General features: G+C 45.8%; 339 protein-coding genes and 1 non-coding gene across 340 annotated transcripts; 192 read left to right on the top strand and 148 right to left on the bottom strand.

Annotated features, from left to right (window-relative positions):
- Nucleotides 1-14,892: 14,892 nt before the first annotated feature.
- On the bottom strand, nucleotides 14,893-15,820 carry C8R40DRAFT_1066134 (uncharacterized protein; the record flags this gene model as incomplete). Its single annotated transcript, XM_046225732.1, has 4 exons — nucleotides 14,893-14,964; nucleotides 14,987-15,093; nucleotides 15,152-15,547; nucleotides 15,613-15,820. The coding sequence occupies 4 exons, from the start codon at nucleotides 15,818-15,820 to the stop codon at nucleotides 14,893-14,895; spliced, it is 783 nt and encodes a 260-aa protein (XP_046091091.1).
- Nucleotides 15,821-18,023: 2,203 nt separating this feature from the next.
- Nucleotides 18,024-18,599, bottom strand: C8R40DRAFT_1066133 (uncharacterized protein; the record flags this gene model as incomplete). Its single annotated transcript, XM_046225731.1, has 1 exon — nucleotides 18,024-18,599. The coding sequence occupies one exon, from the start codon at nucleotides 18,597-18,599 to the stop codon at nucleotides 18,024-18,026; it is 576 nt and encodes a 191-aa protein (XP_046091090.1).
- Nucleotides 18,600-30,273: 11,674 nt separating this feature from the next.
- On the bottom strand, nucleotides 30,274-31,497 carry C8R40DRAFT_1066132 (uncharacterized protein; the record flags this gene model as incomplete). The annotated part of the gene is made up of 6 exons (XM_046225730.1): nucleotides 30,274-30,457; nucleotides 30,531-30,812; nucleotides 30,867-30,966; nucleotides 31,118-31,147; nucleotides 31,229-31,250; nucleotides 31,300-31,497. 6 exons carry the CDS (start codon nucleotides 31,495-31,497, stop codon nucleotides 30,274-30,276), a joined length of 816 nt encoding a protein of 271 aa, XP_046091089.1.
- Nucleotides 31,498-32,214: 717 nt separating this feature from the next.
- Nucleotides 32,215-33,871, top strand: C8R40DRAFT_1166202 (S-adenosyl-L-methionine-dependent methyltransferase; the record flags this gene model as incomplete). The annotated part of the gene is made up of 11 exons (XM_046230817.1): nucleotides 32,215-32,265; nucleotides 32,318-32,500; nucleotides 32,550-32,718; nucleotides 32,778-32,809; nucleotides 32,863-33,008; nucleotides 33,064-33,088; nucleotides 33,144-33,371; nucleotides 33,423-33,531; nucleotides 33,588-33,663; nucleotides 33,722-33,778; nucleotides 33,826-33,871. 11 exons carry the CDS (start codon nucleotides 32,215-32,217, stop codon nucleotides 33,869-33,871), a joined length of 1,122 nt encoding a protein of 373 aa, XP_046091088.1.
- A 36-nt stretch (nucleotides 33,872-33,907) lies between these two features.
- C8R40DRAFT_1158550 (cytochrome P450) lies at nucleotides 33,908-36,402 on the bottom strand (the record flags this gene model as incomplete). Its single annotated transcript, XM_046229754.1, has 14 exons — nucleotides 33,908-34,108; nucleotides 34,305-34,377; nucleotides 34,440-34,559; nucleotides 34,619-34,705; nucleotides 34,766-35,029; nucleotides 35,079-35,143; nucleotides 35,183-35,331; nucleotides 35,559-35,645; nucleotides 35,692-35,794; nucleotides 35,845-35,910; nucleotides 35,963-35,974; nucleotides 36,034-36,070; nucleotides 36,134-36,252; nucleotides 36,301-36,402. The coding sequence occupies 14 exons, from the start codon at nucleotides 36,400-36,402 to the stop codon at nucleotides 33,908-33,910; spliced, it is 1,485 nt and encodes a 494-aa protein (XP_046091087.1).
- Nucleotides 36,403-37,104: 702 nt separating this feature from the next.
- C8R40DRAFT_1140850 (acetyl-CoA acetyl transferase) lies at nucleotides 37,105-39,201 on the top strand. Its single transcript, XM_046229481.1, has 5 exons — nucleotides 37,105-37,560; nucleotides 37,618-37,906; nucleotides 37,968-38,515; nucleotides 38,578-38,758; nucleotides 38,913-39,201. Exons 1-5 carry the CDS (start codon nucleotides 37,477-37,479, stop codon nucleotides 39,035-39,037), a joined length of 1,227 nt encoding a protein of 408 aa, XP_046091086.1. The 5' UTR covers nucleotides 37,105-37,476; the 3' UTR covers nucleotides 39,038-39,201.
- Nucleotides 39,202-39,331: 130 nt separating this feature from the next.
- On the top strand, nucleotides 39,332-42,440 carry C8R40DRAFT_1083902 (uncharacterized protein). Its single transcript, XM_046227284.1, has 12 exons — nucleotides 39,332-39,743; nucleotides 39,809-40,003; nucleotides 40,054-40,133; nucleotides 40,197-40,291; nucleotides 40,347-40,480; nucleotides 40,532-40,620; nucleotides 40,675-40,802; nucleotides 40,865-41,571; nucleotides 41,623-41,792; nucleotides 41,841-42,232; nucleotides 42,286-42,321; nucleotides 42,370-42,440. The coding sequence occupies exons 1-10, from the start codon at nucleotides 39,375-39,377 to the stop codon at nucleotides 42,025-42,027; spliced, it is 2,154 nt and encodes a 717-aa protein (XP_046091085.1). The 5' UTR covers nucleotides 39,332-39,374; the 3' UTR covers nucleotides 42,028-42,232; nucleotides 42,286-42,321; nucleotides 42,370-42,440.
- A 37-nt stretch (nucleotides 42,441-42,477) lies between these two features.
- On the top strand, nucleotides 42,478-43,567 carry C8R40DRAFT_1158548 (adenylate kinase 1; the record flags this gene model as incomplete). The annotated part of the gene is made up of 6 exons (XM_046229753.1): nucleotides 42,478-42,619; nucleotides 42,675-42,814; nucleotides 42,868-42,935; nucleotides 42,990-43,175; nucleotides 43,250-43,358; nucleotides 43,454-43,567. The coding sequence occupies 6 exons, from the start codon at nucleotides 42,478-42,480 to the stop codon at nucleotides 43,565-43,567; spliced, it is 759 nt and encodes a 252-aa protein (XP_046091084.1).
- Nucleotides 43,568-43,750: 183 nt separating this feature from the next.
- C8R40DRAFT_t40 lies at nucleotides 43,751-43,832 on the bottom strand. The gene has a single exon. It is a non-coding gene; the product is annotated as a tRNA-Gln (tRNA).
- Nucleotides 43,833-43,963: 131 nt separating this feature from the next.
- C8R40DRAFT_457400 (uncharacterized protein) lies at nucleotides 43,964-44,896 on the top strand. Its single transcript, XM_046235124.1, has 2 exons — nucleotides 43,964-44,791; nucleotides 44,860-44,896. Exons 1-2 carry the CDS (start codon nucleotides 44,306-44,308, stop codon nucleotides 44,863-44,865), a joined length of 492 nt encoding a protein of 163 aa, XP_046091083.1. The 5' UTR covers nucleotides 43,964-44,305; the 3' UTR covers nucleotides 44,866-44,896.
- Nucleotides 44,897-45,789: 893 nt separating this feature from the next.
- C8R40DRAFT_1158547 (Dolichyl-diphosphooligosaccharide--protein glycosyltransferase subunit WBP1) lies at nucleotides 45,790-47,485 on the bottom strand (the record flags this gene model as incomplete). The annotated part of the gene is made up of 5 exons (XM_046229752.1): nucleotides 45,790-46,055; nucleotides 46,123-46,264; nucleotides 46,316-47,085; nucleotides 47,141-47,251; nucleotides 47,299-47,485. The coding sequence occupies 5 exons, from the start codon at nucleotides 47,483-47,485 to the stop codon at nucleotides 45,790-45,792; spliced, it is 1,476 nt and encodes a 491-aa protein (XP_046091082.1).
- A 135-nt stretch (nucleotides 47,486-47,620) lies between these two features.
- On the bottom strand, nucleotides 47,621-48,984 carry C8R40DRAFT_1083885 (fatty acid hydroxylase). Its single transcript, XM_046227283.1, has 3 exons — nucleotides 48,321-48,984; nucleotides 48,115-48,260; nucleotides 47,621-48,053 (listed from the first exon to the last, which is right to left on the bottom strand). The coding sequence occupies exons 1-3, from the start codon at nucleotides 48,898-48,900 to the stop codon at nucleotides 47,826-47,828; spliced, it is 954 nt and encodes a 317-aa protein (XP_046091081.1). The 5' UTR covers nucleotides 48,901-48,984; the 3' UTR covers nucleotides 47,621-47,825.
- A 1,816-nt stretch (nucleotides 48,985-50,800) lies between these two features.
- Nucleotides 50,801-51,888, top strand: C8R40DRAFT_457163 (uncharacterized protein). Its single transcript, XM_046235123.1, has 3 exons — nucleotides 50,801-51,126; nucleotides 51,180-51,272; nucleotides 51,338-51,888. The coding sequence occupies exons 1-3, from the start codon at nucleotides 51,058-51,060 to the stop codon at nucleotides 51,782-51,784; spliced, it is 609 nt and encodes a 202-aa protein (XP_046091080.1). The 5' UTR covers nucleotides 50,801-51,057; the 3' UTR covers nucleotides 51,785-51,888.
- A 758-nt stretch (nucleotides 51,889-52,646) lies between these two features.
- C8R40DRAFT_1034834 (Metalloenzyme, LuxS/M16 peptidase-like protein) lies at nucleotides 52,647-56,844 on the top strand (the record flags this gene model as incomplete). The annotated part of the gene is made up of 16 exons (XM_046223461.1): nucleotides 52,647-52,868; nucleotides 52,923-52,970; nucleotides 53,018-53,056; nucleotides 53,107-53,656; nucleotides 53,703-53,818; nucleotides 53,876-54,131; nucleotides 54,187-54,629; nucleotides 54,678-54,773; nucleotides 54,835-54,944; nucleotides 54,997-55,038; nucleotides 55,094-55,307; nucleotides 55,365-55,485; nucleotides 55,545-55,636; nucleotides 55,689-55,785; nucleotides 55,847-56,302; nucleotides 56,360-56,844. The coding sequence occupies 16 exons, from the start codon at nucleotides 52,647-52,649 to the stop codon at nucleotides 56,842-56,844; spliced, it is 3,387 nt and encodes a 1,128-aa protein (XP_046091079.1).
- A 70-nt stretch (nucleotides 56,845-56,914) lies between these two features.
- Nucleotides 56,915-57,653, bottom strand: C8R40DRAFT_1140836 (regulatory subunit of cyclin-dependent kinase). The gene is made up of 3 exons (XM_046229480.1): nucleotides 57,522-57,653; nucleotides 57,277-57,470; nucleotides 56,915-57,223 (listed from the first exon to the last, which is right to left on the bottom strand). The coding sequence occupies exons 1-3, from the start codon at nucleotides 57,599-57,601 to the stop codon at nucleotides 57,129-57,131; spliced, it is 369 nt and encodes a 122-aa protein (XP_046091078.1). The 5' UTR covers nucleotides 57,602-57,653; the 3' UTR covers nucleotides 56,915-57,128.
- Nucleotides 57,654-57,722: 69 nt separating this feature from the next.
- C8R40DRAFT_1234325 (Sec63 Brl domain-containing protein) lies at nucleotides 57,723-64,010 on the top strand (the record flags this gene model as incomplete). The annotated part of the gene is made up of 36 exons (XM_046233358.1): nucleotides 57,723-57,886; nucleotides 57,937-58,401; nucleotides 58,454-58,521; nucleotides 58,578-58,601; nucleotides 58,650-58,659; nucleotides 58,715-58,827; nucleotides 58,877-58,937; nucleotides 58,984-59,056; nucleotides 59,110-59,119; nucleotides 59,172-59,203; nucleotides 59,253-59,304; nucleotides 59,364-59,537; nucleotides 59,584-59,722; nucleotides 59,815-59,902; nucleotides 59,956-59,990; nucleotides 60,049-60,161; nucleotides 60,210-60,234; nucleotides 60,288-60,385; nucleotides 60,438-60,453; nucleotides 60,515-60,891; nucleotides 60,947-60,967; nucleotides 61,025-61,072; nucleotides 61,125-61,150; nucleotides 61,200-61,236; nucleotides 61,288-61,377; nucleotides 61,427-61,535; nucleotides 61,581-61,641; nucleotides 61,691-61,768; nucleotides 61,817-61,853; nucleotides 61,918-61,941; nucleotides 61,992-62,257; nucleotides 62,311-62,398; nucleotides 62,450-62,545; nucleotides 62,594-62,811; nucleotides 62,862-62,906; nucleotides 62,954-64,010. Exons 1-36 carry the CDS (start codon nucleotides 57,733-57,735, stop codon nucleotides 64,008-64,010), a joined length of 4,428 nt encoding a protein of 1,475 aa, XP_046091077.1. The 5' UTR covers nucleotides 57,723-57,732.
- Nucleotides 64,011-65,040: 1,030 nt separating this feature from the next.
- On the top strand, nucleotides 65,041-65,673 carry C8R40DRAFT_1035438 (uncharacterized protein; the record flags this gene model as incomplete). The annotated part of the gene is made up of 3 exons (XM_046223505.1): nucleotides 65,041-65,109; nucleotides 65,168-65,331; nucleotides 65,385-65,673. The coding sequence occupies 3 exons, from the start codon at nucleotides 65,041-65,043 to the stop codon at nucleotides 65,671-65,673; spliced, it is 522 nt and encodes a 173-aa protein (XP_046091076.1).
- Nucleotides 65,674-67,176: 1,503 nt separating this feature from the next.
- On the bottom strand, nucleotides 67,177-70,228 carry C8R40DRAFT_1158541 (uncharacterized protein; the record flags this gene model as incomplete). The annotated part of the gene is made up of 5 exons (XM_046229751.1): nucleotides 67,177-67,619; nucleotides 67,676-69,080; nucleotides 69,258-69,584; nucleotides 69,633-69,929; nucleotides 69,986-70,228. 5 exons carry the CDS (start codon nucleotides 70,226-70,228, stop codon nucleotides 67,177-67,179), a joined length of 2,715 nt encoding a protein of 904 aa, XP_046091075.1.
- Nucleotides 70,229-70,788: 560 nt separating this feature from the next.
- C8R40DRAFT_1166191 (uncharacterized protein) lies at nucleotides 70,789-72,731 on the bottom strand (the record flags this gene model as incomplete). The annotated part of the gene is made up of 8 exons (XM_046230816.1): nucleotides 70,789-70,899; nucleotides 70,963-71,172; nucleotides 71,275-71,497; nucleotides 71,566-71,819; nucleotides 71,879-71,985; nucleotides 72,045-72,169; nucleotides 72,221-72,433; nucleotides 72,496-72,731. 8 exons carry the CDS (start codon nucleotides 72,729-72,731, stop codon nucleotides 70,789-70,791), a joined length of 1,479 nt encoding a protein of 492 aa, XP_046091074.1.
- Nucleotides 72,732-72,839: 108 nt separating this feature from the next.
- Nucleotides 72,840-77,833, top strand: C8R40DRAFT_1166190 (uncharacterized protein; the record flags this gene model as incomplete). Its single annotated transcript, XM_046230815.1, has 15 exons — nucleotides 72,840-73,019; nucleotides 73,075-73,157; nucleotides 73,246-73,456; nucleotides 73,514-74,841; nucleotides 74,894-75,042; nucleotides 75,112-75,210; nucleotides 75,268-75,448; nucleotides 75,504-75,577; nucleotides 75,623-75,912; nucleotides 75,966-76,042; nucleotides 76,099-76,312; nucleotides 76,363-76,536; nucleotides 76,582-76,784; nucleotides 76,875-76,942; nucleotides 77,628-77,833. The coding sequence occupies 15 exons, from the start codon at nucleotides 72,840-72,842 to the stop codon at nucleotides 77,831-77,833; spliced, it is 3,537 nt and encodes a 1,178-aa protein (XP_046091073.1).
- A 520-nt stretch (nucleotides 77,834-78,353) lies between these two features.
- Nucleotides 78,354-79,684, top strand: C8R40DRAFT_1066118 (uncharacterized protein; the record flags this gene model as incomplete). Its single annotated transcript, XM_046225729.1, has 4 exons — nucleotides 78,354-78,449; nucleotides 78,505-78,717; nucleotides 78,781-79,435; nucleotides 79,497-79,684. 4 exons carry the CDS (start codon nucleotides 78,354-78,356, stop codon nucleotides 79,682-79,684), a joined length of 1,152 nt encoding a protein of 383 aa, XP_046091072.1.
- A 3,248-nt stretch (nucleotides 79,685-82,932) lies between these two features.
- On the top strand, nucleotides 82,933-83,651 carry C8R40DRAFT_1066117 (uncharacterized protein; the record flags this gene model as incomplete). The annotated part of the gene is made up of 2 exons (XM_046225728.1): nucleotides 82,933-83,065; nucleotides 83,230-83,651. The coding sequence occupies 2 exons, from the start codon at nucleotides 82,933-82,935 to the stop codon at nucleotides 83,649-83,651; spliced, it is 555 nt and encodes a 184-aa protein (XP_046091071.1).
- A 1,446-nt stretch (nucleotides 83,652-85,097) lies between these two features.
- Nucleotides 85,098-85,835, top strand: C8R40DRAFT_1066116 (acyl-CoA N-acyltransferase; the record flags this gene model as incomplete). The annotated part of the gene is made up of 4 exons (XM_046225727.1): nucleotides 85,098-85,211; nucleotides 85,256-85,625; nucleotides 85,686-85,729; nucleotides 85,791-85,835. The coding sequence occupies 4 exons, from the start codon at nucleotides 85,098-85,100 to the stop codon at nucleotides 85,833-85,835; spliced, it is 573 nt and encodes a 190-aa protein (XP_046091070.1).
- Nucleotides 85,836-86,992: 1,157 nt separating this feature from the next.
- On the bottom strand, nucleotides 86,993-88,247 carry C8R40DRAFT_1166187 (uncharacterized protein; the record flags this gene model as incomplete). Its single annotated transcript, XM_046230814.1, has 2 exons — nucleotides 86,993-87,372; nucleotides 87,425-88,247. 2 exons carry the CDS (start codon nucleotides 88,245-88,247, stop codon nucleotides 86,993-86,995), a joined length of 1,203 nt encoding a protein of 400 aa, XP_046091069.1.
- A 1,401-nt stretch (nucleotides 88,248-89,648) lies between these two features.
- Nucleotides 89,649-91,354, top strand: C8R40DRAFT_456510 (uncharacterized protein). The gene is made up of 12 exons (XM_046235122.1): nucleotides 89,649-89,796; nucleotides 89,861-89,976; nucleotides 90,036-90,049; nucleotides 90,114-90,259; nucleotides 90,313-90,595; nucleotides 90,654-90,694; nucleotides 90,751-90,769; nucleotides 90,826-90,833; nucleotides 90,892-90,919; nucleotides 90,980-90,987; nucleotides 91,191-91,230; nucleotides 91,284-91,354. The coding sequence occupies exons 1-11, from the start codon at nucleotides 89,775-89,777 to the stop codon at nucleotides 91,205-91,207; spliced, it is 702 nt and encodes a 233-aa protein (XP_046091068.1). The 5' UTR covers nucleotides 89,649-89,774; the 3' UTR covers nucleotides 91,208-91,230; nucleotides 91,284-91,354.
- Nucleotides 91,355-91,499: 145 nt separating this feature from the next.
- C8R40DRAFT_1158539 (glycoside hydrolase family 1 protein) lies at nucleotides 91,500-94,418 on the bottom strand (the record flags this gene model as incomplete). Its single annotated transcript, XM_046229750.1, has 19 exons — nucleotides 91,500-91,543; nucleotides 91,600-91,673; nucleotides 91,732-91,774; nucleotides 91,832-91,912; nucleotides 91,974-92,064; nucleotides 92,123-92,379; nucleotides 92,438-92,622; nucleotides 92,672-92,726; nucleotides 92,784-92,810; nucleotides 92,865-92,927; nucleotides 92,976-93,072; nucleotides 93,156-93,265; nucleotides 93,315-93,362; nucleotides 93,417-93,496; nucleotides 93,548-93,632; nucleotides 93,681-93,721; nucleotides 93,780-94,009; nucleotides 94,059-94,218; nucleotides 94,243-94,418. 19 exons carry the CDS (start codon nucleotides 94,416-94,418, stop codon nucleotides 91,500-91,502), a joined length of 1,947 nt encoding a protein of 648 aa, XP_046091067.1.
- A 363-nt stretch (nucleotides 94,419-94,781) lies between these two features.
- Nucleotides 94,782-95,396, bottom strand: C8R40DRAFT_1034244 (uncharacterized protein; the record flags this gene model as incomplete). The annotated part of the gene is made up of 1 exon (XM_046223408.1): nucleotides 94,782-95,396. One exon carries the CDS (start codon nucleotides 95,394-95,396, stop codon nucleotides 94,782-94,784), a length of 615 nt encoding a protein of 204 aa, XP_046091066.1.
- Nucleotides 95,397-98,359: 2,963 nt separating this feature from the next.
- Nucleotides 98,360-99,795, top strand: C8R40DRAFT_1201934 (uncharacterized protein; the record flags this gene model as incomplete). The annotated part of the gene is made up of 4 exons (XM_046233126.1): nucleotides 98,360-98,492; nucleotides 98,552-98,798; nucleotides 98,844-98,980; nucleotides 99,029-99,795. 4 exons carry the CDS (start codon nucleotides 98,360-98,362, stop codon nucleotides 99,325-99,327), a joined length of 816 nt encoding a protein of 271 aa, XP_046091065.1. The 3' UTR covers nucleotides 99,328-99,795.
- C8R40DRAFT_456123 (WD40-repeat-containing domain protein) lies at nucleotides 99,796-102,512 on the bottom strand. Its single transcript, XM_046235121.1, has 5 exons — nucleotides 102,382-102,512; nucleotides 101,564-102,292; nucleotides 100,943-101,511; nucleotides 100,642-100,888; nucleotides 99,796-100,587 (listed from the first exon to the last, which is right to left on the bottom strand). The coding sequence occupies exons 2-5, from the start codon at nucleotides 102,179-102,181 to the stop codon at nucleotides 100,012-100,014; spliced, it is 2,010 nt and encodes a 669-aa protein (XP_046091064.1). The 5' UTR covers nucleotides 102,182-102,292; nucleotides 102,382-102,512; the 3' UTR covers nucleotides 99,796-100,011.
- On the top strand, nucleotides 102,470-103,813 carry C8R40DRAFT_1262626 (uncharacterized protein). Its single transcript, XM_046233848.1, has 5 exons — nucleotides 102,470-102,835; nucleotides 102,899-103,020; nucleotides 103,078-103,090; nucleotides 103,146-103,190; nucleotides 103,326-103,813. The coding sequence occupies exons 1-5, from the start codon at nucleotides 102,644-102,646 to the stop codon at nucleotides 103,593-103,595; spliced, it is 642 nt and encodes a 213-aa protein (XP_046091063.1). The 5' UTR covers nucleotides 102,470-102,643; the 3' UTR covers nucleotides 103,596-103,813.
- A 65-nt stretch (nucleotides 103,814-103,878) lies between these two features.
- Nucleotides 103,879-107,216, top strand: C8R40DRAFT_1083811 (NCS1 nucleoside transporter). Its single transcript, XM_046227282.1, has 17 exons — nucleotides 103,879-104,354; nucleotides 104,413-104,438; nucleotides 104,499-104,560; nucleotides 104,611-104,701; nucleotides 104,751-104,877; nucleotides 104,941-105,196; nucleotides 105,265-105,324; nucleotides 105,385-105,439; nucleotides 105,496-105,600; nucleotides 105,655-105,696; nucleotides 105,760-105,789; nucleotides 105,851-105,946; nucleotides 106,006-106,170; nucleotides 106,229-106,438; nucleotides 106,501-106,589; nucleotides 106,641-107,080; nucleotides 107,144-107,216. Exons 1-16 carry the CDS (start codon nucleotides 104,255-104,257, stop codon nucleotides 106,837-106,839), a joined length of 1,713 nt encoding a protein of 570 aa, XP_046091062.1. The 5' UTR covers nucleotides 103,879-104,254; the 3' UTR covers nucleotides 106,840-107,080; nucleotides 107,144-107,216.
- A 78-nt stretch (nucleotides 107,217-107,294) lies between these two features.
- On the top strand, nucleotides 107,295-109,314 carry C8R40DRAFT_1083801 (peptidase C14, caspase domain-containing protein). The gene is made up of 8 exons (XM_046227281.1): nucleotides 107,295-107,730; nucleotides 107,793-107,935; nucleotides 107,996-108,625; nucleotides 108,679-108,778; nucleotides 108,829-108,870; nucleotides 108,942-108,952; nucleotides 109,016-109,076; nucleotides 109,137-109,314. Exons 1-8 carry the CDS (start codon nucleotides 107,565-107,567, stop codon nucleotides 109,154-109,156), a joined length of 1,173 nt encoding a protein of 390 aa, XP_046091061.1. The 5' UTR covers nucleotides 107,295-107,564; the 3' UTR covers nucleotides 109,157-109,314.
- A 117-nt stretch (nucleotides 109,315-109,431) lies between these two features.
- C8R40DRAFT_1166180 (uncharacterized protein) lies at nucleotides 109,432-111,002 on the bottom strand (the record flags this gene model as incomplete). Its single annotated transcript, XM_046230813.1, has 9 exons — nucleotides 109,432-109,886; nucleotides 109,941-109,971; nucleotides 110,027-110,215; nucleotides 110,264-110,353; nucleotides 110,409-110,423; nucleotides 110,480-110,562; nucleotides 110,613-110,704; nucleotides 110,769-110,806; nucleotides 110,862-111,002. The coding sequence occupies 9 exons, from the start codon at nucleotides 111,000-111,002 to the stop codon at nucleotides 109,432-109,434; spliced, it is 1,134 nt and encodes a 377-aa protein (XP_046091060.1).
- Nucleotides 111,003-113,357: 2,355 nt separating this feature from the next.
- C8R40DRAFT_1066105 (uncharacterized protein) lies at nucleotides 113,358-113,922 on the top strand (the record flags this gene model as incomplete). Its single annotated transcript, XM_046225726.1, has 3 exons — nucleotides 113,358-113,738; nucleotides 113,790-113,822; nucleotides 113,881-113,922. The coding sequence occupies 3 exons, from the start codon at nucleotides 113,358-113,360 to the stop codon at nucleotides 113,920-113,922; spliced, it is 456 nt and encodes a 151-aa protein (XP_046091059.1).
- A 231-nt stretch (nucleotides 113,923-114,153) lies between these two features.
- Nucleotides 114,154-115,234, bottom strand: C8R40DRAFT_1083791 (uncharacterized protein). The gene is made up of 4 exons (XM_046227280.1): nucleotides 115,090-115,234; nucleotides 114,591-115,017; nucleotides 114,476-114,532; nucleotides 114,154-114,417 (listed from the first exon to the last, which is right to left on the bottom strand). The coding sequence occupies exons 1-4, from the start codon at nucleotides 115,211-115,213 to the stop codon at nucleotides 114,333-114,335; spliced, it is 693 nt and encodes a 230-aa protein (XP_046091058.1). The 5' UTR covers nucleotides 115,214-115,234; the 3' UTR covers nucleotides 114,154-114,332.
- Nucleotides 115,235-116,729: 1,495 nt separating this feature from the next.
- Nucleotides 116,730-117,206, bottom strand: C8R40DRAFT_455904 (uncharacterized protein). The gene has a single exon (XM_046235120.1). It carries the CDS (start codon nucleotides 117,110-117,112, stop codon nucleotides 116,849-116,851), a length of 264 nt encoding a protein of 87 aa, XP_046091057.1. The 5' UTR covers nucleotides 117,113-117,206; the 3' UTR covers nucleotides 116,730-116,848.
- Nucleotides 117,207-118,051: 845 nt separating this feature from the next.
- On the top strand, nucleotides 118,052-119,191 carry C8R40DRAFT_1166176 (uncharacterized protein; the record flags this gene model as incomplete). The annotated part of the gene is made up of 3 exons (XM_046230812.1): nucleotides 118,052-118,177; nucleotides 118,232-118,367; nucleotides 118,428-119,191. The coding sequence occupies 3 exons, from the start codon at nucleotides 118,052-118,054 to the stop codon at nucleotides 119,189-119,191; spliced, it is 1,026 nt and encodes a 341-aa protein (XP_046091056.1).
- A 118-nt stretch (nucleotides 119,192-119,309) lies between these two features.
- On the top strand, nucleotides 119,310-121,626 carry C8R40DRAFT_1083782 (thiamine diphosphate-binding protein). Its single transcript, XM_046227279.1, has 7 exons — nucleotides 119,310-119,736; nucleotides 119,788-119,941; nucleotides 119,994-120,198; nucleotides 120,255-120,410; nucleotides 120,531-120,639; nucleotides 120,830-121,055; nucleotides 121,110-121,626. Exons 1-7 carry the CDS (start codon nucleotides 119,451-119,453, stop codon nucleotides 121,465-121,467), a joined length of 1,494 nt encoding a protein of 497 aa, XP_046091055.1. The 5' UTR covers nucleotides 119,310-119,450; the 3' UTR covers nucleotides 121,468-121,626.
- A 547-nt stretch (nucleotides 121,627-122,173) lies between these two features.
- On the top strand, nucleotides 122,174-123,409 carry C8R40DRAFT_1066101 (uncharacterized protein; the record flags this gene model as incomplete). Its single annotated transcript, XM_046225725.1, has 4 exons — nucleotides 122,174-122,194; nucleotides 122,355-122,877; nucleotides 123,100-123,350; nucleotides 123,407-123,409. 4 exons carry the CDS (start codon nucleotides 122,174-122,176, stop codon nucleotides 123,407-123,409), a joined length of 798 nt encoding a protein of 265 aa, XP_046091054.1.
- A 1,814-nt stretch (nucleotides 123,410-125,223) lies between these two features.
- Nucleotides 125,224-127,177, bottom strand: C8R40DRAFT_1066100 (uncharacterized protein; the record flags this gene model as incomplete). Its single annotated transcript, XM_046225724.1, has 10 exons — nucleotides 125,224-125,345; nucleotides 125,376-125,427; nucleotides 125,468-125,515; nucleotides 125,567-125,648; nucleotides 126,058-126,173; nucleotides 126,228-126,303; nucleotides 126,466-126,560; nucleotides 126,620-126,675; nucleotides 126,828-127,064; nucleotides 127,102-127,177. 10 exons carry the CDS (start codon nucleotides 127,175-127,177, stop codon nucleotides 125,224-125,226), a joined length of 960 nt encoding a protein of 319 aa, XP_046091053.1.
- Nucleotides 127,178-127,295: 118 nt separating this feature from the next.
- C8R40DRAFT_455297 (uncharacterized protein) lies at nucleotides 127,296-129,063 on the top strand. Its single transcript, XM_046235118.1, has 6 exons — nucleotides 127,296-127,723; nucleotides 127,778-127,825; nucleotides 127,876-127,926; nucleotides 127,979-128,104; nucleotides 128,163-128,348; nucleotides 128,399-129,063. The coding sequence occupies exons 1-6, from the start codon at nucleotides 127,596-127,598 to the stop codon at nucleotides 128,943-128,945; spliced, it is 1,086 nt and encodes a 361-aa protein (XP_046091052.1). The 5' UTR covers nucleotides 127,296-127,595; the 3' UTR covers nucleotides 128,946-129,063.
- On the top strand, nucleotides 129,064-132,395 carry C8R40DRAFT_455495 (uncharacterized protein). Its single transcript, XM_046235119.1, has 11 exons — nucleotides 129,064-129,331; nucleotides 129,378-129,548; nucleotides 129,602-129,647; nucleotides 129,713-130,059; nucleotides 130,116-130,295; nucleotides 130,350-130,584; nucleotides 130,636-130,721; nucleotides 130,771-130,848; nucleotides 130,903-130,986; nucleotides 131,042-131,723; nucleotides 131,783-132,395. Exons 1-11 carry the CDS (start codon nucleotides 129,182-129,184, stop codon nucleotides 131,953-131,955), a joined length of 2,232 nt encoding a protein of 743 aa, XP_046091051.1. The 5' UTR covers nucleotides 129,064-129,181; the 3' UTR covers nucleotides 131,956-132,395.
- C8R40DRAFT_1166172 (uncharacterized protein) lies at nucleotides 132,058-133,381 on the top strand (the record flags this gene model as incomplete). The annotated part of the gene is made up of 6 exons (XM_046230811.1): nucleotides 132,058-132,481; nucleotides 132,534-132,669; nucleotides 132,714-132,794; nucleotides 132,845-133,017; nucleotides 133,067-133,170; nucleotides 133,223-133,381. The coding sequence occupies 6 exons, from the start codon at nucleotides 132,058-132,060 to the stop codon at nucleotides 133,379-133,381; spliced, it is 1,077 nt and encodes a 358-aa protein (XP_046091050.1).
- A 131-nt stretch (nucleotides 133,382-133,512) lies between these two features.
- Nucleotides 133,513-134,095, bottom strand: C8R40DRAFT_1166171 (uncharacterized protein; the record flags this gene model as incomplete). Its single annotated transcript, XM_046230810.1, has 3 exons — nucleotides 133,513-133,635; nucleotides 133,685-133,891; nucleotides 133,940-134,095. 3 exons carry the CDS (start codon nucleotides 134,093-134,095, stop codon nucleotides 133,513-133,515), a joined length of 486 nt encoding a protein of 161 aa, XP_046091049.1.
- A 793-nt stretch (nucleotides 134,096-134,888) lies between these two features.
- On the bottom strand, nucleotides 134,889-136,123 carry C8R40DRAFT_1166170 (uncharacterized protein; the record flags this gene model as incomplete). The annotated part of the gene is made up of 3 exons (XM_046230809.1): nucleotides 134,889-135,507; nucleotides 135,562-135,652; nucleotides 135,706-136,123. The coding sequence occupies 3 exons, from the start codon at nucleotides 136,121-136,123 to the stop codon at nucleotides 134,889-134,891; spliced, it is 1,128 nt and encodes a 375-aa protein (XP_046091048.1).
- A 779-nt stretch (nucleotides 136,124-136,902) lies between these two features.
- C8R40DRAFT_1166169 (uncharacterized protein) lies at nucleotides 136,903-137,306 on the bottom strand (the record flags this gene model as incomplete). Its single annotated transcript, XM_046230808.1, has 2 exons — nucleotides 136,903-137,088; nucleotides 137,145-137,306. The coding sequence occupies 2 exons, from the start codon at nucleotides 137,304-137,306 to the stop codon at nucleotides 136,903-136,905; spliced, it is 348 nt and encodes a 115-aa protein (XP_046091047.1).
- A 592-nt stretch (nucleotides 137,307-137,898) lies between these two features.
- C8R40DRAFT_455192 (uncharacterized protein) lies at nucleotides 137,899-141,305 on the top strand. The gene is made up of 5 exons (XM_046235117.1): nucleotides 137,899-138,009; nucleotides 138,065-138,260; nucleotides 138,312-138,368; nucleotides 138,426-140,975; nucleotides 141,068-141,305. The coding sequence occupies exons 2-5, from the start codon at nucleotides 138,077-138,079 to the stop codon at nucleotides 141,145-141,147; spliced, it is 2,871 nt and encodes a 956-aa protein (XP_046091046.1). The 5' UTR covers nucleotides 137,899-138,009; nucleotides 138,065-138,076; the 3' UTR covers nucleotides 141,148-141,305.
- Nucleotides 141,306-143,512: 2,207 nt separating this feature from the next.
- C8R40DRAFT_455188 (uncharacterized protein) lies at nucleotides 143,513-145,072 on the top strand. The gene is made up of 2 exons (XM_046235116.1): nucleotides 143,513-143,531; nucleotides 143,600-145,072. The coding sequence occupies exon 2, from the start codon at nucleotides 143,824-143,826 to the stop codon at nucleotides 144,751-144,753; it is 930 nt and encodes a 309-aa protein (XP_046091045.1). The 5' UTR covers nucleotides 143,513-143,531; nucleotides 143,600-143,823; the 3' UTR covers nucleotides 144,754-145,072.
- Nucleotides 145,073-145,110: 38 nt separating this feature from the next.
- C8R40DRAFT_1083741 (uncharacterized protein) lies at nucleotides 145,111-147,697 on the top strand. The gene is made up of 5 exons (XM_046227278.1): nucleotides 145,111-145,311; nucleotides 145,365-145,411; nucleotides 145,467-145,493; nucleotides 145,547-146,704; nucleotides 146,757-147,697. The coding sequence occupies exons 1-5, from the start codon at nucleotides 145,307-145,309 to the stop codon at nucleotides 147,650-147,652; spliced, it is 2,133 nt and encodes a 710-aa protein (XP_046091044.1). The 5' UTR covers nucleotides 145,111-145,306; the 3' UTR covers nucleotides 147,653-147,697.
- Nucleotides 147,698-150,951, bottom strand: C8R40DRAFT_1245013 (uncharacterized protein). Its single transcript, XM_046233614.1, has 8 exons — nucleotides 150,456-150,951; nucleotides 149,972-150,403; nucleotides 149,871-149,915; nucleotides 149,734-149,811; nucleotides 149,282-149,680; nucleotides 148,639-149,221; nucleotides 147,893-148,578; nucleotides 147,698-147,829 (listed from the first exon to the last, which is right to left on the bottom strand). The coding sequence occupies exons 1-8, from the start codon at nucleotides 150,924-150,926 to the stop codon at nucleotides 147,809-147,811; spliced, it is 2,715 nt and encodes a 904-aa protein (XP_046091043.1). The 5' UTR covers nucleotides 150,927-150,951; the 3' UTR covers nucleotides 147,698-147,808.
- A 437-nt stretch (nucleotides 150,952-151,388) lies between these two features.
- On the bottom strand, nucleotides 151,389-153,383 carry C8R40DRAFT_455130 (uncharacterized protein). Its single transcript, XM_046235115.1, has 4 exons — nucleotides 152,963-153,383; nucleotides 151,981-152,902; nucleotides 151,827-151,927; nucleotides 151,389-151,780 (listed from the first exon to the last, which is right to left on the bottom strand). The coding sequence occupies exons 1-4, from the start codon at nucleotides 153,290-153,292 to the stop codon at nucleotides 151,709-151,711; spliced, it is 1,425 nt and encodes a 474-aa protein (XP_046091042.1). The 5' UTR covers nucleotides 153,293-153,383; the 3' UTR covers nucleotides 151,389-151,708.
- Nucleotides 153,384-155,255, bottom strand: C8R40DRAFT_455108 (uncharacterized protein). Its single transcript, XM_046235114.1, has 5 exons — nucleotides 154,801-155,255; nucleotides 154,546-154,732; nucleotides 154,406-154,476; nucleotides 154,315-154,352; nucleotides 153,384-154,262 (listed from the first exon to the last, which is right to left on the bottom strand). The coding sequence occupies exons 1-5, from the start codon at nucleotides 154,995-154,997 to the stop codon at nucleotides 153,475-153,477; spliced, it is 1,281 nt and encodes a 426-aa protein (XP_046091041.1). The 5' UTR covers nucleotides 154,998-155,255; the 3' UTR covers nucleotides 153,384-153,474.
- Nucleotides 155,256-155,635: 380 nt separating this feature from the next.
- C8R40DRAFT_1066095 (uncharacterized protein) lies at nucleotides 155,636-156,293 on the top strand (the record flags this gene model as incomplete). The annotated part of the gene is made up of 4 exons (XM_046225723.1): nucleotides 155,636-155,754; nucleotides 155,887-155,964; nucleotides 156,057-156,168; nucleotides 156,228-156,293. 4 exons carry the CDS (start codon nucleotides 155,636-155,638, stop codon nucleotides 156,291-156,293), a joined length of 375 nt encoding a protein of 124 aa, XP_046091040.1.
- A 200-nt stretch (nucleotides 156,294-156,493) lies between these two features.
- Nucleotides 156,494-159,296, top strand: C8R40DRAFT_454896 (uncharacterized protein). Its single transcript, XM_046235113.1, has 10 exons — nucleotides 156,494-156,995; nucleotides 157,053-157,250; nucleotides 157,307-157,383; nucleotides 157,439-157,524; nucleotides 157,577-157,713; nucleotides 157,767-157,855; nucleotides 157,911-158,047; nucleotides 158,106-158,824; nucleotides 158,882-159,057; nucleotides 159,107-159,296. Exons 1-10 carry the CDS (start codon nucleotides 156,636-156,638, stop codon nucleotides 159,231-159,233), a joined length of 2,106 nt encoding a protein of 701 aa, XP_046091039.1. The 5' UTR covers nucleotides 156,494-156,635; the 3' UTR covers nucleotides 159,234-159,296.
- Nucleotides 159,297-159,658: 362 nt separating this feature from the next.
- On the top strand, nucleotides 159,659-160,518 carry C8R40DRAFT_454783 (uncharacterized protein). Its single transcript, XM_046235112.1, has 3 exons — nucleotides 159,659-159,944; nucleotides 160,006-160,224; nucleotides 160,355-160,518. Exons 1-3 carry the CDS (start codon nucleotides 159,707-159,709, stop codon nucleotides 160,372-160,374), a joined length of 477 nt encoding a protein of 158 aa, XP_046091038.1. The 5' UTR covers nucleotides 159,659-159,706; the 3' UTR covers nucleotides 160,375-160,518.
- On the top strand, nucleotides 160,377-162,228 carry C8R40DRAFT_1083725 (uncharacterized protein). The gene is made up of 2 exons (XM_046227277.1): nucleotides 160,377-160,686; nucleotides 160,759-162,228. The coding sequence occupies exons 1-2, from the start codon at nucleotides 160,662-160,664 to the stop codon at nucleotides 161,745-161,747; spliced, it is 1,014 nt and encodes a 337-aa protein (XP_046091037.1). The 5' UTR covers nucleotides 160,377-160,661; the 3' UTR covers nucleotides 161,748-162,228.
- Nucleotides 162,229-165,855: 3,627 nt separating this feature from the next.
- C8R40DRAFT_1166161 (uncharacterized protein) lies at nucleotides 165,856-171,819 on the bottom strand (the record flags this gene model as incomplete). The annotated part of the gene is made up of 11 exons (XM_046230807.1): nucleotides 165,856-167,673; nucleotides 167,728-167,799; nucleotides 167,854-168,295; nucleotides 168,350-168,721; nucleotides 168,776-169,477; nucleotides 169,537-169,845; nucleotides 169,905-170,140; nucleotides 170,190-170,372; nucleotides 170,437-170,793; nucleotides 170,848-171,432; nucleotides 171,487-171,819. The coding sequence occupies 11 exons, from the start codon at nucleotides 171,817-171,819 to the stop codon at nucleotides 165,856-165,858; spliced, it is 5,409 nt and encodes a 1,802-aa protein (XP_046091036.1).
- Nucleotides 171,820-172,576: 757 nt separating this feature from the next.
- On the top strand, nucleotides 172,577-174,858 carry C8R40DRAFT_1083720 (Rexo1 protein). The gene is made up of 6 exons (XM_046227276.1): nucleotides 172,577-173,017; nucleotides 173,077-173,139; nucleotides 173,198-173,338; nucleotides 173,387-173,750; nucleotides 173,803-174,340; nucleotides 174,390-174,858. The coding sequence occupies exons 1-6, from the start codon at nucleotides 172,682-172,684 to the stop codon at nucleotides 174,646-174,648; spliced, it is 1,701 nt and encodes a 566-aa protein (XP_046091035.1). The 5' UTR covers nucleotides 172,577-172,681; the 3' UTR covers nucleotides 174,649-174,858.
- On the top strand, nucleotides 174,801-177,569 carry C8R40DRAFT_1083713 (uncharacterized protein). Its single transcript, XM_046227275.1, has 10 exons — nucleotides 174,801-175,217; nucleotides 175,286-175,400; nucleotides 175,459-175,568; nucleotides 175,633-176,201; nucleotides 176,269-176,374; nucleotides 176,431-176,569; nucleotides 176,617-176,821; nucleotides 176,876-177,001; nucleotides 177,059-177,150; nucleotides 177,201-177,569. The coding sequence occupies exons 1-10, from the start codon at nucleotides 175,068-175,070 to the stop codon at nucleotides 177,521-177,523; spliced, it is 1,935 nt and encodes a 644-aa protein (XP_046091034.1). The 5' UTR covers nucleotides 174,801-175,067; the 3' UTR covers nucleotides 177,524-177,569.
- On the top strand, nucleotides 177,545-179,581 carry C8R40DRAFT_454710 (uncharacterized protein). The gene is made up of 3 exons (XM_046235111.1): nucleotides 177,545-178,808; nucleotides 178,865-179,386; nucleotides 179,515-179,581. Exons 1-3 carry the CDS (start codon nucleotides 177,716-177,718, stop codon nucleotides 179,535-179,537), a joined length of 1,638 nt encoding a protein of 545 aa, XP_046091033.1. The 5' UTR covers nucleotides 177,545-177,715; the 3' UTR covers nucleotides 179,538-179,581.
- A 2,003-nt stretch (nucleotides 179,582-181,584) lies between these two features.
- On the bottom strand, nucleotides 181,585-182,513 carry C8R40DRAFT_1166159 (uncharacterized protein; the record flags this gene model as incomplete). Its single annotated transcript, XM_046230806.1, has 4 exons — nucleotides 181,585-181,778; nucleotides 181,828-182,038; nucleotides 182,090-182,416; nucleotides 182,448-182,513. The coding sequence occupies 4 exons, from the start codon at nucleotides 182,511-182,513 to the stop codon at nucleotides 181,585-181,587; spliced, it is 798 nt and encodes a 265-aa protein (XP_046091032.1).
- On the top strand, nucleotides 182,428-183,585 carry C8R40DRAFT_454631 (uncharacterized protein). The gene is made up of 3 exons (XM_046235110.1): nucleotides 182,428-182,670; nucleotides 182,725-183,275; nucleotides 183,331-183,585. Exons 1-3 carry the CDS (start codon nucleotides 182,543-182,545, stop codon nucleotides 183,372-183,374), a joined length of 723 nt encoding a protein of 240 aa, XP_046091031.1. The 5' UTR covers nucleotides 182,428-182,542; the 3' UTR covers nucleotides 183,375-183,585.
- C8R40DRAFT_1083702 (uncharacterized protein) lies at nucleotides 183,577-185,520 on the top strand. The gene is made up of 6 exons (XM_046227274.1): nucleotides 183,577-183,727; nucleotides 183,784-183,961; nucleotides 184,020-184,347; nucleotides 184,398-184,815; nucleotides 184,885-185,086; nucleotides 185,140-185,520. The coding sequence occupies exons 1-6, from the start codon at nucleotides 183,684-183,686 to the stop codon at nucleotides 185,317-185,319; spliced, it is 1,350 nt and encodes a 449-aa protein (XP_046091030.1). The 5' UTR covers nucleotides 183,577-183,683; the 3' UTR covers nucleotides 185,320-185,520.
- An 8,098-nt stretch (nucleotides 185,521-193,618) lies between these two features.
- On the top strand, nucleotides 193,619-194,128 carry C8R40DRAFT_1166155 (uncharacterized protein; the record flags this gene model as incomplete). The annotated part of the gene is made up of 1 exon (XM_046230805.1): nucleotides 193,619-194,128. The coding sequence occupies one exon, from the start codon at nucleotides 193,619-193,621 to the stop codon at nucleotides 194,126-194,128; it is 510 nt and encodes a 169-aa protein (XP_046091029.1).
- Nucleotides 194,129-201,020: 6,892 nt separating this feature from the next.
- C8R40DRAFT_1066088 (uncharacterized protein) lies at nucleotides 201,021-203,142 on the top strand (the record flags this gene model as incomplete). Its single annotated transcript, XM_046225722.1, has 7 exons — nucleotides 201,021-201,467; nucleotides 201,678-201,700; nucleotides 201,761-201,944; nucleotides 201,997-202,351; nucleotides 202,414-202,817; nucleotides 202,964-203,044; nucleotides 203,083-203,142. The coding sequence occupies 7 exons, from the start codon at nucleotides 201,021-201,023 to the stop codon at nucleotides 203,140-203,142; spliced, it is 1,554 nt and encodes a 517-aa protein (XP_046091028.1).
- A 313-nt stretch (nucleotides 203,143-203,455) lies between these two features.
- Nucleotides 203,456-204,923, top strand: C8R40DRAFT_1066087 (uncharacterized protein; the record flags this gene model as incomplete). The annotated part of the gene is made up of 6 exons (XM_046225721.1): nucleotides 203,456-203,515; nucleotides 203,563-203,990; nucleotides 204,097-204,244; nucleotides 204,350-204,502; nucleotides 204,551-204,688; nucleotides 204,804-204,923. The coding sequence occupies 6 exons, from the start codon at nucleotides 203,456-203,458 to the stop codon at nucleotides 204,921-204,923; spliced, it is 1,047 nt and encodes a 348-aa protein (XP_046091027.1).
- A 2,186-nt stretch (nucleotides 204,924-207,109) lies between these two features.
- Nucleotides 207,110-208,663, top strand: C8R40DRAFT_1083697 (DnaJ domain-containing protein). Its single transcript, XM_046227273.1, has 8 exons — nucleotides 207,110-207,195; nucleotides 207,250-207,259; nucleotides 207,310-207,455; nucleotides 207,512-207,607; nucleotides 207,665-207,746; nucleotides 207,799-207,957; nucleotides 208,010-208,111; nucleotides 208,164-208,663. The coding sequence occupies exons 1-8, from the start codon at nucleotides 207,143-207,145 to the stop codon at nucleotides 208,470-208,472; spliced, it is 957 nt and encodes a 318-aa protein (XP_046091026.1). The 5' UTR covers nucleotides 207,110-207,142; the 3' UTR covers nucleotides 208,473-208,663.
- Nucleotides 208,664-208,729: 66 nt separating this feature from the next.
- C8R40DRAFT_1083695 (RNA dependent RNA polymerase-domain-containing protein) lies at nucleotides 208,730-213,317 on the top strand. The gene is made up of 14 exons (XM_046227272.1): nucleotides 208,730-208,979; nucleotides 209,052-209,185; nucleotides 209,247-209,307; nucleotides 209,363-209,685; nucleotides 209,737-209,941; nucleotides 209,998-210,038; nucleotides 210,100-210,573; nucleotides 210,631-210,730; nucleotides 210,786-210,916; nucleotides 210,967-211,618; nucleotides 211,668-211,913; nucleotides 211,966-212,287; nucleotides 212,346-213,115; nucleotides 213,167-213,317. The coding sequence occupies exons 2-13, from the start codon at nucleotides 209,075-209,077 to the stop codon at nucleotides 213,091-213,093; spliced, it is 3,414 nt and encodes a 1,137-aa protein (XP_046091025.1). The 5' UTR covers nucleotides 208,730-208,979; nucleotides 209,052-209,074; the 3' UTR covers nucleotides 213,094-213,115; nucleotides 213,167-213,317.
- On the top strand, nucleotides 213,318-214,572 carry C8R40DRAFT_1140791 (AP complex, mu/sigma subunit). Its single transcript, XM_046229479.1, has 8 exons — nucleotides 213,318-213,372; nucleotides 213,428-213,553; nucleotides 213,616-213,746; nucleotides 213,799-213,815; nucleotides 213,879-213,906; nucleotides 213,955-214,020; nucleotides 214,078-214,150; nucleotides 214,204-214,572. The coding sequence occupies exons 1-8, from the start codon at nucleotides 213,339-213,341 to the stop codon at nucleotides 214,215-214,217; spliced, it is 489 nt and encodes a 162-aa protein (XP_046091024.1). The 5' UTR covers nucleotides 213,318-213,338; the 3' UTR covers nucleotides 214,218-214,572.
- C8R40DRAFT_454507 (uncharacterized protein) lies at nucleotides 214,563-216,913 on the top strand. Its single transcript, XM_046235109.1, has 2 exons — nucleotides 214,563-215,581; nucleotides 215,636-216,913. The coding sequence occupies exons 1-2, from the start codon at nucleotides 214,966-214,968 to the stop codon at nucleotides 216,697-216,699; spliced, it is 1,680 nt and encodes a 559-aa protein (XP_046091023.1). The 5' UTR covers nucleotides 214,563-214,965; the 3' UTR covers nucleotides 216,700-216,913.
- A 217-nt stretch (nucleotides 216,914-217,130) lies between these two features.
- On the top strand, nucleotides 217,131-217,332 carry C8R40DRAFT_1083689 (uncharacterized protein). The gene has a single exon (XM_046227271.1). It carries the CDS (start codon nucleotides 217,151-217,153, stop codon nucleotides 217,313-217,315), a length of 165 nt encoding a protein of 54 aa, XP_046091022.1. The 5' UTR covers nucleotides 217,131-217,150; the 3' UTR covers nucleotides 217,316-217,332.
- Nucleotides 217,333-217,368: 36 nt separating this feature from the next.
- On the bottom strand, nucleotides 217,369-220,913 carry C8R40DRAFT_1140784 (uncharacterized protein). The gene is made up of 9 exons (XM_046229478.1): nucleotides 220,713-220,913; nucleotides 220,586-220,623; nucleotides 220,471-220,526; nucleotides 220,249-220,422; nucleotides 220,122-220,188; nucleotides 220,018-220,066; nucleotides 219,421-219,963; nucleotides 218,834-219,365; nucleotides 217,369-218,782 (listed from the first exon to the last, which is right to left on the bottom strand). Exons 1-9 carry the CDS (start codon nucleotides 220,730-220,732, stop codon nucleotides 217,616-217,618), a joined length of 2,646 nt encoding a protein of 881 aa, XP_046091021.1. The 5' UTR covers nucleotides 220,733-220,913; the 3' UTR covers nucleotides 217,369-217,615.
- A 251-nt stretch (nucleotides 220,914-221,164) lies between these two features.
- On the top strand, nucleotides 221,165-223,318 carry C8R40DRAFT_1166148 (DUF382-domain-containing protein; the record flags this gene model as incomplete). Its single annotated transcript, XM_046230803.1, has 8 exons — nucleotides 221,165-221,296; nucleotides 221,351-221,530; nucleotides 221,584-222,104; nucleotides 222,159-222,353; nucleotides 222,405-222,516; nucleotides 222,573-222,624; nucleotides 222,684-223,039; nucleotides 223,091-223,318. The coding sequence occupies 8 exons, from the start codon at nucleotides 221,165-221,167 to the stop codon at nucleotides 223,316-223,318; spliced, it is 1,776 nt and encodes a 591-aa protein (XP_046091020.1).
- Nucleotides 223,319-223,714: 396 nt separating this feature from the next.
- Nucleotides 223,715-225,002, top strand: C8R40DRAFT_1066082 (glutamine synthetase; the record flags this gene model as incomplete). Its single annotated transcript, XM_046225720.1, has 5 exons — nucleotides 223,715-223,793; nucleotides 223,846-223,889; nucleotides 223,922-224,309; nucleotides 224,366-224,896; nucleotides 224,950-225,002. 5 exons carry the CDS (start codon nucleotides 223,715-223,717, stop codon nucleotides 225,000-225,002), a joined length of 1,095 nt encoding a protein of 364 aa, XP_046091019.1.
- A 166-nt stretch (nucleotides 225,003-225,168) lies between these two features.
- C8R40DRAFT_1035562 (sister chromatid cohesion protein Dcc1) lies at nucleotides 225,169-226,649 on the top strand (the record flags this gene model as incomplete). Its single annotated transcript, XM_046223512.1, has 6 exons — nucleotides 225,169-225,302; nucleotides 225,372-225,699; nucleotides 225,757-225,850; nucleotides 225,913-226,178; nucleotides 226,234-226,326; nucleotides 226,380-226,649. The coding sequence occupies 6 exons, from the start codon at nucleotides 225,169-225,171 to the stop codon at nucleotides 226,647-226,649; spliced, it is 1,185 nt and encodes a 394-aa protein (XP_046091018.1).
- Nucleotides 226,650-226,828: 179 nt separating this feature from the next.
- C8R40DRAFT_1035063 (uncharacterized protein) lies at nucleotides 226,829-228,336 on the top strand (the record flags this gene model as incomplete). The annotated part of the gene is made up of 6 exons (XM_046223474.1): nucleotides 226,829-226,926; nucleotides 226,988-227,177; nucleotides 227,231-227,344; nucleotides 227,401-227,509; nucleotides 227,562-227,691; nucleotides 227,811-228,336. The coding sequence occupies 6 exons, from the start codon at nucleotides 226,829-226,831 to the stop codon at nucleotides 228,334-228,336; spliced, it is 1,167 nt and encodes a 388-aa protein (XP_046091017.1).
- Nucleotides 228,337-228,468: 132 nt separating this feature from the next.
- C8R40DRAFT_1034985 (mitochondrial NAD-dependent isocitrate dehydrogenase subunit 1 precursor) lies at nucleotides 228,469-230,083 on the bottom strand (the record flags this gene model as incomplete). The annotated part of the gene is made up of 10 exons (XM_046223468.1): nucleotides 228,469-228,521; nucleotides 228,577-228,659; nucleotides 228,719-228,834; nucleotides 228,882-229,017; nucleotides 229,068-229,198; nucleotides 229,255-229,547; nucleotides 229,600-229,783; nucleotides 229,842-229,871; nucleotides 229,930-229,987; nucleotides 230,037-230,083. The coding sequence occupies 10 exons, from the start codon at nucleotides 230,081-230,083 to the stop codon at nucleotides 228,469-228,471; spliced, it is 1,131 nt and encodes a 376-aa protein (XP_046091016.1).
- Nucleotides 230,084-230,268: 185 nt separating this feature from the next.
- C8R40DRAFT_1035232 (uncharacterized protein) lies at nucleotides 230,269-232,271 on the top strand (the record flags this gene model as incomplete). The annotated part of the gene is made up of 8 exons (XM_046223485.1): nucleotides 230,269-230,469; nucleotides 230,528-230,778; nucleotides 230,838-231,179; nucleotides 231,229-231,597; nucleotides 231,652-231,749; nucleotides 231,804-231,841; nucleotides 231,896-232,072; nucleotides 232,131-232,271. 8 exons carry the CDS (start codon nucleotides 230,269-230,271, stop codon nucleotides 232,269-232,271), a joined length of 1,617 nt encoding a protein of 538 aa, XP_046091015.1.
- A 150-nt stretch (nucleotides 232,272-232,421) lies between these two features.
- C8R40DRAFT_1158522 (uncharacterized protein) lies at nucleotides 232,422-233,662 on the bottom strand (the record flags this gene model as incomplete). Its single annotated transcript, XM_046229749.1, has 6 exons — nucleotides 232,422-232,555; nucleotides 232,620-232,795; nucleotides 232,853-232,968; nucleotides 233,016-233,152; nucleotides 233,204-233,293; nucleotides 233,341-233,662. 6 exons carry the CDS (start codon nucleotides 233,660-233,662, stop codon nucleotides 232,422-232,424), a joined length of 975 nt encoding a protein of 324 aa, XP_046091014.1.
- A 109-nt stretch (nucleotides 233,663-233,771) lies between these two features.
- Nucleotides 233,772-234,913, bottom strand: C8R40DRAFT_1083673 (short-chain dehydrogenase). The gene is made up of 5 exons (XM_046227270.1): nucleotides 234,813-234,913; nucleotides 234,628-234,759; nucleotides 234,257-234,574; nucleotides 234,142-234,208; nucleotides 233,772-234,092 (listed from the first exon to the last, which is right to left on the bottom strand). Exons 1-5 carry the CDS (start codon nucleotides 234,851-234,853, stop codon nucleotides 233,877-233,879), a joined length of 774 nt encoding a protein of 257 aa, XP_046091013.1. The 5' UTR covers nucleotides 234,854-234,913; the 3' UTR covers nucleotides 233,772-233,876.
- A 268-nt stretch (nucleotides 234,914-235,181) lies between these two features.
- Nucleotides 235,182-236,450, top strand: C8R40DRAFT_1158520 (thiamine diphosphate-binding protein; the record flags this gene model as incomplete). The annotated part of the gene is made up of 6 exons (XM_046229748.1): nucleotides 235,182-235,289; nucleotides 235,341-235,456; nucleotides 235,520-235,763; nucleotides 235,821-236,119; nucleotides 236,176-236,311; nucleotides 236,364-236,450. The coding sequence occupies 6 exons, from the start codon at nucleotides 235,182-235,184 to the stop codon at nucleotides 236,448-236,450; spliced, it is 990 nt and encodes a 329-aa protein (XP_046091012.1).
- Nucleotides 236,451-238,213: 1,763 nt separating this feature from the next.
- Nucleotides 238,214-240,845, bottom strand: C8R40DRAFT_1034756 (histidinol dehydrogenase-domain-containing protein; the record flags this gene model as incomplete). Its single annotated transcript, XM_046223453.1, has 3 exons — nucleotides 238,214-238,442; nucleotides 238,501-238,856; nucleotides 238,908-240,845. The coding sequence occupies 3 exons, from the start codon at nucleotides 240,843-240,845 to the stop codon at nucleotides 238,214-238,216; spliced, it is 2,523 nt and encodes an 840-aa protein (XP_046091011.1).
- A 221-nt stretch (nucleotides 240,846-241,066) lies between these two features.
- Nucleotides 241,067-241,567, top strand: C8R40DRAFT_1035430 (transcription initiation factor IIA gamma subunit; the record flags this gene model as incomplete). The annotated part of the gene is made up of 4 exons (XM_046223504.1): nucleotides 241,067-241,104; nucleotides 241,157-241,244; nucleotides 241,303-241,362; nucleotides 241,409-241,567. The coding sequence occupies 4 exons, from the start codon at nucleotides 241,067-241,069 to the stop codon at nucleotides 241,565-241,567; spliced, it is 345 nt and encodes a 114-aa protein (XP_046091010.1).
- Nucleotides 241,568-241,639: 72 nt separating this feature from the next.
- C8R40DRAFT_1166138 (uncharacterized protein) lies at nucleotides 241,640-242,518 on the bottom strand (the record flags this gene model as incomplete). The annotated part of the gene is made up of 4 exons (XM_046230802.1): nucleotides 241,640-241,743; nucleotides 241,803-241,883; nucleotides 241,944-242,183; nucleotides 242,239-242,518. 4 exons carry the CDS (start codon nucleotides 242,516-242,518, stop codon nucleotides 241,640-241,642), a joined length of 705 nt encoding a protein of 234 aa, XP_046091009.1.
- A 53-nt stretch (nucleotides 242,519-242,571) lies between these two features.
- C8R40DRAFT_1083665 (carbamoyl-phosphate synthase L chain, ATP binding domain-containing protein) lies at nucleotides 242,572-245,874 on the bottom strand. Its single transcript, XM_046227269.1, has 14 exons — nucleotides 245,617-245,874; nucleotides 245,504-245,561; nucleotides 245,346-245,448; nucleotides 245,244-245,291; nucleotides 245,141-245,188; nucleotides 245,066-245,079; nucleotides 244,906-245,013; nucleotides 244,830-244,852; nucleotides 244,699-244,779; nucleotides 244,375-244,649; nucleotides 244,172-244,317; nucleotides 244,043-244,118; nucleotides 243,507-243,989; nucleotides 242,572-243,444 (listed from the first exon to the last, which is right to left on the bottom strand). Exons 1-14 carry the CDS (start codon nucleotides 245,834-245,836, stop codon nucleotides 242,680-242,682), a joined length of 2,448 nt encoding a protein of 815 aa, XP_046091008.1. The 5' UTR covers nucleotides 245,837-245,874; the 3' UTR covers nucleotides 242,572-242,679.
- Nucleotides 245,875-245,980: 106 nt separating this feature from the next.
- Nucleotides 245,981-246,814, top strand: C8R40DRAFT_1034801 (TspO/MBR-related protein; the record flags this gene model as incomplete). Its single annotated transcript, XM_046223455.1, has 6 exons — nucleotides 245,981-246,115; nucleotides 246,169-246,244; nucleotides 246,292-246,355; nucleotides 246,420-246,522; nucleotides 246,565-246,621; nucleotides 246,677-246,814. The coding sequence occupies 6 exons, from the start codon at nucleotides 245,981-245,983 to the stop codon at nucleotides 246,812-246,814; spliced, it is 573 nt and encodes a 190-aa protein (XP_046091007.1).
- Nucleotides 246,815-247,247: 433 nt separating this feature from the next.
- On the top strand, nucleotides 247,248-248,933 carry C8R40DRAFT_454263 (uncharacterized protein). The gene is made up of 5 exons (XM_046235108.1): nucleotides 247,248-247,733; nucleotides 247,785-247,913; nucleotides 247,974-248,057; nucleotides 248,108-248,212; nucleotides 248,265-248,933. The coding sequence occupies exons 1-5, from the start codon at nucleotides 247,542-247,544 to the stop codon at nucleotides 248,661-248,663; spliced, it is 909 nt and encodes a 302-aa protein (XP_046091006.1). The 5' UTR covers nucleotides 247,248-247,541; the 3' UTR covers nucleotides 248,664-248,933.
- Nucleotides 248,934-249,126: 193 nt separating this feature from the next.
- On the top strand, nucleotides 249,127-252,180 carry C8R40DRAFT_452915 (mitochondrial carrier). The gene is made up of 12 exons (XM_046235104.1): nucleotides 249,127-249,167; nucleotides 249,228-249,947; nucleotides 249,995-250,084; nucleotides 250,137-250,343; nucleotides 250,397-250,588; nucleotides 250,653-250,894; nucleotides 250,952-251,057; nucleotides 251,114-251,139; nucleotides 251,195-251,299; nucleotides 251,357-251,668; nucleotides 251,732-251,784; nucleotides 251,839-252,180. The coding sequence occupies exons 2-12, from the start codon at nucleotides 249,551-249,553 to the stop codon at nucleotides 251,849-251,851; spliced, it is 1,743 nt and encodes a 580-aa protein (XP_046091005.1). The 5' UTR covers nucleotides 249,127-249,167; nucleotides 249,228-249,550; the 3' UTR covers nucleotides 251,852-252,180.
- A 1,242-nt stretch (nucleotides 252,181-253,422) lies between these two features.
- On the top strand, nucleotides 253,423-254,926 carry C8R40DRAFT_1158514 (casein kinase II regulatory subunit-domain-containing protein; the record flags this gene model as incomplete). Its single annotated transcript, XM_046229747.1, has 6 exons — nucleotides 253,423-253,528; nucleotides 253,588-253,767; nucleotides 253,820-253,932; nucleotides 253,991-254,165; nucleotides 254,216-254,619; nucleotides 254,675-254,926. The coding sequence occupies 6 exons, from the start codon at nucleotides 253,423-253,425 to the stop codon at nucleotides 254,924-254,926; spliced, it is 1,230 nt and encodes a 409-aa protein (XP_046091004.1).
- Nucleotides 254,927-255,380: 454 nt separating this feature from the next.
- C8R40DRAFT_1034803 (ribosomal protein L36e) lies at nucleotides 255,381-255,793 on the top strand (the record flags this gene model as incomplete). The annotated part of the gene is made up of 3 exons (XM_046223456.1): nucleotides 255,381-255,566; nucleotides 255,628-255,660; nucleotides 255,713-255,793. Coding segments are annotated over 3 exons (300 nt in total), but the record flags the coding sequence as incomplete, so codon positions are not given.
- Nucleotides 255,794-256,516: 723 nt separating this feature from the next.
- C8R40DRAFT_1166135 (snare associated Golgi protein-domain-containing protein) lies at nucleotides 256,517-258,071 on the top strand (the record flags this gene model as incomplete). Its single annotated transcript, XM_046230801.1, has 3 exons — nucleotides 256,517-256,888; nucleotides 256,939-257,565; nucleotides 257,628-258,071. The coding sequence occupies 3 exons, from the start codon at nucleotides 256,517-256,519 to the stop codon at nucleotides 258,069-258,071; spliced, it is 1,443 nt and encodes a 480-aa protein (XP_046091002.1).
- A 581-nt stretch (nucleotides 258,072-258,652) lies between these two features.
- Nucleotides 258,653-260,639, top strand: C8R40DRAFT_1083625 (major facilitator superfamily domain-containing protein). Its single transcript, XM_046227268.1, has 5 exons — nucleotides 258,653-258,892; nucleotides 258,942-259,014; nucleotides 259,070-259,138; nucleotides 259,191-259,883; nucleotides 259,939-260,639. Exons 1-5 carry the CDS (start codon nucleotides 258,719-258,721, stop codon nucleotides 260,487-260,489), a joined length of 1,560 nt encoding a protein of 519 aa, XP_046091001.1. The 5' UTR covers nucleotides 258,653-258,718; the 3' UTR covers nucleotides 260,490-260,639.
- A 31-nt stretch (nucleotides 260,640-260,670) lies between these two features.
- On the bottom strand, nucleotides 260,671-263,176 carry C8R40DRAFT_452896 (pectin lyase-like protein). The gene is made up of 19 exons (XM_046235103.1): nucleotides 262,985-263,176; nucleotides 262,786-262,921; nucleotides 262,615-262,720; nucleotides 262,520-262,562; nucleotides 262,440-262,471; nucleotides 262,330-262,382; nucleotides 262,215-262,277; nucleotides 262,046-262,086; nucleotides 261,924-261,985; nucleotides 261,867-261,873; nucleotides 261,774-261,805; nucleotides 261,679-261,718; nucleotides 261,579-261,628; nucleotides 261,388-261,501; nucleotides 261,313-261,334; nucleotides 261,237-261,256; nucleotides 261,126-261,185; nucleotides 261,004-261,075; nucleotides 260,671-260,939 (listed from the first exon to the last, which is right to left on the bottom strand). Exons 1-19 carry the CDS (start codon nucleotides 263,076-263,078, stop codon nucleotides 260,853-260,855), a joined length of 1,134 nt encoding a protein of 377 aa, XP_046091000.1. The 5' UTR covers nucleotides 263,079-263,176; the 3' UTR covers nucleotides 260,671-260,852.
- Nucleotides 263,177-263,952: 776 nt separating this feature from the next.
- Nucleotides 263,953-268,296, top strand: C8R40DRAFT_1083618 (muts domain V-domain-containing protein). The gene is made up of 22 exons (XM_046227267.1): nucleotides 263,953-264,376; nucleotides 264,434-264,652; nucleotides 264,700-264,949; nucleotides 265,012-265,302; nucleotides 265,356-265,417; nucleotides 265,464-265,571; nucleotides 265,620-265,712; nucleotides 265,763-265,900; nucleotides 265,953-266,075; nucleotides 266,129-266,297; nucleotides 266,348-266,411; nucleotides 266,468-266,529; nucleotides 266,579-266,674; nucleotides 266,726-266,749; nucleotides 266,799-267,007; nucleotides 267,067-267,112; nucleotides 267,170-267,215; nucleotides 267,272-267,447; nucleotides 267,501-267,568; nucleotides 267,624-267,666; nucleotides 267,719-268,205; nucleotides 268,257-268,296. The coding sequence occupies exons 1-21, from the start codon at nucleotides 264,002-264,004 to the stop codon at nucleotides 267,958-267,960; spliced, it is 2,904 nt and encodes a 967-aa protein (XP_046090999.1). The 5' UTR covers nucleotides 263,953-264,001; the 3' UTR covers nucleotides 267,961-268,205; nucleotides 268,257-268,296.
- A 357-nt stretch (nucleotides 268,297-268,653) lies between these two features.
- C8R40DRAFT_1035614 (CrcB-like protein-domain-containing protein) lies at nucleotides 268,654-269,924 on the top strand (the record flags this gene model as incomplete). Its single annotated transcript, XM_046223517.1, has 4 exons — nucleotides 268,654-269,030; nucleotides 269,085-269,116; nucleotides 269,164-269,261; nucleotides 269,310-269,924. The coding sequence occupies 4 exons, from the start codon at nucleotides 268,654-268,656 to the stop codon at nucleotides 269,922-269,924; spliced, it is 1,122 nt and encodes a 373-aa protein (XP_046090998.1).
- A 36-nt stretch (nucleotides 269,925-269,960) lies between these two features.
- C8R40DRAFT_1035714 (uncharacterized protein) lies at nucleotides 269,961-271,047 on the bottom strand (the record flags this gene model as incomplete). The annotated part of the gene is made up of 5 exons (XM_046223523.1): nucleotides 269,961-270,202; nucleotides 270,239-270,359; nucleotides 270,409-270,502; nucleotides 270,558-270,908; nucleotides 270,956-271,047. 5 exons carry the CDS (start codon nucleotides 271,045-271,047, stop codon nucleotides 269,961-269,963), a joined length of 900 nt encoding a protein of 299 aa, XP_046090997.1.
- Nucleotides 271,048-271,060: 13 nt separating this feature from the next.
- C8R40DRAFT_1083606 (cytosine-5--methyltransferase) lies at nucleotides 271,061-274,264 on the top strand. Its single transcript, XM_046227266.1, has 15 exons — nucleotides 271,061-271,163; nucleotides 271,221-271,429; nucleotides 271,483-271,587; nucleotides 271,639-271,744; nucleotides 271,794-271,865; nucleotides 271,922-271,954; nucleotides 272,000-272,337; nucleotides 272,390-272,520; nucleotides 272,591-272,804; nucleotides 272,859-272,945; nucleotides 273,010-273,243; nucleotides 273,308-273,672; nucleotides 273,732-273,783; nucleotides 273,842-273,919; nucleotides 273,982-274,264. Exons 1-15 carry the CDS (start codon nucleotides 271,149-271,151, stop codon nucleotides 274,193-274,195), a joined length of 2,253 nt encoding a protein of 750 aa, XP_046090996.1. The 5' UTR covers nucleotides 271,061-271,148; the 3' UTR covers nucleotides 274,196-274,264.
- A 159-nt stretch (nucleotides 274,265-274,423) lies between these two features.
- C8R40DRAFT_1034311 (oxidoreductase) lies at nucleotides 274,424-275,772 on the top strand (the record flags this gene model as incomplete). The annotated part of the gene is made up of 7 exons (XM_046223420.1): nucleotides 274,424-274,459; nucleotides 274,515-274,646; nucleotides 274,696-274,929; nucleotides 274,986-275,109; nucleotides 275,162-275,347; nucleotides 275,413-275,537; nucleotides 275,665-275,772. 7 exons carry the CDS (start codon nucleotides 274,424-274,426, stop codon nucleotides 275,770-275,772), a joined length of 945 nt encoding a protein of 314 aa, XP_046090995.1.
- A 452-nt stretch (nucleotides 275,773-276,224) lies between these two features.
- On the top strand, nucleotides 276,225-277,288 carry C8R40DRAFT_1083599 (uncharacterized protein). The gene is made up of 6 exons (XM_046227265.1): nucleotides 276,225-276,453; nucleotides 276,506-276,518; nucleotides 276,572-276,616; nucleotides 276,670-276,696; nucleotides 276,749-277,158; nucleotides 277,212-277,288. The coding sequence occupies exons 1-5, from the start codon at nucleotides 276,347-276,349 to the stop codon at nucleotides 277,118-277,120; spliced, it is 564 nt and encodes a 187-aa protein (XP_046090994.1). The 5' UTR covers nucleotides 276,225-276,346; the 3' UTR covers nucleotides 277,121-277,158; nucleotides 277,212-277,288.
- Nucleotides 277,289-277,788: 500 nt separating this feature from the next.
- On the bottom strand, nucleotides 277,789-280,704 carry C8R40DRAFT_1083597 (VID27 cytoplasmic protein). The gene is made up of 11 exons (XM_046227264.1): nucleotides 280,613-280,704; nucleotides 280,541-280,558; nucleotides 280,465-280,485; nucleotides 280,338-280,407; nucleotides 280,167-280,285; nucleotides 279,863-280,118; nucleotides 279,194-279,810; nucleotides 278,910-279,145; nucleotides 278,231-278,856; nucleotides 277,991-278,165; nucleotides 277,789-277,932 (listed from the first exon to the last, which is right to left on the bottom strand). Exons 1-11 carry the CDS (start codon nucleotides 280,629-280,631, stop codon nucleotides 277,810-277,812), a joined length of 2,280 nt encoding a protein of 759 aa, XP_046090993.1. The 5' UTR covers nucleotides 280,632-280,704; the 3' UTR covers nucleotides 277,789-277,809.
- A 667-nt stretch (nucleotides 280,705-281,371) lies between these two features.
- Nucleotides 281,372-282,695, top strand: C8R40DRAFT_1158498 (RTA1-like protein; the record flags this gene model as incomplete). Its single annotated transcript, XM_046229745.1, has 7 exons — nucleotides 281,372-281,546; nucleotides 281,607-281,696; nucleotides 281,748-281,842; nucleotides 281,907-282,047; nucleotides 282,109-282,171; nucleotides 282,232-282,417; nucleotides 282,474-282,695. 7 exons carry the CDS (start codon nucleotides 281,372-281,374, stop codon nucleotides 282,693-282,695), a joined length of 972 nt encoding a protein of 323 aa, XP_046090992.1.
- Nucleotides 282,696-282,826: 131 nt separating this feature from the next.
- Nucleotides 282,827-283,564, bottom strand: C8R40DRAFT_1166124 (uncharacterized protein; the record flags this gene model as incomplete). The annotated part of the gene is made up of 1 exon (XM_046230800.1): nucleotides 282,827-283,564. One exon carries the CDS (start codon nucleotides 283,562-283,564, stop codon nucleotides 282,827-282,829), a length of 738 nt encoding a protein of 245 aa, XP_046090991.1.
- Nucleotides 283,565-283,767: 203 nt separating this feature from the next.
- Nucleotides 283,768-285,361, top strand: C8R40DRAFT_1158497 (uncharacterized protein; the record flags this gene model as incomplete). The annotated part of the gene is made up of 2 exons (XM_046229744.1): nucleotides 283,768-284,732; nucleotides 284,794-285,361. The coding sequence occupies 2 exons, from the start codon at nucleotides 283,768-283,770 to the stop codon at nucleotides 285,359-285,361; spliced, it is 1,533 nt and encodes a 510-aa protein (XP_046090990.1).
- A 416-nt stretch (nucleotides 285,362-285,777) lies between these two features.
- C8R40DRAFT_1140708 (RNB-domain-containing protein) lies at nucleotides 285,778-291,275 on the bottom strand. Its single transcript, XM_046229477.1, has 14 exons — nucleotides 291,152-291,275; nucleotides 290,012-291,085; nucleotides 289,538-289,955; nucleotides 288,841-289,480; nucleotides 288,457-288,790; nucleotides 288,246-288,403; nucleotides 287,814-288,188; nucleotides 287,492-287,765; nucleotides 287,327-287,428; nucleotides 286,976-287,270; nucleotides 286,859-286,919; nucleotides 286,608-286,806; nucleotides 286,190-286,552; nucleotides 285,778-286,135 (listed from the first exon to the last, which is right to left on the bottom strand). The coding sequence occupies exons 2-14, from the start codon at nucleotides 291,017-291,019 to the stop codon at nucleotides 286,052-286,054; spliced, it is 4,311 nt and encodes a 1,436-aa protein (XP_046090989.1). The 5' UTR covers nucleotides 291,020-291,085; nucleotides 291,152-291,275; the 3' UTR covers nucleotides 285,778-286,051.
- A 146-nt stretch (nucleotides 291,276-291,421) lies between these two features.
- C8R40DRAFT_1158495 (uncharacterized protein) lies at nucleotides 291,422-293,240 on the bottom strand (the record flags this gene model as incomplete). The annotated part of the gene is made up of 14 exons (XM_046229743.1): nucleotides 291,422-291,514; nucleotides 291,569-291,620; nucleotides 291,675-291,729; nucleotides 291,786-291,834; nucleotides 291,893-292,024; nucleotides 292,084-292,186; nucleotides 292,236-292,369; nucleotides 292,426-292,595; nucleotides 292,645-292,662; nucleotides 292,718-292,829; nucleotides 292,883-292,935; nucleotides 292,985-293,018; nucleotides 293,072-293,134; nucleotides 293,184-293,240. 14 exons carry the CDS (start codon nucleotides 293,238-293,240, stop codon nucleotides 291,422-291,424), a joined length of 1,125 nt encoding a protein of 374 aa, XP_046090988.1.
- Nucleotides 293,241-293,319: 79 nt separating this feature from the next.
- Nucleotides 293,320-294,374, bottom strand: C8R40DRAFT_1083588 (vacuolar sorting protein VPS24). Its single transcript, XM_046227263.1, has 5 exons — nucleotides 294,181-294,374; nucleotides 293,949-294,126; nucleotides 293,773-293,894; nucleotides 293,571-293,723; nucleotides 293,320-293,512 (listed from the first exon to the last, which is right to left on the bottom strand). The coding sequence occupies exons 1-5, from the start codon at nucleotides 294,289-294,291 to the stop codon at nucleotides 293,426-293,428; spliced, it is 651 nt and encodes a 216-aa protein (XP_046090987.1). The 5' UTR covers nucleotides 294,292-294,374; the 3' UTR covers nucleotides 293,320-293,425.
- Nucleotides 294,375-294,487: 113 nt separating this feature from the next.
- Nucleotides 294,488-295,478, top strand: C8R40DRAFT_1034292 (uncharacterized protein; the record flags this gene model as incomplete). Its single annotated transcript, XM_046223417.1, has 4 exons — nucleotides 294,488-294,650; nucleotides 294,712-294,851; nucleotides 294,917-294,967; nucleotides 295,038-295,478. 4 exons carry the CDS (start codon nucleotides 294,488-294,490, stop codon nucleotides 295,476-295,478), a joined length of 795 nt encoding a protein of 264 aa, XP_046090986.1.
- Nucleotides 295,364-296,726, bottom strand: C8R40DRAFT_452028 (thiamine pyrophosphokinase). Its single transcript, XM_046235102.1, has 6 exons — nucleotides 296,417-296,726; nucleotides 296,293-296,365; nucleotides 296,146-296,241; nucleotides 295,943-296,086; nucleotides 295,778-295,889; nucleotides 295,364-295,729 (listed from the first exon to the last, which is right to left on the bottom strand). The coding sequence occupies exons 1-6, from the start codon at nucleotides 296,626-296,628 to the stop codon at nucleotides 295,602-295,604; spliced, it is 765 nt and encodes a 254-aa protein (XP_046090985.1). The 5' UTR covers nucleotides 296,629-296,726; the 3' UTR covers nucleotides 295,364-295,601.
- Nucleotides 296,727-296,861: 135 nt separating this feature from the next.
- Nucleotides 296,862-300,164, bottom strand: C8R40DRAFT_1244903 (uncharacterized protein; the record flags this gene model as incomplete). Its single annotated transcript, XM_046233613.1, has 10 exons — nucleotides 299,737-300,164; nucleotides 299,651-299,674; nucleotides 299,573-299,585; nucleotides 299,489-299,515; nucleotides 299,140-299,439; nucleotides 299,064-299,093; nucleotides 298,832-299,010; nucleotides 298,560-298,780; nucleotides 298,443-298,513; nucleotides 296,862-298,388 (listed from the first exon to the last, which is right to left on the bottom strand). Exons 1-10 carry the CDS (start codon nucleotides 299,874-299,876, stop codon nucleotides 296,862-296,864), a joined length of 2,532 nt encoding a protein of 843 aa, XP_046090984.1. The 5' UTR covers nucleotides 299,877-300,164.
- Nucleotides 300,165-300,216: 52 nt separating this feature from the next.
- C8R40DRAFT_1166118 (subunit 17 of mediator complex-domain-containing protein) lies at nucleotides 300,217-302,506 on the top strand (the record flags this gene model as incomplete). The annotated part of the gene is made up of 7 exons (XM_046230799.1): nucleotides 300,217-300,335; nucleotides 300,382-300,621; nucleotides 300,671-301,116; nucleotides 301,173-301,522; nucleotides 301,582-301,997; nucleotides 302,050-302,280; nucleotides 302,338-302,506. 7 exons carry the CDS (start codon nucleotides 300,217-300,219, stop codon nucleotides 302,504-302,506), a joined length of 1,971 nt encoding a protein of 656 aa, XP_046090983.1.
- Nucleotides 302,507-302,621: 115 nt separating this feature from the next.
- C8R40DRAFT_1158506 (60S ribosomal protein L5) lies at nucleotides 302,622-303,744 on the bottom strand (the record flags this gene model as incomplete). The annotated part of the gene is made up of 5 exons (XM_046229746.1): nucleotides 302,622-302,868; nucleotides 302,923-303,289; nucleotides 303,349-303,509; nucleotides 303,563-303,605; nucleotides 303,657-303,744. The coding sequence occupies 5 exons, from the start codon at nucleotides 303,742-303,744 to the stop codon at nucleotides 302,622-302,624; spliced, it is 906 nt and encodes a 301-aa protein (XP_046090982.1).
- A 318-nt stretch (nucleotides 303,745-304,062) lies between these two features.
- C8R40DRAFT_1035405 (RNA-binding domain-containing protein) lies at nucleotides 304,063-304,861 on the top strand (the record flags this gene model as incomplete). Its single annotated transcript, XM_046223500.1, has 4 exons — nucleotides 304,063-304,372; nucleotides 304,426-304,550; nucleotides 304,608-304,674; nucleotides 304,728-304,861. 4 exons carry the CDS (start codon nucleotides 304,063-304,065, stop codon nucleotides 304,859-304,861), a joined length of 636 nt encoding a protein of 211 aa, XP_046090981.1.
- Nucleotides 304,862-305,137: 276 nt separating this feature from the next.
- Nucleotides 305,138-307,842, top strand: C8R40DRAFT_451484 (uncharacterized protein). Its single transcript, XM_046235101.1, has 11 exons — nucleotides 305,138-305,210; nucleotides 305,294-305,394; nucleotides 305,442-305,474; nucleotides 305,533-305,609; nucleotides 305,691-306,015; nucleotides 306,081-306,325; nucleotides 306,384-306,579; nucleotides 306,648-306,769; nucleotides 306,823-307,256; nucleotides 307,319-307,682; nucleotides 307,737-307,842. Exons 2-10 carry the CDS (start codon nucleotides 305,376-305,378, stop codon nucleotides 307,677-307,679), a joined length of 1,812 nt encoding a protein of 603 aa, XP_046090980.1. The 5' UTR covers nucleotides 305,138-305,210; nucleotides 305,294-305,375; the 3' UTR covers nucleotides 307,680-307,682; nucleotides 307,737-307,842.
- Nucleotides 307,843-307,950: 108 nt separating this feature from the next.
- Nucleotides 307,951-310,026, bottom strand: C8R40DRAFT_1158488 (uncharacterized protein; the record flags this gene model as incomplete). Its single annotated transcript, XM_046229742.1, has 7 exons — nucleotides 307,951-308,918; nucleotides 308,970-309,037; nucleotides 309,094-309,191; nucleotides 309,243-309,425; nucleotides 309,481-309,705; nucleotides 309,762-309,917; nucleotides 309,967-310,026. 7 exons carry the CDS (start codon nucleotides 310,024-310,026, stop codon nucleotides 307,951-307,953), a joined length of 1,758 nt encoding a protein of 585 aa, XP_046090979.1.
- A 99-nt stretch (nucleotides 310,027-310,125) lies between these two features.
- On the top strand, nucleotides 310,126-312,839 carry C8R40DRAFT_451182 (Catenin-beta-like protein). The gene is made up of 11 exons (XM_046235100.1): nucleotides 310,126-310,210; nucleotides 310,262-310,588; nucleotides 310,654-310,760; nucleotides 310,815-311,085; nucleotides 311,136-311,229; nucleotides 311,283-311,506; nucleotides 311,557-311,705; nucleotides 311,760-311,895; nucleotides 311,948-312,184; nucleotides 312,235-312,369; nucleotides 312,426-312,839. The coding sequence occupies exons 1-11, from the start codon at nucleotides 310,187-310,189 to the stop codon at nucleotides 312,603-312,605; spliced, it is 1,884 nt and encodes a 627-aa protein (XP_046090978.1). The 5' UTR covers nucleotides 310,126-310,186; the 3' UTR covers nucleotides 312,606-312,839.
- Nucleotides 312,670-314,469, bottom strand: C8R40DRAFT_1034470 (Trp-Asp repeat-containing protein; the record flags this gene model as incomplete). Its single annotated transcript, XM_046223433.1, is given in 5 exon segments — nucleotides 312,670-312,839; nucleotides 312,889-313,069; nucleotides 313,125-313,442; nucleotides 313,496-314,098; nucleotides 314,110-314,469. The coding sequence occupies 5 exon segments, from the start codon at nucleotides 314,467-314,469 to the stop codon at nucleotides 312,670-312,672; spliced, it is 1,632 nt and encodes a 543-aa protein (XP_046090977.1).
- Nucleotides 314,470-314,633: 164 nt separating this feature from the next.
- Nucleotides 314,634-315,468, top strand: C8R40DRAFT_1034428 (translationally controlled tumor-associated; the record flags this gene model as incomplete). The annotated part of the gene is made up of 7 exons (XM_046223429.1): nucleotides 314,634-314,692; nucleotides 314,754-314,830; nucleotides 314,883-315,013; nucleotides 315,069-315,191; nucleotides 315,243-315,296; nucleotides 315,350-315,365; nucleotides 315,422-315,468. The coding sequence occupies 7 exons, from the start codon at nucleotides 314,634-314,636 to the stop codon at nucleotides 315,466-315,468; spliced, it is 507 nt and encodes a 168-aa protein (XP_046090976.1).
- Nucleotides 315,469-315,822: 354 nt separating this feature from the next.
- Nucleotides 315,823-316,261, bottom strand: C8R40DRAFT_993314 (cytochrome c oxidase assembly protein COX16-domain-containing protein; the record flags this gene model as incomplete). The annotated part of the gene is made up of 3 exons (XM_046236746.1): nucleotides 315,823-315,918; nucleotides 315,971-316,039; nucleotides 316,091-316,261. Coding segments are annotated over 3 exons (336 nt in total), but the record flags the coding sequence as incomplete, so codon positions are not given.
- A 59-nt stretch (nucleotides 316,262-316,320) lies between these two features.
- Nucleotides 316,321-318,466, top strand: C8R40DRAFT_1083558 (Adenylosuccinate synthetase). The gene is made up of 8 exons (XM_046227262.1): nucleotides 316,321-316,433; nucleotides 316,486-316,668; nucleotides 316,726-316,821; nucleotides 316,878-316,983; nucleotides 317,038-317,224; nucleotides 317,278-317,556; nucleotides 317,605-317,827; nucleotides 317,884-318,466. The coding sequence occupies exons 1-8, from the start codon at nucleotides 316,427-316,429 to the stop codon at nucleotides 318,081-318,083; spliced, it is 1,281 nt and encodes a 426-aa protein (XP_046090974.1). The 5' UTR covers nucleotides 316,321-316,426; the 3' UTR covers nucleotides 318,084-318,466.
- A 71-nt stretch (nucleotides 318,467-318,537) lies between these two features.
- C8R40DRAFT_450804 (uncharacterized protein) lies at nucleotides 318,538-320,001 on the top strand. The gene is made up of 7 exons (XM_046235099.1): nucleotides 318,538-318,737; nucleotides 318,800-319,095; nucleotides 319,158-319,298; nucleotides 319,360-319,402; nucleotides 319,460-319,513; nucleotides 319,574-319,830; nucleotides 319,896-320,001. The coding sequence occupies exons 1-7, from the start codon at nucleotides 318,667-318,669 to the stop codon at nucleotides 319,964-319,966; spliced, it is 933 nt and encodes a 310-aa protein (XP_046090973.1). The 5' UTR covers nucleotides 318,538-318,666; the 3' UTR covers nucleotides 319,967-320,001.
- An 881-nt stretch (nucleotides 320,002-320,882) lies between these two features.
- On the bottom strand, nucleotides 320,883-323,011 carry C8R40DRAFT_1166107 (WD40-repeat-containing domain protein; the record flags this gene model as incomplete). Its single annotated transcript, XM_046230798.1, has 9 exons — nucleotides 320,883-321,089; nucleotides 321,154-321,230; nucleotides 321,281-321,391; nucleotides 321,447-321,819; nucleotides 321,870-322,055; nucleotides 322,118-322,508; nucleotides 322,555-322,683; nucleotides 322,738-322,803; nucleotides 322,857-323,011. The coding sequence occupies 9 exons, from the start codon at nucleotides 323,009-323,011 to the stop codon at nucleotides 320,883-320,885; spliced, it is 1,695 nt and encodes a 564-aa protein (XP_046090972.1).
- Nucleotides 323,012-323,088: 77 nt separating this feature from the next.
- C8R40DRAFT_1083545 (aspartic peptidase domain-containing protein) lies at nucleotides 323,089-324,854 on the bottom strand. The gene is made up of 8 exons (XM_046227261.1): nucleotides 324,566-324,854; nucleotides 324,454-324,509; nucleotides 324,374-324,396; nucleotides 324,071-324,316; nucleotides 323,721-324,019; nucleotides 323,565-323,668; nucleotides 323,361-323,514; nucleotides 323,089-323,301 (listed from the first exon to the last, which is right to left on the bottom strand). The coding sequence occupies exons 1-8, from the start codon at nucleotides 324,831-324,833 to the stop codon at nucleotides 323,225-323,227; spliced, it is 1,227 nt and encodes a 408-aa protein (XP_046090971.1). The 5' UTR covers nucleotides 324,834-324,854; the 3' UTR covers nucleotides 323,089-323,224.
- A 133-nt stretch (nucleotides 324,855-324,987) lies between these two features.
- Nucleotides 324,988-336,444, top strand: C8R40DRAFT_1034987 (uncharacterized protein; the record flags this gene model as incomplete). Its single annotated transcript, XM_046223469.1, has 19 exons — nucleotides 324,988-325,081; nucleotides 325,137-325,846; nucleotides 325,898-326,026; nucleotides 326,083-326,210; nucleotides 326,260-326,660; nucleotides 326,710-327,920; nucleotides 327,971-329,064; nucleotides 329,116-331,081; nucleotides 331,134-334,058; nucleotides 334,109-334,540; nucleotides 334,586-334,693; nucleotides 334,747-334,947; nucleotides 334,999-335,201; nucleotides 335,255-335,489; nucleotides 335,544-335,630; nucleotides 335,679-335,848; nucleotides 335,896-336,055; nucleotides 336,108-336,281; nucleotides 336,334-336,444. The coding sequence occupies 19 exons, from the start codon at nucleotides 324,988-324,990 to the stop codon at nucleotides 336,442-336,444; spliced, it is 10,539 nt and encodes a 3,512-aa protein (XP_046090970.1).
- A 783-nt stretch (nucleotides 336,445-337,227) lies between these two features.
- C8R40DRAFT_1083529 (uncharacterized protein) lies at nucleotides 337,228-339,528 on the bottom strand. Its single transcript, XM_046227260.1, has 11 exons — nucleotides 339,298-339,528; nucleotides 339,198-339,247; nucleotides 339,118-339,143; nucleotides 338,972-339,062; nucleotides 338,856-338,916; nucleotides 338,732-338,806; nucleotides 338,311-338,677; nucleotides 338,058-338,255; nucleotides 337,918-338,004; nucleotides 337,554-337,870; nucleotides 337,228-337,498 (listed from the first exon to the last, which is right to left on the bottom strand). Exons 1-11 carry the CDS (start codon nucleotides 339,478-339,480, stop codon nucleotides 337,424-337,426), a joined length of 1,530 nt encoding a protein of 509 aa, XP_046090969.1. The 5' UTR covers nucleotides 339,481-339,528; the 3' UTR covers nucleotides 337,228-337,423.
- Nucleotide 339,529: 1 nt separating this feature from the next.
- On the top strand, nucleotides 339,530-342,900 carry C8R40DRAFT_1083524 (gamma-tubulin complex DGRIP91/SPC98 component). Its single transcript, XM_046227259.1, has 13 exons — nucleotides 339,530-339,667; nucleotides 339,728-339,789; nucleotides 339,840-339,910; nucleotides 339,964-340,180; nucleotides 340,237-340,364; nucleotides 340,418-340,763; nucleotides 340,816-340,910; nucleotides 340,961-341,248; nucleotides 341,300-341,396; nucleotides 341,448-341,631; nucleotides 341,689-342,265; nucleotides 342,316-342,378; nucleotides 342,434-342,900. The coding sequence occupies exons 1-13, from the start codon at nucleotides 339,543-339,545 to the stop codon at nucleotides 342,746-342,748; spliced, it is 2,568 nt and encodes an 855-aa protein (XP_046090968.1). The 5' UTR covers nucleotides 339,530-339,542; the 3' UTR covers nucleotides 342,749-342,900.
- Nucleotides 342,901-342,911: 11 nt separating this feature from the next.
- On the top strand, nucleotides 342,912-344,642 carry C8R40DRAFT_450548 (uncharacterized protein). Its single transcript, XM_046235098.1, has 4 exons — nucleotides 342,912-343,207; nucleotides 343,260-344,030; nucleotides 344,091-344,404; nucleotides 344,482-344,642. Exons 1-3 carry the CDS (start codon nucleotides 342,961-342,963, stop codon nucleotides 344,234-344,236), a joined length of 1,164 nt encoding a protein of 387 aa, XP_046090967.1. The 5' UTR covers nucleotides 342,912-342,960; the 3' UTR covers nucleotides 344,237-344,404; nucleotides 344,482-344,642.
- A 329-nt stretch (nucleotides 344,643-344,971) lies between these two features.
- Nucleotides 344,972-346,695, top strand: C8R40DRAFT_1035646 (thioredoxin-like domain-containing protein; the record flags this gene model as incomplete). The annotated part of the gene is made up of 5 exons (XM_046223519.1): nucleotides 344,972-345,126; nucleotides 345,185-345,322; nucleotides 345,373-345,456; nucleotides 345,508-346,299; nucleotides 346,356-346,695. 5 exons carry the CDS (start codon nucleotides 344,972-344,974, stop codon nucleotides 346,693-346,695), a joined length of 1,509 nt encoding a protein of 502 aa, XP_046090966.1.
- Nucleotides 346,696-349,246: 2,551 nt separating this feature from the next.
- On the top strand, nucleotides 349,247-350,990 carry C8R40DRAFT_1034479 (kinase-like domain-containing protein; the record flags this gene model as incomplete). The annotated part of the gene is made up of 5 exons (XM_046223435.1): nucleotides 349,247-350,033; nucleotides 350,080-350,428; nucleotides 350,481-350,675; nucleotides 350,730-350,864; nucleotides 350,921-350,990. 5 exons carry the CDS (start codon nucleotides 349,247-349,249, stop codon nucleotides 350,988-350,990), a joined length of 1,536 nt encoding a protein of 511 aa, XP_046090965.1.
- C8R40DRAFT_1083501 (uncharacterized protein) lies at nucleotides 350,842-352,753 on the bottom strand. The gene is made up of 5 exons (XM_046227258.1): nucleotides 352,347-352,753; nucleotides 352,192-352,295; nucleotides 351,873-352,139; nucleotides 351,089-351,810; nucleotides 350,842-351,020 (listed from the first exon to the last, which is right to left on the bottom strand). The coding sequence occupies exons 1-4, from the start codon at nucleotides 352,647-352,649 to the stop codon at nucleotides 351,132-351,134; spliced, it is 1,353 nt and encodes a 450-aa protein (XP_046090964.1). The 5' UTR covers nucleotides 352,650-352,753; the 3' UTR covers nucleotides 350,842-351,020; nucleotides 351,089-351,131.
- Nucleotides 352,754-353,179: 426 nt separating this feature from the next.
- C8R40DRAFT_1166099 (uncharacterized protein) lies at nucleotides 353,180-358,390 on the top strand (the record flags this gene model as incomplete). Its single annotated transcript, XM_046230797.1, has 15 exons — nucleotides 353,180-353,512; nucleotides 353,572-355,144; nucleotides 355,196-355,366; nucleotides 355,426-355,530; nucleotides 355,581-355,748; nucleotides 355,807-355,911; nucleotides 355,967-356,137; nucleotides 356,200-356,298; nucleotides 356,352-356,507; nucleotides 356,558-356,662; nucleotides 356,717-356,920; nucleotides 356,974-357,081; nucleotides 357,132-357,335; nucleotides 357,391-358,218; nucleotides 358,269-358,390. 15 exons carry the CDS (start codon nucleotides 353,180-353,182, stop codon nucleotides 358,388-358,390), a joined length of 4,452 nt encoding a protein of 1,483 aa, XP_046090963.1.
- Nucleotides 358,391-358,458: 68 nt separating this feature from the next.
- On the bottom strand, nucleotides 358,459-359,841 carry C8R40DRAFT_450347 (uncharacterized protein). Its single transcript, XM_046235097.1, has 6 exons — nucleotides 359,314-359,841; nucleotides 359,186-359,262; nucleotides 359,072-359,126; nucleotides 358,991-359,008; nucleotides 358,915-358,924; nucleotides 358,459-358,861 (listed from the first exon to the last, which is right to left on the bottom strand). Exons 1-6 carry the CDS (start codon nucleotides 359,497-359,499, stop codon nucleotides 358,527-358,529), a joined length of 681 nt encoding a protein of 226 aa, XP_046090962.1. The 5' UTR covers nucleotides 359,500-359,841; the 3' UTR covers nucleotides 358,459-358,526.
- C8R40DRAFT_1083490 (acyl transferase/acyl hydrolase/lysophospholipase) lies at nucleotides 359,528-363,032 on the bottom strand. Its single transcript, XM_046227257.1, has 19 exons — nucleotides 362,948-363,032; nucleotides 362,727-362,894; nucleotides 362,593-362,671; nucleotides 362,441-362,528; nucleotides 362,327-362,382; nucleotides 362,067-362,259; nucleotides 362,002-362,017; nucleotides 361,934-361,946; nucleotides 361,771-361,877; nucleotides 361,417-361,722; nucleotides 361,264-361,352; nucleotides 361,002-361,198; nucleotides 360,873-360,912; nucleotides 360,723-360,824; nucleotides 360,594-360,665; nucleotides 360,455-360,539; nucleotides 360,372-360,396; nucleotides 360,241-360,324; nucleotides 359,528-360,190 (listed from the first exon to the last, which is right to left on the bottom strand). The coding sequence occupies exons 1-19, from the start codon at nucleotides 363,013-363,015 to the stop codon at nucleotides 359,591-359,593; spliced, it is 2,388 nt and encodes a 795-aa protein (XP_046090961.1). The 5' UTR covers nucleotides 363,016-363,032; the 3' UTR covers nucleotides 359,528-359,590.
- A 61-nt stretch (nucleotides 363,033-363,093) lies between these two features.
- C8R40DRAFT_450265 (uncharacterized protein) lies at nucleotides 363,094-363,943 on the bottom strand. The gene is made up of 4 exons (XM_046235096.1): nucleotides 363,670-363,943; nucleotides 363,497-363,612; nucleotides 363,372-363,442; nucleotides 363,094-363,312 (listed from the first exon to the last, which is right to left on the bottom strand). The coding sequence occupies exons 1-4, from the start codon at nucleotides 363,767-363,769 to the stop codon at nucleotides 363,234-363,236; spliced, it is 366 nt and encodes a 121-aa protein (XP_046090960.1). The 5' UTR covers nucleotides 363,770-363,943; the 3' UTR covers nucleotides 363,094-363,233.
- Nucleotides 363,944-365,951: 2,008 nt separating this feature from the next.
- Nucleotides 365,952-366,663, top strand: C8R40DRAFT_1083487 (uncharacterized protein). The gene is made up of 4 exons (XM_046227256.1): nucleotides 365,952-366,134; nucleotides 366,187-366,270; nucleotides 366,330-366,452; nucleotides 366,504-366,663. The coding sequence occupies exons 1-4, from the start codon at nucleotides 366,105-366,107 to the stop codon at nucleotides 366,567-366,569; spliced, it is 303 nt and encodes a 100-aa protein (XP_046090959.1). The 5' UTR covers nucleotides 365,952-366,104; the 3' UTR covers nucleotides 366,570-366,663.
- On the top strand, nucleotides 366,612-369,075 carry C8R40DRAFT_1083484 (uncharacterized protein). The gene is made up of 2 exons (XM_046227255.1): nucleotides 366,612-368,794; nucleotides 368,850-369,075. Exons 1-2 carry the CDS (start codon nucleotides 366,669-366,671, stop codon nucleotides 368,878-368,880), a joined length of 2,157 nt encoding a protein of 718 aa, XP_046090958.1. The 5' UTR covers nucleotides 366,612-366,668; the 3' UTR covers nucleotides 368,881-369,075.
- Nucleotides 369,076-369,091: 16 nt separating this feature from the next.
- C8R40DRAFT_1244844 (origin recognition complex subunit 4 C-terminus-domain-containing protein) lies at nucleotides 369,092-371,352 on the bottom strand. The gene is made up of 5 exons (XM_046233612.1): nucleotides 370,604-371,352; nucleotides 369,852-370,553; nucleotides 369,690-369,798; nucleotides 369,445-369,635; nucleotides 369,092-369,384 (listed from the first exon to the last, which is right to left on the bottom strand). The coding sequence occupies exons 1-5, from the start codon at nucleotides 371,345-371,347 to the stop codon at nucleotides 369,202-369,204; spliced, it is 1,929 nt and encodes a 642-aa protein (XP_046090957.1). The 5' UTR covers nucleotides 371,348-371,352; the 3' UTR covers nucleotides 369,092-369,201.
- A 166-nt stretch (nucleotides 371,353-371,518) lies between these two features.
- On the top strand, nucleotides 371,519-372,581 carry C8R40DRAFT_1158471 (uncharacterized protein; the record flags this gene model as incomplete). The annotated part of the gene is made up of 4 exons (XM_046229741.1): nucleotides 371,519-371,532; nucleotides 371,585-371,657; nucleotides 371,716-372,171; nucleotides 372,222-372,581. The coding sequence occupies 4 exons, from the start codon at nucleotides 371,519-371,521 to the stop codon at nucleotides 372,579-372,581; spliced, it is 903 nt and encodes a 300-aa protein (XP_046090956.1).
- Nucleotides 372,326-374,621, top strand: C8R40DRAFT_1201508 (branched-chain alpha-ketoacid dehydrogenase; the record flags this gene model as incomplete). Its single annotated transcript, XM_046233125.1, has 11 exons — nucleotides 372,326-372,917; nucleotides 372,970-373,011; nucleotides 373,062-373,198; nucleotides 373,303-373,383; nucleotides 373,433-373,801; nucleotides 373,851-373,878; nucleotides 373,933-374,041; nucleotides 374,094-374,355; nucleotides 374,410-374,453; nucleotides 374,505-374,536; nucleotides 374,592-374,621. Exons 1-11 carry the CDS (start codon nucleotides 372,753-372,755, stop codon nucleotides 374,619-374,621), a joined length of 1,299 nt encoding a protein of 432 aa, XP_046090955.1. The 5' UTR covers nucleotides 372,326-372,752.
- A 110-nt stretch (nucleotides 374,622-374,731) lies between these two features.
- On the top strand, nucleotides 374,732-376,916 carry C8R40DRAFT_449386 (uncharacterized protein). The gene is made up of 12 exons (XM_046235094.1): nucleotides 374,732-374,862; nucleotides 374,922-374,968; nucleotides 375,053-375,089; nucleotides 375,176-375,221; nucleotides 375,304-375,395; nucleotides 375,451-375,506; nucleotides 375,556-375,579; nucleotides 375,632-375,792; nucleotides 375,849-375,963; nucleotides 376,024-376,414; nucleotides 376,475-376,565; nucleotides 376,617-376,916. The coding sequence occupies exons 1-12, from the start codon at nucleotides 374,842-374,844 to the stop codon at nucleotides 376,700-376,702; spliced, it is 1,167 nt and encodes a 388-aa protein (XP_046090954.1). The 5' UTR covers nucleotides 374,732-374,841; the 3' UTR covers nucleotides 376,703-376,916.
- Nucleotides 376,917-377,372: 456 nt separating this feature from the next.
- On the top strand, nucleotides 377,373-378,082 carry C8R40DRAFT_996888 (uncharacterized protein; the record flags this gene model as incomplete). The annotated part of the gene is made up of 3 exons (XM_046236785.1): nucleotides 377,373-377,543; nucleotides 377,608-377,789; nucleotides 377,842-378,082. Coding segments are annotated over 3 exons (594 nt in total), but the record flags the coding sequence as incomplete, so codon positions are not given.
- Nucleotides 378,083-378,815: 733 nt separating this feature from the next.
- Nucleotides 378,816-379,957, top strand: C8R40DRAFT_1166088 (uncharacterized protein; the record flags this gene model as incomplete). The annotated part of the gene is made up of 3 exons (XM_046230796.1): nucleotides 378,816-379,540; nucleotides 379,595-379,645; nucleotides 379,702-379,957. The coding sequence occupies 3 exons, from the start codon at nucleotides 378,816-378,818 to the stop codon at nucleotides 379,955-379,957; spliced, it is 1,032 nt and encodes a 343-aa protein (XP_046090952.1).
- A 250-nt stretch (nucleotides 379,958-380,207) lies between these two features.
- C8R40DRAFT_449508 (Isochorismatase-like protein) lies at nucleotides 380,208-381,794 on the bottom strand. The gene is made up of 7 exons (XM_046235095.1): nucleotides 381,546-381,794; nucleotides 381,317-381,476; nucleotides 381,162-381,245; nucleotides 380,906-381,101; nucleotides 380,788-380,855; nucleotides 380,607-380,730; nucleotides 380,208-380,545 (listed from the first exon to the last, which is right to left on the bottom strand). Exons 1-7 carry the CDS (start codon nucleotides 381,711-381,713, stop codon nucleotides 380,383-380,385), a joined length of 963 nt encoding a protein of 320 aa, XP_046090951.1. The 5' UTR covers nucleotides 381,714-381,794; the 3' UTR covers nucleotides 380,208-380,382.
- A 684-nt stretch (nucleotides 381,795-382,478) lies between these two features.
- C8R40DRAFT_1140630 (kinase-like protein) lies at nucleotides 382,479-384,628 on the top strand. The gene is made up of 9 exons (XM_046229476.1): nucleotides 382,479-382,754; nucleotides 382,812-383,073; nucleotides 383,132-383,373; nucleotides 383,428-383,454; nucleotides 383,511-383,736; nucleotides 383,787-384,028; nucleotides 384,095-384,195; nucleotides 384,251-384,374; nucleotides 384,427-384,628. Exons 1-9 carry the CDS (start codon nucleotides 382,510-382,512, stop codon nucleotides 384,461-384,463), a joined length of 1,506 nt encoding a protein of 501 aa, XP_046090950.1. The 5' UTR covers nucleotides 382,479-382,509; the 3' UTR covers nucleotides 384,464-384,628.
- On the bottom strand, nucleotides 384,629-386,712 carry C8R40DRAFT_1083458 (uncharacterized protein). Its single transcript, XM_046227254.1, has 13 exons — nucleotides 386,538-386,712; nucleotides 386,454-386,480; nucleotides 386,352-386,399; nucleotides 386,214-386,292; nucleotides 386,066-386,163; nucleotides 385,890-386,014; nucleotides 385,673-385,839; nucleotides 385,507-385,617; nucleotides 385,402-385,444; nucleotides 385,297-385,349; nucleotides 385,212-385,233; nucleotides 385,115-385,159; nucleotides 384,629-385,061 (listed from the first exon to the last, which is right to left on the bottom strand). Exons 1-13 carry the CDS (start codon nucleotides 386,571-386,573, stop codon nucleotides 384,758-384,760), a joined length of 1,158 nt encoding a protein of 385 aa, XP_046090949.1. The 5' UTR covers nucleotides 386,574-386,712; the 3' UTR covers nucleotides 384,629-384,757.
- Nucleotides 386,713-386,724: 12 nt separating this feature from the next.
- Nucleotides 386,725-389,125, top strand: C8R40DRAFT_1035320 (DEAD-domain-containing protein; the record flags this gene model as incomplete). The annotated part of the gene is made up of 9 exons (XM_046223491.1): nucleotides 386,725-386,783; nucleotides 386,836-387,051; nucleotides 387,105-387,395; nucleotides 387,444-387,665; nucleotides 387,719-387,863; nucleotides 387,912-388,215; nucleotides 388,273-388,436; nucleotides 388,489-388,668; nucleotides 388,721-389,125. The coding sequence occupies 9 exons, from the start codon at nucleotides 386,725-386,727 to the stop codon at nucleotides 389,123-389,125; spliced, it is 1,986 nt and encodes a 661-aa protein (XP_046090948.1).
- Nucleotides 389,126-390,765: 1,640 nt separating this feature from the next.
- C8R40DRAFT_1083450 (uncharacterized protein) lies at nucleotides 390,766-394,793 on the bottom strand. Its single transcript, XM_046227253.1, has 11 exons — nucleotides 393,954-394,793; nucleotides 393,815-393,901; nucleotides 393,316-393,763; nucleotides 393,162-393,258; nucleotides 392,963-393,108; nucleotides 392,853-392,907; nucleotides 392,644-392,798; nucleotides 392,329-392,588; nucleotides 392,127-392,277; nucleotides 391,105-392,075; nucleotides 390,766-391,044 (listed from the first exon to the last, which is right to left on the bottom strand). Exons 1-11 carry the CDS (start codon nucleotides 394,701-394,703, stop codon nucleotides 390,979-390,981), a joined length of 3,186 nt encoding a protein of 1,061 aa, XP_046090947.1. The 5' UTR covers nucleotides 394,704-394,793; the 3' UTR covers nucleotides 390,766-390,978.
- Nucleotides 394,794-394,921: 128 nt separating this feature from the next.
- On the top strand, nucleotides 394,922-395,580 carry C8R40DRAFT_1066029 (L30e-like protein; the record flags this gene model as incomplete). Its single annotated transcript, XM_046225719.1, has 4 exons — nucleotides 394,922-394,936; nucleotides 394,985-395,108; nucleotides 395,173-395,242; nucleotides 395,298-395,580. 4 exons carry the CDS (start codon nucleotides 394,922-394,924, stop codon nucleotides 395,578-395,580), a joined length of 492 nt encoding a protein of 163 aa, XP_046090946.1.
- Nucleotides 395,581-395,651: 71 nt separating this feature from the next.
- Nucleotides 395,652-397,660, top strand: C8R40DRAFT_1083448 (uncharacterized protein). The gene is made up of 4 exons (XM_046227252.1): nucleotides 395,652-395,975; nucleotides 396,034-396,207; nucleotides 396,264-396,334; nucleotides 396,395-397,660. Exons 1-4 carry the CDS (start codon nucleotides 395,754-395,756, stop codon nucleotides 397,521-397,523), a joined length of 1,596 nt encoding a protein of 531 aa, XP_046090945.1. The 5' UTR covers nucleotides 395,652-395,753; the 3' UTR covers nucleotides 397,524-397,660.
- A 20-nt stretch (nucleotides 397,661-397,680) lies between these two features.
- Nucleotides 397,681-400,141, top strand: C8R40DRAFT_449354 (uncharacterized protein). The gene is made up of 8 exons (XM_046235093.1): nucleotides 397,681-398,209; nucleotides 398,317-398,422; nucleotides 398,473-398,857; nucleotides 398,915-399,039; nucleotides 399,096-399,181; nucleotides 399,233-399,440; nucleotides 399,502-399,966; nucleotides 400,017-400,141. The coding sequence occupies exons 1-8, from the start codon at nucleotides 398,099-398,101 to the stop codon at nucleotides 400,061-400,063; spliced, it is 1,533 nt and encodes a 510-aa protein (XP_046090944.1). The 5' UTR covers nucleotides 397,681-398,098; the 3' UTR covers nucleotides 400,064-400,141.
- Nucleotides 400,142-400,594: 453 nt separating this feature from the next.
- C8R40DRAFT_1083438 (5'-AMP-activated protein kinase beta subunit, interation domain-containing protein) lies at nucleotides 400,595-402,664 on the bottom strand. The gene is made up of 2 exons (XM_046227251.1): nucleotides 402,051-402,664; nucleotides 400,595-401,993 (listed from the first exon to the last, which is right to left on the bottom strand). The coding sequence occupies exons 1-2, from the start codon at nucleotides 402,557-402,559 to the stop codon at nucleotides 400,991-400,993; spliced, it is 1,512 nt and encodes a 503-aa protein (XP_046090943.1). The 5' UTR covers nucleotides 402,560-402,664; the 3' UTR covers nucleotides 400,595-400,990.
- Nucleotides 402,665-403,528: 864 nt separating this feature from the next.
- C8R40DRAFT_1262552 (uncharacterized protein) lies at nucleotides 403,529-407,138 on the bottom strand. Its single transcript, XM_046233847.1, has 8 exons — nucleotides 406,669-407,138; nucleotides 406,249-406,613; nucleotides 406,002-406,195; nucleotides 405,223-405,938; nucleotides 404,978-405,155; nucleotides 404,552-404,922; nucleotides 404,444-404,499; nucleotides 403,529-404,394 (listed from the first exon to the last, which is right to left on the bottom strand). The coding sequence occupies exons 1-8, from the start codon at nucleotides 406,897-406,899 to the stop codon at nucleotides 403,920-403,922; spliced, it is 2,586 nt and encodes an 861-aa protein (XP_046090942.1). The 5' UTR covers nucleotides 406,900-407,138; the 3' UTR covers nucleotides 403,529-403,919.
- Nucleotides 407,139-407,212: 74 nt separating this feature from the next.
- C8R40DRAFT_1083423 (endopolyphosphatase) lies at nucleotides 407,213-409,828 on the bottom strand. Its single transcript, XM_046227250.1, has 15 exons — nucleotides 409,640-409,828; nucleotides 409,437-409,587; nucleotides 409,299-409,384; nucleotides 409,220-409,238; nucleotides 409,030-409,151; nucleotides 408,959-408,976; nucleotides 408,898-408,902; nucleotides 408,826-408,841; nucleotides 408,606-408,770; nucleotides 408,443-408,543; nucleotides 408,340-408,387; nucleotides 408,228-408,290; nucleotides 408,146-408,163; nucleotides 407,641-408,090; nucleotides 407,213-407,571 (listed from the first exon to the last, which is right to left on the bottom strand). Exons 1-15 carry the CDS (start codon nucleotides 409,731-409,733, stop codon nucleotides 407,260-407,262), a joined length of 1,668 nt encoding a protein of 555 aa, XP_046090941.1. The 5' UTR covers nucleotides 409,734-409,828; the 3' UTR covers nucleotides 407,213-407,259.
- Nucleotides 409,829-409,917: 89 nt separating this feature from the next.
- C8R40DRAFT_1083420 (uncharacterized protein) lies at nucleotides 409,918-410,868 on the bottom strand. The gene is made up of 5 exons (XM_046227249.1): nucleotides 410,653-410,868; nucleotides 410,442-410,594; nucleotides 410,310-410,388; nucleotides 410,182-410,255; nucleotides 409,918-410,118 (listed from the first exon to the last, which is right to left on the bottom strand). The coding sequence occupies exons 1-5, from the start codon at nucleotides 410,706-410,708 to the stop codon at nucleotides 410,109-410,111; spliced, it is 372 nt and encodes a 123-aa protein (XP_046090940.1). The 5' UTR covers nucleotides 410,709-410,868; the 3' UTR covers nucleotides 409,918-410,108.
- Nucleotides 410,869-411,227: 359 nt separating this feature from the next.
- C8R40DRAFT_1158458 (uncharacterized protein) lies at nucleotides 411,228-414,143 on the top strand (the record flags this gene model as incomplete). Its single annotated transcript, XM_046229740.1, has 15 exons — nucleotides 411,228-411,549; nucleotides 411,619-411,767; nucleotides 411,834-411,925; nucleotides 411,974-412,021; nucleotides 412,077-412,355; nucleotides 412,480-412,584; nucleotides 412,633-412,697; nucleotides 412,747-412,847; nucleotides 412,901-413,039; nucleotides 413,096-413,129; nucleotides 413,192-413,433; nucleotides 413,484-413,568; nucleotides 413,628-413,862; nucleotides 413,914-413,979; nucleotides 414,027-414,143. The coding sequence occupies 15 exons, from the start codon at nucleotides 411,228-411,230 to the stop codon at nucleotides 414,141-414,143; spliced, it is 2,079 nt and encodes a 692-aa protein (XP_046090939.1).
- Nucleotides 414,144-414,622: 479 nt separating this feature from the next.
- On the top strand, nucleotides 414,623-415,802 carry C8R40DRAFT_1035519 (uncharacterized protein; the record flags this gene model as incomplete). The annotated part of the gene is made up of 7 exons (XM_046223511.1): nucleotides 414,623-414,662; nucleotides 414,722-414,799; nucleotides 414,851-414,951; nucleotides 414,992-415,055; nucleotides 415,105-415,206; nucleotides 415,257-415,325; nucleotides 415,378-415,802. The coding sequence occupies 7 exons, from the start codon at nucleotides 414,623-414,625 to the stop codon at nucleotides 415,800-415,802; spliced, it is 879 nt and encodes a 292-aa protein (XP_046090938.1).
- Nucleotides 415,803-416,020: 218 nt separating this feature from the next.
- C8R40DRAFT_1083418 (uncharacterized protein) lies at nucleotides 416,021-417,363 on the top strand. The gene is made up of 9 exons (XM_046227248.1): nucleotides 416,021-416,193; nucleotides 416,247-416,267; nucleotides 416,324-416,380; nucleotides 416,433-416,493; nucleotides 416,550-416,614; nucleotides 416,665-416,683; nucleotides 416,736-416,803; nucleotides 416,855-417,020; nucleotides 417,079-417,363. The coding sequence occupies exons 1-9, from the start codon at nucleotides 416,154-416,156 to the stop codon at nucleotides 417,269-417,271; spliced, it is 690 nt and encodes a 229-aa protein (XP_046090937.1). The 5' UTR covers nucleotides 416,021-416,153; the 3' UTR covers nucleotides 417,272-417,363.
- C8R40DRAFT_1083411 (uncharacterized protein) lies at nucleotides 417,364-418,492 on the top strand. Its single transcript, XM_046227247.1, has 8 exons — nucleotides 417,364-417,562; nucleotides 417,616-417,669; nucleotides 417,720-417,780; nucleotides 417,837-417,937; nucleotides 417,993-418,203; nucleotides 418,305-418,319; nucleotides 418,378-418,421; nucleotides 418,473-418,492. The coding sequence occupies exons 1-5, from the start codon at nucleotides 417,520-417,522 to the stop codon at nucleotides 418,148-418,150; spliced, it is 417 nt and encodes a 138-aa protein (XP_046090936.1). The 5' UTR covers nucleotides 417,364-417,519; the 3' UTR covers nucleotides 418,151-418,203; nucleotides 418,305-418,319; nucleotides 418,378-418,421; nucleotides 418,473-418,492.
- On the top strand, nucleotides 418,199-419,325 carry C8R40DRAFT_1140598 (ubiquitin-conjugating enzyme/RWD-like protein). Its single transcript, XM_046229475.1, has 7 exons — nucleotides 418,199-418,319; nucleotides 418,378-418,421; nucleotides 418,473-418,552; nucleotides 418,608-418,722; nucleotides 418,774-418,826; nucleotides 418,880-419,008; nucleotides 419,062-419,325. The coding sequence occupies exons 1-7, from the start codon at nucleotides 418,218-418,220 to the stop codon at nucleotides 419,172-419,174; spliced, it is 636 nt and encodes a 211-aa protein (XP_046090935.1). The 5' UTR covers nucleotides 418,199-418,217; the 3' UTR covers nucleotides 419,175-419,325.
- Nucleotides 419,326-419,540: 215 nt separating this feature from the next.
- On the bottom strand, nucleotides 419,541-420,320 carry C8R40DRAFT_1035684 (Fms-interacting protein-domain-containing protein; the record flags this gene model as incomplete). The annotated part of the gene is made up of 4 exons (XM_046223522.1): nucleotides 419,541-419,627; nucleotides 419,685-419,799; nucleotides 419,852-419,995; nucleotides 420,046-420,320. 4 exons carry the CDS (start codon nucleotides 420,318-420,320, stop codon nucleotides 419,541-419,543), a joined length of 621 nt encoding a protein of 206 aa, XP_046090934.1.
- Nucleotides 420,321-420,477: 157 nt separating this feature from the next.
- On the top strand, nucleotides 420,478-422,339 carry C8R40DRAFT_1035212 (glucose-6-phosphate 1-dehydrogenase; the record flags this gene model as incomplete). The annotated part of the gene is made up of 7 exons (XM_046223482.1): nucleotides 420,478-420,562; nucleotides 420,618-420,652; nucleotides 420,699-421,365; nucleotides 421,418-421,494; nucleotides 421,550-421,751; nucleotides 421,810-422,114; nucleotides 422,163-422,339. The coding sequence occupies 7 exons, from the start codon at nucleotides 420,478-420,480 to the stop codon at nucleotides 422,337-422,339; spliced, it is 1,548 nt and encodes a 515-aa protein (XP_046090933.1).
- A 117-nt stretch (nucleotides 422,340-422,456) lies between these two features.
- Nucleotides 422,457-424,085, top strand: C8R40DRAFT_1270464 (rab geranylgeranyltransferase). Its single transcript, XM_046234038.1, has 8 exons — nucleotides 422,457-422,607; nucleotides 422,658-422,811; nucleotides 422,874-422,990; nucleotides 423,056-423,271; nucleotides 423,327-423,460; nucleotides 423,517-423,615; nucleotides 423,674-423,749; nucleotides 423,802-424,085. The coding sequence occupies exons 1-8, from the start codon at nucleotides 422,542-422,544 to the stop codon at nucleotides 423,924-423,926; spliced, it is 987 nt and encodes a 328-aa protein (XP_046090932.1). The 5' UTR covers nucleotides 422,457-422,541; the 3' UTR covers nucleotides 423,927-424,085.
- Nucleotides 424,086-424,628: 543 nt separating this feature from the next.
- Nucleotides 424,629-426,394, bottom strand: C8R40DRAFT_1244791 (PUA-like domain-containing protein; the record flags this gene model as incomplete). The annotated part of the gene is made up of 4 exons (XM_046233611.1): nucleotides 425,843-426,394; nucleotides 425,662-425,788; nucleotides 425,380-425,602; nucleotides 424,629-425,346 (listed from the first exon to the last, which is right to left on the bottom strand). Exons 1-4 carry the CDS (start codon nucleotides 426,356-426,358, stop codon nucleotides 424,629-424,631), a joined length of 1,584 nt encoding a protein of 527 aa, XP_046090931.1. The 5' UTR covers nucleotides 426,359-426,394.
- Nucleotides 426,395-426,636: 242 nt separating this feature from the next.
- Nucleotides 426,637-427,240, top strand: C8R40DRAFT_1083404 (uncharacterized protein). The gene has a single exon (XM_046227246.1). The coding sequence runs from the start codon at nucleotides 426,895-426,897 to the stop codon at nucleotides 427,180-427,182; it is 288 nt and encodes a 95-aa protein (XP_046090930.1). The 5' UTR covers nucleotides 426,637-426,894; the 3' UTR covers nucleotides 427,183-427,240.
- Nucleotides 427,184-427,768, top strand: C8R40DRAFT_1034463 (uncharacterized protein; the record flags this gene model as incomplete). Its single annotated transcript, XM_046223432.1, has 1 exon — nucleotides 427,184-427,768. A coding segment is annotated over one exon (585 nt), but the record flags the coding sequence as incomplete, so codon positions are not given.
- Nucleotides 427,769-427,988: 220 nt separating this feature from the next.
- C8R40DRAFT_447781 (uncharacterized protein) lies at nucleotides 427,989-430,069 on the top strand. The gene has a single exon (XM_046235090.1). It carries the CDS (start codon nucleotides 428,210-428,212, stop codon nucleotides 429,605-429,607), a length of 1,398 nt encoding a protein of 465 aa, XP_046090928.1. The 5' UTR covers nucleotides 427,989-428,209; the 3' UTR covers nucleotides 429,608-430,069.
- Nucleotides 430,070-430,886: 817 nt separating this feature from the next.
- C8R40DRAFT_1035215 (uncharacterized protein) lies at nucleotides 430,887-431,640 on the top strand (the record flags this gene model as incomplete). Its single annotated transcript, XM_046223483.1, has 2 exons — nucleotides 430,887-430,934; nucleotides 430,990-431,640. 2 exons carry the CDS (start codon nucleotides 430,887-430,889, stop codon nucleotides 431,638-431,640), a joined length of 699 nt encoding a protein of 232 aa, XP_046090927.1.
- A 513-nt stretch (nucleotides 431,641-432,153) lies between these two features.
- Nucleotides 432,154-433,654, bottom strand: C8R40DRAFT_1166067 (uncharacterized protein; the record flags this gene model as incomplete). Its single annotated transcript, XM_046230795.1, has 9 exons — nucleotides 432,154-432,219; nucleotides 432,268-432,357; nucleotides 432,408-432,656; nucleotides 432,704-432,798; nucleotides 432,852-432,909; nucleotides 432,963-433,222; nucleotides 433,278-433,348; nucleotides 433,396-433,492; nucleotides 433,543-433,654. 9 exons carry the CDS (start codon nucleotides 433,652-433,654, stop codon nucleotides 432,154-432,156), a joined length of 1,098 nt encoding a protein of 365 aa, XP_046090926.1.
- A 179-nt stretch (nucleotides 433,655-433,833) lies between these two features.
- Nucleotides 433,834-434,354, top strand: C8R40DRAFT_1166066 (uncharacterized protein; the record flags this gene model as incomplete). The annotated part of the gene is made up of 2 exons (XM_046230794.1): nucleotides 433,834-433,878; nucleotides 433,935-434,354. The coding sequence occupies 2 exons, from the start codon at nucleotides 433,834-433,836 to the stop codon at nucleotides 434,352-434,354; spliced, it is 465 nt and encodes a 154-aa protein (XP_046090925.1).
- Nucleotides 434,355-434,481: 127 nt separating this feature from the next.
- Nucleotides 434,482-436,299, bottom strand: C8R40DRAFT_1201436 (Clavaminate synthase-like protein; the record flags this gene model as incomplete). Its single annotated transcript, XM_046233124.1, has 8 exons — nucleotides 435,818-436,299; nucleotides 435,674-435,769; nucleotides 435,522-435,618; nucleotides 435,350-435,474; nucleotides 435,152-435,289; nucleotides 435,021-435,086; nucleotides 434,890-434,976; nucleotides 434,482-434,834 (listed from the first exon to the last, which is right to left on the bottom strand). Exons 1-8 carry the CDS (start codon nucleotides 435,906-435,908, stop codon nucleotides 434,482-434,484), a joined length of 1,053 nt encoding a protein of 350 aa, XP_046090924.1. The 5' UTR covers nucleotides 435,909-436,299.
- A 1,192-nt stretch (nucleotides 436,300-437,491) lies between these two features.
- C8R40DRAFT_993502 (P-loop containing nucleoside triphosphate hydrolase protein) lies at nucleotides 437,492-438,266 on the top strand (the record flags this gene model as incomplete). Its single annotated transcript, XM_046236748.1, has 3 exons — nucleotides 437,492-437,713; nucleotides 437,837-437,996; nucleotides 438,043-438,266. Coding segments are annotated over 3 exons (606 nt in total), but the record flags the coding sequence as incomplete, so codon positions are not given.
- Nucleotides 438,267-439,380: 1,114 nt separating this feature from the next.
- On the top strand, nucleotides 439,381-440,876 carry C8R40DRAFT_1158447 (uncharacterized protein; the record flags this gene model as incomplete). The annotated part of the gene is made up of 3 exons (XM_046229739.1): nucleotides 439,381-439,570; nucleotides 439,625-440,467; nucleotides 440,521-440,876. The coding sequence occupies 3 exons, from the start codon at nucleotides 439,381-439,383 to the stop codon at nucleotides 440,874-440,876; spliced, it is 1,389 nt and encodes a 462-aa protein (XP_046090922.1).
- Nucleotides 440,877-441,241: 365 nt separating this feature from the next.
- On the top strand, nucleotides 441,242-443,482 carry C8R40DRAFT_991828 (uncharacterized protein; the record flags this gene model as incomplete). Its single annotated transcript, XM_046236730.1, has 5 exons — nucleotides 441,242-441,373; nucleotides 441,413-442,051; nucleotides 442,110-442,475; nucleotides 442,528-442,716; nucleotides 442,772-443,482. Coding segments are annotated over 5 exons (2,037 nt in total), but the record flags the coding sequence as incomplete, so codon positions are not given.
- Nucleotides 443,483-444,151: 669 nt separating this feature from the next.
- Nucleotides 444,152-446,282, top strand: C8R40DRAFT_1083357 (uncharacterized protein). The gene is made up of 8 exons (XM_046227245.1): nucleotides 444,152-444,396; nucleotides 444,453-444,704; nucleotides 444,759-444,781; nucleotides 444,833-445,021; nucleotides 445,075-445,220; nucleotides 445,279-445,358; nucleotides 445,423-445,711; nucleotides 445,771-446,282. Exons 1-8 carry the CDS (start codon nucleotides 444,186-444,188, stop codon nucleotides 445,913-445,915), a joined length of 1,335 nt encoding a protein of 444 aa, XP_046090920.1. The 5' UTR covers nucleotides 444,152-444,185; the 3' UTR covers nucleotides 445,916-446,282.
- A 610-nt stretch (nucleotides 446,283-446,892) lies between these two features.
- C8R40DRAFT_1034727 (Ste20-like serine/threonine kinase) lies at nucleotides 446,893-449,137 on the bottom strand (the record flags this gene model as incomplete). Its single annotated transcript, XM_046223449.1, has 5 exons — nucleotides 446,893-447,136; nucleotides 447,186-447,319; nucleotides 447,377-448,189; nucleotides 448,249-448,859; nucleotides 448,921-449,137. The coding sequence occupies 5 exons, from the start codon at nucleotides 449,135-449,137 to the stop codon at nucleotides 446,893-446,895; spliced, it is 2,019 nt and encodes a 672-aa protein (XP_046090919.1).
- Nucleotides 449,138-449,678: 541 nt separating this feature from the next.
- On the bottom strand, nucleotides 449,679-450,216 carry C8R40DRAFT_1158444 (ribosomal L29 protein-domain-containing protein; the record flags this gene model as incomplete). Its single annotated transcript, XM_046229738.1, has 4 exons — nucleotides 449,679-449,759; nucleotides 449,815-449,965; nucleotides 450,022-450,126; nucleotides 450,179-450,216. 4 exons carry the CDS (start codon nucleotides 450,214-450,216, stop codon nucleotides 449,679-449,681), a joined length of 375 nt encoding a protein of 124 aa, XP_046090918.1.
- Nucleotides 450,217-450,339: 123 nt separating this feature from the next.
- On the top strand, nucleotides 450,340-452,985 carry C8R40DRAFT_1083351 (major facilitator superfamily domain-containing protein). The gene is made up of 8 exons (XM_046227244.1): nucleotides 450,340-451,164; nucleotides 451,225-451,265; nucleotides 451,337-451,517; nucleotides 451,578-451,651; nucleotides 451,700-451,859; nucleotides 451,915-452,335; nucleotides 452,389-452,625; nucleotides 452,684-452,985. The coding sequence occupies exons 1-8, from the start codon at nucleotides 450,835-450,837 to the stop codon at nucleotides 452,935-452,937; spliced, it is 1,698 nt and encodes a 565-aa protein (XP_046090917.1). The 5' UTR covers nucleotides 450,340-450,834; the 3' UTR covers nucleotides 452,938-452,985.
- Nucleotides 452,986-456,466: 3,481 nt separating this feature from the next.
- C8R40DRAFT_446821 (uncharacterized protein) lies at nucleotides 456,467-457,174 on the bottom strand. The gene is made up of 2 exons (XM_046235089.1): nucleotides 457,131-457,174; nucleotides 456,467-457,076 (listed from the first exon to the last, which is right to left on the bottom strand). The coding sequence occupies exon 2, from the start codon at nucleotides 456,975-456,977 to the stop codon at nucleotides 456,576-456,578; it is 402 nt and encodes a 133-aa protein (XP_046090916.1). The 5' UTR covers nucleotides 456,978-457,076; nucleotides 457,131-457,174; the 3' UTR covers nucleotides 456,467-456,575.
- A 649-nt stretch (nucleotides 457,175-457,823) lies between these two features.
- C8R40DRAFT_1034729 (uncharacterized protein) lies at nucleotides 457,824-459,553 on the top strand (the record flags this gene model as incomplete). Its single annotated transcript, XM_046223450.1, has 3 exons — nucleotides 457,824-458,556; nucleotides 458,608-459,212; nucleotides 459,266-459,553. 3 exons carry the CDS (start codon nucleotides 457,824-457,826, stop codon nucleotides 459,551-459,553), a joined length of 1,626 nt encoding a protein of 541 aa, XP_046090915.1.
- A 460-nt stretch (nucleotides 459,554-460,013) lies between these two features.
- Nucleotides 460,014-462,580, top strand: C8R40DRAFT_446677 (uncharacterized protein). The gene is made up of 6 exons (XM_046235088.1): nucleotides 460,014-460,319; nucleotides 460,423-460,899; nucleotides 460,954-461,010; nucleotides 461,064-461,458; nucleotides 461,510-461,698; nucleotides 461,755-462,580. Exons 1-6 carry the CDS (start codon nucleotides 460,292-460,294, stop codon nucleotides 462,340-462,342), a joined length of 1,734 nt encoding a protein of 577 aa, XP_046090914.1. The 5' UTR covers nucleotides 460,014-460,291; the 3' UTR covers nucleotides 462,343-462,580.
- A 3,732-nt stretch (nucleotides 462,581-466,312) lies between these two features.
- C8R40DRAFT_1035374 (uncharacterized protein) lies at nucleotides 466,313-466,716 on the top strand (the record flags this gene model as incomplete). The annotated part of the gene is made up of 2 exons (XM_046223496.1): nucleotides 466,313-466,565; nucleotides 466,616-466,716. Coding segments are annotated over 2 exons (354 nt in total), but the record flags the coding sequence as incomplete, so codon positions are not given.
- Nucleotides 466,717-467,570: 854 nt separating this feature from the next.
- On the bottom strand, nucleotides 467,571-468,685 carry C8R40DRAFT_1166052 (uncharacterized protein; the record flags this gene model as incomplete). The annotated part of the gene is made up of 4 exons (XM_046230793.1): nucleotides 467,571-467,983; nucleotides 468,034-468,275; nucleotides 468,325-468,512; nucleotides 468,566-468,685. 4 exons carry the CDS (start codon nucleotides 468,683-468,685, stop codon nucleotides 467,571-467,573), a joined length of 963 nt encoding a protein of 320 aa, XP_046090912.1.
- A 1,251-nt stretch (nucleotides 468,686-469,936) lies between these two features.
- On the top strand, nucleotides 469,937-470,799 carry C8R40DRAFT_1034345 (uncharacterized protein; the record flags this gene model as incomplete). Its single annotated transcript, XM_046223422.1, has 2 exons — nucleotides 469,937-470,179; nucleotides 470,233-470,799. Coding segments are annotated over 2 exons (810 nt in total), but the record flags the coding sequence as incomplete, so codon positions are not given.
- A 19-nt stretch (nucleotides 470,800-470,818) lies between these two features.
- On the bottom strand, nucleotides 470,819-472,031 carry C8R40DRAFT_1066005 (uncharacterized protein; the record flags this gene model as incomplete). Its single annotated transcript, XM_046225718.1, has 4 exons — nucleotides 470,819-471,144; nucleotides 471,195-471,296; nucleotides 471,361-471,706; nucleotides 471,756-472,031. 4 exons carry the CDS (start codon nucleotides 472,029-472,031, stop codon nucleotides 470,819-470,821), a joined length of 1,050 nt encoding a protein of 349 aa, XP_046090910.1.
- A 531-nt stretch (nucleotides 472,032-472,562) lies between these two features.
- Nucleotides 472,563-473,871, top strand: C8R40DRAFT_446617 (protein-tyrosine phosphatase-like protein). Its single transcript, XM_046235087.1, has 4 exons — nucleotides 472,563-472,883; nucleotides 472,953-473,434; nucleotides 473,499-473,705; nucleotides 473,760-473,871. The coding sequence occupies exons 2-3, from the start codon at nucleotides 473,060-473,062 to the stop codon at nucleotides 473,691-473,693; spliced, it is 570 nt and encodes a 189-aa protein (XP_046090909.1). The 5' UTR covers nucleotides 472,563-472,883; nucleotides 472,953-473,059; the 3' UTR covers nucleotides 473,694-473,705; nucleotides 473,760-473,871.
- Nucleotides 473,872-473,995: 124 nt separating this feature from the next.
- Nucleotides 473,996-475,236, bottom strand: C8R40DRAFT_1158440 (Phosphoribosylformimino-5-aminoimidazole carboxamide ribotide isomerase; the record flags this gene model as incomplete). Its single annotated transcript, XM_046229737.1, has 10 exons — nucleotides 473,996-474,077; nucleotides 474,127-474,190; nucleotides 474,241-474,291; nucleotides 474,337-474,404; nucleotides 474,462-474,492; nucleotides 474,545-474,621; nucleotides 474,674-474,777; nucleotides 474,826-474,896; nucleotides 474,944-475,062; nucleotides 475,112-475,236. The coding sequence occupies 10 exons, from the start codon at nucleotides 475,234-475,236 to the stop codon at nucleotides 473,996-473,998; spliced, it is 792 nt and encodes a 263-aa protein (XP_046090908.1).
- Nucleotides 475,237-475,411: 175 nt separating this feature from the next.
- Nucleotides 475,412-476,580, top strand: C8R40DRAFT_1166047 (uncharacterized protein; the record flags this gene model as incomplete). The annotated part of the gene is made up of 7 exons (XM_046230792.1): nucleotides 475,412-475,503; nucleotides 475,558-475,659; nucleotides 475,711-475,756; nucleotides 475,805-475,894; nucleotides 475,946-476,080; nucleotides 476,133-476,330; nucleotides 476,380-476,580. The coding sequence occupies 7 exons, from the start codon at nucleotides 475,412-475,414 to the stop codon at nucleotides 476,578-476,580; spliced, it is 864 nt and encodes a 287-aa protein (XP_046090907.1).
- C8R40DRAFT_446536 (uncharacterized protein) lies at nucleotides 476,495-477,460 on the bottom strand. The gene is made up of 4 exons (XM_046235086.1): nucleotides 477,332-477,460; nucleotides 477,182-477,281; nucleotides 477,073-477,123; nucleotides 476,495-477,017 (listed from the first exon to the last, which is right to left on the bottom strand). The coding sequence occupies exons 1-4, from the start codon at nucleotides 477,335-477,337 to the stop codon at nucleotides 476,602-476,604; spliced, it is 573 nt and encodes a 190-aa protein (XP_046090906.1). The 5' UTR covers nucleotides 477,338-477,460; the 3' UTR covers nucleotides 476,495-476,601.
- Nucleotides 477,461-477,487: 27 nt separating this feature from the next.
- C8R40DRAFT_1083316 (alcohol dehydrogenase) lies at nucleotides 477,488-479,760 on the bottom strand. Its single transcript, XM_046227243.1, has 12 exons — nucleotides 479,542-479,760; nucleotides 479,403-479,483; nucleotides 479,297-479,347; nucleotides 479,106-479,239; nucleotides 479,006-479,050; nucleotides 478,641-478,952; nucleotides 478,408-478,575; nucleotides 478,269-478,341; nucleotides 478,134-478,216; nucleotides 478,055-478,077; nucleotides 477,812-477,998; nucleotides 477,488-477,753 (listed from the first exon to the last, which is right to left on the bottom strand). Exons 1-12 carry the CDS (start codon nucleotides 479,707-479,709, stop codon nucleotides 477,606-477,608), a joined length of 1,473 nt encoding a protein of 490 aa, XP_046090905.1. The 5' UTR covers nucleotides 479,710-479,760; the 3' UTR covers nucleotides 477,488-477,605.
- Nucleotides 479,761-481,256: 1,496 nt separating this feature from the next.
- On the bottom strand, nucleotides 481,257-482,734 carry C8R40DRAFT_1083309 (uncharacterized protein). Its single transcript, XM_046227242.1, has 3 exons — nucleotides 482,476-482,734; nucleotides 482,155-482,420; nucleotides 481,257-482,099 (listed from the first exon to the last, which is right to left on the bottom strand). Exons 1-3 carry the CDS (start codon nucleotides 482,630-482,632, stop codon nucleotides 481,602-481,604), a joined length of 921 nt encoding a protein of 306 aa, XP_046090904.1. The 5' UTR covers nucleotides 482,633-482,734; the 3' UTR covers nucleotides 481,257-481,601.
- Nucleotides 482,735-484,964: 2,230 nt separating this feature from the next.
- Nucleotides 484,965-488,109, top strand: C8R40DRAFT_1083296 (aspartic peptidase domain-containing protein). The gene is made up of 11 exons (XM_046227241.1): nucleotides 484,965-485,261; nucleotides 485,314-485,344; nucleotides 485,399-485,417; nucleotides 485,471-485,553; nucleotides 485,604-485,624; nucleotides 485,680-485,735; nucleotides 485,792-486,063; nucleotides 486,114-486,309; nucleotides 486,369-486,491; nucleotides 486,546-486,653; nucleotides 486,705-488,109. Exons 1-11 carry the CDS (start codon nucleotides 485,116-485,118, stop codon nucleotides 487,828-487,830), a joined length of 2,181 nt encoding a protein of 726 aa, XP_046090903.1. The 5' UTR covers nucleotides 484,965-485,115; the 3' UTR covers nucleotides 487,831-488,109.
- C8R40DRAFT_445882 (uncharacterized protein) lies at nucleotides 487,979-490,193 on the bottom strand. Its single transcript, XM_046235085.1, has 2 exons — nucleotides 489,670-490,193; nucleotides 487,979-489,608 (listed from the first exon to the last, which is right to left on the bottom strand). Exons 1-2 carry the CDS (start codon nucleotides 490,099-490,101, stop codon nucleotides 488,127-488,129), a joined length of 1,914 nt encoding a protein of 637 aa, XP_046090902.1. The 5' UTR covers nucleotides 490,102-490,193; the 3' UTR covers nucleotides 487,979-488,126.
- Nucleotides 490,194-490,564: 371 nt separating this feature from the next.
- C8R40DRAFT_1034241 (uncharacterized protein) lies at nucleotides 490,565-490,990 on the top strand (the record flags this gene model as incomplete). Its single annotated transcript, XM_046223407.1, has 2 exons — nucleotides 490,565-490,878; nucleotides 490,930-490,990. Coding segments are annotated over 2 exons (375 nt in total), but the record flags the coding sequence as incomplete, so codon positions are not given.
- Nucleotides 490,991-491,106: 116 nt separating this feature from the next.
- On the bottom strand, nucleotides 491,107-491,494 carry C8R40DRAFT_1166042 (integral membrane protein required for ER to Golgi transport; the record flags this gene model as incomplete). The annotated part of the gene is made up of 3 exons (XM_046230791.1): nucleotides 491,107-491,165; nucleotides 491,222-491,359; nucleotides 491,413-491,494. The coding sequence occupies 3 exons, from the start codon at nucleotides 491,492-491,494 to the stop codon at nucleotides 491,107-491,109; spliced, it is 279 nt and encodes a 92-aa protein (XP_046090900.1).
- Nucleotides 491,495-491,585: 91 nt separating this feature from the next.
- C8R40DRAFT_1083289 (ribosomal protein L22/L17) lies at nucleotides 491,586-492,717 on the top strand. The gene is made up of 4 exons (XM_046227240.1): nucleotides 491,586-491,641; nucleotides 491,691-492,069; nucleotides 492,126-492,333; nucleotides 492,391-492,717. The coding sequence occupies exons 2-4, from the start codon at nucleotides 491,821-491,823 to the stop codon at nucleotides 492,624-492,626; spliced, it is 693 nt and encodes a 230-aa protein (XP_046090899.1). The 5' UTR covers nucleotides 491,586-491,641; nucleotides 491,691-491,820; the 3' UTR covers nucleotides 492,627-492,717.
- C8R40DRAFT_1083287 (Ribophorin I) lies at nucleotides 492,677-494,543 on the top strand. Its single transcript, XM_046227239.1, has 6 exons — nucleotides 492,677-493,056; nucleotides 493,115-493,318; nucleotides 493,370-493,663; nucleotides 493,716-494,123; nucleotides 494,174-494,312; nucleotides 494,365-494,543. Exons 1-6 carry the CDS (start codon nucleotides 492,770-492,772, stop codon nucleotides 494,503-494,505), a joined length of 1,473 nt encoding a protein of 490 aa, XP_046090898.1. The 5' UTR covers nucleotides 492,677-492,769; the 3' UTR covers nucleotides 494,506-494,543.
- Nucleotides 494,544-496,448, bottom strand: C8R40DRAFT_1083283 (uncharacterized protein). The gene is made up of 6 exons (XM_046227238.1): nucleotides 495,984-496,448; nucleotides 495,805-495,927; nucleotides 495,657-495,752; nucleotides 495,525-495,602; nucleotides 495,292-495,462; nucleotides 494,544-495,238 (listed from the first exon to the last, which is right to left on the bottom strand). Exons 1-6 carry the CDS (start codon nucleotides 496,359-496,361, stop codon nucleotides 494,588-494,590), a joined length of 1,497 nt encoding a protein of 498 aa, XP_046090897.1. The 5' UTR covers nucleotides 496,362-496,448; the 3' UTR covers nucleotides 494,544-494,587.
- Nucleotides 496,449-496,621: 173 nt separating this feature from the next.
- C8R40DRAFT_1166039 (uncharacterized protein) lies at nucleotides 496,622-498,590 on the top strand (the record flags this gene model as incomplete). Its single annotated transcript, XM_046230790.1, has 2 exons — nucleotides 496,622-496,701; nucleotides 496,769-498,590. 2 exons carry the CDS (start codon nucleotides 496,622-496,624, stop codon nucleotides 498,588-498,590), a joined length of 1,902 nt encoding a protein of 633 aa, XP_046090896.1.
- Nucleotides 498,591-499,071: 481 nt separating this feature from the next.
- C8R40DRAFT_1158432 (heavy metal translocatin) lies at nucleotides 499,072-502,812 on the bottom strand (the record flags this gene model as incomplete). Its single annotated transcript, XM_046229736.1, has 11 exons — nucleotides 499,072-499,135; nucleotides 499,197-499,309; nucleotides 499,360-499,472; nucleotides 499,524-499,566; nucleotides 499,622-499,738; nucleotides 499,791-500,542; nucleotides 500,600-500,796; nucleotides 500,844-501,264; nucleotides 501,323-502,011; nucleotides 502,060-502,701; nucleotides 502,751-502,812. The coding sequence occupies 11 exons, from the start codon at nucleotides 502,810-502,812 to the stop codon at nucleotides 499,072-499,074; spliced, it is 3,213 nt and encodes a 1,070-aa protein (XP_046090895.1).
- Nucleotides 502,813-503,401: 589 nt separating this feature from the next.
- Nucleotides 503,402-506,879, top strand: C8R40DRAFT_1158431 (cortical actin cytoskeleton protein asp1; the record flags this gene model as incomplete). The annotated part of the gene is made up of 14 exons (XM_046229735.1): nucleotides 503,402-503,516; nucleotides 503,569-504,011; nucleotides 504,060-504,265; nucleotides 504,320-504,489; nucleotides 504,599-504,771; nucleotides 504,848-505,120; nucleotides 505,171-505,240; nucleotides 505,292-505,317; nucleotides 505,368-505,937; nucleotides 505,983-506,176; nucleotides 506,226-506,421; nucleotides 506,473-506,630; nucleotides 506,682-506,754; nucleotides 506,805-506,879. The coding sequence occupies 14 exons, from the start codon at nucleotides 503,402-503,404 to the stop codon at nucleotides 506,877-506,879; spliced, it is 2,742 nt and encodes a 913-aa protein (XP_046090894.1).
- Nucleotides 506,880-508,567: 1,688 nt separating this feature from the next.
- Nucleotides 508,568-514,747, top strand: C8R40DRAFT_1034426 (ras GTPase-activating protein; the record flags this gene model as incomplete). Its single annotated transcript, XM_046223428.1, has 15 exons — nucleotides 508,568-510,052; nucleotides 510,104-510,181; nucleotides 510,235-510,311; nucleotides 510,361-510,563; nucleotides 510,614-512,331; nucleotides 512,391-512,582; nucleotides 512,637-512,757; nucleotides 512,808-512,923; nucleotides 512,979-513,064; nucleotides 513,115-513,305; nucleotides 513,358-513,497; nucleotides 513,547-513,685; nucleotides 513,737-513,977; nucleotides 514,028-514,312; nucleotides 514,366-514,747. The coding sequence occupies 15 exons, from the start codon at nucleotides 508,568-508,570 to the stop codon at nucleotides 514,745-514,747; spliced, it is 5,454 nt and encodes a 1,817-aa protein (XP_046090893.1).
- A 200-nt stretch (nucleotides 514,748-514,947) lies between these two features.
- Nucleotides 514,948-517,683, bottom strand: C8R40DRAFT_1158429 (MFS transporter; the record flags this gene model as incomplete). Its single annotated transcript, XM_046229734.1, has 20 exons — nucleotides 514,948-514,982; nucleotides 515,037-515,143; nucleotides 515,196-515,277; nucleotides 515,330-515,361; nucleotides 515,421-515,501; nucleotides 515,559-515,582; nucleotides 515,637-515,709; nucleotides 515,771-515,848; nucleotides 515,908-515,940; nucleotides 515,995-516,050; nucleotides 516,104-516,185; nucleotides 516,240-516,389; nucleotides 516,474-516,650; nucleotides 516,804-516,897; nucleotides 516,946-517,054; nucleotides 517,113-517,135; nucleotides 517,199-517,253; nucleotides 517,376-517,441; nucleotides 517,490-517,536; nucleotides 517,591-517,683. The coding sequence occupies 20 exons, from the start codon at nucleotides 517,681-517,683 to the stop codon at nucleotides 514,948-514,950; spliced, it is 1,497 nt and encodes a 498-aa protein (XP_046090892.1).
- Nucleotides 517,684-518,247: 564 nt separating this feature from the next.
- On the top strand, nucleotides 518,248-524,815 carry C8R40DRAFT_1234192 (Hsp90 protein-domain-containing protein). The gene is made up of 28 exons (XM_046233357.1): nucleotides 518,248-518,390; nucleotides 518,437-519,089; nucleotides 519,137-519,640; nucleotides 519,694-519,989; nucleotides 520,043-520,076; nucleotides 520,124-520,621; nucleotides 520,672-520,731; nucleotides 520,796-520,846; nucleotides 521,151-521,203; nucleotides 521,288-521,411; nucleotides 521,467-521,504; nucleotides 521,566-521,580; nucleotides 521,636-521,802; nucleotides 521,852-521,895; nucleotides 521,945-522,276; nucleotides 522,331-522,609; nucleotides 522,663-522,685; nucleotides 522,735-522,861; nucleotides 522,914-523,053; nucleotides 523,109-523,380; nucleotides 523,434-523,466; nucleotides 523,516-523,661; nucleotides 523,713-523,765; nucleotides 523,821-523,925; nucleotides 523,977-524,063; nucleotides 524,124-524,358; nucleotides 524,408-524,594; nucleotides 524,649-524,815. Exons 1-28 carry the CDS (start codon nucleotides 518,324-518,326, stop codon nucleotides 524,712-524,714), a joined length of 4,689 nt encoding a protein of 1,562 aa, XP_046090891.1. The 5' UTR covers nucleotides 518,248-518,323; the 3' UTR covers nucleotides 524,715-524,815.
- A 108-nt stretch (nucleotides 524,816-524,923) lies between these two features.
- C8R40DRAFT_1065990 (uncharacterized protein) lies at nucleotides 524,924-527,814 on the top strand (the record flags this gene model as incomplete). Its single annotated transcript, XM_046225717.1, has 3 exons — nucleotides 524,924-524,969; nucleotides 525,028-526,498; nucleotides 526,557-527,814. 3 exons carry the CDS (start codon nucleotides 524,924-524,926, stop codon nucleotides 527,812-527,814), a joined length of 2,775 nt encoding a protein of 924 aa, XP_046090890.1.
- A 108-nt stretch (nucleotides 527,815-527,922) lies between these two features.
- Nucleotides 527,923-531,483, bottom strand: C8R40DRAFT_1083218 (uncharacterized protein). The gene is made up of 10 exons (XM_046227237.1): nucleotides 531,295-531,483; nucleotides 531,163-531,246; nucleotides 531,044-531,106; nucleotides 530,875-530,985; nucleotides 530,749-530,812; nucleotides 530,569-530,698; nucleotides 530,061-530,515; nucleotides 529,846-530,004; nucleotides 528,768-529,796; nucleotides 527,923-528,712 (listed from the first exon to the last, which is right to left on the bottom strand). Exons 1-10 carry the CDS (start codon nucleotides 531,378-531,380, stop codon nucleotides 528,089-528,091), a joined length of 2,805 nt encoding a protein of 934 aa, XP_046090889.1. The 5' UTR covers nucleotides 531,381-531,483; the 3' UTR covers nucleotides 527,923-528,088.
- A 571-nt stretch (nucleotides 531,484-532,054) lies between these two features.
- Nucleotides 532,055-533,093, top strand: C8R40DRAFT_1083214 (uncharacterized protein). Its single transcript, XM_046227236.1, has 2 exons — nucleotides 532,055-532,861; nucleotides 532,924-533,093. The coding sequence occupies exon 1, from the start codon at nucleotides 532,415-532,417 to the stop codon at nucleotides 532,853-532,855; it is 441 nt and encodes a 146-aa protein (XP_046090888.1). The 5' UTR covers nucleotides 532,055-532,414; the 3' UTR covers nucleotides 532,856-532,861; nucleotides 532,924-533,093.
- Nucleotides 533,094-533,557: 464 nt separating this feature from the next.
- C8R40DRAFT_1201320 (uncharacterized protein) lies at nucleotides 533,558-535,565 on the top strand (the record flags this gene model as incomplete). The annotated part of the gene is made up of 8 exons (XM_046233123.1): nucleotides 533,558-533,724; nucleotides 533,779-533,805; nucleotides 533,859-534,158; nucleotides 534,214-534,255; nucleotides 534,307-534,699; nucleotides 534,780-534,795; nucleotides 534,850-534,884; nucleotides 534,927-535,565. The coding sequence occupies 8 exons, from the start codon at nucleotides 533,558-533,560 to the stop codon at nucleotides 535,129-535,131; spliced, it is 1,185 nt and encodes a 394-aa protein (XP_046090887.1). The 3' UTR covers nucleotides 535,132-535,565.
- Nucleotides 535,566-535,803: 238 nt separating this feature from the next.
- C8R40DRAFT_1083207 (caffeine-induced death protein 2-domain-containing protein) lies at nucleotides 535,804-536,825 on the top strand. Its single transcript, XM_046227235.1, has 6 exons — nucleotides 535,804-535,916; nucleotides 535,977-536,020; nucleotides 536,086-536,197; nucleotides 536,263-536,414; nucleotides 536,473-536,533; nucleotides 536,584-536,825. Exons 1-6 carry the CDS (start codon nucleotides 535,808-535,810, stop codon nucleotides 536,670-536,672), a joined length of 567 nt encoding a protein of 188 aa, XP_046090886.1. The 5' UTR covers nucleotides 535,804-535,807; the 3' UTR covers nucleotides 536,673-536,825.
- On the top strand, nucleotides 536,826-538,188 carry C8R40DRAFT_1083205 (uncharacterized protein). The gene is made up of 9 exons (XM_046227234.1): nucleotides 536,826-536,988; nucleotides 537,046-537,064; nucleotides 537,151-537,244; nucleotides 537,303-537,359; nucleotides 537,419-537,504; nucleotides 537,553-537,563; nucleotides 537,613-537,727; nucleotides 537,773-537,891; nucleotides 537,941-538,188. The coding sequence occupies exons 1-9, from the start codon at nucleotides 536,845-536,847 to the stop codon at nucleotides 538,004-538,006; spliced, it is 711 nt and encodes a 236-aa protein (XP_046090885.1). The 5' UTR covers nucleotides 536,826-536,844; the 3' UTR covers nucleotides 538,007-538,188.
- A 53-nt stretch (nucleotides 538,189-538,241) lies between these two features.
- Nucleotides 538,242-542,359, top strand: C8R40DRAFT_444894 (ubiquitin conjugating enzyme family protein). Its single transcript, XM_046235084.1, has 21 exons — nucleotides 538,242-538,379; nucleotides 538,444-538,587; nucleotides 538,643-538,706; nucleotides 538,760-538,849; nucleotides 538,901-539,175; nucleotides 539,234-539,572; nucleotides 539,627-539,763; nucleotides 539,816-539,942; nucleotides 539,995-540,183; nucleotides 540,234-540,577; nucleotides 540,642-540,780; nucleotides 540,834-540,949; nucleotides 541,007-541,021; nucleotides 541,077-541,127; nucleotides 541,182-541,204; nucleotides 541,264-541,290; nucleotides 541,342-541,358; nucleotides 541,426-541,444; nucleotides 541,492-541,638; nucleotides 541,691-541,728; nucleotides 541,786-542,359. Exons 1-21 carry the CDS (start codon nucleotides 538,347-538,349, stop codon nucleotides 542,023-542,025), a joined length of 2,574 nt encoding a protein of 857 aa, XP_046090884.1. The 5' UTR covers nucleotides 538,242-538,346; the 3' UTR covers nucleotides 542,026-542,359.
- Nucleotides 542,153-543,985, top strand: C8R40DRAFT_1083193 (peroxisomal membrane protein). Its single transcript, XM_046227233.1, has 12 exons — nucleotides 542,153-542,270; nucleotides 542,340-542,353; nucleotides 542,421-542,437; nucleotides 542,503-542,557; nucleotides 542,616-542,716; nucleotides 542,783-542,883; nucleotides 542,942-543,083; nucleotides 543,148-543,179; nucleotides 543,238-543,375; nucleotides 543,435-543,462; nucleotides 543,541-543,730; nucleotides 543,788-543,985. The coding sequence occupies exons 1-12, from the start codon at nucleotides 542,234-542,236 to the stop codon at nucleotides 543,809-543,811; spliced, it is 879 nt and encodes a 292-aa protein (XP_046090883.1). The 5' UTR covers nucleotides 542,153-542,233; the 3' UTR covers nucleotides 543,812-543,985.
- Nucleotides 543,986-544,186: 201 nt separating this feature from the next.
- Nucleotides 544,187-544,857, top strand: C8R40DRAFT_1158420 (Sedlin, N-terminal conserved region-domain-containing protein; the record flags this gene model as incomplete). Its single annotated transcript, XM_046229733.1, has 4 exons — nucleotides 544,187-544,334; nucleotides 544,388-544,473; nucleotides 544,536-544,598; nucleotides 544,660-544,857. The coding sequence occupies 4 exons, from the start codon at nucleotides 544,187-544,189 to the stop codon at nucleotides 544,855-544,857; spliced, it is 495 nt and encodes a 164-aa protein (XP_046090882.1).
- Nucleotides 544,858-545,119: 262 nt separating this feature from the next.
- C8R40DRAFT_1035206 (uncharacterized protein) lies at nucleotides 545,120-548,501 on the bottom strand (the record flags this gene model as incomplete). The annotated part of the gene is made up of 7 exons (XM_046223481.1): nucleotides 545,120-545,631; nucleotides 545,687-546,274; nucleotides 546,328-546,668; nucleotides 546,725-546,961; nucleotides 547,018-547,502; nucleotides 547,555-547,795; nucleotides 547,855-548,501. The coding sequence occupies 7 exons, from the start codon at nucleotides 548,499-548,501 to the stop codon at nucleotides 545,120-545,122; spliced, it is 3,051 nt and encodes a 1,016-aa protein (XP_046090881.1).
- A 749-nt stretch (nucleotides 548,502-549,250) lies between these two features.
- C8R40DRAFT_1065983 (uncharacterized protein) lies at nucleotides 549,251-550,375 on the top strand (the record flags this gene model as incomplete). Its single annotated transcript, XM_046225716.1, has 6 exons — nucleotides 549,251-549,263; nucleotides 549,315-549,346; nucleotides 549,401-549,426; nucleotides 549,581-549,599; nucleotides 549,680-550,157; nucleotides 550,281-550,375. 6 exons carry the CDS (start codon nucleotides 549,251-549,253, stop codon nucleotides 550,373-550,375), a joined length of 663 nt encoding a protein of 220 aa, XP_046090880.1.
- A 935-nt stretch (nucleotides 550,376-551,310) lies between these two features.
- On the top strand, nucleotides 551,311-552,423 carry C8R40DRAFT_1166023 (uncharacterized protein; the record flags this gene model as incomplete). Its single annotated transcript, XM_046230789.1, has 8 exons — nucleotides 551,311-551,421; nucleotides 551,473-551,529; nucleotides 551,577-551,612; nucleotides 551,666-551,719; nucleotides 551,765-551,827; nucleotides 551,880-551,939; nucleotides 551,998-552,207; nucleotides 552,259-552,423. 8 exons carry the CDS (start codon nucleotides 551,311-551,313, stop codon nucleotides 552,421-552,423), a joined length of 756 nt encoding a protein of 251 aa, XP_046090879.1.
- An 84-nt stretch (nucleotides 552,424-552,507) lies between these two features.
- C8R40DRAFT_1065982 (uncharacterized protein) lies at nucleotides 552,508-553,280 on the bottom strand (the record flags this gene model as incomplete). The annotated part of the gene is made up of 5 exons (XM_046225715.1): nucleotides 552,508-552,687; nucleotides 552,744-552,812; nucleotides 552,868-553,014; nucleotides 553,069-553,221; nucleotides 553,266-553,280. The coding sequence occupies 5 exons, from the start codon at nucleotides 553,278-553,280 to the stop codon at nucleotides 552,508-552,510; spliced, it is 564 nt and encodes a 187-aa protein (XP_046090878.1).
- Nucleotides 553,281-558,198: 4,918 nt separating this feature from the next.
- Nucleotides 558,199-559,126, top strand: C8R40DRAFT_1166021 (uncharacterized protein; the record flags this gene model as incomplete). Its single annotated transcript, XM_046230788.1, has 4 exons — nucleotides 558,199-558,243; nucleotides 558,300-558,409; nucleotides 558,466-558,545; nucleotides 558,600-559,126. 4 exons carry the CDS (start codon nucleotides 558,199-558,201, stop codon nucleotides 559,124-559,126), a joined length of 762 nt encoding a protein of 253 aa, XP_046090877.1.
- A 397-nt stretch (nucleotides 559,127-559,523) lies between these two features.
- On the top strand, nucleotides 559,524-560,793 carry C8R40DRAFT_1166020 (uncharacterized protein; the record flags this gene model as incomplete). The annotated part of the gene is made up of 6 exons (XM_046230787.1): nucleotides 559,524-559,637; nucleotides 559,687-559,836; nucleotides 559,883-560,140; nucleotides 560,197-560,358; nucleotides 560,413-560,610; nucleotides 560,659-560,793. The coding sequence occupies 6 exons, from the start codon at nucleotides 559,524-559,526 to the stop codon at nucleotides 560,791-560,793; spliced, it is 1,017 nt and encodes a 338-aa protein (XP_046090876.1).
- A 347-nt stretch (nucleotides 560,794-561,140) lies between these two features.
- On the bottom strand, nucleotides 561,141-561,409 carry C8R40DRAFT_1005713 (uncharacterized protein; the record flags this gene model as incomplete). Its single annotated transcript, XM_046222800.1, has 2 exons — nucleotides 561,141-561,283; nucleotides 561,343-561,409. Coding segments are annotated over 2 exons (210 nt in total), but the record flags the coding sequence as incomplete, so codon positions are not given.
- Nucleotides 561,410-564,795: 3,386 nt separating this feature from the next.
- Nucleotides 564,796-565,361, bottom strand: C8R40DRAFT_1065979 (uncharacterized protein; the record flags this gene model as incomplete). The annotated part of the gene is made up of 2 exons (XM_046225714.1): nucleotides 564,796-565,179; nucleotides 565,233-565,361. 2 exons carry the CDS (start codon nucleotides 565,359-565,361, stop codon nucleotides 564,796-564,798), a joined length of 513 nt encoding a protein of 170 aa, XP_046090874.1.
- A 7,405-nt stretch (nucleotides 565,362-572,766) lies between these two features.
- On the top strand, nucleotides 572,767-573,217 carry C8R40DRAFT_1166016 (uncharacterized protein; the record flags this gene model as incomplete). Its single annotated transcript, XM_046230786.1, has 2 exons — nucleotides 572,767-572,985; nucleotides 573,041-573,217. 2 exons carry the CDS (start codon nucleotides 572,767-572,769, stop codon nucleotides 573,215-573,217), a joined length of 396 nt encoding a protein of 131 aa, XP_046090873.1.
- Nucleotides 573,218-573,481: 264 nt separating this feature from the next.
- On the bottom strand, nucleotides 573,482-575,299 carry C8R40DRAFT_1166015 (WD40-repeat-containing domain protein; the record flags this gene model as incomplete). Its single annotated transcript, XM_046230785.1, has 9 exons — nucleotides 573,482-573,565; nucleotides 573,638-573,907; nucleotides 573,958-574,107; nucleotides 574,168-574,190; nucleotides 574,242-574,504; nucleotides 574,554-574,610; nucleotides 574,666-574,816; nucleotides 574,870-575,008; nucleotides 575,063-575,299. 9 exons carry the CDS (start codon nucleotides 575,297-575,299, stop codon nucleotides 573,482-573,484), a joined length of 1,374 nt encoding a protein of 457 aa, XP_046090872.1.
- Nucleotides 575,300-576,053: 754 nt separating this feature from the next.
- Nucleotides 576,054-576,383, bottom strand: C8R40DRAFT_1166014 (uncharacterized protein; the record flags this gene model as incomplete). Its single annotated transcript, XM_046230784.1, has 2 exons — nucleotides 576,054-576,185; nucleotides 576,237-576,383. 2 exons carry the CDS (start codon nucleotides 576,381-576,383, stop codon nucleotides 576,054-576,056), a joined length of 279 nt encoding a protein of 92 aa, XP_046090871.1.
- A 584-nt stretch (nucleotides 576,384-576,967) lies between these two features.
- On the top strand, nucleotides 576,968-577,726 carry C8R40DRAFT_1065976 (uncharacterized protein; the record flags this gene model as incomplete). The annotated part of the gene is made up of 5 exons (XM_046225713.1): nucleotides 576,968-577,123; nucleotides 577,181-577,252; nucleotides 577,297-577,491; nucleotides 577,550-577,627; nucleotides 577,676-577,726. The coding sequence occupies 5 exons, from the start codon at nucleotides 576,968-576,970 to the stop codon at nucleotides 577,724-577,726; spliced, it is 552 nt and encodes a 183-aa protein (XP_046090870.1).
- A 579-nt stretch (nucleotides 577,727-578,305) lies between these two features.
- Nucleotides 578,306-580,502, top strand: C8R40DRAFT_1065975 (uncharacterized protein; the record flags this gene model as incomplete). Its single annotated transcript, XM_046225712.1, has 5 exons — nucleotides 578,306-578,422; nucleotides 579,283-579,459; nucleotides 579,514-579,900; nucleotides 579,951-580,408; nucleotides 580,457-580,502. 5 exons carry the CDS (start codon nucleotides 578,306-578,308, stop codon nucleotides 580,500-580,502), a joined length of 1,185 nt encoding a protein of 394 aa, XP_046090869.1.
- Nucleotides 580,503-581,807: 1,305 nt separating this feature from the next.
- Nucleotides 581,808-582,632, bottom strand: C8R40DRAFT_1166012 (uncharacterized protein; the record flags this gene model as incomplete). The annotated part of the gene is made up of 5 exons (XM_046230783.1): nucleotides 581,808-582,143; nucleotides 582,194-582,257; nucleotides 582,315-582,339; nucleotides 582,422-582,501; nucleotides 582,568-582,632. The coding sequence occupies 5 exons, from the start codon at nucleotides 582,630-582,632 to the stop codon at nucleotides 581,808-581,810; spliced, it is 570 nt and encodes a 189-aa protein (XP_046090868.1).
- Nucleotides 582,633-585,346: 2,714 nt separating this feature from the next.
- On the top strand, nucleotides 585,347-587,520 carry C8R40DRAFT_1035762 (amino acid transporter; the record flags this gene model as incomplete). The annotated part of the gene is made up of 12 exons (XM_046223527.1): nucleotides 585,347-585,569; nucleotides 585,629-585,648; nucleotides 585,700-585,758; nucleotides 585,815-585,879; nucleotides 585,934-585,994; nucleotides 586,051-586,270; nucleotides 586,337-586,371; nucleotides 586,424-586,475; nucleotides 586,537-586,995; nucleotides 587,051-587,136; nucleotides 587,189-587,255; nucleotides 587,308-587,520. 12 exons carry the CDS (start codon nucleotides 585,347-585,349, stop codon nucleotides 587,518-587,520), a joined length of 1,560 nt encoding a protein of 519 aa, XP_046090867.1.
- A 109-nt stretch (nucleotides 587,521-587,629) lies between these two features.
- Nucleotides 587,630-589,676, bottom strand: C8R40DRAFT_1065973 (P-loop containing nucleoside triphosphate hydrolase protein; the record flags this gene model as incomplete). Its single annotated transcript, XM_046225711.1, has 6 exons — nucleotides 587,630-587,692; nucleotides 587,750-587,886; nucleotides 587,929-587,998; nucleotides 588,048-588,489; nucleotides 588,544-589,177; nucleotides 589,232-589,676. 6 exons carry the CDS (start codon nucleotides 589,674-589,676, stop codon nucleotides 587,630-587,632), a joined length of 1,791 nt encoding a protein of 596 aa, XP_046090866.1.
- Nucleotides 589,677-589,833: 157 nt separating this feature from the next.
- On the top strand, nucleotides 589,834-593,860 carry C8R40DRAFT_1083169 (uncharacterized protein). Its single transcript, XM_046227232.1, has 13 exons — nucleotides 589,834-590,068; nucleotides 590,116-590,197; nucleotides 590,249-590,500; nucleotides 590,553-590,732; nucleotides 590,783-591,046; nucleotides 591,100-591,472; nucleotides 591,572-591,625; nucleotides 591,659-591,754; nucleotides 591,782-593,166; nucleotides 593,203-593,290; nucleotides 593,312-593,368; nucleotides 593,421-593,603; nucleotides 593,652-593,860. The coding sequence occupies exons 1-13, from the start codon at nucleotides 589,944-589,946 to the stop codon at nucleotides 593,723-593,725; spliced, it is 3,213 nt and encodes a 1,070-aa protein (XP_046090865.1). The 5' UTR covers nucleotides 589,834-589,943; the 3' UTR covers nucleotides 593,726-593,860.
- Nucleotides 593,861-593,908: 48 nt separating this feature from the next.
- C8R40DRAFT_1035647 (Sec7-domain-containing protein) lies at nucleotides 593,909-600,404 on the bottom strand (the record flags this gene model as incomplete). The annotated part of the gene is made up of 20 exons (XM_046223520.1): nucleotides 593,909-594,052; nucleotides 594,106-594,232; nucleotides 594,290-594,431; nucleotides 594,492-594,779; nucleotides 594,834-595,031; nucleotides 595,077-595,360; nucleotides 595,409-595,742; nucleotides 595,792-595,897; nucleotides 595,951-596,124; nucleotides 596,173-596,361; nucleotides 596,412-596,517; nucleotides 596,566-597,020; nucleotides 597,076-597,395; nucleotides 597,445-597,641; nucleotides 597,693-597,814; nucleotides 597,868-598,396; nucleotides 598,452-598,636; nucleotides 598,688-598,961; nucleotides 599,011-599,141; nucleotides 599,217-600,404. 20 exons carry the CDS (start codon nucleotides 600,402-600,404, stop codon nucleotides 593,909-593,911), a joined length of 5,493 nt encoding a protein of 1,830 aa, XP_046090864.1.
- A 2,687-nt stretch (nucleotides 600,405-603,091) lies between these two features.
- C8R40DRAFT_1166007 (uncharacterized protein) lies at nucleotides 603,092-607,121 on the bottom strand (the record flags this gene model as incomplete). The annotated part of the gene is made up of 9 exons (XM_046230782.1): nucleotides 603,092-603,942; nucleotides 604,000-604,443; nucleotides 604,496-604,528; nucleotides 604,588-604,770; nucleotides 604,822-604,857; nucleotides 604,924-604,947; nucleotides 605,024-605,119; nucleotides 605,172-605,975; nucleotides 606,035-607,121. The coding sequence occupies 9 exons, from the start codon at nucleotides 607,119-607,121 to the stop codon at nucleotides 603,092-603,094; spliced, it is 3,558 nt and encodes a 1,185-aa protein (XP_046090863.1).
- A 387-nt stretch (nucleotides 607,122-607,508) lies between these two features.
- On the top strand, nucleotides 607,509-608,846 carry C8R40DRAFT_1158410 (DHS-like NAD/FAD-binding domain-containing protein; the record flags this gene model as incomplete). Its single annotated transcript, XM_046229732.1, has 6 exons — nucleotides 607,509-607,697; nucleotides 607,750-608,223; nucleotides 608,277-608,486; nucleotides 608,542-608,571; nucleotides 608,626-608,721; nucleotides 608,772-608,846. The coding sequence occupies 6 exons, from the start codon at nucleotides 607,509-607,511 to the stop codon at nucleotides 608,844-608,846; spliced, it is 1,074 nt and encodes a 357-aa protein (XP_046090862.1).
- A 111-nt stretch (nucleotides 608,847-608,957) lies between these two features.
- Nucleotides 608,958-609,600, bottom strand: C8R40DRAFT_1035112 (14-3-3 domain-containing protein; the record flags this gene model as incomplete). The annotated part of the gene is made up of 3 exons (XM_046223475.1): nucleotides 608,958-609,136; nucleotides 609,189-609,364; nucleotides 609,422-609,600. The coding sequence occupies 3 exons, from the start codon at nucleotides 609,598-609,600 to the stop codon at nucleotides 608,958-608,960; spliced, it is 534 nt and encodes a 177-aa protein (XP_046090861.1).
- Nucleotides 609,601-610,354: 754 nt separating this feature from the next.
- Nucleotides 610,355-612,581, bottom strand: C8R40DRAFT_1158408 (pyridoxal phosphate-dependent transferase; the record flags this gene model as incomplete). Its single annotated transcript, XM_046229731.1, has 13 exons — nucleotides 610,355-610,452; nucleotides 610,514-610,622; nucleotides 610,677-610,903; nucleotides 610,963-611,023; nucleotides 611,076-611,186; nucleotides 611,246-611,344; nucleotides 611,385-611,482; nucleotides 611,536-611,587; nucleotides 611,646-611,694; nucleotides 611,748-611,866; nucleotides 611,921-612,117; nucleotides 612,170-612,385; nucleotides 612,443-612,581. 13 exons carry the CDS (start codon nucleotides 612,579-612,581, stop codon nucleotides 610,355-610,357), a joined length of 1,575 nt encoding a protein of 524 aa, XP_046090860.1.
- A 1,339-nt stretch (nucleotides 612,582-613,920) lies between these two features.
- On the top strand, nucleotides 613,921-614,646 carry C8R40DRAFT_1035759 (uncharacterized protein; the record flags this gene model as incomplete). The annotated part of the gene is made up of 5 exons (XM_046223526.1): nucleotides 613,921-613,966; nucleotides 614,023-614,088; nucleotides 614,139-614,219; nucleotides 614,270-614,319; nucleotides 614,371-614,646. 5 exons carry the CDS (start codon nucleotides 613,921-613,923, stop codon nucleotides 614,644-614,646), a joined length of 519 nt encoding a protein of 172 aa, XP_046090859.1.
- Nucleotides 614,647-614,972: 326 nt separating this feature from the next.
- On the top strand, nucleotides 614,973-615,677 carry C8R40DRAFT_1034686 (dehydrase and lipid transport-domain-containing protein; the record flags this gene model as incomplete). Its single annotated transcript, XM_046223446.1, has 3 exons — nucleotides 614,973-615,085; nucleotides 615,148-615,358; nucleotides 615,408-615,677. The coding sequence occupies 3 exons, from the start codon at nucleotides 614,973-614,975 to the stop codon at nucleotides 615,675-615,677; spliced, it is 594 nt and encodes a 197-aa protein (XP_046090858.1).
- On the bottom strand, nucleotides 615,516-616,447 carry C8R40DRAFT_443990 (uncharacterized protein). The gene is made up of 2 exons (XM_046235083.1): nucleotides 616,042-616,447; nucleotides 615,516-615,995 (listed from the first exon to the last, which is right to left on the bottom strand). Exons 1-2 carry the CDS (start codon nucleotides 616,296-616,298, stop codon nucleotides 615,656-615,658), a joined length of 597 nt encoding a protein of 198 aa, XP_046090857.1. The 5' UTR covers nucleotides 616,299-616,447; the 3' UTR covers nucleotides 615,516-615,655.
- C8R40DRAFT_1083136 (uncharacterized protein) lies at nucleotides 616,352-618,172 on the bottom strand. The gene is made up of 8 exons (XM_046227231.1): nucleotides 617,946-618,172; nucleotides 617,814-617,889; nucleotides 617,652-617,755; nucleotides 617,386-617,593; nucleotides 617,264-617,338; nucleotides 617,052-617,213; nucleotides 616,799-617,000; nucleotides 616,352-616,736 (listed from the first exon to the last, which is right to left on the bottom strand). Exons 1-8 carry the CDS (start codon nucleotides 617,978-617,980, stop codon nucleotides 616,588-616,590), a joined length of 1,011 nt encoding a protein of 336 aa, XP_046090856.1. The 5' UTR covers nucleotides 617,981-618,172; the 3' UTR covers nucleotides 616,352-616,587.
- Nucleotides 618,173-618,360: 188 nt separating this feature from the next.
- Nucleotides 618,361-621,847, top strand: C8R40DRAFT_1034254 (glycosyltransferase family 2 protein; the record flags this gene model as incomplete). Its single annotated transcript, XM_046223411.1, has 16 exons — nucleotides 618,361-618,623; nucleotides 618,674-618,904; nucleotides 618,956-619,346; nucleotides 619,396-619,563; nucleotides 619,617-619,722; nucleotides 619,782-619,874; nucleotides 619,935-620,284; nucleotides 620,340-620,420; nucleotides 620,475-620,603; nucleotides 620,653-620,771; nucleotides 620,812-620,890; nucleotides 620,943-621,039; nucleotides 621,100-621,128; nucleotides 621,180-621,281; nucleotides 621,335-621,742; nucleotides 621,794-621,847. The coding sequence occupies 16 exons, from the start codon at nucleotides 618,361-618,363 to the stop codon at nucleotides 621,845-621,847; spliced, it is 2,700 nt and encodes an 899-aa protein (XP_046090855.1).
- C8R40DRAFT_443704 (uncharacterized protein) lies at nucleotides 621,806-623,081 on the bottom strand. Its single transcript, XM_046235082.1, has 4 exons — nucleotides 622,781-623,081; nucleotides 622,565-622,721; nucleotides 622,478-622,502; nucleotides 621,806-622,423 (listed from the first exon to the last, which is right to left on the bottom strand). The coding sequence occupies exons 1-4, from the start codon at nucleotides 623,013-623,015 to the stop codon at nucleotides 622,136-622,138; spliced, it is 705 nt and encodes a 234-aa protein (XP_046090854.1). The 5' UTR covers nucleotides 623,016-623,081; the 3' UTR covers nucleotides 621,806-622,135.
- A 232-nt stretch (nucleotides 623,082-623,313) lies between these two features.
- Nucleotides 623,314-623,825, bottom strand: C8R40DRAFT_1034827 (uncharacterized protein; the record flags this gene model as incomplete). Its single annotated transcript, XM_046223460.1, has 3 exons — nucleotides 623,314-623,458; nucleotides 623,508-623,594; nucleotides 623,650-623,825. The coding sequence occupies 3 exons, from the start codon at nucleotides 623,823-623,825 to the stop codon at nucleotides 623,314-623,316; spliced, it is 408 nt and encodes a 135-aa protein (XP_046090853.1).
- Nucleotides 623,826-625,312: 1,487 nt separating this feature from the next.
- On the top strand, nucleotides 625,313-626,169 carry C8R40DRAFT_1035471 (P-loop containing nucleoside triphosphate hydrolase protein; the record flags this gene model as incomplete). Its single annotated transcript, XM_046223507.1, has 6 exons — nucleotides 625,313-625,373; nucleotides 625,431-625,570; nucleotides 625,623-625,807; nucleotides 625,868-625,959; nucleotides 626,022-626,035; nucleotides 626,092-626,169. 6 exons carry the CDS (start codon nucleotides 625,313-625,315, stop codon nucleotides 626,167-626,169), a joined length of 570 nt encoding a protein of 189 aa, XP_046090852.1.
- A 245-nt stretch (nucleotides 626,170-626,414) lies between these two features.
- On the bottom strand, nucleotides 626,415-630,255 carry C8R40DRAFT_1034367 (glycoside hydrolase family 2 protein; the record flags this gene model as incomplete). The annotated part of the gene is made up of 24 exons (XM_046223425.1): nucleotides 626,415-626,667; nucleotides 626,717-626,875; nucleotides 626,922-627,202; nucleotides 627,258-627,375; nucleotides 627,432-627,451; nucleotides 627,503-627,552; nucleotides 627,605-627,727; nucleotides 627,781-627,846; nucleotides 627,903-628,103; nucleotides 628,160-628,268; nucleotides 628,323-628,350; nucleotides 628,406-628,424; nucleotides 628,486-628,549; nucleotides 628,604-628,677; nucleotides 628,775-628,940; nucleotides 628,990-629,309; nucleotides 629,369-629,400; nucleotides 629,452-629,471; nucleotides 629,521-629,586; nucleotides 629,633-629,732; nucleotides 629,783-629,802; nucleotides 629,850-629,968; nucleotides 630,032-630,062; nucleotides 630,115-630,255. 24 exons carry the CDS (start codon nucleotides 630,253-630,255, stop codon nucleotides 626,415-626,417), a joined length of 2,580 nt encoding a protein of 859 aa, XP_046090851.1.
- Nucleotides 630,256-630,372: 117 nt separating this feature from the next.
- On the bottom strand, nucleotides 630,373-632,539 carry C8R40DRAFT_1083115 (sugar transporter). Its single transcript, XM_046227230.1, has 10 exons — nucleotides 632,363-632,539; nucleotides 632,171-632,311; nucleotides 632,098-632,119; nucleotides 631,883-632,045; nucleotides 631,789-631,832; nucleotides 631,669-631,738; nucleotides 631,068-631,609; nucleotides 630,901-631,017; nucleotides 630,695-630,835; nucleotides 630,373-630,637 (listed from the first exon to the last, which is right to left on the bottom strand). The coding sequence occupies exons 1-10, from the start codon at nucleotides 632,502-632,504 to the stop codon at nucleotides 630,454-630,456; spliced, it is 1,566 nt and encodes a 521-aa protein (XP_046090850.1). The 5' UTR covers nucleotides 632,505-632,539; the 3' UTR covers nucleotides 630,373-630,453.
- A 27-nt stretch (nucleotides 632,540-632,566) lies between these two features.
- Nucleotides 632,567-634,247, top strand: C8R40DRAFT_1165998 (uncharacterized protein; the record flags this gene model as incomplete). Its single annotated transcript, XM_046230781.1, has 4 exons — nucleotides 632,567-632,693; nucleotides 632,746-633,122; nucleotides 633,177-633,511; nucleotides 633,569-634,247. The coding sequence occupies 4 exons, from the start codon at nucleotides 632,567-632,569 to the stop codon at nucleotides 634,245-634,247; spliced, it is 1,518 nt and encodes a 505-aa protein (XP_046090849.1).
- A 97-nt stretch (nucleotides 634,248-634,344) lies between these two features.
- Nucleotides 634,345-635,159, bottom strand: C8R40DRAFT_1165997 (uncharacterized protein; the record flags this gene model as incomplete). The annotated part of the gene is made up of 4 exons (XM_046230780.1): nucleotides 634,345-634,418; nucleotides 634,483-634,822; nucleotides 634,891-634,915; nucleotides 634,966-635,159. 4 exons carry the CDS (start codon nucleotides 635,157-635,159, stop codon nucleotides 634,345-634,347), a joined length of 633 nt encoding a protein of 210 aa, XP_046090848.1.
- Nucleotides 635,160-635,397: 238 nt separating this feature from the next.
- C8R40DRAFT_1140458 (sugar transporter) lies at nucleotides 635,398-637,812 on the top strand. Its single transcript, XM_046229474.1, has 15 exons — nucleotides 635,398-635,748; nucleotides 635,799-635,818; nucleotides 635,872-635,935; nucleotides 635,989-636,087; nucleotides 636,137-636,148; nucleotides 636,201-636,219; nucleotides 636,272-636,284; nucleotides 636,338-636,422; nucleotides 636,478-636,550; nucleotides 636,607-636,670; nucleotides 636,724-636,973; nucleotides 637,026-637,066; nucleotides 637,121-637,210; nucleotides 637,263-637,379; nucleotides 637,428-637,812. Exons 1-15 carry the CDS (start codon nucleotides 635,560-635,562, stop codon nucleotides 637,753-637,755), a joined length of 1,464 nt encoding a protein of 487 aa, XP_046090847.1. The 5' UTR covers nucleotides 635,398-635,559; the 3' UTR covers nucleotides 637,756-637,812.
- Nucleotides 637,813-637,833: 21 nt separating this feature from the next.
- C8R40DRAFT_1083108 (casein kinase II, regulatory subunit) lies at nucleotides 637,834-639,378 on the top strand. The gene is made up of 5 exons (XM_046227229.1): nucleotides 637,834-637,962; nucleotides 638,078-638,226; nucleotides 638,277-638,386; nucleotides 638,436-638,917; nucleotides 638,972-639,378. Exons 1-5 carry the CDS (start codon nucleotides 637,907-637,909, stop codon nucleotides 639,012-639,014), a joined length of 840 nt encoding a protein of 279 aa, XP_046090846.1. The 5' UTR covers nucleotides 637,834-637,906; the 3' UTR covers nucleotides 639,015-639,378.
- On the bottom strand, nucleotides 639,379-640,397 carry C8R40DRAFT_1140451 (uncharacterized protein). The gene is made up of 4 exons (XM_046229473.1): nucleotides 640,099-640,397; nucleotides 639,783-640,044; nucleotides 639,626-639,725; nucleotides 639,379-639,569 (listed from the first exon to the last, which is right to left on the bottom strand). Exons 1-4 carry the CDS (start codon nucleotides 640,336-640,338, stop codon nucleotides 639,392-639,394), a joined length of 780 nt encoding a protein of 259 aa, XP_046090845.1. The 5' UTR covers nucleotides 640,339-640,397; the 3' UTR covers nucleotides 639,379-639,391.
- A 133-nt stretch (nucleotides 640,398-640,530) lies between these two features.
- On the top strand, nucleotides 640,531-641,829 carry C8R40DRAFT_1158395 (TLC domain-containing protein; the record flags this gene model as incomplete). Its single annotated transcript, XM_046229730.1, has 5 exons — nucleotides 640,531-640,950; nucleotides 641,000-641,290; nucleotides 641,343-641,573; nucleotides 641,623-641,717; nucleotides 641,784-641,829. The coding sequence occupies 5 exons, from the start codon at nucleotides 640,531-640,533 to the stop codon at nucleotides 641,827-641,829; spliced, it is 1,083 nt and encodes a 360-aa protein (XP_046090844.1).
- Nucleotides 641,830-642,048: 219 nt separating this feature from the next.
- On the top strand, nucleotides 642,049-643,360 carry C8R40DRAFT_442592 (Snf7-domain-containing protein). Its single transcript, XM_046235081.1, has 6 exons — nucleotides 642,049-642,157; nucleotides 642,256-642,539; nucleotides 642,601-642,778; nucleotides 642,844-642,955; nucleotides 643,008-643,116; nucleotides 643,172-643,360. The coding sequence occupies exons 2-6, from the start codon at nucleotides 642,365-642,367 to the stop codon at nucleotides 643,225-643,227; spliced, it is 630 nt and encodes a 209-aa protein (XP_046090843.1). The 5' UTR covers nucleotides 642,049-642,157; nucleotides 642,256-642,364; the 3' UTR covers nucleotides 643,228-643,360.
- A 183-nt stretch (nucleotides 643,361-643,543) lies between these two features.
- C8R40DRAFT_1158393 (NLI interacting factor-like phosphatase-domain-containing protein) lies at nucleotides 643,544-644,924 on the bottom strand (the record flags this gene model as incomplete). Its single annotated transcript, XM_046229729.1, has 4 exons — nucleotides 643,544-643,695; nucleotides 643,749-643,863; nucleotides 643,917-644,033; nucleotides 644,088-644,924. 4 exons carry the CDS (start codon nucleotides 644,922-644,924, stop codon nucleotides 643,544-643,546), a joined length of 1,221 nt encoding a protein of 406 aa, XP_046090842.1.
- Nucleotides 644,925-646,125: 1,201 nt separating this feature from the next.
- C8R40DRAFT_1035386 (Asx homology domain-containing protein) lies at nucleotides 646,126-647,398 on the top strand (the record flags this gene model as incomplete). The annotated part of the gene is made up of 4 exons (XM_046223497.1): nucleotides 646,126-646,299; nucleotides 646,359-646,816; nucleotides 646,895-646,997; nucleotides 647,060-647,398. The coding sequence occupies 4 exons, from the start codon at nucleotides 646,126-646,128 to the stop codon at nucleotides 647,396-647,398; spliced, it is 1,074 nt and encodes a 357-aa protein (XP_046090841.1).
- Nucleotides 647,399-647,586: 188 nt separating this feature from the next.
- Nucleotides 647,587-649,498, bottom strand: C8R40DRAFT_1083087 (uncharacterized protein). Its single transcript, XM_046227228.1, has 7 exons — nucleotides 649,463-649,498; nucleotides 649,292-649,387; nucleotides 648,937-649,244; nucleotides 648,822-648,883; nucleotides 648,281-648,773; nucleotides 648,011-648,232; nucleotides 647,587-647,952 (listed from the first exon to the last, which is right to left on the bottom strand). The coding sequence occupies exons 2-7, from the start codon at nucleotides 649,335-649,337 to the stop codon at nucleotides 647,680-647,682; spliced, it is 1,404 nt and encodes a 467-aa protein (XP_046090840.1). The 5' UTR covers nucleotides 649,338-649,387; nucleotides 649,463-649,498; the 3' UTR covers nucleotides 647,587-647,679.
- A 39-nt stretch (nucleotides 649,499-649,537) lies between these two features.
- Nucleotides 649,538-650,656, top strand: C8R40DRAFT_1158390 (Mob1/phocein; the record flags this gene model as incomplete). Its single annotated transcript, XM_046229728.1, has 9 exons — nucleotides 649,538-649,557; nucleotides 649,609-649,696; nucleotides 649,771-649,843; nucleotides 649,902-649,969; nucleotides 650,033-650,058; nucleotides 650,106-650,239; nucleotides 650,293-650,412; nucleotides 650,471-650,517; nucleotides 650,576-650,656. The coding sequence occupies 9 exons, from the start codon at nucleotides 649,538-649,540 to the stop codon at nucleotides 650,654-650,656; spliced, it is 657 nt and encodes a 218-aa protein (XP_046090839.1).
- A 195-nt stretch (nucleotides 650,657-650,851) lies between these two features.
- C8R40DRAFT_1165988 (uncharacterized protein) lies at nucleotides 650,852-652,096 on the bottom strand (the record flags this gene model as incomplete). Its single annotated transcript, XM_046230779.1, has 4 exons — nucleotides 650,852-651,036; nucleotides 651,094-651,214; nucleotides 651,274-651,921; nucleotides 651,983-652,096. 4 exons carry the CDS (start codon nucleotides 652,094-652,096, stop codon nucleotides 650,852-650,854), a joined length of 1,068 nt encoding a protein of 355 aa, XP_046090838.1.
- A 2,741-nt stretch (nucleotides 652,097-654,837) lies between these two features.
- Nucleotides 654,838-656,813, bottom strand: C8R40DRAFT_1083063 (uncharacterized protein). Its single transcript, XM_046227227.1, has 6 exons — nucleotides 656,587-656,813; nucleotides 656,358-656,532; nucleotides 655,674-656,300; nucleotides 655,505-655,625; nucleotides 655,328-655,452; nucleotides 654,838-655,278 (listed from the first exon to the last, which is right to left on the bottom strand). Exons 2-6 carry the CDS (start codon nucleotides 656,487-656,489, stop codon nucleotides 655,267-655,269), a joined length of 1,017 nt encoding a protein of 338 aa, XP_046090837.1. The 5' UTR covers nucleotides 656,490-656,532; nucleotides 656,587-656,813; the 3' UTR covers nucleotides 654,838-655,266.
- A 720-nt stretch (nucleotides 656,814-657,533) lies between these two features.
- Nucleotides 657,534-659,137, bottom strand: C8R40DRAFT_1034332 (DEAD-domain-containing protein; the record flags this gene model as incomplete). The annotated part of the gene is made up of 7 exons (XM_046223421.1): nucleotides 657,534-657,596; nucleotides 657,654-657,742; nucleotides 657,793-658,352; nucleotides 658,404-658,594; nucleotides 658,644-658,854; nucleotides 658,904-659,023; nucleotides 659,076-659,137. The coding sequence occupies 7 exons, from the start codon at nucleotides 659,135-659,137 to the stop codon at nucleotides 657,534-657,536; spliced, it is 1,296 nt and encodes a 431-aa protein (XP_046090836.1).
- A 908-nt stretch (nucleotides 659,138-660,045) lies between these two features.
- C8R40DRAFT_1262495 (uncharacterized protein) lies at nucleotides 660,046-661,779 on the bottom strand (the record flags this gene model as incomplete). Its single annotated transcript, XM_046233846.1, has 7 exons — nucleotides 660,046-660,360; nucleotides 660,416-660,508; nucleotides 660,563-660,676; nucleotides 660,726-661,037; nucleotides 661,093-661,531; nucleotides 661,581-661,652; nucleotides 661,708-661,779. The coding sequence occupies 7 exons, from the start codon at nucleotides 661,777-661,779 to the stop codon at nucleotides 660,221-660,223; spliced, it is 1,242 nt and encodes a 413-aa protein (XP_046090835.1). The 3' UTR covers nucleotides 660,046-660,220.
- An 8,830-nt stretch (nucleotides 661,780-670,609) lies between these two features.
- C8R40DRAFT_1165981 (uncharacterized protein) lies at nucleotides 670,610-674,136 on the bottom strand (the record flags this gene model as incomplete). Its single annotated transcript, XM_046230778.1, has 10 exons — nucleotides 670,610-670,702; nucleotides 670,754-670,927; nucleotides 670,979-671,198; nucleotides 671,258-671,340; nucleotides 671,390-671,807; nucleotides 671,885-672,041; nucleotides 672,089-672,214; nucleotides 672,270-672,415; nucleotides 672,465-673,786; nucleotides 673,840-674,136. 10 exons carry the CDS (start codon nucleotides 674,134-674,136, stop codon nucleotides 670,610-670,612), a joined length of 3,036 nt encoding a protein of 1,011 aa, XP_046090834.1.
- A 452-nt stretch (nucleotides 674,137-674,588) lies between these two features.
- On the top strand, nucleotides 674,589-675,686 carry C8R40DRAFT_1065947 (uncharacterized protein; the record flags this gene model as incomplete). Its single annotated transcript, XM_046225710.1, has 3 exons — nucleotides 674,589-674,698; nucleotides 674,741-675,194; nucleotides 675,231-675,686. The coding sequence occupies 3 exons, from the start codon at nucleotides 674,589-674,591 to the stop codon at nucleotides 675,684-675,686; spliced, it is 1,020 nt and encodes a 339-aa protein (XP_046090833.1).
- Nucleotides 675,687-676,814: 1,128 nt separating this feature from the next.
- On the bottom strand, nucleotides 676,815-677,987 carry C8R40DRAFT_1165979 (uncharacterized protein; the record flags this gene model as incomplete). Its single annotated transcript, XM_046230777.1, has 4 exons — nucleotides 676,815-676,825; nucleotides 676,885-677,546; nucleotides 677,598-677,779; nucleotides 677,835-677,987. 4 exons carry the CDS (start codon nucleotides 677,985-677,987, stop codon nucleotides 676,815-676,817), a joined length of 1,008 nt encoding a protein of 335 aa, XP_046090832.1.
- Nucleotides 677,988-680,315: 2,328 nt separating this feature from the next.
- C8R40DRAFT_1165978 (uncharacterized protein) lies at nucleotides 680,316-680,896 on the top strand (the record flags this gene model as incomplete). The annotated part of the gene is made up of 2 exons (XM_046230776.1): nucleotides 680,316-680,518; nucleotides 680,572-680,896. 2 exons carry the CDS (start codon nucleotides 680,316-680,318, stop codon nucleotides 680,894-680,896), a joined length of 528 nt encoding a protein of 175 aa, XP_046090831.1.
- Nucleotides 680,845-682,492, bottom strand: C8R40DRAFT_442084 (uncharacterized protein). Its single transcript, XM_046235079.1, has 3 exons — nucleotides 682,220-682,492; nucleotides 681,248-682,162; nucleotides 680,845-681,193 (listed from the first exon to the last, which is right to left on the bottom strand). The coding sequence occupies exons 2-3, from the start codon at nucleotides 682,160-682,162 to the stop codon at nucleotides 681,086-681,088; spliced, it is 1,023 nt and encodes a 340-aa protein (XP_046090830.1). The 5' UTR covers nucleotides 682,220-682,492; the 3' UTR covers nucleotides 680,845-681,085.
- Nucleotides 682,493-682,865: 373 nt separating this feature from the next.
- C8R40DRAFT_1034235 (YwlC protein) lies at nucleotides 682,866-684,629 on the bottom strand (the record flags this gene model as incomplete). Its single annotated transcript, XM_046223406.1, has 4 exons — nucleotides 682,866-684,050; nucleotides 684,259-684,330; nucleotides 684,381-684,518; nucleotides 684,573-684,629. The coding sequence occupies 4 exons, from the start codon at nucleotides 684,627-684,629 to the stop codon at nucleotides 682,866-682,868; spliced, it is 1,452 nt and encodes a 483-aa protein (XP_046090829.1).
- A 302-nt stretch (nucleotides 684,630-684,931) lies between these two features.
- C8R40DRAFT_1165975 (uncharacterized protein) lies at nucleotides 684,932-685,824 on the top strand (the record flags this gene model as incomplete). The annotated part of the gene is made up of 6 exons (XM_046230775.1): nucleotides 684,932-684,982; nucleotides 685,040-685,171; nucleotides 685,223-685,450; nucleotides 685,505-685,553; nucleotides 685,611-685,653; nucleotides 685,710-685,824. The coding sequence occupies 6 exons, from the start codon at nucleotides 684,932-684,934 to the stop codon at nucleotides 685,822-685,824; spliced, it is 618 nt and encodes a 205-aa protein (XP_046090828.1).
- Nucleotides 685,825-687,499: 1,675 nt separating this feature from the next.
- C8R40DRAFT_1035346 (P-loop containing nucleoside triphosphate hydrolase protein) lies at nucleotides 687,500-689,374 on the top strand (the record flags this gene model as incomplete). The annotated part of the gene is made up of 7 exons (XM_046223492.1): nucleotides 687,500-687,612; nucleotides 687,666-688,755; nucleotides 688,807-688,960; nucleotides 689,011-689,044; nucleotides 689,097-689,210; nucleotides 689,275-689,284; nucleotides 689,339-689,374. 7 exons carry the CDS (start codon nucleotides 687,500-687,502, stop codon nucleotides 689,372-689,374), a joined length of 1,551 nt encoding a protein of 516 aa, XP_046090827.1.
- Nucleotides 689,339-692,672, bottom strand: C8R40DRAFT_441775 (quinon protein alcohol dehydrogenase-like superfamily). Its single transcript, XM_046235078.1, has 14 exons — nucleotides 692,510-692,672; nucleotides 692,304-692,450; nucleotides 692,032-692,242; nucleotides 691,915-691,979; nucleotides 691,569-691,864; nucleotides 691,075-691,521; nucleotides 690,790-691,024; nucleotides 690,671-690,734; nucleotides 690,512-690,618; nucleotides 690,222-690,459; nucleotides 690,066-690,172; nucleotides 689,907-690,016; nucleotides 689,766-689,855; nucleotides 689,339-689,711 (listed from the first exon to the last, which is right to left on the bottom strand). The coding sequence occupies exons 1-14, from the start codon at nucleotides 692,627-692,629 to the stop codon at nucleotides 689,588-689,590; spliced, it is 2,361 nt and encodes a 786-aa protein (XP_046090826.1). The 5' UTR covers nucleotides 692,630-692,672; the 3' UTR covers nucleotides 689,339-689,587.
- A 64-nt stretch (nucleotides 692,673-692,736) lies between these two features.
- Nucleotides 692,737-693,172, top strand: C8R40DRAFT_1035472 (4'-phosphopantetheinyl transferase; the record flags this gene model as incomplete). Its single annotated transcript, XM_046223508.1, has 2 exons — nucleotides 692,737-692,918; nucleotides 692,968-693,172. 2 exons carry the CDS (start codon nucleotides 692,737-692,739, stop codon nucleotides 693,170-693,172), a joined length of 387 nt encoding a protein of 128 aa, XP_046090825.1.
- A 40-nt stretch (nucleotides 693,173-693,212) lies between these two features.
- Nucleotides 693,213-694,504, bottom strand: C8R40DRAFT_1034441 (Aminomethyltransferase folate-binding domain-containing protein; the record flags this gene model as incomplete). Its single annotated transcript, XM_046223430.1, has 5 exons — nucleotides 693,213-693,480; nucleotides 693,531-693,645; nucleotides 693,699-693,842; nucleotides 693,890-694,265; nucleotides 694,316-694,504. The coding sequence occupies 5 exons, from the start codon at nucleotides 694,502-694,504 to the stop codon at nucleotides 693,213-693,215; spliced, it is 1,092 nt and encodes a 363-aa protein (XP_046090824.1).
- Nucleotides 694,505-694,587: 83 nt separating this feature from the next.
- C8R40DRAFT_1035261 (cytochrome c oxidase assembly protein PET191-domain-containing protein) lies at nucleotides 694,588-694,915 on the top strand (the record flags this gene model as incomplete). The annotated part of the gene is made up of 2 exons (XM_046223486.1): nucleotides 694,588-694,761; nucleotides 694,814-694,915. 2 exons carry the CDS (start codon nucleotides 694,588-694,590, stop codon nucleotides 694,913-694,915), a joined length of 276 nt encoding a protein of 91 aa, XP_046090823.1.
- A 221-nt stretch (nucleotides 694,916-695,136) lies between these two features.
- On the top strand, nucleotides 695,137-696,221 carry C8R40DRAFT_1034951 (glutathione S-transferase C-terminal-like protein; the record flags this gene model as incomplete). Its single annotated transcript, XM_046223467.1, has 8 exons — nucleotides 695,137-695,240; nucleotides 695,298-695,334; nucleotides 695,396-695,596; nucleotides 695,662-695,692; nucleotides 695,756-695,806; nucleotides 695,865-695,988; nucleotides 696,037-696,094; nucleotides 696,156-696,221. 8 exons carry the CDS (start codon nucleotides 695,137-695,139, stop codon nucleotides 696,219-696,221), a joined length of 672 nt encoding a protein of 223 aa, XP_046090822.1.
- On the bottom strand, nucleotides 696,090-697,810 carry C8R40DRAFT_1083034 (arad-like aldolase/epimerase). Its single transcript, XM_046227226.1, has 8 exons — nucleotides 697,435-697,810; nucleotides 697,311-697,375; nucleotides 697,155-697,258; nucleotides 697,069-697,105; nucleotides 696,929-697,016; nucleotides 696,620-696,874; nucleotides 696,396-696,571; nucleotides 696,090-696,341 (listed from the first exon to the last, which is right to left on the bottom strand). Exons 1-8 carry the CDS (start codon nucleotides 697,526-697,528, stop codon nucleotides 696,285-696,287), a joined length of 876 nt encoding a protein of 291 aa, XP_046090821.1. The 5' UTR covers nucleotides 697,529-697,810; the 3' UTR covers nucleotides 696,090-696,284.
- C8R40DRAFT_1244600 (major facilitator superfamily domain-containing protein) lies at nucleotides 697,811-700,221 on the top strand. The gene is made up of 10 exons (XM_046233609.1): nucleotides 697,811-698,166; nucleotides 698,214-698,324; nucleotides 698,382-698,403; nucleotides 698,457-698,624; nucleotides 698,679-698,717; nucleotides 698,767-698,836; nucleotides 698,897-699,420; nucleotides 699,475-699,591; nucleotides 699,647-699,787; nucleotides 699,849-700,221. Exons 1-10 carry the CDS (start codon nucleotides 698,007-698,009, stop codon nucleotides 700,021-700,023), a joined length of 1,527 nt encoding a protein of 508 aa, XP_046090820.1. The 5' UTR covers nucleotides 697,811-698,006; the 3' UTR covers nucleotides 700,024-700,221.
- Nucleotides 700,222-700,483: 262 nt separating this feature from the next.
- C8R40DRAFT_1244598 (NAD-binding Rossmann fold oxidoreductase) lies at nucleotides 700,484-702,243 on the top strand. Its single transcript, XM_046233608.1, has 3 exons — nucleotides 700,484-701,288; nucleotides 701,344-701,397; nucleotides 701,459-702,243. Exons 1-3 carry the CDS (start codon nucleotides 700,821-700,823, stop codon nucleotides 702,065-702,067), a joined length of 1,131 nt encoding a protein of 376 aa, XP_046090819.1. The 5' UTR covers nucleotides 700,484-700,820; the 3' UTR covers nucleotides 702,068-702,243.
- Nucleotides 702,244-702,558: 315 nt separating this feature from the next.
- C8R40DRAFT_1034297 (uncharacterized protein) lies at nucleotides 702,559-703,558 on the top strand (the record flags this gene model as incomplete). The annotated part of the gene is made up of 5 exons (XM_046223418.1): nucleotides 702,559-702,852; nucleotides 702,914-703,077; nucleotides 703,131-703,203; nucleotides 703,259-703,346; nucleotides 703,401-703,558. 5 exons carry the CDS (start codon nucleotides 702,559-702,561, stop codon nucleotides 703,556-703,558), a joined length of 777 nt encoding a protein of 258 aa, XP_046090818.1.
- Nucleotides 703,559-703,862: 304 nt separating this feature from the next.
- C8R40DRAFT_1022937 (uncharacterized protein) lies at nucleotides 703,863-704,277 on the bottom strand (the record flags this gene model as incomplete). The annotated part of the gene is made up of 2 exons (XM_046223033.1): nucleotides 703,863-704,127; nucleotides 704,177-704,277. Coding segments are annotated over 2 exons (366 nt in total), but the record flags the coding sequence as incomplete, so codon positions are not given.
- Nucleotides 704,278-704,372: 95 nt separating this feature from the next.
- On the top strand, nucleotides 704,373-705,854 carry C8R40DRAFT_1034271 (GPN-loop GTPase; the record flags this gene model as incomplete). The annotated part of the gene is made up of 7 exons (XM_046223414.1): nucleotides 704,373-704,614; nucleotides 704,679-704,758; nucleotides 704,813-704,945; nucleotides 704,999-705,145; nucleotides 705,323-705,425; nucleotides 705,637-705,759; nucleotides 705,813-705,854. 7 exons carry the CDS (start codon nucleotides 704,373-704,375, stop codon nucleotides 705,852-705,854), a joined length of 870 nt encoding a protein of 289 aa, XP_046090816.1.
- A 236-nt stretch (nucleotides 705,855-706,090) lies between these two features.
- C8R40DRAFT_1165963 (uncharacterized protein) lies at nucleotides 706,091-706,636 on the top strand (the record flags this gene model as incomplete). Its single annotated transcript, XM_046230774.1, has 2 exons — nucleotides 706,091-706,324; nucleotides 706,376-706,636. 2 exons carry the CDS (start codon nucleotides 706,091-706,093, stop codon nucleotides 706,634-706,636), a joined length of 495 nt encoding a protein of 164 aa, XP_046090815.1.
- Nucleotides 706,637-706,858: 222 nt separating this feature from the next.
- C8R40DRAFT_1234141 (uncharacterized protein) lies at nucleotides 706,859-707,844 on the bottom strand (the record flags this gene model as incomplete). Its single annotated transcript, XM_046233356.1, has 2 exons — nucleotides 706,859-707,763; nucleotides 707,816-707,844. The coding sequence occupies 2 exons, from the start codon at nucleotides 707,842-707,844 to the stop codon at nucleotides 706,989-706,991; spliced, it is 804 nt and encodes a 267-aa protein (XP_046090814.1). The 3' UTR covers nucleotides 706,859-706,988.
- A 360-nt stretch (nucleotides 707,845-708,204) lies between these two features.
- C8R40DRAFT_1083015 (uncharacterized protein) lies at nucleotides 708,205-713,766 on the bottom strand. The gene is made up of 27 exons (XM_046227225.1): nucleotides 713,636-713,766; nucleotides 713,448-713,561; nucleotides 713,154-713,395; nucleotides 713,045-713,091; nucleotides 712,943-712,987; nucleotides 712,855-712,884; nucleotides 712,553-712,728; nucleotides 712,425-712,503; nucleotides 712,083-712,373; nucleotides 711,954-712,015; nucleotides 711,872-711,896; nucleotides 711,685-711,748; nucleotides 711,479-711,507; nucleotides 711,268-711,426; nucleotides 710,645-711,216; nucleotides 710,555-710,591; nucleotides 710,486-710,503; nucleotides 710,379-710,435; nucleotides 710,268-710,330; nucleotides 710,164-710,217; nucleotides 709,768-710,108; nucleotides 709,662-709,715; nucleotides 709,568-709,606; nucleotides 709,460-709,512; nucleotides 708,997-709,408; nucleotides 708,792-708,932; nucleotides 708,205-708,729 (listed from the first exon to the last, which is right to left on the bottom strand). The coding sequence occupies exons 3-27, from the start codon at nucleotides 713,360-713,362 to the stop codon at nucleotides 708,532-708,534; spliced, it is 3,255 nt and encodes a 1,084-aa protein (XP_046090813.1). The 5' UTR covers nucleotides 713,363-713,395; nucleotides 713,448-713,561; nucleotides 713,636-713,766; the 3' UTR covers nucleotides 708,205-708,531.
- An 80-nt stretch (nucleotides 713,767-713,846) lies between these two features.
- C8R40DRAFT_1234139 (uncharacterized protein) lies at nucleotides 713,847-716,323 on the bottom strand (the record flags this gene model as incomplete). The annotated part of the gene is made up of 4 exons (XM_046233355.1): nucleotides 713,847-715,426; nucleotides 715,499-715,568; nucleotides 715,626-715,825; nucleotides 715,876-716,323. The coding sequence occupies 4 exons, from the start codon at nucleotides 716,321-716,323 to the stop codon at nucleotides 713,940-713,942; spliced, it is 2,205 nt and encodes a 734-aa protein (XP_046090812.1). The 3' UTR covers nucleotides 713,847-713,939.
- A 313-nt stretch (nucleotides 716,324-716,636) lies between these two features.
- C8R40DRAFT_1035393 (uncharacterized protein) lies at nucleotides 716,637-718,491 on the bottom strand (the record flags this gene model as incomplete). Its single annotated transcript, XM_046223498.1, has 9 exons — nucleotides 716,637-716,895; nucleotides 716,956-717,094; nucleotides 717,149-717,302; nucleotides 717,352-717,380; nucleotides 717,436-717,530; nucleotides 717,590-717,895; nucleotides 717,943-718,076; nucleotides 718,129-718,304; nucleotides 718,365-718,491. The coding sequence occupies 9 exons, from the start codon at nucleotides 718,489-718,491 to the stop codon at nucleotides 716,637-716,639; spliced, it is 1,419 nt and encodes a 472-aa protein (XP_046090811.1).
- A 283-nt stretch (nucleotides 718,492-718,774) lies between these two features.
- C8R40DRAFT_1201086 (MFS general substrate transporter) lies at nucleotides 718,775-721,783 on the bottom strand (the record flags this gene model as incomplete). Its single annotated transcript, XM_046233122.1, has 18 exons — nucleotides 721,102-721,783; nucleotides 720,985-721,034; nucleotides 720,907-720,933; nucleotides 720,825-720,852; nucleotides 720,738-720,771; nucleotides 720,621-720,686; nucleotides 720,477-720,566; nucleotides 720,355-720,425; nucleotides 720,267-720,296; nucleotides 720,165-720,203; nucleotides 719,832-720,108; nucleotides 719,753-719,782; nucleotides 719,657-719,690; nucleotides 719,506-719,593; nucleotides 719,399-719,453; nucleotides 719,290-719,340; nucleotides 718,862-719,234; nucleotides 718,775-718,802 (listed from the first exon to the last, which is right to left on the bottom strand). Exons 1-18 carry the CDS (start codon nucleotides 721,306-721,308, stop codon nucleotides 718,775-718,777), a joined length of 1,578 nt encoding a protein of 525 aa, XP_046090810.1. The 5' UTR covers nucleotides 721,309-721,783.
- A 12-nt stretch (nucleotides 721,784-721,795) lies between these two features.
- On the bottom strand, nucleotides 721,796-723,232 carry C8R40DRAFT_1065931 (Thiolase, N-terminal domain-containing protein; the record flags this gene model as incomplete). Its single annotated transcript, XM_046225709.1, has 6 exons — nucleotides 721,796-721,834; nucleotides 721,892-722,003; nucleotides 722,059-722,251; nucleotides 722,305-722,759; nucleotides 722,814-723,178; nucleotides 723,230-723,232. 6 exons carry the CDS (start codon nucleotides 723,230-723,232, stop codon nucleotides 721,796-721,798), a joined length of 1,167 nt encoding a protein of 388 aa, XP_046090809.1.
- A 212-nt stretch (nucleotides 723,233-723,444) lies between these two features.
- C8R40DRAFT_1082989 (uncharacterized protein) lies at nucleotides 723,445-724,295 on the bottom strand. The gene is made up of 3 exons (XM_046227224.1): nucleotides 724,151-724,295; nucleotides 723,886-724,099; nucleotides 723,445-723,831 (listed from the first exon to the last, which is right to left on the bottom strand). Exons 1-3 carry the CDS (start codon nucleotides 724,265-724,267, stop codon nucleotides 723,527-723,529), a joined length of 636 nt encoding a protein of 211 aa, XP_046090808.1. The 5' UTR covers nucleotides 724,268-724,295; the 3' UTR covers nucleotides 723,445-723,526.
- A 21-nt stretch (nucleotides 724,296-724,316) lies between these two features.
- On the top strand, nucleotides 724,317-725,933 carry C8R40DRAFT_1082985 (putative S-phase-specific ribosomal protein cyc07). Its single transcript, XM_046227223.1, has 5 exons — nucleotides 724,317-724,470; nucleotides 724,527-724,593; nucleotides 724,652-724,732; nucleotides 724,785-725,332; nucleotides 725,384-725,933. Exons 1-5 carry the CDS (start codon nucleotides 724,456-724,458, stop codon nucleotides 725,441-725,443), a joined length of 771 nt encoding a protein of 256 aa, XP_046090807.1. The 5' UTR covers nucleotides 724,317-724,455; the 3' UTR covers nucleotides 725,444-725,933.
- C8R40DRAFT_1034276 (phosphoribosyltransferase-like protein) lies at nucleotides 725,636-726,352 on the top strand (the record flags this gene model as incomplete). The annotated part of the gene is made up of 4 exons (XM_046223415.1): nucleotides 725,636-725,695; nucleotides 725,746-726,015; nucleotides 726,066-726,141; nucleotides 726,207-726,352. 4 exons carry the CDS (start codon nucleotides 725,636-725,638, stop codon nucleotides 726,350-726,352), a joined length of 552 nt encoding a protein of 183 aa, XP_046090806.1.
- A 225-nt stretch (nucleotides 726,353-726,577) lies between these two features.
- C8R40DRAFT_1158372 (alpha mannosidase-like protein) lies at nucleotides 726,578-730,025 on the bottom strand (the record flags this gene model as incomplete). The annotated part of the gene is made up of 17 exons (XM_046229727.1): nucleotides 726,578-727,302; nucleotides 727,354-727,522; nucleotides 727,577-727,921; nucleotides 727,970-728,128; nucleotides 728,183-728,214; nucleotides 728,269-728,361; nucleotides 728,410-728,536; nucleotides 728,597-728,676; nucleotides 728,725-728,762; nucleotides 728,818-728,864; nucleotides 728,920-729,080; nucleotides 729,132-729,177; nucleotides 729,237-729,570; nucleotides 729,623-729,669; nucleotides 729,718-729,734; nucleotides 729,787-729,839; nucleotides 729,895-730,025. 17 exons carry the CDS (start codon nucleotides 730,023-730,025, stop codon nucleotides 726,578-726,580), a joined length of 2,604 nt encoding a protein of 867 aa, XP_046090805.1.
- Nucleotides 730,026-730,061: 36 nt separating this feature from the next.
- On the top strand, nucleotides 730,062-731,397 carry C8R40DRAFT_1234133 (uncharacterized protein; the record flags this gene model as incomplete). Its single annotated transcript, XM_046233354.1, has 7 exons — nucleotides 730,062-730,181; nucleotides 730,241-730,355; nucleotides 730,415-730,722; nucleotides 730,778-730,909; nucleotides 730,963-731,019; nucleotides 731,076-731,108; nucleotides 731,163-731,397. 7 exons carry the CDS (start codon nucleotides 730,065-730,067, stop codon nucleotides 731,376-731,378), a joined length of 978 nt encoding a protein of 325 aa, XP_046090804.1. The 3' UTR covers nucleotides 731,379-731,397.
- C8R40DRAFT_1082974 (uncharacterized protein) lies at nucleotides 731,398-732,624 on the bottom strand. Its single transcript, XM_046227222.1, has 5 exons — nucleotides 732,381-732,624; nucleotides 732,181-732,320; nucleotides 732,041-732,129; nucleotides 731,712-731,973; nucleotides 731,398-731,648 (listed from the first exon to the last, which is right to left on the bottom strand). The coding sequence occupies exons 1-5, from the start codon at nucleotides 732,577-732,579 to the stop codon at nucleotides 731,421-731,423; spliced, it is 918 nt and encodes a 305-aa protein (XP_046090803.1). The 5' UTR covers nucleotides 732,580-732,624; the 3' UTR covers nucleotides 731,398-731,420.
- Nucleotides 732,625-733,902, top strand: C8R40DRAFT_1082971 (uncharacterized protein; the record flags this gene model as incomplete). The annotated part of the gene is made up of 6 exons (XM_046227221.1): nucleotides 732,625-732,908; nucleotides 732,966-733,039; nucleotides 733,096-733,119; nucleotides 733,193-733,311; nucleotides 733,360-733,715; nucleotides 733,813-733,902. 5 exons carry the CDS (start codon nucleotides 732,625-732,627, stop codon nucleotides 733,486-733,488), a joined length of 630 nt encoding a protein of 209 aa, XP_046090802.1. The 3' UTR covers nucleotides 733,489-733,715; nucleotides 733,813-733,902.
- A 1-nt stretch (nucleotide 733,903) lies between these two features.
- C8R40DRAFT_1140351 (uncharacterized protein) lies at nucleotides 733,904-735,767 on the bottom strand. The gene is made up of 7 exons (XM_046229472.1): nucleotides 735,584-735,767; nucleotides 735,310-735,533; nucleotides 735,178-735,252; nucleotides 734,708-735,126; nucleotides 734,569-734,650; nucleotides 734,357-734,512; nucleotides 733,904-734,301 (listed from the first exon to the last, which is right to left on the bottom strand). The coding sequence occupies exons 1-7, from the start codon at nucleotides 735,726-735,728 to the stop codon at nucleotides 734,251-734,253; spliced, it is 1,152 nt and encodes a 383-aa protein (XP_046090801.1). The 5' UTR covers nucleotides 735,729-735,767; the 3' UTR covers nucleotides 733,904-734,250.
- A 439-nt stretch (nucleotides 735,768-736,206) lies between these two features.
- C8R40DRAFT_1082944 (uncharacterized protein) lies at nucleotides 736,207-741,259 on the top strand. The gene is made up of 17 exons (XM_046227220.1): nucleotides 736,207-736,306; nucleotides 736,360-736,450; nucleotides 736,502-736,625; nucleotides 736,678-737,341; nucleotides 737,393-737,511; nucleotides 737,563-737,663; nucleotides 737,714-738,932; nucleotides 738,988-739,156; nucleotides 739,212-739,254; nucleotides 739,305-739,483; nucleotides 739,534-739,910; nucleotides 739,957-740,205; nucleotides 740,259-740,337; nucleotides 740,394-740,458; nucleotides 740,513-740,719; nucleotides 740,771-740,996; nucleotides 741,055-741,259. Exons 3-17 carry the CDS (start codon nucleotides 736,614-736,616, stop codon nucleotides 741,201-741,203), a joined length of 3,858 nt encoding a protein of 1,285 aa, XP_046090800.1. The 5' UTR covers nucleotides 736,207-736,306; nucleotides 736,360-736,450; nucleotides 736,502-736,613; the 3' UTR covers nucleotides 741,204-741,259.
- Nucleotides 741,260-741,723, bottom strand: C8R40DRAFT_1234128 (uncharacterized protein). Its single transcript, XM_046233353.1, has 3 exons — nucleotides 741,565-741,723; nucleotides 741,401-741,510; nucleotides 741,260-741,346 (listed from the first exon to the last, which is right to left on the bottom strand). The coding sequence occupies exons 1-3, from the start codon at nucleotides 741,670-741,672 to the stop codon at nucleotides 741,328-741,330; spliced, it is 237 nt and encodes a 78-aa protein (XP_046090799.1). The 5' UTR covers nucleotides 741,673-741,723; the 3' UTR covers nucleotides 741,260-741,327.
- A 274-nt stretch (nucleotides 741,724-741,997) lies between these two features.
- Nucleotides 741,998-744,422, top strand: C8R40DRAFT_1082933 (NAD-aldehyde dehydrogenase; the record flags this gene model as incomplete). Its single annotated transcript, XM_046227219.1, has 17 exons — nucleotides 741,998-742,197; nucleotides 742,262-742,308; nucleotides 742,365-742,554; nucleotides 742,605-742,677; nucleotides 742,729-742,799; nucleotides 742,856-742,885; nucleotides 742,941-743,022; nucleotides 743,077-743,105; nucleotides 743,165-743,321; nucleotides 743,377-743,440; nucleotides 743,504-743,679; nucleotides 743,731-743,851; nucleotides 743,921-743,952; nucleotides 744,012-744,023; nucleotides 744,075-744,135; nucleotides 744,182-744,223; nucleotides 744,287-744,422. The coding sequence occupies exons 1-17, from the start codon at nucleotides 742,082-742,084 to the stop codon at nucleotides 744,418-744,420; spliced, it is 1,437 nt and encodes a 478-aa protein (XP_046090798.1). The 5' UTR covers nucleotides 741,998-742,081.
- Nucleotides 744,423-744,907: 485 nt separating this feature from the next.
- Nucleotides 744,908-746,033, bottom strand: C8R40DRAFT_1082931 (uncharacterized protein). Its single transcript, XM_046227218.1, has 4 exons — nucleotides 745,841-746,033; nucleotides 745,649-745,771; nucleotides 745,156-745,595; nucleotides 744,908-745,104 (listed from the first exon to the last, which is right to left on the bottom strand). The coding sequence occupies exons 1-4, from the start codon at nucleotides 745,925-745,927 to the stop codon at nucleotides 745,059-745,061; spliced, it is 696 nt and encodes a 231-aa protein (XP_046090797.1). The 5' UTR covers nucleotides 745,928-746,033; the 3' UTR covers nucleotides 744,908-745,058.
- Nucleotides 746,034-746,722: 689 nt separating this feature from the next.
- Nucleotides 746,723-747,695, bottom strand: C8R40DRAFT_1035311 (proteasome-domain-containing protein; the record flags this gene model as incomplete). The annotated part of the gene is made up of 5 exons (XM_046223489.1): nucleotides 746,723-746,948; nucleotides 746,998-747,156; nucleotides 747,209-747,464; nucleotides 747,520-747,617; nucleotides 747,667-747,695. 5 exons carry the CDS (start codon nucleotides 747,693-747,695, stop codon nucleotides 746,723-746,725), a joined length of 768 nt encoding a protein of 255 aa, XP_046090796.1.
- Nucleotides 747,696-747,782: 87 nt separating this feature from the next.
- C8R40DRAFT_1082904 (Ssu72-like protein-domain-containing protein) lies at nucleotides 747,783-749,207 on the bottom strand. Its single transcript, XM_046227217.1, has 7 exons — nucleotides 749,160-749,207; nucleotides 748,744-748,974; nucleotides 748,660-748,691; nucleotides 748,468-748,611; nucleotides 748,271-748,410; nucleotides 748,102-748,220; nucleotides 747,783-748,047 (listed from the first exon to the last, which is right to left on the bottom strand). Exons 2-7 carry the CDS (start codon nucleotides 748,969-748,971, stop codon nucleotides 747,946-747,948), a joined length of 765 nt encoding a protein of 254 aa, XP_046090795.1. The 5' UTR covers nucleotides 748,972-748,974; nucleotides 749,160-749,207; the 3' UTR covers nucleotides 747,783-747,945.
- Nucleotides 749,208-749,215: 8 nt separating this feature from the next.
- On the top strand, nucleotides 749,216-751,195 carry C8R40DRAFT_1140337 (uncharacterized protein). Its single transcript, XM_046229471.1, has 3 exons — nucleotides 749,216-749,286; nucleotides 749,368-750,802; nucleotides 750,860-751,195. The coding sequence occupies exons 1-3, from the start codon at nucleotides 749,281-749,283 to the stop codon at nucleotides 750,961-750,963; spliced, it is 1,545 nt and encodes a 514-aa protein (XP_046090794.1). The 5' UTR covers nucleotides 749,216-749,280; the 3' UTR covers nucleotides 750,964-751,195.
- Nucleotides 751,196-751,227: 32 nt separating this feature from the next.
- Nucleotides 751,228-752,600, top strand: C8R40DRAFT_1234122 (uncharacterized protein; the record flags this gene model as incomplete). Its single annotated transcript, XM_046233352.1, has 3 exons — nucleotides 751,228-751,464; nucleotides 751,522-751,765; nucleotides 751,828-752,600. Exons 1-3 carry the CDS (start codon nucleotides 751,309-751,311, stop codon nucleotides 752,598-752,600), a joined length of 1,173 nt encoding a protein of 390 aa, XP_046090793.1. The 5' UTR covers nucleotides 751,228-751,308.
- C8R40DRAFT_1244534 (Golgi apparatus membrane protein TVP38) lies at nucleotides 752,601-754,068 on the bottom strand. Its single transcript, XM_046233607.1, has 10 exons — nucleotides 753,948-754,068; nucleotides 753,855-753,894; nucleotides 753,688-753,798; nucleotides 753,421-753,632; nucleotides 753,359-753,369; nucleotides 753,236-753,305; nucleotides 753,044-753,179; nucleotides 752,959-752,991; nucleotides 752,870-752,900; nucleotides 752,601-752,815 (listed from the first exon to the last, which is right to left on the bottom strand). Exons 1-10 carry the CDS (start codon nucleotides 754,053-754,055, stop codon nucleotides 752,680-752,682), a joined length of 888 nt encoding a protein of 295 aa, XP_046090792.1. The 5' UTR covers nucleotides 754,056-754,068; the 3' UTR covers nucleotides 752,601-752,679.
- A 52-nt stretch (nucleotides 754,069-754,120) lies between these two features.
- Nucleotides 754,121-755,570, top strand: C8R40DRAFT_1158363 (uncharacterized protein; the record flags this gene model as incomplete). Its single annotated transcript, XM_046229726.1, has 6 exons — nucleotides 754,121-754,148; nucleotides 754,213-754,412; nucleotides 754,464-754,573; nucleotides 754,629-754,727; nucleotides 754,780-755,190; nucleotides 755,249-755,570. 6 exons carry the CDS (start codon nucleotides 754,121-754,123, stop codon nucleotides 755,568-755,570), a joined length of 1,170 nt encoding a protein of 389 aa, XP_046090791.1.
- Nucleotides 755,571-755,698: 128 nt separating this feature from the next.
- C8R40DRAFT_439476 (cystathionine gamma-synthase) lies at nucleotides 755,699-757,767 on the bottom strand. The gene is made up of 12 exons (XM_046235076.1): nucleotides 757,516-757,767; nucleotides 757,320-757,447; nucleotides 757,220-757,267; nucleotides 756,984-757,168; nucleotides 756,908-756,932; nucleotides 756,763-756,848; nucleotides 756,697-756,710; nucleotides 756,573-756,649; nucleotides 756,321-756,522; nucleotides 756,127-756,272; nucleotides 755,963-756,073; nucleotides 755,699-755,893 (listed from the first exon to the last, which is right to left on the bottom strand). Exons 1-12 carry the CDS (start codon nucleotides 757,610-757,612, stop codon nucleotides 755,828-755,830), a joined length of 1,185 nt encoding a protein of 394 aa, XP_046090790.1. The 5' UTR covers nucleotides 757,613-757,767; the 3' UTR covers nucleotides 755,699-755,827.
- A 5-nt stretch (nucleotides 757,768-757,772) lies between these two features.
- C8R40DRAFT_1082883 (fungal-specific transcription factor domain-containing protein) lies at nucleotides 757,773-761,617 on the bottom strand. Its single transcript, XM_046227216.1, has 17 exons — nucleotides 761,459-761,617; nucleotides 761,200-761,390; nucleotides 760,970-761,147; nucleotides 760,623-760,911; nucleotides 760,557-760,568; nucleotides 760,117-760,507; nucleotides 759,902-760,056; nucleotides 759,809-759,847; nucleotides 759,747-759,756; nucleotides 759,599-759,690; nucleotides 759,440-759,548; nucleotides 759,160-759,384; nucleotides 758,917-759,108; nucleotides 758,851-758,864; nucleotides 758,728-758,797; nucleotides 758,613-758,674; nucleotides 757,773-758,560 (listed from the first exon to the last, which is right to left on the bottom strand). The coding sequence occupies exons 3-17, from the start codon at nucleotides 761,131-761,133 to the stop codon at nucleotides 757,877-757,879; spliced, it is 2,508 nt and encodes an 835-aa protein (XP_046090789.1). The 5' UTR covers nucleotides 761,134-761,147; nucleotides 761,200-761,390; nucleotides 761,459-761,617; the 3' UTR covers nucleotides 757,773-757,876.
- Nucleotides 761,618-762,071: 454 nt separating this feature from the next.
- C8R40DRAFT_1082878 (uncharacterized protein) lies at nucleotides 762,072-763,103 on the top strand. Its single transcript, XM_046227215.1, has 5 exons — nucleotides 762,072-762,489; nucleotides 762,541-762,601; nucleotides 762,655-762,727; nucleotides 762,781-762,958; nucleotides 763,013-763,103. Exons 1-5 carry the CDS (start codon nucleotides 762,155-762,157, stop codon nucleotides 763,041-763,043), a joined length of 678 nt encoding a protein of 225 aa, XP_046090788.1. The 5' UTR covers nucleotides 762,072-762,154; the 3' UTR covers nucleotides 763,044-763,103.
- On the bottom strand, nucleotides 763,104-766,667 carry C8R40DRAFT_1270378 (WD40 repeat-like protein). The gene is made up of 13 exons (XM_046234037.1): nucleotides 766,585-766,667; nucleotides 766,426-766,536; nucleotides 766,109-766,374; nucleotides 765,747-766,059; nucleotides 765,341-765,694; nucleotides 765,112-765,289; nucleotides 764,964-765,061; nucleotides 764,712-764,909; nucleotides 764,481-764,660; nucleotides 764,210-764,428; nucleotides 764,030-764,161; nucleotides 763,515-763,973; nucleotides 763,104-763,460 (listed from the first exon to the last, which is right to left on the bottom strand). The coding sequence occupies exons 1-13, from the start codon at nucleotides 766,618-766,620 to the stop codon at nucleotides 763,161-763,163; spliced, it is 2,844 nt and encodes a 947-aa protein (XP_046090787.1). The 5' UTR covers nucleotides 766,621-766,667; the 3' UTR covers nucleotides 763,104-763,160.
- A 77-nt stretch (nucleotides 766,668-766,744) lies between these two features.
- Nucleotides 766,745-768,762, top strand: C8R40DRAFT_1200996 (aspartyl aminopeptidase; the record flags this gene model as incomplete). The annotated part of the gene is made up of 9 exons (XM_046233121.1): nucleotides 766,745-766,976; nucleotides 767,027-767,082; nucleotides 767,141-767,182; nucleotides 767,239-767,401; nucleotides 767,454-767,685; nucleotides 767,726-767,812; nucleotides 767,866-768,276; nucleotides 768,327-768,437; nucleotides 768,491-768,762. 9 exons carry the CDS (start codon nucleotides 766,745-766,747, stop codon nucleotides 768,570-768,572), a joined length of 1,416 nt encoding a protein of 471 aa, XP_046090786.1. The 3' UTR covers nucleotides 768,573-768,762.
- Nucleotides 768,763-768,951: 189 nt separating this feature from the next.
- C8R40DRAFT_1165935 (uncharacterized protein) lies at nucleotides 768,952-771,243 on the bottom strand (the record flags this gene model as incomplete). Its single annotated transcript, XM_046230773.1, has 6 exons — nucleotides 768,952-769,356; nucleotides 769,420-770,291; nucleotides 770,349-770,727; nucleotides 770,780-770,862; nucleotides 770,918-771,057; nucleotides 771,125-771,243. 6 exons carry the CDS (start codon nucleotides 771,241-771,243, stop codon nucleotides 768,952-768,954), a joined length of 1,998 nt encoding a protein of 665 aa, XP_046090785.1.
- A 1,293-nt stretch (nucleotides 771,244-772,536) lies between these two features.
- Nucleotides 772,537-774,078, bottom strand: C8R40DRAFT_439285 (anticodon-binding protein). The gene is made up of 7 exons (XM_046235075.1): nucleotides 774,007-774,078; nucleotides 773,765-773,954; nucleotides 773,604-773,713; nucleotides 773,418-773,550; nucleotides 773,111-773,366; nucleotides 772,989-773,059; nucleotides 772,537-772,934 (listed from the first exon to the last, which is right to left on the bottom strand). The coding sequence occupies exons 1-7, from the start codon at nucleotides 774,007-774,009 to the stop codon at nucleotides 772,768-772,770; spliced, it is 930 nt and encodes a 309-aa protein (XP_046090784.1). The 5' UTR covers nucleotides 774,010-774,078; the 3' UTR covers nucleotides 772,537-772,767.
- An 898-nt stretch (nucleotides 774,079-774,976) lies between these two features.
- Nucleotides 774,977-777,272, bottom strand: C8R40DRAFT_1140308 (glycosyltransferase family 57 protein). The gene is made up of 12 exons (XM_046229470.1): nucleotides 777,115-777,272; nucleotides 776,992-777,070; nucleotides 776,923-776,938; nucleotides 776,691-776,868; nucleotides 776,484-776,637; nucleotides 776,354-776,425; nucleotides 776,051-776,303; nucleotides 775,847-775,992; nucleotides 775,661-775,797; nucleotides 775,513-775,610; nucleotides 775,384-775,459; nucleotides 774,977-775,334 (listed from the first exon to the last, which is right to left on the bottom strand). Exons 1-12 carry the CDS (start codon nucleotides 777,219-777,221, stop codon nucleotides 775,034-775,036), a joined length of 1,617 nt encoding a protein of 538 aa, XP_046090783.1. The 5' UTR covers nucleotides 777,222-777,272; the 3' UTR covers nucleotides 774,977-775,033.
- A 27-nt stretch (nucleotides 777,273-777,299) lies between these two features.
- Nucleotides 777,300-777,990, top strand: C8R40DRAFT_438817 (uncharacterized protein). Its single transcript, XM_046235070.1, has 3 exons — nucleotides 777,300-777,399; nucleotides 777,453-777,544; nucleotides 777,599-777,990. The coding sequence occupies exons 1-3, from the start codon at nucleotides 777,344-777,346 to the stop codon at nucleotides 777,748-777,750; spliced, it is 300 nt and encodes a 99-aa protein (XP_046090782.1). The 5' UTR covers nucleotides 777,300-777,343; the 3' UTR covers nucleotides 777,751-777,990.
- On the bottom strand, nucleotides 777,839-779,386 carry C8R40DRAFT_438905 (uncharacterized protein). The gene is made up of 2 exons (XM_046235072.1): nucleotides 778,049-779,386; nucleotides 777,839-777,990 (listed from the first exon to the last, which is right to left on the bottom strand). The coding sequence occupies exons 1-2, from the start codon at nucleotides 779,180-779,182 to the stop codon at nucleotides 777,928-777,930; spliced, it is 1,197 nt and encodes a 398-aa protein (XP_046090781.1). The 5' UTR covers nucleotides 779,183-779,386; the 3' UTR covers nucleotides 777,839-777,927.
- A 568-nt stretch (nucleotides 779,387-779,954) lies between these two features.
- On the bottom strand, nucleotides 779,955-781,961 carry C8R40DRAFT_1158355 (arginine-tRNA-protein transferase; the record flags this gene model as incomplete). The annotated part of the gene is made up of 14 exons (XM_046229725.1): nucleotides 779,955-780,056; nucleotides 780,112-780,221; nucleotides 780,278-780,392; nucleotides 780,454-780,493; nucleotides 780,544-780,574; nucleotides 780,630-780,708; nucleotides 780,766-780,813; nucleotides 780,868-781,021; nucleotides 781,068-781,189; nucleotides 781,254-781,352; nucleotides 781,521-781,566; nucleotides 781,621-781,631; nucleotides 781,684-781,730; nucleotides 781,787-781,961. 14 exons carry the CDS (start codon nucleotides 781,959-781,961, stop codon nucleotides 779,955-779,957), a joined length of 1,179 nt encoding a protein of 392 aa, XP_046090780.1.
- A 181-nt stretch (nucleotides 781,962-782,142) lies between these two features.
- C8R40DRAFT_1034460 (DASH complex subunit Dad4) lies at nucleotides 782,143-782,469 on the top strand (the record flags this gene model as incomplete). The annotated part of the gene is made up of 3 exons (XM_046223431.1): nucleotides 782,143-782,202; nucleotides 782,257-782,301; nucleotides 782,359-782,469. 3 exons carry the CDS (start codon nucleotides 782,143-782,145, stop codon nucleotides 782,467-782,469), a joined length of 216 nt encoding a protein of 71 aa, XP_046090779.1.
- A 289-nt stretch (nucleotides 782,470-782,758) lies between these two features.
- C8R40DRAFT_1165931 (SVP1-like protein 2) lies at nucleotides 782,759-784,271 on the bottom strand (the record flags this gene model as incomplete). The annotated part of the gene is made up of 4 exons (XM_046230772.1): nucleotides 782,759-783,242; nucleotides 783,297-783,726; nucleotides 783,777-784,061; nucleotides 784,121-784,271. 4 exons carry the CDS (start codon nucleotides 784,269-784,271, stop codon nucleotides 782,759-782,761), a joined length of 1,350 nt encoding a protein of 449 aa, XP_046090778.1.
- Nucleotides 784,272-784,336: 65 nt separating this feature from the next.
- C8R40DRAFT_1140296 (uncharacterized protein) lies at nucleotides 784,337-786,314 on the bottom strand. Its single transcript, XM_046229469.1, has 4 exons — nucleotides 786,157-786,314; nucleotides 786,019-786,098; nucleotides 785,927-785,958; nucleotides 784,337-785,871 (listed from the first exon to the last, which is right to left on the bottom strand). Exons 1-4 carry the CDS (start codon nucleotides 786,228-786,230, stop codon nucleotides 784,588-784,590), a joined length of 1,470 nt encoding a protein of 489 aa, XP_046090777.1. The 5' UTR covers nucleotides 786,231-786,314; the 3' UTR covers nucleotides 784,337-784,587.
- A 259-nt stretch (nucleotides 786,315-786,573) lies between these two features.
- Nucleotides 786,574-787,372, top strand: C8R40DRAFT_1034425 (uncharacterized protein; the record flags this gene model as incomplete). Its single annotated transcript, XM_046223427.1, has 5 exons — nucleotides 786,574-786,637; nucleotides 786,688-786,712; nucleotides 786,771-786,988; nucleotides 787,046-787,179; nucleotides 787,241-787,372. The coding sequence occupies 5 exons, from the start codon at nucleotides 786,574-786,576 to the stop codon at nucleotides 787,370-787,372; spliced, it is 573 nt and encodes a 190-aa protein (XP_046090776.1).
- Nucleotides 787,373-787,618: 246 nt separating this feature from the next.
- Nucleotides 787,619-788,755, bottom strand: C8R40DRAFT_1082849 (integral membrane protein DUF106-domain-containing protein). The gene is made up of 6 exons (XM_046227214.1): nucleotides 788,703-788,755; nucleotides 788,579-788,642; nucleotides 788,439-788,524; nucleotides 788,085-788,374; nucleotides 787,871-788,032; nucleotides 787,619-787,816 (listed from the first exon to the last, which is right to left on the bottom strand). The coding sequence occupies exons 1-6, from the start codon at nucleotides 788,714-788,716 to the stop codon at nucleotides 787,626-787,628; spliced, it is 807 nt and encodes a 268-aa protein (XP_046090775.1). The 5' UTR covers nucleotides 788,717-788,755; the 3' UTR covers nucleotides 787,619-787,625.
- Nucleotides 788,756-789,863, top strand: C8R40DRAFT_1082848 (vesicle transport v-snare protein vti1). The gene is made up of 5 exons (XM_046227213.1): nucleotides 788,756-788,984; nucleotides 789,036-789,094; nucleotides 789,155-789,520; nucleotides 789,573-789,634; nucleotides 789,706-789,863. The coding sequence occupies exons 1-5, from the start codon at nucleotides 788,879-788,881 to the stop codon at nucleotides 789,791-789,793; spliced, it is 681 nt and encodes a 226-aa protein (XP_046090774.1). The 5' UTR covers nucleotides 788,756-788,878; the 3' UTR covers nucleotides 789,794-789,863.
- On the bottom strand, nucleotides 789,864-792,093 carry C8R40DRAFT_1082846 (uncharacterized protein). Its single transcript, XM_046227212.1, has 8 exons — nucleotides 791,871-792,093; nucleotides 791,762-791,817; nucleotides 791,503-791,701; nucleotides 791,348-791,444; nucleotides 791,206-791,298; nucleotides 790,894-791,153; nucleotides 790,812-790,838; nucleotides 789,864-790,758 (listed from the first exon to the last, which is right to left on the bottom strand). The coding sequence occupies exons 1-8, from the start codon at nucleotides 791,916-791,918 to the stop codon at nucleotides 789,976-789,978; spliced, it is 1,563 nt and encodes a 520-aa protein (XP_046090773.1). The 5' UTR covers nucleotides 791,919-792,093; the 3' UTR covers nucleotides 789,864-789,975.
- Nucleotides 792,094-792,195: 102 nt separating this feature from the next.
- On the top strand, nucleotides 792,196-794,187 carry C8R40DRAFT_1082844 (P-loop containing nucleoside triphosphate hydrolase protein). Its single transcript, XM_046227211.1, has 14 exons — nucleotides 792,196-792,231; nucleotides 792,289-792,306; nucleotides 792,359-792,365; nucleotides 792,414-792,546; nucleotides 792,601-792,649; nucleotides 792,698-792,821; nucleotides 792,872-792,919; nucleotides 792,971-792,979; nucleotides 793,042-793,367; nucleotides 793,419-793,430; nucleotides 793,483-793,517; nucleotides 793,565-793,786; nucleotides 793,843-793,922; nucleotides 793,987-794,187. The coding sequence occupies exons 1-14, from the start codon at nucleotides 792,208-792,210 to the stop codon at nucleotides 794,007-794,009; spliced, it is 1,110 nt and encodes a 369-aa protein (XP_046090772.1). The 5' UTR covers nucleotides 792,196-792,207; the 3' UTR covers nucleotides 794,010-794,187.
- C8R40DRAFT_1244484 (ribonucleotide reductase small subunit) lies at nucleotides 794,116-795,853 on the bottom strand. The gene is made up of 6 exons (XM_046233606.1): nucleotides 795,758-795,853; nucleotides 795,610-795,700; nucleotides 795,495-795,559; nucleotides 794,765-795,416; nucleotides 794,459-794,702; nucleotides 794,116-794,402 (listed from the first exon to the last, which is right to left on the bottom strand). Exons 1-6 carry the CDS (start codon nucleotides 795,773-795,775, stop codon nucleotides 794,381-794,383), a joined length of 1,092 nt encoding a protein of 363 aa, XP_046090771.1. The 5' UTR covers nucleotides 795,776-795,853; the 3' UTR covers nucleotides 794,116-794,380.
- A 53-nt stretch (nucleotides 795,854-795,906) lies between these two features.
- Nucleotides 795,907-796,774, top strand: C8R40DRAFT_1034998 (peptidase S24/S26A/S26B/S26C; the record flags this gene model as incomplete). Its single annotated transcript, XM_046223470.1, has 5 exons — nucleotides 795,907-796,074; nucleotides 796,130-796,236; nucleotides 796,296-796,423; nucleotides 796,479-796,522; nucleotides 796,571-796,774. 5 exons carry the CDS (start codon nucleotides 795,907-795,909, stop codon nucleotides 796,772-796,774), a joined length of 651 nt encoding a protein of 216 aa, XP_046090770.1.
- A 137-nt stretch (nucleotides 796,775-796,911) lies between these two features.
- On the bottom strand, nucleotides 796,912-799,454 carry C8R40DRAFT_1035724 (general substrate transporter; the record flags this gene model as incomplete). Its single annotated transcript, XM_046223524.1, has 18 exons — nucleotides 796,912-797,093; nucleotides 797,153-797,284; nucleotides 797,340-797,367; nucleotides 797,424-797,477; nucleotides 797,530-797,817; nucleotides 797,880-797,912; nucleotides 797,942-798,219; nucleotides 798,275-798,293; nucleotides 798,354-798,444; nucleotides 798,496-798,512; nucleotides 798,570-798,573; nucleotides 798,637-798,711; nucleotides 798,785-798,813; nucleotides 798,860-798,963; nucleotides 799,022-799,100; nucleotides 799,152-799,235; nucleotides 799,293-799,335; nucleotides 799,384-799,454. The coding sequence occupies 18 exons, from the start codon at nucleotides 799,452-799,454 to the stop codon at nucleotides 796,912-796,914; spliced, it is 1,611 nt and encodes a 536-aa protein (XP_046090769.1).
- Nucleotides 799,455-800,305: 851 nt separating this feature from the next.
- On the top strand, nucleotides 800,306-806,137 carry C8R40DRAFT_438348 (Sec63-domain-containing protein). Its single transcript, XM_046235069.1, has 20 exons — nucleotides 800,306-800,536; nucleotides 800,586-800,843; nucleotides 800,899-801,085; nucleotides 801,138-801,151; nucleotides 801,204-801,325; nucleotides 801,388-801,476; nucleotides 801,532-801,644; nucleotides 801,698-801,790; nucleotides 801,851-801,933; nucleotides 801,987-802,416; nucleotides 802,469-802,523; nucleotides 802,575-802,756; nucleotides 802,811-802,827; nucleotides 802,879-803,012; nucleotides 803,067-803,326; nucleotides 803,380-803,457; nucleotides 803,510-803,533; nucleotides 803,587-803,616; nucleotides 803,670-804,622; nucleotides 804,672-806,137. Exons 1-20 carry the CDS (start codon nucleotides 800,498-800,500, stop codon nucleotides 805,951-805,953), a joined length of 4,443 nt encoding a protein of 1,480 aa, XP_046090768.1. The 5' UTR covers nucleotides 800,306-800,497; the 3' UTR covers nucleotides 805,954-806,137.
- Nucleotides 806,033-807,774, bottom strand: C8R40DRAFT_1034350 (pyridoxal phosphate-dependent transferase; the record flags this gene model as incomplete). The annotated part of the gene is made up of 9 exons (XM_046223423.1): nucleotides 806,033-806,155; nucleotides 806,216-806,261; nucleotides 806,325-806,398; nucleotides 806,455-806,726; nucleotides 806,778-806,871; nucleotides 806,933-807,074; nucleotides 807,131-807,323; nucleotides 807,379-807,617; nucleotides 807,677-807,774. 9 exons carry the CDS (start codon nucleotides 807,772-807,774, stop codon nucleotides 806,033-806,035), a joined length of 1,281 nt encoding a protein of 426 aa, XP_046090767.1.
- Nucleotides 807,775-808,798: 1,024 nt separating this feature from the next.
- C8R40DRAFT_1082758 (uncharacterized protein) lies at nucleotides 808,799-811,306 on the top strand. Its single transcript, XM_046227210.1, has 19 exons — nucleotides 808,799-809,075; nucleotides 809,136-809,184; nucleotides 809,248-809,262; nucleotides 809,324-809,352; nucleotides 809,409-809,433; nucleotides 809,499-809,580; nucleotides 809,632-809,664; nucleotides 809,729-809,740; nucleotides 809,798-809,811; nucleotides 809,872-809,980; nucleotides 810,036-810,178; nucleotides 810,235-810,292; nucleotides 810,361-810,385; nucleotides 810,443-810,488; nucleotides 810,542-810,552; nucleotides 810,605-810,767; nucleotides 810,819-810,851; nucleotides 810,902-811,021; nucleotides 811,075-811,306. Exons 1-19 carry the CDS (start codon nucleotides 809,041-809,043, stop codon nucleotides 811,135-811,137), a joined length of 1,065 nt encoding a protein of 354 aa, XP_046090766.1. The 5' UTR covers nucleotides 808,799-809,040; the 3' UTR covers nucleotides 811,138-811,306.
- A 1,123-nt stretch (nucleotides 811,307-812,429) lies between these two features.
- C8R40DRAFT_1158342 (major facilitator superfamily domain-containing protein) lies at nucleotides 812,430-814,194 on the top strand (the record flags this gene model as incomplete). Its single annotated transcript, XM_046229724.1, has 6 exons — nucleotides 812,430-812,507; nucleotides 812,603-812,743; nucleotides 812,808-813,001; nucleotides 813,058-813,429; nucleotides 813,526-813,716; nucleotides 813,794-814,194. 6 exons carry the CDS (start codon nucleotides 812,430-812,432, stop codon nucleotides 814,192-814,194), a joined length of 1,377 nt encoding a protein of 458 aa, XP_046090765.1.
- Nucleotides 814,195-814,296: 102 nt separating this feature from the next.
- On the top strand, nucleotides 814,297-816,200 carry C8R40DRAFT_1082751 (carbon-nitrogen hydrolase). Its single transcript, XM_046227209.1, has 7 exons — nucleotides 814,297-814,408; nucleotides 814,483-814,532; nucleotides 814,619-814,671; nucleotides 814,757-814,914; nucleotides 814,983-815,148; nucleotides 815,254-815,781; nucleotides 815,877-816,200. The coding sequence occupies exons 1-7, from the start codon at nucleotides 814,349-814,351 to the stop codon at nucleotides 816,035-816,037; spliced, it is 1,176 nt and encodes a 391-aa protein (XP_046090764.1). The 5' UTR covers nucleotides 814,297-814,348; the 3' UTR covers nucleotides 816,038-816,200.
- Nucleotides 816,201-816,540: 340 nt separating this feature from the next.
- On the top strand, nucleotides 816,541-817,747 carry C8R40DRAFT_1158341 (uncharacterized protein; the record flags this gene model as incomplete). Its single annotated transcript, XM_046229723.1, has 4 exons — nucleotides 816,541-816,761; nucleotides 816,892-817,129; nucleotides 817,231-817,421; nucleotides 817,522-817,747. 4 exons carry the CDS (start codon nucleotides 816,541-816,543, stop codon nucleotides 817,745-817,747), a joined length of 876 nt encoding a protein of 291 aa, XP_046090763.1.
- Nucleotides 817,748-819,705: 1,958 nt separating this feature from the next.
- Nucleotides 819,706-820,215, top strand: C8R40DRAFT_1027607 (uncharacterized protein; the record flags this gene model as incomplete). Its single annotated transcript, XM_046223103.1, has 1 exon — nucleotides 819,706-820,215. A coding segment is annotated over one exon (510 nt), but the record flags the coding sequence as incomplete, so codon positions are not given.
- A 1,197-nt stretch (nucleotides 820,216-821,412) lies between these two features.
- On the top strand, nucleotides 821,413-821,814 carry C8R40DRAFT_1034303 (uncharacterized protein; the record flags this gene model as incomplete). The annotated part of the gene is made up of 1 exon (XM_046223419.1): nucleotides 821,413-821,814. A coding segment is annotated over one exon (402 nt), but the record flags the coding sequence as incomplete, so codon positions are not given.
- Nucleotides 821,815-828,254: 6,440 nt separating this feature from the next.
- Nucleotides 828,255-829,225, bottom strand: C8R40DRAFT_437768 (uncharacterized protein). Its single transcript, XM_046235067.1, has one exon. It carries the CDS (start codon nucleotides 829,065-829,067, stop codon nucleotides 828,456-828,458), a length of 612 nt encoding a protein of 203 aa, XP_046090760.1. The 5' UTR covers nucleotides 829,068-829,225; the 3' UTR covers nucleotides 828,255-828,455.
- A 711-nt stretch (nucleotides 829,226-829,936) lies between these two features.
- Nucleotides 829,937-831,391, top strand: C8R40DRAFT_1065894 (uncharacterized protein; the record flags this gene model as incomplete). Its single annotated transcript, XM_046225708.1, has 9 exons — nucleotides 829,937-830,057; nucleotides 830,150-830,162; nucleotides 830,258-830,283; nucleotides 830,637-830,689; nucleotides 830,795-830,797; nucleotides 830,865-831,023; nucleotides 831,067-831,113; nucleotides 831,212-831,264; nucleotides 831,312-831,391. 9 exons carry the CDS (start codon nucleotides 829,937-829,939, stop codon nucleotides 831,389-831,391), a joined length of 555 nt encoding a protein of 184 aa, XP_046090759.1.
- Nucleotides 831,392-833,036: 1,645 nt separating this feature from the next.
- Nucleotides 833,037-833,848, bottom strand: C8R40DRAFT_1029990 (uncharacterized protein; the record flags this gene model as incomplete). The annotated part of the gene is made up of 3 exons (XM_046223133.1): nucleotides 833,037-833,200; nucleotides 833,256-833,613; nucleotides 833,666-833,848. Coding segments are annotated over 3 exons (705 nt in total), but the record flags the coding sequence as incomplete, so codon positions are not given.
- A 1,630-nt stretch (nucleotides 833,849-835,478) lies between these two features.
- On the top strand, nucleotides 835,479-837,322 carry C8R40DRAFT_1065892 (uncharacterized protein; the record flags this gene model as incomplete). The annotated part of the gene is made up of 8 exons (XM_046225707.1): nucleotides 835,479-835,484; nucleotides 835,539-835,565; nucleotides 835,635-835,967; nucleotides 836,020-836,203; nucleotides 836,253-836,423; nucleotides 836,475-836,540; nucleotides 836,600-836,804; nucleotides 836,857-837,322. The coding sequence occupies 8 exons, from the start codon at nucleotides 835,479-835,481 to the stop codon at nucleotides 837,320-837,322; spliced, it is 1,458 nt and encodes a 485-aa protein (XP_046090757.1).
- Nucleotides 837,323-838,660: 1,338 nt separating this feature from the next.
- Nucleotides 838,661-839,880, bottom strand: C8R40DRAFT_1200868 (uncharacterized protein; the record flags this gene model as incomplete). Its single annotated transcript, XM_046233120.1, has 4 exons — nucleotides 839,626-839,880; nucleotides 839,353-839,557; nucleotides 838,933-839,071; nucleotides 838,661-838,815 (listed from the first exon to the last, which is right to left on the bottom strand). The coding sequence occupies exons 1-4, from the start codon at nucleotides 839,853-839,855 to the stop codon at nucleotides 838,661-838,663; spliced, it is 729 nt and encodes a 242-aa protein (XP_046090756.1). The 5' UTR covers nucleotides 839,856-839,880.
- A 2,975-nt stretch (nucleotides 839,881-842,855) lies between these two features.
- C8R40DRAFT_1082747 (uncharacterized protein) lies at nucleotides 842,856-844,141 on the top strand (the record flags this gene model as incomplete). The annotated part of the gene is given in 4 exon segments (XM_046227208.1): nucleotides 842,856-843,268; nucleotides 843,329-843,407; nucleotides 843,488-843,803; nucleotides 843,823-844,141. Coding segments are annotated over 4 exon segments (1,062 nt in total), but the record flags the coding sequence as incomplete, so codon positions are not given.
- A 1,637-nt stretch (nucleotides 844,142-845,778) lies between these two features.
- On the bottom strand, nucleotides 845,779-846,924 carry C8R40DRAFT_1165910 (uncharacterized protein; the record flags this gene model as incomplete). The annotated part of the gene is made up of 1 exon (XM_046230771.1): nucleotides 845,779-846,924. One exon carries the CDS (start codon nucleotides 846,922-846,924, stop codon nucleotides 845,779-845,781), a length of 1,146 nt encoding a protein of 381 aa, XP_046090754.1.
- Nucleotides 846,925-847,803: 879 nt separating this feature from the next.
- C8R40DRAFT_1165909 (uncharacterized protein) lies at nucleotides 847,804-849,477 on the top strand (the record flags this gene model as incomplete). The annotated part of the gene is made up of 6 exons (XM_046230770.1): nucleotides 847,804-847,832; nucleotides 847,891-848,002; nucleotides 848,129-848,486; nucleotides 848,527-849,010; nucleotides 849,061-849,262; nucleotides 849,316-849,477. The coding sequence occupies 6 exons, from the start codon at nucleotides 847,804-847,806 to the stop codon at nucleotides 849,475-849,477; spliced, it is 1,347 nt and encodes a 448-aa protein (XP_046090753.1).
- Between the last annotated feature and the right edge of the window lie 3,762 nt (nucleotides 849,478-853,239).

Raw genomic sequence — 853,239 nt, 5'->3', positions numbered from 1 at the left:
ATACTACCACAAGTTGGTTAGTTTACCCATCCCCGATACTACCTACGGATAGCAGTCTACCTGTTTGTCAAGCAGGATTATACCAGACTCGGACTACATCCGAAGGATGACCATTCACGTATGACATACCAAGGGTATTCTTATTGGACCTTACACTGGCAGGAGTTTGGAAGAACTTACTCAAGTGACCATGAACCGAGGATTGACTCGAAATGACTTTCTAGAACTCAGGAATTATCAAATACTCCTTCTAGAACAAGATCATGCATTAATCTAAAGGACTGCGATTTAGTCTAATAGACCAATCAAGTTGCATGGTTGAGGAAAATGACTAGAAGAACGATCGAAGTACTGCGAGGCTCCGAAGACATATCAAATGAATGTCAAAGAGTCCTGACGTAGAAAATATTGAAGAATGCAATTAAATGAATACTATGTGTAACTCCCTTGATTGAGTATAGGCACAATGGGTGTCTATTGAAAGAGAGAAGCAATTAGTTTAATCCAGATGAATCAGATTGATAGGATTAGAATCAAGGAGAGCTGATTTGCCTCCGGACGAGGTGACAAACGATCGAAGTAAGTGTTGAACAGCAATGACAGTTGAACACCATTCGAGTCATCCTCCAAAAACAATTAAATTAAATGAATATCGAAGTACCTACCTATGTTTGGAGGTATACTAGAATCTTGGAACCAATACGGGCCAAATAAGGACATGAAGATTCAAATTAAATGGTATCTGACCGAGTGTAGAAGTTTCCTGGCGGTTCCGAACGTTTATTGTATTAAATTAATTGTACTGTGCGACTCTATATCCTGTATGTATAAATAGCGATCCGATGTATCTGGAATACAAGTGATTTTGGGACGACGTTGCAGTGCTAATCCGTAAAAAGGAAAGACACACTCCCGCCAGACTGAAACCTCTTCGCTAGCAGCCATTCAGGCCCGGCACTTGTGAGTATAGGAACGTCGTGTTCTGCTCCTTGTGACTGCGAGAAGTCTATCCAGTTGTTGGGTATTCTTCGAACTTAGGATCAATCGTTGGTCTTAAGGGCAAATCACGCTGTGTGGTTGTGCCAGCACATAGTTCTAGCCCTCCGTAGGGGTCTGTGTGTTTCGGTTTTAATTTACTTTGATTCAAACCCCCAATTCTTGATATACCCAAATCAATACAAACCAAAGTACAAATCGTGCTGAATCTACCTTGATCAAAGGAATATATCAAATCCTTAGAACGATTCAAATTGATTGATCAAAGCTTCGTACTTAGCTCTCAAAGCTTTGCGGAACCTTTGCCAACGCTACCCCTTGCTATTAAATAAATTTGATAGCAGTGAACTCGCATATTGTGTATTAGATTGGTTGGTTGGAGTGCCCATTAGATTCCTTCCTTTCTCTTTCACACAAAAACGAGGCAAGCTCGTTATCTGGAGCCCACCGCGAGGGGTGGTTTTGAAGCTACATTTAGCTTGATAAATTAAATTGAACGTTTGTTTGGATTATATTCGATTATTTGGTAGAAGTGTGTTGATCTTTGTGATACCATTTCTGTGAACTGTCAACATTAGTTCATCAGGAAAACCGCGTACTTCGAAGAATTCGGAGAAAGCAGGAGTTTTGACACCGGAAGAATATCGTAAAGCAGGAGTTGTATTTGGGAGATCTACGTTCGGCACATCAGCTCGAACATCCCTATTAAATCCTACGAACGAATCCAGTCGTCCATCCTCTTCTCAAATACCGACAGAAGAATCGCGTGGAAGTTCTGTTTCTAGAGGAACAGGATCATCTATATCTCGAGGAAGACTTACATCTTTGCCGAGGAATTTGAAGAAATCTAATCTCAATCCGAAAAGGAAGAGAAAAGAAATTAATCCGATTGATTTAGAAAAAGATAGAATTGAATTGATTGCTCCAGAGTCAATTTCAACATCTTCTACGTCGATTGAATCAACTAGATTGATAGATACGTTACATCAGACTATCTCTCAAACAAGTAATACGATTGAACCAGTCAAAATGACTACCAATAATTATGGAATGCCTGCGTTGTCAGCTGAAGCTAAGGCTGAGATTGATAAAGCCAGTGCGAAACTTCCAAGAAAGTATAAGACAGCACCATTATTCGATATAACTGATCCAAGTCAAATGATACCATGGTTCGAAGCTACTGAAAGCATATTTGAACATGGAGGAATTACATCTGACGAGGCTAAAGTGAGATTAGCTTTAGAATGGACGTCTTATAAAACGAGACAAGCATTAAGAGTCTTTGATTCGGCGAAGAAACCGAATTGGGATCAATTTAAAAAGGATCTAAAGAATATGTTTCCGCAATCTGTAGGAGACGAAAGAGGATCTAGATTATTACTTGAACAATTGGTCCATCAATTTAATCCAATTGATGCAGGTGAACAGGAGAAGATGAGAATCTTCAGACTCCTCTTCGATGCTGAAATGAAAAAGCTGATGGATGAACCGAAAATGATCACAAATAGTGATGCAGTAAGATTGTTCTTGGCACCTATGACTCCCGAAGTAAGGAGAGGCGTGCTAGAAACAGTGGTGAAAGATGTATCAGTTACTTCTATGTCAGATAGACGAAAGGAAGACCCTTTTAAGATTGACGAAGTAATGAATGCGGCCGAGAAGTATATGATTGGGAGTTCATTTGATAACTACTATCAAACACTTTCCATTGCTTCTTCGAGCCCACCAATTAATAACCCTAATTCATTTAGTAGGGGCCACATTAATTTACCGTTTGCTGCAGATGTTCCCAAGACAGATAGGAACTATCTTCAGGCATTGAAACCCAAAGTAGAAGACGAATTTAAGGATCTTCTGGGAATTAAATTAGAAAGTTTGATCCCAAGGGAATTGACGGAGGAACAACAGCAAATGGTTGCGTTGAATAAAGACCTCATGGAGGCAAACATGAAAGAAATTAGAGCTGTGAAGTCATTACAGTCGCACTTCAAAGAAGGAGCAGACATTATGACGCAGTTAACAGCAGTAATGGCACAGATGGCCAAAGAAAATGCTAAAGGAATGATTAATTCGATACCACCGAGTGGTCCCTCGAATCAATCTAATAGATTTGAAAGAAATACGACACCGAGAAGTTCGAATGGAACTCAGTGGGCATGTTTCTTGTGCAAGTCGACAGATCATTTTATGAATGAATGTCCACACTTGCTGGAATTTACGAAAAGAGGTTGGATGATGCCTGAAGGAGGTGACTCGAAGCGTTACAAATTAAGAGACAACGCTAGAATGCCTCGAGACGATCCAAATGTACCTCGTTACAAGAAAATTGAACAAATGGCGAAAGACTTGGGATGGGATCGTGCTGAATCCTATTTTGCAAACATGGAAGATGACGAAGATGATAAAGTCATGGACCAGCAGATGAATCCTAACGTCAATCTAGCTGTTTGGATGACAAGAATAGAGGAACTATCAGATAGACTTGGGAATTTAGAAGCACACCGAGAAGATGATGTCCGTGTGTTCAACCAAGATAGTTCAAATGGAAAAAAATAAGTACTCCAATGAAGGAGCAGGATCGGTCCATGAGAACTTTAAGATCCAATGCTGTAGCTCCGGAGGAAAGTGAGAAAGCAAAACGAAATCAATTTAATGAAAATACGAAAAGATTAGTATTTGATGGGGTGCATATACCCAAGAAACCAGGTTTAATACCAGGGAAATTGGTTGAAACGACCAACGGAAATCAGAAAACAGTGAGATTTGAGGCTCCAAAGTCCATAGATCGGCCTTTGAAGAAGCCTTCAGTCACGATCGAAGATGTTGATGAACCTGATGACGAGGATACTATTAAATTAATTCCTTCGTCAAGACCAACGAATCAAATTAATAACGAACATAGACCATATGATCATGTTCAACCTAGGACGTATTGTCCTATTCAAATTAATACACCTACGAAGGTACCAAGAGACCAGACGAATCAAATTGATAGTCATGGATATACTCCAGCCTATAAAATTAGAAATGAAGTCTCGAGACCAGGTGTAGAAGAAGATATAGCAAAGAAGATATTCGATGCTAAAGTTGATTTGAGTACAGAAGAATTAGCAGCTTTATCACCTGCTATCAGAAAGATTATTATGCGCAAGATACGCAATAGGAGAGTCCGACCAAGGACTAAAACGAATAACTATGTATCAACTTTATCCGAAGATGGAGAAACTGAAATTTTGGACGAACCTTCTAGGGTACAGATGATTGATACATGCATTAGAATTGAGGATCTTTGGCAGGATCAGACGGATATGTTTGAAGTCCTGACTGAAAGTCGTAATGACATTCCTGTGGGATCTATAGTGCAGAAAGACATTGTGGAAAGTTTTCTACGAGACCTTTCCATTGATGATGAACGAAGGAACATTGCCATAGTTGCTAATCAAAGCGTGGCATATGAAGACCATAGTGATCATCCAGTGGTAGTAGCGAATCAATCAAATGGATTACGTGCTGTTACTCCTGAAATCAATAATAAAGATGAAGAGATTGAAAGTGTATTGGACCAAGGTTCACAGATTGTTGTGATAGACCGATTGATAGCTATAGGTCTAGGAATTACTTGGGATCCAGAATTCACGATCAGAATGCAAGATGCAAGTGGAAAATTAAACCAAACTCTTGGTTTAGCAAGAAATATTCCATTTAAATTTGGTGAAGTTACGGTGTACTTACAGCTACACGTACAGAATAAAGCGCCATTTCAAGTGTTATTAGGGAGACCTTTTGACGTCTTGGTGGAAAGTGAAATTAAGACCTTTGGAAACGGAGATTCCGAGATAACAATCAGCGATCCGAACTCACACAAGAGGGTTACTGTAGGAACCTATCCTCGTGGCCAGAAAGGTCGAAACATTCAAATTAATACTTCACGATATAATGAACCAAAGAATGTTACACCTGATAATGAAAAATCGACAGGTGAACATGATTCAAAGGGAAATTTTCATTCCTCGATGAGTTGAGTAGCAACCAAGGAGAGGATGAATACGCTATAAGCTTCCACTTTGATGAAAAGCAAAACATCGTATTAGATGGATACAAACGATGTGAACAAGAAACGTTCTCTAAGAAGGAACTTTCTGAAGCATATGTTCTTGCATCTAGGGAACATTTGAAATCTCAAGATGAGCAAGCTGAAGAAATAATTGATTGTTACCTTAATCAAAAGACGATTGGGGATAAACAAGTATTCTGTGTATGGAGAGATGGTGTTTTAGGCGAATTTGACGATCAATTGAATAATGAACAATTCAATTTAAATCCTATAAAGTCGTTCTTCCTTCAAAATGGAAGGATCAAGCCTAAACCCGTACGAAAGAAAGTTCAGAAGAGGCGATTTGTCGAACCCATACTTCAAAATTTTAGTTTGGGGGAGAATTGCGATAAATCTGAATCCACAGAAACCACACAGAATCAATGTAATAACGAAAATACCTCTGAAACGATCAGAGATGATAATTGGAATAAACCTAAAAACTCTCAAAGAACTAGGAAGAGAATGGTTCGATATGAAATACTCAAGAGAGGAACTGAATCATTCCAAAGATCTCAACCGAGTTTTGAGAAAGTAAGATATGAGTCGAGGCAACGAAAGAAAGGAAAGGCCCAGGACTCGAAGGACAAGAAGGAGAATGTTCAGGCAGATGTAGTGACTGAACCTCCAACAAACAAACTTGAAGAATGTATTAAATTGAATCAGCAGGATAGATCTCCTATCAATTTAATAGATGAAACGAATAAACAAGTGGATAATGAAGCCATAGGAGTCGAGAAACCAATCAACTTGAATACAGAAGAAGTGTTTACGAAGTACAAACCAGTTGATAAAAAGGTTAACCCTATAAAGGCAACGTTACCAGATGAATTTCGAATTGAAAGACACATTCATGGTGATCCGTTATTGGAATTACCTGAATTGTCGAAACATCCTAAACCGTTTGCTCCTACGGGAAGATATACGGAAGAGAGGAAAGAGATTATAGATAAGAATCATCCTGAAGGATTTTTATGGGAACAAGAAAGAGATCTTATGCACGAAATGATGTGTAAACAGGAAGCAGGTTTTGCTTGGGAACCAAGTGAAGCTGGGACCTTTAAAAATGAATTCTTTCCACCTGTGAAAGTACCTGTAATTCCACATGAACCGTGGGTTGAAAGGAATATACCTATTCCGCCAGGTATCTTCGAGGATGTGTGCAAAATAATTAAAAGTAAAATTGACTCAGGAATATACGAACCATCGAATGCTAGTTATCGTTCGAAATGGTTCTGTGTCATTAAGAAAGATGGCAAGAGTCTACGATTAGTACATAGTTTGGAACCTTTGAATAAGGTTACCATCCAACACTCAGGCGTACCTCCTGCAACTGCAGATCTAGCAAGATCCTTCAGCGGAAGATCTTGTGGAGGAACCTTAGATTTATATGTTGGATATGATGAACGAGAATTAGATCAATTGTCTAGAGACATGACGACGTTTCAAACGCCGTATGGACCACATAGGTTAGTAAAACTACCTATGGGGTGGACGAATTCTGTACCTATATTTCACGATGATGTAACCTATATTCTACGAGATGAAATACCACACGTAACAATTCCTTACATTGATGATGTGCCTGTAAAAGGACCATCAACTCGATATGAATTACCAGAAGGAGGTTACGAAACTATTCCAGAAAATCCTGGAATTAGACGATTTGTTTGGGAACATTTCCAAAACATGAATAGAGTAATACAACGAATGAAATATGCAGGTGGAACCTTCAGTGGAACCAAAGCGTTTCTTTGTTGTGAGGAAACAATTGTCGTAGGACATAGATGTACCTATGAAGGCAGTATGCCCGAAGAACATATTGCTCAAGTAGTCCTAGAATGGCCTTCATGTCGTGATAAGACTGAGGTTCGAGCATTTTTAGGGACTGCAAGTCAATTGAGAATGTTCATTGCGAATTTTGCTAAGAAAGCAGCTCCTTTGACTAAGTTGACAAGTAACGTTCCATTTGAATGGAATGAAAAATGTGACAAAGCAATGGACGAATTAAAGGATGGAATCCGAGACTGTCCAGCTTTGAGACCAATTAATTTTGATTGGGATGTTTACTTAGCGGTGGATACCTCTTACAAAGCTGTGGGATGGTATATCTATCAAATTGATCTGACTGAAAAGAAGAAGTTTTTCAATTACTTTGGATCAATGACTTTGAATGAACGTGAAGCACGATTCTCGCAATCTAAGAGAGAATTGTATGGCTTAAAATTAGCATTGGAAGCTAGTTATTATCATGTCTATGGATGTAGACGTTTAACAGTTGAAACCGATGCAAGTTATATTAAAGGCATGTTAGACAATCCTAGTTGTGGTCCTAATGCAACCATAAACCGTTGGATTGAGCATGTACGAAACTATCACTTTACATTAATCCATGTAAAAGGTGCAACCCATGGTCCTGATGGATTATCACGAATCACACCTGGTGGATGGCAAACAAAGCGTCCAGAAGTAAATCCAGAAGATTACGTTGATGAGGATGGTGGGGAACCAATTAATTTTATTATGGGAGATGGGGAAATGGAAGAGCCGTATCAATTTGATGACTTCAAAGATCAAATTGACCCTAGAAGTGGTTACTTATACGAAACAGCTCAAGAAGCTGATGATATTGAATTAGATGTACAAGAAGCTCTTGATGAAGAGCGCAGCTACGAGATTCGTAGGAACCACATGTTAGAATCCAAGAACGCAACATGTGAAGTCTTCAGTAGGAATTTGTTCCCTACTTTTGACGAGGAATTTGTACAAAATAATCCGTACCCAGAAGCACATAGATCTTCTGAGGGTAATAGATTAGACGAATTAATTCCTTTGATTGGGAAGTACTTGTCGAACCCATCAGATGAATCCCTGGGTGAAATGCCACAAGATGAACGGATTAAATTTATTAGATTGATTAAAAAGTTTCAGGTGGACGACCAAGGAAGGTTGTACCATAGGAATACTGATCAACCTGATCAACCACAATTAGTGGTGGAAAAAGAAAAGCGTATGCACATGTTGAATAGTGCACATGATTGTTTAGGACATAAAGGAGTCTTTGCAACGAATGATTTCTTGCAGAAACGATTCTGGTGGCCTGACATATATAAAGACGTGGAATGGTATGTGAGATCATGTAAGGAGTGTCAAAATAGACAGATGAAGCTGTTGAAAGCACCTCCTACTTTGATGCATACACCTTCGTTGTTTCAGAAGGTACATGTCGATACAATGATAATGTCGATTCCGTCTAATGGATGTAAATACATCATCCATGGAAGGGATTCACTGTCTTCGTGGTCTGAGGCCCGGGCAGTAAAACATGAAAATGCTAGAACTTTAGGAGAATGGTTCTTTGACGATATAATTTGTCGTTGGGGATGTCCTGAAGAAGTGGTGACCGATAATGCAGGTTAAATGAAAAACATGCTAGCTTGGCTAGAGGAGAAGTATGGAATTAAAGGAATAAGAATTTCCGCCTACAACTCTCAAGCTAATGGAAAGATTGAGAGAGCGCATTTGGACATACGTCAGGCTTTAATTAAAGCAACTGGTGGAGATGTATCTAAATGGTTCTACTTTTTGAAAATGATACTATGGGCGGATAGAGTAACACCGAGACGTGGTCTAGGTTGTTCTCCATATTTCCTGGTAACAGGAGCTGAACCGTTGCTTCCCTTTGATATAGTGGAATCGACTTGGTTGGTGAATCCACCTAATAGAATCTTAACTAGAGATGAATTAATTGGATATCGTGCTCAAGCTCTGTCGAAACATAACTCATTCATTGAGAAAGTACGACGTAGAGTAGTGTCATGCCTTGCCTGATTTTGCTTCCTTACCTATCATATTCCTCCTTACTACCTCCCTATATCTCCCCACTGTATACCCAGAGCTCCCCTTGTCCGCTTTTACCATTATGTAATATGCCACATGGCTGTCACATGTATAGTATTTAGGCTGGGGACTCCCCTCGGAGCTCCCCAGCGTGTTATTGTCAAATCTTATCTGGAAACTCTTCCAACCTGGCTTGGTCCCTGTTAGTACAGTCTACTTGTACTTGCTAACAGGGCCTGACACGTCTCACCTGTCATACATTTCCTCTTTATCTGTTTCCCTCAACTCTGTTTCCTTCACCTCTGTTTCACTCAACTCTGTTTCTCTTCTCTGTCTCACCTCTCTGAACACCTCTCTCAACTTCCTGAGCCTCTCCTACGACTTACAGTCTACGTCGAGGCTCCACACCCCCAACCACCTCCATCCTCACCAACTACACCTCCTTCCCCCACTCCAGGACCTTTGGCTAGGTCCACCCAAGCTCCGCAACCACCACTGGTCAGGCTCCCTACACCAGTAGCGGCACTTATCCCACCTCCCCTTGTACGGCCTAGGCAGCTGTCCTGCTTGCTTAGGCCCAGTCCAGATAGGACGAGAGCAGGCCTTTTGTGCCAGGCCTCACAAGTAGATGCAAATAAAGTTGCAGAGCTACGAAGATTCGAACGAAAATATAGACATACAATTAAAGATTGGGATTTCAAACCAGGTCAATTGGTCCAGGTTAGAAATTCTGGAATTGAAAAGAGTTTGGATAGAAAGATGTATCCAAGATATAGAGGACCTATGGTCGTAATCAGACGGACTAAGGGTGGCTCTTATATCATTGCTGAAATGGATGGAACAGTACTCAAAGAGAAGGTCGGAGCCTTCAGAGTATTGCCGCATTTCACGCGAAATGAACCAATTGAATTGCCAAACAATATCCACGAACTTATCGACTTAACTGCCGAACAATTAGATTTAATGGTAGAAGACGAAGATGAATATTGGATGACACCAGAAAATGATTACATATTCGATGCCATACCGCATCTGAGACTATCAGATACTGACTCTGACGAAGAACTCAGTGAGGGAGAGGATCAATAATTAGATTGAGACTCTAGGTGATATACTGTTACAAACGAACATCATAAAATGAATGGCGATGGTAAGATGATGCATCTACTATACAGCTGTGATGGCGTAAAGACAGTAGGCATGGAATGAACGAATACGAATGGAAGAAACCATGTAAAGACAGTGGGTCAACACGAACAACTGTTTTTATAATATATATGGGTTTTAAACGAATGCATCTAAATGATGATGTATTAATTTAAATGAAAATCAATCAGATGGATTGCAGACCTAGGCGGAGACGTGTCCTTTGTCTTCCATCATAGGAGTAACACCACGAGTGAATGGAGTAGTGGCTCGTTCAACGGTCTTAGGGACTGGAACAGCAATCTCTGTAGGAGTGACGACGGTGTCCTCAGAACCAGTGGTGGGAACACTCTGAGCAGTAGCGAAACTTGCGTCAGACGCAGAAGAGTCTGAGCCAGAGTCTTGGCGACTTTTCAAAATGCTGCAAGCTTCGTCCGCAATTACCTTGGCAATACGTGCACGAGTTGCATAAGTCTTGACCAGGTTTGCGTTAAATTCGAATTCAGCTGCCTGAAAGTTGAGTGTAGCAGCAATGAATTTGGTACTTTGCGACTCAAGAGGAGCTGGTGGAGTATCGAGATTAGAAGATACGACTTGAGCAAGAGCATGATTGATATGCTTGCTATGGGTCACTAAATCACGAAATAAGAATCCATTTGAAACGGATTTGAATTAAATTGAATCACCTTTATCTTCAGCGAGGCACGACATACAGTTAGAAGAAACATGACTGTCAGCGTGGCAATGGACCTTGCTGAGACGAGGAGAAACATCGTTCACAGCAGACTTTTCTTCCTTGTTGGAACCTTTGTTGGAACCAGTGGTGGGATAAGGAGTGCTGCGACGATTCTACGACATGGAATGAGTCGTGGATACAGAACATGATAACATTCTAACTCACCTTGATAAAAGAGAGAGTAGGCTTCTGTTTGAAACTGCGTTCAGTTCCAGATACCAACTCGTCCTCGGAGGCTGAGTTCATCTAAACGAAATTGATAAATCAAATTAATTGAGATCAGATCTGAAGATTTACCTCGACATCAGAGTCGAAACGAACAGATCTAAGTTCCCGTTTGATGTCACGAGAGGAAGCGAATCTTGTTGATTTCTTCTTAGACTTCTTCACGAAACGAGAATTTTCGGAACGAGTAGAAGCCTCGTGGTCCGAATGAACTGAACGAGCACGATCGAAGAGGCGATTCCTGACGAAAGTGTTCTGAAAAGACTATTAACGTAAATAGTCATGAATAAAATTGATACATACACGAGCATCATTGGCAAAAGCCATGAACTTGAGATGTTGCTCGAAGTGAGAATCACTGACGATGTCAGGAAATAGTTTGTGCCCGAGACACAAAGTATCGATAATGCTCTGACGAGCAGTCAAGTTAGAAATCTGTCTAACATGACTACGAAGTGTAACAGGCTTTTCCTGACAATAAACGATTTAGATTAATACGTATCAATTAAAGTGAATGAAGAATACATACCAAGAGATCATGAAGATACTCGGTAGACCGACGAAGGACAGAAATTGTTGCCTTGTCGGGATTGTTCGTCTTCTTGCCTTTGTACGAAGCAAGTAGCTGCTGCAAAGCACCCAAGTGGGGCTCAGCAACTCGAGCAATGTCAAGATCCTTCTTGTGATGGATAGGCATGTGTAAGACCTGGGTCAAAATAGGTCTTAGGGTAGGTTTTGGTAGGTGGAGGTTTATGTTGTAGCTTGCTAGGAGCAGGCTGGAGCTCGAAGGGAGCTACGAGAACCGCGACCGAGGACGGGAATGACCTAGTAGTGGTTGGAACGACGAGATGGTGACCCTTGAGGGGTTCCTAGGAGGTCCAGGGAGGTCCCTAATGCGTAGGGAGGTTCGGGACGAGTGCGGGACCGTAAGATATTGCGTAGTAGGAGTTGTACTCGCTAGAACGTCAATATAGAGTCGAGTAGGTAGTTTATGCAACGGGGTCTCGAGGGTGTAAGCTCCCGAGAAGGGATATGCCAGGGAGGGTAGGTCCCTGGGGGCTAGGTTGGAGGATGGTCGTCCTCGAGTGTGGGAGGTGGTAACGGAGAAGCAGTACGTAGTTCGACGTGAGGGGTAGCTTCGACGTTACCTAGATCGAGGTCCCGAAGCTTACGAAGTAGCTAGGGAGCTCTGGGAGGTTTGGGGAAGAGTAGCTCACCAAGCGGGTAGGCGTTGGGGAGCTTTAGTAATGTTCGAGGGAGCTCGGGGACTCACTCGGAAGGCTTAGACTTGAAGTAAAAGCGTATATTCGATCGTACCGACGATCAGAGAGACAATAGACAGAAGTAGAGAGAAACAGAGGTAGAGAAACAGAGAGGAAAGAGAAATCCGTATGGTTAGCAGGTACAAAGGGACAGGGACTGGACCTATGCAAAAGGGTGTGTGTTCAAAATATACCAAGCTGGCGCTTGGAGACGTTACGGAGCTACTTAAATAGGTATGGGAAGTGAACAAGGGAACATCGGAACCTAGGGACATGAGGCAGTAGTCGAAGGAGACAGGTGATCGAGATTTGTACTTAATGGGGCTGGTGCTAAGGAGTTTCGTACGCGTGTCGGGAGGTTGTCAGGATAGTCTTGGGGAGGTGCGTATTACCCGTGGTCCTGTCTTGGGGAGGTGCGTAGTACCCGTGGTCCTGTCTTGGGGAGGTCGGATGTCTTGGGGAGGTGTAAGGAAGCATGTGGGATGGTGCTGGGACTGGTTGGTTGTGGTCAGGGCATGACAGCATGCTAGGATGAACGATAATAGATGTTGATGGAACTTTGTATGGAATGAGAGCTCGACTGAGTTCGACTAATGCAAGTCGACTTGGAACGAATGGCATATTGATAGTCAATTGGCCTGAGCTTTTATACCGAAACAGGGAAATCAAGCTCCTGACCAAATTAGGACAACTGAGGACAGTTGGATTCTTTAGTTTGGGGGAGGAGGATATCGATTTAATTGAAAATTTTACAAAATTTCAATTAGACTAATAGTTTTGCAATCAGATTGAATGGTATTGCGAACGCAGTGACCCAGAATTGATCAAAGTGATCATACAGAAGGTCAAAATAAGCGGAATGAGTAAAGAAACTGCGCTTAGAACCTGAAAGTGGAGTTGAGAATACCTCCCGACATTGTTATGATCAATGGCGAACGGAGATCGACTTGAGCACCCAGGACAAGGAAGGCAGTAAAGTCTTGCGGCCCTGATCTCGCATGAGAGTTCATGCCAGGATCCGGAATGGAGTCTTACTTTGAACCCCTATTCAAAGGTGGAACTCAGAGTCAGCTCAATAATTCGCAAACACTCAATCAAATTAAAACAAGAATCGAGTTGAAAAGGATATTGAGTGAATCATGGTTATAGGAATTCATTCAAATTAAAATGAGACTTAAATTTACTCATTCAAATTAATATAAACATGAGCAGGAAAGCTCGTAAAATTGATATATACAGGATAACAGAAGCTATCCACAACAAAATAATAGGTAGATGTACCTACAAGAAACACAAGAAAATACAAAAAGATATTAGACTAATTAATCTAATAAAACAAGATGGTCTCGAGCGACCGGTGGTCCTGAAAAGGTCCATAGATGAGATTCGGGTTAAGAAACCCAGACGATACGACCGCGAGTGGTCAGCTATAATGAGATATAAGGGCATGAAAGCCCGTCCGTCCGTGTGTGCATAAGAAAAACAAAAAATTAAAATAATAAAAAAAAACGATGCCCTGACACCTAAAGAACCAGCTACGATTCAAGAGTCTGCGCTGGCTCTGCCCCCTTTTCAGGAGACAGAGTTTGCTCGGCCAAACTCTCGATTGTAGGGAGATCCAGCTCCATAGGAACCGATCCCCCTACTTGACTGCTGGCACCTTCGTCCGCCGATCCCCTCTCTACTTCATTAAGGCCTTCAAAAGCCTCGGTAGCAGAATCCGGAGGCGGGGAAGACTCGACCAGGTGTCCTTGTTCGTCGATGTGTGCCGTTGACTCGCCAGAATGGATGCTGCGTAGCAGTTCGATCCATTCCCCTGGAGTCCGATGATCGAAATCCAGCCCACTCAAGTTGAATGGACTGGGCCAGCGGAACAGAGTGGCCATAAGGGTCCACTCGTTCAATGTAATTGCCCGACGATTGGGCTCGGCGGCCTTGAGTGCCTCGAGTACGACGATAGGGTCCTCTCCTGCATTCTGCAAGTCCAAAATGGACCGCAAGAAGAGTTCCCGCGTAGTGTCAAAAAGGGACCCAATCTGCTTTAATTGGTCGTTCAGGTCGGTGGCTCGTCGTAATGAGTTTGCTAGATCTAAATAGAATCGAACGAATTAAATTAAATGAATAAAGTCAAATAGAATACAAAAACTTACTATGCGTACTGCTAGTTGAAGCCTTATGGAGCGCATTGAGCGCATCCATGGCTAGCTCCACGTCCAAGGATCCCAGGCACTTCAAACTCCGTGAGGAGCAGGCTTGACACTTATATCCTGGAAGAGGAGCTGAATTGGCTTCCAAGTCCCCTCGAGCAAGCGCCGAAATGCAAGCCTGACTTGGGAGGGAAGGCTACATAAATTGAAACATGTTAGCAATTAAATTAATTAAACCGTCAGATAAAAACTCACGTCGCGAATCACCCGATTAACCCGCATCAAGTCCTGCATCGTAAAACGAGCATTTTGGGTCTCCAGAATGGAGCCCAGTTCGACGAAGTCAGGGTGGATGGCAAGCAAGGGATTTTCTCGATTTAAAGCAGCGCTATTCTATTAAGTTAATAGAGTTAGCATTCCAAATAAATTAAATTGAATGACTACGACTTACCCTGGCATGAGCAAATTTGGGGAAAGGAGTAAAACTCCCAGTTGACTGTTCAGGGAGCCGTAATCGTCCTTGAGAGTCCGCCAGTAGTACTGGTTGAAAGGTGCTATCCGGGGAACGCTCAGGAGCGGACTTTGTGGCAGCCTTGGATACTCGTTTGGGAACAGACACCCGTTTAACTGGACGATGAGGCAATGAAGCTACAATCCAATTAAATTAATAAAATAAACGAAGAAGAATGAAGAATAAAAATTTTACCGGAAATGGAAGATGTCGTCTTTAGGCGTTTTGGAGGAGGCGCAGAGTCCTCCTCCTCATCCTCATCTTCTTGCTCGTCCTCAGACTCTACTTCATTGGAAGCAGAGTCGTCTTCAGAAACAACTACTTGTCGGGATTTGCCTTTTGCGGTAACTGGCGCGATTTTCCTCGAACGAGGAGGAAGTCGAACCCTTTTGTAAACCATGCTAGCGGGAGGGGAATTGGAAGCTTTAGGATCTTCGACTACCTTGATGGTAGTTTTGGATTTAGGCTCTTTCCTACCCATGGGAACCTTGGTAGATGAAGAGGAGGCCCGAGCAGCTGAACCTACAGATGGGAACCCGCTCAAAAGCTCATTATCTGAGTCTTTTGAACGAGTAGAACGAGGCGAAGAAACTGAAAAATAAAGCAAATAAGACAAAAGGAATAAAATCAAATGGTGAAATTAAACGAATACTCACGAAACGCGGAGGCATCAGCCTTGAGACCCTCGACCTCACGATTCCTTCTAAGTGCCCTAGGAGGCACCACTGGTGCTTTAGTGGCCGGAGGAGGAGAGAGAGTTTTAGAAGTAATGGAAGGGGGAACGGTTGATGAATCTCTGACAAGAACGCCTTGGCCGCGTAGTGAGGCAAAGGGATCTAGATCCCTGGAAGGCACTAAACGCATGATTGCGCTTCCCTCGCGAAAACGCAAACAAAATGGAATAGGGATGGTAGGGAATTGTTCAAGATTGAGGACGCCCTGTGAACCCAATTAATAAAATAAGAAGGATAGGGTGACAAGACCGTGCCTACAGGTCAATAGCTATAGAGGTCCTGAGGCCGGATCTGGCCCGGGAATGGCCCAGGATAATTCCGAGGTCCGGAACTGAGTATTGGCCTGTAGTACACACTGGGAGTGGGACGTCGGTGAAGCTATTAGCAACACCCTTCACACACTGTTGTGTCCCCGGGAATATAATGGCAAGGATATAATGTCAAGATGAGCAGCCTAAATGGGGTTCCTGATGATCCGGGAGTCCGGAAGCAAAGGTAAAGGAGATATTAAAGAGTGGGATAAGATGGTACACTTGATTTCAAGCTTGACTACAACGTACAAAGTATTCTAGCTTATATACATCCCAAATACAGTAGTCATAAGACCTCGATGAAAGCTCGGAATAATAAATAAGTCACAAGGTAATTATTCCGAAGTCCGGCCGCTCCGGGCCGGGCCGGGAAGCGTATGGGGTGAATTGCATGCATATGACAGTATCCCCCCGTTAGGCCTGAGCCCACGAAGGCCTCTGTGAATATGTGTGCAGTGAAATAGTAAAGTATAGTAAAGCAAAGGGATTGGATTAGATCCAGTAGTGAAGAATAAATTAAAAGTGGAAGTTTCGGAGAAACTGGAAAGGATCGGCCTGCCGATGTAGCGGGTCAAAGGAACATAATAAAGCAAACAAAAACCAGATTGAAGCAAAGTAAACTCATAACAAAATAATCAACAAAAGAATGGATGACCACGTAACTTCCGAAGTCCGGGCCGGCCGGAAAGTGTTCTGAAGTCTCAAAAGACTAAAACAAGTTCCGAAATTCGGAAAAATCGGGAGTGGCTGGTCCAAAAATTGGAATATAGGACTGGAATACAGTGGTATCCCCCAAGTACGCTTGAGCCCTCGAAAGCGATGAATCAAGAGCCGAAGTTGGAGTCAATGGTGATGTAGGAGGATAGGGTAATGGAGTAGGGAAAATTTCGAAATAAAATCCGAGCCGAGGGGCGGGATTGGGCCGGAAAAATCATCGGAAACTGCGGAAAAGTCCGGCATACCAATCAACACAAAGTGCTGCCAGAGATGATAACCTAAGCTGATATCCACACAAGAGCGATGCCTTAAAAAGGCCGAAATTGACACAAAGTGTCCAGAATGATGGTAGAACCATCCCGAGACCGGAAGTTCCAAGGGAAGCAAAGCCGGAAAGCGCTATAAGGATAATCATAAAAAATGAGTTGGAAAAGAGTGTTTCGGTCTACCCGGCAGATCAACGGATCTAAGTGGGAGTAGAAACTGTATCCTAACAAATAATCAATGAAATCCTACTAAAAAAAGGAGCAGCTTGTGGGTGAAGCAAAGGAATCAACATAAATAGAAATGATAACAGGTAAGTGAGTGGAAGTGCTAATGAGCAAGCTTGAGATAATGCCAATAAAATGACGGAAAAATCGGAGCAAGGTCAGAAACATGGAATGGAATAATTAGTAATCAATAATAAGCAAAAAGATCGGCATAATCGGACCGGAATGAAGCAATAATAGTCATTACAATGAAACATTACCTGAATATTCAAAAACTCGAAACAGAAGTGGAATGGATGGAAAAAATGCGGTCCGAAGCTTGGAAGTGAAGTGAATCATAGTGTCAACAAAAATTGATTATGTAAAGATATAAAATCGGGCCGACATTTGGAAAAAGCGGAAATGAGCCCCAGACATTGAGAATAATAACAAGGGAGCCAAAACTTGGGCCGAAACTCGGAAATGAAGTATATATCATGTCAAACAATGAATCGTCATAAAAAGGCCTAAAAATCGGGCCGAAGTTCGGAAGGAATGGGAATTTGCAAGGTCAACAAGTGAAATCATGAAAGAAAAGGAAACATTGGTTCAAACCTTGGAAAAATCGCAAAAATGCGGGCCGAAGCTCGGAAATAATATCAATGATAATGTCAAATACTGAATAATCATTGAAGGGCATAAAAACGGGCCGAAATTCGGAAAGAAAGGAATTCGTAAGGTCAAATAAGTGAGAATCATGAAAGAAAAGGAAAACTCGGTCTAAGACTTGGGAATAGTTGGAAAATTCAGAATTAAAATGTAGAAAAATTAGGAATTACTCGGAACCATCATCGGAGCCCGGAACATCTGATTCAGAGTTATCTGCATCATAGTGCTGTCCTGTACGGGCCTGCAGTTTGAGACAATCTACCTTCATATGTTCTCCTCCACAATAAAAGCACAACCCGAGCACCCTGCGCCTTTCCCTCTCAGAGTCCACAAGCCTGCCATCGGGTCCGAGGTGAGGATGACCAGATCTGTCATCACCGGGCCGGAGTTCCGGCGCTTCGGAGTTATCAGAGGCAAATGAGTGGGACGACTCCACTGAGTCTGAGGCTGAGGATGAAGGATAGGAATGTAGATAACGGAGATCGTAAGGGCCGGGGTGATCCGAGTCGAAGTCAGAGGATTCATGAAGATAATCATAATCAAATGGGCCAGGAAATTCCGAGTCATAACTTGACTGGTCAGGATCGGAATTAGTACCGGACTGAACTGATTCTTGTTCAGAATTGTGGTCAGATGGGCTAGATTGGTCCGACGGATCCGAAGTTTCCGGGTCCGGGCCAACCGGATCAGGTAACGATAAGGCATACTCGAGGAAGGATCCTGAATCAGAGCCAAAGGACATAATGGAGGGGTATTTCGGTGAAGGAACAGTGTAATGAAGTGTAAGCTTGAAATACTGACAAGACCGTGCCTACAGGTCAATAGCTATAGAGGTCCTGAGGCCGGATCTGGCCCGGGAATGGCCCAGGATAATTCCGAGGTCCGGAACTGAGTATTGGCCTGTAGTACACACTGGGAGTGGGACGTCGGTGAAGCTATTAGCAACACCCTTCACACACTGTTGTGTCCCCGGGAATATAATGGCAAGGATATAATGTCAAGATGAGCAGCCTAAATGGGGTTCCTGATGATCCGGGAGTCCGGAAGCAAAGGTAAAGGAGATATTAAAGAGTGGGATAAGATGGTACACTTGATTTCAAGCTTGACTACAACGTACAAAGTATTCTAGCTTATATACATCCCAAATACAGTAGTCATAAGACCTCGATGAAAGCTCGGAATAATAAATAAGTCACAAGGTAATTATTCCGAAGTCCGGCCGCTCCGGGCCGGGCCGGGAAGCGTATGGGGTGAATTGCATGCATATGACATAGGGAAAGAAATGTGCTTACCGAACCAGGTGAACGATGTTCAGGGGGAATTCCCCATTGCTGCTCCAAATCATCCCTCAAGAAGGCAGGGAGATTGTGAGACAAGTACTCAGCAGTGAGAATGACATGTTCCACAAACAAGGGACAATTCGCTCGACCCGTCCAAAAGTCGCGAAGATAAAGCTAAAAAAGGAGGAGGATTTAAATGGGATACAGAAACAAAAGAGGAAGTAAAAAACGCACCAAGAAAGGTGCCGCCTCCTCAAAGACGTTATATATTCCTTCGGATTCTGTTGGAGCCATATCTTCGAATAAAATTTGTAAGGTACGAACGGCCATTTGGGCCGAACAGAACAAGTCCAGGCCAGAGGCCACGGACAAGGGACGTGAAGTCTCGATAGGAAAGCAGAAAGGGACCAATGCGCGAGGATAAGAGAATGCTGGAAAAGTGCTGGACCCATCGTAATCCGGAGTATGTTGAGGGCTCAGAAGTGGAGGAATATAATCGCCTGCTTGAAGACGCTGAAAGACTGGGCTATCGAAAAATAATGGCAGCGTAGACTTGATTTGAGTGCTCGCTAAAAGAGGTTGGTAAACGCGTGGTGGAAACTGCAGTGCGAGTTTGACTCGAAGTAGCAGCCATTTTTATGAATGAGATGGAGGAAAGAAATAAAGGGCAAAAACGGACTTCAACGAAAAATTTTATCGAACCCCGTGCCCCGAACCAAATAAACGTACACACTGAATCAGTGCGTACGTCAGAGCAGTTCTCCGTGAAATGGAAGCTCGTTCTGTGAATAGATGATGAAAAGATTGTGAATTAAATTTTCGAAATGTGATACGAATACCGAAAATGTATTCAATTAAAATTGAGCGCTAAACTGTTACGATTCGTAGCAGGCGTGTGAATAAATTGATAAGATGAGCGCTAGAAACCCATTTGAGGGCATCCAAATTGATTGGAGAACACGGAGAAGTAGAGATCCAAACCCAGTGAATTACATTAATAGGAGATATAGTCTTGTCGAATCAATCTAATAACAGATTGGGTTTCCTTTCCCGATACAAAACTATGAATGACCGAGGACGGTCAAATTCTTTAGTTTGGGGGGGATGACACGCCTAAATTTTGGCTAGACGTCTATGCTGTGAATTGTGACATTTTCACGTATAGATTTGTATCAAGAGGACTGTAATTGAGACCCAGATTGACAGTCAAAGTCGATACTGAATCAGTCTAATAAGTTGAAGGGACCATATACCCATACTACCACAAGTTGGTTAGTTTACCCATCCCCGATACTACCTACGGATAGCAGTCTACCTGTTTGTCAAGCAGGATTATACCAGACTCGGACTACATCCGAAGGATGACCATTCACGTATGACATACCAAGGGTATTCTTATTGGACCTTACACTGGCAGGAGTTTGGAAGAACTTACTCAAGTGACCATGAACCGAGGATTGACTCGAAATGACTTTCTAGAACTCAGGAATTATCAAATACTCCTTCTAGAACAAGATCATGCATTAATCTAAAGGACTGCGATTTAGTCTAATAGACCAATCAAGTTGCATGGTTGAGGAAAATGACTAGAAGAACGATCGAAGTACTGCGAGGCTCCGAAGACATATCAAATGAATGTCAAAGAGTCCTGACGTAGAAAATATTGAAGAATGCAATTAAATGAATACTATGTGTAACTCCCTTGATTGAGTATAGGCACAATGGGTGTCTATTGAAAGAGAGAAGCAATTAGTTTAATCCAGATGAATCAGATTGATAGGATTAGAATCAAGGAGAGCTGATTTGCCTCCGGACGAGGTGACAAACGATCGAAGTAAGTGTTGAACAGCAATGACAGTTGAACACCATTCGAGTCATCCTCCAAAAACAATTAAATTAAATGAATATCGAAGTACCTACCTATGTTTGGAGGTATACTAGAATCTTGGAACCAATACGGGCCAAATAAGGACATGAAGATTCAAATTAAATGGTATCTGACCGAGTGTAGAAGTTTCCTGGCGGTTCCGAACGTTTATTGTATTAAATTAATTGTACTGTGCGACTCTATATCCTGTATGTATAAATAGCGATCCGATGTATCTGGAATACAAGTGATTTTGGGACGACGTTGCAGTGCTAATCCGTAAAAAGGAAAGACACACTCCCGCCAGACTGAAACCTCTTCGCTAGCAGCCATTCGGGCCCGGCACTTGTGAGTATAGGAACGTCGTGTTCTGCTCCTTGTGACTGCGAGAAGTCTATCCAGTTGTTGGGTATTCTTCGAACTTAGGATCAATCGTTGGTCTTAAGGGCAAATCACGCTGTGTGGTTGTGCCAGCACATAGTTCTAGCCCTCCGTAGGGGTCTGTGTGTTTCGGTTTTAATTTACTTTGATTCAAACCCCCAATTCTTGATATACCCAAATCAATACAAACCAAAGTACAAATCGTGCTGAATCTACCTTGATCAAAGGAATATATCAAATCCTTAGAACGATTCAAATTGATTGATCAAAGCTTCGTACTTAGCTCTCAAAGCTTTGCGGAACCTTTGCCAACGCTACCCCTTGCTATTAAATAAATTTGATAGCAGTGAACTCGCATATTGTGTATTAGATTGGTTGGTTGGAGTGCCCATTAGATTCCTTCCTTTCTCTTTCACACAAAAACGAGGCAAGCTCGTTACCGGTTTATATTGAATTTTGGAACTAGAACTGGCAGCATTCTTTGCGGGCCAGGACAATGTGCATGTGTCCCTAAATGGGGCAATTCACTTCAATCCAATGTGGGCAACTGCAGGTTGGTTTTTTCCCCTTACTCTTGTCATAACATAATGACCATTTATGTAGAAAATGCAAGCAATGATGAAGTTATGGCCGACACCCTCCAAGACAACAATGACAATGGGACTGGAGGTGGGCACATCATTTTGTAAATTACCATAGCTTACATTTTCATGGCTAGATACCACTCTTGTTGAGACTTCCCCTCTGGACTTGGGCGGTGAGTTGTTTGCTGCAATTACTAATAGTACTAATGCCACTACTCTCAGACGATGCAATTATTGACCTGACTGTAGCTGAAGGGCCATTTTACTCTAAAGGTAATGCCATTTATACACTCTGAGGCGTCTGCTAATACAAGTGTTGATAGTTCAGCATATGTATGTTGATCTTACTACGGAGGACTTCCCTCGCCAGGAAAAGCGCAAGCATAAGTGTTTTAACTCCTCCTAGAATGCCTTAAACTAAGCTAAGTAATTAGTTGTGAGTCTGCCCCAACACCATGAGATGTTCGTGGATTTGACTCAACCGACTTGTCCTACCCTCGACGGTACGTTGTTTGTAGTCAGTACTGGTCCCATTGATCTCCGGATTGGATTGAACAGTAATCAAATGAAGGCTTTGTATATGGAGAAGCTCGCAGGCATATCCATGCTGCACCTCATCCATGGGCCACCAGCATACTCTACATAGCTGTCGCGTATATTCCTTCTGGTCATCGTAGTGCTTTTGTTGCACAAGCAAGAGATCTTGCCCCCGGAACTAGCGTGGAATCTAGATGTTAGCCAAGTGTGGTACTGTCTTTGGGCATTCTGGCGATGGAATATTGTCATGAAGTCTCATGATGCGCCCTTTGATGCACCATCAGCGCGGTGTGTTCCCATCAATCTGTTTTCACATGTTTATTGTACTTCATCACACGATCATCCCATTAGTTCCATTTGTTTCTGTACGCTTCCATACAACTCATCCTTATTCATCGATTAGTTCATCCTTATTCATCGATTAGTTCATTATGGTTCATTATCGACTCATTATTACTCGTATATATTGATTCCTCACTCTTGTTCTATATCGCATCGTTATTTACAATCGCTTACTCAGTAGACAAGAGTAGTATATAAAGGACAGTAGACAGGCCCTAGTTCCCCATCTCGACCTCTTGGTCATTGGGCAACTAGGCAAGTACTTGTATCCTTTTAGATACTACCTATCTAACTTGGTCATTGGGCAACTAGATTCCCTTTTGATTGCTGGTGTGATTGGCCTTTGACGCTATCCCACTGTTGTTTGAGATCATTATTTCTCTCATCTGTGCTTTGTGCTTGTTTCTGTGCCTCTTCGCTCTGCCACTATCGCTCCTAGGCATATCTGGACCTCCCGCCTCCTGCCTCCTGCCTCGTCGCGACATTAGGTCGAGATCTTCTACTTGTACCATCAGCTTGGTGAGCTGATCCTACAAGGCACCCACCACGTCTACCTTCGGAGTCAACGTTGATTGCTCCAACCACTTTCACGCGCTTGATACTGTAACTAACACCACTTGCTACTGGGACGCTGAAGAAGAAGAGTGGGAACCCTGCTCCAGACAACCGTGCCCTAATCGATACGAGAACACATTTGACGCAAGTCCGACCGACCGTTACCAACCCATCCACAGACCAGCACCACCTGCCAGGGTAGGACGAATCAGTACTCCTACTACTTCCACTCCTGCACCTCCGCTAGCATCTGCGGAACCATTAGCTCCTGCTGTCACTGAGACCACAGCCGACCCCGATATCGAAATACAATCAATCCCTGAAGAAGACATGTCCTCAGCACAGGACGTTCGAGACGCTATTACAGAGCTTACAAAAAACCAGGCTAAGCTCCAAGACGTGGTTTCTGAGCTAGTAAGTGGCCTCAGCACTACCAAAAGTGTTGGCAAGCCACAGAACTACAATGGAAAGCGAGGAGAAGATGCCCGGCGCTTCCTAGCTGCCTTTGAGCTGTGGGCCAACTCTATCCCTGCTCTCTCCACGGATCGTAAAAAGAAAATCACATCCGCCATTACATACCTTGAGGGGGATGCAGCTATCTGGGCCACTCCTATCTCCGAAACAATTAATAGATCAAGTATAACTGGCTCAGGAGTACCTTTCCCATACGATACATGGGAAGAATTTGTTACAGCTTTCAAAACACGTTTTGAGACCACAGATGCCTCGGCCGATGCCAAGCAGCTCCTTAAACGGCTCTACCAGAATAGGACCACGGTGGGAACCTATGCCTCTACCTTCCAACAGTACGCAGACCGCACTGGCTACTCAGACAAAGACTTACGAGACCGGTTCTACGATCACCTTGCAGATCGAGTAAAAGATGGTCTTGTATTCACAACCCGCCCCACTGGCTCCCTTCAGGAACTGATTGAAGCAGCCATCGATGTAGACAACCGACAAATTACTCGAGCGTGGGAGCAAGGAAAGAAACTGGTCGATGATGGAATCCTGACCAACTTTAGACCCACTACTGTTGCGACCCCATTCACTGCGCCTACTCGAGACCCAAATGCTATGGACATTGATGCCACCACCACTCGATCTCCTGATGCCTTTCGTCGCTTCATGATAGGACGATGCTATGGATGTGGATCTAAGGAACATCGCAAGGCCGATGGCCACCATGAGCGGGACATCTGTCGACACTGTGGCCTCAATGGCTATGTAGAGGCTGTGTGCCGTCGTAAGTTCTTAGGACTCCCTGGAAGGAAGGCTACTACCATTAGTGCCACCAGCATTCCGGATACAACTCAGTCTGCCGCTCCGGGTACCATCATTGCTGCTACACCAGATCTTGCCGCGCTACTAAAGGAACTTGCAGCCAACCAGCAAGTTCTTGCTGGGCAAATTGCCGAATTACACAAGAATTTTTAAATTGGGAACCCGCCACCGCTGCAGCGTCGTTCCCCAAGTCGTACTCAAGATCTCCATCGTCTGTATATGCCTCTATCACCTCCTGTACTATTAGCGCACTAGAATTCAATGATATATCCCATTTCCGTGTGCCCATAGAGCTTAAAGGACGATTCCGGAGTACAACAAGTGCAGCTATGATTGATTCCGGTGCCACTGGTCTCTTTCTACACCAAAAATTTGTTAACAAGCATCATATCTACGTTCGATCCCTACCCCGCCCCATTGAACTCTACAATATTGATGGAACCGCTAATTTAGCCGGGCGGATCACTCATTCTGCTCGACTTCTGGCCAGGGTGGACCAAAATCAACCCCAGATCTTAGAATTCCTAGTTACAAACATTGGATCTGAAGATGTAATTTTAGGGCTCCCTTGGTTACGTAAGGTCAACCCTGACATCAACTGGCGTGATGGGCAGATCCAGATCCCTGCAAAGCCAAAGATTCAGCATCATGTAGCTATCGAGGAGATCCCAGAGCCCAAAGAACCCAATGTCGGAGGAAATACAGAACAAATCCTAGAACCTAATAGAGCAGAATCAAATGGCCTTCCTCACACTGTTCCAAAAACTGAGCTAGGTCCAGAGACAGCTGAAACTGGCACGTCCTCGGAAGATGAGCTAGTCTTTGAGGAATCAGGAAGTCCACTGTATCGCTTGACTGGAAATCGCAAACGACGTCGTGCTTGGCTCTGTGCTGGGTTTATCCAAGAGGTAACAGAAGAGCTATGGTGTGCTGCCGGGTACACCTATTCCCAACAGCTTGCCGAAGCAGCAAATAAAGATAAGCCCCAGAAAACATTCGAAGAGATGGTGCCTGAGCCATATCGGCGTCATGCGAAAGTATTTTCCGAGAAAGAATCCGAACGACTACCTGAACACAAACCCTGGGATCACGCTATTGACCTGAAACCCGACGCCCCCGAAACTCTACGCACCAAAATCTACCCCATGTCAGTAAATGAGCAGAAAGAACTAGATCGATTCCTGGAAGACAATCTCCGGAAAGGATATATCCGACCATCCAAATCACCACTTTCCTCACCTGTCTTCTTTGTAAAGAAAAAGGATGGCAAACTACGATTCATACAGGACTATCGACGTCTGAATGAATACACTGTCAAGAATCGTTATCCTCTCCCTCTGGTCGCTGACATCATCAATTGTCTACGACAAGCCAAATACTTCACCAAGTTTGACGTACGATGGGGTTACAATAACGTCCAGATCAAGGAAGGCCATGAGTGGAAAGCAGCTTTCTCCACTAACCGGGGACTCTTTGAACCACTGGTCATGTTCTTCGGCCTCACCAACTCGCCAGCTACGTTCCAGGCCCTTATGAACTCCATTTTTGCTGATCTTATCGCGGCAGGAAAAGTAGCTGTGTATCTGGATGATATCCTCATCTTTTCCGCATCCCTACAGGAACACCGGAAAATAGTTCATGAAGTTTTGGAACGATTAGCCAAGAATGACCTCTACCTCCGCCCTGAGAAGTGCGAATTTGAACAAACCTCTATTGAATACCTGGGCCTAATCATCAGCGAGGGAGAGGTTCGTATGGATCCTGTCAAAGTTGAGGCGGTTAAGAACTGGCCAGCCCCAACCTGCCTCTGAGATGTCCGAGGATTCCTAGGCTTTGCTAACTTCTACAGACGCTTCATTGATGGATTCGCTAAAAAGGCGCGAGCACTGAATAACCTCACCAAGAAGGGGGTGGGATGGTCTTGGGGTACCAATGAGCAGGTAGCATTTGAGGCGTTAAAAGAAGCTTTTACCACAGCACCCATTCTAGTCCTCTGGGATCCCGACAAACCAACACGTATCGAAGTGGATGCTTCTGGGTTCGCAACTGGAGGGGCGCTATTACAACAGCAAAGAGATGGACTTTGGCATCCCGTGGCATTCCGATCTGCTTCCATGGACCCTGCAGAGTGGAACTATGAAATCTACGACCGAGAGATGTTAGCCATCATCGAAGCCCTGAAAGACTGGCGACACTTCCTAGAAGGACTCCCAAACCCCTTTGAAATTGTGACCGACCATCGAAACCTGGAATACTGGCGAACTGCACAGGATCTAAGCCGGCGACAAGCAAGATGGGCCCTGTGGCTCTCACGGTTTGACTTTACTCTTACACATAGGGCTGGTAAAGCAAATGCACAAGCTGACGCTCTCTCCCGAGTCTCTCAACTCGAGGTTATGGATGCTGATGACAACCAACAACAAATAGTTTTACGGCCAGAACACTTCCTCCGAGCTGCTACAGCCGTCTTGTTCCAAAACCCCCTTGAGGAGCGCATTCGGAAGGCAAGCGAGCGAGAATCGGAGGTTCTTGAAGGACTACGTAAATTGAAGACACATGGACCCCACAAACTTGTGAATGGTCTAGCCGAATGGGAAGAGAAGGAAGGAATTGTCTATTACAAAGGCCGGGTGTATGTCCCACCTGATCCTCAACTACGCCGGGATGTCGTAGCACAGTGTCATGACGCACTCACAGCTGGTCACCCAGGAAAGCACCGCACCCTAGAGTTAGTTAGCCGACAGTTTTGGTGGCCTACGGTTCGATCATTTGTTGATAAGTATGTGGAAGGATGTGACAACTGTCAACGAAGACGTGTAAGGCCGCAGCCACAATCATCTCTAGAGCCTCTGCCTGTACCAGGAGGACCATGGCAGGACATCGGCGTGGACCTCATTGGAGAACTACCGATGACACAAGATGGACACAATGCGGCAATCACCTTCACAGACCATTACTCCAAAATGATTCACTGCTTCCCCACTACAACCGAACTGACTGCCGAAGGAGTTGCCGACTTCTATTATAAAGAAATCTTCCGACTTCATGGACTGCCCAGACGATTTATCTCTGATCGAGGACCACAATTTGCTGCCGACATCATGAAGGCCTTGCTAAAACGGTTGGGTATTGAATCTGCCCTGACAACGTCATACCACCCTGAAACAAATGGCCAGACTGAACGAGCTAACCAAGAAATCGAAAGATACATCCGGATGTATGTTAGCCGACGTCAGGATGACTGGGACCATCTTCTTCCTACTGCCGAATTCGTTATTAACTCTCGAGTACATTTTGCCCACGACAAAGCACCATTTGAAGTGCTCTACGGTTATACCCCAGAATTCTCCATCCCCATAGGATCCTGGAAGGAATACCCTTCAATCACAGATCGGCTAGATGCACTCCGCCATGCTCGGGAAGATGCAGAAGCCGCACTACGTATGAGCAAACAACGGATCGCAGATACAATCGCGGAACACCCTAACCAACCTAGCTTTGAAGTTGGACAGCCCGTATGGCTCTCAGTCAATAACCTAAAAATTCGACGCAAAAGTGAGAAGCTGGGAAGCCGCCGACTAGGACCTTTCGAAGTTATTGAGAAGACAGGGGCACACACTTACCGGCTTGCACTTCCTACATGGATGAAGATCCATGACAACATTAATGTCAAGCGCTTGGCACCATGGAAAGGAAACGAAGTCAACGGAATACTGCCAGCTCCGCCGGAGCCGGAGGTCATTGATGGTGAAGAATTTTACGATGTGGACAGGATCCTGGACAGCAGAATACATGGACGGTGGAAAAAGCTGCAGTACTTAGTCCGGTGGAAAGGCTACGACGAGGGCCATGACACCTGGGAAAATGAGGAAAATGTGGTAGGATCCAGTGACGAAGCCATTAACGAATTTTATGCAGCACATCCAAATGCACCAAGGAAGATTTCGGCAACGATCTTTCACTCACTACCATGGCAGCCAATGGTCAACTTCACCGAGGTAAACAACTAGTTGCTGGGACATCGACTCTAAGGAAGGGGGTAATGTCATGAAGTCTCATGATGCGCCCTTTGATGCGCCATCAGCGCGGTGTGTTCCCATCAATCTGTTTTCACATGTTTATTGTACTTCATCACACGATCATCCCATTAGTTCCATTTGTTTCCGTACGCTTCCATACAACTCATCCTTATTCATCGATTAGTTCATTATGGTTCATTATCGACTCATTATTACTCGTATATATTGATTCCTCACTCTTGTTCTATATCGCATCGTTATTTACAATTGCTTACTCAGTAGACAAGAGTAGTATATAAAGGACAGTAGACAGGCCCTAGTTCCCCATCTCGACCTCTTGGTCATTGGGCAACTAGGCAAGTACTTGTATCCTTTTAGATATTACCTATCTAACTTGGTCATTGGGCAACTAGATTCCCTTTTGATTGCTGGTGTGATTGGCCTTTGACACTATCCCACTGTTGTTCGAGATCATTATTTCTCTCATCTGTGCTTTGTGCTTGTTTCTGTGCCTCTTCGCTCTGCCACTATCGCTCCTAGGCATATCTGGACCTCCCGCCTCCCGCCTCCTGCCTCGTCGCGACAAATATTTGAGGAAGGATTTGTGTGATTAGAAGAAGAATGAGGATGTCAAACCATAACCTGTGGCCCAATCACAGATATTGCTGAATGTATTTCCTCTTGAGTACAGCATTGAAAGATTCGAGGTGATTAGTAGTAGGTATAATTCCTTCAACAGCTACTCTGATCTGAGCAGCTGCAGCAATATGTCCACATTCAGACCAGCTCTTCCAAAGAGGACGCGCCATCCAGTAGTCCTGCAGATACCTGATATGGTCAAGACCTGCTTCGCATGCATGCTTAGCCTCTGGATTTGTAGCAAGTTATTGAGGAAAACTTTGTGATTTTTGAGGAGAGCAGTTGCAACAGTATGGTCAACTGTTGTGACAAGGCTGGATTATTCCATTAGCTCAGTGAAGATACTATCAGGTAATACTGTAGAACTCACTCGACTTCAAGTTTTTGAAGTAAATCTCGGGTGTAATTCTTCCAAAATTCAGAAGCTTTGCATTTAAATGCTTTCTTCCAATGATTAGTCCAGCATTGGCGAAGGTGAAACTTACATATAAGCAAGATGATATGTGGCCATATGTGAATAAGAGCGCCTCGTTCTTTGGTATCCATATCGGTGATGGCAGAATAAGGCTCAAACAATCCAAATCTAGTTTCAAGACGGAGCTTCCAGGTCTGTATCAACTTCTTGAGAATAGCAGTATTGTAAGACGCATGTGTGGCCTTTGCACCTGTTTCGGCAGAGAATAGAAAGAGAGCAATGGGGATGCCTTTATTACATCCACAGCAAAGGCGATAAAAAGAAGAAGTCGCGAGCTGCAAATGCCAAAAGTACTGTCGAGTACTAGCTGGGAGTTGTGTGCATATTTATGAGCGCAATTGTCCATTTCGGGTGTAGAGAGGTATATTTTAAATCTATCCCCTGCTTCTGTTCGAGCGGAATAATGAAAGACAGCTTCTGCAATGTCTGGTTTGAAATTATGGCTTTCAGGATTTAGCCAGTCATCCACATTGTATTGCAGTTGGAGTCACACATCCACTCCCAGTTCCTGGCTAGCTTTTCAATAGAGTGACATATGGTCGGTAGGAAGGAACAAGTACCGTACATTGGCAGTCTTGGAATTATAGGTATCCATGCCGCGGTAGGCTCATTCGTTCTCCATCTTGCTATTTGTTTCCTGTATAGCTATCAAGCTATATAGGATTTATGGGCCCCTTTGATTTACTTGGAAGGCATAAAATATATCTTACCTTGCTCTGCTTCGGAGTTGTGCTAAAGCTACCTCATAAACATGGTCATGTAGTGGAACTGGGGGAATACGTTCAAGCACTGCGGTTTGGCAGGAACTGTTGTGCTCTGGAGCTCCAGCTATTCTTGTGATCACTCCATCACCCACTCTTTCCATTACCTCTAGGTGAGCTAAGCAGCCAGTGAATGGATAAGGAACACAGCGTTCCCAGTTCTCGGTTTGGCAATTTAAGCCTTTTTTTGCCTCACGTTCTTGGCAGGCTTTGACATGATATCCACAAGAACTTATCCAGAAAATTTGTACTTGGATTTAGAACTGATACTGGCAAGGGGCTTACCATTGGAATAAAGTTTGTCTTTGTTCTTGCCCTCCATGGCACCATTTCACTGAGTACTGAGCAGTCCACCAGCTTTCCAATGCATTTCTGGATGCTGAATCTATACCAAGTGGCAGAAGCAAGGCTTCTGCACTTTGTTGTTGCTGTGAATTATTTAAATCATATAGAGATTCAATACTCTTAGACTCGGCATAGAGCGCATCAATAAACTGTCTTTGATCAGCATTGAGGAGCAGTTTCTCAAGGTGTACCTTCAAAAGGCCCATTCGACTCAAACTTATCTAAACAAAGGCAATGTATGACCTACTTGAGCATTATGCACAGGGTTCAATATGGGGAGACTAAGGCCCGCTTGTACCCACCCCGGGCCTCCGTGTTGCTTTCCTGAATATGCAATAGGCAGTGAATTGAAGATTTAATGAAATTAACTTACACGCTTTACACGACGGGAGCCAAGTAGACTTATGGGAGGGAGGAGCTTATCCTTTTCAGTCCAAGTGAGCTTGTTATTAGACGGCGGGGTAGCCGGCGCCAACCTTGGTGTTTTGGTTCGGCGGGTCAGTGGCACTGTTGGAGGCAACAGTGTGCCTTTTTCAGCCCAAGAAACTTTAGGCTCTGCAGGAGTACTCATAATTCTCTGAGATTGAAAGGGACTTTGGAAGGTATGAGTGAAAATGTTTTCATTAAGCTCATTTCAGAAGTTGAGCAAAATCAAAAAATCCAATGTAAACTGATTTACATTGCAAGAACATTACGGGAGCATTGACAGGGCTTCAAAAACTGATAGGATGCCGCGGCAGTCGAGAGGAGTTCTTTGTGCAACAAACTAGCCTTGCTGTGGATCCAGACCTCAGTGCCTGACCAGCAGGTGACAGTTCTGCAAGTAAATGAAAAAGAAGGAAGCTTTGCCAGATCCCTCTAACCGATTTGGCCATCCCAAATGTGGTGACAAATGCGTAAGTGTCCCAAAATGGTATAGAGGGCGGGCGCGCGCTTGTTCAGCGTTTGCCTCAATGATTACTAATTGTGACTAAGGATTATCTAAACTTTGGGCATGCGCGGTTCGCAATTCACACGGAGGGGAGTCGATTTCACGGAAAACTCCGGTGCCATCCCCCTGACTGCGGTGATGCCATAATCAAAAATCCCGACGTTGAGCATTCCGCGGTTCAAGTTGTGCCTGGTTGTGCTAGAGGTTCCGGACTGGACCGGGTCAGGTCCAGGGGTCTCTCTGGCAAATATCTCGACCTGATCTTAACCAATGCGGAAGCCGTGTATGCAGACTCACATACAAAGTGGGATCTGAGTGGGATCGAACTCGTTTGTCCAACTAGACTTTGTACTGGCAATGTTAATTCCTGACTGGGCTCTACAAGTTGGATACGATGGCCTCGAGCGGGTGTGTGTTTCCAACTTGTATTCTTTTCTACTTTCGTCTGACGTTTGTGTAGGGCCTACTTCCTGATTTCGTTGTGAGACTTGGCATTCGCGCCATGCTTCGGCAGCGACTTTGCGAGATAGATCATGGGTCTTTAGAAGCAAATCATGCCGCAAAAATGGCTTGGATAGAAGGCGTGAAGCAAAGAACTTACATCGCAGATGTTCCGGACAAAGCTAACGAACAACATTATGAAGTGAGTGACTGTCGTACTAACCGGCTGGGGGACGTCTGATGTTCTCTAGGTATCTACCAATTTTATCCTCTCGACCCTCGGTCCATGTGCGAAATACTCGGCGTGTTTGTTTCCCTCTGGTAATGAGACTCTCGAAGAAGCTGAGGTTTTGATGTTGGAGAGCTATTGCGAGAAAGCGCAGCTGCAAGACGGTCAGGATGTTCTTGACCTGGGGTGCGGTGCGAGAATCCTTTTTCGTGACTAATGATTGAATATTCTCTAATATTATTAATTGCAGGTTGGGGTAGTCTTTCACTATACTTGGCTAAGGTTCGTCTGCACTTCTGAGTTCAGTACTCAAGCGTTCACCTTCAAAACCAAAGAAATATCCCAATTCCCGAATAATTGGATTATCAAACTCTTCAACGCAAAAAACGCATATAGATGCCACTGCCAAGATGCATGAACTGACCAACCTAAAGATTATAACTGCCGATATTAATGTTCATGATTTTCCGGTAACCACTAGGTGCGTTGTCCATAATTCGAGCATCTGCAACTTCTTGCTTGACACAAAACCCTAGATTCGACCGGATACTTTCCATCGAAGTCAGCACTTTCTTAGTTCGAATTTCTTTCCGGTGGTTGACTGGATTTCCGTCAGATGTTTGAACATATGAAGAACTACCAGGTCCTTTTCAAGAAAGTATCTACTTGGCTGAAATCCAGTATCAATACCGACTCGGAATCGTTTCTCTTCATTCATGTGTTCTGCCATCGCACTACGCCGTATCATTTCGAAGACACGGAAGGCCGGGAAGGAGGAGATAAGACGAATTGGATGGCAAAATATTTCTTTTCGGGAGGCACGATGCCCTCGCATGATTTATTGGTAAAGCTTCCCATCATAATTTTCTTTTTCCTATCGCTAAAATATTTCTAGCTATACTTCCAAGACGATCTGAGTCTCGTTCGAAGCTGGTACCTTCCTGGTACTCACTATTCTAAAACACTAGAGGCGTGGTTGAAATTACAGGATCAGAATGCACAATGTGAAATTTGAATTATCGTGAATGTTTGCTTTGCCTGACTCGTCGCGATACTGCAGCTGGTCTAGAGGAGCTTCAAATTGACGCAAAATCGAAGGGGCAAGACCCGATAGAGGGCTTGAAAGCCTTTCATCGGTACGTTGTTCCCCTATGCATCTAAGACGAATATCTACGTACCTTCTTCGTTCATCAGGTTTCGCGTTTTCTACATGGCTAGTTCTGAACTATTTAACTTCAATAAAGGCCAAGAGTAAGTGGACGTCATCCTTAATGTCTATGATCTCTGATTCATCGCAGGTGGGGTGTGGGTCATTATCTGTTCAAGAAGACATCCGAATCGTGAACATAGGGTACTTCGTCTTAGAGGACTGGCTGCGGTCTACATCTTTAAGTTAAAGGAGGGAATGGCTGCGTTACACTCTTCCTCGAAACTTGTGATCAGTATTATGATCGTAACCTCAGTACATATGCAGTAGGTTCTAAAACCTCGTCGGTACGGTTGAATATAGTTGATGTCGGGTTTGCATCTGTTTGTGATGACAATCTCTGGCCATTTGTAAAAAGCAGTCTCGAGTGGTAGCTAACTTCGATGTAAAATGAGGGTTCAATAAGGAGGACTAATAAATTCTATGATTTGGTTCTACGGATATCACGCATGTGGTACATTTAAAGTTTGGACATTAAACCTTGAGAGGCCTGATGATGAGAGGCAATTCAGTCTTCATAGGCGCGGATTTCAATGATGGTCGTTGCCAAATAGAGGCCATTTTGAGCACCGTCAGCTCATCCTTTGGAACGCCTAGTTCAAAGTGAAAGCTTCGAAGCAAGACGAAAAGAAAAACTTTCATTCTGAACGAAATATTATCAGGTTCAGAGACGAATTGAGGATCAGGGGACTCAAGAATACTTACTCAGTGACACTGAAGCGCCAACCAATACACCCGTGCGTTCCACCCCAAAATGTCAACAGATTGCTCCATACACCGGGGATGGCCTGGACACCACTCGGTACATTGAGCCAACGATCAGGTCTGAGAAAAATGATAATGATTCAAAGATATATCCCATTGAGACAGAAAGCCGCACGGACCTGAATTCACGAGCATGGGGTCCCCACAGAGACTTGTCGGTATTAACCTGGTGTAACGTGAGATGGATAAGTTGACCTTTGCGGACGCTAAAATTTATAAGTTGTGAATGCCGAGTTTCTTTGAGTAGTAGTACACGGATTACTTACGGGAGTTCGCTATGGACGATACCGCTACGATCCGTGAACGCGTATGACAGTGGAATGATATCATCCTGCGTAGCGACCCTGTTAACAGTTGTGATTGGCGAGTGAAGACGCATCGTCTCGCGAACAAATGCATCGAGGTAAGGAAGCGCGTTCAGCTCGTCTACGCTAGGCATCGCAGTGGGCACCGAAAGAATTTCTTGCCCGAGTTTGCTTTGGATATCTTGGTGCAGAGCTAACTCGAGAAGAGCCCAATTAGTTGCAAGGCTAAAAAATGTCAATTGAGATTTCAAGACAAAACTCCTTCAGAAATCACCTAGTCGTGTCATGCCCTCCAATTAAGAAGGTCGGTATCTCTGAAAACTGGTTAGCAAATATTTCCTCGGAATATTAACTCCACAAACGGGCAATGGCATCCACATCACTCATCGGCGTATTGGAACTCATATTAGACTTGAGAATTAGCGACAACAAGTTCTTGGTGCCCCAACCATTGTCTTTCTCGCCAGTGGCAGCCAAAAATGCTTTACTTTCCATCATGATCTCTCTGCATTTACGCTGTATGCACTCTGCAGATAATTTCATCGCTAAAACCGATGAGTCGTACTGAAATCAGAATGATTCGAAAGATCACGCTTACCAGTATCGTATCCTAAGACCGAAACAACCTAATCAAGACGAAGATTTCAGGATGGTGTAGCGAGAAGTGTGAACGAGATACTCACAGCCCGAATAGACTGTTGGACAATTTGAGGTAGCGCTGCAAGTAAAGGCACCCAAGCACTAGTCCAGCCACCGCCTGAGTGAAACATAGTCGTGAACGCTCGGTTCAACTCGTTCGTTTGATCAGGATCATTGAGAGCGTTGAAATGATAATTGAAGCCTAATTCTGGTAAGGCATTGTTCATCGAATACTAGATGTGACTGACCTGTCAATCCGATTATGTCCACCGTTACCTTGCTGAGCCAATAGACCGAGTCAATCTTTCCGAAGCCTTCAGCTGTGATTCGAGAGTTCCAAATATCTCGCATCTATCAGGATGATCTCAAGGTGAAATAAGAAAAGGGGACAGTACACTTACTTCGATTGATTTCTCAAAAAACGTTGAAGTCAACTCTCGAATTTGGGTGGGACCAAAAGCGGGATTCTAGAAACAATTGGTTATAGTGCGTAGACGTTTAAGTTCATAAAAAACGTACCATGACCTTGCGCTGCCATCACGCGTGCGTTGAAGACAGATGAATGAACACGAATTTCAAGGAGTACTGACTTGAATTTTATGTTCCTCCCTTTCAGCAACAATGATACTAGTGCCTGTACGACAAGTAAAATTGTTCAGGACAACCGGCAAACATGATGGGACAACGCACTCGCCTTCTCCTAGGATACCTTTGAGGATGTTTTGCATAACGGGAGGTTTCAAGTAAATCTGGTCATTTCGCATGATATGTTGAATGGCTTTGATGTCTTTCGAGTAAATACGCTGAGTCTGAAACACAGTCAATGTAGGCTGTTGTGACGAGGGCAGAGAACCTACACCGAAAAACCCTCCAGCGGTAAATGTAGGACCGTATATCTCATGCCAGTTATCCAGAGGATTGGGTTCTCCGAGACAGGTGCTCTGTATCACCAACAACATCAAGCCGCCGAGAGAGATTAACGATTGAGATATGCGTACAGAGACTATTAGCTTACACCAGACCAAATCTCCTTCTGATTTCCAAAGAGCCAGTCAGCATTGGAGGGACCGTTCGGAAGTGAACTCGAGACGCGTAGAAACAACCGACAAACGGTTCTGAGAAGATAGTAGGCGACGATGCTGGCCAGCACTGATGCAAAGATGTTCGTAGCAGAGTGCATTGCTAAGTACTGAAGGGTGTGGGTACCGGTAAAATGTTGATGATAAGACAGAGACCTGCAGCTAGGGTGTCGGAGATAATAAATCTGCAATCCCTGCCATAATGCACTGTAGTCTGTGATACGGGCTGATACGGGCTGATACGGGTCTTACTAGGCCTACTACCTTAGGCGATCGATCATCGAAATTGCAGTGCCTGCGATTATTAGAAAAGGCCTTGCGCAGCGTCATGAAATAACAAAGATAACTGTATTCATTCAATCACAGGCACTGTATATTATTTTGAGACTACAGCGATCGGGGGCCTTTTTTGCTCTCGTGTGTTTTCCGAAAATGGCAGACTAGGAGCTACTAGGAGCTGAAACATGCGATATAACCTTGGAAGATAGGGTCTGATTGGGAGCGAAGCGAAAGCTGAACCAAGACGTAAACAACGATAAACCTCCTACGGCGTCGGATTACCCGCGGATGTGTGCGGATGCTGCCGGGACTACATACTTAGTAGTAGTACGGAGTCGAAAGCGAGCACTACATGTGAGCCCTTCTTGGGATTAGAAGCGGCCAAAGGCTCCTCCAGAGCCGGACGAAGGAAGCTCACATGCGAGTGCATATCAGGACTCTTTGTAGGCCTAAGACAGACCCCTATGTCGACGTCGGCTTACTGGATAGCGGGAATCAGGCGGGAATAAATCTTTGTTCCTTTCGATCACTTTAGAAAAACTTAACTCAGGCCTAGTTCGTTTGATCAAATCACATTGGTTGCTTCTAGACGTCGGCCGCCTGCGCAATTGAACGAAGGATCTCTCATCTTAATAATGGACTACGATCCGTGCATCCAACCTTATCGTGTTCATTATGTCTTCCGCAAGAGTCAAGTTGCTAGAGAAAAGCGACGACGACGTCGTGATTGTCTCTGCTATACGTTCTGCTTTGACCAAAGTGAGGATACATCCTCTGACAACTGCCGGAATATAGACTGACTGGGGCTCTTGACAGTCCAAGAAAGGCGGCTTCAAAGACACTCGACCGGAAGAGATTCTTATGCATGTCTTGAAGCACACATATATTTCGACCAAGCTTGATCCGGCGCTTATTGAGGATATCATTGTGGGTAACGTCCTTCCGGCTTCTGGGGGAGCCAGTATTGCACGTATGGCTGCTCTTGCTGCCGGAATCCCCATAGAAACACCCATATCGACGGTCAATAGACAGTGTGCGAGTAGTCTTACAGCCGTCAACCAAATTGCGAATAGCATCAAGACTGGGCAAATCGACATTGGCATTGGTCAGTATTCGTTTATTCCTCACTCTACATGAAGGTGAACGCGTTACCCTCATTTCATAAGGCGCTGGAGTAGAATCCATGACATTCAGCTTTGGCTCAGCCGCAATCCCGGACGGATTCTCAGAGCTCGTTTGCGAAACTCCAGAAGCCGCAGACTGCCTCATTCCTATGGGTATCACCTCCGAAAACATCGCCACCAAGTATAACATCTCCCGTGAAACTCAGGACACCTTTGCCGCTCTCTCCTCTCAAAAAGCCGCTGCAGCGCAAAAGGCAAAGCTCTTTGAACCTGAAATTCTTCCTATCCGAGTCAAACAGAAATCTCCTGATGGCAGAGAACAGTACGTACTCGTCGACCACGACGATGGAGTGAGGGATGGAGTCACTCAAGAGAGTTTGGGCAAGTTAAAACCTGCATTCAAGAAAGATGGGTCGACGACCGCGGGGAATGCGAGTCAGGTCACGGATGGCGCGGCTGCGGTTCTTCTAGCTAGAAGGAGCGTGGCGAAGAAGCTTGGATTGCCAATCATGGGCAAGTTTGTTGTTGCGCATGCGGTCGGTGTACCCCCAAGGATTATGGGTGTTGGACCCGCATATGCAATTCCTCACGTAGGAAGTTTCAATATCTATTATTCGTGTACATCCCTGATACTCCCCGCTATGTTCTTTAGCTCCTCAAGAAGACCGGTCTTGAAATTTCCGACATTGACTTTTTCGAGGTGAACGAAGCATTTGCGTCACAGGCATTATGGTCTTGCGAGAAACTTGGTCTTACTTGGAACGAACCGGGGTTGAATGGCAAAGTCAACCGTTGGGGAGGTGCGATCGCTCTTGGACACCCTCTTGGATGCAGTGAGTATTTTTCTATGAGACCACCATCTTTCACCATCAGACTTGTATATGAACATTCGGATGGTCATATTCCCTTAATCAATCTTGTTATATATCTTCTCCCATCCATGCGGCCATTTACTGATTGATCCCATTCTTCCTACCTTTTCCTCAGCTGGCGCCCGCTTAATTACCACCGGTCTCAACATTGCCAAGCACAGTAATGAGAAGGTGTTTGTTACGAGTATAGGTAACTTCAGTGGAATGGGGGTAGCAGGACTTATTGTTAATGAGCAGTAACAAGAGGAGCTGAGAAAATAAAAAGATGCAATCATAGAGGGAATCTGGCGGCATAATTTATGCGCTGTGTCTCCAGCCACAATACTAGCTTAATACATCTACATTTCCGCGTCGTTGACTAATAATAAAACTGGACCCAGATAAATAGATAGATTGTTACACCCACCACGTTAATGGTGTGTCCCATAAACAGAACGGTCTCAATTCATCAAGTTTGAATTTCCCGACGACGCGACGCGTCGAGCACGCTATAATACACACGTGATATTTGATATGACTCACTCTACAATAAATGCAATGTGTTTTAACGTCCAACGCTTCTCTTTTGTCTTTCACAATGGCACGACGCTCTCTGCGAATCCAGGAAAAGAAAATCGTTTCGGACGAATCCCAGACACATGATGTGGGCCTTGTTCAAGGCTCAGACTCTATTCTAGACCGCAAACGTGCAAGAGAAGACCAAGAAGACCAAGAGTATGAGGAAGACCCTGACGATGGAGAAGAGGCTGTCCCAAAAAGGAAGAAGAAGAAATCGAAGAAGGCAGCTTCATCCAAATCGAACGTAGCTCTTTCTGGCCAGGATAAGCAGTCTTCTGGGTCCAGCACAAAGAGGCAACGCATGCCTGAGCAGTTCAGGAAAGTTCGAGGAAGATTGGGACTACTAGAGAAATTGGCGAAAGAAGTTCCATTGGATGTAATTCTTGAGGTAATTAATTATTGACACAATCTTCTACGCCACAGTAATAAATCTTTTCTTTGTTATATATTCAGATTTTTTGTTATCTTGAACCAGGAGATCTTCTACGTCTTGCGCGTACATCCAGAGACCTCCGTGATATTTTGATGAGTAAATCATCGGAGAGCATATGGCGTATTGCCCGTGAAACTGTGGAGCATCTGCCGCCTCGTCCAGACGATTTGAATGAGCCCCAATATGCTCATCTTCTCTTTGAGTCTTATTGTCACGTAAGTGCTTGATCCATTGAGTAAAACAAGACAGTTCTAATTTATCACAGATTTGTAGGCACTCTGGGCGTTGTGAGACTGTTCTCTGGAACTTTCGTATGAGGGCGTGTAAGAAGTGCGCGCTGGACACGTACGTTCCATGAACTTTTTTTTTGTGACCTGGCGTTCGTACAACCACTGTTTCCTGTCTTAGCTTTCCCCCCCATTGGGATCAGCAGTATACAAGTGCTCAGCCTTTGGCATTTCGTGAGAACAATATTCTTCCAACAGAGTCGATCAAGAGGACATGTCAGACTAACTCCTTGCACATCGTGTCATTGTTAACTCAAAAAAACTATCGCAGCGCATAGAAATCAACGAGTTGGTAACCTTGAAATCGCAAACCGATATAAAGCCGAATATGAAGCACTTCAAACCGAGGAAGACCGTAACGCTTGGATCGACCGCAAGAGGAAAGAGCGTCAGGTCATAGATGAAGTGAGATCAGTCATGTTTCAAACTATGCCTATTTCTCAATTAGTCCTACAGCATGCTCGTCTATGTGGACACTGGCACAATGCGAGGTTGAAAGATCGTGCTGGCGTACTGAGTGATGTGCGAAGAGAAAGAAAAGAAGCGTGAGCAGCCCTATTTCAGATGAATCCACGAAAGCACATACAGTTCACCACCAGGATTCTCAATCGACTTGAGGAAATTGGGTGGCGCGATGAAGCGGAGAAAATTATGTTCGGACCCTCCTACTATGATACGTTCAGCGACCACAAATTAGTCAAGCAGTCAAAGAAACTCACCGAACACGGTACGGAGAATGCGATCTGATCATTTTTTGGGAATTTTTCTGAGTGGAAATTCTATTTCAAGGGTGGAGGAGCATCAAAGATGAATTAGTGGAATTTCTCTCTGACCGCAAGGCTGAGCGCGTTGCCGCGGAACGAAACCGTATTCTATCTGCTCGCCTTGCTTCCATTGAGAAAGCGTTCAACAACATTCGTTCGGAATCGGACCTTCGAGAGCCTTTCCCGAGCTTGGGCGATATCTTCGTAGACAAGATTTTCGAAGCTTTAATCCGGGATACGCCTGAAAACGAAGATTTGAACGAGGAATTTTTCTACTTGAAACTATTGGAACATTTGCCTGGCATAATCGACGAATGGAGACCTGCAAAAATACAGGAACTTGTAGAGGTCATGCAAAAATCTCATCCCACGGCCACAGCCAATGACTTATATCTAGCCACGACGATCTTCGAATGTACAGGTTGCTATCAGCGTTCTCTCTTACACTATCCTCAAATGTTTTACCACGGGTGCTGTATGGAGAATCGCAATGCCGGATTTGCGCGTGGCCTTTGTTTCTGGCACGAGGGTCCATGGTCGTCTACTCGAATTGTTTTTAGCGATGCCCGTTCGGAAATTGCAAAGATAGTCGTTGAAGCGTGCTCCCTCGATCCTGCCACAGCGACGTTTGAAGACATGTGCGATGCTAATCCGCTCGCCGAATGTCAAACTTGCCAAGTTGATCCACAAAGTTGGGCAGGTGGTCGACTTTTCATGCGATGGCCACTTCAGGTGAGTAGTGTGATTTTAATCATAGTATCGTGTAACGCTACAGTGTTCTAGCTGACCCATAATTTAAACCATACACTCACCATAAACACTTTCGATGAACAAGAAACACGTAAAATTGTTGCCTGTGAACCGTCTTACAGGAGCGATGCTGATTCTATATGTTGTGCTCACTGCCATAAAACTCACCCAATCATGGCTATCGTGTCTCACCTAAAAGACCAGTGCGTACCACTCGCTCGATAGCCAGAAAAATTAACATTTTATTCCAGACACAGTGATGTAATTAATCTCACCGATTATGAAGATTCTCTAAAAGTTCAAGCACTTCGACCACATTGGTACTGGAATCCTTGTTTGCCGTTGAGACACATCGGCGACTCTTTCCGGTTCAAGGAAATCTCTCCACTTCCCACGCCTTCAATGACCTTGAATAACCTACTCTTGCTTTCGTATTAAGGAAGGACGGACAGCTATACATATTCGACAGGGTTTACATATCCCTTGACGCGTAATTGTTTGAAAATTCTATCAATGTACAGTACTGTAAAACATACAGTGGATCGTCTTTCTGCTGTCATTGTTCATGTCAATTTATCGACACATTTAAATCGACAACCGGCCGTGGATGACTTTGGATCCGGTTTGGATTGTCGCGGTCAGACTACGGTCGGATTTTAGAGCTTGTCTACGGTCGTCTTCCGATCATCAGCTTACCTAATCATTTCATCCACAATATATACGTGTACAATTCCTGGCTTAACCGGTTCGAAGCTGACTGTTGCATTAAGCTCTAGCTCACCGCTTGCGTCGCCCCTGCTCTGGTCTTTGGATTTGTCTCAAGGTTGTGCTGAACCTGGTTGTATTTCATTTGTACTCGGTCTTTGCGGCAACTTTCCATATAACAACATGAACACTGAACTGGAATACCTCAAATCCCTAGTCGCGCAACTCAATGATAAAATCCAAGCTTTGGAGGGGAAAGCTACCTCTTCAAAGCCTTCGCCTGCGGCACAACTTCGGACAATCCTAATGGGTCCTCCTGGAGCTGGTACGCTTTAATTTTGGTTACTTTCCGGACAAGTGATTAACTAGTGAATTTCCAGGTAAAGGAACACAGGCTCCGCTCATCCGCGACAAGTTCTGCGTATGTCACCTTGCTACTGGAGACATGTTGCGTGAACAGGTAGCCCGGAAGACCAAGCTTGGTTTGGAAGCGAAAAAGATTATGGACGAAGGAGGTCTGGTGAGTATTAGCACTATTTTAAACGTCGAATTGCCTTAGAGAAAAAAAATCAGGTCCCAGATGAAGTTATGGTTGGGATGATCAAGGGCGAACTGGATACTAACGAGGCGTGCAAAAACGGGTGAGCAACTGATTGGTACCGTTTGCACAGTCGCAAATCTAAGTATAAATGCAGTTTTGTCCTCGACGGCTTCCCTCGCACCGTTCCCCAAGCTCAGAAATTAGACGGCATGCTCGAGTCGCGGGGGGAAAAACTTGATTCAGTCATTCAACTCTTGATTGACGACAGTCTACTCATCTCGCGAATTACCGGAAGATTAATCCACCCAGCTAGTGGACGGTCGTATCATCGCGAATTCAAGTCAGTGACAATCTCTAGCTATCTTGTGCACTTGCCTATGACTGACATTTTCTAACCCGGGTCTTTCTTGACAGCCCACCCAAGAAACCAATGGTCGACGACATCACCGGAGAACCGCTGATTCAACGTTCAGATGATAACGTCGAGACATTACAAAAGAGACTGAAAACCTACCATTCCCAGGCGAGTCATCTCCCTTTTCTTGGTGCCCCACACATATTAGGCCTCCTCCTCCTTACCCATTCAAGTACTCGAGTGCTAACCGTCTTGGTGAATAGACTGGCCCTGTAGCAGAATATTACAAAGGTAAAGGCCTATGGCATGGTATTGATGCAGCTCAAAGCCCAAGTGTCGTATGGGACAATTTGCGGGGAGTGTTCCGCGGGAATTAGACGTCAGTAGACGGAGGGTGTCTCCACTTCTATTAGACTTACAATATCATCTGCAGTAGAGGCTGTCTAATTTCGAAATGATACCCGCTAGCCGCATCACAAACACCTTCGGTGGATCCTATCACCGATGAAAGGAGCAATCGCCAAAACAATCAGGGAACATGGACAGCCAACAAGTTACTCAGGTCTAACCAGGACTCGAACCTGGGTTATGGGAAATACGGACTGTCAAAATCCCATGTGATAACCTCTACACTATTAGACCTGTGCACACCACTGTACATGTTTACAGACATTCCAGATCTCTTCAACTGGAATCTGTTGTTATTGTATGTAGGCTGGTGGAAGCTCATTCAATGCTTGTTCTTCTAACCGCCTCAATCGTTCCAATATATTGATCATCCCATCCCGCACTGATATATCCGTTGGGGCGTTCAGGAACGCCTGATGAAGGGAGCGAAGTTCTTCGCGTGCCCCTTGTGTTTGTTTCCGCAAATCCGCTCGGGTGGGCTCTTCAAAATGGTAGCCATTCGCCGCCTATATACAAGCAGACGTCATTCAAATGTCAGACACAAGGGAAATATGGCGCCAACTCGTACATCTGATATCGAGTTTTCAGTGCTCGTCTGACCACCAGCAGAAGGAACTACATGAGAAGTTAAAGGAGGAGGATCTTTCCGGATTGGTGGCACAGTGACAATATACGGCCGAGGTCTTGTATAAAGCGAGCTATAGTAGATGCTTCATCAACGTTCAACCTTGATAGCGACGTTCGGCCTAGTCATACTCACCCCTCAGGAGATCCACTGGCCTTCTCAATGTCCAATATCGACCGTGAACGACGTTGCCGTCGAAGCAACCAGAATATCAAGATCACAAATAGACATCCGATTAAGACTCCCGCGATTGTGCCGCCGACAATTACTCCCCAGTGATGATTTTCGGGAAGTCGTTGTAGTAGAAATGGTACCTGTTGGTGACATAATAGAATTCGAGGTCGGCGGAGTTGCCGATGTAGTTGGTAAGAGCGTGATTTCATTTGGCGTGCTTGTAACAGTTGCTGCCACTCCAAGCACAACAGGAGTAGGTGCCCCAGTATCTGTTTGGGTTGCATCGAAGCATTCGCCTATGTCTGAGCTAACGAAGTTACATCGGATTTCAGTACCTGGACCGAAACCCTCGATCCATCCGGAGGCGGAAGCAACAATAGTTCGTAATACTACGGTGAGAGTCACTCTTTAATATGCATTTTTATCTGGCGTTGCGGAGGAATAAGTACGAGCACTCACCAGATGTAACAGAGACTGTGAGCACAGGAGAATCGTGTTCGGTCACCAACGTTGTGACAGGATCCAGAACTTCATAAAGAAATGTAGTCGACAGTCCATCGCTGGGGGTCCCGATAGGGTGTAATGGGGCAGTGAACTCTCCGCCTGCCAAACGATGCGCCCCAAACTGCCAGAGTGTCACATGAATACTTTGAGCAAAAGTCCTTTCTAGAGAAAGTAGAAAATGCGACCAAATCTTAGAGTTTGCCTTTATTGAGGTTTGAAAATGCCCTTACAGACCTGGTACTTACCACCACATGACGCAAATATTGCGGAGAGGAGAAACAATGGAAACATCAGCAAGAAAGAGCAAATGCGGGGTTGTATTGAAAGATTTGCGAAGGAATGGTGGTGCTCAGTGTTGATAGAAGGAGGAGAAACGAAGAAATCATGATCGTTCTATGGGATGTATGATATATCTATCCTTCTAAGAGATGATGGTTACTCGCTGATGATCACCCTGTTACTGGAGAAACGATTGGAGGTGACTTCGTCCGTTCATCCGTTGTACTCGGCGCGGTTGTGGTGTTGGAATACAGAAATCAAGCCTCCTTGCGGAAAACACAATATTGAATGACCGACAATCTGTGAATACTTTATCACGTCGAGATACCATTTAGCCACATAGCTGTGCCCCTCTACCGTAACAGTGGAATTCCCCATACAGGAAAGAAATTTCCAGATACCTGGAAGTATTGAGGCAAACTCTTGTTAAGTATATCTCATAGATCAGTCGGCGACGAGGTCCCACCAATAAAGAAAAGAGAAAATTGCTACTTGCAATACTTCCGCGGTTGCACTGAGCAAACTTGAGGAGGATATACAAGTTCAGTATTGAAGCCATGAATATTAATATTCTTAGAGTATCATGCTACGTACAAGTTCGAACTCTCTCTATTCCTTTTTACTCCTCTTCTCTTCCTTGGCCTCTCCAGCTATGTAGATCGCGCAAAACACGAGGAACCCAACGCTCGTACTTATTGCACCTGCATAATAAGGCCACGCAGCGCTCAAGAATCTAGGGTATCCATCGTGTCGTGGTGGGACTACGGGAATACTTAGTGTGTGAAGTAAGTGGGTAAAGCCCTTGCGTTTGTAAGAGATGACGAATTTGAACACGCCGTGTCGGTCTGGAGCACGGAACGTTGTTGAGTATACACCTGATGGGAGTTGTGTTTCATGAGAATGTAACTATGTAACGAGGGGAAGGAAGGAAGGAAAACCCACCTGATTTTCCACTAACGGGAGGCAGTGCAATCCGAACGTGAGGGTCAAGCATTGTGAATTCAAGCTGCAAATCCTTCAATCCCAAATAAGGTTCCCATTTTTTAGTTGAAGGATTGAACGAGGAGATACGGGTGGTGTAGACCTATTGGAATATGAATCGCTGGCAGGTAGTGGTTGTAGCCAAAAAACGCACAATCTCATCGTTGTTAGTATACATCTCTACCGGTCCCGTCTGGTTGACTTTGTGATGAGTAACCTCATCGATCCTCAGCACTCCTCTCTCCTGGAATGCCCAGCCTGCAATCTCCAAAGCAGCCTGCGTGTTTCCTGAGGGGTTTTCCACGACCTTCATCCCTCGCTCCTGTTGAACCTTTTCGACGACCTTCTTAGTGGCAAACTCATCGGAGAAGAGAGATGATCCGCCAACCCAGACCGCACGGGCTTGATTGTCTTCTCCTAGACCAGCGTCAGCACCATGGCCGGTGCCTCCGCCAATGAGAGTCTGGAATCCAGCAACGACGGAGAGAGAGGAGCCGGCCCACAGGCCTTCCCCGCCTTTTTCAGATGCATCGGCAAGCGCGTCAGACACCCGACCGCTAGCGTCACTTAAATCGGCAGCGAAACTTTCGAGTGGGGCATGGAGAATAGGAAAGAGGAGAGGGTTAGAGTTCAATGCGAACGCTGTCCCAGAAAACCACACTTTTCCAGTTACCTGAGAAGACAAGACGGAGAACGTGTCGTTGGGAATAGATTGGTGGGATACGTCGATTGGGATAATACTTGGAGAGTCAGAGCGCTCTGGGAAAAAGCTGACTAGTGGGGTTGCCGGTGGTGGGAGAAGCAGAGAGAACTCTGGAGCGAGGGACGTAAGCAAGTTTTGTTTCAAACCGAGAGTTAGAACGAGGTTTGTGCCAAGGGAGAGAAGTTGGACGAGGGCTTGTGGACTGATATCTTTCGCGAAATCTAAAGATGACGCATGAGTTCGAATGCGGTATAATAGAGCAGACATGGTACGAACTTTTGGTGTCAGAGGCTAATAAGACTACATGCGAAAAGTTTGGTAGACCGGCTTCAATAAGTAATGGTTGTTCCTCCTTGGGTGCACGAATTGTCACCGTGTACCCCTTGTCTTCAACCAGATCAGCGACCCTCGAGGTATTATTTTGCATAATTCACCTTCAAGTCCGTTAAGAAATATACTGTACTCTGCCTTCTTTGCCGGCTCGAGGATGACCAGTACCGAGTCACCAGTGCTTGACGCAGACTTTCCTGCACTGCTTAAATGAACCAATGTAGCGATAGCTACCAGAAGTGTAAAGAGTGAGCAGGAGAATGAAAAAATGGACTGAGAACGCGTCCTCATCTTGGTCCAGCGATGAAATGGTATTGGAAATACGTGTAAGTTCGCGTCCCACGAACCGTGTCGTGGCATTGCTTGTTGATGTTAAGATTAGATGGTGTCAAGTTGATTACTCAATGCTACTCAATGTATCTTGAAAATGTGCATCCGGTCAAGCTTGAAGCTTGAATCCGCGAGTGTAGTTTAATTGCAAGCATCTAGCGAAATATTTAGGAATACATAGGTAAACGTGTAAATTAAGAGACGACCAATATTGGTTCGTCAAAGATATATACATGTGACTTTTAGCTCTTTAGATTTCGCCTACCAACCCAAAATAAATACCCCATCCGAGCACAAATTATTAATCCGACTTGGTCTTTCCTTCTCTTGCTGCCCTCGCCTGCATCTGGACTTCCAGCAGCGGGTCTAAAGATGCGTCAGGGTGTCGATACGAACTTCCTGCACGGTCCATCCAAGTGAAATACTGCCCGTAGTTGACCGTAAAGTAGATGTGGTGTAAGGTATGATGAGCAGGACCGTTGATGACTTTCTCGAGTGGATTTCCAGTTATCATGTCCGAATCATGAATCTGCAAAGTATAGAGGGATTGAGCTCATGAATTCGAGGATTTCTCGAAGTGAACCACTTACAAAAATGGACCAGAAATTGACCGCGACAAACAGTCCAAGGAATAGGAGTCGATGGATAGGAAAGAGGACTGCATATAGATGATAGGGCACAGACTGGAGGTATCCATCGACAGGGTGGAACGCGTGTGATGCGAATGGAGTAGGGACTAGAGAACGAATAGGTCAGACCACTGAAATAATAAAAATTCTATCAGCGAATGACTCACTGATCCATTTGTGATGCAGCTTGTGCAGAGGCTTATACAGCAGCGGATGATGTAACAAACGGTGAATCCAATAGATGCAGCTGTCGGTGAAAACCAGGAACCACACTGCGCTGAACACCATGTACACAGCACTTCCCCATCCACCGAAGTCGCCTATCAGGCTCATATCCATATCGTCCACATTCGTGTATAACCTGGACCATCCACGAACTTCACCCAAAAACCACGGCAGTGTCAACAGCGTCATAAGAGGGAAAGCCTTCAAACTAGTCCGAATTTCCTTCCTGACTTGATTAGGCAGGAATCGAGGATGTAACATCATGTCGTGGTTGAAGATGAAATAATACGAGAAGGAAGCGACGAGGAAATAGAGGAGGTGTATCCCGATTAAGGTCAGAACACTCAAGGAGAGGATTTGTCGTGGCATATATGACCGTGGCCAAGCGGAAAGTGTACTTTCTACTGTTGTTGACGTGACATTAAACCCTGTACCTTCAAATGGAAAGGCAGCTAGCGGGAAAAGTTTTTGGTAAGCCGCGTCAAAGAAGTAGGTGTCTGCGATATCGAGTATGAGATCCATTGGGGTCTTTTCGGATTGACTGAAGTTAGTTCAACCCCGGTACCGCTGTTTTATTTAGCAGGTCAAAAAATAAAGTGGCACCATGATTCTTGAAAAAAAATGATGCCTGCCGGAACGATAGTTCCGATAAGCGCCTAAGCATCCCAAACGCCTTACTTCCAGACTCGTTCTCGACGCCCTTGTCGATGTCTCTACTGTTCTAGCCTAGTTCAAATCGACCACAATGGTACGACAAAAACTTCGAAACCTTTGAATAGCACTCATTCGCTACTTCAATTTGGCCTTGAGGATATCCTTCGATATACACCATGCTACACAGGAATCGATGAAATTAGATCAAGGTTCTTCCGGGGTTCTTCAGAATCACACACGATGGATGGCATATATACCATAAACCTATGATAGTTATGTGGCTGCAGATGCGAGTGGTACAAAAATTTCAAGAATGGCTTTCGGTGACATTCGGTCGCTGTTGCTTTATCTCAAGTTCCTTAAGGCACTTACATCGGATAAAGGCCATGGTACTCAATGGCAGGAACTACATTTGGTTGTACTCAGACTAAATGCTCCTGGGCCAAAGGTGAAATGAGCCTAGGAGGACTATTCACGCATAGGATATTCAGGTCAACCGTTGTCAACCGTGCGTATGTTTCTATGATTTCGATCTCCCGGCAAGTTTCCTGTTGACTGATTATCATCCAGTATGTACATAATCAGAATTTTGCTCCATTCCAAGGATATACAACTCGGCATTCTCCGCTCCTCTTTCGTCTCCTTTCGTGCAAATGAGAGACTTTCAATAGATGCCAAATCGCCAATGTCTTTTATCCACCTTCCATAGTAAAGCCTCAAATGACTACATACCTGGAAATCTCAAATGTTCTGACTTTTCGGCAATGTTGACCTCAGAGAAGCGTCTATACCCAGTCCATAACCCAATGAGCGCATTGTACAGTCTCTTTGAAGTCAGGTCGTCTTGTACATCTTCATATCATAGAGAGAGAACTCAGGCCAAGCTTCCTTTGCTATTGGCTCCCTCAAGATTCAAGAACCCAGCAAGGACGCAGTGTAGCATACTTAACATGCATTCGCATGTACATGTGAGCCTCCTTCGTACTGCTCTCGGGGGCCTTAAACCCCCTCCAAAAGTCTAGGCTCAACTCACATGGGGTACTCGCTTCGAAATCTTAGTTCGAGGGTCTGTCAGTGCTGGTGTCCCTCCATAAATTGTAGGGAGCATGCACAACCTGAGTATACTAGTACGTTGGTATGAAAATAGAGACACAAATGGGCCGAATCCGAGTCGATCGACTCAAGGTATCTACCAGTGTAAATCGCGCACACTACCATTTTCAAAGAATCTCATTGGTTGAAAGAAGATATTCAATGGATACTCAACGTCAACGTCAACTTTGCTTGGTCTTGGATAATTGCCTCTGGTATAGAATACGCGGACATAGATTCGCTATTGGTCAATACTATGATTGGAATCGGGCAATAGGGCTCATCAGATGCAGCCAGAGTCTTTCGAAGTCCTCCCGCATTTTTTCACATATGGGCCAGTCCAACAGATTCAATTGGGTCAGCTCCTAGCCCAACTACATAGCGAGTATAACCATATGCTCGCTCCTGTCAAATCGGCGAAAAGATGTAGCAGCCCTAATTCTACATAGTCGCTGTTCGCCGCCCGTGTTGTTGCCCCTGAGGCAGACTTAGGCCTCAGGGTATGATCACGAACGCTAAAAATCCTTAAGTGCGTAGTGCGACTTGAATTGTGCTGCTTCGTATTCATTCTTGTTCCAGGTCCATAAGAACTGAGACTCCACAACACATGGCTGGATATACTTAATATTAATCTGAGAGGGTAACACCCCTTATGTGATGTTCAGTACGTACCACACAAGCTTGTACATGTGTCCGATGTCTGTATGTACATATCCTTCGAGGCTCAGAAACCACAAGTCGATGCACTTGGCAGAGGTATAAAGTGCGGGGGTTGGGCTAGCTTCAATCCCCCATCTTGCTGGTCGAGTTTTCATTGCCTTACGCAGTCGGGTGAAAAAAAAGAGAAACTCCATCTCCGTCTGGTTGTATTCGCCACTCCCTCGACCATATCATTTCCCTCCCTATCTTCTTTTACATTGTCTAGCGCTTGCTATGTATTTCAAGGATTTTATAGCCATATATTTATCCCTCGGGATCGTCATCAGTGCTCTGGGTGCTCCGGTAGGTAATCTTCATAAACGAATGCTTATTTATCGTTCAACCTCTTCATCTAGGTCGAGACCACTATGCTGATGGAAGCTCGCTCCGGCAGTGCAGCAGCCAGTGAAATCGATTCTCAAAAATTGGATGGTGCCACTGTTCGCTGGGTTAGTCAACCTGCTCTGGTTCTTACGAATTATATTCTGTACTAAGGACCTTCCTACATGTCTAGGACGAGCGTCGTGAGATGGAGTCACGCTCTCCTAGCCTTGGTACAAATTCCATTGACCCTCGGAAATTGCCCTCCCTGTCCCCCTACAACACTCCTCATAATGTTGATCAAACACCCACTGTGAGGCCCACTCGGTCTGTATTCCGTGTCTCGTTCGAAGAAGGAACACAGGAAGCGCAACTTGGGGGCATTATGATCGCACAGCGTGCCCATAGTTTTGTGGAGACTGCCGCAGATCAGTGGCGGCTAGGAGATATAACAATACGTACCGAACACTATCCAAATGTCCCCTCGGACTGGGATCGTGCAACAATCGAAGCTAAAGAGTTCAAATTCAAGGTGGTAGGTGGTCCTTGCGGGGAGACGGGGGCGGGATGCGAAGGAAAAATTCACCTTGGGGGAGTGTCAGAGCTGAGGGATATCCATGGTGACGTCGTTCCCACTTGATCGCTGAGGGCGTCCCGAGTTCGAAGACTTCAGATTGTATGTAGTCCACACTGGTGTATAGTCACAATATGGTAGTAGCACAGAGTATACAGTGTTCTGTGGAGTCTCTGTTTCATAGGCATCATTTGAAGTTTATACATCCATCTTACACCCTCTTACACTGTACCATTTACCACATTCATATAGCGTCTCTGATGAATTGTATTTTCATTTTCCGGTTGAATTCTGTGAGGTATTGGCGCTGGAGACGAGGAGAAAGCCACAATCAGGACTGAGACAGAAATGGATTTGTTGTGTGCAGCTTGTGTGCCCAGTCAACTTCATGAAGATATGCATGTTGTAGTAAACACCACATACTAGCATATAAGGGCATGAATGTTATGTTTTCGCAGAGAATTCGTGCATCGCAACGGTATTGAGAATTAAATGTACATTGCCTGCCATTCACGAGGAAGTCACTGTTGATCTCGAACCCGTTATAGACACAGATATTTGCATACCGATTCTATCCTCCGAGCTCACGACTGGAATTGGGCCTCTCCGCGGCTGTCCTCGCGAGCTTTAACGCATGTATCAACATCAGTGGCATCCGTCACAACCGCCTTCAGGAAGGAGAATCGGATGAGGAATTTCATGTACCATCAAGGTCATGCAATACATCTGGTAGCACCGGGAAGGTACCCTCATAGTGGCCAATACGGCACGTGCTTAGTGCACGGACCTCTATTACGCTTTTCAGTCTATTTGAACTTTGAGCATTCCTAATCGAATGCGTCTGCTTTCCTCTAAACTATCATCCTCTTTTTTGTCTCGTCTCAAGACATCAAATTGCCCCCCACTCAAATTGATTCGGACGGCTGGAATGGCCATAGAAACAACATCGTGGCGACGCGTCACCCCGACCCAAGCAGGAATTCCTCCCTTCTCCGTTTTCACAAAACAAATACAGAAATCACCTCAGGACGATAGGGAGTACAGAATAATCGAACTCGAAAATGGTCTCAAGGCCGTTTTGATCCACGACGGTAAAGCTGATAAGGCTGCAGCTAGTCTTGACGTCGCAGTGGGGCATTTGTCAGATCCGGTGAGCGATCAACTTCTTTTGTTAAAGTTTTATTAAAGGAATCATTCATGATAGGATGATATGCCTGGACTGGCTCACTTTTGTGAGCATTTGTTGTTTATGGTGAGCAACCTTTACTTTCCTTGTGAACATGTCTTACCCGCCATCAGGGCACGGAACAATTCCCGAAGGAAAACGAGTATCAGGAAGTCAGTCGTTCTTTTTCAAAAAACACGAACTTTTCCTGATCGAACTCTAGTACCTATCTAAGAATAACGGCGGATCCAACGCGTACACTGGTGCCTCAAACACAAACTATTACTTCAGCGTTGCCACATCCGCGCTACCTGGAGCGCTCGCGCGGTTTTCAGGATTTTTCCACTCTCCGCTATTTTCGCCTTCGTGTACATCGCGTGAACTGAATGCTGTTGACTCGGAGCACAAAAAAAACCACCAACAAGATTTGTGGCGAATTTTTCAGCTGACTAAACATCTCAGCAAACCAGGCCATGTTTGGAGCAAGTTTGGTAGCGGAAACAGGGAATCTTTAAGTCAGGCCGCCAAGGACCTGAAGGCGAAGGGAAAATTACCTCTGGAGAATGGAAACTCAACCTCGGCGTCTACTTTGAGCGTTAACTCATCCCCTATATCATCGAGAATTGCGTCTCCTGCGCCGTCTGTATCGTCGACCAATAGCGAAGCAGAGGCGGACGGTGGGGCGATCGGGAGGGAAACAAGAAGAAGGGTGGTTGAGTGGTGGGGTCAGGAATACTGTGCTAGCAGAATGCATCTTGCAGTGCTTGGAAAGGGTGCGTGTATAGGACATATGAAGACTCAGCTCACCCCTTCACTTAGAATCCTTGGATGACCTTGCTGAACTCGCTTCAAAATTCTTTTCACCGATTCCTAACCGTCAGGTGGACCCTTTGCCTATGATATATGATCATCCTTTTGGTCCATCCCAGAAAGGCGTAAGTCCCTTCACTCCATGCTGAAGGAACCATTGCTTATTGACATTTATCTTGCAGACGTTGCTCTCTGTGCAAACGATCATGACATTCCATGCTGTGGATATTTATATCCCCATTGAATATCAAGCTCCTTACTGGAGGCACAAGCCGGGTCAATTCCTCGCACACTTGATTGGACACGAAGGCCCAGGATCTGTCTACTCGTACCTCAAGAGTAAAGGATGGGTTACCGGGCTGAGTTCCAGTCCTTCACCCCTTGGTCGAGGTTTTGATACATTCAGGATTACGATAGAGTTGACAAAGGACGGTTTCAGTAAGCTTTTTCACTATCTTCGCCGTATTCCATGCTTACCTTGTTGATGACATAGAGAACTACCGCTCTGTCATCCTTACCGTTTTCAAATATTTTTCGCTTTTACGTTCTCGCGACTTCGATGCCTACCATCAACGAGAAAGCGCGATACTTTCTGATATCCGTTTCAGATTCCTCGAGAAGCGAAAGCCAGATCAGTATGTTTCTAATATCGCAGAGCGGATGAAGAACCCTTACCCTCCCGAACTTCTGTTGGCTGCTTCGTCTGTTACTTGGGAATGGGGTGACGAATTTCCTGGGGCGAGTACAGCAGGTAAAGAAACTGTAGACGAGATGCTTAAACGGTTCAAGCTTGAGAATGGGATGATTGTGTTGATGGCAAAGGCGGAAGAACTAGAGGCCGTACTTGGTCTTAGCAAACAGGACGTCTGGGAGAAGGAACCCTGGTATGGGACACAATATCGCTTTGAGCGTTTTGATGAAGATTTTCTACGACAGGTAAGTAGTGCTACAATTGCTGAGTCTCGACACTCATCGTGCTTGTAGACCTCAGCTCCAAATGACCTCAACGAGCTGTTCCTCCCTGGAGTGAACGAATTCATTCCCACAAATTTGAATGTGGACAAAGGGGACCATATTGAGGTGGTTACTATCCTCTATGTACTTTACGGTTCTTCCTTCCTTTGACATTATTTCTGCTTAGCCTGTTAAACGCCCTCGTCTAATCAGGGAAACACCACTATCTACTTTATGGCATAAGAAAGATGACCGCTTTTTCGTCCCGAAAGCTCACGTCTTGATTGATCTACGAAGGTGTGTCCGTTTCGATCGAACAGTCGACCGTTAAACCGAAATTATCCATTAGCCCTGTCTCGAACTATTCTGCAAGATCAGCTGTGTTAACACGGTAAATATAGATGTTCAGTCCGTTCAGCAATCTCAATAATGATTAACATGTACAGTTTGTTCACGGACCTTGTCACTGACTCTCTTGAAGAGTTCTCGTACGATGCAGCCCTTGCCAGTTTGTCATACAGTTGCACCTCGCATACGAAGGGATTATACGTCAGTCTCCAAGGATACAATGACAAAATGCCCGTGCTGGTTCAGCACGTCCTAGACAAGGTCAAAACTTTACAAGTCCGTCCTGATAGAATGCGTGTTGTGATAGAACAGGTGCTCAATTTCAGAATAACGGGCTCTATGACCTGCTGATGATTGTTCTAAATGTAGAATAAACATAATTGGGAGAATTTTTTCCTCGGACAATCGTATCAACTCTCAGAATACTACGGGCGATATCTCATGACGCAAGAGCAGTGGACAGTAGACGAGTATCTGAAGGAATTACCGAGTGAGCTTTTCGCAAGTTACGACCTAACTAGCGGATGTTGTTTAACCAAATGTATGAAGCAATTTCGGCGGAGGAAATCAACGAGCATGCGAAAAATATCCTGTCGGATGCCAAATTGAGGATTCTCGTTTCCGGAAATGTGTACAAGGATGTTCGTCTTTTGGTGTTAGATTGTATGGAGTGAAAGTTCAATATTCTTATAGGAGGCTATCAAGATTGCAGAAATGGCCGAAGCTGGGTTGGGTGCCTCAGCTACTTCTCACTCTGATCTCAATGATCGCGCCTTGATTCTACCCCAAGGTACTGTGATATCTTGTATTTTCCAAATCGGTGATCAGTGAACTAACGAGTCGTACCGTAGGATGTAACTTGATCAAGATAGGAACTATTCCCAACCCCAACCAAACCAACTCCTCTCTTACATACTACGTTCACATTGGGTCTGTCAGCGACCGTCGCCGTCGTGTTGTCGGTGCCCTGCTCACTCAAATCCTTACCGAGCCTGCATTCAACATTCTTCGAACGAGAGAGCAACTGGGATATGTCGTGTTTTGTGGATATTGGACTTTATCTGGGGCAAGTGAAAAGGGTATTAGGATCGTTGTGCAGAGTGAGAAGACGCCTGGATATCTGGAATCACGGGTGGAGGCCTTCTTGGAAGAGATGAAGACTAATATCGAGGCGCTGACACCGGAGATGTTTGAAGAACATAAGTCGAGCTTGGATAAGAAATGGAGAGAAGATGAGAAGAACCTTGCAGAAGAGGCTTCCGTTTTCGCGAGTCAAATCAACAGTGGACATCTAGATTTCTACAGACGTAAGTCATCAAAAATTTTGTCTGACGCGGAATCCTGACAAAAGTCATCTTTCCTAGATATCACGGACGCGAACACCCTGAAGAATGTCACTAAAGACGAAGTCTTCTCCCTCTTCATGTCGCAAGTACACCCGTCATCCAGAACCAGATCAAAGCTTTCAGTTCAAATGCGCGCGCAGAATATCAAACCTAAACGAGTCAGTGCTGCCGCATCTGAGGCTTTCGAAGCGCTTGTTCGTGAAGCTGGTGTTGAGACAGTCGCAGGGGCTTGGAAGGAATCGATTCCAGACGAGAAGCCGATGGTCGAGGATTTCCAAAAGTACTGGAGTGAAGTATTGGCGAATAACGAGCGAAGCGAGGACTTGATAGAGAGTATATCAAGGCTTGTGCAAGCGCATCCTGTGGAAGGCGAAGGACAGGATCCTCCCCGATCGGACGCGACATACATTGGGGACATGAAGCAATTCAGAGCCAGTTTGCAGCCATCGGAAGATTTAGGTGTTATGGTCGAATGGGGAGATTTACCAGTGTCGAAATTTTGATTATTGCTTACAATGTACTAATTTTTCCTTTGTTATCTTGTTATGCTTTGAATGGCTTGCTTCGTCTTATGCGAACTGTGGCTGCGATATATAATTTCTCCTCATTACACCGCTTGAAAAGAGTAGTCGATACAATGTGCGCAAATAATAATCAGAGAAAACGAATGGGTGAAGAATGGCAGTGCAGAAATACAAGTACCCACTCCAGCCAAAGTTAAAGGTAAATTCGAGAGCGAGTGCAAAGCAAAAACTATCCGGATCTAATTGGAAAACACATTGTGCACCTATTTCCTTCTGGCTTCCTTGGCGCGAGGAGCTGGCTGAGTGGGCGGAACGTAGTCTTTGGGTCGTCTAAAGAGTAGAACGTGTGGCTCAGGTACTGTGATGGAGGAGATGTAAGAAGATGAAGAAGTAAAGTCGGTATACTCGTACCATGAACCTCGTAATGCTCCCAACCCAAACTCTGTTGTATACCAAGTGATCGCCATTCTTTATCTTCCAATAGCCTTAGTGCGCCCGTCCGCTGATCCCAGTAGTTTTCTGGTATGTATTTGAGCAGTTGTTTGGGTAAGATAACGTGTCGATATTCGAAAATGTCATCTGTGTATCGATCTGAATAGTTTATCCTACAAAATGATAAATCTCCGCGTAGCCTGTATTGATCAAAAATTACTTACTTGTCAAGTATCTCTTCGAGTTTTTTCTGTTCTGCCTGACGCTTGGCGGCTTCTTCGGAGGATTCTGGAACTGCCGACATGAAGAAGTGTAAGATGTTGAGAGCCGAGCTGCGTTACTTCCTACATCACCTGACGATGTCACATTCACGCGTTTGTCACTACCACGGTTTTTTGGCGTCTTCCACTTTTGCTCTCACCTGCCTATCGCGTCATGGACTATGAGCTTGAACCATACTACGAAGACGAAGTCGGACATCAGTTTGAAGATACGTATGGGGATGATACGGATCAACCTCACCAGCCTGCCATGCAAAACTACATCATCGACGGAATATCAGACGACGGTGACTTAACAGACGAATTTAGTGAGTATATGCACAATCATAATGTTTCCCTTGACTTAATACTTACACAGTGAACTCTTCTCCTTCGCCGCAAGAGAAATTCAGCTCTGCTAGACAACGATATCCCCAACAGTATCAGTCATACAACCCAAATCAATCTTATACGGATCAGTCTAGAATTTCGTACCAACTCAACCCTCCCATCTACAACCCGTCAAGTAGAACATTTCGTGCCCAACTCGCAGCTCGAGCAACACCGCAGACCTACAATCAAAATCAAGGTCTCGTCTGTCTGGGGAATGCCCTTCTTCTTCTTACTTACTTGCCGATTATAGCTCCAGTTCATCCTCCGTTTGGATCGCAAAGAACTCCATACCCTATACACACCACCCAAGCTCAGTACATGCAGTCTCATACTCCAGGGCCCTCACATTGTGAAAATACCATGATTCATAATCCAGAACAAGCAGTTCAGTCTCAAGGTTATCAACCGCGGAACTCTCAGAAGCTTTCTTTGCGTCCCGTCTCGGATCTTCGTGAGCGAAATACGTGCGTGCATTGTGCCAGAATCTCATGCGATCTCAACAGCGGATATGTACCGAGGCCTATTCAAGTTTGGCGTGTTTAATGCCGTGCAGTCTTCTTGTTTTGACGGAGTGGGTTTGGTTTATGTGTTATCTTCGAAGTTCATCACCCTGATAGAATCCTGCAGGTGTTCCATACCAAAGAGAACATGGTAAAAGCGCTGACACCCTGTGCTCACAGTTTATTGATGTTTCTTCAGGTTATCAGCGGTAATCCTGGATCCTGTCGCTCTGTCATCTTTGAATCATGACTTCAATTTTTCAGCGCCTACTGGAAGTGGAAAGACTGTCTTATTCGAATTATCCATTATCAAAATGTTGTCCGAAGCTCGAGAAACCGGACAATCAGTAAAAAGTATTTATGTAGCTCCAACCAAGGTGCGTCTTCGAATCAGCGTTGTCACAGTTCCATATATTTTCTTTACAGGCACTCTGTTCAGAAAGATACAGAGATTGGGCGAACAAATTCGAACCGCTAGGGATCAAATGTATGAAACAGCTTTCCCCCTAGAAACGATCTCAATGCATACTCAGGCTGCGAGCTCACCGGCGACACTATCCACTTTGGGAAGAGTGCGTGGGGTGATGCAAAAAATGCTACTATAATGTAATTTCCCATTCGTCGTCCGCACACTAAGCCTTCTCGTGAACACCATTTAGTATTACCACGGTAAATTAAAACCCTACACTACAAGTGAGCAAAGACTCAAGGTCTCGAGTAGGGGGAAAAGTGGGACAGTCTGACCAGGAACTGGTATGTAAACAGTGTGGCTCGTGGCGTTTTATTTTGATGCTTCTTTTAGGGATGATCATCATCATCAACTATCGCAAATTCAACTTTTTTTGGTCGATGAGGTACAAAAAGCACGATCTTGCTGTCTTATTTCTACAAGATTATCAATTCCTTTCCTAAGGTACACATTCTCAACGAAACCCGGGGAAGTACACTCGAAGTCGTAGTATCACGGATGAAGTTAAGAGGCACAGCGGTTCGATTTGTCCTCGTTTCCGCAACTGTACCCAACATCAAAGACATTGCAAGTTGGATCGGCAAAGATGCTCAGCATGGCTCCGCTCAAGTATATGAGGTGCTGAATCCAGATAAGACAATGGTCGGCTATATTGCTGATTAAGATTTTAGTTTGGAGAAGATTATCGGCCGTGCAAGTTGATTCGCCACGTCGTGAGCTTTCCTCGATCCAAAGGCCAAAGCGACTTCGTATTTTCAAAGAATCTGGATTACAAATTGTTCCAAACCCTGCAAACATATTCGGTAGGCAAGCCAATCTTGATTTTTGTATCGACGAGAAAAGGCAAGTGGTCTCCACAGTTCGCTCAACTGAATGCATCAATAAACAAGAACAGGTGTATTCTCTACAGCAGAGCAGCTATCGAAAGATCACAATGAGGCCGCAGCCAAGAAACAGTCGCTGCCATGGACGCGTCCTGGACGGTGATTATGTTTAAAACCTTGCAAAAAGAACGAACTTGATTTCCCTCGAACAGTGTTGACCGGATTTTTGACGACAAACGTTTATCAGGTTTGTACTCGTGATTGTCTCTTGGATGTACTGTTGAAATAACCTTGGGCGCACTTAGAGTTTGCTTCTTTGGGCATCGGTGTTCATCATGCGGGATTGACCCCAAACGACAGGCGCACAATCGAAGAGCTTTTCTTGAACAAGATCCTTCGTATTGTTATTGCGACTACTGTGAGTTCACGGAGCATATATACATACTTCAAATTCATGGTGTCGTAGACGCTCGCCGTTGGAGTAAACTTGCGTGAGCCTGTACCCTTACCTGGATTGAGTAAATGATCTCAGTGCATAGAATAGCTGCACACACAGTTATCATCAAAGGCGTTCATACATTCCAGAACAGCTCTTCTGTTGAATACTCTGATCTTGATGTCATGCAGATGCTGGGTCGTGCGGTAAGTGATGCACGACATTACCCAAAGATTCACTTCTAACTTTGTTTCCTAGGGACGACCTCAGTTTGGTCAGTCATGGGTCTCTATTATTTCACAGTCGGAAGCAACAAGCGCTAATGTGTGATCCAGACAAGGACGGAATAGCTATCATTATGTGTGAATCAGAACTCGAAAACAAGTATCGGGCTCTAGTTCAAGGCAAGACCATTGTCGAGAGCTCGCTTCACCTGAATCTATCCGAGCATCTCAACTCTGAGATTGGGTTGGGGACGATTACCAATGTAAACTCTGCGAAAGAATGGCTCAAGAGCTCGTTCCTGTTTCAGCGCATCCAAAAGAATCCGAATCATTATTCATTGGGAAAAGATGAAAATCAGACATGGGAAGAGAGGGTTGACGATATTGTCATGCAGAGCGTAGAGAGTCTCCGCAACTCTGAACTCGTGAGCAGAGAAGATGGGAGCGACGCTATTATATGCACAGAGTACGGGGATATTATGAGCAAGGTGAGTGATTCAGTAACCCTCGTTATTTGGCCTAGCATTTATTCTCAACACCTAGTTCTACCTGCGTCAAAGGACTGTAGGTCTTTCTGCAATACAGACTTAATTCTTGATGAGCCCCCTTTTATATGTATAGATGGGTTTGATTCTGGATCTATCGGAACGAGCCAGTATGCGCGAAGTCGTGAGTGTCTGAAATCTCAGACCAGTTTACGACGCTGAGCATTTTTTCGCAGCTTGATGTTATCGCAAATGCGGACGAGTACGTTTCCGTTATAGAAGCAGACACACTGCTAAGATGTCTGGCATAGATTCAGTGAAACGAGACTACGGGCTTCAGAGAAATCGGTTAGCAGAAGCCATCTGCGTTGAATCCTGAACTGATTTTCGAAAGTTCAGATCTACAACAAATTACGTCGACACAACGATATGCGATATGAAGTCAAGAAGGTAGAAAGAACGTCGGACAAGATATTGCTTTTGATTCAGGTATTGACACGAACATTTTTGCTAATTCATAATTGTTCACACTGAATAGGCAATTCTTGGAGGGATATCACTAAACGCACCTGAATATCGTTCGAACGATAGCCAACCTCAATTTGAGGCTTATAGTGTATTCAAGCATCTTCCAAGGATTGCTAGAGGTGAGTTTTGAATTTTCGCATGTGCATTTGCTTAATATACTACAGCTATCGTTGAAGTTGCGATAGTCCGAAGATTTGGAGCTCCACTGAAGTACGGTCTAGAATTGTGAGCGGCTTTCATCAGCTGTCAACGGTGGCTGATATTGTCCGTTCAGAGTTCGCTGTTCTATAGCAAAAGCTTGGGAGGATAGACCTGTCGTACTGAGGCAAATTGAGTCTATCGGGGAAAAATCGTATGTACTTTTTTCGAAGCTCATCTTCAATACTGACGGATCGTTTAGGTTGAAGGCAAGCGGCCATACGTCTTCAGCGCGTCAGGTGTTTCATATCTGTTTAGGTACTCGCTGAACATGGAATTACTTCGATCCCAATTTTGCGCAAGCAGGATACCCTGCGGCTGGAAACGGTAAAATCTCTTGACATTACTCAGACAATTGTTGATACCTTTCATGTTAGCTACTCAATCGGAGACCTCCATTTGGTCTGGAAATGCTCGCATCAGCACAGGAATTCCCTGTATATACCCTGAGAGTGGAAGAAATACGGGTCCACTCTGACGGAGGTCGAACTCCGGTAGACATAGAGTTGTCCGTTGAGTGCGGCCTTTTGCAGGAAATTGGACCGTCGAAATCGAAAAAGCAGAAGCCCAGTCGCTTCAGCCATATGACATCGGTCTTAACCCTCACATCGGATAACCAGTTTGTTGATTTTCGCCGTATACCGTGGGCCATTTCATTTTGGAGTAGAAGATTTCCCAGATTGAATTTATACTCAGGACGAAAGCGCTCAAAGAAGCGAAAACCTTTGAAATCTGCGCCACGTTGGAGAAACCGAGCCAAACTGTGATCGTCTCCGTGTCTTCGGTACCAAGTGCAAATTCTCTTCCATTCGACATCTTTTGATGATTTTGTCAGGAATCGTATGCCGGTGTTACTGTAGCGAAAATTCACAAGCCAAATCTTCCACCTTCAGAGTATCCAACGTTGAACACAAAGCCCATGACAGCATTGGTAAAGGGAATACAATTTCTATTTCTGCTTGGTTAATCTTTTGAATAGGAGCTTGAGCTTCGAGGTCTGGAACAATGCGATGGTCTGTTTGATGAGATGTTCGACCAACATGGAGATGAAATCGTGAAAGAAGAAAATCTTGAACCTGTCGAGTTTAAAGACATTCGAAAGTCGACCCAAAAGCTCCTACCAGAGACTAACCAAAGAGACCAAGCTTCCAACGCAGAAGCTCGTACACCGAAAAAACTTCCCAATGGACTATACGAGTATGCCTTTCCATGAATCGTTGCGCATTTGGTGCTCATCATCCTTATAGATGTAACCACCCTTGCAAGGACAAACAAGCCTGTCGACATCTTTGGTATTTACTATCTGCCAACAGCTCTATCCGTTCTCATGTTTCCTCAGCTGCCGAGAGGGACTCCGAGTTCCTCCAAAATCCAAGACTGGAGCCGTCGCTAAAACTACTGTCAAACCGAACGTCGTCAATGATCCTCAAAATCAGACTAAATCGAAAGGCTTTCAGTCTGATTTCAAACGAACGCCATCCAAACCCAAACCCAAACCGCGCGTGAAAACTGATCAGACCCTCGACGATCTCGACAAATTGCACAAGAGTACCAATGTTCAGCAGAACCTCAAACTGTCTCAAGGTCATCGCATCAAGTTGGATCCTAGCCCAAGTGGTCCGTCGATCAAGCGCAAAAATAGGCCTGTTCCGAACTTCGACATTGAGTTTGCGAGTATCGCCACTGTCGATACCGACATACTGGACTTGCCTGCGAGTCTTGACGATGATGACGACCTGCCTGCGCCTCACGAAATCTTGGCTTCTTCAAAGAACAAAAAACGAAATTACTCATCTGAAGACAACTATTCCAACTCTGAACTAGATGCTCTTATCCGCGATATCCCCTCTGACGATATAGTTCAAGACGCGCCAAAAACTGTAGCCAGAGTGGTGGCTGAAAACAAAGAGCCAACGAAGAAGAAATTCAAGCTGGATACCTTCCCGGAGCACAAGGTGCTTTCGTCTGACCGGAAGCCTCTTTTCCTCGCAGACAACGAAGGATCGGTTTTGGACGACGACGAAGAGATTGAATTTGTCGAAGAGCCTACCCCCGGTCATGACTACGATGACTTCATGCTCGACTCGCAATACTATAACGCCATTCCCGCTACGCCTGACCTTACGACGTCAATGCGCTCTTTCGAAGACGAGGAGGACGAGCTAGACACAGAATTAATTTCCCACGACAATTTTCCCGATCCACCATCCTCTTTCACTAGTCGTAAACCTGTCAACAGTGTTCAAGAGATCGAGAGGACAACTAACTTTCCAGAAAGCTTTCGACCAAAGCAACAAGGTCAGAATCAGCAGTTGAATGAAGAAGAAAAATTGCAGCAGGAGTATGAAGATGAATTTGCCATTTTGGAAGCTTGGATTGATGAACATATGGAATGATACTGAACTGTACATGTTATAGGCAGACATCACGTTCAAGTATAGATCAGCAGTCATACAACGAAAAAAATGATTCCGAAGAATCAAGAAAGGAAAAAATTAATGGAAGCAGCAGACACAGAATAGTCTGAATTGAGTTACACGCAAACAACCAGATGGTTGAAGGGCATGTACCACGAATTGCACTGAAGGACGTTTCAGAACATATCAAAGCATGTGAGACTCCTCATTCGTGGATCATACTAGTGTTGATAAGCACTTGAGAGGGTATCGACAGCCAACACAAGGTCCTACCCCACATAGCAGAGCATCGACTGCCTGAAAAGACAATTGTCGAGGAATGATACGATTTTTTGGCCAAGAAACCCCACCGATATCACCCGCATCTAAACTCGTAGACGCTGCTACGCCGATAGAGCATGCCATTGATGAAGAAGTCGAAACGCCCAAACTCCACGACAGATTCCAAGTCTCCACCACCTTAGCGCTACAAGTCTTCTTTCTCTCTCATTACAGTACGACCAAGCCATCGACAGTATCAGATAGGAAGGTCGTAATGTAAATTCTTTGAGATCCAGAATGGGTAGCAAGGCTTGGTGCAAGGAGGCGTTTTTCTGATGTGTCGTACAGGTGTGGTTGGACCTGGACCCTGCTAGGGACAAGCAAAGGGAGTTTCACTCAGACCTTACCCGCTCGTGAAAGAGAACGCGAAGTTCTGTACGGAACGAGCATCGTGGTGTTGTGTCTGCTGCTGAGACGACGACAAGAAAAAATTCTGCTTATAACGTGCTGGCGGAGTTCGAATAGGGAGCCGGCCGCTCTCGTGCCTTGCGGATCCGTGCAAAATAATTCCACAATCACCGTTTCGACAACCTTTCGATGTCAATATACACAGACGGGCTTACCTGCATCTTGAAATCCCCGATGTCTTGTGGTCTTGTGTGAAAATCTCAGCAAGAACATGGTAATCCCTGTACATGTAATTGAATTTCTGATTAGTTATCCTTCTACCGGCCGGTCTCAAACTCCCATGTCGTTTCTCACTCCTACTCTGAAGTTGCTTGCTAGTGAAATAGCTTCTGTGTTAATCCTCAGGAATGTAAGTGTTGTCTGAAAAGACATTGTACTCAAAGATCATCGATCGGTTTGTAAATCAGGAGACACTGTCCATCGCAGAAACGGCTTGTGGTGGACTGATGGGAGCAGCAATTCTCACCGTTCCTGGAACGTCGAAGTGTTTCAAAGGGAGCATGGCAGCGTATTCTTTGGAATCGAGGGTTGCTTTCCTCGGATGGACAGGAGAGGTTTTGAATGGCTACAAGTGAGTTCTCCATTGAATATCATCTATGAGTCATCTTCTAATACAACGTTCAGAGGCCCCGATGAACAAATAGTTATTGGCCTAGCCTCTCATCTACGCAAGACGCTCTCCTCTACATGGTGTCTATCTGAATCCGGCGTATGCGGTCCTTCCCGACCAGACGTTTACCGCGCAGAAATCGAAGGTCCAGGTTATTGTGCGTTCGCTATTGTTGGGGATGGCAAGAGGACTGTCAGTAAGGAGGTCAGGATTCCTCAGCCGAAGAGCCGTGAGGAGAATATGGTAGCGATGGCGGAGGAAGGGTTAAAGTTGCTCCTGGATACGTTGAAGGCTCAGGAATGACTAGAATCCTCAGTGAAGGTAAATTCAAAGTGTGCTAACAATAACAGGACCCGGATGTAATCGCAATCAGATTGTACAACAGAATACAATGCTCTTTCTGCTTACCTGAAGGAAGCAGTCACCAGCGCTCATCACTAAGATCATTCACAGATATATCCGTACCGTACGCAAGTTCAAAGCAATACGACTGTCTTCAGTCACTGGATTCCGTTCTACAAATCCCTCTCTCTCGTCCTGGTAACAGCTGGTAACTGGTGCCATCCACAATGCTATCTTGGCCGATTTTGATACAATTTCAACTTCCCTCGAGTACCCGTTGTTTGTGAGTTTTCATGAGTTCGTGCTCTTGTTCGTGACTGGTAACATTCGTTCTACGAGGTCAGATCATCTTTGGTTTTCTAAAACCTCCGTATCGTCGTTGTCCATTCCGTTGCGTGACGTTCAGTCCAATGTGCACCGCAAGTTCTACAGATACGCAACGAATCTTTATCTAGACTTGATATATGTAGACTACAGTTATGTAGTCTACCAAAGGCAGAATCTTTACCTCTTGACACTTCTGAGTCGCGGTGGTATGGTGATACGGATCAGGTAGAGATGCTGTATACACAGGCATGCAGTTCTATCAAACAACGGTTGACTATGGGCAATTGATGCGGCGGGTAAAATTTTTGGAATGTAACGCATAATCCGTAACATAGCCCAGAGCTCAAATGAGCCGTAGGCTCAAATTTTCAAAGCCGGGCTTCAATGCCGCGCCGGACATTCCGACCGAATCTGACAGGCCTTTTCTTTCCCCTCCTCCCGCGCGATATAAATTGAGATGCATTTCATTGATATCTAAGTACACACAACAAACTACTAACACATGTTAATACACTACCAGTACGCACTTACACTGAAAGAAGGAATCATAGTATGAATGTGGACATACCCATTCCCAAATGACTTGAAATTTTGACTTGATGGGGTCTTTTCGCTCGAAGTTTGAAGCTTGATGGGGTCTTTTTGCTCGAATTTTGAAGTTTGATGAGGTTCATTGGAATTTGAGTTCTGAACATTGAACATTGAGGTTGAGATCATCTTGTACACACAGTATTATTGGAAGATAGTCTTGAGGAGCATTGCAAATGTGCTGCATTGGACTTATTCATTATAAGTCGCATCTGCAAATCCTGGTTTTTTGATGGATTTCCCCCCAGTGTTTCCCAGAGCCTCCCAGTGTTTCCCAGAGCAAGATCAAATTTGACACATCTGTCGAGTGCTCGGGCTGCTGGGAATTGCTGGAGCTGCTCTAGCTGCTTTCAGATTGTTTGGGATATTAATAGTAGCAAAAAAGTGACACATCTGTCGAGTGCTTGGGCTGCTGGGAATTGCTGGAGCTGCTTTAGCTGCTTTTTGACTGTTCAAGATATATTAATAGTACAGTTCATCCGTCGAAACAACAATTACAAGAAAACATCAAATATTGAGTAGTAGTACGGTCGTTAGTTATACCCTGCATTACTTTATGCTAGGAGTAACACAAAAGTCTACTTTATCCAAAGCAAAAAATGTTTCTTTATTGAAGTATTTGTTTAGCAAAAATTCATCACTGTGATACTGACTTGTACTTTTCAATAAAGAAGGGTGAGGATTTCCTCGATAGAGAGGACAAATATCTGCAAAAGAACGGAATTGTGAAACAGGAATAATATCTCCCATAGGAGTCCCATCTGCTCTCCGAGCTCTCTTAAGAATGTAACATCCTGTGGAATAATCTGGATAGCGAAAAGGACAAGCCCTATAACAGGGAAGATGTTGATACTGCGGCGGAGGGGGTGGTTGATTCACTATATCTAAGCGTTCGCAATAAGCTAAAAAACGATGAGTTCCTTCAATGGGTAACGAAGGTCTTCTTGGCTGAGCCACAGTAAAAATCATTTTGACTAGAACTATGGCATGACCTAACGAATATGAGAACTCAAAAGCAATGAAAGGAAGTAAGGAAAAGAGAACTCACCTTCCAAAGAGCTTCTTGGCCACTGAAAGCTTTGATCTACGTTAACGATAACTGCGTTTTGGCGACCAAACTCCCAGCCAGGCCCTGGAGGTGCTGAGAATATGGTGTGAGGATCCGTAAGCAAATCTAGATTAAAATATGTTCTGCTTTGGATTCGCAACCTGGACCAAAGCTTGACCCGGTAGAAGGGCAAAGGTGACTGAGTATTTCCAGTTCTTCTACCTCCTATAGTGAAAATCTTTGTTCCTGACTTTATGCGGTCAATTAAGTCTGAACAAGCCCCATGAAAATCTGACAGAGAATAGAGCCTACTCGCTTCTTCTATTGTTTGTGTCTTTAGGTCTGGATCACGGACTAGGCTAAAGGCTGAGATTTCTCCTGTGACGTTATCGACGAAAGAACGATGAGGAAGGGGTGCTGAGGGTGCTCTTTCAAGCAAACGAGCTTTTAGGAAAAAGTTCTGTTTAGGTCGAAAAGATCCAAATAACTTTTTGGAAACAGGATTAAGATGGGTGACTAGCTTTTCTGTCGATGATATTTTTGTGATTTCCAATTCCATATCTTCTTCTTCGTCTACTTGTAACCCTTCAGCTCCCTGGCCTTGACCTTCATCTCCTTCAACATCTTCTAGACGGAAGTCTACACTAGCATCCTTCATTGCAGTCATCAAATCAAACCTTCTAACACGGTCGAGACGATCCAGACTTCGACAAATCTGAATTTCAAAGTCGTGATTGTTGCCAGATCGGGCTGGATCCTTCACTAGAGTGATATGAGCATGCTCCGTGATGTCGGCAGTCCACTGCATGATAGGACCTGAAGCACGAATGCTGGGCTCCACACTTTGCATGAATTCCAGTTTTGGTATCTCCCAATGGTCTATCGGTTTACCTTTAGGATTGACCCTCGCCTTTAGCTCTAAGATCACCGACTTGCTCTCATGAAACTCCTTCAAAGCAGTCTGGACTCGGAGGGAAGAAGTTTGGCTAAAACGCTGGGCTTGGCCTGAATAGCGGAAATCTAGGAGAGCACGTAGAGCCGTAACGAACTTGGCAGAAATAGCTCCAGATATGACAGGAATCAGGTATCTCTGGATGTCTCGATGAGTACGTCCAGTGACCTGCTTAAGACTAGAGATGCCTTCTTGGAAATGACGATATCCCACAGTTGGCTGATGAATTGAAAACCTGAAGTCGATATGACTAGCCCCAACAGCCTGGATAGCCCATTTTGCGTCATGATCCCAAAACATCTTATGCCAATGATGTAGAGGTTCAGGCGTAAGGAATTCGCAAGGCTCTGCTAATGCCCAATCCCTCCAAAAAGGATAAACAACTCCATTGGTGCGGGCAGTTACGGCAGCTCTTTGATACGCAGGAAGATCCTGAGGGAAAATGTTCCTTGCCTGAATGCTGTCTATAGTGTCTAGAGTTGACGAGGATAAACGAGGAGCATGTTGTGAAGAGTCTCCGTAATTTTTGTATATCGCTTTGGTAAAAGGAGAGTCTTTTCCGCCAGTACACGCAATTAAGGAAGCTTCTGGAGTATCCACAATGGCGCTGGCGAGTGGGGTATAGCAAACCCTAAGTTGTCCCACTGGATCGCTCATCATGCACCCGATACGTGCAGTGACTTTGAGTGGTTCCAGGACAATGTCCATACATTCATGGTACAGTCGATTCTCCAGTACACCCCTTATAGAAGTTTTTCGTTCGATATATTTTGGTACAGGAAGAAGCGCCAGTAAGCTGAATAAATGTAACGAAGCTTTTGATAATAAATCCGAGTCGATATTGGCCAAGGAAATTAATAGAGGATGAGCTACCCGATTTCCAGTTATAACAGAGACAGTAGTCTTGTCGGAAGATAAGACAACACCTAATAGGGTAGCACCTTCAGGATATTGGCTCTGTGTCCTTTCGTCAGTTAATGAAGATCGTGACAGCAGCTTGCTCACCTGCATTTTCCATGCCCTGTCCCCAGAAAGCCAAGAGTCATAGACTCTCACTAATTTACGTGAATCTTCAAATATCTGCATAGGAGTGAAATGGAGAGAGTCGCATATCAAAGGGCTCTTCATGAGGTCTTGAAGGACTTCTATAGCATCTCGATAATAGAGGACCAGAGGAGTTTTGGAGCTGTAGAGGGGTAAAGTCTTCATATTCCTTGATTTCCAACTAGCAACAGGAAGTAGTAGATCCGCCAGATCATGTAACCTTTGAGCTGTCTGGAACGATAAGTTATTCTTTTTAGTCTATATGAGATTTGGGAGATTTCAATATAACAACTTTAGCACGCCAAATTACTCACCAAATCAAGCTTCAGATAAACGTCTATCTCCTGCATGGAGAGAGAAGAGTTAAGCAAAAAGCTAGCAGTTTCCCACTCAGGTCTGGATGCGAAAGGATAGTAGAGGTTGGTTCCTCGTTCATCAGCGAAACGATCATCATTAAAATCATCCATGAAGGTTGCACCCTGGCCCACAATCTGGCTGGCGTTAGGGAAAGGAATCTGGACAGGCCCGGAGTCAGCTTCTGTGTGATCAACATCCATAAAGTTCTCCTGCTCCTCTTCAGTCCAGGGGTCTAATTCAGAGTTAGAGGGTCGAGGAGAGGAAGAACCAAGAGCAGGTGATAAGGACGACAAAGAAGTAGATGAGAATAGGGAGGACAAGGTTGAGAGAGGTACTAAGCCAGGTTTATAGTTGCATAGTGTTTGTTTAACATGGCTGCGACGTCCAGCTTCAGTTTTACAAAGATGTCCACAATAAGGACAGGAGAAAGACATCGTAAGATATAATAGCGCCCACAGAAAGCAGGTCAGACTAAAGCTTCGTGAGAACTTTTCCTTCCTGGAAGGGAACACGAAAGATATTTATTTGCGGGGGATCTCGAAGACGAAGAGAAAGACTCTTTGATTAGTGGAAGCCACTAACAACTACGTCCCTGCATCTGGCCCAATTTTATTTACTGCTTCACAAATGTAGTACTTTGTTTTATCCACCCAAGATGATGGGTTCAAACTACTCATACACTTTTGGAGATACCAGGTAGACATTTTATGAAGCACTTTAGGAGGGAAGTGACTGAGTTGAAGATAGATGTATTCCTTCTCTAGTCCGACACCATGACCTTCTCAGATTTCAAGGGTCGTACTACAGGATACGACTTCACAGGAAGCAAGATCCTTAGAGGTTGGTGCATAACATTCCATGGATCCTTCTCCTATGTTATTGAGGAGATAACCTCCTTCACCCTATCCACCTCCACTGCCAGCAAGGTTCTCACAACTGTGACCGCAGTAATGACTGCAACCACGACTACAACTGCAGCAACATCTGCCGCCACGTACGCTACTTCCCCCTCCTCCTCCACATCAGCTACCACATCAGCTACCACATCGACTACCTCGTTCGCTACCTCTACCACTACCACCACCGCAACCTCTACCGCCACCGGAAGAGTGACGTTTGGATTCCCAGCGTCCTCGACACCTGTCTGGTATTGGTACCCCCAAAATCTGAATCAAACTCGTCCGGAACATAATCTGAAGGGGAATCGTCCATCGTTTAGGCGAAGGAAAAATCGGAAGGAACTCACTGAGATTATCCCATGCAACAGCCTGATGACTTTGTAAGAACCTGCATGAGGAAGACTTGCACCATTATTCCCTGCGACTGGAGGAGAGCGAGAATATTGCTGCTGCAACGGCGAAGGCGCCAACGGAGTATGGAAAGATGAGCCAGTACGAGTAGATGAAGGCGATCCAGACATTGCTTGCAGCCCTTGATAACTTCCACCACTACTCCCAGAACTACCACCACTAGATGATTGAGTCGAGTGTTTATGTGACTTCTTTGTTGAGACCTTCTTGATCTTTTCCTTGTCCACCTCGCGTTCTTCCCAGCATCTTCAGTGGTACCATAGCCTGAAGAGGAGCCACTAGGCCGAGAGACATGGACGGCAGAGAATGCAGAACCCGGTCCTGTAAGAGCAATAGTTGGAGGCAGACGCAAGGGAACAGCAGGTCTGGCATGGTGAGGATCGAGGTAGAACAAATTGTCTGTCTGTGAGCTGACAAAGTAATATGACAAACTCGGTCTTCCACCGGCAATTCCCACTGATTGAGGGAAGGTGTAAAGCATCTGAAGCAGACAGCAATGATATTCAAGAAGTCAGATCTGAAAGAAACAAAGGGGCCGACCTTGATCGTGTCATAGTATATCGGGTTCACACCATCCAAGCCAAGCCTGATTCCGAAAAGTACTAACACCGGCCTATCACCCCAAGACGTGTGAGCGGCACCTTTTCCTATTCATGAGGAGCTTTATCAATAACGGAACGATCACGAGGAATCTGAAGAGGCACACCTCGCCGTGGATAAGAGGTCGAGGCGGTACCATGAGAGGCCGCATAGACATCTGTCTGCGTCAATAATCCGTCCGTGGCAACAGCCACACCCAATCCTGCATCAGAATATGCATGAACAAGAGACCTGAAAGAAAGAAAATGAGTTTATCGCATCGGTGGGAACCGACTGACTCACCTGATAGCCCCTGCAGCTGTACTCGGCCCGAACCACATCCCTACGTCCTTGCCTAAATCCTTTCCCGCCAACGCCATCCAGTGAACACTAAATGGTGCCAACTCCGAAGGTGTGTCCAAGAACCAAGGCAGGATTATACACGGATGCAGATGGTGTTGCGGTGACGGAAGAGACAGAGGAAGAGAGTGATTGGGAAGGCGAGGATGACGGAGGCTGAGATTGGGAGAGGAATTGCGAGCCGGAATGCGTGATTGACGAAGAATGTGCGTGCTGACCACGCGAACGCGAACGTTTGTGTCCATGCGACTGAACCGAAGTAGTCGTCGACGCGACCGAACCCCTGCGTCCCAAGGTACCACTGGTGAACGAAGATCATTCTGGCTCTCGGAGACGAAGTCGAACCCGTGGATAGGACTGTTGCAAGGATGGTGGGAAGGGAGAGATCTGTTGAGGAAGGGGAAAAAGTATGCGAAAACAGCCGGAAAGACGGGGTGGTAGGTAGGTCGCCCATGCAAGCGGAGGGGGAAGTGCTGTGGGAGGTTTCTAAACTCGGTGGGCGGTCAGGGCGATTGCGTTGACGTGGGGACGGAATTGAGACGGGTTCGAGACGGGTTCTACTATGACTGGTGTTTCCTCTCTGAACTCCTCTGATATCCCAGTGTTTTTTGGGGAGGGTCTGGCAGAGGATAATGGAGAGGGAGTAGAAGGAAGCTCAGGCAAGCTAAGCACTCCTTCATTGACGGATTTGGATCTGTCCGAGACTTCGGCAAAAACTTTGGGAGCTTGGAACTGGGAGCTGGTGAAGGCGCGACGCAAGCACCCATGGGACATCGCCTGAGAACAAAAGACCGAAGAAGGGAGCCGTGGGTTCAGCTGGTGGAGCTCCTGAAGGACCGTTAGTTGTTGGAGGAGGTAAAGAGTTCGCGGCTGGTCACGGGTAAGTTTAAGCGCCCGCCGAATTTGGAGCGACGCTTGCTCCCAGGAAACGTCGCTCCAAATTCGGCGGGCGCTTAATATCTCTGCAGTTGTCTTGTCCCTCCGCAGGTCCTAAATCTTTTTTTGCCTTCCGGTTTCAAAACAGATTATATGTCTACTTTACAACTGACAGAAACTCAAGCTTTGGCTCTCCAGGCTTTGCTCTACAGAGAGAAGCAATTGCCTCCTGCACTGCAAGAAGTGCTGGCAGCCCTTCCTCCTAGTAGGGATATTGAAACAGGAAATTATCTATCTCCAGAGGTAAGTTTTGGGAGTTGATTTATATTCATTCAATCACCTGTTTCTGCTTCTCTTTAGACATATACCAAAAGGAAAGAAATAGAGCCTACAAAGTTCTCACCTACTACCCCCACCCCTACATCTACATTGCCTTCCACATCCGCATCTCTGTTCCCGTCCCCATCCGCGTCCACGTCCGCCTCTACTTCCCTGTCCATGTCCACCTCTCATTCGATGTCTGCGCCCACCTCGGTATTTGCGCCTGTGTCCATGTCCACCTCTGCCTCTGTGCCCACCAGCGCTTCGATGTCTGCGCCCACCAGCGCTTCGATGTCTGCGCCCACCAGCGCTTCGATGTCTGCGCCCACCAGCGCTTTGATGTCTGCGCCCACCAGCGCCTCGATGTCTGCGCCCACCTCCACATCGGTGTCTGCGCCCACCTCCACATCGGTGTCTGCGCCCACCTCCAAATCGGTGTCTGTGCCCACCTCCACATTGGTGTCCGCATCCGCATCGGTGTCTGCGTCCACCTCGGTGTCCACATCGGTGTCCACATCGGCACCCACCTCCACCTCCGCGTCCACATTGGTGTCCACATTGGTGTCCGCATCCACCTCCTCGCCCACGTCCGCATCCGCGCTGGCGTCCACCACGTCCACGGTGTCTCCAACATCTCCGTTGTCTCTGTTGTCTCCCTTGATGTTCCCATCCACGTCCGTGTTCCCTTCCCCAACCATGTCCGCGTCCATGTCTGCTTCCTCTCTTTTAACATCAGGGACCGCAGCGCCCTGCACCCACTGCACCCACTGCGGCTTTTCAACCTATGCCTCTCCTGGCCCTTGGATTCCTGGGCAGAGAACAGCTCCTGAGTACCAAGAAGCCAGTGTGGACACTGAGGAAGTCCTGATCGAGACATGTTCTTCCCCTTCTTCCTTTCATCCTGTAGCTCCCCAGGATTTGAATCAACCTCTTAGAAAACGGAAAAGACGTGCAGGGACCTCTGGGGGGGGACAAGAAGATCCTGCACCTATAAGCTGTCCGCGTAAAAGCGTTAGGACCAAGAAACGCGCCAGAAACGCTGCTTACGACTCAGTTCAGGAGGTTATCAATCGTTTCTCTATCAATGACACACCAGCGGAGCCCTCTAAGGACATCACCGCGGACATGACTACAGAGCTCGGAAGAATATCGTTAGGCACCCAGACCTCCGTAGGTTCCGCAGAATACTTGAGCTGGGTAGCGGATTTGAAAAGTATGATGGAGGGAACTCTGAATAACGTCCGAGATATGGCGGTATCTTCCCTAGTAAGTATAGCTAGGCATTGTGATTTGGCTACAAAGGTAGATGGTACAGCCAGGTTTGTGCGCATGCTCAACGAGCTTTACTTCGCTGCGAAAGTCAATAGGTACGTCTTATCGAAAGTATACGGGGTATCAAATTAATTTATAAATTTTTAGCCGGCTGAATTTAATGAAAATAAAGGAGAACAGTCTACGACCCAGACCTACAGCAATTTTCCAAACTCTCCAGAACCATTCCATTCCGATACAGAAAAGTCGTGACTTCTTATCGGCGGGTAGTCGGTGGGCGTTTTTAGCTAACTCTGGTACCTCAAAACCTTCTCTCTATGATCTGAGCTAAGATTCCTGTTTAGGTTCCCTTTACTTGCTACTAGTAATAGCTTTCAAGGGTGAAGACAACTATTTTAGAAAGAAGGCATCTGTTACAGTCATCCAAGCTTTGTGTAATCAAATTAGGGCACCTACGCCATCTGGTGAATTTTTTGTTTGTAGTTCTCAAAAACGGTACTAAAATCAGGCTTCCTTTATAGTTTCCGGTGATCTGGTCAAGTCACATTTGATACCGGTATTGGCCAATCTTCGAAAGGATATCCCGATCTCAATACCAACTCTTTATCATCCTTCACTCTTCAAACATTTGGGTCTTTCGTCATCCTTTGATAGCGGAAACTTAAACAAAAGTGACAACTACTTTAGCTCTTTTTTTTTTCAGTGAGTATTTAAAGTTTTTGCTTTTGCTTCAAATTAATGAATACCTATCACCTAGCACCTTTCGTTCGCTTCCAAGAGACTGGGAAGCCTGGAATCTATTTCTTGCTATTCCAGAAGACCAGCTGTTGAGTACGGCTTTGTTAGAAAGAAGATTTCTCCTTTTTTCACCGGTAGAGGAGGATGTTGGCTCTATTTCTGAACTAACGTCCTCTTCAGAGGAAGAGCCTCTAGCTCAAAGGTTTCTTGCTAAACCTCTTCCGATATCTATGATTTTTTCGAGAATGGGATTCCAATCTCAGGATGCGGAAGGTATTCATCAAATTCTCCGCACCCCTTACGTTCCTCAGAAAACCGCGGAACCTTTTCCGGCTGATCTTAGGAGAAGAAGCAAATGGACAGAGCAGGAAAGGAGGGCAGCTATTAATTGTGTCAAACCAGATTCTCTGGACAAGTACGCCCAGGAGGTAAGTTTTCTTGATCTCTGTTTCAAATACAGACTCAAGTCGATATATATTAGATGAATCAACGCTTCGATTCCCTGGGGCAGCTCTCAGATCAGAGGTACCTCAAACTTGACAGGAACTTGGTCGATGGGTAAGATTTCTAAACCGTTTTTTTTGACGCAGGAAGTACATCTGACAAATGTGCAGGAAAGTCCTTCAAGTTTATGATGACAATCAAAGTCTCCTGTACACCTTAGACACCACCATGCCTGCTAATCTGAGGGAAGGCTTGGAGACTGCTGTACAGGCCTGTTTATCAGATACTACGGCACAGTTCAGGTATCAAGAACCTTCTGCTTCAGTTAAAACTAGAGCGTTTTCCTCTCTTCATTTCACCAACCAAACTCGCTATTTAACTCACGTAAGTTCCAAGGAAACATTTCGCCTAGATTCCAGTCTTACTTTTCTCAGGGTTACGACGCTCCTGAGGACATTCATCCCCTATATCTCCGAAACTCTGACGGGGGAAAGACAAATCATAGCCAATTTCTAAGCCATCCTTCAGAAGATATTCAGAAACTATCTCAGGAATACGCTACTTTGAAGGAAGCTCTTGAGGCGGTCCTACAGTGGATAGTGGAAAAAGTAAATCAATATTTTTCTTGCGAGTTTTTTCTAAATATATGGCAGGTTTTGCGTATTCATCCAGATATGTTTCAAGAAATTCTCGCTACAGCAGATCTTCTTCCTTTAAATGACACGTCTCCTGCCTCGCCTTTTACCAGTATAGTGGTGAACATCAATGTAGGCACTTTGGCCCACAGGGACAAGAATGATGGATACGCCTGTATCTGTGTTACTATTGGTAATCCTAAAGGGGGGGAACTAGAAATGTACGAGCCTAAACTACTGATAGAAACACGCAACGGAGATGTGGTAGTATTTTTTTCTCATAAGTATACTCACTTCAACCTACCTTACAGTGGCACTAGAGGATCCATTGTTATTCATGGGGATAAAACTGGAGTAGATTATCAGAAGGATGGATTTGGTTGGTTCAAGAATATTTATTTCACTTAGAGTTTATTGTACTTAGAGTTTCTGGGGGGAAATCAGGCCGAGGGCAGGCGCGGCGCGGCTGCCTTTGTGTATATATTTGTTTATAATTGTTGGTTTCAACGTCAACCAGGTCCTCTTTAACGCTTTCTTTCACTTTCTCTCACTTTCTCTTTTTCATTCAAACTCTGGCTGTTACTGAATATTATGGAAGAAAACAAACAAGGTAAAGCGCAAGTTTATTAGAGGCTATAGTGGTTGTAGCCTAAAGTATTTAATGACAAAAATTGAAGCTTTATCCTTTTTTTCGGCCCATCATCCCTGGTTAGACGGCGAAGGAGAAACTTCTGATTCTCTGGTGAGAGTTACAGAGTACAAATTTTCTTCCCTTAACTCCTCTATTGCAGACCGAGATCGAAGCCAATTACCTTCTCAGAATAGCAGAGATTCAAAAGACTCTGTATACTTCTGAAAAAGCGGTTCTAGATCAGAAGATCTCTTTAACCAAGCTCATACTGGAATTACATCTACATCGTATCAATCAAATTCAGTTTGAAAACTCCAAAGCGGAAGAAACAGCGACTAAAATGAAAGATATTCTACTTGATATCAGAAAGAAATGTGGGTCCTGTGGTTCTTGCCAAATACTTCTTCTGACATCTCCCTTTTCTTCCTTTTAGAGAATCCCTCAAAGAAGGGTAAAGCCGGAACCCCCAACTCTCCTCCCCTTATGGAACTAGACGAAGGGTTCGAGGAAGATATTGAAGAAGAAGAGATGGAAGAGTCAGGGGAGATTGAGGAGGCGGAGGAGATGGAGGAGCCTCTGGAAATTAACAAATCCCAGGAGACAGAAATACGCTATTACGATGAAGGTGATTTCTTTTAATTCCTTCTACAATACTTTTCTAACAAATTCCCGTACAGGAGTCAGAATTTTTAGTTATCGAGGAGCTACAGGAGGTCTTGTTCTGGATTAAAGACGTTGAGATACTGTACTATATAAGGCTTGAAAACAATTAGGTTCCTTTTACTATAGGTGAAAATGTTCGCAAACTGAAACAAAAATAATTGTGAAGAGAGATAAATTTCGCTGGGGGAATTTGAAGGGATTTAAGTAGGATACCTCGAGGTGAGAATTTAGTTGTGGGTCCTTGCCCAAACTTTCTTTCGCCTTTCTTTCTCCTTCCATGACAAAAAAATCGAACAAAAATTTAGATCCTTCTCTACCTCGCAAGTATAATCTCCAGGTTGCCTTATACACTTTTATTGATTTTGCTTTTTAGAGGTATAAGTTTCCTGTTCTACGACATGTTTTACTCAGCTCTCTTCCGATTCAGAGATCAAGTAGCCGCTCAAATAAGGGTACAGGAGGTCATGCCAATCAGATGCTAGAAACAGCTGACAAGATGTCTCTTCCTCAAAAAACGTTTTCTCGAAGTCCCAATACTGTATTAGGGGAAGACGCTCTGCCTAATCCTATGGCGCCAGCTCCTCCAAAACCGGTAAGCTGGGGAAAAAGTGTATATCACCACCTACAACTAATTCAACAAAAATTAGAAACGCGGAAGAGGTGGTAGGGCACCTAGCACAAAAAAGGGCAAAAAACAAGAACAAAGTGAAAGCGAATCTACTTCTGTAACTCAGGCTACGCTTCCGCTAGTCTCGCCTATGTCTGGTTATCCTCCTCCTCCTCCTCCTATAGCTCGAAGAGTTCCCTTACCATCTGCTGCTCCGATAGAAGACGTAGTCAAAAGAGCTGGATTGAACACGGTAAAACCATATTCGATTAACCCACAAAGCCATAAACAAAGAAACTAACGAACGTTTTACTAGAATGAAAAGGAAAGCGAGAGACTGGAAGTCTCTTGCTTTCCTGGAGTTGAAGCCAACGGTGTTGCTGGAATCGAAGCTACTTGCAATAATCCAGGACTACACCTTCCTCAAGATATCAGTGGGGAAGAAAATGTCCTTGATTACGGAGGGAATCATGAACAGGGCTCAGGAGGGGAACAGGCTGAGTATGCGCATAAGCATGCCGGAAATCTTAATAACGAAGGGGAGTACAACAGCTTTTATGGGGGAGGCTACAGGGGAACAGGAGGTTATGGCGGAGGTGGTTATGGAGGTGGTTATGGAGGTGGTTATGGAGGTAGAGGTGGTGGTTATGGGGGAGGTGGTGGTTATGGCAGTGGTGGTTACGACGGCAGTAGTTATGGCAGAGATGGTGGTTATGGCGGTGGTGGTGGTGGTGGTGGCGGTGGTTATGGCGGTGGTTATGGTGGTGGTTATGGCGGTGGTTATGGTGGTGGTTATGGTGGTGGTGGTTATGGCGGCGGTTATGGCAGTGGTTATGGCGGTGGTTACGGCGGTGGGTACAGCAATAGTCATGGAGGGAATGGGGGAAGTCATGGAGGCAGCGCAGAAGGGGGAGGTCATATGGGAGGCTACGCAAGAGAAGGTTTTCAAGGTGTTCAGGAAGAGGGTAAAGGTATTTATGGTGGAAGTTACTTAGGAAACGACGATAGAGCTTTTGGCGGGGGTTATAAAAGGTATGAAGGAGCCTTTGTGGGAAACCAAAGGGGTACGGATAGCAATAACGCTGGAGGAAGAGGAAGCTATATTCCAAGCTCCTCAGAAGAACCTACTCAACTTTCTTCTCATGTTGATAAAGGGGATGTTGTTCCGAAGCCATGGGGGAGTAACGACAAAGCTTATAGGGAAACTACCGGAGGAATAGGTTTTTCAAATTATTTAGTATAAAATTCAAAGCTGACGTTTTTTTTTTAGAAATTGACACCACCAATTCCGTGAGTTGACTATCTATCTGGCTTTCGGAGTCTTACCTCTTTGAATTCAAACTAGGTTTCATCAGATACAGAAATTCTCAAAAAGCGAAAACGCTACTTTCCCAAGCCTCCTAATCCAGAAATCCTTAAAAGGCACGGCCAAAGTCAATGGGACAAGGTGGAGGAAAATTGGGAAGAGGAAGAGCGAGCTGAGTTTGAGCACGACCCAGAAGCTGACAACGATGATAACGAAGCAAATGACGAAGATGATGAAGATGACGAAAAGGATGAAGAAGATGAAGCTACAACAAATTCTCGTGAATATAAACGTGAACCATTTTTTACCTTGATTATGTTTTGATTTTTGACTTGTTGTTCAGGCTATGCAACGACTGTATTGGAAAATGAACCAACCTCAGGTCAAAGCTACTCTATTTCTCGTCCTGTGTCTCGTCCTGTGTCTCGCTCTGTTTCTCATCCTGTCTCTCATCCTGTCTCCGGTAATGCTTCTCGAGCAGCCTCTCATTTGCCTACCCGTCCTCCTACCCGTCCTCCTACCCGTCCTCCTACCCGTCCTGTTTCACCAGGTTCGTTTTGTGTTATTGTTGTGTTTTATTTGTTGTCGATAATTCTTGACTTGTTTAAGCTTTACCTGTACCTGTTCCTTCAACAACAGGTTCGTTTATTATATTTAATTTTGATTATCAATAAACTTTTCCTTTTAGATCAATCTGAACAGAGTACTAGTAAAGGTACCTCATTTCTCAAAGTCTTTATATATGCTGACTTGTTTTAGTCCGTAAATCAAAGGCAAATTCAGAAAAAGCCACAAAAGACCCAACGAAGCTTTCATTCTATACTCCTCAAGCTAAAAAAGTAATCACCGGCTCTCAGATGTTTATGCATCAAGCGATGGTTCTTGAAGGACCTTTTCTTACCATGGAGAATCACGAAACTCTTCTTTTCGACTGTCTCACTCGCTCAATAAAGGAAAGGGGAGAGGAAGGTCTTCACGTTGAAGAAGGTGGGTATTTCAATTCTTCAATCTTTGTCAAGATTATCATTTCAGCTCAGGATATATCGAGGAGCATAAAGAAGACATAATCACGTTTGTAAGTTTTCGACTTGTTTGTATTCTTGACTTACTTACGTAGAGTAACCTAGTTATATAAAAGCCAGAGTAGTTTCAGGAATACCCTGAAGCGACTAGCAGAGCCTATGGTTATTAGTCATTACGGACTACCTCTACCAAAAGACCAAGAACCCAATACAGGTTTCAACGCCGCTCAGTTTAATGAACTTACAGTAGCTTATGTGGATAAACTCTTGCAAAAGAGTTTCTTTTTGCAAGATGGAAGGGATGCCAATGTAAAGTGTTTTTTGTTCTTCTGAAATAAACTGACTAATTTTTGAGGGCTAGGGCCGTGTCAATAATTTCGCTCATCCTTGTCTTAGAGAAGTAGTGAAGGTTCTGTTTTATACAAGTAGCAAAGCCTTGGCAAAAACCTTTCCAAACGATTTCAGCGCAGAAATACCTTACGGAGCACTTGTTTTGGCTGCCATGATTGTTGAGTTGATTATGTTTTGTGGCTGCTCCAGTTATTTGACTATTTAAACTCCAGATACGACATTGCATTTCCAAATATGAGGATGGTCCCAAACCGAAAAATGTTGATTTTACCACAGCCTCAAATCTTGAATATTACAAGCTCTATACTGATATGATTACGTCTATGCTTGGGGAGCCTTACCATTCTTCGAAATTTAAACAAAATATGAGGTCTTGGGCCTCCAGCTTTAGGTCAGCTTCTTTGATATGAAAACTTCTCAACTGACCGGTACTTTAGTATGGAGGCGAACTTGGAAAAAGGAAAGACACGTATCCAACACATTGATCTTTCCTGAGCTACAAGGTAAAGAAATTGTAGTTATTTTCTAAATGTTTCTTATTAAGCTTGTAGATCCTCTTCAAAGTTATTTACTGCATCGGACTTTTGGCCTAAGCTTGAGGTTGTAAATATCTCCTCGCGGTCTAGTATAATATAAGGCTTTCATGGATTGGCCGATGACAGAAGCCAGGAGTCGTGAAAGATGTACATACGATTGGAAAGCAGAACAGCAGACAGCGGAATAGCCAGATTAGGGATAGCGGATAGTGGGATACGGGATACAGTCTAGCGGGACAGCGGGACAGCGGGAAAGCGGGAAAGCGGGTAGTAGACATCCGCCTCCTCTATTTGTAAATACTACCTAATGCGGATCATATGATTAGATATACATATTTTTACCTGAGCAGCTGAAAGTCATATGGCAATTTCCCTCCCAGCTGGGAGCTTCTGGGAGCAGAAATGTCAAATAAGCCGAAGATTTTAAAAGCTCTTCCCAGCTCTCTCCAGTGCTCTCCAGCCAGTACCCTTGCTCTCGCTGCTTTGAGTGCTGGGGATGCTGGGAAATGCTGGGAAATGCTTTGCAAAGCTGGGCAGCATCGCCCAGGTTTTGCAGATGCGGAATTGTACAGAATGGGAGCATGAAGTTGCATGTAGCTTTATGTTTGACATTGAAGTAGTACTGATGAAATCTTGGATGATGGCAATCTTTTCCTGCAGAGATTGAAAGTTCATAAGAGCATCGGAGGCGGTGGTGCGAGAGAGAGAGAGACGACGCAGAAAATTTTCTTCAACAAAGATCACATGAGCAAATCAAATTTCCCATTTCAGACTCTCACATGACTAGAGGTATAGACTAGGGATGAACAGAAATAATTGAGGCGAGAGATGACCACAAGAATGCGCCGTTGCTTATTTTCGGGCGTTGAGCCCTGGCATCAAGATTTTGAAACTCAGTTCATTTGATAATTTTGTCCCTTGCTCATACTCGATCGTTTGAACATGGGTTATATGAAGGTTTGACTGTGTAGTGTCGCTGTAGTTTTCAAACCTGTGCAATATGGCTTGCGTAGGGATCCTTATCAGACAATTTTACATATAAGATAACGTTGACTTGAATCATTCCCCTCCTTAGGAACCAACGCGAAGACCCAGGAGGTAGATTTGCTGGTCAAATCTATCACACGCCGCTGGTACGTATTGTGTCTGTAACAGTTTACCTGCAGGCCTTGTAGTTGCTGAACTTCCCTCGTCTTTTCACCCTTTTCTTTTCTAGAGCCTTCCCCCATCTTTCTCCTTCGAAAACCACAATCATGTATCCGATGTCCCTGGTACACTTGTTCTTGTTGTGGACGGGGCTCCTGTCTTCAAGTTTCCTTCAAGTCGGTGTTGTAGCAATTCCGATGCCTAATACCTCAGTATCGCTCGAACCACGAGTATCACGCGGTAAGCTTTCGTAGTGTTCGAGTAAACAATCTTCTGATTTTAGCCTACCATGGAATTAGCTTTGGTTGACATTCAAATTTTCCTCAGTCGTGGAAGGGGCTCTACACCAAAACAGTCTTGGTCCCTTTTTGTGGGCTATGATCATGGTTATCGAACCAACATAGATCTGAGCGCAGTCGAGGCGGTCTTGTTCCCGAACGGTCGACGTAAAAGGCTGACTAGAGCTAAAGATAAGAATAAGATAGCAACCATTTCATTCGAGACAGAACTCAGCAAGGAGATCGTTTGGGATTCACTTCTTAAAGTTCAATGCGGAGGAAAATGTTCCACGAGATTGTTTTGGATCATTCATGCATTGGAGGAGCTGCGTCAGTCGGCACACATAACTTCTTTTCAATTTTCGGAAACTAGGTGGCTGGTTGTGGCCAAGGAAATGATTGAGTCCAGAGGCACTGCAGATGGTCGCTCAGTAGTAGGAACACCAGCGGAAGAGGAATACAAGAAGTTGGAAATGGCTCTGAACGCTGGACATGACATTACTGTAGAGCAGTTCCAAGATATCGCGCTCGGGAATGGTGTCGTGTAGCAAATTACCTTAATATGCATATACCAGTCGTGTTGTGTCCTAGGTCGGAGCTCTCTCGCGAGAGATTTTGTCATGAAAGTTTTGATCAGTGAGGCCTATAAGTGAGGGTTTGCCTAATCTTAATGAGCGCTTGAGCTCGTTGTATCCAATTATCTTCTTCCTGTTACCTGCTCCATGCCCGCCCCTCTATTCACAGAGTCGGGCGTCATGCCAGTCCGCTTTGGTCGAATTATTCTCGCTCTGAGATACCTCGTTTACTTCATCAAACTTCCTCCTCACCACTACACCAGCCTCGCTCTACAAACAAACCACATCCTGCGCTCCTCCAGACAACCATGCTAGTTATCTGCTCTTGACTGGGCAATCTGTCATCTCCCAAGTTCAACCCTCACTCTCCCTGCCACTGCTCGGACTGACATTTGTACTTTACTCTCATATACTCATATCATCCACTCTGCTTTCGTATACTCGTAATTTGTACTATATCACTCTACCTCGAGGACTCGACGGCAGTCTACCTTCTCCTTGCGGGTTGAGCTCGCTGCCGTTTGAGCCTCAAGACCGGCTGTTCCTTTTTCGGACCACACCCTTCGCCGGCTGGAGCTGTGTATCTATCTATCTACATATCTTGCTTTTTCAAGCCTTTATAAAATGCCGAAAAAAGATGAGCAATCTCGATGGAGTGAACACTGAATACAATACAGTGATTTTGGAGTCCTTGATACACTTACCGTAAATTTGTTTTATGGGGACATTTATTTCTTTATTGAGTATCTCAAAACAATGCAATATATATGGTGCATGCTTGGCTAAAATTTCTAAGTGTCAGCTATCAGTACTGCAGACATATGAACAGATATGTCAGATTTTAGAGCTCATTTTGAGTGAAAAACATCCAATTTGATTGTAAGTAATGTAAGCAATTGCATTATGAGTGGAAGAAGTACTCGTACATGTACCAGACCTGGTCCTCTATCACCTCTGATAATAAATTTGGCAGTAAAATTCGAAGTACAGTAAGAATGCCCAAGATAGTTTGGTGTGACAAAATTCGAGGGACATGGACCACTAGCGCGGATCCCGGGTAGCTTTTATCCGGGTGATACATAACGCCGTCACAGGTGTATCAAGGACTCCAAGCCCGTGACATTCGCCCTTGATACGATTTAATTCCTAATTAATCGAAATTTGTCCTTGAGCATTGAGTACAGTGAGCTTAAATGATCTCAACATACTATGCTTTGATTCTAGATACTTAAATTTGAAACATTGTGACATAAGAAAGAGTCGCAAACAAAACTTGATGTTTTGTATCAAGGACTCCAAGATCACTGTATACTTGCAATATACGTTACTCTCACCCTGCTCTCACCACTGCCTTCATTTTTCGCGATTTTTTTCATTCGTTTTGTCGAAGCTTTTCGGTCTTTCCTCTCTCTCTCGATAATGTCCTTTAAGCTCACTCCCGACAATGAATTGGACCTATTTTTTTCTGCAGACCTCATCTCGGACCAGGTCAAGGCCCAGCTCCATCCAGATGTCCACGTAGGAGCCAGCCAAGTCAAATTACAACCGACTGATCAATACTACTGCTTTTTATACAGCTTCGCCCATTAGCTTCAACAGACTACCACCGTGGCCACCTCGCCGTGCTCTCCGTCCTCACCGTTGTTTCCGACCCAGGCGAGTCGAACTGGCTAGCCCAATTCCATTCTATGCGCGCTGCTTCCAAAACATACTACCCCATTGTCATCGTTTCCAAGCAAACCGACCAAATTGTCGGCGTCGGCTGTGTCTTCATTGAGCGCAAATTCCTCCGCGGGTTAGGCAGCGTCGGGCACATCGAGGATATCGCAGTCGATAAGAGCCAGCAGGGCAAAAAGTTGGGGTTGAGGATCATTCAGACGTTGACTGGAATCAGCGAGAACAGTGGATGTTACAAGACGATTTTGAATTGCAGTGACGAGAATATACGTGCGTGTTACACTCATTTTCTTTGGAGATGGGCATCCTGACGTGTTATTTTCATTGAAGCTTTTTATGAGAAATGTGGGTTCCAGAAGAAAGAGAACGAGATGGTAAGCTTTGGTCGGCACTCTCGTGTCTCTCCGCTCAAGTGCATCCGTTTCCTTTCTCTAGGCCAAATACGCTCCGGAGCGCGCACAACATTCGCCTAGGTTGTAGGGTGTGGCCCTCCCTATCCTCTCAATAACATGAATTCATACAGCCTTCCCCACGAACGCTACTACACTCTATAACTCATACGGACAATTTTGATACAAAATAATGGTGTCGTTTGGTATTTTAGTCCCCCCATAATTGGAACATGGTAGAATATCACAATCTACCTGAATCATCGTCCTTTGTCGCCGCTCTTAGAGAGCAGATAATCCTTGCGACGTTTTGATGGCGTCGATTTCGTGCATTCGCGCCCTCTCATGCGCCAGGTATGACCAGAATACACTTACAATCTAGGAGACTCGGTTTTCGCTCTATTCAAGTTGGACCTGCTGTCGGGTTCTGAATTTCCAGCGCCACAGCGAATCTCTAACTTGTGTTCTGCTGTCGGAATAGATGTATTCTCTTCGTAACTGCATATACAAACAAGTGAAAACTTAAGCTGTATGCAATCTGGTGTATAATGATCCATGACACCAGCATGATGGTATAATATTGAACAGCAGTGTTAATGATTCTATTCTACGTGGAGGTGTGTCCGTACCCACAGCTCATCGGGGACAATACTCATTATATATCCTATCCTATCTTTACACCTTGTGGGTTGTGTTTCGTGGCTTCTAAAAAAGTGAATGGGCTCAGAATACGGTGTACTGGCGCGCCCCGACGCGTCGTGGCTAATCAACATCAAACTCAATCGGGACCCACAGAATGCTGCTTAAAACTATTTATCTCTCCTTCATGAGGATATGAAATCCGTTTTGGAAGGCTACGAACATGGACAAGACAATGCTGGTGTTTGAGATGTTAACCGTGATGTAGACCCAGACTTACGGTGCTGATGAAAGTAAGATTAGACAAGATCTTCCATATGTTCGTGGCATCCCATTCAGATGTAACATTTCGTATGCAGGAACAGAAGATCAGGTAGTTCAGGCCCCGCATGACGGCCGAATTGAACCTTGGAAGCAAGGCTTGAAAAAAGCCCGTTGAGTTCTCGAAGTTCATTTATGCAATGAAAAATTTTCACTAGCCAAGTAGTCCCAGGAGAATAAACATAGGTTGTACATCATGTAAAGGCGGATTGAAGGTAGTGATATGTACAGGAAATTTAGGAAATTGTAATGAAAGTCGCGGCATACTCATTATCAGCTCATTACTCTTCAACGTGTGGTGGCTTCATGAACCCACCAATCATCCAAAGCCTCAAATTGCAACCTTCCAGTTTGGCCCATCCATCCGAACAATGCACCGATGTTCGTAGTCGTGGCACATGGCCTGATACCTTCCTGAACCTCGAAGCCAATGCTGATACATATAGAAGGGAGGGTAAGATGAAGTTCCCTGAGTGCCGTATCAACCATGGTATCAGATGGAGAAGGATATTGCCGAAATTGAAGGTGTAGTTTTTGTATGCAAGGGTTCCCTTGGAAGAGAGCTCGTTGAAGCCCATGTAATACCATTGGAGCGTCACTGAATCGCTTCAGCACAAGCTGAACAGTGAGGACGTTCACCAAGCGATTGAACATATGTTCCTCGCCGACTATTGAAGCAATGAGACACAGTGTTACCAGCGGATTCATACGGAAACGTACCGCCGTGCCTATGGTCCGAAAGGTCTAACGTGAAATGGATCAATGTTGAGTTTAATGTCGCATCGATCATTGTCATGCAGGAACCCCAATCGAGTGTCATCAGAGCTATTCGATGCAGGTTTCGTAGGTCAAAAGAACCTAAGAAAGTCGTGATGACTCCATTCTCGCAATGAGATATGTAGAGCCCCGTAAGGCAACTAGCTTGGCGGCACGACTGTGACGGCCGAGCAGGTACCGATTTTCGTCGATCCCAAGCGTCTGTAATCCAATCTGGGCCCCAGATGGACTGCAAGTGTAAGCTTTGCAGGACTGGAGCACGTATTGCGGCGCATGCCATTAAAACTTCGAAGGCAGGCGGATAGATCACGAGTGAGCGCACAGAAATGTGTTCTAATTTCTGGTTATGGCGGATGAATGACAACAATTTAGTGAACATTGCATCGTTCACCGCGTATATGATAACGTTGGAGCAACTGAGAGTCAAAGAAATGAGGTTGTGCAATTTCGACGCTTGTGGTATTTCAGAAGCAATATTGCCACTACTAGTCAAGGCCAAGACCAAGTTACGAGCATACGAAGCCACATCAGTGTTGGAAGCGACGTTCCGCTGAAACTCAGTGGTGTGCCCGATAGAGTTGTGTAGATCTGCCTGATTTGTCGAGGGAACTCTGAAATCGATGCGGTGGAACATGTGCGTTCTGGATCTAGGAACCCATGAACGCTCTACTAGGGAGCAGGTGGAGAGGGCGTCCTTCGATGGTGGTGATATTTCGTCGATTATTCTGTCGTAAATTTCGGGCGGAAAGGTAGATGAGGGTGGCATAACGAAGGAGAGCAGGAAGCGTCAGTGTTCTTGAAACGGAGCCTTCCGTAAAATTATTCAGTAATAAATCATTGTAGAAATGACAAACATTTACTCCCAAACAAAGATATACAATACAGCTTACACGAGCTCTTGCAAGGAAATCCCACCTCTAAAATGAATTTTGGCGGAGGAACTCCGACTGGCCAAGTCGGGAAATCAAGCCAAGATTCCATCCGCGCAAGGTAAATCTCCCCAAGATTCGAGGGTGTGACGGGGAAAGATTCCAGATCTAGTTTGACTGACCTAAAGTCTGTTTAGAATACACATGTCAGCTCTGGTCAACTTGAACATTCTAATGTTATACCCACGGGAACGTTAGAGTAGATTAGAGGGAGGAACATATAAATTGTGATAGTCCTTCTTTCTATTTCAACCCAGATTGAGATTCAGTACCATGCTGAATGTTGACCTGGTATTCGTTTTGAGAGGTTTTCAGATATTTTCACGGTCCTCCACGTTCATTTCCGAGAATCATACGCGCGTGTTGAGACCTTCACTGCGGTAAGTGCGCATAGTGAGCCTTGATTCAGACGGATGAATTTTGGAAAGAGGCTTAACCAAGCTCTTCATTCAGAGCACCCTAAAGGCCAAGCAGAAAGGATGCTTGGTTTTTAGGACGCTATATCTGGCAGCGATGATAGACAAAGGAAGCCTTTCAAAGTTATAAATGTAAACGATGTTACGATACGGACCGCGATAGGGAGGGAATGTATATAGACCGTCGGATACCTTGAATTATTCGTAGTATGTGGATCTAATCACGCAGGTGAATGAAATGGTGGGATTAGCTCCCCCAACCGAGTAATAGTCCTTGATGCTTGTGGGGAGGCAAGTTGAAGCGCTGATACCACTGCACGTGATGAACGCTCTAAATCCGGACCAAATAAAGCTTCAAGATTTTGATCAGATCTATTCTGATTATGTCTGTCGGTCGAGCCTCTCTCTCCTCTTCACCGTACAAGATATGCGATATACGAGTATACTGCTGTGCGAATCTCAACTTTGACTTGGAAGGGAAGGAGAAAGATTTAGAAACTTGTACAAAGATGAAGATGTGCCGTGCGCTCATGCTTCGATAACTTGAAGCATAGTCCCTTCCTAGGCCTCTGGCGTCACTACTTAAGTACTCATAGCTCTCACTCTTCGGAGAAATACGATTCCGCGGACTTCGTCACTCCCTCGAAAATTTTCTGCGATAATCCGAGCTCCGTGGCTGCATAGCGTGTTGAGTAGCTGTTGACGTTGAGTACTACATTCTCTGAACCTTCCCGAAGAGGTGTCTCATCGCCTTCGAAACTTCTGCATAAATCATCGTCACTACACTACAGCCAATCTGAAAAAGGCGCTGCATAATGCAACCGCTGTGGTGTTTTGACTTGTACCGAAATATAAAGCTTCTAATCAAACTTTTAGTATCTGCTAAATCCCTGGTTTGGTGACTTGTTTGTGACGCAATAGTATCTTCGATCTACACAAGTGGCATCTATGTCTTATTGCTCAACATTGGGTGTGTACTACGGAATCTTCTCGAAGGGTAGTTCAGTTGGTTAATGTTGATTGGATATACACAGGCATGCTTGAAATTGGAGTAGTTGTTTCCAGCATTCTATTTGGGATTTTGACCATGCAAATATATTTTTACCACAAGAATTTTTCTGAAGACCCACCTTGGATCAAACTTGGTTTGGTGAGTGGATGTCAGTTCCGATACACTCGTAAGTCCTTAGGGTGATTTTTGATATCAAGGTTAGTGGTATATGGTAAGAGGTCTTCTATAAATACCGCAAAACCACACAATAGTCACTTGTTCTGGTATCTGACTAGGTTTATTGAGCTGACCCACACTGTCTGTATTGCCCATGAGGTCTACTTCTACTCTGTTCTTCACTTCGGAGATACAAGCACTTTCAATGGCTGGCCTGTCAGCTTTGCAATAGCTGCCATCTGCCATGGAGTTGTGGCGGTACTAGGTGAGCATCCCGCGCAGCTGCTCAATAATATGTATACCTGACATCTCGCTCAGTGCAGGGATTCCTTACCTATCGCATATCACGGTTTACCGGCCACCTATACATTATCCTTATCCTCATCTCATGCTACTCCGTCATGATGATAGCTGAATTAGTGTCTAACATCGTGATTGGAGTTGAAATTGCCACCATTGCTCGACAGAGTTTTATTTCATTTCGACAAAAGTGGCAATGGCTGATCCTCGCTGTCCTGATTTTGAGGGCTGCGTTGGATGTTCTAATTTCCGGAACCCTGGTGTATTATTTGACTTATCACCGGAATAACGCATACAAAAAGTGGGCACTCTTTACACGAATATGTTCATTGTTCAGATCTTAACTATAGTCATTCTAGTACAATTGCAGTCATTGACAAGCTAATCTTATGGACTATAGGTACGTTGCTGTCGTACAGATATTTTGAGATATACTATGTCTGAGAATACAACTAGAAACTGGTATTGTTACGAGGTCCGTAGTGGCCTATCATCAGATTCCACAGTGGGTTCTGAACTGGAATGAAACAGCGTGATAAGTATCCTCATAATAATATGTGTACGAGTCTTCAGATTCTTCTTACAAACATCTAACAGCCTCAGTATACAATATTTCCAGAAAATTGTAAGTCCAGACTCTTTCAGTGCTCAAGACGGGCTTTTTTGACTCGAGAAATGCAAATAGACGCCTGGGTATTTCTGTACATGATTCTTCCAAAAAGTGTGTCAAGAAGTCTTGCTTCCACGCGAATTGCATATACTGAGTCAAAATGCTCCACCAGTATTTTCTAACACCTTGTTGGCAAAGTGCGTCCGATAACCCTCAATATTGATTTTTTGTCAGGAATGTCCTAATTTATGGAATTAAGTTTAAACTCGCGACATCAATTGCGCAGTATGCAAACGACAGTAGTGCCGATGTCTCACGACGTTATGGTATGAGCTCGCTTCGAAATTTAGTAAATACTGAGTACTGACGACCCATGCAGTCTGATATCCATATAAACGGAGGCATGCTGTTCACGTTGGATACAGAGAATGGATCAAGAACCACGAATGCACCCGGGAAGCAATGCTTTCCGAGAAGACTTTCATCCAATGAAGTCAGGGAACAAACGGTTATTGCGTAAGGAATACTGGATACTTCTCTATCGTAGGTTGAGACCGTCCTGTAGCCCGCATACGGCTCACAGAGTATTTTATAGTTATATAGCTACTTCCTTCTGTAGATGCGTTTGGAAGAAATCGGCTGATAGGATGTATTTTAGTGCTTGTGTAACTCTACTGACAATAACATGAACGTACACAAAGCGAACGCAGAACGTTTGTATGTTCTTTGCAGCGTCGGGCTGGAATAATTGACATATTGTATGCCAAACCTATAGAAACAAGAATTGTGAGAGAGTGTACGAACGAGATCGGGGGGAGAAATCTTGCCGGGCACTTAATCCACTATTCCACTCAGCGTTATCCATGATGGCTGATGTTATTAATGATTAGAACTAGCTGCCCGAATCATGGAAGCGGTCACACAAACCCCAAGCAAAGGCACCCTCGACAGGCATACCATCTTCCTGAATTGAGAGCAACAACTCTCCAAGGTACGTCATATAGTAATCTGTCCCCCAGTGTAGTATTAGCGAACTGCAAATCGAGTTTACTACAATGTTCCGACTCACTTGTACGGTCAGTGTCTTCCGTAATTTGAAATAGTTCTGCGGGTGTCCGCACACCTTCGAAAGGTTGTGCAAACCCGAATTCGGAATAGTACTGGAGAAACGAACGGGTCAGCGATGAGTGTCAAGGTACATACAACAAAGAAACGCACGATCCTAGGCGCCGGCCATCTTCGATGATATTCCTTGAAGGATGATCGTAAGAACTGAGGAGTAGCTTGAAGCCAAGATGTGAGCGGATCGGAAGCGGGACCTGAAGCCCATCCAGTATTGAAGTCGAACATGACTTCGAGATTACACGAAGGCCAAAGGGGATCTGATGAGTTACTGACGCATGCATCGATACCTTCTGGCGGTGCAGCGTTCCAGTACGTTCGATAAGCGTCAATTGCGAAAAAGTCTGCCGTGCCTAAGTAGGAGCTCGATTATCTTGTGCCGATCCTCCAAAAGACCGGTTGAACACTAACCTAGGATTTCTTTGGAATCCTCTTCTGTAAATCGGGGAAGGTAGTCCGGCGAAAGAGTGTCCTTCAAGATCTGGGGCCAATCTCCAGTCGTATATACTGGATCTGCGAAGACTCCAATTCCGAAGGCCGCGTGTCGTTCAACTGCATCAACGTCTTCAGTGTTGTTGGCTCTCCAAGGCATACCACTGACTCGGATTGTCAACAAAGATAGCAACAATATAGAAGAATACTGACACGTAATCAGAGCTTTTGAATGCAATTTCACCCGAAATGTTCATCTCTCGGAAGACTAAGGAAACGATCTTTGGGAATTTTGGTCATACAGGACACAGTAGTGACGGCTTACCTTTGACGGCCCCTGCATGGGCTTTCACTTAAATGTATTGTACTCAATATGAGACCATTATGGTGTAGTGTAACGGCGCACAGAGGTAATAAGAGCAATGGAACTGGGCATTCGAAGAATTGACACCATTTGGGAGGGACAGGTCTAGCAATGTGTCACTACATCACCGAATCGAATCGAAAGAGAACCTACTGAACGGGAAAACACCCACATTGGCGCAGAAAACTTGAGGCTCATTAAAAGTATACCTGGAATGATGTTTGAGGGCAAGGCAATGAATGATACAGCACTAGCCTGACCATGTATGTACAGAGCCATTGTAGGCCGTGAACACAGTTTTGGCGTAACTTCAACGGCGGAAGATGAGCATACCCCATGTGAGGATAGCACAAGATACACGAACTGAATGAAGTCATCCACAATATTGGGCGAAGCAAATCCACCGTAATAGGCATTTAGAGCGAGAGGGACATCCCAGTGGACTGATTATATATTCGTGTCATTGAAAGCGATTCAAATGCAGGAACATACAGAGAGTGACGACGGGCGTGACATTGAATTGAAGGTGTGTGGCTATAACTGTAGATATCATTTAGTGTCGACAGGTAGTGATACCTGTAGTTGCATACATACCATCTGCATAATGATTGATACCTTGCTGGTTCACAGGAGAATCTGACGCGCCAAAAGGAAAAATTCTTGCCCAAGAAATGCTGATAACACATCGTGAGTTTGAAGTATGTGAACAGTATTTATTTACTCACGAGAAGGAATGGGAATTGACGCCAAGAGCAGCGATTCTTGCAACATCCTCTTTGTAGAGGTAATAATGCAGATCCACTACGTCCGCTGAAAGCGTAGTCAGATGCTATCCATGATCGTCAAGGAGAAGAGTACCAGTGGAGTTATCCGTTACCACGCCAGGTTGATGGCCAGCCCTGTGCGTTCACTTTATTTTCGAAGAACAGGACCTCGGAGACAACTCGGAAGACCTACCAATCCCATATACTTGGCCCTTTACCCTCGTCCTTGACAGCTCCCTCTACTTGATACGCAGCCGAAGCCACTCCGAAGAGGAATCCTTTGGGGAACTTCAAGTCAGGAAGGATGTCTTTGGGGGTAACGGCAAAGAACGCGGGATACAATGCAGGCGGCGGAGATGGTAATGTGACTGGGGTCTGGGGAATGACGGTCGTGGTGATTGGTGGAACTTCTACCGGACCGATCTAATCAAAGGTCAGCTATGTACTAGCATCTCATGAAAATTCTTCGCACCAAGTCCCAAAGTCGTGATAGGCCGGCGGGGGAATAGTCTCGTGGAATGGAACCCACTGGAGGAAACGGTGCACTACTTGAACTCGAAGGTACCGTTGTTGTTGTGGGTACGGCGGTTAAGGTAGCGGATGTGGTGAACAAGGACCCTGATGTCGTCGCACTGGAAAGAGAAGTGAGAATAGACGGGACTGTAGTAGACTCAGCAACGCCCGAGGTGAGATGAGAAGATACTACGCTGGTTCTAGGGTCAGGCAATAGGGAAGACACGTTAATGATGGTTGAAGGCGCAGTTTGGGAGAGGACAAATTCTACGCCATACAAGAGCGCAAGCAATGTGGAATGAGAAAGTAAGAGATACATATGTTGACGGTCATTCCAATAGTTTTGAAACCAACTTATGAAGGATAAGAGGTACGGCTCGGGTGGTCATGGGTATGCATAGACCTGCTGATCATGACTCAGTACGACTGTAAGAATGGAAGATGATGTTTCATTGAGAATGCCACCCTCCATATAGTCGCAAGATGTAGGAGGACGATCCGGAGGTCCACTGAAGAAGGTCATTATTTTAAAGGTGGAAGAATGACTAAGATTATGGTATTGTAAATTGACATTCATGCTGATGACATTGAACGAGTTGGAGAATATAAATTGTCCTTATAATCCTCTTCGGAATTGGACCAAGGAAGTATATCCTGCAAACGAAGTTTCCGAATGGTGCTGCTAACCCAACCAGCCGCCTCGCACTGAATAACCCGAGTTAGAGAGAATTGACGTTATAACACAAAGACATACCGAACAGCACCAATAGATATCATTTCCACTGGGACTGAAACGCGTATCGGTCTTTCCGGTAGCCTCCCATGACAAGCAATAGTAGCACTGTCTCAAAAGTCCACTGTCAGGCGTAACGACCTCCACTTCATAACACGCAATCCGTTTCCCTCCGTCGTGAGGGTCATTCGATGGCTCAGCCCGTATGCGGCCGGTCAGCCTCGCTACTGGGTAGTCCGAGTCGAGTAGTAAATGAATGGGAGATACTGCGGAATATTTGGTCGTGCTATCGGAAGGATTGTAGCGTTGGGACCGGCATGAGGGGTTTAGCCAAAAGTGACTACGAGCATGTTGGTCTGGCGCCGAGTAGTCTGGAGAATTCAGAGCGCAGACGATGCGTTGACTGTCTGGATCCGGTAGTCCGTATGCACGAGGAAAAGTTAAAAACCATCGCCGTTGGAAACGGCTTAGAGAGAGTGGAATAGAAGTGAAATGGCGAGAGCAAAGTTGGATTATCTCCGCCTGAGGAGCTGAAGGCGACGTGGGCGTAGAGGGTTGGGACATCCTACCTCATTGGAAAAAGGTGAATTAGTGAGAGTAAAGCGAAGAAAGATATTGAGGCCTTCCGAGATTCGCAGCCACTTGGAGCCATGATGACGGTATAATTGATCGGCTGCTTTATATCATTATGTAGGTGCCAAACGTGCCAAACTTCCCTGTTGAGACTTGAGCTTGAACCCTTGCACAAACGAGTTCTAGTTTGTGTATTATTTGTGTCAAGTACATATGTATGGCAGGGAAGGCCAATAATTAGTCGCACTAAAGCTGATAACCAGCCCAGCAGCATCAACCGAATTCAAAAGAAGATTTTTTTTGCGAATTTTATGAATAGTCGGGGTGAGCGGGTGATAGTCGGGAACTGAAGGCGGATTGATTTTCTCACGCTCTTATTGACGAACATTCTGCCTTTTTTCTGCTTCGAAACTTTCGCATGCATTCTGTCTTAAGCTATGCCTTCCCGAAGCCCACGCAAACGCCGCTATAGCCTGCTATAGCCTTAGTGAATATGAATGACATGGCTAAAGTGAAGTTTTGCCATCGACCTGAACTGATTTTAAATCCAGAATCTCAGGGCAAAGCAAAGCAAGTTCGTCGTCAGTGATTGTTCCCGGCACCGTCTCGCACCTCTTTCCCAGAAATCTATAGACGGAGCAAGGACAGTCCGCATGGAACTACTTTTGGTGTAGTTTTCGTGCACCCGCGCTGCTGACTGTCCTTAGAGAGGCTTGGTCCCATCACCATGTGGAATCCTACTACAAGCTGTGATGAGCACAGTTAGTGCATTTTTGTGCCGAAACCTTACCTATTACCCCCTTGGTGCTCGTGGTATTTTTTGGATTCGGGACACCGCTCACATCGCAGCTCGAAGAGCTAGTCATAGAAATTTTTCATTCAAATTTCCTGGTGGCAGAAACATATGCTCGGCATTCGAGTGAAAAACAAAGGCTACGGAGGGTTGAAAAGGTTCACATTGCGCTCTAGCCTCGACCTCCTCCATGGTCTTTTCTTTGGGCCAATCTAATCGACGTGGTATTTCGAAGACCCTCATTCAGTGTCTCAGGCTATCAAAAATGTTTCCATGTACCTATCGTTCATCCGACGATCTGGATTCTGGACGACCTATTGGCGTCTCCTAAATATTCGGATCCCTCAGATGAATTCCGATTAGGATAAATATGAATCATCTGAACTTTGTAGAAATGGATTTTAGAGCCCTTATCCTTCGGTTGAACTGCTTGCCGTGAAGTCTCATTGCGCATACCCAGAATAGCATCCGGTTCGTCCGATATCTGCGGTTGCATCGATGGGGTTTGGGACCCGTTTACTGCATAATTCACCTCGATCGAAGGGAAGAAAAAAACAATGTGGTATACGCCTTGGGCAATGAGTACGAGTCCGAAAATTTCGTGTTGGGGGTGTAATCAATGAAATCCTTTTAGGGAGTATGGGATACCTTTGGGTAGATAAGCAACGTCGCCTCCCTTCGGCCACTCGTATGCAATGGCTAGAGCTTGTCACCTCCCCGAGACAGAGACGGTGCTTTGGTTCAAAATTTCCATCCCATTGTCACTTCAAACTGGAATGTTGTAGTTCGCAATTAGAACCACCGGCATGGAGTAGTATATAGTATATTGTCAAAGCGAAGTCGCAGACATGCAGTTTGCTGTTGGTCCACACAGCCAAATGTGTCAGACCAATACATGAATTTGCATGGAGCTCATGCCGTTATGGAAAAAGCAATACCGCGTGGGATCTTTGTGTGTGAACCTTAACCAGACCTTGACATTCAAGTTTATCCCTCTACTCACTCAGCCTCACTACTGTTCCTGCTATCACTTACGACTCTCGCATGCTTTCACAAGTATATACAACCATTTGACACTGTGAGAGCACCAATTATGCTGCCTGTATCTACTTATGGTTAACCCTTCTTCATATGTAGGACATGGCAATACTTGTTGAGGTCAGCCAACGGCAAAAGAAATCATGAATCTTGACTCCATACAGAAGTACTGGTATGTACTGGATTTGCGCATTGCCTTCTCAACATTACATCCGACGTTCTGCTACACTGTGTACATATTGCTTTGTAGCAGGAGTGGAAATTTCCTTCAGGCACGGGGTACTAAAAGGGCCAAACTGGCTTAAATACTAGGGGAATGGATCCTTCTCTGAGGTCACGTTTGGACGTAAGCGTACGACTTGCCATCACACTCTCCCTCGAACAATTCTACCAAAATCGTGCTGATATTTCCTGTATAGTACACGTTGAAGTAACAATTCATTCAGGTGCTGAATATATGATTCCAATATAGGTTTCGGTGGTCTAAAGAAAAACAATGATCATCCGACATAGGAGTATGCTCCTTATAATGATATACCGATAGCTATGTCCGCAAAGATCGTCCGCGGAATTCAAATCTTGGAGCACGATATCTCATCGGACGACTTGGAGCAAACCTCGAAATGAAGTCATTCAATAGAATCTGTGCATCGTCGAGTGCTATAACTTTCAAGTTCTCAATTTTATATGTTTGCATGAACCTTTTTTGTCCGAGATCTCCGTGTATATATGCATGTTCTTCATTCGCGATCCTCAAGACCTTGAGGATCAGATCGACCTAAGTCAAAATGTGCAATGAACCACCTTATGGTTAGCTTGAACTCCAACCGCAACCGGGGCTTCCTACAGCCTGATTTCTACTGTATCCTCGCTACAGCCTACCGGGACTAGGACAATGTGAATTGTCATCTTTCAGTTCAAATTTGAAATATAATATAACCTTCCTCTGTAAAACAATGTTGAGTGTCATCTGAGTTTTCCAGTGCAAATCTCCAACATCCCACAATGTCAGTCTTGCACGTCATAGCCCAGTGGAGGCTTGGAATCCGTATATAAGGCTTGCAGTGATTTCTGTATGTTCTTACAGTTTTCTTGTGCATTTACATCTCTAATTCTACCCAACATGTCTTCTACACAAATTCAAACATACACGCTCTCTGAAGGAATCAAATTGTCCTTCACTGATAGTGGTGCACCACCCAATGCTGTGAACTACGTTACCGTCCTCTTCTTGCACGGTGGGATGTTTAATGCATGTGAGTATGGTCCAACCAAGTTCTGTTATCTGTAAATTCACTTGACCCCGGCTCCGTAGACCAATTCCACAAGATCCACTCGCACGCTCATTCGCTCAACCTTCGCACTGTGATACTTCACCGAAGAGATTATGAAGGATCTACGCCATACTCCCCAGAAGAGCTAGAGGAGCTTGAACAAGGGAGTGTGGTGTTTTGGGAACGTTTGAGCGCCCAAATAGCAGAATTTCTCGAAATCTTCATTATACGAGAAAAGATTCCGAAGTTAACTCGACGAAAATTGCCTCTTTCGCAGGATAGGTTGCAGTTTCAATCTATGAGAGCATCTTCTGAAAGTGTAGGTGGAAGAAGCGGGGGTGTCGCCATCTTTGGATGGTCCGCTGGATGCTCTACAGTTTTATCGTTCCTTGGTGCCAGCCATAATCCTATGATTTCGCAAGAATCATATAAGCTTCTGGAGGAATACATTGGGAACTGTATTCTCTATGGTAAGAAATATTCCTCTCCCCTGTATACACTAATGAATATTCATGAAGATCCAACTTACCTCTGCTTCGGATACACACTTCCCTCTGACAACCGGAACTACATACCATGGGCGGATCCTACGGTTGCTCCGGAGGATATTCCTCGAGCTGTTTCTGAATGGGTCAGCTCATACTATGATCATCCCTGTTATGATCCTATCAGCGGAAGCTTGCCTGTGACGGCGACCATACACGATCTCGACGGTACCAGGACCAAGAGCGACGAAATTACAATATCCTCGTGGACCGATGAAGAGTTAGTCAAGGGCATCGAAGGAGTTCCAGCAAAGAACGAGATGTTGGCGTAAGTGGGTTCATTTCATTTCCCATTCCCTGACCAAACAAATATTCATGCAGATTCCAACCGCCGGTACAGAACACCCTCCGTTTGCTGTCCGACCGAGCGTTTTTCGATCAGACAAATGTGACTACCTGGTTCCCGGATGTAGATGTATTGTATCTCGGGGGAACGAGATCAAACTGGATGTGTGCATGGGGAGAGATCGAAACAAAGAAACGATATCTTCAAGCAAGGTCGAGAAAGGACTCCCACGTCCGTGAGGTACAATTCTTTGACATGGATGGATTGAATCATCTTGTGGGCTATGTTCTCAATTTATAAAAGCGCTCGCTGACGATACCTTGATTGGATTATAGGCGCACTGGGATCAGACGCAAGAGTTCTTGCAGGTTGTCGCAGAGGGCATTCAACTTCACTGCTTAGGTCGATGGTCGTAAACATGACGATGGACCGCGAGGATTTGATATGTCATCACTTCGGGCACGATAGTGTTATTCAGATAATTTCGAGGTGTCGCCTCCACAAGGAGCCGGATCGTTATGATAGGAGAGTATAGTATAGATAGATTCTACCTTGAAGCACTGCTTGCGGTCAGCATAGATAATAATATCATGGTAAATTATTTTTCTGCCAACGCTGTCATTCGTCGTCCTGTATCACAGCAACCTAGTCCACTTTTCTTGTCATACATTCACCGTCCGGCCCGATTATTCGCACCAGCCGCCTTGAAAGATAAAGGCCTCACCCAAAGCTTCACCACGCCGTTCTTCGTCGACGTCAGCAAATGTTTTGGTAAAAATGCAATCGCGGTGGGAAGAGGATCTGGTGTGGTCGGTGTTGTCGACGAAGAGGAAGAGGTCGTTGTTGTGGTAGCAGTTGTGGGAGTATGTACACCAGGTGTGGCTGTAACTGTTGAAGTATTCGAGGATGAGGGTGATGTAGAATATAAACTCTTGATCAGCACAGGTTGTACGACTGCAATTTCGTTACGCGACGGTGCAGGATGGTACCGTTGTGAGTGTGTAAGACCATAATCGTCCCCTTCGTGTGATTCGTTTGCGGTACTATGGTCGAAGAGAAGCGGGGGTGGCGACGATGGCGGTAGGGAAGGTGGAAGATAGAGTGCTGAAGAGCTCATTGGGCCGCCACCACTGCGACTGCGAAAAGCTAGCGAGGTGTTAGAATAGGTTCCCATGAGTGACTGTCGATGGCTGTGGGAGTGTAAGTGGTTCTTAGGTCGGTGAAGGGCGCCGGAGGAAAAGTCCCACTGGATAGAAGTTGAATGAGATAAACAGATCGTATCGAAAGAGGAGGCGCTAACCAAAATCAGTTTATTATCCTCACCCACACTTCCAAACCTATATGTCCTACCATCGCATCGCGTTTCGTCGAAACTGACACACGAAACGAACGACGAATGGCCCTGACAGCGCGCGACCACACGTTGTTCCCAAGGAGAAAATATAGTTAACAGATCGTCTTGGCCTCCAGTGAGAATGAATCGACCGTCCGGTGACCAAGCAATGCAAGTGAAAGCACCAAAGTACGATGAGTAGCAATCTACCAGCCTGATACGATATCGGATAAGCGATGAATACACGAGGGAGAGTGATGTAGCTTACTGTTCCGCCAACGCATCAATAACCCTCAGACACCCATCCTCAGAAATAGCTCCAACATACTTAACATCTGGTGAAAACACGAAATCCACAACTGCCTTTCCCTTTGGCGCGACTCTCCAATGACTTACAGGATTCCTGATGGATTTGTCGGACTTGTCTGATACATCTGTATCACCATGTCGAGCAGCAGGATGCCATGGAGGCATCGTAACGAATATACTATCGACCGGATCCCATTTGTCTCCTCCTATTCCACCTGTTCCTATAGGTTCTTGGGGAACGAAGGTCCCATCTTCATGGTCCCGGTCGTAGACAACGATCGTACCATCTGCGTGCGATACGAGGAAGAGAGAAGCGGAAGCCGGGACCCAACGAACAGCGGTACAGGCTGAGGAGGTTACACAGCCGCCTTTGTTGAGTCTGTGATAGCGAGACGATATGGGATCGAGCCAGATGAGATCACCGGTGTGGAAACCTATGATGATGTCGAGGTGTTCTGGAGAAGCGGTGAATTGGTTAATGGAATGACAGGTTGGGTATGCGGAGAACATTGTTCGGGAAAGAGGCTCCTGAGATGAATATTAGATGACAGGATAGATATTGGAAGTGCAGGTAACGGACCTTGGCTTTTGCGCCAGCTTCAACCCACAGCACAGTTTTGACCTGATTATAGAAAAAGAAGGTAACGTCGCCGTCTCTATCTTTCAGGCTCCTCGGAAAGCCTTCCGCATGTTGATTTCGGGTGATAAATGTTGAATTGGTCGTTTTCATATTACTTCTTGGTTTAGACCACTTGACCGGCGTCATTGGCTTCTTATTCTTTCCAGCAGACGATGAATTCTGAGCATGATGGGAAAAGATTGTGTTAGCCGGAGCGGTTGAGGAGTGAGAATGGTGAGCCGTAGGGCTAGCTGGAGCGGTATAATCATCCTGTTGTTCGTCTGGAGGGGTATCATTGCTTGATAGACTAGTTCCATCTTCTTTCTCCTTCTCTTTCTCCTTAGTTTTCTCTTTGTCCTTCTTCGAATAATTATTCCCACCGAGCAACTGAGCCAAGCTCTGTCCTCCGCCACCCTTATCTTTGTCTTTCACCGGATACTTGACGGTGATCACGCTGACCCTCGTAGGAAAGCTTAAAGGTGAGGTAGCTGCGGCGTGGGTTTGCAGAACGGACGGTTTGTGTTCCTCGATAACCGTGTATACGCCCTCTGGAGCGACAAAGGTGGCTTCAGATTCCATTTATGACTCTCCACTGGCTGTAAAGGTTGCCTGAGCTGGAGTACAACGTCGTGGTCGTCCGAACAGAGATCATTCATGGTCGGCGATGGTGGCCCGGAGTTCAGGTCAGGTCTGGAAAAAGCGTTCAGTCATTGATATTTAATCATATTTAATCCCAATGTTCTATGTATGCACTGCTATTTAATAAGACTATCACTCACTTCATCTCACCAGTGGTCGCTTTCAACTTCGATAATACCGCGCATGGATCACAAAAAAATTCAAGGCAATATTCAAATGCAAAGGCTGTGCTGCCGTTTTTCTCTTTTAACCTTCAAGTTCGGTATTGCCCGGCGCAATCCTATCCCTATTCCTTCGTCGCCCGGTGCGCACTTTTGCCATATCCCTCTTTCACTTCCTTCAGAAGCACATTCCGGAGCTCTCCCCTCACCAATTTATAAACCTCTCAATCATTCCCCTATCATGATGTGGACCCTTTCGTCGATAGTATCGGGCATTTTCTTTGCTATCCTTGTCCCCGTTTTCTTTGAAGTGAATGCATCCCCCATCCGAAGCTCGGTCGCGTCACGCACGTCACCTCTGTCCCACTTCAGCGGTCGTGGCCAGCCTTTGTTCCCAAGAATGACTATAGGCTACGGTTATTTGAGTAACACAGTGAGTTGTATCATCCTCGTTACTGTCCAGATTGTTGATCGTTCCATACTTATGTATACATAGGCTATGTGTGCCGAATACCATAAAGGCATGACTGTAATCGATTGGCTTAAACCTCATCCCAATTTTTTCAACTTGTCTCCGATACCAAGATTTAATGCAGGGAGCATGTCAGAAGCGCCAGTGTGAGTCATTCCTTATCATCTTTAACCCAGCTCCAGCGTTTGACGATTATTTTGCAGCGGATCTTGCGAGGTAAAAAAGATGCTTTCCCCTTTTCCTAACTCTGAGCTCACATTCGTGCATGTAGTGCATCTTTGAAGCAAATAAATATCAATTTTTGGATAGTGATCTGGTGTGTTAACAATTCCCATATCTGTGCAGTCCAGGAGACCGGAAACCGCCCCTCTACTTAGAGGGCTTGGTATCCGAGCTGGGTGTGCAGGTCAATCCAAATCCAAATCCAACTGACATCGGTATAATGATTTAGCATTATGGTTTGCCTCACCTGTCAAAGGAACCCAAAATATCTTTCTCGAATCCACGGAATACTATTCCAAGGGTGTTATTATCACCATGTAACGGTGGGACGAAAGAGCTCAACATTACGATGTTCTGTAACAAGGAATGTAAGAAAAATTTGTGTTCCTGCACGTTTGATCAATATCATTTCTGCATACAATCTTTTCTCTGGGTGTGTATCCCTAGACTTGCATGGCTGAATGTGTCTGTTGACAGGGAAAGCGGACGAAATAATTGAATGGAGCCAATGGAAAATACAGAACTGGCCACAGATCGAGGATAAGCCAAAAACTATCAAGGATTTCAAGGAGGCCTCCCAGTTAAGTTTCTAAGAAAAACACCAGTACGAAGCAAGGGTTATCACAAGTTCTTCGAATTCGTTGTCATTTGCGTTCCGTGTGATTAGTCCATTCTATAACTACTTATGCCTATGAATATATTTCCTTCTACCGTTATAGTGTCAGTGAACTGAAACGACGTGACTATATTATTACGATTCACGTGTTCGCGATATTTGACCGAGGACTAGTACTCCGGGCCCTTAATCTAAATCTTCAATGCAAATGTGCTCGTGTCTACGGTGTCCCTCCCCGGTCTCTCTATAATCTCATCAGGGCAGATATGCAGATTTGTATCAGTTCCATGGAAATCAACCACGAAAAGCTGATGGACGGTCTTGAACCGTTTTCGTGGGCGTCTTTTAGTGAACACCGTTTCTCACTTACAGTTACCGAAAAGTATTCCTCGGTACACGGCTAGCCCAGACCCTCCTTTTGCTACTCTGTTTAGTCTGCATATGATGAAAGAGACGGAATCTACGGAAAAGCATGGCGGGACTCGGCGTTTGTTTTGCTTCGAGTGAATTGCTATGATTCGTTGGGGAACAATATTTGATCCATGATGATTAGGCTCTTCAAGAATCGTCAGGCGTTCTTAAAAGCAATCAAAGTCCCAGGTGCGGATGCGTATCGTGAGCAGCATGTATGGAGCAATGAAGGTGAGTTTACGCATATCTGATTGATTCTAAAGTGGATCATTCACGCAGACTGCGGCAGATCTTGACCCAACGCCGTTTTCAGAGGTGCACGATACTTTCCGTCTTCAACTGAAAAGAGTTATGCTGAAGAAAAAACTTATACAGCGGAACTGGCGTTGGTATCATTATGTCGCATTGTGGTGGGGCAGCTCTTTCAATCCTAACGAGTTGGGTTATTTGTTTTTCGGATATCAAATGTTAACGATCTGTTTATTAGCTGGTCTACCGGCTCTTCTCTCCTTTCGATTGGCCTTACTTTCGGTAATGCCATGGGCGCTGTTGCCATAGGCGCACTCTTGAGTTCTGTTGTCTGTTTTCTCCAGTCTTTCATTGTATCTTAGCTCATATTTCTCTAAGGCTATCGTTTTTGCTTCACGTCCAGGATCAGAATATCATATCGGGTACCCAGTCACTATCCGTGCTTCCATGGGCATGTACGCCAGCTACTTTTTCGTTGCTCTTCGTTCGCTCATAGCTATCGTCTGTGCGTTTATCCCATCATGTCCGAGACCACACTCTGGACTGAATGTATATACTTCCTTCGTAGACTATGGCATCCAGGCTTATTACGCCGGAAACCTCGTTAGCGTAATGCTCCGGTGCATGTTTGGCCACAAGTGGACTGATCTCACACCTTTCCCGATTTCGGCCAACATTACCTCCCAAGCATTTGCGGGCTTCATGATCTTCTATGTTATCACCTTCCCACTGATGTTCATTCATCCGAGATCTATTCATACCTTGTTTTTCTGGAAAGCAATCATCGTACCACCATGTGCAATTGCGCTGAGTGCCTGGGCAATGTACGTGAATGTGTTCTCTAGATGCCGCTGCATGACATGATCCTTGAGCATTTTGCTGTGGCTTCCAGAACTCAAGCAGGTGGCATATCCAAATTCTCATTGGGTACCAGCGGTGTAACCGGTAGCCAGTGCGTAGATGTTTTTCTTTGTTTACTTCTACATTTCACAACTTTGTGTTTTCTTCACAGGCTTGGGTGGGCATGGCTGGATGGTATCAACATCATCTTGAGTGGCATTTCACCAGTACATAGATTTATATGCAACGTTGATCGAATTTTCCATTCTCATATGCTTGCTAGATGATTGTTTCACAGCCTGACATAACTCGGTATGCTCGAAGTCCCTCCGACGCCAGTTATCCTCAAGCATTTGCCAATATGTTAGTGAAGATGTTGATCTATTTTGTGAGCATCCTGGTGTTGATTGCATCTTTGATTCTCATTGCATATATCTATTAGTTGGCCATCTGTACTGCAGCTTCACTCCAGGTTATCTATGGCGTGAGTGAAGCATATCGAGAACTTTGGTTTAAATTCCAAGCAAATTTTTGCTCCCTTTGCTAGGGGGCACCGACCTGGAATTTATGGGATCAAGTATGGACTATGCTTCATTTGCAAAGTAGTACCCACTTCATGGTCTAAACATTTCTTTCAGCTGAACCTTGTACTGAATCACAATTGGAGTGCTGGATCTCGTACACTAGTATTCCTTGTGGCATTTGCATTTGCCGGGGCCACTGCTCTCACAAATGTTGGTTATCATTCTCCAATCTGCCATGAACTTACCTGAAATGCTTTGTGAAATATCAGATAAGTGCAAATTCAATCCCCTTCGCAGCGGATATCACAGGGCTCTTCCCCCGTTGGATGACTATTCGTAGAGGGCAGGTATTATGCTCGCTGTTGGGTTTGGCAATAACACCTTGGAATTTTCTGCAGAATGCTAGACAGTTCCTCACATTCCTTGGGAGTTATGTGAGCTATTTATGTTCGCGCCTTTCTCGAAGTCACTCACAATACATTTTATTATTAGAACATGTTCATGGGCGCCCTTCTCGCTATCATTTGGGCTGACTATTTCCTTGTACGGAAGGGTAATATTCACATTCCGTCACTGTATACAAGTGATCCTAAGGCTCCATATTGGTACTGGCATGGAATCAATTGGAGAGGTATCCTTGCTTGGATATGTGGGTCATTTATTCCATTCCCTGGATTAGTTGGAAGCTATGATGTAAATTCAGTGAGTGTTGAGTTCCTTCTATTTTTGCAGACATGATTTCACTGGTCTATAACTGGTTATAGGTTGACAAGAGCACCATTCGGATGTTTCAAAATGGATGGATCATTTCTATTTCAATCAGTTTTGTGGTGTACTACATCCTTGCGTTACTGTAAGTTGAACCCTCTTCATCAATATGTAACATGATTCTTATTACTTGAAGGTTTCCTGTACCTATCTATCCCCCAGCTCATTCCGAAGAGTGTATCACCAGGGGATATCTCTCCAAGCAAGATTTCCCTGGTGTCTTTCCGGATGAAACTTGGCGCCCTTCGTTTTCAACACAATCTAAAGATGATTTAGATAATAGTATAACAGTGTCGATTGGATTAGATGAGACGGAGTCGAAGAAGGATACTTGACCATCGCTGATGTACATGTTATATCAATCAAGTTAGCATGAAATGCATTGGATCCATTATGCAACGCACGCTCGAATAATCCATCGAGAACTTGCCGGAATGCACCGAACAGTTGATGAAGACCTCGGGGGCCCCTACTGAACCCCGTCCAAAATAATGTCAATTTCCGACCAAATCCAGCCCAAACCTGGTCCAGAAGATAGTTTCACTTAGTCAAGGTGGTGCCAGTGTCGAACCGAAATTGTCTAGTGTCAGATAAGTTGAAATTCCCAAGCATTATTAGGCATCTACATCTTGTACGTATCTAACTCAATGCGTGTAGCACGGACCCGTGCCAGTTCATCCTTTCTTTTCCAAGTTAGGGGACATTAGATAGATACACAGTGCCACCTCCAGAGCACAACAATGTGAAACTTTCCAAAAAATTTCGACCATTCTCAGGCTTGTCCGAAATAACGTCACCGAAGCTGAAATTGTAGAAGCGTCATTTCAAACCATCATAGCTGGACAGAGCTTTCGGGGCTCTCGTGAGAGTTATTTTCCCTTCTTTTCTTTGCTTCCACCACTGAGTCCTGGACGCATACCGCACTATTTCGTAGCGGAAAAAGTTGTATCGATGAATTGAGTACTGCGCTGTAAGGCCTCGGGAATATAACTCATCCGCTGATTTCCGTTGTCGAACGGAATGACTGGAACTCCGATAAAAGCGACCTCACAAACCAACCATGCACTTCCACCATTCCAAAGAGGCTCCGTCTGGCTTAGACCCTGCTTTCGGTGCAGAAGTGTCATTAGAGACGACAACCACAACACGAGAAGAATGGATCAGCTCACATTGCACCGGGAACAAGAAAGCATTGTTGATTGGGATTAATTATTCTGGCACCGATAGTAAGATACATTTTCTTCCGAGCACCTTACGGGTTCTAACTTGCAAGAACGGAATGCACCAGGCTCACTCGATGGATGTCACTCAGACGTGTCGCGGATGTATAAGTTCATTACTCAAACATATGGTTTTCTGGCAGAAAATATCGTCGTACTCAAGGACTCGAGCAAGCTTGAGGATGAATACCAGCCCACCAAGGCTAATATGGTGCATTTCACCACGATTCACTAAACTGAGCGAGGCTGTCCTGAAACTTCATCGATATAGCTCTATTGGATGCAATGGCTCGTGAAGGATGCTGAGCCGCATGATTCCTTACTCTTCCACTATTCCGGGCACGGCGGTCAACGAAGAGACCGAGACGGCGACGAAATTGACTACAAAGACGAATGTATATTCCCTGTTGATTCTATACCACTCACAGATGCATCCGATGAGCAAATTTTGATTGCTCATCGAAACGTTATGATTGACGACGAATTGCATCTCTGTCTCGTCACTCCACTCCCCGTAGGTGCCCGTCTCACCGCGATTTTTGACTCGTGTCATTCGGGTTCTGTTCTCGACCTTCCTTTCATGTATTCCGCGACATCCGGAAAACTGAAGGAGGGCGAATTCATCGCTGAGCTGGATGCTGAAAAGGCTGGGGAAATGCAGAAGGGACGAGGGGTCTTGGCTGTAGAGAAGACAGAAAAGTGGAGGATCAAAGAAAAAGTGTTTGAAATGAAAGATGTGTTAGAAGCAACAAAAGATATTTTACACGAGACTAGGGAGAAGTTATTTGTGGAGAAAGATGCTAAGGGTGCGTTGATGGATTTCGAGAAATTGAACGGAGTTAAGGCACATGTAAAACAAGTCGAAAAGCTTGAAAAAAGGAACGAGAGCTTGGCAGATATTGTGAGTCGTTTCGCTTGCTCATTTTGATTACTGGGCATTAATAGCTTTTGAAGGTTCTCATCTCTGGATGCAAAGACACACAGACGTCGGCAGATGCATCTGAAGATGGTGTACCTACAGGCGCTCTGAGCTGGGGACTCATGTCCACTCTGGGTGTGTTCCTACTCATGATATTGATGAGTTTCCTGTTGATCTATACTCAGAGGAGAATCCGGAGCCTACGTACCTTCAACTCCTGGATGGAAGTAAGTAGTTCATTTCACAGTTTGACTTGTGATTAAGCTGACAGTAATGCTCTTGCTGTTGGGTTAACTAGTACGGGAAAAGGTACGGCAAACTCAAGTGCTTTATATAATCATTCAGATTTAAATCTTAATTCTGTGCCTGCAGCTAAAACGGGAGAAATATGATCAGCTTCCCCAGTTGTCAACGGGTCATCCTATTGATTTGAGTATGTATATGTACGTGCTTTATCTGTGATAGTAACTGACGGACCTCTGGTCTTTTTCAGGTACTAAATTCATTGCCTAGCAATTGACAAAGTGGGTGGTGATTGGTACCATCAACTGTGTTCATTTTTGCATAGAATTCAGGGTTTTGAGCTAAGCATGGCAAGGCACTCTCGTGCCAGGTAGTACTGTATATATCCCATGTATACAGTACATAGTCAATAAAAAATAGGTTGCTGAAACTGAAAAGCAGAAAGTTCAAAAAATTATCAGGGACTTCCGGAATCCTGTTTAGCAGAATGTTCATGACTACTCTATGCTTTCAGTATCAAATAAATAAACACAGTACTAGATAGATCATAAACCTGGCTCAGTGCCTTCAAAGCAGCACCGCCAACATAATCTATAGGTCAAGACTTTGTTTGTGAATGCATCTGGCTTGAGAATAATCTCTTCCCATGAATATCCCCCGCAAAAACATTGTGCATCAAATGGCATCTTGAGCATAGGAAGATTTCGATAGTGTGGAAGAGATATGCCAGCAAGATTATGTGAGCTGGTGACTGCCAGAGAATCCAGGAGGTTCTGGTATGTTTCTATTATAGATCCTAGTGATGCCTTGTTTGTGCCATACTGATCATAAGACCTCCAAACAATTTCGCGGCGACATAGCCTTTTGGAAGGATGGGAATCCAAGGTGGAACGAGAAATGCCTTCAATTGCTTTGCCTAATTGTTTATTGTCCGAAGACTGATTGATCATAACGTCATCGAGGTCATTCCATGGCATGTAATCGCGCTTTGGTGCATCCACTAATCCACGTTTGGGTCAAAATTCAAGCTACTTTGAAAATGAATTGTACTAACTGTAAATGAGTTTATTTGCATCATGAAATGCCTGATTTATTTGGTTATATGAGAAAAGAAACTCAATCTGAGAGCTGACAGCTCACCCTTTGTATAAGTGTTGCACACAGATATTCTCCCAATGTTTCTAGATCATTACTGTTGTCTTCAAGACCAAGTTCAATTTCCTGTTTCTTTATCTGTGTTTCACATACTGGGTCATTGCATTGAGTTTCGAACTCTGGTGTGAATGCAATTGTTGTATGACCAAGGTCATTGGAGAATAAAGTGAAGTCCTAGTTGGGCATGTGTGAGCATCCTTTCATGAACAATTGTGAGCTTACATTGGCTAGTACATCGCGTGAGTTTTGCCATATCTTTAAATATCTTTCCTTAAGTGAATTTTCTTGTTGGAATAGATAATCCAATCCGGACTACAATAAATTTTGAACCTTTTGAATTTTTCAACAAAAACATTACTATACTTACTGCAATTCCATGTACCTATTGAAGGTCTTGTAAATAGATGTTGATGAAATCTTGAATAAAGGAGAACTCACCATATGCATCCCAACCAATGTAGTTTGCATTGCTCCAGCCCTCAGCAATGATGCCAGCAAATGGTGAGTGTTTCTACAACCTCCTTTGTGGCAGCATGAGCAAAAAATAAAGTTCAATAAAATACTTACTCACTTCCATCAAAAACAAGATAACAAGGATGTTTCTGAGGCTTATCCGAGGGCTCATCAGGAGAACTTCCAATGAGATTTTGTAAATGGGCATTGCTAATAATATGTAAATACAAAGCACATTTATGAATATTCAGTATCAAACAACCCTGATACTTACACTAGGTTTGAGGCAAAATCAACAGTTTGTTCCCAGAGCTAGAAAAAATATCATTAACACATTGTGCTAAAATAATGTTAATCATCTCCTGACCTCTTGGGAATGAGGTCCTTCAAAAACTTGAATCATCACCTCGGATCCTTTTCTGAGAGCACTGCTGAACCGTGAACTATGACTCTTGTGAATTTGTCTCAGAAATTGAATCTTGTGTCTAGGGATCTGATGAAGGTTCATTGGATACGACTAGCTTAATGTTGATGATTCTGGAATCCGGATACATACCACTTTTACTCTAACTCTTTTCCCATTTAGATATTGTGATCTTTGCTTTTGTTCTGGTTCAAAAAAAAACAATTATTCGGATTTAATTATACAGAAATGTCAGCATTTGACAACTCACTTTTCCTTGAACCGCCGAATACCTGGAAAGTACCACCATTTATGGTTATAAATTTGGAGGCAGGGAATAATGAAGGACTACAGAGTTAGGAGATGACTCAGTCAAAGTTCCGCAGATAGGAATCTAGAGTTGTACCCTGAAATGTGTGTCTGTGCTCAAGCATATCAGCAGTGTAATGGACATCAGGAATTTTAAGATACAAAGGCTTACTTGGTTATCACTGGAGTAACCTTGCATTGCAGATAATGACTGGGATGTTTCAAGCTCATACATTGCAGTGGCTTGAACAAGAGCGCAAGATTTTTCGTAAGTGGGAAGTGAAGGTTAACTCTGAACTTGGAGAGTCTTTGGAAAAATACGCCTTATAAAATGCAGCTCATGTTGACTCGAGCAGGTATTTTTCGAGCCTCCCATTGGTCAATAGCTGAATAACTTGTAAGCCTATAACTCATGTCAAATTTGTCAAAATTCGACATAGCACAGTCTATTTCATTAGTGAGCATTCGATATTGTATAACTGAACCTATCCAACATCGTGCTCAAAATATGTCTGCATAGCTGAAACATTATTTGACTGACATTTTATGATCCTCTACCATCCGCCAGTGAGATCAGACCCTAACATTGAGACGACCTATACCCTCGTCCTCTACGGCTGTGAAATCCTGTATATTGTATTGCGACATACGATTGACAAATGATCACATCTTTTCTTAGACGTTATCTGTGCTTAATATCTATCACGGATGTCCCCATTATACAAAGAGAGCTCACGCAATGAGGGTCACTTTGCATGCAATGCACGCAAGGGCAAAATGTATGAGTGGGATACGAGACTCCCAATTTGACTTTATTGAGGATCATCAGCTTGAAATTCGAGAGGGGAATCAAAGATCAAGAAAACTGTGCGCTGAGTCATGCCTGTCGAGTCTCATAGACTCTCAGACTTGGCTTGAATACTGATTCAGGAGTAGATTAGAGGAAGTTGTGAAACAGTGAGCAATGCAAAATGTCAAACCCACGGCAGTTCCCTTATCATGATTCAAATGTTTATGATCAGCAAGAAAGCGCATCAATTGTTTAATTCTACCAATGCAGAACTAACTTACTGCGCAACACACAGTTATTGTATGCACGAGTAATGCACGACTTCTGCCACAGGAGCCAATCATCTGCTGGGTGATCGTTGACCGTTCTGTGAGTTAATTTCTTTTTTCAGGCCAAAAATCGAATACCGCAAAATAGATTGAATACTGCTCCCATTCACCGGCGTATTCCGATTCTCCAACTCTGGCATTATCCGAATCCCTCGCCGTTCTCATAGTTTCCCCGGGCGCTTCCAAAGTTGTGGACGATCGGTGAAATAGCGGTTGCCATTTTAAATCTGTAAGGGCTTTTTAGTCGAGCGCTACGCTCTGATTCAAATGTAGACTTGTATCAGAATAATAAAAGGACAAGTTGTTATCTATCATTTGGAAATAAATAAATCAAAAGCGGTGGACCACGCAGTTTGGTTGCTTACCCTTGAACAGGTCCATCGAGGGATAATGACATTGAGTATGTTGCAAGATAACATGATGTTGTTTGCTGACTTGCGGAGCCTGGGCCTAAATTCTTGACTTTGAATGGTTCTAGTGGCGTAACAACGTGACCTGAAGAGACCAAGAAAGAAAGACTTTTACGGAAACTATTTTTTTGACTTTGTACGCTGAAGATCTGGAGCGAACTTGAAGCTCTTCAAAGCTATTTCCGCCTTTACATTGACCGCATCCGTTGAGGTAGGAGGTGGCAGAGCAAGAGCAAGAGCGAGAGCTTCGAATTACGGTTCGGAGAGAAGAGTGTTTGTTTGTTTGTCGTTGTTGCTCGTTAAACCCGATTCGAGCACTTGTGAGATCATGGGTGGCTGTGCTTCGACATTCTTCGACTTCATCGTCATTCCTGTGACCAACTGCTCCCACTCCCCAAATTGCGATGTTATATAAGATGTGTACTGGATCCAGGGATCCCCCAAATTTATCTCTCCTCAATTTATCATGTATACCGCCTCGACAACTCTAATACTTTTTCTCGCATCTAATGCTGTGAACGCTCAAGTCACGACGAGAAGGCGGACATCATCTGTGGGTAGGATAGTAGCTGGAATCGTTGTTGGTAAGAGTCGAATCTAATCTTATACGAACACTCAATCAATGACCAACCTTCATCGTTCAGGATGTCTCGTTCTCCTCCTTCTCCTCATATCATGCTGCGTAATGGCACGCAGACGACGAAGGCTACGAAACCCCTCTTCTACAAACTATACAGCCGGTGGCCCAGGTGCTGGATTTTATGGCACAGGCGGACGGCCGCTGTTTGGCGCGGGGGGCATGTTTCCACTCGGGAAGCAGAATCCCAATCAGAATACGATGCTCCCACAACATCAGCAGCCAGCGGGTGCTGGATATGGCTATGGAAATGGTGTTCCTAATTCGTACATCGGTCCGACTCAGAATGGCGCGGGAAGTAGCTACCCGCAGACATCGCCTCCGCCTCCGCCTCCGTATGGTAAGGAAGGTTCTGGGTATGCTCCGGTATGTCGTTGGCTATTTTGCGACTGTGGCTTTTAATTAAATATGATTTAGCCCCCTGGCCCACCTCCACCTGCACATACAACGGTATGGGTGTTCATATGTTCATAGTCATCGTTGGTCACTGACATTATTGTTCACATAGGGTGGACAAAACGATCAATTCGTTGGTGGATTCAGATCGTAAAAGTTTGAACATCGTATTCTTCCTCTGCCTCTCTCCTTGACTCGCCACTTTATGTTATTATCGATGACCATCATAATGCCAGCGTAAACAATGGACAGTAATCCTTGCGGCGCATACACAATTCAGTGCATGTATTACATATTGTGTATCGCGAATGTACTTGCACTCCTCTGTATTTTTGTGCAATTGCCTTTCTGTTGTGCGAGGACACTTATAATTCAACTAAATGATTGAGTCAACCAAAACAGTTCACTACATATGTATGTTATACAACACCCAAATATAACATGGAAGAAAAAAATCCAGCAAACAACTGTCCGTAATAAACTTGGCAAAAATGCAAGAAAGGAAACGAATACAGCGATACTGATAGTATACATCGTCCATAACGATACATAGATCATGCTCAATTAGTAAAACAACGAAAGTGAGGCGCGATCAAGTTTATCTTTAAGCTTTACTTTGTACATGAGCCTGCGGTGGCGGGCCAGGAGGCTACGATTTAGGAATGACGATGAGATGAAGGAAATACATAAAGAAGACATGTACGTACGGGTAAGTAACCGTCGTAGGCCGGTGATTGCAGTCCAGCGGAAGCACCAGCAGCAGGCTATATCGAACCCAATTGATGAACACATATATTAGCACCAGATTGATTATGCACATACGGAATTGAGGTACAAATTTTCGCCATACCCAGCTCCATATCCCATATGGGAAGGTGGTGGTCCGGGAGGCTAATTGAGATGATTTGAGATAAATTAGGACAGGACGGAAATAGATAGACGTGAGTAAGTGGGAAGGAAGCGCAGCACTCGAGTGAAAGCAAAGAGGAACGTACCGGAGCATAGCCTCCATTTCCGTAATACCCATCCTTCGGTGGAGGCCCACTCGGTGGTGAGTAGGCTGCAGGATCGTATCCCTGCGGCGGTACGTTGTACGCATAAGGTTCTTGAATTGGTCCACCTTGTGAATTCCAATATCCAGGAGGGGGAGGCGGTCTTGTGAGCACGATATTCTGAACACCTAATCTTCGCTGTTGTCGTCGTCTGTATGACATTCCGAGGAGAGCCAGGGCAAGTAGGAAAAGTACGACTAGTTTGGATAAGATATGAAAAATATGAGTACAGACGAAAAGAACCATCGAAGGAAGTAGATAGGACGTACCAACGACAACTGCAGCTATTATCCTTGTTGTAGTATTGTGATGGAAATTATCGTTGTTTCCGAATTGCGCATGGCTAGGAATAGCAGAGAGTACAAGTAATGAGACGATGGTGAGGATAGTCATGGTAAACAAGTAAGGTGTATTTTGCAAAGGTAATAAGCGCTCACCTTGATTATTTCTCGTGATGACGTACTGTGCCGGGACCAGCCGAGGTCGTTGGTGCTAATTTGGGTATGGCCACAGACGGCCGCGCTCTTGCTCTCACAATGGTATAATATTGTAGCAACGTCTTCGATATCAATATTTAAAAATGATCTTTCTCTCACAACGCACCTCAGAAGACCGACACACTTTTTGAAGTAATTCCGAATTTCGGAGACCATAGAAAATTAACGTGACTAGTTCGGCTATCCGCCTGGTCCGTGCGCAATACCTAGACCTATAAAAGCCTCGCCTGCACCTCTTCGATTCTTTACCACTCTGGCCTTTTGGCTTAGATCAAGTGTAGTATCTGTTCTTAATAGTTTAACCACTATTACGAGGGCACCGCCCTCCGTATTTGGTTATCTAATTTTTGCCGCCCTTGTTCCTTCGTGCTCTGCTTGCAACACGGGGGACGTGATGACCTTGCTACTGCAGTACTGGCTTGCGTCGTCGGGGGATCTTGTTTTGTTTTTTCTTTCTCTTCCTTGCTTGGACCTTTTTGCGAAGCTGTCAGTTGACGGTTAGCGGGTTAAAGCAAAGATGAGTTTGGAAAATATTTTTGGAACCATTTGGAGTTTGTTCTCTGACGTGCTGATCGGGGTTACTTGGGCAGCAGGTGGTGTATGGACATGGGCAACTAATATTGGTATGAGTACAGCTGCTATGTTTTTTAATGTTGTCTGCGAATTCATTGTGTAATGCCACTAATTCCCCCGTGTCTTAAGTAATTCACTGTGCAATGTTATGCTCTCGGTCTAATAACTGTGTTCAATGCTGAGTATAAGCTGGCGGCGGCAACGACTCCTGTGCTCCATTCACCAAACCACCTGTCTGCACCATTTCCTCCTTCTCACCGTTGGAGCTTGATCTCACACCGCCAAGTCCAAGTTCCAAATCCAAATCCAACCCATTCACTCCCGATGCTCCTACTACCTGCTTCCGGTCATCCAGCTCCTTCCGAGTAATCCGTTTCCGATTACATCCTCCGAAACAGTGATTAAAGCAACGGAAGCAACACCAACAACCTTCCTTCTTCTGAGGAGGGGTTGCAGTGGGAGTTGTCGAAGAAACTAGTGGTGGTGAGGGTGGTTGTGATGATGCTGATGATGGTCCTTGTTGCGACTTGTGTAAATCCGAGTCTGAAGGGATCATCATGGTCTAAGTCTCGAGTCAGTCATCACAGTTATGCATTTATGATTGGCCTTGAACTCAGACCAAGAAATAACACCTACGTTTTGTGTGATGTGCACCGAAGGTTATAAAGGTCGCAAAGGTGATTCAGATGATCTCTCTGGGACGTTCATCCTGATTTAAATTGTATCGTCTCCTGATATACATCAACCGCAGCTAGTTCAAAAACCTGTTCTCCTCCCGCGTTTGCTGCGCACCTTCAACCACATGTAAAAAATCTCATGTCAATGGTTTTGGAATGACGCGCGCTCACCTTGGGCGCAGTGTTCTGCATGAACAGTTTCAGCTAAACTCTTTGCCTCTGGACCTACAATGTCTACTTACCTGCTCCTCTTACCTGTCGTATCAAGCATATAGTCTCGCTTATGGCTTCCGAACCCAGTGTGACCAATCTTTTGTATGCACGCACTTCATACGCCGGAATACAAATACCATCTTCCTCAAAGACGAGATCGACCTTTCTCCACACAACTCTACCTTTTCCACCGCGACGGACAGACCAGTTTGCATAATTCCCATGTCGAAGTCGATCCTGGTCATAATGGAACACGGAGTGCATTGTACATCGCGAGGACCGAACATGGTTTGACAAGAAGGAAGCATACTCATCAACCAAGTAGGAAACATAGAGCCTGAGCCAGGAGCTACTGGAGGTGCTCTTTGGAGAAATTCATTTAGATAGATTTGGAGCAGATCGTGGTAGGATCAGAGGGACGCGAGGTGAGGAATTAATGTGGAAGTAGGATATTCACGTCCCACCACACGGAACCTCTTTTTTTCTTTGTTTCTCGTAGACCACGACCTTATGGCATCAAATGTTCAAATATACAAACGGAAAGCAACTTACGTTCGCGGGATTTACAGGTTTGCCAGTGTGGTTCGGACACAAAGTACTGTTTGTGTCTATCTAACTTATACCTTGGCTCTCGCTGATCTGTAGTTCAAAAACCCACTTGATTATTTAATCGCTCTCTTCTGTGAAGGATGCCAGACATTTATTTTCATCCAACGAACAAGCCACGCTCAGATTTTACTTCGCAGGGCTTCCATTGTCATAGCGACGTTGATGTATGGTACAAGGTGAAGAGATATACGGAAAGCGGTAATTGCTGTTTATACATCAGTGGTGAGAGGTGGTAAGCGGTACCAGAAGTTTTAAGATGACTGGATTGCAGCGACACACGTAGGATACTGACGCGATTCCGAAAGACCCATATGGTCCGAGCCTATATCCAAGCTTGGGTTAATGAACGCGCTTTCCTCGATTCCTCTAAATGCAGTTTACCATCAAACCTTGAACTGTTTGCGGAAAACAATGAACAATGAGACGAGTAATAGCCACACAACATCCCGCATAGTAACTTGAACTTGTGGAATCAATAAGAATGAATTGTCATTTGGTAGTAATGTGAGATTGGATAACAGCATAACTACCTCAAAACAAGAGCTTTTCCCTCTACCATATCTACAAGACTTTCAAGTCCATCTTCTCTCCCTGCCATCGATTTACTCTGTTATCCCAGCACACTCAGAATCGCATCTAACACCACATAATACAGTACCATGATGGAATACATGGGAGTAATGAGAGGTAGCATCTTTTGTGAAGCCAAACAGACACAGGATCATGATAGATCTTGCGAAGGGAGTCCCGGAGAGTGGTCCGACGAGCTGGAAGCGAATAGCTTTGATGTGAGTTCCCTATGTACCTACCTTCACCACATTGATCACGGTCAATCTCTACAGTCTGGTATCGACCAGCTTCCGGATCGCAAGATCCTATTTCCTGCACTCTGGCAGTATTCGAGACTCTCAAAGACGATACCCCGGGAACGAGTTGGGAAGGCCAACTGCGTCAATGATTCCGATGATACGGATGCTCGTGAGTCTCTTGAGCTGCTACATGAACGACTGTTCACTCCGATTCTTTTTTAACTCCCAGACATTTTCGACTGTACCACGAACTGTTACCTCTGCCACTCCCAGAACGGCGAGGCTATTTACAAGATAGAGGAATTTAACAACGATGATGGCGAAGAAGATGAAGAACTTGTTGAATTTGTCGAGCTCCCAGTGTTTGATGGCAATTACGACGACGACGACGATACGTTCGGTAGCACCAACCATTCGGTAGCGCCACCGGTCAACCCTTGCGCGAACCACGGCGAGAATTGGGAGCAATGCATACATTGCGCGCGAGAGAGGCTTCGTGCAGAGGGATGGGAATTCCCCCATCATGAGGGTGATGGCAAGGATGATGGCGAGAGAGGGACCAGTGGAGACAATGATAAAGATGAGGACGAGCGGTCTAAAGCAGTCGATGATGGAAACGCAGGAAGAAAAGAATGCAACACATTTAGCAGGGTATTCATTCCACCAGCGGAAGGGGAACGGGCGTATGCAAAATTGAGTCCTGATAGCACCATCATGCTTGAACTCTTCCCACCAGTTTTCTTTCCTCCCGCAAAAGACTCGGGAATAGAATTTGACGGTTCCTTCCTCAGAGGTCAATCGCCGCATCACAGTCACGGACAGACACAAGAGATATTTCCGCGAGCCATTGCACCGCTACCAAAGCATTTGAAGGGTTCAACGACAGAGACTTGTCATTCGGCAGTCGCTGAGCATACTGTTGGTCCCCTTCCTAAGCTCATTGAGCCACGAGGTATGCAGTTCCGACTCATTGCTAGTGCAGGTGGTTGGTGAGGTGATTTAGATTCATGTATTACATATGTTGTACCACGAATAGTTTTTTGTTTGGGGTTACCATTCGAAAGTCTGAATATGAGAAGGAAAGAAGGAAAGAAAATCGCCAAGGCTCCTTCCGCTGAATATAGAACGTAATTAGGCGTTCACGTGGTAAGGTACGCCACATTTCGGATCTCAGTACTGTAACTCAGTACTCTGTGCTTACTTTCATTCCAAACTACGACAACGACGAGGACCAACTGATATTATCACCACGATGCCTAACACCCTAAGCTCTTTATCGCGTGTAACAAGTACGACGTACAGGGTCTCGCCAGTACAACGACCGCGACTGTGGCCCTGCCGGCGACACATTTCTACATCATCTTCGACTCGCTCAACAGTCGTTGTACCCAACACGACTTCTACGGTATCCGCGCTAGAACCACCTCCAGCAGGCGGTCATATGCCATCTATCGCCTCGTCAGCATTGCTTAAGCATACAAGGGAGCAGGCACTGAAGATGCCAGAAATTGTGTGGGCAGATGCAGAGTTGGACGAAGGTACTTGACTAATTATTTCATATCTCTTCATTCTCTTATCAGCTCATACAGCTCGAGGAACCTCCTCCTTATCATCTACTACCGGCCGAGAAACGCGCAAAATGAACACTTACCAAGCTATCCGCGACGCGTTGTCTATCGCGCTATCAACCGATGATTCAGCTATAGTCTTTGGTGAAGACGTCGCATTTGGTGGTGTATTTCGGTGAATACTCTCTAGTTGTCGTGCTTAGAAATTTAATCAAACTGACTTACAGATGCACTCTTGGCCTTGCAGAAGAATACGGTCGCGAAAGAGTATTCAATACGCCATTAACGGAGCAAGGCGTGGTCGGCTTTGGAATAGGGTATGCCTCTATGGGGTCTAAACTTGGCAATTCAACGCTTGGAGGCAGGGGAATGGGTGGGACGGCAATCGCAGAGGTACAGTTTGCGGATTATATCTGGCCGGCGTTCGATCAGGTGTGTAACCCTGTTTCTGTAGGCACCCTCATTTTCACCGTCTCAACCGTTCTTAGCTACTCAACGAAGCATCGAAATTCCGATACCGTTCTGGTGGTCAATTCAATGTTGGTGGGCTCACGGTAAGATGTCCGACGATGGCTGTCGGTCATGGAGGGTTGTATCATAGTCAAAGTCCCGAGGGATTCTTCATGGGTGCAGGAGGTCTCAAGGTAAGTCAGTATCTATATATAATGCACTCTCAATCTCGCTCGGATCTTAATCCGGAGCAAGGGCTTTTTGTTCAAGCGTACAGATGGCGTTCGAACTAACGAGTATCATTATTTTCACAGGTTGTGATACCCCGCTCGCCGCTCCAAGCCAAAGGCCTCCTTCTCTCCTCCATCCGAGATCAAAACCCAGTCGTCTTTATGGAACCGAAGGTCTTGTATCGAAGTGCTGGTAAGTTACCCAAGCCACGGCAGTTTTCGCTGTACAATTCGTAGTGATAATTGTCGCCTCCCATTTTTACGGTCGTAAACTTGTGCGCGATCATGACTGAGAAAACATTCAAGATCAGACTTGAAACCTGTTTCTCCTTGTCATTCGCTCCATCTTCCTATCTACATCGCTAATCTTTATTCCCCTACAGTTGAACAAGTCCCTACATCAGACTACATCCTTCCCCTAGGTCGCGCAGAAATTTTAACTACTGGCTCAGATTTGACGGTTGTGACATATGGGACATCAGTGTATCGGTGCGAACAGGCGATACACCTCTTAACACACCCTCCCGAAGGTACTGGGATAGAAAGAACCGTGAGAGATGCATTGGGTGATTGGAGGCGGAGTCGAAAGGGGCAGAATCCCTCCTCAAGGTGATGAATATTTGTTGTATCTTCGGCACTGTGGCTGACATGATATTGACTTAGTACACCTACAATCGAACTTATTGACCTACGCACAATCCTTCCTTACGACCTCCCACTCGTTCTTCGCTCACTCTCTAAAACGCACCGGCTGTTGATCATGCACGAAGGACCAACGACGGGTGGGGTCGGTATGCAGATTGCTGGCGATGTAATGTCAGGTTTTAACACGACCTCAACCACTAACGAATCCGAAGAGGACGTTGGAAGAATGCGCAGGGAGGCATTTCTAGGATTGGAGGCTCCGGTTAAAGTCATAGGGGGTTGGGATACTCCGGGTGTGGCGTTACAGTATGAGAAGTTTTATATTCCCGACGAGGTGCGGATACTTGATGGATTGTTGGAAGTATTGGCATACTAGGTTACCGAGATCCAAGCTAAGTAATTTGAGTAAAGTTATCACTGGTGTGCGTTTTGTTTTGATAACCACGTCTGTAATTTGTCTGTAATTGTATGTAGCTTATATAAGGGTGGGTGTCAGAAGTTGACCTAAATGTCGACTTGAAACCACATACACTGCATGCAAATTCTGATAAGTTCACGTGACTTACCTAGAACTTATCTGAAACAAGCGTGAAATTACAAGCATATAAGATGCCGAACTTATTCAATAACTGATCAATGACTTATCCAATACCGCAATTTACTTTGTCCTCAATAAAAGGTGCTAAGATATGCGAAACTTATATGATATATATGGACAAAAATTTCCGGATAAGTATTGAATAAGATCAGTGAACTTATGTAATACAGATAAGATAATAATTTGGACCTGAATTTAACAATAATCAAATAAGTGATAAGAAAGAAATAAAACTTGTGCAGAACTTATTTGATATAGATATGAGACAAATATGGAACAATAAGGGAACACCTTAGAAACTTATCTGATCATGTCACATGAAAGAACACAATAAGGATGAGGAACAATGGGAAACTTATATGATACCTTGGGTGTGACTGTGACAAATATGTTTACAATAAGAGAGTGTGGATATATTAAAAACTTATGTGATATAAAGCAGAAACTTATGTGATATAGATGCTATATTGTTTTTTCAAAAGTTATGAAAAATCAAGCTAAAATTGTAGGTATGAACAATAAATTTATAGGATTGAATTGGTGAGAATTATAAGTGCATTGATGAAGGTTGCAGAAGGAATCCACAAGTTGATTTGGACCTGTATGGTGCAGAGCGGTGCAGAAGGGTGCAGAAGGAATCCGCAAGCTTAATTGGACTTGTATAGTGCAGAGCGGTGCAGAGAGGTACAGAAGGGTGCAGAAGGAATCCGCAAGCTTATTTGGACTTGTATAGTGCAGAGCGGTGCAGAAGGGTGCAGAAGGAATCCGAGAGCTTATTTGAACTTGTATGGTGCAGAGCGGTGCAGAAGGGTGCAGAAGGAATCCAAGAGCTTATTTGGACTTGTATGGTGCAGAGCGGTGCAGAAGGGTGCAGAAGGAATCTGCAAGGTTATTTGGACTTGTATGGTGCAGAGCGGTGCAGAAAGGTGCAGAAGGGTGCAGAAGGAACCCGCAAGCTTATTTGGACTTGTATGGTGCAGAGCGGTGCAGAGAGGTACAGAAGGGTGCAGAAGGAATCCGCAAGCTTATTTGGACTTGTATGGGGCAGAGCGGTGCAGAGAGGTGCAGAAGGGTGCAGAAGAAATCCGCAAGCTTATCTGGACTTGTATAGTGCAGAGCGGTGCAGAAGGGTGCAGAAGGAATCCGAGAGCTTATTTGAACTTGTATGGTGCAGAGCGGTGCAGAAGGGTGCAGAAGGAATCCAAGAGCTTATTTGAACTTGTACGGTGCAGAGCGGTGCAGAGAGGTGCAGAAGGGTGCAGAAGGAATCCATGAGCTTATTTGGACTTGTATGGTGCAGAGCGGTGCACAAGGATGCAGAGGGAATCCATGAGCTTATTTGTGGTGCAGAGTAGTGCAAAAGGGTGCAGAAGAAATCTGCAAGCTTATTTGGACTTATATGGTGCACAGCAGTGCACAAGGGTGCAGAGGGAATCCGCCAGCTTATTTGGACTTGTATGGCGCCAAGCGGTGCACAAGGGTGCAGAGGGAATCCGCAAGCTTATTTGGACCTGTATGGTGCAGAGCGGTGCAGAAGGGTGCAGAAGGAATCCGAGAGCTTATTTGAGCTAGTATGGTGCAGAGCGGTGCAGAAGGGTGCAAAGGGAATCTGTCGGCTTATTTTCGGTGCAGAGCGGTGCACAAGGGTGCAGAGGGAATCTGTGAGCTTATTAATGCATCCTCAATAAACATTCAAAATTATATTGATTTGGTACAGTAATGTGTGCAATAAAAAGTATCAGCTCCAAACCCTCTTCCCAGTCATTGATTGGTCCCCTCTTCTTTTCAACTCATGCAAGAAATAGAATAAATTTCTTCTCATGTGTATACTCTCAAAGACAAACAGAGGATTTCCAGCATTCACAAAATCATGTGTCACTAATGGAGTGGTCCTTTTTAGCTATCGCACATAGTAATCACAACCTATGTGACAATGATCAATTCAAACTGTATATACCTGGGTGATATATAATGGAGTAATTCTCTACTATCAGCAATAAATGTCTGTGTTATCGTCGCGTCCATCTTTTACATTCCTAGAGCTACTTATGTAAATTAATTGAGCGCCTAACCCGTCGCTTTTTAGTGTATAGAATTGAACGCCTAACCCGTCGATTTTAGTGTATAGAAATATAGGTTGGGATGTGAATATTGAGAATAGTTTTCGAGAGCTTAAACCGATGGATCCAGGTTCTCCTTACCAAAACAGCACTTAGTTCAGTAAGCCTTGGTTAATCAAACGTCGCGCACAGCATACCCCGCGAACGCCCTGTCACCAGTCACATTCTTTGCGGAAAGACAATTCTAAACTCCTGCCAATACGCCACCTGCAGTACGCTTGCCCAGTTCCAATATCAACAGGCGCCCATGATCCGTCAACAAAAATAACTGTCGTCGCGCACCAATGAACGGATCCCAACAATCTGTTGTCCATCTTGAGTATCGCGAAATTTGGGCTGGTTGATCTTAATACCACAAGCATTACTGCTGCAGATGGCAGTGATGTTCCTGTTACAAATGACACTGATACAGGTACCCTCGGCAGAAGGTATACATGCGCACTATGGTTTCCAGCAGACCTCCTCAACTCCTTCCTCAGCTCCTGTATTCCTTGTACAGCCCTTTTGTTTCCGTTCGAACGAGGATGGGCGCTGATGTTTCCTGAATATAACGTTGAAAGTTTTGCAACTTGCCCGGACCGAGGTGAAAATTGCGCTTCGGGATAGTCCCATCGTCTATAATGGCAACTTGTCAGTTTATGAAGGCTCTACAAAGGGAAGATAACATACCTTCGGGGAGTTGAGATATATCAATATCTGATTCGAGCATCACAAGGGGAGCCTCACTGCACTGCATCACTGGAGTAGTATGCTATGCGCGAGAATAGGGCAGGTTATAAGAAGTTGTAGGTGACAGTGTCGTTGTATACGGCAGTAGTGGAGGCAGAAATGTCGCTTGAGCCAAGACCAAAGAGGGGCAGAGAGAGCTTAGAGGTAAGCAGCCCAGTCGATAGGAATATAAAAACGAAATATCTATGGCTGAGCTATGATACGAAATGTTTGGTTTAATGGTCGTTGTACTCAAGCGGCACGAAGGAGGAAGATAGAAAAAGGTAGAACGCGGCCTAATGGAAGAAAAAGGGAACAAGCTGGAAAAGAAAGCGAAGGTACAATGATTTGAAGGGGAACGAAGAAGAAAAGTCACGATCATTATTCACGAAAATTCGTATAATATAAGTAGCATGATAAAAGCTAGAATCGTCCTACATTTTCGCTCAACTGGCCTATTTTGGCAGGGCACATTGGCACAGAGTCTCTTGATTGTACCAGAACGAAATGATGCGCATGGCGCCATGGCTTCCTCCGTAGTAAAAGAATTGATATTGAGCTTCATTACTATAGCTTGAGTTTACCAACGGCCAATATGAACCATTTCTTGCAAAAGATATTGGTGAGGACAGAATACACGACGGTGTGGAGGAGAACGCACCAATGATTTATATACAATCCCCGACCTCTCGATTATTTGTTTTATCTACAACTTTGAATCAATGAAGGACGGCGCGGGTCGAGCCTTATAGCGTTCAGGTAGCAGCAAGGGCGATGTGAATGTTCCAACGTTCTCGATGCATTGAAATCGAGTGTAAACCAGAGAACCTGCAAACGAGAGGTTCACCCGGAACTCACGGGGAGTGGTCAAACGAAGAGCCGGGCCATCTAAAGACAATATCAGTCCTATCTTGAACAACGGAGTCATAATCATGCCGTTTTGAACTCACAAACATAAAGAAAGCGAGAGCGTGAAATTGTTGTTGCACCCCGTGGTCCTATAAACTTGTGAGCATTAGTCTGTGCGGTAGTGGGCGAAATACGCTTACTGGCCGATTTTGCAGGAACTTGCCTCGTCGAAGGTAAGGATGGAATCGTTTCTTGGGCCGGTCGGTACGGTGAGCAGGCATCCTAAAGGTAACGAAAGATCACAGAACACGCGCACGAAAAATCTCTGAGCAGCGTGGAAAGGGAAATGCAGTTAACCCTAAATTAGTACTGATTGTTGGTCACCCAATACCGATTCAAATTCCTGACAGAGGATTTACGTTACAAGCTAAATCCTTATTAGACAGTCCAGCATTCGACTGATATTGAAATGCTCAATCTCTTTGCAAAGATATCTTGTGGATCGACTTTCAATATCTTGGCATTTCATTATAAAACTCTTACACATAAAGCATTGAGACCCACGGTTAGATTCAATGAGTTGCGACGTCTTTCCGGTCTTCATAGCCGTCACTCAATCCCTGATAGTGCACCAGCAACAAAAAAAACTGAGTCGAACGTCAATGGCACAGATTCAGATACAACTACTCACGTTTGATCATGCAAAAATCTTGGACAGGATGAACCTCTTATAGTCTGCAAAGCTAGATCTTGCAGGGTCATTCTTCGAACAATTCTCTTTTCGAACCGGTGGCCAAGTAACCTTTCCTAAAATGGAAACATCAAAGCTGGTTATATCAAGAATAAGAAATAAGGATGTACCAAAAGGAGGGTTTTGAAACAGAGTTGAAGAGTAGATAGTGAAAGTTTGAGAATGCTGATGTAGAATGCACTAGTACTTTCCAGTAGGGTAGAATATCACACTTATATGAGGAGTGTACAATAACTCATGCGGCCCTGATCAATGTAAACAGTCTAATAGACAGATAGTTGTAAAGCAGGGAGCACTGGTATTACCCATCTTCCTGAGGATCTAATGGAGCACCTATCACCTACATACCACCGTCTACGACTGCAGGTGACATGATAAAAATTTCCGTAAATTGTCTGGAATCGAACTAGCCAAGTGTTCTGGCGTATCAGGACAGCAGTGAGCTAGGTATCAGCAATATACAGAACCCAAAACTCACATGAAGTAATCATCTTCCGCAGACCGTGAAGTCACAGAACACAAGTTCTATGGAGTTAACCGCAACCCATCGCAGGTCAACTGCAAATAAGATCAATACTGTGCATTAACTTCACGATCAGTGGTATACATACCGTGCGATGTCGCCGGGCGATTCCAGAGAGACAGCGGTGCGCAAAGGAGACAAGATATTTCGCCGTTCTTAATATTCTGCGAGCCAGGCTAGATTGTACCAATTGATTGGTAGTTGTAAAGACGCAGCGTCCGCTTGCATGACCATGTCAGCCCGATTCGAAGGATACCGCGGATGCGGAAGCTCTCCAGGTGAATAGTACTTGCCATGATCCAGGTAGCGACCATATACCAGGCGCTAAGTAGGGCTAGGAAGTCGGCTAACTCTAGCAAGCGCCACTCTACCTGTGTTTTGTAATACTTTCCGTCCATACCAGCCTCATCTCCACTCATACATTCTGGTGTAAGACGCCGTATGAATTTGGCAAGGCTCACCCAAAGGGCCTGGATGGTAGCGGTAGATTTGGTGGAACGCCTTGATGCGCCGGCAGCGGATGAGTTTGAGGTCCATGAGTCCCTAAGTAGCACGCAGCAGCTTGTCCCCGAGTTTGATTACAAAGACAGTAGTCTTTGTCAAGAACCACCATAGTGGTTCGAACGAAGGGAACAGATACGCCAGAAACTGCCGACTACTATAAACGGTCAGTTTACTTAATCCTCACGTTTTTCTCTCTGATTGGTCGCTTTGACTTCGTTTTGTACTAGTAGCGACTCGGATCTCTCTTCCCAAAATTGCTCCAACTACTTGTTGTAGGCGACATCCGACTTCTGTCGGTTCGTTTTCCATCCCATCCTTTGCTATCTTCTCGTTCTTGAATTCAAAGCCCTTTTTACGATGGTCCTCTCTTTATATTGTCGTACAAGAAAGTTCGAAATCTCGACGGTTTCCTTTGTTTCTTTGTTACATGCATGGGTGACTACCTATAAAGATGGAGCTTACAAGTCGCCTCTACAATATGCCGCCTGAATATTACGCTGTCTCTATCGAGTTTGGTGATCCAAACTCAACAACTTTTGTCGTGCTTCCTTCCTTGCACTTCAGTGCCCGTTCGATCCAGTCAGCTTGTGAACTTCTCTTCTGATCTCTCCCATCTAACCGTATTTCCTTCAGACTCAGGACCAGGGAATCGGTAGGGCAGGCTTTACCTGGTCGCGTAACGCAAGTGGTTATCCTTATCTTTGTCGTCGTATTGCCTCATCTTACTACAGAACACTTGCTGGTCATGGCAGTGGCGCTGAAAACAAAGCAAGGTTGTCTGGGTACGAACTGTCCATTTGAAATTTCGCTTTACAACCTAAAATTTATTCGCAGAACATCCATCGCCAATCTTCTAGAGACCATGGCTCCTATACGAGTGGTGCAAGCAGATACTGAGGGAAACGTTTTTTACAAAGCGGAGATTGAGACGCAAACGATTCCTGACACGGTCATGGACAGGTATGTACCGATGAACTTGCCTGCCACTGTCAACTTTTGTCTCACATCTTCTCCGAAGACTAATTGGTTCTTCTTCCAATTCCTTGAACGACTTGTCCTCCAACGCTGCCACCCATCAACGTCAGGACGACCTCACTCGATCCACGAATATGCCTGAAAACATCGTGGCCCAAGTGATTGCGCCACTTGCAATGGAAGAACCTGAGGTTAAGACTGAGCCAGAATCCATTTCTTCGGCTATTCGGTAAGCATTCACATAAATGCAACTCCTGGTTCTTGCTCAAAGATGTCAAGGCATCGACGTCAAGCACTTCGTCGAAGCCCATACCCAATTCGATCTAAAGGTCATTTGCCAACGTCAGATCCTTCGGAAAGTCCAAGCTCATCAGCTACGACCGATACATCTCTTTTTGAACTCGAATACACGCATTCGTCTTCATGTGCCTTTGGCTATAATCTCTGCGATTACCGGCAGCGAAAGGTTATCAACAAAAACGCCACCACGTCGTGGTATACTTATCGTACTCCAGGCCCCCTCGATAGCCCTCCCGAGTTTCCTCCTAATTCCATGCGGCTTGAACACAATGTCATTTTCTTGCACATAAATGAAGCGGAGAGGGCGAAACTAAATGAAGGACAGCTCTCCAAATTGCTCAAGTATTGTGTCCGCATGTGGATCTGGAATGGAGATTCCTTACGTTGGGAGAGGATTTATTTTGGTGAACGCCGTGTCGTTGGGGATGGCTATGAACTTGCCATTGCTCTCAGATACCGCAAGGGTATATCTCCCGAATGGGTTACCCCGAAAGCAATGAAAAGAATCTTGAAGGCTTTGCGTTAACTCTTACAATCGTAATCACGAATATGTAATAATGGTAGCCTCTCGCAACATCACTTTTACTCGGCCACCATTTAAACATACTATGAATTGGCAAAGAGCCCCTACTTGCGACAACACGATAAGATTGCATGTTATATCGAATTGTCATGTGAAATCAAGCAAGCTTTGGCCAGCAAATTCCGCGTCACGCCTGCTTTTTGTTTCATACAGTAACATACTTCCGCGCGCCACTCGAAATGCAGTTCATAGAAGACGTGAATCATGATATTCATGTTGCCCAGGATGCTTGGAATGAGGCAGTAGAACATTGGCAACAATCAATCATAGGTCTCGAAACTTCGACGGAAGAAAAGCACAAGTCACTCTCCCGGCTTGCTACTGAGACGGTGAGCTTTCCAAATTTGATGAAGTTCTTGTGCTGAATCGCAATAGAATAAACTAATCAACCACCTGAATTCGTTCACCGAGGATTACGGGTTAACGGTTACTTCATTGCTGCAGGGACAGACGTCTGTACATTCATCATCTAGCGCACGAAATATCGCTCAGAATGCCAAAGCCATCCGTACGCTTGTTATACACTCATCTCGGCTTCAAGAAGAGGTTAGCCATCATTTACATCCATCTTCTTGCACAACCAACTGAATCTCGTGCAGCTTCTTGAAGACCTACCACTTAGAAGAGCACTCATTCGTAAACTCGGTTAGCTACCTATGAACTTTTTTGATAGCTTTCATTGTAACCGGCTCTGACGCGTTGATCTTTAGAAACTGTGTACACGAAAGCAATCTCTGCACCGAAAGGAAATTTCCTGAAGGAAGATCTTTTACAAGCATTCTTACTCGCAGGACGCTGTCGAGATGTGCTCAAGGCTGTTGACTCATCGTTTAAACGGTCGGGGATTGTTGTGCGACCCTCAACATATTCTGCATCCGTGTATGACCAAGTTTCCGAGGCCTTGGCTCTGACTCGCACCTCTAAGTTCCAATTAGTTACGGACATTTCCCAGTTAGGTTTATGCCTACGGAATCATGACAGGAAGGATCAGAATTGCTTTCAGCGGCGGGGCAGTAGTGATGAGGATATTTCAGCTTACTTGAGTTCCTTTCAATGTGTGAGTTCCAGATGCAATGTATATTGCTCCGATATAGCATTAAACACTTTATACAGGGAGATCATCATACCCTAGACGATATGCAGTCAATGTTCACAAATATCAAGAGACGAAGTCTTGCGATGGTTTTCGATATCATTGAACAGTTTCGAGAAGACGAACACAGAATAATCACGAAGATCAAAGGAACCAATGACATATTGCAAGCTCATCAAGAATCTCATCAGGAGAAGCTGGTGGGTACATATGTTTGCTCAATCTTGCGTTTCTGACTAACTCGAAGTACTAAGGATGTCCTGAAGGATTGCACTGAAAATATGATTGAGCGTCTGGATCTTAAGTTGAATGGCTTCAAGGAGAAACCCAATAAGTCGAGTGCCCATGGAAACCTGCAGTATGGTCAAGGAAATACCACAGAATATATCGGAGATTTGTGGACAATCGCTCTTCGATTCCTCCCTATACACGGAACTGAAGATGTAGGCAAAATTCAACGGAGTGTCGCAGATGAGCTGCGTCGTCTTGGTGAGCTTCCTGCACCACTTCGTGTTCATCTCTGTGCTAAAATCTTAGAAGATCGCGTAGTCGCTGAGCGCTTCGCGGTCGAAAATCTCAGAATACACTCGTCCTTTATGACCAGCATCTATAATTCAGCAACCCAAGTGAGGACGTAAATTCTTCTTATTCCAAGACTTCTAACAAGACCCATAGTCTGGTGATAGTAAATTGAACAGATCATCAGAGAATATCTCAACACTTTTGGACCAAGACCTTGAGATGATTGCAGAGGTCTGACCGATATCGAATCGAAGACTCTTGACCTGATGTATTTCTTATTTCCAGACTCCAAAATGTGTTTCTGAGGTCGAGATTCACTGCAGTATTACTGATTCGGAAGGCTCTAACTACTCACCTTCCAACTCATTGGTGAGTGAAGTGGCTTTTTCATTCTATATTGAATTTTTCACTGAGATATTATCAGGCCGGAGAACTCGCACATCTGGATTTGGTTCATGCTACAATTTGTGACTTAGAACTGGAGGCCAAAACCACTCTTTCTCAATCTGAATGCGATGATGCTGCCGAAAGAGACCTACAAGATCGTCGTTCTCATTTTTTCACCCGCTCCAGTGACACCGGCTATTCATGGGTTTCCTTCAACTCGTATTTATTGTCGGTGTTATTCGCGCTTGCTACAAGCGACCCAGTTCAATCCTGCTCTTCTGCGCTGGTTTCCCTGAAGCTGCGGGCGAGATGGCCCATGCCGACATTGCCAGTCTTCAAGTACAATTGGGATGAATTACAACTCTCCTCTATAGCTATCATCCGCATCAGTGGCGCCGTGCGTTTTTGGATCGCCTCGAAGTTGAATACGAGTTTGGGTCGGTTAGTGGCGTCATTGACGTTTGTCACAAGCAAGCTCACTCGACCTCACGATTCCGTCCTTGGATTCCCAATTGCAGAAATTCCCAGTTTTTCGGCGGCATCGTTTACAGTCATCGCAAATCATTTCCCCATCCCAAGCCATCTAAGGCAGTATGTCCCAAAATGGCCCATAATAAAGGCGGTGTTGGTCCATTCCGGTTGGCATAGACTTTCACATCCCTTTACCTATCGCTCTTCCCCAGCTGTCCCGACAGAGAGTCGAAGCATTCTGTTGATCGGCAAGTCCACATCCTCCAATTATTATAGACGACGCGACGTTTCCTGACATCCTTTATAGAGGTTTTCCTCCTCAATCTTCCGACTGTTCTTTTTCTCCTTTTCGGGATTGCTTTTTTGCTACAGTTGAAGGCCACTGTAGACCGTAAGATACTAGAGGTTTCACACAACTATCTTCCATTCGACTTTCGCCGAATGTTAAGGCATGATGAGGAAAGACGACGGATTGTATAAGATAGCCTTATATTATATGCAATATACAACCGTTTGGCGCTCACTACGTTGAGCGCGTTTAATATCACCCCACCCCACCACTTCGATCCTAGCAAGTGCGTCATGCGTTCTGAGTGGCGAGAAGTAGAGCACATCACATACCCAAATGCCCGAACAAGGATCCTCGGCGTTGTGCTGTCAGGGGATGCCCGCTATCTTGCAGTTGCGCAAGAAACTTGTGTCGACATCTGGAACGTCAAGGTCAACATGAATCCTGAGCCCCTGGTTCAATATAGTTCGAAAGAGAACCGGATTTCCTTCATCGCATGGTCGCAGAGAAGTCCACAACTTGTTATATCCTATGAAGGAGGCTTGGTGTATGTTATCACGATGAAGGAAAGGTCCTCGTCAATTGAGGGTTTTCATCACTCTGGTCAAACTCAGCAAACCAGGACGTTCTCTGTCTTCTTGCACAAGGATCTTCTCGTAGTGGCTATGGGCAAGGTGGTGGAGATACGAGGTCATCGTGATCGAAATGATAGTAGTAGTGAGTTAGTTGCCGATAACTGTTTGAGCAACCGCTGAATCATTTTTTCAAGATAGCCCCCACTGGGAACTTCTGAAAACACTTCCGGCCCCACCCATCGATAAATACCTTCCCATCGGAGCTATACAGTCAATCCATGCGATGTCTCGAGATCGTATCTTGATATCATACGAGAATGGTGTTGCAGTGTGCGTAAACTTTTCATGAAAACCGATGGACTATCAGTGACAAGAGACGAAAGCCTCTGGAGTATTGTACACTCTGATTCTCTCGATTTTGAACATGAAGATACGATGCTCATACCAGGTGTAATGTAAGTCAAAAATAAATGCATCGGTGTGCTTGATGTTCATACTGGTCTAGTAATGATGTTTGCCCAGGAAAAGGAACCGTCTTAGTGACTGTCGCTGGGACTTATCAAATCTTCGTTCTGGGATCCGAAACAGCTCAGAATATCTTTGTCCCCTGCGATCCTTTGTCAAAAACCCCACAAACCGTTTCATGCACTAAATTCATCTCTGAGGATCTGGTCATTGGTGCGGGTGTAGGACAATTGGTCCTTTGGAATGCTGAACTGGGAAACAGGTTACAGAACCTCGTCTTTTGCAATCAAGGTGAGGTGCTCTTCCATCACTGCACTACTTCCTACAATGCTTGTTCCAGATACCTCAGTCCCTTGTGGTATCAGTGTAGGCGCTCGAAACTTTATCTTGTATGTCTGTTTGACTGATATATTGACAGTCAGCCTACAAAAGCGAGGAAGATTCTGGCTGGATTGTCACTGTCCATGAGATTCCAGATAGACACTCATACGAGATAGTTTTCTGGACAACAGCAGATCTTCAAGAGGATGCTACTGAACCTGAAAGCCATGATGATTCACAGTGTACAACTTGCTAGAAAAACTTGTCGGTGATATCCTCATGCGTCAAAGTAATTGCAGCGAATTATATTGGATTCTCTAGCTTGGGGCATGATACGAGTGAACTTAACATTACATGCTTCACATAGGAAGCCTAAGTAACAGAAATTCAATTCGTAGGCTGAAGAAAGCGACAAAAGACGCGTGACAAGATCTGCAACGAAGCCCTCTGAAGGGCTTGTAAGTCACTGGTATCACCGTCACTTTGCGATCTGAGTAAGATTTCGTCGAGCTTGAAGTCCATGTCAGAGTAGTAAATCAGTATCTACGTAGATATGCACCTGTAGGAGGATAGCACTCTCTGGCATCCACAATTCCTTGGGGAGTAGTATCTTCATCTCCATCAAACGTACGACCTCCATTTGAATTCTTGCCCGCAGTAAGATATTCGCAGCTTGTGCACGACGTGTATCAATGTTGCGATTAAGGTCTTGGTGAGTCGCCTCCATTTCCGCAGAAAACCTCGAGAGCATTTCATCCACATTCTTCTGGACCGTGATTGAGAGAATGCAAATGAAAAGAGTCTTCCGACGAACCAACTTTACAGACAACGCTTCGTCAATCGCTTCGGCCGCTTGCGCTGTAGCGAGCAAGCCAATGTCCGCCTTTGCTAGCCACTCCACGCGTGCCTCTTCATATTCACACCGTAAATCATCAAATCGTCGAAACGTGTCAAATAGAGCAGAGTGCATTTCAGGCTGCGAGTGTGACTGGAGAGGGATTGAATTGACCTTAAGTGAGAGGCTCCTGAGGAGAGAATTATGATCTCACCATGAGGGAAAATTTATTATACTTGACGCGAGTTGAGAGGAGAAGAGAAGGATCCGCAATTGTTGCTGCCTTGACCGCGGAGAGGTGGTCTTTTCTTGGTCTTTGCGCTCGTCCGATATGGTCACATGATGGCTATGGACGATTGTGAACGAACTTATAAGCAATATTGTTGGTGTTTTTTTGCATGAAGCACAAACACGCACCCTTGCTCGATTGTTAAAGGGAAAAGCGTAACACACCAACCCGAGGGAATCGTCTTTTCCGAGCTGAATTTTTGTCGAATTTTTGAAAACATGTTCATCCTCGTACTCGGCATTCAGAACCTCCTATATCTTTAATCTGGTCGTGTAGGGAGAAAAGTTAACGGCTTTACGTCAAAGCAGTGATCATGAGCTTTCCGAATGTACAATGACCAGAGTCTTTGCATGTAACGAAACAGTCACCTAAGTGGCCGTTCAAAAAGAGGTGATGATGGTTCATGCATTATGAATACGCAGTGAGTTCCCACGCATGACGTAGCATCGTGGAATCTCAGCATGACCAGTTAAATCAGATCTTGATTGGGCTCGGCATTTCCGAAAACTGCGGAGATTCTATAGGAAATAAATAGGAGATAGGAAATATGACTACAAGAAGCCACCACTGACGGTGAAGATTGAGGGAGAAGAAGAAGAGTTCAGATTCATAGAGTGGTCATCGTCATACATAAGAAAATTATCCTTCCACAATCGCAACTCTCCGCATTGCCCCTTCTTCCTTTTCTTTCGCCAAGACTTTAGAGTCTCTAAGTCGTTGCAGACCGTGTTGGATACTGTTGATCTGCACTTCCAACGGAATTTGCGAGCCCACAAGATCTGGCATCATCATCCTCTCTCTCATATCCTCCATATCGTCACTTAGAGCCCTCAAGATCTGTAGCGCAGATGCTACATGAGCTAGTGCTTGTTTGCGATATCCGCCAATCCCACGAAGGAGCTCCAAGTGAGCGTCATGACCTTTTAGCTCGCGCCGATTACCACCAAGCCGAGTCCAGATTTCTCCAAGTAGCTCGGCTTTGGCGGACGAGATCGACGAATCCTCTCGACAGACTATCTCATAGATGATCGACAGGTGGTCTTCAAGCTTCTCGAGGTTGGAGAGTTCAACTTCGGCAAGCAGGATTAGGCGTTGAATGATAGTAGAAAGAGTGCTCATCGATTCTGCGAAAGACGCAAGGAATATTTTCTCCAGGGAAGATGCGGAATTGAATGGAACCAGGGAATGGGAAATGAAAGGAGATGACGGTGGAATGGAGGAGAGTTTGGCCATGGCGTACTCGTTAACTGCCAATATCCTATAATAATGGGGATGATCAACGAGGAGCCAATAGAACGAGAAATCAGCGCACATATCAACAGCACCTCCAACCTTTGAGCCTAAGGTTTGTAGGCCACGCCCAGTACGACGAGCATCATGGGCAAAAGTCGACAACGCATCACCTAAAGATACATGATCAGTTGCAGACGCCTATAGATGAGAATCGATCACCTACCCAACACGTCCTTACTGGACAGTTTGCTGAACTTTACGAGGACAACCAGGTCAGATATAGCCATTTCCGCTTTCTTGAGGTCTAGTGATAAACCTGAGCCCCCCACTGAGCTGTCCAAGAGCTGCTCAAACGTCAAACTTTGTGCGTTCATAAGACGAGGGAAGTCGGCCCATAGGGGACGAGTTGTATAGTTTTGGTGGCTGATAAAGTGCGAGCAGAGGTTCGTGCTGGCAATCCCGGGAACAACACATAGCGGCCCTAAGACAGTGCTGATCGTATTGAGAAGAGGAACGGTAGTAAGCCACACGAAGGTCAACAGGTATAAAGCTTTCCACGAAATGGAGGCCATTCTGGTAGCAGTTCCATATATGAAACGGAACATGAGTCGAGCCAGGCGAGCCATAAGTTCGAACGCCATGGCGAGGGTAGGTATGTTGTTGCCTATGAAGTCAAAAAAAGGAACGAATATTAACGAAGGCATTTCGATGGATCTGTAGCTGGGAGAAGACGAAGAGAAGACGTTCACTTTTTATACAAAAAGGAGAATGCACGTACATGGGCCACTGGACGGACACATGTTTCGAGATTTGAGGCAAGTTCTTTGTGCATGGTCATACCCAGGATGCAGCTAGAGACAAAGGCCATCATGCTATGTGCCTCACATAATGCAAGGGTCGGATATATCCGATAGTGTCAACAAAGCAACTCCACCGTGACAAAGGGCCAATTCACCGAACTGAAGAAGCATACACAAAGTCACCTTGTCTGGGCATCGAGGCCCTCGTCGAGAACAACGCGCATCCACCTTAGTACTAGACACCGAATCCATCGTTCGTTCTCGATCTAGCTAAACGGAATAGAAATTCAGCACATATTATATATTATATCAATCTGTCGAATGGCGAATACTCTGACCGTTTGAAAGTTAAATACTCAGCGATTCATGTTCGAAGACAATACTATATGAGCCTGCAGCAACGACAGAGACGGTTATCTTCGATATTGCAACTAGACCACGAACTCAAACCAGACAAGACTTGTACAACCAGCACAACTTCGGCAATCCTCCACCATCGTCTAAAGGTATAGTGGCCTCCGGTTTCCTCATAAATAGAAATCATGCCCTCCTCGAAGAAATTCTATTGTCTGAACAGTCCAAAAACTGTTAGTTATGGAGTTCTGCGTCTAAGGCGAACATCACACACGTTTTCGAACTGCGACCATTCCTTTTAGTGCGGCTACCTCTCTGCGAAGACGTGCATTCTCTCGCACAAGTTGTTCATTCAATACACTTCTTCTTCTGAGGCGTCTCCGCAGTTTGTGAATGATGTAGCTGCCCAGATCGATCCATTGTTGTTGTCGCTCTATAAGAGTCAACGAGCCCTACTCAGAAAAGCAATGTAAGAGTGCCCTTGTGAAAAAAAGAACCTGCCACTGACCAGGTAGTCGTCGTCATGCTCATCTTGCCACTCAGACTCCAAGTCTTCATTAATGTTCTCCTCGTATACTTGTCCTCGGTGTTCGGGACCCTCTCCTTTGAAAACTTCCACCCAGCCTAGGGACACTTCGTCGTGACATTCTCTTTGGTTCAGCCTGATCATGGTAAATGTAGCTAGCGAAAAGTGAGCTGTAAGGAATGGGCGAATTCAGTGAACAATATGCGTACTTTATAGGTGTTGCTTGCAGGATCCACGGGCCACACAGTCTCTGAGAATTACAAGCAATACCCTTTGCTCCTTTGACAACTACGTATTGTCGGAATTCAACAAAGGCTACGACATGTATACCGCTCAAGCTTGTGACCCTTCGATTTTCTGATCTGAAAAAATGAAGGCTGTATGACCAAAGTCAAAGCCGATACACCACCTAAGTGGTCCCAGAAATTCCATGAGCGACGCTAACTTGATAATATTTGCATCACACGCGTACGGTACGGCAGAACGTTTGACGGGTCATCATGTGACCTATCATAGATGCGATGTGAGTCGCTGAATAGTTGAGCATATACAATCTAACCTCTACAGCTACGAATACTCTTTTTCTTATTCTTATTCTTATCATTATAATCATCGATCCCAATGCATATGCCTAAGGGCGTGTGTTCCAGCAACTTATAGTTGCTGGACTTGCTTAATTTTAGGTTAGAAGACCTCGAATAGAAGACCTCGAATGCGGCTAGAGCCGAAGGTTAAGGGATCTCTTTGAACATGTCAAGTCCTTTGTCCCTTTGTACTATCAATTTCTGCGCCCAGGGGATGCATCTTCAACCTGAACGTCAATTACAAACTGCGCTAGTCGTACTTGGTCAGTTTCTCCCCGATTCATTCGTTTCCCGTTGTTCATGATCACTTTCTCATAGGTACTATTTACAATGAGCAATAACTCTCGAACCTCGGTTTCGGACGACAACTCTACCTCGGGCGCCGCTGGGGCGATGGTCGCTGGACGGAAGCGCAAGGAACCCGATCGTCATCATTCTACTGGCGTGGCTCAAGGCCCAAACGATGGAAGGGAGTTTCCTCCTTCAAAGCGGCGCAAACTCCGTGACATCATTCGTGAGTATCTAGTCAATTGCGACGTAAAGACTTATAACGCGAACGATACAGATCATGTCGTACGAAGTTCGCGAGCCAAAAAGTCTCCGAGAGTGCGTAAGAACCTTGGTGGGTGATGCATGATATCCTTCCATAGCGTTCATCCGTTGATTTCAGTCATCCCAGGGACGTTTCGTATGATCACTGGACCTTCAAGTATTCCTTGTGGTTCGAATGCGAGGAGTCATCTATCTAAACACGCCTTCCGAGCGCTGCAGACCATGGATCTCGATCAGGATACGGACAACAGTACCCTTTACGATAGCCGTCCGCTTTCTTCCCCCTACGATCCTGTCACTGGGGAGTCTCGCTCTATTTTGGAGGACGGGTACGACCTCGAAGAGCCATCAAGTCATATACGAGATGTGGCCAGCACCGCAATGCTCTCAGAAGGAGATCAGGAGTATATGAGCTCGGCTAGCACTTTCCAAAATTCCACCCAATGGAGACCTACTTCTTCCAATTCTTTTTCTCGTCGTGATCCCGTCATAGTCGACCACTCGACCTATTCCCGTCTGGATCACGATGCGCCCGCCATTTTCATGTCCTCCGAGGGGCATTATCTTGTTCAAGCCAACGAAGGCGTCATGTCCCTCAAAACGGAGAACCCAGCTGTCATCTACCAAAACCCAGTCGAGCCCGACAGGGCTGGTAATGAGGATGGAAAGCAGGAGGATAGACTCCTGACCAATAATCGATCGAGCCATCTAGATCCTGAAACCATGACCACCGAAACCCATTTTCCTCAGGAAGTGTTCACCGAATCTGCAATTTCTGAACTCGTGGTCGGAAACGGGCACGAGGAACAGTCTCCGAATAGTGATTCTTACGAAGATGTTTACCTCGCCTCTGCACATGAACTCGAGGCCGGAAAGATTGAAGAGACTCGGAATCTTTCTTCATTGGCGCTCCCTAATCGATCCCGTCTATCTGGGCTTGAACATGGTGCGAACCTCGTTTTCACTGATGATGGCTCCCCGGCGATTAGGGAAGTGCAACAGGAGCCACAGCAGGAGGAGGATGATTGGGAACAGGCACAAGCTGGTGATTGCGTCTCTCAGAAATTGAAATTCCCTGTTACGAAGTTTCCTGAATATGGTCAGGGAACAGAGCAGTCAGGACCTCCTGCATCTTGGTGTGCGGACATCGACCGAGACATCCCCACTCCCCGTTTATTGAACTCCGACGTCGAAGACATCAGCGCTGTGATAAATCTCTACGATCCTTGTCAGGAGCAGGAAGAGGAGGACCGGGAAGAGGATCAGGAAGAGGGGGGGGACGAAATCAATAATCATCTATATCCAGAATCAGGATTTGTTGGATTTCCCGACTCTCAAACTCAACCTCAATACACAGACATTGAACAGGACATCGCCAGTCCCTCCCTATCGAACTCTGACCAACATGATATTGCTGACGGGTATTATGAAGATTTGGATCAGGAGCAGGAGCAGGATCGGGAGGAGTGGGGGCAATCAAATCTTCCACCTTCGCGAGATTTCATAGGATTTTCCGAACCTAACCCCCCCGTTGCGGAGTTTCTTGACGTGGGCGAAGGAGACAATCAACTTAAACCTCTTGAATCTTTCGACTATCTATCTCAATCTCGATATATGGAGATCGAACAAGAAATCCCTGTTCTCTCCCTATCGAATTCCAAAGAAGAAAGTAGGACTGCAAGTGTAAAAATGGTGGATATTGAGGCTCCACCTTGGTGGTATACTGAAGAAACAGGTGAAACGGATAATCTTGTCGAAGATGCAAATGGATATTATACCAACGAGTATCAGGGCGATGACGAGGTTGATCACATTTCCGTGCACAATGCTGTACTTCATCCTCCCAGATTGAACATATCTCCTCCTTTGAACGTACCTTCTCCCTCTCTGAACGTATCTCCTCCTCCCTCTTCAAACGTACCTCCTCAAGCAGAAAATGTACAAAAGGTGCTGCTTAATACTGATCTTCACAATGGTTGTCCTACTGTTTCAGTCTACAGCCCCGACGCGGACTACGAAGGAGATGAAGAGGCCGGTGGTAATGAAGGGTCTTACGACGAGAAAGATAGTATGTCAATGGAATATTGGGATACCAACGACGAGTCGTCTGGCGCAATCTGGAATTCATCTCCTTCGACCATTACAGAAGTTTTTGCTCCCTATCCTGAACTTCCTGATCATACCCATGTGTCCTATAGCAACGACGTAGGACACGAATGGGGTGACAGCCAAGCTGAAGCTAGCAACGACCAGCATATTACAACTGTCTACAACGCTGGCCCTCAGCCAGTGGAAACTTCCACTGCACAGTCATTCAGCGTATCTCAGTCACACTCTGCGCAAAACTTCATGTCTTGGAGTGCGCCCCAAGACTTCGTTCACTCCGATCCTGAGCATCCTGGGGTATTTCACGACAATATCGCTGTATCTGAATATGATAGCATACCAGGCACCAGTGGAAGATGGTTCGTTGGAGAAAATGATATATTAGGGGGTGTATGTGAGCCAGGTGACGAGCCCTCTTTCATGCCTTCGCCTTCGCTACCTTCGCCTGTTGCGGAAAATCATCTTATATGGAACAGTCCGGTTCCCCGGCCTCGTTATACCGGTGTAAGCTATAACCTCGACGCGGAAGAAAGATGTGACGACAACCCAGTGTGGCTCGATGTCAATATTGGTGAGTCTGATGACCATGTCGAAATCGTCAATAATCAGTATGTTGTCCTCAATGTCAGCTGAATATCGTAACATGTTTGACACACCTTCTAGTAGGCCTCATTTGTCTTCTTTTCCGGAAGGTGTCCATGCTTGGAATGCACCGCCGGGTAATTACGCTGATTTCGACGTAGTTCACGGAGAACCTGATAATGAACCGGGAGATAATGAAGATTGGTTCACATCGCAAGACGAGATGTCAGTGGACCCAGGTGGCACATCTTATGTTGCACCTTTGAACGTACCTCTTCTGTCTACCGCGGAAATTCCTGTGGCTTACGAAAATCTACTTCATCATGCCCATGACTATGCACTCCATAGCAATGATGCGGATTTCAGCCTAGGATGGGCTGAGAACAATTGCCAATCATCGGACGACGGAACAAGGTTTTTCGATCCCAACGCCATGTTGAGCGCCGATTCTCGTCCGAGCTCCAATTCGGGCTCGGATGATCCCCTTCCCCGTCCTGATGTCAATCCTACGAATACGAGACCCAGTGTCACCATCGAAGAAATACAGGAACCAGAGATTTACCCGAATCCTCTTCCTTATATGGGCCCAGATGGCCCAATACTCCGTCCCACTACTGCTATGGGCCAACATCCTAACGTCGAGCACGCTCAAGACGGCTGTTATCAACAAAATCCGAATAGATATTTCGACTCGGACGATCATGCCGATCTATTTCACGATACCAATAACGGTTCAGGTGACGGCAACAACCATAATAACTATGAATCGTTCAATGGAGATGACGACGTGCAAATGGACCAGGGAGCATCCGGAGATGGGATTGAGATTGATGCCGAGAATGATACTAGACCTCAGCAGTTTGACACAGCTAATGCAAGCTATATACGAGGACTCTCGCCTCTCACAGAAATTCCCGATACTCCAATGCCCAAGACTTACTCTAATGAAGATGAAGTGCTGGCTAGCCTAATGGGGGAGTTGTCGTCTTTGGTCCAGAATGGTGTGAAATCCTTATCTATGGTGCGTCTTCCCGTCATCAACTATGAGAACTCAATGATGATAATCAACTTTTAGCAATCTCACTTCAAGTCCCAGATGAATGACCCCAACATCAATATTGACACATTAGAAGCAATTTTAAATCGATGTTATCGCTATGTCGGTGCTCTTTCGGATAATGCTGCACCTTCTTTTGCACGCCCTGAACATGACAGCAATGATCAGCATTTATCTGCAGACTCAGAATTCTCTCCCAAGTTATACAACCCGCCCACTCATAGAACTGAGGGTAAAAACTATCTCGCGGAATTAGTTCGTAACGAGACCGGCGTCCTTTTGGGAATTTTGGGCGTCGACGAAACCCGTGCGGAACCGCTTACTCCGACAGGGAAATTTCTAGCTACCGTTTCGCCGGGAACCATTAAGGACTTTGCCAATTCCAGACACGACGGTCCGACTGTCCAGAACTTTGTTTTGCAGCTGCACCACGGTCGGCGGACAGCCTGGAATAAAGCTGCTGCCGAAGTCTTTTGCAAGCATTTTCGGTCTCAGGAGGGCTTCGGGAACTATAAGAAGAAAGACGTTTATGAAGCCTTTATTGCGCATATCACACAGCTGAAAAGAGAGTTTGCCCTGCAGGGAAGGCAGAAGTCAACACGGGAAAAGGATGATGAACGACGCGCCAGAAGGTTGGCTCGGCGACATAAAGTAGGCCTCATTTTTTGCCTGCTCTCATTTTCTAATCCTTTGCAAATATCAGCTCTTGCATCGGCGCATCAAGGCGTTCCACCAAATCTACCGCTACCATCCAGGCCCTTTGGGTGAGCTTGCCAAGTTCATACGGCGTCTTACACCAGAATGTATGAGTGGAGATGAAACTGGTATGGACGGAAAGTATTACAAAACACAGGTAGAGTGGCGCTCGCAAGAGTTAGCCGACTTCCTAGCCCTACTGAGCGCCTGGTATATGGGTGGTCGCTACCTGGATCATGGCAAGTATTCACCTGGAGAGCTTCCGCATCCGCGGTATCCTTCGAATAGGGTTGACATGGTCATGCAAGCGGACGCTGCGTCTTTACAATTACCAATCAATTGGTACAATCCAGCCTGGCTCACAGAATATCAAGAACGGCGAAATATCTTGTCTCCTTTGCCCGCTGTCTCTCTGGAATTGCCCGGCGACATCGCACGGTATGTATACCACTGATCATGAAGTCAATGCACAGTATTGATCTTATTTGCAGTGAAGCGAAACGCTTTTTATCAGTGAAGGGGCGCTCTGACCGTCCTTTGCCTAAAGATCATCCTCTTCTAAACTGAAGCTGTCCTGATACCGTACCTTCCTTGTATACTTGAAATGATTATTATACCTTCAAAGATTCGGAAACATTCATATGAGCCAAGTGTTTGATTATGATCTTGTTACGCGTCATCGAGTGGCGTGAGCCGAATGAAAACTTTTCACGCGGAACCCTCATGTTGTTGCAAGGACTCAACGCACAACGGTTCACTCTTCCTGACTCTTCAGAGCCTAATATACTCAAGGTGGGTACAGGTTTAGATTGGCAGTGTCTGTTTTCTCAACTGATATTAGGCCCAACGTTTAAACCAAGAACGCTGCAACCGTAGGAGAAAAACTGACACTTATCGCTTGAAAGACAATGGAACCGAAAATCGCACGAGTGCAGTACGAAGCCCCACATTTCTTCGAGGCACTTTCTGGACGTGTGTTGTAACAGTCTTGTGCAGGCTTTTTGGCAATCATCGATTTACTCTTTTGATCACACTTCCCCTTGTGTTGGCGTACCTTGTTCAGAAGTATTTCCCTTCAGCGCGCATGCCGAAGAAGCTAATTGGAATGTCGTGCACCACTATGGGTGTCATTTGTAGTTGTGCTCTCCCGGACCTCTTCGCGCCATTGCGTGCGATCAACTGCAATGCCGATTACTACGTTAGTCTCTGTGGTAGAACTGAAGCTGCACCGACAGAAACAGTTTCCACATATAACGATGCTCTCTTTGGGCCTGCAACGAGTGCGCAGTTTCCTTATCCTCCTCGACCAGCCACTACCACTACGACGACCACACAAAGCGAACAGGAGACCTCCGTCTTGCAAGTTCCTGTTCTCCTTGATTCTCCCTCCCGAAATTTTCTTCCATTAGACTTTGGGCTTGCTAATAACGGCGCCAAAGTTTTGCCGGCGCTCACATCTCCTACTGAAGGATCGAGTCCTCTTTCGTACGTGGCTGGGCTGATTTCAGTCCTTAGGGGCTATGATAAAACGCAAATGCACATGAATCCTCCGCGTGTTGTTCTAGAGGAGGAGGTTCTTTTGTCCAACTGTTGGAAATTTGCAGGCTCACAAGGTCACATCGCTATTGCTCTATCGGATTCCATCATTTGGAATCGATTCACAATCCATTCTCCCGACGGTGACCCTGGAGTCAAGCTCAGGCAGGCTCCTAGAGTCATCGTTATGCAAGCCCTTGTCTCGCAAGAGAATATCCTGGTTGATGCTCGCAGACTGTCAGCCTGGGAGGATTTCGTCGTAGTTGAACAACTTCTCGATCCATCGATCTTCAATTCTTCCACGGCCTTTATGGAAGTGGCGAGAATTGTCTACATGCCTTCGGAAGGAGGCCAACAGATGTTTTCTACCTTCTCTCCAGTTCAAACATCCATTGTACTGGTTCAAATACTTGATAACTGGGGGGATACATCCACCTGTCTTCATAGAATTTCATTTCACGGTGACACTCTTGATTAATATATTATTGCGTCCTATGTACCTTCGAACGATTCACTAAAATGGCTGCTCTCTAGAAAACTTAGTGCTGAAGGAAGCAGCTAGTTTATGTATTGTCATTTACAAACTTTGCATCGACGTTCACATTTTGATCAAAATAACACTCAGATAATGAGATGCTCTCTAATGCTGTCCTGCTGGACATATGGAGCAGAAACAAACTAAAAGTAGTCAAGATATACCGGTACCCTTCCGCTGATCAGCTCATAGTTGAATGCTTATCTGAATGCTTGCAAGAAGTTACCAGGTTCGTACTTCGGAGATTTAGCGCCCGATTGTTTGTGTTTAGTCAGTGTTTGAAGATGGGCGCTAATGATGAGAGAGAACTCAGCCTCAACGTTCTCAGCAGCATATACATAATACTGTGACCACTTCTTGTGGTCTTCTCTTCGACTCAGGTCGCGAATATTCTCTTGCTCCTTCACTGAAAACCCTTTTGCTTTTTTTTCTCCTCGACGCAACTCGCAGATATTCTCTCTCGCTGTATTCCTCCAAGGACTATCTAGTTAAAACGATGAGGTTTGCAGCATCGTAATACTTAATCAAAGATGCATCTCACCTCACAATGACAGTATTGCACTGACTGATAATGATCTGGTACGCAATCGTCGCAAAAATGGTATGTATTGAACTTGTGTTTCCCTCCGATCTACATTGAAAGGTTCTGATACTAGACAATCCGAGTACGGCGGGTATCACATGTAGGACCGACACAAACTTTGTCACTAAGCAGTTGAATGACCCTCTTTTCCAGATTTATCACCGACATCCCCTGAAATCTTGAATGACGCACCCCATCTCACCAAACTATACTCTGTTTTGAACGAGTTGACTTTCTCCGATGGTCTTTGTGGTGCAAACCTTCCCCGTACAAAAGAATTCGTCACCTCTCCTAATTGCACCTATATTCCTGAACCTCCCTTGGGCTCCACACGCGACCTATATCGTCGTCGTGACGCACGATATGGTCCAGATGATCCAATTTCCTGGCCTCAACCATTCAATCCCCGATATCCGTTTTTCGCTGCTGTCACAAAGAAGCCAACTGGCGTAGTCCCGTTTGAGGATTTTGTAATGTGGATGAATCTACAGGAACAAGATATGGGTTTCACAGAGCAGGGGAGGGAGCGCAAAGAGGGAGTAGTGACAAAGCGTGTCTTGGAGCCTATTGAGAACAAGATAACATTGCTTCGGCAACGGACTCGAGTGTTTCTCACTGAGGCCAGTATATCTAGCAGTGAACATTTCTTAATCCAAGAAAACAACGATACTATTGATCTATGCCTCACTCGCCTTCGCGGTATTTCTTCTACCCTCCGAGTTCTACAATGCGGGTTAAGCGAATTACAGCGAGCGTGGCTTACTATCGAAGCTATTTTAGATTTTCACCGGGACGTAAGGAAGAGGAATGACATGAACACATCTGGACCTGCATTTGTTCAGCACACAAAGATGGGATCCTTCGTCTGGGATGACAAAGACGCCAGGATGTTGTTTCTAGCTGGCCTTCCTGTCTTTTTCATACGTCCGTGGTCGGCCTTTGACCGTCAAATTATCACAACAGTTGTATCGTTGAAGAAACCCTTGCCTCCTCTGGTAGAAGTTGCGCCTGCAGATCCTCCCTATCCACCTCTTGTAACTACACAGGCTGGGTCTGACATAAAGTTTTCGGTGATTCGTTCAGCTACTGCCAACTGCTTCGAAACCGTGAGCCCTTTCCAGAATATGCACCTTCCTGGTGCCTATGCTTCTTCTTATGAACTTGCTCGAGGACGAATCATGGCACCGGCGGAATCGCCAACAAGTACTATTGCTATCGCACAATCGACTCCTGCAAATGCACAAGGTACTCATCGGTCTCGCCATCAAGTTCCCAAAAGAGGGGGACGGAACCGCAAGCTTGCCACCAATCGTACGTCTGATTTCTCTAACATTGTTGAACACTAGCTTACTTATATCGATAGCACCGAAATCTCAACGCGACATATTTGCTGACCTTCCAAATGACGATCCGCGAGTTCCTCCGGCCATACCTGGATGGTACAATGTAAATAAGACCATTCGTCAAGAGGGAATCAAGGCGCAGAAAAAATTGCTTCCTGCCCCAGACCCAGGTTTATTCTTTGGCCTGGAAGACAAGACTCGTCAATCGCCTTACTTCTACACCTGGGAACACATTAGGCCTGCTTGGCTTGCTATGTTACAGGCCGGTAAATCCCCTCAAACTGTGGATGTATGGCGCAAGGTGCTTGCATATACCTTTATCAAGCCTTTGGAAGAAGGGGTAGTCATCACGCCAAAGACACAAGTTGCGTTGGATGCTAAAAATTTGGTCGAGCAGTCCATCAAATCATATGATACAAGGATGAGCTACAGGCCAAGGACTGTCGAAGGTGACTTTGATATTACTAGAAGCAGACAACTCATTCGTGAGCTATGCATGGTTAATTTTCGTTCAGAACTGCTGTACGTCGACGACCTACTGGACCAGAGCAGACCCCAGCCTAGTCCCAGCTTGTCTGTTGCCGAATTAGAGGCAGCGACTGCAAATCATAAACGTAGTAGAAGGACACTCATTAGCCACACCTTGCTCTTTGATTCTTTGACCCCACATGCCAGTGTAGATCTAGGATTAGCAGCCGTCAGCTGGAGCGAACGATATGCTGCTTTGAAGCATTTCTGGACACTGATGGATACTTGGCCGAGAGAGAAGCCCGTAATTTGGAGACGTGGTATTGAAATGGATCTGACTAAACTTGCTTCAATAGGAGTGGAATGGGAGAGGATCCTTGCTCAATTTTATGTTCAAAGTGCCTTTGACATTCTTGGTCGTCCACCTTCTCTGCCTCGTCGATTATAGATTTACTTGTTCAATACAAATTTATTAACGTGCTACTTATCTTGTATTCACTTTCAATTGCTTTTTGTAATCAAGTTATTTGCTATAGACATACAGGAGACAGAGTAAAATAGATAAGTAGAGCTTCAGTGTCAAGGTGCTCAGTGGTCCTTGAAGTTAGATGGTAAATTCACTTTCCTGAACAGGATGCAAGAATGTAATGAGAATGAGATGAAAACAAATGATCAGCACAAAATTGACCTTGTTCAAGGGAAGAGCATGTATGATGGAAGCATCAATCAACGAGTGAGATTGCATTGAATATGCAAAATGAGCAGATATCTTCTCCAGCGGAAGAAGAAGTGTTTCCTTTTCGAGTATGTCATAGAAAAATCGACCGCCAGCGAATCCGAACTTGCGATAGTCGTCATATTCAGCATGCGGGGCCGTTAGTGACCTGTACGGATGTATTTCAACAAATGTTTCACCAACGCTATTCCCGTCCTTGGATTCCCCAATGGTTGTGAATATACGCTTGATGGAACCAGCGGACCATTCCTCGGCAGTTCCTGTATGATACACAACCTGAGCGTCTGAGAACGAGCGTTTTTGCGGAGTAAAAGTGAGGCCCCGTTGCTTAAATCTACCATGAATTCGAACCGAGGCGGTCCAATTCTCGGACGTGCTGATTTTGAGCACCTTATGATAGGTGCTGGCGTCTAGAATTGTCAATGAAGAAACCGGCCAATCAGTGCCCGTATCCGAGTTTGGCTCTTCATAGGCAAGGGCATCATTTATGCGAGTTCCGCGAGCATCCAAGTCTTCAAACGTTTCTTGATATAATGTGGCCAATTCACGCGCAATTGGCGGAAATGCCTCCCCATGGAATAGAGATTTCAGCTTTTGCATCATACAAAAGCGAGTGAACATAGTCTTCTCCAATTCCCCTATGTGTGGCAGCATAGCAAACGTGAGGACTGATTCACTTGGACATAGAAATTGCGCACCGAACCGACTATTTGTTTTTGTGGTTTGTAAAATGTAATTGAACCGTTCAAAAGCGAAGCATCTCCAACTATGGACTGGACCAAATAACCGCAAAAGGTCCCCGAAATGGAGCATCATGTGCTGATAAGGGGTGACTCTAGTGTGAGGGTATAAACCACCAAGACGGTCTTTCATCTCGAAACCAATGATACCCGTGAGATATGCTCTGTAATGACGTTCGAAAGTTTGGATGCGTTCTTCTGTCATTACCCGCATGTCCGCTAGACGAATAGAAGTGATAAGATGCATGAAGTTAACCAACATTTCGTATCTGCGTTCTTCATGTGGCAAAGAACCCCAAAGGCGAATCAAAGTGATAGGTAAATTGACAGTACAAAATGTTCGCCATTGATCAGCGGTGAACTTTCCCTGCGAAGCCTCCCCGGGATGATTAGGAGCAGCAGCCATCCAAGACGGAGTTCGAAGTTTTTCCATGTCCTCTCGAATGGCAGCAAGAGTGTCTTTCCCTAGAACGCCCGATCGGCGAGTTGCTGCTTTGTTCAAAAGCTGACCATTCTCACTGGTGATACCAGATTCGAATCGCTGAGGTATGGGAAAGGTGTGATTATCAATGAATCGTATGGAGAATGAGAGCTGACGCACGATGTTATGTATAAGATCGCGCTTTCCTTTGTTGGTTGAAGGTATCACAATCTCAACTTCCTCTTCCGAAGAATCTGAGCGATCATCACCTTCATCGTAGTTATCCAGGTCATATGGCTCATAATCAAGAGAACCGTTCGACTGTGTTTCGAAAAAATCGTCAACCTGATTTTCGGACAGGTCACCTCTCGGAGACTTGTTTCGATGAGGTCGAGGGCCAGCAGCGGCCTTCTTCCAAATCTTGACGGCGTGAACTATACCCTCTAGAACCTTAGCAGGGTAATGATCAATTTGTGATTTTGTGGCATTGAGAAAGAGTTTGAGATGTTCATCGCGGCTGGGCTCCCCAGGTTGAGTATGATGAGTACTTGAACGTGATACGCCTTGAACTCGAGCATTCTACAACGGGCATCATTGTACACGATCAAAATGTATCAACATCTAGGGCGTACCTGGGCAGAAGGGCCAGCTCCAATGGGGGCATAAGTCGAGAGAGGAGGTAAAGCCGGATTAGCTCCGACTCGAAGGAGCTACGTCAAACAGCATATGAGCATTATTGATATACCGCAGAGGAAAAAAAATACGGAACCGTAGTATCGTTCATCGATGTTCGGTCCACATTACTTTCAGTTTTCTAAACAGACTCGAGCAATTCAATATCTATGGAAACTAGGATATGTAAGAGCGCACCCATTTGAACAACGCATCTATCAGTGTTTGTTTGGCTCGGGAAGGGGCACCGGCTGGCGTGAATGCATGGACCCCATATAGATTTGCTAATTTTTGAATCGTCTCGGTGGACAATTTCTTGAAATGAGTTTTCGGTTGTCCATCTAGGAATGCCTGATGCGCAGCGTTGAACTCTTGATTTGCGGAACTTTTATTGTTCGAGGAAGCTGTTACAGAGCTCGAACGGTGACTAGGTAATGAATCGTCTTGAGGTGCCCGACTCGAATCCCTTTGTCTTGGAGTTTGCCCGGCTTCAAGCTCTTGATCTACGGAAGTTTGATTCATTGAGAGCGAGGCTGTTGGAGGAATCGAAGGGTGATCGGGTGACGGTATGTCTTGAGCAGGTCGTGTCATGTCCTGAAGCCCCAGAGCTTGCCATTGTCTGACCACTCGCTGTAATTGAGTCAGATATCTACATTGTGAGTCGCGGGATAGATACATTTACCAACTGTAGAAGTGAATCGGCAAGTGCCTTCTTATTACGTCGATAGTCAAGACCCTCCTGAAGAGCAAGATATCGTAGAGAGTCAGCTTTCAAATTCCTCAGATTACTGGCAGTTCCATGATCGAAGATTTCTTTTGCAGTAGCCTTTCCCTCCTCTGTTGGAAGTTTGATTTCCCATAAGCCCTCGCAGTCTACCAGCTCAACGTTCATACCCCAAATTTGACGACAGTGGCGCTGAAGTATGCGGAGGTAAAAACCATGCATGGGGTCAACGACTGTATTCCTAACAGGATCCCAGTAGTCAAGCCGCAAGAGGTCGGAATATCTAACTCCATTTCTGCGAAAAAGTATATCACGCTCTTCTTCAGATTGCGCAGCCAACCAAGCACGAGCCCCTCGACGATGTTCCTCATTAGTTCGGGGAAGGAACGACTGTGAATTCAGATTGTTGAGGTCCGAGGTTTTACACATTGAACAGGGATCAGCATTGCTGCTGAAGTGCGCAAATCCACCGAGAAGTCGTGCTGCGGGCATATCACAAACCAGCAAAGCCAGAGCAGCTCGAACAGAACGCCCGCGGGGATGCTGATAAGTTCGTGCCATGAAGATACCATCGTTCCAGAGTTTCACAAGATCGTCGACCAATGGTCGCAAGATGTAATTTATCTGATGAGCGGACGGCTCTTTGGGACCAGGGATTACACCTACCAAGAAGATGTTTTCGGGCTTTAGTCGCAGCTCGGGGGGAAGATTCAAACAGACGAGGTAAATTCCGCCTACGGAAGCTTTCTTTCCCGCCATACGATTGCCATACGGATTGAAACCGTCTTCGTTCAGATTAAAGACCAGACGACTCTCATTGAGATCATTGGGAGACAGAAAAAGGTTCTTGCCATCCGGACCAAGGAAGGTACGGAGAAAAGCGGATTCCCATATATCTTTCACTTTCCCATCGGCAGGTGGTTCTGGATCATAAGGACGTTCGAGATGTGGTGCGATGTCGCGACGGTTATGCATCCAGGTAATCCACTGCTTTAAATCCTGATAGTGATAAGATCTCACTGAAGTTGGACGCCGGCGATCTGGGTTTGTTGGACGTGGAGAATCCTGTGACGAGCCAAGGGAGGATCGTAGTCGACGGTTACAAGGAGGGCTAGCAGGGGCTGACCGATTGCTGCAGAATTCAGGATAGTTGTCGATATCGTATAACTGGAAACACTTCGGACAGCAAACATAAGTGGTGTATGTTGGATTTAGAGCGAGTCTATCAATAACGGTTCGTATATCTTTTGGTATGTGCATATCGGTTTCCTGAGAGGCGCAATCTGTCATTTTCAGAATGATGCGCAAACTTCCAAGCAGAAAGCCAACCGGAACGGACGAAAGATCGCAGATGATGTGCAGCATAGCAGCGACTACAAGCACAATGAAGAAAATAGATTTCCTAGATTCAAGATCGCCTACAGAGATATCTAGTGGAGGACTGATGAGCAAAAAGCTTGCTTCGTCGACAGGAATATCGCACCAGTGAAATGAACAGACTCTTGACCGCCAGCCGCCCTCTGACATCGTTCGTCCCATTCCACCTCTAATTTACGTCTACAATACTCCAGTTCCACTTCAAGAGCGGTACAAACCACTTTATGCTTGCAGCTGAAGGCAGCAGAAAGCTTTTTCAACGGCATTGTGTTATCAAGGAACATTCGGCTGTTCCGCAACCAGTCTACATGTCCCAGAAAGCTTGAATTGCGTGAGTCCTCATGAAGGCAAGAGATGAAATCTTTGAAGTCGGGGGATCCACCCAGATCACTTCGAAATTGAATGTCGGCAGGTATCCAAGATCGAAGAGGATTCTCCTTCAGATCATGCAGATGGAGTTGAATGTTCTCTAGTGTTTTCCATTCATATAATATGTTTGTCGTGGGCTTCGACGCCTCAGGGATGGGAGTGTCAAGTTCTTCAGTCTCCCTGAGAGAACTGGGAGGAAGAGGATAGGATACTGAAGGAGAAACGACGTTTGGAGGGTCAAACACAGTTTCTGGGAGAGCGGCTTCAGACTGAGTGAACAAGGACATCGTTGGTAAGGAGTAGGGTTCAGGCGAAGCATCGATACGACCACGATCTATTGCTCGACCATTGGCCAAGTGCTGACGTAGCTCGTATTCGCTGTAGAAATATCGTCCAGAGATTGCATCACCCCCTGGTTTCACAACACACACCCCTGAATTAGAACATTCGTCACACCAGCATATATAGATAGCGGAGTTCAGCTCTCCAGGTTGTCGTGGAAGATATTCGCCCCGACGACGGGGGGTTTGAGTCCTGGGTTTCATGACGCGGAGCCGGAAGGGGGGTTGGTGGGGTGGAGTTGTGCTATAATATAGATACGGAGAACCGTTCAAACGCGTACGAAGAAGATCAGATGTTCGACATTCCATATTCCATTTCTGCGACATATGCATATCAATCAGATTACTTGCGCTTTTTAGGCTTAGTTGGATGCAGACCTGTGATGAATCCATGCCCAATGGAGAGGAGCGATTTTTTGCCCTGGCAACGCAACGCATCCATCGATAATAATCTAAGCCACCGACAAGCAGTCGGAGCTGAAAAGACCTGAGTCTTCTCCATGGGTGTTCAGGAAGATTCAAATGTGGCCAGAGCGCTAAATTTACTGCGGTGTTGGCACCTTGAACGGCCCGTCGAACCGTGCCAATACACATCTTTCTCAATCTGGCCGAGTCCAGCAGGTTAGTTCCATGAAACCGAAGTTGACTGTAGGCAAATAAGACCAGCGAAATATCTAATAGTAATCGATTGCCCAGGAACATGTGCATACAGCTACTTGTTATGAAATTTGACAAATAACCTAGTTCCTTCACCCTGATTCGTTATGAATTTTCCGTATTCAAGTTCTCGTGACTGTTCATTATCAATTCCGAGTCTCATTGAAAACGATTCCCAGCCACAATGTAGACATGTTCGAGCGGGAGTTACTACACCATAAAGCGGAATTATATTACATGTCATTCCCAGCTGTAGGAGAAGGCGCAAATGGATTCCGGCTGGAATAGCTGGTATTCTGATAGTTGGAAGGACCAGCCTGAGGGGTCGTATTCAAATGAGAATTGTTCGTCCCCGAAGTATTCGAAAAATTCTGGCGCGGGTAAGCTGCTGGAGGAGGGCGCGGGGAGCTTGATTGGGCACGGTCGGCAGAGGATGAAGATGCGGTCATGTTAAAATGAGGGGGAAGAGCAAGAGGAGATGCACCAGTATTACTATCGGCAGCTGCTTTCCTCTTTTTGGGATTGATGACTCCAGGAGTGTCGTTTCTTTCGCTACCAGTATAACTTCCACCCATTTGTCCACTCATTCCGGTGCCAGTGGGCAAATACTGCCTCCTGGCATTCCCATCTTCAGTTTTCATCTTCTTCGCAGCATGATCTCCGTTATTGGAACCCATAGCGGACCCATAGTGCTCGGGTCTCGGTGCTTGAACCGGAAGATTTACGGTTTTATTCGACTCAGTGGGACGTTGACCGCTCGAGTAGTTAAATCCGGTCGAAGGTGCTTTGTCGAACCGACCATCCCCTGTCAACCCTCCGTCGCTTGGCCCAGCCACTGTTAAAGGGTGGCTGGAAGTGGCAACATTGCCGGCAGTGGGATTGGTAGAGCCTGAGCCGGAAGGTGGCTGTTGAGTACCGTTTATTATCGGAGGCGAGATAGTGATAGCAGGAGTAGCGGCCGTTACCCCCAGATCGTTGGAATTCTGATTTGCACTCTCCATGTTAGGTTGGATCAATGTATCTGACAGAACGAATTAGTCCTCCCGTACGACACTTCGGAAAGCTCGACGTACCGTTCACCTGAGAGTGATACCCCAAGATAGATAGTGTACTAGGCATTATATGAATATAAACCAGCCAGGAGTCAAAAATGTCTGGACTTACTTCGACCCCTTAACACTTAGTACGTATTTGATACCTGCGTCTAGTCTAACATGAATATGTTGCGTCAAAGACTGTCAATTATGTAAATGATTAAACAGTTAGATTAATTAGAGTCGAGATTCATGCGAAATATGACCTACCTGCCCGACGATGAGAGTCGCTATGGTAAAAGGTGGAGACGTACGTCGGTCGGTCCTTACAATGGAAAGCACCAGAGAGGTCGGCGCGAAGGCATTTTGAAAGTCGCAGGAGAGGGAAATATTCGTCAGATACAATGGCCGCGGGAGGACTACCTCAATTGAAGATCCTGGAGCAATGTTCCTCGCCCTAAAGAATGGTAAAAAGAGAATGATAGTGTAAGTGTATGGAAGTAGTATGTGCTTGACGATTCTCACCAAAGTTGAACTTGCATGATACAATATAACGTGAGTAGTCGTGGTCGCAGGGAGAAGAAGAGGGATGATAAGATGGCCACTGGGATGGACGTTAAGGTCTTATATATGATCGAAACACAAAGCAACTCTAACAAAGGACGACCCGTGTTGTTCAGTGGCACGGTCCGTACGCACGCGTCAATCAGTAGCGAGCCCATGTATCCTTCAGCTACACAGGTTGTCCGAAGTGGCACGGTCCGTACGCTTCTTTCACAACTTCATCTTAAATAATCAAGGCTTTCGATTTGGATTCAGAGTTTCCTAGCGAAAAGTAAGAGGAGTTCGGGTAGAAGCCGAAAGGAGCGGTGTACAACCCGGATTCAATCCTAGATAGATAGATAGATAGATAGATATGTTGCGAGATACGTGATGAAGCCCGCCATGATCGCCTGACTAGGGAAGCCGGTTTACAGACGTCCGCACCTACTTTCATTTCAATACAACGCCTGTGTCGTTCCAGTTCCAAAATTCGAGAAGGAGTGCATGCAGAGGACCATCATTAATGAGTAACATAGCTATAGTGGCTGCGAACGCAGCATCGGAGCTCTGTGAAAACTGCAATGGTGAGGATGATTCGAATTGACGACACCTTCTTCACCTGCGCACATATCACTAGGAGAGTGTTGCAGCCTTGACAACTTTCACGATAACGAAAGTCATCAGGACTTGAGCTATGAAGCGCTTCAATGGTTGATATGATCGATTTAAGTAGATATAATGACATTTCTAGATCTCGTGCCTTATATATAGTAATAGTCCGCACAATGAAGGCAAAAGGTAGCGCCAGGAATTTGAGATGGAGCAGCTCATTGAGACCGACCAGAAGTCGGTCCTCTTTTCACGACAAGGAGTCGCGGAACAGAAGCAGAAGGTCCGCTCGATGGGTTCGGAGTTACATCGATCCTTGCACGTGGTGTAAGTGGACCGTGGCGGTCCGCTCCGTCCTCGTCACAGTTCGTGACACGCATCTGAACTGCTTTTCTCCCTCTTCTTGCTTTCCGAACCACTTTGGTGGTTCTTCACGAAGACTTTTGTCATTGTGAATAGGACTCTCAATCTCGAGCTTCATGCAGCTGCGCTGTGGAGGTACGAACGCACTCGTATATTTCAAATCTACATCTACAGGTACGTGAATCAATTTGCCAATACGAGGGATTCCTCAATCTTGACCCAAATCGCTAGAAAACCCCCAAAGTTTGCTCTGCCTTCACCCGAAGTCCTGATTATAACGAGAGCTCCGGAGCCATCAAGCCTCCAGATTATACTGTTCGTGCTTCATCTCCTTTGGATCTGAAAAGCTTCAAAGTAGAGATTGTACAAGGTCCTCATGTGTGTAATCAAGGGTCCTTCGGATCTGTCATCCCAAGACGTTGTGACTGGGACTGCAGGTACTCAATATCTGTCATATCGTCGAAAAGAATGTTCTGCGCTGCGGGGCAAGGATGTTACTTTAAGGTAGTTTTAAATTTAACGTGAGATTTTCGCTCGATGTCTTGAGTATATATTTGACATAGCCTGATTCTAGAAGGGAATAGATTTAATACTGGGTCAGCGAGAACGATGGCGATAGGGCTCTAGCAGTAGCGAAGTTCGCGATCAAACTATGTTTCTCCGAAGTAGATGTTGGTTTAAAGTCAAATTAAATCGCCTCTACTCTTAACGATTGCGAATGCGAACTCGTGGCGGTACACTGGCTTCGGATGTAATACACTGGCACCTATGATAACCACGTGGGGCGATATTGGACAAAGGCCTTTAGGTCCTTTGTTTGTTCTTGGAATTGCGTACGTGCACGAATGCCTTTTAATTCCAGCTACGTTCTATCAAATCTGCACCACCACCATATTTTCAAATATCTCTGCCTGCTCACCGCTCACTGCTATAATCACACCATGGTACCGAATTTGATTGGTACCTCCGGCGACGCTAGTAAAACCTCTACCATTTCTGGGAAACGTAAAAGACACGACGAGCAATCGGAAGTTCAGGAGAGTGGCGATCGTCCCGAGAAACGGGCCAAGACTATCAAACGAAGACCCAAGAAAAAGGCAGTTCGGCGACGCAAAGTACCGAAACGGTTCAAGGGAGTCCGCGGCGTATTCGCCCTCCTACAAAGGTTGTGGAAGTACCTTCCTGTCGAGATTTTTTTATACGAGGTACATATACAGTGCTACCTCTCTTCCGGCTTCGTATCCTAATGCCCGAATTCAAAGATCTTCTGTTATCTCGATTCCCGCGATCTTCTCCATCTGGGTCGCACCTGTAAACACCTTCGAAAACTTCTAATGACAAAATCGTCGAATAACATCTGGCGCATCGCTCGTGAGAATGTCGAAGGGGGTCTGCCTCCTCTTCCAATGGATCTCAATGAGCCTCAGTATGCTCACTTGGTCTTTGATGTTTATTGCCACGTATGCACCGTTCCTTTCCTGTTCTAGATATTATCCCAACCAGTAAAGCTCTGCAGGTCTGTAACAAGCCACGGAAATGCGATACTGTTTTGTGGAGGTTTCGACTCAGAAGTTGCCGAAACTGTGAAAAAACGTGTGGCGTGTTCTCATTGCGAATCGTCAATGTTGGCCTGACATATATTTGATAGCTTCACCATATACAACTGGCATATTTTGTCACACGAACTCTATCCGTTCACTTCGCTTCAAATTTTGTCTCAAGAGAAGATTAAAGGTTAGTCTAATTCAATTTCACGAAGATCTTCCGCAATTTACACTATTTCCAGTAAAGGACCGTGATACTACGATCATTAATTACGAGGCAGCGTTGAAACTAAAAGCCCAGTATGTGGCTCTCAAATCCGAAGAAGATCGTCGTGCATGGATCAAGCAGAAATTTCGAGAACGTCGAGCAATAGATAATGTAATGCTTTATTGTTCCTGAACATATGTGCCACTTACAAGCAACTCCTCTAGCATGCTCGTTCTTGTGAAGCATGGCACCTGAATCATCTAGAGCAACGATCTAGACAATTGAACGATATTCGCAACCAGAGGCTGCAAGCGTAAGTGTTCTGCTGCTTATTAACTTGTATTCATCTACAACTATTGTTCCATCAGGATTCTCACTCGCCTGGAACTCATCGGCTTGCGCCGAGACGCCGACATGATCCTCCTTGGGGAATCTGATTTTAACATATCCGATGATCTTCTAAACCTTCACTCTGTCAAACAAGCAAAAGTATTGACCGACCGCGGTATGTCCACTTCTTGGTTTCAGCTCTAGCGTGTGGGTTTAACACATCGTCATTCAAGGTTGGGCTCATATGGAATCTGAACTAGTCGGATTATTATCTGAGCACAAAGAGAAACGCTTAGAGCGAGAGCACAATGAAAGCTGTCGAAAACGCTACCTTTACCTCAAGCAAGAGTATACCGATATCCTGTCTCATCGGGATCTGCGAGAGCCTTATCCTGGAGTGGGCGAAATTCTCTTTGATCCAGTCTTCAAGGCAATGGTTTGGGACACAGCGACGGAGGAGGAACTAACGCCTGAATTCGTGAGGTCGAGACTTATGGAACACCTTCCTCGGATCGCTGGTGAATGGAGACCCTCAAAAATCCAGGAAATCCTCCAAATTCTTCGAAATGTTCGACCTAGCGCGACCCTCTCAGATCTTGATTTAGCCGTCACAATCTTCGGATGTGCGAGATGTAACGTGCTGATGTCGAGCTCGCAGGTGTTCTATCATCCGTGTTGCCACAACAATCGCATAATCGACGATGTTGGCCACCACAGGATGCGAATTCTCAACGAGCATTACGATACAGAACAGGATGGCTCTTGGTCATCGCATTCACTTTTCTTCAACAGGGAAAGTTCACGATTCGCGGAAACAATCCTGATCGGTACCGGCTTGGACCCATCTACAGCGACAACTGGTGACCTGACACGGGCACACCCAGTCATTGAATGTTCAGGTCCCCAAGAGGACGCTTTCCCTGGACGGTTGTTTATGACATGGCCTGCAGCAGTGAGTGGAGTATCCTGGAGATTTCATTCATTGCTCATGCTTTTCTATCTGCTACAGCTAATGTACAATCAGAGGATTGGAGAAGAAATATTCTTCATAATCAACCGCTTTGGCCAAGAGACTTCCAGGATTCGTATTCAGGAGCCCCTCGGTATCTTCTCAGATGTCATCTGTTGCGCGCATTGTCATGAAAAAATAGCAGTCGCAGCGTTATTCCACCATCTTATTTCTTGGTGAGTTTTTCCATAGTGGGTCTCGTGTGGATATTCAGTCTTAATTCAGGCATAATGTGGACATTCGTTCTACGGCTATCACTTCCACTGAATTCTACAAACACTTTCAAATCCATTGGTATTGGAATCCTCGCGATAATATAAACCTCATGGGTATGGACTTTCGTTGCAGATAGAAGAGGGAAATATTTTCTTCAATGCTGATGTCGTATACTCGATCACAATAAGCTCATTTTCCTTCTACTGCACTCATCTATCATGTAATGGCATACAACCTGATTTTATCTATCATCTTCGTCCTTCTAAGATTGTCAGCGATTTCCTTTTCAGGCGATTTCCCTTTTTGTGACTAATATATCTAGCTTTGACATTTACGGTTTAGGAAATGATATCCATTGAGGTAATTGCACCTCCAGTTTTTCATCGAAGTCAGTGTTCATGCTGCTCCTTCTAACGAGTCACTTACATGATTGTTAGATATGTATATACTCTTGATTGAGACTGGATTTAGAGATCATTCCGATTCGATGAATATTTATCCATCGAGAATATTTTCCCATGCATACACACACCATCTGTGGATCAACCTGAGCTCTGAACTCCATTAATCCACTGTTACATCTACGGAGCCGATCCTCAGCAAATCCGTATGACTGGTCGGAGGACATCACATGAGCTTCATGCACTGTATAGAAAGCGGCAACTGAGAAGGGTTTCGAATGCAGATGGAGGAGGGTGGATTTATGCATTCGTCGATTTGGGCAACGTTTGGAAGATGGGCATGACCAACAACTTCATGCGACGGAGAAGGGAGTGGGACCGACAATGTCCAAGTGCGCATCGTATCTGGATGCCACCAATCAAAGTCCAATATAGACGAAGAGCGGGTGAGATTCCGCTCGTCAAGTCCTAGTCTTTTGTCTTTACCTGTAAATCATCTGCTTCTAGAGACGCTAGGGCATCTTCTACTAGAGATGGAATGCACAGACCGACCCGGAGCATTTTGTCCTTCTTGTACGTATTTTCTCGAACCAATTTACTTGCTAACCTCTCTTTTGGCAAGGTGGGCACAGGCACCTCGAAAAATTCATTCTCAAAGGAAGCAGCTGGGAGTACCAGCGGCTTTTGGTGCGCTCGAGCATGATGCAAGCAGCTTTGGCTTGAACTGTAAGTCGTAATCTGTTTGTATACTTGATCCTTACTTATTTATTTGTTCACATTTATCTCGATCCTTGCACTCCGAACCCTTGCATACATTCAATGTCTCTCATATCTTAACACCGACTTCTTTCCTCAGCAATTGGCAGACCCTGTTAACGCGTTATCTACAAACGAATTCACGCGACACACGAACCTCGACGAGAGAGCTGGCTGTTTATTACCTGGTCCACATATACATGGCCACACGCCCAAACGGAGAAGCTCTGCACGCTTTATATGGTCTATACGCATTTGTACGTTGATACACCAGGAACGGCCAGCCCCGACCGCCACATACATACACCAGCATACGCCAGTATCACTAAATACGCCCCCCAAAAGAACGATCTCTGATGAAAAAGCGCCTGTGATAAAAGAGAAACACATTTGTACAGTTATTTCCAATGGCTACGGCACTGTCTAATATGGGTACGTCTCTTCTCCTTGTATCGACGCGTCGGTTCGAGGTCGATCTCCTTATGGACTCTGAACTCTGTGTAGAGCCCGCTGAGAATTGGGATGATGATCTCGAGTTTCAAGGTCAAGGTCAACAGAATACGCAGAATACAGACGGTAGTCGAAACAAGAAGAACAGGAATAAAAACAAAAGTCCACCTCATTCACCTCATACACCTTATCCTCGTCGTACGCGTAATCCATCTTCACCGTCTTCTCCATCGAAACCCCGGATCTCCATGTCAACCACGAGCTCACAAGTGACGATGGAAGCGGAAGATTGGGATTTAGAAACCCCTGCGCCTACACCTGTACATTCGAGGAATTCTGCGCATAGCTACTCGAACCAACAGCACCAGCAGCAAACCAGGACATGGATTGAATGGACTGAAGCAGGTCCATCGATACCCACACGACGTCTCGTGAGCTCTGGCTCTGGTTCACTTCGGGAAACAGAGAAAACAACAACAACGGAGAATTGGGATGAAGATTTCGAAGATCGGGTTGATTCTCCTCCTCGGTCTCCTTATTCCCTTGGGTCGCCTGGGTCTCCTACGGGAAAGAAGAGGAAAGATGGGAACGAGAGAAGGAAGAGCTCTACGACTACGACAACTACGAGGAAAACTACCACTACAGAGAACTGGGACGATGAATTACAACTCGGTGATTCGCCTGCACGGTCGATGCGGAATCGACACCCACAACATCCTGTTCACCAACATTCTTTCAATGAAGAAGAGGACTCTGACGATGATGATGAAGCAGACTTCAACTTCCACGGGTCAGACAAAGATGAAGATGATAAAACTGTTACTGCGAGGTCACGTAGAGCCGCGTTATCCAGGCTCGTGTCAAACTCCTCCTCATCGTCGCCGCCTCCGGTTCCACCTTTACCGTTTTCCCTTTTGCCCATACCGCCACAGCACTCTGCTTCTTCCGACCACGACCACGAACACGTATTCCCTGACTCTCCGACTACGTCTGTATTCTCCGTCCCCACGTCTCATTCGGGCGGAACAGACAGACGAAGATGACAATACAGACATCGAAGAAAATGAGATAGAACCTGACGAGCAGCCTAAGTCCATCCTCACTGCTAAATTACGGTGTTACTCTGTCGATACCCCACCCTCTTCATTCCCTCCTAACACCACTGTATCTGATAAATCTCCGATTACACCATCAACCACTACTGCTCCAGCGACGAATTCGAAGGCGAAGGCTTCTCGTGGTGGTCGAGGGCGAGGTCGAGGGCGTGCTCGTACTTGAGGTATGAGGGTTGCTGTTCCTCTAGAGGCTGACAGGCCTCCCGCTTCGGGCATCGACGAAGTGGGCACACTCGGCGTCAATATCGAGATTCCTCCCAGCAAAGAGGACGCTATGGATATTGAGGTTAACGTTGATGATACTACCGCGCGGAACTTCAAATCCAAACTTACCAAGGTGGCCGCCTTCAAGGACGAGACCTTAGAGCCAGAAGAGGGCACATCCTTCGCAGATGTAAGCAAGGTCATGTTAGACCCCGACCCTGACCCTTCAGATAAATCCGATGCGGAACCTGAACCTGATGTCGAAGTTGACGTCGAGCCGGATGTCGATGCTCCCTTTGATGTCTCTGACGGCGAAGACGAAAAGGAAGATGATGATGATGAGGGCGAGGGTGAAGATGAGAAAGATGATGCGGACGAGTTGGAGGTAGACGAGGTTCAGGAAGATGATGATAAAGACGATGAAGACAAAGACGATGAAGAAAAAGAAGTCTCGGATAAAGAGGATGTGGAGAAGGATATTGACGATGACGATCGTTCAGAAATAAACCTTGAGGATGAAGAGGAGGAATTCGATCTTCAACCTGTCCATCGAGTTGAAGCTCTTGACATGCTTGCCATCGTTGAGCTCAAGTTTGCTTTGCTAAGAGAGAAACTGTATATAGAGAAGATGGAAGAATTAGCTTGGGAGGAATCCTTGGTAGCAAGTGGTATGCAATTACTTTCCGTCTCAATCTTGAGATCTCACATACCACATACTTTAGGTGAACATCCGGAACTAATCTTCATACAAAGCGAGCTTTTGTCACGTAAAAACAAGCGTTTAGAACTATCGGAACGCAAGTGTACATTTGAAATAGCAAACATAACCAAACGCAGGAAGATTGATGAAGACGCGACTTGGAGTTCGCGGAAGGTATACATGCCTCTTCTACATTTTTCACTGTTACTCATCCCCTTACAGCATCAAAGAGACGAACTACAAACAGATATGCTTGCAGAAAATCATCGTAAACGCCGAAAATTGGAACGAGAACGAAGGGCTGTTGATAGGCCTCAAACCGGTGAATGCCATTGTTTACATCTTCTCATCTTTTCATTGAATATTGATAACTGCAATGCAGCTCGTGGAATACCTTTTCCTCACTTTTTCGACTTCCTTCCGCCCGCGCCTACCCTTCGCCAGATCGTTGACTCGTTCCCCTTCGCCAACTCTGATCGAATCATACGCAATCATCGGCATAAATCGCTGCGCAAAACCCAAAGCAGCAAGTCGCAGATCCAACAAAACCACTTTCATGGAATCTTGCATGGAATCAACACACACGCTACCCCCCGGGTTGACTGTAGCATATCCTGAGCTTTCAACTCTTTCCTCATCGGAATCGCAGGGGGATCTAGAGAACTTGCTTAGTATGACAGGAGCTAGGAGATCACGGCCAGGTTCCACACAGACGAATACAATGGGAATGGGAATGAACCTGAGCGTTGGCAACAATGGCCTGAACATGGATATGAATATTAACCTGCCGATCTACGAGCAAGGGGTTCACGGTCCTCCTGTTGGTCTTGGACATGTCTACACGCCGGGAGCGGGAACTCATAATGGGTCTAATCCCATTCGAGAGCGATTAGGTCGAGGATCGTCCTCCTTAAACCATGGCCCCGGACTAGCCAGGCGGATGGTCTCAGGCCCCGGGACATTGTCCGGTTCTTTATCTTCCCAGTCCACTGTGGGGATGGGTCATGTGCACGAACCTTCATTCGTTGTGGGTGGTCTTCCGCCGCCCCCGATGGGAAGTGGAGGTGGTAGTGAGTCGCTTCTCCCTTCGTTTGGTCCCAGCAAATCTATGGGAGGGGTGGGTCCCCGGTCGGGATCTACTGCAGGGCTGAGGTCGGGGTCGGCTGGTGGCGGAGTAGATAGGGAGAGGGAAATCCGTTCTGTGCCGAGCGGAAGCGGAGGAAGTGGCGGACGATCTTCTTTTCACAATGGTCAATCTCAACACTTATTCTCTGATCCTTCTACCACCACTAATGGCGCTTTCCCTGAATCTGAGCATCAGCGGGACGGGGATGTCGTTGTTCCTTCTTCCGCATCTTCTTCTGTTCATGGCATTCACGGTAGACAAGTTCCTTCCTCAACCCATTTTGGCCGTCCTGGGCCTGGAATCGGAGGCGGAGGCCCCCCTCCTGCATTGAGTCCATGGAAAAGATCAATATCACCCATCGGACCCAGTGTTGGCATCGGACTAAATAGTATCAAAGGCAATGGGCAAGGCATGGGTCCAGGTATGGGCATGGGTGGGTTTGGGACTGGTCATCGGTGGGAAGCAGAAGAACATGAGCGCGAACTAGAGAGAACGGAGCACACAGATGCCGGAGATATCAGGGGTCAAGATACAGACCGTGAACGTGATAGGGACCGGGACAGGGAGAGAGACCAACATATTGTTCACCAACATCGACTGTGATCAGCAAGAACAGCAGCATGCTCGACCGCAATCAGCTGGTGCTCTCAATGCTCCCTGCCATATACATTCATATCCTATCAGAAGCTCCGCATCATCACCATCACGTCCGTCCGCATCACCATCACATCGTCCACCATCATGGTCCTTCTTCCGTAGGTAACAATACTTCTCTTACTGTCGTCCGTGGTCCGTCACTCAGCCCGCGAATGAGAAGAGGGGAGATGCTTTCAGAGTGAGAACGGGAGAATGGGAATAGGCATCCACGTACAATCGTTCATCGCCATCCTCCAACGGGAGTCGTTAACCTCACCTCTTCTAAATCAACCCCCGTCGGACACTCAACATCTTGTCTTCTAACCGTATCCCAGATGATTCGCTTCTGGAATATCATGAACAACAACGCGATGGTAGAAGAATGAACGGTGGCCGACCTTCTTCTGGATCTGGACAGAGGCTCCTAGATGAACGAGAAAGTGAAAGAGACAGGGATCGTGACAGGAATCAAGCTAGCACCATGCCATCCGTATCAGGTCTCAACTTCCAAGCACACAACGGTATTGCAATCTCCTTGTCTGCATCGTCTTCTCGCCCCCCGTCATGGAATGAAATAGATTGTGGCCTAGTTCATCAATCTCTCATTCCAATTTTGTCTGCTTCATGGATGGGTGTGGTGGATGTAGATAGCGCGACAGGTGCTGCTCGTGGTTCACTTCAGAATATTAATCTGGGACAGAAACCTCAGACTGAGGCAGACTTTGATCAATTGCTGTCTGTTCACTGGTCACTGGCAACGGTTTTGAAATTTGTGAAACTTCAGTGAAAGGTGTCTTCGAAGTTTGGGAATTGGAGAAGTACTTCAGCTCGTATTGTTGAGTAGGATGGTTGTATAATGTATTTATCACTTGATGTTCATAAATATGCGCAATAAACGAGACACACTCCATCGTCGAATGATATTTGACCTTTGATCTCAAGTCCCCAGTGATATACATACATAGCTCCCTGTAGAAACTGCCCATAAAATAGGACGGTGCGTTTTTTCTGCATAGTATCCTAAGCGAGCTTGTTCAATCAATGAATGCTGAGCAGAATCAAGAGGTGAGGAACATTCAGATCAGTGACATGACCTGTAGATTAGAGCAGTAGCAAAATTGTCTCACATAGTGCTTTGCGAAAAGGTTTGGTTGTATGGATTTGGTACCGTATTTATCGCCGCTTATTTGTCAAATGCATTTTTGGGCCCAGGCTGGAGAGGTTTCTCCTTGGGGACCGCCGGGGCCAGCGGGATTTTAAAAGCTATTTTTGGAATGATTTTTCAGTGAAAATATATCATGCAAAATCCAAGCACCCAAAGAATTATGCAAAGTGCTGTAATGTAAAAGTAGTGATGAGATCAAGGAAACTCAACATCGTGAATCTGGGCAGGTATACACAACAAATATGTTGACAGATTTTCTGTGCACCCTTCTGCACTGCTCTGCACCATACAGGTCCAAATAACCTCTTGAATTCCTTCTGCACCCTTCTGCACCGCTCTGCACCATACAAGTCCACATAAGCTTGCGGGTTCCTCCTGCACCTCTCTGCACCGCTCTGCACCATACAAGTCCAAATAAGCTTGCGGATTCCTTCTGCACCCTTCTGCACCGCTCTGCACGATACAAGTCCACATAAGCTTGCGGATTCCTTCTGCACCCCTCTGCACCCTCCTGCACTGCTCTGCACCATACAAGTCCAACTAAGCTTGCAGATTCCTTCTGCACCCTTCTGCACCTCTCTGCACTGCTCTGCACCATACAAGTCCAAATAAGCTTGCGGATTCCTTCTGCACCCTTCTGCACCGCTCTGCACCATACAAGTCCAAATAAACTTGTGGATTCCTTCTGCACCCTTCTGCACCTCTCTGCACCGCTCTGCACCATACAAGTCCAAATAAGCTTGCGGATTCCTTCTGCACCCTTCTGCACCTCTCTGCACTGCTCTGCACCATACAAGTCCAAATAAGCTTGCGGATTCCTTCTGCACCCTTCTGTACCGCTCTGCACCATACAAGTCCACATAAGCTTGCGGGTTCCTCCTGCACCTCTCTGCACCGCTCTGCACCATACAAGTCCAAATAAGCTTGCGGATTCCTTCTGCACCCTTCTGCACCGCTCTGCACGATACAAGTCCACATAAGCTTGCGGATTCCTTCTGCACCCCTCTGCACCCTCCTGCACTGCTCTGCACCATACAAGTCCAACTAAGCTTGCAGATTCCTTCTGCACCCTTCTGCACCTCTCTGCACTGCTCTGCACCATACAAGTCCAAATAAGCTTGCGGATTCCTTCTGCACCCTTCTGCACCGCTCTGCACCATACAAGTCCAAATAAACTTGTGGATTCCTTCTGCACCCTTCTGCACCTCTCTGCACCGCTCTGCACCATACAAGTCCAAATAAGCTTGCGGATTCCTTCTGCACCCTTCTGCACCTCTCTGCACTGCTCTGCACCATACAAGTCCAAATAAGCTTGCGGATTCCTTCTGCACCCTTCTGTACCGCTCTGCACCATACAAGTCCACATAAGCTTGCGGGTTCCTCCTGCACCTCTCTGCACCGCTCTGCACCATACAAGTCCAAATAAGCTTGCGGATTCCTTCTGCACCCTTCTGCACCGCTCTGCACGATACAAGTCCACATAAGCTTGCGGATTCCTTCTGCACCCCTCTGCACCCTCCTGCACTGCTCTGCACCATACAAGTCCAACTAAGCTTGCAGATTCCTTCTGCACCCTTCTGCACCTCTCTGCACTGCTCTGCACCATACAAGTCCAAATAAGCTTGCGGATTCCTTCTGCACCCTTCTGCACCGCTCTGCACCATACAAGTCCAAATAAACTTGTGGATTCCTTCTGCACCCTTCTGCACCTCTCTGCACCGCTCTGCACCATACAAGTCCAAATAAGCTTGCGGATTCCTTCTGCACCCTTCTGCACCTCTCTGCACTGCTCTGCACCATACAAGTCCAAATAAGCTTGCGGATTCCTTCTGCACCCTTCTGTACCGCTCTGCACCATACAAGTCCACATAAGCTTGCGGGTTCCTCCTGCACCTCTCTGCACTGCTCTGCACCATACAAGTCCAAATAAGCTTGCGGATTCCTTCTGCACCCTTCTGCACCGCTCTGCACGATACAAGTCCACATAAGCTTGCGGGTTCCTCCTGCACCTCTCTGCACCGCTCTGCACTATACAAGTTCAAATAAGCTTGCGGATTCCTTCTGCACCCTTCTGTACCGCTCTGCACCATACAAGTCCAAATAAGCTTGCGGATTCCTTCTGCACCCTTCTGCATCTCTCTGCACCGCTCTGCACCATACAAGTTCAAATAAGCTTGCGGGTTCCTTCTGCACCCTTCTGCACCTCTCTGCACCACTCTGCACCCTTCTGCACCTCTCTGCACCACTCTGCACCATACAAGTCCAAATAAGCTTGCGGATTCCTTCTGCACCCCTCTGCACCCTCCTGCACTGCTCTGCACCATACAAGTCCAACTAAGCTTGCAGATTCCTCCTGCACCCTCCTGCACCTCTCTGCACCGCTCTGCACCATACAAGTCCAAATAAGCTTGCGGGTTCCTTCTGCACCCTTCTGCACCTCTCTGCACCGCTCTGCACCATACAAGTTCAAATAAGCTTGCGGATTCCTTCTGCACCCTTCTGCACCGCTCTGCACCATACAAGTCCAAATAAGCTTGTGGATTCCTTCTGCACCCTTCTGCACCTCTCTGCACCGCTCTGCACCATACAAGTCCAAATAAGCTCTCGGATTCCTTCTGCACCCTTCTGCACCTCTCTGCACCGCTCTGCATCATACAAGTTCAAATAAGCTTGCGGATTCCTTCTGCACCCTTCTGCACCGCTCTGCACCATACAAGTCCAAATAAGCTTGCGGATTCCTTCTGCACCCTTCTGCATCTCTCTGCACCGCTCTGCACCATACAAGTCCAAATAAGCTTGCGGATTCCTTCTGCACCCTTCTGCACCTCTCTGCACTGCTCGGCACCATACAAGTCCAAATAAGCTTGCGGATTCCTTCTGCACCCTTCTGTACCGCTCTGCACCATACAAGTCCACATAAGCTTGCGGGTTCCTCCTGCACCTCTCTGCACTGCTCTGCACCATACAAGTCCAAATAAGCTTGCGGATTCCTTCTGCACCCTTCTGCACCGCTCTGCACGATACAAGTCCACATAAGCTTGCGGGTTCCTCCTGCACCTCTCTGCACCGCTCTGCACTATACAAGTTCAAATAAGCTTGCGGATTCCTTCTGCACCCTTCTGCACCGCTCTGCACCATACAAGTCCAAATAAGCTTGCGGATTCCTTCTGCACCCTTCTGCATCTCTCTGCACCGCTCTGCACCATACAAGTTCAAATAAGCTTGCGGGTTCCTTCTGCACCCTTCTGCACCTCTCTGCACGGCTCTGCACCATACAAGTCCAAATAAGCTTGCGGATTCCTTCTGCACCCTTCTGCACCGCTCTGCACGATACAAGTCCACATAAGCTTGCGGGTTCCTCCTGCACCTCTCTGCACCGCTCTGCACTATACAAGTTCAAATAAGCTTGCGGATTCCTTCTGCACCCTTCTGCACCGCTCTGCACCATACAAGTCCAAATAAGCTTGCGGGTTCCTTCTGCACCCTTCTGCACCTCTCTGCACCGCTCTGCACCATACAAGTTCAAATAAGCTTGCGGATTCCTTCTGCACCCTTCTGCACCGCTCTGCACCATACAAGTCCAAATAAGCTTGCGGATTCCTTCTGCACCCTTCTGCATCTCTCTGCACCGCTCTGCACCATACAAGTTCAAATAAGCTTGCGGGTTCCTTCTGCACCCTTCTGCACCTCTCTGCACGGCTCTGCACCATACAAGTCCAAATAAGCTTGCGGATTCCTTCTGCACCCTTCTGTACCGCTCTGCACCATACAAGTCCAAATAAGCTTGCGGATTCCTTCTGCACCCTTCTGCACCTCTCTGCACCGCTCTGCACCATACAAGTTCAAATAAGCTTGCGGATTCCTTCTGCACCCCTCTGCACCATACAAGTCCAAATAAACTTGCGGATTCCTTCCGCACCCTTCTGCACCTCTCTGCACCACTCTGCACCATACAAGTCCAAATAAGCTTGCGGATTCCTTCTGCACCCCTCTGCACCCTCCTGCACTGCTCTGCACCATACAAGTCCAACTAAGCTTGCAGATTCCTTCTGCACCCTTCTGCACCTCTCTGCACTGCTCTGCACCATACAAGTCCAAATAAGCTTGCGGATTCCTTCTGCACCCTTCTGCACCGCTCTGCACCATACAAGTCCAAATAAGCTTGCGGATTCCTTCTGCACCCTTCTGCACCTCTCTGCACCATACAAGTTCTAATAAGCTTGCGGATTCCTTCTGCACTGCTCTGCACCATACAAGTTCGACTTAGCTTGTGGATTCCGTCTGCACCCTTCTGCACCGCTCTGCACCATACAAGTCCAAATAAGCTTGCGGATTCCTTCGGCACCCTTCTGCACCTCTCTGCACTGCTCTGCACCATACAGGTCCAGATAAGCTTGCAGATTCCTTCTGCACCCTTCTGCACCCCTCTGCACCATACAAGTCCAAATAAGCTTGCGGGTTCCTCCTGCACCTCTCTGCACCGCTCTGCACTATACAAGTTCAAATAAGCTTGCGGATTCCTTCTGCACCCTTCTGTACCGCTCTGCACCATACAAGTCCACATAAGCTTGCGGGTTCCTCCTGCACCTCTCTGCACCGCTCTGCACTATACAAGTTCAAATAAGCTTGCGGATTCCTTCTGCACCCTTCTGTACCGCTCTGCACCATACAAGTCCACATAAGCTTGCGGGTTCCTCCTGCACCTCTCTGCACCGCTCTGCACTATACAAGTTCAAATAAGCTTGCGGATTCCTTCTGCACCCTTCTGCACCGCTCTGCACCATACAAGTCCAAATAAGCTTGTGGATTCCTTCTGCACCCTTCTGCACCTCTCTGCACCGCTCTGCACCATACAAGTCCAAATAAGCTTGCGGATTCCTCCTGCACCCTCCTGCACCTCTCTGCACCGCTCTGCACCATACAAGTCCAAATAAGCTTGTGGATTCCGTCTGCACCCTTCTGTACCGCTCTGCACCATACAAGTCCACATAAGCTTGCGGGTTCCTCCTGCACCTCTCTGCACCGCTCTGCACCATACAAGTCCAAATAAGCTTGCGGATTCCTTCTGCACCCTTCTGTACCGCTCTGCATGATACAAGTCCACATAAGCTTGCGGGTTCCTCCTGCACCTCTCTGCACCGCTCTGCACTATACAAGTTCAAATAAGCTTGCGGATTCCTTCTGCACCCTCCTGCACCTCTCTGCACTGCTCGGCACCATACAAGTCCAAATAAGCTTGCGGATTCCTTCTGCACCCTTCTGTACCGCTCTGCACCATACAAGTCCACATAAGCTTGCGGGTTCCTCCTGCACCTCTCTGCACCGCTCTGCACCGCTCTGCACCATACAAGTCCAAATAAGCTTGTGGATTCCTTCTGCACCTTCTGCACCTCTCTGCACCGCTCTGCACCATACAAGTCCAAATAAGCTTGCGGATTCCTTCTGCACCCTTCTGCACCTCTCTGCACCGCTCTGCACCATACAAGTCCAAATAAGCTTGTGGATTCCTTCTGCACCCTTCTGCACCTCTCTGCACCGCTCTGCACCATACCAGTTCAAATAAGCTTGCGGATTCCTTCCGCACCTCTCTGCACCGCTCTGCACCATACAAGTTCAAATAAGCTTGTGGGTTCCTTCTGCACCCTTCTGCACCTCTCTGCACCGCTCTGCACCATACAAGTCCAAATAAGCTTGCGGATTCCTTCTGCACCCTTCTGTACCGCTCTGCACCATACAAGTCCACATAAGCTTGCGGGTTCCTCCTGCACCTCTCTGCACTGCTCTGCACCATACAAGTTCAAATAAGCTCTCGGATTACTTCTGCACCCCTCTGCACCCTCCTACACTGCTCTGCACCATACAAGTCCAAATAAGCTTGCGGATTCCTTCTGCACCCCTCTGCACCCTCCTGCACCGCTCTGCACCATACAAGTCCACATAAGCTTGCGGGTTCCTCCTGCACCTCTCTGCACTGCTCTGCACCATACAAGTTCAAATAAGCTCTCGGATTACTTCTGCACCCCTCTGCACCCTCCTGCACCGCTCTGCACCATACCAGTTCAAATAAGCTTGCGGATTCCTTCCGCACCCTTCTGCACCTCTCTACACTGCTCTGCACCATACAAGTCCAAATAAGCTTGCGGATTCCTTCTGCACCGCTCTGCACCATACAAGTTCGACTTAGCTTGTGGATTCCGTCTACACCCTTCTGCACCGCTCTGCACCATACAGGTCCAAATCAACTTGTGGATTCCTTCTGCAACCTTGATCAATGCACTTATAATTCTCACCAATTCAATCCTATAAGTTTATTGTTCATACCTACAATTTTAGCTTGATTTTTCACAACTTTTGAAAAAACGATATAGCATCTATATCACATAAGTTTCTGCTTTATATCACATAAGTTTTTAATATATCCACACTCTCTTATTGTAAACATATTTGTCACAGTCACACCCAAAGTATCATATAAGTTTCCCATTGTTCCTTATCCTTATTGTGTTCTTTCATGTGACATGATCAGATAAGTTTCTAAGGTGTTTCCTTATTGTTCCATATTTGTCTCATATCTATATCAAATAAGTTCTGCACAAGTTCCATTTCTTTCTTATCACTTATCTGATTATTGTCAAATTCAGGTCCAAATTATTATCTTATCTGTATTACATAAGTTCCCTGATCTTATTCAATCCTTATCCGGAAATTTTTGTCCATATATATCATATAAGTTTCGCATATCTTAGCACCTTTTATTGAGGACAAAGTAAATTGCGGTATTGGATAAGTCATTGATCAGTTATTGAATAAGTTCGGCATCTTATATGCTTGTAATTTCACGCTTGTTTCAGATAAGTTCTAGGTAAGTCACGTGAACTTATCAGAATTTGCATGCAGTGTGACAACAATGATAAATTAAGGACGAACTCGAAGTTTCTGAGCGCGGTGATCACGCTGGTGGAAGACTTTCGCTTGACCATGATCAAAGTCAAGTGACGGAAAGTCAGATATACTTCTTTCTCACCTATGCTATGTTTTCAACACTAGGGCTGTTTGCTAACCTTCAATGCCCTCAACGAGACTCATGCACACGTCCAAATTGTCTATTCTCTCACAACGCCTCCTCGGATTTGCCTCCACCAATAACTTTGCGAATTCCAGTCGATGAACCCAAGGTCGCCTCTACCAGCTCACTTCCCAGCCCAGTTTCCCAGGCTGAACAAGTAAAGACTGTAGGTGCCAAACGTACCGTCAACTCTTCGCCTCTTAGAGCGACTGGAAGTCCAACTCTTACGCCAAATGAACCACCCAGAAAGCTTCAGAAGCTGAATCCGCCCCAGAAACGCGTGGTACAAACATCAACTCCTGTGGGTTAATGGCCCCATGCGACATGTAAAAAGAACTTAACTGGTCATTCGCCATGTAGGCAGGAGTTCCGATACTTCAAGTCACTCCAGCTACTTCAGCCGTTGCTATCCCTGTGCGCCAAGTTCGTATTTCTCTCTTTCTCATATGTTTGTATCCACATCATTAGCATCATAATTCAGGCCATGCTCAAAACGCTATATGATCATTTCTTGGTCTTGTACGACAAGATCTTGATTTCCCATCCAAACCTTGCCTCAGAACACGCTCTAAAGCAAGAGCAAGAGGTTTACGCGGCGTCGAACAAGTTCACTTATCGTAACGTGCGAAAGTCTTTTTTCAGTCTTTGTCGTTGTTCACCTTTTGCTTAGGCAGTAATACAATCCGTCGCTGCCATCAAACGACGAGTTCCTCCTACCTCCATATCTGATTCTTCAGTTGGCACGGAAGCTGATCTTACTGCTCGCGCGGAAGCAAAGAAGTCTATAACTGAACTACGCATAACCTCGGCGCTTCTCGAACCACATGTAGTCCCTCTGGATATTCTTCAAAGTTGGGGGTATGTCGTGGAGATCCCTCCAACGCCTGGGGGCTTGCAGCCTAGCATGGAGGGTAAACCTGTCAAGTGTGAACGATGTGGTGAATTATTTGTCGTACGTAGACTCGAAGAGAAAGATCCAGGCAGGCAGGAATGTTTACACCATTGGGGAAGACATTACAACCAAGTATCTAATGGTAATGCTTATTGGTCATTACCGTATCGTCTGTACTTAACACATTTATTCAGGTGAAAGGACTCGAGTGTACAATTGTTGCTCCAAAGACGTCTCCGACAAAGGTTGTGTACATGGTCCCCATGTGTTTTATGAATCAGATCCAGATACCCTTCATTTGCGACATGCATTTTCGGAATTGGCGACACCGGTCTCGACCTCTTCTTCAGAATTACTAGACGTCGTTGCTCTGGACTGCGAGATGATTTACACAACTGGTGGTATGCGGGTTGCACGCGTTTCCGTCGTTGACGGTTCTGCAAAGCCCGTTTTCGATGAGCTAGTTAGAATGGATGATGGAGTGGGGATATTGGACTTCAATACGCGTTTCTCTGGTATTACGCCAGAAATGCATGCAGAGCGTGCCATATTACCCTTGTCATCGATACGGAAGTCTCTGGACTCGCTGATTGGGAAGGATACCATCCTAATAGGACATGCATTGGAGAACGACTTGAAAACATTAAGGCTAGTTCACCATCGATGTGTAGATACTGTGTTTTTATATCCACATCCCCGCGGTGCCCCTTATCGGCGAGCTTTGCGAGATCTGTGAGTGCATCAACTATCCTATTTACACAGCTAATTTTGTCTTTTCAAGAGCGCGAGAACATCTGAATTCGACGATACAGGAGGGAGGTGGATCTAGTGGTCATTCGTCACTTGAGGATGCCATTGCCACATTGGACTTGGTGCGCTTGTATCTTATCAACGACAGGAAACTTTCGAGAGGAGCTCCTTCCTCCTCATCTACATCTGTGTCAGCCACAACTTCGACATCCACGGTTCGTCCTAACCTCAATAAAACACGACAAAAAGTCACGTCTGTTTCTGGTTTTATGAAACGTCGTCATACTTGATACACATGTCGCTTGTCTTTCTATCTGCTCGCGCTTGCTATTTTCCATTTGAGCATACCAACAATCAGTCCATTATTAACCCAGTCGGTTACTTGTGCTCGGGAATCAAGCAGAACCACATTTCACAAAATTGTAGCAAGAGTTTTTGGCTTGTCGGTGTACATTCTTATTACAGTACTTGTCACAAATGTAAGAAATGTTAACATTCAAGTTGGACAGTAAGTGAGAGTATTTGCAGAGGATCGGGGGACGTTTCAACCAAGATCATATACGAACTTGAATGTGTGAGGTTCAGAGTATGCAAAGTATCGACCGTTCATTTCTTCAACTGTGTCATCCTAAAATCTTGATTTCGACCAAATCGAGGTGTATGTCTTCCCTGACTGAGGCAGACTTGGCTTCGTTCAAGTTGTCATGATATGGTGCCTGCCTTTAAGTGTACCTTGTGCCTGCCTCTACTTCAAACTTTAATGGTTGCACGCCGACGTTGTGCTGTTTGCGGCTCTAAACAGTGGCACAAGGAACCCTCTAGTGGTTTCATTGCCTGCAGTGAAGGACACATCTTACAGGTGAATCTTATGCATCATCAAATTGAGATGTTGTGACCTTTTTTTCGTTATCCCTTATCCATATCTAGAACTATCGGAATGAAACGAATGAGGCTGAGGATGTTGGTAACCATATGATGAGAAAACGTACCCTCAAGTCGAACAGGAAGAAGAAGGAACGGCAAAGCAAAGCAAATCCGAAATGTACGAACCCATTATCGCGATCTTGGTCGTTCAATCAGTACCTGCTCACTTTTGGCAGTATATCATGGGGCCCTTGGCCGTTACCTCTATTTTCAATGTCAGCAGCTAATCCTACGAAAGCAAATTTCCGCCTTAATTACCTTGTGGAACTTGCCCAAGGAATTTGAGGTCAGTAAGTGCTTATACTGTTTCCGCAATCGGAGCATTTGAAAATGGATTTATCCTCTTGTAGATGGTGTGCAAAGACTTATGGGCTCTGCATCTAAGCTTATTGCAAGACCCTCCCCCATCGGAACCGTTCTTCGATGCTCGTCCAACACGTACTTTTACACCAAACTTGGCAAAGGGTAAAGTTCAACCAGATGATCAACCTTCCAACATCCGATCTAAGACCAAGTCCCGCCCACATTCCACTGAAACAAGACCGAGTTCCCCTCTTCCGTCTGATTCTCCTTCCTCCTCGTCTTCAGAACAAGATGTTCCGGGCGACGCCAAAGATTCGGATGATGATGATGATCAAGATAGCGGTGTCGGCGGTGTCGGTAAGAAACGGAGCGAAGAACAGGAGGATTCAGAGGATTCAGAGATGGCTGAGCTTATGCGGGAAAACTCTGAATCGGAAGATGATGACGACAGTGAGCTGAATGATGCAGACAGCAAAGGTCAGATGAGGGGAGAGGCTGGCGAAAAAAGACGCAAACGCGGGCATAGTGCGCACGAGGGTCCAGTGAATAATCTTGCAGTGCTAGTAGTGGCGTGCTGGACGTTGCGTATACCTATGATGTACAGCGACATTATTCGGTGAGCGATGTTGATATGCATTCTTCACGTATCTCATGTCGCCTGTTGCGTCCTGTCGTGTCATCAGACACATAACACTGTATGACTTGCCCTACTTGGATCCTGTTCGTCTGCTCCCTATGGAGATGGTCTCACATCTCACTAAACATAACATACAAGCGCTTTCTCCTGCTGTAAGCAATATGTTCCATACAGGACATTCCCTCGTTATATTGACGCCAAATTTCAGCATGCCCCAAAAACTTTGACATTACATGCACGTTCGTCACGTCTTGCGAAACAACTCTACATCTCATACAAAATATCAACACCTGAAGCGAACGCCGCTCCTTTACTGTGGCGTGTCATACAAGGAATGGGTGGAACGCGTAAGTCTCGTACGTGATCGCGGTACTCGATATTGAACGTTCTATAGCTACACTCTATGCCATGACCAAAAGTTTATCGCATAGGCTGTCTTTACCTATGGTCTTACATCAGTCCTTGGCACCTAGGATGCAAAATTTACAAGCGCGAGATCCACAAACACACAATCTGGATAATGCACCGGTTGAGGCCAGTCTATTGGCTACTGTCATCGTGGTGTTAAAGATGGTCTACGGTCTGGACGGAAAGAGGAGGCAGGCAATTTCGAACTCGGTTGTTGCTGGCGCTGACTTCTTCTTTCGATCTAGATCACCGAAAGATAGTAATGACCCAGCATTCGCTCTACCATGTATTGAAGACTACCTGGCACTGGTGAGGCACATGGGGGATGTAGATCCACGCAAAGAAGCTATTTTCAATTCCGAAAAGCCAATGTGAGCTTTGCTGATCTTGCAGCGTAGCGCGTTGGAAATCTAACTTCAGATATCGAGATTAATGGACAGTGTCAATGACGAAATACTGGATGAATATTTAACTTTCTGTGAACGGATACTGCTTAGACCTGGCGAGGACGGATTGCAAAGTTTGTGATTTGCCGCGTTTGAATGACACTATGAGCTCATCCCCCGAAAGATCAGGAGCAGATGCTGGCGAACTACTTTCCCTTGAATCTGGGCCCTTCCATTGTCAAAAATTCCATCACCAGGGAGTGTAGCCCATCTCTGTCAGCTCCATTCAGACGAGGTCCTCCCGTTCAAGGACCGAGTAACACATTCATGGTGCCCGGAGAAAAATATACAATATTTCATTCCCGGGATATATTTGGAAGTGTGCCGGAAGAGTATGAGATGTTGGTAAGAAGAGGTTCAAATCTAGTGGGCATTCCAGAGGATTACATAGATAGTCTTGTAGAAAAGTACGAACGTAGAAAACTGTGGCAAAAACCAGAAATTTAATAATAGATAATTCCGGTTTCGGCGTGTTTGAACCGGATCGCTTTCCTCCTGACACACAGTTCATCTGTCATTCCATTCACTTTCTCAGCCCCATCAAATTCCTTCTTCTTCGACTCTCACCGTGGTCAACGACGGTTGGTGGAGTGCAATGTTCCAGCGTTGACGACTTTTCTCCCTTCTTCTTCATCCATTATGCGACGTTTTGCCTCGGTTTTTATATCCTCCAAACGCGAGAAGAACGAGAAAACATCCAAGCGGTCCACTCTGAATGTCAGAACCCAGCCGGCTCCCTCTGATATTACCACGTTCGACTCGAGTCTTTCGACGCCACAGCTCAGTGCTGGCGGAAGTGAGCCGGCCCATTCCTCGGCTTCCTCTGCAGGTTCGGTCAACTTACAGACCCCAGAGGACATTCCCATATCCTTGGTAAATTCGAAGAAGACTTGGATACCATGGCGCGCCAAAAAGTCGGGCACTATCAAGGCTAACGGTCGGCATGAGTCTAATTGGACCCCACTGCCTCCTCCGCTCCTTCATACACCCCCTCCCGGAACTCGCGCACCGATTGTCACTCACAACGATCCAAATTCCGACTCCGAATCGGATGCATACGGTGAGGAGGATGATCCTCGCCCCATTAAACCCGTTTTGGCAAAGCCTATCATTACGCCTGCTTCACAGTCCAAAGCCCAAGCCGTCCTTCAAGCGTTGATCCAGAACAGCCTTATTAGCCGGCCTTCTTCTGCGCCGTTTGTTGTTCAGCCTGGTGCACCTCCGTATCCCCGATCCTCCAATCGTTCACGTTCTGTGCCAAGCACAAACTCCCTCGCTCGTACCGTACTGAAAAGACGTATGCTTCAGAGGCTTCAGGACGCAAATCCATCGTCTTCTGAAGCGAAAGAAATCATTGCCTTTAGTACCAGGGACACCCCAAGACTCGAGGCGCCTATTGATATTGATATGATTGACGAGAATGCTCTTTCCACGTTTGATCATACCGCTTCTTTCAGTATTGGTCTACGTAGCTGGATAAACCGCCCCCCTTTCGAAGATCGCTTTTCTGTGTGGTCTGTCGTAGATGGAAATATCACCTGTCAACGTGTTTCCAACACTCCTGGTTTTGCCCTTGCTGCTCTAGAGTTTTCTGAAGCCATAGAAGCTGAGGCTGACGTTTTTGGCGATATTCCGCCTTTCCAGTCTTCCGCCGAATCGCATCTCAATGTACGCTCGGCAGCGATTTCTGATGCTCCATCTTCATCCTCCAGCGCTTCATCGCATATATCTTGTGAGTGCGGGCCGTTTATTTTTGGGTTGCAGCTATATTAAACCATCATCTTCCAGCATCTGCTTCTCACTCTCGGTCAATCCCCTCGCCTCAACTTCTGGCTCCTTCACCTCTTCGCAATCAGGCTTCGACACTCAGTACTTCTTCTTCCGATGGACCGCAAAAAGAACCTCTCATTCAAGTATTATCTGCTACTTTACCAGCGTCCAAGAATACCACTTCGGCGTCACCGGCCTCCCTAACCGAGATGACGGAAACCTCTTCCCCTGCTTCAAACCACAATGCGATCAAACGTGGAGTGAGATTCGTTGAAGAGGAAAAGGATGAAAACATACCTATTGGGTACGTTATGCGACACAAGAAACAGCGAGAAGAAAAGGCTCGTTTTCTACGGGAGCAAAAAGAGAAACGAGAGTTTGAGGAGGAACGCGCTCGAGTAGAAGAAGAAAGGAAGAAGAGAGATGCAGAAAGGCGCAAGTGGGAGCAAGAGAGACTGGTATGGGAGAGAGAAAAAAGGTTGAAAGATGAAGAAAGAAAGCGAAAGCAATATGCAGAAGAGGTGACTGCTGCGAGACAACGTGCCGAATCTTCAAGGATGGGAATGCGTTCCTCTTCTTCTGCGTCATTGCGAGAGCCTGAACGTAATTTACTGGCATCCAAAAGGTCTTCGCGAGGATCTGAAGGGCCACCGACTCCGCGAAGACAGGCTTCGGAATCGTTTTCCCGTGATCAGTCACCGGTCAACTCAAGGCCGCCCAGTATTGCCAGTGGTGCAGGTTATTTTCCAATGAATTCCGGGCCATCTTCCATCCATTCGTCAGAAGACGTACGGAGCATCCGCCCACAATCCACGGCCTTTTACATCCCACCTGTTCCACCGATTCCCCAATTTAATCCCTACCAGTCCGCTTTCCCTTTGGACATGCCCCTTCTTCCGCCGGCGGCTCCATTTATGGTCAACCAATATTCTCGCCGCCAGTCCCACTCTTCTCAGAGTTCCTCGCGACAACGGGTACCGAGTAATAGCAGCACGGAATCGTTGAACAGACATTCAGTGCATAATCGTGAAGGCTCTTCACCGCGGGAATCCTCCAATTCGTCATCGTCTTCTCCCCACCGGACGCATCAAAGGAGAACAAGTGATGACAGTACCAGACGAGTCTCAACATATTCTACATCCCCTCATTCTTTGTCGTCCAACCATTTGCCCCGAGGACGACTCCCCAATCTAGCTCACACTCAACAAACTTTGCCAAGTCCTTGGACGGCTCCGCCTACGTTACATGGAGGGCCCCCATCAGCTTATGGCGGTGTAAACACTGTCACCAGACATACTCCTTCGAGAAGACAAACTACCTTCTCATGATATCACTATCTGGAAGCCAAACCTTACAGGCCTCACGGGTGACAGAGCAACCCTTCACTTGGATAATCGTCTTTTCGGTTTTGTTTGTTTTGTATTTCTTCCGGCCATTCCATCTATCGTTATATCTGTAGTCAACTTTTTTTTTTTGCAATGTTTTAACGACCCTTCCCTTTCCCGGTTATCCTTGGTATTTACAAGAACTGTCACTCCTTTAATAAACCCACGTTCTTTTGAACTTTCTCTCCTTTCGTTACACTGGAAATTATCATGATTTTAGCATCACCCCTTCTTAACCATCCAATCTGCGCATTCTTATTGACATTTTCCTGTGTCGCCTCTCTACCCATTACCCACAAACCCATCACCTACAAATCCTCGGACTTGCTCTGAGCATCGAACTGCTATTCACTTGCTCGTACCCAGCCGATTTGGTCTTCCTCAATTATTAGAATACTTTCCATTTAATCTTGCATGTTTCCGTTATCCCATCCATTAGGTCTAGACTTGAATACTCGGACATGTTGTTTTGAATTTTCATTTTACCTTTCCATACCTTTTCGTGGCCGCTCACAGATTCATCTTGTACATACCGCAATAAACATATAGTACCGGCTCATACGTTCTACTCCATGGTCACATTTTTCGAGAAGAACCAGGCCTAACCTGGCCTAACCCTGAAGAACCGTGCATGTCCTGAGTCACCTTGCTTGCAAGGTCTATTCCATCCCGGAAATGTACAGTTTTGATGTGCAGGCACATTTTGTCTTTGTTTGTCAACACCCTCCTACATCCTATACGTAGTATACACACCCTCTACGTCGTCCTACGTCGTAACCAATAACCCTAATAATCTACTACTCCTACGTAACAAGATAACTATACTGTTTCCCGCACTTTCTTTCCTGTATTCTTTCAACTTGACTATACAGCGTCGCCAACATTCACCCAACACAGTAATTTTTATTAACACACCCACACCTTACTACCGCTGCGTTCACACCACACACTACGTTGTTACAGGAGCGTTCACCTGCTTGCATTGGTACCGTGCTTGGGTACCACCATCCCGTGCGTCTACATAGTATTACCGTTCCGTCCGCCAGGCAGGTGATCTGGGTTCCCTGTCAGTTACGTTCGAACGGATTAAAATCCAACTCACACAGCGTTCTCGTTTCTTGCCGCATTGTGGGTCCTCTGGGTGCATCGACGAACACCATCGTCACATATACCTTTCTACTCCACAATACACCAACACATGCTTCCATCCTCTTTACCTCCTCTTTTATGTCTTGAATGTCTTTCAACTCTACTATAAGGCGCCATTGCAGACACAACTCCTTTTCGCATGTCACGACGAAATTCCACCATACCTGTTGTATTTTCCGTTAGCAGATTGTTCGTTTTTCGGCTTCATTGTTTTACCGTCCGCACGCTCTGATACCTCTCACCCAGTGCCGATTCCAACAGATCTGCTCTCCTCGTGACATTAGGATCCACACCTATTCCACCTCCGCTTCTCACTTTCATTCCAAATATCATGTTTCCCCTCACTTCGTCGTTGTATTCCTCTGCCATGAGTCTCTCGGGGCCCCCTCCCGAATGATCTCAATCACTCCGTTAGTTTTCTGTGATTATCAATTTTCCCTAACTTACAAACATTCGCAGTCCCCTCAAACCTCCCCATCTTGCCGGGTGCATCTGTGAACATTATCAACAACACAACATGCCTCTCGTACATTCCCCCAACGCAATCCTTCATCTTCTCCATCTCTGCCTCCAAATCTTGAAATTTGCGCAGTTCTACTTTGACATCCCACCGGATCCACAACACCCCCGTTGTCGATGTAAAATAGTTCCACATTACCTTCTCAAAAACCGGTGAGCAAACCATGCGTCGCTTTAATTCAATTCTCACCGTTTCAACTCTCATATACCTGCGATGCAGCGTGCCCAAAAACAACACCGCGCTTTCACCATCACTTGTCTGTGGGCCTTCCTCATCTCCGGGGCCCACATACTCCGGGCAGTATCCGACTGACGCTGGCGCTGGCGCTGACGACCATCTGTCGTCAGCTTTTATACCACCGTTCTCATCCACGTCTTCGAGACCACCTCCTTCATCACCAACACCAACGTGAAGCATCCGGGGTGTGACTGTACCTTCACCAATGTGAACCATCTGCGGTGTGACTGTTCGTTCACCACTGAGCAGCTCTGGTGTTCGATTACTACCCAAGTCCAGCTGGAAGTTATGAAAACCCCCCCCCCATTACATTGGCGGGTTCCCCATTCATTCCAGTCGCTGTTGGTTCTGACAATGCTTTCATGAGGTCTTCCATGATCTGTTCGTTTACAACGTCAGTAATTCATGGACACCGAAATATTACCCACTTTCTTTGCCAACCGGAAGATCGTGAGGCGTTCCGTAGATTATTTTTTTCGCTCCATTTTGTACCGCGCGCGTATTTTTTGCCGTTGCCTCTATTCCCGTGCTTGGTAAGTTCGCAATTTTTTTGTGCTTGTTCCTGACTTACACAGCATGTTTCGAAGCGAATCGCACCACTCTCTCATGCCTTCCTGTGAACTTTGGCGCATCTCTCCCACCTTCTCCACGACATTTCTGTCGCTCTTTCGTTCATCTTCCTCGTCGTGTTCCCCTTATGCTGCACTCCGTCTTTTGTCTCTGTCGCGGTGCTCCCCCACTATACCTTTTTCCCAGACGTGTTTTTCAAATTCTACATTTGCCCTATCTCCACCGTATTTGTTATTACCAATTTGGACTGAGTCTAACCGAGTTGTTCTCCCGAATTGCAGTACAAATAATCCCCGTCTGCGAATACCCCCCCTCCCCCCCCAATTCACTATGCCTCCCAAGAAAATCAAATTGGAACACATTGACTACTCTGTCAAAACTGAACCTCTCCACGACACCTTAACATCTCCGAGCACTCCACCGCTGGTGTCTCAACCGACCCCCGCCGGAATACAGCCTCGTCGTCAATTTCCACCTACCTCTGCACATCCGACCCTCGCTCCATTGGCAACCCCATTGCGTCGTATGCCTAGACGAACTACGCGCGTTCAGTCATACAACGAGTCAGGTACTGCTGCGTTTCTGCTCCAACTACTTTGATGCCTAATTTCATACACCCATAGTTCTGGCTCGCACTGCCCATCGGCGTTCTGAAAAGAAACGTTGAAATTGTTCTCATCATGTAACGTGTTCCACTGTGTACCACCGTCTTGATAACTAACTTACAGTAGGCCTTGCTTTGTGTTGAGCTCTTCTTCCAAAGTACATTACAAACCTACTTAGACTAGGTTGCATTTCAGTAGCGTTACTCATATTCTGTAACATGCTAATAACGCTTCACATAAAATATATTCCCGTGCGATAACTATCCCATCTCCTAATGGCTCCGTATACTCGCCCGTAACGCCCTCCGCCGCTTGCCATCGGTGTACAGTCTTTTTAGACTGATCATTCCCAAACCAATTTGCCGTCTTCCATGCCCCTTGTACCCGCTCTCATTGCAATGAATGCTGTTTGCAGGTTCGTGGCTGCATGCTGGCCTCTTTTATCGTCATAACCTGCGACTTTATCCCTAGCGTCTGTGCACATTTTATATTCCAAAATTTGTCACTCAATGATCTAGTCAATGTCGCTACGACTTCTCGCCTTTGTTACAAACAAGTCTCCTCCTATTGTCTTCACGCACGGCGTTTGGACTGGTTCCTGAGGTGTTTCTTCGTTGACAACGAATTCGATACTTTCTACGACTACATGGTGATCATGTATTTTTCGTCAAAATATTTGTTAACATATTCAGTCCCAACCACGTTAGACGTCCGGTGTTGTCATTTCTGGCGAAAATTCCAAATGTTTCCTCCTCCACGAATCAGCAACGTTATCATTGACAGTACATCTGCTACTTCCGAACTTGCCTGATGTCGCCTTTTGGATGCTTCGAATTGGGTATACATTCACGCCAAACCCACTTCAGCTTCCCCTATTCCCCGACCATGCCACCCACATTAAACATCATTTACCTTCCTATCGTGGTTTGCATTTCAACCAACGAACATGGGTCTTCTGCAGAGGCAATTGTTCAGTGTCTTTTGTGGGCGCTGATCGTACAGTCATCGCAGATGTTCTGAATTCAACTCAGTGGAGTATGACCAATCTATTGCGCCTGCAACCTGATCTCATTCTCTTTCGTTAGCTTCCTGCCTGAACATTATCACTCACAGCAACTTGTACTCCGCGTTTCCGAATTCTACTTTGAACAGAAAGCTCGACTACTTCATCGATCAAACACAACATCCTACTGCTATGCCATGCTGTTCCAGACTGGACCCCGAAACTCCGTTGCAGCCAGAACCCAGCTTACTCCCTTCATTGGCCGATGTTTTACTTCCCAACAGCGAATTGTCATTCCAAATCAAGCGTTCTTTCACCGATCCAAGATCGTTGATCGTTAAAATCAACGCTGGTCCACAAAACGGTGCAATGTGGTCGGACTTGACTCCCACAATTGGATCACATTGCTGGGAGATCATTTATAATGTCAACTCAATGTCTATAATCGTAACGCCTCCTACTCAGTGTCATTCTTATTGTATCACCAACGGTAGCACCATGTATGAAGTTTCCCAATTTCCCCGCGTTTTTGCCCTCTGCGCTAATTGACATTTGCTACCCTCGCATAGTGATTATATTGCTCCGAACTACTGCTTTAATGTCATACAACACCAGAACAATGATGTTGTCCGGGATCTCCTGCACGATATTATCCACCGACACCGTCTCACTCCCTCAACACAGAGGGATTCTTTCGATGTATACTCTTTCTCGCAACTTTTCCACTTTCTCAACCGTGTGCAACTACTTCATCCAACAGGCCTTTACATCGTAAGTGATGTGGATTCATTACAACAACTGACGCCTGAACTTCGCTTGCTCAGACTCGACATCATTGGGTCACCAATAACGACAATGCTGTCATCATACTTACACTCTACGTCCATGTCATTCTTCATCGAGGTCAAAAGTCCTCCTCACTCTGTTCTTTAAATGGTGAATTGGACGAGTTGCTGCTGCTTCGGATGAACATTCGGTTTACCTGGTCTTACGACCTCGTATAAATCAGACCAGTACTGTAACTTAGGTCTATTGATCATGTGATTATTCATTCTACTTCCTTCAACTACATATTGATATGTGATTATTCATTCTACTTCCTTCAACTACATATTGTGCCATAGTGTGCCTGTCGACCAAGCTTTCGTAGTCTCCGCCTCCAATTCCGCCAGACGGGCGTCCTCGACTTCCAACTCCGGCGACGGATGATTGACAAAAAGGCTCTCGTCAAAACCGCGAAGCAGACGGATTGTATTCCTACCCCGACTGCGCGACAATGAAACATACGCCCCAAACGCATCCAGTTTCGACCCATAGTTAGGCCGCGCAAGATCCACAATAACGTATTCAATGGTTTGCCCTTGCCCCTTCAAATCAGTGAAAGCGTACCCTGGTGTAAGCGCCAGTTGGCGCCGTAGTATCATGCGTGTCTTTTTCTCATTCACTGCCGCGACAAACTTACTTTCTTGAGGTACGATAGGCAACAGCCCCTCCGGAAATCCTTCCAGTCTCACCTTCGTCTCCCCATCTGGTTTGAAGTATACCATTGCAGGCGGATAACGCAACAACGTCGCCCCATCTCGCACCTCATGTTCCATTGGTTCTCGGTCATCTAAGATGATGTTGGTGATTGTCCCCCTTGTACCGTTCGCTAAGTCTGCCTCTGTCGCGACATTCGCTAAAATCATCGCTTTCATCCCAACTGCTAGTTCAACCCGGTGCTCGAGATTGCTGGTTCGTTTACTGTCCAAACGCGCGATACGGAGCAATTGTTCGTTGCTTAAAGGGACACCTCCAATTGTGTCTTCTGCCGGACAAGAGTAGAGCCTAGTTCCTTCCTTTTTGCAATGTCGTCGTATGGCCGCTCTATTCCATTTGCGCCTTACCGAGTTACGAGGCGTGATCAAAATGGCCGAATTCCATCCTGGCTCGTCGAAGTCAATACGAGGATTCGAGTCTAAATCTAACCGTAGTTTCTGCAGCTCCTCCATGTCATTGGCATTACAAGCACCCACCCGCAGTCGTTCCAGTAGCTCCATCCACCGCGTATCTCTCACGCGAACCTGCTTCTTCAGTGTCACTACGGTAGTGAACTGTGTATACAGGTGACGTCCCAAAACGGCGTATGCGTTCGCACCTGGTGCATTGCCGAGGTACAGAGCACCATCAGCCTGTCCGACAGGAGGAAATTGATGAAAATCTCCGCATAACACAACATTCATCCCACCGAAGTATGTATCACTACCAGGTTTGTCTCCTATGGTGGCAATGTGCGAACAGATTGTACTCGTTCGTCCAATCAGTTCCTTCGTTGCCATTGAGCATTCATCTAGGATCAGGTATCGAGTTGGTCCTATGTTCGCGGTCCTGCGCTTCTGTACCGCTGCAGATGCATTTGTGATCAAGTCTTCCGTTGCCTTTGCAGCCACTTTGATACCTGCCCAAGAATGGAGTGTTTTGCCTCCAAAATGACTTGCTGCAACACCTGTCGTCGCTGTTTTTGCCAGCCAATTCTCCAAACGTAAGTTCCGGATCGTTTCGTTAATAGCATTTATGACCACCGTCTTCCCAGTTCCACCAGGTCCTAACAAGAGCATGAACAATTGCTGCGGTGGACGCCCTTTCATGGTTCGGACGACATGGTCAACAACGATATCGTGTGCACGACCCTGCTCTTCATTCAACATCTTCCGCAGTTCACCGCCTGCTGCGGGTTGTTGGTTGTCAATGACCTCTTCAACGGATTGCACGACGGTCGAATTCCCCGGAAGTCCTGCACCGACCCTGCCGATATTGAATATGTCCGTCTTAACCAATTCTCCACCTGCTCCAGTGTACTCAATCAGCTGTTCGTGCCATTGTTGAAAATCAACTTTGTCATTCATCGAACATCGTCCTGCCATCAACGCTTCCGTTTCCATCCCCCAATCTCTATCAAACACCCCTGCATCGAACGCACATTCCATAGCAGTATAAGCATAAAGCTCTGCCGCCATTGCTTCTGTTTGTTGCGCTTCAATGACCTCCCACTCGGAAACAGACCCTTCTTTGTAATCTCCACTCTGTGAATCAATATGAGTCTCCTCCATGTGTTCTTCGTTACCGCCGTTGTGCGATTTCTGCTCCTTCTCCCGACGGGCTGCCGATTGGTCTGAACAGCGGTAGAAATATTGAATGTTACTGATAACATCGTGTACATCGTCGGAGCAACGTTTCAAAAAATCGTCCCAAGCGTCTTCTAGGGTATTAAAACCCTCCGTAATGTCGGTTATCCGTCGCCAGGGCTTCAACAAGCTCAACATGAGCAGGACGTAGTTAGCTCTATCTTCCGGGCGGTCATTCCTCGGAAACCATCGCCCCACATACAGCGGTACTGTTTCATGGCCGTCCTGTCGTACAAGACGGACTCGGTTTGCTTTCGTGCCAGGCTGGTACCGGTGCCTAGTCCCTGGCAGTCGTCCTCGACGGCTTGGATGTCTATCTTTCCCATCACCCGCTAATGCGTCGTCGGTTCCCGCTTCCTCGTGGTCCTTCTGAAATTTCTCATACGTATCGGCAAAGAAATCTTTGACATTGTAGTACATCAAAGACTCTCCACGGTCTTCATAGTCGTTTAATTGTGTTCGGGTGCCTAATTTCCCTCCAACCATCGTCAACCTCATTTCCTCCCCCTGTGAATCACTTCGTTTGATAACGTTCGCACTGTCATAATGTGACTCGTACCTCTGCTCTCGAATCCTGGTTCACTTCAAGTACATCATACGATCCTCTTCCATTCGCAATGCGTGCCCATCTGTGGATTATTTCAGTTTCAGGCGAAAAGTAGGTGTGTCCACTGTACCTCTTTTCCTGTAATATTGGATAATGTTCTCTTAAAAGTCCGTTCAATCCATCAAGGTAGATCGGCGTAAAATTATGCGAAATATATCTATCACCCCATCCCATCAAGTAACTGACAACCTCCGGTGCACTCAGTTCCTGCTGCCGATTCAGTGCAGTTGCACATCTCATTACCAGCTTTCGCGATACCTCGACGTTATCGGTATTCTGCCGTTCCTGTTCTTTGTGGTATGCGAGACGTTGCGCAAGAATGGCGCTCTCATTATTAGATCTGTCTCGCTTCTTCGTGGAATATGTGGTTATATAGTATGTCATGTCCTGCGTTTCGTCTCCATTTGTGACAAGCTTTTGATCATTGTTGCAGAAGTGAAGCTCCAGGATGGTGGGATTAAAGCCATTCATGTATCCAACTGTACGTTTCATGCCCCAAGTGCCATCTTCATCGATGAAATCGAACTGCGATAACGGCCATGGTGCCCGGCGCTTACATCTAGTTGTTCCTTTGCGGTAGCATCGCTCGGGTGTACATTCGTGGAGCTGCAGGTTCCTCGCCAAATTAACCTCCTGTTTGGCTCTCCTACTTTTGTAATCCGGTTCCTTCGTTGACAATGGTCGCGCATAAGCAATCGATGCATTGGTGGGTATTTGCGTTAATTCCGACATTGTCTTCCCTACGTCTGCTCGTATGGTACAACGAATGAAATTGGCAACCCTGTCACGGAAATCTTTCGACTTCAAGGCTTCTCTCATCTCCGCAGGTGTTGGTGCACCCTGAAGCCACATGATCATATGTAGATGGAGCGTACCCCGTCCCTGGGACTCAACCATCCCGACGTACGCCTGCACTGACCCCACAATTCCGGTCGATTGATTTGGATGACCGTTCGACATTCTTGTGAAGCCATAAAGCACCTCCAATGTCGTGTTGACAATAAAGTGGAAAAACTGGGCCGCAGCGAAGGGATCCGAAGCGAGATTGATACTACGTGTTGTCGACGTTGGGCCCCGGGTGGACACAAAGTTGTCCAGATCGATCTTTTCACCTGCGAATACTTGCGCGATAGGATTATGAGTGTCAGATGGATTGATCGTTATCCACAGTGAAGGTGGATTGAACGCGACATTCAAAGACCATATCTGCGCACGAACACTAGCTCGATTTTCGTCCGTCGCCAGCACTTTTGACCGCACAGCTGTCAGTTGTGATCGTAGCGCTCGGATAGCTGGGTTAGAAAATGGCACTTTCTTCTTTTCCTCTTCACTGGCCTGCAATAAGTCATTCGGTTTCAACTTCATTATCTCCATTTCGTATTTGGTGAATTGGCTCCGGCTTATCCTCAAACTAGCCTTTGCACATATTTCTCGTCGTTGGATGACCCCAAAGACTTGAAAAATGAACTGTTGGTCCAATCGGAACCGTCGGTCACCATACTGCAAAGCCCACTTCGCATGTGCTGCGTAACTGACTGGTACCGACCGCGACGTTTCCAACCCGCCTTCCCCATATGGGAATAAATGAGGAAAGCAGCCCAACAAGTGATTCGGATTCTCCACTGTTCCCCAACTTGGCTTCCCACTGTCATCAGTTCGGCCATATGTGTTCACAAGTGCTCCGGGGGTTATGTGATAATTCTCCACCTTTCCACTGGCGTTTCGTAGTGCGTGCGCAAGAATTTCTGTTTCAGGTATTGTATTGCCGTCCACATCCACAACACCAAGTGCTTGTAGATTCGCTGGAAATCTTCCGTCAGCTACGTTTTCAGTACGACGACATACGCCTCACCCCTCTCTACACTTCCGGTGTCACTACCTCCAAATTCAGGTTCGCCGATGTCTTCATCATCAGTGCTGTCATCTATCAAAAGTCAAATTTTACGCAGGCTATGAACGCTACAGCACATACCGTGATCTGAACGAAATATGGTACCAAGTTCTTCTTCATCGCGGGTACCTTCGGCATCTGTAAGTCCTTCGTGGTTCGGTACATATCCACCGTTCTCTCTGTCGAGTACACGCAAATCATTGATCCACTTCATGTTATCAACTACTTCCGATGGCACTCCATCTTCGGGCAGGGAACTGAGGTTCGCTTCCGAAATCTTTTGCCCTTTATAAAGAGGATTTCGTGGTATCAGCCAAGCGATTGCATCCCTGACGCGATTCCTCCTCACACGAAGATACGCCGGAAGGTATTTCAACGGAATGTTGTCCCGACCAATGAATGTTACACCAATAGTTGCCGCTAGTATTGTAGGACGGGGGGGGGAGGAATCCTGGATCTATCATACCCACAATGTCTTCTGTATTCAGGAAGTACGAAGATACGTTCCCTCTGACCGCACTGGTAAGCATTTCCTTGGGCCATCCACGCGCACCGCGACTTTTTGGGTACAGTTTGATTATATATGCTGCAGAAAAGAACCTCGACACCAGTATCCTTTCACAAAGTGTGAGTATGCGGAGTTCAAACGGTACTTCGCCCAACCACATATTATTTGATAACGCTAAAGGAGGACATTTCCCTGAGGACAACGAATGCATGCACGTCAAACACGCGAATTCTGGGACCTTCCTCGATGATGCTTCGCGATACAATAACATTCCAGATGTCAACACATGCGCTGGATGAGGTTTGCGTGGCTGCAACACTTCGGGATGGGGTATGTCGTCGACACGTATAGACTTCGCCTCCGACCTGAATACCTCTCTCGCGCAGATGCAGCAGATGATTTGGGAAACAGCATTGTTGCCAGTAGCTTGGGTGAAAGTTTCAACTATTGCTTGTCGTTCTTTCTCATCCGGTGACACACCTAAATTTTGGCTAGACGTCTATGCTGTGAATTGTGACATTTTCACGTATAGATTTGTATCGAGAGGACTGTAATTGAGACCCAGATTGACAGTCAAAGTCAATACTGAATCAGTCTAATAAGTTGAAGGGACCATATACCCATACTACCACAAGTTGGTCAGTTTACCCATCCCCGATACTACCTACGGATAGCAGTCTACCTGTTTGTCAAGCAGGATTATACCAGACTCGGACTACATCCGAAGGATGACCATTCACGTATGACATACCAAGGGTATTCTTATTGGACCTTACACTGGCAGGAGTTTGGAAGAACTTACTCAAGTGACCATGAACCGAGGATTGACTCGAAATGACTTTCTAGAACTCAGGAATTATCAAATACTCCTTCTAGAACAAGATCATGCATTAATCTAAAGGACTGTGATTTAGTCTAATAGACCAATCAAGTTGCATGGTTGAGTAAAATGACTAGAAGAACGATCGAAAGACTGCGAGGCTCCGAAGACATATCAAATGAATGTCAAAGAGTCCTGACATAGAAAACATTGAAGAATGCAATTAAATGAATACTATGCGTAACTCCCTTGATAGAGTATAGGCACAATGGGTGTCTGTTGAAAGAGAGAAGCAATTAGTTTAATCCAGATGAATCAGATTGATAGGATTAGAATCGAGGAGAGTTGATTTGCCTCCGGACGAGATGACAAACGATCGAAGTAAGTGTTGAACAGCAATGACAGTTGAATACTACTCGAGTCATTCTCTAAAAACAATTAAATTAAATGAATATTGAAGTACCTACCCATGTTTGGGGGTATACTAGAATCTTGGAACCAATATGGACCAAATAAGGACATGTAGATTCAAATTAAATGGTATCTGACTGAGTGTAGAAGTTTCCTTGCGGTTCCGAACGTTTATTGTATTAAATTAATTGTACTATGCGACTCTATATTCTGTATGTATAAATAGCGATCCGATGTATCTGGAATACAAGTGATTTTGGGACGACGTTGCAGTGCTAATCCGTAAAAAGGAAAGACACACTCCCGCCAGACTGAAACCTCTTCGCTAGCAGCCATTCGGGCCCGGCACTTGTGAGTATAGGAACGTCGTGTTCTGCTCCTTGTGACTGCGAGAAGTATATCCAGTTGTTGGGTATTCTTCGAACTTAGGATCAGTCGTTGGTCTTAAGGGCAAATCACGCTGTGTGGTTGTGCCAGCACATAGTTCTAGCCCTCCGTAGGGGTCTGTGTGTTTCGGTTTTAATTTACTTTGATTCAAACCCCCAATTCTTGATATACCCAAATCAATACAAACCAAAGCACAAATCGTGCTGAATCTACCTTGATCAAAGGAATATATCGAACCCTTAGAACGATTCAAATTGATTGATCAAAGCTTCGTGCTTAGCTCTCAAAGCTTTGCGGAACCTTTGCCAACGCTACCCCTTGCTATTAAATAAGTTTGATAGCAGTGAACTCGCATATTGTGTATTAGATTGGTTGGTTGGAGTGCCCATTAGATTCCTTCCTTTCTCTTTCACACAAAAACGAGGCAAGCTCGTTACCGGTATTGTCAGAAACGGCCGGTCGATAACGGACTGCCGTTGCGGTTGTAATCGGAGTAGAATGTTATTGACTACTGCAGCCGGCTGCACATCTATCATATCCAACAGTGACTGTTTATCGTGTGTGGTACATTCTTCAATGTTGAATCCTTCCTCTTTGAGCACCAACAAAATGTCATTCAACGAACAACAATATATTTGACGCTCAAGCATGACATTCCGCCGTTTGGGGGGCTGAAATACATTCAGAAATGCAGTGTGGGACAGTGCAACGGTACTTACCTGCAAGAGGCGTTTACGCAGCGTCAAATATGTCGACGTAGGTAGCTTCACCACTGCGTCCGCAACATCCTTCTTGCTCCGGAACACCCACAATGCAACCTTTGCTCCGACTTCTTCAAATATCGTGACAAGCTGTTCCCTTGTGTACATCTGCAGTAGTTCGAAAGTTGACGGTTCCTGCGTGGCCAATACAAAAGCATCAATAACTTGTGAGTATCGACACGTCTGAATCATACCTCGGGTGGAATATCTTCTAATTTGCGTCTCTTAGCCGGAGGCGGGGCGTTCCATGATGCCAGGAGTGGCTCCAAAATGTTGTCGGGCACACGGTGTAGTGCGTTGCGTATGCCTGCCTTACTCCTCCAGTCTGTCGAACGCAGATGGATGTGATGACTGTCGAATAACTCTTTTAACGCATGCTTGGTGTTGCCGCTAACGATCGCAGCTACCTTCTCCGATAGTGAGCTTTCCATGGACTGCATATTCTGGGGTACCTACAGTGCAATTGCTTACGACGATTCCCGCCCGATGTACACACTATCCCCATTTCACATCATATCCAAATTGGGTTGCACTGCTGCGTCCTCATCCAAATTTGGACAAACGTGAATGTCTTAATTAGGCGTCACGTTGTTGTTCATGCAACCTCACGGTTCCTCATAAATGAGCTTTGCTGTATCATTCTTCCACCCAACCGCAAAACTGTCTGCTCACATAGAAAGAAACCGATTCCAGTAAGTCATTGCTAATCTTCTTAAACGCAACTTAGTTACTCATTATCACTCATAACTCAGGAATGTCAGCCGACCGTTTCACCACACTTCGCACCAGCCTTCTTGAGGGTTTCTACTACCTTGGAAATCAACGCCCGCTACCTGAAGGTTGTCGTTGGACGACACTTGATGGTAAACAATTCGTCACCGTGCCTGTGACGCACGACAATCCAATCCCGACCGTCGCACCGTTTACCCTTGTCGGCCGCGTTGCTATGAACTTGAACAACACCGGTCTGCTTGGATCTTGGTCGAGGAACAGCAAATTTAGCCCCGAGACCGCGCGTCGCACGTTCCAAATTGGTCCACCTGTTGGCCATGTTTTTCAACAGGATTGGGCCCCAGCAATGGGAAGAGTGAAGGAACTACAACTTGCAGGTTCAAAGAATTCCAGAAAGGTTCAATACTTATTTGTCCATGAAAATGTTGCACCAGCGGATTGCATACTCAGAGCAGGTGCCAGAGTTTTTAGGGTGCTGTCACGAAGCGGCAGAGGCGGAGTGACTAACGGAGCGGGAAAGCGGAGCGACTAAGCAGAACGGCGTGGCGGAGCAACTGAACAAGGCAACAAGGCGGAGCGACTGAGCAGAACGGCGGCAGGCTGGTCCCAGATAATGACAGAGATATATTGAGTATCGTAGTCATAGGTAATAATAAGTAAGCACATACCTGGTCCCAGATAATGACAGAGAGGTCAAGATAAGGAACCAGGCTGTGGAGGGTTGGCTATATATACATAATCCGGTCTGCGAGAAACAACGATGTAATACTGTACAGTTTAGGAACAAGGAAGGTGGCGGAAGCCAATAGAAGGAGAAGATGGGTCAGGTGGATCAGTAATCGATGGATCAGTAATCGATGGGGGTTTGACAGTGATGGGATGATGTATCGTACAAGTAAAGGCGTCGAGACGGTGAGAAAAGGAAAATGATAGGGGCTGCATACTTTATGACATTACCCCCCTCCTTATGACCATTGCCCTCGATGGTCAAGGCTTTGCCGCTGTTGGGTGTTTTTTATGAAAGGCCCGAACAATTTTTGGTGCTCGACTGAGGTTGGCTGCGGGTTCCCAAGAGTTGTGCCCTGCGTCGTAACCTTTCCACTTAACCAAATATTCCAACTTCTTCCATCGAACCCGGCTGTCTAAGATCTCCTCTACTTCGTATTCCGGTTCGTCTTCATCCTCTAAGTATACCGGCTCTGGTGGTGTTGGTATTTCGCCATTTATGGAGTTACCTTTCCAGGGGTATAGTTTATCGACATGGAAGACGGGATGGAGGCGATCTAGGGATAGGGGAAGGTCAAGGCGGTAGTCTAAAGGGCCAATTTTCTCCAGAATGCGATAAGGGCCAAGCTGTCGATCTCCTAACTTTTCACTGGAAAGTTGAAGGTTAATGTCCTCCGCACTGAGCCAGACTAGGTCTCCAACTTTAAATTGATGAGCTTTCCGCTTCCCGCGTTCGGGGAAGGTCAAGGCGGTAGTCTAAAGGGCCAATTTTCTCCAGAATGCGATAAGGGCCAAGCTGTCGATCTCCTAACTTTTCACTGGAAAGTTGAAGGTTAATGTCCTCCGCACTGAGCCAGACTAGGTCTCCAACTTTAAATTGATGAGCTTTCCGCTTCCCGCGTTCGTATCCCTCCTTCTGTTGTTTCTTTCCTAGGTGTAAGGCAGCTCCGGCATCTTGTCGCGCTTCTCGGAGAATCCGTATACGGTCATCCACAGCTGGAATACCGCTGCGTTGGCCCACTGGGATATTGAACAGGGGAAGATAGCCGTAGGTTAGCTCGAACGGGGACATGCCTAGCGCAGAATGAGTCCGTGAGTTAATCACAAACTCCGCCATGGGAAGGTGCTCTGCCCAGTCATCTTGTCGTCGTCCTACATAGAGGCGGATGTATTTCTCTACTTCCTGATTTGCTCGTTCGGTTTGGCCATTAGACTGAGGACGGTATCCGGAGGTTAGATCTGATTTAATTCCTAGCCTAGCGAGAAGGGATCGCATGAGTTTAGCTGCAAACTGGGGTCCGCGGTCGGATTTAAAGTGAAGAGGAAGACCATGGAGACGGAAGATCTCTCGGTAGTAAATATCGGCAACGCCTTCGGCTGTGATGGAGCTGGTGCAAGGAATGGCGTGAATTTGTTTTCCATACAGGTCTGTGCAAACCAAGACAGCATCGTAGCCTTGGGAGTTAGGTAGCTGTGTTATCAGGTCAACCCCTACCTCTTCCCATAGACCGGATGGTACATCTAATGGTTGAGTTACGGCCCGTGGGTGTCGATGGATCTTCTTACGGGCACAAACCTCGCATCCCTCAACGTATTTTTCCACAAAAGAGCGCAACGTAGGCCACCAGAAATGGGTACTGACCAAGTCGAGTGTCCCATGTAGTCCGGGGTGTCCTGCAGTTGGATTGTCGTGGCATTGACGGAGTACCTCAGTGCGTAGGTCGTCGTTTGCTGGTACGTATACTCGACCTCGGTAGTAGACCAACCCATTGTCTTCTTCCCATTCGGCTATCCCATTGGCCAAGCGCTGTAGTCCGTGCTCTTTGACTGTTTTGAGACCCTCCAATACCTGTGCCTCCCGTTCTGAGGCTTTCCGGATACGATCCTCTAAGGGGTTCTGTAGGATCGAAGCTGCAATTTTTACGAAGTGGCCAGGTTTAAGGACTGTCTGTTGTCGGTTATCATCGCTGTCCGATACATGATGAACTGCCATGCGGGAGAGAGCATCAGCTTGGGTGTTTACTCTGCCAGGGCGGTGGATCATATGAAAGTCAAACCGTGACAGATAGAGGGCCCATCGGGCTTGTCGGCGGGTGAGGTCTTGTGCAGTGCGCCAGAATTCGAGGTTCGAATGGTCCGTAATGATGTCGAATGGTTGAGGGAGTCCTTCTAGAAAGTTCCTCCAATCCTTCAGTGCTTCAATGATAGCAAGCATTTCTCGATCGTAGATTTCGTAGTTCCGTTCCGCTGGCTGCATGGATGCCGATCTGAAGGCTACCGGATGCCATTGGCCATCGTCTTGCTTCTGCATAAGGGCGCCTCCCGTGGCAAAGCCTGATGCGTCTACCTCGATTCGAGTAGGCCTGTCTGGTGTCCATAGAGCAAGGATCGGTGCGGAGATGAAGGCTTCTCGAAGGGTATCAAATGCTTTCTGTCGAGTGTCGGTCCAGGTAAAGCTGGTGTCTTTCTTCGTCAGGTCGTTCAGAGGTCGTGCTATTTTGGCAAAATTCCGGATAAAGCGTCGGTAGAAGTTTGCAAATCCCAAGAACCCTCGTAGTTCCCGAAGATTAGTAGGGACTGGCCAGTCGCGAACAGCCGCTACTTTTACCGGATCCATTCTCACCTCCCCTTCTGAGATGATGAGTCCGAGGTATTCAATCTGTTGTTGTTCAAATTCGCATTTTTCTGGTCGTAGGTAGAGGTCGTGCTTTTCTAACCGGGTTAATACTTCCCGTACCATTCGTCGGTGTTCCTCGAGATCGTTACTGAAGATAAGGATGTCATCTAGGTAGACTGCCACCTTGCCGGCTGCAATGAGATCAGCAAATATAGCATTCATAAGTGCTTGGAACGTGGCAGGGGAATTTGTGAGACCAAAGAACATGACCTTAGGCTCGAACAAGCCTCGGGTTGTTGCGAACGCGCCTTTCCATTCATGCCCCTTCTTAATCCGTATGTTATTGTAACCCCAGCGGACATCAAACTTCGTGAAGTATTTGGCTCCCTGAAGTCGGCTAATGATGTCAGCAACTAATGGGAGAGGGTATCGGTTCTTCACAGTGTACTCGTTCAGTTTCCGGTAGTCTTGTACGAAGCGGAGTTTCCCATCCTTCTTCTTTACGAAGAAGACCGGTGATGAGATTGGTGATTTTGAGGGGACGATATAGCCTTTCCGTAGGTTTTCTTCTAGGAAACGATCTAACTCCTCCTGCTCGTTTAGGGACATGGGATAAATCTTGGTGCGCATGGTTGCCGGTGCTCCAGGTACGAGATCAATCGCATGGTCCCAAGGTTGGTGGGCAGGTAATCGTTCGGAGGCGGATTCTGAGAAAACCTTCTTGAAATCACGATACTGCTCAGGGACCATTTCTTCGAAGGTTTTAACGGGTTTGTCTCGGTTGGCTTCCTCTGCTAGCTGCTGGGAGTAAGTGAATCCTGCGGCGCACCAGACTTCCTCCGTCTGTTCCTCTAGAATTCCTGCTTTTACCCATGCCCGGCGAGTTTTATGATTGGCTCGAATTCGGTGTATTGGTGGTTCTTCCACCGCTGCTGATTCACTCGGTTCAAGGGTCGCTTCTAGTGGCACCTCAATGTGGGGGTTTTCTGCGGGAGGTTCCAGTTCCGGGAGTTCGAGGATCGGGGTTTCTGTGTGAGTGGCGGCTAGATGAGAGTACAAGATCTCCTCGTCTGGGACTTCTTCTATCGTTACTCGAGGAGGCTTTACTGAAAGTCGTCCTTTCTCCCAATCAATCTCCGGATTTACCTTCCGTAGCCAGGGGAGTCCAAGGATGATGTCTTCACCTCCTAGGTTGGTGATCAGAAAGTCCATCCATCGCTCTTGATTATCCACTGTGAGTGCTAGACGTGCAAAATGGGTTATCCGTCCAGCTCGGTTAGGTGTTCCATCGATATTAAAAACGTCGATTGGTTTATGGAGGGGTGCACATCTTACATGGTTCCGGGTGACAAAGTCTTGGTTTAAAAACAGGGCGGTAGCTCCACAGTCTACCATGGCTGCAGTTGTTATACTGTGATTCCTTCCTCTTAGTCTCGCATGAATTCGGAAATGTGGGGAAGTAGAGTTTAATTCCCGGATCGACGATATTGTACATGATGGGTGCGAGTCATACGAGGAAGTAGCGAACATAACAAACTGATTACGGGGTACTCTCGGTGCAGCCGAAGCGGGTACCCTCTTTAAAAACCCTGTTGGAAGCCAGAGGATGAGGAGGACATAGCGTTAGCACGATCAAGTAATTCCCTTATTTGACCAATCTGATTGGAAAAGTCCTGGTTAGGGGGGCTCGGAGTAGCAGCTACGGGTGCAGGAGCAGATGTTGGGGTCGAGGACGCGATTTGGACGGATTCGTTTGGGAATAGGGAGAATGGCGCGGGTCCCGTAGCGGATATCTGTTGGCGTCGAGGTTGCTGGCGTCGGCCTCGGTCTCGTCCGAGTCCCATGAATTTGTCTTGGCAGACTGCTTCCAGATGTCCTCGACGTCCACAGTAGCGGCAGGTGGTTTCTCGGTGTGGGCAGTTTTGCTTGACATGACCTTGGGCACCGCAGCCGAAGCATCGTCCTCGCATGCGAGCTAGGAATGCTTCCCTAGTATTCCCATTACTGGTGTGGGTTGCATCAATGTCCATAGCGTGGGGGTCAGCAGGAGTAGTATGAGCGGTATGCGTGGGAGGGTATCCAGAGTTCCGGCCAGTCATGGTGGGATCGTGCAGGTATACATCCACCGATATGGCCCGTTTGATTGCCTCCTTCAGAGTCGGAGCAATTCCTTGGGCAATGTTTACGGTGATGAGGTGTTGTCGGATCTCCGGGAGTAATGCAGTGAAGAAACGTTCCCGCAAGTCAATATCAGACATTTCAGTCCGATCTCCGATATCCTTGAACTTCTGAGCGAATTCCGCAACTGTCTGTCCTTTACTTTGCCTGAGATTCTTGATCTCGCTACGGGCTTCCATACCTGGGTCCATTGGTTCAAACCGTTGGCTAAATTCCTTCAGAAACGCCTCCCAATTTCCTCCGAAAGGGGGATTTTCCGCATTGAAATGTAGCAGATGGGGAGTTGCCCAATCTCCAGCACTTTCTGTGAAGAAGCCCAAGGCGGACTTGATGAGTTTTACTTGGCTTTTGGCGAGATCCGGTTGTTCTGACGCCCAATTCTGGAACTGAGCCATGAAGCGACGGGCTTCAGCGCCATCTTTACCCTTGAAAACCTCGGGTTTGTTCATGCTTGACTTAGAGGATGAGCGTTCCTCCATAGCTGAAGCAAGGTTAGCTACTTGTCTGATGAGCTGAGCCATGAGATCCTCCGCAGAGGTGTTTGGGGCAGGCGGGATGGGAGTCGACATGATGGGAGTAGGCAATCGGGGCTGGGGAATCGGCAGGAAGGTTATATTGCTCACAGTGAGTGGCTCTCGGATTGAGTTCGAAAGGGCGTTGGGGCAAGGTTGAGACTGGCAATCGCGCCAAGTATCGTCGTTGTTATGAGCGTGAGCTTGGTCTCTGGGGTCAAGTGCGTGCGGGAGTGCGGAGCAGTCTATACTGGCAACAGGTGTTTCAGAGTCGGGCGGAACTGGGGAAGACGTGGTGTCTATAGACCCTGCAAGGACAACCTTATCGGTAGGCTGTCAGTGCAGTAATGGATCTTGACCTAATGTCACGAAGCGGCAGAGGCGGAGTGACTAACGGAGCGGGAAAGCGGAGCGACTAAGCAGAACGGCGTGGCGGAGCAACTGAACAAGGCAACAAGGCGGAGCGACTGAGCAGAACGGCGGCAGGCTGGTCCCAGATAATGACAGAGATATATTGAGTATCGTAGTCATAGGTAATAATAAGTAAGCACATACCTGGTCCCAGATAATGACAGAGAGGTCAAGATAAGGAACCAGGCTGTGGAGGGTTGGCTATATATACATAATCCGGTCTGCGAGAAACAACGATGTAATACTGTACAGTTTAGGAACAAGGAAGGTGGCGGAAGCCAATAGAAGGAGAAGATGGGTCAGGTGGATCAGTAATCGATGGATCAGTAATCGATGGGGGTTTGACAGTGATGGGATGATGTATCGTACAAGTAAAGGCGTCGAGACGGTGAGAAAAGGAAAATGATAGGGGCTGCATACTTTATGACAGGTGCGTTCTTTATGTTTGCTTTGACATGCTGTTCCTGAACTCCGTCTCCCGTGTAGGACCTTGAGGACGGCGAGGACAACAAAGGTCAGTGTTTTGGCAACCACGATTACAGTATCTGACATTTCCTGCGAAAAGGTGTTCAAGACGCTGTGCCTAGAGGTAAGGAGGATGACCCAGTGTGGATTGACATTGTCGACACCAAGAACTTCGCCGAATTTCCTCTGTATGATATCGATGGTGAACTTATTCCATCGCGAAAAGTTCGGACCACCATCGCTGGCGCCACCGTTCTGTTAACGTTCAGCTTGCGCTCTTGGCACTTCGCCCCCACAGATCCATACTCTTTTGCAGCCGACGTTGAGAGGGTCGATATACTGCTGCCGGCCCATAAAAGTGCACTCCCGATCAGTCTTCCACCTACGCCACCCAAAACACCGAAAGCAACGTTGACAGGTATGTCGCGAACGTTGTGAATGTAAACGATGGAGCTAATTCGTTCGTGCTTGTCGCGCCAGGTCATCCCCTTCACCGCACCCAGGCGTTGTACAAGATGCCTCCTGAGAATCTCGCCACTGGTGGTACCAACTTCACAGGATCTTCGAGTCCACGTACTCCTACACGTACTGCCCACCACTCGAACACCCTCGAAGCCACACCAACAGCTACATACTTGTCACCTACGGGAACTGCGACGTCAATGTCACCGGATGATCCGCAGTATCGCTACGGAATGTATTCTCCTACACCTACACCTTGTCCAAGTGAACAGATGACGGCTCAGCGATCACCTCCTGATGAATTCACATTGCAATATCCTACTGGAACGAATCACCTCGCGATGGACACCTGGTACAATACAACATACGTAGGTAATGAACAACCTGTCTTAACGCCGAATCTTGGTCCTCCATTTGAAGATGTGTCTCGGCCTCCGAACGATTCCCCGACCTTAAAGGACACGAGGACACGGGATCCCTCGAAGGTGACAACACTCAGAGTAGGCTGAAAAGAAAGCGCGACGTGCACTGTGAGGGTGACGTCGCCAGGGATGCAAAACGAAATGCTGTTTAGATACATACACGTTAAATATTAGTACCGTACACAGTGTTCAACCACTGAATAAACGTGTTTCTTCACATTGCGAAAGGGAAACTGAGCCACATCGTGGGATTATTGATTCCTTTTCTGATCCTCAATGACTGACCAGGACATTTCACCCTTCTCAACATGGTGAATATGATCCTGCTTCTTTTAACACTGCTTATGATATGGACAATGATGTTTACATAGGCCTGGCCCGACGCAAGATTCACTCCTCAGAGGTTTCGACCCGACAGATCTTCACCGCTTTGGCCTTGTCAATCGGGAGTGGTATCAGGTATCGAAATCGTTTCAAAAGAGGGCGTACAACAGATCTAAAACCTTGGACCACTACTTCAACGAACATGAGCAGAAATTCCTGCAGCTATTCCAGGTGCGACATCTTTTCTCTGACGGTCGAACGTAATCCGTTCATGACGCAGTAGGCAAAAACTGGCGCTCTTTTGGCAGGAGAACCTGTGGATCGGTTCTTTGCGCGTGAAAACAATGAAGGCGAACTAGTCATTATTGTATCAATCGTTGATGTAATGGCCCTCGGTTGTTGGCTTGCATTCAACGGCTTTCGTTGTGATCCACGGAGGAACCCACAGCAATCCTTTACAAAGACAGTCAGAGATGAAATGCACCGAGTGCACGAAACGACTGATTGTCTCCCTGCCAGTACTTGTACATTTCACTTCACCAAGGAGAGATGTGCAACAACAGGAGTCGGTCCGATTTCCGTTGGCATTGTCAGTGCTACATGTGCGCCAATGGAGGTTGTACTCAATGTACCACTAAGTAAGTGGTCTAACCATCCACTCCTGTGTTTGCGTAGTAACGTTCGGCTTGTTTTCACCCAGGCGATGGAATGTGCTTTTTCACACACACCAACGCTATCGCTTTATTCCCGTACTGTTCATATGTGCGTAAAGAAACGTTGGAGATCACTGCTAAGGATGATGTTGAACCTCATTACTGCTTGAATGGCAGCATGCGTCGCAAATGGGTTGACAGTGTTCATGCAATAGATGCTTTGGATCGACGGTCGGAGTTCGCCTCACACAGAGTACGTTTCGTGGGCGACGATAACTGTTTCATAGTCGCCCTAGAGGTGCCACCTTCGGTAGCCTCGATACCAGACTTTGTCTTCATCACAAGTTGGGAAATAGACTACACTATGAGGGATCCATCACTCAAATTTGAGGTCATCCGAGGTCCTTCGTGTCGGTACTATTGTATTGCACAGGCAGAAATGTCTAAATGGGTGAGCTTCTATGGTGTTTCCTTACAACCCAATCGCTCACGTGAACGCAGGAGCAACGCGACCACAACACTCACATGAGAACCGACGCAGCACTCAGTGCTATGCTTTACAATTCGCAATGGCCAAGAGCATCGAATCCATTACAGACTGCAGCGGGCGACTTACTGGTAGGGCTTTTCCACCGCCATAACACGCAGTGGGTTCGCACCCACTACACCGCGCGTACTGTGAGCAAATTATACGATCTCTTCATTGTACTATTCAGGAATTACTCGACGGTATCGCTGGTAAAATTCAAGTCTTGATGTATGCCCACTGTAACTAATGTCAAACCATGCAGTTGTCATCTTTGGTTGTACAACGCGAACGTTATTCTTTCATTACATGCGAAGTATTCGTTGTACCCCAAATTGGGTGGGAGGTGACTACTTATGATCACAACTTAGCCGCGGACGCTCTGTTTCTGGAAGGCATTAATATTAGATTTGTTTGGGAATAGATAAGACTTGCAAAAACAATTGATTATTCCGCATAGTGTAACCCAAAAAAGGACTACTGTCTGAATACGGCTACCGCCCAAAATGGAAACCGAATAAAACCCCATAGTGTTATCGTTCAGCGCTACCAGCCCCCAATACATGCCTGCAACCGGGCGTCCAGTAAAAAAACGAGTGTTATTCTTCTACGAACATTCAACGGTATGTGCGGTCGCCTCATCAGAATATGGACTGATGTCAATGTACAGGATTTTCCTTTACATCGACAAGGTTTACTTTATAATACTGACGGCGGCATCGACAAAGTACCTGTTCCTGTGGTACCGCAAGTCAACGACCCTGTACAAATAACTCCTGAATACGTCTACTCAGAATTCTGGATAAGGCCTACATTTAATGTCCTCAGCACAGATCGAGCTCTTTTCGACATCACAGCCCAACGAATGTTCGAATGCCTCGATGGACAAGGTCGACTATCCTACTTCAAAGTATACACTGAACGACAAGGCATACCAAGCGCCCAACGACGATTTCCAAACAGCTCAATACAACGGCTCATACACCGAGGTCAAGCTCCTCGCGGAGACGTACTTGTCACAAAGCACAGCGCCACAGACCAATCCCTTGTTGACATCGAAGTATGGGACCGGATTATCACAAATGATATCATGCGACAGTGAGGATTTAATACAGGTTATAATCAGTAACCCATTAACAACGCAGTTGTGTTTTGCAGAATCTACGATATCAATATATAACGGTTCAAAACCATTCTTATTTAGTAACAAACTACCGCACTACATCGACGTCGCTATCTTGGAAGTATGCGGTTTCACTGAATGGACGATGTTGAAGCGAGTTTCTCAATTCCACTACCGAAACATTTCCACCTTCATCGATGCACGTTTTTTGTATCAGCTGGAGCGCTACGTGAACGAGGGAATTCCGCTGTTCTGAATGCTCGACAACACGCGATCACTAATTGCGGGTCAATTCTTGTTGAAGTTTTTAAACTTGTTTGATCTCAACCGTAAGGTTGAGCCACCGTTGCTTATTTTTGCGCCAAATGAAACACAGGAGGCTTGGTTCTTATTCGCCGAATTCAACGACATGCAGGCATCCGTAACCGCACTTCCCGTGGTGTTTGAAGACTTTTGTTCTTCGTATATGGAAATAAAAGGACTTAGGGTGCGTGCCAATTCCTCTCCGTTGAATTCATTGTAATATCTTCAACAGAACACTCGCATTAGGGTGCTGTTCGGGAAGACGAAGTCGGCACTACCTTTGATTTTGGCCTGCACTGAAACAATTGGCTACGGCTTTCTGAACTCCAAGGGCCTGTACTTAGGGTACCCACTCGATGTTCTGAAGAAGGTAAAGGTTTCTACCCTACGCGAGCCATACGCTATGCCTTCGCTATATAGCAGGAAACTGCTTGGGAAACTCAGAACTCAAACGTCTACCACATACTGCGGTTGTCATTGTCCAGGTGTGTGGAGGACGTTGGGCGATAGTGCAGGAGCTCGCCATACATGGTGGGCAATGGGCGTTGTTACAGAACTTCAATCCACTGTTCAAGTGCAGTCGGAGGAATGTCGCTGGAAGATAGGTGAAACAAACTGTCAAAATGTCCATTGCTCCAGATATAATAGTCGAATGGACTATCGCGCACCGTTTTGTACTTAGGTTACAAACAACGCAATTTCAGCGGTGATACACGAATTGTAAAACTTTCGAAATTGATAATGAAGTCCTCGTTAACTAGATCGTCGTTATAATCTCGAAACTGGGAACTCAGGTTATAATTTGTGGGTTACTGAACCGGGGAATATTCAAAGTGGATTGGAAAGTGATCGACTGTTGCTTCTGGCGTCTTGAATGTGCCACTTACTGTTACGAATTTCGAATTAGCAGTACGTCGATGTCGTACTTATGCTTCCAGATTTGGAACTGCACCTTAGACCACCGGTTTGGGAACAAGTACTTAGAGTAGTGCATCAAAGTTGGCGGTGCATTACCATATTGAGCCATATTCGTGATTGCTTTACTTGGAAGACTTTGTTGGGCTTCCATTTTTGGAATGACATTTGTGGACCTGAATCGTCTCCTCCACCGGATTGGGAAGCACTACTTACAGTGGCTCCTCGAAGTTGGTGTAGCAAACCCGTGTTAACTCATGGCAATATGAATGCTTACAATTGAAATTACACCAATAAAAAACCTTTCGCTGCTTCATAATCGAGCTATCCACTGACCTACCTAAAATGTCCCGCAAAAGACGCAACGATGATATGGGCTCAACGGGGTGTGTATTACCAGTTGAATTATGGTTCATCATTGGTTCCCTCGTGAGGAAAGACATATGGGCACTGGCTTCGACATGCCACTTCCTTGCCGAAGTCCTTTATCCACTCCTGTACCGCGACGTCGTATGTCTCACTCCGTCAATCCTACTTCGTTGCGGAACTGCGTGGTTGTACAGACCAACGAAGGTTTTCGCGAATGTTAGGACGTTGTCCGTTGGAGTAACGATTCAAAATGCGGGCAACTTTTACAACGCACTGGAATGGTCAGGATTGCTATACAAGTGGAGATCATTCACTCCCATCCTTGAGCGTTTTACGAAACTCACCCACCTTCAATTCATCTTCCTCGCACTACCTCGCACGTTCCCTGTAGTTTTAACATCACTCCCCATGATGACCGATTTAACGGTGGAAAAGTGTACCTTCACTGGACCAGTATCGTTCTATGGTGTGGTTCTGAAGGTTGTTCGCCTCCGGCTAAAGGACGTATGCTGGGATGATCGACCCGACGAAATTACATTGCTTCGAGGTTGCCCCCTGCTGGAAGTGCTGTATCTGGGCTGGCATTACCGAATTGCTGATACATTGAACGGAGAGAATACTCGCCAACTGTCTCAACACCTGCGGGAATTGACTGTGAATACTGTACTGCAAGCTTGGTCTGGGAACCGTTCAGAGCGAGTGAAGGAACAGCGGACATTCTTCAATTTCATCGAGGCATGGGGCGGGTTGACGACGTTAACGCTGAAAGGAGGATGGCCGTTGTTCGAGACTGGAGCATTCCCCGTGTGAAAACAGGCCTTACCTGATCGCCTGGTCGCCTACACCGGCCCTATTCATTTTTACCGGTCTACCATTCCTACGCACATCGGCCTAAAGAAGGCGGCTTTCATCGAGGCGCATTTGAGTGTCCCGGAACTCCTGATGTTCTTGCCGTCGCTTCCTGCGGCAACCCATGTTGCGTTATCTGGCTTGTGTTTGGATAAAGAACCGATTGCGGAACACGACGCGTTGAAGGTGGTGATGAAGCAGTGCAATGAGGTGCAAGAACTGGTCGTTAATCCTGCGCACGTACCTTTACAAGAAGCGGTATGTGTCAGTTTCAATGAACAGAGATGTATTCAATGTTTTATAGGCTTGGATGTTGAACATTGTGCGACGGTGTTTGCATCATCGCCAAAAGATCCGCTTTATAAACATTCCAGGTATCGATGCGCACGACTTGGATGTCGAACATGCATTCGATGGCTTGGATGACATTTGCCCCTCTTTGCAACTTATTCAGTTCCATCAACGGAAGTGGGAGTGTGTTAATAGTAAATGGACCGAGATTGATATGTAGTGTTTGGAGTATCCATAATGAAATTGAGTGGCGTGACGCCTTTGCCAAGCAAGGTGTGGTCCACGATAGTGGAGCCTAGTGAAATATACAGCTTTGGCCGCTTATGTCACTGGCACGTGCTTTTCGGTTCTACATAAATCGACTCTCCAATTTACGTCTTCCGCTCACGGTTAGGGTATAATGAGGCTTCTTTCTTTCCTGGTATTTATTATATTTTGTGCAACGGTATTGGCGTGAGTCGATGGCTCTCTACTTATACTGGCTTAAGCATTGACATTCGTTTACAGATGGGACAAAGTTTGTTGTTACGGCTGTTCCTATGTTCAAATGATTGAGATATGTTGTAGGAAGATCATGAAATTTTCGACCTTGTTAGTGCTATAGAGGGCTCTGAGGGGAGGGGAACGACCTTTTACTCTTGGCTAGACGTTCCATCCACTGCTTCGACTTCAGAAATCGCCAAAGCTTACAGGAAATTAAGCATACAACTGCAGTGCGCCTATTTTCCTCTGTCAAATTGTGTGGTTATCGATCCTTCCGTCCTGGCAGCCCAGATAAGAATCCTGGTAACAAGAAAATTGCCGAACGTTTCGCCAGGTTGGGCGTCGTTTCAGCAATCTTGAGGAATCCGGCCAGCAGAAAGAGGTGATTTTTTGGCTGCGTCGCTCATCTCGCGTCAAACATTCACCTCGACCTTTACAGATATGACTTTTTCTACAAAAATGGTGTACCGAAATGGAGAGGAACTGGCTATTATTACAGTCGCTTCAGACCAGGACTCGGGGTGCGTTCGTGCTTTTTCGATTGGACTTGCTACTACTGAAACTCCTTTTAAGACGGTGTTGACCTTCTTAATTATCTTGTCTTCCGGAATGCAATATTTCATTCACCTTTCCAACTACAAGCGCGATTTGAGAAGAATCGAAGATGTGGTCAGGGAAGCACGATTGGCTGCCTGGGGTCCTAAGATGGTGCCCGTCGAGGGACAGCGAAAGGTATCTAATCTCAAACTGGATCTATTTTCTGCATTAAGACTCAACCTCTTAGGTTAAGGTAAACATGAGAGGTCGGCAGCGTTACGATGAGGATGGAAACTTGATTGGAGGCAAGACCATAGACATGGTAGTATCTGGTGACGCCGTTTATGTTGTATGTAACAGCGTTGCTCCTATTTTCTTGAGTTCACGAATACTCTATCTAGCTTGATCCAGATGGAGACATGCATCCTGTCGATTCTGATACCGCAACACCTCCGACCGTTCGCGGAACTTGGTTCCTCGCTCTTGTTCATTCCGCTTACTCTTTTTCGTTGAACAAGATAAAAGGTAACCATATCGAAGCGCAAACTGTGGAAGGCTTGGAAATAGATGATGGATACGACTCGACCGCGACTGGTTCTGATCAAGCAGGCAGTGGCACTGTCACACCTCAAGAAGCTGTCGTTGGTGGAAATAGAAAACCTGCTACAAAAGCCGGGGGAAAGCGCAGAAAAGCCGTCAGGAAACGGTAAATTTACACTACATACATCCATATAGCACGCATAATTCCATTCGTGTATCGTTGTTGCGTGTGTTTTAATTGTCTTGGACGAATAACGACACGCCCTGATATACTCGAGCTTCATGGCAAGCCCGGAGACGTCATTGTCGAATATAAAAGCACTTGCAGGCACTTAACGTACTTTGTCAAAAGAAAATTTGCTGGAGAAGCGCGTCGACGGCGCACACGAAGCACGTGAATCAGAAGTGACCAGCGCTTCTGATTCCGTTTCTGGAAAGTACCTTTTCCTGGACATTTCTCGTCATTTATTTGAACCATGAATTTCTCCCCGTTTCCTACTGTATAAGGATTCATATTTTGTTGAGACCCATCAGCTACCAGCACATCCTCTCATACTCTCCATCTGCGCAGCTTGTTATAAAAGAGTTTCGACGCCATAGATTTTTGTATGCTCCGCCTAGTAGATCACAACGCTATTGGGCCACATTGGATTCCTTCGACGATTTTGACTTCGAGCGTAGGTCCGCACTATCCTCCCCTGTTGAAGAATCCCACTAACACACTCCTCACTAAACTTATTCCACTCCAGATCTACCTGACGAAGACACTTCCATGAGTGGTAACAGACAAGATGGCGTCGCAAATGCGAACGACATCATTGATGAAGACGATGACGGTGATTTTTCTCACCTACAAGACCCAGCTGTACTACCAGTTTCTCAGGTGGGTTCGTTGCCGTGATAGTCAACACAAACCACATCGACGCTCACCAGCACGCCTCTAGAATTCAAGTTTTTCAATTGATTCAGGACTTGAAGAGGCAATGCTGATGTACGAAGAGCCGTGTACGTATTTCTCTGGGTTCGGCGACTTGAATCTAATCTACTAACTCCGAGGCAGCTTCGACCGAACCTGCAACTGAGGTTTCAAGCTCAACCTCCAGCTCTTTAACTTTGATAGAAGAATCCGCCCCCCCTGACGAAATTTCAAAGCCTGTGACTATCACCGAAGTCGGAAAACCAGTGTCGACTTTTTCTAGGGCAATCACTTTTCCTCCGACGACTGAGCGTAGAAATTGGTCGACAGTTTCTGCGTCAGCAAGCTCATCTAGTTTCCTGGGGAAGCGTTCTGCGAGCGAGGCTTCAATTTCTCAAGATTCGCGCGCATCCAAAGCCCCGCGGCAAGAAGAACTGTGTCATTCCTTGCATGATCCTGTGCTGGTGGTAGGTCTTTACCCATTTGCACAATAATGCTGTAATCTTGATAATTCCCAGGCATACTCTAGGTCTTTCCAGCAATGGATTGCTGCTCGAAAGTTGCCCTGGGGCGTAGAATGGGAAATCGCGAGACTCGTTTCCATCGGCAAAATTAAATACGATACCGTCCAAATGTCTGCGCTAGATGAGCTAAAGAAGCAGGGGACTAACGCGAAAGCGGCGCCTTTGGTTGAGAAAATCTTATTGCGGAAAGGGGAAGAAGGCAAGTGTTTCGAGTACGATAGTGCTTTAATGAGATTCTAATACCGTCTCGAGCAGTGGATACAAATCACCTTTTTGCTAATGAATACAGAGCAAAGGTGGACATTTGACTTCATAACCCGCTTTGATCAGTTTCACCTGACTAGTCGGTCTTAATAGTTTCCTTATGATGAACTCGACCTGGAAGAGGAATCTCTCAATCGGGACCCTTATTCTGCTCTGGGCTTTGTTCAGAACTCGGACTGGTTCGGTGGCAAAGTGGTATTCCGGGCCAAGCTGAAAATGCAAGTCGACAATCCAAAGAAACCCCCATCGTTCAAGGTAGAACTTGAGAAAGCGGAACTGGGAGCATCCTCTCGATTCTCTCGTCGATTCGGTTCCAAGTCTTTCATACGAATAAAGATACCAAAAAATTTGACCCGATATTCCAAGGAATTAATGCATTTTTTCCGACGACCATTTATCATAGCAGGCAGAGTTTTCCGTGCTTTCCTAGAAAAGGAGAAGAATGTCTTCTGCTTTATGACAAATGAGAATCCAGACCTAGGACTTGTGCTCGATACCGTGTCTCAAAACTTGAGCATCGATGATTTTCTGAACTGGCACAATCCTATTGTACTCAACGATTATCAGGTTAGATTATGGATTTATTTGTCGGGAAGTATACTGACCTTTTTGAACGATTAACAGTCTGCGGCAAAGTACGCCTCACGTTTTGCCTTAGGGCTATCTACTTCGGCGCCGGGATTAGAAATCGAACCTCAGAACATTTTCTCAATCGAGGACATTGGTCGGTCTTTTCTCTTCTCTAATTCCTGAGAGAGGGAATTGATATCCTATGCTAGTCTCCGCTGAGGGGTCCGATATGACCGATGGTGCAGGATTCATAAACAAAGCAGCGTTACAGAAGCTGTACCTTCAATTCAAATGGGATGTATGGCCTACTGCGATTCAGTGTCGTATAGCAGGCGCAAAAGTAGGAAGACATCTCTGCTAACGGTACTCATTACCTGACTGTCTTTTCAGGGCATGTTGCTTCTCCATCCCAGCGATGATAGCGGGGAACCTCGTGTGTTCATCAGACCCTCTATGAACAAAATCACATACCCGGACCAAGGTCTTGACCGCGCGCAACGTATCATTGACGTCCTGCGTACATGCCATCCCCGATTCCGCTGCAAGCTTTCCTCAGAAACAATCATAAATTTGGCAGAAAACGGCGTCCCAAGGCATGTTTTCACCTCTCTGCTAGATCAGACACTGGATTTGCTGGTCACTTCCCTTACCACCTGGGATACCATAGAAGACATGGCCAATCTATGGTTAACACTGTCACACCTTGGCGGTGTATTTGCTGCACGATCTACGCGGCGCAAGTCTGGCATGGCTAGAGTCAATGGATATTCCGAGCGTGATGCCCAAGAAAATGACGATGAAGATGGCCTCGATGAAGCAGACGACGAGCCAAGTTCCACTGCATGGTGGAATGATGAGATCTCTGGCCAGCCCTCATCTCTCGAGGAAACGGTCATGCGTCTGATTGACGGTGGCTTCACACCGCAGGCTTGCCCTGTGATGAGAGATAAATTGAAGCGAATCCTCATCTCGCAGATTAACAACCATGTAACCAACTTCCGGATTGAAGTTCCAATGTCATTTACTGCTTTCATACTCCCAGGTTTGTTTTTTCCATATTTTCTATCCATTGGGATTTAAATATTTCATAGATCCAGAAGATGTTCTTGCAGAGGGTGAAGTCTACTTCAAGAGCTCAGCTCGGGGTCTTCTCACCCAAGATGAACAGTATACTGATGTCCTGGTCGGCTCAGTGGTAGTTACACGACACCCGTGCAAACTCCCAACTGACGCGCAGAAATGGAGAGCAGTTGATCGTCCAGAGCTGCGACACTACACTGACATCTTAATTCTCTCAACTGCCGGTGGCCGTCGTGCAGCAGATTGGCTTGGAGGTGGTGAGTTCAAGATTTATGAGTCATATGTTATGGCGGTAACGTTGGGAAATAGGTGACTATGATGGTGACAAGGCGTTGTGTATCTATCAGCCAGAAATTGTGGATTCATTCAGCAATGCTAACCCCAACTACGGCGATCCACGGGATGATATCAAAGCTAACTGCTTTTCCGAACATACCGAAACAGTAGCAGAATTGCTTGCGGGTGTACCTGCCTCTTCCGAAAATTCGATGAAGAGATTGCATGCTCTTCAGGAATATCTAATTGGAGGAATCAGAACCGCTTCTCTCGTTGGCCAAGCATCGAATATGCATGACTTTTTGATCTACACACATGGCCTTAGAGATGAAGAAACAATACGTTTAGCACACATGTAAGCCATTTATACTTCTCTCTCGATTTCAAGGAGAATTTCAACATTCATATCCCAGTTTCTGTCATACTCTGGATGGTCTGAAGACTGGTCTCAAAATCAAGCCTGAGGTTTGGAGAAATGACGTCTCGCGATATGACAAAGGAACTATGAGCTGGAAAGAATCCGAGACCAAAGGCAAGGGTAAAAAGGCCGTCACAACTGCTCGCATGGATAACATCATCGTCGAGAGGCCATCCCATCTTCGCCCGTTCATCATGGATCAGCTCCAGATGCATGCGAAGGCAAAGGGCGAAAAAGAAAAAATCGATGCAGACACGAAATACGACTCGCATACCATCTATCTGGATGAACAGCTAGCTGCTCCTTGGAAAGAGCAACAGGAGCTGGCCAAGCGAGCCCAAAAGATTGGGTGCAACTTTATGGCCGAGGATTTAACAAAAATCGAGAATCATGTCCATCGAATGTGGGAGACCCATCGAACGGAAGTGATGAACTCCCAGAGAGTCGGTAGTTTCACAGACTTGGCAATCGAAACCCGACAAGATATTCTTCGAAAACTCTCTCGACAGTTCGCCAGTGGACCGAATGAAGAAGCCATGTTTCTGTCGCATGATCAAATCTTGCGCTTGAAGGCCTCGTATGCGTACATCTATGACTTTGAAAAGTCATCAAGAAAGTGGACACGATTTCCTTGGAATGTCACCATGAGGCAGCTAACTGAAATCAAAGCTAAAGCAACTGGTCGATCGACTACGGTGACGGCCGAGTTTTATGAAAGACTCGCAATGAAAAAGTATTGTTGATACTGGGAACCACCGGGAACGGGTACGTAATGTTGACCCTTCTTCTCGACTTCCCAAATTCATCATGTAACAGGTGGCATGGGGAAAGGCTCTATCTGTAGCCATATTTATCTTTTGTAAATCATCATACTTATAGTTTTTCGCTGTCTTGTGTATCAAGCTATAATAGTGCTATAATAGTTCTTGTAAACCTGTAAAGTAGTATAATGCCAAAGCGTCCAGCAATAGACGCCCAGACACTTTTAATGATTAACTACATCCTCCTGGTCTCGCGGCAAGGCGTGTATTTCTGGCTCTTGTTCAGAGTAGTCTATTAACCTCTACCATCGTACAGGGAAAGTGCGTCTTGCAAAATGGTTCTCGACGCTGCCGCCCAAGACCAAAGCCAAGATAGTGAAGGATGTAACTCAGCTTGTATTAGCTCGGAGAACGAGGATGTGTAATTTCTTGGAATACAAAGGTGTGTGCTGCGGTTAATCAGTACTATTCTGGTGACTTAACGATTGTTTGCTGCCTTCGTAGACTCGAAGGTTGTGTACCGACGATACGCATCCCTGTTCTTCGTGACCGGTATTACCTCTAGTGACAACGAGCTTATCACGCTGGAAATCATCCACAGATATGTGGAGGTCCTTGATCGCTACTTTGGGAATGTCAGTAGAATATATCTAACCTGAGCTTGTTGAATCCTAATCGTCTTTCCAGGTCTGCGAGCTTGACTTGTAAGATTGCGAAGGCTATCGTGTACTGGATGAACACTCTGACGACTATCCCGATTCTACCAGAATCTTCAATTTCCAAAAAGCATATGCTGTAGGTGCTAGGGCTCCTCAATCATTTCATATCCTTACAATTCAACAGATACTAGATGAGCTGATCATCGCGGGAGAGCTTCAGGAATCATCCAAAAAATCTGTTTTGCGGGTGGTACGTGCAGGCCGAATACCCCTAGTATGAGTGTCAATCAAACGAATCACTTTGCAGGTGACACAATCCGATAGTGTCGAAGAGCAAGAGAGTTCAGATGATATGATGGCAAGACTAGGCTCAAGAAGCGGTTAGAACTCTTGCATTTCTTTCCGTCCCAAATTCTTAGATCTTCTTTATGAGGCCCAATGATGTGAACGCGTATGTACAACTATTAGGATGCAGTCTATGAATATCAACCCTTTGTCCTCGTGGGCCTTGGAACGAATCATCCCTTCATTGCCTTCAAATCGTCCTTGCTCTTCTCCCATGAATTCGTACTGGTTACAGCTGACCTTTGTACTAACGTAACGAAAAGAAACAGTTGCCGAAGGTAGACCTCATATCAAACAGGCAAGAAAACGAGGTTATTCAAGTCCGATAGTGCCAGCTCGCTGTTAATTTATGAGCTTGGTTGAGATTGTACACGAATAGGTTACGCAGCGAACACGTCTGTGTAAACTGTAAATATATTACTTTAGATTACTTTATGGGCGCCAAAGACTTGCCGGGGCTTCTTTGTCCACTTACATCTCAGTCCGATCTCAATTCTCGACCATGACTGGTCGTAACAAACAAGTTGCTCTAGCATTACCTTCTTCTGCTCCTTCTATGAACCCCAAAATTCCTGGCTTTCTTCAGAAACTTTATACGTTCGTAGTCATTCTACATCGCGATCTGGTCGTTCATTAGCTGTATGTAGACTTGTAAGCGATCCGGAGACCGACGATGTGATTTGCTGGTCAGAATCTGGAGACTCTTTCTTTGGTATGCCCCATTTGCTGTTACCGTTTACTGAGTTCATTTAATATTCTCGCAGTTCTTGATCCAACTCGTCTCGCCACAGAACGTCTCGGAGCCTTCTTCAAGCACAACAAATTCGCATCGTTCGTACGGCAATTGAACATGTACGGGTTTCACAAAATTCCGCATCTGCAGCAGGGAGCATTGAGAAGCAGTTCAGAAGCAGAATATTCCCAGTTTGCCCATCCGGACTTCCATCGGGGTCAGGAAGATCGTCTGATTCTCATCGAACGAAAGAAGCAAACAACGATGCACCCAAAGGAACAGGGTGTGGTTGATTTCCCTAGTGTGGCACCTCAGGCAGTCCCCCAGCCCCAGACTACTGATCACTCGACGGATCAGGCATTGGATATTCATGCTATTATCAATGGTATTGCTGCTATTCGACGGCACCAGGTCAATTTATCCTCAGAGCTGAATGAACTAAAGAGCTCCAATCAACTGCTTTGGCAAGAGTCCATGGAAGCTCGCAGTCGACATCAGAAGCAGCAAGACACACTGAATAGCATCATCAAGTTTCTCGCTGGTGTTTTTGGCCACCAGGCCGCAAATTCCGGTGCTAAAGAGAAGGAGCGAGGAGGACCTTCTTCTCACTCAGTTGTACGAGGTTCGCGGCTGATGATAGAGGACAAGAAGAGAGATCTTGCTACCAGAGTTGGAATTGTTGAGGTTCAGGATGAAGAAGCTGGTAGCCCCGCTTCGCGGGCTGAATCTCCTGGTGTGCAAATCATTTTGCTAGGCACGTACAGATGATTGACTTTTGATTCTTCAGGTCCTTCCTTCTCAATTGAAACTGCAGGTTCTACCTCACATATGACGTCCCCGTATCCTTCACCCGCGACTGAGATTTCTTCATTATCCGCCGCCGCTACTCCCCGCTTCGATCTAACATATCCTCCTTCAGAGGATCAGTCGACACCCCTCGCTAATTCATCCACTCCATCCACGTCATCCCAGACTGGCAATAACACTGTGATTTCCACACAACCCAAGTACCCCGGCACAAGCATCATACAGCAAGATGAAAATATGCCCACCTTCTCACCATCCCGATCCCCAGCCCTCGACGACCGAATACAAACCGCTCTTAGTTACCTCACTCCGGCAGACCTCCAACAACTTTTCACTGCCCTAAATAACCAGCCGGGGATCATTAATGATTCATTGAACATTGACTCGCTTCAGCAAGGGACACAGCATCAAAACCAGCTTCCCATATCCCCACCTCCTTCTCAATCACTGTCCACTTTCAACTTTGGCTCATTATCACCTCAGTTGCCTTCGCAGTCAGCACCTGGTCTGACTGATACCAATGGTCTGATATCTTTTACCGATGTGCCATATTTGGAACAATGGAAGCAAGCATCGGACATCGAACAAGAAGTGGAACACATAAATTCGGGGATCGATTTACTGATACACGATCTCGGAATTGACCCCGTGGTTGTAGCTGATGCTGAAACGAATCAGGCCAAAGGAAGAGAGCTCGATACATCCATCCTGGATACATCTTCTCTCCCTTCTCTGCCTGACTCGGTGTCCAATGATGAGCTGTTTGACTCTTTCTTGAATACCTTTCCATCACCGGCCCTCGACAACAACTTGACCGGGACGGGAGGTGCGACGATGGAGATGAGCTTTCCTGTGGTACCGCCGGGGAGTCCTTCTGCAACGGCGACGACTTCCCTACAAACGGTGCCTCCTGCAGAGCGTGTCAAAGTTAGTGACGGGCCAGGCGCTAATACACGGGCACAAAAACGGAAATCGGATGTTAGCGGAGAGGTGATGACAAAAATGCCATCGAATCCCAAAACCAAAAAGCGCAAAGACAAATAGGTCATTTTGCTCTATCTATCACAGTTTTCTGATTTTTCTTCAGTGGCTCGACGTTCTTGCTACTACCGTATTATTTCCCTGAAGGCTTGCTGTACATAATAGCATCATGTAGCATTTTACTGTGTTGCGACTGCACCGTTTTTTCATGTCGATATATCAAACACGTCCACCTCAGTCCAAAGTCAATCCAAATATAGCAGTCAAATATAGATTTTGTACAGTACAGTACTTGATATGATATCTACTAGTGCTATCTGTAATGGTATGAAATCCTCACTTTGCATACTACATGCTACACCCTATACTTGAAAACGTAGGGGGGGTTTGGTGTAAGTCAAATGTCTTCTATGCTTCATGAGCATGACCTCTATCTCTTATATCTTCCAAGCTCCTTATGAGCCTTATGAGCCTGAAATGATAACTCTTATATGGATAGTGCAGAAGCTATGCCATGCCATTATACACATATTTTTTATACTGCATCACTAATATTTCTACTTGGCCTTCTGCCAGTGCACTTCTACTCGTACAAACCTTTCCTGGAACAGGGTTTTGGACATACTCGTACTCGTATATCCTTGGTACGCATATTTTGGCAGCAGTCTGCCTTCCTTGAGCTTGCTTTTGTTGGACCGGCTGTTCCGATACCGGACTCTCTACGTCAAACTATAAGCATAAGACATTTGCATTGGGCTGCGATACTTAGGCATCCAAACAGAGATAATACTTGAGCATACAGAATGACAATACTTAGGTATAGATTGTGAAATAAATAATAAAATAGATGAAAAAAAAACTGGAAGCAAAATGAATGAACGGACGCTATACAGCACAACATTAGTAGACGGCAGTCAAAGGAATTGTAAGTTTTGTAGAGTTGCGGGTAAAGTGATCTCCTTGAACCAATGAGATACGTTTAATCCCGTTTATTGGATTGAGGAAGTGGGGGAGTGAGCCCTATATGCTTCGGGTTCAACCCTCCATCAAATCCAGAAGAAAATGGCGTGAACGGATGCATGTCCAATCCATTGGCTGCATTGGCAGACGTGTTGCGAGAAAGGGACCCGTTAGAAATAGAGTAGCTATCAAGGCCAGGAATTGGAGCGGCCGAGTTAACATATCGCGAAACTCGGGCATCCTCCTCTTGCGTTTCTTGAATGTAAGACGCAGGGGGCTTTGGTGCCAAAGGAGGAGGCGCGGGAGGCGGAGTAAATGTAGGTAATGAAGGAGTGGACGGGCCCGCACGCGTGCCATTTGTATAACCATTAACGTAGTTGTAACCGTTGATCTGGGGAGGTGGGGTTATGGGGGGTGTACTGTGAGACGGAGCTGAATCTTCTGCTTCGAATCGCGCGCGTAGCATAGCTTTCTCTTCCGCTGCAGTGGGAACACGTACTGTTGACGACGGAGGAGCAGGAGTAGGCCGGCTTTTGGATTGTACCGGAGATGCTTGACGCGGAGGTTGCGAAGGCGAGCCGGCAGCTTGGGCGTCTTGCATCTCAAACTTCCGGCGGAGCATTTCCTTCTCGGCAATGGCACTTCGAATAATGGTACCAGTGAGCGGCTGTGATCCAGAATTATCTTCCGAGTAGGCCGGAACGTTATCAACAGAGGGTCGTTGGGCGACAGCTGCTGCATCTCTGGCTTCGTATTCACGACGCAATCGTTCCTTTTCTGCAAGTTGGGTACGAGCGTCAACCACTGGTACTGATGCTTCAAACGACGGCGGCAGGTCGTTTGTGACTGGCGGAGGCACGTAGGCCGAAGATGAAGACGAAGAGCCCACATCATCAGTTCCTCCGAGCTGCGTTCTCTGAACAGCACGCTTGGCATCTTCGTAGCGTCTGAGAGCGGCCTTCTCTTCCTCTGCACTGAGGTACTGAGGACCTCCTGCTGCAGATGAGGTCACAGCTGGTGGATTATCTTGAGGTGGGGGTGACGCTGAGTATGCATCGAGACCCTGTGCCTTTCTAGCGGCTTCCTGTGCTTTATGGAACAGTCGAGTCTTTTCTTCTTCCGCTGAAAGCCAGCCGGCATTCTTAGCTGCAGCCGATGGTGCACTGACAGGAGGAGTAATAGCAGACTATCAGTGGGTGTTAGCAAATGATAAACTAATCTACAAGAAAAAATTCACTGAATTGTTTTGCGCCATTGCTCCAGCCTGCGTTTCCTCAACTTTTGCCTTTGCCCGTTCATACAGTGTTTTCTTTTCTTCCTCCGCACTAAGCCATTTACTTGTTGCCGTTACAGCAGAAGGTGCAGGCGTGGTGGGCTTTCGAATTTGTTGATTCAAAGTGTTTCCGACAAATTGATTACCCGTAGAGGCACTGGCGCCTGTCCCGGAAGAATTGGGCCTTACTGCGGTTGTTGGCTTATTGAAATCGTCAAAAGAGGTGACAGTGGACATCGTTGATTTCGGCCCGTTTGTGTTGTAACCTAACTCATCTGGTCTGGATGACATGTCTGCGGTACCACCCGTTGTATTAGAAATAGAGGCTGGTGGGCCTCTACTGGAAGTGGTCGGTCGCTCAATGGTCATGGGAGGTCGAGTATTCACCTGACTGGTCGTAGTGTTTGCAGTATTAACCCCACCGGTTGCAGTAGTGGGTAGCAGGGACAGACCAGGGGCAGGTCCAATTCGACGAATAGCCTCGTGAGAGACGTTCCTAGATGGTCGATGGTTAGAGATCTAGCTTGCGAACGACGATCGGGCACACGTACCTCTGCCAATTGGAAAGAATAACAGGCAGGTCCATGACCAATGGCTGACCAGTACCCAATAATGCTTTTACGCTGAGGACATACGTAATATCAATATGTCTCGCAGTGTTCAGAGTCGTAGTAGTATGATTTGGTGAGACGGCGCAAGTCAGCTCCGCCTTTTGGACCATACCGCCGTACAAGCTAAAGTTGACAGGTAACCGAGTCTCTGCAACCACGGCTACACGGACCTGAGGTACACTCTTCTTGCCCGAGGTGTACGGACCCGCACGAAATATGGTCGACTCTTTGAGGGTAAGTTCAAAACCACGGAGAAGGATAGTGTGCAGACTATCCGATTTGAGGGTAGCCATGACTGAAATTCGATCCCCTGGTCCATAGCAGGTATGATTACGCTCTACAGTAAGGGTGACACCTTCATGTGTGATTTGCCGGGTTTCTGGTTGACAATAGACAGGCCATGTAGAATGAAGCTCGTGCTTGTCGATAATTATAGCGGTTTGGGTGGAGACGACATTTGATTTTCTACGCCGTAGAAATCCTCTGTGAATACTTTGATTAGGATACGTTAACGAAGACTGAGCCATAATCACGCACTTTTTACCCTTGGTGCAAACGCTCGCTAATAATTCGTACTTGATTCCAGCTGAGCAAGGGACAATCAGCGAGTGTTTGATGTACAGGATTTGAATAAGAGTAACCTCGACTTTCCAGAGCGATACTTGGGGGTACGGATTCAGGTATTCGAATTTGAAACGGGAAATCTTGCTATTGCGGAACGCCAGCATTAGCGAGCGACATCAAAGATGTGCCAAAACATGAACACACCGAACGTAGGACTCCGTACTCGTCACTGGCAGTCCAGATGGTAACTGGACTGGGACCAACAAAATCATAGAATGTATTCTGCATACCACCACCAGGCAAAGTTTCGACTTTACGCAGCTCCACGCGTACCCATTTTGCCTTGACACCTTGAGGACCTGCGCGAACCTCGATAGCCTACACATCATGTGAATTCAGAGCTTAGATTCAAAGAGAAACACGCACTCCTTTTACTGCAGCCTGAGGCCTGTCTGCAGCACCTGGAGGAATGCCAGGGTATCCTGAGCGCAATTATCGTATTCAGCTAGTATAAGAGTATGGAAGAATTAACAAAGCATACCGTGAACGAAATCAACATTTGGAGGAGGCCGTAGAGTACTATATATTATTACAGGGAATGCATTGCATGTGGCAAATTAGTATTCATATATCCAGATAATTCTTTGAAGCAACTGATTTTGACATACAGCTTGACTTGACCAGACATTAGTTCCAATGAGCGGATGAGATGAAGTTGGAGGAAGGGAAGAAATACAAGTACAGGCCTCAGCGCCTTCAAGTTCAAGGTCCCTGGTCAAGAAACAGTCTCAAAGGAGGGTGCATAGCCTTCTTCAGGGAAGCGCCCGCCAATTATTTTGCTCACCGGTGTTTATATAAGCATCGGTACGGCAAACCGGGCTGCGAGAAAAATAGTGACTGTTTCGAAGTAGTTCGAGGTGTTTCAAGGAGGAGTGCATATAACATATACTAGATGGAAAACCCCGTCTACTTACTCCATATGAAGAGCTCAGTGAAATGTGAGCTTTTGCTGAGGCTCAGATTCAGATTGTATCTCAGGTGACTATTCAAAAGACTTCAAGCGTAAGCGCCATGCAGCGCTTACCATCCGGCCGCAAAGAATAGTTAAGCACCTTCTTCCATGGTCGCCCAAACTACAATATCTCCAGCTCAGGTCAATGGCATCACAAACGGACATACATTGAAAGGGAAAGCCGTCAAATCTAAGAATCAACTTAGACGGCTTAAGCAAAAGCAGAAAAAAGCGTCCCAAGTCTGTCACCATTTTCGGCTCAACATTATTTTCTCTAACTTGCTATCATTCCAGCCATCTGCAAACGGGAATGAGACGGACACGGAAGATGGAGGAAAGTCAGAGATAGAGGAGTCATTGAGCTCGGACTCTAATGTCGAGTACGTACCCGAGCAGTTGGATGTACAGGGTTCTGCCCTTGAAGCATTCTCCGACGTTTTTGCCCGTTTTCAGCTCCCTCCGGATGAATCTTCAGTGCGTCGCTAGTATGAACTGCCTTCAACTCTAGTCTCACCTTTTGATTGCAGCAGAATGAAGACCAAGCGCCTTCAAAAGGCGAGGTTATCTACTCAGATGACGATATGGCTTCAGACGACGAAGCCTCGGACTCAGAAAAGAAGCCTCTATCAAAGAAAAAGCAACGAAAAATGGCGCGTCTCACCGTTTCCGAGCTCAAACAACTTGTCAAAAAACCCGAAGTGGTTGAATGGACAGATGTCACTGCTGCAGACCCACGTCTTCTTCTTCATCTGAAGAGTTACCGAAACACCGTTCCAATCCCTATACATTGGAGCGCAAAGCGAGACTATCTGCAAGGAAAGCGGGGGATTGAGAAACCACCCTTTCAACTTCCTGCCTACATTGCCGACACAGGAATTGCGACAATGCGAGACGCTGTCAAGGAGAAGGAGGCCAACATGTCGCTAAAGGCTAAGACGAGAGAGCGTGTGCAGCCAAAAATGGGTAAAATCGATATTGACTACCAAAAACTACATGACGCTTTCTTCAAGTTCCAGACCAAACCTCCTGTAACTGGATTCGGAGAAATGTAAGTCATTCTATTCAATGCTCCTCTATACCTAATAGACTGGTTTCTGATTAGGTATTATGAAGGCAAAGAATTTGAAACGTCGCTGAAGGAGAAGAGACCAGGTGATTTATCGCCTGAACTCGTCGAGGCATTATCTATACCACCACTCGCACCCCCACCTTGGCTTATTAGCATGCAACGATTCGGACCGCCGCCAAGCTATCCTACATTACGGATACCAGGTCTCAACGCTCCCATTCCGGAGGGGTGAGTTCTCAGCCTGGCTTGTTGTTCTATTACACTCAAAATCATTTGCAGCGCTCAATGGGGCTTTCACCCAGGCGGATGGGGCAAACCTCCTCTCGACGAATATAATCGACCGTTGTATGGTGACGTGTTCGGTGTTTTGCCCAAGCTTGGCGACTCAGATGTACGTCCTCGCCTATCTGTCTCTTCATTCGTGTCTTATACAATGCGTTTTCATAGATGGGTGAACCAGTTGATAAAGAATTATGGGGTGAACTCGAACCTGAAGAAGGTGAGCTCAAAACGTTGGTTTCGCCAATAGTGTATTCTAATCGTTACATTCGTTCATAGAAGAATCTGAAGAGGAATCTGAAGATGAGTCGGAGGAAGAAGAAGAGGAAGTATCTGTGGCTCCGGCTGACGGGGTCCAGACACCCTCGGGTCTCGAAACTCCGTCAGGTATGGCCAGCGTGGTCTCTACGATTGCTGGTGGTCTCGAGACTCCCGACTTTCTCGAATTGCGGAAGAATTCTGCTCGAGCTCCTTCAGAAACTCCTGATTCTGGGCCACGGTCATTATACCAAGTCGTACCAGAGAAGCAGACATCAGTCAGAGGTTTGATGGGCAGCGAGCGAGGATACGATGTGAGTGCTGTTTCCAATCCGGGAGCAGCAATACCTGTATTGGGCGACGCACGCGGAACAAAAGTAATGTTGTATTCAATGCTATCATCATTCAATATCTGACATCCACTACAGCGCAAAAATGGCGTAGATGTGTCCATCGATGCCGGAGAATTGGAAGGGCTTTCCGAGGAAGAGTTACGAAAGAAATATGAGGCAAACTCGAGAGGGTCTGCTGGTGTACCTGGTGGCGTTGATAAGGAAGATTTCTCAGATATGGTAGCAAAGGAGATGGCCAAGAAGAAGCAGAAAATGGACAAGGACCGAGAGCGGGACAGGAGAACTAAGGAATATAAATTCTAATCACTGTCCTTCACATGTCGACGTTTCTTGAAGTTTATGTATTGTACTCTATGTCACAGGATCTTGGTGCTGCGTTACTCTTATCATGAATGGTTAATTGTGCTGTGTGTGAGAGCGGGCAAGTAGTTAAGCGTTCGCTTGGTCACCGCCTTCTCAACACGAAACGGCACAAGCCAAAAACCCGCGTCTGGATGTAATTTCCGTTTTATCGATGGCGGGCGCGGCAGCCCGCGGCGCGGGAATACTGACCGGCTCCTCCAAAATCAAAATCGGATCACCTGTTCCTTGAATTATATAAATTATGACGAAAAAGGTATAAATACGATACAGCCACCGATAATCCACATATCTCTTCTTTTTTCAGTCAACGTTCACTCTCCGTTTGCCCATTGAACGATGTCTACCTTCCCCTACCGCAACGACCTTCTTGCGCCGTTCCTCGCTCTTCCTCAGGGAGACAAGGTTCAGGCTGAATGTAAGATATTTCCAAGTTATACAGCTTTGTGACTCATTAGTTTGCTTATCAGACGTTTGGATCGACGGTGACGGCGGTCTACGTTCCAAAACCACTGTTTGAATACCCTCTTTTTTCTTGTCTCCCAGCGTTCGGCTCATTTTGGAGGTTTGCAGACTGTCAGTAAGAAGGTCACTGATATTGGCCAACTTCGTACTTGGGATTTCGACGGTTCTTCAACGAACCAAGCTCCTGGCCACGACTCTGACGTCTATCTGCGCCCTGCCGCGATCTTCAAAGACCCTTTCCGCGGTGGTGACAATATTCTTGTCCTTGCAGAGACCTACAACAACGATGGCACACCCAACAGGACCAATTATCGTCACCATGCAAAGAAAGTCATGGACCAAGTCAAGGATCAGGAGCCGTGGTTTGGTCTAGAACAAGAATACACCTTGTTCGATGCTGATGGTACTCCCTTTGGTTGGCCCAAGGGCGGTTTCCCTGGTCCCCAGGGACCCTATTACTGTGGTGCTGGTAAGTTCGATGCGGCATAAACCCCTCAGTCGGTACTGATTTCACCCTATGAATAGGAACTGGCAAAGTCTTTGCCCGTGATCTCATTGAGGCTCATTACCGAGCGTGTCTCTACTCTGGTGTTAACATCAGCGGTATTAACGCTGAAGTTATGCCTGCTCAATGGGAGTTCCAGGTCGGGCCTTGCGAGGGTATCTCTATGGGTGATCACCTCTGGATGGCCCGTTATCTCCTCGTACGTATCGCCGAGCAATGGGGTATCAAGGTGTCCTTCCACCCCAAGCCTCTTCAGGGTGACTGGAACGGTGCTGGTTGCCACACCAATTACTCCACCAAGTCCATGCGTGAGCCTGGAGGGATGAAATACATCGAAGCTGCCATTGAAAAACTTTCCAAGCGTCATGACGAGCATATCGCTGTGTATGGAGAGGATAACGACCTTCGCTTAACTGGTCGCCATGAAACCGGCCACATCGGATCTTTCAGCTCTGGCGTTGCCAACCGTGGTGCTTCTATTCGTGTGCCGAGGCACGTCGCTGCGCAAGGCTATGGGTACATGGAAGACAGACGTCCCGCTTCGAACATTGGTATGATCATCACATCTGTGCCCGTACTGACTGTTGATATATCCGTTTCACAGACCCATATCGTGTCACTGGCATCATGGTCGAGACGACCCTTCTTACCCAGTAAATCAGTAAACCGGCTATGTACTTTTTCAACGTTATTGTAGTGAGAACATCGAAAATGAAGATACAAATTTCTGCATAAGTAACTCATAAACGCGTAAGGCTACGGCACACGTGCAATGCATATATATATATAGGTCATTGGGTGGAGGTTACATTGAAACTTCATCATGGACCACAATCTTCGCTTTTCTGTTTCATCGTTTACCGAGCAGGGATCATACAAACTCATGGAACTCCCTCCGGAATTATGCAAGGTTATGGAAGAGTCTTTATCCGAAGGTGGTGACTCAAACTCATCAAGGTAAGGGAAAAAATATGCGCACTGTTCTGATCGGGTTTCCTAATCACCAGTGTGAATACGCGTTTTTAGCTTTTACATCAAGGGTCAACCTGGAGAAGATGCAGTCCTGTGCACACAGGACAAGACTTACACCATACGCTCCGTGTCCTTATCAAACTCCATCCTTGTCGTGACTTCGCCCCCAGATTCAGATATATCATTCGACGGCGGCGATAACGGTCTTCCAAACATTGTCATACGCGATCAGCTTAGCCAAATACTCGAACTGACCCAAACTGTACCAAAATTACACAAACTAAACACTTTGCTCAAGGGAAAAGAATATGGAGAGGATGAGGAAGACAACGAAGATGGTATGAACGTCGAGCTAGCTATTGACCATTCACAAAACATGGAGGTGTGGATTTTCATGGGTAAAATGAAGTCAAGACGCTGAGTTTCGCACTTGATGAAGCATTTCACCTATACGGACGCACGGGCAATGATCCAAGCGAGTGAGACAGAATTAAAAAGCGGACTGCGCCAAAGACGAATTCTTCAAATCAATGGTTGTGCTGTTTTCACACTGAACTTGGTCAATCCTCCCTTATGTGTCTCATCACCGTTGCAGAAACCCTTCGTCCGATATCTTCAATATATCTTACCAAGATCATACAATACATTCTAAACACACTCGCTGCATTGATGCTCAATCACGAATCAGTCCCCGTAGAGAAACTCTGTACTACGCTGGCAGACGAACATGACGTGCCTAGAATTGTGTCCGTGCAAGTGATGGGTTGGTTTGGGGATATCAATGAGATAGATGGAAAATGGAAGATGGATGTGAATTCCGTTGTCAAAGAGGCCGGTCTGGGGATATTGAAAGATGCCAAAGTGAGGTGATATGTACTCGACAGCTTGATATTCGAGACTCAAAATAACTTTGTAGGACAGGTCCTATGATAAAGACGACCTTATCTCTACCTGGAAGGATTTAGTGGGGGATAAGTTCAACTCGTCCGTCTCACTTGACCTTCTCGCTGTAAGTTGCCGAAATTTTAATGCCCACCAGAAAACTTATGTTTGGCTTCAAAGGGAAACTATCTCATCGCGCCCGCTGCCCCCTACTCAGATCATCAAGTTGTGAAATATTTCCCAATTTCTTCACTTCCAATTGATCCTGCTCAGCGTTTCTCGGATCTCTTTTTGACTCGCAGCAAATGGAAGAACGAAGACATTGTACCTTTTTTGTCGGATATCGCAGTCAACTCCAAAGAACGAGATAAGCTGCTTTTGAAGTATGCTCGGGCGACAACGGATGCCGAAGGTATTTGGTACACTTCAAGAGCGCAGTACAATGGTTAGAAATGCATTCGTAGAATCTGATAATTCATAAACCTCATGTATCCGGACCTTACTCTCGTGTCCCAGTATCGAATTTGGCATGCTTACATGGATCAATATATGAGCTTAGCGCTCATCTCTTATAATAAATTGAACTCTTCCTCATAACCTGCTCCTGCTACCAGCCAGCTTGCAACAATATGGATAAAACCATGAAGTTACCTCTTCCAAACTTTATCAAAGTCTTGACCTCTCACAACATACCGGTCACTAAGGCTATGGCCATCACAAAAGCCATGTTTGCCTATACTTACTCAGTATTGCATCGTTCGAACTTGCTAATTCAGATGCCCTCCTAGATACAAGGAATACAACACTCCTGCCCAGCTCTCCCTCCTTACTGACCTGAAGCTGAAAGTATCAGGGGTTGATGATAAGGAAGACCGGAAGAATGTCATGGCAGCCATGCGCAAAGCTGGTTATATTAGGAGCATCAAAGAAGATCCTTCTTCCTCTAACCCCTCGGGCAGCACACGGATAGAACCTGAGGTGCGTCTACTTCAATCTTGAACGATAATCACACGGCGTCAATCTATCTACAGACCCCCAGAAAACGGAAGCGGAAACCCATTGACTCGGAGACGAACGAGTTTCTGCCCCGTGGTGAAGGTTTGGAATTCAAGAGCTTGGACTTCAACGAGGTACTGGATGAATCGGTGAGTGGACCGTTCAGCAATGAAGCGGGTTAAGGCTATCATGACCTCCCTCGCAGATCCTTCAATCGAAATTGACTGTCGTAAATCGGGCGCCACTTATGACCGCCTGGGCTACTGTCGTTGCTGAGCGGATGGGATTTCAACGTGAAGAGGCTCTTAGCATAGGTGAACCCACATGGCAATACGACCCTGCTCATTCGCTCACTACGAATCAAAGCATCTTCTTACACCGAAATGAACGCATTATCAAAAGGTGTTTCTCTAGGTATATATAGAGAGGGAAAGCAGAAAGGATTGGAGGCCACGAAAGGAGGAACTCAGCCTTATGTAGACTTAATGGGAAGGCGGTAAGTATCTGATATTCATTACTCACCGATTTCTACCAATACATCGTGCCCTTTAGGATGTAAGCTGTGATCATCTCATTCATCTCATGTGTCCTTACCACTGGGCGACTACTCTACAGACCGCTTTATCAGATACAGAACAATTGCTGGCGCGCTCTACATAACGGAACGCCGGCGCAACCTTCGACAGCATATGCCTACTTATCCCGCTCACTGCGCCAAACCATGCCGTTTATCATGGGCGCACTTCGTCTGTTGGTCAACTCTTTTGCTCCTCATGAGATCAACGCGAAAGCATGGGGACTCTATACACAATTTCGTCCAGCGGGTGAGGGGTGGGGGGAGCGCTCAGAGGTTCGATGCACAACAATCCTAGCGCTCAGAAAATTACCATCATCAGACGGTGCCAATGAAGAACAAATAAATCCAGGTGCTGAAAGTGAAGTAGTAGATCTCGTAAAATATCAGCGATATGGAGAAGAAGCAAACTTCACAGCAGAAGATCGAGGAAGCAAAAGAGTCAAACGTGGAATGACGCTGGAAGAATACGAAGCCATGCTAGACGAAGACCACTCGTTTGACAATATTGACCTGGATAATTTAGAGTCCATACAGACTCAGAGTACAAAACCGGCATTAGAATAGCATTAACGTTGTGATCCACCTAATGGTATAACGAGTATGGATTCAAACGTCGTGCTCCTAAGCACGACATTCTGAAGATCTATAAGTTCTATAGATATTTATTTTTGCCAATCGCCCACTCTGCATAATCGTTCAAGGGATGCTCTTGATGACAGCGGTGGTGAAGTCAGACGTGGTAGATGATCCTGTGAGCATGCATTGAGTGGAAGCACGAAGTGAATAACACATAGTACGGCGCACCTCCCATGTCAGCGGTCCTGACCTTACCAGAGTTGATAACATCGAAAGTTGCGGTGGCAATGCTGTTTGCAAGGTTGTCGAGACTGCAAATAGAGCGGGTCAGCTAACGCGTTTTTCTTTGGTTCTAGTGAGGGACACATACCCAAGATGTCTAAGCATCATTGTAGCACTCAGGATCATGGCGGCCGGGTTGGCGCGGTTAGTACCCATGATGTCGCTAGCGACATGACGACAGCCTGGCTCAAACAGAGCATATTCCTGACATTCTATGAGGATTCGTTCAATGAAAGGATAGAAGAACCTACACGTCCAACATTACATCCAGGAACAATACCTGGGCCACCGACCAGGGCAGCTCCGATGTTGGATACGATAGCACCGTACAGATTGGGCATAACCATGACATCAAACTGACCAGGCTTAGCGACAAGCTGCATGGAACTGTATGAGGCAATTAGTGAAAGTACCAACAACGCAGAGTGTGGACTTACGTATTGTCGACAATCATATCATTGAAGGTAAGACCGGAAGACTCGTATTCCTTCGCCACTTCTCTGAATGTGTTCAGGAACAGACCATCACCGAGCTTCATGATATTGGCTTTGTGCACACAGGTGACTTTCTGATACCGAATGACGAGGGTCAAATACGAGTTGTGACCATTCAGAATGCACATACCTTGCGGTTGTTTTTCAGCGCAAAATCAAATGCAAATCGGTGAATACGTTCAGCCTTGGCACGCGTTGAGACCTTCAAGCTCTCGACCACACCAGGATAGCTTTGATGTTCTAGTCCAGAATATTCGCCCTCAGTATTTTCACGGATAATGGTAAAGTCGACGTTGGAATGGCGGGTAGGAAAACCTGGAAGGGATTTACACATCACGACGGAAGCGTAGATATCAAGCTGTTGACGCATAGCGACGTTCCATGAGATGTGGCCAGATTGGGAGATGGGGGTGAAGAGGATACCTAGTGTCTAGTATTAGAACCGTGACAGCGAGGAATATAAGCTTGTACGCACCCTTAAGACCGACACGGTTTCTCTTCAAACTTTCCATAGCCTGCTTAAATAACACCTCTCCAGAAGACGACATTCCAGATACATCATACTGCTCCCATTCAATAGGAGCGTTGACATGCTCAAATATTTCCTTGACCGAGTCAGTAATCTCTTGGCCGATACCATCTCCTGGTATTAATGTGACCTATGCGGAAGAAACCGGCTTATCAGCTTGACGATACATGAAGTAGGCGAGCACGTACGGTATAGACACCACCATACTTAGTAGAAGGCTGCGCGAAGTTATCTTAAGAAAAAAAGCTCTTCAATGGAAGAAGGATGTCGACTGACCCTCTTGGTGACTTTGGGAAACCCTGCAGATAGGGTCGTGGCGGTTCTCTGAAAAGAACTATCAAGAATACGCGCAAAATAAAAAAAGAGGAGACAGTACCGCTGACGGAAGAGCAGGGAGGCGGGCGACGGCGGAAAGGGCGTTGCGCAACATCACGGACGTTGAAGGAAAACGAAAAGTTGTTCCCGAATCGGAAGAATCGGACGGTCCGAGTGTCTTTGGCGCCCGATTTAGGCGCCTGGTCAATAGCAAAGGGTTTACCCCAGGGCCCACCCTTTCATTTCGGTCTCTCAGAGCTCTTAGAGCTACTCTGCTCGTCCTGTCCTTACTAGTCGCACATGGCTATAGATATATCTGAACTACCGGACATTATACAGAGGCGGACTATCTCCTTCTATGCTGTACTGCTTTTTCTCGTAGCTCCTCTTTGGTGCGCTGTTCCTCTAGCATGGGCTTTCGTGATTTACACGCTTCACACCGGAAGAATATGGTCTTATTCTCTGTTTGGATTGACTTTCTTTGCCATCGCACTTTCTGAGGTACGTGATACGAATATGTAATTGTTTGTTACACTTATTTATGCACTAAAACCTACAGGTAATATTCAGTGTCTATCACTTTCATTTGACGCGACGATTGTCTGTGCCTTCCGATAATGGGCACGGCAGTATACCTGAGATTCAAATTGCTTTCAAAAGAATCCTGAAAGCTGGTCTCGCGAATCTGCCGTCGAATGGATATGACGAGGAGACCTTGGACGAAGAGCGACCGGGCAGTCCGGAGGAGGACATTGTTCAACTTGAACAGGACGACCATCGTGCCATTGACTTTCGTAACACGCTTCGCACGTACGTCCTGAGGCCTAATGATAATCACGCTTACAGTTTTCCTGATTCTATACTTCCAGATGGTTTGGAAGACGACCTTGGTCAACAGTCAGGCTGCACGAAGTCCGACAATGGATTTACTGGTCCATTTTCAACAAGGATTTGCCGGAGCTTGGACAAATTCCTCAAACGCACAGGGTCGTTCTTGATGATACTATTGAGCTTCTACAAAAACGTCTTGGTAAACGCATTCCGGAGGGTAGTGATATCAGCTGTAGACCCATTCTACTTAATATCGATAAAGCCGTTGTCTTCTGGCGTCCATTCACTTTCTATGCCTTTACGGCCGTGGCCAATCTATGCCTTGATCGCTGGTATCAGAGGAACCATGGTTTCTCGCGCGGAAATTATGATGGGCTCGAGTACGTTCACTGAACTACCCAAACGCGTTCGCCCACTTACATTATCTAGGTTCTTGGTTCGCATCCCAAAGAATTGGAAACCCTTGCGAGATCCGCGTCCTGTAGTGTTTCTCCATGGTCTCGGACTTGGACTCTTCCAGTACCATAATTTTCTGTCTCATTTGGTTCAAGAATTTCGTGATCGTCCGCTTCTCGTTGTGCTCCAGCCACACATCAGTCAGCAAATATTTCACCCTAAATATCTCGCTCCAATGCCGAGGAAGCAGACAACAAAAACCCTGGCTACTCTACTGGCTTCTTTCGATTGGACTGATTTTGAACCAAATACCAACCCAAATACTTCAGAAGACGAGGTGAACCACGCTTCCGTTACCCAAAGTCGCCGACGAATCGGGGTTACGATGCTCAGTCATTCAAAGTAAGATCCATTGTTTGTCAGAATGTTCATCGTACTCAGGGTATACCTCCGTAGTGGATCTTACTGTCATGCATGGATGCTTAAGGACTACCCGCATATGGTTACCCGCTCATGTTTTGTCGACCCAGTCACCTTCTGCGGTTGGGAAGGCGGTAAGTGTTTTAGCTTGACCCGCCAGAATTTAAAGATCGACTTCTTACTTGTAGACGTTTGTCGGAATTTTCTCTACAAACCTTGCTACACCGTGAGCAATGAACAGAACTATTACTGCAGCAATCTAATCTGTTCGTTTACTTAGGGTACTGAGTTACTGGTGCGGTACTTTGTAGGCACTGAACTCGGAGTTGTCAACTTGTTACAAAAGAACTTTGATTGGTCCAGTAATTCTCTATGGTATGAAGAAATACCCAACGCCCGTGATCCCTCCAAAACTCTTTTCTTACTTGGAGATAAAGATAGCATCATTGCGCCTTCGGTGAGCATATTTTCTATTCATATCTCATGGAATCTTTGATAATCTGTTCACGCTACAGCGGGTGAAGCTTTACTTGCGTTCTCATGGGGTACGCAAAGGTCTTTGGTGTGATCCAAACGGACGCCATGGACAGGCTTTACTTGCCGGAGGAGAGGGGTGTAAGGTTGTGTATGAATGGCTAAAGGAGCGCGAGTGTTGAGTTTAGACGTTCGGTTCTGACTTTAGAATGATGTTAGTCCCCTGGCTCTTCATATTGCTATCTGTATGTTGAGTCCTCTGTGTAATTTCTGTATGATACATTGCTACGCTATAATCTTTTCCTCCAATAGATGCCAGACTTCGACCACTGTCAATCTTGCGTCCGCAGTCGTGGAAAGAGTCTGAGCGCGTTACGGTAGGCAATGTCTTCGTACTTATCCTTATTATCGGCGAAAAAATCCTCAAGGTGCTTTGTGTACCAGCTAGTAATTTCTCTGTTGACAGCTACAGGGGGAAGGTGCCAGTAAGAAAAGACAGATAAGTAGATTGTGATAATAAATAATTTTACCTGGAAAGTCTGTTCCAAAAAGCAGGTGGTCGGGAGTGATGAACGACTGGATCGCAGTGAGCGTTGTCTCATGCGCGCTAAGCGCGGTATCAAAATAGAATGACTTGAAGTCCTCAAGAATTTCTTCAGGTGATAGCGGACAACCCATGTAATGTGACAATCGAGCAACCCGAACGCTACACACACTAAGTTAGAAAGGCCGGTGCTTGAGAAAGCGAGAAGCCGCACATTACCTCAAGAAAGGCGTGCTGCCTCCCATATGAGATAAGATGATTTTGATATCGGGATACTTGCGTTTAGTACCGGTGACAACAAGGTGCGAAGCCGCTTTGAAGGTTTCATTAGGGACCTGCACGAAATTACTCATCGTCCTGATGATACAGAGTGCATAAATACCTCAACTATCGGAAGCCCCAGAGTTGGATCTGGGTATGGAGTAGAAGAGGGTGTTTGGTTTCCGTGCAAGAAGACTACAGCCTTCCGCGAATGTAGTTCGGCCCAGAAAGGTTCGTATAGTTTGTCTCCGATGTATTCTAATGACTGGCGTGCATGATGGGCGGAAGGAGACAGTAGAAGCTACTTACTGGCCTCGGAACCTTCTCCATACGAAGAGGATATTGCAACCCCATCTGCCTGAAGTACGTCCAACGCATATTTGATTTCAATCAGCGCGCCTATAGAAACATTGAACCAAATCTTCTCAAGGCCTTTAAGTACCTACCTTGGACATCCTGCAAAAAAGGCATAGTCGCAAAGAACCCAAATCGTGTAGGTCGTTCATCGCGAAACCTAGCCATCTGCATGTTCCTCTCCCTGGCCAGAGCGCGATTTTTCTCACTCACGGTCCCAGAACCAAGTGCAGGTAACGATAGGATCGCTGTATCAATCCCAGTTTGGTCCATGAATTTGAGACTGACTTCAGGAGTCCAAGGAAAATTTTCTTTAGGAGACTGAAACCCGATTTCGGCAAAATTTATCTCTTTGATTTTGGCGAGCTCCGTAGGAAAGAAGTGGTGGTGAACGTCGATGTGGCCTTTGGGCATGTTGTTACCGAGGGTGATATACGGGGCTTCGTGAGCAGGTGCAAGTTTTGATTTTTTGATTAGGCCGGGACGCAACGAGTAGTCGTTTTTAAAGTCAGGCGAATCCAATACAACCATGTGCTATTTCCTACGTAGAAGCATTATTCAAATCAGTCATTCAACCACCGTAATATTACAAAGATTTCAAAACAGATTTTGTACATGCACGGAAGAACTAGCTCGACGCAGACATGAAAGGTTTGCAAACATCATCATTCCAATTCACGAATTGCCCGCTCAATTCTTTGGGACACTGCACGGAGAGTCCCGCAATAACATGTCCTGGGTCTTCCGGCTTTAATAGAGAGCCTTTTGCATGCAACTCGATGAAGGCCTGATGTCCTGCCCCCATAGCTTTAGCAGCACCCTGATCACGAATAGCTGTTTGCATCTGGAAGGATATGAATGTACTGTAAGATACAGAAAAATTGAGAGCTTACCGCGGTATTGACTATACCCGGGCGCAAAGCCACAGATGTCACAGAAGGTTCCTCTTCCGCCAAGGTTCTGGATGGATGAGGGTGGAACGAAAAGAATTATTCCATTTGGACCTACCTGCAGAGGCTGTTCATCGCAGCTTTACTGGCGTTGTACGGGCCCCATCCAGGAAAACCTTTGACTGCTGCTCCAGAGCTGACAAAGACTATCTTTCCTCCTAGCTCACTTGTGCGTAAGGAAGGAAGGGCCGCTTTGACCGAGGTAACAAGAGAAAAGAAGTTGACATCGAAATGATCTTTCCAAGCTGAGATCGGGGTATCGTCTCCAATTCGGCAGATTGGCTCGAGAATTGCTGCGTTGAGGACAAGACCATCGATATGATGATACTTTTCTAGGGTCTTGTTAACTGATTCCACGACCGCACTTTCGTTAGCACTAATCGATAATGGTAAAGTTAAGATTTGACTTCAAATAGATTGAAGACGAACACGTCGCATTCAAGGGTAAGAAGACGGTCTGAGGCAAGGTCACGAAGTTCCGAGGTAATTGTGCGGGACAGAGTAACAACAGAGGTATTGAATCTGTTCAGTAGAATGGAAGTGACCGCCAGACCAATTCCCCTAGTAGGAGCAGCTATGAGTGGGTGAAATTCAATCAAATCTTGAACATTTACTTGGAAGCCCCTGTAACAATGATAACTGGTGAGCGAGGCATTGTAAAACACTCTGAGAATATGCTAAGTGAATGGGAACTTTGTTGTTGGGGTTCGGCACAAGGGCCGGGAACTTCCGATTACTTCCGGCCCAGGAGGGTCAATTCTTTCATTTTACCGCGTCACTCAACTATCACTCAGGGTTTTCTGTCAACGTCCATGGCTTCCTTTGCGCGGCTGGCTGCCTCTTCACAAAAATCTCGTCTTTCGCTATTCACCTCCCAAAGATCGCTACGGCTAGCGCGGTCATATGCCACAGCTGACAGTGGCCACTCTGTGCGTTTTTACTGCGCCTTTAATTCTGCTTCAACTGATGATTCAGCCTTGTAGATGACCGTCCGAGATGCTCTTAATGCTGCCATGGAAGAAGAAATGATTCGGGACGAGAAAGTGTATATCATGGGCGAAGAGGTTGCGCGCTACAACGGAGCTTACAAGGTATGTTACAAGTTTCTATTCTCAATTGTAGCTCTTACCTGTTTTCGAAAGGTCACCAAAGGTCTTCTCGACAAGTTCGGCGAGAAGAGAGTCGTTGATACACCTATCACGGAAATGGGTTTTGCTGGCATTGCTGTTGGTTCAGCACTTGCAGGTCTCCGCCCAATGTAGGTCTCATTCAATGCGCCATCTACTCTTTACCTTCGCCCAATTAATCTCAAAAATCTTAGATGCGAATTCATGACTTTCAATTTTGCAATGCAAGCTATTGACCAAATAGTCAACTCTGCTGGAAAGACATATTACATGTCGGGTGGAAATGTGCCTTGTCCAGTGGTATTCCGAGGTCCCAATGGTGCAGCTGCGGGTGTCGGAGCACAACATTCACAAGATTATGCCTCTTGGTATGGTCAGGTCCCTGGTTTGAAAGTTGTCAGTCCATGGAGTGCGGAAGACTGCAAGGGCCTTCTTAAGGCGAGTTGTCTAGATATGTTATACATAATGGCGCGATTGACCTTCCGTCGTTATTAGTCCGCTATCCGTGATCCCAACCCCGTTGTTTTCCTTGAAAACGAGATGTTGTACGGTGTTTCCTTCCCCATGTCTGCAGAGGCCATGTCCGACAACTTCCTTCTTCCATTTGGAAAAGCGAAGGTTGAACGGGAAGGAAGCGATGTGACCATTGTTGCACACAGTAAAATGGTGACACACAGTCTTGAGGCCGCTGAACTTCTTGCAAAAGAGGGTATTAAGGCAGAAGTCATTAACCTGCGCAGCATCCGTCCTCTAGACATTGACACTATCAAAAGCTCAGTTAAGAAGACCAACCGGTATGTAATCATCCAACCTCATTGTGTTATTCGGCTCTTATTCACTTTCCTCGTAGACTTCTCATCGTTGAGGGTGGTTTCCCCGCTTTTGGTGTCGGCAGTGAAATCTGTGCGCAAATTGTTGAGAGTGAAGCTTTCGACTATCTCGACGCGCCTGTCGAGCGTATCACTGGTGCCGATGTACCTACTCCCGTCAGTCATTTTTCCTCATGATTATCGCCTTGTACTAACTTTGTCTCTTCAGTACGCTGCTAATCTCGAAGAACTTGCTTTCCCCGACACTAACCTTATCGTAAAGGTCGCAAAACGTTCCTTGTACAGGACCAACTAGTTTATACCATAGACTCCTTACTACTGTCCGCAGCTAGATTGTTAATACACCGGGTTAATGTCGTCGCCTCGAGGCATTGCTGGAGTTTTTCGCTCGCTCCTTATTGACTGGTCGCTTAAGGTCCTCAGGACTCGCCATGAGATGGTTCTGCTATCTTTCTATTGGCTGCAGCTACCTGAACCTTTTAATTAGACCTTCAATTTGACTCCTTACAAGAATGTGTCTTCATTCATGGGGTGTTACAGAAATGCGGTTACATCCTATATTCTAAATTTGCTCGGGGCGCTTATATCAGACGCGCAGAGTATTGGTAATAGTGACTAAGCAATATTGCCGCGAAGCGGCTGTGGATCCTCTGCGCGAGCGCTCAGAAATCTGCCGCGGAGCGGCGCGGCACAGCCGCTTTCCCTCATACTGAATACTTGAGCTGTTCACCCTTCAGATAAATTCCCTTGCAGCTCTCATTATCTGCAGTAATTTTAGAGATATCTAGCTTCCATGTATGTAATCTTTTTGCTTGATCATTCCAATTATATTTGGTTCCAGAGCAAGTTTGATCTAATGCACTTCTAAGGTTCTACAGGTTAGAATACCTGGAGGTGATAATGCAGGAGACTGCATTTGAACCTTGCATAATGCTAACATCTTCAAATTTGGATGAACCTGCCATTTACATTGGAGAGACATCAATTTTCAGTCTGTTTTGCTTTTGCAAATGGTCAATCAACAAATCCCAATGTCAATTAGTGAGGCAGATAGGCTGAAATCTGTACAGAATGCAGTCATCTGCCCTACAACAACACAAGGGGTCAAAGCTATTTATCCCAAAGGTCAAGTTGTTTGTTGCATTGTATTATACAAATTCTTGAGGCTGCACAGGTGATACTTAAGCAATGTCTGAGAACATAGAAAATATATTGTGAGGTCTGTTTCATACTATCACCTATCTATCCTATCCCAGAGGTTCTTTGAGACTAATTGACAAGTGTTAATGAACAGTTTACTCTTAGTTGAAAACACAACTATGTATATTGTATGTACCTGTTAATGGACAGTTTACTCTACTGTGCATCAGTATGGTAGTTGTAGAGTGTATACTATGCTTACCATAGTTGATTGAAACACAACTGAGGGACTCCATGGCACCATGTCTGACCTACCTACCTACTGTACAGTATAATGTACTAACACTGTTTACCTGTCAGACTGGGTTGTACATACAGGGTATTCCTCAACATCAAGCACTATTTCTAGCTTCATAATACATATTATTGGTATAACTGAGGAGTACTAGAATAACAAGTATATAGTGTGGAGGAGCAAAGCGACGACAAATGGGGGTTTGGGGGCTTGCCCCCAACAAGCTGTGAACCTGGCTGGAGTGCGGTGCGAGCTTTGCGAGCCACCGTGGCGTAGGCACGGGTTCTAAAGCTTGTAAGATATATAACAAAAAGACCAGATGGATCTTCAAGTTCATTTTCTGTGAGTATCACCATCTTCCCTTGCTGAGCCCAAATGATGAGACTGAATTGGTCCCTATTCTACTTGGCAAAACAAACACTGTGACTACGAATTAAATGAAGCATCTGCATTCATTATCTGTACCTGTATCGAGTCAACTTACTTTACAGTTTCTGTGAACACCTTGACCCTTCGCCGCCTGCGGCCTTCCCCCACCAGTCATCATCTGTGTTCCTCCAACTCACATACTTATGAATGTGTAGTGTCTTTTGTACGTACTGGCTACATATAATTTACTTGATTTACAAGTTCATGTTGCCTAACCGTATCCGAACAGCATTGGCGTGGGCCTGCAAACCTTCGCAATCAGCTAATGTAGCTACGATAGGTCCTAATCCCTTAAGACCATCAGACGTTATCTCTTGAGATGTGATATGTTTCTGGAAAGAAAGCGTGTTTACCCCGCTGAACTGACGGGCGTAGCCATTCGTGGGGAGGGTGTGATTCGTTCCAGAGGCATAGTCACCACAACTGGGCAAAATTCAGTTAGCGCTGGATTGTGGAGAACGATGTAAAAGCGGTATCTTACCTTTCTGGAGTGAATGGTCCAACGAAAACACTTCCCGCATTGGTAATGAGTTGGACCTTGTCGGGGGCATTTTCCAAGTGCAGAATCAAGTGTTCCGGGGCATAATCATTGGAGTATTCAATGGCCTCTTCCACAGAAGTAGTCTGGACGATGAGACTTTTCGCTACTGATTGCCTGACGATGTCAACTCGAGAGAGTGCTCGCGCTTGCTTGTCAACCTCGTTCTCGATTTGTTCGAGATGCTCTGTCGAGAGGTTGACGGCTACGAGGACAACTTGAGAATCGATACCGTGTTCAGCTTGAGAAAGCAAATCGGCTGCTACGAAAGCAGAATTAGCAGTATGGTCTGCTATGACCTAATGAGTGTTCAGAGAAATTTAAAAAGAGCAAGATATCGGAAGATTTACCAAGACCTCACTCGGTCCGGCTGGCATATCAATGCTCACCAGAGCATCCGTGTCATTTTGAACCAGCATTTTTGCAGCAGTAACCCACTGGTTACCCGGCCCAAATATCTTATCGACCTTTGGTACCGTCTCTGTTCCGTATGCCATGGCCGCGACTGCTTGAGCACCCCCAGCTTTAAGAATCGCCGAGGCACCGATAAGGTGTGCAACATACATGACCTCTGGAGAAATACTACCATCGGGACGAGGAGGAGTCGCGAAAACAATCTCCTTGCAGCCCGCGACTTGTGCAGGAATACCAAGCATCAATGCAGTCGAAGGTAAGATGGCAGTTCCGCCAGGAATATACAATCCCACACGGGAGATGGCGCGAGCAAATCGTGAGCAAACTACACCTGGCATGGTTTCCACCTTCAATGTAGACCCATCGACCTGGGCTGCATGGAATTTCCTGATATTGGAGTACGCCTTGTCAATAGCATCCTTGACGTTCGGAGATATCTTCATGGATTCTTTGGAGTAAGGAGGGAACATGCAGGTTGACAAAAGCTCAGCCTTATCGAATTTGGCAGTGAATTCGAGAAGGGCGGCGTCTCCTCTGGCCCGGATTTCGGAGACGATCGGTTTGACCTTTTCAATCATTTCATCGGATTTAAGGACAGGTCGACGGAGGAGAAGAGCGCGTTCTTCTTCAGAAATACCTGCAAGTACTGCTGTGCGCATTCGAATAGGTGCATTGGGATCATCAGCTGGGGGCATATACGTAGCAGGAGTAGGAGCAGAAGCGGGCTTGGGAGTAGACCACTGGGGTTTGGCGTTGCCGGCTCGGCGTGTGACTCTCTTTGCCTTCCTATCCAGCGATCTCTCAATGTCGGCTATGCTGACACCATGAGCTGTACACTTGGTAAGAGCGAAATAGATCAGATCGGCTGCTTCGAAGGCAACTTCATATTCCGTGTCCGCGCGACACAACTCGTCCGCTTCCTCCATGATCTTCGAACGTAAGAGATCTGGATCATTGAAGAGCCTTTTAGTATATGACCCTGCTGGAGCGCTCTCGAAGCGAGATCGCAGAGTCCTCTCCAGAAGAGGCAGCCCGCTGGCCTCCCCGAAGCACGATTGTCTCCCGAGGTGACAGAATCCAGACCCGTGCTGGATGACTCGGAATTCAAGACTGTCAGAATCACAGTCAAGACGAATGCTGACAACTTCCTGCGTCGAGCCGGAAGTCTCCCCTTTTCTCCATAGACCGTGTTTTCTCGACTGATATACACCTTTACCAGTGATGATGCTTTCCCTCAAAGATTCGATGGAGGAATAGACGAGACCGAGGGAATGACCGGTTTCTGTGGATACAATGGTAGGGAAAAGCCCGTCTGCGCGATCGGAATTAATAGGTGCAAGGAATACATCCCCAACATTGAGATGTGTGGAGGAGGAAATGTCGAGTGTAAGCTGCGAGCTAGGGAGAACCAAATTGGCACCAGCTTGAAGAAGAGATCGGATGTTGTATATGGAAGGGAGGTCTGGAGAGTCTACAAGCACAAAGATGGCTGATTTGGAGAAGAAGTTGGACACCGAGGAAATCAGATCCAAATCAATCTCCGGTGTTTTGAGTAAAACGCCAGACACAGCGTTCCGAACTTTATCCGATACTGCGCTCACACTGACAGCATCTAAAAGAAGTACCAGTCTTTCTTGTGGTATAAGACCGATAACTTCCTTAGCAGAACTTAAGGGAAGAACTACTTTTTCTGCGCCTTCGTCCAACCAGGGAATAATGTGATCTAGCTCGTTGGATGTGTCTTCGTTGAGTAAAACGTAGGAGTTGGGTGGTAGTGGTAAAGAAGGATTGCTCAATAGAACTGGACCTATTCTCGACAAGGCATTGAAGAGATCGCCTTGGGGAACATCGAGGAGTGGAAGAAACCGAGTCATTACCTACCGCTTCGAAGAATTCAAATTTCACATCAAACGTCCGCGTCATACACCGTGCCAATTATTGAAACAACTCTCTTTGAGTTAATTGATTCCAGATTGATTCCTTGAAAGAGACGCGAGAATTGAAACCGAAAGTAAAGAATCAGAAAGGTGAAAACCTCCAAGCTGCACTACCAAGTCGAGTACGCTATAACTTAGGTGCTTTCTTCCTCCCCACCATGGCATCTGCATATTATGAGTTCTATCGTGGTTCTTCGTACGCTTTGTCCATTCCCATACGGTTCAGTGCTCCTAACTTCTCTCCCTAGCATTGGAATGGCACTGACCGACTCGCTGGACGAGCTTATAACCAGTGGCTCGATTACGCCACAATTGGCTATGAAAGTTCTTCAGCAGGTACTATTTTAAATCCAGAGCTTTACCGGTGATATGCAAGTAATGTTTCCATCTTCAGTTCGACAAGTCTTTGGCGGATACGATGGTCAAACAGGTCAAAAACAAGACTATGCTCAAGGTGAATCTACACATCCTCCTTTGCACTCATCACCAACCATGAGTAGGGACATTTACATACCTACCGTCTCTGCGACGACGTGTGGACTTTCATCGTTAAGGATGCCTCGTTCAAACTAGATAACACCGAGCTTGTCAATGCATCCAAGATAAAGATCATTGCATGTAAGAACGGAGAGGCTATTGAGAGCAGTGGCAAGCGCTAGAGAGTTGAAACAGACCCTACCGAGACACTACTTTGTGTTGTACATATTATCACCCAGATTCGCGCCCATCTCTCAACTCAATAAATCGTCCAGAAAATCTTCCATCTTTTCCATCTCTGTCTTGGGTCGTTCATTCCCGGATATCGGCAGTGGTGGTGCATCGGCATAGGATACTTCTATAATACACACCTTGTCCAGATAGTGTTGTAGATCTCGCGGTTCAGAAGACTCCCACCTTTTTTCCTACTGTTGGTAGTCGTAGTTCTACCACTTGTTCGCAGCTTCTCCGATTTTGCTCTAAAGCGGTTCTTTAGTTCTAAATAGCTCATGTAAGTAACTGAAGGACAGAAATGTAGAAGGAACAGGTCAACTGTACCTCTGGTTGCCTCAGCTGCGGCCTTTTCATGCAAGAGGTCTTCGAGCGAGTCATCCCACTGAATTTGTTGGGCTTTACCTTTGAGATTCGGCGTCTTACTAGATGTTAGAGTATCAAGAGAATGGTCCACATCATCGTCATCTTCTGGCGGAAGGTGTGTTGCAGGCCCACGGGCATCTGTCAATCTTTGCTTTTCTAAGAACACAGACAGATCGACTTCGGGCTCGACGATGGGCTCCCCTGTGTATAGCGTGATTGGGTACGCGCCACGTTAAGAAGTTGCAATCGGACATACCATCCGAGTCCAATTCCGGCTCTTGCTCTGCATATCGATCTGCGTTAGTTCCTAAGTTCCTTCGAGAGTATTTTGCCTGACGAGCGGCAGCCTCTTCCTCGTTTTCTTCCTCGCCTTCTTCACCCTCTAACACCAACCGTTTGCTGAATTCAGCAGGCCGTCCAATGCCTCTACCTCTACCCCGAGCGCGAAGATATTTTCCTAGGCCCCCTCTCGACTTTCCTCGACCTCTGCCGCGACCGCGTGAAGATGATTCAGCAACGACTGTTCCTTCCGACATGATGGTCAAAGCTGGAGATGTTTTGGACCAAAAAGGAAAATCTGGAGATGGCAGCCTTCTCCCTACGTAACTTCAATACTCTTAATTGGAGGTACTATTTACAACGCTACAGTAGTATACAGGTTCCGTAAATCAATCCACGTCTGTTGTTTGTTCAAGGTTCAGGGTTTAGTTTCCTCGTCTGCCTCGATATTCACAAGCTCCTTTCCTTCTTGCACCATTTCCCCATTCTTACACCCAATCACCTTCACGATACCCGAGATTCCAGCTCTTAAAACCGTCTCTGTCTTCATACTTTCTAACACAATCACACCCTGCCCTTTCTCGACCCTATCACCCACTTTCACTCTGACCTCCACCACGAGACTAGGCATAGGTGCCTTCAATGCCCCAGTTCCCGCCGCAGCGCTCAAAACGTCACCTCCCTGCATTAAAAGCCACTGGGGTGTAGGGATTACTAACGTTGTCTTACGCTCTCCGCTGAAAACATGTAAGCGTTCCATGGTGTTATGTGAAAGGGAAGCTGGGATGGAGGGCGGTGGAGGTTGGGAAACGATGGTTATGTTGGAGAGTTTATCATTGAGGGTGATAGAAAGTGATGTCGGGGATATAAGTTTGGCTGAGACATCGTAAAATTTGACTGGAGTGCCGGAGGTTTCAACTTCGACGTCGAACAATCCTCCAACCAGAGATTTGATCCGAACGGCCATAGGCTGAGCCTCACCGGTAGAAGTATCGTCTTGAAGATGGATGACACGTTCATACACATCACCACCGAACCTCCGAGAGACTAATGACGTCCAGGGAGACTGAGCAGTAGATGTCTGCTGTTTCGGGTAGTCACGAAGGGCCACAAAAAGTGCTGTCTGAGCAAGAACCTCCGGGGCTGATTCGGTGACTGGTGGGAACAATTCGTGGAAATGTTTCTACATAAAAATATATAGCCATGAAAATTAAAAAGCTAAGATCGAATTCAATGACAACTTACAGGAATAAACCCAGTTTCCAGTTCTGCGTCGATGAATGCTTGATTTCCAGCTAAAGTTCGCAAGAATTCAACATTTGTAGAGACACCGACTACATGGTATTCATCTAACGCCTTTCGCAACATACGCAAGGCCTCACTTCGGTCCTTTCCATGAACTATGAGTTTGGCGATCATGGGGTCATAGTAAACACCAATCTGCGATCCTTGGGCAAAACCCTGCTCCAAACGGACTGAGGGCGCCACGGATTCGTACGACACCAAGGTAGGAGCGACCGACTCGACATTGGATGAAATCAACGTCGGCGATGGTTTATAAGACTGAGGTAGTGTTAATGTCGGGGTCGGGGTCGATAGGTATAGCAACTGTCCAGAATCTGGAAGGAAATTGTTGCGAGGGTTCTCTGCATAAATACGTGCCTCAAATGCATGTCCGACGAGTGGAACCGAAGATTGGTCTAAAGATAACGGGTTGCCAGCCGCAACCTGTGTCGAACGTGATAAGTCGTTAGTGTATTGTATATTCTCGTGAACAATACCTCTAATTGCCATTCTACAAGGTCTAGTCCGGTCACCATTTCGGTTACTGGATGCTCTACTTGAAGCCGAGTGTTCCTGTGAGATCGCTCAATAAATAGGCAAAGCGAAAACACGTATGTATAAAATACATTTCCATAAAGTAGAAGTCTTGAGTGTCATTGTCGAATATAAATTCTACTGTGCCTGCGCCAGCATATTTCACAGCTCTGGCAGCTGCAACAGCTTTGGCGCTAAGGCTTTCGCGGAGCTCAACAGATAGACCTGGGGCTGGTGCCTAAAAGGTAACCGTAGTAAGTTCCTGATATGAACCCAAGAAAGACATCTGAGTTACCTCTTCAATAATCTTCTGATTCCTCCTTTGAACTGAACAATCCCTTTCCCATAAACTGATCGCGCCACCCATAGAATCGGCAAAAATTTGAACTTCTACATGTCGCGGACGTTGGATATATTTCTCCACTAGGACTGTATCATTTCCAAATGATTTTAGAGATTCACGTTTGGCGGAGGTAAGAGCCTCATAAAAGGCGTCAGGAGTCGCTTCAATAACGGTACGCATTCCTTTGCCACCGCCGCCATGGATAGCTTTGATAAGTACGGGGAACCCTGAAAAAAATGAGTTTCAAGAATAATGATTTCTAATGTGGAGACGCACCGATTTCAGTCGCCTGTTCAAAGAGAAATTCTGGATCCTGGTTGTCTCCATGATATCCTGGAACACACGGTACGCCAGCGGCTAGTGTAAGGTTAAATTATGCAAAGTTGATACAAAAGTCATCGGCTTACATGTCATTATGTTCTTCGACTCACTACAAAGATAAAAATCGAGGAGTATACAACACAGTATATGTGTAGCACAAACCTCTTGGAGCCCATACTAATTATGGCACTTGCAGGTGGACCAATGAACACGATTCCCTCTTCAGATAGTCTTTCCGCGAATTTGGCATTTTCACTCAAGAAACCATAGCTGTATTCGGGCGTTTAGTGTAAGGCACCAGAGAATAATCCACTCGCCCTACCCAGGATGTACAGCCTAGTAATTGGTGATGTAGTTATGAAATGATTGCCAGAATTTCCAACGGAAATAGACCTACCTGTGCTCCGCTCAAATGACAGACATCTATTATCTTGTCCATTTTGAGCTGAAAGACATTATCAACTTTGGGAAGACCAACACCGTGACTCCTCTCCACTCACATAACTCTCGGAAGAAGGTGCTGGCCCGATGCAATAAGCCTCATCAGCCTATAGTATGTCGTCTCAGGGAAATTACGGGTGTAAGACGCGAAAATACTGAACCATTTTGACGTGTAGAGCATCGTGGTCGGCCTCGCTGTATACAGCGACACATCGTATACCAAGCTTCCTTGCCGTTCGAATGACACGACATGCAATTTCTCCTCTGACATGAGCGTCAATCAGCGTCTTGCAATACGAGGGTGAGGGTTGTCCTCTACCTGTTTGCCACAAGGATTTTGTCAAAATGAGGTTTTCTCGGAGAGCCTGGCAGTACCCCTTGATTGATTATGTTAGTAAACGAACTTGAAACTATGGCATATATGCAACGTACTTGAAGCCCCCGCTTCAGATGCATACGTCCGCTGTTGATAATTCCAATGTGGTCGCCGACGTGTTACTATGACCCGTCTGTGGGCTTCCTCGCTTCGGGCCACGGTAACTGTGTTGGGGTTGTAGTGAAGATTTCTTAGACCATGGACCCTGATTTGGGTCAGAGAGTTGGCTCCGATACGATTAAAGCCATGAGATATCGAATGCTTTGAGGGTATCATGATTGGTGACCGGTGAAGAATGAAATTGCGGAGTAGATCCGGAGTCCGAGATCCGGGGTAACCTAAACGGCTGACGTCCTCAAACTTTGGTAGTTTGCTCAAATATTCGTCCACAGGAGATGTGAGGCTTAACTCAAGTTCACCATGTCCATCATATATCTTCCAAATATCCTACTCTCCATATCAAGAAACCCAGTCACTGCCCTAGCATTCCCACTAGCTCTTGGTGTCCTCAGTGGTACTCCAACTGCCAAAGTCGTACGAGGGCCATGGTACAATGTACATTATCAAAGTCAATTATGGCATGTCTTGTGAACTGACGTTTCAAACAGAACCTTTTATTTCCTCCTGGTCGTGTTCCAAGACAGGTCTTTCCGATTGTCTGGCCTCTACTCTATCTCTGCAAGTGTACATTCGAAGTATATCCGAATCATCAATTCTAACCAAGCGACTAGCAATGGGATACGCATCTCACATCGCAGTAAAAGTATTGGACGTTTCTGTCTCATCTTCCAGCCGGTGAGCATTCATAATGTTCATCCTTTGGTACTTGCCTTTGATTGGGACCGTCGATCAACCACAGCTCCTCCCTTACTCTTGGCGTCGCCCTTTACTACGCGCAGCTTTGCATGAATTTAGCTTGGACGCCACTTTTCTTTGGCTACAAACAGGCAAGACCAACCACTGTGCAATTTCTACGATTTACACAACTAGTAATGTTTGTCTAGGTCGGCGTTGCTCTCATCGACAGCATATTGATGGCTGGAACGACATTGTATGCGACTGTACGTGCTCCTCCACCGTTGATCCTGATACCAAGTCAAACATCTCAGCTTGCAGAAGCTCTTTGATGGACCCACTAATTCCCGAACGACTTACTTTTTGGTTCCTTACTGTGGATGGCTTTGCTTCGCGACGTATTTGAATGCCGGAATTTGGTGGTTGAACAGCAAACGTCGGTTGGGAAAGAACGTTTGATCCATATTAGTACTTGGATGACTAGCGAGTATATTTCCAATAGGTACCTGCTTCTATTCACAGTACTTGCCATCCTTTGTGATTCATCGAGATCCTTGGGAAAGGCCTAAAACGACGCTTTGGCTTCACGGAAATGCCTTATGTAGGTGTCGTGTTTGTTTCTCCAAACCTTCAAACATACGTCACTAAACCTCTTTGTTTTACCAGACCCATGGCGATCAACAATAATAAAGAAGCTTTGACGGTAGCCGCTGAATCGAACACATGAACCACAACCGAGGTCACATTCGGACGCTCGCTTGCATATTTGCTGCGTGAACTGAAACGCGAAGCAAGCGCTTCTTAACCGCCTCTTCATCACCGACTGCCAGACTAAGAACTAGTTCTGGGCGTAAGTCGACGTGTGTTTCCCACATGCCCTATTTAAGGATTACGCGTGTTGCAAATAGCTTTCTCTTGCTCAATCCTTGGTTTTCGAAAAGAGCAGGCAACGTTTTCTGAACCATTCTTTCAGTCAGTGATCGCTTCGCTGCGTTTGTCATTTAAACTTCTATACACCCCGGATTGGGCTAAAGATCGCCTCCTGCGCGCTTTGGCCAGTGGCGACTTCCAATAAAACGGTCTTCATCTATGCTTCGGCCATCCTACTCATCCCCGTCCCACTATATAGCAACCCGCAGCCACTTACCATTCTTTTGTACTAAACTCCTCATTTTCATTCAAGTTCATGGAACATACTTCAGCTTCGACCACCACTCCCTTTCAAGCTCCACCCATTCGTCGCGACATGAGTTATAGAAAGCCAGTTCCGGAGTACATTCCTTCACCACCTTCTTCACCTACAGTTGCCACTCCAGATCGCCTTTGGGAGAAAGGGGATGCCACAATTGAGCAGCCTAAAATCAGAGCGTTACCACCCGTACGTTGCCGTTGTTCTACTCAATCTTTCCAGGTATTCAAATTTCTGCAGTTACCCGGAGGCTGGCAGGATGTCTTGCGGCAAGCAGCCATAGCACAGGAACGACAAATTGATACAGTGCAAGTTGTTCCATCGAACGACGCCACATCGTTCTCGAGGCGTCCGTCATTTCTCCAGTCGGTAAGGTGTACATATTCAATCCTTACGCACTCACATTTTAGAACTATGAAACAACTTCAGACACCCCCCATGCTACAAGAAGGTCGGGAAAGTTACCCCTCTATACCTACAAGCCCGACTGGAACTAGACGTCGTCTGCCTCAGGTTTGCTGATATAATCCATGATTGTGTTTTTATTAACGTTCTACCTGCAGATCTACCGGCCTCCCACTCCCCCGATAAATTCCGTTACCAAAAAGCGAAAGTTTCCTGAAGATTCTAGTGTTGATAACCACGAATTCCTAACTGTACCTCGGCCGGTCAGTCGTCTCCTCTACGCATAAGCTTCGTGGCTCTTAATTACCCTCGTAGATTAACCTTATCAGAAACGTTGAAAGTTCTGGATTGTATCCACCTCTCAGTCGTACCGCCACCACTGCTGCGGGGTCTTCCAGGAATTCGTTTCACCCTTTATCTACTCAAGCCTCCTTCAGGACTGATAAAACTACTGTCTCCGACGTTATCACTGGCAGTGCAAGGACGAATAACACGTCGCACACTGACGGGCGTCGTGAAGATGATTTACATGACCTTCCCGTGCTACCGATGTATATTGTAAGGCCTCCTGCCCGCAGGCGTGGCTCAGGCCTCACGGGTTCCACCAAAATCGGTTCGATAAGGAGTAAGGTAACTTGGCCCCGGTCGTGTCGGTCTGTGTTCCGGAACGTTGGTTGCGTACTTCGAGATGCTTTCTGTTGCTGTTTCTCCTGATCTTTTTGAACTGCCATTCACAAACTGGTTGCAATCACTAAATTTACTTTATTAGGCATATGGACACTTACGATCATGGACAGGTTCTGTTGTATCTATATTGAAGTATGGTGTATCATGGTACTTTATCGTTTCTTAAGAACAGCTGGAACTGTTTCTTTCATTTACGTGATGCAACAAAACATACCTACAGTTGACCTACAGGCTGGTTCATTCCGAGAAGGTCACACTACTCTTTTGTACTAACAATTTTGTCACATCTATCTACGTATATGATGGTGGACACTGGCCAAGTACTAATAGTGGCCAAATCAATTACCTTGCTTGCAAGGTCAACTGCACTCAGGTATGTACTTTTGTGCAGGCACATTTTGGTCGTGCTTGGACTCAAGCTTTTTGCCAAATGTCTGCAAACATCCCGGGCTTGCTTTGTGGCATGCATAAGGCGCAGTTAACTGTGTTCTTTGTTCAATACTCAAACTAATCAAACATTTCCACTTTGCTGTATGCATGCCATGGCAATGCCATAGTCAAATTTTGCTAAAATCCCTCCTACCATCACAGGTTTTTATTGAAGAAATGTATACATATATTGCATACTTGTATCAACTTCAGTGAAAATTTGGCTATCCTTGCCCAAGCGAGGCAGCGAGGTGCAGTCCACGACAGTGGAGCCTACAATAATAGAAGTGCAAGGGCATGTGGAGCAATAAGATAAACGTGACACTTCCGTCAACTTTCATCAGTTCAACCTCCATCCACAATCATACTTCTTCAATATTGGAATGGAGCATTAAGCTTTACATTCCTTTTCTTTCCAGTTACACTGTGGGTTCCTCTTTTAAGGAAGCTCTCAGTATTGCCGAGGCACCTTTATTTCTCTACACATGGCTGGCAAGGACACTGCTGACCATTATGCTTCCGATTCGAATCGTCAAGAAGCAGTCGAGCGTTCTCTTTCTAAAACACAAATAAACACAACAGAACGATGGTCAGATCAAAAGCTCCAGGCCCCTGCGCGATCATTGGCCGAGTTTCGCGAACGCGAAGGCAGGACTTATCGGAAAGAACGTCTTCATGCGTTGTGGCAGCAGATATGCAACACTGGCCATCTCCATCCTGTGCATAGAAGTACTGCGCCTAACTCCGGTATCACAGCGGATAAAGTTGAACAGTTGAGAGCAGCATATGAGGCTGAGCTATTTGGGAGTTGTGGGTCCCAATCTTCAAAGAAGCAAATAGGATGGACAGAATTCAAATCCTATGCGTTGGCTAAGGAAGTCGGTACGTACATTCTGCGTTTATGAATCATAGGTGCTCATGTTTTGTAGAGCTTTGGAATATTTTTCACAACGAACTCGATATCAACCGTAATGGTCGTTTGGAGATCGGAGAGCTTGACACAGCTCTGCGGAAGTCAAGTGCGTCTTTTCTGACGTTCCATTTAGTAATTATCTCGATAATATCTGTAAGATATTGTGCTTTCGCCTGCAACACTGAATGAATTCATGGCATCTCTCACCACAAATCCTCAACCACACGCAATAACATTCAGTGAATTTCGGGATTTCTTCCTTCTCCTTCCCCGGAAGATTTCACCAGAAGAAATATACCGATATTATCAATTCGCGAAGTTTCTTGGAGATGATGGACGAGGAGCTGCTCGTGTCACTATGGAAGGTGCGTGTCGGGTTACAACCCGACTTTGTATCAAAATTAAAAGGCTTTCTCAGGTGATGTCAGTCTCAGTGCTGAAGATAAACCTCCTGTACCTCCATTGCGACCTCTCAATGTTGATCAATCCCCACCTGTTCCTGCCCCTTACGACGGTGAAGAAGAAGACGAGCTCGATCCTGAACACGACCCAGCTGTCATACATCACGCGGCACTGAGATTCCTTTTAGCTGGAGGTATTGCGGGCGCAGGTATGATTTCATTGTTCTTCACGTCATTGACCATCACGGAACTGAACTATACTGCATTCACTAGTCTCAAGGACCTGTACTGCACCGTTCGATCGCTTAAAGATCTTTCTCATTACGCGTCCACAAGATCTTGGTGTTTCCTCTCTATCTTCGGTTCCGACTGTCAATGGTGTGAAAGCGATTGGAAATGCTATTACGCGTATCTATGCTGAAGGAGGGTTGCGAGCATTCTGGACAGGGAACGGTCTATCCGTCGCAAAAATCTTTCCTGAATCAGCAATCAAGTTTTTCACATATGAGTCCTCGGTGTGTTTGAACCTATGTCGTGCTCAGGACCTTGCTCATGGTCTTCGACTACTATAGAAACGTGCTTTCGCTAAATATTGGGATCATGTCGATGATCCCCGAGAGATTAGCGGTGTCAGTCGATTCCTGTCTGGAGGGCTAGGAGGCATTAGCAGTCAACTCAGTGCACCTTGATTCTTTCAGTTTGTAGAATAGCCTCATCTGACATCCTTCGAACAGGCATATACCCAATAGAGACGCTGAAGGTGCGCGGACTCCTCGTATGATATTTGTTATATTTCCATGTTCAGTGTACTCTAGACCCAAATGATGAGCAGTACCGGTCAGCAGAAGCGCACACTGATACAAGCTGCTAAGCACGTTTGGACACTTGGAGGTTTCCGAGCATACTACCGCGGTTTATCGGTGGGGAAAATTATCCCTCCAATTCTTGACCCATCTGATTCATCATTTGGTTCATAGATAGGGTTGATCGGGGTGTTCCCGTATTCAGCCATAGACATGTCCACGTTCGAGGCGCTCAAGCTGGCTTATCTTCGATCAACCGGAAAAGAAGAACCAGGCGTTCTGGCGGTGCTCGCCTTTGGAAGTGTATCTGGTAGCGTCGGTGCTACCTCCGTGTATCCCATGAACTTGGTACGCACGAGAATGCAAGCTTCTGGAAGCCCCGGTCATCCTCAGACCTATTCGGGTCCGTTGGATGTGGCCACAAAAACCTGGGAGCGGGAGGGCTGGAGAGGATTCTATAGAGGCCTTCTGCCGACCTTAGCCAAGGTGGGTTTTAGATTGTTGTTTGTAGTCACCACGTATATTCCTTAAAATCACTTCCATTTGTAGGTGGTTCCTGCAGTATCTATATCTTATGTAGTATATGAACACAGTAAACGAAGGTGCGACTTTGACCGACGTTCTCTGCCCGTATCTGATAGAATCTGTTTTGTCAGGCTCGGGGTTTGAACGACCAGCATTAGTTTTTTCGTCTCTATTTCTATCCGCTTTCTAGATTTTTGCTTTCAGTCTCTACCATACGCAGTGTAAAGGAATGTTATTCGGCACGCACATCTGTCTGTATCTACCATATACCGTAATATAGCTAGTACTCACCATGCGGGAGTCGGTTGGAGCAACTCACCGTAACCCCAGAATTCGTTGGTACGCGGCGAGTGCAACCAGACTGCCACCCAAGGGACGCTGGACTAGGACATAGTAAGTTTGTGAGCACAGTATCTACCGATATCTACCTCCCTCTGACTTCCCCATGGATACAGGTATTGGACAGTGTTTGCTTTGATGTACCCGATGTCAACCCGACATCATTGCCTATAATGACTACCCGGTCGCAATCCCACCACCCCCCTTGTTATTTTAGTTTCTCTCGACCATTTTAAGGCCTCAATATACAACAACAACTGGTTATAATCTGGTCATGGATAACACCTCCACCTTTAAAAGCCTGTTCATCATGAGAAGACATCGAGTGGGCCGACGTTCAAGCTAGATGTTAGCTGAAGCTACATGAACTTGCGTACGGCTAGCGTAAGTGTTAGAGTTAGATGAGGCAAGGGAGCACCAGTGACGAGGAGAAATTCTGGTATCAATAGCTGTCGCAGACGTGATGGCTGTATCTGAGCGGCGAGAATTCCTTTCATTCTCGTCCTCTGCATGCCCGAGAATTTTGGACCCCACCCACAATCCCTTTTTTGTCATATCAACTCACACCTGGGGTTTGGGCTTTTACCCTCATTTGCATACTGGAGCCAGGGCGCAGGAGTCCAGTTTGGTCAGGACCTCAGCTCACTTCTCCATCCTCGACTGGTCACTGCTATGTGGCGGCGACAGCCTTGGCTTCCCCACGAAGACCACATATATATATATGTATTCTTACGCTAATCTATTACAGCATAAGTATATTTCTGACATTGAAATTGAGATCACCTCTCGTGCATCCGACGAGGTGACGCGTCCTTGCCTTATTCTGGGTCAAAGTCACCTATGGCCATATTTGATTGAGTATACAAGTTCTGTGCAACATATGTGCCAGAGGGCATGAGGTGCATGAAGTGGTGGTCAACTGACAGCATTGATGTTGACTGGAAGATCGTAGCGGGCTGCGATGAAGGTGATGACTTTTGCGGTGATATATTTGTTGGCGGATCTGACATAGTATATAACCTGGCGGCGCCCAGGATGTTCCCTTTTTGCACCACACTGTAATGGATGGTAAGATGAATTTCTCATTCAGTTTCGCTTTCTCCCACTCACAAATGTTCTTTGTGGTCCCGACTGCCGTGAATATTGAATTTTTCACTGAATTGCCAGACGAGAAATTAATCGAAGTTGCATTGGCCAGGCTTGCTTCTGAACCTTTTGGTTTCTATGTCTTCAGATCTATGTAGAGTCCCCTGAAATTGTGGAGCGGAACGGACAAGCTTTGTTGAACCTTGTTTACGTTCAACAGCCTCTTCTTGTTTTCCGACAGCCACCACACCACTCAACTGCTTATCCAAAGGCAATCTGAAGGAGTAATAATGAACGTGGCTAACCAAGCCGAGCTCGAGGAAGAAGAGGCCATCAGCGGAACAGGAGAAGGGGACGAAATCATGGAGGAAGTTGAGGAGCAAGAAGACGGTTACAGTACGTGTTTTCCTCGAATTGCAACTACTTCGTCTAACAATTCTATTGATGTCTTACAGCTTCGTCAACCCCTACCTCCACACTGACTTGGATCAGTTGGTTTTGCTCCCTGCCTGGACACGAGTATTTCTGCGAAGTCACGGAAGATTTCATCGAGGATGATTTCAATCTGACTGGGTTGAATACAATGGTGCCATTTTGGAAAGAAGCTATGGAAATGGTGCTGGATGTTGAGCCTGGTATGTTTCTGATGCCACAATCTGAAGATCTATATGTTTATCTATTGGACAGATGAAGATACTTCAAAAATACCAGACGTGTCTATCGTTGAATCCTCGGCGGAGATGCTATACGGCCTAGTTCACCAGCGATATATTTTAACGCGGGTCGGTCTCTCAGCCATGGTATAGTTATTGGAAACCTTCCGTTTCTTTTCTGTGTTTATCCGTGTGTTATTTTCAGGTAGACAAATACGAAGCTGGAATATTCGGCTCTTGTCCGAGGGTATACTGCATGGGTACCAATGTTGTTCCTTGCGGAAGGTCGGATATGCCCGGACTTGATACTGTGAAACTGTTCTGTCCAAATTGCAACGATATATACGTTCCACCTAGCAGTCGATTCCAAGGCGTTGACGGTACGTTCCGGAATGCAAAAGAACAACCCCGCTTACACATGGTACAATAGGCGCGTTCTTCGGTACCACCTTTGCTCATCTCTTCTTCCAAACATACCGCGAACTGGCTCCTGCACCTTTTTGGAAAGCACCTCCAAGTTCATCTATGTCTAATTCGCCACGTCTCAGCACAGGATCTATGGCACATACAGCTTCCACCTTCGTGAATCCTAACCCTCACGGAGGACAGAAACGTGCTGCGGGTTATGTTTATGTGCCCCGCATATACGGCTTCAAAGTTAGCGAACGGGCAAAGTGCGGGCCTCGAATGCAATGGTTGAGGCTTCGGCCTGAGAGTCCCGATGAGTTGGATATGGTGGATTGGAGAGGTAGATGGTTAGATGACGAAGATGATGAGTACGATGAGGACGATGATGAAGAAGAAGAAGACAGACAAATGGAGGATTTTGATCCTGTGCGTTCCAACCCGGTTCTTTTTCCGCTTGCTGTAATCTCAAGCGTCTCTACAGGAAGCTAACGATGACGATGACGAGGAGGAAGAGGAGGAGGAAGAGGAAGACGAGAGACCCTCAAATCCTCTTCCAGCGGGCCGCCAACATGCAGTGGCAAACACTACATCTGCACGAACAACACCTACGTCCAATGCGAACGCGCGCCCCCCAAACACCAACATTAGCCTCCCCAAGATGCACACGTCCATCGGGAACGGAAAGCTACGCGTTATCAGATCGTGGTCACCAGCGGTGGGGTTGGCAGCGTGAACGTTTGCATGTATAGAAAATTATTTCGTACGGGACCTCAGTATCGGGTTAGAGTTTACTTTTTATCGTACCGCGTACACATTCATATCTACCTTTCGATTTTGTTCAAACGACTCGGACTCGTTACAATGATTGTTCATGCTACTGTACTCAAAACAGACTAAATGACGCGAGTCGCGAGGACACGCGCCAAAATTTAATACAGTACATGAATCGTGGGAAACTATACAGCTTGAATGGCACGAGACTCAACACTCTTCATAATCAAACTCCCTGTAGAAATTTCAGCAACCTCAAGACCATGGCTCGCAGCAGTAAGTGCACCCTCTCATGCTCGGATGGCCACAAGCTGATCGAATAATGACCGTTTATGTGCTCGCCATTTCTCTTTTCCACCCTACAACTGCTCCTTCATATCTGCCTATCCTGATAACTGGACGGAATCCAACTATGAAAATTAGACCTCAGCATTGGCCTTAACAAGGGTCACCCGACAACACCGATCCCTAAAACTGTGCGCCCTTCGCAACGCAAGGGCATTCAATCGACGAAGACCAAATTTGTGAGGTCCGTCATCAGGGAGGTTGCTGGTTTCTCTGCATACGAGAGGAGAGTGATGGAGCTGCTCAGGAACTCAAAAGTCAGTCTCTGGAAGCTGACTGGAATTTTGTATTGATGACTGATAATACCGCTGTTCACAGGACAAAAAAGCTCGCAAGCTTACAAAGAAGAGAGTATGTTATGTCTCGGAGACTACGTTAGTGTTGAATTCTGATTTCCTCGTAGCTGGGTACCCTCTTGCGCTCGAAGCGCAAACTCGAAGAGCTTGGAAACGTCATTCAGGAATCGAGAAGGGCAGCTCACTAGAAGAATGTGTCGTTGTTGTGGACGAAGTTCAAATTCTTTACGGTTATCTCCTTCTACGAATAACCATCCAACATATGCGTCGGCATGCCCTGTGTTATGAAGCTCATCATTTATGCAATCATTCTCGAGTCTTAACCATGCACTTCATAATCCTTGCTCATGCCTTGTTGATGGGTGCCTAATATACATACTGCCGTGCAGAACTCCGGGCGCCGTGAGATTTTTTTAAAGAGCTGCATACGGTTGCCGCATGCATCCAGGCCCAACCAGACTGCATCAATCTTCTGAGCTCGATCTTCCAACAGCCAGTCAAAATATGTAGTTGCTCCTGATAACAGCAAATGATTCAACAGCAATAGATGGATAGATAGATACAGTGTAAGCGCAAATCCGTAAGTAGCTCGCTATTTTTCATCGAAGCAGATGTTCAGCCGGAGATTTGTAAGAACGGAAACATCTCCGACATGGGAACTTGGTGCTCTTTCACTGCAGCCTGCACTGTGAAGCTTTGAATCATTGCCACTTTTTAGTACGAAGGAGGGAAATGTTGTAGAACGCGCCAAGGGCCCTTAATGAATATGTACGATAGAGTCGGATAGAAAAAATGAAATCTTACGAATCGTATCCGGGAAAGGGGATGAGTAATCATGCTTAGCATGCCGGATGTTCGCGTCTTCGGGATGATCAAAAATTCAAACTTTTATACTTCTTCCCGTCCTGCCCATGTCTAGTCTAGTTCCCCCGCCCATATCGAGAAACAGAGCATCTTCGACCACTCTCCGTCCTGCCCTTACACTCAAGTCACTTGGCCGGAGACGGTCGACTACTCAGTTGAAGCCACTTCCTTCAACTCCTCCGTGCTGTACACCTTCTGGCGACACTCCTCGACCTTCAATGTTTTTCATGGCTCTGTCGACCGTTTTGCAATGGCTTCATTTGGAATCTAAACATGCACTACTACCAGATTGGTCTTCGCCGACGACGCCAGAGGATAACGGAGACGTGTATGCGCTTCCTTTACCAGCGTCAGCAACCAAGGCAAGCTTTGGCGAGGTACTTACCCCAAAATCTTCTCAGTACAATCAGTGGCCTTCTGTTAGGTTTTTTCTTGCCTTGATTCTGCTGGTATACTCATACTTCTTTAGATGCACGCGCCCATTGTCTTTGTGATATGTCTTTTCCCTCTTTCTACCGCCGTAGTCTTCCTCTCCCTCTCGAGCCTGCCGATACCTTTTGCATGGCCCAAAACACTCACTGACCTGGCTCAGCTGGGTAAAGAGCTTCACCGGTATTCTGAGAGTGGATTTTGGCCATCGATGCATGTCGTTGGAGTCCTGGCTGTCACAGCAGTGTGGAAACACGCGTGGTCTATCCCAGGCAGTGTCATATGGAATGTACTCGCAGGCGCACTGTTCTCCCCAGTGTTTGCCACGATCCTATTGACATTCCTAACCACAATAGGTTCACTTTGCGCGTCGTCGCTAGCGGCTCCACTGGCGCCACTGGTCATGCGTTTCCTTCCGCGAGTCCTGGATATGACACGCTCCGCGTTGGAAGGCCATGCAAATAAACCACCATCATCAGCGGACACAGATGTGAATTCAATATCCAGTACTTCCGGTGCTTGGGTTAGACTTTCGGTGCTGAGGCTCGTGGGCGTTGTGCCATGGTCAGGGATTAATATTGCCTGCGGTGTTTGTGGCGTCCCTACATGGGACTGCATGTTGGGTTCATTCATTGGCACCTTACCCTGGACAGCAGTAACTTGCCAGGTAAGCTTCATAAACTTCATAATTTCCTATATTCTTCCAGATTTGAACTTGTGATTCCTTAGATTGGAGATATACTACAGACGGTCGCTTACGCACCCTCAGCAACATCACAAACTGTTTCATCCTTGCTAATGTCACCGGAAATCATCATCAAGCTAGTTTTTTTGTCATTCTTGTCTCTTGCTCCGATCCTGGCAAGGGACCACTTGAAAGCATTAATCAGCACCTCTGTCACATCTACTTCCGCTTCCGCTTCGGCAACGGGCTCTATGCCAGTGGAACTGTCGACTTCGGAAAAATTCGCATCAATCTCTTCTCAACAGTCAGAACAAGATGAGAAGCGTGTATCTCGGTGGACATGGATGAAAGAATGGAAGGTCCGGTTACCGTCAAGGTCTAGAACCAGAGAAGAAAAAGACAGGAGTGATAGAATGCGACAATTGGACGAGTTGGTTGATGAAAAGCAAAGGATCCGTGAGCGCGAGGAGGGTATCTTGCCTTCATAGTCTCTACTTGCGGTCCCTCCCTTGTTTCGCATGCACCTCACATCTTTATCGCACAACTCATTTTGTTTCTTGAATCCGTCTGTATCCATTGGCTACTCCTTACGATCTTTCGACGACACACCTACACACCTACCATCCTGATTGAACTGCTGTTTATTATACAACACTCACGCTGTCTTAATACCGACCTATTCATTGCTGATTATCACTCATGTTTATCGAGCACTGGCCTATCTTCGCGCGATCCCGTCACCTACACTTCACTTCGAGTTCATACCCTTCCCCTTCAATAAATTGTTACCCCTCTTTTATGCGAGACGCTGAATCTTCCTCATCGTTCCTTATTGCTTGGTTATATTTATCACTTATATTTCTTAATCTCCCCCGTTGCATTTTTGTATCATTCAGTTCAAGTTGGATATTATTTCATCTTTCCGCCTGCCCTATCGTTCACTCTTCGACAGATCCATATTACTCAATTTATAGAAACCCATGCTACATACACCACGAATTCCGTTGCAATAAATACAAAGGTTAAAATTCTTTACCGTAAGACATGGCAAATTGCGCCACGCGCCACATTATCTCCGGCTGGAAAAAAGTTACCCTTGTACCAGTCCGCACCCTCCGCATCTCTCTCAACCACCATGGCCTCTGCAATCGTGCTATCGAAGTTCCCTCCTTCAACGTACGCCGTAGATGAGGATATTTCTGCTTCTGAAAATGTTACCCAAGTCTTGAGTTCAGTAGATGATCCCGAATTGAAGTTGCCAAAGCGCTCTTCCTTGGTGATCATTCTGTTGGCCAATGCTCTTCTTCAGGTCAGTATCTTCCTTTATCCTAGAGGGAAACATACCCATCGTATAGCAGATCTCTTTTTTTATCATCGTCTCTTCGTCAAACGAGTATGCGTTACATCTAGGTGGTACTTCGACATTTAGCGGTCTGTCTCTGTCTCCCTTCTCTCAGACGTTTCTGATCCTGATGCTTGTGAGCAGGTGTTGTTATCGGTATACCCACTGTGTTTTCGGGACTGACACTCATTCCTCTCATGAAATATGATAGAGGTGATTGCAGATGATATTGTTGCGGCGAAGAAATATCTAATCCTACCCTTAGGTGGATATGGTCTCGCCTTAAATATATCCTGTGCCGCTTCCATTTCCGGAATGGTGCTCTATGCATGTGCCTACAAAGCAAATTGGCTATATCTCATTCTCTTGGGACGAATAACTAGCGGCGTTGGTTTTGCAATGTGGATGTACTGCAAGCGCTTTTGCTCTGACCCACGGATCGTCGGAATTAGAAGGAGAACCACACTTGCGAGTTGGCTTATGGTGGGAAACGGTGTCGGTATGGGGTTGGGCCCTCTATTTGGTGGAATCTTCTACAGATATGTTGGATTCGGGAAGGGGACGGGAAATGTTTGGAATGGCTTCACTAGTCCGGCGTGGGTTTTAGCAGGACTTTGGGCGGTTTACTGGGTTGCCGTTAGGATTTGGTTCGACGATGTGATCGAGAAACCTTCTATAGAGTCTGATCCTGAAAATATCGAGCTTGAAGACAAAACTCCTGTACAACTAATGGATAATACTTCGAACGACGATCCGGTGAACGCTTCGGGGACCTCTTTTCGACATCATGTTCGTCCCTCTCCTTCCTCCTCCAATATGCCCTCTCGTTCACCGTCTCCACCGACCGAGCACAGCGGCAAGCTAGAACTCGGTCAGTGGGCCTCGGTCGTTTGCATATGTTGGTTTGCAATGGCATCGTTTTTCATTCTAGGTGCGTGGGAAGCCAATATTCCAGTTTGTAAGTACTGCAGTTTGAAACAGAACCCCCAAATAACACTAATTCACTTACACAGATGGATCTGTGGATCCACACCTCAATTTCACTCCCTTCTCTGCGGGGAATTTCCTTGGAATTGGCGCTCTGGCTTGTTTTCCTTTCTTCGTGCTGAACGTTTTCCTTGCTCGACGGGTCCAAGACCGATATACACTCATGTTTGGCGCAGGACTTGGTGGTGCTGCCCTCATAGTATTTCTAGTTTTGGTCAGCCTAGATAAGACTGCATCAGGAGGTTCAAGCAACTGGATATCAAGTCAGATAGGTGTTGGAACTGCTCCGGCATTTTTTATTTGCTGGTTCGCTGTTGCATTGGGATTCAATGTGGCCAGCACTGTCACAATGAGTCTGCTCAGCAAGCAATTACCGCCAACTGTGAAATGGAATGGTATGTCATCTGTCATGGTACAATATAGCAACTATCTAGGAAGGGTAACTGGAGCTGTATGGGGTGGTGCTGGTGTCAGTGTAGGCATGTCACGGTATGTTGGGTTAGAGATTGCTATTACTGGTATTGGAATGGCATTAGCATCATCAGTATGGAAGCATCTCAAGGCCAAAACTGGTTGAATTATCTGTCTCACACAAAGGCATTCCTCTTCAAGCTTTAGAATACCTGCCTATGTGTGTATAACGACGTTCGGTCCTACTGGCTTCCTAGATAGAGATAGAGATAGTCTTCATTTAATAAATCGGCCTCGCAACTATTCAACTCCTGCTACGATATAGACCTACGGCGGTCCCGCATTACGGTGGGCGGATTCTGCAGCTGGTATTTGTGAAGTTATCCCAGAGAGAAGTTGTCTTGCACCAGCCTATCACAGTGACTTGAAACTCGGATAGTAGTTTCAAATTGGGTATCGAGTTTGATTGCATTCGAATGCATAGGAATAAAAACAGTGGAAAAATATTTTACTTGACGGTATTAGGCGCTTAGCAGGCGTCCAATCCGCTCAAACCAGTACCACAAGCATTGGTGAAAGTGTCAGCAGTAGTGTCGGTGAGTGAAATATCTGTAAACTATACAACGTGACGAGTATCAACAGTCGAAGGTTCAAATGCAGCGATTAAAATAGCAACTCACAATAATGTCCTCACATGGCGTGGCCTTGTTACAATCCAGAAGCACAGCAGGACGAGTAGGGGTTCCGGTTCCCTAAATATCTATAATGATATGCTCTTCTTATACAATAGTTGGATACACACCACAAAGTTGTCGAAGGTCACGTCGGAAATTTCCAAAGTGCCAGTGTCATCAGTTCCTCCCTGAATGTATTCTCAGCGACCGTAATGGAAGATGGAAGCAGAAATTCATACCTCCCAGAAAGCACTGATATCTAACGGAGGTAGTAAACGTCAAAGACACGTCGTTTGATAGAGAGAAGAGACATACAGATCGGATATGCGGCAGCATCCTTACAAAAAGAACTGAGAAAATCTTGAGGATTTTTTGAAGAGATAGACTTACGAGTGTAAATCCAGTGTAAGTGATGTTCTTTACAGTTCCCTGACAGTTGGGATAACTCTTGATCATGACCCCCGCGTCGGAGTTTGAGATGGTTACATCGCTGTAATATACGTTCTACAAACAACAGCATAAAAATCAGGCATCGACTCCATAGACGCTATACGAAATGATTGGAAAAGGAAAAGGCGAACCTGGACATCAACACCTGTTGCACCCGAGCCGAAAGAGCCTATGTTGCAACCTAGATTGCGGCCCTAAGAGCGTGCTCATACAAATGCAAGCGCAGCTTACCAGCTGTCCATTTGCAGGTTATTCGTTCAGCAACGAAGCCCTAATAACTATTAGACTCAAATTTGGTGTTGAACAGTAGCTGAACTCTCACGAACATTAGTCGGCGTCTTGACCGTGACGCACTCATCTATGATAAGTATAAGATTCGTCCACGAGCAAAGCTGAACAGAGAACAAGGAGAGACATACCTCCATTCTAAACCGGTATAATTAGCACTGAACACAGAAAGCATTCAGAACGCTCACCTCGACCGAGACATCGTGTACGTAGTTGTTGTTCCCACTCATATCAAAGCCATCAGTTTCTCCTGTTGAGCAAGGAGAATGAGGAAGGGTGGAAACAATATGCAAATAGAAAGGGTGTGCACCAATATGGGAAGCAATTATAGCCATGTCGTGAGCTACATTGCTAGAATGCGGGAGTATACATTGAGCTTTCAGCCAACGAGTCAAAGGCAGCCACTAACTTGTCACCTGTAGATAAATCTCCATGTCAGATACTACGCCTACTAGAATGTATCGATTTCAAGTTTTCACTCGCCGATAATCGTAACATGGAACATGGGAGCATCATAAAGATACACTTGTGTTATTTCGCAGCTGAAATTTAGCGTTAATTTCCGATTATCAGCTGTGCAGATTGAAATTGTACTTGTTGCAGGTTTGGAAACGAATGAGACGTGGACGACTGGGGTACAGGGTAAGCTTCAGAGGAGAATCACTGTTAGCCTTTCTACAGGATCAAAGTGCGAATTAACCTACGTCGCCATCTGGACGGTAGCGGTATCCGTTGCCTGGGAATAGACGTCAGTAGTTATGAGAACGCAGCGATAAGTGCTCACCATATATCGCGCCTGGTCCATCTAAAAGAATGTTTTCGCAGTTCTGAAGAACATGTAATTACCTCCCGTCCTTCCTAAGTCCACAAAGTTTTTACCTCAAAAGTAAGCATAGTTCCAGTCAGATCCGGATTAAAGGGTAGGTAGATGTCCCCGGCGATGTGCAAGTTCCAATTCTCTGCGCCATCAAACGTTACAGTGGATCTAGAGTCGGACAGAGAGCATTGTTTAGATCCTCTATTGTCACGATAGAATGTCAACCCCCTTACGCAAGAAGGTAGGATCCTGCGGGAACGTAAAGAAGAACATCCGTTGCGACGGTGGTGGTAACTTGGGGTATAACACACTCCTGCCATGCGGCGGTCAGAGCAGGTCCAAGGTCGGTGGAGTTATCAGCGACAGCGCCTTTATACGTTACAGGGAGTTCCAGTAAGCTTGTAATGTAGAGAAACTAGCCTTGAAACTTACCATAGTCAAGGACACTACACTCGATGAAGGCCACAGCCGTCTGGACCTGTAGGCCCAGCAGCAAGGAAACGCCGACAAAGAAGAACGAGAGCATAGCTAGTTAGCCGTAGTAGCGTAGCCAGTCGTTGTTCTTATATCGTCTTTCCTGGATAAATTTCGAGAAAACTCATTAATTTGTGCGCGATACGCGGCTGATCTAAAGCATACGACCAGGTCAGGATGTCGTTGCCATGAGGAAGCTTAAAAAGCTACGGACCGTACAAAGGACCCGTTGCGATGTGGATGCTAAAAATAAGCATGTTGATCTTTTGGAAGCGGACCGAGGAGGGTTTAATTAGCTTGCTCATTCTCCGCATGTATAGTTTGAGTTAAACATACTTGATTTACACAGTTCATGTTTTTCCGAACGTAGATATGATACCCTATGCATAATTCCGTGATAATGCTCGGATTTTACACGGACCGAGATATCCAGCTTGAGTGCAAGAAGGTATGTCAAAAACAGGTTAAAACTGCGGACGGTTACTTACGGTTAGCCACCCTGTCAAATCATCGAGTGAAATTGAACAGCCACCAATCAACGCGTACCATGTATTCACAGCGCCGCATGTCTCTAAATCACTCCTATGTTGTGTACAGACATGTCGGATAGCATCGTCTTCGTGGTGCAATGCTAGGCAACTCTGGGCAACCTTAGGCGACTCGGAGGTCAAACATCAGTACCTCAATACTCAGTCTTAACATGAATATCTTGACAGCAGAGTATAAAGGGCCTCTTGAGGTGTCTATGAGGCGTCATAGTCTAAGGTTTGGCAGGATATGAGGTCCAATCAGAATCAAGAACGAAGAAGGTTCAAACGTTGACGTTGAAGAACAGAAGTCGATCGGACTAGTTGGATAGTAGTTGAGTGTGACCAACGTCACACCATATCATGACATGTGATGTGACACTTCGTAACATTTCTGAATTTCTAACGCGCCGCTTCTTCTGAAACTTCAAGTTCATGCGGAATCTCGATGTACGACAAGGAAAAAGAGCAAACTGACACTGTCACTGACCCCGGATTCATATCATTTTTTGGAAAACTTCCGCCAAAATCGCCAGATTCCGGCACCTTACGACTTTTCCATCGTACAGGAACTGATGCTTATTACGCAGTCTACGGTCCAGATGCCCTATATGTCGCCACACATGTTTATCACACAAATTCTGTCATCAAATATCTTGGAGCGGGAGGAAGAGCTGCAGGGCTGCCTAGCGTGACAATGAAGACTACTGTCGCACAGATGTTGTTACGGGAGGCCCTAACTATCAAGCAATTGAAAGTTGAAATATGGGTACCAGAAAGTGGGCAAGGAAAGAGAGTCACGAAGTTTGTTCTCGACAAAGAGGTATATACTGTATTGCTATATTGTATTCTCCTGACCTGATGCACATACGCTTCACAGGCGTCGCCTGGAAATCTACAAGCAGTCGAGGATCTGCTGTTTGTTGACACTGACCTTACAACTGCGCCGATAGTAATGGCAATCAAGATAGCGTCGACGGCTTCCTCTTCTGGCGGCAAAACCAAATTGAAAACAGTCGGTATAGCATTCGCAGATACCAGTGTGCGCGAACTCGGAGTCGCGGATTTTGTCGACAACGATTTATTTTCCAACACTGAGGTAAATTCTACCAGTGTCCTCATTTTCAGGAATTTACTTCTTCGCAGTCTCTGATAATACAACTCTCAGTGAAGGAGGCCATCCTTCCCACTGGGACCGCTTCAGGATCTACGGATCGCGACGTCGATCTTAACAAGCTTAAGGCCGTACTAGACCGATGTGGCGTTGTGGTCACAGAGCGAAAGCCCAGCGAATTTTCAACAAAAAATGTTGCGGACGACTTGCCTCGTTTACTCTCAGCGGCTGCCATGCCATCTGCAACGGAGAACAGCTCAGCGGATGCATCCGTCACCATTCGTACGTTCGTGTTCCTCATCTTTTTGTCCATATTCAAAATCAATATCCTCCAGCACAATTAGCACTCCCAACTGCTCCATCTGCGTTATCTGCGCTCATCACGTATTTGTCACTTCTGTCCGATCCTTCCAATCATAACGCCTTCGCAATCCGAACACACGAGTTGGGCCAATACATGCGTCTTGACGCCAGCGCGCTGAGGGCACTCAATTTAACGGAAGCTCCAGGGAATGTTGGAGTAACAACACGAAATACGACGTTACTTGGTTTGTTGAATAAATGTAAGACGGCTCAGGGCACGAGGCTTCTCGGAACTTGGCTTAAGCAACCACTGGTGAACATACATGAAATTAGTGTGTTCTCTTTCCGAGATCATGATTGAATCTCACAAAAGTTTTCGTTTCAGAAAAACGCCAAGATCTGGTCCAAATGTTTGTCGACGATACAAACTCTCGTCGAACTCTACAGGTAGATGTTCAATATACAGCCGAAATCAATCTAACAATTGATTTAGGACGAATACCTGAAGTATATGCCTGATTTGCATCGAGTGAGTAAGAGATTCCAGCGGTCGCAAGCGAGTCTCGAAGACGTGGTGAGAGTGTATCAGGTTGTACTCAAGGCAAGTCTTTATTTCCCAATAGCAATGACTCGTTAACAAAAGATATAGCTACCGGGGATGATTGAAACCCTGGAGAGCGTACAATCAGAAGAAGAGGAGTCTTATAAGCTGTTGCAAGAGATGTGTCTGCAGAAACTAAAAGTCAATTTGATAAAATGCATGTCAGTGAACATACTGATTACTTGATTTAGGAGCATGAAGGCAGTCTTTCAAAGTACTCAGAGATGGTTGAAGAAACCCTTGATCTGAAGGAACTGGATAAGCACAACTATGTAATTAGACCAGATTATGACCCCCGGCTACAGGACCTTGCAGAAAAGCTTACCGAAGTGTGTAGAAGGTCTACCTTAGACGACCACTGCTCTTATTTTAGTGAATTAGGTCCGAGATGGTCTGGACGACGAGCACCGTGCGGTTGGTGACGATCTCAACATGCAACTAGACAAGAAATTGCATCTCGAGAATAACGCGACCTACGGTTACTGTTTCCGGCTAACGAAGAACGTGCGCTTCTTTCCACTCGTCAAATAATAATATGGCTCAAAAAGTAAAACTAGGATGCAAAAGGTCTCTCTACAAAGAAATATATGGAGCTGGGAACTATAAAAAGCGGTGTATTCTTTACTACCAAAACTTTAAAGCAACTTGCCGAAGACTACCAAGAATATTCAAGCAAATATACTCGAACGCAGAGTGGTCTGGTGAAAGAGGTTGTAAATATTGCTTGTGAGTGAACCTACGTTATATAAAAGACGACTTGAGCTGATCTATCCAAGCCACATATACGCCTGTTCTTGAATCATTGAACAACCTTCTGGCACAGTTGGATGTGATCTTGAGGTGAGTGGGTTATCTGTTCTTTGTCGCACAGTTGCTAAGAAATACGTGCTGCTCAGTTTCGCCCATGTGTCTGTCAACGCTCCCGAGGCCTACGTCAAGCCCGAAATACTACGAAGTGGTAAGCTTCTCATGAGTATGATCTGAGTGAATAATAACGTCTTCAAAAGGTGAGGGAAGCCTTATCCTTCGTGACGCCCGACATCCCTGTCTAGAAGTTCAAGACGACGTTTCTTTCATAGCCAACGACGTGGAGATGATCAAAGGTGTGGAGAAAACCTTTGCAGTAGATCTTACACCGCTGACTTCCTTTTCAGATCAGAGTGAATTTCAGATTATTAGTATGAGGATTTTTCTGCTTTGTGAAACAAGATAACTAATCCTTGATAGCCGGGCCCAATATGGGCGGAAAGTCGACCTATATTCGTCAAGTAGGAGTAATCGCACTGATGGCACAGGTTGGTTGCTTTGTGCCATGCTCGGAAGCGAAGCTTCCTATCTTTGACTCCATACTTTGCCGTGTCGGGGCTGGAGATAGCCAGTTGAAGGGGGTGTCAACATTTATGGCTGAGATGTTAGAGACCGCAATCATTCTTCGGGTCTGTACGCAATTCGTTATGCGTCTTACTGAGGTGGAATTTGATTTTGCTTACTGCAGTCTGCCACGAAAGATTCTCTAATTATCATCGATGAACTTGGAAGAGGTGTGCATATCCTGATTACGTCTTGTCTTTTTGTGTGCGCTCACTCTGCTCCTCAAGGAACGTCGACGTACGATGGCTTTGGATTGGCTTGGGCTATCTCAGAGTCAGTTTTATCTTGTCTCCATTGGTCAAGTTTTTGACCGAAACTTGTAATCACAGACACATCGCATCGCAAATACACGCCTTCTGTCTCTTTGCTACACACTTCCACGAGCTCACTGCGCTGGACCAGCAGCTTCCGCACGTTAAGAATTTGCATGTAGTTGCTCATGTAGGGGAGAAAGGGGCAGAAGATGAAAAACGAGAGATCACTTTGTTGTACAAGGTCGAACCCGGTAAGGACCCTAGGATTTTACAGATGACCATGGATAACTGACTGTCTTCAAAGGAATATCTGACCAGAGTTTTGGTATTCACGTCGCAGAGTTGGCCAATTTCCCCGAAAGCGTTGTGAAGGTATGTTGAGTTGTTGTGTTTCATTTGTCGAATAGTTCAATGAGGCCGAATGCAGCTTGCGAAATGCAAAGCAGATGAACTGGAGGATTTTGGCGGGGGTAAGTTGCTCAAGTATATGCCATTTGACGGCTTAATCATTGTCCCCTCTAGATGACAAGGATATGGACGTGGACGTTCCGCCTGAAGTGACAGAAGAAGGTATCCGAATCGTGGAAGACTTTCTTCGCTCTTGGGCTTCTCCGACGGATGGGGAAGATGTTGTTATGGAGGAGGATGAGGAGAAGGAGGCTTCGCCGGAGCAGCAACTTGAACAACTGAAGGCTCATGTTGAGAAATTTCTTCCTCAAATCGAGAGTAATCCATGGTTGAAGTCGCTTCTGACTACGTTCTAACCTTTGACGATGAATGCTTGCTTTACAGCCCTTTGCATAATTCCGTGAAAATGGGAAATTTTTTTTTTACCGGACCGCCCATAAGCGACTTCGACCGAGATCTCCGGCCTGACAGCTGACTGCTTGGCGTCGTGCCCAGTAACAGCGCCATACCTCTGCACACTGTCTCCTCACAATGTACATGCACCTAAAATTTACTGGAATAGCTGCAAAAAGAACAGGATCCAGCAGTTATTGACTAAAAAGCTTAGTATTGAGAGGCTGCTGTCATATATTGAAGTTTTCTAACAATTAAGAGGCACTAATGTAATAACAGTGTGTCGGGATGTTGAGCGGGTGGTCGTTGTTGCCACGTCGGGTCGACATCAAAGTTGGGTCCGGAACATTCAAAAATCGGACCGAAGTAGGAAAAAAAAACCCTGTTTTCACGGAATTATGCAAAACCCTGTACTTGCTACGACTTTGCTGCGACTTGCGATACAATAATACACAAGAATACACATGTGTAGAATTTCAATATCGAAAAAGAGAATTGTAATACCTACTGCTCTATTGGCATCTAAAAATAAGTAAGTAACCGTTAACGGTTCAGGTGGCGTATTCCGGGGCGATTGACTCGAATTGAGTGGAAGGGGCGAATGACCTCCCTTGCCGCAGACAAACTTCTCTTGGACTTCTTTCGTTTCCCTTTAGATGTTTCCTCTCAGGACACTGGGCAAAAAGCATGAGGGCGGATTGTCCTCGAGGCGAAACTCACATAGAGAAATCCATACATCTGTACACGATGTTGGATCAGAAGTCTCTATTGCATCTGTAGACCAACCACCTCCCAGCCGGCAGAGCAGCCATCATGATCATGAACTCCACCGGTCACGAACATACCATCCGTTTGCGCCTCATGTCCTGATTCTTCTCATGCCTGCTTCGATTTTCGGAGTTTTAGCGAGATTGGGATTGGTGGCGCTGACTACTTATAATGGCCAGAGTATCTTTCCTTTGGCATATGTGCAAGGCTTAGGATGCTTCGTAATGGGCTTTGGATTGGAGCTGAAGGAACCATTGGGTAACTTGTGAGTATCGTACCTTTGTTTTCATAACCTAAAATTTGATATACATCTCGATAGCTATCCTCCATTGTATACTGCGATAACTACAGGTGAAAAAGATCCATTGAATCCAAGAGTTGACCTGATCAGAGTTCAGGCTTCTGCGGTTCCCTTACAACGTTCTCAAGCTGGCAACTAGATGTTTTTAACTCTTGGTTGAACAGTGAAGATGCTGAACATGCTGGGCTCCGTACTGTACGTCCCAAATTGTTACACAAGAGTTCATTGGCTAATTGACTGTAGTTCCTGGACGGTCTCGGGAAAACAGTCTTCACACTGGCGATTTCCTTATCATCTGTCCTCTTTGGCTCGTATATGGCTCGAGTAATCTATCCTTTCCTACCGACACTTCAACCTCCTTCTCGAACTGTGCGGTATATAATATCCATTCTATCTGTATTAATATACGCGGCTACTCTTCCGGCATACTTTCTTCTTCCAACCTCATATCGACACCAAGCTACGGCTGCGCTCTTGTTTGCTTTTCCTGGGACTCTTATTCGCTACATACTCTCGACGTTACTTAACCCCCTTCTAACCACTTTTCCACTCGGAACATTCGCCGCTAATTCTACCGGGTCAGGCCTTCTCGCAGCCTTTCATGTTATCCAATCTATCGCTAGCAAGCCAATATCACCAAATGGATGTTCACTCCTTCAAGGTCTAGATGACGGTTTCTGCGGATGCTTAACGACGATCAGCACATTTGCTGTAGAAATTCGTGGATTGCAAGGATGGGAACGACCCAGATATGTCTTAATGAGCTGGGGAGCAGGGCAACTGTTATTTCTGATCATCATGGGACCTTCATTATTGTCAGGGAGCGTCAGAAAGCAACTGATGTGCTCATTCACCTAGGTTTTCATAATATATGCAACTGTAATCTAGAGCGACTCAACCTTTCAGCCTCCATGAAAATACATCTTTCCCAATCTTCACGCAAAGTTCGTGTATATCAAACGCACTACAGGACTGGGATGACAATGGTGAAGCGTATTGTTCATTGAGTATGGTGGTCAAGGATGCAGGAAGGTGAAGGATTGGTCGGAAGACATTGACAGAAGGGGCGACTTGGGTTGGAAGCATCCCACTGAGGAGTGGAGATGAAAAATTCTCCGCCATAGAAGCATGATCATCTGGTTCCGCGATTGTGACTTTCATTTGAGGAGGACATGAAGTAGTGCCTTGGAGGAGAGCCCAAGCGATAGATGCATGGAAACGGGGATCGGCGTAATACTCTTTTTGGCGCAAGTTGGCGAGAAAAGGCAAAAGACCATCCGATAACAGTTTAAGCTTTGGAAGTATGAGCGAATGGGCATTGGGATGGTAAATGAAGGCATACATCTCGATGACCCGAGCCAATATCCAGGGCTAGGAACGTCCTGGTTTCCTCGTCATTGTTGAAAATGGAGAAAGAAGTGAATGAGATTTTGAAGCTATCCATTATCATCAATCTCCATAGAGTGCGACAACATAGAAGAAGTGACTCACTTATTGCTTTTCTCAGCCAAAGATTTTACTTCTCGTTTCAGATCGTCTCTTTGATGTGTCCGTAGAAAGATGGGTCTCGACAAGGATACATGTAAATTGAAGTATTTCTCAGATTTGTTCTCATCGACTCTGGGAAAATCGTGTAAAGCAGGTTCAAGATTTTTGGCAGTCTTGAGTGCATCGAGGACAAGGTTATACATGGCAGAGCGCCTTTCAACTCTGATAGACACGTATACATGCGATGCCCATTGGCCATCTATGTGAGGTATAATGCGAATTCGTCCTTGATGCAAAGCGGGATCATCTTTGGGCGTTTGGACGATCAAAGAAGGTGATAGACCAGGGAGTTTTCTGAATGAACATGAGCAGGAGGATTGATTCGTAAAAAAGATACTCACTTCTTTTTGGGGACCGCTCTTTTCGATACCTTTTCCAAGTTGTTCTCTTCCTCAGAGCTGCTGTATGAGACCAGCGCGAGATTCCTTTTCATTCAAGGTGATGGGAGAAGTCATTTGATTTAACCGGCGGCAATTACTATTTCGATGCGCGCTTATTCACGAAATTTATTTCAGTTCTTTTACCTGGACCACAATGGGCAGAGGAAGAGTTAGTCGACCAGCTGTCTTTTGTTTCTCCGCTACCTCTATATTAATCAACACTTAGAAGAGAGGAGGTCGCGGTGGAGGCGGTCGCGGAAAACCCAAACCCGATGAATACCGCACAGATCTTATCGAAAAATCTGACATGAAGAACGAGCGGTTTTTTGCCTACTATAAAGCACAGAAGATTATTCCGGACGAAGAATGGGAAGACTTTCTGGATGCACTCAGAACTCCTTTGCCTACGACGTTCAGAGTTGCCGGTAGTAGACAGTGCGTACACTATGCTTCCAGTTCATTCTGTATCCATCTATCAAACATTGCAGGATAGCAAAGTCGTTGAATGAAACTATTAAAAATGTTCATGTACCTCTCTTGAGCAATGTTACATTTGAAGATCAAAAACTTCCTCCCCCAGTACAACTTCCTTGGTGAATAAACTCAAGCATTAGTATCTTCATGTCGGTTCTAATTTTTACAAGGTATCCGGACGGACTAGCATGGCAATTCAACATACCCAAAAAGGTGCTCAGAAAGTCACCCGAGTTCAAAAAGTTCCATTCATTCCTCGTCTTTGAAACGGAAGTTGTGAGTTCGTCGTTTCCGTATAGCATATTCAGTTCTTTATATCACGCAGGGCAATATTTCAAGACAAGAAGCAGTCAGCATGCTGCCTCCGTTATTCCTTGAGGTTGAACCTCATCATACGGTGCGTTTCCGTTGAAAGGGTGCTTTCGGCATGTTTTTACATGCTCTTCGTTATAGGTTATGGATATGTGTGCCGCTCCTGGTTCCAAGGTATGTGGCATCTTCGATCGTCGCCTCACAACTTAGCCGTCTCAGACAGCCCAACTGCTTGAAGCCCTTCATGCTCAAGATACGCTCACCTCTACTTCCATCCCCTCTGGTCTCCTAGTTGCCAACGACAGTGACTACAAACGTACTCATCTTCTTATACATCAGTCGGCCCGATTACCAAGTCCTGCATTTATGGTAACCAACCTCGACGCCTCGAATTACCCTTCGATAAAACTTTCGGCTGCTTCCAGCACAAATAGGAAAGAGCAGTTATTATTCGATCGGATATTGTGTGATGTACCATGCAGTGGGGATGGAACGCTTCGGAAGAACATAGGAATCTGGAAGCACTGGCAGCCTAACGATGGTAATGGTCTGCATGGGTACGGTGTTTTTTTCGTCACTCCGACCCCTGACGAAGAGATATCGATCTAGGTTACAACTGCGTATTCTTCAGCGAGCAATGAAGATGCTCAAATCGAATGGACGGATCGTTTATTCTACTTGTTCCATTAACCCGGTCGAGAACGAAGCGGTCATTGCTGCTGCGCTCGAAAGTAATCCGGGTGAGAAAACAGAAATTTGACGTTACAATTTTAAAGACAGTTGACCATATTCTCCTCATTGATCACACAGAATACCATCTGGTAGATGTGTCCTCTAATCTCCCTGAGCTCAAACGGAGGCCCGGGATGAGTTCATGGAGACCCACGGCAGACAAATCCATCTCTTCCACGTATCAAACGTACGAGGCCTTCGTTGCTGCTGACCCGCAGGCGGCAACATCTACGAAATTAACACCGGGCCATTGGCCACCTCCTAATGCCCATGAACTAAAACTCGAACGGTGGTAAGTCGCGTAACTGTTTAATCATTCTCGTCGTCTGATCTAGTGCTCCATCAGCATGCGGATATACCCACATCTGCAGGATTCCGGTGGATTTTTCGTTGCTGTTCTGGAGCGGAAACTCATAGAGGTTCCTGAATTCAGGTATATGAGCTCTTACACCACATTTTCATTGAAAAGCCTTGAGACTGACTTTTGTTTGGAACAGGGAAAGGAAACGTACGATCGAGAATGTGGAATCTTCCGAACTAGAAACCAAGAAGCCTCGCCTTGAAAGCGAACCTGAGACCAGTGACACGATTGTCGATCCAATGCCCGGCGTTGATGTCAAGTCGGTCACTCAAGAAGGAGGCGGCGGTGGCACCAGTAGTGGCAATGGGTCTTTCAAAGAAATGCCGTATACTTTCCTGTCCCCGCGGGATCCAGCGTTGCTTTCATGCATGTAAGTTCAGCATATTCAAGAATACTTGGCTTTCCTTTTGTATCTGATTGCACTTCGCGTCTAGCTCACGTCTACGCCTGACATCTGAATTCCCTTCGTCAAATGTGCTAGTCCGCAATCCAGAAGGCGATGTTGTGCGCTCAATGTACCTTACCAATGACTTGATCAAGCAAATTATACTTGCGAATGATTTTACCAAAATACGGCTTACCGCTGCCGGAACCAAGGTTTTTACGAAGCAAGAAGGAGGAAAGGGCGTCGAAGCTCAATACAGGATTTTGGGAGAAGGGTTGCCTGTTGTTCTTCCATATACTGATCCTACATCCATCGTCAATGGTAACATGAGTGTTCTCAAGCATCTAGTGATGTCGCACTACCCGCTTTGCACATCTTTCGAAGAATCTTTCAGGCCTATCTTGAATAATCTAGGTGTGCTTCAATATGCGTACTCTACACATGCCCTGCAACTGAAATTTTCCTCCCCTCAGATTTGGGATGTCATATTTTCAGGTTCCCCCCAGAAGAACTTGATGGTGCTTCGTGCGTGGACCTTGCGTATGTTTTAAATTGAATAACCAACACTCATAGTCTATCCTAGACTTGCGCATGATCTTCTGGTGCCTATCTGGAAGTCGGGCGTTTCCATATCGCTCATGGTGGACAAGAAAGCTAAAAAGTAAGTCATATCCGCCTCGCTCCACGTTTAGCAATCCAGTTGACCTGCGGGTCGTCTTCCAGTGCTCTGAGTCTTCGTGTATTTGGAATAGAAGTTCCTCCTTCCATACGAGACAAAAAAGCAAGTGCAGATGGCGGCGAAGTTGCCCCAGCAGGAGATTTTGTAGATTTGAATGAAAAAATGGAATCAGAAGCAGGGGCAGAGGGCGAAGCGATGATCTTGGAGGATGTGGAAGTCAATTCGGAAATTGAACAGATTGTTGTACAAGCGTTGTAGGATACAAATATATATTAACAAGCTTTAGAACCCGTGCCTTCGCCACGGTGGCTCGCTTTGCTCGCACCGTGTGCTACAGCAGGGTTCACAGCTTGTATATATTAATAATGTTTGGGCGCCACACTTCTGCTTATAACAACGACTGTGCCACCTTGAATGCTGCAACTCTGGGACTTCCAGAGCGCGGTAATCACTTCAATCTTTGTTACGCTCCTTACTATCTGGGCCATGTGGCCGACAAAAAAATGGGACCCTCGGGGCCAGGTATGCGCCGGGAAAAAAAATTAACACTGAAATATCCTGACTGGTCACAACCCAGTTTTGCTATGTCACTGGAGGCTCTTCCGGACTTGGGCTCGCTGTCGCCAAAGCCCTGACGAACATGGGTGCACACGTTACTATCGTCGCTCGGAATGAGGAGCGTCTGACGAAGGCGTTAGCAGAATTGGAGGTTCGTTCAGATTCACGCATCGGGCATTCATCCTTAATTCGTCTTGCAGGAACTACGTCAAAACCCCAATCAAGTCATATGCTCCTACTCGTACTCCTTGACTGATGCCGACAGTTCTAACGCAGCACTGGAAGTGGCGTCAAAGGACCACGGCGGCAAATATCCTGATGCGGTGTTTATGTGTGCAGGAGCAGCGACTCCGGGTTTTTTTGTCGAGGAAGACGCAAACTCTATGCGCAAGGGAATGGATAACTCATATTGGGTACAGGCATACACCGCCCTGGTGAGTTGGTCTTTTAGTCCTGGCAAGTTTGTTGAATAACAACTGTGCGATTGAAGGCATATACAAAAGCAATTGTACGCGACAGAACATCAGGAAAGCTCGTATTCATCTCTTCCCTTCTCGGATACATGTCAATGCTCGGTTATTCGACATATTCTCCTGGAAAATACGCGCTTCGAGGTATATTTCATCGCCAGGTATCCGTAACTCGTTCCTTATCGTGGAAGTGTAGGTCTGGCAGAAACTCTTCGCTCGGAACTGATTCTTTACGACTGTACTGTTCACATTATGTTTCCCGGTAACATTGACACCCCAGGTTATGCAGAAGAAAATCGTACCAAGCCCAAAGTTGCGCTGGAAGTTGATTCATCAGACAAACCAACGGCACCGGACGTACTCGCGACACAGTTAATTCACGGTGATCAAATCGTTTCCTATACCGGTGATCTGGTTATTTACTCTTTCGCTGTCGCTCGGTTATAGGTGTTCAACGAGGCGATTTCCACATTTCACCGGATATACTTTCCAATATCTTCCGTTCTTCAACTATAGGCGCAACACCACACCACAATGTACTGCTAGATGGACTTTATGCCGTAGTAGGATGGGTGCGTAAACATTTTGTAGTTTTTTTGTGGTTGTTTGATTAAATTGCTTTCACCGGTACCTTCTTTGACAACGACATGGTCATTCCCCGTTCACATCGTATTTACCCTTATGGAACATTTTACACAGATCGGCCTTCCGCTCTGGCGTCAAGGTGTTGACAGCAAAGTCTTGAAGCATAGAAATGAGCATGATGAATATCTGGCAGCTAAAGGCTTCTTCAAAACTGTTTTGTGATGCACTACATATATACAAAAAGTAGATATACCCAGGATATACTCGCAATATTATCTGAAATACTGTTTGCAAAAGCACCGAAAGAAGGGAATTGTCCAGGTGGTACCTGTTCATTGTATTCTGATACGTCTGATACGTCCCCAATTCTACGGGACTAATACGTGGCAAATGTTAGAAAAAAGCGAAGCTCTGTAATGCAAGAGAAAAACGACACATAAAGAGCATTATAATCTTCATCCCGCATGAGCGAGAGTTTTCTCGGTCCTCGCCATTAGGTACATCAAGATGGAGGAGTTTAAACTTGGATGTTCCTTGGTTTATAAGATGACCTCGGATGTAAGATGAAGAGAATCAGAAAGGAAAAAACCGAGCACTTTTATACACTATTCCACCGTGAGAATTTTAATGACCAAGTTAATTTTACGTCAAACTTGGCTGATGAGAACCTTGCCTTGAAATGGTGATGGACCTTTTAATTTGACTTCTCTCATGTGGTTGCGCAACTTGGCTGCTCTTATCTTTGAACTCAGCGTATAACTACCCACATTCCTTTGCTCTTCATTAATCGACCGTAATGAAGTCCTCCCCTCGACCCACTTCCGCAATTCCTCATGTTTACTACGCGATTTTCGCTTGCTACGAGCCTTTGCTTTGTCTCCTTGGTTTCATTGGTGCCTCATCGTAAGTAATTCGATTGAATACCGACTCGTGCTCATCGCTCTTCATCGTCAAGGGATCCCAAGACGGTAAGATATCGTAATATCAGTTCGTGATTAGGTTTTCTTAAGTATCCTGCCAGACATTCGAAGGACAAGCTCCTTGGCCTGCAGACAACCCTCCCCCGGTAAGCTTCATATACGTTGCCCACATTCCGCGAACTAATCTTGTCTCATTTAGGCTGAATTATCGCGCGCTGGTTTAGTTGTGAGTATCTATCTGAGGTCATCAAGCGCGATATGTATTCATTTGCTTTCAGACTGTGATACAACTCGCACACGTTTGTTTTCTTGTCGGCGTCATCAACCACTTTGTCCTCTCGGCCGCTCGCAATCATCTCGGTTCCTTTCCAGCGATACAGGAAAAGGTCGTGCTGTCCCTCCTTACTCCGCTTCTCATCGGCGATATACTGCACCTCTATGTGACTATATGGGCCTTGGGCGACGAGAAATGGAATTTCAGAACTTGGAGTCCCATGCTATGGACAACCATCGGATTAGGTCTTACTTTAATGGTACCTCGTATCTGCTGGCATCTGGGGATCGGGCGCTATGTGCACTCCAGAGATGGTCAACAACGGGACGATTCTTCCAGGGATAGTAGTTCAAAATACTCTGCTCCGATGCACTAGGAGTTTGTCGACCGAGCAGCCTCGCCTTCGAATTATTAGTCAGTTGGTTCTCATCGATATCTGTGTCATTAACTGACTGCGTGTCTCCTAGATATCACTATCTGTATTTATTTAGTGAATAGCCTTAAGGAGTCTTAAACCAATATAATGATTTTTACCCGTTGGAACGTGAATCTGTTATGTACCATAGAATGTGGATGATGACGGTCTGACATCTGTGTGATATTGACATTTTTAGACACTTGGTCTATCTATGTCCAGGATTCCGTCATGAAATGGACTATCTTTGAAGGAAGTGATGTTGTTAATGTCAATAATAAAGTATCCCAGGCACTTGTTTCGTTGATACAATTCCGAATGTTCGTTGAATTCCAACGATCCGAGGCTATCGTTCAACAACGATGTTTCGAGGTAGTGTTCAGCCTATTATAATAGGGCAGAGTAGTAACAGGCCATCAGGAAGAGATGTATCAAAGTTAATGTTTTTTTGTCAACAGTTGACTAAGTACCTGGGATGACAAGTGACCACCACCACAAGTTCATCCATCGCAGCACGCTCCGTGCTCTTCCTTGTCACGGGAAAGTAAGAATTGAAAGACAGCATCGATAAGAGGATATATTACTTGCGAACTATTACAGAATAAACAAAAAAAAGTGAACAAAAAGAAACTGAAGTTCGTAGTCCTTTCTCAATATGGGGCGTTCACAATATTAGATCTGCTTGCTCCCGTTCCTACACCGAGAGATTGTCGTGTAGGCTTCTTCAAAGCCTTCTTGTTCACTTGAAGAACATTGTTCTTTAGTGCAACAATCTGATATCCGCATTAGCATATCGAAAGGAAAAGAGCGACAATAGGAAAAAAACCGCACAATCTCTTTATCATCCCCAAATCTAAAGTTATCCTGTACGACTTTGTCTTCATATTTCTTGATCTCATAACGATCAAGAAGACCCTTCTTGACTTTGGCAAAGTCCCAGGCGATCACAAATTGGCCAGTGGATGTGACGATAGCGTTCTCTTCCTGGCCTTCGCCGGTATTAAACCTTGATGGAAAGACGATCAGCAAGCCGAAAGAGCTTAAAATTTTTTTGTCCTGCTTGATACTCACCTGGCAGGTGTCAATGAGATGTCGTGATTCATGTACGCGACGTGCTCGTTCCGGAGTCGGAGCCGCCGCGGAATAGGCTTCGCGGTGGCGGGGAAACTACGGTCGAATCCCAAGCTACCCTGATATTTGCCTTCCCCAATCAGTGTGTCAATCAACAGTAAATACGTTTTGGTAGTCGCAACAATCCAGCGGCCATCTGCGGTGGCATCGATACCAATGATAGGATCACCCAATGGAGGAAGCGCGGTCTTCGCGTTCTTCCCGATCGAGTCGAACAAACGTAGATCGCCCTTCTCGCTCGCCACAGCGAGCTTCCCACTTGCAGTGGTCACAACACCAGAGAATTTGTTCTTCCCAGCGTATTGCTTGTATTGGCTGTCCACCATCTTGGAACCTGAGATACGAGGGTCAATGCGGAATAATGCGTTATGAGAGGCTCCGACTAGGGTTTGCTCGTGTGTGGTCGGTGCAAATTTGTCTGTCGGTGCGATGTGGCTGACAGTGATATCGTCATGGACTTTCCACTCTTCGACGACCTTTCCGTATTCGACATCTGCCTGGTAAAGAGAGTGCGGATCTGAAGGATTCATCAACACCATTTTGGTGTCTTGTTCGTGAAGCATGATCTACATGATGAGTTCAAAATGATGAGAAAAATCCTATGAAGACCATAACTTACATTTTGAGGTTTGAACACCTGTCCTTTCGGGGTCGAGATCTTGCTCATTGTACCAGCATATCTCATCGCGCCACTATCTGGATTGTGCCGGAAAACACCAATATTGTTACCGCGGACAACGAAGGCGTTGTCCCCTCGATAGCCTACGGTAAGTTGAGAATTGCTGTCACCGTCAAGCGGACGCGGCTCTTCTTCGTCATCATCGTATTCCTCTTCTGAATCAGACTCGCTTTCTTCTGTGTGTCATTGAGGAAAGGCAGAAGTAAAGCAGTGAGAGCGCATACCGTCAGGATCTAGTTCAGATAAAACCTCCTCTTCGTCTTCTTCCTCGTCCTCAATATCAAGCATCTCCACATCCTCGTTGGTTGAGCTCATAACATATCTCCTATCCTCCTCTTTGATCTTGCTGAAAGGTAACTGGTTGAGTGTTTCCCATCCGCATTGTAGGTATATCGTGCAAAACTTGGAATACTCCTCTTCTGAAGGAAAAGCAAACAGCCAGCTGTTCACATCCTGACCCTCTTTAACATGGTTCCATGTAACCGAATGCATTCGGGGATTGAATTTGGGGTTCATGCTTGAGTTCAAATCATGTTCAAGTAGTATGCCCTCATCGGTAGAGGCACACAAAACATAGCTATACTGGCCCGTTTTAACAATATGTGCCGAAAAAATCCCTTGATTAACGAAGCCTTGTTCTCCTTCCCAGTGGTAGAGTTCAATCTCCTCTAATTCGTACACGGGAGTTCCGGGAAGTTGCTTGGCTGCAGGGGCCTTCCCTTTGCCTTTGGGCGAAGAGGTGTTCGCGGTGGGAGAAGGTGGTTTCACTTCTTCGACGGATGAAGTGGATGGCGCTTTGGCAACTTTGCGCCTAGGAGGAGGTTTCTTCACGGTGCGAGGTCTTATCGCGTATCAGATGCAGACTGCGATGAGGATGAAGAGAACAAACACACCTGAACACAAATTCTTCCAAATCAGGCTCAGCGACACTGTCTGCACTGCGCGCGTATTTGCGTTCGTACATTGCGCGGTACATGCAAGTTTCAAAGAACACCTTTGTGGGGTCGTTTGTTCCGATCGCCAGGAATTCGAAAAACTCGTCCACATCCCCAGCCAGGTCGCGCCACACGAATGTTGGGTCGCCTTCGGGTGTCTTGTCGGTTCGGAATTCGAGCTCTTGGCTGATGAGAAATTCGCGTTCTTCGTCAGCTGAAAGGAAGTTAGATCAAGTAGATTGACGATTGTGCCATGGCTCACTTTCATCCTCGTCTTCCAAAAGTTCCTGACCTCCCTCTTCATAAACTCTGGTGATAACCAACAAAAAATTGTGTTCTACGTTGGGGACGCGACGAATAGTCGCCATTGCATCGTTGTAGCTTCAGGATGATATCAGATCGATGTTATCGTTCCAGAACACGGAGCACATACATGCATTCTCTGGAGGTGCGGATATTGCCTGGCCGGAGAAGAAAGAGCTGCCCTGTAGAGATCTTGACCACTGTTCAGGCTTGGAGTAAGTAGACGACGCCATAAGATTCAGCGTGAAGTAACGCACCTTCCGCAGCATTCGGATCCTCTGTGCATCAAGCAACATAAGCGAAAAATTCGAGAATGAGAAGATGAACACGAACGCCAGACTTTGCTAATTACTACAGAAGGGTATCAGTATGAGGCCACGGATCGAGCAGAGAGCACAATCTTACAGCTTCTGAAGATATTCATGGTAACAAGGAGAATGGTATCGTTGATATAAAATACAAGGTATGCTTCGCCACTGACTTCACGAAAGTCAGGGTCACGGGATGAGTTCTCACATTTTATCCTTCTGTTGTTCTGTGTCTGAATCTTTGGCTAAGGTTCAGCAGCAACCGCATGTCGTCAAATCCCGGGAGTCCCTTTGCTAGTCAACAAAACAAGAGCGCTGAGGCAAGTATACGTATACCGTACTTGGTTTTTTGATCTCACGTCAATGTACTCAGCCTTTGGGGCGTCATTCACCATCATCGACGCTTTCAACTGGGTCCCCTCCTTCAGCAGCCAATACCATTCTAAGCACAAGTCTTCACAGCTTGTCCCATGAGGCTTCCCGTACATCTCTGCGGGGCGTGTTTGCTTCCTCGAATTTGAGCTTAGGGACAAGGAAACCTATTATTCGCGCGGACCCGTCGATGCTGACCTGCTTCGACCCGGCTGATAGAGAGTTGTATGATCTTTGGGCACCAAAAAAATGATAGATGCATTAACTCTGTCACTACATGATTTTTGAACGATTTGTGGTTTTTTTGCTTTGGCCTCCGAGGAGTAGCCTCTCAGGCACCCGTTGTAGCAGGTGGCTGACTCAGCCTGAATGATTTCGGCGGCCGTGATCATAAGCACACATACTCAAACTCAAGTCTGAGAGTGACACTGACAAACCGAGAAATGATGTTTTCACTCTAACGTGCTTTCATTCTTTTACTCTCATGTTCCGCCCTTTAACCTTCTGGCTGTTATGGGTTTCGTCTTTCATAGTATCTGTGCTGGCCGCCCAAAAAACAACCTTGCCTCGCCCAGCAGACCCTTTCGCAGATCCGAGAGATGACCCATACAATCCACTACGTTACATCGCATCTAATACCTTGACCGCTATTGCTTTCAGTTCAGTCATTCGGTCCATCCACAAATGGCGTTCCGATTGACTTATTCATATCATCTTAGGTCTCCTCGTCTTTGTTGCAATAGCACAATCTTTGTCTATATGGAAATGGGGAGGGAAATTCATGCTATCTATGACTATTGGAGCTTACAGTGAGCTATCTCAAACTAAAACTTGGATCTGAACGAATGAATATTTAATAGCATTCGCTTTCGGAATTGGAACTCGTTTTGGACTTCACTCGCATCCCGAATCGAAGGGGATTTACATCGTTGAATACCTTTTTGTGGTCCTTTCGGTGTGTTCTTCGATCTAGTCGCAATACCTCATTCAATTTAACCATCCCTCCCACTTCCACGTAGCCTTGTGCTTTCATCGCAGCTGAATACGTATTATTAGGCCGCTTAGCACGCTATCTTCGATGTGACAAGTACTTGTTGGTCACCCCACGCCGAATCACCATAACTTTTATCTCGTCCGACATTACCACATTCTTGATCCAGGTGCGTCGCTGTGCTATCACAAACATCCATAGAACGTGCTCATGTATGTTGGTTCGAATAGGCAATCGGAGGGGCAATGTCAATATCTGCAAATGATGCACCTCTTGCTCTTGCCGGATCCAGAGTCAGTATACTTTTTGTAATTTTACCCTCGACGTTCAAACTGACCGTAAAATCTAAACAGGTATTCCTCACAGGACTCGCTTTACAGCTCTTCTCCTTCTTGATTTTCACCTGCATCTTTGTACTCTTCCTGTACCGTGTTCGAAAATATCAGTATGAAATTTACTTGAAAGATCAAGCACTTGTTTGGTACAAGGACTGGCGCGCTCTCGCCGGAACCATGATTGTGAGCTGTATAGGAATTCTGGTACGTCCCGCGATATCCGTCGAAATTCTTATCGCGAGTAACACTTGGCTGTGTAGATTCGTTCGGTATACAGAACGATCGAACTCTCGGAAGGCTTCCAAGGACGCCTCGCTACCTCCGAACCATTTTTCTACGGACTCGATACACTCCCGCTATTCCTCGCGATCGCGGTTTATCTTCCGTTCTGGCCGGGAAGGTTTATACCACCATTCACAAACGCGGCAAAGATCGAGAACGAGGAAGAGGTGAAGAGAAGTCAAGCCTCGACGGTAGATTAGAATTCATCATCTTTATGCGTTGAGTGTTTCCTCGTTGTTAGAGGTACATTAAGATCATTAGGCTATATTGGACTATTATACTACTCGTCAGCATTTGGATAATTATCCTGATATGGTACACACGCACTCTTCTAGAGAGAATTTAGGAATGCAGTGAGGCCAGATTGGCCACTGTTTGATGCATTTTTGGCTTTTTCTTCCTTGGCTCTGTTCTGAGCTAACATCTCATGCAATCCATTCTTTTTCTTTGGACGAGACCTGGATTTTGCATAAGTAGGAATAGGAGTAGATGTCACTCTAGACCCCTGAACGGAGGGCACACTGAATCCCGAATTGGGGAGTTGAGATGATGTGGGCGGCAGTTGTCTAGATGCAGTCTCTCCTTGCACAATGCTCTGCGATGATGACGCCCTCGACTCAGCGGGAGCATCGTTCGGCGTTTGAAGGGACTTGGAAGGTACGTGTAGTTGCTCTATATTCAACAAATCGGCTGCTTTGAATGAAGAAGTCTGCTGTATTGGGAACAAAGATGCCGGTTCCCTGTCAAGAGGAAATTCAGTCACCCAGCCGCATTGAAAACACGTAGATTGCCGCGCCCTTGTATTGCTGCTCGTCCTGTGAGTAGGTGTAGGTGAATTCGTTCCGCCTTTCCGTCGTCGCCTTGCATTCTTCATTCGGACGACTCTGGTGCTACTGTCACCAGCAAACAGATAAAGCCCACATTTGCCGCAACATGAGTTCTCGGAATCAGGGCCTGTGGTTTCTGCGAGTAATCTACGATTTCTTCGAGTATGTAGAGCAGCGAGCGTGGGCGACACCGACTGCAGAGTGTAAGGTATAGAGCTTTGGAATTTAGCGGTGACATCCATCGATTCGGAGGAGAAAAGTACAATGGCCACGGAAGCAGACAATAATTGGGTCACGTGACCGGTCAATGTTCTTTGTTCTTCATCTCAATTGAGTGTTAGAACAAAAAGGCTGGAAGAAGGATGGCCGTACTTCACTTTCAAGCATGCTGGCCACTGCCTCGCAACCTTCCGACTTACACGTTCCTCCTTCATCTTTTTTATTCATGAACTCGAATTCGCGCTCTACTTCTAACCTTTCTCTTAAATCTTCACGAAGTCGTAAACATTCACTGACTTTGTCAAACACGATGGGCTGGCTTTCGCGACATTCTACACAGTCCTCAGTTTCTTCTTTTTACAAGGGAAACAAGAATGGTTCATCCCCTGCTTCACAATCCCAGCATAAACCTGCGAGGAGCATTGAGCTTGTGAACAATGCTCGACATGGTCCCCTTGGATCCGGCGCCACTGTGGTCAGGACTCCGGAGGAAGCTTTGTATGACTCCGGAGTTGATAGCAGACCCTCATTACAGCGCTCCTCTACCTCTCAATCTTTCAATTCGTCCAGACCGACTCTGCAGCGTTCAGCTACCTCTGGGTCAAAGCCACTGGAGAGCCCGCCACTGCCATCTCTTCCGCCTGATCTTCGCAACTCCGATCTGAGCTCGGAAGACGAATACTATGACGAGGGCGACAATGATATACTCAGCGCATCTGCGGGGTTATCCTGGCCTACTCCGCCTTCTGCCATTGCGCCTCTTCCTCCTACTCCATCCCTGCCCAGTCTCCGATCTTCTCTCAAACCCAAACTCAGATCCAACTCAGACGAGTTCAGAGTACCAGCGCTCCCTGCTCATGTCACTCAGTCATCGCCTCAGCCACCTTTCGAGCCAGTTTTGATATCTGGTGTACCTTCTGGCGTAGTCGATCCTTCTACGGTTCTGGTGACTGTGGAAACTTCTACCACATCTCACAAGACCACCTTCAAAACTTTAACTTCGCGCCCATCCCAATTGGCTTCCTACCTCCATTCTCTGTTCCCAAGACCACGGCGGGACTCAGATGCGTCGTCGGTGTATTCCACAGCCAGTGATGATATGTCCACCTATCGGAATCACCTTGCTTCCCAAGGTCTGCTACCGCAGGCTCCTGTGAATATCCATATCTTCCTCGATCGTCCCAGTGCACCGTGAGTATCCCTTGGTCCTATCATTCTGCACTCTTATTGACACCGACTTGCTTTCTCCCAGATATGTGCATATACTGAACTATCTCCGTTCTCCAGTCGGAAGTGCAGATGCTCCAGAATTACTCCCAAGAGCTGCGCAGCTGCATCCACCCAACTCACAGAGCCGCCTCGAGGCACTGCTGGAGCTCCGCGATGAAGCTTCCTATCTCGATCTCGATGACCTGTACAAACTTTGCTCGGATGAGGTCCGTCAGCGGCAGCCTGCTCTCCAGCCTCGCCTTCCTCGCACACATTCTCGTGGACAGAGTTCCAACTCCACTAATCCAGGCTACGGCGTGGATAGTCAGCATACCTCCCTCTCGAGTATGCATACTCTTCTCGATCGATCGGGGCAATCACCACCCCATGTTCGAGCAAGGGAACTCAGCACGATATCTGATGACCGCGCGTCAATCAAAGCGTCGAATGAGTATTGTTCAGATTTTCAACCCCGTTCTCAAACAACTAGTAAACGTTCGCCTCCTACTCCCGAGTCTTGGAAAGATGGTCGTAATTCCGGATCCAGTACTAGCACTAGAGGAGCACGTCGGAACGATTTGCTGCGATCGCCTCCAGCCGGCTGGATTTAACATTCAGTGGTAACTTTTGGTGTTCCACTGTCGAGTAGTTGTATATTCTATTCTTTGTTTGGTATCGTACGTATTTCCCTCTTTTTATTTTATTTCATGTATCCATTCGTTTGTTGTCCTACATTGTGTACATCAGTCTTAATGTGAAGAATGCATGGTATGATATTCGAGAACTGCATATGCAATGCTCTATACAATTGACATGTATTCGCGTGTGAGCCTTCATCGATCATCGTTCGCCTTCGGCGCTCTCCAATTTCCAATCCCAAGGATAGCTTCAAATTTTGGTTGCAAGGGTTTTGTCACCGTGCACCTCTGTACACATCCGCGTTCGACTCTAGGTGTTTGCACAAATAGTTTACTTCCTAGTAGCTGGTTAGCTGGTTTTGCTTACTGAGCTGAAGCGGCACATAAATAAAAGCATAGTGAATTTATTTTTTCTCAATACTAAATGATGGTACACGACGAAATACAAGCTACGCAGCATAAACGGGTTCACCAATCTGTAAAAGTAATCCACATAATACGTGTGAGCAGACCACAAACGGCCGTAAAAACATGACCAGGGCCAAAGAGATTGGTTAGGTCAGTAACTTCATAAGGAGAGGAGAGTGAAAGAATGGAGGCAAATTTGAAGGATTAGGTAGAAATACAACGTGTTCAAGAGGAGACCCCAAAGCAACTTCAGTTTCAATTCTTCTGCTCGGCGTAAGGGTTGACACTGTACACCTTTATGACAGGAGGACTCTTAGTCAGATCAGCAGTAACAATGACCTGGAGCAGATGTAGTCAGTGATCATGAGATGCACAAACAGCGGAGATACTGACAGGAACAGTCATTAGTTCGCGGATGTCCTGAATTTTGTGACCAGAAGGAGCTTTCCTGAGGCCCTCGAAAACAGGCGCGGGCTTGGCGATTGATAACAACCTCTGTTTCGATGTTTCCGGCCCCGCAGATTGATCATTACGACCCAGAATAATCTCATCTTCTTCAACATCCTCCTCATCGAAGAGCGCCTTTTCATCGTGCACTGATCGGGAGGTTACTTCCATCTTCAGAGCATGCTGTTCGGCATTCTGCTTGATCTTGTTCAGATGTTCGTCGTCGCTGTTTTCAGCCAACCAAGTAATCACATCCTTATTGGACCAGTAGATCTGAAGCGTATGAGTGTGCTCGTCGTAGACATGGTTCTGATCATATTTGAACATCAGTTCGGATTGTGAACAAGCAATTGAGAATACTCACGTCGATAGGCATTTGGTCAACATGAACACGCTTCTCAATGCCAAATTCGGGGACTAAAACGTCAAAGGCGGCGTCTAGCACGTTTATAACTTTGGCTTGACGGATAACAGGACCGTATCGTTGAGTAAGATCAGAGATCAGCACACATAGATACAAGTGAGTGGATTGCTCTTGTGCCAGTGAAGCAGAGTCTCGTTTACTGTGGGCCAACGCAATGAGTAACGATCAAATGAGCTGCAAAAAGTTCATACATGTTACATTGTTGGGCTACCTTGGCCACAGCATCGCGGTCCATAGTGAACTTGGGCTCAGCTATCGAGAAACAGGTATATGAGCGATTCGTAGAAAAAGCACTATAAACAACGAACCTCCTCCTTGAAGGATTGATTCGAGTTGACGATGAACGAGAAGGTCAGCGTAGCGACGTATTGGCGAGGTAAAGTGGGTGTACAAAGGGACGTTCAAGGCGTAATGGTGGTATTTGGCAATATCCAGCATTCCGCTACAGAAGTACTTGGCACGTTGCGTGGCTTTAAACGAGAGCAACTCCAGCAATCTTCGAGCAGTGGGGTCACGTATGCTGTCGAATGAGCGCATCAGGGCACCAGGGGAAGACGTATCCATTTTATAGCCAAGACGTTCAGCGCGTTCCAAAAATGTGTTCTGGATCAATAGACCAACTTGGTGAGAGGTTATAGACAATGACGTAAGATACTTACAAGGCGACGTTCAAGCGGGTTGTCATGTCGGCGAAGAAGCGCCTGTTCGGAAAGATGCACAGCGACATGTTGCGCGACAGACAGGTTGGTAAGGAGCATGTACTGTTACAATGCAGATATTCAGCCAACTCGAGATCTTATGAAATATGAAAGATATTAGCTTACTTCTTGTATCAAATCATTTGCATCGTTGCGCTCGCGCTGCCAGCAGTCAACCGGGATTCCATTATCATCCAGCTTAAACTGTAACTGCAAAGATTCGAGACTGAGAGTTCCGTTGTCGAATCGCTCTTGACGCAACTTTTTCGCGAGACCATGGAGTATTTTGATATCGTGTTCAATATCACTTGCATTATGCTCAGGAATTACGGGAACTTCGCCCAAAGTCTTGCCTTCAATCACATTTTGAGCATCCTCGTAGGAGAGTTGAGAGGCCGATCTAAACAAACGTCAACGATAAATCCTATTGCCCTTGAAAAAAACATACCGAATGATAGTTTTTCCGAACCATTTGTTCAGAATCTTAGCTTCTTTACTAAGGGTGAAGATCGCAGAGAAAGCGAGCCTGTCTTGACCAGGTACGAGACTGCAAAGTTGCTCACTTAAAGCAGGAGGGAGCATGGGGACAGAACGTTGAACGAGGTAAACACTAGTGGCGCGTTTGCGAGCGTCGCGATCCAACGCAGTATTTGGTTTGACAAAGTAAGAAACGTCAGCGATGTGGACACCGACTTCGTAAGTCCCGTTATCATTCAACTTAATGGACAATGCGTCATCCAAGTCCTTCGCCGTAGCTGGATCTATTGAGAAGACACGAGCTGTTCGAATGTCCTTCCTGAGCTCTAGTTCGCGTTCAGGTATACTAAATCATATGTAGTCGTCACACGATGACCAACAACACAAATAGGTATATACTCACGACCATGGGATGGGAGGCAAGCACTTGATGACATTGTCCGTGAAATCCTCGGTCGGGAAGTTGCAGTCTTTGAGAAGGGCACTTGTTTCAACCTCAATATCACCGATGGGACCAAGTTCCTCCACCAGAGTACCGAAGGGATGCAGGGAACTAATGGGCTACAGACCAGTCAGCGAGTTCATAAGCAAAGAACAACGAGAGGAAGACTTACGTGACGCTTGATACAAGCGACGAAAAGCTTGTTAACATAGGCGTCTGAATTCTGGATGAAATCAGGAGGTGCCTGCTCCGTGGGGATAGCGATAAGAGGAACTCGCTTGTCAGTAGGTTTGAACCAGACAATTTTGGGTCTCTCGAGGGGTGCACGCCTAGGTTCATCGCCTTTGTCTCCTTCACGTTCGCGGCGTTCCGCCTCCTGTTTCTCCTTCGTGGCGGCAGAAGAAGGACGCAAGAGACCGAGAGTTCCAGAGAAGAGCTGTCCAGGCATGCGTTCAACGACAGCAACAACATGGCCAGCAAACTGGGGCTTGACATCGTCAGTAACCCTACACCAATCATTAATGTTGTAACAACTTTAGACACAAAAAATAATCACTCTTCGTCCTCAAACAACATCAGACCTTGCCCTTCGACCTCGACATCGTCCTTCTTTTTGTCGTCCTTGCGACCAGCGGTTGACTTGAGGTCATAGGCAGCGTTTTCCTCCTTCTTCCGTTTCTTCTCTTCCTTTTCTTTCTTCGTACCCCAGACTTCATCAACATCAAGAAGCTCGACAGCCACAATATCGCCTTCCAAAGCACGGTTGCGATCCTTAGAACCACAGATATAGATATCCGCATCGAGTACTTCGGTTGCAACATATGCATCTGATCTGTTTCGTTTATTTACACGGAGAATACCGACCACCAGTTTGCCTGCTGCGAGAAGGGGAGGGAGTGACGCCTGAGGAAGATAGGGGGCAAATAGAGATTTGCGCTGTGGTTGGGCAGATTGCTGTTGGAGCTGAGACTGGAATTGCTGTTGTTGCTGCTGCAGTAAATTGATACCCCCAAGACCCATACCCATCATATTCGCGGCCATCATGTTAGGCAACATATTAGGGAAACTGAACGAAGCCATCTTGTGATGATGCCCTCCGGCGGCAGCACGGAACTGCTGCAAACTCTGAAGTTGCGCTTGAGCTTGAGCAAGATCTGAGGTGAATGCGGTGTTTTGTATACCACCGACACCACCATCTGCAAAAACAAAAATAAGAACACATGCTCGAATAAGGAGAAAGGATCCAAACGTACTGATGCGCCAACTATTGTCTGCGCGCGACACCTGACGCGAATGACCATTGAAGTTGGAAGGAGGCGCAAAACCATCTTCGAAGCCATCGTTGACATTAAAGCCGCCAATGGAAGTACCAGGACCAGACTTGTTGACTACATTCACACTATGTCGACGACCATGTCCTCTAGGAATGCCTTGATTCTGACCATCTAGGCCAAGGCCAAGGCCCCCTAGATTGTTAAACTGACCCATAGGATTCTGAGGCACATTGAAAGCGCCAGCTCCTATACCAGGAGCCGTGCTCTGCACGCGTCGATGACGATTAGGGACCAAGCCAGGTGTTTGGAAGGACAGAACCTGATTTGAAGCGAGTTGCTGTTGGTACAACGCTTGTTGCTGGTGCTGAAGCGCTTCAATTTGACTCTGAAGAGCAATCTGACAGCATACAGTCAGCCACATGATCATAAACAACAGCAATAACAAGTCAAGACCTGCTCAGCCATTATGCCGGTAATCTCTCCGCTATCTGCCTTTCTGTGACCTGACTCGTGGACTGGTACATCCGATTGATAATTCTGTTGTTGCTGTGGAAACTGGAAACCAACATCCTCGTTGATGGGAGGTCCCATACCTCCTGAACGTTGTGGTTTCTTCGTCGCACCGCCGCCAAACATGAAATTAGGGGCAAGCTGAGGACGTCCAGATGGGCCAAGCTGGTCGGTCTGCTCTTGTTGTGCTGCCAAAGCGGCGAATCGAGGAGCGGTAAAGCTCTGGGACTGTGAACGCATCTGGTGTCCAGGGGAGGTGTAATAGTTACTCGGAATTTCACCTTCCTCAAGCGGCATGCCAGAGGAATCTTCGGCATCCTCCATCATTGAGCCAAGGTTAGGAGAGAAAGAGTTGAAGTTACCGGAGAGACCCGAAGCGCCCAGTGACTGAACTTTGCGATGTTTAGGGTCAAGGTTACTGGCCATACCAGCGTACGTATTCCCTGGTTGGAAAACGGGTGCGTTAACCGGGAGGTTGGATGACACGGAGCTACCTATGGGACCAGGGTTGTTAACAGGAGGCTGGGGTGATGTTGTTTTGAGATCGGCGATTACCCGCTGCAGGGAAGAAAGTGCGTCACTCGACTCCTTGTTCTGAGGGACAGGCGACGATTTTGCATCACGTCGTCCGGCCTGAGAGGCAGAAGCCTTGCGATGGGTCTGCTGACGGTTCGCACCACCAGTATTTTTACGCTGCTGCTGCTCCGATTTTTTACCAGAGTCTGTCCCTTTACGGGTAGCAGACTCTGAACCTGATTCTGGCGCCTGAGTGGGCTTCTTATTGCTGCTCCGGGAAGAAGGGCGAGGGTTTCCTTGGGCATTGTTCGTGTTGCCAGCAGGTTTGGAATTCGAAACACTCCGTTTAGCACCACGATTATTGGCTGAAAAAACGGGTTTCTTGTCCTCCTTCTTCACAGAAGGTTGAGCTTGAGGCGTAACTTCATCGGTCATGTCGTTCGTAATGAGAAAAAATGGAAAATAGATGACTTTTCAACAGTTTTTTTTCGTTTCAAATATCTACGGGTGATGACGCGCAAACAGGGATGAGCGAACAAGACAACGAAATCAACCATAGATATATACCTTTTAAGTTGGTTATACTCTGTGATGAGTTGGACGGCTTTGCCCTGTGGGGCTTGTGAAGGAAGGAATGCTTATCGGTTGTGGAGAGTAAGAGAGTAGGTTATGTCGTTGGAGACGCAACGCCCCATCAATGATATTTTTCCCACACGTACATGGTGCAACTGCGGTTCTTAGAATTGAACGAAGTTATCGCTAACAAAGTACTATGTATTGAGGGAAGTTTTCTGAACGTTAAACTCTAACAAAAGTACAAAGTGTGGCAGACTCTAATTATTGCAGCCTTTGAATAATAGCTTTGGTATATTCTCTTGTAGAGGCCTTTCCTCCTAGATCACCCGTGATAGCCTTACCTTCCGCAATTGTCTACAATGAATTTTCAGTCAACCTATTCGCCGATTATAAAACTGAAATAGGTACCGTCAGTGCCGCCTTCTCGATTTTAGCAGCGTACTCGTCTAAGTTCATGTGTCTATAGACTTATTTCAGCAATGGCTTATTTACCGCGCACGCGGACGAAACGTACCTCAACATCATCAAGGACGATAGCAGGAGGGCAGTGGGATTGGCCAGCCCTTTACCTGGTGACATTTTATTTGTCAGTATCGCGATGACACCGAGTAGAAGGTTTACTTGCCGGCAATGTCAGGAGCCGATCCATGTACAGCTTCAAAGATGGAGGCGTCCTTGAGTAACTCAAGCGTCAAAACTGATGTCGCTTGCAATTAAACGAAATATACTCACACGGCCGATGTTTCCTGAGGGCGTAAGTCCCAGACCACCGATGAGGCCAGCACACATATCAGAAAGGATGTCGCCATATAAGTTAGGCATCACCATGACACGGTCAGCATAAGGCTTGGGGTTTTGAACAATCTGAGGGAGACATGGCAAATTGGCGACAGGCTATGAGAGGCAAGGACTCAAGCCCATACCTGGAGACAAACACGGTCCAGGAGATCTTCGTCGTATTGGATATCAGGGAAATCCTTGGAGACCTCACGACACGCTGACAAAAACATGCCATCGGACATTTTCCTTTGAAAGGATTTCAGAAATTATAAACAGGATATTCGATCATTCATACATAATATTGGCTTTGTGGACTGCAGTGACGCGATGTCTGCCTTGCGATTGCGCGTAATAGAAGGCGTAACGCGCGACACGCTCAGAGGCCTCCCAGGTGATGAGTTTGATAGATTGTACGACGCCATTGACAACCTACACGCGAAGAATAGCATTCAACGTTATTTCTTCGCGTCGAAACGTTAACGCACCTCGTGTTCGATACCGGAATACTCTCCCTCGGTGTTTTCACGAATGAGGACGGTGTTGACATCGTCGTATGGCGTCTTGAAACCAGTTATAGAGATACATGGTCGGACGTTGGCGAACAAGTTGAATGTTCGACGGAGTGTCAAGTTCAAGGAGACATGTCCTTTCCCGACTGTTTCACCAGTTGAGTGTAACCGAATATTGAAAAGTGTCTGGCTTACTGGGAGTAGCCAGAGGTCCTGAAGAAAGGATGATTAAGAGAAGCGTCCACATCTCTGCATTGGAGAATCGCACCTTTCAAGGCAACAGTATTGCGCTTGACGGATTCGATGGCAGTATCCGGAATAACAGTCTTCCCTCCTTTCAGTATGGGCGTCACGCTGACCTCCTCCCACTGGATTGGCACCTGTTAAAAATGGTTAGCGACACAACTGCGATGATGGGTCAAATATGACGCACGCCCGCCGCGGAATAAATATCCTTAACGGCCTCGCTGATTTCAGGGCCAATACCTTCGTAAAAGTTAAAGCAGTCGCTCAAACAATGTAGCGTTCTTCGTACCGTCTCCAGGGATAAGAGTGACGGTGTATTTTCCCTGTTAAATGTTTCAATCATGCATGAACAAGTGAAGGTCAGTCAACAACACACATTAGTACCCTTTTGTCCGGCGAAAGCTGCTGTCGGAGAGGCAGAAGCGTAACGTCTGATAGCCTACAGCACATGTCAGATTGCTGTGTATTTCATGACCAGAAGACCCAACCTGGGAGCTTTTGAATGCGCCCTGCGCAATGCCAGCTAATGATCTAGAGGGCAGCATATTTTTTGTGATAGAGGGATGGATGGAGAAAGTTATTTCCAGTCCGATTGTTCCGAAAACTATCGAGTCACGTGGCAAATGACGCACTAGACAGCCAAGCTTTGGCGACTTACATATACAGTATGTATGTACGGACAAATTTATACAAGAATAACAAAATATATCATACAGGTTACAGATGCTGATTATCCGCTCAGTATACCATTCAATTCTTGTCGGTACTTTTCCAAATTTCGCTCGATTTCTTCGTCTTCCGGTGACTGTTCCACGGGCTGTATGACCCAGAGGATATCAGTAACAAGTCTCTGAATGTAAGGAGTATGCACGTACTGGGAGCTCGGTGCTCACGGAGCCTGCCTGACCCAGCTTTCCGTCAGTTAGCTGGAACAAAACCTTGTCAACTTCCTCGTCAGCTTCCTCTTCTAGGTCCTCATCATCGTCCATTGCCAAGGTATCCTCCATCATCTCTTCGAGAATGCCCGCCTGGCCAAAAAAGTTCATTTCTCAAAAGTTATATGCTCTTCGTTCGTACCTTGGTCATTTCCATGCTCATTTCTCGCATCGATTGGCTCACTTGGGGCAATTTGACTAGCGAATTCGACAACCTCATGATCTCAGTGGATTTCTGGAGTGAGCCGGTTACTTTTGCCATCGCTTCAGAACGGGAGATGAATATACTTGAGGAAGACAATAAGATAGACAACGTACCGAGCTGTTGCTTTAACTGTATTCCAATTGACCCCAATCTTGCCTTGCTCACTGACAAACGGTCTTTCTGCCGCTGTGATCTAACAACTTCACGAGCCAATATACGTGCAGATTTGACATCCCCCTTCTTTGCCAACTGTTTGACGGTGTTCCTTGCTTTTCCTGTCTCCACCTCTAACTAAAGTGTTTCTCGTGAGCATTGGTAGAAGCTGGTGAACATGTATGATCCAACCTGCCTCATGTCCCTATCTAACTTGCGACTCTCTTGCCCCAGTTTCGCTTGCCATGCTCGAACCTTTTCTTCCGGTGTAGGCCCGTAGAGAAAGCGATTAATAGTCTGCATGGTGGTCAAATGGAGGAAGGCCCTGGCCTGCTACGGCATGGGATTACTTACATCATGCCCAGCGTCTATCTTTCGCTCCTATAAGATTGGCGTTTCACGGATTCCTAGCTCTTTCAACAGTTCGTTCACCATCGGTCTGGTACCGGTACATCTCTACTATAATTTTGATCTTGCTACTATATCCCGGTGATATAATATGCTTTATCTTGCATTTCTCGTTGTCCTATTTCCCGCCTTTCGTTTTGTTGTTGGCGATGGCATCACACCTACTGCCCCAGGTCCAGGCGATCAGTTCAACGCTGGCTCGCCTTGTACAATCCAGTGGCAAGTGGGCGAAAACTGGTCAAACTTTACAATTTGTAAGCTTCTCTCGTCGACCGCTAAAATGAATTTAGTCTTACGACAAAAACCTTTCTCAAGCCCTCATGTCAGGTTCCAACACCCAGATGCAGCTCGTAGCACCAGTCGCAAGCGGGTTGGATGGTTCAAATGCAGCTCTTTCTCCTTTCAATTGGACATGTCCAGAGGTAAACCCCTACTCGGCGATATATTTTTACCAGGTATGATTTTGCAATCCTGCAGCTTTCGTCAACTTTGGTCCAACTTGATCCTGACATGTAACTAGTTCACCAATAGCAACGACACGACAAATTCTAAATGGACAACTCGTTTTACGGTAAGTACCTTATTAAGTATATGGTAAAGCGGGTCAAATGTCATATTCTAACATGATTGATTGTATTCAGATTGCCTCACCTTCTGGTGAATCATCCCCACCCGCGAATTCCACACAGCCTAACGGAGACAGTATCCCTTGGGGAGTCGGTTCGTTGAATAGCGCATCGGCGAACTCTTCTGACAGCCAGGAGTCAAACTCTTCCTTATCTGCGACGACCGTGACATCAGCACCTTCCAGCACCATCACTGCGTCAAACAGCCCGCCTGGCAGCTCTTCAAAATTGCGCAAGTCCAGAATGAGCACTACCAGTACTGAAAGACAAGCTACCCCAACCATTGATATCCCATCGGGGACGCTGACCACAGACGCTGCAGCAACCGCAGCAACATTCGCAGCCTATCGGCCGAACGTTCAAAACGGGAACAGCGCCCAAGGATGGAATCAAGCATTCAGCGCATGGACAGTAGTTTTCGTTCTTGTCCTGATAGATTTGAACAATTTACCGTGAGACCTGCGCTGTTATCCTAGAGGAAGGGCGCAAGCGGGTACATGACTTTGGATAGCTTTGGGATACATAAATCAGTCTGCGGTGCATCATCGAAATTCATCTAGTAGTAGAGATAGTAGAAAATTATCTGAACTGCTCTCGAAGCTCTATAGTCCACAGTATCGGCTTCGAAGTTTTTACCCAAACATCCACTCCTGGAACCAAATGATTAGACGTGGAGACAAGTCCGTCGAAAGATGAAGTATGATTCGCTTTGGTCACGATCAGTATCGGAGTCAATATACAAGGGCGGGACTTACTCAAATTCCAGCGAAGACCCGATGTTGATAAGATCGTGCTTTCGATTCCGACAGGTAAAAGTCCACAGGTAACGCCGAGGATCGTATGGTCTATTTCTATGATATGTTCTCCCTGAAAAAAGGATAGGATATCATAGTTCATCATCGATTGACCAGATAACTTACACTATCGAGGACCCAACATACATTGTCATCCGTGACGGCATATACCCGATCTCTGACCTTCCGTAATTTATGAAGATAGGACAGAGTGTGAATAGTTTGATCAAGGCGTCCAGCCAGTCCTCCAAGAAGAATAATTTCGTATTGCTGTTAAAACTCGTGAAGCGCTATCCAGATCTAATGCAAACATCAAGGCGATCTCGTACACTCGTTCCTTCGGTTTTTTCTTTCTCTATTATCGCAGAAATACACTTCATTAGATCTGTAGAGTCTTGGTCGTCATCCTTCTCCACCAAAACGCCCTAGATTGGGCATGAGGATGTATGCAGTGGGTCAAACAACGACATACGGACTTTGGAGTCGTAGTATTCTCGTACATCCGGCCGCAAAGAGTCAAGGTCGCCCCTGATCAGGTCCGGGAGGTAGCTGAAAGTAGTTTGAATGTCGAAAGAACCCAACTAAAGAGAGAATCCATACAACGCTGTATTATGATTTTGCTGGCGTAAAGTGTCCAATAGTCGATTAGCTCCGCCATCGGCGCAACAGTGCCAACATGTAGAATTCCAGAGACGTTGCAAGAGAGAACAAGAAAAAGGTTGATTCAGGATAATCAGCACACGTTTCGGTGCAGTGTCGAGAGGGTCATTGCGAAGAAAGTCTAGATTCCAATGGTGGGAAATATCGCCCATTTCCGCGATGATAAGACTCAAGAAGTCGAAGGATAAAATGTTGTTGGGAAGTTTAACTTAAAGATTATACCGGTACCTCGATAGTACGTCAGCCCTACGCTTTCAGATACTTTATGTATCGTCTCGATACACAGAAAACATCAAATATATATTGCAATATACATAAACTCAAGATAATAGATACAACTGTTGCTACAGAGAACGGACAGAAACCATGGAAAGACAGAAGATCCTCACTCCGTTCGAGGTATTTGATTGACCAGCGCTTCCCAATAAAAACTCCAATCTTGATTGTCTGACCCATTGACTGCCCCGTTCACTGCGCCCGTTAGCTGCTGCACAGATGAGCCCGCGGCTGCCTGCGCTGCCCAACCAGAAAGATCAGCTCCGCCCTGCCCACCCCAAGCCAAAGGTGCATTCAAGCTTTCCAAAGGTGCATTGCTGACAGTGTTACACCAATGATCAAACAGTATCTGAGCGGTAGATTCAGATTCCTCCGCAGCGGGACTAGATGAAGCTGGGGAGTATTCTGGGGGATGTTGTAGACGTTGATAGGTCGGCGACAGCGTTAAATGCGCAGTGGTGCCGGCTGCGTGATTCCCATTGTAATTATATGTTGATGTTGGATTAATATGGTCTGAATCAAGATTGAACAAGGACGGAAATGGTGCTTTGGGAGAACCAACAGCAGGGGGAGAACGGTGAATGTTAAGAAGCAATTGTGCGGCATTATCGGGCGTCGTTACTGAGCCGTTGGTAGAATCCCCATTTGTAGTAGGTGTGACGGACGGAGGATCTGGTTTACTTCGTTGTAATGCTTTACTCTTTAGAAATTCTATGGTCTTGAGCTCTCTGCGCGTGGTCTCGTCTATTTCCCTTAGACCGTCATGATCAGACACAAAAGTATCTAGGATGGTATGCATGATGCTAGCATCTTCACCATTGGGATAAATGGCAAGGTATATTCCACTGATCATGGCAGTCTGGAATTCTCTGTATGCATTCCCCAATGAAATACGAACCTCCTCCGCTGCTGTTTCTCGAAACGCCTGACGAACTTGGTAGTCCTTAACGGCTGATTCGAAACAAGCTGCTCGAGATCGCGCATAGCGATCTGAGCTCAGGCGACGGAGTATATATGGACGATGCAGACTGGTCCGTACAAAGAGGACTTCTGTGATCAGCAGAAAGCGATGGATGGGAATGTAGGGCTTTTCTTCGTCCAGAGAGGTGTCGGGATTGAGAGAATAATGTGGAGGAAGATTGGACACATATCGGAGAATATCGTCATCCAACGCACAAACCTCCGAATAGTGACTCGGTGTTCGGACTTTCTGGAAATGGTGTACAATGCGACCAGTTATTGTTGCCAGCTGGTGGCGCAAGATTATACATGTCATACGGGTAGGTATTGACAAGGGGGGTGGTGGCTGTTTGAAAGCTGCGAGAGAATCATCATCGATATTGGAAGGCGGTAAGGTCGAGGTATAATCGTCTTGTATTGAATGTGGCCTGCCCAAGACGAGGGCGTATGAACGATCTGCATGGTATAGATATGACCTAAAATAGTATGAGAATATAGTGTTGATAGGCACAATCCAGACTTGCCATATTCGACGACGGTATTCAACCATAGCAGGTTCCATACCCATTGAGGCACCATCGCGATGCAAGCCCAAGGCTTCAGCAGTTCGGACGGCAGCGCCTAGTTGACTCCAACATTCAGTGATACGACGGTCGAACGTCAGAAATCGAGCACTCTATTGAGCGGTCAACCGAACCGTAATATAGTAATGTGAATCCAATATGCTTACGAGTAGACGGGTTAAGACAATGTCTAGAGAGTCTGGTTGTATCGCGGCTGCAATTAGAAGAGATCTTCGGGCTACCTAGATTGAGAAAGACATAAATGGAAAAGAGTGGACACTCACACGACCAGTAATATCGTAGGGATGTTATTCTTCTCTGGCGGGCATCACCAGCCAATTCCTCAGGAGCAAGTCTGACGGAAATCGCAAGGACAACAAAAAGAAGCGGAAGGAATCGGACATCATTGGGATTAGTAGCACTCAGACCATGACTGCCATGAGCAGACACTGCAGCATACGCTGAACGAAACTCTGGTTCAGAGATAGCGTAACGAGTCCAATTTCTGATAATCAGCGTCAAAATAAGTCGAGTTAAAAAGCCGGCCGATGCGTACAGAGAGGTAAAATAATAATTGATCAGTGCATCGGATGATCGGAGTGGTGGCAGTTCTTGAAGAATTTCGGGGATCTTGTGCGGTGATACTCCGCATTCTTGAACCAAAGTCTTCAGATTATCTGCCGCAGACGGTTCTAAAACAGGCACAACGGACTGGATAGTGTGGTTGCTCGAAGCCTATGTCCTCGTCAAGGAAAAGAACGTCATGAATAACACGTCGATAAACTAACCGCTTTTGGAGGCATTACAGCGTTTTGAAGCTAGAAGAATAAGTAAAATAGTACTTCGATTTGAACAGCCACGTACTTGCTCGAGCACCGACGCAGGTGCAATACTTCCCGATGCACTGTTTCCATACCATTTGCCACTTTGAAAAGCCCCTCCGCTGGCATCGTGATCCTCCTGTTGAGAGTGTACATCATCTTCTGTCATTGACATCGACCGCTGTCTTTCTGGAACATTGAAACCAGAAGATTCCAAGTCAGAGAACTGTGGAAGAGCCATTTCGATTATTTGTTCCAAACGAGCAATCCGAAGACCAAGGTCTTGGTCTGATTTTCCTGGGGTATACGCTTTGCAAAGTTCAGGCACCTTACGTGCGATGCACTGAGAGACAGATGTTGGTGTGAGTTAGCAAGAACTTCCAAGAACGTACATGGGCGCAAGGCATCTGGCGATCGCACTGTAAAGAAGAATACTTAAAACAACAGATAAGAGAATTACTAAAAGGTAAACGCACCTTTTGTTTTCTCCTGTAACATTTTGAACACCGATTGTAAGTTCTTCGGCTTTAGGAACTCAAAAATTTCAAACTTTCCTGTGACACTCCGAGCAACTAAAACTACCCCGAACAAGGTCGAAGAATTAGTCGGCTGTTCCCACAGAATGGGTTATAAAACCAACCTCACGCGGTTGCGCTTTCTGCTGGTTCCGTTCTCAGAGTCGTCATCCAGCTTCTTCCGCTTTGCAGAAGAGACAGGTAAAGACGGAGCTGAATGTGGATTCTTCATCGACGTAGCTCTGGATGTTGGGGCAGATCCCATGGAAGCTTGAGCAATAGCTACTTCAAGGGTGCTTGGCTACTAGATACTGTGCAAGGGCTATGCTCCGTTCAGGAAGTACGTTAGCAGCGCGACCAAGTGTAACTCGGAGCACCAAATGGCTGAAGACGATACAAATTCGAAGTATCCGTAGAATAAGGATCGTCGAGCAGAGCACTTGTACTGAAGTCGATCGGAGAGAACAGATGAACGGACTGTCGATAGGATGACAACGCTGAGAGAGACTGAGAGCAGAATGAGAGTTGACGTTGAACCTTGCTATAATTCTAGGCGCTTTCGCCGCCGCTTATCTTATCATCCTTCTTAAATAATTATCCGCTACATGGAGCCAGGTTGGAAACAGACCAAACTCTCTCTCGAACGACCGTATAAGAATGACAACGGTGAAGCAATACCAGTCCTTTACGACATCACGTCGGACGGTATTTTACACTATGAGCCGTAAGCTACTTTCTTCTCAGCTTTGTTCGTTAACAAGCCTTGTTAGCAAGGAAACTCCGACTGAGGTGCTTGGTCGAAATCTCCAACGGATCTACGAAGAACGTGGACTGGAATTTTTTGAACTCTTGAAGGATGGATCTCTGCAAACAGGCGTGCTGCCCTCCGCAGACGCAGCCGACAAACGAGAAGATGAATCTCAAGATACCGCGTTCGATGAAGAAAGCAATCACACAATGACCAAGGATGAGCTTTATAAATTGAAGATGGAGGTTATGCCCCAGCTATAGTGAGTGCTGAAGGTGTATGTTATGCAGAACTTATCATGATCGTACCAGCATTGCTTTGGGAGAAATGACGTTGGCTAGAGACCTATTATCATCTATTCTGGCCTCCTCTAACGGGCTATCTACAGCCTTGCCTTCCATTCTGCATTCCATTGCTGCTCCGGAACCCCAGATCCAACAACCGGAATCTCTACCTCCGTTGTCTGCGACCGTAGTCACAAAGCCGCCTTCAATTGTGTCCGTGCAAGCGTTCAACGCACAGTTGGCTATAGGAGGGAAAGACGAAGCTTTAAGGAAAGCTGCACATCTCTTCAAGTCTGTAGCTACGAGAATGGAACGTGGGAGGTTGCAGAACGAAAGGTATTGGGTTGACGCGCTCAAAATACGTCGCGGTAACTGGGGACTTGTTCCCGCACCTCTGCCACCTGGATCCGCGACAGGCAAGGGCGCTGACAAAACCTCAAAAGACTTCATAATCTCGTATGGACTGGAAGAATGTCTGTCATCTTTGTTTCATCATTCAGGTGCACTCGTATTGATTGTACAATTACAGCACCTCCGATACTTCGAAGAAGTGCTATCGCCCACATGTCCTACGGCGGTTCTGAGGAGGAGTCTTTGATATTACCACAGCGCTTCAATATTCGTCTACGCGTCTCTATCGGCAGCCCAGATGCTTCCGGAAATATTGTATATTCTCACAATGCTCTCGAAGTCTCACCTGAGGATCATGCGCTTTCCCTTGACGAACGTCTGAAAGATGCCCAGCGCGCGGTGATTGAACAAGAGATTTTCTCGATACTCGTACACGAGGCAGGTACATTTCCTACTGCCTCCGCTAGAGTTTCAGAAAGACTTGTCCTTGTGGATGTCACTCAGGGAATGGAACTCAAATTTGAGCTGGTAGGTGGTGTTTATCTAATGGCAAATCCCTACATACGAGTTGAACAAATGTGACATAGGTTGATGCTGGTATATTCTCGTTGGGGATGTCTTCTACTCAAAATCCTGTCAATCAAGCTAAATCTGATTTCATATACCACTACCTCCTCACCCTTCTCTTACGACGACATGCCTACGTCAAAGCTCGGCGACTTGGTACAGATTCATCCTCCAGTTTGAGTATCTCTAGTCTGGATCCATCTCAGGCCAATCTTCCAATATTACAACCAGTCATCGACCAGTTGCAGTATCAAATCTTCTGTGAACGTATCCACTCGCAGTTGAATGTAGTCAAAGCTGCATTAATTGCTGCTGGAATACCTTCAATGCTTCGATTTAATGCTGTAGGCGAGATTGGAAGCGAGTTGATCAAGATTCCTGTCGATGAAGAGGCTCGTCCATTGAGTGGTGTGTGTACTCTGAGAATCGACAATCGGTAAATTCGACCAACTTCACGGATCAACTTTTCCTAACTTACATCTCCACAGTCATAATCTGAGATTGACTCTGGTATCGCCGTCTGCTCTGACTGCTCATTTATCGCAAGCAACGATATCGATTTCCTCCATGCCTCAGTTGTGCGAACTACTCTCTGATGAGGTTGAACGCTTTTTCCTGGAGCGGATATGTGATGTGGGGCGTCGGATATGCAACGACATGGGTGCTGTCTGGTTTGTAGACTTGAATCGGTGTGTTGGGCGATGGGAAGGTTGCGTCTTGTATGTCTTTTTGTGCCTCATACAATGGTGATGCATTATTTTAATTCGTTCTTTTAGAAATTTTCAGATCACCTTCGGACACAAGTTCAAGATCATATGTATAGCAACACGTCTTAGTCGTACCGACCCAAAACACCCAGTCGTCGACACGTACGACTCTTCAGATGCAGAGAAGAGCTTGATTGATTGGGTCCAACATGTTCTTGGAAATGCTCTGAACGAATAGACATTCCATAACGCAATAGATCTCATTTATAGTGTCATACGAAAGATCAAAGAGCATAGGTATAGATGAATGAACATGAAACATGATAAAACTACCATGGAACCAGAGGACTCCCTTACTCGTCGTCGTCGCCAGCACCTGCACGGAACTGCTCGATTCTGGCATTGATTTTCTCCTTGCGTTGGGCATGGGTAAGTCTCGGTGTAGCATACTTCGAGCTCTCCGCCTTCCAGTCCTTGGTCTTTTCTGTGGGCTTGAAGACCGGATCTTCACGGATTGCAGCGTGAGCGTTTGTGTAAATCTCCTCCATATCCTCAGAGCCGATGCCATCTGCAAGGTAAGTTGCAAACTGCTTCTTGAAACTAAAGGCAGATGCGTAAGATCTTGAGTTAGCAGAGAAGTATAGTGGAACTTACCGCTCGTCATCTTCCTCCTCCAATGATTCCATGTACTCTGCGACGTGACCACCGAAGATGTACTTCTTCAAAACTTCGGCATCAAGTTCCTTGGACTCTGGGTCGTAGCCGGGGAAACGTTTTTCTGAATGGGGAATGAAGATACCACCATCCGATGCACCCTTCATTGCTCCAAACACACGCGAACCAGTCGAAGTGCGCTTGAGACCGACGTCAAGGAAGCATTTGAATGGTCGTGGGGCATCCTCTTCATCGAGGGCTTCGGTCAACGTGAATTCGCCCTCTGGTTCGGCAACACCCTCATACTTGTCAGCTAGCCCAAGCTTGGTCAATGCGCGACGTGCACATAAGAGACCAGTAGCGTAAGCTGTAATTATTGAGGTAAATAAAATCAGCGAATAAATGGGTAGTAAAAAAACTACATACCAGCAGCCCAGTTGGTGAGCCCATGGTTTATGCCGTATCGTGGAAGCTCTTTTGAATGTGCAGCGGCGAGTATAAAGTCACCCTGAAGACGAGCATACGCGATCTGGACGATGATGTCCTTGTTGGTGAATCGTACAACGAGGCGATATTTGGGGGCGTTACTTTGGGATAAGTTAGAGATTGATATACAGTACCAATGAGCCACTGCACATACTACTTATTCTTGGCCTGGGTGGTCAACCTCTTGCGAGCATAGTCTATATGATAAAGTCAGAACCAATTCCAAATAAGCATTCCGTGCAGCTCACAGTCAGTCTTTCCCTCTCTCCTTCTACGGTACTTGACCTGGAAACGAGAGAAGTAGGCACCGGACTTGATCTTTTTGACGAACGGCATCTGTGAAAAAGAACAGTAAGTTACAGTACATCCCACAATCTCCAATCCAATCCGGCCCATTGCACTTGGAATTTCCCCCCAAATTCGACATAGATTGAATTAGACTCTTTTGGAGGGCTTTTGGGGCGGGTGGTAGCATATTAGCGAAATTGAACGAACCTTGGGCTTGAGGATGTGTTGAGGAACTCAACGGGCAACGTTAGGCCAAACAAAATTTGGGACTGCTTTCGGCCCGAGCGTCCCGACAAGTGTAACATCGTGACGCTGTTACGCAGTTGTTACGCCCAGACGGTGTGACAAGCTCTCTCATTCTCACCCATGGATTATTCAAACTCGAACTCCTATTACAGCCAGTCGACATTCGACAATCCCTACCACAAACCATATGCTGGTCCATCTTATCCTGCTGCTGGATCCTCTTCCAACCATAGTGCTCCAGTTCCTGCCAACGCTTACGAATATGATGTTGGTATCTTGGCTCAACAAAGTGTCTATGTTCCGGGGGCGATGATTGACAAACGAGGTGGCTCGGGTGGCAAACTAGCCAAAGGTGGCAAACGAACCACTGTTTTGCGAAAGGGAGGAGGCAAGGTGTGGGAAGATCAGACGTTGCTGGAGTGGAATCCATGTGAGTTCTGACCTTTGGCTAAGCAATCCTCCTTCTGATGATAGTCTTTGCAGCTTGGTTCAGACTCTTTGTCGGCGATCTCAGCAACGACGTCTCGGATGATGTTTTGTCCAATGCTTTCAATAAGTATACCTCATTTCAGAAAGCGCGAGTCATCCGTGATAGATTGAGCCAGAAGGTAAATCTATCCAACTTTTCCTTGCTGTTTATCCTGACCTAATGTCTCTTATCATAGGCCAAGTACGGTTTTATTGCGTTCTCTGATCCTGAAGATTTTTTGAAGGCTTGGAAGGAGATGGACGGTAAGAGACATCTGAATCGATTTTCCGAATGGGGCTCATTGGGCTTATTCCAGGCAAATACGTGGGTAACCGACCTGTTAAACTTCGAAAGGCCGATGATGCTGCTATTCGTCCCGTAGAGATTGGTCATCGCAAGGCTCGTCAACTCGAGAAAGATTTGAAGAAGAACCGACACAGGCCCTATTGATATGCTTCAGGCAAATGCTGTATAGGCTAGTATTTTTTCCCGTAACTTCCGTGAACGCTCTCAAACGCTTTTTGAATGTCGTATATGGCATGAAAGGGATAGTGATTTTTCCAAGTATACGTAGTCTGCGGTGATCTATGGTAACTGTTTACTGTAAATTTAATACTCTATCACAAACTTTCATACAAGCAAAATCAATCCTGGTGCGAACATGAGGCGACGTCGCCTATGTGCACGATATGTTTGCCGGAAGAGAAACTAACCTCCGCATATTTCAGCGTCCCAAGAGCATTTAGCACTTTTCACGGAAGCACAGGATATCCTGAATAGTTAGCACGCATATAGTACTGTGAGTAGGAACTAGTAGTCGTAGCGCAAGCCTAACATTCACCACATGTAATTGGCAATGATAAAATGCATTCGCTCGCTCAGGAAACATGGCTGTGGCTGTGCTATCGTGGTATTTCTAAGTACATAGGGACAGCGCTCGCGTCTTTTTCTCTTTACTTTTACTATGACGATGGGTAGAACTAGTGAGGAAACTTTTGTCCTTTGTTTCAAGGTGCTCACTGCTTCTTAGAACATAGGAAACCTATAGTACCATTGAAATCAAGTATGTAGCACTAGCTCGTACTTCCTTTTCCCTCTGATTATCAATGGATTCTTTCCAGAACTCAAAAAAGATCCTGGAATCCCTAAGCTCCCTGACATCAAGCAGCGGAATGAACTCCGACAACGCGCTCGACCTGTATGTCTTTGATTCCACTGCCTCATTGGTTTCCCCTCCATCCGCCCCGCCACTTATACGATCCCCGATCATTACTTGCAGAGCATCCCAACACACAGATCAGATCCCGACTGTGTCATGGCCTCTGAGCCCACACTATCTTCATTAGCACAACTTGCCTCCAATGCCGAAGACGCTTTCGATTTTTCGCAAAACCAGGACCCAGGCTCATCGACCGGCAAGACGAAAGAACAAATACGAAAACATTACCTGAGAACACTTCACAAAGTTATCGATCAATCAGATATCATTATACTCGTACTGGATGCGCGGGATCCGGAAGGTTGTAGGAGTCGGTTGGTAGAGGAGGAGGTAAGAAGAAGGGAAAGTGAAGGGAAGAAGTTGGTTTTTGTATTGAACAAGGTCGGTGAGTGACTCTCAATCAGTATCATATTCCGCGATCTGTTACTCATCGTATTGCTCCTTTCGTAGATCTCATCCCTCGCGCCAACGCTCAAGCATGGCTCAAACACCTCCGACACAATACGCCCACTTTACCGTTTTTATCTCCTTCCTCAGCCCAACACCAAAGGACCAACATATCCTCTTCCACTGCACCTTCGCTTCTTAAATTGCTCAAGGCATATAAGCCTAAAGCCGGAAGTGTCACAGTCGGTGTTGTGGGTTATCCGAATGTTGGAAAAAGTAGTTTGATTAATAGTCTGAAGAGAAACAAAGTACTTTGCTTCTCTCCAAAAACATGACCAGTTTGAAGTAATGACCATCTTTGTATAGGTGTGCGCTGTAGCTGCCCAACCGGGTCATACCAAGGAACTCCAGTCAGTACAGCTTGAACGGGGAATGCGTATAGTCGATTCACCCGGCGTCGTTTTCGACGAGGACGATGAAGATTTCAAGGGTCAGAAGAAGGGCAGCGTCCTATTGCGGAACGTTGTCAAGGTTGAGGATGTAGATGACCCGATTGCTGTTGGTGAGTTGTATTTCGTGATTCTTTCGTATATCATCCAATATACCTGACGATTTAAAATCGATTCCTAGTTGAAGAGATCTTGATTCGCACAGAAAAAGAAACAATGCGCAAAATCTACTCGCTGCCTGATTACAACGCTACTCTGGAATTTCTTACGATGTTGGCGTTGAGTAGCGGGAGATTATTGAAGGTGACCTTATTTTGTGAATCCTCTGTCTACCTGCCTTGACCTCAAATTTCCAGGGCGGGACCCCTGATATAACATCCGCTGCTCGTCAAGTCATCACCGACTGGAACCATCAGAAGATCCCATACTGCTCTGTCCCTCCGACAATCCACCCCTCATCTATACCCTCTACTATCCCTTCATCAATGATTTCCGCCGTTCCTAACTTTTCGACCGCGCCTGATCTATCTGGCTCTGCACCAGGACAAGCTGGACAAATCATCGCCCCGGGAGCAGAGAACGTCGGACATGCACAGATATTGTCGTCCTTCTCAGAACCGTTTGAGCTGGAAGGACTTTTCGGCGCAGCTGATGCTGGTGCGTTCGGTGGAGGTAGATCTGGCCCGGATGTGAATATGGATGCGGAAGGGGATGGAGATGACATGTTTTGGGATGCAAATGAGACTCTTGGCAATGAGAATGCGGATGATGGGATGCAGGAAGGTGACGCGTAAGTGGTTTCGTCTCCTGCGAGATATACACGTTGGAATCATCTTTCGCACGTTCCCTTAGGACGATCTCTGCTTCAGAATTTGCATCAAGACGAACATCTCTCGGCAAACACCTTCGTTCCCCCTCCCCTTCAATATCGGTCGGGCTATCACAACCACACGAACCCTCCAATGTACAACTACGTCAAGCAAAGCGCCATCGAAAATCTCATCTCATCCCCTCATATGATGCTCCTCCAGATGCACATGTGTTGAGGGAGATGGGGAAAAGCAACCCAATGAACAGGCGAATGAATAGGATCATGGCAAAGAAGGAGAGGAAGAAAGAACGGAAGCTTTCCAGACATGTGATCGGAGAAGGTACTGCTGGTGGAATGGAAGTCGACGACAGCGCCAATTTGGGTTTGACCTTTATGGCGTAACGCGTATGATATTCCTTGAAAACAACTAGCAGCTCAATTTACACATCTCAATGACAGGTGCTAGCATTTTATGGTCCCGTTACGCAATACGAATAGTTTGATATAGTTTTTCGTAAATGCAGAGAACATCAGATATAGAAACTACTGAAAGATGTAGATTTTGCAGATGCGATAGGTATAGGTACCACTTAACCTGCACGGCCCCCTTCAAGGTTATAATACTTCATCCCACTAAATACTATTCGAAGAGTAAATACTATGTAAAATAAATTCATATGATAGAAGTATGTGCGCGTTCAATACCAAAAATCTTTGCTTTGGTTTTTGTTCCACTAGTAACCCATTTTCCTTGGACTTTGTTGCATCCCCAAACTTTTACTTCGGTCAATCTGTTTTTGCAATTATCCAATATCGATTTCACGATGAAATCATCAACTTCGCGGCACCATCCAAGGTCGATCTTTCCCAAATCTCTGGCTTGTGTCGCTATATTCGCAAGGGCGGTCGCACTCACGTCCTTCCATCCATTGACATCCAGCGAGCGCAGCCCTTCGCCAGAGTGATTGAGCAGCTCCACAAGAGAGTTTGTTGATAACTTCGGATTGCGAGAGAATGTTACTGCAGTCAAAGGTGGATTGGGCCACTGGGAAAAGAACAGAGCAACACCTTCGTCAGTGAGCAGTGGAAGGTTCGAGAGGGTAAGATGTCGAAGACTAGTAATGTTAGGTAGGATACCAAATTGAAGCACATCATCGGTAAGCTCAATGTGTCCGGACAAATTCAGGTGCGTAAGTGTAGAGCCTACCGCACCGAGAAGTGTGTTGACCGCCTCATTGCTGCAAGACTGCGAGGGCTCACTGATGTCTAGATAACTGAGCTGGCCTGATAACAACCCAATTGGTCCTAGGAAATCGTCAGACAGCAAGCCGACTGCCCTAAGACCCAATCTCGTCAGCGTCTTTCCGCTAGTTCTAATGAGGCTTTGGAGGCATTCGAGGTCAAAACGGGGGCTTTGAGTGATGAGAAAACTTTGTAATCGCGAATGAGATTCGAAAAATGCAATCCAGGCCGGTACACGGACGAGGAACGGTCCAAGGAGCTGGAGGTGTACCAAATTTGGGAGTGAAGAGCGCCATGAGTTCATGACTTCATCAGATATTAATCCGCAAAAATTGAGATGAAGAGTGGTGAGGTTGGGATTCAGGTGGCCTAGGGTTATGAGTGCGGTAGGGGAAAGTTCTATGCAAGCATGTTATTTGCAAAGCAGTGAAACAGAGATGAGGTGCTCACTAGTCGCATCATAAAGTGTGAGAGATGTATTTCCTGAGCCATAGAAGAGATGGACGTTCTCTGAATTGCTGGTATAACTCACGTGAGCGAGTACGCTCACAGTAAGGGTGAAAGGCACACTGACAGACTACGCTTCCTGGAGATGGCCTTGGAAATCGCATCCATATTCAACGTACCAATGTCACCAAATGCTTCGATGTCGTCGATATGAGTGGAGATAATCTGGATATAGACTTTAATTGGGCGAAGAAAGAGAAAAAGAAGGTAACACACGTTGATGCATATCGACACAAGCGTCGGGAAGCGAGGTTTCTCGAAGTGCACGATGTTGCGTTTGTCAGCCGCTTTCATGCGCTTTCGGGGTGCAGTGGGCTTCTTGAAAGGATCGTTACCCAATTTTTTTGCGCATGGGTGACACAAGAAACCGGACCCGGTGGCTGCTATTGTGTATTGGCTCTTGATTCATTGTGAAATTGGTCAATGTTGTGCAAGTTAAATGAAAATGACGGACTACAGAGAACTCCTTCTCGCATTCAGCACAACGCTCGATACTCCCGTTTGCAGGCCTAGCTCTAGCTCCAAATTTCGACAACGCCGTGTATGGATCGTCGTCATCCTCATAGTCATCCTCATCGTCTTTCTTCCCTGTTTTCTTCCCCTTGGCTTTATTTGCTGTGATCTTTTTCTTCTTAGTGGCTGGAGCTTCGGGCTCATCTAAACCATCGGAGTCATACTCCTGTGAGACGACTTCATTGATACAGAGGAACAACTCCAGATATGCATAAGATTTACATCGCGTGTCGTCACTCTGTTGCGCCTTTGATTGCGCCTCAGTGGTACGGACTCTTCTGCAGAGTCGGGAATTTGTGCAGAATTACTGGATCCTGCAGCGGGCTGATTCTGAGTTGCCACTCGAGTTGCTACGGTTGTAGGTGTAATATTTTGCTCCTGTAAGTAATTTCAGTACCAAGTCTGAGATAAAGGTATCGACACTTGCCCTGAGAAAGTCTGTTAGGGCAGAGGTAGGACCTCTAACATTATTGCGCCTGGAACTCATGGCTGTAGCGAAGAAAAACGGAAAACAAAAGTGACAGGCCTAGGGGCGAGCGCGCGCGGTTTCGATAATTAAACCACGTGTACTTTTGCGCGCGTTAACCGCTGCCCCGGACCACTCATCATCTTCTTTCAAATAAGTCCGCAACATTATCAATACCGACATGGATATAGACAGTCTTTTCAAGGCATGCTTGCTTTTGCTCTTCGACTATGCTGCCTGTCTTAGAATTACTCAGGTTCCCAAGTTTCCGACGAGTGGAAATAAACGAAAAATGCCAGCTAATCCAACTCCAGAAATGCTGAAGAAGATGCGAATAGAAAGCGAAGCTTCTGAGAAGGGCATCGAAACCCTTCCGAATTCACCAGGAGGGAAAAGCAAGACGCGTGCTACTGTGGAGGACGCGATGGATGAGGACGAAGATCCAAGCTTTGCACCCGGCGGAGATGCCGATTATTTTATTGAGGAGGACGAAGACGGGAGATTTTACGGCGGCGGATTGACTAGCGAACAGAAGGATATACTGAATATATTTGAACGTGCAGGTGACGAGGTGTTGGCAGAAGTGAGTGTTCAATACTTCCATGTTTGCGATCTAACATGTAACCGCTAAACGCTAAGTTCTTCTAGTCCGATGAACTAACAATAACTGGCATACGGAGAACCCTCCTCAAATTTGAACGCGCGGTCAGCAAGAATCAAGATCAACGATCCAAATATCCAGATGACCCCACGAAGTGAGATTATATCCCAATTCACTTACAAAGATCAAAAACTCACCACGGCTACAGATTTATTGAATCAGAGGCGGACCTCGATAATGCCATAAAATCCCTCCTTCCATTGGCTCAAGCTCCTGCGCTCGCGTACTCCGAGCTTGTACGGTCGGAAACTATCGTTCTCCTCGTTGGCTTGCTTAGTCACGAGAATATGGATATTGTGATCGATGTGGTAGAAGTTTTTCATGAACTTACAGATGAAGATGTTGGGGAAGAAGCAGACGGCAATGAGGAAGACAGCGAAGGGCATGCCGCCAGTCTGAAGCTCCTTATTGAATCACTTGTGAGTTCAACAAAGTTAACGCAATTATTCTCTCGACAATTGTTTTCCAGTTGGAAAATTCGATAATGGATCTTCTGATCGGTAATTTGAAGCGCCTGAATGAAGACGAGGAATCAGATCGACAAGGTGTATTCCATATACTAGGTGAGATTCATTGGATCAGTACATTCTTGTTTCGCAAAACTCATAGAATGAAGGATTTTTCGAAAACCTCGTTGGTTTCAATCCTTCTCTTGCTACAGACTTGGTGTTGAAGACAAACATTCTTGTGTGGTTGCTTCAACGAATCCAATCGAAGAAACACGATGAGAATCGGGGTTATGCAGCTGAGCTACTTTCCATCCTCTTACAGGACAACCAGGCCAATCGCTTAGAACTTGGAAAAAAGGATGGCATCGAGACACTGCTAAAGGTTGCTTCAGTAAGTATACTTGACTTCGAGTGATAGCACTATCTTGATATTGTGTGCAGCAATACCGCCGGCGAGATCCCGTCGATGCAGAAGAGTTGGAATTCATGGAAAACGTCTTCGATAGTCTGTGCTCTGCACTCAATGAACCTGATAATAAGATGCTTTTTGTGGAAGCCGAAGGCCCTGATCTAATGGTTCTGCTCATCAAGTCGGTTCTATTGTTAAAGGAGAGTCTTCTAACCTAACGCTGATGTGATGATAGAGAGAAAATGGAATCTCGTTCAAAATCTATCAAAACGTTGGACTATGCCATGTCAGGCCCAGCAGGTACATTGAATTGTCAGGCATTTATAGATGCCTTAGGTCTAAAAACATTGTTTTCTGCTTTCATGGGCAAAGTGAGTTCCTCCCTGTAGAACACATTCACTACATTGACATTTCTGTGCCTAGGGTACAAAAAAACATAAATCCGCTGCCCTTCCACTTGCATCAGAGGATACGTCCCATATATTAGGGATTATATCTTCATTGTTTTCGAACCTGCCTTCGGACTCGCCCGAACGAATTCGTCTTTTGACCAAGTTTGTCGAAAACAACTACGACAAGGTTGATAAACTCTTAGACATCCGGGACAATTCTCTATCTCGATTGAGAGTAGCCGACGCTGAAATCACGCGTCAGAAAAAGGTATAGCGAACTCTTCACTTTCGAAATCTGTGCCGACCGCTTTCTTCCAGGATGTGCTTGCAGATGGCGAGGAAATCTCACCGGAAGATGAAGACGCCTGGTATATCCTGAGACTAGATGGAGGTCTTTATACTCTTCAGACCGTGGACTATATCCTTGCTTGGATCGCAATGGAAGATGATGGCGTTTGTTTATTTTCTCATGTTGTACGATAGTCCTTGCTAATCCTTGCTTCTCTTAGATCCGTTTACATTTATCACAGATGCTCAGTAGGAAAAATCAGTCATTGAAAGACGTGGTCCAAACTCTACGGATATACCACGATAACGTTGGCGAAGATTCGAACAGCACTTATGATGCGGGATCCACTTCACAAAAAGCCATACTACAAGGACTCATTCTTGCACTGGAGCCTACATAGAGTCACGGATCAATAGGATTGGTCGACATTATCTACTGTATGTACTACTTTTGAAAAACGGCTGTTATCGCAATGGGAGATTTGTTGATGCTACGGCCGAAAAGATCATGTCCAAGGCACCTTTCGTTCTTCGGATTTCCTTCTGGAACCGAAGCTCTGTCTGTACCTTTTTGCGTAGTCGTAGAAAGAGTGAGTCAATCAGTGGGGATTGACCTAAGATCGGAGTATACATCTCTATCGCAAGATTAGATACAGTAGCAAGATTGTATATCTGTGAACTTACGTATCACAAGCCCAGCGATATCACAGACCATCTCCCCGAAGCGTGGATCTGTGGCATGCTTGACCAGCACTCGCAGGACAGGCTCTAATAGAACATCATCCCGGCCAGCAAGTGCGATTCGGAGGCCATCACGGTGAATCAACTCTTGTATCAATGCAAATGTCGTGGTTGGAGGCACTTGCTACTTGAAGTTTCAGAATGAAATGAAAGACAAAAATTGAGTGTGCAGGACATACTTTGCGAAGAACCGAGTCCAATGCGGCAGAATATTTAAATCCCTTGAGAAGTTTGTCATAGCCTTTCAATCGTTTGGCCCTCCGACTCTCTATCCGAAATTCGTTTACATCGCCAAGAGGTTTAGCCTTTCCCTTTCCCTTAACCGTGCCCATTCCAATTGTCGGTAGAGTCCCACCAAAGAAGGTTTCAAATGTACCAGAACGTAGAACAGCGGCAGCGAGTGAAGCGTTGAACTGAGTCTCGGAAGCTTTTGGATTACGCCTACGCACAGAAAGAGTACCGTCAGTCATTCCTGCTGCGATATGCGTTTCATCAGGCTAAAACAACCAAAATGAGTGGCAGGTAGATAAAGGTATGTCAAAGCACACACTGATACTGCTAGACATAACACGGGAGCAGGGTATCTCATTGTATGTACAACCTTGTACGTGCTCACGTCGTACACCTTGACCATTTGATCAAGTCCACCAGTAAGTAAACGGCTGGCGGTGCTGTCGAAAGCTATTGCTGTGACAGTCTTCTGGTGGTTGGATAAAGCTCTGACACAGCGTCCACCAGCGACCAAATCCCAGACACGAAGTATAGATCCTGCCGAGGATACGGCGACAGTACCTGACGGGAACATCAGAACTTGTTCTACAGGGACATTGCCACCGGTGCTGCCTCCTGCTGGATTCATTACCATCTCACATTGACCAGACCTTGAATCAAACAGACGCACAGTGGCATCGTATGAGCCGGTCAAATGGAGATGGGGACTCGATGTAGAAGACTGGCCAGACCGGACATAGTCTGTATGAGCGGTAAATGTGGTTGTACAGGACTGGGAAGGGACGTCCCATATTCTGACTGTGGTGTCGTCGGAGCAGGAAAGAACCTGTGTAGGTGCTAATGAAGAGAATTTTGTCACATGAACTGCTTGCTTGTGCGAGTCGAATGTTCGAAGGATTGCTCGTGAATTTATGTCAAAAACCTAACATATACAATCTTTGAGCCGTTGGTTTCTTTTAGTCGAGCGAAAAAAAATGCCTGAATCAAGCCTGTGTCGTCTCCAGCTACGAGTAATTTGCCATCTGCGCGTATGCAGCCGCTCCGAGCAATATCCTTGAACCTTGAGATGGTTTTCGTGACCTTTTGTGTCCGGGGAGCGTAGAGTTGAACTCGGGTGGCTGCTGTCACGGCATATCGATGTGGTTTGGTTGGAGAAAAATGCACAGAAGTTACCGGAGCATATTCTTTAACAAAAACAGGATGCTTGAATTGACGCCAGTACCTTGCTTCAGGACTAGATTTGGAACTAGAGGGTCGAGGATGTGCTTTCACAATGACCGGTTGGTAGTCCATTTCTACGGTAAGATGCGGCATTACCGAAGAATTTAGCAAAGCCATGTGACTCGCATCACGTAATATTATCGATCGCGCATCCTTTTTTCTACAACTACTATTCTCTGTACTTGTACATCCTCCGATAACCTGATCCTTCGTCGTGAATAAAATACGATCTTGCTATGCTACTGTACAGCGATGTTGTCTCTGGAGACGAGATGTTCTCCGATGCTTTCCCACTGTAAGCCTGCCCAGTACCCTGTTCATTTGCAATGTGAAACGATCTTCCTCTATCTCTTTAGAAAAACTGTCGGCGATATCGTTTATGAAGTTGACTGCTCCTTGATCACTGTCAAAGCTGGGGCTGATGTAGATATCGGTGTGTTTGCGCAAACTTGATATGATTTTAATACTGACTAGTATGGAATCAGGTGCCAACCCATCATCTGAGGATGCAGATGAGGCCCTTGAAGATGGAGCAACACAAGTCAACAACGTTGTTTACTCTTTCCGTCTTCAATCCACGTCGTTTGACAAGAAATCCTATCTCACTTACCTCAAGGTATGTTCTGGTGCTATTGGCCCGGATCTTCAAGGCATCCATTCTTGATTCATAGGGTTACATGAAGAAAATCAAAAACCATCTACAGGCAGTCAATCCTGACCGTGTGGAGCCTTTTGAGAAAGACGCGGCCGCTTTTGCAAAAAAAGTTGTCGCAAATTTCAAAGATTATGAATTTGTGAGAAGTATCATATCTATCCGCTCCAACAAGGCTGAATGACAACAACAGTACACCGGTGAGGGCATGGACCCTGACGGTATGGTGGCACTGCTTAATTACAGGGTATGTCCGAGTCCATGTTCTCCAGTCAATGCCTTACTGACAATGTCGTATAGGAGGATGGCGTCACCCGTAAGTCTTTTGATTCATCCATTCTGTATACTGATTATTGAGTTCCCCTTTCACAGCCTACTTCACATTCTGGAAAGACGGACTGAAGGAAGTGAAACTTTGATATATATCTACTATTGTTCGGCCAATGTGTATCTTTATGAGATGGGTGTCTGTGTTCATCGGGTGTTCATCCAAATAATGTCAGAAGATTCCTCACGTTCAAACAGGTCAAACTCGTATGTCCCTGTGCCTGCTTAGGCTGTCGAATTTCTGTATAGGAAGCTCCGTTTGACCTACGGACAACTGGGAGAATTATACGGAAAGGTGAAAATCGAAATGCATGTCTCTGATCCTGAAATGGAACATATCTTGGAAATTCATGCCCCAAATGGATTGATTGTTAGTATATTCTATGATACAGGAATAGTGAGGGCGAGAGTGAGAGCTAGAATCTTTTGTGGTTTCAAGGCTTCGGTGGAGGCTCGGTTGGAGGGACGCCCCATTCTGGTAGACCTTTCGGCCTTTGTATTCTTCTTGGCTCCCAATCGTCGTCTGCTTGTGAGCTGAGTTTCTACAACTTGATTGGATCGCCTCATGAGTCTACGAGGGATTCGACCACTCACGAAATATTCTTCTCGTATATCAAACTTCTTTCTTTGCTTATTCAGCCCAAGCTCCTGCGCTTTGGACAACTGAGAGTAACCATGAGTTAACCGACCAGATGCATAGCATTGATAACACACCTGTTTAACTTTGTGGTCATGTAGATCATAACGAGTCTGAGTAAAGGTGGACATTCCGTACGAAGCAGCAACCATAAGAAGGATGAAAGGAATTCCAAAAATTGCAGGATTTCTCTGAACAGCCCTATTCAGTTTGGAGGGATTCAGCGGTTTTGCGTCAAATCGAGCCATGTTCAATTTGGTCGTCGCAGGTCGTCGCAGAAGGTGATGAAATCGTGCACGTGGTATATATCAAACTGAATTGATCATACTCCAAAAAAAAACAACCAACATTCTCCTTATCGATAATCATATAGTATCTTACTGCATTACGACTTCAGCTGAAGAGCTTTCCTCATGAGTGGTGTGTCTACTTATCCGACCAATGACTTACTTTGAAACTGAAGTCTTCGAAGCCACCGTTGTACTTGGGGCTCAATGGGGTGACGAGGGCAAGGGGAAGCTTGTAGATATTCTTTCCGCTGACATTGACGTCTGTGCTCGGTGCGCTGGGGGCAACAATGCTGGACATACTATCGTCGTGCCTGTCGGTTCAGAGAATGTAAAGAAGACATTCGCGTTTCATCTGCTTCCCAGCGGTACGTTAGATCGTCAGTAGAAGTATAAACTTCTAATGGTAATCCTGCAATATCTAGGCCTCGTCAATCCCAAATGCACAGGTCTCATTGGATCAGGAGTAGTTGTTCATCTTCCTTCGTTTTTCGAGGAATTGGATGCGCTACAATCTCAAGGTGTGCCTGGAGCAATCAGTGAACCTATCAAAAGGCTAAACTTTACTTCTATGAAGGACTCGACTGTTCCAACCGACTTTTCGTCTCCGATAGGGCACAGTTGGTCTTTGACTTTCATCAGATAGTTGATGGTCTGAAGGAAGTCGAGCTCGGCGGCTCCAGGTAGGCTACTATCCGAACAATTTAGACAGACGCTAAGCTCTCACTATCTATCAGCATCGGTACCACTAAGAAAGGAATCGGCCCAGCTTATTCTGGGAAAGCTTCTCGATCTGGTCTTCGCGTTCATCACCTATTCGATCATGAAACATTTGCGCAGAGATTCCGCAAGCTCGTGGAAGGCCGCTTCAAACGCTACGGTACCTTTGAGTATGACACCGAGGGAGAAATTGAGCGCTACAAGGTATGGAAAATCAATTTGGGGGGTCCTACGTTTGCATAAACCTTGTGCTCCAGGTTCTAGCCGAAAGGTTACGCCCGTTCGTAATTGACAGTGTGGTATATATACACCAAGCCCTTTCTAGCGGAAAGAAGATTCTTGTTGAAGGCGCAAACGCCCTTATGCTTGACATTGATTATGGAACCTACCCTTTCGTTACTTCGTCATCTACCGGTATTGGGGGTGTCTGTACAGGTCTTGGTATACCTCCAAAATTGATTGGACACACTATCGGAGTCATCAAGGCGTACACAACTCGCGTTGGTGGTGGGCCCTTTCCTACAGAGCAGCTTAATGTTCGTGATATCATCTGAGGGCCGATGAACTATCTCATTATCTGATAGGACACTGGTGTACATCTGCAAGAGGTCGGGCATGAATATGGTACTACCACAGGTCGCAGGAGGCGGTGTGGATGGCTAGATCTAGTTGTCATGAAACATTCCAACCTCATAAACGGTTACGACTCACTCAACCTTACGAAACTCGATGTGCTTGATGATTTGGAGGAAATTCGTATCGGCATAAAATATGTGGTTGAAGGGAAAGAGCTACCTGGTTTCCCAGGTCAGTACAAATTCCCTCTGCGCCTTCTCACTTTGAAACCTTTCTCTTTTTTGAAGCCAACCTTGAGATTCTCGACAAAGTACAAGTCCAGTACGTTACGTTTCCAGGGTGGAAGTCATCCATCGCATCCATCACAAGTTATGAAGACTTGCCTCAAAGCTGCAAAGAATACGTGGAGTACATCGAGAGATTCCTCAAGGTGCCTGTGCGATGGATTGGAGTTGGTCCGGAGAGGGAAAGTATGATCACGAAATAGACTGAATTGGTAAATTAACTTGTATTCTATTCGTCGCCAGCGTGAACCGGTACGATCATTTCATCATTCTACTTATGCCCATAACGTCAGGTGAATTGTTGAACGCCGGTGTATCAGCAGCAGGTATCAACACTTGGTCCTCGGTACTGAACCTAACCTCACCCAGTGCAAACTTTTGCTTTCCCAGCGACTGTGTCATAGATCTGTTGGAAATGTAGTACCTGGGCTAGTCTCACAACACAAGCCTGATCGCTTTTGAATTTGTTTCTGAGCATGCCTATTTCGCCTCACAAGTTACTACTGTCGGTAACTGTAACCAATTGTTCCAGATGCGTATCAAACCATCTAAGGAACACTGGGTATTTATCTATCTATCTATCTGAGTATCTTGGCTGTTAGGATTGATCGTGATCGACTGACCACAGTCAAAAGAAATATAAACGAAATTTTTGACCTGTTTTTCTCCGTTATTGCTCAACTTGTACTCCTCTTTCTGGTTCTTCCTCCTTCGGGGCAGGTCGGGCTCGTTCAAGCTAAGAACGATTTTTGTCGATATTTTTCCACTGGTCTGGTACCACTTTGGATGATGTTTCTATCAAGAGCATTGGAAACCGATGCCAATGGTTCAATTACATTCTTGCACCAGGTAAACTTGTGAGTTATGCGCACCTCGGAGTTCCAGATATAGTAATACCAAACTGCAATGTGCACCCAAGTCAGACTGTGTCAGCATTCTTCCTTGGATGGGTATTCTATGCATCAATTTCTACTCTCTTGACTTCTTTGCATCGGAAAAGAATGATCATAAGATTGCGGGCCTTGCTAGTAGCCTCCACCGTTCAAAACGACTCCATTATACATATCTCGCCCCCTTCAATCGATCGAGTTTTCTCTCCTCCTGCAGGCGACAATGTACAACGTATCCTGATCATCATGATGTTTGCCTCTTTCGTGACGGGTGGTCTGACCAACTTTGGGTCTTTACTATCATTTCAGAACTCTAACCTATGTGGTAGGTTACCTTAGGTTACTCCTGAGCTCACATCGGCGTCTAGGACTCATAGTCTCCATCAGCCTTCTTGGTCACTTGGAGTATTCTCTCGCTGGACACAGCGCGCTTAATGGGCTTGTGCATGCTTCTTCTTGCTCTCAAGCACTTGGGCATGAAACAATGGGAGCTAGTTATTTCTCTCATTTGGTTATTGACTGGCCTTGGTAGGTTGACTTCACACTAGTATCAAGTCTTACTGTGATAGTTTACTTACATACAATGTAGCTTTTGTGTTCATCAACGCTGCATTGGCCACAGGTGTTACGCAGTAAGAGTAGACCTCCTGGTTACCGGTTATGGTTGATCAATATATCAAATGATACAGAACTATACCTGGACCACAACTTGGCATCTCATTCTGTTTTCCGATCACGAGACAGTGAGTGAACGTTTATCCGCACTGTCGTTAACCTGATCAATTCCAACATCGATTTGCTAGCATTTTTCCAACATCCGCAGTGGTGTCAACTTCAATTTACCTTTGCCTGGAAATTTTTGTTGTCGTTCGTTTGTTGTTCAAGCTCCCCAGACCGCAGCTTTACAGACGGCGGGGATGGGCTTATCTTTTCAATACTCAAATAATCAGAGCGCTATCCCTTGTGCTGCTCGACTTACTAACTTTGGTACCCTCTGCTATTACTACTGATACATTAGGAGATCCTATTTCATATAGCATTGGTGCCATTGGAGTATTGCGTAAGTTGCTGACGATCTGCTAGCATGATGTATCGGATACTGACAGATTCTCGAGTCGCATTTAGCCATGATGCGGATGACCGGCAGCTCATCAACATACAAGATTCACCCGACGTGTCTCCAGCTTCAGCGCTGACATCTAGTAGCCCAGCATCGACCCAAAAAGACGCTCTTTTTTCGGTTCCGGCCTACTCGTGAGTTTTTCACCTCCCGTATTCCGCTCGCTAATTGAACTAACCCACAATCTTGCAAAGTTGGGATGTTGATCAGCGAGTCACAAGGTCCCCAACAACACGCAGTAGCATGACCATTGATTCTAGGACTGCGCGCAGTATACGCGAAGCTGTAATCCACCAGGCGAGGATAGGGAAGCCTTCGGTAACAGACCCGCGTGATAGTGCAATGGCACAATTTCCACAGAAACTTATCGCAGCCACAGAATTGGCACCACCCAAAACAGCTGTTAAATCTCTGCGCCCCAAACTCGTCATTGTGACCAAAACATTCGACCCTTGGTTCAGCCGTCCCGTTGCCTGGCAAGCTGAGGAGGACGAGTTATCGTCGGTCTTCGAGCATCGAAGCTTCGCGGCCCCGTCAGAGAGGATTCTCGCCAGCCGATTTTCTTCTCCGAGTTTGGCCACTACTCGAAGTCGTTCCACTATAACATACCCCTCCCAGATTCCATCTTCCTCTTCCGCTTCACGAAGCTCCGAAGGTCTGATTATGGTCGATAGTGCATCTGGCTCTTGGTGATTCGAGGGCTCCAATCCAGAGTTGATTTGAGCAGTCTATTTTACCTTCCCATTTACTAGTGGCAGCCCGACAGTTGTTTTGATCTTATAACCTCTTATTACCCTTCCGAATCCCAGAGGGCCCGGTCTTCGAGGGTATTCGCCAAATCATCGTACATTTAGTTTCGGACCTCGTACATTTCATTGATACTACACGAATTTTACCTTGTACATAGTATGAGATACAATTCATAACGTATACTTACTGCTGTACGCATGTAGACCCTATAGACAGAGGGAGATTATGTAGTGAAGGACTCGTCATTGATTGACACAATCAGAGGTCGCTTCAGTATTATTTTCCCCATCGGTAGACGTTCTGAATGATGCTAGCAGGTTGACGAAATCGTGTCTTCGAATCCTGCGGATGTGGGTCCGGAGATCACTCTGTTCACGGTTCATGTCCATGATTGATTCCGCGTTAGACATTCGAGAGAATGCGCTTTCACGATGGACTGGTGCGAACAACTGATGGGAGGAATCATCTCAGGAGATGAGTAGTATGTATTGTAGATATGAAAGGAGATAATACCTTGACAGTATGATCGATACCGCTTACTGCCACTAGTGGTAAATGCGGATGCCCTTCAATGACGTTCACGACGGCACCTGGGACCAGTATCAGCGTGTCTGCATTGCGTTTCTTATGTGGTCAGTACCGTCTCCTTCATATATGCCATGGATTTTTCCTGTGGACTTGTGCCACACAAAAAAATTGCCATCATCGGATCCCGATGTGACAAACTCATCGCGGGGACCAAGAAAGTTGACTAGAAAGTACTTTAGATTCAACCGTTCGAGTATAGTATATTCAAAGCTTCGCACCATCTTTCACAGTATCGACGTTTCGGGCTCCAGAAAACCGTCGGTAGGGTGTTACAATGTCGGTCCAAGAGTAGAATGCTTTCAACTCTTCCCCTCTCAATGGATCGACAACATCATCTTCCTCTAAATCCTCATCCTCTCCTTGATCCCCATCCTCCCGCTCTAGATGGTCCAACAAATCGAGATTCACAGCAGCACCTTCAGAAGGCGGAGAAGAAGATACCGTAGACGACGTTGATGGGGATTCACGAGAAATCCTACGACGTTTGAGATTTGGAGGGACTATGGTTGATGATGATGGACTACTACTGCTTTCTGGGTCATGCAGCGTCGAGAATAGATATACACCGTCTGAAGAATAAGAAAGTAGTACCTACGGAGGAATCATCAACGTCGTGGCCAACAAATTCTGACGAGGCATACCTCGTGGCCATTTTCGGCTGACATTCTGGATCCAGTGATGTGTTCTCGAGGATATGCGCGTGTTCTGTGGACCTTACGCTGGTTTGTGCGACCAAAGCGTAGAACACAACTCACCAGGCCTTCATCTCGCCTACCCCATTCATCTGGTATATCACGTCCCGTAAACCGGCGGTCGAAAAGATATCCCTGCAGCATAGCAGTAACGGTCAACTGTATTCTAGTCATCCGAGACGATGAAAGTATCTTACATATGGTGAATCTCCAGCGACAACACAGTAGTAGGAAGATGTAGCGAGTGTCGAGAGTTCATGGTGGACTTGCAATAGCGGAGCTGGACAGTGATCACGGCAAACGTGGGGTGTTCGTAAATCATGCTGGCGCACTGTACCATCCTTGATAGTAGGCTTGAGTAGTAATACTTTGCAGGGGAACAGAGGATATGCACTTGCCTCCGAGACCGTAAGGAATCGGTCAGGACTCTCTTCCGTAGCTATTCGCTTGACTCGGTCTTCGTGACATCTCAAAGTATTCAGACAATACTCCTGCCCAATTTCTTGTCCAAGAGCAGAAGTTTCATAGTCTTCGCCGACATCGAATACGCGAACTTGTCTGTCCCCGGATACTGTCGCACTGTCACAGCTAGGATAAGGATTTGAATGAGGAGGAAGCAAAGATAGCTGCTCACATTCGATTAGAATAGGGAAGCATAGCGGTATTGAAGATATTGGCTCTGTGCCCAGTGTGAATTACCGTCCGACATACGAATGGATAATCTTCGAAAGTGTTCGTCGGATCCAGTCTCCAAATCTGTACCCTGAATCGGAGAGTATGAGGATTCAGCGTTAAACAGTAACAAGATACAGCATACGTGGTATCATCTCCCGCACTCAGCAAGAGTTCACCTCCGTGTGCCCAGTGTAAGGCGTTGATACATCTTTGCGAATACTAAGTGTTCAAATCCCAATATCAAACGGAGAGGATGCTAACCCAGCATGACCACCGAGAACTTTGACTCTATCCCAAGTTCGCGCTAAAGATTTTCCGAGAGCCCTTTTCCGAACCCGAGTCGAAAGGGAGTAAGAGGGAAACGAGGATCGATCCAGGTAGGGATATATCAAGCTAGGATCTTCGTAGCAGTTCATTGAGGTAGATTAGTCAATCGTTAGTCAAGCAAAGACGGTTCATGATCTGGTTTTCATACGATATAAAGCTCAAGCTAGAGTACGCATAAAAGATTTTGATACGGTACCTACTTATTGCCGAAATGGTCATTAATATACAGACATGAGGGAACGAGTGGGTAGTTAAAAGATATTGAACTACATTATCATAGAACGTCCGACAAGGCTTCCTTTCTACTTCGCCTTCGCAAAACCAACTGCATCTCTGCCTAGATCATACACAGTGTAGTACTTGCGCAAGAAGACATCGCCTGCAACGGATAGATAAGTGGTCTCAATGTGACTGGATCCGGGAGAGCATACTACTTACCAACGATCCAGAGAGAGGCTCCGCCGGGCATCTTGATGTCAAGGCCAGTGAAAGCAGATATGCAAGTACCGGACACCTCAAGGACATAATCTGTACCTTTGATAGGGAAAGGCTCTCCACCAAAGTAGAGGGTAAGATCAGGGAGGGAAGGGACCTCCAAAGAATATCAGTTTCGTTACAGAACGTGAAATTCACGGCAGGCACCTTGTCGCAGTCAACTGTGTATTGACCGTTCCAGGACTTGGTAGCACCGATTTGAGCATTCATCAAGTCAGCCATTTCAGATGGAAGGGCAATCAAAGAAGTTCCTAGAAAAACAGATAGATTGAGAGACCCGCCGCATTCAGAACTGATACTAACCAGTATCAATGGCAGCACCAGTGTTCTCGAGTTCCACATCTTCATCACCGAAACTAATCTTTTCGAGTTCGACTTCCCAGTAGGCTTTGCGCCGAAGGGGGACATAGGTGATATCGCCAGTATATGCGTTATCATCCACGCCACCAAACACCACTTCGCCACCGTCATTTTCTGACGAGCCAAGTCTGAAAGAAAATACGGGTTCATCAACAAGGTTCTGGTCAACCATGTTGTAGAAGGGAGGAGGAATATGGTTGACAGCAATCGTGTCATATGCAAGGCCCAAGATACCGTCGAATCTGAAATGTTTAATGAGCGCTGGGACTGAAGGTCTGCTGTTAATGACATACTTTCCAAAAGCAAAAGCAAGACCAGGTTCCTTGGTTGCTTCAGCAAAGAGCTGGTGGGGGATGGAGATGTCGCCAATGGTCAAGGTATCTGTTGAGACATAGCCCTCCATGGATCCAGAACCGTATTGAATGCTGAATGTGGTACCATTCTCCTTATATGTCGAGGACTGAGTTGCCTCATACTTGGCATGTAGGAAGCAGGCGATGGAGGTACATTTCGAGCTTGGAACCCACAGATTACTCGAACTAAACGTGATCAAACGTTGTTGAGTGAGCGGGAGGTAAAATTACGTAAATACAAACCCAGTATCAAGGATAACCTTAAACTATATGGAACAAGTGGTCAGTAAGTTCTTTATTATCCAAAACAGACGTATTGTTACCTCTTGAGGTGGTGACCCAAGAGTGATTGGTGCGAAGTACTGCGCATTCATGTAGTCTAGTAACGATCAACTTTGCTAAGCGGGCCAGAATGAAAGAAAGAAGGAAACGCACTGCTAAGGGGAAGACTGTGACCACCTTGGGTCATTTCTTGCGTCCAGAAAAGATCGTCGTCACCCTGTCTTGGGGGTCGGCTGGCACCACCGAAGCCCGCAAGAGGTGCTTGACGCTGAGGAACACCATACTTCTCCGCAAGGTGCAGAGCCTCGAGTTCAGGATTTCCGACATTTGGAGGCACTTTGTTCAACTTGACTCTGTGGATCTCTGCAGACGTGAAGGAAAGGGACAGTAAAGTTGCAGCAGTAACAGATAACAGTACCATGATGGTTGTTGAAGGTCAAGACACTGTAGTGACGTACTTCAGTCTTGTATTGATTTTGTAACCGCTATCACGTGCTGCTCTCTCTACGAAGCCTCGTAATTAAGAGCCAGTGCCAGTTCAAGGCTTCGCGCCTTTCCTGGGACTCTTCGTCCAAATGGCTGCCAACACCGGCGTGGACGTCTCTACTCACATAGCCTCAACAGCTGACCTCGAACAACGCGCTGCCCGCATTGCCGATCCGAGTATAGGTGCATACCTAACTTGTTAGCCAATGGTCATCCCCGTTGTAACTCCTGTTTGCAGATCTTACTACGAAAAATACTGTTGCCTGCGAAATCCGTGACCTGCTCGACACTACTAGGGATACAGACACTTTACGAGTCCTTCCTTGGCTTATTCCTACTCTTCTTGACCTCCTTCGCACCGGAGAGCCCGTCTTTCGCAAGGATGTTCCTGAATACCAGTTCCGCAAAACTCTGTTGGAAATTTTAATCCGTATACCTGTTGGGGAGCCTGCTCGTGCTCAATCTGCTTCCATTATCGAATGCATTCATCATCTTCTCCGAAATGACAACGAAGACAATGTTATATTGGCCTGCAAGGTCTATATGGACCTCGTCAAAAACTACAGGTGTATCACGGAGGAAAATATGGCGAACTTCACTACCATATTTCAAGAATCTCAGCATCGAATGGAGGCCGTTGCAAGCAAGTATCTTGCAGAAGATTCGGCCATTGTGGAACCCAATGAAGTCTTCCTCGGCATGGACAGCCCTAAAGTTGTAGCCGAAATGAGTTTGGATATGGCACTGTTCTCCCAAGCTTCTCGTGGCCAGATAGCACCTACTATAAAAGCTACCATTCAGTCATCATTCAGCCTCCTCGATGTCGAATCTCCTGCGCAGAAAAAAGCTCGAATCGATGCGGAGGCCACGGGTTCTGTCTGGGCCGGGATGTCTCCAACTGTGAAAAACCATGCACTATATCACGACCTACTCAGTGCGCAAATCAAGGTGCATTGCATTTTACTCATCGTCAGTTATCACTAATCACCTGTTGTGTAGATGCTTTCATATCTTGCTTTTGTGATGCGACATACTCCCGAACAAAGTGACAACTACGGAGATCGACTTATACTTCATGCACTTCGTTTGCAGCAAGATTGTCCAGCTAATGGAATTTTGTTGCGAAAGGTACCAGTGACCCTCAGTGGAATATCATACTGTCTCTCTTTTGACTTGTTCTGCAGGAGCTTATTGTCGTCTTTCGTCATTTGATGGCTACGCCTTATCGACGATCCTTAATTCCACACTTGGACAAACTGCTTAATGAGCGTCTTCTTGTTGGGGAAAGTCTTACGAGCAAGGAAATGCTTCGGTGCGTTAGGGAGTGAATTCTCACTGGCTCTCCATTTATGTCACTCCAGAGCCCAAACATACACTGCTATCGCCGATTTGTTCCATCATCTGAAGCCTGAACTCAGTAGCTCCCAATTAACAAAAATTGTGCACATGTACTCTAGGCTTCTCCATTATCCCGCACTGGGCAACAATCTCCATACATTGTTTGCCAAGGTTCTGATAGGCCTCAGCGACGCCATAGTGAATAAGGAGACACCACAAAATGCTGCCTTTCTGATCACTTTAACGTTCAATACTTGTCTTGACCGTTTAGATGCTTTGACAGTGATTCACGAGGAGATTGCAGCAGCCGCAGAGAGGACCAAGAATGGGGAAACATCTATCTTGAATGACGCATATATCGAAAAGGCGCGGCCTGTGGGTGGCGCTGTGTATGCGCTAGAAAAACCTGAGGAAATCATGATGGGTATGTTCGAGTGCTCTTCATGTAGAGTAACGCTTATCGTTCATTCCAGAATCCCGTCTTCTGTTTCGCACATTGCTGCACGGCTTTCGAGTATGCCTCGCGACGTTAAAAAAGTGTGAAGGCCCGGCACCAGACGGTACTCTCATTTGCAGAATGTTCGAAGGTTGTATACGATGTATGGCGTATTTCGAGCTGGATCCGCGCCCCAATGAACCGGTCGACGTGATTGATTGGTTCGCTCCGATTCTCATGGAAGTCAATCCGCATGTCTTTCAAGAAGTTTGGACGCAAAAAATTGAATTCTTCTTCAATTTTGCTCAGAAAAAGATAATTCTGCTGAACATTTGTCAGGTCCTTTTTCAGAAAGACACCTGTTCACCGACGCTGTTGGCGATAGTCCTCAAGTTCCTTGTTGACAGGTTACCGCTGCTAGGGGAATATGATGATCTCACAGCCGCCGCAACTATCCGCTGGTTCAAGATGACTTTCGGATCTATCACCCTTTTCCCTCTCTCCAACGAGCCAATTCTGGCTTCTCATCTGGCTAAGCTGCTTATGGACTGCTTCCCATTAGCTGTAAAAGCATCGAAACCTACCCATTATTTCCTTCTTCTCAGGGCGTTATTCAGATCTATCGGTGGCGGCGGAGGACGATTCGAGCTTTTGTATAAAGAAGTCCTTCCACTTTTACCAGAAATGCTAGAGTGTCTCAATCGCCAATTCCTTTCATCGGAAGGTCCCACCAGGGACATGATAGTCGAGCTTTGCCTCACTGTTCCACTCCGACTCACTCACCTTCTTCCCTATCTCACGTATCTCATGCAACCCTTGGCCGTTGCATTACGAGGGGGTCCTGAACTCGTTGCTCAAGGATTGCGTACATTGGAGCTTTGTATTGACAATCTTACTCCCGACTTTTTAGATCCTACGCTCAATATCGTTTTGAGGGACCTGATGGATGCCCTCTCCAGTCACTTGAAACCACTCCCTGCTAATCATCACCTTGCCCACACCACTATCCGTATATTGGGGAAGCTTGGGGGACGAAATCGGAAGCTCTTGACGAAAGAGCCTGCCTTAAAGTATAAACATCATTCAGATGATCCTAAAATGACCATTACATTCCTCGGTGTTCAACAACAGATCCTGATGAGTCCTGGAGTGGTTCTGGCTCGTCAGAATGTTACAAAAGGGCCTGTAGCTGCGGCAGCTCCTGCTTATGAATTTATGGAGGCCGCGTTGTCCTCTCTCGTGAGCCAGGTGAGTATCACCACAGCAAATCTTAGGTCTAAGGCTCATCCAAAATACAGGGTATCAAAGGGCGTAATGCAGAAGAACTTTTCGTAAGCACCCTCGAAGGTGCTTTTGACGCCGTTCATATTACTGAAGTTCAGGAAAAGGCTGAGTCTTTCATTCGCAAGCTCTCACAAGCCGTGTTTGATGCGGAGCTCAAAAGGGGGCCTTTCCGAGAAACTTCTTCGTATCGATCTTCGCCGTTGCTGTCGTCCTACCTCGAAGCACTTCCTTACGCCTTGGCTCGTACTCAAGCCGATCAAGTCACGAAAGCTCGCGGCTTAATAGCTTCCATTGTACAGGACTTAGTCACGCACGCGAAGCAGAATAATATCATCATGCAGGACGTATATCTCATTTTGCATCAAATTACCAACAGGTTCACTGCTCTGTGCTTGGATGATTCCTGGTCACGAAAGATCGCAGGATGCGGTTGCATCAAGATGATGACTGAAACGCCTGAGGTTGGTGTCAAGTGGGTACGCGACCGGGAAATCGACCTCGTTCGTACTTTGCTTCACATCTTGAAGGACCTCCCCGCGGACTTGCCTCAAGACGTGGACGAGATTATCGGAGTTCTTACAGAGGTCCTTAGAATTGGAAGTTTAGACATTGATTTCCACTCTGATGCTGGGGTCCAGGCACAGATTCGAAGCAAGCTCATTGCTTTGGTCGGTGTGTTTTTCCCTGAACTTCAGAGCGCTGTGCCTGTTGTCCGTCAGGCGGCTCAAGCATGCATCGAGTTCTTGGTGCAATTGAGCGGAAGACCTGCCGTTGAGCTCCTTCTACCTCACCGGGACCGTATGTTAATCAGCATTTTCACTAAGCCCTTACGAGCTTTGACATTCCCGATCCAAATCGGGCTCATAGAAGCGGTTCGATACTGTGTCAGTCTCAACCCTCCGCTACTGGATCTCAATGATGAATTGCTCCGACTTCTTCATGAAACTTTAGCATTAGCTGATGCAGAAGATGCTGCCTTGCTCGGCCGAAGTAATCCGAGACAGGGCATAATCGAAATGACTAAACTTCGTGTCTCCTGCATCAAGTTGTTAACTGCTTCAATGCCTATGACAGATTTCTTCCAAAAACATCCTCAAACAAGGCAAAGGTAGGAGGAATGTATATGCCCATCCGTTTATCAAATTTAACCATCACTTAGAGTCACCAGTGTCTACTTCAAATCCCTCTATTCCCCTTCTTCAGAAGTCAAGGACGTTGCTCACGAAGGCTTGAGAATGGTCCTCGCTCATCAGAGCAGGTTACCCAAGGAGCTTTTGCAAACTGGACTGCGCCCTATCTTGATGAACCTAGCGGATCCCAAGCGATTATCTGTCCCTGGGTTGGAAGGTCTTGCTCGTTTGTTAGAACTTTTAACTAACTACTTCAAAGTCGAGATTGGTCACAAACTCCTTGACCATTTCCGTTTCGTTGCCGACCCTCAGATGCTACAGGCTTCATCCAGATCGCCGTTGGGTGAAAACGAGGGCATTACAAAGCTTGTCCGACTTGCAAATATCTTCCATCTCTTACCTTCTGCGGCGAATATATTCCTCGATAGCCTGGTAAATGCCATTGTTCAGACCGAGGCCCAAATGCACTTTTCCGGCCAGAGTCCGTTTTCTGAACCCTTGGCCAAATACCTGGATAGGTATCCTGACGAAGGAGTGCAGTTCTTCATCGACAATCTGCACCTTCCTAGACATTTGAGAACCTTACGAAGCATTCTTCAAGCTAAGCTTTCTCCGAACGTGCAGCGTGTACTGGCTTCTCGCACAAACGCCATTCTACGTTTGAGCCTCCATGGCAACGAACCTTCCTCTCGCATAATACCTGCACTTTCTCTGTTCGCGGATCTGGCAAGTCTCGATCGTTGTTGGATTTTAGAGCATGACAACGTGATCGAAGCACTTCTCACTTTGTGGGACACGGGTATGCAACAGCCAGAACGAGAGACTATCCAACGTCACACCTTGATCATGTCCATTTTTCGTTCGACCCTTGAGAAATCCTCGCGAATAGATCTCATATTCGCGCTCGTCGCTATTTACATCCGCAATTTGGAAATTGATACAGTGCGAACAACTCATTTCCTTTATCAACATGTTGCACTTAGCGAAGATACCATCTTCCAACGAAACATCCTCCTCCGCTTCTTGACATGGTTTGATACAAGTTCGTGTACTTGGTCCCATAAGGCTTACTTCATACGCTACGTCGTCACTCCCACTCTACTGGTCCAAGCTGCACGGAATCCTTCTAAACAACATCTTCTAGACATATCTTACATAGATCGTCTGCACAGTCTTCTTTGGCGGCGCATACTGGAAGAAAATCCCTTCGCAGAGACCGATGACATGTTCAAAATCGAAATTCTACATTTGACCACTGTTCTAGTTCAGCATTACTCCTCATTGGTGAACCATGTCCAAAAGGATATTCTTAAATGTGCCTGGCATTTCGTTGGGTCTTGCGATGATCCGATCGTGAAACAGACAGCGTTCCTCCTGAATGCTCGTTTCTTCGCCGCTTTCCAAACACCCGCCAAGTTCATTCTACGGACTTGGAGTGAACTACTTCGGGCACCACAAACGGAAGGCCGTGCAGTCCTACGACAGGAAGCTTTGGCTGTCCTTGCACCCTCCCTTCCTAATGAACCTGCGGAGAACGGCTTTCCAAAATGGGCAGTAACGGCGCGACGCTTGTTAGCGGACGATTTCTCGCAAACTCTCGCCATCTATCATCTCATGATAAAGCAGCCTGCTCTATACTACCCTGTGCGCCGACTCTTCATTACCTACATGGTAAATTCCCTAACCAAGCTCGGCTTGATGTCTACAAGCAATCATGAAACCCGACTTCTGTCCATTGATATATTGCAGGTGATATTCGACTGGGAGCAACAAGCTTTACGTGAAAGGGAAGGCAAAGATGTTTGGCTGACACCTTTGGGATATAGAGAAAATATGGTTAGCTATCTGGTTAGACTATCCACGATAATAAATGATCCTCCCGGCCGAGCGACGTTGGTTCCTCGCGCATTGTCGCTACTTCAACAAATGGTGGGACCTAGTGGCTGGACAGATGTCGCCTTCGGTATGCGATTCTTCTCACGAGTGTTGGAGATGGTGTGTAAAGACTCTTCACTATCCAATACTATCTTGACTATTTTTTTGCCAGAGTGATCTGACCTCCGAAACGGCGTTAGCGTCTGCCGTAGCATCCGCGAAGGTTCTTCAAGTTATAGCATCAGAGCAAAGCGACGAGTGGTGGAACTCGAATGGGGCCGTATTGCAGAAGCTCATTCGGAAAGGCCTGCTAACTGACGAATACGGTCTTCATGATGCCCTTCATCCAATCTTCGACCGCCTCGCCCGTATGTATCCTCTTCCGAAAGAAGAGGAAGACCCTCAAGGCGAGATGGGAGACTTCCATTCCTGGATTTATTCCTCCATAAGCGACGGTTTGCGGAATACCACGACGCTACGTGGCGTATTGATGATGCTGAAATCAATCGTCCAGGTAGTTCCAGAACGCATTGAGCATTTCAGTCCCCATTTGATGAAACTGCTTGGGAAAATTCTGAAAGAACATGTGTCTAGCTCTACCACCATTGTAAATGTAATGGATACAAGCGCTCGACTTCTCGTCTCGGTCCTCGATATCTGCGAAATATCGGTGGCTTTTTTAGGGGAACAGAGGAAGTGGCTTATGAGCAATCTGGTTGTTATGGTGGAAAAGTCCAAGAACGTCGCTCTTTGCCGTTACATTTTGGAATTAGTCAAGTCGTGGTGTTTCGTCAAACGAGAAGTCTACCCTACGATGAAGGAGAAGGCGTCGCTGTTACTCAAAATGGTAACTTTTGAGCTCAAAAATGAAGCTCTGTTCAACTCGTTCCTCGAACTTGTGTACGAGATTTACACCGAACCTTCATTACGGCGGAGCGACTTGACTGCGCGCCTGGAGCCGTTGTTCTTTGTTGGATGTCGTTCGAAGGATTTTGCACTCCGTGAACGTTTCTTGGATCTCTTGGACGTCAGCGTACCTAGGTCACTTTTCAGCCGCTTGATGTATATCTGCGCAGTCCAGAGCTGGGAGCCTGTTGCTGATCACAATTGGCTGCACATTGCCCTTCACCTATTACTGGGTGCCACCGACCAAGACGGTTCAGTATTACCCGAACGAAGAATGTCCATTTCTCCTCTTATCACCCGTCCAAAAACTCAGGAGCTTGTACGTCCAATGCTGCGTTTAGTATCAGCTACGCCTCAGAGTGTCCACGACATGTGGGTATCGGTTTTTCCTGCTGCTTGGGCGTGCCTTTCCCGACGTGAACAAGCCGACCTCACACAACATATGATCAATCTACTCAGTAAGGAGTACCATATCAAGCAAGCTGAAATGCGGCCAAATGTTATTCAAACTGTGCTTACTGGGCTGCATGCATGCACTCCTCCCATGATTCTTCCTCCCCATCTCATCAAATATCTTGCCAAAACATTTGGTGCATGGTACATCGCGCTGGAAATTCTTGCGAGCTCGCTGGAGTATCTGAAAGACGATGAGCTCACTCTCCGTGATAATGCCCTTGATTCTCTTGCTGACGTTTATTCGGAGCTTGCAGAGGACGATATGTTTTATGGCCTTTGGCGACGTCGCTGTCTTCAGCCAGAGACAAATAATGCCATTGCACTGGAACAAAATGGTATGTGGGATCAGGCAATGAATGCCTACGAAACAGCACAGCAGCGTGCACGGAGTGGTGCCATACCTTACACTGAGCAGGAATATTGCCTATGGGAAGACCATTGGATTCTCTCGGCAGAGAAACTTCAACAATGGGACCTTTTATATGAACTCGGTCGTAATGAAGGGAATCACGATTTGATCCTGGAGAGCGCATGGAGGGTAAAAGACTGGCTGGAGAACCGAGAGGCACTCGAGGATCATATTGCTCAACTTCCCGAGGTGCCCACTCCACGAAGACGAGTCTTTGAAGCCTTCATTGCGCTGTTAAAACTCCCGTCACCCCTTGAAAAAAATTCCGAGTTTACCGTGATCCTCGAAGACGCCATGCAGTTAACACTCCGAAAATGGGTCTCTTTACCTCCGCATCTGTCTCCGGCGCATGTCCCTTTACTCCAACATTTCCAGCAATTCGTTGAATTGCAGGAAGCTGTGCAGATATTTGGATCTTTGGCTTCGACTAATGCTCAAAACCTTGAGAAAAAATCATCGGAGCTCAAAATGGTTTTGCAAGCCTGGCGGGAGCGTCTACCCAATGTTCACGATGATATCAGCATCTGGAGCGATCTTGTAGCCTGGAGACAAAATGTCTTCCACTCCATCAATAATGCCTACATACCTCTCATCACACCCTCAACGCAGACTGGTGCTGCGAACACGAACACGGCTGGTTATCGAGGATATCACGAAACGGCCTGGATAATCAACCGTTTTGCCCATGTTGCCAGGAAACACGATCTCCTCGATGTCTGCCACACGGCTTTGGCGAAAATATATACACTACCCAACATTGAGATCTCAGAGGCATTCCTGAAACTCCGCGAACAAGCTCGCTGTTATTATCAAAAACCTAATGACTTACAAGCTGGACTGGAAGTTATCAACAATACAAATCTTGGGTACTTCTCCGTATCGCAGAAGGCTGAGTTCTTCACCCTCAAAGGGTTATTCCATGCTCGTTTCGGCCGCCATGAGGAAGCGAATGCTTCATTTGGCCAAGCGGTTCAGATGGACATGAGTCAAGCGAAGGCGTGGGCTGAATGGGGGCGATGGAATGACCGCATGTTCAAAGAGCATCCCAATGATTTATCATATGCGGGAAATGCAGTTAGTTGTTATCTTCAAGCTGCAGGACTATACAAAAGTGGCAAAAGTCGGCCTCTTCTTGCTCGAGTACTCTGGCTCTTGAGCATCGATGACACTTCTTTCACCGTTTCCCGTGCATTCGACACTTACAAAGGCGAGGCCGCATTTTGGTTTTGGATTACCTTAATACCACAGCTTTGCTCCTCCCTTTCTCACCGCGAAGTGAAACAAGCTCGTTACGTGCTGCTGAACTTGGCTAGACTTTATCCACAGGTGTGTATTTGCATTCACGAACATTCAGAGTTGAGACAAAACCGTTATAGGCGTTGTTTTTCAATTTAAGGACTACTCGCGAAGAGGTACTCAGCACGAAGAGGATGGTATCCCGTCCTTCCGTGCCTTCAGCCCAGACGACTCCCGTCCGAGCCTCTGAGTCATCTTCGACAAATGGAAGCGGAAGTGATGTTCCCGGGTCAGGGTCGGACCCAAATAACTCTCAGACCTCATTACCCTCTGCAGATAATGCCCAAGGTATTGGCGCATCGCAGAATGGGTCACAATTCGTGGCTGATGCTGCTGTACACCGCCCAACTTGGGACTGTGTAGAAGAATTAGTCCAGAATCTGAAAACTTCATTCCCTCTTCTCATTCTGAGCCTCGAAACATTGGTGGATCAGATAATCAATCGATTTAAGCCAAGTCACGAAGAGGATATCTATCGGCACATCTGTATGCTACTACAAGATGCGTTACAGGTATGCCATCCAAATTATTCTAATTCTAGTATTCATTCTGCCAAGCATTATATGGTCCGAGTAAATCAAACTGAAGACGATGGTTCGCTCACTGCTTCAACTGTTGCTAACCTACATCGTTTGGCACAAGGGATAACTCACCCTCAGGTTAAGGTATGGATGCTATGACGACGCGGATGATTTTTCTTGCTCAATATTTATCACAGAAAGAATACGAAGAAGACTTTATCACAGCCAAATTCACTCATTATGAGTACATTCAGCGTTTACAACAATGGCGGGACAAGTACGAGGTACTCCTCGATGGCCGTCCACGGGTTCAACCGCTCGATAGTCTTAGCCATTACCTCACTGAGTTCCAGTATAGCAAGGTTGATGAGTTGGATGTTCCTGGGCAGTATACGGAGGTATGCAATTGGAATAATTTCACAACACAATGAAACTCATAATTACTGCAGGACAAAGATAATAATCAGAATTTCATCAAGATACAAAAACTCGTGCCAAAATTCGAGAATACTCGATCCCAGGGCTGCTGCTGGAAGCGCATCACCATTCACGGGAGTGATAATTCCCGTATTCCATTCCTTGTACAGCTTCCCTATCACAGAACATTCCGCCGTGAGGAGAGAGTATCCCAAGTCTGCCGAACGTTCAATGGGTGAGCAGTTATGCTGTCGTCCAAACGGATATGAATCAAGCTATATGTTACAGGGTCCTCGCTCGGAAAAAAGAAACTCGCAAGAGGAACCTCAACTTCCATTTACCAGCTGCAATATCATGTAGTCCGAACATACGACTGTATCAGTTGGATTCATCATACATATCGTTTTTAGACATATTCGAACTTCACTGCGAATCAATGGGTTTCCAGCGGGAGGATCCGATATTATACTCATGCGAAAAGGTTAAGAAAGTGATGCGGGAAGTCAAGCAGTCTGGGCGTCAGGTATGAATCATGTTGATGAGGTTGGAATTTCATATGACAAGATCAAATTTCTAGTTCAACAAAACCGATTATTTAGCCTTGAAAAAGAATGTCGTCGATGAGGTCTCCAGCAAGATGGTTCCAGATGATGTGCTCAATCGGGTGAGTTCGTCTTTTGTCTTATAATACATATGCTGAAATCTTGAAAAGTACATGATACGGACAATGGATGGGCCGAGTTCGCTTTGGCGTATGCGCAAACAATTCGCCCTGCAACACGCAGCGAACTGTTTTATGACGTTCGTCTTCTTCATGTCAAGCCGCGGCCCGGCTCGATTCCACGTTTCACGTTCTACCGGTCTCACTGTCATGACTGAGTTGTTTGCAGGTTAGAACTTCGCTTGACCCGTGATCTGTTTATTAACAGTCTCTCAGGATTAGCAGCGCAACAACCGATATTTTCTTCCAGCGACGTCGTTCCATTCCGCTTCACTCCCTCCTTACAGACTTTCCTTGGCCCCATTGTCACCGAAGGCGTATTCGCACCCAGTTTAATGGCAATAGGTCGTTCTTTGACAGAGACTGAGGTAAATAAGATCGACACATCCTTGTGAAAAACGTTACTCACCAACGCTACAGTATGCATTGGACACTCCTCTTCGTCTTTTCGCTCGCGACGAGATATGTGCCTGGCTTATACAACGTAATCGCCCAGTGACCGTCGATCAAAATTTCCGTCAGGCTGTCAACTTGTGCATCGACGCAGTGACAACTAGAGCAGAGGCCATGGCTTGTAAAGTAGACCGAGAACAGGTGCATTTGTAAATGACTTACTGCATTCAACGTGGCTGACATCCACTGTTAGGCAGCAACAGGTTCCGTCCCGGCGCTTCAAACCGTGACGAGCACGATCTCAGCAGCTACAAATCCCATTCAATTGACGAAGATGGGAGAGACATATTATCCATGGTTTTGACAATTCTTTTGTATCTTTAATAACTGTGTATATCAGACTCGAGCAGCAATTGATGTATAGGATACTCCTAACTTATGAAATTGAGCCATCGCGCTTTGCCCGTGGCATATATCCTCATTACTAGTATAATTAATGTTAAAGCTTACAGCTAGTGACCTCAACTCCTGTTGTCTAGAAATCCTAAATATTCTTGAATCCATCAGACCTTGACTTTGGGAAATTTAGGTCTGCATTAGGCTCCACCGTCGTAGAACTGCACCTTGCTTAAGAAAAGATAAATTTCAGTTAGTAAGTTGATACTGAAACTGGTATGGCAGGAACATCTGAATGTCTTTGTCTTTGTCGGTTTTAGTTCAGACATCAAGCAAAAAAACACTGTGCACATAAAGTGCCCTATAGAACACACTTAGATACGACTAGAGCTCTTACCACCATCTTATCTTGGCCTTAGACTACTCTCGAGTGTATCTCTCTCTCTCCCTCTCTCTCTCTTATCTCTTCACCAATCATACTTGGTTCCTAGTACATACTTGGTTTTCTTGTGAGTTCTCGCCTGTTCTCGCCCTAGTGTTCCCGCCATCACGGCGGGTTTCCACAAGAGCCTTGTAAAAATTTGATTGATTGATTCAAGTAATGAGCAAAGAACACGGCGCACATAAGGCAAAACAAGCACAGCACTTCAAAGCACCCAGGAAACATTTGGCAAAAGCATGAGGGCCAAATGTGCCTGTACAGAAGTACTTAAATTCCGTAGACCTTGCAAGCAAGGTGGGTTTCAAAGCATGGAAAGACTTGATTCTGAAATATCTGCTGGTCCATTTGATTTCACAAAACTCAAACTCAAACTACTCAAAAGACTATGTAATCTTTTTGATCTCACAATTTTTGGTGGGCCACGATTGTGACCATGCATACATATGTGATGTACTGTATAACCAAACTCAGCTAAACTGGGAGGTATCTTACTGAACCTTGTCATTTAGCGCTGAGAACCTCGCACGAACCCCTCTGTCTGTCGGAAAGTCTGGATATATCCTTCGCTCTCTAACATCATCTGGATAGATTTTTAAGTCCCTACACACAGGTTGAATGGGGACTAGGTTGCTTACATCTTCTGTCATGTTATACACATCAGATCCTGGCCTATTGTACATCATTGCATTTGCAAACATTAGATAGATATCGCGTTGAAACTCTAGCGAGTTTGAGATGGCGCCATCTTTGATTCTCGACTTGATAGTCTTGAGATCCATGGGACGTTTGACGATTTCGTGATAATCCGGCGCCTCCGAGTTTTTGATGGGGTTATGGAAGATGGTGCCGTTCCGGTGTGCGGATATTTGGGAATGGAGCATGCCAATGACGTTCTGGAACCGTTTTGAAGCTTGATTGTCCTGGCGTCGTCTCCGGGATGAAGACGGAAGCCCTAAAAGCAAGTAAGATAAGTAGAAAGTTTGCCGAATCCCTACACACCATCTTCGTCATCGATAGGTTCGGAGTCAGCCCGTAAACGCCTTAATTCTCGTGGGTTATCGTCTGAAAACGAAGCTCGGCGTTTACCTGAATAATATGTTTCAATCTTTGGTGGGACAACGGATAAAACAGCAACGCACCCTGACGCTTGAACAGCACATCATCTGGTGCCGGGGATGCTTCGTCGTCAACCGTCCCTGGTGTTTGAACCAACTCTTCCGTCATGTTGTCAGTCGCCTCTGGTGCCATTTCTGTATCTAGTATGGAAGGGGGACGCAGACGACGTCCTTTCTTCATTGGAAGAGGAGTACTGGCCTTGCGTTGGCGCTTTGCGGCTTCTGATAAGGTCATTCAATAGGTATTCTCGAGCGTGAGTGTATATTTGATAGTTACTAGCGCGACGTGCTCTTTGGAGTGGCTCATCTCCAGAGGTGACACCCTCTTCGTCGATCTCCATACGGTCATGTTCGGTTTCCGCGGTCGGGGTTGGAGCCTGACTAGAACGGGAAACCTCATCGTCTGCGTCAATGGATACCTCGACAACACTTCGCTGAGGAGCGTCGCCTTCCAAAGGTCGGACGTGTAGGAGGGGTGGCGTGTCATCGTGTGAGATGGCTAACGATTCAACTTCGTCCCTCCCTTCTTTGTTATCATCTCGGGCTTCCGCACTGTTGTCTCTTGCCAGGGATGCTACTTCTTCAATATCGGAATGTTGCGGTGAACGTAATAGGTTTGCAGTCTCATCGTTCGATGGTTCAACCTGTAGGGATGTGTACATGAAAGAAGTAAATTCAAGGCAGACATAATGACACACTTTATTAGAAGAGAAGGTAGAGCTGATTCCACTAAGATCAGCAGTAAAGTCTTCAACGCCCATTTTAGCTCCATTCTACGTCGAACTGTTGAGATTGTCCACTGACATACATGTAAGTACGCACTGTAGGCGCAGTCGCTTTACTAGCATTATTTTTCAGTTCTTCGATTTCAGATAAGACTTTCCTGATATCGGTTGAGGTTGCAGTCAGCCTTACAAGTAGTGAAAAAAGCGGCGTACTTGAATTTCTGTTCTTCGGTGCTGATCAAGTCTCGAAGCTCGAGGATACGAGCCTGGTAGTGTATCTGCGCAAGCTTGCGGTTGAGTGGAGCTTGAGTAGATACTGATTTATGGCTCTGTGCATGAGTAAAAATTACGGATCGTACAGTGTCGTTCATTATCTGCCTCTGTTCTGTATTGTAGATCAGGATTGGTAAAGATTGGCTCGTATAAGAGTAGCACGGACATTTCCAAAGAAGCATCATTCCTTAATTTCTTGTACAATGTTTCGCATGACTGGCGGGCGTATGAGTCTTGTTCGAGAAGAGCAGGTTTACTCCACTGACCTGAGCAGTAAAGAATGATTTCGGATGTCGTAGTAGGGGATGTTTCGACAGCAATTTTGCCACTGTTGGCCATGATGAAGCCCCGAGTTCGTATACAGATTGGGCGAGAATGAGAGCGTCGAGTTTGGTAAAAGAAGAGAGGTCTAGCTCGGGTTGACTCCTCTTTGCAAACCGTCCACTCATTTTCTCTGTTTCGTCGAGACTCGAGACCGATGTGAAATCACGAGACTAAGTTCCCCATTTTGATGTCCTCCTCGACAAGTCTGATTCCGGCCTTGGAATCTCTCGTATACTCTCTTGTGCCAGCGTCAAGGAATGATGAACCACTCAGAAATGATCTCGTAGCGCACTGTAAGGAGATCCTATCAAGGTCAATTCTGGATCGTTGCACAGAGTTACAAGTATTGAACTAACTTTCACTTATTTACAGTCGGATTGGACAAAGTCATGAGCCTGATATTGGCCATCTAGCTGACTTGGTGAAAAGACAGCGTATGGGCTAAAATTTGACTCGATATGATCTTTGTTGACTGAACATGTAGTGCTTCAGTCGTCTCCGTCTGGAACAACAGCTCTCAAATTCACCAATTTACTTTCGCGTCTTTTGGACCAGGTGCGCGTGAAAGGTTGTTATTACCTACTATCAAGTTGAACTGCGAGAAATAGCATGTCCTTTCTAAAAAACACGCGTCCATACAATTCCTTCATTCTCTTGCTTCATCGCGTCAACCATCGTCATCAGTCCCTTTCCTTCCTTCTCTCGTGCCTCCACCTCCTGCGAGGCCGTCTCCTTCAACATCGCCCTCAGAAAAATCGCTACCACTGTCACAACACTTCAGCAAGTCTAGAGCTGAGAGGCTGAGAGAGTATCGTCAACAGGCTGGTCTGTGATAATTTACCAAGTGTACACAGGACACAACTGAATTTCTGGATGTCTAGGACGACCGTATCTGCCGGAACATCTCCTACTACGAGATACATTATATCTTTTGCAGGGCATTTCTGGGAAATTCATACGATTGTCTTCACAGAATGACAACAATCAGCTCGAGTTTGTAGACAACACTGTGCGTTTTTCTGTTGAAGTTCAAGTTACCTGCGAACTAACCACGCGTTCTAGAGATATGTCATCTCAGCTCCCACGAAGGCTCTTATCCATCGTCTTTCCGAAGTCGGCTATCTGTATTCACGAGTCGATGCTTTTGTACGAGAACGAGAAGGGTCTACCGGGGTTGGGATGATCGAACAAAGCCTGTGTCATCATCTACAGACCAAGCTTACCGAATATTATAGGCTTATTGCTGTTCTGGAATCCCAAATGCCCTCTGTGACCGTATCAGGGGAAGGGAACACGGTGGACTTGCGAGAGCATGAAACCGGCTTAACGTTGCGGCGGTTGGATGTCTGGATCAATGAATGGAGGCTGCGAATGCGGATGATGAGTGTTTGCGTAGAGGGCGCAAGAGGTGCGAAACAAATAATCTTTGAGAGACGGATGGATTATAATGTCAACTACAGAATCCCAGGGTGGTGCACTCGTCAATCTTATTCATAGTTACACCGATAACGGAGATCCATTCATACGGAAATTCACTGATCAGCTGTTAGAAGAGGTCTGTATGTATCTCCGAACTGTCTTTGCTACGCATTCATCTCTTGTCAGGTTTCCAAACCTTTTTTTTCTACACTACACAAATGGTTATTCTCTGGCGAGCTTTATGACCCGTTTCACGAATTCTTTGTTGCAATGGATCCAAGCCTAGCTCATGTACAGTATATGCATCCTTCGTCGCTTACAGGGAACATCAATCAACTCGCCGGGGACAGCTTCGTTGCACCAGACCAGGACGACCGCGACCATCGACGAGGTGGTCTTACAATATGGCAAGCAAAATATAGATTTCAGCAAGATATGCTACCGATGTTCGTCGGCGAAGCATTTGGGCGCAAGGTCAATAAGCCTTTCTCAATCACCTCTAGTATTTTCCAAAACGTTACATAGATCCTTTCAACAGGCAAGAGCTTGAATTTCATTCGATATAGCTGCCACGATAGCGATTGGGTCGTGACAAGAGAAAAAATGAGCAACACTGGTGGATGTGAGTAGTTGATTCTTTTCAAAGCCATTCTTGCTAACATCAACTATCTAGCTCTCAAGTACAGCGATATCGCAGGACTGGAACGGTCGATAGACGCCGCGTACTCGACTGCAAGTCAACGTTTATTTGACGTCTTCATCGACAAGTTCAAATTACTAGATCACTTGTCTGCGTTGAAAAATTATATGATGCTTGGACATGGAGATTTCGCAGATCAGCTTATGAATGCTTTGGGGTGAGACTTATGCTCAAGTATTATGACGACTTTGAGAAATTGAGGTTTCCTCTGTAGGCCGAGTTTATCCCGTCCAGCCAACGCGCTATACCGACACAATCTCACCGCTACACTCGAAACTGCCATCCGTTCCTCTAATGCCCAATCCGATCCACCAGATGTCCTCCGTCGGCTGGACGCACGCATGCTCGAGTACTCTCATGGTGAAATCGGCTGGGACGTCTTCACGCTCGAGTATAAAGTCGACGCGCCGATCGACACAGTCATCCACCCAGACGCGATGGTCAAGTACCTAAAACTCTTCAACCACCTCTGGCAGATGAAGCGCATTGAGGGCACACTCAGCCGCGGCTGGATGCGCGTCGCAGGCGGGGCACGAACAACCTTTTTACGGTTACCTGACCTCGAACCGTCATGGCATAAGATACGGATCATAATGGCAGAAATGATACATTTCGTGAAGCAGCTGCAAGCGTATTGTCAGATGGAGGTTATCGAGTGCTCGTGGAAGGTTTTGATCGAGTTTTTGCATAAGGGGGAGGGTGATTTGGATGCGATGATCGATGCACATCGTACGTATCTGGATAGGCTGGTGAAGAAGATTTTACTGTTGAGCCCCAAGGTGGGGAGAGAGGTACGAAGTAAAGGCCCTTTTTGCAAGTTTTGCTGACGCGGCTTCGGTAGGAAAATGTCATGAATCAAGTGAAGGACTTGTTTGTAACTGTGCTTCAGTTCCAGGATGCCGTAGTAAGCAGCAAATGATATTCGCACAACTCTGCTAAGGTCCTAACGCGGTTCATAGGAGAACTTTTACAATTTCTGTCTTACAGAATCCACGCGAAGAGATCAAATGCTTGATTCCGGCCGAGGTCTTTACACCGGACCCCAAGACCCAGACTCGTCTCTCTCAGAAAATCTTCCACGGCTTCTCCGGCCGGTGAACGACTACGGATCGCAGTTTTCAGAAAAGGTGCAAGCACTCGTGGCAGCACTGCAGACACATCCAGATCTAGATTGTCGGTTCTTGGGAGTGAGATTGAATTTCTCGGATTATTATCGAGGAAAACAACAAAAGGAGAAAGAGAAGGAGAGAGCAGAGACTGCAACACCCAAGTGATGAGTTTGTTGGTTTACATGCCCAGAGTGTATTTTATGCTTGTATCTCTATTGTAACACTTCCATGTAATCGAGGAGATGTGGGCGAACCGTAGTTGTGAGTCAACAATGCAATGCAAGTCTGCGGATTGCAAACGCATAAAGGAATCCGCCAGTGCTTGAGTGTGGGAATCTTTTCACCTCTTCAGATATTATCTTGTGCTCGACTTCATTATGGCATCCAGCGAGCTCCTTGCACAAATTCAAGCCGGAAAAGGCCTCAAGAAAACGACAACTCGTGACCGAAGTGCACCAGCAATAGAAAAACCTAAGGGTGGAGGAGGAGGAGGGGGAGGAATTTCTGCAGGAGTCTCATCAGCTGGACCTGCAATGGGCATGGGTGCCGGTGGTCCCCCTCAATTGGGAGGCCTTTTTGCTGGCGGAATGCCCAAATTAAAGTCAGCTGGGCAGAACAATCTAGGTAAGCCTTCAATTTTGCTTTATTTTCAACACAGACTAAAGTGTTATATCAGCTAAACCGCCAGCGTTGGGCAAACCTCCATCAGTTCCAGGAGCAGCTCCAGCGATCCCTGTAGCTCGTGCAGCACCGCCAACACCTTCAGCGCGCACGCCTGCTCCTGCTCGCGCACCACCTCCGCCAGCACGCGTGCCTCCCGCTCCTGCCCGAGCACCGCCAGTGCCAACGCCGTCTGCCCCGCATCCGCCAGCACGCGCACCTCCCGCTCCTGCCCGAGCACCTCCAACACCAACGCCGTCTGGCCCGGATCCTCCCGTACGGAATGTGCCTCCACCTAGATCGGCCCCGGCTCCCCCCGTACAAAGTGCACCCAGTCTCCCTTCACGAAAACCACCTGCTGCTCCTGCTCGTCCTAGTCCTGCTCCGCCATCACGTGCTACTCCTCCTCCAATGTTGCCTCACCGTAGTGCTTCACCTGCTTCACCACTTTCACCCCCATCCCGACTTCCGCCCAGTATACCTTCTCGGAAACCTAATGCTCTAACTACACCGGGACGTGCACCGCCACCGCCACCTCAAAGACCATCGAGTGTAGTTGTTTCTTCGCCTGCAAAATCTCCACCGCCGCCGCCGCCAGCTCGTAAACCTCCTCCTGTTGCACCACCACCTCGTGAATCGCGTCTAAGCACGCCTCTGGCATCTGTTGGACTTGCCCCACCACCTCCTCCTCCTGCCGCCAGACCTCGGGTTGCTTCTTCACCTTTGCCACCTTCTCGGCCTGCAACTAATGGTGTAGCGTCGGCACCTGCTGCTCCTCGTCGTCAAAGTATGTAAAATGTCTCCTGTTTACAATATGAGTGAATACTGATTTTTCTTGACTTATCAGTACCCTCTCCACCTCCCACAGCTGGCTCACACATATTTCCAGTATCTGATTTTCCACCTCCTAGACCGTTCGCGGCTGGAGTGAGAACGTATCCCAGTGGTCGTCAAAAAGGAAGCGACTTTGATTTCGGATCGATGTATGCGTAATAGACTTTTTTCTACATCCTTTCCTCGGGGAACGGATGATGAACAAAATTACTTTCGCGTTCATTTGCATTTGTACAATCCGGCAGATGTTGATGTTGTTCTTCATTCTTGGCAAATCATCTTACACTTCACCCTCTTCCAGGCTCAAGCTCCATCTCACTGTACTAGGTCTATATTTTCCTCCTCTCCTTCGCTTTTTAAATTAAACTGACTGCTTATGATTCTTTTTGATCGGGCCATTCCAGGAAGACACAGGCTGTTTTTTTCCAAGTTTCTCCGATCTTTCAGATCGACGTCGCGTTAATGATTGTCAAAGTTGACGTTAGAGGAGGATACATGAGTAAACTCGAGTCTCCAGTTTTTTTTTTCTGTTGTAATTAAACACATCGCAACTATTGACGTTCGTTTCCCATTCGTCACATCTGCATGGACCAATTCAAGTGGTACCTCATCGAAGGGTAGGTCGTTCTAAAGTTTATGGGGGGACGATGTGGTTCCACGTATGAGTACACGTCGTCTCGGTGTATCACGGTGTATCAATATTCTATTCCGATCTTTCTGCGGACATTCTGTCATTTGGAGCTAAAGCAGAAGTAAAAGTTCTTGCTGTCTTCGGGCTCACGTAAGGAGCTATATGTTGAGCTTGGTAAAGTGACACGTCAGTAGAAAAGTTGATTATAAAGAGCCGCAGGAGCGCCCGCAGACTTGCACCTCTTCTTTGTTTTTTCCTCAACGATGCGATTGTCAATTCTTTCGCCCGCATTGGCTGTCGCCTTTGCGTCCTATGCACTAGCTCAAGATGCATCAGATGTCCTCACCCTTACCACGTCTGATTTCAGCGCAAAAGTCGACAACGAGCCTCTCATTCTTGTCGAGTTCTTTGCTCCTTGGTAAGTAAACTACCAAGCAGTGCAGCCTTTTAGGTTTTTCTCATTCTGCATAACGTAGGTGTGGTCACTGCAAAGCGCTCGCGCCTCACTATGAAGAAGCAGCTACTGCTCTCAAGGACAAGGACATTAAGTTAGCCAAGGTCGATTGTGTCGATCAGGCTGACTTGTGTCAGGCCAATGGTATCCAGGGATACCCGTGAGTGGTTTTGTGTTTCCTTGGTCTTACGTCTCGCTGATAGTGTCCAGCACACTGAGGGTATACAAGAACGGCACTCCTTCCGATTACCAAGGTCCTCGCAAAGCCGATGGGATCATCAGCTACATGGTCAAGTGCGTATCTACTCAGCAGTTGTAGCATATTCCACTCATCATTTACCATAGGCAATCTCTTCCTGCCGTTACCGAACTCACTCTTTCCAACATCGAGGAATTCAAAGCTGCCGACAAGTTCGTCGCTGTCGCATACGTGTCATCTACTACCGATGCTCCTGCCGTCGCATTCAACCAAGTCGCGGAGACTCATCGGGACGACTTCCTCTTTGGTTTGTCGACTGACCCGGACGTTATTGCTGCCGAAGCTGTCACTCCTCCTGCTGTCGTTGTCTATCGTTCATTTGACGAGCCCCGTGTGGTTTACCCTTACCCTATCCTCGACGCAAAACCCGAGGATTTTGAAGAATGGATGGCTGACCTTTCCATCCCTGTCATTGATGAAGTCTCCAGTGACAACTATGCCGTCTACGCTTCGAGCACGAAGCCTCTTGCATATGTATTCCTCGACCCTACAGCTGAAAACAAGGAAGAGATCATCGCTTCCGTCCGTCCTGTTGCAGAAGAGTACAAATCGAAGGTCAACTTTGTCTGGATTGACGCTATCAAATTTGGTGACCACGCCAAAGCACTCAACCTCCAGGAGCCTAAATGGCCGTCGTTTGTTATCCAGGATCTAGAGAAGCAGCTCAAGTATCCTCTTGATCAGAGCAAGGAGGTATCCACTGAATCTGTCAAGGACTGGACCAAGCAATTCGTCAGTGGTGAACTCAAGCCTGAGCTCAAGAGCCAGCCGATTCCCGAAGTCCAGGACGAGAGCGTTTATAATCTCGTCGGTAAGGAATTCGAGGAGGTTGTATTCGATGACTCCAAAGATGTATTTGTTGAATTCTACGCTTCATGGTAGGTGTTTGATAGCGCGATTCATAGTGGTTCGCTCTTTGCTGATAGTTCCACAGGTGTGGTCACTGCAAACGCCTAAAGCCCACCTGGGACCTGCTCGCCGACAAATACGCCAGCGTGAAGGACCAAATTATCGTCGCGAAGATGGAGGCTACCGAGAACGATCTTCCTCCTTCTGTTCCTTTCCGTGTTGCCGGTTTCCCTACTTTGAAATTCAAGCCCGCTGGTTCGAGGGACTTCTTGGACTACGAGGGTGATCGTTCTTTCGAGTCTCTTGTTGCGTTTGTTGAGGAACACTCCAAGAACTCGCTCGAGCCCTCGGTCGTTCTCGAAGGTCAGACACAGACACATTTTTCTGCTGGGAACGCGTCGGCCGAGAAGCACGATGAGCTTTGAGCGGTAGTTGAGATGATCTCCTAGGTCTCTTAGGTCCTCCCTACACCATTCTCTGGGCAACATGTAATTGTACAACTATACACTTTAGTAGCGTAGCTTTAGCTTTCACGTTTTGCATGGGATGCTTAATTTCACACTATTTATCTTGCATGAAACTATTTCTGCGACTTGAGTATAAGTCAACGAGTATTGAAATATTGGAATATTATTGAGCAAACGAGCAATAATTTTATATGTCGCGGATTCGGAATGTGCCCCGCTTTTTTCGATTGCATCATCAACAGAGCTTGACTTGATCACGAACGTGAATTCTCAATGTCCGTTTCATTTGCATTGCTTAACTGAGGAGATCTTTGTGCTTTAATTAAGGTATAGACCTGGTACTTTTTGCTCTCTCATCCCAGTTGAATTTACCCACTAAATATGATGGTTTGTCCTAGTGTTTTAACAAAAATTGCTTCAGTTTGCACCTTTTACCCGGCCTCTTGAACACCAACCAGACCACCCACCGAACGTCTTGCAACTAGCTGTCCAGGCGCAGCTTATTCCGACGTTTCGATTTCGAGCAAACACAAATTTTCTCGCTCCGTGATTCCGCCTAGGCCTTTTGCTTCGTAACTTTCAACTTTCATCAACATCATCCTCTGTCAACTATCGTGACTTTCCCTAACACAACCACAATACTCAGCTCTTCTGCTATCGATCATGCCTCAAAATGGTCGTAACCACCAGCGAAGACCGAGAGGCAACAAGGACGACGACAGGTCGGCCTACTCCCGCGAAGACGACAATTCCTACTATTCGCGCTCACGGCAATCGGATCATAGATATAGAGAAAACGCTTCTGGCTCTGGGAGGCATTCGTACGATGCGGGCAGTAGGGAAGTGTCGTCGTCAAGGGTGGCGGATTCTTCATGGCAGCACACAGGTGGAAACTTCCAGGACCGGTACCAGAACAAGGGCAGAAGAGATGACTACGACGCTGTAGCAGTGTTAGACTCGAGAGAAACAGATGTCGGATGGTCTTCACGCCGTTCCACGAACGATGCTGACCTTTACTCGCATCCACAGCGTGAAGAATGGCCTCCACCTCCACGTTACGAATCGAATTATTCTTCGACTTCATACCAAGACCAATATCAACCTCCAGCGTCGAACTCGTATCCTCAACCACAACCTTGGGAAGACGATATAAGACACCACGACGACCGAGTCCAGGACCAGAACTCTCATCGCCAGAGCTCGCGAGGGGCAGATGCGAGGTGGCAGCGGGAAGAACGTGCTATTTATCGTCAGGAACAGGACAATGGTTGGGAGCCTCGACGGCCAGAACAAGACCAGAGACAGAATTGGGATGAGAATTCTGTTGACCGTCAGTGGGAACCTGCTCATCATAGCTGGGATTCGTCCCAGCACGGTTTCGATTCTTCCCAACGCTCTCATGGATATAGTCAGCAAAACGGACACCGTAACTCTTCCAACAGAAAAAATTCTAGAAAGAGTGATTCTCATAGCAAAGTCAATGGTAGTAATAAGGATTGGAGAGAGGTAGACGAATTGAACAAGTATGTTTCTTTTGTTGTGAAAAAAAAAAATTTAAACTTTAACTTGTCTTGTTTTTTCTTTCTTCTCAGCTGGTCAAGACGGGAACGACAACCAGATTTTTATGATCATAGGTATGACCGTCAAGCGTCAACTCGTCGAAAACACAGTCGCTCTTTTTCTCGCTCCCGCTCTCCTGCGGAATCTCACTACTCCCACCGCTCTCGAAGGCGAACTCCGTCTCCACAACCACCCCGTGTATCCACTCGACCGTCTCCCTCTTACACTCACTTCGAATCCCCCCCTCCTCCGAAGCGCCGCAGGCGTGACTCTAGTCCTCCTTTAGTCCGTAGCGTTTCACCGCCGGATCCCCGGCGGGATCATGGGCGGGGACGAACTGGATGGACTCCCCCTCTACCTCCGGTAGAGAACAGGTCTCCGGTCTCTCCTACTTCATCGTACAGGAGGAACGATAAAGTAGGGTTTCACAGAAGCGTCTCGCCCACTGGAGACCCTGTCCGCAGTCATAGAGTTAGAAGTCCGACTCCTGTCAATCATGCTCGTGCTCCAAGTCCTCAACTCCCTGATCCTGCTCCTCCTACTCCCATTCCTTCTGTTGACATTCCTCCTCCGGAACCGAAGCCTGCACAGGCCACTCAGGATCCTCCGTCCCAGCCTCAGCAGAAAGGGAAAAACAAGAAGGTATTTCAATTTCCCCCTCTTTCTATATCACACCTTTTCTCAATTCCGGCCCCAGAAAAATAAGCGGAAGAATGCTCAGACTGCTCAGGATACCCAACCTGTCCAGATTGCGCAAGTTGCTCAGGTTTCCCAAGCGACCAATTCTGCCTCACAAGTATTGTCGCAACAGATGCCTCCACCTTCACATCCTACCCAATACCCTCATAACCAATATGCATATCCTTATCAATATCCGGCACATTACCCGGCACAATATTATGCGTTTCCGGTACCTTCTAGGGGGGCAATGGTATATGGAGCCCCTCAAATGGCTCATCATCATCTTCCTACTCATACCCCACCACCCCTCCAATCCCCGGCGCTTCCGGCCTCCTTACCTGAACGTCCCCCGCAACCTACTTCCTCACTTCCTCCACCTTCGGCATCACTCCCTCCCAAACCCTCCACCAATGTAACGCCCAATCTACCCAATCACGTTGAGCCTCAAAAGAGTCTCACGATACCTGTCCCAGGTTCCTTTATTCCGATACGGAACACTGCTCTGAAGCCACCCAAATCTTCACTGAAGCAATTTTTCCCTGCGTTCACGGAAGACGAGGAATCTGCTTCTAATACGCCACAGGAGCAGCAGGCTCAGACAGAGGTCGAAGTTGCCGGACGAGATCTAGAGGTCACGCCTACCAATAACCACTTGATAGACGCACCGCACTTTGTGCCCTCTTCAAATCAATTACCCCCGCCGTCACCAAAACAGTCTTCTGTCTCTGATCACGGAGGTCAAAAGACGTCTAAAGAACCTACACCGGTACCTCAAGCTGAGGAGTCCTGTGTCGCCGCGCAACCGTCTGACGCGGTTGCTCCCCCGCCGCCCCGACCAGAACTTTACTCTATTGTCGGTCAGGTCGGAGAGGGGACGTTTGGCAAGGTGTACAAGGCGCGGAATGCGATTACGAATACTCATGTAGCATTAAAGCGTATAAGAATGGAGACCGAGAAGGATGGGTTCCCTGTGACTGCGATGCGCGAAATCAAACTTCTACAATCCCTACGACATGACAATGTTGTAAGGCTTTTTGAGATGATGGTTTCGAGTGGTAAGCACTTTCATCTTTTGCACTTTCTCTGTTAATTGAAATCTAGGATCTGCATACATGGTTTTCGAGTACATGGACCACGATTTGACGGGTGTCCTCGCCCAGACACAATTCCAGTTCTCTGCAGCTCACCTCAAATCCCTCTGTCATCAGATGTTTCGAGGCTTGGCTTATCTCCACCACAAAGGAGTTATACATCGTGACATCAAGGGTTCAAACATTCTTATCAACAACCTAGGCGAGTTGAAGCTAGCTGACTTTGGGTTGGCCCGATTTTATCAGAAGAGACGGAAGGCTGATTACACGAACCGTGTGATCACTCTATGGTATCGACCACCCGAGTTGTTGTTTGGAGCAACCGTGTATGGACCGGAAGTGGACATCTGGAGTGCAGGGTATTTTCTATTATCGAGTCCCCACGGATCTCAGTATTGATCTTTGTGTTAGGTGCATAATGCTGGAGCTTTTTACCAAGAAGCCAATATTTCAAGGTAACGACGAGCTGTCCCAACTGGAGGCGATATATAAGGTATTTGGAACGCCGACTCTTCAGCGTTGGTCTGGCTTTGCGAACCTGCCCTGGTACGAAATGGTCAAGCCGAAAGACACCATCTCAAACCGTTTTCGGGAACTATTCCGCAAGTATGTTGTGTGACTATTCCATCTCGAATAATGCATGACGTTTTGCTATCACAGATGGTTGTCACCTGCAGCGATAGACCTTGCAGATCAACTGTTAGACTACGATCCTGCCAAGCGTGTTACCGCAGCTCAGGCGATGGACGCACCATACTTTTTAACGGAAGAACCTATGGCAGAAAAACCCACCAGGTAAGGACATCTCGTGAACTTGCTTCTTGTCTGATCTTACCTCAATGGTCCCCTAGTCTTGCTACCCTAGAGGGCGAGTGGCATGAACTGGAAACAAAACGTGCCAAGAAGAAGAAGCGCGAGTAATATTACAGAGATTGATCCGTTTATGGAGTGTATGTACATTATCAAAACTATCGTATCATCGCTGCAAACCTCTCAAACATCGTCTATGCCTGCACAGGCACTCTGACCAGACCTCGTTCTGTCAAATGCTGGACGATGGATTCAACCTGGGCATTCTACATCAGTATAATGTTCATGTCCATTGGAATGAGATGGACGTACGTTTGCGGCAGTTATTCGGATTTGTGCATCCCAACGCTTTGTAAAAGGAGCGCCAGTATCCTCTGCTTCCTCAACCTCTCCCAGACCTCCTGCCTTCCCCTGGGCATCGTCTTCCTCATGGTTCCCCTCGAACCAAATGAGCTTATCCACCTGGTCAATGGTGCCTCGGAGTCGACCTTGTTCTATCATCTTCCGAGCCATATTTTCTGCAGCGCCGGGAGTCAAATCGAGTAGAGCGCCGAGACCGCGAAAACTGATGTTGTGGTATATTTTGGAACTGGCGAGCAGGTTGTGCTCCATGACCGCACGGTCAAGGACAGTAGCTGGGGCGGTACGCGTGCTTATAGGTGGATCGCTAGGGGTATCGATTTCTTCATCGTTGGTAGATGTAGCAACTCGATCATTGGACGAAATAGCTATTTTGGCTAGCTGATGAGGCTTGAGAGTGCCTTCAAATTCTTTGATTTCTGCTGGTCGGAGGATGTGGTCCAAAAACATCTTAGATAAGATGTTGTAGGTAGGGAGTTCGGTAGTTCGTTCATCGCGGTATAGCGAAGCTAATACGCGAGATCGATTAGGACCTGCCGGTGCTAGGACAGCGGCGGTCACTGCAGCCATTCTAGGAACCGGGATAAGACTCGTGTGATACGTTGGATGTTTATGCTACAAGTGGAAACTCACAGCATGTGGCGTCGCTCTTCCTCGTCAATATCTGCCACGAAACTAAGTTCGTGATAGCGGCTAGCTGCTTCCAAAAATTTTCGACTGTAGTCACTAATTCTAGCTTGACATAATTTAAATTGCAGTAGGGTTTCTTTATCGGTTGTAGAATGAACGAGAAGTTGTGCACGATTGAAGTATGATTCCGCTTGCACAGAGTCCTCTTCTTCTAGCAGTAGACGAACTATTCGCACATATACTCGCATCTTCTCGCCATCAGGCAAAGATCTATGGTTTGATTCTTTAACAGAAGATAGTAAGCAAGAAACAAGCCACACACCTTTGGTTAGAATCTAACTGTATACCCATCAAGACTCGAGCAGCATCGCTCCATTCTTCTTCATTCTCGTATATATCTGCCAATTGGAACCTTAAATTGCTAACCTTAAGGTATACTGTCAGTGGCGCTGTCTGGTTCGCCTTTCTAAAACTCACTTGTTCCTCGTAACTGACTATCTTGGGTTGAGTAGTTTCTATAGTTTCTTGTACTACGCGCTTTCGCACTTCAGGATCCGAGATAGTACCATCTCCAACAATTCTGACAAGCTCAGACAGTACTTGCCGACCGACAACGAGACCAACAGATTCCTGGTTAACAACAAAGCCTACTAGCGTTGGTATATCCCGAGCGACTGTTGATTGATCAGAACGAGATATTATCTCATTTATAAGTGAGATAAAAGCAGGTCCTTTGTCCTTTTGGCCCAAGGCTGCTGCTTGCTCCAATCGGCCTTCCATTTGAGAATTTGTGGAGGAGGTAAACTTCGAATTCTGAGTCTGAGGAAGGAGAATATTCACGCACGTGATCTGAATTGGCCATTTGTTGCAATGTCAATGTCATGAACATTCAAGCTAGCCTAACTACGGTTGCGGTTTCCACTTTATCTCGAGTTTTTTTTCTCTTCCCTTTTGCTGCGATTCTGGCGATTTCTGCAGGCTCTGGACGCATTTTGCTAAAAGTTTCCCGACTTCCGAGTTGCCGGTGTTACTATATTTAATACTTTTCCGTTGTGGTTACCAATCATCACTGTGAATTCAGGTATACCGCCTCATAACTGATCCAATCACTCATGAGCACTTAAAGACACGGTATTCCCCAGCCAATCGCTTTCTTACCTCCCTTTTCGTTTTCGTTCTACTGTTTTCATTCCCTCCTTTCCTTTACGGTTTCCCCGTTACCTGGTGTAATGTCACGACTCACTGCGTCCCCATTCCACAAACCGTCACCATTTGAGTTTCCTAGGGCACCATTGAGCCCCCCGGAAACGATGTCCGACCATTTGGGCTCAGCACATCCTGCTACAATTTCTGTCTTAGGTGCAATGCCTGCAGAGCCGTCTCATATGGACTCCGAACCTACCTACCATTCTCCAACCCCCGAAACCGCAGGAGCCCGTTTTCGTAGAGTGTCAAGTCTGGCATATCACAGCTCAGGTCTTCGGGAGAACCGAGAGAGAGGGGTACAACGAAGCTCCAAGTTTTTTGTTGTGGTTATTCCTCCCCCGGCATTGCTTCAAGAACACGGTCAGCTAGGACATACATTATCTCTTGGTCCTCGACACCGTCTTTCGCAGGGAATGCTGTTACCTCTGTTCCCCACGGTAAGGATTAGATTATTTTTTTCACAAGGACTGTCTACTTATAAACAACGATAATCTAGATGTATGGCCAGCTTTCCGCTATTGCGAGGGAATTCAATTTCCCCAGTACTACGGGGATATGTCTCTACTTTCATTTCACAGAAAATGGGATTACCGCTACTCCCCGCATCTCCGATGAATCCTGGCAAATGATCTGGAGCAATGTGTTTGATCCTTCCTTCCCTGCTCCCCGAGTTCCTATCGTTGGAAAAGTGGAATTCGACATAGACATACGGCATGCACGTTGGTATTCAGCTTGGATTGCGTCTACCCACAGAGAGCACGTAGACGTCCCGGCATCTGTAGGCCCCTCCACAGCACCCTCCTTAGCCCACTTCAGAGGGGACAGTAGAAATACAGAATTGGAAATTAACTTTCAAGATGATCAACTGGATAATGAGTCTATCTCTCCTCCATCAATTACACGCCATGGTCGCCATGTACCAAAGAAACTATCATTGGTGGACCGACTTGACTCGTCATTACGTGCGGTCGCAAGAACTGCTACTGCTGCTGCTCATATTTCTCCAGAGCACTCTGCCTCAGCCCGCGCGTTATCACCGATATTTCAGGAAGATGAACCAAAGACTGCAAAGCTCGAAGACAGTCTTGCAAAACGAGTAAAAAGCTGGCGCGCCAGTGCCTCCTTGACACCTAGTGCTCTTGCCGCTAAAGGTCAAACTAGTCTAGAGCCTGCCAATCTTCCGAACACGATGTCCTTGGACGGTGTTGCTGATGGCGAAGACATGGAGGAACTCAACTTGGAAGATTTCACCTGGTCTGTATCTTCTTTGGGTCCCAATGATTGGGAGGAAGGATCAGTTGCATCGGGGCCACGGCTCCCGTCCGTTCATTTGGCAAACCGTATGGAGAGTTCTGTGTGCATGACTCCCTCGGTTTGCACCTCTTTTGGCCCTTCAGATTACACGTTACCATCACCCATACCTAGTTGGGCGCGCGTTATGACTCCCGACATTGCTCATCGCATGTATGAAGACTGTCCTCCAACCCCTAGTACCGCGACCAGCTGGGGACCTCCGTCCGAATATCCCGCTTCTCCAATCAGTTTCGGCAGAGTTTCTTCCGTGGACCTTGGTGACCGTGCTGTCTTCAGTCCGCCTCCAACTCCCATGACAGCTACATCGTGGGGACCACCTTCCGAGTATCCACAGTCTCCAATGAGCTTTGGCAGAGCCCCTTCAGTACATCTCGGTGATCGTCTCGTCTTCAGCCCGCCGCCAACTCCTTCCACTGCAACGACTTGGGGGCCTGCATCTTGGCCCTCTAGTCCTATTACACCTTTCTACGTCCAGACCCCTGACGTAGGCCAACGTGCGTTTGACCCCGAGGATCTTGCTTTGCCAAGTGCTCCTTGGAAACAGGTGTGGCCTTACCACCAACAGCATTTGGATACAGTATCGGGTCCCGAGAGTCAAGTATCGCCATACAACTCAGCCCATGCTCCCAGCGCTGAGTTGACCATGTCGGTTCATGCTCCGTGGGGACATTCATGGCCTTATCACTCGTATGCTAGTCAAGATCTCTCTCCGGTCACAGTTCGGCCTGCGTGCTCTTACCCATCGCTAAAGATTTGTGCGTCCCCCTCTCGTACATATAATTTGAACTAACGAAGGTTTCTCTCAGATCCGTCTGTTTACCCATATTTTGACGATCTTTACCCCGCCAAAGTTTTGGGTGTTAAGTCTACCACGTACTTGAGCTCAATAGATATCTATCCAGCGGTGGATCAACATCAGAAGTCGAACAAACTGGTCAACGTCAAGATAGTTTCAGGATGGCCCACTTTCGAAATATGTACGTCTACCATGAAGTTAAACTGCTTTATCCCTGCTGATCTCATCCTGGACCTGTAGATCCACCTGTGGCCATCGCGGAGCAGTCGCAGAGCTCATATACTCGACATATATCTACCCCGGTGTCAGTCCATCTTCCATGCTCCTACCCGTCGCTGAAGATTTGTGCGTTCCTTCTCGTACATATAAGTTGATCTGACGCAATTTCCTATCAGATCCGTCTGTGTACCCATATTTCGATCTTTACCCCGCAGCGGTTTTGAGTGTCAAGCCTGTCTCGTACCTAAGCTCAATTGATATCTACCCAGCGGTGGATCAACATCAGAAGTCGGACAAAGTGGTCAACGTCAAGGTAGTTTCAGCTTGGCCCACTTTCGAAATATGTACGTCTACCATGTAGTCAAATACTTCATCTCTGCTAATATTATTTTGAACCTGTAGATCCACCTGTGGTCATCGCGGAGCAGTCGCAGAGCTTGGATACTCGTCATGGATCGGTCCCGGTGTCAGTTCGTCTTCCGTGCTCCTACCCATCGCTGAAAATTTGTGCGCATTCTTACCATCTATCTATAAAATCTGGTCTGATGACTGAATATATCAGATCCATCAGTGTATCCATATTTCGACGATCTTTATCCCGCTGAGGTTGAGCCTACTTCCTACCTAAGTACACTCGATATCTACCCAGTTGTGGATCAAGGTCATCAAGGTCATCAATTGAGTAGAGTAATTCACGTCGAGGTCGCTTCAGCGTGGCCCATTTTTGAGATATGTATGTATACTTAACTATCTGTCATTTTTTTCCTCTTCGTTGACTAGTTCTCGAATTGGCAGATCCATCGGTAGACAGCGCTGAGAAATCGCACACTACGTATGCCAGGAATTCACCTGTCTCAGTTCGCCTTCCATATTCTTATCCGACATTGAGACTTTGTGGGTTGCTATGCTGTCTACAAAGCTTGAGCTAATTCTATAACTGTTGTTAGATCCATCTGTGTACCCATATTTTGATGACCTTTACCCCGCGCAGCCTTCCATTACACGGTCTTATCCGGATTCCTTAATTGTCTACCCAGCGATAAAACAACTAAGCAAAGTGGTCCACGTCAAAGTCGTCTCCGCATGGCCTGTGCTTGAAATTTGTTAGTTCACCAACCATAAGTCAACGTACCGCTGAATAATTCTTGAATAGATCCTCCTGTGACGAGCATTGAGCAGTCCTATAACGTGCATACTGGCCATGGATTATCATCGATTTCAGTTCGTATTCCATGCACCTACCCATCTCTGAAGATCTGTGAGTTTCCCACCTCTGAATTCATCCCAAGCTCGATTAAAACTGGTATTTTAGATCCTTCTCTGTACCCATACTTTGATGATCTTTACCCCGCTAAACCTCAAACGGAAGAGACTGTTCCTTATCCTCAGATCTATCCACCAACGAGCGGACGTCAGGACTCCGCTATTATCGAGATATATCCTGCAATGGGAAAACCTTTTTTGAAACCCATTACCCGGTCTTCATTATCTTATCCTTTGAGCGCCTTCGACATTTGTCAGTCTGGTCACATTATGGAGGCTACTGCAACTGACATTGATTTTTTGCAGATCCCCCGGTGCAATCTGAGGCGGCCACACAAAATTGGCATTCTCTTAGTGAAAGCAAGCCAGCTGGAACTGTGGACCCGTCATCGGCATACCCTATCTTTGATCTGTGTTCGTGACTTTTGTTTTGCCGTTGTTGATTGAACTCAATTTTATTTCAGACCCTGCGGTGTATCCACGTAACTCTTCTTCATTTGCTCACCCAGTGGTCTTCGCGGTTTCCAATACCTGCAAGACAAGGCAGTACCCAGACTTCATCCTCTATCCCTGTCGCCAGTATCCGGATTTCAATTTATATCCTCCCCAAGAGAATAAGGATCAAAGCATACCAAAAACTGTTGCAAGATATGGCGTGTTTGATTTATGTACGCTCTAGAAAACCTGCGTCATCGAAACAGCTCTCCTCATTTCGCTTTCTAGATCCGGCGGTATATCCTCATATATTGCCCTATACTCCCATGATGTCTGTTGTTAGGCCATCAAAATCGTCTTCGAGTAGGCATGTCGCTCGCTCTCATAAGAGTCTCCACGCTGAGGTATTCCCTCTTGGCTTTGTATCTACTCCAGCCGTGATGTTGCAGGAAGATGTCAAGAAGATTGTTGCGAATCTCAAAGGTCATCGTTCGCATCGCGAACTCCATGACGAAGTATTTCCAGATGGCGTAGTTATCACTCCTAATGGAACAGTGACACCGAGAGTGTCCCGGACTCTAACTCGCCCGGAAGTACCTCCTCGTCCAATCGGAGCACGCGTTAGGTCTGGTTCTGTTTCTCACCGGCCGCTTAGCTTTGTGGGTCCTCTGCCGTCCTATGGACTTCCTGCACGACCAAACGTCCGTCTCTCCACCTATAATGAAACTGTTTCTGCCCCTACAAACACTTCCATAGGCTCAATTGACCGTAGTACATACCCTGTATCGACCGTGTCTACTCCATCCAGTGCTCCCTTGCCCATTCGTAGCTCCACAATTCGAACAGGTATACCAGGTACATCTTCGACAGACCCAGGACTACAGAGTCCTTTAAGAAGGGTATCGTCTTCCGCTGCTCCGACGAGGACTTCTTCTATGCGGAGTGCTAATACTGGGCTTGCACCTGTAGCGGAGGGAGCTAATAGTTCACTTGAACGTTCGGCCTCGATGGGTCTTCGTCGACCTGTGATACTATCAAGTAGAAATGACGAGCCCAGGACTGTGCACAAGAAGCGAGATAGCGTGGTTCTACGGAGAATCAGGGCTTTTGAAGAAAGTGAGTGATCTGAGAATTCAGTCTAAATGTGTTTAATAAATTGTCATCAGCGGATCCGGATTCAACGCGTCACTCCCTGAATAGGACTCTGAAAGAATTCCCCTTGCCTCCCCCTCCCCCACCTCCTACCGGCAGTCTTCCTCCTGTGCCTATACGCCGTACCCCAATCTAGGCCGTGATTTATTGAAAGGATTGATTTCCTGTATTTTATTGTCTAATAATCGTCGATACACAATCACTTTTTGTCGTGTCAAATTGGAGTTCTGTATTCAAGTAAACTGAGCAATGATATATGTAAGTAAGCAAAACTAGTTATAAGGTGGTGGCTGATCAGCAGCAATAACATTGTCCTCTTCAATGTCGGTGTTTGCCCTTTCTCGTGCTTCCTTTCGTGCTGCAATCTCTGCGCGAGCTGCTCTTAATTGCCTTTCCCTTTCGTCGTGTTCCATTTTGGTCCTACGATCCTCCATGAATGCCAACTGTACCTTTTCGATTACTTCTGCTCTGGCTTCTTGCACAGTTTGTTTTGATACTGACGCCCGTGCCTTCTTTTCCTCATGCAGGTCCAACGACTCCTTCAGCATCGCACTCCCAATCTCGAGATCTGACATACGCTTCGGATTGAAAACGAAGTACGGTTGAACTAGATACGAAATCTTGTTATGAGAAATTATCGCAAGGCACTCTAGAACTCACAATCCACGACCTAAACAAGCCATATCCATACGATTGAGTACCTGGAATAGAAGTTTCAGAGGATATCAAGGCGCACCTCTGGATGAAAGCCGAGCTACGTTGCGCCACAGATGATGATGAGATAACCATCTACTACATACAATTTGACTCAACTCACTTCTCGAAGGAATTCTACTGTGCCCTTCAGAGTCATTATATGTTTCTGTATCTGTCTACAAAGCCAGAAGTGTTGGAATTGGAAGACGATATGTAGCACTCCTCAAAAACCTACGTATTTGTTGTCCTGAACCGCTGAAATTTGGGGTTTTCAGGTTCCCGAATCAAGTTCTCCGATAGCTTATACAGAATCTTGAGAAGCGATCAGTTTTTTCAATATATTGATAGAGGTCGGAAGCTAACCTTCATTGACTCTACGGCTTCTGGCTCTGGATTTGGTCGCAGGATACCAGGATCTATCAGTCTTCGGAATTTTTGGCGCTTTGCGTGCTCTGCAGCCATTTCAGCTGGAGAGGGACCATGAGACTGCTGCGCGCTCAACCGTCGCTCTACGGCTTCAGCTAAGCGGCTGTGTGGAGGGCTTTCCATTATAGTAGACAGTAGACAGGCAAATAGGTATTGCTTCTCACCACGTGTGGTGAGTCAATGTATATATATTAAAATTACATGATATAAGATACTAACCAGACCACTCATCTCGTTGCAGCTGGTCGGAATCCTCAACGGGTGGCAACGAGGAATGGCTAGTATATCTCCGATGCTCATCCATCGCCACCAGATCATCATCAAATGAACTCTCGCTACTCCACCCATCCTCATCCATCTCGTTTTCTCTCAAGACCAAAACGTTTGGGAATGATTTCGTTGGTGGTCTCAGCATATGGCCTGAAGGAAGATTATCGCCGTTTGTTGTCCTATTTAGCATAGGCTCTGTGCGCCTATTAGGTGTGGATCCAGGATTTACAAGTTCTGCTGATGCATTTCTTGAACTAAGACCCTTCCCTCCATTGTTCGCGCGAGGCTTCAGTTGTCCGTTCGCGGATTGGTGACGACGACGGAAGTATTTGCGTGATGCAGATGCGTAAGCGTTTTCTGCGTCAGTGTCCACTGATATGGGTGCATCGGTCCCTGTGTAAGAAGGGGTAGTCGAAAGTCGCGCAGGAAGTGCGATAGTTTGCGTGTTGACTTGTCTGCCGGAGTTTTGCAGTGTTCGACGAACCAGTTGACGTCCGAGGAATATCTGCCTCTCAATTCGAGCTCGGTTTTCGATCATATGAAGCTGGATTTCGAGTAAACCCTCATGCGACAAATTTATAAACAGGAACTCACTTTAGGAAATGTTACGATCTGACCGACTCTCATCATCCTTTCCAACTCTGGTGGATCAGGATCTGTCAAGATACGGAACCAGTCCTAGTACTCCATCAGCCAAGAATTGAACAAGTTTCAAAGCAACTCACCCAAAATCTAGTTCTTGGCCATATTCTACATCAAAGCATCAATATGGGGGTCGACTTTATGAGGTTTATTTGAAACGACCTACGTGACGGCACCATCGAAGCGTTGGAGGAAAACAGATGACCAATCCTGGCCAAGTAGTTGTGGCAGCAGTTCCAAATCACGGATAACTACGTACACGTATATTCAGAATATCGATCAACGGACAGTCGAAATCTTCACACCTTTGAAGTTTTTCGTCAGTTCGTGCTTTAAGGCTTGTTCGGCAGCGGAAAGAAGAAAGTTCCCCCTCCAACCTATTGGCAAGTATTGTAGTGATGACCAAGTTAATATGACTAAAATAATATACATACCTTTGCCTTTGGAATGAGCCACGGGCTTGCCAGCTGAGCCTCGAGGGGCAAAAAAGAACAAATGCACATGTGGATTGACCTGGGATACCACAGGATGGGTGACTATTCCAATCGTGACTAAGAGGTGTGAAAAAGATAGGGACCACATACCATTGAAATAAAGGTTTAGAGCCTGAACCGGAATGTCAACCTATGGAATTCAAAGTGAAATCAGCAAAAGTTCAGAAGTGAAAGCCAATGAAGACGATGTCGGATAAAATATAGACTCCTCCAACTTACTCTCAATGATCCATCTTTCCACTTGCTTCCCCAATTCCACGGTACAATACTCCCATCTTTCAGTTTTGACATCAAAGGTACAGGATTCAGAATTCCCGGTACTGCTGCAGATGCCAGAAGCGCTGACCAAATGACAGTATCAGGGGCAGTAAGATAGTTGAGTAACTTCGTCGGACTGTGCCTATCGGCTGGGATGACTGAAGAATAGCACGCATTGTGTCAAGACAATACCTTCAGCTAAAACATCATGATATGTGCGTACCAGAGATATTCAGGACGCGACCTGTCCGAAGATAGGCTTCCTTGAACGTCATCGAACCTCGAGTGAAGAACGAACATTTGCGTGCCCAGCTGTGTCCAGTATCAGTCAGAACTCGGTCCAGGCTGTAGGTCAAAGAGGTCAAGATCCACTCACGATATGCTATCGAACCGAGCCCCAGTTGTCCAGGCGCGTCTTACCCAGATCTTGAACGGATCCTCACATGCTGTGAGTCTGTTCGCTAAATCTGGGACTAAGAGAATTTTCAATTCATCGTCAGTCCTCGTACAGGTCAGTGCAGCTATGAGACCGCCTGCGGATGTCCCTGTGATGACTCGGGGAAGGGGTTTCTCTGCATCGAGAAAGGCTTTGACAACTCCGAAATGATAGTACCCGAATGACGCTCCCCCGGAGAGACAGAGGGCGGAGATACCATAGTTAGTGTTTGCGCCTTTGAAGAACCTTGATTGCAATGTGAGATGGCGATAGACGGATATGTGGATTACACACCTTTTCTTTTCGTCAAGGGTGATATCTGGAGAATCACGCACGAATTCGAGCGCTTTTTCTTGTTCGTCGTAATAGGACTCTATCAAATCTTTCGTTCCGATATAGGTCTTGAAAGTCTAAATGAGCTCTCGAGGAAAGCACACCTATCGCAATAATGGCTCACTTCACTGTACAGCCTGAGCGAAATCCTTGGTAAAACTTCGGTCGGAATCGATGAATGGCTTTGCTTACCTCGGGGACTCGACGCCTGTTGATTGTGTTCAGAAAAACGCGTTAAATTGATATCCGGCACTCACCAGCAAAGTTTGCCCTGATACAAGTTTCGAGCACACCCATACATCCTCTCGCATCTTTCTTTTCTCGTAATGCCCTCAAGGAGCGTTTGACTTTCCTCACTAGTTTCCAATCATAGAATGCATCTTCATCAATCTTCTTCCATTCATCAAAGTGTAGATATTGGTCTAACGTGGCTGCCGCATCTTTCCATTCCTTGACAAAATATAAGGATAAGTCAACGGTGCTTTGTCATTGGGCCATCCCGGAATGTGGTTCGCACCTGGTAGGTTTGTGCACCACGAAGACGTTTTCTCAGAACACCCTTTTGACCACGCCCTGAGGAATGTAGGAGTGTCAGATATACGTACTAGATCAACTGGATTTTCGCCCGTACATGAAAATATCCATTCCTTTGTGTTCACGACCTGCCTAATCAAAACATAGAGGCCGAACTCGATAGCGATGAAGAGAAATATAAAGAACTAAACAAATACACGATGCATCAGAAATACATCGAGAAAAGTAAGGGGTAAGTGGATTGCTTACCAGGAGAGGCCACCTGAGCAAAATAAATGTCCAATCATGTTTCCGCACAGCAGAGGCCGATGTTCCCTTCTTCTTCCGTCTAAGCCCCAAAATAAACCTCAGAGTCAATTCCCTACACCCAGTCTAAGGCGCACCTCTTGACGCGAAGATTTATCGGAGCAAAATCTGACAAAGCAGTGACTTTTCGAACTCGAACACTACTGTGATGACTGATAGCTGGAGAGCCAGGAGGTATTGGAGAGTTAGCTTCGGGTATATGGATGTCGTCGTTGCGCAGAGCTTCTGCATAAGCTTGTATATGCCTAGCCTGGATGTTCAGAGTACTCTGGCTTCATAGCTACAGATCATAGCTCACGCTTCATCTACATAGTCTGCTTCTAGGAGCTCTGTCAATCGTCTACCGCGGGTTGTAGAATTTGGCATTAACACAAGAAGTAAGTTAGTTACGGTGGGAAAGCTCCGGATCACGGCTACAAATACAAGTAACGTCATCCCTCTCACCCCAATCCTTCTCACAAATCTTGTCTTCGATAACACCACTAAGTAAAACCAGGCGGGACTCCACATGCGTTCTGGACAAAGGATTCCGAGTTGATAGGCTAGTACCCTTATATTAGCTGGTGCGGTTAGCAACATCAATATCAGGTGTTGCCCACCGTGTTGCAGAACCAAGTGCCTTCAGAAGCCGAGTTAGCAGAGAGAGTACACTCGCCTTGATAGCTGTATAAGACATTAGAGTACAGCAATAGAACTGAGATTATCCAAGTTTAGAGCCGCACCCAAGTTCAGTATTATACAAGTTGATAGGTACTGACTGCCATTCAAGGGCGCTGAAAACCCATCCTCCGCCCTAGGAAATAAAACTATTTTGACGAGAATAGATACAAACAAAGGTGAAGCTCACTAAACCGACGTTGCAAGCCACTCCGGGATTGTTCAGTTGCGTGAATGTAGCGCTGTTGAATCTGTCTCCAAGGTCGTCCTCGAAAGTCACCTGGAACGTGGCTGGAACATTGAAAACTACCCACGAACAAGCTCAAAGATTATCGAAAAGAGAGCGTGCTCAGGGGGACGTACAGTTAAAGCTGACAGTGACCAAGTTAGCTGGAGATTGTGCCAGGACGCGCGCGACAGGGACCAACAGAACAAGAACAGTGAACACAGAGCAGAGACGCATCTTTAGGAGGCCGATTATACGATTTGTGCAATATGCAATCACATTTAAAGGCAAGGAAATGAATAGATATGTCAATGACAAAAGGTGTGCCAATAAGTTATCTGCCTAAACGTCCTTCAAGTTCAACTTGGTTCCGCGCGATATATATAACGTTGATTTGAGAGCCGAATAGAAGAACCTATGGGATAGAGGAGAGGGCATCTCAGATGCTGTTAGTTAGTGAGTTTACATAGATGTCACAGAAGACGACGACACAGCAAGAATTTGCTCCCAATCGAGGATAGGGGCCCGGGGGTCAAACGGTGTTGGCATTTTGCAAGTTGTGAAAGATTTGGGAGATGTATCAGCATCACGGCTTGTGAATCCAACGCCTCACTTGACTTTCACTAGACATTGTCAGTACTTGCCAGTAATTACTTGCCCTGCTCATCTGACACTAGACCAACACCATATCTCTTTCATAAATCAGTCAAGATGGACAGACACAAGTCAGCGTGGTACCGATCAACCAAAAAATATGTGGAGCTCCCAGCTGCCGATTGGGAGTTTCGAAGACAGTGCTGGACATAGACGTGATGTTCGCAGGAGCAGCTTGACTTGCGCTTAACGACACTATCAGCAGTAGAGCAATTTAGAATGGTATAAATGCAAAAGCAGAAGTGAAAGCGATTGTCGTACAGAAATAGTGGACGGCGCAAAAACATAAACAAGAGCGTGACGGGGGTGCCGGGCACAGAAAAACGCTTCGGTGTATGTCTTGATTGTAATTTGTCGGAGGGGGCTGGTTAGATCTTGAATGATGGCCTCAGCTTGAATACTGTTGATTCTCTGCAACATAGCGGTCCATGGTGGGTCAACCTGAACAACTTGAGTCCTAGATCATCTTGCGCGGAACGCTCAAGTAACCTGCAAAATGTCGTAGGTGAATAGCCATTCAAATTTGAAAATTGCAAAACCCCGAACAATCCATCTCTTCGCTTGCTTGCTTGATACTAGGAAGACATATATGGGAAGTGAGATAGTCGGTTAAGCGGGGATGACCGAGAAATTAAAATTCTCTATGAGTGGTGTTATGATCTGCATAGATAAGCGCATAGCGGGCAATAGCGAGACATGCCAGGACGCGGCTCAGACCTGTCTAAAGATGGGCTTTCTTGTATACTCTCGTCCAAACTAGTCAGACGTAGCTGCGCTTCAAGCTTGACAGCAATAGCAATCATAACCTGTTCTTCTCTGTTCGTGCGATATGATCAAAACGGGCAAGCACAATCTATTGCGGTGAAAGGATCCTCGTAAAACTTTCCATCAGCTGTGGCCTGTGTATTTTCTTAGGTTTCCTCAAACGACAGGCTTCGACGACAGCCCAATGTCCCATCCAAGAACAGCCTGAGGAAAGGGGAGGGGCCAGGTGATATTTGGAGAATCGCGCAAGCGTTTGACTGTTCGATCTTGTTCATAGCAATAAGATCTGATAAGATCTCACTTTGCCATTGCTGTACAGCCACTTCTGAGCCGAGCCTGTACTGGAGAATCGCTATCAAGAAAATCAATCCAACTCAACTCTAGTGTGATGTAACAACACGAATTGATATTACGAAGGGGTCAATGGAAGCAGCTTTCTCTAATTTTGACGCCGCGAGTTTCTCATAGACATACAGTACGTGTTCCTCAGTGGCTTGATGTCGCTGCCGCGACTTGTGGTACCCAAGTTGGAGGCCTGCTTGTGAAGTCGATGCTAGTCAATGGGATACAGTCGAATAAAAATGCAAATAAATTTGCTTTGCAGAAACACGATCACGCGATTTTGATGTCATGTCTCCCACGCCAATACGCGTTCATCGATATCGCGTGCGTAGGCCATCTCATGCATGCAGTTTACATAGCTTGTAATTTTTTATGCCTGAGACTTGCAGTCACCGTAGTGGACATAGCACTGAGAAGACCTTATCAGTTTCTGATAGATGTATCGTGTGTCGGAGCAATTTGAGGACCGCTCAGGAGGTCGATGTATCTCTTCTGCAATCGATGGCGTTTCTATACGGAATATCCATGTGTTGAAAGAGTGAATGGAGCTCATGTCATGCTAATATCTGCTAAATATGAGTGATATCATGATGGATGAAGGTGTCGATGGTAACTGCACTGGTTTGCTTTGTTCTTTTTTGTGATATCATTAATTTGGATATCATGGAAATATTTAACGACCGCAGCCTAGGCAGCACGTCATGTATATTTTTGGAAACGGGTTACCGTATAAAAGCCAGCAGTCATTTGACTAGATCCTTCATCAACTTATTCTTTTACACCCATCTACCATCTTTATCATTTTCAAACAATGGGTCTCTTCTCTGATGATTCTGACCAGGTGCGTCCTTAAGAGCTATCCATCGTTGTCCTCTTTGCTCATCGTTTTGTAGGCTCAAGCTTGGGATCAAGTAAACAACGCTCCTCACAAGGCTGAGCTCTCCCATGAACTGCTCGCTGCTGCCGCCTCCTACGAGGTTTGTCGTACCTTTCTTTCGCCGACAGTACTTGGGTACTGACTTCTCTTTGTCTATAGGCCGCCAAGGCATACGAGAAACATGTTGCAGACAATGGCGAGCCTGATTCGCACGCAACAAGAAATGAGCTTCTTGCTACCTTTGCTGGTGGTTTCATTGATCGTATCGTTGAAACCAAGGGAGTAAGTGGTCGTTGATGCTGTTATTTGCCTTGAATTCTTATATTTTCTCAGCTCGACTTCATCGACAAGGAGAAGGCTCAGTACCACGCAAAGAAGCAGCTAGAAGCTCAATTCTGAACGATTTAAACACAAGCAACAGAATGTATATACATATCTATGTAATATAAAAACAAATGCGTTACAACAAATGACATTTGAACTTGGCTTCTCACTACCATGTTCCTTGAAAACGTGCTGCTTTTATCACTTCCTCTCATTGTCACTGCATATCCTATCAACGTTCTCAACTCGTCTGGCAGCGCAACGACTTTTGCAGTCTTGCTCGCTGTAGCTCTTTCTGTCACTGTTCTGGTCCTCACCAAATTTCTGTATATGAGATACAGACGATCTCATGTTTCGTACAACTTCTCCGATTGTTCTCTTAAATCCTCTCAGCGATCTACGACTTCATTCTTTTACAATTCTGAAAAACTCGTTAAGCCTGGCAAGGCTGCCTTTCTTGTTGGCTTCTTCGGTTCGCCCTCCTGGGAAACCAGTGTGAAGACCTTGTACGATGGACCTTCTGTTTACTCGAATCAACTTCAATTTCAATCTCGCCGAAGCCAGAAATTTGCACGCCGTACTTCTCGTTTTTCTATCAGCGAGTTTGGTGGACTGAGACGCTCTACTCGCTATTCGGACACGAGCGACAGCCGTGCTCTTTCAAACACTTTGGTCGCGCTGTCACATCCACCTCCGCATTCCTACGCCTCATCGCCGACATATCCTGCTGACGCACGAACCAACTCGTCTGGTCGGCGCTATTCTCTTCCAGTAACGCGTCAAATGCATCCAGAACATCCTAATGATCGTCGTAGGAGACCTTCTAGTCTCAAGAGCTCAAGGAGTCATAGATTTGATTCGCTACCTATTCCAGGATTGAGGCTTGTCAATTTGGTAAATAACAACCCAGATCTTCTCCATCAAACTTCGTTTTTAGACTTTGAACCCTTTTCGCCTACTCCTTCGTCAATGCATTCTAGGTCAAAATCCAAATCCAGTCGCGCTTCAAGTTGTATTCCTCCTTTGCCTCCCTTGCCAGCCTCAGTCTTGTTGTCTCCACTTCCAGATCTACCAGAATCCATCTCAAACGAGGGTAGAAGCTACATCTCAAGCCCATACGCCTTGTCTCCTAAACAAACTTCTCTCAATGAAATCAAACTGTCTCCCGTAATACCTGGCGCGGACACTGGGATGACTATCACTCGCCGTCCTTCGCAAACTTCTGGCACCCTCCCGCGCATTAAAGCTCAACCTAGTCGATCGCCCTCCCTCCGAAGTCGAAAGAGTCCTATAGTCGGACCTTCTCCGCTAAGGATCGTCACTCTCCCGGAAGGTTCACTAGCGAATCTCAATAAAGAAATAGACAAAGACCTTCTACCTTCCATCCCTAGCCTTTCCTCAAGCACCGGTTCTGCCACCGCACCTGCATCTCACGCTGGAGAATGGTCGAAACATCAAAATTATGCTGATCTGGGAATTGGCTATCCATCTTCTTGGGGTCTAGGGCTGGGGCTAGAGGAAGGAGGGACGTCTCAAATACAATCCGAGATCGTTTCCGAGAATCGTTCCAGTGTTCCTTGTAGACTGTCCCAAGCTGCTTCCACTCAATCTCAAATGCCTTCTTCCCCTGATGCGGATGCAATGCTTGGAATTATTCAGGAACTCGTAGAAGAGACGAGTCAGTGGGATGACAGTTTGTTTATGGATACCAGTTTTAAGGCGTTGATCGAGAACTCCCGGTCGACCTCTTCCGACTCTCCATTATCATCATCGAAATCATCTCATCACTCTCATCAGCCGTCTGGACCCAGAGAAGTAGCGCCTCCTGTTCCAAGTCCTCCAAGCAGCAGAAGCAGCAGCGACTCTGCTAGGCCCAGGACACATTCATCCAGCTCAGTAACATCAGCGAAATCCAAAGCCCCCTCTATAGCTGTTAATGGTGCGGCGGTTACCAGAGCCCCTGGCAACACTTCCAGCCCCCGCAATTCTAGCACCATCGGTACAGAGCGCAAACTCAGTCCTAAATCAATCTTGAAGAAAACTCTCATGATGCCTTCGCGTTCCGTCGAGTTTGAGCTGGGGTTGGTCGGGCTCGATGCGGTGAGGATGGAAAACTTTAGGATGAGTGCGTATGAGAGTCCGAGGTTGCATGGGGGTGGATATGATGAACCCATTGTAGACTATGTCATGCATATACCTACTATGCCTGGGGCATATGAACATGGGTCTGTTTTGACTCCGTTACAAGAGATTAGTGAGGAGCAAGAGCAGGAAGCTGAGCACGTGCAAGTTGTGCAAAGGTTGGTTGTTTTTTTCGATAAAGACTGCTGAGTATGTTAAACTGATTTGGGACAGGGAAGTTCAAGATGTAGGCCTGGCTTGGTAACCCATGTGTGCGCGCAGTTCCGATAGCAAACCGTTTTTTGAATCATCGCCTTTACTTTGTCTCTCTCTGTCTCTTACCAAAAGTTTTTACTCTGTTCAAAACTTTGACATTATTCATGACAATCATCTGTCTTTCTGCCTTATCGAACCGTTCAATCGTTACTGTACCGCCAGCGGATCACTCTGGGAAGCAACCATTCCTTAATTTTATCATGTATTGTGTCCTACAAGACACGGAATGCAATATATCTCCTCACAACCAATAGCGATACAAATAAGTATAAGTACAATCCATCCGTCTATGAGATTCAAAAAGTCTAGTCTAACGCGAGCCCATTGCGCGCCTCAAAAATTTAGTCAGACTTGAGTGCCCGTTTCTCTCTACACTCTTCTTGACATCCTCACGATCCACCGAGCATCGATACTTGAGAAAATTCTTCCCTGCGTTAACAGATGGACCTGAGAGGGAGACAAAGATCTGGGCGGAGATCAAGTGCTCGAACGCCTATATATGAGAAAGAATTGTCAGTCAAGAACACGGTTAGGGAGCATATGAAATACTTACAGCCAAAAGCACTTGTCTTGAGCAGCGGACCATGCCGATGCTGTTACCACGAAGTTGCACTGGGGCAACGGCTGAGACGCGAATAGCGTTACGAACATACTCGTAAAGCATCTCAAAGGTAAGAGCAGGGTACCCGTCACTGTCTGCCTGATAGAAGGCAAGAAGGAGACAGAGAGATGGATAGTTTAGGGCTGCAGTTTACATGAGGGACAGACTTTCTAACGAAGGCAGCCAGTGGCACGTACTATGAAGGTAAGCAAATTCTGGTCGGATACGCTGTGTTTCGGCGGAGAGCTCTAGTTGGCTTGCAGTCAACCAGGGAGAAACCGGTTTTAGGTTCAGCACAGGAGAAACCTGCAGCTTGGCATTAAATACCTCTCAAAAAAACATAAGCAAAGAAAACCCACGAATAATCGAGCGAGCGACCTGATATCCCCTGTGATACTGCAGGCTTCCTCTAGAATACGTGTGGTTTTAGGATCGGTCAAAAAATCATCGACACTTGCGTTCCACATGTCACTGAACTCTTCGTCAACCTTATAATCCTCCATAGAAGGAGTCAACATTGCCCTAGTGATGTTCTTGGCCTGTGATGCTTTGATAGAAGCGGAAGTTCTGATCATTCTTCCAGAAAAGCGACTTTTTACGCGCTTCTCTAGAGCCATGAGCGTATCCATCCGGCTCGTCACACCTACGACAGCGAATCCGTTGTTTCTTCCGCCTGCTCGGCAGCTTTGGACTGTGTCAAGAAGGGAATAGAGAAATGATTGGCGAGGATGGTCAGTAAAAAGATCGAAAGCGTCCAAAATGACGATTGTTGGCCGTCCAAGGGTAGGAATACAGGCAATGAGCGAATGCATGTGAGCTGTGGGGACTGAAAGCTCGACTGCTTCGGCGGGAGTATCGAGGAAAGGGTTATCATCATCATCCTCTAGTGATTCATCGTATGCGGCCCCTCGAATTTCCTCTGGCAGCAGGGCGGGAGAGACTTGAGAACTTAACTGACGAGATAATTCGCGCATAGCGAGACGGTCATTTGTTTGAACTAGCCCAGATAGCCGTATGACAATGGGAGTTTCCTTAAGATTGGATATGCATAGTTCGATTGTCTGTGAAGGAATTGAACAACAATATGTAGAGCCTCATGAACTGTACTCACCTGAGTCTTACCGCTACCCCGGGGACCAAGCAAGAGACAGCTATTTCCCTCTCCTCGGGTCGCCGTTCCATCCAGAAGTTGACTCAATTTTTCCATCGCGATTTCGTTGGTAGATCGTTCGCTGGCATCTTCCGACTCAATGACTGGAGGATGCTGCAAAGCGCGAAGGACTGCGCGTTTTTGAAATGTCAGTGACTCGCACAGATGATGGGACAAGTTTCCTTTGGCAGCATGTCGGGAAGGGGAGCGCTGAGGAGAAGGAACATGTATAGGCGGAGGAATGGCCGGAGGAGGAGTGAGAGACGGGGTTTTCAGCTGCACGGCTTTTGCCTGTAACAGTTGGTGCGCAGCGCGATCTTCAGCTCGTTGTTTGCCATAATTAGTAGAACGAGCCTTTTTTGATGGAGAAGGCTGGGATTCTAAAGGTAAGGCGTCTGCGAACTGAACAGCCTTCGGTTTTGGAAATGCAGGCCTGCGTGAACTGTTGGGTGTAGGAATGACAACATGCACCAATCTCTTGGACCTTTTCGAAGGAGTAGGTGGCACTTCCTGATCGATGATATTGAGCTCATCGTCGCTGGAGTCGTCGCTAAGGTCGTTTGCCGGTACTGACGGTTTCGCGGCGCGACTCTTCCGAGGCGATCCAGTTGCGATTGAAGGAGTAGAAGGAGCAACCCTTGAACGAGTACGCTTCGAAGGGGAATCCTGAATAGAAGTTGAGGAGGCTTTCCGTTTAAGCGCCATGGAGGTCAACAGAAAAAGACAAGAGCACTAATGCTGAGTACTATAACGATCAGTCACGGGCACGTGTTTTTGGCAGTCACGAATAACTTCACGGGAACAAGGGTGTCACCAGGTGTCACCATGTGACGTTTTCGTCTCATTACTTTGGTAGAATAGAGGTCACAATTCGAAATGGGCCTAACAGGGTGAAAATCGCTGGTATTTAGAATGTTAGGTGCATTCTCTGACCTTCTTTAGGCTTGCTCGTTGGATCAATGCACCTCCAGATGGTTTGCTAGCTATTCGAAAAAATATTCAGGAAAACCACAATGTAAGTGCACTATATACTTGCTTCTTACAATCTCTATCTTGACTGATTCCCTTTGAAGGGTTTCCTTAAAGGTCCTTGGAACCTTGCTGTCAAGTCCTTCCGCTCCACGTTAAGTCAAACGCCCGGAATCCATCTGCCATTGGAACGTACCATGTTCACCTTGCAAATGAACGATAATGTTTTCGTTCTCCTTGAGGATCCTTTAGCTCCTACTCGTGCCGATGTCGTGCAAGCGATTGCTGACAAGACTGCCCCGCCAAACTTCCATCCCACTCATTATCGGACCACATTTTTGACTCTAAATCCTCCTGGTGCACTTGAACAACTTCTAGCCCAGTTGAAAGCCCGCTGGGTCCCTGTTCGTCAGACATCTACTAATAATGCACAACGAGGTCAGGCCTCTGGACACCAACTCCTTATCGAAGGCCAAGTGTTCGGAATAGGATCAGACTGGCTTGTGCGAGCAGGTATTGTGACAATGACTGGAGGAGAAATGAAGGGAATGCTCCTTGAGGTGACGACTTGAATTTTGATTCATGTCTTAACATTCGAACCTTTCAACAGGCTGAATATCTTCCACTGCCTGGATTAAATGTCGGCCCAGCAGCTGACGGAACCTCCGAACTTCTGTCCAACTTGCTGACCTCTGTTCTACCCAACGTTCCAGACGCAAAAACGGTTGCCGTGACAATCAGTGAAGCCCAATGGGAAGATGTGCTCTGGGACCGGGAGGAGGACGAAAAAGCTCAAAAGGAAGTGGCACAAGCGAAGGAAAGAGAAAGCAATGGCGAGAACGACGACATTTTTGTCTACGGGCTTGAAGATATACCTATTAAACGCAGAGGAGATTGGACTGGTGTAGACAGAGATCGACGTTCTGCGTTCTTAATTATTGGAGCTCTGAAATCAGAAGGAATTCTTTGAGATATACAGTAGAGCTCAGTAGAGCCATGCGAGCCCATGCGCTGTGACCTGTCAGCCGCAGCGCATGCGCATGTTATTTCAATTTGGCCCCTCGCTCGAGTCATTTAGCGCGCAACAGAACTTGGACATGAATGATATCTTTTCCTCCACCTTGGTCTATTCCTGTTTCCAATGTCTCGCTTATCCACTCGCTGCAGCGTAAATCTAAATAGGACGCAATATATCTTCCGGAAATGCTCACGAAGAAATGAATCAACCGCTTTACACTTCTATCAGAACAAGCAGCTCGAACTTTACGCTTCGAAAGAACCGAAGCCAATGACTCTTCGGCAACTTGTGGGCCAACTTGAACTTTGGATATGCTTCTCATGAAATGAATGTGATACAGGTGTTTTTTGGTCGTTCAATGGATGAGGATCGGTTGGTCAAAGTCAGTACTTATCTCCTGCATCCTCGAATATAAATCAGACCATGATACAGAGTGCGAACTACGTCCGTACCGAGCTCCCTGTGCGGATAGCCCATCGACTACGAGACCTTCAGAAACTCCCATATATTGTAGTGACTCAAGAAGGCATCGCAAAAGTCTACGAGGTAGTTTTCACTGCCTCTACTAGGTATTGATGGTTGACCATGTCCCCCTAGCTATATTGGTCTGCCTTTGAGAAGTACTGGTCCGTCCTGTCTTCTCTCCTGCGGATACTGAGGATCAATGCGCCAGGTTCAGGAAGTACCCACCAATAACAAACATCAAGGAAAACGAAGCCTTTTGTGAATTTCTAGCCGGACTTCTGGATGAGCAGTATGTTCCCTGCTCTACTTTACAATTTGGTTGTTCATTCGTTCCTCAGCGCTATCGTCATCCCAAGTTTATCCTTAGGGATGTCATTGTCTTCTCCATACTTAGCTCCCGATGATCTTGATTCGTTCATGCGTCGCATGCTCGTCTCTCGGATATCTCGTCGTGTCCTTGCTCAGCATCATATTGCTCTATCAGAAAATTACGCAGGCAAAAAGAAACCTTGGGAATCTGCTGAACCGAACGTAGGCATAATCACTACGGGGTTGAATGTTAAGGCTAGTATCGAGAAGTGTGCAAATCTCCTTAGACACCAGTCGTTGGAGGCTGAGGATGCGGGAGGGAATGCCGAGATCCCGGCGGAGGTTGTCATTGAAGGGGATGTTGATATGAGGTTTTCTTACATACGGGAACATTTGGAGTGCGTCATTTGAGACTTGACTTGCCTATAGTGCTGACATTTGTGATAGGTACATCGTCTTCGAGCTGCTAAAAAATGTAGACCTCGTTCTACCGTCTAAGAAACCTACTGACAATATGCTCAAACGCTAGTCAATACGAGCCACAAGGCTAAACCAAGCAGGCTCTGTAACTCTACCTCCAATAACAGCCACTATAGCAGCGGGAGACAATGCTGTTGGCATACGAATTTCAGATCAAGGTTAGGACTAAACCTTGCTCAATATTGTTCTATTTCTTAATTGATTCCACAGGCGGAGGTCTAATCACCGTACAAAATCCAGTCCAAAACCCATCTGATCTGTTCTCCTTCTCCCACATACGAAACAGTGCACGGATGGAACATTCACGTTTGATATCACTTCGTACTGCGAGCTCTTATCGTCGGGGTATCTGGGCTACAGTGAACGAACAAGTCGAGAACTGGAACCGCTCACCCGACCCAGAAAAGGATGCTGGAGTTGGCAGGCATGCGAGAATGGGTATCGGATTGCCTATGAGTAATATCTTTGCGACGTGTGTCCTTGAATATTTGAGCCATGCATTTGATTTTGATTTTTTGCTTCGTAGATATTTCGGTGGGTCGTTGGATTTGAAGAGCTTAGATGGCTATGGTAAGCATTGTAGTTCTGAGAGTCCTTCCACATCATTTGACTGTGTTGTAGGGACTGATGCCTACGTCCGCCTGCCAAAACTGGTATGCCCTGCCCTCCTCTGCTGGAATTGTTTCATTTACTAACTCCTACTTACAGGGAACTAATCTCGAGGCGGTGAATTTTTAGCTGTATCTCAGAACATGATATTGGATAAATACTTCTGCATAAGTACTGAGTATGATACACCACCTGTACACTAGCATTACTACTAGCTCCTATTTCTCACGTGGCTTCGTATTACGTCGACGTCAAATTCGATCCACTGGCATGTTCATCAACTACAACGAACTCGACTGCGTTATTACAATCATTCCAACGAACTCGTCTTATCATATCTCCAAACGAAATGGCTGAGCAAGCAGGAGAAGTACGTCTTCTATTCGACCCATATTCGACATTATCTTTATGATTTGTCTCTATCGCCAGGCTGTTCCTCCCGCCCAACGAAGCAGTTGGACTTCGTTCTTGAAAAGGTAAACGTTTTGACGGAATTTCGCTTTTGGAAATGGAGATATTGATCTTGCTTTGAATCTGTTTTTCCTTCGGTTCAATGACAGTATCGCTTCCGTGTCAGGCGATTTATCGTCCATGACGGCACGTCATTTCAACACTTCGCTGTTCACCTATTTCCTAATCTCTGCTCTCCACTTCCTCTGTGGACTCCTACTCTCGAAATACAGTGCCCGCCATTCATCCTTTCCCCCGTATCATTGACCGAATTTCCTGGTGTGTTTGGACCGTCCCATAACCCATGTACTTCCCTCATTCTCGATTTTTTCAATGTCTATCTACATCATAACCTGCTCAGCTTACTGGTGTGAGCACCCAGAGCTATTTGCGGCTATCGCGGACCAAAATACAGAGGAGCAGAGGACACTCGCTGTTGTCAAGTGGTTTATTGTGAGTATATACACCCATTCATCTGTATATATATTTGAACTATTATTCCGTTCAGAGCACTCTGAAAGGCCAATATACGTCTAGAAATGAATCTATGGGATCGGAGAAGAAGTGCGTATGTTTTTTAATCATCGATTCTACATCACTCAGTATCTCATAGGCCATTGAACCCCGTTCTTGGAGAGTGAGCCCTTTCACGGCTTTTCATCTCTACGAAGTTACCGATTGGTTATCAGGTTATTCTACGGCAAATGGCCCGACATCAATGGTCGGGGAGAAACCCAACTCCTCGTTGAACAAGTTTCGCATCACCCGCCTATAACCGCATACGCCATTGAAAACAAGAGCAAAGGAGTAAAGCTTGTCGGCCATAACGCGCAAAAGACCTCGTTCAGTGGTATGATCTATCAGTCTAAGCTTGATATACCCTGTTCTCAGCGTTCGCCACCTCAGGCGGGTCTATCATCGTTAAACAACTTGGACACGCTACCTTAACCGTCAAACTTCAATCTGGAGATGTTGCTGAGTATCTTATCACACTTCCTCGATTGCGGATAGATGGTCTGTGGTACGAAATTCTGCCTAGTATGACCAAAGCGCTGTCTGATCTCACGGTTTAAATGTTCAGGTATGGCGCTCCGTACATCGAACTGTCCGAAAGTTCTTCGATCATTAGCAAGAATTACGTTTGTTCGATTGATTACAAAGGCAAAGGTTATTTCTCTGGCAAGACACATTCTTTCAAGGCGACGCTAAACCCTGCGCCTGGCCTTGGTGGAACTCTTGGAAGCCATGTCATCGAGGGTACATGGCACACTACCAGTAAATTCACAAGTGGTCCCAAGACAGGTATGGAATTCCACAACGTTACGGGGCCCAAGGAAGAAGTAACTGCTATCGGCGGTCAAACGTCTGGTGAGATGGGTGAATTCGAAACCCGGGAATTGTGGAAGCTCGTCGCCAAAGGAATCAGGGAAGGCGATTTCGATATGGCTAGCAGAGAAAAGTCCAAGATAGAGGTATGCTCAACGTTCTGTGCACATATGTTTTTGTATGAACTAGAGTTTTATCCGATCTAGAATGACCAGCGACAGAGACGAAAGGATGAGATCGCAGTTGGGACCAAGTGGCCGCTCAAGCATTTTGACCATGTAGATGCAGACCCTACCTGTGAGTGATTAGTTTTGCATTCCACATCACCTCATTCAAGGGCGTCTACAGATGAACGTCTCGGGAAACTCGGGAAGATAAGTCCTGCAACTGAAGACACGTATCTTTTCAAAGAGAATTGGCCTCCTATTGCATAGATATTTGTGTGGATAGGCCCCGAGTGGAGTTAGAGGTCGCAGAGTACATAACTTAATGTTACCAGTTAATGATTTTACGAGGACAGTAGTTGGTCCATGGGTAGAGCCTAAGACAGCTCATACTTACAGCTTGGATTGTTACTACATGATATCATATATGTTTCTCGTTCATTTTAGTAACTGACTTATTCCAAACGATACCGTTTATTTGAACTTACATCGTGACACCACGCAAATGTTACGGTGGCATGATTAATGGGCGCCTTTTTGCCACGGTTCACTCTTTGAGTTTAAACACCACATCTTGGCAATGCCCGGCCCTTCTAATGGCAGAAAGAAACGAAAATCTGGGGGAAAGACACAGAGAAAGAAATTCATCGTGAATATTACTTCAAAATACTACGATAAGAACGCGTCGTTTGGTACCCCGACCCAATATACTGCTTCCGCGTCTTCTTCTGCTTCTTCTCCATCCCCTGAACCATCATGTGTCGATATCGTTACCCAAATATATCACGCAACCCACGAACACGACCGACAACCCCCCATCCACTCAGAGGAAACTCCTATCCACATTATCAACCGGCATTCACCTGAATATGTGCAAAAATCTCTGACATACCCTCCTGAAAACGGAATCGAATATGACGCACAAATTCAGCTTCAGGAGCCATACATCTATGACTCAGGAAATGGTCCAAGGGTCAGAGACACGCGGGCCTTTCTAGCGTCGCGTTATTTCTCGCAACCACCTGCATTGGATGATCCATTATGTGCCGAGTTTGCGCAAGAGGAAGTACTGCAGATGCTACAGACGGTTTTACCCGAAGAGTTGGCTTTAGTGCGTGTCCTTCACTATATGTCTGTTTGTATAAATGCATTAACCCGAGACGCGCCGAACATAGATCCTCTGGTATAACAAAAGCCGAGCTTCAAGTCGAATCTGCCCGGCATGTCAAAGATTATACCGTGTCGGAGATGTGTTACCAGATCATGCATTGACTGGCAGTGCGAAGTCAGAGTTAAACTCTCTGCAAAGACCGTCTGAACTAGAAAGGGAACAACAACTGAGTGGTCTCTGTGCGTAGTTCTGTTTCATACCGAGTTGCCTTGTATCGATGTTGTACTCCAGGTTCGAGTATGTGTTTCATACTAGCGTCTTTCAACCAGTGCGATCCCCGCACGACGAAAGCCGCATGGGGTCACACTGCGAATGAAATTAACGACGAATCCTGGGCAGTACTCAATGGAGGCTCGTCGTTGCTTCTCAAAGACGGGCCAGGTCAAAATGCGGCCAAGGCTCTGGTCATGATCGTCCGTATGACCCGGTTAGACGATCTCGGTCTAGCACAGTTATGTTTCCCCGACGTGAATTGGGAAAAATTCACAGAAGAAGAGGATAAACGGACAGAACTTCAAGAAGTGAGGTTATAATACGATCTCGTGGGATGTGAGTTGAAATCATTCATGTGTTTACGAAGTCCTTGTGAAAGATGTTGGCTAACTGAACTTTCATGGACATAGCATATATTTCAGTGAGTTTGTATTTCGCACGGCGTACTATGACAAGTGCGGTGACTACGGCCAGCGGTGTTTTAATGGAATGCCTATCGAGAATACGAGAATCACCCTGGCAGTGGTACAGCACAAGGTCATTGTCATTAGGCCATATTGGCTTCCATTGCTGTTGAACAAGGAAAAGGAAAGGACTTGATAAGTCAAATGGCGAATTCTCATGGAAGACTTCCATAGCGTCTGTCTCTCTGAAATCCTAACAGAATCACGGAAACCATAAGGAACCGACCGAAGGAATTCGAGGTGTGCAGGTACTTGAGAATTTTGAATACATATTCGTTTTATTAAGTTTGCGCCATGTAATGCCTGTCCCCGACTGGGTTATCAGATATGTATCTATTCAAAAGTCGAAACTTTGGGTGGAAACAGCGTATAAATATGAAAGCAAGTAGACTGTTCACAATCCGGTGTTCACGGATGTTCCGCTATCTATTGCTGTGCCTGGTATTGAGAAATTGAGCGCCGGGTCTTTGTCTTCATTCCTTCCACGTTCCTTCTGTGTCTGTTACTTCTCTCCTTTCCCTCATCTCATTATTGTATGGATTTTGAACGCGAAGACTCTCCGCCACCAGCTTACTCCGAGTCGGACTACGACAAAAAGCTCTCTTCAGCTATCCAGTTCTTGGAGATTTCTGAGGAAACTGAAGAAGAAGAATGGAACGAGGGTAGATCTGAAGGTGTCTCGAGTTCAGGAGCTCAAGAACCTGCGCCTCCTGTTAAAAGCCCTTCTTCCCATATACCTCAACCTGCATCGGCAAAGATCAGTAACAGAGGAGTGAGAAGACTCCCAGTGCCTCCCCGTGAGGCAGTGGCGAATAATGATAAGCCCACACGAGTCCACAGAAAATCTGCTTCTTATTCCTATACGTTGTCTCCTGCTCCAAAGTCTCGTCCCAAATGGCATGGAGACGCAGAGGGGTCGAGTAATGCTAAAAGTCCTGCAAGGTCATTAAGGGCGAATGTACCTCTGGAAAACCGTTCTCGTTCCCCAACAGCATGGGTGCCTACATACTCTTCTCCACATCGTTCAGGGCCGAAAAATGATCGTGCTTTCTCCCAATCCCCGCCAACATCCCCTCTCACCCAATCTTTTTCGTCGCAAACAGCATCCCATACGAGAGCTGTGTCAGTGTCACAGCTCAATTTTGATGCTTCTGTTGCGTATAGTCAATCAAATTTCTCTCCGTTTAGCGCTGGTTCAACTCGCTTTGAACCATGCCATCATCATCCTCCGCACACCTTCAATCCCAACTCGCTGTATAAGTGAGTTTCACTTTTTTCCCCACGTCGTGTACATATCTCAATTTCAAACCATAGCTCTGCTGTATCATCTCATCTACATGTCTCCTCATCTGTACCTTCACACTTGTGAGTTATTTGCCTTTTTTCTGCTAATCATTGTCCTTATGACGTGTTGTACACAGAAATAACACTTATGATCATTCATCTCGGAGCGCTCTCCCACAGAATTCGAGCGTTCCGTTCATTGCTGCCAGGTCGTCTCAGACTACCTGGACGCCTCCAGTGTCAAGCTCACCACGTCGTCCCCAATCACCATCATACATATCACATTCCACTGGTGCCACCCAATTCCCCCTTCACCCTTCACAAATTACCAATCCTACCCAGAATGCCCACGACAGATGGGCTACGTCTGAACACCAGTTTGTTCATACTTGATATGTGTAGCCTTTCCAAGCCCAGTCCGCCCGCTCTGATCGATGACGCGATGGCCTCTGGCACTCAGGACGCGTAACGACAAGGTCATCTGATATATGCCTTCATTTTCGTTCGTTCACGATAACGCGCGTGTATTCTTACTATCTTTACTAACCTACATCATTTCATCCGCTTCCTTTCTACTATGTGTTCCAAGAATTGTCGTGTATCTTCATTTATACTCATCTACTCTGTGCCCGCTACAATACGACCCCCCTCTTTCTTCAATTTTCTATAAAACTTAGTGGTGCCTTGTACATTCTGTACAATAATGTTATTAATCCATTCGTCACCTAATGTGCAAGTCGTCGAACGGAGTACGATGTCGAGATTTTTACACCCCAACCTAACGTCTGACCACTGTTATGTTGTTGAGAATCAATCCATTATGTTCTGCGGGCGTCCACTAAGGCTGGCAGAATATCGGTGGAGTTGACTCGCCAACCATCCAAAGCCACATTATAATCGACCATCTGAGTAGCAAATGAAGGGGATGTTGTAGCTGAAATATCGTCCACAATGATTACATCGTAGCCTTTGTAGTAAGCACTATTATCATGAGTTGATAAGTTAAATATTGACGAGGCATGGGAACGAAGACGACACATACTCAATCAAGGTTCCGAATACACATTGGTCAATATTGACACCTCCATGGAATAACGTTGTTATACTATTATCTTGAAGCCATGTTTGCATTGGCGTCGATGCCCCCCACATTCCCGAAAGGCGGTCTGCATCCGCCCCATAGTCACAAATTGAATGTATACAGGAGACAAGGATCTACACACTTTTATTGAAATAAAAATCGGTTCCGTTTGTAACACCCTCAGTCTGTTCTGTGAAGAGGTCCCCCCATCTATGGTGTGGTCAGAAGTATGCACTGAGTCCAAGTTAATTACATCGTACGGTTGGGCATTCCAGCTCCCCCGTGTGAGCTTGCGTCCAGCGTCAATGGTTATGTTCGGACCGGGAGTAGTGCTTGTGGCGGCGATAGACTGGTCGGATTGTGGAATCATAACCGTGCCCATCTCACTACCGAACGAGGTCAAGGAGGTATCATCGGAAGAAAATCCTTGTATGAAGGCGGGGGGCATGTTGATGACTACATGGAACAAAAATGGAGCGCGCTTATCATAGAATATAGCTACGAAATATCACCGACTATCATAGTCAGTCATTCCCCAATTGGTCCACAATACGGGCATGCCTGCATTTCGAAACGCATGTATCAAGGTGATAGTTGTCGCTGCAAGAAAAGAGCCCGGAGGTCAAACCACTGATGACTATCGCTCATGATTTTGACTTCTGGAGACGTACGAACGACTGCTCTTCCCTTGGGATCACCGTTAAGGCTTTCATGCAGGAAGAAGTTTTGCATGTCGATAATAACCAAAGCTGACGCATTGGGCTGTATTACGATTGGACCATTCTGGGGCATTGGGAGAGTGATCGAGTTGGTAGTTGCCCCGCGGGTGAGCTATCATAACTTCGAGATAAGTAAGGAGTGAACTATGTTGCTTTGCATTGTGCTATACGTGACACTCACATCCCAGCCAGCTTCAAGCTTCTTCCAAAAGTTGAGTGCATTTCCGAAGATAGTTGGATCATTCGGTACACCAGTCAAGCGTTTTGTGTGAGTATGACCACCACAGTTAACCCACGCCGCTTGCGAAAGAACTGTGCATAACGCTAATAGAGACTTCAGAAATTTCATAGTCAGAGTTGTCGAGATAACCTGTGTATGAAATTTACTCTAATTTATGGAAGAGAAAGGAAGCCATTGCGCTTCCGTTTTTTTTTGGAAGAGCACTTGAATTCATTCGTTATCTGGGAGTAACCACCAAGTAACTAATGTTCTCCCAGTCTCACAGGGAGCAAGTTGAAAGTCTTATCTGTCGGATGATCAGTATGTATATGACGAGAGCACAATTTTGCGAATGCAAAATGTCGGATGATCAAGACTAGATAGAAGCTATCACTGGTAGCAAAGCATATCTTCGTACACAGGTATCGACTGGTATTTTTGTGCACCGGACATGAGGACAAAGCTGCAGGTTAGGCGGAAGAGTCATCGCAATTGTCTGCAGGTCGTACTAGGAAGAATTCGGGCCTTTCCTCGCACCGTATCCGGACCCAAGAATCCCATTCAATGGATACACCCCCAACAACCAAATGCCAATAAACAAACGCAGAAAACTTTTGAACGGCAAACAAAATCATGCATCAGGCAATAAATCTGGATTCTCAGCAATAAACTACTTAACGACTCTGAGGTCCCGATCAGCTCTGAACGACGATCTCAAGCTGACCTACCATACGGTATTAACTCTTGAGCTGTTATAAGCACCACATGTAAAACGAAACATCGATTGATTCACTCCGCGCGAAGTTGCAATGTTGTTGGAGATTGAAACGGAGTATTGAGGACTGTGCATCGTTCTGGTAGTGGCAAGGCACATACCAGGTACATACACGGCGTCAAATTAGACGCGTGCTTGCCTTCTGCTTCCATGTCCAGTAATCCCCGCAGTCCAAACGTGCAGTCGTTCCCTCCTTCCTCTTCTAGACAATCCTTGCCGAATTCTTCGAGCACCCAGAGCAATAAACAAGCCAACAAGCCCGCAGATTATGTATACTTCGACCGGACGACTGCTGGTTTCTCGGACCAGGCACTTCCCAAAGCAAAAGGAGCCCAAATGAAACTTGAGCACTATTACAAAGTTGTGGTGGATGCTGCAATAGAGAGAAACACCAGGCAGGTCGCTTCGCAAGCTTCAGGAAAGCTCATGTTTACCTCTTGAGATTCTTTCAGGCGTGTAGAGCTCGAACGCCGTCTGCAAAGCGACGTATTGATGCCGGAGGAGCGCAAACAACGTCAGTTGCAGCAACTTGGTCGGAAGGAATCGACTTTCCTTCGGCTACGAAGGACCAAACTCGGGTTGGATGATTTTAGAACAGTCAAGGTTATAGGCAAAGGTGCTTTCGGAGAGGTCAGGCTAGTTCAAAAAACCGACACGGGTAAAATATACGCAATGAAGACGCTCAAGAAGGACGAAATGTTAAAGAAGGATCAGGTGCGCTTGCCGTCGCTTTTCAATGAAGTCTACTTCATTTTGACATTTGCCTTTCAAGCTGGCTCATGTACGCGCAGAGCGCGATGTTTTGGCCGAATCGAATTCTCCATGGGTCGTTCAACTCTTTTATTCATTTCAAGATCCTTCATACCTATACCTTATCATGGAATTTCTCCCCGGGGGCGACTTGATGACCATGCTGATCAAATACGATACTTTCTCCGAAGATGTCACCCGATTTTACATGGCCGAATGTGTTCTGGCTATAGAAGCGGTCCATAAGCTGGGATTCATTCATCGGTAATTACTCTCATGCTCTGCTCATTGTAGCTCATTTCTCAGTTCTTGATGCAGTGATATCAAGCCCGATAACATTTTGATGTCCGTTCAAGTATCTTTCTTTGTACCTCGCGCGAAACCTGATTCATTGGACCCAGCGACAAGGAAGGGCACATTAAGCTCAGTGATTTCGGCCTGTCTACGGGCTTTCATAAACAACACGATTCCAATTACTATCAACGTTTGTTGGAATCTGCAACTAAAGGACCTCAGACGCCCAACTCTGCTCAAGCTGCAAGGAATAGTGTCATGGTGAACTCGATAAACCTCACGATCACTAACAAGGATCAAATTGCGACCTGGAAAGCCAACAGACGAAAACTGGTTGGCGTTCATATCGTTGCTTTCTATTGATTATTCACTGATTGATACAGGCCTACTCAACTGTCGGTACCCCAGATTACATTGCTCCAGAAATCTTCCTGCAGAGAGGGTACTCCAATGAGTGTGACTGGTGGTCCCTGGGGGCCATCATGTTCGAGTGTCTGGTCGGATACCCTCCCTTCTGTTCAGAATCGACCCATGAAACATATCAGAAAATCATGCAATGGCAACAATTCCTCATGTTTCCCGATGATGTTCACCTGAGTGAAGAGGCTGAAGATATAGTTAGAAGGTCTGTGAGCTTGCTTTCAGCTAGAATTGTTGTAGTGACTGATTGTGCTGTGCAATCAAAAAATAGACTAATCACCGGCGCAGAGCGTCGACTGAACGTCGATCAGATTAAGCAGCATCCGTTCTTCTACGGCGTAGACTGGGATTCAATTAGATCGATAGATGCTCGTCAGTGCAGCATATCGTTTTCATAAATCAAATCCCAATAACCTCATCCATCCAGCATTTGTACCTCGACTACGGTCTATAACAGATACCTCGTATTTCCCCACTGACGAGATTGAACAAGCACCGGAGGATGCTCCTGCAGATTCTAGTGAAGCCAGCAAGGACCTAGCTTTCCTCGGGTAAGATTTTGTGCACCATTTTGACATTGTGACTTACTTCCATGGGATTCAGATATACCTTCAAACGTTTCACCATATCTGGTCATTGAAAACTGCTGCACAATGAGTGACGAATTTCACATTTCTCATTAACGCTTTGCCAAATGAGGGGCCAAGGGATGAGATCCCTTTTTCTTCTTGCTTATCTAACGTGTAATATAGCGAGTTCACCTACTCGTACCGAAGTCTTATAATTAATGTACTAATATCATCACATCTAAACAAGCATTACATAACATGAGTACATGGTAGATACACAAGGCAATGAAAGACAGCAGAAGAGGTGATACGGTGAGTTCGAGCAGCTGAATTACACAAATCAATGTAGAACTTGAATTCCAGTTTCAATCAAGCTCGTTATCCCAACCGCCAGGAAGATGATGATCCTCTGAGTTCTGCCGGCCCGGATTGGATGAAGATCCTCCGCGATTCCTTTGGCTCCGTCCATCAGTTGGGTTGGACGAACGTCCACTTACATTTCTGGCTGAATTTGGATTGGAAGTAGATCCAGATCCGCCACCCATCATGGAGCCAAAGAGGTGCTGGAAGATACCTTCGCCGCCACTACCTGAGCTTCGTGAAGGGCCATCGCCCGATGGAGGGCTAGGCGGCAAAGCATGATGTTCGGGCTGAGCTATTAACTGATGTCTGGAAGGGGAAGGTTGAAACCATCGCATGTCAAAGTAAGAGGCCCTTCGTACCTGCAAACTGGACAAGTGCCGGAAGATTTTAACCAGGGAAGTATACTGAAGTTCCGTCATGAGGCCATGAGAATGCAAGGAGACGCGAGAGACGTACCAGGATGAATGGAACGGGTGACCTGATATAAATGGCAGTGGATGATAAATTCGAAGGACAATATTCGTATATGATTAAATCTCACCGCAAGGTAATGTGATCACTATCTGTTCATCAGGATCCTCTGTCTGCAACTGGCTAAAATCTCGGTTGAGTATGTTGTCCTACACACAGATCAATCAATATTCACAATTGCTCTTTGCATACCGCACAATCTTTTTCGAGAGTTTTGGCTGTAGAGTTGTTCAAGACGATTGTTAGTTAACCACAGGCTGTTGGATAAAACTTGACGTACATCCTGCCTCTAAAATTTCACGAGGAAGTTTATCCATAATTTCGTCAGTCGCTGGTACCGGTCTGGAGGCATTTGAATTCTCCATAAGATTCGATATGATTTGATCTAGAGCTGCAAAGCGATTCGATTAAGACACTCAGTAATTGAGACAAATGTTAGTACGAGCCTTCTTGGTTGAAGACATAGTCTCCCATACGCCCTCTTTCAGCAGCGTCTCCGAGACCTCCAAGGAAATCTGTATGTGACCCGCGATTACCAAGTAGTGCCATCAGATATTGGGCCATCAACGGGCCTGCAATCCCAGGCGCGCGCTCGTCACCGCTCTGGATAAAACTAAGCCGTGTTCTTAGCACTTTGCGCCAGACCGGCACAATTGTACTCACTCAGCTAAATTAGATGGTCTCCCAGATGGTTCTGATCCTGCTCTGGTCCCACCAAGTGTATTGGGTCCACCTATAGAAAACACTGCGGGTCCACCGGAACCACTACGAATTTGGAAAGAGAACGACTTGGAGGCATTTGTGAGTATTCAACAAATGCATTGAATATGATGAGCTACCGATGAAGAGTTCCCGCTCGGTGAGCGATTATGACGAGGAGAGGAGGGTCGACTTCGCTGCTCGGGCATCCCCCGATTCATAAGACCTTGTAAAACCACTACGCAACGGATGAGAACGGCAACACCGCATCGAGAAACAATGGTGTACTCAGAAAAGGGTCGATGCCAGCGTCATCCATTGGATCTCCATGTTGAAACTCTCGCGGATCATCGTCAGGATCTTCTATCTATAAGTCCTCCTTGAACGTCCCCGCATCGACTGAAACTATATCTGTGGCCCACCCACCTTCTCAACGAAATCGCCGTGACATGAAGCGCATACGGGATCTGGAACCTAACCAGATGATTTGAGCAATGTCCTAAGCTGTAGAAAGTGCAAAGCCCTGACCATAAGGGGACGCATTTCTGCATTGCACTAGTCCAGAGTAATTACTCAGCCGTAACACACAAGCATTTGCAGAGGAAAACATACCTGATGACAATACCACATAGGTTCCCTTGAAGACATGATGGATGAAGAGTATAAACAAGAACAATTTGCTGTTGGGGTAGGATTAGAAAGTGGTCGAAGTTTCAATATGCACTGTCAGTGACGATCGTAGGATGATATCACGCGACAATGAGCGCTTATGAATTATCAAAATTTACTTCGAACGATAATGTCGACGGCGTTCGCTGGCCCCTGGAGCTGTTTGCCAGACTCACTAACACCATGGATGTATGTGCTTTAAACTGAACCCATATAGATCCAAAGTAATGCAGAAACTCAGCTTGGACGTTATAGAATCTATGGGTCATACAAGAATGACACCCGTTCAAGCTTCTACAATTCCTTTGTTCATGAAACACAAAGACGTCGTCGTTGAGGCAGTGACAGGATCGGGCAAAACGCTGGCTTTTGTCATACCAGTGCTCGAAAAGCTCATCAGAAGGGAGAGAAAATTAGGCAAAAATGACATCGGAGCACTGATAATTAGTCCTACAAGGTGCGAACATTTTATACGAGTCAAACAAGTTATCGGTCAACACAGTCTCTTAGGGAACTTGCAACTCAAATCCATGGCATATTTTCTGCGTTTCTCTCTGCGCAAGTAGTATCACAAAAGTCTCTGGATTCGGATGACACGCCTATACCTGAATATCCGCCTCCTTTACTTCTTGTTTCTTCAAATCAATCTTCGCCTGCTCAAGACTTGGAACGATTTATATCATCGGGATCAGACATAATTGTCGGAACGCCTGGGCGAATAGAAGAGTTTTTGCTAGGAAAGGGTCGTAGTGTGGTCAACGTGAAGGAACTTGAAGTCCTGGTCTTGGACGAGGCCGATAGGTATGTTGTTACAACCTAGGGTCATTTTTTTTCATTCACGATGAATAGATTGTTAGATCTAGGGTTTCAAGCAACCTTGTCAAAAATCCTGACGCATTTACCGAAACAACGGCGAACCGGATTGTTCAGTGCAACTATGACGGATGCTGATGCAATTTCTGAGCTTGTTCGCGCGGGATTAAGAAATCCTGCTCGCATAGTTGTCAAGGTTCAATCTAAGAGGCAAGGGGATACTAATATGGTAATTGAGGAGAGGAGAATACCTGCAAAGTAGGCCTTTTTATCATCTCCTTCCATCCAACCATCTCCAATCCTTCGCTCAGTTTGCAGAATTTTTACATCGCGTGTCGAGCATCCGAAAAGACAGTTCAGCTAGCTCGCATAATATCTCGCGAAGTCAAACAACATGATTCCTCCCAGTTCATCGTCTACTTCGCAACGGGTGCAAGTGTCGACCATTTTTATGCTGTACGGTTCGGGAAAATCTATAATTCATTCCATTAACACTCTGTTTAGGTTCTACCCGCCGTTCTTCCTCTAGGGGAAATACACTCTTTGCATGGTCATTTAACACCGTCAGCCCGAACACGCGCATTAACGGCTTTCTCAACGTCAATATGTACCCCATCGTCTCCGTCTATCCTTCTCTGCACAGATGTCGCTGCCCGAGGTCTCGACCTACCCCACGTAGACGTTGTTATTCAATACGATCCGCCTACGGATCCCAAAGTATTTTCGCATCGTTGTGGTCGTACTGCTCGTGCAGGACGGCGTGGGCGGGCATATACACTGTTAGTTGATCGGGAAGTAGGCTACGTGGGTTGGTCCTTTCGCCGTCACTACCCCCTAAATGACGAGTTGATTATTTAACCTTCAGACTTTATGAGTGTCCGGAGAATACCCATGCAGAAACATCCTTACCTAGTCAAAGAGGGTGAGATGGATGTAGACGATGACTCGCGCCCCGATGATCCCGACGGCGGTCTCTTTCTTGAAAATATACGACAAAAGCTGCTCACGGACAGAAGTTTACACAACCAGGTATGTCGAATTCTCTCGATTATCTTTCCCTGCTGATAAATTGCCATCACAGGCTGCCAAAGCATTCGTATCCTTTGTACGTGCATACTCGAAGCACGAAGCGTCATATATCTTCAGAACCAAAGACCTTGATATTGTGGGTCTAGCGAAAAGTTTCGGACTACTTCGCCTACCAAAGATGCCGGAGCTCAAGGATGTCGATAAGAATGATTGGGCCGATTCCGAGATCGACGTACGCTCCCTATATGGTTTTCTTTGAGGATTTGTTGCTTATTGTCGCACAGTGGTCTCTCTATGCATATGCCGATAAAATCCAAGAGGCTAAACGTCTCGCCGCTTTGACGGCCAAGTCCACAGAAGAAAATCAGAAGGAACAAGAACAACGCAAAGCCCAACGAACCCAACGGAAGAAAGCTAATGCGCCGTGGAGCACAAATATTGGGAAACAAGAAGAACGAGAAGTTCGAAAGCAGAAGAAGAAGAGGAAAAGACAATGGTTGAAAACACAGGCTGCTTCTGAGGATACACAAAACAATATGAAACGCACTGGAGAAGATTTCGAAGAGGTTGAAGAGGACGACAATGATGAAGACTGGTCGGAAATTGCCAGAGAAGAAAGGATGGCGAAGAAAGTGCGCAAGGGGGAGATATCTAAGAGAGAGTTCGACGCGGAGTTTGGAGATTTATGATTGATTAATTTGCCATTGTACAATTCTGCGCGTCGTACCATCACGCCTAGTGACGCGAGCAACACAGCTCCTGCCAGGCTCCTGCGGACGACTAGTGATTCTTTGTCCGTATGCTGTAATGAGAGGCTTGCAGCTCTCGGACGCAGAGGATGGTATAGGCAGTGGGGAAGAGAAAGATTAAGACGACAGTCACAACAAAAAACTTTGGGCGTGCGCGGTTCGCCAACAAAAATGTCCGACAGGCCTCTAGTGGGCTATAGTAAATACACTCGGTACCTTGTATCTTGCCTCATAACTTAAGCTAGTAATGTCCGAGGAGTGACGACGTTGTCGTCAACTCGAAGGCAAATAAACGCTCCACGAAAAAAACAAGGCCTACAGCTAGATGCAGCAGGTGATTGTCATTTTTGCTTCAATGGCACCACCTTGAAGAGTTAACAAATCATCACCCCATATCACTCATCATCAGTTAGGAGCCTACGCTATCAGACAGGAACAGTATCAAGACACAATCCCCAAGATTGACAATAGTGTTACTTCTGCAAAGAGTCAGAAAACCAATGATGAGTGCCATGGTCTATGGAATTGAGATGTTATCCACCATATATTCCTTGAACAAGTGTACTGAGCTCTACTGAGCTCTGCCAAAACTACACCAAAAGCTATCGCCATATGAATACACTCAAGGTCTATAAAAATAAGGACGCATGGATTCTGACGCAGGACACGTACTAAATGTTGATTACAACATTGGGGAATTCGAAGACCCTGTTCAACCCTATCGTATCATCCAAACCCTCTGTGCACCTTAATAGATAGCGCATTCAATGAGGAAAGTAGCTGGAATGGTCCGTGGTACAGGACCCCGATTATTACTGAGACCGTATCGGTTAACCTGGGTCCTACACAGTGTTCGTAACGGCAGGGATTTGGAGTAGGTTTGCTACTGTTCCCGCGCTTTCTTGTACCCTTTTTATTCTTTCAAACAATATCTGAATAGACCTGGTTGCGTCTGCTATCATCTGTGCCTCGGAGGGTACCACATTTTCTTGTCCAGATATTGGATTCGTCGAATTCGTAGGGACAGGAGGAATGTGAAGGATGGGCAGGGCTCCAACGCCGATATTGATACTACATGAAATCTTTGAGATTTACGTTGAGGTTCAAAAGATATAGATGCAGTTATTCACCTCTTATCAGCAAGTATCTCTAGTTCTTGCTTCAAGGCCACGATATTGGCTGGAAAAGGACAAAGGGACATTTGACAAATCATAGGAATGCAATTCTGACAGACGCTAACCTTCCGTTTGGGTGGGTGAATTTCCTGGATGATACGCGTTTTGGCTAAAACATAAGTTGGATGATCCAGGTGAAATAACATCGCGGTCAAGTAGACACCCACATTCCCTGTAAAGTACTCCTTGCTACATTCTGCAAGTGCAGAATATCCTTCAGAATATCTTGGATATTATGTTTGAATGCATCTATAGAATTCGGATCGGATTGCATTGACATCGACTGGCCGCTGTGATTTGCCGACATCCCCACTACCGAAGTAGATGCGGAAAGAGGAAAAGCCTGGTTAGAATCGCGAGAATTAGGAACCTGAACTGGTTGATGCATGGCGGGTCAATCAAACCATTGATTCACCACTAAGCGCCAACAATAAGTACTGAAAACGGGATAGCGCCGGGCACGTCACTACTCTGATTATACAGCGTGTAGGTATAGTACAACAATTGCGCACTGAGCAGAACATTAACGGATACAGAATCAAAGTCTCTTTGCGACATCGAGGGATTGGTCGCTGCTTTCAATATTTCAGGAATATCATTAAATCATCGGAACAAGCATCATGGATTCGGGGTGGGTGTATTAGAGGTATGTGTTCTCTGTCTTGGGCGGAGAAGTGGCCGTATCTGGGAGCCAAGCTTTAATGAGTAGTGTGTCAAACCAACGTGTAGATAGGCGGGGCTCACCATTTCTCTAAATATTGGCAATAAAGTAGGTATACGGGTCAGCTCTGGTGGTTTTATTATTTGTTTGCCTTTTGGCCTGCTTTTCTTTGTTTTCTCCGGATGAGGTTTAGATTCTACAGAAGCTCTAGAAGGACTTCCAAATCTTTCGGAAGATGGTGCAGGACTAGGTGGCAAGGGTTTGGAAAGGGCGACAAGATGTGCATTTCTTGGCAGCGGTGGAACAGGCGGAGCATGACCACGTTGTCGTTGATAGTCCATCGAGGTCATTGAACGAGAGGATTTCAAAGAAGAGGATTCTTGACGCGACCGCCGTATATCTGGTGGTCGGCTTCCGGACCTTGCATTCATGGGGCGTGGTGGAGGCGGTGTCTGGCTCACGGCAGTACGCGAACGGCGCAGATCCACTGCCTTTGGGGGTGGAGGTGGCGGCGGTTCATTACTCTCTTCGCTGACATCAGAGCCCGATTCTGAATCAGTCTCGTATTCTGTTGATGATTCGTCCTCATCCTCATCTTCACTATCTTCTTCTGCGTCTTCAGCAGCCATGTCATCCGCGGCGCCTTGCACGAGATCACCAAAGCTGATTTCTCCCACTACACCATCTACCAAGGCTTTCGTCACTTGGTCTTCTGCGTCTGCGTCGCCTTGCGCCTGGGTTCGACCAAACCGTCGTCTAACCTTGTTTTCGTACAGCAACTTTAACTTGTAGTGATACAGCGCTACTTTGTCCACTTCTGCCAGAATTTCTGTTCTTTCGAGGCCCATGTGGGGAAGGAGGAATTCTAGGCTGATTGGTGGACCAAGCCCCTCACGCATGAATGTGAGGAACAGCTCAATCCAGCGCATCAGACTATCGAACAAGCCCTCGCCCTTTGAATGCACTTTGTGAACAAAACTGTAAAAGGATTGCTCGTGTCGTTGGATGAGGTCGACGAAAGATTGTACAGTTCGATTCGGGTCTTCTTGAGTCACTGTGAAAGACTGATTAGAGTCACGCAGAAGATAGTCATGAGCATACATACAATCCTCGCACTGTTCCACAGTTTTGATGAGATCACTGATAAAAACCTGAAGATCCCCGATGGAATCCGCTATACTAGCTGCACGGTAGACCTGCGCTAGGGGAGAATAGAATATCGTTATGATATCTTTCAGTAGTTCGGACGTGAATCCCTACATAAGTTTGAGTAATATTCAGATCCAATTCAGACCAAGTCGACATACTTCGAATACCAGATCGATCAACTGCTCTCTGTCCTTCAAGCGCGAGTACAATTGCCCTAGCACCTTTAAGTCTTCATACAACCAAGAGTCGTCGTCTTGCGGCCCGTCATCATCATCCGAATCAGCCAAAGTCTCCCGGTGCTTTAAATAGATCGCGTGCGCCCGACTTGCCTTGGCCACTCTATGGAGTTGGGCTCTTGAGAGTACCGGCTCCTCTCCCGAGCGAAGAACAATACTGAGAAGATTTTGATTCTCAGCAACTTGAGAAAGGAATATTTGAATTTACTCGTAGTGGGTGTATGATTTATGACTTGCCTGCATCAGCCTTTAAAGCGTCTTGAATTTCTTTGGGAGCATTGACAAAATTCTTGATCTTCTCGCACATCACGGGATCGTCAACCTTAGTTTTAACGGCTTGTATTTCGTCTTCAAGCTCCTTGACTTCCTCAAACAAGGATCCCGTGAACATCCTACAGAAATTTCAGCGGTTGAGCTAGAAAATCAGAATAGAGACGACCTGATACCTTTGTGCGAGGCTTTTTCCTCCAAAAGGTTGTGCCAGAAACAGATCTAGCATACCTGTATAAAATCGTAACTAAGCCCTTGGGCTAAAAGAAAGCAGGTATTTTTGTACTTCGAATCATTCCCATTGGGTTGCTGATCTTTAAAGCCGCTTTCATCATGAAATACGGCATTAACCCATGGAGACGTTTCAAACTTGCGAACGTTTGTGAAGAGTTATCTGAAGCGACTAGCTGTTGAAACACGGTGGAAGCCAGTCTAGAAACATCCAATGAGTGCTTATGCCATAGAGAAAATATAGCAAAGCTCACGATACTCGAGCCCATTCAAGAACAGCGCGGAAATTGGGTGGGAGGTCGCGCACATTTGGGGTCTTTTTGATGATAGCAAAGACATGGGTGAGCCCATCTGTAGTGGACAGGGTGAACTACAGCGGGGGTTGGGATGGTCGAATGAAGAAATTACCTTGACCCATAATGTCACCCTTCATATCTTTGACTGCACCTCGCAGACTCTCAACACGAGAGGCGATTTCCCGCGCAAACTTCTTCCGCCCTTCCTCTCTCATCCTGTCTGCCTCCTCGCGCCATTGTGCGTCTTCTAACTCTTCCTGACTTAGAGTTGTCGGGCCTGACAGAAGGAAAGATCTCAAGACTGGGGAAGATGCGATGGTGGGCGACGATAACAAGGAATGTATATACGCCCTCAAAGTAAGGCGATTTTTCTCCCTAGCTAGTCGAGAGGGGTTTGAACTTTGGTAAGACTGTGATGTATCTGGATTTGCATCCCATGACGGTGAGGCGCTCGGCGGGAACATGGCATTCATTGGTGATGTTGATGACGGTGCATTAACCACTGTCCGGTCCTTCGCCGGAGGAGGGCTGATGTCTTCTTGAGGATGTGCTTTCCGCAACTAAAGACGATCTGAGATTGTGTGATTAAATTAACGATTCGTGACACAGACTTCGTTTGCAAGAGTTCTGAAGTCTCCGTATCTTCTCGACACAAACCAATCTGGGTTCTTCGACCTGCGCGTTCGAATAATGAATTCCTAGTAAAATGTGTGATTACAACGATGCAAAATGATAGACAAATATTCAAACCTCATGAGCTCTACTTCGTACTCTGCCCTTGTCGATCACTGTTCTGACACTGACGATATTGACTTCGAAAATATCTCTATGCTTTAAGTTACGAGCTTCTCGCTTCTTCGCTAAAGCCTCTAAGTGATCGAGATCTGATTGATTGAGACGCACAACCTCTTCAGGTTCAATGACTTTCGTAGCTGCTCCAAAAAATAACGAAAAATTCCGCTGCAGACGCGCAACAGCGTTCATCGAAGTTGTTGAACTGTCACCCTCATGGTTGTCATCGAAGACAGATGTAGCGGTGAGATTGCGGGAGAACAGTGCTCCGAGGAATGGTTGCAATTTTTCGGAGTAAAAGTTACTTGGGGCAGATGCCATGAAGGGAAAGGTGAGGACAAATTGGCGAAACATGAATCTGAGGAACGGTAGATCGATTGGTGGCGCTTCCTTAGGAGGGGGATTGAACGGAGGACCTAGATATGAGAATGTAGAGACATTATTTGGTGCTGAAGTCGTGATATCATCAATTTCACGCTCGAATTCGAGCTGAATGAGGGATTTCTTCAGATAATGCGCGCGAAGAGGAGTAAGAATTTCGTTGGAGGGCTGTGGTTTCGAGGATTGCTGTTCTGGCTGGATCTCGGGAGACGAAGCTCGAGGAATATCGACATCAGGTAACTCTGGAGGGGGTGGAGCAGACCGCGTTGGACGACGTGGACGAGTAGGTGGTGGCGGAGCAACATCAGTCATCGATACAGACGACATATTGGACCGTTAACAAGTTAAGCAGCGATTACCGATAGTTACCGATCCACTCGTAATCATCGGCAAAATGCCGGACGGCGGACACTTCTGTTTCACAACGTGGGAACTTCATCAACGCGTTCTCTTTTCCTTCCATCAATATGTCCGGCGACAAAATTGAGAAAAAAGATAAGAAGAGAAAGGTCATTGAGACGGACGTTGCAGATGAGGATGTACAGATGGAAGATGTCAAGGTGTGTACAGATTCGATCTTACGCCCCCAATACTGATTATCCTAGCAGTCCTCGAAAAAGGTTAAGAAAGAGAGAACGGAAATTGTGATACCTCTTGAAGACCTTTCTCCGTTGGCAAAGCCTCTTGCACAGAAAAAGTTGGTGAAAAAACTTCATAAAACCATCAAAAAAGGTTGGTCAACATTTATTCTTATCTATCATGCTCGGTATATTTACACGCACACGCGTTTGCGCAGCTTCGAAGGCTCGTCAGGTGAAGAGAGGTGTCAAGGAAGTTGTAAAGGGTATTCGTAAGGGAGAAAAAGGGTGCGCCTATCTATTTGCTTGTCTTAAACCAGTGATTGAATTTGCGTCTATTCAGACTGCTTATCCTTGCTGCCGACATCAGCCCCATCGACATCATTTCGCATCTACCTGTACTCAGCGAAGAGGCACAAATTCCGTACGTATTTGTTACGTCGAAGGAAGAATTGGGCTTTGCAAGCTCAACAAAACGACCCACGAGCTGCGTCATGATATGTCCAGACCAAAAAAAGAAGACAAAGCGGAAAGAGGGCGCAGAGGAGAAGGATGACGATTATCGGGAGCTTTACGACGAGTGCTATAAGGAAGTAGAGAAGATGGATACCCAAATTGTATTTTAGAAATTCGAGTCTTATGTTTTGCTTTCGCGGGTATTTTGCAGTGTTGCATAATATTAATACAATTCTGATCTCCTTCACACGGACCGTGTTACGAATTGAAATAAATTTCTGCACTCCTACTGCCATCTTTTAATAAGTCTTCTTGTAATATTTCCCTCTCTCACTCAGTCTCAATGGCCCCTGCTTCAAAGTCTAAGCCTGCCAATGGTTCCACGGCCAAGGGCAAGGCTTCTACGCCTACCACAAACGGTACAACTACTCCGGTCTCTGTTGCCAGCGAAAAGAAGGACACGTCCGAGGTTCCATCTGTCTCTGGCGGCAAGCCAGACAAGAAGGCATACGACGTTGAGCAGGAAAGACTTAAAGGTGAAATTGATGCTCTCCAGGTTAAACTGGTGTGTATATTTCATCACAGTGTTGCATTTCCCGTCGCTCATGTTCCGGACGCTATAGTCGGCTGTAAGAGACAAAATTTCCCTTGTCACCAAAGGCGGGGCGGGTAATGAGAGACGAAACGCTTTAAAAGCCGAGCTCGATGAGATTCGCGGGCTGCAGTCAAATAACAAGACTTCAAGAGGCAAAGTTCTTGACCAGGTAAAGGCGTACGATGAATCCATTAAAAAAAAGGTATGCACTTTCCCTCTTCTGATGGTTCTTCTTCCTGATTTGACAGACTTTCACAGGTCAAGGACTTGCAAGCCGCCAAGGGTAAAATATCCTTCAAATCTACCGCCGAGCTTGACGCACATATCAAGTGAGCCATTCCTTATATATAAATACACTTCCATGATACTCAATCTACACATCTACACAGAAATTTGGAAAAACAGGTCGACTCAGGAACACTCAAACTCGCTGACGAAAAACGTGCGCTTGCAGAAATAAGTTCGTGCAAACGCAGCCGTCGTACGCTTGATGCCTTCCAGAGCGACCAGGAGTCTATCGACGCTGATCGCGCCGCTGTCGCCGAGCTCAGAAAACAGCTCGATGACCCTGACTTCAAAGCAGTCTCTGAACGGTACGACAAGGCCAAGCAGGAGCTTGATGAGCTGAAGAAAGAAGAGGACGTTCTCTACGCCAACCGGTCGAAGCTCTTCGAAGAACGTGATTCTATCCAAGCGCAACTTAACACCTTGTACAATGAGAAGCGGGAGTCGCTTCAAAACTTCCGCGAGGCGAATGACCGTTATTATACCAAGCTCAACGAGGATCGAGCCCGGCGCGCGGAGAGACTTCGTGCCCAAAGAGCCGCAGAGGAGCTACAGACGAAGCAAGAGGTTGCACAGCAGTTAAGAGAAGAAGCAGAGGTACCAGCATACCAGGCACAAATTGAAGACTGTCAGACCCTCATTGACTCTCTGTCTGGAAAGACTAGTGGGGATGTCACGCTGAAGAGCGCGCCCCTGGTCAAAAAGCAGGAGTTGGTTGGTGTTTCCAAGTTAGAAATTAGAAAGGTCGAGGACGTTCCAGAAGGCGTTGTCGTCCGGAAAAAGAAGGGCGAGGATGATGACAGTTACTTTGTCGGCGGAAAGGGTAAGGGCAAGGGCAAAAAAACTGGCTCCAAGGCGAATGGATCCACCGAGAATCCCTCGCATCTGAACATTCCCCTCTCCACCCTCTCTGCTCTCCTCAATTTCTCGATTCCCCCTCCTACATCTAGCGCGGACATTCCTCGCGTTGTCGAAAATCTTAAAACAAAGAAGGAGTGGTTTGAGGCGAATCAGGCTCGCCAGACAGCAGCCAATATTGCAAAAGCTGAGGCAGAAATTCAGCGGCTCACGGGTTCAAGTAAGGATATTCAGTCTCCCGAGACCGCTGATGTGACGCCTCCAAACGGCGAGGGCGAGATACCCGATGATCCTGCTCCAACTCCTGGTGTATCTGGGTTGTCTTCCCTTGCAGTGCCAGATGATGAAGTTAACGAGACTGAAGCTGCGCCCTAGTCGCGAGGTAGTGGCATGTAATACCAAGAATTTTTCGGATGGTCGGGTTTGGATATTCTCTGAGAAATACCTTGCGTGTTGCAGAACTCCCAATAACAATGGTTCATTAGTTACATCCAAATCGTGCCCTCTCGGTGTCAAAATGAAGCTTAATCAACGATAAGATGATACATGTCTCCTAGAGTTGATTACATAATCCTTGCTCTTTCCTTTCTGCCCACTTCAACGCGCTGTTCATTCGACCATGACTGAATCAAAACAACACAGAAATAGTGAATTTTCCTCTCAGCCTCCTTCTACCCAGCCTCAACAAGCTCTGCCTGGTGCAAATACCGTATATGACACAAGCCCTTCGCCTACTGAAGTGATGAAACATAAGCTTACTAGTCCCAACGGCAAATCAAAAGAACCGCCAGAATTTCGTCGAGTCAATAGTGATCTTGAAGGTGGAAATGTAATGCCTCGATCATATTCAAAAAAGCTTGGTCGCCTTTCAAAGCTATCTTCGATCTTTTCTACCAACTCCCTCACTCCCTCAACTCCCCGTAAAGGTTCGGACGCTACCCTTGTCGGAGATGATTCCGGAGAACAGGACAAATATACCTCATTCAAAGGGAATCAAACCCGCAGACGACTTTCACTCAAATCGGGCATACCTTCTGTTCCAGTTCTCTCTGTTCTTCAAAGTGCGCGTCAACCTTCGGTAATTACTAAACATCTAGAAGGTCAAGATCCTTGTATGCACATTCCGCTAAGAGATTGATGTTTTCTGACAGATCTTCAAATCAGACAGAAGTTTCTTCTCAAACTGTCGAAGGCTTTGCTATCGTTCGGCGCACCATCACACAGAATTTCATCTCAACTCGCTGCTGCTACTGAAATCCTCGGAGCTGAAGCCGGTGCGTCATAATGAATGTACGTCTTACCTTTCACTAATCGAGATTTTCAGAGTTTGTACACCTTCCCAATATCATCATTGCATCAATGAAAAGTAGTCCCAATTCTCCTTCTGCAAGAACTTACTTCGTGCGCGCGACTGGAGCCGTAGCACTTACTTCACTCCATCAAGTACATATAATTTATCGAGACGTCCTCCATGACAAGATTGGCGCGGAAGAAGGAACTCAAGCTCTCAGGAAACTTCTCCGAGAACATCCTATCTATCCGCTTTACTTTCGTTGCATCTTGGCTTTCTTCGGGGCATCTACGATCTGTGCTACATCTTTCGGCGGTTCCTTCCTTGATATTTGGATCAGTGGATTTTGCGCCTGTGTTTTACAGTACCTAGGTCTAAATGCTGCTCACAAAAGTGCCATGTATGCGAATGTTTATGAGTAGGTTTCTATCATTCTCCTATCTTCAATTACGTCCTCATCTGTCTTGCTTTCCAGGATCTCCGTTTCTATCATTGTCGCATTTGTCGCAAGGGCTCTGAGTAACATTCCTGGAAACTGGTTCTGCTATAGTGCCATCTCATCCGCTGGTGTGGTCCTTATTCTGCCCGGCTTTACAATTTGTAAGGACCAAATTTATATGACATCTGAATCTCAAGCGTTAACTCATTCGGTTCAGTGGTCAGCGCGTTGGAACTCATGTCCAAAAATCTGTTTTGCGGCTCCGTTAGAATCGTATATGCAGTGATATACACATTATTTTTAGTAAGATGTGTGCTCATTGATCATTACACGCTGTATATTGACCTGTTTCAGGGGTTTGGATTGACCATCGGCTCCGACTTCTATCTGGTGGTGGATCGTCGCGCTCGGAAAGCTTATTATGCAAATAGCACCCCCACTAACTTGACTTACACTCACGGACGATTCGTGATGGCCAATGGGAGCATTCCTTTCATCCCCATCCAAGGAGTACTTGGTCAAGCCAATGCCTTGAATTACGAGCAACAACACCTTGTTAAGGGTACTTCATCCATATATCTCTTCGGCAGAGGATACTTTATCTAAAAGCCCCCTTCCTGTAGGTTGTTTTAGAGATCCGTCATGGCAGTGGTTCAGGCAGCCATTTCCCTGGTGGACATTGCTTTTACTGGTCCCGCTGTACTCCACACTTTCGTCTTTGGGAAACCTCCAGCGACTCCGAAGCGTTCAACTTCCGGTCATGGTCCTCTTCTCCTGTTGTTCCTATGCTGCGAATAAAGGAGCTAGTGTCGTGCTCCCTGGAAGGACTGACATTGTATCTGCCGTGGGCGCATTCGTGATTGGATTGCTTGGGAACCTCTACTCTCGAGTGATAGGAGGTACTGCATTCACATCGATGGTAACCGGTGTACTGTACCTCGTTCCATCTGGTATTGCTCAAGGCGGAGGTGTCACTCAAACCTATCGAAGCAGTGCCGACCAGTACAGCAGTGGGTTTTCGCTTGCCTTGCGCATGATTTCGGTTGCGTCTGGCGTAACAATTGGGCTTTTTGTGAGCCAACTGTTAGGTACGTGCCACAAAGAATGCACCACGATTGTGAAACTCATCGTGTTTTAGTCTATCTGTTTGGGACGCGGAAGAATGCCGCACATTTCGCATTTTGAGCCTTACTAATCAGGGTTTCGCAAAATTTGGGCAACGACTTACGGAAATGTCCCCAGCTATGACAGATAACATCAGTCAGTACTGAGGGATAAGGAAGTATGATACAGTATATATCGGTTCTACTGTAATGGATCACTATACTCACACAAACTGTTTCAATTGTATCCTGTTTGTACACCATATGGAGTACACATGTAAATCGTATGAAATTCTGCTGTCTTGGCGGTTAATAGCTAATCAACAAAGACTGGTTCCAGATAGGAAGCCATGATGTGGGGGTCTGTCCAAATGTCTGCAAAATCCATGTGCTGTACTCCAACTAATACAGTGAGTGTACTTACCTTGATGCTGAGGTGGCACCGTGCCACTGAATGAGGTATACACTGTACAAGAATGTACATCGGAAGATGCAATTTTCTCATGAGACTCAGGCCTCAGGCTTTAAGTAACAAGTAGTCCGAGAATCCGCCGGAGAATGATCAAGAAACAAAATTGAAGCTCGACCCCTCCCGCCTACTCCAACCCGGCAACGCTAACGCTGGGAGCCTGGGTTTCTTTTTCGAAAATTGAACCCAGGCATCAAAAAAAACTCAACCTCAACAGAAAAATCAAACCCCACACCCATACCCACATTGACATTGAAACCAGGGGTCTAGTTGTGTAACTGTGTTCATGCATCATGAAAATTATACAAGAAGTCGATCCTAGGAAATGAATAACAGAAGTATCTGATAGATGCTCTAAGATTGTAAGTAGTAGATATACATGAATTCCTAATGCTACATAAATAAGTGGTATAGGAAGATGGCACAACAGTAGGAGCAGAACAGAGCTGATAATATCATAAAACAAGCAAGCAGCAAACATACACATGCCTCTATATAGTCACATCCATCCTACATCGCTCAACACCACTCATCACTCTTCTAAGCAGGCTTATAGAACACCGTCGTGAGATATTTCTTCCTATATCTCACTGTCGATGCAACAGCAAGAACACCTTCCTTGATTGTGCTTGTGCATACATGATGTAACACCACATGGGACGGTACAGGAAGCACCGACGAGTCGTCGGAAATTGTAGCCAGGGTCGCTAGTGCGGCAGCAGCATGGGGAGAGGTAGGGTCCAGCTCACCTCCCTCTATGGCTTCCATAACAGGCAGCATCCGCTCTGTCCCCGCAAGCTCAGGCGCTCTCACACTCACGCCAGTAGCGATGTCCGTGCCGCTAGCGGTAGTCACCGGTAAGGGTAATATTACCCCAGAACGGTGAATGAGATCTTCATTCAAGCGTTCGATATTCTCCCGGGAGCTCCGTTTGTCTTTGTGACGGCGGTCGTGCCCGACCGTATGAGTAAAGCCTTGATTAAGAATGAGTTTTTCCAGGTATCGCGGCAGGCCTGGGGCAGGGGGTATATTGGGCAGTGGCACGAATCCTTGTTGAACCTGGGATTCCCCAGGACGTCTAGAAGGGGTCTTTGAGGCATATTCAAGATATACCTCTTCTTCTTTAGCGGCTTGTAAAAGTTCTAGCGGGATATCCGTCGTCCATCGCGGCATGTATCGAGACAAGGCGGCCCGTTCGTCGGCGGAACCTGAATCATGATCGTGATCGCTGTTCTCGGTGCTAGAACTCCAAAAGCTGCGACCAAGGCTTAATCTACCGAGATTTGCAAGATTGCCTTCAAGAGGAGGCAAGGAAGTAACAATTACGTGGGTTCCAAGAGGAGAGCGCGGAGGAGTAATGCGTGTAGGCTGAGGATTATTGGGATCGTGAGGAGGATCAACGTGGATGTAGTTGGCGAGGTTCCCTGCATCGTCGACGGCTTTCGGCAGATCATCTGTAACGCGCCATTGATCGTCAACAAGGAAACGGATGTGGTGAGTCCCCGGTGGAAAAGCTACTGATGTGGAAAAGGATGTTGGCGAGCTAGTGTAGCACACAAAAGAGATCAGAATTCGAAAGAGAAGACACGGAGACACTGACAATTGATCCATCATTGTCCGCACGCTAACATTGTCAGCCATATGAACTACGAAGACGGAGGCTGCCTTTCCATGCCAGTTGATTTTTCGGTCGACGAGACTGATAGAGGGCTCGACTGCCTCTGGTATTGCATCAAATTCGAGAGCCATTGGTAGCGATGAACGAATAACAAGTGTCTCTGAGGTCGTTGTCCTCGATGGAGGAGGAGCGGCTGGATGAAAGGAGACTGTGCGGGGAAAGGATTCGACACTAGGAATAGGTGTTTGCGGTTGGTCTTGGACGCGTCTACCCAAGTTATTCTCTATGTGGACCTTTGGTTGTACATAGATAGTTTCTTTTCTCTCTTGGGCTTTAACGGGTATTGACCACGGGGAAGAGCGCGTCTGAACAGTATCGTACATGGCAGCGAGATCCGGGAGATCCAAAGAAGCCTTTCGATGGCGCATCGATTTATGAACTGGCACGCCACTCGGAGAGGCTGTCGAGCTGGTACTGCTCGTGTTGCCCATTTTTTGGTGGGTAGAAGGAAGGAAGTAGGAAAGGAAAGGAAGCCAAGAAGAGCTGATGTGAGTGCAGGGTTAGATATAGTAGATCTGGCGTTATCAATAATCAAAGTTAGAACTTTCTTCAATTGCCATGTGTTTATACATTCAATGTTCTAGACTACAAAAATTTCTGGGAGCAGTGTAAGTGAGAACTCAAGTACATTCGAAGTCGCTGAAGGCAGTCAACAAAGGCACGACAGTCTGTTCTCTGCTGTTCCTGATTCTCGCATGGTGGCTGACCAGACTCGGAAGTGCTCAGTATCATTATGATTCTATGTATATGTACGCCAAATTCATTCTGAAATCAGCTTCAAATCAGCGTTCCCCGGATATTTCCCTGCACATTTACGGTTTTCTCCTTCCCCATCGTTTGCATCACGCCTGCCTCTGCATTGATCTTCAAGACATAAGTGCGACGGCTGCTCAGTGCTAATGTAACAATCGGTGGAGTCGGGATACACATCACCGGGAAGCCTCAGCTAGCCTCAGGCTGCCTATTAAAGAAAAAAGTACTTGAAACAAGTGAGACCAGAAAAGAGAAATGATATGCCTCCTCCATCTACTAGGACGGAGTGTAGCAGAGGTTCTGATGCTTGGCTCTGACACAAATTGACAACACACTGTTGCCGGGGCTGTGACCTAAGGAATGTACGCAGCAGTGGCGCCCATATCTCGCGCATGATAGAGGGGAACCCTCTTTGGCCCGAAAAAGGTGTTTTCAACAATATTTTTCAGGTCAAGACATCGCATATATCAATGGCACAAGGAAACAACAACAATTAGTATGTGACGGACATTGTCAAATCGGTCTTACCGCTGGATTATTTGACAAGATGCGTTCTGGCATTCGGAGTCAGGTAGACTCTAATAATCCCTGATTCGGGACGGACCGCAGCAAATTCTTCGAAGAATCGGCAAGGAGTCCTATGTAAATGCCTAATGCCTGGTTATAGTTTAAGTACATCCATCGTCGCTACATTCGTGTATAGATGGCTTGGTCCAAAGTCGCTACTTACTAGAAAGGGGGTGACATTTTTTGTGATGAGTATATAGATCTAGATAACAGGTTCCCAAACTACAGGATTAACGAGCGTAGAACGACAAGGTATGGTTGTTGGACAAGAGATATGTAATACATGGTGAACAGAGGTGTCAGATTGGGTAAGAAGGTATACCGTTTCGCGAAAAACATATAAGACAAGAAGTTAAGAGATGTATTAAGGTAATAATAAATCACAACGACCCAAAGCATAGACACGAGATGAAAAAAAAAGTTCAAAAGAATACTTGACCTCCTACATTTCCTCAACCCAAGTCTTTTCATCTACTCCGATTTCACCCCCTCCGAATCACTAGTATGGTCTGGTTCGCTGCCAGGTGTTACAGACGCCGCCAATCCCATATCCTGAGAGAATGCACTCGGGACATCGAAAGCGTTTCCTGAGTTTGAGAAATCAGGGAAAGAGAGATCGGATTGGACGTTTGGGATAGGATTATCCTGAGACGAAGAAGTATCCATATAAGAAAGAGATCCATAAGCATCCGAGTTAAACGACGACGCAGATGGATCTAAGGAGCCTGCCGGGAAAGGATCATTTTGGAGGGCAGCGAGCATGCTTGACGTTGTTGGGGTATTAGCCATAAGATGTTGCGGCCTTACGTCCATTGCATTGAAGTTTTCCTGCCCCGCCATTGGTGACAATGAAAAAAACTGCTGTTGCATCACCGGCTCAACCGATGCAGCAACTGAATTTGTGGAGAGGGCTACACTCCGAAGTACATTCACTGCGATCCAATCGCTGGATGAAGATCAGGACAAGAGAGACTGAAGTCCGAATGAAAGCTTACTCCAAGAACAATTTTAATATTTGAAAGGCACCGAAAGCAGGATCACTTCGAATTGTCTGCACAAACTTGGATTAGAAATTGAAAACTGGAACAGAATAGTTAGCTTACCAAATCTCTCATAACCTGACTCGTCACATAACCCCAGCGGATGAGGACGCTCCGCGAGCTCATAGTACTCCTCTCTTCACCGTGACCCATACGACCATTACCCATCAACCTCTCGCAGCATTTGTCAGCCCAACTCATGACTTCTCGCACCGGCTCACTGCTTTTGGGAAGACTGTCCATTAAACTCACAAATTCAACTTCCAGCAGTTGCACTAGATCTTCATGACGGCAATTGCAAACCAGGGCGGATTGATTGCGAACAGACTCGAAATCCACTTTTTGCCAGGAACGTCGCATCTCGGAGAGCTGTTTTTGGTTCGTGAGAACTGTACTTAATGCTTGGGTGACTTGATAAATGTCCAGGAAGCGCACTAACCAAAAAGCTGAGTGGAACAGACAAAAATGCAAGAACGACAGACTACTAACAGACAAGGTGTCCAAATCTCGCTCCTAGCTCGACTTTGGGTTCTACAAAAGTATTGCCGTAATCATTCAGCGCCATGAGGAGAATTTTTTCCATCTTGTTAGCAAACTGTCGAAGATTGGCTAATGATCCCGGAGGTATGGGTGTGAGCATCTGCGAGCGGAGAATTTCTAAAATTTCCTGGGAAAAATGTAGTCAGTCAAAATGAACAAATTATTCCCGGAGCCAATGCTTTGCGCCGACATACATCATATACAATTGCATCAGCTTTGGCCATAAGGCCAGCAATAGCAGGAGCATGAACAATTTCCCGATGATTACCGCCCAAGCTGGACCAAAACGTTCTGAGATTGATCTCAAATTGATCAAAACGGAACAATCTAACGTTTTCCAGCAAGAGATCAAGATGGTCTTGAAACCATCCCCACACTTCCCTTGCCGCGATACTGTGTTGGGACGTGGAGTTAGAGCCCACAGCCTCCTCAATGGATGGGAAATGAGGGAATTGACGAACAGACACAGGCTGCGATGATGCAAGATAAGGGACAGAGCTGGAAGGAGAACTTTGGGATACCGTAAGGCTGGAGTCTGCTTGGGGATGGCGACGAATGGGTGCTTGGGGTGGGAAACTACCAGGAGGACGATGAGCAGACTGGGCTTGGGAGAGTAGAGTTGCCGCTGTAGGCGTTTTGTCACTGGAATCCTGAGAAAAAACAGGCTGTTTAGCTTCGCCTGAGAGCGTAAGGGAATTCCTTTTGGATACACCAGCAGAAGGAAGGCCTTCGGAGTCTGCATCATCCTCATCCTCATCCGACCGCTCCTCACTCCGATGAGAAGTCTCTGATTGGTCTTGAGCTTGGCGGGCGGCGTTTATCGAAGGCTGTCCCGCATGATTGTTAGATTTATGTATATAATCTTGAAGCCATTCAGCCTCCGCCGAAGTGGCAGGACGTATACCACAATCTAACATCAAAAGGCTTTTGATGAGCACTGTGAGTTATGATGGATAGCGGAAGAGCTGCCTACAATGATATTTGCTGTTTCCTCTAACCCCAAGTCGGCGAGTTTTGATAGTAGGAAAACATAATCGGATGGCTTTCCCTAATGTGGCCGTGTTTATGTGAGGAATTCCGTACTGGTCGCAGACTCGACGGTAAGAAAAATAAAGTCCTTGTCGAGGAACATTTCCGTCGGGATATGGTGCATAGTTGGCAGTAAGCCTAACGAAAAAAAAGAATCAAGATAAAGTATAAGGAGAAGAAAAAGAGCGCACCATGCTTGAACAAAAATCTGCTTAGCCCTATCTGAAGCGCTGGTGGTTGTGGCGGCACGGACGTTGGCAGCCAATTTTTCCAGGGTCTGGTCATTGCTGAGAGTCATACGACCAAAAGCTCCAGCAGCATGATTCGCCTCTGGACTGGGAGCCATCGTCTGAGGTGGTGCGCCTCCATACATGTTCATGTTATGATATTCAGGGGCTGAGCCGAGAAACATGGCCATGTCCTCAGTTTCGCTCGACGAAGAATGGACGCTGTCTGTATCTCGAGGATAAGGAGAAGCCTGCACTCGTGCTCGAAGATGGCTAGGACGAAGGGTGTTTTTGAGAGCGGGATTTGTGATATTGTGATTTGGTGGCGACTAAGAAGATGACAGATCAGTAAAAAGATGGTAAAAGAACAACAAAGATTCGCACAGGCTCAGCGTGAAGAAGGTTATTATGCTGACCGAGGTGATAACTAGCACGGTAGATCTCCTCTGGGGAAAGACCCATTCCCATTCTATTGACACCATGCGCAGACTGTGGCCGAGAAGAAGACGAATGGGTGGAAGACGAAGAGACCGAGTCGGACCGCGTATGGGAGTGGAGGGGAAGAAAATCAAGAGGCATATTGGCTTGCATCATTTGCATATTGACTGCAGCCATGTCGAAATTAACGAAAGATATGTTGGAGCGGACCAGCCGAAGATTGGCAGAAGTATTAGACGAGTAGAATATGAAGGAAAACGAGGGACTTGTTGATGGCGAAGAGAAAAAAACTTCAAACGTTCAAGTGAACTGGCACCGCCGATTAGAGGGAATACGGGTCGACTCGAGGTTAAACGGAAATTTCGCTGGTAACCAGATCAAGGTCAGTCAGTATAGTCGTTGTCCAGGAAACGATGAGGGTGTGCAGAATGCGGCTTGCTGCTGTTTGGATTTTGATATGCCGGCTCGGCTTTGACCGGCGCTTCCAAGCATCATGGCTTAATCAGATTATTTAAAATTATGGAAGACAAGATATCATTATGTTCCTCCAAGGTACATGTACTGCCTGAATTTTCCCCGTAGTTTCTTCTCCTTCACATCTCCTAAACGACGTGCCAGGTCCAACCAAGAGCCTATCGTGAGATCCTTCATCTCATATGGAAAATATTTCTTCTTCATCTTTCCCTCACGCAAAGAATTCGGCAGGTTTCTCAATGGGATCGGATACCGGAACTCTGTCAGATTCTGCCCTTCCTCGGGTAAGAGAACTGAGGCAGGCAATGTCGTGTATTCTAATTCAAAACGCGGAGGATGAGACTTGTCATTGTCCTTCAGATCCGGGATGAAATACTGTCAACGGAACGAAAGAGTTTGATTAAGCATGATGATCAGATGTAGAACAAAAGTCAAGATATTCACCTGAGCGTAGCCCAATGGCGTCCATAATCTCGAGGTACGGGAAGGAGCATCAGCATTTATCGATATCGGTGGCTCAAACTGAAGCTGGCACTTCCAGCTACTCCTGTACAACCCCTCTTTACATTGAGACGAATTATCTCTGTGTTTTCTTCGATGCAAGAGCTCTGACCGTGAACTATCTAACGAGTTCATCTGTCGGATTGGACTGCTATCAGCCAGTGCATCTTTCACATCTGTGATATTATAGGTGAAAACCCGGAACGTCGGAAGATAGGGATTTGGGACCACTGGGGGCGATACATTTATAACGGCATAATCGTCAAGATCAGTTCGTCCTGATTTTGGAAGTTGAGCAAAGTCGTCTAATAGCGAATCGCAGAGATTGTCGTGTTTCAAACCATGATGAATGTCGTTGGTAACCTCTATGTCTTTAGCTTCGATAAGGAAAAACTACGGAAATGGTCATTCGTTCCGTTATGTGAATTGTTAATCGACGAAAACCCACATGATCCGCATTCCTATGCTGCATAACCGGTCTCAAATCAATCAGGTTGAACAGTTAATGATATCCTGATAAAGCTACTCACCCCGTACAAGTGACCGACGATTGTGTCTTGAAATTCCAAGGCCAGCTGAACATACCGTACATACTAGGATAATCAGTTTTAGAACCACAAGATTTCCGCCGAAAGGACTTACACATTCGGGGAAGTAGTTTGAGGGTGGAACATGACCTGTTATCCATACCTATGAAAATAGTCTTACTTCGATATAGAGTCAATGAATGAACTTTCGGACACACCTGCATTTCACGTTCTCGGTATGATTTGAGTTGGTCTTCAAGCCACGTAAATTGCAAGTTCCCCGGGTCGTTTGGTTCAGTGTGACTGCAGCCACCAACAGCTTCCGAGGATAAAGAATCAGAAAAAAAAATCCTTCCACTCTATTCATTCGAAAGTACACACCATCGTTGGCGTCGTAGAAATAGAGCGTATTGAGACTTATCACTGCAAGTGCATTGGGTACTACTTCGACTGCGAAATAAGCCCCTCGCTGAAATGCTTGCTGGTATGGAAACGGTATGAAGGCCTGCCATATCTTGTAAAATTCATTTGTAATGCTATTGGGACCTAGGGAAGCATATCAGTACAACTTCCGCGAAATGGCAGCAAACGTAGTGGTCACCTGGGGCAAGTATGTTCTAGAATACATGAACATCAAGTTTAGTTGATGGGAAATGGAGATTGTGCATCGTACATGTGCTGAAAAAGACACAGATAAGTGACCTCGAAGAGACATACACGAAACTTGAGATTACGGTAGATATCATTATTTCCTAATCCACACCCATGTTCAACCACTGAGAGATGAGATGCGCTCGGGGCTTACCAAGGCTGGGAACAACAGGAATTCCTTTCATCGTAAAAATCTCATTCATTCTGTTCGCTATGGAACCGTTCAATTCGTAAATCTCGTTCGTCGTCCGCGGAATTTTGCGGTCATTCTCGTGTCTAAATATACGAAGGTTTAAAAAAACGCTGCAGCGAGCTTGATACCGCAAAGGAGCGTGGATACACACCGCGCATTATCCCCGGTCCCTAGAATTGTGTACAAGAACGTAAGTTAAAAGCCGCAGGAGGAAAGAGTGGATGGCGAACATATGACAAAATCAATTTCCTCTGTCCAATGCTCTGCGAGAAAATCCAAGGTGTAGTTGGTCAACGTCAAAGGCGCGTCGCAAGCACTATTTCCGTGGATGAATAGAGTATCGAATGGAATGATTGCGTAGAACAAACGAATACGGCGTGCCGTAGTAACCAGCACGTTTCTTCTCCTCTTTAGGAATCTTCCTGTGACACGCCTTGGAGGTAGATGTACCGGGCAAATAGAATGGATCAGGATGAAGATCTGTTATTTGAAGAAAACGACCGTGGAGTTTTCTAGGTTCTGTGCAGTATCATAGGTTGAAATCGAAACTGAAATGGATGATGACACTTACTGGTTTGTGATCGTGCTGTCAGTACATTTTGTACCGGCGTTGAATAACTCTGGGCAAACAAATTGAAGAGACAGAAAAGGCTTGCTGCCAGCATCCTTTCTCTTCAGAGCTAAGCAATGTCGCTTGAGATTCCTGGGCGTAGAGCATCATTTTAAGCAAATTTCCGAAGCCTGACGCCTGAAGGTTGCTCGAAGGGGTTAGCAACTTATGATGAGCAAACGTTTGTCACCAGGATCGGCGCCTAAGTCAGGTGTTACGCACGTTCGACGCGTTATTTACACTGTTACATACACCGCGCTTCACAAAAACCGGCTAAGTTGGAAAATTACAAGCACAGGACTACGATAACATGTACAGTGATACAAGAAGTTGATACGGCAAATAAATATCAAGATGTCAGCCGACGATGATTTATACAGATGGGGAGATAAGTAACATTGAGTGGAAAAACTATGGGGGGACATGCGTGTCATTTCGTTCTGATGATTTGCGTCGGACGTTCATTTAGCTCGTGATGATGGGGAGTAGGAGAGCGAACGTGCATGGAAAGAAGGGTAGCGACATTATCTCCGGTGTTGAGTACATTCCTGATGGATGCCTCGGCGTGGTGGCATACCTAGACAATCCGTTATTCTAATATACTAAAGAAAAGATGCAGGTCGATACACACTCGACTATAACCTCCAGGTTGCAATGTAGAGCGACTCCTCGATATGGCATTATGGATGCTGTCGTAAGAGTACCTTCTTCTGCAGAGTTCGTGAGCATTAGGATAGCGCAAAAGAATTGAGTCTCGACGCACAAAACGCTCTCGAGTTCTGACCGAGTTCGGGGAAGGATAAAAAGATCGGCGCCACTAAGGTAGCAATCAAAGGCATGGTATGAAGCACTGCACGCCACAAGGCTTTCGTCGAAAAAATCTAGATGATGACTGTGTATGTCCCAAGAGTTCTGCCTAAAGTAGACGAAGGTTTGGTTGAGGTACTAGAAGGATGAAAAAGTTAAATACTTACGAGACATGCGAATGGGCAACAGCTTCAGGAGTATGAGGGGCAAGGAATTTGTCCATTGCAAGGTGTTCTCTGAGTTGCAATATGGGAAAGTCAATGGTGCGAGAAAGCTGTAGGGTTCTTTATAAGCCTGCTGGAGCTGAAGGAACGTGGGAGGTATTTATTTGTTGACAAAAAACAGGAAACGGGTTGGGGACGGGTGACAGACCAGAAAGAGAAATTATCGGTTCATAATTTCTATCGAGTCACTTATCTTGATCGGCTAAGCACGTGGTATCTTCCGATCAATATCTATACCGGACAAACGCTCAGATGAGGATTCGTTCTTGTCAATCATTCAATTCTCTCTGCGAGAATACTCTAGAGGACTTGCTCGAGTATCTAATATCTCCCAAAATAAACACTTTTTTCTCTGCGACATTCCAACTAGGGCTTTAATTTCACTTTGGGATATTCTTTCGGCTCCCCGTTCCTTGGCATTACGCACTGCAGTGGCGAGCTTCATATAAGTCCATTATCCTACTACTCCGTTATCTCTTGCCAAGTCTCGGACCGCGTAATTGTCTTGGATCTCGCTAATGTCTCCGCCAACTTCCCTACTCTATCAGCCCTCCAGCACGAACACAGCAACCCAGCGCTTTCTAGATCGAATCAATGCAAACTATGGCCTCTCGTTGGCTTCTTATTCCGACCTCTATCAATGGTCTACTACGCATATAGACGAATTTTGGGGATCTGTTTGGGACGAGACGAAAATCTTGGGTCACAAGGGAAAGCTTGTAGTGGATAAGGATGCCAAACCGGCGGAGAACGTTCCTTGGTTCTCTGAGGCCCAACTGAACTGGGCGGAGAATATGCTGCAGCACCGATCAACAAGCAAGATCGCTCTTATACAAGCAAGTCAGTGTCACAGACCATTGCTCAGTCATGTTTATTCATTTCGGGCGTGATTTCTCTTTTTCCCCACAGCGGAACCAACCCCAGAAAACGCTAATCCTGAATTAAAGCGATGTTCCTATGCACAGCTGTACACCCTCGTAGCAGATCTTGTATCAGCATTGCTGCATCATGGTGTCAAAGCTGGGGATCGTATTGCTTCCTACTCTTCGAATTGCATTGTAAGTTTTTCCTCCGATAAATCACGGGCCTGGCTTACGAACTAATGGACACCTCGCGTTTAACAGGAGAATGTGGCTGCTTGCCTTGCCACAACGGCACTTGGCGCTATCTGGGTAAGCGCTGCCGCCGATTTTGGGGCTCAAGGTGTACTCGAACGGCAAGTGGTAATAACATGACCTACCTGCAATCTAAGGTCTACTTACAGGTTTGAACAAGTACAACCCAAAATCATCTTTGCTGTAGATGCGGTGGTGTATGAGTTGTATTTAACGACTGGTCTAGACTGCTCATGTTTCTTCTCGGTTTAGATACAACAGCAAAGTCCACAACCATATTCCCAAATTAAAGTCTCTTCTATCCGGATTGAATGAAGTAGTATCGACCAAGCCCAAGGTTGTTGTCGTTTACACCGGTCTAGAGGGTACCGACAAAGCAGAATGGGATGACACCTGGGTAGATTGGTCGGCTTTTGTTCGCCAAGGTCAGGGGGTGAAGCTTGGTCGCTCTGAAGACGGCGAGATAGATTGGTATCGCGGCTCTTTCAACGATCCTCTTTGGATTCTTTTCAGCTCAGGCACTACGGGTGAGTTTTCATGATTCTGGGAAATCGGAAGATTGGTCCTGACAAACTACAATCTAGGTCGCCCCAAGTAGGTAGCTTCATGCTACTATTGACACAGTGATATCCAATTTACTGATTCTCATTCGTAGGCCGATAGTCCACAGAGCGGGAGGGATGCTTCTGCAAGCTCGAAAAGAGCTTGCTATATGTGCCGACCTCCAGCCAGATGATGTTTTCTTTTATTACACCACAACGTATGCATACTCCAACTCGATTTTACTGGACTAATGTGATCTTGTCAGGGGTTGGATGATGTGGAACTTTCTCGTTGGTGGTTTAGCTTCGGGCTGCACCTTAGTATTGTACGGTAAGCTTCTTGATTCCACTCTATGAGACGCAATCTTATGTTGTATCAGATGGTAGCCCCTTGCGGGATCCCACATTCCTGTGGAATCTGGTAGACGAGTTAGGAATCACAATATATGGGACTAGTGCGAAGTACATCGATCATCTATCGGTAAGACAGCACTTACCTCGTTCTTAATACTTCAATCCCATCCGGCCTTGCAGAAAAAGTATAAACCACGCGAACACCATTCTCTCCAGACTTTACGACATATTTATTCCACAGGTTCTCCACTTGCACCCCAACTTTTCGATTGGGTATACGAAAATATCCACCCCAAAATCTTGCTGGGATCCATCACAGGTGACAATCAGTATTTAGTCATCCTTGAGCAATTGAGACTCACACTGCAAATGCAGGAGGAACGGATATATGCTCTCTTTTTGCAGGGATGTATCTTCAGATTTCTGCGAGAAGTGAAGGTTTCTTGACATTGGATTTGCAGGCATGAATAGCGCGTTGCCTGTCTATCGGGGGGAAATACAGTGTCGCATGCTGGGAATGGCAGTCGAAGCATTTAGTCCTGACGGAACTGTGAATGCCCCAGGTGTTGAAGGAGAGCTTGTCTGCGTCAAGCCCTTCCCTTGTATGCCAGTTGGGTTTTGGCCTTTGCCTGGTTTTGGGTCGGATGAAGCAGTACAGGCTGCTCAAAAGAGATTCCAAGATGCTTATTTTTCGGATTCCCAAGGTGTCTGGTGTAAGTTCTTTTATGAAGATCCCTCAAGCGTTGGCTCCAACAAATTTCAGATCATGGTGATCATGTTCTCATAACACAATCAAGGCAGGGAAATGCTGGCGGAGTGGTCATGCTGGGACGTTCTGATGGAGTGCTGTGTGTTCATCCATCCTTCTCCTGGAGTTATGTATCCTGCTCAACGTCCTATGTTATAGAAACCCTGGTGGGGTACGCTTCGGGTCGGCAGAGCTCTACGACGTGATTGATGTACACTTTGCGAACATCGTTGAAGACTGTATCGCAATTGGGCAGGGCATCGACAATGGTACTGATGAACGGGTCATCTTGTTTATCAAACTATCCAAGGACGAGGAGCTATCGCCCACTTTGATAGATGCTATTCGAGCTCAGATAAGACACAAGCGTACCCCCCGACATGTTCCTAGCAAGGTGAGCGAGCTCAGTTGCGGGTCGAATCACGCCTTGAAGTTTCGTCGTCAGTTCATACAAGTGCACGACATTCCTTACACTCTAAATGGTAAACGCGTCGAGGTCCTTGTAAAGAAGGTTTGTCATACTGCGAGTGTAAATTCAACTCACTGACGACTACAAAGATTATCAACGGTGCTCCTCTTTCGACCATCAACCCCGCCACGCTTCTTAATCCTGAATCCCTCGAAATATATGTTAAGATTGGGATTGAACTTCGTAGAGAAGTCTGTAAGGATTAAAAGACATAAGAAGTTGAACAACAAGAATCATTGTGCCCTGCATACATAGACCTACATAAATAATCATGGCTTCTCCGTGGGCCTGGGCCACGGCTGAGCTCGCCGCATAGTTGAAGATAGTTAAGCGCCTAACAAGGATCGATCATTTCAGGTAACGTAAGTGATGCCGCCTGCGGATGTAAAATTTCGTTCATGCCAATTGAAGTATTTGAGCTACCATCTCGGTGACCTTCAATTGCAAGTGCTTGAGGCTCAGCTTTTCCTTCTCCCTTCACGCGATACTTTCTGTACACTATCAACTTCAAGAAAGCACAGCGTGCTGATAGATTTACCATCGAAGCAAAAGCAACTGCCCTCTTGTTCATGTTTGCCTCGTGCACCACTTTCTGCATCGGTTCATCATGAGGTCCTCAGATATAAGGCGGAATGATTCCAAATCATCCACTCATCCTTTAAACTCCCCCCGGAGAAAATCCCGTATGCCTTCCTTGTTCAACAGTCTTCGTGGCGGAATTTATGGTATGTTCTATATTCATCGTCCTCGTCACCCTAAAGTAACGTCCTTCTGCAACTCAAAGTTGCTGCTATCCTGTTCACTGTGATTTGTCTGGCAATGGCTGGCCATTTTGAAGCAGTACTAGCGTCTTCGGACCTCAGTGAGTCCCTAATACTGATCTTGTCTTTCCGCTTCTTACTCGCAATTGTAGCTCGTTTCGTGCCGTTCGCACTGTTCGTTGGAAGTGCCAGCCTTTTGATTATTCTTCTTCTGCAAGTCACCCCCTGTTGCATCTTTTCATGCGGTCCTGATGTGAGAAAACAGATTGGGCTTTAGCTTCCTCTTTCGCGAGAGGAATCCAATTTCAACAAGACTTGAACTTGCATCCTTAGCTCTTGCGGGTATCTTTTGGCTAGGTGAGCAAGACTTCGCTCTCGTTCTTAAACTTTCTCATTGTCTGTTTAGCACTCGGGATTTATTTGGCCTCATCCGACTCTCAATCCGCGGACGTAGAATGTTTTGCTTCCGCTACGTCTACGCAAGTTTTAGACGACTCTTCTGCCAGTTGTGCGTGCATATTTTGTGTGCCTATTTCCACCTACTCACGTCCTCCCTAGTTCACACGGAGCAGTATCAGGCGATGTATCGTGTTCTCAACGCCTTTTCTCTGATCAACGCTACTCTCCGTAGGCCGTTCTCCTGAAATATATTGCGGTTAGATCGCTCATCCCATTTCAGTTCTCATTTTTGCGTTTGGCCTTTTTTTGCTTGCTCTCCGGAGACATCGCAAAGGCGACGAGCATATGTGGTATGGTCCGGTCACATCATGCGCCTGGTTCAACGAATACAGCAAACGAAGAGATCGTGTCAAGCGTTCGCAGAGTGGAATCCTGCCTGTCGAGACTGTCGTTCCCGTGTTCACCGAGAAACCTTCAAGAAGATCGACACGTCATAGAAGTCAATCTCGAGGGCACTCCCGTGGTCACCCTCAATCGCACCGTCATAGACGAGAGCCGACCACATACCCAGCGAGGGTTTACCAATCTCAAATGAATAGCAAGTATGTTCCCAAAGAGGAACCGCAATCATCTGGGTCATCTCTTCTTGCATCTACAACGGAGTCCTTTGACAACGGAACGATGAAGAATCCCAACAGACGGTGATACTCTATATAGATTTATGATTTCACGAATATTTGCTTTGGGCGTTGTATACATTGGTGTAGAATACTTAAGTATGAAATGTACGTGCTGGTTACGCGAAGAAAGATCAAGCTTCAAGTCAGACTATGGAGTAACGGAGACTCACTACCGTGCCGCTTGCCACTGGCCAGTGTCTACCCACTGCCCCCAAAAAACTCTATAACGTGATCAACACGTGTATCTTGAACAAAGTTTAAGTTCGGGAGAATCGGTTATTTCAGCATTTGGCTTCGCGACACCCTTTCTACTTCTTCTCGTCCACCTCTGTTTACCTCTGTTCACTCGACACGCTTCAAAAGACTATCACGAAATATGACCGTACGATTTGTGAACTATAGACTTGCTTTCTACAGTGAGCCATCAGATTTTAGGCTGCCAGGATCGGTGTACTGATCGTATAAAAAGTCTCCGTGTTTTTGCTCTCAGGTTCCTCATTGCAAAAATGATGCTCCTTCCTATCTAAAGATAACCATGTTGCATAGGCACAGTGCTGGGATTAGATGCCCATTTCGCTGCTGTATTCCTTCCACAACTTCATGGTATGTTTTTCCCCGAGTGAGTTCGGCCAAACGTGTACTGATTACATGACAGAGGCATTTACGATCTTCGCGCTTGTTATTCCCTCACTAACTATATTCGCCTTCTTGTTGACGTGCGCGTAATTTGGAGCTCTCACTCGCGTGTCTATTGATGAACATGGGTGAACAGACTGCAATGGTCCCAACCACGAATTGAGGCTATAGTCCTCTTTGTGTTATGGGCAATCTGGCTTTGTAGGTTCAATGTGTTCTTTTACTTTAATTTGTCTGATCCATCTGGATAGCAATGGCAGCGTGGGCTACGTCAGTTGCTGTCTAATCATCGCTCCCCTTCCTCTATTCATTATGATTACAGTGACATTATTGGCACCGTTCAGTGTGATGCCCTTTCTGGTCAGCGTACCCCAACTAAAAACGGATTCAGTAAGCTCCTACCTACACTTTCCCTTATTGGAGGTTCATATGTGCTCTTAGTGTCTGCTCAATCATATTGCTACGAAATGAAAGTGATTCAAGCGTTTTCATGGATGATCTTCGTTCTTTGCTCTTTTGCGTTTATCATTCTGCTTCAGCTTGTTACCCAAGCACAACGATTTGGACGGTATCTGATCTGGTATGAACCTATTCAAAACCTAGGCTGGTGCGTTGATTTTTAGGTTTTAAGAATGAAGTAGAGGGCTTACGTGATTTATACAAAGGTACGGTGAATGGCCTGGACTCTATAATACCACGACGCAGCCAATGGTTCAGTATCCTCAATACCAGTCTGCCGCCCCATATGGCTATCCTTTGCAAGCTGGTAGTGGAATCGCACAACAACCTGGCCACTCTATCATCATTCAACCAAGCGTGAACGGAGGACCCCCTACTGTGACCCAGGTTCCAATTTAATATATTCATGATCCTATGTCGATGTACACGCGATGGCTTCATCTAGTATTTATGTTTCTAACTGAAATACAACTTACCGTTACGGCCACATTTCTTCGGGTGTAAGCGTAAGTTTTTGGTGTACCGGAAACCTCTGCACATTTTCTTGATCGAATGCCTCGCGGTTTGGTCGTGTCGTTCGTTGCCTCATGTTCTAACATGATAACTAGATACAAATTCTGCATGTATCCTACACCTCTTTATTAGATATGCCGCTGTTCCAGGACCATCCTATCCGCTCTACGGTTTGCAGTGAGTTCACCAGTTTCTTCTAAAGCTGAAATTGTGCTTATTTGCGTTGATAGTTGCCGTTGCCGTTGCCCTAGGGCATATAGTAACGAAATTCTTGAATTCGCTCTGTGAGTGAAGCTCAGAAGGCGCAAATTCCTCACCTGCAACCGCAAAATAGATGCGTTTCATTTGACACAAACATCTGTGGCTATCCTTGGAATATCAGGAGTCATGCTCCTGTGAGTGCTCGGTGTGACTTCCACGGAACAAAAGACAAAAATATAACTATTTAAAGAATTGCCATGAACCACCAGCGCGGCGAAGGACATCACCATCCCATGACCCAGATGCAGGAAGAAATAGTTCTAATAGTAGGGTTCGGGCTTCTCTGGATCGGTAAGTTTACTTACCCCGGTAAACTCGAACCTTCATCGATGAACCGTTTCAACAGCGGTCAGCCTGGGATGGAAAGCGATCACTGGTCAAGGATTAGAAAATTCTGGGTTGGGTCGGACCGAAGCTCCGTCCAGAAGTGGTGGAGGCGAGAGATCATACTCTTGCTCGGACAGTGATATACTCTGTATCATTGAAGAATATTCGTATTATTGACTACATGTATACCTTGTAATTGAATGAGAACTCGGCCGATAGTTCTTCATTTCGTGAGTCGTCGGAAATGACCACAAGGAACAAGTCATTTCCTTATAAGGATCTCTTATTCTTGCTCACTTACCACCTCGTTGCTGTTTCCTCGGGCCCTCAGTACACTCTCAATATGATAAGTTTCATTGCTCTGTTTACCTTCTGCTTCAAACTAAAGAGTATTTGATATCTACGCTGGTCAGACGAAGCGCCGCATAGAAACAGATGTCATGAAATTGTATGAGTGATTTTCTCTAACCTGAGCCATTTATCTCACCTCAAGATCCAGGCTCATGTCCGACTACGATGTATCACTAGTAAACGATAGTATGCAGGAGTTCTATGTCCGATTTCATGGCCCGGAAGAAAGTGTGTAATTCTCTATATCTTAAGGAGCCTTCATCTTGACCCCAAGTCCGTTTAGCCCCCTTTACCAATGGAGTGTGGAAGATCCACGTTGAACTGCCCGACCAATACCCGTACAAATCGCCCAGTATCGGCTTCATGAACAAGATCTTTCATCCGAATATCGACGAACTGTACGGTTATTCATTCGTACAACGAAACCATTGATTCACGTTTTGCAACAGAAGCGGTTCCGTGTGCTTGGACGTCATAAATCAGACTTGGTCTCCAATGTTTGGTGAGTTCTCTATGCCTTGCTCAGTGCTATCTCTGAAGGTATCGGGGTAACAGATATGATCAATATATTCGAAGTCTTCCTACCTCAGCTTCTACGATACCCAAATCCTAACGACCCCCTGAATGGAGAAGCAGCTGCACTTCTAATGCGCCATCCAGACGAATACGAAGCCAAGGTGAAAGGTCAGTGGCAATTGTTATTTGTAGGTGATAAGCGGTAATTGAGCGGCATACAGAGTATGTACAACGATTTGCAACCAAGGAAGCTGCAGACGCAGCTACTGATGGCCAAGAGGAAGACGAGGACGAGGAAATGAGCGACATTGGGAGCATCAGCGACAGCGAGTGATTCATGATGCGCCTATAATTCACTGCTCATACTCCTGCATTTATGACCATCGCACATTCATATCTAATCATTAAACGTTGTATTATCCGATCTTCTGACTCTCATGGTATTCTTGGAGGGCTTGTTTTGATTATCCTGTGTAATCTAGTAGGTTTGGGTATTAACAATCCCACCTAACATTCAAACTTGTGGGCAAACATGACTATCACAGGGAACAAAAATTATACAAGGTGAACCCAAAGCTGTTTGGAAGGAGTTCGACCAATTGAAGAAAGCCCATACCAAATGGATACCACATTCACAGCTGGAATCGCGTCAGCTTACAAGCAACAACTCGGACGTCCAAGCAATGAAAGCACAAGAAACTCAGTCGGTGGCCATTGCTGTCGAGGTTTCTGGTACAGGTAGTGGTTGCACAAGCTCATCGACCTTTTTCTGTATTTCCGAGGCAGTCTGTTCACAAAACACATGAGGCTGAGGGAACCCTTACTATAGAAGGTCAAGTCTTACTTTCACGAGCGCGTCAATATGCGATTTCACACTGTCCAAGGTGTTTGTATTCGTCCGAGATTGCTTTAGTAATTCTTCCTTTGCCTGAAGCAGTTCACGTCTTTTGAGATCAAGGCTGGTGACACGAATATGAGAACAAAGACATGAACATGGAAATGATAACAAACCGTTGACGTTCTGCAAGTTCAAAACTGAGACGATTTAACATTAATTGGTGCTCATCCTCAAGGACCTCAGAAGTTCTAGCCGCTTCTGGAGCCGACTGTTGAAATTCCTCCATCGTGTAGAGCGGGATATCCTGATACACAGAGCTGCATGGACGTTAGGTGAGCCTGAATGATGGCATAAAAACACTACATACGCGAACTGGCGACATTTCTCAATTTCTCTCTCTAGGTGGCGCTTCTCATACAACAAATTCTGGAGCCCCAGGTGAGATTGGTCCATCTCGTGCCGAGCAGCAGTGGTTTCATCCTTTTTTGTCCTGGTAGCGGTGTTGGCAGCACGGTTCAGAGATTTGAGACATGAAACAAGCGCAGATGAACGTATGAGAAGTGATTGAGCATCGTGGCTCGCATATGCTGGCCCCGAGAGTTCTCTGAGGTTTTCAATAATCTGGTCGCCATCAGACTCCATGAAGATTACGTACGCGCAATTGTGGCCCGTCGGCCCGTGGCTAACCCGCTAAACAGGATCACTCAGCCATCACCTTTCGACGCGCAAGTCAGTATTGCTCTCACATTCCCCGTTTCCTCCCTTGCTATAACACAACCGTCTTCTCTGTGTTTTCATCATGGCTCGCCCACGCTCACTGTCTGGTACCATTCCTTCCATGGAGACTTCCCATGAGGAACTGAAAGAAAACACTATCATTATCGGTTAGTGTCTCATCATATTGGTGTTATCGCCCGCATCGTTGACAGCTTTCTGCAGTCCTAGGGGCATCTGGAGATCTTGCAAAGAAAAAGGTATCTCCACCCTTATCCAAATGATTTTCCACTGATTTATCGCCAGACTCTTCCAGCTCTCTTTGGTCTTTTCCGTCAAAGTTTTCTCCCCAGAGATGTGAAGATCGTTGGCTACGCCCGTACTAAGATGGATCATGCTGAGTTTCTTAAGCGTGGTACCTCGTACCTGAAGAATCCCAACGATGATCCTGAATTATCGAAGTCGATTGACGATTTCAAGTCGGTACTATCTTACGTCGCAGGAGACTACGAGGATGGTAGCGCATTCGATAATTTGAACCAGCATTTAGAAGAGATTGAATCTCACTACCAATCGAAAGAGTGCAATCGAATCTTCTACCTCGCCCTTCCTCCCAGCGTCTTCATCCCTGTTGCGAAGAACCTAAAGGAACATTGTTATGTTACCAAGGGAGGTATCAACCGTATCATCGTCGAAAAGCCTTTCGGGAAGGATACCGAATCTGCTCGCGAGCTGCTGGGCTCCTTGAAGAAGTACTGGACGGAAGATGAGACCTTCCGTATCGATCACTACCTCGGGAAAGAAATGGTTAAAAACCTCCTAGTCCTCCGATTTGCAAATGTGGCCATGAATGCGGCCTGGGATAAGAACTCTATCAGCAACGTACAGATTACTTTCAAGGAGCCGTTCGGTACAGAGGGACGAGGTGGGTACTTCGATGAATTTGGAATTATTCGCGACATTTTGCAGAACCGTAAGTAATGTCCTTGGTATCCCGTATCGCACACCCATATCGGCTTCCACAGACTTGCTACAAGTTCTAAGTGTTCTCGCAATGGAACGCCCTGTATCCTTCGCAGCAGAAGATATCCGGGACGAGAAGGTAACTACTCCGGTCTCCCACATATCGTAATGCCATCTTCTCACATCTGTAACAGGTTAAACTCCTTCGTGCTATTCCACCTATCGAAAGAGACGACGTCCTTCTCGGCCAATACGTTTCCGCCAACGGCAAACCCGGCTACCTTGATGATGATACGGTTCCTCGTAATTCTGTCTGTCCTACCTTCGCTGCTGCCACACTCTGGATTCACAACCCGAGATGGGAAGGTGTCCCATTTATTCTCAAGGCTGGAAAAGGTTTGCGTGCTTCTTCTTCGTCATGAGATATGATCTTATATTTTTCTTCGCATCGCAGCATTAAATGAAGCCAAAGTCGAAGTTCGTATCCAGTTCAAGGATGTCACGCAGGGCATCTTCAAAGACATTGCTCGGAACGAGCTTGTTATCCGTATCCAACCGTCCGAAGCAGTTTACCTGAAACTGAACGCAAAGACGCCCGGATTATACACTCGCGCCATGCCTACCGAAATGGATTTAACATACAAGAGGCGATTCGTTGATGCACAGATACCCGAAGCTTATGAAGCCCTCATTCTCGACGCTTTGAAGGGTGATCACTCCAATTTTGTTCGTCATGACGAGTTGGATGTTGCTTGGAAGGTCAGTAGCCTTCTGTTACTCTTCATGCTCAAATTAAATTGTTTGCAGATCTTCACCCCGATTCTCCACTGGATCGATGGGCTTGCTGGGCCACGACCCCGCCCGGTCACCTACCCTTACGGTTCTCGCGGACCTAAAGAGCTCGATCCGTTCGTCAGTAAATATGGATTCAAACGGGCAAGTGAGGGATACGTGTGGCCAGTGGTCAGCCTGGCGTCTTTGTAAAGTTGTAAATTAGAAAACACACCAAGAAAGAAGCACACAAGCTGGATCACAATGGGTTCATTTATGTAGACAGTGTTCCTTGTAAGATGTAATCATGTACAATTATAAAATGTGTTTCTTGGGATAAATGTAGACTCCCGTAGGCAGGACAAACATACTGGCAGGCGCTACTTGTAACGACCTCTTCAACCCCAAACTCTCAATGTCCCACGAAACGAATCCATTGCTAATACCTCTCCACGTCTCCTACATCCAAAATCTTGGAAAGGCACGTTTCCTGCAGTATATGAAGACAAATCCTTATGAAGGAGATCGCAGAACAAGAATGATTTAATATATCATCTCACCGCGCATCTACGCATGAACGCCATCTACTGGGGTCTTACTGCTCTTTGCACCATGAACCATCGCGAGGCGTTGGATCGAGATGAAATGATTGACTACGTTATGAGTTGCTGGGACGAAGAAACAGGTGGGTTAGTCCTAATGCCGTCCAATTGTTTCAATTGGTGGCCAATCCTGTATCACTGTCAGGCGGTTTTGGTGCTCATCCAGATCATGATGCACATATTTTATCAACGTTAAGTGCCATCCAAATACTCGTCACTCAGGACGCTATCGGAAGATTGGACATCGATCGCGTTGTGAAATGTACGCCGCTTTCAAATACCCGTTTCCTTCGTCGGACAGGCTGAACCTGGGGTACTTGCGTTAAGTTATCCTGTCACTTCAGCAACCATCGGGCGTATTTTCAGGCGATTCTTTTGATGAAATCGATACGCGGTTCTCATATATCGCCGTCAATGCGCTTTCGTTATTAGGACGTTTAGGGGATTTAGATGTTGAGAAGACGGTCAGCTATATCGCTCAATGCAGGAATTTCGACGGTGGATTCGGTAGCCGAATCGGAGCTGAGAGCCATGCTGGGCAGGGTGAGTCATGTCTCCTTTCCGCAAAGTGATCAATTGATAATGAATTATATGCTAGTTTTTGTGTGTTGCGCGGCTTTGACGATCCTTGACAGACTCGATGAAATCGACACGCCCACGCTTTCTTGGTGGTTGGCTGAAAGGCAGCTCCCTAACGGTGGCTTGAATGGAAGGCCAGAGAAATTAGAGGACGCAAGTATCTCCGATTGGCATTTTGGTTCTTATGACACTTATCGAGGTATTGTCAGGTTTGTTACAGCTTTTGGGTTCTAGCTTCACTATCCATGTTGAAAAAAGTGCATTACATCGACTCTGACAAGTTGATCTCTTTCATTCTGTCAGCGCAAGTAGGTTCTTCTAACGCACACTCGATTTCTCAGCACGATTAATCTCCCGCCGATCTAGGATCCCGAGGGTGGTGGTATTGCTGATAGGCCTGGTGATATGCCTGACGTTTTCCACACGCATTTCGGAATAGCAGGTACGTATTTGTGAACAACGCAGGCGGGTTGATCTGATTGCTGGGGGGTTAGGTCTGTCCTTGCTTGGATATCCTGGGTTAGTTGACATCGACCCAGTGTACTGTATGCCGGCTGCGCTGATCGAAACCCTGGGTTTGCGGAAAGGGTGGCAATCTCTAGAGCGAAGAATGAGATAGGATACAACTTATCGCAATTTACATGACCTTGTTTATCAAACCAGGACATCGTCGATATAAACCTGAGAGTCAAAGCGCACAATGATGATGCAGTTATGATACAGAGATTGGGTGTATGTATGTACAACAATTCAGTAATTCTACGGGTTTTGAATACAATTGTAAGAACCTACACAAAACAGATAAGTATAAGTAGAGTAAAGGAGTGAAAACAATCCGGGGAGAGATGTAATGCTTGGGTATAATATATGAATATAAGTTAGATGCAGGAAGGTAAAGAGAAAAAGGAAAAATAAAACTCAGTAATAGCGCGAGTAGGTAAGTTAGGGAAGTTAGGGAACCTACAGCCTCAGAAAAACACCGACGAAACAGCTGGGCGATGTGATGCGATATTGCAAGGCGTAGATCGAGTGACGTCAAGACTGACTAGGGAAGCGTGAAGTGTGAGACGGAGAGAATCGAAATTTCAGGGAAAGTCTGCGATATTTAGCGGAGAAATAAAAACTTGAGGCGAGACCAGCGTCCAGACAGATCAGTATAGATAATTAGGTAGGAAGATCCAGAATGCATATGAGGATAATTAATGGTGAATGTGGTCCAATGAGAAAAATAAAAGAGTAAAGGAAATTAAATTTTAAAAATGTGTGATGAGATGGACGAGAAAGTGGAGTTCCACTTGCAAAGCAAACTTGGTATGTGCAATTAGAGCACTATGCATCCACGTTCAAACCACCAATGCTGTCTCAGACCCTCGATCCACCAGACGCACATCTTCAGCCTCATCCGCACACTTCGAACGGGGAGCAGTTTTGCCTTTTCCCAATCATCTATCGGCAGCACCATTCCAACGTAGAAACTGAATGTTCCAGCGTCAAATGCAGGGTCCGATGGGTCTGAAGGAGGTGGAGGCCCATGTGTGTAGGAAAGACGTTGCACGACCCAGGGAGTAGTCGAAGTGTGCAACTGGGATAAAAACGAAGTGCAATGCTCTATAAGAAGTCTTGTGGAAAGAGGAAGAGGTGGTGGAGGTGGTGGAAAGACTACGGATGAGCTTTCGGATGAACTTTCAGATAATGAAGAGGTAGAGGCAATGCCGCTGTAAGTTGAACCAGAAGCTAAGAACTGCGAACTCGACGGACTATCAGCGGTTGAAGTTACTGACGACAATCTGGAAGTCAGACGCTGCAAGGTAGACGGGCGATGGACTTCCACAGGAGCGACGGGACTTTCAGATTCCTCGTTCTCTTCTTCATCCGGGATATCGTCAATTCTTTCAATCCGTGCGTTGACATATCCGTCCATAAGGCCTCGCTCCAGAATGCGAAATCGCCAGACGCCCCATGTTTCGACCATACTTCGACCATCAGGTAGCATTTGAACACTACGAATCTCCAACATGGTACCGTACTCAATTTGATCACTAGCGTTCAAGTTGGACGAGGATGCCGAAGACGAGGAAGCGGATGACGACATAATCATACCAAATGACGGCCAAGGGGAATCAAGGCATCGACGAAGCATGAGCCGATACTTGGGTTCAAAGAAGTGCAGAAGAATAGGCATGCCAGGGAATGAGAGGTGACATACAAAAATTGGGGTCTTGAGTCGAGCATTATGCTCTTCGGCTTCAATTGCAGTACGTCGGTCTTCGTATGCCGATGGGCAAGTTTGGAGAACTGAACAGCGAAAGAGTCAATAAGCATCTCGTGCCAAAAATAGATAGCAGTAAACATACTGATCCGTAACATAAGTTCGTTGGGAGGATGATTCTGAAAGTACGCAAACCCAGGCAATTGCTGCCTACAGATGGGACAAACTTCGCTGTGATCTAATGAGCGGTGGAGACAGCGCGAGCAAAAGGTCTTTATGTATCAATGTCAGAACAGGCTCGGATCGGGAACAGATGCAAGACTCACATGCTGGCACGGTGTTGTCACTGGAATGTACATCAGAGAAAGACAGATCTCACAAGTGAGCTCTGTCACCAGGTCCTTTTCAAAAGATTCCGATCTATTACGAGGACGTGTTCCCGAGGGGAGCACAGGTTCATTTTGAGGGAGAGTCCGCTGCCGAACAGATTCTGCACGAAGGTGGGCAAGCAGATCGTTTTCCTCCTCGTCGTCGTCGTTCTCGGTACGAGCCTTCTTATAAGGTCGTCTCCCAGCATAGTCGTCGTCGCCGTCGTCGTCATCATCATCGCGGTTTCTGACCCTGGATTCGCCAACTCCCGAATTAGACCGATCGGCAAGTTCAATGATCTTCTGAAGCGAAACATCGACCCTCCTCGTAGATTCGTATGATGTATCAGCGTGAAGGGTACAAGAGCGGTGGCTGCCGCATATAGTGTGCCCACAATGCAATGTAGAAGGATTAGAGAGATTATTCTTGCAAACTGGACAACGAAAGAGAGATCTGATAGAATGGGGGTCCATGGTGATGGTGGTACAAATGCATGAGAACGGTTGCGGGCGGCTATTAAAGCTGAGTTGAAGTCATATCTATATGGGTAATCATTGCGTTTGGTTATTTCCATCGCTATTTTTCTATGTTTCACCTTTAATCCGTTTTGGCATTGGAGTATTTAGCATCAAGAAACTGGTAAATTATGTGTTGTACCTTGAATTCGAGATACTATTACTACTGTACAACCCCCAGTGTAGTGGATAATAATTTCCAACGCCTTTACGTCTCCAGAGGTCAAGGGCTGTACATTGAGGTACATTGTCAATTTTAAATGATAACTTTATTTCCTTTCCATAGATTCAGCGTGTGGTATTTACAGCTTTGACATCTTGGCCGAAGCTTTCTCACCCGGTACATATACACACTGCCTCGTACACGCGCAAGTCTCTACAAACACTCACCCTTTCCCAAATTTCGTCCGCTTGGAACGATCAGCAATCTTGAAATGCCCATCTCTTAGTTCACGACAAAAGAAGTTGAAGTTGTCAAAGCGAATCTTGTCGTCATGGCTCTTTCACTACTCTTGCCAGTTGTGCTATCAAGGTGGAATGCGGCACAAGAAGGAATAGTATTGGAAGGCTATCAGATGTATGTAGTAGATAATTGGGTTCTGGACAGGAAGCAAGTGCCAATACTGGTCGTACACACTGGAGACGTTGCTCACAAGGTGCGCTTTTTGTATCGCTTTCTTTGTACGTATCTACAAATTCTTGTAGATTACAGTATCTGCCCTTTCTCCGCCATCTCAAACAGACTGGGATACTGTTATTGCTTGGCTCAAGCGTCATGCTAATGCGAAGCTGAAAGAAACAATGTATGGTACTTTACCGGTCACTTCGCTCGCCCAGTTCCGGTCGGACTTTACTATTGTGCAGATACCTGATGGAAATCTCGAGTCTGCTAAGCCGCAGCTCTATACGAACATCAATCTCCTGCGGATGGGCTGTAGTGGACGCTCGGGATTAACGCTCGAAGAACCCAGTGATACCACGAAAGATCGGTTCATCTCAACCTACTTCCTCCCATATAATCACCTTTTAGGAGCCGGGAAGGCCCCTTCGCTGTTCAATGACACAGTATTGGAACTTGTCAAGCTTGTTCAAGTGTCGTTACATATATTTGGCTATTACGAGACATCATCTTTCGATGGTCTACTCTGCGATTCTACAGTCGAAGGACTCCAACGCTGGGTCAAAGAGATTGGAGAATTAGTCGAAGGCCTCGACTCAATGGAAAGGATAGCCGATCCCAGCACTGTGGCTTCCTTGTTGAGTCTTGTATTAGCGGTCAGGAATAGGTTGGTCGGGCTCAGCGGAAGTACTAATGTGAGAGGCTCAGTTGCTATACATTCTCTTGGACTGATTCCCTTCTCTCTCTAGATTATTCCAAAAGATCCTTTTCTACATCCTGGTCTCTTCATTCGGGCCCTTGCCACATATGTTACTAACAGCAATGCCAACTCTCACTATTTCCACTCTACGATTCCTCCCCAAATAGTGTCTTTAGCGTCGTCCAAAGGTTCGAATGCATCATACTCTCCACGACAGAGCATCAGCCAATCAAGTGGAGGTTCGCCCCCAATTCCTACTTCGGCCATTCCAGCTTTCCTAAAGGATCAATTCGTCAACCTGGGACATGGGAGTAGCTTCTCCGATGAAGCTACCCACAGTAGCTATGGACGTTCCATACCTAGTGCAACCACGAATCATTCACATGCATCTTCGCCGCTAAATTCCGCTGTTCCTTCGACTCAGCTCGCAAGTGCACCGAACACGAGTCGATTACCTGGTGCAACCTTCAATATCGATACAAAAGGCGGTATGTCCACCCCAACTTTGGCTCTGACCCTTCCTTCGCCGAAGACTGGTTTCCATTCATCTGCGATTTCATTAGCAAACTCTGCATCAAATGAACTACATATCGTTGATCAAGCAGGGGGTCTTACCCCCGCTTTCTCAGCTGCAGATAGTCCTTCCACCAACAAACTTCATGCTGATGGAGTTTTTCTATCACGTTCTCTGATTGAATTTGTCTTCAACGCATACGACGCCAAACTGCTCAAATCGAGTCCTGAAGTGCGGAGGGCTGTGCGTAAGGAGCAAAAAGCTAACAGGTATAGGAAGAAGGATTCCGTATCGTATGCGCGTGAAGACGATGGAACAGGAAAGGATGGATTATCTTCAATTGCTGGTCTACCCAGCGTGGCATCGCATTCTCACCTCCTTTCAGGAAGCTCCCTTCCTCTCGCATCTGGCTTCAAGACAGGACTTGCCAGTGGTTTGACAGGAACATTGGCTAGCACGCTCACTGGAGGAAGCATGAATTCCGGCGCTGCTAGTGTTTTGATGCCCATGTCAGATTTGGAGGAATTCATTGAAGTTATTCTTGGGGAGATCAGTTATAGACGAAATAGGGAAGAGAAGAGAGAGAAGAGGGAAAGGAAGGAAAGAATCAAGATAAGAATAAAGGAGGAGAAGGAGGAGCAGAAGGAACGCGAGCGTGAACGAGAACGAGATAAGAAAGGCGCTGATAATCTTTCATCATCCTCTTCATCGGATGGACTGGTTGACTTTTCCAGGGCGGCCAAGAAAGTTAAGGCCAAAGTGAAAGGACGATCTGTTGATAAGGGAGACGAAAGAGATTCGGAGGAGGCAAAGGATGTTGTCAAAGAACATAAAAGGCGAAAGGACAAGGATAATGTGGGTGGAGTTGGCGGGTTGGTGTTAGGTCTCTGGACAGGGAGAGTCAATCTGGTCATCAAACTACGAGAAAAAACTGAAGAACGAGAGCGCGAACGGGAGAGGAGTATCCAGTTTTCTGATGCACGCCAAGTGGCGGAACGAGATGGTGTACTTTCGGATGGTGTTACTTCGTGGCAAAGTAATCCCAAGAATACCTCTAAAGATTTCCATAATCGACCGTCACTTTGGAGTGACGGAGATGCCGACACTCACGCTTATTCTTACGATGATAGAAAGAGAATCTCACTTCCTGCACGCGATGGAACTTCCCCAACATTTGCACGGAGGTCCAGTGTATCTGGCACGGGATCCAGAGGCAGATATGGTTCGGTTCAGAACGTCTTAACGCCCGAAAAGTCAGATGGGCGTAGTACTGAGGAAGAAGGACCTGGTTTGCTTGGTTCGGAAACTTTAGGTGCCTTATGGGCCAAAAGTGGGTCCAAAGTGAAAGATAAATTGGAGAGCTGGGCCGGGTGAGTTTTACATACGAAGGTTGCTTTCTCACTGACCTCTACCCTCCAGATTGTCCAAGGTTGATAGCAAATTGACCAAAACACGGACCAAACATCACACTGTCCATGCTACACTGATGCCCCACGCAGAATCCAACGTCGTAAGTCTCTCTCCAACACCCTCTCCTCCGGGTTCTCCCTCCATTCCTCATTTCATTACACGAGAACCTCCGTCACCAACCCAGCCCTTCCACGTCCCTTCCGTGCCTTCTTCTGCTGCTGCAAAGAAATCCTCGGGAGGGAAACTTTCAATACCATCCTTCGGGAGTCTCGGTCCCCACCAATCCCAAATACATCTCCATTCACGTTCACATTCTCCAGTGTACGGTGATGACGATGACGATCTCTTGAGTAGCGGCCAAGTATCTCCAATCGGATACGGGTCTGGCTATGGACTTGGATTTGAATCTGGCACTGATGATCCAAGGACGCCCAGAGGATGGCCGGCAGATTATCTTAACAACAGGTTAGTGAGGCTGGGATCATCATTCCCCAATGTCCCTTCAAAACGAGGTAGCGAAGCTAGCGCCCAAACTCAGTCTTCAACCTCTAGCAAATTTCAGGATATGAGCCCAAAAAAGGAGCAAGATATTGCTTACCGCTCTTTGGGAAAGGGGCATCCAACTCAGCGGACTTGGGCGGGAAATCGTGTTCCACACGCCAGCCGAGTATCGAGTTGGTCAGACCCAATCAGTGCGAGAGATGTAATGCAAGGCATCGGCGATCGTACACGCCAAAGTAGTGAAATCGACGAAGGTCTGGAAAGTGAAGATCGCTTGAGCAAAGATGAAGAACTAGAAAGAGAAAAGACCATTTTCGTAGACTATAATCAGCGTCATAGGCGTTCTTCAACTGTCAGATCCACTCAGAATGCTTTCACTAATGAAGCTGGAACCTGGACGAACGAAGGCGCTTCAGACATTATGGCTTATTCACATCACATACGTTCACAAAGCATAACGGGGAGGCGCAGCGTGCGACTTAGGGATAGTGGCAGTAGGAATGAGGGCAAGACCTATCACTTGGAAGATGACACCGCCGAAGAGGGAGCGACCACGAGAAAGATGCTAGGAATAGTTCCCAGACGAAGGCGAAGCTTCCACTCATTGTCGATTTATCGTCACGATTTTAGTCCGATCGATGTAGAAATGACCGATGAGGACGTCAAACAACGAATACCAATCAAGGTATTGCCTATCGACCGAATGCGAATCGATGTCGACCTTTGCGGGTACTACTTGATAATGTGGAGAAGAGCGGAGCATTTGCAGAATGTGGTTACCACGCTACAGGTTAGTGCCTTGTTTTGCTATCATTTTTTCTCCGATTTCACCGCGATTATTACAGATCCTTACTTCCCGACTATCTGACACTAATGCCCGTATGCGCTCATATTACGAGGCCCATCTACCTGATATCGTCGAATTGGAAACACATACCAAGGCTATCGCTGAAGTCGATCTGGAAAATGCAAACGTTATGAAAATCAGCCAGGCCACAAAAACACTCTGGTATGAAGCCGAACAGTTCCGTGTTCCAGACCTGTGGCACATTGCTAGCCCTCCGCGCCAGAAGGTTCTGGCTATGCGGCAAAAGCTATTCGGAACAGGTGGTCGACGGTTTCCTCAAGGTGTCCATGGTGCACATGGTCGTTTCAACCGAGTGCAAAAGACTCTGGATGGTCGAGAAAGGCTGGTAGACTCGGAAGGAAAGACGGAAAGCGAAGTAGAAGAGGAGAGGAAAATCGACGAGGATGGCGTTTTCATTAGTCCGCCGAAGGAAGACGTGGAGGATGTCGTAGAACATCCGAGCATTAAGCCGATGTGGCTCCTCAGATTCTTCACAAGCTGGGTTAATTGGCGGCCTTCAGCGTCCGTGGCTACTCAACGGATTGAAAACCCTTCGTCTCCCGCATCCCCGACAGTGACTCAGGAGATGACGGGGGAGGTTAGTACCCCTTCTCAGCCAATCCGACTAGAAAAAGCTGTCTCATTGTAATTTAGTTTTTGCGAACCCCTTTATTCTATAGCATATGCTTTCGTAGTACCTACGCCGACAGAGTTACGAGCATTTACCTTTTTTACACCGCTCCCTCTGCCAGGTATGTTCGAGGGATTCATTCGTCGGGGACGTACTCACATACCTTTTGGCACTTGTCACCTTGCTAGTCGTACACTTATCGTTTTCAAATTTTCGACCCATTTTTCCCCTTCATTGACTATCAGGAACACTGTAATCGTTATAATCTATTCCATGTAGTAGACAGTTGTCTAGTGGTTGGCTCTCCGCGCGCCTCAGACTGATAACTCGGGGTACACGGCGGTTTCCCACGCAATTCATCTTCGCCGATTTGGCCCAAACGATTATGTAGAACGTCGAAATAGCTTCTACGTATCGTTCCAGGCGAGGCTCCTTGGTGAATTAGAGCGATGATCGCAATGCTTATACTATTTTAGATCCAATCATGATAAGAATAAGCATTCCTTGTCCAAATCACTACTCAATCCCATTTCACACTTTCCGAACGGACTTGCCCTGGCTTTTACGAATGGAACGTTTACGCTCACGTTCGAGAATCTAGGAAGCGAATGTGAATAGGCGCGAAGAACACACGGGGGAAAATACCTTTTGTTGCTCTGCAGCACTCAGTTTAGATACTCTTTCCTCTTCGACCTTGCGTCTGGCTGCTTTTTGGTCTTCCCGCGCTTGCTCCAGCTATAAATGATTCAATTTGTGTTCGAAGAACAGGGTGGGAAGAAACAAACCTCTTCCTTCTTTGCTTGCTCTGCTTCAACCTTCAATGTTTTCTCAAAGGTCTCTCTGACCTTTTTCAATTTGGTTTTGGTCTCCGGACGAAGGGAAACCTTTGTGAGAGAATCGATGAAAGGGAAAAGTGCGGAGACCAAGCCATTGAGATCATCAACATGCGACGACGGAGGGCAGACCAAGGAGAGGATAACGTGTTTTTCGGGCTTGGAGAGTTTTGACGGCCGTTCGCGAGGTTGATCAGTCACCTAGAAAAAGGTTAAACAGCTGTATGCTGACAAGAATCGATACGGACAGATAAAGAACGAAAGTATGGAGCAATTTTGGGGTCCTTTAGAGCATCCAATATCGCTGTGCTCTTGAAAATGGCCTCTGTTACATCCGCAAGCTCTTGGAATATGTGTAAGTCAGTAGTCTCTGCATGAACGCGATAATGAGCCCACCTGACATAATAGACATGTTAGGAGGTAGATTACTGTTTTCCGAGGCTTTAGTGAATGTCTACACAGAGTTTATATTAGAAACAGGTGTCAATTACGTATCAAATGGCGTACCAAGTCCCATCTACTGTCCTTGATGTTCTTTAGTTCATCCTTAGCGACTACAGCCCAGACAAAATCATGCGGAAGAGCGGACGAAAATAACTTGAAGTCCAGTTGAAGATCGTTTATGGGGTTGTATTGAAGGTCCACAAGAGACCAGACAGTCAGGAATACGGTTTGTGCCAAGTCATGATACGGCTTGAGTCGGAAGATCGTGTGTAGGGATTCAACGTTTCTTCTACCAGTGGAAAAGGTAAAGAAATCCGAATGTCCTTAAATTTCAATTTATTCAAAGTACGGCATTGAATAACAGACAGAGAGAAATACCATCTCGAACGAGGCCATTCACATCCGGGTTCGAAAACTGACGCTTGAGCAGGTCTCGGTAACCGCTTACCCTGAACCAGCGTGAGTTTTAGAAACACTCTATAGTTAAAGGACATACCATTTCTCTGCCTTTTTGGCATTTACAGATTGGCCAACAAAAAAGAAGGCCACATAAAAAAGGAGAGCTCCCAGTAAGAATACCTCATTCTTGAAGTCTATGTTGACGCGTCGATATGTCATGCAGAATTCAGAGAAATGGGCTCACAAGCTGGCCTGAAGACAAATAGTTTCCACCTATACTCCAAGCCATCGTACTCTTCTGGCGCAGCAAACGGTGGAGGAGTAAGACGAGAGAGTACATTGATGAAACTAGCCATGGCGGAAGATGAGCAACTTCTGCCGAAAGTCTTTGGGACGGAAAGTACCGAAGGTTCCGGATTTGAACGTGACTTCTCCACTTACTGGAAGGTCTAGACTCTGGACTTTGGACTCCGACAGTGAAGGTTGAACTCCATGCCAGACAGAATATATGTAATACTTTTCCTGTGTTTCCACCATGAGCAGTGGCTCAGATCAGCATACAGAATTTCCCGAGCTCCTGGTAAGTGCTATCTATTCTTACAGTTCGCTTTATCAATTTCCAGAGTCAATGTTTAGCCTGAACAGAATCCACCTACGAACTACGGGAAATTCGTCATTTCTATGCTTAAACGGATGTCCAAGGATGCTCCTGGAGAGCAAGTTATTGATCAGACGAAGTTAAGGAGGTGCATCTCCCTCTCTTCGTCTTTTCTGTTATCCGATACATGCATGGACCCCGACCACGGCGTGAATTCGTGGTTTATGGGCTTCAGTCGATTAATCGACGTCATTGTTGCTCTCCATGTCAGAAGCGAATTGGACATTGAGACCATGAATGCGGCATCTAAAGCTTGCTCGGAGTGTTGGAGCGTTGCCGGCGCTTGGAAAGGTCTTGAACAGTGTCGTGAAGGCGTCAAGAAGGTAGCAGGCAAGCTGAAGAAGTTGCTAGACGAGAATGGGCGCACTTATCGCGGGGAGAGGGTATACGCGCCGTAACCTTTTCCCCTTCTATCCTCTCCATCTCATCAGAAATTCTTACCCACGTTGAATGCTGCAATTTTGTATTTTGTTTTCACTGTAATGATACATATATGTTCTGTAGCATATCACATACCAGCTCTAATCACACAACCGTTTTTGACCCCTCATTGTCGGTGTTACCTGATGGAACGTCTTTCATATCCCTCAGATAGGATAACATCACCCATGACATCCCTCGCATTTCCGTGTCGTACCACCAATTCAGAGCTACGGTAATGCCAGATTGCCTGACATGATGCCACCACCCAACGGGAATGTATATTGCTTCATTTTCCGAAACTGATATATGAATCGGATGTGCTTCGGGAGGAGTACATCCTGGAAGATGAGGATTTAGGATGGAAGCCCAACGAATGGGAGGTGAAATTTCTGGAGACGGCTGTAGAACCAAATCGCCAGCATTCCGCACGTAGGTCGCGTGTGGATAGAAACGCTCTAAAACCGTATAGCTTAAACAGAATCAAGGCATCAGATCAAAGGTTTACTGTACCATCCAAACACCACCCGTCTGTGGGCGGCAAAAGGGTGAAATGTTTTTGACCGCGGACTACAGTGTATATGTTTTCGTACGGATCTGCTTACTTTGTGAATAAGAACGGCAAGTATGAGAGAAATACATACCGCTATGTATACTTGAGATACTGCCACCGTCTCCTATCCATACATTTACAGCTTCCGGTGATTTGTCTGGAGACAGTCAAAGGCATCAAATCGATTGGGAGGCGTCAGAACTTAGCTCAAATTAGACCAACCTAGTGCTTCAGTACACCATTTGACGTCACTAGGTATATCTTGTCGAAGGGTTTCGAACTCAGACGAATCATCCTGCCCATTAAAAAATCTACTAGAATACACGTTTCCATTTTGAGATTGAAGGTAATATTTTTCCGCTGCCTGTCGGGTGGAATGAGCAGGGAAAGTTCTCAAAGGAAGACGTGCGCATACAGCACCATCGCCGTCTGAGGCTTTATCATCTGAGAGATTGTCCAATAGAGATTTCATTGTCATTTTTTCCACCGCGGGCTCTGCAAAGTATAGTTTTCCATTAGGACCTAGGGTTATAGCATCTGCGCGCCTTTTTCTCGTATTTGTTGGATTCGTACAGGAAGAGAAAGTCGATACACGCACCCATTGGGAGTGACAGCCACAGATATTGGGCGAGAGCCCATCTTGCTGATCAGATAATCGTTCGACCATTTGCAGCTGGATGCCTGGAATCCTGGGGCAAATCGCCGTGTCAGTCTCTAAGGATGGCGAATGAGTCTTGAGATGACTTTTGATCAAGACGGGTCGTGATATCTGCACGATTCGTGCAAATTCCAAAGCAGTTGGGGTGCCTTCCAAGATATCGATGTGGTCTCCATTCAAGTCTATAATTCTGTTCATACGCATCATTTTCCATTAAGGAAAGAGAGTACCGTGATATTCTGCCGACAACCACTCTAGAGAGGCTTGTTGAGAAGATTTCTGAGTACGTGAATCGCCCTTCGGAGTCATGAGTAGGCCCATAAGGTCACGGTGTGATTCCCAAATGGCGCGTACTCACGTGATCTTCACCCGTTCGCGTTTGCCATTCGGCGATGCGCGCGCAAACACTCTCACCTGCAGCATCACCATCTAGTATACGAAGCTCATTCCTCGATTTACTAATGGCGGATGAAAAGCGCTCTGACAATGTCCCGAAATCTTCCACAATACCCTCCAGGAAATCCAAGCTAGTGTGTCTCATGCCAGTGGATACTTGAAGCATTTGTTCGTCCGACTGACTCAGCAATAAATTATAGAAACTGAACCAAAAGAGTATTCTAGATCTCTTTCCAAAGAAACAGAAAACTGCTGCCAGTATTACAGTGGACCTGGATGATTCACCAGCAGGCCTTCAGGAACAACGACAGGAGTCTTTCGATTCTCATTTGAACTTGGATTACGATCCTCCCAAATTGACTGGTGCGAGCCACTTGTGGCTTCAAGTGATCTTGACTGATTTGTTTCAAGGTGAATCCGTCGATATACCGCTCATCTCCGAACAAATCACCTCTAGACCCGAACAAATGGTCTCCGCGTCTTCACTCGAAACTCTCGCTTCAAATAGTATGCGCTTCCTCACGCCTGATATACAGGTCGTGGAACGTGCCACGGGCCTGCGAGAAGACGATCCCATCGTAGTTGACTCTTCTCCTGTCAAACTCTATTCGCAACCAACCAGAGCAGTTCCTCAAACGCTTTATTCTATTTTTGCGCCTCGTACCCGTGTAGAGCCTTCTGTGACTCCTGTCAATCCCGCCAAAATTCCCATTTCTCATCTTGAAGCACCATTTCCAGACGGTTCATCCCAGCATGTCCGAGGTCCACAAACTACTTATAATGCTCCTTCAATATCATTTCCTCCCCGCTACCAAGATACAACTGCCTCTAACACATCGTTGCATGTATCCGACGTCATAGGTATTCCTTCTCTGGTGGAAACTAAAGATGAACACGCACACAAACTGCGCTTGGATGCTTCGACATCTCATACCGTCCGAGCTGTCCATCTCACGAGTATTCCAACAGAGCATCTACAATCACATCCTGTCATTGCACATTTGGTCGAAACTGCCACCTTTGAGCCCGATTCTTTTTCGGGCGATTCTCACAGACTATGGACGGATAAATGGCGCCCTTCTCGAGCTGATCACGTTCTTGGGAATGAAGAGCAGGCGACCTTCCTTCGACAATGGCTTTGCGCTTTGGAAGTTAATTTCATCACTGCTTCTGCTCCACCCGATGTCAATGCTTTCGCTGCTTCCCGAGCCCCCGGTAGACTTGGCAAAGGCAAGACAAAATCTACCGCTAATGAGAAACGAGGAACTAAGCGACGTGTCATCCGGGCCGTTGAAAAGAGGAAAAGGCAAAGAATTGATTCCGACGACGATGATGATAGTTGGATTATCTATTCTGATAATGTTTCGGAAACCGAATCTCCGCCTATCGATAATTTTGAAGATACGGAAGAATGCGTCGAGAATGCGTCCCCGCGGTTGTATCGTCAATCTAGGCGCAACGATTCCTCCTCTACAATACACTACCCCACGCATCTCACATTCCAGGAACGTCTCACCAACACTATCTTGCTCAGTGGTCCCAACAGCACCGGAAAGACGGCCGCGGTTTATGCGTGTGCCGCCGAACTTGGCTGGGAGATCTTCGAAGTTTATCCAGGGGTAGGTAAACGCAGTGGGGCAAATCTCGACAACCTCGTAGGAGAAGTGGGTAAAAATCACCTTGTGCGAAAGACGCAACTTCAAAATGAAAACTCAGGAACGAACCCTAAGGTGGACGGATCGCTCAAATCAGCCTTTGCACGGGGAAAAGAAAAGAATAACGGGAAAATCTGGATTCCAAATGATCACCGTGAGCGCTCAACTTCAATGAACGGATTTGGCTTCGTGGAAGAGCTTAATGGCACACAACATGAGGAGCATGAAGCTGCAGCCCGGCAATCCTTGATCCTCCTAGAAGAAGTGGATGTCTTGTTCAAAGAAGATGTGAACTTCTGGGGCTCTATAATCAGTTTAATCAAAGACTGTAAACGGCCTGTGATATTGACATGCAATGGTACGATTCTTTTCTGCCTTTTCATTATCCTACTGAATGATATCAGATGCCTCTCTGGTGCCTGTGGCAGAGCTTCCTTTGCAAGATGTGCTGAATTTTCAGCTCTGTTCCACAAGTGTTGCTACTTCGTTCTTACAGGCATTGTGCTGCGCTGAGGGATACCTATTGGATCGTGAAGTATTATCACGATTTTATGAGAGCCCTAACTCATCCGGGCTGGATTACCCTCGTCTGGATCTCCGTCGAGCCATTCACAATCTCCAGCTATGGTGTCCTGGGAACACAACAAGTGCAGAGACTGCAATATGTGGTCAAGAGATTGAAGACATGTTAAATTGGGATTGGCCGGATGACCGTCCACTAGAGAACAAGTCTTCTGACGCGTCAATTTACCAAGTCCGACAGACGTATTCCATAGGTAGTTCAGAAGCATATCATGCGGAACTAGTTTCTTTTGCAGATTGCTACCTTTTACGGCAAGTTGCAGACATGCCAAAGGTGAGTGAGACGGAATTAGGAAAGCTGCTATTTCTCATGATAGCTTGCATAGGAAATGAGCTTGAACGAGGCTGCGTCTACTGCTGCAGATGACGTTCTAGGATATCGCATATTACAAACGAATGGATCGACCTTTCGCCACCGTCAGTTTGGGCATCATGATCTGGATGAATTGATCATGTCAACGATCATAGAGCGTTCGCGTGGCGGCAATAGCTGTCCACGTTCTACGAGAGATTCTAGTATATTGACTAGCACGAGGGCGAGGATAGCTCGCGTGCAATATGACGAGACAGTCAAGGAATTTGGACATAACGTGGTAGCAGGACGATCTCAGATCATGCGACGACCCGTATTTGACCTGGATTACTTGCCTTGGATTCGACAGATGGTCGCTGCAGAGGATAGCCAGGAAAAAGCCATGCTGAGGAGAGACGGAATCGGAGTTGGGAGAAAGACTAGAAATAGTCAGAAATACAGTCGGATGATAGAGTTGAGTGAGAATGCGCGAAGAGGATTGGACGCAACGGTCCTTGATTGGTCGTAATGTACTTATCGGGTTAAATTACAACGATTTCGTAAGCATTTTAGTCCACGTTGCTGGGTATTTTCGATGAAGCTTTGTAGAGTACATATATCTATCCGACAGTTTGTGTGCTAGCTTCGTTCTTTAAAAATTCGAGGTCCATTATTGAACATGGTTGGACCAGAGGGAGACCGCACATCTACGACAAAAAGCGCGATACGGTCCCCGTTGATCAAACCAGCAATGAAATCACCTTCGATGCCCCTTGCACCACTAGAATACCTGCAACAAAATCAACGACGAGGATCTATCACAGACCCATCGCTACATGCAGCACCTTTACCCCCAGCCAATCCGCAAATGTCCCGCCAAGTTGCGAGCAATAGCTCTGGCCCTACGAGTCCTGGTTCTATTGGACCGTCGTCCACATATGTGTTTGGAGATGCCACAGCGACAACAAGCGATAATTCAGCTTTACGAAAGATTTTGCGTTCACCTTCAATGGAGACAGAGAAATCACGCGCGACGGAAGGAGTAGTAACCACGGAAGGTGCGTTAGGGTGCTTCTGATATCCACGGAGTTCCCACTGATCATTTGGTCTAGAAGGGCGACGGCAGTCTGCAGCCGGAACTGAACTACAGATGGCGGGAGTTAAGAGAAAGATGTCAGTGGATAAAGGTGTACCAGGCGAACTGTTGGCAGGGCCAGGAGTTAGCGGAATTGAAGTGGAAATGGAAGCACCACCACCAAAGCGAAGGGGCTCAGCTATTGATACCAGCAGAATTGCTTCATTGTCATTGAATGAACAACGGAGAAATTCTGTAGATTCACGAGGAAGCCATTGGGCATGGACAAATGACAGGCGAGATTCGACTTCCTCAATTTTTTCGGCCGCCTCGGGATATTCACAGGCATTTCCCGGAACGGAATCGCCGCAGGGCCGGCCTGCAACCGGAATTACGACTTTCGCGTGGCCTGTTAGCGCCAGTCCTCATCCTTCAGAGTCAATCAACATGCAGCATGAAGGCGATCCCAATGTGACCGCTTCTGCACCTCTTCACATGATGCCCCCGATAAATTTCAGCCAGGATAGACGAATGTCTGTGCCAAATGTCCTTTCTGCTTCACCACCAACTTCGACAGGCCCTACGAGAGTCCTTCGTTCTCGTTCTAGACCGCCATCGCGTCAGACTCGCGCTGAAGACGCCCAGTCAGCGTCTCCGGAAGACCCTCTTGCAGATCCACTCGCCTCTTCGAGCTCGTCGGTCAAGGCCGCAAAAGATTCTGGCGCGACTCCCTATTCCCGCTCACCCGAACTTCGAGTATCGCACAAACTTGCTGAGAGAAAGAGAAGAAAGGAAATGAAAGACTTGTTCGATGAGCTACGAGATCAGCTGCCCGCAGATAGAGGGATGAAAGCAAGTAAGTGGGAAATCTTGAGTAAAGGTGAGTCGATTTTCTTGGAGCACAAAAAATCGGGTTTAATCATGCTCTTTTAGCTATCGATTTTGTCAATCAGTTAAAACAGAGCCATCAGGATATGGCCAGAGAAATTGATATGCTGCGGCACGAGTTAGATGCAGTCAGACAGAATGCTGGACTTCCTCCATTTACTGGACCTCCTCCGCCACACCTCATCTATGCACAAGGTCCAATACCTGCGCCGTATCCGCTACCTCCTGGAGTCTTACCGCATCCTCCTCCGATCTCACATCCAACTGCTCAACAACAACATCCTCAGCATCCACTTTCTCGTCCCGCCTCGTCGCAGAACATGCTTCCTCTTGGTGAGCAGAACCCTCCTCCTTCGCAGAACGGAGATTTGCCTCGGCCAGAAGTTCACCCTACGTCATGAGCAATATTATACCTCCCACAGACTTCCTTTTTTCCATGTTTGATAGTAGCTGTATACAATTGTTGGGACATTAGACGATAAACTCGCGATAAAATGAGAATATTGTTCTTCAACAGTTGTTATGTATATCGTCTTCACGGTGGCGGATATAATACTTACTTTTTTGGCCGTGGGCCTTTATCTTGAACGAGCAATAATGAGAACAACAGTGGTGATCAAGAACAAAGGAAAATAGCCGTATTAAGCAACATAATCAGTTGCACATGGTACTTTCCCAACTCTCACTGAATCCACCACCGCCGGTCTGCCTAATTGCTTGCTCTTTCATTCTGGTGTGATAACTTGACTGCTATTCACTATTTATCATGGCTCCCAAAGCCAAGGCCGACATTTCACTCTTATTTCACCCGAAAAAGAACAAGAAAAGCACGTCGATTTCTTCGCCACGACCACCTCCACCTAACTCTGCGCTCAATGGCTCTCGACCCAGCTCTCCAGTAAAAGCAAAACCATCTCCGAAGCCATCACCGCCAAAGCCAAACGCTGACGATGACGAGGCTGACCTGCAACTACCTGACGGCCCATATCAAGAATTTCGAATAATGTCTTCGGCGCTCAACGGGTGGAAATACGACGTGATGAAGTTTGATTCAAGGAAGAGTGTTGATATTCTGCGCTGGCAAGGACCGATAAAGCTGAACAGGAAAGATTTGAGGAGAGAGGATCCGTCGATGAGCGGTGCCGGGCAGGCTGTGCGTCCTATGCTAGGTCTCGATGGACAGCCCGTTATCGGTTCCGACGGCAAGACAGTCATGGTCGACAGCGAAGGACGACCTGTAACGGAGAACGGAGCTTCTGGTAGCGGTGCAGGCAAGGGCAAGGGACTTACGAATGGGAAGAAAAAGTTTCAAAAGAAGACTCGACAGGTGTTTATCGTCCCGGATGAGGTCCGGAATTTGAGGAAGGAGGAGAGATACCCTTGGGTCATTGAAGATGCTCCTGGCTCAGAAGTATGGACTGCTCAGCTCGACGATTTAGGCAAGGCAGAAACGCATGCATTTTTCATGCCTGCTGCCAACGACGTGTTCAAGTTTGTCCCTTCACATCGGTACTATAAGTTTCAGAAGAAGCTCAAACATGACATGCCTACGGATACTACGTCTGTGGAATCTGCTGTATGTTTCGCCACACTTTCACTTTTCGCACTTTACTTCTCTCTGAATGCATAAACAGTATCAGAAGAGTCTTAAGCGGGACCCGTCGACCTGGCTACACCAGAGAAATGGCAAGGGCCCGTCAGCCGCCACAGCTGCCATGTTCAAAGCCGAAGCTGACGGGCAGCCACAAGCTAATGGTTCTCTCGTACATCAAGCGCAACAGAGTCTCGGACCCGGTGGACGCAGGCTGAAAGCTGTTGACAGCGGTGCAGATGACTTATTTGGAGAAGATGACGAGGATAACGGTGCTGCGAAACGGCGGGCCAAGGAGTTCGGCGGTGAAGGTGATATGGACGAAATGGTGTATGAAGAAGATTTTGCGGACGACGAGGAAAAGATGGATGTAGAAGACACGAATGACCAGGAGGCCAAGGAGCTTGAGGTGCGTTGTCTAAATAAACAACAATCAAACTCAATTTGATCGATTTCTTCAGGAACGACTGAAGAAAGAATACAAGAACGCGAACAAGACCCGCGAGGGTTATATCGACGAGTCCGACGAAGAAGAGGAGAAGCCGGGGATGACTAAACAAGCGAAGAGAATGCAGAAAATGCTCCGCGCTCGAGAGGGGAATGATGTTTACGAAAGTGAGGAGGAAGAAGATAATCCTTATGCTTCATCTGTAAGTACTTCAAATTTCCTTTGTTCTGCCTTGACAACCGTTGACCTCTGTAAAGGAAGAAGAAGAGGACGAGGAGGAAGAAATTGTTCCTCAAACTGGTCCTGCAGTTCAGCCCCAGTCCAAATCTCCGACACCGTCACAAACATCCAGTTCCAACCTAGAGTTAATGAAAGCTACTACTCAAATCAATGGTGCTGTACACACGACCGCATCCCGTGCTACATCCCCCGTTCCAGGTCTCGGCGGACATTCTGTTGTCGCGAAACGCGCTACTAGTCCGAAAGTGCCAAAAATCAAGCCAAATTTGACTAATACTGGCCGGAGTGGCAGCCCTCTCGCTAGTCGTGCAAGTAGCCCTGTATCACCAGTTGGCGCCGGCGGAATGACAACCGCCACTTCCCCCACTCCAGGGAGTAGAGCAGGTAGTCCTGCGGCAGTCAATGGGGTTCAGAACGGGCAATCACAAAACAAAAAACGCAAAGCCGAAGAGGCTGGATCATTGTCACCTACTCTTCTGTCAAGCAACGGTCCGCCCAAACCAAAAAAACGGAAAGCACACCCAACAACGGCAGTAGCGATACCGGCGGGACCACTAGAAGAACGGTTATTAATCGAGTGGTTGAAGAATACTCCAACTGCCAACGCATCAACCAGGGAGTGTATACAATACTTCACTCCCTACCTCACGGACGAGGAAAAGAAGGCGCAGTTTACAGGGCTCGTAAAGGAGATCGCACAGCTGAAGAATGGAGTGTTAATTTTGAGACCAGCTTATCGTGATAGCCCGGCTGCCACTCCTACAGCATCGGGCTAGGTTGTGATTCTTATGTTTTTTCCATGTGGCGTGTTGTAATTACAAGTACGATGTGCCAAGACAATTCAGTGTCGAATAAATTTTAATCCGTAGAGCGTGTGGAACCCTGTGGAACCTTTATTCAACTTCTGGCATCGGCCTGGTATCTTCCGGTATCTTGGACTTTTCTGAGTTCTCTTGCTTTGCAGGGCTCTGCTTATGCATGCTAGGTATTTTCTGGTATGCATCGGGTCACGTTCGGCACTACGAATTTCAAGCTCAAGTCCTAGGTAGATTGATGTAAGTTTAGCGTGCATGTCAAGACATAACATCGTGGCCCAAACAGCGCCCATAACCACTTTTAACCACTCTGCTGAAGGACCTTGAAGAGTTGGAGAACTTTGATGTTGGTTATAGATAGGGTGAACTTGATCCGTAGTCAAACTCAAATTTCATTAAGCGCAACAAAGCAGGCCCCAGGGTGTACGGGCTTTCGACCAAAAACGGGCAATTATCGCAGACGTGGGAGTGAGCGCTGAAATTTTGATAGACATGACCGCGCTTAATACACGATCAACTTGAACCGAACACATTTTTGACTTGAAATTGTTATAAGAAGTAAGAGACCTCAAGGTGAATACAGGTTTGGACCCCTTTCCTTTATCTCTAACCCGCCATGCTCCTTTCTTCCCTCCTTCCCGCCGCCTTTTTCCTGTCTGCTTCCGCTGCATCTCTCACTCACAGGTCAGCAACACATCACGAACATCGAATCCTCCAGCGTCTTCCTTCCAATGAGTGGTTCCATCCCAGGGATCACCCAGTCCACCATCTTTTCAGACGCGACGCGGATACAGACGGTATAACCTATCCCGATGTTGGTTCTTCAAGTAAGTCTGGATTTAATATTCATCTCCAATGGTCATATATTGACATGTTCCCTCAGCTTGGGCGGCGGCGTATCCTTCTTCTACACCCGACACCTCTCAATTGCCAGCTACGTGGACTGCTGCATTGAACACTGCTGTAGGAGCTGGCAAAATCCCCAACGTTCCTGTGTCCAGTCAACCCGTACCAGACACTAATCCCGTTTATCCTGATGGCTATGATCCCACTGGACCCGACGTCTGCTCTGGAACGTACAAGTGTCGGATCCCTGGAAACGTTTGGGATGCTCCCGATGGCTTTATCGGCACTGGTAACTCTTCTGTCTTCTTTTAGTAATATTACAAACTGAGCAGGTGAAATTCAGGTTTCGACGATGGCCCTACCTCGGTATGCATTTTGCTTCTAGCAGCTTAATTACACATACAGACTTTTCCTTAGGCGAGCCCTGCGCTGCTTGATTTCCTCGAAGCGAACAACGAAACCGTCACCCACTTCATGATTGGCATTAATATCATCAGTGAGCCTGACTCGTTCACCCGATCTGTAGAGCTCGGTCACGATATTGCTGTGCACACCTGGACACATCCGTACATGACCACACTCAGCAACGAGGATGTCCTCGCACAGGTTTGTCAAAAATTTGTTTGATGTATTTTAACAACATTTTTATACCTCGACAGCTTGGGTGGACTATGCAACTCATTCACAACTCGACCGGCGGACGTCTTCCAAAATACTGGAGACCACCCTATGGGGATACTGACTTGAGGGTTAGCGCGATCGCAAAGGAGGTCTTTGGCATGGAGACTATTCTTTGGAACCAAGAGTAAGTCCAAACCTGGTAAGTTGCTGGCATTTTTTTTCTAACCGCTTAGTTTCTAAAGCACGGAAGATTGGAGCTTGACGGAGACAGGAGGTACAACGGCAGCAGCCATCAATGCCTCAATGACTACATGGCTTACAGGTAGGTTACCATTTCATTTCACATTGTTTATCACAGTCTATCACTCACTCAAATGCGCTGATAGGCTCAAAGACCCCTGGTCTCATTATACTAGAACATGAGCTCTCAGATGAATCCGTACAGGCGTTCGAAGCAGCGTATCCTGTTATGAAGTCTAATGGCTGGAACCTGCAGTCCGTCGCCCAGCTTGCTGCTGCAGGCCAAAGCGCCTACCAGAACGCTATTGGTATCAATAATGGCAGTGTCACACCCGCTGACATTATCATCGGAGAAATATCCGCGACTTTGTCTGCAACTTCAAGTCCCACAACGACATTATCATCGACTAGCTCATCCGCCTCAACGAAAACATCGTTAGTCCTGTTTATGAATATACACGCAGAATATCTAATACTTATCACCCCAATCACAGATCGCAGAGTGCTACACCCAGCCAAAGTACTGCCTCTTCTGCAGATAATTCGTCGAACTCTGCGTTTTCAGCATGGAGCAGACTGAGCGTCGGAAAATCCGTTGTTTACGGAGCGATCATATCAGCTTGTGTCATTTTCCTCTGAACGAACAACTTTTGCACTATTTACTGCCTATCATTTACATCTTCACGACTACATGTCGCATCGTTATCCATCTCTCTTCAATTTGTCGGACTTCGCTTGTCTTATATCTTTCTGTCGCTGCTATTCTAGATTTGTCTGTGCATCTATCAATACCTTGTTTTTTTTGAACGTTCTACCTACATACTTGACGATACTAATAGCTATTTACTCTGTGCTGTAATTACTAACGACGATTTAGGGCCTTACAACGTCGCGCTTACCGCATTTCTGTCATTACTTGATCTCACTCGCCCTCATTCAGTACTTACAGTGACCGTAGATTATGCACGAAGTTTAAATTTAACTTTTAAGGTTGCGATTCCTAAAAGTGCGATTTCCAGCTTTGACTGGTCATTCACTTCCGTGATCAGCTTGATTTTCCCCGTGTTCATGCAGTGATGGAAATATCAAGACAACGGGGTATTATCTTTTGTAAGCTCGACATATAAGTCAACATCATCATCATGACGAATTGTGTACAGGATACTGTCCATACGTATGTACAAGCAAATCGAAAAAATGTCATAAAAAGGCCATGATCATGATCAATAAGAGGGTAGAAATTATTCTCTAGAAATAATATATATATGCGTTAACGTTAGCGTGCGTAAGTGGACATGAAGCAACTGAACTGGGAGGTATGGTACGAGGAGACGAGTCAAGGTAGCAGGGATATTCACACATGTGCATGAGCGCTCGAACTCCAAAACTTCCAATACCGTCATCGGGTACTGTGTAATACGACCGACAAAAAGAAGTGAATGAGGGTTCATGAAACGAGAGAATGAAGGCGCGTGAAATCTCGACAGGTACAAGCACCGCGATACAGAGAAAGTAGAGACAAGAAAAGAGAAAATAGACAACGTCGTAAAATAACGGAAAGATCAAAAGGGAATAGATACTTATTCATATTGGTGCCAGATGTTCAGGATGTTCTCCTACGTCAGACTAGGCCATTTCAATTTAAGACCTTCCAACCACCGCATATATAACAGTTCCGCGATAGGGGATCTGCGTGCTGGAGCAGGGCTATCTGTTGGAGGTGTTGATGTTGATGTCACATCAACTTCCTCGACTTCCGTTACAACCAATCCCTTCGCTGTCATTTCACTTTTCCGCGTAATCCGTTTATGGGGGAATAAGCTGCGGTGGGTCTGTATGTGTTGTCGTAGGCTGTTGCTTCTGTATGATTGTGAGTACGTATACGAAGATCTAGAAATGAGAAACGTACTCGTTCAAACCTGATAGGATGTCCAGGACAACATTATAAGCAAGCTCAGGGTTTGCTTCCTTGAGCTCGTTGAAGCCCCGTGATAACATGCTCAAGGACTCGATCTCGCGAGCGTCCATATCATCCCGGATAGCCTGAACGGTCATATGAATCAAGACAGGCTTATACAAGGATCACAATGCACGACGGACCTGTGATAGTACAGGAAGAACCACCTCATCAACGATCGATGTCCCTGCCCTTCCTATCTCACTGGCCGCCCGTCTATGAAGAGTCGGAGAGCTAGGACCACTGCTGCTTCCACTATTTTTGCGTAGGCTACCCACATGCTCCGCAGAAATTTTGAGAGAGCCCACTGTGTCAACCTTCTTTACCGGCCGAATTGTATCTACGCCAGTGCCAAGGTCCGCTTCACGCATGACAGTTCCGGCCCCGTCGATAGAATGACGCTCAGCATACGATGACCTTCTGTTACTCCTTATTGACCCGCTATACGCAGGTGGAGGAGTCACACTGTCGGATAGGGGTTCAGACGAGACTGGTGATTCTGTGGCTTCGAGCAAAGTTTCCATATCCTTCTCAATTACCGGTGACTTGATAACCACTGTCGAATGCGCCGCATCGAAATTAGAACCGATCCTTCCATTGGCAATTGGATCACTGCCTTTCGTGGCTGCTGCTGTGTCTATCGTGCTAGGCAAACCTGAGTCGATGAATTCGTCCTCGTAAGCTTCTGACATGGAACTGAGGTCCTTAGCCATATTTCGGTAAGTCCCCATGATGGACGACGTTTTGATGGTGTCAAAATTCCAGTCGCTCCGTATGCTGCTGTTTGCGTCCCAGCCCATGCTGTTTCTGATGGTAGCTTGATACGTTTGGGTACCACCTTTCTGCGGAGAGCGTGCCCGATAGTCTTGATATCGTTCAATGAGCTCTGTTAGATAAGATGTTTTCCGCGCCCCGCGGATGAAGCGGTGTTGTAGTAGCTCATTTGCTGTCGGGCGCTACCAACAATGACCTGTCAGCTGAAATTCTAGGCTTGGATTGAATGATAGGGACGTACTGCATTTGTATCCTTTGTTAAACAGAGACTGACAAAGTCTTTAAACGCAGCAGAGAAAGGACCCTCAAGGACCGGAGGTTTAGCTTTCGGAATAAGAAAAAGCACTCGCATTGGGTGATACTCCGCCAGCGGTGGTTCACCTAGCGCCATCTCTATCGCAGTGATACCCAAGCTCCACATATCGGCCTTCGCATCGTATCCTGCTTGCCGAATCACTTCTGGAGCCATCCAGAAGGGTGTTCCCACAAAGGTATGTCGAAGTGTGTTGGTTAGCTGCGCTGCAACACCGAAGTCGGCTAACTTGACTTTGCCAGAGGAGGATAGAAGGACATTGGCAGCTTTGATATCTCGATGAATAGTGCCTTCGGTATGCAGGTAATCAAGTCCAAGTAATAATTCCCGACAAATGACCGCAATGTGAGCTTCGGAGAAAGGGCCGGGTTTCAGTAGATCTAGGCATGAGCCGCCAGCGAGGTATTCCATAACAATCCATAGTTTGTATGCAACGACGAAGGAGCCGTAATACCGTGTAACATATTCAGAATCACATTGAGCAAGACTGGCAATTTCCTGTTGTATTTCCGATATGTCGTCGTCAGTATCTTCTAGATCTGTTAATGCAAATCAAGTATTCAGAGTCCTGTGGTTGAAGAACTGGACAGTTAAGCGCACCAATCTGCTTTATGGCTACAATCTGCTTTGTTTCATTATGCATGGCCTTGTAAACAATTCCAAAACTCCCTGTACCGAGTTTCTCGAGCAAAGTGTATTGACTAGCGGGGTTGCTACTAGGAATAGGGTATGGATCCCGGGGACCGTTTCTATGTTCAGCCTGTGGAGAAGAGGGAGGAGATCGAGTAAGCACTCTGGGCTGAGGTTTGGAAACCATATCATCTGAGCTGGTGCGCTTGCTAAAGCGAGAACTGGGAGCCATGACAGTCAGGGAAGGAGAAGGGCTCGCGACAATTCTCTCATGCACCACCCTTGATAGAGTCTTCGAAGTGCATCATAGATTACACGTGCCCAAAATTTCAAATGTTCCGAAAGCTCTCGCCGAAATATTTCTCACTTGATCAACGACGAAATGGTTACTCACCATCGTCATTTGAATTACAAGAAGAAAGTACTGGAGAGTTAGGCAAAGATCGAAGGAAAAACCGTCAGGTGGTCGAAAACTCAAGTACTCAATAGTAATTGAAGAAGAGGATGCAATTGCTACTGCTCACGGCAGCGTTTACTAATACAAGCCGGGCCAACGTATTGCCTTATCAGTATAGGATTGGCGCGCTCCTGATGTTGCGCCTCGCAGTTTGTCATGTGGTGAAATCCATATGCGGGCAATACAGGCATGTTCGACATAATAAAGCACATAGAAAACAGTAGACATGACGCTCCTCGACCATCGCAACCGTTCATACACCAAAACGCATTCATGCCTTGACAGCGTACTTCCTGACTGGGAAATTCTGGTCCTTCTTGACCTGCTTGGCCGTCTTCAACGATTTTTCATGCTGCAATAAGGCACACCATAAGCACAAATGCTACGGAAAGAGGATAATAGTATACCTTCGTCAGCCGTCTGCGAATAGCGCGAGTTTGTTTCGTTCGGAGATCAAGGGGAAGGTATTTCTTGTCCTTGTAGTACTCCCGTAGGTTCTGGCGTGCCTTCTGGTTCATGACCGTCAAAACTCGTGCAATCGACTTGCGAACGGTGTTGCTAAAACATTACATAGTTAGCACTAGCGATTGAGCAACACAGATTATACGACGCACATTTTGGTAAGTTTTGATGCTGATCCACCGACAACCTTCTGTACCCGCAGAGCTAAGAGCTCCGTCTTGAGCTCTGTTAATTGTTTGGATAAGTCATTTTTCGACCTACATAGTCCATTAAATTTTAACTTCACAAGGAATAATCATGCAGACAAACTTGGACTGGAGCTCATAGGCCTTGACTTTTCCGGGCATGGTTGGCGGGTCTGTGTGTGTTTGATGAGTTGGACGATCAGCGATTGCGGCTCTGATAAATACTAACCTTGAAGATATCTCGTTCAGCTCAACTGGACAAAGTCGTGTTCGATAGATGAGAAGCGTGGAGCTTGCTGACAAATACTATACAGGCCCCACGTGACTATTAGCACGAGCGTGTGTACGTAAATCAAAGTACGGATGTCGACGACGATGGACACAACCTGGCAGTGATAATCAACAGCGACCAGTAACCGTCCCACTATGAAGAACAAACTAGCAAGGCTTATACATGCTTATGCTCGAAATTTATCTCTGCTAATATCGCTTGATAACTCAGCTACGCCGAGGCTACGACTTGGATAAAGTCATAGAAACGGGCTCTTTCAGTGATGAATGAACCTTTCGAGTGGTCGAATCGAGGAATTCTTGTCGGTTTTCTGCTTCGCCGTATGCATATCAAGCATACACTCGTTTTGCTTAATTCATTCGTGTTGAGTCCGATCTCATCCTTGCTAGACACCTAAAGCCTAAGGGGCGATTTGGATTCAGACCTTTGACATTGACATTTTCGATCGCGAAGGCTAAGGCTTCTTTCTCAACTTCCATCTTCTCTGCATGGCTTCAACCGCTTCCATTATCACCATTCGCCAACGGCGTCCTCCCTCTCAAGCTCAAGCGGATGAAGACGTTGATCCATACGCATCCCGCAGGCAAAGCACTATATCTTGTCACAATGCCGTTCATCCAACCGAGTATCACACAAGCAGACTGCCCAAAATCGAACGAACTCCGATTCCCAAACTTCAAGTCTCTATGGTCCTTTTAATTCAACTTTCCGAACCTATCGCTGCTACTGTCATCTATCCGTTCGTCAATCAATTTGTGGCGAGCACTGGAATCACTCAAGGCGACGAGAAAAAGACTGGGTATTACGCTGGAGTCATTGTAAGGCTGAACGTGGTCGAGTTTTTTCCTCGTCTTTGTTCCTAATTAGCATACAACCAGGAATCTGTCTTCTTCCTCGCCGAGTGTCTCACGGTACTCATGTAAGGTTACCTTATACCTTCGCATCCCTGGTTCTAATCTGTTCTCATGCGAATTTTGTTCACATTGACAGGTGGGGGATGGCTTCAGATCGCTTTGGACGCAGACCTATTCTCTTAATCGGACCTCTTGGTCTGTTTTTCGGTGCTATCGGCTTCGGACTGTCCACGTCGTACTCGCAATTGGTACTTTTTCGAAGCATCCAAGGTGCATTCAACGGAAACATTGGCGTGTCGAAAACGGTTCTGGCTGAGGCGAGTCGACCTCATTTCGTCAATCACATGTTTTTGACGCGTTTACTTCGTTCTACATAGCTGGCAGACGCCAGTAACCTAGCGGATGTATTCGCTTTCAATCCCATGATGTGGTGTCTAGGCGGGACTATTGGGCGAGTATATGCTTTACTACTTCGCGCTATCTTTAATTGTCTCTACAGTCCGTTTCTTGGTGGTACTTTATCGGATCCCGCGAATCAGTGGCCAAACACCCTCGGCAAAATATCCTTGCTCCGAGAATATCCTTTCTTCCTGCCTCTCGCTGTCAGTGGTTGCCTATCTCTCTTGTTCGTCACCATTGCATTCTTTGGATTAAAAGAAGTCAGTGACTCGTTCGCCTGTTCTATATGCACATCTGACCCAGCACGTCACTCAGACTCGCTCGTTCCAAATCTCAAACCCTCAAACATCTAAATCTCAAAGTCAAGACCGCAAGCATTTCAAGAAGCGTCTTTCTTCCAGGAGTATTGATGGTCTAGCACAATCAGCAGGGAGTGGTTTTTACTACGGGTCTGTTGCAGCGCCGACCGCTTGTTCATTTATCTCGACTGCGACCGCGTCTAGCTTTGTCGAGCCCACCTTCAGCGCCCTAGGGACTGGTGAAGACGATGATTTTCCTCAACAGCCTCCTATTCTAAGTTCCTTGATGATTCCACAAGTTTTGTTTCCGATCCTGAGCTATAGCCTTCTCGCCACCATTGAAACTAGTATCTCGGTCCTTATTCCTATTACTTACACGACGTCCATTGCTAGCGGCGGTCTGGGTTTAACCTCGTTCCAGTTGGGCTCAATTCTTGGTATGGTACTTTTTTAAAATCAGTATTGGACCCTGATACGAGCGGCTACGTAGGTTCTTGGGGTATCCTCAATATCTTATTTCCAACTTTTGGCATACCCCGGATGATTAGGTATTTTGGGCCATGGAAGGTGCAACTAATGGGGATGATGTGTCCGCTGCTCATTTTGTCGTCTCTCATCACTCTCAACATACTTGCAAAGCGCCCTGTGGGAGGAAATGACGATCTGCTGTTCTGGGTTGTGGTTGCTATTCAGTTTGGATCGTATACGCTAATGAATATGGGTTTTGGTGAGCTTTTCTTCCGTATGATTGCCCTATGAATCTCCGAGTGCTGACTGTTATGCAGCTACCGCTCAAATGTTCGTCATCAACGGAGCGCCGAACCAAGCTGCGCTCGGGACTACCAATGGTCTTCTTCAAACAGCAAAAACACTTTCAAAAACGATCGCTCCGGTATTTGCAATGTCGCTGTTCTCCATATCAAAGGAGTACAATGTTCTGAATGGTTATCTGGTTTATTTCTTTTTCATTGTTGTCACTCTGTTGGGTATCATGACTGTTTCCAAGCTGCCCAAGGAATTGTTGAATTTGGCGAAGTAGAATTCTATCATAGATTTCACTCACATAGCTGCAACCTCTAATATGTAAATCAAATTTGGTTGTCTCTCAGTGTCAATACCCCTTGTCAATAAACTACCTCTTGCTGGTCATTACAATTCCCACAACTCTCCGCAGTATCAAGCAAGCCAAAATTTGACTTCATAATCAAGAAACCCAATGTATGATAAAATATTTGCATTTTCAATAACGAGACTACAAGAGAAAAAACAAGACAAAGTCCCTTCAAACTTCAAAGAAGTTATCATAAGGAGTGGGTTCCAAAAATTGCTGAAAGCCGAAGCTAACAGACGGGTTCGGATGTATAATTTGCAATCAGCAAAATAGATCGACCTCGGTAAAAACCTCACTGGTGCGACCACGCGCCCGAGCACAAGAGATGGGGATCATGAAACTGATGTGTGCTGCTTTTATACCCAAGCATTTGCGCACGGACCAGACGATACTAAGCGAGTCATGTGCGTTTGGAAATTCCTTCAACAGCAACCCAATAATGACTCATTCTGGACAACCAAGGAGCGCGGAATTCAGCAATATCGGAAAAATGCCTAGTGGATTGTTGTGAGAAGACACCATTTTCACCTAATCCAATGGGTTTCATAGGGGAGGTGTGGCTGGTCACTTTTTGACGTTACATAACTCCACCTGCAAGCACGGAGTCGTGCGGAGGCCGTCGCACACATTACAGGCCCGGGAGGGTATGCACCCTATACCGCGACTCAACAGCCTCCTACTCCGCTTCCTCCCCATGGAAACATACTGGTGTTTCTCAAATTCGCAAATCTACTGATCGCTTCAAGAATATCACACAAGTGGATGGTCCCTCACAAAATCAAACAAGGCAAACCTTGAGTGTAGCTAAGCAAGGTTGTTTTGTAGTCTCCCACTTCAGGTGGGTACTCACCTGTAGAATATCGATCGAATTTGTGGATTCAACTTATCCGACGCTATAATCTCTTTCCTCCTTCCTTCCCTGTTCTCTCATTCCACTCACACATCCTTTAAGGATGTTTGTCCATACCCTACTTTCTTCTAACCGATGGAGTAACGTACACAGCAACATCACCCCAACGGGTCCACTGCTCTAGTCGTTGGCCTTGGGCCAGTAAGTGGAGGTTCGGCCTCAGATGCAAGCCCTATCCACACCTCAATCGCAACGAAACTCAACACCACAGTCAGTAGCAGTAAGCTACTAATAACGCACATGCAGTACGTAGCAGCCTGCAGTGGGCTTGTGGAAATGGATATCTTTCACTGTATATTGTCTACATGCTAATAACTGAGCAATTATGGATAGAAAAGTAGGGTATAGCACGAATAAAAGAGGTATAGTGTAGTGACGACAACGATAACATGAATGTTGCGATGTATGTGATGCGTGTGTTCGAGGATGCAATGAAGAGTAATGAACGAACAAGATTTTCTATATTACAGAGGTGAGACTTGGGATGAAGATGAGTGAAGATGCGACGACATTATAGAATGCTAAATTAGGAGTGTTGAAAAATCCATGATGCGGGTATTTGTACAGTAGAACGGCTGGTATAGATTTGAAACCCCTGAGCTATGAAGAATGGGAAGCTCGATTAGAAAAGAAAGTAGGATGGTGGTGGTTAAAACGGGATGAGAAAGGAGAGGAGCCTTCAATCGGATCAATGCAATAGCGTACCAAGTATTATTTTGGAGCAACATCTGAAATATTATCCGAAAGGAACTCGGCTTTGGTTTCGTTCTGGATGCGCTTTGAGATATTGGCCAGAGCAAGAGGAGCGAAATCATCAACTCGATCGTCCGAAGCCCCTTTTGGGATTCTGGCTTCTAAATGCATGCTAACGGCTGTTGGACTAAAAGGCGTTGAGGATTTGGGTATGCCTGTGCTATTATGGGTATCGAGCTGCAGGAATGGTCGGAGGGGCCTCGTAAGCATGTCACCATCATCATCATCATCTAGCCCGTCGAACTCAAGGTCGACAAGAGGATCAACGTCAGTATCTTCTCCGTCCTCGTCGTCCTCGTCATCTTCATCGATCTCGACATCAAGATACCTACGATGACCAAAATTGTTTCTTGGGGCTGAGGGTCCATCATCGACAAATTCTTCCTCGGAGACCGGGAATAGGCTGAGGTTCTTCTCGTTGACACTCCCTTTTCGGCGATGCCCATGAAAATATGTCGAAAAGCCATTATCGCCCGCGTAGTCAAACGAATTCGGGTACACATCTGTGACTAACGTGGACAAGGACGACAGGCGGGACATCTTCAAGTAATGGTACGGGTCACACTCCCATTCGTCTGAGCTGTAAGAGTATTTGCCCAAACCTGACTGTCGGAAAGGTGTGGCCATTGCTCCGCTCCAGTTGACAGGATATCCCTTCGTGTCACTATTGGATGACCCGTGTGCCTTCAGCGCACCGTTCAACCAAGACCGTCTGCGCCCTCGCACTTGTAGAATAGCTTCCCTTTGTGCAATGTCTGCGGCAGCAGCAGCAGCCCGTGTATGGGATGTAAGAAGTAGGTGCGCCAATCGTAGATGTAGCGACGAGAAATCATTGTGCTGTATCAAGAGCTCGTTCAGACTCTCTGGCAGAGGGACCTCTGGATGAACTATGGAAGCAGGCGTCAAGATGTCAGAGGAAGACGACGAAGACCTAAGATACAGGGAAGGTGGAAAGGCGATGACAGATGATGTTGAACTTGCATTCGCAGGAGGTTTCGGTAAATGATAGTGGACAGTTATCGGATTTCCAGTTGACGAGGCATTTGGCTCGAAGAGAGTGACCTCGCTCACGTTATCACTATCATTTCTTTCTGCTAATTCTCCATCAGTCTCCGACCGGGAACCGGCATCTCCGTCGCTACTGTCACCAGCTAGGGACGGTAATGAACATGGAAGTGATTGTGCCGTTGGAGGGTCTGCACTTGAACCTATACCTTGTAAAAGGTTGAGAGAAAGAATATAAACCAATGAAATGAACAATTTACCAAGTCCAGCGAAAAGACCCAAGGGTAAACTGCTCGGCTCTATCCCAATAGCATCTAGCTCGTCTTTCAAGTCCTTGCCAATTTCACTCAGACGTTTATCGACCCGCTTCAAAGTACTTCCGACAATCCAGGTGTAGTAAGACGCGGGAGTGTCAGAGCCATATGATGGGATGGAAGAGGTCATATGAGAGCCTGCCAAATGCGAAAACCGAATTCTTCGGTTGAGTTCTGGTAAAACGTACAACCTGAATGCGTCAACGAGAGAACTGCGAGCCCTGCGCCGGAGAGCGCGTGGAGAAAGCGGAGGAGGCAAAGGAGGCGCCACGATGACTACTGGAAACGAAGATTCTGTGGGGGCTAGAGGAGACGACGACGAAGAGGTGGAAAGAGGACGATGGTTTCGAATACCTGGGCTGGGCATGGTTGCCGAGCGAGTATGCGCGGAAGGGGTCTGAGAAGGTAACTTGTCAGAACGAGAAGAGCGAATGGAAGAGACGGGTGACGTTGATCGAGGTGTAGACGGAGATGATAATGACCAGGAAAGAGGTGAACGAGGGCTCCGGGGAGAATTTAAACTGAGAGGGAGTAATGACCTGCAGAACGGTTAGTGTCAAGAAGGTCGTTGGTCAAGAATGAGCTCACGATACGAGATTCATCAGCAAAGACCGCTGCTTCTTGTGACCAGGCCTATTCCTTCGTCCGTGAATGGACGCGGTGATTTCGTCCTGTTTCGCAGCATCTAGCCGTTCGTCCTCTTCCCTCATCCGTTTTTGCTCCTTCCGCTCTTCCTCTCGTCTGCGTTCTCTTTCCACTTCCGCTGCGCTTTCATTCACATCGTCGATGACACTGTCTAGTCTCCTGACTAGATCAGCTTTCCGTCGATGAGCCGCTTCTCCCAAGAGGCCCTGATAGCAAGAGCCAATGTGCCATTCCTCCGTCTCCCCGTCGAAGAAGACACATTTGATCTTCTGCTCGACCAAGTCAAAGGTGACCTGTTCTAGTATGCCCTGCACACCAACTGCTTTGTCCAACGCATGCATTAATTCGGGAATTTCGAGGTCATCCGAGTCGAGAGTTGCAAGATGATTGACCCACGCTGCAGGTGTCTGGAGAGTCTCCGGAAGGTTTTCGAATACGAGCTTGAAAAGAACAGTTGGTTGTGAGGCCGAGGGAATTAGACGAATGAGCATTACGGCGACAAGCTATGGAGGACAAGGAAAGATCATGCAAAACAAGGGTCCAGACCTATTAAGAAGAAATCAAAGCCGAAAAGGAAATTTCGGAAGGAATAAGAGAAGAGGTTGAATCGTCAGCAGTTGTCGATTTTTAAATGCAGAACGTCTGAGGAGACCACATTAGACTTGTTCAGATGCAGAAAGGTAGTACTTTTTGCGTACATACATAAATTTATAACGCCAATGAGCTCTAGATATGATTCGTACTGAGAGGCTCACTTCCTGCACTTCTGTCCTCAACGTCGAAGCTGAGAAACAAACAGGATGAGGACAGGGGCGTCGTTCAATCAATTTATATTTGATGCATGATAAAATAACCGCCGGCAGCTTCTTCTATTCCCGAATCCCCGTTCTCATGTGGACGGGGTTTCTACTATATCCTGGCTATATCTGCGCTGTATACACCACAGTTTACTTCACCAACGCATTTGAAGGGAATGAGTGCTGGTATGACATTGTATGACATTATTTAGCATTATTTTCGCTTCGCTCGTCATCTGACCGCGTAAGTATAGCACGTCCCAGGACCTAAATAGCAAGTACCCAAAGGTTATCTCAATTTAGCGCAGTTACTCCACGCTATCCACTCAGCAGTACATGGCCAGCAAGCGTCATGAGAAAACGCATTAGGTTTCCTTGGTTTCCGCCACCATGGCCTCTCCTGATCTCACATTAGACATTCTCTGCGTCGGAGCTGGATTCGCGGGTCTATTCGAGTTGTATCATCTTCGTTCTTTGGGATACTCCGTCAAAGTCTTCGAGGCAGGAGGTGATATCGGAGGTGTTTGGTGGCATAACTGTTATCCAGGTGCCCGCGTCGATTCCATCGTCCCCGTTTACGAGTTTTCAGATGAGAAGCTCTGGAAAGACTGGTCTTGGACCGAAAAATACCCGGACTGGAAAGAGCTTCGTCGTTACTTCCAACATGTGGACGAGAAACTAGATCTTCGAAAGGATATCCTATTCAACCGCAGGGTGGTATCAGCAAAATGGAACGCAGGTAAAGACAGGTGGCTTATCACTTCGCAAGACGGCTATGTCGTTAGCGCTCAATTCTTTCTACTTTGTGTTGGAAACGACTCGAAAATATACATCCCGGATTATCCAGGAATCAACAAATTCCGTGGGAGTTGCCATCATACCGCGCGCTGGCCACAAGGAGGAATTGACCTCTGCGGGAAGCGTGTTGCAGTTATCGGGACAGGCGCAAGTGGAGTACAGGTTGTGCAGGACGTCGGTCCTCGAGCCTCTCAACTCACGGTATTCCAACGTACTCCCAACATCGCCTTCCCCATGCGTCAAAGAGCGATCGATGAGGAGACTTCAAGAAAAATGAAGCAGGAGCTGTATAGTACCGTGTATCGGAGACGTAGGCAAACCCTTGGTGGGTGTGTGGGTAATATGAAGTAGAACCCTTTCCTGACCATCGTACTAGGCGGTCACGCCTACGACTTGTGCCCCAAATATTCATACGACGCTACAGAGGAGGAGCGGATCCTCTTTTATGAAGATCTATGGAACAAGAGTGGAGGTCTCCAATTGGTCGCAGCCAGCTACCTTGACATACGATTGAATCAGCAAGCAAACGACGAGCTTTACTATTTCTGGAGAAGAAAGGTTTTGGAAAGGGTACAGAGTCCCCGGCTGCAAAAGATCCTTGCTCCGGAAGTACCCCCACATCCAGTTGGAGCCAAGCGGCCAAGCCTAGAAGTCTCGTACTTCGATACTTTCAACCTCCCACATGTCGAATTGGTTGACCTTACCCAAGATCCCATCGTAGAATTTACTGAAAATGGAATCCTCACGGCTGACGGGCACGAACGTGAATTCGATGTTATTGTACTTGCTACTGGCTTCGATGCTATGTCCGGAGGCATTACTCAAATAGATATCGAAGGGACGGATGGAATATCTATTGCCGATAAATGGGCGAAAAGTGTGCAGACATATTTGGGAATGATGACCGCCAATTTCCCAAATATGTTCTTCATTTACGGTCCTGGCGCCCCGACTGCATTGTCAAATGGTCCGACGTGCATTGTGAGTTTACTGTTTACCCTCGGGCTGATGCAATGTTTACTGATTGAACAAAGGAGGTACAGGGAGAATGGATTAATGCTTGTATTAAAGACATGATGGACAGTGGGGTGAAATGCATCGTACCTTTGCACGAGGCCGAAGAACAATGGCAGCAAACAGTTTCTCAGAGTATGTCGACAGGACTATATGATGCTCCTACATCTGTTTTCCTAGGACGAAATATCCCGGGAAAGGTATCAGAACCCCTATTGTTCGTCGGCGGAATCCCGAAATACACTGAATTATGTCGAGAGAAAATGTACAATGGATATGAAGGATTCTCTAGGACATCGTTGAAATGAAGGTGATTTGGCGGTCCTTGTATGAATGGTATAAAGTCAGCCTTCTTTGTCACTAATCAACTGTAGTTCAATCTGACCGAAGGGGGAGTGCATACAGAAACTACTATGAGGCAATGTACCCCTGACCCCACCTTTGTAACTTCTATCCTTCAGTATAACCTCTCTTCACCTTGTGTGTCGGACGGAGCTAACATACCTATGTTCGAGTTGTATCATCTGTTCGTTGCGTAAAGGTCCTTGACGCAGGGGGGGGGCGGTACTTGGGCATGACTGCTAGTCATGTAGTGGACTTCAAGGATCTTCCTCGTTACTTTACATATATAAAATTTACTTTCGAAAATTTCATAGATTATATAGGTATTCTGAACTTTACCATAGGATGTTGACCGCGCAATGCATAAATCAGGTGCGTTTGCTTGACACTTCATTATTATTGCCGTTTTCAAAATAGTTGGCGCCTGTTCTCACGACGCCAAATTTGAGCACGAAACAATGGCCAGCTCGAAAACACGATCCTGAGCTCAATTCTTGACCAAATCTTTCGAAAATTAGTGCGGTATAGAGCGATAGAGGTGCTCTAGTGCGCCCCATAGTTTTTTTTTTGCAATCAGAAATAGTATACAATACTTGAATTTTCATGCCTCCTCAACTTCCGAAACACAATAACTTTAGAAATACACACCAGTTCGAGCTGTCCTTGAGATATGCTATGCATATAGGGTCTGTGAAGTGCACCCCATGTATAAAAATCACATATTGGTCTGTGGTAAGTCAAGATCGAAATGGTTTTGTGCAAGCGGCTGATATTTTGTAACCACCAACTTGCCCACCTCTACCTTCCATGGGAAATGGCCGCAACCACCAACGAGGCCCTCAGAGCGGCACTGGGACTCGAAGGCAGCGAAATACTAAGGCAAACTCACCCCAGCCAAACAGTCAACATTCATATTCTGCTCCTCCTCCTCCCTCGCAAAAACCACGACCTCGACCAACCCCTGTTCACAAAGGTACACCTGCCTATGAGCAGATACAAGCATCTCGTTCACAGCTCCCTCATGATATGGACATTGCTGCTGCAGAACAGCTGGTGGCTTTCCAACATCAAGGCATAGTACCTCGAACAGTCCAACACAAACATACATCAAAACTTACCACGAGTCAGCCACATCTTACCCTTGATGAACAGGTCTTTGCAGGTGCTATGGGGATATCCAAGGCAGAGATGCTGAAGCAGAGGGAATACGAGAGGCAGTACGGGTTCGAGGATTCACTGAGTGATCCTGAAGAGGAAGAGACCTCTGCAAGGCTCTCTACACAACAGAAACAGCAGAGCAGAAGAATGAAAAGTATTAGCCCTGCTCAGGAAAGTATACGCTCACTGGATATTGATGATTTTGAAGACAGTAGACCCGTATTCAATGATGATGAGGATAACGACAGTGAAACAAGTGACGGAGGTGCGCAAACATGCATAGTTCTATTCTAGTCAAGATTGTTGATTCTTCAACAGGAGATGAGGTACAGAAGGCCTGGAATAACCTTGTCGGTAGTGTTGAGAAGTTCAACATCGTTTTTGAGGTTCCATACAAAACTTCTCAGCGAAACTTGACCGGGATCACTTCTCATACAACATTTGTTGTATTCATTGATGAGCTAGCCAAACGGATGGAAACCCGACTCTCTCTCCTTTCCAATATATCATATCTTCCATCATATAAGCCAAAAACTCGGACCACCGATGTAATGCTGGAAGGAGAAGAAGACTGGATCATATTGATCAGAGATGCCTGGGACCATGTTCGAAATACTCGCGGGAAGAAGACTAAAGCATGGACAATCCGGATCTTTGACAAAAGCCCAACTGAGACAACTGGCAAAGGAAAGGAAAAGGATGGGGGCATAAAGGTATTGATGTTTTATCTTATACGCATCATGGTTTACTAACTCATTGTTTAGAATGGAAAGAGATCGATTGTTGCAGCGCCAAGTGACCAACTTCCTGCATCCGATTCTGATGCAGACATTCTAGTAGCCATTCAGGGAAAAAATCACTGCAATGCGTGTCAGGCGGCATGCTACGTTCTTGCTAATGGTGATCACTATCGCTTTGATGACGAGGATATGAATACATGGGTTCAACTTGCAGTAAGCACTTTCTATTTACTCTCTTCGCGCTCATAAGCTTAGGTATATGTCATTAGTCTCGGCACCAAGCAACAGTCAACGATCCGCCAAGCTGTATCCTCACCCGGCTTGGCGAAAAGCTAGGTCATCAAAAACGTCGTAGTGCTCTTCCACTGCCGCCACCTTCTGTGCCCTCTGTCCCTCCACAAACTCCCATAGCTCCCGCCCCAGCCACAGATGCTATTACACAAGCCATGACAATGGTCGGCACAGTTACACCGCTTTTAGCAATGTTGATGAATGGGAATCGCACTCGGGACCATTCCCCTCCACGCACTTCTTCATCCAAGCGCCACCGAGCTGACAGCTCTCCTGCTCCGGCATCATCTCCATCCAAGGCATCTCCCTCTAAAAATGAGGAGCTACTTGTTTGGCTTCCCAAAGTCGATGCTGATGTGGAACGTGGCAAAAGGAATGCAGACTACACAAGATATGGTGACATTTTGGCTAAAAAAGGTATCTTCGATCTTGATGATCTTGTGCGGCTTACAAGTGAACGGCTCGAGGCATTCACTGGAATGGCATATGGGTTTTGTGATCGTCTTCTCCGGTATGCCAGGGAGGATTTGGGCATAAAGTTATCGAAACAAGCTCGAATTGGATAGTGATTTCTATAGTATAGTATATCCACAATGGTTGAAAAATCCACAAGCATCATTACTAGTTATGGAATATGTTGCTCGAATGAGATGTAAATATACATAGGTATCATCTATATTAGGGTGAAGGTCCTGTCTAACTATTTCACCCTCTCGTCGAACAAAAGACTTGATACAGGAAAACCCAAGTTCAATGGGGTTGTAGTCAGGTGAATATGGTGGAAGGAAAAAATAGCGCATGCCACTGCAGGATTATGAGTAATACTGTGTAAAGTCAAGACAGAAATTAGCATACCGGGATGTGATAAGGTCTAGAACTCGAGGATCTTTGTGAATGCGAGCATTATCCATGACAATAACTGACTTCGGAGCAGGAAATGGCTGCATTCGAGTCAAAAGAGCTTCGATAAATGCATAGAACCTCAATGCTGTAAATGAGCCTTCTATGACTTTTGCATATATAATTCCAGTGCTAGCCAGGGCCGGTAGAAGTGAATATCTGCAAGAGTATTGCGAATTTCAGTAAAAGTACATGTAAATGTGATGAACACTCACCGCCGACCACGAACGAAAAATGTACTCTTATATACACGCCTCCCACTCACAGCCCAACCACGTCGACGATATGGTGTCCGTCGATCAAACGAGCTTTCATCAACAAAGATAAGTTGGTCTGCTCTATATAGACGAGCATAATTGAGTCGAAACTGAGCTCGTTTGCGTGCATCACGTTCAATTGCAACTTTTGTTATCTATGATGTGGGCGGATTGAATCGATGGATGTTATGCAGAGTAACAAAGTACCTTCTTAAGAGTATAGCCACTAAACTTCAAGATGCGCCAAAGGGTTGGAGTACTTGCAAGTACACCACGCCGTTCATCTAACTCTCTCCGGATTTCATCCAGATACATGTCTGGAGTATGCATTAACAGTCCATGAATGAACTGGTGACAGAGTGAGAACAAGAAGGTTTTTCCAGCAATGATAACATACTCTGAGATCCTCAAAAGAAAGTATACGCTTCCTTCCTCGACGCCTCAGTTGATGACCAGGCCCATCCTTACTTCGATGTTCCGCTAGTATGCGCTGCACAGTTCTTTTCCGGCAATTTGATTTATGAATGATTTCACCCAAGGTACTGCATGTTTTCCGAAGGTCGTTGGATAGTCGATGGCCTCTGGTCATTGGTCAGAAAACAAGATCATGAGCAGAATGAGAGAGAGGTGTCTAAGGCTGTGCCAGCTCACAATCTCACAATCTTACCCATGGGGTGCACTTCACAGACCCTATATGCATAGCATATCTCAAGGACAGCTCGAACTGGTGTGTATTTCTAAAGTTATTGTGTTTCGGAAGTTGAGGAGGCATGAAAATTCAAGTATTGTATACTATTTCTGATTGCAAAAAAAACTATGGGGCGCACTAGAGCACCTCTATCGCTCTATACCGCACTAATTTTCGAAAGATTTGGTCAAGAATTGAGCTCAGGATCGTGTTTTCGAGCTGGCCATTGTTTCGTGCTCAAATTTGGCGTCGTGAGAACAGGCGCCAACTATTTTGAAAACGGCAATAACGCCTGATTCTTTTCGAAACAACGGCGATGTTTACACCCCAAATGCTCCAGGAAATTTACCTAAATTACAAAAACTTCGTAGTGGTAGTGACGAAATCATTGGAAACAAACCGGTATCGGAGTCTTCGAGTGTCAGCCAGCTATCAGGATTCGAGAACATTGAATCACCAGTTGAGTCTGACGTATTCCATACATTGGGGCGTACGTACTACGCTGTACTACGTAGATAATTAAAAGTAGATTCTGGGCCTCAACAAACTGGTGTAAAGCGGTCGAGCTTAGGAGTATCACACTCTGATACCTTCAGCCTCCCAAACGTCATACGTCGAGTCTCTTCGTGATAATGACTAATACGTTCGTGTAAGATGAATTGGCAGAGGAAATGGAAGTATTAACAGCTCATTACATGTTCTAATGCAACCAATAAGCCTGCGCGGTGTGAAAGCTCGATTCTCGCCGGCTTCCCGAATACATGCCCAAAATAGATATCACAAGATGGGATAGTCTCCGGGAATGTGTGCAAACCCTAGTATTTAGGAATGATTATCGCCAATTTCGAGAACATATTTTTCATCTAAGGTCGGCCTATGTAGCGCACCGTCTGCATACGGAAACGTAGAACCGGCATTATGAATTTATCGTGCCTTCAAACAGTTGTGCTGATTTTTGAGTAGACAAAGGCAATATGAGCATAAGGTCAATAAACGAGATACACATATTGGAGACACAAGAAAAACTTAGCCTTACACGGTACATGCTTCGAAAGCAAAAGAACAATGGCGACAAGACGGTTTTGAGAGCGTGTTATCACGTCTATTCGATGCTCCCAGATCCTTTTCCTGGGATGAAAGATCCTGGAAAAGGTATCAGGAAACCGAGATGCATCGAACTGTGCCGACTAAAAGATATACAACGCTCTCTAGAACATCATTGTCGCAAGGAAGGCACGTTTCTGCACGATTTGAAGGTGCCTATATCGTTCGGTATGTGGTGGTTCCTAGTTGTTCCTATCCTGTTTCAATGAAGTTTACGAACTTTTGTGCAGGAAACGGAAATACCTTCTTCTAGTACCATCAAGTTTGTCGAGACTCTGGACCATCATGTTCAGAAGAGCGGCTGGCCGCGAATGTCGCTTTCCTGTCAGCCACGGGTACCTAGTCAGACCTAATCAGCCTATGAGAAATCGTTCATGGAAAACAAACGTAGTCGCATATGCAGTACAAAGGCTGAAGAATCGCAATAACTGTGTGATAAAACAAAGCATAACTATGCTGTTGGATTATGGACAAAAATATTACAGCGCTTTGGGAGTGCTATGGCGCGCGCTTTTAATGAGCGCGCGCGATCACTTCAACCCGCGCCGGGACCGGCTACTTGCGCTCCGTCATCACCTGACACGTTGTTTCTTTCCTCCCGCGACCGTAAATGGGAAGACGGAAGAATCGTGGCAGGGATCCAGGTAAATTTGTCCTATGCCATTCATTCGTGGTCAATTCTTACTGAATCTACCTTATGTAGTCTTACTTTTTCTCCAAGACTCTCACAACCTGAGAATCCTTGCTCAATTGGCGAATGAAGATAACTTTGACTCCGATATAGCAGCCGGCCTTCTAAAGGATGTACAAAACAAGGTTTCCAATGTACCCGATGTAAGTTCTACTCTCTCTCACAGTTTGTTGTGGATCTATTAGTGAACACATAGCATTGTATGTAGTGGGAAACCTTTTACAAACGAGCGACCCGGGTATCGTCCTCACTGTCTGATCAAAAACCCATTACCCACCTCCGACAATTCCTGAGCCATGTGCGAGCCCGGAATACACAGAATACAGCAAAAGCTTCACACCGCCAGAAGCGGAAATTGGTATGGTTATACTTGCCCTGCAAATATTTTTCTTATGAAATTCGATTGGAGGTTTCCGAACTCGGTATCCGATCCGATCCATATACAGTCCAAGATGTCCTAGATGGGAAGCCCAATGCTCCAAAATTCATAGTAATCTGGCGCGAACGCACGACCAAATATCGGGACATAAAGGCCAACATTTATATGACTGAAAATGCCAGTAGCGAAAATCATGGAGTACTCAAAGTTGTTGATTTAGATGACTATGACATGTTGAGGCTAGATCACGATAAGTCATATATAATCCTCTCAGGCTGTCCCAAAGGTAATTTATTCCCGACTCGACTCAATTATATGTTTCTCATTTTTTCTAGCTTTTATTATCCAGTCAGTTGTCATGCGGGGTGTTGCCTTGGGATGTGCATACTCCCCATGCTTGACAGAATTTCTCCGTGAGGCAGTTGATGCTGCTGTCAATTTCCGCCGCAATATTCGGGTACTGTATTTTTTCCTCCAGTTAGATATATTGTACTGATACAGTCTGTGCCAGCCGACCCATGTTGGGACTATGAACCAGGTTGGTCTCAACATGGGCCCCCGTCATGCACGGGTTTTTGGACCTGCTGTTTCATTCACAAAGAAGCTAGTCAAGGAAAAGATGGTTGATCACGATGAAGATATCATCGGTGCTGCTTCCCTGATATGGTCTATTGCACAGGCTGTTCTTCCACAGGATGTCCTTCAGGTCATGTATGATCATATCGCAGCTGAAGAGTTACCACTCCTGCAGACTCGGAATGTTGCTCCTGGTAAGAGCATAGCAATATTCTTGGCTGATGTCTCCATTAACTCCTCACAGGATCAGGTTTTACCCTCCAAATTGACAGTACCGAATACTTTTTTCCATATACAGAGCGTGCACCACCAGAAGTTTATATCAATAGGGCATATTCTGCGTGAGTTTTTGTAAATTATACCCGCCTGGTTTTCACCTTATTTATTATGTGCAGTCCCACTCATATGGATCGCACTTATTGTAAATATGCTGCAGCATATATTGCTGACCGCATTATTGACCTCATGCATCCTGATCGTCAGGGTCCTCATGCACTCCCCTGTGACATTGGGGGAAATTATGTTGATGTCCAGCTTGGTGTAGTAGTTGAATCTGCACCTGGAACACTGATCGTTTTTCAACCTGGCCAGCGACATGGTACCACATTATCTTATGGTGTATGTAATTATGGTTATGCAGTCACATTTTCGCGCCGTCTTATTGATGGGTATCGGGAGCTTTCAGAAGAGGGGAAAAGGGAATACTTTATCAGGCCGTCAGATTCTAATGAAGAGGGTGTCATATATAATTAGAGTACATAACTCTGTTTAGACTGCAACCCAGAATACTTTATACTGCTGTTAGATTCTAATGGAGAGGGTGAAAAGTATATTGAAAAAAAGCCCGTTTCAAAAAAAAATTATGCGCCATTTAGTCACAATGTAAAAAATCACAGAGTTCATATAATATACATATACATAGTCATTTAATACCTAGTTATACCCTATAACCTTTAGCTCTACAGCAGTTGGTTTAACATATTGGCACCTGCGGGGGTTGAACATTGAAGCTCAAGCTATCACAGGAGGGCCTTGACCTTAATCCAGAGTCGGCGCCTGCAACCACTAAGCCATGTAGTAATTATTATTGCAGGTAATAAATAATTTATATAGGAGTAGATCCTGCTTATATCTTCCAGTATACACGCTCACAGTGCATCATATCAGGTAGAATATACTGTATACAGTAAACAGAAAGCCTAGTCTTCGACATCATAAGCCTCAGGATGTTCCTGCTCAATGCAGGCCTTGACTCGCTCCCCAGCAGCATTATTGACAAATGCCTCGATTCGTTCAACAACCTGTCCAACTCGTGTACACAAAACCTCCCTGCACTTTAGCCTCATAGGTGCAAAACTGGCCTCGCTCTCTACTTTCATGGAAACCAGAACTTTTACCTGGCGAATCGCACCCCGAGTCTGGCCAATTGCAGGTCCCAAAACTTCCCATCCTTTGATAAGAGCTTTCATACAGCGATCCTTCTGGGGGCAGTTTGACCATACAGCATCGTCATCAAGGTTGGGAATTTCACGAGCGAGAAGTTGAATTTGACAAACAAGGTTGCTTTCGCCTTCAAGAAGGAGTTTATGAATCTTCATATCGATAGAATATTCTACAAAGGCAATATTAGTTTACTCATGGAGGTAAATTCCGATAACACACCACTGCAACAACCTCCGACCCCATAAACTGAGGTTAAAATCTCCCGAGTAGCACTATAGCCCCACTTCGGAACACCAAATGTGCTCGCATAAAACATTTTCTTGCCTCCATTGAAGTCGTAGCTGTGAAATCTAAGCCCGGCGATTGCAAATTTCAGGGCATCTGGACACTGTAAAAACTGAGAAATCCTGCCGAGGGCGAGAAGCTCATCTGTGCTCCTGTTGCTCTGGGACTTCCATCCTCTATCACTGGGTGAGTAAGTATAGCAAGTTCCTTGCTGCTATGACTTACAGGTGAAAGATAAAGCTACAGAGGACATCAAATGCTGCAGCATCGATAGGTAGCAAGATGGGATTATCAAAGATCGTGCCCTCTTCTTTTCCTTGAGGTTGGGGAAATGTAAAACAGGCCTCGAAGGTTTCGCTAAACTTGGCCATCATCCCTTTATAGACAGCATAAATAAATCCCGAATCCTGAGCCTACGAAAAAATTTGGTTATCATTTAACGGCTACTTGCTAAAAATTTGCATACCTTCAGGAATAGATTTGCATCTTCAAAGTAATACAGAGGATGCCGTTTATATACCGCAGGGCTTTTATCCCCTTGTTCTGGTAAATCATCTCCAGAGATGGGGCCATTATCAATGTCCATCGTGATGGTTTATAGGCAAGGATGTCAACACAGCCACCCCAGCACTTCTTTACTTACATGCTCATGACTTCGCTTCCTCAGCTTCCAGTGAATCCGACTCACCTTCATGGAAGATGGTCTGATAATGTCCATGCAGCTTACGACCAGATTTTATCCATCTGCACATATGCAAGTGAGCTTCTTCACCAAGAAGCTGACCCAAACCGGCTTCGAATTCATCTTGAACGTGTTGTTGGCGAAGTAGTCCCTCTTTTGGTTGCCTTGGAGGGTTCTGACGAAGCCAGAGAACTATCATCAGACTGGTTTAGAGAGTGTGCTGTGCATATTGCCGAACTTTCTAATGATCTCGCAAATGCACAGGAAACTACACGCACAACGTAAGCTGAAATCAATAGTAAGCTACAAATACTGATATCAAAAACCTGGATAGCGAGGATTCACATATTTCTATCCCTGGGCCTGTTACTGAAGAACACACAGGCAAACCTGGCCGTCCACGGAAACATATCAATGTCGATTTTATGCGTGAAGCAGTAGATGCCAAACGGCGGATCACATTGGTCGATCTTGCATCGCGAATTGGAGTTAGTGCGAGGACACTTACCCGCCGCCTAAAGGAAGCAGGGGTATACTACAAGTTTTCAGGCATTACAAATCAAGAGCTTGATGCTTTAATCCGGTGTTACCGACGTGTGAAGCCAAATGCAGGTCTACGTTATATTATTGGATTTCTGCGTAGCCGTAGCTTCCGTGTTCAAGGTACACGGGTACTCCATTCTATGCGACGTGTTGACCGGTTAGGCAATATACTGCACCGAAAGCCAAAGATCAAAAGGCGGAGTTATGCTGTTAAGCGGCCAAATGCTCTTTGGCACATCGATGGGCATCATAAACTCATTTTGTGGGGTATCGTGATTCATGGTATTGTAGATGGATATTGCCGCACTGTTTGTTTTTACTTCTCTGTTGGTCATCTATACAGTTGATTTTACCTTTTCACTGTTAGGTTACTGGGCTGCGTGCCAGTACAAATAACCAGTCATCAACTGTTCTTGAAGTGTTTCTCGAGGCTGTCGACAGTTTTGGCCATCCATCGCGCGTTCGTGGAGACAGAGGTCGGGAAAATAAAGCCGTAGCAATATATATCATTTTACGCAATGGCCTCAACCGTGGTTCATTTATCTGGGGATCGTGAGTTCTCTATCTCTATGATCATATCATACCTGGTCATCAGTAATCAACTCTGGTAGATCAACTCATAACACCCGGATTGAGCGTCTGTGGGTTGAGGTTGGATCTCAGTTTGCGCGCAGATGGCGGGCATTCTTTATCCGGCTTGAACATATCCACTGTCTTAGGCGAAAAAATCCATATCATCTGTGGCTTATTCACCATCTCTTCCTTGATCTCATTAATGAAGACTGCCAGACGTTTCAAGCTGAGTGGAATACTCATCCTATATCAGGTGCTGAGGGAGCAGATGAGAGCCCCCATGTAATGTTTCTGCAACTGTCTGTATACTGTGTTCATACTCACTGTTACTACAGGACAAGCGGTTCCTTGGAATGATACATCATGGTATTTATATGGATGATTGCGAAGGCCTCGATACCGACACAATTGAACATTTATATGGAACTGATGGCCCGGAAGTTTTGCGTCCCCCTGGTCATACAGGTGCTGGATATCTCAATGACGAGGGTGAATCAACCCCATCAAATGCTAGCAGTGATAGCGAGGGTGATAACGACTCAGATGTAGAGGGGTTCGACACAAGGATTGATAATGTTGCACAAGCAAGCAGCCGTCAATTCCTTCCCAAACCAGTAAAAACACCCCGCCATATCTGTCCATTGACTAACGAAGAAATGGCAATTTTTAACGAAGCTCTTCAGCTGGCAGTTGCCCAGGGAATCGTTCCTGTTGGTTATGGAATCTGCCCAGAAGAATGGAAAGATAATCACTATCCCTCCATCGAGATTATTCAGACTGGTCGTAAAGGTGCAAAAGAAATCTCAGTACAGCTGCCTGACTTCATATGGCGACCACGAGCACACTTATGGACCCTTGGACTCAATATTCTGGAACACATTGTAGAGAATAGAACTTTATAGTTTGTATTGATTTTAATCGCTAGTCTGTTGTGAAGTACTCGAGTTTACGGTTAAGATCCCATACATTCGTAGGTACAGATGCGAGGATTGGTGAGCTCGGTCTTGGGGATCCATAGTCATCTCCCGAAGTATTGTCGACCTCAACAGCCCCAGCTTCCTCAACATCGTTATCATGCCAAGCGATATCAAAAACAGGTGGCGAAACATCTTTCTTTGCCGAAAGCCTCTGTGACTTTTTTCGAGGTGGGGGAGCCTGACTCGTGGATTCATCTTCAGAGCTCTCATCGTCTGAAGCAGGAGAATGGGCTCGCTTTTTGCCCGAGCTTGGATATAAACTATCGAAATCTTTGGCAGTCATGAGCCTTTATCCAGTGAAAAATGGATGAATAATGTACCTATGTCATGCCAACCGATTTCCCGCAAAAACCGTTTGGCATATCGCTCCCAATCGGGACATTTTGACCTCATGACATGAGCAGGAAGGGGTTGCACCGAAACTAATGAAACGATTCGCGATACGATATGAGTAATATGGCATTCTAAAAAACAACAAATACACACTGATGATTACCGAGTGAAGGGTCCAAGCTTTGCCCAGGGCTCCACGGGCTTTATAGAGGGTTCCGCCATCAGGCGAATCCTCGTCAAGGAGTTTCAGACCTTTTCCTTCGACTTTCAGTAGTCTCCACTGACGGGTTCCTTCTTCTCTACCCAGTTGTGTCAGATACTCCATTGGGGCACCTAAAACCTCTACAAGTCTTTCCTCGATTTGTTGAGTATCCATCGCTTGACTGAAAGTTAGATCGGACTTCGCCTGTGCTGCTTTATACAGCCCAAGCTTTCGCAAACATATGAAGGCATTCTCGTTATACTTAACAGAGTGAGCAAGGTCAAGGAAGTCATCGTCCTATACAATAGAGTAAGCGATTGGAGCCTGACAAATAAAAGTGACATACATCGAGCTCAAGGCCAACAAAGAAAAGAGCGACTTGTGCAACAGGAAAAGTACTTTCGGTAGGGCTATCGTGAAATTCGCCTTTTCTACTACTAGTAGACTTTCGGACTTGGGCAGAGAAGCTAGATGTTGCATTCTTTTTCGCCTGAACATAAGGTAAGATGAGGCATAGAAGCGATAACAGGAAGCATGCCTTTTTACTGATAAGATTTTTATTCGCCTCCTCATTGGCTTCATTGAATTGACCCGATCTGCCCAAGGACTGAAGAAGTTTCATGACTTGGGGCTTTTTGAGTGGTTTTTGTTGAGTCGACGATGGTAGTGTATATGAATGCACCTTCTCAGAATGATCGCATGAGAAGCATTTTAAAGAGTCAGAGTGGGGATCAAGTTCATAGCTGTCGCAGGCACAACGTTCCCCAGTATCCTCTGAGTGAAAATTGCACCCAACCATCGAGGAAGAGCTGTGTAAAATGTTAAACCCGAATTTGCTTCAAATTTGATTAGTCACCCCATTAGGGTTATAACTTCATGTCTAAAATACAAAAATATGAGCAGTACTGGGTATTCTTATGAACCTATGTCAGAAGGTGAATTGAAGGAAGAGTTGCCTATAAGCTGGCAGCAGATCTTGTAAGAGAGAAACTTTTGCATGTGATGTGACTTATTAAAAGCGCGCTGCTAAGCCTATAGAAATATATCGTAAGCGCACCAAAATTGTGCGCGCCATTATACCCTCACAAAGCGTGGAAATATTTTTGTCGCGCCATATAGCACTCCCAAAGCGCTGTAATATATTTGTCCATAATCCAACAGCATACATAACATTCTTGGAGATTTATTCCGACTCATACTTTGATCCGATGGTAAATTGAAGAGATCTCGAGATCAATCAGCGTCATACATAGCTCAGCTCTAGAGCGCCACAAGGCGCCACATGAATTCGCTCCTCTTTTTCCGATCCTCTTACTCTTTTACATCCTTTCCTGATTTCTTTTCTTGGTCTGAGCGTTCATGTTCTAGACCTTGCCTTTCTTTTTCGTCACTAGATAAGAACTTGAGGAACTCTCCCCAAAGTTCTCATCGGAAAATCCAGGAACACCCTCGAAGTCGAACTCTTTGTTGATAGGTGGGTGTATCTATCTCATGCCTCAACTGTATCTCTTGAAGATCTAGGTTGGATTTCGACTTGAAGAAGAATCACGGTTGACGAATCGATGTCCCATCACCGTACAGAGTTGTAAACGATATAAAACACACAACCGTATTTGCTCTAGTATCGACTCGACAATCAGAGGTTTTACGATGATTCGATTCGATAATGTTCCTCCTGAAGTGATGCAGGCAATGTGCACTCCGATGCATCAAGTGCTTGCACCTTCAGCCTCTTCGACCTCCCCCTCTCACGCCACTGGATCACTCTACGTAGGCTCCTTGTCCGCTATCACCGACTACGATCTCCTTCGTACCTATCGGGTCTCTCATTTCATCCAAGTTCTTGACGCTCCGTGGCTTCCCCCACTTCCCGAAACTGATGGGTACGGCGGCAAAGTGACCAGCTTTAAAATTGAAATACTAGACACAACTAGTGCAGATCTCAAACCACACCTGGAAGATGCATGTAATAGCATAGACCGTGCATTACGGAGCGGACGAAATGTGCTCGTTCACTGCCAGCAGGTCCTATCATTGTGGCGTTTGTGATTATATGTCCTTGCTGATGTTCATGTTCTTCTCAATGTAGGGAATCTCTCGCTCTGCTGCTGTGGTGATCGCATATCTCATACGCAATCACGGTATGTCTTATGACGCTGCATTTGCTTTTGTGAAGCGCCAGCGGGCATGCATTAAGCCAAACACTGGTTTTGTCAACGCGTTGAAGGAGTGGGAGTCATCGTGGCACAGGCCGGTAATGGGAAATAGACGATTTACCACCTGAAATGCAAGTCAGGTATGGAGCATTTTTAACCATGATTTTTCAAACTAGATTAAATCATTGTCACAGCATGCAAAAAGCCAATAATGGCAACTTCGGTCCTCTTTCCGTATCTTACGCTCTCCTTTTTTTCATATCAAAAAATCCACGTTCGCTGTTTTCTCCGAGTCGAAATCAGAAAGTACATGTTATCCATATTCGACTATCATTAGTTTTAGTATTCTTTATATCCGTTTTGTCTTCGATATTCTTGCGACATGGGTTGGGCTAAGGTTGTATTATTCGCATTTTACCAATGTCTTCTTTCATGAATGGCGCCTTGCAGAGTCCGATAACCTCACGAGGTCATCAAACTTAACCAATGAACCTCCAAAAATATCGAGTGAGCTAAAGTCGCTCTCAGCTCCCGTTTGCTCGAGTATCACGTGAAATATACCTTCCGTATGTCAGGTCTACTCGTCCAAGCGATAGACGGTCGACGAGATCAAGATCAGAGACGTCTGGAGTAATCAATCAGAGAGCAATTCTCAGAAGAAAAATCAACCATTACCTTTAGCGCCGCCAGCATAAGTGACCGGGATCCGACACCACTCTCCTAGTTCTAGGCGGCATTAGCAAGGGTTATACAGCCAGAAGTTCGATTTACTTGTGACTAAGGCCTCGTCGATACCTTGACAAAGCCCTTCAACATCTGCTGCATGCACCAAAAATTCGCTGATTGGGCGCAATCAGATGGAAGGGATATGGCCAAAGGAGAGCTATAAGAAGCACCTGCAATAGTTGGATAAAAGGTCCAAAGACTCTAAAATTTCCAATCAATGTGGTCTGACGAACGCTGTACTTGATCGACCAACCTTGACAAACTTCCATCTCTGTCAAATCTTGCCATTTATTCATAGCAACGAACCATTTTTCTCCTTTCCGACGACAGCTGTCTTCAGGTTTTCAGCTTGTTCGTAATACTGGAGATGTTTTCGGTTTACCTGACATCGACAACAAGCCTGTCTTTCCCCACAGTGGTTGATATAGCTTCCAACTTCGCCAAGGAGAATTTGGATTCTGGGAAGAGATACGATGTGACGATAACCTGCATGCAAATGTTAGCGAATGAAATTTGAATAGAAAAATGATAGACTTTGCTCGCTCCTGCATTTAGCCACTCCGTAGCGTTCTTGTCAGTGATCCCTCCACCGATTTGAAGACCTCCTGGAGCATGGTCAGATACCTCTGCAGTAGTTGAAACTCGCCCTAACCTGGCCACGCTGCCAAAGCCTCCTTGGCTGCTTCATCGTTTCCGGGACCCAATTTGATGACATGCCCACCCTCAAGGAAATTGTCTTTGTAAAGACGTGCAAACTCGGCAGGTGGCTTCCTGAAAATATATAAGGATGGTTGAGGTTTTTGAGCAACAGTAAACAGACTGAGAAACAAAATTCGTCTTGAGGTCGTTGGGATTGGTATCGGAAAGAGTACCTCCAACTATTTGTTTGACTTGGCCTCCATGTAGATCGATACAAGGTCTGAATACACTGCGCCTTTCGGTCATTCTCTTGGAGGAAACCAACACGATCTATTATCTAAGAAATTTTGTGGAAGGAGAAACTCAGCACATGACCGAATTCTTGTCTTAAGTTTGATCTTAAATAACTTCCATGTTCGAGTTCAAGTCGTTCCAACAGCCTGCCGACGATCATGTCAAGAATGTTCCTGAGGACATCGATATGGATGAGGACGATGAAGATTTTCTCGAGACAGGTGGAATGAAGCTTACTTGGCCTGGAGAATCCCTGACTTCGTCCCAAGATTATATGCGGTACGCCCAGAAGATTACACTGTGAATTTGTACTGTGTTCTTACTTTTTCCCAGCGGGCACGGAACCTACGTTGATAATGAAGAAGTGGTGGCCTCAGTCAGCGGACTCGTAGAACGCGTCAACAAACTAATAACTGTCCGTGCGGTACGCACTAGGTTAGTACAATCAGCGTTGATTGTATGATATTCTCTTACATCATTATCAAGATATAATCCTGAAGTTGGAGACCTCGTTGTGGGGAGGATTACCGAGGTATGGACAATTACTCGACGGATTTTATGGTATCTCATGCCATTGTAGGTCCAACCCCGTCGTTGGAAGGTAGATGGAAACTCAAGGCAGGATGCGGTTCTTATGCTTTCGTCGGTCAACCTTCCTGGAGGAGTTCAGGTATGCCCTTTATTCCTTGAATAATAACAAAACGCTGAACAAGTCAAACAGCGACGAAAACTCGAAAGTGACGAACTCCAGATGCGGACATTTTTCGAAGAGGGTGATTTACTAGTAGCTGAAGTTCAGGCATTCTTTGGTGACGGTACTATGTCCTTGCACACTCGATCATTAAGTTATGGGAAGGTCAGTGATAATCTCTTTGTCTTAGTGAAATGTGTTCTCAAAATTTGATCAGCTTAGGAACGGCCAACTGGTGACTGTGCCACCAATTCTCGTCCGACGTTTAAAATCCCACTTCATATCTCTTCCGTGCGGAGTCGATCTCATATTGGGTCTGAATGGGTACATTTGGGTCAGCAAGCATGTTAAAGAAAACGAACGTGAAGGCGAGGAAGCGTTTGATGCTGAGGCAGTTTATTCAAACCGGAACGATGTGAGTGTCATATCGATGTTGCTCGGACTACAAAAGCTCATTTGCCTAGGATATTGACGACTCGACACGAATGGCAATCTCTCGAGTCACAAACCTCATCATCATACTCGCATCCCGCTCGATTCCTCTTACCGACACGATCTTGCTGGATGCTTACGACTGGTCCCTTGAACAGGAAGGGGACGTCAAAGACTTGTTGCAAGAGGATGCAAGCGATGCGTTGGTAACCACAATACTTGCAAAAGGTTGATAACAGCAACGAACACTATGTTCAACCGTCCGCGTCTTCTTCGCTGTCCTCATCCTCATCAGCTTCATCGTCGTTTTCGTCGTCTTCACTTTCATCATCTTCATCTTCATCGTCCTCTTCATCAATAGTCTCGTCGCCAGGCGCCAGCGCTGCAGGTTGTTGTTGCGTTTGAGGATTTTGATTGCCAGTTCCGCTGGCCATCTTACGCGCCTCTGCTGCTTTGAGCGCCGTCTCTTTCTCTTCATCTACCGGCAGCAGTTGATCAAGAGCCAAATCTTTCCACCGAAGAGTACCGGCAACACCGCTTCCGTCATATCCCATATCCTCAAAGAGAGCGCGCGATGTCGGATCGTATGGTGGTCGAGGCCTAGAGGCAGGGTGTTTGATACTTCTGGGGTTTCCATATGGATATGATGGATGAACATGGGATGGCAGATCTGAAGATTGTCAACAAAACTCGAAAGTTGGTAGCGTAGTGTAGATTCTGCCCACTATCTGAGTCATCTGGGTTCGGTGGTACCATGTGTTGAGGAATATCGAGTTCTGTTGAATGGAACGCACGTTCAGAGAGAGCACATTATGTTTTCATTTAGAAACAGACCCTCGTCCGAAAGTTCCCCTTTGATATAATCCGACGTCTCGAGTGTGTCCAGCACTTGGAGATCGTGCTTGGACATATGCAGATAGCAATATGTGAGATCCTAAAAGAAACTTCAGTGGCTGAAGATGAATGATACGCAAAGATTCCAACAGTCATGATTGTTGTGATCGTGATACGGTCTGCAAATTTAGTTGAGTGAGCGACGAGATATAAGATACAGAAGAACAAGCACGTTCGGAAAGAAGAATATCACGTGCAGTATTGACGCGTCGCGTTTCCTCTCGCGTAGGTTTAAACTTATAATTATTTAATCCAAAAGCCACAATTGCTTAAATAGATACACGGTGTTAATGTACATACATATACGATTTAGTACGTTTTTGTAAATCGCCGTTTGAGTCGCAAACTGTTCCCTCATACTCTCTCAATACTCCATCGAACTTTCGATCATTCTCCTCAAATGGTGCCTTCCGTCTTCACCTACAAAATCTCCGATCCCCGGTGCCAGATCCAGAACACGTCGCTGAGGAATAGTACCCTCAACGAGCATTTCTATATCTTTGTTCTCGTACCTGTCCCAAAAGGGGTAAGTTTTCTTCATAACGATTGTGAATCGTCTTCAATCCTCACCCGACAGCTTTCAATCCACGAGGGACACCCAGACCATCTAAGAAACGCGCGATAGCCTCAAAGAGGTAAGCACCGATTTCTGAATCGGGTATGCGGGAAATGCTTGGGTCGGAGATGGTGGTATTGGTGAAAATGGCTAGTGCTTGTCGATGTCGATCGGGAGAAGAAGGGGAGGTGAATTGGAAGACTGAATTCAAATGGTTTGATCAAGTGGTAATGTTGGTGAACCTGGATGAACCGCACCTGCTGGACCAGTCAATGCAACACTGGAGGGGAACAGTTGCTTAGAAGCGTTTAATTGTGGATAGAAGGTGAGATATACCTGACACCGTGCGGGATTATGGGGTGGTCAACTTCATATCCAGCGTGTTTATACTTGGGTCCTTGCTTGTTCAATCCAGAGATCTGAGGCAAGAACGGTATAGGCCTGTGTGTAGTACTAGATCAATTCACCTACGGGATAACTCATTCCGTGGCAGAGATGGACACCCGCGTTTCCGAACCCTATACCGGCAAATGAGGCTGCTAGACTGTGAACGAAAGAAAGATTTACTATTAGCAGGCCGAATATCCCCTTCAACACACAACAAATTTACAGCATCTGTTTCCTAGCTTCTTCATCATCTCGATTTTTGGCTATGCGCGGAAGGTATTTCACGGTAGTTTGTAATGCCCACAACGAGAAAATGTCAGCGACCGGATTGCTTCCTTGGTATGTTGGTCGGTTAATTGGGTTTGCGGGCCGAGGGGTACGTTCGGTATATCTATACCCCCCACCAGCCCACGCGGAGTGAATCAGTGTGTGTAAAGTGAGAGTTGCTATACGCACGGAATAGCAGTGTAACTTTCCATACTGTGGAAAAGAACGTCGAGTCCAGCACTTATATGTACTGCAGTCGGGCAGGATTCAGTATTTTGGGTGTCCACAATCCCAAGAACCGGTTTGAGAGCGCGACTTGCGATTCCAGTCTTGAAGGAACGGGATGTTATGTCGACGATAGCTGCACCAGTAGTCTCGGAGCCAGTTCCAGCTGTGGTGGGAACAGCAATGAGAGGACGAAGAGTATGTTGAACTGGAAGGCCTTTTCCAATCGGTGCATTGATATAGTCCATCAGGTCTGCATCTTTGTAAACAGTAAAGCTAGAAAGATATAGAATGATGAGCAGTAACGAAAGCAAGATCAATGGCATTACAGATTGGCTGCTTTAGCAGTATCTATGACACTTCCACCACCGACACTAGAAAGTAAAACAATATATCAGCCGAAACAAAAGTGTTTTCTTACGAACTTACGCCAAGAAGTGACTGAAGTCATGTTCCCTTGCCCATGAGATGGCCTTCTTCCAGCTATCTTCAGTCGGTTCGGCTAGAACTTGGTCGTATACTTCAAATGGGAGGTCCTCTTGTGATTGTAACGAACGAAGAGCCTGCATTCATGATTCAAAGTAACTCATTTAGAATTACTGTAACGAGGAAGGACGAACCGTCTCCATGGGTTTCAGTTTTGCCACTGTTGGATCTGTGAAGACCCCGATCTAGCACAAAGTCAATGTAGATCATGATAGGGGCAACGCAGCAACTACCCCACACCTTCCGTGCCTTCATGTTCTTCAGGTCCATTCCCACCTCTGCAGTGACACCGTCACCAAATCTCAGATTAGAACCAGACACCTTGTGTAGAAAGTCAATAAAGAGTACAAGGGCATTTGAAATGTCTTCCTATGCAAACCTCGAATGCATATTCCTTCTGAACCGTTTGAACAGGCGTGGCCATAGACCGAACTTGACTGACGGCAGCTAATTGCTGATGATGAGAATGACTGGCACATCCATGGCAAGGACATGCGGTATGCTGAGAGGCATTGATTAGTCGAGAAATAACTCTCCTGGACGCCATTGAAAGTTTAGATCAAGAGCAGATTGATGAGCCTGGGAAACCTGGGGAAACCTCACTCTAAGCGCTCGGAAGATAGCGTGACCGCGGAGACGATCCCGGTTCCCTTCAATACCACCGAATGCTAATTTGCTTCACAACGTTGAAACGTTATTGCTGAGGTATGTAGGCTTATGTAGGGCACAAATTCTCGAGCCATTCTCCGAGATCAACAAAAAATATAGCTATGTTCTGCTGATGCGGCAGTCGCTTCGAAATACTCGCGATCGTTGAAATCGTTGAAATCGTTCCTGGATTAGGAATTTTTGTGTAGTGCGGAGGCGGATGGGCGAAGGTAAGAGAAGACATGAGAAAACATCGAAATGACAGCGAATACAGAGCGACAGGCTGTATGAACTGGTTCGCTTTGCAGTTGGAACATGGGCGCCGGATGAGCTCGAATGGGCGGCGAGGAGATCTCTTGGAGCAAACAACGACGCACTGAAATATGATGTCGGCTTGTTTTGTGCGGAAAATCTCATAGAGTCATATGTTGCTACAGCAAGAGCACTGTCATATTTGTTTCATCCAGTTTTCCCAAGTTACTAGAAGATGATTACCATTTAGCTACTTGTGTATGCCAGTGTGTCAAACTACATCTGTAAAACCTGTATTTTCGGCTAAGAGCTCGAAAGCAGCTGACAGCACTGTCCAGCTGGGAAAGCACTCCCAGCAGTACTGAAAAACTGCTGGGAGTGCTTTCAGTGCTGGACAGCGCTCTCCAGCTAGTACCCTTGCTCTCGTGAACATCCAGGTTTTGCAGATGTACTAGGTGAGCCTATCTGTAGAAGTTGAACAAAATTGTGCAGTATGGTGTATTGTACAAGATTGTACACATTTGAAGAGATTTGAAGAGATTTGAAGAGGATCTCCCCCTCCGAGATTTTAAAGAGGGGGAGGGTCATCCACTACTTATTTCATGAAGGATCGAGAAATTACTTCAGTTTCATCGCAAGACATCGTCGCACGAATTGCTCTATCACCCTCACCCGAGTGTGATAAGGTGTGGTGTTCGATACAGTCACCGTCCCTTTCCGGGACGCCCCGCACAAATGTCAAAGAGATCGCGTTGATGCACTGGCGATCTCAGGCGATCTCTTGGGAAGTGGATAAAATACAGAAAGAATTGGATACGGAGTTCGAGAAGCTATACAGGACCTGCGGAATTGTGGTTAACTCGCTTTAACTCGGTTGTGAGGATCTTGATATGTCAGGATTACATAGAACGAGGCCCTTTTCAAGCCCGAATAATTACACAGCGAATGACGTCCTAATCTACAAACAGACGTCTCGAAAGGGTTGCCCGAGTATGTAGTCGGAAAGTAGCCGCGAATGTCTTCTGCATTGGAGAGAACGGGAATATGTCATTAAAGATTACACACCGCGCAGACAGCGCAGTCGGAAGTTCGGAATTATTTTGTCGGCGCGTTTTAACGCGTCGCGGTTGAATTTCCGCCAGTCATATGTTGTTACGTCGATTCCGGACAGCTGTAGAGTCGTGTCATCCCACTCAAGCCCACTCACTGTCGTTTTTAGTGCTCACGCGAAGGTCGTGTTATGGAAAATTCGAGATAAAGAGATAAGGTGTGATTTCACATTGATAGGTGCAATGTGCAACTGCAGTAAGGTAAGACAGGCAGTAAATAAGTGGGGTAGATATAACTTTAGACTATGTAGGCGTAAATATACATTGAGGCGAATTTCGAAGTTGAGATGGGAAGCACTGCAGTACTATTGTGCGAGTGCATATACGAGTGCGAGTAGATGGGAAACAAAATCAGATAGATAGCAATAGGGAACGTTGGGGCATTCGAGAAGATATGCAAGGGTTGAAAAAGATGTGAAGTCAAACAAACTCAAACTTGTATCGGAAAATGTGTCTGCGTATGATGTGAAGGAATGGGAAAAGATCGTAGAAGGTCTCCAAGACCTGAATTAGAATGTGTTGGAACTATTGAGTCTTTTGTGGGGGCCAAAGATTCAGGAGAGTTATTCAATGTTGATGGTGTCCGTGGGGAAGATGAACCGTCTGAGGAAATCGGACTCGAAGGCTCAAGCTCTGGACACGAAGTACGATGGTGGGTTCGAGTATGGTGGCTTGGATATCCGGTATGATGATGATGATGATGATGATGCGAGGAAGAATGGGTATGATGATGGCGAGAAGGTGAGGTCAAAGGAGCGATAGCAGCAGAAATACCAGCGTGGTGAGAAAGGATATCATCTTCTGAGATGCTCAATTCCCAATCCAAAACATCGAGGAACTCGCGTTCAATACGCCCCACATCTCGCTTGCCGAAGACACCGGTGCACAGTGCCCAGTGTACGTTCTTTAACGTAGAATCATTGAGATACTGTGAAAAGGGGTAAGTTGACATGTTTCGAGTTGTTGTATGGGAAGATACAAACCTTTGATGCAACAATTATCGCGCCAAGAAACACTCGTTCTAAGGCCCATTCCTCGAGGGCAATGTGTAAATGTGGTTTTGCTCTATCAATGTAGGCAAGCGAAACAAGGACGATAGGGGTAGTCACTTCGGCTCGAGTGAGGACATTAGTGACGAAAGTTGTGAATTTGGTGTGTTCTGGGCGATGTGAAGGTGTTCTTCCTCGGGTGTGAGAGGGACGTCCCATCGCAAAATCGACAGTCTCTGCTACACAATCTACGACATAATCTAAAAAAAAATAATTAGAACTCCAGTTTAATAAAAAGAAGCATAAGATAATCACCAATGATCTGTTTCGAAAGCTGAATGTCCACCAGTTCAAGAAGAGCTGGCGAGTGGATAGAAGGGTCAACAAGGCTGGCATGGTGGACAGGAGAAGACTTGGGCGAAGACATCGGTGAAGACGATGAAGAGCTGGATGAGCTGGCGCTGGTGCACATTTGGCAAACGAGGCGAACGGTTTCGGAAAATGGGTTGAGGCGTTGCCATTATATATGTCTGGTTCCGAAAAAGTAAAGGTGAGGTTTCCGTTTGACTCGGTGACGCGATGACTGAGCGATTGCCATCGGGACTCGGCTGATGATTACCCCCATTCACTGCGGCTCAATTTCTGCCGAGCCAGCTCTTCCGCAAAAATCGTAAGCAAAGTTCAGTCATTTCTTTTCCGAGTTTTTCCACTCGTCCCCGCAGCAGTAGTAGAAGTACTACGCCCCAATGACCCGCTCAGAGCTAGAAGCGTAGCCGTAGCTTTCAGAACGTCCTTTACAGCTTTTCTAATTTTCGTTGTAATTTTCCGCTGTACAGTCATCCATCGATCTCTATCGATATCCATCAATTGGAGGCTGACTCACAATAACTTTTAACTGACTCATTTGACTGGCGAAGCTTTGAAAGCAACCTCAGTTACTAAAGCCATTCTGACCTTCTAATAGTAATCAACGCCATCTCGACGCCATCGGTATACCTTCTCAGTTCCAACTCAGAGGACAGGAAAATTTTCGGACGCGTCTGGCACAACGCCAATCAAGGCCAATCTTATTCCGGATTCACAACGGAAGAGAACGAAATTGACGTCGTAACTTATGATTATTGATGTCAAATCTTCAATCCGAACTTTGAACCTTCAACGGAAACCCGCATTAGCGGCCATCACCAGTTTTCCTATCTCTTCCATTAGTCTGCAATAAACGCTTTCCGGGAGAAATCTAGTAGGTGTCAACCTGTGTCAACAAGTAGAGCTTTCAACAACGACAAGGTTCCCTTCGTTGCAATGAGGATTCATCATCTGAATCAAGAATTCCACCATTCACAACCCATGCCAATTCCAAACTGTCCTTAAAGTTATAGGTCCTTATAGAGGGTTGAGGAGGTTAGAGGTCCCGAGTCATCTCAAGCTACAAACATAATACCGCGGCAAGCCGACACCCTGTCATTCCGCAAATCTTGATTAACCAAGCCGTGAATAATGGGGGTCAAGATCAATCCGTGAATGAACGTGTCCTCTCGGAAAGGTACATCGCAAGTACGTGTTTCCGACGTGTGCAAGAGATTTAGATTTCTATTTTTTTTTTTAGAAATTACGAATTCAGTCCGAGTTTCCGCGAAAGGCGGTGGCAGTGCAAAATGAACCCAAAGTACAAGAATAACTCATATGCCGTCCGAGGCCGGGTTATATGCAAACGACAGTCCTTCGTAGCTGCAACTTATATATCTCCAATCTCGGTTGCTTAGGTGATAACACTCTTGCAATTGTGAAGAGGCGCATCCTGGGCGCATCGTTTGGACCTCAGGAGGACACCTCCTAAACAACTCAGTCATCTGCATGCACCGTATAGCGAACCAAGTATGTCTTCAAAGCTTCAGCGTTCAACGCTCTTATCTTCCTACTATTCACGAGTGATTCACAACTGCATCTCAGCGGTGCGTTTCGCACGGATAATACTTGCTTGGGACCTCGATAACCTCATCTCATTAGATTTCGTGCAAGAAAGCAACTGTCTAATCACTATCTGATTTTGCTACTAGCATTATATTGAATCGTGATTCAGGTATGGGACTACGAATGTTTCGGAGCGGGTTGTATCCAGTGATTCTAGTTTGCGCAGTGACTACATATACCAAGCTTGTCACCCATTTTGATTTACAAGACATGTCTTGTCTTGTGTTCTGCCAATGTTTGATTGTTTGAGCCGCGATATTCTCTTGCTAGGAACTAGGTTGAACAGGAATTCCTAGCACGAACGACAGTGGCGAAGCTATTAATCATTAGCGTTGCAGTGATGGTCAGTTTCGAACCTTTTCTTTTCTCTTCTCTACATATGCCCTTGCTTCCCTATCCTTCGTTTGATCCCTCTCACAGAGTATGTAGAACACTTGATTTACAGCTTGCACCCGTCCTTTTCCCCACAAACCCCGCATCACTCAATACTCTCGCCTCCTTCCAACCAGAACTTTCCAGTCATACGATTCAAATTTGATATTTCCGGATCTGTCAGCTTTTGACAATCACTAGATTCTTTTGGTGGGCAACGCACCGCAAACTGACGAACTTGAAGTAACGGCGGCGGCGGTGGTGGCTACTCAAGCTCAAGTGCTGAGCTTCTGCGGGAAGTACTTTGGGATAGGTCTGGGATAGGTTACTTCCAGCTTCATCAACATAAGACTTGCATGTTCGTGGTCCTGGATGCGATAGCATGTATTTACATACATAATTTCTATAGTCGAGCACAAGTTATTTTTCCCGAACCATCAATTTAATATGATGAAGTTTGGACTTGGTGAGAAACAACGGTTGCGAGGTTCGCAGGACTCTTCCATCGTCTGCTGCGGTATCTCCTCGCTTTCATGAGAAGGCTTCTCTCTCTTTCTTCATACACCCTCCTTACACGTCGCTCTTTACGTCTCACCAAATAACTCACCAACGATGAAGCTCCATTTCATCCTAGTGGTGCTGACTACACTTATCGTCACTTCCGACGCTCTCAAATTTCCAGTACGGAAAGTTAAACGTTCTTCCCTCCAAAAAAGGGCATCTGGGAACGTTACCACGTCCACGAATGATACTATCAGGTGCGCAACATTACCATGAGCTCCAGCCATTGCTGAACGTCCCTTGGTCTAGCACTGTGTCAGACCTCATTTACATTTCCGATGTAAGTAATCGCGCAGCTTGTGCTATAAACCTTTCACCCATTTCTCATTTTCAGATCACTGTTGGAGGCGTCGGTTGGTGTCCCCAAGTTTCCAGACTACCTATTTCGGCTCATGTTTTCGTTCAGAATATCCTATACAATTGGACACTGGATCTTCTGACCTTTGGATCAAAGGCACTTCCTCACCATTGCCAAATTCTTCACAAACTGTACGTTTTGCTATTCGCTTTCATGCTCAGCTCAACTAACGGTTCAACAGTCTACCACGTACAATATCACCGTGATTTCCTTCAATATGTCGTCTGGGAGCTTTAAGATGCTAACACTCATTATAGTATGGTATTGGTTGGGCCTATGGCACAGTGTCTTATGCGAGTGTAGGATTTGCAGGGTGCGTGTAGCAATACTCATCTTGTGTAGAGCCTTCATTGATTTTCGTACTCTCAGCATCAACATTACAACCCAAGCATACCTGGACACCTCATCAGCAAGCAATCCTGCATTGAGTTATGGCGCTGATGGGATTGCTGGTTTAGGGTTCACCAGTCTCTCTACCATCGATGCTCTTGTGAACAATTCAGATTCTTCGAGTGGTAGAAGCTTGTTATACAATTTGTTCATGCAAAACCCTTCCGAACCCAACTTTATTGCATTCGCCCTTGAACGCAGCTCTGACGACGATGCTGACAGCGATGATGTTGAAGGGAGTTTTAGTATAGGTACGCGCTCGGTCATTCAAGCTTTGGGCTTATTACTCATCCGTTGTAAGGTGAATATGACCCTGCGTACACCGCAGTCGCGAACAAAACTTCAATTCCTACTTGGCCAATCGTTTCGCCGACACGGTGGAGTGTTTTACTAGAGGCATACATGATTGGCTCGGATACACTCAGTCCTACCACTCAAGTTGCAGACGTGCCTTCAAACAGAGCTGTAGTAGTTCTTGATACCGGTACCTCGTGGTCGTTAGTTATATCATTTCTTATATACCTCAGACTATCTACTGACATTCATCATTCTTCAGCTATGTTCCTTCAGATGTGTGCGAAATCATTTATAGTGGGATTACCGGCGCACAATATAGCTCTGATATCGGGCAGTGGGTATTACCATGTGATGCAGAAATTGACATGGCTCTTCAACTTGGGTAAGTTTAAACGGTTTCTCATCTATACCCTGTTCTTAATAATTCGGTTTGCAGTGGTCAAATCTTCCCTCTCCATCCTCTTGATATCAACATCAAGAATTCGGCCGATTCCTCTACATGCCTTGGAACCTTTGTTCCGACTTCTTTCGCCGGCGATGACTTGTAAATATAGGGATCTTAATGTGCATTAATCTGGGCTAATCCATTATCTAGTGACTGGCTACTCGGTGACAACGTGCTTCGCGCTATGTACTCCGTCTATGATTTTGGGGACTTCAATTCTAATGGAGAGATGATTGATCCTTTCCTCAAATTGCTATCCCTTGTTGATCCCAACGAGGCATCGGGAGATTTCGTTAAAGCTCGCGGTGGTACTGCTAAAACTGGAATCACATACAATGAATCCAATGCCACTGCTAGTACTGCCTCTGTCACGTCCGTGGATCTATCTACTGAAGTAGCGGAAACATTGGCCAAAATCGGAACCTACTTTCCCGTTATTTTGGCTATCGTTGCACTCAACGCCCTCGTGCTTCTTGCCCTTACTATCGTGGGAATCATTATACTTTGCAAGAGGACCAAAAAGAACAAGAGGCAGCGTATCATGGATGTGAGAACTCGTGCTCCGATGGGTAGGATGAGTCCTATGCCTTTGAACAGCCGAGACAGTGCTGCCACTACGGAGCCACATACCTACGAACCGATCTCTATGGCGTTGACAGAAGATACAATGTTTGTTCCACCCTCGCCTCATTTCAAGAAGTACAATGGTTCAATTAGGAGCGGAAAGGGAGCTGATAGGCCTTCAAGCCTCGCAACTCTACCCTCGCAGCGTAGCTTTCATCAGGATGGCACTCCTGAAGATGCATTGTTCGGCCCTCCATCACCTGGCTTCCGGGATTTTTCTGACGACCGCCCAAGAAGCATGGGGATGCCGTCGAACAATCCTTATCAACCGTTTGTGGCTGGGGCTCCTGCGAGCCAAGCACATGGTCCAGAGGATCCGCTATTTGTTCCCCCCCGCTCTCCAATGCGATCTTCGCATTTCGACCGCCAACCGAGCACGAGTTCCACTATTGCAGGTCCGAGTGGACTTGGTAGCCCTCAATCAACGCAGATGCTAGATGAGCCATTTACGCCTCCTCGGGCGAGATTCCAATATGACGCAAAGACTATCGACCGACCAATCAGTATGGGAAATACACCTCCGCCCATGCCAACTCCTCAGCACGAAGCTCATCCTTTAGAGGAGGATATTACAATGACACCTAACCCTGCTTTCATGAGGGCACATGCAGGAGAGGGTTCATCGGGAGACCGACCGATGAGCGTTGCTTGAGTTCTTAGTTCGCTCAGTTGTTATGGACCTATATCTCTCCATGTTTTCGTGTACCTTTACTGCGCATCTGGTCATTTACTTCATATATCCTGCTTTGATCATTTTCCTTTAAAGTTATAATCGAATTCGGACTCTTTTTTTTCATTCACCTTCATCTCGCACAGCATGATGTTCTTTTTTGGGGGTCTACAGAGACCGATATGTCCTGGATACGTCTTTCTCGGACTCATTTGATAGGAATGCAATAGGTAGAGTAAGTAGTGTTTTAATAAAAGGGCTACTGTTGTAATACTCCTCTACGAGGACTTAAAATTAAGAATACGACCTCCAGTTTTTGACAAGCGATTTGACTGTATTGTACTAGCACCCTCTCTAATTTCCCTGGGTTTGGCATGTACTTGTTTCCGGCGTATATTGGGGATGAAATCATTGTCAGATTCGGATCCCAACAACTTTTTGGCCTCGACTTTAAGTGACTGCCAGCGCACGAGATCATCATCTCGAGGTCGATCCTGTGCAGTACTCCGTGAAGACAATATATCTATGCCTTCCATTGCACTACGTGCCAATTTAAAGGCATAGAATAGTTTATCTTTCACGGCTTTCTTTGATTCCAGGGTATGTGAAGGCCGCGCCAACGACTGGATCCCGAAATGGTGGACTAAACGAAGGGCTTGGCGAATGTTTGCCCTGTTTTCTGAGCCTACTGCGATCCTCATCATGCTCGATAATATCTCTGCTGTTGGAGGGATGTTTCTCCCTGTCGAACGATGATCAATGCGAGGTTCCTTTGCCTCCACGCCGTCCATAAAATCGTGACAATGATAGCCCGTCATAAGATCAAACGCCTTAACAGCCACGCGCCAATTATTCTCCGGCCTGCAGATGTGAGAGATGAGAAGATTGAATGTTGGATACGTGGGACGAATTTTTGTTGCGGCGGTTGACGGAAGCTTGATCTCTTGTGTGAGCATCCACTCGATAAGCTCTATAGCTTTTTCGGAACAAGAAGAGATGTTGGCGGCGATGAGTGAGTGTAGAACTTGTTCGACGTGTGCGCGATCTATGATGGATGGTCCACCTTGAGATTCGGGACGCTGGAGAACAGCACCAAAGAAATTGATTGCGTGGAGGGGACGGGAGCTATTCCGACAGAGGGTTAAAATGGCGGCAAAGGACTGTGGTTGAAGTGGAAGGATGCCTTTCCCTTCGGAAGGAGCAGAATCGGCCACCCCATCGAGCCCGACCAAACCAAAGTACTCATTTGCAAGGCTGAAGGCGAAATCCTGGTCAATGGTACGACCTCGGGAGAGGGCTACCATCGCGGATGAAACCAATTGACCGTCAATTTGGAATTTAGTTCGACGCAACGCTTTTGTCATTAGATTCCACAACAGTTTTGCACTAGCTGCGTTTTGTACAAAATCTCCTGTTTCTGCCGTAGGCTTCATGGCCAATGCTTGGAACATGGCTGTAAACAGAAGATGGTCTGGAGCGAGACGACCTTCCGCGTCAAGGCTATAAAACACGTCGAATATTTCCTGGTGAAGGCCCGTTGCACCGAGGATCTTTACGTAGGCAGCGGTTGGAGCGAGGGAAAGCTCAGCGCTCGATGGGTCGTGCTTCTTCACAGCGTCGACATGACGCATGAAAGCTTGATGGACGGAATGTGCATTTGCAAGTTGTTTTGGATGCGACTCCCAATCTTCTATCCGCGCTAGACCATTCATCAGAGTTTGAAAAGTTCGGGTATTTGGTCTGTGACCTCGTCGCTTCATCTAGTCGATTGCTCAGAATTGTAACAGTTGAGACAGTGTGAGCAGAAATTATAGAACGCACATCGATATAGAGATCATGGGCCAACCGAAATCGTTCCGCTTTCAGGCATTCCCAAATCAAGGTATTCCATACCGGTACATTTTGTGCACCCAGAGGAGAATTTTTCAGCATGGCGACAGCAGTATCAACCTGAGCTCCGTCACATAGCTTCTTTAGCCGTCCAGAGAGAATGTGGGGTTCAAGGAGAATCTTTCCATCAGGGTTGGGCTCTTTATGAGAGGGACTGTAATGTTTCGACCTGTATTTTGCGACGGTGTTCTCTGCCGAAGATTTCCTAGAAAGCTGTTTTCCGGGTGCACTAGGTTCAGGATGACCGTGAAGGCGACGGTTCGTTGAAATACCTGCTCTAGCGTGAAATGAACGTAAAGGAACGGTGTTTGACAATGCTGCTAGTGAATGTCGTGAAAGCATCGAATTCGGCGCACGGACCATGAATTTTTGAGGACGGTCACGCGCTTTTTATCACTCTTAATTTCTTACTGGCTGAATCGGAATTTACCTGGGTAGAATTTCGGAAACCGCTTCAAGCTAACTGGGCCAAGGACACGTCGCGTTAAATGTGCGGGAATTCAAGTTCCAATACTTAAATAAGGCTTTGCACGTCTTTCTCAAGATGGATGGACGTCATGTATCGATTCCGAACCACTATTTTCTTTGTGCTCTTGTTCTGTGCTGTGACAGCCTTCGCTGTACCAACCTTCGAGGGCCAATATTCTATAGGCTCGCTCATTCCAGGATTGTCTTCTTTGCAAGCTCTCCGTGAAGGTCATAGTCGGAAATCAGCGCCAAGACACCTAAACGTTCGTCCGCCGGGTGAGTATCAACAGTGGTCATCCTACTGAATCCTAGGCTCAATCCAAAGACAATGTTGAACCTGTTTTGAACAGATGCGATCGGGAATCTGACTATAACATCTGGTGCTGCTGGAACTCCACTCTTTTACATTCATCGTAGTCGCTTGTGGCGATATGTAAATGAGACGAGTATTCACGCCGTAAATGTTGTCAACGGCACCGAAGATGCACCTGGGACAAACCAAATCCCACTCCAGATGATGCTGGATGAGCAACCAGGCGGAATTAATGGAGGGGTTTGGAAGTGGCAAGGGACGATGTTGATATATCAGCTAGGTAGTCAGAATAACTCAGGGGTATACTACGACTGCATGCTACCTAAGGGAGGCAGAGGCCTATTAACTTTCCTTCAAGGGTACGTGTTCCGCGCTCGCAGCCGGGCCAAGTACTAACCTTGTTCCGACAGAGTCCCGACGCCTCGAGGATGTAGTCTGTTGACACTACATGGCTTCGAACACGATGTGTAGTATACCGACACTTAGTTGGGTGTGTTTCGGATGTGCAGTATTTGGAATTCAAGATCATGAATTATGAGGGGATATTTCGAGAAGGTGATACAATGGTCGAAACCGAAGGTTATTCTCTAACCACCGAGTATTAGTTCGTACATGATCACTATGATGTTAACTGCGATCAATGGTACTATGAGTTTCTTGAGATTTAGTGGTCTGAAGTCAAGATATAACGAATACACGTACTACGCAGCAACGTCCGCACAGCGCTGATGAGGTCTATTATCTTCGTTTTGATTGCAACTTCCTGGCCGAAGGCAGGCTGATCGTAGGCTTGGAAGCCTGGGTTGTTGTTGCTTTGAGGGCGAGCAGAAGTCCAACCGACTGAAATTGAGAGTGAGCAGTGACAGTACATGGAATTCTCGTTCAGGGCATACTTCGCGCCAAAAATCGATCTTCACTCAATACGGCCATTGCATTCACGAGTAGAATAGACACATATATGATGGTGCCCAACATCGTGAGCAAAAAAAAAGGGACGGCGACCGAGAGCGGGTCGACGTGGTGGAGGTGCGTGAAACGGCGGTGCTGTAACGTGACTTCAGAATAACCGTACTTCTGAATCTTAGAATCTCACTCTCGCGATGCACAGAGGTCTCCTCAATGGTGAGCAATGTTTCTCTTTGTCAACAAAGGGTCCTAAACACTGTCACAGTGACGCGTTCAATATCTACTGCTCATCCGACGCATGCCTTTGTTGTTGGACCTTCTCGGTCGATTCAAAGACGTCTACAAACCAGAAAGTCCGCCACAAATTAGTTATCTTTCTTCCGTTACCTGATCCCATGCAAAATAGTGCGAGTACCTACAACCCTCTCAGTTGGCTGAGACAAAAGCTTACAGCGGACCGCCGAGAAAAAGAGTCGAAGGAGGATATTCTAGCAGCCAAGGCAGAAGCGAGAGAAGAGGGCCAGCTCAGCTTGTTCGAACAGACTAAATCAGTCGTTCATAGAATGGAGACTGCTGCTGCGAAGAAATCTTCCTCTGTCGCTTCAGCCAAAGTTGAGAAGCCCAAAAAGCCGCTGCCGACTTCGGTTTGTGCCAACAAGTCTCCTTCACTGCTTGTAGTTGACCTCTTGTTCGCTTTTAGCATAAATATTCTACGACCTACTTCAAGATCTCTCCTCGAAAACTCAACATGTTAGGTAATCAGATTTCTGGGCAACCGATAGACTATGCAATCCTGCAGATGCAATTTAGCGAAAAACGGGCCAGTAAACGAATCATGAACATGTTGGCTACTGCAAAGGATCATGCATACCGATATAAGCATCTCGATAATTCCAAATTAGTCGTTGGTTCGTATACGTCTTTTCATACTTGCTCTTGCTGTATATACTGACCGCAGCACTTAGCCGAGGCATGGGTGAATAAAGGAAAAGTCCTCAAACGAATAGAGCCTCGAGGACGTGGGCACATGGGTATTCGCAAACACAAGCAAGCTAAAATGCACGTCGTGCTGAGGGAAGGGAAGTCTGTGGAGGAGCAGAAGGAGAAGGAACGGGCGTACAAGTTGAAGAGAATAATCGCCGCCGCGGCGGTAAGGGAAGATAAGCCTATACGCAATCCAGGAGCTATGTGGGCCTGGTAAATATGTAGTGTAATCTACTTGCTAATGAAGAGGCTTCCCCGTCCACAGACGCGCCCTGGAAATAGGCGCCCTGGGCGACACGTCGTTTAAATTTGTTCACGCTTTCTTTTCGAAGTTACATTGTCCAACTCTTTCCACGAATTATGCTGCGTCTATGGAACGCAATTTCATGTCTTTTGCTGGCTTCAGCAGCGGCATCAGCATCCAGTCAGTCATTTGAAAATTCTGCCATCGTTCGTACCATCGACCTCGGAGGTTCTCTCGTACACGTCACGACAACTTTTGCTGTCAAGGCCCTCAAGGAAGCTGCGGGCGTGTATACTATCACTCTTCCAGAGGATGAGATATTCAATACCAGCTGGCTGGAGGTCAAAGTTAAAGGCAAGCAACAGCCTTTGACTGTTACTTATAGCGGGGCCCCGGCTGGTAGGTTCGTATGGCTTGATCTGTTCTTCGTTTGGCTTTCATTCTAATATCGCAACCGACAGTAAATCTCATAATTTGGATGTCTCCCTTGAGAAGCCTCTTGAAGCTGGAGCGACTATCAATTTGGTTCTCGAAACTGTGCAGACCCACACTACGCGGCCTTGGCCGCAGCAAGCCGCCCAGGACGAAGACCAATCGCTCAAATATGAGACATCTCTTTTTGTTCTGAGCCCTTACAACACCAGTGTCCAGCGAACGAAGCTCAAGTATGTCTTTCATATGGCCAGCCGTAACTGAAGTTCTTACTTGTCCGCTAGGTCTTCTTCCCCTCGTATCATCTTCTACACCACGCCAGAGAATGTCCAGGCATTCACCCTCGAGAATCCTGTAACTAAATCCGGATCGACTGTAACGTATGGCCCTTACAGTAACGTTCCTCCATCAGCAAACCAAGCCTTCCTTGATAAATACCAGCAACGTGTTGTTTTGCATTACAGCTATGATTACCCTGTCTTGGAAGTGCTCAAGCTCAGACGTGCAGCGGAAATTAGTCACTGGGGAGCCAATCTGAACATTCAAGATGATATTGTTCTCCATAATGCAGGCCCGCGGTATGATCTTTCACGCATGTCTTCATGGTTCAGTTGGTTCATCAATGCATAGACTCAATGGACACTTTTCGCGACTTCAACACCAGACTCAGTCGTTCTATGGTCGCGGCGCTCCTCATGTTCTTCCATTGTTTACTGTCCAACTCCCTCCTGGCATCCGAAACACCTATTACCTTGACCAGATAGGGAACGTTTCAACATCTCACCTACGTGTCGCGCCTTCGGTTTCCCGTGGACTGAAAAATACACAAAACAGCGTACTGGAACTCAAGCCACGATACCCCATCATGGGTGGCTGGAATTACACTTACACCCTTGGATGGGATGCGCCATTGGGAGACTCGGGTAGCTACGACCCAAACACGGGCAAGTACATTGTTAGTGTCCCTGTAATGACAGAGATTCCTGGAGCCGTCGTCAACGATGCAGAGATCTCCATCATCCTACCAGAGGGCGCTACGTGAGTGTCGTTCTTTTCGGAGCAAACCATGGTTGATGTTTTTCAAAAAGTGATGTTGATTATGTTGCGCCGTTCCCTGCTCTTTCCAACGAGATTTCAACACATGTGACGTATCTTGACACCATTGGACGACCTATGGTCATTTTCAAATATAAAAACCTCACCAATAAGCATGCAAAACCTATCTATGTGGGTTGAGCCAATTCATTCATTCTCGAGTCTCAGTTATATTTTCTCCCAGGTTTCGTACAGAGTGCCGATCTCCGCTCACCTGCGCAAACCCATGGCAGTTGCAACAGTGTTGTTGGTTCTGTTTACTTTCGCGATGGTAGCTCGTCGTGTGGATCTTACCATCCACAAGACGCCGACCAAGAAAATGTAAGTTATGTAGGTAGAAAATAGAAAATGTTTAATGCATGGATTAGTTACTCAATGAGCAATGAGTGTTGATTAACGTAAGGATATCATCGATAGTATCCATTCGAATAACCACCTTTGTAGCGGGGGCCTTGCTCTCTTCCCTTTTCCCGTCCTCGGTCCTGTTCTCTCTTCAGATTCCTGTCTTCTCTAGGGCTATCTCTGTCCCGATATTGATTTCTCTTTCTCTCTCTGTCTTTGTCGGAACGTCCGCTGCCATGCTGACGGTGATATGTGTCGTTGTCCTTTGGTCGACCAGAGCCTTTCGAACCAACATCTGAGCTGATCCTCCTTAAAAGATCCTGAGGTCCAGATGCTTGATTGGATGCACCTTTCACCTTCAATTCGAATCGCATCTTCTTCGGTTGACTCGGCGGTTTCTGACCGTTCCCCGGGTTTTTCTTGGCACCATCACGCATAGGTTTCGCAAGGCGTGAGAAGGGATCATCCTCATCCTCATCATCTAGCAGGTGCGCGCGCATTCGTGCTATCTCCTTCTTCTTGGCTTGTCGTCCGACATTAATTGGAACTCGGCCACCCCAGTCGTTCCATTCCGCTGAATCGAGCTCCCATTCCCGAGGTGCCCGGTCGGTGTTGCCCGTCTCAATTTCAGAGAAGGGACCTGTGAGGAGATTGGTGATTCCGAAAGCAGAGTTCTCATCAGGAATGTCGTGGACATGCCGCATTACCTCACAATCCTTGATATATCATGAGAAGCGAAAATGGGGTGAAACCGAATGTATATACGCACATCCCCCCAATGACCACACTCGCCACAATTATAGCACCAGCTATCTTCCGCAATATAACCTTCTCCACCTTGACCCAAAGGACGTGTCTTTTTTGATCTGCGAGCTTCCATTGTACTGATGCGGTCTGCATCCTTCACATAGTGGTAAATTCGCCAATGTGTGGGGCATTCCTGTTCGTGGGGTATCGTGGGGTTGGTTGATGTAAACAAGATAAATTTTTGTAGGGACGTACGCTTGTCGCATGGGCGGACGAACCACATCGGTCGCAATCGTCATAAGTATTTGCAAGCTTGCCACGATTTGGACAACTCTATACAGGAGCGTAAGATAACTTCACTTGGGAGATAGCATTACTATCACTAACTGCACTCAAATGGCCCTTCATCCCACATGCAAAACAGACTTTACTGATTGGGCAGGAGTAAGTAGAATGCTCATTGCGAACGCCGCAAGTTAGACACTACAAATGGATATATTGAGAGGACTATCTTGGTGAAAAAGCTCGTACGCACTATTATGACCGAACAAGCACTAGTTTTGTGGTCTCCTTTGACGCCGCAGTGTTTGCAGACAATTACACTTGCAGTCTTCGTTCTGTCTGGTTCCAGTTGAAAATACCGTGTTACACCCAACTCCTGTGTTTCCGTAAGTCAACCACAAAGCATGTGATGAGAACATAAGATTTATGTACGTCGGGTCCACCGTAATCAAGATATTCAACATAATCCTGGTCTTCCGAAGCTGGAGCTATGATCTCAACAGGAACAGAGCCAAGCACGGAGACGTGAGCTGGCAGTAAGAGTTTGCCTTCATTGGACTCGTGTTCCTGAGGTATGGTAGATATCGTCGGCCGCAGAGCTTCAGATGGATCAAGGTCAACGATAAATAATTTGGAGTTATCTATGGGAGTTTCCGATCTGAGTTTCTTGGTGGATTTTTTGTTATCTTTGGAGCGACTGCTTTTGCGCTTTTTAGGCTGTGGAATGATCTGAACGTCTTCATCAGCAAATGATGCGTGGGGGGACTGAGATGAAGGGAGAGTGAGGTCGATGATTTCTGGTTGAGCCATATGGTTGGAGAAGAAAGCAGTGTTGAATTTTCAATTCAGTATTTCCGGCTAACGTACTCGTACAACCCTTACAAAGTCACAACAAGTGTGACAATATCTTGGTTACACACCAACGTCGACCGAGCCCAGAGACTTACTTATTTCTTCTTGCTTCTCTTCCTCCACTCGACGCTGCTGGTAATCAGCACAGGATCGCTTCTCTTTGATTACTCGTCAAGCTCCCTCCACATTCTTTCCTCCATTTCTCTCTATGCATATTAATGCTCTTCTGGGCGGCAGAGACGACTGCGTTAACGACTGCGACGTTCCCAGTTGTAGTTGTGCCACAGACCAGACTTGCGTTTTCATAAACAAGTCAGAGTTTCTTTGATTCATCTTCTCTGATTTCCTTACTTATTTTATTCTAGATCTTGTACTCAATGTGCATTTTATGAATGCCAGGACAATCCACAACCTTCTTCCACCTCTAGTAAAGGCATCAGTGCCGGTGCCGTTGCCGGCGCTGTTGTTGGTTCCTTGGTTTTCCTTGCTATAGTTTTTGTACTCTTTTTCTGGTATCGCCGCAGTCCGCGCTTCCGCAGCACCGCTCCTACGGTAGAGGTCAAAGATGTTCCCGCATCAGCAGATGACGTTTTGAATCGTCCCGATCCTATGGAGAAACATCACTCCTCTACGTCTGCGCCTGCTACGGAGCTGAATACTGTTCGCGTGTATTCCACTTCTTCAAACACAACCATCGACCTCGATCCAGAATCACAGTCCTCATCTAATCACACCACTGGGACCAACACTCAGAGGACCTCAATGCGCTCTAATCCCTTCGAGGATAACCATTCCATTCAAACTACCGGCACGGAAGGAACCAACGTTATCCCTATCGCCCTTGTTACTCCCGATTCCCTGCACCACTCTGCAGTTTCGTCAGAGACGGAAACCTCTCGATCTCCATCGCCTATGCGTCCTGCTCGCACTCCGGAAATCGACCTCAATCTGGATCATATAAATGTGTCTCATGATTCGCTAAAGCAAATAGGGAATTATCCAACGTCCACGCGTTCGGATGTATCAGCCATGTCGAGGAACTCGTACATGTCGAGCGCTAGCTATTCAAGTGACTTCCTTAACGAAGCACCTATGATCATGACTCCCAACAAGGGCGCTGTACGTCAAGTTCTTGGGGTCGTCAAAGCTGAAATGGTCAATGCCCCCGGACATTCCCCGACAAGTGCTGAAGGACTGAAACCTTCTGCATCTACCTCGAAACCCGCAGTCAGATCACCGTTGGCTGCATCATCTTTCGGGCCGGCTGATCTCAACTTCGATGCAGCATCTGTCTCAACGTCAGAGGAAGGCGGAAATCCGTTTAGTGATAGGCACTCAACCCGTACCACACTGGCTTCTTCACCAGCAGCTTCTCATACAACCTTTGGCGAACCCTCTCCTGCTTTCAATACAGGTACGGATTGGGCAGAAACTGGACCTCGACTTCCTTGGTCTACAGGTGACGATGGCAGTCGCCCTTCCAGTGTCAGTACGCAAGCAGGTTCGGTTATCGATATCGCTAACGCTACTCGTGTCAACCTCGGTCTAAGTCAACTAAGCAGGGAATCGGGTGTATTAACTCCTAGAACCCGTACCACTATGGGCAAGCTTGTGAACCCTTCCACCGCTACTACTGAGCTAGACACCTTTGAAGAACAACAGCAACGAGCGCTTGCTCATGCTCAAGCGCAGGCGCAAGCACAAGGTGGGGTTCAGAGTAGGAGAATATCTGCATCATCAGCTATGTCTGCTACAGCAGACTCTATCCTCGAATCATTCCCTTTTGTTCCTCCGTCGCCCATTTCAAATCGGCCGGCTAGGTCGCCGCCCCTTTCACCGCTTGCGCAACAGGCGTTCAATGTATCTCCTCCTTCACCAATGAGCTCCCAGAACTTCCAAGCTACGCCGTTCGACTCGAAGTTGGACTCCAATGCTGTAGTGCCCACTCCAAACAGAAAGACGCTGGGCTTGTCCACCGGCTCTCAGCTCTCTACAGTCTCCACTGGTTTGGGGTCTTTCCCTTTCCAGATAGACACTGGTAACTCCAGGGATTCGACGGCCCCTTCGGCTTTCAGTGGACGCCAGCGCGCAAGTCTTGATACATTGGCTATCACCAGTGATCTATCATCTTTCCCGCTAGGGTTTGATAGAGACAGTGTCACAGTTCCCGTTCCACGTCGGGCTTAAGGTAGGCTCACCGCATCACTTTCGGTCTCTGAGTTAACTGTTTCAAAAGGCAGTTCAAAAGGTAGTCTATGGTTGTTTGTAGTATTGTGTTGATGAACGGGTTTCAGGATACCTTTGACGTTGTACTATCCGCACTGGCAGGCTTTCCGGACACTAACGTTATTTTCAAAAAGCTTTAGTTATAACGCCTACCGCTGCTATTCTATGCCGGAGTGTTCCCTTCTTATTGAAGTGGGATGGTTCCTATTGAGCTTTGGTGGCATTGTTTCTTCCGTTCAAACGGGTTTTGTTTTCTGTTGAAGGGTTGTGTGTATTGCTTTATTTATACTTTTTTCTGTCTTGCCGTACTTGTTCTCACTACAGCCTAACATGCCCAATCGTACTGATTTACTGACAACGTACATCACTTATCGAACGTAGATTTATGCAACTTGTGTGAAATAAGGTGGTACAGAACGGGGTTGTATGTGGTGTCGAACTTTTAGGTCTTCTTCGGAGGTTTATACAACTTCAATAACAAAGAACTGGAAATGACAGAAACCGAACTGTAGGGCATTGCCTGTGGTGAGTGTTGAATCCATCTCATTTGAAAGATTTGGCACGTACGATAACGCCATTGCAAGAGAGGCCCATACTGGATCAAGGCGCACACGGCCAGCAGGATAAATGACGCCCGCTGCAATGGGTATCGCAGCTATATTATATATCGCCGCCCATAACTAAGTAGAAGGTAATCTTTCTGTCAAATCTCACAGAAGTATCGACTCACGAAATTGAACTTTATCCTTCTTATCACAGCCTTAGAAAGATCGATAAGGTTGAGCAAACCATTCAAGTCTGCGGAGAGCAAGATGAAACTGGCGCTAGAGATAGCAACATCGCCTAGAGGCCTTGTTAAAGATTACGCAGAAAATAAGCAAAGAAGAAACATACTTCCAGAACCTATTGCAATTCCTACGTCCGCAGAGGTAAGGGCCTAAGGATACAGATCATCATTGCGGCCCATGAGACTCTACACATTGAGAACTAACCGGCGCGTCGTTTATCCCGTCTCCAACCATCCCGACTACGAAGTGATTGCTAGGCATTTCAGTGCCTGTGAAGGGTAAGACAGGACGTCCTCTTTGTAACCATTGTATCCTTTGAGCCTGAGTCGCAGCAGTCAGTGTTTAAGTGTATCTGATAGAAGAGCGAACTGACCTTCTCCTGAGGAAGAACTCCGGCGATGACATTAGAGGATGGTATTCCAACAGCAGCCGCAACAGCCAAGGCAGTCTTCTCGTTGTCTCCCGAGATCATCCATGTTTCGATTCCAGCTTTTATAAGCAATGAAATAACGTTGGATGCTTCAGGCCTAATGAGATCGGCCACTCCAAAGATGGCTAATACTTCCCACTGAGCGTCACGTTGCGCTGCGACAAAAACTACACTCTTTGCTTCATTTTTCCATGAGTCAGCGAGGTCCCGAAGCTCTAGGCTAATTTGCACACTATTCTCTTGCATCCAGTATTCATTTCCAATGACGACTGAACAAGAAAGTGATTGGAAGGAAGCAAACAACCCTCTCCCAGCAGTTTCCCGAAAAGAAGCTCCATTTTGCGGATGAGTTGTTTTAGCTGCGCAAAATTCTCGAATGGCAATAGCTAACGGATGGGAACTCGTACTTTCCATTTCGTCTATGATTCCGAGTATCGTTTCTTCGTTCCAGCTGTTCGTAACATATTTCACGTCTGAAACCTGAAGCTTTCCAGTGGTGATGGTGCCCGTTTTGTCAAAGACTACAATGTCCAATCTAGAAGCTTCTTGAAACGCTTCGCCTCCGCCCCGGGCCAGAAGACCATATTTTGCTGCAAGGCCGGATCCCACTAAGAGCGCAGTGGGCGCAGCAAGACCTATACCGCAGGGACATGCAACAACAAAGACGGCAATTGCGAATTCGAGTGACCAAACAGCTATATTCATGGTAGGTGTCAAGGATTATGATTATAGGACAGCATATAAGTACTTACGCCAACCTCCTGACAGATTACTCAGAACATCTGCAGAGAGTTTTCCTGACTCTCCAAGGGCAAGCCAAATGATCCAGGTGCTTATAGCCAATAGGGTCACCACTGGGACAAAATAACTCGTGACAATGTCGGCGATGCGTTCCATGGGTGCACGTCGGGTTTGACCTTCGCGCACAACCTCCATTATATTATCCAACCTACCGAAACGTTAGTGCTGATAGCAAAGCAAAACTGAATGACGCACATCGTGGTACCACTAATATCCACTACAGAAACATGAACGACGTCGCCGCGATTGATAGTGCCCACATAAACTTTATCGCCAGCTTCTTTCCTAACAGGCTCGGATTCTCCGGTCAATGAACTTTCGTCAAAAACGCCAGACGTTCCAGAGACCATCATACCATCCGCAGGCGGCGAAGAACCATGAGGAACGCGTACTATGTCCCCAAGCTCCAGCATATCCGCAGGGATATTCTCAATCTTGAACGCTACTGCTCCTTTCGCTGTCGTGGGAACAGCTGTCAGTCCCTCGGAAGACGATACAGAAGAGCCAGACCATTCGTCAGAGGCAGTAAGTAAGTATGCTTCTGCCGGTTTCAACAAGGCAAGGGAACTGATAGCGTCCGCAGTGCGAGCCTTACTATAGGATTCCAGATATCGACCTAGGAGTTCATCATGAGTGATCCAGACAAAACAAAGATCATGATAATCAGTGCACACCGATCAGCAAGAACATAGTCAAAAGAACCACTGAATCAAAGTAAGTAGACTGGTCTCCTTGACCATCTGGGGATCTTGGCTGAACTGCAGCCAAGGCAAGAAGAGCGATAGAAGAGAAATAGGCAACAGAAACTCCAGAAGAAACCAAGAGGTTCATACTGCCGAATCTCGTTAAACGTTTGAGGATAGGAACTGTGCTCCCCCGCTTCCACAGCGCATGAATCTCTTTGATACTCCTTCGATGAAAAATCCCAGCACTATAGAACATGACCGGGGTAGCTAGAAAGAATAGTGCCCACTGAGCGCGAGATGTGTTCCCCGTCCACATAGGTTTCATGAAGAAAGCCTTGTTGGAATCTCCATCGGGGACAAGTGACATGTAAACGATCCCGATGATAAAGGTCGGAATGGCGACAATGACCGTAAATAACAACCGAAGGAGAAGGTTTCGTTGCTCACGCCGCTGTATATTACGCGAAACATCTTCAATAGTGGGTGGATGGTGTATGCTGACCTGGAATTCGGGGCACGAAGAACGTATGTGTTGTAAAATATGGCGAATAGTGAAAGACGGAGGGGTTGGACGGTATGATATTGTCAAAATTGGGTCATTATAACTTTGATTTGGTTTCACGATGGTGATGGAGCCCATGCGTTCTATTGCGGCAGCTATCTTGGGCGGACAATGCCTGCAAAAAATTCAGAATGTGAAACATTCAAAATAATGAAGAACCCACTGGCAGTGCATGCCGTCCACTTTGAGGGAAACGGTCCGATTCGATTCGATACTAGATGTCACTGACTTCTTTATAGATTGGATGTTCATGACAGTAGCCTCAAAGCCGCAATCGTCAATCACTGAAGTGAGTTCGCGAGCAACATCTTCGCTTTCCACGACCGCAGACGCTGAATTATCGAGCAAGCTCACAACTAAATCAATGACCCCAGGAAGGTCTTTGGCAGTGTTGGTAATGGTGTTGCTGCAAGAAGCGCAAGTCATGCCTGCTATTGACAAGGTCACCTTGAAGGGACCTCCAATGTCCTGGGTTGAAGAGAGCTCCGCAGGAGGTGCACCTGGCAATAGATGATGAGAGGATTTTTCTTGTCCGGACTCTTCTTCCTGACAAAGCCTGCAATTTTGAATATGTTTCGTATTCTTCCCTGGAAGTATCGGCGGTCGTTTATTGAATGTCACAGAGAGATCTGAGCTGGAGTCAGATACGACGTCAAAGGCCCAGTGAGTCAAGGTATTTCGTATTACAGCGGCCGACAATCTCGGGTCATGATACACCTTAACAGACTGCAGGACAATGGAAGTCTCCACTAAGAAGGGCGGAGGAGAAAGTTCCGCTAGAATGCTCGCAATCGTCTGCACACAGCTAGAAGACAGTAAGAAGGGTTTGAAAGGGTTCAGAAAAGGCCATTTACCTGCTGCAGTGAAGGTTGGATATATGGACGACAGTGACTCGTTCACCTTGTGTAGAGCTCATTCTGGATTCTGAATGTCGATAGTATGATTCAGAGATTCCTCCGGTCATTGTCGGTCGAGCTTTATACAGACTTGGAGTTATACCCTCGGCCATGACTTGATTGATAAGTTATTAGAGATTATTAGTAACACAAAAACAAAAGGGCGAAACTGTGAGTTGCTACGTAAAAGATCGACGAGGCAATTGTGCGAGAAAGCGACCAATAGGAGATTTACGCGAGTCATGTCATCAGTGACAGTATCATTTTCCCACGGTTATTTGGGTCTATATTATATGTACCATATTTGGCAAATTTGCTGCTTCCACGTGTGTAACGGAAGATAATTTGTCAGCTTATCCGCGCATAGGGCTGCAGAGGGCTCAGCTAGGGGTATCGCAGCTTTTCTGTGGGTCGTTGTGTAGTATGCCAACTTGGGACCGCCAGTCCCGAATTTCGAATTTCTTCACCTCATCTTCAGAGCGACCATCCCCTCGTTCCAGCTCACTTATAACTCGCTCCTCTTCTCCTTCCTCTATCGGATCACACGATGCTTTCCAGGAAATTGGACCTTCGCAACCTGTTGCACCTGTCATTTTGGGTGTATGCGCCATGGATGTCAAAGCAAGATCCCGGGCCATGAGGGAGATTCTGATACGAATTGTGGAAAGATCCCGAGGCACTATTGAAGTCAAAGTTTTTGGAGATAAAGTAATTCTGGACGAAGGTACGCGACTTTATTCTCATTCAACAATCTACATTCATTTTGTCCGTGATAGATGTCGAGAATTGGCCTCGCTGCGATATCCTCATTTCTTTCTTTTCGACTGATTTTCCTCTTGACAAGGCCGTATCCTATGTCAAACTTCGAAATCCTTTTTGCATCAACGACCTGATACCACAAGCGTTATTATGGGACCGCAGATTGGTCGCAACTGTTCTTGATCATCTCAAAGTTCCTACACCCAAACGCGTTGAAGTATCCCGAGACGGTGGTCCAAAGATTGATGATACACTGCGAGACTTCATGAAGTCGAAGTTAGGCATAGTACTCGGTGGATACAAAGTCACTCCGGAAGTTGCCCTTAGAGAAGACGGAGATGCCATCATCATTGATGGTAATGTATTAGAAAAACCATTTGTCGAAAAGCCCGTGAGTGGTGAAGACCACAACGTCTACATTTACTTTCGAGGAGGTGGTGGTAGGCGCTTATTTCGCAAGGTACGTGCTGTCGTATTTTCTGAATTTGACATCGACCGCATTCTACAGGTTGGTAACAAATCCAGCGAGTTGGATCCAAGCCTGAACCATCCAAGAACGGACGGATCGTATATTTACGAACAGTTCATTGACGTTGACAATTCGGAGGACATCAAAGTTTACACTGTCGGAAAAGACTATACCCATGCTGAAACTCGAAAATCGCCTGTGGTCGACGGCGTAGTAAGGAGAAATACAGAGGGAAAGGAAATTCGGTATGTCAGACTGCACGTGCCAATCCCGTCAGTGAAACTTCAACGTTTGGACAGATTCATCACCCGCCTGACCGATGAGGAGAGGGCATGGGCATCTCGAATATGTGAAGGTTTTGGTCAACGCGTTTGTGGTTATGACATGCTTAGGTGTGACAACGGTCACAAAAGTCAGGTCATTGATGTAAATGGGTGGAGTTTTGTGAAGGGAAACGAGTCGTACTATGGTGCGTATGTACAGCCGTTTCGATTCGCATGGGCTATGCATGTCTATCTGCGTGCAGTCCAGATTTTTGTAAACCGTCGCCTTATCTTACTCTGGTGTGTTCATTTTAGATAGAGCGGCGGAAATCCTCGCATCGTTATGCATGCAGGTATCATCGTCCCCTAGCCGCGCGCTCCCAGCTACCGAAAATACCCCTGAGGAAGCGCCTACCTGGCTCCTCAAGGCCAATGTCACAGTATTTAGGCACGCTGATAGAACCCCGAAACAGAAGCTCAAATTGCAAGTAATACCTGCTATTTACTCTCACTGAATCCTGATATTCCTCCAGCAACTTTCCCATTGGTGAAGCTTGGACTCAGCCATTTGTGAAACTTCTCAACGGCGAAACGGAAGAGATTATCCTCCGAGAAAAAGAACAGCTAACCAAAATAGCTAGTGCTGTGGAAGAGTCGAAGAGTCTCGGTGCAAGTGGCGAGGAATTGGCGAAGTTGACCCAGTTGAACAGCGCTTTATTTAGCAAGATAGACTTACCGGGTACCAAAGCACAGTTGAAGCCTGTCTACTCGAAAAAGCAAGCTGGTCACGCTAGATCCCTCACGAAACTCACGCTGGTCTTTAAATGGGGAGGAGAGGTATTATCGTTGTGCTTCCATCATCTGTGAGGCCCGCTTAGCTTCCCTAGTTTACCCATGCAGCCCGGTATCAATCACGAGACTTGGGCGAAAATATGAAGAAGGATATTTCAATCATGAGTATGTTTTTTTTCACCTTAATGTGTGTTTAGCAGTCAAACCATGTTACAGATAGGGAGGTCTTGCAGAACGTCACCGTGTGTACATACAAATCCCTTCATGTTTATTCTCTCACGTTCAATCTCAGATTTTCACCTCCTCGGAACGACGTGTTATCGCATCTGCCGAGATTTTTGCTGCTGCCTTGTTGGATCACCAGCAAAGCTTCTCTACGGCGTCATCTCCCAACTCCAATTCTAGTTCTCGTTCTTCCCGCTCTTCGACCGATGGTACCACTTCTTCACCGAATAATAATCTTTATTGTAACAAAAACGTTCTGACCCGCCACAATACGTCAGCTCCTTTGCAGCTCATCATTCGAAAAGATCTCCTCGATGACTCAAACGCAGCGAAGGACCTCATGGATGATGTGAAAAAACGGCTCAAGATCTTATTGCGACCGGGAGAGCCAGAGAAACGACCGGAATTGACTTGGCCGAAAAGTATGAAGAAAGAGCCGGTGGAGGTTGTCAGGGAAGTGATACAACTACTCAGTACTTTTCGGGATGTCATGCGTCGAAATTACGAGACTTTGGACGTCGATAAAATCCAAGAGCGCTGGTGTTGTGGTGATGAACCCTGGCTATTTAGAGAGCGTTGGGAAAAACTATTTGAAGACTTTTGTGATGTAGAGCAGAAAAAGTTTGATCCATCGAGGGTAAGCCGCACCTATGCTATCCTGGAATAAACTAACCAAACACAGGTCTCAGAGCTATATGACACAATCAAATACTGCGCCCTTCATCATAGAACCTTCTTGTTTTCTATCTTCAATGAACAGACAACTCAAGACCCTCAACAGCCGCAGGATCGAAGATTACACGAGCTTTATGGCCGCGCTAAGGCTCTTTTCGATCTTGTTGCTCCACAGGAATATGGTATCGATCCAGATGAAAAGTAAAACTATCGTCTACATCTGTCAAGCATATCTTATGTTAAACTCCAGGGAGGAAATCGGTGTCCTTACATCTTTACCCCTTCTTCAAAACGTTGTCCGAGACCTCGAGGCCGCACGCAATAACGGTGAAAGTTCATTAACTCTATACTTCACTAAAGAGAGCCATATACACACTTTGGTAAACCTTGTTCTTACCTCTGGTCTACCAATCGCAAATCGCCGCATACCTGAATTGGACTACTGTGTACGTGGTTTTACATTAGATCCAGGAGTCGACACTGAGAATAATTAACAGTCCCATATCACCTTTGAGCTATACGAACGCAACCACGGGCGAGGCAAATCAGACAAGGAATATTCAATCAAACTCTCTTTGAGTGAAGGTGCACACTCTTCCAATGTGCTAGATTCGACATTAGATGCTCGGCATTCTTTGAATGTACAGCAACGGCGGTATGTCTGTTGCATAAACCATGCTCAAGGCGTAATTGACTTTTTTACTAGAAAATTGACGCAGCACCTACCGTATAGCCTAGTAATTGAAAAGCTATCTAAACACTTCAATAGACTGAAAGATGTGAGTGGTTGCGATGATTTGCTATTGCATCTATCCTTACTCATATTCAGGAGGACGTTGATACTGGCCCTGAATACGAGACTGTAGAAGCCCTACCCAACGCTATATCTGTAGACGAGATATGAGATTTGATTATAGTATTGTAAATGTCAGAAGAACTCATAATATCACCTTGCTTGGTTACAGTAACGTAGGTTTCTCGCCACGTTTCATTGACGCACTTTTCGCTCTATATCGCAGATAGTCTACAACACTCTATCACCTTCTCGGCCCAGGATACTTCAACTTTATGATCACTCTTGCTCTTCATCTGCTCTTCGTTGATTGCTAGTCATTGTTAGTGGTGTGTAAGCACTTAAGCTCAAGCACTTGCCCTAAAGCACTCTCGCCGGGTCGGGGGCATTTTGCTGGCATGTTCTAAGGGAGTTATGTCTTCAACATACTGAAACTAATAAGTCTACAGCATGTTTAAAATCAATGCCTCTTGATTGAGAATCTGGTATCTGATGACAAAATACTCAAAAATATGAGAAAGTAGAACATCACCGACTCTGAAAGAGGAGGTCCTTGTTCGCACCAAGTGGCAATCAAAAGTCGTGAGTTTTTGTGATGGTAGTGTCCCAGTGACACAAATGTGCAGTGCCTTTCGGGGGTTTCGGCACACTGGTTTGCAGCCTTTTGCAGCCTGATGCAAATGTGCAGTGCTTTTGGGGTTTCCCGCACACTGCTCAGAGAGGACTCCTGATTTGCCCTATGATCCCATATCAAAACTTTCTTATGCTGCCAGGTTACTATCTGGGTCTCTTCCTGAAGCACACTTTCTAATGATAGAAAGGGAAATGAAGTTTCATATCTAACTAAAATATTCACTTTCAGAGCCATGCAGGGCGCGGCACTAAAGGATACTTACTTACAGAATGATAGATTGTAGAAATTAAGAGAGTATGACATATTTCTTCCATAGCCATGAATCATATAGCTATAATCTGTTACAAGAGACTAATCATCCAACAGCTACAACGAATCAATGTACCCAGTGTTGGATTACAGGGGAAGATTATCAAGGTGGAGGGAAATCCAAGATATGTACAAGGCATTTGGGAGTGCTAGAAGATCTCTCTCAGAGCTATACTGTGGAAGGCTTTTGACGGAGGTTGACGTGAAGACGTGAAGACGCGGCGGAAGACGAGTTCAAGTCGAACTTGGCGGAATGTGGCAAAGCCGCAAAATGGCGCAAGTAAGTATGTAACTGTAAGTCATGCGTTCCGGAGTCGGATTGTACTAGTCTACTGCTGTTAGTTCACGAAGATAATTCCGTTCGTGAATTAGACCTGCGTACTGAGGGTTCGAGGGAGGCTCATGGGATATCCGACCAACTCATTCTTTCACTCAATCTCGGTGCTCCCGCTCACTTCAGATGACTTTGTACGGTATGATGAGGTAACTTCGTGGAGAGTGATCATCTTCGGACGCTGTAGTTATTTAGAGGCACTTCTTGCAGCTTATAAAAGTACAGTGCCCAAGCTGATCTCGAACTACAACTGTGTCAACATAGTTCTGTTCAGTATTCCAATCCGTCAGGATTGTCATATTTTGACAAAGTTCCCGATGAAAATTCGAAGGGCGGCGGAATACTCGAGCTCAAAGCAGCCGAGAATTGTGATGTGGTAGAGAATTGAGGAAAGAAAAATAAGAGAGGATACGGATACTGATCGCGTTGATCTCGTGGGCCTCACAACCGAATCAGCCTTTTTTGGCGAATGCAGTTCTTGACTCTTGGCCTTCATTTCACGACTTTTACGATCTTCCCACCATGCAACGCTCAGACTCTCTCTCATCGAGCTCTTCCAATCCTTCTTCCTCTCGGCCAAATTCATCATCGTCCGGTCCCTTTGCCTATCAAACTAGATTACTTGAACGGACGTCCTCATCCTCGAAGGGCTCTCTTTCAAGAACCAATTCCCAGTCCAGTAACAATATCTTAACCAACACCACAGGATCTTCTACCTCTTCAGCCACCAGGAGGTGGACTCCTGGTCACCGTGTGGCTAATAGTTTGGATGCTGTCCGAGGGAAATGGGAAGAACGCGTCAGAGAAAATGCTATCGACGAAAGCCCTAGCATTCCTCAAACGCCTACAAGGCTCACAACATTTGCTAAGCTCCAGAATGCTGTGGATTCATCGCCGGTACATTCGACATCGAGCCCATTAGAGCGGACGCCTACATATCTCAAACGGTACACTACTTCATCGGTACCATCACCTATTATTGCGACTCCTCTTTCACCCAACAGCACCGGTGTCACTGTCGAAGCAGATTCGCCGTCGCCGACCATGTCTAGTCAGCGTATCCATCTGCCGTCTTACGATCACGTTTCTAGATCTGCAGGTGCCATTGGACGTCCAACTTCTCCTACACTTCCACAACCTTCTCCTGCTCGTCGTAATACCGTCGATTTCAGCTCTCTCAAGCGCATTAATCCTCCGAGAAATGATGCGCAACCCCCTTCTACACCTTCCTCACCTTCCATGTTCGACCAATCCTCTAGTGTCATCTCTACACCGACTTCTGTTCAACGCCGACCAACTTCCCTCTATAGCCGACCGTCAGTCTCATCTGACAGGGACAGGATTCAGCATCAGTCAACAGGAAGCACATCCTTCAATCCGCTTTCACCAACCTCCGCTAATTCAATTACCGCTCCAACCCCCTCCTCCCCCTCCTCCAACGTTATGTTTCCATCCACATATAAAAGCTCATACATGCAGAACAAATCCAGATACGGCAACACCCTATCCGCCGGTGGTCGTCGTTTCGGTAAACACTTGCCGCGGATAGCTAGTGGTGACACTGAGGATCACGTAGAGGAGAAAAAGGAAGTTGAGAAGGAACCTCCGCCGAGCCGAGTGGAACGACGTGCAATGCGCCGCGACGGAAACTTTGATACTACGCCACGGAGAGCCACAACGCTTGAAGCCCCCGTTGCGGACTCCGATGCCGTGATAGGTATTCCAGGGAGAATGCGACTCTCTCGAAATAAAGCTTTCAATGCGCCGGCGCCGCTCCCTTCAGCTCGTCTAGCGAGGGGACTTTGGGCGGACACGCAACGGCATCTTATCCAGGCTTATGAGTATTTGTGTCATGTCGGCGAAGCTCAACAATGGGTCGAGGGTTGTTTAGATCAGGAACTCGGATTTGGAGTGGTCGAGATGGAGGAAGGTTTACGAAATGGTGTCGTTCTTGCGAAGCTAGTGAGAGTGTTTCAAGGAGAGGGAGTTGTCAGACGTATCTATGAGGTTTGTCCAACGATTTGATCTGCTACGTATGTTGCTTATACTTTGATATAGGCACCCAAATTAGACTTTCGACATTCAGACAATATCAACTACTTCTTCAACTTTGTTCGGCACGTCGGACTGCCAGAGGTATAGGCTAATCTCAATCGATCGAACGTCCGAGCTTCTTACCTATTCCGTAGTGCTTCATCTTCGAACTCACTGATCTTTATGAAAAGAAGAATTTACCCAAAGTCATATATTGCATACATGCGCTCAGGTTGGGGATCTGGACCTATGTTGTAAATCCTGTACTAACATGTGCTCAGTCATTTACTAGCTCGTCGTGGATTAGCAGAACGGATTGGTAACCTGCTTGGTCAACTCCAATTTTCTGACGATCAGCTGCAGGCAACTCAGAAAGGTCTTACTGCGTCTGGTGTTGCCATGCCCAACTTTGGGAACGTCGGACGTGAGCTAGCGAAAGAGATAAACGAGGAGCCTGAAGTAGAAGTTGAAACTGAAGATGAACGTAAGTCCGTTCCTCCTCTTGTTTTTCTGTTGTTCAATTACCACGTATAGGTCGCGATCGTTTACTCTTGGAGAACGAAGGATCCATCTTAGGGCTTCAGTCCGTTGCTCGTGGCTATCTCGCTCGCCAAGCTCTGAAGGCACTGTATGGCCATCTGCAACTCAGTGGTGCTAATATTGTCAAGGTGCAATCTCAATGCAGAGCCGCCATGACTAGGAGGCATATGTTACAGCAACGCAATGCCCGCAACGACCTTCGTCCATGGGCGGTGGCTTTACAAGCAAGAATCCGTGGAGCACTAGCTCGGAAGAGATGGTACTCACATCTTTCCCGGATAGCTGATTCGTCTGTTTCAGTTGTCAAACTGCAGGCTCAGCTTCGTGGTGTACTACTGCGTCGGCGGTACAATCGTCTTCGAGGGGCTCTTCGAAGCAGCAAAAGAGTTTTTGTGAACTTACAGTCGATTGCTCGGGCGAAATTGACGCGTCAGACACATAACGAGCTCGCGAGGACATTCTCACATCCTGAAGTACTATCGTCGATTGCTGCCTTCCAAGCTCAGGGGAGAGCTGTTCTTTTCAGGCGGAAATTTTCTCAGCGTGCCGCACTGATGTACCGTCTTTCGCCATGCTATATCGCATTGCAGGCTCATTGTCGGGGAGTATTGGTCAGGAGACAGATGAGAAAGCAGATGGCAAAACTAGAAGACGTGAGCCAGACAGTGGTCCGTATCCAAGCTGCTGTCAGGACGTACCTTGCTAGGAAACGTCTCTTACTTCTTATTCGTGGCTTGAGAAAAGCAACACCGCTTGTTGTTGGCTTCCAGGCGCGCGCAAGGGCTGGCCTCGCACGACAAAAGCACGAGAATCTCGGTAAAGCGTTATCAGAGGTCAAGACGATCAAAGCCGTTCATGGAATGCAGTCATTAGCGCGGGCAGCGTTGGCACGCAATCGACATCGCGAAATCACTCGGAAGCTCGACTTCATTGCCCCAGATGTTGTGGGCTTGCAAGCTGCTGTTCGAGGCGCACTATCACGCGATTTGTATTACCGCTGGAGAGACCATCTACATAACAACGAACATGTAGCGACGGTGCTTCAAGCAATGCTACGTGGATTGGTCCAACGCAAGAAGTTTCGTGCGAAAATGGACTATTATCGTGCCAACCTGAGCAAGGTTGTCAAGATCCAGTCGCTCTTCCGAGCAAAGGAGACTCGTGAGCAATATCGTCAATTAACAATGGGCAAGAATGTCACGGTCGGAACTATCAAAAACTTTGTCCATCTCCTTGACGATTCAGAGACAGACTTTCAAGAAGAGCTCAAGGTTGAGCGGCTCCGAAAGAAAGTCGTGGAAAACATCCGCGAAAATCAGGCACTGGAAAGTGACGTCACTGATCTTGATGTGAAAATTGCCTTGGTTGTGCAGAACGTGAAAAGTTTCGAGGACGTACTGAAAGCTCGGCGTGGGCTTGGTGCAGATAGTGCTGCTGCTCATGCTGCTCGGAGTCATCTTCTAGCAGCCCATGGAGACCCTTTTGCTGGTCCTAACACCCTTGATCAGACAGCTCGACGCAAATTAGAATTATATCAACAATTGTTCTACCACCTCCAAACGCATTCGGAGTATCTTAGTAGACTTTTTGTTCGGCTTTCGAGAGACGATACTCCGGAGAAGGATAGACGTTTCACGGAAGCCGCCGTTCTGACACTATATGGTTTTGGTCAGGATCGTCGGGAAGATTTCTTGTTACTTAAGCTGTTCCAAGTGAGTTTCTTGTATATATCTAATTATTATTATTCTACTCAGTGAACACTCTCTGTTAGTCTTCAATCTACAACGAAGTCAGTGCGGCGCGCTCCATCCAGGATATCATCGATGGTCACCCGATGTACATCAACATCGCTGTACACTATGTTCGACCCAAGCAAATTGCATATGCTCGGGACACTTTCCAAACCTTAATACGTCAGATAGTAGAAGATGATGACCTTGACTTTGAAGTTGACCCCACCGTCGTGCGTCCGCATTATATATCCTTAGGTAATTACTGCTTAATCACTGTCTTTTAGGTCCATCGCGCTAGGATTGAGTTGGAAGAAATGAGAGCTGGTAGACCAAGCTCACAGCCGAAGGATGTATCGTTCCGCCAAGCTTTGGACGATCCCGCTACGAGGCCCATATTCATTAGGCGTACGTCTGAATCATAGATTCGATTTACTCTGCTCATGAATTTGTTCTAGATCTTCAGGCATTGCAACTATGGACCGATCGTTTTGTTGCCGCCATCATACAATCTACTAAGAAGATGCCTTTCAGTATGAAATACCTCGCTCGCGAAACTCTAGCTTGTGTCCGTGTGCGTGCCCTGCGTCTCAGTAAACTCTTCATGTTAACTTACCTATTCTACGTAGGAAAGGTTTCCTGATGCACCAGAAGAGGCGTACGCTGCATGTGTCGGTAGGCTGGTTTACTATCGATATATCAACCCGGCTATAGTGTATGTATAAGGTCCAATATTTTTGTGCGCACGATTCATGACCTCTTTAGCGCTCCGGAAACGTTCGACATCGTGTCCAAGACTGTTGATATCTCAAGCCGCAAGAATCTTGCCCAAATATCCAGAGTTTTGACACAAATTACCGGTGGCGCTGTGTTCGACGATCATAGTCCGAACATGATGCCCATCAACGAGTTTGTTTCAAGAGCCATTTCCCAAATCTCCAGCTGGATGCTCGAGGGTATGCTTTTAGTTGCTGTTGTACTTACCTTCTAGTTCAAAATATCTTCCAGTTGCCAATGTTCCCGATGCCGAGACAACATTTCATGCCCACGAATTCTTGGATGCTACTGTTCCACCGAAGCCCATATATATCTCCCCAAATGAGATTTACTCAATGCATGCATTGATAGTCCAACATCTCAGTGAAGTAGTAAGTCTCTGTAAACCATCAAATATTTCACGTGATTCATAGTTCTCAGGCTCCTGCTCCGGATGACGCTATCAGAGCTATCTTGACGGAGCTCAACGGGGTTCCTAACTTTGGCAATGAAGAGCTCAAAGACGCACGCGACAGAACCATTACCTTGGAGCTCACGAACCGTTTCGCCAACGTTGAAGGTACAGGGAAAATCATTGAATCCATCAGCTCGTCCTCACTCCGAATCTTAGATCCTCTAGCGGAAGAAAAGACACTTTGGGTTCAAGCTAAACGAGGAGTTCTCGCAATACTTCGAGTTCAGCCAACGCAAGATTTGCTTGGAGCATTGCTTCGTCCAGTTACTGAAGAGGATGAGAGCGTTTGGGAAGACATTCTGGACGCTGAGATAGCCAATGAAGCTCGGCAAATTCCTAGGCGACAGGCTTCCGCTATCGGTGCGGATGCTGCTTATCGCCTCGAGGATATTCGACTGTGGGCAATCTTACATTCATTGCGGACATGCTCATCTAACCTTTGGCCAGACTTAATTTCGCTGCTGTGAAAGCTATGGCGATTCAGCATTTACTCAAATTAGAGAGCCTACAAAAGATATCTCGCGATGACGGATTTCAAGGAATTCTGAATGCTATTGCTGGAGATGTTCGCAGCAAACATCGCAAGCGCCTACAGCGACAACAGGAAATGGAGAGTATGAACGAGGCACTGCAGCATCTGGCAGAACGCAAAAAGTATTTCCAGGAGCAGATCGACAGTTATCATAATTACGTCGACGCTGCGATGAACACCATGCAGCGGGGAAAATCTGGGTACGTGCTTATATGTAGTTCATGGAATCGTCCGATAACTCGAACATCTCCAGAAAAAAGCGCTTCGTTCTACCGTTCACTAAACAATACTTTCATCTCCGAGACTTGCAAAAGGCAGGTCAAAGTCCCCAGTTCGGCTCTTACCTCTATACCGCAAAATATCTTTATGACAAGGGGATCCTACTGTCCATTGACCAATATTCTCCTCGTCAATTCGATAAGCTCAATATCACAATGTCTTCAAACACTGCCGGAATTTTCACCATCACACTAGAGTCTTCCGCGTTTGGGGTTTCCTCGCGCGTTGCTTCTGAAGATGTTCGTATGGAGGAGCTCCTTCAGGCAAAGTATGAGCAGCGTTCCTTCATTTCCTTGTTCGACGGTAGAGCCAAGTTCAACTTTGAGCTATTCCTGTATCAAATCAACAAAAAGTAAGTCCATACACCTCTATAGAATATTACTAACACCTTCCCAGGTTCTATGTATGATAATTGTAGCCCCATTCACATGTTACTTCATAGTATTTATTCGACTTAGTACATTGTTATACTACAACTCATACTTCATCCGTCAACGTCCATGTATCTCTAAAAGCCCGACACTGATCTTACGATGTTATCTTGCTCATGATGGATTCATAGTGTGAAGCGGAAGTCAGGATGACGATCACCTGGAACAATTTAGTAAGTTGCGCATTCATGAATCCGAGAACATTTGAGATTACCGATTGGCGCACTGGTTCTTCCTGAATTCCATAATTCTTGATACTGGATAAGATTGTGTTGGCGTCGACCATCTGCCCTGGCCTTGTTTTCCCACAGACAGTAACAGCTAAAGAAATCATGAACAGATTGATTTTGAGACAAGGACCGAGCTTTCGTACACGTTCGCAGCTATCAAAATCCAGGCTAATATCAAAAAGCAGAGCACGATTGTATGCCCCCTAATGTATTTTGGAGCTTGGTCTAATTTGAGGGGATGAGAGTTATTATTGAGACAAAAATAAATTGAACAAACCAGGTGTATATGCAAAGGTTGCCACAAATCCCCTGGAGTTATTTAGTGCTGCTCAAAAAGATTAACGACCAAAGTAGCTGCTGTAACTGACCCGCAATTTGCAATCGCCAATTGTAATGCTGTCGTAGTAGCCCTCTTGTAGTGCCCGTTGCTGTTATTAGGGAGAATAGATCTACGTGAAAAGTTGGTACCTGCTGCTTATGTTTTGATAATTAACATCTACTCTCACAATATTGAAGGACCGGAGGGATATCTACAGACACTCGTTGAGTATGGAAGTCGGAACCGCATAAATGAAAAGCCGTACACTCCAGTGGCCATGAGAAAAACAGCAGCGTATCGGCCAGTGTCCGTCTCTGCAGTGATTGCAACAATATATCCTAGATACCAAATTTAGGCTTGAACAAAAAGCAAGTAATTATGATCAGGGAAGTTACTCGCCAACAATAGCAATAGGAAGACAGATTAAGATGAAAGGCCCACGCCAGCGGAATCGGTCGCTCAGGAATGCGATGAATACTATTCAAAGTTCAATGAACGTGTCAAATCAAAAAAGCCAGATTTAACATAACCAATACCTGTAAGCACAACCGCTGGAACGTATGGAGGTACTACACAACCACATGAGTGGTAAGTTTTTTCCTACAAAGAATAGCAGAGTATACCTGTATGTAATTGGGCCGCTGAGCCAGTGTAACCCAGGCCCGCAACAATCGTGGGACTGGTTCATAGCGAGTTAACTCCCATCACAAACGAGTTGAAAGTCAAACTTACAGGAATAAGGAATAAGAATAGAGACTGACGATGAGTCCAAAGTAGGCAAAGCCTGTTAACCAAGTCTGTACATCTAACACACCTACGTTGTGGAAGATCGTTGGAGCACTCCGAAAAGCAAAAAATATCAACATACCCCTCATGACTTCCTTCCATTCGAATTGTTCTTCTTCTTGAGTGACCCTTGACGAAATTAGATCCTCAGATGCATTTTCTCTATGAAATTCGCTCGGCTTCTCCTTCTCATTGATATCGACACTGTTCTTCTCGCCGTCAGTGCCTTGTGCTAACTTGGGCGGAAGATCAAGATTGAATCGAGCAACTGAATTTGAGTTATATCAGTTCCGCATGTGAAGTATGATGTAAGTACCTGCAAATTCTCGCTCTTCGGTTGTGAGAAAGCGGGCCGAAGCAATATCGGCGGGGAGGTAGATGGCAGCTACGAGACAAAATAAGATGGTGCAGATTCCCTCAAGTATGAAAATCCATCTCCAGCCTGCGAGGCCACCGATGCCGTCCATCTTGAGGATTGCAGTAGCAAGAAGACCTATTGTTTTTGTAGTCAGCATAAAAATAATTACAGCCTCAGGATAGTACCTCCAAAAGCACCAGACAATGAGGCTACATAAACCGTAAAATTTATGCGCCAAAGCCATCAGCTGGGTTAGACTCTCACCAGAGGCGTAGAATATCCCGACACTATGAAACATTGATGAATGATACACTATTATAAATGTATGTACGCACCGAAGTTGGAGTTCATGCCGCTTGTATATTGTGCTCAGATAAAGGATCTGCGAAATATGTGAGCAGTCGAACAAGGAATGACCACTGAAACAAACCATTCCAGGAAGAAGGCCACCCTCGCACGCTCCAAGCACAATTCGGATTGCAAGAATACCACCAAGATTGTGGACCAATCCCGTTAGAGTGGTAACAATGCCCCAAGCACTGATGGAACGAATGAGTGGAAGGTGATGGAAAATTACTTCGCGTTGATAAGTCATACCATACGATGATGGGAAGCCAACGCTATCGGATGGAAAAATGATTAATATCTATGTAACGAGTGAACACGTTGAGATTGTGACAGACATTTGCTCCCAGCTTCTTTAGGATCCAGTTCGAGGGCATCTCAACCAGCATATAGCTTAGGAAATAACATGAACGAGTCTGGGAATGTGTAGATGAGGACGAAAAGTGAATTGTCTTACGATACGTAAAAGACTGGACATGTATTAGGATTGACAATCATCACGTACGACAAGACACGCACCAGCGAGCACTGTATTAAACTGATTACCGTGTAGATGAGTGTCTGTCTCCAACCCCGCGATCCTGTAGATTATTTTGAGTGAAGCCCAAGCCCAAGGAAAGGACAATTACCTTGCGTTTCCGACGTTGCTTCTATCAATGAAATTCGCAAGCCACAGCTATGTACAAACCATTTCATGATTGGAAAAAGCATCGACAAAGATAGAGCTAACCAGGGCCAAAGGAGGAAGGACATGGCAGTCAAGTTTCCATAGCACTCTTCTAGTCATTTTGCGCTCATAATCGACAATTTCTTGAGAAGGCATTTCCTTTGGAGAGGTCCAGGAATAAAAGGGAAGTGAAACTGAGATCCTTGTCCGTGGAAAGTCATAGGTCCCAGTATTTATACTGGGCGGGAGCGTTGAGCATCATGGGACTTGGAAGTATCGTATATACAAGTGAGTATGTTAATTAAGAGATAGGAACCGTACCGTGTACAGACCCCCGGAATCTCCACCAGAACAATTATACTTTGGGAACCAAAATCGAACGAATAACTGAACTTTAAGTTCCAAACATTGCATCTGCTGTATATATAGACTTTCGGCGTTTTATGAATTTATCGGGGCCTTCTTAGGTAGATAGATTGATTGATACACGGCTCCAGTGTCACCGCGATAAGTGCCGGCTCTTGTTTCAATGGACGACTTCCGTTTAACTGACGACTTTTGGATATTGCCATCAATTGCCATGCATGCGTTCCTCGACGACTGGTCACTTGATCACTGGAGACACGAACCGTTGAAGTCGGGTTCAAGCTACATAGTTCAAGTCGCGAATAGTATGCGCTTCTGATATACTAGGCGCTAAGCATTCCCCGTGGCCGTGGCAAAAACGACTAAATTTGGTAAACTGTCGGCTTCCCAGGTAGGACCAGGCTCCGAGCAGCCTTATTTCAACTTTAGCATGTCATTGCAACCGTTTGCTGCCTTTGCGCCTCCTCCACTTCCTCCAGGATGGACAGAGCACCCAGGTATGCACTAGCTTGATGTCTGTATCCTTTCTCACGTATATGTTAGGACCCGGAGGTCAGTTATATTATTACAATGTACAAACCAAGGAATCCACCTACATACGACCGCTCCCCTCTTTCCAAAACATCCCGCCTGTACAGCCTCCGAAAAAGAAGGAAAGACCGTTGACAAAGACCCAGATACCTGATACCGATTGGATCCGAGTGAAGACAACAGAAGGGAATGTGTTCTACTCTCACAAAGTCAAGAAACAAAGTATATGGTCGGTCCCAGATGAGATCAAAGATGCAGTAGCACAGCTGGAATTGAATGAAAAGAAGGCTGGGGAAGGAGAACATCTTATGCAGGCTGAAGAGATGCTGGAGGTAGAGAGGGTGAAGGCTGAGATTAAGGATACGGCCAAACGGAAAGCGGGAGAAACAGAAGACACACATCTTGATGAAGTTGTTATAACGAAGAAAATAAGAATCGAGGAAGCTCCGGAAGACGAAGATGAAGAGGATGAAAGTGAAGAGGAAGAAGAATGGCAACGAGAGGCTGCTGCTCAGCTGGCTGCAGAGGCGGAGGAGGAGAAAAAACGCGCCGAAGAGGAGGCTCGACAAGAAGCCGAGGCGGAGCTCAAACGGGCAAAGGAGGCACAAATAGTTATGCCTGAAAAGGTGGATCTCTCGATTGAAGAAGCGAAAGCGCTTTTCAAGGTAGACAAGCGTGCTTTTGTCTCGTTTCCAGCTTACTTTGTTTGCAGACATTACTTCGGGAAAAAGATATCAATCCACTGTATCCTTGGGACACATCTTTACCAAAATTTGTTTCGGACCCGAGATATGTCCTACTTCCGTCTGTCTCTGCTCGCCGGGAAGCTTTTGATGAATATTGTCGGGATCGCGCCCGGGAACTTCGCCGTAATGCGGTAAATAAAGAGTCGCGCACGCCTAAAGAAGAGTTTGACTCTCTCTTGAACGCTGAAGTCAAAAGCACACGGACAAGCTGGACTGATTTTCGTCGGACGTGGAAGAAGGACAGACGATTCTATGGTTGGGGCAGAGATGACCGCGAACGTGAGAAGGCATTCAGAGACTTCATTCGAGACCTGGGGGAAAGTACATATGTTTCGTGTTGCACAGATTTTTACGCTTGTGCTCATCCTTATAAATCAGAAAAGAAGGCCGCGGCACAGAAAGCAGAAGCAGATTTCCTTGCTTTGCTCAAAGAGCACGCTGATATCAAGGAAGGTTGCGTCTGGAAAGAAGTTTGTTCAAGTAATTTTTCAATATCGCCTCCGCTAACTGGGTTGGCAAACAGATCAAGAAAGATCTCGTCAAAGACCCCCGGTACGATGCAGTCGGTTCGTCCTCATTGCGGGAGGAGCTGTTCAACACATTTGTCAAAGCAAAACTCGGCAGTCCTTCAGTTGCAAATACAGACTCAACGGATCAGAAATACAACGAAATATCCAGATCAGAAAGCAAGAGGGAGAAGAAGGTGCGTGCTGTGAAGGAAAGGGAAGAAAAAGTCCGCCTTGAGCGAGAAAAAGTCGAAGCAAACACCAGGAAATCCAGGATGGAGTTGAACAAGGAAGAAGGGGAACGAGAATTCAAGTGCGTATTTGTCTGTCGAGCTACGGGTGTCAAATTGACTTGTGATGTGAAAGTACACTACTTCTAGACGCCATACGCGATCCACAGGTACGGAGAGTCCATTGACTGACGCAGCAATTAATTTGTCCTTCCAGATATCTTGGCCAAACGCACTCCCCCAACTTCAGACCGACCCTCGATTCAATGATACTCCTCTTCCCTTAAATCAGCAACTCCATCTCTTCCATGAACATATTTCGAAATTACGCTCTAAACATCTTGCGAGTCTACATGTCCTATTCGACTCGCATGCGCCATCGCTAGCAACAACCTTTGATCATCTGCCAGTCTCTTCACTGATGTCCTCGACTCCAACGTCCAAGTTGGGGATGAGTGAGAGAGCACTACAGCAAGAGTTTGAAAAGTGGCAGCGGGAGCGGACGCATGCTTCGCGGAAGGCATTTGACCAGATGTTGTCCGAGAATTCGTTTGTGGAATTTTGGGGTCGTTTAGGGAAAATTGGAGGTGAAGGTGTTGATGGCGGAGTGAAAGCAGATGAGGACGATGCCGAGAGTGAAGGCCTCGGCACGAAGGTGGATATGAAAGTTCTAGCCAAGAATGTTGACGTTGAGGAAATGGAAAAAGTTCTCCGAGTGAGTCTGGTAAACTTATTCTAGAATTCTCATCTGAAGCTTTTGTTCAGAACGACAAGCGTTATATCGTATTTGATCATATTGCGGAACAGCGGGAGCAGTGGATTAGAGTACGTATGTCTTCCTTTGTATAATAGTGTGCAATACTGATCTCGATTCTCCACCATACCACAGGACTATCTGTCCCAACTCTCTGCACCGAAACTATCTGTTCACCTTCCAAGTGTTTGAATATTGATCGCAGTTGTTTCCCAATTTCTGCCTAATGAGAATTTGAGTATATTCAAAACAAATTAGCTTCAACGATGGCGGTTGGGACCTATGCATCAACTCGGCAACACTGTCCGCCGTTTTGAAAATCGTCGATGATGGTTGTGATGGTCAGCGACCCATGACTGAAGAGCTACTACTGAAACAATTTGAAGAAGTTCAGAACAGTAGAACATGACATAATCTAATTTTGAGGCAACCGCGTGACACTTCGCGACCGTGAGTACCCGTGAGTCGGTCACCCATTAAATTGTGACAGCCCAATGAAGCTGATGAGCTTAAACTTAAAGGAAACGACACGACTGTTGACACGTCAGTGCAATTCAAGTGGAGGAGCTTCTGCGGAGGAATATATAATTAAACTCTCACTCGTATATCTTCAATCCTTCCCCGCAGGGCTGCTTGTTCGGTCAAAATGCGCTTTCTCAGTACATTCCTTTTCCTCTCTCCCTTCTTGTCTCTGGGACTCGCTCAGGATTTTGATGCTGCGGAAATTCCGAAGGAAAAGTTCAACTATCAGGTCCGTGACTAGGTCTTTTCTATGAGCTCTAAGTTTTTGACGGTTTCACTTATAGAGCGATGTAGCGCGTATGCGGAAGATCGTTATAAATAGGTGTGTATCTGAAGCTTCTGAAGAACTGAATGTAGAAGAAGTGCTTACACTCCTTGCATAGTCTCTACTCGCACAAGCAAGTCTTCGTTGTAATTTTCATCCACTGAATGTTCATCGTACTCTTGCAATAGGGAAATCTTTCTTCGTGAACTTATTTCCAATGCCAACGACGCTATTGAAAAGCTCCGGCTTACTGCTTTAATCGACAAAACCGTCTGGGACGGCACAGACCCTCTCAATATCACGATCAAGGCCGTGAAGAATGAGGATGGCAAAGGTGGAAAGCTTATAATAACAGGTGAGTTACCATGTCTTATTCTAGTGCCGTTGACCTTATCCCCTTGTAGACACAGGAATCGGGATGGGCCCGGAAGAGCTTACAACGAACTTGGTGGGCACATTCCTGTGTATACTCGAAGACCAAAGTTCATGTTATGTAGGGTACCCTCGCAAAATCGGGCACTTCCGACTTCCTTGCTCGGGCTGAAGGTGCAGAAGGAGCCGCAACTGGAAATCTCATTGGAGCATTTGGACTTGGCTTCTACAGTAGTTTTCTCGTTGCAGACAAGGTCCATGTCGCGTCTGTACCTGCGAAATCGGAGAAATACCCTGAGCCTGCCCAGTATGTCTTCAGCTCATCATCTGAAGATAGTTCCTTCGAAATATTCCCTGACCCTCGGGGAAACACTCTTGGTCGTGGAACAGAAATCACATTGGAGCTCAAAGATGATTCTTCAGAGTATCTTGAGAACCAGGAAATTACTGCGTTGGTGTGAGTATTGTGTGTTCCTAAGGCGAGGCATTTTTTAATTAAAGGCACATATAGGTCGAAACACTCTTCGTTCTCTACATCGTTCCCTATATACCTATTCACTCAGAGGACCGATGAAGTTCCCGATGAGGATGTGATTCTAGAAGAAACTCAATCCGCAGAGTCTGTACCCAAACCCACCAGCGACACGGACGATGCCGATGCCGATGATACCGACGAAGCTGTCATCGAGGATGTTTCTGAAGAAGAACAAACACCGGCTCCTCCAAAAATGAAGTCTATAACAGTTGACGAATGGGTACGCCTGAATGGCCAACCTCCCATCTGGACTCGGTAGGTCGTCTTTTCTCTTCCTATGAGAGTCTAACTCATTTACTTACTCGTAGTGACCCTAAGGAGGTTACTGATGGTGGGTTAGCTGTTCTCTATAGTTCATCATAGGCTCTAATCTCGAGTAGAGGAATACACTCTGTTCTACAACGCGTTCTTTAAGGACTTTTCACCTCCGATGACATGGACTCATTTTTCTGGAGATTCGGGGTCCGGTGTATCGTTCAAAGCAATTGTCTTCCTTCCAGATAAAATGTATGTCCCTATTTCGATGCCAGGAATCAACTGACAATGTGCCTACGAGCAGTGAGGATTCCTACTGGCAACAGCCGCTACTCTCTCAGTCAAAAGACATCAAGCTCATGGTCAAGCGTGTATTTATAACCAACGATCTCGGGGAGGATGCGTTACCGAAATGGGCCAGCTGGGTTAAGGTAGTGGTAGATGGTATGTGTCTATGTCTATCCACAGATTGAGGATTCCGCTCACCAGGCTTCGATAGCGGAGGACCTGCCTTTGAATGTCTCTCGAGAAACACTTCAATCTACGGCGTTCCTAAGACAGCTGAAGTCCATCATCCTCAAGCGTATCATCCAGCTTTTCAACAAAATGGCTGACTTGGAAACCGAAGATAGTGAAAAATTCGAAAAATTCTACGAGATCTTTGGTGGAATCCTAAAGCTCGGAGCCGTCGAAGATCAAAAGAACAGGGAAAAATTGGCCGCCATAACGAGATTCACTACCAACCACCGAAATTTCACTACCCTCGACCAGGTATGCTGCTTGTGTTATCATAGACTCAGATTATTTACCATTGATTCCGGTAGTATCTCGAAAACAGAAAGCAAGGCCAGAAGCAGGTATTCTTCTGCATACAATGGGCAAATATTGTTCACTAATGCAATACAGATTTTTTACTTGGCAGAGATGGGCGAGAATCCTCAGGAACTCGCAAAGAGTGTTTTTGTGGAAAAGCTTCATGCTCGAGGATATGAAGTTCTTTTGTTCACTGAACCCCTGGATGAAATATTTGTTCAAAACATACGTCGATGGAAGTAAGTCGGATGTGCTGTGGACATTCAATGGAGGACTAACTATTTTTGTAGAAACGTACCTTTCCAGGATATTGCGAAAGTCGGTCTTAAATTCGGAGACGAAGGTGAGGTTATTACCTCTCGATATGAGTTATTCATTGAATTCCCGCTTTGGATAAGACACAGATGAAGAGGAAGAAAAGGAACAACAGAAAGAGGCCGCGCAGAAGTATAAGCCTCTGATGGAATACCTTCAAAAGCAGGGCCGCGGTGTTGTACGTGATGGTATGGAAGTGTCAAGTCTGAACTACTGGCTGCCAAGCTAACTCGTTGCAGTCGTCATCTCCAATAGACTTGTTACAAGTCCTGTTGCCATTGTGGCAGATAGTTTCGGCTACACTGCTAACGTTCAGCGAATGATGGGTCAGTCGGTTTTGTCTTTGCTTACTTCACAGTAGCCTGTATGAATATTTCTTTCCACAGCCTCAAACCCAGGTGCAGGAAAGAATCCCATGCACGATTTCGCTATGAAAGCCAGAGTACTCGAAATTAACCCTAGGTCTCCTTTAATCGAAGGTCTCCTCAAGAAGGTTGAAGCACTCCCCACTGAGGAAGAAGGGAGGGATGTTGAAGCCGAGGAAGAACTCGAAGAGGTTGCATCTATTCTTCTCGATGGCGCGCTTATCCGTTCCGGTTTTGAGGTACCGAGTACAAATGAGTGAGTACAACCGCAATTAGTTTACGGGCTTTTCATCAACTTCCTGTAGTTTCTTCGGAAGAGTCGACCGCGTGCTGAGAAGATCCTTGGGTGTCTCAGAACATGCACCTACAGACGACACAGTAAAACCTGCTCCTCCTGTGGACCCTGAGCTTCCTGCATTCGAGGAATTGTACCAGATGCCCCCGGAGGACGGAAAGGCAGGAGTATATGTTCCCCCACATATGCAGGATGATGTATGCATCGCTATCTGTTTGCTGATGACTTTACTGACGTCGTACTGGTTTCAGCTTTCCATTGAGATGGAGGAGATAGACGAGGAAGGCAATGTCGTCGCTCCTCGCGATGAACTGTAGTCCTTGTAGCCTCACGAGATTGAATTCAGAAGGATATTTTTGGAGTAATTTAAATGAACTGGATTTTGTACTTCGACTTCGTCAACAAGTAAAATTGAAATAAAGTTACTTTTACCAAATAAGACTCTTAGAAACCCAAAGTTGCGGGCGCTTGACCCACGTGGCGAAATAACTATCTGACACTACCAGACTTTGAGGGGGGTTGTGAAATGGCTGCTCCGTTCTCCCGCCTGCAGTTAGCTGCAGCACTTTTAGGTACGCTTTGCATATTATCTATCCATTATATAGTATACATGCTCAATCTCTTGGCCAGAATACGACAACGATCCATCGGACCCCTCTGCGCCTTACCGATCTGCACATGAAAGCGCCATTTTCGCACACCTCCGACGCAATCCAGCTCGACCACAAGTCTCCCAGCGGAAAAGTGACTATCTTGGAGTACCTCTTCCCAGTGAAACAGACTCTGTTCTTGATGGGAAACGAAAGTCAAGAGGATCTACAATTGGACCCCTTCGAAATCCATTTGGCGCGGATGATCATTTCGAGGAAGAAGCTGAGGAGCAGGAGGTACAGGAGGAGGCAGGAGAAATGGACCTGGACCTGACCTCCTGGGGATTGGACGCCTTCATGTCCAAAGACAAGAGTGGAAAAGGCAAGGGCAAAGCCAAGTCGCTTCCTTCAGCTCAGCCTCTTTCCGCCGTGCAAGCCCATTTTCCGAAGACTAACGATGTACTCGGTGAGGTTCATCGCCGCCCGCGAACCACACGCTCTATGAGCGTCGGTAATTATGACTTTCTGTCACCTGCGGAGGAAGTGAGGCGGAAGTCTATCGGGTCACCATTGGATCTGTCTGCAATGGAAATTCCTGCCTCCTTCCAACGGCCAGTCGCCTCCACCTCCCAGAGCCTTGGCTATGATAGTCTCGCTTATGACGGGCTCGCATTTGAAGAATCGCATCCAGCCATGGGTTCTATCCCTTTCCCCACTACCTCTGTTCGCAGTCCTTCTCCGATGACCTTGGATCATCGTAGAACTTACTCCACTGCTAGCTTTGAGTCTAAAATGGCTATGAGTGCTCCTCGTCTTCGTACAACTTCCAATGGAACTATGGAACCAACAGATGACAATCCGTTTACAATCGCACCTCCATCCCGTGCTTCTAGATTCGATCCCAAAGCTGCCGCTCATGCACGTACTGTGTCGAATGCGTCTCTAGGCTCGCGCATGCTTTTGGAGAACGATGGCGCTTCCGTTATGACCGGCAGGCCTCCTCTGGAGAGCCGCTACTCGACTACTATGGAGCTGCTTAGGCCTAAAGTACTGGTTATGCCTAGTCCCCTGCAATCCGCAAATGCCCCTCCGCCTCCACCAAAAGGAAGGGATGGTTTTACGCTAGCAGACGCCCCGCCCATGCCTCCTGGCGCACGTACTCCCATGAGAATTCCCAATATCGGAAGTTCTACTGTTCCTGTGCCTTCAAATTCCTTTACTCCTAACCCTCGTCTGAATCTTTCTCTTTCTCAACTTACTTTCCGGAATAACCTAACTGTCGGAGGCCAGCGAGATATTGCTTACAACGACATCGACGGAGACCTTCCGCGTGCCTTAGAGGATGGAGAGCAAGCGAAGTTGTCAACAACACCGACCATGGAAATGGAAATGAATCTTCCAATACCTTCAGAGCATGCTACTAGCCCACATAGGCCTGCTGGAAAGCTCTACGGCAAAAGCCTTATCGATGATCTAGAAAATCGTAAGGCTGGAATGAAATCAAAACAACGGTATATACAGTTTTATCTGTTTATTGCTCATTTGCAAACTAAAATTGACATCATATAGTGTCTTCAGAGGTGACGACAGGCCGTCAATGATGGCACGAACTCCTCTCGCCCGTTCAAGCACACTCATTGACCCAGCTACATTACAAGACCATCCCGTAAATATACGGGCCAGTTCCTTCGAGCCAACTAGTGGGATGGCTCGTCGTAACTCTAGACATGCTGGGCCGTTGCTCAATTTTGACGACGACGGCAAAGTGCCAACGGTCGCGGTTAACAAAGGTCCTCCGAATCGTTCAGTCTTCGGTGTTGACACTCTATGGGAGCGAGAAATGGCTAAGCTGCGTGAAATAGAAGCGCAGGAGGCGTTTGAACGAGAACGCCAGCAGGCCATAGAAGAAACCGAGGCGTTGAAAAATGGGGGGAAGAAGAAGAAAAAGAAGGGCAAAAAGGGCCAAGGTTCAGAGTTCGCAAGCCCAGTACCAGATCTTTCACCTTCCGTAGCGGGGCGTTCTGTTCTAGAGGATACTCCTGCAGAATCTGTCGTCTCGTCTGGACCACCTGTATTACCAACCATACCAGCTATAAGAGGTCCCCCTCCTGTCATTGATGACGAGGTTTCTGATAGCGAGGAAAGTGTTGGAGGGCGAGTTGTTCAATCCTCTCAAGCGGAAGGCTGGTATGCCGATTCGGACGAGGACAAAGATGGGCCTCGTAGGATTACCGGCATCGGCTTGAGATACCCTCAGAAGCAAACACCCCCTCCTCAAATACATGCCACCGACGACGATAGCGAGGAGGACCTTCCCCTGGCTGCTACAATTGGTCGTGCCATAGAGCGTACTTCGCGACTTGCTCCTCCGGAGTCTGACTCTGATGAGGAAAAGCCGTTGTCAACTCTGATTGCAAAGCCGAGTCTCCCCAGCATCAATTTTGATAATCTTTCGCCTCTCAGTGCTGAACCAGATACCAGGGACGACGACGATGAGCCTCTGGGAATACGTGCTTCAAGGATAATGCCAAATCCCAATGCAGATGGCGAAGACGATGATCGTCCACTAGCATTCCACCCAGAACAACAGCGCCGTACACAATACCAGATGATGGCTCAGCACCAAATGATGATGAATAACATGCAGATGCAAAATAGCATGTTCTTCAATCCATCTATGTCTGGATTCTTCCCTCCGCCCATGGTCATGCCGCCGCCTATGGTGTCAGCCCCTATTCCGATACCCTCACCGCCCCCTGTCCACGATGCTGCCAAGTTTGGACGAGTAGATCGCTGGAGGCACGATGTTGCTACTGAAGGCGAATAATCGATAAGGTGATTGTTTCCTTCCACTTTCGCGGATTACATTACATATGGTGTTAAGTTTTCTCATTTTTCGCATTCTTCTATTCAAGCATATCTAGTCAATATGAGTATTCCACATAATGATGATTATAATACAGACTGCGTGCATACAACGACGACATTAAGCAAAATAAAATGATAACGTTGAGCAAAAGAGATAATAACGAATGCTGAAATGTTTTTCATGCAAATGGTATACCGAATATAAGATATATATGGTTGGCGCATAACCGTGTCTACGACGGATTCGCGATTAAAAGCTTGCGCCTCGGAACCGTGACAGTCACAATTTCTCGCCTGGCCATCTCACTTTCTATCCGTTGCTGGCGAGCATCTTCGTCCTCATCATCATCTTCATCTGTTTCAACACTCAAGAGATCTCCGTGACTGAGATCTGTGGACACAGCTTGAAAGGGTGGTTCATGATAGTATGGACCCGATCCTTGTGGAAATGCATAATGGTCGGGAGCTGAAAGGGGTGGTGATTGAGAGGCTAGGTATTGGTTCACCTCCTGAGCTGTCGCAGCTGGCTTAGCCCTGAGTCGAGTCAGGATAACAGCCAAGATGGAAAGTTTCGGTTTGCCATTCCATGCAAGTACGACCAATGTGATATAGAAAGCGACAGTCCAGATTAAGAAGACGATGAAGCCGACCAAAGAAGAAGACCATAGTTTGATGAGGGATATGATGGCTAAGCCGAGTATGGATGACTGCAGAAGTATATGAAGAACGATGCCATTTGCGTCCGGTATTTCAGGTGTTGGGCTGAGATGATTTGGTGTATTAGGAACAGCAGAAGTTGAAAGAAGCGCCCGCTCGCGAGAACGCTGGTTTTCAGTTAACGCATAATCTAATGCATCCTACGAAAGAATAAGAATTGCATTAGATGTCCATTTCATAAACACAGAAACTCACAGCTGTATTCAAGCTTCGTCTTCGCTGAAGCCAATCGATATCTCGCAGCGAACTCATGGGCGCTCGATCTATAGGCATTCGGCGTACGCGTGGAGGTCTGTTCACAACCTCGAATGTACGGGGAGGTTCTGCTGGAACAGGATCAGTTTGAGTAAGGGCAGCCTGAGCATCAGCTGAGTTATTAGAATCACTGTCGCCTCGATCAGTGCTGGGACGCCAAAGAATTGAGGGTCCCCATGAATGAGTCCTCCTTCGAGGAGAAGAAGGTCTTGATGGGGTTCGAGAACGGCTCTTTGTGGTCTTTTCAACTGTGTCGGCAGAAGTTATGTGCTGTTTGTCAGAGTTCAAACCTTCAATATGGTCTGTGGCTTTGCTAGGACGGTTGAAACGCCCGGACAATAACCATAACAAGGGCAAAACGCCATACAGGACGATGAAAAAAGCAAGCGAAGCTATCCCGTGACCTGTGTGAAGATGAAAGTTAGTCGAGGATGTTCGCTTGCTCAAGTTGGAAGTCGGTGTCGTTAATGAAATGGAGGTGAAAGCAGAAACTAAGCCAGCGATACCTAGCCCTAAACAGACGAGGAGGATCAAACTGTGGGATGCCATTGACCGAAGGGTCAAAATTGAGGTATCGAAAACAGGAGGAAATATTCGTCCGAGTATCACACTAGCAGACAGTAGTGTTACGGATAGTGGTGCAAGGACCTTGTGAACAGTTGAAGTATCGTATGTAGACACGGAGCTTTCAGGTTTCGAACTACCGGAAGGTTTAGGGCTGGAGGTTGCAGAGCCAGATTGACTACTACTGGATGATGATGCTGAAGATGATCCGGAGCTAATGGCGGTTGCACAAGTGGTGATGAATTCGACATCGACACCAGTTCCACTAGCGTTTACTCCAGTTTGCAAAGTACCATCGCCAAAACCAGCCCATTTGGTGTTGGAAGATGTCACGGCGCCATTGTAAGCTCGAAGTACCCAAACTTCGTCAAGATAGTTGCCAGAAAGATCACGTCCACCAAATATCTAGGATATCATTTGAATATTTGAAGCATCGACAAGAAGTAAACCTTACCAAAGTGTCCGAATATGTTCCAGAAGTGTTACCAAAAATCGGCGCAGCAGATGAGACTGCAGCACTGCCTTCGCGTGGGGTGGGATGTGAGGCCGAGCTGCCAGGATCACCCGAAGGTATCACTCTGATCCAGGTGCCAGCACCAACGTCCCAAAAATCCTGGTCAACAGAATTGGTCAAACCGCAAGATATTTGAAGAATATTGAATTACGGACCACTTCTCCATTATCCAAGCCGCTATCGTCAGACCATAGCGACGAATTGAAAGTGCCGAGAAGAAGCATTACTTGTGTGCTAGTAGCCGAAACACTGTTTAGATTGGGTGTCATCACAGCGCCGAATCTGGGAGCGGGACAGTTATTCGGATCGGTCGAGGTACGAGTATCAATATCCAAGGAATAAGCGTTTTGAGTAGCGCAGGAATTGTTGGTGGTCGAGGTGGTAGCGCATCCGCCATATACAGCGACAGAGTCCATAACCATGGTACCAGAAAGGTTCTGTGTGGACAGTGAATTGAAGTTGTTGATGGTTATTTCTTGCCAGCTCCCGGATACACTGGTGGGATTATTGGACGAGAGGACACCGGAGATGTTCAAACGCCAGACGTTAGAAAGCGGTTCCAGTGAGCTACCGTCAAAGCCGCCGGTATAGTAGAATGAATTATTGGGTCCTACACAAGGACTCATCAAGTTCGAGTTTACAATTCAATCAAGATCAACTTGCCTGGAATTACTGGATCAGTGATGCTTGATGAACGTATGTCTCTGCCTCCCGCGGCACCCCACCTCGCAGAAGGGCCATCGCTGGGAGTAATTGTTACTTGCGTCCAAAATTGATTCCCGTAGTCGAATTCCTGTTCGTAATTGAATCATGCATGCTCAAGATCGAAACTCGTCAACGCACCCAAACGTCCGATAATGGTTCGTTATTGTTGCCTTTACCCCCAATGACAATGAATCCGTGACGACTTCGAGAAGGAGAAACAGATTAGAACATACATAGAAGGAACGAAGGATAGAAACGACGCACTTGCTTGCAGCGAAATCATCTCCGGATACAGCACCGCTGCGTGCGGGTGGAGCCGTAGTTAATCCGGTGGGCGAATTCGCTGTGACCCATGATAGGGATTGAGTGTCGAGACTGTCATGCAACAAGGGATTCAGTAAGTGCGATCACAGATACGTGAATTATAATGCACAGATAGGTGACTGATTGAGGGATTCCACTGGAAGACTCTCCCCCGAAAATAACCACAGTAGAGCTAAGTAGAATTTTCCAAATCAGATAATATACGCGTGCAAGAAGGAAGGGCCTCACGAATCTGAATCGTATCCGATGACAGCGTCTTTGAGAGCAATGGGTTTTGCAGAGCCTTGGAGCAGATTGGTAATGTTCAGCCATCTAAAGCAAAAATTAAAGTTGAAATTGATGACATAGCCGAACACGTACTGCAAAGGGGGTACGGATTGCGAGTGAACAGCTGAACAAAGAGCAAGGAATAAGAAGAATAAGCGAAGAAAACAACCTTGAGCCATTCGATGAACGCTGGGGCCAGGAAGGCCAGCGAGCTGCGTGGCGGTCAGAACGAAGCCGACGAAATATTATTGGCCAATCCTGATGACAAAGCAGTAAATCCCTCGCCACAACTTTGGACCAACAATCATCATAGGAATTGTTTTTATTGCTCTCACATTCGTTGCAAACGTCAACAATAGCTCACAATTTTAATAATAATCTCGAAATTCTATCTGGAACAACGTTGAGAAGACCACGGTTGAATCGGCACAAACCATAACGATGATACAGCACTGGGCATATGGCATCTCTATCCCGTTCTTCTTCTTCCATCATGATCAAAGTACAGTATGTAAATTGCATGAAATTTTTAACATAAGCACATATATGTCTAAAATCCTGCATTGGCGGGAAATTCTTACACATCCTTCAAAATTGGACTCTATCTATCTTGCATTATGAATTTTTCTACCTGGATAACCAGCTCCTTTCGCAGTACTACTTTTCTGGGCCATCTCTGAAGCATGGTCAAATCTTTTGTTACCTTGTGCACAATATACACGCTGCTGATTCCTTTTTTGTTTTATTCTCATGAGTGCGCAAAGATCGCGATAATCGATGACTAGAATTTATCGCAACTTGATATTACATTGTATTGCTCGGTGGGCGTCGCTGGGGCGTACCTAGTGGCGTGGTGTAGTATCCGGCCCGTGACGTGAGGAAATTCCGGGAACCCAAAAAGGCAATGTGAATACTTTGTCTACCCTCGACAACGACGGACAAACCATGTCTACGAAGCGCGTTCAAACAGACGAAATTCACGCGTATAATGTGGCCTCCAACAACCCTGCTACTCTGTGGGTCCTTTAGCATGCTTTGGGAAACTGAGAACGGTCATAATTCAATGTCCAAAAAGATCTCATGCAGTAGCCCCTGATGTTACAGCTGCACTACGCAATGTAGGGATGCGAACCAGAAAAAGTACGTGGATCCATTTCCTGATTATCCATGCTCTTGAACATCTGCGCATGAAGGTGTATTGGAAGGTTACGCCATGAATCCAAACCCACAATATGGAACGCCGGCATCCCGTATCAAAGCAATGTCTACAGGAACTCTTTTCCAATCACCCCGTGATGCAATGCAGGATGCTCGGGGACACCAACTCAACTCTCTGATTACCCCGAGGAAACGGCATCGCTCTGCTTCTCCGATCGACAATGGAGCGGTCGATGAGACATACAATGAGGAGGAATCTATGAGCATTGATGTGGGAAGACAACCCGAAAGACCCGTGAAACCCCTAAAAAAGACCGCGCGCTCAATGCTACAATCCAAATCTTTACCGGCAGGTGCTTTGTTTCCAGGTCAAAGTCAAACGATACTCCAGGGTGATCTCCGCGAGACGGATGAGGAAGAAAATGATTGGAGTTCTGACCTGACTTTCCAGGCATCTGCCAGTAGCATTACCTTTGAGCCCACGCTCATGCCCTAAATTTATGTGAGTATCAGTCCTTTGACTTCAAACTCAAACTACTAACCAAAGTTGGGCAACTCAAGCAGCCATTGTTTTCTCAAAATGTTGTTACATCAGATTGTATCAAATATCGCTGTATTTTTCCCAGATTAGCTTCTTTCCACAAATTCTGGCAGTTATTTTCATATCAGATATTAGTTTCTCGTCGCTCGACGTGCACTGGAAGAGTAATCAAGATCGCCTTGCGATTTCGACCGTCACTCAATCTTAATACATACCCTGAAATGGACAAAACTGTAAATGCACCTTCCGGAAATGCGGGTATCTCCACGCATCTTCAACGTCAGGTTGTTGCAAGGTTGTTGCGTCTTTTCCTTCGTATGACCATCATACTCCGAGGGTAAATCCAATAGATAATTGGTAAGGTGGCGAAGACAATTCTGATTAGCGCTTAGCCTCGCCTTCTCGTCCAACACTTATCCTTTTGTGAACGGAGTATATAAATACCGGAGAAATTGCTGAAGTTGTCCCTGCCTCCTTTGTTTTCTCCACCCCACCTTTCCAGAAGCACATTATACATTTGTCTCCTCAAGGAATATCCAACCCTGCGTATATCCCGCCCACTGCATCACTTCCGCTTTAGGTGAGTCTTGTTCTCTATTTAGCATATTATGCGCCCCCCGGCACTACAATTTTGTGGCGTCGACCATCCCAAACCTCATGTATCGTCCATTGGCTTCGTATTTACTGACATCCTTCGCAGCACCCTCGAATTCGAATTTTACCACCGTTGGGGATCACCGCCACCAATCATTCAATCCTAGCATGCAGGAAGACATATCCAGGCTTGAATCGGAGTTCAGACATGATTTCGCTTTGACGCAAAGGTACTTCAGTGTTTTGTTTGAGAAGAATTGTTTTGTGCCAACCGCTTTTTCCAGAGAAGAAGCTACAATTGTGTCCCAGAGGTTCGTATATCTATTCGGATAAATTCGGTTGGTTGAACACATACCGTTCCTAGATTCCGCGAGAAAGTCTCTCTACCCAGCTTCCGTGAAATTCATGAAGCGTCTCTCGGAAATTTCACCGCCACAACCGCCACCTTCAGTTGGCCCAGCTTGAAGCCTTCCTCTAAACTAGAAGACCCTTGCATGTTCCGGAATTTTGGCAAAGCGTCGACACTGTCTGAATACAAAGCGTGGTCTCCGTCGTCGAGCTGCCCTTCGCCAGCACCCACCTCGCATTGCACAACGCCTATCTCCGAATGTGGCTCTCTCGAGCGAACTCGAAGTGAGTACGAAGATGAGGCTATCGACGAAGAGTAAGTGAATTCTTACAGAAAATTGACAACTCCCGCTTATCGACGACCCACACAGCCATCACAGCGACATCTTTCATGACTCTACGATTCCTCTAGGGTAAGCAGACCAACGTTTTCTATCCGTCCTCTTTTCACTGTCGATATCCAGGAGCATTCGAGTCATTCGCACACGCAAAGAGCTGTTTGACGACGCCCATTCATGTTCGTCATATACCTCAGATCGTACAACTTCTTGTTACTCTGCCCCGATAACGTCCCAACCGAAGGTTGAAACCCCTCGCAGAACCCCTCTCCCTCCAATCATCACCGATTTTTCGTCATCAACGACGGCCTCACAAGGTTCTACAAGCCCGAGCTCTCCGGACTCCACAACCACGGACAAAGCGCCTCGAAATTCCAACTCCTCACGAAAGTGGGAGGATTTTGCGGTACATGTGGGGAGCAATAAGTATCTTTGCCTGTGGCCCGGGGAAACTTGCAAATACCTAGCCAAAAAGCAATTAGTGAAGCGCCACGTTGAAACTAAACATATGAAATTGAAGTTCGTTCGGGCCTCGCTGAGCACTATATGACTGACTTACCACTCGAATTCCCCAGACCTTTTATCTGCCCATTCTGTAGGGATAGGTTTCCTCAGGTACGTTTTATTTTCAAAATATATGACCCTCTTATTGATTTTTGTATATTGTAGAAAACCTCCATGAACGTCCATGTTGCTTCCAAACAGTGAGTAGCGCAACCTCTACCATCTCACAATTTTACTTACAGATTCATTGTCATAAGCACCCGCAATAAGCCGTACAAGTGTCCATTCGATGGATGTCAACAAGCATATAACGACCCTGCTCGCTTGCATCGACATAAGATCGATGTCCACAAGTATGTTCCGAAGGCGACCATCCGGTGCAAGAAAAGGTCGAGAGTCTCCTCTCCTTCCAGCGACTATGATCTTACCACTGGACCATCCCGATAACTATAAGGCTCCTCAAACCTTTGTACTCAACAGTGGGGTGGCGGCAGAAGTCCGTTGTTACTTTTTTCCTATCATCCTGGATTCTTGTTTTGAGTATGATTTTGCTCGCCTTCTGATTATCCTGTAATATTCTTTTGGGTGCTATATTCCCCTCCTCGTGTATTTTTTCATCCGCGAGGGACCCACCACGCATGTAAACCTCTGTCCTGTACTCCCTCGCGGTTAATCATTGCCTCAGCTACATTTGTACATCCTGTGATAACTTATTACCTTCCCGTTGAATTAATGTTGTCAATATCTTTTCATACATCCGCCGGAAAAGCAGATGGAATTCCGAGACAAAGAACACGGGAAGTTGATGCCCCTCCCCCGTCTTCGACGGAATTGATTTATGTCTCTTTGTAGGCGGCTCTGATGGAATGGCTACTAGTGACCTTGTGTGTTGGCCGTTATCGCAGTTCCCCCGGGAAGCTCATCCACTCCTGACCCAGTGCGGCTGGCTAAGTTTGTCTCTTTTCACCTCCAGCATTGGTGTTCCAGCGTGAGGATGTAGCACAAGGTCCTACAAGGTCCCGCTGTTTTGCGAGAGGGTAGTGAAAAAGTGGCATAGGGGCTTTGAGGAGAAGCGTGCGAAAAAGCTCATAAGTGTCGGGCCGGCGTGTGTGTTGTCTAAGTTATGTCTTCCACACCACAGTTGGGTAGCCTTGCAATTCAAGCTCCCAGCTTGACTCCTCAGATTGTACACGTCTCACCGGAAACATGCTTGAATTTATCGATGTTCAAAGGTGCACGATCTCTAAAGCAACATACGATGGTGTTTGGAGAGCTCACGAGTCATTTGGTAGCGGTGTTACGAAGTTATCGAGGACTCGATGATACAATCAACATGGTGAGTGGCGGAATTACATACTGTGAGCCTGGTGGATGTTTTACATAACCTCCAATTTGACCTAGCGCCTGAATCGTACGGCTGCATTCATGCATGACCAAGAGCGACAAAAAGTAAGTCGAAGCAAATTATCCGCGGAAGAACAGGCTTGCTCGCGGTTATGGCAAGAACTCGTTTGTGTGTATCCCCTCTCCCTTAACCTTCCTCTATATACCGACCTTCGTACCCATATGTTCGGTCAGCCAATTGGAGTCGCAGAAAGGAGCTCATAGAGTACTGCGTGGGGGTTGTGGACAAGTCTAATGAAGAAAAGCAAGAAATTGTCGACAGTCAAACATCCAGCCCCAGCGAAGTACGAAAGGCTCGCGCGGAAAAGTACTCCCAAGAAGTCAAGGTGATGCTGTTTTGGACCCCTGCATCCAGTAAATCTAATGCTGCGGGAGCATTCTTAGCGTGACCAAATACACAAAGAACTTTCAGTTGAAACGATAGTAAAGCAACGCTCTATAGATGGTATGTAAGGCTGTCAACCCCATGGTATTGTTGTCTATAATCCTCTACAGTATTCAGATCCAGGTGTATGTATTTTGTGCCACCATTTACGGACGTGGAGGCGCGTAAGTTGTGGGACGCCGCTACTGGTTCACGATAGCCAATGATACTTTTTACTGTGCTTCAACTTGTATTTCTGTGCCAGTGCTGTTCAGAAGACTATGTAAGAGCGCTGACGTCACAGAAAGAAGTATCGGAACCAGATCGAAACCCAAATTCGGGGCAACTATATATACCGCTTTGACTTGTTAATAATTATTACTACAATCATCATGACTAGTATTACTGCTTTCACGTTTCTGGTTTTCTTCGCAAATGTTCTTCTCGTACCAGCAACGGTTCTCTCCTTTATACAAGATGCCACCCAAAATGTGCTGTTGGACGCGAAGGTTGATGTTGATATCAAAGTTCCAGTAGTGAGTGCACTTGCTTTACTGCAGCCGATCACTCTCTATCCTGACCTCAAACAATAGACTTTGGGAGTAATGAGCAGTTCGTTCTCGTCCTGCTCCTGGAAAGCTAGCTGCTACTGACTCGGACCACCGTATCTCTGCCATTCATCGTTCTTCCGCGACCAGGATGTCCCGATGCGCTGCTTTGTGAAAACTCCATGGATGCCGTGCTGAAGAAGGTCGGTGAGAAAATCGACTTGAAATTGGTATACATCGCCAAGTACCGTTTCTCTGATCTATTTTGCTTTACTGTTGCTAACGTTCCGTCGTGGATTCAGGATTAATTCGTCGGAACCCGACTTTGGTGCCACCTGCATGCATGGACCCGAAGAATGGTGATAACCTGTGTTTCAAAATTTGTAATAGATGAAAGCTCAAGCTCAAGCGTCTTTAGTGCGGGAAATGTTCAACAATTATGTGCTGCAAAATACTCTCCGTTCGCAAATTGGTGGGAGTTTGTACATTGCAATAACTACGAAGGTAAGTCGAAATCTCTTCGGATTCTATGCCATTAAGCATGGAATGCAGGTCGAAACAAGGTTATTCCCGGTCCTGTATTGTTTAGCTCTTCTTTCAACTTCTTTACAGATTGGCTTACCGGAAACGGCTAGGAAATGCGCTCAGACTGCACAGATAGATTGGGAGACAAGCGGTGTTGGCGAATGCGCAGGGTTAGATGCAAGTGGTAAGGGCGCGGAAGGAGGTGAGTTCGTTTCCGTCTCTCCGGAAGCTAAACTCAACATACTAGTGAGACTATTTCACAAGAGTGTCGCGCTCGGAAAGGCGATGGGACTAGAGAAGAGTTGCACGATTTACATCAATGGGGAGAAAGTCTGTGTTCATGATGAGACGTGGAAGGAGTGTGAGGTGAGGGACACATACTGACTTTTCAAAACCCGAACTGAGACTGCTACAGAACGGTCATACCGTTTCTGACTTCACCCGACAAATCAACGAAGCGTACGATAAATTGAACGCCTAGGTTGTAGCCTAGGGATAACTAGGATGTCTTGGCCCTGATCTTCCATAGGCACACACCACATCCGGAGTATCAGAGGCTCTACTATAGTCGCGTATCTTGTCCGTTTGGCTTATGCTACACATGCCTTATTTGCAGTCTACTATCTATATGAAGTCTCATGAAATACTATTCTTGAACTGTGAGAACAAGGAGAGCGAATTTAGGCCTGATGTCAGTCTGTGGCAATAGGGGTTACCCTAGCAAAGCCAAACCTTAGTCACTCCCTTTATACACCGTCCCATTCACCAACTTGACTCGAATAATTACACTCACTGTTACCGAAAACCAGTGGCTTTTCAGTATGGACAGAGAAGTTCAGCAACTAGTTGAAATGGTCATTACATTTCATTTATCCATCGTCTTCAAAGGGTGTATAACATGTACATGCTCTCTTTTAGGGTGCCACAGCCGCCCAGGCGCGCGCAGCTCTCAATAAATACAAAGACGTAATGCAAGCGGCTGAAAAGTTCTTTGAAGGAGAATTCGAGAATGTGGCGGGGGACGACTCAGGACGTACCCATCAAGCCCATTCAAGTGCCACTGTAATGCATTGCGCTCTTCTTCTTTAAAGCACTTGTGAACTGACATGTCATCTAGAGTCGCGATCCAGATGTCGAGATGGATAAAGAGGATGATGATGGAGAATTAGAGGATGATGAAGGTGTGTTGACGCGATACTGTTGAGCCAGGCCGTCTCTAACAATGGATCATAAGGTTCCGATGCCTACATAGATTACGACTCAGACGATGATGGTGGGATGCCTGGAGACTCCGGGGCTTCCAAAGTTAATGACCCTTATGCTGGTGCGCCGAAATAATAAGAATCTCTAGGATGGATTAACGATCCTGCTTCAGGAATATTCTTCTCCAAAGACCGACGCGAGGAAGTAATTGAAATCGAAGAAGAGTCTGTTTTCGTCTCTGTTCCAGAAATCAACGAAAAGGTGGAGGTCATGACACAAGGAAGATGGATGGCTGGTTGTGCTGAGGGTGGCGAACAAAGCTTCCTGTTCTCCTTGTACTCGCAGCTCGGGGAGTCACAACTCAGCGACCTGGATGGTGTTTGCCCTTGTCCCTCTGGTTGTGGGCAGACTGTCAAACGTCAGCAAAGCGACTTTTTTGCGATCTATGTGAGTTTCGTCCTTGATCAACAAATTTCGGATTCCGATAGTGCGCTGTTATTTCCAGCCCAAGTTTTCCACTTACATCCAACATCTGCAAAGTAAAGTACCTCAGAGGTGCCCCAAGTGTCAAACAGACTTCTGTTTCGCGTGTGGAGAGAAGATCTCTCAAGATGCCAGTGACCCACTGTGGCATTGTTCCAATCTGCAGGGCGTCATTCTTGGTGTCGGTCTGTTCATGATCGAAAGGTTGTTTGAGCAACAGAAAGAAGAATCTGAGATAAAGGAGACTACCGAGCGGGAGACTAAGCGAAGAAAAACCAGAGACATCGATGACGATGAATTAGATACGGGATCGGGCAAGACGAAAGGCGGGGTAGGTTATGCTGGTGATTTGAAAGAGGATGTGAGTTAGTTTTCATGATTCCATTCAAGTTTCTCCTTCTCAGTGTCTTCGTAGAGTTCCGGCCAAGCAGAGGCTCAAGCGAACCAATTTGCAAAGGATTCCAAAATCCGCGCTTTGCTTGCGGAAGTCCGGGTCTACCTACCTTCTTTACAACGGCCTGGTGGGGCTCGTCCATCTGATTATCTTCCACAGTAAAGCATGCATCAAGCCTTATCCGAACTACTCACTGACTCGTCTCTGTAGCCCTTCCTCCCTTACGCACCTCCGACGTCGTTTCAATCTCATTACCAGCGAACTTCTTCGCAACGATTCTCTCGCAGATATGTCTGACCGGCACGGCCTTTACTTTGAGCTGCTCGAATGGCTAGAGGTGACACACATTTATACGGACATCAACTTTTTTCTCATTCCATGTCTTTTAGACGATTTCGTCGCATGAAAGTCTTTGCAGTATGATGCCTATGCCTATCATGAGAAGCGTCAGCCAACAGACTGTTGTGAAGAAGACCAACACTTCAACAATACGAGAGCGCAAAATTATTTACGAAGGCTCGGCCAGCCCTCGAGAACTTCTCGAAGCCATCTCTCTTCAAGCGCAAGCAGCGCTCAAGGTATTTTCGCTTCTTTTCTTTGGAACTTTGGAAGCAGACTCGATGTCAAGGGACTGGAAAGCTCAAAGCCTCCTGAGGATCCGTCACCCGAACCTAATGAAGAACAGAAGCGAAAAACAGTTGTTGCTAATAAAGGGAAATCGAAAGGCGACGCGCTTGCGGAGGGCAATTTCGACGAGACTGCGAAACTTTACGGTTTCTGTAATCGTCTTTTGGCCACTACAGTTCAAATTGACCGGTCTTTGCGAGAGCTTAAGGGCGATGATTTTGTGACCCGGATGCATGAATCCCTACCTAAGGCGTACACATCAGCTTCAGATACTATTTACGTCGATGCCGGCGATACTGAGGAAGATGCCAAGGAGGCGTATGTCAAGTGGGCCACATCGAGCAGGTAGCTCTGAGGCTACCCATCAACATCTGCGTTTGCGATTGACCACCTGCATAATATTTTGCAGGTTCGAGTACTGTGATCTCACAATCCCTACAACAGATAATTCGGACGAGACGCTAAATTATAAGCACTATTTCAACAATGAAATTCGAATGCTTGCAAACGCTAGTATTCCAAAACGCTCGGTTGCTATTGCAAAGGAGGTATGACGATCTTCAATGTCTGTTGCATACCATGAATAACGAAGTGATTTCAGCTGGCGATTCTCACTACGAATTTACCGGTGGCCTGGGATTCATCAATCTTCCTCAGAGTGGACGATGCGAGGGTCGACGTTATCAAATGTCTAATCACAGGGCCAGAAGGTACCCCGTAAGCTCTTGTTTCGTTTCAACGCCTGTGCAGTCTAAACACAATCTTTCTTCTCAGGTATCATAATGGCTGGTCAGTGCTCTGTATCTATTTTACACAGTGCAATGTTCAAACGGTGAACATATAGCTATCTGTTTGATGTATTCCTCGGGGCAAATTATAATCAATCTCCTCCCGGGTAATTCTATCTTCATGACAGTCAAGCTCTACCTGATCGTGTTGTTGCTCACAGTGTCAAATATATGACAACGAATGGCGAGTAGATTTGTTTCGCGATTCCCCTCTTGCGGATGTTTTTCTTACATTCTGTTCAGGCGGCAAGTATCGTTTCAACCCTAATTGTGAGTGATTGCACAAGTCTTCAAAAAATAACGCTTCTCACAGAATCCAAGTGTATGCGGATGGCAAGGTCTGTATGGTCGACACGCTGCAATACATATGTATCTAATTTGTTCCTCGTTATCCGTCGTTCGAAGGTGTGCCTCAGTCTTCTGGGTAAGTCATTGAAAGATATGCTCGAAAATGAAATTGACCGCCTTTAGGAACATGGACTGGACCGGGCTGGGTGCCATTTAAATCCACGCTACTACAAGTACTGCTATCGATACAATCCATGATTCTATGCGAGGAACCGTATCTGAATGAACCGGGATGGGCTTCAAATGCTGGTACACCTCAGTCGAAAGCATGTACGTGGTTTTCATTTTCTGCCTCCTTCTCCTTGTCTGACAGCGCTTGTAGACTCAGCCAATGTCAGACGTATGGTCGTGAAAACTGCTGTAAGCGAAGCTTTAGCTTTACAGATTGTTCAAGTGCTCACCGGCGATGAATTTCAGATGATCGATGCGCTTCAAAATCCTCCGGAACCATTCGAGGATGTAATAAGGACACATTTTAGGCTCAAAGCTCGGTCCTTGAAGAAGCAACTAGATAGCTGGCTCAAGGAAGATGACCATAGAGCGCTGGCATCAGACGGTGCGGAATACTCGGGTGCTGGAAGGAATTTAAGCACCAGTAGTTCAAACGACTTCAAGGCTGATATCAACTCGTTGAAAAGCCTTCTGAACGATTTGTGAACTTGTAGTGTAAATGTACGGTCACATAATTCCAAATAACAGGTTGAACATGAAAAGGACGGGTAATGACACGTGAGACACTGGACAATGACATGTGAATAATCTCCCAGTCTCCGAGTCCGTCTAAACGTAAAATGGTTCTTCGAATTATTCTTCGACGACAACCGCCAGCTTACATAGATTCATTTCTTAACAAGGCCTGACTCTGATGAACGACTCTATCATGCATGCAATGGCTGGAGCCGGTATGCTTGACTTCCGATGACACTGTCTCGCGTAATGCTGAATACATCGATTACTTCACCTTTACACAGGTGGTGGTGTTTTGGTGAGTGTTTGAGAGATTCTTCTCCTCAAGTATCATTGTATAACATGCAATCATTTGCTGTTTCAAGGCCATGACGGCTACATAGTATGTCCGGCATTTTTTAGTAAAAGCAACGTACAAAGTTTTCTAACTTTCTTCTTCTGCTCCAGCCCTCTTGTATTTCTTTCGACGCGCGCAGCCGTGAAAACGCAAAGCGAGAATAAGGTTCGTCAGGAATGATCACGGGGATAATGTTTTGTGGTCCTCAAGCCTGTCGTACAAGTCTGTGTATCAAGCTGTCATGGAAGTACTCGAGCGTGAAGGGGTGCTGGGCCTGTACAGTGGGTTAAGTTCAAGCTTACTTGGAATAGCTGTAACCAACGGGTGTGTTATTGCACTTATCTCTTTTCTAATTATCATCGCAAACCATTCACTTCTTTGGTACTTTAGAGTATACTACTACTTCTATGAACGGTCGAAAGGCATATTTTTGACTGGCGGGAAGAAAGGCTTGACCACCATAGAGTCCATTCTCACAGGCCTGATTGCTGGTACATACTACATTGGGTGTTTTGTCGATTGTCTTTTTCCGACACCTCATTTACATAGGATCTGCCACGACAATCATTAGCAATCCTCTTTGGGTTGTTCAAACATCTCAAGCTGTTCATACGATGGATCCGAATACTCAGACCAAGAATCTGGGCTTTCTGGAGACAGTACAACATATTCTAGCCAAGTTTGGGATGAAGTGCGCTTTATTTTTCTTGTTTATTCCCTCGAGATCCTTTGCTAATGGTCGGTCTTGGCCTCAGGGGGTTCTTCCGAGGAATTGGACCTGCTTTAGGCGAGCCAGTTTCTTAGATTTTCCTGGGGTACATTATCGAGAACGTTGCATCGAACAGTCCTTGTTGTCAATCCGGTCATCCAATATTCCGTATTTGAGCAACTCAAAAATATTTTGGCATCTCGCCGGAAGCTGCGACGCAGAGGAGGTTTGACCGATTGGGATTTCTTTGTGCTTGGTGCAATATCAAAACTGGGTAATGGTTTAAGAATTTCTTTCCGTGCAGTCGCGATGCTCATTAACGGGACCTGCTAGTTGCTACCTCGATTACCTATCCATATATGTGATTACATATTTCCCTATATCTCCTCGTTCATGATTCGATGTGTCGCAAACTGATAGCCTCATATTATTTTTATAGCGTTATCAAAGCTAGGTTACAAGCTGGCGCCACCAAATACAAATCTTCTCTGAATGCGTTGGCGACGATATTGAGAGATGAGGGTATCGAAGGGTTGTACAAAGGCATGCGTAGCAAGCTCTTACAAAGTGTACTCACTGCGGCGATATTGTTCGCCTTTCAACGAAGGATCTTTCTTATTACCAAAGCAGTGAGTGATAGTTGCTAAAATTTTGGGGAGTATTGAATGCTCAAGAGTCCACGGTAGGCTCTTACGCTTGCGCCAAAGTAGATATTTCGGTAGACTTGCAGATGGTAAACGCGATTATCATGTCCATGGAGTTTTCATGTCTGTAAACTTCATAGACCTACTATTGTAATCTTGTATGATACTAGGCTCCACTGTTGTGGACAGTACCTTGCTTGGTTCTTGTCCACTACTTAACTTTCCAGCGCTGATGACACTCACTACATGGAAGACAGAAGCAATGACCTAAGCTGCTTAACATGTTACTACCAGTAGGTGGGGGTGGTGAAAACTATTGAACAAACAAAATTGTACCATCTGTTACTGTATGTATTCCTCCTGCAACTGGGCTGCCCCTCTTCTGAATTTGGAAATACTCAACTCAGGCACGAGTTCTCACGGTAAGGCTTTCTTTCGGCGATGGCACCAAATCTTCGCCTCAACGCTGTGGCCTTCATCTCCCCTCAGAATCATCCAATCTTAATTCGAACTTTCTCAAAGCAGGACGAAAATGCAATCAAATACCACTACATTGCACACACTAGTTTGGATGTGATAGAGGAACGAGGTTAGACGCAATACTCAATTGCTCAGATTCGTTGAAGGCTCAAACAACCTCAGCAAGCTCCAAGTCGTCGGAGTGCTATCTTGGTCTTCTCTATTCTATGGAAGATGTCGCTGTATACGGATACATAACTCCGCTGAAAGTGAACGCGCTTACTCTACCCTATATTCCTTCTACTCAATCAAAATCGTCAATTTCTGTCAGGTCAAGATAGTACTTGCAGCAGCGCTTACGGATGCAGTAGTTCGCGATGTGGATCTCAATATGGCACGTAGAAATCATTACAATCCATTATTATCTCCACTTCATGACCTATCTATCCCTCTAGATTTTTAAAGCTCTGCATATGGCGTACTATTCTGCTATCTCGAATCCGTTCCTGGTACTCCAAGATCCCGCTTCCGCTGTACATGATAGTTCAAGGCCCTTGTTGGCAGGAAGTCCGAAATGGAAACACCTTCGACGACGTATAGATGAAATAGCCAGGATAGTAGGGAATTCATCTAACACGTCGACGGGAGGATAATTTCACAAAATCAACCACAAGATGTTCCTTAAGAGAGAATTCCTGAGCTCATCGGTTCTTTTCCTCTCAGCTCGCATATCCTTTCATGGAATATTCAATGTGGGCTCGAGCAGGAGGCTTAAATCCACCATACCATAAGGTGTTGTTGGTCGAACCTAAATCAAATGTACCCTTCATTGACTCAGCTGATAAGAGCGTACCACGGTTGAGACAGATACGGGGTAGACAGTATAATATATGTACGTGCACAAATGAAATGAAATCATATCGTAAGTTTCGCCAACTCGAGATGTGCTAGATCTTCCAAGGCTTCTCGTGCCATGACTCTGACCAACATATCATCATCCGTGTTAGAAATATAACCTAACGTGATTCGCATGCGTTTCGTTAACCCCACAGACAAACGAGCATTGTCTCCGGCAGACGCATACGACTCGTAGATCTCCTTCGTAGTCCCGCGAATCAACAGAGTAAGGAAATGAAGAGCGGCCCTTCTGAGTGGAGGAAACTTGGTGTTTGTGGAAGTAGGATGATCATCCATGGTCAATTTCCGTCCTTCTTCTGACTTGGTAGTAGTAGTATTATCCGTAGTAGATGTCGTTTCGACTTGTAAAAGGTCTATCATCCCTTCCGCCAAGTCCAGTAAATACGGTAAGACCGCGAGTGCATACGTGTTTTGGCAGTCTGCTAGCAAAGACAAAGATGATGTGCGGAGCGTAGTGGGCGCGGTAGGTGAGCGTATCACACGGAGCAGAGGTGGGATGATGACGTTCCCTGATGAAAGAGCATGAGCCGAGTATTCATGACACGATATCCAAGAAAAGCCCACCTGTTGCCCCCAATGTTTCCCCACATCTACGGATTACCATCGAAAGCGCTTCACCGAGTCTGATACGAGTATCCACATCCTGTTGATTCATATTCCCCGCTTCCAACCCGTCCAAGTGCTTCGTATAGTCATACACCAGTCTCTTCAAAATACTCCTGTCATAGTTATCAACGAGGGCAGCGAGTCCTTGTACTGCATTGAGAAAAATGTATGAGTCGTCATCCTGTATGGATTGGACGAATATTTCTAGTACCGCAGGAACGAGCGCTGAATCCATTTTCGCAGAATCAGTTGAAGCGGACGCGAGTTGGCGGAGGAGGAGTAGCCCGTGAGCACGAACGGGCAGGATAGGATCTTGAAGAAACTTGAGAGCTTTCTGATAGATCTCTCGAGGGCTTTCCGCTTGTGTATCTACAGCATTATTGCGAGAAACATCGTCGTCTCCGAGTGCGAGACGAGCAGTCATGACCATCCGGGCCTCTCGAGCGACTAATCTCACAGCGGAGGGACTATGGTTCACACGAGGTTCAAGAAGCTCAAATATGTCGTTGAGTATAGGCTCTGTACGGGCTGACAAGTTTTCGTTGGCTGGATTTGACCAATAAATGATGTTACGGTGATTGGCAAAAGTGAGATCTTACCTTCGAGAACAGACAGCAGCAAAGTGATTGACGTCTCTTCCATCTCATTGTCTGCTGTGAAAGCTTCGGAATCGGAAAGATCGTCGTCGCTATCTCCGTCGCTAACTTCAGGATCCTCTTCGTCCTGTGGACTCAATCGGAGGTCAGATATTTGAAATTTTCCTGCAAGCGAAACTTTTTTCTTCTGGTAATTGGGCTCGGGACGTGCAGAAGCAGCCGCTTCAAGGGCTTGTTTAATGAAAGTCAGTATTTGACTAGGTTTGGAGAATAGACCAGCCGATTTGGAGCTATCAGAAACTGCGATTTGCAATTGCATTATCAACTGCAGGTACAGCAAAGTGCTACGAATAATATGTGAGCACGAGATAGAATTCTGAAAAGTAAACTTGCCACGAACCGAACTGGATTCCCATCCTCGCTGTTCTTGTTGTCCCGGTATCCTTCTAGAAGTTTGACTAGGAATTGGGACAGAATGTCATCCCGGTTCATCGACTTGAGGAACACTGCTAAATGACGAGGCTCTGGGTATAGATCTAGTATGTTTGCAGTAGGGTCAAGTTCTCCGGCTTCATTTGCCTTCTTGAGTGTCTCAGGAGTGAACAGTGACAATTTCGTCGAAGCTAGAGTGGGAACGCTGCATGGTGTGAGACATCTGCATAGAACCTATTAGGAGTATTTGAAGCATCTCACCTTGGGCCTCGTCGTACACCCCCTTCTAGATCAGTGTGCCATTGACCCCCCTCGTCATCGAAAATTGTCCATAGGGTATCTATTGCCTCTGAACTGGAGGTGATTCTGGACCAGGTCAACAATAGTCCGCGAACCATCTCCTTCAGTTCAGGGTCTGACGTTCTAATCGAATCAAGGTGGAAAAGTAAACCATATAAAGGTCGTACTATAGGTGAGAGTAGTGTGCTGATGAGCTCGGGAGATGGATCAGAATTGGTCAGCACAGTAGTCAAGTTGCCCAGAACAATCGTCACATCCGTTTCTTCTGTGTCCGGGCGGGTGTATAGAAACAGATCATGAAATCGAAACAAGATGATTTGTGCAGCGGTTCCGTTTTTGACTGCAAGCATTTGCGACAATGCGAAAGCCGCTGCTCTCCTATAAGCAGGGTAACGGCTCTCCTGTAGGAGATCAATTAGGCGGGGTAGTATGATTGAAAAGTAATCCTAGTGAAACTAGACATAAATTAACGGCTTGAGGGTTTGTGCGTGAACTGACTTTTGGTACCATACCCGCAGGAACCGTAATCAAAACGCGAGATATGTGTTGTAACTTATCGAGTTGAATGTCATCGACATTCTCGCTGTCTCCAAAGACCGCTGCGCATAAACCCTTGACGCCTTCAGGTCGAAGAAGTTGTCTGCTCATGAGGTATCCACAGGTTCGGCGAATGTGTGGTACTGAGTTTGTGGAAGACATAACACTACCGAGGGCAACCATTGACTCGACTGGGGGCAGCCTGATGGGTACAAATGTATGAGTTGACCTAACTAGATACTGGATAACGGACGCACCTACATAGCCATGAGTCGCATTATCAGAGGGCGAATATCATCCAGTGGGGTCATTGTATCCACCGCTAATGATTTAGGAAGCCATCCTAACGAGATAGCCGGTTTGAGAATATCAGGGAGGTGTCGCTGAAGAATCACTTCTGTGATTAGAGTGTTCGACGTGTTTCCATGAATGCCTAGAGGAAAGACTAGGGTTAATTGGCGGGCGACCAAATTAGCTAGATGATGATAATCCTCGGGAGTCGATGTCAGATCAATTATTTTGGCCCCTGGGACTGTGGAAGAAGACGTGTTGGGCCAGGAGGATATGACATGAGAAAGCAGAGGATCCACGCCCCATCGGAACGTTATTGAAAGCAAGACCCTTAGCTGGTTCAAATCACGAGTACCTAGAAGCGGAGCTCCGGTATCAGGAGCATTTGTTCTCAACAATCGCTGCACCTTTTCGACCACAACAAGAGCTTCATCTGCAGTTCTTATTTGAACATTTTCCAAAGTTGCGGAATCATTCAAAGTCGACGAAGAGCCTAAGCAGCTGTAATAGTTTTGGAGGCGCTGTAGTAAAGCGGATTTTAATTGCGTCTGTGGCGTCGAGAGCGTATCAATGAGACAAGACCCAGCATGAAGGGTTGATGCAAGTTCACTGGACATGACGGTCGAATTTTGGTCCGATCCGTGGATGAGTCACTCCGATACCAGTTAAACGTTAAGGGTCGGTCCGCCATTGATCTTGCCCTTCGCACCAATTCTGCGGCACGATATCACACTGCGGGGATGAGCCGATTTTCTCGCGACCGAAAGGTTGATTTTATAGTGAGCTTTGGTACAAAATTGTTCAGATTACCGAGCGCCGAAAATTCTTAATATTTCTTCACAATCTGTTTGCATGTTATGGTACCGATATAGTACACTTTATATCAAAAACTTACCTCTAATATTGACAATCTTATTTTCACAAAATGCAAGCCGATTTATCAATCTTTTCGGGGGCCCTTTATCCAAAATTATTCCATTGAAAGCTGTTGGAGGAAATACAGAGAAAATTGAGAGCTTAGTATAGATAGTGGCCCAATATTCTACCAGAAATAATTCAGAATTTTCACATATAAACAGCCTCGCGCAAAGCATGCGCTTTTTCAAAATAAGCTCGCCCAGCTTATGGTGACCCGATGTCGGGACGTCGGGACGTCGGGACGTATCCGACATCGATATATCGGGACGTTTGGATGTCGCTGATGTCGGGATGTTGTGACGTGTGCCGAAGCTGATATCGGGCGTGAACTGCGTAGTGTCTCATCGAGCAAGGTTATCTCTAATTTTTATTTGCACCACTACAATACATACAGGAGCAACAATGAACTTGATTGAGTGAGGTGGACCATGCGGGCGATCTGAGAGCTATGCACATAATCAGTCAGTGGGATGATGATTATATATAAGAAATACGTAACTCCTGAACCACAGGTCAAGGGCTTTTTCTCAAATTCGGAAAGCACGTCTGTTGTCTACGCTGTGTAGAGTATTTATCAGTATACATAATGAATATTTAGAACTATCGAAGTCTGAAGAGAGAGTTGTAAGTTAGCAAATCAAAAGAAGTTGAATAAATATACGTACTTTTACAAAAATGCAGCGCGCACAAGCACTGGCCGAATTTTCCTTCGCCAAACGCGTCTCTGTTTTCCAAAGAATATGAATTTTTCGATGTGACGCCTACCACCTTATTGTAGAAACTCAGAGAATGTCATAGTAAGAAAGAAATACATACATTGTGTGCACCAAATGCGAGGTCTTTTGAAGCACTTCAACTCTAATAGAATGTGGGCTAGAGATTCTTGAGAGGGATGAGCACGTTCAGAGGAGATAGCTCAAATGATTACCAGATCTCCTCCTCCTCGGAACGCGCAAGGGTGGCAGCCAAGCCCTGTCAGCGCATGGGCACTGACGATCCCATTCGGCTTTCCGCCGATCGTAATTATCGGTCATCCCGATTTTCCAATGACGACCGTATTCGACAAAGGCGTACAAAAATCCGGGCCCATCTGCTAACGATACGCCGCTCGCTCTTCGCGAAACGTACAGAGCTCGGAGTCGTTCAGCGGATCGTAGGCTGGTCATTCTGTGTTCTGAAAAGCCGAGCGACGTTGGCAGCGGTGTTGGGAGGCGAGGAGTCTGGAAGTGAGATTTGGGAGCTGAGGACCGACAGAGAGAGTCCTCCACGAAGCAGAGACACGGGAGAGTATTGGAGAAAGAGGCGGGACAGGAAGAGGGCGCGAGGAAAAGGCGCGGGAGCAGTGGATTCAAGAGGTGCTGATAGAGCGGATCCATGACGACACGCTCTCAATATCAGTCACCATCTAGCGTCGCTTTGCGATTGCTAGGCACTGAAATCGAGAACGATATTCGCGCCTTGTTTTCCTGGACTTGTAGCAAACAAGGGCTACGATCACAGGCCAAAGGTCGTTGGAGAATCGGAACTGGCAGAGGTGGTGTGGACGACGTGGTGCTGGCATCGGACATGCTAAGGAGGTTACACCTTCAACAATTGGTGTGATGTTGTTCGTCCCCAACCTTTGGCTTCTGGTCGGCGCGAAAAAATGACATTCCTTGGGCGCGCCGGCTTCTTCTCTCGCGTTCCGTTCGTTATCCATTGTAAACGACTTGAACAGCAGTCTTGTCCCTGAAAATTCAATAACCATCGTATGATCAATCGACTTCATTGAACGCCCAAGGGACCGTTCTTGCATTATTGGGAAGGCGATATCATTGAGAAATCGTGGATTTAGATATGAAATGTGAAATACAAGATACGGGGACACAGTGACAAGCTTTACGCCACCCAGAGTTCAGGGAGCTTGTACTCTCTCGTACACATTTCCACTTTTTCAATGAGAAATCTACAATTCATAGTCCGCATGCAAGTACAGAAGCTCCATATCTAACGCTGAGGGCGGATTTTCCGGAGAAATTTTTTGGAGTGTTAGAGCAATGTGTCTGCGCTCATCGCGACAAAAAAGACTGAAGAAGGGTTTGACGGACTCTTCATGTATCGGTTCGTGAGTCGTAGAGCACTCTGTAGTATAGTGTGGAGTATTGTAGTGTAGTATATCCATATGGGCAGGGAGAGGAGCTCAATTATTCCTCTTGAGGTCTGAGTCCAGGTGGCGACAACGATATTTGGCTGCTACCGAGTTTGACTCCGTAGGAATGTGGATGAGAGGAAGGAAGTTTGGTGTCACATGATTGTACGAAGCAAGGATCAAATTATTAATGCAATTGGTTTCTCAAGTCGGACCTCTCTCGTTGGCCTTTGCTACGTCCTGGTTTCAAACCGGACCAAGCTCAACGACATCTCTGCGCATCCTCTGTGCCCCACAGGCAAGAAAACGACGATTCAACAATTCACGCGCTGTCGCAGTATCTTATGATTCTTATCTCGCATGGCATACACGAGGATCGGATGTCCTTCGCACTCATCCACGAGCACCCTTCCCAAAATACACTCTTAAAAGCTATCACTACTGAGATCGAACGGCGGTATAAAATCATGGATGTGGAGGAAGCAGAACCAGTCCGTTGTCATATCCAATACGCATCGTTACAGGTCCGATGATTCCTTCAGCAGGCATTATTCGACCTCCACCGTGATGATTCTCAACGCGACAAAACACTTGGGAAGGTGAGTTGTACTTGTATGAACCTTGCTGTTCCTCATTTTATTTGAAGGAGAACGCCATCCCAATGAAGCGGACCAACTCACCGGTGAGTGCTCCATGTAGATGACCATCTTAGAGGAAACATTCACAGTATTCCAGAAAGCGGCAGGAAACAACAACATGACGGAGACAACCTATCAAGGATCAAAACGAGTGAGCGAGTCCTCATTCTGGTAGTTAATCTCGTTCTCAAATCAGAATGAGACCACTCGCGCCAATCAGGCTCAGCAGGACAACAGAGACAACAATAGTAATCGTGGTGTAGGTCATTGACTTCCTGGTGTTGACGTTTGCTTTCAAGTCTGTTCGTTAGTTTATGCCTGAAATTCCAAGATTGAGTGGTCTTCGCTTCGTTGCCTTCAGGGCTTTCGCGGTGAGTAATATTCAACTTGCTTTGAACTACATTGCATGACCCACCCGATTTTCATCAGTTAGATACTCTTCAGCTTCCCAAGATCCTGTTCAATGCAGGTGCCTTAAGCTACCTTCTGTTCTCGATAAAGCTTCTCTGGAAGGTCTCAACGATGTTTCAAAGTCAACCGCATGCGATTGCTCTCGGATTTGTACCCCCCAGTGTTGTGATCTTCACACTGGTCCAGCGCTATGCCCCAATTCAAGTTCGAGCCGAGGCTGAAGGCATGGTAATGTCTAATATGTTATGTTTCTATGCTCATAGACTTACTTCTGTGCAGGATTCCGTTATTCTGCAAACTGCTATAGACATGACGATTCTAACTGGCGCTTTCATCTGCATTTCGATTACATGGTTGATAATCTCAGTGGTGGGAGAATTCGTGGCAGTGATGCTCCTAGTATATCACCTTTATACCATATTTTGTCTGAATTACATTCATTGACCTCCTTCAGTCGAAAAATCAAATGTACTTATCATTTCTACCTGCAGCCCTACTACAAGCATTATCTAGCAATGAAAATTACATTTACTCAATCATACATGCTTTGTGATATAATTCGGTACACTCCTGAAAGAGACGATCTTCATGACCAGAACCTTTCAGTTTCTGAGCCATATTGCAAAGGACTAGACATTGTTCCTCCAGGAGCGCTGTTAAAGCCGATGTAGGGGTGTCTTGATTAGTGTCTACACCACGAGAAGGTTCCTGGTGACGTTTGCATCATTTGTTAATGTTTGAGAGTTCAAGATTACAATACTTACAGCTTTTAGCATGATGATCTCTGCTTTCGAATGTTTAATTTGCTCCAATAAAGCCCAGAATTGCTTCGACTAGAAGATGAATTACGACACGTCCTCCCGTCGGCAAATGAAGCATCGTACGAACCTCCTTTGTCATGATTGCGTCTATATATTTCGTGTCATTCAGATCGCAATCCAAGCAAGCCAGTATCTGGGTACGGAAACTTCGCGTCAATGCGGTCGCTCTCTCTAACCGAGCAAGAGCATGCTCGTATTCAGGTTGCACGCCAATCTAATTAGGTTTTGAATATTTTTGTTAATCAATAGAAGACGAAACGATATTTACGTTGACTTCTGGTGTCTTTCGAGGGGGAGCTTCTTCTTGTCGGCGCAGATCCTGGGCCTCGCTACGAAGCTGGAGAATCTCTCGATGCTTTGCCTCGACCTGCTGCTCCAAAATTTGCAAGTGCTGGGTTTTAGATGACAGGATGCGGACTTTCTATAGCAGTTTGAGAGGACTGATTGAAAGGTGAGTGAGATGACACTTGCCGAGCTCATAATGGACAAAGGTGTTTCCGGAGGGAAAGCTAGCTGCCCTAGCTTATATATGACGGCGATTGCCTTTGTAAAGGTTTTGGAACTTGAACATAAAGCAGAGGCTAAGATGAGAAATAAAGGAAAGGCACGATTAAAATTAAAGGAAATCTATTGTTCTCGTTACGTTGATACAGATCGATCCTTTCATCCCAAATGATATTACGGAAACTTGTCCTCTCTGGTCGCTTAGATCCTCTTATATCGAAGTCAATTGGTCGGGGTTGGCATTACTGAATCGTTGTCAAAGAATACCTAGTTGAGATTTAGAACTTGTAATCAACAATGAAATCGGATCCCACTCACCTTTGGGACAGGATATACGTGCGTAACCGGGTTTCCTCTTATAGTGAGCGATAGGTCTGTCCGGACGAAGTGAGAGATGATAGACGACAATGGTATAGTGAGAGTTCTTGCTGTGGGTGTTTGCAAACACAACCATCCGCAGTGAAGCTTCCGATACAAATCATCCTGTTCCTCGATAGCTTCCATAACAAATATTTCGAGATATGTGATTATAATTAATGCCTGGGTGACAGGATGGGGATGGGGGTGAGTAAAGACCTGGTTGATCGTGCCAGCAAGGAATTCTCCTTCATGGCGAAAAATGACGGAATTCTGCCGAACTTTATGAGAGTAGATTACCCGCCCGATTGCGACGCCCTGCAAAGAGTGAGCCTGGCGAGTGAGTTTGGAACTCCAATGAGAGTGGGGTAGGTCATGTATCCTACATAGGTGATGTGTAATGCGATCCAGAGTGGAATGTTTGATCCAAAAGGCAGTTGCTTTGAACTCAGTGCTTGACCAAGCCGAGTGGTCCGTTCCAGGAAACATACCGCGATGATCCTCACGGTCGATGTTTTTCAGAGCTTCAATGGCTTCATCAATGTCTTGTCGTACATCGGCATTGTGATTCAAAATCACTTGCAGGTTAGCTTGCCGGCAATAGGTAGTCAACATGGTAGCTTCGATTTCACCTGAAATATACTGTCAGTACAACATTTGTTGATGATAAACAGTAAAAATTCACCTAGGTGTTGGTTCGCATTAAGTTCTTGTAAGGAATGGTTGATTCGCTCAAATACTGGGGTACTCCGAGCATGACCTGGGCCCATGGTTTCCAGGTCAGTGAGAACATGGAGTGAGAAATGGTGGTTTGGTTTTAGTGTAAAATCGGGATATAACACCAGGACAGTCTCTAGATATCTCTGAATATGAGATCTGTAATAGTCTCTTGACTTCCGAGATGTTTCACGGAGCAAAAGGACGCGAATTGCATGAACAAGGTCCAGATAATTCAGCAGCATCTGGAAGCGACGGGACTGAAGATTTTCGGTTCCGTATCCCCACACCCGGATTAGTGTAATGACCAGTGAGATTGAGCATACGACCTTATACTCATCAGCGCTAAGCTTGCCTTGTGCAGGAGTACCCCAATTTGGAGGCGGTGATTGAATCCAAGTAGGCAAAATAGTTCGTTTCATATCCGCCCAGATCTCCTCCAGCAGGTCCTTACCAATAACATGGCGGGGTAGGGACTGTTTCAGGGGACTGTCCCGGTACTCCTGATGCTGAAAACAATTAACATGCCAATGTTACGTTGAATGATGGTACTGTGGCTCACCCAAAGTAGTAATCTCCGTCCCATATCATCCTTGGACATTCGAGGCGGATCGGAAGTATCAAACGGTGGGATCTTATAGTCCTGACATAAACGCTCGAGATAGTTGTGCTCGTAGTTCAATAACGTAGTTCTCGAAGGTTCCTCTGCTTCAAATTTTGCCTTTATTTTATCGTAAAGCAGCTGGTCGAATTTCGAAATCAACACAGGATCGTTTGACCCATTTTCTTTACGCTGTTCCATTGATGTTCAGAGGAGTTCGTCGATAGCTCAAAGAAAGACATACGTATTCCATGATCCGTGCAGCAAGAATTCGTTTGCTATCGATTGAATTGTAATGGATGCCCAGATCTTGACATAGTGCTTTGAGAGTTTGGAGTTTTGGCTTGCCAAGTGAAGGGGGTTTGCCTGAAAAATCGAGTATTTTTGATTTGAGGTTCTCGAAAGCTATGTCTCTGGTGAAGGCGAAAATCGGTGCAGGACGCATCACTGATGGTGCCGATGAAGCTCTTGAACCAAACGACTTCTCGAATTAATCCGTGTGAGCATTCGGAAAACAAGGCGGAACATACGGCGTCAGAAACCCCAGAATCCGAAAAAGCATCGGAATCCTATATTAGAAGATGAATTGATTGCGAAACACAGGTAGATGAAGATGCACATTCTCTATGAATTCATCGCCTTCCCAGGCATCCGGTATATCGTTGTAGTTCAAAGGAGGAACTTTAGGTACCTTGTCGCGTCCAAAATTCAAACGCTAGACGGTAGTAACATGATTAAGACGAAGAGGATAATCAACGCGAGACTCACCCATCTCAAAATTTGGTCTACCAAAGATTTCTTCTTGCGAACCCCTGTACGTAACCCGAGCTTAAAGCAAACATACCAAAGGGTCCTTTTCTTTTGTTCCTGCAAGCGAGTCTGTAAGGATGGTCGATTTTCCCGGATTTCATTCAGGAGATTGCGCAAACTGGCATTGCACAATTTCCATTGGTCTTTAACTTCTGGATAAAGACCATCACCGCCGACACTTTTGTGGTCAATTTGCCATATGTCACGGAGATGAGTTTCAAACAGGCCGAGTTGCGCAAAATGCATGTCGTCGATGATGGTGAAAAGAACGGGATCCCAGTACGGTAGCTCTAAGAGCTCCGACCACCGGATACCATACTCGTCATAAATTTTCTGGCGTTCTTCTTCCGTCGAAGCCTCTTTCCATTTGAGAGCTAATTCTCTATGCTGGGCAGAGTCCCGCATTAGCCATGTTTCGGGAACAAGGTTGTGAATGTCGCCAATTTGTAATAGGCATCGTCGACAAAAGTATGTATGGCTATGTGAAGCAAATCCCGAAAGCTGATGTGCGCCTTCGGTGTCACATACAGCAGGAATGAGCGCTATGAAGACTCTTCGCCCGAGAAGATAGCGCGCGGTGCGTACGTAGAAGACTCCTTCCCAGAACGGAAGTAGTTGCTTCACCAGCTTGCGTAGAGTGAAATTTATATGATGCTGGCTAGGTTTTCCGGTCATGACAGTGAGTAGAAACATGTTCTCGGGTCGATATCGAAGGTGTTCTGGCAAAGATAGAATTACCATGTATAGAGCTGTGGATTGGACGATAGCATGTGCCGTTTTGGAATGGAACGGATTGAAAGCATCAAAGCCAAGGCTCGTCACGAGTCGCAGGTCCGGCGATCCAGAAGGGCCCGTCTGAGGTATTGCATATGGCTGGCCATCCGAGCCCTTGAATTGACGAAACGTTTTGGAATCCACAAAATCTCTTTCTGGATCACCATCTGCAGGAGACGGACTTTGTTGATGTTGAGCTATCGCATCTTCGGTTCCCGGAGTAGCCACGATTCTTCCAATCCATTCCTTCAAATCCTGAAACACCTGTTTTCGTATAGGAGTAACAAACGTTCGTCGATCAATGCGGCGAGTTCTCCACAGAGTAGTTCCGCACGGTGCTGAGTCTGGATGAGACTTCTCGTCGCACACGGGAAGAGGTTGGTTTGCTTGGTAGAGACTCTCCGCGATTTTCAGTTCGTGGTCTGTCAGAGGAGAGAGTGCATAACAGTTTGGGCATGCTACGAAGGCGTGCAAGGTGGGATCAAGGTCATAGCAATCGACGATGGTGTGAATATCCTTTGGAATCCGCGAAGGAATCTGGGACGGTGGATGAGCTTCGCTTCTTTTCTTCAATGCTCTGACGATACAGCGTAATAACGCCAGAATGACTCGCATCTGACGGACAGGTGTCTGAAATTTGATATAGATTATTAAAGCAGCCATGAAAATTGGCGCTATATCAGGGTTTGCTCCGAGCACTGTGAAATGACGAGCTGATGATAGGGTTCAGATACTAATGGAAACAACAATGAAAATTCACATACTATTGTTAACGGTGACTCCCCCGAGTCCATTGGGATATGCTTGCAAATTCCACTGTCTACCTTTGAAGCGATGAACCCTGTCTAATGCCGTGTATAGTTCATTCTCCACATCCAAATCTCCTCTTAAACGTGCTCCCGGTGGAAGGGCTTGAATTTGGTGTAGTAGCCCACAGAATCTTGTCTCGGTCTCCAAAAATCGCATGTTGCAGCTGCTGGTTGTTTTTAGACAGAAATCTCCAGAGTTGACCTGTAGTAAGGCTTCTGGATCTGGAGAGACAAACGATAGGTTCGGAGAAGGATGGTTGACGAATTCCAGATGGGTCTCTGAGTCGTATAGAAATTCGAGACGTATACCTATCTCAGATACGATTGATCGCAACCAGTCTTCGTAATCCTCCACTTCCATTATAGGAGGAGGAGGAGGAGAAGGAGCACGGATATGTGGTTGGGGATCCGGCTGCAAACTTCCACTGGCTATACTGTCCGGATTAATTGGATCGTCAGTCCGATTCACTTCTGAATGATCGTCGCTGGTTGATAAAGCGGCTCGGAGACGTTCCCGGTGTCGATGCGTGTTCAGGATAGACCGTGGAAGGAGTAATCCTTCCGGATTGTGCTTCAAACACTCTTGACATCGACACGGCTGTTCGTTCGAATCAACCCTACGGCGGCGAGCCATTTGAGGACCGACTTGAGTTTGGAGAAATCCTGGAACGAACTAGATGAGTGTTCTGCTTATCAATTGCGTTATCGATTCAGGGACGAGCACACCAACCTGCCAGCTCCACATGAAATTGGGGGATTGATCAACATTGATAGGAAGAGTTAACTGATTATAATCACGTAGGGTTGGACAAGTACTCTCTTGATAATGGACCCAGACAAGGTCACAGACGACGGAACCTATGATTTGAAGGTAGGAGGACAATCAAACTTGGGCTAAACAACTGACTATCCGCTGACTGTTTACAGCCCCATCGATTGGGCTGGTACAGGAGGGAAAACCACGACTATTACCGTTATGCTGTGGACGATGATGGGATTGTCCAGAAAATCATCGATATTCCCAATGCTGAAGAGGTGTAAGTCAATCTATATCGGCTTCCCGTCGCAACTACGGATACTGAGATCGAGGTAGAAGCCCTCGAGTACGGGCAAAAACACCCCCACCCCAAAAAGGAGCCCTCAAACGAAGGGACGAAAGAACTTCTGGTCCAGGTCAGTCAGTCCTTCTTCGCGAAAGACCTGTACTGATAACTTTGCTGAGAGCAGGCTCCGTCGCAGCTGCCGAGGTGAGAGAAGCTACGCCCGTCACTTTCAAATTTTCCGCAGCTGCCCCGAAATACTTCTTGGACAAGTCGAAACGAACAAACTCCATCGTTGGGGACACCTATGGACCGACAAAGCTACAGACTGTTTCGTTTAGGTCGCATACAAGCGAAGGGGAAACTGCTTGGTATTACAGCCAATCACCGGTTGACTTGGATGTTCCTCTCCCCGAAACACCGATTCCGAGAATTCTAGGGACGATATACATCCATAGAAGTACCAAGGATGGAGGGTATCAGATTTGGGTATGGTTCAATCGGGATGGGAAGGGACTTGGATGGCAGCCCGTGGACCTGAATAATGAACAGGTGGCGCATCCCAAAATTGCGGACCGGTCATTGAAGTTGACTGCAACGGGTAAGCCAAGCTGGGTCCTCAATAGCACTTTGACAACGTATCGTTCGCGAAGCCTGAAGAGATCCGGGTCACGTCCAGTCGAAGACTCAGGTAGTGTGAGTAGTGCGAAATAGAATGAAGTCACTGGCTTCCTACTGAGTTTGACTCTGTGGGATCGCCTGTGTGTGATAGAGAATCAGGAGAACAAGGAGTACGTGTCTACAGGAAAATTCCTCGAAGAGATCTATCATATGACCTCCGATAAACCATATCAAGCATATCATTAGTCACATGATATCTTGTCTCAGATCAGTCTTGATCACGAATTAGATGTTGATTTAATATTACTCCAAATTCTACTCCAAACCAAGTCTAAACACCTGAGTATAACTCCGTGCTTAGATGCTATCTATTCGACCCGATATCGACGTGATTGTGGAAGACCATTTCCGACGTTAAGAACGTGTTCAGATCTCATGATCACGCCATCAGACTTTTGGCTGGATGAATTACACGCGGTGACCACTCTCAATGAGCTCCTCTCATGATCAGACACCGAGTGCATATCCGCAAGTTCCGATCCTCCCTGACCACGATGGGTGGTACAGGCCTACAGAGGCAGAGTCCAGTGCCCTTGACGCGAACGTGCGTATATCAACCCGTGCTATCGAACTGGATTTAACTCTTTCAGTAGAATCAAATAGACTCCTCCTCGAGAGAATCGAGATCGGTTGGGAGCAAAGACGGAACGGAAGACAATCTGAAGATGGATAAAGAAGATAGAAGTAATGAGATGGAAGATATTGATGAGGGCGACGCTGAAAGACATAACCTAATGCTTTTGGTTAGTTCAAATTTATTGTTAGATCTTCCAACTCATCTGTCTGCAGAACGTTTCTCCTACCCCGCATCCCGGTCATACCGATGTCTTTCAATGGTCGAAGTATTCTATGAATGCAAGTTTCACCTTAGTCTCCCCTGCATCAATTATACGGATATCATTGGCTCATTCGATCTCATTATCTCATTTTGCGCAGAGTTCCACTGAACAGAATGCTACTACTCCAGTGCTGGATATTCCTGTAACGCCTGTATCAAATGAGGTCTGTGATCAAGGAGGGAACCAACGTAAGTTGGAAGAAGACAAAGTAGGTCATTTTTCCAAAGTATTGGTATCAGTGGTACGTAGTGACGGTCTTCGCAGAACACTACTTCACTTCCACTATCAGATATACATGCTATTCTTGCATCGAATGAGGCATCGAAGGAGGTCTGTAATCAAGGAGAGAACGATGTAGATCAAGGCAATAGGGCTGAAGACAAACCTGGTCTTCCAGCACCACACATGAATCTCCTAGATTTGATTGTAAGTATACTGACTTCTTCTCCGTTACACTTCAAACTTCATCGACGCATTTAGTTACTTGATCGGCAAGGGACTAAAATCTTGTTCACTATAGGTTCTTTAAGTTACTTGCTTTTTCTGATTAGAGCACTCTGGAAGATCGGAACTATGTTTCTTCATCAACCACTGACTGGTTTTGGTCATTCGGCTTTGAGTGTTGGGCTGCTTGTTTTCATTCAATATAATGCCCCCCAAATTCAGGGCAGAGATCAGGTAAGATTCGCTATAAATTCATTGCACGGTTGATTGACATTGTAACAGAGGTCTGGGCTTCTCCGACTTGCTATCGACATGGTCATCTTCATCGGTGCTTTTATCTGCACTTCCATTATGTGGTCAATGATCTGCGTGATCGGAGACTTAGCCAGTGTAGCATTGTCTGTAATCAGGTTGTAGAGTCAGAATTGTGCAATACTCTCAAGTCAATCAGATTTTAGTTGTTACAGTTTATATCTATGTAGCGTTCAAATGCACTATCTATTGAAAAGTTGTGAAATTTAAGAAGGATCATGAGTTGGCAAGTCAAAGACTTCGATTCTCTCGATCGCGCAAGAATAAACTGTATATGATTTAGTCGCACAGTGCAACCCTAACTAAGTTTACAATGGTAAATTACACTTTGCCTTGAGATATTCTGTAGCAAGAATGTCATTTTTGTTGGAAAGACTATTGGCCCTCTGAAATTTCAATCTCCCATGCCATTCCTGACTGGTCATCAAAGCAACTGGCACTGGAGACTTTAGAATTTGGTCCAAACGATTTTGGAACCAATCTTCTGCATCTCTGGACCAGTATCCACAATTTAGGCCACAGGATCGCCAGGAGCCTGAACGAGGCCACCAAGACTTGATCGCGGTTTGTTGTTGACCCTGCTTTGAAACAAAACCTGGATGCAAGGACTTCAGAATTAGATTTAATTCAAAGAAAAAGAAAAAGAGTATGAACCTGTTGCAACCTCGTATGATCCACAAATCAGATCCATCTCCTCGTCGGTAAGCTTATCATCCCAAAACGCATGTGTTTGGCCTGCTTCCCAGACACACAGTGCTTGCTCGCCTTCATGTAGGGCATGACCAGTGGGGCCATCGTAAACATCATTCGCATCGACAATGCCTCTGGCTAATCTGGCAATGATACCTCCAGCTAAGAGCGCTGCACGGCCCCTGGCAGAGCGCAAGAAATCGTTGCGAACAAGCTCGTAGGCACTATAGTCTTGCAATGTTGGAACAAATCCAACCGGGCGGAAGCCTAACATTGCAGGCTTACGGAAGGGCATCGAAAGGGACCTATGAGGAGGGTGGCTAGCCATGAGCGTGTTGAAGGGAATCCCTTCTTCGATCAAACACTTCATAATATCCTCAGTTCGAGGACCCCATTTCCGACGTGCGATTTCCATAACGGTACTGGCGCTGCGTAGTGCAATCACATATTCTTCGTTATCTGTCGCATCTTTTGCTTGTATTATAAAGTAACGGCCATTGTATGAAGACAGGGTATCAACTTCAAAGGGAACCGGAGGCCGTATAAGACTCCTAGCAGATAAGTCATACGCATCGGGTGCATGTCGGAGATCTACTGCATCTAGTATTCGTGTGATGAAGTCACATAGCTGTAGCTTGAGATGATCGTCAAGTTTAACTGCTGCGTGACGGCGTCCACAACCGAAAACGCCCAAGACTTTTTTCCAAGCTTGCAATTTGAGTACAAAGTCACGATTTTGTGCAATAGGTTGCTTGAGAAACCCGAACCTGTGGTAAGCAACGTCTTCGACGGCCTCGTGGAACTCTATCGAAGAATGCGGTAACTTATTCAGAGATTGAAGGCGAGTGAGATAGGCCTGAGAGGACATGGCCCCATCATTGTGGTATGTTTCCTCGTTTATATGAGCACCGACAGAAATGAAACCGTCTGAATCATCATCATCGGAGTCATAGCCGTAATCATCGGGAGCATCATTAGGGTCAAAGTCGGTACACACCTCCCATTCATCAGCGACGGAATCATAACGCCTCTGGCGCGACCCATACCTCTCCCAGATATCCTCGTAATTGCTCCTCCCCACTGCTGTCCGGACCCTGTTCCCCTCGACTAAGTCCCAATAGTAGACGCGGGCACCTTTCCTACCAGGAGGCCGATCCTTCTCAGCATTTGCCTCACGTTGAAGACGAGATTGACGTTCAGTGGAAGTCTCAGATGCAATGACTTTGAGTCTATGATCTTCTCTACGCTGAATGAAAGCAAAAAGGCTCTCGTTTGGACGAGGAAGGCTTCCACCATCGATACGAGGCAAGCGCAATCGAGGTTTATAGATAGGAAACTCGCGCGTTAAAAGTTGTTCTATGGACGATGGGGGTGGAGGATAGGGCGTTTGTTGCGAAATTAGAGTGTTTATCATGGCAGAATTAGGTGTAGAAATTAGACGATCTAGCGTAGTGGGGATTGACCAATTATTGATAGAACCCCAGTACAACATCAGGGGCATTTTTGCTTTAAGAAAAACTGGAATCCATGGAAGACAACCAGAAGTATGGGCATCTACAAATGTTCCGACCATCGGAAGATCCAGGATCTGATGAAAATATTCAAGCCACTCTGAACTGATCGAGGTTTGCTGCTGCAACCGCTCTTTCCATTGCCATTTTGTTGGAAAGGGTTCTCTCCGGAGTTTTTCGTATTCCTGTTGCCTTTTACTCAAAAAAGGACTAATGCTAGGCAATCTCGCATTGTGTTCGAAGGCAGATATAACAAGGTCGACCCATTGACTTTCCAGGTGATACAGCAAGTGAAGAAAGAAGGATATGCATGCAATTAAAGGGATAAATGCTTGGCGAGATCGCATGGCTGCATAGCGCGCATCCATCTCCGTCTTCCACCGTAAACGATACCCATAGTTGTTTGGATAAGGCCAAAGTCGAAAATCTTCAGGGACTGCCAACGAGTTTACCCTCATACATGCACGAAGGAACGCACGCATATTTCTCTCCAAAGAATCCCAGTTCGCTTGTTCTGACGATCTAAGAACGTAGTGACCATCGTTGTCCTTGACGATAGGCAAGCTATCGAGAGCGTAGTCAAGACATTTGAGGAAATGGAATTTGAACGGATTACTGCTCGGAGCAAATCCCAAGAAAGGTATTGATGAATCAATCCAGCGGGGAACATAAAAGTTGGGCAACGTCGTTGCGTGAGGACTAAGATTTACAGGTTGATGTCGGGGAGGGATTTTGGGAAAATTGAACGGTTTGCGACACAGGCAGGTAAAGACATCTGTATCAATTACCGCATGCAAAGTAAATCCTTCTGTCGCTTCTGTCTCTTCAAAGGTCGCAAGACGGCATTTCACGACTAGGATGGAATTGAGACGGAACTAGTGAACAGCAGCCTGACATGTACTCACGATCCATATTTTGCACAGGAGAATTAATGAAGCTCTGTTCCTATCTAATCAGGACCAGTGTCGATTCGTAGCCTCAACTGGTGTCCGAGTGAAGTTTGAAACCTTGGTTTCAGTCCACCTAACAAAGACAGCGACCCGATGGCAGTTTGATGAGGATTTAGAGTGTAAGCGAGCTTCGTATCCAGTTAAACCAGAAGGAAGCCGTTAGTTGAGAGATGGATGCACAAATTGTAAGTATATATCAAGAGCTACCATGGAATGCACGTGGCTAAGAAGGAAATATCCTCATGATCACGTGTACGTAGTCATTTTAAATTTGTCAGCTTGATCTGCTACGTCTTTGCAATTGCAACCATCTTATACTCATGATCACGGATTCATGGATTGCTCCAGGTTAGAAACCGGAATTAGTCCAATACTTGAACGCAAATAAAAGGCAAATTCGATATCGATCACAAGGAAGTACGCGTATCGAATTTTAGTCGGAGCGGAACCAGTCCAAGAACGCAAAACATGTATCTACAAGGGCATTGACACCGTCAATGCCTGAGAAGACGAATGGGAGAAAGTTAAGTACACTGGCCGGTTGAAATGGTAAAAAGACTGAGACATATAACGGGGTAGGCATAGTAGGCAGAGGAAACATCGGTTAGGCATAAACTGAGTCGGAAGAAAAGAGGGATTTTTACAGTGGTTATAAAGGTAAAAACTGTTTAACTCCATTTGAGATTCACGATTCATGAAGAATATGTGATAGATGAACGATCCAAAGGAAAAGAAGCATAGAGAATAGACACGATGAAGAAAATTGAGATGTAGGTCTCCGGGACATACGCGAGGAGGAGCAAACAGAGCGAAGGCTATGGGCCACGAACTCATCTACCCTCTGATAACACGTCTGAGGGATGTATTCTTCTCGACATGGTCTTTAACGTTTTTGCAAAACCTACATCACACCGGTCGTTGAGTTAGAGCAATTACACGAAGGCAATTTAATCTACTCACGCAGTAATAACACGACGAATCGCGATCTCTCTTTCGTTCGCATTGGTGTAGCGTGGAAGGGCCTCGAGGAACCTCTCTGGTTCGTACTTTGAATGGAAGAAGATGGCTACGTCTCCTGCGAACTCTTTGTTGTAGCCGTAAGCTTCCAGAGACGTATTCGTTTCGACCGAGCGCTGGTTGTAGGTTCCCGCGACATAATATTTGCGCTTTCCGACGATCACCTTCGCCTGATAGAAGTCGGCATTATAATCGAATTTGAAGGCCCGCTGAACTTCAATGAAACGATTGTTGTTTTCGCGAGAGTTGACAGAAGCAAAACGTTTTTGTTCAGGGAATGCGTTATCACGTCCGAAGAATAATCCCAACGTCTTCCCATCGACCTGGCAAATTCAAGTCAATGACTAGCGTGACAGTATCGGATTGCAAAGCCTACCCTATCCTCATCTCGCAATGGCATTATATTGCCGTTCAACAACGGTCCCCACGAAGAATGGATGGAAGCTGCACTTGCGGAGCGACTTGCACTCCTGGAGGATCTGGTTTGTCGACTAGTAGAAGACATTGGAAGTGGCTAGGCTCGACGAAAGCTAATGAGGATTCAATATGAGGAGAGAGTTGTATTGCCTTCCATTTTATAGACAAGACATGTTCTAAGCACGAGTTTGTACCCAAGAAGCTTTGATAGTTTTTTCCATTTTCACTTTCGCCGTATTGTTCTACCCGCGCCTCGTTTTGAATTTTCAAACTCTATAGATGGAAGTTTCTGGTAAAAATGCTCCGGACTCTGATTCATTTTCACCTTTCTATCTAGGTCAGGAAATCAGCCTTAATTTCGAGCCAGACTTGACCTTGGACTGAAAACCGCATTCACAGTTTGACAGTATCGATGCAATGGCCATGGATCATCATGAAAGGGATCAAAAAGCATGTCCTGAAACTAGCTGCTCGACCCTGAAAGAAGCTTTTTCGCCCTTCACCGTCTACCCTTGACTTTCTCTCTTCCTGCATATAAAGCCTCAAATTTTGGTGGGGGAAGACATCTATTTCGAGGTTCAATGTATCTCAGACGATACGTATACCTTTCTGGCCCCACCAATTGCAAGTAAATTCACTGAACCAGGGTCAATCATTGATCAATGGATCATGATCGAATACGCTGATCCGAATGCTAAATTAGTTCCTTTTTAGGAAGTCAGATGGATGAATGGTGCCACTGAATACTTAGTACGATATTTTCTCCTGGATACTCAGGAAGTCTCCAGGGAGCAGTGAACGCTATTTAACAGGAATGATAAAACGAATTCACTGTATTCATTTATTCTAGGGAATGAATTTACTATGGAACATTGGGTGTAGAAACACCTCTATTATTCGTATCTGGAAAACAGATAAAATTAATCCTGGGCCCAAAATACTTGATGGTACTCGAGCGTGTGTCAGGTCAAAAATGCTGTCATACAACCTCATGCCCAATGCTCACCTTGCGGATGTACGCTGTCACGAAGCGGCAGAGGCGGAGTGACTAACGGAGCGGGAAAGCGGAGCGACTAAGCAGAACGGCGTGGCGGAGCAACTGAACAAGGCAACAAGGCGGAGCGACTGAGCAGAACGGCGGCAGGCTGGTCCCAGATAATGACAGAGATATATTGAGTATCGTAGTCATAGGTAATAATAAGTAAGCACATACCTGGTCCCAGATAATGACAGAGAGGTCAAGATAAGGAACCAGGCTGTGGAGGGTTGGCTATATATACATAATCCGGTCTGCGAGAAACAACGATGTAATACTGTACAGTTTAGGAACAAGGAAGGTGGCGGAAGCCAATAGAAGGAGAAGATGGGTCAGGTGGATCAGTAATCGATGGATCAGTAATCGATGGGGGTTTGACAGTGATGGGATGATGTATCGTACAAGTAAAGGCGTCGAGACGGTGAGAAAAGGAAAATGATAGGGGCTGCATACTTTATGACATTACCCCCCTCCTTATGACCATTGCCCTCGATGGTCAAGGCTTTGCCGCTGTTGGGTGTTTTTTATGAAAGGCCCGAACAATTTTTGGTGCTCGACTGAGGTTGGCTGCGGGTTCCCAAGAGTTGTGCCCTGCGTCGTAACCTTTCCACTTAACCAAATATTCCAACTTCTTCCATCGAACCCGGCTGTCTAAGATCTCCTCTACTTCGTATTCCGGTTCGTCTTCATCCTCTAAGTATACCGGCTCTGGTGGTGTTGGTATTTCGCCATTTATGGAGTTACCTTTCCAGGGGTATAGTTTATCGACATGGAAGACGGGATGGAGGCGATCTAGGGATAGGGGAAGGTCAAGGCGGTAGTCTAAAGGGCCAATTTTCTCCAGAATGCGATAAGGACCAAGCTGTCGATCTCCTAACTTTTCACTGGAAAGTTGAAGGTTAATGTCCTCCGCACTGAGCCAGACTAGGTCTCCAACTTTAAATTGATGAGCTTTCCGCTTCCCGCGTTCGTATCCCTCCTTCTGTTGTTTCTTTCCTAGGTGTAAGGCAGCTCCGGCATCTTGTCGCGCTTCTCGGAGAATCCGTATACGGTCATCCACAGCTGGAATACCGCTGCGTTGGCCCACTGGGATATTGAACAGGGGAAGATAGCCGTAGGTTAGCTCGAACGGGGACATGCCTAGCGCAGAATGAGTCCGTGAGTTAATCACAAACTCCGCCATGGGAAGGTGCTCTGCCCAGTCATCTTGTCGTCGTCCTACATAGAGGCGGATGTATTTCTCTACTTCCTGATTTGCTCGTTCGGTTTGGCCATTAGACTGAGGACGGTATCCGGAGGTTAGATCTGATTTAATTCCTAGCCTAGCGAGAAGGGATCGCATGAGTTTAGCTGCAAACTGGGGTCCGCGGTCGGATTTAAAGTGAAGAGGAAGACCATGGAGACGGAAGATCTCTCGGTAGTAAATATCGGCAACGCCTTCGGCTGTGATGGAGCTGGTGCAAGGAATGGCGTGAATTTGTTTTCCATACAGGTCTGTGCAAACCAAGACAGCATCGTAGCCTTGGGAGTTAGGTAGCTGTGTTATCAGGTCAACCCCTACCTCTTCCCATAGACCGGATGGTACATCTAATGGTTGAGTTACGGCCCGTGGGTGTCGATGGATCTTCTTACGGGCACAAACCTCGCATCCCTCAACGTATTTTTCCACAAAAGAGCGCAACGTAGGCCACCAGAAATGGGTACTGACCAAGTCGAGTGTCCCATGTAGTCCGGGGTGTCCTGCAGTTGGATTGTCGTGGCATTGACGGAGTACCTCAGTGCGTAGGTCGTCGTTTGCTGGTACGTATACTCGACCTCGGTAGTAGACCAACCCATTGTCTTCTTCCCATTCGGCTATCCCATTGGCCAAGCGCTGTAGTCCGTGCTCTTTGACTGTTTTGAGACCCTCCAATACCTGTGCCTCCCGTTCTGAGGCTTTCCGGATACGATCCTCTAAGGGGTTCTGTAGGATCGAAGCTGCAATTTTTACGAAGTGGCCAGGTTTAAGGACTGTCTGTTGTCGGTTATCATCGCTGTCCGATACATGATGAACTGCCATGCGGGAGAGAGCATCAGCTTGGGTGTTTACTCTGCCAGGGCGGTGGATCATATGAAAGTCAAACCGTGACAGATAGAGGGCCCATCGGGCTTGTCGGCGGGTGAGGTCTTGTGCAGTGCGCCAGAATTCGAGGTTCGAATGGTCCGTAATGATGTCGAATGGTTGAGGGAGTCCTTCTAGAAAGTTCCTCCAATCCTTCAGTGCTTCAATGATAGCAAGCATTTCTCGATCGTAGATTTCGTAGTTCCGTTCCGCTGGCTGCATGGATGCCGATCTGAAGGCTACCGGATGCCATTGGCCATCGTCTTGCTTCTGCATAAGGGCGCCTCCCGTGGCAAAGCCTGATGCGTCTACCTCGATTCGAGTAGGCCTGTCTGGTGTCCATAGAGCAAGGATCGGTGCGGAGATGAAGGCTTCTCGAAGGGTATCAAATGCTTTCTGTCGAGTGTCGGTCCAGGTAAAGCTGGTGTCTTTCTTCGTCAGGTCGTTCAGAGGTCGTGCTATTTTGGCAAAATTCCGGATAAAGCGTCGGTAGAAGTTTGCAAATCCCAAGAACCCTCGTAGTTCCCGAAGATTAGTAGGGACTGGCCAGTCGCGAACAGCCGCTACTTTTACCGGATCCATTCTCACCTCCCCTTCTGAGATGATGAGTCCGAGGTATTCAATCTGTTGTTGTTCAAATTCGCATTTTTCTGGTCGTAGGTAGAGGTCGTGCTTTTCTAACCGGGTTAATACTTCCCGTACCATTCGTCGGTGTTCCTCGAGATCGTTACTGAAGATAAGGATGTCATCTAGGTAGACTGCCACCTTGCCGGCTGCAATGAGATCAGCAAATATAGCATTCATAAGTGCTTGGAACGTGGCAGGGGAATTTGTGAGACCAAAGAACATGACCTTAGGCTCGAACAAGCCTCGGGTTGTTGCGAACGCGCCTTTCCATTCATGCCCCTTCTTAATCCGTATGTTATTGTAACCCCAGCGGACATCAAACTTCGTGAAGTATTTGGCTCCCTGAAGTCGGCTAATGATGTCAGCAACTAATGGGAGAGGGTATCGGTTCTTCACAGTGTACTCGTTCAGTTTCCGGTAGTCTTGTACGAAGCGGAGTTTCCCATCCTTCTTCTTTACGAAGAAGACCGGTGATGAGATTGGTGATTTTGAGGGGACGATATAGCCTTTCCGTAGGTTTTCTTCTAGGAAACGATCTAACTCCTCCTGCTCGTTTAGGGACATGGGATAAATCTTGGTGCGCATGGTTGCCGGTGCTCCAGGTACGAGATCAATCGCATGGTCCCAAGGTTGGTGGGCAGGTAATCGTTCGGAGGCGGATTCTGAGAAAACCTTCTTGAAATCACGATACTGCTCAGGGACCATTTCTTCGAAGGTTTTAACGGGTTTGTCTCGGTTGGCTTCCTCTGCTAGCTGCTGGGAGTAAGTGAATCCTGCGGCGCACCAGACTTCCTCCGTCTGTTCCTCTAGAATTCCTGCTTTTACCCATGCCCGGCGAGTTTTATGATTGGCTCGAATTCGGTGTATTGGTGGTTCTTCCACCGTTGCTGATTCACTCGGTTCAAGGGTCGCTTCTAGTGGCACCTCAATGTGGGGGTTTTCTGCGGGAGGTTCCAGTTCCGGGAGTTCGAGGATCGGGGTTTCTGTGTGAGTGGCGGCTAGATGAGAGTACAAGATCTCCTCGTCTGGGACTTCTTCTATCGTTACTCGAGGAGGCTTTACTGAAAGTCGTCCTTTCTCCCAATCAATCTCCGGATTTACCTTCCGTAGCCAGGGGAGTCCAAGGATGATGTCTTCACCTCCTAGGTTGGTGATCAGAAAGTCCATCCATCGCTCTTGATTATCCACTGTGAGTGCTAGACGTGCAAAATGGGTTATCCGTCCAGCTCGGTTAGGTGTTCCATCGATATTAAAAACGTCGATTGGTTTATGGAGGGGTGCACATCTTACATGGTTCCGGGTGACAAAGTCTTGGTTTAAAAACAGGGCGGTAGCTCCACAGTCTACCATGGCTGCAGTTGTTATACTGTGATTCCTTCCTCTTAGTCTCGCATGAATTCGGAAATGTGGGGAAGTAGAGTTTAATTCCCGGATCGACGATATTGTACATGATGGGTGCGAGTCATACGAGGAAGTAGCGAACATAACAAACTGATTACGGGGTACTCTCGGTGCAGCCGAAGCGGGTACCCTCTTTAAAAACCCTGTTGGAAGCCAGAGGATGAGGAGGACATAGCGTTAGCACGATCAAGTAATTCCCTTATTTGACCAATCTGATTGGAAAAGTCCTGGTTAGGGGGGCTCGGAGTAGCAGCTACGGGTGCAGGAGCAGATGTTGGGGTCGAGGACGCGATTTGGACGGATTCGTTTGGGAATAGGGAGAATGGCGCGGGTCCCGTAGCGGATATCTGTTGGCGTCGAGGTTGCTGGCGTCGGCCTCGGTCTCGTCCGAGTCCCATGAATTTGTCTTGGCAGACTGCTTCCAGATGTCCTCGACGTCCACAGTAGCGGCAGGTGGTTTCTCGGTGTGGGCAGTTTTGCTTGACATGACCTTGGGCACCGCAGCCGAAGCATCGTCCTCGCATGCGAGCTAGGAATGCTTCCCTAGTATTCCCATTACTGGTGTGGGTTGCATCAATGTCCATAGCGTGGGGGTCAGCAGGAGTAGTATGAGCGGTATGCGTGGGAGGGTATCCAGAGTTCCGGCCAGTCATGGTGGGATCGTGCAGGTATACATCCACCGATATGGCCCGTTTGATTGCCTCCTTCAGAGTCGGAGCAATTCCTTGGGCAATGTTTACGGTGATGAGGTGTTGTCGGATCTCCGGGAGTAATGCAGTGAAGAAACGTTCCCGCAAGTCAATATCAGACATTTCAGTCCGATCTCCGATATCCTTGAACTTCTGAGCGAATTCCGCAACTGTCTGTCCTTTACTTTGCCTGAGATTCTTGATCTCGCTACGGGCTTCCATACCTGGGTCCATTGGTTCAAACCGTTGGCTAAATTCCTTCAGAAATGCCTCCCAATTTCCTCCGAAAGGGGGATTTTCCGCATTGAAATGTAGCAGATGGGGAGTTGCCCAATCTCCAGCACTTTCTGTGAAGAAGCCCAAGGCGGACTTGATGAGTTTTACTTGGCTTTTGGCGAGATCCGGTTGTTCTGACGCCCAATTCTGGAACTGAGCCATGAAGCGACGGGCTTCAGCGCCATCTTTACCCTTGAAAACCTCGGGTTTGTTCATGCTTGACTTAGAGGATGAGCGTTCCTCCATAGCTGAAGCAAGGTTAGCTACTTGTCTGATGAGCTGAGCCATGAGATCCTCCGCAGAGGTGTTTGGGGCAGGCGGGATGGGAGTCGACATGATGGGAGTAGGCAATCGGGGCTGGGGAATCGGCAGGAAGGTTATATTGCTCACAGTGAGTGGCTCTCGGATTGAGTTCGAAAGGGCGTTGGGGCAAGGTTGAGACTGGCAATCGCGCCAAGTATCGTCGTTGTTATGAGCGTGAGCTTGGTCTCTGGGGTCAAGTGCGTGCGGGAGTGCGGAGCAGTCTATACTGGCAACAGGTGTTTCAGAGTCGGGCGGAACTGGGGAAGACGTGGTGTCTATAGACCCTGCAAGGACAACCTTATCGGTAGGCTGTCAGTGCAGTAATGGATCTTGACCTAATGTCACGAAGCGGCAGAGGCGGAGTGACTAACGGAGCGGGAAAGCGGAGCGACTAAGCAGAACGGCGTGGCGGAGCAACTGAACAAGGCAACAAGGCGGAGCGACTGAGCAGAACGGCGGCAGGCTGGTCCCAGATAATGACAGAGATATATTGAGTATCGTAGTCATAGGTAATAATAAGTAAGCACATACCTGGTCCCAGATAATGACAGAGAGGTCAAGATAAGGAACCAGGCTGTGGAGGGTTGGCTATATATACATAATCCGGTCTGCGAGAAACAACGATGTAATACTGTACAGTTTAGGAACAAGGAAGGTGGCGGAAGCCAATAGAAGGAGAAGATGGGTCAGGTGGATCAGTAATCGATGGATCAGTAATCGATGGGGGTTTGACAGTGATGGGATGATGTATCGTACAAGTAAAGGCGTCGAGACGGTGAGAAAAGGAAAATGATAGGGGCTGCATACTTTATGACATACGCCCCAAAGAAACTTGAAAACATACAAAGAGTCACTCACTTATGTCATACTTCACGTCTTTTCTAACAAATCCGGACTGAAAATCCCCATTCGTATTGTCCTCTCCACGCGCCAACACGCAGGCTTATCGCTTCCGCGATCGATAGAATGTTCTTAGTTCCACTACTTTTACCCTGAAACTTTTCAACAGAATTTAAGATACGCTCTCTGGGTCATCAACTGTTTCTGCGATTGTTCAACTATGACTGGTCCGACCAATACTTCACTCGCACGCGTAATTTTCCGCGAAATCATCCTCGCATTCTATATCACCGACGGCACCTCTACCGATCCGCCACCTCCTTCTCCCGAGCTCGCCAGAGAAATAGAGGAGAATGCGGGGACGTTGATTATCATAATGGGACTCGTATTTTGCTTGTTCCTCGGTCTGGCCCTCGTCATCGAAACTATTGTCGCACTGGTGAGCTAAAGTTACATTATGTATACTCTGGACACCTCAATCGGTCAAAATGCAGATACATTTAACATACGTGTATGTGATCCGCTGGGTTAGAGGTGATGAGCTCAGAAAGAGAGAGCAAGCAGTGGTGACGGAGTTGGATGTTATCCGAACAGCCAGTACATCTGAAGACAGGTTCGACGAGCAGGAGGTAGAGACGGAACTGTTTGTGGGTGATCGCGAGCGAATATAATATTGCGATGTACATGTACATGTCCGGATCCCAGAATTCGAAGAGCAGTGACTCGTGCGTCATGCGAGTGAGATTAGTAGGGCACTTATAAATTATATTTACAACTAGAAACAGTGTACGTGTACACACACGAGGAGTTAGCGTCAAAAAAGTTGAACAGTAAACGCTTAAGACATTGCTGTTGCTGGGTCATGAATGTAAGGACGACGGCTCATCAGGGTTTGCGATCTCGAAAGAATACTGAAATCAATGCTCGTTGAGTATTTATTCTGTTTGAATAATGGCTGCTAGCGGTGAATATGCAAGGCATACGAAAAATACACATGAACTAGAAGCAATATCGAAGCACTGGTATTAGAACTGTCCAAAGTTCCGACTTAATCAGTTCATTGAGATCCCAATGAACCAAAGGACACATACCAGGACGAGCTCTCCCAAATTGACTAGTATCTCTTTGAATTTCGTCTTCGGGGGTGAGTGACCGCCGGATGACAGAAAAGACGAGGAAGGGGAAGAGGCGGAGGAAGGGGAAGATGTCACCGGATAAGACATGGATGAAATCTTCTCGGAGTATCCAAGCATCTTCGAGACACTGTCCCTTGACCATTGTGAGGGGAATAACAGCAAGAGTGCGAAGGTTATACCCATTGCCACGAGGATCATACGGCCAACAGTTACAATCATCATAATCTGTATATTGTTTCAGTAACGGAGTCATGGATATGAGAAACGCACCTTACAAGTCTAGGTAGAACCCACAACTTGCTAGTTCCCTTCGCGGGAGTGCCATCGTCTTCATTCCACAGTAATATTTGTGTATGCTGCACACAGTTACCATTGCCAGTGGCTATCATTCGACGACGGGTTGGTACATCAAGTTCAACATATGCCTAGAGTGTGATAAAACAAGGATTAGCAGAAGGAGTCGGGGACAGGTCGAAAGCACTTACTAAGGCGGTCACCCAGGAGCGGTCTCAAGCCAGGAAAAATTAGCGATGGATATATGTATTTTAGGCAGACTCACCCGTTCCGTGCTTCAAAGTTTGGATCCTTCTCCCGTGTTTTGCATCGAATATCACAGCGTATCCCTTCGTCGTACCCATTACTGTTGCTTGACCTTTGTTGATGAACAGAGCAAGAAGAGGAACATTGGATCCAAGTTCTTGAACTTCAAACGAGGTACTAATTTTCTTGAAGTCTTGAGGCGTGTTCCTGAACCAATCCAGACCATTGCGTATATTTGTCGCCACCAAAGAAGTTGAGTCTGGGGATTTAGCAGAAGTTCCTCTATGACAGTCCTAAGCTATTGACTACCTCCAGGACGGAGAGAACATACATTTTCTCGTCTGGACCCCAGATACGAGTCGTCTCCCAAGCGTCGATGTTGCACTTCCTAATATACAGGATGTTCAGAGTAAATCTGCATCGAGTGAACATAGATCCCTCACCAAAAACCATGATGGTAGTATGCAATAAGACACTCATTATCACTCTCGAGAAAATGTACGCCTGTCGCTAGAATCGGAGGTTGGGCGAAATTCTCAGTCTCGCCAAACGCAGGACGTGGCAGGCGGTCTGTATATCGCCATGCTCCGGAACCTATGACTTGTATCAAGAAGCATACGAGCATTCAAATAGGGAATAAGTCATACCCTTCTTCGAATTCTTGAAGAGTAAAACGTCGGCACCTGAGCAGATAAGAAGATGATCACCGCTCTCGTTGAATTCAATAACTGCGACAGGTGAAGAGGCCTCATGTATGACCTCGTTTGTTCGTCGACGTGGCCACCTCTACGTGTCGCGTTCAGATATTAAATTCTGAATTACCGGAAACACAGAACTCACCAAGGTGGGATAAGAGCAGATAATCCCCCCTCCCTCATCACCAACGAATAGAATGTCATCTCTCCATGCGACAGCAGTGTATGGGTAGGTGCCTTTGTGTTCCCAAATTTTTGACAACCCACGTTGCATGTCGTGAACGCGCACCGTTTTGTCGTCGCTGGCGCTGGCCAAATAACGTCCATCCATCGAAAAGGCTAATGCATTGACAGTACCAGTAGGCAAGTCTATTACACCCATCTTGGTATAGGAGGGGTTCATTGCTCTCGAGAGCACTGTGTCAGCAGCCTTTGTTTATCAGGCAAGTGATTGTTGGACTGAGGAGGATCCGGAGTGAGGATGCCTCTGTAGGATTCCTAGGATTCAGACATCCCATGAGTGTCGAAAACGAGGCGTCACCGAATATCGTTTACGATCCTGGTTCGATCAAAAGGAAAGAAAACAGGGTCCAGAACATGACCTCTAAATCTCGGATCTAATTGTGACCAACTCATTCAAGCCCATCCATTTCGGGGTAATTCAGGACCATGCGATGGCTACACCATTCAATGTTATGAATGTAGCTGTTGTTACTTATCTATGCATGTTTGCAGGGTCACGGAGGGATTCGAAGAATGGTCATGATCATGATCATAATCAAACCATTCTCTGCTGAATGAAAGCTAGGATCTGAGAGATATGGCATACATATGTATAGCGCTAGCGAATTTCGTCATACAAAGATACAGCGATTACGAGAAAGGTATCCGACGACAACCGAGACGCATACTCTCCGTATGTCAGTAAGGAAGCCCGTGAGCTCATGATTCACCATTCCCTAAGTCTGATTTAAGTATCACAATGCATGAGAGGAGAGTCGACAACGTACTAATTCTAGTCACTCCAGTTTTCACAAATATTTTCCTTTGCAGCAACCTATTATTGTCCATTGATGATTTAGATTAACCGAGTATCGCGATGAATCAAAAGAGACTCGACAACATACCACTACTAGTCACTTCCCAATTTCTTGCATATGCAAGAGTTCCGTTTGGAGCAGCCTATTATCCTCCATGGTTTCCTTCAAAGTAGCAACCGTTTGCACGTACAGAGCTTTCTGTTTGGCCAGACGCGAACGAAGCTCTGTCTAACAAGAAGTTAGAGATATATCCATTGAATCAGCAAAAAAATTGCCTACCTCATCGCGTAGTTTAAGGCGCTCTGCCAAAGCATCAAGCTCGAGTCGAAGATTGTTAGTCTCGTCTGAAGCAGCTGCCATTCGCCGCTGCATTTGATTTATCTCGGCGTCTTCACAAGATACACAGCGCACGAGTGAGAAAGACATTATGAGGGGAAAGAGATAAGAGCGCAAGTCCTTATGAGGCTCTTCGAGCTAGGGACTACGAAACACAGTGGCACCTTGAGGAAGCGGGCCCATTGAGGTGAAAATGCTTGAAGGGAAGAAGGGGATTTTGATCCCATTGAGACAGACCGAAACGAACGCGCTTGAAAGAGTGAAAGGGATCCGCAGTCCCATCGAGGTGAAGATTGACCATCCACGGAGTTTGACTCGGTGGTGGTGACCAGTGAAAGCTGTCGAGTTAATTAGTCAACAAACCGTAAAAAATAAATCGGCCCGAAGACGATGATACATCGATAAGCGCCGGTCTGCTCTTTCTCAATCACCCCTTTGACCTGCCTAGCCACCTGGTCCTGGTTTCAAACTAGACACAGGTAATGGCGAATATGAATAAATAAGTCTAGATCTTTGAGCTCCTCAAAGCCTCCATTCATGGCGCAAGATTAATTCAATTCTGCTCCGTTGTCCGGTCCCTTTGAATTTGATGTTCAAGTTGTACCGTACGTCTTTTCTCGCTATAAAAGCTGACTCTTGTTTTTAGGGCTTGAACTACGCCCTCGACTTTCGACATGGAGCTAATCGATGATCTCATGAGCACAACTACAGTGACCCTAGAGTCATTCGACCAGAAGTACAAGACTCTCTTCGCGAAGCTGAGTTCTGCAATCGAGAACCGGGAGCGTGAATATATGGACCTTGTGCGCACAGGAAGCTCCGAGAATAATGTATGTCCTTGCATTCAATGCTGCTCCTCTCATACTGACTGTTCCGTCTGAACAAAGGCGCAATCATTCTCACTGCAACCCGAAATTCGCATTCTTCAATTAGTGCTCCTAAAGCTTCTGGGAAAGGTAGTGCGCAACGATATCGGATCGCCTATTCACTGAATTCTACTTAGATCATCATTGGCAAGTACTCAGAACCTTTGGTCAATCTTACGTTGGTGCTTCCAGATGCGGATGCAACCTGCCGCCTACTTTTCGATGCCCTGGAGGATCTTGCCACTCATGTTTCGCAAGCTCGTTACCAGACAAACTCCAAGTTGTTCAACGCGTTGGTATATCGTCAGCGTACTCCCTCTCGAGAAACACAGGTGTGTATCGCCTCAATATGAATGATGTCTAGCCCACTAATATTGTTGTCGTAAACAGGAATACGCCTTGGCGTTTGCACCTCTCCTCGAACAGACTGCAAAAATCTCAGAGATACTACAAAAGCTCAAGAAAGAGGTATGTAAACTCCTTCATTAAGGACCATGTGTACTCATTCGTGCTTAGGTTTCTTTCATCGCAACTATTGCGCGCATTGGAAGCCGTAGGAATAAATAGTATACTACGCAAGCCATGTACAACTCGACTCTGTCTCCACCATCAATACTGGAAGCGTTTGTAGAATCAGTGCTGTAAATAAACGTAGAATAATACTCAGAAATCAAAGCCCCGTTTCCTTTTTTGGTAACTTTGAATGATTTGAATAACCGGCCCGAACGGCGAAGAGCTCGCGTGGTCTGTCTCCCTTCAACTCCAACTATCTTCCTGGATCTACGTACATCTCCAGCTTGTCCTGGTTTTAAACTGGACATAAGCGGTTATATTTACAGACTTTCGCGAGGCGAGTAGAGACTAGTACGACAGACGACAACCCCGGATCTTTGCACCACACCATCCAGCACCCTAAAACTACGTTGATTTTTCCAATAATTATAAGCGATGTCCAGCAAATTTCTCGCATATCGCGCCTATGCTTCATGCATGAATGATTGATCGATAGCTTGATTCTCCCACAGGAATCTCAGAAACTATCGTCCACTTTCTTTGGTCTTGGAGATGCGAGTTCCCGCCCTCTTTAGTCTTTCGACCAACACTGTGGACATTGACCGTTCGAGCGATTCTGATTCTTCCAGGACCATGGATTCATACAATACTCCAGGCAGTGTGCCTCAGAGCCCGAGTGATTCTGGAGAGGACGACCCGATGCCGCTTGCGCCACTGAACCCACAAACAATGCCTCAAATGGCACCCCAGGTTCCACAGGGCCACTTCCATACTCAATCACCACATCCGCCTCAGACCCCACCTCCGCAGACTCCACCTCCGCAGACCCCACCTCCGCAGACCCCACCTCCGCAGACCCCACCTCCGCAGACCCCACCTCCGCAGACCCCACCTCCTCAGACCCCACCTCCGCGGTCTGAAGATTTTCAGATGGACGATGTCAGTGCTACTCCTAGAGCCCCTCCAGATATGACTCCGAGAGCCCCAGGCCCCAGAAACCAACCGATAATGCAGGTGTGTAATCAAATTCATATTTTTATCTGAGGAACAAGATCACTCATACATCTGCTAGCAACCACCGTCGCCCACTATCCAGAAAGGCAAAAGAAGGAGAGTGCATGATCCTGAGCCTGGTCCCTCCCAGTCCAACGACAAAACTCCTGGAGCCCAGCCCACTTCTCACACCGGAGCCCAGTCAAATACCCAATCTAATAGCCAGGGCCCCGTAGACTATGTAAGTGTGCAATGTAATTATGTGCATATAATACTATTAAACTATATCTATCTAGTTGCAAGCTCTGCTTAATCATCAAACAAAGACGATGGGGGAGCTGTATCATCATTTGCAAAATTCAACCGCAGAGATACTTAAGAAACAAGACCAGGTATTGCAGAAACAAGATCACAAGATAGATAAGGTGGTAACCCACCTAGCGCAGAACACAGAGATACTCGGCCGAATTGGGGAGACGTTAGATATGTTATCGGGAAAGAGCAAACACAAAGGGTCACCGGGTCATCAGGACGAGGGAGATAGTGATAGTCAGAGACATGGATCCGGAAGTAACCAAGGACCCCAGCCTTCTAACGACGGTGGCGCCGCGGCAAAGCCTAGTGACGGTGGAGCTGCGGGAAGCACCACGAATCGCAACAACGGCAATGGCGATGGCGAGGATGGGGACGACGAAGGAGAAAATGGCAATCCCTTCTTCCGTTATGCTAGGAAAAAGCAGCCTGCTCGCTCAGGAGGGGTCAAGCATCGACCTGCTGAAGAACTGAAAATCAAGGTATGTACTTACTTGCATTATGTGTTTCAGCTTATCCAAAGGTCCTCAATATAGGAAACGATGCGGAAATGGTTGAATGAAATAATGGAAGGCCAGGATCAGCTCAAGGAGACAGTCTCCCAGGACGAGGCTGATGAATTTACTCTGCTGTTCAAAACGAATCCGCTTGCACGCCCTTGCTCAGTCGACAATTTTCGATACTGGATCGCGGGTGGTCCCAAATCGGCGTGGAACAAGGGTGCTTCATATGTCTTTGTAGAAATTCTTGAGAAGAGGAAGTTGATTGCCACACCCGATGTTCACACTCGTGATGCTATCCGCGAAGCTTTCCTTTTACGACTCAAAACACTTCATGCATCTTGGATGGAAAGACAGAAAATGCAGGAGGACAACAAAAATCCTCGCTCTCTATTTTCCAAAAGGTGGCAGCGGAAAAATACCGTGAGTCACTTCCTATTGCCTATTGAACACACAAACTCACACCCCAAAAGCTGTTCCATCGTCGAAGGGAGGTCATCATCACCTTCCACTCGCTTGAGTCCTTCCTCTCGTTCTTCGATGAGCTAGGCGTCGCAGGAATGTCCTCTGACGATGAGGATCCTGGCATGAAGAAACCGCAAGTGCAATACATCATCAAGGGGCCGAAATGGCGAAGCGTCGAACTCATGAATTTACTCAGGTTGTTGGACTACTGCCATCTTGAAGGTCGATGCACCACTGAAGCAACCAGATTCGGATATACACGAGGGGCTCCTCCCCGAATCCGCATTGATAGAAACGATCGAAGTTCGAAGACAAAATACGTCTCTGGCCTACCTGCAAACTTTTATGATGCTCAATGGCTCGAAGAACAAGAAGCTGGATGGGCTAAGGGCGGAAATGGTTTTGTTAATGAATTCGTTCGTCCTCAAAAGCCCATCAAACTCATTTTTCCTGCGGACCTTTTGAAGTGCGTATTACCAGTTAGGAACTTAGATCCTATCTCATTCTTTTTAAGGACATTGAAGGAGCGAGGATACCCCAGGGCGCAAGATCCAGAGTAACATCTCTATTAGTGCACTGGTCTAGCTGTACAAGAAATCCATGTATTGTATCAAATCAGATCGTAAATGTACATCTTTGCATCTACTTGAGAATACCTATAACTTAAGCGGCGAAAGTGCGTTGGCACGTTCTGAAGATTACCTTTTACGAGTATGTGCACTTTTGGATGATAAGTAACATTATAAACATTCGATTTATTAGCTCTGAATTTAGACAATCGGACATGTACAATGATTAATAGTACACAATACAACTATGTACATTTCATTATGAAAATTTTCCTTGAGTCACCCGGTCCAGTTCGTTGAGGAACTGAGTAATATGAGGGCTCCGCCACGATAGTTTATTGTACACATGAATGACCATTTGACCTTCTATATCACTGACGTCGAGTCTCACATCACTGTTCAATAGCGGCACGGTCTAAAGCATACCCAAAACGGAGGACATCATGGCGAGAATATCATGAAGTAAGTTATAACGAACCTTAGCAATCTGCGCAGTTTTCGAAACATCCCGGAGCAAAAACAATGAGAAAATCGAATTATTGTTTTGGGATTAGAAGCATACATCTCGGCGTCCAATCTTCTCAGTTTCCTCACGTGAACTTTCGTGGAATACCTCAGTAGCAACAATAGTTTTCTGACGAGGCTCATAAGAAAAGCAGGTCGGTCGAAAAAATTAGTTCTTACCTCGACCGTGAAAGTTTTGAGCGTGTTCTGATCCATTGTTAGTTGTTTGTAAGAGTCCTGAGCGAACACGAGTGGGCAAGGGCTGACAATCTTATGAGCCTATTTACCTCGTGAAAGCAGATCGCAGGTAGAGGGAGGGTGTCAAGTCCTGGGATGCAATGCATATGCGAAGGTTTGATATATATACGCTTGCTCCCACCACGTGGATCGCAGCGATATCGATTACAGTGTACATGTCGCGATTTGTATCACGAATCATGATCATTTGTGTCGTTCTGCCGTACGAGCAAAAAAAACGAGGTCAATAGAAGGAAGGAAGGAATATTAAACGCCTTGGTCCAAGATCTGAACGCCGCACAGTCCGGGGAGTATCCTAGCGTGGCACCTCACCATCGTCCCAAGGCAGGACTTCGACGAGCTCGCACCTGGCTCTGGAGCCGTTGCTGCAGACCTAGGCCCCACCCCAAACGCCCGTCTATCGTTACTAAACCTGTTACAGGCCCAGATATGAGAAAGTTCGTTGGTGGCTTACTTTTCCCCAACAAAACTTGTCTTCCAACGATAATTCCAACCGTGATCCATGTACAAGCTACGACTATAGTCCACAGGCCGCTATCTCTCAGTCGGGATACGCTTCTTCCCCAATCGCACTAAGAACGTGGAGGGGAGTGTCGATGTTGTCGATGAAGTTTCTGTTGGGGTGTTGGATCCTGGCGTGCGGGAGCAAGAGTTATCGGCCTTGGAGTCAGAAGAATGAATGACGGAAGAGAGGGTGGTGGAAATGCAGGCGCTGTCGATGCAGCCGGTCGAAATCACAAATTCCATGTGCCCGAAATCTGACGCGTAGGAGAGGGAACTCCCAGTTCCAGAGCCAGAGTCTTCCCTAGAAGTTCCGCCGACATTGTCTTCTTCGATTGTCCATGAGATTGCCCCAGCGCTTTCTCCCTCCTCATACGTTAAAAGACATTCATTTGTTCGAAGGAGTTTCGGCGATGTACATGTGGGGCATCAGACGTTACAGAGGGTGTAAATGGTGGCGGCGTCGGCTGGCGTCGGTGGAACCTACAGAGTGGAATTTTGGGGCACAGAGCAGGCTGCGATCTAATTGCGCCTATGCACGAGTTGTACTCGAATACAAGACGGTCTAGGGACGAACGAAAGGATCGTGTATTATAACGTAAGGTAATTAAGGAAAGGCCTCACTAGTCATGTGACATTCAACTCACCTCTATCGCTTCGCTCATGATCAAACTCAAACTTGGCACCACCTACGGAGTCGAACTCGGTAGCGGCCAAAGTCTTAGCTCTACAACAACTGTGGCCTTCTAGGTCATCGTGGACTTCTACTGGAAAAGGCACTTCGCAAACTTACATGCTGTCTAAATTTTCAGCTAAATTGGAACGAACACTAGGAAGGCGGGTAGCATTGGGTGACATCTGGATCGCCAGTGGAACTGGCAGCGACGTATACTTTTTGAGGTTTCAATTTGGATCTTTGCCTTTAGCTTTGTTTCATTCAAATGTCGCGCTTTCGTTCAGGCTTTTCATTCTGTATCACTAATGCTACTCGAGTCATGTCTTCCTGGCCGTCTTGATTCCGAGCAATCTTGAAGGGATCGTCGACTCAGCTATTGACCATACAGAATGCGAGAAAAGAAGGTGCAGTGTTTGAGGTATTCGTCCTGTCCGTATGAGAACTTTCTCGTGTACTTGCGCTTAGTTCTGCCATGATTCAACACTCACGCGATACGAGGTGAGGGTCAAGAACGCGCGGTCAGCTCCCTTGTTTCTCTCATTCACCTTCTCTTTGTGGTTCTCTTGCAACCTGCGACACGAACCGCGCAAGAAAGACCGGCACCAGCTTCTAGCAAAAATTCTGGAAGCACCAGTTCTGCTGGAGTTATCAGTCATCAATGTGCCTCCAGTCCCACTAGAATCCATCATTCCAGCTGTTGCTAAGCCTCCCATGCAGTACCTATACACCTGTGACATTGAAAATTTAACATTGTTACTACAGTGAAGAAGTTCCCTAGCACACCCACTGAACCTCCGTCTCTGTCTGGTTTGGTATTGTTGGCAGACCGGAATGGGGCTATGCACTACGCGTGTTAGTACGATGCCCTTATCCTAGGTCTGTCATTGTCAGTGTACCGCCTTCACTTAACGGGCGGGAATTAAATTGATGGATAGTAGGGAAGCGGATAATCTGTGGCTTGACTAGGAGGAGGAAGATGAGGTTTGAGATGGACCAGTAATCAAGGGGAATAAAAATTCGGATAAGACTAACGCTATAAACGATGGGAAGAGTGCAGAGAGTACTGCCACCATCGCAAAGCGACAGGTGATTGGCACTGAGCGCGCGAAATCCGAGCTCCGCGCTATCAGCGCCTCTATCCATCGCTCCCGCCACTTTCTCTTTAACCTGCGCCTTGTCTCGCGCCGTCCCTCAACGCTCCAACGTCTCGCCTCTCTCAACACTCTCACGTCCCGCATATTCCAACACTGTAACGTCCCGCCTTTTGTCCTGTTCTCCCGCGCCTATCCGCCCCTCCCCAATTTTGCTCCTCATCTCCACACAACCCTGATCTCTACTTCCACTCGTCTATCCGTTCCCTCGCGACTTCGGTAGATGACACCACGATCCGCTGAGCAATTGCGTGCCTTGTACGCTTCTCGAAGAGCGTGCGGCGTATCGTTATCCGACGGCCCAGGTTTCCTATACGCGTTCGTTGACCATGGCGATCTGTGGAAAATCGGGATGTCCGCCAATTACGAGCGACGGAGAGCCGAATGGGACCGCCAGTGCCCGAGCATTGGCAGAATTTGGCTGCCACCCTTGCGCGTTCCGAGGAGGAGGAGATCTGGTAATCATTTGTGCTATCTCCTCTGAACGTGCTCATCCCTCTCAAGAATCTCTAGCCCATATTCTACTGGAGCTAAAGTGCCTTGATAGACCTCGCCTCTGGTGCACACGATGTACGTATTTCTTATTTACTATCACTCTATCTTAGTGTCTACCTCAATTAGGTGGTAGGAATCACATTGAAAAATTCACCTTCCTTGGAAACTGGAGACGCGTTTGGCGAAGGAAAATTCGGCCAGTGCTTGTGCGCGCTGCATCTTTATAAAGGTGCGTTTTTTTCTTTCTACGCTCGTTAATCTACTAACTGACAACTTCGCAGACTTGAATAGCTATAAATTTCACTACGTACACATTGATATATACTCTACCTAGTTGATATATAACCCAGTACGGCCAACAGATGTGCCTTCCAAATTCCTCCAAATGCCCATGGCCCCCAAGATAAGTCTTTCGTATAATCATTATACATCATCCTACTAACAATAATATGTGCCTAGCTCATATCTCTCCCTCCCACCCTACCCTCCTCCCACCCTACCCTCGCATGAATTAATTATCAAGACAGATGTACATACATATTACCTGTGCAAATGAATCGAATCTCAATCTCTAAGTCACTCCCGAAATCAGTAGACTCTCACGACATCCCGACATCAGCGACATCCAAACGTCCCGATATATCGATGTCGGATACGTCCCGACGTCCCGACGTCCCGACATCGGGTCACCATAAGCTGGGCGAGCTTATTTTGAAAAAGCGCATGCTTTGCGCGAGGCTATTTATATGTGAAAATTCTGAATTATTTCTGGTAGAATATTGGGCCACTATCTATACTAAGCTCTCAATTTTCTCTGTATTTCCTCCAACAGCTTTCAATGGAATAATTTTGGATAAACGGTCCCCGAATAGATTGAAAAATCGGCTCGCATTATGTCAAAATAGGATTGTGAATATTAATGGTAGGTTTTTCATATAAATTGCAGTATATTAGTACCATAACATGCAAACAAATTGTGAGCAAATATTAACAATTTTCGGGGCTCGGTAATCTGAATAATTTTGTACCAAAGCTCACTATAAAACCAACCTTTCGGTCGCGAGAAAATCGGCTAATCCCCGCAGTGTCACATATGTATATTCTCGCTCTCTTTCAATACATACAACCGATGCACATGATTATACCAACTGCTACTAATTGGCTTCTTATCTTTGGAAACTCTCTTAGAATTCCTTCGTTTCGTGAAGCTTAAAGTCGTAGTCCTCCATCGGTTGCTTCCGTATCCTGAAATGTCGAAGCCAGAAGAAGAGCAAGTCTTCAACGTGGAAGATCCAGCGGGAGATGTAAACATTGAAGATTCTGACCAACGTCTCATGAAGCTGGGTTACAAGCCAGAATTCAGGCGTGAAATGTCTCTCTTGGGAGTCCTTGGAATCTCGTTCTGTGCGATCGGTATCCTCACGGGCTCAAGCGCGGCATTTCAGGCCGGTTTATTCTCTGGAGGTCCACTGGGTAAGCTCTCCGTGCTTTCAAATCAGTGAAGTAAATGGAAAATGAAATTCCCATGTAAGGTTTATTCTGGGGATGGAATGTGAGGATACTCTGATAGAGTTCAATTTTCGTGGTTCAACATGTTCTACAGATTTGTTCATTCTTCATGCTCCTCATTGCCTTGAGCCAAGCCGAAATCTGCAGCGCATAGTGGGTGGATATCTCTATATACGAAGATAATTCTGATGAGGATGGAGGTTGTCCAGTCCAACGATGGGTGGATTGTACTTTTGGGTATCAAAACTTAAGCCTGATTTCCCTGTTCTTGCCTGTAAGTTCACTCGCAAATCTTGACGCAATTTTGCTAATGCCGGTCTTACAAAAGATTGCACGGGTTGGATATACGCTATTGCTATGAATTTGACAGGGACTTCAGGGAACCTTACGTATAACATGGTTCAATTGCAACTCTTTGGCAAAATTTCTAAAGATGTTTGTACAGTGTTGCGCTCTTTATAGCTTCCCTTGTCGAAGTAGGGTCAGGACGCACACTGACCCGAGTACAAATAGCAGCTATTGCTTGGGGGATTAACATCCTGAGTGGCGTAATTAACACCATCGGCACAAAGGCGATCGGGAGGATGAGCACATTCAACATTTGGTGGACACTTGGGGGAACATTCGTTCTTGTCATAACTCTTTTAGTCAAGGCCCCAGTGAAAGTAATGCATTCATAGGATGCCAAATACTTTATTCTATTCTCCAGATCTGACAAAATAAATCTGCAGAACTCTGCAGAGTTTGTCTTCACAGATTTAGAAAAGTGCGCTAATTCTCTTTTATACATCGCACATGTATCGTTGATTGTTCCTAAGCTTTACAGGTTGGGGTTCGAAAGGTTTTGTAGTACTTCTTGGTTTCCTCCAAGTAAGTATCGGGTCTATTTCTCTCAGGCTGATGATCACATTTGACCGGTGATCATCTACAGGCAGTATACTCCCTGGAAGGAAGCGAAACAGCCGGCCAAGTAGCAGAGGAGGCCCTACGCGCAGAATTCCTTGCACCCATGGCCGTGGTTGGCAGTATCATTGGCTCATGGATTATTGGACTGGCGTACATGCTTGCGCTTCTGTTCTCTGTTCAGAGTATCACCAGCATTCAAACCACTTCTTACGCCATCCCTATCGCTCAGCTATATCACGACGCCATAGGAACGCGCTTGACCCTCATGTGTCTGACTGTAATTTGTTTAGCTCAGTTCATGGCTGCTGTTACAGCATTTACAGCATCCTCGAGATTGTATTATGCGCTTGCTAGAGATAATGCTTTCCCTGCGAAGGGTGCGTTTATGGCATTGAATCGATTTCAAGCACCCTTCGTTGGAATTTGGATGTCGGTTCTCATCGGGTGTGTGGTTTCCTGTGCTTACATTGGATCGGTCATCGCGGTCGGTTATACTCATATCACTAAAAAGGTTTTGACCAACTTACTTCTTCTTTCAGTTCAATGCGATATTGTCTTCTGCTGCCATTGCTGTAATGCTCAGCTATCTGCAGCCAATAGCTATTCGTGTATTCTGGCCCTCATCGTAACTTATTTCTATTCTCAGTCCAATAGCTCTCATCAATCAGTCCTTTTAGTCTCCAAGTCCGTGGACCCTTTCATCTTGGAAAATGGTCATGGGTAATCAACGCCGTAAGCCTCGCAGTTCGTTCTCTCTCCCTGATTTTCCTTTCGCCCAGCTCATTTTCTGTTGCAGTTTACATCCTTCATATGCGTACTCTTCATCCTTCCAACAGCATTTCCGGTTAACAAGACCAATATGAATTACGCAGTAGTTTCCATAGGAGGTATTGGAATGATTGTGGCTACGACGTGGATCTTCTGGGGGCGCTTTCATTACAAGGGTCCTGTACTAACCAATGTAGCTCAACGCCCTGAATCTGCATCCTCAGATGAAAAGATGGCATAAAGCTATTTGCAGATATATATACTAGGAAACATGTACGCCATAGTACGTATGTACGACTTCGACTTGTGGGTCACGGTGCCACAGTTTGGAGTGTACAAGTATGGATTGTTTAAGTGGCGAGGTTGGCAACTCCATCGGTGATTTCCTCGGTACCCTCAACGAGTTTAGTGATCTGCGATGAGGATTCTCGATCAATATTGACAAAACAGATCTACATAACATGACAAACCTTTCCAATGGCTATCGTTCTTCCTTCGTCTCGTAGTGTGAATCGGCCTAATTGAGGGTAGTCGGTGAATCGCTCCACGCACACAGCTGCAGTGGTTTCAATAAGAGCAACAATTTTTTGGCCTGATGGTGTGGATTCTGATCAAAAACCATTACCTCGTACTCATCTTGGATTCGTACCTTTCTTGGCATATTGAGGAGGTTTTTTTGACTTGCGGCCAGTTGCTTTGTCAAAATAGTGTAACAGGGACTGACGGTCGGTCAGCAAAGCGTTCCCATTCTACATATACAATACTTACAACCAGGGTGACCTCTTCCGCAAGAGTGTGTACGTGCATCACCGCCGAATATCCGGCGCAAATGATGCTCTTGTGTTCCAGAATAGCCAGCTGCGCCTCAAACTGACGCACGGCATGAATAGGCTTCGATGGGCTAGTGAGCACGAAACCAGGGTTGATGTCCTCGTCATCCACGCCGCGAATACGAATGCGAACATTGTCACCGCAAAAGGCGTCGGGGACTTCATCTTCAATTTCATTGTAAATGGCGGCGATTTCTACTTGGTCCTTGTTAGGCATGAGAACGAGCTTGTCGTCTTTGCGCATGTGTCCGGATTCGATCTTTCCAACAATAATGGTACCCATATCTTTGTATTTTTCGGATACGGGCATCATGAGAGGCGCGTTGATCTTTCGGTCAACCATGGGCATATGATCCATATGCTCGAGGAAAGAAGGACCGCTGTAGGTTGGGATTAGATGGAGCAAATAATTAAAGCGTAAGTTTGAGACTTACTCCCACCAAGGGCATGTTGTTTTAGGTACACGGTCTTTCAAATTGAGACCAGTGTAAGCGGACACGGGGATGAATGTTACGTCGGTCTTGGGGTTGAATCCAGCAGCCCTTACGAATGGTGTTAGCTTGTCTTTAATCTCATCGTATCTCCCTTTGTCCCATAGAACGGTCGGATCGTCCATCTTGTTGATAACGATCACAACTTTGGACACACCAGCGGTCTTGACCAACATGATATGCTCCCGAGTTTGACCACCGCGCTCAAATCCGGTTTCAAATTCACCTTTACGAGCTGAGATGACGAGGATCGCGATATCAGCTTGTGCAGCTCCAGAAATCATGGATGGGACGAAGGTCTTGTGCCCTGGTGCGTCGAGTATGGTGTAACGACGAATGGTTGTCTCAAAGTAGGCACGACCTACTTCAACAGTCTTTCCCTTCAGTCGCTCCTGAGGGGTCGAATCGAGTGCCCAACTGAGATACCAGGTTTCTCGACCAGCTTCCTTTGCTTCTTTTTCGTACTTTTCCATCGTCCGCTTGTCGACGGCACCGGTGATGAAGAGTAGATTACCACCTAGTGTACTTTTTCCAGCGTCTACATGACCAATGAAAACGATGTTCAGATGTTCTTTGGCTGTTAAAGGTCGGATGTGTAGTTTGTCATACCCCGAGAAGGATTAGAACGTACCATTTCCAAACAGGTCGTCCAGTACAGCCTTATCCGCCGCTGCCTGCACTTCCTTCGCAATAGCATTCGTATCTGTTTTGCTTTTCTCTAATGAAAAGGTTTTGGATGGAGCAGTAGGGGGAGCAGGGGAGTCTGATTTCACTTTGACCGATGTTTTCGCAGGGATAGGTGTAGATTTTGCCTGTGATGAAGTTGGGGTAGATGTAGGGGCATTTGACGGAGTAATAGCAGCAGCAGGGTCAGGCTGGACAACTGGTGTTGGAGCAGATGGCTTGGAGCCTCCGATGCTGAGAGATATTGTTGGAGGCGGACGAGGAGCTTCAGTTTGTTCTGGACGCTCGATTGGCGGGGGCAGAGGCGCTTGACTCTGCTGGAAGCTCTGAGGAGGAAGAGCAAAGCTCTTTCCTGGCACGAATTCGAAGGCCCCAGCGTTGAGTTTGCTCATGGCGAGAGGTAAAAGGAAACACGGAATTGATATTGTGATCAAAGTAATTTTCATCTCTCTATGGAGTCGGCTTTATACGATAATTTCATACTGATATCCACCGGTCAGTCAAGTTGAGTCATTTTAGTTATGAATGCTATGTATTATAGAGAGAAAAGGTTGTTTTTTTGGATCTTATTACAACGACCGTCTACTATTTCCTATTTCCTAATTTGGATAACGGCGCTTCCTTCATTACATAGCTCCACCTTCACCTTCCACCAATCAATGGCTGAGCCTGAAGAGTATTTGGCTGTTCTCAAGGCTTCGTACGACTATGAACCACAATCTGACGACGAGATTGCCATCAAAGAAAACCAGATCCTCTTTCTCAAGGAACGAACAGACGAAGAGTAAGTGATTTCTTGCAGTGTTTCCTCCCAATACTCATATTCTACAGCTGGTGGAAGGTCAAGATAAAGGGTGAATCTCAAGATCAAAGCACTCCCACTGGTCTTGTTCCTGCTGCTTATGTGGAACAGGTGCGTTATATAACTCTAGTTTGTCTGCAAGTGATTTACGGGCCACATCAGGCCGACCACCTGTCTTTGGTTAAAGCTCTCTATGACTATGAGGCCAGTGCTCCGGGAGAACTCACGATTATCGAGGGCGAAATCTTGCTTGCTTTTGAGCCTGATGATGAGTGGTTGCTGGTTCAAAGCACCAAGGAGGGCGGTAAAGCTGGCTATATACCGGCGAACTACGTAGAGACACATGTAGAAGGCACTGAAGAAGAGGCAACGGAAGAGCAGCCAGCAAATCAACGAATTATAGTTCCACCTTCAGTGCGTATTTAACACCCTCACCAAAGCCGCTGTATCTTGATCACCGTCCCAGCCCACCCCTTCTCCTCCACCCACATATGTCGATCCTGCAGATAGAGTCGCATCATCCAAACTCAACGCCGATGATATCAAGACTTGGTCCGTATCAGAGGTCGACAAGAAAGGAAAGAAGATGAAGGGAACACTTGGTATAGGTAGTGGGGCAGTGTTCTTCGCCAGCGAAACCAGCAAGGTGCATATGTAGTTCACTTATCACCTCTACGTCTACTCACCTTTACTCAGGCAGCGGTGCAGAAATGGCCCACAAGCTCAATCAGCAATATTAATGTTGAAAAGGCTAAACATGTCCACTTTGATGTTGAGGGCGGAGTCAGCTTACATTTCACCGTCGGCTCCAAGGACAACTGCGAAGCGATTGTCGCGAAGCTAGAATCTTCAAAAGCCTTAGCCCTTCAACCTTCGGAGGAAACACCTGCGCCGACACCCAGCAGAGCTCCTCCGCCACCTTCGTTAGGTTCGCTTCCAGCAAGAGCAGTCAAAGCCTCCGTCCATTTTGCTCCCGAGTCCCCCGCAATTATACCGTCTCCCCTGAAGCAGAGGAGCCAGAAGAAGAGGAAGAACCAGAAGAGGAGGGAGAAATGGCTGTAGCGCTTTATCCGTTTACTGCCGATGGAGACGATGAATTATCTGTGATCGAGGGCGAACAGCTATTGGTGCTAGAAAAAGATGGTGACGAGTGGTGGAAGTGTCGGAATGCTGAAGGCGCGGAAGGAGTGGTCCCTGCGTCATATATTGAGCTCGCGCCTTCTAACCGCCAGACTGCGCCAAGATCCACTCCCCTCGAAGAGGAACCAGAAGAGGAAGAGGAAAAGGAGGATCTTGTGGCGAAAGAGGCACAAGCCCGAGAACGAGCAGAGGCGGAAGCTGCTGCTGCTGCGGCCGCCGAACGTGCGCGGAAAGAGGAAGAGGGACGTAGAGAAAAGGATAAGGAAAAAGAGAGAAAGAAGAAGGAGGCGCAAGCGCGAGCAAAGGCTGCTGAAGCCGAGCGGGCCAAGAGGACGCAGGCTGCAGCCGTCAGTCATCCTTCGCCTCCACCTTCATCAGCCAACAACAGGTTAGTCATATGTACCCTGATCGCCAAGCTATGATTGATTACAGTTTTTAGTCGTTCTTCACCTAACAAAGACCGCCCTAGCTCTTCATCAGGACGAACCTCCGCCGAAAACGGTTGTATGTGCCTTTTTTTCCTGGCCTGTTTCAAAACCTAACGACTGTTTTCAGTCCCTCCTGCGGATCGTGTCCGGATTTGGCATGATCGTAGCGGGCAATTTCGTGTTGAAGCTGCTCTTCTTAGCTTCAAGGACGGAAAACTCAGGCTTCACAAGATCAATGGTGTCATTGTGGAAGTACCCTCAGAGAAAATGTCTGTCGAAGACATGCGCTACGTTGACAAACTTCTCAGTAAAAAGTCCCATCCTCCAACAAATGTCAATCTTTCCGATGATGATACCCCTCTCGCACTGCACCGTTCAAAATCATCTGGAGGGAAGGTTGCTCCTCCTCGAGTTTCTCCTCAGCCGAAGAAAGGCCCAACTATTGATTGGTTCGATTTCTTTCTCACTGCTGGATGTGATTTAGACGATTGCACTCGATATGCTGCGTCATTTGAACGGGATAAAATTGACGAGTCAATTTTGCCCGACATAACGGAGTCAACCATGCGTTCATTGGGTCTCAGAGAGGGTGATATTATCCGTGTCACGAAGGCAATTGAGAAGCGCAGGCCCAAATCTGCTGATAAAAGCAATGATCACTCAGCCCGGGATGAGGCACTTGCAAAGCAGCTCCAAGCGCAGGAGAGCAGCGATTCTCCAAAAGTTACTGCTCCTCCTAATCTATTTGCAAACGGGCCGAACGGTGTGCTCAAACCTGGAAGGAGAGGAAGACCTCAACCGACCAAAAGTCTATCCAGCGCCGTTGATCTTAACACCATCAGCGAAGTTTCCGACAAGATACAACGTACAGAATCGCCTTCGCTCCTAAGCCCCGTCTCTGCAGGGACACCGGTGCAACCTCCAGCTCGTTCAAGCTCTGCTGCGCTGGTCGCGAGTGGATTCGACGACGACGCATGGACGAATCGACCAATTTCTACAGAACCGCTGGCTCCTGCATCTCGTGCTCCACCTGTTACGGTGCCTCGTGCCCCTTCCGCTCCGCCTACATCTGCCCCCGCTCAAGCCGTTCCTGTTCCAACTCCTCCAAACCCTCCTGTCGCAGCTTCAGCCAGAGGTCCCCCAAGTCTAGCAAACACAACAGAGGACGATGTATTTCAGCAACTCGCTCGTTTAAGCGAGCTGCGAAAGAGCACCGCACCGGCACCGGCACCTTCTCCTTCTCCTATAACTAACGTCGTTCAAATGGGTACTCCCTCTCCGATACCTCAAGCGCCAACTCCCCCTACAGCTCCTAACGGATATCAAAGCGGCATGGGAATGAGCAACTCGCCCATTCCTATGGGTCAACATCTCCAAGCGCAACAAACAGGCGTATACGGCCCCGGACCACGGGGACCTTACGCCCCTGTCCCTTCAAACCAGAATCTCTTGCAGCCCTTGATTCCCACACAGACAGGTTTCAACGGCTTTGTACCGACACGAGCTAATAATGTAAATCTTTCGCAACCGTCATTTTTGCAATCGCAGCCAACTGGGTTCCCAACCACTCAACCTATGATTTCTTATCCAAACGGATTCCCGATAACGACACAATCTACGGGAATGCCGTTTGGTGGTATGAATGGTGGTATGACAGGTCTCAACAGTGGTATGAACGCTGTGAATCCTTTCGGCGCTGGAGGTGTTATGACGAGTATGTCCTCGGTCTCCTTTTGTTACCATTCGTCTCATTTTTATCTTTCTAGATCCAACAGGTTTCAATCCTGCAATGGGCCCGAACTTCAACGCTGGCATGTCTTCGCCTCCGCCTGTTCCTCCGCTCCCATCGGCTACTTCAAATCACAACAGCACTAATCCAGCCAATATCTTTGCGCAAATGAAGTCTGGGACCTTTGCCAATGACAACGAAAGCTCACTACCAAACCCGAGTAAGTGGTTTTGTTTTTATTGTTGATTATGTATTTCTCATTTTATAGATTATGATGCCCTACGGCCACAACCCACTGGCTGGGGAGGATTCCCAGGAACATCTTATGTTGGATATCAATGAATATTCCTCCTGTAGTTTTATTATTGCGATAGAAAAGCTTATCAATTTTGTGGATTTTTTACCTTGAATCTGAGCTGCCGTAAGGGCGGGGTTCCGTAAGCATTGCTCACATACCGACGCCCGTACTTTATCCAATAGAGCGTGTGAATTACGCGAGAATATACAAATAAATACTATACACAATTACGATGAATGCTTGTCTATGATACCCTGAGTGTGTCCAACCCGTATAAAATATGTTCTGAGGCATTGCCGTACCGATGTTGGTAACTCCCTTGCTAATAGATCTGCAGCTAAAGGATATATTGCTGGAAGATACCTTGCAAACTGTGAGAGTATTAGTAACATAATTGTGTACACAGGCGCTGGAAGAGACTGACGGCTTTATCATCAAAGCGGCAAAATCCGTCCAGAATTTCTTCAACTACAGGAGTCCATGCAATGATGTTTTTGGCTTGACTGTCTGATCGGAGTTTGTTGTAGTCTTCGACAACACCCAAGCTAAGTCTGTATGTACAAAAAGCATTATAAAAGGAAATAAAGACTAGCTACAAAGGTACTCACGGAAGGAAACGATCTGCAATTTGGGAACGGGCTGTTTGGTGAGCTGGCCTGGGATCGTAGTACATGCGTAATAGAACATGAACGAGCGTTGAAGCACTGCTCGACTCCTGCTTCAAGAGATTTGGCAAATGTTTCATGAAACCTAATTAGACATTTAATTCCATAAATCATAGTGTCTCAACGCGGGGGAATTTCAACTGACCAACTTTCCATAGCCCAGTGCGTAAATCCTTGTCTTCGTTGAACATTCGAGCAAACTGATAGCTATGGTCGAGGACACCCATGAGTTTAAGCAGCTGCTCTGGAGGTATGGTGTTATAAACGTTCTCATTCCGGAGTAGATCATTTGTGGTTTCAATAAGCAAAAGTTGCAGTACGCATTTCACAATAATCTGCTTGAAGATACGGCGACGTTCTGCCAATGAAGGCAGCGAGCTAGTTCTCGCTTGCTCTGACAAAGGTGCAGGAAGGATTGTTTGGCCATTGGTTTCTAAGAAAGAAAGTTGAGAACATTTCGAAGTCCAGTGAATAACTTCTATCTTACCCTCCGCGATCTCCGAGCTACTGTCAGCAATTTCTTCCCGTAGAGTCTCGTCAAATAATTGATGAGGTGTCGTGGTCTTGAACAATCTGACAAACGTAGTTGCGACACGTTCCCATCGAGCAGGGCTTAGCTTCGAAACATTGTTTTCCAGCAATTGCTGAAGACACGATGTTCCGATTCGAGCCAAGGTATCGTTTTCTACGCCGCTTTAGCTCAGTCTACTGTGAGATTGGTTCAACTGACCTTGACATATACAGACGCATAAAAGATCCAGAAGCCCGTCAAGGAAACGTTCCAGAATAGTAAAATGATAAGTGTAAAGGTCTATGAGATCGCGCAGGGCTTGTATCATTGTAGTGGATAACCAAACGCTCATGTCCTCTTGCGTGCTGAACCTTGAGAGATCTTGACTAGACTTCAAGACAGCAAAGATGGGGAAGAGAGTCTTCTTGCACACAGTATCCCAAAACTCTAAAGGATAGGTGTCTCCATAAGTCTTTAGTGTTGTGAATAGGGAATCGAGGGCGCTACGTGATGTTAGGTGACTGAACGTCGGGATGAAGAAATACGCTTACAGTCGTCGAACTTCTAGGTCCTCTCCGTTCATGATTATATCGTAGAAAGCGAACAATATGGGGTACCAATACTTTACCATGCCATCATCCATGGAAGAATTCGTCTCAGATGAAGGTCCTGTGCTCCAGCCGCACTCCGCACAATCTAACATAACGGGAATGACTCCTCTGAGCATTCCTATCGCCAGCAGACTTATCTTCTGATACTTGCTCACTTTGCAGAAGTCGGTGATGCACACTACCAGATCACTGAACGCTCCGTTACGAACGATGTCAGAAAAATGATCCCGATTCAGTTTAGTGACGATTTCGAAGGCGGAGTTGGGAATCCGTTCTGAGACGAACTCAACACCATACTTCTGCGATATGAGAGCATTACTTACCAGTGAGCACTTTGGACGCTGCTTGGAACACGCCGAACATTGTCCGCCACCCTGACCGCATATTTTGAACCCGAGCTTGTATCATTTGTTGTAAACATTGTAGCACCTGGAAACACGAATCAGTACAACCTTCTGGTCGTCAATAAATAGATCCCTCACCATGTCACGAATCTCTGGGTTGGTATTATGAATCATCGTATGTTCGAATGGCTTCAAGAAATCTTTCTGGAATTTAAAGAGCGGCAATTCTTCCTTCTCTAGAAATCGCATTGCGAGCTGTCGTAGGGAATCCAGAGCAAAGAAGCCGACATGAGGGTTATTGTGGCAACAGACCTGTGGCTGTGTCAGCCCAGGCAACAACGTAGTTTTCTACGACCTTACCTGATTGAAATGTTCCCCTATTATATCCCAGAGATTTAACCACTCGAGCCGAATACGATTCATGTTGTAGTACGAGATCTCGACAAGTTTCTGCAAACTGAACATTCGAGGGTGCTGTGACAAGCCGGAAGATTGTATTTCCTCCCATGAAACATCACTCAGGGCTTGGACAAAATCAACTATGGCAGTCTAGTTTCGACGTCAAGAAAGTATGATACTTGGACAGAAGAACGACATACCCCAGATAGAAAATGACTCAGAGAAAAGACCATATCTGCCGCTACCGTTATGTGTGTAGATCTACTTTCGTTCGCAAGCTCTTCTGCTGGCAATTTGCGCGGTCGGCTGTCAAGTCATTAATAGGACAGATATACTCGAGCCGATACCACCTACCCTTTCTTTTCTGGAACATCGACACCACTGCTAATGAGCTGCATATGCTCGAGTTGGCTGACACAAGTTAACACTTCGTGCCAAGAGCCTCTCAAATGATTGCCTTCAGTGACAGCAACATCGAGAAGAGCCTTGATCGCCTCCATATTCTTCGTCTTCATCTCTCCTAGATTATTCAAGAAGGTGAATTTAGCAAGGGTAGTGACAAACGCGTTTCTCTCCAGTTCAAGGTCGAAAAAACAGACTATCTTGATAGCACTCTTGAATCCATCGAGACAAAGCGCTACTATTTCCAGATCGTCAGTCTCTTGCAGTGGCCCAGAAAGGCCTGCTAGAAACGGAATCCAAGCCACCTCGAACATGGGTCGCACATGCACGAAATGGGACGCGCTGAAGAATTGGTTTCCAGCGTTCGAACCCTTTCGTTGCGTGCGCATCAATGTCTTGAACATGGCCTACAATAATGAGCGAATCAGATCGTAGAATGACTCGGTCGCCAACGTGACAAACTTCAGTTTTGTTCAACATTCCACTAGACTGCATCACATATGCCTCCCTCTGAAGATCTCGTCCCACATTTGCCAACGCACTCGCAATACCAGGACCAGTCGCACTGACTGTTATTGCTTCGACTTCGTCCTTCATCTTGATTTCATTACTCGTGATTTCGTCGAAGATAGGTCCCAAGAGGTCTTCAGGTAAATCTGCCCCGTCATTAATTCCACGATTGTTCTTGATGAAGTCTTGCTTTGTCATTCGTTTTTTGACCTGCGGGTTGTGGGCATCGGTATTCAGCAAGACGACGGAATATGCTAGAACGTATGCAGTGTCTAAAATGATTGTCAGTACATGTTCAATTATACAGCATGAATGACCTACCTGCGTTTGCAAAAGCCGTTTGAGTATTCCCAGCGACATAACGTTCAGCGAATTTTAACATGAATCGGTCAATCTTCTGCGCTTCTCCAGGCAGACGGAAGGATTGCAAGAAGAGGCGGAGCGCATCCACAAAAGCAAGGTTATTGAAGTCCAACTGATCGACAAAGGCATGCATGATGGCAATGTTCTCTTCGCCTCTGGAAAAAAGTTGAATTGCTACATCGAGAAATGTATTACACAAGACTAACCCTTCACCAAGATATTCACCAATCATGGATTTACTCAAACCATCAGTGTGCAACAGGAAGTTGGCAATGGCTTGGGGGGTTTTGCTTAGAATGAAGCCGTTTTCGATCAAGAAAGAAATACCCTGTTCAGCAAGGATCAGCGTTGTTCGGACATCGCAATATAGGAGCCACCCACCCGTTTAGGTTTGAAATTGAATCTTCTAATGCCTTCCAACAAAGTGGTCTTCTTTTGCTTCGCGCTCTCGAATCTACTTGGATCATCAGCGAGCTCCGGTGTCGGTTGTCGCAACTGTTCAGAGCTTGGTTCTGTAGCCAACCTATCCAATGACGAATCGGCAACCATCGAATCTCTCGGAGCCTCTTCACCGTTTTGCGAGACAGTTCCGGACTCGGATCCAACGAGAGTGTTGCCATCTTCGGTGCTCTTACCGGCAGCAGTGCCCCAAGCTACCAGCGATCTCAGGATCGCGACTAGACACTCCAGGCCTTGTCTTCGAAGTTGAGCTTCTGAAAGGCCCATGGTTGAGGTATCCATTGAGCCAGAAACTGACATGGCAGTCGTACTGAGAGATGGGGGAATAGTAGAATTCTTGCCTGACTGTTTGCTGGAATTGGGGGTGACAGCAGGGCTTGGAGGCTCATTGGTTTTGTTATGTTGATTGGTGGACGGGGACGTCGCGATTTTGGAGATAACGTTAATCAGGCTAGATATCGAAGCCTGTTTAGTGGATGGTAGTTAGGTGTCCAGAAAAAACCCACTGTTCATAAATGTTGTCGACAGCTTCGCTATCACAGTCATAGTTGAGATAAATATCTACCAAAGCTTGAGGATCTTGACATAAACGCGAAAACATCCCTAAGATAACAGCTTTTTGTTTCAAGGTCGATGTACGCATTTCCAGTATCGGGATATATATTTCGTGCAAAAGAACTTCAATCTCTTTCTGGGAGACGGATCAGAAAGGACTTTGATGAATTATTGAACTTACGCGTACCTTCAATTTTGTTCGCATGCCTGACAGCATTCTCCAGAAGATTTCCACACTGATGTCGAAAACTTGGGGTACAGGACTGATCGCATTGCGACTCACAGTCAGACAGAGATATTGGTTGATAGCTTGCACAAAAGTAGTTGCTTCGTTGGAAGAGTTGGAGTAGATGATGGCGGATGGGTCAATAAATAATGGCATATGTGTATTAAGGACGGTTAACACCAGATGCAACGAAAGTAATTTCGAGCGCATAGCATGGGATTTTACATCGCGTTCACTGGGACAAATTAGTTAGGACCTAACTCGTCAAGTTTAAATATGCGCACCTTTCGTTATTCAGGGGTTTCATCGTGAGTTTGCACAGTGCACGGAGCACTAAAAACGCGTCTTTGACGAACATGTCCTTCGTACTCAATCCCTTCCGACCAAAACCACTATGTCCGAATTGTTCGTGACTCTCCATCGCTTCAGGAACGTTTCTGCACTTATCATGAGAAAACAACTCCGGGAAGGTCTGCGATATGACTTACACGAATGCTTTGGGTGTACGCGGCCCAGATTCATCGTCCTCTTCGGGATGGGATCCATTGACTGACTCACTTTCAGTAGTGACAGGTAGCGGGCTTGCGGTCTCCTGTGGCAGTGACGCTGTCGAAGCAGAAGCATTGTCCTTGGTGTATGAGTCGGGCGTATTACGCCCATTGATTGCTGTCGGCGTTCTTGGGGATGGGACAGTAAACGGAAGGTGTTTTGGAGAAGCAAAACTGGTTTGACTTGGACTTCGGGATAAAGTCGCGCTGTCGATCGATGGGGGATAATCTCCAATCCTACAACGCGTGAAGACGTGATGCACCATCTGAGTAAGACCACCTTGTGCAACCATCTGATTAACAGGATCTGTACTCAGGAGGAAGACGTTATACACAGTTCGGACCGCCTTCAATAAGGAAGAATGGTGCACTAGGACGGTAGGAGAGAGAACCAGTGATAGTAGAGCTTTCACGATTTGTAGGGATACCGCATCGGGAGTATTCTCTGTATGACAAGCGGTGATTGTGTGAGCAACGAGGTCAACCAGGGATGGCAGGTTATCTTCGAGGGATGGACCCGGTGAGTTCGGAGGGGAATTGTAATCCGAATTCGCAGACAAAGGTGATTCCGCAAAAAAAGAATACGAAATTAATTTGGAAATACAATCCAAGCTGGCGATCATAAGCTTCTCGTTCCTCGTTTCGCAAGCCAGCCGAAGCGGTTCAAAGATTTCTTTGGGATGGTCACCGCCCTGGTTGCTGCGAATGAGGTCCAGAGCCTTTTGGGTGCTCTCTTTCAGAGGAGCAGAACGCTTCGCATCCTTAGAGGAAGCAATGATTTCGAGTGCAGAGGATATAAGTACAGCTGAAACCGAGTTGTTGCCTCTGCTGATGGTCAATGAGCGTCGATGAGTAACTGAATTCGACGAAAGCGGAGAGCCAGGTGTCTTCGGATGATGGGATTCTTTGAAGGTGTTAGGGTTGAATACGGGAGAAGAAGGCACTGGGGGAATTTCCCGGACAGTGGAAGAAGACGGCTCTGCCGATTTCAAGGTCGGCGTAAGTTCTAGGGAAGACTCTGGCTCTGGAACTGGGAGTTCCCTCTCCTGCGCGTCAGAATTCGGCGCAGTAATTCGTGAATCCGACACTGCAATGACGGCTTCATCGACAGCGCTTGCATTTCCGTCCATTTGCTCTTCTGTCATTGGTGCTGTTGAGTTCAAGACCGATAATTCTTGCTCCTGCACGCCAAGGATTGGTGCATGGATTTGCGGAATGGGTACTCCAACCGAAAGTTCATCAACAACATCTATATGTCCCTCTACGTTCTCTGCTGCGGATGGTTCATACTTCAGCGAATCCTCGATTTTTTGCGGCTTCAAATCTGGCTGTGGAGAAGGACCTGACCGGTGGGATGCATCTGCATCTGACTTATGGGCAACGGATATAGACGGATTTGCGTATCCATTCTGGGCGGGTGTATGTGGAGGGGAAGAAGGAAGTGGAATTTCAGCAGCAGAATGCTGGTCATCCATACTGAACGACAGGGCCTGAGAGCCCAATCTGAGTGGAAAAACGGAGAGTTAAAAGACGTGTCACGTTCACCGGCAAGAACAGGCAGAACGCCCGCTAATTGTTACATAGATTATTAGATATATGAATTCTTTCTTTAAACCCTCATCCAGCCCTTATCAGCGACGTGCCGACTTGAACCTTTTCTCCGAAAGTATCATAGGGAAAAGCATGAATTCCACATTATGTGGTATATCAACTAGGTACATTCACGTTGCTTACTGAGTCTGCACCAAACTAACAAATTCCATTGACCAGTGATGATTCAGACTATAGTGACCACACTGTAACGCTGACAGTGTTCCGCAGCCACCTCACCAAGCTGACACCAGAGGACCACCTTCAGGAATTAACGTACCCCTTTGGGGACATACACCTTGCTTGCGTTCCTTCTCACGTGCCAGACAACGTTGATTACAGCTTGCTTTGTGATATGAAACTCTCATTATCAACGCATTCTATTCAACTAGCCAGGCTCTATGTCAATAATCAAAACTTGTCGTACTCCCACTGAAACCAAAATCTAATGTCATTGTTGAACATGGCCACTTTGTCGTTAAACTGACATGCGTCCAACCTCTTCCACCTCAGATAAGCTCCTCTGATAGTGATTTCCAAGTGTGGCTGCCGCTGATATGGACAGATAACTTTTGGTAGGTTCTGTATGCAGGTAAGCAATTAGTATGCATCCATGATGTGCACTTACTATAACCATAGCATAGTACAATCTTCCTACTTCAGTGAAGAAATCATAAATTTCGGGTGCAAGTTGTGGACATAACCTTTTGATGATTCCCTCTGTTTCACCCAGTTGTATCATCTCATTTAATTTGTGCCGAGCCACAATATCTGACACTATTCCTTCACGCTGGTATAGACTATTCTTCATGATTGTTTGTGTCACATCATCCCTGGTACTGAACAATGAAATCAATATACAAACCTCAGTGTACATGAAGCATTTACCTCAATGTGATGAGTTTGCCCTCGCTCTTCTATACTCACATCATAGGTAGCTAACTTCAACAGGTGCTACTGCGTACTCATATTTGCCACACTTCAACTGGGTGGAGGGATGAAAGATGGGAAAGACGGGGTACCATCATGGTGGTCCATTTTGTCGAGAGCTGGCTGCAGTTACGAGTATGAGATGGGTATGCAGGGACAGGGTACATGGCAGTACACCCAAACCGTAAAGATTGTATAATGGGAAAGATGTCATATTTGCTGTGGGACCAGCTTGGGACGGCACTGACAATGTTCATCATCAGCAAATGGACAGAATGGAATAGGTGAGGCCAAACAAGGGAACACAGATGGCGTGAGAAAAGAGCAAGAGCAAATAGGGTACTGTGCAACAAATAGCACATAAGGCGGAAAATCCAAATCTCATTTGGAGGACTTTCGAGCGATGAAAGGGATGAGTGGGAGACAGGTGCAACAAACTGTGGATAGGATTAACAAAAAGTAGTGAAAAAAACATAAGAAATGGACAGTTATTTCAGTAGACATCAAACAGAGATTGCAGCACAGGGGACTTTGAAAGAGAAGTAAATTTCTACTAAGAGGTGGGGTCAATTTATAAAGCTATGATGCATACAAAGAAAAGACTAACCATTTGAAAAAAAAAGGGGAGCAATCGAGTGTAACGGAAGGGATAGGGAGAAGCGAAGTGATACTGAGGGTGGCTGTTTAGTATAGGTGAGCGCAGGGTTGGGACAAGGGAAAGTAAATCAGGGCTGCATGAAGGTTCACAGAAGGGTCAGGTGATTGCCTTATAGGGCAAAAGCGATGCGTCGGACCGGACAAAGATAACTTTAAAAGGAAATTTTGCACGGGCGCTTGAGGTTATGGATGTTCAATGACCATTGCAAGCAAGGTGAACAATTTGGCATACATTGAGGCAAACAAGGACCAATGCTTTGATGCGATATTCAGAGCCAACAATGCAGTCGGTGACTTTGTTTACAAGTTTACAAGATGATATTCATCTATGTTCCATAAGAACTAAGGCCTAAGTAAGGCTATGTACATGTAACCGATGAACTAGACTTGTTGTTTGTAAATATAGGTGACTAGGTATGTCAGTACCGCGAATAAATATCCGACGCTGCGAGTTTACAATGAGAGGACAGGCAATCATGAGGAATGCATGGAGAATGAAATGCAAAAAAAGAAAGAAAAAGAAATTAGATGAACAGAACAACTAAAACCATGCGATGAATACGCTGAGATATGTGAAAATCGAAGAAAGAGGAAATCTGTTGGAGTGAAGAGACTGGACTTCTCCGCAGGCTTTTGACCTTTAATCGAGATCAGACTCCAACGCTCGGACGCCATCTTCCCAATCATCTCTGGGCACTACTCCGATCGTGCGGCAAATTGGGCATGATACCTCGACAGATTTTCCTTCTTCAACAATGACTTCCTCTGCCCCGTTCAATGCTACTCTTTGAGCGGAAACAAGACACGGAGTATGGAATGTGTGTTCACAAACGTACTTCGGCTCCGGGTCATGGTCTGCCTTCTCCTTTCCTTTGCCTTTTGGGTCCTCACCTCCTTCCTGTGGACTTGACGTAGAAGCAGCGGATCCCTGCCTGATCCTCACTTGCCTTTTCTGCCCCTCAGGAATTTCCCTCAAAGGACAATCATCGTCAGGAGCTAGCCCGCAGGACACGTCCCAACACCTTAGCCCGGCCTCCCGCTCTCTCTTTTCAATAGTTTGCCGCAGCGTTAGCCCAGGCGGGGGCGGGGGCGCCCATGGTCTCCGCTCTTGAGTACGGTAACCTCCCCGAGCAGCTGAACGAGGTCGAGATCCACGAGTCGCATACTGTGGTCGGCGGGGACCTGCTGTGCTAGGAACGGCAGAACCAAACATAGAGTCGAGGTAACCAGTTATATCTGGTATCCGTGGAGATGTATTAGGATTCGGTTGTGCGTTGTTACCGGTAGCATCACTACTAGCAGCCCGACGTTGGTTGGCTGCGAAATTATTATGCGCAGTTCGTGGGTCTGATGCTTGCAAGGGCGGGGCTGCAACTGGGACAGTCGAATTGGAGACATCACCGGGTGTTCTAGCTCCAGATGACATAACAGGTCCCTCCGGGCGTTGAGGATGGGCGTTGAGTATATCCGGAAATGACATAAAGTCTTCTTCTGCAGCGGTGACAATGAAAACTAGGACACCACGGAATACATACCGTAAACACGTACCTTCGTCGAAAGAGCTGGGATCCATAGAACCCAGATGGTCTATTCCGATATCGACTCCGATTGTATGAAATTCCACTTCGTTAGGAAGTTCCGCTTCAGAATTTCCGGAAGTCTGTCCTCTAGAGTCGGTTTGGTGAGGTACGCCATCTTGCGCAGCATATGAATTGTCGGCGTCGCGATTATTGGTACCATGGTTGTCACTATGATTCAAAGGCGCGTTCTGTGGCGTATTTCCTGTTGCACCGGCTTGAGGTGGAATCGGACCCGATAGAGGTGCATTGGGGCTGAGAACGAAGTCAAATCCAATGGTGACATAACTATCTCCTGCATGGTGGTGATGTTGTATGTTGCCTTGAGGGTGCATATGGGGAATAGGAAGCGGATGGACATGAGGTTGAGAAGCATTGTTGAGTGGAGGATTTGATTGCGCAAAAGGATCATTGACTAAAAAGGATATCAGCGATGACAGCAGAATGACAACCAATACACAGAATACCTGTTACCCCCGGATTCGGACCGGGTATTCCACCTGCCAAAATATTCATAAGCATCCATAAGCGCCACCAGAAAGAAGCCAAGGGGACATACCGGAGGAAAACAGTCGACTGAAGAAAGACTGAGAAACTTCATTCGAAAGCTGATCTTCATTGGACCAGGGTTGGCGAGTCGGAAGTCGAGGAGCACCAGGAGGTATAAGAGTTGAAGGATTAATATCAGCAGCATTGGCGGTCGATGCAGTAACAGAAGCGTTGGGATTTGAGGAGGTCATGCCTTATACATTGATTAATCCGGATACTCGCAGACGGTGAACAGTGATCTTACCATGTACCCTGTCCTCGCTTTGGCGAGTAGAGGGAGCTAAAAATCCCGAAGAGAGTATTGTGTGAGTGGCTGATGTCCAAATTGAATATATGAAGCAATTACCATGATTGACACGGGGAGGATGGCCTATGATTGTCAAAGACAGACAAACACCGAAGGAACGTTCATAACTGCACAAACTGACGTAAAGGCATTCACTAACCTTGAGAGTTGTTGATATTCTCATTTGAGGCGGTACGAGGTGTAGGGGTCATACCGGGCGGGAAATGAGAGAAAAAGCCACTACGGATCACGCCTGCTGCGATGAAAATATTAGTTCAGCACAGTTGAAATATATGGTCACCACGCACGAGCACCTGAACCAGTCATACCAGGGAAAGGAGGTTGAACCTGCATGCCGTTACTTCTACCATTAACCGAACCGATGAACGGCATTCTTTGAGCATTGACACTCAAAGGTGCAGGAAGGCCAGTAGCAGGGTCAACAGCTCCAAATCCATCCGTTGTCGTCGAGGCGCTAGGCATAGCATCTTCTCCTGCTACTGTCTCTGTGCCTCCTCTTCCACCCGCGGCTGTAGAAGCAGCTGCCCTTCGTCGAATACCAACGCCTCGTGTGAGGTCGTCAGGGTCAATATTGAATCTGCACGTTGGACATGTCGTTTGGCGAGGTCGTGTAAACCAAGGTAGGAGGCATTCGGAGTGAAAGACATGACTACATGGAAGTGAAACGATTCGAGGATATGTGGGGACTTTGTTGTTGATAGAAGTTCCCTTTGAAGCCGATGAAGATGGGGATGGCGTGGATGAGGGAATAGATAGGGAGGGACTAGTAGTCTGCAAGTCATTCTGTGTAATGGTGGATGAGGCATCCGGAGCCATGTTCCCACCGGCCTTAGACGCATCTTCGACTTTCTTTTGCTCTTGCTCTTCCCTCCTCAGGTACTCAGCATCTTGCTCAAGCAACTTTTCCCAACATATTGCACAGCCGCTACTCTCCGGTGAAACTCGCTCCAGTCTGCGAATCAGCCCAACGGGAACTTCTTCTAGACCATCAACCAAAACTTTTGCACGCTCCGGATTCTCGCGTTCCTGAGCCGGTCGGAAACCAAAGAAAGGAATCCCTCCAGGCAGGTCTGTATTGAACGTAAAAGCACCTATACTCAAAAAATTAAAAGGTCAGTGACCGGAATGTAACCACTAGCAGCAATCGTACCTCCTTCCATACCGCTCATCACAGTGAATAAGTTCCCCAAGAAGCCACTATTACCACCACCATTCTCAGCGCCAGCATTTGCGTTTGGCAGATTATCACCAACGGGAACACCATTGAAAGCTGTGGTAAATGTGGCTCCGGGATGACCTCCTGCAGCCTGGAGAAAACTTTGAAGGATTGCAGCGAAGCCATTAGGGGTATTAGGTATAGCACCACGGGGCTGTGAGTTGTTGTTGCCTTCAGGTGTTCCGCTATCTGTGTTATTTCCTGGTCCTCCATTATCAGAAACGTCTGCATTCCCGCCTTGGGTCGCGTTAGTACGGATATCGAAGCCCATTTGGGCCATCATATTTAAAGGGAGAGGGTGATGCTGGTGACCAGGAAAATCGGGGAATGGAGGAAGAGGGCCTGCTGCATCTGCCCCAACACCTGGCATGTTGGAAAAAACAATATGCCGGTGGACGTGATTGTTTGCTTGTCCTGGATGAACAGGATGGATGGGCAAGGGGGAAGAAGCTTCGGATTGATTGTTCGAAGCACGCTGAGACGGATGCCTCCTATCCCGCTCAGAGTCACCGTCAACGTCATCTTCAACCCTAGCACGACGGGTGCCTTGCGGCCGAGTGTTGGAGGAACGGGTAGGATGAGTCGACTCCAGCGAGGGCATATCCTCGTCATCATCTGTGTGTAAGCCGGAACGACCGAAAGTATGTTGGCTGAACTCGGAATTGGCATTCACGATACCTCCTGAATGGGAGACCTGAGAAGTGTTCATGAACTGATCTCGCCTCGCTTCGTCTTCGTCTTCGTCTTCGTCGTCCACTTCGGAATCTTCCGAATCACTGACGTCTTGCAAGGCAGGCATGGAAGAGTCGGACTGATTCCCATCATTCGCGTTTACAGCATTATTGGCGACAGCGGTAATGGCCGTTTGTGGATCCGCAGTACGGCTTTGCTGAGACTCAGACTCCATATCAACATCTGCGCGTAGAGGTTGTTCGCTCTCTTCCGTGTCAGCATCGCGACGCTGGCTTCGTCTGGAGATCGAACGAAGTAAACCGCTTAGGAGATTGCTGTTGTTGGACATCACCGAATTATTTGAAAGACAGTCTATCAGACAATTAGCACTTTATCGAGCACGACGTTCCCTAGAATACAGGGCTTAACAAGAAATCTGACCTAAGAGAGAATGAATTATCTGGCAAACGCTGTAAAGTTTGTACACGTTCAAGTTCTTTATTCGCGAGTTATGAACCGTGGCAAACAGTGGCCCGTACTTTGTATGTGGCAATTACTGTCAAAAAAAAAAGATATGTGAGTGAAAGCCAACTGTAGTGAGAGTCAACTGCAGTGAAAGTCGCAGTCGAATCGCGGTCTGAGAGAGGCGCTCTCGACTATCTCGACTAGACTCCGTGATCTGACGTAATGAGTTCTTTGACTTTCTACTCAATTCCACAGAGTCCGATTTCCTTCCATGGCGGTTCCATCTGGCGCTTCTGCTGCTGTCCTGTTACCTTCCGAGCCAATATCCAGCGATCATATTTCTGTAAAGGGTCCTAATCTTGGAAAATCGCTGTCGCTTTTCGATTTTCTGCAAAGTTATACGCGCATTGGTTTTCAGGCGACTAGTTTTGGCAGGGCAATAGATATTGTGGATCGTATGGCAAGTTATGGAGACATCTATGTGTTTCCCTATCTCACGATAATAATACCAGCGTAAATGGCGTCTATCCGATGAACCCTTGGCTGAAGATGAAGATGAAAAATATCGATCTCCTGAGATTCGCTCAGAAACCAAGTGCAACATTTTCCTTGGTTATACTTCCAACCTCATATCCTCAGGCCTTCGTGAGGTCATCCTATTCCTCGTGAAACACAAGCACGTCGCCGCGGTAGTCACTACCGCAGGAGGAATCGAAGAAGATTTGATAAAATGTCTTGGGAACACATATCTCGCTGATTTCAACTTGGATGGTGCTGATCTACGTAGGAGAGGCATGAATCGTATCGGGAATTTAATCATACCCAATGACAACTACTGCAAGTTTGAAGACTGGCTCACTCCGATCCTCGATGCTATGTTGGCTGAACAGAAGGAAACTGGTGAAGTCTGGACTCCAAGGCGTTTCATCCATAGGTTAGGCAAGGAGATCAATAACGAAGAGTCGGTGTATTATTGGGCATACAAAGTGAAGCACTACAAATCTCGCAATCTCTATGAGATCTGAGCTGTGTTTCTCAGAATGATATCCCTGTGTTTTGCCCTGCTTTAACAGACGGCTCAATTGGAGACATGATCTATTTTCATTCTTTTAAGAATCCTGGCCTCGTTCTCGATATTGTCCAGGATATCCGGGAACTGAACGAGAAATCACGCAAATCCCGTAAAGCTGGCATGATTGTTTTGGGAGGAGGGGTGTGCAAACATCAAATCGCAAACGCAATGCTCATAGTGACTATCATATCTGCGTCGTCGGTAACTGCTCTATTTACGATGCTCGATTTAGCGCAACGGGGCGGACTACTCTGTATTCATCGTAAGTCACGTATGTCTCGTCGCAGTATTTTCGCAATTGATGATCTGATTCCAGAACACTGGCCAAGAATTCGATGGATCCGACTCAGGCGCAAGACCTGACGAGGCAGTCTCATGGGGCAAAATTCGCGCTGGGGCGGAAGCTGTTAAGGTCTCTCCTCACTTTTGCCTGACTTATTCTAGTTACTCATGCAAAAATAGGTGTTTGCAGATGCAACGCTGGTGTTTCCCATGCTCGTAGCAGCAACATTTGCAAAGGATTATCAAACATCATAGCATTTAAAAAGCAATACAAGAAGTGAAAAAAAATACAAGGCTGAGAGGCGATCTCTTCGACGTCTAGCCGAAACGTTAGACCGCATACACATCGACAGTCATTGCTACCGCCTACTGTATCTCTTTAGACCATAATACTAAATCGTCTCTCAATAGTTGCAGAATCTGGAGGGAATCACGAATTGTTTGTGCCATCGCGGCGTCTGCAGACTCCGAGTCCAACGACATGACAGCATCGTCGAACGCGCTCTTGGCCAAATGACACGCTCTTTCGGGACTTTTTCGAACATCTAATACCTATAATTAGCTCTGGCCGAGCACCCTGTTAGTGACCTCTCTCACCGTGATAGAAAACAGCGAAATTTAATGCCAGTCCCAATCTGGTAGGGTGCACAGACTCCAAAGTAGACATCGCATGTCTATACGCATGTTTGTATGCGTTTAAGGATTCATCAGCGTACCATTCCCTTTCAACCTCGTGTGCGAACTCGGCCAGATATCGATAGTAGTCGCCCTTCCTTTTAGCGCGAGGGCGTCAGTAATTCTAAGCCAAGCCCAAACTGCGAGAGACGCACATTTTGGAGTAGAACACGCGCTCTTCGCCTTGCCTCGCAGCTGGCAAAAGCTGCTTCTCAAGCAGCTTGACGATATCTTTGCACACATTGGCAAGTTCGCGCTCGATCTTCTTGCGCTGCTGCCGGATCAGTGTGAGTTGTCTGGTGCTCGTTCCGGGCGCAGTTCGAGAAGCCTGCATCTTTTCCAAGGTATCCACTATACGCCAACTATTCCGAAGGGTATTCGTCTTATTCTTGTACGCGATGGAGAGTAGATTCCGCTCATCGTTAGTCAGCCGCCCATCGAATTGAGTGGCAATTGTCTTGATTTGGGAGATCACGTCTAGTGAAGGTGAACCTCGGCCGGGACTAGATGGTGGAAGAAGAACTCACCATCGTATCGCTCTGCTTCCGCCGCTAGTTCAGCGACCAATAAAGATTCCGCTCTTGGGGGGCTCATGGTGGAAGTATTACAGAAAGGGAACTATTTCCTGAGACGATCGGAGAACGAGGTAACTAGTGGGGTGTCGAACACACTGGAGGCACGCGGTGCAAAGCATCTCTTTTTTTCTGGCCGGGCAAAGGGCACAATGAAAAAAACTCAGCTAACGGAGGTCATGATTGTGGGAACAGTGAAATAACTAAATAGAGGCACACAAATAAGTACAGCCGCGCGCGAGGTCAGTACAAAGTTGAAACCTCTGCAAGTTCTCATCTACGTATTCTGATATTATATCGCACGCGAGTCGCCTGAATCACCAAGAAGAAAAAGCACGACGTCTAAACCTTGAAGGTCATATAGTACATAACATAGACTCTACAGGTACATACACTAACTCCCCAAGAAAACCATTTCAATTTTTCATGAAATTACTAAGCACTGTGCTGAACGTAGAAACAGCCGTCTTCATTTCTTCAGGCTTTAAGATAGTCAGCGAAAGGGCATAACACAGATCACAGAATAGAACTCACAGTAGAGTTGCTGAAACTAATCCGGAAGTGGCCGTATCCTGGAGTATCATCTTCAACCGGGGTAGCGAAGAACATGGCACCTAACGATCGAGTTTAGCATTTGACATTGGCTTGGGAGACCGAAAATCACAAAATAATCACCTGGCGCAAAGAGAACACCAGCATCTGCAATTTCAGTCCATAGCTTCATCTCCAACGCCTTGTAACCCAGAGACGAGAACGAAGGGTGATCATCGAGGTGAAGTTCGAGCTGACACCAAATATGTAAAAATGAGTTTATTGTGCGAGGAACAGGACATCTCACCCATAGGAACATGCCAGAACTTGGCGGCACAAAAGAGAAGAGAGGTTTGGAGTAGGCAACGTCTTTCTCGCTCAAAAGAACAAACGAGCGCTTGGGTTTCAGCGATGCATGGTATATATGTGCCCCAGCCGTATAGCCCTCGGTAGACAATGTTGCCTTGAGATGGAACTCGTCCGCGAAGCAATCGAGGAAATAGTCTCTTCGTTGCTTGTACTGGAGACGTAGCGCTAGTACATCACTCGATTCAGATATACTGTGGTCGTTCTTCTAAGGAAAATGACTATACCTTTCAACCATCTTATATAACCTTCGTAATGCCATTTCAAGAGTAAGGACGCGACGTAAATCTGGCATTCTGTCAGCTATACGTTTACCAATTACTACCGCTGTGCTCATCACCTGAGTGAAACCAGAAGGAGCTTGCGACGATGTCTCTGCGGTTCTCTCTAAACGTTCAGCAAACATTGGGTTACATGTGAACCACCCGAGACGAGAGCCAGGGCAGACAGTCTACATTTCCATACTGATGAGTGATGCGAAATACAGCCACCAATATCAGAAGACTGTACCTTTGAAAACGTGTCCAAACGGATTACTCGACCTTGATAATCTAACCTGAGGATAGTCAATATTGAGTAAGTGCCGAACATTGCCGGCTCCAAGGTGAACTAACTTGAGATAGCTAGGAGCGAGGCTTGCGATGAATACTTCATCATCAGTGTCCGGTTCCGCTACACGGTCAGATTTAGGGACATATTTCCCTTGCTGGAGGAAATAGTAAGGGTCGTCTTCCACAATGATGATATCTGGACAATTGCTTCATAAGGCACAAAATGAACATATAACAAAGACGGCTGACCATATTCAACACAGATATCATAAATTTCCTTCTTCCTTTGGATACCCATGGTCTAAGATAAACACCAAGATGAGAGGTTGAACGATAGCGAGGGGAAATTGCTGCATTACCGTGCCTGTGGGGTTCTGCCCAACGGGAACAGTGTACATAACATGGGGTCTATGTAGTTAAATGAGTCAAGACGGAAACACCGGAAAGATATTACCACCAACCGTGGCATTCCACGGGCTGATTCATCCCATTCAGAAAGTGTTTCACGCAAGGAGATACTGCTCATTCCCTCGCTATCCATGCCAACTGGAACAGGAATTATACCGAAAGGTTGGGCACTCTGTGGGAGAAACATTTGAACACAATAGAATAAATCGTCGTGATTGATACTCACCGCCATTGCACTAGGATATGTCCATTCACTGACAATGAGTCCCTCTCCTGGGTTAAGGATCGTCTGGACAGTTTTGAACCATGCATCTGTGTTGCCGGTATGAACCAACGTTGTCCAGTTCTTGTAAGCGGGCTGGAAAACTTTGCCCACAAATTCGCGAATAACTTCATTAAGCTTCGGTTGGCCAGTAGCCAAACCTACACAGTTAATGTAGTACCAGCCCACGCGAAAGGGTCGTATCATACTTACCATACTGTAGCCCGTTTTCCAGGTCAAGGTCGCCTGGGCGTTTAGAATATTTCCCAACAGTAAAAGTTGACGTTCTTTCTTTGTCTGACCGAGAAAACAGCTTCCAGAACCATGACAGAGACGATTCCTCGAAGTCAGTCTTCAGGGGAAACGAGTCTGGAGCCAGAATCTCGCCGGACACAGATGAAAAGGGGAAATATGCAGCATTAGGTAGACCTGATGCACCAGAGAATCATTATGGAAAACGGCTTTTGGCAAAGCAAGCAGACTTACCTCCCGCGAGGCTTATCAATCCAGGTTTGCCCATATATTTTTGCAATCCTTTCAAGGGAGAAGTGTGGCGCGCCTTCCCAACCTTGGAAAGATGGTGCGACAGGTCGAGAGCGTCTGTTGATTTCTCGTTCGACAACATCGTGAGGTGGAAGATACGGTAAGAAGATGTGTCAGGAGGAGTGCGACCTGAAGACCGGTGATATACGTGTTTATAATTTCCCCATCGGTAGGAAATCAAAATCGGCCAGTAAGCCGCTCTGACACAATCTGATAACAAGTTAGCGTATTCACAAAGAATATGAATAAGTGCAGTGAGATTTTCCGCGTGAAGATAGAGTGTTATTCTTCTATGTCTCAGGACTTGTTGAAGGTTGTTGATGAGTGGTGGTAGATCCGCTGTACAGCGACTTGTCTCGATGACAGAGTCAATGTTGGATAGCCGGGCGAGATGCCGGTACCTGATTTCAATTTTCAGGTAGCAGCTGGTGGCAGTCGCTTATTTTTGGCTCAAAGGGGGTGTCATTCTACATGATAACAAGTTTTCCAAGCCAAAGGAAACACGAAATACTATGAAGTTCAGATTATTGAAAAATAATACAAGGTGTAAATGATCTAGGCAAATATTCCAACAATCACCACCACCGCACTGGGTGCGACTTCCCTCTCACTCGTCAAGCCATGCTTTGTACACTCGTTTCATCGCGTCTTTTTTGGATGACAAATGGCTTCACAAGAGCAGGATTCTTTCATAACAGCGTGAATGAGATTAAGGAAAAACTTCAGCTTAAGCAATAGCAAACGAACCTCAAGTGAAGTCGCTGATCCCCCAAATAAGAAGCGCGATTGAAGGCGAACGTCCGAAGGTTGCCTAAACGCTGAGAGGCCTGAGCAAAGTCTGTAACAAGAGCAGTCAGAAGGCTAACAGCGAATTGTGAAGACTGTAACGTACGACACTTGTCGAAGTTTGGAGTGGGGTCCAAAGACAAGGGAATTTAATGATTTGCGACCATCTTATAGGGCTAAACAGATTGCCTATTTCGTCGGACAGGTGCAAAGTACCAGCTAAAAATGTTGGGTTGGGCAAAGTTTGATCGATAGGAGAAATTCGCGTTCCAGATGGCAAATGGACATTGAATGGATAGTATTGGAAGACTTGAAGTTGAAACTTGATTGGACCGGATAGAATCGGGTCAGGTGATCAGCCTGCCGTGAGCCGAATCCCGATGTCGACGCAGTTGAACTCTTCCATTCACGATTACACCCTCGGTCAACGGCTCTTTCTTCGAGGAGGAGGCAGAGACGTTAAGTGGACAGGAAGTGGGTGAAGTGAGCTTTAGTGAGGTGAATTGCCTGGTTTTCTCCGACGCACTGCGCAGATTTACTCATTATCTTTCAGACACGCGAGGTGCTTTGGTTAAACTTTTCCAGGGTGTATATTCGCTCACTCCCGAGTCTTAGACAAGAAGAAGTTAAGCAGAATGGCATACCAATTCTCCAGAAAGGGTTGCTTCAAATGTGGCAACTGTGTGTTCTCATTTACTCCCTTGATCTCGTTTTCCTTGACGACTCCCATTTCCAAGTGGGACACATTGCTGAGAACTGCTCTTCAGAGCAGCGTCTCTGTTATAACTGCAGGCAGCCCGGACGTACGACCCAATTCCAGAACTATTTTTCAAACATACTTGATAACTACTAGATGAATCCTCTGCTTGCCCCTCTCCCAGGACCGCTTCCGCCAAGCAATGCTATAACTGCGGCGGCGTGGGCCATATTGTTGGTAAAATGAATTATCATTCGTCATTAAAGCTTCACTTATCGTTGTTCCAGCTGAGTGTCCGAGCTTGAGGGTTCAGCAAGGTAATAATCAGAAATGTTATGTGAGTGCTTCTTTCATGAATCGGAATTCAAATGCAGAATCTTCATGGTAGAATTGTGGGCGGTTTGGTCATATTGCCCGTGTTTGTCCGAACGGAGCCGTGAAAAGCGAAGGAGCATTTACTTCACGCCCTCCTCACGGTCGCACACTCAATACCTCGACTCTGCCTCCTATTCATTGCTTCAAGTGTGGTCTTCTAAATCATCGGGCCAAGTCTGTCCTTATCAAATTACTTCTCCAGCTCCTTTTCACTCATCCTGTTTGCACAGGGATTGTCTGGCTGCTGGTCCTAGCATTGGTGATGTTCCGACCGGTCCTGCAGCAATGAACAAAAACAAGACCTGCTATCGCTGCCAGAATGAAGGCCATGTACTTTCGCTCCCTTCTCATCTGTATTCAGCACTTATTCCAATATCCTCTTAGATTGCGAGAGATTGCCCTGAGAATGCCGAATTTGCTCAGTGACTTCTTCAGAATAACTAATGGACCTTAGTTGTCATCGTGATACTTTTCTATACTAAGTTTGTATGTTCGAGAATCTGTACTCAATGAAAGAAAGAACGTTCTTTCCGACGAGGAAAGTGCACGATAATAACTGAGTTAGTCTGAGACTTTAAGTACCACAGCACGCGCGCGTTACCGAAGTCATCCATCATGATTCTCTTTCGCTGTGCACCCTCACTATCTCATGGATATGCAAGGACATTCTTTACATTACCTTCCTTGAATTCAACACTTCAAACGTTTCATGAAAGTAAAGTGTTTCAGTACGTCGCAGTTCATATCTACCACTTTAATCACCTTGGTTTTTACTGTTTTTCTTGAACAGCTATAAGAAAAAAGAGCTTTTTGATATTGTCTCAAATGTGTCAACTTACTCTCGATTCGTTCCCTTCTGCACCGGGTCGCGCATACTTAATGCATCCACGCGAAACGAGATGGAGCCCTTCACGATGGATGCGGAGCTGACGGTTGGGTTTCTTTCTTTCAACGAGAGCTACATTAGCAAGGTGACTTGTGTTCCACACAGCTCAGTGGAGGTCCGTCCGCCATCATAGCTTCTCATTATCCTGGACTGATTGCTAGTAGGCGGTCGCATCTTCCTCAACACCCTTGTTCAAAACTTTGTCGACCATTTGGCGGTTTGAGCCTTGTCCCAAAGGAAGCGGTGAAAATGATTGTCTCAACAGTACTCTAGTTACATTGGACCTTTCGTTTGCTTTTGCAAGCCCAGTTCATGCTGCAGTTTCTTCAGCATTTTTCGGACAGGTGTCAAAGCAGATGGTGCAAGCATTTGAAGATAGATGTTCGAAAGTGTATCAGAGTAAAGACAGTCATCATACAATAGTCCTTCCATAAGTTCTCTTCTGAGAAGTCAACCTTTCTTCTTTTACTCGGGACTTTGCTTTACGACCCCCCGCCACCCTCGGTGTCTGCGCCTTCATTACTGTCGCGATGTCAGGGTCCGGCAACTCTTTGGGCTCATAATTTGGATTCAACCGCCATCGCCATTCTTGAGGTTTCTTGATATCTGTGGGAACCCAGCTCACTCCACCCATTCTATATGTTACACGATCCAAACGTGGCTCGTCTCTTCGTGAAGCTCCTTGCTTAATAAATACCCTATCAATTTCACCAAGTCCCACCATTTCTGGCAGCACTGTGCATTTTAGATGCCTGTAGCCAGTTAAACACTGTCTGAGTGATGCGAGTCCGTACTCACGACATAGACCTTATAGGGTGTTTGAGTTTTGGTGGAAGGACATGGTTCGCAGGGGATCCGTCTGGGGGAAGAAAACAGTCTTTCTCTTCCTTGTCGGGAAAGCGTTCATGTATTGTGTGATAAATATCCTGTGTACGAAGGCCAAGTAGCGGATGGGGTTCCAAAACTGCGCGAACCAAATTTCTGCTCTTTTCTGAGCCGAATCGAATGAAGGTCTTGGCCTTAGCAGCTTCACGAAGAGCGCAATGAATTCGCATAGTGGAGATTCGAAACGTAGAAGGATTAAGGTCAAAGAAGCGCCCTTCATAGACCCGAGCGTAGCTTACACTTTGGAACGGCGCTCAAAGGTGTCAGCGAAATTCCACATATCACTTCTCAGCAGCGGACTGGTTCGAGTCTACGCCCATCAGCGCCCATCCGACGCAGAATTATTTGTCCTTTGGACTTTCAGATAACAATTATCAATTGAAGTGGGCTCTTGACCAACATTCATTAACAAACTACACTGTCACAAGGACTAATACTTCGAATTGACATTAGAGCTATTCAAAGTCTATGATTTTGTACACCCTTCGGTGTGAAACCAATCCTTGGGAAATGACAACGAAAGATAGCATTCATCGTACCCTTGGTTTCAATGACAATCTCTTCGTGGTTGAATGCGACCAATTTACCAGACGTCGCGAACTGAGGACCTATGGAGGAAAATCTGGTTTACGATATTGGAATCACTGTTTCAATGGATTTATGTACTGACCAGTGTCGTCTGGGACCACATGAACTATTTGATTTTTAACAAGGTTAAGCCTAGCCGCTTCGAATGCATCGAACCCAATGACATTATAGGGTTCATAGGAAGATTTGGCAATCGAATTAGCGGCTTCGGGGCCTGTGAGTGTTATTGGTGTAGGGAAGTCGTTTCGTGTGGTTTTGATGAATTTGTTCAAACGATCCAACCACTAGTATTAAGTTGAAAGAAGATGCAGGGCAGAGTCGAAGAAAACACTCGCTCTTAAAGCGTAAGGAAATCTCGCCTCAATAAACAAAGATTTAGTGTTGGGAAACCCACGAACCCAGTTGTAAGTGAAATGAATGCCGATGTCTGCGAGACTTGGAAGCTCGGTGTCGAACAACCATTCACGACCATCTTGCAGTTGTTCATTCACAAGAGCCTAGAAACAAAGTGAGCAGATTCGTCAATCATGAGAACATAGATATTTACCAGATGAGCGGACAATGCATTCATCGCCTTTCCTTGGGAATTCATCATGGCTTGAACGTTAAGATTGGGCGCAATCTACGGGACATGTCGGGAACAGCATTTACGAACAGCCTACCACTTACTGTTTGACGATCTTTCAGAAAAAAATCGGGAAAGCGATCCCATGGTAGAAGGATTGGTCCCAAGTTGAACAACACAGTGTCAGCGTAATGTTGAGTAAATGCCTTCAGAAGGCCAGTGTCTGGTGAACCTCCGCGCTTTTTTGGCGGAAAAATGGTCCCAAAACCCTGTGAGGAGGGAAAGCGTCTTTCGATCGCAGCAGCAATCAAGCTGAGGGACGTAAGATTAGTATTGAGGGAGGTCGTGGCAGAGTACGTCTATATTTAACCTGGTATCGCAGTAGATGTCGTTACCAATTGTCAGAATGGGAATGCGACGATACGTGAGGCCTAATAATTCTGTGATCTCAGGGCGAGGGAGAACATTCGCCACCTGGAAAGATACATTGTATGTGCGTAGTCGCCGACTTGATGCGTAACATAAGACCTACGGTCACAGTCGCATATGGAACATTTTTTAACATTAGAACATTATCGATCTTCACAGAAAACGGGGATGCATCATAGCTGTGTGCAGAGGTTATTGAGACACTTAGCGCAAAGACTGCGAAACTCCGACTTGCCGATACAGGATGACCCCAGGATTATAAGGGGACATGACGATGGAATGGAAAGGAAAGAAGAGGAAAGAGCAATGGCCATGTGAAAAGATTCAAAACCTGGGTGGGATTTTATCCGTTCTGAATCCGGAGTACGAAGCTCGAGCACCAGCCTTTTACAGTGTCAGATTCTATCTTGCCATCGAGAGCATTTCACCAATATGGCCTCGGATTATAAGAAACAAATTTCACTGCCATTATACTAATTTATAGTAAGTACTTAGCATTTATAGGCAGTGCTATCTGCATACGTAAGCAATTAAGGCAGTGGAGCCTCGTTGCCTCAAATTCTGTTGTTTAGCTCTTTCATTTGTTGTCCTCCGTCTTCGCCTCGTAACCACCTTCTTTGCACTTCTTCATCTTGCACACGGTTACTCCGATGGCCAACCGCCCCCCTCTTGACTCTGTGTCTTCTCATGGTAGCGACTCAACAGCATACGGGGACCCTTTCGCAGATCGTCCTCGTCAGGCGCAATTCGTAGAGCCTGAGCGCCCATACCGCAACAACAACCCACAGGCTTTTGAGAGTAGTGCTTCTATCCCTCAGGAATTTGGTGGTCGTGACTACAATGACGAAGAAGACTACATGGAGAAACAACCTTTGACTGCTGGTCAGACTTACCCAGGCGGATTTTATCCTCCGTATGTTCGGGTCCGGCTCTCTATTTCCCTGCGCTGACCTTCTCAATTAGGACGTTGGATCCCAACGCATACGGGGATCCTTACGGCCGCCCTGTTTCCGTCGCGTCTACCTCCACAAACGGTGTAGATAGCGCCTGGCGCCGACGACAAACCATCAAACGTGGTGTCACGCGCAAGGTCAAACTCACGAAGGGAAATTTCATTACAGAATATCCTGTTCCCACCCCAGTTCACAGCGCTATAGAAGCGCAGTATGCCTCAACAAACACCACTGAATTTTCGTGGGTTCTTTATTGATCATGTTCAACAATTCTCCTGATTATCGCTTGCAGACACATGAGGTATACAGCTGCTACTTGCGATCCCGATGAGTTCTCGGAGGCCAATGGCTACTCCCTAAGAACCAAAATATATGGGCGTGAAACGGAACTTTTGATTGCCGTCACCTCATACAATGAGGACAAGACTCTCTACGCACGTACTTTGCATGGTGTCATGTTGAACATCCGTGACATCTGTAAAACGAAGCAGTCCAAGTACTGGCGTCGTCAAGCTGAAGAGGGTATGCCGGGTTGGCAGAAAATCACTGTCGCCTTGATTGTTGATGGCCTTGATGCTATGGACAAGAGCGTATTGGACCTTCTCGCTACTGTCGGTGTTTATCAAGATGGTGTCATGAAGAAACAGCTTGATGGTAAAGACACTGTCGCTCATATTTTTGAGGTAAGATCGAATCATCATCTTCTGAACCTGATACAACAATTTCATTTAGTACACTACTCAACTTTCGGTTGATGCTTCACCTCAACTTGTACTGCCTCAAGCCAATGATCCCACTAATTTGGTACCAGTTCAAATTATCTTTGTCCTGAAAGCCAAGAACCAGAAGAAGATCAATTCTCACCGCTGGCTGTTCAACGCCATAGGGAAGATGTTGAACGTAAGCTGTCTATCGAGCTTCAAAAAAATCAACCGGTTGACTTAATTGCATAGCCCGAAATTTGTGTACTCATTGACGCGGGTACGAAACCTGGACACAAGTCCATCTATTATCTATGGGAGGCATTCTATAACGACCCACACCTTGGTGGCTGCTGTGGTACGCTTGGTTATGACTTCCGTTTATCATGTGCATTTCTGAAGTTTCAAATCTTACAGGTGAAATTCACGCCATGATCAAGGGTGGCAAGAAATTGTTAAATCCGTTAGTAGCTGCTCAAAATTTTGAGTACAAAATGTCAAATATCCTTGGTGTGTTTTTCATCCTTTTCAAGTGTATTGTACATGCTTAAGTCTGTCTGTTCCATCTAGACAAGCCCCTCGAAAGCAGTTTCGGATATGTTTCCGTGCTTCCCGGTGCTTTCTCTGCCTATCGTTATCGGGCAATTCTCGGCCGGCCGCTCGAGCAGTACTTTCACGGTGATCATTCTTTGGCTGACCGTTTGGGCCCGAAGGGTATTTATGGAATGAATATCTTCACCAAGAACATGTTCTTGGCTGAAGATCGTATCTTGTGCTTTGAACTGGTAGCAAAGAAAGGCGACAGATGGGTGTTGACCTATGTCAAGCCTAGTAAGGCTGAGACTGATGTCCCGGAATCTGCTGTCGAGTTGATTGGCCAACGCCGTCGTTGGTTGAATGGGTCATTCGCCGCCTCAGTGGTAATTATACTTGACCTCCAATATTCTCTTATTTTCTGCTCATGGCTACATGCAGTACGCCTTGGTCAACTTCTTCCGATTCTATCAATCCGGTCACGGAATTCTTCGTATGTTCTTCTTCCACGTTCAGGCCTTGGTGAGCGATGTACCTTCTTAATACCTCGCATCTGTTTATTAATCTTGATAACAGTACAACATATTCTCCCTCGTATTTTCGTGGTTCGCTTTAGCCAACATGTGGCTAACATTCAGTATCATCATCGACTTGCTTCCGGACCTTCCTTCAGACCCTATAATTATCTTTGGTACTGCGGAGATAGTAAGTTGAACGACTGCCCTTTCCGCAGCCTTTATTGAGCTTTGCATAGACACATTGGGTCAACCTCGGACTGAAATGGATCTATCTGGCCTTTCTAGCGTTGCAGTTTATTCTTGCACTGGGGAATCGGCCCAAAGGCGAGCGTGCAGCGTACACTATCACACTCTGGTAACTATCCCTGACAAATTTTGGCATAATTTCATCTAAGTATTACCTTTAGGGTATATGCCATTCTTGCCCTTTATCTCTTGGTTTGCTCTTTCTGGCTAACAATCAAAGCCTTCATAGTGAGTGTCCATTCCATTGTATACTGCATAAAAATTCATCTTTCTATTCCAGAACATTCCTCAATTAATCGCTTCTGATAACGGCAGTCTGGTCACTCTTTTCAAAGGGCCTGTCGGTGCTTTGGCAGCAGCCATGCTCTCAACCTTTGGTAAGGAGACGCCTCCATTATGTGTCGAAAACTTGAAGATATTAACTGAACGCCACTTAGGTATCTACTTCTTCGCGTCCTTCCTCTACGTACGTGCTACGTCACCTTGTCATTTCCGATACTGAGAGCGCTTTACCAAGCGGGACCCCTGGCATATGTTCTCTTCGTTCGGCCAATATCTGTGTCTCGCTCCTAGTTTCACTAACGTGCTCAACGTGTATGCTTTCTGCAATCTGCATGATGTGAGTAATACTATCTCTTTACATCTGAATGTCGTTGCTGATACATCCGCCAGGTTTCTTGGGGTACCAAAGGAAGTGACAAAGCCGAAGCGCTTCCTTCGGTTTCATCATCGAAAACCAAAGATGCAGACTCTCCCGTCGTAGAGGACACAACGAAAGTACAGGAAGATGTTGATGCGGCTTTCAAAGAGACTGTTACTCGTGCCATCACGAAGATCGAGGTCAAGGAAGTCATTGAGAAACCAACCATGGACGATGAAAACAAAACTTTCCGTACACGTTTGGTTTCTTTCTGGATGCTGTCCAATGCTGGGTTGGCTATTGCCATCGAAACTCTGAATGGTCTACCAGACTCAGACAGTGTTGCGACCAATGAACAGGAGTTGGAGAAGAAGCAAAATATTTATTTCCAGGTCATTCTGTACTCCACATTTGTCCTGGCCTTTGTGCGGTTCTGCGGGGTGAGTTTATCTTTGATGGTCAGGGAACCTCCTAACGCGATTGCGACATAGTGTCTCTTCTACTTCTTCAGGAGGAACTTGTTCAGGTGGTGTCGCAGGAACTAAAGTGGTTTACCACTCTCGTTCTAAATTTCTCAATCTTGTGCACGAATGATTCGGATGGACATTTAATTCTTGTAGGACTTGCATTTTTCAACTATTCCTAATTCCTTTCGTTACAATTTCCTCACTCTTCACGTCTTACTAAATAAATACAAATAGCAGTCCTTTAGTCTTTCTCATTTTTGTCCGCAGACGCTTGCTTCACAAGATCTATTTTATCATAGGCCATCTCTTCAGGAGGCTAGTTATACCAGTCGATGTGTAAAGTAATTATTCTTGGTGTGACAAAATTTAGGAATACATCGCACTATACTCATCTCGGTCGTCATTATGCGATGTGCGTCTAAGGTGGGCATCAGGACGTGAAAGGAATGCAAAAAAATCGGATGCATCCGACTGGGATTCAGGGAACTCAGGAAAGGAATCAATCCCAAATCCTTGGAGGTGTTGCAATATATTTGCAAGTTGGGAGGGATCGTAAGCATTCTCCGCCGGAGATGCGGAGGTGGAATTAGCTGAAGCATCCGCATCCCCAATTCGTTCCAGTAACGGTCGACGGCATGTTGGACACGAATCATGCTGACAGCCAACGTCAGGGGATCAATCGATTAGCGTAAACGGCCAAATACTTACTCCTTCTTTGACCCAGCGTGAAATACTACACAAAGGATGTGATTAGCGAGAACACTGGTTATCCTGGCTTGGGTCAAAAAACTCAACTCCCTTCGACAAAATATATGATTGCATTGGAATGGTTCTGCGAGTTTGGTGATCCCTAGTTCCTCTATTGGGTAAGCGGGCGAATCCATCGCAAGCCCCGTTTTTTCTTCTGCCAGTAAAGTCGTAAGAGGTAGAAAACATATTGGGCAGACCGAGTCTGCAATAAGTGCGGTTTTAGAGCGTACATACAGGGGAATGTGGATTATTCTGAATTACCTTCATGACCCAGAGCGATGATTTGTTTCTCATCAAGTCTGGGAAATTTGCTGATAATTTTGTCCATCTCCCTAGTCAAAACACGATGTTGATACAGAACGACGCGGTGAAATTTAACCTGAGATTCAGAAAGGACCTTACTCGTGTGACAGTTGTCCGAGACCTTGTCCAGATAGGTATCCAAGGATCCTTTCTCTGATATCATCGGTGCTGAGATCTGGAATTGCAGCGACATTGGGCAGGGTAGTCATGTCTGTGGAAGTAAAGGAGGTAAAGCCGCGCGTTCAGGAGAATGTCTGTGTTATTAGTAGTCGCGAATTTGGCAACTTTTGACCACGGTCAGTTGGGTTCAATTCATATGGTTCGTTAAAGATTGTACAGAATACAGAGACGATATACACAACAGCGAAATCAATGTCAAGGAACGTCGAAGGATGCACATATGGATTCCCAAATATGTGAGGAAGATGGTGAAAACAACAATGAACAGGAGCCCGCCTATACCGATGAAAGGACAATAAGAAATGTACGACCTAGAATGGGTTCTCATCATCGTTGTCGATCTCCATTTTGTGTTCTGTTGATTCCAACGGGGACGCTTGGGTCTCGGTTTCTTCTGCTTCAACATCGCTGCTGTTTTCCTCCTTCTGTGCAAACAACTGAACGGGTTTTGAAGGCCTATAAAATTAGTGAGTGATCGTAACGTCTGAAATAGAGGTGTGCTTACTTGGCAAAGTGTTTCTTCTTCACAGCATTCAGTTTCTGTGTAACGGGAGTCATGAGGTTGTCTGTTGGTGAATGGTAGGCAGCACTTCTGTTGAATCACTGTCAGTTCCTCGTCGCATCAGTGTCCCAAGACTATCGCTTACTGGCTTTTGGCCATCTTTTTCGCGAGTAATGCCTTCGCCCCCATACCTGGCACTTGATTTACGACATTTCCTAATGGTGCTTGCGGCACCACAACATGGGCTGCGTTAGCCGGGTTGTGAAGAGGCTGAATGGGTGTAGCGATGGGAGACTCGTTGGGGGATGTGGTGGCAGACATAGTGGATTTTCTGGAAGTGATGGATTTCGGTAGTATAATTTCGATGGTGGAAAGGCTGAGCAATTGAAGGTCGAAAGAAAGATGAGTAGATGTCCAGATTCCGACGCCACGAGATTTCAACCGCAAACACGTGATCGCTCAGCGCTTTTCTGGAGTCGGGACGAGTGATCCGGTTACTCTAGTTTTCGACCTTGTTTCGACCCACCCGAAGACCAGCCGAAGACGGTAGTGGCCTCAAGCTCAAGTCTACATAAGTCTTTCGCTCCAACCGCGAACCAGAGTCTCAACCTCTTTGATCTCGGAATATTTTCGGGAAGCTTCCCAGCCACTCCTCAACGTTCTCAATCGTCACGCTACTTTCTTCTAAGATCGCATGTACATTGGAGCTCGAAAAATCTTCGCTCACAGGAGAAAAATCATGTTCCAGTGTCCCTCAGTATCTCTTTTACTTGATCATGATGTTAGCCACTGTCTAATCGAACTGGAATTTTTCTCCTCGTGAGATGATCAGGTACTTGAATCCGTCAAATTTCAGGGATCTGGGCAGGATATGTACATCCCAGGATGATGATTGATGAAGCTTGAAGGTCATTGCTCTACATATCCCTAAGACTGCACCTCACTTTCTCATAACTTGCCGGCGTCTTAATCGCGAAGTACAAACATCGACCACGGACACAGTACTCGGATCAGGGACACGGTACTTTGCTGTACTTCTCCTCGTGAAACTCACCACCGGATCTTTTTGGCCTAACCGAGATGAAGGGGAAGAGGGGAATGCGACAGGGTGCGATCTTGTGCGGCGCTCCATTCTATGTACTGTTTCAGGATGACCACGGATACATAGGGAGTATATGCGCGAGTTGAGCCTATCGCGTCGTCTGAGGTCGTCTGCTGTGTACTTGTGCCTAAATGTAATACAGTCGTACGCAAAAGTTCCGCAGAGACCGAAGTTTGACATCGGTAGGATCTTACCAGCAATTCAGAAGCGCAATAATATCATACGAACTCAGAGTTTCCGGTTTATAATTCTATCCCCAGTGTGTTTACGTGCAAATGTCGTTCGGTCAGCTTCGCAACACAATCTAAGAGTTCTTCTGGCCACGAAATTTCTCCTAGAAAGAGTTATCACGCGACATCGACGAAGTCCTTTAGAGCCCTTTCCGTTGGCAGTCGAGCGTAAAGATCGAGTGCATCAAGGGCCGTGGGGAGAGTTACCTACGCAATTTACGCTCGGTTTGCAGTGCACAGCGATATTATTTATACTCTCGTCTCTTTTTAACCGGTAAGGCTTCAGCTCCAGTTCTAACCTTTACCGTCTATTTTTTCCTGAAGCCAACTCTGCTCGGCGAAATTGGAAACGAAACACCAATTCACTATCGTCACCACTTCCTTACAAAAGGCACCTTACGTCGCAAGCCAGACCAGCAGTTCCGCCCCGGTTGATTTTCACTTAGCGCTCTCATCACATTCTGTACATTATCATTATGGCCCCTGCCGAAAACCTGAAGAAGAGAAAAATCGCAGTTCTTGGTTCTCGTTCAGTTGGTAATTGTCCTCTGCTCCTTTCTACGTCATAACTTTTATAATTCTTCTCTTTCTTAGGCAAATCGTCTCTGGTTATCCAATTCATAAATAATGAATTCGTCGAATCATATTATCCCACTATTGAAGCTACCTTTGCCAAGAGTGTCAAATACAAAGGCGCAGAATATGACTGCGAGGTCATTGATACCGCCGGACAGGTAAGGCTATCCCTCAGCACTGTCGTTGAATGTAATTTTGAGCTTTGCACAGGACGAATTCTCAATCTTGAACTCTAAGCATGCTATTGGAATTCATGGATATGTCCTCGTCTACTCTGTCACCTCCAAGGCATCATTTGACATGATACAAATCGTATACGACAAAATCATTGCATTTTGTGGCGTCACAGACATTCCATGTGTTGTTGTTGGCTCAAAAGTGGATTTGGATTCGAGGTACGTCAGTACATGGCTTCGCATTGACCCGTTGAATAAATATATATCTACGTTTTGTAGCAGACAAGTGAGCCCTCAAGACGGCGAGAAGTTGGCTCAAGAAATAAACGCCGCATGGGTAGAGACTAGCGCCAAGACCAATGTTAACGTCGGTACGCAGCAGTATACTTCCTTGCTGTTGGAATCAGTTCTGATGTACGTATTTTTGTAATAGGCAAAGTGTTCGAAGTACGTGCTACCTCGTCCGTATCTTGAGTCTTGATTTTTAATGAATTTCTTTCTAGCTCTGCCTAGCAGAAATAGAGAAACGAGCTCCACAGACAGGCGAAGCTCCACAGACCAATCGTTGTGTCGTCATGTAATATCAGCACTGGACTCTTGCAACCTTCCTCATTTTTCGCCATTCCGTGTGCCATTACTCGTGGTTTCGCTAGCACTATCCACACCCCAACATGCCGACAATCTCTCCCCCGATTATGCTCTCCTTCCACTTGTATCACGTATCCTTATTCCTGGTATCTGTTTACTGTACTTGTCATCCTAATTTACATGCCTGCACTAACCATAGACGTCGACACTCATATTGTACGCACAATAGACTGCCTCTTCATGCTGCTCCATCTCCCACGTACCTGACTTGAACGCCGCGACCTTTAAGTCCGACAGCATGAATGACTTGGTCATCTCCCGGTATCAAGTCTATCGCCTGATCACTCCATTTCACGTCCTCGCCTTCTACATCAAGAACGATTCCTTTCATGGGTCGCTTCGAAGATAGCTTGACGGATTCGCCATCCGCGGATATTTCAGCGCTAAATCCGGCGTCCTTGGGAAAGTCGATGAATTTATAGGGTTCCGGCCTGTATGTCGCAGTAAGTCCTCCTCCTTGGGGATCTTGCATGTTCTCACCAATTCGAGTAGCGTGCCAGAACCGTGCCATTTTCGTCCAATAAACGGGCAGATACCACAATAATCTTCGGGACTTGACTCTTCGTAGTCCTTGGTGGTAATGCATTCACTGACCCTTTGAATATCTCAGTGCTGGAATTCGGAGAAAGGTTGACAGCTCTACAGAAGGTTCAGCACGTATCAGCGATAACAATGAAGCGCGCACTTGGTCCATCCGTCTTTGAATGTAGGATCATGAAGGTCATGATACAAGACTTCCAGAGTGACATTCTTCGCGGCCAAAGTGCTATTGGTGCCCCATACTTCGAACAAAGTATCAATCGTGAAATCCGCCGCTGATCTCTCGTCTGCAAATGTGGTGACCTCCTTCCTTGTGATACCCACGGTGTAAAGGCGAAGTTCACGCGCAATAGAGAAGTAGGCCGGCTTGGGACGAAGAAAGTAATCTGCAATGCTCCAACTGGTTGTTGGCCAGCAGTCGTTTAGCTGCCTATGCACAAAGACATCAAGGATTCCAGGGGGAAAAAACGATTGATTCGACTTGCCATACTAACGCACCCGCAGTATATTCTTTGCCTCTCCCAGCCCAGTTTCGTCGCCAAAGACGGTAGGCACTAGCGAGACACTCGGCTTGCATTATCTGCGTTGCATAAACGTAGCTACAGCACATGATTATCAAGTGCGACATGTCAGAAAGAAGATTCAGAATACATACCTTTCCATTTCAAATGAATGCTTTCAGGAAAAGTTCAGTTGTGCTCAGTGCCGAATTCACTGCGCGTGTACCTTGAAATTCTCCACGAGATACAACTCCAATCGCCTTTCGAACCCATCCGCTGAAGGTTGATCTGTTCATCACATGGCTGAATCTACGTAACTCGGAAATACCTTTATTGTGACTGTTATTGATTCGTGATTGGGGGAAACGTTCTTTAGTTTCACCCCCAAGCCAGTAGTCAACGGTGCGTATGTTGGGATACCCTTCCATTCCAAATTCCGATACAAAGCGTCCTGACAGGTTTCATGAGCAACACCGGGCGAAAACAACAACGCCTGCATCTTACCCGCTAGAATGTCCCAGTTGGTCCATGGTTCTTGGCTTCCATGCCAGACGTTCCATTGGTGTAAATCTATATTCAAGCTGCAAAAGATACGATAACTTAATAATAAAAGCAGTAATACCCACCACCCAAGGTGCGATCAGTTGAAGCCTTCCCTTGTCCACTGTAAGGAGAAGACCTATGGTAATGTATATCGGATAGGCGTCCCACAATTTCGGGTAGTACTCGTTCATATATATATCGTGCAGGGAAATTTGTTTTGCGGAAATCTGAAGTCTCGTCAGAGTAATCTAGTTCGAGGTGCATAGATTCAGCAACTTGATAGTCTGAAACATCCGTTAGGGGAGTACATAATTTGGCAAGGAAGGCAGACAATTGATACCTTCATTGTTCCCGGCAAAGATGGAAAGGGATGGATGGTGACGCAGTCGTTTCACGTTGTATTCTGCTTCATCCTTCACAAGAGCCAAGAAAGAGTCGTATGCAGGATACTGACTGCAGTGATTAGTGCAAAAGAGGGTATTTTAATACACACTAGGACGGACCTGGCCACAGCCAAACATGAAATCTTGCCTGTCACGATTTAGGCCTACATTAGACTAGTAGGGTAAAAGTTCAGAGGACCTACCACACAAGTATGCCGAGTTCTGCATTACAAAAAAACAGAAAACTTTAGGTTGTGACGATGCTCATGGAAACGGTACCCACCATCGCAAATGTCGTAAAAGGAATCGGCCTCATATATCCCTCCTCCCCATACACGTATCATGTTCTGAATACGCTCAGCATAAATGTGTTTGAAGGCCGCTCGCCGAGCCTGACTAACCTGATTTCCATCTACCAGGAGCTTAAGCCAGTCTCTATACCTATCTGGAGTCATCCTACGATCCATACGAATGACTTTCTATTGAACAAACTAAACAAGAGACTTATTCACGTTGTGAGCTACAGCAAAATCAGTATAACGTATACTGTATATTATCGAAACTCAGTACACGTACAAATGAATCACTGGGAATCCAGTTGGACCCTCCAGCAAAAATTGGGACGTTATTGACCTCGAAAAAAAAGGATAATCCCGGCTGATCAAGTAGCTTTTCCTGGACTATGAGTGTTCGCCTAAAGCCGATCGTTTGTGTTTTTGAATCCAAGAGTGTACCATCCTGACGACCCGGTCTATACGATTACATCGATGACGTTTCGACTACTCACTTCGTCGAAGAGGTCAGCTTCCACACTGTAGATGGGCTGCGTACCATATCCCACAGGATACCAGAGCTGTAGTTCTCCTTGGCTAAATGAGAATGTAGCTCGGGTCTGACCTTTGTTAGGCCGGATGTTCCTATCTGAGGCGACAATTGTGCCATCGGGAGCTTTGAGAGCGAGAGACGCTTGCCCAGGCGTGTTCTTGGCGAAAGACATTTCGACGGTCATTTTTACGTTCAGATCTTTGGAGACGTCGTTTCGTATGTCGAGGTCAGAGATCCGATTCTTGTACAATTCAAGGTAGACTGGCTTCCAAGGTCCGACAGCTAGAGATAACTTGTTGATATCGCCCTACGATGACCGTTGAAGCAAAGATGGATCGTACTCATTAAGATTGGCCCCCAGTCCCATCCGTAGCTAACAAGTTGTCAATTTGGGATATGAACTATATTCAAGCAGTGAACGTACTTATACTGTGCTTTGCGGACCTGCAGAAGGGTTCGGTTATCGCAGATTCATTTCAGTAATGATACGTACGTGAAGCCGACTACTATCACCATTCCATAGATTGAGCTTTCCGTGCTGCTTTTCGATATCACGTCCCTGTTTGAAGGATGAGATATATTCAGCACACAGTAATTGATGCAACCTTCTTGAAAGCACTGCCAAAGTTCAGCACGAGCTCGTTCTCTCCAGTCTTGAGAGTTGACTTGACGTTGAGACGATGGCCAACAAACTGATTGGCAGTTCTGGGCAAGAGAACGATTGAGACGAGGAAGAACATGAAATTCATTCTTACTCAAGGATTTGCGCTCCATTCTGTGTGGTTCATTGAATTAAAGACTCAGAAGCGGGAATAGGCTCACTAAGGTAATTGCTGCAAAAGTGTCAAGACCATCGAAGACCAGATCGATGTTTGAAAATTTAGCATTATCCTCTGAGAGTATAAATATTTGCTTGAAAATCCAATCACTTTCACCAATCCCTGTAGAATGACCATGAATGTGTAAATTTGTACCACGACTGATAGAATTTCATGTTCACTAACATTGCACGTCATGCTCATGAAGACCAACGAACTGATGCGAGGGAACTGAGCCACAAAATAATTGTCAAATGCAAAGTGCGTACTGGGTCGGGAATTCGTTTCGCTCTCAGGAGCTCGACGTGAACAGTTGTGGGTCCCGTTGCTGGTAGATATTCATCCTTCTTAGTTCCTTTGCCACCCCCAACTTGAGTGAACACCCAATTATCAAGGGGAATTTTCTTCATCCTGATGACGATTGGGAAGAAAGATATGTTCAAATTCAATACATAGCTCTGAACGAAATGCAGTTCAGCAGTTGAACTTGAAGCGTCCGGTGACGATTACAATCTCGGGCCGAATCAGTCCGACGAAGTCCCGAGCTTTACCCGGACGTTCTATTAACAGTCCAGAGAAACTATCTAAGTAGGTACGTATAATGATGATTAGAGGATATATCTATAGCCCTCTACCCCGTTATCAAGAGCTTCTTTCTTTGCGGCTGCTTTGTTCAAGTTCGCCAAATGTTTCCGGAACACCCAACACATCGCTATGCTCAGCGCATTCGCGAACGTGCAAATAAGAAATGAATGGTTATATTCAGGACCCCATTTGGTTGGCCATATGTAACTAAAGACTGGTATTAGTATTGCACCCTCTGTTTCGAAAGAATATATAACAGCCTACGATCCAAACACATTGCCCACTGATGAAACACTATTCATCAAGGCCAAAGCGACTGCTCGTTTGGCTGGAGTCTGGGAGACAGTACCACTAGCCCATGCCAGAAAGCAGATATGGCCCGTGTACGATTGTGCTATAAAAAACCTATGAAAGAGGTGGTCAATTAGGTTTTTTTTAAATGGCCCGGGGAGAATGGGAAATTCTCTCACAGAGATATGTAACGAATAGTTGCATTCATCGTGGAACGAGCTAGAGTGAAGCCTATGATTCCAATTACCATAGAAAATGTGATGTGCCAGCATCTTTCTCCAGCGTAATCTGAATGGCTGTCACTGATATCAGTTAAGATCATCAGATATAGAAGAAATTATTTGACCGGGAAACAGTGATGGCGATTGCAGTGGCTACGAACCACGGAGGGGCGCAAAGCAGAAGGGTGACGGTGGGACTGTATCCGATGGTAGCCATTATACTTGGAAAATATGCATTCCATGATAAGGAGAAGGTCAAACTGGCTAAAGTGGCTGCGAGCCACCACACCTTAGGGTCGCTTACAGCGGATCGCAATCCATCCAGCTGGGTTTTCAGTTGATTGTGATCACCAGATGTGGATGAATAATGATTCTCTTCTTGCATCCGCTGCATCGCAAGTGTTCGTTCAGCAGGACTGAGCCATCCAGAGGATGTTTCCGGAAAATCGGGAAGAATAAAGGCCGCACATAGCGCGACGAAGACCGTAAGACCCCCTTCTATGAAGAACAACCATCTCCAAGTTGCGACGCCGAGGTTATTGTCCATAAGACCAAGAATTCCTGAAGCGATCAGTGACCCAGTTGCGCTGGCAATCAAGCTACCCGAAGAAAGATAAGCAGTTCTTTGAGACAGTTCATTGCGTTTGTACCACTTTGAAATAAGGAACTTGAGCCGAAAGACGCGTGAGCGATGGAGGAAGATCGTAGCAAAAATTGAAAACTTACTAACGCTCCTGGGAAGAACGCAGCCTCTACGAATCCAAGAAAGAACCGCGTACAAAGTACACCGAAGTAACTAAGAATACTGAGTTGCAATCCTGGCCCTATCAGTACATTGCAACATACGTGGTAGCAGCACCAGTAAGGCATGACATTATTCCCCATACAGCCTGTACAAGAGTGTCAGCGTATGCCATTAGTGTTCGAAAGGCGTGTATACCATGCATCCGGGTAGATACAGTGAAGGTCTACCAATGTAGTTCAAGGCCATATTGCTAGGGATTTGGAGAATGATATAGCCTATATATAAGATGGACAAAACGGTAGCAAACTGCGACCCATTTAGATGGAGGTCTTCCTCGAAACCGCGCAGACGGGCAGCGCTGAGAACAGTTGAATCATGAAAGTCTTTGTGAATGACCAAAGAGGACATACGCCACATTATTTCTGTCAATGTCTGGTCAAATTGAGTGAAAATTACTCGCGTTAACATAAGGACACAACTCACAATTCAGCACATAAATCAGTATGAGAATCGACAGTTTAGTGTCCAGTTTTCGCAGTAAATTACGTTCCAGCTTTTCCCTGAGCTCCGCATTGCCGAAAGATGCTCTAGTATCATCTGAATCTTGAAGTACAAAGGCTTCTTCTGTCGGCAAACAATCAGTGATTATAGCATCGATGAAATTCCGAAGCTGACCGGCGGAGTGGTGGGGTAAGAGAGGGCTGATTTCGCCAGTTGTTCGAGTCTCAATAGCAGATGAAGCATGATACATATGAGTGGAAGGTCTAGAATATCTGCAGTGGAATTTAGAAGTGCAAAAGGTTGAAGGCTTTCCCATGCTATAGTATTTACATACATAATTGCTTTCCTCCCTTTGATATACCGTTCATAGTAATCAGTATGGGCACTGTAGTTCTTTCTCCTCCTTCTACTCCTGCAGAATATTTCAGAATAGTTTCTCCAACCCTTCAAATTCCATCGCCTGGTACTGGTATCAGTGTCCCTGTTGGAATTTTGGCCTGTCAACGTGCTTCCACGTTTTTGTACATCTTCGTCTTGAACTAATCGATTTGCCATAGGTGATCCTTTCTTAAAAAAGATAGAAACAATTGTGATTGCATGTACTGTATCTCAGCCGCCATCAACTCCCGCAGGCAAGAAAACCAAGAAGGCAGTATCTGCTCCAACTCTTCCCAATGAACCGATCTTAGAGGTCATTCTGCATGACACAGTAATCTTTCCGGAAGGAGGCGGTCAACCTACTGATACTGGTGTTATCACTACCTCAGATGGCAAGACGTGGTCTGTTTTGCAAGCCAAGCGAAATGGAGGGCATGCTGTGCACTATGTCAAGGTCGAGGGGGGAGATTTGGAATCGGCTTTGTTAGTCTTCACTCCTGGGTCTACGGTCACTGCAGCCTTAGGACAAGATGATTATGATAGAAGATATGATCATGTACGTTTGTTGAGACCTGCAGATCTACTAAGAGTGTATTCAGATACTTTGCAGATGTCTATGCATACCTCTCAGCATCTTCTTTCTGCTCTCCTAGAAACTCGATTGAATCTTCCTACTCTGTCCTGGTCTCTAACAAACGCCCCATCTCCCTGTTATATCGAAGTTCCTCATGGAATGACTGTTGAAGAAATTAGGTTCATCCAGTCGGAAGCCAATCGTCTAGTATTTGAAGGCAGACAAGTCCATACCGAAGTGGAAGAGCTTGATCGGGATAAGAAAGCCGCTCCAGTTGTGATAGGTGGTAGATCTGTTGGAAAAGGTTTGCCCTCAGATTATACGGGTGGAGTGAATCGAGTTGTCGTTATTGATGGCGTGGACCGAAATCCGTGAGCAATCTTCATTCGGGGATTTCTATACCATGTATACCTAAATATTTACTCCAGATGCTGTGGAACTCATCTGCCAACTATCCATAACCTTCAGCTCTTCCTCCTTCCGCATACCGATACCATGTCGCGCTCCAACACTACATCCGCTCGGCTATATTTTTTATCTGGCCCTCGCCTGATTAACTATCTGACTTCCGCACACGACCTTCTGACCAGTACCGCCTCTATCTTAAGCTGTGGTGCACCGTTGGTACCGGAGCGTGTATCTCAAGTAGTGGATGAGCGAAAGAAATCTGAAAAGCACATCACGGATTTGGAATTGGAGTTAGCGAAACGTATTAGCGCCGAATTATCATCTGAAGCTACAGTTGGATCTGGAAATGACGGCTACATTTTCAGAAAACATCTTCATCGCACTGACGATGGTGGTAATGTTCTCGGGTTTTTATCTGCCATCTCAGTTGCTTTCTCTGAGCAAATGGCACATTCTCAGATTCCCTACTTACTCGTTTTTACCTCAACTCCTTCAGCGCAGATAACAAGCAGTACTACTGTGGTCATGGTTGTAGGTTCTGATGATAAGGAGGTTAAAACGATTGGAGAATATCTCAAATCACAATTGGGGGTGAAAGGCGGGGGAAAGGGACTAAAGTGGAGTGGTAAATATACCGGGGTCTGGAAAGAGAAGAATGAAGGCGAGAGAGTGAACCACATACTCAACAATGTTCAATAGAGTAACTTTAGCTGCGATACATAAAATTGATCTTGATTCAGTATGCAAGATAGTTAATATGCTTTATTCAGAGCTCTTAAAAATAAATCTCCGAGTATTATTTCTCATCCTCGTCCGAAAAGTCAATGTCAAGATTAGTGTCTGCATCCTGTTGAATAATGACATTGTCGTCTATAACCACGGAGTCATGAGGTAAGCTAAGCCAGTATTCTCCAGAGGACGAAGACAGACTTACCACTGTGAGTAGGAGCTGAGTCACTTTCGAAGCTAATATCACCGTCTGAATTTGAGAGGGAATCTCCATCGGTCAGACCCCATTCCGAAGATACATCCTCGATATTGTCCTCGACATCAGTAGGCTCCCAATTTTGATATATATCCAAGTCCACCTCCTCCATTTCAAAGTCAAATTCGTCCGCTTCGAGCATGTCATCGGTATCGAGCAGATACAAATCTTCTTCCTCTTCGTCCTCTTCAGTTGGAAGATATTCACCGCCGTCGGAGGACTCTCCATCCGAGTCTGAAGGCGGTCGGATATCGAGGAAAACACGCCGGCAAGATGGACAACTTCCATGCTGAGGTAGATAGGACAGGGGTCAATTCTTGTGTCAGGAACAAAGGGTAAGCAAAAGGCGTTATGCACCATGTTCCGTATCCATTCAGTCAAGCTACAACGATGTATAAGCAGTAGTGGCTGAAGATCTGAGAAAGCACAGACTCATTCCGACAAAATATATGCCGACAAGATGGCAGCATCGTAACCCCTCCTAAAGGTATTTCAGTTGACATGTCTTTGAAGATATCTTCGAAGGATACGAGGCATATTGGGCAGCAAAGATCCTCTGGAACACTGTCTTTGACGAGAGAAGGAAGGGATTCAATGAAGTCATTGATTAAGTCGAGGTGATCCATAGTATGAAATGTGGTATTATCTGGTATTATGCTGTTAAGTAAGGTGGATTGAGGACACCCAATAGAGCCTACAGTCTACTTGAGCGACGTAGTGCTATAGGGTGTACAGAGGCTGAGTTGTTCCAGAAAGCCGGGTCCACGTCCTCAATGGACTGGGATGCAACCGAAGTGAACGTTGTTCAATTGATTGTTGATCCGCAAGACGCGTCGAGTAGGATCACGCGCTGACACGTGCTTGCTACAACTGTTATACTCAACTGCCCAGTGGGCCAGTGCCACTGGGTTTAGCCGCCTGACACTCCAATTGACTCCAATATACTCAAAAGAACTTAAAAGAAGACGCAATGGAACCGAAGATTCCCCTTTTTCCCCTGGGGACCTACTTTCCTTCCTACCCACCATGAGCGATTACACTGGCGCTGACGAGGAAAAAGCTGAAATCACTGAAACTACAGCTTCCGTCGACGAGAGCGACCCCGATGCGAAATTTGGAGGTCGGGAGGCGCGATTAGCCCTGGAACGCAAGTTGTTATGGAAGATCGATTTGAGGATACTCGGCGTGCTCGTCCCAATCTATATCCTCAACTATGTATGTGCGGATCAATATGTACTGCAGCCGTCTTCTAATGAGCAGCATAGGTGGACAGGAACAACGCTGGGTATGTACCCAGGAAGGATACTGACATTAGTTATTCTTACTCGTAGACCATAGAGCGGCTCGCCTGCGAGGTTTCGAGACTGATCTGCATCTCAAAGGTCAGGAATTCGCTACATTGGTAAACCGCATATTCTGTTTTCGAATAATTGGCTGATCCTACTGTACAAGTAGCTCTCAATCCTTTACGTCGGATATATCATAATGCAGATACCTTCAAACATGTTCCTTAACTATATCGGCAAACCATCTCTATATCTACCAGGTTGCATGGTAAGTAGCAGTACATCAAAGATCGATTTGCATTCACAGTCATTCTTAGGCAGTGTGGGGGGTCAGTCCATCTTAAGCAGATATAGTGAACTTCCAGTGACATATTCTACAAGATGATATCGTGTCTGACAGGTGAAGACAAAAGAAAATGCCTTACAAATTGTTGACCGAGTAAAATTTCCAGGTATCACGAACAAGTATGTACCGCTTTTATTCAATGACCACGCTTGCCTGATAAATCTTACTGCAGCTTTGTCGGCGCTTTGTTAACGCGGTTTTTTCTCGGGTTCGTGGAAGCTGCATTCTTCCCTGGAGCCCTGTTTCTTCTATCCAAAGTATATATTTCTTGCTCCGACTTCGACTTATACTGGATCATTAATCTTCGCTCAGTGGTACAAGCGCGAGGAGATTGGTCGACGAACTGCTATCTTATATTGTGGAAATCTGATATCGAACGCGTTTGGTAAGGTTTATCTGTATAATGGCCCGAGACAATCACTGAATTACCTCTCCTGGTAGGCTCTCTCATGGCATCGGGTATCCTAAGTGGGATGCAAGGTACCCTTGGACATGCGGCTTGGAGGTAGGAAACCTTCAATTGTTGATTTTTGAAACGCTTAGTACATTCTTTTGTAGATGGTTGTTCTACATTGAAGGATCTCTTACAGTATTCGTCGCCATTTGCGCTATGTTCATATTACCGGACTTTCCTACTACGACGAAATGGTTAACACCTTCGGAACGAACACTAGCTGTGCAACGAATGAAAGAAGATGCCGGTGTCGGAGATCAGGGAGAAACTGAGGTCGGCGGGCAAAGCTCGGGTTTAGTGCAGGCCCTCAGTGACTGGAGAGTATGGTGGATGTCTCTTGCTATGACCGCGCAGGTATGTAATATTAATTCGATTGGCAAATCCTTATGAACCTGTTGTAACGCAGGTCGTCTCACTGAGTTTCAACGCCTATTTCCCTACTTTAAGGTCGGAGAAAACTTTTGGTTCGTTAACCAAGGGAAAACTAAACATTCAGCGTAGTGCAACATTGGGCTTCAACAATACTGTGACGCTTTTGTTGTGCGCCCCTCCATTTGCGTTCGCTTCGCTGGCCGCATTCTTCCTATCACGGTGCGTTTCTTCCATGGTGACTGTACCGTTGTTAAAATACAACCGAAATAAGGCATTCGGACCAAACGAAGGAGCGATTTTGGCATGTCGCGTCTTCATTTGGCTTAGGCATAGTAGGGTTTATCATTGCAATCGGCACCATGAACACAGCGGCTCGTTATGTTTCACTGTAAGTACAATTGCATTTCTTGTCTTCTTGTGGTGACCTGTCTTTCAGCTTCTTAATGGCTCAATCTTACGCGGGATTTGTGGTAGTTTATGCATGGATCAGCAATTCTTTCCCTCGACCCCCCTCCAAACGGGCTGTTGCTTTAGCCTTGATGAATGCCTTTTCGCAACTGGGAAACGTCGCTGGGTCGTATGTATTTCCTACGATGTGGGGACCGACGTATCGAAACTCTTATGGGATCTGCATCGCATGTGCCGGGGTGGGCATTGTCATGTGTTGGGTCTTTAAAATGAGCTTGACCCGTTTGAATGAAAAGATGGAGAGAGAGGAGAGGGAGAAAGGCATCACAGAGGAAGGCTTTAGATATATCGTATGAAAAATAGTTAAATATAGTATGGTTACAATTATGAGACTTGGTTATGAGTCACTCACTATAGTGCTGATGTTGCGAAGTGTTGCGACTGTCACACCGTGTCACCTATTGTAACGTGCCAACTGCCTTTCCTGCCTTCTGCCATAAAATTACAATGCTCCACCGAGCTGTTGAAGACGTATCTACGGGTTCTGATTCCGACTATTCCAGGTTCGTGCGACTATCACTGCAAGTTTAGCCATTGGATTGACTTTCTTTCATCGCAGCTCGGTACGCGCTCAAAACACCCTTTTTGACAGATGTCCACGACTTAATCCTATATGCAGTGGATCTCATGGTTTCTATCTTCGAAAGGGAATGAATACTTCTGTGAAGTTGATGAAGACTTTATCCTGGATAGATTCAACCTGACTGGCTTAAACAACGAGGTTACAAATTACACACAGGCCCTCGATTTGATCACAGACCAGCTCGGTATGCGTCATTATGCTCCAGGTCAATAAAATAACTGACCCAACAAACAGATGATGATATCCAGGATGAATCGCGCGGAAATTTGGATGTTCAGGCTAGACTTCTATACGGTCTCATTCATGCACGATGGATTGTGACTGCTCGAGGGCTGACCAAGATGGTGCGTGCCCTAACGTTTTATTCAAGGTTATTTATCTCAGTCCGTACAGATTGAAAAGTATAAACGTGCAGAATTTGGTCGATGCCCACGCGTGATGTGCCAACTTCAACCTCTTCTTCCGGTCGGCTTAACCGACATCCCCTACGAAAAATCAGTCAAACTTTACTGTGGCCGCTGCGAGGATCTTTACTCTCCCAAATCGTCCCGGCATGGATCCATCGACGGAGCTTATTTCGGCACTACCTTTCCTCACCTACTTTTCCTCGTTTACCCCACATTGATACCACCGAAGACTGGCCAGACTGACATTGGCGCTAGCTCTACGTCTGGAAGCGGAAATAGAGAGGGAGAGAACAGAATTAGGCGACGCCTACGCGAGGACATGGATCCCGCTATCGCTGAAGGCGGGGGAGAGAACATCAGTACTGCAAGCGTTGCTATGAAGGCTGAGAGGTATAAGCCACGAATCTATGGGTTCCAGCTTAATGAGACTGCAAAACTTCAGAGGTGGCAGGAGGCTGTCAGGGATAGGTAAGTTTTGAGTTTTACTCAGTACTACTTTCTGACTGGTCTGGAACTTAATAGACAAGTTGCTCGTCTAGAAGAATTAGAGGAAAGAGGCTCATAAACAGTGTATGCAATATTTCTCTTTATGGCCCCTATCACAGCACTATGGTGGCCTGATCTGTGTCTTAAGTGTCTTATTTAATTATTGGTCGTGTGTACGTGCTCTCAGAGGTTTAGCTATTCTAGTGCCCATTGTTCGAGAAGCAATAGCCCAAATGATGCAAATGATGATAACTCCGGAGATGCTTCTGCCTTCGAGAGGAGGCGATGTGTCGGTGAAACCCCAACCTTCACCCGGAACTCGTTCTGGTAAACGTCTCGAACGGAACCGTTAGAGGCTGGGAAGGTCAAGAACGGAAAGCTGATGGGCGTGCTGGACTCGAATAGAGCATTGACTAATGTAATGCAATCTGTAGTATCGAAAAAGATTGTTTTCTGCTACACATATTGAACGGACATTATCCAGTCCTTCTTCAGCGTATACCCGTCCAATGCTTCCTTTGCCACAGTTGCAAGCTCTGCTGACTCGAATATTACTTGGGCCATTTTGACCGGAGATCCAACAGCATTTGGGGTCGGCGACATGGACACATGTGTAGATTGGTATCCTTGATACCTACAAGCCATACTTAAAAGCGGAAGGGACATGAACGAGATAGAGGACGGACATACTGTTGAAAAAGAACAGAAAGAACACTGTCTGAAACCTCAAGCGGCAGATTTGTACAGAAAAGTCGGGGCGTAGGATAATCCACCAGTGCAGGAATTACACCTGTGAAATAGTGAGTACATTCAGCAGGTATACCCGCGTATCGCAGCAAGAGCATACCTGGAGCTACTACACTATTCAATCGAGAATCATTGTCATCATCGTCTTCATCATCGTCAATCTCCATTTCATCATCTGATTCTGCCTTCTCTCGTTTTGTTTGCCTCCCAATTTCATCGTCTGCTTCCCGCTGGCGCTTCTTATCTTTTTCCAAAGCACCATCCCTGATTAAAGAACTCGCATTGGCGGCATTTGGAGGCACAAAATTTGGATCATCTTTACGTGAAGTTGCGTATGACTTAGTTTTCGCGTAGTCAATGTGCTACACGATCAAATTTAGTAAATAGGTCCTCAAGATATAAGCTACATGAAATACCATGGGCTTATCATAGAACAGCATCCCCTCGCAAGCACGCATAGCTGTAGTTGCACCAGCAAGATCGTTGAAAACGAGGAAAGCCTGGCCCTTCTTCTTTGGACCTTTAGAGGCGACAACGTCGATGACCTTACCATATGTGGTGAACAGTGCAAGAAGCTGAAGACGTAGCTCATCCTTGTGTACTTTGTCGTTGAGATTGTTGATATAAAGGGTGCTGTTTGGTTGATTCGACGCCATTATCACGATTAGTGATAGAAGAAAATGAACAAAGATGGATGAACCAATTCGCGATGGGTATGTAGACCCTGGGAAAAACTGGACGCGTCGTGGTTTCTCAACAAAATTTTTGTTGGGTACATAACCTTGGTTGGTTCGTGGCCTGTGTGGAACGTCGCCGTCAGCAATCTCTCTACGAGTCACGCCTCTACGATGGACTTGTCCCAAAAGCTTCCGCAATACCTCCTTCCCTTTTTTTCATTGTCCTCTCCGACAGACACTCCAGCAAATCCCGACTCTTTTCCAAACTCACAGCATTACAGGACGGACCCGAAAGATTTGTGGCTCGTCATAACCATCATTGCTGTATATGCTATCCTTCGGGATGCTCTTCGTCTCGGAGTTTTCGAGCCGTTCGCGAGATGGAAGCTATCCAGAGATATCCAGTTGCAGCGCAAACATACTGGCAAACCAAATGGCAATACCAGCGTGTCCACAAACGGGAACGGTTATTCCAACTCAAAGCTCATCCCCACAAAGGCTGAACGCCGTAAATTACACCGCAGTGTGCTTAGGTTCGCAGAGCAGGGTTGGTCCGTGGTGTACTATACCCTGCAATGGGGATTCGGACTGGTAGGCTGCTCGATGCGTTTTTTTTCGGCACTAACATCCTTCTTTCTAGTATGTTTATAGGAATCTCCCCACCAGAGTGCTCGACCCTGTTGACGCCTGGATTGGCTACCCTCATGTTGCTCTCGCCGCTCCTGTCAAAATATACTACCTCACTCAACTTGCTTTCTACTTACACCAAATGTTAATTCTCAATGCCGAGGCTCGACGAAAAGATCATGTCCAGATGATGACCCATCATATTATCACCGTTTTCCTCATGTGGGCAAGCTATTACTACAACCTCACCCGTATTGGGTGCCTCATTATGCTCCTCATGGATCTGTGCGATATATTCTTACCAGTACGTCCATACTTTGATGCTTTCACTTATTTTCTCATGTTCGTGCTTGAAGCTGGCCAAAATGCTGCGGTATCTGAACTTACCTCAAATTTATCCTGACTTGACTTTTGGCACGTTCATGCTTACATGGTTCGTTACACGACACGTATTATTCCCTATCGCCATCAAGTCCACCATCTTCGATATGCGGCGTCTAATCCCTTTCGACTGGGACCCAGAACGCGGTTATTATCATACATTGGGTTCTCATACCATGTTTTACCTTTGTTTGCTTGTATTAGAGGTGAGTCAATTCTCATTGTAGTTGCTGAGTATCAATGTGTCCCGTACAGTTTATACAAATGATCTGGTTCACAATGATAGTCCGCGTTGCTTGGAAAGTTGTAACTGGCGAAGGCGCAACTGATGTTCGGAGTGACGAAGAAGGGTATGAGCCGAGTTGTGTCCTCCATCACATGCGTATCATACTGACGGATATCATGATACTGTGCAGGGAAGATGAAGACGATTCAGGCGACATCAAAAATAAGGAAGAGTAGTGAATCCTACTGAACTATGGCTAGGACTTATTGCTCGAAGCCGTTCTTGCTTGCGATACCTTAGATGAATACTTGCTAATTATATTTGGCCATGTCCAACCGATACCACCGAAGCACTCTTCCCTACGCGTCAGTGCAGCTGCAGGACCGAAATCACCGATGATCCTTTAAATTTGTCTTGTATTTCTGATCAAGCAAGCAGTATCGATTGTTTACCGTTGAACTATACTTACTCCTGCGTTGAGACCTTAGTACGATGCTCGAGGAAGGACTCAGAATATGTCATTAGGTCTAAGTATTCTGTAATCGTCGTCCAATACCTCAACTTGTGAGTAGTGACTGAAGCTAAAAGTTCAAAGACGCGCGCGTGAAGTGTTAGCGTCACATGCTAATTGTATGACGTGACAACGTTATTTCCTTATCAAGAACATCTTGCTATCACACCTCACACTGGTTCTACTTACGGGCATACGCCGCAGCGACCACTTCCCTGCCAACGCTACGAGTCCAAACATTTCTCTTTAACTTCACCATCATGTCTTTTATGAGCTGGTTCGGTACACGCAGAGACCCCAGACAGTCTGCTCGAGATGCGATCATTGGCCTACGACAGCAACTTCAAATGATAGACAGGAAGGAGGATTATCTGCTAAAGAAGATTGAGGAAGAGGTCAAGAAGGCAAAAGCAAATGCCGTAACGAACAAAGCAGGTTTGGAGCTGTTGTCCTTGAATGTCATTGACGATCGTCGACTCAGCTTGTGGATAAACAGTTGCTACAGCAGCCCTGAGGCGCAAGAAGGCGAGCGAGGCGGAGCTTGATAAGCTACATGGAACACGGCTACAGCTGGAGATGCAAGTCAACACATTGGAGTCTGCTAATATGAACGCAGAGACGATGGCTGCAATGAAGAAAGCAGCGGATGCACTCAAGGTGATACACGGAAACATGTAAGCAGAACTTCCTTCTATATGCCTTGTTGCTACTAGTGCTAATAATCCGCTGCACTGTTTAGGACGGTCGACCAAGTGGATGCAACGATGAACGAAGTCAATGCGCAACGGGAGGTTGCTCAAGAGATTTCAGAAATAATATCGAGTCCTTCCGCCTTAGGCGACGTGGATGAAGTCAGTTTCTTGACTATCAATTATCAATTTCGGGCTTATACGCTTGCCACAGGATGAACTATTGCAGGAGCTCAACGACCTAGAACAAGAACAATTAGACGAACGATTACGGGGAGCAGATCATGTCCCGTTACATCGACCTCATATCGCTGAGGAACCGGGTGTGTATCTGACCATAATATCGTTGTATTTCTTGACAAACTCAGCTCTTCTTAGAAGCCATCGACGAGGAGGAAGAACTCAGACAATTACAAGCTTCAATGGCTATGTAACTCCTTCATTTAACCACCCTTTTTCCTTCATCTGTATTTCGCATTGTACCTTTTTGGTTTTCGTTATCTACTTACGAATGATCACCACTGAGAATGTTTAAGTTATCATAATGTATCACAATATGAATTCAACACGCGCACTACACGAACTGTGAGTGAGTTACTTCTGGAGTAACATCGAGAGCAAGCAGATCAATGATAGCGAGGAGTAAATATACAAGACACTTTAGATTAATCGTAACATGCGATGGTATCTGTAATGCAGTATGAAGAAAAGCCCAAGAAAAATTCTACTTAAAGAACAGCGAGGTAAATGCTATGAGCGACCACGACTTCCAGTCGCATTGCGCAGTCCAAGCACTCGACGTACATCCGAAGTGAAGCGTAAAGAGTCCAAGACAGGAAGCAAATCTAGCAAAGCCTCGTCAGATGGATCATGAGTCCATCCCTCTATAGGTATGCCATTAGCTGTGGAATTGATTAGAGTCTGCGTAGCTCAAGGAACAATATTATCTACTTGCCTTCATTAACTCTGTAACTAATCGGTGAATTGTCGATGAGGCAAACACGTGCAAGGTCGGGCTCAACGACGGCAAGGTCTTTAGTGTAGGAGCCGTTCGGTAATTGGGTACATGACTACATAGTGTTCAAAAGGGACGCAATGAGACATTAAACATAACGGAACTTACGTCTCTGAACAATCGATGGTCAAGAATGCCTCGTCCAGCATCTAACCAGTCAATGACTGGATCTGCATATTCTTGCATAGACGCGGTGAAGATCACCAGTGTATACCAGCCAGAAACCTTGGAACGAATCGATTAGCGGTGAATCAAGGTTGTAGTTAATGATATACGCACTGTTCTGAGAAAGAAATCGACGAATGGCCGTTTGTATACGTGGTAGAGAGTACTCCTTCCGCCCAACATGACCTCAACAACATGGCCCGGACCACCTTTCCGAGCACCGAAACCGAAAAGGCCAGAGCTGTTGGCAGTGCTAATGGGTCGAGTCGTAGAATGAATGAGAGTTTCGTCGAGATCAAGAACAAGCGTTTTCTGCGCATGAAAGGGCGTTTTCCGCGTTCCCGGTGTTGGTGTAGCTGACCGTGTGCTGGAAACTGAATCGGAAGGAGGATGGACTGTGATAGATGGGGTGCGTAGCTTCGATTCGAGTGGTATTGGGTCGGAATCGGAACTGGTGGAGGATGTTAATGAAGTGAAACTGCGAGCAGTCGGTGGGGGTGAGTCGTCGTCAGAGCTCTCAGAGCTTTCTTCTAATAACAGAGATTTCTCCTCCGGGGCCGGAACTTTGTTGATGCTTTGTCGCAGCAGTCCTCCGTGAATTAATGAAGTCCACGCTGCACGAAATGAATCCCATGCTAATGCCAGGACCCTGAGGTAGAATATTCTGCTGATCAGGGATTCTGCGTGTTTCTGGCGTTTGTTTTCGGTCACGGAAATGGCCGTCGTTGCGAGAGTAGAGACTGTGGGCGATGAGCGAGAGCGCTTCGGATGTGCCGATGAGCTCGCGCCCTGGACGAGGAAGGATCTAGTGGACCACGTCTTGACTCGCTTTAGAGGTGGTTCAGAGGAGGAAGCGAGCTGTCGAAATTCTTCTTTCGTTGGGGTTGATGGAAGTGTCTTTGGGGAGGCCAATACATCGAACTGGCGAGAAAGGTATTTCAGGGAGTTCATCTCTTTCTCCGCAACCCCAGCCACTCGGGCAGCCCAGTTATTCGTTTCAGACGGTGGTACGCAGCCGAAGAGGAGTTTCAGTAGCTGGTTGAAAGTAACAGAGCCATCGTTCAACACGCGACGGATCCAGATGGTTTATCCCGGATATTGATTACACTATAGAATAATTTCTCACATACTACAAACGTTCCTTGAATCCTTCGATAATTGTACAGCGATCTTCTGGATTTTAGTCATACATTATACACCATTCCAAACTCTGGAGATAATCTTCATCTAACTCCTGTGTGGGATTTGGCAGAAGCTTCAAAATTGTCAGCAACTACTTTGTTTAAGCACCGAGTACATGTCCGCCGATGTATTCTCACAGCTAGCATGCGTAGCTGTAGGTGCCAGATTACATCGTCGGACAGCATCGGATTAGAAAGCCTTCGTCGCTAACCTGCGGTTCCAGTGCTTTTGCAGTTGGTTTATAGTCCCATATTACTTTGTAGAACGTCTGCTCTAACCTTAAGAAACATAAAATGTATTGACATAGATCGACCTACCCAAGTAACTATTGCCGCCCCTGCAATGCTCATCAAAGAAGATGTTATAGGTCCTGGACCGGGATATTGTCTTGGTGGCGCAGCACGAAGCACACCGTAGCCCCTCGAACCACGACGATATGCAGTCAAAGCTATTGGGCGGCGAGCAATCGGTAGGAGTGAAAGCATTGTGCTGATGATGTTGTGCAGAGACTCCAAAAGACACGACCATTATATGACCATTGTAAAGCACCAGGTCGCGTCTGGAATTAGCTCGAGCTTGAATATGCCCTGCTGGAGATTCTGGGCCTTGACCTAGACTGTAACCACGACTTACGGGATTCCGACCTCTTTACAGCTCTTCTTCATCACAAAGTCCAAGGTGATCATTGCCACGAATACCATAGCGGTCTAAAGTACTAGGACTCAAATTATCGGATTAGAGTAGAGTGGTCCAGGTTTGAAGAAGGCGGAAGATGCCTCAGCCCAGAGGGTTTGGTTGTGAGCCTGTGGAGTACCAAGTTCGAGGAAGATCCCTGCGCAGAGTCATGTCTTGGTATGTACACAGTGCAAGCTTCCAAATTAAGGATAGAAATTGGCAGGAAATTGGAGATCAAATTGGAGATCATTTGTGTTTCTCACGAATCAAAGCTCATCATCTTTTTCCCCGGGCCATGTCAGAAAGACCAAAACGAGCAGTTCGTAAACCTGCACGATTGTTAGATGAGGTCGCGAACTCTACTCCTCCAAGAACCAAGCGGAAAGCTCAACAACTCGCCATAGATGACAATGCTCTAGATGCATTGTTGACAAATCCCAAGAGTACTTTGACAAGCATGGATATTTCAGTACGTATATATACTGGCATCTTTCTTTCTTTCAGCTAAATAGTGACATTGTACATTAGGATCTCATCAATGCTAATACATGGGCATTTCTCTCTGATGCATCGAAAGCTCATTTGGCAAAGCTTCTTCCACCAACCGCATTTTCTGACTACCAAAGGACCATCGACCCAGATCATCCTTCTTCAAGTAGGAAAGACGTAGACCCAAATGCCATGGTTATTGACATCCCACAAGACCCGCTAAGCAGCTATGAAGCGGATCGGGTGCTCCCCTCTGTGTTCACAGATCCGCATTTCCTAGCTGCCGCACACACATTCCAAGACCACTTGTATTCTGGTTGGTTGAAGGATGACTTCAAAGCCAAGGTAGCTAAATATGAGGAGGGTATCAGGAATGGGACTCTGGCTGCTCCTTGGAAGGATCAGGAATGGGAAAAGGAACATGCCATGCTCGAGAACGACGCGTTGACATCATCCAAGCCCCGCAGTACTGGCCCGGGCGGAGCTATTAAAGCAGGGTAAGCTTTCACGCAAATCATCCAGTTCTGCAGATATTCACAATGTCAATTGTTACTTAGACATGCATCAGACGTAAGGATATACGATCTTGCTAAGAACACTGTCATTCAAGTGGGAGACATCATTTCGTACAAACGGAATTTCACTATGCTCGATGTTACAGTGGAGAAAGACGTGCTGGTCAGTGGTATAGTCATATTCTTCCGACTGTTAGCACTTAGATCAAAGCCTAACCAACACAGGTTCAATCCCTGAACACACGAGCGCGTTCGTTGACTGTTTTGCTGGAGTCTGGGCCTACGCAACATCTACCGTCATATCTCCTCATGCCTGATGCTCCGGATCCAGTGCCTCCCACACAAAGTATGGAGATCACGTCACCGACAATGCTCGAGACTGGAATCCTTGATCTTGACGGCCGAGTTGAACGAGGTAAAAGGCCAAATGGAAATGCTTGGAAGGTCCTTACCGTATATCGCTGGAGGGAGGATGGTGTATCATCAATGGATGATAACAGGGGAGGACAGGAGAGTCATGGCACCCTGCACTATCTTAGAAACAGTCATTTTTCAGATTTATAAATGCATTCGGGGAAGTACAAAGTGTAAAATAATGTTTATAGTTTAGACGGTAAATAAGCTCTGTGAAGCACGACGACATGATATGCATTTCGATGCATTTCGTCGAGCATCTGCAAAACCTGTATGTTCGCCAGAGCAAGGGTACTGGCTGGAGAGCGCTCTCCAGCACCCAAAGCACCGAGAGCAAAATTTCAACCTTGCTCTGGGTGCTTTGGCTGCTGGGAAGTGCTCTCAGCTGCTTTCGGAGAATTAGCCGAAAAAACAGGTTTTGCAGATGAGAATCAAATTTGTTGACGTGATGGAGTTGGTTTCCAAGCGTCGTCGTCATCGTTGTTATTGTTATGGTCCGCCATATCTTGAACTTCCAAACCCTCTTGATCAAAATTCTCGTCTGGAAGTGACGTTTTGGGTTTCTTTGCCTTCACAACTGTCTGCGGAGGAGTTATATTCTTGGCAATGTCGAGAAGGGCTTCTAGGAAACCATCTCGATGCAGGCATCTGATATATTCTACGCAAAACGGTTCGTAATCGTGTGTTCGTTTGATAAAGTCTGACTATGAACATAGTGTGTATCTTCAGAATGCAGTTTAGACCCCCCTGAGCAGTACTCACCCAATCGGTAGCCGCTTTCTGAATCTCATCTTCGACATTCGTTTTCAGTCTAGCCGCCTGTTGGACTGCATTCTCCCACTGTTCAAGAAGCATATCCGGAGGCGATGACAGGATATCTGCGTCTCGAAGTAAACGTCGCGAGCCTGCTTGCAAGAACATGCGTCCTGGAGCATCAGGCAATGTGAATGCATGCTCCGATATTTTAAGCAGCTCTTGATCAACCTATGACACAATTGACTGTGGAAAACTATACACAGTCGTGGAACTTGCCTTAGATTTCCAGCCAGAGTCTGTCTCATCTAGCCTTCTTTCTATGCTACGTCTTTCCCGTCTCCAATACTCCCATTCGTCGTTTGCCTTCTCGTAGCTCCCATCCACAAATGCAAGAAGACTAAAACGGATATTCCCTGCGTCAGCACCCCCACCGTATTTCGCCATTTTCATTCGAATTGCTGGTCGCGCGACGTCCATCCAATCTGTGGTATTGCCCTCCGATGCGAGCTCACCAACTTCCAGAGGCCCAGGCTTGAGTCCATCCAATTCCCAAACTTTACCAAAAGCAGGAACGTAACCAATGAAATGATACACTTCTTCTTCGGTGGTTTCTGAAGAGTCGACAGTTTTGGATTTTGATTTGGAAGGTTTGGATTTACTAGGTGTGGCGGTTTGTTTTTTCTTAGATTGCAGCTCCTTCGCCTTCGCCTTCTGTATATCCAATGTAGTAGTTGCGATAGCATTAAGAGAGCCGCGAAGATCAGCCTGACTATTAGATGTAAAAAGACAAAAGGCGTTCGTCATAATCATCTCTTACCGAGCTAGAGAATTGTGGGCATTACGAATATGTGTGGAATTCGTGACCGCTAGGCCTTTCATCTTACATACCCATCCCAGTAAGCCAAATAATAGATAAACTCGTTCTTACTCACTACAGGCGACATCTCTTTCGTTTCGTCTCTGAATTGTTGTAGAGTAAGACCAAGGTCTACGGTTGGACAGTTAAGGAGGACGTTGAGGATTGCATGTGAAGCACAGGCATCGTCAGATAACTGATTCGCGAACCAGACTTGCTCTGGATTCTCAAATTCCGCTGGTCGATGGACATCTTTTCGCCAGTGGAAACAGAATACGAGGCCGTGAGGTTGCAGGTGGTCAGTTGCCCACGGCTCGATGTCAAACACCTCAACCACCGACAAATTTTTGACACCTAGTTTCCGCGTTAAGGATGTGAATACTCCTGAGACTCTTGTCAGTAATAAGAGCGAGAAATGTATGTCGCCATACCGGGGTCAGATTCAATGACAGAGAAAGGTCCGCCTATGAGGTCCATTGTAGTATACAGGAAGCGCTAGCGACAGCCGCGTCGTTATTGAACCTGTGCTTGATGCGCGACACAATCATAATGTATAAGTATCAAGCAACCGTTGGATTTTTGGTCGAATTCACAACGCTCACATTTTGAATGATGAGCGTTTGCTTATTGGCGCCTTGATATTTCCACGTTGCCGATAATCTTGATACCAGACCATCATGTCTGCCTTCTTCGGGCTGTAATGGGTCTATTCTTTATCCCAGAGGTCTTAATCTGAACTCATTGTCAGTGGCAAGACACGTACATTCAAACCGCGCAAAGATGTTCCCGAAGGAACAAAGCAATACCAACTCCGAAAATATGCTGAAGCAACGCTGGTAGGCTATCTGGAACTCAGACTTGGCTATCTATCTCTCATCCTTGCTTTGCATACTCGCTGGTGTGCCTTTAGGGGTCGGGGAACCTCAGGCTTGCTGTTCAGCTGCCGGACGGTGAAGATTTGAACGAATGGTTGGCAGTACATGGCGAGTTCATGTTTGCCATGCTCTTCGCTTCATTCTCTCAATTTTCGTGGAATTATAGCAGTCGATTTTTTCAATCATTTGAACATGCTGTATGGCACTGTGACCGAATTTTGCACGCGTCAAGAGGTGCGCCTTTTCGAATGTTACATGGGCACACGACGGTCTTACGACTTCCGCATTGGGTTGTAGTGTCCGATAATGTCTGCCGGTCCAAGGTCAGACTGACATTGTCATTCTTAGATCGCGTCCTTACACCGTACAGATACGAATACCTCTGGGAAGACGGGGTGAAGTACAAACGTCCGACCAAATTGCCAGCGCCAGAGTACGTCGATGCTCTTATGAACTGGGCGCAGAACCTCCTTGAGGACGAAGCTGTTTTCCCGAACAAGATAGGTGCGTGGATACTGATAATCAATGAAGTCCCACCGTAGATTATCCCGTTCTAGGAGTGCCATTCCCTAAGAACTTCCGGGATACAGTGCGGACTATTGTCCGGCGACTGTTCCGAGTCTATGCGCACATATACAGTAACCATTTTGACCATATATGTGCGCTAGGCATTGAAGGTCTGTGCTATCCAATGGACTTAGGTTATCGAATGCGTCTCATCGCAGCTTCTTTTAGCGCATCTCAATACCAGTTATAGACACTTTTTCTTATTCATCAATGAGGTGAATGCTTCGTCTTTACAACGCTTCGGAAATTTTGTCTTCTCACTTCTGTTATTAGTTCGATCTTGTCGATAAGAAAGAACTCGCACCTCTGGACGAGTTAAACAACGCTATTCTTGCGGAAGATAAAACGCGATAATTTGTGGAGCAATTGAAATAGGCTATACTCGAGTATACTGTTTTTGTAGGAACACCAAGTATATGTATAATATCTTCAAATCATTCGTGTTGCTTCGCAATCATCGACTGCCAAACAGGCCAGAATATCTATACTCATGAATGGTACAGAATGGATTTGCTACGTGTTGCTTAGGAAACGAGACAAAATTATGGATTAGATAGTGCGCTGCAGGGACATAAGTTCTGTGAGTATGTTGAGGAAACTGAAAGGTACCTTCACAATAGACCAATTTACGACAAGATCTCTGATTCGCTCATTCAGACTTTTCTTGCAAAGTTCGCAGGTCAAATGTTCGGCCAAAGGAGTAAGAGCAGACTCTAAGAAGCCTTTTGATATATCTGAACGGGAAGACAATACACGAGAGTGAGAGAGAGGAAGGGTCATGATCAACGTACCTGGTCGAGCGTCCCATGCAACATAAGCTGACGCTAATGCCCAGGCGCGAGTCAAAGTTCTCTGATCAGCAAAAGCGCAACCGCGAATAGGGGCGTGAGGCGGGGGTGGCTGCAATAGAAGCTGTACAAATAATGTTAAGATTGAGGAATCAAGTGAAATGTGGGAAATATTTAACACACTCTTTTGAGAGCATCTACACGACCCATGTGCAAGAAGAACATTTTGCGTAGGTACTTGGATCCCATCTCTTTCGCCATTTCATCTGTAAGGGTAGGGAGCGAAAACGACAATAGGTGTGGTGAGGCGGACACTGCCAGGTGATGCAGATCATGTTTGGCGGCGAGTGTATAAACGTTTATTGGGAGAAGGGGCGCATGAGAGAGAAGCAGGGTGTATAGTGGGGTATCAATTGCGATATACGTTTCTGGATCCATGCCATACAATGGAAGCTGATTAACTGCAGCAGAAAGTGTCTCAAAAGTGGGTGCATAATGGGCGCAAGACAAACCATAAATAGCATGAAGGATGATGTTCAGAACCTGTGAGGATTCTGGGACGTGAACTGCCGTGTTGGAGAGATCCTCTCGTGATTGGGCAAGAGTAGAAATTGGGACGTCGGGGAGATAGATTGGTAATAATGATCGGAATGAATTTTTGGAGCCACTGAGCATTACTTGCAAGTGAACATAAAATGTTACTGAATCAGAAGACAAAAGTGCGAAGTCAGGTCGAAAATGCTCCCAGCACGCGTCTGGGTGGAATGCAGTCGATATTGAAACCTGCACGTCGTTCAGAACATCGCTTATTGGCGACCCGGGGCTTGAATCCTAGAAACATCCTTTCGTGAGAGATCGGTTAGGGGTGAACACATCATAAAAGTTAACGCACTGGGGGTGTAGGAACTTGTAATTCTATAGTCGAAAATGCACCAAGCCCGTTCTCAGGGAGGTCCAAATCCGTGATGGCGAATTGAAAGATGAAGTCTAAGTCCACAGTGTCCATTTCTCCACTGCTGATTCAGAAAGTAGGGTAAATGTAAATGCGCCAGTCTTTTTACATCGATATCGATTGGGAAACGGGGTTGTCACGACCAGAATTTCCTGGCGGAAGTTTCTTATATACAGTATGAACTGACCTTCATATATAGAACAATACCCTACAATACCGCGTGTGAATACTTTTTGCTCCATGACCAACCATGACCAGCTATGACCAGATGCTTTTTGTCAAGCGTCATAAAATTCCAGGCCTAAATGTTTGGCACTTTTCTGTCCAAGAAAAGTAGTTTGCCGTGTATTGTCAATAAGTTCTAATCAGTAAGAAGGATTTGGATTTACATACGAAGGATCGGGGATCTTTTCAACGTCAACTGACTTTGCCATGGACTCACTGTGAAACCCAGATCACCTTGCTTGCTAGGTCCTTTGCCACCCCGTCTTTACCAAGCGCCCGTGCATTTTTTTCACACGTTAAGCGCTTTCTGATCTGTACGGTTGTGTCTGTACCATACCGCTACCTTTGTAAATAAGCAATTGTTTTTGGTAGTCACTATTGTCTCTACAACACACTCTCTACACCACTCTCATTCAAGTCTGTGTTTACACGTTAATATACTTGTTTCTCCATCTCCAATGACTTCCAGTTTGGGACATAAACTCTTCAATGTTTTACTTAAATGGAGCTTTTGAACAGGTCATCAGCAGTTACATATATTTAATCCAACATCTCCTCCAAGTTGTTTAACAGTTCTTTCTTTTGTTACTCAGTACCAGTCCGTCTCCAAATTTGTTATAAAATGCTTACTGGTTCTTTGTGGACTGCACCTTGCTTGGGAAAGGAGAAATTTCAGTTAAATTGATACTAGAACTGGTATGGCAGGAATCAGGGAATGATGCAGGATTTATGTATGCAAAAAGTGTAGGGTAGTCTAAGTATCATCTGAGTGTCTTTGTCAAGGTGTAGATTTTAGTTCAAGTATCAAGCAAAAAAAACAATGCACATAAGATGCATTACAAAATATACACACTTCAAAAGCCTTGTGGAAATTTGTTTGATTAATCTGAGTATTGGGAAAGAATGCGGTATACATAAGGTGCACTGCAAAGCAAGCACAGAGCTCAGGATGTTTGTAAACATTTGGCAAAAGTATGAGGCCAAGCACAACCAAAACATGCCTGCACAAAACAACTTAACTTCTGGAGTGCAATAGACCTTGCAAGCAAGGTGATATTTCCTTTCCTGATATACAATCATGGCCAAAAATGAAAAACAGAACTGGGCAAGGGCCTAGGGGCAGTCTAGGTAGTTGTTCTCCCTGCACCTTAGTACTAGTCTTACTTACTTGCAGTTAATGAAGACTTCAGACATACTTACTTAGGTTGATGGGACAATGGGAGACTGGTAGCAGTCAACTGCTAATAGGACCCCTGACAACCCACTAAGAGGCCTGATCCCAAAAACTCAAATTTTACTTACATTCTTTGAGGGTCCAAAAGGTGGGTTCATACCCGGGTTTTCATCTGGTTCCATTGCGGGCCCCGTTCTTACCCAGTTTAGCCTCAGGGTATATCCAAAATTTGATTTTTCATCTTTTTTTGCCAGAAAGCTGCCAAATCTATTTTTGTTTGTTTGTTTCTACTGCAGGTGGTTCAATTTTTCCCTTGTTTTATCTATGTTGAAATTATGGACTCATCTAATGGATCTGTCAAGTCCATGCCTCAGTGCCCCATTTCGCTGCTCAGTATTCCGAGATCTACTGTTTATTGTAATCTCTTCCTTATTGTTCTTTCTCGCTACACATACCCTTTCATTCTAGTCTCTCCTTATTGTCTTTTACTCTACCCTGCAGGTACTACACGTATAGCTCCTAGTAGTTAGTCTGGCGCTCTGCACCAATGCGCCGATCTGTAGATATAAATACTGCCTGTATGCTACTGTAGTTCCTCAGTTTAATTATCAACTTAGATTATCCTCTTAACATCCTCGACTTGAGACTTCCTCTGTGTTCTTGTCACTCTCTAGTCTTCAGGCTCATTGCCTTGAAGTACTTCTTACTCTGACCTTAGGACTTATAAGTTCTTTGGTCCACTCCTCGTCATCGGCAATACCGCCGCTCTGACTTGGCTGCTCCTGGCTCCTCTCTTCTCTACTCTCGATCTCTGGGAACTAGCGGTGTAACGGCGGTGTTGTTAATAACTTCACTACTGTCCCATTCGACCTTCCGCCCTTAGACATCTTGTGGCCTCTGGCACAGTTACACAGTGTACATGATCTTAACAGGATCATCATCCATGTAGTTTCCTTTGAGCTCCAGATTCAACTATGATGGTGTTCATGCAAAAAATACATGTAAATACAAGCTGTATAATAACATCTAATACCATGTAAAATATTGTCTATATTGTGTAGTGGTACAGCAAGGGCCAAATAATTTGTTCTCAGTGAGCGCCATGTTTGAGTTTTAATAGCGCTATTTTTACCTGTAGATCAAGCCTCTTTAAAAGGACCATTTTTACCCGATTTTAGCTCTAGGGATAAGCACGAAAAATCGCGATTTTTACCCTCTTTTGGCTCATGATCATGGATTCTGAAAATTCTCTCCTATTCTTACCGCACCTTGTACAGGCCTTTTAGTGGGTTGTCAGGGGTCCTCTGCTAATAAGCCTTAATAAGCCCTATTCATACAGTCGTCGGCTCGTTCCGACGACCATATAGCTTAATTAGCTTAATCTAGCCTAATGTAGCTTGCAGAAACTGATTATTGAATACTAAAGCAATTACAAAAAATCTCAACGTGTGTTATGATTCTATGAAGTCAGCTACAATAGACCCATTATGCGTGTATGAAGGCCTTCAATAGGGTAAAGGAGACTATTGTACAAAATTCTGGAGAGGCAAAAAAACTGCAGATACATCGAGTGATACTGTACAAATCAGGACACCAAGATCGATCCCGAATGGAGGGTATAGAATATCGTTGGTGCGCGTGAATCAAATGCGTGGATGGATGACAGGACGAACACGAGTGGTAATATAGTACACAGTTTGGATCAGGTGTTGAATCAGGTGTTGGAAGGCAAAGCGTCTGTAGACTCTAAAGGTTGAATAGCATATAATAAATGCACGAATGATTTTGGAACAGAGGAAAACGAGGTCGTTGGAAGCTTTGGCGTTTATATTGTACGCTGCGAGAAGGCTATCAAACGGAGTATTATACACGAAGGTACGACTTACCTTCACGACAGACCACTGCACGATGAGATTTTTGATGCGGTCTTTCAGACCTTGTTTGCACAGATCGCAGGATAAATGCTCCACCAGAGGAGTAAGAGCAGCTTCCAGAAAACCTGTTGACACATCTAAGACATGGGATATCAGATGTTGGTTTCAAGGATTGCAAAGGATATTCACCTGGTCGGGCGTCCCAGGCAAGATAAGCTGATGCTAACGCCCAGGCGCGAGTCAAATTCTTCTGATCAGCGAAGTCGCACCAGGGAGTAGGCGCATGGGGATGCGGTGGTTGAAGTAAAATCTGTCCAGATGTCAGCTGAGATAGATTTTGAATTTTCTTACTACGCACTCTCTTCAAGGCATCCGAACGACCAATGTGTAGGAAGAACATCCTACGTAAATACTTAGGTCCTATTGCTTCCGCCGTATCATCTGTAAGTGTAGACAACTGAAAAGACAATAAATGTGAAGAGGTCGGGACAGCCAAGTCGTATAAATCGTATTTGGCGGCAAGTGTGTAGACGTCCAAGGGACAAAGTGGTGCATGAGAAAGAAGCAAAGCGTGTATGGGAGTGCTAGGCGTGATACATGACTTTGGGTCAATGCCGTACGATGGCAGCCGATGTACGGCGTCGGACAGCGTCTCGAACGAAGGAGAATAGTGGCTGCAAGATATATTGTATATGATGTGGAGTATTATGTTCAGGACCGGAGAAAGTTCTGGTACGTGTATGACCATATTAGAGGACTGCTCCTTGGAAGATGACGTCGGGAGTAAAGAGAGGAAGTTATTGTCTGACGCAGCAAGAATGATGTGAGAATGAACGTAAAAGAATACTGAATCGGTGGACAAGAGTGCGAGGTCGGGAGGAAGAGAGTGTAAGTTTGCCCCCGGATAAAACGTAGTCGAGATCGAGACGAGGACGTTGTTATCAGAAGGATCATCGCATATCGGCGAACCGCCGTCAGTAGAATGCTGTAGATGAAACGGTAATATTAGACGTAGAATAAGGAGCAATAATTCTGAACAAACCGGAGGAGTCGGCACCTGCAGATTTGGCGTAGAGGATGTGCTTTGTTCGGGAAAATCGTCATTTTGCAAGCCGAACTCCATGTTGGCACCAGATGAAAACTGTAGAACTGAATCCCAGTTGGTAATGTCCATTGTGGAGTACGAAGCGTACGACAGAAATATACTGATTCCTTCTCTGGGAATAAGCGAAGCAATTAGATCAAGATAAAAAAATAAAAGTATGACAAACATTCAAGGGTGAACGAAGAGAAAGGTGATGGGGCTCTGAGAGCTTTGCTTGGAGCAGAGCCACAGAGGCGCGTAATGTACATAAGCTGGGAAACGATCACGTCACATGGTTTCGTTTCAGTGGAAAACGTTTTCATGAACTATTTGACAGTGGCTCCGCGTATTCAAAAATGATGTCAGTTGAGCAGAACGAAAGGAAAGAATAGTACTCAAACAATTGAAGCCTACAACACAACGCGAAGTTTTCGAACTTGCATGCCTTGCTAATCATAATGTGCTCTAATGTGCCTTGCCGAGCCGTGACAAATCACTCGCGTACCCTGCGCGTGCCTTTCCAATTTTATTTTATTTTTTCGTTCATTTCGTAACATCTGCAGAGCATTCCTCCCTCAATAATGTACATAATTAAGGTTGTAGAAAATTTTACTGTAATATATGCTCAGGATGTGAAAATCTATCTTTGTGACCAAGTTGTACATCTTAGAAATATCATCGAAAAGATTTAGTTATTCCAGATAGTACATATGTAGTGGATGTCTGTAATGGTTAACTACAGAATGATTGCAGCGAAGAGTCACCCAGTACTTCGCATGTTTCTTTCTGAAGTAGAGGACACACGCACATAAATCAGCACCCATTTCCCTTCCTCCTTCCTCAAGGTTCGAAAAGTTAAAAGAATCAGGCTTCATACACCGTGCATCCTCACAGCTTGCGAGAAAAAGAAAATCTTCACTCCCGTTTCATTTTTGTATTCAAAGCGTCCAGAACAAGGCGTTCATTTATTTGGTCCGTTTTTCGATGAAATATTCGAAGGCAAAAGATGTACACGGAAACGAAGGCGCCTGGGCACTACGAGAGAGCACCGGCAGCACTAATGTGATAGCTTGATCGACAGGTCACAAAGATCTTCATGACTAGCTTACCCTGCCACCTGCGTGCCACTGTCCTCTAGGTTTGCGTTTTGAGCCGATTAATTCTTTCCCGTTTTTCGAAATTAGAGTCGTGAAGTTCCTATCCGGTATGATTAACACTCTCAGTTTTGGCAAACAGGGCCGATGTAGCACTTACCATGTTGGCTAGGCGCTTGGCTGTTGATACAGCGTTCAACTTCTCGAGAATCTTACTTTCTGAAAGAATTAGTTCTTCTAATTTTACACCTGAGGAAGAGTGGTCAAGTTTGGTGCGACGATGAGTACAGGAGACGAACCTATGCGGTCTTCGATCTTGAGGACCCGGTCTTCATCTCTTTCTGTGACGAAGCTAACGGCTATACCCCCTTTGCCGGCTCGAGCAGTTCGCCCCACTCGATGTATATATTCTTCTGGCTCTTCGGGTAGGTCCCAATTAATGACAATGGCAACATCTTCAATATCAAGACCCCGCGCTCCAACGTCGGTTGAGATCAACACGGGTACGATCGAAGACCGGAATAATGATAACGAAGAAAGCCGTTCCCGTTGTGTAAGTCGAGAATGTAACGCCGTACTCCGTATTGATAGTGTCTTGAGTAGTAGCGTCAAGTACGCCGCTGTTCGTGGGCGAGCGCAAAAGATGATTGTTGGAGGTGGCTGCTCTGGAGCTTCGTCCTCAACAGATTGGCTCCGCTTGGATTTGTTTTGCTTCTTTGTACCAGTGGGTCCAGAAGGAGCGCGACGCAAGTGGAGGGTACTTTCCGGAGGATTGCAAAGGAAATGGAAAAGATACGACTCGCGGACGTGAGATGGCACTAAGATATAGGATTGCTTGAGAGTCGCAACAGTGTCTATTCTGTTTTAAAAAATTGAATGAGTTATAATTCTCGATCGGTAAGGAACATACTTTTGCGTCATCCGATGGATGAATGGCTTCTGTTTGCCAGGTCTGGGGGCTGTATTCGCTACATTTTCGATTGATGTAGTCAACGTAGCCGTGAAAAGACAGGTCTGGCGATCCTTCGGAAGAGCATTGAACAGGTAAGACAGTTCTGGAACAAAGCTGGAAGACAGTAAACGATCAGCTTCATCGAGTACCTAAAATCTGTTGAGCATTGGGTGCCAAATGTAGAGTATCCTTGCCTACAAGAAATTTGACCCTAGATAAGGTCCACTCTCCGCTACCGCTTTTTAGATGGTCAACCAGGCGCCCGGGTGTAGCAATAACTATATGCGGCCGATTGCCCAATTCAAGAGCTTGGCTCATCATGTCCATGCCTCCTACTATCACTGCTGTGCGTACGTTCATCGAATTTCCGAGTATAACAAATTGTTCAGATATTTGAAAAGCAAGTTCCCTGGAATTATTTAGTAAGCAACGATGGAGGCGACCAAAATGTAATATACCTTGTAGGGGTCAGAACCAGCGCAAATATACCGAATGGGTCAATCGATAACTTTTGAATAATGGGAAGAGCGAAGGCCAAGGTCTTCCCAGAACCAGTCTTTGCGTTTCCGATGCAATCCCTACCTAGAAATTGTAGTCAACGATACGAGCGGTTCGAATAGCAGCAGCAACACACCTGCTAGTAGTGGAGGTATACAGGCCGCCTGGATCTCCGTAGGCGTGTGTATGGACATGACTTTCAGGGCATTCTGAATTGCTAGCGACACTCCAAGTTCCGAGAACGAGGTTGAACGTGGTGGTGCCGCTTTAGGTAGTTTACTCCCGACCTCTATTCGTTGTGGTATTCGAAGGCGATCTATACTTATCCTCTCTGACATCCGCGAGTTAGAGATATTGTCGCCAGAATCACTAGCTTCATCTGAAAAGTCGCTGTCGTCTTCTTGCCCATTCAGTTCGAGAGGAGAACGCACAGGACCAGAGGAGCTGGCAGGAGCATCTGCTGGACTACCATCCTCCTCTCTTCTGTCGCGATCATTGAACCTTAATCTCTTGAGCTGAGATTGTTCTTGTCGACGTAGAAGGTCATCAGAAGTCAGGTCTTTCCGTTTCACCATGACGGCCAAAAAAAACAAAAAGTACATAGATCGTTACGTGATCAAACTAAATTACAAATTGATTTGGTACTTTTTGATTCAAAATTCATCTTCGTGAACTAACAGCGAATAGCCAGGCTAATTGGTGCTTGGACTCCCTATGTATGCGACCGCGGGCTACACATTCAAGTTTTCGCGTAGCGCGAACCATGGCTGTTCCTCTATGCTAGTCCAAGTGGCGAAAAAATCCGCGGGAATTTTTCCCCGGTAGCCCGACTTTTTCACATGAGCGCGACTTGTTCATGGTGCGCCCGACTTTTTCTTGTCAGCGCAAATTCTTTTTGTTCAGCACAAAAGAACAATTTGCCACAGAAAATGTAATTTAGACTCCAAGAAGTAGCGTAAAAAATAGTCCCCCGTTGAAAACGTGGGTAGCTTTGTTGAAAACTAAACCTCTCCATGATATATAACTTACGACTGTAAGCTGAATATTTCAAGCCTAAGTAACATTTTCTGTACATTGAATACTATTAAGCTCATTGTAATGAGTCAGGAATGTACTGTATATAAGCCGGTAGGTTCGATAATGCTAGAAGAGAAAGTGCAATAAAGAGTGACTTGGAGATAGAATCCTTTGTCCGGAATCGCTAGCGCTAACAAGGGTATAAGGGATTGTGAGGGAGTAAGTAGTAAAGCAAGCAATCAGATGAGAACATTCAAAGCCTAAGTCCAGTTGTCCCAACTATCCTCTTCCTCGTCATCATCATCCTCGTCAACTCTGTCCTTACCAGCATCTTGCTCTGAGGATGCAGTCGAGGAGCCAGAACTAGAACTGGAACGTCTAGACTTATCTTTGAGGCTCACTACGTAACTTATAAGTTCCCTTGTCTCACTCTTCCCAGAATCAAATAATTTTACCTTCAACTTTCTTAAAGCCTGGGCTGTCCTCACCCTCATCACCTTCATCACCCTCGTCACCTCTGTCTTCAATTCCAGGGTCTTTCAGGTCACCTGAACAGAAATATATTTAGAGATAGTAAACACCAAAACTGAAGTGAACTGTACCGTGATCATTTACTCCTTCTGAAGATTCTTCTTCATCCTCAGAGTCTGTGAATCTAACCTTGGCACTATTTTCATCCAGGTCAGAAATCTCTATGTACTCCTTAGCTAGAGAAGCTAAACAGGTAAGAAAAGTTCGTGTAATATTCCTAACAATACAACTCACTTTTGGGCCTTTTACTGTTTCTTTCCTCCAAAGCCTCATCATCAACTGAACTACGCTTTCTCTTGAGCTTTTGAGTTGATGAAAGAGCTGCAGGTGATTCAGGCTCCAACTCATTTGAAGATTCTGACGATCCAGAGTCAGAAGCTAGGAAAAATAAAGCCTTTCCCTTCCCTTTCCTATCTTTCTTAGCGGTCTCATCTTGAGCTTTCAATCTCTCCAGAGCTACTACCGGATCTATGGCTTGCTCTCGGGAAAAAATTGTAGCAGTGCGCCACAACCTTTGAGTGGAGGTTGGAATAGTCTCCAGTGTTGCTACGACAGAAATTGAGACTAGGTGGATACTCTATCCAGGAAAATAGGTACCTACCCAAGAAGAGGATCCTGTCGTGAAGGCCGGTCTTTTTACTTTTGAAGCAAAGCTCAAATAGATCACGTCCATTTGGGAACAAAAGCTGGTTCCCGACATGCTCCAGACTCCTCCCCTCCTTGACAAAAAATAGAAGAGTTGGCAGAAACTTGTGTTCATCGTTTCTATAGATAGTGGGATGGAAAGGATTGGCTGTCACAGAATTGTCGTCGTCCAGGTGCTCCATGAGTAACGGAAGAGCCTGCCAAAGGTGGGTTATAATATCATCAAATGACATAGACTTCTTGAATGTAAGGCTTGGGTCGTTAAACCTTTGAGATTGGGCACCTAGGCCTGATTGAACCAGCTCGTTATAGAAACGGGGACTCATTTTCAAGCCAGAAGAACCTCCTTTGAGCGCAAAACATTGATCATCAAGAGCTAGCTTATTCGAATTTCTCTGTACAACAAATGACTAAATAAACAGTTTAAGAGTAATTGGGACTTACGGTTAACTGAACGCCCACGGGAATAACGTACAAAGCCCCCACTTGAAATGTATTTTCATTCTCGTCATCTTCCTATGAGGGTAAAGGTAAGAATAGCAACCAAAGTAAAAAGAAGGGTAAATATTACTTCTTTAGCTTTAGCCTGTGTGTTTCTTCTATTCTTTAAACCGTCAGAAGCCTCTTGAGCACTTTCCAGCATTGATTTGATTACAACGCTGTTAGGCCGGACAGATCGTTGTATGTCTGTAGCAGCGTTCAAGATTCTTTCAGTTTTTGAGCTGTTGCGCTCAGCCTTGGCGGGCTGAGAGATCTGGGAAGGAGGAGGTGGCTGCAAATGAGAGGGAAGGGGCTCCGAGCGTTGAGAAGGTTTAGAAGAACGGGATAAATTAGAAGCATGAGAGGAACGGGAGGAACGGGAAGAACGAGTGTAAATAGACTTTTGAAGTTTCTGTTTCGCAGTAACCTTTTTTGTCCGGTCTGCTAAGGTGCTCATAGTGGATAGAAATTGAGCCTACTTTCCAACTTCTAGCGATTTGTTGATTTGTGCGTGACACAAGTGGGCGGCAACTTAAGCGCCAACCTCCTTCCTCCAAAAGGAAACCTTTCGCGACTGCGTAAGTAGGATTAAGTAGCGGAAAACAGTAAGTGATTCATAATATGTAAATACTGTCCCCACTGTATAGCCCTAGGCATCCAGATAGAATGAGGAAGATCAATACAAAGCTCTTTTCTACCGCGCTTGCCAGTTTTGATAAATTCAAAAGCAGGATACTCGCCATTTTCCCATTCTTCTGCCCTCAGATGATAATTGGCAGGTATTACATTACTGCGATCAAACTCTTCAATAGCTTCACAAAATAGCTGCAACTTTTCTGGTTGGTGCGTGAAAGGTGATTGGTGTTTTGGGGTGGGAACTGGACAGTGTCGGTAATGAGTGGCCTGCTCTTGACGTATCTGTTCAATTACAGATATTTCCGCTTCTTTACCTGCTCCAGAGGAAGCCGGGGGGTTGTATCGTCCATGTTTCAGCTCTCTGTAAAAGCGTAAATCCTAGTAACCTAAGTTTGAGTAGGTGAAAGTGGAAGGTTATAATTTACTGACGTTGGGAGTTTGGTAGTGCCTGTGACCAGAAATTGGGTGAGAGTTCCAAGTACTGACAAACTTCTGACAGTCTTCATTGATTAGAGGTAGGAAAAGGGTTTGAAGAAGCCATATATGAGTAGGATCTTCTCTTTTGAGACCGTGAAGGCGCTCAAGACGTAAAAAGAAAGCTTTCCACTGACGAGCGAACTGGGAACCTACTTCAGGCCAAAGTCGCTCTATTTTGGTATTATGTGTAGAAGATCCCCACATAGCGCTAGCCCTGTTTGGCCCTCGAAGAAATACCATAAGTGTGGCGACTTCAATATTCTCTCCTCCCCTATCTAGTCTGACCTGCGAGGGAACTCCATATTTCTTAGCTGCTTCTGTGAAGAGATTCAAAACAGTGCTAGCCTTATTGTTCGAACTAGCTTGCAAGCCTACAACCTGAAGGTAGAGAGCGTAAAGGAGGAACAATAAAAGAACAGAAAACTACACATACCGTTCGGCTATAACCATCTACTATGCCATGTATAACTATACCCCAGAAAATAAGCTTATGGTGACCATCCAGATGCCATAACGCATGAGGTCGGGGAACTTTACAAAGTCCACGTGAAATCGTAAGTCTTCGTCAGAGCCGTGAGCCCAGGCGATCCACTCTTTTCAGGGAGTCCTTGACCCGCTGACGCTGAAGCCTATAACCTTTTTGTCGTAGGAAGCCCATAACATATCCAAGACCAGATGCAGGGTTTGTTTCCTTGAAACGTTTGGTTAATTTGTCCAAGTCTGCGTTAGTTATAGGGCAGAATCTATAGTCAATGCCGTTCTCCTTCAGACGGGTGCGGAGTGTCTGTCTATGGATACCAAGACAACTTGCTAGCTTGGTAAGAGTAACCCTCCTTGCGCCGTTAGTAGCCTCCTGTAGAAGTCTAGGAGCAATCAATTTCCTGGGCCTGCCCCGTCTTCCTGTTTTGGCCAAGAATACTGGTTCTGAATAAGATACACTAGTTTGCTCCCTGCCAGAAGGTATTAGAACTTGACCTTGACAAACGCAGAAAAATCTAATTTACCGCCCGAAAGCAGCCTCTTCCGCTTCTGCCAGTCGTCTCAACAGTTTTCCAAACTGTTGGCTGACACCCTTAATCCAGTCTAAAGACAGCCCCTCTTCATCTGCGCAGTTCTCCATATCTAGCAAGAGGGGAATAGCTTCTTGATGAATCGCATTTTTGTGAAAAATACTGCGGTGTGCATCTAAGCTGCTTGCAGAAAGTGAGGTGGAAGCTGGAGAATAAAGGTGTTCCAGAAGAGAGGCGGCATGATACACCTGAGGAGAATAAGGAAGTTCTCGATGAGGTAGCGGATTCAGCTTCATAGGAGTTGACAATAGAATTGGGCGTCTAACAATCCCTGGCTAAATTGAATCTGGGTAAAAAGTGTATTTATTTATTACAATACGAAATCGTTGTGAACCCAGCCGTTTCCGTCTCTCTTGTAGGATTCCCCATCTTTATCTGAATGTAATACTAGAGAAGATCTGATTCCTTGATAATGAAGATTGAAATGTGTGTAGCGTCTTGAAGGAAAAGCCACAAAGTCCCCGTTAAACATTTCCAGCACCAACTTGGGCTCAAAAAAACACAATTCCCCACCTGAGCAACTACTGATCACTAAAACTATACAACCTTTTTGATCTTGCTGATCTTTATGAGCCAAGGTGGCGCAGTTGAGATTGATCACAATACTTCTGAAAGGGCGCCCTGGAGTGGAATCGTAAAGGGGTGTCATAAAGTACGCAGCCCCTATCATTTTCCTTTTCTCACCGTCTCGACGCCTTTACTTGTACGATACATCATCCCATCACTGTCAAACCCCCATCGATTACTGATCCACCTGACCCATCTTCTCCTTCTATTGGCTTCCGCCACCTTCCTTGTTCCTAAACTGTACAGTATTACATCGTTGTTTCTCGCAGACCGGATTATGTATATATAGCCAACCCTCCACAGCCTGGTCCCTTATCTTGACCTCTCTGTCATTATCTGGGACCAGGTATGTGCTTACTTATTATTACCTATGACTACGATACTCAATATATCTCTGTCATTATCTGGGACCAGCCTGCCGCCGTTCTGCTTAGTCGCTCCGCCTTGTTGCCTTGTCCAGTTGCTCCGCCTCACCGTTCTGCTTAGTCGCTCCGCTTTCCCGCTCCGTTAGTCACTCCGCCTCTGCTGCTTCGTGACACTAGGTCAAGATCCATTACTGCACTGACAGCCTACCGATAAGGTTGTCCTTGCAGGGTCTATAGACACCACGTCTTCCCCAGTTCCGCCCGACTCTGAAACACCTGTTGCCAGTATAGACTGCTCCGCACTCCCACATGCACTTGACCCCAGAGACCAAGCTCACGCCCATAACAACGACGATACTTGGCGCGATTGCCAGTCTCAACCTTGCCCCAACGCCCTTTCGAACTCAATCTGAGAGCCACTCACTGTGAGCAATATAACCTTCCTGCCGATTCCCCAGCCCCGATTGCCTACTCCCATCATGTCGACTCCTATCCCGCCTGCCCCAAACACCTCTGCGGAGGATCTCATGGCTCAGCTCATCAGACAAGTAGCTAACCTTGCTACAGCTATGGAGGAATGTTCATCCTCTAAGTCAAGCATGAACAAACCCGAGGTTTTCAAGGGTAAAGATGGCGCTGAAGCCCGTCGCTTCATGGCTCAGTTCCAGAATTGGGCATCAGAACAACCGGATCTCGCCAAAAGCCAAGTAAAACTCATCAAGTCCGCCTTGGGTTTCTTCACAGAAAGTGCCGGAGATTGGGCAACTCCCCATCTGCTACATTTCAATGCGGAAAATCCCCCTTTCGGAGGAAATTGGGAGGCGTTTCTGAAGGAATTTAGCCAGCGGTTTGAACCAATGGACCCAGGTATGGAAGCCCGTAGCGAGATCAAGAATCTCAGGCAAAGTAAAGGACAGACAGTTGCGGAATTCGCTCAGAAGTTCAAGGATATCGGAGATCGGACTGAAATGTCTGATATTGACTTGCGGGAACGTTTCTTCACTGCATTACTCCCAGAGATCCGACAACACCTCATCACCGTAAACATTGCCCAAGGAATTGCTCCGACTCTGAAGGAGGCAATCAAACGGGCCATATCGGTGGATGTCTACCTGCACGATCCCACCATGACTGGCCGGAACTCTGGATACCCTCCCACGCATACCGCTCATACTACCCCTGCTGACCCCCACGCTATGGACATTGATGCAACCCACACCAGTAATGGGAATACTAGGGAAGCATTCCTAGCTCGCATGCGAGGACGATGCTTCGGCTGCGGTGCCCAAGGTCATGTCAAGCAAAACTGCCCACACCGAGAAACCACCTGCCGCTACTGTGGACGTCGAGGACATCTGGAAGCAGTCTGCCAAGACAAATTCATGGGACTCGGACGAGACCGAGGCCGACGCCAGCAACCTCGACGCCAACAGATATCCGCTACGGGACCCGCGCCATTCTCCCTATTCCCAAACGAATCCGTCCAAATCGCGTCCTCGACCCCAACATCTGCTCCTGCACCCGTAGCTGCTACTCCGAGCCCCCCTAACCAGGACTTTTCCAACCAGATTGGTCAGATAAGGGAATTACTTGATCGCGCTAACGCTATGTCCTCCTCGTCCTCTGGCTTTCAACAGGGTTTTTAAAGAGGGTACCCGCTTCGGCTGCACCGAGAGTACCCCGTAATCAGTTTGTTATGTTCGCTACTTCCTCGTATGACTCGCACCCATCATGTACAATATCATCGATCCGGGAATTAAACTCTACTTCCCCACATTTCCGAATTCATGCGAGACTAAGAGGAAGGAATCACAGTATAACAACTGCAGCCATGGTAGACTGTGGAGCTACCGCCCTGTTTTTAAACCAAGACTTTGTCACCCGGAACCATGTAAGATGTGCACCCCTCCATAAACCAATCAACATTTTTAATATCGATGGAACACCTAACCGAGCTGGACGGATAACCCATTTTGCACGTCTAGCACTCACAGTGGATAATCAAGAGCGATGGATGGACTTTCTGATCACCAACCTAGGAGGTGAAGACATCATCCTTGGACTCCCCTGGCTACGGAAGGTAAATCCGGAGATTGATTGGGAGAAAGGACGACTTTCAGTAAAGCCTCCTCGAGTAACGATAGAAGAAGTCCCAGACGAGGAGATCTTGTACTCTCATCTAGCCGCCACTCACACAGAAACCCCAATCCTCGAACTCCCGGAACTGGAACCTCCCGCAGAAAACCCCCACATTGAGGTGCCACTAGAAGCGACCCTTGAACCGAGTGAATCAGCAGCGGTGGAAGAACCACCAATACACCGAATTCGAGCCAATCATAAAACTCGCCGGGCATGGGTAAAAGCAGGAATTCTAGAGGAACAGACGGAGGAAGTCTGGTGCGCCGCAGGATTCACTTACTCCCAGCAGCTAGCAGAGGAAGCCAACCGAGACAAACCCGTTAAAACCTTCGAAGAAATGGTCCCTGAGCAGTATCGTGATTTCAAGAAGGTTTTCTCAGAATCCGCCTCCGAACGATTACCTGCCCACCAACCTTGGGACCATGCGATTGATCTCGTACCTGGAGCACCGGCAACCATGCGTACCAAGATTTATCCCATGTCCCTAAACGAGCAGGAGGAGTTGGATCGTTTCCTAGAAGAAAACCTACGGAAAGGCTATATCGTCCCCTCAAAATCACCAATCTCATCACCGGTCTTCTTCGTAAAGAAGAAGGATGGGAAACTCCGTTTCGTACAAGACTACCGGAAACTGAACGAGTACACTGTGAAGAACCGATACCCTCTCCCATTAGTTGCTGACATCATTAGCCGACTTCAGGGAGCAAGATACTTCACGAAGTTTGATGTCCGCTGGGGTTACAATAACATACGGATTAAGAAGGGGCATGAATGGAAAGGCGCGTTTGCAACAACCCGAGGCTTGTTCGAGCCTAAGGTCATGTTCTTTGGTCTCACAAATTCCCCTGCCACGTTCCAAGCACTTATGAATGCTATATTTGCTGATCTCATTGCAGCCGGCAAGGTGGCAGTCTACCTAGATGACATCCTTATCTTCAGTAACGATCTCGAGGAACACCGACGAATGGTACGGGAAGTATTAACCCGGTTAGAAAAGCACGACCTCTACCTACGACCAGAAAAATGCGAATTTGAACAACAACAGATTGAATACCTCGGACTCATCATCTCAGAAGGGGAGGTGAGAATGGATCCGGTAAAAGTAGCGGCTGTTCGTGACTGGCCAGTCCCTACTAATCTTCGGGAACTACGAGGGTTCTTGGGATTTGCAAACTTCTACCGACGCTTTATCCGGAATTTTGCCAAAATAGCACGACCTCTGAACGACCTGACGAAGAAAGACACCAGCTTTACCTGGACCGACACTCGACAGAAAGCATTTGATACCCTTCGAGAAGCCTTCATCTCCGCACCGATCCTTGCTCTATGGACACCAGACAGGCCTACTCGAATCGAGGTAGACGCATCAGGCTTTGCCACGGGAGGCGCCCTTATGCAGAAGCAAGACGATGGCCAATGGCATCCGGTAGCCTTCAGATCAGCATCCATGCAGCCAGCGGAACGGAACTACGAAATCTACGATCGAGAAATGCTTGCTATCATTGAAGCACTGAAGGATTGGAGGAACTTTCTAGAAGGACTCCCTCAACCATTCGACATCATTACGGACCATTCGAACCTCGAATTCTGGCGCACTGCACAAGACCTCACCCGCCGACAAGCCCGATGGGCCCTCTATCTGTCACGGTTTGACTTTCATATGATCCACCGCCCTGGCAGAGTAAACACCCAAGCTGATGCTCTCTCCCGCATGGCAGTTCATCATGTATTGGACAGCGATGATAACCGACAACAGACAGTCCTTAAACCTGGCCACTTCGTAAAAATTGCAGCTTCAATCCTACGGAACCCCTTAGAGGATCGTATCCGGAAAGCCTCAGAATGGGAAGCACAGGTATTGGAAGGTCTCAAAACAGTCAAAGAACACGGACTACAGCACTTGGCCAATGGGATAGCTGAATGGGAAGAGGACAATGGGTTGGTCTACTACCGAGGTCGAGTATACGTACCAGCAAACGACGACCTACGCACTGAGGTACTCCGTCAATGCCATGACCATCCAACTGCAGGACACCCCGGACTACATGGGACACTTGACTTGGTCAGTACCCATTTCTGGTGGCCAATGCTGCGCTCTTTTGTGGAGAAATACATTGAGGGATGTGAGGTTTGTGCCTGTAAGAAGATCCAACGACACCCACGGGCCGTAACTCAACCATTAGATGTACCATCCGGTCTATGGGAAGAGGTAGGGGTTGACCTGATAACACAGCTACCTAACTCCCAAGGCTACGATGCTGTCTTGGTCTGCACAGACCTGTATGGAAAACAAATCCATGCTATTCCTTGCACCAGCTCCATCACAGCCGAAGGCGTTGCCGATATTTACTATCGAGAGATCTTCTGCCTCCATGGTCTTCCTCTTCACTTTAAATCCGACCGTGGACCCCAGTTTGCAGCTAAACTCATGCGATCCCTTCTCGCTAGGCTAGGAATTAAATCAGATCTAACCTCCGGATACCGTCCTCAGTCTAATGGCCAAACCGAACGAGCAAATCAGGAAGTAGAGAAATACATCCGCCTCTATGTAGGACGACGACAAGATGACTGGGCAGAGCACCTTCCCATGGCGGAGTTTGTGATTAACTCACGGACTCATTCTGCGCTAGGCATGTCCCCGTTCGAGCTAACCTATGGCTATCTTCCCCTGTTCAATATCCCAGTGGGCCAACGCAGCGGTATTCCAGCTGTGGATGACCATATACGGATTCTCCGAGAAGCGCAACAAGATGCCGGAGCTGCCTTACACCTAGGAAAGAAACAACAGAAGGAGGGATACGAACGCGGGAAGCGGAAAGCTCATCAATTTAAAGTTGGAGACCTAGTTTGGCTCAGTGCAGAGGACATTAACCTTCAACTTTCCAGTGAAAAGTTAGGAGATCGACAGCTTGGCCCTTATCGCATTCTGGAGAAAATTGGCCCTTTAGACTACCGCCTTGACCTTCCCCTATCCCTAGATTGCCTCCATCCCGTCTTCCATGTTGATAAACTATACCCCTGGAAAGGTAACTCCATTAATGGCGAAATACCAACACCACCAGAGCCGGTATACTTAGAGGATGAAGACGAACCGGAATACGAAGTAGAGGAGATCTTAGACAGCCGGGTTCGATGGAAGAAGTTGGAATATTTGGTTAAGTGGAAAGGTTACGACGCAGGGCACAACTCTTGGGAACCCGCAGCCAACCTCAGTCGAGCACCAAAAATTGTTCGGGCCTTTCATAAAAAACACCCAACAGCGGCAAAGCCTTGACCATCGAGGGCAATGGTCATAAGGAGGGGGGTAATGTCATAAAGTACGCAGCCCCTATCATTTTCCTTTTCTCACCGTCTCGACGCCTTTACTTGTACGATACATCATCCCATCACTGTCAAACCCCCATCGATTACTGATCCACCTGACCCATCTTCTCCTTCTATTGGCTTCCGCCACCTTCCTTGTTCCTAAACTGTACAGTATTACATCGTTGTTTCTCGCAGACCGGATTATGTATATATAGCCAACCCTCCACAGCCTGGTCCCTTATCTTGACCTCTCTGTCATTATCTGGGACCAGGTATGTGCTTACTTATTATTACCTATGACTACGATACTCAATATATCTCTGTCATTATCTGGGACCAGCCTGCCGCCGTTCTGCTTAGTCGCTCCGCCTTGTTGCCTTGTCCAGTTGCTCCGCCTCACCGTTCTGCTTAGTCGCTCCGCTTTCCCGCTCCGTTAGTCACTCCGCCTCTGCCGCTTCGTGACAAGGGGAACGATGTCAATTTCCCCAGCCAAACCTTGGAAGAAATCTGGTAGTCGGGTAATAGTCTGACGAAAAATTTAGTAAACAGTTCCTACGCACGTAAATCCTTTTTTTACCTTGCTGGCTATGTATTCCAGAGTATCTTCCAGAGCAATATATAAAAGCTCGTAAGGTTCTGGATACCTTCTCATATCAGCTGAAGCGTATACGTGAAACTGAGACGTGTTGGTTTTTTTTTCTTCCGTTCTTCTAAGCAAATGGGGATGGATATCTGTTGGCGCATTTTTGCCCTATATAACCCTTAGCTCAGATTCTGAAATAAGAAAACTCCGAAAGCTTACGTTAACCCCGTATTTAGCGTGGTAGGAAAAATGTAGAGCAGTGAAAGCAGTATTGGAGGAAGAATCCGTAGTCTTCAAATCCATGCCAAACATAGACAAGCTGGCTGTTTGACACCAGGCCTTTAGAGAATTGAACAGATTGGTCCGGACTTCTGAACTGAGAGTCCCATCGATGTGGAAAATCAATTTGCCGTCCTGATCCCGCAGGTTAATCTCTTTCCTATATAAGCACAGAGCAGAAACTTAGCACTAATAATACGGAGAATGAATTTATCTTACCCTGCGATAATATGTTGAGGGACTTTTAGCCATTTCTGATTTTTTCTAATCTTTCCCGTAACCTGGTCGTATCTATCCTTCAGCTGGAGGGAAGTTAGATAATGATCCAAGAAGCGGGTAATAAGAACAAACTTTTTCTGCCAACTCTTCTGTATTTCCAGGACTAATAGCTTTCGAAGCTGCTGCGCGTTTTTTTTCTGTCCAAGTTTTACGTGAAGATATTTTAGCTGGAAACGGGTTACTCTTTCCAATCGAATCTTCTCTGAACCAACTCTTCAATTGAAGGATATTACCCTCCTCAGGACTCCCTCCGTAGGAGCTAGCAAACTGATTATCTGATGTGGAAAATCCTTCTCCCCTCTCCCGATAGTCGAAATCTAGTCCAGGTTCCCAGGCGTCCAAGTCTTGGTCCATGTCTTCAACCCCAGATGACTGGGTAAGGTATCGGTTCCCAAGGTTGTTAAAAGAAATAGGATCGTCTCCTTCCTCTGGTGCAAAAGATAAAACTGGTTCCCATATTTCTTCTTTATGTGCGAGATTGAATGAGGCCCTGAAAAATTAAAAGATTACTGTTAGCGTATTGAGGGAAAACAATGAAACCACCTTTGGTGAAAGCTATCAAAATACCGATCACTGGTTACAAGGTCCTGGCAGAGAAGAATTTTGGGAATGTTTTTCCGTTTTTGAATAATAGGAGAATATAATGTGGGGATCTGAAGAGGAATCAATTTTTGTAATTTTGCGATAGCGGGAACTAGACGATCTGCCACAAATGACCTAGGTACTAAAGAGTTTTGAGGAATTTTGTTCGTTCTTCAACTATACACTCACAAGGGTTATCTGGCCACCGTAGGTCGTTACACAGAGCAAATAATACAGTACTGCTAACTGCTTTCGATCTTAATTTAGAAGTTAAACCAGGTTGTCCAGCTATTATCAACAAGAGATAGATAGAACCTTTGAATCAAAATTAATTACTCTGTGACCGCTAGAATTGAGCCTTTCCACTTACCGGCTGAAGCTAGACGCCCCCAGCGTGAGCCCGCGTTCAACCAATTATGCATATTATTTCGGGTTATACCTTCGCTTACAACGCTAGTGATTGCGGGATAGGCACTTGAGAGTGGGGCCCCGTCCTTGGAATTCTCGTGAAGTATACTGTAATGAGCCTTGAAAAACAGTTCCCAAAAACTCAGTAAAAGCTTACCTGTTCACTTTTGCTGCCAGAAACAGTTCGCACATCATTCTGACAAAGGTAGCCCCAGTATCTATCTTTTCAGCCCTACTACATCTTTGAGCTAGATGAAGCAAGGAGTAGCTACTCAGCGCTCCGGATGCTTCCTCCCAATCCACACAAGCCACAATTCGTAGGATATCTTCTGCCCAAACATCAGTTCCCCAACCAGCCCCCCCAGTCAAACGCAACATTAACCCCAAAGATGCATCGGTAACCTCTTTGGGTGGAGCGCGGGGGTGAAGGCTGGCTTCATAAAGAAACTGCTGTCCAGTATCCTCCTCCTCCTCCTCCCCCCGTTCTCCTGAAGCCAGGTTGGTCCGATGATTGACTCGCAGTCTCTTGCGTGAAGCGGAGGCCCCGTTACGATTGCAATCTGGTCTTGCGTCAGCTACCCCTGGTACCGCTACCCTGGCAGGAACCTCTTCCCCAAGAGATTCACGTAAACGTCGTCGCTTGCGGGAGGCTGGATCTTCGTGTGCCGTGGCAAAATGAGAAGAAACAGGATCAGTACGTGAGCCTGGCTGCCCTGCAGTAGAGTTGACTAAGGGCCCCCTCTGTTCCTCCTCTGATAGGGATAAGATTAGAGGGTCTAAGTCTGAGAGGAAGATTGCATCCTCCTTCTGATGAGAGTCACAGGCCCGGCGGGTATCGAAGTCGGGGTCATCCAATTCGCGGTCGCCCAATTCGCAGTCGTCCCGTTCGCGGTCATCCAATTCACGATCATCCCATTCGTGGTCATCCAATTTGCGATCGTCCCATTTGCGATCGTCCCATTTACGATTGTCCCGTTCGCTAGGTTCGCTATTGTCCCGTTCGCTATTGTCCCGTTCGCTATCGTCCCATTCACGTTCGCCCAATTTGCAGTCGTCCAATTCGCGGTCGTTGAGAAGCTCGTCTAGGAGAGCTTCAAGGAGTGAGTCAGGGTCTGCAGAATCTTCGCGATGCTGGTCGCTGGGGAAAGGGTTCTCGTTGGCAAGGCTGGGATCTTCTTGTGGCTCGTAGTCTGCCTCGCTGTGCTCGTAGTAGAATGGGTGGCCGAGGAGCGCTCCATCCTTAGCTTTGCCTTGGTCTAAGGCCTTGGGGAGCGCGCCCTGCGCGTAGTTGTGGGTGCTGTTGCTGGTGTTGTGGGCGTTGTAGTTGTTGTAGTTGTTGTGGTTGCGGGAGTTGGCGCCAGTATCCGGAGCGTAGTTCGCTGCGCCGGCGTCATCCCGCAGACCTTGGCCTTCTCCTCCCAACTCTGAGCCAGCTCCGTAGTCAGAGGTAGAAGCAGGAGAAGGAGGTCTCGAGAAGTTCTGGAAAGCTTAACTTAGCAGTTTCCCCAGGATAGTCAGGAGTGATTGCGTACCTCTGGAGCCAAATCTGAGTCTGCTACCTGGATTCCCACCTCACAAGTTGTCCTAGGCTGTGAAAGGAGCCCAGGAGACCTAAGTCTAGCTCTAGCCAAAGAAATACTGCTGGTCCTAGGGAGTCTCTCTGGGGAAGGAGATGGGGTAGGAAAAGAAGGAGCAGAGGAATTGAGGGCCAGTTGAGCTTGAAGGCAGGCAGGCAGAGACTTCAGGTCATCAGAAAGATGGGAGCCTTGAAGAAGAAGAAGGGTATGAAGAGCCTGCAGTTGAGTTACAGAAAGACTGAGATCAGCCATAATTAGCCTGTGAATTGAGCCAAGAAGGTGGAGGCCGAAAAAGGCAAACCTGTCTGAAATCCCTGCTTTGCCTAATTGAGCGTCCACTTCCAAAGCTGTGCAGCTATAAGCGCCAGATAAGCGCGCGCCTAACCCAACAAACTTGAGATTGAAGAGCAGAACTTGCTCCTTGCTATCGCTTGGTCTAATGGCAAAGGTCAGCCACCTGACTGGCAGGATTTCATTGGCATCATCCTTCTGCTGCTGATCACAATACCGACTCGGACGACCGTAAATAAATTGTATCTCTGGACACCAACCTCCTTCCAGTTCAACCTTTGTCCCACCTATTTACGATTCCCCACGAGTTTTCAGCTGCCCCGGATGTAGGTTGGCCTGATATATTCAACTCTGGTGTTCTAGTGCTTTCTCCGGGTGAAGAGAAATTTTCGGAGCTTCGGGAACTCTTAAAAATGAATGGAAGTTGGGATGGTGGGGTTCAGGGAATTCTCAACGAGTGGAGAGGAGATAATTGGAACAGACTTAGCTTCACGTACAACACTACTCCAATGGCAGCTTACACGTAAGTTTCGCAACTCCCTTGGATACAGTGCCGAGTATACAGCAATACGCTTCCTGACTTGGGCGTCAACCCCCGCCCATTGTACCTTTTGATAGCGAAGATTACCGGCGAGGGAAAAAGAGCTGGGATGAGCAAACTGATGCTAGTAGCCGAGATGGAGACGATGAAGACAATACCGACTCGGATGATGATGAACGATCTGAAAGAACGTGGGTTCGCACCCGCCATGGCAACCACGTTGGCATTAGAAGGCGTTATAGTAGAAGACGAACTGCTTCTGGCTGGCGGTTGCACAGCTGTGGGTGATTCCTTAAATCCAAACTCGCGAGAAGAAAGAGGATCTAGAGTCGGAGAAGTACGTGAGTTGGATGCGTCATTCAGTGGTAGTGCTCTTGGAACTGATGATGTGTCCATGGGGGTGGTCTCGAGTTACCCGTCTGGAGCGTTAGAGAGCTTCTTCTCGGGCTTCCAATTTTCTGATCTTGCAATAGTTTTGGTGCGTTCGATACCTTTGGCTAATCCACAAGAATAGAAACTTAAACGGCCTGCTCCCGCATTTCTGGAGAAATATTTTGAACGCCACATACTGGATATTCTTTCTTTTTGGATTTCACACCTTAACTCACCGATGAACCTAGACAAGCCAGATACAGGAGTTTCGTTGTCACTATCGGCGAGTCGGCTGACCACTCCGCAAGGCCCCAAGGCTCCGCCGTTGGGTCCTTTGTGTAATACATCAAACAACTTGATGATCACTTCCCCTCCTTCGTCTGCTGGTCCTGTATCGCCTCACGAAGGACAGCCTATCCCCTCAGTAGTGTCTTCCAGAAAAGCTGGGCGAGTGTTTGACCTTGCAAGAGGTGTCGAATTGTTCAAACGTGGATCAGAGGAAGTTTTGGCTAGGTTTCTAAAAATGAGCTCATGGGAGGAAGAGTCCTCTCCTCAGTGGCGATTCGGTGCTGTCATTGTAGTAGTATCTCATTTCTGAATTACGATTATTGTCTTTTTCTTTTTTTCCTGTTGTATGTCTTCCTGCGTTTTGGTCGCATCTCATCTCTCCTGCTTCCCTACTGTCTGAAGACTGTTTCATCCTTTTTCTATTCTCGCTGTGTCGCCCTCTTTATGAACGGGCCTCTTCACTCTTTTAGATCAAAACACTCATTAGATTTTCATTTCACGAACCACAAGATCTAACTGTCTACGTCTCTACATCGCGTTCGTATCAACCCCACCTGTTAACCTCCATAGCCCCTCTTTTTCTTTCTTTGCGTGTGTGCCAAGTGCAAGTTGCGTTCTTTCTTGGTTCTTCCGTTTGCATATTTTCAAGCGAATTTTCCCTTCAGGAATCTCTTTATACCCCAATTGCAGTTCCATATTTTAATTTGAATAAAATAGTCAACGTTGGTGTTAAGATCATGTACACCGTGTAACCGTGCCAGAGCCACAGGGTGTCTAAGTGCGGAAGACGAGTGGGACAGTAGTGAAGTTATTAACAACACCGCCATTACGCCGTTAGTCCCCGGAGATCGAGAGTAGAGAAGGGAGGAACTGAGAAGCAGCCAAGTCGGAGCGGCGGTATTGCCGGTGACGAGGAGCGAGCCAGAGGACGTCTAGTCCTAAGGTAGCGCAGAGAGTACTTCAAGGCGTTGAGCCTGAAGACTTAGAGAGCACAGAGTAGAAGAGGGAATCTAAGTCGATCTAAGTTGATAATTAAACTGAGGAACTACAGTAGCGTACAAGCAGTATTTATATCTACGGAGCGGCGCAACGGTGCGGAGCGCCAGACTAACTACTAGGAGTTATACGTGTAGTCCTGCAGGGTAAAGTAAAAGACAATAAGAAGGAACTAGAGTGAATGGGTATGTGTAGCGAGAAAGAACAATAAGGAAGAGATTACAATAAAAGGTAGATCTTCGGAATACCGAACGGCGACATGGAGGCCCGAGGCATGGGCTTGACAGTTGGATGTTGAATCCATGGCGACACGGGCGTCAAAAACCATACTCATTCTTGCTCTCACCTGTTCACAAGATAAAAGTTGATCCCTCTCTCAAGCAACACATATCCAGATAGACACAGATTTAGGGCTATGAGTACTGAGTACGGAGTATATAGTTCAAACTTCAGCTAGAAGTAAGTTAACGGCGATTAGAAGAAGGGCTTGAAGTACAGAGGGGTTTACCTACCGTTCCCTGGAGCTGGACCTCTTCTAGGGACGTGGTATATGTCCTCAATTGAAGCTACTGCTTCTTCCACCAGTTCCTTCATCCCAGGATAATCGCTTTTCCTTGATAACCAATTCAACATGCGTGCTTTGCAAGACGGATTTACTTTGGGGAAATCTGTGTTTTGTAGTAGTTCAAGAAGCTCCCTGTAGGTGAGAGGCTTCTGGAAGTGAAGGAGAAGATAGCCAATGTTCTCTTTCCAAACCAATTTCCAGGCCTTTTGACATTCTTTATGGGTTAAACAAAGATCAGCTTCTTCTTGCTGGTCCTTATCTGCGAGTTTGAGAGCAAACGACCTCTGAGATACTTGGGTGAGTAAACGCTGAATGTTCTCCCGGGTTCTAGCTATGGTCGGATAGGCAGCTGCTATCTGCTGAGCCTCAGAGTTCGTTATTTCACCAAGAGGCCTCCGGATAAGATCCTTGACTGCTGGACCAACCCAATAATGAACCTCTGGAAGGTGATGAAAATCACCAACCAGTTGTAACATCCTAGCAGAAGGTAGACGTAAACTTTCCAGACCACTGACAGCGTAAGAAATCCCATCCTCGGCCTTCAAGGTTGAAGAGACCCTCAGAAGATTCACCAGACTTTCTTCCGTTATCTTGAAAGGTCGCCACTCTCTACCGTAACATAATTAAAGATAATAATTGGGGAAGGAAAAAAAAAGTTACCTATCATGAATCCAATCAAGGAAACCAGTGAATTCTCGAGTTGTGAAAGGCAAGATCACTGGATTTTCTTCCGTCCCTTCAACACTGTCTAACACCTGGGTCAAGAAGTTGGCCAAAACAGGAGCGTGAAGCTCTAGCGAAGACAAATGGAGTTTGAATCGAGAATAAATGGCCTTGCCTGTCTGAGATCCAGTCAGTGATTTTACAAGTTTATTTAAATACATCTTGAAAGTGTACTTCGTCGATCTCTTGGGTCTCGATAACCACCATGCGATTGTTATGATAAAAATCCACAACATTCACAGAAATTTTACACTCTGCTTTGTCAACCAACATTTGGTTCTCGATATCCTCTGTGGATCTGGGCTTAGGTTTGGGATGGTCGGCCATCTGATTTAGTAGTAGTAGATGAAGCTCTGACTTTTGCGTCACAGTGACAGTCACATCTTTCCTTCTGGACTCTCACCTTCTACCGACAGAATTTTTCTCTAACAGCCACATCAGTTTGCAAATAGTACAGATCAGCTTCCATGTCTACTGCTCAGCCAAAATCCACCCCTCTATCTTCAAAACCCTCTGTTGTTACTGATAAAAGTCAGGAAAACCAGCAGCTCCTTCAGGTGGCTCAATCTTCAGTTTGTCGCTCATGCAACATCAAACAAAGCAGTAAGTTTCTGGCCTTATCTCCATTCTGGTTTCTTATCTCAAGTCTTTCTGTGCTCTGCTATACAGATGTCAAAGTTGAGCAATTTTGGAAGAATTTTCCCCAGGAAGCCACCGAACAAGCCAGTAAGCTACCAATATTTTTACTACGAGATTCTGCAGTATTCAGCTGCCTTTTGTAGATATTCAGAGAGTCAACATCTGAAAAGTCTTAGTTTTCTTATCTACCGCAGTGAGTAAATTTCATGGGGACATATAGCGTATAGACAACTCATAGATTCTCTTTGGGGCTAGTGAATCATCTCCAATTTTCCTTACTTCCATTACCCTTTTCCCAGTTATTTGTTGCTGTAGTCATTGCCATAGTCATCACCGTAAATTAAAAAGGTTTCACTGAGGAGTAAGGTTCCTGGTGAGGGAGCACACCGTTATGTAGGTACAGCTTGGACACTTCCCATTTGAGAGATGTTCTTATTACCGTAAACTATACAGTTATACCTATGTACCAAGCTGACAGTGTATTAAGCTCCCTCAGTGGCTTTGCAGACGTCATAGCAAGACACTTAGGATACTCTGACAATACAATAGCAATGAAAACTGTATATGATAGTGTCGTACCTATTGGAAATTTGGAGGCTATAAATGTTTTCTGAGGAGAACAGTTTTTCGGGAACATGAACAAGTTCTTTACTACAAAAGCAAGAAAAGCAAGTTTTCTGCTGGTTTGAATAAGTGCTGGAATCCAAATAATATTTTCTGCGGCAGATTGTTCTTTTGTGCTGAACAAAAAGAATTTGCGCTGACAAGAAAAAGTCGGGCGCACCGTGAACAAGTCGCGCTCATGTGAAAAAGTCGGGCTACCGGGGAAAAATTCCCGCGGATTTTTTCGCCACTTGGACTAGCATAGTTCCTCAATGAGCCTACTTATCTGATATCCAAACAGCGCCGCCCGCTACTTTGAACGCATACTAAGTCCAGGACGTAAGTAAAATTTTTCCTGCGAGAGAATGGTCAAAACAGTTGAGTATGTAGCATAGAAGAAGTACAAAACTATGCGCACGAGCGCCTTGATCGTACGCCTTGTGTTTGAGACTAGGTGAGAATCCGTGCTGGTTTCCCTAAAATTTCCCATCGCTTGCCCCGTCCTTTTCGTCGTACGTCGTACAGAGCTCGAAGAAAACTGCATAGTTTACTATAGATTACATCGTCCTTCTTCCCTTCTCCGTCCCCTCATCCTACACCAGCCCGGTTACTCACCGTACTCTTAGTCCAGACATCGTGGACTTTCTTTATCCTGAAGTACTTCACACCTATTACCAAGTTCTTTCTACAATTGTTTGAGTTAGTCGTTTACTCCCGAAACGTGAGTTTGCTAGTAGGCAGTCTATTTGTAAACGGCTCTAGACGGCTGTTTATACAGTTGTTCCATTTGTTCAGAATTTCTCGTGCTGAAGGGAAACCTTTCCCATTGATAACTGAGAACTCTTGCGTTCAATCGCGGGTTCCATATATCAAGTCTGAGACTGTATATAATGTGGTATAAGCGTGAATCACCTTTCTTTTGGTTGCCATCTTTTATCTTCAAGTTCGGCGAGGCCGCTGCTAAGGATTTCTCCGAACGATGGTCTTAGTCATTCCGTGTGTTTGTCTTGCCATATTTCCTCCATTCCAGGGCCTCGGCATTCAGTGAGCATGTATTCCATGGATTCTTCAATTTTACAGAAGGAACAGATCCCCTTCCGTGGTTCTTCTGTGCGATCCCAGAATTTCCCTGCCATGTAGGCTGTCATCTAGCTGAAGTATCGGACTTGGCGGGAGAAGTCGAGGTGTCGCCAAAATCGACTAGTTGGCCCTATGAGATCCTTGAACATCGACCTCTAAAGAGGTTGCGGGAATAGTAATACTAATCAGATATCGAAGCTTCTGACCCCCGGTACTTTGAATAACGACTCAGCCTCATTAATTCAGCGGAGCAGGGTACAATCCGATCAACTCAGCAGATATCTTGATAATACTTAAACGTTGTGCTTCTTCCCTCCTTTCCTTATCACCAACATGTCGAAAACCGTCACTCCATTCAGCGGCCAGCTCATTACATTCTCCACCTCCGTACCCTTTGCGGAGGTGACCGCCCGCCTTGAAGCCGCGGTCCACAAGCCCGCTGCGAGTGCCCAGTGGTTCCCGACGATGCGAGCTGCAAAGTCTAAGGAGGACGTCGCTAAAGGGTTACACGATATCATTGGGGATGATGATTTTATGTGTGTAATCTTTCAATCCAGCGTGATTCGTCCATCTCATCTGTCATTCCTAGCTATTTCTTACAACTCCCCCACAACTGGGTGAACTTTTACAAACCTGGGACTGGCTCCGTGGTCGTCTATGTTATCGGAAACCCTGTCATCGCTCAAACTATGATGGTGGAGGACATCCGCGCATCATTCAATATTCCTCCTCGTGTATTGGTGGTCGAGAAAGAAAATGGTGCAGGAACGGAGGTACATTACCATCTTCCATCAGCCGTCTATGCTATATCCGACAACGCAGCTCTGAAAGCTGCAGCTGAATCCTTGGACGGAAAACTCGAGGCCCTCATCAGAAAAGTGATATCAGAGTCACCGGATTCATCCTCTTTATAAACCCCAAAGGTTCAATGTGTAGATGTATAGGTATATCAATTTAAAAATCTTGCAATTATAGTTATATGCAGAGGAATTGTATGTTGTATGAAATCATCTTGACTGCATAGATTTATGATCTGTGCTCGTTACATCGAACCGAGGCTGCTACTAATATTGTGCCTTTTCCCATCGCGATCCCTCAATTCTTCAAGACCAAAACCCTTCAAAATTTGCCTCCGAAGCTGTAGGGAGCTGAGGCTTTATATCCATGGTACGGATCTCGCCGATCCCGTTGCTCGTTCTGGTTGAACGGTACTGGAAAAGAACATCAAGATCAGCCAGATTTTAAGGGAACTATTCACGACACACACTACTTGATGCTGGATTACACCTTGATTGATTCTCGACCGTAGAGGCATAATATTGTGCCTTCTTCGGGTAATGTTCATAGTCTCCTTTCACGTCGTCCCCTGAGTATATATGATTTGCAACATGAGAATTTGTGGGTCGCGGAAATACCGGAGGTAGTGCTGGTTCTCTTGGATCGGAGAGGTTGCTTTCTTGCATTTCTGACCGGCCTATTGGAAGTTGATCGATGAAAGACTTTGAGGACATTCCAGTCTTCTCGTCCTCCGAGGTTGAAGCCTGCTGCCTACCCCTCCGACGCCGCAATGGAGCAATTGCAGGTCCACGCATATGGAGATACGTCTCACGAATTTCACGGATTCGATCTTTGCTCTCCATATCATCATCTTCTGCTGCCTTCACCTTGGTCTTCCGCCCACTCCCTCTTCGTACAGGAGAAAATTTGTAGTTCGGATATTTCTCGGTATGTAGTTTGAGCGCTTCCGCCGATTTTGCGTGCCATTTTCGCTTTTCCTCTACAGGCATTAGATTCCAAACTTCGCCGGCTACCTGACTAAGTGTCTGCTGGCGCTTTTCAACAGAAGGAGGAATGACATCTCGTTTCGAGAAATCCGATCTGAAAAGCATAAATGCATTTGGAGGTCGAGGGATGTGTTCCATTTGGCTGTTGAAAGGAGGTGGGGATGGGGATGATAGTGGCGGAGTAGGTATAGGACACAGGGAAGGAGAGGGAGCCGTGGAAAGATGTGGGACGTCCTGATAATAGTGTGCTAAGTCACAGTCGACTGGAAATCTGATTCGTGGAACAGAAGGCAAAGGCGCGTGTATGAGAGAAACTGGAACCGCAGAAGCAGAAGAAGACTCGGTCCTTTGTGTGCAATTGTAAGGATCCGCGGAGGGTTCCTCCTTTGAAGTCATCTATATACAGAAGAGTATTAGCAATGCGTACTGCTAGGCTGGAAAACTGGTACTGACCGGGCTTATTGAAAAGACCACCAAGTGGTTGATGTGTAGGTACTAGAGTATTGATCGCTCACCGGCAGCGTGAAATAATCCCAACGGAGAGAACTCCCGATGTGAGGCCTTTATACTTGCCGTCCCAAGCAATTTCAGTCGAAAATCTGCCATAAACGTTTGTAGGTCAAGAAACGAGGTTTTGTCGTACAAAAGACCCTTCATGTGATAACATAGCAAGAAAACCAAAAAAGTATCAAGACGCGATTTGCCGACGTCGTCTACACCGATGCGATAGCTAAAATACCGTCAATGTTTCTTTCATTTCTTTGTTGGTGCCTTGCTTGTCGATTCTTGTGTGAGCTTGATGAGATTGAGATGATTGAGTGAGATTGAGTGCCTTTGCCGTTATTGAAAGGGCGTACATCCCTGGTCAGTTTCTAAATTAGGATGAACAAAGAGCAGTACAGTCGTATAGTGATTATAGATACTGCCAAATAACTAGATGAGCAAGAAGAATCGAAAGTAAGATCTGAGTGGTTCATGTAGATGAACCAATGATAGTAAATTAGGAGCATATAGGACCTCCAGGCTAGATCTAGCGACAAGTACTCCGAATGGACTCGGAAAAAAGGGAAGGAAACACATACATATCGTAAAAGCCCCTCTAAAATGTGATCCATCGTACCTCTGACGCGGCCTTTCTAACGCGATTCATAATGGCTAATCCCTCTTTTGTTTCGGTAACCTCCTCGATCAAGATCATATCCACACCCTGTTGGTCAAGGGTCAAAAGACCGTCAAAGAGACGCCGTGCGGTGACCGAAGGGTCATCCACGGGTCCAAGTTCGTATCGACGCCATTCGATACCATCTACCACGGGAAGGGTCAAGGTCCCCAAGATGGAGTTTGTGAGAACGAGAACACCGACTTTAACAAATGCTGAAGGTTCCATCTCATTCTTTAATGAGATCAAAAACGATTCAGCCTTTGACGGAACAACTTTCTCGGGAGGAGCAGATGTAGTCATTAAGAGCGTGACTGGAGCAGCGGGAGAGTAATGTCTGTATTTCATGCCCGGCGTCGTGGGTGCTGCTTCCAATTCCTTATCACGATAATCACGTCGATGTACGAGAACCTGGGGAACAAGCGCATGATCCTGGAAGCCCTCCTGTAATGTCTCTTGGATGTCCTCCACACTGATTCCACCTGGTCTGAGTACCCGAATTTTGCCGTCTTCTTGTAGGCCATCGACGACTGTGCTTTCCAGGCCAACATCACACGCACCGCCGTCTAGGATCACATTCAGTTTCCCGCTCAAGTCACGACGGACATGTTCAGCTGTGGTCGGACTGGGCTTTCCAGAAGAGTTGGCGCTCGGTGCTGCAACAGGCGCGTTCACAAGCGCGATCAAGGCGCGGGCCACGGGATGAGAAGGCATGCGGATAGCAACGGTGGGCTGATTAGCCGTGATGATAGAAGGGATCGTGTTTGGGTCGCTAGGGAATAATAAGGTCAAGGCACCCGGCCAGAATCGTCTCATAAGCAGCTCATATGACTGGGGCATTTTAAACGACGAAGGAAGTAAAGTGTGTAACATGTCAGGAGAGGATACATGAACGATGAGAGGATTATCTGGAGGTCGACCCTTGACGGAAAATATGCATGAGGCTGCAGAACTATCCAAAGCCAGTGCGCCCAAGCCATACACAGTTTCTGTTGGGAACGCAACAGGCTGGAGGTCGACGAGATTTTTAGCAGCGATGGATAACGAATTCAATGTGTCCTGAGACGTGACTTTGGGTTTGCCGGTAGAGTCAAAGGAGATAGATGTAGGATCACAGCGAAGGACCTGCGTCGATAACATCGTTGCGACGCGCCAGCCTTGTATCCGAGCCGTCGAGGCCGGATGAAAAATTGCTCGCATTGTTGTGGGTTGTTGTGCTCCAAAACAAAAGAGAATTATCTGTCGCCGTATGATTGTAAAGTAAAAATTAATTCTGAACTAAAATCTACTTGTCGTTCTCTGGCTGATGAGTTATTGGCATGTCTAGTCCGACCCGACGAGCGGTAGCATGAATCCGTTCTTCAGCAGTCAAGTCCACCAGGGGATTATAACGGTCGAGTAAAACCTAAAAGTTACCTTCAGGCAAATTCAGAGAAAGACTAGCTTGAAACGCACTCTGTGCTCTCGCTGCGCAACCAGAAAGATCAGCGCATTCCTCAAATCCTCTAGAACGGGGTCCGAACGACGAGCCTGCTCAGCCAATCTCCGGAAATTTGAAGAAAGAGCCGGGTTGATTTTGTGAGGAGGAAGAGACTAAAGCCTTCTATTAGCATCTAAGTGAGCTTGGTTTCACGAGAATATACTCACAGATCTCTTCAATTCGCGTAGAAGACCTCGATACACCTGAGTATGTTGAGAGAGCATGTCCAATATGGTTGTTGCGCCGGCACCGCTCCGAAAAGCCGACTTTGCCTGACAAGCGCTCACCAAAATCACGCGCTCTGAAGTCAAAGCTTGTCTCTCTTCTGCCTCGTTTCCCAGCTTGGATATCCATTTCTCGCTCATCGACATTGTCCGCTCGCTGGATCATTGTTCCACACTTGATCACATTGCCCAGCCAAAGCGATATCAGCTTTGGCCGAACATTCGATATAAAATGACGATCAGGAGTGAGGTGGTAATATCAATATTGACCCATCTTAACCGTTGAGCTATTTTTCGAGTAAATGGGCCGCCTCTACAACCAGAATCATGCCTGCTACATGAGGAAAACTTCGGTCAGTCGTTACACCGGGAAATACCACTTGCTATTGACACCATCGTGATAATGGTAGAGCCAAATCAATCTCAATGACTCGCTAAGGAGGGACTCACGTATCTTGGACTCAAAGAAAGCCGCTGACAAGCGAGAAACAATCGAGAAACGCAAGGCTCCATCAGAGACATTCCGGGCCTACATTGGAAATGTAACATTTTGTCTTTCCTCAGTAAACCTTATGCTCATTCAAACATTTTAGATCCATCCTTTGACGACTATTGCAGAGCTCACAGATTGCTTTGAGCACTGCGACGGGCTTAGTGAAATCAGTCTTCGTATAGCTCAAGGTTCCGTGGTACAGGCTACCCCAGACACCCTCATTGATGATTTAGACGTGCAATATGCAGCTATCAAGCTTACGGAATGGAATGGTCTCGTTCAAGTCATGAAAATGAACGGAATGACTCTCAGAGGTCGGAGGCTTGTGGTGAGTCAAAGTTACTTCATTAGTTTGCGTTTCATAATAATGGTAATCCCTCAGATTGGATTAACCAGTGCCATTCTTCCGGAAATGGATCGAATCTTCTATGGTGTGTTTTCCCCTTCTAAAAAATGACATCGGTCTTTTCGCTCAACTATGCATATAGAGCACTATCATGGAGTAGGATCCTTGCGACGCAAAAAATATGGGTAAATTTGCTGATTCTTTTCCTTTAGAAAGTTTGTTGAAATTGGTATTTTTACAGTGGCAGACCTTTGCGTTCCGAGCCCACAGAAATTATTGCCGAGGAAGTCAAACACGGCGACGTAGTCATATGGAGTCTCCTTCAACCGCTTCGCATGCCCATCACTCTGGTGTAGGATGTATATAGTCCCCGAGTCGTAGTCCCACATTCTTAAGTACACTACTAAGTACCTATGAATCCCTTGTAACAAACGCACCTTTCAATTGTAAACCGGTTGTATACGCGTCGGGTTAACTGTCTGAACCTTTTGGACGACTTGCTTTGTTGAATTGTGATTTGTAAGGCAAATTTATAAGTGGGTCCATCTTCCTCTTCCGCTCTACGTATACTCTTTTGGCTGTATGGAATCGACCTAACCACTCATCACCGTACGACACTCGAGGTGAAGTGTCAGATATCTATACACAAATCACTCTCACGAAAGTATGTATTGTTGACCAAATCAGTCTTCGCACTGTTTCACTTTTACGCCATTGTAGTTGCCATCTGTCACCAACAACATGGCTCGGAGTGCTGCTCTCAATCCAGCTTCCATGCCTTTCTTCCCTGGCAATCGATCCACCGACGATGATGGCCTACCTGGTCTAGGTCTTCCCTACCGTCACTCTTTCCAACGGCACGACCAAGACCCCAGTTCCACCTCCTCTGTGTCTGTATCTCCCACAGAATTTCGCTCTGTCAAGTCATCTCCCAGTCCTCCAAGCAAAGAAGAAGTGATAAATACTTCAGTTGGTCGCCCTTCCCCTCCACTCGCGAATGATGGGTCTCGTTCTTCGCCAAGTGTCCGACAGATTGACCCCAACAGACCTTACCCGGGCTTAGAAAACCGGATTCAGAGAGAACCCAGTATGATGGGGGGCTTGGAGGCGTTGCCTGAAGCAGAGGACATCCAAACTACTCCTGGACCCGCGTTAGAACTTTCTTCCCGTGGTTTGACCGGTTTGAGTTTCTTCAATCTCCAGCAGAGCAAAGAGTCGCTTCCGACTCCGACACTACCCGTCGCAATCAACAATGGCAATCACACATCCTACAGTAGCGTTGGTGGTGGATTTACTTCTTCCTCGCCAGCCTCTTCTTTGGACTCCAGTAGCCACTTCGCTGCTAGCGTTGATCTTCAGACTCAGAGCTTTGAAGCGCAACTGAAAGCCTCTCCAATGATCCATGACTTACTCGATCGACTTGTTCGATGTGAGTTCTCCACTCGAGAGATACAGAGGGATTTGGGCGATATGCATCGCAAAGTCAATCTCCTCGTTGAGCGGTCGTTGGGCGCTAATTCTCAACCTGAATTCAAAGATCCTTTTGCCAGCAGCAACACGCCAACTTTCAGTCCGCGTCCTTCCATCGTAAATATTGCGCCTAATCAGTCTGCGCCCGCCGACGACATCTCTACGATCTCGCAACGTTTAAATACTCTTACGTCGTCTGTTGGCCAACTGCTCGCTTTGCAAACGCAGCAGATCCAGACTGCTTCTAGTATTCCGGGACTCCCGCTGATGAATACGGGTGCTGGGTTGGAAGTTAACTCTACGCCAACTATGTTGGGGCATGGATTGCCCAGTCGCTCTGATATAAGGCCATCTCCTCGTCTGCCTAATCCCCCGTTGCGAACTTGGTCAACAGGAACGCTCGATCTTCCTGTTCGGGGAGCTGATATGAATGGTAGTCGTCCCGACGCCCAGTCACGAGGAGACAAACGTCGTTCCGTTTCGGGACTGTTACGCCGAGACTCATCTGGGGTAAGTTATGCTATCTTAAATATTCAGCTTGATTCTCAATAATCTGTGTAGATGGTTGACTCTCAAGGTGATAGCTGGGGCTCGCGAGATTCGGGTCCTCTAATATCCAAGTGGGAACAGCTAACACTTTCACCTGATCTCTTACGATCCTTAAACAAATTTGGGTTAGATTTCATTGTACACTCATGGCATCACTGCTCTAAATCTCGTTCTTCAGTGTCGGACCCCCGAACAAGATCCAGCAACGTGCATTGCCTTTCCTGCTTCGCGGCGCTGATATTATCGCGCAAGCTCCGCCTACCCAAGAACGAATCGCAGCATATGTGATTCCCGCCATCCAGATTGCGATTAACGGCATCGCGAATCAACCGGTCAACCGTGGGCCAATCGTGATCATGATATCCACGACAGTCGACCAAGCCACGCAGGCGCAGAGAATGATCAGGGACTTAGGTGGACCTATTGGCGTTAAATCAGCTTTGGGCGTCGGTACCACAAATACTGATCTCACGCAGGAGTTACGACTTCTTCATCAAAACGTACCCCACATTATCTGTGGTACCCCTCAGAAACTCCATGCTCTTTTCACCTCCTCGGGTGGTCTACCAGGATCTGAAGTAAGATTCCTTGTTTTAGATGAGGTTGACCAACTCATCGCTCGTAATTTACACGAGTTCGTGTTCAATATCGTCAAACTCCTTCCCTCTCCTCGTTCACGGCCTCTTAGCTCCAGTGCTCCTGGTGGCAACATAGTCCCTGGATCCGGTGCATTTGGATCCAACTTCGACCCCAGTGCTACACCCTTCCAAAATAACAACAGTCGAAGGTTTTCCGCTGTTGCTCCATCACCTGATCCTAGTGGTCAAAACACGCCACAATCTGTTGAGCGACAGACAGCGCTCTTTTCCAATACAGTGCCCCAGGATGTCTTGAATCTTGCTACTGCGATTCAATTGCGCGAACCAGTTCGCGTGCTTGTACGACGGGATGGTAATGTTACTCAGGCCGAAGCGTCCCAAGGGGGATCCCGCGGTCTTCGCCAGTATTATCTATACTTAGCGTTTACCGCTGGTAGCAGGGCAGATCCTGCAGCCGCGAACTCTGGTGGTGGTCTTGGTATAATTGGGTCAGGAAGAGGATCTACAAATGCTGAAAGCGTACAAGCACGAGAATGGAAATTAGATGCACTCGCTGACTTATTCGATGACGTAGACGTCCAACAAGCGATTGTTCACGTGGGTGGAATGACTGCTCTGGACTCTGTGGTTTACAAACTAGCCAGCCGAGGCTTGGAGGCTGTCCCACTGGTGAGTTGAGTTCTGCATTGAAGAGCATTTTCTGACTCGCTTCTTTTGAAGCATGGCGACATGAGCCCTGCAACAAAGCTTGCAGCTCTCAATAAATACAGAATCAATACAACTGCGATGATGCGACAACCAGTGACGAAGGTTTTGGTTGTATACGATGTTCAATTAAAAGAAATTTCTCATATCCCACTTGTTATCAACTATGGTTCGTTCATGTTTTTGTGTCTCTTTTGTTTTCCCTAACCGTTTTTATAGATTTGCCTAAAGCAGTCGAAGAATATGCACATCGGTAGAGCTTTTCTTGTTGTCTTTGGCCTGGTTCCTCATTTTGTTGTTGATAGTGTTTCCCCTGCTATTTCTCCTAACAATTATACGCGCGCCGGAGTCGTAATCAACTTTGTGACTGCAACGGGCGGAGACGTCGAAATGCTACGATCCATAGAGTGTTTCTATAAGTAAGGGTTTCCTGATTTCGACGATTTTTGACTGATTGAAAACCCTCATCTCGGTAACAAACAGAATCAAATGCGTGAGTCTTTGTCTGTCTTGAATCTTCATATACTGAAGTTCAGCCTCTCTACAGCCTGAAGTCCCTATGAGTCTACGTGATCTTATTTAATATGATGACCTTGCAATTGTTCATGTATCCCTATTGCACACCCCTAGCTTTCTCTGCTTGTTAGTTCTATATTTTTTACACCTCGCATTCCGATACCCTTCGCACCCTCCGAATTGTCTCGTTACTGAATATTGTTTTGGTGTTTCCTTAAACCTCTCACACTGTATAGCAGCTCTTTCCTCTGTCTCATTTCATTTATATCTGGATCGATGTTTAAACAATCTGGACAATCGATATTTTCAGTGTACCATCTTCACTACAACTTGCTATCTCTCTAAATTGCTCTCCTGACCCAGGACGCCAACGCAAGCAGTTGATTTGGCCTACATGCCCGGAACTAAAATTTTACGAACTGAGTTCGATGAAGAATTAACCAATACAAAAAACTTACTGTGTCATTTCGAGTGTCCATATTGGCTCCAACTTACTGCTGGAATAAAACAAAATTTTTCCATTCTCAAGTCCGACAGCGAGATACCGTCTGTGAGGACTTTTTGAACATATATATAGAACTTGTATGGCTACAACTTACTTGGGTTGACTGTCAAAGGCGGTGAAATTTACCGCGGTAGCGGATTCATCCATCTTGAGAGTAGCGACGCAAGGCCAGTTGTCCGCGTTATCCTTCCCCCATATTTTTACCTGCAAATACCCTCAAAACACACTTTGGCAAAACGGCGCAAAGACATACGGTTTTATCGCGCGAGGCAGTGGCAAAAATATCACCTTCTGGTGCCCATGCACAATCCCAAATGATTCTACCGTGAGGTTTACTTTCATGGACCATAGGTATATAACCTGAGTATACGGTGAGCATACACAACCAAAAAATGATCAACTTGATCACCTCCTCCCTCTGATTTTTGATACAACCTCCAAGAACGGTCTCGAGAAACCGTCAGGATCAATTGGTCATCTGGGCTGAACGCGATTTGCGTTACTGTCAGCGAATGACCTGTCAGAGGTTCGCCCACGGGCTGATAAGTCGTTGTGTCATGGATACGGACTACAGCGTGTTCTGGTGATAATGCTTTACATGCACTTGCGATGTATTGCCGCGAGCTAGAAGTAGCTAGAGCAATAGACTTGTAGGATGAAAATCAATAACAATGCAAACGATACGGACAGATATTGCACCTCATAACCATGTCCAAAAACCTTCTCGACCTCAGGCCAGAGCGTTACGGAGGCTAGTTCCCCTTCAAACGGGCGTCGGAATTCTGGCGCAGCAACAGTGACAGCACCTACAATCAAATGAACAGTTAGGGACGGCAGCCGGGATAGATGTCTTCTTACCATCAGCATCAGCTTTATTTGAGAGACCGAGAGGAGGGACGCTTGCTCCCATGGGTCTGTTTTTCTAAGCCGAATATTGATCATTCAAGATCGAGTGAGTTCAGACGAACCCAACAAACCTCGTTTTCGGAAAATTGGGATACATGTAGGATTTCCATCAGATCTACAAATCGGCGAGGAGCTTCGAAGATTCGAAGTACTTTCTCGTCTGCGATACTGGCAAATTTGAGTTCTTTGAGGAAAACACTTCCAAGTATGTCATATCCATGAACTTGAGGTCGGCCAAGTTCATACCAAGTAGCAGGTCCGTTGACTTGTGGGACTGCACCATGTATTCGAGTTGTTTGGTCAATTCTAAGGTAATATGAGTTGTCATTTTGAAGGGGCAAATATGCATTCCGCACCCCGAAGAAATCAAGAATGTGCCGGTGGAACTCCAGTCCACGCTTTTGACAGGTCCGCGATGACCCCCGATAGCTCCTCCCTCCTCCCAGACTTCATCGTCATCTGTGGCAGAAGGCTTACGGCGCCACCTTCGCCAACCACCAGACCAACCCCACGCCAGTACCTCGTCACCATCGAGCCTCCAAACACCTCCGACGAAACCTCCCAATCTTTGGCCACCAATGTCACCATACCTCTGTCTATTGATCCAAATTGTGCTCGAGCTCGTACGGTTTTCAGGATCCGTCAAGATTGTCGCTGGGGACCAGAGTATGAGAGAGGAATCGGTTGACGTGGAGAGAAGTGTCAGTGTAGATTGCGTTGAGTTTGACGGGCGCCATGAAATTGATGTTACTCCTGCCTCATGTCCAACGAGAAGAGCGTCAAAGGTCACAGAGAAGATGAAGCTGAACAAATTGATCACTATCCTTCCAGAAAACGGGTCCATGCTCACTGTTCTTGATTAGATTTTACAGACAAGATATGTCGTTTGAGAGAGATTTGTCTTCCCCCTTCATCGGCAATCCCAAAATCTCCTAATGATTCCTCAAATGCGTCGAGTAAATCATCGCTCAGACCCTCTTGAGGTCGAGAGATCATTTCCTTCTTGTATACCTCGATATTCCACAACCTGATAGTCGCGTCTTGCGAACCAGATGCAAGAATAAGCGGCCCTTCTGCCTCTGGAGGGCAAAATGCAAGCCCACGGACCCAATCTTCGTGCCCCCCCAGTACTGCAGATTGAACAAACTGCAAGATTGAATATTAATACAAGAGATGCATACAGAAGAACAATTCACCGTGGTCTCAGAACGTGTCCATAGCTGTATATTCTTATCCGTGCCTCCTATGGCAAGAACAAGACCTAAATCAAAACTCAGATGTAGGGCAACCTCAGGGACAGAGTGCACACAAACTATTTGACTGAGGTAGGCGTGCAAAGGCTAAAGCGAGTGGATACCGTCCAGACAGAGAGATCGTCTGTAGATTTTCTACAGCCGTGCCATCTTGAGGCAATTTCCAAAGTTTCACAGTTGCGTCGGAAGAACCTGTCGCAATCCAGTCGTCTAAAACAGCGAGCGCGGATATCGCTTGCTTGTGAGCAGAAAATTTTGCGAATGAGGTCCACTGAGGAGGATGATTGTCATTGATTAAAAGTGCTATCGATACACGATAGTTTAGAGCATGCCTGGGACGTAGATTCTGTTTTTTTCCATATCCGCGCTTCACCTTTATCGTCTGCACTGACAAACGAGTGGGAGTCTATTACACGGACGCAAGTGATCGCCCCGCTGTGCCCTGGGATAGTCATAGAGATTCCCTCATCGTCATTACTCTACAAACCTCTGGTTAAACTCACAATCACGATCACGACCAACAGAGGGAAGTACGCACAATGTCCCAGATACCAATCAAATTGGACGATCCAAATATCACTATTCCTTCAGAAGTAACATCTGAAGCTCCAGAGAAACGGTTTGTTGATGCGGCGATGTACGCTGTCGATATGTTCATCGGAGGTGGATAAGAATAATTTTGCACGCGTTGGCACGTGGCAGATATTGTTTCGCGTCTTGACCTCCACCATGCATGTGGTATTCGCCTGCTGAACGCGTCACTTGATGGCAATCCTTGGTATAGGGGCAGATATTGTCCTAATTCCTCGTGTCTTCGCTTTCTTACAACGTAGAGGTCCTGAAAAATTAGCACATCGCATCCTTTCCGATGTAGAACTTGTCCATTGGGATGCCTCGCGTTCAGGTAGTGAAATCAAACTCGAAGATGCCCGGTTTTTGGCGGTTCGGTGCGAATCCACTCGATTTTATTCCAGCAAAGTCTGATGATACATATAGATGGGCATTGAAAGAAGCCGCCTACAAGGCTTTGTATCCTAATTATCGTCCAACTTGGAAGGATCTCACTTATTATCCTCTGGGCGCAATAAAACTCGGTTCTAAGCCGGTTTTATCTTTCAAGTATCAACAAGATCTGTCTTTCCATTGCTCCGTCACCCACGATGGAGACTATGTCTTCGCCACGGTCGTCGTTGAAAAGTAATCCAACCCAAAATGTATTATAATTATGCACTTTGTGTAGTCTACAGTAGCCGTTTGGGCCACCATTCAGGCCACCAAGGCGTAACAGACCAAGTAGCACCACTTTCAGAAGTAAAGTCTAGTTTCAGATTACCCGAGGCTACTCCATCTACATGCTCTGTTCGAAGCAGGGCTAGTCCTATTCCATGAGAAGTACTTAGGAGCTTTCCGGTACCTCGAGGCCGTGGTCCTGACCCCTCCATGATATTTGCAGGTTTGATGTCAATATTGGTTCCAAACTTCTCATGAATGTCTTCAGTTTCAGTTGACCTAATGTATGTATGAGCAGCAGAGAGTGAAATCAATTGTGTGGATCGTACTTGTGACGGGAGGAACTTTGTATCAGCACTGGCACCGTCCTCTTACGAACAGCACCCTTATGATATGTTCGCACAGTGAGCTCCTGGCCGATGTAACAACCTTTCCTAAAGTCGACTGAAGAAATTTTAGCAAGGGGAATTATAAGGAGACGGGAGTAGAGTGCGTACCTGCGCCCATTACATCCAAATTAGAATCCATTGGAAAAGCAACGCTTGGAACAATGTCGATGTGTCCTTCTGGGACCCCATGGAGTATCCGGTGAAGGTTGTAGGCATCTTGCGGCACTATGTCGTGATCAGAAGTTTGTGGGGCTGATACATTGTTAATCCTAGGTATACGGTGACTTTACAGAACGTACGTGGATCGCCCTTCCTGACTAAAAGCCTGTGCCCTATCCCGACTGCTCTTCTGTCTCTAATGATATGTTTTTGGGAACCCCACGGCCAGTCCTCCGACGTAGTAGGAGGCCAGACAGGCTCGATGGCGCCACTTTCAGCGAAAAGCCAGTCTCGCTCAGTATCCCATTCTACATCCTTTTCCGATCCCCAAGATGCCCAGCTGTCATATTCTTGTGAAACATCCCTGATTTTGACCTTGGCACGTAGGACATAGCGTTGAAGTAATTCGTGGAGGGACGGAGCGTCGGAAGAATGCGAATCATATTCTAACAGATAGGCTGGTCGTCCATTCGTGCTATAATCAGAGAATACAAGTAAATCGTAGAGTACACGTCCCTAAGCAGGTATAAGCAGAGTTGTAATAATGTTCCGAAAATGAGGCCGACCTGCGCATTCAGGGCAGCGGAAAAGAACGGGCGATTAGACGTCGGAACAGCAGAAGAAAGAATGCCATGAAGAAAATCGGGAGCTTGAGAGCCAGACACTGAAAGCACAGACTTGAAATTCAAACGAGCAACTGAGGGACCTGTTGGTAAAATATTTCGTACTGCTGGAGGCAACTTGAGAAGCGCCATTTCGGTTAGCAATGACGAATTCCAAAGACGCGTCCAGCTCACGTGTGTATCAAGCCCTATCAAGCCTCTTACGGCGCACGACCATGTCCTCTTCCTGCCAAGGCCTCCTAGATGCACTCAAAGACTGTCTCAAGCACTCAGACTGTGTCATGAAGCAGGGAAATCTACCCTCAGATTGTTTGAAGAACCATATGGAGGAGTTACCGGAGGAATGTCGATCTCTTAGAAAAGCAACGTTCGAGTGTAAGAGAGGAATGGTGTGTTTATCATTGATAACTTTCTCAACAATTACTAATGTTCTTCAACCAGCTAGATATGAGGAAAAGGTTCAGAGGCAATATTGTTGGTTCTCGATTTCAGTATGATCCAGACAGACCTCCTTCCCAATCAAAGTTAGGGTCGGAGTCGTAAATACCTATCGGTGCGTGGGACTGGAAAGTCTCTTTTGACGGGCCTCCGATTGACTCGTAATCCCAGCAGAAAAAAGGATGATTCAGCCAAGTATAGCTGACGCATTGATAATTAACGTCTGATTAACATCGATAATTCGTAATCACTTTTCACAATCCCTCACACCTTAAAGCATGAGCGTGGTCAGCCGTCTTACTCGCATAACTCCCCAACTCTTTACTATGTCCAAGCCTCTTGTCCTCTACACTTTCCCGACACCCAACGGTGTCAAGGTGTCAGCTTTCCTTGAGGAATTGAAGTCTGTTTACCCTTCCATCGAATACGAGTACGTGTATCTCTGTATCCCCACCTCCACAATCTCATCTCTCGAGCGCGTACTCAGCGTTGAGTCCATCAACATTTCAAAGAACACTCAGAAAGTATGTGTATTCAACTGGCATTGAGGCTGCGAGGGCTTATCACTCTGTCCGCGTCATTCAGGAACCGTGGTTTATCAAACTCAACCCGAACGGTCGTATCCCTGTGCTCGTAGATCGCAGCCGGAATAACTTTCCGGTATTTGAGACTGGTGCGATTTTGTTGTATCTTCAGCAACACTACGACAAAGAGAACAAGTTTGGATGGGACCCCAAGGTCGACCCTGAGGAATATAGTCAAACATTGCAGTGGATTTTCTTTGCTGTGCGATTTTTTCTCTTTTTTGCTTCCACGCATGCAATTCTGCTGACTGTATCTCCGCTAACCAGAATAGTGGTGTGGGACCTATGCAAGGTCAACGTGAGTTTATTCGGTCGCAGTTCTCATTAAACCAATGATGTTGACCTGTATATACCATCGTAGTCAATCATTTCATGAAGGCTGCCCCGGTGGACATACCCTACGCCAAACAACGTTGGTCTAACTATCAACTTATTTCATCATCCATGATCATGGTTCATTTTTTGTCCAGGTTATTACGACGAGACCAAGCGTCTTTATGGTGTACTTGAGATTCGTCTTAGTCAAGATCGTGACTGGCTTGTCGGTCCAGGACGCGGCGTGTTCTCTATCGCGGATATCAATGCGATATCATGGTCAGTTGGTCACAATTTCTCGTTGTTAGTTAATAACACCTTATTAAGGGTTCGTGTTCATGTCTACGGCGGCATCGAGTCATTGGATGAGTGGCCTAACGTCAAGGTAAGTCAAGTTTCTGCAAACTTGGTAATTGGTCATTTTCATTGAGATCTCAAAATTACAGAAATGGGTTGAAGCTGCGCACGCGCGACCTGGGTTTTCTGCAGGTCTTGACGTGGGCAGGTCCTAGTCGTACACTGGGAAATCATTACCCTCATATGTAGGGACCATTCTTATCATTTAATCCGATGTATCACTGCAAGAAGGCCCCCTGTGTTTCTTGAAGTAAAAGTTTGTATTCAAGCTGAAACTATGAATGGAGAGATGAGGGGACAGTCGTAGTAAAAGAAAACATACGGCCCACTTTGATGTAGTTCCTCCTAGATTCATTGATGGAATTGGCAGTAAACTCAGCGTCTTCTTCCGAAATAAGGGTTTTTGGTATATTGTTGGCAGCTGCAGCTTCAACCATAAGCTGTACATGACATAGTCTGTCTAATGCACCAAAGAGATAGACTGCTTCGTCTACTGTGTCTCCTACTGTACGCGCCAGTCACTAATCAGTGCCACAAAATATGATATACTTACGAGTTAATAACCCATGATTTTGGAGAATGCATGCCTTAGACTTGGGTCCAAGGGCCTTAGCTATGTTAGCTCCTTCCTCGTGAGAGAGCACAACTCCACCAAAATTTTTATATACACTTTGATTGTTATAGAAGAGACACGAGTCTTGAACAAGCATGTCGATTGGGCGGCCAAAGACCGACCACGCTTTACCGTGAATAGAGTGACAATGAGCTGCTGCCTTCACTTCAGGACGAGCTTTATGGATGGAAGAATCTGAGGACGATGGATGTTAGAAGATGATGCAAATTGTAAAGAAGAATGGCACACGAATATAGAATCCTGCTGCGTTGATGGGTGCTTGCGCTCCTTCAGTCGAGACATATCCATCCGGACCAACAAGAACGAGCATCGATTTCTGAGTAAAACCCAGGTTAATAGGCTATCATCAGCCCAATCAAATAACTCACGGTGATTGTCGAAAAGTGTTCGTCAAATGGATTCATCCTAACGTATGTCAGTATGATTTTGTCTCAGATGGAAACATAGTTGGTACCAGTAGTGGTCAGGAAAGACAGGATCACGAACAGTTATATGGCCCGCGATACCTTCTCCAAATCCCAGTTTACCCCAATAGCGAAGTGCGGCAGCCATATGTGCCTGCACGACAAAGCTTATGAGCAACTTGTACTTATTTCCCGTTGAAGCCGACCTTAATCCATTCTCGCTCCTCATAGGGAGAATTGAAAGATGGAACGGCTTTGAGTTGGATCGTGTCTATGAGTTTGATCGGGTAAGAAGGAATAAGCCAGCGACAGATATTTGTTAAGACTCACCTTCTTTATTACCCCTCCATGCTCTACGCAAAGGATCCTTGTCGAGAACTGCTAGTCTTTGACTGGCGAGTCCGTTTCCGTTCAAGCTCCCCATTACGATTCAAGTTCGTGTACTAGTTGGTGCGCTAGAGTTAGGCTACGGTTTAACTATATAGCCGGTCCATAGCCTGAGAGAAGATGATTATAGTGGCAGGAACCCTGTTATGAAAATCCGTCCAATCAGACGCTGATATTCCTGTTCTTCTCCTTTTTCAGAGGGTCGCTCCGAGGCCGTCGACGACGAGCAGCAATACTCTCACGTTGTCTCTGGATTTTATGCCGTTTGTGCAATGGACTCTACACTATCCTACATAATGAACTTCGTCTTCAATGAGTACGACTAATAGAATCAATTTCACACGCTAAATACAGGGACTTGGCAGGTGCTGGAGCTGAATAAACTTGATAAATAACTTTATGACGCGATAGCACAACGAGTCAGTTTCCTCCCTACTTATTTATCTGTCGACGTTTTGCTGCAAGGGCAAGGGTCGTCAATCATGATTCAATCATGAAGAAATTCATTCGAAGTTATGTATAACCCGCTCCATTCGGAAAGGAGCGTCCCCAAAATATGTATCCTTCTATTTTTTCATAACTCCAGCAACTCTCTTATCAACAGAATGGCACAGTCTGCTGTTGTGTTTAACCCAGCATACGGGGAAACGGCTCCGCTACTGGCTCTCGAGTCCGGTGAGTCCCTTGAATTCCCCTCAGTCAAGCGCTAAACATACAACAAGACTATGAGCCGCTCTTCGAAGATATAGAAGAAAGAGCGAAAGTAGAGAGGAGTCTCCTTAAGAAACTTGATCGGCGAATGTACCTGTTGGGTGTTATCTACATCTTGAATTGTGTGTATCAGTCAAACCTCGCGTTGAGGGTGCAGTTAACTCTTGCAATCTTTTCAGATATTGACAGACAAAATATTGCGTAAGGAGATTTTGTGGTTCTTCGTACCTTCGACCTACTCGCTTCCTTTACAGTGTGGCCAGATTGCGCGGATTTGAGGAAGACCTTAAGCTCGAGGGCGCGCAATATGCCTCATGTCTCGCTATAGTATACGTCGGATATTTACTTACTCAGGTGCCGTCGAATATGTACCTTGAGCACATCGGGAGGCCGTCGATATACCTATCGTCTTGCATGATATTGTAAGCAGCTCGCTTCCATCTGACGTGATAGAATGAACCTTATGATAGATCCAGGTGGGGTTTTATATCCATGTTGACAGGCGCAGCGCGAGGGTACGCTCTTTCAGTGAATGACTTCTCGCTTTACACTGACCTTGTGTAGATTTTATGATGCTCTTATTGCGAGGTTCTGTCTGGGATTCGTAGAAGCAGCTTTCTTTCCTGGAGCCCTTGTGAAAATGCTTTTTTAAACGTTTGAGCCACTATATTTGTCCTAATCGTTTCTAATTTAGTTACTTATCTCAAAGTGGTACAAGAGAGACGAGATCGGCCAAAGGACCGCCTACCTAGCCAATGGACTTTTGATAGCGAACGCCGCTGGCTCACTATTGGCCTCTGGAATTCTTGGAATCATGGATAATGCGTACGGGATCGCCGCATGGCGATGGCTCTTCTTCGTCGAAGGAGCACTCACTATCTCCGTTGCAATATGCGCAATGTATATACTTCCAGATTTTCCCAAGACATCCTCTGGCTGGCTTTCTTCCGCCGAACAGAGTCTCGCCATCCGTCGAATTCAAGAAGAGTATACAGTGGATGACAGCCCCGAACACCCGTTCAATGGGCTTTTATTGGCGTTATCGGATAGAAAAGTTTGGTCGCTAGCGATGATCCTCGGCTTGCATACTTTTTCTTCCTCGTTTCATATCTACTTTCCAACTCTTGTACAAACGATCGGTTATGATCCCATTGCTACTTTGCTAATTAGTACTCCCCCTTGGTTGACCGCTATCGTTGCAGTGATCATTATATCCAGGTATGATTTGTAGTTTCCATCATCATCATATTAACAGTTATTTGCTCACTTTAGGCATTCCGACAAGAAGTCTGAACGTTGTTGGCATATAACATATTCCATGGGTGTCGCTCTCATTGGTTATCTTATCGCTATATCAACTATGAATCCAGTTGTGCGATATATCTCCTTGTGCGTGTTTACATGATCGGTTTTTTAGGTGTGGATAACCATATCAATCTCATAGCTTCCTAATGACACAAATCCATGCGGGATACGTTTGCTTCATGGCATGGGCCAGTACTTCAGTGTCCGATCCACCTAGCAAACGTGCTTCGGCGTTGGCTTTGATCAACACCGGGGGCATTCTTGCGAGTATCTTTGTGCCGTGAGTTACTATTAATGTCATTAATATTACAAAAACCTGCCTACTCACGAGTCAATAACAGCTATGCATGGCCTTCTTCTTGGGGGCCGGACTACTCGAAATCTTTTGGCATCTGTATCTTTGCTAATATTCTCACTATCACTGCCTGCTGTGTCTTCCGAGGTCACCTAGCAAGTTTGAATGCTCTTACTACACCTAGAGTCCTACTTGGGAAGCAGTATCAGTACCAGTTGTGATTCAAATTTTATTCTACTACATAATGTAACTGTAGAAGCACTAGACATATATACATGAAAGGACCACCTGGCCATAGTGTGTATGTCTCAAACCTGTTCTCACGGAAGACTAGGGGTAGCCATTGCTGTCGTCCATTGGTCTCACACATGGCTTGGGGAGAGAAAACGAGCTTTTGTTCTGACTAGGATAATAAAATTATAGAGAAATAGATAGCTACTAGCACTGAACCATGCAATGCAGCGTGAGCGCTTAGCAACAACCAATCAGGGTTGAAGCTTTGAAGATTTGTCTGTGCAATGGTAGGATCACTTTGCTGCCACAGCACAGTTTCCTTCTCGGCCCGGCTTGTCGCTTCGACTTCATCTCACTGTCCTACGTATTGGCTACTCAATCCAACCACTTCATTGCAATGTTATTCGAAAAGCAGCACATATCATAACAAATCTTCCAACAATATCCTGATACACTATTGTGAAACAAAGACAAGTCAGGCAATCCAGGCAAGGTCAGTGCCTCGGCACGAGGCCCTTTCCCATGAATAATCATCCTCGAATATCCCGACTCATTACTGATTCCCGACACGACGGGAAATAAAACACTCGGCAACTCCTCAATCTGAGCGGAAGGTTCATGGCCACCGTCCATTGCAGACGGTCTGAGAATATACCGCTTCCTCCGGGGTTTGAGCTGGGTAATCTTTTGCCTTGAATGTATGTTCAACAGTCCTACAAATAGCTTGGGAGTTTAAGTATCTTTGCTGTCAACGTCTATATCAACATCTCTCAGTGTACCCACAATGGCACAAGAATCAAAAACTCCGATTCAGTTGGGCTTCATCGGTCTCTCAGCAACTGGATGGGCCGCTATAGCTCTCGCACCTCCACTCTTTGAGGAACCTCTATCTTCCAAATACTCTCTCGTTGCCGTATCCACGTCTAAACCCGAATCAGCTGCAGCCAGTGCAGCGAAATATTCCGAACTCGCCTCGAATTCCACAGGTACCTCAGTCACTGTCAAACCGTACCACGGGTCAGCAAAGCATATCGCGTCAAATATAGACGTCGGTATGGTTGCTGTATCCGTCAAAGTCCTGGACCATAAGGAGGTTGCGAGTGAGGTAATTAAAGCTGGGAAGGATCTTTTCATTGAGTGGCCGGCTGGTGTTCGTCTTGCAGAGACGAAGGAATTGTATGAGGCTGCGAAGGCCAAAGGAATTAGAACCATGATCGGGTTCCAGAGCAGGTTTACCGCGTATGCGTTGAAGGTAAGCATCTAGTCCATTGACTTACTCAAAAGTTATTGATATTGGATCCTAACAGGCTAAAGAAATCATTGACAACGGTGACCTTGGTAAAATCCTTTCCTCTACTTTCGTAAGTCTTCATGCTTTCTACTTCAAATGTAACTCGAATCATGGTATAATATCATATCAAGATTGTTTCCCTCACTGGATACTGGGGTCGCTTAATGCCCGCGAACTATGACTACACCCTGTCCTCGTCCAACGGAGCCACAATGCTTGACATCCCTGGCGGCCATGCTCTTGACATGTTCACCCACATCCTCGGGCCCATCTCTTCTCTATCTGCTATCATAAAAAACCAATTCCCTTTGACAACACTCACGGACTCAGACGGCAATCCCACCGATAGAACCGTCCCAAACGATTCGCCAAACCAAGTTTGCGTTACCGGCACATTAGCCAATGGGGCCTTATTTACCGTTCACTTTCAATCTCCTGTGAAAGAAGCTGACTTTAACTGGATCATCAACGGAGAGAACGGTGTTCTTCGGATTGTTGATGAGTCTGACCGGACGACCAAACGGGGATTTTTCGACGCAACTCCGGATGTGTATTTGAACGGAGAGAAAGTCGCTATTGATGCGGACAATATTACTAGGAGGACTGGGTTGAATTGGCAGGCGTTCGCTGATGGAGAGGTATCACAGTATGCGGACCTTGAACAAGCTTTGAAGGTGAAAGAGATTTTACAGGCGATTGTGAGGAGTTCGGAAGAAGGAAAGCGAGTTGAGATGCAATGAATCGATAGATGGATATGCATCTCGGTCAAAGATGGGGTCGTCTGACTACCCTCACGGTGAGTGCTCATCCCGCATGGTGATAAGGTAGACGTACACACATGCAGAAAATTGTATCCGATGAGGTTTTGAAAATATGAAGAGCCCTCAGAATGAATAAGGTGATAATAATGAGTTTGAACTATATTTTACGTTGTCGATCGTACCAAGCGCTTGTAAAGGCATTCTATCGAACTATCATGATCATCCGACAATTTCCTCGCTGGAGTCGAAGACTTCATACAGGAGCACATTTACCACCACACTCTATTTTATTTACTGCTATATCTCATCGTAATACGCACACGACTTCAAGCTTAGGTGATCCCCATTCATCTCAGTCTATTTCCATGGCCCATCCTCTGGATCCTTCAAATTCCGACGCCCAGCAACCGACTTATACAACAAATGACCTGCCGAACGATGAATCACTGCCCTCAGCACCTTCGTCTTCGATGTCGTCTTTGGATCCACCACCTTCACCGCCACCTCCACCTGCAATACCGAAATCCATACCTGAATTTGAACGCTCGAACTCTTCGAATCTACCTTCGACAGTGCAGCGTCATGAAGTTTATACCCCGGCGTATTCTCATCCGCCATTTCATACCCATGCTTTCTTCAAGGTTTTGGAGGGTACATTCCCGACGTCTATTGCACGGAGTCTCATGCGGGCCACACGCGCGTTGCTCGTTGACCGGATCGGAAAAGTTCGGAGAGAAGGATTAACTCATAAGGATTTGGATAATGTGTGTTTACTTAGTTTACATGTTTCCGTTTATGAATTACTAAATGACCAAGGCTATCTAGCAAGCATATTTGTTTCGTGCCGCGTTGTCAGAGCTTCGTTCAGGAATGACTCTGAATACGAAAAATGACTCTGCCACAGTGCAATCTGCCACGACCGCACTTCGGCGAGAGGTTGACAGGCTTGATGTAAAGATGAAGGAAGACATTACAACACTCAAACATGAGTAAGTTAAATTTCGTCTGCTATTCAGAATGCATTCACATATGCTCTGTATAGGATACAGATTGACCTTGACAATCGTAAGAATGAAGTCAAGGACGAGTTCGCTCGTAAAGATATCATTATCGAGGTATGCTTACTATAAATGTATGCGCAGCTCGCAAATATTAACATTTTATTTACAGGAATTGTTGAACAAATCCATCGTCAGCATCAGTGATCTCAGAACCGACGTTGAGGAAGTGAAATGGGATAACATGAGGCGGGCTGTTGGTATGTCCCGAAGTGTTGATTCTTCAATTTACTAAGCTCACTTCAATGGTTCAGGCGGGCTGTTCACATTCGCGACTGCCGTAGTCATCGGCATGGAGTTGCGCCCGAAACCTCCTCCACCATCCCCTCCAGTTGTTCCGACGCCTATAACGCGTGCTGACCTGGCACCGACTACAGCGGACGCGTTGGAAAAGATGGAATGGGTCACATAGTATTGAACGGTGGCCCGTTCGCGCCACTGCTTCATTCCCAATCATTCAAGATCTTGTATTGCAGTAGTAATAACACACAGGTAGAAATATTTCAACAAACGCCTATAATCAATCTATATACAATGTAACATAAGTATCTATCAGCGACTAAAGGGATCCCCTACTTTTACATCCAAGGTCCAACTCAGCGCACATCTAGCTTCTCCATCTCCGACGACAACGATTCTGCAGCATCTGTCGATTGTGCCCCATTAGTCTTGGTGGGCTCTTCGTTTTTCTGCGGAGCAGCAGCAATAGTCTCATCATCATCATCATCTTCCCAGTTGTCCTTCACGGGTTCATCAGCCTTCTTGTCGCTGACTTTCTTCTCCCTGCGCTTCGCGTTCTTCTTTGCGCTCTTGCTCAAAGGCTTTGAGGAATCGGCCTCTTTAGACGATGGCGGAATCCAGCCGATTATATGGCCTTTTGGCAGGGCGTTGGAATCCGCCTGGGTTTGCTTCGTCCCCCTGAAGCGTCTCACATCTTCTTGAGGCGTAAATCCTGGACGGATTTTGAGTTGTTTACGGACGCTGCGCGGATTTGAGCGATTAAGTCACGTATAAAGAGAGATAAGTTCACCTTCCATCCGACCGCCTGGACTCAGGAATCACCCGCTCGAGTGTCTGAGGATCAAGAGCGATTCCCGACGCAGTCTTGGTCGGGTCTATTGGTGGCAAAGAGGATTTGGACATGATTGCGAAACACAGCCACACATCAAAATTGCACAGTAAGCTTGGGCGCCTAGCTTGAGGTCCTTTTCAGTTTGTTCTCTGAGATGCGCTACGCAGTCCTCGTTACTGGCCCAGCAGGTGCTGGCAAATCTACTTTCGCAAAATCTTTTATGACCCACCTTGCCGCTTCCAAAAGGACTGGCCATCTCGTCAACCTTGATCCAGCTGCAGATCCGTCAAGTTTCGAATATGAGCCAACTATTGACATCAGAGACCTTATCAGCCTAGAGGATGTCATGAGTGAGCTGGAGTATGGTCCGAATGGTGGAATAGTCTACTGCTTTGAGTGAGTAAGTGAAATATGGCTATAATGATTTGGATAACCTCAGTTGAATACAACATACAAATAGGTATCTTCTGCAAAATATGGACTGGCTAGAAGAAGAACTTGGGGGCTATGAGGACGATTATCTGATCATTGATTGCCCAGGTTTGCTAGGCATTGCAGATTCTTTCGTTCTATATCTCAACTGTGTTTATGAAGGACAAATAGAATTATACACACATCATCCATTTATCCCGACGCTTGTGCAACATCTCTCTCGAATGGACATCCGTACATGTGCAACGTACCTTATAGAGTCTCAATTCATGGAGGACAAGTACAAATTCTTCAGGTAGGTATTAACTGACCTGGGAATAAATTGCGATCCTCATGTTCCTTGGGCAGTGGAGTTTTGTCTGCCATGTCCGCAATGGTCAACCTCGAAATACCATGGATCAATGTCATGTCCAAAGTGGACCTCGTCACATTGAACCCCGAAGATCCTTCGGGAGGTGCACGAAATGGCCTACGAAAAAAAAAAGATATCGCGAGGTCTGTCTCTTTGTCGAGTTATTTTCTGCTTGTTCCGGCGTAGAACATTGATACTAATATAATGTCAACTCTCGTTGAGCCGGAGCTAGTGTAATGCTTCTCGACCTTGATCTCCTTAGTCCTGTTTTGTACTATGAAATCTCCGCTGACACCGTCTCCTTGGCTCCTCACCTTCAGATATCTTGACCCAGACCCTCTATTAATTGCTACTACACGAGGCGATAAGTCAGATAAAACAAATCCACGCTTCCATGCCCTTAATCAAGCTATCGTTCAGCTGGTGAGTGCAGTCATTCATTCCTTGGCTTCTACCTGCATGTTCGTGTCCCGTGTATAAAAATCTCTCATCAAATTGCTGTATTGCGGAGATGAAAGAACAGCTTCCTGTCTGCATAGGTTTGCATCCATGACCTATAATAGCAGTTTCTGTTACAACTTTTTCTGATTCAGTTGACCCCCGATAGACATTGTGCTGATGGTAACCTACATAGATTGAAGACCACCCACTAGTATCGTTTCTGCCGTTGGATCTCACAGATACTGATTCATTGGAGTATGTTATAAGCCATATTGACTATACAATGCAATACGGTGAAAGTGAGGAGCCAAAGGAGGTTAGGATTTTCATACTTCTTTCTAAATTTTGCTATTTCTGACGACCTTCAAGCCTCATGACTTAGATGAAGGCGATTTCCAGGATTTGGAGTAAAATTCATGTCCATTTATATGCTATGCGAGCAGTGTTGTTTTATGTAGATTAGCCTCCGTTGCATACGACCCATATACATACAGTCCCCTCGTTTAAGATGAAGACATGAATGAATACAACATCCGAACATTCCGACTTACATCATAGATTTTGAATGTGTACTCAAAAGCACCGCCAAGAAAAACTCCACTGCGTTTCTTGATTCTCGCCCTCGACTACACCCCTCTTTTCGTACAATGCCCAGTTATTACCCTTCACAAGGCTCACATGTATCCCATCATCATCATGAACCAGTTATCTACACGTCAAGTCATCACTCTCATGGCGTACCATACGTCCCCAGCGGAAGTCAGCAGTATTACAGCCAGCCTTCCTACGGTGGAGAGAATGTAGTCTATGTTCCAACTCATAGCAGTAGTCATGGCCATGGTCACCGCTCTCATCATTACAGCACAGCGCCCGTAACTGTGGTACGTAGCGAACATCTCTTCGCCTGGAGCGAGAACTCATCATAGATACAGTACGCTGCTGAGGATGGGCATCGGCATCATCGTCGTTCTAAACATCGTCCTCATGCTACATACACTACTGATACTCGCCATCTAACACTCGGTGAACGTATCCGTCGTTTCTTTGGCTTTGGCCCCAAGCACCGTCAGTACAAGCACAAATCGAGAAATAGCTCTTGGGGATTCCTTGGTCGGTCACGTCGACGACGATACATGGATGCTCGCACGGGTGGCGAAGTTGACAGGCATGGTAGGCCTGTTTACCGCGTTTGAAGTCCAAAGTTGGAGGAATTTGGAATTTGATGCGAAGATTACAGCTCGGGAAAATGAGTTAACGATTGTTACGACCGGTGATACTAAATCTATACAAGGATTCAGATGATATCTACTGTCTACTTTATGTATCACATTTTTAGTCTTTGTATGTACAGCGTACATTACTACGCATTGTAGGATCTTATGGTATTTGCTTATCGACATTGAGCACAGCAGGTAGGCGCAGGGGGCACCACAGGATAAAAGCGCTGAGATCGCAATACCCGTTGGGGGTTGTTTGGCAACAGCTTTAGTAGTTATGTTGCCGTGTTGCCGATCAGCGCCGTGTCTCGCGTAGTGATCTATCCTGCTATCTACGTTTTGATACATGTCCACTACTTTCTGCGACTGAAAGAGCCCGTTTCCGTGCCAAAATCTCTTCTTGAAGGTCATCAGACATCGGAATGCCGTACTTATCTCTGTACTCGATAGTCAACTCTTCATCAATCCCCAGTGCACTCTCTTCCTCCCGACTTGTATATGTTGCAATGATAAAATCAAGTGGTACTTTGGGTAATGAAATCTCCCCATTATCACCTCCTGTTGAATGTTCAGAAAGAAGATGATACAATGCATTGTACTTCCAGAATGTCCGTGTTTCACCAGAAAGAGATGGCGGACAAAGTGGACAGTGCATTGGCACATTAGTACAGGGACTGGAGATTGACCATGTTGATGCGCTAGTATACCGCATTCCGGTGTAATGATAATCACAGTTAGACTCGATCTGGGGCTGTTTTTTTCCTTTTGGGTCGACCACAATCCGGCTCCAGCAATTGAATTGATCTGAGTCGCATCCACACCAGCCACATGGATTTGGTCCCATCTTATCTGCATAGTCGCACCCTGAACCCATATCTTCCCTAAGCATGAGTAAGATGTGTCCTCCAACATGTCTCCGCATGTCTGCAAGCTTCTTATACAATCCACATAATTTGCATGGAACTCCCTCTTTTGCATCTTTTTTAGAGACCAGGACCTTGGGTGGGAGATCTCTAACTTGGAACTGGTAGTCCCCATTTCCATCACGGTATGGAAGGTGAGATTTTGTGATAGAGGAGGCTGGAAATACAGGGAGAACTTTTCTGCATGGTAGACAATGAGTATGTGATTGAGAGAACCTGATTTTGAAGATACGCACCGGTGTTATTTGACGCTGCAAACATGCCGAGCGATGAGAACCCAAATTATAAGTGTTGGCACCCTTTCCAACAACAATTGACTGACTGCAAATGTCACAGTCTACAGTGTACTTTCCATCCTTGAGATAAACATCATATGCAATGATGCGATCGCCAGTATTAAGTCTCGCTGTCGTCGGAGGAGAAGCATTCTTATTTTTAGAGATTGTTGGCATTGATAATATAAAGATGATCCCGAGAAATAATATCAGGCAAGCGTAGTTGAAGAAGATAATTTTCCGCTGCATTGCAGCATGTACTGCCTCGTATACACGGAAGAGAGGAGATATCTTTTCAACAGCTCTACACACTAAAGCACAATCCGATAACTGTGAATCAAGCGCACGGCGCTGATCGGCAACACGGCAATACGGCAACTAAAGCTGTTGCCAAACAACCCCCAACGGGTATTGCGATCTCAGCGCTTTTATCCTGTGGTGCCCCCTGGGTAGGCGTCGCTCCATCGAGCAAGTCAAATGACAAATGAATGTTATACACAATGGAAGAGTTAGTGTATGTAAACTATGTTACTACTTAATATGATAGCAAGATATCTAGAATAGGATGGGGACTATGGTATCCAGGATATTCCAATAGGGTGGTTTTCAGCAATACAAGCAAAATAAACAAATAAGAATAAGCACGAAGGAGCAAGCACAGAAACATTGAGAATCAGTCCATCTCTGTATCGACGTCCTGAAGAGCTTGAGCAACGGTAGACGCGCTCTTGGACTTCTCGTTCGCAGCGTTGAGCCACAGTTGCGCTTGACCCAGGATTTCTGTGATAGTTTCCATCATTTCTTTTCGACCTACAGCTTCATTGGGATCATCTTGGACATTCTCCCAAAGTATCGCAAGGTTGACCTCGATCTAGTAAGAATGAAATCAAGTTGACATCACAATGATTCATGATACACCACAAAAACGCGTACCTTCTTCGCAAGCTCTCGGAATGCAATATTGAGTGCATCTCCAACCGAAGAACACATGGTTGATAGTCGCTCCATTATGGTATCGGCACCTTCATCGAATACATCATCTTTGCGCTCGGAGAGAAAAGTACGGAAAACAAGCTGGATTCAGAATGGCTGTTCAGAGGTTGTTTTCCAAGGAAGCACATTGCAATCCAGAGCCCACCTTTTGACGAGCAACCGAACCTTTACCCGTTTCCTCCATAGCTAGATCATAACCGTCAATGAGGTTGTTCTGCACATGTGGTGCCAAGCATCGAGAGACATCTTTCTGTTGTGTGGTAATTGTGTCACGAACAACAGCAACAACCTGTTTGAGCACGACGTCCGCTTCTGCTTTGCAAAGGTCACCTTGCATTCCGACACGTTCTCTTAGTCCGGCCGCTGCTGATTCCACCATGTCATCAAGAAGACGACAGATGGCAGCTTGCACAGTCTCCTCGAAGTGGGACAGCAGGTCAGTTTCGAAAAGCTTACCCCACGAGGTTGCGATGTTTTTGGTGAATGGAGAAAGAAGTTCTATGTTTAAATTGCGACGGAATTCGCCATGTCTTCGCAGTGTCGCACGGTATGAACCCCTGCTCTTCATATAAGCATTTTCTAGATATCATCCACTCCAGAAAGCTCACCAGTGCATAGATGCAGCAAAGGAGTCTGAGATTTCAACTGCTCCATTAGCAGACTAACGACATAGACCAATCAGACGGGAAAAGATCAATTCAAAAGACGTTACAGACCAGAGAAGCGCCAACTCGGCACTTGTCCTCGAGGCCATCCTTCGGTATCTTATTAAACCTATCACGCCAACGCTACCCACATTACAAAACATACCTTGAACCGTTCTTGAAGCTGAACGACGCAATCCTGGATGAGTCTGCCAAACTCCTGACAAGAATATGAGCACCCAAGCAATCTTATCGACAAAATAAAACTTCACATCAGTTAATCTAGGCGTGATGCCTGTGGAAGGCTTTTTGTCACGCTGCATTGCAATTAGACCTTGGTATTCTGCCCGGCTATTGAGGAATGCGGTGAATGGATCGTCATCCACTTCGGAATCAGACGTATAGGGATATTCATATTCGTTTTCATCGTCCATTTCCGACTCCCATTTATCTTGCAAAGCTTGTCGATCTTCGGGTGTGACGCCTCCAATGCCGCTCACGAAGCTATTGATGTTGGTTGCGAAAGTCTTCAGAGAATCATAGAAATTCTTGACCGCACGTGTACGAGATGCAACCGTCAAGGTATGGCACCACGCCTGAAGATCAGGAATACCTGGTCATTTTTTGAGTACAATCGTGCCTCCACAAGTAGAATTGAATTGCCGCACCGGTGGAGGCTTTGTCGGAAAAACAAGTGGGCTCTCCATCTCCCTTCACCTGGTCTTGAGAAGAAATCAAGGTCCAAATTGGAGACAAAAATCATGACACGTACTAGTTAGGCGTATGTAGTCGCGACTAGAGCATGTGAAAACAGGCAAATTGATAGCCTCGTAGTCTATAACAATTTATCATGAATGCACCCATCTCCTTCAGCACAACGCACCTCGTTGATTGATACTGCTGTCAAAATTTTGAGGATCTTTTTCTTCGGCAGCCTCGTCTGGTTTACAAATAGGTATCGAACTCGGAGAATCTGGACTTCATGCTTACCATCGAGCTCTTTGAGACCTATAAGAGGAGCATTCAATGGTGGATGATTACGAGGCTGGAAGAACGTACCAGTCCGGAAATCTTCCTTCAATACGTCACGAGAGAACTAAGGGTGCCGTATAAGTATCTGGTTTAGCAAACAGATAGATATAATTTTACTTCAGATCGCTTCAAAGAGCACCAACCGTTCTTAGTCTTTTGAACCTTGCCTAAAGACTTCTTCAAATTGGCAAGGCGATCGAGCACGGTCTTTTTGTCTTTGCGTGATTCGGACAGGCGAGCCCGCGAAGCCGTAATATCGGCTTTCGTGTGCTCCAGCTTTGCTTTAACGCTCTCTACCGTGGCTTCCTCAACAAGCTCTTCGACTTCAATATCACTGTTACCATCTTCATCACAAGAGTGTTCACTGCGATCGGATTCAGAACCTTTGTCGTCAGAAGCGTCGGAATCAGACTCCTTGTCAGTGTCGCTGTCGATTTCACTATCCGAGTCATCACTTGCGTCTTCTTCCATGTCGTCAGTACTGTCCTGCCCCGAGTTCACAGAGTTGCGTCTGCGCTTTGAAGATCCTTTTTTGCCTTTACGTTGATTCTTACGCTTCTTAGCATTGGACTTGGACGCAACACTTCGGGTGAGAACAGGAGTGAACTCGACACCATCCTTGAGAGCCTCAACATGCTCTTCGTGCTCTTTATAAACAGCGCGAAGAAATTTAAGCTCCTTTTCGATACCTTTCAGAGTGTGGTCAGATCAAGCCAGATAGATATTTGAAGATAACTGACCTTTTATGGTTCTATCTAGATTTTTCTTCGTTATTGTGGCCTCCTCTATCTCCTCGTTGATTTTTTCAAGGTCATCCTCAATTGCTTCAAGCTCGGGGTCATCCTCGAGGTGCAATGCACTGATGACTTCTGAACAACTGATGTCGTCGGTTTTACTCGCTGAGTAGAGACCATTTCAAAAGTAAACATACATATAGTAGTTCGAACGCACCTATGAAAGTAATGGCGTGGTCGTCATAACTGTATGACGGAGGCAGGTTAATCGTGGTCCAAGCAGTGAAGTCAAGGGTACACTGACTTTCCATCTATTTTACATCAATTCTGAGTTATGAGCGATGCAAGAACACAAATCTAGTACTCACCCACTGAGTATATAGAGAGAAAGATCAGTTAAACTCTTGACCTGGTATTGGAAACTCACTTTTCAGTTGCAGTTTGAACGCATCTCCAAGTAGATCGCGTGCAGTCTTGTCATCAACCGCTCTTTGCAACAAAAAAACATCAGTGAACATCGCAATAGTAAAGCGCAGACATCAGTACCTTGTAATCTAGAATGCGTAAGTGAAGCGGATAAGAACTTGAGTGCTTCCTTGTGCTGTCAAACTTACAGGTGCAAGGATCCAAATGCACTGGACATATAAGCTGATCAGTAAGCTAAAAAGACTGGTTGCATTTAGAACACTCACCTGAGCTCTCTTCATATAGTCCTTAGCAATAGAGTTTCGAGCAGCATTGGCATCGGCAACACCTACAATATGAATCAATATCGACAGCTCACGCAATTATTCGCTCCGTCCCAAAACGAAATCACTCACCAGGAAGGTCAACAAGAATGCATCCAGAAGAAAGACATTCGGCAGGACACCGAACGTTGACTTGCCGGATAAGCGGCCAGAAAGCCGGTCCATTGCAATCCTTTTTCTTACTGACACCAGCTGCCTCACGAACCTTGTCCATAAGGGATTTCTCGTCGTTCTTCTGTTTCTTCTTGTCCTTTTTACCGCGACTCTGGTCTTTGGAATCAATATACTTGGCAATCTCCTCACCAAATTGTCGAGAGTTCCGAGCGGATATATGCTTGGTGCTGCCAAGAAGCTGCGCAATCCCTGATCGCATGCATTACAACAAGGTAATACCAAACGGAGCTTCGAACGTACTAGGATCATGAACGACTATCTGGTCAGTAGTCATTGTAACCAGTCTTTCTTGCGTTAGAGTAGGATATACAGCATGAACCTGTATGTGAAGTTGGTAAGGTTCGAATGAGTGCAAGCTACACACAGACCTTTTGCCAGGCGACACCAGCATCACTCTTGAGGTCGTGAGTTCGTTTGAGACTCCCATCTTCCTCGACTAGATCAGACTGAAGGATTGAGAGCTCTTGTTTCCATTCGGAAGCGTTCAGAAAGGAAACATCGGCGTCTATTGTACGTTCGGAGTGATACGCTATCTCGGTAACAACTGCAAGAAGAGATGAATCTGGTTGAAGTTTGAGAAATATTGAAACAAAACTTACCCGCTGTACAAGCTAGAAAGAAGTATGAAAGTCATTTAGTACGATGGACAATAGGCAAACTCTCTTTTTACCTCGCATGCCAGAAGTGGGTACGATGTTATCTTTCGCCCAAAGTCAGCGACAACAGGATTGCACAACGGTACTATTTGGAGACTTTACCGTCAAGAAGAGCATTCAGAATGGACGACTTTCCAGCGCCGGTGGCTAGATACGAATGGATTCAACAGGAGATTGACCAGGAAAGAATGCTGGAAGACAAACCTCCGCAGACAGCGATCAATGTTTTTGGAGTGGACTGAGCCTGGAGGCTGCAAAGCAGGCGAGAGGAAATCAGCAACGCAAACACAGAAACAGACCAAAATGTACTTACTTTAACAAATCCTTATTCCAAACATTCTGTCTAAGTTTGCTCCCCAGATTTAATCTGCCCATGTAGGCTTTCAGGCATTTAACCATCTCTAAACCCTCTCGAAGAGCTGAATCTGACGAATAAGGGACGTCCCCGACAGACCGATAAACGGTGTACTTTTTTCTTTCGGCTGAAACTGGCGACGCGTTTGGTGAATGCGCATCATCCATATTGCGGAAAAGATGGGAAGAGTTGGCTGTTAGCTAATGAAAAGTATTAGTTCATTACAAGCAGAAATATGACAAAAATACTCACAGAGTCAGAGACTGGCTCTGGTTTGACCTGAACGTTTGAGGATGCTGTGTTCACAGAAGCAGACGTAGATAGGGGCGCAGGAGGAATCTTAGCTTCGTGAGGCTCAGATTTGACCTGAGGATGAAATAGTGAGAAGATTGCGGTCATGGATGGAATTCAGTGGAATATTACGATGGAAGTATTCATACGGGAATTTTCTTTCCGATTCATGCAGTATAGAGGAAACGCGTGCTGAACGCGTGATTGAGACTTTAGAAAGTGGGATGGGCGTGGATGATATGTAAAGAAATGAAAAACGCGGGCAGCGGGCTAAGAACTTAAAGAAGGGTCAAAATAAGTCCAAACCAGATACTAATAGAGTAACGCGACGGGTTGCACATGTGACTTTTCGCGTGTATGATTCACACTGATTCACAAAACTTGAGTTGAACCTGATTCAACTACATGAACAGAATATTACAAGTCCCACATGCGCTACGTGATTCAGGATTATTACAGCCTTTGTGGCAACCAGTGACCCTTTAGATTCCTTGCAACATCCGCCTCTGCCACTGAGGCATACCCTGACCAGTCACGAACGATGTCTTCCTGTCTACTTGTGGCGCCAAACCCCAACAGCAATTCCCGACCTTGCAAAAAGCGAGGCATCTCTCGGACGACTGAGTCGTCACTATTGGCCTCTGAGAGAACGCGATCCTGGCCTATTGGCTCCATCCACTCCTCAGAGGGGCACTGGAGCATGTCTGCTTCTTCCGAGTCAATCCCCATCCCGAACAAGGCATCGTCTTCAATGGAACAAAAATCGCGTTGCCAATTCTGGTCAGTGGTGTTTTCGTGTTCAGCGCCAAATTGTTGGGTTTGGCAGGAGAGATGTTCATGCTCGTCATACATCTGACCATGTTCTAGATATTCTTCCTCGTGGTTATCACAAACTATTTCTTGGAGACCCCAGCCTGTGTGGCCGCAGCCATCGTCATCCAAGTAAAACATTGAGTTTGCGTCTTCCACGTCATACCCTGAATCATATTGCAACGGAGGGGCATCAACCCTCGGTGGAATATAAAAATCGTACGGATAGGAAATGCCTAACGTGAGATTTGGCGCAACAGTTTCGGGAGGAGGTTGTGGCGCGTCTGTATCACTGAAATTTACGGGATCCGAGAATGCAAGAGGATCCCATGGGTTTTCACCAGCATATATGGGTGCTATATAAGGCTCGTATATGATATCGTCAGCTCGATGCGGGGGGTGGTAGGAAGTATTCGCCTGTACATTTGGCGCAACAGGAAGATGGAGAAAATAGTCGGAGAGCGAGCTTTCGTGAGTCTGAATAGGTGGGGCTTGTAACGCAGGAGCGGACGGCGAGCTGAACGGTATTGCCGTTTCGTCCTTAGCTAGTGCATCAGCTACAGAATGTGGTCTTTGGGGCATAAAGTATTTGGAAGCAAGGAGAGGAACAGGAGTCGTTGTACGACAACGACCATTAAGACCATGTTGAGATGCCGACTGCGACGGAGCTAGCGAACTGCTGAGCTGTGATGTCCTATCGCGTTCATGAGCTAAAGCTTTCCTCTTGTGTTTCTCGTGTATTTCCCCCGAGGTTGCAGTCTCTAATACCCATGGTAAGCTGCAAGTATTTAGAACTACGCTTTGATTACGCTCAGGGGATGTAGATGACATTGTCGAAGGAAGATTATAACCTTCACGTTCGATATCCCACACCTCCGATTCAGCTTGAGCGATTGGTGTTTCAGTTACCTCGTTATCGAAAGAGGAGCTTGACACCGTGGAACTTCGGGAATGGTTCTTAACAGAAGGATTTGGTACTTTCCGCAATTTTAGCTTGGGTGGTGTTGACGGAGTTGAATCGTTTTGGGACGATGTCGAATTATCGCTCAAGGGTTCATTTGGGACTGATTTGGCGCAATGAGAGGTCCCTTTCAAGAAGACAGTCTCTAAGAAAGCAGGTGGTCTAATGGCTTCATGAGAAAATGAGAATTTCAGATTTTTCGTATTGGAAGTACGTGAATTAGTGAGTATGCCAGGCATACCTTTAGTGTTGATGTGGGTTTTATTAGAAGCCTTGCCTCTGCTGAACACACCTAATGTAGGTGGAGGGACCTTCAAATGGCCTTAGTATTGAAGAGATAGTGATTAGATTTCAGCAATCAAACTAACCGTTAGACGATTTTTTCCGACATTTGTTGCTGTGAATCCGTGCATAAGGGCTAGTCCGGGTGAAGCTTTCTTTTGCTTGCCCTTCTTGTCTGCGACAGCCTGAATTTGTTTAATGTCCTCCTTATCGCACTCGTTGGCGTTTGTTGCAGGTCGCACGATTTCTCGTTTAGCGCGCTTCTTGTCACGGCGTTCGGCCAATCCTGCAGCATACGTGTAGCAAGTATACAATGAAGCAGCATGAAAAACTAACTGGCCGCAGTTTCATCGTCATCAGAAAGCTTCCCAGCTCGTTTTTTGGTGTGTGGCGCGTTCTGAGGATGTTCGTTAGGTCTTTGACCGGATTTCGCGTGGAAGGTGCTTTTCGCTTTTGACTTCGTTTTCTTGGGAGGGTTTTCCTTTGGGGTCGAAGTTTTTGAACCAGGTTCCTTTGCGATGATAACTTGGGGAATTCTAGGGACCAGTACGGGCGTAGACAATCCAAAAACTGTATTTTCTTGAGGCGGACTTTTAGGGCTTGGGTCACGCGCCGTGTCGACGAGATTATTCCATAGCGTACGGCCTTCCTCCGCATAATATTTGGTATGCAATCTCTGGGTATCTACGAATGAAGAAATGAAACGTGTTTTATCGAGTTTGGGAATGGAACCAAGTTGTAGGGTAGAGCTGACTTGCGCTGCGAATTCGACTGGGACTGGCATGAGGGTTGTGCTTAGACTCAGAGCCACAGCTTCGAGTGTATACATGTACCTGAGACAAGTGCAATAGCATAAGCAAGCTTTTAGGTGTGACTACACAGGTATCGTATCGTAAGGTATTGAGACATGTCGTATGGTTCATCACAGCAGAAGGTCATGGGTCAAAAATAAACAGGAAAATGTATCGATACTGGAAAGGCAATAGAATAAGTGAACAGTAAATCAAGAAGCAAGTAAGATATAGGAAAGAAACCAGTGAAACGCGCAGTCTTGAGCATAATACATAATACAGCACAAAGCAGAAGGTGAGCAACTATTACTCCTTCTTGGCTTTCATCTGAAGACCATCGAAGTTCGGTTCCGAAGCTACTTCAATGTGTGGCAGAGGGTGAGTGTCAAGCGTCGGGGAGGAATTGGAAGAATAGGAGCTGCCAGGACTGAAAGACGTCAAGTTGTCTTCGCTGGTATAGCGGGACAAAGATAAGGAGGATTCATCGGTTGGGCTCGAACGACCTGACCGTGCTTGGGCACTTTCAGCGAGTTCCTTACGCAGAGCCTCGAGTTCACGCTCGAACCTGCAGAGTAGTTGAAATAAGTACAGCTAAATAGACGTTGTGCCGTTGTTGAAGACCTACTTGCGACCGAACACTTCAATGTAAAATCCACCGCCATTCCAAACACTAACGGAAAATATGAATATGAGGAAAGCCCCACTCCAGAACGGAGAGTCGTAAAGCAGGAAAACAGCCGGCAATTCCGTCACAATGCTGTAAACTGCACACATTCATCAAATTAACAATGAATATTTATCTCAGATGGAAGACCTACTTAGTTGACCAAACATGAAAGCTGGAATACGGGTATTTGGTGGTATACTGCACAGTGCCTTTCCAATGACGCCTCGTTTGTTATTCAACATCCAAGACATGGACGTCGTTCGTTGCCCGGATTCAATCTTCTCCCGGCGATCGACGAGGACAAACTGAACAAAAAGTGTGAACAATGAGAAACCAATGGTATATTCAACACACCTTCCAATAAAGAAGCTGCCATAGTACGTCTGAAAGATGAGATAGATGTAGAAAAGAACAAATCAAAGGATATGATACACATACATATTCCTCCACTAAGCAAGAGGGCATGTAAGGGGTTCAGGTGGGGCAGCTCTCGGAGAGCAGGGAATCGTTCGTCGGCGTTGGGATAGAAATGTCTACAGGATCAGCCTTTCAGCATGTTTCGGATCATGAGGATGAATGAAGAGGAGCGAACCTTATCACCGTAAAGGAGAATGGGCCATAAATATGCACGAAAAGGCTGGTGACCTTATCTTGGTCGTGAAACACGAGACTGTTTCTCCAAGTAATGACCGCACTCGCAAGGCTACCGTGGCTTAAACAGTAGCAGGCGACGAGCAGCGCAGGTGATCCAGGGAAGAACCAGATATATATGAAGTTCAATATCGTGACATAATAGCAGAGATCGAAAAGGAAGTAATGCCAGGCGCGTTTTTTGTAGATGTAGGCACGAAGAGGCAGGAGATAAAGTCCTTGTACTGTATACGCTATGTGCACCCATCTAAAAGCAATTAGTATGAAGTACGCCACGTTGATCGGAGGACGCACTGAGGAGCTAGCCCAAACATTAACGCAGAAAATAACAGAGACATAACACCGAAGAAAAAGGAAATCTTCTCGCGCGTTCGGACAACCTTTGCTGATTGCCATGAGCTCGCAAGCTTGGTCATCCGTGAGGACACCTAAGAAGGACACGATGAGAAGGACAAGGTCTGGTAATGTATTCCCTCCCACCTTCAATTTGAAACTTTTTACCTCCTTCTCAAAATTCTCCGCTAATTGGTCTCCGGCAGCCGAGAAGTCGCGCATTTTGAGTGCTTCTTCTGCCTTCATCTTGAGTCTGTCCGAGTGTCGTTGGAGTTTACGCTGCAAAAGATCCACATGTGAATCGAAAAATGTTTCCATCGTGTCTACGTAGTGAAAGAATCAATGAGTAATGGTGCAGGATACGTAGAAGAGCTTTGATTCACCTAATAAAGTGAACGCACTACTCCAGTCGGTCATATCCTCGCGCTTGAATCGTTCAATGCGATCTGAAAAATAGTTCTTCCCCCCACCCCCATTTAAGGGCGGCGTGATTGGCCTAGAATTTATCATTGTTCGTCAAATGAAAGAAGTTCCACAGCCAGTAAGAGTCGCTAGTCGTGAAGAATTATCCAAGAGTTATCGCAGTCGTGAGTGGACAATGGCTTATGTAGAGTCGAGTGGTAGCAGTGGCGAGAACACGTGGAAGGTCACAAGCGCTGGTTCTGTTACTTAGGCGTTGAACTGATATTATATTAGGAGCTAATGGTCCGGAGCTGCATGGGTAGCTACATAAACCACTGCTCCTCAATCATCTCATCCACTGGATCCAGAATTCAAACCCCTCAATGATTGCTCAAGCTGTGTATACAAAGTAGATATTCCTGTATAATCATATCAGTGATAGAGGTCAGTGTCTTAATCTAAAAGTCCCAGAACATACTCTTGGTCAGTGAGATCCATAAATGCATGCTTCTCGCGCTCTTTCTGAACATCCGCGTCTGTCCACCCGCGACTTCTCTTCAGCTCTTCGATTTGTGCGAATTTTCTTCTGTTCAACCGCAAATTAATACACCTAAGTAGCAACGATATCCCCAGCTGAACAGTCAGTAAGACCATGATGGCTATTTTACCGGGGATATATGCGGGAGCGTCCTTTGGTAAGAAGATTTCCGTCCCGACAATGTTCCCAATGCTGAAAGTTAGTAGGGTCATAGCGTTTACTGTGCTCTTTTTCGTGTGTCCACTAGTATTGCTTGCATTGTAGGCATAAACTGTGGATAGTGAGCTTCCAAATGTGCCAATGAGGTACGTCGCTACATTCCAAAGTGAGTGAGCTGTCGATGGATGAGTTAAGAATGATCAATGCACCGAATAACAAGGCGCCTTTTTTCCCCGAGTCATTAAGCCCAATTAGCATAGCTAGTGCCAGTGAGCGTTGGTGTTCTGATTTACATTTGACGTGAATACGACTAATTACCTGCACCAACAATGGTTGGAATCAAGGCTATTATGATGGGAATCATGCGTTCATTCTAGGTACAAATATGAGGGAAACATTGTGTTGGACGGAAGCAAAATATCGACCTTTCGATCCGAGTACCATCCACAAAAAAGAGTCATGAGTGATGCCACTGCGCCGGCTGGAGTCGATAAGATTAATGTCTGTCTCGAACTTCCAAATCGATCAGTTCTACGGAACAGTGCGGAACTCATCCAAGGATAAGATTGTACATACGTGTACCCGAAATTTCTGATGATGATATTACTGACTGGGATTCCCCGTTGTATCCGTTAATATTAGTGTATCCATGACCAGGAAACCAGTACACACAGTTGCTCAGAGCGCCGTTAGGAATGCTTGCTACCAGCAGTATATACGTTAGGTGTGGAAGAAGTTACAAGGAACGTACTCATCATAGTGGTCAACACGATCAACCATGTTCGTATATCCGTGAAAGCTTCGAGTATTTGTTTCCTCTTGATTTTCTTGTTTGCTACCCCGCCTTGGTCATTCCTAACTCGCTCTAAGGCAGCTATGCGCTCCTCTTGATCAAGAAAATGAGCATGAACAGGCGAGTCAGGCAACCATATTAGGACAGAAAGGCCGACGATAATCGCTAAGCCGCCGAGCAATACGTATATGATCTTATACGGGGCTATATGACTGTCATTTGAGAATGAAACACCCTTAATGTTAATGTCAGTGTCAATTGAATTCCTCGTTCGAGGTAAGCAACCCTGACATAGGCAATGAATCCACCAAACACTTGTGTAAGCCCATTCTGCGAAATCACCAGAGTTCGTCAACGCCCAATGAGATGAAGCCTTCCTTAACTTCCACGTACCATCACATAGAACCACGAAATTCGCGACGCCTGTTGGAAGATGTCAAATCCACCGCTTTATACACTTTGCCAAGTCCAGCCGGTATACCTGTTCGTCCTTCTTGTAGAACATGGAGATAATCAGAATCAATGTGGGGGCGACGCAGCTCTCGCACATTCCTGTCACCAGTGAAAAAATTTTCTCTCCAAACCGAAAGAATTATTACTCACCCAGTAGAAACCGAAGAGCGAAAAACGCTCCAAATGAACTCCCCACGGCGTGTAGCATCAATATCACACCCCACAGAACGATATTGACACCTTTCGAAGACCGTCAATATCCTTGGGTACTCGTCCTAACAGTGCGTGACTCACCAAGGTATTTGGCTGCCCTCGTTTTCTGGGATATATAGACAGTGGGGAATTCAAAAAGGAGAAATCCTGGCAATGAGTCAGCAAGGTTAGCCCGAAAAAGAAAAATCAACAACTCACCTAGGTAAAAAGCCATAGAAACTAGGTTGTAATTCTTCAAAATATATTTGAAGCCAATAACTTCTCAGAGGAAAAGTGAAAAGTTACCTGTCCAGTTATGGGTAGACCCATGATGCTAGTAGAAATCTTATATCAACCCCGATAGTTACCAGTATGTAACTCCTCGCACCTGGCATAATTTAACGATGTCTTGTCCCTGTAAGTGCAGTCGGTCTGCAATCACGACTCGCAAGATATTCAAACTCACAGAAATTGCGTAAAGTATACCGCTGCACAAAGCGGGGGAATCAAAAGGTCCTGTCGTACGAGCGATACATAATCAGTGCAATTCCAGTTTACATCTCATCTGAAAAACATCACCCACCAACTTCCTTCTCACTCTATGATTGAATTCATCACTGAACTCTGATGTTCGTTCCTTCCCCACTAATTGCAACGCCTCATCGACGCTTGTGTCTGACTCCTCAATTGAATCCGACCTGAGATGTTCAAATACGGGAGATACAGGAAACGCCTTCTCGTCGACGGGGATTTCTTCCAAATTCTTCTGGTCTGGTTCGTGAGTCGCCATGGCTGTTCTCAAATCCTAGGAGGTGTTGGAAAGCACAAAGACCGAGACTCGTTCAAGAATTCAGAAAGAAGACAATATATCCCACCAAAGGTCCCAAATGCAGTCTTGGGACTCCCTCCTTATCATGAGAACACACATTGGAAGCGCTGAACCGAAGATAACATGACCCACTACAGGAAAGATAAGCACTGTTCATCTGTTTATCGTTTCACACCTGGAGAAAAGCGGGACGGCAGATCGATTGTAGTGGCACGGGAACCTGTATGGTCATACTCTTGGTTGGAGGTAATTGAACGGGTATTGTTTCGGTTTACGAAAGCGTAGTACAATCGCTTGAGATAAACGATTTGACAGGTTATGAAACACTTGCATCACAATTATTATTACTCCCTGCTATCAAGCCTCATAGAAGGGCTGTTTCTTTGGTTTTAACTTCTGATCTTCAATTATTCATCGAATACGTGTCCTATGTACGAAGGAAGAAATACTACAGTTTCTGAATGATTATGGCGGAAGCGGCTCCACCCTGCATGAAATGACGAGTTAGTACGAGTGTTTCCCATGAGATTGCATGACAACTGACCCCATTGCAAACACCGGCAGCACCATACTGTCCGGACTTCAAGGCATGTACTAACGACACAACAATGCGCGAGCCAGAGCTTCCGATAGCGTGGCCGAGAGCAACAGCACCACTATAGTAAAACAATTAGCCCTTATATTCACTTGTAGGTAATCACAGACACATACCCGTTAATGTTGATCTTTGCAGGGTCAATTTTAAGGACTTTCTCGGCGATACGAATAACAACAGAGAAAGCTTCGTTGATCTCAAAGAGGGAAATGTCGTCAACTGTCAGATTTGCACGTTCCAGGGCCTTGGGCAATGCGACTGTCGGTGCAATGGGGAAATCGATAGGATCCATACCGGCGTCCGCATAGGCTGAGAATACCAGTCAAAAAGAGCTATACCAAATATAAGAAAAACAAACGTACAAATGACCTTGGCCAATGGTGTGAGACCAAGTTCTTTTGCCTTCTCCGCAGACATGAGGATCAGAGCGGATGCACCGTCATTCAACGGCGAGGAGTTGGCGGCGGTGATACTGCCACCCTGTTTGAACGCAGAACGTAAACTAGGAACCTTCTCGTAAATGATCCGCTTGTACTCCTCGTCCTCCCTCACGATTGTGTCTCCTTTTTTGCCCTTTACGGTAATGGGTACAATCTCTGCGTCAAATGCACCATTCTTCCACGCCTGCTCCGCTCGCTTGTAAGACTCAATTGCATGTGCATCTTGGGCCTCACGAGAGATAGAGTGCTTCTCGGCTGCAGACTCACCACAGCAACCCATAGCCTGGTTGTTGTAGGTATCCCAGAGACCATCATATTCGAGGGAGTCCGTGGCGGTAAATTTGCCGAAAACAGGATTTTGACGGGGAAGGAGGAAGCTAAGTAAGAGATCGATTAGCCTCGGAACTCCGAAAGGACAAATGAATACATACGGGGCATTACTCATACTCTCCATGCCACCAGCGGCAACGACGCTGGCCTGACCGAGCTGGATGCTCTGGCTAGCAAGCATGATAGATTTCATGCCGCTGGCGCAGACCTTGTTGATAGTGGTAGCATCCGATCTGCTGCTCATACCAGCCGAGAGAGCAACCTGACGCGCAGGAGATTGACCGACACCGGCCTGCACCACGTTTCCGAAGTAGATTTCCTCAACAATAGTGGGGTCAATGTTCTTTGAGGCAAAGGCATGTTTAAGAGCCAAAGAGCCGAGCTGAGGGGCGGTGAAGCTCTTCAGAGCACCATTGATGGAACCGGTAGGAGTGCGGGAGGCAGCGACGATGACAGCTTCAGTGGCCTGAATAGAACACCGTCAGAATGAATATTGACAAGTTGGATAGAGACAAACCATTGTTCTAAGATGATAGATATGAGAAAGTGGAGGTAAAGAGGAACGGGTGAGACGTGCTAACATACTGACGCCTTTAGGTATTTATTGTTTTGCAATCTACCCTGATTGCCGAAATGGTACGATTCAAAAAATTACGAGTAAGACGACTTTCAGTTTGACCAGCGTATGCACTGGATCAAGACAGAACAGGGTATACAAGAGTACGAGAACAAGATTGCTTATGTATGTTTATATTCTGCTCCGGTAATGACCCGGTCCCGAGGTGTCTTACATGTATGTGCTATTCTAGTCCAATTATTGTAAGTCCACAACCCCTCCGAGAACCGTGAACCATAATTTGAGCCACATCAACAACCTCATGTCTTCCTCGTCTATGTCATTCTCGACTTCCTTCAACAATTCTTCGACTGCAACAGTAGTCTCGCATGGATGCAGGAACCAGCACGGCCTTCCTGTTGTTGGGTGATCTCCCTGCGATATCAGCGGAAACGGTGTATCGCGACGTGTAAGAGCGAAAGTAGTGATGTCAGCATCCTGGAAAATACCGGGTCGAAACAGTGTCGAAGAAATCAACTCGTTGATCGACAACGGCACACCATCTGCCGGATTATAAGAATATCAAAGAGCATAAAATGCTCGTTGAACACACATACTTGAGCGATACATTGCGAAGTAAAAGCAAGGAACTTGAAATGTTGCGGAATAAACCACATATTGTTGAGAAGTCAGTGTTTCAGAATCAATGCAGGTTGCGGCCGCTTCATCGATCTCGGCGTAGATTTCGTCCGAATTTACGTCCATAGATAGTCTGATATCTCGGGAAAGATAATTTGAGGTGCGACACAGATAGCCCAAGCCTGATACCGACTAGAAAGATCTTTAAAAGAAGACCGAATATGTTGAAGTAGAGACTTGTACAGGATGCTCATTCCAAGACCAGCCCCTCATAGCATTGTTAGACCTGGATGGTGTGAAGTTTTCGCATTTCTGGACAAGAAGCTTGCAGGCGCGATCGAATTGAGGCCGAGTTAACATTGCGTGAGAGCAACAGCGCTGGGGTGTAAGCGCCCAGAAGATCGTGGAAAAGCTATACAGTTTCTACCACGTGAAGTCATTACCCAGGACTAGCAAGGCTCGTAACTGTTAATATTTGCAAAAAAGCCGCCAAGTTTTCGGCCTACCATCTACGGTTCGATCCTCGCCGCTACCTCTGATCACACAACATGGCTGTTGGAAAGGTCAGAGTGGCTTTCACTTGAATTTCAAGCGCGTCCTCAACGTCTGATCTCTGTAGAACAAGCGCCTTTCGAAGGGCAAGAAGGGTATCAAGAAAAAGGTCGTCGATCCGTTCTCCAGAAAGGGTGTGTTATGGCTATCACTACCGCTGCTAGCTTGACGACTAATGGTCTGGCTTTCCAGACTGGTACGATATCAAAGCGCCGTCAATTTTCGACGTCCGGAATGTGGGCAAGACCCTCGTGAACAGATCTCAGGGTTTGAGTGCGTGTGCAGTCCTCGTTCTTTTTGCTGCGCAGCACTCATATTAAATTAGAAAACGCCAACGATTCTCTCAAGGGTCGTATCATTGAGGTCTCTCTGGGTGACCTGAACAAGGAGGAGGAACAGTCCTTCCGTAAAATCAAATTACGTGTCGACGAGGTCCAGGGCAAGAACTGTCTCACCAACTTCCACGGAATGGATTTCACCTCCGACAAGCTGCGATCTCTCGTACGGAAATGGCAGACTCTCATTGAAGCCCATGTCGATGTGAAGACCACTGACGGCTACCTCCTCCGTCTTTTTGCGATCGGCTTCACTAAGCGTCGTCCAACGCAGGTCCGTAAAACAACCTACGCTCAGTCAAGTCAGGTGCGAGAGATCAGGAAGAAGATGTTCGAGATAATGACCCGTGAGGCCACAAACTGCGATTTGAAAGAGCTTGTGCAGAAGTTCGTGCCAGAGGCTATTGGACGGGAGATTGAGAAGGCGTCGAGGAGCATCTACCCCTTGCAGAACGTTTATGTTCGAAAGGCTAAAATTCTCAAAGCACCCAAGTTTGATGTTTCGAAACTCATGGAACTGCACGGGGAGTCGACGGATGTAAGTGTCTCTTTGAGTCATTTACTCTTGTGAAATTGACAGTCCCTGCAGGAGACAGGTACCAAAATTGCGAAAGACTTCAAGGAGCCTGAAGTTTTGGAATCTGTATGAATGGCTTAGTTCTATGTACTACTCTTATGCTACTACTTTCCCATCTATATGAGCAAGCCATTATCATCACGGACGTAAATTATGGAAAAATTACGCCTCATGTCATGTTGGCCACGCAAGAAAGATGATTAGATAAATGTACGATCATTGCTCATCGAGACAGGAGAAAGGGTCTCTTGCTTTCCTTCAGCCATGGGTGATGTTGAGTACCTCCGCTCCAAGCTCACGTCGCATCCCGATTTTCCACAAAAGGTGGCTTGTTCTTTCAACTGTCATCTTTAGTTAACACAAGTACCTTCCAGGGTATCGTCTTTTTGGACATTTTCCCCATTCTCCGCGATCCGATAGCATTCGAGACTCTCATCACGCATTTCCTGTACCACCTTACCTCGCACACTATTCCCTCTATTCCTTCCAAGAAAATCGATGTCGTCGTAGGCCTTGACGCCCGCGGATTCCTCCTAGGTCCCATCATTGCTCTCCGTCTCGGTGCGGCATTTGTCCCTGTCCGCAAGACAGGAAAACTACCTGGGACTTGTGAAACGGCTACTTATGAGAAGGAATATGGAACAGTAAATCTATTTCAACTCGTCCGACATGTTGAAAATTGACCACTGCACAGGATTCTTTCGAGATGCAAAGTGATGCTATAAAACCAGGGCAATCTGTTATCATCGTCGACGATCTTATTGCCACAGGTAGGAAGTCTTTACTGTCCTTTGTTGTTTGGAACGACTGTCCTCTAACGTTTGAGATATTGCAGGAGGATCGGCTAAAGCAGCTGGAGAACTTGTCGCCAAACTCGGTGGCAAGACCGTCGAGTATCTCTTTATCATTGAACTCTTGTTTCTCAAAGGGGGGTCAAAATTGGATGCCTCAGTCTATTCCATTGTCCAGTCCAATGATTAGGTTGGTCTTTTGCAATGGTAGGATGCGTACATATACATTGGTTCTATGTTTTTCTACACCAATTTTGATCTCCCCGATCATCCCTATGGATGTCTGTAACGGCGTGATAGACGTGCGTAAACGCTGGGTTCGCCCCTACTGGAGCTTACTAGAAGGACTGGTTACCAAGGCTGCTGCTAGTATACACATAAATACATGGATAATAGATATTTTAATCAAAGTTACTCAAACCAATAATCGGGTGTTAAGTAATGGATGCCCATTTAGATAAAGTATTCGATTGGGATCCTTTTTGCTTCCTTCGCCTGGCTCAGGACCTTCGTCAGCTTCTGCGTCGACACCAGGTTGGTGTTCATGTTCCAACGAGAGCATGACTTGGCCAATACCTTGCGTAGTATCCAGTAAATGTTCGACCGATTGCCCAGCTGTCCGTGGCAAGACTATTATAGCCACTTGACTAATATCTCCCGCAGCTTCGAGGTCCTCAGAATTAGCAGTAGGATTGATCGCGGTGTTTTCGTCACTAAGGACAAGCACACCAGCAGCTCCCGCATCCCGAGCTTCTACAAGCTTCTGAATGAAGGTACATTCGCCCCTTCTAACAAGTAAAATACCGTCCTGGAAAGACTTGTGATATTGTGTACAGCCGAATTCATTGTCGTCGTCTCGATAGACTGGAACTAGGCCTTGAAATTTGCTGGGGAGTTCTTCGCTATCTAATAAGTCTCCACCGAAAAAGCCGACATGACCGGTAACGGAAAGATCCATGTCGTTGACTGTTTCCATCATGTTGAGCATACTGAACATCGTATCAACGGCGTCAACATAGAAGCGTAGCTGGATAGCACCAAAATGTTCTATCGCTGCAGTTGAAGGTGATGCTGCACTCAGAAGTAGGGATGAGTCGTTGATATAGACCAACTGTCCTGGCCGAACTGTATAATGACCTACTGTTGAAAAGAGTTAGATTCATGTTTACCATAACACAGTAGATTGCGCACGTTTACGGACATCGTAACCTCTTCCGTCAAATCTCTGTACGATATGTGTTCGAATGCCTGTGACATTCTGGATGACATATCCATCTGGCACAGGCTCCAGCTTCACTTTACTGGGACTAAGATCTTCGGGCGATACTTTCCCATTAGGTGACAGGATGAAGTCGTACGACTGTGGGGTAGATACAGTTTGAAGCTGAAGATAAAGGTAGATTGATTCACGTACGAATAACTCGACTTTGGGTCTCTCGCACCACCCACTACGAGACCAGTGGGTAGAGTCAGCCTCGTTGGCGTCTAGTGCGACCAGTTCTCGGCTGTAGTCAGCGTCTGCCCGACCTTGAATGCCCACGACCAAGCCGCTGTCGTTCACACGACGACCACGAGCGCTTCTAAATGGTTGGTACGCCGGACATTGATGGTCCTCAATCTTGCGTAGCTTCCGACGAGAAGGAGACATTTCTCTAAGGTGTTCGGGTCCCAGCTTCAGTAAATGGCCTTCGGTGGTAAACACATAGTTCGAGTCGTCTTTGTGCAGAGGGTTCTCTTCGTCAAATAAGAGAAAGAGATACTAGACTCATGGTTAAAAGTCATCGAATATTTACATCACAACTTTTACCTTCAGAGTTTCTGATAGCGCGAAAGATTCCATACGGTCATCCTGTTCGTTATAACGAAGGTCTTTTATACCGGCCAAGCCACAAGTCACGTTTGAACGTGTTGAGATATCGAACAGAACGCGCTCCCCGACTTCTAGATAATACGGATCGTGGGTGGCCTAATATCTAGAATCAGTCGGTAAATCATGAAACTTGTACTGAATATCACGTACTCGATATAGATACCATGTTGATTCGATGAACTCTGCAGGTTGAAAGGTGAACGGATTAAGCTTTGTTGATCATGAAGATAATTTACCGGGTCGTAGAGGATACCCATGGGATGTTGCCTGTTTGAAGCTGGTGTCGTACACCTCAGGTATACCAGAATGCTTCCGCCATAAATTATAGTCTGTCCACTGTATGAGATACAGGTCTTGTAAATCATGGCGTAACTCACACGCCATGTGTAATTTTATTGCGCTTTGAATATCCCCAGCTAATACTTGCAGCCCAGGCCAAAAAGCAGACAGAGAGTCGACGGTGTTGTAAGCAACATCACCACTTCTCATGTTGACGAGTCGATACTGTAACAGCCTTTGGGTCAGATCTAGGCAATCGAGCGGAATGCAAAAAAATCAGTTCACCCAGAATCCGTCCATGGAACGCGAATACCGCATGATGGATGCATATGCATCGTCCCAAACATCGAGAAATTCAGTCTCTCCTGCATAAATATTGGTATAAAAAACAGACCAGAAACGGCTGAGCTAACCACTTAGTATATACCACTTCAGGGCATACTCGTAGAATCTGTGCGTACGTCAATGCATAAGCAACGAATCCATAAAGGAAAAGACACACTGACGAATCTATGCCTGCGCCAATGCCTGTAACTTCAGGCGAAGTCCAATCCTACATATACAACACTCAGATGAAGTCAGATTGGAGAACGCCAAGATATACATACCCCCGTCCATGTATTTATTGTGTTACCAACTAACCCAATATCGGACTTTCTATTCCAGATAGCAAAGAAGGCTTTGTACGCAGCCTTTTCGAAACGTTCGTCACCAGTTAGACGACTGAGAGTTGCGAATTCCAAAATCAATGACCCAGCACCAGCAGTGCCTGTGATACAGGCTACGTTAGTTCATTGACGACAGGCATGAATTAATTTACATGTTTCAAGCGTTTCCCCTCGCGACAGTCCATGCCTAAGGTTAATCTAAGGAAATATTTGAATATGAAGAGGCAAATGTTTTAAATGATAGTGTAGAGACGGACTCGAGCTAATGGAAGTCCAGTCGGAGTTGCAAATGCTGGAAGTAACCTTTTTCCAAGGTCGTGTGCCATACTGAGTAGTTCTCCACGATACCATGGCAGATGGAATGGGCCGGATTGACTGGCGAAAATGTGACCGGAAAGCAGACCTCCAAGAACTCGGATAGTGGTCTCGAACACCTGCGGCTTCGTGTTGACATCGAAGGAGACCCAGTGTATGACATTTTTGACTGCATTTTCAAATCCTATGCGATCATTGAGGACAACAAAGGTATCGAGAACGTCTACAAGGGTCAGACTGAAGTTGCCAGCGACATCATTGGCCCCAACATTTGCGCTGTTCAAAAGATATAGTTCGTGAACTCATTGTGTCACTAAATTTTGCTCACGGATTTGCCCAGTCTGGACCCTGACCAGAGCAGCTTAGAGGCGTTAACTAGAAATAATTCAATCGAAGTAAAGATGAATCCGTGTCTATAGTTACCTCGTCTAGAGGAAAAGCTTTGGAAATTTTCAGATGATCATGATTAATTGATGAGGTTATACAACGCACCATGATCCATGTAGTTATCAAAACCATGATACCAAAGCGCTCGAGTCCTTTCTCTGCGGATCTGAAGGTTAAGTGTTCCACCGAGTAGACGGAATACTCTACACGGACCGAACTGCTAGTTTCCTTTCAATTGTCCAACCTGAGTAGTTTGAAGCGAGAGCCGCGGCACATTGAATGCGTTCAAGAGAGATCAAAACAAGTGCAGCGAGGCATTTTGGGAGAAATCGCCCCAACTTCATCCGAGGACGTGGCAGTAGGAAGCAGTTAATTTGCCGCCCATGAGCGCCTTTTCAACTTTTTTATCTAATTCTAACTTCCTCATCTACCTCAATCTTCTCATGTCGACCGTAAACGATGTATCCAATGTCATCGGTGAATACATGCTCAAAGGATGGGTTAGTCAATATCATGACAGAAGGCCCACAATTGCCGATTGAACAAATTTTCACAACAGGTTCTAACTGATTCCCCATGCCCCCATTGCAAAAACATCCCTTTGATGAGGTCACCAAAAAATCAAACCCCCATCGTGCATTTTTGCGCGAATTGTGACGGAGATCCTCGTAAAGGTGGGAACTGCTACTTTTCATATCTATTTTGAAATGATTTAATTCCTTCGAAAACGTAGTTGCTCAACCCTCTAGTTCTCCCAGTTTGACCAGTATCTCGTCGCTATCCCACAACAACCCTGTATCCCGATCCTCGACACCAGCAACAGAGGTGTCTGAGGCACCCAGCTCACCCACATTCGCACTACCAGTGGAAACGCCGGAAAGTAGACGTCGTCGTGAACAATCAGATCGAGCTTCCTCGGAAATTGGAAATCGTCTGCTGAAGGGTTGGGCTTTGCTCGGAGAAGAGTGTCTTAACGAAGCTTGTTTTGGGATCCCTCTCGTCAGGCCTCCGAAGTCAGGTGGAGAGAAGGATCCTCGCAGAGTTCGTCTGGAACACCTTCTCCGTTTTTGTTCTTTGGATCTCACCTAACGATAAGGAATGTGTAATTTGCGGCCGAATCTACATCGGCGAAGGCGAGGCCGAGCCGCCGCGTCCACCTGCTCAAAATTCATCTCCTCCAATTCTTCCAGACAACGCAATCGTTCCTGCATCAAATACACCCAACGCAGTGAGACAAAACCCGACCGGTTCTCATCTATATTCATCCGATATTCTTTCTAGGACCCCAGGGTGACAGAAAACTCCAATCAAGCATTGCTTCCGCTTGAAAGACAACAAGTATGTATCCTTTTCTGGAACCATAGTGTTTAAAACTTATGGACATGCAACTGTAGCCCGCCGAACCCAGTTCTCTTTCCCCTTCATCTGTTAGTCTTTTGTCGCTTGTCCATCATAACTTTGGCCTGAATATCTTTCTTAAGCCTAATGGCGGGTCAACCATGTCAGCATTGCGTGTAACCTCGCATGCCCTGGAACAGACCTTAATATCCTTGTCCGGGCGATTAACATCGTCGGTTGCACAATCTATACTTATTGATCCTCAAACCATCTCCTCCATCGTTGATACGATCAGCAAAACCACACAGGCGTTGGCGGAGGTCAAGAAAATTCAGCGGAGTGAAAGAGTCGGAAGTTAGTATTTTCAGTAACACAGATATGTATGTATTCTATGAAAGAAATCAACGACGCCCTCTTTTTCCTCTGCCACTCCCTCTGCCGCGACTCGCCATTCCTCCCTGTTGTCCTTGGACCGAATTAATTTCTTCACGGCTGAGCTTTAGTGTACCGCCTTTGAAGCTCCCGATACCCATCTGTAGTCCTCGCACTCTCTTCTTGGGTTTTGCCGTCTCGGAATCTGGGTCCAACAACCTTTTGAGTGTCGGGTGATAGTTTCCCAAATTCTTCGTCTAGGGTCAATGAGAAGTGCCTTTTCTATTCAAGAAGTGGAAAGATCATGGAAAAAGACGTACCTCTTGAAGTTGAGCGGCCCTTCGTTCTTTTTGCTTTTGCATCAACCCCTCTCTTACGCGTTTAGATGCTTTATTATGCTCTGCAAGACGCACTGATCGCTCTCCACGCCCGAGTTTAGCATCTCCGGTCAATTCTATGACTCGACCCGATAACGCTTTTCGTCTTTGCGCTGGTGTGAGCTCCAGCTCGGAATTCAAAGAACCTGATAAAAGTTTGGTGTGAACTAGTTTATGGAGCAACGCATCGTTCTGGATATTTGACCTATATTCATTGAACTAGGGTATCAGGAACGGTGCATTCTCTTCAATCAGAGCTGATAATGCTTTACCGTTCCTTTATATCCTCATCAGTAGTTTCCAAAGAGTACTTCTTGAGTTCAGGAGCGGCTCCCTCACGAAGCTTGGATATTTTAGACGACTAACCGCTGTTTCAGTTATCGTTCAGTACGAGGTAACGTAGATGATGTACCATGAAAGCCTTTGTCTGATATTTTGTAGTAGCGTCTCGTTCCTGTTGGGATATCGACGGTTTATCTGAGAAAACAATTACATTGGCCGTAGACGTAGACGTAGACGTCGCAGTGAATTCATCGTCGTTTTCTTCGAAGCCTTAAATGATATTGCTGTTCTTTTCATTAATTGACGAGCATGCGAGGTAACAGAACATACCTTCCTCCGCGTCAGACTCAGATCTTATACCTTCCCATTCCTCTTCCTCTGCCTCTTCTTCTTCAATGTCATCTCGAGGTTGCACAAAAGTGGCATTCCTTCCGCTATGGATTTCTTGTTTGACGCTGCCTTGGAAGGAAGAGAGAAATTGTTGACCGTGTGCTTGCAAGATACTCAAGAGTTCATCGTGGTTGGCCATTGGAAAGTAGATATTTTTGCCGGCCGTGAAAATGCTAGCGCTCACATGCAAAATTGCACATCCTACTCCCTTGCGCCACGTCCCACAATGCCTCGGATTCGCCAACGCAGACCAAACACTGACCCACCGAAATCCGATGCCAAACCCCTCATAGACATCCCAGAAGAAGAACAATGGAGACTCATCAATGAATCTGGTGTTTTACACAAAATAAATTCCAACCAGCGGCCGTCAGAGTCAACAGATTCTGAATATTCCTTGATGGACGAGATTCTGGACACAAACATGATAATCATACCTTTTTGCTCTATACTACTGCTCATGGATATGTACGCCTTTTCATGTATTCGTCCATAGATGGGCTCACTCGAACACTGTCAGGAAAGTTTAATCCATAATCAATATGGTCGGCATGCGAGCTTCAAAGAGCTATTCGATAGTATGAGCTCAAGGGGACCCAGTAAGCATCTGGCATCTTCGCTCCGTGACTTGTTTAACCATATTTTTACTCTGCAGTTTTAGCACTGTTCATCTTCTACAGTGTGTATCAGTCTCAGTGCCCTCGATAATCTTTCCATTTGAAATATATATCGAAGCTGACGGCTATTCATAGTTCACAGGCATAAACGAAGCAGAAGCATCCAGCTTTTCTTGTTCATACTGTCGTGTGCCGCTGGTACGAGATTGATGTATCTTATAGCTTTAGGGTCCTGGTTGGTCAATATGCGTCAGGCAAGCGAATTTAGCTGTATATAATACTGTCGCTAATAACCTTGTTAGTGTCCTCCCTTGGCCACGATCTGGATTTATACCGCTCTTGAGCTTGATCTGGTTCCAACTGTCGTCAGTCTCACGGTGACAGCATCCTTTGTCTGGTGGAAAGGTCTTCAGAGATATCTCTTCTCGTAAATATTGATTGCTCACGCTGGCCCTGCCTCGCTCAAATTACTAAATCTGTGCTTCATGAAAGAACGCACACGCTCCGAATCCACATAAGAGCCGCGCTGTGGATATCTGGCTCTCTCGTCGTTCAAATTGGAATCTTCCGTCTCTTAACCCTGCTTATGATAAAATTCAGATTCGGTTTGACCGATGTGTGCTTCAACAGGTGTTGCGTCCTAAAGTTATGAATGAGGGTAAGGAATCAGGATATCCCCCGTTTTTCTCTTTTTGCCCCCACCCCTCAGTGTACTCACGCTACTCCGTCGCCCCCTCCTGCCTGTGATCATACAGACTTATCTTGTGGAACTGACGTCACAGCGGAATGTGAAGTTCGGCAGGGCATGAACGTCTAAAAGCGTTGTTTTCGAAACGGCGATAAATTGCAGTAAATAATTTTCATTGACTATCCCCAACTTGTATCATTATGAACACAGGCAACAGCTATTGGTACGGTCTCATAAAGAGAAAAACATAGCACTCTGAGATAGTGACTTGTGGGATTGAAATGTATGCTCGGCAATACGCCAAAACAACTGGCTGTGCATACTTTGACCAGCAGGGCACCTTTTCTGAGCAGACTCAAGTTTGAGAAAAACAATAATGTATGCTCGGTGATACGCCAAACAACTGGATGTGTACTTTGACCAGCAGGGCACCTTTTACGAGCAAGGCTCTGAGCAGGCCCAGGTTTGACCAAAACAAAAATAATCGCACTACCTGTTTATCTTCTTAAACGCCGTCGCCTTGGTCCAGTTCTTCTGCAAGGACTTCGACTTTCCGCTATACAGAAAGCTTGGGTATCTGACATAAAAAAACAGGATGATTGAGTGCGTACCCTGTATGTTGTTGTCCTGCCTTCCAGAGCGGTTTTCATAACCCTTAGTTGCCATTTTAGCCGACGACTGAGCGACTGACGTATCACTTTTTCGTTCTTCTCTAATCGTTCGACGAGGGCTTTGTACATACGATCATCTCGGGCGAAATAAGATATCTAGTAAGAAACGGGGTGAGAATTGCGATGATGAAGTATGTACCGAGAATGAGCACTGGGATAGGGTCACCATTGATTGTCTCCAACGCCAACGTCCATGCAGCAAGTAGTAGGAGATCAATGACAGCATTTGCTATACTGAAGGAGATGCAAATGTAAGATTTGTAAAGATATAACATTCATGGCCTCACTTACTAATCCTCCAAAGACGCTATCAGCTCGGCTTTTCCTAACTCTTTGGTAGCAAACTTTCTGACAGCAGCATCCGCTGTTTTCACAGGTTCGCCCGCGGTACCAGCTCGTAGAGCAATCACTACATTGGATGTTTGAGCATGTATCCACTTGTCACCTTCAGACATGATCAAAGTTTGCATGAATGACGCTGTGAGGTCGCTTTGCGATTTCGCTAATCCAACGTCAATTGCGAGTTTGAGATTCGCGCGTAAAGCTTTCAAAATGGTCTTCGTCCGAGGTTTCTGTAACTCTGAGTCGTCCAAATGATTGATGTAACGGGAGAAAGAGCCTAACAGGATGATCGCAACATCTCTATGCGACTTTCCTATCCGCATAGCATGTAGTAATGGCGTAACGTCTCCCCATTTACGAAGAAGTAGCTGGCGAATATGGGAATGTGGTCCACGAACTCATTCAACTGGTATTCTCACATGAAATGCACGATCTCTGATTTCCATGAGGTAAATCAAATCTTTCCTCTCAACAGCACGTAGGACTTCAAAAGGCTTGGGAAGAATGCTGTAAGTGCTAGTGTTGAGATGACAGAGTGAACTACGACATACTTGGGGCTCCTTCCAGGCCGAGTTAATTCTTTGGGTTTCCAAGCTAGATCTGGAGGGAGAGGCTGAAGGAGAAGTAGACTCTGTAGAAGCAGAGCTAGGGTTTCGTGTATGTCTCCCGTCTTCGGAGTCAAGATCGTCAGCCTCTGACGGAGGGGAGGGACTTCGCCGGAGTTGTCTTAGAATCGCCCTTGGAGCAGCCATTTCGGCTTCACGCTGTATAAAAGCTGAAAGATTTAGTGAATAGAGACCGAATACATCAATAAAAGAGACCTACAACTGTTAGGAAGCCGATCTGGTAAACAGAGGGACGAAGGAAGACGTTGACGCTTGGGTGAGGTGCGAGAAGTTGTATTGTCATTTAATTGGCTCCCAATTGATTCAATTATCGATTCATGATTGAAGGGGTCAAGAGAGAGCATATTCCACAGTGTGGTAGTAAAGATGTAAGCAAGTCATTGCAGAAAGTTCAATCAAGCGCTTTGCAATGTTGACCTGCTCGGTGTCGGCGGCACGGCGATTAGATTAATATGCCGATGTCGGTAAAAGGGCGCCTACTCAACCTCGGCTGGAGGGCCGACATTAATCAATTATTTTTCTTTTCATTCTTATACACTGCTTATACACAATGCTTGAGGTCTGGAAAAAGAAATGGAGAGCAAGTCATGATCCAAAGGGCGATGGTCGAAGAGCCTCTATTGGTGGACCTGACCTCACTGCATCCGGATTGGAAAGCAATGAAGCAGTTCTACCCAATGGTGATTCTTCGTCGGCCGGGGAAACGTCGTCTGGTCCTTCAAAGCGCCACCATGAGACTTCTCCATCTGACTCGCGCAAACGCAAACAGTTATCATCCGAACTCTCGGGCTTTGTTGAATCTGCCGATGGCCATGAAGTTTTGGGGTTTGCATTGAGGGAAAACAGTCGGTTTTCCCTCTGTTCAATTCATCAGATACTCACGTTCTTTATCTAGCCATCTTCACAGCCCCGAATAGTGATGGTATGGGTGCTAAGGAATTACGCTTCACTAGATTAACAAAGTTCTTGACCCAGCTGCGGTCGGGTTTCTTGCAAAATACATACTTAGAATCTGGGAAGATCGACAAGACACTAAGGATATCGAATATCCTGTGGTCGTAGTAGAGTACGAGTCATACCATGATCTCTACTACTTTACTCAAAAGACTTCCTACAGCGCCCCTTCTGATATTGAACGCACTTTACATACCACCATTCCCCAGGTCGACGTGGTAACTTATGAATCAGTCGGATCCAACTTCAAACAGAGCAAGAGGAAAGTCGTGATTATGAATTCGTTTGTATGTACTTACTCTTCAGCGTTTGTTCTAGTCATCTACTGACTGTTAATAGTCACTCCTTGGCGACCTTACCCATGGTTCGATCGAATTGAAACGCATCGGATCTTTGGTACTAGGAAATATTCCTTCATGTAATGAGGTTTCAAGCATCGCCCACCCAATCGTTCGTATCATCAAGAACTTCTATGCCGTTTTAGACCCTTTGTCAAGGCCCCTCATTCTTGCCGGTATTTTTGAAACTCCCAGTTCCTGCTCAAACGTAACGTTCGATTCGCTCGTCCTGGAAGCTACATTGCTTTGTAAGATCTATGGTCTGACTGCCGAAACACGTACAAAGTGTCTGGCCCAGTCGTACTTGGTTCAAGAAACCATCGTTCCTTACGATACGCCTCATTCATCACCAATAACCCCATTAGTCCGACAGCTTCGCTCGCTCAGTTCAACCGATCCATGCGTGCGACGTCTTTTAAAGGATTACCAGCACACGCTGCCTCAACTTGGGTCATGCGCTGCTGATCTGGTATGGAGACGCGGGAGCGAACAAATACATTTGCTTTCTTCGGAGGTTCATCAACTCCTTCAAGGCTGTAAAATTACATCCCCAAACATCGACATAACCTCCCCGGGTTTCAATCTCACTCCTAAGGTATTGAAGTTGGTTCAGATACTCAAATGTTGTCAGGATCTTGGTGATGGCTTTCGGGGCGTCGTATTCGGTGAATCTTATCATCCATTCTGGTGTCATTTGTGCTCAAATGGTGCCGTAGTTCACCGGCGTATAGTTGCATACATACTAGAAGAATTATTGTTAATGCTTGAGTCTGAGCTTGGATTTCTGCGGGTATGCGTTCTGGTTGGTGCTAGGAGTCTCGACACGTCGTCTTATGTTTGTTATTTTATCTTTTTCGTTCACAAACTAACCATAAAACTCCATCAGGACGACGTACTCACTCATTTGAAAGACGGATTTTATAATCTACTCATAGCAACTAAATCTATCGAGGACCTCGACATACCGAAGGTTTCGGTCATCATCCAGTAAGGGGTTCAAAACCGATATACTTCGGTACTGATTCACATCATTACAGATTTGACCTTTTCGATAGTCAGTTATCGCATGCACATGTTCTTTCGCATTCTGGAAGCGAATGTCATCTCATAACCATGGTCGAGCGTGGCAACCCAGTGCACTCCGCCATTATTTCACATCTGTCGAACTCCAATACTCGAGTCCGTGCATGGATGAATGTTCTCTGTCGGACTCCTCAAAGCTCCATCGCTCGTGAAATTCCTTACACAAATGGAGACCCCTATCTTTCTGACAGCGAACAAGAATCTGAACACTCTTTCATCAAGGACCCGACGACTGGCAGTAGATTGTATCCTCAGGATGCCATGAATGCCATGCATATTCTTGCCGTTGACGACGGCAAATCGGGTGATGAGGAGTCTTTGTACAACCCTATGTTTGACTTCGATATTCAAGATGATGGCCGTTTTGTTTGTCGCGTAAAGGCAGCTGGTCAATTTCAGGACGTACAGCAGTCGTGGTCGACTCCCAGTTCCACTAAAGCGGGAGCCCGTCGTTTGGCGTCTTACGACGCCTGTGCCCATCTTTACGAGCGCGGTCTTCTTGACTCTCGCGTGTTCCCGAAAAACTGGACGATTCCGCCTGACAGTGACATACTCCCTGCCTTTGACCCCATAGTCGTGGGAACTCGGGTTTACGGTAAAAAGTTACCAACTTTTTGGTCAAACAGTGCATTATTTTCCCTCGGTTCTTTGAATCGTCTCTATCCAGTGATAATCTCAATTGAATCCGGTGCAAACACAATACCCCCCCACGCCCCTCTTCTATTATTGACACGGCAGCCCTTGCCCGATGTGCCGATGTTCAATGTGTTCTTTGCAGGTTTACCGACTCGAATCAGTTTGACTCGTGCTGAGCCTTTCATGGTGAACGAACATCAGCTGCAGGATATACATTCATACAATAATCAATTATGGCGGGGCGTTCTGAACAAACCCTACTCGGCCGCCCTTAACGAAACCCTTGCTCTTTATGCCCCCCTTCATTCCAGTTGGCGCTCGGGCATTCTCGATGTCTCCAGCCATATATCCTGGGACTTAATATCTGCCACCGTCGAAAATTGGATCGTGCCGCTGAATTACGACAGTCTGGAGGCTCTAATGATCGACACAGAAGATGCGCTCATTCAGGACAGATGGACTCAGTACACTAGAAGATATGATGCAGTCAAGATTAGATTAGATCTCAATCCTTTAAGCAAACCTCGGGATCCGGAGGTGAATGCCTTCTAAATCTTCGGGTTGAACTTCTCTCATTGATCAAGCGCTATAGCTCCAGGAATATGACAATCTTGTCGAATTTTGCAAGGCGCACCGAAGAGGTTTTGAGGGCCTAAAAGACTACACACAACCTTTACTAGAAGTATCACTTTTCCCTTCTTTCATAGATCGACTCAACCCTGCTGCAGCCCCTTTTACACCATCGACTTCGCAGCATAAGTGTTCGTATTCCCGTTTTTGTTTCTGCTGGTTTATTCAACCTTATTTCTGAGATAGACTTGATCCCAGAGTTATGTGCTAAGGTTACCATTCCTGCAAGGTAAATTAACCAGTATTCAACTGATCTATATCCCTCACGAAGACTTTCAGTACGTTCCGTACAGCGCTGTTACTCCCATGTATAATGCGGAGACTCGATGATTTTCTACTCGTGAAGGAGTTAAATGCTGGCCTTCTTAGTCATTGTGTATCAGAGGGGTTATTGCACGCTGCTATCTCAGCGCCATCAGCTGGTATCGAATATGACTATGAACGCTTGGAGTTGCTTGGTAAATTCATCTTCATTGAGAAATTCGCCCGGCTGATGGTGTATCAACAGGAGATGCGTTCTTGAAGCTTCTTTCGTCTATCTACATTTTTGTGATGTATCCGGAGGCTGATGAGGCTTCCATGCATAACTACAGGCAAGCGATCATTGCTAACAAGTCCCTGTTGAGGAACGCCGTTGCAGTTGGTCTACCTGCGTTCATTCAGTCGAGGCCTTTCAGTTTCAAGGGATGGCACCCCCCTGAAATTTCTTCGAGGAACACGAATGAAGATTTTACGAATATGAAAGCAAACATTGGTTCGGATGATGATAATTTAAGTAGCGCCAGCGAGATAAAGAGTGGAACGGGCTCGACCGTCGCAGGTAGAGAACAAAGCCCCAGAAAGACGAGAACCCGTTCACAACCAGTGCAACGCCTTGGTGACAAGGTACATGATATTTACACTTTCACGCGCCTACTTAATGTGATCCAAGGCACTTGCGGACGTAGTTGAAGCGATCATGGGTGCAGCACTTCTATCTGGTGGCACAGATGTGGCGCTCAAAGCTGCTAAAGCTCTGAATCTTCCCCTGCCTGGCATCGAGAAATGGTCTGATTTTGGTCAGAGAGTAGAAAAGGTCTTCGAACACGTTTCGGTAGAGATCTCTTCGAGCACAATCAAGGCAGTCGAAGCAGTGATAGGTTGCCGGTTCAAACGACCACAATTCTTGGTTCAGGCGTTAGTTCGTGCATTTTTGTACAGGAGTTGCAACGGTTGTTGATTTTGGAAGGCCAGACTCATATCTCGAAAACCGGTGTCCATTCAACAACATACGAGCGTCTCGAGTTCATCGGGGATGCAATATTGGATTTTAGTTCGTGGTTATCGCTATACTATTGGAGAAACGAATTACTAGCCATTCATTTCTAGTGGTGGTCCGCCACGTCTTTCATCGCCATCATAAAATGAGTCCTGGACTATTAAGCCTATTAAAAGTGAGCGTTGACAATCTGGGTCAAATAGCAATCTAGATAGTGACCGTTTTACAGGGCGCGATGGTTTCGAACGCTGCTCTGGCGGCTGTGTGTGTTACTTCTGGTTTGCATCAGCATCTCTTGTTTGAATCTGACAAGCTCGCCCACGATATTCGCGAGTATGAGTATCTACTGAGACGAGCTCAAACCGAAGAATACACTTCAGCCGAAAGAGAAGGCCGTCCTGCTGGTCAATTCTGGCACAATATTGAATCTCCAAAGGTATGAAAACCCCACGTAGGTTGATTGATTCGCGGCTCATTACCTTCAAAGGTGTTGTCGGACCTTCTGGAATCTATTCTTGGTGCACTTTATGTCTCTGATAAATATTCACCGGTTGGATCGGATGCGTTTTTTGAAAAGGTCTTCAAACCATTCTACGACCGCCACATCACACTGCAGACGTTGTCGCATCATCCAACAAAAATCTTATTCGAGCTATTACAGAGGAAAGGCTGTGAAAAGTTTTCACTTGTCAAGGAATCCAATGAATATCTTGGTAAGTGAATGGAACAGTGTTGAAGCATAGCGGACAAGCTCACGAACGTGTTGAATAGTGCTTGTACATGATGTTATCCTTGCTTCTACGCAAGATGAGGTTGGTATATCAGGTGCCAAAGTTGCGTCATCCATTGGCCTGTATGCGTTGGAGGGCGACCCAGGGTTTTTAGCTCGGACGTGTGATTGCTGGAGGAAGGCGAAGTAGACAATTGGAAGGGATTAAAATGTTCGGATTGATTTGTTTGAGAGCGTGACAAGTAATATCACATTGTTCAGTTGAAGTGATCTACAACTATCCGACAACCATATATACAAAAAACCCATCGCATTCAAGCACCCCCTTTTTTGCTGCAAGCAACAGGAATCAATAAAGAAGAACCGGTAGTTGAGTGTGAGACTCACAGTTGATAAGCTCCAGCAATGAATGGAATGGCGAACCCAATCCCAAGGTAAGCAGTCAATTTGAGCGCAAAGCTAGCTTTCTTGTCATGAGGCCAGGCGAAAGGGAGATGCTATAATAGAAATGTCAGTCCAGACCAGGCCCAGGTGTAGAAAAAAATACTTACGTGGTATTCACCGTGGGGCGAACGAACAGCGCCACTAGCATGAAGTTGGCGCCTGAAAACAGCTGAGTGTGCGCGAGCGGCAGAGCGAGATGCAAGAGCGAGGGACATTGAAGATATTGTAATCTAAGGTCTAAAAGTCTAGGAGGACGTCGTCTATAGAGTTTAACTGAAGAGACTCAATTCCGAGGTCGCCCGTATATAAATGTGGCACGTGACGTTACGTGACTCAACGCGTTCTTGAACTTGAAATTTCTAGTTATTTTCATCGAGTTCCTCAGGCTATTGAAACAGTACTCGAGTACTGCAGTAGCTCTCAAAGAGACGGGCAGTCACTTGAAAAGACAGAGTCCGCATTGCATCTGTGTTTGAATGCCCTTTGAATGGCTTACTTACTTATCTGCTCCTCTTATCTGATGCTTCTTGTGAGAAGGATAAGCATATGCCAGCATATGACGCTGTTTAAAAGGTCAAACCAGCGATTTCCCTTCTTTCCCAAACGGTGGAACGATTCGATACTATGGCTAACACCGTAAAAATACCTGTACCCGCCTTGAACAAAGAGATCAGCGTTTCCACTGGCCTCTTTATTAACAACGAATTTGTCCCTTCTGTGGACTCTTCAGAAGTCATACAGTATGTTTGCTTTATCCTTTAGTCCTTCTTCAATAATATAGCTCATGATACCGAACTTCTCAAGATGTTTCAACCCTGCTACAGAAGAAATCATTGCGAGCGTTGTGGCAGGTGTGTTCAAAAGTCTTTCTCGACCAGTTGGATTCATCAAAACATAATCATAATAGGTTCTTCGAAGGATATCGACGTTGCCGTAGCTGCTGCCCGCAAGGCATTCAAAACGTCCTGGGGAAAGAATGTCACTGGCTGGGAGCGGTCTCGCTTGATCAACAAACTGGCTGATTTGATAGAAAGGGATGCGCAAGAATTAGCTGAACTGGAAACTCTGAACAATGGAAAACCGGTCGCCATAGCTAGGTTAGTACTTGTTTGTGGGGTTTGTGAAACGCAACTCACATCATTGATAGAGACTTCGATATCGGAGATAGCATCCAGTGTTTGAGGTACTATGCTGGGTGGGCCGACAAAGTCACTGGTCAGGTAACGGCTTGCTCGCTCAAGCTCGGTTTACTTAGCCTCAATCATTCATAGACTATCGAAGTGGACAACAAATCCAAGATGGCTTTCACTCGTCATGAACCAATTGGGGTTTGTGGGCAGATGTGCTGAGTATGCTCCTCATATTATCACTAGTTCTCATGGAATTTGCATTTACTAGTATCCCTTGGAATTATCCGATCAATATGTGGTACGGTCAAACTTGCTTTGTGCTTCAACAAAGGATTGACTCACCTCTTGCATAGGGCTTGGAAAGTAGCCCCCGCATTGGCAGTAGGCTGCACTATTGTGATGAAACCCTCTGAACTTACTCCTCTCACTGCTTTGGTAATTCTACTGATATACACTGTTCCTCACTTCAAGCGACTAACTCAACCACAGAAACTGTCCGAACTAGTAGTCGAAGCCGGGTACTGATCAAATTTTGTGGTTTTGGTCTGTCGAATCAATAATACTGACGTACCCTCAGGTTCCCCCCGGGAGTTATCAACACCGTACCTTCTCTGGGTTCGGTCGGAGGTGCAGCGCTCTCTGCCCACCCGGACGTCGATAAGATTGCATTCACTGGATCTACCTTAACCGGTAGGAAAATTATGGAAGCTGCAGCGAAGTCCAATCTCAAAAAGGTGTGTCCTGAGCTGCTGATACCGTTCTTGCGTATCACCACCAATACCGCATCAGGTCTCTCTGGAACTTGGCGGAAAGTCTCCACAATTGATCTTTGAGTCTGCTGATCTCCAACAAGGTCAGTTATCTGCACACGCATGGAAGTTTAAGTTTAATTCAATTCACCTGCGCAAACACATAGCTGCTGCCTGGTCCGCGTTGGGTATTTGCTACAATACTGGCCAAGATTGTACTGCGGGATCTCGAATCTACGTCCAGGACACCGTTTACGATAAGTTCATCGACGTTTTGGTATCAACAGTCAAGGAGACCGTCATTGGTAACGGCTTTGACCAAAAGACTGGAGGAGGTCCCTTGGTTAGGAAATTTTGTGGCGGAGGGGATGCTCAAACTGATGTGATACTGTAGGTCTCGAAGGCTCAATTTGATCGAGTATGGGGTTATATCGACGCTGGAAAAGCTGAAGGAGCGAAGGTTGTTCTAGGAGGAGAGAGGAGAAACACCAAGGGTTTCTTTGTGGACCCTACAAGTATGCAGTCACCAGTGATATCTTGAACTTCAACCGCTAATCATCGTTGCCTCTGTCATCCATTATCAGTCTTTACAGATGTCAGTTCAGACATGAAAATTGTTCGTACTCCTTGATCTTGTTCTTTCATGGCACTCAACGATATATTTGATCTTTATAGGTCAAGGAGGAAGTACGTCGCAGCTAACCTTATAAGGCATCTGATGCTTTATTGTCCTAAAAGATCTTTGGACCTGTTTTGAGTATTGGCCGGTTCAAAACGGAAGAAGAGGCTGTAGCCCTAGGTAGGAATCACTCATCTTCGTATAATCTATCCTAATCCAAATGCAGCTAACAACACCACTTATGGTCTGGGTGCTGGCCTGCATTCCAGTAAGGAAGCATTTCTCCTTCTCATGTCACTTGATGCACCTCTTAACTTTCCCCTGAATCAAGCTGATGCCAGTCAATGTATGAGAGTATCTGGCCTCCTAGAAGCTGGAACGGTACGTGATCTGAGCGACGTAACTGCCTCGGGGTCTATCAGGATTTCAAGCATTCTGTTTATAGGTTTGGGTCAATTCATATAACCTGCTAAGTAACAATGTGCCTTTTGGGGGGAAGAAACAATCAGGTATAGGTACGAGTCAACCGGATATTGGACAGATATTTGGTTTCAGAGGCGTTAATTACAATGTCACTCAGGTCGCGAACTCGGAAGTTACGCTCTGGAGGAGTATACGTCGGTCAAAGGCACGTTTCCGATTATTGATTATACCATACGGTACCTCGAGCTCATCAATATTGTTGGATAGCCGTGCACTGGAATATCGGGGAGAAACTCCAATGGCCTCTTTGAGTCAGAAAGTTCGCTCGTTAGCCACATATTCCAGATTTGAATGCAGTTTATGTCAGTAGGTATATCCACTCCACCTCTTTACTGCATGTATATCTTCTTTTGCAACGTACAATTAGGTATTAAGTACACAGTGTTTCGTATTCATGACATATCACAAAGAATTAATCTTCTCCCCTTGAGGAACAGAAAATGCCGTTGGATTCGGGCATGCGTTGTTGGACGTTTTTGCGAACTGGCTGGCCTGTGAGGCGATTAATTGGAATAGTATTACAGTGTCTATAAGTATGCGTACTATGTTGAGGGGTTTGACAGTACTATAAATTATGATATTGATGATGTTCCAGTGAAAAAAATCCGACGCCTCGTCGATCAGCGACGACCACCGCAAGTACAGGGTACTTGCCCGCACCAGCAACTGAAAATTATGAATAAAGATATAACCCTTTGGCTGCCGTGCGGTACTCACCCATGCATTGAGTTATAAGATTGAGGGGAGCCATAAAGTGCAGTATTCTGCGTATTGGGCACATGTGGATAATATTGAAGCCTGGTATCGAATGCATTTGAGCGCATGGGATCATGTGCATGATTCCACTGAGATAGGTTTGAACCGGATGATGCCAGATAATCTGGAGGATAGTATGATTTATCAAATGTGGGTCCAGCCTGGCTAGCCAGCATCCCAGCATTCGGGTTTGAGACAGGCCAAGGACTCTGGTGATCAGACGGAAAACGAAGGGGGTTCAAATGTGCGGAACTGTTGGGGGATCCCATATCAGGGTAAGTCGGATATCTGGCAGTCATTTGATTATGCAGACTAGATTCCATAGAGTATGTAGAGTCCGGTAAGTGTGAATGACTGGCGTAAGTATATCCCTGACTGTTAGGTGGAAGACGGTTGTGTTCCTAAGTAAGCAGTTATATTTTACACTAAATGTCCCAGGTGCAATTGGACTCACAGCGTGCTCTAATGCGGGAGTCGACGGCGGGCTAGGCTCACCGACTGCGACGTATTCGCACGCCAGCCCTTTCCTCTGACATCTTTCGCAAGGATTGTGAGGAGGTTCCTCGTTGGTCACACACTGGAGGAGACGTGATCAACAATATTAGGACTACGATAGGCACAAACAGCGGTGTTGCGCGCGGCTTACCTTGATCTTCCGCTTTCTGCAGTTCCTACAGGCTATTTGGGCTCTCCTTCTTCTCGTCGCGGGGGAACTCGCAGAATTGGATGACATGAAGAGGAAGGTAGGAAAGAGGTGGCTAGAAGTATGTATTTGGCTTTTATATATACAAAACAAAACGAGATTTGGAAAGCTAGAAGAATCCAGAAAAGTGACGCGTTCAAAAATCAAGATCTTACACGTGTAGGACAGCCATAAGGATACTTATCTATCAGCACAAGAGCACACATCGGACAACGGCCAATTTTTCCATGTAATGAAGATGGATACCCTGGGAGTTGTCTTGACTGCAACATGAAACAATTCCTGTGCAAAGAATACATCAACTGGGTCAACAGTCAACTGATGTGGTTTGTACAGAGTTCGAAACCTTCCGCGTCAACACGGTGAGTTCGGCATGAAGTGATGACGTTTATTGATAGTTTCTGAGCGTCCTTAAGCAAGCTCGAGGTGGAACAATAGTAGTTCTATATAGAAGAAATAGTATTACTTACCCTCGTCCCTGGGACAAGGCGCGGCGCAAGCTATCCATGATATTAACAAGCAACAAGGGCCCCAGTTGTAGTTCGGAATCGTCCACCTCGCGAGTTCTTGTGAACGATCAGATCTTTCATTTATGGTATTGACGTTGATGGATCAAAGATGGTGTCAACAAGTCCGTTGAATGCTGAACAGGCGCGTTGACAAATTTGCTAGGACGAGATGGTACTGCGCATAAGATGTCGAATTGACTGTATTACCGCTATCAATGTGAAACAGACCACGAGAGCACAGAGCCAAAGTACTAGAAATACTACTGGTGCGAGAGATCAGAGTAATCAAATTATGAACACACAACTACTCACAGTGTTACAAAGCGAGATAATCGCGTACTTCCTCTTCCGTCAATTTCCTGAAAGTCGGTTTAGGTCTTCCCGTCGCTGAACCGGTGCGACCTGCTTCAATTTCTGCAGGCGTCGGCACTGTGACCACACCCAGTTCAATCGTCTTCTCCGTCATTTGCCCTTCAAATCCTTCTTTCAGGGTTAGAAGCGCCGTGTGTATCGCGTCTTCGAGGCTAATATCGTCGTTGTATCTGCGGAATGTTAGAACATGTGGAATGGGGATGAGATATCTGAACGTACCGCTTTTCCAAGAAAGTCTTAGCGTTAATCATATTCTTTCCTATGGCACTGGCCTTCCATGCCCAGTACGATCCGGAAGGATCCACTTGGTATAGAGTAGGCCCTCGAGTAATATCCCAGCCCGCCACTAATAGGGAAACACCATACGGCCGTACACCACTGATACCGTTTCAGTTGTGGCATAACATCACAATGAAGATCTGAGGCGCACCCAGATTGAGTTGCTTGTTGCATAACGTTCGCGATCTCTTGTGTCAACACGCGGGTTGGGGGATATTCGCCATACATCTTCCAATATGCTTGTGCACTTTTCCGCGCTCTTGTTATCAGGACGCGGAAATCTGGGCCCATACCAGAGTAGACTATGCCGATATTTGGGCAAACGACTGCCACTTTCTCCAACATTGAGTCGTCAACCAAGATTGAGGGTGATTTCTTTTCCGTAGCGATGACTATTCCATTGGAGGCTAGAAGTTATGGAAATATTACTTGATAGTACGATATTCACATGAAGAGATAAACCTTTTATCCCAAGACTCGTCGTTCCTTGAGATACAGCTGCCAAGGCATGTTCGATCTGAACAAGCTTCCCGCTTGGGGAAAAGACAGTAAGAGAATAACTGCAAAACTTCTTAGTTTGATTCTAGATCATGAAACATGGATGTGAACCTGTAAGCACCACCGTCTGCACTAGCCATGTTGTGAAATGAGAAGGAAGTATGAGGTGAATGGTAAGAACAACTCGTCTGACGCGGCTCGACGCGCGTATGGGATGCCGTAAGCCAATGAACATCTAGTGTACTTAGGAGATTTTGGATCACAACTTTTATTCTATCGTAGATACATATCTTGAACTACTTAGTGTATGTACATCCTCCTGATTGAATGTGTTGGAGGAGCTTGAAATTAGATCGCTAGCAGGTGGGTTATATTTCCACAGAGATTGCCTTAATAAAAAGCAACTGCATGCAAAAGGGCATGAGGGTGTTTCGTCTGCTGGACCTCTAATATCCTGTCAAACTCTTCATCAATATCTTCAGCAGCTTCAATCTACGGGTTCAATGTTATTTGCAGCCTTTGATGATACGGTCAAGCTTTACCCACCGCTGTAGCAAGGTCAAGAATGGCTTTACCAGCGAGCAATGCTTCTTCGTGATTATCCTTGATTTCAACGTTGACAATATGAACAGGTCGATTAAAATCCCCTCCTCGAGCCAGGAGGTCTAGAATGGAATGATGTATGTCAATCCAACCAGTAAACCGAACCACCTACCGTCGCACACAATATCAAAACATCGTTCTTCGCAGGTGATAACAATGTCGGCAACCATTTTACTCTCTTGCCAACGTTCTGGGGCAAGCTTGATTCGCCGGTTACGATCTATCATTTGAAGAACCCCGTTGGCTGTATATCTAAGATGGTCAAAGAATTAGAACATCATCCAGTCAGAATAACATGGCAAGACTGACAATCGAGGATCTTTCGTCTGCAACTCTTCGTATATGGAGTTGTAAGGAGTTCCGAAGTTGTAGACATTAGGCTTGTCTATTGACGGTCCAGGTAAGCGCACCGCTGAGCCCGTCCCTGACGAAATAACATGAAATCCGGCCTTACTAGAATATCATAAGACGAGTAAAAAAACCAGTTGTAAAAGAGCCTACGCGAGAACATGGTGTCCCTCCATTGACCTGTTCTTTGTGGTTTGTCAACTTCCAAGCTGTAGGATCTTGATACGATTGACCCACTTGATTGCTAGCACAGACTACACAGAAAAGGGGGCGAGATTTGTATGCCGGGGTATTTGCTTGCTCGGGGTATTGGTTAATGGCTTGATATTGAAGTGTTGACAATGTACTGTGGGCAGTGTTGATGACCGGAGCAGGAGCTTCGGAAGAACTTGGAGGAGTGGGAGTTGATTGGGACTGAAGTCTCGCTAGTCGAGGATCGCGCGCCATTCTACTACTAGGATTCATAATCTGTTTCAGAGAAGGGATAAATATGAGCCTTTGGAAGCAAAAAGAGAGTGGGCGGAGAAACAAGTTCAGCAGTATCTCGAACATTTCCTAGTCAACATAACAACCCAGAATGGATTTTGGCGGGTTGATCATGATTCCACTCTGAATCATCATTCTGATTTCAGGTAAAAGATTGGGATGCTCACCGAAGACGGTTTGCAGCAAAATACTTGTCGCCGGCGGTTGTAAACCTTTGCTGTAATTAATACTCCCACGGCGCTCGCATAACAGCATAAATCAAAACCTAACCTACATAGCCAGACCTAGATGCTGGTGAGTTTCAGTAAGGATATAGATTCACCCTTGAACTAACCACTAGACCACATAATATGTCTGCCCCAACCTCGAAACAAGTCGCTCGACACTGGTACAGATGCTGAAGACGAAATTCGCCGGTTAATTGTCGACCATGAGCGTTCTGTGGCGGATTTACAGACTGAGATCAACAGTCTCATGCAAGGAATTCGAAGCATCCATCTACAGATTGCGAAACACGAGAAAGAAATTTGGTTTCTCAAGGGAAAGATCACCTTGGCTCGCCGCCTCCCCCCGGAAATACTTGCTTCCATATTCGAAGCCTGTATCCTGGATCGGTGGACTCGTGCGCCTCTCGTCGTATCGCAAGTATGTTCTGAATGGCGTCGAGCTGCACAGGCTCCCTCCATTTGGTCCCAGATTTATATCAATGTCGACAGCTTGGATCCATACAAGCGGACTCGTTTATGGCTCATCAAGTCTCAAAGCGTCCCGATAGACATCACTATTGATCTGCGCAACTATACTGGACATGTGTCCGAAACTATGAGCCTATTATCCTCTCATCGCTCGCGTTGGCGGAGCTTCACCCTGATTTCTCTTCATCTATCCCCTGCAAACGACGTTCTTCGCCGATGTACAGGCATCTATCCCATCTTGCGGACCCTATGCGTGTCTATAGCTGAAGAATTTGGAACCATAGGTGGCGTAGTGGAAGAGGACGCAGGACTCAGTTTGGGAACTGCGTTCAATGATTCTCCTTACCTACGGTCTTATATCATTAATCGCAATGTACTAGTCGGGAGTGATATTCCTCCCAACATCACCAATCTATCCATTAACTTAGATGGTGTCATCACTGTCTCCTTATCCATTACCACTGTGTTACATATCATAGCCGGGCTTTCGACACTAGAGGAGTTCTCTATCTCCTTGGCCCGGGCTCAAGACACGTCATTCTTACCCAACCGTGATGCGCAACATCTTACAACTCTACCTACCTTGAAGGCCTTGACACTCATAGGACAGCCCGACCTGTTTGCATTACTGCAAAACATTCATACCCCTGCCCTTCAATGTCTTCGTCTGATGTCCTCCTCTGAACCTATTCCGGTTTCCCACCAATGGTCTGGTCTGATGCTCCTCCAATGGCTAGCTCTTGGTAACACATCGTTGGAATTACTCGAACTCCGCGATGTTGATGTCGCACAAGACGTTTTCATTTCCTGTCTCAAATCTCTCACAAAACTCCGAACTCTCAAACTGCACGATAGTGAAATATCAGATGCTGTCTTTGAATCTTTACACGGTGACCAGGGTTACTGTCCTCATCTTTCCAAGGTCGATTTACGATGGTGTAGTGTAGTGACAGGCCATGCGTTGGTAAGCTTCGTCAGAGATCGTTCGCAAATGAGTGCTAGGCCGATCGAAAGCATCACTGTTATCAATTGCTCGTTCGTGGAGGACCAGGATATTTTGGATTTGGCTCAATTCACTGTGTGTAGACTAGTCATTGATTCTAATGATTATTGTCGTGAGTAGATTTGTCTCGACATACATATGTATCCTTTACTGACTAGAAACCGTGCAGGTACCGCTGGATGTTGCGAAAACAGGAGATATAGAAATAGACTAATGCTCCGGGGGTTCAGTATTGGAATGGAGCAAAAGAAAAAGCGTAGACTAATAATATAAGATGGGTATAGACCGTACTCGTAGAGCACTCATGGAATTATAGACTGCACTGATTATAGTACTTGGAGTCGAATTCGACTGTTAGTCAACAAACTATGGCAAAAAGTGGTAGTAACACACAATCCGCCTCAAACAAGGACGGTTCCTTCTACCTCTAAGACTACGTTCCACGATTATCTGCGTTGCGATCGCGAAGAGGATACAGTCAAAGAGGACAAGACAGAAAAAGTGAATTTGAACAAACTTAAATAGACTCAATCACGTGCCAGATAATGAGCGTGCCGCGTGGCAGCGCCGAGCGGAGTAAATTTCGTTTCCCCAGGGCCCTCCTCATAGAAAATCTGAATGGCTCGCAGTGACCGCACATCAGAATTTCTAGATGCAGTGCAGTCTAACAATTTGGCAGACCAACCCAGAAGCAAACACCCTCAGAAACAACATGATCGAGAACGAGAAGAAGCATCATTGGGAAAGGAATACATTGCGAACGCATATACCGTTGTAAGTTCCTTTTCAACCTTGTGCTCTACCTCATAGTCAAGTCACACAATACTGTAGCTCAACTCTATCAACAAGTTGACGCGACTGCTTTCTAGCATTCGCAAACCCTATCTGAATATCGACCAACGTAGTGGGCCGTCGCATTACCAAGAAACGATGCGCATTGACTTTAGCGAGGATAACTCATGGGCAAATATACGGCAGCTCTCCAATGAACAGCGCGACCAAATCGACATCCATGCTCGACAAATCCTCACTCGTTGTTCCGACAATATCAAACAAATGGAAAGCGCGGAAAAGAGTGCGATTCTTCTTCGGTCTTCTAACATTTAATGCAACCCACTAATCCCAAACGTATGGCAGAGCGTGCAGAACATGTCTCAAGCCAAGTCAACCGTTTAACACGTCTTCTTCCCGCACGGCTAAGGCAGGACGCGTCTTCTATATCTTCGGATTTCCTAGCAGCACATCATTCCAGCATCACTTGGTATTTAAGCAGGCGTCTTGCAGAAGTTAGTCAGAAGCAGAAAGAGATGCAGGAGGAGCGTGTAAAGCGCGAACTGGAGAGGTCGCGGACGCTAGGGTCAGGTGCAGGGTTGGAGGTGTTGAATATGACTACGAATGATGCGTTCCGGACACATAACGCCTCGGAACCTCGAGTCTCTGCCTCCAGCAGCTGGTTGGGAGACACATCATCAAGTTTAATTGCTGCAACTATAGGCGCACCAACCATAGACGAGACGCACCGTCCTGGTCCTTCATTTCCTTTACCCGATACAGCACCTCCTTCCGATGATGAAGATGATTTCGAGCTATCATCATCACAGATCCTGCAGTTCGAGACTGAAAATGCGAATATCCTGCGCTCAGTACAGGAAACCCTAGATTCTGTTCATCAAGCAGAATCACGGTTGATGGAAATAAGTGCGTTACAGATGGAGTTAGTAGAACACTTGACGAAGCAGACGGTGTTAACTGATCAGCTATACGAAGACGCCATAGCGTCGACGTCAATGGTGGAAAAGGGGAATGCCCAGCTTCGTGAAGCTCGAAGACGGTCAAAGGATAGCAGATTTTTCATTCTCGTGTTTTTCATCATTTCGAGTTTGAGCCTACTATTCTTACATTATTACTAGAAACGGATACAGTACGAATGCGTATAAGGATGGCTCTACATGTATAAAAATGTTCCGGTGTATTCAAAAGGTACTACATCTAAGACTCTGGAGCACCACCGAGCAATGGAGCTTCTTCGTCGAAATCTTCAATAGCCTCTGCAGCCAATTCATCCACGGCAGGTGAAACACCCTCTAGCTTTCTTATATGAGTTTGGACGAGATTGTACACAAACCTAGATGAATTATGTTAGCATAATGCGAATGGTGATAATCGAACGGGGACTTACCAACTCGCAAGCACTGCGATGACGATACCACCTGTATTATTGCGTTGACCATCAGCGTGACTGAAAACCGCTGAAAACAACATTCATACCGCCTACGAGACATCCATTCAATATCTTGGTGCCTAAACATGAATATTAGTAGAGTGGTTGTAGGGATGGGTCGAAGGGTTCTACTAGTGTCCATTTCTTCTCTTTGGTTTCCATCAGATAATGCAGCCATCCGGGAACCAATAAAAGCATGAAGTAACAGCTTTGGGAACACGAAAGTCGTGGCAACCACGAATTGCCATAACGCAACAGACTCGATAGACTAGAACATGGAGAGGACTCGTGAGAGAAATAGTGAGAAAATCAGGGTGGTCTCACAGCAAACAGTGAGTTTGAATAAACCCAAGGAGGAAATGGGGAGATTCGAATCAATATAATGAGAGGAAGCCTGGGATGAACGATAGTTATGAGATGCAGTGGGCGAATGTATTGCATGATTACCCTTTCTCTTTCTGAAAGTCAATCAGCAATCAATGGGAAGTGAAAGGGAATCGCCGACTCACCACAACCGATTCAAGCGCCATGAATTTGTCATTTTTCATTGACCATTGCCGGAGTCTGGATGAAAAGAGAAGCCGCAGGACAGAGAATGAACTTGCAGAGCCAACAATAGAAGCTATCGCGGCTATGAGGAAACCTATTTTCCACCCATACGCGAATCCGCAAACGGTGACTGTCGTAGTGTGTCCAATCAGTGGAGGGAAGGAAACCAGGACTGTGATATTCTCTCCAAAGTCAGCATTGGTGAATCCTGCTGGTGTTTAGCGTACAGATTAATCCTCCTAGGGCAAGGAATCCAAATCGTGTGTGCGATAACTGAGTGGACTTGTCGTACAGAAATTGAAAGATTTTCGCTGGGGTCACGACGACGACAAAGACAACTGGGCATGTGGACCACGTCAATAAAAGTGAGCTTGGACGAGTCTGTTGGATATACCTAGTGATACATTGATGAGTGCCCATATGAAGAACACCATCTGGCCCGAAGGGATCAACATATAAATAACTCTAAGAAAGCAAACAAGCTCACCTTTCCAAAAGTCCCCAGACGTCTATAGCGATTCAAAGCATGAGCGGCATAGATGTTAGGGAGACGAGCTAGTTGTCGCAAGCGTGAATCAGAATTGTCGCTGGTCATCGTCGACAACGAGAAACAACGACTGTGAGAATTACTTGAGTGGCGCACTTCTTTGCTCGATTACCATGGAAAAGTATAGCGCTTACCGGGTACGTTTTCAGCGATGAACTGAATCATGCACTAATCAGGTATACAGGATCCTGGTACCGGTATTCAGGTTGGTTGTTCGATCTATTTACGGCGCTGCGGAATTCAAGAGTTTCAATTCAGCCTTTCCTCACCCCAATACCTTCACCCAGCTCCCATTCGGCAGTCTTGTCAGCGGCTCTTTTACCAATTCGATATGTAGTAGGGCTTGTTCGTCTGGCTCTCATTTTCATCTTGGCAATCGTCTATGTTCTCGTTGTTACTGTTTTTGTGAGCAATCCTCCCTTCGCGAGAGGGTGAATAGATTATTCATAGTCACAGGCGGTAATACCGCCATTAAAACGCCCCGTATCGTCTGCAATTATTCGCACAGTACTATTCTGTTTAGGGTTTTTTTGGATTCCAACTGAGATGGTTTCCAAAAAACGAGGGTGAGTTGCTACTCATTTGTATCCGATCAAGCTCATTTATACGTCGCCCCTTCAGACGAAGCCAGAAATCTACAGATGATTGGAATCCTAGTGCTGGTGACTTGATTATCTCAAATTGGGCTTCGTGGGTTGAGCTTTTGTGGCTTGCATACCGGTGCGGTATTTCTTTACTACTTTTTCGTAATTTCTCAAACCAAATTTCGCAGATTTGATCCTGTTTTTGTAATACCTATACCAGAATCCCCTGTTCAGAAACCGTCTTCTGTCACGTCCTCTCCAATATCAAGTACACCTGGACGCCGTTCAGGGAGAAGCAGCATGCCTGGCATTGCATCTTCCAGTCGAACCCCCTCTTCTCAAATTCAGATAATCGGTTTTACCCCGGTATCTTTATTCACCTTGCTTAAAGAGACGGGCAGAGCCCCTCCGTACACGTCTGTAACTGGCGCCACAACGACGCGTTCGCTGGACGAGATACGGAAAACATCAGGCAGACCTGTCGTTGTTTTCCCTGAATGTACCACGAGTAACGGGCGAGGCTTGTTACGGTTCGCAGAACTGTTCAAACAAACTTCTCTTCCTGTCAAGGGATATGATGTGTTCATCATGTGTGTCAGGTGTGTCCAAAGTCACTTGTACTTATTTGATCATTGCGTCTGAGAGAAAAGAAAACAGATATGATCCACCAACCGGACACTCGCCCACAGTCACGTACTCTATTCCTTCGTCTTCTTCCTTCAATCCGCTTTCCCATGTCTTCACACTGGCATCTTCTCTGACTATACCCGCGCTGACCATCAGACTGCTCACTCAATCCGAATCGCCGAGTTCTCCTACATTTCTGGTAAATGAGATTGTCGGGGTTTCTGCGCGCGATGATTTACTTACTGAAGCCTCCGCTGTCCTGATCTCACAATTGGGTAAGTTCAAGAGAATGACAATGGGATGGGAGGATAAAGTGAGATTCTTGGAGTTTTATGGGAGTAAAAGTACATAGATAAAGACCGTTTCTCGTTTGACTTGAAAAGGAGTATTGCCGTGCTAGCGTCCTCAAATCATTGTGCCATGTTCGTTCAGTCCAGCCGACAAAAATAGACTACTGGGATTCTTATGTACCTCTGTGGTATTTCAGCTTCGGCATGCCTTTTTTTGCATATGAGAACCAACACAGTACATTCCATAAATCTGCTATATCCTTACAATTGCCTATTATTTACTCGAATCTAGTCACTGTCACATTCTCTACATATTCGCTTAGACACTGTCGACCGTACCCTCTGCGCATCGTCGAAACGCTTGACCCAGATCAGCCTTCAGGTCCTGTATTATATAGAAAATTGGGGAACATCAGCTGCAAATTTGGGTGTAGCATATGTTGTTTGTCATCACCTCAAGATCTTCCACTCCTATGCTAATTCTAACCAACGTAGGATCCTCATTCGGGTCAGCCCTTGCTCTATACTCGATGAGCGACTCAACACCCCCCAAGCTTGTTGCCGGCTGGACAAGCAATTCAAAACTCGATATACACAGTGTTTTGGTTTTGGACTTACGACAAGATAATTAGTCAAATGAGGCAGCGCTTTGGCATATTCTGAGGTGGACAATAAGATTGCAAATGTAGCACTCCATCCACCTTGCATTTGTTGACTAGGGTGGAATCCCCGGGAGTCGACCTCTTGCAACGACGAGTGGAAAACTGTTCCGTCCCGTCAGTAAATGATCAAAAAAAGCCAATAGCATATACCCTTTGTAAGCACACCTCCGGGGACGCCCTCGAATGAACTGCCCTTGGGTGTTGAAGCAAGGCTAACAAGCCATTCGACCAACGCAGTTGCGGTAGCGGACTGATGGACTATCCTGAGATGAAAAGTACGGATGGAGCGGAGGAGTAGCCACGATTCCAGGGATCCCATCATGGTTCCCATGTAGGTACGGTTGTTTTGGAGCTGCAAGTTCGATATCACTTACTCTTCAGGTCCTCGATGAAAATACTTACTTCTAACCATTCAGATTTGGTCTTTACAACCAGGACACCTGCAAGGAGATCCGAGTGACCCCCGATGTACTTGGTGGCTATGGACAATCAGTCTCTTATGAGAAACCAGTCGAATGCAGCTTACCAGCATGAAGAATACTTTGCAGACGTTAAACCAGGAAGTTCTTCGTAAAATGGATATGCAACTCACCAATCGGCACCAAACTTGTACGGGTATTGTAGCGGGGGAGGTGCAAAAGTAGAGTCAACAACCAGTTTCCCCCCAACCTGATGAATCTTTATATAGAGTTAGTTCGATTCAATTGATGGACTCAAAAGGTCACGGAGGAACAGACCTTATCAGCATAGTATTGAATATCCCTGTATGCCAAAGGTCAAAGAAAAGTATAGGTCCGAATACGCGACTATCACCTCGATTCGCCAGTGGGATTTACTGGTGTCTCCACCCAACATAAGTCACCGGGCTTGTATTCATCGTCTAAGTCAATGATCTCAACTGCGATCTCTTTACATTTGCTGTAGACCTCGATGGTATGGTGACAGCCGAAATATCCTCCTCGAATTGCAACCCGTTTGGGTTTATAATAGACAAGTGCCTGCGATGACATGAGCTCGACGTCGATCAGGTTACTATTCTAAGTCTTCACCGCAAAACATGCAGCCAGTCCAGAAGCATAAGTTGCTACATAACCGTCCTTGAAATATGATTCAGCAAAAAGGAGCAGAATAAAGCACAATTCGGCTAACCAGAATCTTCCCTAGGATGTGCTCAACCCTCGTGGAAACTTCTTGGGTGTAGCGAGAATATACGTGACGGGTGGGATTTTGCACATCGATAGCATCAAGGGGGAGCTCGTTAGGATCTGCACGGAAAGCTAAAACGAAGGGGGTCAGAAGAAGGCTTCGGAGTTCGATCTAGTAAGTCGGATTCCAATGAACATACTCGTTGAGACAGAGATGGACGGAGCGACTTCAATTCGTTCGCCATGAACGGAGGTATCGCCATGTAGGAGATCGACGGCTCTAATTTTCGGGGTCATCGTGGTGTGCGATTGCGAGAAAGATCTCGCGAAATCGCAGAATGTCAATCGCCGAGATTCTGACTCAGTTACTGATGCTTGAAGCTTAGAGGTACGTCACGCAATCCTGGTGCAATTATCATTTGTCAGTTGGTCGAACCTAAAAGTAATCGAACAAAGCAAAGGAACAGAATTATCTGATGTTTAAGTATAAAGGTATTGATACAAGTGCGGCAGAAGTACAAGCAACATCTTGGCTACAAAAAATCTATTTTAATCCGAATATTAAGAACTCGGCCCCTGGTCTAAGAGTCCCGAATCTCTCATAAACGACCTCCACTGTTGATCGATACCAGAGTCCGTCATCATGAGATCCAAGTTCATAAGATCGCCAGCATTCGCGGTGCCATTCATCACAGTTGGCTCTGCAGTAAATGTTCCCATTGAAAAGTCTCCCAAATCAGAAAAAAATCGCGGAAAACTTTGTTCATTGGAAACTTGGGAAGGTACATCGGGGAGAGATATCAAGAGATTTTGCATTTGAGAATTTGGGAAGCTCGTCTGCGCAAATGGGTTTGTGTAGAACTGTTCCATTGCTGATTCAGGGGGCGGAGACCGTGGATGTTGGGAAGGGGGGAGCAAAGAGATGTATTCAACAAGGGAAGGATGCACGTCGGGTAGGGTTTCAGGAGAGTTATCTTTGGAATCGGTAGCATCGCTTGGGGCAGGCGAGTCAGAATCTGACGTTGAGATGGGAGTATTTACAAAAGATTCAGTTTGATTCTTCTGCTTGCTGCGTTGAAGCAACAAGAGTTTGCTGAATAATACTCTTGTTTGGCCACCGAAGAGAGCGAGTTCATCGTCCCCATAATCGCGGCCAACAGACAGCGAACTGGGAATTGGCGAGGTACCACTCCGAAGTTGTGAGAATATCTGGAAAGCTTTGTCTCGTAATCTGTTGAGAATTGCCTGAATCGTTTTGAGATTTTCAGAACAAGAAAATATTGAAAGAGGCACATACTAGACCACTACGGGAACGACGAGAATCAGAGTTACATTTCTCGAACAAATCACAAGCCAGTCCTTAATTCAGATTCAACTGACTGTACCAGTGGAAAAGCATGAGATTCACGCACCTAGCTCTATAAAAGCATTTGGAGCCATCGCAGATGACGGAGAGCGCGTCACAATGGACCCGACGATGATCTAATTCAGAATTAAGAAGGTTGTTCTATTGTTCAGCCCGAAGTGGAGCTTACTGCCGCAGAAAATACTAAAGGAGTGGTTAGTCATGCACAGAATGAAAATAAGTGAGAGGGACTGACGTTGGGACCCTACATTCCACCAGCGGCGGCACAAGTCCGGAAATCTGTCATAATGATTTAGAGAGGACTTGATCACTCCCGATGCACACCGGTACGCTGCAAGGAACGAGGGTGCATATGGACTACGCAGAGGGTTCACGGGATGATCAAGCATCGCCTGAGCAAAGAAACTACGATGGAGGAATAAAAGTGCTACAGTCGATGTTACTGTTTGATGTAGAAAAACGAGAAACATATACTCACTGACCGATCGATATTGCCCCAAATTGCAACGACGCATGTATGCCGCCGGTGTACAGTGTTCGTCTTCCGCGCTCATGAAGACATTGAGGTGAGCAGGAAGAGTCTTTTCCCGTACTTTACGATCCAAATCAAGTATGGTTTGATAGCTTGGTATATCAGCGGTCAGGGTGAGTTCGAGGACTTGAGCTAATATGTCCCTGCAGAATTCATACTTCCATTGAAAATCTATGCCAATTTCACCCAAAGTCCTAGGTTCTCAAAGTCGAAGAATAATACTCACATCCCATTTGTAGTTTTCCTTCTTCGTCCATCATAGGTACATCGTCAGTGGGAAATTCACAGTCAACATAAGACGGCCGTAAAGCTGGAGGACGACCTATTGCTAGACTCTGGATGACAGTGTTCAGTGTTGTACAACTAGGAGAGAGATAGCACGAACATGAAACTGTTCCGAGCAAAAAAGTTCATAAAACAAAGACCTTCGTCGGTCAACAGTCTTAGCATCAAAGTCCCATCGAGAACCATCGCGATCTGAGAACTGGTGTCAGCCAAGATATCGAAGATATCGTAAATAAGGTTCGACTTGCGAAGACCAATCTATATTAATTGAAGGCTTAGTGTATGCAAGAAGATTGAACATATCACTTACGCTTTGAGCAAGTTTTGCAGCTAGAGACATGACAGTCCACTGTTTCAGACTTGAGTTCTGGATTACAGAGATAAGATGCAAGGCACAACTAACCGCAGCATCGAGCGTATACCTTTTTCCGGCAAATGTTTGATAATGGGCTAACAGAGCAATTGTTTGCACTGTACAGATTTCAGGAGAGTCAAAAACGGAACGCAGGGATATTGCTGCGCGACATAGCAAAGCAAAACTTTCAGCTTCAGAGCTGTCTGTCAATCAATCATTGGTTAGAACATCAAAATTCTCTGTAATTTTGAAGTTTTACATACATGGATCCAAAGTAAGATCAACCAAGGCGCCTATAGCGAAGACGATATATAGAGAAGCCAACCGGTGGGGAGATATGACATGGGGTTGATTCGAGTCAGAGGAAGCTCTTTCTTTTCGGGATCGATATATAGGTACGAGTATGTCATCAATAAGTTCATCGCGTCGAATTGGCTGGAATTGCCATGCTCCTTGCTCCAAATAAGTTTCACAAAGTGCCCATGCTCGAGGTTGCTCAGGAAGATGGGAAAAGAGTATGTCCATTGTTTTTTCGCTGTTTGCTTCTGCACACATCGGAAAAAGATTAGAAAGTCGCAAGATATCTTGAGTCAACATGGATGAAGATGATTGGTCGTCGTCAGGAATCCAGCTGGGTTCCATTTCGGCACCTGCCTGGAGCTATTTAATTTTCTGGAACGCAAGTAAAATGAAGGTTTTTCACCAGCAGTAATGTCTTCGAGTAGTAGGATGAGCATGGTAGTCAAAATTCTGAAAAAATCACACTCACCTCTGATCCTGCTGAGCGACCAAAGTATTTTGACAGGTCTCTATCAAAGATAGTGAGCGTCCCGAAAGCATCAATGGATTCTACAGACGGATCGCGAGAGGGAGGTGCTCGAGATGTGGTGCCATTCTCAGGACCAAATTTAATGGATAGAAGCTCATCACGAAGTAGAGGATGCGGTTCATTAGATATTCCGGAGTGAGATATCGCAAGAGCGTCTTCTAGTTGACGAATCCGCTGACCCATTTCGGTAATCTTAGTATGTAACTGAGAAGTATCGGCTAGCACAAAACTAGAGCGGAAAGATTGAGCAAGTAGAAGATTCAAAGTATTGAGTCGCAAATCCACACCGAGTGCCTTGGCCAGCCGCCATTTTGCCATTCGGGCATATACTATGTACACCTCGCCGGACACAGCTGCTGCAGGGAAGCTTTTTGTCACATTTCAGCTTGAGTCTATCGACCCCTTCAGTAGGAGTATGTTCGGCAGCGAAAAACAGAAGTACCGTCGACATTCCGCACAGGAAACCTAAGTAGAATGGGTGAACGGGAGAAAGTAACGGCGCCTAACGAGCACATACCTCCCCCCTAGCTCTACGAACATCTATGTCATCTTCACTGGCATGCTTTCTGGAATTTCTCCGGGCTTGTGGGTTATGGGACGAATCTGCTGGCATGGGGACCAAAGGACAGCGACGGAGGAGGGAATGAGTCGGCGACACTGACAAAGGATTCAATCGGCGTTTGAGTCATGCCGGCCGGAGTGAACGAGGTTAGTTTTCCAGTTCTGTTCATCTGAAAATTCTGAACAGACGCCATACACGTATTCTACTTGCATAGCAAGGAATATGATAGGCTTGAATACTTGGCTAAGGTTAGATGACAAGCGATTTAGAATCGTAATGAGTGGTTTGCGCGATCTATGCTCCTCGGCAGCTTAGCTATAGATTGATGATGATATGAAGCAAGCAAGGGATAATCGATAATTCGATGATCTGGGTCTGGGACAAACACTGAATTGTTGCTTGCCAGGCCCTAGAAGGGACAAGCCGATACTGGCGACACATACAGGAGAACTGTAACTAAGAGAAGAATAAGGAATGAACGAAGAAGGGAGAACGATAAAGGCAAAACGGAAAGACAGGCTCACTATCGAGCTGTATGTGAGGTCTAGATAAGGGATGTACTGTATGTGAAAATTGAAATATGGCCCGGTGGTGAGAAAGTACACAAAAGGAACGTATGTAGGTAGTGACTTCATGTATACGGAGACAGAGACAAACGGAGAGATGAGATAGAGCCAAGGTTCTTGGTCGATGTAAAGGTGAGCGGACGGAGGAGACTCAGGAGAGTACATCTAATAAGTCGGCTGCTCGATAGAACTTGCTTTGGCCAGTCACGTGAGCAGCTCGCCTTTTAAAGCGCGTCCGCACGAAAACCCGATCATAGTGAACTTGAACCACCACTTCGATTCATCAAATCCTCAAGTACAACGCGCTCATATCCTAGCTTTCTTTTCCACGCCTACTGCTTACAATGGCTCGCCCGGTTGCAGCTCTTATGGCTTCTTTGTTTCTCATGTCGTTCATTATCGTCCTTCCGGGCGTCACATCTTCGGTTCTACGCCTTCCTTCCAGCTCATCAAGTGAATCAAGAAATTTCAAACGAGCACACTCACTCGGCGACTCTTACAACTTTGATCCTCGCGACGGTTGGGCTACTTTCAACGCGACCGGTTTCCCTCAAAATAGTACTACTCTTGAAACGCGATCCAATAAAGCAAAATACAAGGATACGAAGAAGAATTTTACAGTCTCCATTACCGATACCCTCAAGGCCGTCAGTAATTTTATGAGTGTAAAAATCACATGGTGCGTGTAGTCTGTCATCGCCGTTCTCAATCTCTGATTTACAAGGTGTAGGTATACTGGTCACGATCTACTGAACCCGAGCTGCTGGGCGAACACGGCATGGACCCCGACGGTGAGCGAGCTTCTCAATTCTATCCCTGCAGTTTTCACTGATTTTGCGAATAGGATGAGTCATTTGTTGCAGCTTTGACCTTAGACGGCTGGGAGACTAAGCCCAAATGTTTCGATTTTCTCGAGCGTAAGCCATTCCCCAATATGAAATTAGCTCTGAGTACAATCCAATACACGTAGTTTGCAACGAGGACAAGAAATGTGTCTACGTTAGGGTAGTTGATTCATGCGCTGGGTGCGCTGTCGGATCGAAGCATGTCGACCTCACACAGGCCGCGTTCAAGCAGCTCGCAGGCTTAGAGGTAGGTACTTTGATCACCCAAATGAGGATTACCGACCCTCCTCAAAAATCAGACTGGTATGATTGTTCAATGATTGAATTTGTTGCCGTCTTTGACTTGCATTGTTATAGGAATGTGGCTTTGTGGGGACCACAAGTTTAAGTCGCGGTTTTTGTTACTTTCTTTCAGGTTTAGCTTTGCATAACTATTGTAGTTCTCGGTCTTGTCTATTTGTATCCTCACAACTACGCATTTTGTATTACACAGCCTACAATCCAATCATGACACCAAATTGACTCTTTTCCTCTTTTTCCCTTCAGATATCTGAAGACGTACTTGCTCTGCGCTCGACTCTTCCTCGAAGAAATGTGCAACACGTTCTGTTTGATCACGGCGACGCAGATATTGTAGTGCGGCTAAATTATATCCAATGACCTCTTTCTGACGCTGAAGCGCCGTCCGCAAATGTTTTCGCAAAGGTATCAAAGACGTCCTCATAATACGGTTGGCCACGATCTGGTGATGATGTGCTTTCAGGAGGAAAAATATGATACGAGAGACGAGAATGATGTTCCAGTTCTAAGTCGTAGAGTAAATCGAATGGTAAACCGTCTACCCATGGGATTTACTCACTTTCTGCGCCCAAATATTGAGGTATTCCATCAATGAGATGACCTTAGAAAAGGGCAACGCCAGAAGCGCGTCGTGTAACGCCGTACTGTGCACCTTTTCAACGACTTTAAGGACGTAAGCCTCAGGTTCCAGGTCGTACGCCGCTAGTACAGGGTTCCTAGGTGGAGGTTGTAGCTTCACTGCATCGTCTTCAGTCGTACGAGACATTGTTTCTTCGTATTCACGAAATATACGTCGTTCACCATCCGCGAGGTCTAGCGCATCCATGATGCGCTCTCCAGCCATTAAAGTCTCGCCAGTCTGTTTACTGACGCCCGTGGCTTCAGCACTGATGGACGATTCTGGAAACCCATCACCGACGCCACTGCCAATAGCGAGGTCGGCACGATTGAGGGCTTCAATAGTTCCGTTTTCGTATAATGCCTCCAGCTCCTTTTCTCTTTCTTCTTCAAGAAATAGCTGTAAAGTACAAATCAACACACATACAACTGGGTAAAGCGCATCATTGAACGAACCGGATCATCGAGTTTTTCCCAAACACGGATTGACTTATCGTGAGAACCAGTTACTACAAATTTACCAAAATGACTCAGTGCGAGGGCCCAAACTTCACCATGATGGCCTTCAAGTCTTTGGATGTGTTCGAACTGTGGCGATATTAGCAAAGAACAACATCCAAATTTAGAATGTCAAACCTTGTCACCGTCCCAGTATTTGAGCATTTTATCTTTCCCAACAGTCCAAAAGTAATGACTGTCTTTTTCGAAGAGGACTTGCATGACGCTTTCTTCATGAGCGAAGATCGACTTGTGACAATCCCCGAAATCCAAACCCCATATTTTTACGTTCTTGTCTGCTGAACAAGTAACAATTAATTTTGAATCTGACGATATATCCATCCCTAGCACCGGAAGCTAAAGACACGAATGAGGAATTGAGGAGTTTCACATATGGGAATGGACATACTTTGTGGCCGTAGAGAGAAAGAAAGAACTTGAGAGTATCTTGGTAAAACACCTTCACAGTGGAATCGAGAAGTGCGACCGCCAGGAATCTGTTGTCAGGGCTATATCTCACGGAGAGAACATCGTCCGTCATTTTCAATGTTCGCAAATGCACCAAGGTCACCAGGTTCCCACTTTGTGTCTACATAAATCTCAACCTCAAATTATTGCGAAGGAATAAAAAAGGACATACACTGTCTTCTGCAGCTATTTTGTTTTCAAATTCCCAGAATTTGACGTCCTTGTCCGCACTCCCTGTGACCAATGCTTTACCGTCCGCACGCACATGCAATGACCAGACCGTGGCGGTATGCGCTTTCACAGTTTCTATTAATGATGATGATGCAAGATCATACAGCAGAAGTTCCCCGGCTTTGGTACCGACCACAATCTGGAACCAAAAACATCAGTAGGGGTCATACAGCATTGACATCCTTGCTCTTACATGTCTGTCGCCTGGAAGGAAGGTGCTACATATTGCTTGATTACAGTCCATAGTGCGGATGCATGCGGTGGTTTTCATGTTCCATATTTTGAGAGAATCTTATAACAGCATAAACAAAGTATGATCAAAGAGCAGTATCGAATATCACCGTTAGAAGCAGATGATAGAAGCTGGTCATCAGAGCTTAGGCAAAGCGTTCGTATATCACTTCGGTGGCCTGGTAATTCGACACTATACAAGCGGGATGCTTCAAGTGGGTCTTTAGATTTTGAAGGAAGTGGGACGGCATAAACTTCTAGGCAATTGGAGGATAATGCAGTCATCACCTGAAAGTAACAATAATAAGACACTGGACTGCGAAAGTATTATCATCTCACCTGTAGGCCATCTTTCAAACTAACACCGAAGTCGAACGAGCGAATTTTTTTGCTAGCACGAACGATTACATGCGGAGTAAACAGGGAAACGAGAGTGATCTCATCATCTTCGAGTTTCTCGTTATCAGCTTTCTCGGAATTAGACTGTTGCTTATCCTTTTTTTCTTTGGCCCTCTTTTTCCGGCGGAGCTGCTTTTTTTGAACCTCTTCTTCAGTGCGTATTCGGAACAGTTCGACTGATCGGTCATGAGATTGCACTGCTAAAAATGGCTGAGTGGGATGAAAGGATATTTGAGATACGCGATGCCGTGAAGACAGAGGAAGTGTAGCTATGGGAAGTATAATTTTGTTGATCTAGAAGCAGCTTCAGTGCAACGAATCGATGTGACACAGAATGATTACGAACCTCTCCAGAATCCAACTCCGTCAAACCTTTGGAAATTGATTCAGTGTTTATACTCCAAGCTTTGACTTCCCCTTCCCCGCTTCCAGTAAAAATGATGTTTCTTTCGACGTTAACATCCATTGCCCATATGTCGGAGCGATGTGCAACTATAGTCTGTATGCAGTGCTGAGTAGACATATTCCAGAGTTTCATAAACGTGTCTTTGGACGTGGTCAGGAGCATTACAGACGTGAAAGCCGTCGAGGTGGAAGGGACATCATTTGTCGCTGGAATGAATTTTATTGCAGTAATTTGGTCTCGGTGACCTCGAAGCCTGAACAATGATTGATTCATTTCTGTCAGTCGTGAATTCTCGATCGTACCTGTACAGTCCAGCTTCAGCAACAATATCCCAGACAATGAGATCAGTGTCCTGCGATCCAGATGCAAGCCGGGTTCCCTCTTGATCAAAAGCTAGTGCAGACACAGCCTTTTTGTGACCATTGAAGGTTGTGATAACCGAACCTGTAGAAGCACTCCAAAGACGAATTGAACCATCGGCATAACCAACCGCAAAGTGATCTTTTTGCGGTGAACGGAGAATACAAGTAACTTCGGCTCGGTGGCCAGTGTCATGCCACATTGCTAGCTACATAGAACCTTAGTAGGCTTATCATACGATGAGTAATGGCGTTCGCACCATTTGACCTTTTTTCAAGTCCCATACCAAAACATCTTCGAGAGCGGGCACATACGCCAATTTTCCATCAAAAACAGAGTTAGACGACGAGCTGCAAACAAGGCCAAAAGCCTGTAAAAGGAGTCAGATTTTTCATATGGAAAATGCAAGCAGATCTACCTGTGTTGGCCCGTGACGCAGATAGCTCTGAACCATAAGTTGAGCGAAGAGGATCAGCACATTTTTTTGGACCAGAATAAGCGCCAAAGCCTCGGGAACCGTTGGCGCTTATCAACTAGATGTCCGTTTGCATACTCGATTTGCTCTCCATATTCTCAGGATGATGCTGTCGTCTACCGTTCCCGAAGCTGCCAGCAGGTTACTCAGCTTTGTGAATGCCTCTCCTACCCCATTCCATGCAGTTCAAACTACGGTGCAACGCCTCGAGAAGGTCGGGTTTAGCAAATTGAAGGAATCAGATGGCTGGGACAAGTTAGTCAAACCAGGAGGAAAATACTTCTTCACTCGAAACCAATCTACCATAGTCGCGTTTACTACCCCCCAGAACTGGAGTAAGCGTGTACTAAATTCACAGTTGGTGTAGAATACTGATCCCTTGTAGAACAGGGAGCTGGGCTGAGTATTGTTGCTACGCATATCGACAGCCCGAATCTTAGGGTGAGTTGTGGATGAGTCCTCGTGCGTCTCCCCTTCTCAACCCTCATTTCTGGAATAGATTCGTCCTATATCCAAACGAACCAAGGCCGGGTACCTCCAGGTGAGGTTGGACATATCTATCCTGGCTTTTCTGATACCCTAACTTGATTCTCCAAGGTTGGTATCGAAACATATGGAGGTGGCATATGGCATTCTTGGTTAGACCGTGATCTTTCCGTTGCTGGAAGGGTTATTACCTCTAATGGATCTGGAGAATTCAAGTCTCGTTTGATCAAGGTCGATCGACCTATCTTACGCATCCCCTCTCTTGCTATACACTGTGAGTGAAAGCTCAATAGCTTCCCAGGTTTTAATTCAAATCATAATCACAGTGGATCGAGGCGTCAATGATAGCCTCAAGTTCAATCAGGAAACTGAGTTTGTTCCCATCCTAGGCCTGATCTCGGAACAACTGAACACGACATCCGAGTCACCTAAATCAAGCACTAGAGATGTTCAAGCCTCAAGCATTGCAAACAACCATCATTCTGCGCTGTTATCTCTGCTGGCTTCTGAATTATCTATAGCGCCAGATGACATTTTCGATTTCGAACTGCGAGTAACGTCTTCCCGCCGTATATCTATATTGAGAAATTGCTTACAGACAACTCTACGACAATCAGCCTTCTCAATTAGGAGGCATTGCAAACGAATTCGTTTTCAGCCCACGAATGGACAACCAATTCTCCTCGTCAGTTTTCTTCTCTCGACTCGCAGCCAATCTTTACGTTCATTACCATGCAGATTTTGTGCGGTGGATGCCCTGATTGGAAGTCTTTCATCTAATTCGTTACTCGAAGGAAATGTCAACTGTATAGCACTATTCAATCACGAAGAAGTTGGCAGTGTCTCCAGCACTGGAGCCGAGTCGAATCTTATCCCTTCTGTACTCAGTCGACTCTCTCCAACTCCTGACCTGTTGGCTCAGAGCATTGCCAGTTCGTTTCTAGTTTCGTGTGATATGGGGCATGCTATCCACCCTAACTATACAAACAAACACGAAGAAAACCATCAACCTCGTATAAATGGTGGCGTAATGATCAAAACTAATGCTAAACAGCGATATACGAGTGATGCTATTGGATCCTTCTTGATTAAAAAGCTGGTCGAAAAGAAGGGAGGGAAGGTTCAGGAGTATGAAGCACGCAATGACATGTACGTTCCCCTATGCCCAAATCATAGCTTTTCATTCAGATTTCGCGCAGGCCATGTGGTTCAACTGTTGGTCCCTCTTTGTCTACCATGGGCTTACGAGTAGTCGACGTCGGCTGCCCTATGTTATCGATGCATTCCATCCGAGAGACTGCGGGCACAAGGTGAGCTCCTACATGATTTGGTAGCAATAGCCGAGTCTTATGTCTTCCGACAGTGACGTGCAAAGCTGCATTGATCTATTCCAGTCACTTTTTGAAAACTTCGCGCAGCTGGATGCTAAGCTCGTTGCAGAATAAAGTCTGTACATTGTAATAAAACGATTTGATCGAACCCCACGACGTAGATGATGAACTCATCTACGACGAAATCTATGGAGGTTCCTGTATATGTAACACCTCTGTTAAGTCGGTTTACTTGGAACGGTTCTTACTGATAGCCGCTGCTAATGGCCAAGCCTGACACCTGCACTTAACATGATCATTTTGAGTCGAAATACAGCAGGAAATTGGACACAATTGGACACAAGATATTTTACATCCTGTCCGTTACTCAGTCTAATTCTTGCCCTGGACCCTTTCGCTACAGTTGGTCATCTTACTTCATGAACCTGGGGAACACTGGATGGATCTTTATGGAGAGTATATGATACTTGGATCTAATGTGACAAAGTTGCATTCATTTCAAAGAGAATTCCTGAAGATCAGGTGCTTCGCCTGGTTCGCAGCCCAGCCATTCAAACCATTCCCTAGCATGAAAGACTGCTCGTCGCTTAGGCCATTGCTCAAGGTCGTATGAAATATCGGATTCGGTTGATATTGTAGACATAGGACTAGCAGCAGGCGAAGAATTAGAACTGGGTAGATGAGAGTAGCTGGAGTGACGAGAACTGTGATGACGATGGTGTTGACGATTTCCACCTGCATATCCAGGGAGATTGTTGAGAACCGTGAAATAGTTGTTCCCCATTCGAATCAATCGAACCATGGGAAATCCAACCTCTACGACCTGGGCAGGGAAAGGAAGAGGAAAGTCGGCTAAAGTAATGAATAGGAGCCCCGTAGGGATTCCAGGACGAAGTTGCTGTTGTAAAAAAAGGGCAAGATCAGTGCACATGAAATAACCTTTCGTGTGACCAAAACTCACAGTTAAGAATATCAAAGGTTCTCGAAGAGAAGCGGCAGCGAAACCATCTAACGTGAGTGATACAACTGTCCGTGGGATAAGCCAAGCCCCTAGACCAGGAGCCAAATCTTTTGGGTAAGTTATCGTCAGTCCAAGTAGAGATGTAAGGGATGGAAGGACACCCCAAATACTAGCGTCGAATCCCGTTGAACGGAGAACAAATTCTCCACCCCCAACTGTCAAAGTCAAGGTTTTGAGATCTCTTCGATTTCGCAAGAAATCTGCAATCGAGGGTAACAAGTCTCGGTCATTCAATTGTCTAGAGACGCTCCCAGCAATGCAGAGAGTAAAATGGCGGAGGAACGGGAGTGACGTCGAGAGTGAACGGAAATATGGAGAAAGCGCACAATCCAGAAGGACCGTTAAATTGAGGCACTCTAGCTGCCGCCCATGCGTGAGCAGATCAGGAATCAACTGACTTGAAGTAACAGGCAGTTGACCCATATATCCAATGTGTGTGAAATTCCGAATTGAGATAGACGAAGTTGCAGGAAAAGTAGAGGTCGGGTTCTCTATACAGAGTGTCCGCAAAGTTCCACGGTTCTGGGAAAGGAACTCAGAGAGAGATTCAGACTCGGATGAAGCGGAGGAGGAAGGATCGCTTCCACTCGCAGAGCTTGGCACATAACTTGCTTCATAGGCGAAGTGGGCAAGATGCTGGAAAGTCAGAGTTGAGAGACCAAGCGATCCGCTAGGTATTTGAAGTGTAAGTCCGGATAATCGTGGGTGCGAGGTTTGCAAGATTTGAAGGATGGGCATTGTCCCATCAATGGGAGCAGTGATATGAACATTCCGGAGATTGATGAGCTTCGGAAGAGCATTGGATAATATACCTGCCAGAAATCACGGTCAGACTAAGCGTTACATTGTGCAATCCAGCACCCACTCACCAATCTGGAAAGAACTCCACCCATCCTTATCCGACCTAAACGAGAATATCCTTAATGTCCGCACAACCAACGCAAAAGAAGCATCTGTGATCACTCGGGTGAGGATGTCCGCAGTACGTTGTGCGTGTCGATTGCTTTGGTCCCTGATGTTTGCAGAAAGAAGGGGGGTTCTCCAAGAATCAGCTTCTTCTTCAGCTATGTCAGAAAAATCAGAAAAATGAAGGTCCAATTTTCGAAACAAGAGCTGAGATGCTATGCGGGAAAGAGAATTTGGGACGAAGAGCAGCGTTTTAAGATCTCTTCGCGGTAGTAATGACGCGATCTCTCGCCAGATCTCCACGGAGAATTGCCCTTTGATGATTGGTTTGGGTGCCAACAGCTGTATTGCAAGTTGAGGGAAGAGTATGGTATTTGAAGAGCACAGCACGCACCTTTTCTACATTTACAGACCTTTTGTGTAGTAAAGCAGTCGCCTCAGGATTATCAGGTTCGGCAACTAACGCAGCTTGAAGATCTATCCCCATCGTATGCCTGTCAAGCTGATTATGCTCAAAGGCGCAACGACATACCTTCTTGTGCGCCGAAAATGGAGCCGGTGTTGAGCCTAGCCCTGGCTCTCAGAATACGGGCCTTGGCAGTGTTTTCGGGAGATAGCGAAGTCACCTGCAAACAGGACTGAATGGCGTTCTCGAATACGATTCTAGAGCGACTGAAAAAACAACATGCAGTATCAAATCAGTTTGCAAGAAAAATCAGTTTAGACATAATGGGCGCACCCTTCATAAACCAGGCTACTCAGTGCGTATAATAGTAAGTCGGCTTTTTGGTTATCAGAGAGACAGAGGGAAACATCGCGGATGCTCGCATCGAGGATCTTGGGGTTGAAGATGTTCATGGTGATTTCGGAGGGAAACGGGTGACTTCAAGTCGCCACTTAACTAGTACTTAACTCAGGCACTAACGCAACAAGCTGACGACACCGGGGGTCCAGCCCTTCGATGCATTTTCAAACTTCGAATTGAGCCGTAATATTTTGCATACATTTGATACTCCTTTGCACTCCCTGTGAGAGACTGAGTTCCTGGACTTTCGTGTCATGGCAATACCTTGATAGGTGACGAGATAGGGTGAGGAGAGATTTCGAGCCATGAAATATGTTGAATTCAGAATCCGGAGTCCAAGATAGGCAAGAGTTTACAAGATGGTCAACATGGGAGATGAGTTACACCGACAGAGTTATTATAGATTACCGAACGTAGAAAAATAAGAGGTTCCTTATATCTATTCCACGTAAGTACTTGATCATTACATCGATCCTCTGGTGCGCGACAGGAGTAACCACAGTATAAATGATTTAAATAAAGTTCATGTTCCTCATCAACAGCCTCTCTCTCTCTCTTTAGTTCCTGAGCGGCTTAACGTGGAGAAATCATCCTATCGCTTGTGCCTATCGATAAACGCTGTCTGCACGGCGTTCAGGCTGAACCGGGCTGAACTCTACTCCGAATCTCTTACAATGGCACAGAATTTTTGAAGCTCGCGCCATCAAATAGTGGACCTGAGGATGATATTGTGGATGGGAAGGAATCACCCATGGACCGATGAAGAAAGTGGTCCAGGCTAATGATGCCCGTTCATCGACACGTCCGTGAACCGTCCATCCTCACCCGCTGTAGAAGGACCATTTCCGATTTAATTCAAGAAGCGATGATTGAGTTACTCAGCTTTTCCTCGGGAAGACTCGGAGGAGATACATGGGTCAGAATCTGTCAAAATCCTGGAGCTTGTTGGGGAAGCGACGTTGGGATTCTTTTGCATGGAAATAATTCTCAACGGCCCAGGAAATCAATGTGAAAGATGAGCACAAGATCAATGGTTGTACAAAGACCAGAGGGTACTCACTCTAAGTATGTAAATAACTCGCTCTGGAACGTCCTCCAAGACACCGACAGAAATATCATATTATCAACGTGGCATCGCACCTACGTATCCTGGACACGGTAGATTACTATGAACAATCTAGCGAGAAGAATCAAGCAATAGGAGGGAAAAGATTGAAAGAAGATATACATGACTTTGATCTTGAATTAATTCCTGACAGGGGTCACCTCCAGTATTGTACCAGGCGCAACGACTGGCGATGATCGTGGTCACCTCGAGCTCACTACACACATACGCAAATACGTAGTAGAAAACATACAGTACAATTGACGCTTGCGGGTGAATTCACTTGTTCGAATTTTTATGCCTCGGAAACTTGAAATCGACGTCTAGTTCAGCATACATCTTCTAGAGAAAGAAGTTTTATACAGCATGGGAAGAGAATACAAATGGATGGGGCTGGGGGGACGGGGTGATCATATACCCATTGTAATAGACTGGCGTAGCAACGTACGGCGACCGTACGAGAATATACACTTCAACGTCTGATCTTTTTCATTGGTGGCTTACGCGAATTTCGAGGGGCTGAGTAACTCCCCGAGCCAGATAACACGCTTCTTTTCTTTGCCGTTCTTGAATAATGTGCCAATACCCATTCACGTTCTGCCTCCGCCTGTTCAATGGTACCTTGGCGAATTTCATACGCTGAAGGGGGCGGCGGATGAGGACCAAGGACTCAATAAAGATAAGGGGACATACGCTTCATTTCAAATCGGGGTCCTACTTCTGCGAGCTGGACTTGCCGTGGTATTTTTACGAATACATGATGTCTGAAAGGATTAAGAAGCGAAACGCAGGGAAGAGACGGGACGCGACCCTACCGGAAAGAGATAAAGTCGTCTTCATTGGCAAAAGTCATGACTCTTTTACTGTCTTCTTTGGGTACAGGGAAGAGATACTTCAGGATATCCTGAATTCGTTCGCCTAATTTCGACGTGAAGTTTTCAAATATGAGATGAGGGTATTGCTCTGACACAGTTGACTCTTTATAGGTTGCAATGTCATGCCGTAGCGCGACGTTGTTGAGAGTGAAGAAGATAGTCGGACCATGGGGAAAATGAGAGATAATCATTGCGTCTGAAAACAAAGGTCATTCGAGTACAAGGAGCGACACAGAAATGTACCCACCAGGATTGCCGCGGTGTTCGTGCAGTACGATCAGGTCTGTAACATCGTTTGCCCGACAAGCCTCTGCAAGTTCCTTCACAACATAGTTTCCTCGATTTATCCGATGCGAGTTGGGAAATATCAGTCTGATTTCCTATGGTTCCAAACCTTTATGAAAGGGTTCCCAATCATAGACTAGATACTAACTTTGGAAAATTGAAGCAATTTGGAAGAAGGGTCTCTCGACGTAGTGATAATGATTTTTGGATCCTGGATCCCGGCTCTTGAATATTCATTATCAATATGCGATGTGGGTTCTGGTCAAATATTAGCTTTGCACTGGCACACAAAAGCACAATCAAGCTAACCTACTTGCGCTTCGTCAAAAGCCAGCTCCTGACCCAACGTTTTCGCATCCTTCTTCAACTCTGTTGGTAGTGATTTTCCCGTCGCTAAAGCATCCTTTAACTGTTGTTTCCGTTCATATGTTTGTCTTTCCTGAGCCTCCAACGACTTGGCATAAACGTATTGTCTCCGTTCTCTAGATTGACGGCGCAACTAATGTTGGGAGCTTTGAATTTGCCGCTGGAATATAGGTGGATGAACTTACCATGAAGGTGAAATTTTGAGAGATAGACGCCCGTTGGACGGCAAAGATAACGGCGTTCAGCAGTGTTGAAGGTGCCGAAATTCATCAAAATCTGATAGCCGGCACTTCCATGGCTGGGCCGGCTGGCCCAACTCAGGCAGCTTCTGGGAGGTCGACGGATTTGTTCCATTTCGAACCGGTCACTAGTACACTAAGGCAAAAGGACGTGCTGGCATTGAAGGAAACGACAAAGAAAACAAGCTAGCGAATGAAGGAAAGTCAGATAACAACACCCGGACGATATTTGGCCTTATTGGGTTACTATTTCCCCTCTCGCAGACATGCCACCGTAGCCATGCCTTAAGCCAGCAAGCATTGCTGTCGCCTTCCGTTTGTACACCGCTGCCTTTATTTCTTCTTGTATATTCCGCAACGCCTGTGAATTTGTTCTTTTCATTCATACTTCAAGTTAGGTCACGGTCTTTAGCGGTCTCTCTTGAGGCTGCCAAGTTTTGCCTCTTCGTCATGTCTCTCCCCTCTTTAGTTCGTTGTCCAACATGGGTAGTGGTTTGATCTGTCTGAGTGTTTGCCATGGTAGAAATGGCTGGAAATGCGTGCCAGCCCCCGCTCGTGCGTCCTCTGTAACATCTGTGAACCAGCTCTAACCAGCTGCAACGCTCTTGGGTCAATCATCTATTCACATCTTTCAGTTACAGATATGCTCAGACCCTACTCATTCTCTTGGACTTTTTAGTAATGATTTTGTATGCGTACATCCTGTAGACCAGTGTCCCGTCGGTCACTTTCTCCATGTTACTCCCCCAAAAAATTCGCTTCGTGAAGTTCTTTGGATGAAGTCTTCTATGTATGTGTATATGACACCTCGAACAATTGTTACTGCTCCCGACAAGGATGTATCGTCATGCGACCATCGAAGTATGATAACGCATTAGTATCCGGTGCCATTTAAGTAGGTAGGTGTCAGCGTTCAGCGGCCTTAGGAAACGTGAAATTCTATACGAATGCTATCTCAGCACTCATTCGAGATTTATTGGATTGTACTCAATTGTCCTTGGTACGTCGTATCCTCATTTAAATAGATAAAGATTAACCGCATGAATCCCCACACCATCCCAATCGCGCAGTATACACTAGTCACCATCAATGGTAAGAACTCCATAGCGGACGAATCGCTGGTGTTGAGATTGCCAGGTTCTTCGATCTTCCTTCGAGAGTTCCACGACGCGTAAACAGGGAAAGAGGCGACAAATATCTGCAGAAAAATAAAACCTCCGAGGTATAATTTCTCAAGAACATCGAGTATCACATAAGATAGGGACTTTGGGAACCTCATGATTAAGTTTAGTAAAGGGCAAGAAAGTAAACGGATGCACTCACTCGTAGACCCGTTTAGATAATGGGATGTAAAGTAAGGCAAACCATACGATTGAGTATATTACTTCAATGACGGATTCTATTTTCATATTAGAGAATTATGTTCAAGCGAAGAAAGAGAACGAGCATCACCTGCAGGAGTGAATAGCAGGGGAAACAGAGAAAATACTCCCGCAACAGTAGCTATCACAAACGTACGAAAGTATGCATGACGCTCAGCAGCTAAAAGACTGAGATACCGATTGAGGTTATAGAAGGTTCAAGAAAGGAAAGGCTTTACCTGAGTGGAACCAATATAAGGAGTACGGCTTTCTCATGAACGTGCCACCCGAATAGATAAGAAGAGTAACCACAAAGGGTTAGGGCAGTGAGAAAAGACTTGTAAGTTGGGTGAAACCACAGCTTGATTAAGACAATCTGGGACAGAAATTCAGATGCATGTCCGAAAAGGAAGGGATTCACTAACAGACTGCAGAGCTATCGTTATTGTAAAAGTATGCAACGGCTTTATGTTCGGAAGGACCGCAAAGACGGTATCCCCCACAAGCCCTCTTGACGTCGAAGAGACACCTGCCATGTTTATGTGGAAATTCTGTCCTGTACTTTTGGCATCTGTATGGAACAATCCTTACATGTTGCTTACAGATAAAATCAAATGCAAAGTACACACATTTAAGAAGGACACGATCAGCAGCAGTGATCAGAGCCCATGCATTGGGTGCCCAATACGCGTGATTGAGGCCTCGAGTGAAAGGAAACAATCGTGACATTAATTGATGTATTTGGCCCATAAGAGCAAATGGTGCCAAAGATGCTATGAAGATGGCAATCACAGCGTTGGCCAGCGCAAGGAAGTTCTTGATCTCTATCTGTCCAGATGGCCATAGGCAAAAGGAGCGGAGGAGATAAATGAAGTACGCAGGCTGTATGATCAAAATCAGATTTTGTAAAGCGATAACACCATCATGCTCACAGCGAGATACATATAGATGTGTTTGAAGTTGAGCAGCACAGCGAACAGAATCCCGCTTGCTAATTTATTTCCCTAGAACATCACTGAGTGAGTGCCAGCTTGTGAACATCCACGTAAAACTAATATTGACGTTACGGGCCATGAGGATAGACCAGAGCAGAATTCCGAACATGAAGCCATTGTACTGGAAGTGTATATGATCGATGATGAGAAATCCGGGATGAAGAAACAGAGAGGCTGAGATGATACGTTGAGTAGGTTGATCAACGGCGCCTCGTATGAATCTGTATAAATCAAATGAGTGAAGTTTAATCATAAGGAAGACATTGTGGCGTACTTTAAAAGTGCGGCTCCCAGTACTAGTTCCGTGATAATGACCGTTGTACGCTGGAAAAGAATGATAGACCAAGAGTCGTAATTGAGATTGTTCAAATCAACGATTCTGGGATCAATGACAGAAGCCGGAATGGAGAGGATCTTCTCGAAATAGGCGAAGAATGGTGGATAGTCAAGGGCTATGTATATAGTGTCACCTCTGTGTCACTTTCGACTTGGGGAGAAAGACGCACTCCATTGTGAGGATGTCTGTACGTAGACATGAGAGTCGACATATATTGAATGTTTCGTAGAATACGTACATCATAATACCATTGCGAGATAGGAAGTGAATGAGTTATAGCAAGCCAATTTCTGTGGACTTCAAAGTCCGTGGAACGACTGAGAGATTGAGACACAATTCTCTTCTACACCATGAGACTCACTAGGCGGGAAACAGTAACACTTTGATCACTGTAGATAGCACAAGGATATCCCATTCTGAAGGATGCAGCCAAGATGTTTCAGACACGCTGGAAGCGTCGAGCTGCATAATTACGCGAGTTACGTTCGGCAATAGTGGTAAGGCTAAGAAGAACGCGAGAATGATCGAACACGTTACTTTATTTTTTAAATGGATAATGACACGTTCTTCGCGATCTTCCTCCGTCCACCATGAGTACCAGCGAACAAGCAGCTATAGGAAAGCTGAACACAAATGCTGCTTCAAAGTGAGTGAATATACTCTAGCATTGAATTCTTTGTGTAGTAACTCAAACAACAGTGGTACACTCTTCAAGCTAGTGATTTTTAGCTTGTCTCTGGGCATTGTGCCACTCACCTCATATTACGGGAGCTTGCATTATCTTTGGAATGGTATTACCACCTTCCAGTGTAAACGCAAAGATCTGGAACTGAAATCCTCACTAGGGAATTCCACATTCGCGGCCATTACCGCAATTGTAGCTGCGAACATTGTTCTCATCGCGTACATTATCCTCTCCATCCTCGAAGACAAGCAGAGCTCACAATCTCCCACTCGTATCTCTGCGCAAGCACTAGAATCCAAGAAAAAACGATGATATCCTGTCACAGTTTTCGAATACTTCGAGCTCCTTTCACGAAAATGATGATATACATACATAATGTACAATTTTTACTTACATGTAGTGAAAAAGACCGAACTACAATAGTATGTAGTTCTAATCAGAGAGAAGACAAGTAGATAAATTATGTCCAGAAACAATGAAGAAGGGTCTTCAAACAGCAATACCCCATTCGACGGGTGATGGGTGCTTGATATTCCGCTGTCGTCTATTGAGCTATCAATATTCTCTTTGAGATACACCTGCCAGTGCAACGAGAATGGAATTTGCTCACCATCAAAGGCGGAAGGGGTTTATCATTCCACGAGCTTGAGGTGAAGGTATTAGTGCGATTGGTATACCTGCGAGAAGATCCGGAGTTGGATAAAGCCATAGTGTCACTGGAAGATGATTTATGACTCGTGGGCGATATTGAAGGACTGGGGCGGGATGGACTCGATATAGAATGCGCTATACGCGGCGGATGAGCTAGCGTCAAGGTGGATGGATATGTATTATAACTTGGCGATGTAGGCATGCTATACAGTGACGCAGCAGATTGCGATTTTTTCAGAATTGACGGCGGGGATGTCGCTCTCCGAGGACTCTGTGGAAGTTTCGGCGAGGTCGGACTTGCTACTGGTGTGGGATTTAGAGAGCCGGTACAAGGTGACGGTGGTAAGGGAACAATGGTTGCGGTGGGTACTAGGATGAGCGGTTTGGGAACTTTTTTCCTTATTCTCAACGGGGGAGGTGCAGGAAATAGTGCCAGAGAGTCCATGTCAGTCTCATAATCGGCAGATGACACCGATGAGCGTGGGCTCAAAGACGGCTCTTCCGGTATAGCAACACAGGTAGTGGACCTCGAAGTATGCAAGGTGACACGGGGCTGAGATCCTCCGAAGGGCCGCCGCCGCGGGAAGTGTGAGCGAGAACCACTAACCTCTTCGTCCTTCAATTCTGGACGTACAGTGGGCGATTGCCTCTGCAGAGTAGGCAAATCGGGTATGGGATGCTGGTACAAGGAGTCGTGGTCCTCGTTCACTTCGTTCAAGAATCCCCTCCAAACACCATCCAGCTCGGGTAAACTTCGCTTGGCTTTGAGTGAATCAGCCGTACGGTTAGGACGTTGGACATGGATGTGTTTTCTCTGGGAAAGTTCTCTCCTCAAAGTCGGGACTTCGGAGGTATCTTCCACAGGCCTAGGAGTACCAAACAAATTCGGACTTGGAGGTCGAGGTGGACGACAAGGAGTTTGTTTCATGCTCGAAGTGGCTCTTGCTCCTGTTTCCTTGTGACCAGGTTTCAGTCGGCCGATAAACGTACTAGTGGGAGTTTCCGATCTTTCAGATGCCGCTAGCTCATCTACACCAGATGATTTCGGAAACTTTATTCGCCAAATGCTAGGAGAGAATAATAAGTTCTTCATGATGTTGGATCGAAATTAAAGAGCGGATGAGTGGGATAGTATGAAGGAAGGACTACTGGAAAGAGGGACCGCAGGTCGAACAAGGAGAGAAAGGATCGCGTATTTACACGATTCGCGGGATCTCGAATGAATGGTTGGTTTTCAGATCAAAGAGAAGCCTATATTGCTGAATGCAGTCAGTGATGACATTGTCGGAAGACATTTGATTGACAAAGACAATACTGAGGCCGTGATAGGGCAACTTATCCTTTTCTCTCATTTCGCCGCGGATAGGTGTCACCGGAACCGTGCTTCAGATAGCGCCGAACTTTTATCAGGATCGACAATGGGCCTCTGATAATAAAAACGCACACCTTGACAATATCCAGCCTGGCTCCAACACACGGTGATTGGAGCATCACCATTGGATAGCCTCGTGACGGCCACAGAAACAGAAAGTCGAAACCTTGTCAAAGGTTTCCATTCCTAGGTTGTTTTTTTTAATTCGAAAATGCTCTGAGCTCAAGATATCTGACATATGACTTGCATGTTGAATGGTTCTTTGGTATCGTGGCGTTGGTTCCTTCAAGTCCTTTGAGTCAAAGACAAACCTAGTAGAGACGTTCGCTCGCGAGTACACTGGAGTTCGTAAACAAATTATCTCATTGCAGATCTCAGTACACGAAATCTCTCGAATTGTGCCGAATTATACTTGTCGGACTTGGATCGAGCTATTCAGAGCAATGAATTAGAAGCTTCGACAACAAGTATAGCCTTACCAGATAATTGAAGATCAAAGCTGAAAAAATATTTTTGAAGCCAGATCCACTCCTAACTCCTCTATGCAGCAGAATAATTCGCGATTGTGAAAAGGAGAATTCCGATCAGAATAAAGCTGAGAGGGCTTTAAGTCAGTAGTGGACAAATATATCGATCCTTAAACAATTCACATTGGCTGGTATTACTGATATCTGAGGGCCATCCACCTCCGAGATCACGAAGACACGTTCTAAAGTATCCTGCTCCGGTTCCTGAGGATGGGACTCCTTGAAGTCTTGTTCTATATAAACATACGTGGATCGGACTTGTTGTATTGGATTAAGAATACGACTGTACCTAGTTCATGATCTGGTTCTCCTCTCAATGAACGTTCAGGTCGAGAGAAACATGCGTATCGGTATTCCGCCAAAAGGGCTGTACAATCGGCGAATGGGTACCATTCGAAGGTTTCCTACTCAAAACTCATTCAGCATCCACTCGGAGAAACTTCAAGTATATACCAGGTACTCAACTGGATCACAGAGGAAACTTGGCTGGTATTCGCCCTTGTACCTGTCTGTCGATCATTCCATGCAGCCTCTTAAACGTATGAGTGGACGTGCCTCATTTTCTGGCAGGAGTGAACGTAGTAACCTAGAATAGAGAGAAATTGTAACTTTGAGGAACGAGAAAGACGGAGAGGTGGGACCTAGATAAAGATATTTCAAAGATGGGGCACCAGCAGCATAAAGTTCCTGTGCAAGAACATTTTCTTTCAAAGCGCTCAACTGCCGGAAAAGACTATTGAGCAGCGGAACTAACCAGTGAAGTATGTCGTTTCTAACCTTTCCCAGGGAATATGCTTCATAGTCCTTGTCATACATGAAATAGACCTGCACAGAAAGGGGGTCGTTAGTTCGACATGATTTTCTAGACTGTGAACCTACGCTAGAAACACATTCAGGAAGTATATCGATGACGGATATAGCTATGAGCTTGCCGTCCAGGCGATAACACCAATGATAAGATCCATAGTGAGTGGGAAGATCACTAGTCGGAGGAGACGAGTACTGGATGGGCTCTTGCTGCTCAGGGGATTCACTGAGTATGTACATTTTAGCATCATACACAGAGACCTACATGTAACGGCGTTGCAACCAAGAAATTTCTGAATCCTTTAGGAGAAGTAGAATCAAAGTGTATCTCGGTCTGATATTTCTTGAATAGCTCGTATTTCTCATCAGTGTAGGATGAAGGTTCGAGAGTCATCTAAAATGAAAGAAACTCAATCATTAGTTGCGTCAAGTTCAGCTGTCGTCAAGCTACTGCTTACCTCGAACTTATGCGCGAAATGCTGATTCTGATCTGAGTGAAACTCAGAGGCATGGATAGACGCTCTGAGATTGAATTTAGCATTATCTTTCCCTTTTTGCTTTCCGCGGTTTCTGCAATTCATAAAAGTCATTGATCAGCTCGAGACCACAGCTAGCCTCTAAGTACCCTGCATCGCCACCACGCTGAATAAACGTGTTCCACCTACATCGGTTCGTATCAGCCTTGGAAGCATTCCAGAACTTAAGAGAGGGACGCGCCGATTTACGAGCTTCTTGTGATGTTTGGATGATTTGAAACATAAAACATCTAATCTGAAAGGGAGATCATTGATAAATAATCAAACGGACATAGAAGAATGCAAGCACTTGATCGTATACTGGAGATATAGTGAATACATGAAACGCTTCTGAGTAGCGTACGAGACGTACAAGGGGACAGCAGGAGGATCGTAGATGCGGCTTATAGCAAAATCTTCCTATTTATTCCGGTAAGTGACGATGTGAACGTTGACATAAACTGCTAAGCACTCACCCGAGCGACGCCAACCTCGGTTAAGCATCATTTGGTACACTTCAGAAGATAGCTGAAGCGCAACGAGAGATGCAGCTGTATGGGACGAATCGGTTTTACTTCGTTCACCGGATGGAGAGCAGTAACCACAACTGCTCGCATGACGTCCAATTGGTTGGCCGACGGAAAAGATCATTGCTAGGGATCCAAATAGAGATATATGCCGTGCTATGAGGATTAAGGTAAAGGTTCCTACAAGATCAATCCAGGATGGCCGTCAAGTGGTGAATGTTCAATGGGAGTTGATCTAAGCGCTTAGACTATATATAATATATTACTCAAGCGCTTCTGGCTATCTTTATTTTCTACAATCATCTATGGAAAATCCCCATGCAGAACGCCAGGCTGTCCTTCTGGAACGCATCCTGAAGAATACGGTACGTGTTACGGCTTGTCTTGCTTGTCGGCTGGTAGCTAAGTGGACTTCGAAGTCAAAATGCACGGAGACTATCTTAGAACTGAACAAGAGCCTAGAGGTTCGCAATTTTACAATCTAACAGCCACCCTCATTCATCAATATGTGACTCTCCCAGGAAATTGTACAAGCAAATTATCATCTCCAAACTGCAGCCAATCTATCCATGCAATACAGAAAGAATGTTCAGTTCAATCTGTCGTCTGGGAAAGGTCAAACACACAGTTGACGATGGATAGTTGATGACAAAGTGTGAACAATGAGCAAGTAAGTGTACATAGGTCATTAGAGGTCATTATGACTCGAACCAACAGTTTTAGCAGTACAGATGTGACATGAGGAATCTATGTAATGCAACAACAGAGAAGAAATCATAAGTACAGCATGACCGAGCAGTCATAGCCAAATTAATGTCAGTAGGAAGAGCATTGATTATACGGGTATAGAACGAATAAACCAAAAACAAAACGCCAAAGGTAGAAAAATCCTACAAATGTACATACCCGCAAGGGAGCCTTCTAGTCCCATCCATCCCACCTTCCGTAGCGCCGAAACTCTTGCAATTGACATTGACTCGCTTTAGAATGATTGCTCTTTTCCTTCTCTTTCCCTTTGCTATAGCCGCGTTCGCTTCTTGTTGAAGATACACTAGGGGACCGACCATGTAGGACCCTGGGAGGCGAACTCGAAGAGAATGGTGCAGATATGGTGGAGTTAGTATTTGGTATAGAGAGACGATACCAGCCTCCAGCGTAGGTCAGTGCGATGAGTTGATATTCACTCGGGGCTGAAGCAGATTCCGAAGGAACCTCGATCCAGCCTACAACGCATCGTTCCTCATCTGGAATGTCTTCAGTTGTTGAGCGCGACGATGTTGTAGCTGAAAGGGATATATGTGAAGATTGCGTAGGGATCCGATACTGTGCATAAGACCATTCTGATTCAAAGTACTTGGGAAGAGGAATATATGGCGCAAGCGGGGAGAAGGTTGATTGTCGATTTCTATTATCAAGAGCATGAGCCCGAACTTGACGTACCAAGATGTAGTAGACTCACGAAACAGCTGAAAGTAAAGTAAACAGATGTACTGTACCTTTATCACTCCACACACACAATTCCTGTTCGTCTGGCCTGAAAGCCACACCAAATATCTCGGCTTTATCTGCTCCTCTTCGGAGCTCACGCACCAGCTTCCCAGTCAGAGAGTCCCATATTCGGACAAGTGTGCCTCGTGAGGAAGTTGTAGCAAGTAATCGTCCAGACGGCGGCACGGATAATGTGGAGAGAGCAGTCGTATGAGCAGCGATTATAGAGACAGGATACTTTTCAGGAGGAGGTGGAGGCTTCTTTGGAGGTGTTGATGGAGGAGGGCCTTTCAGCGGAGGAGGAGAGCATGGAGGAAGATGGATAAGCTGTACATGACCCATTTGACGACCGGGGATAGCCAATAGAGTAGCATGAGTGCCAGAGGCTAGTGCGACTAAACCTAAATTCCAATCAGACGTAATGATGAAGCCTCTTGCCATGGTCACTTACCTTTGGGGTTATCGCAGGTATCCCATTCCTGATATCTTGTGACCTGACGGCCAATCTCGAATACGATCACTCTGCGTCGAAGAGAGACTGCGAGCCATCCTCGTCTACAAGCGAAGCCCCGTACCCGTTCACGAAATTCCAACTCAGCCACCTCACTACCGATGGCATCGTCCCACAAGATCACTTTGTTTAGAGGATACAATGGACTTCGCCCGCCACCCAAGAGAAAGAGGAGAGAAGATGTGTGCATGGGCATCGCAGCAGCCAAAGTACCTCCGCTTAACTCTGAAGAAGTTGAAAGACGTTAGCACAGAAAGTTCAACAAGACAAGTGCATTGGCATACCGCGTTTCCTCAGCAGTTGCAGAGGCCATGCTCTGTATACGGCGAATCCAGCCGGTGAACAGGTTGTGAATATTTCGCAGTCTGCGTCGAGCCTGGTGTCGAATATGTGAACGGGATTTGTCGCTGTGATGGAATGGCGGGCTAAGTTCATGAGAAAACGGACTCAAGATCGTGGTCCAAGTTAATGTGGCGTCATGGGAAGAGCAGACCTTCTTATCACACGTGTTAGAACTGATAGAAGTACTGTTACAGGTGGTTACAGGCAAAGTAAAGCAATTCGTCCACTCCAAACACAACAGATTGTAAACAACAGAATAGAGAGATATCAATGCATGCTGGCCCTCCTGTATATGCCGTGTGATATATGGTACAGATGATAGATACGTATGTAAGGGATATATAGGTTTTACATGGGAAAGCAGAAGTCTTAGAGAACCCTTGGATACATGTGTGTACATCGCAGGTACTTAACCTTTCGTAGTGGTCGTGAGACGTAGAGCCGTATTGTTGTTCGTGATGTTCGTGGGGTTCCAAGATTTGGGGGGACGCAAGTCAACATGGGCCAGTTGTTGACGAGCGGCTTTGAACTCTAATTCCTCAGCCTGATTCTGCGCCAAAAGAGCAGCTTTGGCTTCTGCTTGTCGTTGAAGTTCTGCCTCAGATTCGTCCGATAGGTAATCAGTGAATCCCCCATCGGAAGTAACTGTACTGTCGGACAGTGAGTCTGATCCTCCACTACCACCACTTGCAACGCTGGATGCATCGTCATTTTTCGATGCCTTGCGGGAAGCAAGCGTGAAGCTGGAAGCAGTGTTCCGCGACGGGATCGAAGACTTGGAGCTTGGAGTAGGAGGATGGATGTTGCTGCTACGACGTCGATCGAGACTGGGACGCATTTCTGGCGAGCCTTTGCTCAGAGGTACGACAGATGATCGTGACTCAGGAGAGCCCTTGTTCAAGGTTGTAGCAGGTGAGCGCGATTCGGGAGAGCCTTTGCCCGAGGGTATGACAGACGGACGTAAATCGGGAGAGCCTTTGTTCGAGGGTATAGCAGACGAACGTGACTCAGGGGAACTTTTGCCCGAGGGTATAACAGATGGGCGTAGATCGGGAGAGCCTTTGTTCGAGGGTATAGCAGATGAACGTGACTCAAGGGAACTTTTGCCTGAGGGTAAGGTAGACGAACGTAGATCGGGAGACCCTTTGTTGAAAGACGGTATAGCTGGCGGAGCTCGACTACCCGAATTGCGTCGTGGTGTCGTGTTAGTGTCGAGCTCAATCTGCTTTCGGCCTGGAGAAGAGTGTGCAGAATTGTTGTAGGAAGCCTTTTCCTTTTCCGGAGAATTACGGATGCCTTCCACGGCGTTGGCTGTCGCTTTGGAAAGTGTGGCGGCGGGAGTTTTCGGGCTCGCCGATGTACGGACCTTGTTCGCACTCGATACTGGTTTGACAGCGGTGTTGCCTAGCTTGGTTGGAGGGCTACCTCCCCCAGTGCCGGTGCCAGTGCCACTATTGCTGTTCCTGCGATCCAATGGAGGCATGAACGGTTTGGAAGATGATCGCCCGCCAGTAGTGAGTCCGTCGAGGATGACCTTGATTTCCGGAGGAATTGGGATATGGTGTACGATACTGATAGATCGCCAATCAGCAGCCTGTATCATTCGATATTCGCTCGGAGCGGGAGCACGACAACAGCCTGGCCAGCCGGGATTGGGGAAGCCAGGCTTCTGAGAAGGATTCAAACGAGCCCACTGAAGAGTCATCTGAGCTGAGGATAAACAATAACTACAGAATGAAGGTACACACTTTGCAATATCCACACCCATTGAACCAATCAACTGTTTGCGGGGGAGCACGTATAAGTGAAGATGACAAAAGTGTGGCGACACAAAGTATACCTTCTGCATTTTTCAGATAGACAACATCCAGCTGAGGATGTAGCGCACGATTTCTGCAGACTTCCCTCACATGTGGACATCTGTTCGTTGGAAAAGACGATGAGGGCCCACAAATCACCAAAGTTACTGATAACTAACCTGGAATGGACGAAGGCCTTACACAGAGGACAATCGTTGACAGCATGGCTTACAGAACCCTCAGGATAGCACATTTAAGAAGAAAAGAGAGACAAGGAAGGAGAAAGTGGATGACTGGGTGTGTGAGAGTGGTGCCACATGCCAGAAGCTGTCGATTGGATTACAGAGTTCACGAATGATCATGGTGAGTTTTTGACTGAGCAACTTGGAAAAAAGCAGGGAATCAGGGCCTCTACTTTTCGCGTTTGCCATTCTTGTCTTATACGCTGCACGAGGCCTTTCTTTTCCACCATATATAAAGTACAGTACACGATGCGCCTCAAGGCTCATCGTGTTTACTTTTTCCTTTCCGGGAATAACGTGTACGGCATTTGTACTTCCGGCATTTCGGATAGATCTTCTTCTTCCATCTTCACCATGGGCAAGTCCCAGTCAAAGCTCTCCCCAGAACAATTAGCTGATCTCCAGAAGAATACTTATTGTATGTGTCTTCTTCATCACTATTGCTTCGTCTAATTCGAGGTCATGCAGTCGATAAGAAGGAGCTACAGCAATGGTAATGCGTAGTCACTAGTTCATTCGTCGTTGCTACCCTATTCAACTATTACTACCAGGTATAAAGGTTTTCGGAAAGATTGTCCTTCTGGCCATCTCGACAAAACCGAGTTTAGTAAAATCTACAAGCAGTTCTTTCCCTTTGGCGATCCAGGAGAATTTGCAGACTATGTCTTCAACGTTTTCGACGAGAATAAGAACGGCACAATAGACTTCAAAGAGTTCATCTGTGCACTCAGTGTCACTAGTAGAGGCAGGCTAGACGAGAAACTTAAATGTACGTCCTCAGGTCTTTCTGATCTATCGTCATCAAAGTATTTACCCTTCATCGTAGGGGCCTTCCAACTGTATGATATCGATAAGGACGGAACGATCACCTACGATGAGATGCTCCAGATAGTCCAGTCCATATACAAGATGACTGGGGAGATGGTCAAACTTCCATCCGATGAAGACACACCGGAAAAGGTGAGCTTGCGCATGCGCATCTGCTTTTCAATATTGGAACCAACATTCAAAACCTCGGTAGCGTGTCGATAAAATCTTCCGGAATATGGATAGGGACAAAGATGCCAAGTTAACATTTGACGAATTCGTAGAAGGAAGCAAACAAGATCCCACAATCGTTCAGGCGCTCTCACTCTACGATGGTCTAGTATAAATAATGGAAATTAGTTGCAGTGAGACCTCTCATCAAATCATAGTCCTGTTTTTCTAATTATTTTCCTCCAGGTTGTATGATTATATTGCGAGTGTTGTTCTATATCTTATTGGGTGCTTTGGCTGTATGATATAAGGACTTGTTGAACGAGGTCGATTTACATAGCATGTAATTTCGTTGCAATGTAGCCATTATTCTCAATGTGGAAATAGGTATACCATTGTAGAGCAAAGCACATAAATTATACACAACGTCACAGTTTACCGTGTTTGCGAAGCAGTCTTGTTTCTACATCATCTCCCATCCATGAGTAAAGGCCCTCAGCAAACGCAAGGTTGTCTTTTTCGGCCTTGAATAACTTGACATAGTCTTGCGGTTGACCAGGTTGATTTGCCCCCGCAGCAAATGGAGATGCCATCATTGTTTGTGAAGTATCCGCGGCGGCTAAAGACGAGTTCAAAATAAGAAAACCACCAATCAATTCCAGCGAAGACATACAATTATCATTACCAAGAATCAGGCGATATAGCCCGTTCAATCCGAAGAAGTTGAGAAAATACCAGGATAACGAGGATACCCATCTAACATCCATGTCGGGAGTTTCTATTCCTCGCTGGAGCATGGATTTGAATCCGAGGGTAAGAGGAAAGGGCAGTTTTACTGGTAAAGAATCAGGGCTCTAGAACTTCGAGAAGCAAGCAGAATCGCTCACTGAGCACAAAGCCTTGAAAGAAGAAATTGATCCAGCCCATGATGACCATTTGGGGGACCATCATCACCATCTGGGTTTTCATCCCCGCCATCATCCCATCCATTGCAGCAGGATCCGTCATAGGATTTGCAGGTGTGGAAGGTGCGTCGCCTTCTGAAGGACCATCTTTGAGATACGTTCCAGCCTCAAACGCTGCTGCAAGGCGACTGGATATCGAGCGGTAGTATGAAGGGGGTATAGGAGAGTTAGCGGAAGTCGCGCGAAGGATTTGAGAACGAATCAAAGCGCGTCTGAAGCAGAAAAATATTTAATTAAATGAAGAAGATAGATAACGCGTTACACCCTATCACTCACTGTTCACGGATAGCGGCTCGAGCGAGCTTTTTTGGCGGTGACTGGAGAAGCAGAACAACATAGTGCCTTAGTATTCCGACCAAGATCTAGGTAAAACGTTCAATTTGAGGTATTCGTCCATACGCGTAGACAGGACTTGCCATAACCAGAGTGATTGGGAAAAGCACCCAATCACGAATCTGCGGGTCGAGATACAGGGATACCCTACATACTCCAAAGTGTCCATTGAGTTCGTGGTATGATAATTTAATAACTGAGACTTACGCTGGACTCGACATCGTGGTGGGCGACGAGAAGGTGATTACTAAATTCGGAATGTCATCAGCCTCGGACTCTCCGGCACTTGCGCAGTCGGCACTTGCTGTACTCGTACTTCCACCTACCACGACTAGATACTTATCTTCATTCCCTGGCGGAAAGCGGAATATATTTAAATCGAAATGGATACCTCGCCTACTGCCCTCTTCGACTCTTACGAGCAGGACTTCAAGCAATTTATCGAGACAATACGTGAAAAGTTGGAAGGGGATGAGAATCAGGATGGTGGTAAGCTACTTTTATGTTTTAGATTCCCTCGCTAGACATGGTCTTTGACAGAACAGCGCAAAGCATCGCTACGGCGGGTAGAAATGGAACTGGACGAGGCCGACGAAATGGTAAGTTCCATAAAGTTATCTAGAGTACATTCACGAAAGCCCTTCTTATCGTGTCTACAGGTATCTCAAATGGACATCGAAATTCAGGGAATTCCACAATCTATACGGCCCCAGTATCAGAATCGTCTCAAGTCTGCTAAGGCTGATCTTTCCCGGTTCAAAAAGACTTTCAAGGACCTTTCTGCCCAACTTGCTCGATCTAGTCTTCTAGCATCTTCCACACCCCGTCCTGGTTATTCCTCAGACGACCCTTATGGTTCCTCCAGTGATCGTTCACGTTTGCTTGCTGGTACGGCACTGCTGGAGGACGGCACTAAACGATTGCAAGACTCGCAGAGGCTCGCATTAGAGACCGAGGATCTAGGTGCTGACATCCTGTCAAATCTTCGAGTACAGAGGGAACAAATCGAGAACTCTAGGAGCACAGTGGGTAGCTAATGTCTCGTCATTTGTTTACGTCCTGAATACAGTCACCTAGCTTGAAATGGCAAACAACTCGATTGCACGGGCTTCAAATAAGTTGACGAGTATGATCAGAAGGTAGAGTCATGTCTAATATTTCCTCGATGCTGGAATGTCCATTAACCATAGATTCTGTTGATAAATAATAGGATGTATCAGCAACGTTTTGTGACGGGTGCCATTATTGCTATACTCATATTCCTCATTATCATCGTTGTGTGGAGTAAACTCAGTTAGATGTTTGACTTCATTATTTATTGTAAACATTGTGCTCCCACTAGTCCAATCAAATGAACCTTCATGGATTTAGCGCGTATTATATTGTTATAATCCAGCTGTTGTACATATATATCACGCAGTAAGAAGGAATTCAACCTGGAACAAGAAGAAACTGAAACGAAAAAATATTATGTCCAAACTTAAACAGCATATCCATGGGCTCCACCACCATTATCCTTGTTCTGAGATAGGGCATATGCACCATAAACAGGCTGAGAGGTAGAATAATCTTGATATGTACCACCAGAATACTGCTTGTCGTAATGAGGGACATAATCCTGATGGTAAGCCCCTTGCTGCGGTTGTGAGTCCTGGTCATACGCTAACCCTTCAGAGGTCTCGGAATGCGAGTTGGAGTAATATGCCAACCCATCATGATCTGGATCGCGTCCCTGATACACATCATGAGCGTTGAAGCCTGTCCCACCAGTGGGTCCAGGACTGTACGGGTTGGTCAAAGACGAAGAATGAGCATTGAGATGTGTCTGAGATTGTTGCGCGAACGGTGCAGCCGCAACAGCGAGGCCTGTTGTGTCGTCCTCTTCATAACCGGACTGATAATCCTCGCGTGACAACGCGGGTTGCGAGGGATTGAGATACGGATAGGATCCGGGGGACTGGTTGGCGGAATAGGGATTGTACGCTGGCATAGGGGGAGGATAAGCACCACCTTTGTCATAATAGTAATAATTTGAATCTTGGGTATAGGTGCTAGGAGGAGGACCGCGAGTTCGGATGGATGATCGGTCGTCATCGTCGTCGACGGACAAGTTTGGAAGTGTAGGCTGAGGTAGGGGTTTTCCGACCATTTTCCCCTTCTTGTCCTTTAGGTGAGAATAGTCACCCATTGCCTCTTTCTTGGCGAGCTTTGCAGCATCAACAAGACGCTGCTTCATTCGGCGCTTGATGACAGTGTCAATTCGCTTGAGACAGAACATCAGATGAAGCATCGCAAATACAATGGTGCAACACTAACTTTGTCTACTTTATGACAGCAGTATTCCTGTGTACCAATACGTGATGAGCATACACGACACAAAAGCGAACGGGAAAATTACCTTGAGGTTACCACGAATGTGAGCCAGTAGAGGAATGTAACAAACGCCAGCCACGATGAGAAGGAGCAGAGAACCAGCGAACACGACAACAGTAAAGAAAGTCGTTACCGTTAAGGCTGATGTCGACAGACTGTTGTCCTTGAAGTACTTGCTCACATCATACCAGTGACCTTCGTCTTTGTGAGCAAGGTATATCGCATAAAGTGTGAGGCCGTTGATGGTCTGACGAGGGCCATCTGCCAACAAGACTCGCTTCCAGCCTAAGCAATAGTTGAGATTCAATTCCTATGAATACTACATATTAAAACGCACTCTTGAAAGTGAAGAACACGAAGAACGCAAAATCGTCGCTGAGTTTAGTCGAGTTGCTGATATGGTCAAAGAAACAGAAGTGATCATAGGATCCTGTAGAGTCATCAATATCAAAATCATTGAAGAGTTGGTTGAGACGCACGAAGGGAGTAGTAATGTTGAGCCATGACGTTTGTGAAAGCATAAGAAATGTCTCTACTGGCAATGATCTTCTTGGATTTACGAGTCTCGTATGCGAGCTAGAGTGATCGATGTCAACTCCAGATCGAGGAGCAATAAGAGCGGCAGTGAAGTTACCAGTAAAAACGAGAAGATGATGCAGCCGACGAATAGCCATTTGCCAGTGTTGTAAGGAATGCTCACACAGCCAAATTGTTGGCAATTGTTAAAAATTTCGTTGGACCAGGAAGTGGTAGTCAACATGGTGATAGCGGTGAAGATATCGGACACATAGACCAAGAAGGACTTGAGGACTATGATGTATATCCACAGATATCTGGGATGACGTTGAGCGCTGTTGAAGTTGAACGGTGGGAGAACGGACGACAAGACGTACTTTACTCGCATAATAAAGCCATTGTCTGTAAACTCGCGAGTATCCACAAAGTCGAACTTGAATAGGAGTTAACGCTATAGAACAGTGTATGAATCAAATGCATAGACACCTTATGGTCTGGTACAATCTCTCGCTTCCACTTAGGACCACTACACATGATTTCTGTTGGTAGGAGGTGAAGATGCAGTCAGGGTGCTGTGATCAAAGACAGTGAGAGCGAGCCGGTCGCATAAGCCGTTTGCAAAGCGAGAGGAAGTGGCGGTGGACTTGAGGAAGAAAGAGTGAACTGACAGCACAGACAGACTCGAACGATGGTACTTGGAAACTAACAAATAAACAGTCTGGCCCAGGTCTGGCCTTTACAACGGTTTGGCGCTCGGCAGTTGCCGCAGCGCATAAATTTCCAGTACTTCCTTTTTGAGCGACAATAATCGAACGAAGACACAATGACTACGGTTCAGAAAATCAAAGTATGCTATTTATGATCTATTTATCTCCAATGTTATGATATCTTTGTATTCGTTCAGGAAATCGAAGATGAAATGGTAAAGACCAACTAATCAATAAATCCCGGTAACTGAATATTTGTCTTCACAGGCCAAAAGTATTTGCGATTTTACTGTGATATGCTCTATCTGAAAATATGCGGCAGCCCAAAAAAACAAGGCCACCAGCTATCATCTCGGGCAGCTGAAAGCCAAGCTTGCGAAGCTTAGGCGGGAATTGATAGCACCATCGTCCGGAAGTGGTGGTGGAGGTGGCGGAGTTGGTTTCGACGTTGCAAGGTAAGCAGGACGCACACATACATAAGTGTCATTCGTCTACTTACTTACTCAAAGAACAGGAGTAGCATCCGTTGGATTTGTCGGATTTCCATCTGTGGGGAAGGTACGAGTGGAAGTGGTTTAGTTATTCGATTCTCATTACGACTCGTAGTCGACATTAATGTCAAAATTGACCGGTACACACTCCGAGGTATCGGAAATCGACTTCACCACTCTGACCACTGTTCCTGGAACTCTGAAAGTCCACGGAGCCCCCATTCAAATTCTTGACTTGCGTAAATTCTTCCATGATCAAGCCAGAATTTTTCCTAATAATTTACATCAGCGGGTATCATAGAAGGAGCCAATGACGGTCGAGGTCGAGGTCGACAAGGTGAGTTGTCCTCGTTCTGTCCATATCTCGATTGTTGACAAACCCAAATAGTCATCGCCGGTACGCTCGCCTCTTTACCGCCTGCTGCTTATCCTGTCCACTCAACACGGTTATGCGCGTAGTTGCACGTACATGCAACCTCATCTTCATCGTTTTGGACGTTCTTAAACCTTTGGGCGACAAGAAAATCATTGAAACTGAACTGGAAGGTTTCGGCATTCGATTGAACAAGCGACCGCCAGCTGTACTTGTTCGTAAAAAAGAGCGCGGTGGTATTGCTATCACGAATACTGTTCCTTTAACAAAAATCGATCATGACGAAATTAAAGCCGTCCTGAGCGAGTATAAAATTAACAATGCGGATGTTGCTATTCGGGAACCCAATGCAACTGCAGACGACCTGGTGGATGTGATAGAAGGAAACCGTGTTTACATACCTGCTCTTTATGTGAGTGTTCCTGTGTCCGTAATCCATCAACGCTACTGACGGCAACTCTAGATTCTTAACAAGGTGCTTTGCAGTTTTTCTAATACAAAATTCAGGTGTATAAACAACGATACAGATCGACGCGATATCGATAGAAGAGATTGATCTACTGTGAGTTGACAACTATTATTGATTTTCGTCTTATTCAGGATACCTAGGTACAAGATTCCGAATTCTGTCCCAGTATCGTCAAAAGAGTGGTTGAACATTGACGAGCTGATAGATTCAATGTGGAAAGCGCTGGACCTTGTACGGATCTACACTAAACCACGAGGATTGGCTCCGGACTATAGTACTCCGGTTGTACTACGGCACGGAAAATGTACAGTTGGCGACTTTTGTAATGCTATTCACAAGGAAATCGCCAAGCAAATGAAATAGTGAGTATCTCTGAGATTATGATTATCACCTCGCTCAAGTCATCACCTTTTATGAGTGCCGTCGTTTGGGGATCAAGTGCGAAGCATTCCAGAGGACAAAAAGTCGGTCTTGACCATGTTTTAGAAGATGAAGATGGTAAGTGATTTATTTATCCTCTTACATTCGCCTGGAGTTTACAATCGTCCGTCCCATTGTTCAGTGGTTCACATCTCTAAGAAATGAAAGACTGTCTTGAGAGGGGGGCGTGCTACTATGTTGTACCTTTTATACTCCAATACATATTCACTTTGAACATAGGAGCTCGCTCTCCAGTTATTAGAAGGGAAAACCGACACGGTCCCATTGAGGAACAGCCAGGGCCCATTAGATGTGATTGCATACAATAGTGAAGTTAATCAAGTACAGGGATTATCTAGATAGTATATAAGGTATGAGAATGAGTAGGTGTTGCACATATTATACGCAACTGTAGTACATAGCTATAAGAAATCTAGACATAAATGATACATTGTGAGTGAGGTGGGTGGGTGTACAAGCCGCAAGCGAGAGCTGAAGAACAATTACACAGAAGAACAGGCTTATCCCTGTGAAGGTCAAAAATCTTCATCCAATTTGCTAAAAGTCAAGGAAACAGTCAGTTCAATTACGTAGCAAAAAAAGAGATGACGAACAAATTTCTAGCAGGTTCAGGATTTGGGGTGGAGTGACGGATATTAGCTTTTGAGTACTCAGAGACACGTTTCTCAAAGAAGTTGGTTTTGCCTTGCAACGAGATCATGTCCATGAAGTCAAAAGGATTGGTGGAGTTGTAGTACTTTTCGACACCTAAGGCTACCAGCAGTCGGTCTGCAACGAATTGAATGTATTGCCGCATCAAACTTGCATTCATGCCTATGAGTGACACAGGAAGGGCATCTACAATACAACGACGTTGTGAACACAGGTGGATTTCAGTGGAAAACGGGGATGAAACGTACCAGTCAAAAAATCTTGTTCGATAGCAACCGCTTCCGTTATAATTTTCTTGATGATACCCGGTTGGGCGGGGCGCTTTAGATGGGTGGTAAGGAGACACGCGAAATCGGTATGTAAACCTTCATCTCGGCTGATGAGCTCGTTTGAATAAGTTAGGCCAGGCATCAGGCCGCGCTTCTTTAACCAGAAAATGGAAGCGAACGACCCAGAAAAAAAGATTCCCTCGACAGCAGCGAATGCCACCAATCTCTCTGCAAAAGTGCTTCGTTTGTCAGATATCCATTTGAGGGCCCAGTCGGCTTTGCGCTTGATGCACGGTATTGTTTCTATTGCGTCGAAGAGATATGCGCGTTGATTAAGATCCTTGACGTATGTATCGATAAGCAGAGAGTAAGTTTCAGAATGAACGTTTTCCATCATTATTTGGAACCCATAAAAGTAGCGCGCCTCAGCTGCTTGCACTTCGTTTGAAAAGCGCTCCAACAGATTTTCGTTCACGATACCGTCAGAGGCGGCAAAGAATGCAAGGACGTGGGTGATGAAATGACGCTCGTCATTGTTTAATCGCTCGTTCCAGTCGACAAGATCATGAGTGAGGTCAATCTCTTCCGAGGTCCAGAACGATGCTTCTGCTTTCTTGTACATCTGCCATATCTGGATATATATCAGGACAAGGTATAACATGGAAGCAGCCCTCATTGGAGGTACTTTATGCCTAAGATCAAGGCTCACCTCCTTATATTGAACCGGAAATAGAGCAAAGCGTCTTTGAGATTTCTTTAGTAATGGTTCATCCTCTGTAAAGTATGAGACAAATATTACAAGCAGAAAGGAGCTCGAGTGATACCTTCAGCCATGTTGATATCCCCAATAAATCGATGTTGCAGCGCGGTATCATTCTCGGAACGAACTGTCAATTTATGAAAATTAGAAGCCACCTAGAACAGACAGTTGATTTGAGTTCTCAGCTACTGCGTGAAGCTGATAGTACACACCTCATCCACTTCCAACATGAGAAAAATAAAAAAGGAGAGAGAAAAGGAGGAAAATGATAAAAAATAAAATAAAACTCCGAGGACTTTAAATTTTGGATGAGTCAGACCATGCGCTGTCGTGTCTTTACTAAGCTTTGCTACGATCGTCGATGCGACCCAGTGTACTTCACCGTCAAAATCGACCATGGCATAATTTAGTCGCTCCATTGAAACCTTTGACGAAATATAGCTGGAGCTACATCTATTGGTTTCCGACTGTGTTCGTAGTCTCATATTATTTCTACAATTTAAAGATTGTTTCTGGGCGTAGTATGCAGGTGCGTGCATTCTCAGCAAATTCAAAGTCATCACTAATCTTAGTTTACGGATCAGCCTACGCTAAACCCTGACTCTTCTTTGTGGAGGGATGTCGGTCTTTTCAATCGATATGCAATTCATACCAAGCTAGAATTCAAAAGAGGTGACATCGTTGCTCTCCGGTGTGCATATCGCGCTTTCCTCAAAGTTCATAAACAGTCGATTGTTGACACCTTATAAGGTCTCCAGAAGATCCTACTCGCGTGCTCGTGAAGAGAATTGTTGCGCTTGCAGGAGACCGTGTCACAACTCTGCCACCATATCCCGATCCGGTGATTCTTGTACCCCAAGGAAAGGCTTGGATTGAAGGTGCGCATGATGTTAGTCGACCAGATCCTCAAATAATTATCCCCTCTCCATCCAGGTGATGAGCCTTTTCACAGCGATGACAGCAATCGATTCGGTCCTGTAAATGTTGATCCTATCACCTCTTTACCTTCGCTAACAAAATTGCAGGTGCCTTTGTCCCTTATTGAATCACGACTGGTTGCTGTGGTCTGGCCACCATCCCGCTTCGGTCATTTATATCGGCCGACATCAGTTGACCAGGATACCTCAACTCCACACAAGCACTCTGCCTATCGTCTTGCTATGGCTGAGTTAGAAAGGCAAAGATGGCGAAACAACCGAGTCACTGTTGTACCACGCAGCTCCCCTTAGTAAGCTCAATCCAAGTCACTCTCTGTTCGTCAAAGTGTGATAGGAAACGGCGAGCCTCCAGTTATAACTGATAATGCCGTCTTTGTATCGAGTACTCGTGAAACTTTCATTCCTCAGATCATCCTAACCATATGTCATTACGATTTTGTTCCCTCTGCTTCTTTGGGCAAAACTTCATCACTATTAGAAATCGAGCCTACTTGTAGCCCAAGAATGCGCTCGGCCTCAGGGGATCCTGCTGGAGGCACATCCTTTCGCAAAGATACGGTGACTGGAGATACGTTCTCCAGGTACGCAAGGGCAAACACTACGTCCATGTCTGTAAATAATTCGAGATGAAAGGGCCGGCAGAAAGAATACAAAATTGGAAAAACCCACCTTCCAACGACCTCCCTGCGGTCTCCGGGAAAAAGAAGTATACAATAGGTATTATAAATGCGTTCAAAGCGGCGAAAACGATGTACGTTTTCCATGATATGTTCTGGAATGCGGGTCCTGTAATCATGACCACTAAAAGAAAGGCTCAGGGCGGCGCTGCATTTCATAGAACAGATAATATAAATACCCAGAAAGTTGAACGTCCAGTTGCTGGCCTAAAAATGTGTCAGAATCGTACATAGCCGCCAAAGACTGGACCACAATAGCTCACTGTACTTAAGGCATTAGCCGGCCCCCTCATTCGTAGACCAACTATTTCTGCAGGCTGTTCTTATGAGATTATGATGCTTTCCATAGAATCGGATGACAGGACTCACATAGAGCCAAGTCATACCTAGCCATCCAATTGCAAAGAAAGAGTTGAACACGAATAAGAGGACAGCGCTAACAATATCGGCTGCCGAGTTGTTGATGCTCCCCAGCACAGCGAGAAGAACCATTGTGAGGCACTGGCCAACACCACCAAATATCATGAGCTTCCGTCGTCCGACACGGTCAATGAGAAAGATGGCAACGAGGGAAGCCAGAAAATATTCAGTGCCGTTGCATGCTGCTAGGATCCGCGATTTCACATCGTTGATGCCGAGGCGTTCGAAAAGAATAGTCTTGGAAAATGGTTAAGTCCCAGTGTCGAGGCAGTGACGCTTTTATACACCACAAGACGCACCGCGTAGTATGTTATGAGGTTGATGCCCGTGATCTAACGATGAGAGATGCAGATCGTTAGACATTATCCCCAAGTAGCAACGGATGACTCGCTTGCTGGAAGCATTGGATGATGACCCCCAGCGCGACCCGCCTGAAATTTTGGGTCCGACCACCAGTGAAAAGTTCGCTGAGGGAAGCCTTTTCCGAAGAACTTGACGTATCTATGTTAGAGCCTTCTAAAGCGACCGCTTCTTTAATGGCATGAAATGTCGTTCGGACTGTCGAGTCTGTGTGAGGTTTATCTTCTAATGCGGAAATGACGGCCAGAGCTTCGGCCGGTCGCCCAGCTTTCATGAGCCCTACATAAGAGGTTGTTCACGATCAAGGATTCATTTGGTAAGGTTAGTGACATACAACGAGGGGATTCAGGGAGCTAGACAGAAATAGTTAGGGTACAGTGTTAGTGGGCTTTGGTACTAATAGGGAAACTCACAATTGACAAAGCGAAAACTACTACCAAAGCAAACAGAATTTGTAACGCGATAGGAACCCTCCATTGTGCGGAAGATCCGGAAGCCCAAAACCTACCACAAGGTGATGATTATCCTACAAGGCGAGTAAAAAAGAGAGCTCACAATGCAAAATCTATCCACTAATAGTAACATTGCATGAAGGACTTGACATTCAGACGGCGGAAATAAAAACTCACATAACTGCATAGCGGCATATGTCAACAAGTCAGAGACGTCGGAGTGAGGAGCTAGCCTGTGACTCACGAAATCATGATACCCAATGTGATCAAGCTTCCTTCTATCATAATTAAACTACCGCGTTGATGAGGGGGAGAGCACCTGGCGTATTAGAGGAGCGATTAGCAAGGGTTCAAACTTAGGTTACCCGAGCCAAAAAAAAAAAAGGACTTACTCTGCGTGGTAAGCAGGCACGGTTGACGTCTGATAACATGATGAGTGGAATAGACTGCCGGATGGACCACCTTACATTCAACCCATTCCCTACACCTGTGATGATACGGGCAACTATAATTTGCGCATAGCTATAAGACGCTGCTTGAATGATCGCTCCAATAGTCATAATAAAACAGCCTAGTATATCAAAGCACAATTGAGCTGGATGTTCAGCCGCTCAATATAGAAAACGCACCCAGAGCGATTGTACGCTTTCTTCCGAATCTGTCTCCGAGGACGAGATTTATCAATGCGCCTGAAAGGCATCCGATTTCCTGAGAGACTTCTCTGAGCTGACCTGTGAAACTCAAGACGCGAAGACGCACGTAGATAGCTACAAGGAAGCTCTGTAGCGTAGCATGGTCTGGATGCTGATCACTGACCACGACTTGCGGGAACACCTTTTCGAACTACAAGAGTACGTGTCGATTATCACCATTATCTACTCATCGCATTACAACACATACTTGGTTGGCGGTAAGCAACGCAGACATGACACCCTGATCATATCTGAGAAATTCGATAAGTGAAGAGCAAATTTGAATACGAAATACTGACCCGAAAAGGATGAAGCCAGTTCCCGCTACGAAGGATAAAGTTGCTGTGAGCTTTCGGCCTCGTAATTTCATGCGATCCGATGCGGCCTGGACCTCATCCGCAAAATTCAAGTCCAATCCATCTTCGGCCTTTTCGTTCGACATAGGAAAGTACCTTCACAGAAAAAGCCAACAGAGGATATATAGTAGCAGCGAGCAAACGGTGAGGGAATTGAAGGGCTTTTATATCCTCTAAAATGAGATTCTATTGAGCGGCACCACTCTTGCTCCATAGTACAATACTTCTTTCTAGTTACCCACCGTCTGACACATTTCGATGGTCGAATAGCAGAACCATGGGGAAAAGGCCAGATGACCGCAACTGAAGTTACTTCGGCTCATATGGGTAACGAGTAGCATACTTGACAAATTTTCCGATGTTGAATATGGTTGAACGAGAGCACCAAGCCTTTCGGGAGTCCATGTAGTGTGATTGCTGAATTTGGAGCCTGGTCAGTCGCTGGTAGTTCCGGTCAAAGCGGAATGCGGTACCGAATTAGCGAGTCAAGCGCCCGCGACTAATCAAGTAATTTGATTTTTCCGGATCGTTTCGAACCTCGATGAGCTCAGGAATCTTCGGTCACTTGGAATTTCTGGTTGGATCCTCGAAGGATTTCACTGGAGGTGATACATCCTCGATCGATGATTGGACAAGGTCTGCACGCGATTCTCTTAAGTCAATCGTTGCCTAACAAGATGTGGCAAGATTACAGAAAATTGTACCAGCAGGCAAGTCAGACAATCATGCTTCTCTAGCTGCTGTCGCTGAATTGCACTCAGACACGTCGATCGTGGAGGAGGATGGCGTTGAAATAGATGTCTGGCCGTCTGTACTCGATATCTACAAACATACAGAAAATGGTCAGAGTACGATTCTTTCCAGATTACTCATGTGCGTGTACCCACCCCACATATGAGGTTGCCTATACGACTGGCTAATTGGTCAACTTGTAAGAAAACCGGACGTCGAGCATCTTTTGGGCTCACTCCAATCTATCCTTGCTTCTCCACTACATGACGACGAAATTTCCGGCGAACTTGCCGAACTCGTTGGCTTTGACGAAATTGAGCTCGTTATGGACATTATAAAAAACCGACATAGTCTAGTACAAGAAGTGAGTGATTGAATAAGGTGTCATCACCCAATTTGACACGCTTTCGCAGCTCCAAGATCGTAGTATTTTGAAGAATTCCGATGATTCTGAAGCAGCGAGTCTTGATCCTAAACGTGCGCGCTTGCGTATCGAACAGCAACGTCAAGAGAATTCTGCCAGGCCATTATTCACCGGCGTTGCAGGACCGGAAGCTGAGATCCTTCCCCATGTATACACATCCTCATCAACGATCTCTCAAGGCAACGTTCTTTCCCATTTGGGCACACGATATTTGCTTCCTTTAGGCACGCAGCGAAGTATGAAAGAGGTGCACGGTTTTGTGAGAATTGTCCGCTTTCTGGCTCACAGAGGTTGTACCCCAGGAATATGAAGAAGTAATCATCCCACCGGCACGTCCAGTTCCACCAAAACAAACGGAACGTTTTGTGCCAATAAATGACCTTGAACCGTTAGCAAAAGGATGTTTTCCTGGATACGAGACTTTGAACAGAATTCAATCCATAGTTTATCCGACTGCGTATGGATCTAACGAAAATATGCTCATCTGTGGTAAGAACATCGGCTTCTTCGTTATTTTCATCATAAATAATGTTTCTCATAGCTCCTACTGGTGCGGTAGGTGTTGTGGCACCTAGCCTTTGAAATCCTGAAACTCATTCTTTCTTAGGGTAAAACAGATGTCGCTATGTTGACCATTCTGCGTGTACTTGACCAACATCGTAATTCCTCGTCCGTATCTGGGAATATAGGTGCTTCCATTAACCGGGACTCATTCAAAATCATATATGTGTAAGACATCTGCGCAACTTTGTGGAGGAAATGTTCAGGGTCATAATTTTTTCATCCTCCAGTGCACCGATGAAAGCTTTGGCCTCGGAAATTGTACGCAAATTCCAAAAACGGCTGAAGTGGTTGTCTATCCAAGTCCGGGAGTTGACTGGTAAGAATACTTGTATCAGCAGCTGTGTGATTATTCCGACACACAAGTTCTCAAGGGGACATGCAAATGACAAAGGTTGAGATTGCACAAACCCAAATTATCGTTACAACACCGGAGAAATGGGACGTGGTCACCAGAAAACCGACAGGAGAGGGAGAACTTGCATCAGTAAGTTTTTTTTGTAGTGATAATGCTCCTCTCGATATGCTGACCGATTGTAGAGCTTGAAACTTCTAATTGTTGACGAAGTGCACCTCTTGAACGAGGAACGTGGAGCAGTACTTGAGACCATTGTAGCCAGAACCCTCCGTCAGGTAAACATTGCTCAATCATATAATATCAATACTCCATAGATTAATGAAACATTTCTCTAGGTCGAGTCAACCCAATCCATGATCAGAATCGTCGGCCTCAGCGCAACTCTTCCCAATTATGTCGACGTCGCAGATTTTCTAAGGTACATGATAGATTCCCCTGTAGGCCGTAGAAGCTAACATTTCAATTTTGCAGCGTGTCGAGACAGAAGGGCTTATTTTACTTCGACTCCTCCTTCCGACCTGTTCCACTGGAACAACACTTTTTGGGGATCAAAGGCAAACCTGGAAGTTCTCAGGCGAAGAAAAACTTAGACCACGTTACTTTTGAAAAGGTATCAGAGCTAGTTGCTCAAGGACATCAAGTTATGGTTTTTGTGCATGCTAGGAAAGAGACAGTGAAATCAGCTCTGGCAATCCAGGAAGCTGCGCTCGCGGAGGGTTCAAGTGACGACTTTAGCTGCGAGGATCATCCACAGTGGTCTTTATTCCGTCGCGAGATCGCGCAATCTAGGAACAAGGAAATGAAGCAGCTTTTTGATCACGGTTTTGGCATTCACCATGCCGGTATGTTGCGGTCAGATAGAAACATAATGGAAAGGATGTTTGAAGCTCGAGCCATAAAGGTTGACTCCTTCCCGTCTATTACCCCATGATATTCGTTGACTTCGTCCATAGGTCCTCTGCTGCACAGCTACCCTTGCCTGGGGTGTCAATCTGCCAGCTCATGCCGGTCAGAAGTGTTTTTGACGCAACTAATATAACTCTCATGTAGTGATTCCAGTTGTCATCAAAGGAACTCAGGTATACAATAGCTCAAAAGGCAAATTCACAGATCTATCTGTTCTGGACGTATTGCAAGTATTTGGTCGAGCCGGTCGACCTGGCTTAGAAAGTAGCGGAGAGGGTTATATCTGTACCTCCGACGACAAACTTGCGCATTATTTAGAATTAGTCACTGCTCAGGTATGAATGCTTCCTTCCCTTCCATACAGTGCCACGTTTTGATGGTTCCACTAGAATCCTATCGAATCACAGTGAGCCTCGTTTTTCTTGATCTCTTTATTGGCACTTATCGCGTATTTTAGGTTCAATAAGGGCATCATCGATTCCCTCAATGCAGAAATAGCTTTGGGCACAGTCGCTAATACAAACGATGCTGTTCAATGGCTAGGATATACCTATCTTTTCGTTCGGATGCGAAAAAATCCTATCGTTTATGGTTAGTTTAAGGAACGTCTGAAATCATTCCCCTCTGATTCCTGCTATATCGTAGGCATTGACCGGAACGCAGTCGTAGACGATCCAATGCTAGGAAGCAAACGAAATGAGCTTGTAACACAAGCTGCTCAAGTACTCGTTCATGCTCGGATGATCGAGTTCGACCGTCAAACTGGAGCTCTCAAGATCACTGACTTGGGCCGTATCGCAGCACGTTACTATATCCAGTATCAGTCAATTGAAATTTTTAACGAGATTTTTCGACCCAAGATGTCCGAAGCAGATGTTTTGGGAATGTTGAGCAAGAGCACCGAGGTAATGTCGTTGTTCTTTTACTTTTACAACCTGATCCCATTGTTTTCTATCAGTTCAACCAAATACAAATGAGAGATAATGAGGAGCGTGAGCTCAAAGACTTGTTGAACATCGTTCCCTGTGAGGTCAAGGTAAGCTATCTCCTTAATAGCAATATTCAACATCCATTTCTATCTTCGATAGGGTGTCCACACAATTGAAAGGGAGGTAGGTATAATTCCTCCGAAGTAATTCCCAAAATTTACATCCACTTTCGATAGAATACTGGTAACAATGAAGGTGCAGGAGACGTATGTAAACTCCTGCACAATTAATGCTTATCACTCATCCCTATTTTTGATAGGTTGGTGTTGTTATCACAAGTGAAGGGAAAGTGAACATTCTCCTGCAAGCATACATATCAAGACGTACACTTGAAGATTTCGCCCTGGTCTCTGACTCTGCATATGTTGCTCAAAACGGTGGTCGTATCGTACGAGCATTACTGGAGATAGCCATCAGTCGAAAATGGGCGAACGTCTCTGCAGTTTTGATGGGCATGAGCAAGGCGATCGAGAAGCGGCTGTGGCCATTTGATCAACCTCTGAAGCAATTCGACCTCAAAGGGGATCTTATCTACCATTTGGAGAACTGGGGGGATGACTACTCCCCGGCGGACCTGGCTGCGATGAGCGCTGAAGAGCTCGGGGAGCTCACTCATCTTAACTCCATCCAAGGGAAGGCTTTATTGAATGCTGCGAAGCAATTCCCCACCGTACAAATCCAGAGTGTACTTCGCCCTCTGGGCTCTGAGGTATTGAAGGTAGTCGTGCGCCTCACCAAACAATTTACTTGGGTTAATAAACTACACGGAACTTCCGAACCATTTTGGGTCTGGATTGAAGACCACAACGGAATCAATATTCTCCAAATGTCCCATTTGATTGTGCGGCCAAACACTGAGACGATACACCTTGATTTCATTATTCCAATTGCATACGAACAGACCCCACCGTTCATCACCATTCGATGTGTCTCTGATAGATGGTTAGGAGCAGAGAATGAGATCGAAGTTTCATTAGACGGCCTCATAATGCCCCGCCCTATTCGAAGCATGACTGCCCTCATTGATCTCCCGCTTCTCCCTCTCACTGCTCTAAGAAGACCTGAAGTCGAGATCATGTATTCTAGGCGTTTGCACAACTTTAATTCGCTCCAGACACAGGTTTTATGGAGCTTGACCAATACAAAATCTCATTCACTCTTTTGTGCACCTGCTGGTAGTGGAAAATCATTAATGGCTGATATCGTGGCGTGGTGAGTCTATCTCTTCTATCGTTCTGCTGCACCTTATGTACAAGTGTAGGATGACTGCTCTGCAAGCCACAAGCTCTTGGGTTTTAGTAGTAGCACCCCGGCGGAGTTCAGCTGCGGAGATTATTTCAGAGCTTCGCTTGGTGTCGCGGAGGTCCAACGCTGCATTGGAATTGGCAAACAGCGAGAAGGACCTTCTGCAACGACCAAACGTTCGAACTATCAGGGTGGTTTCCGCTTATCATCTATTCCAAGCAATATCGTTGTGGGATCCCAGAGTACCACTGTTAGGACTCGATCTGGTCGTCTGCGAGAATCTGGATCAAATGGATGGTGTTTATGAACTGGGTATTTCGCTGCTGCGCCATGCCACTCAAATGACCCCTACACGATACTTAGGCATCTCTAATTCGCTGGATGATGCAGCAGATCTTGCTGCTTGGTTGAATGCGGATGAGTCTGCTTTTCACAGCTTCCGTCCAACTGATCGCAGCCAATCTCTGATCACTTCTACACAGTCGTTCACCATTCCGCATTCCGGATCATTGTTCAAAGCCATGGCCAAACCCGCTCATTCCGTCATCCAACAGGCCATATTAGAAGATTCTGGCATTGTTTTCGTTTCCTCGAGAACCCAGTGCAAGGCCACCGCTTTAGATCTTCTCACCCAATGCGCATTAGAGGACCAGTCTGATCGCGGATATCTACCACCTGGAGTACACGAATACATTCGGGAAGATTATTTGACACGTTTGGAAGACAGTTCTCTTACCGACTTCTTATCGAAGGGTGTCGGCTTCTTCCACGACGGGATCAAGAGAAGCGACCGGAGCCTCATACTGCAGCTATACGCTGAAGGAATTGTACGCGTACTCATCGTCCCCCGGGAAGCATGCTGGTCGTTGCCCGTCCGTGCTGCTGCTGTGGTGGTGATGGGTACGCAGTATGTGCATTTCGCGTCTCAAGTAGACGAACGTCAAGTTCGAGAATATGATTTAACGGAACTAGTGAGAATGCAAAGTCGTGCTGTAAGGCATTCCGGCTCTGGTCAATTTCACTTGTTTTGTCAAGCGGAAGTGAAGGACACGTATGTGCGGTTCTTGACAGAGGGCTTACCGTTGGAGTCAAAGCTGCTGGAAAATGTGTTAGAGGAATGGTTGCAATCAGCACGGACGCGGGGACATCTGAAGTCGAAACAGCACTTGATGGATTTGCTATCTTTCACCTTCCTCGCGCGGAGGGTAGTCACGAACCCATCATATTACGATTGCCATTCACGTTCACGGGACGAAAACCTGTCCCGTTTTGTCGACCAGCTGTGGTCTTCGGAATAGTCACTGGTCTCTGCAAAATTAGTCCACCAAAAATAAGGTCTAAAGAACTGGCATTCCATATATAAGCACCATCAGAACCTCAGACTATGTACTGTTTGAGCTTCTCAAGACGCTCAGAGGCATGCTTCAGGGTATCCAAATCCTTACAGAATGCAAAGCGAGCGTAAACTTCCCCGATATTGGCATGCTCTATACAGTAGAACTAGCGAGGAAATTAGCAGCCATTTGATCCAGACAATCCGATAGAACTTGCCTCGCTAACGGGTATAGATGAAACGCCAATTTCTATTGCAATGAACCAGCAAGCTCTGAGTACGAAGAGAGAATTTAGCAGAAACAGAGGAAGTCAAATAACTGGCAGTCAATCTCACTTGAAGTCCCGCCCTCTTCCGAGTACACTCGGGGGAAAGGGGTAGTCGTCAGGAAATTTCACCCTGGAGATATCCTGAAGGATCGTGAGTACATGTGTATGACCAAAGGAGAGGATCCGTGAAAACTCACTAGAAGTATAAAGTAGCTGCCTTCCGGATTCGTATAGGGAAGCCCCAAAGAATCGAAACAGCTGGTCAAGACGGCCCGTCTCTCAGCATACTCTGCAGTTTGAGTCTCAAAGAATTTGCGCTCCTGCACCTGCTCTAGGCCAGCGGCAGCAGCTTCTTGTAGTGGAGAATTTGAACAGAAAACAATACGTGTTGTGGCAGCTAGGGTCGGCTTAATGATATATTCAGGCCCAAAAAGCCAGCCCACTCTCCAACCAGTGGCAGCGAAGCTTTCTGTAAGGTCGAATATAAACAAAGGCTGGGTTATGATTTCGTAAAACCTACTTCCAGCAGACCCAACTGTCACTGTGCGATCCCACATTCCAGGAAGAGTTGCAATCCGTACGTGTTCCTTGCCATCGAATACTAGAGTATCATACTGTAAGGAAATCATATTTTGAATGAGGATCTGAAAAGTATACAGCGGCAGATGTACGCACCACTTCGTCTGACATGACCAAAAGATTATGCTCTTTCGCTAAAGCGGCGATGATTTCTAGCTCTGCCCTTGTGAAAACTTTTCCTACAGGGTTGTGTGGTGTGTTTACGATGATCATTTTTGTGCGCGGTGTGATAGCAGATCTACAGCGTATCCGGTAAGAATAAGAGCATAGCAAACGAAACGTCTAAATAATCACCTCAGCTCATCGGGGTTAATTTTCCATTCTTCACTTGAAAATTGACCAGTTGCATTGGCGGGAGGGTGAAGAGGGACGTAGACAGGTATACCGCCGTTGAACGTGACTGAAGCTAGATATTGATCAAAGAATGGCTCGAACATAATAACTTCATCTCCAGGCTCCAGGAAAGCAGTAAATACAGCATATTGACCTGCGAAAGAAATTTCACGATACTGTTAAGATATTGAGTGAACGAATCGAGGCACCTTCATTGGCACCACTAGTTACAAGAATCTCCTTCTCAACATCTAGATTGCGTTTGAGTTGAGGATCATATACTTTCTTGAGGGCCTGTCGGAGACGTATTCGACCTTTTGGATGGGAGTAATGGTTTGCAGCGACGACACCCAGTGCCTCCTTAGCGGCATTGGTGACCCATTCGGGAGGAGCAAAATTCATGTAACCTTGTCCAAGATTAATACAATCCGCAGGAAGATTGGCAGCGCTGTTGGCACGATGATTTTCAGTGGAATCTACATTGAGATAGCTGATTTCGATACGTACTTGTAAATCGACCATACATCTTCAGCCAAAGCCCGTCCATGTTTCAGCCGATCTGAGAATTTAACCAGATTGGAATTCTCTGCTGTCACGGTAGCCATGTATCTATGCTGCTCAAAGAAGACTTTTGGCTTCAAATGGGAAAGAAGGTGGAATCGTTGAAGGCGAACTAGCATTTATCTGACTCATGTGCATGATGGCCAGATGAAGAACAAACCCTTCCGGCTTTAGCCGATTTCAAGTCTTATCCATACACCATCAGGCGTACATATGATTCATAGATCATTGACAATCATTCACGTTTGACGGTACTTGCTGGGAAGGCTGATGCTGAAGTCTAGTTACAGCTCGAGCTTCAAATGTTATGCATTATACGAAACCCAATTTATGTTGCCAACCAGTACTACGTGCCCACTACGTACGCGGCACGCCGCGTACCTATCTATCACAGAAATTTGTACTCGGTCCCTTTTTACTTTACTTTTTTTCTTTGTTGTACCCTTCCAACTATGCCGCGGATCTATCCAGATGGGCCACCATTGCTACTGGCTATAACGAGGGTTCCTGAGGGTTCGGGATTTGTTGTTGATGTCGTCCATACGTGGCGATGGCGACAGAAGTGACCAATGGACATTGGACATAACCTCCGAACGTCCAAACCCACGACAGGTAAACTTCAATCGGGTTCAAGTCCACAGTTTTCATTTGTTGGCGGCGATTGGCTTGAGAAGTCTGGGATAATTCGGGCTTCGTTTGCGACGTTTCCCCGACGAGTCCCACAGGCGCAGTAAGTACATATGTGCACTTTACATATCGTTACCAACAATCAGAATGCAGATGTTCTTTCTGACGTTGTACCTTCGGGCAACTATAACAGGCTCCGTAGTGGCCCAGGAATTACAGGTCCTCCTTTGTCTCGTTTCCTAAAGTTTAAATTTGGGAAAACATGGGCATGATTTTTCGAAAGCCATTTTTCCCATAAATTGATTCAGTTGATGAGGCCGAAAAAAGGAAGACAATATTTTCGCAAAGAACTCTCATCGGGGAAGGAAGAACTTACCAGTACCCGCGTGGGTCTCTCGTGTTTGAGGGTGAGGAAGTTCAGAGGCCTTTAATTCAACGGTCCCAGACGGTTCCGAGCGATTCGATCCGGCTTAGCTCGCCTTGACTGGACATGCTGCCTTTCTCAGCGGCATACCACATGTACACAAATTGATTATTGAAATCTTGACCTCGAACTCCTCTTAAAGCAAGTGATTCTCTAGTCACACCTGTGATGCTGGTCGCTTTCTTCACTTTCTCAGTATCCTTCAACATCGCACTCTAGGACGTTTCGCAGGATCCAGACTGAGCAAGTTTCGTCAACTATGGCTGAAGCTCCTGTACCCAATGTTACGCTATCGTGCGTCAGCGCTGTATCAGCGAAGCTTTGAAACTTTGCTAAGGTTCTTCTCGTCGCTAGGTTTGGGCCGATGCTCATTGGAGTATATCTCAACATGATTTTGTACGGTGTGAGCAGCTCGTCAGCTTTCTTGTGCTCAGGGAAACCTGAATAAAAGACCAACATTCTGTAGATCCTACTCAACCAGGTTCGTCACAAGCATTTCCTGAATCTCATATCTTAGGCTGAGAAAAAGTCGAAACTCGTAGATGTATTTTTACTTCCAAACCTACAAATCGTAAGTACTCGGTACGGAACTCACCCGCACTCGCGTTCTCAGTGTAATTGCTGCAGTGATGCACTCTGGATCCGACTCTTGGTGAGTGACCGCCAATATTCGACAGCTCCATCAAGGGGGCAACTGTTGGTGTCTGGATTTTTCAGGTGGCATACCTTTTCGTAATGGAGACTGCGAATACGATTCTTGATATGGCCATGATGTATCAGCCGCTGATAACGGAGTATGGTGCGTAGCTTACATAGGATACGTTTCCAAACTGTCTAACACCCATTGTAGGAACTGAGAAGGCAGTAGCAAACTTTCCTGTCCGTAAGTCTTGATTTCTTCTACTATTTACACCTTGCTCATGTGGAGTGATTGATACTGAAACCAGTCTTCATGACTGGTTAGTCAGATCCGCATCCTTTCAGGTTCTGGTAGCTCATCGATTTATCGATCATAGAACCAATCGTCATTGTAAGCTCATATTTTCTAATCAAGGATAGATTGTAGCTAATGCAATCATCGATGCACTAGGTTCTGATATCAGCACCCATTCAATGGTTCTTCGCATGGCGAATCAACAAAATCACCCAGTCATATTTTGTTCCAATCATCATCATAGTACTTGCACTGGCGTCTACAGGTAGGCGGAGAAGCATATGTCAGTAACCTGTTTGCTCATGAACTCAAATAATCAGCGGGGGGATTCATCACGGGAGTGAAAATAGCTATTCTCAAGCTCTTCAGCAAGAAACCAGAATTACATTGGTCGGCTTTACTGTGGTTTATTCCCTCTTGTGTTGCGGATTTGCTCATTACGTTCACTCTGGTTCGGAGCTTGGTAAGTGCATGTATAATGGCTACCGATTTCACGCTGATCATCTCCTTTTGTACCAGTCCAAACGCAAGACTGGTTTTGGTGCCACAGACTCAGCAATAGATAAGCTCATTAGAAGTAAGAATCGCATGCTTTGTATCGTACGAAAAAACCTTGATCATCTAATGATCGTAACCCTTATACAGTGACTGTGCAAACCGGTATGATAACGTGCGGAACTATCCTGCTCCCCCCAGTAACGGTTGATTAACGTTCCTGCACAACTAGTGCGATATTTGCTATTGGCGATGTAGCGTTCTTTATGGCTTTACCGGTATGTGGACTCAAACCGCGCCTTTCAGGAGTGCTCAATGAAAATCTCGACAGCATACGGCACTGTGAATACCTCGATCTCTTCTGGAAATCCGTCATTAATTTGACTGTTTACAGGAATTTTCTTTGGGATCTATCATTATCAAAGCTTTACACCAACTGCTTATTATCAAACTTGAATGCTCGTTCGCGGATTTTGAGCTCCAGCCAGAACTCTCAGTCTGGTGCCTTCCGCAGTGCAATGGATCCTACGTCACCCAGGGGTGATATCATAAGACATGTGAGTCTCCAGTAAAACGGTCGAAAATAACAACTGTTGACAACGTATCAGACTGGCATAAGATTCGCAGACAGTTCACATAACGTGTGTATTGTTCTATACGGCGCTGGCTGGGAGTCTGATTTCTTTCATAGATAATGAGTACGCCCGATGTGTACGAGCTTGAGAGTGCAAAGACTTTTGAAGCGGTTAGCGCACAGTCGCAAGGTTCTATATACCACGGTTCGGAAGGGTTCGAAATCACAGTCACCAAGGTGTGTGTATGACGGAAATAATCTTTTCGCTGTCTCGAATCATTTCCAAACAGGTTGTGGAAAGAATCGAGGACCCCGTCGACTCTAGTCGGCCAGCTACTGGGATAGCTCAGTAGACTCATCACTTTCACTTCAAGGAGTTCCTGGGTGTAAATTATCTTGTAATTAACTCTTCATTGATGATTTTTATGGACAATCTTTCGTTCTTAGCAATTAGTTGATAAAAATGTTCGACTTCGCAATCTATTTCTGATTATATGCCAGAAGGTCGAAAACAACCATGAAACTTCTGACCGTATATCTCAGGCTCTCTGGCAAGTAGTATCCTTCCTTAACAACGGCTACTCGGATATACGTTCTCCCATAATCTTGGGAAAATGTCGACCACCAGGAAAAATCAGATTCCGAACAGCGAATCTACAAAGCGAATACGGCTGGAATGTCAGAGTATCGAGATCATGACGGTATTTTCATATTGTACATATCATGCGCTTTTCATGGCAACACAGTGCTCAAGGGACCTCTCGAGGGCTAGGTGCTATACATATGTGATGCGAAGATCGAAGAACAATTTCAATATAGTATACTGATTAATATTGTACACTATCACCAGCCAAGTAAATTGACATCTCAGTTGCCACTGCTTGCTGCAATGCGTAGAGACGACTTTCGTAAGGCTAGTTGAAATATTCTACCCTGAAAAAGACTTGTCTGGAATGTCATTAGATCTATCAATGTAGTGGGGTACATTTACTAAAAATATTCACTGCTTTTTTTGCGTTCAAGTTTGTAAACTCGTTTGACGTTCATGATCCAAACAAGATGCAAACAGAGATCGGCTGCTGTGGCTACGAAGTTGATATTATCAAGAGTAAAGGGTCTACAATCGCGAAAAAGTAGTCAATATGTAAAGCAGACAAAGGACTCTTCGAGCGAAGCTCAGCTTGGCCTCGTGTGAATTACACTGTGGCCCACGCGGTCGGTTCGTCTTGTCAGTGTATGAAACCCCCGTTCCTAACGCCGAATTATGAACTACATACCACGCGCACACAAATTCAACACAATCCGACTCATCAGTCATGCCAATTACTGTTAAGAAATGAAAGTGTCTTCTGGCCGGGAATCGCTCAACCTTTTGAAGGAGAAAACCGAACTTTTAAAGCAAATGGTTGCTCCGCCAACGAAAATCTGAAGCCATTTCTCACCTACTGATCACCTAGTTCTTCCACTGCTTCTTGCCTGTACCACACCATATCCTCCACCCAATCACCCCTCGGTCTTCTTCATGGCTAAATCTGTTCAAAGCACCGATAGTGCTAGAGATACTAAAGATGCTACAGAGTCATCATCCATCGGCAGCTACCGTAGCTCTGGTGGCCACTACGTTACCGTTGGTGAAGACCCAGCTATGGAGAAGAAAGTCTGGCGCAAGATAGATACGTATGTTTTGCCTATTGTGGCAATGTTTTACCTCCTTTCGTTTCTGGTGAGTTCCATCCAACACTTACTACTGAGCATCTATCAGTAGCTATTAGTATATTTCACAGAGATCACATTGCTGACGTCTGCTTTCATTTCTAGGACCGAACGAACGTAGGCAATGCTCGCGTAGCTGGACTACAAACCGGCCTCAAAATGACGAACAAGCAATATAGTATTGCGCTCACTGTGACATACGTCCCGTATATTGTAGCAGAGCTTCCTTCGAACCTAATGCTCAAGGTGAAAGCACATATTTCCTTCCTTCATCGCTTGGAGATACTAAAATCTAGAAATAATGAACCAGGCTGTAGGACCCAACCTCATGCTTCCGACAATGTTGACGCTCTGGGGTATCGTTTCTACGCTTCAGGGCATCGTAAAATCATATTCAGGTCTCGTCGCGTGTCGGTTCTTTCTTGGTCTATGCGAGGGTGGGGTATTCCCAGGTCTTGTGCTGTATCTCTCATACTTTTACCCTCGATACAAAATGAACTTGCGGTCAGTCACAAGAAAATAATGTGATCCTTGAATCCTTACTCACACATTCTTCACAGTGTTTCCACCTTCTTCTCTTCAGCTTCTGTCTCTGGCGCATTTTCCGGTATCCTAGCCTACGCCATCATCCACATGGAAGGAATTGGAAACCGGCCAGGCTGGGCTTGGATATTTATTCTCGAAGGATTATTCACCGTCTTGTTTGGTCTCTCTTCGTATTTCACTCTTCCTAGATCTGTGGATACGGCGTGGTTTTTGACTGCGGAAGAAAAACGCTACGTCAATGCTAAGTTATTGGAAGACAACGCTCATACGGATGAGGAAGAAAGTTTCAGCTGGAAGGAGGTTTTGGAAGCGACGAAGCTTCCGCAGGTTTGGTTCCTTGCCATTGCGTTCTTCCTCGATGGGGTGGTGTTGTATTCGTTGGCATAGTGAGTCAACTTTGCTTCGATGCGCCTTGAGAGAGGACTTTTCGAGCCTCGGAATTTGATGGAGTTGCCGAACTCATGGGAATTCGTTATTTGTAGTTTTGCACCATCAATTATTCAAGGACTTGGATACACCGCAGCCAAAGCCCAGTTGATGACCGTGCCGCCGTTTGCTGTGGGATTCGTTGTCGCCATGATTTCAGCCTTCATATCTGACCGATATCAATGCCGTGGGCTTATTGTCATCGTGTCTTCACTGTTCTGCGTCATTGGCTTTGCGATGTTCTTGGGTATGCCGACTGATTCCTCGAATATTCAATTCTAATTCCACTGCTGACTACTGAATCAATCAATTTTCGGCAACCAGGCTCCCGATCGCACCACATTCAATACGGTTCCCTCTTCTTTTCCATACCAGGAACATACACCACCGCACCCACACTGTCTGCCTGGAGCTCAAACAACGCTGCTCCCCAGACCCGGCGTGCAACAGCTATTGCTATAGGGTTCATCATGACTAACTCTGGAGGCATCCTTGCTACATGGCTTCTAGGCTCTCTGAGTCCTGCACCGGAATACACTTCTGCAACTATCACATTGCTAGTCTTTAGTTTATTTATGGCGATTTTTGGTGCCATTAATTTGGGGTATTTGTGGAGTCAGAACAAGAAGAAGGCGGAGAATAGGAGGAGGACGACAGTGGAGCAAGAGAAAGAGGAAAAGAGTGGATTGGGAGATAGGAGCGCTTGGTTTGTTTATAATCTCTGAGGCAATCTATAGAGTATATGTACTATGTATAGACACAAAATACTAAGTAAATGTTAATCTGTTTGTCGACGAGGTTCAACGGAACTATCGGTCCTTGTCCTTCCGTCTTCCGCTCCGCTAAATCTCAGCTAACCTCAGCTAACCTCAATCTTCAATGTACCAGTCCCAGGAGGCTCAAGAACTACGTATCGCACTCGTCCAATTCTCTCCAAAAGTGAGCTCTCTTCCGGGTCCGAGATTTGTACGAATGTTTCAATACTGAATTCACGGCTCAATCACTATTCACAGGTTGGCCAGGTCGAGGCCAATGCACGGAGAGCAAAGGAACTGTGCTCTACGTACGTGTAAATCATTCATATTCATCGCATCTACTGTGTCCGATTTGATTCGTTCTTCTACGTCACTTTGACCTTCGTATGTGTAGTATCGAGCCGGGAACGATCGATTTATTATGTTTTCCGGAGATGATACTGTCAGGTAAGTTGATTTCTCTGCCACTCGAAACATATATATATGTGCAAATTGTATCATTCTCTTGTTGACCACACTTTCATGTACTTAGGCTATGTATTCGAAGACTCCAACGAGATATCCCCGTTCCTCGAACTCCCGCAGGTAGGCCCGACGTCGCAGATGTGCGCAAGCCTTGCCCGGGGACTAGGATGCTATGTCTTGGCTGGCTATCCGGAACAGCTCTCAGATCGTGAAATTTCGAGCCAAGTCAGTGTCGTTCCGTTGCATACATAGCTTGAATTTACCTACAGTCCCCGGGCTCACAGATCCCACAGTCTGCGGAGAATACAGGTATTTCTGATGTAACAGATGCGATATCGACTCCAGGTTCGTCGATTGTCGGTGCCAACAGTGCAGTACTCTGTGGACCCAACGGATATTTCATTGGTAACTATCGCAAAACAAACTTGTTCGCTACCGATAGGACTTGGGCAAAGGCAGGTTAGGATTTGATATTCGCTCCGTTTTTAATACTTTATTGCCAACTATTTTTCCTCATATTTCCTCAACTTCCCATAACCCGTGATTCTGATTCCCAAATTCCAGGCTCCGGTTTCGCCTCATTCGTCCTCCCACCCCCTATAGGCAGACTGACACTTGGGATCTGCATGGACCTCAATGCGCAGCCTCCAGCTGATTGGAAGACCAGGGGACCGCCATACGAAGTTGCGGAGTATGCACTGAAGGAGGATGTGGATGTGGTAGTGATGTTGAATGCGTGGTTGGATTCCCGGGTCAAACATTATGAGTCAAAGCTCTCGGACGATGGAGAAGTGATGAAGAAGATGAAGGCGGACTGGGGAAAGGAGGAGGAAAATGAAAAGGACTTTGGCGATATATTTGATTGGACCACAGTTGAATTCTGGGCTACCAGATTAAAACCACTATGGGTTCAGGGCGGGGCATCATCATCATTGCGGCAACATGATACTATTCAGGCGCGTCTTTCCGGTAGCAATAGCAGTGCTAAAGAACAAAAAGAATCCAAGGACGAGGAAGAAGTGCAAGGAGGAGTTTGCGCGTCCGATAGAAGAACCATCGTAGTCATCTGCAATCGAACAGGCGAGGAGAAAGGTATTTGCTATATTTTGACCTCATTTATGAAGTTCCTTATGATGATTATTATTTCCTATCTGATTCTCCCATTCAACGTTCCACATTCACCATAGGTCAAACATTCGCGGGCTCATCTGCAATATTTAACATGTGTCATAGTTCGGGGATGCCTAGAATTGTAGGGATAATGGGCAGGAGAGAGGAGGGAGTGCGGAGTTTTGGAGTACCGCTCACACTGAGAGGATATAAAACTGGTCCTATTCGAGTCCAGTGATTTCAACTAAGCTGTCGAGATAAAATCCTCATTCACGGGTGGCAATAGCAGCTGATAAACTTATAGATGAATACTCAGATAGTCTGGTCTAAATAGTACTACGTGAAGAGTTGCTTTATTTGGCCTCTTATTGCCTTCTGTTTCAAGCGCTTGTACTTTTGGGACAATATTGGTTGTCAATTGGAGGGCGGCGTCAGTACAGCATTACAAGTCTAATGGCCATCACCGGACGTCAGGAGATCCAGGCGTCGACTACCCTAATAAGGAAACACAAGCGCCGGAATACGTATAAATTGAGCAGCGGATCCCAACGATTTGTTTGCTCGATTTACTTGATCACCTTTACAGACCAACTAACATACAACTGCGCATTATCTGGAGAAAGTGGGACACAGCTGGTAATCTCCTTGATACTGTCTGGTCATTAAACCAACAATATCCGGACGTCACAACATCACAAACCCAACGTTTTTCTCATCGACCAATCGACTAGAGAACCAACAATGTCCTCCCCGCCAAATTCACCACATTCACCAATACGACGCTCAGAACATCGTTCAGGCTCGACGTCGCCTACGCACCGCCGACCGAGGAGCAACAGTCATAGATCAGCTGTCCCGCCAGGATTCCTTTCTCACAAGCCCAAACAAACACCGATCTCGGAGATGTCAGTGTGGGAGCTGCAGAACAAGTTCAGCAGGAATGCAAAGATATTGGCTTCTAGGTGGGTTTCCCTTTGTTCGATTTGTCGTGGTATTTTGTTACTTACTATTACTCCCCTCTTACCCTCCTTCACGTACTCTTTGCTCCAACGTGTGTACATATATATATATTATATGTATCATACACCCTAGCAATGCAACATCATCCTCATACGTCCAACGAATAACCGCTGAACAAGCAGCGATCCAAGAACAACTGGTAGAAGTCCACGGAATGGAAGTGATTAACACCGGACTGAAGAATACTAGGATTACAGGCGACGATGATTCCGAGTCTATGATAGGTATTGATGATGTTGAGATGAAGCCGGAGCCTGCTCACCCGATGAAGAACGCGATAGATGCGAAGAAGAGGGCGATAGCTAGATTTGTGAGTTTTTTTTGTTCTTCTCTGTCTATCCTATATCTTGCACTTCCCCGCATTAAATACTTCAACTGAGATCATTGATTAATTGTATACTTGTTGTGCAGGGCGCCACAGCTGGACCGTCACATATAGGGATGCTCGGAATGGACGAAGCCATCGAGATCGAACAGCGTGCACATGTTCATGACCTTCAACGCAAACAAAGAATCGAAGAGAAGCGCATGCATCATGGCTATCCCATGCAGAACGAAGTTATGTCAAGAGAAGAGAGGGAGGCGAGAATATGGGCGTTCATGTACGTGTTTCTCTCCTTTCTTTTACTTTCTTTCTTGCCATTCTTCCCCTTTCTCTCATCGGCTTACCCATTTACTTCCTTATCTTCCCACACATTGCAGGAACTACAAACCCTCTGAATCCGATCTCGAAGACGTCGAAGACGACGACGACGACGACGACCCCGCTGGATGGTTCGAAGACGACCAAGACGATGGCCGGAAAGGTCAGAATATCGTCGAGCCGGACGAAGAAGATCCGGAGAGTTTGCATAATATTATACGTGTTATGGATCCAAATCAAATGCATTATAATACATTTTATGAGCCAAGGGACGATGGGGATTGATTAATCTTGGGGGATGTGGTGGAGCTGGGGTGTGAAGCTCGGAGGGGTTCGGGAAGTGTGGATGCCAGCTCTTTTCAAATTTGAGGGTCGGAGGAAACATTGTGGAAGGATGGGGTTGATTGGAAGAGCTATGAGAATCCGTCGCCTTGATCGTGTTAGTTATTCTATTCTCTATCGTTATCTCTCTGTTGTTGTCCTTGCTTCACCGACTCTGAAGGAGGAGGTCCTTGTAGGGATGAAACGGTGGCGTTTTGTGAGATCAGATTGCAATGATGCGAAGTTAATCCGTGATTCTGTCCTGTGATGTCAATTTATTTCATGTAGATACGTTATAGATACGTTATATGCTACATATGATATAAAGGGTAAAGGGATAGTTGCATTCATTGAACTTTTGGAGTCAACTGTTTGCTGTGTTTAGTCCGAGAAAAGTAATGTGTTGTCGGTTGTTAATAGACTTTATCTTTACGAGATTGGTACTTCTTTTCTTAGCTGTATACATACGTACGATCTCGGTGGTTTCCATTTGATCAGTGTCGGTCTGCTGGTGTTGTGTATCTTGCTTCTATCTACTTGTAGTAATCAAGGTGATTGTGTACTTGCTGATTGTGGCGGAGTTGGAGTAAATAGAATGAGATGTGATATTTAGGTATAGATTGGATTTTGGAATGTTTATAGATTTTCGGTTGCGTCCGAGAATATATGAGAATGTGCATTTTTTGTTGGTCATGGCCGTTGAAACGAATGGTAACTCAATTGAGATAGAGCATGTTAGATGGCCAAACAATGTTGTATATAACAGGTTTTGTAGTATACTTCAATGGTGATTGTGTTTGACTATGGATTCATTGCTGCGTACCGCTGTTACATTGAGTGGCAATGTTCCTCTCTGGTTGTTACCAGAACATATTGATAGCTGTCGGGTTCATCTAAGCAAGTTGTCGACACAGAAATTGATTATCTCCACAAAGCGGGTTAAACATGATGTTGCATTGGATAATGTTATCCAAGCATTGTTGAATTTCTCCAGTAGGAGTTTTGTGGTTGGACTAGAAGATATTTGTTTGTACTCATATGTACATCAACAATGTGTTGTAGAATTTGGTTTAGCTGTAGTGAATACATTACATTGTCATCTTAAAGTGCATGTTCAAGTTGGTCGATGTGTTGAGTTGTTGATAGATAATGAATTTTTACCTGTGATAATGTCTGTGTTTGAACAGTTGTCTGCAGATGAGTTGGTGAGAGTGAAACAAGCTCTGAAAATATGTGAAAGAGGATCAACTTTATCACCTATTTTTTGTTGTCCATCTCCACATGGGTTCTCTGAAATGAGATCAAATAATTTGTTCAAGTTGTTAGCTAAATGTTTTCAGAGGGATTATAGATATTTTTTCAGTATGGATGATGTTACACTTTCAGACAGATACTTGTATTGTTATGGTTCAGTATTTGTTGGCATGGAATTGCGAGGTGTTATATTGAAGTTGTTGGTTGCAATAGGGTACACAGAGACGTTGTTGGATGATATAGTTCATGCTATTCCTGAACAGTATGTGTTTCAATCGAAAGAAAATGTGGATAAAAAAGACAAAAGGAGGGATAGCAGGATACAGCATGCAAATGATGAATATGATCTATTGCACAAATCATCTAACATTTGGCCGCAAGTTGTTCCTGTTGATGTTCGAATGAAGTGTTTATACAACTATCGGCAGGCAGTGCAATATGTTGTACCAGAAATATGTGCATGTTGTGGTTCTGCTGATCAGTTGTATACTGGTTGTTACAGGCTGGAATCAGAGTGGCCTAGTTTGTCTGTTCTAAAAGTTACGGATCCTTTCATTTTGGCACAAACACCTCAATCTCGGTTTACGTATATTTGCAGAGCTCTGGATGGTTTGTTGTTGGACAAGCGTGGTATACGTTCTACTGATATAGATTGTTCTTCATTTGAAATTTATTTTTGCCAAGAGTGTTATAATTGTTTGCGTCGTGTTTCTATGCCTCGATTAGCTTTGAATAACCATCTGTATAGGGGAGAGTTGATAGAAGGTATTGAAGATATTACTTGGGTTGAGGAAATGGCATGTGCTATATATCATACATCAGCACATGTTACTCGTATATATGGATCATCAAATGCTGGTGATTCTTTACAGTTGCATGGAAATGTGTGTGCTCATCCACTTGACATTTGTTCTGTTGCAAAAAAATTGCCGTGGAGCCCCGCAGATTTGAATGATTTAATTACTGTGGTGTTTGTGAGTAAAGCAAGGCTGAAACATGATGATTTGAGGAAGTTAAAGCCATACTTTGTTCGTAGAAGTGTTATCCGGATGTTATTATCTGATTTGTGTCATCGCAATCGTTTGTATACAGGCTTGTACACATTGGATAATAGTATGTTGGAATTATATCCTGACAATGATTTGCTTCCAGGGTTGCAGGAACGGATTGTTTATGATCATGATAGTTCTGTTGATGATCTTTTTGGTGTTGAGTCAGTTGGATTTGATAGTCATCCTGCAGAGTTATTGGTTGATTCAGAACAAGAGAATGTATTGTTGGAACGTTCAGGCATATATGATGCAGAGTCACAAGATGTCCCAGCACGGTTTATGACTGCATCATCAATTAATAATATTGCTCAATCATTGCCAGTAAATAATAAGGATGTTATTGTGAAGTATGAGAAAGATCCAATTGATGAATACAATAATCCGGATCTATTTCCTGGCATGTTTCCAACATTATTTCCATTGGGTATTGGGGGTTTTGAGGATCGTCGCCGTAGGCCTGCTGTTTCTTTGGAAGCGCATGTTGAGCATCTTCTTGATCAGAGTACTCATGAGTTTCGTTACCATCATTTTTTTTCATTTGTTGCTTTGAATGTCATTCAGCGAAGAAAAGCTCATCTTCATACAACATTATGGATATCATCAAACAAATTTTCTGCACTTGCTCCGATGTTGTTGAGTATATCTTCATCTGTGTTGTCTGATTTAGCAGATAAATTAAAGAATGAAAAAGATGAAGTAGAGTTTTCAGATGAAGAATTGGATGCTTTTCAGTTATTGAAGCAGGTGAATATAATTGCTGCTAAAATTCCTGGTTCACAAGCGTCAAAGACTGCTACAAGGAATCAGATACGCAGTTACTATGCTTATTTTGGTTTGCCACATTTGTTTTTGACTCTTAATCCATCAGCGGTTCACAGCCCTGTGTTTCAGGTGATATATGGGGAGGATAAAGTAGATTTGGCAGAACGTTTTCCCTATGTAGTTCATCCACGTAGTGAACGTGCTTGTCGTGTTGTCAAGGATCCTGTTGCTGCTGCTGATTTTTTTGATTTCATGTACCATACTGTTTTTGAGCATTTGTTTGGATGGGATTTTAAAGCTGGTAAAAGTACTGTTGATGGAGGGATTTTCGGTCATCTTCGAGCATTCTTTGGTTGCGCAGAGCTTACAGAGAGAGGCTGTTTTCATGGTCATTACTTGTTATTTCTTCGTGGAGGTTTAAATCCATCTGAGGTTCATCAGAAAATGCGTGAAGTTGAAGGGTATTCCTCACAATTTCTGACATTTTTTGATGATATTATACATCATCATCTTCCTAAAGTTGATTGTCCATTGGCTGAAGGTTATGAACCTCGGATTGAAATGCCACCACATTTATTTGACAATAATGGCAATGATAGTGTAATGCATTCAGATTGGCAAAGGTTATTTGAAGATGAGCATAAAAAGATAGGGGAGCGGTTCCAGCGGCATAAATGTCGACCTGTTTGTTATAAAGGACGAAGTAGCAGTAGCAGCTGTAGGTTTGGCTATCCTCATAAAATCATTGAAAGTTCCAGTTATGACATTGAGGAAAATTCAATAATCTTTTGTCGTAAAGAAAGTGATGTTAATGGTCACAATCCTGATTTGCTAGTATATACTAGGCATAATCATGATCTTAAGTGTATCTTGTCAGGAAAGGCTGCTAAGGCTGCAATGTTTTATATATCTGATTATATTACAAAAATGCCATTAAGTACAGATATTCTTTTATCAACATTGTCTAAGGCCGTTGCTTCATTAGCAACGGAGGAAGTGGATAATGATCCAGTTATTGCTTCAAAAAAATTGTTACATAGGTGTTTGACCCATTTTGGCCGTAAGCAGCAGATTCATGCACAGCAATGTGCAAGGTATTTGAGAAGACTTGGAGATAATATGTTTTCTCATCAAAGTGCTATATTACCTTCTGGTAATTTAATGTCATTTGTGAAACAATTGTATAAGCTTGATGTTAGGAGTGATGGTTCCAATAATGAAGGAAGTGAAGTAGATATTCAGCTTTCACTAGGCTTCAAAGATGGAAAGATGTTCAGTTATAGTCAGATTATTGATTATTGGTATCGTGATGCAATGCTGTTTGATATGTGCTTTTATGATTTTATCAGGTATGTTTCATTGCAATTGCAGAGTAAAAGCAAAACTGTAAATACTTCTGATACACGTTTAGGTGTTTTAAGAAGGTATAAACTTATGGCTGGTCATCCATTGTATGAGACACATGAACTCATTCGGCATACTAATTACAGGCAAGGTGATGTTGGGAAAGAGTTTGTGCCTGTAATGGTTGGAATAGTGCCTCCTCGTAAACATCACAAAGATTATGCTTTGTTTGTTCTTGCTCATTTCAAGCCATTCTCCACTTTAAACAAATTGATTGAAGATGTTGTTGAAGTAGAATTGGAAAGTTTAATATTGTGTGAAGAACATAAAAGAATATTGTGTAATTGGGAAGAAATACATGAATGTGCTGATCAGAGAGATGCTGAGAGGTTGAGGAAAAGATCGGATTTTTTAGCTAATTCTGTACAATTACCTCCTGATGTTTATTCTGTGTTGGATAATGATGATGAACTCAGCGCTTTTGTTGTACCCAGTAGTTTGAAAAATAAAAGTGCAAGGTCTGCATTGGATATTCAGGAATTAGAGCTGTTAAGATCAGATTTGACATGTGCAGCATGGTTGAAGGAACCATCTTCTAAATTGAAAGAATCTATTTGGATAAGTTCAAATAATAGTTTGAATGTTACGTTGAATGAGAATAATGTGCAAAAATGGATTAATGAAGGAAAGTTAATTGCAGATAAAGTTGCAAGTGCTCGTTATAGCAAAAGCAACATAGCAGTTCAAGATTCTAGTAATCAAGAAAGTTGTGTTTCAGAAGGAAGTGGCACATATTATAATAGTATTGGTTGTGGTGAAGTGTCAGATGTGAATTCTGAACAGTATACACCAATGCAGTTAAAAGATAGAATAGCACAGGAATTTGATTTGAATGATGAACAATTAGTTGCATTTGAGATTATATCATCTGTGGTTATATTTCGAGAAATATTGAAGATACCTGAGTGGACTGCAAAGGAAGCATTGGTGATGAATCTGACAGGTCCTGGCGGAACAGGAAAGACTCATATTATTCGTGCAGTTCAGAAGGTAATGGAGTATTATAGCATGGAGCATACTTATCGGGCACTTGCACCTACAGGTAATGCAGCCTCTTTAGTTAATGGTAAAACCATACATAGTGGCTTGAATATTTCTGTTAGAGAATTTAAGAATGGGAGATCCAAGCGGCCTTTAGGGGAGTTGAATGAAAATGTTGCTATATTTGCTACTGTTAAGAAAAATAATTCCTTGCGTAGAGAATGGAAGGATGTTTGTTTGCTGTTGATTGATGAAGTTTCAATGGTGGATTCAATTTTGTTGGCTGACATTGATGGATCATTGCGTTATGCAAAAGAAAAACCAGATGATTTTTTTGGTGGAGTTAATGTTATATTTTGTGGAGATCCTTTTCAATATCCACCTGTTGGAACACCTCTTTATGTTCCGATACGTTGTTCTGGTAGACAGACAGATGAAGAGTTAATGCGCAGGTTAGGCCGTATGGCATGGAAGTCAATAAATACTGTTGTTGAATTACATAAACAGAAACGTATGGAGGGTGATGTTGAGTACGCAGCAGCTGTAGGGCGTTTGAGGTTGCGTCAATGTAACAGTGCAGATGTGGATCTTTTCAACAGTCGTGCAATCAAGACTTCACGTAATCCGAATGGGGTGGTTTTTGATGATGAATCACAGTACCTTGCTTCCATAATTGTATCAAAAAATTCTTTGCGTAGAGCCTTGAATGGATATAAAGCTGCAGCTATATGTAGAGGCATACACTCTCCTAGTTTGGTTACAGTAGTTGCATATGATCAGATTCAGTATAAAGATGGTGGTAAATTAGGTTCTAGTAGTAAAAAGCTGGTTCCATCACCTTTTGAGCAAGCACAGTTGTTAGCAATGGATACTTCATCTGGCAAGTTAAGAGCAGGTTTGCCAGGTATATTGAATCTATATATTGGAATGCCAGTGATATTAAAGCATGAAAATCTGAATACTGAATTGGGTATTACAAATGGATCAAGGGGTTATTTGAGAAAGTTGGAATTATCAACTGATAGTAATGGTCTTACATGTTGTAGATATGCATTGGTTGAATTTCCTGACAGCAAGGCACAACTTTCAGGATTACCAAAGGGATATTTTCCTATTAAAGCAAGGTCATGGAGGTATACTACATATATAGTCAATGAAGAATGTAAAAAAGTTTTAGTGTCTGTTGTGAGAATGCAACTACCCTTTGAGCCGTTATTTGCTCTTACTGGCCAAGGAGCTCAAGGTCATACTTTGAGAGCAATTTTATGTATGTTGCATTTGGGTGGATATGGTGCATATGTTTCTGTGTCAAGGCCTCGTAGCCGAGAAGGTTTGTTTATAACCAAGAAAGTTACAATAGATGATTTGAATTTGCCTGTTATTCCTTATGATCTTTGGTTTGAAGCAAGGCGTTTTGAAGTCATGGCACATAATACAAAGATTATTTGGGGATTTGAAAAGGGTGAATTGAAGGATGTTCCAGATGCAGAGGGTGAACAAAGGTTCAAGTTTTCTGTGGTGCATTATGAATTTACTGGATATAATGGTACTAAACGGAAGCATGAAAATGTTGAGAATAATGAAAAGGTACATAAATTAATGAAAGTTAGGCATGATGAACATTCATTGATTAAGGATGTGAGCATTACATCAAGAGGGCCTTCATGGGATAGCAATAATTGGAGTTGTTGTTTCGATACTGCATTTGTTGTGTTATATAATTGCTATGAGTGTATGTCTGTTGCTAGTCGCAATTTGTGGTATAATCAATCTCCGTCGAAACAGGTGTTCAGTCATTTGCAAGAACTTTGTAACAGTCATGAGAAGCAAATGTATACATCAATGTGGAATTTGATGCGTGATATATGGCGCAATGAGGTATTTGATGTTTTTGGTAGTGGTTACATGCAACATGGTCATGTTCTTTTACCTGTATCAACACTTGTACAATCTCATGTGTGTGAATGGAGTAATGTATACTTGGAATTGAGTGGTGTATGTAGTTTGCATAACTTTACAAACAGATATATAGGAAGTGCAAAGTGTTATAATCTGCTTGCTGAACAGTTGGAACCATTATTTTCATATAAACATGAAATTAGTTCTGTGCAGGATTATATTGATGTTTTGTATACAGTTAATCATGTTGATCTAAGTAGTAACATAACATGTAACCAAGATTGTGCTTCGACATTACTGTTAAGTAGAGATTCAAAACAAGTAATTGTGTTTGAGTTAAATGGTGTGAGTGATATCATTCCATCATATGAGTTGATTGTACCATTGTATAACACAAATATATGTTTAAGATATTCCTTGAATTCAATAATATACTACGGTGAAAATCATTTTACTGCCAGAGTAATTAATGGATCTGGTATGTGGTCATATGATGGTCAGATCAATGAAGGAGTATTTCAGCATGATATGTTATTTAATAGGGAAGCTGCTGTAGATATGATGGAATTGAATGGAAGAAAGGCACACATGTATTTATATATCTTGAGTGAGTGAAAGTAATGCATTGTGTGTGTGTTGTCGGTAGAATTTGTTTTTAGGTTGTGATATGTATTGGGTGGTTTGAGTTTGACATGATTTCCTAGTCATTTGTTGGGTTTCATTAATTAAGGCAAGTTGTCAATGAAAGGATTTTGTTATTTTTTTTTTTGCTTGGTAGTGAGTTTTATTAGTTGTTGCTTTTGATCATACTTGAACATTGTTATTTTTCGTGGCGTAGAGGATTAGAGGGGTAAGAGTGGCAGATGTATATGAGGGAGGTGTGGTAGTTGGGCCGCTATTGGAGGAAGAGAGGGATCATCAGTTAAAGATTAGGAAATGTCACCGGTTAGGATGTTTTTTTCAGTCGAACTTCGTTCACTCGTTGATACGATATTACACAGCAGGACATGCTTGCCGCACTTATGAACGAGAAATATTGCTCTGGTAAAAGTCTGCGGGACCACGAAATTGCACAGATTATGATAGCGCTGGTTATGGTCGGCCAACATATATCTTCTGCTACCGGTTCGTGGGCTTTACTGCATTTTGTTGATGGAGAGGACGTGGCGTGAGCTTTGTTTTCATTGTGGTATTTTTTCTGATGTTATTCCTGTGTTTTCCTTGCTTATAGTAAAGCATCAGACTAAGAGCAAGTCAAATAGTTTGGCATCAATGGTCGGCAGGGCAGGTTTAGTACACTGGCATATGAGGATCTTCGGAATCTGACCACATTCTATTGTGTCATCGGTGAAGCTATCTGTGTCTATCCGCCTGTGTACAGTATAATGTATGCAGTCGGATATGACGTCGTTACCCTGCCAACGCTGGCAGTCGCATTATCGAATTCAGGTATTAGGACGTATCGTTTGCAGAGGCCAGTTTGTTCTAGTTTCTCTGCATTTCTCCCCGGCTTACCTGGCCCGGAAAGTTAATACGGGCTATCCGCGCCCTTACTGAAACCGAAACCAATCTTCTCGCCATTCCCATCGGTGTATTCCTTAAATACACTCATCAACATACCCTTGGAACCATTCCACCGTGCGAGCTCCCTCCCGGACGCGTTTTTCCAGATCCTAAGAACTATAGCAACAACATACATCTTTTAACAATGTGGCTGATCTTCTCTGGTCACTCGAGAAAATTCGGTCCACTGACTTTCGAAGAGCTTGGGGATTTATCGATATTCGATCCTGTCATCCATGAAGCTCTCTGTCCAGCGTCATATGTACAGTATAATGCATGCAGTCCGAGATGACGTCGCTGTCGCATTAACTCTCGCAGCGCCGTTTTCGAAATCAGGTAACGGAACGTATAACATTCGCAAAAGTCACGTTGTCCCCGGTTTTTCGTTCTTTGGTTAGCTGGTTCCTAAAGCATGGAAAAAAGTGTCGGGGTGGTAACCTATACGGTGGAATGATTTTTCAATGTGGGGAAACGATGTCGAGTATCATGTCCAGGAGTACTGTACATGACTGAAGTAGAAAGGTTAAACAAAAAGTTCAGGAGACGTTGGATATTTCGAAGTACTGCTTAATGATGTACAAGAAAGTTCAAAGACGCAAGACAGAACTACGGTGATGAAGCGATCGATATACAACGAGGAAGCATTGAACAAACGTCCGGATGAAGGAGCAGAAAAGTATGAGATTGAGAGGAACGAAGTTGTTGTTAATAGGAGCGCTCCCCGTTGGTTCGTGAGTGGTTACTATTGCTACGATTACTTTCTGAGATCTCGAATACTGTCGGTAGCCTAGAGGAATGTTGCAGGCGGCCGGGTATTTGAGAGTGAGAAGATCCAGAGCAAGAGGCGAACATGTCGTCATCAAGATGTGCTCTAGCTTCATTAGTTGTTGAAAACACATGGTCTAAATTCTTAAGAATGCCTCCTAATAGTAGGGCAGTCAGTTCGCGTTCTAACAGCGCCAGGGTCTTGACGCCCAGTCCGTATCCGAGGGGAGGTGGAGTCCAAGGGATGACGATCCCATAGTGGTCTTTGAACGGCGCAGTTGGTTCTGAAAAACTATCAGGGCTGGAAGAATTGTGAGCAGATGAAGAAAGAATCTCGTCTAAAAGACTGCAGCAATAGCAGCACTTTTTAGACGATGTGGTGAAACCCCCATGAGGGGGCCTAACAAGGTACTCAGGAGAGATATGACTTGAGTGAGCAGAAGACAGAATAGTTCGAGGTTTCCTAGGTTTTGTCTCCGTTGGGACCCAATGAGGAGACGTCGGATAAGGGGAGCTGGAAGATGAGTCGCCGTTCATCACGGCGAGAGCAATGCCTGCTGAATGCACGGTTCCGGGGAAATCCTCTGAAGGGGTTCCATTTAGTGATGTGGACGAAGTAAGGTAAGGTACTGCCGGTCTCCTCGCGAAGAGCTCATCGAGTGCGGTATTAAATTTGTGCAGTTCCCTTGATGTGTAAGCATATTCAATATCTCCCGAGGTAAGAAACCGATTCAATTCTTCTCTAGCGATGAAGATAGGAGAGTGCATTTTTGCCTTTGCCTGAGGGCGTAGAACTGGAATCCGTACGATATATAGAACTGGAGGGGTATTGGCCAAGCGCCTCATGAGGCTGGGAAGATCTACTGTGGCTGCCTTATACCACGTAACCAACGAAAAAAGATAACGCAGTACATGATGTCCTGCTGTCTCGCCGATTTGACGTTCATCTTCTACAGAATGGTGTCAGTTTCGCAGAATATTTTCTACAAATCCTACTGATAGACTGAAGTCATCTTACCAATAATCTTCAAAACTAAGCCGGCTGGCACTACATCAATCGAAAGGTGAGATCTCCTCTTACGCAGCATGTCCAATTGTGTTTGGAGAGACCGTGAATCGAAAATCTTTTGAATAGGCTGGGTATTCAGAAGATGTGCCAGTGTTCTCATCGCTTTCGCCATTCTAGTGAGATGGGGTCCTGATGAATCCTTCAAGGCATACCGATTTGTGGCGTCCACTAATTCCTCAAGTGTTTTGCGCAAGGTTTCCATCCAGTGAGTAGCGGTTTTAACTCCGAAATGGAAAAGCATCTGGCCCTTGAAAAACTGCATCGGAATGCGTTCTTGTTGCAATTCATGCACAAGACACGGATCTTCTACTGCCTCCCAGGGATCATGAGACTCCAACACATCCTCAGGCCGAGGAGACCAGTCTCTGAAAACGCTGGTGAGGGTCATAGCGCCGTAGAAATGGAGAAGAAAGTGGGCCGCATCTACACGGGCTTTTACCTGTATGCAACAGCGGCTCAAGATTAGGCGGAAGACCCTCAAGCTCTCCGGGCTAGAAGTTGGGGTGTGTGATGTGTGCAATAGGTTTTGAAACATATCTACACTGTGCTTCACTATATCAATAGGTGCGGGTCCGTGCCTACATAATATAAAATGTCAAAATTAGACCAATATTATAAGACGAAACATACTGGGTAAATTCGGGAAGGTCCTGCATTGCACGCGATTCTGTATTTTCAACTGATATTTTTTTGACTGATATTGAAGGCTTCTGGTCGCCAAATTTCCGAAAATACGCGCGTGCAGATCCAGAGACAGGATTGAGAAACTGAGGAGCTACTATCGTCACGCATAGGGAGGCATCGACTTCAGGCGCACCAGTGATTGTGATAGGGCCTTCGTCAATGGAGTCGGTTGTCAGCAGTGTGGCAATTGCACGGTAGGCTCGAAGGATGCGTGGTTCTCTAGGGGAAGCTTGTAGAGGAAAGGGCTGTATCTGCGTCAGCCAGATGGCAGATGAGAGCCCTCTTATACGATGTTCGTGTATTGTATACTGGTCGGAAGTATTTCCGTCGTATGAGGATGCGGGGCGCATAAGAGAGATGATTTGGGAAGGAAAACGAGAGAAACAGCCAGCCTTTTCAAGGTCCATTGAGGATTGGCATGATTAGGGAACAAATTGAAGATAGAAGTCCCATCGTTAGACTTTTTATCACCGATCTCCAATGTTTCTATCAGTTTCGGTAACCTCGAGGACGGCGTATGAATGGAGTGAAGATGTGCCGGTTGATTGCCCTGATCAAGAATTGACACATGTTCAAGATGGGATTTGACTTAGGAAAGTCCTTCAACTGGCCAGATAGAAACAACGATGATTATATCGCTGAGGCGCTGCAGATGTTGGTGTTCTCGGTATATTTTATGAAAAAGGACATTTGGTTTCTTGGGCTGTGCATGTTCCCAAAATGTACAAGTTGGGATTAGAATTCAACGCTGGCTGTATTGAAAGAGCAAAAACAGGATGTTTTGAAAGCGAAGCACTCCCGGAACCAAATGAAGCACTGGTGACAGTTTGTGTTGAAGATTGTTCGTTGATATGGACATTCTTGCCGCATTGCCACGTTATTGCCACGTTTATACATACGATAAGATTAGTGATTCTGAACCCCTCTGCTTAGTCATGACCTCGACGTGAGTTGCCTGCTCGTTGCTTCTCGTTGGCGTTTATGACCTGCTCGTATGAATATGGACTCGCTTGCCTGTTAGAGAACGAGGTCGCCCTCCAGAATTCATCCAGTGAAGCGAGATACAGGTGAGATATCTAACGGTCAAATTTTGGTCAAATGAGGTGTGCTGTACGGTAAAATTCAACCCTGTATGATGACGAGACTGCCATTTTCCAGAAATAAATAAGGTGAAGGAATGCATTCTTCTCGGGTTTGGATCTGTTATTTGGACGAAATAGGCGAACTTCGTGCGCTGTTCACGAACGTCTGTGAAGACGGCTCTTCACGGCCAGCCGTGCTAATCGCTCACTACTCCTGCCTATTATCATGGAATATTCAATTTCGCATGTAAGTCAATTTCTGTGCTTGTACCCAATTCGAGAGGTATTCAACCCTCTATGATTATGATTTATGATTAGCACTGACTGCCTTTGCTTAGGCTATTCTGTCAATCACGACTATTCTGCAAACCTTGTCAAGGAATTCTATACGGTACGCCGTTTCGCTTTGTTCTAAGGGCAGCTTTCTGAAATTTTGTCAGGATAAAGAGTGTAACCTTTAGTGGTGATAATAATTAATTGTGTACCATCCTACCAGTCGGTAAGTCCATTCTTTTACCAAAAGAACGATCATAGAGCTACCGATAAATGCTACACCTTGGTTACAGCTTGGGCTAGGAAACGGTTGGAATGTTTTAGGAGGAGGATTAGCATGTTCAACGATGACTTCGTCGTCAGATGAGGGTATGGGATGGGATATGAATGCAAATTGCGCAAGACCCTTCCTAAGATCCGAGTTGGGTATGCTTCTTAGTCGTGCGCCTGGGGTATATATAAAGTTGGATCTAGAAACATTTTTATTGTCCTCAGGTGGAGTGGGAGGTGCTACGTCTTAAATGCTATTCCACGGAACGTCGGTGCTATGAGTAGTGCGTTTGTGACGCCGAATGCTGGAGAAGAGATTTTGAGACTTTTGTGGATTAGAATAATTTAATGGTACCACATAATGATCAAGGTTTTCTGTGAAGGAGCGCCGAATAGGGAAAGTCATCGATTCTGATGTGGATTGTGGGTCAATTGGTTCTAGTGGGGATGATGCTGAACGTTCAATGTAGATATTATGAACGCCGTCGGGATGAAGGACAACCTGGTGTATCGCAGATGGAGTGAGGTTAGAGAGATGGTCAATCGTTAATGTGGCATATTCAGTAGTTAGAGGACAATGACGAAGTTAATTTCACATAATGAACAATAAGGGTTGTTACGTTGACGAACAAAGCTCCAATACGCCGTGATTGTACAAGGGCACGAGCTGGTTGATTAAATCAAAACATATCCAGTCGAACAGAGGATGTGATTGTACCTCATGTGATACCTGGTATTGAGGGTGGTCGGTAGGAGTTGCAATGATAGGATTCGCAATGAAAAATCAGGGCATGAGAGTTGTTCCGCGGGAAGTGTGTTTTGTGGACATTGTTCTCGGATTTGAAGGAGGAGAGGGAGGAAAGATTCCTGAATAAGTAAGTTCATGAACAGAACCCGCGCATGGTTGTATGAGACTCCAAGGTGAATAGCCGGTGTTCCGTAGGCAAGGTACTGGAGGTAGTCGGCTGAGAGAAGGGAGTATGAGATGAAGTACACGAATGATGAGTGGATGGTAGTAAGTTTCTGGTTGATCAACATCTTTTATGGATTATTGGTAGTTATGTAGGTTACGACGGTGAAAAGCGATGGTACACCAAAGATTGTAGGTCGCTTTGCCGTTCGATATGGACCGCATTTGTTCACAAAAGCCGACCCACTACTCTTATTGCTGAACAGAGCAACATTGGCAGCGGATGAGATTTTTCTTCTGCTAGTATTCATCTACTTGGAGGCCAAACGTCACAGTGATACCGCATGTTTTCTATACTGTTATCTTCTCATCAAAGCTGAGCTTTTATGTTAAATAGTTCTGTGGGGAATGCTGGTTGTGAATGTTTTAATTTTTTAATGTGACTATGGCAATGTGAAGAGGTTTTATCTTGCGTTGTAACATATGAGTGTTCCATCGTTATTGTATTCTACATTTTTTGATGCAGTACAATGATTATATTATGAGTTGCAAAAGAACGTGCCCATGAGCTCAACCTTGCCCGATTGATACGGGTTTTTGCAGGTCCAATATTCATTATCAATGTTAAACTTGTAACATTATCTGCATCACGGCTGATGAAGGGATCATCCTAATACGTGTTGATATTGTCAAGATGAAATGCAAATAGTTGTGACAGATACTAACCACAGTTACTGTCGCGAAGTTGCGTCGGAGAACAGTAAACAACTCTATCAATTGCTGAGCAGTAGCAGGGTATACGTCCAGTCCAGAATTGTTTATGTAGTTGAATATTTTTTGAAATTCAATCCAGAATGAGCTTTCATGGATTGGTTGTTGATTTGAATCTCGAAGGATTGTTTGAATTGCCATTATGGCTACATCAGTTCTAATCATCAAATCAAATGATGTTGTTTTTCATCGTAGAAATTTATACGTACCGAAGTGCACCCGTCTTGATAAGGCTTTCAATGGCAGTAAGTTGTGTTCTGACTTGTGCAAAATTTTTGGGACCAAGTACACAATCAACGACTGCTCCTGGTATATCAAGCACAGCAATGTTGATTGTATTGACATTGGGTGTGTAAGCCATGGCCCAACTATTGAACTCCAAAAAATCTATACCAGTTGCATCACTGTCGTATTGATGAAACGGCACACGACAACAATGTTTGTCGCCTATGTATCTTGGAGTTAGAACAGATAAGGAGGATGATGGATCGCAAATTAGCCTAAATGAAGGCTTATGCATGATACTAAATCCACGATGCTCGTATTTCCGTATAGGATACATTTGTCGTTCCGTCAGTGGGGCTTGAAGGTCAATCAGCATTGTTGTCTTGTCTTCTAGAGTAAGCTTGGAAAAGAAGCAATATGCTGCCTGATGTGTGAACACATTCATTACACAAGCTAGGAGTTTGTGAGTAGATGTGTAGGTCAGTGATAAATAACTTAGTTGACAAACTTGAATGGAAGCAGAAGATACATTCTAAAGGTGCACCACATGTAGCAATAAGCTGGATTTTGGAAGTGTTTCGCATGAAATCCCAAACTCCAGCAACTGTGTTGAAGTTATAATTTTCTGAATCTTCGTCGGTCGTGGTTAGTCGTGTTTGATTGTTGCTGGATATTTGAGTGAAGGAGTCGTTGAAATCGAGAGGTTGATTTTCTTTGGGTTGGAATGAGTAGCCGCGAGAAATTAGCCATTCTCCAGCAATTGTACAGTAACGAATGTTACAGAATGCATCGAGGTCTCCATTGTAACTTTCTCGATTGAAAAATTCGAGAACAATTGAGCCAGACACTAATAACCCAATCGAACTCTGAGAAGAAATTTAATATCCGTCATGAAGTGGATGTATGTTATGATTATACCTGCAATTTTTGGAATTGTGCAATCTCTTCCATGTTGAAAAAGTTACGATAGGCATGTTTGATACTAAAAACTCGTTTCTTGTAGTTTGTGACGTCGATTCGTGTTTGTTTACATGATTTACTGAGTGTAAGAAGATCTGACACAGGGAGGCAGTCCATTATAGCCTCCGATGTTTCTAAAGGTCTGAATGAATATTGTTAGGTACAGTATCCGAGAAATTGAAGGTTTTGGATACGTACAATGAGTGGTTAAAAGTTTTGGTCGACATGAATGAGGTAGGTGATGGGTTGTTCGTTGTCTTTGAGTATTATACTCATTTAAGTGGTGATCAGTTCATGCAGTGAATGTCACGTAGTCATGTATTGTATGAATGATATAGGAGATAGAGAGGTAGTGTAGTCCGAAATCTTTAATGAGTAATAGCTATCATCGTATCATCAGCCTAAAGCGTTCAGGGCACGTCGACGAGCAAGAGTTCAAACCCACAGAAAGTGTGTGTCACATCGTATGACGTAGTACTATTTCTTGTTGTATTGAGTCATGTATGTGATGTGTGAATGGTGTGGGAAAAAGCTCATTAGCCTTATCTTGCAGAGTTAGGAAAACGTCGGTGTACGATGTCCAATTGTAGCTAACGTAGGTTTCAGGCATGCTTAATTAGTCATTTGTTCATGGATGAGATAGGATGGTGGTCAGTCCGGGCGCACGATTTCAATGTCTGTATTTGTGTTATTCCGGTTGTTGTTGCTCTCAGTTAGACGTTTGATTTCGATATCACAATTCCAATTAAGTAGGTAGGGTTAATCGACATATGGCCCCATTGAGGTACAAGATCATAGGACATGCGACATACATGACAGCAATAACTGTTTTCAATAGTAGAATGCGAGGTACAGCGAATGAGAGAATTTAAGAAATTGTCCAGATGGGGGGATAGTACAGTAGGGCAAGTAGAGATGAAGAGGGTTTCTGATAACGTATCCGTGAGTTTTGCAGACGTACGTTACAGGTTATCAAGGGGCTGAGGAAGGTATTTGAATTATGGTATCATTTTGCCCGATGACGACAATGATGGTGGTACTGATACTATAACAGCAAAAAATTCGTCGTAGGCATAAGTGGGGCGCAAGGGGGGATCCAAAGGTTCCAGGCATTGTGTCAGTCTCTCAAAGAAAATATCATAAAAGGGTGTTGTGGTAGAGGAGGTCATGATTTTAATGTCAGGCGGATTCAGAGTTTCACTGGATGATTTGCTGTTGAATATCTTGAGGTGAGAAAGATAATTGAGGAAGGGTTATCTGGATAGTGGTGATCATTCTGATGATGAAATGCGATACAAGGGAATGATGTTATGGAGAGTAGGCGAGGGACTTGAATTTGATGGAATAAATACATAGACAAAGTGGGTCGTTGTATTTAGTGCCCGTTGATTTAGACTAGACAAAGTAGGTATATATTCTGAATGAAGACTTCAGCAGGAGGAAAGTCAATTAATAGAGAAAGGTTATTGCTATTGCCGTCAAATAAGATCTGAATCTGTTGCTGCGGTCATTCAGTGATGAATGAATTGGTTTAGATTGATTGTCAGATTGGAGTGCGAGACTGGTTCGAATCTATACATCTTTGTCGATGTGTCGGTAATCACTTGACATGGTGCTCTTTGGTGCTTGTTTCGTCGGGTTTTAGCGGTGAGTAAAATTTGTTGGAATATGTAATGGTAGATACGGACAATAGCGATGTTTGTTGGTATATAAGTTGAGGTTCTACTTGCAAGTGTTTTGTCTCTTGCTTGTTTGCCAACTTATTAACATAATGTCGGTGAGTAGTAGACTGTGTGACGGTTGTAATCAAATGGAGTTACGTTTTTAATAGGACATTTCACACGGAGACTCGGTTAATGTGAGTGAATGATGTTTGTGTTTGTTAACTGTGTATGGTTTTTGCTGATATTTTTGAGGCATGATTCAGTCATCAGATTTGCGCAGCTTCACATCTCTGGATTTTCATAGCCGTTCAACATTGTATGATCAAGTGGAACAATTAATTGCCGGAAACCTGGAAGTGTTAAAGCCACTTGACATGGTCATGCATTTTTTAAACGACGTGTTTTCCGAAAAATCTATTCCGAATGTTTCGACTATGTCAATGCAGCGCGTTCCATCTTTGTCCGATCATGGTGGTTTGTGGCTTGTCGATTCTGGAAGAGAGGTTATATCTGTTGCTGTAGTAGCTCAGATTAGTCCATACCCAGATGATTTGAAATGTGGTGAATATCTTGACATGAATGTGTATAATCAAGAGGTATGTCATACATTTAGCAACCAATGAAAGCATATTGATCTCTTTACTTCAGATCAATCTGGATTCACTTCGAAGAGCTTCTGCTCGTTTGTTTTTCAATGAGGTGTCTTCATCTGCAGAATTCTCGGATGAAATCGCAAACATATACACTGTGCATAGTTCTCGGTTTCAAAAATTGTTGAATGTCCTGCAAGAAGCTACTATGCAGTACCTCGACTCGGTGAAGACTATTGATGGTAAGGACCTGTGTAGTAATTATGAGCATCATATTGACAGTTGTTATAGAGAAGTTATATCCTCAGCAAAGTATCAGCATGAGTACATTTGTCGATCTGCATGATTTTGGTCACTATGGCTTGCGCGCAAAAACCACAAATATATTTCAAAATGTTCCTGGACGGAGGACTAGACAGTCAACTGCCATGATGAATATCCGTGGACAATTACCAGATCCAAGTTGGTGACTTATTTATTTTATGACTAATTTGTTTTTTATGTGTATAATAGGAAAGTTGAAATCATCTGAAAAAGAAAAGAATCTAAAAGCACTGATCACTGACAAGGATGTTAGTGGTATGTGGTTTGTGTTGATTCAATGATGATCATTTTCATTTTATTTTATCTGTTTACAGAAGTGGACATAAAGGATCGGTTGTTGGGTCATTGGCCGGATTCGGAAGGAGTTATTAGGTCTCTTGCAGAAAGACACAATCTATCCTCTGTTCGCATGCACATACCTGATGTGTACGATTCACAAGGGGCATTGGTGCATCCCATGGATTATGATCACGTTCTCACATGTGGCCGCATTGTTTCAGTTGAATTTAATTTTCATCTGTGAGTGGAATCAAACATATTAGACTAATACTTGTTTTGACAATTACTTTAGTTGGGATATTACTAAGGGAAGTAATGGGAAAGCAGTGAACAAACCAAATCGTATTTGTTCGAACATTATCCACAAACTTCGCGTGTTGCCAGAAGATGAAGATGATATGCGTCTTTTATTTCATACCGAGGCGGTCAAACGGGCGGATGATATCGATCGTATTGCTGAAGAAAATCGATTAGCAGAGGAAGCTCGAGAGTTGTCTCGACAAGAAGAAGTCCTTCGTTTAGAACAGGCTATGGCAAAAGCAAAGTCTCTAGCTGATACAAAAAAGAAGCGTTTGGAAGAATTGCGTGTTAGAGGGACGAAGAATTCTTCTACAACGTCGCTGGCTAAACGAGGTGCGGTTTCATTGCCTAGTGGTAGTCTGAGGAAATCAAAACGTCTTGAGTTGAAGAAAGGAGTAGTTGATATGGATGGTCAAGAAGATGAAAACATTGGAGAAATGTTTGTTGATTTGAATTGAATGATGAAGAGTGAAAGGATCTTCATGAAGTTTTGTTGAAAGAAAGGTGTAGGTCAGGTTTTGCTTTGTAACAGTAATATGTTCAGATCTGTGTTTGGATGGATTGTTATGTGACAGTATTTGGAGCTGAATTTGTTTGATAGAAAATACACAAATGTCATGTATACAGTTTATATAGGTTGGAATGCAGTGAAATTACATTGACTCCAAGCATGGTGTTAAGCTGTTCAGAATGGATTGATGAGTTTACGAATTTGATATATTTGTAGTGTGAACGGAGCCGGAAGTAGAGTGTAGATTGACTGTCATAGAATTGTTATGATCCGTGTAGTAGTTCTTGATTTCTTTTGTGATGTAAAAAAAGAGGTGGAGAGGTTGTAGGCAATTTTTTGTTAGAGTTGGAATGTGTGGCAATGGATCTGTTTCCATGAGCATCTGGAAGACATGTATGCTCAGCTGATCATCGGTTGAAGATGTTGCTTTCGGTGTTTTTGATGCTGGAGAGCACTTTTGAGCCAGTACTTTTGCTTTGTTTGGGAGGAGAGATGTGTTACATCTGACAATGTTATTGCAGTAGTTATTCGAGAGGTGATTGTCATTTCCCCTTCGAGTATGTTTCATAGCAGGAAGAATTGATTGACATAGATTCTGACCATGTCTGTACATAAACTGGTAATGTCTCTCTCTATAAGGGATACTAGCAAATTTTTGTCAAGGAAATTTTGATTTTTGGATGATTCCTATTACAGGGCTTGGTCACAAACTTAGGGAGCATAGCATAGGATAGGATATGAATTATACTGGCAAGGTCCTATAGTCATTACTTTGATTGAACACCCTTTGACTCAATTCGAACTCAAGGCAACAATAATGTTTTAGAGATTGTTAAGGAAGCACTAGTGCACACAATGTCGTTAGCTCGGATTCAGGCTCATTATTATGGTATAGGCTCTTTGTTGACTTGTACTGGAGTTCGTCATTTGGTAGTTATGCTAGGATTCTGTATTTGTAATCTGAGGAGTTGATAAACTCAATCAATACTAAAACAACTGTAGTTGTGTTATGTTCTTGTACTGAGAGTTGATAAAGTATTGGGATGTTAGCAAATAGTTAATGCAGTCAGAGTTCATCCTTGGTTCCATTCATTTGTCGTCAATGTTTCCAGAAATATAGGTTAGCATCCACGGCGGCGAAACCTTCGGTAAGTCTTTCACAGATAGCTCTCTTCAAAGCTCACAACCGCCAAAGCCAGACATGAGCAAATGGAGACTTCAAAAGCCTGTTACTTTCAATCACTCCCAAGTAACCTCGTCATTTTCTCGCTCAGATGGTGATAGCTCACGAACTATTCAAGGCGGAGCCGTTGAAACCTCCTCGACGGAAGGCCCTTCCTGCACGTAGATGGTCAAGGGTACTTCCTACTTCTCGGACAAGTTCCACCCCTACATCTACACCTGTGCACGTTTCCGGAGACCCTACTGCAAAATCCGCTCCTGTATTCCGGAAACAGGTCATGTTGGACAGAGAACAGGCCCCCCATACAATTCCATTGCGTGATAGTCGTTCACGAAACTTAGAACACCAAAGGGAACATGATGGTCAGAACTCACTGAACCCCATCTCCACGAAGCACCGCCAGACTTTCTCAAACAGACATCCCTCAATCAAAGAATCCGGTATGAACTCCAGTTCGTCAAGTTCTACTTCCTCAGATGTATGGGAATCGTATGTCGACTCGTTGGACTCTGGCTGGAAAACTGGCAAATCTCATTTTGGTCCGAAACCTGAAAGGCGTGGATCTTTGATTCAGAAAATGAGAGCCATGTGGGAATACATAAATGACACTCAAAAGGATTACCGCGCTTTCCGACTACGAAAATAAAATATTCGGAAGAACAAAGTTTTTGTCGAGAAAAAAGTATCTGTGGACGTTTACATCCCGTCACTAGTCTCAGTAGGCCACTTAGCTCAGTTGTTGAACGTGAGGCTAGGTGAGTCTTTCGTCCAATCTCTTTATTTCACCATCTCACTAAGTTCAGCGCGGTTGCAACGTAAGATGGAACAGTCAGGAATGGGGGAAGAAACTTCGTATGACCATGGTGCGCTACCTCCTTGCTGGCCTTTGATTCGCATTTAACATGTTTCCCCATTCCTGACATCAGATTATGCCGTTCTTCTTGCTGAAGTTTGGTAAAAATCCCGTTGTTAACGACGAAATGGCTTTCGATATCTACCCTTTATCAGTCATTCATGTTTTGACCATTTCGAAAGCTGAAAAGTGATTATGCAATAGGCCCCCACACCCAGATCCTAGCACCCTCCGTTTGCGCCCTCCTGTCGTGGCGATGATGGGCCACGTCGACCACGGAAAGACTACGTTGCTCGACACTCTACAATCCACCTCTGTAGCGCAGCTGCGCAAAGCGAAGCCGGTGGTATCACTCAACATATAGGAGCCTTTTCTGTCCCAGTACGTTCCAGCGGTAACGACAACGGCCTCAAATCCATTACCTTTTTCGATACCCCGGGGCATGCTGCCTTTTCTGCTATGCGTGCGCTAGTGACTAAGCATTATCGCCGCAAAGCGGCTGTGAATTTTTGCGCGGAGGGCTCAGAAGTCTGCTCTGTATGAATGTGAGGCAGCTTTGGCATATTGAACACTGAACTGAATACTTAAGCTGTTCATAATATTTTCCCTTCAGATATATTCCCTTGCAGCTCTCATTCTCTGTCCTCATTTCAGAGATGTCTAACTGCTTCTATGTAGGTCATTTTTTGCTTGATTATTCTAATAATTGATTCCTGCAAAGAACTATTCTTTATCCCAGAAGTAATACAGTAGATCAATCATATTTGCATACCTTAACACTAACACTATTTCTGGAGATATTCACACCCACCATGGCTCTGACAAAGTTATAATGAATGAGAATGCTGATGGAGAATTTCTTTCAGTATCCTATAATCCTACTGGTGTTGAATATCTGAATGGCTCTGGGCTTTACATCTCCCATTACATTGAGCTGAATATTGGAGCATTATTGAGCTAGATTCTTGGCTAAAAGCCTCAGAACAGCACCCAATAGCAAAAGCATTCCCAGCAATTTTTTCATCAGACTGCTGGGGATGCATCTGCAAAATCTGTATGTTTGCCAGAGCAAGGGTGCTAGCTGGAGAGCACTCTCCAGCATTAGAAGTAGCAGAAGCAAGATTTTTAACTTGCTCTGGGTGCTTTGGCTACTGGGAAGTGCTCTAAGCTGCTCTGGGATGATTAGCCAAATATACAATTTTTGAAGATGTGCTTTCATTGCTGGCAAGCAATGTCAGATGCTTTCAAATCTTAGCCATAAATTCAGCTTTTGCAGATGCAACTGTTGGAGTTTGTAATGCCACCAGGGCAATTTTTATTCATTGCACTTCCCAGGTTTTAGAGGATAGAATACTAGGAGGTGACAATGCAGGAGACTGCATTTAGACCATGCTTAACATTAACACATTCAAATTTGGATATTCCTACTATTTATATTGGAAAGATGTCAATTTCCAGTTGGTCAAGGTTGAATAGTGAAGCAAATAAGCAGGCTTAAAAGTTACCTGCTCTATGACAAGACAGGGAGTCAAAGCTGTTTATCAAAGTTATTTGTCACATCTGCAAAAGTTGTAGGTTCAGATAATTGCCTGAAAGCAGCCAAAAGTGCTCCCCAGCAGCTAGAGCTCTTAGATAAGGTTTTCTTTGAATTGCTTTGAGTGTTTTGCAACTGGACAGTAGTACTCCGAATTGTTTTTGGTTATTAGCTAATTTTCCAGGTGTTGCAGATGCATTGTATACTATATCCTATCTATACTTCCTACAGCTTGCATTGAATTGAATGGCTGAATGTAGAGTACTATGTCTAACTTCAAAATATACATTATTTGTTTGAGTGATGCTTTGAGTGCTTTCACTGCTGGGAAGTGCTCTCAACTGCTTTCGGAGCCTTAGCCGAAAATACAGGTTTTGCAGATGATCCAATCCTCCAGCCTCCGTGCTCAAGGACTCAAAATTTCATTGAATTGCATCCACCATCTTGCAGCATATAAGCTCTCTCTTTTGATTAGTTTGTCATTGTACAATTAATTTAACTTCAGTTATATATTACACCAACTGAGAATTCATTCAGCATTGATTTTTACATTGTAAGTGCTGATGTAGATTGCAGATATATTACTATAAGTACTACCAGATCCGTAGTTTTTTGAATAAGTTTAATATTTTTATTTTTATGGGTAACTACTTATAGTAAATATCAAAGCAGAAAGTCCCCTTGAGAGTAGAAGCTCAAGTACATCCATGTCAATGGGGGAGTTATAGAGCACGTTTAGAGGCAGTTGTTGCAATATTAGACCCATTTTCCCTGAGACACTGCACAAACTTGCTTGCTTGAGGTTCGACGTCGGATGCTTGACAAATCATCAATTCAAACTCCGGAACTTTCCGTGAAATCTGCCATCATAATTTAGACACGTTACCACCAAGTATTGCATGGCATTCCTTCGCATTGTAACTTGTAGCGACCACAACTGGATGAAACTTCACGAATGCGGTGACGAAAAGCATTGTTTCAGCAAAGAATATTTGACCACGCTGTAGGATCGCATCATTTTTTCACTTCTCCTCAAATGTAACAAAAGATCGGGAAATATACCATACAGACAACAGAGGAGTGTTATTTTCAGTAAGAGAGGCGATGAGGCGGAGGGTTCGTTTTTCGATGTAGGTATCATTGTCAAATGCTGATTTTCCCATCAGGTTTACCTCGTTCAGCGGCTCGGGGTTCGAGAACTAATCTACAACCCACTGTCCTAGCATCGTTTCAAGCCAACGGAAGCGAGTTGGTGTAACAACTCGGCAGATGCGGCTTCAAACTGAGGCTCGTCCGTCTTTCCGACGTCAAGAAAAGAAATCCTCAGCCAGGCTTGCATCGCAGGACTCCTTATCTCGTCCTACAACACCCGCTTCTACTCTCCCGTTAGCTCATCCTTCGCTTCCTGCTAAGCATCCTTCGGCTGTTACTCGAAAGAAAAAGGAATATATTGTGCGCGCACCATAGCCTTCTCCGACACATTGTGTGGCTGGAGACTCGGGATTTACTGGCTCACAATAGAACGGACTAGGCTCTTCAAAAATCGATCCTGAGTTAGTGGAATCCATACAATTATCCATCCCTTCAACTCCATTCGCACCAGTTTGAAGTCGCAGTTGGATTCTTAGAGCAGTTATATGAGACAGTTGCAGACAGTAGCTTAATGGCACGTCTTTCAAATCCCTCGTGACTAGACTACTCGCAGATTAACTTGGTGATCAGGTACTAACCAATACGGTAGTTGTTTTAACGAATATTCACATTGCAGCAACTTCCTAGCCATCACTGGTCACTCCCAACGAAGAGAAACTTTCTCAACAATTTCTCTGGTGCTGGTCACTCTTGAAATTACCCATTTTCCTTTCGAGCCGCCCACTTGCTTCATTGCACATCAAATTGCGGTGGGAGTGCAGAATCCTGCCTTATCGTCTTTCTCGATTTCTGCTGCTTTCCGTCATCCGGTTAAGCAGGACGAAATTACTATCCCGAGATCACTGCTCTATATCATAGTCTCATCCATCTTCATCTCATTTCTGCTCCTAATCTTCTCGCTCCTTGACCTCGGATATTTTTCACTCTGGTTGACACCCGCATTATGCCTTTTCACGCTGCTGTATTTCACCGGTGTATATGTTCTCTCCCGAATGGAGCGTAGAATTGAGGAACCAACGTATTTTCCGATGGTCGTCTTTGTTGGTTATATCATGACAATAATTTGGCTGGTATCTTTCATCCTTACCGTTGTCGTCTTTGCAGCGTATCCGCACATGGTAGATGTTTTGCGTCAGCAAGGTCTTCACATAGCATCTGTTGGGTTGCAGAGGTTCCAATGACTGCTTTGCATGACCGACCTTGGTCTGGTTGGTGGATTTACTGCCCGCAGTCATGTAATTGCGATGGAGGAGGGTGATCCTGAGAATTGGAGGATTTTAATAGGGAAAACGCAGAATCTGGCTGCCAATGTGAGCGTGATCCTGATATTTTCCAAGTTTCATTGCTTCAATTTCAAATTTCTAGCGTCAAATTCGAGTCCATCATCAAGGTTAGCCTCGCAATCTCACCCTCGCGAATCATTTTCACTAATGTTCTTAACCCATTCAATCTGAATGATCCTTCCATGATTCAAGAGCCTCGCGAAGCTGCTGCCCCTACCATTCAGCCTGACTGGATCACTGCAGCTGTCCTCGAAGATAATATGACTGTGGCTCCTAGAACACCCAAGCCTCCGACCTCGCCTTGTCCCCAGATTGAAATTTTTTCGCCAGGTCCAATGGATGATCTGTACGACGATGCTTACATTAGTGACTATCACCGCGAGGAAGTACCGGAACATCAGGTCTCCCCTGGTGCCCCTCATAGTCCTTTTGCCTCACGCAGTCAGTCCTCGCGGTAAACCAAACAGCGAGTATTCGGAAAAGGAGCACTTCGAACGGGCATACTTCCCTCGTCTATCGGTGTTTTCTCCTCGCCTAGTACATTTGCCTCCATCGCCTTTGCCTTCTTCGTCTTATCATTCGCACACAACGCGCTCCGATACCGACGATGACTCGGAGACTCCTGAGACTCCTGATAGATGGTCTGACGAGGATGAGGTCGAGGAAGAGTATCATGCCGCACATTTGAGGTATTAAATAATGGATGGATATGTGGTGCGCTGAGTTTCGAGCCTTTTATGTATGTACGAATGTTCTCGGTGGTTAATGGCAATCAATACACAATTGCACGAACTGTAGCCTTTTCTCACGAAGCTTCTAATCGCGATAGGAGAATGCCCAGAGTGAGGTCGGGTTGTTATCTTGAACGCGTTGATTTGATATGTTGCCGAGGACGAGAAGGAAAGCGGACACATTTGTGAACGTGTGGTTCTTTCACTGCAGCATGTGAACGGTAGTGTTGTGCTTGTTGCTGTAAAGGTTAGTGTATCTTTTCAATGTTCTGGTGACTCTCTTTGTGACTATTTTGATTAGGTTAGCGTGGTTCGTATGCGGGGCGTCCGAAGAGAATACTCCCTCAAACAGTTTGTGCGCAAGATGGCCCCGCCATTGGTGACGTTCCTTTTCTTGCTTTTGGAAGTCTGATGGGTGGTATTGCGTAAAATCAGCTTACTACTTCAAACTCAATATTTTTCTTTCTTCTTTCGTGCAGGTGTGTATCTGAGGTTGACGTGGATTTCATTTGGAACAGCATGGAAACTATCGGCCAGACTGCTATCAAAATTATTGTCGCTATCGAACGATGTGTACATGTCGTTCTAGATCTCATGGACAATTGAGCTGTATTGTTCAGGAGGCTGTCGTCGTGATGAAAGCAAATTTCGTCTTATTCGGCATTCATGAATCACAACTTAGTTCTTTATTTCTTTCGGGATTCAGAGCATCTTCGGCTTGGAGTCTTGGACGACGCTCCATGCAGTTTGATCCCATGGTCGTTGATTGTGCAGCTTTATGGTACAAGACTTAGATAATGTCAAATGATGTGCCAAAGGAACAGTTGAGCTCCAACATTTTGTACACTGTAGGCTGCATTAAAGTCGCCAGCACATGAAATTCTTGAAGTTGTTTCACGATCGTTGTCGACTTTCGAGCTATGACACCCAGTGTGGTATCACCAGTAGTACAAAATCTAAATTCCAGATATTAGAGAACAGAAACAAGGAAATGTCTTATTTTGCAAAGTGATATATTATGGAATGGCCATGTATATCAGTGAATATAATGGTTATGATATGAAATCCAATCTAACATGGAATTGTTTTCATAAGGTCACCATGGATACAAACTTGTTCACATTGCAGATTCCCACTGCTTTAAATACAATAAATTGAGTTGTATAGGTAGATTCTGAAATAATTTGGAGCCAGTAAGTAATTTTCTGAATGATTATGAGAATGGTGTCAAGTTCTGCACAGATGAAGAGTTTTATGGATGTTGACTGCAAAGATGAATTTAGAGTTGAGTATTTCAAGTTGAATACAGTCAATGTCAGAGGTGCAACGAACTGGAATTTTCGGTGATGATAACATAGTAAGTGACAAAGGTGGTACACTGGTAGTACAGACAAGACACAATATTTTGTGACAATGTATAGATTTTCCTTGAAATGATTCAGCTAGATGAAAGTTGAAGTGTCCAGTCCTCTGCAAAGATCCATCGTTCACATCCGACATGTACAGAAGTAAGAGTAGGGCACTCATTTCGAAATCGCACTAACACTTCTCGTTCAATCGAAATAGCCGGTGACAGAATAAGTTGGTACAATTGCCGTAGATGCGTACAGTTCTTCAGGACTGGATCATACATCGTGTTCTGTAAGATCATTAGTGTTCAGTTTATATTAAGCTGGTATTACACTGACAATATTTCTCGGTAACCAATCCCATTTTAAAGATAGTCTCTTCACAGAGGATATTCTCTTCATGAGGATCTCTATACTCTCGTTGTCCCAAATGGTTATATCGAGATGAAAGTTTTCTACAACCAAGTCATTAGGTAGATCTTCATCTACCCGTATGGTGTAGAAACAATGGTTGACAAGGTGTATATTCATGAGAAGGGTTGATTTTGATGCAATATATCGGAGAAACCTAATAGGTCCACAGTAGTGCTCGATATTATAGCCAAATGAGCATTGTTTGTCAGAGTTGCGCATCATGCAACCCATGCCCTTAGGCAGCGTAAGAATTCTGAGATTGGGAAATTGTTGCAAGAAAGTGAATAAACAGCTCATGGTGTTTGAATCCAATGGTGATGTATTTGACCAGAATGATTGAGAAGCAGACAGCGATAATTCTTCCACAGTTGTCGGTAAGTTTTTGTCCATCCAAACCCATTCGTTGCTGGTTGTATTATGCCATGCAACAGACAACGATACGAGTTTTTCACATGAACAAATTATGTCCAAGTCTTGATTTTGGTGGTGCCAACATATCATGTCTAGACGCAATCTTTTGAGAGGAAGGTTCACATCACTGAAGTGAGCAACACCTTCACAACAGCAGCGTTTGATTTCCAAATTGCGCAGATGTATTAGCAGGGAAAGGCCTTGGCCAAAGTCACTCGGTAGGACGGCTCCCGCTAATACGATTTCTGTCAAACGATGGAAAGTGGAAAACAACCCAGATGCTGTTCTCCAGGATGCAATCCATCTTTTTCTGTGTCGAAAATGGACGTTATCCAAAGCGGTATCGGATTGATGTGGTTTACCGATCTGCATAAACAATATGTCGGCAGTAACGTTCCGTTTCGACGAATCCCATGTCCTTTTTGCGAGACGTAGTTTATTTGGACGAGGGAAGTACACAGATCGGAACACCAAGTTGCCTACTATTTTTCGCATCAATTTGCAAACCAAGACTAATGGACGTAAGTCAAGGTCATAGATCGTGAACATATACCACCATATGTCCACGGGTAATCGGTAGAGTATACAGTTAAAGTCGAGCGATGTGTTGTTGTGATTGAGCAGATCAATAAGCACCATGGGTGGTTAGTACAACCGGACGTGGTACTGCGATACATATACCATATTTGAAGCCGATCAGAAAGAAACCAACATTGCTTGAAATAGATTGAATTAGATATTAGTAACACAGATTCTCAAAACAGTTATCTGTCATCTGAAAATGATGAGTGAAAGGGAAAAGAATCAGAACAGGGAAACATATAAGAGAAGCATAGTTAGTATATCTAACATCATGCACTACAATCCTGAGTAGTAGAATCATATTGTCAGACAGCTTGTGAATGAAACTTAATGGTCAAACATCCACAATGCACCGATGCAGACTGTAAAAGGAATTATGAAATTTGTCAGACACACATCCCAAATTGATCACTGACACCCATAGGCTGTATGTAGGAAGGATATCCAATAACATGCAACGCATGCCATATCAGTCAAACGCATTAACTGATGATGACTGGAAATGGGAATTAGACAGTTTAATTGAGAATTTGAGAGATTGTAGGTCGGCAAATGCCTTTTTCAAAATGGGATTTAGGGTATATCATCGATTGAATTATTATTGACTGGGTAAAGCCGAGAGAAACCTGTATGGGTCTCTTCGGATTCATACTAAACACGCATATGAGGAAGGTAGTACGGATCTAAGCGTAGTGTGTATAGTACGGCGCCCGGCTGTTCCTCAACGGGATTCATGTCAGTTAACCTACCTACCTGTGTATAGGATAAGAACGGTATCACAACGGACGTTACAGGTTATGATTAGACATTTAAGCTTTGCTGTGAACAGGCAAATGATTCTTATTTTTAAGGAAGAGCGAAAGACGAATTAGTGATATCCAGTAGATGTTGATTTCCACTTCAATTTGCTGCACAAACAAACCATCTATTTCACCGATGTCTCAGACAACTTTCAAACACCCACTGTACGTTTGCAAATAATTCTCTTTTCTTTCGTTGTATCATGCAATGATGTTTCTTCAGCCCGTTAGAGACGTCGGAAGCCATACTGGACTTGTTACCCTTACCAGATCTTCTTTCATTTGGCAAAACTTGTAAACAAACACGCATGGATGTTAGGAAGTACAAGGAAAGAGTATTTAGCATCCAACATGCTTACCGAAACTTTTTCAACATCGAAGAAATTGCAGAGTTTCAAATTTTGCAGGCAAGACCATGATAGTTTTCAATTCAATAAATGATATTCATTTTTGCTGGTTAGAGTTCAGTTGGACTATTGGTATCTGGTTCGACTGTTCTTGAATTTTTCAATCGAGAAATTTACAACGGAGATTTGGATACATTTTGCAATATTCAGCACTGCAAAATTGCTGGCGATTGGTTGATATCTCATGGATATTCATATCGACCCAAAGAAGGTCAGGCTATCGATTTTGATAGCTCCTTCTCCGAGACATATAATAAAGAAACAGCAAGTGAAACCCCAGAAGACGCGGATACAGATGAATACAAGTTTAATACGGTGGTTAATATCTGGAATTTTATGCGAAGCTCTTCCAAAATTCAGCTCATTGCTACTGGTGGGGCACCTTTGGAGTCTATCTTTTCGTTCCATTCCAGTTCGTGAACCATGTTATTCATTCCCGATCTGCATCTAAGCTAATCAAAGTTCAGCCTGTGTAATGAACGTCTTCACGCATCGTGCTGCGTATTGTCTTTTTTCTAAACTTACCTTGGAAGAAAAAACGACAATGTTGATCGACATTCAAGCACCTTTAAATGCCCGTGAAATGTATCCGATACAGAAGTACAAAAATCGTGGATTCAACGTTATACATTATCCAGATTTTAGGCTCGTTTGTGATCCGTCTTCTTCACTATCTGCTCTCGTGCCGAGATACGTTGGTGACAGACACTGTTGTCGTGTACCATTTCATCAATGTAGCACTACGACATCCGACATTGACTTCTTGGAAGTAAATAGTTGGGTAATGGGCTACACAACCAGATTCAACACCATCAAAGTTTCTGTGCTTAGTATATCGGGTATAGCTGTGGATTGTGTTTTTGCACCCCAGAATCTTGCTCAAATAAGAACACAACTTGCGGCCATCCGTGATCTTATCAGAATAGGTGCAGTCAGGTATGAATAATCTACACTAATCGAACACTATATTCTTATATCATTATCAGGAGTGAACTAGCGATAATGTTGATTCAAACAATTATTCGAGATTCGCATCAACGACCCATAACGGAAAGCTCATTCTGGATTCAATTCCGAAAAATATTCAATTGTGTTAACAACTCTGGAATGAGTGTGCACCCTGCCACTTCGCAACAATTGATTGAGTTGTTTATGGTTGTACGAAGTAATTATACGGATGTGACTGTGGTTGGTGTATTTTGTCAACGTTTATATATTGTTCTAACTTTGTTACCTACCAGGATGATCCGTATGTTATTCATGACGAAAATGATGTTGCAAAGTTAAGGTTGATCATAAACATCGGGCCTGCGAAAACTCGCGTCAATCGGGTGACCTTGACGACATGGGCGCGTGCTTTTGCAGCTCATGATATACTCATCATGTTGTATCAAAAAATGTGAAATATTGGTATTGTTGTAATATTATGACAAGTATCTGATCTAGTGCTCAGGGGCACATAACTTTTGCCGTAACCCGTGCGGCACCAGTCCTACGCAGTGCCGCACAGTTCCGCGCAGTTCCGCGCAACTTTATGCAGTTCCGTGCAATTTGTGAATATACAATATTGTATACAAGATCCTCCCACATAGTTATATTGCTGCACAATTTGAGCTCCAGACAATGATATTGTACAATGGAGCTCTATATGTCCAATTTGATTCTCCTATCCTGAAATTTTATCTAATACTTAACTTTGTTCTGGTGTCTTACTAACAATGATTCAACAATTGAGAGCAAAGATATGATTGAGCAGATATTCTGAAGCTTATCTGCTTCATAATCTTCACATGTGAGTAATTACTAATTGGTATTTGTGAGATATTCTATGTAGTCATTGCCAATACTGCTATGTACCTGAATAGCAACAATCACATCAATAGTTTGAGGGGGATTGTCTGTTTAATGAGACTCTCATTGCTCTGATTGTTAGGTACAGAAGTTACATGTAGGATCTGCACAAGTTATATGCAGATCCGTGCAAGTTACATGCAGGATGCATGCAAGTCATATGCAGTTCCGTGCAACTTAAGTGCAGATCCGCACAAGTTAGGTGCAGATCCGCGCATGTCAGGTGCAGATCCGTGCAAGTCAGGTGCAGATCCGCACAAGTTACATGCAAATCCATGCAGATTGAGGGACAGAAATTTTGCAGTAACAGTTTTTGCAAAGTAACTGCAACACTTCACTGCAGTTCTGTCTACATCTAAATGTATCTCACTTGCCTGTCTGATTATTTTCAGCTTATTTTTTGTTCAATTGTTTTATGCTCTCTTCCTGTGTGTCAATTTCAGATATTAGTCAGGCACACAAGTAAGAAACTGAGTCCCCTGATCAATATACATGTAATACCCCCACCATGGAATGACCTTCATGTCTATAACACCTGCATGAAAATGGGATACTATACACTGAATATACTTGATGATATTCTTGGAGGCTCATCCATTCACCATTGTTACCCTCATCTCCATAGTTTGTACACTTGCCAGAGATGTTGATTGAATCTGCAAAGTTGATCATAGAGATTGTCAAGAAGCTATTTAACTTGATCTAGTTTAATACAATTGCAAGGAACTACAAGCTTACTTCTCAACAGTGTTGTAGAGACCTTCTGAGCAGAGAAATCAATACATGCTCCCACCAGACTAAAAGGCTGGTAGTCTCAATGAAGAAACCACTTTTACATCTCAATATCACACAGTATTGTCAAGGCCTGTAGTCATTGCCCATCATGTCTAATAACTGAGGATCAAGCATTTGTTGTCATTGAGAAATAATTGAAAGGTTGGAAGGATTACATACCTAAAGAATCTCATTCTCCCATTACTGAGACTAGGCAAAATGCTGCTCATCAAAAGTAGGTAAGAGTAAATTAGGTAAAAGTGCAATGCTTCCAGAGCTGGCATTGCATACAATTCATGATATTGACTAGGACTCAATGATTTGTTAGAATGGAATCCATATCAGTAAACTCTTCTAAAAGTATTTCTTGAAGTTATACTCTGTGGGGTCAGTGATTCGTGCAAGTTCCGCGCAAGTTACACACATGTTCCGCGCAAAAGTCCGTGCATGGTTACGGCAAATGCTAATGGCCCAGTGCTCAGCTGCCAAATTGAGGTATGTTTGATCGTGAATTTCGCTGCCTTGATCATGGATTGAGGAAGTTGCTGAGTTTTGGTGTGTTTGAATGTTGTTCAGATTTTGTTTCTGATTGATATCATAATAGATCAGTGCGTTCTACTGTATTTTTTGGTTAAGAACTCAGAAATAGTTGACAGCAGTGTCCAACAAGCAAATTTTTGGTAGTGCTGGGAGTGATTTTAGTGCTAGATAGTGCTATTCAGCTAGTATTCTTCATCTGCAAAACCTGGATATTCGGCTAAGGTCTGAGAGCAGATCCCAACAGATCCCAGTGCCGAAAGCACTGAAAGCAGTATGCTCTGAGTGCTTTCACTGCTGGGAAGTGCTCCCAACTGCTTTCGGACCCTTAGCCGAAAATACAGGTTTTGCAGATGTTGCTGTGGTGAGTGTACAATGAATCATTGCCAAACCTTTAGGTAAGGTTTTTTTACGTAGATGTATTGTATCTTGTAGGGGTGAAGCTAAGGGGAAGTTAGACTTGTCCATGTCCCAAGGTCATGTAATACAATAGGTACAATGTCATTCAGAAATACTCTACTTAGCAATTGGATATTCTGCATTCAGTTCATATGAATTAAGCTGTTATGAAAGTTTGAACCTGCTTAATGTGGAGAATTCCTTGTCACTCTTCTACTGATCTGCAAAACATGTATTTTTTTGCTAATCATCTGACAGCACTCCCCAGTAGTTAAATCAGCCAGAGCAAGTTGAAAATGTTGCTTTTGGTGCTGGAGAGCACTTTTCAGCCAGTCCATTTGCTTTGTTGAACAGATGTAAACCTTACTAATAGGACTTCTTGAAAACCTGATAAGTATTGTACTAGTACCATTGTGTATTTCAGCAAATTGTTTTGTTTATTGTACCTGTATGATAGCATGGAATAGGATAGTTAAATTAAGTATACTAGAGAGGTTTAATTACCAAACAACTAGTTTACCACACTGTACATTTTGTAATTAAATTATTACATAGGTTGATTAAGGCATTGTGAATTTTTTGGTGATATGTAACACCCCCACTGAGGCTTACTTAGTGATGTGCCGGCTCCGGCTCTGAGCCCTTGGGCCCTATGAGCCTGACCGGACTGAGCCTGGCCGGGCCGGAGCCGTCTCTAGGGCTTTGGAAAGCGGAGAGCCTGGCTCAGAATTCTCAAAGGCCCCAAGCCGGGTTCTGAGCCGGGGCTGAGTACCTGAATTTTGTGCCGAAAATTTCACCTGGGACTTGGCAATGGATGATATGCCTATAGATAAATGCTCAAAATTTACCTATATGGGCATCACTAGCACTATTCTCAGCTGCAGGAATAAGTATTCATCTGCAAAACCTGTCTGTTCGCCAGAGCAAGGGTACTAGCTGGAGAGCACTCTCCAGCACCCAAAGCACCGAGAGCAAAAATTTCATCTTGCTCTTGGTGCTTTGGCTGCTGGGAAGTGCTCTCAGTTGCTCTGAGAGAAATAGCCGAAAAAACAGGTTTTGCAGATGTTGATAAATGCCATCATCACCTAAAGGGTAATATTGTTGAAGCATTACAATTCTGAGACTTTTGTCATTGCAGATAGGTTGAAGCTTCAATCAGATGAGCATTTTGAGGGACTGACAAGAAAAATTGATTGAGGGACATTAGTGATAGAAAACTCACAGTGGATTCTTCTTGATGATCATAATGAGGTTTGGGAAGATGTTACATTGACATGACATGGCAGCACCTTTCACTTTGAATATTAGTCTACAAACCTCAAGAAAAGAACCATTTTGATTGAATTTGGAATTGACAGTAGTTGCAATGACAAGTAATGATTTTGGTGTTTGTTATTTTGATAAGTTTAGTGTACTGGAATTCTACTATTTGATTGATGTACACATTATTCTTAATGGTACACCCCTCTCACAAAGCTGAAGCATACACACTACATTGGATATTATATGATTCAATAGTGAATACTTGAACAAATCAAGAAATTTCGACCCTCACAGCATCCACCTACCACAGCCGGGGCCCAAGCTTGGGCCGGAACCCAACC

Source organism: Lentinula edodes, assembly GCF_021015755.1.
Source record: "Lentinula edodes strain Le(Bin) 0899 ss11 chromosome Unknown C8R40scaffold_3, whole genome shotgun sequence".
Lineage (NCBI taxonomy): Eukaryota > Fungi > Basidiomycota > Agaricomycetes > Agaricales > Omphalotaceae > Lentinula > Lentinula edodes.
The sequence above is the reverse complement of the archived record's forward strand: the minus strand, read 5'-3'. Positions and strand labels throughout refer to the sequence as shown.

Bases quoted from the DNA above. Each gene is read 5' to 3' on its own strand.
- C8R40DRAFT_1140850 (XM_046229481.1), top strand. From the start codon at position 37,477: ATGTCTTCCGCAAGAGTCAAGTTGCTAGAGAAAAGCGACGACGACGTC. The intron at 37,907-37,967 runs GTCAGTATTCGT...TCATTTCATAAG, and splicing joins GCAAATCGACATTGGCATTG to GCGCTGGAGTAGAATCCATG. The intron at 38,516-38,577 runs GTAGGAAGTTTC...TATGTTCTTTAG, and splicing joins CCGCATATGCAATTCCTCAC to CTCCTCAAGAAGACCGGTCT.
- C8R40DRAFT_1083902 (XM_046227284.1), top strand. From the start codon at position 39,375: ATGGCACGACGCTCTCTGCGAATCCAGGAAAAGAAAATCGTTTCGGAC. The intron at 41,572-41,622 runs GTGAGTAGTGTG...ACAGTGTTCTAG, and splicing joins TCATGCGATGGCCACTTCAG to CTGACCCATAATTTAAACCA. The intron at 41,793-41,840 runs GTGCGTACCACT...ATTTTATTCCAG, and splicing joins GTGTCTCACCTAAAAGACCA to ACACAGTGATGTAATTAATC.
- C8R40DRAFT_457400 (XM_046235124.1), top strand. From the start codon at position 44,306: ATGCTTCATCAACGTTCAACCTTGATAGCGACGTTCGGCCTAGTCATA.
- C8R40DRAFT_1083885 (XM_046227283.1), bottom strand. From the start codon at position 48,900: ATGGATCTCATACTCGATATCGCAGACACCTACTTCTTTGACGCGGCT. The intron at 48,261-48,320 runs GTGAGTCATTCG...TTCGTTCTCTAG, and splicing joins GCTGCATCACAAATGGATCA to TCCCTACTCCATTCGCATCA. The intron at 48,054-48,114 runs GTAAGTGGTTCA...TATACTTTGCAG, and splicing joins TCAATTTCTGGTCCATTTTT to ATTCATGATTCGGACATGAT.
- C8R40DRAFT_457163 (XM_046235123.1), top strand. From the start codon at position 51,058: ATGTATTTCAAGGATTTTATAGCCATATATTTATCCCTCGGGATCGTC. The intron at 51,127-51,179 runs GTAGGTAATCTT...CTCTTCATCTAG, and splicing joins TCAGTGCTCTGGGTGCTCCG to GTCGAGACCACTATGCTGAT. The intron at 51,273-51,337 runs GTTAGTCAACCT...CTACATGTCTAG, and splicing joins ATGGTGCCACTGTTCGCTGG to GACGAGCGTCGTGAGATGGA.
- C8R40DRAFT_1140836 (XM_046229480.1), bottom strand. From the start codon at position 57,601: ATGTCGGCAGTTCCAGAATCCTCCGAAGAAGCCGCCAAGCGTCAGGCA. The intron at 57,471-57,521 runs GTAAGTAATTTT...ATCATTTTGTAG, and splicing joins CTCGAAGAGATACTTGACAA to GATAAACTATTCAGATCGAT. The intron at 57,224-57,276 runs GTACGAGTATAC...CCTCCATCACAG, and splicing joins GGAGCATTACGAGGTTCATG to TACCTGAGCCACACGTTCTA.
- C8R40DRAFT_456510 (XM_046235122.1), top strand. From the start codon at position 89,775: ATGTCTTATTGCTCAACATTGG. The intron at 89,797-89,860 runs GTGTGTACTACG...GGATATACACAG, and splicing joins GTCTTATTGCTCAACATTGG to GCATGCTTGAAATTGGAGTA. The intron at 90,260-90,312 runs GTGAGCATCCCG...CATCTCGCTCAG, and splicing joins TGGAGTTGTGGCGGTACTAG to TGCAGGGATTCCTTACCTAT.
- C8R40DRAFT_456123 (XM_046235121.1), bottom strand. From the start codon at position 102,181: ATGGAATCTGAAGCCACCTTTGTCGCTCCAGAGGGCGTATACACGGTT. The intron at 101,512-101,563 runs GTCCGTTACCTG...TATTCATCTCAG, and splicing joins AAGCTGGCGCAAAAGCCAAG to GAGCCTCTTTCCCGAACAAT. The intron at 100,889-100,942 runs GTAAGCTACATC...ATATCGTATCAG, and splicing joins ATTGATGCGTTGGCGGAACA to GCTGGTAGATTGCTACTCAT.
- C8R40DRAFT_1262626 (XM_046233848.1), top strand. From the start codon at position 102,644: ATGATGTGGACCCTTTCGTCGATAGTATCGGGCATTTTCTTTGCTATC. The intron at 102,836-102,898 runs GTGAGTTGTATC...ATGTATACATAG, and splicing joins ACGGTTATTTGAGTAACACA to GCTATGTGTGCCGAATACCA. The intron at 103,191-103,325 runs GTGTGTTAACAA...ATAATGATTTAG, and splicing joins AATTTTTGGATAGTGATCTG to CATTATGGTTTGCCTCACCT.
- C8R40DRAFT_1083811 (XM_046227282.1), top strand. From the start codon at position 104,255: ATGATGATTAGGCTCTTCAAGAATCGTCAGGCGTTCTTAAAAGCAATC. The intron at 104,439-104,498 runs GTGCACGATACT...AAACTTATACAG, and splicing joins ACCCAACGCCGTTTTCAGAG to CGGAACTGGCGTTGGTATCA. The intron at 105,790-105,850 runs GTATGGACTATG...CATTTCTTTCAG, and splicing joins CCTGGAATTTATGGGATCAA to CTGAACCTTGTACTGAATCA.
- C8R40DRAFT_1083801 (XM_046227281.1), top strand. From the start codon at position 107,565: ATGCACTTCCACCATTCCAAAGAGGCTCCGTCTGGCTTAGACCCTGCT. The intron at 107,731-107,792 runs GTAAGATACATT...GGAATGCACCAG, and splicing joins TAATTATTCTGGCACCGATA to GCTCACTCGATGGATGTCAC. The intron at 108,779-108,828 runs GTGTGTTCCTAC...ATCTATACTCAG, and splicing joins GGGACTCATGTCCACTCTGG to AGGAGAATCCGGAGCCTACG.
- C8R40DRAFT_1083791 (XM_046227280.1), bottom strand. From the start codon at position 115,213: ATGACTATCCTCACCATCGTCTCATTACTTGTACTCTCTGCTATTCCT. The intron at 114,533-114,590 runs GTATGTGCATAA...GGTTCGATATAG, and splicing joins AAAATTTGTACCTCAATTCC to CCTGCTGCTGGTGCTTCCGC. The intron at 114,418-114,475 runs GTACGTACATGT...CCTAAATCGTAG, and splicing joins CCTACGACGGTTACTTACCC to CCTCCTGGCCCGCCACCGCA.
- C8R40DRAFT_455904 (XM_046235120.1), bottom strand. From the start codon at position 117,112: ATGTTTCCTACTTGGTTGATGAGTATGCTTCCTTCTTGTCAAACCATG.
- C8R40DRAFT_1083782 (XM_046227279.1), top strand. From the start codon at position 119,451: ATGCCTAACACCCTAAGCTCTTTATCGCGTGTAACAAGTACGACGTAC. The intron at 120,640-120,829 runs GTAAGTTACCCA...ATTCCCCTACAG, and splicing joins GGTCTTGTATCGAAGTGCTG to TTGAACAAGTCCCTACATCA. The intron at 121,056-121,109 runs GTGATGAATATT...ATATTGACTTAG, and splicing joins GGGCAGAATCCCTCCTCAAG to TACACCTACAATCGAACTTA.
- C8R40DRAFT_455297 (XM_046235118.1), top strand. From the start codon at position 127,596: ATGGAGCTTACAAGTCGCCTCTACAATATGCCGCCTGAATATTACGCT. The intron at 127,724-127,777 runs GTCAGCTTGTGA...TATTTCCTTCAG, and splicing joins TTCAGTGCCCGTTCGATCCA to ACTCAGGACCAGGGAATCGG. The intron at 127,826-127,875 runs GCAAGTGGTTAT...ATCTTACTACAG, and splicing joins GCTTTACCTGGTCGCGTAAC to AACACTTGCTGGTCATGGCA.
- C8R40DRAFT_455495 (XM_046235119.1), top strand. From the start codon at position 129,182: ATGCAGTTCATAGAAGACGTGAATCATGATATTCATGTTGCCCAGGAT. The intron at 129,648-129,712 runs GTTAGCTACCTA...GTTGATCTTTAG, and splicing joins AGCACTCATTCGTAAACTCG to AAACTGTGTACACGAAAGCA. The intron at 130,060-130,115 runs GTGAGTTCCAGA...CACTTTATACAG, and splicing joins ACTTGAGTTCCTTTCAATGT to GGAGATCATCATACCCTAGA.
- C8R40DRAFT_455192 (XM_046235117.1), top strand. From the start codon at position 138,077: ATGAGCAATAACTCTCGAACCTCGGTTTCGGACGACAACTCTACCTCG. The intron at 138,261-138,311 runs GTGAGTATCTAG...CGAACGATACAG, and splicing joins CAAACTCCGTGACATCATTC to ATCATGTCGTACGAAGTTCG. The intron at 138,369-138,425 runs GTGGGTGATGCA...CAGTCATCCCAG, and splicing joins GAGAGTGCGTAAGAACCTTG to GGACGTTTCGTATGATCACT.
- C8R40DRAFT_455188 (XM_046235116.1), top strand. From the start codon at position 143,824: ATGCCGAAGAAGCTAATTGGAATGTCGTGCACCACTATGGGTGTCATT.
- C8R40DRAFT_1083741 (XM_046227278.1), top strand. The intron at 145,412-145,466 runs GTATGTATTGAA...TTCTGATACTAG, and splicing joins ACGCAATCGTCGCAAAAATG to ACAATCCGAGTACGGCGGGT. The intron at 146,705-146,756 runs GTACGTCTGATT...TTATATCGATAG, and splicing joins CCGCAAGCTTGCCACCAATC to CACCGAAATCTCAACGCGAC.
- C8R40DRAFT_1245013 (XM_046233614.1), bottom strand. From the start codon at position 150,926: ATGTGTAAAACCTCGGACCTCAACAATCTGAATTCACAGTCGTTCCTT. The intron at 150,404-150,455 runs GTAAATGTATCT...ACTCAATTACAG, and splicing joins CCGATTCACTTCTACAGTTG to CGAGTGGTCAGACAATGGCA. The intron at 147,830-147,892 runs GTCAATTTTGTG...CATCCTGTTCAG, and splicing joins ATGCTCTTCCCTTGAACAAG to GAAAGTGAATTTACCATCTA.
- C8R40DRAFT_455130 (XM_046235115.1), bottom strand. From the start codon at position 153,292: ATGCACATGTTCCTGGGCAATCGATTACTATTAGATATTTCGCTGGTC. The intron at 152,903-152,962 runs GTCTGCATCCAA...CATATGTCGCAG, and splicing joins TGGGCATGGATTCATCACAG to AAATGGAATATGGAATGTCG. The intron at 151,781-151,826 runs GTTGGCTTTCTG...TGAAAATGACAG, and splicing joins GCGATCTTTCGTCCGTTCCG to ATTGCGCCTCTCAGGAAACC.
- C8R40DRAFT_455108 (XM_046235114.1), bottom strand. From the start codon at position 154,997: ATGGGCTCGCTACTGATTGACGCGTGCGTACGGACCGTGCCACTGAAC. The intron at 154,733-154,800 runs GTGAGAATCGTC...ACCATTCTTTAG, and splicing joins ATCATGCAAGTTCAACTTTG to GGCGAGGAACATTGCTCCAG. The intron at 154,477-154,545 runs GTAGGTCATATT...CATAATTGACAG, and splicing joins CGACTCTCATCGTCGGGCAG to TCTTTGACGCAACATATTCA.
- C8R40DRAFT_454896 (XM_046235113.1), top strand. From the start codon at position 156,636: ATGCCTTTTAATTCCAGCTACGTTCTATCAAATCTGCACCACCACCAT. The intron at 157,384-157,438 runs GTGTGGCGTGTT...TATATTTGATAG, and splicing joins TGCCGAAACTGTGAAAAAAC to CTTCACCATATACAACTGGC. The intron at 158,048-158,105 runs GTATGTCCACTT...TCGTCATTCAAG, and splicing joins AAAAGTATTGACCGACCGCG to GTTGGGCTCATATGGAATCT.
- C8R40DRAFT_454783 (XM_046235112.1), top strand. From the start codon at position 159,707: ATGACTGGTCGGAGGACATCACATGAGCTTCATGCACTGTATAGAAAG. The intron at 159,945-160,005 runs GTGAGATTCCGC...ATCTGCTTCTAG, and splicing joins CCAATATAGACGAAGAGCGG to AGACGCTAGGGCATCTTCTA. The intron at 160,225-160,354 runs GTAAGTCGTAAT...TTCTTTCCTCAG, and splicing joins AAGCAGCTTTGGCTTGAACT to CAATTGGCAGACCCTGTTAA.
- C8R40DRAFT_1083725 (XM_046227277.1), top strand. From the start codon at position 160,662: ATGGCTACGGCACTGTCTAATATGG. The intron at 160,687-160,758 runs GTACGTCTCTTC...AACTCTGTGTAG, and splicing joins TACGGCACTGTCTAATATGG to AGCCCGCTGAGAATTGGGAT.
- C8R40DRAFT_1083720 (XM_046227276.1), top strand. From the start codon at position 172,682: ATGTTTTCAACACTAGGGCTGTTTGCTAACCTTCAATGCCCTCAACGA. The intron at 173,140-173,197 runs GTTCGTATTTCT...ATCATAATTCAG, and splicing joins TTGCTATCCCTGTGCGCCAA to GCCATGCTCAAAACGCTATA. The intron at 173,339-173,386 runs GTGCGAAAGTCT...CCTTTTGCTTAG, and splicing joins ACAAGTTCACTTATCGTAAC to GCAGTAATACAATCCGTCGC.
- C8R40DRAFT_1083713 (XM_046227275.1), top strand. From the start codon at position 175,068: ATGGTGCCTGCCTTTAAGTGTACCTTGTGCCTGCCTCTACTTCAAACT. The intron at 175,401-175,458 runs GTACGAACCCAT...CACTTTTGGCAG, and splicing joins AAGCAAAGCAAATCCGAAAT to TATATCATGGGGCCCTTGGC. The intron at 176,570-176,616 runs GTAAGTCTCGTA...AACGTTCTATAG, and splicing joins ACAAGGAATGGGTGGAACGC to CTACACTCTATGCCATGACC.
- C8R40DRAFT_454710 (XM_046235111.1), top strand. From the start codon at position 177,716: ATGCGACGTTTTGCCTCGGTTTTTATATCCTCCAAACGCGAGAAGAAC. The intron at 178,809-178,864 runs GTGAGTGCGGGC...ATCATCTTCCAG, and splicing joins CGCTTCATCGCATATATCTT to CATCTGCTTCTCACTCTCGG. The intron at 179,387-179,514 runs GTGCCGAATCTT...CCGCGAAGACAG, and splicing joins GGTGACTGCTGCGAGACAAC to GCTTCGGAATCGTTTTCCCG.
- C8R40DRAFT_454631 (XM_046235110.1), top strand. From the start codon at position 182,543: ATGGACACCGAAATATTACCCACTTTCTTTGCCAACCGGAAGATCGTG. The intron at 182,671-182,724 runs GTAAGTTCGCAA...CATGTTTCGAAG, and splicing joins TGCCTCTATTCCCGTGCTTG to CGAATCGCACCACTCTCTCA. The intron at 183,276-183,330 runs GTACTGCTGCGT...ATACACCCATAG, and splicing joins TCAGTCATACAACGAGTCAG to TTCTGGCTCGCACTGCCCAT.
- C8R40DRAFT_1083702 (XM_046227274.1), top strand. From the start codon at position 183,684: ATGCCCCTTGTACCCGCTCTCATTGCAATGAATGCTGTTTGCAG. The intron at 183,962-184,019 runs GTGATCATGTAT...CAACCACGTTAG, and splicing joins ATACTTTCTACGACTACATG to ACGTCCGGTGTTGTCATTTC. The intron at 184,816-184,884 runs GTATGAAGTTTC...ACCCTCGCATAG, and splicing joins ATCACCAACGGTAGCACCAT to TGATTATATTGCTCCGAACT.
- C8R40DRAFT_1083697 (XM_046227273.1), top strand. From the start codon at position 207,143: ATGAGGCTTCTTTCTTTCCTGGTATTTATTATATTTTGTGCAACGGTA. The intron at 207,456-207,511 runs GTGCGCCTATTT...CCGTCCTGGCAG, and splicing joins AAATTAAGCATACAACTGCA to CCCAGATAAGAATCCTGGTA. The intron at 207,747-207,798 runs GTGCGTTCGTGC...ACTCCTTTTAAG, and splicing joins GCTTCAGACCAGGACTCGGG to ACGGTGTTGACCTTCTTAAT.
- C8R40DRAFT_1083695 (XM_046227272.1), top strand. From the start codon at position 209,075: ATGAGTGGTAACAGACAAGATGGCGTCGCAAATGCGAACGACATCATT. The intron at 210,574-210,630 runs GTTAGATTATGG...AACGATTAACAG, and splicing joins TTGTACTCAACGATTATCAG to TCTGCGGCAAAGTACGCCTC. The intron at 211,914-211,965 runs GTGAGTTCAAGA...GTTGGGAAATAG, and splicing joins AGCAGATTGGCTTGGAGGTG to GTGACTATGATGGTGACAAG.
- C8R40DRAFT_1140791 (XM_046229479.1), top strand. From the start codon at position 213,339: ATGATTAACTACATCCTCCTGGTCTCGCGGCAAG. The intron at 213,554-213,615 runs GTGTGTGCTGCG...CTGCCTTCGTAG, and splicing joins TAATTTCTTGGAATACAAAG to ACTCGAAGGTTGTGTACCGA. The intron at 213,907-213,954 runs GTAGGTGCTAGG...ACAATTCAACAG, and splicing joins ATTTCCAAAAAGCATATGCT to ATACTAGATGAGCTGATCAT.
- C8R40DRAFT_454507 (XM_046235109.1), top strand. From the start codon at position 214,966: ATGTACGGGTTTCACAAAATTCCGCATCTGCAGCAGGGAGCATTGAGA. The intron at 215,582-215,635 runs GTGTGCAAATCA...TTGATTCTTCAG, and splicing joins TTCGCGGGCTGAATCTCCTG to GTCCTTCCTTCTCAATTGAA.
- C8R40DRAFT_1083689 (XM_046227271.1), top strand. From the start codon at position 217,151: ATGCCATTATACACATATTTTTTATACTGCATCACTAATATTTCTACT.
- C8R40DRAFT_1140784 (XM_046229478.1), bottom strand. From the start codon at position 220,732: ATGTCTGGTCAAGTCAAGCT. The intron at 219,964-220,017 runs GTGCGTGATTAT...AAGTATTCACAG, and splicing joins GTTTGCACCAAGGGTAAAAA to AGGATTTCTACGGCGTAGAA. The intron at 218,783-218,833 runs GTGAATTTTTTC...ACCCACTGATAG, and splicing joins CAATGGCGCAAAACAATTCA to TCTGCTATTACTCCTCCTGT.
- C8R40DRAFT_1083673 (XM_046227270.1), bottom strand. From the start codon at position 234,853: ATGCCTCGCTCACCAGTTATCATTGTTACAGGGGCTTCCAA. The intron at 234,575-234,627 runs GTTCGTCTTCAA...ATTATCGATTAG, and splicing joins CTTACCCTTGAATGCGACGT to TGCTAACGAAAGTGCGGTCG. The intron at 234,209-234,256 runs GTAGGTCCAAAT...TCATCCATCCAG, and splicing joins GCGATGAACAGCCTCTGCAG to AACCTTGGCGGAAGAGGAAC.
- C8R40DRAFT_1083665 (XM_046227269.1), bottom strand. From the start codon at position 245,836: ATGATACCCTCAAAGCATTCGATATCTCATGGCTTTAATCGTATCGGA. The intron at 245,292-245,345 runs GTTCAGTATTTT...GACATACTATAG, and splicing joins ATGCTCTACACGTCAAAATG to GCTGATGAGGCTTATTGCAT. The intron at 243,990-244,042 runs GTATTGTTCACG...CGTTCGACACAG, and splicing joins TTGTAGAATGGCAATTAGAG to GTTGCGGCTGGCAACCCGTT.
- C8R40DRAFT_454263 (XM_046235108.1), top strand. From the start codon at position 247,542: ATGGAACATACTTCAGCTTCGACCACCACTCCCTTTCAAGCTCCACCC. The intron at 247,914-247,973 runs GTAAGGTGTACA...AAACAACTTCAG, and splicing joins GTCCGTCATTTCTCCAGTCG to ACACCCCCCATGCTACAAGA. The intron at 248,213-248,264 runs GTCAGTCGTCTC...TTACCCTCGTAG, and splicing joins TCCTAACTGTACCTCGGCCG to ATTAACCTTATCAGAAACGT.
- C8R40DRAFT_452915 (XM_046235104.1), top strand. From the start codon at position 249,551: ATGGCTGGCAAGGACACTGCTGACCATTATGCTTCCGATTCGAATCGT. The intron at 249,948-249,994 runs GTACGTACATTC...CATGTTTTGTAG, and splicing joins TGCGTTGGCTAAGGAAGTCG to AGCTTTGGAATATTTTTCAC. The intron at 251,300-251,356 runs GTGGGGAAAATT...TTTGGTTCATAG, and splicing joins CATACTACCGCGGTTTATCG to ATAGGGTTGATCGGGGTGTT.
- C8R40DRAFT_1083625 (XM_046227268.1), top strand. From the start codon at position 258,719: ATGGCCTCTGCAATCGTGCTATCGAAGTTCCCTCCTTCAACGTACGCC. The intron at 258,893-258,941 runs GTCAGTATCTTC...ATCGTATAGCAG, and splicing joins TGGCCAATGCTCTTCTTCAG to ATCTCTTTTTTTATCATCGT. The intron at 259,884-259,938 runs GTAAGTACTGCA...TCACTTACACAG, and splicing joins GGAAGCCAATATTCCAGTTT to ATGGATCTGTGGATCCACAC.
- C8R40DRAFT_452896 (XM_046235103.1), bottom strand. From the start codon at position 263,078: ATGCTCTCGTTCTTCTTTGTCGGCGTTTCCTTGCTGCTGGGCCTACAG. The intron at 262,472-262,519 runs GTGAGCACTTAT...GTCTATTCCCAG, and splicing joins TGGACCAGGCGCGATATATG to GCAACGGATACCGCTACCGT. The intron at 261,076-261,125 runs GTGTGTATCCAA...ATAGATATTTAG, and splicing joins TGACCTTCGACAACTTTGTG to GGAACCGGAACCCCTACTCG.
- C8R40DRAFT_1083618 (XM_046227267.1), top strand. From the start codon at position 264,002: ATGTACGACAAGGAAAAAGAGCAAACTGACACTGTCACTGACCCCGGA. The intron at 265,901-265,952 runs GTGTGTAGAAGG...TTAGTGAATTAG, and splicing joins TTGCAGAAAAGCTTACCGAA to GTCCGAGATGGTCTGGACGA. The intron at 266,412-266,467 runs GTGAGTGGGTTA...CGTGCTGCTCAG, and splicing joins CAGTTGGATGTGATCTTGAG to TTTCGCCCATGTGTCTGTCA.
- C8R40DRAFT_1083606 (XM_046227266.1), top strand. The intron at 271,866-271,921 runs GTGCGTTTCCGT...TCTTCGTTATAG, and splicing joins AGGTTGAACCTCATCATACG to GTTATGGATATGTGTGCCGC. The intron at 272,521-272,590 runs GTGAGAAAACAG...TTGATCACACAG, and splicing joins TGCGCTCGAAAGTAATCCGG to AATACCATCTGGTAGATGTG.
- C8R40DRAFT_1083599 (XM_046227265.1), top strand. From the start codon at position 276,347: ATGAAGTCCTCCCCTCGACCCACTTCCGCAATTCCTCATGTTTACTAC. The intron at 276,617-276,669 runs GTAAGCTTCATA...TGTCTCATTTAG, and splicing joins CTGCAGACAACCCTCCCCCG to GCTGAATTATCGCGCGCTGG. The intron at 276,697-276,748 runs GTGAGTATCTAT...ATTTGCTTTCAG, and splicing joins TATCGCGCGCTGGTTTAGTT to ACTGTGATACAACTCGCACA.
- C8R40DRAFT_1083597 (XM_046227264.1), bottom strand. The intron at 279,811-279,862 runs GTGTGTTTGTTC...ATACGCGATAAG, and splicing joins TTGGAAGAATTTGTGTTCAG to ACCTCGCACCGTGAAGAAAC. The intron at 278,166-278,230 runs GTGAGTATCAAG...CTTTCCATCAAG, and splicing joins ATCTCATTGACACCTGCCAG to GTTTAATACCGGCGAAGGCC.
- C8R40DRAFT_1140708 (XM_046229477.1), bottom strand. From the start codon at position 291,019: ATGACCGATGAAGTTACGCCTCAAGCTCAACCTTCTGTGAAGAAGGAG. The intron at 286,920-286,975 runs GTTCGTTGTTTA...GTTTCTCGATAG, and splicing joins ATCAATCCTTCAAGGAGGAG to CTGAGCCCAAGTTCACTATG. The intron at 286,136-286,189 runs GTCAGTATCTCC...CATCTGCTCCAG, and splicing joins GCGAACTAATGACTGTTCCT to GTCATTGTTACTGCTGATCT.
- C8R40DRAFT_1083588 (XM_046227263.1), bottom strand. From the start codon at position 294,291: ATGCAGACTATTAATCGCTTTCTCTACGGGCCTACACCGGAAGAAAAG. The intron at 294,127-294,180 runs GTTGGATCATAC...GAAACACTTTAG, and splicing joins TAGATAGGGACATGAGGCAG to TTAGAGGTGGAGACAGGAAA. The intron at 293,895-293,948 runs GTACGTTGTCTA...CCCGTTCTGAAG, and splicing joins ACAGTTAAAGCAACAGCTCG to CGATGGCAAAAGTAACCGGC.
- C8R40DRAFT_452028 (XM_046235102.1), bottom strand. From the start codon at position 296,628: ATGGGCGATATTTCCCACCATTGGAATCTAGACTTTCTTCGCAATGAC. The intron at 296,242-296,292 runs GTCCGTATGTCG...TGCCCAATCTAG, and splicing joins GAGAATACTACGACTCCAAA to GGCGTTTTGGTGGAGAAGGA. The intron at 295,730-295,777 runs GTAAGTCCCGCC...TCGTGACCAAAG, and splicing joins GGGTCTTCGCTGGAATTTGA to CGAATCATACTTCATCTTTC.
- C8R40DRAFT_451484 (XM_046235101.1), top strand. The intron at 306,326-306,383 runs GTACTTTGCTTC...ATCTTTGTATAG, and splicing joins ATAGTCTGAAGAGAAACAAA to GTGTGCGCTGTAGCTGCCCA. The intron at 306,770-306,822 runs GTGACCTTATTT...TCAAATTTCCAG, and splicing joins GTAGCGGGAGATTATTGAAG to GGCGGGACCCCTGATATAAC.
- C8R40DRAFT_451182 (XM_046235100.1), top strand. From the start codon at position 310,187: ATGGATATAGACAGTCTTTTCAAG. The intron at 311,230-311,282 runs GTGAGATTCATT...CATAGAATGAAG, and splicing joins AGGTGTATTCCATATACTAG to GATTTTTCGAAAACCTCGTT. The intron at 311,507-311,556 runs GTAAGTATACTT...TATTGTGTGCAG, and splicing joins CACTGCTAAAGGTTGCTTCA to CAATACCGCCGGCGAGATCC.
- C8R40DRAFT_1083558 (XM_046227262.1), top strand. The intron at 316,984-317,037 runs GTAGGCTACTAT...ACTATCTATCAG, and splicing joins GTCGAGCTCGGCGGCTCCAG to CATCGGTACCACTAAGAAAG. The intron at 317,557-317,604 runs GTTCGTGATATC...ATTATCTGATAG, and splicing joins TTCCTACAGAGCAGCTTAAT to GACACTGGTGTACATCTGCA.
- C8R40DRAFT_450804 (XM_046235099.1), top strand. From the start codon at position 318,667: ATGATGTTTCTATCAAGAGCATTGGAAACCGATGCCAATGGTTCAATT. The intron at 318,738-318,799 runs GTGAGTTATGCG...TGTGCACCCAAG, and splicing joins TTCTTGCACCAGGTAAACTT to TCAGACTGTGTCAGCATTCT. The intron at 319,299-319,359 runs GTAGGTTGACTT...CATACAATGTAG, and splicing joins TTGGTTATTGACTGGCCTTG to CTTTTGTGTTCATCAACGCT.
- C8R40DRAFT_1083545 (XM_046227261.1), bottom strand. From the start codon at position 324,833: ATGGTACTGTTATCTGTTACTGCTGCAACTTTACTGTCCCTTTCCTTC. The intron at 324,510-324,565 runs GTGCGTTTCCTT...GATCGTTACTAG, and splicing joins TCACAGTCTTCCCCTTAGCA to ACTACATGAATGCGCAGTAC. The intron at 324,317-324,373 runs GTTTGTATTTAC...GATCACGTTTAG, and splicing joins AAGGTTATCCTTGATACTGG to TTCGAGTAATCTGTGGGTTC.
- C8R40DRAFT_1083529 (XM_046227260.1), bottom strand. From the start codon at position 339,480: ATGAGTGGACGGTTTGCAAAGAGGAGTCAACCCGAGCTAGACCTCTCT. The intron at 338,917-338,971 runs GTACGCCGCTTT...AACCGATATCAG, and splicing joins ACCGAAGAACAGAAATTCAA to GAAAGTCTTATCTGAAATCG. The intron at 338,678-338,731 runs GTGTGTCATTAT...ACATCCCTACAG, and splicing joins CTACCTTCTCTTCTAATAAA to GTTGAACCATCGAACGATGA.
- C8R40DRAFT_1083524 (XM_046227259.1), top strand. From the start codon at position 339,543: ATGTCCTCCTCGACAAGTCTGATTCCGGCCTTGGAATCTCTCGTATAC. The intron at 339,790-339,839 runs GTATGGGCTAAA...CTGAACATGTAG, and splicing joins TGACTTGGTGAAAAGACAGC to TGCTTCAGTCGTCTCCGTCT. The intron at 340,911-340,960 runs GTCTGTATGTAT...ATCTCTTGTCAG, and splicing joins CTGATCAGCTGTTAGAAGAG to GTTTCCAAACCTTTTTTTTC.
- C8R40DRAFT_450548 (XM_046235098.1), top strand. From the start codon at position 342,961: ATGGCATCCAGCGAGCTCCTTGCACAAATTCAAGCCGGAAAAGGCCTC. The intron at 343,208-343,259 runs GTAAGCCTTCAA...GTGTTATATCAG, and splicing joins AGCTGGGCAGAACAATCTAG to CTAAACCGCCAGCGTTGGGC. The intron at 344,031-344,090 runs GTATGTAAAATG...TTGACTTATCAG, and splicing joins TGCTGCTCCTCGTCGTCAAA to TACCCTCTCCACCTCCCACA.
- C8R40DRAFT_1083501 (XM_046227258.1), bottom strand. From the start codon at position 352,649: ATGGAAGGCCGATTGGAGCAAGCAGCAGCCTTGGGCCAAAAGGACAAA. The intron at 352,296-352,346 runs GTGAGTTTTAGA...GTATACCTTAAG, and splicing joins TAGTCAGTTACGAGGAACAA to GTTAGCAATTTAAGGTTCCA. The intron at 351,811-351,872 runs GTGAGTTTCCAC...CCCGGTTCCTAG, and splicing joins GAAGAGCGACGCCACATGCT to AATGGCTGCAGTGACCGCCG.
- C8R40DRAFT_450347 (XM_046235097.1), bottom strand. From the start codon at position 359,499: ATGGAAAGCCCTCCACACAGCCGCTTAGCTGAAGCCGTAGAGCGACGG. The intron at 359,263-359,313 runs GTTAGCTTCCGA...TCGCTTCTCAAG, and splicing joins AAGCCGTAGAGTCAATGAAG to ATTCTGTATAAGCTATCGGA. The intron at 359,127-359,185 runs GTAGGTTTTTGA...CTGGCTTTGTAG, and splicing joins CGGTTCAGGACAACAAATAC to ACAGATACAGAAACATATAA.
- C8R40DRAFT_1083490 (XM_046227257.1), bottom strand. From the start codon at position 363,015: ATGCCAAATTCTACAACCCGCGGTAGACGATTGACAGAGCTCCTAGAA. The intron at 362,672-362,726 runs GTGCGCCTTAGA...TTTGGGGCTTAG, and splicing joins ATAAATCTTCGCGTCAAGAG to ACGGAAGAAGAAGGGAACAT. The intron at 360,191-360,240 runs GTGAGTTCCTGT...CTCGAAATCCAG, and splicing joins AGATCGTAACATTTCCTAAA to CTTCATATGATCGAAAACCG.
- C8R40DRAFT_450265 (XM_046235096.1), bottom strand. From the start codon at position 363,769: ATGCGTCTCTGCTCTGTGTTCACTGTTCTTGTTCTGTTGGTCCCTGTC. The intron at 363,613-363,669 runs GTACGTCCCCCT...GTTCGTGGGTAG, and splicing joins GGTCACTGTCAGCTTTAACT to TTTTCAATGTTCCAGCCACG. The intron at 363,313-363,371 runs GTGCGGCTCTAA...TGTCTTATACAG, and splicing joins TTGTATAATACTGAACTTGG to CTATCAAGGCGAGTGTACTC.
- C8R40DRAFT_1083487 (XM_046227256.1), top strand. From the start codon at position 366,105: ATGGGTCTCTTCTCTGATGATTCTGACCAG. The intron at 366,135-366,186 runs GTGCGTCCTTAA...ATCGTTTTGTAG, and splicing joins TCTCTGATGATTCTGACCAG to GCTCAAGCTTGGGATCAAGT. The intron at 366,453-366,503 runs GTAAGTGGTCGT...ATATTTTCTCAG, and splicing joins GTATCGTTGAAACCAAGGGA to CTCGACTTCATCGACAAGGA.
- C8R40DRAFT_1083484 (XM_046227255.1), top strand. From the start codon at position 366,669: ATGTTCCTTGAAAACGTGCTGCTTTTATCACTTCCTCTCATTGTCACT. The intron at 368,795-368,849 runs GTTGGTTGTTTT...GATTTGGGACAG, and splicing joins CACGTGCAAGTTGTGCAAAG to GGAAGTTCAAGATGTAGGCC.
- C8R40DRAFT_1244844 (XM_046233612.1), bottom strand. From the start codon at position 371,347: ATGGCGCTTAAACGGAAAGCCTCCTCAACTTCTATTCAGGATTCCCCT. The intron at 369,799-369,851 runs GTGGGTTTTCTT...GCCAAGCTGCAG, and splicing joins GGTCGCTCGCTCGATTATTC to GTTTCTCCTGTGCTGAACCT. The intron at 369,385-369,444 runs GTAAGTATTTCA...TCTCATATATAG, and splicing joins CAAGACAAGTGCTTTTGGCT to GCGTTCGAGCACTTGATCTC.
- C8R40DRAFT_449386 (XM_046235094.1), top strand. From the start codon at position 374,842: ATGGCTGAGCAAGCAGGAGAA. The intron at 375,396-375,450 runs GTGAGTATATAC...TATTCCGTTCAG, and splicing joins CTGTTGTCAAGTGGTTTATT to AGCACTCTGAAAGGCCAATA. The intron at 376,566-376,616 runs GTGAGTGATTAG...GGGCGTCTACAG, and splicing joins TGTAGATGCAGACCCTACCT to ATGAACGTCTCGGGAAACTC.
- C8R40DRAFT_449508 (XM_046235095.1), bottom strand. From the start codon at position 381,713: ATGAAATTTCTGAAGTCTCTATTAGCGTTATGCACAGTTCTTTCGCAA. The intron at 381,246-381,316 runs GTACGTCTCCAG...CTTTTCTTGCAG, and splicing joins CAAGGGAAGAGCAGTCGTTC to CGACAACTATCACCTTGATA. The intron at 380,546-380,606 runs GTATGTGTCGTC...TCATGATAATAG, and splicing joins GTATTCGGAACCTTGATTGA to TGCTTACTACAAAGGCTACG.
- C8R40DRAFT_1140630 (XM_046229476.1), top strand. From the start codon at position 382,510: ATGTCCAGTAATCCCCGCAGTCCAAACGTGCAGTCGTTCCCTCCTTCC. The intron at 383,374-383,427 runs GTAATTACTCTC...TTCTTGATGCAG, and splicing joins AAGCTGGGATTCATTCATCG to TGATATCAAGCCCGATAACA. The intron at 383,737-383,786 runs GTTGGCGTTCAT...TGATTGATACAG, and splicing joins AAGCCAACAGACGAAAACTG to GCCTACTCAACTGTCGGTAC.
- C8R40DRAFT_1083458 (XM_046227254.1), bottom strand. From the start codon at position 386,573: ATGTCTTCAAGGGAACCTATGTGGTATTGTCATCAG. The intron at 386,164-386,213 runs GTACACCATTGT...TCCGTTGCGTAG, and splicing joins TGGCATCGACCCTTTTCTGA to TGGTTTTACAAGGTCTTATG. The intron at 386,015-386,065 runs GTAGCTCATCAT...AATGCCTCCAAG, and splicing joins CGAGCGGGAACTCTTCATCG to TCGTTCTCTTTCCAAATTCG.
- C8R40DRAFT_1083450 (XM_046227253.1), bottom strand. From the start codon at position 394,703: ATGTCGTCTGTATCGATGACTGATGTTGCTCCGCCACCACCTACTCGT. The intron at 393,902-393,953 runs GTTTGAATATTT...ACATTTTACTAG, and splicing joins TACGAAGTAGAGCTCATGAG to GAATTCATTATTCGAACGCG. The intron at 393,109-393,161 runs GTGAGCTTTGCT...GGATGTTTCTAG, and splicing joins CTTGAATGGGCTCGAGTATC to ACTGGCTTCCACCGTGTTTC.
- C8R40DRAFT_1083448 (XM_046227252.1), top strand. From the start codon at position 395,754: ATGGCCCCTGCTTCAAAGTCTAAGCCTGCCAATGGTTCCACGGCCAAG. The intron at 395,976-396,033 runs GTGTGTATATTT...CGGACGCTATAG, and splicing joins ATGCTCTCCAGGTTAAACTG to TCGGCTGTAAGAGACAAAAT. The intron at 396,335-396,394 runs GTGAGCCATTCC...ACATCTACACAG, and splicing joins GAGCTTGACGCACATATCAA to AAATTTGGAAAAACAGGTCG.
- C8R40DRAFT_449354 (XM_046235093.1), top strand. From the start codon at position 398,099: ATGATTCCGGAGAACAGGACAAATATACCTCATTCAAAGGGAATCAAA. The intron at 398,858-398,914 runs GTAGGTTTCTAT...CTTGCTTTCCAG, and splicing joins ATGTATGCGAATGTTTATGA to GATCTCCGTTTCTATCATTG. The intron at 399,967-400,016 runs GTACGTGCCACA...ATCGTGTTTTAG, and splicing joins TTTTGTGAGCCAACTGTTAG to TCTATCTGTTTGGGACGCGG.
- C8R40DRAFT_1083438 (XM_046227251.1), bottom strand. From the start codon at position 402,559: ATGGGCAACACGAGCAGTACCAGCTCGACAGCCTCTCCGAGTGGCGTG. The intron at 401,994-402,050 runs GTCAGTGTCTCC...GTGCTACACTAG, and splicing joins CGGACAATGATGGATCAATT to CTCGCCAACATCCTTTTCCA.
- C8R40DRAFT_1262552 (XM_046233847.1), bottom strand. From the start codon at position 406,899: ATGGCTGCAGTCAATATGCAAATGATGCAAGCCAATATGCCTCTTGAT. The intron at 406,614-406,668 runs GTGCGAATCTTT...TCATCTTCTTAG, and splicing joins ACCTTCTTCACGCTGAGCCT to TCGCCACCAAATCACAATAT. The intron at 405,156-405,222 runs GTATGTCGGCGC...CATTTTTCCCAG, and splicing joins CTGATGCAATTGTATATGAT to GAAATTTTAGAAATTCTCCG.
- C8R40DRAFT_1083423 (XM_046227250.1), bottom strand. From the start codon at position 409,733: ATGCTGGCAGCAAGCCTTTTCTGTCTCTTCAATTTGTTTGCCCAGAGT. The intron at 408,544-408,605 runs GTGTGTACTTTC...TATCCTCGGAAG, and splicing joins TTTCTACGACGCCAACGATG to CTGTTGGTGGCTGCAGTCAC. The intron at 408,291-408,339 runs GTAAGTCCTTTC...TGATTATCCTAG, and splicing joins CAAACTACTTCCCCGAATGT to TATGTACGGTATGTTCAGCT.
- C8R40DRAFT_1083420 (XM_046227249.1), bottom strand. From the start codon at position 410,708: ATGGACAAATTCCTTGCCCCTCATACTCCTGAAGCTGTTGCCCATTCG. The intron at 410,595-410,652 runs GTAAGTATTTAA...CGTCTACTTTAG, and splicing joins GTTGCCCATTCGCATGTCTC to GCAGAACTCTTGGGACATAC. The intron at 410,256-410,309 runs GTGTGTATCGAC...CGGATTGTCTAG, and splicing joins AACCTGGAGGTTATAGTCGA to GTATGCCACCACGCCGAGGC.
- C8R40DRAFT_1083418 (XM_046227248.1), top strand. From the start codon at position 416,154: ATGACCGTACGATTTGTGAACTATAGACTTGCTTTCTACA. The intron at 416,194-416,246 runs GTGAGCCATCAG...TCGTATAAAAAG, and splicing joins CTATAGACTTGCTTTCTACA to TCTCCGTGTTTTTGCTCTCA. The intron at 416,494-416,549 runs GTGCGCGTAATT...ATGGGTGAACAG, and splicing joins ATATTCGCCTTCTTGTTGAC to ACTGCAATGGTCCCAACCAC.
- C8R40DRAFT_1083411 (XM_046227247.1), top strand. From the start codon at position 417,520: ATGCCGCTGTTCCAGGACCATCCTATCCGCTCTACGGTTTGCA. The intron at 417,781-417,836 runs GTGAGTGCTCGG...AACTATTTAAAG, and splicing joins ATATCAGGAGTCATGCTCCT to AATTGCCATGAACCACCAGC. The intron at 417,938-417,992 runs GTAAGTTTACTT...CCGTTTCAACAG, and splicing joins GTTCGGGCTTCTCTGGATCG to CGGTCAGCCTGGGATGGAAA.
- C8R40DRAFT_1140598 (XM_046229475.1), top strand. From the start codon at position 418,218: ATGACCACAAGGAACAAGTCATTTCCTTATAAGGATCTCTTATTCTTG. The intron at 418,320-418,377 runs ATAAGTTTCATT...TTTGATATCTAC, and splicing joins CTCAGTACACTCTCAATATG to GCTGGTCAGACGAAGCGCCG. The intron at 419,009-419,061 runs GTCAGTGGCAAT...AGCGGCATACAG, and splicing joins ATACGAAGCCAAGGTGAAAG to AGTATGTACAACGATTTGCA.
- C8R40DRAFT_1270464 (XM_046234038.1), top strand. From the start codon at position 422,542: ATGTCCCACGAAACGAATCCATTGCTAATACCTCTCCACGTCTCCTAC. The intron at 422,608-422,657 runs GCACGTTTCCTG...AGGAGATCGCAG, and splicing joins ACATCCAAAATCTTGGAAAG to AACAAGAATGATTTAATATA. The intron at 422,991-423,055 runs GTACGCCGCTTT...ACTTGCGTTAAG, and splicing joins CATCGATCGCGTTGTGAAAT to TTATCCTGTCACTTCAGCAA.
- C8R40DRAFT_1083404 (XM_046227246.1), top strand. From the start codon at position 426,895: ATGGCTCTTTCACTACTCTTGCCAGTTGTGCTATCAAGGTGGAATGCG.
- C8R40DRAFT_447781 (XM_046235090.1), top strand. From the start codon at position 428,210: ATGTCCACCCCAACTTTGGCTCTGACCCTTCCTTCGCCGAAGACTGGT.
- C8R40DRAFT_1083357 (XM_046227245.1), top strand. From the start codon at position 444,186: ATGCTCCTTTCTTCCCTCCTTCCCGCCGCCTTTTTCCTGTCTGCTTCC. The intron at 444,397-444,452 runs GTAAGTCTGGAT...ATGTTCCCTCAG, and splicing joins TCCCGATGTTGGTTCTTCAA to CTTGGGCGGCGGCGTATCCT. The intron at 444,782-444,832 runs GTATGCATTTTG...ACTTTTCCTTAG, and splicing joins TCGACGATGGCCCTACCTCG to GCGAGCCCTGCGCTGCTTGA.
- C8R40DRAFT_1083351 (XM_046227244.1), top strand. From the start codon at position 450,835: ATGGCTTCAACCGCTTCCATTATCACCATTCGCCAACGGCGTCCTCCC. The intron at 451,165-451,224 runs GTAAGGCTGAAC...GCATACAACCAG, and splicing joins GGTATTACGCTGGAGTCATT to GAATCTGTCTTCTTCCTCGC. The intron at 452,336-452,388 runs GTATGGTACTTT...GCGGCTACGTAG, and splicing joins CCAGTTGGGCTCAATTCTTG to GTTCTTGGGGTATCCTCAAT.
- C8R40DRAFT_446821 (XM_046235089.1), bottom strand. From the start codon at position 456,977: ATGCATGCGTTGGACAAAGCAGTTGGTGTGCAGGGCATACTAGAACAG.
- C8R40DRAFT_446677 (XM_046235088.1), top strand. From the start codon at position 460,292: ATGTATAAAAATCACATATTGGTCTGTG. The intron at 461,011-461,063 runs GTGCGCAAACAT...ATTCTTCAACAG, and splicing joins CAGTGAAACAAGTGACGGAG to GAGATGAGGTACAGAAGGCC. The intron at 461,459-461,509 runs GTATTGATGTTT...CTCATTGTTTAG, and splicing joins AAAAGGATGGGGGCATAAAG to AATGGAAAGAGATCGATTGT.
- C8R40DRAFT_446617 (XM_046235087.1), top strand. From the start codon at position 473,060: ATGATTCGATTCGATAATGTTCCTCCTGAAGTGATGCAGGCAATGTGC. The intron at 473,435-473,498 runs GTCCTATCATTG...TTCTCAATGTAG, and splicing joins TGCTCGTTCACTGCCAGCAG to GGAATCTCTCGCTCTGCTGC.
- C8R40DRAFT_446536 (XM_046235086.1), bottom strand. The intron at 477,124-477,181 runs GTCTGTTTCTAA...TCCATTCAACAG, and splicing joins AGGGGAACTTTCGGACGAGG to AACTCGATATTCCTCAACAC. The intron at 477,018-477,072 runs GTGGGCAGAATC...GACAATCTTCAG, and splicing joins GAACCCAGATGACTCAGATA to ATCTGCCATCCCATGTTCAT.
- C8R40DRAFT_1083316 (XM_046227243.1), bottom strand. From the start codon at position 479,709: ATGGCGTCCAGGAGAGTTATTTCTCGACTAATCAATGCCTCTCAGCAT. The intron at 478,576-478,640 runs GTGCGTATAGCA...TGGGGGGTATAG, and splicing joins GAAAGTTACACTGCTATTCC to ATATACCGAACGTACCCCTC. The intron at 478,078-478,133 runs GTATATCTCACC...GTTCCCCTCCAG, and splicing joins ATAATCCCGCACGGTGTCAG to TGTTGCATTGACTGGTCCAG.
- C8R40DRAFT_1083309 (XM_046227242.1), bottom strand. From the start codon at position 482,632: ATGTGCACCAGCGCCAGCTCATCCAGCTCTTCATCGTCTTCACCGATG. The intron at 482,421-482,475 runs GTGATTATCTTA...ATTTTTTTTTAG, and splicing joins GCTTTCGAAACAGATCATTG to ATTATGTCGTAGATTGTGTA. The intron at 482,100-482,154 runs GTTTGTATCTTC...CCCTTTTCACAG, and splicing joins CGATAATTGTTGCATCAAAG to TATCTCAATGATTCTACGTT.
- C8R40DRAFT_1083296 (XM_046227241.1), top strand. From the start codon at position 485,116: ATGAAGCTCCATTTCATCCTAGTGGTGCTGACTACACTTATCGTCACT. The intron at 486,064-486,113 runs GTACGCGCTCGG...ATCCGTTGTAAG, and splicing joins TGAAGGGAGTTTTAGTATAG to GTGAATATGACCCTGCGTAC. The intron at 486,492-486,545 runs GTAAGTTTAAAC...TTCGGTTTGCAG, and splicing joins GACATGGCTCTTCAACTTGG to TGGTCAAATCTTCCCTCTCC.
- C8R40DRAFT_445882 (XM_046235085.1), bottom strand. From the start codon at position 490,101: ATGGTCCGTGCGCCGAATTCGATGCTTTCACGACATTCACTAGCAGCA. The intron at 489,609-489,669 runs GTGCGTTCTATA...GCAATCGACTAG, and splicing joins CCCATGATCTCTATATCGAT to ATGAAGCGACGAGGTCACAG.
- C8R40DRAFT_1083289 (XM_046227240.1), top strand. From the start codon at position 491,821: ATGCAAAATAGTGCGAGTACCTACAACCCTCTCAGTTGGCTGAGACAA. The intron at 492,070-492,125 runs GTTTGTGCCAAC...GTTCGCTTTTAG, and splicing joins AAAAGCCGCTGCCGACTTCG to CATAAATATTCTACGACCTA. The intron at 492,334-492,390 runs GTTCGTATACGT...CGCAGCACTTAG, and splicing joins TAATTCCAAATTAGTCGTTG to CCGAGGCATGGGTGAATAAA.
- C8R40DRAFT_1083287 (XM_046227239.1), top strand. From the start codon at position 492,770: ATGCTGCGTCTATGGAACGCAATTTCATGTCTTTTGCTGGCTTCAGCA. The intron at 493,664-493,715 runs GTATGATCTTTC...ATCAATGCATAG, and splicing joins CTCCATAATGCAGGCCCGCG to ACTCAATGGACACTTTTCGC. The intron at 494,124-494,173 runs GTGAGTGTCGTT...TTTTTCAAAAAG, and splicing joins ATCCTACCAGAGGGCGCTAC to TGATGTTGATTATGTTGCGC.
- C8R40DRAFT_1083283 (XM_046227238.1), bottom strand. From the start codon at position 496,361: ATGGCTCAACCAGAAATCATCGACCTCACTCTCCCTTCATCTCAGTCC. The intron at 495,603-495,656 runs GTTAGTGATAGT...GCTCCTGTATAG, and splicing joins TGAAGGGCCATTTGAGTGCA to AGTTGTCCAAATCGTGGCAA. The intron at 495,239-495,291 runs GTGCGTATATAC...TGATATATCAAG, and splicing joins AGTGTGGTCATTGGGGGGAT to GATTGTGAGGTAATGCGGCA.
- C8R40DRAFT_1234192 (XM_046233357.1), top strand. From the start codon at position 518,324: ATGTCATTGCAACCGTTTGCTGCCTTTGCGCCTCCTCCACTTCCTCCA. The intron at 518,391-518,436 runs GTATGCACTAGC...CGTATATGTTAG, and splicing joins AGGATGGACAGAGCACCCAG to GACCCGGAGGTCAGTTATAT. The intron at 524,064-524,123 runs GTCAGTCGGTTT...TTCTTTCCACAG, and splicing joins TAACGTTCAGCGAATGATGG to CCTCAAACCCAGGTGCAGGA.
- C8R40DRAFT_1083218 (XM_046227237.1), bottom strand. From the start codon at position 531,380: ATGGCTCAAGGTTGTTTTCTTCGCTTATTCTTCTTATTCCTTGCTCTT. The intron at 530,986-531,043 runs GTGCATTATAAT...GTTGCATGACAG, and splicing joins CCTCAATCAGTCACCTATCT to TCTCGACACTCAATCCCTAT. The intron at 530,699-530,748 runs GTGCGTTGACGA...AATTACGAACAG, and splicing joins AACCATTATCGGACGTTTGG to GAATTCGACTACGGGAATCA.
- C8R40DRAFT_1083214 (XM_046227236.1), top strand. From the start codon at position 532,415: ATGAATCCAAACCCACAATATGGAACGCCGGCATCCCGTATCAAAGCA.
- C8R40DRAFT_1083207 (XM_046227235.1), top strand. From the start codon at position 535,808: ATGTCTTCCACACCACAGTTGGGTAGCCTTGCAATTCAAGCTCCCAGC. The intron at 535,917-535,976 runs GTGCACGATCTC...GTCATTTGGTAG, and splicing joins GAATTTATCGATGTTCAAAG to CGGTGTTACGAAGTTATCGA. The intron at 536,021-536,085 runs GTGAGTGGCGGA...AATTTGACCTAG, and splicing joins TCGATGATACAATCAACATG to CGCCTGAATCGTACGGCTGC.
- C8R40DRAFT_1083205 (XM_046227234.1), top strand. From the start codon at position 536,845: ATGACTAGTATTACTGCTTTCACGTTTCTGGTTTTCTTCGCAAATGTT. The intron at 537,360-537,418 runs GTGATAACCTGT...AAGCGTCTTTAG, and splicing joins ATGCATGGACCCGAAGAATG to TGCGGGAAATGTTCAACAAT. The intron at 537,892-537,940 runs GTGAGGGACACA...AGACTGCTACAG, and splicing joins AGACGTGGAAGGAGTGTGAG to AACGGTCATACCGTTTCTGA.
- C8R40DRAFT_444894 (XM_046235084.1), top strand. From the start codon at position 538,347: ATGGACAGAGAAGTTCAGCAACTAGTTGAAATG. The intron at 540,184-540,233 runs GTATTTTCGCTT...CTCGATGTCAAG, and splicing joins AAGCGCAAGCAGCGCTCAAG to GGACTGGAAAGCTCAAAGCC. The intron at 540,578-540,641 runs GTAGCTCTGAGG...AATATTTTGCAG, and splicing joins AAGTGGGCCACATCGAGCAG to GTTCGAGTACTGTGATCTCA.
- C8R40DRAFT_1083193 (XM_046227233.1), top strand. From the start codon at position 542,234: ATGAACGACTCTATCATGCATGCAATGGCTGGAGCCG. The intron at 542,884-542,941 runs GTACATACTACA...TCATTTACATAG, and splicing joins TCTCACAGGCCTGATTGCTG to GATCTGCCACGACAATCATT. The intron at 543,180-543,237 runs GCGAGCCAGTTT...TGCATCGAACAG, and splicing joins AGGAATTGGACCTGCTTTAG to TCCTTGTTGTCAATCCGGTC.
- C8R40DRAFT_1083169 (XM_046227232.1), top strand. From the start codon at position 589,944: ATGGCTGAGCCTGAAGAGTATTTGGCTGTTCTCAAGGCTTCGTACGAC. The intron at 591,626-591,658 runs GTACCCTGATCG...GATTGATTACAG, and splicing joins CAACAACAGGTTAGTCATAT to TTTTTAGTCGTTCTTCACCT. The intron at 593,369-593,420 runs GTATGTCCTCGG...TTATCTTTCTAG, and splicing joins CGCTGGAGGTGTTATGACGA to ATCCAACAGGTTTCAATCCT.
- C8R40DRAFT_443990 (XM_046235083.1), bottom strand. From the start codon at position 616,298: ATGCGAATTCATTGCGCTCTTCGTGAAGCTGCTAAGGCCAAGACCTTC. The intron at 615,996-616,041 runs GTGAGTACGGAC...AACTGGCTACAG, and splicing joins CACCCTATAAGGTCTATGTC to GCATCTAAAATGCACAGTGC.
- C8R40DRAFT_1083136 (XM_046227231.1), bottom strand. From the start codon at position 617,980: ATGTCCCCTTATAATCCTGGGGTCATCCTGTATCG. The intron at 617,890-617,945 runs GCAAGTCGGAGT...CTCTGCACACAG, and splicing joins CCTGGGGTCATCCTGTATCG to CTATGATGCATCCCCGTTTT. The intron at 616,737-616,798 runs GTCAGTACATAA...TTTCCTCCATAG, and splicing joins TGTGGTCCCAGACGACACTG to GTCCTCAGTTCGCGACGTCT.
- C8R40DRAFT_443704 (XM_046235082.1), bottom strand. From the start codon at position 623,015: ATGTCGCTGCAATTCCAGATCTCAGCACCGATGATATCAGAGAAAGGA. The intron at 622,722-622,780 runs GTAATTCAGAAT...CACTTATTGCAG, and splicing joins CATCGCTCTGGGTCATGAAG to ACTCGGTCTGCCCAATATGT. The intron at 622,503-622,564 runs GTTGAGTTTTTT...TCCTTTGTGTAG, and splicing joins CATATATTTTGTCGAAGGGA to TATTTCACGCTGGGTCAAAG.
- C8R40DRAFT_1083115 (XM_046227230.1), bottom strand. From the start codon at position 632,504: ATGGGAAAGCCTTCAACCTTTTGCACTTCTAAATTCCACTGCAGATAT. The intron at 632,046-632,097 runs GTATGTCCTCTT...AACTGTTCTCAG, and splicing joins ATTGACAGAAATAATGTGGC to CGCTGCCCGTCTGCGCGGTT. The intron at 631,739-631,788 runs GTATGTTGCAAT...CAGTATTCTTAG, and splicing joins CTTACTGGTGCTGCTACCAC to TTACTTCGGTGTACTTTGTA.
- C8R40DRAFT_1140458 (XM_046229474.1), top strand. From the start codon at position 635,560: ATGAGCGATTACACTGGCGCTGACGAGGAAAAAGCTGAAATCACTGAA. The intron at 635,749-635,798 runs GTATGTGCGGAT...TGAGCAGCATAG, and splicing joins CAATCTATATCCTCAACTAT to GTGGACAGGAACAACGCTGG. The intron at 637,211-637,262 runs GTGCGTTTCTTC...AACCGAAATAAG, and splicing joins GCCGCATTCTTCCTATCACG to GCATTCGGACCAAACGAAGG.
- C8R40DRAFT_1083108 (XM_046227229.1), top strand. From the start codon at position 637,907: ATGCTCCACCGAGCTGTTGAAGACGTATCTACGGGTTCTGATTCCGAC. The intron at 638,387-638,435 runs GTGCGTGCCCTA...CAGTCCGTACAG, and splicing joins CTCGAGGGCTGACCAAGATG to ATTGAAAAGTATAAACGTGC. The intron at 638,918-638,971 runs GTAAGTTTTGAG...GGAACTTAATAG, and splicing joins CAGGAGGCTGTCAGGGATAG to ACAAGTTGCTCGTCTAGAAG.
- C8R40DRAFT_1140451 (XM_046229473.1), bottom strand. From the start codon at position 640,338: ATGGCGTCGAATCAACCAAACAGCACCCTTTATATCAACAATCTCAAC. The intron at 640,045-640,098 runs GTATTTCATGTA...TTGATCGTGTAG, and splicing joins TGTTCTATGATAAGCCCATG to CACATTGACTACGCGAAAAC. The intron at 639,726-639,782 runs GTATGCTCTTGC...ACTATTTCACAG, and splicing joins GAATAGTGTAGTAGCTCCAG to GTGTAATTCCTGCACTGGTG.
- C8R40DRAFT_442592 (XM_046235081.1), top strand. From the start codon at position 642,365: ATGTCTTTTATGAGCTGGTTCGGTACACGCAGAGACCCCAGACAGTCT. The intron at 642,956-643,007 runs GTCAGTTTCTTG...CGCTTGCCACAG, and splicing joins CCTTAGGCGACGTGGATGAA to GATGAACTATTGCAGGAGCT. The intron at 643,117-643,171 runs GTGTGTATCTGA...AGCTCTTCTTAG, and splicing joins TCATATCGCTGAGGAACCGG to AAGCCATCGACGAGGAGGAA.
- C8R40DRAFT_1083087 (XM_046227228.1), bottom strand. From the start codon at position 649,337: ATGGACCTCATAGGCGGACCTTTCTCTGTCATTGAATCTGACCCCG. The intron at 648,774-648,821 runs GTAAGAGATGAT...TACATCTAATAG, and splicing joins GCCCACAATTCTCTAGCTCG to TCAGGCTGATCTTCGCGGCT. The intron at 648,233-648,280 runs GCAAGTTCCACG...ATTGTGTCATAG, and splicing joins ACTCTGGCTGGAAATCTAAG to GTTGATCAAGAGCTGCTTAA.
- C8R40DRAFT_1083063 (XM_046227227.1), bottom strand. From the start codon at position 656,489: ATGGACATTACCAACTGGGATTCAGTTCTACAGTTTTCATCTGGTGCC. The intron at 655,626-655,673 runs GTGCGTAGTAAG...ACATCTGGACAG, and splicing joins GTTCGGATGCCTTGAAGAGA to ATTTTACTTCAACCACCGCA. The intron at 655,453-655,504 runs GTGAATATCCTT...CCCATGTCTTAG, and splicing joins TGCCTGGGACGCCCGACCAG to ATGTGTCAACAGGTTTTCTG.
- C8R40DRAFT_442084 (XM_046235079.1), bottom strand. From the start codon at position 682,162: ATGACTTCAAAGGAGGAACCCTCCGCGGATCCTTACAATTGCACACAA. The intron at 681,194-681,247 runs GTGTGTCGTGAA...GTTCTTTTCCAG, and splicing joins GTAATCCAGCATCAAGTAGT to TACCGTTCAACCAGAACGAG.
- C8R40DRAFT_441775 (XM_046235078.1), bottom strand. From the start codon at position 692,629: ATGAACATATCGACAGCGTACATCGCCGCATCAACAAACCGTTTCTCT. The intron at 692,243-692,303 runs GCATGCTCTAAA...CATCCTCCTCAG, and splicing joins AAACAGAATCTACGTCCCAG to TGGACCTCATTCGCAAAATT. The intron at 691,522-691,568 runs GTGAGCATGGAC...CAATTTGTTCAG, and splicing joins GTAAAATCTAATCAAGAACA to CTTCATCTTCTCTGTGACCT.
- C8R40DRAFT_1083034 (XM_046227226.1), bottom strand. From the start codon at position 697,528: ATGGGGAGCTTGAACGGAAACGGACTCGCCAGTCAAAGACTAGCAGTT. The intron at 697,106-697,154 runs GTACCAACTATG...GACATACGTTAG, and splicing joins GTCTTTCCTGACCACTACTG to GATGAATCCATTTGACGAAC. The intron at 697,017-697,068 runs GTGAGTTATTTG...GGTTTTACTCAG, and splicing joins AACACTTTTCGACAATCACC to AAATCGATGCTCGTTCTTGT.
- C8R40DRAFT_1244600 (XM_046233609.1), top strand. From the start codon at position 698,007: ATGTATAACCCGCTCCATTCGGAAAGGAGCGTCCCCAAAATATGTATC. The intron at 698,625-698,678 runs GTAAGCAGCTCG...TGATAGATCCAG, and splicing joins CTATCGTCTTGCATGATATT to GTGGGGTTTTATATCCATGT. The intron at 699,592-699,646 runs GTGCGTGTTTAC...TCAATCTCATAG, and splicing joins GTTGTGCGATATATCTCCTT to CTTCCTAATGACACAAATCC.
- C8R40DRAFT_1244598 (XM_046233608.1), top strand. From the start codon at position 700,821: ATGGCACAAGAATCAAAAACTCCGATTCAGTTGGGCTTCATCGGTCTC. The intron at 701,289-701,343 runs GTAAGCATCTAG...GGATCCTAACAG, and splicing joins TTACCGCGTATGCGTTGAAG to GCTAAAGAAATCATTGACAA. The intron at 701,398-701,458 runs GTAAGTCTTCAT...TATCATATCAAG, and splicing joins AAATCCTTTCCTCTACTTTC to ATTGTTTCCCTCACTGGATA.
- C8R40DRAFT_1083015 (XM_046227225.1), bottom strand. From the start codon at position 713,362: ATGGATGATGCGCATTCACCAAACGCGTCGCCAGTTTCAGCCGAAAGA. The intron at 712,729-712,854 runs GTAAAAAGAGAG...CTCTTCTTGCAG, and splicing joins ACCCACTTCTGGCATGCGAG to TTGTTACCGAGATAGCGTAT. The intron at 711,508-711,684 runs GTTTCCAATACC...TCCGTCATACAG, and splicing joins AAACTGCAACTGAAAAGTGA to TTATGACGACCACGCCATTA.
- C8R40DRAFT_1082989 (XM_046227224.1), bottom strand. From the start codon at position 724,267: ATGTTAACTCGGCCTCAATTCGATCGCGCCTGCAAGCTTCTTGTCCAG. The intron at 724,100-724,150 runs GTACAAGTCTCT...AGATCTTTCTAG, and splicing joins GGTCTTGGAATGAGCATCCT to TCGGTATCAGGCTTGGGCTA. The intron at 723,832-723,885 runs GTATGTGTGTTC...ATAATCCGGCAG, and splicing joins CTTCGCAATGTATCGCTCAA to ATGGTGTGCCGTTGTCGATC.
- C8R40DRAFT_1082985 (XM_046227223.1), top strand. The intron at 724,594-724,651 runs GTGTGTTATGGC...CTGGCTTTCCAG, and splicing joins CGATCCGTTCTCCAGAAAGG to ACTGGTACGATATCAAAGCG. The intron at 724,733-724,784 runs GTGCGTGTGCAG...ATATTAAATTAG, and splicing joins GAACAGATCTCAGGGTTTGA to AAAACGCCAACGATTCTCTC.
- C8R40DRAFT_1082974 (XM_046227222.1), bottom strand. From the start codon at position 732,579: ATGGCCAACCACGATGAACTCTTGAGTATCTTGCAAGCACACGGTCAA. The intron at 731,974-732,040 runs GTAAAGCATTAT...CAATGAATATAG, and splicing joins GATGAGGATATAAAGGAACG to GTCAAATATCCAGAACGATG. The intron at 731,649-731,711 runs GTACGTCTTTTT...CATTGACCCTAG, and splicing joins GGGCCGCTCAACTTCAAGAG to ACGAAGAATTTGGGAAACTA.
- C8R40DRAFT_1140351 (XM_046229472.1), bottom strand. From the start codon at position 735,728: ATGCTCTCTCTTGACCCCTTCAATCATGAATCGATAATTGAATCAATT. The intron at 735,534-735,583 runs GTAGGTCTCTTT...TAAATCTTTCAG, and splicing joins AGATCGGCTTCCTAACAGTT to CTTTTATACAGCGTGAAGCC. The intron at 735,127-735,177 runs GTGAGAATACCA...CATATTCGCCAG, and splicing joins TCAGAGATCGTGCATTTCAT to CTACTTCTTCGTAAATGGGG.
- C8R40DRAFT_1082944 (XM_046227220.1), top strand. The intron at 737,512-737,562 runs GTTTGTTATTTT...AAACTCCATCAG, and splicing joins GTCTCGACACGTCGTCTTAT to GACGACGTACTCACTCATTT. The intron at 740,997-741,054 runs GTAAGTGAATGG...CGTGTTGAATAG, and splicing joins GGAATCCAATGAATATCTTG to TGCTTGTACATGATGTTATC.
- C8R40DRAFT_1234128 (XM_046233353.1), bottom strand. From the start codon at position 741,672: ATGTCCCTCGCTCTTGCATCTCGCTCTGCCGCTCGCGCACACTCAGCT. The intron at 741,511-741,564 runs GTAAGTATTTTT...TTTCTATTATAG, and splicing joins CGCCCCACGGTGAATACCAC to CATCTCCCTTTCGCCTGGCC.
- C8R40DRAFT_1082931 (XM_046227218.1), bottom strand. From the start codon at position 745,927: ATGTCATCCAATTCTGCGAGTTCCCCCGCGACGAGAAGAAGGAGAGCC. The intron at 745,772-745,840 runs GTAAGCCGCGCG...CGTCTCCTCCAG, and splicing joins GCAGAAAGCGGAAGATCAAG to TGTGTGACCAACGAGGAACC. The intron at 745,105-745,155 runs GTGAGTACCGCA...CATAATTTTCAG, and splicing joins TCTTATAACTCAATGCATGG to TTGCTGGTGCGGGCAAGTAC.
- C8R40DRAFT_1082904 (XM_046227217.1), bottom strand. From the start codon at position 748,971: ATGAATCCTAGTAGTAGAATGGCGCGCGATCCTCGACTAGCGAGACTT. The intron at 748,692-748,743 runs GTGGGTCAATCG...CAAACCACAAAG, and splicing joins TAGTCTGTGCTAGCAATCAA to AACAGGTCAATGGAGGGACA. The intron at 748,612-748,659 runs GTAGGCTCTTTT...ATGATATTCTAG, and splicing joins GAGGGACACCATGTTCTCGC to TAAGGCCGGATTTCATGTTA.
- C8R40DRAFT_1140337 (XM_046229471.1), top strand. The intron at 750,803-750,859 runs GTGAGTAGATTT...GAAACCGTGCAG, and splicing joins TGATTCTAATGATTATTGTC to GTACCGCTGGATGTTGCGAA.
- C8R40DRAFT_1244534 (XM_046233607.1), bottom strand. From the start codon at position 754,055: ATGACCAGCGACAATTCTGATTCACGCTTGCGACAACTAGCTCGTCTC. The intron at 752,992-753,043 runs GTAGAACCCTTC...ATTCATGTTTAG, and splicing joins AAGAGAAGAAATGGACACTA to GCACCAAGATATTGAATGGA. The intron at 752,816-752,869 runs GTAAGTCCCCGT...TAATTCATCTAG, and splicing joins ATCGCAGTGCTTGCGAGTTG to GTTTGTGTACAATCTCGTCC.
- C8R40DRAFT_439476 (XM_046235076.1), bottom strand. From the start codon at position 757,612: ATGACCCCGAAAATTAGAGCCGTCGATCTCCTACATGGCGATACCTCC. The intron at 756,849-756,907 runs GTCTGTTCCTCC...CTCTATATAAAG, and splicing joins TTCAATACTATGCTGATAAG to ATTCATCAGGTTGGGGGGAA. The intron at 756,273-756,320 runs GTATATGCTATT...GGGACGGAACAG, and splicing joins CGGAGGTGTGCTTACAAAGG to TTTTCCACTCGTCGTTGCAA.
- C8R40DRAFT_1082883 (XM_046227216.1), bottom strand. From the start codon at position 761,133: ATGTCGACGGTACTTCTGTTTTTCGCTGCCGAACATACTCCTACTGAA. The intron at 760,057-760,116 runs GTATGTAAAACT...ATTGATTGACAG, and splicing joins TGATCTTACTTTGGATCCAT to ACAGCTCTGAAGCTGAAAGT. The intron at 759,549-759,598 runs GTTCGTGCTATC...ACTGTCATCCAG, and splicing joins TTTGCTCGGAACAGTTTCAT to AGTCTAGCAATAGGTCGTCC.
- C8R40DRAFT_1082878 (XM_046227215.1), top strand. From the start codon at position 762,155: ATGGCTCGCCCGGTTGCAGCTCTTATGGCTTCTTTGTTTCTCATGTCG. The intron at 762,602-762,654 runs GTGAGCGAGCTT...TTTTGCGAATAG, and splicing joins ACACGGCATGGACCCCGACG to GATGAGTCATTTGTTGCAGC. The intron at 762,728-762,780 runs GTAAGCCATTCC...CAATACACGTAG, and splicing joins ATGTTTCGATTTTCTCGAGC to TTTGCAACGAGGACAAGAAA.
- C8R40DRAFT_1270378 (XM_046234037.1), bottom strand. From the start codon at position 766,620: ATGGTTCAGAGCTATCTGCGTCACGGGCCAACACAG. The intron at 764,661-764,711 runs GTATGTCCTTTT...AGATTTATGTAG, and splicing joins AAATAGCTGCAGAAGACAGT to ACACAAAGTGGGAACCTGGT. The intron at 763,461-763,514 runs GTGAGTAAATCC...TCTACGACTTAG, and splicing joins TCAATATTTGGGCGCAGAAA to AACTGGAACATCATTCTCGT.
- C8R40DRAFT_439285 (XM_046235075.1), bottom strand. The intron at 773,714-773,764 runs GTTAGCTTGATT...ATATTTGACCAG, and splicing joins TTTTGACGAAGCGCAAGTAG to AACCCACATCGCATATTGAT. The intron at 772,935-772,988 runs GTATGTCCCCTT...CGCCCCCTTCAG, and splicing joins ACCCCGATTTGAAATGAAGC to CGTATGAAATTCGCCAAGGT.
- C8R40DRAFT_1140308 (XM_046229470.1), bottom strand. From the start codon at position 777,221: ATGCAGCTCGACGCTTCCAGCGTGTCTGAAACATCTTGGCTGCATCCT. The intron at 775,611-775,660 runs GTAAAGCCTTTC...TCGGTATCTCAG, and splicing joins CTTATATTGGTTCCACTCAG to TCTTTTAGCTGCTGAGCGTC. The intron at 775,335-775,383 runs GTGAGTGCATCC...CTTAATCATGAG, and splicing joins TTATCTAAACGGGTCTACGA to GTTCCCAAAGTCCCTATCTT.
- C8R40DRAFT_438817 (XM_046235070.1), top strand. From the start codon at position 777,344: ATGAGTACCAGCGAACAAGCAGCTATAGGAAAGCTGAACACAAATGCT. The intron at 777,400-777,452 runs GTGAGTGAATAT...CTCAAACAACAG, and splicing joins AACACAAATGCTGCTTCAAA to TGGTACACTCTTCAAGCTAG. The intron at 777,545-777,598 runs GTATTACCACCT...AATCCTCACTAG, and splicing joins CTTGCATTATCTTTGGAATG to GGAATTCCACATTCGCGGCC.
- C8R40DRAFT_438905 (XM_046235072.1), bottom strand. From the start codon at position 779,182: ATGAAGAACTTATTATTCTCTCCTAGCATTTGGCGAATAAAGTTTCCG. The intron at 777,991-778,048 runs GTGAGCAAATTC...GAATATTGATAG, and splicing joins AACCCCTTCCGCCTTTGATG to CTCAATAGACGACAGCGGAA.
- C8R40DRAFT_1140296 (XM_046229469.1), bottom strand. From the start codon at position 786,230: ATGTGCTATCCTGAGGGTTCTGTAAGCCATGCTGTCAACGATTGTCCT. The intron at 785,959-786,018 runs GTATACTTTGTG...CCCCGCAAACAG, and splicing joins CTATCTGAAAAATGCAGAAG to TTGATTGGTTCAATGGGTGT. The intron at 785,872-785,926 runs GTGTGTACCTTC...ATGACTCTTCAG, and splicing joins ATGGGTGTGGATATTGCAAA to TGGGCTCGTTTGAATCCTTC.
- C8R40DRAFT_1082849 (XM_046227214.1), bottom strand. The intron at 788,525-788,578 runs GCAAGTCCTGTC...CGTTTTACCTAG, and splicing joins TCCCAATCACTCTGGTTATG to ATCTTGGTCGGAATACTAAG. The intron at 788,375-788,438 runs GTGAGTGATAGG...TTTCTGCTTCAG, and splicing joins CGAGCCGCTATCCGTGAACA to ACGCGCTTTGATTCGTTCTC.
- C8R40DRAFT_1082848 (XM_046227213.1), top strand. From the start codon at position 788,879: ATGGATACCTCGCCTACTGCCCTCTTCGACTCTTACGAGCAGGACTTC. The intron at 788,985-789,035 runs GTAAGCTACTTT...GGTCTTTGACAG, and splicing joins GGATGAGAATCAGGATGGTG to AACAGCGCAAAGCATCGCTA. The intron at 789,521-789,572 runs GTGGGTAGCTAA...ACAGTCACCTAG, and splicing joins TCGAGAACTCTAGGAGCACA to CTTGAAATGGCAAACAACTC.
- C8R40DRAFT_1082846 (XM_046227212.1), bottom strand. From the start codon at position 791,918: ATGTGTAGTGGTCCTAAGTGGAAGCGAGAGATTGTACCAGACCATAAG. The intron at 791,818-791,870 runs GTGTCTATGCAT...CTCCTATTCAAG, and splicing joins AGATTGTACCAGACCATAAG to TTCGACTTTGTGGATACTCG. The intron at 790,759-790,811 runs GTTAGTGTTGCA...TTCTGTCTCAAG, and splicing joins GCTGTCATAAAGTAGACAAA to CGAATTGACACTGTCATCAA.
- C8R40DRAFT_1082844 (XM_046227211.1), top strand. From the start codon at position 792,208: ATGACTACGGTTCAGAAAATCAAA. The intron at 793,518-793,564 runs GTGAGTTGACAA...CAGGATACCTAG, and splicing joins ATAGAAGAGATTGATCTACT to GTACAAGATTCCGAATTCTG. The intron at 793,923-793,986 runs GTAAGTGATTTA...CCCATTGTTCAG, and splicing joins TGTTTTAGAAGATGAAGATG to TGGTTCACATCTCTAAGAAA.
- C8R40DRAFT_1244484 (XM_046233606.1), bottom strand. The intron at 795,417-795,494 runs GTGAGCCTTGAT...ATATATATCCAG, and splicing joins TTCCGGTTCAATATAAGGAG to ATATGGCAGATGTACAAGAA. The intron at 794,403-794,458 runs GTTCGTCATCTC...CTTGACTTTTAG, and splicing joins CCTGAACCTGCTAGAAATTT to CAAATTGGATGAAGATTTTT.
- C8R40DRAFT_438348 (XM_046235069.1), top strand. From the start codon at position 800,498: ATGGACATTATAAAAAACCGACATAGTCTAGTACAAGAA. The intron at 800,537-800,585 runs GTGAGTGATTGA...ACGCTTTCGCAG, and splicing joins GACATAGTCTAGTACAAGAA to CTCCAAGATCGTAGTATTTT. The intron at 801,326-801,387 runs GTAAGACATCTG...TTCATCCTCCAG, and splicing joins TCATTCAAAATCATATATGT to TGCACCGATGAAAGCTTTGG.
- C8R40DRAFT_1082758 (XM_046227210.1), top strand. From the start codon at position 809,041: ATGGCTGAAGCTCCTGTACCCAATGTTACGCTATC. The intron at 809,981-810,035 runs GTAGGCGGAGAA...TCAAATAATCAG, and splicing joins ACTTGCACTGGCGTCTACAG to CGGGGGGATTCATCACGGGA. The intron at 810,852-810,901 runs GTGTGTATTGTT...TTTCTTTCATAG, and splicing joins TCGCAGACAGTTCACATAAC to ATAATGAGTACGCCCGATGT.
- C8R40DRAFT_1082751 (XM_046227209.1), top strand. From the start codon at position 814,349: ATGTACCAGTCCCAGGAGGCTCAAGAACTACGTATCGCACTCGTCCAA. The intron at 814,915-814,982 runs GTCAGTGTCGTT...CAGATCCCACAG, and splicing joins ATCGTGAAATTTCGAGCCAA to TCTGCGGAGAATACAGGTAT. The intron at 815,149-815,253 runs GTTAGGATTTGA...CCCAAATTCCAG, and splicing joins TAGGACTTGGGCAAAGGCAG to GCTCCGGTTTCGCCTCATTC.
- C8R40DRAFT_437768 (XM_046235067.1), bottom strand. From the start codon at position 829,067: ATGTTTCAAAACCTATTGCACACATCACACACCCCAACTTCTAGCCCG.